Source organism: Aythya ferina (genome assembly GCF_964211825.1).
Source record: "Aythya ferina genome assembly, chromosome: 1".
NCBI lineage: Eukaryota > Metazoa > Chordata > Aves > Anseriformes > Anatidae > Aythya > Aythya ferina.
In genome coordinates, this window is record NC_140296.1 from 110999775 (window position 1) to 112107738 (window position 1107964).

Here is a 1107964-nt window from a genome sequence, read left to right on the forward strand (position 1 = left end):
ACCAAAACACAGCCTTCCTCTGCTGCCCTCTGCTGCCAATGCTCAGGAGAAACCTGCTTTGTTTCAAGTGAAAGGCAAAACAAACAAACAAAACACAAACAAAACAAAAAACAAACAAAAACCACCATTGTTCTCAACCTGTTATATGCAGCCATGTAGCTTGGTACTTGGTACTACTTGGTACTACTGCTGGTAGCTACTACTACCAGCAGCAGTGGTAGTAAAAGTGCGCTTGCCTGTGATATAGGACAAGTTATATCTTGGGACAAAGTTATATCTCAGGAGAAAACAGGACAGGAAAAGGAGTGAGGGGTGAGAGAAAAAGAGGCTGTGTGAAAAGTTGCCTTTATATAGATATAGATAGGTTTATGGACTATATTTAGGTGACAGGGCAGGAGCAGAAAGTGTTGAAGGGAAAATGGCAGCAACTGTTGTACAGAAGTGAAAAGAATAAGGAAGAGATGGGCAAAATTGGTCTAGAGGAAACGGTTTAGGAACAAAAAGGGTTTGAGGAAGACAAACTGCAACAAACTCTTTTCGTTAGTGATTTTGCTAGCTGAAACAGACATTGCTTCATCTTTCCTCTCTCCCCAACATACAAGTATGCATACACAGAAACACTTCTTTCTCTTCGTTTTCACAGCAGTCCTGCCCTCAGATCCAGGGAGAGGGAAGCAGTATTTTCCAGCTGCAGCCCATGGGATGAGTGGTGGAGTGAGGATGATGCATGGGGGATCTTACTGGAGAGCAGGAGAGCGTGATATGGAGCAGACAGGAGATGGTTGGTGGCGTCACTACAGGAGAGAAGGTATGCCATGGAAATAAGAAGGGATAGAAATGAAAGAAAATGAAGGAGATGAGGGAAAGAGATGTCAGTTCCTTTTATTTTTTTTCCTTTTATTTTATTTATTTATTTTTTTTTTCGGGGGGGGGGGGGGGAAGTCAACGCAGAAAGGGGGAATGCTTTTAAGTTAAGGAGTTTAAATTCATTAGCTGGAGGTAGCTATCTGTCCTTCACCAGGAAGGATGCGTGTGGATTTGTGATTTTGTTACCCAAACAATTTCACCACATCTGCAATTTCTTCCTCTCCACCCTCTCCCTCTGCAGCCTTGCAGCGCTCCTGCAGCCTTCCCCGGCAGCAGCCGCCAAGGGGTGCTGCTGCTCAGCCTTGCTCTCTGCGGCTGCAGGAGCCGCCCGGAGCACACCTGCTCGCAGCCCTCTTGGGGGATTTGGGCTGAGCCCAGTGGGCGTTCAGCGCTGAGCAGGATTTATTGAGGCAAATACCATCGGCTCTTTGATAAAAAAGAGCAGGATTTGTTGAGTACACTCCACTGTGGGCAGTGTACACTGGCGTCTAGGCTGTCTTGCACACTGTGCTGAAGGAAGGGGGCTTCTACTGGTCCTGTTCATCTTGCATGAGTAGTGCTGGGCCAACCTGTAGGGTGAGGGATACAGACTTTAACCCTTTCAGCTTGCTCCGAAGCACTGTGTTATCTGAAGTAAATCTCCAGGCCTCTCACTTCCCCAGCTAGATCTCAGAGAAAGGAGAAGGATTCTTTCTGTTGTGGTGCAATGAGTCTAGGGGTTTCCAGGATCCTTGCATAACAAGGCCAGGAAAGTATTGCTAGCCACTAGTTCTCCTTTTCAACTTATGTTTTATTTACATCACCAAAACGATAAACATACAGTAACATCTTACTGTAGATTGAGCCTATTTACGCCCTCCGGGCATTGGCCAGTTAGTGGAACAATCTCAATTTCAGCGTAGCTTACAAGTCATGGGTTGGAGGCTGAATTTGGGGGCCATGTCTCTGGAGAAGGTGTATTTTAGCCAGAAAGTGAGAAAGGTCTCCATCCTGTCTGGTATGTCATCATGCTCTGGCTGCCCTCTTCATAGTTGCTTTTGCCCCAAGCCAGCTCTCCTCAGATAGCGTGGTTCTTTGTGGGGCTGAGCAGGTTTTCTCTTCAGACGCACAGTCTAGCTGCGAGCTAGGCCAGGCTTCCTGTCTAGATCCTGCAGTCTGTCCATGAACAGAAACCTTCCTTTGTCCAGATAACGCTTGTGGGCTATGCAGTCTGGCTCTGCACAGTGCTTGATTTGTGAGCCAGGCCAGCTCTCCGCACCCAAATGACAGCCAGAGTGATTAAAGTCACTCGCCGCCGCTTTTGACAGAAAGGACTGACCTCTGAATCAGCTCTGGCAAAAGCTGAAGTGCTCAGGGCTTTGGAGTGCCAACACTGGGTGCCACATGAGACCCACCATGCAAATTGCTTCTAAAAATGGAGGTTAGCTATCAGCTTGAGGAGATACCAGCCCTGTCAAATGATGCAGTACGACTACTATTAAGAAACTTCACACAACACAGAACGCTGCTGAACATTAAAAGGTGTTGCGTGCTTGCGCATAATGCATTTATTTGTTCTTCTCCTCAAAGTTCCCAAATTATATTGCTTGGGAATTTACTTTCTGCCTCTTTCATCTATAATTCTTTTTTAAAGAAAGGTGAAATGAATATAGCACTGGCCTGGGATTCGGCTAAAAGTCATTTTACATTTTTACGACTACCACAGACAATGGCAGAGCAAGCTTCCTCTGCGGATAACCCATTAGGGAGCAGAAATGTTGTTCATTGTTCAGTCAGAAAATTTTGCTGGTCAGTCAGGGCTTGGGCTGCATGCTGAGGAAGCTGTTAAGAGGGCCAGCTGCAACACTGCTTTCTGTGATGCTTGGGGATGCACCAATATCCAGCACAGCTTCCAGGGACTGTGTCTACAACCACGCTCTGATTGTAACCTTGTGTTTCTGTTAGGTCTTGCTGCACATTAAAACAAGGAACTGGTAGAGTAGCCCTTCAGTCTAGAGACTGGCCACGGCTGATGCTGATAATGTTTGTCCCAGTATTGATATAAAGGGGGTGCAGCCATGCCTCACAGTACCCCAGTTCAGTTTGTTCTCCAAAGTCAAGCAGATCAGCCATGAAAGCAGAGCTCTCCCAAGAAATTCAAGTGCTGCTGGAGGTGACTGTAGCTACCTGTACATAAATGATTTTGGTGTACCCCACTGTGGTCGTGTTCCTAAGAGCACAGCCACTGTCGCAAGGCCTAGCAGGTGAAATGCTCCCTATACAATGCAGTATTTCTTTAAAGTTTCCTCTGGTGAGATGAAGAAGCCTGGTTAATCTGCACAGAACCATGATGCTAGCACACAAGCGCAGCCTGGCAATCAGGAACATGTGAAATGATTCAACTGTTTCAGTTAAAGTCAATCAAATACTTTTTTATGTGGCCACTGCACAGCACGTGCACAGCCTTGCGCTCCCTGCCTAGTACAGCTTAGCAGGAACCCTGAGAGCCATGTCCCTTCGTGTAATTCAAGCATCGTTGGGAATGGGGCTTGCCCAGTCACATCAATTCCCAGACGAGTGCAGTGCCTGGCACGTGAGTCTTTGTGTATGCGCGCATGGTCACACGTGAGCATGTGTGTGTGAGCGTGTGTGTGTGTGTGTTCTCAGATGTGCTTCACTGCAGCTGCAGAACTAGAGCAAAAAATGTTGATAGTACAAAGCGTTCCAACTGACTTCATTTCCTGCTGATAACTCCCTGAAGAGGAGGGTGAGGCTGAGCGTTTGGAGCGTTAGCTTAATGCTGAGGGGCGAGGGGAGGATAGGCAGGAGCAGATACTTCAGAATGCAGTTAGCAGAACAGGGGGGTTCAAAAAGCAAGTTTCCCAGAGAAAATGTTGTTCACGTTCACTTCCTGCAAGCTTGCCTTTGTCAGAGGAGCTGATGTATAAACCCAACCCAGAACAGGATGCTGGCTGTTAGAGTTGATTGCTCTTTGAAATTCAAGTGTTTTTTTCTGTGGTCATCCTATCCCCTTTTTTTTCAGTTGAAAATTAAATTACATTTTTGGGAGGGTCAAAAACTTAACCTGGTAACAGCTGCTGGTTAATAATAAAAATTCTGGAAAACGATGCGGGCATCACCAGCCAAATGTGGACATACAGATGTACAGAACAATTTCAGATCCTGCTACTGACAGGCAGGCCCTAATAACCTCTAACCAAACACCTTAACAAAGCACAGAGATCCAATCTATCTCGCGGGGACCCACAGCTCCCTCCACCCTTCACTAATCCACCACCCCCACAAACAGACCTTCCCAGATTCAGCACCCACACAGACACACCCAAAGAGTTAGCTGTGGGGACACAACTATCTGAGTCAAAGTTTCAGATGCCCTCAAAGGCTTTCTTTCCTGAGTCGTCTCTGAACAAAGAACTGCTCTGTCCCCGCATCTCCTTTCTATTGGTCTGGTATCATGGAGAAGCCCCTTTCTACATAATTCAATGCCAAAGTGCAAGAGGCTAGCAAAGATTACACGAGGCATTGCTGACCATGGCAGAACTACTTATGCCTCTTCTGGCATGCCAGAAGCAGGCGTGCCAGGATGAATGATTGCCTTGCACCTCTCCCCCAGCATGCTACATGGAGCAGGAGCTCCAGTCGTTTGGCCTGAAGCAAACTCGTTCTTTTGGTCTCACGCGTATTGAAGAGAACCAGCTGGGAAGCTGCAAAATCCAGGGGTCCACGGTCACAGCATTTTCTCACTCAAATGAAATTTCCCCCTAGAGTCTGGTTTAATGTCACTTATGAGGGCTGGATTTTTTTTTTATTATTATTATTTTAAATCTCCTGAGAAGAACAGATGTAGAAATATTTGTTTGCATATACCAGCAAGTTAGTCTCAAAGATGCTGCTATATCCCAGAAGGTCTGTCAACAGAGATGCGCACAGAGATGCAGAGAGTCATGCTCCAGAATATCTCACATTCATACTTGCAAGTAGACATCATGTAAAACACCCAGTTCCTGAGTATAACCTCCCTTAATAACATTTTTCACAAGGTTCCTGCAGTTAAAGCACAGGGGTTGGTTGTTGCAGATTTTGGCGGTTTCCAGACAAGAAACAAGAAAGCCTAGAGCAAATCCACAGCTCGTGTCTTCCTGTGTGGAGGAAAATGTGTACCCTACTTCTGGAAGAAAGAAGAACTTTAATAAACTGACAATTATGTACCATACTTAGAACAATGGCACCGAGAATTCTGCTGGCAGAAAGATTTACTTTATGGTGCGATACTTTGGAGCATAAATAAATAGAGTGAAGAAGCGTGGTGGGGCAGCTCTAACTCCCTTTGCTTTATTAGTGCGGGTAAAGTGATACTATCTCTGCCTAGCAGTTTCCTTTTCTGGAGGCCTAAGCAGACAGTTTCCTCCACAGGGTAAAACCCCTGAAAGCAGAAAGAAAATACTGAAGCACACCCTGAGCAGAATGAAGCAGCCATCAGAGGTATCTGATTTTGACGGTCTGTTACATGGCAGACATCTTGACAATGACACTCGTGACCAACAATGACAGAGAAATCCCTGAGCATGAAATTCTCCTTCAGCCCCTGCAGTAGGCAATGCATGGGCAGCCAAAGCGTCTTGCCTTCTCTACTCACCCTGCTTCTCAGCACTGCAGTTCCTGTCCCTTCTCCCAATGCGCCATTGTCACGACTTGAAGGAGTCAGTAGGATTTCCAGTCAAGAAGGACTTTCATTTTTATAATCCTTTTAGATTCTTCATCTGTATTTTCTTAGATTTCTAGTTGCACGCAGCATCTGCTGGTTGCTTACAGCAGAGGGGATTCAGCTAATCCAGTGGTTCATCAACAGAAGATTAATTAGTCCTCTTGCCTAACTTCCAGATTATGGCAGTTTAGCGTATCCTTCTTTTGGCTAAGGACGGAGTAACCGCTGTACATTGAACCAAGGAGATAAGGAGATCATGATTTAAATACACTAATTCCTGTACTTTCTAAAGACCTACAGGAGTCCTACAGCATGCGGTGCAGCAAAAGTTAACTATACTGTAAAAACAATTACGTTGAGATGATTTATTGGTAACAATAATCTGGGATGTGATGATGGTCACAGTTAAATTCATTCTGGAGTGTTTTCCTACGCAGCCAGCAGGGACTTGTGAAACACTGTGAAGGAAAAGTATGCATCCCTTTCAGAAAAGATGCTTTAACCCTCCTCTGCCCCCAAGGTATCAGCCCAAGATGACGACATGAAATTGTGTCACTTTGCAGCTGCATGCGAAACAAGGGAGCCAGCAGAAGACAAAGGGAGTGTTTCCAAATTCCTCTGCACCACCCTGTTCTCAGGAGGTGGGGACTGAAATTCTTGAGAAGGAGCATGTGCAAACAGTTGCTAAAAGAGGAACGAGATGTATAGTTTCCAACACTGTGGTCTGAATGGAAAAGGAAACCGTAGCAAAACATTCCTGAGGCTTAGTTTTTCCCATCTGAGCTTTTCTAGCACCACGGAAGCTTCTCATTTCCAGTGTCCAAGCCTGCCCTTCCCTGCAAAAGGAGGGAAGAGTGACATGCAGCTTCTCACCTGGTAGTGTGAGAAACGGATTCAGAGCGGAAAGAGCTAGTTCTGCTTTAGAGCTAGCCCGTGACACCTTGCCTGGGGACCCTCTGCTTCTGCCAGCATTTGTGCCTCACCTTCCCCAGTGAAGCCCTAGTCTCTCATCTGGGAATTGCCCAGGAGCACATCAGGACTGCTGATACTGTGCCTGGGAGTCCCAGCTGTGGACCGGGGCACCAAAGTCTTATGTTCTGCGCAAATGCAATCACCAGCTGCTTTCTGCTCCTCTTCTGCCCCTCCAACCACTCTGAAGACAGTCTACTCTGAAAGAAATTACAGAAAAGTGTGAAGGAAGAGAGAAGGGAAGCTAGAGTTAAAGGAAAAAAAGATCTTAAACAATGAGGAGGAGACCCTGCAGACTTGGAGAGAGAAGAGTGGACAGGGGGAAGACCCAGAGGCGTGGGGGGGGGGCAGATGCAAGCAAAAGAAGCAAGTATAAAAAAACAGAGGCAAAATGGGGCAGGGGAGAAAAAAAAGAAAAAAAAAAAAAAAAGAGAAAGATGAGGTGCTAGAAATACAAAGGGTAGATAGAAAGGGAGGGAGAAAATACACATACGGTGTCCCCAAGTTTGGGCACAGCAGCAAAGTTTGCTGCTTGTTGTCTCATGAGCCCAGCACTCCGGGAAGGACAGTATCTGTTTAGATTTGTGTCTAAATTTAAACCCTGATTGCCTTGCCTCCCCCTCCTCTCCCCTCCCTCCCTTCCTCTCACCCACCCGCCCTTCTTCCTTGTTCGTAGCGCAGGGCAGCTCACTGGGCTCTGTCAGTTTTCAAGCTGAGCGGGAGCGTGGATATTACCTACCCTCCACGGCAGCGCGATTTTGCTCTGGCTTGGCTGAAGTTTTCCCGCAGATAAGAGGGAAAGGGGTGGGGAAGACAGATTGCCCCGAGGACACCTCTCTGGCAGGACATGGAGGTAAAGAAAACTTTTATTTCCACTTGCTTGTGGCTCACTCGCAGATCTGCACTAGCTGCACCTTGCAAAGCAATTTCTCACTGAAGGCAGCTCAAAATACCTTTCCGCTGAGGTTCAGATAAATGCCTCTCGCCGCCGCTCCACCTCAGAATATTTTGTGGGGTTCAGTTCAGATTTGGAGGAGGGGGTCAGTGTGGGGAGAAATTACATCTGTGAAGGGGAACGAAGGGTTGCCATTTACTTTTTTAGTCTCTGAGGTGGGAACAAAAGTAACATTTTAAATGGGATAGTTTTTTAATCAGTTAAAAAATCAGTGAAATTGGGTGCATAAGAAGTGATCAAACCGTATGGATTAGTGGGCACCTTGGGGTTGGTTCCTACCCGACCCACACAGCAGCAGCTGTGATTTAGACCCTCTTGCCGCCCCTGTTCCACGTGGAAGGTACGGTCTCACTTTCATTATCAGCAGCATTTTGGTCCAGGAAAGAGAACCTGAGAGCCTTTGCTTCAGCGGGGTGAAGGGGCTGACACACCCACGGAATGGTTCCTGTGCCTCTCTTCATGCTGTGTGCCTTGTGCCTTGAGGGAGTGGGAGCTCTTGTCTCCTGATGGGCACTGCTGATGGACAGGGGTGTGGAAGCACAAGTGAAGATGCCCTGGCGTTTAAGTCCAAGCCTTCTCCTGTGCAGCAGCTTCATAGGCAAGGCAGTTCGCCTCTCCTTGCCTCCTTTCCCATTCGTACGAAATGAGACTGAAAGTGGATTGGATTCACTAGCTTTTCAAATGTCTTTTTAGATTTCAGAGGAAAAAGATCCTTTTTTTTTTTTTTTTTTTTTTTTAGGAGAGGCACAGGAGGTAGAAAGGTGATTGCAACATTGGCAAAACCTCAAATAACGAAAGAGGACTTTGGGTATTTCTTTCAGCCAAACACAGATCTTACTAAACACTTTGTATTATCTTCACAGAGAAGCCTTTTTGTGTTGATGTGGCACCAACAGCCAGGGACATGCCACAAAGCCAGGGAGCAGTGTGCTTGAGGCACCACTATAATTTTTCTTTGAAGATTTCCATCACATAGCGCAGCGGGGCAGTTCTGATAACACACAGGTGTTAACATCACTGTCCTTGTTATCTGTGCTAGCCTGCCCTACAGGCAAGGGTTAAAGATCAGGCGTGTTCATTACAAGAAAAGTCCTCAACAGACTAAAAAACGTTGGTGTGGAGAAGGACCAAGCACTGCTTCAACCAATGCAGCATAGCCGATATGCAGCATGACAATTAGGTAGCTTTGTAAGGGTTTTTAGACTGGACAGAGCCTGCATCAGGAACCGTTAATGCTTGTTTTGTTCTTTCTCACTATGTAGTGTCCTGTGATGTCTCAGAGGGGGAGTTGAGCTCTTAATTTGTTGTAACTGCTGTGCACAGGAAGCCGCATATGGAACAAAGAATAAACGAGGACTAAAACAAAAATTCTGTCGTGCTGAGGACACTCTGCCCCATCTCCTCTGCTTTGCACACACATGGGACTGCACCCCTCAAGTACTTTCTGTTGTCTGCTGCAGGGGTGTTTTAGAGTAGTAAGGCATAGGCCTTCGTTTCCTTTTGGGAGCCACGTGTCACACACACGGCAGGTCTGTCAGGAAGCTTCTCTGAAGTATCTAGCCTATGACTCGTCCTTTTGATTCTGCCCCTTTTCCTCTATTTCCCACTCATTCCCTGTGTTACCTTATTTTCTGATCAGCTGTAGATTTCGCCATCTGTTCTTATTTTTAAAAACATCTCAACTCCCAGAACATCTTAAAAGTGGCACACTTGGTCTTCTCCCCTTGCCCCAACCCTCCAAAAAGATGGTTAATGTCCCAAAATTAAGAAGATATTAGACCAAAATAGATCAAAGAGCAAAAACTTGAGTTTCCACCTGCTAATTCTCTTCTCTGTTCCTCCTGAGAGCTTTTCACAGACAGTGTGAGCAAGACAGAGAGGCTCGTTACCGTCTTTTGCTTTAAAAATACATTTAATGCTCCTGTGCGACAGGAACGAGAAGTTCCGTCATTTCCCCATTTGTTTCGTCGGTAGCATGCAGAGCTCTTCTGTGCTTTGCTGCTGGCATAACTGGCAAGCTCTTTGCTCTAGTGGGACACATGGGGATTACGAGCATTAGGAAAAAAGAAGGGCAGAGGGCCGACCTAGCCAGCTGATTTCCATCACGTCTCTGGCAGGAAGACCCTGTTTTTGAAAAACCTACAGAAGCGAGATAGTTGGGCTCGCTTTCTTAGAGAGGTTAGTGTATTTTTGGGGCTCTTTAGGGGAGAGTTCCTACAGTCTTAGACATTCTGCTACTAGGAATGTACTACGTTGAAACCAGTACCTGTAGCCATTTCTTATCCCCAAGAGAAAGAAAATAGCAGCCAAACCCCATTCTTGCCAGTTCATATAATTTTGTGACTCTGCTGATGTTGGGTTTTTTTATTTGTTTGTTTTTGTGAAAGACCCAGCTCATTGACGCAAGATAGGTCTGAGAATCGGTTTTCATTCCACTGTTATGACCAATCAAAAGAACTTAAAATCATGAAGCTTCTACCACAGACTGCTAACTTCAGGAGTTTGTATTTAAAAGCTGTGAAATCAGTGAAAGCTGAGCTACTTGTGAAATAAGCAGCCACTAAATCTTTGCATTCACAGTACAAAAAGGATTGGGAATCATTAGTTTACACCTGCAGAGTTGGCCCAAGCTGTCTCACTCTCATAGCTGCACTAAACCTTGCTGAAAATATTGTGGGTGAAGGCATTCACTGAAAGTTCTTGTGGCTTTCTGCAGCCCATAGTCAACAGCAGTCATGGCATTCCTCTTTCCAGCCTCTCTGTAGGAGCTTGGGAGCATGGAGACATTTGAACTTTACTCACAAAACAAGGGGAAGCAATCCAAGACAGTTTCAGTTTGATGGCTCCCTGTGGTGCAGTGGGTCCCCCAAGCTGTGAAGGTGCAGCAAGCAGCTTTAGTTCGGGAAGATTCCTCTCTCCTTTGTGCCTACCAAGAGATTTCATGTCTTTCTTTGATGTCTCCATTCCCATCTCTTTTCTGCAGCTAGCTCCTGCTGGATCTTCATTTTGCCTGCTGCTATACCGGCTCAGCAGAGGAAAAGCTTTTCCAGGCCTGAGAGCAGTTCTGTGCTCACTTTTCCACTTTCCTTCTGTGCACCATTCTGGACGTAGCTCCAGCCCCCATCCCTGTGCTCTCCCCACACCACATGTCCTCCTCTGGGCCATTTGGGGAGCACTGTGTCCACTGCTCTTTTCAGTAGCCCCGTCCTTTGTCAGGTGATCCCACAAAGAGGCCCAGGGTCCTGCCCCACTCTATCTAGCAGCAGAGCAGCTCAGAGAAAATTCCTCTGACTCCTCTGTTCCACATCTCACCTGGAGAAACCTCTTGCGTTTCAGACACATCCCCTCCCTCATCTCTCTCCTACAGGTGGGGTCAGAAGCCGTTTCTTCTTTTTTGCTGTGGTCAACCAGACATTACAACAGAGCACATTTCCAGGTCTAGTATCCCTAATTGCTGCGTCCTTCCAGAAGCTACGGGGAATAACACTGTCTCCCAAACTACAGGGCAACTGTCTTTCTGCAGAGCTGCTTATCCTGACCCTAGGAAAACTGTGTGAAGGGTGTATCACTTGAGAGGACTGAAGAGAAGGGGAAGAAGGAAAGGATACTTACTGTGTAGCCAATAGGGCTGAAATTTGTGTGCATTATGGCCCTCAGAGCAGCAGGACAGTAAGCCATGTGGAGGCGAGCTGGGTTGAGCAAGTTCTCTGCCCACCCTTGCAGCTGTGGATCCAAGAGAAGTATAGGCAGCGTGCCATGGTTGGCTCTGCCAGGAAACAATTTACCTTTCTCAGGAAGTTCTTCTAGTTTTCAAGCTTTCAAGCTTCGTTCTCATTCCAAAAGTTAAAACCTTCCCCTTTCACTTTTCTTTTTTCTCATTTATTTTTCATTTTGCTGAACAACATTTTCACCTCAAATGCAGTGCTTTTCAATGTTTTCTCCCAAACTCATCAAAGTGACACAGGGTGTCTGTCTAACTAAAGGAGAAGGTATTGACATGTAGTAGGAGAGGTACCGTGTGACCCCATTTTACTCCTCAGGACTGGACAAGTTTAGGACCTGCCTGACAGTAAACAGCACGTCTGCAGCAGAGCTGGACTTCCCCAGTCCAGAGACTAGATGAGGCCCCCTGTTGAGGGACAGAGGGGAACAAAACCAAACCCTATGGGCTGTGCTGTGACCCTTACTTGTACCTAGAGGAGACCCTGTAAATGGTGTGCTTTTAAGGAATTAAGAATTAAAGCTTTTCCTGTGCCAGTAAAGAAGGGATGATTCTTTATAACCCTTCCTCTCCTTTGCTCCTCGTTTTGACTTTTGGGTGTCTGAGTATCCCAGGTCATGCCGATAGCTCTTTGGAAAAGCCTTCCTTCCTGTACTCTACAATCTAACTGGCAGGACACTTTACTGCCGAGCAGCATATTATGCATACCTTCTCTACCGCATTCCCAGGATCTGCTTATCTGAAGAACAGGGGAAAACATCAGCATCACTTTACAGATAGCTGCCATAGGTGCTGCTAGGAAGCTCTGCTGGTTTCCCTCATGGGACTGACCAAGCCCATACAAACGAGGGATGATTTTCCTCTCTGTTTCCATGTGGGTGGTTAACAGTTCTAGAGGGGTGGATGCTCCTTTTCCTGAAATACCAACTCTGCAGCCTCAGTTTGGGATCTGAGACAACAGCTGTACCCAGCAGCAAAAGAACCTGTTGGGAGGACTGGGCTATTTTGCAGGTGATGCCTTCTTGCTGCTTGTAGGTGCTCTGATACTTCTTACTGCAGAGACACAGCCTGTTTTGGTGTCTTACAATTACATGTCTTCAGCAGCTTGCAACACAGCATGCATTAGGATGAGTTTGGTCTAGAGATGGGATCTGTTGTGTAAGGAGAAGTTACTTTACATACTTACTGCATGGTTGCTTCACACCCAGGTCTTGTCAGAGGCATGGGCACTTTGTTTTTAGGGTGCCTCAGGTAGGTGTCTCATTTCATCCAAGCCACAATGTATCCAGCTATGGTCTTCTGCCAGCAATGCTATTACATCCACATCCAGTATGAGGCATATCTTTGTGATATCTCACCCTCAGTACATGGGTTCCGGTAATGTACTGACAGAGATGAGGCTTATCTGCCCCACTAGTGCCAAATGAAGCTTTCACCTCTGAGAAAGAGAGAAGAGATTAGACCACATTCCTGTCAGATATGAACACGTTGCTTGCTAAAAGGTACTTCTTAAAGTCTTCTTCAGATAAAGACACAGGCCTCACTTGCTAAACTGACAGCTGATACAGATGCATGACATTGTTCCCTTCTTCGTCAGCATCATGTTTTCAAAGAGCCTGAACCCCATACAACAGGCAATGAGGTGGTAAGCTCTTTTCTGTATCCTAGTGTCCATGTGCAAGGAAACCTGTTCAGCCGTTGTAAGGTGATACACGCTGTTATAGTCAGTGTGGATGAGTAGTGGCCAGTCTGCAAGGGATATTGATTTACCACTGCCAGCTTCAACAAAACCACTGTTCATCTCAGGCTTCTGAAATGCATGCTCCTAGCGTGATAGAACCACAGCTCAAACTGTGCTGTTGTGCAGGTTGGTAGCTGTGGCACGCAGTGGTACTTTTCTGAGCGCCTTGAAGTACTTCCCAAAATAGAAAACCTTTACCTGATGCTTTATCACTGAACCATGCTACATACTGCTTCTTAAGGCAAGAAATATATTGCTTACATAGATCACAGCTTTTCAAGGACAATGAATAATGTGCACAGTTTGGAAAGCCTCAGTATCTAGAGCATGCAGACAGATTGTTTGTTCAGAGCTTTGTGTCTTTACACAAAAATGCGAAGGAGAGGGAAAGCTGACTCGGAAAAATGGAATTAAGTCAAGGTGGCTGTGCAGTTGGACAGAGGACAGCAGTCTAAACTTTTTAATACAGAGGAAACAGAATCATTTAGTGCCTGGGAATAATGGGATCAAATTAAAAGGAGGATGTATATCTCACCAAACAGCAGGAAGGATTTCTAGCAGTGAGATCTAGTAGGGTTTGGAATAATTATTGAAATGCACAGGAAACCTCTTTTCCATGAGTGATTTAACTCATGAGAGAACATTCAAAAGACAGTGTCAGGAGCTACCTTCTGCTGAATCCAAGCAGTATCGTTGGGGCCACCAGAGGGGGAGGACAATGCTGTTCTTGCAGTCCTTCCATGCGTGGAACTGCTAGCAGGAGTTAGTGGCTCTTCAGTATCAGGACCAGAAAGTATTTATGATTCCTTCCTGCTCCATCACATTGTTCAAGCCCTACAAACTTCTACCCATGGGAAACTTAAGTCAAAATAAACTGACATAATACCTGCAAGACTCTGGGAAGTGTTCTATTATTGCCTATGTATAATTCAAAACCCATGCTACTTTACATTCTTGCTTCCTGTTTTAAGGATGGATTTCTTTATCCTCTAAAATTGTGTGCTGCAACAGCAATCATGGATTATTCAAGTCAATCCTCTTCAAATACCTTTCTGCTGAGTGCTGTCTTCCACTGATGTAAGTTCAGATGAAAAAGGTCCTCTTCATTCCTCCCCTCTTTTTTCATATACACACACTTGAGCTTGTGTGCCAGGTTTCCTAGGAATTTCAGCTCTTGGGCCCTGCAGCTAGAGTGTGTTTAACTTGTGAGATGTGTGCAGTTTAATTTGGTTTCCTTGTTAGTCTTTACAAAAAGCATGGAGTTCTGAACACTGTCCCTCCATGAAAACACAGCGTTTTCATTGCCAGGTGCAAGATCCTCATTTTGTTGGAGGCACAGGCGCTGTCAGTGCAAACAAGTACACACATGCACACCGATCCTGGAGACAGCAGGTGTCTGTGAACAGAGCAGAGTGGAAGAAAAGGGATGGATTGCTGAATATGTGGGAGTATGAGGTAACAGGGCACATACATGTAACAGGTCAGGCAATCACCCTTACAGAGAGGAAACAGTTTTAGCACTGTCACTTTCATCTCCCTTCTCAGCACAGCTGTCTTTTTCACTAGTGCCAGGACTACTAATCTTATGTAATATTGAGGCAGGCTCTGTATAGCTCTTTCATCTCCCAGATCAACATCTTCTCCTCTAATATCAGTACCTCTGATCTCATGTAATAACAAGCCCTACTCTGTATAACTCAAGAAGTCTTTGTGCACAGTCACCGCAGGGTTTCTTCTTGGCCTCTCTCCTCCTGCACCGTCTTTGACTCCGACTTCCCACCCCAGTCTCCGGCCCTTGGCACTGGCGTCTCAGACTTACACTGCTCCACTTCTGCCCTTGGGCACCTGCAGTGAGTGACCCACTGGCAACGCTCTCCACGCCAGACCCTGCAGGGCATTGCCCAGAAGCACGGAGCTCCAGGACCCGTCTTACAGGGCCCATTACTGCAGCAGCTTCACACCCTGACCCAGCAAACTGAGGTCTCCATCATCCACAGCAGCTCTTTGAACCCCTGTAGCAAGCATCAGTGTAGGCTGTAGATTCTCAAAGGCCAAAGCTGGAAGCCTTTTCTTTTTGTAGCCTGTGGGAAAGAAACCTGTCAAGTAATGCAGCTGTTACATGTATTACTTCTGCGTCTGCTCTGCAACTTAAGTATTTCTGGATCATTCTCTTGTAAATTTAATATCATTTTTCATTACAGAACCTTTCATTTTAAGGTTGGCAAACCCAGAAACACATTGGCCAGAGCTTCCTAGTGCTGATTGAACTCACTGAGTGGCATGCAGGCAGTGAGCCTACACTTCCTGTACACCTGGTTCCGGTGCCCCACCTGCAGAAACTGTGTCTGAGGTTGAAGGAGCTTGGTCCCTCTTCTTGTCATTGAAAGAACGTGCAAGAGTTTCAGTCAGACATTGAGAAAAAGAAATAGAGCATTGGAATAGGTAGGGTATTACAAAGTTCCTATAGGCATTGGTTTTCTCTTTAATGGGGTTGTTGGGATAATTTTATAAGCAGGTTAACTCAGAAACAGAGATAATAATCTCACAGATCACAGAAAAAATCCATGTCAAAGGCTAAGCTGTAGCTCAGGAGTTGCTTGTGTGCATTCTCCTTAGGGTGTATGTTAGAGCCATTTACCTATGGGAATCACTAATTTCCTAATGCCTCATTACAGCTGATCCAGACTTGGCTTGAAAATTCAGAAGGACATTTGCAAACATAACTGTAAGTTGCAGCTGCCTGGATTCATCGGCCCAGCCTAGGCCCGGCTTTTCAGAGGGCTCACAACCTAGAAGCTCCAGGCAGAGCCAAAGGGAAGGCAGCTGCTGAGAAAGCTGTCACACAGACCCAGCTCCTAAATGCAGCAGGGGCTGCTGAGCCCTCCAGGGTCACACTAAAAAGACATCTCTGTGGATGTAGCTTAGCGTTCACACCTCAAGTTGGCCGCTAGCTGCATGCTTACTATCGCTTTCCTCCCTTCCGTATCTGCATATCTTTTTAGACTAAATTCCTGGCCTAGATAAATACGAATCTCCTTCTCTGCCCTGCTTGTATCCAGAGTAGACCTAATTTAATAGCAATGTGTTACAAAGATAGCACAGGCCTAACTGATGAGTCCTGGAAGTTGCAGCAGTTAGGAGCTCTGCATAGGCTCATTTACCCTTTTGATTTTCCGTTCCCTGCATGATAAATTGAGAAGAGTTGAATCTCTGTGGTGCTGCAACCAGACTTTATCTAGCATCAAGTTTAAATTGGGAGGTATCACAATCAACTTGCAAAAAGCATTTAACCAAAGCATTTTGAACTGTTCCTGCTTCTCACATTCTCTGTGTCTGTTTTTTGACAGTTCAGTGACTGTGATTTCTAATTTGGCCTTCTGAATAGTTTCAGATTAGGCAATTAATGCAGTTTGCATATGCACCTGCTTAAAGGTCATCTTCTTTAACTGCTCTGTCAGTCCAGGAGCTGTCCTTCCCCACCCTACCTGAAGCATCTTGTGTCTGAACCTCCTCCGGTCAAAAGTTCATCTTATTTCAGACCTCTGCTACAAGCAGGGCTTTTCCCTCACCCCACGTGAGGCAAGCAAGGGAGAAGCCAAACCGAACAGCAGTTGAAAGGTGATGCACAGAGCCGAGCTGTTTCCTGCATAGGCTGTTCCATTAGGTCAGCTCGTTTCCTTCAGAGCAGCTACCCAAGTGTGTCAATTTGTGTAGGTGAGAGCAGAGTGTAGCCTTGCACTGGGTCTGCAGCTGCAGTGCTGTGAAAGTCACTCAAAGCCACACTGTGATTCGAGTGGTTTAAAATCATAATTTTCTGCAAGGCACATTTTAATTAGCAGAAAGCTGTTTGTCTCAGAGGCCTGTATCAGATAACCATGGTTCATGTGTTGTATTCCCCACTCTCAAATAGTGTGCACGCATCCGCTGCCTTCCCAGCTGTCTCCCCTGAGCCTCAGCTGAGCAGAGATTGGGCTCGTGTGAGACTGGATGCACTTGCCTCACAGACTGCCTCACTTGCCCACTCTCTGGGAGGTTTTGCCGGTTGTTCCTGTGTTAGTTCCCCGCTCATCCTACTAGAGCAGCAAGAGCTCCCAAGACCGGGCCTGGAAATACACACAGAGAGGCACCACCAGATAATCTGGGGCAACTGACAGGCTGTGTGCAGTTCCCAGACCAGTAGCAACAGCAATCAGAAGTCTGAGAGGGAAACATCTGGAAGCCAAGAAGGATCCTGGCAAAATCCCAGGTCAGGAATAGAGCTCTGTACAAGGAGCTGATGCAAAAGTATGCTAGGTAAGTGGGTAATGTCTTAGAGTGGCTACTGCTCTTCTTCAGAACCACCATCTCACCCATGAAGGCATTTGCTAGTAGCATGACTTTCAAGGACAGATCCTAGATATTGGTTGTACAAGCTGCTAAGGACACATGGGAAGCCATGTGCTTCAATCCAGCCGGGCTGCAGCCTTGGTCACAGCTGTTTTCAGCTGTAGATTAGGACATCAGCATCACTGTACCAGCAGGAGAGATCAGCCCTTGGCTCTGAAGGAGCTGCTCCAGATCTGGAGTGTCTCTGGATTTCTAAACAACACGACCTCAACGACTTACCTACAAAGGATAATTTCTGAGAAATATCCCCTTTCCTTCCCTCCACATGCCTTTCATCTGCATTTTAGTTATCTGCAGTAGCTCATGTCTGGTTGTATCAACCAAGTTTTCAGACAGCATTTGTTGCTAGAGGGCTCCCATCAGATTGAGAGAAGGTGTTGATGACAGGGCTATATATCCTGCTTGACACACAAGAAAAGCCAGAGTTCCTCCTGAACTAAGTTGAAAGCTGTGTGGGTGTTCATTTGGAGAAGATTAGGTCTGGAAATTAAAAGTGGTGCTGTTTGAAAGAGAGCAGGGATCTTCAGTGATTTAGGAAAGTGGTACACTGGCTCTCTGATGATACAGCAATCTTGCTGCCAAAGTAATGCCAATTAGTTGCCTTCCTTGTGACTCCGAGGCAGTAAGGGACCTCATTTTCAGCATCTCCATCCACGTTTTGGTATTCTCGAGTAACAGCAATGCTCAGTGTTATCTGCTGCAAGACTCTGGCTCCCTGACAGCACTCGTTTTAGAGACACAAAATATTTCCCCCTCAAACACTTAACACTATTGTAAACTTGATGGAAAAGGACTGCAGATGTGTCGCTGGTGTTCACTTGGAGCAAGAGCTCTGCAACATCGAAACTGTTCTTTTAAGGCCAAAAGCTCATTTATAATGACCAGCAATTTCTTGAAACTGTTTGTTCCAGATAAATACAGCCAGTATTTTTAAACAGACACTAAGTCAAAGGAAATGGCAGGGCATTGAGTTCCCAGGCCTTCATAAAAAGAGGACACTTTCATCTGGTCTTCTAATATAGTCAAACTTAGTAATTGAAGACATCTTTAAATTAGTTGCATCTTTATATGTCAGTGCTGAAGGTTACTGATGGCTCAGCTCCAATTTGCAGCGTGCAGGGCACCACTGCGTAGCAGTTAGATGGTTTGAAATACATTACCATTTATAATGTAACATTATCCTAAACTACTAGCTTGTGAATCTCGATGTATTCCTTTTTTTTTTTTTTTTTTTTTTTAAGCTGTTACACCTGGAGTATCTCAGCCTCTTTTAAAGGGACATGTGTCGCCCTCACCACAACCGAGTAAGTCTGGAATAGGGACACTAGTGCACTCCAAAGAACAAGAAGAAAGAACATGAAAGAAAGGAGAAACCTGTGTGGTATATCTGGGCTTAAAACCTATACTGATGAGTTTTTGAAGACGGTGCTGTTTCAGATTACAGGAAAGCCCCTCTTGCACGGGGCTGCTCCAGAGAAAGGCTGTGGTACTGCGTGTATGGATGGAGCTGCTGTGCCTTTCATTGTTTCTCCACTCGCGTGGCTTGGTATGACTGGATTTAGCCAGATATCAACTTTATCCACAATCCTTTTCCTGCTGCCTGAAATTATTTCCATGTTGGCTGCTTGGCCTGCATGCAAGCGGCTGTGTTGGGCTGGTAATGAGGCAATTATAAAAGCATGGACCTTTTACAGGAAAGGCTGAGCCCATTTCTCCTTGAATGAATTCGATACCTTAATGAGGCTTGTCTGCTTGCCTTGCTTTCTCAGTCACCTTGTCAGTAGGCATCTGGCCTTGTTGGCAGTGTAGATCTTTGCCTCTCCGCCTAGTCCTTCTACCCTTTCCTCTTCATTGTCCACAAGCAAATGTGGTCTTTAAAAATCTAGTGATCTTGATGATTACAGTCTCTTCTTACTGTACATGGCAGTGCTTCTCCCCTCTGCAGTCACTCACTGATACTTAACAGTATAATAATAATACTTAACAGTATAATAATACCTGTTATTATACCTTCCTACCTCTCATCTGGGTCTTCTGTGTGCCCACTGCATTAGGAGTCATCTTGCCCTTTCAGTATCTTCTGACCCCTTATTCTCGCATGTTCTCTCTTCTGAATCTCATTTCAACTGTTTCATTTTTACTACTTTCAACATCTTCTTTGAGCTTCTCCTTCCTCTTACATTGTTGACTTAAAGGTCTAGGGAAACCATAGTCTGACTCCACTTGTTGACTGTGCATGCAGACAATTGTTATAGTACAGCTGTGCTGCTACAGACAGGAAGGGTAAGCTCAACAAACAGACCAATAAAAACAAGGGATGCACGTGACCAGGACATGAAATCTGTTGTCTATCAGAACATCCTTAAGATACCCTTATCATCTTGCTACATATTACTTTTTTTTTTTTTTTTTTAAAACAGTTCAGTTATAAACCAGGCTTAAATTCCATTAAAAAGATGGTTTTCTGGGAGGGAATCAGCCCTTTGTAGGTGCTGGCCTTTCTCAGGACTTCCTTAGGAGGAGTTTTATGTCAACAAGGCATCTCAATTCATGTGTGCCCAAAGTACGCTTTACCACACAAAATCTGTATGGCAACATCCCACGGATACAGAGGTGAAATGCAAATACCTGATCTGGGGGCATGTTCATGCTGTGTCTGAGCTAATGATTCCCTTGGCGTGAGCACAGCATCAGATGAGTGCATTCAGTTTGATACCATCACGAGAAGTTGTGCAACACTGTGTGACTGTGGGGCTCTGATCCCTTGCTATAGGAAACCTTAGACTGCTCTGCTTTGCGCTGTGCAGTCACCCCCAGATGCGTGTGTTGTGGAGAAGCTGCGTGCCACAGAGGACCAAGTGTCAGGGTGGAACTCCTGCAGCCCTGGAGAAAAATTCTGTCCTGGGTTTTGAGCAGCTGAGGGCAAGTTGTTCTGTGCAGGATCAACAATACAGTTTGTGCAGAACTGAAACACTGTAATCCCTGTCTTTGGCCTGGAAAAAAAACTTGCAATCATTGCCTGACTCTGCTGGCTCCTTTGCTTCACAAGGCATTTGCCTGCTTGACACAGAAATCAGCCAGTGCTTGCAGCTCTGTTCCTGTACAAGCGGGCAGCTGCCCCTCTGACCTGGTCATGGGTGGCATTAGAAATTAGGCATTTCCCTCTTACATCTCCCCTGCTCCACATCCTCATCTTTACTGTCCACTCCTTTCCTCAGGAGAACACTCTCAGCACGATGCACACAAACAGGATCAGGCATCTCACAAAACGCGCATCTCACAGGAAAGGAAAGGGTGACACTCACACACTGCAGGAGGTTTCTGCAGTTGCCTCAGTCAGGGAGTCCCAAAACACTCCACATACACAGAAAATAATAAATTTACTTTTCAAAAGGTCTGCCACCTCCTTCCCTGAGCAGCGCGTCTTGGCTGGCCAGCCAGATGTCTCATCTTATACAGAGCAGAGCCAAGAGCTGCTCCGGGCTCTACAGGGGACAGGCTGACGTACTTGCTGGCCCCTGCACAGCCTGGCAGAGACCAGGTGCTGCAGATCACTGCCTCTTTTGGTAGTGATGGCACTTGATCAACCCTTCTTGGCAGCCTCTGACAGACGTGATAAGATACTTGCTCAGGAAGTGGACAGCCTGGGCTCAGTTCTGTTCTCAAGAGGTGCAGGCTAGGGACTCTTTGGTCTGTCTAGCAAGAAATGATTTTTAACCCAGTGCTTAGGGCAGGACTAGGGCAAGCACTCGCCACACTGCCTGTTCAAGCTGTGCCAACATGCAGCAAAGAATCCGTGGTTCTCTGGGGCAGCAGGAAGCACGCACCTACGTCCTACTGGTCCGAGTGCTCTCCTGGCAGATAAAACCCTGACCTCCCTCAGGACGGTCTCTGTGCTGTATGCAGCAGTTCTTAGGTACAGATACAAAAGCACCAATCAGCATGTTGCCCTCTTAGCAGAGGCTCCTACCCATGAAGGTTTGACATGAGGCTGTGGTAGCAGAATGACTTGTACTGTGTTGGGAACGTGTAGGCACTACGCAATTTCTAAATACTGTCATTACTAACAGAGAGACTCAAGGTCTAACCTGTATCTTTCGCAGGGGTACTTGCTGGTTTTGCTAATATCACCTGGCACTGTTTAGAAAGCAGAGGCCAGGCCAGGCACTCCTGAGAATTACATAATGTGGCACAAAGAAAAGAACAACTTGTCATAAATCCAGCCTCAGAAATTTCCAACACAAGCCAAAGACTAGTACAAGGTGGCTGGCATGCTCTTCCTATATAAGGGCCTTTCCAGACCAGACTGTTGATATTAGGACATGGCACTAATGAAGTCCACGTAGGCAAACGGGAGGCTGCTTTCTTCACTTTGGCTCCCTGAGGCTGTGAGGAGAGCCCAGAAGTCCCACCTAATCAAGTTAAACTGAGACTTCATGTGCTTACACTGATGAGAAGAGGCGCTTTTTGGGAAAGGTAGCAAAAGCTGGCATTGTTACTGACCTTCCATCAACCATGAAAACCAGCACTACATAATGTTAGCATTGCACCCACTCTGCTAGGAGGAATGCATCAATAGCAAAGGGAGGGACTTCTCAGAGGGTAGGTTAAAATGACCCTTATCTCATTTTATTTTCATTTTGTTTTCATTTCATGCACTCTCTGAAATGGAAAGCAGACATTCTATTTGCCACTTCTGATTTCCTGGTGGCTACAGATGTTTCCTACAATTCTGTTGCAAAGGACACAGCTCCTCACTTACATGTCAGGCACACCACACCACCTAACTCCAGCCACCTACTTAGTGGTGTCTGCTGCCCAGTGCAATTAGAGTGGTGTTTTTTATTATTATTATTTTTATTCAAGATAACCATTTATTTTGATGTTCAAAATCTTAAGGCAATTCCAATACTGAGAGGAAAGTACCAGAGAAGGACCCTGAGCAAGCTTGTGATCCAAACAAGCAACAATGCTTTCTTCAGAAAAACCACAGTCCAACCACTGTGCTATTTATCCAGGCCCTTTTATGTGTAGGCATAGGTAGAGCTCAATCCCCTGAAAAAGGATAACCAGCAGGAGTTTCCCGTCTACTTTTAGTAAGTAAGGTGCAAGTACATCAACCGTTTTGTTACATTATAATGGAAAAGTTATACTTGCCTTTTCCTTTCAAAAGCATTTTCCCCTTTACTATTTTCTGTCTACAGGTATCTCCCACCCCAACCCAGTTCCCTAGCCTTGCTTATGTGACCATTTAAATCTGGTAGATCTGAGTCCCTGTAGTTCTGAAACATCTGCACTGTATTTGGGAGCTGCTTGCTGTCTTCTGGAGGAAGGCTGCTCATCACTCCTGAGTTGAAACATCCTCCCGCTGCCCTTGTGCAGTGCTTGACCCTGAGTGCCAAGATGGCAGCAGTTCACGAAGGAACTCTCAGAGGAGAAAATCAAGACCAGACCACTGTAAGTCTTGAGAAAAAATGTTTTCCTAGAGTAAACTCTTCACAAACAAAGGAAAATTTTACATATTATTACATGTTTTATGTAAAGTAAGATTTTCCTGCCCTTTCCCCTAAAAACAAACATGCAAGGCTTCTTTGAAGTCCCTATTCCTCATACTGCTCTGCATTACAGTCAGAGCTCCTTCCTCTTTTTTGCCATCATTATGGCCATGTAATGTCCTTGCAGTTGAGTTCAGACGTGCACTCAACCTGCATTAATTCATCTGTGGCTGGTTAAGTGTTGACCTGAATACCATTTCTGAGGAGGGTTGTTGTACCCCTGGGAGTTATTCTTGTGGCTAACTTATTTGCAGATTTCAATAGATAGGCTGCAGTGGTTTGAACTCAAACAAAAAGCTTGCTCTCCACTGAAAAAATTTAAAAAAAAGGAAGAAACTAAGACGAGACCTGACATTGGTGAAATGGGGGTGTTTAGCTTCTGATAAAGGCTGATCGAAGAAAACACAACAGAAGGAGAGCAGTAGAAAATTACTATTTCTTTTACAGCCCAGAGAATATACCTGACTGATCTGCAAGGTATTTAGGTCCTGTCCTCACTTGGAAAGTAACTGCAATAAAGCTCTTGTCTGCCAAGCCTGCAGAGATGTGGCTCACAGAAACTTTTGCTGTGGTGGAGCACAGCACAGTTACTGTCGTTCCTGTTCTGTAATGAATAGTAGGAAGTGCAGGTAGGAGCCTTGGACCCGAATCCCAGGGTGCTACAAGGCCACGCCAACACAGTGATGGACAGGACTGGCTCCAAGGTATCATAGCAAGCACAGCTGCAGCCACTTCTAGCTGGGGCTTCTGCCAATAGTTAAAATTTACCATGACCAGACAAGGAGCAGCAGCATTGCCAGATAAGAGGCCAAGTGAATAAATAAACCACATAAATCCCTCCTGAAACAGAGAGCTGGAAGGTCTCCAATGAGAATAATTTGTGAAGAAGGGTAAAGAGAGAGACGGGAAGAAAGATGCTTCTCTGGGATGTAGAGGGGTCAGTGTAGCAAGAAGAGGCTTGTTTACTCAAGGCTTACATCTTGGGATGTGTTGCTTCTTGAGCCAGGGGCCCGGTATACTGCTGAGCTCCAGTCGGAACAGTTGCTGTGAGATTTCCTTCTAGGGATGTAAAAAATGGGCCACACGAGTGTGAGCCCTCCCACTTCCTGGGTAATCTACGCTCAGGCCTCAGTGATACTTTCACGAATCACGAGAGGAATTAACAGGCTCTGATTGTGTGTGGACTCTAACAATTTTTGCTGCTCATTTCCTCACACTATGATTTGGTTATTTTCCCACCCTCTTGCCTTTCAGTTTGCTCCTTTGGGGGAGTTTGTGTTCTGAACCTGCCCTTCTAACTTATTTCCCCTTTTGCAGTCCTAACAATGTTCCCCTTTCAGTATAATCTCGATGCCACTGATGTGCTCACATGGACCTAGATAAACAATCAGGTCAAATTATGTTGGCGTGAGGGTAAAACCTGGGATTCATCTAAATGGGATACGCAGGGAGATGGCTTTAAATGAAACTACAAACTACATGTTAGGGAGATTTTTCTATAGGTAATTTGGGTTGAGTTGTAATTAAAAACTATTTCTGAGCTTTCTTTAGTTCATTTAAAGGGGAGTCCCTTACAAGCTGTCTGTCTAATCTGATCTGCACTTACATGAGAGAGAAAATAGCTGGTGCCTGTAAGAAGAGGTTGAAAATAAAAATTCAATTACCTAGTTACTGCCATTGAAAAAAATGAAAAGAGTGCCATGTTTGCCCAGGTGGACCCAAACTTGCCCGTTCTGCATTATTTTCTGCTGTAGGGCTAAGATGCACACCCAGGGATCCGTTCCAGGTTTCTTTGTATTCTCTTCCTTGAACAATAAATGAACCTAGGTGTAGAAAAGGATGGTTTGGTAGGTTGGCCTCTTTGGACACTTACCTTTAGAACAGGTAATCCAAGGGTCCTCCTAACTGAAGGAAAGATTTTATGAATTCACTTTGTGCAGACATATATTAATGTTTTGCATCAATATTGAATATTATTGCAGTCTTTAAGCACATAGGACTGGTCTCACACAATGCGTGCATTTGTGCTGTGTTCTCCAGCACAAAAGTTCTCATCCTCTCCAGGTGGACAGGAACAGTACCTGAGATGGTGTGACTTGTGACTACGCAGTGACTTATGACAAATATGACTTCCATGAAATACAACTTTTGCCACAAGTCCAATAAAAAGTTTGGCCAGGGAGAAGGGATTAGCTCATACCTGTAGATACGGACACCCCAAGCTGCTGGGGCAGCATGGGAGGTGCTGGCGCTGTCACCACTTCTCAGATGCTTGATGTGCATGCAAGAAGCACGTCTGCAATCCATCAACCTGCACAGGGGAGTCTCTCCAGGGGGGAAGCTGCAGCACCCACACACTCCCACCCCCAGGGGAGCCCCATGAGAGGGCACACCCCCTGCCCTGGCACAGCACAGCATGCCCCAAATGTCGCCTTCTGTGTCAGAAACAGGTACCTGAGACGTTTGAGAATGGGTCTCTCGAGGCCAGCGGGTTGTGAAGGAGTTCAGTTACGCTGAAAACAGGCCCCTCTATCAGATGAGGGCTGCGTTGCTCCCCGGGCAAGCTGAGCTAGTTCCCCCAGGGCACACGGTGTAAGCTTTCCCATGCAAACAAGCTCCGTGGCCGGCTGGCTCCTTCAGTCCTGCAGCTACCTTACTGAAAAATGAGAAGGGTACGCGCGGTGTCTGGGAAAGCTGTGGGCAGAAAGCACGAGCCTGCCTTGGGAGTGCTGCTTTGCCGGGCCAGCTCCCTCCTGAATTCCCTTTAATTTCAAAGGAAACCAAGGCATTGCTTCCCAGTGTTTCTCACTGGACCCCAGGCAGAGCGTGGTGACATTTATTTTGGCAGGAGCGCAGACTGAAGTAGTTTCCTTCTCCCAGGTGCCTCCCCTGGCCTTTCCTCAGATGAGCAGGTACTGTAGGTGTGGAGCTGCTCCTCCTTGTGCCACACCACAGGCATCAGCTCTCCTGGTGCCCACCTCGCCCCCTCTGCTGTGCCAGCGCTGCTCTCTGGGACGGCATGGTTGAGCAGATCAGGAAACTGTCCTGAATATGTTTAATTCTCATTGGTTTTAAACCTTCCTTTTTATTTTTAACTGGGTGATTTTTAGTCTGAATTACATCTGCAGCCTGGTTCAGGGCACAGGCCTGCAAGCACAGCTGAGGGAGGACGAGGAGGGGAGCTGCTGAAAACAGCACCATGGCTAGAGAGAAATTCAAAATACACCCTCAGTGCTGAACTAACAAAAGCACGCCTCCTAAAACCAGGTACACGTATAATAAGTGAGTGGGAGGGTGTGAAGAAAATTCACTGAGAGAAAGCAAAAATTGTGTCAGCACTTTGTCAGCAAAGCATGAGTGGGGCAGGGCCACACACAGGAACTCCTCACTGAAATGGGGCTTCTGGGGATCACCCCCATGGTATTTGTAGGGCTTTTGTGAGTGCTTGGTCAAAACTTCTCCCAAATCGTTCAGAGGTGTGCAAAAAAAAATGATTTTTCTGTCATATGAGGCCTGTGAGCAGGACACACAGGGACAGCTCTTCCTCAGGCTCTGGTGGTCAGCAGGAAGGTCTGGGCCCTCGGCTGCAGTCTGCTCCTGCTGTCTCTCCACTCCCTCCCATGATGGAAGTGCAGGCACTTGTTGGACCGTGCTGCCAATTTGGTTACTGAGATGACCAGGGTTAAAAATAACCTTGTAAAGAGTTAAGGGAGGTATTTTTAGCCCAGATCATTTCAGTGATCTGGTTTACAGCACAGCCCCACAAACTCACGCTGGCACAAGGGAGGGGGAAGGAAAGGTCAAGGGAGAGAGAACAGTCGGAAACATAAGCTCACTGCCAGAACCAGGATTTTATGAAACTGCACCCCAAAGGCACTGACCCGCTCTTCTTTGCAGCTAGCTTACTGACCACTCTTTTCTCATGGTGCAGTGCAGAGAGCTGGCTGCTGAGGGTCACTATTTCTGGATCTTGTTTCTGAGAGCAAGGCACTAGCCCTGAGCCTCTTCTGCCTTGTGGTGTCTGCCCCTGCATTTGTCATTATTTTTGACAGTTTTGCTTTCTGTTGGGTAGATGGTGCAGCAATGAAAAACCCCGTAAGAGTCACAAAGGATCTGTGCAGAGCTTGTGCGAGCACAGAAAACAGGAAAACAGCTGGCATGACGGCCTGGTGTGAGGACGGACTGCAAGGAATGGCTCCTGTGAAGATCTTCAAGGCAGGGGAGGGATGCAGAGGTCAGGGCTTGACCTCAAAACCATGTCTAGTTGCAGCTGCATGAAAACAAGGGTGGAAAGTGCACAGGACTGGTACAAACAATCATGCAGCAGACACTGGTTTCTTAGCCACGAAACACTCAGACATTGCAAAGTGCTGCTAAGGGCACCTGTACCTGCAGATACACAGCACTCCGTGCAGGCAAGGTGTTGTGACTGCAAAAGCAGGCACAGCAGAGGATGCGTGGGGGAGAGGAGAGCAGGGCAATACGAATCTCTGCTGTTACTCAGCCAGTATTTAGGTTCTGCATGAGCCTAAACGCCCTGCTGTACAGCAGCTAACAGGCCTTTGCTCTTTTCATCAGGTAGAGGAGATGCACAAATCCAAACCTGATCTCTCACGATGTCTGCTTCTGACCCCCCCGGCACCCTTTGTGACTAGCAATGCCAGTAGCATATTACAGCCCTTGATAAAACTGCTGGGGTACCAGTCCTGTGACATGGGGTTATGACAGTTTTCAACTGCAGGGTGCTGGGTCGTGACCAATACTGCTGGCTGAGGGCTTGTGGGAGCCAGTTTTGCACCACGCCCAGCAGGACATTCAAATTCATCCTCTTCTCTTCAGCCTCTTCTAGCTTTCCAGTTTTCCCCAGGACTCTTTGCAGTTCTGATTTCATAAGAAACTCATAGTCTGTAGTGATACTCCCTACCTGTAGCTGAAATCCAGGGAAATCCAGCTCCTTGTGAGCACCCAAACATTATGCACAGGGAATCTCTGCAGTCTCTACACCTCTTTTCTCCCTTGCACCTTCTCTAGCCCCAGCATCTTCTGGCATATTAAACTGCCTGTGCAATTCAGGTGAACTGTAACAGGTTCAGTTTTAAAAGCAGATGAAGAAATGTTAGACTGAACAAAAAAACCCACAACTTTTTAAATTTACTCAAATTTATATACTTATTTGGAAGAGGAAAGCGAAACCCCTTACAGAGAACTTGTTGGTTGCACTTCCTCTTTTGCAGGCAGTGTCATGCTTACATTGATGGTACAAGTGAATTCCTGTTTTGCTGCTCTGTCTGACATCTTTCAGAACGTGCAGTGCTTAGCCTCTTGTTTTTACTGGAGAGTGAACGACCTCAGAGTAGCAGTCACCAAATTACTGACGGAGTAAGTCTCATACCCTAGCTCACTGTTTTTAGCCCACGCGGGCTGACCACATTTCTGAAAGCTAAAAGAGCCTGCAGCTGGCTGGTAAAGGTGTGAATTTCAGGCCTGAGTAATTTTGCCAAACAAGAGCAGAGCTGTTCCTCTTCATCTTTCAGAAAGTCAGTGGGTTATGTCACCAAAAGGGGGAAAATCACCAGGAATGGAGAAAAAAAAAAAAAAAAAAAAAAAAAAAGAGTAGAAAAAGCTGGATGAAGGATGGCTGTGCAATTGCCAGCGAGGATCTGAGAAAGGACTTTTCCTGTGGCTAAAGGCATGGCGTAATCGGAGAGCCTGCAGCTGGCAGTTCGGGGAGCACACAGCCCGTGGGCCACTCGTTCTAATCTTAGAAAGGCATGCTCGCTGCTTCCTGTGCGCCGGACGCAGGCTCCATGCTCTCGAGAGCCACGCTGCAGTGCCTGCTACCAGCAGAAGAAATGTGTGGAATGACTCCAGCTTTACGGCTTTGATCCAATCCAGAGAACGGGAGCCGCGTTTGCGGACTGGAGCTCCGAAAACAGAAGGAGAACGACCACACAGCAACCCCAAGACAAGAGGTCAGGGAGGCCAAGAGGAAACGCCCTGCCTTTTCTGGGTAAAGGCAGAGGGCTGTGGAGGAAGCACAGATAGCAGAGCGAAAGGGTCTGCCGGGGAGGCAACCCCTCCACACAGACACTGGGCACCTGCAGCTCCTCAGCCTTAACCAAATCCCTGCTTCAGGCATCAGCTCTGCTGTCCCCAAGTATCCTGGGCTGTGGCATGCTGAGTCAAGCCCCCAGACTCATCCTCCCTTCCCCAGCTTCATCCTTCTTTCCTTCCTACTTCCAGCCAGCCCTTCCTGCCCAGTGTGGAGCTCGCCTGCAGCTGGAAACTGCTCAGCCGTCATTTTTCGTGTGCTGCAAGTTGCCCTGCTGATCTGCTTCACTGTTTCTTCCCTTCCCCATATCTGCCACTTCCCCTGCCTCTAATTGCTGTAATGAAGTCTGAGAAGAACTGGGGGGAACCAGAAGAGAGGTGCCAGAACTTACTGGGAGAGGCAGCTCGGTATGGCTTTGTGGAAGGATGCAGGAAAGCTGGTCAGAAGTGTACAAGAAGTTTTTAAGGGGGGAGATGTAGTCAGGGTCCTGGAAATAGGGAATAGCAAACATTGACTTGGGGGAGTCAGTGAACACCAAGTCACACGAGAAGTGTGGTGCCAGTTGTGCGTTAATGGTGGTGGCACAGGGAGGGGAGGCGTGAGGCTCCTTCCTGATGGTTCGTAGCCTGCTTTGTTGTTCTGAGGTCTCAGTCTCCAACAAAACAGGGATTGTTGGTTAGATATTCACAGTTCCTCTGGTTTAGTTTTCACTGCACCAGATACTCAAGATAAAGAACAAAGATTTCCTTTCATCAGCCTTGATTTCTAGGCTTTGGACTCCTCTTGCCTGATACAGACATAGCAAAGAAAACATGGTAAATGTGGGATGAGCAGGGCTGTGTGCTGTGGGAAGAGCTGCACCATCCAGTCTCCAGCAACCCTCCCACTTCTCAGCCTGTTCTTGGCCCAGGAGAGGGGAAGCTTCTCTCAGCCCTGGTATTTCCTTCCTCCCGCCCACCCGCCTGAGTATTTCGCTGCCATAAAAAGCAGAGCAGCACAGGGACATCCCCAGGCAGATGCTGGCTTGCTGCGAGGACAGGGAATGGCCTCTCCCAGCAGAACCACTGCAAAAGGAAAGGCACTTGTCACTGGGGCAGCAAAAAGAGGTGGGAGGGCTGAGAAGGTGCGTGGGGATGCCATTTATTGCCCAATTCCATCTGTTCACTGCTAGGCAAAGACAGAGAACAGGCACTTGGCCCAGAATACTTAGTCTACTTCCAGTGAAAAATACTGTGTGGGACTTTCAGCCTGAGATGAAGGGTGCTGCATGAATTACTAGTTTTCTGTGATTCTACTGACCACCTTGGATATTTATACATGCTGCTGTGTCCTGGATTCCCAAACCTTTTGCTCTCAGACTGGGTGATTGATGCCAGATGTGAGAAACTCTGCTTTAAGTCCTTGCTTACTCTTGAACTTTGTAACACATATGCAGGCTCCTCTCAATCCCGCTTGCTTTTCCCAGCCTTTGCTCATAACATATTGTTCTTGATTTGTCAGAACAGGCCAACAGAGACCAATTCAGAGGTGGACACATCAGCATCACCCTCAGTGGCTCAGCTAGCAGGGAAATTCAAAGAGCAAGCAGCCAATATCACTGGAAAAGAGGTAAGGAGCTCTGCAGCCACCAGCAGGTAATGCAGTGGGAAATGAGGCACTTGCCTCTGCCTATAGAAGTGAGAGCCTCAGTGACCTAAGCATAAATCCAAATTGATTTTGAACCCCTCCAAAAGCTTTGTCTTGTAGTGCAATGCAAGCTGGGGCAGTATCTCCATGCGTTGCTGACTTGTGCATGAATATTTTGGTAAAGCCATACATCCACGCTGTAACAGAGATGCTGCAAAGCCAGGTAGGATACGCACATATCCCTAACAGTAGCAGACAGCAAGGCATGTGCTATCTGGGCTGGCTTTTGTGGGCAGGAGGCAGCAATGAAGAAATAAAATAGCTAATTTTGAACCATGGCAAAATAAGGCAAACACACAGTATAGAAGCCAGTGGCAGGTCACCAGCCCTTCGTTCACAAAAGGAGAAGGAGAAGAAAGATTTCCTTCAGGTATCTCCCTCTGTACGGTTCTGAGATAGAAAGCTGTCTCCTTCCTTGCTCTGGCTGCCTCTTTGCACGACAACATTTCAGATTCTCTGCCTATCTCTGTTATGCCAAAGCTTCATTTTACTGAAAGCCCACTATGCCAAGCATCCAACTCCCAAGCTGTCTTTCACCAGATAAGCGAAACACTTGAATACCTCTTAGGAAAGACAGGAAAGTCAAAGTGTTTATGAATGGATGCTGACATTTTAGGAGAGTCCCCTGTATCACTACACACTTTTTTAGAAGCATAAATGCTTACTGACAGCCCTCTGCAGCCAATGGGTTTAAAACCCCTTTAAGACCGAGCTGTTTCCTTTTGTTGCTCAGCTGATTTCAGTATTGTCCCAGGCTAGGCCTAAGGGGATCCTCCCTGTGACCCATCCTGGCCTTGGCTAGATGCAGTGGTGACCTCTGTCCTGCAGTGCTGGCATGCCACAGCTTATCAGAGGTCAACATTCGCGTAGCTGAGCCATAGGGAGTAGCCAATCTCTTCCCAAGCACTATTTTCTTCTTCCCTCCAGTCACCAGTGCACTGCTCCATCCATCCCATTACAGTCATTTCCTCTTTTTAAGGTATGGGATTTAGTTGCACCAAGTCCCTCACTCTTTAGAAAGCAGCAAGTTTCCCAGACCTCTCTTGTGTTATCTACAGACCTCTGCTGTTCCCAAGCCCAGGCAGGGTGGAGGGGCCTCACAGTGGGAGAAAAACTCATTTTCTCCAGGGACTGAGGAGGACAAAGTTTCCTGTCTTTTCTCTCCAAGCCATCTGTCACTTCCCCACATGCTTTCTCAGACTGGCCTCAGATTAATGGCTGCCTGGATGGTCCTTAACCCTTGCTTGACCCGTGCCAGCAAAGGGGAACCTCTGACACATTGCTGTGGCACAACGCAACATTGCATGGTTGCAAAATGGCAGGGTTTCAATAAAACACGATATAACTGCTTCCTCATGTGATGTAAGGGGAAGGGCAGGGCTGCTTTTGGCTACTTAGAGATGGAACATTGCCATAGCTGGGTGTAGCACCACCAGATGTTCAGTGAAATCAACTCTGCAGGTCCCCCAAAACAGTCAACTCTAAAGGGCAGATGCCATAATTCGTTTTTTCATGCGCCTGCCTGTTAGAAGGTAACAAAATTATCCACATATCATGTTCCTTGATATCCACAATATTATCCAAAAATGTATGATAACAGATAAAAAGTGTGTTAGCAGCTTGGCAGGAGTCTACAAACATGGCATAATAAAACAGAGACACCTTGTCTTCAAGACCAAGGTAATAGTTATGAAGAAGCAACTGTACAGGTGCTGTGCTACGTGCCCCCTCCTAGTGGAATCTCTGTACTTCTGGGAGCCCAAGGACATTCAGAAGGAACCAGTGTCCCTGCAGTTTAGTTGCTTTGTGCCTTCTGCCCTGGAGAATCTGTTTCTTTAGTGAAATATTACAGCTGACACCTTGTCTCTGTGAGCTGCTTGTCTTCATTAGAGAGAATAAACGTGGCTGTAGGGCATGCTGGAAAAGTCAGAATTCCCCTTTTTGCACCTATAATACGTCAGACTAAGAACAGAATGGTCATGGACCAGGTAGGAAGCTGAGATGCATTAAAAACAAGTCTCGGTAATAAGACAGGAAAGAGAACAATGCCAAGCTGTTCCAGCATGAGGGGGTTTCCAGCAGGGTGCTTTGAAGGTGAAGTTTCTGGGAAGACTTCCCCACCCTCTACAGTTCAGAAGAGTATCCTGTGCACAAAGCCCGCAGTCTTGTGGTTCATGCTGTGGAAAGAGATACAGAATACTTTTCTAACACTAGGATTGGGCTTAAGATGCTGTGAGCACAGCTATCATGCTGGACACATGCCCATGTTAATGTCACGTGGTGCCTTTAGATGTTTCCTTGAGGTAAGCTGGGCCCTGCCATCCAAACAGGTCACTTACAGAGCATGCACTTCAGTGCTTGAATTTCACTTCCTTTTTAAAAAAAAAACCAAACAAAAAACTAATTTTGCTGCCGCTAAGTCAGTTGCTTTCTTCTCTTAGGTACCACCACATAAGCCAACTCGGAGGAAACCACCATGCTCCCTTCCACTGTACTCCAACAAAACCGAGACAAGCCTCAACAACGAGCAAGTAAGTATCGATTCAGCAGGGGGACAAAGTCTCTCTTCTCTGCAGCCTGCTCTCTACTGGGAGATGAGCTCGCAGGTAGCACAGACATCGGGCTGTGCAGCAGAAGATGTCAGTTGTTCAGCATCAAGCCTTCCCACAAGTTCTGACTCAGCCAGCTGCATGCTGCTTCTCACTCCTGTAGCAGAGATATACATCACATTTCTACTGTTTCTGTTTTTATCCTTACAGCACTGATGGATCCACCCAGTTGCCACCTTTCATGCATTTTACAGCAGGAACTGCTAGCGTTTATTAGCTTTGAACAGCACTTAGCACAGGGGGCTTCTAGTCTGGTTTCTGCCATCAGATGAACACTAGAGGTTGGAATGTAGTGGTGTTACAGTTCTGGTCCCCATAAAAAAGGAGTCATTCATCTAAAGTGAATAGGATTTTTTTCAGCAATGCCTGCAGAATATTGTCTTGAGGTGTCATGCATACTGCAATCTTGAATGAGTGGGTCCCAAGAAGCTGGCTGCTAATCCCCGGGGTTTATGCTCAGACCCTTTACAGTCATTTCAGTCATTCTGTGTTTCAAGGTATGAGGTTTAGCCACCAAATTTCACACCATCAACTGCCCTTAACAAGGGAATGATTCTTGGTCCTTATTTTCTGATAGCTGCAGGCTCTTGTCTCCATGTCAAAGGAGCACAGGCTTTGAAGTTTTAGACTCCTTCATTTTCCTTTGGATCTGAAAAGAACAATATACCTCTCAAAGCAATACTCTCCATTTCTCATGCCGTATTCAGCCTTTCATAGCTCTGCCTTTCTGGCCACTTAGATTTTTCCTGTCCAGAGTAATTGGATACCCTTTAACTCTGTCAGTGAAATGGAAGCAGAAAGTCTTTACCACCACAAAAAGTTTGTAACATTTACCAGAGAGGCAGAATTTTAATCTGTCTAGTCCTTAAATAAAACTGAAAGCACCACAGCAGCCGAGCCATAGCACACCACCTAACTCGGATACTTCAGCCAGAAAACTCCCTTTTTTCTGAAAAGCAGGATACCTATATGTAGAGCCCTAGTGTGTCTAGAAAATAAAAGGGGAGAATGGTTAGGAAAGATGAGGGCAAACTTTTGTGTGAAGAGCCTATATGAGGCTTCATTTGCTCCCCTACAAATGCTTGCCACTCATCTCTTCTTAAGTTTTGTGCCTTAGTTGTGTTTCCTTTTTTTTCCACCTACTTTTTTCCACCTTTTTCTACTACTCCCCACCTGCTGTGACCATTTTCATGTTTCATTTTGTTTTGCAGAAGCCATCTCCAAATGCTTGCCCCATTCCCAAGGTCAAGGTGAAAAGCTCCCCCATGATTGAAAAGCTGCAGGTAAGTCCTGTGAGAGTCCACGTGGCTACTCCAGCAAATCCAGACTGCTTGGCGTTTACCTTGGCTACTTCCCTTGCTGGGCAGCCACAAAGGAAGGTGATCCAGGAGCCAAGGGTGACAGTTAGGTAGGTAGGGCAGCAGCCTCACTGACTAGGGCCCAGTCCCACAATGCGCAAACAAGTTGGCAGAGCAGGTCTGGAAATGGTAGTGACTGTCAGAAACAGTCCAGCCATCCTTAGGCACAGCCACTGGCAGGTCAGTACAGGCTCACTTGGATCACGTGTGGTGCACGTGGCCAGGTGTGGGCATGGCAGCAATGCAGCTCAGGGAGCAAGGGCGGCAGCCTCAGTTTAAATGCAGCTCACAAGTGAAGGTGAGGGAAGCTTCCTCCAGCTCTTTCTCCACAGCAGTTTAAACTGGTCACTTCAACATCTTGGGGAACTGACCTGGCACACAGGCAGCTAAAATCCTGGGAGTGGGGGAGCAGCCCTGGGGCTCTGGCTTTCCCCTACCTGTGCCTCGAAGCTCTGTGCTTTCCTTGTCTCGATTCCCCATGTTATGCACAAGCACACCCCGTGCTTCTTGCCCTTTGTGTGACTCTTAGTAGCGCCTGATTCATGCCACTGAGGATAGCTCAGCACTTGATAGCTCATAGATGTGGTGCCCCACCACTGCCAGCTGCCTCTCCTGGCAGCGTGTGTGACTTCTGAGCATAATGCCTCCTGGGCACCCTGACACAACGTAAGCCTATTCATAGCAGTGTCCCTGTTAATGCACCCAAGGACATTTGTCTAGAGAGCTTAATGACAGACTAGCACAGAGCGCCTTGCCACAGTTAATCACAAACTTGTTTCCTTCCATGGTCTTCTTTCCTTCCTGTACGGATCATTCAGAAGACCTGCAAACCAGGCTTGAAAATGTGAGGTCTGCTTGGGCACAAGCCGGGATGCTTTAAATCTCAAGGTGATTCCTGGCTGCTTGTCCATACCCTGGCTCAGCCACTGCAGGCTATACTGGCTTGGCTGGGTCACTGGAAAATCCCCAAAGACCTCAGGATGACAAAAGAACTCGTCCTGAGATCCAGCTGTTGGGAAAGGGCAAATGTCCAGTCCTAACTCCTCTGCCCGGACTTGTTTGTTGACAGTGTCACCAGGAGAGGCCCATAACCGGGAGGTATGTGGGTCAGGACAGCTGAGATGCGGTAGCTCCCGTAGCGAGAGCAAGGGTTCCTCCTCGTGGTTAACGCATGTATTACACACCGGTGTCACACACAGCACTGACGGAATTTTTTTTTTGCAGGCCAACCTGGCTTTTGCCCCAGCTGCTCTGCTGCCGGGAGCATCTCCCAAAAGCCCTGGTCTGAAAGTCATGGTCTCTCCGTTCAGCACCCCTCCCTCCACCCCCAGCAGCCCGGGCACTCAGCCGCAGCCGAGTGAAGCGAGTGAGACGCCGGTCAGCTTTGATCAACCCCCCGAAAGCACTCAGCTGCAGTTCTACAACAAGGTAGGGAGCACGCTAGGTCTCCAGCATGGCAGGATAAAGCTTGCATATCGCCTGGGGGTGAGGAGGAAGAGGAGGCCTTAGCCCTCAGTCCTGCTGTAACAGCACGCATTTGTAGGCAACAGAGGAGATCTAAAGCACTGGGTTTGGTTGGGGTAGTTCTGTGGTTCTTCTCCGCCTACCTGTCCACAGAATTTTGTGTACCAGTGGCTGCAGCAGCCTTCCTGGCCCCATGACTGTAGGGCAGGGGTGAAGTGGAAGCACTCAGTTGCCTCAGCTCAGCAGTAATTGAGTGGCAGGTAGCTGGGCAGGGAGCACTGAGAGGGGACGGTGCCACAGGCCAGCAAGTGTCAGAGGTGGCTGAGGTGCTGTTTATGCAGCCATGGAGAGCAGGACAGTTTGCCAGGTGTTCCACAGGGTGCACAGCGCCTAGATGAGGAACTGTAACCGGCATTCTTCAGCCTCATCTTGAGTGCATACTCCTTCCTCAGCCACCAAGCTTCGAGAAATTGAAGACTCTGAGACATCCCATGTCAGCAACAGCTGCAAAATGAAATCAGCGTCTTTAGTTTAGGGTCTAACTTGGACAAGGAGTCACTGTTTAAACTGGGACAACAATCTCCAGCACCAGGTTTAGAAAGGGAAAGGAGGTATATTTTAGGAAGCTGCTTAACTTACTAAGTAGTGAACAGGAAAAATGAGGCAACCATTGCAGCAATCAAGTTTCCCCTGGTATTTTCCTCTGTTGTGCTTTCCTGCTTTCCAGTACTGCTCTTTGACTGCCTCAATGTCTGTTTTTTCTGCCTTCAAGGTGCGGACGCGGGGATCAATAAAGCGTCGGCCTCCCTCCAGGAGGTTCCGAAGATCTCTGTCTGACTACGGAGACGGGGAAGATATAGGCCTCAGCATCTCCTCTCCAGAAAACGGTGCTAAAGAAGACGGGGATGAGGTGTTTGGGAATAAGGGCAAGACAGAAGAGGCTGAAACAGGGAACAAAGAGCTAAAGAAACAGATGGGGACCGATGAGAAGCCCCCATCGAGGAGAGGATCCAGCAGATCAGAAAATGAAGAAAAAGGGGAAAAACAGGCAGAAGAAACGACTCCTTGCAAGAGTAATGTGGGGGATACAGAGGAGAAGGAGGTGTCTCATGGTGCCCCAGGGGAGGAGAACTCACACCAGCCTCCCTCTGGAGACAAGGAGGAGAAGGTGTGCGAGGGTCCCCAGGGACGAGAGGAGGAATGCAGTGCCTGTGAACAGGAAAAGGGAGACAAGGAGAAAGAAGGAACCGAAACGAAAGAGACCAGTGAGAGCACAGACACACGGAAAACATCAGACACTGAAGAAACACCACTGGCACCTGAACCACAGCAGGACGCAGTGGGTTTAGAGACTGCAAGTGAGCCTTCAGCATCCCCCACGCAGGACCAGGGCACAGAATAACAATGACACACATTAGGTAAGTCTGGTCAGCGTGAGGACGGCTCCTAAACTACCAGAGGTTTTTACTTACTAATGGGAAAGGCAAGCATGGCAGAACATACCAACATTTCTGCTGCTCCCCACACCTCAAGAGCATCAAATCTCAGGCCTGCAGAGGCTTTAAGGCAGGGCACTTATACAACCAGCCCTCCGGGCTGATGTTACAGAGAGAGGAGATGAGGAAGAGGCAGAGATGAAACAAATGATTCTGACTTCAGTGAAATGGAGAGGCTCTCTAATACCAGGCACCCTGATCAACCATTGTTTTGAAAGCAGTTTGAAAGCAGAAAACGTGTGCCCCATCCCTGGAGGTGTTGAAGGCCAGGTTGGATGGGCAATCTGGTGGGAGGTGTCCCTGCCCATGGCAGCAAGGTTGGAATCAGATGATCTTTAAGGTCCCTTCCAACCCAAACCATTCTGTGATTCTGTGATATACTAGTTCTACCATGTATGTACTAGCTCAAGAAACTCTCTCTCTATATGTATTTATATGTGTGCATGCACACATTGGATATATACATGCATACATGTACATACACTTTATATATGTTTTTAGCCTGTTAGCTGTGACAGCAAAAATAGCGTTTACATACACACCAGTTTGATGATCAGCTTCTGCAGGCCTCCACCACTTGAAATACAAGGGGATTTCCACTGCCTAAAGCAGGGCTTGTTCCATACAGTTTTGCACTTATTCTCGAGCTACTGATCCCATAGCCACAGAGGCCTGAGGAAATACCTCGGTTCATCTCAGTGGCTGCCTGTCCCCTCTTCAAATACCTCCTTGGTTGGGCAAGGAGTGACTGAAGGAAGCAATCTAGCATGGAACCTACCAAAGCGCCCCCAAGACTCCCCAGCCCTGTATTTACTAAGCACTGTGATTATTTTTCATAATTTCCTTACTTTTTCCTTCTCAGAAGGACATACCCCATCAGGACACAGAAGATGATGTGTGAACAGGAGCCGTCTAACCCAATCAAGGTGGAAGCCACTGGAAAACCTTTGGTGGCAGGAGACAAGTAGAATATGGATATCCCCTGAGGTCCAGACTGATCCCAGAGCTGAGTGGCTGCTCACTGGCTCTGTGCTTTGCACCTTTGTGACAGTCAGAACAAGAGACTGGCTTACAATTGCTTCAGAATTCAAAACTGAGGTGCTGGCTGATGTCCCTAGGTGACTGCTGGGGACTGAGAGACCTGATGTGTCCTGTCCCAGACCCAACAGCCACCGCCACTCCTGGGCCCTCTCTTCTTTATTCCTGCTGAGCTCCAAAATGTCATTTTCTTCTCCCCTGCATTGGTCTTGGATGAAGTTCATCAGCTACATACATATGTGTATGGTGCCTTTTCAGTAGCTTCTTTTGAAATATTTTGGGTTTTCAAACTTCAGTAAATAATGTTTTAACAGTAGGAAAAAAGAAAAAGTATGTTTTCTCCATGTATGCTGTATGGCAGACAATGTGAATCCTAAATACGGGGAAAACTCTTAGGAAATTGTTCGCAAAGCATAAAATGCTTTCAAAGTGGGGGTTGAGCTGGCTAATCTGTGAAACGCGCAGTCATGGTAGGCAATTTTTGTGTGCTTCAACTTTGGGGTGTTTTTAATGCGGTTGAAAAGTAACAGCCAACAGATTTGAGGCACAGAAAAGATGCGCTGTGTAGGTCAGTAGGGCAAGTTCTCTTACCCAGCACTGTGCTCGAGTCCTGATTCAGGAAGGCCGCCTTTCTGTCCGTCTGTTTTACTTCGAGGCCCTGTCCCAACTTTTGATTCTCTTTTGAAACTTTGAGTGTGTAACCACTTGATGCCATTTGTGACAGAAAGCATCCTGGCTTACTAGAAACAGCCAGTTAATTTTATTTAATCAAAGAAGAGGCCTTAGATGGCTGAGATGGTTCAAATCATGTGGCCTGTCTGTATATGAATGGGTGGGGGACAGATGGCCAGTCCCTCATGAGAACGTCAGATTGGCATTGTATTGGATTTGTGTTCACTCTTGGAGTGAACTAGTTAAGTCATGGTACTAACGTTTGCTAAGATAAAAGAGCTTCTGCACTTAGAGAACTTGAAATCAGGGAAAGAAAACAGGTCCTTACCCTCCTGGCTTCCTGACTAGTGCTTGAAGCTGTGTCTGTATTACTGAATACAAGGCTGCTGTGCCTCAGGGCTGTGGGACTCATGTCCACAGTGATTAAGCGTAGCCCCTCTGCAGCAGGCTGCCTTGGGGACAGCTGGCCACCAGTGGCCAAGGCTGAACCGTGGAGTCAGCCAGCTGTCAGGGCTGTGAACAGTTTGGGGCCAGCCACACAGAATTCAGCAGTACAGACACAGCTGTAAGAGACCAAAGACAGGAGTCAGGAAGTTCTTCTTCATTGTTCACAAAGCTCCTCCTAGCAAACGTCAAGCTGAGCAGAGTTGGAGGCTTGTGTTGTCCCTGTCCCTATGAGCAGGCACAAGTATTTTACACAACACAGCCCGCATCCTTCCTAGGCTAGGCTCTGAAGCATGGCACTGTTACAAAAAACATGGGTCTAGGAGATATCCCCTTTCTGTTCACCAGCTCTAAAGTCACAAAGAGAAGCCCCTATGCTCTGCCTTTTTTCTTCCCAGGTGAGAGCGCCCATCGAGAGCCAGCAGTGTTGCCCCTGACGCGTAGAACAGGCTTGTTGGCAAACATGACCCCCACACCCTCTTGAGCCATGTTGTGGAGTATTGTTGCCTTTGGATCTATTTTAATCTGTTTGTTAAAGCTTGTGTTCCAGGGCAGGCTGCAATCATTCGCTGTAACCTGTTTCCTCTCTCAGCAGAGTGTCCCACCTGGATGTGAGTGATTGTGCCTTACTGTATATATCGATACATGTGTGCCTGTTTAGAGAATGTGTCCCTAGCAAGGGAGTGGAAATCTGAGGGAGAAACAGAAGAAATAAATGGTGGAATAAAAACAAAACAGAATCTGTGTGTTTCCTCCTGGGGAACGTAGGAGCCTGAGGAACGATGAGGAGAGCTGGCAACAGCAGATAGAAGAGAGGAGGGATTCCCACTGCCATTGTAGCAGTTTAACATTACATTTTTAATTTAATTTGTGGTATTTTTACTTCTGGGGAACAACAATAACCAACATGCTTAATCCACAATGGAGGATGTCCTCTGGGGGAGCAGTAACACGGGAGACTGCCACCCTCTCTGCCCCAGTTCCGCAGATATCTAGGAGCAGAAGAAAGCAAATGCCTTTCTCCAACAGCATCGTAGTTCAGGGGAAGCACAAAAATAAATAAATAAACCCAAGGCAACATACACTGATCCTTCCTGTGAGATTTCTGAGCTTCTGGCAATCGACAGAGTAGACTTTCTGTGCCAGAAGTTGCTTCACCATCTTCATTCTTGACAGCTTCACAAGCTGCTGGAAAAAAAGACACCTGTTTCTCAGCTGAAGGCATCCACATGTGCTTCTAGCAGTGCTGTTAGCACAGGCTGCACACAAACCTCACCCCTGTACAAGCCAAATGAGAGCAATTTTAGAAACAAACAAACAAACAAACAAACACCCTCTTTGGCCAGTACCATGACATTGCAAAAGCAGAAGGTACCTGTAGACATGTCCCTGCCCCATCCCTACCACCAGGAAATGTCGGCTTGGGCCCAGAAATGGCAGCGCTGTCCTGTGCCCACAAGGGGCAGAATCAGAAGGTTTTGAAGTGGAGACCACAACGTGGCTCAGCTGTTCAGACCCGGGGGACACCTCTTCAGCCCCAGAGCCATCTGCCAAATTCCTCGGGCAGGAATACTTAATGCCAGCGGCAGGGACCCTGATGGTTGAAAACACAAAATGCTGACATATTTTCTTTAACTCCTTTGGTGAAGATAAACAGAAAGTAAAATTACAAACTTTCCTGGCCAGTCCTATAAAGTGTGGGGGTAGAAATGGAAAACAGAGCAGAAATGAACGAAAAAGTGGAGAAAAGAAGGCGGCACAAGAGCGAGGAGACGGTCACAGCAGTATCTGGCTGGCGCCGTGCTGTGCTTATGGTTATGGCCGGGCTACGTTTAAACCACAGCGCGGCCCTGAGGCAGGAGCGGCTGTGCTGCCACCACGACCCCTGCCACACGCTGCGGGACGAGGGGCGATGCCCTGTCCGTCGGCCCGCCCCCCCGCGCCGGGTAATGGCGCAGCCCGCCCAACGGCTCGGCAGCGGCCGGCGGGCTGCAACCACAGCAGCTCGGGGGGGGGGCGCGGGCAGGCGGGGACGTTCCGCGTTTCCCCCTCCCTCCCGCGGCGAACGAGCCGCGCAGTGGCCGTCTCCGCAGCGAGGGTGCGGGGGGAACAGAACCGAGCCAAGCCGGGCTGAGCCCGTCCCGTCCCGTCCCGTCCCGGCAGCGGCTGCTCGTAGGGGGAGCCATCGGCAGGCGGCTGGGCGGAGAGAGTGAAGTAGGGAACTGGGGAGGAGGCAATGGAGAGCGGCTCGTTGGTCTAGGGGTATGATTCTCGCTTCGGGTGCGAGAGGTCCCGGGTTCAAATCCCGGACGAGCCCTCGAAGGAAGGGGCTGTAGGGCCCCGTTCCGTTTTGCTGCCGCCACCCGCAGCTTTTGCTGCCGCCGTGGGCTCGGCGGCGGAGCGCTGCGGGGAGGAGGCGGGCAGGGGGCGAGAGGGGCGCCTCCGCCGCGGTGCCGCTCGTCCCGTCCCGGCTGCAGCGAGGGGACGCGAATGGCTTTGTCCCCGCCGGGTTGCGAGCTGCCTGCCACCGCCCGTCCGACGAAGCGACGGCCAGGCACGGCACGCAGGGATTGAAAAATAAAGCGAAATGCGAAGTAAAAAAAAAAACGGGCTCGTCCGGGATTTGAACCCGGGACCTCTCGCACCCTAAGCGAGAATCATACCCCTAGACCAACGAGCCGCCATGAGAGAGCTTTTCTCCTCATTCCACACGAAGCCGCGGCCGTTGGGCGACCGTTGACCAGCCGCCTCAGGCGCCCTCCCGCGCCCGGCTCCCCGGGGCTCCCTGAGGTGCCCGTGAGGGGACGGGTGTCACCGCCGGGCTCATGGGCGCGCTGCGCTACCCAGGAGGCGCGTCCCTAGGTACCGGGACCTGGGCTCCGTACAGTCACAGGCTCTGACCAGACGCCAGGCTGAAGTTTTTCTGTATTACCAGAGACTGGGAGAAAGCTAGGAGGGAGAGACGGGAAAAATAATCGCGTTCACCTTACAGACTTTCTGCGGACCAAGGCTATTGAGCATGCCTGTGGGTCAGGTTGCTCCTTCGCATCAGTTCAGCACTGTAATAGCTAATCAGCAGCACCTTTTTCTGCCGTGTTTTTCTTTTTTTTTTTTTTTTTTTCTTTCTCTACACTTATCCTCACACAGCGGGTGATACAAAACGTGCATAATTGAACGATAGAAAAATACTTACAAAACTTTTCAAGTACCATATGTAATTACCATGCTGCTGCCAGCTCCTGAGTCTTGAACGAACCACTACATTTCTGTCTAATCAGAGAAAACAAATGCAGCACTAGCTGCCAGCCACGATTCCTAAATTCAACTTGCAGAAGAAAAGGAATGCTGTGAGAGACGGCCAATACTAGTTTCTACAGAGCCCCTTCCCTCTGTCCCTCATTTTGTTACTCTGCTGCTGTTTCAAAACCACTGCGTTGGGTGGAATTTTAATTTGTTATACAAAATTTGTATTTCTTATAGAAAATCAATCTGAATATATTTACTCCTTCTCCTAGAAAACGTTATTCTTTTTTTTTTTTTTTTTTTTTCCCCATGATCCCCATGATAATCCTGTTTGCCGTTTGTCAAGTAAACTAGGACATCCTTCAAAATAGCAGGATAACAAGGGTCTGAATCTATAACCTAAAAAGCAACCATGAGAAAATGGATATAACCTCTTCCCGATGATACATTTTTTTATTATTTTTATTTTTCAGATTTAACTTTTGTCACAAGCAGGAACAAAAGACAAGTGGAACTGAATGTTCTCTAGTGGAACTGAATGCTGGCTTTACTGCATGTGGGAAAGTTTAGAAACCAATCGGGCAACTGCCTGTCTGGGCAGCTCTGCTCTGTCACTGCTGCCTGGCTGGCCTTGCAGGGAATGGATGCAGCTGCAAGGATAGCACACAGACACACATGCAGACAGAAAAAAAAAAAAAAAAAAAAAAAAAAAAAAAGAGTTTGTTGCCAGCTAAATAAGCTGAATTACTGAGAAATTTGATAAATACCAATGTTATCAATGGATAGGGAGTGGAGTTGCATAGCCAGAGGGAAAGAGGACTACAGCACTTACACCTGTAATTGGGCTATTTTGTCGTGGAGATTAAGTGTTGAGGAATTGTGTAATTCTTGCTTCAGTACAGAGCTTGTAGGCTTATACTGAGCAGTTTACACTGGGAAGTGCTCCCAGTTCTTTCTGTCACAACCTTAACAGTAACATGTCACAACCTTAACGGTCTTGTCACAGCGTAGAAATGCAATACGTGCTCCTCAGGACAAACCGAGCTTCCTCTAGCACCTCACTTTGTCTCCTGAAAATAGCAGGAGACATTATTTCAGTCACCACGGTCTGAAAAAAAAACAAATAACATGAAAAAAAATCTTCAGATTAGCTGTCTGGAAAAAACACCTAGAAAGGGGAAGGTTGAGCTGTATAGGGGACCATCTATATCTATATCTATATCTATATCTATATCTATATCTATATCTATATCTATATCTATATCTATATCTATATCTATATCTATATCTATATCTATATCTATATCTATATCTATATCTATATCTATATCTACACACACGCATATACATACATATTTTTTATATATACATAAATATAAATATATGTATATATATATACACATATATTTATCATATTTATATTATATTTATATATATATATATATATATTTATCTGTGAAGGTAAGGAGTGAACCCTGGGTGCCTGGCCCTGTCACCCCCTCAGCCGTGCCACACCAGAGCCCGTCCCGCGGGCAGGTGCCGGCCGGCAGCAGGGCGCGCTGCCCCTCAGCGGCTGGGGCCGCCCAGACCAGGCTCGGGGGGCGGGACCGCGCGGCGCCTCTCCGGATAGGGCGGCCAAGCTTTGACGGACCGCCCCCCCGACCAATCCCCGCGGGAGAAGCCGACGGGGCCGCGGGAGGTGTGCGCGAGTGGCAGCGGCGCGAGCCTATCGCGGCGCGGGGAGGGGGCGGTGAGGCGGCGGGGGGCGGGCCGGCGGGCCGGGGGCGGACAATGGGGGCGCGGGGAGGTGGCAGGAGGAAAATGGCAGCGGGCTGGCTGCTGGCCGCCGCCGCGCTGGCCGCCGGTGAGTGCCCGAGATGGCGGCCGGGGGGGGCCAGGAGGCGCCGGCGGGGCGAGGTCCGGCGGGGGTCGCGCTGCGGAGCGGGGCCGGGGCTGAGCCGGAGCCGGCGGCGGGGCGAGCCTCGGGCAGGCAGGGGGCTGCAGCCGGGGCTGGAGCCGGGGCTGCGCCGGGGGAGGCAGCGGGCGCGCGGCGCTGGCGGGGCGCGGGGGCAGCGGGAGGTGGCGGCGAGGCGGCAGCGAGGTGGCGGCCCCGCCCTGAGCGCTGGGGGCTCGCAGCGCAGCGGAGCGGAGCGGGGCGCGGCGGGGAGGCCGCGGGGCCTCCTCGTCGAGGGGTGACCGGCAGCTGGGGAGGGCGCCCCGCGGGGCCGGGCGCTGTGTGTGTCCGGCAGCCTCGTTTGGGCTGATGCGATCGTGCCTCGGAATGAAACGGGGAGCGGGCGCTAGGCTGCTGTCGGGGCGGTGGGATGGCAGCAGTGCTGATCGGCTGCGCTTCGGCGTGCTCTGCCGTGGGGCGAGGAGCTGCACGTCTGCCACGTAATTCTGAGGTGGGAATAACACAACTTTCCCGAGGTAGCCCTCTGTATGCGTACAGATGCCAGGCAGGGACTGGGGGTGCGTGTGGCACTTGCCCATGGCTTCATCAGGCCGTGCTTGCTTTGCAGAGCAAGCTGATAGCAATTGTTACAGAAGCCTGGTGGCTTCTCGGTTCATATCTCTGGAAACGTCTGAAAAAAAACATAAGTCTATCTGGAAACAAATATAATAAGGACCCTTGCCCAGTGGTGTATGAAACTTAAAACTTCTTCTTTCCAAATGGCGTTGTCCTTTAGATTACTTCATTCCAAACTTCTGCATTTTGTAGTAAGCGTAAGTAGAGGCTGCTGAGGCTTGCTGTATGCCTTTGGAGGCAGCTTAATATATAGAACGAAGTGGGTAAATAAGGTGTATGTGTAGCATACCATAAAACTAAATTTTTTGAAAGTAAATATGGAGACAAGAGAAAGAAAGGTGTGTACTTCCCCTGACCACAACAAGAGGTGTAACTACAGTCATGCTATGGGAAGCTAGGAGCAAGAGGTCACTCTGTAGTGCATGAGGTATGTAACCAAACACGGTTTCTTAAAAACAAGCAAAACTAGGAGATACTCTTTTGAAAGAGACCCTCCCTGGGGTGGGTGATGCAAGATTACAATTTAAAGGAATAAACAGGTGGTAAAAGCACTATTTTACCTCTGTTGAACTGTGACTCTGTTCCCATCTGTAAAACTGTTGAATTTTTCAAACTCTAAATCATAAGTTGTAACTATGTTGGCTTTTTCTTTCCACACTTACGCTACACATATTTAATCCTCCCATCTTCTTTGGAAAGGCCCCGTTGTTTTTTCTGTGTGTGTGGATTTGGCACAAGGCTTACATCTTCACATGGGGATAAGCAACTACAGCACAGGCTCTTCACTCCAATTGCAAGTGCAAGGTAACTTGGTGACCAGTAAGGAATAGATGGCCTTCTCCAGAGTTTAAGGTTGTGAGCAGTCATCTGTAACGCTCTGTCTTCCAACTTGTGTGTGTTGTTTCAATTCCTGCCATTTTTCAAGGTTCCCTTTTCTCTTCCCCCTTCCTTGTGCTGGAGTTTCATCTAACAAGAAGATGAGAAATGAAAAACTGCCAAGGAAGTGGAAAGGCAGAAGCAGCATTTTCGGAGGGCCATTGCCACTCAGTTGCTCAGATGTGATGTGTGGTTGGGTAATGTGCTGCATAGTTTAGCTGCTGTGGTTTGTGGCTCTTCTGCTTTTTGATGGCCTTGATGGCAGGCCCATTTGCTGTGGCCAGTAATCTGCAGCGAGACAAAAATGTTACTAAGTGGGATGTGTTGTGCAGGCCTGGTTTAACCATCACAGTCTGTTTTGTCGAGCCAGGCAGGTAACTGTTGCTTCGTAGCTTAAAACCTGTTATCTGCGTTTAGCTTATTTCCTTGTGCACGACTACATGTGTGCATTAGGAGTTTGTCTTGCTTACGCTCAGTCATCTGAAGACCTGAATGCTCCATTTACTTGCAAGAATGAAGAATCATTCCCAAATGCAGTGCTTGTGATCCTGTGGATTTTTGTGCTATGAGTAGTTAATCTAGGTATGATCTCTGGTAGGGTGGGTGAGCCTTGAGCATCTAGTTACGGTATCAGAAAAAGAGGTTATCTGAGTTTGTAAGCCATGTAAGTAATCACTTAGTGAGATTGCATCTGTCTTTAACCCAAGGGTGGTGCCTGATTACTTCCAAAAGTTTTAAAGAATGTCTAGACATTACCAAGAAGAATATTACTGATGTTTCTACACAGATGCACGTACACAGGGGTCAGTGTAACGAGCAGAGGAGTACTGGGATGTTAAATACTTCAAGCGTGTGTTACTGTTTTCAGTCTACCTGCATGTTTCAGTTGCTGCTTGAAATGTTTCATGGAAGCAACACTGTAAGTCAGGGTTGCCATGCTCCCTTTTGTGTTTGTGCCAGGTTTAGTCAGGATTGCCGTGCTCACCCAGTCAGAAGCAGTTAGTGCTTTTAAACTGGTGCTGTAGGTAGGAAGACTTCCTTGCCTGCAGCACTTCAGTGGTTTCTGCAGAGGGAAGAGATAAGGTAGATAAACTCTTCCCTCTACCAGTTGGGCCAGGGTGGGACTGCTGCTCAGGTTACCTTGTAGCAGCAGCGAGCTCTTGAGTAAGTTGAAAAGAATGTAGCTTAATAGTTTGGTGATAAAACCTGGCTGGTAAAATGCCCAGGTCCTTCGTGAGCCCAGCCTTCCAACAGTCCTGTACCTCTGAGTAGGAAGTGAAGCTTTGCGTGCTGTCTGAATCGCAGTGGATCGAGGAATGTGTTCAGGAGCTATTCCACTGTCTGTGGCCTTGTCTCATCCTGACTGCAAGTAGTAGGCTGTGAGCGTCCCGTGCACCGTACCGGGTACTGGCAGTCTGCATGGGAGACCAGAGGAGTGAAACCTGGTTTTACAAGCCTGGCATCCTGTCATGTTTAACTTGAAAGAACTTTTGAGTAGTTTCTGAAGAATTATTATTTGGCTAGAGAGGTGCTATATAGGTCATCATGAAGTCATCTATTAGCACCTATGGTGGGAGTGCTCTGAGTGATTTGATATGTGATATGGTTTGATCATGCATGATGTGTGTGACACTTTCCACCACCTACATTAACTGATAAAAATGTAAACAGTCTTGTATGAAAAAAAATACAACACATGCACACACACACAACCAAAAAATAATTAGTAAAAAAATAATCCCTTTTTGAATTATTGAAAGCTAGCTCAAGATGCCATAGGAATAAATGAAAGCAGGAAGCTCTGATTATGAGGATGTTTACATCGCTATAGTTGGCTTTGAGGTTTTTGCTTATCTTCATTACTTGGCTGATCTGGGTTTAGTATGACCCTGCATATTAGTGATTAGTGTGGTGGAAAGGATGCTGAAGATTTGTGTAAGAGAAAGCTGTGGCAGGAAAGGACAAGAAGTTCCGAACTGATGGGGCAAATCTATTTGCAGTGATCTGCTCTTATCTCAAGACAACAGTTATTTAGAAGAGCAAGTGTTTACTCAGAATAGAGTTTAGCAGCAAGCTATAACCATAGCATGAGTGCTGTGGATGTGCATTTCAGGCCAGGGTTAACATCAGTGCTTTTCTGAGCTAGTTGACAGATGACCTTGCAGTCCTGTAATTCCCCTTATTTCCACTGATTCCTCCTCACCCCCATCGCTTTGAAGTGGCCAGATCATTCCGATCCTTGGCCTAAAGATGCCATTTTCTATAGATGGTTACCTCAAGGAACTTGTGCATTGTTCCCTGTTGCTCCTGTGTCTTTCAGTTCCTGCGTTTGTGTTTAGCTGTTGAAATAGCTGTTTCCAGTTTGTGCTGGCTGCTAGGTTTTGGCTTGAAGTGCGTAAGGAAAACAGGAAGGCTGGTTGCCTTATGAACTTTTACTTCCAATCCTGCAGAAATTGCTTTGCAGTGTGCTTGTTGATGCTTAATACGCCTAATATTAAGGGGACTTCAGGGAGCTTGCTCCAAAATGTTGGTTACAGCCTTCCTCCAGTATTTGGAAGCAGATTAGGGGGCTGATCCGTGAGTGGGGTGAAGCACTGGGCCGTACAGCACTTGTGTGGGAGGTAGCACTTTACTAAGGACTTGCACTTCAGGATACAGGGGCAAATGAAGGCAGTTTTATCTCAGATAGGCAATACAGCCAGTGGGGGAGATCTTATCTTCAGCTGCCCATTTGCCATCTGTTAAAACTTCCAGTAATTTGTTCTTGTAATGTGCTTAAGTGCAAGATGGTGAACAAGGCTCCTTCTTGGTAATAAATTCCATAAAGCTGTGCGAGCACCAGGACTGTTAAGATCCAACTCGTTAATGTGTCGTGGAGTTTTCTGATTGCTTGACTCTTCCAGTGTGGAGGCCGAAGGGATGATGGCCGCGTGGAGATGCTGCATACCCTGCTGCCTGAGACAGTGAGCATGGGCGCGGGCAAAGGTGCTGCCCTAATTGGGAGGGGTGTTTCTATAAATGAGCTGAGTTTGCCACAAGGAAGTCCATCGATGCCTTCAGAAAGAGAAGCCTGCCTGGGAAGAGGCGGCTGAGCAGCTGCTAGTCACTTGTTCCTGACCTTGTGCGGTTGTTGCAGAAACGTGGGGTATGGTGGATTGGGCTAGGCTGCTGGTCTGGTTTTAAAAACAACAACAATGGAAGAGGTGCTCGTTTGAACGTGGATTAGTTCCTGGTCATATTCATCTGGTTGTGTTGGAAGTGGGCATGGGAGCTATTTCAATTGGCACCACCACTGACAAATTCTTGTGAGCAAGAATTACTTTGAAATATATTACATGGGCTCTCCCTTTTGGTTTTGTGGCTGTGCTGCTGCATGTTATAGCTAGTTATGAGCTGGCTGAGTTTGCTACCAAGTCTGGTTAGCAAGTAAATGAAAGATTAGTGAGAACAAGCACCAGTGAAGCAGTAAGGGATATAATCCTCAAAGAGCTTCACATTTGCTTGAGCTGCTGAAACAAGTCTCTTCTCACAGCAGAGCAGATTGGCCTTGTGACCTGTCTAGCTGAGGAGGGTAATCATTTGGATGGCTTAATTTCACCTGTATGTATCTCATACTCACTCTGTTAAGGGATGGGATTTTATTTAATGGCTTTAATCTCATCCCTCTGTGTGCCAGGGGGACAATGACAACTCTGTTTGTCTTTGAGGCTGGTGAAAACACCAATGACTAGTATTAAAATGATGCTAATACTTCGAATGGCTCAAAGTATCTTCTGCAAATGCTTTTGGTGTCTTACAGATCTGTTGTCACTGAGCTGATTGCAACTTTTTGGGTTGATATTTGTAATAATAATAATAAAAACACAACTTCTTGTGTCTGGTTGATATGGAGCCTTTGCACTATGTCTTCTTGTAAAATCTGTTTATCCACATCCTACATTTTATTGCCTAGTCTGTCTTGGAAGTTGGCAGTTTCCGTGCTGCTGATGCTAGAGTTTCGTCAAAAAAGATGCCACACACCATCAGCAGTTGGCACCACAATTGGGCTTTCTAGTGCAACCTCGATACCATTGCATTTGAACTAGTGCTGATAACCAGTGCTGACCTAGACGGAAGCTGTTGTTCCAGCCAGTGACATCTCTACCATCCGTGCCTTGAATTTTTTGTCTCCAGCTTCTGGCCTTTAATACTCTAATTTCTTTAGTAGACTTTGTGACAGTTTTAGTGGATTGCTGTGATCATTCCAAGACACGTTTATGATGGTGGGATGTTTTCTTCGATACCTCTGTCGCATGTTGAGCATATGTGTTCAGTTCTTTAGTTAAACAAGCTTAAAGATACTCTTCAATGTAGAAAAAAATTGCTGCTTCAAGGAGACTCTTTTAAGGTGTGCTCTTTATTGTCGCCCTTCTTTAGTCTTAATTCCTATTTTCATGAATCTTTGAATGTGCCCGTGAGTAATCTGCTGTGCTTGCTGGCAGCTGTGTCAGTATCCCCAGATTAGAGGTAAAAGAGTTGTTATCAGCAATTGCAGTTACCCTTTGCTCTTTGAGTGAGTTTACTTGTCGCTTTGGGTTTTTAATTGTTTCAGTTTGACGTTGTCAACAAGAACTGTTTACGTGAAGTTGAACTCTTGTAAACTTGGTCGTGGAAGGAAAACCACTTAAGGCTGTGGAATGGAAAAGTGCAGGGTCTGGTTTGGAAAGTACCTGAGCTGCCAATTGGTGTCCTGGTCTCCGGCATGGGCAGGGAAGTATTGCCTTGTGATCCCGGAGGAAAAAGCATTAGAACAGTGCTAGATGTTATCAGCTCCTAGACTAAATAAGCATCTGCCCAGACCTGACATATGACTGATTCTTGAAGTGGGGCATGAGGCAACAATAAAACTCGTTTGTGGATCTCTGTGCCTTCACAACCGTTGCAACTTTATGCTTTCCAGGCTGGGGGACAGATACACTGGTGTTAAATGTTTTCCTCAGGACAGAACAAGAAAGCCATGGCCTAGCTTGTAGGGCAGCTCAGGTGTTTTCTGCTGTTTCTCATGCTTGCTCCTCACTGTTTGTTAAAAGCATTGACCAGGGGTGTAAATCTCACGCGAGTTCTTCTGCTGTACCTTGGCAGAGCAACGGGCAGCCTTGCCTAATGTGGAGAAGACTACCCGAAAAACTGAGTCTCTGGCATGGGAGTTGAAGCTGGCACCAGCGCTTAGGGACTGTGAAGGCTTGCTGTCTGTAAGTTCTGTCAGAGTAGGTGGGCAGCGATATATGGGGCTAAGGTGCGCTGCTGTTGCTGACTGCTTTGACAGCTTTACCACAGCCTGCTTAAGGATTCGCAGTGAAACTGGTTTACTTTCGTTTGAGGTGACAAAGTACTGTTGTTTTTTTTTTTCCTCATCACTGAGTCAGGGCAGGGCTCAGCTGAATGTGCAAAGATGCCAAGAGGAAGTAAATGTATTAGCAGCTGCTCTTCTGAGCTTGTATCTGCACAAGGTCGAGCAGCAAGGTGGTATTCATGGGCTAGGAGTCAGCAGTTTAGTTTCTTAGCACATGTAGGGTGCTGCGGGACTGGCTGTGTTACTGAAGAGAGGAAGACTCTTTCCTTCAGTGGTCTGAAATAGTCCAAATATCCAGGGTATTTCAAGCAAAATGCTGTTCTGGTGCTTGGTGACTGAGGGCGAAACTGAGCCATTCTGGCCTCCTCTGCAGAACTTAGTTTCTGTTGCTTTGAAACCAAGATGTCAAGATTGGCTGGTATGGTTTTAGTCTAGTCATCCCTTCTGTAGCTGATCTTGCTTTGTGTAATGTGTTGGGTTTGTGGCAAGATCTTGGCAGGGTGAGGAGGAGGAGAAGAGGTGCCCCAAGCACCGGAGCTAGTGGTTGCCCTGTGGTGGAAGCTTTGGAAGAGGCTGTGTTGGAGCAGGGGTTTCCGCCAGCCCATGGAGGGCAGCAGGGAAGAGCAGATATCCACGCTGTGGCCCACAGAGGAGCCCATGCAGAATAAGCAGGTTCTCCTGAAGAACTGCAGCCCGTGGGAAGGACCCATGCAGAAACGGGAAAAGTGAAGAGCAGCAGAGAGGAGCAGTTACGGACTGATCGTAACCTCCCATCTACCCCTGGCTGCCTGGACAGGGAAAGGAGGCAGAGGAGTTGGGAAAGAAGGAGTGAAGGTGAGATTTCGGGGGGTGGGAACACAAGGAGGAAGGGTGGGAAGGTGTTTTAGTTTTTTATTTGTCTCACAACCCAACCCTAATTTTTATTGCAGATTAAAATAACTTTCCCCAGGCCAAGTGTATTTTGCCTGTGATAGTAACTAGAAGTGATCACCGTGTCCTTATTTCAACCCATGAGCTTTCTCATCGTATTTTCTCATTGTGTTTCCCTGTTTGGGAAGGAGGAGAGAGAGGGCAGCTGGGTGGGTGTCTGTCAGCCAGCCAAAGTCAACCTACTGCAGTGACGTACAAGAATACGTACATAGGAATATACACATGTATACATGCATTTGTATACCTATACACCCAGTAGGACTTAGGGTGTAACACCGTGATGGATTTCTGGTGTGGAGGTGGTCAGCCACAGCCTATTCTTCATTGGGCTGAGGTACACGGTCCTTATACTTGTGAGTTCTTATGAAACACTGCATCTCTTGTTACTGGGTGGAATGGCATATGGAAGGATGGAATGGAGAGTTTTGCTTCCGTATTAAGGTAAAATTGTCTTCATGTGGAAATTTGATCCCGCATCTGGATGCTTTAACAGATCTTAGCGGAATTTCAGAGGAATGATTTGGGCCTGTCTGCTCCTAGCTATTAAGACCATCAAAGCTAGGATTTTTCCACCGGATATTTTGTTTACAGTGAGAGAATAATGGCATGTAGAGACACAGGTGGCTGTATTGTAAGAGGAGAACTTTGTAACTTTGTGCTGCTTTTCTAAAATAAGATGCTTTGTAAGGAGCTGACTGCTGTTGTTTCTTGAGGGGTGTATGGGGAAACTTGAGGTGGGGGAAGTAGCTAAATGTCATGTGGCTGTAGTTTGAGAGATGTCAGCAGTGGACTTTGGTGTTTCACAATGCACTTGCTTTCAGTAAGAAATAGACAATATCACTATTTCGCAAGTGTGGATTGTTTTTGTGACTTAGGAAGCTTAGTCACTAGAAAATCCCACATCCTCTTTTCTCCTGGAAACTTCTGGGCTGCTAGGGAAACCACAGTGAACATACAGGTATGTTAACTTTAAAGGTCTCGATAAAACCACAGAAATGCAAGCTGCTGAGACTGATGTATTAATGCATCTATTTCCATCTTCCTGATCTGCGACTCTGTCGTCAGCTTGTTACCTGTAGCAGCCTGTCTGAATCTTTTCATCTTTCTTTCATCAGACTTCTTGATTATTTCCTGATCTTTCATCCATACGAGGCTATTTATAAATGATATAAATGACTGTATTGCCAGAAGTCTTTAAGATAAATGAAGCAAGTTGTTTGTATTAATTAGTAAACTGATGACTAGTCATTTTAAGAGGAAGGCAGTGCAGCATGGAACTGCAGCCACCGTAAGCATGCAGTACTTAGTGATCTGATAGGAGTTTCCACGTAAAGCTGTAATCACGGGCATCTTATTTCCACGAGCACTAACGCAGCTTAATTGCATCCTAGTTTTGTTAGCACTCCTAGTGATCGAGCTGAGTTGGATCCAGAGGAATCAAGCTTATTTTGAGGTGTTCATAGCCTTAATTAACAGAAATTTTTAATTGGGTCCATGATCTCAGTGTGGACACTACGATCTGTGAGGGACTTGTAATTATTGGTGTAATTAATTAGTGTAAAGCTTCAGTGCCAGGAAAGGATTTCCTTGTATGTGCTACCAAGACCCATTGTCAACCTTTCCTAGCCCCATTCCTAAATACAAAAATGTAGAATAAAACCATTTCTTGCCCAGAAGGTTTTCATTAACCTGTATGAAAAGAGTGGAAGCAACCAGGGGATACAAGTAAAAGGTACGAAAATACTTCAGCTGGAGTGGGCATCGATCTGTAAGCGCTGCCAGCTTAGGCACTGTTGGATTTATACAGATGGAGTTGCCAAATGTTTTGGAGGCATTTCAAGAGATTAGAAGAAATTCCTTTACTGAAAGGGTTGTGCAGCATTGCAACAGGCTGCCCAGGGAAGTGGTTGAGTCACCATCCCTGGAGGTATTCATGAAACGTGTAGGTTTAGAACTCAGTAGCATGGTTTAGTGGGAACTTCAGTACTAGGTTAAAGGTTGGAATCGATGATCTTAGAGGTTTTTTCCAACCTCAATGCTTCTGTGATTCTAAGAGACTTTGAAGGAAGTGAAATAAGCTTACACCCTTTGAGCAGATCCTCCAAAAGGTGAGGGACAGTGTCTAGGAGAAAAAGTAAGAACGAGCTTTGGACGTCACCAGTTAGTGGCAGTGGACATGGGGGGGGGTATCCAGGCGTTGACCTGTTAGATAGCCAGTCACATATGCAATGTCTCCTCTGCAGATTAAGTTGCTAGCTCGTGTCACTCAGTCTCAGCTGTTCTAGCCAGAGATCCCTCTGGGGGATCTTTCCTCTGCCGGATCTGCAAGGAGGACTCCTCTCAGCGCCCTGAATGCAGTGGTTAGCCATCTTTTCCAAGAGTTGTTCTGTGAGGGTGTGCCCCGTGTCAAAGATACTGGAAAGTAAACCTCACCGGTGTAATACTGCAACCTTTTTGTGTTACTTTTGAAAACTGTGAGCTTGATTGCTCTTAATCCCACTGAAGGCTGAAGTTAACCATAATTTGTTTAACTAACCATATGCAAACTCTTGTGGTTGTTGTGGATGCCTGTCTGCTACCCATTCGGTCTGACTCCATCTTCCTATACTTTGCTGCTGGGTAATTACAAAGGCTTCTTCCACATAGGCGATTTCAAAGCAATATATTGTTGCCACTCACAAGAACTGCTGATATATGGATACCAGGGTCTGTGAACTGAGTCAGGGTCAAACTAGCTGAAAACATGCAACTTTTTCACTAGTTTTGTGCATCCTGGCAAACATACCAGGGTTTTTACAATGGAATCAATAAGCTCTGGGTCTTCAGGTCTGCTGCAGCTACTATAGAGCTGCACCTTAGGAGTTAGGAAGGTCTGGTTCATTCACGACAGGTAAATTGAAACGATATGACGTCAGGAAAGTTGGCTAGGTGGAGATGCTGTGTAGTGTATCATGCTTGTTCTGGACGCGTGTATGGTGAATACTGCTTCTTCTGTCATCAATTCATAGAAGAAAGCAGTGATATCACATATATGATGTTGTCTTCTTACTAATGTTACCCTTGGAGCAGTGAATATTGCAGTTCCTAGTAACTGCCTTAGTGCCTGTCTTTTTCAAGAGAGCAAAAAAGCATTTGGGATGTTGCTCTTGGTACTGAGACTCTCCAGCTGTCCTTGCCATACATTGGGTGATACATGTCTGGCAGATACTCTGCTTCTATTTTACAGCTGCATATCTTTTTTTTCCCCTCCAATCTTCTATTCTATATATAGAATACATACAGGATAAATAACCTATATGTAGGTCGTTCAGTCACTAGATACAGACAGTGCCTTAGACGTTGTAACTGCCTGGATGTCAGCCAGCTGGTGTTGAGGGTAGTGTTTGGGGAAAATGAGTGACAATTGCTCTTTATGGTAACCTCAGCTCATGTTCAAAGAGCAGGACATCAGCAATAGCTTCCTGTTATGGAAGCTGAGTGTTTGGCTTTTAAGTTGTGATACGTGGTAAATGTTTTTAACTTGGTCCATACTGTGGAAAAAAGGCTAGCCAAGGTCTGTCCGTCCTTCCTTTTTGTGCTTCTGTGGATTCAGTGACTCGAGGCAAAAATTGAACAATGGTTTTAATTTTCTCTGTGCACCCAATAAACTCATCAGCAAAGCTGGGTATCTTCTTTCTGATGACCACCTAGTTAAGAATTCAAATGATTTGAGAGCCTTCTGCTGCTTGTGAAGTACTTTTTACTTCATCAGCTGTCTTTGTTTCTTGTCCAGCTGAAGTATCGAGGGTGACTGTCTGCTTTGACTAACCTGATAGAGGAGGTGTGAAATAGGTACCCCTTCTACCCATGTGAGTTGCTTTCTGTCATGCAGTTAATACAAAACTATTACGACTAAAGACTGCTTGTGCTTTTACTGGGACTTGTATGCTTCCAGGTGGCAGTGAACTGGAATTTTGACCTGACTGTTTAGGGCTAGCGCCTGAAATCCACTAAGTCCCGTGCTTCAGGATTTGGGCTGCAGCATGGAAACCTGAGCAATAATTTCTGTGACCATGAGTTTCAAAGCACTGCTTGTGTATGTTGGAGGACAAAGAGTAGGCTGGGCAAGTGTGACGTGTAACTTGATGGTGGTCTGCAGTGCCTGGGCTTGCTGGAGGCTGGAAATAGGCGTCGTGGGGTGGGCAGCTGAAGCATACTGCCAAAGCGTGTGGGCGCCCCAAGGATGTACAGGTCTCTCAGGGTGCTCAGCTATATAGAAATGCCAAGAAGATAACTTGCCTCAGCAGCCTGATAGCTACAGTTGAGGAAATGGGTTATATAAAGGAGAAATGAGATACCACACAGCTGACAATGCCTGGTGACTTCAGCAGGTGGCTGAGCTTGTAAAATAAATATTTAAAAGAGACCCCTTTAGGAGAAATGTAGTGTATAGATGTTCCTATAAAGTCATGGGAAGTGGGGACACATCAGATGTGCTGTCTTTTTTTTTTTTATTTTAAAGTAATGATAGCCCTTACTGCCCACTTGTTAGCTGTTGCAGATGATGTTGAACTGATCGTGAATAAGAACTGCTAGGAAATAGGCCATGAGACACTTGCTGTGAAAGGCAGATGGCTTTTATTTCTGTAAAATGGAAGAAGGGGAGAGATGCAGAGCAGCTTGGAATTGAAATGACTTTAAGAAAAAGAATCATGTCTATTGGCAGAAGCCCAGAAATACCCCTCAAATCCAGAGAAAAATATTCATTAATGAAGAGTAAGATACAAAAGGGAGTTTTTAGACTACTGTCAGCTGTGCAGGTGGCTAGAAACTGAAAGACTCTGCAAGGTCCAGCTATACCCTCAAACTGGAGAGAGTTCAAAGTGAAAAACGCTACACAGGTTGAACTGGACGTGGTGCTGGTCCATGGTGATAAATGTGGTGGTGGAAGGCTCGGGGGAAAAAATGAGCCCTGGTTTAGTTCCATTCAGCGTGAGCTGGCAGCTTCCCATTGACAAAGGTGTCAGACTGAGACTTTCCTTTGAACAGAAGGAGACAGACCCTGAGCAGAGAGACAGATCTGAGCAGTCAGTGCAGCGATGGCAGCTGAACTTCTTCTGCAGATGAGATCCCAGAGACAAGATACCGAGGGAAGAGGGATGTGAAAATAGAGAGCCTTGGTGAAGGATGAAGATCGACTATGGGAACAAGAAGAAAAGATAGGATGAAAGGATGAAGTGAGAGTGTCTAGTCCTACCTGAAGACTAGGAGGGTTGTCTGAGAAGGAAGGTAAGGATGGAGCACTGGTCCTGAGGCTTAGCAGGGGATGAGTCATTGGACTTGTGATTCGGAGTGTTTTCACTGGAGCGTGGGGGCTGAAAATACAACTTGCGAAAGATTGATGTAGTTGGAGTAAAACAAATCCAACTACACGAGAGGTGGAAAAAGAAATGACTGGAGAGGCACATTTTGATGGTAGGTGAAAATAAAAGCATTTTTCTCTTGAAAAGAATTAAAGTGATTGAAGGCTAGAAGAGGTGTTCAGGTGGAAATACTGGGACTTGGCAGTTGGACAAGATGGTGGGATAAGTGAGGATTGATGGGAGAAGAGCAAATAAATGTTTCTCTTTGCCATACCTATCCTGCAGACGTTCCCTTCCTAAAGCTGCATTCTCTCTGACAGTCTCCTGATATTTTTTTTCCTTCTTTAGTGGAGTTAAGGCTGAGAAAGCTTGAGTAGTGGACCAGTGGATAAGTGGGACTAGAATATGAGTCCAAATTCAGCTTTCTCCAACTGAACTATTTAAATAGATGGAGCTGGAAGAAGAATGTCACTCTGGCAAAAGTAGAAAGAGAAGGAGAAGAGCTAAAGCTGGAGATAACCCACATGGATTTATTTTTTATGGTAGAGGAGGCTAAAGATTTCAGGTTAGTGGGAACTGCCACTGTATCAGTAAAAGTATGGGTGCAGAAGGCTAAGGAAAAACAAATGTCAAATGTTGTGGCCCCTCTACCACTTCCTAGTCACTTTGTCTCATGCTGTAGGACAGCAGAGGGGAAGAAATTCAAGCTGTGCATGCTGAAAGAGCGAATAGTGAGTGACCTTCTTACTTAACTGGGGGCAGGGAGGGAACAAGTAAAGAAAGACATGAAGTTGAGACAGCAAGTAGGAAGTGAAAATTAAGCTGTAAACATCTGTACAAGACACTATATAGTTCCTGCCTTCCGAGACTGAAGGAAGAAGTTGGATTTTCTTGCTTTGCTACAGTTCTTGCACGAGTTGCTAGTAAGTTAGAACAGGGACTTCTTTGGAAGCGGGTCTGTGCTACCCACTCCCTGTCTGTGGCAAGGGGTTCTCTGTACCACGTACAAGCAGACAGTGTCTGTGCAGACTATTTTCTTCCTACACAAATGCTGAGGGCATCTTGCTTGTTTTATGCTTGAAAGGCAGACTTGTTCTGTGGCTTGGACTTGAAACAATGGATTAGTTTTTTTCTTCTCCACTCCATTAGCTGGAAAAAATACATAAAGCACAGCAGCTCTGAGTTCATTTAATTGAATTGCTAGAAGCCTTTGTGTGTTCCAAACAAATATTTGGTAATTGTTTTACAAAAGAATATTTTTTGGCCCACAGTCAAGAGCGCGTACAAGAGAAAAGCAGCTCTGATAGAACCTCTTGATGAAAATCCCCCTCTCTTAGGGTGCTGTTTCTCTTTTGCTCATTTGCAGCGAGAGCAATGGTGACAGGGTAGGCTGGGGAACTAGGGATAACCTGATAGGACTGTCAAGAGAGTGAGGTTGATGAGGGAACAGCGTGACCTTCGAAAGGCAGAGGGAATGAATGGTGGCTTCTTCTGGTTTTGGTTACTGTAATTGAACTGGCTGGCTTAATTCCTCCACCCTTGCAGTGCTTGCATGGCCCTTCCATGTCCCCGGGCACGTGCTCTGCCTTGCCTTCTTTGCCAGGCTGGCTGAGTGAGAGAGACAGCAGACCCTACGCGGCCGTGCATGCACTGGCTTACCCGGGGTGCTTTCCTTGTCCCTTGCTCACTTGTCTCACCGACAGACCTACCACTTGCAGGGCTGGCTGCTGGTACCCGCTGTGCTCGCAGCCCTGGTTACCGTGATGGTTGCTGTCATTGACTGGAAGTGTAAAGCCTGTCGTATAAGGACTAACTTAGGTGGTGGTGTGTTGTTTTTTTTTTTTTTTTTTTGAACTGTCTTCAACTGTAGTGTTTATCTTCAGTTTGCCTACTTTGAGAACTAGTTTATTCAAAGTGAAGAAGTAAATCAGGATACCGAGGAAACAGTAAGGATTGCTCTCCTCTTCTAATAAGGGAGTAAATCCCCAAAATGTAAGATACTGTAGCCCAAAAACATAGAATCACACGATCGGAAGCAGCTTACTAGTTCTGGCTCTGTGCTGTAAGTCTTGACCTTACCAAAATGTGGTTTTAATTTGAGTTACTGGGGGCATGTGTCATGTGTGCCCCCACCTGTAGAGAGAGTTTTCTAAGATATTTGCTTTCATATGGGTGTGACACAGGCAATGAGAGAAATTATTTTGTGGTGTCACACAGTGACTTTTTTTTTTTTTAAACCTAAACTTGAATAAATGTATGGGTATATCTTTGTTTAAATCTGGATAGCGTCTTTGCAGTTCAAGAAGTGTCAGATAAGGAATATATTCTTTTTTTTTTCCCAAATCCTGATGAATTTCACTTACCCTGTAGGCATACTACTGGTGCAATCACAAAGTTAACCCTGATCACTTAATAGCTGTACGTTATTTGTGATCTGTTTGCTGTTTTGACCATGCATAAGCCTCATGGTGGTGAGAAAAAAAAAACACTACTCTTGTGCTTCTAAACTGTATCTGAGTGACTACTTAGGAGGTCTTACACATGAAGACTTTGAACCATGCCAAAGAGTAGAACCTGATAGCATGGTTGGGACCCAGAGAGGTTTAATCCTGAGCTTAGTAAAGGTGAGTTCTTTTTCCAGCTACAGCTGAGAAAAGCTGAAGAAATGGGAAACAAGATGTGAGCTCTAGAGGAAATTGAGTAATAGCTGGATTCAAGATGTTAGTTCCTCCAGTGGGGCTTATTTATTACAGTCTCCGCTGGCAGCTAGAAAGGAAGAGTGTAAGCTCATCCTTTGCACTATAGAATTGACTTCCACAAAGTGCTGTAGAGGAAACATCTGTGGAAGGAAAACATCCTGTAGCAGATAATACAAGGAAAGAGTAGTGAACTGACCTGCTGTATACTTGCTTATATTATGGGTATAATGCAAGCCTGTACACACACTTGCTGTACGAGTTGTTGCTGCTTCTTAATTTTCCCTTAAAAACAATGTGATACAAACTGTTACTACTGCAACTTCCTAACTCTTAAAACAGCACTCATGCCTCTTTTCCTTCTTTCTTCTCTTTGCCTTTTTCATACAGTTGAAGTATCTGCAGTAGAGGTCAGCACTCCAGAAGAAATGTTTGTGGAGAATGGGACAGATGCAAAGCTTCCATGCACATTTACATCTGTGGAAGTGATCAGCAGCGCAGCATCTGTTTCTTGGAGTTTTCAACCAGAGGGAGCAGCAACTCGTATCTCAGTAAGGAACACCTGTAGAGGAACCTACCTGGGGCAGAAGGCTGTGATAAGTATTCAGAGGTCTTTCAGTTGGTTCTGAGGTCAAGTCACTGTGGATTGGAGCCTTCTTCTGTGTGTTTTGTCTCCACCACTCATTTTAGTATTTTTTTTAAAGAGTTATTTAAATATATTGCAATATGTTAAATGTCAAAGGCTGGAGTGTGCAGCAGCTGGAAAATAGACTAGTAGTTTTTAGTCAGAGGAGAGGTGTGGTAGATGAGCAGCTAAGAATCTCCTAAACTCTTTGTTGTCTTATGCTTGAAAATGAGCTGTGGAGCTGCTCATGGAATCTGAATTATCACTATTACAGTGTAACATGGTGTATTGTGCAAGTTGCTTATTTTCTCTTTGTGTACTGTTTAGTCTCCCTTTGAAAGCATTTGTAATAAGATTAGTCTCCTTAGTTTCAGAAAAGACAATCCTCAGGTTGAGGGTAGGACCAGTTTAAGTGATGGGAGATGACCTGAATGGAAGAGGACTGGCCTATAAACAGCCTCTTCTGTGGCACAGAGACAGTTTTGTAAAGAAGAACTGTAGAAGACTGTAGAAAAGAGGAAGAAGACCATAGAAAAAGAAGACTAAAGAAGACTGTAGAAAGAGGAAGTCCTAAATTTCTTTAACCATGCTCTGGACACTGAATTGAAGAAAACTTTGGTTGAGTCTTGGTTAAGATTAATTCTTTATTTCACAATGTACTTCTGTTTTACAGCCTTGATCTGTCTCTTAAGATTATGACCAGTGCTTAAACATCCAATATATCTGAAAGTGAGCTTTTGTCCCATGCAGCTTTATATACTTCTGCTGCTATATATTCTAAATTTGGTCAGGTATAGTGAGCAATGGTGCAGTTTTAGTACAGTTTTCAATGACAGTACTGAAGTTTCTTTCTACAAGGATTTTTGGTCAGGTCTAGGGAATGCAGAGCCATGTGCAACTTAATCATCTGGAAGTCAGGAAACAATTATATTGAGTTATCTTAAAGGTTTCTGGAACACAGCTAGATGTGCTATAAATTGCTAGTGGGACTTCTTGAGGGGTGCAGGTAAGGAACGTATTGCATGTTAATTAAGCTATACCATAGTTGCAAGTCACACGCAGCAACACACAAGATAGGAAGCTTGGTAACCTTTTCCTGCTAGGATGCAGAGGGCTTCCTCTACCTGAAAGACAGATGGCTGTGATCTGGAAGAAGTTCTATTCTTTAATTATACCCAGGTTACTAGCCTTGTTCTCCTTTCCTCACCTTCTAGTCCACCAAACCTTGCACCCCCCAAAAAAGAGGGAGGAGGGGATAAAAAAAAAAAAAAAAAAAGAAAGCAACAACAGAAAATCAAAACTTGCAGTCTACTGAGGTAGTATGATTGAGATATAAGTCGTAGCATGGTTATGTGATGAAGACATAACAAGCCAGACTAAGGTGGTGAGGTGTGGGGGGGAAACAAAACAGCACACAAATGTCTAATGCTAGCTGTGTATTGTACAGTGAACTCTAGGAGAATGCTGTAATAGTGAGAGAAGTATGGCAGCTCTATAATCTCTAATTGGATTGTTCTTATATCCTCTTTTCCTTGACTACAGTTTTTCTATTACTTTAATGGAAGGTCGTACCCTGGAAAGGACTTACCATTTAAAGACAGGATCACTTGGACTGGAGACCTTAACAAGAAAGATGCTTCTATCAGTATATCAAACATGCAGTTCCGGGACAACGGCACTTACATTTGTGATGTCAAGAATCCACCTGATATTGTTGTCAAACCAGGAGAAATCCGAGTGAGAGTTGTGGAGAAAGGTATTCACCCTATGTGATATATTTTTTTTTTAATTTTATTTTCCCTTTCTTCATCTCCCCTCTTCCATGTCTATATCACTTTTCATGAGGGTGGGAGAGTGGCCTGGAGGGAGCAACCATCTCTTTAATTCTCTTCTTCTAGGTCCTAATAGTTGAAATGATAGTCTGAGAGCTGTTAAAAAAAAAAAAAAAAGTCATGTACTTTTTCGCTATTTCCATGAATTCTTAAACTTCTAACAAGTATTAGCAAAAGCTGATGGAAACTGTGCTGAAAACTCATCTTATTTAAGATTCCTATGAACATGTTTTTTTCTGTATTATGGTACATCAAAGGTTAGGATGACTTACGAAATTTGGAGAGCAAGTGGCAGACTTTTTTTTTTTTTTGAATAAATACTATATCTATCTATATATAGATATAGATAGACAGAGAATATATATAAATACACTGTAAAACAAAACTAATAATCTGGCCTGAGTACCTGCTGACAGTGAGATGCTACTATCTTCCATGCAAAGGTTATTGGATGTTCACTTAGTCTCTTTTACACAGCCATTCTTAAAGTATCTGTAGTGACCCTTGTAAGCTGCAAGGGCTGGCTACTGCCAGTTATTTAAAGCTTCTGATTAGTATTTGGGAATGGTGATCACAGTTCAAGAGCATTTAAGTTCCATATGTCAGTTTGGCTATTTATTTGCCCCGGCCACCCAAAACATTTGATTGCTCTAGGTAAGCTGGGGGTCAGCCAAAGTGTGACAGTTCCTGCAGAGAAACAGTTCTCACAGTGATCAGATTCCCAAATTTGTATTTAAGAAAACAAGAGTAAACGTTAGACTCATAAATGACAATGCTGATGCAACTATTCCATTAGTTTTTAATGTGTTAGAGGAGATTACCCATGTGTATGCTCTAATTAGAATGCTGCTGCTGCTACAAGTATACACTTGCTCATGAGATCATTCCATGTACTGTAGGCAAGGTCTATACCCACATCTTTTCACACAATAGCTCAAGTTGGATGGGACCTTTTGGAGGTCACTTAGTTTTCCAATTCTTGGAAGAAGTTTGCAGTTGATATAAAATAGGTCAGTTTATTTTTCTTATACTCTATTGGTAGTCTCTATGAAGAAGTAGTAAAGCAACCACTGGTTTGGCAATGTCAGTTTGTCTTGGCAAAGCCTCTTAAGATTTTAACCCAAATTAAACAAAGATACTTTAGTACACTAATTCAGCTGATATTTTTCAACAGGCTTGCGTGTTGGCTTCAGCAAGACAAGATCTCAATATTAAATGAATCATCTTGGAAAAGCAAAGCCTGAGGATTATCTGTGGATAATAAAATGGAATCTAGTATGCACAAATGACTGCATTTCCCTAAAATAAAGAATCGTGATGTATGGAAGGAAATGTCTGTACCTATTTGCCTTCTGTGCTACTTCACTTAACTGCCTCTTGCAACAGAGGTGATACTTTAATTTGCATATTTTGGAGGGTTGACCATGGGTCAGATGCCTACCCAACTGCTCTCTTACTTCACCTTCGGAAACAAGACAGAGAAAATACCTTGACGTACAAGCTTTGTCATTTTAAAAGTAGGGAGATCACTTACCAGTTACTGTCACAGCGAAAACCTTCCCCTCTGCAGCTCCCAACCTTTTCCCAGGCTCAACCTCAGTCCTTCATTCCTGAATCTACTTCCCCCTGCCTTGAGTGGTGGGGGGAATATGGGAAATGAGAGGTTTGGTTCCGTCCATAACAGCTTCTCTCTGCCAGTCCTTTCTCCACAAACTTGTTGTCTGTTCCAGTGTGAGTTCCTTCCTTCCCTGTCCTGCAGGATAAACCTGCTCCAGGCTGGGCTCACCATGGGCTACAGCTTCCTTCGTGCCAAAGCAGGTAGATATTTCCTGGGGTCTTCCACAGGCTGCAGTGTGGATATCTCTGCAGCTCCTCTCTGATCTTCTCCATGGGCTGGAGTGAAATAACGTCCTTCATCATGGTCTTTTCCATGGACTGCAGGCTCTGGTGCCTGGAGCACCTCGTCTCCCTCACCTTTCTCTGAACCTGACGTGCGTGGGTCTATGTCCCTCCTTTTTTCTTTTTTTTTTCTCCTCCTTACTCCTGTGCAACATTTTGTTCTCTTAAATATGCTTTCCCAGAGGCACCATCAGCTTGGCTGATGGGCTCAGTTGTATCCTGCCCGTGTAAAGCAACTCATGGGTCTCCTGGAGCTGTCTGAAAGCAGCTCATGCAGTTCCCCTGACACCTTACTGTGTAAACCCGATACGCCTATGGAAAAGAAAGTTCCTGATTTCTTCCTTTTTCCACGTCTATCTTGAAGCTTGCAACAGATCTATAACCAATTTGCTGTGTGGGAAACAGCAAGATAAAAAGGTGTGGCTTGGAGGATCAGTTAAAGATAGCTCTGAGGATATAGTTCTAGGAAATAATGTGCCTTCAGATAACATCCTGCCTTTGCAAATGCTGTATGGGGTGAAACAAATGCTGCTGGATGCTTCAACTGTTAGGATATTTTCATCAGACCAAACAACGAGAACTTGAAGTATTTTTTTCCTCATCATTCATTTTTGAAAAGTAACTGCTGTTTCAGTTTGCTGCAAGTGTTGGAGTTGTTAGGAACTGGTAAGCAGAAGTACAAGTCTAAAATCAAAGAAATTAAAGGGTGTCTAGTGTAGCATCACTTCCCCGTAGGCAGAGCGTTGAGACAAGAGAATCTCACCATTTCTGAAAGGAACCCTGTGTTTGGCAGCACTTTGTGCCACAGGGAAAATTCTACAGCAGTTGTCTTCAGATCTCTTGGAGCACCCTGAAAACAGGCTTTCAGGCTATATATATGACAATAGCTGTAGCTGTAATACTGTCTTGTAGTACTTCCAGTTGAAGGCAGAATGCTCTTGTAATAGGTTGTAACCCATCCTGATCTTGGCTGATCTTGACTCTTATGCATTATTTTTTTAAACTATGTATAAATTTAATTATTTTGAGTCATAGGGCTGGTGTTGTAAATTATTCAAAGGCACTGTTGGGGTTTGATCCTGATCAGCGGTTTAGTACAACACAGCTGCTTGCTCACTCCCTGCCAGCTGGATGGGGAGAAGAGAAGTGGGAGGGCAAAAGTTGGAGAACTGGTGGACTGAGACAAAGTTTCATGAGAAAGGAGGAGGAAAGAAAAAGAAGGAAAAAAAACAACTCCCTAGACCCCAAAGGAGAAAAAAATAACACAAGTGATGCAGAATGCAGTTACCCAGCACTACCTAACAGATGCTCGGTGCAATGGCAGCCCTCAGCCAACTCCTTCCACTTCTGTTATTGAGAACATCATGCAGTACAGAATATTCCTTTGGGCAGTTTGGGTCATCAGTTTTGCTAATTCCTTGCTAACAGGGCAGTATGAGAAATGGAGAAAACTATGACTCTAAGCACTGTACAGCAACAACTAAGATACTGGTTTGTTATCAACACTATTTTCATTACAAATCCAAAACATAGCACTGTAGCTGCTAATACAATTCCCTTAGTTTGTTGACTGCCCCTGCGAAGTGTCCATAAAATGTTCATTTAGTCTGTAATTTTGGTCCTGTCTGTTATGGTGGTTGCTCAGGACAGGAGAGGAAGTATGTTGTGTAGGGTTATTAGATGCCGAAGCCAGCTCAGGTCGGGCCGCTGCTGCACTTGCATTGCTTCTTGTGAGAATAACCCTCAGTTCGTTTGAGTGGTTCTTGCTGTAGTGCTTCCCATAACATGCAATTCAGATGACGGGTTACAACAGTTTAAATGCATATCCACTGCAATCTCCACTGCTGCAGGTTTAACATTGCAGTGAACTCCTCACCTCTCCCCTGTTCCCATTTGGGCTTGTCCATTGGTGTACCTGCTCTGGCATGGCGTTATCCATGAGCCACAGTCCCTTCAGAGGTCTACCTGTTGTGTCATGGACTTATCCACAGCCACAGTTGCTTCAAGGTGTACCTGTTCTGGCACAGCCTTTTGGTTGGCCACAGTCCCTCCAGGGGACCCTTCAGACACCTGCTGGAGTGGACTTATCTATGGCTTCAGGTACTTTGGGGTGTACATGGCCCCATGTGGATTCATCCACAGGTCCCAGTCCCTATGACTCAAGTTCACTCTGGAGTCGCAGCCTGTCCAGTTCAGCAGTACAGGAGGAGCAGCACCACAAAGCTGCTTGCTCACTCCTCCACTTCCCTGCCTGGCTGGATGCTGGGAAGAGGATTGGTAATTGGGAGGGCAAAATTAGAAAATTTGTGGGTTGAGATAAAAAAACATTTATTAAGAACAAAGAGACAAGTGATGCACAAAGCAATTGCTCAGTACCAGCTGACCTACGTCTACCTAGTCCCCGAGCAAGAGCATCATTGCCTGGCCAGCTCCTCCCAGTTATAGTGCTGAGTCTGATGCCATATGGCATGGGTCCACCTAGTCCCCAAGCAAGAGCACCATTGCCTGGCCAGCTTCCCCCCAGTTTTAGTGCTGAGTCTGATGCCATATGGCATGGAATATTCATTTGGTCAATTTGGGTTAGCTGCCCTTTAAAGGCTCAATGTGGACACCATACTTTACACATTTAAATGTTCTTGATCACAGATGCTTGGTTAGCCTTACATTTTGGATTAAACATTTAATGAGTTGACGTGTTGACTTCGCTGTTCAGAATTGTGAAGCTAACTCAGCTGTTTTTCACTGAAATGTCTATGCCGTGTTTGCACAAGTTGATACTTCAACTACATTGGAAAAATCATGTTAGTGGGGATGAGAAGCAAGACTGTTGTTTCAATGGTGTATATGAATACCCTTCAAAGCATAAATGATGGAAATTTGTAGGGAATCCCAAGTCCTTTATGTTAGGCTTCCCCTCCCTGTAATATGAAGCTTCTTAACACACCGTGTTCAAGACAGCTGGTGTTATCTGGAGGCAGTCCATCTTCGATCTGAACTCTCATGAGGGGAGAAACTAGAATTGTCTTATGGAAATCTTCACACTTCCCAACACTGGAAAACTTAAGCTTTATGAAATGGGACACGAGTTCTAGCACATTTCCAGAGAAAATGGAAGAAAATGGAAGATGCTTTGAATTATTGTGATACTTAGTGAAAAATATTCCTTGAAAGGCTTGAGTTTTGGCTTGTGTTAAACTATGAACTTAAACACCAGCTTTGAAAGCTAATGTTTGGTTATGTTGTTGGGGCTGTCTGTTACAATGAAATCATTGTATGCTATGCAAATATTTATGAGGAATTCATATAACAGTGCAATACTGAAAAACACAAGAAAAGGGGTGGGAGACATAATTCTTTAGCTGAACTACGCAGTCATAAAATTGTGTAGGCTTTTCTGGAGTCCGTTGGTTTGTGTTTTGAGAGGTAGTAAAGCCTCTAGTTTCATGTGCAAACAGTTGCATTCTTGTAGCCTGTTAAAAACTCTGTCAACAGAACATAATTTTTGTTCTTGACCCAAATTCAGCCAACCAAAAATCTCATCTGAATCAAAGCAATAACAAATCTGTCAGGTTAGCTGTTGTCATCTTGTTTAATATCAGTTTTTTAGCAGACATGACGCTATAGTTTTGGATTGCCACTTTCTTGTTCTGAAAGTGTTGCTTATTTTTGTCTCTTGAGTACAAGGTGGGAGGTGGTCTGTTAGCAGAAGTGCATGCTTGTTTTGATGCTTTGATAGTCATTCCTACACCTGTAAAGAAACTTTGGAACTCCTACTTCTTAAATGCCTCGAAAGAAATCCACTTACCTTTGCATGGGGCTCAAAGGCAATCTTTGTTTTCTGTACCTGTGTGGTGGTTTTACTCGGGTGGGTGGCCAAGCTCCACCACAACTACTCTCTCTCTCCCCCTCCTTAAAGAGGAATGGGGAGAAAATACAATGAAAAGGGCTCAAGGGTTGAGATAAGGACGAGGAGATCGTGCAGTAATTATCCTGAAGGGCAAAACAGAAAAGCACTTTCCTCCTATCCACCCTCTTTCACCTCTTCCCCCCAAACGGGGTGAGGGAACGGGGGTTATGGTCAGTCTACAGCGCTTCTTCTCCACCACTCCTTCTTGGTCACTCTCATCCCAGTGCTGTGGGGTCCCACCCACGGGATGCAGTCCTTGCTGAACTGATCCGGCGTGGGCTTCCCACAGGCAGCAGCTCTTCCAGAACTGCTCCAGATATGGGTCCGTACCACGGGGTCCACCCCTCAGGAGAAAACTGCTCCAACCTGGCTCCCTTACGGGCAGCAGCTCCTGCCGGCTCACCTGCTCCTGCGTGGTCTCCTCTCCACGGGCTACAGGTCCAGCCTGGAATCTGCTCCAGCAGGGGTCTTCCACAGGCGGCAGCCTCCATCGGTGCAGGGCCACCTGCTCCACTGTGGTCTCCTCCACGGGCTGCAGCGTGGAACCCTGCTCCACCGTGGTACTCCATGGGCTGCAGGGGGACGTCCTGCTTCACCATGGTCTCACCACAGGCCGCAGGGGACTTCTGCTCCGGCGCCTGGAGCACCTCTCCCCCTCCTTCTGCACTGACCTTGGCGCCTGCAAGGCTGTGCCTCACTCCTCTCACTCTCCCAGCTGCTGTGTGGCACAGCGTTTTTTTTTCTCCTGTTTCGAATATGCTCTCACAGAGGCATAAACGTCATTTATTGGCTCAGCTCTGGTCAGCAGTGGGGCCCTTACCTAACACGGGGCAGCTTCTAGATCTTTCTCATAGAAGCCACCCCTATGGCCCCCTGTTACCAAAACCTTGCCATGTAAACCCACTACAACCTAAAAAGTATTATTGTTCGTAAGATTCTTCTCCTTAATGGCAGATGTTGCCAAAGGTTATTGAAAAAAGGATGTCTCCCTTTAAATTGTGGCACTAATGTCTTCATCTTTAATTTCTTACTAAGCCTTGGAATTGCGGAGTTGTTATGAATTGGCATCAAACACTGAAAAGCTAGGAAAGCTGCTGGTATGGTATTCAGTCAAATGAGGGTATGAACAGAGAAATGGCTAGAGATCGTGCAGCCCTTTTCCTGGAAGTCATTAAACTCAAAAGGAACAATACTAAATGTTGAGTTAGTATGATGCCCTTACATCAGCAGGGCACTGTATTGTGCTATTTCCTCTTATATAAGGGTGTCAAAATGGACTCAACTGTAGACTTGTTGGGAATGCTGGGTGTAAGCATGGTCCATGGTCCTTGCTGGGAGAAATCCAGCAAAAGGGTACTAAGATAATTAAGGGACTAGGCCACCTTTTGTAGGGATTGTTTAGCCTGCAAAAGAGAAGACAGACTCAGAGAGATCTCATCAATAATTATATTTAAGATATCAATAAATAATAAATAATAATAAATATCTGAGGAGAGAGAGAGCATCTAAAGAAGACCGAGCCAACCTCTTTAGTGGTGCCCATCAACAAGAGAAGTAGCACTGGGCAGGCATTCAAACACAGGCAATGTCATCTCAGTGTAAGAAAATACATTTTTCTTGTGAGCATGGTTGAACACTGGAATAGATTGCTAGAGAGTTTGTGGAGTCTCCATCCTTGGAGATAGTGAAAACCCAACCGGACAGACTTCTGAGCAGGCTGCACAAGCTGATGCTGCTTGAGCAGGGGGTTTGGACTAGATGATTTCAAGATGTCCCGTCCAAACTCAACAACTCTGTGATGGTCAGGTGCAGTTATCTGAGAAGGATTTTCTATATAAGATGTTCTACCTATTGCATCCTATGCTGATTCACTTGTATTTGGTGGAAGGAGCTATCGTAGCATGGATTTTTGATGAAGATGGTTCTTCTGGTTGAAGGTGCTCCTTGTATTAAGCAAGATGAGAGGGAGAATGTTGTTTGCTACTGCAAAAAGATATAATGGTGGATTGTGTATTCTTTCTTCTGTAAGTCTTTTGTACTCATTTTCTGATTGGCTTTTATTTCTGGCTGCTCTTTCTTGGCCTCCCCTTCCCCCAAATTGTATTGGGGAAAACGTGAGTAAAGCAATAATGTGTTCCTGTAAGCATATTGCTAATACCTTTCAATGATCCTGACTTAAGAAGGGGAAGAATGACGCTATGAAAATGTAGAGAGATGTATTTTGAGACACCAGAAGCATGTATAAATGCTCTTAGAGTGACTGTGGGTAGTAACTGGGCTGTTTGCTGCATGCTACCCGGAGAACAACCAACCTTCAGCACTTTGTTGATTAGCAGTGTGTTAAGTTCAAATCTGCTTTCAAGTGTGCCTGCCTTTTCCTGTTGACCTCACTGGGAATTGCAAGGTGAACGTAACTTTTTTTCTCAGACACAAAATGGGATAGGGTTGTTGTCATTATCATTTGTGTTCCTTGACATACAAAAAATTCTTAGTTCAATATAAAGCCTTTCCTGAAGGATGGTGACTTAAAGAACGCTCTTGGTGTCTGCTCTGTTCATACATTATTCTGCTAGCTGCCTGCAATCGCTACCATTTAGGCTGCATGTTTTAATTCCTGGATATTACATTAGTGCTTCTGCTCTAAAAGAATCCAAGGTCAAGAACATTTGTGGTTTGCATTTCTGTTAATCAGGGAATGCAGAAGAGTTGAATGTTTTCTCCCTTCTCTCCCCAGACAGCCTGCCTGCGTTCCCCATTGCCATGGTGGCAGGGATAGTCATCGGTACGGTTACAGGTCTCACACCGCTCATCTCTATTGTCGTGTGTCTTGTCATCAGAAAGAACAACTCTAAAAAACGTTACTCTGGGTAAGAGATCTCCCTCCTCACCTGTGTATGATGTGAGGAACAGCAGTAGGCTCAGAGGGAGGGCTTACAGGGGGGTAGGAGTTGTTTCAGCCAAGTCTTGGCAACCATGACTAGACGTAGGGTATGGCCGTGTGGAAGACTGGCCATCTGCCTATAATGATTATTTTTCTACTGTGCTTGAAAAGGCCTACTGACCATGAGTTGCACCTGATAATCACTAAATGTTACAGCTGAGCCCTGCCACAAGCTTATGTGCCCTATGGACATCTAATCTAAGATCCCCTAGCTCTGTTCTGTTCCCCTTCCCATCCCCTTCTTCCCTTAGCCTCCCCCTTCCCAAAGAAAAAGTGCCACACATGCAGTTTTAAGGAATGCTCTGTTGAGATGAAGACTGATTTTTTCAGTTACCAGTGTCTTGCTCCTGAGGTGGTAGTACACTGGCCAAAATCCCATTCATCACCACTCTTTAAAATAAGGAAGGAGTAACCACTCCACATCCATCCTCATTCAACTGTCTGGTTTTAGTTAACTGTTACCATCCCTACGAGTTTTTTTTTTGTTTTTTTTTTTTTTTTTTTGTGTTAGGAGGGTATTTCCTAAATAAAGCACAATTCTTTGAGTAGGGATGTGAGAATGCAACAAGACCTAACAAAATCAAACTTGAATCCTGTGGTGATGGAGCTTGTTGGTGGTGGGGGAACTGCTTTCTCTTTTCTCTTTCTCTCTAATTTAGATGGTCATTTGCTTCGGTAAGAAAGAATGAAAATTATGTCTGTAATCTTAGAAACAAAATCAAGAATTATAACCTTCTTCTGTTTCTTCCCCAACAAATATTCCTGCTTCCTGCAGGTTTTCTTGGTTGCCTGTCAGATAAAAGAAAACAACTCCATAAATAAACTTGTGGGGATTTCTAAATTGAACTTTGCCCTGTCCTTTTCCCAGTTGGAGAGCTTAGAGAAAGTGAGTTGGCTATTCCCAATGGTAAGGCTGAGTGCAGTGAAGACAGCTGCATGTGCTCAAAATTGTGCAGAAAGTCTGCTTCCCCCTTTCTGCATGTGTCCTTCTGCTAAAAACTGAGAAAAAACCTGCAGAGTCACGCACCAGGAGTGTACATGTGATGATCCACATGCTTTGCTTCTGAGTGACCTGCTGACCACTGTCTTCCTGCTGAAGGACATGTACTGGAGCTGAGCCTGGAGCAGGAGTTCACGTGCAGTAATTTCATATAATAGATTTAATTGCTCTCCCAGGAAAGTAAACTCTGAAGTTTGAATACTGCTTTTGCTGACCGTGGCAGCTCTGCATGACATGCTAAGAGAAACCAAACGTGCTGTGACCCCCTTCAAACTTACGGACTTTCTTCTCCATGACACTAACCTAGTGTGTGGTGGTAGTGGTGAGATGTACTTACTCTTAGATAACAACTCTGCCTTGAACTGAGGTGGGCTGGGGCACTGCGCGGCATCTGGAACCCTGCATGGCCACAATTTCCATTCATGATCTGACTTTGGTGTTTTTTTTTGTTTTCCTTTCTGCCTTGGTGTGCTGGGATCGGATCCTGCTTATCTTCCTCTCCTTACAGAGATCCTGATATAGACGCCAGATTGGGAATGTAACAGGGCTGGGTCTTCTCTTCCAGTCCCACTAGACACCATGGTAACTAATCAAGTTGGTGGTTGCTGTTAATACCTGTGTGTATGTGTACACATTTCCTCTTCTTTTGCTGACTAACCGGCTAGCTCTGTGCTAACATAACTTCACTGTAATTTGTGCTGGAATCTGTTGGCAAAGGGACAATGCATTTCACTGGGTGCTTGGGTTTCATTGTCTCATGTCTGGCTGGGGTGGGATTGCTGCTTATCCCAGATGGTGTCCCTCCATCTCTTCCAGCAGTGAACTTGCCAGTGCATTGACTAGAGCACAGGAAATTCAGAGTTCTTTCCATGACAGAAGGAAAACACGCTCTCTGTAAGTGTTCTTCTGGCTCGGACAGCTCTGCCATTTGAAAACTTACAATTGCAGTCATCTAAGTGCATGAGCTGCTTAAAAAGGAATTAGGACTTTTAGATAGTGTGGATCTTAGGAATTTTGTGAATAAAGGAAACAATTCATGGTTATGTCATTCGGTCACAGAAGGGCTGCTCTGTCTCTGAGACAGAGTGGTAACCCCTTTCTGTGGTTACTGGGTCTGCAGTATTTCACATTTTTTTTTAATCTGTGGCATGTTTGTAGAGCTAAATCTTCTGTGGTTAGACTTCCCAAAGGTTAAAAAATGATTGCCCTGCGAGAAGGTGTCTGCTTAATGTCACTGTCCTTATTTGTTTGTTTCTGTATTTGCTTTGTACACTGTCTTTTTAAAAAGACTGTGGGGAAAGGATGCTCAGTGCTCAGAGGGTAGCGAAGCGGTAGCAACGGGAACTCCTGTGTTTGTTGTCAAGGAGGTGGCCCCTTTTCTCTCCTGGGTGCGTGGGTTAAGAGGAGATAGACTGGACATTTAAAGACCCATTACTGCACTGCCCAGAAGCCGCCAAGGTTAAGTTTGAAGACATTTGCTCATATACTTAGCTCAGTGGTATTCATTTATCTGTCACTGGCTTGTTGGTTTTTTTTTTTTTGGTCCTGCTCTAAGCAGATGGGAAGAAACAAGCAATGACTGAAAACTGGCAACCTTCTTTCAGAGGTGTTAGTTCTCACCACAAGACAGTTTTCTGAGTTTTCAAACAAGATTTGCCCGTTTAGATATTCACTTAGTTGTATCTGGGCACATAGCATACACATCACTTATGACTCTTAAAGTAATCACTCCAGAGACTAGTGTCTGTTGTGAGTGAGCAGAATTATTTTGGAGTCATAGCCCAAACAAAAAGCAAGGGAACTAATGTGGACTTTGGTAGGAAGTACCTTTGTAGTACGGAGAGCTTGGTGGCTGTTGCAAGTGTTCACTTTAATATTTGCAGTGGTATAACGCTTGCTTCAGTGACTGGGGCTATTTAGCTTGCAGGTAGAAGAAAATTGCTGTTTACTGCTGTTAATTGAGTCTCGAGCCTCAGTGAAGAAAACACATGTGGGTTTGTAAAGTTTTAGACTGGTTGGGTTAAATGGGAATATCTAGGGAACAAGAATTCTGGAGGAGCTGCTGTCGCATGTTAAAGTTGTTCCTTCACGTTGCTCAGCAGTGAGACTCTAGGAGGAAGAGCAGAGAAATGACTAGGGAGAGATGGAGAATTATATGTGTTTATTCCAGAATCCATTATGTTCACTTTTACTTTGGCATAATCTGCCACCAATTTCATCTCGCCATCACTCGTTTTTTGTTTTTGTTCCTTTTTTTTGTGTGTGTGTGTGTTTGTGCCTCTTGAACATTGTCGTGCAAACTCTGCTCTGCCACCTCGTCAGCTGCGGTACATCTGAGAGCTTGATGTCACCGGTTAAGCAGGCTCCGCAGAAGTCACCCTCCGACACAGAGGGTCTGGTAAACAGCGTACCCGCCAGATCACACCAGGTAAACTGCTTACTGCTTCTTTCCGAAGCAGGATCCTCATGGAGCGTGGGGAGATGGTATGGAAAAGCTAAAGGCAGGGTGGGACATGTGAATTAGGTGCTGTCTGTTAAAGTGATGAGGGTGGGAGGATGTCTGATCTGAACAAGGGATGGGCAGCAATCCCTCAGAGATGTAGTGCATCTGAAAGAACAGTATTTGGTATTTGTTGAGGTAGAGTTTTATGTCCTTTTTGTACTTATGTACGAAAAAGATGGCTCTGTTATGTGCATTAACATAGATGGTAGTGAAGTACAAGTGTGAGATCCTGAAGAAGACGAGGAATTCGTAGTGGGTAGCTGCTGGAGATACATGGAGATAATATTGTCTACTAGATGTGTAACACTCTACAAAGCTGCCTAGGCTGTTCTGGGATTGTGCTGGGGAGGAATTTTCCTTAATCTCTCATCGATGTGGGGGTATATGCTCGAAGTGGCATGCAGTGCCTTTACATGAAAATGAGCCAGTGCAATGCAAACGCTGACCAGTGATGGTTAGTCTGAAGTCACTCTTGCTGCCCAAAGTGCTTTTCTGCTGAGCCACATAGCTTTTGTGGGCTTGAAATTATGAAACTTTGTCTTGTTCTTGCTGCTGTTGGCAAAGTTCTGCTAACTTTGAAGGACAAAGGTAGCTCTTACTCTGACTAATCATCTCATGGGAAATTAGTCAGAGGGCAGAGAGCATGCATCAAACAAGGACTCTGTGCAATATATAATTATCGGCCAACAATGTGCAGGATTTCCATATCTATAAGGTGTTTCTTACCTCTTGATTTGTGTATGCTCAGCAATTTTCTCATGGAGGCCTGGGTTCTGAGTGAGTTTATGTCCAAAATGGACTAATTCTTAGTAAGTCACCTTTTAGGAAGTGTCTACTATAAGTGTGTGGCCTCTGAGGGGTTTCTAAATCAGAGCTGACACCTGCTTTCTTCATTTCTCTTGAAGAGGTAATGGAGATATGTGTTAATACTACAGGAAAAAAATACAGTGCTGAGTGAGATGGATAAAGTCAAGGCCCTTGGTCTGTTGGGGATTTACAGTCTGCTTTTGAAGTACGTCTTGTTCTTGGCACGCAGTACTTCCAGAAGTCAAAGTTTTAGTATGTAGGCCCACAATGTTGCCTGATGACTTCAAAGAGCAGTTATTCTATGAACCTAAAAGCACTATAATCAAGTGATAAGGTTTTAAAACAGTTCTGATTTTGACTGGAGTGGGTCTGTTAATAGCAGTCTGCCTTTAAGACCTAGATAAAGCTTGTCTGATTTTATAAATATTCAGCTGAGCGACTCAGAACCACTTATTTTCACTGTTTCTTCTTAGCAGATACATTCTGTCCTGTCAAATGTGTATATGGTGTTTCTTTTTCCATGCCATCGTTCTTGACTTGTATTCTACTATGACTGTTATATGGATGAGAGAGAAATACATTCCTAAATGCGTTTCCCAGATGGATGTCCTTCTTTAGCTAGTAAGCTGGGTTGCAACAGGCAAACTGGGAGGCAGGGTGTGTTGTCCCAAGAAATGCTCACTCCAAGGTGGCTTCTATTTGTCATTTGTATTTCTGCTTTGTGAGTTGTTGATTACTCATTTCTGGGCAGGCTGAAATACTGTTCATCTTAAAGTACAACTTCTGCAGAAGTACATTTCTGATGTACAGAGCAGTATGGCACAGAGATCCCAAGTGGGTAGGTTTATCAGTGTAGAAGCTGGAAGCACTGAAGCTACGTTAACTTCAATGCAGACCTCAGGCCTGCAGGAATGTCTTCAGGAATAACTGAACAAGCTTAGTCTGGGCTCTGTTCTGAGCTTTGGGCTGGACACCAGGACCCTAGGAGGGAGCAGTTCATGGTGCAGAGAATCCTGACTTAAATTTCAGATAAATTTCCTGGGGCTGGAATCTGTGGTAGTTCCAACATCTTCCAGAATCTAAAGAACTTGAGAATACTGTAGACCACATGGTGTGGTGGTCTAACTTCATAACTCCTTTCTTTTGCTGTACCTTGCAATTCGTGACTCTGCTGACAAACTTTTAGCAAGGTATGGGTATACCTGCTGCTCTTTTTCCATTGGTTTGAATGAAAAAATCACAAGACTTTGGGAAATGCAGGTTATTTTATGGCAGTGCTGCCCTTTCTCTTAGTTCTGAAGAGTCAGAATGATCTTAGTTGGACTTAGGTGAAAGTTCTGAATTGCTTAGACTTTTCTGAAGCTTTTACTTATGGAAGAAGAGTCTTCACAAAGATTCAGCTGGCAATAAATCAAATAGGTGAGGCATTATAGCAAATTCTTGCTCCTCCTTTTCTCTGCATCAGCTAATCTACCATTTGTTTAGGTGACAGTGAGCATATCCAAACAACGATAGCTTGATTTGGATCAGGTGACCACAGCAAGTCAGATCCTCCATCACCACCTGACATGCTGGTTGCAGCAGGATAACTATATTTAACCAGGCATAAAATTAGAATAGTGATAATACTGATCCTGAGCAGTGAACTCCTGTGGTTGAAAACTGACCCATCAGAATTTCTTGAGCAAACCTGAAATGTCAGAATTGTGAGTATTTTATGAAGCTGTAGATTTTTTTGAACTGATACAAAGTGCTGTAGAGCTGAATTCACCATATCCTTAAACTGTGGTTTCAGGCAGATGAGAACTCCTAAATTACTTACAAATAAACCTTAGGCTTAACTTGTCTTTACGTTTTCATAGACTGAGCTCTAATTGCAGTTAGTAACATGATCTAGATACAGTGTTGGAGATCAGAACAATGTGAGAATCAACAGTGGGGTAAAAAAAGGTGTTTTTTCTAAATCCCAACTTTTCTAGGACATCTGTATTTATTTTTTTTTCCCCAGCATTTCCACAGTCTGTTATTTCTATTCAGCATTTTATAGCTGCTTGTAAGTTTCCATCCTTATTTCCATCCCCTTCCTCTACTCTTTTTCTTTATAACTTGGGAAGTGCTTTATCTGGAAGGAAGAAAGTTTGGGTTTAAACTGCTTCTCAAGGAGAATGAGGCAGGTGCCTGATTTGCCTTTGTGCTGGAAGGAAAACAGCTGTACAGAAGTGTACCTATGGGCCTTTGAAAATTTCCTTTTCATCTTTGGCTAATTGCTTTGGGAGATAGATGGAAGGCTTTCTGTGTCAGTTCCACAGAGATGCTTTCTAATTTGGCAGCATACCAAAAGTACTGGAGAGAAGAGAATGGGAGAAATATCTGTGAAAGCTTCTTCTCCCTTGGACCTAAGGGAAACAGTAATGGAGTTAAATGGGTGAAATGGTTTCGAGGCAAAAGCCCTCAACTGAACAAGAAGATCTGTCCTTGCAATTTTCCCCCTCTTTCCTCCACCTAGCAGAACAGTCCCTTTCTCTCCCGTGCAGGTAATGTTTGTGTGTGGTCTCTCCTCAGAGATCTGGTAGGTGGTCACAGCCTTCCACCCTGTGCTTGTCCGTTGTGGTGTGCAGAATTGGAGCTGCGGGTCAGCCCTTTCCGTAAATGTCCCACCTTTACCTTGTCAGGCACTTGCTCTTTGTAGGCTGCAGTCCTGCCCCCAGCCCATCTGGAACAGCTGCAGCTTGCCTTCCTGTAGGCTGTGTTTTGGAGGACATGGTCCTTTAGGAAAGTGCTGGGGTGTTTGCATGCCCTGCTGAAAGACAGTGCTTTTCTGTCCTCCACTTCACTCCAGCAGATATAGCAGAGGTGTGTGGCTGTGTTTCAGTCTTTTCAAGGAAAACCTGTCAGTACCTGTCAGTGCTGGGCAGTGCTGAACAAGACTGGCCCGAGAAGGTGCCAAGCACACCTTATGTGTGAAGTTTGGCGTGATGGTTTTCGGCAGTTCTCTTTGCAGATCTGCACCATACATTGGACTGGTTGGTAGCAAAAGAGTGCCTTGATGGCTTAGCTGACCAAGGATTCAGTTTTACACTTTTTTTTTTTTATTTTTTTTTAAACTCTGGGCTGGGTTGGCTTAAAAGTGAAGTAAGACTCCGCATTACTGCACCATTTTAGTATTTTCTGGCTTGCTGCTGTGTGAGCCTTGATCCCATCAAGTGACTGTGGTGTCCTGAGGTGGCTGCAGGTTTATTTTATCCCTCAATTATATCCAAGTGGTACAGCTGTGGTGAGATTTATTGTGGAGGAATGGTTAAGTGAAGTAGGTCATGTGAATGTTGAGCAACTAGGAGGTCGCGAGCTAACAAAGTATCAAACGCAGCTCATATGAGTCTGAGAAAGTGCGTAAATGAGTCTGAGAAAGTACGTAAAATCTGGGAGGTTTCAGGGAGGTTTCAGGTACAAGAACATGATATCTGTTGGTGGTCTGGGAAAATACTAACTGTGTTATTTCGGTTGATGGGAGTGAGAAACTAGCTGATAAAATAGAGAAATGCACTAACCAATCATGAGCTTAGCTTTTGCAATATGTATGAGCTAATTATATTGAATTAGATAAAAGACGACTGAGCTATCCAATAAATCGAAGTTCACTGATCACTCATATTGAGCGTCTGTGTCTTCCTTCCGTCGACAACAAATGTCCTCGCAACAATTTACAGGGCTTGAATGGTAGTAAGCACACGAAGAACACTCTGCTATCTACTGGTAAATATGTAGCATAGTTTATCTTGTAAAATATTAAATCTGGCATGCATATGACTAAGCCACATATCTTTCTCTGCACCACAACATCTAAGAACTGCTGCTTTCCAGAACAAAGGATTCTGGATTTTGCTGTTTGTGAGAAGGCAAGCAGCCTTAGCATTATTAAATGGAGGAAATCCTGCTGTTTGGCACGCTCCCGATAAGAGCAAGGTGGCAGAGTAGAGCTCATTTATAGGTGAGGGCTCATTCCACTTGCTTTAAAGTGTCACTAGCAGTCATAAGAGCTGTGTGGTCTTGTTTTAGCTTTGGTCTTGCTGTAGCCCTTGTGGAAGGGAGGGGCGGTATGACCTATCCTGAGCAATACTGATTGTGCTTTTTTATTCTGTTTTCAGGGCCCAGTCATTTACGCGCAGCTAGATCACTCCGGAGGACAGCACAGCGACAAGATTAACAAGTCAGAGTCTGTGGTCTATGCTGATATTCGGAAGAACTGAAATGAGATCCTAACCTATCCAATGCAAAACACGCATTCAGACTGGAATTGCTTAAACAAAATTTGACCCAGAGAACTCACATGTGGCCTTTGATGCCTAGGCTAGGACCAATGCATGTGCATACAGAGGGAAAGATATATATGAATTGTGTGTAAATAGTCTATTTAATCGTACAGAAGTGAGACCAATGTTGCATGTTGAAATGCGGTAAGAATTCTGCTTATAAATTGCCAATATTCTTTTTGTATCTTGTATGACGAGAGAGAAAGTGGAAATTCACATCACAGTTTTTAAATATTTTTATCTTGATTATTAACGGAGAAACTGGAAGATAACTAAGATTTTAGGTTGACCTCGAGATTTTTTTTATTTTTTTTTTTGCTTATGGGGCCTATTTTTCGTTGTTGTTGTTGTTGAGGTGAATATAAAGGTAACTTTCACAGGGTATTCATATTTCCTTGGTCAGATTCTCAGTACAAGCTGCCTTCTTGCATGAGGTAGACATTCTCACTTGGTTTTGTAAGCCACATTGTGACTCCTAGTTATCAGAAACGGTTATCTTACCACTGCAAGTGAAGGAAATGTTTAGGCCTACCTGACCTGTGTAACACAGGTCGCAGAATTGTTTACTTCTGTATCGAGCCCATATATTCAAGCCCAGTCCTTTAAGGTACAGGAATAGTGCCGACCTAATGACTTTTGTGAAATTGTAGTTTACCTGTGAAAACTGAAGAACTAGCGAGCTAGAAGGATAAGAAACAGTAACTCTAGGTGGTTGAAAAGTTCACTGAAAGTCTGAGGCAATGAAATGTTTCTTCCTCATAGCTGTGTCACTTCATATAAGCACAACAAAATGGGCTCCGAGGGCTCTGGAAGTTGTAGTATTCCCTCATCTCCCCCTTGTCACTCCATTATACCTTTGTCACTTCCTAAGAGATGCTTTATCAGTTCTCAAAAGCCTCTAAATGGAGGCTGAATGACCTCTGGAAGAAATTTAGAGCTTCCCTTTCGTTTTGTTGCCTTTTTTTTTTTTGGTCGTCATTATTGTTGTTTGTTTGTTTGTGTGTTTTCATAACCTTTATTTGCACAGAGGATGCAGTGGGCAGTTTATTTCCTTCCTCTCTGCAAGTCTACTACTTGAATACAATTTCCCAGCTTCTTGTTTCAAGATTATACTCCTCATAGATTGATAGGGATCTCAAATCGTCCTTTTCTGCTGAAGAGAATCTTTCTTTAGCTGACCCATTTGTATCCTGAAATCCAGTGTTCAGGACTTGAAGTGGCACTCCAGCTGAGGTCTTTGCAGACTAGCATATAGTAAGAAGGATTTCTGTTTTGTACACCCTAATGTGGTGTAGGCTTTTCTATACCAGTAGATAATTTTCAGCTTGATCTACCATAACCCCTTCTCTCTGATTTTCAGCCATTTCCTAATTCAATCTATTTCACAAAATCAGTCACAGAATGGTTGAAGTTAGAAGGGATCTCTGGAGATCATCTGGTCCAACCGTCCCTGTTCAGCTAGAGCAGGTGCCCAGGACCATGTCCAGTTGGGTTTTGAGTATCTCCACAGTTGGAAACTCTTCAACCTCTCTGGGCAATCTGTTTGGCCACTTAAAGTAAAAAAGCATTTCCATGTGTTCAGATGGAATATCCTGGTTTTAAACGTCTGTCTGCTTCCTTTTGTCCTGTCAGCGAGCACTAGTGAGAAGAGTCTGGCTTCCTCTTCAGTCATTTTTCCCAACAAAGTTGGGTACACACTCATCAGGATCACACTTGGCTGGTTTCCTGACAACACCTGCCTTTGTAAGGAGCATCACTAAAATCAGGGTGAATCCTACTGCTTTCCCTATGAACTACGCTCTTTCTCCCCAGTATTTGTTCTACACTTACAAAGTAACAAAGCTTTTGATATGGTTGATGGGGAAACCTGATTTTGATCTGCCTGTGCTTATGCCTGTGCATTACATAGAATCATAGAATCATAGAATATCCTGAGTTGGAAGGGACCCTTAAGGATCATCAAGTCCAACTCTTGACACCGCACAGGTCTACCCAAAAGTTCAGACCATGTGACTAAGTGCACAGTCCAATCTCTTCTTAAATTCAGACAGGCTCGGTGCAGTGACCACTTCCCTGGGGAGCCTGTTCCAGTGTGCAACCACCCTCTCTGTGAAGAACCCCCTCCTGATGTCAAGCCTAAATTTCCCCTGCCTCAGCTTAACCCTGTTCCCACGGGTCCTGTCACTGGTGTTAATGGAGAAAAGGTCTCCTGCCTCTCGACACCCCCTTACGAGGAAGTTGTAGACTGTGATGAGGTCTCCCCTCAGCCTCCTCTTCTCCAGGCTGAACAGGCCCAGTGACCTCAGCCGTTCTTCGTACGTCTTCCCCTCCAGGCCTTTCACCATCTTCGTAGCCCTCCTCTGGACACTCTCCAACAGTTTCATGTCCTTTTTATGCTGTGGTGCCCAGAACTGCACACAGTACTCGAGGTGAGGCCGCACCAGCGCAGAGTAGAGCGGGACAATCACCTCCCTTGACCTACTAGCGATGCCGTGCTTGATGCACCCCAGGATACGATTGGCCCTCCTGGCTGCCAGGGCACACTGCTGGCTCATATTCAACTTGCTGTCTACCACGACCCCCAGATCCCTCTCTTCTAGGCTGCTCTCCAGCGTCTCATCGCCCAGTCTCTTTCTCCCTAGACATTTTAGAGTAGAAGGGAGGAGGGTGATGAATTTAACTATCAAAAACTCAGTGCTCTGAGAAAATAGGGCTGTCTGTCCTTGGCTCTGAATTTTTATTTATATTTTTTTTCTTTTGGAATATACTGGAGAATCTGAGCACAATACTGTTACTTCTGGTGCTAACTATAGGAAATATGTCATTGTTTTTGTTTAGTTACAGGTATGTTCATAGAACCTCTACTGAGGAGTCTCATTGCAAAGCTGCTTGGATCCTCTGTATGAAGACAGATTGAATTTTTAATTATTTTTTATTAGTGTTGAGTTTTTTATTTTTTTTTTCAAAGAAAGAAACAAACTCCCTTACCCCTAGGAGCAGTAGTACAAATTGGTCTGAATCCCTCTCCACTGTGAAGGCTGTTGATTTATTATTTTTTTTCGGTCATGGAAACATGAGCAAAGTTGCTTAGCTGGAATGGACAGCTTCTACAATGTAGCTGTTACACAACTTATTCAGGCTGAAGTCAACAGAACTTGAGGCAGTATGAGACAAAACTGTTTTGAACTTTCTGTCAGTCAGATTGTCTTAGCTTGTTTAATCAGGTGTGGTAACCTGTGCTGATGAAAAGGACTGATGCTTAGCTGGCTTATTTGTCTCAGGTGCAGAGGACTTCCAATTTCCTTGATGGGTAGCAAGCAAAGGTTAAAGTCAGTCAATGTCATCAGATCCCGATGTTATAGTGACCAGAAATTCAATTCTATGTCCTCTGCTGGTATTCTCTTAATTCTCCAAGGCTGTTTTGCAGGTGGAAATGAACAGCATGTACTCCTAGGAAAAATGAAGCATGTTGTTCTTGACCAGTTCCAGTACTGCTGCTAGTACTTTTTGGGTCCATCTATTTTGGAAAGAAGTACTGTGTGGCTCGGATGGAGCTGGGGAAGGTCTGTGTGATTTACAAGTTGTTTCCTACAGTTTAATGTCCTTTTTGTACTGTGGTGCCCAAAACTGCACACAGTACTCAAAGTACTCTACTCTCCGCACCAGCGCAGTACTCTACTCTCCGCACCAGCGCAGTACTCTACTCTCCACACCAGCGCAGAGTAGAGCGGGACAATCACCTCCCTTGACCGACCAGCAATGCCGTGCTCAATGCACCCCAGGATATGGTTGGCCCTCCTGGCTGCCAGGGCACACTGCTGGCTCATATTCAGCTTGCTATCAACTACAACCCCCATATCCCTCTCTGCAGGGCTGCTCTCCAGCGTCTCATCGTCCAGTCTGTACGTATAGCCAGGGTTGCCCTGTCCCAGGTGCAGGACTTGGCACTTGCTCTTTTTAAACTTCATGCGGTTGGTGATTGCCCATCTCTCCAATCTGTCCAGATCTCTCTGCAAGGCCTTTCCACCCTTTGACAGAGTCAACAACTCCTCCCAGTTTAGTATTATTAGCAAACTTACTCAAAACACCTTCTAGTCCTACATCCAAATCATTTATTAAAACATTGAAAAGAACTGGCCCTAAAATGGAGCTCTGGGGGACCCCACTGGTGACTGGCTGCAGCCTGATGTAACCCCATTTACCATAACCTTTTGAGCCCTACCTGTCAGTCAATAGTTCATCTATTGTGTTATGTTTTTATCTAGCTGTATCTAGCTGTATGCTGGACATTTTGTCCAGGTAGCATTCTGTGAGAAGCCATATCGAAAGCTTTACTGAAATCTGAAAAAATTACATCAACTGGCTTTGCTTTTACATGTAAAAGTGACCTTGTACTTACTGTAGAGCAGTTTTGGAGCACCAGCCTGGGCTCTAGCTGCTAAGACAGCTTGCACCCTCTAGAGACAAGAACATGAATGGCATCAGTCATCTTTTTCTCATCCCCAATTTTGGACAGTACAGCAAAGTGAAGGTTTTGCCTATACTAACAGTGAATATTTTCTTCCTTATTACTGATCAGCAGAAATGGATTTTGAAGGTGATTACGTATAAAGTATCAATCTACGTAAATTAGTAGTTGTACTCGGTATGTCAAATCTCCATCGCTCTGTTTGATTTTAGCAGTTGTTCTGTGAGGGAGGTAGCCAGCCTGTTCATTGAATGGCATTCAAGGCCATTACAGGCTGGCACATATTTTCCTCTAATTAATTGCATGATGTGTCATTGATAACCGGAGAACTGTAGGGTTTTGTTTTCTCAAAGCTTTAGTGCTATTTCAGTTTGTGACTAGAAAAACTGGAATTAGGTTTTTAACTTTTTTAAACCTGTGAGAACTGCTTAGGTAACCATCTGTCTTGTAACTGCAGTACGTGTATATGTGCAACTTAGAAGCTGCATTGCCTTAGAGTGGATTCATTGAGGTAAAGTGTGGGCCGTTTGATTTATAACCAAAATACTTTCAGTCTGTTTCAAAATCTTGTCTTGGAATTTTGCATTATTAATGTATCTACCTAAGACCTCAAATACAAAACATTCTTACAGTATAGTAGGTGATGGAATTGTTTTCTCTGTAAACTGACAAAGGTGTGAAGGTGGGTAAGACTTCTGGGCTGTGGCCATACTGCTGTGGTGCTAATATTTAGGTAACATTTTACATGGGAGACTACAAAATCATATTAACGATGCTCAACATTTGTACTCTTCTTGAGGCTTCTCCTTTCCTTTTCTTCACTGCCCTGAAGCTACTAAGCCCTTTCGTGTAAAAGTAGTTTTGCACTCTAAAATGAAGTTCGATGCCTTTTGTTATCAGTGTGCTGTGCAATCTCTTCTATCTCCCTACAATGCCAGCTCTTTTTACGTGGTAAATATAACTGGTAGCATAGACAGGATACTTCTCATAACCCTCCATCTTGGAGGTATGCAAGAGAGCAAACACCTGTAAGACAGGTGTATAATCTGTGTGAGGGAGCTAGATATGAAATGCACGTCCTGATTACATGAAAAGCCAGGGTATTGACTGGTAGTGGTTTTGCTTTTACAGACTCATCTGGAAACAGTTATCTTGGATATTTTTTCTTGAATGAACTTTCATGTTTTCTATTGTAATCTTGTGAATATTTTAATACACTTTTGTTTTCCCATTACTGGTTTGTTGGATGAGTCTCATCTGGTCAGGAACTGGGAAGGGTCGGGGGGCTGAAATACACTACCTTTCTTCCTGGCAGTGTTCTTCAGTCACTGCAGTCTCTGTCAGCTCAGCAAACACCACACAGCTGGAGGGTTCACCGTTTGAGATGATACCGTATATTACCACTTCAGCTAAGAGAACTAAGATACGCAAGTAAGAATGTTTGAGGGGACAGCACACGCCTCTAGCAGAATACAGGTAGGAGAGAAGCACCTCCATGGCAGGACAGCCTCTGAAAAAGGGGATCTGACCGAGTATCAGGCACATATCTTAGAAGAAGGGAAAATGCTGTCCTGCACAATTACTTTGTACTGGCTAACACTTTATACATAAGTTATACGTAAGTATACATAGGGCAGAGGAGAGACTTAATCTGAGACCATTCCAAACTCCAGTATTTCAAAGCATTCACTTTACTGAAGAAGCAACTCTGTCTCAATTATCTCTTTTCCCTCAGATATTTACTGATAGCTTTAGTAGAAGAGGTCTCTGACCTCTGATCCCAGGGGAAGCTGATAGATGCCATGTTCTGAGCATGACTGCTTTATGCTTCTCAGCAGCAGAGGGGTTTTTGCAGCATAACATATAGCCTTTGCTCTGGTGCATTTCTCTCTTCACAGGAAATTAAATAGGGAGAGAGGGTGACTTTCAGAGGTTTCATTCATAAACATGCCACAGATGAGAGCAAACCACTTCCTCCAAAGTTTTGGAGAATTGACACGTACAAGTTTCCTGACTGCACAACTTTACAGAAAATCTGTATGTACTTAAGGAGGGCACAGAAAGTGAGTAACAGATGTTTTGGCTATTTATTTTTCACATTCCCAAGAACCAGGTACTTAAATATGCCCATCTAGTTGTGCCCTCTAGCTGTAGGGGATGACAGAAGCTTAAAAACAAACAAAAAATAACAACAAAAAACAAACCAAAACCCATACTACTGGCATGTATAGGCTTGCCCTCCTCTTGATAAAGGTGGCTGTGGCCCAGAAACAAATCAAGATATACATGACTTGAACCTGATTCAAGATAACTTGAACCTGAAAAGAATATCCTTAAACTACCAAGGAAGAATATCAGAGAATAAAATGCAGGTGTCACTGTCACTGGCTGCTGAACATATGGTATAACCCCACACAGGGTCTCAGCATGACATTTGAAAAGAATTACTTCCGTCTGGGACTTTGGCTGACAGTCACTGATACCATGTCACTCCCACGTGTTCAACAGAGTCAGATAAGGCAGGGCCAAACAAACAATTCAAGGCACAATCCACAACCAGTTTCTTTTAAAGAGACAACATAACTTTCCTAACACAAGACATAGCATTTTACTTAAATTTAAAAGGTTGCACTTTATTTAAGTGGATGGAGATACTTTGTTATTTGCACTTAGAAAACACTTGCTTTTGAGACATTTAGATTTCCCCATCCATTTTCTCAGAGGAAAAAAGGTTAAAATTAGTGAAGCTAGGTCCCATGGGGAAGGGTTTGTGCGTTGCTGGATTTGACCTGTAGGGTTAAGCATCTTTTTGCAGCAGCTGACCTTGTTGTTTTGCTTTTAGCTCCTGATTATACCTGTAGGAAAGAAAAACACAGATTGAGGATAGCGCTCCAGTTACAGTAACAGCATCTTCATAACAATGTATTCAGCAAAGGAGGTTTCAAATTCCTATCCTGAGTTTCTACCCTCAAGTCCAGGTATAACTTAGCTTAGGTAAGAAGCTACCAATTAGCTGCTAAGCTAGTTTGCATTACTTCTCTCCAGTACTGAAGGAGCCAGAGAACTCCAAGTTTTCCCCTCGAGAAATAACTTAAAAAAAATAAAAAAATAAATAAAAATCAAAATGCTGCTCTACTTAAGAACCCTTTGATATGGCTGGAACTGATCAGATTCATCAGGGAAAGCTGACAGAAGCACAAAGCTTATGAGGTAGTCTAGGCTTTTTGTCAGTCAGACCTACAGCTTTTAAAGAATTCCTTAAACCTAGAAACCTTACATAGGTCTCTTCTTAAAACACGCTCTAGGTATAATGAAAATATTTAGAAGCATTCCTCCTACTCACCTGGAAAACTAAAAATGTAGCAAAAAAGTGCTGTAATGTTTAATTGCTCAGTTCTTCTTTCGTGTTATACTGACACAAAGACTGGGGGAATTTATGAATTCATGGTTAAGGTTAGGTGACATGAGTGCTTAATTACAACGCATAGAGAAGTCCTTCTTAATACATACCTCCATATTCGGAAGAGTTGAGAGCCACCGGCACAGCCAACAAAGAAGTTCACAGCAAACAGGCTCCAATTTTTAGGAATAATAACCAGAGAGTACCTTGACCAAATAAGGCCTGTTGAATGAGAAGTTTAAATGGCATTACATCTTTGTAGTTAAATATTCAGACATTCCCCTAACCTTGAGGACAGACTCATCGGCCAGTTGAAGTACACAGAAGCTTTACAACTCACGTTGGACAACTGTTTTTCTTCTAATTAGCTGTTTCTCAGTTAGAAGCACAACAAATGCCAGTGGGAAGGCTACAGGTATGTACTGCATTTTTCCAAAATAACGTAACCAGACAATAATTTGATACTAAGACTGATTTATGTTAAGATCTTCTGTACTCTACAGTAGTATAAACCTTAATATGTTGGCACAATTCTAGGGCAGTGGCATTTTGTTGTAGTGTATCTAGTTTGCTGCACCCATTTAGAGATTACAGAAGCCACCAGTTTTACATATCACGCACAGCACATAGCATTGAGTCATGTATCAAGACAAAGTCCAGAGAAGGAAGAAGGTGGCAGCTGTAGTTTTGATTTTCAGCTTTATTTGTCACAAGTCTCACCCCTGACAAGATCTGGTAGAACAACTCGAGTATGGAATATTGGTTTTGGCAGTGTGAAAACTCATAGCAAACAGCAGTGCAGTAGTCTGTACACCACTAAAAGTTCTTGTAGCACACAGAAGTCCTTTCCAGTTACATTAGTGTAATTACTCTAGCATTGTTTAATCCCTTCAAGCCTGTTCTAAAAAAGCCACTGTGTTCTGGACTGATGTCAAAATTTCTTGACCTGAAGTAAAGGAGGTCCCTTACTGGAACGAGTGGTATCATTGTAACTCAAGGGACCAAATTTGTATCCTAACTCAAAAAACTCACTTTGGACAATTCCAAATTCAGACACTTGTATAAAACTGTAAATAATCACAGGACTCTTACAGATATTTAATAATAAGTACAGGTCTGTCTTACAGTTACCATGTAAAAGCAACAGTCAGATCTGGCATGTTATAGCTGAGCCTTTCCTAAAGAAGTGGCTTAGTGCTGCCAATTCAAAAAGGAATGAGTACAGCTCAGATGGTGCTTTGTGAAAGTGTGGTGTACATTGGCTTTACCTGTGGCCATCAACACTGCAGACTGGGCTGTGCTGAGCTTTTCTGCTGGCCTGGTCATATCAGCCATTCCAGCACACACCAAGCCCTGTAAAGAGAAATTCATTGAGCATAAACCCAGTACCACAACATACCATGACATATCAAATGCTTCACAAAGAGAAGTTTCCTGAGTACAAGAGAGACACAGAGTTCCTGGAACGAGTCCACTGAAGACCTGCTAAAATGATTAAGGGACTAGAGCCTCTCTCATACGAGCAATGGGTGAGGGAGCTGGGCCTGTTCAGCCTGGAGGAGAGGAGGCTCGGGGGGATCTGATCAACATGTGTAGGTTTCTGAAAGGAGGGTGTCAAGATGACAGGGCCAGACAGTTTTTGGTGGTGCCCAGCAACAGGATGATAAACAGCAGGCACAAAGTGAAATAGGAAGTTTCATTTGAAAATGAGGAAAGCCTTCTTTACTGTGAGGATGACAGAGCACCAAAACAGGTTGCCCAGAGCTGCTGTGGAGTCTCCTTCTGTGGTGATACTCAAAACCCACCTGGATATGGTCCTGTGCAACCCTCCTGCACAGCAGGGTTGGACTAGGTGGTCTCCAGAGGCCCCTTCCGACCTTGACCATTCAGTGATTCTGTGAAGTTACCTTAAAGCTCAGTGTTTATTCTGTGTGGATTATGCAGGAGATGGGATGCATTGTGTGAGCAGCGTAATTACTTCTTGAGACCCTGTGTCCTTCTAGTCCCTTGTGGTGCATATAAGAACAGTTACGGGGGCTGTGCAACTGGCTTGCAATAAAATCCCAGGCAGTGGCAACTTTGTATTAGATTAAGAACAAGGTTACCTTAAGCACAGCTGCTTTAAGCACTAATTGGTTTTCATGCAGCAAGTAGAACCTTGTCTAAATAAGACCCTTCTTACTAAAGCTCAGGCTAAGATATTGTTGGTACACAGGTACACGTGACACCATACAGTCTTCGCTCAACTTCATCTGAAGAGGTAAAAGTGATTTTTTTAAAAATATAATTTCAATGGAAAAATTCCCAGTGAAGTGACAAATAGCTCGACTGACCTATTTGAGAGCGTTGCTAGCAAATACACTGTTTGATTTATTTTGTTGTGTTATTGCCATCTACTGGAAATGCAATTTGTTGTTCTGTTATAGGGCTTCACCAAAATAAATGAACAAAAGAAGCCCGAAAGCTTTTATCTCACTGCCACTAAGGGCTACGTTGTGCTCTAACCAAGAGAATAGTTTTTAAGGGTAGAGACTAGTGTGCTGCCTTACCTAACAGGGTTGATGTTGCTGCAGTAGTGTCACAGAGGTAGAGGTTTTCAGCCCACTTGGGTAAATGCTTTTGGAAGGCAACTTGCCTTTGCCATGTAGGGGAAAAGTCATTTTAATTTCTCAGTGAAGAACTTCACTGTGAGCTTAGAGAGGCCGTCCTGCACTTTCACAAAAGAAGAAACCACCTGTGTATTAGCTCTTGTGATACAGCAGCAGGCAGCAAACCTGCTCAAAAGAGTTGCCTGTATGCTCAGGAGCACGCTGTCTGGGAGACCCTCTGAAAAAGGGGGAGGTTAACCACAGTTACTGCAGCAGCAGAGCAGATTGACAACAAAAACAAGCTGCAGCTTGGTGTATAACGTGTTGCCCATGGCCTATGTGAAGCTGGGTTTTCACAACAGCACACTTACAAAGCAGCTGGCAATAGGAAGAGGAGGTTATATCCTTGCTTGTTATCAAACAAGGAGAGTGAGCAGCTTTATGATTTTAGAGCTCATTTACTTTATCTGTACAAATACAATAACCAGGAGGGAAGCAGTGAATTAGGACTAGCCACATACCTCGCACAAACACAGGTCAGGTGGGGTAATGAATTGGGAAGCAGAACCACACAAGAAGCAGAGAGCTACTACTGTCCAAAACATGTGCTTTCAGAGTTTTGAACTATGCCAGCTGACGCCTACTTTGAACAACAGCAAGTGTTTTACAAAAGAAAGCTTTCATGAAACTTTCAATGTAGAGCAGTTTTTCCACAAAGCCTTGTTTCTTTTTAGCCCTTATATCCATGGCAGGTTGCACCACATGTTTTTAAGACGATTATTGTTCCTCCATATATATTAAAAATTAGAGCCTTGGCATTAAACCTTTCTGGAGGCTCAGATACCTGCTGGGAAACTATTGCTTGCCCAATGGGTTACTTCATATTACCCTCTGATCAACATCCAGACATAAGTTGGCATCTTACACTTACCCATTTCATAATAGGTGCCCAGAAAAACACTGTTTTGGGACCTGAGGGAGGAAAGAGGGTGAAATTACTCAGTGAGATTTGGTTGGTACAATGCAATGCCCACAGTAAGTTTTTGGTGTTTTTTTTTTTTTTTCTTTTATTTTTAATAATGAATTAAACTAATACACACATGTATATATTAAAACAGCTTCTACCACCGCACAGGCTATATCATCTCATCCTCACATTTCATCAGTTACATAATCAGTCCATGGGGTTTTGCAATAGATGTTCTGTTGCAAAAAAAGGACTTTCAAGCAAACAAGATGCATTTATAACAGAAAAGTTAAGATCAGGCCAGGAAGAATAAAGCCAGTTTCTATATAATGATCTGTAACTGCACTAATGGAATTAGCATTTGAAATCTTTGTAAATTGAATCTTGTAAACTGAAGTCCCAAAATTTTATTTTATTACTGGTACTGTAACAAGTCAGTCCCTCCTTCCCTTTCCAAATCTCAACACATCTCTTCATGCTACAGAAGACATCCTGCACAGCAGCATTAGAAATTTAAAGAGTACAAATTGCAAATACAGGTATCAGGGTGCTCTCGTGGACCTCTAACATGCATCTCCGAATAACCATGTTTGTCTAGCAGAAACAATACTTCTCACCCAATCGACCTCCCACTCCAGTTTTCTACCAATAGTCAAAGGAGGATTACGGGAGAAGAGGAACAGATGTATGGAAAGAAAGGGAGAAAAATCAACCTAATGGGATCTGGAGGGTAAAATCTCCCTCTGTGGTGCTAAAATGGTAGCTGGTTGGTTAACACAATGCACCACAATGCCACACCTATAACGCACAGACCATCAGAAGTCGTTAACCTAGGACTATCGCTGAAAGTCTTCAGATGAGGGACCACAACCCAAGATATGAACCTGTTGCGCTGGGGTACAGTCAAAGCACTGCTTCTGATTTCATCAAACCACATTCACTTTTAGGTCCTGTAGGCCACTGCTCAGCCCTCAGATGACATGCGAGATGAAGCCAAGTTTTCGCTTTAATACGTTACATATTATGGTTCAAAGCTTTTAAGTATACATTATAAACACCAGGACTTTGGTTGTTTGCTTTTTACGCGTGCTAATTTTTTACTAACAATTCAGCCTAATAAAGGCCCTACAGTAACTCTTCATACTGTGTGTTTTAAAACAGGTTTGAAACAGTAACTGGGAAAAATTAACTGTCAGGTTTCTGCAGCAAGCACCTGTGAAGCCACTTACACTTTGCAGGATCAGGCTTATTGTTGTGAATATCAGTTGCTCCATAACCTTAAAGCCAACTAAGCCCTGTAGAAGGGCAGTATAACTGCAACAAAAATGGCCTTGGCAGCTTTGCATAAAGCCCTCCAAAGACCCACACGGCTCGTGACAGCGATCAAGTTTAAAACAGCAGTTAATAGCTACCAGCAGATGACTTCTTGCGTTAAGAACAGAACGTTTCACCCTACACATGATTTTTGTTCTCCAGGGTAAAAAATTCAGTCATTATTCTCTTAGGCAGCTACTTAATATTTCTGTATCAGGCTGCAAATACAGCTCTTTATAAATCCAACTTACGGAGGTTCCACAAAAGTAGATTTAATTGCTATCATCTATTTTCTTCTGAAGCAGAAATTCAAATTTGGAGTACCAGAGAACTGGGGGGATGGCGCACAAGCGATCAAATCGACATTCCCTAAACAAGCTGTAAGATTTTCAAGACATCTGATGTTATTTTTTAGTAACATTAGGTAACTTGAAAGCTCAAAGCTACGGACTACACAAGTCTGAAGCGGCTGGTGCCAAGCTTTTTGTGAGGGAGGGCTGCTGAGTGCCGTCAGGAGATACCTCTCCCTGAGGCATGCCCGTAAACAAGCTTTGCCAGGCAGCGAGAGCTCGCCCTAGATGCCGACACCCAGGAATTTTCAAGGATGAATTTGGCAGCAGCACGTCAGAGCAAGGACACTACCAGAGGACATCATGTCTGTAAATAAATTAAAAAAAAAAAACAAACAAGCAAACATAACGGCTTGTCAGAGGGCCAGGCGTTCTCCTGGCAGCTTCCTTTGTGCCGGGGAAGAAGCGAGCATTGTCCTTCGCTTGCTGCAAGCGCTTTAGGGCTTAGTGAGGGCGGCACTTGGAGGAGCCGGCCCTAAACCAGCCCAGAACTCGCTTATCTCCGAGAGACACAAGCGGCGCAGCCCCAGCCCCGTCCCCGTCCCCGCTCCCGCTCCCGCTCCCGCTCCCAAGGTGACCCCTCGCCTCGCTCAGGCCGTTACCCGCCGGGTGGTTGTAGAAGGGCCGCAGTCGCGGCGGCAGCACCAGCTCGATGCGGTCCAGCAGGCGGTGGTATGAGGCGCGCAGCCCCGCCGCGGCGGCCGCCATCTTGTGCCCGGCGGGAGCCCCCCGCTCCGATCTGCTCCGCTCCGGTCGCGCCGCTCGGTGCCACACGCCGGGTCAGCCGAAGCCCCGCCCACCGCCGCCCGCGACCGCGCTGATTGGTGGAGCCGCCGGGGGGCGGAGGGAGGGGCGCGGCGCGATTGGCTGCGGCCGCCCCGCCCGCCTCGCGCAGGCGGGAGGAGCCGTCCCGGCCTTCCGCGGGAAGGGCGAGAGCGCCGGCCCGCTCCCGCCTCAAAGATGGCGGCCCGCCAAGATGGCCGGCGCCCAACCCCAAGATGGCCGCGCGCTGCACGGCTTCACCCCGTCCGTCACTTCCCGGGCGGGGCAGCGCTCCCTGGGGGCGTAGCTTCACCGTCGGAGGCGTAGCTTCACCGCAGGGGGCGTGGCTTCCCACAAGAGGCGTGGCTTACCGCGGGGGGCGTGGCTCCGAGCGGCGGCCGGCCCCGCCCCTCTCCCTCTCCTTCTCCCTCTCCCTGTCTCTCTGTCTCTCCCTCTCCCTCTCCCTGCCGGAGCCGCGGGGCGGGGAGGAGCGGCGCGGGGCGGGGGGGCCGGGGGCCGGCCGGTTTCCATGGTGATCGCGCGGGGCGGCCGGCGGCAGCGGAGCGCCCGGCAGCCCCCCCCCGGCGGGGGCCATGTCCCGCGGCCGCTGCCCCCACCTGCTGTGGGACGTGAGGAAGCGGAGCCTGGGGCTGGAGGAGCCCGGCCTGCTGCGGCGCCACTACCTGGGTAAGGGCGGGGGGGCGGTTAGCGGGGGGGAGGGGGGGGGCGGCCGTTGGAACCGTTGGAGCCGTTGGCGGCGGGCAGCGAGCCCCCCCGAGATGGCGGCGGGGACAGGCGGGAGGGCGCCCCGGGAGGGCTCCCCCCGCCCTGCTCCCGGCAGGGACCCACCCGGCCCGGGGGCAGCCCCGCCGCCCGCAGCCCCGCGCCGGCAAAATGGCGTTGGCGGCCCTGGCGCTCCGGGCGCTCCGGGCGCTGTGCCGCTGCCGGGCGGCTCCCGGCTCCCGGGTCCCGGCCCCGGCCCCCCGCTGGGCTCGGGCGGGCGGCGCTGGCTGCCGGTCCGCGCTCGGCGCCCCGCAGCCGGCAGGCGAGGTGCTGCTACCTGTTGCACCGGCTGAGCAGCCGCAACTAATGCAAGCCGGGCGGGTGGTTTGCGCCCAGCGGTAGCGTCAGGGCGCCCAGCCATCATTCCTGCTTTTTTGTTTTGTTTGTTTGTTTCTCCCCCTTTTTTTCTTTTTTGGATAAACCTGTCAAAACCCTTGCGAGCAGCAATACGGAATAAAGCAGGTTATGTCTTTTCACCACCTACTCTTTCTCAGCCAGCGAGGCAAAAGAGAGCTCTCGCAGCAAGTACACCGCAAAGAAGGCTTCTCAGAGTGTGCTGGCAGGTGTGTGCCGCACATCTGATAGCTCAGTGCCGACCCATCCAGCTGGGTAACGCTCCTGTACTAAAATATAAAATACAGGCAGTGCTGGAGGTGCCCGGGTAGTGGAGGAATACACCAAAGAAGTAACAGCATTTCTTATTTGCTCTGTGTTTGAGTTTCGTGTGGACTGGCAATCAGGTGGCACTCTATTTATAGCCTCTTCCAGCCTTCGAAAACAGCTGCTCCGGGAGGGAGCTGCACATCGTATCGTAGCTCCCCAGGCAGAGAGCTCACTCCGGGAATTTATGTCCTTGCGAAACTCTGCCTGGTTTTGCAAGATCTCTAAATAACTGTCCCGAAATCTTGTCGGTTCAGGACAAAGTTCCAAAGGAAAGTCTAGCGCAGATTGGGTGCTGTGCGTGCTTGGGACGTGTCCTCTGGCTCGTTATCGTTCCCTAAGAGCGATTTCCCCATGTGGTGACAGAGGGAAAAAGTGGGTCTTATCAGTGTATCTGTGTTAGCTATGTTTTCCTCAGCATTTGTGGGCTAATTAGTCTCGATTTCAGACAGTGCTTGTATCTGAAGTCTCCAGAGAAAGCCAACTGCTTTAGGAGGCTGTCAGTAGCACTCTGCTTTCATTCACTTGGGGCAGTGGCTTAGCCTGCTGCTAGTGGGAGGAATCCTGCTGCTGGGCCATGGGTGGAAGCTGAGCTTCCTGCTACTTCCAGTTAAACATCACAGTGCTTTTACACTGAAAAACATTTATAAACCCTAGTATCCAACTTAAAAACTCAGAGACAGGCTAGTTTCCCAAGAATCCCAAAATTTTTGCTACATTTTTTTTTTCTTTTTATCATTGTGCAACGTTTCCATGACTAACAAACACATCGGTTCTGATAGCAGATGAAGGGTTTGGTGTTGCCAAAATGAGGGCCTATGTACACACGAACTGTGGTAATAATTTACCTAGAGGAGCAGCAGCCTGGGTTTATTGCAAGAAGGAAGTGGATCCATAATTCCTCTGAAGTATTTAATGTGACAGCTTTATTTGCTTTTCTGTGAAGGGTCGTGCTGCTAAGGATGGCTCTGTGTAGCTGTGAAGAAGACTGAAGGCTTTAGGCTTTTTCTTCTTTTTTTTTTTTCTTTTTTTTTTTTTTTAATTAACTGGCATAGTAGGTTATCCACAGAAACTCCATTGGTCTAAAATAGTTTGCAGAGAGTAATCAAGTCCAAGGTTTTCAGAATGATTGTCAGGAACTGTGCTTGGTTCAATAAAAGTGGGTTTCAAAATGTAAATTCTCCATAGCTTCTGGTACTCTTGTTTGCATGGTTTTCTATCATCTTCCTTCCTTGCAATATGACATTTTTGAGCTTTCCAGATTTGTTAGACACAGTGTTGTGATGCTGACTGCTGAGCTTCCCTCCCACCTTCTTAAAAAAAATTTTCATGTTCTAGGGCAATTTTTGTCAGGGTGTAGCATGTTTGATACTACGGTTTTCTCATCCTGTTTTGTAAGATTTAGGAAAGGTTTGAACTCTGTAGATTTAAGAAAAGAAAGTACCGATTTTCTTATAGTAAGGCTCCTTTTGGTCAGATCGTGTAAAACTGTTGCTACAGGAAGATTTGCAAATATATTGTTATATATACAGGAAGTGGGAGAACTTACTAAACGAACCAGGCGCCATTCTCTCCCCCTCTTTCCCAGGATGAACTACAACACAAACCAAAACTAATTACACATTCAAAGCAAGGTATCTGCACCATTGACAGGCAGCGCTGAAGAACAGGATAGGCCACATCAGCTGGTAGGTGTGTGGCCAACCAGGTAGCTTTGGTATCAGCCGTGTTCCAGCTCGTTAACTTATGAGTTTATAAACAACTAATAACATAAAACTAGTAGCAGCTTACTGGATCTGTGCGGGTAGGATTGGGTGTTGCTGTTGAACGTCTTGTTTGTCCTGAAATATGCTGCCCAGAGTGGGGGTGTGAATTTCCTAAAGTACCGTACACCCTCATTCTCTCTGTTAGTTTTTCTTGGACCAAACAAAAACAAAACCAAAACAATACCACCCAAAACAAACAAAGACAAACAAAAAACCCCACCCCAAAACAGCAGAGATGAAAACCTGAATTTTAGGGAAAACAGCTATAACATGGATGTGTTATTTTCCCCAGCTTTCACTACAGTTGTATTTCAACATGTGGCATCTTAGTCTTTGTAAGTAACACAGAGGAGGAAGGGCCAGGCAGTGTTACAGTTACCATCTTTGTAGTTGGTGATGGTCACAGAGTATTTAATTATGCCTTCATCTTTAATTCTTTGCATAATGCTTTTGATGTTTAGTTATTTTCAGGTGTGCTGTTACATTTCATGTCCTAAACCTCTTGCATTACTTTTCTTCTCCAGCATTTATTAAAGAGACTGCATCTGTCACAGCTAAAAACCGTAATTAAGAGAAGTGTTTTATGCTGCTTTTCCTTCTGCAAGCCTAGCAAATTAACTGCTGCTTGAAAAAGGAGCTCTGTAAATTTGCCTGGTCCGATCACAAGGGCTCAAATGACTGCTCTCTTCATGCGAGTCGTTTAGCTTCCTGATGTACATCTTCCACCGTGCCTCACCCTGTGTGTGCCCAGCAGACCAGCTCTGTATCGATGTGTGCTCACACACACCAAATGCTTCATGAAGCTGAAGATTTTTGAAAAATGCAGCTGTTCTCCCCAGATTTGCCTCATTAACGATGCTTTCTGAATAACAGAAAATAGCGGAGTCAGAATTGAAGTTGGCAGTATGATAAATGAACAAGAGGAAAACATTTCCTTGAAACAATACCAAACACCTTTAATGTGCTTAATCTATTACATGTCTGGCAGGCAATTTTGTATGGCCGTTGGATTTTCAGTGGTTGTGTAAAGAAGTTTAAGATGTTTAAGAGCATTTACAGGAAAAGAATGCTGCTTTTTAATTGTTAAAACACCAGAGAGTAGAGTGAGTAGGTATTGCCTCAAGCTGGCTGTGTTTTTTTTTTTCTTTTTTTCTGTTAGTAAAAAATACTGTACTCAGTGAGCCTACAGATGGGCAATTGAGTGGTGTGTCACTGAGACCTGTTGGTAACAAATTGGGTTTGGAGAAGTTTAATGAAGAGACTATGTCTGAAGCAAATTCCCTGGTACAATCTCATTTAAGCTGGTACCAAAGAATAGACAGGCACAATGCATATGTATAAAAGCACTTTTAAAAAATGTTGTGGTGATCCTACTCCATAAAGATTAATGATTATTTTTTCTAGTTCTAAATAAATCAACTGAGATAATCAAGGCAGCCACTTTAACGGTTTTAATAGAGTGATTTGTGGAAAGCAGCGTTCTATTGATAAAGCAAAATAAAAAGTGAATCATCTGGAGAAGGCAACAAATAAAAAGAAGCTGGCTGGCTATAACTCGATACGTACCAGAGAACCAGAAAGGGATGTGAGCAAGGAGGCAGGACAGAAGCTGGTTCAGTATTTCTGGTGTCTGAGCGTTGAATGCTCAGTTCTCATTACGCTCTGTCTGGCTGTCTGTTGTTACCCCTGTGATTATTTCACTTGTAGGTGAATTGAGCTATGGGAGGGGATGTGCAAGAGCCAGTTGTGCCTGGAAGTAAGTAGTACAGCCGTGTGGCATCACAAGGTGGAAATTTGCCAGCCTCTTTTGCTGCTGCCCAGGGGGTCTTTGCTTGTGGTTGGCCTGACCTCACCTCAGTCACATCTTCCTTGTGTGCTGCTGTGGTTTGATTGTTACAGTTTGTGTTACTGCTTCTGTCTCCTTAGTTTTGTCCCACCTTGCTCCTACTTAAAGTAGGACTTCTGAAGTGATTGCCAACACTTTATTACACTTGCTGTTAAAAAGAAACTTGGTACACTGGAAATGGGATTACTTGCTGCTTTCTGTCACTTCTGAAATAAGAGAGTGAGATTGATAGGAATTCAGCTTCTATGTATTAACATCAATTTGTAGAAAAAAATATTTTCTGTCCTTCAGAAATTCAAGAGGCCTTTTGAGTAGTTTTGTCACCTTTGCATGACACGAGCTAAACTATTTTACTTTTCTAAAAGGGATTAACCTTTTGTGTAATATATATAAATAATATGTAATATATAAATAGTATGCTGTAGTCCCAAGACTTAAAATATATATGCAGATATCTGTGCATATATATATATATAATATATATATATATATATATGTCCATACATATAATCAGTCTTAGGATGCAAATATATTTACTTCATATCCTTTGGAGTCTCAGTCTTGTGCAGACAGCTGGAGACTATAGATCTGTGTGCACTCTAATATCTTTTCATTCTCTGATTGCAATATTTCCATTGAATTTACACTGTATGCTTTTAAAGACACTCTTTGTACAAAAAATGTATTTGCTTTGTAAGTGACTGCCTGTGTCTTGATCCTGAGTGCTTCAGACAGTTTCGTTGTTAAGTTGCACCTTGATCTTGTAATAATGAACCTGGGATACATGAAAGCTGTCTCTTGCTGCAGAAACAAATCGTGTACTAGATTTGTATTTCAAGATGAGGCAGTGATGTGAGAGATCCCTTTGATATCTTTTTTTTTTTTCTTTTCCTTTATTTCCTTCCCTGCAGTCTTCCTCTAGCTGGATTGTTTCCATTAAATGCATTAGGATAAACACTGAGCACATTTGTGTTTGGTCACTTCTAAACTGTTGCACTGCAATACGACGAGTTCTTGTGACTTCACTTGTGATTCCTGATCTTCTATGCTTTGAATGTCCCCAAAATAGTCCAGTAGGGTATTACTGATCATGTATCAAGAACTAGTTGATACTTGAGACCAGCCCTGTCCTGGCAATGAGGAAGAAGATCAGTCTGTATATAAAGTATGCCAGTCTTGAAAGCAAGCCGGATTTTTTGGGAATGAAATGCAAGTCTCAGCTTCTTCTTGTCCATCTTTGAAGCTCAGTGAGTCACTGAATCAGACGTGTCCCAGATGCTTTGGTATAGGTTGACTCATTAAATATTGAGCATAAATATCATGAGATAGAATCTGAGTAACATCTGTGAATTTTAATATCGTTTTTTGGTGATGTGCAGGCTTTCCTCAGGAGAATTGAACATGTAAATGCTGCTGCTCTCTATTTAGCAGGAGGAAGATGAGGGTCATGCTTCCCTTCCTGTGAACTGAATGCAGTCTGAGCTGTCAGCAATGTTTGTCCGGCCTCTGTTCAAGTACTGAAACTTCACCACTCTAGGAAACTATTGCACAAAACCAAAAAAATCCCTCCTTTTTTAGGTTACATTGCTTTGAGGTTATTTTCCCAGTAGTTCCCATTATTTACCTTTCCTAGGAAAGGAGGAAAAATAAGGTTCCTTTTTCATTTGTTCTTATTCTAGAAACACTGTTACGTCTTGAAATCTCTCTTCAGTAAAAAATGACTCTCTGGAGTTAAACAACCAGTTGTGCTGGTTGTTTTTGTCATTTACATGCAATTTATTGCACCAAGCAACTTTTAAAAGTGAGCTTTTTTTTTCCTGTTAGCCTTTGAATCCCCACTTCTAATCCAATTTACGTCACAGTGTTGCTTGATTGTCATCTACTAGCAAGACTCAGATTTCTACTTTAGCTCAACTTCTGATGTTGGCTGTTTTTAAAGTCTAATCCTGGGCAATTTCCAAGTGCTTACGCTTGTAATCTCACAGTGATATGTAGCTCTATCTGCTGTGGGGTGCGTATATCTATGTCTATTTCACGTCTTCCCCCAAATATGACAGTTTACAATTCCCATCCTGCCTAGGATTAGACAGTATTTTTTAATTAGGTAAGTGTGCAGAATAGTAAGAGCTTTAATTTGGTCCCAGCCTGCCCAAATTCTCAGTTTTGCTGAGACATCTTTGTGGGAAAGGCAGGCTGCTTTTTTTTTGCCAGAAGGCACGTCTCTCTAGATATGTCAGTAAGCTCCTATATAATCACTTCCTAATCTGTTTAGAAATGTGGGTTGAGTTAGCTTAGACAACTTTAAATAGGAGACTTTTATTTACCCCAGAACCTTGGTCCAGAATGGGCAAGGGAGTAACCACGTGGTGGTGAGTTGTGCTGGCTGCTGAAGAGGCAGCAGCCGCTGATGGGCACCGAAAGGTGAGTGCGAGGACTGGCAGCAGCATTCAGCCTGCTTGGATGTGCTTAAGAGCAGATTCCCCTAACTTTTTCTTTGCTTCCATTTTGCATGCTCTGGTACTCATCTGAAATGCATGGAGGTGGCAGAAGTTTGTGGTTCTGCTGCCAGATGTCTTCACTTCTGCACTGGGGCAGTCATATCCCCATTTCTGCTTCACAGACATCCTCTGCTCCTGCTGAAATACTGAGCTTCTTGTTACCCTTGGGTGCTACAAGAAGCACTTGAGAAAATGACACAAAGTACCTGATGTGATGAAGTGTGTTTCCTGAAGTTCTGCGAGCAAGGCCCATGTTACTCCCTTCATACCACGTTAATATTGTGGTATGTTAAGACACATCCCAACTTGCAATAACATCATTTCCTCCAGCTTGCAACATCCTGCACGCTGTTGCTTTTTGCCTTCAGTTAGTGGAAACCTCTTCTAAAGAGAAGAAAACAAGGCTCAAGTGCAGTTTTCTTCATCTGATGACGATTCAGTTTCATACTGGTATCTGTTTTAGAATTTTGGGCTGTTTATGTGAGACATGTTTTAATGCTTGTGGAGAAAACAGAAAGTGGTTTTGCATTGGGTTAATCATACATGTATATCCGGTTCATCACACAAGCTATTTCTGATAGGTTTGTGTTGAGAAAAGTGTGTTGGTACCTGTTATCTTTTTGCCTTTGGCTTGCTGTTGCATAGATACAGCTTCTCCTTGTATTATTGCATAATTTTTATCCTTAGCTCTGTAGAAATTAGAAATATCACATAATATACAAATTTCCAATGCCTTTTATCTCACTGAGTAGTTCGTGTATGATCACTGCATTACTTTAAACAACTGAATGAATATGGAAACTGCACATTTTAATTTCTCCTGTTGCAGAACCACACTGATTTATCTTGTGCTCAGCTACAGTGTTGCTGAGAGCAACACAAAAGACTTTACTGTGGACAGCGTGAATGGGACAGGATAGCTGTCAGAATATGGTGTACTTGTGAATGAAATCCACTTAGTACTTGCCACTATGGCATGCTCGCTCTCGGGCCAGTACTTACAATATGCTGATAAATGCCATCTCTAAGATAAGTAGGTTTGCACCACACTTGTGCCACTGTGAGCACCTTAGAAATTGACATTAATTCAAATGAATTTGATATATTAAGTATCGTTGAAGCATAAAACATGGTAGATATCAAACAGCCATTAAACAAGCTGTCTGTGATGATTTTCTCAGCTTTAAAGCTTGTGGTCTTATCAGTGGTGGAGCCCAGTGGAAGCTTATATTCAGAAATGGATACTTTCAGAGTCTGAAATACATCTGAAAAGCATCTACAGACACTTCTGCAAATAACTCTCGTCTGTGTCATTGCCTGTAGTAACTTACTCTTGCAGTTTTGGTAGAAGAAAACCAAAATGGAAGTGTTTTCCAGAATGGTTATTAATTACCCTACAATATATAATGTTACTGAGACGAGTATTTTAATTTCAGCAGATCTCACTTTGTATTTCTTTTGAGATACAATTCTGTATCTAAATGCTCACCAAGAGACTTTATGGGCCTGCTGGATTGTAAATCAGGGCACGTTGTCCTATCTTATGTAGTTTCACTCTTGGTGTTAATATGTGAAATTTCTATGTTTCTTTGTACATGAAGCTTATTCTGAAGTATGTCATGGGTTTTAAGTGCAAGCTTGATTAACACTAAGTCATCTGGTGCTGCGTGTTCTGTAACAAAGCTCTTGCAGATTAAAATGGCAAGTAGGTATCATATCTTCATAGAAATTAACATGCGTTCAGACCTTTAGGCTTGATAAATTATCATTAAAAGCAGAGAATAATTTAAGTTACCTGTTTTGAACTTAAATCATAAAAAAGCAGTTGTCCATTGTAACTTGAAAGTTGTTTTTTTTTTTTTTTTTTTTTTTTTTTTAAGGTTGATAAAAGCAAGAGTTATCGTAGGTTTTTGGCATTCATGTAGTAGCCCAGAAGAATTAGGAGATATAATAGAAGGGCTCGATCAAAGGGCTGTGGGGTCACGCTAATGGATTTGGTTTCTGGCAGTACTGGCAATTCACTCTCTCCTTTGATAAGCTGCTTTCATTTCGTGTGTCACAATCTGTGTCTGTAAAACGGGGCCACTCTCAGTCTGTGCAGCTAATAAATGTTTTTCGAGATTTCAGTTCTTTTTCAAGGATTTTAATATTTCTCGATGAAAGCTAATTTAGTGCTTATTGTGTGTAGTCCTGTTAACTGCATGGTGTAGTTCTGTTTGCCATGTGGAATATTCATAGACATTTACTAAAGAAAATCAGCGTGTTGAGATGCAGATCAAAAGTTATCCTCAATCATTGTACAAAATTTGACAAAGCCCAACAGCTACCAAATTTACAAATTATCAGGACTGGTCATCTTTTTGTGAGTTAGATTTGCCAACACGTAAACACTATGCTCAAAAATCAAGAGTGGCTCTGAAATGCTCCTGGAGTGCAAGATAACATGTGCTCTGCATTGGGAACAGACGCTGGCTCTGTTTCAGTTTTAAAGTAGGGCATTTCAAATGTCACAGCAAGCGAGCACCGAGGGACTTGGCCTCAGGAAGAGCTAGTTTGCCATAAACGCGCGTTCATTTGACAAACAGGATCTATTACTGCTTTTTGGAATAAGGCGTGGCTTTCACGGGCTTGTGCTGGTGCAGCTTTGGATCAAAGTTTGGTTATATTGCTGTATAGCACAAACACACTTTCTGGTCCAGATCTTCTTCATGAAATGATCTCGACTTTTTCAATAGGGAATTCTGGACTACAATTTCAAGAATACAAAGGTCTTACATGCTTGAAGCGTTAAACTTCGCTGCTGTCATCTGTTTAGAACTACCACTGAGTACATCACTTAAAAAAGAGAGGTACATGTACTCTTGCCAAAATACCAATGTAGAAAGCACCTGACCAGCAATTTCTAAACTGAGGATTGTGACCGAAATGGTGTCATAACTGTTACACGTGGGGAATATGAGGGACATGGTGGTATTTTAGTATTTCTACCAGAAGTGAGACTGGACCTGTGTATATGTGCCCAAACCCCAGAGTTAGGTAATTCTCCAGAGGGGCTTGTGTTACAAGGCGTTGTTTGGTTTGAAGCTGTGTGTAGGGGAACATCCTGAAGAAATACTTTAAAAGTAAGTGTCTGCAGTTTCTCTTTTGCCTGCTTTCCTGTATGTAAGTTCACGTGATGAGTGCCTCAGGGTGGGGCTTCTTCCACACATAGAATGTGGCCATGCAAATGGTCCCATAGTCTCTAGCTTAAAAAAGCTCAAAAGCTTAGTGATGTACTGTGTGGAGGATGGCACCATGCCTTTAGGCTTCAGTAGTGTCTCGTGGTTGGTGAAAAAGGGTGGATGGACAAAAACTGAAAGTCTTACTGATGGCTGCACTGAGAGGGATGCTATCCCTTGAAGCTTCAACAGTGCATCACGTCTGTTGAAAATGGGTGAGAGCAGCCCTAGCTTGAGAGCTTTCCAAATTTAGGTGTGTAAATGCTTCACAGGGAGGTCACCATTGCCAATTGAAACTTCACAGTGCTTTGTTGGTCATCGGTTATTTCTCAGTAGTTTCACCTAAAGGGTTTCAAAGCAACCCTCTTGTGTGCTCTGTTGTCCAGTGAGGTGATCTGTGCCATGGCAGCTTGACCACTTGGTCCCTATCATAAACAGGCCTTACTTGCATAGGGGAAATCGGGTACTGAAGCATCCTCTCAGACGTGAGTTTTTCATTCTCTGGTGGCACGTAGTTGAGGGGAAAAGAATCAGTTTCTGGCTCTTATAGAGCCTGTATGCAGTGTTGGGGAGGGGGGGAAAAAAAAGTCAAACCAAAACGATAGAGGTCTTGACGCCAGAAACAAGTACTTCAGGGGCTTTTGGCAAAAGACTGTATCTGCCCCATCTTCTTAGCTGGAGGGAGAGACAGGAAGGCTGCCTTCAGTGTAAGATGGAGGGAACATGTAGCCACTGCATTACGTGAATGAGAATGAAGGATTTGCCAAGTGTCTTGTCACCCTGGAAAGCAGAGCCCTTGCTAAGGGGAATTTGGCTTTCAGAAAGTATAAGGAGTATAAGAGCTGTGATGCACCTGGAGTGAAATGGGGATGCAGCCTTATTAATCATTTATTAGCAAGATAAGTGGTATTATGTTTTTAATGATAAAAATGTGGAAGTTGCATAAATATTCAGGTGACAAGTAAGAGAAAACCCTAGTACTTATTTATGGCTGAAATTTTTAATCAAACCAGTAATTTTAAGGAAGGTATTGCTGCAGTACAAGGAAGATTTCACCAACTGCTAACTCAGCTTTTAAAAACAGCAAATGCAGAGATGAAGTTTTCTTCAGATCTGTTTCTTCGTGCAGTTCTGTTTTTATTTTAGGGAAAAAAAAACATTTGGGATCTGTTGGTTCTAGTCTTGAGTGATAAGATAAACTGGAAGCAATCCGTTCTGTTGTCTTATTATTGGGCTGAGTAGTTTATCACATAGAAAGGTTTTTGGAAGCAACGCATTTTAACATTTCTTCAGTGCCCCTTAGTCGTGTTTGTTTCTGTACTATCTCTGTTGAATGCTCACTGCACCGCCTGATTTATCTGTAGATAACAGCCCACCAACAATACAGAGAGGGTGTTGGAAAGAAGTTTAACTCTACCCCTTCTTTAACTCATACCTCGTACTCCCGGTCAGGTGCTGGGGATTGAGGGATCAGGCATGGATATCAGGTGGTCTTTTCCAGTTCAGGATTGTATCTGGGGCAAGTAAAACACACAATGAGGAAATAAGTAGATAGAGGAGAAATTATGGTCCCAAATTTCTATTGGAGTGCCAGAGGCAACAACACTAGCGCTGAGATGGTCTCTCCTTGGAGCTGAACCTAAAGAAGTCACGAGATGTAGGGTCTTCAGGTGTGGAGAGGGCTCTCTGATGCTGCAGTTTCTATCCCTGTCTCCTTAGTTTCCCTGAAGGGAAGTTAATTGTGACTGAATTCACTAGGTTTGGTATTCAAAAACAGTACAGCCTAGTATCTTACCTAGAGTTTTGTTCTCAGAGCTATACAAATACAGGACAAAATAAGATAATGTCCTTTGAGCTTAAGAGGCTTTAGGATTTTAGTAAAAAGATCAGGCTTATCAGTGTTTTCCTTTTCTGAAAGTCTTTTCCCAGGATTATTAAGTTCATTATAACCTGTTTTCATGAAACAAAGTTACTCTAACCTAATATCTCCAATTTGCATTTAGATTAAGCACCTAGCTTATGAAGAGGTCGTGTTGTTTTCAATGCACTGTTTTACTTTCTGCTTGAGACCTAAACACGTGCCTTTGCATGCCTTATATGATATGTCATACTTCTAAAACTGTTATACTTGCTGTCTTCAGCTAAGTTGACCAAAAAACCCATAGGGTTATTTTCAGCTTTCTAGCTATTTTCAGGACAAGTGTCAACCTGTGAACTGTGCATGTCACCATTTCTACACTCTTCTTAAAGGTGATGGAAAAGCTAGTAAATGTGATGCTTGTCTTAACATTTGTGAAATGAGAATGAAATGAATTCTTTCAAGACTTAGATTTATATTCCAGTTCTTTCTTGTTCAGGTTTTTACCCGTTAGTGCCTGTTAGTAGGGTCTTAATTAGCTTCTTCAGTGTTACTGTTTTAATAGAGTATGTAATGAGTATTTTTCTTCACAGGGAGAAGAGAATTTATCCAAAGATTAAAACTTGAAGCAACCTTGAATGTGCACGATGGATGTGTAAGTGACTTGTTGCTTTTTTTTCCTTTGTTTGTTAAAAGATGTTAAATTATGACTGTTACCACAATAAGAGTTCCTTGACTTGGGAATGCAAATACCGTGTATTAAAGCTAAGCTGGAAACCTCTGTGTAGTGAGACCTACGTTTGAATTCTGTAGGAATTTGTTGCTTCTTAAGCATTTGCCAATTCATCTTTGAAGAAAAACAAAATCCGATTTCTATACTTTAATACCCATCCTGCTATGGGAACGAGTTAAACTCCTATGTCAGGAAAACACATGCTTATCCTTTCAGTTAGAACTAACCTTAAACTTTAGAGTGGAATCTATAGCAGTTTTTGTGCTATGTTGTGGTATGTTTTTTTTTAATTATTTTTTTTTTTACTTAAATCTCTATTAGTGTTTTAAGTGTCTGGTGCAGGTGATGCTGGCTTAAATACCAAATGCATTAATTTCTCTCCCTCCCCTCACAACCAAAAATGTTTTATGAATGACACTGTGTAGAAAGTTACTTACCAGTTTTTGTATTTAAGATTGTAGCAGTGATTTTTATTTTGAAGATTCTTTTCTAGTAGTTTTTCATCTCCTAAAATGTCCTTAGGAGGAATGTGGTGGTGCCTGAATCTACCTGATGAATATGTATTTGAAAATGCAGTTTGAGTTTATTATGTGAGCTTTTAACAAATGCTTTATAACATGTGCCTAACTTAATTATTTTGCTGGGTGGAAAGTGTTTTTATTCTGAATTTTTAGCTTTATATATAGGTGTTTAAGATATTGTTACAATTTGAAAAAAGGTCTTTAGAAGTTAATCTTACAAGACACTGTCAACAACCATTCAGTATCATTTCTTACTACTTGCTTTAAGAAAAACCTGCAAAATAAAAGTAAATGCAGAAATAAAGTAATTGCAATCTGTATTCTTGCAGCATTAATATTGCCCTAGCATCTTTTTGTTTGGGATGCAAAGATTTCTATCTCAGAGTTTAGGTACCTTAGCCTTTGAAATAGTGCAGTTTTCCACTCCTCTCATCTCTTACCTTTGTTCTTTAACTTCACTTGAACAGACTTCTAGCAGTAATACGTGAAGTAATTGAATTAATCTACCTAGCCACCAATGTCTGCTGGGAACCTGATCACCCTTCCAGGGTGTCATTTGCCTCTTTCAACACGATTCACGTTGTCTGAGTGAGGTCATACGTACCCGTACCCCACAAGTTGCTGTTTCTGGGGTTATGTCTAAAGGGAGCTTAAGGTGGTGAGGAGCTCAGCTGCAAATGTGTAAAACTCAGTGAGATGCTTTCTGTGTGAGGTAGCCAAATCTGACAGAGATTTTATTTATTTATTTTTTTATTATTATTATTTTTTATTTTATTTTTTTTTGTATGCTGTTGATCTATCCTGCTTAAAATAGGAATGAGGAGTTTGCTTTTTCAGTCTCAAGGATTGGCAGCACTGCCTTCTGCATTGTCTTTGAGGAAAACCCAAAGATAGTAAACTTATTTCTTAACTATTCAATTAATGAATTAAAAGTGCTTGCTGCTTCCTTTCAAGGCTAGCAAAAACAACAACAACAAAAAACTAATTACACACCCTCTGACTTTTTCATCTTCTGGTAATTTTCTGTCATTTGTGTTTGCCATATCCTGTGCTTTGGCCCTAGCAGGAAGAATTTCAAACTCCTTGTGTAGTGACAGTAACATGATGCTTTGAGTGGCCTGAAGGTAATAGATATGTAGCTTTTCTATACTGTTTGGAGATACAAACCAGTTTTCTAGCTAGTTCTCATTTACAAGGTATTTTAATAGTGGGTTTTCTACCTTAGAATGGGACATGAGGACTTATTTTTTTAAAATCTGCTCTCATTGACCATCTGGTTTCAGTGTCCATATACATATTTACTGGGGTTATTATTCGCTGTTGATCACTAGGATCTACTGAACACTGAGAAGTGTTCTGTATTAACTGGTCAGTTATTGGAAGGGAGTAGTCACGGGGGGGAGCAGGGGAAGGAGTTGAGCTCATTCTACTGAAAGACTTCAGTGACTTTGCCAGTAATGTTGACAAGTTATTCTGGTACAGATTAAAAAGGCAGTATAGTGTGCAGACTTCTAGCACACATTTGGTTAAGTCATCTCACTTCACTTTTTTTTTTTTCTGAAGTGAGTTTGGCTTGGGCAGGGAATGCTGAAATTGCTCAACCCTGAATGAAATCAGAATTTAGAAGGAAGACATTGATGTCTTGTTTAGGCTTGTGGAATTGTAACTCAGATAAATGTGTCTCCCATTTGCATCTTCCTATATTCTCTTTGCTTTCCTTTTCATCTTTTTTTTTTTTTGTCATCTCCCCTCATTTGCTTAATTAGGCACTTGTGATTACCCTAGTCATTCTTTTTCATAACTTCTCATTTCAAATGGACATTAATAGAAATTGAGAATATGTGGGATGTGAAGCAAAACTGCAGTGTGGAGGCAGATTTGTTGTACATGGATTTATACACTGACAGAATGATGTTTGCTTTTCTGTTCATTTCTTAATGGTTCTTAACATTGACTGCTGCTGTGCATTGTGCCAAGCCTGCTATAGGCATGTCTGTTGTAATGCTAAGGTCTCTCTTCTTTTTTTTTTGAGTGCCTATTAGAGTTAATGTAAAGCTCCTCCATGAATATGTCAAGTTCTGGTAATTCCTTTTGCTTGCCCATGTGCCCGCGTGATCCATCCATGTGAGCACCTAATTCTCATTTTGCAACTTTGCTTAATTAAGGACCCCAGCTAAGCTTCTGCTTAAAATAGTAACTAAAACAGGTATTTCTATTTTAAGCAAAAAGATTTCTGTCTTTCAGGCTTAGATTAAGAATGAGACATTTGAATGAAAAAGGAAGCACAAGAAAAGGACATAGAAAAAGTGGAGGGAGGCTTGACTGATGATATAGTCCACTCTGACACATCACAGTACAGAAGTAATCCTGCTGACAGAAAAGAGCCAGCGGAAAGTGTTGATGGCTGCTGTTTGACAGCTAAAGCTATTTTAGGGGCTATTTGAGATAAGAATGGCCATGCACGCAGTCTCTGGTGCTTGTGCACGAGCTGCTGCTTGAAGGCAAACCTGCGTACTCTAAGGATACTTTCTGAGCTTTCTGGATTTTGTGTGCATTTACAGCTTTGTTTCATTAACACAGTATTAAATGCAGTCTTATGAACAGGAAAATTGGTAGGGAAATATATTGTAAATTTTCCCCCAAATGATCTGCACCGCACTGGAGAATTTGGCTTTCCCAGCGTGCTCACGCTTCTCAGGAGGGGGAGATCTGGGAGGGGTTCTACAGTGATTTTTTTTTTTTTTTTTTTTTTTTTTTTTTTTTTTTTTTTTTTTTTACCTGGGAAGGTGTGGTGACCAAGAGGCAATGGACGCTCAGAATTTGGGTGATGTGAAGATGTAATGATGAGTGCTTTGACGTCCTCTAGTTCAAATTCTGAGAACTCTGTGGAGTATATTTGCTACAATAAAGCACTTGAATGTGTAAAATTGTGGGACATGAGGCCTTTGTGTGAAGGTTTAATTTTCCTGATGGACTCTTCAGGAGCAAAGGGAGCAACTGAGTTGTAAATGGAGAGGCCGTAGGTAAAGCAGGTGATTCCCTTATCAGTTTATTTTAAAAGTACTTTTTGTGTGTGCTAGCTGCTTAGAAATTAATTCATTTAAATTGCATTTGTTAACTCCTTTTCTTCGTGGTGTTGGATAAGTATATTATTTTGATGTTTTAATATTCTGAAAATTGTAATGCAAGTCTAAACAGATTTTTTTTTAATTCATGCAGGTGAATACAATTTGCTGGAATGATACAGGAGAATATATTTTATCTGGTTCTGATGACACCAATCTGGTAATTAGTAATCCTTACAGCAGAAAGGTAGGTTTGTTTCTGAATACTTATATTTTTCAGATATGTTTTAAGGTGTTGTTTTTCAAGAGCAACTAATTTTTATCTGATGAAGATAATATCAGGCACTTTATTCTCATTTACAGAACACTATAAAACCTCACGGTGCTTAAAAAACTTAGTATTCTAATTCCTTGTGACTTTGGTATTATCCAATTTTACGGTAGGTGGTCTGACACAAAAGGAACAAGGTCTCACAACAGATTAGTGTCAGAATTAGCAGTAGTATTCAGTAATTGTGAAATCTTTTAGTCAGATGAATTGTTTATTTTAGCTTTAAAATAATATATTAGTTTCTGCTGTGTAATATACTAAGTTGTCTTTTTGTGTAACATTGTTGAAGTAAAGTGTCAACCTTTATTAAAAAGTTATTACCATTTGAAACAACATTGCTTTGGGTTTACCCATATGTGGATAGAGAAATTGTGCTGAGTTAGGGGAAGCAGGTTTGTGAAGGTAAGTGCTGTAAAAATCTCTGCTTTTCCACTTCTGCACTGACATGAGTTAAGGTCCAGTCAAGTGACTTCCACCACATAGCAGCAATGTTCTGTACTTTGCTTTTGAGGGGACTGTTGGTAGTTTGCAGGAACAGATACTCTGCACATATCCTTCAGTCCTGGGGATCCTATGCAGCAATGTTCAGGCGAAGTCTGCACTTCCGTGCTTCCTCAGAACTAAACTCAGAACTTTTTGAGAAATAAACCCAGAAGAGGCACTGAAAAATTAAATATAGAGACGGAAACAAAATGCATGGTTGGTATGATGGAAGAGAGTTTTAATAGGAGGTTATGGAGGCAGCAATGAAGAGCTGTGATGGGAAAACAGTAGTGATTTGGAGTGATGCCTACTGGTAAGGCCCTTTTCCTTACTTCCCCAAATGAACCATTGCTTCTAAACTTGATCTCTTCATTTCAGTTGTTGGTGCTAATCTGACAAAATCCAGATCAGTGTCATTAGACGAGGGAAGAAAAGGTGTCTGAGACAGCTAGGAAGAGGGTGAAGGATATAATTCAAAGTGAATGTTATTGGAGGGACTTTAATATATCACTGTCTGGCAACTGTTTAATTATCTTATTCTATAATAATATTCTAACACTTTAATATGTGCAGCAACTTAAACTTCATGTGAAGAGTTTGTCCCTCCTCCCCCCCATTGTGTACTACCACACCACTTAAGAGAAATGAGAAATGTAGGAAAACAAAAAATCTCCTGTTTTTAATTCAGCTGAGTTATTTTATTTTTTTTGAAGTGCATTTGGCATAACAGTAGAGCAGATAGATTTTTCAATACATGCAAATGCAATTATAAAACAGCAGGTACTAGCAAAAAGACCTAATAACCAGTGTTGTTCCTCAAATATAGTAGAGGTATGATTTTTATTATTATTATTATAGTTATTTTATTTTTAAATGACTGTTACAATTGTGTTAGCTTATTTTCTCTGGCGTAAGTAACAGAATCAATAGAGAACAAATTGGAATTGGTACCAGAGCTCTGCTGTAATTATGTCATCATGGCTGATATCATTACTACTGTATTTTCTTCTATGAGCTAGCTGGATTAGCTAAAATAGACATCAGCCATCAATATTGTCTTCTGTGGTAGTAAAATATTCTGTTTAATAAGGAAGCATTTATTCTTGTTTACTTGTCATTTACACCAGCGCTGAGTACGTAAGTCCAGTTTTTGTTGTGTATAGTCAGATAGAGGTATTGTTACTATGTGCCTCAGAAGGAGAAATTTTCCAAATAATATTTCTCAAGTTTGAACAGGTTTTATATTTGTGTTGTTTGTGCATCTGAGGAGGAATGTATTACTGTGACTTTTAATAGTAATGGCAAGTCTAAATCAAAAGAGAAGTGCTTTGTTGTACCTTGAGATGGCTGAGAATATTTCCTTTTGTGGATCCTTTCTTTCTCATTGTATTTCACTCTACCCACTATAGACTACTTACTTCCATCAAAATAAATGTTTTAGACATCTCAGTATATGTTCCATCCCTGTTCCCTCATCCACACACCCCCACACCCAAAAAAAAAAAAAAAAAAAAAAGAACTGGCTGGAGCTAAAGCTCTTTATGCCATAAGTACAGAAAGATGGGAATTTGTGTTGGGAATTTGTGTATTTACATCAGGTTGAGCACTCAGTTTTCAAAGCCCTTAAATGTGGCCTGAGACTTCTCTCAGATGACTGTGTGTACACAGGACTCTTACCTGTAGTTACGCTCAGGATTTTTAAATCTGTAGCCTGGTTTGCCTTCAGAGAGGGAAAGGGTTCAGCTTGTGACAAAGTATTGTAGAGGCTTTGGAGTGTGCTTAGCGAGACTGGGAATTTGCATCTTTTCCAGAGTTAGAATTGCTACTTTTCACCTGAAGATGAGAGGCTTTGAAAGGGACAAAGAAAATACTGTTGAAGTGGCTGGATTGTAAATGATTCGGTGCTAAATATCTTGAATGAGATCTCTAACTACATCCTGAAAGACTTAGGAAACCACTGATATTTGATTCAACAATATTTCATTTGTTTCAACAGGCCTCTTTTCAGAAGGTGAGCTAAAGTGGAAGATAAGTACAACCACTTTAAAAAAAAAAAAAGTTTTGTTTTTAATGGGACTTAAGACTTCTGTTTTGTTCATTATGGCAAAAAGGAAAACAAAGTCACCATAAAGAGTTTCCATCTGGGTATGGAAGTTAAACATTTCAAGTTTAAAAAAGATGGTCTAGTAGCTGCCACAAGTTCTGAAAGTGCATGATCAAACAGGCAATTCCATAGCTCATTCCTTTTATAAGAAAAAGGCCAAACAACAACATGGTGGGGAAAAAAACAGCAACAACAACAAAAACACAACTACAAAGAACAACTTTTTACTTCTCCATTTACTTTGCCAAAACCTGCTCATCTTGTGTAGTGTTTCTTGGAGCAAAATATGTGTTGTTAGGGAAGTAGTAAGCTTCTGGGATTGCTACATAAATAAGTAATCATGTCCCTAAGATGTACTCTTTGCTCTTAAGACGCGCAATTTGAAATCTTGAATTTGTTGCCTCTTCAATTGATTTTCTGTGTAATGTATTACTTAAGCAATTGCAAAAGTTGTGAAGATATTTGAATTATAGCTAATCAAGCATTGAAAAATGATTTTTTTAATCTTTCCCCCTGATTTTACTTGGTTGTTAATTGTTGGTAGCCTATTCTACATTGGTAGTAAAATGCTCCAATGGAGTAAGACAGTGGCGTTTACACTGTGTAGCTAGTGCTAGGCTTTCGGGGGTTGGCTGTCTGCATTTAATTTTCTCATCAACAGATGAGAAAATCCGTTACAGCCAAAGGACAAGCAACATTTTTGTAACAGGTGCCTCTCTTTTTCCTACCTCTAAGGCAGTGTAATAACCAGAGCAGAAAAGGATATATGTATAGGCTGTATAGTGCAAGTCAAGAAGGCCATGGAAAATCTGCAGATAATGAATGCTGTAATACTTTAATACTCATTATTGCAATACTACGCAACATAGTCAGGATCTCGAGGGACAGGCAAGATTGGGCTGGGTTTGCCTGTGACAAAACTCTTTCCTTTACTGAGAACTTGTCACCACATACACGTTTCTAAATGCTCTTTCAGTTTACTATGGAGGAGAGAAGAAGAAAAGGAAAGAAAAATCTAAGTTTATCCAAGCTTGAGGGTAATCATCAAATGTAGGTCTCCATATCTACGTTGAGATCTGCATATGGGGAAAACTGAAGCAGCAGATTAAAATAGATCAGGTATTGACTGAATGAAAAGCAAAGGCATTAGCTTGGGGTTTGTGAGGAAAAAAGGTAAAGTTTCAGGAAACACGTGTAATTTGATGAGACAAGGATGAAAAGAATAAGGCTGCCTTACCTGCTTATATTCAGTAATAGAGAGGAAGAGTGGAGAACTGGAAAGGAAATCTAACATGGTATAGTTCAGACTTTTACTAGGGAGATCAAAAAGGATTTCTTGTCAGGTCAAAAATATTTCTTTTACAGTAGCAATAACTGAAATCAGGAGTGGGATTGTCAGATGACACCTCTTTAACCCGTGAACTAGGGTGCCTTATGGACTCCTTGTTCTAAGTTACTTCTTTGAAACGAGTTTCTCATTTCTTTTGAATATCTATTTTTTTTAAGGTTTTCAGTTAAATGGAGAAGTCTGAACAAATCTAAATTGAGGCACATTTATTGAAATAAGATGAATTGATTGTATCTCCTGATTTTTTTTTTCCAATAATGAGCTTTGTGAATCCTAAAATAGGCAGATACACAATCTTTTTTGTGTGTGTATGTGAATTGTTTAAAAGCCATGAAATACTATAAATACTTGTAACCTTGTAAAATATTACGCAGCAGCTATTGCTGACAGAGCAACTACATTTGCATAATGTTTTCTTTGATTAAGTTAATTGAGTGGAAATTTGGAAGTGATTTTGTTACTGTAAACAACTTGGTATATATCATTAGTAGTGGTAAAAATGCAATTTGGTTTAAATGCTACAGACCTGAAAAATAATGTAAGTATAGAATGTTCACCAGTGTACAGGAGAGCACATGAATGATTTTTTAAGTTCTAATAGCCTAATCAAAATTATGTTAGGAAACATAAAGAGTCATCAAAAAATGCTTAAAAACAACTGTAAAGTAAATGATATGCTTCTCTGCTGTACTGTAGATGGATGACATTCATTGAGACTGAATTAAACTTTTAGTTTACTGCCTGGTAGTCATGTTCTTAGATTTTTATTTGACTGGTTTCAAAATATCCTTTCTCATACACTTCAGATCTCATTTTAAAGTGGATTAATTTTAAGGGTAGTATCAATTTTTAAAGTCTATAAAGTTGGCTTGGGTTAGAATGCCTTATTCTTCTTTACCCACAGCATTCCAGATCTTTTAAGTGTCTCCTCACTGCCATGCAGGGTGGCTGCATTATCCTGCCCTGATGTTTTACTTTGAGAAACCCAATGTGATACATAGCTAGCGTTTTAAAAAGACAAGGTGGCAGGTGCATTCCAGTTCTTTCATTCTGCAGAGTACTTTGGGCAAGCATGTAAGTGAATGTCTCTTGTGGGACCAATTTGTTCTTAGAAGAAACTTGGTGTAAAGACAGCTTTTCTGTTCTATTGGCATTAAACTATTCATCACAGGCAGCCTGTACATAATTGATGCTTTATAGTACAAGAGTCTATTATTTTTCCATTCTTTATTTGCTTGAAAAAGGTTAACCTGATACAGCCTATCTTTTTCTTTCATAGGTTTTAACAACCATTCGCTCAGGACATCGGGCCAATATTTTTAGTGCAAAATTTTTACCATGCACCAATGACAAACAGATTGTATCTTGTTCTGGAGATGGGGTCATCTTTTATACTAATGTTGAGCAGGATGCAGAGACCAACAGACAATGCCAGTACACGTGCCACTATGGAACCACCTATGAGGTACCTTACAAAAGTGTATGATAATTTTAAAACAGCTAGAACACGTTTTCTTGTATTGTTTCACAAGGTTTTAATTAGTCGATGAAAGCTTTATTTCAGTGAGAATTAAAGAACCTTCCTTCTACCTTTTTTTTTTTTTTTTCCTTACAGAGTAGGTTTTAAATGAAAGAGATTTTATCTAAATGAAGGATTTTCCAAAAGGGAGTGTGATTAAGACCACTTTCTTTAGCAACACAATAGCTGAATGAATCTTCACTAAAATAATTCTCTGCAGAGCAAAAATGGCTTAAATTGTGCTGTGAAGTTCTTTCTGGAGTTGGTGATAGGGAAAGGGGCGGTGGCTATGTTTCACTTCTTTATTTTTATTTCATTACCCTCCCCACCACAAAAAAAAATAAAATAATACTCTTCATCAGTTTAACCCTTTTTCACAATTATAATCTGAAGAAATTGTTATTTCAAAATGTATGTAAGTAACTTAATCTGAAAATGTATTTCAAGTTTTAGGCAATTTCTGTATTTTGTCTTATATTAACAGTTTATTTGTAAATTTAGATCCAGTGTTTCCAATCTTCACTTGGAAGTTGTGGTCATATAAATAGGCAAATGAAGTCTTAGTTCAGTTAGCAAAATAGTTAGATTTACCTACTTATTTAAATGACAGCAAAATCTGCTGTTTGTAAAACTTATCTTTAAAATAGGTGAAGTCATGCTATTTTCTTCTTATATTATGAATGTTCGATTTAAAAAAAAAAAAAAGTTCCAAATCCATTGCTTTTGTTACTATTTAGCTCAGATTTCACTGGAAATTCTTACATCTTTTTCTTATTTGTATGTTAAGTGAACAAAGTATTTAAAAATCTCTGCTAGATTATGACTGAATTTGGGTTGTATGAAGAGGTTGTGTGAGCAAGTAAGATGGCTGAAGCACTGCTAGGATTCATTTTTGAGCACGTAACAAAATAGTCCTTACAGTTGATATTAAGTGTTCATTTAAAGGATTTGTCAAGAAACATCTTCTGCCTGCCAGTGACCTTATAGGTCAGTCAGTCCAGCAAACCCTGTGGTATTATTCACTGAGTAGGTGTTTATGGGATTGTAGGTGTTTTGTTTGTTTTATATGTTTGTTTTTGCCCGGGTTTAATTCAAAATTGTAGTCTAAGTACTAAATTTCAGTTTTGCAAAACTGGACCCCAGGCTCACGTCATCTGCTTTTAGTTTTGAGATTGCTTTGACTGAGAAACTGCCGCTCCCTTTGAATAGCATCAGTCCTGTGGCCCTCGGCCAGAAGCTTAAACTGCCTCAGTTGCTGCTGAAGCTGACTATATATAGCAGCGTGCATTAGTCTTTGGGTTCTGCAGATTGATTGGATGTGCTCTGTGCCTCAGATAAAGCCTGCCTTTTCATAAGAACATCTGGAGACAAAGATGCTGTTTCTTAAAGATGAAGTGTCCTCAGTTGAGGATGGGTCAGTGTTCTGGCTTCTTGGGGAAGTAAGAGCCTCCTTGCCAGCTGGCTACAGACTTGGGGAGCAGCCAGTTACTGGCTCAGCTGGTACCTCTGTTTCCTGGGGTATGGTATAAAATAGTTTCTGAGCTTGGGAATAGGAGAACAGTTAAGGACACTGGACTGAGGAGACAAGTGGGTAGTGGCAGAAGTGTCATTAGAACAGTGGGCTAGGGTGCTTGGGAGTTTCAGGGTCATGGGTAAGCTGCTATGAGTACTGCAAATGGAAGTGCTGATAGCAGCATAAGTATTGCCAGGGAAAGTCACTGTGGCAGTCCCAAGTTTTGATTTGCCTGAACTTGGGTTAACCAACAATTTGGTTGATTACATGAAGTGACTGAAACTAGCAAATAATGTGAAAAAGAGGGCATTACTGTTGTTTTGAACGACAGCATAGGATACTGTTTTGGTTGTCTTTAAATACTGTTAATGGAAGGTATGTCCAATTCCCCTATATGACATATATTTTAACAAGTGCCCTTTTGACATTAATTATCTTGGTCTGCTTTGTACCAAGGTTTAACATAACAAAAAGTTAATAGTTTGAGCTATCTTCAAAAAGTTATATAGGTTTATAAAATATTTTGTCAGGAAAAGGAACTTTGATGAAGACTCTAAGTTCTGTTACTGTGTCTTAAACCTGTTTGATACTTGAACATCAAATGTCTGTGTTATTGTGTGGCATAGCAGACCTTTTTTGTTTGAGCCTTGACATGTGAAAGTACAATGGAGTAAATGCAGTTCTTTTGAAGCAAATGTCTGACACAGCTTCAGCTTCTGGCATAATGCAACTTCATTGCTCGTAGGTTTCTGGAGTGGGAAAATCATTTAAAATTTTGTGATCTTACAGTTCAGCTGTATGTAACCACATCATCATATTAAATATAGAACTTTGACTCACTGGATTCTCTAAATACCAAACGCTAACATAATCTGGCCTGGAGGTACTAATTCTAAATTTGAATGTGATTTGGATTTATATTGCGCTTTAAACTTGGAGCTTCAGACATTACAAAAGCATCCATTGAAAGAGAGTAATTTGTGTAGATCATTACGAACTGTGAGATAATTGGACAATCGTTTTTAATTCTGAGGAGAACAGAGTAGGTAGAGATGGAGAGAGAAGTTCATGAAACATGTTTCTGGAGAATTTGATGTTTATACAAGGCTATTGCAAGTTTATTTTTATTCAGCCAAGTGCTTTTCTTTACTACTGTTCCTGTTAATTCCATTTTAGGAGAAGAAAGTACAACTCTTACCTTCACATTTTCTACATAGTAAAATTATCACATCACAATATATTTTTTTCAAGTTAATGTAATAGGCAGGAAAAGATTTCTTTATATGATGTTTGAACTTAAATATGTTAACAATAATTCTTAACTATTGGGGTCTGTACCTCTCTCTTTCTTTATTGTAGTGCTTATAAATCAATTAGGATGTTGTTAAGCACCATGCATAAAAACTTGCACCTGCAAGTGTAGGTATATATCACATTTTTACATGTATACTGTAAAATAGTATCATTGGGAACAAACATAAACCATAGCTATTAGAAAAAAGTTTACTGTGTTATACCATGTTCAACAGCACTTTTGGGACCAAGTAAATGTTTTTAAGGCAAGTTTTGCACCACAACACATCAAAAATGCTGGAAGGATTTAGTAGACTGAAGAGCAATTGCTGTCTTTCATAACTACACCAATAAAATAGTTAACGTGAGTAAATGTGGAGAGAAAGGTGCTCTTTTCAGTATGTTATGCTGATATATTGAAGAATCATAGTCATAGCTCAGAATTTTATTGTTCCGTTGTTATTAAATACTTGGCTTTGTTCAGTTAAATTTCTTATTTGTCAGCAGTATAATTTGCCACAGCATGCATTGTTTTAGTAACATACTGAGCATTACAAGAGGAATGGTTGAATCCTGCAGAGATTACATTTGTAATCATATTTTAGGTAGAGAGAGTTACAGATATCTATAGGTTATTGTTATTAAGAGTTTGAAGAAAATAATTGCATAAAAAGCATCAAAGAATCTTTTGCTCTGTGTTGAATTACTGTATTACACTGTTATTGATTTTGTAGCTCTATGAAACATATTGTTGAAAAGTGCTATCCCTTAAATACCAAACAAAGTATGTTGTAGAAACTGGTGGAATTTACCCACAATACTGCTACTATCAGTAACTTCATAGAAGTTCAATGATATTTGGTGTGTGTTCATCAGCCTGTGTTCAGCCTTAACATGTTTGCTTGCCTTTTTATTTTTCTGAAGAGAGCTTCTTAAATGAAGCTGTAGACAAGAGACACCAGCTGAGTCTTCCCTAGTTTGAGCAGGGCCAAGATCAGGAAAATGGTGCAGTACAGTGCTCTTTTATAACAGCAATAAAATGTGTTGAGGGTAGGTTAGTAACAGTCTTTAGTGCATAGTTGCTTCAGGGGATTTTTGTGTATGTAAATGAATGATTCAATGGAAATAAAAGCCATTTAGTACTTTCATGTCATTCAGACTTCTGAGGGTTTTGTTTTTTATTGCCTTCTGTTACTTGATGGAAATTAAACTGAGCTTCTGTTGAATTATTGCAGCAAATCGATTCTTTATCTGAAAACTAATAGTAATAAATCTATGTTGCTTGTTAAAAAATAATAGAAATAAATGTAAGATTCAGGCTATTCATTTTTCACCTTGTGCATCATACTACGCAGTTTATTTTCAGTATATCAGACCTTTTCTTGAAAATGAAGATGTATCAGCATTTCTTCAGTTTTCTTCTTTGTGTCAGTAGAATTCATAATTTGAGTTGTAACTGCTTCAGTCTTTGCTCAAAATGTTGATGTTTTTCTTTTGAAATTAATGGCATTTTCAGAAGTATTAATACTTTTTTTTTTTCTGATCAGATTATGACAGTACCAAATGATCCGTATACTTTCCTCTCTTGTGGTGAAGATGGCACTGTAAGATGGTTTGATACTCGAATCAAAACAAGTTGCACAAAGGAAGATTGTAAAGATGTAAGAGTGAAATCTTTTAATAAAGATGACCTAAATGTAGAGCTGTACATCATACAAACATAGGATTTGAATTCTGGTAAGGCTTTTAGAAATAATAGATTTCAGGGTCGTTGGTGGAGATGACAACATATTTCCCAAGAAACAAAAAAAGTTTGGGCATTTTATTTTTATTTTATTTTATTTTTTTTTTTAGTATCACTTTAGGATCTTTTTAGATTATGAACTTTGGTGTGATGATTCAGTTGTGGTAGAAAAGATTCTACCTTGAACCTGAATCTGTTGGTTTTGATTACGTCAGTTACAGTAGAGTGCAGAGTTGGAGGCAAAAAATTATCTTGGAAAATCAGCTGCACCCTTGTGTTTTTGACCATCTTTTTTTCCCTCTATAAGGAAAGATTTGATAATGATTTATACTAGATCAAATTAATCATGGGTAATACTCTCCAGAAGGTAAGGTGTTAGTTGTGTCTGCTGTGTTTGGAATGCAGAAGCAGTGTTGAATTGAAAAAACACTTACACTGAAGTGTAATTTCCTGGTTTTAGGAGTTTCTTTGAATCCCAATCATATTAAAATAAAATTCTTTATTCAACGATCTGCCCATAGGTGAAACTTACTCTAATTCTTAGATTCTTTCTGTGTATTTGGTCCTCTTCCAGCTAAATCATTATTTGTGTTTGCATAGGAAAATGTAACGTGCAAGCTAGTTTATAAATCTGTATCTGTTATGCTTATCTGTTCTCAAATGTTTGTTCCTGTAGTTTGTTTTTTGTTATTTTTTTTTTCTTTTTCATTTGATCTCATTATATATTTCCTTCTCTGATAGCTTTCCTTCTCTGTAGTGTATTTCCTGTTTGGAATGTTTATGGCCTACCTACACAAGGCCAGATCTGTTTTTCTTAAAAACTCCTTGACTAATGAGCCTGTGTCTCAAAGTAAAAAGTAAAATTACACTTCAAATGCTCAGAGCTATTGTCTGAATGCTGTATTTTTGTTTGTTCCAGGATATTTTAATAAACTGTCGGCGTGCTGCCACTTCTGTTGCTATCTGTCCACCAATCCCGTACTATCTTGCTGTGGGTTGTTCTGATAGCTCAGTAAGAATATATGATCGGCGAATGCTTGGTACAAGAGCAACAGGTGGGAAACATACAATATAGTAAGCTTTTCTAACTATTTGCACTTCCAATTTCAGGTTCTTTTTGTTTGTTTCCAAAATAGATGGTGAATGACTGAAGTGTAATACTGATTGAAGTGTAGGTTTGTTCTCTGAGAACTGTGCTTTCTAATAGTTGAGTCATTTCACTTTAATATTTGGTAATATCTTCAACTAAGTAATCAATCTCTTTATCCATTTTAGAATACGTTATATACTGAATGGAGAAAAGGACATTCTGTCATGTCTCTTCCTTTGTCTTGAAACATGTGATTTCAAGATTCCTAAAAGCAAATAAATGCAGTCTGCTCTGGTCTACTCACATTTTAATTAAAGTCTTGCCTTCTTATATTCTGCTGTGCTGCAGCGTGTTGTTCCTTATAGGAAGGGTTCTTATGAACTCCATAATGTCATTCAATATGTTTAGCTTTGCAGTTATTGTTGCTATATCAAACATAATTTAACTGAAAAATTACAAATTCCTCAGATGGAAGCATGCATCAGATGCTTATCTAAAAGGTTTTTATAAAAAACTTAAAGCGGCAAGCCACAGTGCATATGCAATTCTAATGTATCTCTTACTCATAATGTATGATTATGTTTGGACATATGTGCGAATTAATATACATAGCTGTGTATACACATTCATAAAAGTAATCAGTGTCACAATCTGTCATTTCTTGCAGCATTTCCTGCTGATTATTGTGATGGAGGAGAAAGGAAACAGTAAAGATCACTTAATAAACATTAAACAATCTTCTCAGCTGGCTAATGTTCTTACAAGATTTCTCCCTTACATCATAGTGGTCAGCAAAATTCTGTGAGAACTGCCTGAGGAACAGATTCTGGGGAGGTTGATTAAAAGGTACTATGTAAATGTTAGATCTTACTTTTCCCCTGAAGTTTTGTTTAAAAACAAAACAACAAAATAAAAACAAAAACAACAACTTTTTCATTTTTATACCTACTTTTGTAACAATACAACAGTAAGATGAATTTGGGCATGCAGGCCCATAGGGGAAAGTAGAGAGTAGACAAAATGTTGAAGACTAGTTTTTCTGGTACTGTTGGTGTAGAGTTTAGTGCTTCACTGTTGTGTTGCTTTTTTTTTTTTTTTTTTTTTTTTTTTAAGGATGAGATATTCCATGATAATTGCTAGTAAGCAATCTGCTGATTTACCTCTTAAACTTTCAGTTTTAGTCCTTATGCAGTGTGAGATGATAAACTCCGAACTTGTCAAGGACAGACTTTTGCACATGCTGAGCCAAAACAGACATGCTGTGCAGGAAAGTTTTGTGGCAAATGTTGTGTTTTTGGAACAGTTTGTTTTTCTCAATTAGTTGTCTTATAGGTAATTTTAATCTGCTTGCAAGTTTCTAACTCTAGAATTGAAGATTGTTTTAGTGCATAGAATGGAGGTGAGTTATCGTGCAAGTCTGATGTATCATGTAGTTCTGCAGTCTTAAAGGGATAAGTGTTATGTCTCAAGGAAAAACTGATAATTTTTAGATCATTTGGGGGAGTAAAGAGGAGACAGATGTCCTTAAATTTTCAAAGTTCTGTAGAATGAATTCCTGATTTGTGTGGTGATACGTAGTTGCATTATTGCTGTGTAAATATGTTTTCATACATTTCAAAATTTCCATTTGTATTAAACTTTACAGATAGTATCCACACACCATCATGTGATGGGTGATTATATGAATATACTTGTGTGTATAAATTTTCATCTTTCTCTATAATTTACATATAGAGTGTGTAAACAAAAAATAAAATATACTGGAAAGATCTGATACGTTAGTATTCCGAACCAAATTATTGCAAAAGCTACAGATTGCTTAGGTTTTCTCAGGTCATCTTTCTTTGGATGTTAACTAAGGAGTATATAGAAACTGCTGGTTGAAAGTTTGCAATAGTAAATATACTCTCTCTTTTTCTCCCACAGGGAATTATGCTGGTAGGGGCACTGTTGGAATGGTGGCACGTTTTGTTCCTCCTCATCTCAATAACAAATCCTGCAGAGTAACTTCTCTATGTTATAGTGAAGATGGCCAAGAGATCCTTGTTAGTTATTCCTCAGATTACATCTACTTGTTTGATCCCAAGGATGACACAGCACGAGAACTTAAAGTTCCTTCTGCTGAGGAGAGGCGAGAAGAGGCAAGTGATTAAGATGACCTATTCTCATGTTTTGTCTCACTACCACCACCTTGGGGAACACCTATTGGTTTTATTTGTCTTGAAATGAATCATAAGCCATCATTTCATTGTCAAGCGTTGTTTTAAAAATACTTGTAGAATATCTACGCAGACAGGTTTGGGCGGCTGGGGAGGTGTGTGTATGTGTGGGTGGTGGTGGTGGTGTTTTTTGGTCCAGTATATTTTGATAAGAGAACAATGAAGAAGGAGGTCTTGGTTGTGCCAATGATTAGCAAATAACAGACTCTATTTCCCTTATACTGGAAGTCCAGCACAGGCTGATATGAACAGAAGTTGGTACCCTGACTGTTCAGTGTCTTGCATAAAATAGGCTTACCTTAGAGCAATACCTGCTGTTTGCAGCAGGAAGCACGTAAAATTGTTATCTCTGTATTCTTCCCAGTTTCATGTTTTCTACAAATAAGTGAGTGCTGCAGAGATTCACAGTTAGCTTTAATCTTTCTGTAACTAGGTCTAGACACACAAGATGGGACTAAGCTATCTTGTGGATGCTGACTGTCTGGTGCTTTTTTTTTGCAAATGTATTCTGGAACTGTTTTGCTTTCTTAGAAAATTGTTGCATCTTCTCAGGGTTGATTAGAGTCTGGAGTACCTGTGTTGAAATGCGAACCACAGATCACTTCCTAGCTTTATTTCTGTGATAATTTAGAGTTTCTTACTATAGAATCGTGTAGGTTAGAAAAGGCCTCAAAGATCATCAAGTCCAACCATAATCCTACTAATGTAGTAGGTCAGGGGAATTTTAAAGGAAATTTTGCTGTTCCTAACTCATAGAGGCTTTCAGTGGAAGTTTAAACACTAAAAGTTGCTGGAAGAAGAGTTCCATTATAAGGTTTTTGTCATGGAGCACTTTGACTTTCTTAATCCCCATGGACAAAGAGGGTCTCAGTTACAGTACACCTGTAATTCCATCATATAAAACAACAGAACTATATAAAATTCAAGATATATTCTGAGATTTTGAAAACTTAGCCAAAATGCCTTAAAGCACACTTGATATATATCAGTAAGTTTTAAGGGAGAATATCTTTTGAAATAACAATGAAATTGTGCAGTGCAGTTTTCTGAACATACTTATGAAAAAACAACAACAATAGGGTGAAGACTTGTGAACTAAAGCAGAAAGAGAATCATAATTAAAAGCAGAATGTAGCATTTGCCATATGTATGAAATGGAAAAGGAACCTTTTTTCCCCTCTTTTCGGTAGTAGGCTGAGGTCACGAAAGTCTATTCACAGATTGAAATGTGCCAATGACATAGTGTGACAAAATCTGTGTACTCTGTATCTGGTATTGCCTACGACTATATGGGCATGCAGTTTTCAGTTATTTGTTACCCACTCTTCAGTACGTTGTGAATTCACAGCACCTATTGACGATGGACTTCTCTTAATGCTTATTTACTGTAGACACACACTATTTCAAACAGTTACAAGCAAATTGCAATTCTAGCTACAATGAGCTTTTGCTTAGAGGAAAGTCTTGCCTTTTGTGCTGGTCTTCAGGATGCTTTCAATTTAGCAACTTAATTGAGTTGCAGAATTTACAAATAAGTATGTGCAGCAGAGTATTGTGTTAGTCTGCACACATGTTCACTTAACCTGTGTGAGGCATCAGGCACTGTAGACAGAGGTACACATTTATTCTTCCGTTTCCCTCTTCTGTCTTGAGAAGCTGTTTACATACATGTGACTTTTATTTTGAGAGTGGTTAACTTAGGAAATCAGAGTGATAAAATATTTTTTCTTGTCTGGTTTTCCTATTCTAAAGATGAGAAGGCATCTATTTGACATCAGGATATAAGACCAGCAATTGTGGCAAGTCACTCCTTAGGTATATTCTCTGTTGTTACTCTTTAGGTGTATTCTCTGTTTTCCATATCACCAAAAGTATATTCCTTGAAATCAAGTATAAACTTTCGTTAGTAAAAGTTGTCATTTAATGGCAGAAATGAGGGGAGAAAATGTTTAGACCAATGAGGTGATCCACTGCTATAGAGCCAAATTAAGATTCAGCAGTGTAAACCAACCACAAGCAGTTATTTATTATTATTTCAATTACAGTGATGCTGACCTTTTCAGCCTAAATTTTCTAATCAATTTGAAACTAATTTCTTTACCTACAGTTAAATTATATAATTCTCTCCCCCTGCAACCAACCGCAACTATCCACTCAATTTTTCTGGCATTATGTTCACCCTTTCACAATCTCCTCAGGGTCTCAGGGGTCTTTATCTTCAGTCTGGAACAGGAGGCTCAAGGGAGTTCACAGTAAGTCAGCATCCTGCTGTCTTCACTGGGATGACAATTATTAGTCTGCCAATGTGGCATGTTTTTTTTTTTTTTTTTTTTTTTTTTTGCTTTTCTGTACTTGTTGTTACCCCCTGGAACTGTTTTCATTGTGGCACAACATTTACAATACATTGAAGAACCATTGATGAGCTGCTGAGAAGGTGCCTCTGGTGTCCTACCATGTGTCCACACCTGCAAGATCTTTTTGCCCTCACTCCATGCCTGTACTTCTTAATGCTGCATTTATGCTCATTACCCATGGGTACTGTTGATTCTTCTTATGCAATTTAAGCAGCTGGCAGCCTCCTGTATATGTCAAAGCTGTTAATAACAGGTTGCACACCATGCACTTATGCAACTCTAAGGAAAACTACAGCAAATTAGGTAATAATCAACCAGCCACTAGACAATTGCTGTTGCAGCTAAATGAGCTGCAAGAAAGCTCCAAGCAAGTAAAGTCCGGACAAAGCCTGGTGAGCCAGCAGCACGTGCTGTTGTTAGCTTCATATTAAGCCTGTGGCCTGTTAATAAATACAGTGCTATATTTAATGAGCAACAGTCACCTATTACTATTACAAATACCGTTGAACAGAACTGGGTGTAGATTCATAGGACCGAGGGAGAATGTCCAGCTGAGTTAGGCTGTTACCTGATTGAGATGGAAGAAGCAAAGAAAAACACGCAAAAATGATGTCACAAATGAGTGGTTCTGCATTTTTCCCTTTCTCCTATGTAATGGCAATGTGATGTGAAGTAATTCAGTAGAGAAGTGATTGCTTGCCTTGTACAGAGAGAGAAGATTGTGACCACCTGCTAGCAGATTTTATGTATTCTTTTCATCTTTAGGCACAGAATATGTCCTGTATTCTTCTCCTTCCAGATAATTTTACTTAATTTCTATTTTTATTTTAGCCTGGTTTTAAATTCTACACAGTAGAAGGAATGTAAAGCTTTCTTCTGAATCTGCAGGCTCCTGAAAGTTAATACTTTAATATGCTTTCACTGCAGTGGTTTTGCATTTAATCCCAAATTGACAGCACTACAGTTCAATACTGTTGTTTTTATTTGGTTTTGTTTGTATAAGCCATACATATCCAGCCAGTGCTCTTAATTTCAAACTCTGAACTGCCTTCTTGAATGTACAAAGCTGTTTCTTTTCAAGTTAGCAAAAGTAGCACCATGCATATAGTACTTGTTTTTTCAGCAAGAAGTACAAAACAACACTGTTACCAAAAAATACATAAATTACAGGGTGGAAAAGAAATGTAAGTTTCTGTTGATAAATATTTCTATATGAATTTCTGTATGGTGAATATTTCTGTAGAATTCAGACTGAATTTGTTGTTTGGTATGGAATGTCGCAATTAATACAGTAAAGGTAATACTGAGTAAAATAGAAGCTGCAATACTTCTAAGAGTTGATTTAGACTGCTGAAATTCTGTATAGCTAAAACTATTGCCAGTACATACATACAGTGTTGTGCTTATTCATAGCAGATCTGAGCATATGGCTGATTTTTTGTGTGTGACAGACAAATTTACATAACTTCAGAAAATGGAGATATGGCATTTATTTTTAAACTCAGAATTCTGTAATGTTCAATATGAATAACTACATAATACCTTTTTACATTTTTTTTTTTTTTTTTTACTAGTTACGGCAACCTCCTGTTAAACGTTTGAGGCTAAGAGGAGATTGGTCAGATACTGGACCAAGAGCAAGGCCTGAGAGTGAACGGGAGAGAGATGGTAACGTGTTTGCTGCTGGGAGTCGCCTTTGTCTTCTCTTTTGTTGTTGCTCTTTTTTTGTTGGATTTTTTTTTTCAGTTTATATTAAGTGTTCCTGAAATACGGAAACGCTTCAGATAAGAACTGTCCACATGTTTTAAGAATCAGCCAGGTCTTAAGAGTGTTTACTTATAACTTAACAGAGAACTGCTGTTCTGTAGTGATTTTGAAAATTGTCTAAATTGAAAATCTTCTCTCCAGAAAAATTACATTGCTTCTGTTAAGTTCCTGTAAATCAAGGGGAGCTTGCTTCATTGTTGTTGGTTATGAGGTAAAACAAATGCATATTTCCCTTTTTGTAGTTAAGCTGCATCTGCAATCAAAGTTGCAAATGAAATGTGCTGTAGGGGACTGGAATTCAAAGCAATAAGTTTCTAACATTTTTTCTTTCACTTTTTTATAAAACACCTACATGTATATGTAGTGACAACATTTTTATGCTCGTATTTTCATGTTTGTAATGTATAATATAACATAATATATTATGTTTGTAAATATATTACACAACTACTTGAGGTTTCAGAAGGTGAAACATTTCAAAAGTTATACTTCAGTGTCAAAAAATGAGATACTGAAGCAGGGCAGAGGATGCTTTACCACTGTTATGTCTAATAATGTGTTTCTGTTTAGCTCAGAAAGGTTGTGGGGGTACTGGTAATTCCCTTAAATTTTCCTCTGTTTTTCTGCCTATCATTTCCCTTTACTTATCTTCTTGATTCCCAAAACTGGAATAGATGTGTCCAGCTGGGACAGACCAATGGTCCGTGCAAACTAGGGTTCTGTATCCAACACTGACAATAGGTGATGCCATCTGGGGAGAGATTGCAAGCCTGTCCTCTTACTTTAGTCTGTTGCCTTTGCTGCTCTACCACTGTTTGCAGTTACTGGAATAGAAACTTCAGAGGGTATATTTCCGTCTGTTCCTTTAGGCTCTCCTAATGGTTCTATTGCCTGTGAATTTCTATAGTCCCTTCTTGAACCTGTCCATGGTATTTCGTATGGCAAACAAACATCCAGAATTTTCACTGCTTACTGTTTAAATTATTACTTTCTTTTCTGTCTTTTAAATTTAATTTCTGTTAGTTTTATCACGTGACCCCTTGTTCTAGTATCACAGGAGTTGATTGTTAGCAGTTTTGCATTCTGCTCACTTGGTGCTTTTGTGATTCCACAGACTTGTTTGTGTACCTCCTCATATTAGGGACACTCGGGTTACCATTTCTGTTGTAGGTTTTTTCTATATGAATTAACAGCAGATTTGTCTCTGCTCAAAATCACTTGTTATGAGTTCTTTTTTAGTTAAACACCGTAAGTGTACTTCTAGCTGTTATTTCCCCATGCTATCAAGTAAATCTTCCAGGGAGAAAGTAAAACTTGAGAAAAGGACTTTTCCAGTACAAACACTGGCTAGATTTTCCTTTGTCACAACAAACTTTCAGTATCTTTACTGTTTGTAGCTTGATAGAATAGTAACGGATGTGTTCAGGAAAATACCTGTATTGCATTAGTTAGGCAGGCAGTGACCTGTGACTTATTTTTCTGTTAACTGTTCATTATCCCCCTCTTCCCATCATTAGCCACCTTTTGCCTGTTTTCTTTGGCTGTTGCATTCCATTTGTTGTTTTAAGCTTTTGAGGCCAGAACTCTTCTACCTGGGGTATAGAGTGTGGGTGATCCCAGGGGAGGGTCAGAGCCACAGTATGAAAATGAGGATAGATGTGGACACTTAAGTGAGAATGAGGGGCACTGTTTCTTGGGGGTTAAGTTGGTGTTTTCCATTCCCTTCTCCCTTCCCAACAACATCTCTTAAACTCAACTGTGAAGGAAGTAATCTAAAAATAAGGTCTGGTGATGATATATTCAAGGTATATCCTAGCTGTGAAATTTATATGCAGCCCTGACAGATAACCAGTTGTTCCAGATACTTGGTCAGTCTGGCAGCTTTTATAACATCTGTGTGGTTAGCAGAATTGATCTTTAGGAGAGGCATATTCTCATTGTACATGTTTTTCCTGAGTATGCTCCAGAATCTTTCAATGTTAGCTTTAGTCTGCAGGGTATTAAAATATCTTTTGCATATATGTTTTGATAAGTAATTGTACTTCACAATGATTTCATTTCTTAAGGTCTTTGATTACAGAACTTTTTCAAAAGTTGCATATTTCAGGAGAGGCTGAAGGACCAGCAGAAGTTATACAGCGATATGAATGGAATGGTCTGGTCCAGTGGAACCATTTTCTATTGGAAGCTGTCAGTCTGTTTAAGAAGATAAACAAACATTTTATAGAATACAAAATACACTTAAAGATTCAAATTTTCCATTTCAACACTTTACAAACGGAATCTTCTTTCCTGGAAAAAAAATAATCATATATAATAAAATCAGAAATAAAATGAGAAGGAAATGCTTTGGGTTGTGTTAAAAGAAAATGCATGCAGAGATTTTGCTGCTTAAGAGTCTTTCCAATTCACACTTAAACATTAAATACCCTAAAAGAACTCTGCTGCTTTACTAAATTATGCTCATGCAGTAAAAGCAAATCACAAAGAAGCATTCTGGAAATGTTAAAAACATCATGTCTTTTTTATGATAAAATTTTTTGTTTTATAATTAGCTGTAAAAAAAAAAAAAAAAAGTAACAATGTGGGCTTTCTTATTTAACCAGCATTTAAAACTGAATGACATAAATTTTGCAATGTTGTGTTTACAAGTTATTTGTAAAATAGAGAATAATTGAAAGATTTAGAAGGGTTTTTTTATTGTTTGTTTTGTTTTGATTTTAATGTCATGCTCAGCTGGCAATTTTTGCGCAGTTGTACGGAGAAGTGGCATTGGTTCAGAGGATTGCTAATTATGTAGTATGTAGTACGATCTCTTTTTCAATGGAAGAGGTAATGGGGGGGAGGAATGAATGGAAGAGTAGAATGCTTTTGTCAAACTTCAGCATTACTGTTTTTACAGGGGAGCAAAGTCCTAATGTCTCTCTAATGCAGAGGATGTCAGACATGCTGTCAAGATGGTTTGAAGAAGCTAGTGAAGTTGCACAAAGCAATCGGGGACGAGGAAGATCACGGTCCAGAGGTGATTTCCCTTTTTTTCAAGAATAATAATTACAATAGGAAGTATAATTATGCTGAATGTAAAGGCCTTGAATATCAGTCTTTCTGAGGTATAAACTAAATTTTTAGTATATTCTAAAGAAATGAGTACGTCTGGATGCCATGTGAATGATAGTGCAAAGTGGTCTTTAGAGACAGAGTAAGTTTACCTTTGAGCCTTTGTTGTTTGCTTTTTTTTTTTTTTTTTTTAAACAAAGGTGGGACTAATCGGGCGGATGCTCCTGCTACTAATAATATGCCACATAGTACAGAATCAGAAACTGCAATGGAAGTAGATGGTTCTGAACAACTTCAATCATCTTCATCTTCTACAATGTCAGCCCAAGCTCCTTCAACATCATCTTCAACAGGAAGTCCCCCTTCAACTTCATTATTGTCTTCTCCTGATAATGAACAAAGGCCTTCTTTGGGGGCCTCAGCTCAACCTGTGCTCCATCAGTCTGGTGAGAAGTAATTCATCTTGTCACTGTTTATGAAAAACCCTTCCAATAAGAAAGAATTTTATTTTAGGGTATTTGGAGAAATTGATCTAAATCTGTTGTTTTTTTCCACATGCACATCTTTAGTGAGATTAGGTATTTCATAGTTACAAAGTGACTACAGCTTCAGCTTAAAGAAATAGTAAAACTCAACTGTGTTCATTTGTCTGAAGAAAGGGGTAAGCATTATTGTCCTTTTAAATAGAAATATATATAAAAGAAAAGCTTTGTTTTTTCCTTATCTCGTTGTCTTCCTGAAGTATAATTAATGTCATGCCTTCTTCAACTGTGATTTGGCTGTAGCAGTCTCAGTGCAATGAACAGCAAAATCTATGTCTGTTATTAATTAGAGGTAATAGACACATCAGCAATGTTACTGGTTTCTTCTCAAAAATATCTGGATAGACAGGACTCATTTTGCACGAGATTCCGTTATTGGTTGATAATTTGTACTACATACTACTTTTTAAGTTTGTCAATATTGAAGAAACTCATCTGTTTTAAATACAGACTTATGTTCTTCTGGTGGGGTAAGAGGGTGGGGGAAGAAAAGATATTTTACTGTCAATGTCAGAAACATATCTGAACAGAAGTAAAAAAGCACCTTATGCTTTGACTTGCCTTTTTGCATCTCCATGTAGGAAAAAATGCCACAGCCATTAGAATTGCATAATGTTTATTTTTATTTTTTTTTACTTTTTAAAAGTGAGTTTCAACTCACTTTACAACTTTAGACTTCACAACTGTGGGAGAAAGGCTGTTGTGAACACCTAGAGGCTCAAATCTGAATAATTTAAAATCACACTTTTTTGGTGTAAATTCACCTCTTATCTTATACCAATTCGGTTGGGGAAATAAAAAACAAACATGCCAAGGTGTTGTAATTAGAAAAGATGACTGAAAGCATCTTCAGGCCCTAAATAGATGTAGTGGAGTGAGTATAGCAGAGTGTGGAATTTCACAGAAAAAAATTTGCCTTTCAGTGTACTGTGGCTGCTGCAGCCAAAATCTGAGACAGTTGAGAAATTACTGGTTATATGGTATTTGAAAGATGGGGAAGCTAAAGACATAAATTAAAATTCATTAAATGAGTCATTCTTTCAAACCTTGCAGTTATACTGATACTTCTTCTTTAAAGAAAATAAACAGTGAGGAGAAGCATACCAATACAAACAGTCCAGATACTGTTTCTATAAGTGAATGCTAGAAAACATGTTTAGTAGCAGGGGCTTTTAGTCAACTACGTTGTTTATTACTGTTTGTGTCAGCTTGCTGCAATATCAAGCTTTTCACAAAACACAAAAAAGTAGGAGTCTGCTCTAATTCACTGTAACCCAGTTCAGCAGCTGCTATCGTTGGAACAGAGGAATAGCCACCAAAGACCACACACACCATTACCAAGGGTTCATTTTGCTCCGTTTAGTTGTGTTTCTCCTTCTCCTTCTTCTTCTTCTTCTTCTTTTTTTTTTTTTTAAGTAGTTGGTATGGCATTGACAAGCACTGAGTATGTCCCACATTAAAAGTAGTTGCTTCAAGGTACATCACTGAAAATGTGGATTGCATAACGATAATGCACTAAATAACATTTCTGGAATTACGCATTTTCTATCCTGCCTTTTAAAGAATGCATGCCACCTTTATCATGTATTTTCTTCTTTGTCTCAGGATGTCTGAATTTCTAAGTAAAAGTTTATTGTGCTAGCATGCAGCTGAAATTGTTACTGCTCAATTCAGCTCTTCTGTAAGAGCATTTCCTCTTTCCCAATGTTACTTTAGACTTAAGATTCTCCTTGTATTCAGATTTGGAAGGGGTAGTGGTAGTGGTGGTTGTTTTGCATTGTTGACAGACAATGGAAACTTTCTAGTTTATTTAATCTAGTATAATGTTTGATAGGTTCTTTGACTACACCTACACAGGGTGTCAGATGGGCTGCTGCGTCAAAAAAAAAAAAAAAAAAAAAAAACACAAAAAAATCCCTATGTCTGGTATTCCTTATCACCATATGCAGATTTTAGTTAGGATCAAGTATCATCTTCAAATAGTCTATAGGACTCCTGCAGGAGTCCTTAACTTAAATTAAATTAAACATGCCAAAGTAAGCCTTTTGCACTGCTTTAAAAAAAAAACACGTTGTAGAAGTCTTCTTTGGGCAACATCGACAAATTCAGAGAGAGGGGGAGTTCTTGGGCAGAGTAGCAGTAATGGAGTTCTGAATGGGTAGTCTTGAATATAGATTTTTCTTCTGCAATGTTTGTGTACTTGTATAACCAATGATGGTGCTCAGTCATGAGAGTTTTTTTTCTTGCAGCCTCCAGTTTATGAATATAAAAACACTGAACTCTGTATCAAGAACAGGATTTCCCTGAGTTTGTGTAGCTGCACTTAGATGTGAATGAAACCTGCTGCTTTTGGGAGTGACAGGACAGGGAAAGTGATGACAGGCATATTAGTTAAAGTATAGTGGGGCTGAGTAAGAAGACCAGATAGAGGTGTGTTGTAAAAGATGGATGACCAGAGAAATAGTTTGCAAAATGGAAGAAAAGTGAGAGGCTTTCAGCCATCATTTTTCTTTAAGTGGTGGCAAATAGAAGCTTGAATGTCATAGCAAAGTGTTAGCAAACAAAGAATATGTTCTAGGATAATGACTTTTTTACAACTGTGGCATACCATGGAACAGGCTTACAAACAGCTTTTCATAACTCATTTCTACAGATTTCTGTACTGAATAGAGATGCTGATAGTAAGCCTCTGTTTGAAATAACAATACCTTTACACGTATAATTCAAATATATTGTTAGTGTGGTCTTCCAGAAAATATACCATGTGATGAGCATTTGAGCTTCTGCATGTGCATTACTTCATCTTTTAATGTGGTGGTAGTGATTGTTGTTGTTTTTAGGAAAAAAAGAAATACGTATTCAAAAAATAGTCAGAGCTCCAATCTGTGCTGGAACTTGTTGGGAAAAGTCTCTTTATAAGAATGTATATTCTAGAGGAATACAGTTGAAGCATTTGAATAAGTTGCAAATAATCAACAAGATCGTTGAGGCACACGTCAGTAGTTTGCTATTGTCAATACATTTGAATAATTTTCTTTCTATGATGAGATGGTGTGAATACTGGAGACTTTCATGCTTGTCGTGAAGGTAAAAAATAATTTAATGTCTTCCTGATATAAGGTAGATTTGCTTATAAATTTTGAATGGGAAAGGGGCAATAGCTGCTGGTTTTTGTTGTTTTGTTTTGTTTTGTTTTCAGTTTCTCTTTCCTTGCTCCATTTGCTGGCAAAATAAACATTTGCTTAGAGATTCTGAAATGTGTTAAAAGTGCTGCAATTAAACTTATTCCAGATAGCAGTTATATCTTTACATTTTGAATTGTACTTCTTATTAAGACTTAAATTGTAACTGTCTCTGGAGTGAGTGGAGATGAATCAGCAGCAAGTAGTGAAAACTGCAATTTGAGACACCATTGATACTTCCATAAAAGCATTTTCTACCTTTTTTTTTTTTTTTTTTTGATTTCCGTAAACGTTCACATCACATGAATTATTCATAGCAAATTTCTTTCATACCATATTCCTCTTAGGAATTATATCTTTTTCCTTCTTGTTATACGTCATCAACCATAAACTGGCAGGTTGTATTTTCCAGAAGTGGTATTATGGCAAAGACATTAAAGCTTAAGGCTAGCAGGTATTAACCAGTGCCTGCTACTAAATTGCTGAATGATCAGATTATTGCTTTATGTTTGTTTCTTGTTGTGAAACAAAATTTTAAATTTGCTTGCTTCATTAAGTGAACAAGGGTTACAGTATATGTGTAAAGCTTAGTTGTTGCTTGGGTGAAAGGTGATACGCCAATGTAATGCTCTTCAGTACTTGAAGATTTCATAGTGAGGATATTTTTCTTTGCAGATTTCCTCATGTATACAAAGTACTCCAGGGTGTCCTTGATAAAAATGCTTTCAGGATAAATCTGGGCTAACACTTCGTAGCAAAACTAACTAGAGTACTTGATGTGAATATATGAGTCTGAATTAGCTTCTTGACCCTCCTTTATTATAGGTGAGAGTAGTTAGCAGCGGTTCAGATCAATGTTGTGCTTCAGCTATTGCTAATAACAAGACAGTCTGTATTGTATAAACAGAAGCACTTGCTGTACAGCACTTGTGTAAGTGGAGGAAATCTGCAAAGACCACAGAAAGAATGAAAAAATACTTAGACACCTGTTTTATCGTAGTTTGCAAAATAAATAAATAAATACTGATAATCAGACAGTAGACTGGTCCATGCCAAAATGCTGTAACTTAGAAATGAATAAAGACAAAATGACGAATGCATTGAAGTCCCTAAAGATAGATCTGCAAGAATAGTCTGTTAAGAGAATAATACTAAGACATCTTTATGATCCAATAAATTGATTTATCTGGTGGACCAATTAACAGTGCTTCCAAACTTTGAATCCTCACCCATTGGGAATGTCTGAGATAAACATGAGTTCATGGTAAAATGTTTTTGTTTTTTTCATTAGATGCTGTTCTGTCACCTCTTTCCATAATCTACACTTTATTTTTTTCACAGGTTTGTTTTGACCAAAATTGTATTTTTTTTTTCACATCAGAAAGCCATCACATTGATTTTGAAAATCTACCTGTATACCACAGCTGCATAATTTTCCACTACAAATGCTCTGATTTGTTGTGAAAATGCATACTTCTGTCATTTGCTTTGTGTTGTATCAGTCAGGATCTTTTCATTTTCTTTCTAGCTTGTCTTGTTTTCCTCATAATTATTCAATAAATGTTTTAAGTGTTATAGAAGGGGAGGGGTGCATTGTATGACATGAATTTTGAACTTTCTGAACTTTAAAATCCTATGATTTGTGCATTTAAGAAGAGAAGAGCAATTAAAATATTTCATTTTATTATTTCTAGATGTCAGTAGACTGATCTGTAAAGTTTTTATCACTTTAATTACACTTAGTATCTGTTGCTTTTCTCTTTAGTCAGTCCCCTGTTCCACCCCCGCTTCTGTATATTGTATGTTTGATGCTTCTTTCTTTTACATACTTTTTTTTTTTTTCTTCTTCCATTTGTCAGAGTTAATGGGACCCGAGTTAGCTATAATCCGTAGGGGTCTACAGCGGCTGAGGCTTAAGAAGGAACAACAGAGACAGCGAGAGCTAGCTGAGGGTTCAGCACCACAGTCCTCCTCTGATCAGTCATCCTCTAAGGGCTCCTCACAGGACCCTCAGGCATCAGGTTGTCATTTGCCAAGGTTTCTTAAGCAGCTAATGTAGTTATAGTTTGTGCTGCTGTTGTTTGCTGAGATGCTTCACTTCCAGAACAAGACAGCTAATGCATTTGCTGCTCGTCTTACTTTGCATGTGGTGGTGTTTATCATCACATGGTTAGGAAAAGAGTAATAATAACAGATTTAATTTATCTAACATGTTTGGATTATATAGTTCAATGATAATGTATGGAGAAAGTTTCCTGGGTGCACACGATCAAGTATGTGCAATGTTTGTTAGATCAGCTAACCAAGAAATTGCTGTGTCCTGAAAAGGGCAACCTATTTATGCACTTGTTACTGAATTGCAGTTAACTGTATCTGGTAGTAACATTTAAGATGGCTTTGATTTAGCATGTGTTCTAAATCAAGGTAACAATTCAGTAAAACAGAAGTTTGACACTCTTAAATACTATGTTTGTACAGTAAGTGTAGTGGAAAGTACTTGTAGTAAGCCTAAGTCCCCAAATATGCTTTGTCTTTTAAAATATGACTTTTCCTTTCGTCATTCTTGTCTTAGATTAAAAATTATTATAAGAAAGCTTTGGAGATTTTTGTAATAAATTTGAGAAAGTTCTAAGTTGGAATAGAAGCATGTTTATCAATAAAGAGTTAAACCTAAGACATAAACTTGAAGCAACCTTTGTCGTGGCACTATGTAGAAATGAACAGGGTACATGCTGTAAGTGTGAAAAATCAGTATATTCAGTGTTAAAGTAAATGTAAGGGCAACAAATCTAGCAGCTTTTTTTTTTTTTTTTTGTGGATAAATTTTGTGGTAGTTGGGGTAAGGCTAAACTGCTTGTAAGGACTGACATACATTCACAGTTTGGCTTGCTATGGTTTAATAAATTCATTTATCTGGAATCTTGCAGAACAATTTGATATAACAGTGGCTAGTGTTCTTGTTACACTATGTAGTTACTGAACTTTGAATTATTTCCTACAGCAGGAAGTTTTACAGAGTTTTCAGATTGTTTGAAAAACATTAATCCTGGAGGGCTGTCATGTTGATTATAGGTGCCTGTTTACTTGCAGGAAGAGAACAAGAAAACTGACATTGGCAGTATTTTTGCAGTATTTTTGTAGGTAGCATCAATTTCCTGGCAGGAAAAGCTAATATAATAATAATTGAATCTGAAATGAGAAACCTACCAATCTTATTTTAGTAAACTGGACATCAGAATTTATTAACTCAAATATATGTACTGATAGAGGCAAAACCTCTGCAGTCAGTGGATCTTGATCTCCAATTTTCATTTTGGATTGACTTTAAATAAATAGTTTCCCATTGTAAAATTGAAATTAAAGTGGAAAAAAAAAAAGTTAGGTTATAACCCTATCTGTAGAGTGTTCAGCTGGAATTAAGTCTGGATATTTTACTGCCTATCTGAAGTATGCTCTGGTCTGAGTATCACTTACTGTCTTGCCCATCTCTTTCTTTATGCTCCTTCAAGGATGCACAGTAATCCTTCCTTATGGTGTGTTGCTTGTGGGTCTGCATGCTGCAGAATCCCTTCTGACACAAACTTGAAGCTTTAAGTTAAGTGATTGTTTTGAGTAGAGGAGTCAGAGATGTGTTGTAGTTAGTTTGTATCCTACCTCTGCCTCTTGGAGTTGATTTGCAATGTCCTTTGAATGCTAGGGTAATTAATGGGAAGGTCTGATTGTCTTGTTTCGTATCACTGAGGAGCAGAAGAGCACATACGCAGACTTAGATGAAACTGGTACTCACATATTTATGTCGTTCTTCATGTGACAGTGAATTTGCAGACTTAACCCTTTTATTAAATGATTGCCTTGAAAGGTAAATTTCACAGAATTACTGAATACCGTAAGTTGGAAGGGAGCCACAAGGATCACTGAGTCCAATCTCTGGCTCCACACAGGACCACCCAAAAATCAAACCCTATGTCTAAGAGAATTGTCCAAGCTCTTCTTGAACTCCAGCAGGTTCGGTGCCATGACCACTGCCCTGGGGAGCCTGTCCTAGTGCCCAACCACACTCTGGGTGAAGAACCTTTTCCTGACATCCATCTTGAGCCTCCGCTGATGCAGCTCCATGCCGTTCCCTCGGGTCCTGTTGCTGTCCCCAGAGAGCAGAGCTCAGCTCCTGCCCATCCACTCCCCTTGTGAGGAGGCTGCAGGCCACCAGGAGACGTCCCCCCAGCCTCTTCTGCTCTGAGCTGAACAGACTAAGTGACCTCAGCTGTTCCTCATACATCTTGCCCTCTAGACCCTTCACCATCTTTTTCCTAGTTGTAAATTTTCAAACAGAAATTACACCCTGAAGTGCATCTGCCACCATATGAAATGAAGTCATAGGTTTTGTTTGGCCCAGGGCTGCAAATTCTCAGTCTCTACCTTGGTATAATTTATACTTGCTATGTTCTTGGGAAGTCAGTGTAAGACTAAGGTCATTTCTTCTGCCCTGTATTTCATTCTCAGTCCTTGTCTTTGCAATTACAGCAGCTCGGTTATCATAGCCATAGACACAGGGAGAAAAACACTTCAGTCATGTAAGAAATTAACAGTAGAAAATGTCAAGTGCTGAAAGCTCTTACTGGCTTAATAGAAAAGATTGCCATACTATTAGACTGTATGGCAGTTATTCAGTTTCCTCCTAGCCTAAGGACTTGTAGCGGTTACATGAAGATTTGTAAACTTTCTGTAATAGTCAGCCCTCGCTATTGAGAGGAGTAGTAGAGTATACTATTTAGAGGAGTGTGAGAAGTATGTTCAAAAGCTTATGATGCTGTTGGATACAAAGATGAGTTAAATAAGTAATGATTCACAGTAGGCTGATTTGATGCTGGAGAAGAATATACTTTATCCTCAGATGGCAGAGACTATGTTTCAGTGGATACTTCACATGAAGTATTGTGTAAGCTTGGCAGGGTTTCAGAAGCTGATTATGCTATGTGAATCAGGTCTGTTTTGTCTTCAAGCCTTTTCTCAGCTGTTGAACAGATGTGGACTTTTTTTTTTAGTAGCCACTTTATTTAAGAGGGAACTACGATAAATTTTTTATTTTATGTTTTCTCCAGTAAAGTCTAGACTTGGCATTCATTTTTGTGGCATTTCATAGCATTTACATCCTACACAAAATTTAAACAACCATATATGTGCTATATGCAAGCGACAAAGAAATTAAGTCTTTATAACCTGTAGTTACTGCTCCTCTGCCACATGCTGATATGCCACGTATATATCACTGTTAACTAGTAATGGGTAATAAACTGAAGCAAGGCGTTGAAGAGATCTTTGTTTCTCTTGTTGAGAACTTCAAGTGAATAAAAGATAATACAAGAAGTTACAGAAATATGAACCAGCTGATCTTGAAGTAAAAGAAACAGAATTCATATTACAAGTCAATGTGTACAGGACATATTTCTGTAGCTGTGTGTAATGTGCATGCATCTTACATAATCTGAGTAATAAAAATGCAATTCTTATTACTAGATTCTTAGATTTTTAAATGCTGATGTATCAAAATGCATCTATTTTAGGTTCAAAATATGTAACAGCTTAGTCATTGCACAAAGCAATTATTCGTAATTATTAAAACAAGCGTTTAATTTCTTGGATTAATGTCCAGTTTAGTGGATTAATTCCACTAAAATTGTAAGAAGATAACAAAATAATAGTGAAGTGTGAGACACGTAAGCCCATATCGTTTCATTTTTACTGAGTGAATGAATGATACACATGGCAGAACATACCTTCTGTGTATTTACTGTCTCATAACTAGAAGTCAATAAGATTTGGAAGTACTGGTAAGGGTAGTAAATGTAATTTCTTATGCTTATAATTAAACTATGTTTATTTAGTCATATTTGTTCTATTTGTGTTGGCCTGAATTAAAGAGCTGATGAGACTAGCGTTTCCAGCCAACTAAAATGATAGGCATGATGTGCCTCTTAAACAGGACATAAAAGCATGTGGAAAGAATTGGACTGTAAGAACAGGGCTCAACTGAGAATCACTGTCTTCTGTGATTTAGTCTTCTCAGATTGCTATACAAGACTTCCTTTGCCTTTAGCACTTAGCTAGAAGTTAATCCCAGCCGTGGGCTCATAGCTGTGAATGTGATTCAACCCAGTCCACCCTTGGGAGATGCATACCAATTCCTGTTTTGAGTCAGCTGAAATAAAAGCAGATCATCGTATGGCATGGTGCATCTTTACACCAGCTTTTTTCCTCAGGTTTACATTCTAAAAAGTGGGCTACTACTCCATTGAAAATGCTCTCCTATAAACACTTCCCTTCTAAATTAGAAATTACATTTAAAGTGCACTTCACTTTTGGAAAGTGAAATGTATTAATGTTACAGGTCTCATACCTAAGAGCTAAGCCCCATCTAAGTCTGGAGGCCAAATTCTGTGGTCTGGCTTAGGCTTCTTTGGTGCAGGGCATGGGTAGGGCTGAACAAAGATGAAGACAAATGAAGGCCAATTTCTATTCCCTAATTATGGAAGTAGTGTATGAGCCCAGCTACCAAAACAAGCCAGCCTCCAAAATACATGGAACTTGCCTCAGACTCCCTTAGTCTTCACTGCTTCTCCCCTCCCATGCAGTGCTAGGTATTAGTGTAATGAGGAAGCAAGCTGTGATTCTTGAACCAGTAGCTGGGAATGAAGTGTCATTTGAGGATGTATCTTTAAATTGGCTTTGTTAATTTAGCAGTGTCTAGTAGCATATTTAGCATATGTCTATTCTACAAAATGGGTCATGCTGTTGATTCTGGCCCAAACCTCAAAGTGAGCCTCCTGTAGGAGAGGATGTATTATTTCATAGCTTTCCCTATATAGAATTTAAATTAACGTTAAAATTATTTCAGCATGCTGTGATTTTTTTTGTACAGTATGGCTGTATTTATAATACACAATATTAAAGCCATTTAGCTTAGCATGAATTTGTTTATAACAGAATTTGACAAATGGAACCCAGATATGGTAGCCTAGCCAATATTATGTTTGAAATACTGCACTAATTTATGTACATCGTCCCATTTTACAGCAATATGGAAGTAAGATCGAGACTTCAGAGATGACAAGGAAAATACACTTCACAGACGATGCTGAAGTTAGCATCTGTCATTTGTTTGCACAATGAATGCAGTGCTGGTGATGGTTATTAACTGGTAGTATCCAGTGGGAAAATGCATTTAACTGCTGCTTTTTTTCTCTTTTTTTTTTTTTTTTTCTGTGATTAGGTGAGAATTTTTATAGGACTGGTTGACATGGTACCGTGTTAAACTCATTAAAACACTTTCAATCATCAGATGCTACAGAGGTATAGCATCTAAGAATGCTATTGAATTGAACTGTCATCTGAGAGGGATCTATTTTGGTGCTTTAATGTTACAAAAACAGTTTATATGCTGTTATATCTGCAAATCCTCTCATCTTTTACATTTTATATTCCTAGGTATAAATACTGAAGATACTGGTATGCCACGAGTATTTTATGTTGAAGTGTAAATACTCTGAAAGTTACATTTAGCACATGGTTTGAAGTACTAGTGTCATTTAATACATTTGAAAGCCGGTAAAGGCTTTGAAGTCATAACTCTTCAGTATTCTTTGTGACATTTTAGAAATTTGAACAACATGGCAAAAGCCTTGGTAACGAACAAACATTTTCAGTATCAATGTCAGCAAGCTTCAGTCTGTTGTTCAGTGATTACCTAAAGCAATACGTAGTGATTTGAAACAAGTGGCTTTGCTTCTGTCATGCCTAGAAAATGCAATATGGCTGGCTGCTCATAAAACAAACCCAAAGCTTCCTTATGTTGCTGCTTCTTATTTTTTATTTTAAACTAACATGTGATCGTGACATTGCTGTGCAGTTCTCTGCTGCTTATGTTTTAAGTTGAAATCTCATTTTTGTTTCAGATTCTCCTTCTTCTGTGGTTAACAAACAGCTTGGATCCATGTCACTTGATGAGCAACAGGGTGCGTGACAGGAAATGCGCTATACCCAGCCATAGTTGATTGCAATGCTTCTTTTTTAAAATTGCCTTTCATGATGATAAACAGTCCAAAATGCTGTTCATCTGCATAAAGTAGCATTCTGTAAGCAGATCTGCTGGAAACTCATTAAGTATTTAATTCTCAATACCAGTATCAGCGTAAGGTTAATCGTTTTCAAAAGCCATCCTATGCTCAATTCTAAATGCATTTGATGTAGGTACAATAAATGTCGTATGCAATCTACAGGCGTTAAGATTTTTTTTTTTTAATGTAAAGCAAAACTAATTCTTTAAGCAATCTTTTTCTGAATGGTTCTTCTTGGATCAGAGTGCAACTGACAACATTGAAGTAACTTGTAATCATATAATGCCAAAGTAGTTTATTTTATGCAAGAGATATATGCAGCATTGTTGTATTTGCACTGTTTGAGTAACTCAAGAGCATCTATAGCACTCACATGCATCTTACCTTTGTGATCCTTTGTCCTGTACCCCTTCTGCTAGACAAGTAATACTGTTTCTCTATAGATTTCTCACTGTCTGGTGGTAAAAAGCAAGCTCGTGAGTTTTCCCTAGGCCTGTTATTCATCAGTCTTTAACTTGTGAGCAGTGAACTAGACCAAAGGACACCCTTTTCCAGCTGAACCAACATCATCTTTGGTGAATATTTATGCCTGAATAATTAATAAATGATAGAGGGTAATTTAAAAATAGATTTCCATACACTCTACATTATGTTTACTCCCATATGAAAGCCTCAGTAGAGCTTTAGTATCTCAAATATCAGAAAAGAGCTGTCTGTCTCCTCTTGTTTCATATTGTAAACTAGAATGCTGTTTTGAAATCCCATTTCTGAAAGATACTCTGTTTGGCAACTGTTGAGATATGGTTAATTTTAGGATGCCAGAACACTGGGGAAAAAATCAAGCTGTGCTTTTTATTGACATAATAAATTCACATTGTGGAACTACATTTTGTGATGAAATAGCCTTAAATCTAAGTACATTTACTAACTATTCATGGTTCAATAGTCAACACCACTATTCAGGTTTAGCTGGAAAACTTTTTCATTATGAGTGGCCAAGTTCTGCTCTCTTTTATGAACTCAGAATAAAGCATTATTTGATGGTAGTAGAATAAGCTGGAATTAACATACATAATCTACATGCTTATTGGAGTTCTTACAACAGAATAAAAAAAAGGAAAAATAGTTATTGATAAAATGGTTTGTTTGTTGTCATTGAGAATTAAACCCATATGACAACAAAAATAAAAGAAGTAGTTTTGGTCCCAGAAATCAGTTCCCAGGTCTGCTTTTTTTCTTAATTTGGTACTGAATTAGCTGGTGTTCTGTTGGACCAATCTCTGTTGTTGGCATATATGTTTTATAACTGTATCTGGGTTTAGAGATCTTTTGATACTTACTACAAAAATATATTTATAATGCCATTTTTTTCTGACATTCCAGCAGAAGCTGTAAGTCCTTCCCATCCATACAAAATAGGTTTCAAATGGATTGTAATGATCAAAGCTGGAGGTTTAGTTTGACTCTGATTGTAATAATGAAGGGTGACTCTAAGAGCTGTTCCAGTGCAAAGGCAATATTATGTCTTCTAGGAACTTCCTGAATTGATATGAGTAGAGGAAACCTGAAGGCAGAGCTCTAGCTTGGTAACTTTGAAGAGCAAATGAGTATATGCATGCCATACTATATTAATGCTTCTTCCTACATACACAGAAGCCATATTGAGCGGTGATATTTCTAGGTATTTGAACGTTAATTCTAGGTTTTATGGGATGTCAACACAACAGTGTGATGTCCATGTCAGATTGTTCAGTGCCACTTGACAGGTATGTGAGCTGGCTCTGAACAAGCAGGTGTGTCAACTACAGCACAGTTAATTCTTCATTTCTTTGTACCTTAAGTCCTGGAAAATGTCAGCATGTGTTGTGTCCCTGCTGATTGGCTCTGCCTCAGACAGACAAATTTCTTGGGCATTGGTATGCCTACAGAGCTTTCCAGGTCTAAAGTGAGCTCTGCAGGTATAAGCTGAAGAATTTTGGAACTGTGCCTCTTGCATGGCACGGCATGTTCTGTACTGCTTCTTTGTAAAACACAGCACGAAGTGTAATTAGAAGGGGAATCAACCAGAAGAAATTGTATACCTTCAGAATGTACAAAGCTGATTGTCGTGTGAGGAGATCATGATTAGTACTGGATGGGAAATATTTTGAAAGTTTTTAATAAAGAGTCATCTGTCTTCTTCACATGTGTTTATTAATATATCAGTGAAGTGGCCAGCATTTGAGATGTGGGAAACTAGCTTGAAGTTCCTTATGTTAGTTTAACTAGATAATACAGTCTGGAAACCTGTCTTTATGAACTCTTACCAGTTCATAGGTAAGAATCCAAATCTGTGTGAAGTTACATTTGCACAGGTTCATTTTCTAAGAGAAAAAAGCATGGGGCATTGCCTTCAGTTTCTGTCTTTTATTTGTCATAAGGTTATGAATGAAATTTGGTCTTCAGTTGTAAGGGTTGACGTTGCAAAGTACCTTCTTACGTTACAAAGTATGTCTTCTGTGACAGGACTGAATATGAAATAAGACTAAGTTGTTGATAGTATCTTTAAAATATAATGTATTTGGCTGTAAAATCAAAGTGAAGTTTCAAGGTATTTTTGAGGAATATGAAATACAGCTTAGTAAGGTGTTGACATGCTATAGCTTTCTGTTGGACCAGTTTTTACTTTACGGGGGTTTGTAAGTAGATTAATAGTTTTAGGAATAGCTGTCCCCTAAATCACAGAAGCTATGCAACTTTTCTTCTTCCTTTTCCTGTTAGGCTCTGGATGTGAAATAGATTTGGTCTGATGAGGTTAAGGTTTTAAAAGAGAACATTGCTTTCCTCTGATCTATTCAGTCTTTGGCAGTCACTCTGTGCTTGAAAACAGAGTTCGCAACTTCTGGATTTTTATGTGGCTCTTCTAAAAGGTTGTTCAGTTTTGTACTAGGCAAAGCTCATTAGCCTTTTCCACACAGGCACCCACTCAGCTTTCCATTAGCAGTGAGCTTAGTATAGATTAGTTGAACTCCACAACTAATTCTCTGCAGTTTATTATCAGATTCTTGTCTGATCTTTTAAAGTTTTGTGTTCCTATTAGTGTCAATTTCATTTCCTAAAGATAGATTAAAGAAGAAACTGACCCAATCCAAAACATAGCTCATTTTTGTAGGTACAAGAAAAAATGATTACACAGTATGGTTTAAGAGCTATCTTTCTCCAGGAATTTATAAAAGTCATTTCTCAGTTAGTTATTTCTGTAAGCATTTAAGCAAAGAAGGCAATTCTTCCAATATTTTGGGTCTGAATAAACACAGGTATTGCTTCCATAGTAAGTCAGAAGACAGTCTTTCAGCATTTTGCTTTATTTTTTTAAAGACAGGATATTAAGACAGGAAAGCACTCTTATGAGTTCTATAAAGCTCAGATCACATCATCTTATAAGACAAGACAAGCATTCGATTAGATTCATTATAGTTTAATGATGTTCACTTACTTTTTGGTAGGTAATATTAACTAGTTTTGCGATGAAGCAAATGTTGCATAGTAGCATCAGGTTATAGCATTATCCTTGTTTGATGGCTGTCTTGGACTATTCAAGGTGGTAAGTTGTCTGTCTTCTAATTATCTGAGTTCCTGGTTTAAAGATATGTCTTGTCTCCACCTGTGACAAAGAAGGTAAACAGTCCTTCAACTGTGTTATCTTTTACTCTAATAATGTCCAGCTACTGATAACATATGCAGTATCCTGGAACAATCAGTATTGGTACTTGTTTAGGAAAGGATGCTCAAATATCAATGCCCTTTCACATAGAAGATTCTCTTCAGAATAGAAATACAATAGAAATACACATTTAAAGTTCTTCAGAGCACTGATTACCGCTTTGACACTTTGAGTGGATTTCTCTCTTGTCAGCAGTTCACAAATGAGCGTTAATGGTTAGGTTAAATTCTTGCGTGCTGTTTCATGGTTCCTACAATGTAATTGTTTGTTTGTTTTGTTTTTCTTTTTAAAATAAATATCCTGTGGCAATATTGTAGCCATTGCTGTTGTGCATGGGGAATTTGTATACTTGTGCTTCTTCAGTGTTAGCATTTAGTTCTTGTTTATCCAAAGATGATCTGAAGTTTTTACTTTATAAGTGCCAGTCTGCTGCCAGTACTGCAAGTATACTTCTAGTCAAATTTCTGTACTCTATTAAACAAAGAAAATTTGATGCTCTTTTGTCCAAACAGTCCTGAAATAAAAAGTTCAGTGTTTGTGCAAAGAGAAAGTATGTAGATTAGTTTCAGGTCATTTGAGTGGTGCCTAATACTAAACAAACTTCTATCATCTGAATTTTGAGAGATTGGCACCTCTGACATGAGGCTTTGTCTGATGGGACTTTACATTAACTTTATGCTGTTGACCATGGCCAGCTTAAGCATTAATGGATATTGGGCCATGCATGTAGGTAGTGTGACTATGGATTTTATTCAAGGTTGATGTTATTTAGTAGTTCTTTTTTGAAGGTGCCCACTGAACAGTCCTTAAAACTATATATTCAGCTTAAGTTTGCCAGTTGCAATGGTTTTCAATGTGATTGACTTCTTTTGCCTTTAGATGTAATGAATATTTTGTTTTGCAAGTACTCCACTTCTGCTTCAAGTTATTGTAATGTGATATAATATAGATCATCATCTTTCTTCGTGTGTATTTACATGAGGCAGAAAGGATTGAACATCACTTCTAAAGCACTTTACGTTCATATTAAGATACTTGACAGAAAAGAGATCTGCTCCTAAAGGATTGTATTGTGTGTATATGTACCTAGCTGACAATTTTATTTACGTGCATGTTGAAGGGCAGCATTTTCTTTGTTTGCTCTTGTAAATACAAATAACTTTAGGCTATTTTTAAAGCATTGCAAAGTATAAATCTGTTTACTATGAAACTTCTTAACTTTTTGCTTGGGCCGTAACCAATCTTAAATAGATGTTGTACATGTTACTACCATATTTGACCTTTTATAAGATAATTAAATGAAATTTCAGAAATATAACGTCTTTATGTACATTGCTGTTGCTCATCCAAACTTTATCAACCCCATATTTACAGAAAGTGACAAGCCACGAACGGGAACAGGTGAACCAGTTTTAAGTTTGCACTACAGTACAGAAGGAACAACTACGAGCACAATAAAACTGGACTTCACTGATGAGTGGTAGGACGTTAATTTTGCTTTTGACTTGTTAATGACGACTATATTTCACTGACACTGATCTAGCATAGATACAAATATTTTTTCCATATTATATATGTTTGTTTTCCAGTAGGTATATATGCAATTTGAAATGGCTGGAGTCTTTAGCACATACAGAATATAAAAGACAGTCCTACTTTAATGTGGAATTTATGCAAGAGTTTATGATATTTTGCTATAGATTTCCCACTATATTAGCATTAAAAAGACTTATTTGTTTCCATCAAAACTGAGAGTCATTTTAGCGTTCACTAATCTGATTAAAGCAAGGTAGTACGGTGATGGAAAGGTGGTCCAGAGGTTATCAATCAAGTTTTGATTCTCTGCTTTACCAGACTTCTTATTCAGCATTCAGCAAGTAAGTGTTTATTATTCCAGTATTCAGCAAGTAAGTGTTTCTGTGGCACAGTTCCTGAGTTGTAAAACAATGGAGTTATTATTTGTGTGACTGAGGAGTGTTGGTGCATTCACGAAGTTCATTCATATATTTAAAATATCGAATTTGTGGACTGCTAAGATATTACAGTGATTTTAGATAATAAAGAAACCCATACTGTCTAACTGGCCTGACTTACTTAGTTTTGTATGGATGTATATCATTAGAACATCTCAGTACCTACCAAAACAACCACAATCCTTATTTCATCTCTTCTTAATTCTATTCCTTTACCCATGTTTTAAAAAATACCATAAAGATAGTAAATAAAAATGCTCACTAGGTTTTCTTACTTAAAAACAAAAACATGTTTATAGCCACTCTTAAATGCTGTGGCTTTAAATGTAAAACAAATACGGACAATTTCATCCATAGCATTTTGGAAAGTTCAAATGGTGATCTGTGTGTTTTCACAGCATGAACGCTTTGCCTATAGTGAACTTGAAATATTGTGACAGTTCTGTTAGAGCAGTCTTATCAGACGGTATTTCTATTTAAAGTCCAAATTTAGCAAGCTTTGAAAAAATTACTTTGGTTGTAATGCTTTTAACTAATTCTGTGTTTAGTTTTGTCATCATTTTTGTTTACTATTTTTAGGATACGCTGTTTTCCCAAAGGGAACAGAGCATTAACAAATGTTTTGTCTGTTTATTCTTGATAGTGTTTTTTATTATAATAAAGTGCTAGCTATCACTCTATCACAGAAAACAGTTTTTTAAACATCATCAACATTTTGTTTGTGTTTATTTTTAGTATAAAATTTGAAAAATGAATTTTATACTTCAAACACATAATGATTTTGAAGACAGCAAATTTCAATGAACTGCTGCATCAAAAATAGTATTAAGAAAAAGTTATGTGTACAGGAGATGGAGATGAGGGATGGGAAAACTACTCATTACAAAAATATGAAATTGAAGAATTAAGGGCTAAGTGAAAACTACTAAAACTTAACTTTGGTTAAACTTCTCAAAGAGTATTAAAACAGATAGGATAAAGGTCTTTTAATGATTTAATCTTATTGAAGCAAGGGTGGAATGGCAGTTAAGAAATAACGAGAGTAAGTAAAAAGTAAATAAATACTGTATATTACTTACTGGTAAAGGTGAGGGTGTTGATGAAAAGGTCACAGGAGCTGGATGCAACTCAAGTGAAAGTAGGAGTTGGAATTTAATTAAGGAAAATTGGAGGTTCTCCATCTAAGAAATTTGGAAAAAGAAAATGGTGCTTACATTCTGTCTAGTAGCTAGTATTTTAACAAATCTCTTGCACCAACACTAACACCATGTGAATGAGAAAGAAACATCAAATATAGTGTCAAAGGAGAATGAAGGACTAAACACTATGATCTGTTAAGATTAATGGTATCATTATTCTAGAATCTAAAATAGTCCTGATAAAAAGGCATTAAAACAAGCAGTACATAGGAAATTAACCAAAATTATGGGAACTGGAGTATGCAGGATGCAGTACTGTTTTCCAACAGAATAATGGGTTCGTGAACCATAAATGGTGTAGTATAGAGAGCCTGTCTGGACTTTCAAGAATGTATTTGCTATTTTACTGTGTTGAACTTCTGTTACAAGGTGGGGTAGGTAAACTGATAAAGAAACTGCACCTAAGAGTGAGCTTAATGGAGCTTTTACAGTGGGTTGTGTTAAGAGGAAGAAGCATTTCCTAGTGTGACAAAACTGCAAGGCACTGTCAGTCCAGAGGCTAAATAAAAACCCATGTAGAATGAAATAGTAGAGGTAGGGTGAAATCCTGTGTAAAAAATAAATAAAAATCATGCAGTTGAGGACAAGTAACAGAAACATGATCTGGAATTTGGGAGTGCTGTGTGAATGAAATAGAGGGCCTTCCACTTGGACAAGCAGAAAACCTGCTATGGAAGCAGATAGTAAGTCTTAATTAGTGTAAAGAAAGCATAGGGTGTTGTTTTGTTCTCTACAAAACATCCTCTACACCTCTGCTGGTGTGAAAAATACCACTGAAGTAAAAAATAAAGCAGAGTAATAAATGAGTGTAAATTCACTGAAAAGTAGATTTCTAAGCATAAAAAATAAATATATCTTAATCACTTTTAAGATAGTGTGGTTACATTCATAAAAGTGGTTATATCATATGAGGCACGGTTTAGAAAAAAAAACACAAAACTGAGTATGCAAAAAGTCCCTTCCTGTCTGTCCAAAAACAATGCTGAAAATTACTGACTTGGAAGAAGTAACACAAGGGCTAAGAAAAATTTTCCACATACTCCAAATCCAGTACAACAGTAAATTGACTATGGCTTATCAAGATGAGTAAAAACTCTCGTATTTAACGTAAAGAATAAAAACATTGAAGCCTAGGTTAGATTCTCAAGAATCTAGGCAAAGCATGATTCATGCTGGTTCTAACAATGTAACTTGTAGAATAGTTTAGTACTAATGTACACAGGTAAGAAAATACTTGTCTACATTCTCAAGAATCGTGCTTATAACTCTTATAACTCATCTTTGTATCTGCTTTTGTCTAGTGAATTGCCTCACTTTTAGATGCCAAAATGAAGATGAGGACAGAGAAAGAATAAGAGAGATCAGGAAGAAGGCTTTTCATTTTCTAAAATAAGGTCTTTTTAGGGAGTTCAAAAACATTAGTTTTGACACTATTTGCAAAAACTGTGTTATGTTTCCTGAGGAATTTTTCTCTGAAAGAAAAACTTGTGCTCAACAATAATTATCTAATCTAAACATGAATGGGTAGTAAATCTAATATACCAGCGTAGAGTAAATCTTGAAAAATAACAAAATGTTGAGGACTAAAAGCCAACATCAAAAGTCTGTGGCTTAAAAGGTAGAGAAACAATAGTGAACAGTGAATAAAATAGAAAATGTTATCTAAAGTAGTTTTTGAATTAGATGTGATAAGAGCATGTATGTAATTAGTGCTCAGTTGACAGCTTGTAATACCCCCAATAAGGTCTCTTCTCTGATCGTTTATGTGTACGAAACTGTGTAAATAATGAAAGAGAGCAAATCCTGTTGAGTTCTCACAGAGAAATATGATAAGCAATAAGGAAATACTTTATCCTTTGTTCTTTAAAAAACAAACCTGTGATGCAGAGGAAGACTCTGGAATGAGTGACAATGGACATAATAAAAGAAAATTTTGGAATTCCTGTGAAGGTTGTTATTTGCCAGTGAGACTGCAGTGAGAAAGATGATGAAGGCTATGCTCTTGCATTGATTTTCTTATCAATTTACATTATTTCTAATTTTGGGGGGGATTTGTTTTGTTTATTTGTTTGTTCTTTACATGTTACATTGCCAGGAGCAGCACAAATTCAAGCTCTAGAGGGAGTGGAAGTCATTGCAAAACTGAAGGCCAAGAAGATGCTGTAAAAACAAAAGCCTCAGAAGAGTCAGGACCTGAAGATGAAGAAACAAGTAAGATACATCATTACTTCTGTAATGGTAAGGTAAAAATTCTGCTCTCATATGATCATGACTACCACTGAACACAATGGGAGTCTCATACACATGCATGTGAAGGCAGAATATAGCCATAACAGAACATGGTTTGGTTTGGTTTTCCTTTCTTTTTGGAAAGAAAAAGGTACCGACCTGAGATAGATGCAAATAAACATAACCAAAATAGCTTTTCTGGTTCTTAGTTCTAAAACCCTCATTCTTTTTTCTTAAGGGCATTTTGGCCCTAATTTTTATTGAAAAATAGTAGCGCTTCTGTTTGCAGTCATGATGAGTGCTAAGTATTTTGTTACATTTCTTTCAAGCTTTCACTGTATTTTGTTATGTGAGGATGTCTTGCAGCAATTCATTGCTAAAAGGGCAGTCAAGTCAAATTACTGGTTCTAGTGAATTGTGGGTTGTTGTTTTTTAATCTCTTTTAATGGAGGGATAACTTAATTTCTGTGTTCAGGAATAATAGCTTTCAGTAAGTGATCTTTTTGTTTCAAGACTATTAGTGCTATTTTTGCAGCTAAATTTTCATCTGTAGGATATAAGTTCATTAAGGAACAAGATACACTTTTTTCTTTGTTAATGTATTGACCTGAGCAACTAGATAGTTTTTTATATACTGATTTTTATGTGATTAGTATCCAAAAATTCAGTAAAGTGAGATGTAGAATTTGGAGGGTATCGTTTTGATTGCTTTGATTGGTTTGATCTAGGACTGCTAGTCCCATGTAGATTATTTTACACTGTAGATGCTTATATATGTGAAATCATGTGATTAATATTAAGTTGTTATTCAGGAGTTCCTGAGGAATCTCACAAGGAAGACACAAGTAATGAAGAACTGAAAACTACAGATGAAACTATAGAGACAACAGAAGCAAGTATGTGTCTGTACTCTTTTCAGTATTGTTATATGAAGAAGTAGGGAATGGAAAACTAAATTTCTAATATAAACTCAATATGTATAATTTAATTCCTATGACAATTTATAGTACCTTCTAAAATAAGCAATAATAATTGATGTAGTGGATTATTTTCACCAATATTTTCTATTAGCTGTATCAGATCAACCTGTTACTGAGCATCCTGGAATCCAACCAGAAGAAAATAGCCCCAGTGTTGACACTGGCTCCAGAAATATAGAAGAAGAAACCTCCTGTGAAAAAAGCGCACAACAAGATGTTTCAAGTCAGCAAAGTACTGAATCCACTGCCAACTTGCTTGCTGCAAATGATGAACCTCAGTCACACCCAGAATCCTCAGGGCTTGCAACTCCAGAAGAGTCCTCTACCAGGACCTCAGCTCTTCAAGAAACGGATGATAGTGATGATGATCCTGTTCTGATCCCAGGGGCAAGATATCGAGGAGGACCAGGTCACAGGTTAGAGGAGTATTTGTCTCTGTTACTGCTTGGCAAATTGCCTTTTTTTTTTTTTTTTTTTTTTTTTAGTAGGAGTACTAGAGGCCAGTGCTTTATTTACTTAATTAAATTGTTCTTTGGACAGCTAGACAAGCTTAATGACTTGAGTCTTATTTTGCCTATATATAAGATATGTATAGCTCTATTTTCCCTCTTAGCCAGGCAAGCTCCCATGGACCTAATACCTGCTTTTGCTTATTTTGTGCCTACTGAGTACCCCAAGGATAAACATTTGCAGTTCGTTTTTGATTATTCTCACTTGAGTCATAATTATCAAAAGCTCATAAAATTTCATATAGGGCACAGGGGCCTAAATTTTTTCTTTGAATTGTATTTTGAATATTCTGTCCTTGACAAAGCAAGAGCTATTCTCTGTTTTTATTCATTAATTTTTTTCTGCAGTACATACATTAAGACTTACGTAATCAATCATTCTTTTTATTATCTGATGGAGAAACTCTGTAATCCTTTTTCTCAGTTATTCAATATTTATTCAATATCTATGTATAGCAGTCCAAAAAAAAAAAAAAAAGGTACTTTACTAAAGATTGTCATCACTAAGAAAAGGTGCATTTGGTACACTTCATATATTTTTTTTCTGTGTAAAATGTGGACATATGTTCATGATTGTTTGATCATTCAGTAAACTTAGCCTCCAGTTCAGTATTGCTCTTTTTAATACCTTTGTTCACTAAATTCAGTTCTTGGACTTTTAAGAAGTTATAGTAATTATTTAAGCAACCTCATTATTGCTGGAGTTAAGAAAATATCTTTCACATATTTCAGATGTTTATGTAACCCATTGTCAGGTGCCTTAGCTTTACTCCTGTCCTCTTCAAAGTTCTCTTGCTATTAATTTCTTATGCTAGCAATGTAAATTCGTTACTGGAAGCATTACAATATGTATTCATTAGGCAAACAGAAGAAATTTAATAATTGAATATAGAAGAAGTTTTGAATAATTTGTGGTTAAAAAAAAAAACAATTATAAGCCACCACATTGTTAGTAGTGACAAAAAGGCTGGTAGTTTCTTATTACACAGCATAAATAATTCTGCTCACTAAATGATGTTTTTTATGAAAAAGTTGTCTTGTACAGGTTCTGTCTGAATCCATTAATTGTCCATGCAGTAGTAAGTAGACTTTAATTGCAGGTATATAGCTAATGGCTGAAATAGTTTCTACTGCAAAGCCAATGTTCATTGTGTGGCTGAAGCAGTCAAAGAGCAAGCTGTGAAAAGCTCTGCAATTTTAATCCCATTTCTGCTTTCAAGTAGGATTCTTAGCTACTCTTCATGCACTTTGTTATCTCTATTATGTAGTAATTTTTGGAGTAATGTAACAAGAATGACAGTTCCTAGTATCATATAGCCTCGCCCACTAGCTTCCCACTAGCGTGGAAATCTTAAATGAAGTTGCACTTTTGTCTGGCACTGTTTTTTTCTTCCTTTGCATGTAGTAAGATTTCTTCCTGTAGCAGTTTAAATTTTTCATATAGGAAAAATCATTCAACTATATTAATAATGCAGTTAAAATTCTTTATGCAGCCCCCTCCTTCCTTATTCTTCCCCCAAATAAAATCTGAAAAAAGCTTCTGTTTAGTTAATACTGGTTTAGGATTGCTTCCATGCTTTCATTACTCAGGTTTAATGCCTGACCACCTCATTTTGTCGTCTTTGTTTGTGCAAGCAGTGAAGTTTAATTTCAAATGACTCAGATATATGTTTACTTTTTTTTCCTCCTATTCTTCTGGTCTCAGGCATTTCTAAATGTCCACTGATCTACTGAAGAAGAGTGAGTGTGTGCCCAAATGAATTTGGACTTGCAGACAGAAAAAGTAGGCACTGGTGGTCTTAAAGGCTTGCTATAAGCCATCTTAGTATTTGTATCTCTCATGAAAAGGAGTGAAAGGAACTGGAAGTCCTCTCTGCTATTAAGACAGATGTTACAGCCTATAATCTTTTTCAGAAACTGACCAAATTTACATAAAATCCCCCCAGCACTTTAACACATGGGAAGTTGCTTCTAAACATTCCTATAGTCATTTTGGTTTGTGCTAACACAGTATTTTGATCGAAATAATATTTTTTTCATGCCCAATGCTTATCATTTCAATGCTGTTCACCTTCTTCATTATCAGCTTTTATTTTGCTAGTGTGCTGAGATTTTCTGTACTCTTAGCAGTAAAAACTTGTAGTGTTCTTCCACCATCCTACCAGTTCCTACCTTTGCTCTTCCTAGTTATACTTTCTTGAAGCTGGAGACCAGACAGTCCAACACTGTGCTGTTTGGACTTTGCTAGGAATATTAACATGATTGCTCATTGTCTAGAGAAAATTCTCAGAAGCATCAAAGGGTTGTAGTTGCATCCTTCCCCTCTCTCACCTATGGCCGTCTCATAGTGGTGGCTTTTGCTGAGACCTAACGTCAGTCAAATTACTGAACTCTTTCCTACTTCCTCATTTCCAGCTAATGTGTTTCCATCTTTTACCAGAAGGAAGCATGGAAGTACATAACCATCAATTTTATACTACTGAATTTCTTCCCAGCTCTTTTTCTCAAGGTCCTACAGTCCCCTCTATATTCATAAAATTAACAAACTTTATGTCTTTAATGCACAGCATGAGTACATTCCTACATTTTGCTCAAAGATCATTAGCAATATAATAAATAAAATTGCCTGTAAGACTGGTGCTTAACTCTACCAGAATGTTTTTTCTAGGCTTACATTTTATCTTTTCTCACTTAGTAAATTGTTACCTAACACTTAGTTTACTAAATCTCATTTTCCCAGGTTTACTTAATAATTGAGTTTCCCATGTGTCATCTCTGAGATAATTAATTGCATTAATACAGAAGTAATATAGTAGATTTCATCTGTCTAGAATATGTAGGAGGAGTTGTTTGTGGCTTTTTTTTCTTTCCAGAGAAGGTTATAAAATTAGAGTGCAATAATCTACTTTTTTATGAGCCTATTTTATAAAGTGGCAAAAAATAATCTATAGGACAAAATAATGGGCTGTAGCCTTCTGAAACAATGCTAAAAGTTGTTCAACTAATAAGCCTTTTCCAGTATATAACATCAGTATTTTTCTTATCTGCAGCAAATCTTAGGGCTTTTTTTTTTTTTTTTTAATACCTATTAAATACATATTGCTTATGTAAAGGAGAAAGTCGATGGTTGGGGAATTGAAAATAAAGAAAACTGTCTTAGAGTCAGCTTTTTACTGTAAAGTGCAACTTCTTCCACTGAGAAAGGGAGGATATACTTCTGAGTCTCTGAAATCATGATCTTAAACTTCTTAAGGAAAAGAAGTGGCCAAAACCCCCCTTTGATATCTGTTTTGCTAGTACTTGCACTTAAATAGATGAAATTGCTGCTGCAACTTTGCTGGGTTTGTACAGTTTTTAGTAAGATATATGTAGATTTCAAATTTGTGAATAGATATTTTTGTCCACTTTGTTTACAGAACCATCATTATTTTAATTATGTTTAGGCAGAAATCAGAATTTTAATGTGTTCAAACCAAGAACTGGGTCTTTATATTTCACTTATATGATCTAAGTATTGATACAAGGGACATAAACTCTTATTGTAGATGCTTAAAATTCTCAAAACATAATGAGTGTAGATAGTTTCTCTCTAACCTGAAACTGAACTGTCAGGAAAGACTGTTCAACAACTACACTAATAATTGGAAAGGGGCCTAGAGGGCCTAGCAGCCCTACATTAATAATTTGGAAAGGGCCCTAAAAGGGCCTAGCAGCAAAGTAAGTAGAAATATCACAGTCCTTTGTGGGTTGACAAATTGAGTAAGTCAACTGACTGTTGACTACAAATCATCTAGGAATAGTTTTGCTTTGAAAGAAATAATTGGGAATGTGCCATCTCTCTTTTTTCTGTAGCGTTTCTGCAACCCCTGAGCATTGCTAATAGGGATGATGAAGACCAGTGACAGAAAGAAGCTAAATAGTTACTTACATTTTTATATTGATAATGGGCTAGTCAATACATGCTCTTTTTAACATAATTGTAGAAGGAACTGCCTAGAGTATACTTCAATTGAAAAAAAAAAAAAAAAAGCCCATTTTGCACTGCAGAGCATTTAGCTAGATACTCAATAGAGAAAATAACCTCTTGGGGGTTTTAGGTAAACCACAGGGAATGATCCCTTCTCTTACAAACATGAGGAGATAAGCAGGTTTTTAAGTCTTGAAGTGTGCCCATAGAATATCTTCTTTAAATCTTACTAAGTTCAGTAAATTTAGTTGGAACAGATAGATAACATGGTTTACCTTAACACTGTACATTGTAACCTGTGTGAAGCAGGGCTGGGAGGCAATCTAAGCAAGATATGTGTGCTTCATGTAGAAAGAGTGCAGCTTTTAACTGACTGAACTGATTTTTCCCCTTAGTCGAAATAACTGTTTCAGGGCTGTTTTCCTACTTAAATGACTGACTTAATTTTATCTGGACTTTGACAGAAGCTGATATATGAGCAGAGGCTAAGCCTGGAAAATTTTAAACTAGTAGGTTAAAATTTAAAACAAATGCAAATGTAAAATGGAAATGATTTTGCAGCTGCTTCCGTTTCTGCTATAATCTATGAAGAATTACTGCATTTTATAAAATCAACTTTGTGTACTAATATGTAATCTGTATACTATTTTTGCTGATATCAAAATAGCCTCATATACTAACACATCAAGGAGAACAAATCTCGTAAGAAGTAGAACTCATTTTGTAATAGATGCTAACCTTTAAAAACATGATATCCAGCAATTTTGAATGACTTCAGTTGTTGTTCCCTTTACTAGATATAATATCAGAGGAACAGCGATAGGTGATAGAATAATGAGGTAATTCATTATTTTCTTCCTCCCCTCTTCTTTTTTATTTCTGTATAATGGATTTATCAGGTTCATGTTTTTCATGTCTAACTGGCATTTTAAGAATTACTATACTTTAAATGCTATGAATTACAGAACATATTGCTTGAGTTATATTTAGCTGCATGTATTGCATGGAAATTGATAAGAAATGGCAATATAAACAATTAACAATGTATTAACCTTTTTATTGTGTGTCACATAAATTAATGGAATTTGAAAAATGTGTAGTTTGTGAAAAGCAAATACCTTTTTTTTTTTTTTTTTTTTTATTCAGCAGCTGAGGAACGTGTCATATTTGCATGTGCCACTGCTGATCTGCTCTGTCTCACAGTGCAGAACATCCAGTTCTGGAAAAGATATCAGAATAAACATCTCAAAGACCATTCATATTTTTTTTCTTTTGCTTGAACAAAATGTAATTATCAAAGTTATATTTGATAATACATGTTTAGCAAAAGAAGCTTTAAATCTTACAGAATATTTCTGCTAATGAAGTTAAGTGAAATAGTCACTTGATCTCATATTCCTCACTGAAATACTTGAGTGAATTAGTTGTAAGAACATATAAAGTAATTTGGGCAACTGTGCTTGGCTGTGTGAGATAAGAGGGAGAAACAATCTACAGTGATTTAATGTCAAAGGTTATAGATAAGGGAAACGGGAAAACAAATGGGTAAAAATAATTCTAATGATGAAAAACAACATATTGCTTTTTTGTGGCCAGAAAGGAAAAGGCATAGGATGTGGTGTTATAGAAAACGTAACCTGAATCCTGCATTTTAAATGCTTTGAGGAAAATACCACAGGCACACTTCATTGTTTTGCATTCCAAACTTAGCTGGAATTGAAGAGTTTCCTCCTAGCATCTAACCTAAATCTCCCATCTTTTTGTTTAAAAACATTCCCCCTTGTCCTATCACTGTCTGCCTGTGTAAAAAGTCGCTGTGTTACAACACATGCTTGGAATTTCTTGGGCAGGAACATGATAGCTGGCAGGTGGATTACTCTCTGCAGTCAATGAAGAAATGACCATAAGGCATCAGAGAAGCAGCTTTTAAGTTAATGGTAATGTGTCCTGGGTCCCCTGCAGTTGCGTTGGATAGGAAAAATAGTTGAAATGAGAAGATGGCAACAAGGAAAAAAGACTAACTTCAAAGAGCAGAAGAGAAGGGAGCAGGGTTCCTGGTACTTAGCAGGAAGAGATGATGTTTGGCTCTGTGTGTAAGTTAATTTAGAAACTTTAGAAGACACATACCCTTAGTATTGGATGAATCAATATTGTTTTAGCTGAGTAATCAGAGCTGAGACAAGAGGGGTGCAAAAAGGAAGCAACTACACATGATCCCTACAACTAACTAACTGCTGCAGCTTAAGAGACGATTAGTTTGGAATAATGGTGTTTGGAAGAAGAGGGTTATCAAGGGTACCAGATTAATTTTGTCTCAGCCACTGCATCAGGCCTCCACTGGGTCAGTTTGTAGCTGAATTGCTATAGATTGTATACAGATTCAGCTGATAGATAATTGTGATGTTCAGTTTTCCCTCTTCTGAAAAACGTATCATTAATTTTGACTGTCACTCTTCTAACTAATAGATAAGCATAGTTGTTTTAAAACAAGCAGGGCTAGTTAGCCAGAAATTGTTGAGTAACATACATGGGGAACTGAGGTCTGCAGCTCTCAAAAAATATATTTTTTAAGAGAAACCTTGTGTTTTTCTGTCAAGAAAAAATATTGTACTATAATAAACAAACTGGTTTAAAAGTCATTCTTTATTAGATGTCACAATTTGTGAACACACAGAAAATGTCCTATGTGACAAAGTTTTTTGACTTAGCTTGTATGTTTAAATCTTTTTCCATTTTTCTGGCTATTTAATTGAAAGAATATAATGGTTTCACTTTTGAATGCCTATTCCACTCATGTAGGGTTTAATTTAAATGCTCTTTTCATTATTAATGTTTATAACAACTGATTTCAAAGTCTTCAATCTGGCTGATTGTAAGGGACAAAGTTGTGCTCTAGTCCATGCCTATGTCCTTATTTTTAGAAATAATATCTTCTATCTTACCTCAAGGTACTGAGATGATGAAAGTACTGTATATTGTCTTGGGCTCAATCTCATCAAGACTGTACACGCCAACTTTATCGTAAGATAGGAAACGAGGTAGCACAAAATTTAGCAAAACATTATTTAGCTTTATGTCTTCAGAGGGAACAGTAGTACTGAATTATTCTAAAGTCAGAGAACTACCCAGAGTATGAGGGCATAACTAAACCAAAGTTCAGTTTCTTTGACATTACAAGACATATAACATTTTCTGTTCTGTGAAATTAATACCAATAATATTAATCTATATCCTACATTTCTCAGGCATCTTCATTATTTGATGCCTGAATATGAATAAATAATGTTTAGTTTCATCAGTTGATGGAGTTGCCTGAGGAATGCCAACACAATGTGCATAAATTTAATTATCTCATATTCAGATAATTAAATTTACTACAAAGAGTGTGGAGTTTGGAAACAGTAGGAAACAGAGGAAACAGTAGCTTGCCGTCAGGCTTAGCTCTGGCCAAACTTTGGAAGAGGAAGGGATTGCACAGCATGCTTCTGTATCTACTGATGATTCAAATGCTTAGGCTACTGCCTAAGTTCAAGTTGTCATGAACAGGAATTGCTTATCACAAATATAAGTGTAAATTAAAAAGCCATTAAAACAAATGCCATCTTTTTTTTTTTTCCCTTCACATTTCTTAAAAGCGTACAGAAAATCTGTAGTTATGGAGAAGCAAAACCTTCTCAAACAAAAACAAAACAAAAAAAAGAGGTTCTTAGTTGTGAAATAGCATTAGATTAGGCTCACATATATCTTTACTGCAGAAGACTTGCTTCTGCCAGGCTGCTGCTTTTAGCAGTGTGTTACTAAAATGCCTGATAACAGTATCACAGTTATAGTCACATGTGCTTGGCTACATTCTCACTGTGGAAGGTAGTCATTGACTTTAAAAGAGAACTAAGTATCATCCCATTCATGCCATTCACAAATAAGAGCCAAAATGATATATATATATATTTTTAACTTAGAACTGAATCTAGTTGAAAGACAGTGTTTTTATCAAAAGTTGCTTTTGTGCTTCTGCTTTTATTTAAAAATGCATGATTCTGAGTGCTGAATATCCTTGACGTTTTTTTTTGTAATGTGCGCATTAGACAAATTTAGACGGAGACATTAACTTTTATAGAGATGCTGTAACCAAAAACTATATAAGAAACTACTCAGGAATACTGGTTAGATACTTCTGACAACATCTTCTAATCCCAAGACCTTTTTAGCTGCTATCTAGCAAGTAACCCTTCTAAAAGAGCTAGACAAGTTCACTGCTTTGTCAAACCTAATGATGTTTAACTTCTCAACGTTTCCACTACACGTGTTTTTGATAATTAATGTGGATAAATACACACCATCCCAAAATCCAAATGGGAATACTAGTAAGCAGTAGCTGCAAGGCTAGCAGGCATTGCCTTGAAACCAAAAGGGTCTCACTGTGCTAAATAGCTGTGTGCTGTTTCCAAAGCCATGATCATTTATGTGGCTGGTAACAGAATAATTATTAAATGATTATTGCTTTTACTTTCTCACAGAAACAATATCTTTTTTTTCCCAAACAAAACCAAATGCGTATGAATAATTAATTAAAATTTTTGCAAGTATTTTATATATGTAGTCTATCATATATATGCCACCCATCATTTTCCTTCACATGGAAGTAAACCAGTAAGGAAGATAATTTGATGATCTTTAAAGCATAATAGATGTAGAACATGAGTTTTTTTTTATTTTCTTTCCTCTTCAGTGTATAAGGACTTTGAAGATCTCTGTTCTTAAACCTGCTGAAAATTACAGTTGAGACTTCATATATTGTAAGGACTAAATAACAAACTCAGTGTATTTATTTAGCGTAGTATAGGAAGGAGGAACCAGAAAATTGCCTAGATATGAAATTGCTGGGGGAGTGGGTATAGGAAAGTCTCATGATGTTAATAAAAGTAGTCCTTTTTCTGGGATTGTTTGCAAGACAAATTTTCAGGAAATGTATTAGCCCACTGTTAAGTGGATTTATTGGCTATCATTTACAAATCTCTTCTAATTTCTGTAAAAAAAAAAAAAAAAAAAAAAAAAGGATTAAAATATATTTTAAAAGTTCAGCTGTATTAGAAGACCTGTCTTAGTATGACAGTTTTTTATAAATATATCTATATATTCTGTATTAATAACTCATTGCTTGCATTCATTTTCCATCTTTGTTTAGCTTGTAGGACAATACTTGTTTTATCTTCTTTTTGTCCAAATTTCTCCTATGACAATGAAACAAAAATCTGTACAGATCACTGGTAGAGGGAATTGAGAGATAGAACTAGTGGTGTTTTGTTTTTTTTTTTTTTGGTTGGTTGTTTTTTTGTCTGGGAAGGAAGATTCTCATGTTGCAAGAGTCTCCAGAATCAGCAATTAAAATACTACTGTATTGCTTAAGGACTACTTCAGGTTACTAGCCTTCTCATAGCAGTGTACTGAGGTTACAAATATATTCAATTCTGGCTCAGATTAGTTTTTGGGATTCTATAAATTCCTGTTATGGCTTGATCACTTGCTTTCTGCTAAAATGAGTACCTGCTTCTTCTGGGAATGACGTTCCCCTTGGTCTGTGTTCAAGATCTCAAACCTAATAGGAACCCTGACACAGAACAAAAGAAGAAAAAGAGCTGGATACAGGTGGTGGGTCGTGGCAGTTTGTCTATAACTGGAAGTTTGAGAATCTGAAAACTTAGAGCTTAACATAAAAAACACAGCACCAAGAGTCTTTTCACAGATTAATCAAAAAGTAGTTTCCTGGAACTAAACAGTCACAAAACAGAATATAATATTTAGCTATTTTTTTTCTATTATTCTAGGAAGTCTTCTGCTGTAGGGCCAGTGCTAATATGCAGATAATTTCTACTATAAATGATTTCAAGTCATTTCTGTCTGTAGCGGGAACTTTTTAAAGCTGTCTAAACCTTGAACCTTGTCATAAGGAAATAGCAAAGAGAAATGCATTTCATGAAATTTGGAAAAAACAACAACAACAAAACACTAGAAGACACACTAGATCCTTCAACTTTTTTAAATTGAAAAAAATTGTTTTGGCATAGGTTTATCACTTCAGAATTTTTGTACCTTATTATGTTTGGAGTATATCCCTAGTACTGAAGAATAAAACAGCACATTAATTTTGCCAGCATCTGAAGTTTGTACTTGAGAGAGGCAATAAAATGTTGCATCACTTGACAGTCCACTGTCTTGCATGCTTATTCTTGCTCTAAGCCAGGATGGAAAAATTTAAAGTCTGTAATTTTACATTTGGGATAATGTTGATGTTTGTACCAAACTTATGAAGAGTGTGTTTGAGTGCCTGTTATTTGATAGCCCTGTTCTGAAAGCTCATTTTAGCATTTGGAGGTGGCCTTTCAGTAGTGTTCTCTTTGTGTGCTATTTGTAGACGATCTGCTGTTGCCCGCATTCAGGAGCTCTTCAGAAGAAGGAAAGAAAGAAAAGAAATGGAAGAACTGGAGACTTTGAATATTAGACGTCCTTTAATAAAGATGGTTTATAAAGGTCATCGGAACTCCCGGACAATGGTACAAACTCTTTGTTTGCTTTTGGAACTGTAGATTTTTTTTGTGATTTTTTGTAGATTTTGTATGGCGTGAATTAGTATGCCTGACAAAACAGACATTGTCAGCACTTCTACTTGTATATTCAGTTGGAAGCCATATAATTTTCTCTAAATGAAAATTAAAATTAGCATGACTTATTTATCACCATGTTAGGCATGTAAGTTTTTGGTAGTTTGACTATCTCCGTAACTTCCTTTTAAATCTTGGATATTTCTCTTAACTTCTTTTTAATTTTGTCTGTCAGCTTAAGTGGTATAAAATGTGACTACCTTAAAAATTATTATTGAATCCTCACTTTTCCTTCCAAGCTCTTCAAATTCTTATTTAATCATTACTTTCTATTTAAAGAGCTTCAAATATACTTCAGTAGTAATTCTGAAGAGCTTTGACATATTTAAATTTTAAAAAGGCAGATAATGTTAGTTACCATTTTTTAATATCTGTACTAGGTACCCTGTCTTTTTCATATAAAATGCTATATTTTAAGAAAAATACAGTTACTGTTTGTAAAGCAGTAGTGCATGGAAAAACTTTTTTCCTTCATATTTCTTTTTGTCTTTTACAGTACTTTGAAGATGGCAAGTTCTCAATACTAGGTGGTGTTTTGTAGAAGTAGAGGGTGTATGATTTTGCAGCTGATCTGAGAGTAGTTCCTCTTCCTCCAAAACCAGTTTTCTAGAGTTTATATGAATGGTTTTAATTACACTTGGGAAAATGATTCAGTAAAAGCATGTTTCAATATGCATAAGTGCTTAGAATAAAATTGATTAATGACAAGATTTTGCACTGATTTCACAAATTAATAGTAAATACTCAAAACAAACATTAGTTTAAAAGTCATAGCATTAAACACTTAGCTTTAATATCTCCTATCTACTAAGATTGCCTCAGTGTTCTCAATTCAGTCTCCATCTGTGTATGTGTTGTTATTATAAATTATTTCATGCGTTTTGTTGTTTATTTTCTTCAGGATTTGATTTTGTGTTTCAGCTTTTGTTTTCCGTGAGCACCTCTGACAAGAAATGTATGCAATGGAAGAGGGTGTAATTTCCCACGTAGGTTTCTATGGTGGCAAAATTCATTTGAATCTTTTTTTCATTTTTATTTTTTGATGAACACCCTCCTTCCTGCAAGAAGATAGATGATTTTCATTTGAAATTTATGAAGGAGACAGGTTAGAGAGGTCTTGTGTCCTATACACCTGAGCTATTCAGGGATGAAATTGTCTTGTCAATTACATGAACATCAGTTATTTTAATACATAGTAAAAATATATTAATATCATGTTATATTAATAATTCTGGTACTTCCTTACTTCTAAAAGTTTAATTTGGCAATCTTACAAAAAAAAAAAAAAAAAAAAAAAAAAGCATATTTTGAGGGTAATTCTTACATTTGTCAGAAAGTGAAAGATTTGACTTGCTGAGGTGATCAGTTCCGGGGCAGACGCGTTCTGCAGCAGAGCAGGGGATCATACAGGCAGGGCTAATTTTTCCGGCACCAAGCCCACTCGACGGAGCCTCCAGGACCCGGCAGCCCTCATGAGGGAGGTGAACGAGGCGAGGACGAGGCGGAGGCAGAGCCAGCAGCGCCCCCTCCCCGGCCCTTCAAAAGCTGCCCCTAGGGAGCGCGAGCGACCAGGAGCGCGGTAAACAGGGCGTGGCGCATCAGAAGGGCGTGGCGTGGCAGCGCGGCAGTTAACGGGACGGGCAGTTAACAGGACAGGGCATGGCTTGGCAGTTCGCGCAGGCAGGGCGAGCAGGAAGGGCGGGGCATTCCCCCCCCCGGCCCATACGAACACCTCCTCTAACCCTCTAATGGCAGTCTACCTCTAGCTCAGCTGCAATGGTGTACAGCAGGCACAGTGCGCTCTCCAGGAAGTCTGTACGCACCCAGACCAACTGCCTGCTCAAAACTGCGGCAGTTCAGGTCTCCGGGTGCAGGCAGTGCCTGAGCCTGTTGTTACCACCTGCGGGGGGCAAAGAGACTGTGTGCGTGAGGTGCGAGCAGGTGGACGACCTGGTCCGCCTGGTGGCAGAACTTAAGGAGGAGGTCGAGAGGTTGAGGGATATCAGAGAGTGTGAGCGGGAGATAGACTTGTGGAGCAACTCCCTGCACGGCCTGAAGGACAGGCACTGGGGTGAGACACCCCAAACAGGGATGGACCCCCTGCCCTGTTGCTGTTGGGCAGAGGGAGGGGACCTAGGAATTGAGGAGGAATGGAAACAGGTCCCTGCTCGACATCACAGCCAATGCCCCCCCTACTGGCCCCACGTTCCCAGATGCCCTTACGCAACAGGTTTGAGGCCCTGGAGCTTGAGAGACCGGTAGCTGAGGAAGAGGTAGAAAGTCTACCCAGGAGGATGCCTAGGGCGAGGAAGTCGACTCCACGCCTCAGGACTGCCTCCACCAGGACAGAAAGAAGGGTGATTGTTGTGGGCGACTCCCTTCTCAGGGGAACAGAGGGCCCTATTTGCCGGCCTGACCCTACCTGTAGGGAAGTCTGCTGCCTCCCTGGGGCCAGGGTCAGGGACGTTGCCAGAAAGCTTCCCAACCTGGTTTGCCCCTCTGACTATTATCCTCTTAATAGTCCAGGCTGGCAGTGATGACATTGAAGAGAGAAGCCTGAAGACCATCGAACAGGACTTTAGGGGACTGGGATGGTTAGTGGATGGAGCAGGAGTACAGGTGGTGTTTTCGTCCATCCCTGCAGTGGCAGGGAGGGGTACAGAGAGGACACGGAAAGCCCACCTGTTAAACACGTGGCTCAGAGGCTGGTGCCAACACAGAAATTTTGTGGTTTTTTGACCACGGGGCGCTTTACTCGGCACCCAGCCTGATGGCTGCAGATGGGTCCCTATCTCTAAGGGGAAAACAGATCATAGGCCAGGAGCTGGTGGGGCTCATTGAGAGGGCTTTAAACTAGGTAAGAAGGGGGACGGGGCTGAAGCAAGGCTTGTTAGAGCTGTGCCAGGGGGAACAATGGCAAGGCTGGGAGAGAAGGCAATGGCCCAGCTGAAGTGCATCTACACTAATGCACGCAGCATGGGTAACAAACAGGAGGAGCTGGAAGCCATCATGCAGCAGGCAGGTTACGACTTGGTTGCTGTCATGGAAACATGGTGGGACCACTCTCATGACTGGAGTGCTGCAATGTCTGGCTATAGGCTCTTCAGAAGGGACAGGCAGCATGGAAGGGGTAGTGGTGTGGCTCTCTATATCAGAGAGAGTTTTGATGTCGTGGACCTTGAGGCTGGGAATGATAAGGTTGAGTCCTTATGGGTTAGGATCAGCGGGAAGGCCAACAAGGCAAGCATCCTGTTGTGGGTCTGTTATAGACCGCTGAACCAGGATGAGGAGACTGAGGAGGAGTTCTACAGGCAGTTGACAAAAGTTGTGAAATTGTCAGTGCTTGTTCTAGTGGGGGACTTCAACTTCCCAGATGTATCCTGGAAGCACAACACAGCCCAGAGAAAGCAGTCTAGGAGGTTTCTGGAGAGTGTGGAAGATAGCTTCCTGATGCAGCTGGTTAGTGAGCCTACCGGGGGAGGTATCCCGCTAGACCTTCTCTTCACAAGAGGAGTCCAGGAAGGCTGGGCGTTCTTCAAGAAGGAAATCTTAATGGCGCAGGAGCTGTTTGTCCCCACGTGCCCAAAGATGAGCCAGCAGGGAAGAAGACCGGCCTGGCTGAACAGAGAATTGTGGCTTGAGCTTAGGAGAAAAAAGAGGGTTTACAATCTTTGGAAAAGAGGGCGGGCCACGCGGGAGGACTATAAGAATGTTGCGGGGCAGTGCAGGGACAAAATTAGAAAGGCCAAAGCTCATCTGGAGCTCTATCTGGCAACTGCCGTCAAAGACGACAAAAAATGTTTTTACAAATACATTAATGCAAAACGGAGAATCTCCAGCCTCTACTGGAAGCAAGGGGGGATCTTAGTTACAAAAGATGAGGAGAAGGCAGAGGTGCTTAATGGCTTCTTTGCCGCAGTCTTTAGCGGCAAAACCAGTTGCTCTCTGGATACTGGCGGAAGGCGATGGGGAGCAGAATGTGGCCCTCGCTATCCATGAGGAAATGTTTCGCGACCTACTACGGCACTTGGATATACACAAGTTGATGGGGCCAGATGGGATCCACCTGAGGATACTAAGAGAACTGTTGGAGGAGCTGGCCAAGCCGCTTACCATCATTTATCAGCAGTCCTGGCTATCGGGGGAGGTCCCAGTTGACTGGCGGCTAGCAAATGTGACGCCCATCTACAAGAAGGGCCGGAGGGTAGACCCGGGGAACTATAGGCCTGTCAGTTTGACCTCAGTGCCAGGGAAACTCATGGAGCTAATGGAGCAGATTATCTTGAGTGTCATCACGCGGCACTTGCAGGGCAAGCAGGCGATCAGGCCCAGTCAGCATGGGTTTATGAAAGGCAGGTCCTCCTTGACAAACCTGATCTCCTTCTATGACAAAGTGACACGTTTGGTGGATGAGGGAAAGGCTGTGGATGTGGTCTACCTTAACTTCAGCAAGGCTTTTGACTCCATTTCCCACAGCATTCTCTTCAAGAAACTGTTTGCTCGTGGCTTGGGCTGGTGTACACTTTGCTGGGTTAGAAACTGGCTGGATAGCCAGGCCCAAAGAGTTGTTGTGAATGGAGTCAAATCCAGTTGGAGACCGGTCACTAGTGGCGTTTCCCAGGGCTCGGTACTGGGGCCGGTCCTCTTTAATATCTTCATCAATGATCTGGACGAGGGCATTGAGTGTGCCCTCAGTAAGTTTGCAGATGACACCAAGTTAGGTGCGTGTGTCGATCTGCTTGAGGGTAGGAAGGCTCTGCAGGTGATCTGGATAGGCTGGACTGATGGGCTGAGGCCAACTGCATGAAGTTCAACAAGGCCAAGTGCCGGGTCCTGCACCTGGGGCACAATAACCCCAAGCAGAGCTACAGGCTGGGAGATGAGTGGTTGGAAAGCTGCCAGGCAGAGAAGCACCTGGGAGTACTGGTGGATAGTCGGCTGAATATGAGCCAGCAGTGTGCTCAGGTGGCCAAGAAGGCCAACAGCATCCTGGCTTGTATCAGGAACAGTGTGACCAGCAGGGCTAGGGAGGTGATCGTCCCCCTGTACTTGGCTCTGGTGAGGCCACACCTCAAGTGCTGTGTTCAGTTTTGGGCCCCTTGCTACAAGAAGGACATCGAGGTGCCCGAGCGAGTCCAGAGAAGGGTGACGAAGCTGGTGAGGGGTCTTTCGAGGAGTGGCTGAGGGAGCTGGGTTTGTTCAGCCTGGAAGAAAGGAAGCTCAGGGGTGACGTTATTGCTCTCTACAGGTACATTAAAGGAGGCTGTAGTGAGGTGCAGATTGGTCTGTTCTCTCATGTGCCTGGAGACAGGACGAGGGGGAATGGGCTAAAGTTGCGCCAGGGGTGTTTTAGGTTGGATATTAAGAAGAACTTCTTTACTAAGAGGGTTGTGAGGCATTGGAATGGGCTGCCCAGGGAAGTGGTGGAGTCACCATCCCTGGAGGTCTTTAAAAGACGTTTAGATGTAGAGCTTAGGGATATGGTTTAGTGGGGACTGTTAGTGTTAGGTCAGAGGTTGGACTCGATGATCTTGAGGTCTCTTCCAACCTAGACAATTCTGTAATTCTGTGATTTTTGCAAAAAAAAATTAAAAATAGTAGCGTTATGTTGATGTTTGCTTGCCCCATTTGCATGCCTGGAACTTCTTATGTCCAGCACACACATCCCTGCTACATATCCCCTTGAGTAATGTCACCAGGAGAGTGGATATTACCATTCTTCCATGAAACAGACCTTGAAGTACAATGGTGGTAGGGTGTGCAATGATGAGGAGGGGGATTTCTTCTTTCTTTTTTTTCCCAAGAGGTAAAAACAATGTTCTTGTGAGCCCAGACTCTTTCTCTTGAAGAGATCCTTTCTCTTCAAAATTTGTCTTCTACCTTGTGCCTTCAGTTCTCCTTTTCTGTTGTCTCTTCCTTACTATTTTTCCCTCCTGTCCTAGTTGTATCTTGTTTCATATATTTGCCATTCTTCCTCTCAATCCACTCACCCCAAGTTCCCATTTAAAAATGTTAGTTTTAAAGAAGCTCTTTTATTAGTTACATACAAGTGCTCTATTAAATAAGCAGAAAGGTTATGTATGCATGCAGTAAAAATGTGTATATAAATTTGAAAACACAAAATATTTTAAATGTGAATCTGAAATCTGTTGATTTAGGTGACACTAAAATTAAATTCTGTAAATGTTAGAAATGTGAAATGAACAGTTGCCTAAGGGAATATAAAGAGAGCAGAAAGATGGCACAATTGAGAATTAAAATATTATTTATTTTTGGACATACTTAGGATGCACTTCTAATTGAAAAATAAAAATAGAACTATAAGAGAAAAATATTGGAAATGTGTCTTGCCCTACAGAATCCAGGAATGCTATTTGTCTGGCTTATTTTTAGTCTTAAAGAAGACTTGATTGCACTGACTCTATCACTAGTACATATTCTGTAGACAAAGGTCTAGCAAGATCCCAAGCCTGAAATTTGAAACTGGACATACTTATGCTGGAAACGCAGTACATATTTTTAACAGTGGTAATGGTTCAGCTTACTAATGTGTGTTTTTTTTATCATGGCAATTTTTAAAGTAAGATAGTTGGGGCAAAGTGCAGAGCAAGACTATGTGTCTGTCCTTTTTGCCTGTGCATTTTCTGAGAAGACTATGCAAAAAGAAAGGATGCAGGTACTACCCTCTTGAGAGCTTTATTGTGATGTGCTAGTTGGAAAATAATTCCATAGTAGAATACTGTGTAGATGGTCTTTTGCCCTTTCTCAAAGTCAAGTTTCTGTCCCTTACATATGAGACATTCTTAAATACCAAAAATTATGAAATTATTTTATGCTAAGCTTCAAACATTGAAAATCATCTGTGTGAACTTTGCTGTATAGGATACTTCTGTTTATGTAGGCACCTCTTCTGCTTAGCATGTGTCAATTTGAAAAAAATAATAAGAGGTACTTAATAACTTTTTAAAGTGTAATATTTTGTGTAGGTTTACATTTTTACTTCCCAACACTTTTCTCTCACCCAAACATTGGATTATTTTGAAGCTTTCATCTGATACCTTGTTTTGTGACTGAGCTTTGACTGTTCTTCCTCTGCCACCATTATTTGACTCTTCCTCCCTCTGCCATCCCATCTAACCTCCGACCCTGTGGATGATGTACAAGATAGAGAGTGAGAAAGATACTGCTGCCTAATGTTTTCTTACTTCAAATAGTCGAGCAGTGGTTACTTTACTGTTTAACTTTGAGTAAATACAGGAATGACTTCTGAAGGTGATTATAACATTTAGTGAAGGAAGTAACCCATTCTTGTTTGCTCAGACTAGTAGTTTGACGTCATTTGGGTTACAGATGTGAAGGCAAGAGAGGCCTTGGGATGGGAGGATTACTGTACATTTAACAACATAATTGTTGTTTCCTGAAAATTAGGCTAAGTTTCTTTTTTTGGCACAGAAATTAAACAAGTCACAGTCTTTTAGGCTGTAGTCATAAGACTATCACGAATGTAACAGGTGTGTAATAATGTGTTATATTTCAAGAAAATGGATATCTGATACTCCTGCCAGTTTCTTCTGGCCTGTGATTTCTCTGTTGTTTACATGATCATATGGACTGTAATACTACTCTGTTTTGTAGGACTGCTTCAGCTGTGTTAGTTCTCATGAGATTGCAGTTCTGTGAGACACTCAGGGAATCAGGATTTTCCCACTGATCAGTAAATCTATAGTAAAAAGTACTACTTGTGTAGTAAATACTAAATTATAAGTAAATATTATTTAAGAAATAAAATAATATTAGTCTAATAAAAATAACTATAAGAGTCAGTGCAATATAAATACAAATAATATAATTACTAGATGATACGTTATTCTTATAATCCCATGACAATACCATACTTTCAGGGAAGGGATGGGGACAAAGAGAAGAAAAAAGTTTAGATCTGGCTCCTCACTTGTCTCCCAGAATATTTTGCAAGTCAAATATAGGTCAAGTTAGTTACCTTGGAATTGACTATATTTGCTATTTTCTTTAATCCTCAGAATCAAGGACAAGACAGTCTAGCCATTCTGAAGTCTCATAGCAGGAGGTGGTGACTTCATGACAAAAGCGTTCAGTGTTGTTACCAAATAATATCTGGAACAATGACACTGATGAGGCTATGAATGTTTCAGGAGTTTAAGACATAAATACCTGCTGAATTATAGCACTTGATGCAAGGAAAAGAGAATGGAAGATGTAGTAAATCCCTGTATAGTATTCTAACCTAACGACATGACTGTGTTGTTCCCTAAGACTCCTTCCCCTTTTACTAAGAGGGTGTTTTGTTTCATGGGATGGAGAGAACAAGCAGATACCATAGGCTAATTGTGAGGGAAGAAGCTGAATGAGACAGGAAGCCTTTGCCATCTCTCTTGAGATGGTCCCTCTGCTCCAAAGGAAGCTGTCCATCATCTTCCCTTAACATTCAGATCTTCCTGAAGAAGCTGCCAGAAGAGTAGAGCCCAATGCATCATTTCACTGATTGTGAAATTGTGCAACAAACTAAAAGTTTACAGTGAAAAGTAGCTGTCTTTCTGGAAGCCTTCTCTGGACCTCGTATCCTTCTGTCATATGCTTCAGCCAGTGGCACATCCAGCCCACCTGTGTGCACTCACAAAAAAATGTGCACTCTTTAGTCACAGTGCTGTATTTGTGAATTTTCTCGTAGTTTTTCTGGTTTATGAAGAAAAAAACAAACAAAAAAAAACCAAACTGGTGTTTTTTGCATCTTTCAAGTAAAATTATCATTGTCTTATTCTCAAAGGTGAATTTCCTCCTACAAATGTATAGTTCTCCAGTGAACATCAAAGAAATCTTCCTTGACTGTTTGACCTACAGCCAGTTATTATCCAGGGTCAAACTAACTTGTTATCAATGAAGTTGCAGAGGAGTTGGCTGTAGGCTGAAAACAGAGATGATCCTTTTTTTTTTTTTTTTTTTTTTGATGAATAAGTGATTTAATACTGAGTATAGTTTGTGTGATATTAGTCCAGTCACTGCAAAATAAAATTCCCTAAATTGGTCCAAGATAGAATGACCTTCAGTATGAACTGTAGGTCCTCAGAGAACATGCCACCTGTAAAGTTAGTAAAGCATCGTCTATGTTTAAAATTTTTAAAAATAAATATATATATGTAATAAAATCAATTTGGCCCTTATTACAAGTATTCTTCACTGGTAGCATGAGAAAACTACAGATATGTCAAATGTTAGCCATATCACTTCAGACATTTCACAAAGGTGCTTGGATATCCTAACAAAACTAAGATAGGAGCAACCATATATAGCGGAATGTGTCATCACTGTGTCAAAGCAAACAAAAACAATAATAAATCAATTTTAAAAATCAATTTAAAAAAAGTATAAACTAGTTGCACTTGCAGGGAGGCATGCTTCTACTTTCATCTACTTAAGTACTGCTGTAATAGCTTAGGACTCACTTCTACTTGAATGCCTTCCTCTTCCAAGGCTTCTAACTTTAATTTTGGACTTGAACCAGAAAGTCTTAGTTCTTATCTGATAGATTATAGAGAAAAATAAACTAAAATATTTGATTCCATGACCCCTTTTTATCTGTCAGTTAATTCCCAGCCCCCAGTTTTCATAAGCTTCTGTCTCCTCTTATTCTGTAAATGGAAAATCCCCACTAGTTATTAACCTGTCACTCACTTTAGTTTACTGAACTCTTCCCAAAAAGTGTTTCATGTACCCCTGTCTCCAGTACCCATCTCATCACTCTGGAAAGTAACATATCTGCTGTCATTATCTGTAGGACTTCAGGTACACTATAATTTTATTTTATCTTATTTATTTTATAATTTTATTTATCTTATTTCCAAATTACTGCGTCTGTCCCAGCTTCTCTCCATTTTTGTTAGCAGCCAATTTGCACTGAAGATCTATAACCTTCTGAATTTTCTTTTTTTGATTGTTTTTCTTTAAATGGTTCTTTCAGATTTCTTTAAGTGGTCTTTCTCCATTTGCAGAGCTCTTAATCCAGATGCAATGTTATTGTAGAAATGGGAGTATCCTCTTCAGTGTTTCCCAATGCTGGTGTTATAAAGTAAGTTTTATTTCTGTTTTTACTGCAGATAAAAGAAGCCAATTTTTGGGGATCTAATTTTGTCATGAGTGGTTCAGATTGTGGCCATATTTTCATATGGGATCGACATACTGCCGAACATCTCATGCTGCTGGAAGCTGATAATCATGTGGTGAACTGTCTTCAGCCTCATCCATTTGACCCGAGTAAGATAATCATTTTTCACAGGCTGTGTTCAGGTTATCTATAGTAAAAGTCCCAAAACTCAATCCTCAGTTCTGTGTAGATCAATATAGCATTGTAATGGTAGATTTTCATCAAACTCTTTTTTGTTCTTCCAATATAAATTAGATAATACTGCTTATGGTTTGGTCTTTTACTAATGACTTTTCAACCCTTGAAAGCCTCCTTACTCAATAACTTCTTGGAATGAAAATGTTACTGACATAGTATTTATAGAAAGTTAAGATGCAGTTAAAAGAATATCAATTTCTTGCTCCCTACTGTACATTAAATGTTTTCCATGACACAGTGAGGGAAATACAGGGTCACTGAGATGCCAGCAACACTGTGGGAATTAATACTTGAATCTGGACTCTACTTGCTCTGTTTGAAAATTGAGCAAACTCTGTCTCAGACTTGCTGCCTTTGTGAGATTAAAAGAAATAAAATTCATAGAAATTTTATCAGTTTGTACTTCAGGAGAAATATTTATAGAAAAGATGAACAGAAGTAGTTGAAGGAATCAGATGTCATCTGACATGTGGATGGACTATATGAATAATGCTACAGTTTCGGACAGTCAAAGAAAGCATTCATGTTGTTTCTTTTTTATTCATAGCCTACATGGTTCTAGAATAACAGTCAGCTGTAAACAAATGAAGTTATAATAATACTAGAAGAGGATAAGATTGTTAAACTTGTACAGTTTTCAAGTTACTGAGTTGTTTCTGTGGAAATCTTATCTCCATTGTGGTTTTGTGCAATGATCTAGAAAATGGAATTTTGTTTTGCCTTTTTTAGAATTGTTTATGAGGGTGTCCATTGCTTTTGTATATTTGAATGTCAAAGAAATTTACATGAAGGACATCAAAATTATTAAATATAAAAATATATTTGAAATTTTCTTGCTTCTGTTTTTGTAACTGGATTCAGAAGTCCTAAGGCTTTGTTACTAATGCATATAATTATCAGATCACTATCAAAAATATATTAGTAGCTGAGTTTGTTCTTACTTTCTGCTCCTATCTTATGGTGGTTTATTTTTTTGTTTAAGGGTCTCTTGAAGTTTGCATATATCTTCTTTCTCAGGTCCCATAGGGAGAATTATGTAGTTGTGTGTTCAGTATAGAACTGACTTCTGCAATTAAATGTTTCTAATAGTACAGCAAGTGAAGTTATTTTTCTTCAACTCCACTTAAGTGCAGAAAATACTGGTAAAGACATAACATTATTTAATTTAGAATTGTTAATGTTTCTTATTTCTAGTTCTGGCCTCTTCTGGTATTGACTATGATATAAAAATTTGGTCACCATTGGAAGAATCCAGGATTTTTAACCGAAAACTTGCAGATGAGGTAAGAACCTTCCCTCCTTTTCCACAGTAATGTTGCATCTTCCAGTTCTACAAAAGTCTTCATTGCAAATAATTGATATTAAATTAATGGTTATTTAATATTAAACAAATAAGCTACAAATAAAAAGCTGTCCTTTATGACAGCTAACTTTCCTATAATTAGCAGCACACAGAGGCACTTTGCATTTCATTAACTCCTAGAAATTATATGTACGAAAATACAGTAATAAATTATGTACGGAGAAAAGCTTGAAAAGGTATGAATGCTTGCATTAGGAAGAAAAACTGGCAGGAGTTAGAAATCAAGGCACTCGTTGTCTTTAAACAAACTAATGTTTGCACACATAAGTGTGTGCTAAAAGTAATTATCATATTGAGAATTTTGTCACTTGTTTCTTAGTAATTTTGAATTTTAGTAGCTTTTTCAATGAAAAATGTATGATGCAGTAAATTTGACAAAAGTATAGTTTGTGATTTTACATGGGTTTTGATTTGTTAGTTTGTTTAATTTGATCCTAGTATTGAAATATCTATGTAGAAAACAAGAGAACCTGATAGAAACAGAGTTTTTACCACATTCATTTTGGCTACAATAAGTATCCAAAATAGCTGAACTGACTTCTTCATAGCCATGGAAAGGCAAGAGAGGACAAAGAATTACGTTTGAGGAGTGTTTAGTATAGATATAGAACCACATTTAAAATCAAAAGAGGACATGACCTTAGGGAGTAGGAAAAAGTGGCAACGATGGGAACAAATCTCTGGACACAGAAAAAGCCTCAGAAGGAGCTGAAAAGATGAACAGGCTGTCAAAAAGGTGTTACTGATGATGCACTGGAGAAATAGAAGGTGAAAGAGGAAAAAAGTCAGGGTGCTATCTTCTCACTTTGCTTCTTTTTGGGTGTGATCAGTTTTGCAAAGTGATTGATAAATAGGTGAAAATAACAGAAAAGAGGAGCTTTGTTTTGGCTGGGAACAGCACACATCTGCAAGAACATTTTCCTCAGAAGATGAACAGGCTTGAGACTGAGTCTCAAGAAAAAAAGAAATGCTTTATTTACCTGCCTTACAGCATATGGTCTTTGAGTATCAAGGTCCGAAAGTGTCTCCACCTAAAGAAATTTTTATGCTTTGTGATAACCAAAAAAACATGGTTTGAGGGACAAGTGAAGGTGTGGGATTAGAACTTAATGGCAAAGCGAGAGGGTTAGCAAGGAACTACCTTGAGGAAGGAAGGAGGCAAAAGAGCTTAAAGGTATTTGTTAGTGGACTTCTCTTCCTTGAAACTAAAGCAGTAAGAAGTGGCTATTTCAAGTAATTTAGAGGTAAGCTGTAGACTTGTTCAGAAAGAATTGTGGAGCTGAAGAATGTTCCTGAACTGAGGTAGAATAATTGCTTGTGTTCCTTGGATTTTCTCCAAAAGTTTCAAGCAGCATGAAGGTAGGAGTTTAGGATAACCTCATCTCTTTTCCTTCCCACATTCTTGGCCAGTGCGAGTGCTATGTCTTTGCTGCCTGCAACAGTTGCCATCTGGAACAGCACTTTCTCTCATCAGTTGTCCTTATTTCTTGCAAGGTCTAATTTACAGAAGTATTTCTCAGCTGCCTGTCTTAGTATCTACCATGGACACAGACAACAGAATGATGATCTTACTAGAATACTCTTTAGTTAGACAACTAGACAGTGAACTCTGCCTGCAGATAGTTTACTTTTCTTACCACATACAAATACTGTAATTTTGGGTTCTGTAAATACATAGAAACTAGAAACTTTGTATTGTCAAACTAATACTGATGCACTACAACTTTGTATTCGTTTTTACGCTGTTTTTTTCTTCCTTCCCTGCTGCCAGGTTATAACACGTAATGAATTAATGCTGGAAGAAACCAGAAACACTATTACTGTTCCAGCTTCTTTTATGTTACGAATGTTGGCATCTTTGAATCATATAAGAGCAGGTGAGAGACTTCTTTAGAACTTGACCACCATGTTGATCTATGAAATAGCAGATGGACTGGGGAACCATCAAGATCTTCAGCTGTATGTGGCTACATTGGGGTTTGTGAGAAGTTTCAGTGGTTCTTCATGGGTCTCTTAAGAGAAGTACTTAGGAATAGCTTCTGTACTGTGAGACTTGCAGCATTTTGCAGCTGGTTGTTCTTTTTGTTTGTTTGATTGATTGATTGTTATATCTCAAAGAACAAGAAAAATGCACAATATATTTTAGATGTTCCCATACTATCCACCCTGCAATAGTTTGTTAGTAATGTGTTTATTAGTAATGTAGTACTAATTCTATGCTGAAAAATATTCAGTAAGAGAAGATCTCTAGGAGATGAGGGCTGTGATGGAAAAAGCGTTGGGGTGACTGGAATGAATCACATGAAACTGACACTCATTGTGGACTTGGGATTGCCTGGAAATGAAGGAGGGTGTGAAGATGCAGGACTGTGTAATGAGCAAACCTTATGCTGCAGGTACTAGCATTCCTCGTCCACTAGGGTCTGAAACTGGTGATAGGAGGGGTTGCATGGGTAATAGTCACTGGAAACTCATGTTACTGGATGTTAGTGCTTAAGCTGACTGCGGTGGGTTGAAACTGAAGAAGTAGGACAACAGAGGCATGGTGCTGGGTAGGAAGCAGAGAGGGGAAGTCTTGGGAGGCTCGTATGACACAAGGCATAGAAACCTAGTAGATGAGGGTGACGATGGTGTTAAGTATTGAATGTGGGGAGTCCAGCAGTTGCTGAGCAGAATAGTGGGTTTGTACAGTGGGGCAGGAGGGAAGCTCTGCCTGGCAGCAGCTGCTGCTCCTCTTTCACCTCCCACTGATCTGTTAGGAGCAGATGGACAGGAAAGGAAGAGCAAAGTCACTGTATCCAGCCCAGTGGCGTGCCTCACCTGTGCTGTCAATGAATACATTAACTGGTGTTTTTCTTCATTTATTATGTTTTCTGTGTTCCTGCTGGGTGAACTTTTTCTTAACCAAACAGTGCATGTTTGAGTGATACATCTTAAGCCAGTCGTGTTCCCACACGCATTTCTGTATTTGCCTTTCTCTAAATGTTTACATCAAAAAGTACTGGTTTTTTTTCTTTTTTTTTTTCTCATGTATATGGTGACAAATAGCAGTTCCCCTTTTTTTCTGCAGTATACAGATTTTCTAATCACAGCTATTCTAGTTTTAGCTCCTCAGAAAATTATTCTCAATCTCTTGGATTCACTGTCTCTTTTTAATATCATGCTTGCATTCATCTTTCCTGTGCTGACAGCCAGTTAGCACCTACAAGGTTTCTCCTTTTGTACACAAAATTCACTTCTATGCCTGGAAGTCCTTTAGAGCTTTTGCTGTCACTGTTCTTTCTTGTTATAATATATCTACCTGATCTCTGCTGTCAGTCCAGTTTCAGATTCTTTCATGGTTCTGTTACTGTATAACCCATAGCCACTGTGCATTGTGTACTAGCCCAGAGGGCCACTAAATTGTAAAAATTGCCAATACCCCAAAACTTCAGAAGTTCTCTTTACTAAATCTTCTCTGTGCCTTACAGACCGATTGGAAGGTGACAGATCAGAAGGATCTGGTCAGGAGAACGAAAATGAAGATGAAGAGTAACTGGCAGTTGTGTGCAAGCACCTAGACGTTATGGAATTTGTATAAGACATTAATTATATTTTTCCTTACAGAGCTTTAGTGCAATTCTAAGGTATTGCTTTTGGATAACCTAACCTTTTGTTTTTGAATGACTGTGTGCATGACTTTGGGAGAGTGTGCAAGTAAAATAAGCAAAAATGTTTTTAAAATGTTTTGCCATGTATGAGGGGTGCTAGAAGATGCAAAGTGCAATATTTTCCTTAACCTGCAAATGTGGGAGCTTGGATCAATGTTTTCAAGTAACTTTCATTATAGTAAAAACGTTGGTTCAAATAAATTTCTATACCTGCTGTTTGCATGTTTGTTGCTTTCTAATTAAAAGATTTGGTTGTTTTAAGTAGTCCTGTGTTTTCTCTTTGTTCAACCATTGATTTATCACCTGGTATTTATATCCTCATTATCCCCATTGTAACTACACGTACATACACAAAACTGTCTCTCTGTGAGTCTTAGCATAGTGCCACTTCATACTCTCCATGCTTGAATCATTAGTGCTGGTGAAATAGTTCTGTTTCACCGATAGGTCTGAGCACACGTTCTTTGCAACAATGGCAGATTTACCTTAATGTCGATTGGATTTAGAACAGAGAAAATGTAGTATAGATTATCTAGAGAATGTGAATTGGAAAATTCCTCTGTTACTTCCTGGGAGTAGTTGTTTGGGATGCAAGGTAGTTCAGTCACAAAGGTAACAGACCATAACCATCCTCCATATGCTTTAGATGGCAATGGAGAAGAGGAAGTGAAGGAAGAAAAAAGAATGTGGAACAGAGCAGCTTTGCTTAATGGCTGTTGTTGCCAAGGATGCAGGTGCCAAGAGGCTCCATCGGGACGAATTGGGGAATGCCAAGAAGGATTATAAATCAGATGGGTGAGGGCACCAAAGTGCGAGACTTTGCACCATGAGTCTTACAGTGTAGGCATGCTAAAAAGACTTGGAGAAAGGATATAAATTAAAGAAATAGAGGGAAATAGGAAAACTAAGAGTTGGAGTTGGAGAGAAAGAGATTTGTGAGGCAAAATAAACATGGAACCCAAGTGGTAGCAAATGGGTGACAGAAGAACAACATGAGGAGAGAGGAGAAAAGCAAGGAGATGGATAGGGATTTTTAACTTTTTTGTATTTTTAAAGGAATTAAACTAGTTGAGAAGAAAAGTTGGTCCAGGGAATATAGGAAATCAGTGAGGAAGAGCAAAGTATAAAAGCCTGAAAAGCAATCCAAAGTGAAATTAGGAAATTAAGAAATATTTGTGGGGGAGAAAATATTTTGGAGACAGAGGGTGCTGAGAAAACTGGATGTTACGGAACACTGGAGAGTTGTGGAAAATGGGAAACTTCACAGCCAGAGGAGGTGAGTGCAACAGAGAATGCAAATTTGGTAAGCATTTCGAGAGCATATCTACCCATGAGCAACACAGAGTGAGAGAAAACAAGGTAAGTTTTTTTGTTTGTTTTTTTGTTTCTTGTTTTTTTAAGGCATGGAGTGAAAGTAATCTCTGGTATGGGCATTTCTCTTTACTGGTGACAAAAGGAGAAAGATTGTCTAAGTGTCCTTGGTGTTGGAGAAAGGAACAAAACATGAGTTTCTCCTCACGATTTATCACTTTAGACAACCATTTTTAGACCAGCAAGTAAAGGAAGAATGCCCCCCCCCCCCTTTTTTTTAAAATGGTAGTGGTGGAAACAAGTGGTCTAGAACTGTGCACATCTTACTGCTCATAGCACTGAGGAATATTTTTACTATCAAATATAAATTAGCCTTGAATTTCTATAACACTCCTGAATTTCTATAGCACTCCTTTCATTTGAATTGAAGAACTATACAGTAGGTGTATATATAGCACACCTGGTGCATATATTAGTGGGGTTGTCTGCTCTGGTCTGGCTGCTAGCTGTGAGAGGAACAGAGCTGTGTTTCTGTTCTGCGTGGCATCTGTTGTCGTGGCAGACCTCTTCCACAGCGAGGGGTCCGGAGCATTTCTGTGAGGGAAACACAACAGTGCGGTGTTTGGTGTGGTTGTTAGGCCTCCTGTAGGTGAGCCTTTGAAAATGATACTTGAGATGTATCTGCTTCCAAAATGATTGACTGTGGTGTTCCTACTGAAGCTCGAGGTTCTTCTTAGAAATTGTTAACTTTTGCCTTTTGAAAACAAGCTAATGCAAAAGTTGCAAACAGCAGACCTTGGCTTTGACTTCTAAAAACACTCCCCCTGCTGTGCTGCATTTTCTTCTTTCCTCACAGATTCAAATTTCTGTGGGGCTTTTTCAAATTTGGTGTCTTTCCTCATGGAGAATTTTTTGCATTCCTTTGTCCATTGCCTTGTAAAGATGTATTGTAAAAATCTGTCAGTTCTTTAACCCGTTAATTGTGTATAAAGAGTCAAACCATCTCTTTGAAATGTGTATGCATATTACACTTTTTTTTTTTTTTTTTCTCAAGTAAATGTATGGAAATGACAGCTTTTGTCTTTACAAGAGAGGTTTTATAAATCATCACTTTGGATGTCTTTGTTTCTAAAAATAGTAAAGCTGCTTCTGCTGCTTTTGCCTTAGTCATAGCAATTGCCAGCGAAGACCATACAAAACAGAACAAAAGCAACAATTTTCTGAGTATTTTTTCCAGAGTTGTCCAATAAGCGTTTTATTGCCAGAAGATCTCTTGCTTATTCAAAGGCTAATTATTAATTTCCAGATGTTTAGATGTGGGTTTACTAATTAAAAGGAGGGTTGAACCTCAATAAATGCAAAAGTTTAATACTTGAAACATTTTTCAAACTTCAGTGAAGCTCTTCAAGCAGTTTTTCTAAAACTAAGATATCCATTGTGTTTGTCTTCTTTTTCATAGCCCTTTAGGCAAATTGGTCTAGGTCTCCATTCCTAGAACCATGCAGTAATGGTTGGGGGAGGCCTCATGGCGGCCTGCAGCTCCCTCACGAGGGGAGTGGAGGAGCAGGCACTGAGCTCTGCTCTCTGGGGACAGTGACAGGACACGAGGGAACAGCATGGAGCTGGGACAGGGGAGGGTCAGGCTGGGGGTTAGGGAAAGGGTCTGCACCCAGAGGGTGGTCGGGCACTGGGACAGGCTCCCCAGGGCAGTATGCACAGCACCAAGCCTAATAGAGTTCAAGAACCATTTGGACAACGCTCTCAGACACATGGTTTGATTTTTGAGTGGTCCTGTGTGGAGCCAGGAGTTGGACTCAGTGACCCTTGCAGCTCCCTTCCAACTTGGGATATTCAGTGATTCTATGAATAATAGGAGTGGTGGCAGGAGCTGGAGGGATGGCAGCAAATTTCTAATGTTTGTAGCAACAAAAGAAAGAACTTGAAAATATTATTCAAGCATACACAGCAGCAAACAAACAAGTATAAATTGTCAAACCATCCCACAATCCCAAACCTCATAGCTCTAGAGGCAACCTGATGGTCTGGGTCCGTTTTTGGAGCGGGGGCTTTGAGGTCGGTGATGTCGCTGGAGCTCCCCCTAGTGCTGCCACAAGAGCCGCATCTGTACATGTGCAACCACTCGTTTGCGGGTAGAAATGAAAATCTGTGGATGTGTACTCCATGCCAATTTGGTAAACACCATGGTGATACAATGCCTGGGACCACCCTTTTTCCTTTCAGTAAATCCAATGAGAGGAAAAGACCCACCAGGAGCAGGCCATAATACTCTCATTACACATCAAATGACCAGTTCTCATAGCTGGATGCTGAAAGACACGTATTCAGAACTTCTAGTTTCTAATTACCCTATTAACAGCTCGAATTTGATGGATAGGATGGTGAATGAGAATTTGTGGTGCATCTTATTTTCTTGCTAAGTGAATTGAAGATTGTCGGTCTGCTCAAGCTGCTCTTCCCCTAGTCTGCTGTCTTTCTGTCCTGCGACAGCTTGCTGTAAATCTTTCCATCCCAGGAAGAAAAATGATTAAAACAAAGAGCCATTGTCTAAAGCCAAGGTTCAGATGTAATTGAACTCACTTTTATATTATATAGCATTCTAGAGATATGGAATGTCTGTAAGAAGCATATTTCCTAGGATTGTTGCAAGCATCAAAAGTGACTCCTTTGCTGTGCTGCTATGATTTCTGGCAAATAATTTGGTGTCTTGAAGCTTGGGCAGATGGTCGCTGTAGGAAGCATTCTCTTGATTAAATGTCGGCGATTCTGAGCCTGTTGAAACAGTTATCTGCCTAAACTCCTTCCCTTTATGCCTTCTTCCCCTGATGGAGGCAGGATGAGGTTCACTAAGGACATCGTCCTGCATTACATTTATAGTAAAACCTTTGTAAGCAGTAAATAAATGTTGATTCAATAAAACCTTAAGGTAGAATACTGTGTATGTCTTAAACACTTTGAGAACACCCTAGAGGATGATTTTGAGGAGGAAATTCCAGAAATAAGCGTTTAAAATAGATATCATCGGAGGTGTGTGTACATGTGTGCAAAGGGTGGGAGAATCTGCTCAGAGATGCTGTCTTGGAAAGCTGAGCGTTGATGTCTGCAAAGTTGTTCTTGTATGGAAAGACACCACCGAGTCAGTCTCAGTCTGTGAGGCTGGGGCCTATTATTCATAGAATCACTGAACCTAATGCAAAGACCACCAAATCCTTGTGAATCCTCCCTCTGTGCCTCACTGTTTCATGTCACTGCCTGACAGCACTGTCAAAAACAAGGTGCCAGTTAGCACGGCTTTGGTCAGAGCCCGCATTCCTCATGGTCTGGTCACGTCGCTTCAAGAGACCTCAGCCAAAGTACAGGGAACAGCACAGAGGGCATGCGTGAGGTGATCTGCCCAGCCTAAATACAGATTGATTTTGTCTTCAAAACCTGGGACTAAATCGATTTTAAATTATTTTCATGAATTATAGCCTGCCTGAACACTTTTATCCATGAAAGCATCCGGTTTGTCTTCGGTGGCATCTTCTACTGTTGAGTTTTTGTTTGTTTGTTTGTTTGTTTTTAATTTATTTACCTGTATTTTAAATGCTCTTTTTATTATGTGAAATTGTTCTTTTCTTTTGATGAAAAGGTACCGTCTGTCTTCTCTGCGACTTGTAAGACCTTTCTGTCAATGTTCCCCCACTTGATTCATTTCCATTTGCTGATAGGGCCAATTAGTCCCAAAACTTCCTAATAATGGGCACAATTAGATGTTTCGTTTTGAAAAGTTGGCACATGCTACTCTCAAAGCAAGATCTTTTCATCTGATCATGACTCAACCTGTTGCCAGGCTTCCCTTATTTTGCGGGAGGAGGGCTGGGCGCAAATCCATGGGATTTGACAGATTTGCTCCAAGTCAGGCCTGATGGCTACTAATTTAGGCAGTTCTCATTTCAGTGAGAAGGTCTCTAACTAGAGTTTGTTAACGGGCTTGTTACTAATTAGAAAATAAATCCCAGGGGACTTGCAGCTGCCCTCAAACAGTTCTGCAGGTCTTCTCTTTTACCTTAGGTACAATGCAAGGTTCAGATCCTGTTTCCAATTTTTCCTCCTGCCTGACCTGCCCTTAACCCCAAGCAATCTGGCACTTAGCTACTATTTTTTTTTTTCTCCTGGTGAGTAGTGAAAGATGGAGAGCTAGGAGGGAGGAAGAAGATGGCTGTGGGAGAGCTGTAAGAGTTGTGGCTGTAAATTTTTAGCAGCACCAAGCAGTTCTGTGCTCCAGTCCTCTCCAGGACACCTCTGCTGTGCCGACAAATACAAGTGAGCATCCATCCCATTTGGTAGCTGCCAGGGGGATTTATGTGTGCGCTTCAGGTGCACTCATCTCCACGCTCCATTGCTTCCCTCTCAGATGCAATACCCTGATGTCCCCTCTGCGTCCAGCATGAATGTGCTATAATTCATGCCCTATGATTAGTATATTAATTTTTAATGGGCCTTTTTGTTCTCCAGTTCTCATCTGTTTACAGAGATGCATGTGTCACTGAGCAAGATTCACCAGTACTGACTCTGGTGCTCCAAACGTGTGTTATATATGGTACTTCTTGCATATCTGCTCCTCATTTTTATATTGGATCCCCATGCATAGCTAAAGAAATTTGATTAAAACCAAAATACATTGAAAATCAACCTGCAACTGTTAAATCATCTAAAAGAATAATAATTAATACAAGATACTATTTGCAGTGAGCTGAACGTCACACCTGCTCAAATGCTAGACTGGATTTCTATTCATCAGAGGGTGATGGCCATTCAGTATTATGTGCAAGATGGGTTAGTGCTCTCATTTAAATTCTTACTGGATTAATTAATGTTGTCATGGTCCTCAGCAGTTAGCTCTAAGGGCATGAGAAGCAGATTCAGCACATTTGTATATTAGAACAACAGTCCCATGTATATATATTTTTGTCTCATTTCAGGAGCATTTCAAAGAGAAAATGCTGTGCCTTAAAGTAATTTATGGTTATTTTACCTAGGATTATAAACAGTAAGGAAGGTTTCTGTAACTCTTTAAGTGCATATGTCCTTTCAGCTAAGCCCTGTGTGTGTTGGGTGCCATGACAAAACCATTTGGCTTGAATTTTGGCACACAGTGGGGTCACAGTCAGCGCCTCCATCAGGCCCCCACGGCGCAGGAGCCCCTCGCCCTGTCCCAGCCCCACCTGCTCCTGCTGTCCACTGGTGTATGGGGTGTTGTATGCTTTCCCCCACCTCACTGAAAATCTGTCTGATTGCTCCAAAACCCAGCTGCTTCATTCCCATCACAGGAGTGTCACATTGCTCTGTTGAATGGGTTTGATTGCTGCCTGCAGGCTCTAAATGTGGCTTGTGACACACTCCTGCAGAGGAGAGATGGGCAAACAATACAGAAATGGGAAACTGAATGAGCGTGATCCTTTCATTTGGAAAATGATTTCTCTCAGCCTGCTTTTCACAATCTCTATCCTGGCGGTGTGGCTCGGTGTGGGGACAAAGGGCACAGAAGACCCTGAGCCCAAGATGCAGTGGGTGGCTGGAGTCCTGCCCCTGGGGCTTTGTGTGGCCATGAGCATGGGGGTGGAGAGCAGGGGGAGCCCCTTAGTGGTCATACAGTAACAGAACCATGTGCTCTTAGGGCTCTTTCTCAATACATTAAGTGTGAAAAGGTTAGGATAAATTTGTAATTTCTTGTGATTGCTATGGGAATAACAGCTCTGGATGAGGTGGTTTGGTGTAGGTTGGACTGGAGCTCTTCATTGACCTCAGAGCATGAAGGCCAAAAGGTGCATCATTACTTGTACCCATTACCGGAGCAGCCGTGTCCTGACAGAAGTGGAGCTATACCAGCATCGGCATCCCACGGTCTGTCGTGGGTTTCCATGGCAACTGACAAGGATGTGGTGAACTTAAGAAAAACACAACTTCTGGGCTAAATGCTGGGCTGGGAGAGGCAGCCTCAGAGGGGGTGCCCCACAGGCTCCAGGCACTCCCCGAGCAAGCCCTGACAGGGATGCGTGGGAACATAGGTCCAGAAACCTTCCTGGGTTAGCACATGGGAGGAGATCTGGTCGGAGGCAAAATGTGATTCGAAACATTAATTCCTTCCCAGATCTGCTCACTGAGGCTGACCTAAAGCATGCAGGTCTGGTGCGGGGGGCAGGAGCCAACTAAGGCAGGGAGGGCTGCCCACTCCTCCAGGGTGCAAAGCACTATGGCAGCCACAGACACATCCCGAGCCAAGAGCTTGGGATCCCGGGCAGCTCCAAATCGTGAACCCGGTGTTGTCAGTGTCACCCACACGCACCAGAGCAGAGGCAATGGATTTCATTACAGAAATGTCTCCAAAATAAATTTCCTTAAAGCATTCTGTTCACAAAACAAATTAAAATGGAAAAAAAAAGAAAAAAGAAACACCTTGTTCCAGCACAGCCCAAGACCACGTTTTAATAGGAACATTTATCTTAAGGGAGAGAGACAGCGTGCTTTGTCAGCCAGCTTTATCAAGCATGCAACACCTGAGTACATGGAAAGCTCCTGTACCTCAGGGCAGAAATCAGGAAAAACAAAACAGCCAGCACAAATGTTGTATAAAAAGTCAGTGTAGTTACAGGCAGCTACTGCTTTTTGGTGGTGGTGGTTGGTTTTTTTGCCTGTGTGTTTTGTGTTTCTATTTGGTTTATTTGTTTGTTGTTGTTTTTTTTTTTTTTTTTTTAATCACTTTTACTATGGCTTTTATATAGTGTGTGTTGTGAAGTATTTTACAATGAATGTATTGTTATACTAAATTCATTTTCCAATATCGTTTTCAGAAACATGATATGCTTCGGTATCCACAATGTACATACAATTTCTGAGTGTTTTCTTTTTCCTGCACAGTTCAGCCATCGCTGCTTTCCACTTGCAGTATTTTTATTTTTTTCCTATTTTGCTGTTATCTCAGGTTAGTCAGTGTGCATCAGAGTACTGTTTCTGATAATATATAATCATTAAAACATATTAAAAAATTATATGTATTTAACAGACCCAAATATACTTCCTATACACTTACTAGGTTATGAACAATGCATTCTGTGCTTTCTAAAATGTTAATAAATTTTAGCCTGATTGAGCAAATATTTCAGTTCTTACTCATATATATACATGTGTATATATATATATATATATTTTTTTTTTTTGAGGAGAAAAAAAAAAAGAAGCAAAACTTTTCCTTCTTCTATGCTTTAGGTTTTGATTGTTTGTTTTCCCAGGACATGTGACATTCCTAATTATGGCATAGCAAAGGGAAATAAAATTCTACTTCCAGAGAAGGTTCCTGTTGTAAATAGTGCCTGGGTACTTCTGCCTAATCTCATTTCATTTGGGCTGTCAGATGAGCAGATAAATAACTCTTCCTATAACCTCACTTTTGTTGTTCTTTTTTTTTTTTTTTCTGTTGCAAATAATTGACAATTCTAGTATTTGCCTTTATGTCACTGAAATATGTTCTAAATCACAAGGATACAAGAGCCTTGGTTTAGCTGGAGATAATTTTATCTTCTTTCTTCCAAGTAAAAAAGCATGGGCTAAATTTGGACACCATTTTCTTGCAGAGCTAATAATATTTGGCTTATCTTTTGTTCTGGTTTAATTTTTCTTTCATTTGTTCAACAGCCCTAATTTCAGTTATTTATTTAAAATCATTTATTTAGAGCGACCAGCCACATGTATTCATTTTAACCACTGTATCTAACTATTCTGCCAAAGAATGTGATAAATACTAGCTATTTCTAATCAACTTGCCTGGCTTTATAAGCACATTTAAAAAAAAAAAATTAGCTCTGCTTGCTGAAAAAAGTAGACTATGAAGAAGTGAGCTGGCTCTTTAGGAATGGCAAAATACCTATTTAGTTTCTGCAGGAAAACGGCATCGTGCTTCTGCTTCTGAACCTGCACACATTTCATCCTTTCAGTTGAATTCAGTTGTATCAACTGGGTTTCTTAGGACTTTTGGTTCTGATTGTAAGAGTCATCCTATGTTCTGGGATCCGACACAAGCCTTGAGGCAATTAAAAATGCATTTCTTCTGAAATGATGCTTTCCCAGAGACAGACCATACTGACAAAATCTATGCTGTTTTCTTCCTTCCTGATTTCAGGTGAGCTAGAGCTCCTGGATCTAGTAAATACGGGTATAGCTCTACAAACTAGACCAGTGTTATTAGGACTGCAAAGCCTCAGGGTAGTGTTTGGTGCAGGTACCAGCTGCCAAAATGTCAGTGTGCTTATGGAGATCAGGTCCAAGGTCTCTGGTGAGGCCCATTTTGAGCTATTTTTGATTCTCCTTTTATTGCTACTGCCATTATTCTCAATATCTTCCATTTACAACTTCAATATCACTGAGCTCAACAGTCCTCAAAGCAGAATTGCTTTAGAAATCCACGCTTAAAATCATGCAGGGCTAAGTATGATTTCCTATTTAATTTCTTTTTAGTTGTTTTTATAGGGTGTTTCCATTTTACACTTTTGTCCAAAAAGACCCCACTCAGGCTTTCTGCCTCACTCCAAACATTTCACATCTCAGACCTGGTACTGTTCTAATCTGACACCTGTCCCTCTCTGTTTCATCTTTGAAGCTCTTATCAGCTGATAGATGCACTGATTTAAAGAGCATGGCTTTGAGCTGTGAGAGGCAGTGGTCTTAGACCAAGTCCATTTGCTCTGGGCTTCCTTTCATCTGGTTGTGTGATACAACCTGAAAAGTCCAAGATAAATGTTTCTGCTTTATTCATCAACAGCATTGCTTGAGGGATGAGTTCAGGGATTTTGTGTAGCTGAAGGTGTAGATTAATTAATTAATCTCTATTGGGTTTGTAGGAATTGATTTTTTTTTTTTTTAATAGATTAATGTTCAATCCTTTTTTATCAAGATATGGGGAGGCTCTTAAAAATCAGCAGTAGAAAAAAGGAATCAGGATTTACCAATGTCATGTTACTGTTTGGCATATTAGGAAAAACAAAGAATACACCTGATTTATTATGATAAAACAGAAAAAAAAAAAATCACTGTTTGAGTGAGATAAGGATTTTTGCTCAGTTCCACTTGAAAAATTATCAGCAGTATTTTTCTAGCTGGCGGGAAATTATGCAGCTTGACATTTTTGCTAAACTGCCAGTTTTTAAAGGCACAGAATCTAAATCTGGCACTTACTCAGAACGATTTTGGATCAAAACCCAGGATTACCTTTGTTTGTAATTTTTGTAACTAATGTTGGTCACCTCGTGCCTTGGAAGACACGATATTCTGCGTAAAAAAAAAGAAATCATTTGCCCTTATCCCCAGCGTATTTCAGTGAGAATAAAAGACAAACGGGTGTTTTTTTAAACTGTAGTTAACACTTTATCAGTCCCACAAGCCTTCAGTTAACCTTCAGTTGTCTTCAGCTCACTCTCTCTCTAACTCATACTGTTCACACTCTGACTAGAAATGAGAGACCATTATGGTCTATGATCTGACATGGGCAGTAGCATTTCACTACATCACAGAGATCTTAATTAGTACAGCTGTGTTTTTTCCCCATATGAAAAACACAACCAAAAGCATTTCAGTAATTTTGATTTATATACAATGATTTGCAGATATACAGTGATCTATCTTAAAGTGAGATAAATTCCTAGATACAATTTTCTTACATACATTTTCCTACATACATCTCCATTTACAGAACCTCTTACACCTTAGCAGCAAACAGAGTTAAATTCTAGTCTAAAGAGATGCACACATCAGTCCATCCTTTCATTTATGTGGATTAACAATTATGATGCTTGTCTGCTAGGGATGTACATAATAATTGAATTCAGGGTTGTTTTTTTTTTCTCTTTTTCACAAGATGATCATGGTTGTTTCTTTCTGTTATAAAATACAGGAATAAGGTATTTCATGCCTGTGCATTTTTATTGATCTACTAAACATTATCTACACAGAAATTTCACTGTTCACTGTCTGTACTGCTGACCTGCATCACAGGCATCCATGTGATACTTCTCACCAGAGATACATCCCTGTCAGCCGAATTCCCAAAGCATTTCAGCTGTTGGACTTTGTTGTGCCATCCACTTGGGGCCATTGCAGAAATAATAAGTGGTGGGCTTGGGTCCAAATTAAGTTTCCTAATGATTCCTTTCTGCAGAAAAAGCTCGGGAAAAACATTGGGTAATTTATGATATTGTTTCATGTTCCTTTCTTAACACTTTATTCAGCCACTCCCAAGCAGAGCTGATGTATTTTTCTTTCAACAGGGGTAAATTTGAGTCATAAAGCATTTCAGACTCCATCTTCAATATCTTCTTTTCCCTTGGTGACCAGCAATGTTTCTTGTTGCTTTGTTTTACTGCCTCGCAATGGCTGGAAGGCAGGGTTTGATGGCTAAAGCTCCACTTTCAGGGTCTGGCCTTTCATCAGAACTTCTGGAATATTTTGAGGTAGTTACCATAGCACAAAAGATGATGAATGGAGAAAAAAAATTACTTGCCCATAACACAGGTGATAAGTTTTCTTTTCTCATTCTAGTTTCCTCTCTTGGCTGGAATTCTTGAAAATATTTTGTTTTCCTAACTTGTGTATTTTATTAAGAGATTTTAAGGTCTGAAGGTACCAGGATGATCAGCTTGTCTGATCCCCCTGCCTCAGACCCTGGAATTTCTTATCATCTTTTAGCCATTGGATCTTGCATGCATTTTTCTACCGGCTACGGAGCCATGAAGAATGAAAAGTCACCTCTGTATTGGAATACTCTCACTGCACTATTTTAATGTGTTTTTATTCTTCCACCACTTCAGGAGATGGAAAAGTCAGTACTCTGAACCTGGATTTAATATTCTAGTGCTGATCTCCATGAAGTGGCACACCAATGCAATTACATCCCTGTTATCAAGGACTAAAGGATCAACTCTAGATTTTTATAGACAATTAGCTTTTAGAATTACTATTTCATTACTAGGACTGTGTAATGCATGTTTTCTTGGGACAGCTATAATAAGATTTAAGGAGAAAATGGAATGAGACAATGCAATTATCATCCATGATTACTCCTTTTGTTCTTGTCTGAGTCAATTTTTGAGGTGAGGGAGAGCTTCTTGTTTAGTGTTTCATAAATAATCTCCTGTTGTAATGGTTCTGAAGGTAAATTTCATTTTATTACTCAAAGTGATGGTGATGCCAGCAGAAAATGATAATTGTATTCCTAAAATGATGCATCAAACACAGAGGACATCAACAAATATGAATTGTAATGTCTGAGCAAAAGTAAAAAACAAACAAAAAAAATCATAATAAAAAAATCATAATAATAAAAAAGACAACTAAAGAAATGCACACGCTAAAAATAAGTTAACAACTATGTATTGGATGATGCAGATGAACACCAACTTTATAGCAGAGGAAAAGCAAGAGGACTTAAATGTGTATGGTTTGTGCAAAATCATTACATATACATACCTACGTTAGACAGGATGGTCTCATGAGACTCTTGAGTGCCTACAGCACTTGACTCAAGTTATCAGAAAACTCACACATTAGCAGTTTTGCAACTGCTGCCAATAAGCTGCGAAATGGAAACAGTCTGTGCTCAGGGCTGGCTAGTGAAGAAAAGGTTCCAGACCACAGCAGGATTTTTCAAGCTAGAAAGCTAATGCTAAATTCAGTAATAAAATAGGAGGATTTTCTAATCCCGTTCAATGTCTCTGAGCCAGTTGGTAACCTCCTCATCTTTACTATCATCTCAATAGGTCCCCAGAGTTAACACAGAGCCCTTTCAGTGTTCTTTTTTTTTTTTTTTTCCTAGGAAAAATATTCTCATTCCTAATAATAATAATAATAATAATAATAATAATAATAATCCAAATAGATTATATTTACAATTTACAGAGACATTTTAGCACAAAATTTGTGTAAGTGCTGGTCTAAAACTACTGATCTTTCAGTGATAACACTTGTGGGGTTTGTTTTAACTACTATTAAGTACTGTCTACCAGAGTCATATGTACCTCAGCCATTTTTCTCCAGTTGAGTGAATTTAGGAGGAACTCATAAACCATAGGAAAGTGGGCTTGGTGTCGGAGAATATTTGAAATTCCAAATTATATTCTTCAAGATATGTTGACTGAATTAAAAAAAAAAAAAAGGTTTTGCATTAGAATCTTGTCAGACATTTGGAAAGATACTGAAAGGCTTTGCATGAATCAATAGCCAACTACAATTTGGTTGGGTAATAGTAAAAAAGAATCCTAAATTATAAAAAATAAACTAAAATAAAATTGTCAGAACCTATTACTGAGAAGGCAAAAAACTCTGTATGAAATATATATATATATATATTTTAACAAATGCAATAAGATATTAGTTTGTCCAAACCTAACACTGTGCAAAGTGAGACGATTTATTTATTTTTTTAATGTAAAAGAAAGAATCTACCTACACGGGAGGTGTGGGATATGAAGACCTAACTATTTTGCACTTTACTTGTTTTGTTTTGCTTTGTTTCATTTTGTTTTATAACAACAATCACAGGTCACATAAATATAGTTTTGATGGCATATGGGACACAGATCGAAAAACAAAAAATAGTTGAATAAGTTGTGTGTGAATGGTGTTAATCTGTATTTTTGCTCTGCTTCATTTATTTATTTATTTATTTATGAACCCTGGTCTGCTGCAGCCCTTTGAATTTCAGTTTTGGCATGAGGTTTCCCTAGCATCATCTTCTCAGAGAAAACAGAGCCTGCTGCAGGAGTCATCCAGGGGGAAGAGAAATCACACTCAGCACCACTTTGTCCTCCAGTGCTAAAGGCTTCTGCTACTGGTTGTGCTGCCATGATGTGGCTCAGAACCACCAGACCTTTTGGAGGAAAGGTCAGTGACAACTCCCAGAGAACCAGCAAAGCGGCACGTGAGTGACTGACTAAATGCCGGGGCACTTTTTGGGCAGGAAACCTGCTGGCCTTGCTCATGGACCATGAATGCTCATGAGTTGGATGAGAGGTTCCCTTGACAGGGGTGTAATGTGAGCTGTATGATTTGTCATATAGTTCTTCTATCACATATATTATGACTATCCTCCCTTTAATTGTGTCCAAGTCTCTGTCCCTCCTATCCTTTTTGCTGTTGTACTCAGCTGACTGGGATGGAGCATCCACTGAGCAAGAATGGCTCTTCCACCAGTTTTCACAGCTGAGTCCTCAGTGTCCCACACCATGGCCTTCCCCAGCTTCAGCCAAGATTCAAGTTCCCACCTCTTCTTTTCTGTGGAAGATGCAAGATTATGGCAGGATGGGAAAAAATGACTAATGTTAACCTTTACTCTGCTGTCAATTGCCAGATAACCTGTTTGCATTTTCCTTTGCAGTACACAATCTTTCATAGAATGACAGAATGGGTTGGGTTGGGATGGACCTTTAAGGTCATGTAGGTCCACGCCCCCTGCCATGGGCAGGGACACCTCACAAAAGACCGGGTTGCTGAAAGCCCTATTAGAGGACAGTGCTTCTCAATTTCACCTACTAAGCACTTGCTGTTCAAGTATCTTCCTACACCGCCTTAGGAGTATAGGATATATATAAAGGAGGGGAGAACTTTGTACCAACCACTGGAGTGTTTTGACTGTTGTGGGAAAAGTGTTTGTTTGTTTGTTTGTTTGTTGTAAGTGGAATCTCTGGGATAAGATGAAAGTTTTCATATAGGTACTATTTTCATATAGTGGACTATTCCTGTGGGAGAAATTACTTGTGATGTCTTCTCTCTGAGGCATGGAAAGAAGGACCCAAGCTACATGTGAGTTGATGAAAACTGCACACTTTTATAAGGGACTGTTGGGTGCAGACCATGGGGCATAGTTGAGGCTGTCTGCACAATTCAGTGTGATGGCAGGGAATGCGTGGTGGGCTTTTCAAAGTGACCCAGAGGCTCCAGACCTGTCTGGCTGGTTCAGCGCTTTCTCTCCTGCCTAGCTGGGCCATACCTCACAGAAGTACTCCCTCATGCTTTATGGACTGCTGCAACCTTGAACCTCAGTAAATTCTAGAGAAAATGTGATAACTAGGGAAAAATATGGCCTTAAGCTATAACATCTGTTAAGCAGATAGCAAGTTCTATGTAATACTGAGCTGTTAGGATAGTGAAACTGAAAATGTACCCTCCAGATTAAATTTGGGTAAAAGCGACACAGTGTGATTAACTTGGAAATAAAGAAGGTTTACTTCATTAAATACATGATTCAATATAATGTACTTCAACATTTAATGTAATTAAATATTGTTCAGAAAGAATCCAGAGCTTGCCTGAGTTAAACAAGAAGAAATACAAAATAATTGTCAACTTTAGTGCAAATGGAAAAAGCTGTCTGTTTTGTGATCTTAGAATATTTTAATATAACATATTACCTACTGATACACTGTGTATAATAGAGTGTTCAAGTACATAAATCTCTCCTGTCTTTGCCTAACTGAGAAGAAATCAGATAAGTATTGGAGTTGTTTTTTTTTGTTGTTGTTGTTGTTGTTGTTGTTGTTGTTGTTGTTTTTTTGGTGTGTGTGTTAAATGTGAATCACTTACAGCTGGGAGAGACATGGTTCTTGAAAGTGGGAGCTAGGAAAGAGCTGAGAAACTCTTTGGGTCCAGGACAGAGGGTTGTGTCCTGTTTAGGAGAACTGGTGACTAAATCTTATGAATATGGTTTGGGTTGGAAGGGACCTTAAAGCCCATTCAGTTCCAACTTCCCTGCCATGGGTAGCGGATGCCACCCACCAGACCAGGTTGCCCAAAGCCCCATCCAGCCTGGCCCTGAGCTCCTCCAGGGATGGGGCATCCACAGCTTCTCTGGGCAAAGAGAACCTGGTGAGGAAGGGGAGAGCACAAGGGATATGGGAGCTGTGTGGTTACGAATAAGGCAGAAAGAATGCAAATATATTTTTAGTTGACACTAGAGCCATCTTTTTAAGTCTAGGGCCAAATTATCCTGGCACCTCTTACACAATGCAACAACTATGCTAGGGACTTACCCTCTCCACCATGACAAACATGTTCATGATTCTGTGAGAAGGCCCAACTTCATTGTTCAAAATCCAAAATTCATTGTTGAATTTGAGTGTTGTTTATTTGTTTGTTTTTCCTCTTATTTTTACCAGCTCCAGAAGAAGACCCAGAAGTCTTTTATTGCAAAACTTTATCATTGGAGAAAGAAAGGGTATAATATTACATTATTTCTAGATTGCCCATGCTGAGGAGCTGTGCAGGAATGTTAATATATCTGTGGGCTGGGAATACCAGCTTCGAGCACGGTAGGTGTTCAAATGTGATGCAGAGGAGCTATTTAGGGCAGTAAGAAGCTGATAGCTGCACAGTTAGTGGCAAGGAATTTGTAGTGTGGCTGTGGGTGAAACCTACAACGTGTGTGGAATATGCAGAATATTTCTAAGCTGTTTACAAGCAGAAATTCTGAGTGAGCTGCAACCCACCTAGAAGAAAGCATGTACTGGTACCTGAGGTGAGAGGTTTGAGCATCAGCACAGAGCTGCTTGTGGCTGCTTCTCCACTCAGCAGAGGAATCTTTGGGTTAGCTGGTCTCCACAGACTTCTTCCTCTTACTCAGCTGCTTGTCACTGCTACCAAAGGATGTTTAGAACAGAAATATCTTCTCCAGGAGCTGGGTATAAATGAGACTACAGTTCTCTCTCTCTCAAAAGGGGGGTTGACAGCTGTATAGTCTTAGTGAAGCTGTCTTGAATTACAGAAAAGTATGTTTTTTTTTTCTTTTTCTTTCTTTTTTTTTTTTCTTTTTTTTTTTTTTTTTTTACTGTTTTTGTTGTTGTTGTTTAACTTCTGTGTAATTAGAGGATGTATTGCTCAATAGGGAGTGGGGGGACAGAACCTTGCTAGGCATGGCTCCTTTACTAACTCTAACCCAAAAGACTTTTTCAGCCTTTACTTGGAGAAGTTATGCCTATTTCCTCCAGACTGAGAAAATCTGATTGCTCTCCAGTGTACATTTGGTCAGTGCAGGTATTGTTCTCCACCAAAGTGTCCCTCATTATTTTTTTTTTCCTGAGCTAGTGACTAGACATTAATATCAAATTCCTACTGTCAAATACCTCTTTCTGAAAGGCCGGTGGACAAACATATCCCCATGGTTCCAGAAGTGTTCAGACAGGGCAAGGTAGTTAACAATGTCTTACAGGCTTCCCAAGCCAAATGATTTCAGACTATAGTCCACTTGTAGGCTGAGACTGGAGGAAGCTAAAGCTAATTAGCAGGTGTTCTGGCAGTAAGATTTGACATCTTACCAGGTCAGAGTATCCTAATAATAATAATAAATAATAATAATAACAACAACAATAATAACAATAATAACAATAATAATAATAATCTTCTCAAAATACTTATTTGACTGAACAGATGAACATTATGAATAGTGATTATTTTGCCCTTATGGCAGGTTTGCAACCAGACATGTACCTTCTTTGTGGAATAGTTAATGGATTTAAATGATGTTGGGAAATATGAGAAGCAATCATCTTGTCTGGCATAATTAGAAAAAAAAAAGAAAAGAAAAAACCAGCAATAAGTCTACAACATTGAGTTATGTAATCTATTTCCTGACTGATCTGTTAAGCAACTTAAATGGAGGGAGGGAAAGCAGTGTAAAAGCTGAATTTTACTCTTGCATTTTAGCCATCACACCTGGGGAATTGAGTTTTTTATTTGGAAAATACTGCCTTTAAATTCCCAGTGAGGCAAAGCAGGATATGATCAGGGAAATAAAGTGTAGGGATAACTGAGGTTATGAGACATGGTAGGCAGTGGAGCTGTCTGTGGTGGGCAGGCAACATAGAGGATGCAAAAACTGAATCTTTCAGTCCAGTTTTGTGGAGGGCTCCAGTGAGAAAATGTAACAAGTAAAAGGTAGGGGAGATGCACCCACTGATGCTGCCTGCAGAAAGAAATAGAAAGGTTCAAAACAGATTCATCAAGTCAGAGCAGTCTGTGAAGCAAACAGGATAAAAAGAGAGTGATCACTGACAGCCAGGGGAGGAAATGTGGCAGAACAAGCAGGTAAAGCACCAAAAGAAACGTCTCCTTTAACTTAGCAGGGAGAGAGTCGCTGGTGAAATGCACTGAAGGAAAACCAGCAAGAGAGCTGTCAGAGAAGACAAGGTCCCATGAACAGACAGTTTGCCTGAGACCTATGGAGGCAGCTTGAAGAGATGATCAATTTTGTTGTCATGGAGGCACCGGCTAATTTACTGAAAGTCGGAAGGGTATAGAGGGAAGAAATGCAATTTTTCCAAGAAGACAAATTGGTTGAAAATAATGAGGAGAACACTAGGATGTGAAAAGCAAAGGAAATGAAGGGATGGATTAAAAGGAGTAAAAACTGGGTTACTTTTTCTTGAGGTGTTGCAAAGACCAAGCTCTTAGCACAACTGACATCTCTCATAGAAAATAAAATCTCCTGAAAACTGGGAGAAACATCTAGTGAATCACAAATTGCTATAAAAAAATACACCTCTTCTACTGGGTTTAAAGAATAACTAGCAGTACTGTTAATGTATGGACAACAGGACGTCCAGACTGTCAGAGGATTATATTCTACTACCCACCAACTCCAGTGAGACATTCAAGCCTCCATGTACTCTTCACATCAAAAAGGAAAAACCTGTAGTCTTTCATTCTGCATTGAAAAGAAAAAACATTCTGCCTTCTTTGCAGTGATGCTGGTGGGAAGCTCTTAATTAATCAGCCTCTGATTAATCAAGAGCTACCAACATCAGTTTCAGGTGTTAAGTATGCCAGCCCAGAGAAGTCATTATTGCCATCAGAGAAGGTATCAAAGATAATAAGATACTCCTGAAGGGAACATCTCATTCTGTCATATCCTCTAAATCTGTTATAGTGCTCCCTTTCATGTGGCTTCTAGCTGAGGTTTGCTTCTCTCTACTTCTGCTTGTGGCACAGAATTTCTTTGGTCTTGTGGGCGTCCAAAGTTGTCATAAAGTAACATGGACATTATATATATATATATATAATAGGGCCAGACAGAGAGAAAATTGAAGCATTACCTTTCAGCTTCATTTGCCTTACTGCAGCTAATGACAATGGTACTAGAAGGACACAAAGTGTTAACTGCAGATATGCAAAAATCCTTAGATAGTGGAAAAAGAGGGCCAATAACAGAGATGCCAGACTTTCAGTTTCACCGTCGTCCTTTCCCTTGCTAACTTTTCAGAAAGGAACGCTTTCCTCTCCAGAGTGGCCAGCGCTTTTGCAATTCCTGAGGGGTTACTTCATGGCCAGAGCATTCCCTTTTGCAGGTTAAGGGTGTTCCCCCACAGCCCACATCTGCCTGGCCTGTCGGTCTTGTTCCTTTTCCCTGCCGGTTTGGGAGCTGCCTTGACTGCAGCAAAGGCTGTGACTGCAGCAGGGAGGTAGGAGTGAGGAACGGCAGTACCTCCCGTAGCTTTTCAGAGGCTCAGAAGGATTTGTCACTCGTGCACACTAACATGTGACAGAAACATATGGCTAGGAATGAGCAATAGCTTCCTACGCTCGCTCACACTGGAGCTGGCAGGTCTGCTCGATGGAAGGTACGGAAGAAAGAGGGAGGAGGAAATAGATTTCTATAAAACCGGGGAATAATTAAAATGTTCTCAAAGGTGATCTGTGCAAAACAGCTGCCAACTCCAACTGCTAGCTTATGGCGTTTGTCTCTCTCTCAAATCCTCTGCCTCCCCTAACCACACAATCTCACTGGTGTAGGAACCAAGCAGCCACGTGCACAGTTCCTCCATTGTGCTGCATCTTATGTTTGAGCTGGTGATCATACCGTGGTTCTGTGTAGCCTAGTCAATTCTGACTGCCTGCTCTCCAGATGCAGTCATCCAGATGGAATCCAGAGAATTTTGGCTTTTGGGAGACATTGTCCTGACCATACTTCGCAGCTGAGCAGATAGCTCTGGAGGACCGGCACCACTTTATCTGAGATGAGTAACACAATAAAAACTTTTTTTTTTTAATGGGTATTTATTCAACATCTCTTTTCATGGTGAAACCCCTTCATTCCAAGTACTTCTGAGAATAGACTCATCACATTTCAGACTCCAGAAAGGCTTCTGCTTTGTGAGGAAGAATGTGTTTTCTGTCTTTAAATAAATGTGAGAGTGTCTTTCTGTAACTCTCTTTTTAATATTGGTGGAGGTATAAGATGAGATACAAGTAGAAATTTAATTATTTCTCTCCTGGTACTAGATGGAGGCAAATAACCATGCTGTGTGTTGACTTTAGGTGTGAGCTAAGTTTAATACATGAAGCAGGATCGGAGAAATTGGTTTCCCCTTTTCAGACCACTCTAATGAATGACCAACAATTTCTGCATTGTCCTGTGTCCGTGAGATGCTGGCCCAGGAGCTGCAGCAGCGAGGGCATGGTGAGAGTGGCAAGGAGCTGAATGGCAGCTAATTTCCACTCCTTTGCCTGTGCTGAGCTCTCTTCCGGAGCTGCCAGGTTGTTCCTGGTAACCAGCCTTGCTGACAGATCACAAAGCTCTGCGTTTTGGAGTCTGCAGTATCAAACTGCCTTTAGGCTGTCAGTCTGTAAGCTGCCAGCAGATCTATAGATGAGTGGACTGCAGGCTTCATAGATCCATAGGCAATGACACGGAGGAAATAACGTGCTGCAGGCAGTGCTATGCTTAGCTCTGCCTGTCAGCTTTAATTTTAGCTCTTTAATTTCCTGTGGCTGCAAATGATGGTGATGGGCTGTGCTATCATTTAAAGACTCTGCTTTATACAATGTGTGTTTTGAAACGGAGGCCAGCATTTTTTGATATCCATTCTTAGGATCTTGATCTGCTGCTGCTTGACTAAAGTCTTTAGAAACTTTCCTATATTAAAAATATATATATATTCTTATTAAGAAATACATTTGTATTCAGGACGTTTTAAGGACCCAAGGAAAATCACTTGCTGTCTTCAACAATGGATGCTGTCTTCACAACTATGGATGTTGTGAGCTATTGCATTTTATCTCTAAAATTTGCTACTAAAGAAAAGAAATACATGTAGGAATGGGGCCCGCCATATTTTATCATACTGGGCATATGCATATAACTGTTTAAATGAGGTGTGTTTGCATTTGTCCTGTTTCTCTTTACCATGTGTTGATCAATCCATTGAGTTATGTAAAGGGTCTTTTAGAGCATTTTATTGTCCCTCCCTGACCAGAAAGGGTAAAATGGATTTTTGATGATCCTTTGTTTTTCCTCTGGAATTTTTACATGAATAGCAATTACTCTGCCTTCCCTTAAAAGAAAAAATAATGTTTTGACAGTCATTAAGCCATGATCATGAGCTTTTGATTCGCTGTGACTATACATTCTGACCAACTTGAATTTGAACTGCTAGCTGCATCAAGGCGGGAATCACTCCTTTGTCTTGTGTAAGATCTTAGAAATAGAAGTATATTCCAGTGTAATAAAAATGCATTATTTTCAGTGATGACAATACCAATAATGACACTCTTACCTTATCCTGTCATGTACTTGGAAGCATTTGCTGATAGTTATAGCCTTTACTTGACTAGCTGTGTTGTGAGCAACAGAAGATGAAAGTGAGAAATTGTCTTATAAAAACACGTAGAAAGGTGTGTCCCTAAGAGAAAAATTAAGGCAAGGAGGATTGTCAAAGTGTGAATGAGAGTGTGAATTGTTGCCATTGGGTGTTAAGGTTTATGACTGCTTTTTACGTCAATTTACTACGTACAGCTGCCTTTTCAGGCTGATTCTGAATGACTAGGTGCAATCTTTCTAAACCCTATATTTTCCTCCTGTAGATACAGCTTGGAATCAGAGCACTGCTGACTTGTTTAACAAGGAAAAGTATGCAGCAGCAGTGAAAGATCTGCCTGCTTTACTCTTGCAGTTGCAGTATTATCTGTATCAATGTACATTTTTATATGGGTTTTATACAGGTTGGAATTAAGGTCTTGCAAGATCAGGGAATTGACATATAGAAGGGATAGAAACTCCACAGACAATGAGCAGGGGAAGTTTGCTCAATTCTTTCAACTATAAATACAATGAAAAAGACAAAGTAGATACGTTAATTTAACACTGCTGTACAGAAAATAACTTTTCAAACAGCTTTACTTACAAAATGCTGGAAACATTGCAGGCTGAAGAAATTGGATTTAATAATTGACCCTGTCTGTTGCACTGAATCATGATATGCTTGAACTCTACATTTTACACCGTCTTTTTCACTATAGCTGAGCACCTTAGTGTGCAGCCTGAAAGGAAGCCTTGTGAAAAGCAGAAAGGAGAGTATTTTTTTTTTTTTCAGTAAAGCAATTGGAATCAGTTTATTTTTTTTTTCCCTAGCATTTCACAAAACATGGTTTCAGAGCCCCAAATTTCTTGCCTCTTGTTCCATTCCCTCTCAATGCAGTGTGGTGAAACTCTCATGATGCAACCAGGGACACTATCACATAGATTTTCAGTGCAATTTTTTAAAATTTAGTAATGAAAAAAATCTGTATCACTGTTGGTAGGAGGCTATACCCAATAAGCCATCAGAGCACATAGACATGGTGTGTTTGTCAAAGGTTAATGGGGCTGGAGCTGTTGTTGGAGGGTGTCAACTGTAAGTCTGGAAGCCTGGGTGTATTCAGAGTCCCTGCACTGGGACTGAGAGATATCTGCTGTCACGGGAGGGTCATGCTCTTCCAGCCCGTGAGTTACACAATGGTGTGCACTGATAGCAGCTGCATATTGTCCTCTATCTGCTGAATGCAGATCCTTTGTTACAGAAAGAAAACACAGCACAGCAAAACAAACAAATAAACACACAAAACACCTCAGAAATATTGGATAGAATTTTACTCCAAGTCTTGTGTGCTCTGTCCCCGAGCCTGTGAAACCCAAAGCCTTGCCACAAGTTTTAATCAACCTGGTACTTTTTTCACAAAGAGGCATACATCTTGTGCCACTAAAAATTAACCCAATTCCTGACTAGGACTAATGGTTGAGTTTTAGTTAGCTCACAATTCTGGAAATCTTTCAGCCACGGTAGGCACATACATTTCTCCTACTCACACAGTGTTAATCATACTTCTGGTATTGTAAGGTGCCAGAGTATCTCTGCAATTCTCAAGCATATTTTGTTTTTCTCTCTTCCTGTTCTCCAAGTCCACACGCTATAGACTGATTCCCACAGCTATATCTAGCAAGTTTACCACATTCTTTCCTATTGCATTTTCCTGAATGCTCTGGATCTAGAACACACTGTAATGTAAAATGTGGCAGAAGCACGATCCCTGTAAAACAAAACTACATTTCTTATTCTTGTTACTGGAAAAGCTTTAAAATGTGACAATTCAAAACTAACAAAGTAGAAGGCAGGCAAAACAGTGTGTTTGCTATATAAAATTGCTATATAAAACCTTCAAGTCATCCTGAAATTTTGCACCTGACAATTTTTGAAGTCTGGGGGAAAAAATGCCTATGACATTGTTTCCCAAATTATTTCCACATCAAGTCATCTGTGGTGTTTATTTCCATTACATATTTGACACTCCTGCTAAAATTTGTGATAGATGAAGGCCATTGCTAAGGTTCTATGAATGCTTTGCACTAAGGTGATCAGATTAAAAGTCAAAAAAAGAATGTGGGATATAAGAAGCCTCTTCCCATTCTTAAAATGTGTTACAGTCATGCCACCTGCATTAAGTCACAGCATTCAGTGCAGATGGCACATTACCTGGCAGAGGCCATATAGTAGTAGGACACACCATCTGGGTGGGCTTATACAAAGGAGCCTGATGGCTCAAAAGTGTCTGTATCCCTCTAAGTGCAACATGAACTACAAGATCTCCAACATGAATGATCACAAGTAAATGAAGAACAAAACAGGACAGATAAATGACAAAGAATGACAATAAAAGGTGGTGGTAGTGGCAAGTTCAAGGCAAGTATGGGGAGGTATTTATCCACATGCTGGGCAAGGATGCTGTGGAGCTCCATCCTGCAGGCTGTTATGGATGCTAGTGCTTTGGACACGGTCTCTGCAGACAGGAACTTAAGGAGGAGGAACACTACTTCTGAGCAGGTTCCTTCTGTCTAGCTAAAATATCCATAATCTACATAACATAATTAGTATATTAGCAACATTAAATTAGTTTTCTGGGTTTTGTTCATGCAAAGGTCTGTTCTTTTTTTTTTTTTTTTTTTTTTTACTAATGTATTTCTTCACTGTTTATAAGTGTTCTTAATCCCTATCAGTCTCACTAAAACCCATTTACTCACATACAGCTTCAATCTCTTTTTGTCATAATTTAAAAGCTGCTACCTTTATTTCAATTCTAAATGACTTCTAATGGTCTTTTGCAGTGTGTAATATACTAAGGTCTAGTAAAGAGAGATCAAATTACAGTCACCGGATCTTACTCTTGTGCAAAGCGGGTGGAAATCAATTTCTGTACGAAATGTCAGAGAAGTTGCTCTAGACAAGCTGTGACAAAAGTACTTGCTAAAGCAAATCTGCACGGGCTTGTAAACAGGGCTCCTCTTAGCCAAAGCAGGACATCTGATGAGCCTTACATACACTTTTTCCCGTTACTGTCCCAGTCTCTTTTTATCAGCTTATTATACATCCTGCAAACTCCCACCTAAATCTCCTTGCTAGGCTTTGCCTCTCATCATCGCTTGGATGAGGTGCCTCCCCCTTGGGACTACCTCCTTCCCCAGCTGGCTTTTTCCGCCTCGTTTTTAATTTCTTGCTCCTGCTGTTGCTCTGGCAGATGGGTGTGGAAGCAGGGCGTCCCGCTGGCCCCAAGTCCACACCGCCTAGAGGGCGTTAGCAGCCTCCGGAGGCCATTTTGTCTCCCGGCTCCCGGGCGGGGAGCGGCGCTGCCACCTTGCGGCCGTTGGCCGGCAGCAACCGCCATCTTGCTGCCGGCCTGCTGTATTCGTAAAAGTTGTGTTTTTAATAAAAAGATAGCACGTGGCTTAGCCAAGACACCAATGTTGCAGCTCACAGCCCAAACGTTTGCATGGAGTTACCTTTATGTTACCAGTGGAACAACGAACAGGAGAGCTAGAGCTAGGGAAAGACCTCAGAAACACGATTAGATTCAATGCACATTCTTGGTTTCACCTGTGAGTTGCAGGCAGCAGAAAGGGTGAAATTTTATCTCCTGCCATTGCCATCTTGGTCATTTCTACCTTCATGTAGGGATTTTTAATCAAAGTTACAAGAAGGAGCTGTTCCTACCTGGAACAAAGATTTTCATGCATAGAACAAATTTCACACCAACCTTCACTGCTGTTGTCCATCACTTAACATCTATCTCCTTCAATGTTTTCTTAATACACAACTATTAAAGGAGTGTGAGGGAGAGAAATGGAAGAAATTCAACAGTAGCATTAGCTGTAAATTTTCTACGGAAATAGCCTGGTTGTACACTTAGGTGCATCCTCTTGGATCTGTTGTTTGTGCAACACACCGTAATCTACATACTTAATTTGTAACAGCTGCTTCATTGCAAATGCTGCTCATTTCTTCTGCAGGGTGGATTGGTCAAGGAACTGGCACAGACACATACAGAAATAAAGTATGTAGAAAATAGCTTTTTTTTTTTTTTTTTTTTAATTCATTGCTTAGAAACGTGAATTGTTCAAATATTTTTTTGATTTAGAAATACATTCTTTTGGCAGCCCCTGGGAAAACAGAGATTGCCAAACCCTCAAAAAACTAAATATGGGTACCCCCTACCAAGTGTTGAGATAAGTATATAAAACTTAAATATGTATTTACTTAAGAATATGATTTGGTTAGTTAAAACTGGCTTCCCAGTTTGAAATGAACACCTGCTCTGTGATGTGAACATATGTTTCTCTGGAAGTTATCAATGGGAAAGAAAAGCCTGGAAAACAGCCACACTGAATTGTGCCTGATGGCTTCTGAAGCTGTTTTATGTCCAACAGAGATCAGACTTTAATCAATAAATCTGTCTCTGTTTTTATTGTAAATCTAAAAAGTTTGTAGTGCTATAGCTCAAAGGCACATATTCCCAATCGTTCAACAGTTTTTTTCTCCTCATGTTCACAGGTGACAGAAAAAGGAGATTAGTAGAGATGCGATGCATCTCAGAAATTACTTCCCATCTGAGATATTGTTAACTCCCGGACAGCAAACTGAGCTTGTTCTGATATCCCTTTTGTAGAAGGTGCTTAATGAACATCAGGGTGACAGCAAGAGAAGGGTAAACACAGTTGCTGAATTGTTTTGTTTTGGTCTGTGGAGGGAAATGAGCCAAAAGAGCTTCAAATAGCAGTTAGGACTAACTGGTGAGCACTGCTGAGAGATGGTGATATTTGCCAAACTGCCAAGGCAGAAAGAAAGAAAGGAAAGAAGGAAAGAAGGAAAGAAGGAAGGAAGGAAAGGAGGAAGGGAGAAAGAAATAATATATTTGATGCAGTATATATTACTTTCATATTGAAACACTGTGTTCAGGCCATACAGATGGCAAACTAGCTTCCTTCTTGGGGATACACCATATTGTTGCAAGCCCTTGTTTTCTGTGAGTTGCTTGGGTTTATGGGTCACCCCCTTCCTCTTCCCTCACTCATGAATGGCACTAAGATTTTTGAAGAAATGTATCTTACAGACACAAAGAAGCAAACCCTAGAAACTCCTCCTGGGATGAGATGGATGTGAATGCAGGAGCATGGTAGCTGTATCCAGTGCCTGTGATCAACATGAGATAGTGGAAAGGCAAAATGGTTAAGTTAATGACTTGTTTTCTGCCACAGAAAACAGTGAGTTTAGAAGCATAAATCTAGGATGAATGTGGCTGCCTGTTTTTTCCAGAGATATCCCTCAAGACACAGATTGTTCCTTTACAGGAGGCAGTAAAACTGATTATTTTACTTTCAAAATTGCTGGTGTAGAAGCTAAGTAAAAGGATTTAGGGATTAATTTAATTAAATGATTAGTCTGTCAAGGACAAAATGGCAAAAGGGAAAGAATCCTCATTTTAGAGGCTGTATAAATTGGGAATGTGAGGAATCAGAGAGGTTTAGGCAATTGTTTAGTTATCCTTTACTTTTTATTGAACTGCAATTTTTCTTAATGTGCCGTAAGAACTGGATGCTCACTGATGAGAAGAAAAAGCAGAGTGCTGAAGTTAAATTTGATTTCTAGGATTTTGATCTTTCATCAGCATTTCTTGCTGACTTGGCTGTGTACAGTTTTCAGAGTACTGTTTTTAAGATGGATTGACCACTCAGACGCCAGTGAAGCCAACTGGAAGCCAAATATTTTGTATTTCTCTCAGTGGCTTCTGAGTTAGTTAATGTCATTTCCCAATAGCAATTCTACAGTTTAGATTGCAGATTTGAGTTTTAGCTCTGCTATTTATGGGAGTGTTTGAAGGTTTGGAATAGTGACACCAGGTCTGTGGCTAAAGGAGGTGTCAGAACAGAGAAGTTCTTGCAAAAATGTGCTCAAGGCTATATTATCAATGTCCCAAAGCAGCTGTGAGGTGAGCTGAACTTCACAGGATGTCAGAACCAAGACCAGATCCCTGGGTTCAATGTGGATCTATGTGATACAGATATGTAGACTGTATCTGCTGACTGTGGCATTTACAGTTTGGTTTACTTTGCTGTAGGCTTTGTCTGGTGCCAGGAATGCTCCCTGTGATGGTATGAGAATTTCACAGAGAATGAAATATTAAAACATATGAAACAATAGGTCTAGAACCATAATTTATATAATGGAGATTTGTATGCAAAATTAATATATGCGTAATTTGTATGCATAATTAATAATGGAGATTTGTATGCAAAAATTTTATATCATGGTAAAGGGAAAAGGAAAACCAGTAGCAATTTCTTTTTACAGTAAAAATAAATAATCATTGGAAAATACTATGTGCTTTCTTCAGTATTGTTGCTATTAATACTATTTTTCATATCGCCTAACAGAAATTAAAGGTACAGTTTCATGGTTGGCTTAAGCCAGCCTAGCCGTATGTCACCACAGAGGGGGCAAATCCTCCTTGCCACGCTGCTGCCCACACCGGCTGAGCAGTTGCTGCTGGTGAAGCAAGGCTGGCTCATGCTAGTGCCCGGCCACTGTACTGCAGGGATGGACAGAGGGCAGGGTTTCACCAGTAGCCTGGTAGTTCTGTCTAAGCTGGTTGTAAAGCCACAGAGTTTATCTGAGTAAGCACTGTGCAAATATCTTGCACAGCTGAGCTGTCGGTTTTGCTGGCTTTTTTTTTTTATTTGTTTCTGTTTCAGTGCTTTGCAGTCCTTAAGTGTGCAGTTTGTTTTGTTACCTCAGACTACTTGGGACAGTCATGAATGTTCACTTGCCACCCCTCCTAAGAGACTTCATATGAAGCGGAATCATAAGAGCTGGGTCACACTGCAAGGGTTAAGTAAAGCACTTCATCCATTTTGAGCTCTGTAAGCTGGATTCATAATGCTCAGTCTCTGCTTTCCTCTCACTTCATCTTGTTAGGAAATGTGAATAGGCACCTTATTCTATTGAGTTGGTTCATCATCTGTGTTGATATAAACAGGACAGAACATCCTTAATTCTGACTTTTGTATTTTTACAAGTGACCACAATATAAACAGTAAGCTCTATGTGCTGGGCCTGTTACCATAGAAAAGCAAAATGTTGCTTATTCTTGCACTGCAGTATTTCATACACACTCTCACAGCCACTGCTCTGGTTAACCTGTTTTCTATGATTTGCTAGTTGTATGGGATACCCTCTATCCTTTCTAATTTATACAACATGTATTAGAAACATGCATCTTTCAGAAGACTCTTAAGCATGCTTTTTTCCTTGTGTTTCATTCTCCGATTAGGAGAATCAAAAATACATTCCAGGTAAACCTACACCCTTTGTTTGACATCGCATTTCTTCTCCATCTTGTGCAGCTAATTTGCAGGTTTTTAGTACTAATGTGCTGCAGTGTTTCAGCTCCCATTGTTTAAAGTAGACTTAAAATGTGTGCAGATTTTCTGAAAACTACAGGCCTCTGAAATGTCTCTGTGTCCCTGGCATTCTTCTGCTCTCATTTTTATAATAGCTGTTGTCAATTTGCTCTGTTTTGTGATCTGCAGTGGAGAGGGGTCTGTAGTTCCAAACTGAAGTTACCTGAAGCTGTGTATCATTTTGTTTTTTAAAGGGGGGCATCTCATTTTCTGATATTAGATGGTGTACTTACCTTTGTTTCTTTTGCTTGGTTGTTTGTAAATTGTTCTAATAAGCTCATGAACTATAAACACACACTGGGTTTGTCCTTGAAAGATAAGCATTGCAAGCATTTCATGGGCTACAGAGGAGGGATAACTTTAAAGAAATATATAATGGTAGCAAAGAGATGAGGTTTTAACTGTGTTAAAACACGAAGAGTTGTTAACGACTTGTCTGAAACAAGCAAAGTATTTATTCTCCTGCAAAAAATAATCCTTTTAGAATTGATTACTGATAAATGCATTGGAGATTAACCTGTTTTCTTAATGGTAATTTATAATGTTGTTATAATCTGCTCTGTGTAATGCTCCCTTACACAGAGGAAATGAAAACAACTCTAGTATGAAGAAACCCTGTTGCTGCAGGTGACATCTAGTTGCCCTCATTGATATTACATAGCCATTAATGGAAGTGTTCACCATTTCACTCTGCAGGAGTCCCTCCCAACGACTTCATCTGTGTGGGTTAGACAGAATTAAATTCTGGGAATATTCCATAGCTAAGGACAGATAAATAGCACTAAGATTTGCAGTGCACTTGCTCAAGGCTCCTCAAGGTAATATTTAGTGTTATGATACCAATGATGTGAAGGTGGTGGAACATGCCAGTGTATCCAGCCCTTATTTTTGACTAAAGCAGGAACAGTGAAAGGTACACTGAGCATATTTTGGAAATCCTCTATGGAGTACTTCTTTCAGCACCACAGCTTAGTGTAGCAACTTCATGCTACAGACAGGAATAACAAACAGCAGGGTGCTGATATCTGAATGAAAACATCAGTTACCTCTTTCTGTTAAAGACTCCCCTCTTGGCTGATATACCTTCTGGAGGAAGGGACATCCGTATGCAGCTTAGCCAGGAGCAAGCAGTCATTCTGCAAAGCCAAGTCATTTGTCTTTGCTCTATCCCTGGAGCAGGGGCTCTAAGCGTTCAATTTTCCAGCCAAAGTAATTACACAAAGTAATATTTTCCTATTTTTAATGGACTCTTTTGACTTCTTCAAGGTCAGCACACAAAGTCAACACATCTACGCATCAGTGGGATGTGATCTAGCTCCGGGTTCCTTTCAAAGAGCTTGGTGGGTAACCTCTCCTTCCCTTCTATCCTCCTTAGTGAGGATAATAGCTACCAGTTTCAGATAAGGGTGATGTTAACCTCTACGATATAGCTTTCTCCAAAGTCTCTGGAAACAACGTGGATGATTACTATTAGCAGGGAAGACAGTGTGTACATGTAGTTAATTATTTGTGGTTGAGGACAATGGTTGATAATGAGTTAACACTGAGGAGCGTGCAGATAGCTGAACACGCAGAATTGCAGTAACATCTTTGCCACACAGCCTGCAATGTAGTTAAATTTTTATCTAATCTGCTATTGTTCCCACTAGTGTAGGGCCTGTGCCTGTGTAGAAGAGGACCCAAAGGCTCTTGGGTATTTTTTCTATCGTGATTTAATCAGGTATTCTGATACTCTGATATATGTAGGCTGGATGAGATGACAGTTTAACCAAACTGGCTGGGAAACAAGTATTATCTCTACCTGGAATAAATTCTTATTAGAGTTATTATTTATTTTTCCTTTTCCCTCTAAACTGTACTGTGAATTAATGGAACCTGTTAAATGTCTTATATACTCTGGCATAGCCAAATATATGTTTACCTTCTCTAGAAACTCCACCCTGGGAATACACTAAGACCTGCTGGAAACACTACCTGGCTAACCCTGGATCAGGCTGCAAATGATCTTCTGTGAGTCTGGTGAAGAGGAAAGGACTAAACCATGAACAACATAGAGTGAGAGGGATAATGGGGTTGGAAACCGTTGATCTAATCTAACACTGTTACATTTTTATACTGATTGGGAAAGGATTTTTTTTTCTTTTCTTTTCAGTCACAAGAAGATAGCTGTTCAACTCCTAATGGAAAAAAAATCTGCAGGAATTATTTGGTAATCTCCTCCTGGAAATAATTTGCATCTGATAGTTACTTCTGGGGCCAAATAAAGTTAGTTGAGAATCCCAAGGCACTTCTGAGGAGGCAGATGTCTACATCACAAAATGATTATCCTGTTATGCTGTGGTGTTAACAGTCTCAGTTGACAGAATGGTGGGTGGTTTTATTTATTTATTATTTTATTTTATTTTGTTGTTGTTTTTTCCCTCGCCCTCTGTTTGTCTGACTCAGGAAGAAGCCTACTGCTGGGAGACCTGAATTACTTCTACTTCTGTCAGATAGGGGCTGGGGATTTCCATCTCCCTAACTTTCAATCTCATCTCTCTCATTTTGTAGATAAATTAACACATGCTGTCAATTTTGATAATTACTGAACTTGCTGATGGTTTTAAAAGGATAAATTGATTGTGTCAGCTAAGAAGGTGTGTCCAGTATTGCCCAATTTGAAGTCCAAAAGAAATCTTACCACTTTTAATAGGAGAAGCTGGCAGTCTTAAATTATCTCTTAAGCAACATTTTGTTAATGTTTTGCAATTCAGTCTGCCATTGAACAGGCAGGGCAGTCTAAAAGAAATGAAGATAACATTAGGGGTGGTAGATATTATATGTGCACATGCCTTGTATATTTAGGATAAATTAAATAGCTGCAGAGCTTAGGGAAAAAAAAAAAAAAAAAAAAGATTGTCAGTATTTCCAAATGTTAATGGGGAGTATTGAAACAAGACTTCATTTGTAGGCTGGACATGTTTCATGATATTACGCTTTCTGTATCTACAGACAAAATGCTTTCTAGTGCAGATCACAGAATCAGAAATGATCTTAATGGTTGGGAAGACAATGCAATGTAGCCAGTTAATGAAAGAGCTTGATCTGTACAGAAAATTATTTTGAACAGATACACACATACATAGAAAGAAAGATTAATTTAGAGACCTTTGTCATTAAAGCAGATTTTTGTATGGTTTTCTGTGGGATTTAAGGGGGATTAAATGTTTGACATCACTTTGCCTGCACAGGCTATGTTGAAGAGGTTACTGAGCGAGTGATGGAGAACTCAAATATGCGCCTATGCTGAAAGAGTGGAAGCAATGGATCAGGCTGCAGCCTGGCAAAAAAATTTGCTCTATCTACTACATTTCTAAAAGCAGGGTGCTTCTGGTATGACAGCAGATGCCACAGGAATGTAGAGCTCAAGGAATTTTAATGATTTGCCAAAGTACGAGGGGAACTCAGAGAGGACATCAGAACTGGGATGCCTGTGTCTTCTGTCTTCAGTGATGCCTTGCTTCACATGCATCCTTTGTGTGATATGCTGTTTCTAAACAGTAAAAGCACTAAAAATAAAAAGTCAGCAAGGTGGATTGGCTGATCAGGTGCATTTCTCTTTTGGAAGAGATGGTCCTGGTCATGAAACTTCTGCTCCTCACCTGCCTGTGGCCAACAGCAGTGCTACACAGCTCTCAAAGTCAGCATCACCATCGTCATCATTGGCAACATTTCTCATTCTTAAGAAAACATAACAGGTAAGCAATATATTCTCTCTGTGTTCATCTGATAAACTTGGTGCTGTCTGTCAGCAAGCTTTTGATGCACCCTGTTTGTTCACTGTCTTGTTTTGCCAGTTTCTGAATATATGCTATGCATAATACATGTAGAGGGTGTTCCCAAAACAGAAATGGTAAACTATTAATTGACAGAGCTTTTTCATAATTAGCCATTTCATAATGTGATTTCATGTATGCTTCATGTATACACAGGCATGTACACACTCACACCCCTACACAGCTCTTTTTAATTGTGTGATACCAGACTACTATTGTGATGAACTGAGTATTTTTGTCCTCGCTTCCCTTACAACAAGTAGAAATGCATTCCAGTTTGATGCCAATGCTTGAAAGTGACTTCCATTAACTAAACAGCAGAGTAGCTACACTGTCAAGATGCAGAAGACATTTTTATGGCACTAAATGAGGTGAATTGTACTTTATTTTTAGTGATGACACAATGTGCTCCCGTTCTGGAATATGCCTGTGTTCTTAGACGTTGGAAGGGAAATTGTTCTTAGTCTTTCTAATCAAGTAATTCATTTAAAAGGAATAGTGATACAAAGCTTTTTACATATAAATTTCTTTGCAAAGTGTTTGTGCTTTTTACAACAAATACAATTTCACATCTTCCGTGTGAGGCCTCTGAATGTGTTTCGAGATCAATCTCATAACATGTAAGCAGACCACTGACTACCAGTCATAGTTTAAGTAAAATCTCTCTTTGTTGGGAGGTAGGAAATAGTGTGATAAGTAGCGCTATAAGGAAGGAGAAGTGATGCAATGGTTAAACTTTTCCCTGTCCTTGACACCCTATTAAAATGGGCAGGGGAGCTCATTGTTTGTTCATACTAATCACCTATTGAGGAAAAGTAACGTAATTAGACTCCTCTGATGTGGTTAAGCTGTTTTTAAAGTTACATGCTTTGTAGCAGGCATACAGCTGTTTACCTTCTGTATCACTCTTTATGTAATATTCCAGCAGTGACATATCTTTGAGTCCTCACGTGTCTTGTTAAAATCATGGTTAAGCAACAGAAGGCAAGAGAAAATATCCCAGTGACACAATGGAAGTGCCTGGAGATGCTATATAGCTCAGTATTTCTAGGTTTCACCTCAAGGTCATAGGATCAAGTTCAGTCTAAGCCAAAAGCTCATGAAAAGAATGCCTACTCAGCAGACCGTTTCAAACACTGATAGTTTTAGAGTGAATGCTAGTGCATGATTATTTGGAATAATACAACAAAATAAACAGAACTGGAACTAATGTCAAAATAAGGTCTTTACTAGTCTCAGGAAGCAGCTAAGAATCAAAGAGAAACAGAATAAAATAACTCCTTAGTGCTGTAGGGGTAAAGAAGGTCTGTTTTTAGCTGACCTAATACATTTTTGTTAGTGGTAAAAGGGAAATGCATGCTAATATTTGCATTTATCCTGTTCTGCAATAGCTGGACATTGCTGACCTCTTGCCACAGAATGACGGTAACTATATTAGCACAGTATCCTCTACATTTTCATAGATCTTTACTAATACCTGCAAATGGATCCACAGGCCAGGCCTGAGAGACAGGCTGCAGAAATGTGTTAACAGAACAGAAAACAGGAGGAATGGCAGCACCATGTTCTCAACTAACACTGAATAGGGTAGCAGTTTTCTTTACATAAGGCAAAGCCTTTCATAGCTTCATTTCCTAGACCCTTGTGATTTAAAATTTGGAACTGGGAAGAAGACTGCAGAATCTGAGCCAAAGAAGATCCCAAAGCTCAACAGCTGCAAATCAGCTTTTCTGTGGAAAGGATCCAAATATGTTTAATTTCTCTTTGTTTGATTCTAACTCTGGTTTTATTTCTAAAGGCAGCATTATCCTCCAGTACATTGCAACAGGGTCTGACTTTCCTCTTTTTCTTTCTGGGGAAAAACCTTTCAGCCAGCCCTAGAGTTATTAGGGACACAGCTGACAGATGGCCTTGGTTAAATGGGTGGCCTTTTAGAAAGAATCCCATGTGAAAATGTTACTTAACCTACAAGTTCCACTGGTTTAATAGAGTAACCCAATTCTCCCTCCAAAGCTATTTGTCTGCATTCTCTTGTAAAGAAGATTTTAAAGCATTAACCAAAAGTACATGAGAAAGAGATTATTCTCATGGTCCATTTCCTAAAGCAAAGAACAAAACATTTGACTATCCAAATATTAGGCATTTTGACAGTGCATGTTGCTGATGTTATTGAACTCTTGGAAATGCAGAGAGAGAGAGAAAGAGAGAGAGAACTGAAAAAAGAAAAACTTACTTTTTTCTGGATTTCAAAATTTGATAAGTGTGTTAAAAGTTTCAGAGATCACAGTGCTGTATAACTCCAGATACCTTCCCGGGAATGAGATTTCTGTAGTTCTACCTTTTGGTTACCTTTGATTTGATAGTAGTTAGAGTATCTTAGGGACACAGCACTGGAAAGAACCTTGTAGCCATTAAATTTAGGGTCCTTCATGGTATTCTTTCCACAAAACAGTCCTTCAGAGTACCCTTTTCATAAACTCACCTAGTTTCCTTCTGAATGTGATGAGATTTTTTTTCCCTCTACTTCCATACTGCAGTAATAAAGGAAGTGTGGTATTTTGGATACTATATTAGTGTAACAGAAAACAAAGCCACTCCTACCTGTCCTTTCTGAGATGTGAGTTTAAGATTTTTCAAAGCTTTTGACTTTCTCATGAGCAGCACAGAGCATTAAAACAGAACAGCTACAATGGATCTTACCAAATGCCCATGTATGATAGTGCCCTGTTTCCAACAGTGGCTGTAAGCACAAGTCTGGAAGAATAAGGACAGGGTGAATATGAAAGGTATTTTCCACTAATAGTCCCCCATCCTGCAGTCATCATATTTTCCTCAGAAACTTCCTGAGTTCGATGTAATTTCTGCATTTTTAGTGACCTTCTGTGGATTTCTTTTCCATGAACTTGTCTGATTTCTCCCTGAAGCAGAGTAAACTTTCAGTAATCTGGTAAGTTAAAAACAAACAAAACAAAACAAAAACAACAAACAAACAAACAAAAAAACAGATGGCATACTAACCACACTGCTCCCTTGAATGCCACTGGTTATGTAACACCACTGTTGGCATGATGGGGTTAAATGCTTCAGCCAGAAATGATCCAATTTCCCTGAAGCAGACCTTTCACCTTTCACTCCTTGTTACTTATTAAGGTTAGCTAAAAGCAGCTAAGTTTGTCCTTAAAAACCTGCCATGTATTCATCTGTTATTAAAGAATTCTGAATTGGTTCCCTTGGTTTTGCAGGCAGTGACTAGCTGCTGTTTGAGAGCTCTGCCAGACACCAAGGCATTGAGCCATGAGTCCATGTAACAGTATCACAGAATCACAGAATTTCTAGGTTGGAAGAGACCTCAAGATCATTGAGTTCAACCTCTGACCTAACACTAACAGTCCCCACTAAACCATATCCCTAAGCTCTACATCTAAATGTCTTTTAAAGACTTCCAGGGATGGTGACTCCACCACTTCCCTGGGCAGCCTGTTCCAATGTCTAACAGTACTGGGTAGCGAAGCGTCCAAACAGTATCTCACTTGTTTTTCATCTGAAGAGTTAGTGCTTCCATTAATTTCCTATATAAATGCCAGAAGGGGTGTCTTCCCCATGTGATATGAAACACTTCAAATGATTTTTATGATCTCCTTTGGAATTTATAGGCTACAATTTCATTTGCATAATGTAAAATGTTGCCTGGAATACAGCTGTAGAAAGAGATATTATAACTGGAAGCAGTAGTTTTTTGAGCATGTGCTTCACTGAGGCTGACAAGCCTGTTTCTGCCATTGCCCAGATCAATGCCAATACAAAGCCACCTGTCAGATCTCCATTTATTACTACTACCCCAGACAGGTAAAGAGAGATTTTCTTTCCTCAGATGCATGCAGGCTTTTCCTATCAAACACCAGAGCCTGATGTCTGCCATACAATGAGGGTGCAGAATCAATGCCTACCCTTAGACTCCCAGATTATGGTGCTCTGGCCAAAGCTGCATGATAAAGAGGCCATGGTGCCATTTTAATTATATTAAAATATAATCTAGGTCTTTGCTGTGCTTCTGTGGGACTGAAAAATGTTTCACTGGCAACTGCCACTCCGCTATGGTCTTGACTGACCTTGAGAAGCTTTTCTGAGACCTACACTGGTTAGCTCTGTCTCTTCTGCTTTTTAATGGAATTGGCCCCATGGGAAGAAGCAATCAAGAAAACATCTGCTGATGATTTCACAATGCTGTGGTACTGATCAATAGTTAGATATGGGTCTAGGATTTCTTGGGAGTAAACAAATACATGCATGCAATTCCCTTTGAGTCACCAGTTAAATAACTTTAATGCTGCAGTGAGGACAATTTAATACTCTAACTCTTAGCCAAGGAACAGCATCTGGAGTCCAGATGCTGATGTTAAAGGAATATTTGCTGGAGAACACTTCTTAGCCTTAGGTGGGAGAAGCAGGCAGTGAGGAAAAAAAGAAGTGAAGCAGAAGTGTATTTAAAAAAAAAAAAAAAAAAAAAAAGTAGAATTTTTAATGGCATTTTTAAAATTTTTGGTACCTTTACATGTGCAATGTTACCAGTGTCCATGAAATTAATTCCAAGTACCATGAGCACATACTTCCGCATGTAAGCTTTTTTTCCTTTTCAATTAAAAAAAATCTGCCAAAGGAAGGTGTTGAAGAAAAGATGGCACACATTTGTAATGAAAGTACATTCTGTACTGTACTTTCTCTTCTGACTCCTGCAAGATCTTGCCTTGTTATGAACAACTACTTCTGATAGCAGCTAGAAATAATTACAGTTACTCCACCATTTGTATATACAACATCAGGTTGAAGATGCTATTCAACTAAGCGGGCACAAAAGATGATTTTCACATAGGCAACATTTTTGTTTATTTTGTGCTCATACAGGAACACGGAAAGAATATCAAAATCCCATAGCATCTCTTTTCAGAGGCTTATTAAGAAGAAATCTCCTGCCCTGGTTGCTTATATTTTACTTCTTGATATTACTAGGGAACATTTTCCTCAGTCACCTAGTTATTTCCAGTAAGAAGTTATAATAAATGTAGCATAGCTTTAGCTTGCTTCTTCCAGTGAAATCATCAGAGCCTCAGACAGGTATCTTTCTCGGCACATTTGATAACAAATAACCTAGTGCTTCCAAACTGTTTTAGCTGTGCCATGGCTTTCTGAACATAATTCATCATTTCCTCCTATACCAGTTCCCAAGCAGCAGAATTTCCCCGCATGCCTATTGTGGAGTATTGCAGGTGTTTGTTTCTACTGCCTGTGCTGCTCTGACACAGACAGGCTTGATTACAGCTGTTTTAATTCTCTGAAGTGTGAGGTTTCATTTTAGCATCCACATAATTTTGTTCCAAGGGAACTGAAGTCTTTCTTTGAAATGCTTGATGGATGTTTGCCCAGATAATTTGGTTCAGGCAACGCTGCTGGAGACATTCAAGAATACGCAGGTAGGTGAACTTGGTCAAGCCTAATGGTTCTGAATAGCCAAACAGCTGGTGACACTGCAGCATCCCTGTGACACAGCATTGTAATTCCTTGACCTTCATTAATTAAAAAGGGGGAGAGGGAGCCCAAGTAAATACAGCTGCTCCTTATCCTAAGGTATCTCATACCTCCTCCTACTCAGTGCTTGGCTACAGGGCAAATCTTTAGAACAAATTGTGATCATTCAGTCTAAAGCAACAATTACAGTCACTGGCTGCAAAGTCTCAGTGAATCACAGAGGGCATGAAAAAAATGATCTCTAGGGAGATTCCCTTGCCTGTGGCAAAGTAGCTGTGTTTAAGACATTCCTACAGATATCTGTCTAACCAATTTTTGTGTAGCATGAGTGAAAGGAGTCTCAAAACCTCCCCAGGCAATCTGTTCACTGTTCTCACCAGGAGGTACCACATCTCCCCTGTTGCCATTACCCATCCTGTCTGGGAGTGGATATGGAACAAAAGGCCCTGTAAAAGCTCATTATGTGTTCAGAAGATTGTGATATGTTCCCTCAGTCTTCTTTCTCCAAATTAAACAGCACTGGTTCCTTGGGATCCTCCCACACCTTTTATAAAATGGAAGCTGAAAACTAGACTCAATGCTCCAGCTGAGGTTTGGCTAGTTCTGCTATTACTTGGAGCCAGCCACTTAGAGCAGGTCATACAAGGAGTGGAGACTGAAGGAAGCATCAGAGCAGAAGCAAGATAACAGATTCTTTGAAAAGTCTGTGTCTCTCAGCTGCCAGATCTTGTCTGTGTTATAACCCAAATACTTCAGGATAAGACCACCCTGCTGTCTGTGGCGTACTTTCTGTGTACAGGAAAAATAAAAAAGGAGGCCACACTGTGTTGGGCAGCTGCAGTTCATTTTAGATGCAGGCCCAGCACATAAATGTCCTTTTCAGGTAGTAAAATTCCTCATGGAATTTGGGATGTGGTGCAGTATGTTCTGCAAAGGGAAGAGAGTTAACAGCAGTCATTAAGAAGAAAAACAGAATTCATGGCATCCTACTAAGAGCATCCAAACAGAAAGATTAATCTGTGTTTCCTCTGTGCTACCCAGAAACTTGGTCATGTGTGACATGAGAAAAAAACACAGAGACAGGACATCTATGATGCAAAGAAATACTGCGTGTCTGAGCAGCAAACAAGGGGTGAGCTAATGAGCAACAAACAAATGGGAAATTACAAGTTAGCATATAACTTGGCCACAACTGATGGATGTTTGTGAGGATCTCAAACACCAAGTTCCTGGATCTAGGACTGTCAGTTTCAGAGTTCCTCAGAAAAATTATTGATTCATTTGAGGTCTTAGGGAAAGAAGAAAAAGATTTATGATAAAAAGTGTAATTGTCTTTGTAATATGGATAATGTACAAAGTGGTTTAAAAATATGGATTCATGGTGTTATTTCCAAGTCTGTGTTGAAAGAAGTTATGTGAACAATACCTTTTTTTTTTTTTTTCCATTTGGCTATAATTTCTCATATAATGATAGAAAAAGTCTCTGAAGGGATTTCTTATATGTAAAAGGTGTTCCTCATGAACCTGGGTGCCCTCATACCTGATTTATCCACCTTTTCCAATATGTATCTCCCCAACTTTATTAACACAGTTGTTTCCCTTATTACTGTAGATTCAACTGTCCAGGATTTTTGAGTCCCTGCTTCATTTAGCCTTCTGTCAGGCAGGAATAAAAATGAAGTTTCTTACTTTTTTTTTTTTTTTTTTTTTTTTTAACATAGCAAACGAGAAATTAAAATGAGGAAACTTGACAGCACCAAAGTACGGCCACTTAAATCTGAGCAGCTTCTTCGCATAGAGGACCATGACTTTGCACTGAGACCTGGATTTGGAGGTAAGCAGCAGGTGCCAGTGCTGTGCTGGTTAGCTCTTCATTCTCTATCTGAAAGTTACTTAAACTCTGTCCGGCAATGTCATTTAAAATTGAATGACAGCTTTAATTGCAGCTCACCTCTTTCGTACTCCAGAAACCAAAGAAAAAACTAGAAATAATTGAAGGTGAGGCACTTTTTTTGTATTTAGCATATCAATAGGAGAAACCATTCAAACTGTCTCCTGCTCAGAACTAATTAAAAAAAGCAATATTATTAGAATACTATTCTTTGAGCACAGTGATTAAGGTATCCCTGGAAACTGCATAGTCTAGTAGCAATTAGCAAATGACTTAGTCATCAGATTTGTTTTGAGAGATTGAAATGACCTATGAATTCCTAAATCTGTTTGCTCTGTACAAAATTTAATAGCTAACCACAGGCCTTCAGTTTATTACCATGTAGTTTCTGTGTTGTTGGGCACTATGATGATTATTTCTTCATTTAACTAAATTGCATGTGGATAACATCCCAATCAATGGGACATTCCCAGTTTAGATTTGATTTTGGCTGTCCTTCATAGAAAGTAAAATTAGAAAGCTGCCCTACTCTTAAGCTTTGACTGTGTCTTTGCATCACCAGTTCAGCGTTCATGATTCATAGAAATAGACCCACCTGCCCTGGATTATGAAGCCAAAATAAAATATATGAGGAGCAATTATCAGCTGTGTGAAAAGGCATAAATCTAGGAGGCTAGATGAAGCCTGTGGAGCTGTTCTCATTGACACCAGGTGCTGGGCCTTGGCAAGCATGCCAGGAGGGAGAAACCTGAAGTAAGAAAAGCCTCTCTGGATGCACTGGTTGAATGTGAAAGAATTTCTCATTACTCTAGAAATGTTGGCTTGTCAGGGAGCAAAAATCTTTCCTGACTTTTAACAGTAGTTGAGTTATGTCTGTATCTTGGCAGCAAAAGTTAGGATTGCATTTTGCCTAAAACCTGTCTAACCTAATATCTGTCACTCTGGACATCTTCCTGTTATTACCTGCTTTGTCACACAAGGAATTTAAACTTTTGACAGTATCATCTCAGAAAGGAAGCAGCATTTCCATGAAAGAAGCAACAGTTCAGGATGTACTTTATCACTGGATCATCACAGAAAGCAATACTTCTGATGCACATAAAAGCAGCTTTCAGAATATACCCTGTGATCTGGCAGCTGTAATTTTCCACAGGCAGTGAGGATTTTTCTGCACCCAGAAAATCTGTACCAGGCTTTTTCCCCTTGTCCTTTTATTTTCAGATGACTAGTCATAGAGCCCTTTCAATTCCCATTGAAGCCAGCTGTGGTTTTTCCACTGACTTCATTGCACGGGCCTCCTAATAATCACATTGCCATGGGTACGATTTCAGCTGCACTCCCGTCTTCCAGAAATAGCTTTCAGCAGAACTGTGCATCAGCTTTGCTGCTCTTGTATTATCCACGTGCTGTAGTGGCATAGGTGGCACTTTTAAAAGTCATGTCCAGTAGTTCACACACATTCACATTTTCAGGACTCTCTTAATAAATGGAATATTTATGTGTCAATCTCTTTAAGACTATAACATGGATCCATTAACATTTTTACAGCACACAATGAAAAGTCTTGGGGAAATGAGTATTGATCCTAATTTTACACTGCATTATTCCTGTCTTACCATTGATTTCAATAATGTTACAGCAGTAAAGAATGGCTTGTTTTTCAGAAGAGACAGGTTAATAAGGCATGACAGAGAGTTATCACGCAAATGTAACCTCATCAAAGGACAAAACCATCTGAAACACGAATCTGAATAACATACACAGAATTATTGTCTGACAGCAGAGTACGTGTTTGTCTAAAAGACACTACGAGTAAGTGTGCAATAGAAGGAAGCAGCTACAGAAGATGAAATTAGAGATATCCCTGCTGCCCAGGCACTGACTGGAAGGAGTCACATATACCCTTCTCACAAGGTGGGCACTGCTACCAGCAAGGCTCACAGCATGTTCAGTACAGCTTATGCCCTGGGGCTGGCGCAGCTAGGGAACAAGGACTTTGCTTACTTTCCCCTTCTTCACACTGTACCCACAGCCATAGCATGGCTCTGAACTGCATTAAGACTTACAATACTGTGGCTTTATGTATTTAAACAGATGAGGTTTGGGGTTTGTTTTTATCAAACATAAAATAGCATCTCAGTACTGTGATTCTTTGAGGGCTTGGATCTGCAACATATCACAGTGCATGATTTATTTAGCTCAGCACAATGCATGATTTTATGATACTGATGGGAGAAAAGAAAGAAAACAAAACAGGTCAAAAGAGCTGAGTGAAAAACAAGTATTTTAAAATTATTCTTTACCTTTCAAAGAGGGACAATTTTTTTCCCTCCTCTATATCTCATTGTGATTTCCTTGGTGTGTCATTGAGCTGTAATGACAGATTTTGTTAATTTCTACTGTGCCCCTTTCCCTGAGAAGGTCAATCGTCCTTTGCACCAGTTTGAGGAAAGAAGCAGCTGGAAAATCTATGCTGTTTTTAACCTGCTGGAGATTCCTCAGTTCAGGGAACTCATAAATCTAAATCTAGCTTGTTAATTTCATTTAGCCCCACACATGCAAAGTGAATGAGGAAGATAATAGGACCCAGAGATTTTAGTATTTATAATTAAATAAAAAGGAAAGACAGAGAAAACACATGCTGAATTTGGTTTGTAAACTGAGCAAACATCTGCACAGGAAAAGATTTGGGGGAAATGAATGTAGAGCTGTTGAACACTGATGCTTCTGGCTGCAGTGTCACTGGAAATAATTGTGACCTTGCTCACATGGCTGATTGCATTCTCTTGAAAAAATATGTCATTGCTTTTTGGAGATGAAAGGTTATTTTTTGACCAAATGGCCACAGTTCTGCTTTTATTTATTTGAGTGTAATTTGTCTTTGTTCTGTTGATTGCAATGACATTCCAGCTGCACAAGCATAAGTTGACTCTCTGCTGATTTTAAAATTTAGTCCTGACATTGTCTGTTTATTAACAGATTAGAGATCTAAGTCTGAGAAGCATACTGTGTCAGCGTGAAGCAAAATCAGCAAGCTGCTAGCAAGCTGTTTCTATGTTTTTACTATAGAAATGCTCCTATGTCTGCAGCTCATTACACAGTGAGGCTGAGTGAAGCAAACCTATTCAGTACATACAAATATTATTTAAGATAAAAAAATGAAAACTTATGTTGTTACACTGCATTTACTCCCTAAGCCAGGCTCCCGGGTTGTTTGTTTTGTCATGGTCCTCTTCTGTTTGAAAGTCGCTGGTAGATGGACCCAAGCAGACTGACCTCCTGCAGGCCAAGGAGAAGAAAGAGCACTAAAGTTTCCTGTAGATGAGCATAGTGAAGGCTTGAGAAATTCCACCAGCAATGGTATAGTACTGGTCATCAGTTGTGGTAAGGACTGTTTGTATAAGTCCTACCAAAGGAAACAAATAACTGTCAGTAGACTCAAAGTCAGATCTTTTCATGACTTACATGTATCTTTGTATGGCTATGGCCTAAAGTACCTCAGCTGATTTTTCAGTAGCCTGGTGAACTGATAATCTGTGAGAAGATAGCTCAAGTCTGGACTGGAGAAAAAACAAGAAATTAAATTATGTTGACAACACAACTCAGAATGATCGTCTCCATATTTTAAACTCAGTGAGAAAAGATGAGCACAGGCCAGTATCAGACATTGTGCTGAGATTTCTAGCAGCTCACATCTGAGGAGCACCATGCAGGCTGTCTTGACAGCCAAAACCTTATGCATTGAGGGAGGTGTTAGCGTGAGTCACACTTAGAAACCTTTTAAAATGACTTTATTTTCTACTATATTTATGCATCTATTTCTCTATATAGTGTTATTTTCCTAACATTCTTATTTCAGTGTATTAGCAGAAGTCATTTTGAGCTCTTGGTTTCCTGAGTTCTGTCTCCATGAGCTAAAAATCAGCATTGTCATTTTAAAAATCATCATTCCTTTACTCCTCTGTCCTTTGGTTTTCCTAAAACTCTTTCACAAGCTCTCTGAACTATTTTGCAATCTAGAGATTATAGAACCACATATTAACTGTCACTACGTAAAAGTAGTTCTCTCTATGTGTATATATACATATACGAATATACATGTATATATTGAAGTATAACAGCTTTATTTTTCTTTTCCATTGTATCTTAATGACCTGTCAGGCCCTATGCTACTGGTGGGTGAGTTAAAGAAATTTTAGAATTGGATATTTCTGCTTTGTCAACCTGTAAAAGGTTGTACATATTAGAAAGATGGAAAATGATTTAGTACAATTTAGCTGATCAAACCATAGCAGTCTTTCTAGAGAATTTTCATCCCAATCTACAGTTAAGCATAGTCTTTATTCCAGATTGTCAGAGGATCAGAGATCACAGTAACTCCTCCCCATTTCTTGAAAGTTCAGAAACATCTCACTGTTGTGGAGGAGAGTGACTGACAAAAGTGGAATAACTTTCTCCCATGGAAGGAATAGCTGGGGTCCAAAACAGGATGGAAATATTTTGGTAATTTGCTCTGATAGGCAACTTCTCCTGGATGTGTTTTTGTACATTGCTAGTTCTTCTATTCCAAGAACTGGCTATGGCTGATACCAGTCCCCCTTCATTTCCCATGTAAATAAGAAAGAAACAAAAGAGTAACAAGAAGAAAATACTATAGCCAGTACTGCTCCTGTTTTACTCATTGCCAGGGGAAAGTAAATACATCCACGCAGCTTAACTTACCTGCGGCTTGTTTGCATTTCTGTCTCTTTGGTTCTCTTCCTCTACAAGCCCACAAGCCTTTTTTAGAAAAAAGCATTTGTATAGATCTTAATCCTCCCCCAGTCTCTCTCTGTCTTACTGGCAGCCTTCTGTAGACCTAGCTTTTTTCTCAGCATAGCCTGTTATGAAGCTAACTGTGAAAAATCGGTGACTGATCTTTCTAAATTCAATGTCTGTCTTAGGAAATTGCAGGTGCAATCAGCGGTGTGTTTAAAGGTTTGACTGCTACTACAAACAAACAAACAAACAACAATGTATGTAATTCATTAAGCCAGTTATTATTACTGTAGAAATTGGTCCTAGAATGCTAGTTTTTTTTTTTAATGTAATAGCCCTTTTAAAAAGGATATTATAGACTTTGTCTTTCTTGCTATTTATTAAAAAATTCCATGCTCATCAAGGAATTCTTTTGCTATGTTTAAACCTTTAAAATAAAAGAGAATAGCAATGGCTTGTGTGAAGATAAACCCCTCTGAAAACAATTCTATTTTTTCTCCTGAGGAGTAATTATCTTGAAAATCTGTGGAACCTCCATTGTGAAAATCACTAATCCCTCTAAAATAATGATTTGTAGCAGTGCTCCAGCAGCAACTGAAGCTGCTCAATTTAATAACAAAATCCTCTCTGCCATCTCCAGTTTTGTCGAGCTGGGAAATAAAAAACACAGCTTTTCTCTGGTTACTTTTTTTCAAAGTGAATTTGATGTCATTGCCTGATGGTCAGCCAGAGATTGAAAATCTCAGTACATTAAAGAGAAAGCTGTGGCACAGACATAGGAGTAGAAAAATGACTCATTTTCTGGCCATTTTAGGATGCTTATTGAAATGCTCTTTCTTAAAAAAAACATCCAATCTTAGTATAATAAGCCCAAGGGATAGACAATTTTCAGTTTTCAGCAACCTGTTCACAATAGATCATTATTACTGTTTCTAGTGGAATTGTTTTTTTTAAATCCCAGAAAGAAATTTTCCAAGAAAACTACAAAGCTAAGAAGACCTGGACCAGAGTATGGCCAATAAGTTTTTTTCAGGGGTGGCAGTCTTAGTGGCAGAAATATAAAAATGCTTCAGGTTGGAAAAATGAACAGTACTCTGAAGAGAACAGGACTGCATATATATATAATGTTTAGTGGCTTTATCATCTGAAGTAGGGGCAGAATGGGATGAAAATATTTGTAGCTGCTATGACCTGTCAATATAAGGTCAGAGCTGGGTTCAGGGGACATTGTTTAATAATTGTCTGTGGTGAATGCTAAACTCAACAGTGTTTTCTCCTTAATCGGTATGAGTACACTCTTTGGCTATTTCTCATACAGAGAACAGGAATCTCTTTCTAAGGATTATGTTTTACAGTTCTAACATTTCTACCTCATCAGGAACAAATTTCATTGCAACTGTTACCTATTTATTTAATTCACACTAGAAACACCCACTGTAATTCTCCTGGCCATAGCTTTTGATCTCTTTTATGTTTTTCACTGTCCTCACTGATTTGGTTTTATAACAGTTCCCAGCTTAGTGCAAGCTGTCCTTTCCAAGAGTGAAGTACCTCTGTGTATTTATGTGTAACGGGCACTTAAGCTTGTGCAGGTGTAACCAACACAATCATCTGTACTTAAGCTGTGACTGGTTTCTAGTTCTAAGACCAATTTCTTTATATCTGCCCAGATAAGGTGAATTATTGACTGAAATTGTGTCCACATTTGAGTAGTGATTGTTTGGGCCAGGAAATTGTCTACAGTTTTTGCAAAGCCCAAGGAAGTGTTAGGACTACCACACTTTGAAGATCTGTCATGCAGAAAAATACTTTTCCTTGCTACACATGGTATGTGTTTACTTAGAAAGCCAGTCATCCTGTTTTGTGGTATGATTTGTGGGTTGCTCCCTGCCTGCTTGAAGAACGCTGAAGGAAGACAGTTAACTTTATTTGCTTTAGACTTGTACCTGACTCAGAAACTGGTAAAAGCCATTTTTTTTTTTTTTTTTTTAATGTGGAGAGTAGCTCCCCTCTCCTCCCCCTTCATCCATGTAATTCTACTCAAATAGGACTAAACCCACTGACAGAAACATTCCAGTCATACATATCAACCTCAAATTTTAGTAATAACTGTTAAGATCAAATGTATGCTCAGATATGAGCACTTCCAGTATGTCCTACCACTTGCAGCTGCCACAGTGCCAGGGTAAGAGTTTGGAGAAACTTACGATATCAAGAAGTTGAAGCTTATTGGTGAGTAATCTTAGATAACATGCAGTTCCTCTGCCAGTCAGTCCCTCCAAACTTCCCTGGGAAACAACTGGCATTTCTAAGGCCCAAGCTACCACATCCAAATTAGAACTCCAGAAAGTACCTGTTACACTGAATGGAGTTTAAAGGGACCCAAGAGCAATGAGGCCATATTTCATGCTGTTGGCATACTAGTGAGCTTTAGTAGTGACTATGCTCCTAGGCTGGAGCACTGTACTTCTACAGCCAGCCTGCTCCCTGACATACCCCAGCTGGCTCACAGCCAACTCAGGTATTAGCTCTGCAACGTGAGCTTTTCCTCTTTCACCATGCAAATGAGGAGCTTGATAAACAACACCTTATCTTTCTGCAGTGTTCGCATTCACATGATGCGCAAACACCACTTGTGAATGATGTTCACATTATGTATAAATCCCGCTATGACTTCCACTTAGACTAAACCTGTCTTTAGCTTGCACCATAGTTTAGATCTCAGTGGAATACTGAAAGGATGAGCGCTCCAACTACAAGCTGGCATTTTTGTAGCCATACTCAATACAAGTCAGTATTTAGCATAAGTAAACTATTAATGTAGTGTGGTTGGGACTGCATGGACAAAATAGAGATGAGAACTGGTCAAACCTGGTTTAGGAGAGGCATAAAATATTTTTACCAGTTTGTGTGAACGAGCCTGGTTGGATATATATGTTGATACTCTTGTGCATCAGCCTCTCAGGTAGATGTCTCCTGCTGCCTTTAGTCTCCAAAAGAAGCAGTATTTTCCCAAGTGCTCTCTAGAGTTTTACTAACACACTAATTGACTGAATTTTGTTTTGAGCTTTGATCCTCTGGCTGATGGACTGAGCCACACATTCCTCTCAGTGGCAGAGATGATTTCTGAGCCATGCAGCACAGCTTTTGTGAGTGCAGAGACATGCTTTTGTATCCCCTGCTAACTCTGGTCGTGGTTTACCTTGTTTTCCTGTGCACATCCTCATCTGTTCTATGTAGGGTCAAAACCTCCATTAAAACATACAAGTCAAATCTAGAGATTACAGAGCCAGATTTTAAAATACCTTTAAAATAGTTCAAGATCTCTGGTGGTAAGAACTGGAGGCAGCTGTGTAATCCTCGAGGGCTGCTATTTTAAGGATAATTCCAAAAAGAGACACAGTATTGTGGCTGGTTGTCAGGAGACTGATATTTCTGGACTATTTTACTCTAATGTAAGGAAAGTGCAAGAAAGAGAGAAAGATGAGTTAAAGAATGCTATCTCCTGCTGTTCAGAATTCTTTGTACCCACATTTTGTATTGCATTATTTTAAAAGTTTACCCTTAAAGTATTTTAAATGCCTATTTTTTACAAATGTAATTGGAATTCCAAGTACAATAAGTAAATGGATTTAAAAAAAAAGTATAATAATTCAAAATGGAGAATATTCTTCAGTGTGTGTGTGTATGCACAAATCTCTGTCCTCTCTGTCTTCCATAAGGAAACACTTAGTCAATTACTTAAGTGGAATGACTTGCTTGCTGAAAATTACACAGGTACATAAGCAGTATAAACCTAGGTTTTTAATTCTAAATATTTTGTACTGAGGAGACTAGAAATAATTTTATATTTTGCTGTAATTCTAAATGATTTTAATCACTTTATTACAAAAATGCAAATATGGTTTTATGATACGTTCATTCAGAGCAAATTGTGTCAGAAACTTACAGCCTTTTTCAGTGGCATGAAATAGTGGGGTAGTATTTTAAAAAAATCCACCAAGTACTGTTTGATGTGTATTGTACTTGAAAATAAATTCTTATTTATTATATTTATAAATTATTATACAATGCACACACAACACTCCATCATGGCACATACTTAGTGTGCGTACATTTTTTCCCTTATAAGGTAGTGAGCAAGAATCCATTTTCACAAACTTGTATGCTAAAATTTAAATAGTTAAGCAACTGAAGATAATTAGGAGGCATAATATTTTTTAATAAGAGTTGGGAGTCATAAGTAAGCTTTGCAGTCACTGAGGTAGGTGGTATATTTACTCAGCTTCTCCCTATGACAGTTCTAAATAGTACACCAAGCAGTTAATTGGCTTTGGTACTGCAAAGAAGCTGCCACTACTACCTAAAGTGCAATGCCACCAACAACTAGTCTGGCAGAAATCACTTAAGATTTGTATTTATTTCTACAACTCTTCAGCACTGGATTTTACTGTGTTGCCATGGGCTTTCTCATTCAGTGTACTATGGTGGACAGACCATAGCAAATGATGGTATGGAGTATACTCTGCATGTTGTTTATATGCAGTCTTCCCTTTAAAAATATGGAATTATGTTCATCACGCTTTCATTCTGTTACTTTGAAGGGTCGCCAATACCTGTGGGCATTGATGTGCAGGTAGAAAGCATTGACAGCATATCTGAAGTTGACATGGTAAGTTGGTTAGTAAAACTAAAAGAATTTCAGCCAAAACTCAAGGTCCCAGAAACATCCAGATGGATGATATAGAACAATACAGTTAAAGGAAGCAAACGCTTAGCACAGCCTTGCCTTAAAGCATGCAAGTCACCCTCATTTAAATTAGTGTTATGTACGAGCACACATTGAATTTCTCCCCGAGCCAGAGGAACAGAACAGAGTGGAGAGCACTCTGATTTGAAAATGTCAACCATTCAGTAAGTCTCATGGGCTTCCATGTAAGCTCTTAGTGCTCTGCACTTTTGAAGATGAGGCTTAATGTCTTTTAGACCTGTCTCAGGTCTGAATATTCCTCATCATTTCTGACATGATGGAGCTATGGTCATAACAAATGGAAATATAAAAATCAGCTCCAGGAATGGTCTTAGGAAGGAGACACCCTCACTACAATCAAGGACATGTAGCAGTGGAATGCAGGCTGCTCATTTCTTAGCCAAAATTGTCACTAATAGTGCAACTCAGATGCTGGTGACAAGTTGCTCAGTCCTAGAATAGCAGGGCACATTAACTTGGCAAAGAGATCTCATTTGTGGTATCTTTTCACACCAAGTGCAGCTGTAGCCATGAGCGTTGAGCGTGCTATGGGCTTGCAGGGGTACTGTACGAACCCCTGCACTGCTGTGCAAACCTACCCAAATCAGTGGGTTTCATGCAGGCATAAAATCAGATTAAATAAGAAAGCTTATTTATCTTCCCAGTATTATTTTCAGAAGTAATTTTTTTACCAAGATGAGGAATGCAAAAGCTAGATAGGTGAGCCCAGAGCAGATAGTCTGTGCAGAAGCTCACACTGGATTTCCAGATTCCTCTCCATCTCTTTCCACAACTATATTTGTTATATGTCATGTTATATAGCCATGTTATTCTATGTAAGATGATATCTTTAACAATATTTCATATTTAAAAGATTGCAATTCTTGTAAAATTGTTTACTCTTATGAAATTCACCATAGTGTTTCTATAATAATCATTTCATTCAAAAAATTTACTAATCTGAAACCACTGACTAGCCTTTGTACAAAATGTACAGATGAATGGATTTTACAAACTGACCTGAAGGAACTATAAAGGAATTGTAAAGGGACTATAGTCTGTTGTGGCAATAACTTGTGAAAATTTCCACAGGAAAACCCTCTCCATTCACCTTAGGTTGGTTGTAGAGTTTCTTTTTCACTTTGTTAATGATCTAATCCAGTAGACCACTGAGCTCTGTAAGAGTTTTATCTAAGTATAAATGACATATGAATGAACCCCAGACTCAGACACCAGGGGCCAGGCAAACACCAGGTATCTCAGAGGTAGCTCCAATATAAATTTAATCTCACTGAGTGGCATTTGATTCCTCTCATGGAGGATCCTCCACATGATGCTTATAGCAGAAACTGATCCTTTACATGGGTTGATTACTTTGTACTGTTTTCTATTGTGCATGGATAAAACATGTATTGTCTTCTTTTATTTTTAATTAAACAAAGGACTTCACAATGACTTTGTATCTCAGACATTACTGGAAGGATGAGAGACTTTCATTTCGTAGTACCAAAAACAAAAGCATGACTTTTGATGGAAGACTGATAAAAAAGATCTGGGTACCTGATGTATTTTTTGTACACTCCAAAAGATCTTTCATCCATGATACAACTGTGGAAAATGTCATGCTCCGAGTATACCCTGATGGCAATGTACTCTTCAGTCTACGGTAAGAACAATACCATTTTTATAAGAAAATACATGATGCAATTGTGGAGCAATAATCTGTATAATGAAAAACTACTGGAAATACTTGCAGTTAGGATTCTGATGCTGAACTGGCATTAATATTCTGGTGTCAGATACTGGGAACAACCGACAAATGGAAATTTGCAGTGTACCAGTGGGAAAATAAATTTAGGATCGATAACATAAAGATAACATCTGTCATTCACATATTGTTCCCCATCACAGCATGATGGCATTTTTTCCATCTGTTGTGAATACCACTGAAGTTTTTCATGTGTTAGTTCATTGACAGTGGTTTTAGCAATATTGGAGTAGTTTTACTGTTGAGTGCAGTAAAGCCCAAAATTATTAGCACAGAACATTTTTTCCCCTGAGTCTTTTAAAATTATCTCGGCTATTTTCACCCTGGGATACCTGTAAACATTGCACTGATATAAATCAGAGCTGCAGGTAGGCACAGAGAGCTGCAGATCATCAGTGCTGATGCCAGCAGTGTTCAACAGGCACACTGTGTGACTACAAAGAACTGGAAAGCAAAACAGCTTTCCATAAGTGGAATAGCAATGCCATTAAACATGCCTTCCTTCTACCTACACAATATTGCTTTTCTTTATCAAGCAGATTTGGATGATGCAGCAGAAACGGTTTTAATGGAAGAATTTTCCCCCTTGGGCAGAGGCCCTGGAGCCTGTGCTTTGCTGGAATCACCACTCTCCACTTTGTTACTAATTAGCCCTGTGCACAGATGTGATATTTCATCTAATCTGGAGAGCTGGAAGATTTATGCAAGCGCCTGAGTTTTTGGTCATGTAATAATTGTTCTAACAAGTAAATTAATTCATCTACTCTCTCATACGGCATGCAGAAACCCTCACAGCAACTGCTGTACACCACGTTGAAATAGTGTTAGGCTTTTATTTTCAAGAATCACACTGACCAGCAAGAAACCATGAGGTAAACTATGCATTTTATTGTTATATTCACTTCTGTGCTTCTTGAGAGAAAAGGATCAGAGGAAATGCACCAAGGCTTACAGCAGTAGCTCTCAATGTGAGGGGAGATGGGAGCCCCTGCCCTGCGTCCTTCATACCATCTGCAAGCTGGTGCCCTACTTTTACCTCTTGCCCTCTTCTCTCTGCTTCCAGAGTTACCTTTCCCTAGCCCTTCATTACTTGTTGGTGGGTACTGGGTGACTCCTCCTTGCTCTGACAGGTGAGCCTGCATGCAGTCTCACCTTCCTATGCCAGTGAAGAGCAAAACCCCAAAGTTTCTGCTAAACCTCTGGATTTTGACGTGTGCATAAACATGAAGAGCAGGTCCTCTTCTCATCCTTCCTTTCTCTGTCACGTCTTAACAAGCTGAGGCAGGGAAGGGGGTGACCTAAGGGCTGGTGAACCAAGGTTTTGAAATGATTAAGGTCATACAGCCTGAGTGCAGTTAATCTATATGTTCCTAAAGAATCGGATGCTCATTAAACCCTCTTTTTGTATTGCCAGATTTACGTGCAGTGGGTAGATTATATTCCAAATCCTTATGTGCAAGAAATCTGAATATTCCACAGTTTTTCTTCAGTAACCAGCATCCAGGACTTTAATGAAGCAAAATTGAATAAAAATCCAGATTTGGTGCTAAAATAGTCAATTTTTTTCCACATTTTCTTGCTGTTCCCCGATCCTGTAGTCAGTATTTAAAAGATAGAAATGACATCCATAGTTAGAGGTCTTATGCATCTTTTCAAAGATGTATCAGTCTTACCATCTCATTTCAACCCTGTAAAATCTTACATTTGTAAAAGCTTAGTTACTATGTGATTACTGATCACAAGTTTCCAAAGATCACTTCTATATCCAGCGTATTCAATATCAATAAAATCCATGTAGGATTCAGTTTGGGGAAAAATTAAATACCAAAGTAAAACATCAAATGATATACAAGCTCTGACAAGAAAGGAAAAAATGGAAGTTTTTACTATATTTAAATTGCTGCTTATAGCCTTTCTGTTTGTTTGTTTATTGTGTTATTTGGTTAAAATGCTAGGGGTCATTTGTCTTCTAAATATTAGTGAAAAAGCAAGTGAAATTCATTGTCTAGGTTTCCTTAAGCTTTTTAGGGTATTAGGCATTTGTATGTTGTTGAAGAGGAGAATAGGCTTTCAGACATTGCAGCTTATCTTTTTATGCAATTAAATATTATAACCATGCTAACAGGGAAAATAGCACTTGGAATAATATTTACTCTAATCTTTAATATTACCTACTTCAGTCTATGAGAAACTAGTCAAGAAATGTGAACTTCTCTTGTTAATTTTGGCAAGTGTAACCATTCAAAGCAAAATGTGTGAAAGGCTAATCAAGGATCAGGCCAGTAAAGAGTTTATAATGTATAGTGTAATGTATTTAATAAGAAAGACTATGTTTAAAAATGTGTTCTCTCACTGGGTTAGTTTTCTATCACTACCTTGAGGCAATTTTAGAAGTGTCCATAACAGCAGAAAAAGTCATTCATTAGGATTCTAACCAGCAGGTTGGTCAGGGATTTCAATCAGGTGGCTGCACAGCCCAGAGAAAGTGTGAAATTTTTCATTTACTTTCCGGTTTTCTGTTCCTTCCTGCAGAATAACAGTTTCTGCTATGTGTTTCATGGATTTCAGTAGGTTTCCTCTGGACACTCAGAACTGTTCGTTAGAACTGGAAAGCTGTAAGTTTAATTCATGACTGCTCCTCACATGTGCATTATTACCAGCACTTCATCTTCTTCATAATACCTTTTTCACCTGTGTTGCTGTGTGACCTGAAATCTTTGACCTGTACATATTAAACTGCTTTGTATCCAGTTTGGGATATTTCTGTAGCTCAGTGCACTTTGGGAAGACAGAAAAACAACCATGTGCCCCACTTTGTTTTGACTGAGTTGATATTCCAAGGTCTCAATTCAAAATCTTTTCCTTTTCAAAAATCATGCTTTGTCTGAGGAAAAATGCAAGTTAAAAGTAAAATAAAATGTCAAGATTTGACCTCATAGAAAAATGAAAAGGAATGCTTGTGTTACTGTGAAATGTCTGTTTTCTCAGCCCTGACTCTGTGGTCTGTAGTAAAGGTAATTGTGTCTTGCAGAGAACTTTGATACCTCAGAATTTATTTTGTTTGGATTAAGAGCAAAACTGGGATGCTGGCTGGTTGTTCAGACTCCACAAAAGGGAACAGACTGCCAGTGCTTGGGCAGTCTGCTCAGCACAGCAGCTCCCAAGCTGTACCCCTGTGTGCCTTGGGACCCTGAGCATGCCTGTGCTCCCCCTCTGTCAGGTACATGGCTGACATGTAACAAGATTCCACCTGAAAAAAGGTGCAATGTGTTTTTTGCAATTTTTCTATGTCAACTAACTGGCAAATTGATATTAAAAAAAAAAAAAAAAAGGTTTCTTTGGGGTTTTCCAAATTGTTTTGAGTGTTCTTCTATTGCTAAAGAAACAGAAGCTTTATTCCAGCAGAGAAAGTGATTTAGTTTTTACTTTCTCCCAGATGCATATAATGAAGATGATCTGATGCTATACTGGAAACATGGAAATCAGTCCTTGAGCACAGATGAACACATCTCCCTCTCCCAGTTTTTCATTGAAGAATTCAGTGCTTCCAGTGGACTCGCATTTTACAGCAGTACTGGTATAGTAAGCTCCTGTCATTAGAAGAGAAACATGGGACGCAGCCATGCAGACTTTCACCTTCAAATTAATTGCTAATAAATTAGCAATGGCAGACCTCTGAGAGGTCTGTCAATTGCACTGATCTGTTAGCCTCAGGCCTAAGTTCTCTTTACATTACCAGTGTAACACCTGCTCTGTATTAGAAGAGGCTCTGATAATACTTGCAACCTGACAAAAAGAACCTTAAAGAAATGCAGAACAACTAAATATATGCTGTTGTGAGCTCTCAAAATTGTGGGCCTTTTCCGAAAGTCTCTGGAGTATTGGGTTTACAGGAATATTTGGGTCCTGGTTATATAGAAAAAATATTGAAAATACCAACTGTAAAGGGTCAAGTACTAGAAAGCAAACAAAAGGAATCCCCAATATATTTTACTGTCTAAAATCTAATTTCTTGGAGCTGGAAAGTGTCATTAAAAATCTACTGACTTTAAAATTCTTCATGAGAGTGTTTATAACCTATTAAGGTCTAATTCATGGTTTGTTTAATGTTCCATGTTTATACATAAAGTTGCAGAAAAAAAAATTATAAATAATCTTTGTATGTCAGTGCTACATCGTTTACATGCAGATATCTGTGCCAGACAGGTTTTTATGCCTCACTATACATCTTGAACTACACCTTTTGGCAAATTGCACAAGGCCCTAGAAGTTTATTATAGGTTTGATTTCATGCAAAGTGGCTTTTATTTTCTCTTTAGTTGTACATGCAATTACAAACTTTGCATTATGTCTCTATGTAAGTAGTCTAAACATACTTTTCTTAACCAGATCAAATAGAATGCTTGCTACTGTACTTTCTGGTTTGAGACAGTTCATTTCAATGGGAATATTCCCCTTTTATATACAGGCAGATTAATGAAATAGAAATGATTCCATATAATGGGGTGAAATGCATAACAATTTAAAACAACCAACCAACCAACCAACCTTGAAGACATATAGAAAAACTGCAAATAGAATTATTTACTTTATTTTAGATACAGAATATCTTTGTTTTCTTCAAAAAAAGAGTAAGAGGGATTCAAGTTTGCAGGGCTCTTACTTTAATGGCTGATATTTAATGCAGAAATTCCAGTTTAAATGGTACTGCAGCCTAAGCAGTGAGGAATTCACAGCTTGATCAGTTCCTTCAGCCTTATCTCTTGCCTGTGTCTGAGCTAAGAACAGAGCTCCAGCTTTCAAGGGCCACTGTCATGTGAGAAGAGAAAGTTACCTTGCTATCGTAACACTGCCTTGCAGAGATCTACGTCAAATTTGTCCTTGTTGCAAGAAGGAGACTGGGATGGTTTCCACCAAATTGCTATCAGTGTGTGAAACTGCATTCTGGGGACTCAGGTGGCTTCTTTACCTTTCTTGCTATTCTCATCAAAAAACACTAATGCAAGCAAATATGGCCTTGTGCACAGCACTGCAACCTCATACAACCTCTGTACCTTTGCAGCACCTTCGCAGCACCTTTGATTTTGCAAAAAAGTAACTGCTTAGCAGTAACATGCAGATGTTTTGAAAACACGCTAACTCAGCAGGGTAAAGATGGAAAAGTAGGCTTTTTTAAGTCACTGGTGATCACTGGGAGGTACCTCGGAATAAATGCAGGTGCCTTATCTGTTAACTAGATCACTGATGTTTGTAGGCATACACTTTCCTTTGGCTTTGAGGTTTTGTGTCAGACAGGAGTTTACATGTTCTCCTCTTCTTTTGTTTTGCTTCTTGTTGGAAGAAAGTGATTACATGTAACATCTCCTACCCACTAGAAGAAAGGAACAGTGGGGAACTATTGGCATAATTTTAGTGGCGGCCATCTCCTCCTGAAGAGTCTGGACAAAAATGCTGCTCACAGAGCAGACTTCTGCATTTTAGGTTGTGCATAGCCTTTCTTGTGAATCTCAGTGAACTACACATGCATAGCATTTAGGATTTTGGAGTTCCCTGGCCTCCAAAGGAGCGACAATGTCACTGTCAACAATCATTCTAAAGACAAAACCCTACTGCATGGCTGAAACCACTTAGAACATCTTTAATATTAAACGGGGTCACTGCTGAGACAGTCCTTTTTATAAAGTGTCTCTTTGTGATGGCAGGACTGTTCAGACACAGGCTTATTTCCATCTGCAGTTGTACAGAAAAGGCAGATTCTGCACAGACTGCTGCTTTGCCTTCTTTGTACCTCACTGTAAACTGTTTTTCTTGCACAAGGTGTAGCACATGTGCTTTGCTGCACATCCAGAGCCTGCCCCAAAAGTCACTAGATGGCACCCTTACCTCTAAAGTCAAAGCTGGGCAGGGAAGATGGTCTGACCATAGGAAAAGTGCGGCTTGGTGCCTGCATGTTTGCAGCATGAGAGAAGGCAGGCTGCTTTTGAGGGGAGGCAGGGTATCTGCTCCACTGGGCTAGCTGAACTGGACTATTATATCTTATCTGTATTCTCCCAGCAGTTTCACTTGAAATCTATTTACTTTATTTTTTCAGTTTCCTAACCTTAAAATTATGCAATACTTGTGATGCTTCACTGCCAAGGCAGCTGTGTATTAATGAGGTATGGATGGGCAGTTTATAAAGCACTATATGAAAGCAGGGTGATAGCAATATCTCTTAGGTATTTACCATTACTGATGTGGAAACACTGGAAGGAGAGGACTGGTGAACAGAGATTACAAATAACATAGTTATCTTCTTTTCTCCCCCATCTTCTTCCTCTCCTTTTTCTCATTAGGCTGGTACAATCGACTTTTCATAAATTTTGCACTCCGGAGACATATTTTCTTTTTTGTGCTTCAATCCTATTTCCCAGCCATGCTGATGGTGATGCTGTCTTGGGTTTCATTCTGGATTGACAGAAGAGCTGTTCCTGCCAGGGTATCACTAGGTAAACCTTTAATGTATTCTTTTGGGATACATAGAATGGATAGGGGAGAGCTTTTGAAGTTACCTTAGCTTTTTATTTACGCAAGACATGAGCAAATATATCAGGTAGTTGCCTGAACAACTCTATTATTGCCACTGTTGTCAGTAACACAAACTCCTTTAGTTAAACTCTGTGTTTGGAAATGGGATGTTTCTTCAGACTGGCTTTACTGTACTAGTAGCTCACACACTACAGAAGGAAAGAGAAAATTCTTTCTGCACATTTCCCTAGGTAGAATTTTAGTTCATTCTTTTTTTTTTTTTTTTTTTTTTTTTTTTTTTTTTTTTTTTTTTTTTTCCCCAAAGACTTCTTTTTCTTCCCAGGGAAGTAACAGGTAGTCAGATCCCTTCCTGGATCTGTGGCTCATGAGAAATACTTCATAGGCACAGCAAAATCTATCTAAAATCTTTGTAGCTCAGCTTTCTCTCTAGAACCAGTTGATATCTTCCTACCAACCTGAAGCCACTTTTCTGACTTGTCCTAGGTAGCAAAGCCTTTCTTTGTCAGGTACTTTGAAAATGTTTACTTCAGTGCCTTAACTGTGCAAGGCACGCAGGCTACTGTGGAAGGCAAAGAGCAAGCTGGGTGCCTTTCTGCTCTTGTGGTTTAATTCTGAACACCACATTTTGGGATAAAAAGATTAATTACAGTTGGCTCTTTTTTTTTTTTTTATAACATTATTGTTTTCTCAGTGATTAATCAGTTGATACCACCTCAAGGCTACCTTTTGTTGGTAATTTAACACTAATGGACTTGGACTAGGTGGATTTTTTTTCAAAGATTAGCATCTCTGTGAAAATCTGACAAAAATATATTAAGATATCTAATGTATCCCTAATATATCTGAGTCCAAAAACTGTAGTGATGAAGCTCCTGCTCCTTCTTCTCGCTGATACTGGTACCAGAAGCTGACTGTATGTTGCTGTATTTCTTAGACAAGTGAAAGCTTTGGGAATCTTTGTTTAAGAAACAAACTGGCATGTACTGAGGCAGCCTTTAATGTTTATCTATAGCTATATTAATCTGCCTTTCTATTGGCAGATTTATATTTATATCTCTACATGAGATATAAATATATTAGTCTAAAACCAAATTATGACACCTAGTTTTATTAATGCATCTACCAATTTATTTTATTTGTAAGAAATTTAGCTTCATATTCATAAATCAAGTTTTAATTCTCAGTAGGTCATTTGTAATGTTGTCAAGATGTTTTTGCTGATCATGTTCTTTAATTTATGCGTGGGTTTCTAAAGAAAGTAATGCATCAAGAGTTGTACAAATAATGCAAGTTCACTGCCCTATAGCAGTCATAGAAAAGCTGTCATAGAAAGTACTCCTTGCACTGCTGAATCAGCAGCATTTTGTACCCACTGCTCAAACATGGTGTGCTACAGCTCTGACTACGCACATGGAGTGGAGACAGTTTTCAGTATTGTATGTGATAGGTCCTTCATGGTTCACTCCACTTTTTAGAGCCTGTTCAGTGAAGTTAAAAGCAGTCTCAATCATTTGCCCTCACAGAGCTGTGCTGTCCAAGCAACTGGTGATGAGCTAATCAGAACCAGCTGGCCTGTATTATGATAACCTCCCCTTCTTCTTTGGCAGGCATAACTACAGTGCTGACAATGTCAACCATCATTACAGGAGTAAGTGCCTCAATGCCTCAAGTGTCTTACATAAAGGCTGTGGATGTGTATTTATGGATCAGCTTCCTTTTTGTCTTCCTGTCTGTCATCGAATATGCTGCAGTGAACTATCTCACCACAATTGAAGAGAGAAAACAACTCAAAAAAAGGGGCAAGGTACAATAATCTGTGTTTTACTGCCTTCAGGAGTATCATAGAAGCCACAAAATAATCCTGATACAAAACTGTGATAATAGTACCGTAACCATCTCTGTGACTCCATTTTGTATCTCATTTTTTCTTGGCTGAATGGGAGAAATATATCGATCTCTCAGATCTTGAGAAGGTCTGAGCTTTCTCTCCCTTCCTTTTCTTGTAGCAGAGGTTAAGGAGCACATCTCATTTTTATTATTATCCCCCCTGCCCAGAGGAAAGTAATCTTTATTTTGTTTCTCAAATGCCTATCGATCAAGCTAGTCTTTTAATCTTTTTCCTTTCTCTGAAATATACACTAAAATGTGCTCACTGTGATATTTCCTCCTGTTTCCTGTGAAACAGACTATCCTTCTTCTGCTCCCCCATTTTCTGATAGGCAGATGGGTTTAATGATATATATATATTTATGCCAAGACCAGATGAATGACAAGGTCATTTTTTTTTTTTTTAAAGTGTGCCTGAAGTAGTAATGTTTATATTTCTGTAAACATTTGCATTCTATGAGGCAGTCACTTAAAAACTTTGCTCCAAGAATATCCCCATATGAGAAATCATTTGCTGGAATATCACAAAGGGAAGAACATACAAAGGATGCATATGTTGCTCACATGATTTGATAATCCTATCAAAAAACACAGAAATGTTTGAAGTCCAATAGCTCCAGTAACACAGACCTACAGGAAATGCAGAGTTTGATTTTTCTGTTTCAGAAGCAAGGGCACATGTAAGTCAGCTGGCAATAATCAGTCAGACAAGTGTGTTTTGTCACATATATCCCTTTACTTGCTCATGTCCTCCACGGGAGGCCAGGCCCTACAGGTAGAAGCATTTGGGGTAGATACTCTGGGAGGTAACCATATTCTCTTTATGCTCTCAATAGGGGGAACAGCACTGAAGAGAAAGCTTTTTTAATTTTGTGTTTTATTTAATTATTACTTACTAAAATGGCTTCTGCTAGATGCAGATTAACTATTCTTTGTTGCCAGGCATCAGGAATGTACAGTATTGATGCAGTGCAAGCAATGGCTTTTGATGGCTGCTACCATGACCCAGATGTGGACATGGACCTGACTTCTTTCTCTGACCGCTGTGAAGAGAACGCAACTCGGGCACGAGCAACCAGTGTCTCCAACGTGGGCCCAGCTCGCATCAAGAGAAAGAGATCTCTGAAAGGAAACGTGGGCAGGATTATTCTGCAGAACAATCATGTCATTGACACATATTCCAGGATTATATTTCCCAGTGTGTATATCGTGTTCAACTTTTTTTACTGGGGTTTGTACATATGAACAGAAATCATTATAAGCTAGACATTATTTTGTGTATGACAGTAGCATTGTGCTCTAAAAATAATGCAAAAGCAGTACAGGAAATGGTTGAGAGTTTCTGAAACTGGCTTCTGTGTCAAACCGAGGCAGGTTTGTTTAGCAGCAAACCTGCTAATGAAAAATTCTCATGAGCCTGTTTTTTCATGTGTGGTGCTTTATTGGGGCAATCAAATGCACACACTACTGCTGCAGTAGCACAGAAGCAATTTGCTCACTAAGGGAGCCCTTTATCACACACCTAAACAGATAGCAGCTCTTGGTCAATGTATGTATTATTCAGTGTCTATCTATACTATAATCATTCCTCTTTAATCAGCCTTTCTGTTTGTTCTCCACTTGTTGTCCAGGTTTGTTTTCAGTCAGCACCAATCGCCTTCAAATAGCTCCTATCCCTGTTTCACCTGCTGCATTTCTGTTTTGCTAGGCAACCTGTATACACCTCAGGAGCCTTTGTCCTCAGATAGTAGGGAAAGCAGGAAGCAAAGTTAATGGGGCTTTGTACATGATGCATCATCAAAGCCTCAAGAAAAACCTTCACACTGTCAGCTATACTCGTGTTTCCACAGGATCACTGGAAGGGACCTCTATTCTGGAGAAATCTTGATCACTAGTCTCCAAGGTAGCAAAGGAATAGTGTCCCAGATGCAATGCACTCAGTGTCTTACAGCCACCTGCCTGATGGATGAATAGTGTCCCCTGCACAAGGTGTGCCCTTCGTGTGACACCTGCACACCTGTGCCTCACGTTAGGCCTGCTGTAGTCACCTGCTTTCTGTATAACTGCTCTTTTCAGAAACCTAGCCTTTGAGGAAGAGATTTTAGAATACTTTGTCAAGAAAGCAAACAAACCATGTTTTTAGCAGAATCTGGTTCTTCCATTTTATACTGTATACATGAACTTGGGTTTTTGTCCCATCCTTGCCTTCACAGATTGGAAGTTACAGTGAGGGGGCGCTTGCTTGCAGCACTTGTCCCTATCACAGCTCAAGCTACCACACCAACACCTGAGACACCCAGGAAATAAAAAATAGCTGCTGTGCCAAAACAGAGCCATATACAGGAAACCTGCTGGTCCCAGATGAGTCCTGCATGGCACCCTTAGGTTGAATTAAAGATGTTCAGGGACACACACAAAAAGTGTTCACAGGTCCAGAAAAGAATCAAGATTACTTCTGTGGCTTTCCCAAATGAGAAACATTTTCCACTTAAATTTCCTGGTTTTGTCTGTCAATTAATGAAGTGAGTTCACATGTACAAATTCAGTTCAGAATGATAATTTGTGATAACAAAAAATATGAAAAGGTAAATGCTTGGTCACTGCTTGGTTAAGATTAGGAAATGGGAATAAATTTGGAAGTCAGAACCACTCTCGGATTTATGATTTTCCTACTCCAATATTGTTTCATTATAGCATGGTGATGTCTCGTACTGTTTCAAAAAGCTGCATTTGTCAAGCTCTCTGTTACAGAGCTGGAAAAGCTGGTGACACATTGCATGCCGGCTGATTGAAATCTGATGGAGTAAGTGGGTACTTGGCAGTCAAGTCACTGCCAAACAAATGATCAGAGCTAAGACAGCTTTGATACTCTTCCAGGAAATCCTGACATGGAAAGGAGAACTGTACCAGGAATGACAATGCTGGGAACGTAAAGCCAAAGGACATGCAGGGTTTTGGCAACAGCAACGGCACACCAGACCTCAAGCTGAGCAGATGTGTAATATAAATATATAAAAGAAATCACCATGTCATCCTTGTTACTGCACTGCTATTATGAATGCATCCTGCACAGATGTTCCAGATTGCCTGAGAAGATCCCATCTAATTGCTCCAGATGTGTGTGCCCTAAACTTATAGCATGAACTAATGTAACACCATTGTTTTCACATAAATTTTTTATCTGCCTTATGGGAAGAGCTATTTATCCAAATAAGAAGTATTTATCCAAAAGTAAATCTTCATCCTCTGACAGAAAAAGTACCCAAGTGCTTCTCGACCCAAAACAATTCCCTCTTCTAAATATCTTGGAAGATCTGCAGCAGCAAGGGCTCTGCAGTCTAGCCTGCCCTAGTCCAGTGCAGACTGGCCAGCAAACTGACCCACACATGGAAGTGTATAGGAAAAGAGAGTCATGCCTGCATTTACTTTCCCAGCACATCCTATACAGGTACCTAGAAGCAGCTTTGTTTTCTTTCATGGATAAAACCGTTATTTATTTTGCAAGTGTGAATGTAACCACTGGCAAAGTGTTCTCATCATGGAAAGTGATGGGAAACTCACTATATAGTGAGTTTTATTAGGATAATGACAAGGATTGCATCTTATGATGATGAAACCTACTGCAAACTTTTTTCAGCAAAGCTTATGATTTTTATCTTCTCAATGAAGTGACAGGGATGGTATCGGGATCAATTATACTTCACAGATCCTTTATTGTAAAATAATAAAAAACAGCATTTAAATACATTATTTTTAGAAGGCTTTCTGAGCATTAACTGACTAAAATTCACATGACCCTCTTTTGAAATTTGTGTTACCTTCCAGAAGGGTACAGTAGTAAATACGTTTAGTCATTTTGTCTAGACAAATCAGCATGGAAGTCTTTACAAAAGTATTCACAAGTATTTCCTGCTCCTATTATTTATGGCTGGTTTTCCAGCCAGTCAAATGTGGGAGTTTTACTTCCCACAGCGTTTACTAAAACTTAAAACATCACAGCCATTATGTATATACATATTTGTTTGAGTGTTGACCCTAGTGGTATTCAAGCAGTTATACTGATAATACTTTGTGGATTTTTGGAAAACAGAAATAACAGCTTGTCATTGCTCCTGTGACCAGCTGAAGTGCAGGATGTGGCCTCCCTATTTTTAGCATCTGCTGGTACACCCATCTGGATTAAGAAAACATCCTGGAAGTGTTAATGTAGATGACTAAACTGCAAAATTTAAGTCTGGAAAACTGCTTCACTCTTCAAAGCTTTATAAATTTTGTGGAAGAAGTAAGTAGAATTTCATTCCAGTGACCTGTTTTTCAGAAGGCTGGAAGTTACACCTTTGACTATCCCAATGACTAATGTTTACACTAAAATAATCTCAATTTAATACTTTTTGCAAGTGTCCTGGATGCTCAGTGATGTCATGATGAACTAATAAGAGGACAGAATTAGAAAGCAGAGAATATCTTTGTTTTCTTCTGAAGTGACAGTCCAATGAAAGAAAAATGCTCGAGAGAGAAATTAAAACTTTCCTATGTAATTCGCATATCTATGTACATAGCTTTAGTTTCAGCCCTGGCAAAACTTATCTCCCCGTAACAAATCCCCATGCTGATCAGTCTGTATTTTTCATGACTGAATGGCCACAGCATTCTGGTCATCTGGAGACCAAAGTGGTCCAGGACAGAATACGATGAAAAGTGTTTGTCTTTTATTCCCTTCCATCCCTTTTTTCCGTGTATTATGTTTTTCCATTCCCTCTATTCAGCACATATGAGTTTGGATGAATGAGTGAATGTGGAGCCCCATGGAAACACGTAACATTTATTCCAAGGGACCCAATTAGCACCATGGAAGCAAGAGATATTTCTACCACAAGGAGGAACAGGACTGCAAAAGCATTTTCTAAAAAGGGAGGAATCTGAGCTGCTATTTTAGATGTGATAGGTAGATGTGATACTTGGGTTTCTATTATTTCTGTTATCTGCGGTTATCTTAAGGTTACATTTCCCTCTAGAGTGCTGCTAGAACATTGTCCCCTCTTCTATCTGTCTTTGAGAAGTCCCTCTATTAACAATCTTGTGCTCTATACAACTTTCCACGTGTATTAGCCACGTACTTAGAGGCTGCTGAGGTTTCCAAATTTCACATTTTGCTGGTAGTTCTATTTTGTGCGCTTCACGTGACCAGTACACAAGAACAGAAGTTTAGCAAAGCCTACCTAACAATTTCTCTGACATCTTGCAAAGAACGTAAACTAACCTATTAATAGACATATTTAATAAAGGTAAGTAAAAACATTTCTTGATGTTTTCACACCCTCACTCAAAGGCCTCAGGAGAGGCGCACAAGAACAAAACTCAGGTCCAGGAAAAAACAACACAGCCAAAGAACAATTAATCATTTATTATACACAGTAAAACTTCACGGGAAGAACCACGATTTTTCGCGAGGTGACTGCTATTTTAACCCATCACGCTCAGCAGAGCCGGCTGCACACCCAGCCCCTCACCGGGCCGCCCGCCGCCATTTTGTGGCGGCCGCCGAGCGCCTTCCCCGGCCCCGCCCCGCGCAGCGGCCGCGTGCCCGGCAGGGTGAGCCCGGGGGTCCGGGGGGAGCGGAGCCGGCGGGGGGCGGCTGATGGCGGCGGGGGGGGACCGCCCAGCAGCCTCCCCGCCGGCAGCAGGGGGGCATTGGGGCAGCCCCGCCGCCTTGCTGTTCCGGCTGCGGGTCGGGGCGGGAGGCAGCGTGGGGTGCCGGGTGCCGGGGCGGGAGGCAGCGTGGGTGACCCCCTCGGGGGGTGAGGGGGCGCCAGGAGACGCCCCGGTGCTCGGGGGGTCGTCAGAGCGTGGCCCCGGGGCTGTGCCCGCTGCTGGCGGTGCCCCTCGCGCCTGGGGGCTGCCCCCTTGGCGTGGCCGCACGTGTGAGCACTGGCTGGGATCCGCGGCTGGCCCTGCAGCACGGTTTTCCGTGTTTTTTTTTTTTTTTTTTTTTTTTCCCTTCTGGAAAAAGTTTAATGGTACCCACACGTGGCAGCGCGGCGGTGGGAAGCAGCAGGGCTGTGTGGCCTAAGAATATCTGTGACCAAGTTTTTCTGCCAGAGCCCCCCCGTGCTGTGCTTTACAGGCCTGAGCTCAGAAGCAGGGCTCAGCTCTCCCTATATTTAAGCATTAACAGGTGTGTGATTGGGAAAATACTGATGCGAAATAACTCCTGTCTGAAGCCAGAAGTGGTCAGCTCTGTTGTGTTTTTCTGGCTCGTTCCAATAAGCCACCAAAACATGGCAGCGCAGCACGCTGTGTAAAGGGAGCCTGTTCTGTGAGCAGCACTCACTGGAATTTAACTTAGAGGCTGGGCGTGAGCATGAGGCTGACAGGATGGATTTAGGTCTGGGATACAAATAGGGCAATTTGGTCTTGGTTGCATTTGTGTTGCTGGTGTTTGGGAGTGTGAGCGCAAAATTGCAATGCCTGCAGCATCGCCAGAGGTTGTTAGCAGTAGTGGGCTAACATTCAGTCCTTTTGAGCATTCCCATTTCTTGCTGAGGGCTGTGGCTTGCTGCAGCGAGGAATGTCCAGTGGTGACGTGGATTTCCTCTTGCTGGACTTCGGTGACCCTCAGTTACTGCTGAGGCACAGGAGTTATGGATGAAACACTTCACTAGGGAGTTGGTGTAGCAGTGAGGATGTCCTGCATGCAGCTGTGTAGGAAAACTTTGCACTGTGCGTGCACACCAGAACTAGAGTTTGTTTTGTGATAAGGATTCTGCATAAAAAGCATTAGATTGTTTACTTTTGGGAGTAAAGCTGTCATTTTCAAAATGACATTTGCCAAATGAAAGCTGCAGTATGCTGTAACTCCTTGCATGTTGGCTTCACAAACCTGCTCGGACAAGCCCAGGGTTAGCTGGGCTCAGCCAGCCCGGACTGAGCAGGCGTGCTGCAGTCCTGGAGGGCTTGGTGCTGGCTCGTTGTCAGGATGCTTAACTCGGCTTCTCAGGCAGGGTTCAGCTCTGCCTGGGGCTTTGAGCCACTCAGAGGGATGAACTGCTGGTGCTGATGTAAACTTTAATGCAAGTATGTCTGTATGTACTATGGTGTTAGACTTACCGTTACTTGAGTTTTGCCTTAACTTTCCTGAAAACTTGGCAGATACGCCCTTTGTGAATTACCTTTTTAATTTTTTTACATAATGATATATGGACATATAGTCTATCTTGAGAAAAAAAAAACGACAAAACACTGACGCAAATTAAGTGACTTACAACTTTTAAATTAAATGTGTGCAATTTGGGGAAAAAAGTCTTTTTATTCTACACAAACCACAAAGTTTGACAGCTGTACAAAGATGGAAGCAGAACCTTGTAATTTTAGTTTTCGCTGTAATTGCACAGCATCAGCAGAAAGCCCTAAAAATATTCCCTCCCTTCTGTAGACTTAGTTTAGCCAGAGCTGGCCATCACAGTATAGAGACGGGGACAGATGTGTACCGTTGTCACTGTGTGCTGACAATGACTACACCTGCAGCATTTGCTTCTTTCCAACATTGGTGTCTTTCAAGGATGTGTAATAGGGTCCCAATTTCTCATTCTGTCCCCTCTCCACCCTTTTTGCAAGTTATCAGTAAAGCTCTTACATCTGAGGTGGTTTTTAAATGCATCTATTGCTGCAGAAGACCAGTCTACCAAGGGCTCTTTTTGTGGGTGGATTTCCATATTTATAAAGATCTCATGTGTGTGGCCATTTGGATTCATTGTGTCTATTTTTTATTATAAACTCAGGTGTGGGATTTGAACTTCTGTGAGCCACAGCTTCCAGCAGAGTCCTTTGGAGTTTGCTGAGGATCTGAGAGTGGATTGGAGGCAGCTTGGAACAAATAGTGAGCATCTGAAAGCAGAGCCATTCCCGGGGTACTCTTGTTTGCCTACTTACACTGGAGAAGGCAAGAGGAGCTGCTCAGGTCCCTCAAGGTTGTGCTGCTGGTTGACTGTTCTTTCTCTCTCTCCCCTCTTGAACAGGAACATGCCCAAGAAAGGAGGGAGGCAAGCTGAAATGGGAAAAGAAATGCAGGTGCAGTGTAAACGAGCAAAGGTGGAAGCAGCTTGTTCGCTGGAAGTCATGAGTTTCGAGAGCCCGGACAGCCTTTTTGGAAGCCTGATCTCTCCCATCAAACCGGAGGTGTTTTTCAGGGAGTATTGGGAACAAAAGCCGCTGCTTGTTCAGAGAAATGATCCCCTGCTGGCTGCTTATTACCAGTCTCTCTTCCAGCTGCCAGATTTGAAGGAACTGTGCAGCCAGGGTCTGTACTATGGGCGTGATATAAATATCTGCAGATGTGTGAATGGAAAAAAGAAAGTTTTAAATAAAGAAGGCAAAGTGAATTACATGCAGCTGAAGAAGGACTTTGACCAGAAAAAGGCAACGATACAGTTTCATCAGCCTCAGAGATTTAAGGTTGGGTCATTTCATGCATTTGAATATAATTAATACATGTTTTATAATGCAGCATATTTTGCTTGACACATACTTGACATAGCTTTTTCTCTGTCCCCAGTAAATCCAGGTGAAGCAGCTCACATCAGTGACCTGCTGAAACCTACACAGGAACTGTATTAAAAGACAGTTTATACTTCTGCACTGCCCATCACGTTTCAGTGGTCTGCAGTAAGAACAAATCTGACTTATGCTGTAAAATTAAGTATTACTTTTTAAAAATTTGCTTTATCACATACAAATTCAGAAAGATCTAAGTTCACAAAATTGATGATTATCTATCTATGCCTGCTTAAATTATCCTTTCCGCCCCATTGTTCTGCAAATGGAGCATTTATGCCAAATTCCTTTAACGGAAGACAAGGTGTGAGATAGTGTAAAAGATTTGCAGGACATTTTGCAATTCTTGATAAAGGATTGGGCTTTGAATTGCACCACAGATGTGAACCACTGCAATTTTGGTGATTGCCTTTTCTTGTTCTTTTTGATGCTTTTGCAATCTTCATGCATTCAGAACGAGGCAGTGGGTGTCTGCACGGTTGTATAAAGGACTTGGGTGTTTATACTTGGATCGAGTAGTCCTTTTTTTGTCCCATGGTGTCAATGCAAGTTAATTACGAAGTGGTCTGTAAGGACTCAAATATACGGCTGTATCAGTATTGTTAGCTGATCTCAGGTGCAAGTCCCATTGGCATTTCCAGTGACAGGGGCATTTGCAGTTGAGCTGTTGTATGATTTATGCTGAAATGTAGAGCTCGAGCTGAATGTGCATAAGTTCTGGCTGAAGTTACCCTTGCATGGCTCGGGTAGTTTGGCATCCTTTCCTACGAGAGTCATCACTTTGGTGCATTACCTGTCACATGTCAAGCATGGGTGAGTAAGGTTTGTTCTTCAATATGCCCACACAATTAATAAACAAACATGCTTTTGAAAGGAAGTTCAGAGAAGAAACTTTCGGAGTTAATGAGAAAAACCTGTTCTGAGAAGAAAATGAAAAACAATCAAAGCGGAGTTTGGGCAGGGAGCACTGCCAGCCTCAGCCACGGCTCACATGCTGGTTACTTCATAAGTTAAACCCATGATGAGGCTGGGGCTTAGCTCCAATGCTTTGTGCCTTCTGTACTGTGTCTATTAAAAACATTGCACCTGAGCTTCTTGTACTGAATACGTGACTGGCTCATAGCTTAATGTTAGATCTGAGGTGCATTCTTCAAAAATCTTTGGGGAGCTCTGTTATTAAATATTTGCTCAAATCCCTTGTTGAATTGAGTAATAAGCTAAAGTATTTTGCTGCAGTAAGACATGCTTGTTTATATTTTCTTCTTTTTCTTTCCCCCAGTACCTTGTACTTATCTTGACCTTTGCTATAACTATTTGAAAATTAGATTCAAGTAACAATTTGTAAAGCATTAGTCGCTTTATTCTTGAAAAGTGCGGAATTTCAGCACCTTGATTCTGCCTAGCTAAACTTAGCAGATGACTTAAAACTTCTGTGGGCTAACTATTTGAGTTCCTTTGTTCCTTTTTTTTTTTTTTTTTAAATTGCAGCCTGTGTTAACTAACATACATGAGTGATAACAGCGGGAGAATTAAGTCTTATCAGTCTTCTTCAGCATCTGTTATGATGGTACCTCAGTAGCTTTGTGCTTTGAAGGTTTTCAAAAGCATCTCTTGGCATGAATCTGTTAAATTTTAATACATATATTTCAGTTGTGGAGGAGCAAAGTAGTTTTAATAGGTTGAAAGGTACTTTCAAAGTAAAGAAAGATTCTTGCTTTGAATTACAAACCTGTGGCTTATTCCACAAACAAATGTCCTGATATCTACACTACATACACTGCAAAATCTCAGAGGCATATAAAAAAAACAAGTCAGAGATACTTTATCTCCTTGATTACGTACCTGCAGAGTGTTGCTTGGTTTCTGTTGCAACTGGAGGCATTGGAAGTAGGTCTCTAACCTTTGTACACTCTCTTTGATGCTAGCTAATATAATGCAAGTCATGCATGTGTTTATTGTATTAAGATGCTTTGCAGTTTGTGGGATGATGGTTGGTTTCTTTTCCTCTATATCTAGCCCTTTTTTGGTTTTAAAACCTAAAGACAGCAGAGGGAAGAGAGCAAACACCAATGCTGTGTAGCACGTGTGGTAGCATGTAGCACTCCTTGGCTTACTGATTACCTTTATGGCAGATCTTTGCTTCTGCAGTGCTTGCTTTCTGCAGGAACACCTTTCTACCCTGGCAGCAAGTACTCATTGCTTTCACCTTCCCAGCCTCTGCCTCCCAGTTATTTCTGTGGGATTTTGGTAATTCCCTAGAAGAACCTCCCAGGCAACAAGGCAGGCTAACAGGCTGGGAGACAGCCCTGCTTGGCTGAGCTGTTCGCTAGTAACGTCATCCTTTCTCTCTAAAGGAGGAGCTCTGGAAGATTCAGGAGAAGCTGGAGTGCTACTTCGGGTCCTTGGTTGGGTCAAATGTGTACATTACTCCGCAGGGCTCACAGGGCCTTCCCCCTCACTACGACGATGTTGAGGTAGGACAGCACAACCTCAGCTGTGAAGCTGTGCAGGGGGTTTTGCTAGTGGCAGTGGATACCTCTCACTGTTTTTTTGTTTGTTTGTTTGTTTTCCCCTCCCCTCACATAAACTAATATTATAGAAAAATGTTTTTCCACTTATGGTAAGTGATCGCAAGTGTTTCAGTATGGTTGTTGTTTTTTTTTGTTTTGTTTTTTTGTTTTTTTTTTTTTCCCCCCTCTGAAATTTCACTGAAAAGGTACTGAGGTATCTAATGGTAATATCATAATATCATATCAAGGTCTGGTATCATACCAAGGCCTGGTATTTTCTTTAGATGAAAAGAAAACTTGTTTTGCCAGCTGCAGAAACTTTCTAGCACCTTCTTTTCGTTTTCACTTCATTCTGACCCCCAAGAATCTAGAAATCCATTTTTCCTTTACAAAGTACTTGCAATTTTTCACTGGAAGCAGCCTGGTGGTACTGGTTTCCATTTGCTGGGCCTGCTGATTTTAAGAAGTTACTGGTATAATGGAGTCCTGTGGTCCAAATGCATTTCAGATTAGCTTCTAAAAGAAACACTCAAATAACTACTGGATTTAAAAAGCACATCTTGAAGTTGGACTTTTACACCATTTTTTTCCCCATTAACTACATTTGGAGTTTTATTTTCCTGCGTGTTCTGGCATGTGTCATCAGCCCCTAGCTCACACCATCCCCATGGTGTTTATGACACTGCCAATGATTGGTGGTTAGACCTGTATCACCTAATATTTTGAATATCCGTGTGGTAGATACTACTTTTAAGTTAGTCGTGCAGCACCTTTTTTAAATCATTGGGAGAAACAGGGATTTCCAGGTGCCTACCTTAGGATAAAGCAGATCTTACGTTGCAGCTCTTCTCCTCATCTCTAAGTAGAGCCTAAAAAAATATGTTGAGTGTGAATTTCTAGATTGTAGGCACCTAATAATTCAGCCTGTGTCCCTTCTGTTTGCTTTCTGTCTCTGATTTCTGGCATCCTTCCACAGACTTTCCAAGTAAGACGATGGCTTGACATTTCGGATTAGTTGAATGTGTGAGGGGGAGGCAAGGCTTCACTGTGCATTTGGTCTTTTGCAGGTGTTCATCCTTCAGCTAGAAGGCGAGAAACACTGGCGACTCTATAAACCAACGGTGCATTTAGCTCGGGAGTATAACGTTGAATCAGAAGATAGGATTGGGAAACCCACACATGAATTTGTATTAAAGGTATTGTAAGTGAATTGCTTTAACTGGTCTGAGCTGTAATTGCCTGAAAAGTAGTTATATTTGAAATGGTCCTTTTCTTGAAAACAGTACTTCCAGTTCTCGTGGCTGTGAAATTGAGAGCAGGGTTGGTGCACAAAACACTCTGTTAGAAATTTAGGCTGTAGTTGTCTAACTATCCTACCATTTCACAAAAGGTATCATTTGCTTTAGTATTTAAATAATGGACCAAGAAACCAGTTCTTTCTGGAAATTGTTTAGTATTTTGTAAGTTGGGCACCAGGAATCCTGGTTGATGTTTGTGGAGTTCCATGCAGAAAAAGCATTGTTTTTAATATGGTTATGAAGTGGTTTATGCTGTTACATGCTGTCTGTAATCAGTCGGTCTGATCCATCTGTGCTCTAAGACTTAAAGCTTTCCAAATTTTGTCACTGTTTTGGTGAATTGGATTTAAATATTATAGCTGACCGATAAATAGAAGCATGAACTAAAAAACATATTAACTTGATGTATTGTTTTTTTATTTTTCCAAACCTGAAAATCAAGTGTTTGGCAGTTGTTTTTTTGTTTTTTTGTTTTTTTTTTTCTTTCTAAGTAGAACATTTCACAAAGATTGATTAATTCAACCCTTTCAACAGCAGCATTTCTGTTTTACATATTTGTACTTTAGAAGTGTGTTACTTACCCAACAGGTAGGGCTGCTCTGTTTTGGAAGCCTTGTTAGTTTCTCCACCTTGTGTCCTTGTCTCTGCAAGGTCCCTGCTCTTTCCTGTTTTCAGACTTGCCTTTGGAAGTAGGTAGTTTAGGAAGAGTAGTTTAGGTTTGATATGATACTGATCTTCCTGGCCATGGAGTTTGACAGATGGTAATTTTCAGTTGTCAGGATGTATTGGTTGATGCAAAGTCCAGTAAATTACGGTTCGTTTTTTTCTTTCTGGAACATGTTGGGTAGGACTCAAGTGCCTTTGATTTTTATGGAATAATGCAGTATTGCACAAGGCATTGTACAGGAATTATTGCAGTGAAAATACTGGCCTCTGGCCCTGAAGAGGGCTTCAAAATGTTCCAAGTTTTTATTTTACTTTTGTGTTTGGTGTTGGTTCCTGCCTCCCTTTTCTTTTGGTTATCTGTACGACAGTCTCTGACAGGAATGTATAGACTGGTATTTCCTCCCTAAACATCTAAAATATTTCCCTTCTCCTTTTTTAACATTTCTGCCTTCCGTTCATGGGCAGCTTAGAACAAATGGACTGGTCAGAGGCTGTATTGGAGTTCTTCTCCCCTTCTCTGAGAAACTGGTAGCTGAATGAGCGTGAAGGCATGCTAGTTGGTTTAGGAGGTCCCAAACCACATTTTGTCTTGGTGACTCTTCATCAGGCCGTGGACACGGCTGGCTTGTTACTGGTGTCAAGCACAGAGCTTATGTGTCAGTGGCTATCTGTCCTTCATGAATGATTTCCCATTTACTTTGCTGATACCCCTGCCTTCATCTAGTTCAGAAGTAAGAAGATGACAAGGTGATCAGAATCTCATTGTGTCTCTTTGGAAATGCTCTGCCCTTCTCTGGGAGTTGCGACTCATAGTCTATGAAGAATCTGGTCATTTTAATTGATGAGCGTTGTGCTTGTTGGTTCACTTAAGCTGATGAGACTACCAAGCTGATAAGAAGAACAGGAGTTGCACTGCAGTGAAAGCTGCTTTGAACAGTGATGGTCCTGGCCTCTTTTAGGATGAGCAAATTTAAGGAACAGTAAAATTAAAATGGAATCAGATTTCACTGTTGTTGCCGTATGAACCTTCTCATTGACTATGCTATACAGCTACATAGATGTTTATAGGAGAAGCTATAATTAACTGATTTTTTCCTTCTTGGAGGCAATTTGGCATGCTGCATACTTCTCTCTTACCTTGACTTCCTAATCTAAATTTTTAGCTGTGTGGAAATTTAATTTAGATAGGTAAGAAAGAAGTTAGGGAGGGGAAAGGTTGTACCTTTTTTTTTTTTTTTTTTTTTTAAAGTGCTTTAACTGAGAATTTCAGACAATAGTATTGCAACAAACTGCAATCTTTATAGAATATTTGGCCTTTCTTGTGGATACTGACCTTTTCATTTGACATGATCTGACTGGATTCACATCACACTGCTTCTCTGCTAGCCCAGTGTTTTGTCAGCATGTTCATCTCAGCTGTGGCTTTGACCCCTTTATGCAGCTAAGCTGGAATGTGCATGTTCTGTACTGTTACCAGCTGGCTGTGTGCTTTCGGACAGGTGCATCGTAAATAGTAGTAGTAAGTTGGGGAGTTCAAGGTATCAGACTTTCTGGCATAGGGTGCTTTATATTATTAAAATGTACTATGGAGGATCTCCCTATTTTGTGATTAAAAAAAACAGAAACAAACCACATTGCCAGTCCGTCTGCTCAGAAAGTATTTCCCCTATTTTACAACAGCGCGGTAAGGTTTGATGAGGTGCCCTAATCATACCAATTCTTTTCATTTTCTTGCAGCCTGGTGACTTGCTGTACTTCCCAAGAGGGACTATTCACCAAGCTGACACTCCTCCTGGGATATCTTATTCCACACACGTGACCATCAGTACCTACCAAAACAAGTAATATTTATTTATTTATTTATTTATTTATTTTCTAAAAAGTGGCTTTTCTGATAATGGCTTTCATCTGCCAGGCAATGTGTGTGAATAGTACAGGCCTGAAAACAGTGTTCCAAAGAAGTGAGGTCTTGTTAAAACAAAACCTTGTAATGAACATTGCTTAGTTCTTTTCTGCGTTCATTCTATTTAGCCCTTGTTTTCTATGACTAATACAGGGATAGCGTATGTTATTTTCCTCCTAGAAATATGGTGGAATGGAACATGATTGGGTACCCCACTACTACATCTGTTCCCTGCAGTTACTAACAAAATCTAAGCCAGTATTCAGGTAGCTGTGATTGAAGTTTTGGAGGCTGGGGGCAGGAGAGGAGGGAAACACTTCTGTGAAGTGGCCTGTTTACGGGGTTTTTCTGCAGCAAACTCTGTGCATTTTAATGGGTTATTTTATTATTTACCAGCAGTAGACTTTACTATGGAAGATAATGTTACAAAATACAAAAGTAAACTCATTGTTGTGTTTAAAAATCTGTCATCAGTGGCTGAAATTATTGTTCATTTCATAAACTAGAGAAAGAGTCATGGGTTATTCCTTTCATCTTGTTCTCTCTTACATTTTGTAGTCACCCACGCCTGTTCTGACAGACTTGCTGCAAATTCTTTCTTCGCATATATTTTCTACTTATCTGTGTTTTTAATCTCCCTAGCACATGCGTGCAAGTCAGGTTTCCTTTGACACACATCTACATGTAATGCTTGTGCCCACTGAAGCCTTTCATCACACAGGGAAATACTGCTGTGACCTAATCAGCTTCTCTCAGATGCTGGCCTTGGAGTTATTGGCCAGTTAGGAATTGGGAAGGATTTCTGTTAGCCACAAAATTGGGCAGAACAAGTTTGGGCGTATTCTAGATGATCGTAAGATGTTATTTTTAACCACCAGATGTACCATGTTATAAACCTAGGATGTCCGTACTGCTGGTAACTCTTAATGTGGTTGTGTTGGAGGGAAAATTAAGGTTAAGATGCTCAGAGGAGTATCTTCATAAAAAATGGGTTCTACTGATTTTAATTTACAAAATTCTATTGAGAAGGCAAAACAAAAAAAAGTTACTTTCTGTAAGTATTGATGGCCATTGGAAAGAGTGTTTGAGTTTATTTATAACATAGGTGGCAGTGTTAGTGCTGAGCTGCTTCGGCTAAGTGTGATGGCACACCCAAACTGATCGGCTGTGAGTGGCCTCCAGAAATCCTTCCCTCTCAGTGTGTAGCCAACAGTGGAATGGTTGAGTGGAGAAGATCTATTTAAAATAAATAAATAATAAAAACTCCCTTAAACGAGACTATAATAAGTCATACTTTCTCAGATAGTAATGGCACCAGACATAGGTAGGAGAAAGCATGCCTCTTTTATTTCAGTGCAGCTATTTTAGTAATTTTTTTTTTTCCTTCCTGTCCTACAGCTCTTGGGGAGACTTCTTACTGGATGCAATTCCTGGCCTTGTGTTTGATACTGCAAAAGAAGATGTGGCTCTGCGGACAAGCATACCAAGGCAACTGCTCATGGTAAATAGGTGGGACTCAGGGAAAAATAGTGCGTCCAGCTGAAACTTTAGTACTGAAGAAAGTGAGTATCTTACTGATCTGCTGTGAGAGCTCAGTGCAGTGGTACTGTCTTGTCTTGCAGCAAAACCACTTTTGAAGACTTCAGGATGAGTGTCCTGAGGTTTGGTGCAGCTGAAGCAATGCGTATTGGTTAATATCACAGTGTCCTTGTATGGCTCGCTTCCTTCTCAAAGCAACATTATTTGCTTTGGAGCTGTCAGACAGGTGTAGTTTCCATCAGGTCAAACTTTTGACTCTTTAAAAAGTTAGTGGAGCTGTAAATTGTTCTGTGTCCTTTTTATGGTTGTCTAGTTGTGAAAGAGAGAACAAATCTCTCTTTCAGGTACACTTGCAAGCCGTTTAGCATTGCAGTTAGTCTCATGGTGAGGAAAACTGAGCATCAGCTTATGTGTGTGAACAGCTCAGCTCATGTGGAAGGTGTAAAATAAACATTTGTTGTTCTGGGAGTAAATTTTGTTACCCTTTCAAAAGATAAAAGAGAACTGTCCAGATCATCACTGCATCTCTTTCTCCTTAGGAGAAGCTATTTAAGCTAAACTCTGTTGATCTTAAATTCATGTGAGATCAACTCTGTGTGAATATTCAGCAGGTGGATATAGCAGACTCAACAAAAAAACTGAGCAGCATTTTGAGAATGCTTGCAGACCGCCTGGAAAACACCAGAGAGCTGAGATCATCTGACATGAAGAAGGATTTCATTATGAACCGTTTGCCACCTTACTTGGGATGCGATTCTGATCCTTTAACTCCAGGTAGGTTTTGAGGTTTACCACATCTTTATTCCCTTTGTTGATGTTGTGGTGGAGCTGTTGCTAACTCTGCCTTTTATGATTTTTGTGTATTATGGTAGGCAAAGATTGGAGTCTAGCGTGAGCTTCGTGTTTGAGACAGATGTTGAAGCATAGCTTAACAGGAAATGTAGCCACAAGAAGATGGCTAGGAGAGCAGGGCCAATTTACACCATTTATATGGTTTCCATCCTTTCTAATGAAGATTTTTTTTTTCTTAGGTGGGAAGTTGCCCAAATTAGATAGCCAAATCAGACTGCAGTTTAGGGATCATGCTATAATTACAGTGGAGCCCGATCAAGAGAATTCTGTAAGTATAAGGAAGGCACCCCTGTGCACTTCGGGTGTGTGGGGATGTTGCCGAGTGTGAAAGGTCTTGCACTGTTGTACTGGTCTGTCTGAAAGGGTCCTGCGATTACTGCTTAGCTGGACAATGCATCCTATTAGGATTTGGTAGGAGATTGTGGGGTTGCTGTCAAGCAGTAATACGGCATGTTCTTGCCTTCTGGAGGAGATCTACAGAACTAAATTTATCCCGTGATTCTGCATGACAGGTGCATGATCTTCATCTGAGGTTAGATGGGATGGATCACTACCACTACTAAATGGTCTGTACAGCTCTTGATAACAGATTTTTTTAATTATTTATTTTATTCTTTGTGTTCAAGAGCACAAATAGGTTTCCTCAGAAGGGGGAATTCTACCGCAGCTGCTACAGGCTGTATATGTGCTTACTCTTCACCTCTGAGTTGTCTTTATCTCTAAGCTGGTGCCTGTGAAAACAAAACTGTTCCATAAAATAGCTGCTGGTATCTTGGATTATGTTGTGTCCAGTCTGCTTCTTAGCTATGAAGGTTTGTGATACGAATTTGAAAAAGTTATTGGAGAAAACTGTCTGACTGCTCCAGAATTTTAGACTTCAGACTTCTACAGAATTACTTTATAGTGGTCTTAATTGAAAAACAAACAAACAAAAAACAAACTTAGGACATCTTGTACAATTTTTTTTTACGAGTAAAATGTTTCCCAGTGAGAAAAAAACATAGCATAACTTTTTCTGATTTTCTTCCTCCATGTTGTTTGTGTCTGTATTACTGTGAGAATATGTGGGTTTTAGAAGCTCTGTTTTGCAATTGTTGATGCAACTCCTTTTGATGTCATACAGATAAATCTGAATGAGATCACATGGAGAAGACTTGTGTCCTCAAATTCTCAGTGAGTTTTGCCCACTGAGCACTGAATTGGCTTGCACAACTTTAACCAAGGAATGCTAGACATGATTTTCAAGAGACAGACTGGTATGATGGAAACCTAGCGATATGAACTCCTCCATTAAGACCTTCTAGGAGGTGCACCTTAAATGGCACTTGAGTCCAGAAGAGGCATTATTAAGGCAGAAGAGAAAAGGCTTTAAACTTTTCCATAAATGTTTTGTAGACTCCCTTATTTCTGTCATAGCTTACTGTTGGATCCTTCTGTTAGGAAGGTGAATTCCTTTTCTTGATACTAGAGTGGACTCCAGAATTAGGAAGATAATACTGTCACTTGAGTGTGATGAATTTGAGGATGTGGACCATACATAATTATTTTCTTCCTGCTGTCTCTTAGGATGAAGTTCGCAGAGAGATGGTGTATGTGTACCATTCTTTAAAGAACAGGAGAGAAACTCACATGATGGGGACAGAAGATGATGATACTACCACTGAGGAAGGCATGTCACAGGTTTGTTCCCCACTTCATTTTTACTTCATTTTTTTAATATGGGCACATGTGCACACACTGTGGTGTCCTGTTGGGTTTTGCTGCAGATTTCTTTTGCATGCCTTGAGTTATGTCCTAGGTAAAGTAGCGATATGCTAGCACGTGTTCTGTAGTGGCAGGGGGTCACTGTATCTTCCACAGGACAGTGTGTTTATGTCAGTTTGAAATGATGTTAGCCTCTCTATGCCCTGTTATGTAGTGCAAGGTAAGTGTGCCCATTTTAGGGCAGTGTGGGAGGGTGGGTCAGCATCAAGACTAATGAGTTCAATCTTTTCCTGAAATGTAAAGAGGGAACTTCTGTTATTAATAAGGCTGCAGGTGGTTCTCCTTCATGCTTACAAAGGCTATATACAATATTTCTGAAGAATGGCTGCAAGCTTTGCATCTTTTTGTTCCAATTTATGATAGTGAGATGCTATTACATCAGGCTTGTAACCTGAACCTTGGATATAGGTTTCCACAAATATACCTTAGAGGCAAAACTCTTGTCTAAGTAGCTGTAGCAAGGCTTTTTGCCTGTCAGTTACTTACTTTTTAAGGTAAATTTTGCTGAACATCTAGAGAAAACTGGTAACTTATACCAGCAGCTGCACAATATATGTAAGTCTTAGAATAGAGCTTTTTGCCCTTAAGGTCTCCAGCCATGGGAAGATGGGTCTTCTACCGTTCTGTCAAACTATTTCTAAAGATTGTGTGTAACAGAGAGAAAGAAAGAAACTTACGTCCTCTTCTAAAAATAATGCATAGGGTTAGGCAAGAGTGTATATTTCAGTTCAGAAGCCAGAAGGGGAAGACATGTACCTTAGGTCTCTCTACATCAGTAAGAGGTGCTAGCACAGGTAATCACAGCTTCCATGCAAGAAGAGATTTCAGCTGTCTTTCTCTTAATAAAATTGGCAAGATGATACTAATCTTATGCAGGATGTGCTCAGAAATCCCAGTGTGAAGTGGGAAAGGAGCACCTGCTGATCAGTACCTATGTCTTAAACATTGTGTAATAATGGCCATGTTGTACTTAACTGAAGTGGTTTTTCTTTTCCTTTTTTTTCCTCCCAGCAGACTCATGGACTGCGTTTTCCTTTGTCATACTTCGATGCACTGAAGCAGATTTGGAGTGGCAGTACTGTTTATGTTAAAGAGCTTAACCTTACCTCTGATGCAGAGAAAGAAAACCTTGCCTTGTCACTATGGACTGAATGTCTAATTGAAGTTTTTTAATGCTTTTGTAAACTAGCTCCTCCTGGAAGCAGTATTTCTGGCCATTAAGAAGCTCTTGAAAGAAAGGCATATTCAGTTTCTTTTCTTTCCATCCAGCCCTTGGTTTGTAGTGCTGTCTAACAACACACTGCAATGTATGTGTGTACGCACATACATACAGGCTTTGCTACTTTCTGATGCAGAATGGTCTTTTAGTTTCCTTAGTGCTTTGGGAAAATGGTCATTGGGACAATAGGTAAGCTGCTCAGAAATGCTAATAGTGGAACAGTTCGTGTTACCTTTAATTGCCAGACTGTTAGTACCCATAGAAAAAATCTGTATCTCCACCAAAATTATTGATGTCTTACACTTCTTAGATAATGAAGTCCAATTTTAAGTACTCTAGTTCCTCGGGGATATTCTATGAAAAATCCCTTTGTCACATCTGTAAACAGCTCAATTCACTTTCCCCATGCTGTTGATTTTTTTAAAGATGCTAAGCCCTACTGCTTAGATGCTGTCACCTCTCGAATAAACAAATGTTTAATATTTAACCTGTGCCTTCTTAATCTGAAAGTAAACCAAACCGGTACCTGGCATCTGTATCTCCAGCACTCACCTGAGTGGGTTCCGGTGGCAGTATTGCAATTACCTTAATACTTTAAAACCTGCATTTAGTAAGCAAACCAATATAATGGCAGTCACTTATTGAATATACTTACTTAGTTCTGGTTTTTTGGCCAGTTGAAAAAAAATACTTGTCAGGAATATGCTTGATATCTATTAAAAACTATTATTGTGTTTTGATAAGTTGTTTTAAAAGAAACCAACAGGCAAAAGATTCCTCCTAAAAAGTTTTATACAATTAAAATATACATGCTTAGCATTTTACATTCAAGATCTCTTAAGTACAAAAGCCTTCTTTACTTGGTTATATAACACTGGCACACCAAATATGATTTAGTTGTTCTTGATTTAAAAGACTAGAACTTTTTACACAGGCTTTAAAATTGCATATAGAAAGCAAGTCACGTGTAGAACGTGATATACTGACTTATATTAAAAAAAGCAAAACAAGTGCTTTAGCTGTAAAAATATATACATACATTTGGAAATCTGTTATTTAAACAGCAGATTTATGATAATTTTAGAATGTAAAATAGTAAGTTAAGTGCAAGTAGACTTTTTTTTAAATAGTACTATATAGAATTCCATTTCATACAAAAATAGACATCCATATATTTTACTTCTGTGGCAAATAGGGTCATGGATTTTTACTTGCTTAAGGATGAATCCTGTTTGGGTGCACTGGAATAGTTACAGCTTTTGGAAACTAAAATAGCTTTGTTTTCCACTAATCTAAACTCTTTAAATAGTTATAGAAATACATACCCTGAATATACAAATAAGGAAAAATAATTACATATTCAATAAAGTAGATTAATTTAGTGACATGCAAAATGAAGATACCAGTGAACTAAGGGACTTCTATTCTACTTGAGGTGTTAACAGCCCTACAGGTGTCTGCAGTTCCTTATGTATTTGTCCGTGTTGAGTGAGGAACATGCTTATTACAAGCCTGCAACAACTGCAGTACAGTGAAGTATCTCTTTCTCCCTACCTTAAGTGACAGTAGGTGGGATGGCTGCATATTGCTGAAATTGAAGAATCTGAAAGCATGCTGGACTGGTCTTCATTAGTCTAATTCCTGCTCCTTTGATGAGCCAGAGGAACCTTAAAATAGTTGTTACACTGTTCTTTTGACATCAAGCAAGTTGGAATGCAGGCTGCTAGCACTTAGTGAGTTACCTTCTGAAGGAAGACATGGCTTCAAGAACAAATTATATTGTATTAAATTAGTCTATATACATGAAAACAAGCTAGAGTAAAATCATCACTGTTCTAAATTCAGTAAGCCCTTGTAGAAATCTAGCCTGACCCAAGATAGCTGATTCTCTTGATATATGCATCTATGCCTACGTTTAAAAGTGATCTTCAGGGATTACTCACAATTTCATGGATTGGACACAGCCGATGGATCTGCAAAACAAGTTCTTAAATTTGGAAAGTTGGTCTTGCTAAAACAAATGAAGACAAAGGCCTACCAGTAACGTTAGGAAAGTAACAGTCAGACTCGTTATTGCCCCATTTCATATACTGAGCTGGGAATTCCAGTTCAAAGTTGTCTTTATGAACAAAATAAATTGCACTTTAGCAAGAGATGTGATTTGAGGTTCAGGATTGCTTAGAGCCTGAACTGTTTCCCTTGGGACATAAAAATCCAACTCAACCTCTATCAAGCTCGATAGTGCAGTCATACTTCAGTGAGCTTTCATCAGTTTTTGAGAGACAGGAAAAGACAACGTTTCTAAAGAGCCTTTTCCATATTATCTCTTGCAGTTCATATCCTGCAAAACTTCTGTCTAGCCTTCTGCATTTACTTTAATTCTTCAGATGAAGAGTAACAGCGACTTGGAATAGGAGAGGCCTCTAAAAGAATCAGCTCAGAGTACAGTCCCGGTGGAAAGACATTATTTAGCTCACCCTCACATCCTCCAGATTTGAGCAAAATCCATTTGGTTTTAGGAGTTGGTGCTTTGCACAAAGGAAAGCAGAGAGGATTTGCTGCATAAGGTTCCAGTGGTGCATGACTTCAGTAGTAGGCTTTTTCCTCCAGGTGCTAAGAAACAACATAAGGTCCATCTGTGTGGTGGGTTTTACTCACAATATTTCAATGTCCCATTTTTGTGAATGTTTGTCCTCTACTGGCTGATTCATAATGATGTGATTCTTGTCATAATAATTGCCTCCTTAAAAACAAAACAAATTCATAAAGGCAAACCATTAAAAAAGAAAAGCTCAGCAAAGTCTCAATAGAATCTTTAAAAACGTGACTAAGAAGAGAAGTAGCTGAAAGACATTCTATGAGGGACAGGCTACTGTCCGCCCTTCCATCGCTGTTTGTCTCCTTCAAACCATCGTTTCTCAACTTAAGCCCTAAGGAGCTGTATTAATTCAGAAGCAGAGTCCACCACAAACTTGAGTCCTCAATATGCCTTTGTGCACAGAAACTGCACCTCTAAAGAAGTTTTTGCTTTTGGCAGATCCTGAGATCCCACTATGTGAGTGGATTTTTAACTTACATATTGCTAAAGTAAAAACACACAGAATTACAGCTATGGGGTATTTGGCATAAAATAACCATTTCAGCCCCAGATTTATTAAGTCTTTAAAATTTCTCTCCTTCAAATACACGTAGCATAGAAATAACAGTGCATTTTTACCATGCCATAAATAGAAATCTGTGCTCTAAAAAACAGTCAAATGGTATCTCCCTGCTCAAGCCTTCAACATTGTGCAGTAATCTAGGTGGCACAGCTTTACTGTAAGAATTGCTATCAGTATTACCAGCTGGGATTTCACTTTGCATCTAATTGGTTGATAGTCACTATTTATCAGTTAGTAATGGTGGTTTAACTCCTTAGTTCTGGAAGCCAGAAATGCTGTATTTAACATCACTGAGCTGAGAATTCATTATCAGTAAGCTTGAGGTGCAAAGGTCAGATCTGTAATGGCCAGCAGGACACTTACTGTAAAGGTTGATAACTTTAGATGTGGGGTTTTACAGACCATTACCCTGGTCTGTAAACCCTGCAGGGGTGTTAGGCCATCAGTTAATTCACTTAGTTCTTTCATCTGAGAAGGCAGCACCATGGAGCCCCCAGCCTCATAACCAGACACTGTAAGGTCACTGTCCCACCACTTTTCCTTAGGGATAAAACCTTAGTACCAGCAGCAGGGCTGGAATGAGTTGTGCATGAGGAACAGGCAGCCTCCAGTGAGGCTGTTCTATCATGATGGGTCAGTAGGACTCGTACGTCAGCAATGAGAATTTTCACCAGCCTGAAAACATCAGGAGCAAGCACTTTTCTCTTTTAGGCACACCTATTCGGTGGTGGTAGTTTTTCCACCACCGTTGTGTCTTCTGTAACTGCCATTTCTTGCTATCAGCACTGTTGAATTCCCTGAAGTAGAATAGCTGATTTGATCAAAGTAAACCTGCGGGATCAAACACTAATGACTTGTCCCACTGTCAAGCAACTGAACATAAAACTAGCAAGACAGGATACAGTATTTAACCTTAGGAGCTGGAATACTGCAACTGGCCACAAGCCTAAATGCATTTAGAACATGTGAGGATTGATTTCATTTGTTTTTTACATACCTTTAATATCAAGTACCAGTTGGTCGCTGAGGTATGAACTGATGGTTCCATCCTCATTGAGTCTCCACTTTTGCCTTTCCTTCCCATGTTCTGCCCAGAGTGCGACTTTGGCTCCAGGCACGTCTCTGCCACCAATGACATCCAGACAGGCATTGTTAGCCTAAGAAGCAAAAAGAAAAGTGAGATCCAGGCCACAAAGCTTCAGTTTTGTGTCTGACTTATTTCTGTTTCAGGCACTGAAAATAGTATAGTAATCATGCTATAGTTGGTAATGTTCCTGACGAGTAAGCCAGGAACAGATTATTCAGCAATTGACTAGTTGCTCAATCACAGAAGGTGGTCTTTGTTACTTTAGTTATTTCTTATGTTAGGTCAACAGCTTTTTTATATTAAAAACAGACCATCAAGGGCAGCGTTAATACAAAAACACAGCCTTTCTTCGTTTATTCATTTTCAGAGAAATTCTTAACTATTTAGAGATAATAAACATTCTTAAATGTGACTTTAGACAAAAAAAATCAAACAGATTCCTACTTAGAAGAACATCAGTGCCATTAGGCAGATAAAAAAGTTGTCTAATTTGCCAAAGCAGACAGAGCACATCTGTCTATACACAGCAGGAAGATATAGATTATAAAAGTTTTGGTTCAACATGCCTAAGAGACACCAAAAGCTATCCCAGTGTTAATGCTAGCTTCTTTTAGAAATCCAGGTGTTACAACCCACTTCAGAATCTGGAAACTCACCTTGGATTTGAAGAGTCCATGACAGTAGTGCCAGAGCTGGGTATTCTTGCCATTGTATGGAGACACACACACTGATGTTGCTCTTATATCTGCTAGGCTTCCAGAAACTGTCAGGTATTTACCGTGGGCTCTGTTCTTGATTCTGAGGTACACTGCTGGCTGAAATGGTGTGAAGGAAGAGACTTAGCACCACACAGATTCAAAAGGTTGATGCCAGAATGCCTCCTTTCCATCATACATTAGTTTTCTAAAGTACACGTTGCATTCCCCAGTTCCAGATGACTATGTAAAATATTTTAGTGGAAACGAATGTGCATGTAAGGCAGCACTAAATGTTTTTCACATGCACACAGACAGCTGTAAACAGCAATTTTATTTTTTTTAGTGTATTTTTGTCTATACAACTAATTCCTGTGATATGCAAATAGCCCTAGTTCACATTTCATTGACTCCAAGGCCAGTAAATGGGGTATAATCCACAAGCTTTTTACTCTCTGAACACAGAACTTGCTGAGTCACATATCCAGCAACTTCAACACCATTAACTGGAATATATGGCTGAGAAGTTTCACCATTGCTTTTGAACATACGCAGAAAAGAGGGTACTCAGCTAGCATCTCCTTTTACTCAGCTTACTCAAAAAATAAGGAGATTGTGTAGGGCTACTACAGGATTTGTAGTTTCATTCACAGATTATTCACATTATTCACAGATTTCAGAGCAAATAAAGGAAAGGGAGCTATAAAGGGCAGCTCCCCCCAGATGCCAAATTCTTCTGGGAGCTTTGAACCTTCTTTTTCCATAATAAAACAAACCCTACATTAAGAGACAATAAAACCTCCATCCTATCAACCATCCATGAATTCATATAACATATTCATCCATGTATTCATATATATATATAGTATATGTTCTTTACAAGGAAGGGATCATATTTGGAAAGTCACTGAGCAAAACTGTCTCATCTTGCATTAGTTTCAAGTGTTTAGCTTTTCTTGCAGTACCTATTACACCAGTAGACTTGACACAGAAAGGAGGAGGAAATATAAAGTGGTAACAAGTTTGTAGTAGTATTCCAGTCTCTAAAAAAAAAAAATAAATAAAAAGAAAAAGAAAAACAAACCCCAACATATGCCCACGGAAGTGTCAGGCGTGACCAACTGACTGCACAAACTCAAGGAAGCCTTGTCTGCAGGATTTAAAATAAAAACAAAACCAAAAAGCAGCATACAAACTCCAAATGCCAAAAACCCCAGCAACATACCTGAGGCACTACTTATAATATTACTCACCGTTGCAATATAAAAAAGGATGCTACTGAATACAAAAGCTCTTCAGATTAGTGTCTGAAGAGAGAATTCTGTTTTTACGATCAACATACATTATTTTATTATTTGCAAAAACAGAGCCAAAATGGGATCCTTTGATAGTTACCACTTCCAAAGAACTCCAGGGAACTGTCAACTTCTAGACTAACAAATCATTTTTGTTAAAATTACTTTCCTTTTCCAATGGGGAAGCATATAATGCATAACTAACAGGAAAGATGATCGTGTTTGTTCACTGTAACATCTCCCCAGTTGAATCTGTGATTTAACAATTAAGCAGCATTCGACATGAAGTGGAGACAAGCTGTTCTGTGAGCAGCAGAGCTACCAAAAACCTTTGTGGAGTTACTGCTCACATTCCCTTCCACTCTCCCTTTCCCTGTCTTCCAGGACACTGTGCTCCAACAGCTATGTGTGGCTGGGCACACAGCAGCATGTGCTTTGGCTGTTTTAGAGTTCATCAGTATCCCTGATTACCTGACACCCCTCAGAAAGGTGAAGGGTCAGAATTAGAAATTGGCATTACTTGGGGTGAGGTAAGGATGGAGAAGCCTGGTGGGACTGCACAAACTTTGCTTCTTTTGGAAATCTAGGCTACAGCAAACTTGTTCTTGCTTCCATTAATGTTAATTATAAAACAAGCCAATATAGAATTGGTTTTCTCATTATATGTTTATATTTTTACATTACAAAAATGTAAAAATAGCATATCTAGAGAACACGCTAATGAGCCGTATAGAAAAACAAAACTTGACTCCAAGAAACAAGGAATTATTTTCCTTTAGGAACCTAATATAGATCTCGGTAACTGCCAGTGGAGAAATTTTCTGCTACAGTAATCTTCTGGTATGTCCTTCTGGCTGTCATCATTTGGCCTGATTTAAGGAATATGATGTGCAGCATTATACTCAGTGGTACAACTGATACTTTTGCACTAACCCCCATCAAAAAAAAGTCACAGAATCACAGCATGGTTCGGGTTGGAAGGGTCCCTTAAGGATTATTCATTTCCCTTTATGTTGGAGGCCCCAGAGCTGAATGCAGGGCTCCTGGTGGGGTCTCACAAGAGCAGAGCAGAGGGGTGTAATCACCTGCCTTGCCCTGCTGGTCAGGTTTCTTTTGATGCAGCCCAGGACAGGGTTGGCTTTCTGGGCTTCAAGTGCACATTGCCAGCTCACATTGAGCTTCTCACCAACCAACACCCCCAGGTCCTTCCATCAGGGCTGCTCTTACTCTCATTCTCCACTCAGCTTGTATTTGTACTTGGGATTGCCCCTGCCCAGGTGCACAGGTCCATATACACTCTTACAGTACCTGCTTCATAGGACGAAGGGAGCCGATGACTTTCCAGCCACTGTATTCACTCCAGTTGGAAATCTCACTGGGCTCCAGCAGAATCTGCTGTCCTAAAAAATTGCATCCTTCATATGCAATCCACCTGGATACAGAAAACAGAATGTGAAAGACTACATGTTAACTGTAACAAAACTAAACTGTGGGCTTATGTTCAGGACTGTGCTCTTGAAAGTCCCCAGACCTCCCCACAGCAGGGACACTATTAAAGCTGCATTACCATGCCCCAGAATAGCATCTGTTTTAGTGGTTTAGCTGTTTTCTGTCTAAATTAAGACTTGTTTGCCTACCTCAGACTTGTAGGCTCCTCCTTTCTTCCCCAAGCTTTTCCCACAAATTTGAGAATCTTTGCATTAACCTAGATGGGATTACTACAGGTTGCAGTGGGCATGGCATGCATTAGCAAACTGGGAAGCCACACGTCAGACAGCAGTACTAGCAGCTTTGCGTGGTTGCATATATTAATTATGAGATGATTTTGACCAGTGTTTTCTTTTATAATAACTAAAACTATAAAAAAAATCCACTTGTCTGGAATATAAAAATGCATAAAAAATATTTACTCCAAAACCCATAAATTGCTGTAACAGACTTTACTCTAGTGACATACCTGAACATGAACATGGCCAAAACATTTAACAGAATTAAGGTGCCAGCACATACAGATCCCTTTTATCTAGACATCTGCTCAGTAGTTACTGTGTTGCTGCTTACAAAGGCAGCCTCAGGATTATAGATCAGTTTTGTTTAAATCAATAGGACATTGTTGTGCAGACAGTGAACCTAAATGTTTGACTCATTAACTCATCGGAACACAAAGCAAACACTGTTTTCCCCAGTTACCTGTTCTACAGGTCAGCTGCCAAGAACTTGAGGGATGGCTGCACTCTGTTTGTTTTAAGTCAGTGAGAAAACATCCACAAACAGTGTTCACAGTACCTGTAATTTACTTTCCCCATTGCGCATAACTTGGAGAAGCAGCCAGCTAGCCTTGCTTAGGAGGCTGAGCCTCCATTTGACAACCACTAGGTGTTCCTTCTACTTCTAACTAACATGCTTCTGATTTTTTTCTTGTGATACTTTCTGAGAAGTCACTGAAAATTCATGAAAATTAATGTTTTCCTCGGGATATTAAACAGCCTCATTTGAAATCAGTTTCTGTTGCCAAAGCACATGTTATGCTGGTATTTGCTGACATTGACAAAGCTTATCTGGGCTCTCATGTGGACCAACAAGCCCCCACTATTCTGTCTTTCTCAGGCCCTGGAGCACCTCGGTCCCCAGCCCTTTTCAGCAAACCACAGCAGAGGCTTGTGCCATTTCTCACTGAGGTGATCAGTTGGCTCAGGAAGGATCTTTCCCGAGGATCAGCACAGCAGCAAGATGCCATCGCACAGACATAAATCTTACTTTGTCGTTTTCTTAAAGTTGACAGTAGGCTTCAGGGCAAGGAACCCAAACACCCTCTCGATCTGCCTTTCTGAACTCTTGGTTACAGATAAGGCAAACCAGCACTCTAGGACTGGAAGTCTCCCACAATCACCTGTCACACCCTCCGTCTTTAAGCTACCTACATGTATTTGCAGTGTAGGATGAGGACAGACTGTGGAGGTCTGTTTCCTGGGGAATGCCACGAGGAACTTGGAGAAAGCCCAGCCAAGCAACTTTTCATTCTGCCCTGACTCTTCACAGAGACAGGAACCAGCTAACCCAGCTGGGATGCTCAGAAACAAGCAGGAAGGTGGGGAAAGGGCTGGAACCTTGCACTTACTCTGCTGTGCTCTTCTACTATGTGGCCCTGAAGCTCTCACCCTTCCTTTACAGCCACATGCCTGATGAGATGGCAGAAAAAGCTCACAAAGAGATACTACCCCATAGGAAGCACTTTTTGGGGCACCACAAGACAACAGCAGCAGATATCACTCACTCTATGTATTTTCTGAATGGGCTCAGAACTGAAGTGGCATAGAAGCTAGGGACTAGAATGCAGAGTAAATTGGCAAAGCTCTGTGATGAAAGTGATACGGGCCCACTGCTACAGTCAATAGCTGCTGACTGTTGTTATAGAAAAGGAAGCTCAATTCTTAGCCAACGTTTCAAGAAAAAGCTTGTGTGAAATGTCTGAAAGAAAAAAACAGTCCACAAGCAGTGCTCTGGAGCATCAGCTAGGTTAGGCTTAGGCTTTGTACCAACCTCTAAGAATCAAGAGCAGCATGCAACAATGTTATCACATATCTATAGACGGGTTTTAACTTCTAGGAGGTAACAGACTCAATGAGTTTGCATAATTCATCGCAAGAATCACAACAGAGGTGTATGTAGGCAGAGAACAAACAGTCTACATGAATTCCTTGCTTAATTAGTTCAAATTTGGCATGATTCTGTGTCATCCCATAAGACCTCTGAAGACAATTACAGCTTTGTGTATGTGAATGCCATGAGAGAGGTGGGAAAAAGGTTAAAAATGAAGGCAGGAAGTGTGTCACATTTGAAGAACAGCAGTTTCCAGTCAGCCTCAGTTGCAAGACTCGGCAAGTTCTTTGTTCCTGCTGTCGAAGTGCAGGCCTGAAACTTGGCCAAGGCAGAATACTTGGGAGCTTCTCCAGAAGGTGAAAAGAGGAGAAGGGAAAGGTTGGAAGGTCATTTCCGCAGATGCACGATGGTTTTCACAGAAGAGGCTGGGTGTTTAATCAGTCATGGGGGGGTTAAACTAACAGCAGAAGCAAATTACTGCTCCAGCTGTCCCATCTGCCCCAAGCTTCTCTCACAAGTCACTGACTGTGGCAGCTAAACAGCTTGTCAAGCTTCACTGAACCACTGCAGTGGTTCATGTTAAATCACTTCAGTTTACAGCAGGTATTTTACAACCAGCTAATAAAGGCAGACTGAGTTTATTCTACCTGTCTTTGTGAGTCAGGAATCAAAACTGATTTACTCTTGGCTCCTGGCTTGAACAACAGGCTCTATTGTTCATTATGCATAGGGATAAAAGGATGGTTCTTAGCAGGGGAAAAATGCATCCCCTGCCCAGATTTCTTGTTCATTTCAGCTCTTGGTTCAAAAGGTGGATCTAGCATTCAACAACATTTTAGGATTTTGAAATGTCTTAAAATAACAGAATGTAAAATGCATCCTATGAAAAAAGGCAGCAATTGTGAGAAAACACATGCTCAGCATTAGCTCCTACAATATTAAGAATATTTCTTCCATACTCACAATCCACTTCTCACCCATACAGACTGAGTGTAAAAATGAAGGTCCTCATTCAAAACGGAATTGATGGGTTTGGTGAAGTGCAGCTCTCTGCCCTTGCAGCATTCCAGAGCAAACAGACTGATGGAGGGCTCGGCAAACACCTGGGAGGAGGATGAAAAAAGGCAAAGTTTTACTCAGAGTTAACTTCAGTTGTTAAGCCTGGTACACACATTTTGCCACTTCGATTTCACTTCTACATGCTTTTGGTTTAGATCATGCTCCCTCAGCGAATGTAGCAGCAAAAAAAAAAAAAAAAAAGTGCATCTACCAACAAAGCAAAAACAGCTGAAACATACTGGATTTATCAGTGGCTTTGTCATCAGAGTGTAGTTCCCCACTGATACAAGCCAGAGACTGAGTCACATGGAGATGCAGAGGCGCCTCTGTTCGCATTTGAAAAATCTCTCTGTGATCTGGTCTGTATTGTCAGGCCCTAGACTGCTTTTCAAAAATCCAGTTTATTTACTGCTGGAACAGGTTACGGGAGTAGTTTTCAGGGTGATCTGCAGATTGCTTCTACAGTAGTGAGGCAAATCTCATGTCTATTGCCGCAGACTTACATTAGCTATTCAGTGGTTTGTTCACTGAAAAAATCTTAGGGATCTGCAAATTGAAAAGGACTCAAGGCATCAAAACTATAAAGTTCTCAATGTTTTTAACAGACAGTTCTATTTTTCTTCTGACGACCATGAAAAATTAACATTATTAGTAACTGCTTCAATCTTGTGTAGAATTGCAACATTTTTCACTTTTGTTTTTCTCTACAGCTGAGACATTTCTTATGAAAGCAAATAAAAAGATCAGTTTGCATAAAATTGTGGTACAGCTGTAAGATCAGCAGAAAAGCAGAGGGGGAAAAGATTTAAATATAAAAAGTCTGTGCCTTAGTACAAGGAACACTTGTATGTTTTTTCAGCATTTTAAAGCTGAATTCTGAAATCATAAGCACTTGCAATTTATATCTTGATGCAGCTGGTAAAGGAAGAGGGAATAGGTCTAACTGCTCCAATTAGCAGCCTCTCCAGGGAAGCCACCTTGTTCTTAGAAGATGTTAACTGGAGATAGCCAGTGCAGTGCAAAAGGACGAATTTCTTTTGCAACAAAGGTATGGCCCCAGGTGCAATGAATGAAACAAAATCTTGAATTATACTTGATGAAGGTGCTGAGTAATTAAGAGAGCCTAACTTTCATGTTTGAAGAGGCACATGTGTTATAGTGCAGTATCTCTGAAGAGCTCAGTTGTGATTCAGCACTTACAAATTTACTGGCACTGACTCAGTGCACTTGGTATGTAGCTGGTTGTTCAAATCCTGCCTCAGAGAAATTGCTTTCCTCCACTGACCACTGCAGAGACAATGTAAGTCATGCTACACTCCATGGACTGGGAGTTTGATGAGACATTTTAAAGAAGAGTTTGGGATCGTCCACCTGTCGAGATTTTTTTAAAGCCCATTACACTCCTACAAAACTAATGCTACAGAACAGAAAGAGATTAAAACCCATCTTTGTCTTTATTTTGGAATGCCTGTTCTTCCCATCTGCCTTCTGGTATATGAAGTGGGTCAAATTTATGACGTGCTTAAAGGCTTACTTTGCAATCTAGACCGACAGATCTAGTGCAGGCAGCTACTTCTCGGTTCGCTTTGCTGAGCAAGGTGCGACCACCACGCTCCAAGTCTGCAAGAAGCCTACTCCCTTGGCTCCAGCTTTCACCTGAGTGGAGACCAGAAGCCGTGTCCAGAACAGGTCCAAAAGGGAGAATTTCCACAGGTGCACCAGAAGGCATGGGAAACACCATTTGGCATCCTTGCTGCTAGCCACTGCTACCGAAGCCTAACATTTATCTTGCTTTTTCCACTACAGTAGAGACTGGGATGCTGTGCTAGATGAACGAGTCCTCTGATCCAGCATATCCATTTATAAACCAAGCATCTGAACAGCAAACAGGTGGAGTCAATTAAAATGACTACAGGTCTCACATGGTTGAGACCTGTTTAAACTTTGATGGGCCTGCAAAAGCTGTCAGGTTTTTCAGAGTCCCAGTCTATCAGTACGCAGCAGACATCACATCTAGGACACACACACAGACAGCTGATCACAACAACTGATATCACCCTTTCCAGTGAGACCCAAAAGGACTTCACTGGTTTTGGTGCAAATGTGAAGCACATAAAAAAAAAAGAAAACAAAAAAACACATGCTGCTGTCTCAAGCACTGAAGCTCTCATATTTCCATAACCAAATATAGAGCAACGAGCTGATTACTCACTTTATATACACCATTTTACACCAACAGCTGGCAGCAGTGACTTGGCCTGGCTTTTTTCTCTGATTTTGTTTTCTTAGCTCCATGGAAACTATCAACAGTAAAAAACAAGGTTTTGAGCCTATGCTGTTACACTTCCTACAGAGACATCTTGCTTGCCACCTTCCTTGCAGGACGCTGTGGTGCATTTTCACCCGTTTTCAGGCTGAAGAGCCATCACCGATAGACAAGCTGATCAGCGTACTTCACCAAGGCCCAGTCCTGATGGACCACAGAAGAATGTGTATCTTCAAGGGCCAGAGGAAGGGCAGCCAGGCAGAGAATACAAGAGGGGATACCTCACAGCAAGGCACTAGTTTAGATGGACTCCAGTCCCCAGTTTTGAAAGGTGAGGTAAAGGCATCTACATTCACTCACAACTGGCAATTCAGTCCCACATCTAAGTTAGGATTACCTTGGCTTCCTTTCATAGTCATTTCAAGGAAAATACCTGAAATGACATCCTCTGGGGAACGCTTGCCAATTGCTAGAATGATAAAGCACTAAGAAATTAATTTAATTTGATCTTTGTGCATTAAGGAGCTAACTGCCTTGCTTACACCCACACCAATAGAGTTGAAGGTTTTGTTTTTACTGTTTTTAAGGCCAGTGTCAGTGTTCAGGGAGAAACTTGAAAATATTTAATATATTCAAGAGGACAGTGATTAAGGAAGGCTGTATTTACATAGTATTTTCATGGTAGAAGCACCCTTGTGAGCTTTTAAGAACAATGATATTCTTTACTTAACAGGTGTGGTAATCTACAGTTAATACACCCTATCGTGCAAGGAAAATGACAAATCTTTCTTCCCTCCCCACATTGTGATTTCAGAGGCTGAAAGTTAAGCCATTGAAATCAGCATGGTAAAAGTCTTTTGTTTAGTTCAGCTTGGACTTTCCCCTACATGACTTCCACCTTCACTTAATGGAGAGAAGCTGCGCACCACAAATTTTTCACAATTCAGAACAGAATCTTATACTTTTGCAGTTCAGAAAAAAACTTCAAAAGCAGCCCTGAAGCATTTGATACTAAACAATGTTCAGTGCAAGGTGAGCTTCCTTTCAAATGCCTTTTCTTTGCAGTGTAAGGCTTAGGTGCCTGGTTCATGGAAATAAAACAGTGTAGAGGTACAAACAAGTTAACCAAAAGGTGCTACAGCTGAAAAGCAAGTGCACGAGGGGATTTGCACATATACTTATAATAAAAATTATAGTTTTAGTTAAAGATAACACTGAGAAGGGCTCACACCCCCATAACATACTTCCACTTTTTTTTTTTTTTTTTTTTTTTTGGGCAAACATAGGTTTTGGAAATCTGAATGGGAAAACCCAATAAAGCCAAAGAAAGAAGTCCATAGGACTAAAATGTGACTCCAAACCCATCACGACAAGGGCTGGGACATTTCACCATTTGCGGCCCTGTTGACCTGCTGCAAACAGCCTTTGCCAGAGTCTTAACTGGAGGAGCTTCAATAGCTGTATTATAACATCCTTGGAAAAATCTTTATTTTTCACTCTTGGCTAGCTTATTACGTTCAACTGTCTTTGCTGAAGTTGTGCTCGACTAGCTACTCCCCTCGGTGTGGGAAGGATGCCTGGCTGAGGGAAATGAATGCAGTGCTGGAAGACAGGAACACCCACGGTCCAGCCCCAGCCACATCAGATGACTCATGACCTGGCCCTGGGAAACACTGATTGCTTTCTGTATCTGATTTTATTATTTACCTCACAGGAATGCTGGGAAGATAAGTTAACACCTGTATTTAACTTAAAGATAAGCAATATAGAAATACAGGAAGTATCGTGATTGATCAGAGGAAGAACGAGGAATGCCTCAGGAAAAAAAAAAAAAAAAAAAGAAGAAAGAAAAGGCATTGGACAACCTACAACCCACATCTCATTTTCGTTTTTAGCAAACAAATCTAGAATTCTGTTTGACAAGCTGTAAGACTGGTTTAATTTAAAGTTAAACCAGTTGAATCAAACTTCATCCTTAAAGGATGAAGTTAACATTTTAGAAGGAAAACTAATTGCCCACTGCAACAATTCCTGTTATCCATACAACACATCAAATATTATGGAGAGTTTAACGAAATAACATGCTTGAGAGAAGGCTGAACTAAAGCTGAACTCCACTTCGTAAGAACATCCTGTAAGCATCTCCATCCCCAAAACTTTTCAAGCAACAAACACTGGACAAAAGCCCTAATAAGTAACCACAGCCCTATAAATGTACCAGCTGATTTCATCCACTCTCTTGCCACCAGGGGAGCAGCCCATACTTTGCTTTTCTTGAATTCATGGCAGTGCGGGAGGCAAGTCTTTGTTGACGCAGGTATGGAAACCTGCACCTCTGCTGCAAATGCAGCAACCCTTAACCTGTGCTATGCTTTCACCTGCCTGTGCAGTGCCTATCAACAATAAATCCAGAAAATTTCATCAGCGAGCGCTTCTTTAAAAGATTTTGCATTTGTAGATGAAAAGAGACAATGAGAGGCAAGCTGTATGAATTTCAACATTCCTACTGCTGCTAAGTAGATATGTATTCTCCTACTGCAAGTGGTTTTTGAAATAACTGCCTGTTCACTTAAAGAAATGGGTAACAGTGAGATAGGACTTTTCAGCACTTTTTTCCCCATGATAAAATAATACATGAAAAAGACTGGACTTTTCAGAATAAAGCCTTTTCTGAAGAAATGAGACCATGTAACATATTATTTACCTTACAATCTAGATTAATACATGTACATGGGTACTGCAACACTGTTTTTCTTCACAGACTACTGAAAATAAAGGATATTATTTTTTTCATTATCAAGCTACAGAAATGCTTTGTTTCTTTTGTATAACCTCTTATTAACCTATAGCTTTAAAAAACAAACCAAACCAAAAATGCCACCCCAAAAAACCAAACAAACAAACAAACAAAAAAACTCCCAGAAGGACAAAACAGACCAGTCTGAGCAAAATGGAACAGCAGCGAAGAAAACTAACTGGTAGGACCTCCTAAATATTTAGTTTGAGTATTATATGACTCAGAGAAGAACGCTTTTCCCATCTTGGCTCACTGTAAACAATTCATTCTTGCCTTCCTCTCTGTCAGGAACAGGGAGGCAAATTCCAATTTCCCAGTTTAGTTTCAAGTATATCAAAACCACTTTTAGTTTGCAGTCAGTAAAATAGCTCAATCAGTCCAAGCCCAGAGAAAAGAAAAAAATAAACAGACTGATGACTGAAGAAGCACAGCCCAAGGACTACGGAATGCTTTCCCCACTCTCCTTATGAACCTGTATAACTTTGCTTTGCTATTTCCTGAACAAACGGTAGAGGAGATTGTTCTCAAAGGTGCGCTTACTTCCTCTATGATGCTAGTGCATAAAAGAAGAAATAACCAAGGTGGAACCACGTCAATCTGAATTTCATGAGAAATAGGGGACTCTGTGTGGAAGGGCTGGGGCAGCATGCCATATTTATATAGGAGCTCAGTTTTTCAGCAAAGAACCAATAAGGCATCCCTCCAAGAGCAAAAAGTTAGAGCAAAAGTTAGCCAAACTAAAATACTATCACAGTAAAGAAATCAGACTATCACTAGTCTGAGCCTGTTTTCCTATCCTAATTCGTTAAACTCATTTTGTGTTGCTCTGAAAGTTGTTTTATTTTATTTTATTTTATTTTAATTGGGCCAACTCAGTGATGTGGAATAACATTTTTTATTTTGTTATGCAATTCATCTCTTTAACAAGTGAACTATATTTCTGGTAATTTTCAAAATAAAAATCCAAAAGTTTACTTTTCTAAGAAAATAATTATCTTTTTTTTTTTTTTCTATTTAGAACTGTTTGCTGTATTTACAAATATTCTGCTTGCATCAAGACCTCATTTTCCTGTGAACAAACTATTTACTCAAATTCTTTCCTTTTCTTCAATTGTTTAATTTAAAGAAAAAATAATATCAAGGATTTGCAGAAGTTATTACCCTGTTTCATGTAGATTAAGGCTTTAGTCTTACCTCATACAGTCACAAAAATACCACTGACATCTTAGAGTGTTTTCCCATCAGCTTATAAAGGTATATACTGTGATTAAGTATGACAAATAAATAATTTCAGTCCTCCTTCCAAAATGGAGAGCTCAGGAATCTTGTGGCAGCTAACAACATCTAAAAAGGCCTCTCAAACTGTTGCATGTTTTAAGTGAATAGTCAATATGTTACACTGAAGGCATTCAAATGTGCTAGATGCTCAGAACAGCTAGGAGAACATTAAGGGCTTGTCATCAGGGTTACACATTCTCCTCATAGTCTGAGCTATTGAGCTTATAGAATCATAGATACACACCTTAGGTCTCAAACTGGGCTAGTATTTAAACCTGAACAATGGAAGGGGTTCCAATGTTACAACAGAATTCAATAATGCTATACAACAGTTCCACTTGGGAATACACTTGCTGCTCTCTTGAATGAGCTAACAGAAATATTTCGTAATAAAAAGGGCTCTGTTCCAAGAACAGTGCATGGCGGACAATGCACAGAATTAACTACGGCTGTTTCTGACCACTGACCAAACTTACTGCTGCGTGCTTAACATCACGTCTGTGCTAAACAATGCCTCTGAACACCGTCCTGCACCATTAGCACACACAATGTGTTAGGGGTCGATGAGTGCATTTCTATTTGTAAAGCAGGTGTGGCTCACTAGCATTTTACACTGCTAAATACCCGGACTTTGAGAAACACAAGGTCTCCGATTTGCAAGAAAGGAACTAGAACTAGAGGTGCTAGCTACATACAAGGCACAGGAAGATATGCATAAGCTTTCCATACTTGTCCTGCCAAACACATTTCTCCCAGGGCTTGGCCATTGGTAATCAAGAGCTGCCAGTAACTTTCTACTACACCAGACTGCCTGCTTACTTCCCTGTGAGACTACACATTAGGGAATTTGGATGAGACCTATCATTTTGTGTCAAAACTTCATTCTGATTTAGAAGAGCAGAACATAAAAGTCTACCACGAAAGGGAGATCTTTAATCTGAAAAACAGGCTCTCAGTAGGTGGAAAGCTATAGCCCCACTGACATCAATGCAGCTTGATCTGTGTAACCTAGCAAAAGGACCAGCTCTCAGCCTTGAGCTCTACATCCTTCCCACCAAGGTTTTTGGTGTTTTTTATTTTATAAAAAAAACATGTTCACAAACAGAAAAAAGGACTTAAATTCACAATTTACTTCAAGTACTAAGTAATCTTTACAGCCTACTTACATAAAAGCTACAGAAAAGGGCACCGTGCCACATGGACCGAAGTTGTACTCTGTGATCACGGAAGGAGGAAGACTCTTGGTGAAGTTGGTCAGTGCTGGAGAGAAGCGGACAGAGAAGGTATTTGCTTCTCTTTTAGTGACAGCATTATGGCCAGCTTATCTTTTGTGCTCTTGCATAGGAGCTTACTGAGAGATGGGACAAAGGCACAGACATGACAAGAAGATTCCAGAGGCATACGTCCTATGGGCAGAATTACAGCAAGATCTAAAAAAGCTAGATCTATCTTGTACTGGATGCATTCCTGTTCAATCTCTTGACCATAAAGGACCTTGTATCTCAGCTTACTGCTTGGTCACTTGACTTCTAGATTTTTGTTTGGGTAGTACAACCAACATGACCTGCGGGTCACATGAAGACTGTGTGCATGTGTAATAAGTACTTGCCTTGTGTATCAGGAGTCACTAAGAAAGAGGATGCCAGAACTGAGCTTTGGACTGAACTATCTGATGTGTCACACACAAATCACAGGCCACATGTGGTATATTATACCACTTTACTTATTGACCCATAATTTGAGATGCCGTTAGGAGGTAAAACCCTTTTTTTTTTAAAAAAAATAAACTGCAGAACAGTTAGTAAATTAAACAGAATAATGGCAAGTATATGCTAACATGTAATTTCAGTTTTCATATCTTGTGCGTACTTTGCTTTAAGAATGAACCTTGGCTGTAGGCCTAATAAAAGAAGCCCCATATGCTTAGACAGCATGTCAAGAAGTAACATCTCACTGTGTACTAAGCTTGCTGAGCTGCATTACAAAATTCAGTCAGAAAAACACCAAACAATGCAACTTGTATGAATGACAGCAACTTTCAGCCCAGAACACACAAGCATCCAAGAGTGTGTGCCTACAAGTGAATGTGTGCATGTGTGCACACAGCCTGACTTGTTCCAAACCCCAAAATCCCATAAGCCAAGAAAACAAACTTAATTCTTTTCCCTGAGTAGGAGTTTGTTTAACACAAGCACTTGCTTTAGACATCTGACTGGGAGAAGAGTTCCAAAGCATTATTATTTTCAATAATGTCCTTACGTATTCAATTGGCTTGAGGGATTTGATTGTAGCAGTTGGGCAGCCACAGGAAGTGAGGTCAACGTAGAGGCCTTCTTCCAGCACACAGTGATTGTCAGCAATTTCCCCTTGGTAATACAGGAGCCAACTGTAAGAATAATGTAGCAAAAAAAAAAAAAAAAAAAAAAAAAAAAAGATTAGCAGCTCTAGCTGCTTATTAACAGTACGTTTTTTCAAGATTTAATATTTGCTAAGGAAGCGAGGAATTAAAAAAATTTGTTTGTTCTTGTTAAGCTTTGAATGAAGGTGGCTTGAAAGGCTATGTGACAAACCAACCAAAACAGCAAAACCAAATCATGTGATGTAGAAATCTCAGACTCGAACAACACTAATGGAATGCAGATACCTCTCCTGCACGGAAGTTCTTACAGTCTGGAATAAATGCTAACAGGAGTTTAAAAAAAAGTCATAGTAACTGTCCACTTCCCACAGGGAAAGCCAAAGTATATTTTCCAAATCAACAGCAGGACAACACTTACTGAGCTATACTGCCAGACAAAGGGTCTAAGATGTGATGGAATATGATCAGAGTGTGTTATACACTTTTGACAATTTGAAATTTGAGAGTTATGCACTTTTGATGATCTTAAATAAAGTCACAGTAGGAAAAAAAATCATATTACTTAAAATGGTGGCATGTAAAACAACAGACTTACCATCCCCGAAGAACCTTAAAAGAACATGGTATGAATGATGTGAAATCAGAAACTTCTGCTGTGAAATCTATGCATGCTCCTTGGAAATGTGTATTACTGAAAGCTTTGAGCTACAAGAACAAAACAAAATAAAGCCAATGACTAGAAGGGAAATAAACTCATTGCTGTTAATGTAAACAGAGATAGCTGTGGTCTTATGTATCCATTCAATTCACAAAGATACAATAAATAGAATGAATTCTCAGGGATTCTTTTACATTTCCATAGCTGCTTTCTTCATTAGAAAGACTTTGTTTTTATCATCTCTGTTCCTGGTTTAGAAAGCTGATGCTAATGATGTTAATAACACTGTTATGGTGATGTTAATGCAGTGATATCATATGTAAGTTCAAATGCAGTAGAAGACCCAGATTGAAGAGAAGGCTAGGCCTGAAGGATATTCCATCTGAAGTACCCTTGAACTGCAGATAACTCTCAGTAATCCGGGGTTCAAAACAGGAAAGGAAAGCATTGGTCAAAAGATACAGGGCTACTATTGACTAAGTGCCTTGAAATCTTCTGTGACCACGGTGACTACAGGTAGTTTCTCATTCAAGAACCAGCAAGAGAATTTCTGGGGACAAGTGGGTGCAGCTTGGTAGATGCACCATCATTATATGAAGTTCACCTAATATAGTTTTACATGTCATGAAGAAGAACTTCCAGCCACATTGAGCAATATCCACAATAAAATGTTTTCAATTCACCCTGAAAAATGATACGATGGAAGGTACTGCAGTTAAAAAGGTTGAAATAATAATAATTAAAAAAAAAAAAGTATAATATAGCCTATGACTTATAGTGAAAGTCACTTAGAATTCTGTACCATTGGATTACCACCGTGTAACTGAAGTGAATTTCACTTTAAAGCCCGAAAGAGAGGCTGGAAAAGAATGCAAAATTTAACTTTATCAAGAGAACAGCTCATATTCTGTAATGGAAGAAAAACACTATAGCTTTCGCAAGAGCTATTTCCCCCTTTATGCCCCAAACTGGCCTAGCTTCCTGCCAAAGAAAAAACTCAAATGCTCTTGCCAGTACTGAGAGAGAAGGCCAAACACAAGAATTAGCAAATGATTTTATGGAAAAGTTCAGACTATGTTTTTAAAAGAAATGAATATATTTCTTGCCAAAGGAAAAAAAAAAAAAAAAAAAAAAAAAAAAAAAAACGAAAGAAAACAAACAAAAACACCAGGAAGGCTTAACCTGGCCTTGCATGATATAACTAAAAATTGAAGAAAACAGATCAGGTACAATATGATGGCTAAAGCACAACTATATTTTTTTCTGTAAATATAATTGCACTGCACTATCCCACCACATCTATTTAAGCTGTAACTATGTACTATTTTCTATGCACTATTTTCTATGCACATATCTTAAAGTCTTTTATAAAGGAATATATGCACATAGTCTTTCTTTCATAGGCCAGATGCTATGCATTTTAAAAATTACTTCTGCTATTAAAAAAGATCTGTGACTCATTTTTATTCAGAATACATCTAGTCATGAATGATGGTCTTCAGTTCACAAAAGCTAAGATGAAGTACGAACCCCTCAGTGACAGCATTACATATCTGCAATTAGTATCAAACGGCAGCTATCAGGATTTGATGTCACTTTATAAGATTTTGCTTCCTAAAAAGTCAACAGACAGAATGCTAGAAATTAAAACACGTTATCACTGCAGTTCTCTCTGTTTCCTAAATTGTTGAAGTCAACTGTTAATGAAAGAGGCTTTGTTCTTGCTGGACAAGACAAAGTTTTCTTTTTAAAAAATAAAATGATTGGCTTTTTAGAATTGATGATTTCAGTCATTCTTGCATCATCTGTACTTTGTTTATTATGGAGCCTGGCAGGAGTAAAAGGTCAGGGGAGTTACTGAAAGATTAAAGAAAATGTAGTTGTTTTTCCATTTCTGTATAACAACTAAAAACCAATGTGGAAAAAAGACACTCTCCCCTAGACAGTGAACACAGTTCCCTTAACTCAGACATATGGTTATTAAAGGTGGGAGAATATAGGCAGAATCATTCAAAATAACTGGTATATGGCTTATTCAAGGGTGAAGTACTTAGGATGCTTAAGTTCATATGCACCATGCTTTGAATTTCTCAACTAAGAGACTGTTACACACATGGAAACATTTCATTAACTTTGAATGGGAAAATGCTTATATTTATTTGAAACACTGTCCATTACTACTACTTATTCTTCTTATTGAATATATATATTATATATATACTTATTATGATTTTTTTCCTTACAAAAATTTACTCAAAATATTTCCCTTCCTAAAAGAACTGTAGCAATATGAATGATGTTCTTCCTTCCCTAGTTTTAGGGCAGAATCCTATTAAAATCAGGATTGTAATAAATCAGGACAGCATCTTTTTAAAATGGGATTCAGAATGGTACTAGAGAATAGAACAGGCAAAGCATAATCTGGTACAGACCAATATTTTTAGGTGACTGTGTATATACACACACAGACACACACACATGCAGATTTTTTGATACATCACTGGAAATCTGGAAGACAATAAATACAATTTACTGAGACTTCAGAGGTTTAAATTGATCTTAAAGGTCTGCAAAACTGCATTAAAGCACTTGAATACTTTTTTTGGAAATGCTGAAAAAGTAGAAGAGTTGAAGACAGAGAGAAAATTATTTTCAACTGGATCCCACTGGTTTAATCTGAGTCTCACTTTATCTTATTTTACCTAGTATCCTTTAGCAAGGCCTTACTGTTAATGTACTTGCAAGTCTTTGAATTTGGCCGCAAACCGCCTTATGAATAGGTCTGGCAGGAAATCAGTGTTTAAGACTAAAATAATACACCAATTATGTCTTCAGACAGGAAACATTTCCTGTAGTCCTAGGTTTATCATAAAATTGTAGAACTAGAGTACTTACAGAAAAAGAAGGGTGTGGTCAACCTGCTAAGTAACACAATGCATGCACTTCCCACGTGTGTATGGCTATTATACTCATTGAAGGAAGAGAGAACAAGATTACGTCCATATGACAAAATACTTAAGTTTTCTAAAACTGTCATTGAGTTCTAGAGTCCCTCTCTTTTCAAAAATGTCATGTTTCCCAAAATAATGTTTTCCAAATTTGCTTAATTAAAAGCACGTCATAAGGAGAGCAATATAACAACTTAAATAATCACCCATGCTAGCAACCCACTCCAGGACAGAAAAATCAAACCACAATTGCAGAAATGAAGGAGAGTCCTGTCAGGGAAGAACACTGTGGGAGACACAGACCATCCTTGGTGACGAGCACAAACATTTAGAGCTGGTTTTAGATATAGAAAGATACCACAAAGGTATGTTAATGGAAAGATACCACCAAAGGTATGTTAATGGAACACAACCTTGTAAGATAAAGACCAGAAGTGCCAACCCCCAGACTAACTTGTCCTGAAAACTGAAGTGAATTATAGGGACTACTTTTTTCTCTTTATAAATCGTCACTAAGGCAGACAGAACTTTCAGGGAAATTGTTAGAATGTATAATAGAAAAGAATTATCTCAAATTTGTTATAATCAAGATGTGTTCAATGAAGGTCCTATGTTACTAGGAGGAAAAGGAAAGCATGGAGTATGTGGGGCATGCTCCTACAAGAGCAGCTATACAACACTTGGAAGACTATGACAAGCAGAGCTACCAACATGTAAGACAAAAATCCCAACTTCCCCTGTTGATTGACCTGCTGATTTAAAGAGTGCAGTTCATTTTTTTTGTAGTTCATACTTTGCTATTCTTCACCTCATACATAAAGCAAGATAGTGACAAACCAGATGCAATAGAAAAGAATGGAAAGAATGTACACCACAAAGAAAAGGATGAATGCATGCAATAGAAAGTTTCGAGAAACAGGAAGGAAAGTATAGGAAAATAGCTAGCTAGAAAGATCCAAAGTCACTCAAAACCTACTGAAATGCTTGTGTTTTTAAGGACAGAACACTAAAGGGTATGATCTGGAATAAAACCAAGAACAGAACATTGGCAAACAGACTTTACACATTTACCAGCTTCCTCAAGCAATGCTCTACTATATGGAGATGATAATACTGAGATATTCATCTGAAGTAATGAAGCAAGAAATTCAGCACTACCTGTGTTTAATTATTAAATGTGGTTTAGTACTAGAGACTGTTATATAATGTCAACATACCCAATGTGGAGGTTCATTCGTTCCAAGAGGTTCCTGCAATAATAAATATATACACATGCATATGAACAAATAAAATTAACTACAATTAGTTTCCTATAACACATGTCAAGTTCCTGAAATCTGTAAGCTACAAATTCAAGAGCAGAGACACACACTTCCTATGCTCTCGGCACAATTCGCTTCCTCCATCCTCTGCCATCAGATGCCTAGAAGCTCATGACTAACTGTCTGGTTGTTCAGTCCTTTTCCACATAGAGAGCTTGCACAATTATTTAGTTCATGTAACTAATTAATTAGTTAACATGTCATGGATTAGAGTCCATGTAAATTTCTCTGTATTTATTTTAAGTGTATTTCATGAAAAAACACAAAATTCAAATAATATTGGTACACCTCTTTCAACACATGCTCTTCAAAATAAAGTTAAATGTTTGTTCATTTTCTGTTTTCAGTGCAGTACTATCATTTAGTATATACTCATTACTGAGGATTTTCTTTGCTTTGCATTAGGGCTTTGACAGTGCTGGCACTAATCCATTTGGTCAAGTTGCCCTACCTTGGATTTAATAACGGATTACAAATTTTTCCTCCTTTTATTTGCTATATACCTTATAAATATTTTAGTGGAAAACATGGAAAAAAAACACCACTACAGAGCTCTGTTATGCAATAATAATACAGGCCAGATAATGGGTATAAAAATACTTGAGAATTTATCAATTAGATGTTATATTTTACTATGTTTTAAGGCAAATAAATCTTTCCAGGTCAGGTTATTCTTTCCAAGAATGCAGTCTGCCAAAGGGAGGTTCTTCTTATAAAGTTTCCCTGGCAATTTTCTCATTAACAGATAGAAAGGTCCAGAATGTCCATTTCAGAAAAAGTAGGCCCAGTCTCCATCCTGAACAGATTCATTGTGTGTCATCCATAAGGGTCTTTAATTTATTTCCAAGTAAACAGACAAACTGATTAAACAACACAACCCAAATTACAAAGTTCTTGTATGCTCTGAACTTGACAGGTCTCCTTTCTTTTAAGCTTTCCCCTTAACAAGTTCTAGCAACTCACCAATTTAATAGGTCGAATTGACATTATGATTTTACTGGATCCTCCCCAGTCAAAGAAACACTTGTATTTTCCCTTCTCCAATACATATTGCTCTCCACAGAAATGTTTCTGCTGGTACGCAACCCATCTGGAAAATGGCACAAACAATAAACTGAAAACATCCTGTTTTCCTGTGTAGTTTAATGAATATACTAGCAAGTTGAACATTTTTCCCTGGAATTTTTCTTGAAAAGCTCATTTGACAGAGTAACATCAAATTCCACCTGAGGTGCTTACAGGTCACACACTTGATTAACTATTTTTACATTGCAAATGTAAACAATTTGACAAAGATTCCACTTTGGGTCTCTGCCTTCTATCAAATTTATATTCAGAAAAAAGATCATGCCTTACTTAGAGGGACAGAGAAAAGATATTTGATTGACAAGTTCTTCAATCTCTTTTAGCTCAATCTTTACCTTTTCCTCGTCCTCCCCCAAGACAAATCTTTCTTCCAACACTTCCAGTTGAATTTAAGAGAAATGGTGTAAGAAGAAAGAGAAATAAATGAGGAATTCTTGACAGGATGAGATAAAGCAAAAGCTTGCAATGGTTGCCAGTTCAGACTACTTCCACTCTACTATCCATGTTGCAATTAAAGAAGAAAGGAACCCTGTGTGAGACCAATGGCCCCATCTAGCCCTGCACATGTTCTTTAGTAGTTACATAAATAGGTAGAGGCAAGTTAGGGAGATGCCACTAATCTGGCCACTTTCCTTGGTACATTCCTCTATTAGTCCCCCATAAACTGAGACTGTTATATTAGGGATATTAGAGGACACCTCATTCCCTAGTCTATCATAATTACAAGCATACAATTTAGCACCATGTAAGCATTTTTTACATTACTCGTCCCTATTTTTATTAATATACATTTTTCTACGTTCCACCTGCCACCTTTTTGCCTGCTCAATTTTATGTGGTCCATCTGGAGGTCCTCACCATTAATGTGGCCCTTAACTGCTCATAAAAACTTAGTCTGTCATCTGTAGACTTGAAGAGTTTACTGCTTGCTTCTTTTCCCAGATTATCAAGTTTTCCTGAATAAATCATTAAATATATGATTGAATAAAACCAGATTCATCACCAGTGCTTGAGAAACCAACAACTCTTCTCCATTTTTAAAAGTGCCCAATGAACCCTATACTTTAGCCAGCTTTCAGTCTGTAACAGAACTTTTCTTCCAATTCCATACAACCTTATTTCTTTAACAAACTATACACCATTCTACTGTTCTCTCAAAGACTTGTCTACAGGACCATCTTTAATGTATGAGCATATCCATTTTCTCATAGAATACCAGAAGTTTAGTGAGGCAGGACTTGACTTTACAGAAGCCACATTAAGTCCTTCCCTACAGACTGTGATTAACCATGCATTCCATGATCTTACAGATTTTCCCATTTTACTATGGCCTGAAGCCAGACTCATTAGTCTGTAGGTCCCAGGGAGCCCCTCCTAAGCCATTTTTGGAGATGGAGTTAAGATGGCAGTCTACCAGACCTGTAGCACAGTGGCTGTTTCCAACAACAAGGTATGCACGCTGGCCAGCAGTCGGTAGCCTTGCAACACTCCTCTGCTTATCCTTCATGTAAATTTCTGTAATGTCTGCTGTATCAGAGCTGCCATTTGATGCCAAGCAAGCAAGATTCCAGTTCCCCCCACAGTATTTTTTAGGCTTCTGGCACTGGGATAGAAGTACTTGTAAGCTTTGTCCTTGCTTCATCACTTAATACTTCATATACCTGTCAACAGACATTGCAGACGGTCTAATTTACCTTCCTTATTTATTGCAATTGTGCTGTTTACTTTTGTCCTGGACTTCACATAAGCACACTGAACATTAATGAAGTCCACCCTGTAGGTTTCATCAGCCTGAAACAGATACTCTTCAACACCTGTTGGTTTGACCCCTAGCTTTTAATTTAAATAATTATCTAAAAAGTATTTTAATTTTTAGTGCCTACAGCCTGACTTTATCATGATTAAGGCACAACACATCCTTTTTGTACAGGCTCCACCTGTCCCATAAGGTATCCCAGTTCTTAACATACCTAAAATCCCTCTTCCATATGATAATGCTCTGTATTATTGCCGAAGTGTTTGTGTTACATAACTACAGCCTGCGTAGTTTCTGGAGGATTGTCACAATCCTTCTCTAGTAACTAGAGTGCCCAGATTCAAATCAAGGTGTAGGCATAAGGCTTAGAGAAAACATTAAGACATTTTCTTCATTTACCAAGGGAACAGAGAGAAATATTGTTCTCCCTCAACTATTCACCACCTGTACCATGTGAAATATGTTCTGTCAAAATATGCACTCCAAAACAGATCTGCACAAAAATACTTAATACTTCCATTCATAGATTTCAGTAGACTTACACTCCACTCCTCACAAGAATCGACCTTGTTTCTGGGCCAAATCCAGCCTGCTCCAGATCAGGAATTTCTTCATTGATGATGTCCAGTGTTTTCCCGTCTTCATCCTCAGACTGAAAAAGTGCCACCGATGACTCTATGAAATCCTAAGAGGCAACACAGGAGTTAGAAGATAGGTTGCCAAAACTCATGACACTTCACAACATAAAACATTTTGGAAAAGAGCTGTAGACAACATTTTATAAAACAATGAAGGGGTGTACATCCCTTAAATGAATCTTTAAGGAGGACTGGAGAACAAGTCCTACGAGGAGCGGCTGAGGGAGCTGGGCTTGTTCAGCCTGGAGAAAAGGAGGCTCAGGGGCAACCTTATCGCTCTCTACAGGTACCTTAAAGGAGGCTGTAGCGAGGTGGGGGTTGGTCTATTCTCCCATGTGCCTGGTGACAGGACGAGGGGGAATGGGCTAAAGTTGCGCCAGGGGAGTTTTAGGTTGGATCTTAGGAAGAACTTCTTTACCGAAAGGGTTGTTAGACACTGGAACAGGCTGCCCAGGGAAGTGGTGGAGTCACCATCCCTGGAGGTCTTTAAAAGACGTTTAGATGTAGAGCTTAGGGATACGGTTTAGTGGGGACTGTTAGTGTTAGGTCAGAGGTTGGACTCGATGATCTGTGGTTCTGTGACTTTGGCATTGAAGAATGCAGCTGGAAGCCTGTCAATCTGGTTTGTCCTTCAGTGGTTTCCACTTTAGAGAGGAAGAACATGCTGCCCCTGACCACCACCCTTTTCTTAACAAGAATGACTGAGTGCAAAGATGCCTGCCTGGGCAAAAGAATGCTTGGGGACCAAGCATTCATCATCCAACAGCTTCACAAATGACAACTCCAATCATTACCATCACTACAGCCTTTTACTTCAAGTTCTCCATCTTCCCATGTTCAAGGCAATAATGGAGAGGATAAGACCGGGTAACATTTGGGAAGGTACAGATCACCTTTTCAGCACAAAGGGTTTATGGATTTTAGAGACATTCACTGCATGACTGATCTCTACAGCAATAAAGTAAATATCATACTGAATTATCATATTCTGTCCTATATAGCTGTGTGACACTGCTTTATGATTTCAGCCAGCATAACGTCTTAACCACTCAGCAGTTGTAAGCACACAGCTCAGCCACTGCTTGTGAACATGGAAAACAACAATCACAGAATGGCCTGGTTGGAAGGGACCTCAAAGATCACCTACTTCCAACCTCCCTGCCATGGGCAGGTGTACCACCCACTAGATCAGGCTGCTCAGAGACTCATCTAACTTGGTCTTGAACACCTCCAGGGATGGGGATCCACAACCTTTCTGAGCAACCTGTTCCAGAGCCTCACCACCCTTTGAGTGAAGAATTTCCTCGAGCCTCTAATCTAAATCTCCCCTCTTTTCCATTCACTTACTTTCTTTAAAATTTAACAAGAGCATGAACTCAATTCCACTTCAGTGTTTCTGATACATTCTGCAATGTTGTAATAAGTTGCAAATAAGTAAGTTTTGCAAACAGAAGAAAAGGCTGTCAAGCAAATGCAGTAGCCAACACAGATTCACAAAACATATGAGGACACCCTCGTAAGAATTATTACATTAAATACTTGCTGATGTAGCACTTAAACTACCATGCAGAGAACAGTATGCTGAAGGCTACACACTGACAAAACCAGACTTACAAGAATCAAAAAAACACTTAAAAATTAAGGCCAGACCAAGCATGCAGCCAGATTCATTTGGTCAGGTGAATCTGACCAGACTTTTTAAAGAAGATCATGCCTTTTTGCAGGATTCAATCATAACCAAAACCAATTTAGAATGAACACTTAAGGTGGAATGACCTCTTTGCATTGTTTACAGTACACTAAAAAGTGACAGAGCAACTTGTGTACAACTGGTTTTCCTATTATATTGACCACCTACTTCTTTTATTTAAGAAGCTCCAAGTACTTCAGGTATACACTAGAAATTAAAGTATCATTTTTGGTAAAATCATCAACTGCAATTTCAGGCTACTTTTTAGAAAAAAAGAAAAATACTAGTGCAGTTGTAGTGACAATAGAAAATGGCTAACTTAACAGTCCTAAAGCAAGAATCTTATATGAGTTCCTGAAAAGCTATTTAGATCAAACATGCGCATAATTTCTTTACATTTAAAATGCTGATAATATGTCCACAAGTCTAATCAAAAACACGTTTCAAATACAGTCATCTTTTTTTCCTCCCTAAATTTTCACAGCAGTTTCTCACATAGTAAGCAATATGAGAATACTTTAAAATGAACTTCCAAGACAAGGCCAACCACTTTAGACCTGAAAACATCATGACAAACACAGGCATACCACAAATTAACAGATTCTCTCATTTGACCCTGGAAAAAACAGCAAATGCAAGCAGTTCCCCATATCACCATGCAGTACAAACTGCCGCCCTCCCTCAGGAACATGCCCTGCATTTGACTCCAGCGTTCCAACGTAGCTGCTGATAGCAGAGCTGGCAGCATACTGGAAAATACAACTCTACACGAGCTTCCTACCTCTTCTTTCAAAACACTACCAAATCCCTACATGACAGCTTGTGACAGGTTACAACAGAAATATTTGAGACAGACCCAAACTGAAATATCTTAGAGCATATCTACGTGCATGTGCATCTTTACCAGTGGGTAGGGAGGGGTGAAATCCACAATCCCTCTTTTGTGTGCAATGAAGAAACCTTTCTGATTAGTCAAGAGATTAAACTCACGTCTCAGCTCCACTGCTCTAGCTGGTATGAGTGGAGGCTTGGATTAACACACAGAAATATGGCTTGGATATTCCTGGTGCTAATAAGCTCTCAGGGAACCTGTCATGCTGACTGTCGTGGCACAGAAACACCTGAAGAGCTTTGCATAGCCACATTTAACAGAGCCGGTACTGACACAGGCTAATGAGGCACGCCGTACCCAGCCTGGCTGTACATAGCCATTTACGTGCTCCTGCACCATGCTCCCTGCTCTGGGAGCATAGCACAGAGACCTGTGCCCTGACTGCCTGCAGCTGACTCAGGTACACAGGGCTCATTAGCTGGGGCTCCGGGCCGTGTGAACTGGGTTAAATTGTTTTCAGGCCTGGGCTAGGCTTAAAGCCAACACAGTCCAGGTCATCTGGTGTGATGCCTGAGGGAAACCGTCTAGCTGGATGCGCTCCTGCATGAGATGACACTGGTGAGTACCTGTGGAAAGTACAGTCAGTCCCCAGCCCCGCTCCCTGTTGTAAGACCATGAATAACGCAACACAGCTACATGTCACAAATTCCTTCATCTTCTGCAGACATTCTTGAATTCATCTGACTAAAACAGAATTTCCAGGAAAAAATAATAAATATCTGCTATGTGGGAACAACTCTGCTGAGTCTTAGACCACTGTAGGCTTCACCACACTCCTCTTCACAGCACTGCTGAAATATAGAGATGAACTTGTATGCTCCTTGTGCAGCAAGGGGCCTGAGGCACAGACAGCTGTTTTTGCATTTTTGCCCAAGTCCCCTCTAAAAAAAGAGTTTGGTAGTAAAATGTGTTTACAATCCTGACCTTAAATAGCATACACAAAGTCACAAAGGGAACATATGGCATGCCTGAACACTGACCTATGTTTGAAAGTGGAGGTCAATCTGTTGGTCGAGCAGAATAAAATGGCACTGCCGTCAGTTGTTTTATTGGTTCCAAATACAAACTACCTTATTTTTTTTTTTTTAAAGTTAGTTATGCTACAATCTGAGGAAAAGCATGACTTATACTTCTACTATCAATACTTACATATTGATATAAATGTACGCCTATTTAAATGATATATGTTGTTACATGAATGTGATTGATACATGTTTTCAAAATGTTAGGGGCTTCAGCAACCTGACTCTTTTAGGCTTTTGTCAAATTAAATCAAAGAATCACTGAATATCCTGAGTTGGAAGGGACCCACAAAGATCATAGAGCCCAACTCCTGGCTCCACACAGGATCACCTAAAAATCAAACTGTATCTGAGAGCATTGTCCAAATGCTTCTTGAACTCTATAGCAGGCTCGGTGCTGTGATGACTGCCCTGGGGAGCCTGTCCCAGTGCCCAACCACCCTCTTGGTGAAGAACCTTTTCCTAAGATCCAACCTGATCTTCCCCTCTCACAGCTTCATGCCATTCTGTATCACTGTCCCCAGAGAGCAGAGCTCAGCGCCTGCCCCTCCGCTCCCCTCGTGAGGGAGCTGCAGGCCACCATGAGGCCTCCCCTCAGCCTGCTCTCCTCTGAGCTGAACAAACCAAGGGACCTCAGCTGAAAAATAAACCTGAAAATAAATTATTTAGAAGGGAATATATTTCTTCAATTCATTGCATTCTCCCATCTTTATACCCCCACTCCTCCCCTCCCAAAAAAACAACCAACCAAAAAAAAAAAAAAATAAATAGATAAAAAAAATCCAAAGTGACTGTTGCATTAGTTCGCTCTAAGTGCCTATCTTCAACTTTCACAAAGCTCCTGGCTCAGGAATATCACATCACATCTGGAAGACCGGGTAACATCAGAGTAAGCAATTTAATTCTCAAAAGGAGCCACTCTTTGCAGCTGCATTCAAAGAGCAGGAATACTCACAAAGCTCCTTTTATTATCAGTCAAAGAAACAAACAAAAGACATACAAAAAAACAACCAACAACCCAACAACAAAAAAGACAAAAGACAAAAACAACCAACCAAATCAACCCCCCACTAAATGAAATAGTAAGGAAATTCTAATCCCATGTTTCTACATCACTGGAAAGTCTAACATTACTTCCAGTGCTGGACTCTGATATAGTTTTTATTATTTCAGCGTTGTCCCCACTAAACACATTTTAGTAGAATGGATTTTTTCCACTTGATTATTCTTGTTGCCAAAATTTTCTGGCACAAAAATCACAGAGACAGAGGGTAATATTTAAAGGCTCACAACAGCTGCTATGTTGAAAAACTATTTTATATTTTAATAAGGAACTACACTGTACACTTACCAATGTTAAACTTAAAATAAAAAATCTATTCTAGAGATTTGAACAGCTTAAAGTGCAGAAGTGAGTTACTTTGAAAATCTGGCAGGGGAACAAGGAATTCTGCATGATACATTATTTCATGAACTTTAGAAAAGCTATTCAAAACCTGCTTCCACTTTACAACATATACAGTCCAGTCTAAATTTCAGCAAGTAAGAAAATGAGAGTGAACTTGGACAACCGATGGAATGACCAAACACACGACACCTCTACCGTAAAGGAAGAATAACCGTCTTTATGTATAGAGCTGTGAATCATTTGTATGAAATTCATAAAAGTACTTACAGCCTGAAGAAACCGGAAAGACAGGAGGACGCTGTCAGTTCCCCCCCATGAGTGCCTGTCTTCATAATCTCCCTCCTCCAGCAAATACTGACGGCCTTTGTAGCGTTCCTTATCATAAGCAACCCATCTACAGTAACCACACAACAAAATAAAGAGAAATAACTAAAAGGAATACAACTCCACACATGATTTTTTGTAACAAATAAAAGGGGAAATGAACATCCTAAGAACGCTAAGATGAGCATCACAGACTCCACTAAAAAACAAAGCAAGATTTGTTGGAAATCACAACACACAACCAAGCGCTCTTTGTGGATCAAAATTCTGCCATGTGATTGTTTCTCCAACAACAGTTTATTTGTGTAATGCTACTTGATGTATCTCTCCTCAGTCAGCCATATTCTTAATACCAATATTCAGTACTAAATAGAGGCTAACACATCTAGCAGCCAAAACACTGTAAGGCACCAATTGCCAATGATACAACCCAGCAGAAAATCTCTTCCATGTCTTCATGAATGAGAAGATCCTACCCTTGCTGGAGTTTGTGATAATATTCAGGAATTTCAGCAGAGGAAGGTTTCACCCACTTATACTGTTTCCTGCTCTAGTCTACGAATAGACAAATGAATTGAATATATACAATACATTGTGTATAGAACATATTTAAATACTAAGGGAATAAAACTCTTAAAATTATTTTGAACAAAACAGATAATCAATTAAAATAAGGTGTTTCTATACCATTTTTGAAAGTGGAACTTAATTTGAAAAAATGCCTCTCCTCCCCAATTTCTTTCTTGAAAGCATTGATTTCACTAGAACTCCCTTGCAAGTATTTAGAACTGCTATACAAATTCTGTTGGCATTGAAATTTGGCAGGCAGTGATAGCTTTACTCTTAGTACCATTTGGTTTACATTAATTCATCTGTTTAAGTTACCACAGTATTAAAAATAAAAGACACCACAACAGACAGAAGGATGATTTTTAAGAATTTGAGGTTTCCCAGATAGCTAATATGTAGTGTATTTATTTGAATAGATTATTTGTTTATTCATAATTAAGTTTATTTTTAATTTAGTGCTTGTAAGATTCTGATGACAGCCTGTATATTCTTGAGTCTTTATATTGAAGTATTGAAACCCTCTAAGAAAAAGATTAAAGCTTCTGAAAACTCTCATTGCTAAGCTCTTTGGCAGAAGCAACCATCCTGTATGCTTTCAAACCATCTTAAATTTTTGGGTCTTGGGAGAGGTTGAAAGAACAATCTGTGGATTAGTAGTTCTCTAGAACAGCTGGAGCTGAGCCTACCTCTTGAGAAGTTCACCTAAGCGTATGGTTCTGTTACACAGCTTTTTCTGTGTGTGTGAGAAGGAGGGAGGGACAGTCAAAGTGACACAGAGTCAATCCCAGGCCTCAAAGGAGTGCATTCTTATTTTTAAATAACATGCAACAGGTGGCAAAGTAAAGCCATTAAGACAGTAAGACAGTTTATAGATTTCAGAGGCATTAAAATGTCAAACTGAAGACTGTCCACACCTATTGAAGGTCATTTACGTAAATCAAATAGAGATTATCGGAAGCATAAATCAATCTAAATTACAGCTCTGTGTGAAAGCTGTCATTAAGGAACAAAGTGGCCCAGTTTACTGGCATCTAAATGGCCAACACTGACGTCACACCCCTCACACATTTAGCTTTACCTTCCAGTATTTTCTTAGATAGGTAAGCCACAAAGAGAGGTAATTTTTTTCAAGGCTTATAACTGACAAGAGAAATGTGTATTTCTTTCTTAAAATATTTTACCGAGAGAAATTCTAATCATGCCTTAGTTGGCACTTCCTAACACTTAGTTACAATTTTCTATTTTAAAGTATACAAATACAAATGTGAAATACACTTACACTCCACCAACGATGCGTATTGATCCAATTTCCTTGAAATCCTCTTTGTTACCAAACAGAGCCAGGACAGAAGTGATATTTTCTGAAAACTCTTTAGACCATCCTCCAAAGTGTGTTTTCTCATATATTATCATCTAGAAAACATGATTTCAAACAATGCCTTGAACATGTCCTGAATTATAGTTTGAATGTAACTGCACTCTGCAGCTATATGACTATGATTTATCCTGTAATACGGTGCCTAGGCAGCGGATAACAGCTTGCAGCGAATCCTAACTCTGTCACAGCTAGATGTGCTGAGCTAACCCTTAAAACTAGTCAAGAGTTTCAGTCAACAAGAGCCAACATCTCTGCACTTTGCTGAAGTAATTTCAGTGACTGCAGATAGCATACACACCCAAGTGGGTTCTTCATCTGCCAAACCACACAGATCAGTTATCAACAGTATTAATATTTATTAACATTATTTATTAGAAACATTTCCAAGTGTTGCATGTATTTGCATAATTTAAAAATTACCTATACAATTAGCATTTTTTTGGAGAAACAGAAAGAGGAGGAATGAGGAACAATAATGCTAGATTAGCTTTCTGCTCCTCAAATCACAGAAAGTTTGTGGTTGTACTCATGACCTGTGGTACTGAGCTCAGGTATAGGAAGGAAGGATTCTAATCTCCCCCATATTTTTTTTTAAACATGGTACATTAAATGGGAAAATCCCTCCTGACCCACTTCCATTACAGGGATGAATGTGTCAGTCAGAGAACAACATTTTACATTACAAAAGCTTTACAATTTTCCTACAGCAAATTCACATTCTCTTAATATGTAATAAACAAACTACTACTTTCACATTTCAGGAAGCATTAGTAAGAAAGCAGACTTGACAGTATTAGTGAATTTTCCTTCAGCAGCAAACATCACACACGCAACAAAAAGAAAATAGCCTTGAAAAGGGTTTTGTATTTCCAGTGCTTTTTTTTTCAGTTTTATTTTCAGCATCCTCAGTGCTTACCTTGACGTTCATAGGCATTTGTACCTTTAGTCCACCCTAAGAAAAGATGGAAAATAGTATTTATATAACATTTGAAATTATGGTTTGATACACATTTCACATTATTATCAGGTCACAAAGTCTTTGTAATTATATTCACCATACTCAGTGTTAGCCAAATCAAGCATTAGCTTAAATACTCTGATAATTCACGAAGGCCAGGGTTGCTTTCAACCTGATCTACAAACAAAATCAGTGCATTGACAACCCTGCAGGGGTGCAAGCAATGTTAAAATATGCCTTTGTTGTCTATTAGCGCTCAAAAGCAAATATTTACCATGTGTTTTTTTTTTTTTTTTTTTTTTTTTAACTAATTTGCATTGAATATTTTTTTACATTAACTTTTAAAGCTGTGTTGTATGTACATGTATTTTGATTGTATGTACATGTATTTTGAGTTACTTAAGCATCGGTGATGAAACACTGAGAAACTATAAACATGAGAAGACAAAAACTATAGGCTGAAACATTCATGTCTGTGGTTAAAGAGCAAATTCAAAAAATGTACTTCCCGTGGAAATGTTAGTGAGTGATATTTGGTAGGAGAATAAGACACCTACCTCCCAAGCTGTTAGGTGGGAGCTCCCAAGCTGTTATGTTTTATTGACTTGAGGATTTTAAATTCTCCTTCTGAAGACTTGCTATTATATACAGTCAAGTGATGCGTTATATCCTGCCACATCTTTTTCACAATTAAACCTATGTGATGTCTATCAAAATCAAAATTAGCTGCCCCTCTCAGGATTTGTATGCAATGTGAGGTCACAGGAAGACTACTGGGTATTTTTAATAGTAAAATCCTCTCCTCTCTTCCACCCCCAGCAGATTCCGTCTGCACTATCAAAAAAAGAAAATGAACAACTTCTAAGGAGCTGTTTTAATTAATGAATTGGTGTTGGTTGCAATACAACTACAAATTTTTCAGTTCTATCTTGTTTGATCTCCACAGCAGCAGTTTCCCAGGAACATGTCCTGCTGTTGCACTGGCTATGTGTTCTTATTGGAGCTGGTGCAGGAGCTCAGCAAGCCCTGGAACAAATTCCTACTGTGCCATTCCAACACTAACAATGTACCATGGCATGAGAGGACTGTTAAACATGTAAGGATTAAACCTGAAAGGATGTCGGAACCGAAGTCACATGTCAGGGGCGACCTTATTGCTCTCTACAGGTACCTTAAAGGAGGCTGTAGCAAGTTGGGGGTTGGTCTGTTTTCCCACGTACCTGGTGACAGGACGAGGGGGAATGGGCTGAAGTTGCGCCAGGGGAGTTTTAGGTTGGATGTTGGGAAGAACTTCTTTACCGAAAGGGTTGTTAGACATTGGAACGGGCCACCCAGGGAAATGGTGGAGTCACCATCCCTGGAGGCCTTTAAAAGACGTTTAGATGTAAAGCTTAGGGATATGGTTTAGTGGAGGACTTGTTAGTGTTAGGTCAGAGGTTGGACTCGATGATCTTGAGGTCTCTTTCAACCTAGAAATTCTGTGATTCTGTGATTCTGTCAATCGAAACGACCAAAGGTTCACAACAACCAAAAGGCAAGCACGTGACTTATTAGAGAGCTGTGAAGTCCTCACCATTTTTAAGGGACGCAGAGATTTCACATCTGCTGAAGGAATTTCAGATGGTTCATTGCATTCTTCCAAAATCTTCATCTCTCCTTTGTAATTAAAGTCTGAATAACCAAGCCATCTATAACAATCGGGATAAAGGACTTATTAATCTAATTAGATACATTACAAATGTAACAATCTTAAAATTATTTTTCTTTTTCTGATTATTAGCAGTAGACAATGTGTTTTAGATACAGTCAGCACATCAAAAACAAGCTATTTAAACACACCAGCACTATCAATGCTAAGAAGATCTCAAATACTTTCACTCAGTCCCAGGCAAACATAAACAAAAGAGCAGAAAGTTACCAACTTGCTTACTTGCTTTAAGAAGCCAGTTTGTTACACTGTGAGTATACTGAACCAATACTAAAGCACCAGTATTAAGGATGAGACATGTGAAATTTTACCTAGGACTGCCACCTTCGGAATCAAAAGGTTTCTAACATCAATCCTACTTATTTTTTTTTCAGTGGAAGTTATTAAAGTATGATTGTTTATGGCACTCCTTTGGAAAGCCAGATACTTTAATTTTAATGTGAAAATCAAAAATGTTGACACTCCTTCAGACTGCCTTAAATAAAAAAGAATACTGAACATAAAGGTTGGATGCAGAGTTAGTAAACAAAATAAGGAATGGAGGAAGAGACATTAAGCTGTATGGACAATTACTTAAAACTACACACAGATACTACAAGCAGTTAATAGTCAGTCAGAGTTCTGTCAAAACTATGACAAGATTCTGTTTTTAATTCCTTCATCACCTCAAGCTTCACAGACATATTGCAAGATCGTGGGAAGGAAAGCTTGGCTCGCATGGAAAGGCAAACTCAGACTCTTGTAACAGAACAGCTAATGTCATTCTGCAAAGAAGAGGCACAGAATTTCCAAACTTCAGGAAATGCGAAGTATTGGACATTTACCCAGAAAACAAGACTATTCTGCTCAAAACAGGAAATGACGGACTACCAAAGGAGCCTATATCATATTGCATCATCTCGCTGCAAAAACTCAGAATATAGCCATAAATTGAAGAATGCTTGCATGACATAATATTCATCTTCTGGTATTCAGCCACACTGTTATAGTTATAACAGGGTGGGTGGCTAGGGAGATGCCATCTATTCTCCAGTGAACTTAAAGCTAATTATAGCTGAGCTGCTCTTTCTATTTATAAAGCTACTCAAAGATGGAATTATAGAAGACCTCTGCCAGCAACTAGAAGAAAAAAATCCTTCAAAAATTTGCTTCCACTGCTAGAAGCTTGCTTAGCACAATGCTGAAGTGTAGAGCTAGGAATATCTAGTGTATGTTAACTGATATATAGCAAAAACCTAGAATATCGTTCCTATCATTGACTTTCAGCTCATGATGATTTTCTACCTGCTGGCAAACTGCTATAAAACAGGTTCAGTACTCACACTCCTGATTTGACACTTATATATGGGTTTTTTTCAACATCCAGTTCTTCTAAATTGGCAACTGCGCTTTGTATGCAGATAGGAAGTCCCCCTGTGCCAGCTCCCAGGCAGAACTCGATCTCTGGAACACTGCAGTCCTGCAGAAACAAAACAAATGCTAAGGATTATCCATGTTCGGAAAGTCTGCCCCACTGGGGGGATGGGGAAAAAGGACAAGTCATCTTTCCTTCTTTTTTCCCCGTTTTCTTACCCTTCTAACCTAACTTTGGGCTTTACATGAAGGAAGGTTTTTGGTTTTAAATGCAAAATGTGATTTTTATAAAAGCTAAGAGAAGTAAATTTCCATCTCCTAGTAACTTTAAAAAAAAAAAAAAAGTACATTTATGCCTAGGCTGCTTTCAAAAAGCTGTTTAAATACTATTTAGGTAAAGGCTCTGACAGTATTTACTGATAGACAAACCATGCATATAGTACTGTAGATTATTTATTTTTAAGACATTGCTTCCATAAGACACATGTAGTTAAATATTATGCATGTATCACTAACATTTTCTGGAAATGTCTACTACTTCATTCCACTTCTTCCCCTCCAGCCCCCCTGGTGCTAATTAGGTTCTGTTATGCATCTGACTATGCTTTCAAGACATGTGAGTTCAATTTTCTGTCACATTAAATAATTTTACAGTGTCTTAGACAAAGAAAGAAAAAGAACAGTACTGTAAAGCATTTGTAAAGAAGACACTTTAGCAATTTTTCTGTTACTACAAAGCAACAAACTCCGTTACAATCTTGAAGGTATATGTCTATGCCAGAGAACAACTTGTTGAACACATGACCTGATCTAGAATTTGTGGACTTTTTAGTTGAACCACATTAATTTAATAACACTTATATAAAATACGTAGTCAAAACCTTTTTTTTTTTTTTTCTCCCCGCAGCACTCAAACATGTTATGAATCAATAAGGATCTCCTGTAAGGTCCTGATTCAGCAGTGTATTACAGAATTGTCTTCATGTGACCGTGAAAGGTGGCTCACACACTTACAGAGTTTGATAAGCTATAGCTGAAAACCTTCAGTACTCAGTGGTAACTTCATAGTACACTTCCCCTTCCAACCCATCGGTCCATTTGCATTATGCCGGTGATCTTGAATAGCATAAAAGACCCCAGAAATCCTAAATGTAGCTGGATGAAGATGCCCCTTAAATGTGTGCTGAAAAAGAAGAATGAGAAGCTGAACCCAAGGTTCCTTCAACAGAAGTATTGGTTACTGGATTTGTTCAGGAACCAGCCAGGGTCACAACAAAACAGTGACCCCACACACCCTGTGGCTTCTCAGAAACCCAGAAGACAAAATACATAGAGCTTGCAGAGAAACCCAGCCTGAGGGCACAAAAGCTCTTAATGTTTCAGCCCCTCATCTCGTGACAATGCCAACACACTCTCCCTTTACACCTGGTTTTGAGTGGAGCTTTCAAATGAAGAAGCATCACAACTAGAAAAACAGCTCTGCTTGGTCAAAGTTCTTTCAGGAGTTATTTAACTGTCAGCAGTAATTGTGGCAATTCTAATAGGTGCACTTCTGTATATTACTTCACTTTCCTCATGAGACCTAAGTACCACAATATTCAGTTTTGGCAACTCTTTCTCTTGCACAATTGTGTTTCCTTTGTATTGTACCTTGCAAACAATGCATACTATTTGTTTTCAGGAAAACAAAAAAACAAGAAAAAGGCCACCACCCTTTAATACCAGAATTTTTATATTCAGATGAATAAAAGCAGAAAGACTAGGGATAAAAACCTTTCTAATACAATGCTACTATATAGCAAGGAACATTATTTCCTCAAGTTCTAAAGGTATTGCAAAACAAGATTAAAAGAAGTTTTGTTATAGTTTTATAGTCTCCTAAAATACCTGACATGTATGTCTGGAATCTGTGAATCCAACAGTAAAATTTGATAAGCAAGTTCAGAAGTTGCACCTATAAGAATTCCACAGGTAACGACGCTAGACTCTAATGGTTTCAGATAAATTCTGAAACAAAGTACCTACAAGACTAAACAAGCAGCAAAATAAAGTATCTTTGCCTGAGGGCTCAGACAGACTAGGAGCCAGTATGTTTGATTTTCATTTGGTAGGAGGTATTTTTTTTTCCATTTGAAGTTTGGAAAGAACCAGTTTGTATTCTCTTTTCAAGTTTTGCTTTCCTCCTTGAAGCTCAAGGCAGGCTCCACCTCAACAGGTGAAGAATGTAGCAGTTCTCCAAAGCCTAGGTGAATCACAAGCATTCAGAATAAAATCTCTCCCAGTTACTACCACCTCTCTTCAGCCAGATTTTGACAGCCATAAACAAACTCTACTCATTGCAATGGTATTTTTGTGTGTACTAGATTAAGTCTACAAAGTCCTGTCATAAAATAATAAACTGAGGTCCTCATCAAAAGCAGTACCTACTTTTAAAGTTAATAACATCTTCAAGCAAGAATTACCTTATATTTTCTAAGCATATTAAAAAAATCATAAATACACATTTTGACTTAAATAGGTCAAGTTCCATACATTAAGACTATATATAATAATTCACAGATTGCAAAAAAAAAAAAAAAGAATTATCTTGCTGTATAAATGAACACTGTATTTGCAGATGTACACTCAAGTAGAATAACACTGATTTCTATAGCTTAAGCATGTAAACCTTAGCTTAGTAAATATTTGCCCTAGCATGTTCAGATTTGCCTAAATGTATTTAATTGGCATCATTACTTTCAGAAGCTTTTTTAACTTTTCTAATGAAGCCACTATCTTTAAAAACAAAATGAAAACCACACAAATATGACATCATTCAAGTCAAGAACCAGATCCTTCAGCCCCAAACCCTTTCATTTGCAAGGCGTCAAGATTTTAGAGTAAGATAGCCACATGCAAAACTACTATCACAGTGTTTCTGGACAGATCCTAAACTGGAAAGTTTCCTTCCTATTCCCCCTGCCCTGCCACCCACTTCACAAGCGGTCAAAACTCGTGCCACATTCATTAGGCTACTGACACATCAGGCGAAAACAAAACAAAAAGCACTGCAAACAGATTAAGTCTCCTCTGGGTCTTCATTACCATGGATACTACACAGCTAGTAAGCGCTTGGGTAGGTCACGGCCTATGGGCACTCAACTCTGTGGCACTCTCCTCCCACCTCCACCAAGTCATCCTGGAGCACTCGTGCTTCCCTCATGGTCTTCTAGGAGAAGAGATGAGGACGCAACAAAGACAACACTGTCTTCTACAGTCTGCAATGTGTTTAGAAAGCATGGGGACTACTCAAGCCAGTTTGCTGAGAACAGATATTTCCAAAACTGTATCATGCCTCTTAGCAGAAAGGGTCAGGCTTCCTCTGAAGAAAGTTACAAAGCACCCTCAAGACCGTAGCATTAAATATTACTCTTGGTGGCATCTTTGGCATTTTTCTAGTCTGTCCAAGAGCCCTACCATAAGCAAGAGACCCTGAGCCTTCAACCAATTCAAAGTGGTCTTGGCTATTTACCCTTCTTCTGGATCCAGGGTTACAGCACCAGCAGGGCTAAGCACTTGTAGTGCTGTTCTTCTCCTTGGAGCTGTATCCTTCGGTGACTGAAGTGATCAAAATAGCCAGATTAAATGATGGTAGCCTTTTATGTCAACAACAGGACAAAGCATGACTAAAGCCTGGCTTCCCAAGCAAAAAGTAAAGACTATGAAAGAAGAGTCTATTGAAAACCAGGCCTAATTAGTTCTGGTGCTCACACAATTGCTTTTTAATTCAGTCTAGACATGCATCTTACTGTTGATACACAGTTTGTCCTTAGGACACGTCAGCTTCTGCAGCATTCTTTAAATTCTTATTCTGTCAGTACTACAGCCTTTTTTTATCCATTCAAAATCGTTTCTTCCAGTTCTGTCTTGTGCCTCTCTTGCTATCACAGATCATCGCAAAACCAAATGACAAAACTTAACATGGCTGGAAGTAAAACAAAATACTAAGGAAATTAATGCCTATACCACCACCAACGCTTCAGGATACCTTGTGGCATTTGATTATGTAGTCACTGCTTGAATTAATATTTTCTTTTCATCCAGCAAACCACACAAACAGAACAGAGCCTTCAAGTAATATTGAGCATTGGGTGAGCATTCCAATTACAAAAAGTTTTGCTTAAGGTAACTGCACAAGGAATCCAGTTATTCCCCATCTTGCAGATAGAGATTAAAAACTGCTGTTTCAGACCTCTTGTCATCCTGTAAAACAGTGGTTTATAGGATTACTCCAGAATGGAAACATCAGTACCTTTTTTCAGCTCTTGTTTTTGGGAAAGCAACTGTTAGCATCCTCTTAGGGCCTCCAGAAACAAAGAGTAAAAGCCCCTCAATTCCACAGGATTTACAGCAGACTTTGGAACTGACTTGGCTCAGTGGATTGCAGGAGCCACAACAAACCTGTGTTTGCAGGTAGATTTCACTATCTTAGACCCATATTTACTTGTCTTAGTGTCTTACTTCTCATTATTTCAAATAGGTCTTCATTTCACTAGTCCCATGTTCTGTTCCTTTGGGATCTTCTCCTTCTCCCCTCCCCAGCCAAGTTGCTTCAGTTAAATACACATGAATTCATCAAATCCATGTCCACAGTGAGTAGAGCCACAGGTTAGCTACAAAGTTAACAGAATCTGTTTTCTTCTGGATGCTTGAAGCCAAATCAGAGCAAGAAGCTACTGTCAGATTGTTTCTGAGCACACTAACATCTGCCAGTAAAAAATAAAAATATTAAACACACCTCCTAGAGCTTCTTTAGTAAACATCTGTTTTTCTTTCCTTTGTAAGCCATTTTCTTTCCAAATACTTAGCCAATGTTTGTATCTGCTAATTCAAGGCATCTGAACAGCCCCTAGACAACCACCATGAAAAGCCACTAGAAGAATCAGTCAACAAGCCAGATAAACTGGACACACAGCCAGTATGACCAAACTAGGCAGTAGACAAGCCACTGGGCTTCTCAGGCTATGAAAGAGAGAATGGCAGTAAAACATACTGCTGATCATACACACAAGCTGCCTAGAAGAGAAATAGCTATTTGTCAATTAAAAAAAAAAGCCTATATTTTCACACACACACAAAAAAAAAGTAAATTAAAAAGGCTGAACTGTGGTAAACTACCTTCTAAAAGTAGTTCCACAGCAGCTGACACAAAACTTAAAAAAGGGAATTCCACAAATCAAGATGTAGAGGACAAAACCCTGCTTAGCAAGCTCTATACCCCCACTAGCTGCACACAACACTAGGGACTAATTGCAAAAGTCCACCCATATTTACTGGAGATTTAAGTTATATGAGAAATAGTGTTGATTATTAAAATAGGGTATTACTGTAAGGAAGGCTTTCCATCTGTGTGGTGGTTTTACTGGGTATGGGCTGCTGCAGGGAAAGTTAACATCCCAGCCAGACCCAGTACACTGTGTTCCATACAAATGAACCACATATGGGAAGAAGAACAATATTAAATTTACTTAGTTCTATTACAAATATTTTTAACCAAGCACGATGGAACTAACAACAGTGTCTTTTGTGTCCAAGGGTTTTCTTAGATACACAAAATACACCGAGCTTCCCTGAGCTTCAGACCATAGTTCTGCATGTTATTACTGGATTTCTTTAATTATTTATCAATTTTCCATATTATCAATATCCCATATTGGTCAAATGTTTTTAGCATTTATTTGAGCTAAATAAATTAGAAGAACTGTTCATGCCCTCAACTAGCCTCTTCTGAATTTATTTATTTTTAAGTCTTTAAGAAAATGAAAAAGTATTTCTAACTGCTGTGATGACATTATATCTCTGTGCTGATTACAAAAAGGTCATCAGCTTTAAAATGACTTGTATACCAGTAGAGTACAAAAATCCAGCACTTTTTCTGAAACACTTTCACATTGTGATACAAATGATAATTCACTCACAATAAAGGGCCGTTGCACTGTGAATAACGGGAATGTTATGCTAAACACAAAGAGCACTAATTCTTAAATCACAAGATCTGGTAAATATATTCCTCATTCACTAAGTAATAATGGACACATTATATTTAGTTTTAGGCATTTGATTCCTATCTTTTAAACAAAATGCCTTTTAAACTTCTGGCTGTATGTAGAGCCAGATGCTGTAGGTGTACCACTGGGCCGTGCGGAACCCCAGGAGCTGACACAAAGCTGTGGAAGCAGCAACAGTAAATTTTGAAGGCTATGCTGTACAAGTGGGATTGTAATGTCTGGGACTGTTATGAGATTGTTTACTGTCTGGACGCCTACCTGGGCAACCTGCTCTAGTGAACCTCCTTTGTCGGGGGGTTGGACCCAATGATCTCTTGAGGTCCCTTCCAACCCCTACAATTCTGTGTTATTCTGTAATCCCAGCTACTAACACCCAAAATAGAAACCATACTAACACAGTAGGTATTTTAAGCTTAATATAAGCATTTCTTAATAAAATATGAACTAATTCCATTTAATTTCAATTAACTGGATTGGTAAACATCTAACCATCACTGTATCAGATAAAGGTGGTGGCAAAGAAAGATAAGCTATGTTTGCTTGTTATCTTCAGGAAGAAAAGGAAATTTAGCACAAAAACTAACAGCAAAGAGTAAACAGTCACTTTTATCTTGAAGGTAAGAATTTGATTCACAACAAATTTGAACTAAATCACTAAACACAGCATACACACATTGTCCATTGTTAGTGATACGCCACTGCTGCCAACAGAAATTTACCACACATGTGATAATATCATTAACAATGTCTATACCTTTGTTACATGTTTGATTGAACCCACTGTGAGGTTTCTTCGACGGTGTTTTACACCTGGAAGATCCCAAAGGTGATCCAGTATAGTCTCTCCTTCTTCTAGTACATGTTTCCGACCCTGGAACTTCGGTTTCTCATAGAAAATCCAACTGTAATAACGAAATCATGGACTGAGTTGTTGCTATTACGTAAGACTATGCTCATACAGCAGATTTGCTGAAAAGCTTAGCAATAATCTCTTCCGATCATGCTAGTTATCACCAATTTCTTACATACTCTTTCATTATTCACATATGAACGTGATACATATGTGACTTGTGCTTTATTTCTGTGCTTTAAAAATGAAGTATACATTTCTTTTCCCCAGGAGGTAGACTAACATAACTTAAAATATTAAATTTATAAAAATATAACTCAGTAACTATGCAAATAAAAAGACATTTTACTAGAACAAACATACTAACTGACATATCAAAACATGCTCTGTTTAAGTACATACTAAGTAAGGCATAAAACATACACATACTAATGATGACATTCAATGTTTCCTTAGGATGTGAAAGAAATGCCTACAAAACAAAAAATATATGCCTCAAATCTGCCTGTTACATACATTGTTACTATGGCCAAGAATCAGAAACACACACTGTAAGCGCCACCAAGTAAATTCCAATGCAACAACTGACATGGTAACAACCCCAGGTTGCCAAGGCAAACCTATTACTTTATTTTGAGCTATACCTTTACAAGTGGATTGAGAAACACTTAAAGGTACTTGTATATCCTCCTGCATACATAATTCTCTAAATGCTACCTTACAAACTGCAGTGGAGATTGCATGCTTTATGTTCTTTTTGTAACACCTGTTGTATAATAAAATTGAATTGGAAAAAAAGCCAATAAAACAAACAAACAAAATAAAAACATTTTCTTTGGCACACACATACTTCTTGTGATGATTATTGCTTTACTGTCTAAGCACTGCAGGCAAGAAGTCTAAACTTACATGTTGTTCTATTAGGATCTTTCTGTTTGAAGTTAATTCCCAGGAGAAACATTATTTTTGCACTGCAGCATTTGAAGCCATGTTTTATGCTTTTTTCATTGGTATCAGTCTAATTATACAAGAAAGAAAAAGACAGTCTTGCAGATCAGATATGTGTCATAAATTAAAGAAATGTAAACACAAGGAAAAACACACATACAGTCTTTTGAAAAGATTCTGTTTAAATATGACCTGGATTCCTTACCATCCTCTAATTATCCTAAGTAATGCTCCAATGGGAAAGATCCAGGATGTGGTATCCAGCACATCAGAATGAACTTCTTGTTTACTTTTGTCACCATGAATGTCATAAATAATAATCTGAAACAAGACAACACATACGAATGAAGGCCCATTTCAATATACAGCACAGTTAATTTTTGCTTGGAATAAAACCTACTTCATTTTGCGCCCACTAAACTGATATCCTACACATTTTCTTGTTATATGAAGCACTGTATGGAGGACAAGGAAATACAGTAAGATAACTAGTGACAGGATTTTTGTAATACAATCTCATTATAAGCAAGTGTAAGCATATGTTACATTAAAATACAGAAAGCTAGACTAACATCAAATGCTTTCCATTAAATAAAATGGTATAATAAATTATTCCATGTGTCATATTGATCTGTGTGATGCACAAATTCTGCTTACCTTTCCTGGTCTTGGATTGTGTTTGAGACCTGCTCTGTCAATTAGGTTCTGAAATTAAAAGGACATGGAAAACAACTATTAATATCCACAACAGTGGCACAATGCATGGAAAGCTTATTCTAGGCCCACTGTTCCAATAAATGTATGCCAGTGTGAATAGCAGAAACATCTAAGATTTTTCTCACTGTTATTCAGAGTTGGTGTAACTAGCTTAACAGAATCAAACAGTCAGCAGAAAGCAGCAAACGCTAGAGAGGAAGAACTATTACAGAATTTTAACTTATGGAAATGTATTACTCTTTCCCAGCCAGCAGAAAGTTGTATGTCTTCACAGTGGTAAAAACAAACCAAACCTCTAGCAAAGAATGAAACATTCCCAACATCATGAAAAGACATGCTTCTTCAGTTGCACGTTTGGTCTATGAAGCCTTTTTGATTTCTTAGTATCAGAAGAAATGTTTCCATACCCTCACCTGCCATTGCTTTAAATAAACTAAAAAACAAATGCCAACCTACAGAAGCAGGTATATTACTCGTTAACTGAGCTACAATTTACATAAGACTATGTGATGAAAGAATCTAACAACCCAGTACACAGGTAATTATATTTTTTGGAAAACACAGCTCTACTAATCACAAAATGTGGAAGAAATGAAATAACAGCATTCATAAAAAGGGCAGTTCCGTGATTTTTAGATTGAAACATCCTTAACATGGTCAAGTCTGTTCTGTTATTACACAAACTTGCCATTATGCATATTTTCCCGTTATATTTTCTGTTCACACCTTGTCTTTTACAATTAGAGGCTACTTTGATCTGTGTGAACCGAGAATACCATGTTTTTTCAATGATTCTATCAGAAGATTTTTTTTTTTTTTTTTTGAGTCTCTGATCTTAAACAGCCTAATTAACCTTAAAAAATGAGGGGCTGAAGGAGGAAGAAGCAAGACATAAATTTTGAATCTGGGCTAATCACTTTGTTTATTAATATCTGACACGACATCTTACCGCTGACAATTCTCCCAGTTTTGGCATGGTGTGATCTTGGGACCAGTGAATCTTTGGCTGCAACATATCCTGAAGAATGCTTCCAAATCTGGTTCCCTTCTCAGAGTAGTAATTGGTGGCAGATTTCAAATACTGGTAATACACACTTGTAGGAGCATGCTTTAGATCAGCATCAGCTTTCTGTAAAACTGGCTTACAATATGTTTGTCTAGGAGAAGCCTCTTCTTCAACCAGTTCTGGTTGCTCCTTAGAGTCAAGTTGTTCTTTTGAAAGAAACGGTGATCGTTCAAGAAATGGATATATATTTTGGTCATTTGACTGAAGGGTTGTTTTTAAATTCCCTGTCCACTCACTGGAAAGACTTTGCTCTTCTCTCTCAACATCAAGTACATTTCCTTCATATAATGATCGTTCCTCATCCTCATCCTCCATTCCCTCCTCCTCCTCTTTACTGAATTGAGAGGTAAACTGTAAGCGCTCAGAAACTGACTGGAGAAGGGATAGCACGGAAGCGTGGTCGGTGTTGTCTTTAGATATTCCACTAGGATGGCCTTCTGGTGACATGTCTGTGGACAGCAGGTCTTCTTGGGGGCTGTCATCTTCATATATGGGAGACAAAGAGAAAGGGTATATTCTATAGCGCTTAGCCTCTACGCTCAGAAATGACTCTGAGCTACAGCTCTCTGTTGCTTCTTTCAACTTGTTATCCTTTCCATAAAGATAGGCCGGCTCATGTTTATTCTTTGCTCTTTCACATGCTAGATGATCTGTACTATCCAAAGGCAGATCAGAAGAAGAAAGAGAGCTAGTTTCCAAATCTTCAGTTGAGACAGACTTGTTCTCAGTTTGAAGGGCACCTTCATAAATGATAGTAAAAGAACTGTTTTCCCACTGCTCAATTAGTGGAGAAGAGCCTGAAAGACCCACCAATTCCTTCATGCCTTTGCTGCAGTCCAGACCATTTTCTTCAAGCTGATCATTTCTCTGCATATCTTGATCCTTCACTTGTACCTCTTTCAGATTCTCATTGTTTTGGGCAAAGACTGTCTTGAAGCAGTGTTTCCCTTCACTGTGCTCTCCAGTAACAGGCAATTCAGATGCAACGAACTGTGTCTGTAATCCAATATTAAACAGTGTTGTCTTACTTGCTCCTTCTGCTTGTTCCTCTTTATTCTCCACTACCTTTGAATCTTCTAAGGTTGCTTTTACTTGTGCAAATACTCCTGCAGCCTCTCTTACGCTGTGTTCATCTGGATTGTCCTCTGCACTGCTTTCCAGAGAACCCTGAGAACTTCTTTTGTCTTTGGATTCACTCTGCATGCTGCTACTTGCTTCATCAGGCATAAAAGATAACAAATTAATATCTACAGTTGGCTGCACTGTATACTCTGGCACATCTGTATTACTGCATGAATCTTTTAACTGCAATGGCAGAAGCACGTCCTCAGTCACAGCAGCATCTCTAGTCATTAAATGTAAAGATACATCAGATTTTCTACTAGTAGCTGATAACCTAGCATTACCACACATCTCTGCTGCAGCCAGATGTTCATACAACTTTTTATCATGTTCCTCTTTTGCTAGTATCATTGGGGCTGATTCTGGCTGTGCTGAACTACCAGTAGGTAGAAATCCATTTGTTTGACATGTGAATGCATTATTCAGTATCTTTTCACCTCTTTGGGGCCAATCTGCGCTATTTTCCATACTACTTGGAACCACGGGAAGATCTGAGCAATCTGCCTTTTCACTGTTTGTACTTACATTCTGAGCTTCCCCCGTAGCTGTTGGTTCTTTGATTATGTCCTGTGTTCTGGCAGATAAATTACTATCCAGGTTTAAAATCTTTGGAGTTTCAGCCTCAGTTTTAGGCTTAACCTTTTCAGAATGCCTTTTACTATCACTGCATTGCCCCTGACTGGATATTAGCTTTTGTTTGGCTGAGTTAATAACTTCATCAATTATTTCTTTTGCTTTTAATGTTAGTGCACTATGTAGGTCAATTTTATCAGGGATGTAAGACGGTGTCTTTTCATCTTGATTATTTGTATCGTATGTTTCATTTCCCATTAGTGAATAGGAGCCTCTCTTGTTGAAATGTTTCAATGAATGCAGAGCTGACTGGATTTCTTCTTCTTCCAGCTGCATGGTTCCAGTTTTCTGATCATTTAGGATATCTGTATTTATTAAACTATCCTTGCTCCCACAAACGTGGCAGACACCAACAGCTTGTTTTGCTATTATTTCCTCTATAGCCAAGTGTAAAACTGAGTCCACTATTTCCTCAGCTTTCTTAAACAAAAGAGCAGCATCTTGGAATTTAGTGTATTGTCCTCCCTCCCCATAAGTATCTTTCCATACTTTCTCAAAACAGAGCTCATTTGACTCTCTAGGTGCAGCAGGTGTTTGGTCATCTGTTTCAGAAAGGGATTCTGAGATACTAGAAGCCTGGTTACAAAGATTCACCTTTTCCACAGCATTTCTGCCCACCTTCTCAGTATGCACTGAATCAGATGCTGTTTTCAAAGTTTTCAAAGGACATATGGCTGATGGCACTGCCTCTATCAAGACGCAGCTGTCAGCCTGCTGTGCAGAGGATACTTCCTCTGCTCCATCACCAGCTTTAAGAAGAGAGGAATTACTGTTCTCCTGAGCAATGCCCAACGTTTCCAAGGCAGAAATAGAAAGGTTTGAGGCTTCTTTGGATCCCCGAGTAGGTGAAGTGGGCTTGGAGATGCAAAAATCCCACGTATCTACTTCAGCATCAAAGTGGTGGAGCACAGCTGGGGTAAACTCAGGTTCCGGAGAAACAACTGGGCATGAAGCCCTTGGGTCTTCTGAGCAAAGTGGTGTCTTGGTCATTCTGTCCTCAGGGATTATTCTTCTAGATTCGGCACCCAGAAGAACATAGCCCTCCTGTTCAGAAGCAGCAGAGCATCTAGCAATCTGGCCATTTTCAGAATTAGTGGAAGGAGAATGGATTTCTCCTTGGTTGTCAGATGAAGAATAAAAAGTTGTGGATGATATCCTATGCTTATCACTGTTTTCATTGCTGGAGGAATTACTAATATGCCTATCTTCAGGACTAGGTGAAGATGCAGAAATGATGTCTACATCAACATCTTTTTCAGCGATGACAGGGGAGTGGTTGGTCAGAGGTCTTCCTCCACTTCTCAAGGCAGAATGAGAATCCTCCAGATTTTTTTCTTGTGATTTACAAATAGGAGAGGAAAGTTCAGAAATGCAACCCTTAGATTCAGAAGGAACAACAGTCATCTCATTCATACCAGCCTCATCAATTTTAGAAGCAGCAGGAATAGGATTGTCTGTCCTGTCAGTGTTGACTAAAGGGCAAGGTGCAGGCTTTCCTGTGTTGTCTTCTGCAAGTATAACTAATGCTTTTGCAGGAATGTCTTGCACAGTTTTAAGGGAAACAGTACCGAGGTCATGGACAGGAGCTGAATTTTCTGAGAGGCTCGTATCTACAGGCTCAAAGGATTTGCTCTTTTCACATTCGTGATCAGAACGAGAAACAGTGTCTCTCACATCATTTAAACCGACTCCTCTTTTCACTATAGTTTTATTTTCAGACTTACAACTAGGATGAAGAGGAGCTGAGCAACAGTCTCCAGTTTCGATAGAAGACTCAAAAGTAACAGAGAGAGGTGCTGTCATCTCATCAAAGTCAGATTTCCCATTTTCACACCCATGTACGCATGACAATACATCAGCAAAATTTTCTACTGCAACCTCAGATGAAACCTTCATTTTTTCTAGACAAGGTAAAGCAGGCTGTTGTGTGGCAGTATCCTCAGAATTCTCCGCAAGGATTAATTGGTGTTCATTTAGTACCTGCATTGGTTTTCCTAACTTATTCAGTTCTTCATTACTAGTCCCCTGGTCCATGACTATATCTTCATCACTTTTAATAGTTAACACTGAAGCAGTCAGATTATCTGTGACTATGCACTTTTCTCCTCTGGACTCCATGCTAAGTGAAGTGGGTATTTGTTCGTGAAAAGGTAAAGGAATAGTAGCAAGAAAGCTCTGGGGATTTTGTTCTTTTTCTGCAGCTGCCATAATTTTCTGTGGATTGCTTTTTCTTGGATCACTATCTTTATTTGCACTATCTGTATGCTGATCTGCTGGCTGCTGAAATGTAGTGGAACTGGAATGAAGCTCCTGGACATCTGATGTTAGCTCTGAGTGGTTATTGATTTGATGATTACAGCAATATTCTCCCTTGTTTGCTTGTAGTTCTTCATTAGCTGTCTTATTTGATTTGGGTGACTGTAAACAATCATCTTGTATTTTTTGTGTGGACTCCTTATTAGATTCTTTACTACAATTAATTCCTTTATCAGAGTTAGAAGTGGCATTTTTGTCCATCTGAAACAGAGCTTCTACTTCTCCCAGCAGTTCATCTTCTTTTCCAATGAACTTGTCCACAGAACCCATTTTAAGGGAACTGGTAATTTGAGAAGTGGAATTTGTTAGGATCTCACTGTCTTTACTAGATGACAATAATGTATCTAGTGAATAAGCCCTCTTAACTTTTGTTGCTTCTAAAGCTGGTGTATGTTTTAAGTCTACTTCATCAGATGGTTCAGTAGGTGAAGCTGAGGCATTTGGAGTTACTTCATGTCTGTTGCTACCCAAGCAAAGCCGAGTTTTACCAGACTTTTTCAAGTCAATTTTAACGTTAGAAGAATCTACAATGACATCATTTTTATGATCTTTATCCTCATCTTCTCCATTTTCTTTTATTAAGTGTCCTGATTTTGGAGAGACAGTTGTTTGGATTTCTCCATTTTCTTTGACCATTAAAGCATTTCCGTTCTCAGTACTCTCTTCTCCGTTTTCAGCTGTTTCTGATTGATTCTTCATTAGTTGCCTAATCCTTGCAGAACCTCGATACGTAGCGTAAGTGACGGCGGGTGCTTGTGATTTCTGTTGTGTCTTCCTGTAACAAGAAGCATCATTATCAGCACAAGACAGAATATGTAAATAGCTAGTGTGATAATAATAGAGGTTAACACAAACTGTAGATGATGTAACATTATTATTTTCCTCCAAAGACTAACATAAACTGTAGACTGCATGCAACACTATTTTCCTCCTTTTTTTTGCTCTTCCTAAACATGGATTTCTGTGACAAACAATACATATACTGTCTTTTACTGAAAAAAGCCAACAAACCATAAGCAAGAACTAGATATTGCTATAAACAGCTTCTGTCATTTGCTTTCTACTGGACAATGGCATTATTATTTAAGAAAAGCCACTGCATGTCAACATTTGCAATGACATAAATAACATCTTCACAGAAGTATGCTTATATCCTAGTAACACAGGAATATACTTTAATACTGAAAAAATACTGTACTAATACTCATTAAAATATTGAATTGAAAATTGATTTTTTTACCTAGGCTTTCAATACAGCGGTACAGAACAAGACCAGGGCAAGCAAAATACATGGAGAAAAGGAAGTATACAACAGTGAATGCTTTCTGGACCACAGGGCAGTAAGAAAAGAGAACGAAGGCATATCAGGTAAAAATGAAGACTCCATAAATACTTGAAGAAATATCAATATGAGATGCCTAGAAATCTGACAAGGAATTGGTAGACCCGGTCATTCATCTTACATTTAATAGCAAGCAAACAATTACTCCTCTCCCCTCCCCCCCCCCAAAAAAAAACAAACAAACAAAAAAAACCCACACAAAACAAAACACCAAAACAAACACACCACCACCAAAAAACCCTACTGTAATGCAAAAAATAACAACAAAAAATCACCATGGAAAAACTGTGACCCTGATCTTTCACTGCTCTTTCTGATATTGTAAGTATAAATTCAGAGCCTGTCAATTTTAATTTTCTTAAGAAGCTTCTAAATAGCTCTGAAGTTTTTCTTCTTTCTTAAAATTAACTGACATAATAAATGTTTACCTTCCTTTCTAATGCTTCTCTCCTTCCCCCCTTTTTTGTTGTTTAAAGAATTCCTGCAAAAATAGGGCAGTGACGGTATGTATGTGCACACACCAGCTCTTCACCTTTGAGCAAAGCAGACCCTCACAGACTGTTCTTAAATTCTATTTTGCTTTAGCTCCCACCTAAACTAAGAACAAAACATTTCAAACACTTAGCCAGTCTGACCCTACATCTACAAACATGCTGGCTGGAAGTGGCAGTTCACCTACCTAGAAGAGTATCTTGAAAAAAACTAAGATTTTCGTTTCTAATATGAAATAGCCAAAAAGTATCTCAAGAGCACATTCAAAAGTTCTTTGTAGCTTACCATTAGTTCATTTTTATTGAGAAGTTATTGTAGCTAGAGAGTTGAAGACAAGTAATTTAAGCATGATATAATATGTGAATTCACTATGGAAAAGTGAACTACAAAATAAATAATTTTGTTTATTTGAGTATCATTGAGCAACCATAACTTCAAATATTGTCTGCATGGATCTTGAGTAAGTATTCTCTTTATAGGTACAGAAAAATATAAAAAAGAAGTGGATTTACCAATATAAAATATAATCTCTTCTGTCGAGTGTTTAGACACCCAGATTCTTATTTCCATAATGCTTTTACTTTGAAGGGGGAACTTAGTATTATTTTAAATCACCGGCAAACTCCCTCCTTGTGCATTATTTGCACATGCAAAGAGTACAAGTAAACTAAAAGCAAAATTATTCATATTCATAAACATTAAAATAAAGTTATAAACACTCATTTATTAAGTGCTAGGTTTACTTGTGCTAATGCCAAAACACCTGAATATGGGAATTTAGACATAGTGAGAACTGGAAAATGAAATTTCTATTGTGGATTAAATATACTGTAATCCCCAACGAAGGCTACAACAGAATCTCAATATAGGGTTTACAGGAAAGTCATATAAACACCATGTCTCACAAGCATTTGCAGAGCTAGATGCGTTTAGTCTTCTATACCACTAGTCTGGTTTCCAGAGATTCCAGCAGTGGTAGCTGCTAAACATCACACACACCATTTAAGTTGCTATTTTCAGCAATCTCATCTCTTAAAGCAAGCATACATATTTCTGCTTGGAAGAAAACAAAATGCATTTGGAAAAAGGGTAGTAGAGGAAAATCAAAAGATGAGGGTTTTGTTTTGTTTTCTTTTGTTTATATATATACATAAATATATATATGTATATATATACATATATATATATATATAAAGAAAAACAGTAAGTTATACTGTTTTCCATGTCCTTATAGAAAACTTTCTTCTATATTAGAAAAATACTTTTCAAAGCTCCAGATATCCTAAAAATCTTAGGGGAAGGAATTGTTGCTTTCTATAGTACACTATATTCACTCAGCATCAAAACAGATATAGCCATAAAAAGACAAGGTTGAAGGAAGTAAGACCTGATCATGTTCTCACTCAGAATTAACCTTACTGGGTATCTTCTCCCATTTCAGTTAAGTTGCAATGGAGTCAAAATGCTTTAAATAACCGCTATTAAGATTAAAAAAAAAAAAAATAAAAAAAAATCCAACCATCGCTTCTCCCATACTTTGGTCAACCTCAAATATAAAAAGTCAGTCCACAACAGTCCAGAATCCAGATAAAATGTCTTTGAAGAAAACAAACAGAACATAGGCTTGCACCAATTTTCCAAACAAGTTTTATGAATTCTTGAAAAGGAAAACCATAATGATACATATTTAAAGTGAGCTTGTTAAATGGTATTGCAATGTACTGAGCACTCATTTCCACAACAAACACAGCATTATTTTGAATAAACTGCTCAATGACAATGAATTTTTACTGAGTGTCTTTCATTCTGCAGTTGGTATTTTGTCTGATATGCAGTGTGAAGAATTCAGGACTTATCTATAAATATAGTGCTCTGACACAAACCTGGAAAATACCTTTGTCTCCCACACCCAACTTTGCTTTCATTTCACCCATGAACTCAGCAATTCTTAAATTGAAACCATCCAGAAATGGGATGAATAGGTTAATTTTAGACAAGACTGCCTACAGAGGGATGAAAAGGAGAACCCAGCATGAAGGGGTACTATATTTACATTGCCTTGAGCTACAGATCCCAACTACCATTTATTCCACATGGTCTGGCAAAACAAGCGTACACAGAACTTCTTGTCTATCATGTGCCTTTTATCATTTCTCCTCATTCTTTTTGCTTTCCGTTTGTCTTCTGAGGGAATTTTATGCTCTGATTGACTGATTTGTAGTTGAAGTCTGAGGAAGACTCAGAGCAATGTGCCCTACAGAGCTCCGTGTACAAACCCAATCCTGACCAGCAGTGGCTACAGCACCATTTCATCTTGCACAGCCTCATCTTGTGGTCAGCCTCTGCCAGCGTCTCCTGCCATATAGCTCTGCTTTTCTGCAGACTTGCCTCTTCCAAGAGTTTCTACACTGGCTGTTGTTTTAAAAAGGAACCAACCTCTTCTCCGCAGACATGGCAACTTAGGGATCCCTGACCTTTCAGTGAGAATTTGCTGCTCAGCATATTGTAACAATTTTGTCAAGGGACCTTTTATTCCTACCGAGTTTATTTTTAGAGGACACTGGAGCGTTTGCAATCCGAACGCTCACATGCAACAAGACGTTTAAAAAATGAAAACCTATGCTCCTATGTGGCAGTTGCAACTCAGTTGGCTTGCTCTAAATCTTGCTTTAAGTCTTATGAAACACATTAAGAAGCAGGCTCTGTCATGCAAAATTGCTTTAAAATGCCACTAGGGACTTGTTCCACAGACATTTAAAGTAACAATTCATTTCTGATCATCAAAAGAACACATCATTTCAGAACTTACCTTAGAAACTCTTTGCAAATTGTTTTTTCCAATTCAGATGAGGACACAGATGAAAGCCTGATTATACACAAAACCTAGCCTGTAGTTCTGTCACCCGTCACATCCTGTGAGATTCCTTCGTTCCCTTCTTAATAGGAAGCTATTCAATTCCCTATAAAGCCAAAACTCAGCTTCACAGAAGACTGTCTGACAGCAACAAGAGAAGATGTCACCGTGAGTTACGTTACATTTGTCAAAAGCAGCTGCTCATAGAGATTTCTTCTATTATGGAAGAGAAGTACAAAGTTCAAGGGGGGCTAACTCAAGGAGGGGAGGGGTACATCTTCTGGTACATCTCGTGTAACAGACGTCTTGTGTAACTTGCCCCAAAAGCGGTATTCACTATAAAACGAGCTTGTTGGTTTCGAAACCCTGAAGCAGGACGAATCTCACTACCCTGAATGTCTCCTCTCAGTGCATCCATATAGATTATATTAGTTGCAACTTTTTCAAGTGTACGCCATAAATTGGTAACCCCTCATATTTGTACCATGCAACAAAGCAAAAAGCAGACACCCCTAGACTATTTTCAAATATAGCCAGGAAGATGTCTCAGTAAGACACAGCACTACATGGATACAGCACCTCAGATACCCAGGCAGCATGGCTTCATTCGCACAGCCTGATATCCACGTTACAAAGCCCTTGCAGCCAGCACCATGGCTGAGCTTTGGGCTTACCAGTGCTGAAGAATGAGCATATTGCTGGCTGGCCTGTTTCAGCAGCATACAACACTTGGCTCTCCCAAGGCATGCAACAGCCATTTTTTCCCCCTCATACCTCTCTCTTCCACATATGCTCTCTCCAGTCCAGCCGTCTCCCATTTTTTCAAGCTTACAAGTGCATGTTTTTCCTCATTTCCTTTCACGGACCCCTGAGAAGTAGCTCCTAGGCCAGAAAGGTCTGCAGGCTACAGGCTGAAATCCACTGCTCTAAATCAGTATGTCTCTTGTGGTTCCAGTCTACCCCTCCCTAATTAATTTATAATTATGCTATTGTTTATTTTAAAATTTTCCATTTTTTTTCCTACTTCTTGCTTAACTGACTACTTTTTAAAAATTATGTTAAAGTCCTCTGACCTTCTGGTTGACTCCAACTTATTCAGCTAGCTATTTCTACAATCATGTCAGATCTCTACAAATGGAAAAAATAAAAGCCTTATTGAAAAAAAAAAGCCACCGTGGGCTAACTGAAAAGTTGCCATATGCAACTTAAATCAAAGAAAATAATTTTTTTAGACAGAGGGGATAGCTTCATGATTTAAATCTGAAGTTTGAAATACCTAGTTGTCCTGGGACTTCACATTTGTATGCTCTTAAAGGTTAAAAGTTTGGTTTGAACACTGTGATTTGCACGCAGTTGATTTTGTAGGAGATTACAAAGTTAATGTTCTGTAAGGACAATTAAGAGTCAAAGACAATTTTCATAAAAACAAATGTTGTCTCCGTGACCTTGGAAGGAATAGTTTTCCTTTCCCTGGCTTCTCATGGTACTGCTTCTTGCTTACCTTCCCCATCTGGGAAAGAAGCTGTACTCAGAGTAACGAGATCAGTGGGGGCCTGGGGCCTTGTTGTGCCGCCTCTGAGGATGTCTTTGGAGTAGGAAGCCTGTGCACATACCCCATGGTATGTGGCCCCCCTCACAGTAAGTATGTGTTTCCCAGTACCAGTATCAGAATATTTCAAGTTCCTGTTGCCTCTCCTCCCAAGAGTGCTCATCTCTGAGAGGAGTCTGCCTTCATCTCCTCTGAGGCTCCCTATGAGACAGCTGAGGACAGCAAGGTGTCCCCTTGGCCTTCTCTTCTTCAGGCTGAAGGAAGCCAGTCCTTCTAGCCTCTCCTCACACTCAAGGAATTAAAGGTAGGACATCCCTCAACTCTCAAGCAAGAGTGAAGCTTTCGACCTGTTAGACTTCAAGTTGCCTGACACAAATAAATTATTCATCCCTTTCACATACACCGATGTGAGCAGGAGTCAGACAGATAACGTCAGCAGGAGATAACACTAGAAACTGCCTCTGAACATCACAGAGGCTCACTGTGAATAGGTGACCAAGATAACTTTGCATTCTAGCAACCCAACCGCCTGCTTAAAGCAGGAACCCAGCGATACCACCTCCCTGATGCGACTTGCTACCCCAACAACAGTAAAGACACAGGTGTGAGGAATAAGCCCTTCACAGCAAATAACGCCAAAGTCTGAACAATTACACTGCAGGTACAAAGAACTCCCAAACTTCACGGTAAAATTTCTAAGAAACAGACTCTATTAAGTTACTACATTGCAAAGCTCATTAACCCAATAAAAAAAAAAATCAGTTGAAAAAAAAAACAACAACAAACAATGTAGAGTTAATTTTCAGCTTAATTAATTTAGCTGGATTTTGCATCATGCATCTGTTATGAATTACCCTTAAACTAGAAGCTTTCATCCTTCAGAAAGGCACAGGTCTCTGTTTCGGTGCCAGCAGCCACCTTTCCTCTGGCCCACATCCCAGCTGTGGGCAGGGAAGCTCCTGGCGGTGAGGCCTGGGCCCACGTTTCCTTTGCCGCAGAGTCCCGGCACCAACCCAGCCGGCTCTTGCAATGGGTTGCTAAACCCCAGCACAGCCCTCGTCTTCACAAGCTCACCCACAGTTCACCACAGAGGCTTTGGCTCCCATGAAATTTGAGAGCCTGTGGATAGCTTGGTGTGCAGAGGTGCTTCTGGAAGAAAAGATTTAAGAAAAACAAAGCCCTCTGTTACTTCACTGACTGCTAAGTACTTCCACAGGAGCTTGATATACCCCTCCAACCACTGCTGGAGGTCTTCCTCCACAACTGACCACCACAAGCATTAGTGGTAGGATGTCACAAGCCTGATCCTTCCCCGGGAGTCTTCTAAATCCATTTTAGGCCCCATTTGGCTGTCCTAGAAGGGCAGAGTTCTCCCACACTGTTTATTCCCCTCTTGAGGGGCAGCAGGTTGCTCCAGCAGTGACTCACTGTACATCTGAGCACCAGCAACTGAAAAACGCTGCACTTTCACCTTTGGTTTCTGAAGGCAGAAGTCAGAAAGCCATGGGAAGAGCAAATCCCATGTCCCTCTCATCCCTCCCTCCCCACCGCTACCTCTGCCCCAAGCCTGTGTGCACACCCGTGGTTTAAAACTCTCAGGTCTTGTGTGTAAAATAGGTCCTGGTTAGGCAATTACAGAGAAGGACATGGCTCCATTCACAAGATGGATTCGATTTCAGCAAATGCCTCACTAGCTTCCTCACTCTCCTACATTATGCCTCAGGAGTTACCTGGTGAGACCGTCGCTTGGAATTAAGTGATTTTCTTTCTGTTCATTTATTCTTGATTCTGTGCCAAACACATCTATTGAGAAAGATGAATGCTGCTACTACTTATTGAACCAAAACCACAATACACAATCAATCAGACAAATTAACAGTTGTTTTTTCACGTCACCACAAGACTGCGTCTGACCAGTAATACAAAGGTGAATGACAAGCTCTGAAAGAGACACGTTAACCACATGTATCAGAAGGATTTTATCATCTGCATTTCTAACAGAGCAAAATAAAAGGATAGCCTTTTTGACAGTACTAAAATGGAAACACTATGCAATCAGATGTGTAGCAACTGGTTTTCTAGACTTTAAAATCCAAAAACCTCCAACCCTCACAACACTTAATAATGTATTACCTAGTAGATTTGTACCTGGTCTCAAATTTGTCTCTCCTCACGGCTACCTCCCTTTCTGAATGAAATAGCTTGCAATGCTCTAGCTAAACTATTACGAGGACTTGGCTCCTGGTAGGGTGCAAAGTGTAAAAGCAAACTGTTCTGAACACTGCTTTTGAAATCATCCCCTCTCATCTTCTACTTACAGTTAGGAAATCCTTGCAGTTGTGGGTTGGGAATTCTTTCTCACTTCCACAAGGGTCATAACAGAAGGGAGAAGTCAAAATCTTTAATACTTTGTTAAATTTGGGTATTAGCATTTTAACCAATGGTCAGGATTTTACAGTCGAAACATTTAGAGTTTTCAGCAACTTTTCAGCTCATCAATCATGTTCAGCAACGCAACAAGACTTCTTGCTAAACTCCAGAACAAACCATGTAATTTCACAAGTTAAGCATTGTTAAGCATCGTTAAGCATTTCACTATACACAACATCCACTTATTGTTCATGAATGCTATAAAAAGAAAAAAATTATGAGAATATAGGAAAATGGCAGTCAACAGAGATCTAGGCCATCAGATGCAATTTTTTAAATTGTATTTATTTATTTTTAGTTATTATTTTTTCCCTGGGAAAAAGAGTTGTTAAAATTACAAGTTATGTTCTCAGTCACCTGTAGAGTGTACTGCCTATTACCTTGACTGGTATTCTTGAGAACATGGTAGGTACCTACTGCAGGAAGTCCATTTTCAGGGGTCTTTGGGAAATAGCCTCAATTTTGAATCAAATTGCTGCTTGTTAGTTAAAGGCAAGAAAGATGGGAACAAACCCATGTTTTATTTTATCTACATTATGAAATCTTGCACTTTCCCATAGCGACTTTCGGTGGTGAGAAATTAAATGTGTCCCCACTATTTCATTGGTTTTACTTTTAGGGCGTATTTTGTTAATTAAAAGTTGTTTTTTAACTTCATTAAGAAGGAGTGCAAAGGCTAAAACTAAACATGAACTTTCCACTTCTATACTTAGCCCTCAACCGCTGGGGACACTAAAGATTTTTCCACATATGTTAGCCCATACCTTGTCTGTCGTTTTCCTACTGACTGCCAAATGAGCACTATTTTACCATTGTATTTTACTGACCTCAGCCCTTCATCATGAACCTTCTATAGAACAGGGCAAGCCCAATTGCTTGCTTCAGTTCTCAGTGGCAAAGAAACCTTAAACCATCCCAGACAACTGGAAAACTAATGGATGCAATAACTGGAGACTTAGCAAACCCAACTCTCCTCACCCTATCTTCAGTGCTGCAATTATTACATTACTGTCCACAGTAATTCTTGCCTAGAGACTTTGTCCAATTTATCATGGTTTTGTGCTCTACGCTTCTCCTTTACCACATGCTGCTGCCTGGATTAAAGAAGCAGAAGCCCTGAAGGTACAATTACCACTGAGCCAGCCAGGCAGGGTGATGGAGAAATAACATGGCCTACACGTTTCGTCCCTCACGAACATGCACTCCACAGACTAAGTTCACAAATTCCACTCTGCTTGGATCAAGGCCTGGAAACTTGAGTTTCTACCCAAGGCCAGGCCTCCCACTGAGGGCAGAAATAACCTCTGTCTACAGGTCAGAGCAGTCTGATTTCCTGGTATTTTGCAAAATAATGCTTTAAGGACATGAGGTTAATAAAGTTGTCTGGGTAGATGCTCTGAGACTACTTGGTATGCATTAAGCTCTGAAAGTTTTTTTTTTAAAAAAGCACACCAAAACCAGACAACTCCCATGGGAATTATGCAATCTAACAACTGTTCCTCTTTTACTTACTGTTGAAGCCTCCTCTCTAAGCAGAGATAACCTCCAATTTAATATTTAACAGTAGTTTAGAATTAACAAATTCATTTAGAATGTTCCTTACGACAAAGGAAACAGTTACAAGATCAGTAACACATGCTTGCAGTGGTCTGAAATATTTGTAAAGCCCTACATTTCAACTTGTCTCTACAATAAATGTTGAAACTACATTTTAACGTAACAATCAATGGAATCAATCATGCCTTTGAACACGTATGGATCACTAACATATCTCACCTGCCTTTTGGGACCTGATCCTCAAGAGATTAGCAGAAGACCATGTTCACACCACCACTTTCCTTTATGGCATCCACACAACATCCTGTTCCTTTGTGCTACATTCCCCACCCTCCCATCTCTGTTCATATTCTTTTAGGACCCACGTCTAGCTACTTCTTAGTACTTTCTACAAACCTATCAGGCCACCTGTAGGTAATCAGGAGTGCTTTTACACTTTAATTATGCTAAATGAAGATTAGTTAACCTTTAATAAAGAAGCTAATACTAAAGAGAAGAAAACCTTTCTCCACATCCTTTACATCTCTATGCACTATAAGAAAACAAAAATTACATAATCACCTCCATAACATAAAAAGAAATATTATTGATTCAAACTTCTCTAAAAGGTAAATAGTGCAATCCTCTGCTTTCACACAGTTGTTTCAATTTCTCTTCAGTAATTGCTTCAAAAACACAGAAATTGCAGAGATTGTCTAACTCTTTAGTACACTGAGCCAAAAAGGGCAGAATGTACACTGTACTTCTGAGAACAAGTTTAAAAGGAAAATGACTGTTTTAATGCTTTTCCAATTTTATAATGGCTACATTTAAGAGTCAGTTTCTGGGGAAAAAAAAAAAATCATTCTGTATATACACCAAATCACTTCTACCTGCAAACCAGTAACAGACATTTTTATATTTTTGCCTGACTATGAAACATGTAAACTACACAGAGAAAAAACTAGACCTAGACTTAGACTAACCTAGACTTAGACTAACCTAGATTTGCCTAGGTTATCTAACAAGATAGGCCAATGTAAGATATGTCTGATTGAAAATGCCAACTGCAACTTTGATTTCAATAAAATCAGCATAACTCTAAAAATACTTGCACAAAGCAAGGTCACTTCAGTGAGCTGGTACCCATACCTTCTGAACTACTGAAGTTTTATTAAAGCCATACGTATAAATCCTCATCGCTCTGAAGACTGAGACCATCTGACCCTTTCAATTGTGCGTACAGACTGCCCAGCACCCCTTTAGTGCTGAACATCTACTCAAATGCAGAAGTATAACATAAACAGAAAGCAAAACTAAATCTCAACACCTTGTCACTTCCCCTGCTTCTACTCACAGACCTGTAAGCATCAAAACAAAATGGAAAGTCAAGCAAATCTCCTTCACACTTTGAAACACTTCGAAAAGGCAGCAGAAGTGACATTGCCATGTTGAGTTCACCACATTTTGGGCCTTCATCTGAATCTCCAGTACTCATAGTCATCCAAATACACAGGAGAGTCTGAAGGTAAATTACAAGAGCACAGCAGAAAAGCAGATTTGACTTTGTTGTCAAAATGCACGAGGAAAAAAATTGTACAGAGTACAGATTGCCCCCATAAGGTGAGTAATACAATCAATAGCTGTGTGCGGAGAGAATGAGAAAAACAGCAAACAGTGAAGAAAATACAGCATAAAGTATGTTGCAATATGATATGGAAGAAACTATGTGGAATGAAGTAAAAAGTGAGAAAGAGCTGTTAATGTCTATTGTCTTTTTTTTTTTTTGACTGTCCATCTGCACAGCCCCTGGCATTGTAGCACGCAACTTCACCTTTAGTTTCCAGAATACACTACAAAAACAGTGAACAGCAGTGAGAGTGATGAAGCAAGCCAGCCTGTTGAACACCGTTTAAGAAAAGCAGTTTGTTCAGAAACCAGACCAAATAGCATAATGCACCTAGGCCTCTTCAGATAACTAAAGGGAGGGGAAACTCTTATACACAGGCCAGGGAAGTGGTCATGGGCTGCAACTTGCACTTTGGAAAAAGTGTCAGTGCAACATACGCTAGTACATTAAGAATCCATCAAAAAACTGGTTGATTGTCACAATTATAGGATCATAAAAGAGATTGGGTTGGAAGAGATCTTAAAGGTCATCTAATCAATCAGATCAAAACCAAAGAGCTCTAAAGAGAACACAACCACTATTACTACAAATTACAAACAGTTCTATATTCTATGCTCAGTTCACCTGCCAGTTCTGAAACCTATGACTTACTTCCCCTTCACCAACCATAGGAGTACCGCAATAGCAATAATACCCCAAATCATTACTTTTGGTTTAGAATTTGAATATGTACCCTGAGCAGTACTGAAAACCCAAGTAAAAATTAATTACAGACTCATCATCTTTGGGCAAGTTCATATTCCAGGCACCAATGAGAAACCGGATGAGTATCACATACACACACACATGTAACCCAAACGGAAGCTGTACTAGCCCACGTAGTCAAATATTCAACCTAAGTGCTACAAATGCTTTTGGAATTCTATTATCTATGTTTATACTAGAGTCAGAAAATTTTGTAATATACAGCGTGGACCACAGCCAAGATTTTAGCTTTTCAAACACACATCAGTGCCTGTGGCACCTTTTTTTTTTTTTTTTTTTTGGAAATTGTTTTTGGAAATATTACAGGACTGTTAAAGATGTTCCATGCTTAGGCTAATTGAGTATTTTACATAACCTTCTTTTCGTTACACAAAAAAAACAAAGAACAAAGGGAAGCAACATAAATAAACAAAAAAATGCTTAGTCAAATAAACCAGGAAAGATAATTTAAAAAATGCAGAAACCTTAATTGCAGAAGTAAAAACACAGAACTAGTTAAATATAAAAATGAGAAACCTTTTAACCTTTATTTAGCCCACAATACGGATGTAAACAAGCTTGTATTTTCTTTCTTCTTTTTTTTATTTTAAATAGGTCTACAATACTGAATGTATTCCTAAATGCCACAGTTTTCTCCCTTCATGCTTAGAAGGATCTACATTGGATTTATCATTCATGGTCAGAAGATTTCTAGAAAAAACATTTTTAAAGTTGTATTTTGTAGCATTTGATGTCTCCCCATTTATTTAAGGTTGTTACTATTTGCACAAAGTTGAGTCAGGGACACTCCATTTATCCTTAGAAATGACAGTCACCAGTTCTCCACTCAACAGAATTTAAGTCACTTTAGTTCTCCGCACACACACACACTTTTTAATAATTTAATATTAAATTATAAAACTTACTTTCGCACATCTGCAGATTGTTTTTGACCTCTTTCTATATCCTTTGAGCAATCTTTCCCAATGTTATTTGGGATCACGTCATCTTTATTTACAGAGTCCTCTTTCATTCTAGCTGTAAAACAGACAGTCTCTTCAGTTTTTTGATGCTGTGGATGCATGTCCTCCATAGGAGTATTTGTGTTCTGTAAATCCTTTTCACATCGGTTGGGTTCATCTTGGAAGGCAGACTGTTTAGATTCTACCAAAGAAGATTTCGTTGTGAGATTAAATAAGCTTCCAAGAAACTGAAAAAAACCTTCTCGGGGTTGCTTGTCTTTATCTGCTGTTTTTATTCCAGGAGTCAAACTAGGAAGGCTATTAGCCTTTTTCAACTCCTCTTGGGTTTCAGACTTGTTAAGTTCTTCTGTGGAATGGTTCTTTTCTTCATTTTGACAAACCTAAAATAAATATGAGAAGTAGATAAAGAAGACATTACCTTTCATTTTCCTGCATTCCCCAAATCCTTAGTATTTATTTGCTTCTATATATTGTATTCTTTAAGGAGATCTCTAGTTTAAAAGTTCATTTTAAAATCAAAGCCCTGTGCTCTCTTTTTCTCTCTATGTACTAAAAAGCCAAAAGGGCTATACAGGCTGGAAGATTCACAAAGCAGCTGCTGGGGAAGTAAAGCACAGAAGGACAGCTTCAATTTGCAGGGAAAAATAAAAAGACACCAACAAAACAGAGGAACAAGCAAAGAACTATTTTTCACACCCTTTTATTACAAGCAAACAGAAGAGTTTCTTAGTTAATGCTAGGGCACATTCAATATTATTTACTGACATGTATTTTCTGCCACAAGGAGATTATGAGATTAGGCCTGAAAACAGAACTTCAAATGAAAGAAAAGTTGCTTTCAGCAGCTCTTTCTTAAAAGATCATATAAAGGAAATTACACACTGGTGTGTTAACAGCCAGCCAGTTGATTTTCTTATTGCTTCTGAAACTTCCGACTCTTACTGCTTGGAGTTAGGTGCCACCCATATGCAGCAAGGACATGCTCTGGTCCTGCTGTGCACTGAACCAGCAGAAGAAATTCCACAAACTGGCACTCACACTCATGCTTTCATGTTACACCCTGAGACCAATTCAAGTGTACCAACAAGTACTTCAGACTCCAATCTGCTCAAAAATGAAGCTTCACGAACAAAACCATATGCACTTGTGAGATGAACTGTTTTTGGCTTGCAAATACATACAAATACACCATAGCGAAATACAAACACAGCCGTAAACACACCAAGTCCTACACATCACTACTTCCCTGCACCCAATGCACAACAGCTGTTTAAAGCCCACTGAAAATAACTCATATTAACACTGTTTCTCACCTCCTTTAAGCCACAGAGGCAAGGCAAGCTCTGTTCCTCACCAGTTCATACCCTTGAATTTCCTTGGTATCACCTCTTACAGATCCAAGAACTGCTGCCCAAGACCATGCTATTTCTGCCAACACTAATCTGCCCCAAAAGGTGCTGCTACTTCACAAAAACTATGTTAAACCCATTTTTAGCTTCCCAGTCTGGAAATACTTTTTCTCCTCCAAATTTTCTGGGGAGCTCCTCCCCCCAATATCCTTCATCCTCAGCCTTCACAGAGGGTGCTAGATGCCATTGCTGCCTACTCTATATTTACCGTATAATCCTTGTAATTTCAATCCTTCTTTCAACCCAGTTTATTAGAACAGAATAAAGTTAGATCAAATGTATCCTGTTCAGCAGGTGGGAAAGGAGAACATGAATAAAAAGTTCTGCACAAGTTTTAGTTGTGTCAATATCATCTTTGGATATCAAATGGGGTAACACCTACCCATCCAATCTAAGCAGAAAGTTACTATTTTCATTAGTTTGCTAATCCTGTTTCAATTTGAAAATATATTTCTCTAAAGTAATTAAACAAATATGTTAATTTGTTAATGGTTCATCTATGATCGTGCTAATGATGAAAAGTGTTTTAATGAACACCCTTTTCATGGTTGGAGAAACATTAATTTCTTTAAAAATTGCAAGCAACACTTAGGGATGCTGGGGCAGTGGTCTTTAATGTTCAAGCAATATTTTGTCACCTTTTCCATCAAAGAATAAATGCACTTGCTTTATATGAAAAGGTTAGATTTATGTGTTGAAAACAGAATTGCTCATGTGAGGATAGAAATTGAAAGGCGCTAATGTGTCCTTCAGAAATCCATGCAACCTGTATTGTCTTCATACAGGTAAGAGAGTTAAACAACCACGTTTAACTTTTAGCTTTCAAAAGTGTGGTAAGTCAAACTCTAGACTTTTTGTCCCACCTGTGACAAACCCCACCTGCTCCCCCACATACTGTGCTTATCAACTGCAGCTGTATCTCTCAAAGGGGATGCAGTCATCCCTGTAGCATTTAGAGAATTAGCACTTTGCAAGTCAAATCTATCCAGGCCCATCCCTGGAAATGAAACGGAAGACAGCTTACAGGAGTACCATAGTGCTGGCTGGTATCTTTAGTTCTAGACAAACTGACCAAGTAGCATGCAAACCTGAGATGAATCTCTTGGGCAATTAACTTTATCTCATATGAACTAAGTACTTTCAAGGAGGAAAGAAGAAAATTTAATTTCCAAAATTTGATGATACGTGAATGACTTAATGTAATCAACTTCAGAGTTCTACTGTCATAGTTTCTTCCTTCACTTTGATTTATATCTTAGCATTGTTCAATACCTGTTTCTGATTTAACTTTAAGTGAGGGAGGGTATTTCTCCCTTGTTCTGTGATTAACATAGTTCACATACATTTGTCAGGCTTAAAAGAGTATCTCAGTGCAGGAAGTGCATACAAACCTTATTGCTTTTTTTCTGCAGATCTAATTGTTGCAGGCTATAAACATTTCTCTTGATTACTACAATATCTATGAAATTTACAATTAAATAATATACTAACTACAGAAGAAAATATTACATTCAACACTTGCCAACTATTTACTTTTTTCCTCTCTCTCTTTTTTTTTTTTTTTTAAAGATATCTGTATTCAGGAATGTTTTCTTCTATTAGGAACTGAGACTTCAAACATGGCTAAATCTCTACATATGGAATTCTTCCCCTAGCAGCTCTGAGGCATTATGCTTGCAAAGACACTGCTTCTTACTTATAAGCATAATTCATATCCTGCATGAAAAGCTGTTTTGCAGTCTCTGTTTCCAGAAACAGAAACCTATTTAGACTTTTCTTGCTCTTTAATCTTTCTTTCCTTACTTAACTGCTGCTAAATCAAAAGAACAGGAAGTTTTAATATGAAAGGGTCCTTCCATACCTTTAACCATAAGTGGTGTCTTGTATAATAAAGCCCTGGAGAATATTTACACTATGCTTACTTGACGATATATGTGGATATTAAGTACCAACACAGAAGTACCAACACTATGCAAATCTTTCTTCCCTCCATTCAATATAATCAATCCTACTCTCCATAAATTCTCCTCTCTGCTCCACTTTGCTACAAAAGAGAGCATCAGCTATTGATGCTTTATCAGTCACACATAAAACCTCAATCCAAAGTCTGAACCACTATTCAGGCATTAATACAAACAAAACTGTTCCTGCCACAGATTTTAAAGTTTGTATTTTAAGATAATGGTGCATTCAAAGTAATTAGACTAAAGCACATGACCTGTAAATCCAGTAAGCCATTAACACAGCAGGAGCCTTCAGACACATGCGCCTGAACACCACAGCAGTACAACAGCAATTGCAGAAGGCAACATCACGGTAACTTTCACTTATTATTTCCTATGGCACTCTATGAGCTTGTCTCTGACAGAAGCCACCAGCAAATGCTTAGGATAAGCAGAAAGGGTGCAGGGCGTATGCAAGCAATCCTTTCCCTGGTATGTCCCAGCAATTTTTAGCAGTCTGGGCTTCTACTTCACCCTAACAGAGAAGCGACATCTGCATGAATATTAAACTAGATCAGTTTGGCATTCACAGTGCTGGAAGAATACCAGACCATGGCACTAGTTAGACTTCATTTCATCAGTTGAAAATAAATAGACCCTCCTGCAGCATCACAGAAGTCTAAACAGTTTCTCAGGCATACCACACAAACAATAGCTTTGGGGTGAAAACTTACCTGCCGGATCTCCCTTGAGATCCTTACTGGTGCAAGGAAAGCCCTAAGTTGCCCTGTCACAGCACTGTTTTCTGGAGAGCTCCTTTGACATGCAGACTGCCAGCAGTCTGCCCCTTGCCTCCCCCTGCCCATCCTCTATGAGCTTTCCTGCTCGTGACATGCTTCATAAGCCTTTAATTAATCTTTATTCCTTTAGCAACTCCTTACTCAAAGTTTCACTGGGCAAGCCCTGAGTCACCTGGCCTGACCTTGCAGCTGTAAGCAGGAGGCCAGACCAGATGCCAACCTGGTGTCCCTTCAACCAGGGTTATCCTATGGTCCCGAGACCTCACACACAACCAGGCTGGCATGGAGGGGAAACTCGGCAGAGCGTGAAACAAGATCATGGCTTAAATCAGGTGACTGAAGAGACCGCAGTAATGACGGGAGCTGTATTTACTGTGCTGTCAGGTGGTGCAGTCTCACCTTGCTTGAGCAACCGCTGCAGAGAAGCACTAGCAGCAGGGACTTAGAAGACGAGCCCACCGTGTCGTGTCTTGAGCCTGATTGCCATCTGAGCTGATTTATTCAACAGTAGGCTAGGTATGTTTTCCAGGCTGTGATCCACTTCTGGCTGTAGCACAGATATACGCCCTGAACCGAACTGCAAGCAGGCAGCCCAGCACAGGGCTCGCTGCTGGTGTGAGCAGCTCCCCTGACGTGCAGAGCCCAGCAGCAGCCTGACCAGGGGCTGCTTTGCCAGCTTTGACCAGCCTCTGACAAGCGGCGTGAGCAGCAGCTTTGGTATCTGCAACCCTCTCGGCAGCCAAGTGGGAAAAGTTCACATTGCCAGAGGTTTTCATTTGGCAGGGTTTGTGTCAGTCTGCCAGGAATATGATCTCTTTTATTGCCCTAACAAGTGAATTAAATGAAAACAGGGACAGCATTAAAACACAGATCTCCGTGAACAAAGGATTAGCTCCCAGCCACAACAGCCAGACATTTTGGGTTTCGCTCGCCGAGAGCAAACACTCATAACAAAGCAGCAACTCTAGACAACAGCCTGGAGATCTCCCACAGACAGCTTGTCTTACTACAGGGGAAGCTGCCAACGGAGAACACCCTGCAGACCTGCAGACAGATGCACCTCTGCACTCTATCCACCTCACCTCACCACAGGTACTGTTGCAAGAGAAGACAGACAGACGTCAGGATTTCAGGGTACTTACCCATTCACCCCAGGGATCCTCGGTCAGTCATTTAACCCCAGCAATTTACTCATTCAAGAAGTAGTCACAGAATTTCTTTTCATGAGCGTGTAGTTGTTTCAGATTAAAGTTTTGGGTTTACAAAGTAGTGTGCTAAGGCACCACTGCCTCAAATACTGGAAAATTAATGATGTTCCTTGGCTTAGCTTTGACCTTTCAACACAGACAGGATGACCACATTTCATTTCACAATTCCTGAGCATCTCATTAGGTCTCAACAGCTCTACAGTATGTAAATCTTGTATGCTAAGCAAAATCCACACAGAAATAGCTTGAGTTGCTGAGAGATTAGTACATTCCCAGGAGGAGCCCCTGCTGCATGTTTTTCAGCACATTTTCCTTCTCTGGGAGGGTAAAGCATCTTTGCTGTAATCTCCCACTTGTTTTGCAATGAGTGGGACATGCTGAGCCACATGAAAAAGGCTTTTGTTTTTTTTTCATCTAGTATGAGGCAAAGAAGTTAGGCACTCTCAAGCAACAGGAGACAATACTTACTGAAAGACCCTATTTCCTACTGCAAACCTGATGAAAAAGAACTGGACACAGTGAGAAAGATTAGGAATAAGAATTCTCTAAGAAAATTGCCATAGTATTAAGAGAAATGCAGGAAAAGGAACTATCAGGCAGTACATCATCAACAGAAGAGTCTCCTGTTGCAAGTGTTCGTTCCTGAGACAAATGGATTTGAAAACCACACTGTCAAAATGTTTTTGTTTCTTTTTATTACAGCAGTAATTAAAGTGAAGGAGATGATGTAAGGGATCTCTCCACCATTGTCAAAAACTGTTTATCTTAACTAAATGATAGCTTTAAAATAATAAGAGAAAAGAAAACAAAGAATAACAAAGAAAGCCTTGGGGGCTTTGGGGGTTTTAAGTTAGAGGTGAGTTCTGTATTTCCACAAATAACAGATGTTTTGAACCTCTGAACCTCTTGGCGTTTTCATACTGCACAGTTTTCCTTCCACATCCTCCTTTCTCTGCTTGTTTTGACATGAAAAAAATCAGGTCGTGACAACAGTGGAAGACGAGTAACTAGAAAACTAATGAAATCACGACAGCTTCATAATCAGCTGTGTTAAACAACAGGAAGGAATTTTTAGTTAAATCATATTGGCTTTGCATTTTTTTTTTTTAATATACCCATTTAAATTCAATGACTATTCAACATTTGGAAAGAGAGTGACCTTTGTTGAAAGTTCAGCACCAGGACTTTTAAAATCTGTTTATCCATTTGAATTCTTGAAACACCGAGGGGACCTTAACACATTTCATTTGTCAGACAATGAAAGAGAAGATTAAACAAACATGCTCTGAAACTCTGGTGTTCATTTAAAATTTGAGCAAATACTCAGACTCACCTTCCCTGACAAGCGAACAGAAAGCCAGGTGGCAAGGGGAAAGATTTCAAATGAAAACAAAGAGAGGAACAATTTGAAAAAAAGTTTCTGCAGTGTAACCTTTAAGTTGAATTGTAAATTCAGGCAAAGCCTCTAGAATGACAAAGCGAACTTTACAATTTATGAAGTTCTGTTTACACAAGTAACAATAACTTCCAAACTTCTCCCTCTGAATTTTCTCCTGAAATTACTGTAAAGCTCTGATTAAAGACTAAGAATTGGTACTCCTGTCTCAATATATTAACATCTCTTTATTACTCAGTCTAGTATAGACCCTGAGAGAATTAAATTGTCTCATTTCAGTTCTTTTCTCTGTGTTCTCCCAATATTATTCTTCCATTGCCCTTTAATGAAAATGCATTTATGAACACAAAATGACTCCCATTCTCTTTACTTGGTAATATCCTGATATTCAAAAATAATTTTAAAAAAGGTCAAATTCATCTTTTCAATGCAAAAAAAGTGTGCATAAGCAGGCAGTACATTGGTAAGAGGGTGAGACAGTGCAATTTCCACCCATTTCCATTAAATTATAATGGCAGGTTTTAGCTTCTGGCATCACCCTCCTCCTCATCTGTCTCCTCAGTGGTTTTACATGCCAGACTCAGCAAGGTTTAAGCCTATTCTTTTTTCATTCATCCTGAAACAAAGTTCCCTTCTCAAGATCTTCTTTGAAGAATGACTGTAGTAAAAAGTGATACACATTTCAGGATCATATTTTTAAAAATCTTTGGTACTACAAAGGAACTTACCAGAATATTAGATAGGATGAAATGTCTTCCCAAACACATACTGCTGTTAACACCATTAATTTAACAAAGTGTCCTGGGCAAACAGAGGATTCTATGTACTCTCCTCTAAAATTTCATTTCAAAGAATGTTCAAATAGTTTCCAAAGAGAAAAAGATTTGCTGTTGGATTCCACAAGAAAATCCTAATCATGCAAACTCCAAAACATTTTGGTTTTGCTTTTCATTCACTGCTGTAAGCAGCAACAACTACACTTTTAGCAGTAACTTTTTTTTTTTTTTTTTTTAAATCATGGTTGGCAGTAATATTCCACCTCCCTTGACTCCTGAAAGTCAAATAATCTCTCTCATTTCTAACTATTAGGTCTATACCAGAGGTATTCAGCAACCATTTGCACACATGCTGAGCTGATATAACTTAGGCAACACACGTATGAAATAAAGATAATATGAAATAAAACCATGTTACAGAAAAGTATGTGGTAAATTAAGACATTAGGCTTAATCTTGATTTCTTTTTGTAGAACTTAAAATTAATGATGAAGTCAGAATTAGGGACACTCAGTAAGAGCAGATACATATATTTACCAAATTCAAAGATTTTTTTTTTAAACATGAATTACACACTAGATGGAAACTGATGTGATCTAGAAATACAGAACTAATTAGGCTGAAAGGAATCTGGCTGGGGAGGTCACGTAGTCTAAGCTCCTGCTCAAAGCAGCTCCAGTTAGAGCAGGGCTTCAGCCAGCTGAGTTTTGAATATTTCCAGGGATAAAGGTCCCACAACTTTCTTGGGTAACTTTTGTCAATATTTGACCACCATTGATAAAATGGGAAAAAAGTAAGATAAACTGTCATAGCTAACTGGGATTTCCCACATTCCAATTTGCACCCGTTGCCTCTTGTCCTGCTTGTTGCAACTCCAATAAGAATCTGGCTCCATCTTCTCACATAATTGCAGTCTTTGACATCATATCTTAATACTTTACCTACCATTTAAATACAGCCATCTTTATATTACCTTGAAATTAAATTAACGTGAGAAAACAGGGCTGCAGAGTTATCTCTTCTCAATGTTCATAGTATACAGGAGTACTTATCACAGGCCAATTAGCAACTGGTTTAATTTGTAGCAAGCAAGCTTTAGATTGGATTTAGATTGGAAGAGTTTCTAATTAGAGGGCTTATGAAATTGGTGGGACAGTTGTCTGACAAAGTTGCAGAGATCTTAGAGATCTCCATCCCTGGAGGTCTTTAAGAACAAGTCAGACAAACTTCTATCAGGTATGACAGATACAGAGGTCTCACCTTGGGGCAGAGGAGTGGGCTAGATAATCTCTGCAGTACTTTCTGGCTCTGTGTCTTCTATGAAGACAGACTGTCTCTCATTAATCCAGGCAACCAGTACCCAGGCTTGAGCCTTTGGGCTGAATTATAAAATATTTAAAGGTTATCAAAATACTGACTTCTAAATTACACACTTTGTAGATTACATTTGTACCTACCTTCTCAAACTTCTGCATTTGCCTCAGAGAGCTCACAGGCAGTTCTTGTGCCAAGATGTTTAAGAATACTTTTCTGATCAATTATGGGAGAACGTGCTTTTTCTTCCAGGCACCGTTACAGGAAGAATATCGAGGGATGACTGTCAAGCGAGTCAATCTGCCGACACAAGCCCCAGCTGGACGAGAACCTTGGATAGGGCCAGCCTGGGATCTAAACAATTTGCTGCTATTGAACCAGTCATTGCTGCTACGACTACAGTATGGTAATACAGGTAGAAGCCCAGGTTAGACTTGTGGCACAAGCACGTACAACAAGAGTGCTGTGTGATTTCTTCGAAACTATACTAATAAGACATCACCCAGTATGCGGCTCATTACAGGAGCAGCATTAGCTCAATTAGTAGCTGTGCCATTCAAGTCAAACAAGACCTACCTTCCACTTGTAAACCTCTGTTTTCAGGGCATTACCAAAAACTGTAAAGATGTATTCACCTGCTTTTGCAGGAAACACTGTTGCAATATTCCTTTTAAAAACAGAGTCTGCTAAAAGGAAGGTTAATGATACACTAGCATGTGCAGGACACTATGCAATGCAGATGCTTAGAACGGGAAACATCAAGTTCAAGAACTGTTTACATCCACACAGCCACGTGTTCAACAATCACATCATTCAAATGGGGCATTTACTCAGAAAAAGCACTGTTTGCAGCTCTAATTCAAAGAAATAGAACCCAAACAGAATCTGTAAATAAACAGTGGCAGACTCTGGCAATGAATTAATAGGCAAAGCAAATATATTTCAATAATACTTTCTTGAAAGTGATCAAATGATGAGTGATAATGTCACCTTGGCACAAAAAGATAAGGCTTTGTATTTTCCTTAGGTGTTAAAGTATCGTCTTCTCCCTCTGAGCTAAAGATTTCATCACGGGGAAGAAAGAAGGGTGTAAAGTACACAACTGGTAAGCAAGCCCTCAGAGCAGCCAGAGGGCTATGGTAGCTCAGCATGTTTCTCAGCTCCACTCACCCTGTCAGTTATCATTTACATCTCTGACCTTTGCTGTTAAGACAGAGACATTGCAGTTCCCCTGCTACGTCGCCCCCAGCCTTCTGCTGAGATGGTCAATGAATATAAATACATCACAGCATGTAAGTCTACCAGAAACATGACAGATCATTAACTTGGTGGCAGACAGACACAATATGGTATCCGTTTGCAGTCACCATCTACCTGAAATAAGTAGGAACATAGCTCAGAGATATGGGTATGTACTGAAACCTGCCCAGACCCAATCCACTAGATACACAGATTTAGAAATTCCTCACAAAGTACACTTCCTACAACTACAAAAGATTTTTTTGTTTTTTTTCAGAGTATGCTTACCTTGATGACTCAATGAAGGAAACTGGAGTGATTTTCCATACCATACACTATTCCTTTCACATGAGACAGAGACAGAACCCCAGTTCTCTCCAACTGTTCAGTTGCATTCTAGGTATCTTTGCATGAGACCGCTTATTTTGAACAATGTCAGGCACTGAACAGTATGGCATTACAAAACAAATGAGTGTGTGTTGGAGGGAGCAGTGCCAGGAAAAAAACATCTTCACCAAAAAGAAAGGGGGAGGGGAGTGAGGCGGGCTACCTCTCTAAATCACTTCTTATTACCTAGTTGCAATTTAAATGCACACAAGATAAAATTGTAGTACTAAGAGTACGCATTAGTATGCCTATGAAACTGCTGAAGTGTATAAAAAGATTTTTGATCAGCTTAAGAAAGCAAAAAAGAAGTTGGACAGGAAGTTCTCGGTACGTTTGAACAGCCAGCACATTCTAGTCATACGAAAGCCACACCTCTCTTATAAAGCCTATACAAAGCCAAACACCAAGTATTATTTCAAAGATAATGTAACACACAATCTAACACTGCCAAGCATAAATCAAAGACAATATCATTAAATAAAAACTTTCAATGGCAAGACAAAGAACAGAGCAGCTACTTGGAACAAAACTTTACAGCATTAGTATTGGCACCAACTTTTAACATACAAAAAGTTCTGAGTAGAAGACTTGAGTGCAATGAATTTAGATTCAGTAGGAAAAAATCAAAACTTAGGTTCTTGTGAATTAAAAATGTACCAAAGGAGATTTAGTTTTTGGCAAAAAATAGACACTCTTAGATAATTTAAACCTGCTATGCTCCCTGCACTCCACCTATGCATCCCGCTTGTTCACTGAAATCTAACCCTGTTCGTACTTCTGTTTAAGCAGTTCCTTGTGTTGAAGTCCTGTGCACATATGCTAAACCATTCCTCCCCCCCAGTCAAAACCTTCTTCAAAAGGAAAATGTTTTAGAACTTTTCACTGATCTAACTCAGAAAAAATAAGATTTTTTTTTTTTTTAACACAGAAAGGTTGCTTCTACTACAGTAGGATCTCCTCTGGTTGAAAGAATCATTTCTGCCTGTGTTTTGAACCATAAAAGCAATAGTCCATGATTTATGACAACAGGAAGGCATTCAGTAGTGTGTTGTGGGAGCCCAGCTCAGACAGGGCTGGCTTGAATCCACAGGGCTTCCGAAAAAATGCTGTTGTGCTGTTTCTCACCTTGATGCATAATGATTACATTCGACACAGGATTGATCTTTATCTAATAACCCAGCTACTGACCTAGGTCTTTGCAGAGGCAACTGCAAAATTTCTTCACCTTGGGCAAAACCCCTCCAAATAGTCCCTAGAGAGTGAAGATGCCACTATACAGTGACTGTGAGCCATACAGCAAAAGGACCACTTCCTTCCCCATATACTGCTAGTGCTCAATCTAGGCAACACAGGATAGAAACCTCTGAATCAGTCTGTTAAGAAGCCTACTACACCCACAAATAAATCTGGTGGACTAGTCAAGGCCCTTTCAGGGAAATTGCCAGCAGAATTTCTGCAGTACTTATACTACTACTAATGTAGAAAAAGGAACAAAAAAGTAGAAAAAGTACTTAGTGAATGAACTGCTAAAGTGACTCTGTGCGGGGCATGATGTGACAGCAACTATTTGGAAGAGGGTTGTATCACCAGGCCCCATCTTGCATAGAACTATTTATGATATTTGACTAAATCTAAACACAACTTTACTGGCAGCTACCACTTTGTGTCAAATGACTCACAGGAGAAAGCGTCACATAGAAGCACATCCATTTTTTCAGTAGAATGCTTACAGGATAAGACAAGCATGATTAACAGGGATAACATTGGTGTAGAATAGCCAACATGCATAAGTATTTCAGCAGAAAGTTCTTACAGCGCTTTGACTGGCAACCAGTGCAACTTCAGGAAAACTCTTGCTGGTTAGATATTCATAAATTATATAGAAATGGTTCTTTGGGTGACTGTCAAATCAGAATTTGATAAAAACACTGGCTTCATCCATCACTGGATGACTGCATGTGGAATTGGCACTAGACTCACATCTATTTAATGTAAGTAAAGATATGAACTTTGTTTCAAGAACAAGAAGCATAGACAGTCTTTCTATTTTTTGCATGTGTATCATAGCATGATGGGCCCTAACCCAGAATATGGCAACTGTGTGCTACAATGCAATACATGAAGACCTCCAACCTCAGAACATAACAAAAAGCCACAAGCAGATGTGGCAAGCTTAGCTCAATTCAGTATTAGTAAATAAAAATCCTACCTTCAAAAGTGCAGGAAGAGTTGTGCTTTCCTTTTGGTTGTTCTTTAAATTTATGGCTTCACTCCCTTTGTGTTCAGAACTGAAAAACAAAAATATTTTGCAACACTGAGGACTTGCATTATTCAATTCCACTTGAGAGCCAACACATTCAATTTAAACACAAAAGAGCATTACTTAAAAGGACAGAAGAACATGTTTTCCAAAACACAGCCCATATGCTGCATGCATTGCAACTGAAAAAGCCATGCCCCAAAAAGCTCAAATGGAAGCAAAATACCTATTTTTCAAAACTCAAGCATTCAGAAATGGTGTATATAATAATTAAGGCTGCTCTTCTAACTGAAAACAAAACAAAACAAACAAAAAAAAAAAAACACCCAAATTTTCTGTGCATATGTATAATTTTCTGTTGGGAAAAAAATAGCATAGCTGATGCATCATCCACTGTAGCATTCCTTGGCACAGCAATATCTACCTGGCAGCTAGAAAGCACCCACAGTCCTTACACTAAGGACTGCAACTGAGTGGAGCATGCTCAGGGCAGATGGAATCATTACAAATCACACCTACCAGAATTACCAAATCTTTACTGGGCACTGAAAATACCTAACGAGCATTTGCAGGCAAATTTGGAAGACATTTTAGAAAGGGGACATTTAGAAAGGGGACAATCAGCATGTTATCATTACCAAGGCAACACTTGCTGTCCATTTTAAAACTTTGAAGTCCAAAGTCTCATATGTCCTTGCTGCCAGTTTACCCTGGCCTAAACTTTCTCCAGAACCCCATCTTTGGGACGAGGGGAACCATTTTTCTCCTGATTCTTAAAACTATCCATAAGCACAATCCAGCAGAAAACATTTTTAATCCAAACCTTTGTGCTACATGCAGTTACAAAGCAAAATCACATCAAGGAAAACATTAGAGGATGTGAATGACAGATCACTTCCTGCATTGCCTATCATAAACTGAAAAAAAAAAAAAAAAAACACTTCATATCAGTACAACACATAAATATCCACTTTTGCAATGAAGAGATAATCACTTCAAAAACCCTTCTTCAACAGTTTTAGAAATTTAGCTTTGCTATTTATAAACACACAAGCCCTTATTTTTGTTTTTGTATAAAGAGCTGAATTGATAGCTGTTTAAATAAAAGAAAAAAAAAAATATTTGCATTTTGGTGAATTGTGCCAGGATTTAGAGAAAAGACTGAGATGTGGGCTGGTATTCCCATTACCACTGATTGTCAAGCCACGGGTAAGCATGTCTCAGTAAGACATTTAAAAAGAAAGGTTTTTTTCCTGATTGTGGATTAGGCATTGAAGTTGAATATACATTGATAAACACACAATATATGAAATCCAGTCCGACTAAATGTTATTTTCCCTTACAAGCTGCTTAGAGTCAAGATTCCTTGGACAAAAATGAGAACATGGCTCTTCTGCAGTTAGGGTTAAGATCCTTCAGATCTTCTTAGATGAGTCAAAACAGAAAAGAAAAAGCTCTTTTCTCTCTTTTATAGACCCTCTTCAAGTTCAAAACCATGTACTTTCAGATCACCTCAGGTAATCTTTCATAATGCATTCCGAAACACTAAGATGCTTTTTCAGGGAAAGCACACAAAGTCTTGGCTGTTCTTTGCCTCCCTGTAAGACACAGCAGATGAATTAATATTCTCTCCTATTAAATTCTTGTGCTGTTGATGCTGAAGATGATGCCACAAACACTTCTGGGCAACCTGGAACACTAATAAAAGTGCTTCACAGTACGTAACCTATTTTCTCCCTCTTAGTTTAAAAAACAAAATGCAAAACCAAACCCTTCTTAGATCTGCATAGCTTTCCCTGACGCTGATACACTTGACCTTAGCAGGAACTCCCTGCACTAAGAGCAGGAGAATGAGGCTGATATCCACCAGGCGTTCTTCTTGGCTTCAGGACACCAGTCCTTACAGACCTGCTCTGTAGAACACAGATGAAATACTTGCTTTTGTTGAGTATTACCAGCACAGAATTATTTGTGGCCTCTTCTCTAGCCACTCTGTTTTGCTCATATTCTTCCCTTCAAATTCTCTTTTTATTTCCTTTTATCACTTTCCTACTTTTTGTTTGCATTTGAAATATATGCCTGTGTTACTTCCTTCTCGATAGCCAGGCTCAGACAGCTTGCTATGACATTGCACAGCGTACGCACCAAAACTGAAAGAATGCAGTTCGGCAGATACACATCTTAAAATCAACCAATCGAAAAAAAAAAAAGTATCAAAACTTTCTTTCCAGCATAAAATAAACCCAAACCTGGAAGCAATTCCCCACACCCTTTCATGGTTTATATTCTAGCGTTTCTACATTCCTGAACCTTTTGCTTTAGGGTGTAGTTCCTCCACATGCTGACTTTGTCAGCAGAATCAGCTTCAGAAACCTCCACACCTTCCTCTTCAACCTCAGCTGCCCGCTCTTGCCCCTAACCCACCCCAGCAAGGCTCTCCGGTCCTAGATGAACACAAGGGGGGAGCAAAAGCTGCCAGCAGCGAGAGCTCAGCCGGTGATCCAGCTCACAGCCCGGTGATTTGTGCCAGCACACACGAAGGGGCAGCGAGCAGGGATGAGTGAGGGCACGCTGCTGCAGCTCGCTTCTTGCCAGCCTGTGCCTGTGGCCGGGGCTCAGGTCTGAGTGGATCCTCAAGCGACTCGCACCAAAGGGATGACGTTCACAGCACAGCAGCTCACTTTGCTGAAAGCAGGCCTCGTGGACTCCTTAGGATAAAGTTGTCTTGTTTTTCCTAGAGTCAAGACTACCTTGTACAACCTAACCAACATGTGCACATTACTTGTGCCACGCTCTATGCTTGGGACTGGAGAACAAGCTCATCACTTGCTATTGCCACCCCCCTGCCATTTTTAGGGCTTCTTCCCCACCCCCCCCATCATTGCATCAATCACAGAGCAGTCATTAGTCATACATTTTGGAACAGCACTTTCCCCACAACTTCTCTAAAAAGGAGAAGAAAAAAGTGAAGTTTACAGGCCTCCCTGCCCCTCCCGTGCTTAAAAGAAGCAACCACAGAGGACCTAGAGTAATTATGCCACACGTATTTTATGTTGCAACACAGTCCCGTGCTGTCCCTATGAGCCTATACTCAGAGATGCAGTGAATATACTTTTAATTGTGAATGCCATAGCTTAATTATTGATTATTGGGAAATATGTAAGACAACTAATATTTATACTAGAAATGACCTATTCTTTTAATTTTTTTGGTATACCCCTGCTAGGCTATCAGTAGTGGAAATACGTAATATTGCCAAGAACTGTACTCTAGGAGGGTTTATAAATTTTTTTTTTTTTTTTTTTTTTTTTTTTTTACAGAACCATATCTGCTATTAAAAATGTTATAAACATTGATTTCATAGTTATGCTTATTACACCCCTGAATTATCATGCCTTTGCTAAGAAGAGAAAACAACAGACTGGTAGTATGGACAGGCTCCCCACATACATTTGGGCGGCATCTGCATTATTGAAGTTTGCCTCCACCAAGTTTCATCCTTGCCTTAACCTTTTCTGGAGCCGTGCATTTTTGCAGCGCTTCGCCACAGCAGGTACTGAGCACGCTACCCCCTGTTCAGCATGTCCGAAGCTAGGTTTGTGCTTAGCTGCCCACCTGGCTTTGCTAGACCAGCCAGCCAGCTCTTGGGCAGGGTTGCAACACTCCCACTTCTTAGCTAAGGAAGATGAATCTCGTGAGTCTTCAGTCCCACACTTCACAAAGTACTGTTGTTACATCGCATACCCAGCAATAGGACCCTACTAACCCAAGTCTAATGGCACGCTGACAGAGTTCACAGATATAAGTTTGACAAGCGTTAGCCCTAAGACCTCTCAAAACCAAAATGTCTTGAAACTCATTGACTGGCCTGAGAAGGATTCCTTACCCACCCTATAAAGGGATCTTCCAGCACCAGGGTCACTGAAGGGACATCCCCGAAGCAGGGAACTCCGTGTACCCGGGGCACAGCTCACCCAGGTGACAGCCACTACTCCGAGAGCCTCCATGGTCAGTCTGTACTCCTTGTGCAAATCAAAAGTCTTGAGTCTCCTTTCTTTTGGGAAGTGAAAGAGCAGAGCATGATCCCAGGACTACAGAAAACACCTCTGCCCCTCCAACAGGTTTCCACAGACTTCTTAACTATATAGACAGTTACTCATAGATCATCACAACTGCTTGCTTACGTATTTGGGGAGATATTGCTTCGATTTTATAAATAGTAGTAAAAAAGATGGCATGGAAATATTAAATAACTTGCTCAGAGTAATAAAGATACTGTCAATATTAAGGCTAGACACCAAGCTACTTCTCCAGTATGTAATATACTGCCTTCCTACTGCTATTTCTGCTTGACTACCCTTTTCTCAATCATATGTCGGTGCATCCAATGCAGATGGGTTAATCTTCAGTGAAGGCAGAGGGATCTCTTCATCGCAGCTGTCTCACTGCTCTTCCCCACTGCCTTGCTGGCATGCCTACCCTGATTAGTATCACTCCTATTCTCCAAATAAATAAATAAATAAAACAGAAGTTAACAACAGATCCCATTCTGTATCTTCTGCATAAACTTCTCTTTGTGTGATTTTCTAATGCTTTTTGTTCTTCCACTGCTGAAAATCTCTTCTGACCTTTCTGTAATACCAGGACAGGTGGTGTCTGAATCAGAAGCAGATTTTGATCCAAGTTTTTAATCAGTACACTTGCACAGGAAAGGTCAGAGATTATTATGGGGGAGAAAAATGCTTAGTCCTTACCATTCCTACCCACAAAGCATAAAAAAGTAGACAAGTATAAGCAGAAATACTCAGATCCGGTTTAGTTAATATACATGAGAGATTACAGTAAAGAAAGCACCAATTCAAGGGAGCAAATTTAATTTAATGGTTTGTGAGATCTTTTCCAACTGTCTCTAAAAACAGAACAGGACAATTATAAACAATTACATCTTCAAAAGGCCCTCTCAGCACCTCCACGCAGCACGAGAAGTCTGCTTCCTCCACCTTTGTTCTTTGTAACAATCCCTGGGAACTCACAAATTAAAAGCCCACCCCCTCTTCCTCTATTAACCAACCCCACCCATATTATGCACACAGCAGATTGTGAATGTGTTGTGTTAGATAATAAACAAGCTACTGGCGCTATGCAAGTGCCATGAAGCACAAACGTGTGAGCTGAGATAAGACTGACCAAACGCAGTGCTTACCAAACTGAAGCTAACCATTGTGGCATTTTACAAGGCACCCGCTGCAGATTGCTGTTTGGGAATGGGGCAATTAATGGGCAGGCAGGCTCTTAAGAAAACAGGGATGGCTGGCTGAGGCTCAACTCAAGGGACATTGCAACACCACTTGCGGATGCCAACTATGCCTTGTCCTCCCACCTGGGAATACTCTGTACAAAGCAAGGTCGCTTCCAGCCTGGCAGGTCCAGAATTGACTCCTTGTGCAGCCCAGATGTTACCGCAGAGGTGAGGGCTCTACCATTTTGCCACCTCTTTTCCTCATTCTCATCAGGAACAGATGACTCCCTGCAAAGTCAAACCCTCTTTGCTATCGCATTAAGCTAACATTGTTTATTTTTATCTGGGCTTCTCTTCAGATTAATGCAGAAACGGGGGCCATTTCATGGGTTGACTTGCAACAGAAAGAGAATAAGCAATGCCTAACCTGAAAGGTGCTGTGAAGTACCAAGTGTCCCAAAGCTCCTACATCTGACTTTTCTGACATAATGCTAATAAACTAAGCTTGACCTCTCTCTCCAGGTTTAATGACATCACTTGTGACATCTCTTTCGAGTGTTTTTGAAACGGTTTTCCTCAAGACAATGTGTCTTTGTTTTAGCATTGTTGACATAATTCACCCTCCAGTGCAGCCCTCACTGAGGCTAATGTCATTTTTGACTTAACTTTCTTGACAGTTTCTTCATTTCAGCATTTGGGGATCTGATTCCAGTTCCTGATCTCTGCCTTCTATTTCTCTTCAAAAAAACTAATGCTCCTCTCTGAGAAGTTGCACTACATTTGGTCTTGATGTTATCACTTCTTTCCAATTTTACTTACTGCCAAGACAATAACATATTTAGTGGTGACCTTCCAAAGGAAGTATGTCAAACCCTGAGGATCAGAGAGGTTGCTAAAGAGAATTTGATCACCTAATACCTTACGACACAGCTGTGGGAGAGACTCCCTGAAGAATGGGAATGAGAAGAAAACTGCGTCAAGCAATACTATCAAATGTAATTTTGCAAGACCAAAATTGTCATGAAGTTTCAGCAAATTTCAGGGATTCTCAAACCGCACGAACAGACCAGTAGTAGTTACAAACACATCTGCAAAGAGCCATAGGTTAGCTAGGATTGGTTTCTCCTCTGTGCCTGCTTCTAAGCAGCAATTAAAAAGAAGACAGCTAAAAATACAGATGTGTTGAGTAATGTTTTTCTACATCTACCGGTTGCCAGACTTGCCATACAGACCATTATGATCACCGAAACTGGCCTGCGTAATAATCTAGATCACAAAATTTCACCAAGGGAGACCTGCATTAAGCCTGTAGCAGCTGACTGAAAGATACAGAGTTTTGATTAAAAAGTGGCAAGTAACAGAAAATCTGTCTCATCTGTAAATAAGACTTTTCTGTGTTCACTATTGCTAAACTTACTGAGTCAATACGAAAAATCAGGCTTACTACTCAGAATATGTCAAGCTTTGTCTCTCATCTATGGGATCTACCGACGTCTACATGGAGCAGATCACAAAGCCCTCTGGTTCAAACACCTTCTTCAAGTCACAGGTCTGTTGTGACAGGAAGCATTTAACTCTCATTTCCCCTGCAGTTATATACCTTGAGGCAGAGCCATACCTCAAACTGTAATTCTGTCATTTGAAAACCTTCTCTTAGACGACCTAAACACTATTGAGCTACTTAATTTTACTCTGTGAGGCGGGTTTTCCACACATCAAATCGTTCTGGGGCTCTTCTCAGACGTTTCCAGTTTGTCAGTACCTTTCTCATAAAAAAACACAGATGCTTCAACCTGGCTCAGTACTCTAGTAACTAAAGCCTAGCCACAGATTACATGTACTTTGTTATTTATATAATTGAGCATTGCTTTTTCTCTCTGAGCCACCACTTTGCTTTGGCAGTTCATGTTCAGGTGACTGCCAACAATGACAGTTGAGTCTGCTTCTGCAAGGTTGTCATCTACATGGTGATTCCTCTATTTTTCACCCTACTCATCTGCAAACTTCACGAGCTACAATCTTCTCTTCTTTCAAATTACTTGTGGAGATACTAAAGTGACTCAAAAACGCTTTGTTTTAAACTTCTTCACATACAAAAAGTAGAAAATTATTTTATATCTCTCAGTTTGTCCCACTGCCATTCCACTTGCAAATATTTTAACTGGGGCATCAGCACCAAGTGAGATGCCTTAAAGAGTCTGAAGGTACGATTTCAGCAGTTCGTCATCTAAAATTGTAATCTCATCAAAAAATCAAGTTTGAGAGTTCCCATCCTCCTGCAATGTTAGGATCAACATATTTATTAACTTCTCAGGTCACCTGAAAGCCTTGATAAATCAACTATTCAGTCCTTCCCCTTTAATCCAACCAAATACAATGGACTTAAAAGTGTTAAATGAAATGCCAACACCTTAACTCTAGATCCTACAATCACACTTGTGAAGCCATTCATGCCCTGTGAAGCCCAGAGAACTGTCCAAACCTGATCTACAAAGAGAAGTTAGATTTTTTTTTCAAGAGTCAAGCTTTTGGCATGTATATTGAATAACATCTGTTAAACGAATCAAAAGGAAAACATCATAGTACAGTCCAGTGGCAAGAAGATGCATCTTCAGCGTCTGAGGGAAGCAGCGAAAATTCATAAAAACTGCCTTCTGCATCAAATGTCAGTCAAGACACAGCAGCATTTTTACAGAAAATAGAGATGCTAGCATTTAAACAGAAAATAGCAATGAGCAAAGAGCTACTCCTCCCTCCCCCCAATGACAAATTTTGACCAACTTCTCAGGAAGATTCCCAATTCTAACACTGTTCACGGGAAACCAGCAGTGACAAAGTCTTCCCGTAATCTCTGACAAGGCTGTTAGGGCTTGTCCTGAAGAGAGGAGTGTTGGCACAGAAATTTGAATGGGAAGTTTCTGACTCCCACTTCTGTCCTTACATGTAGGCCACACACATAGGGAGGAACGGTAAAGACATCAAGTAAAACGGAAATTATAAAAACAAGTCAGTGAGTTTGAAAACAGAAGGCAAGCAAAACAACTATTTAAAACGTATTAGAGAAGTGGGGGAAAGGGAGCAGAAAACAAAGAAAAGTAGGGATGAAGAAAACAGAGGCAAAAGTAGGATGAGACAGGAACTCAGGCAAGAGAAGTGTTACAATCAGCCAACTCATTTAAGTGTTGGAATAACATAAAATGTATTCTATTCAATTAAACAGCCCCACTTGAAAACTGGTTTGATTACAGGCAGCATTAAGAAGCAAGTTAAATTGTTTTAACTGAAACATTTTTTCCTCTCAGACCTGTTTATGCTGCTTGTTTACATACTGTTTTTTGCTCTGCTTGTATGGCAAAGCTAGGTCAACTTCATGCTCTGCATTAGCAGCACTGCTTCACATACACAATGTGAACTGCGGAGCGTATAAGTGTAAAACTGATTTTTTTAATCCTCTTTCAAAACACAAAGTTAAAAAAAAAACAAACATGAAAAATAAACATGTTATAAAAGCACCAATATGCCACATTTTGCAAAGAAAAAATGTATTAAAAATACAAGAAACAAACCATGGCTTGCCATCAAACGTGTTCCTTTAAACCTAAAAGGCTAGAGCTCAGTGAAATCAGTATGATGGCCCATGATCGCCCTTGCTGAATAACTTAATCTGTTTTATACACAAGGGAATTCAACAGCCGTACAAAAGCTAGAGAAAATAAATACAAACGTTTCTGAGCAGAGTCTACTTCAATATTGAGCAGTAGGATTATACTAGATTACATCAAGGTTTTTGCTCTGGCATCTGTCAAGCATAGTAACAAACATTAATATAGGGTCTGTTCCATATTCACTAGTCTGAGAGGTTAGGTAAAGTTTTCAGCATACGTATGAAATAAATGTGTTTCTGGCTGCTAACACATCAACTTGGTATAATATCAGAAGCAGATTTGTAAACTATTTACATTTAAGGTTAAAATTATTGAATTAATAGAGAATAGCTCATTATAAAACTGCTTTCAAAAGACACGTATTTGCAGGGTTGGGGAGCAACAATAATGCTTACAAATGACAACAAAATAGAAGACATTAAACCAATCCAGGAAAGCTTTAAAGCAGCAGTAGATATTTTCCTCCTGATAAACAGGGTTTAACATAATTTTTAATAGATGCCATTAAGAAAAAGCAACCAGGAAAAAACGAACAAACAAACAAACAAACAAAACAAAACAAAAAAAAAAAAAAAAAAAAAAAAAAAAAAAAAACGTGCAAAGGACACTGGTGTCACCAGCAAAAGCAGCGGGTTCTTCTAGTCAGGTCGGAGCAGAAAACTATTGGTAGAGGCACACGAAGCTACAAGTTCACCACAAGAAAATACTCTTCCAGTTCCTCTATTTCTTACAACCATGCACTGAGAAGTACCCTTCAGACACTTCCCATATTTCTCATATTCATCAAATTTCCCTCCCTCAAGCTGAAAGGCTGCATCTCTGATTCAAACAAAACAAAACTGATGGCTAACTTTTTGGCACTTAATTGGTGATTAAAAAAAAAAAAAAAAGGCTGTCGTCACTGGATTTTTTTTCTGCCTTTGCTCTTCATGTACTCCCAAGAAATACTTCCTTGCATGTTGTTCCCAGCCTTTGTCAATAGGTGAAGTGCAGGCCTGTGCGGCCTTCCTGGACTTGGCCCCTTGGGCCCCCAACCCATTTAAACAGATATACTGCCTTCTGTGACACATTTTAGCAATTTAAGAAACACTGGAACATTTGGGAAACAAAGACACCATTCAATAACACGGCAAGCCATGAAATTATATTGATACAATTAGTGACTGTATTTCATCTCACAAAACTGACTCGTGAAGTAAAATGACTACGGAAATTCACATTTCTGATCTGAAGAGTCTTCAAAAGTGTTACTGTAAGGTCAGTTAAAATTTTTAAAAATTATTTTAGAAATTAAAATACCAGGAAAATAGAAGTGTTAAAGCCTACAGTGTAGCAATGTAGTGCCATGCTACTGTCTAGAAGTGTAACAGTATACACTCGCTGAAGAATATGCAGTCCAAAAAAAACTCAGAAAATAGAAGCAGCAGTTTGATTTCCATCTTTGTAAGAAGTTTTAATAACCAGAAATATAATCCTCACAACAACATATTTCTGAATTCTGTTTTTTTCCTCACTTATGAGTCTTTTGTTCATCAGATGAGAAGACTGATAAGTTTTAACTGCTGCAAAACCATTCCTTAAAGCCAAGGAATCGCAGATATTTTTGAAATCCCCTTGTATTAATTCTAGCACTTATGACGGTTACTGGGAAGGAGAGAGTGCTGTTAACATTATTATTTTTTTAAGGTATTTTGTTTCTTTTAAGGAGTGCTACTGTTATAATTAATACTCCAGTAACATTTCCTTTAGGAAATGTCTCAGAAGCACATGGCCGGCTGCTGGGCTTGCTCCTTGCGGGTCTCACTCCCACGAGACATTTAGGTTCACGCCTAATTCTAATCAAACAAGTAGTCCCACTATAATATACAGAATATTTCCTTACTTAATTATAGGCAACGGCTTTGGTAACCTGCTAAATAAGGGCCTTTGCAATTTTGAATTATAATTTTGAATTATCCTGCAATATAAGTCACAACAGAAAAATTGAGGAAACAAACAGGAAAAAGCCCAACAAATTAACAAACAGAATTTTTTCATAATGCATCTTGCTTTGGTAAGTTTAATTTGAATTCTTCTAAATGACTGGAGTCTTCCCCTTGCTGGTTCTACAAACTGTTACCTCTGCTGCATTCTCACAAATGAGTTAGATTTAAAAGAAATAAAACTGAAATAATCTTCCTCTGCCTTCTGAACGGAAGTGTCTTTACTAGAATACAGACTTTTTTTTTCCCCCGGAAAACAATGGCTTTCTCCTAAGACACCAACTGTATGTGAATCAAAACCAGCCAGGAGGTAGCAAGTTCAGAAGAAATAAGTTCAAAATGCATTACTCCCCTTTCAATCCATTCCCAGTAGTTCCCAAATGCATTTTTTTACAGCTACAAAAATACATGTGCTTTATAAACAGGAACAATGACTGGCAAGCCCAGAGGAAGAAAGAGGCTCTCTAATCTCTCCTTAGGCAGTATAAACAAAGTTCTTCCACCTCTGAAAGCTCTTAGGAACTAATGGATGAACAGAACAATAATCTCAATTTAAAAACAAAACAAAACCTGTAAGACCAAATAAAGGGTTGCTCTTCCCTGTTTGATGTCTCTGGTACTCTTCAGTGATGCAGAAACAATATCTGGACAATTCCAACAAAGGCTCACTTGCACTGGTAGTTACTTGACCAAGCAATGACACTTGGAGGGAAAAAGATAAACCTGAAATGAACTTACTAAACAATATAGAGAGGAACAAATTATATAAAGAAAGTTTAAAGAAGATTTTAGTGGTAGCTCTTGGTTAAAGTGATTGGCGAAGTGTCACACCCCCTTGGAGGCTTCTAAGGTGACCTAGAAGGTCACATTTACTTACAACAGGTCAATTGCTAAGGCATGAAAGTGGCATATCACTGAGCGAATACTCAATAGATTAGCTTATACTCTATAACTTATACTCTAAAAGCTGCGTCTTCATCTAGATAGACTAAAGAAATGTGAAAAATAATGATAAATAAATTAGACTGCCATCAGAATAATAAAAAAAAAATCAATGGGATTTTTCCACTCTGGAGATTTAGACTGCCAGCAACAAATGATTAATTTTGTATATTGAAAATATTAAATAGCAGAGTAGAGCACAATGACTATGTTTGATGGAAGCTGATGATAAGGAACTGGGAAGAAAAACGCCAAAGACCTCATTCAAAGCCATGCCAGCATCACGACTCTGAAGAATGCACTTACAGAGGCAAGCAGTAGGTTAAAGATAACTCACATTCAGGTTGCATGTAAAAGCAGAGTGAGTCCCTAACAGCTGTGCTGTACCTCGTGCCACCACAAAACTTCCAGCTAGTCTGCACGGGTTATTTTCCACCAGCGAGCCTCCAGCAAGTCTCATGTTCATCAGAACTACAAATGGCTGTAAGGGCAAGTTATCAGCATACAGCTCTTTGCCACACAAGGTTCTCAGAAGAAAATCCTATGACACTGATTAACAAACAGTGCAATTCCCTTTCCCCTTCCTCTTATTTTAAGTTCAGGTGAGAGTAGGGTTATTTTCTTTTTTTTTTCTTTTTTTTTTTTTTTTAAAGCTAAATCTGAACACAATGCCTGGAGCATGAAATGGTGAGATCTCTGTACCACGGGCTGAAGGGGCAGCTGTGGGATGAGGGAATGCGAAACTGCCATCAGTAGCCTCCATCTAGCTGCTGCTGCCCAGTTTGCAGGTGCATATGGAAAATGACTTTTGGATACATGCAGGCTCACCTCCAGCCACTTCCAAAATTTAGGAGACTGTAGTAATCTCCGCAGGCTATATCAAGCATGATGCATGTCTCTGGGGGTCCATGTAGATAGCCTGTAGACATATGTGGCCCTGTACAACATACTGCTCCCTGTCCTGTGCTCTTTACTTGGTTGTTCTGCTTTTCTGAAACCCACTGCTAGGTAAAATACCTCAATGCAGAAGTTTCATGCCACACATTTCAGATCAGGTCCGGTCCCAGCATACACCATTCCAATCATTTCACCAGGAAATTAATAACCGAGTGTACACATTTCTCAAGAGATGTGTTCCCCAGGCTGCCTCCTGCCCTCTATGCTGAACAACAAACACACAAAGCCACCCTGGCTCCCCCTCCCCACCCGCATGCTTTGTTCAGCGATCCATTTTTCTGCACCGCAATGCTAAATCAACGCGCCGAGCAAACCTGGGGCGCTCGTTCCAGCCCGGCGCTGTTTAATGTATGCAATTACGCTAATCTATGGAGAAGGCTGTCAGTGGAAACCAAAGACGAGAGCGTCAGCATTCCAGGCGAACCTACCGCCCCGCAGCCGGCACAACAAAAAAGCTCTTTAACATGCCAAATTGGGCTCCTCTCAGCTGGAGGATTTCTGCTGGCTGCTTCCACTCCAGAGAGGAATTGAGGCGACCGCCCCGCAGCTAAACCCATGTGAGGAGGTCAAGCAGGAGGCCAGGAGGCCGAGCCTCCTCGCACCTTGGTGGACTGCCCCAGTAAAGGAAAGGCTCTTGACTGCAGGAAATGAAACTTGGATTGAGATGAAGATAACAGGCACCAGCCTGGAGTTGAGTGGAGCAGGTCTACCATGAGGACGATCTGCAGATAGCACACCTAGCTCTGAAACCACTCGGCCAGCGTCACCCTGCTCCCTAATGAGGTGACCGCTAGGCTTTTTTGTTTAGCTTGGACCACAACTGTACGGAGCTGGCGAGGAGCAGCCAGATGTCACTTCTGCTGCTGCCTCTTCACGTCCCAAGCCAACTCCAAGCCTTTTCTTTCTGCTGCACCTTGATCACCCCTGCCAGGCGTGATGGTCGCGCTACTCTCACCATGGTGAAGGTGCTCTTGATTTGGCAGCTTTGCTCCTGAGTTTTTTTTCCCCAGGAAATAAAAAGCAACATGACAGCCCAGTGGATCCTTGCTCATATGCTGGTATGTCAAATGACTAGCAGTTGCGGTAAAATAAAGAATCCCAATGTTAAAATGGTCCTTATGGACCATTTATGAGACCTTTTAGGACGGCCAGTGTAAGACAGCAACGTGCTCTGCAATTTTCTGCGATTGGTGAGAAAGACCTAGTGTGCTCAAGTAGTATACTTATTTGCCTGCCTGTTTAAGCACAAATGTAGGCAGTGTCAAGAATAATTCAAAAAGATTAAAACCAGCATGTTAAAAGCTAAAAAAACCTTAGTAGTATACCTGAGGAAATAAGGCCGGGCAGCTGACACCTCCTCACCACAAAACACACCCAATTAATTCAGACCAACAACAGGACTCCATAAGAAGCAAACTTTATCCGCGGGTCTCCCCTGCGTACGGGCAGAAACCAGCCGCCAGAAAAAGAAAGAAAAAGAAAAAAAGAAAAGCAAAAAGGAAGAGGAAGGACCGCACGAGTCGCTTGGGCACCTTCTCACCTCGCCCGCGCCCCCCGCGGACCGGCAGCCCCGCAGCCCCCCCACAGCCCGGGGCAGGTTCGCCGGGCGCTGGCAGCCGCCTCGCACCAGCCCGGGGGGACCCGGGGCGAGCACCCTCCCCGCTTCTGGCTTTCCGCGGCAGGGCCGCAGCCGGGGGAGCGGGGCCCCGGGGCCGGGGCCGTGCCGTGCCGTGCCCCTACCTGTGCGCTCCCGCCGGCCGGCCGGGAGCCGCCGCCTCCTGCCGCGGGGGGCTCCTGGCGAAGAAGCGGGAGAAGGCGCCGTGCCACGAGGGGCCGGCCCGCCGCCGGCTGCCCCCGCCGGACATCGCCGGGACGGGACCAGGACGGGGACGGGACGCGGGACGGGAGGCGCCGCCACAGCCGCCCGGCACCGAGTCCCGGCGCTGGCCGCTTCCCCCCGCCCCGCCGGGGGCGGCCCTGCCCGGCCCCGGGGCGGAGCCGCCGCGGTGCCTCCGCCCGGCAGCGGCCCCCGGCAGCGGGGACGCGGTGCGGGAGGCGCGGCCATCGGGCTCGGCGCCTTAATTGGGGAAAAGCAGCCCCGGGAGGAGCCGCGGCCCGCTCGCCGTGCTGGGGGGGGCCCGGCCCCGCCCCGCCCCGAGGCGCGGCCATTTCGCTGCCTCGCCTCAGGGGAGCTGCGGCAGCCCCTGCTGGGGAAGGTGAGGGACCTGGGGGAACGGCGCTCTCCCGCCTTTCCAGGAGATTTTTTTTTTTCCTAGAAAGGGATTTGTGTTTACTGACATGTTCGGTTGATGGCGAGACTTGGCGCTCTTAGGAGTCTTCTTCAAGCCGAATGATGATGTGATGGTTTTTATCCCTCTGAGGACTGGGGATGGAGTCTCCACAGTCTCTCTGGGCAGCCCCTGCCACTGCTCACCTCTTTTCTGAAAGATTTTTCTCCATTCATTCACCTCAGTCCACCCCCTCGCTACCCAAGGCTTCTGGGCCAGTTTTTTCCTCCACTTTCTTTTGCCACAGTACCAGCCTGCTGGGGCAGCAGCAGCTCAGGCTAGACATGAAGCTCAGGGTCCACCTGCAGAAGAGCAGCAATAAAACAGCCTGGAACTGACCTACTGGCTACTTTACAGTCTACTTTCCGCTGCTTCAGCTATGAGAAAGATCGTTGAAATAAACATATACATACAAATGCACAAACAGCTCCCCTTCATATTATCCAAGTCTCCCATGGCTTTGATCTGGATTTTAAAAACACAGACACAGGTGAATATTGAACAAATACTTAAGTTTTTACTGGTCAGCAAGTTGAGACTAGCTGGTTGTCTCACAGGTTTGAGAGGCAGCTTGTCTTCCCTGTGATAAAAGACTGTCACAAACCTCCCTGAGTGGACCAGCACTTACTACACAGCAAGATCCTGCCTGGCTTTCAGTGTCCAGACAAGGAGCAAACACTTTTCTCAATGATCCAGGATGCCCCAGACCTAGCACAAATCTATGAAATGTTTCATGCCAGAAAAGTGCATATATAAATAAATAAAACACACACCGCCACATTTTAAAAGTACCTACACAGTTGCCCGTTCTTGAGAAAAAGACGATCAGGGCTACAGCCAGAAAATGTAACAGCAACCCCTACAGAACCTTAGAGAGATGTTCTCTCTAATATTCAAAATAAAAGTAATTAAGGCTCAAAAATCAAATTGGAAGACTGACAATTCATTAAAAGCAATTAAATGGAACTGCACGAACAGGCTGTGGTGATGCTTCGGCTGGCAGTGACTCTTTGTTACTTGTAATACTTTACCACATACATCTCACAGCCTCCCCACCTATTGCCCAAGTAAGATCTAATCCCTAAGCTGTAGCAAACCTGAATATAATAATTAGCACTCATAAAGCACCTGGTACCTCCAAATAATTTAAGCATTAATTGATCCTCATAACCACCTCTGGATGTAGTTAAGTATGGCACGGTAAGCTGTGCACGCAGACACAGGCAGCCAAAACATGCACCTGCTCCCCAGGGGCCACCTGGGGCAGCACGAGGCACTGCCAGGGCCATACCTGCCCAGGAGCAAAGCACGGAAGGCATCAGAAGTGCTCATCCCAAATAGCAGCATTTTTTGCTCCAATCTCTTTTTCCTTTCTGCTTTTCAATGAGATGAAGAAAAGGCAGAAACATTGCATGTGTGACAGCTCTGGCAGAGGCAAAGAAGTAAACTATAATCAAAGTAGTAAAATTATATTGATATAAAAAAATAAATATGAACACAGCTCACATAAGATAACCCATTTCTTTTTGTGTCCCCTGCAGTAATTGAATACCCCGTGACTTCACAGCAAACAAATCTCCCACATTCAAAAGAGTGAGATAGGAGACACTGGCAGGTATGCCAAGGGGAACCTGGTTTCAGCCATTCACTCCTTCCACAAAGGAATACAAGCCAAGGCAGCAGCACGCATTGCATGGCAGGTGGGCTCACCTTCAACACCGCTGACCACACTCACAGCAGCACCCATACAGCAGCCACAGCAGAAGGGGAAGCGTGCTCCCTTCTGCCTCATAGCAGAAGAGCTCACATGCAGCCCCTGCAAGGTAAAGCTGCACTGCCCAGGGCAGAGGGAAGCCATTATAACACAGCTGAGGAGTGAAAGATTGGTGCAGGAGAGGAAAAAGTCTGGCCAGGGCTCTCCAGCTGGTGGCAAGGTGGATTTTTTTTGTAGCTTGTCCTGCCTAGGGTTTCACATGAACCAGCATCGCAAGTAAGGGAGGAGGGGGTGCTGCACCTGTGCCCCATCCACTCATTTTCTGCTGCAATCCAGACTATAAGGATTAGGGAAGCCTCCCCCTTCTCCTTGCTGCTTTAAAATGAGCAGAGGGTGAAATTTTAATTGTGCTTTTTGCATTCCCTGCCTTTTAAGGGTCTTTAAAATCTTGAGTGAAATCTTTTGTTTTGTTTGGATACCAAAAAGGAAAGCAAGCTTTCATCACGCTTGTTTATGAGGAGCCCTTCTCTCACACACATCTTTAATCATTTTTTCTGATATATTGAAGTGACTAAGTGATTAAGGACGAAATGGAGTCTTTAAACCACCAAGCTACACATCTTCCCTGCAAGCACATTTTGGCACAACATATTAAATAATACAAAAAACAAATAAACCCCAAACCACAATATTTTCAATCTGTTTGCATTGTTGCACCACTACAATAAGAAATGTTCATATGGTTTGAGATACAGCCCTCTAAAGTGGGAGCACAGTTCACTTTTCTTTTTCATACACGTCTGATGCATTTATCTATAAAAGTATTTTGGCTTTTTTTTTTTTTTAATTTAATAGGCAACCCCATTTTCCAGGCTCTTGCAAAATATGTCTGCATTGCACAAACCACAATAATGGGTGCTCTTTTACTTTTTTCCTTTCCAGTGTACAATATATTAGAGCTAGCTTTCTAATAGGTTGCATGGGACCATGAATTAATATGCACAGTGGAGTCATTACATGCAATATTTCATGGTCTTTTTTGAGAATATTAATTCTCAAGATAATGAAAAAAATACTGATGACTTTAAAGTCTCCAATCTGTGCCTATTCTAAAGTGAAGACACAACAGAATTGAAGACTTGTGTCTTGGATATATTATGACCCAGATGAAGTACGTTACCAAGGATTCCTAGGATATACTGTCTATCTAGCTATGACCTTTTGTTGTAAAGCATGCACTGCACAGCTTCCAGCAATCCTCATCCTTTAACTGTGAGCACGCTGTTCCTCCATTTGATTTGCTGAAAATGGTTTGAAAGAAAGACACACATGGGCAGCTGCTATTGTTCAAATGCCTTGGCGTCTGGAGAAGATGGCTGGAAATGGCTCGTGGTATTAACTGCAGTTACTGAGAGCCATAACTGTATTCTTTATAATTTTGGAGAAGACTTATTCAGTGTAGTAATTCAAATTTTTAAAATGACTTTTCAGAAGCCCTCTTCTTTTTGTTCTCCATACTATAATTTTTGAAGTTTACATTTACCATGTAGCAGAAATACTAGAACAGAAAATTGTAAAGAACAAAATAAAATTGACCAGCACCTACAGGAGCTCTCTTGGGGGCAGACTTTCACTGTGCCTGAGCACTGAGCAAAAAGGATTCAAAACCTCGTTTTTCAGTGGTACTTATGTATCCAGCTCCTCTAGATAAGAACCTAAGTCCTTTTCTGTTAATCTCATCAGAACTGGTAACTTTCAGATAATTAGAACAGCTTGTCTGGAAGGGTTTCCAGACATTTTGGATAGCACCTCATATCAATTGCACTTGTGTGAATACAGTGATGAAACTCACTTGTGCTCTTACTGGTGCTAATTATTGCAAAATACTCTACCCTAAATGAAGCTCAAAAATTCAGCATTTTATATAACAAGGTCACTGTTAAACCATCTTGTTCTGGGTAACACCTCCTTGCTCAGACTGTCTATCTACCATTGCCCCAAGAAGAATAATCGTGATGAAATGAAGTCCTTCAGCAAGCTAGTTTCATCCACCATCTAATATATGTAGTATACATGGAAAAAAAGCAGCACAAATAATTTAGCGCCCACAAGACTGCAGGAACTTATACGAAGAGATGTCTGATATGCTAATAAAGGAAATCCATGAAACGCATAATCAGCAAGTTCTACACTATAGTTCATTTAGCACTTTTCTTCCTAGAATGTCTTTTGACTATCAGATTTGTGAATATAGACTTTCCCATACAAAACTACATGCTATCAAATACCACATCACATTACTACTATTTTAAAGGCTTACCCTATTTGCATACATATATGTAAAAGTACATCTTTCACTTTGCAGATTACTAAGCAGTTTTGAATTCTGGTATAAGCCTACTTACAGCGAACAAGCCTGTGGACATCAGATTTGCCTTTTGGCTACCTTTCAAAGACTTCTTAAAATTAGCTATTGGACCCTGTGACTCCATAGAACCACTGACTAAAAAACACTGTCAGAGATATACCAATTCCTTTGTCTGTTCTGCTAGATTTTTTTTTTTTTTTTTTTTAAACACAGAATACTTTCCATCCCAACGCCCTTTAAACAACACCATTCAAAATGTTTGAAAAATTAGAACATATACCACAAAAGGTAAACCTTAAAGACACAGCAAGTACAAGGAATAGGATACTCCAAAAGGAAGAATCATCTTTATTGTCTGGAGGAATACACTGCAAAGTATTCTTGAAGAGTGCAAGCAAACCGATCTCTAACACGTACAATCCTCACCAACTCAAGCTAAACAGGATCACAAAATCTTTTTGGCTGCAAGTATTGCAGAATCCCATCTGGCTTCATGGAACAACTTAGTTTCCTGTCTATTTCACTTCAGCTTCCAGAAAAGGAACTTTTTTTTTTTTATGGATTCAAAGGAGATCTACAGATTAATCCAAACAGATAGCAAATACCTCAATCTTATTACAGAATAAAACAGAAAAAATAGTCTATTTCTTGTCTGAAGACATACATAGATTCAGTTAACAATAAATAGTATACATAGCATACAGAAAACCTGTAAGACGTATTAAAGCTCCAGTCTGTCAGAATGCAAGGGACCTTTAATGAGAGTATGCCAGTTAAATAGTAGCACAACTGAACCTTTAGCTTTGTCGTAATACCCAAGAAAAAGAATTCTGCATGATCCATACGTTTTCTCCTACTGGTTGGGAAGGGATTTACAAGACCACCTAGAAATGCATGCATCCCTTTTGCCATATTTAAGGATGTATTAAAAGTGTTTTTAACAAGCTTACGTTTAACAAGGTTATTTTTGAACTTTTACAGTGCTTCTGTTCCATACTAATGCCAAAAAAAAAAAAAAAAAAAAAAAAAGGTTATTATGCAGATAAGAACAGCAAGAGGGAAGAAGCTGAGATCATGCAATAAAAATGTCACTTCTAAAAGCAATGATTCAAACTTTATTATCAGTTTACTTAACCTCTGCAACGCACAGGCAAGCCTTCTGGTTCGGACCAAAAACACTGCAGATACCTCACAGAATTTCCTGCAACACAGCTACAATTTCCAGTAGAGGTTTCAAAAATTTAGTCAGAAGTTGAGTGCTTCACTTTTGGATTTTTCAGCTATGCTATCTTTCTCTAGAGAAGGCAGGAAACCTACTTTGACACAGAGAAGTTTCAGAACAGTCTGCAGAAAACCCACAATAGATGTACGGGCTGGAATGAAGCTCAACTGTTACATGTTTATACCTATTCATACCATTTTATTGTAAACTACTGCCTTCCAAAAAAAAATATACGTTTGATAATTTATCTATTTATTCTTTCTCCCAGAGTTGTTGTATATTTTAACAGTAACTTTTTTTTTTTTTATATATAATTTCCTGTGCTGAGCATCAGTTTAAGAAATCTCAGCGATTTTGATTCAAATCTGGTGCCATAATCAAAGGCTTTCCCTTTCTTTCACTTGCCTTTCTCACATAAGACACTCAAGATAGGAAGCAACTCCCTCAATGCTTTCTCAAACTAATATTCTTAGAGGGTTTATTCTTAAAGGGTTAGTTTTTGTTCAAGTACTTCATCCTAAAGTAAAAGTAATCAAAAATTTCTGTAAAGAACACAAGTCTTCCTTCCTCATCATTAAATATTGGTTTCAAAAGTACACAGCATTTTTTACCATTAAAAAGTATACCCAGTTATGTACGATTCAGGGTCACATACAGCAAAATAACTGCCCCAGCCAATTATTCTTTGTTACTGAAGTCAGAAAAGAAAAGCTTTTAGCTAAGTGAACACCATTATAACAAAACGTGCAGATAATGGCGATATAAGCCTGAAACTCGGTCTTTTCATCTGATGATGCTCTTTAGAAATATTGTCTGTATGTAATGCACAGCTTTAAGTCCAAAATGAGTAATACAACTACAGGGGTTTCCCCACAGTGAAAGATAGCATTTTATAGGATGCATTTACTATAGTTCATAAATAGTAGACCTAGAACTATTCTAAATTTTTGTTCAGGGTGTGCTGCACCACTGTTGAAAAGAAAACATTATCTTTCCCAGCAGGAATATTCTACCCCGGAGAAGGAACCCTTCATGCATCCTTGGTCCTCTCAACCAAGAATGTAACTAGTTAGTGTTAAATTGGGACGAAGCTGCTTTCATCTAATACGTTTATATTACAATATGTGAGAAACAACTTACTGGGATATTCTTATAATTGAAAGCAACATATACATAATGGTTTATTAGATGAATTTCTTGCTTGTTACATCATTTTTTTTTTTTCCCTGCTCAGTTTATGTGGATAAAGGTTTGTGGATAAAAAGGAGATTTACTTATGAAGCAAGATTTTAAGTAAAAAGAAACCAAAACCAACCAAACAAAACAAACATTGCAAAGTTTTTCTCTAGTAACACCACACAACCTGTGTGATCACAGCTGGAGACAATTTCAGGAACACTATCAACACCTGACAGCTGATAACAACTACTTTTACTCATGACTGCCTATTTTTTCACTTCTCATGTTATGCCATTTCCTCTGAACTGGAAGAGCTACATAATACTTAACTTATCCAATGCCTGTATTCTTTAATAGTAGAACAAACAATTATTTTTGGATTAAACTAACCTGTAAAACTCAGAGTGCATCTAACACGCTCCAACAACCAAGAGGCACACAGCCTGGAGAGCCAGGAAAGAGCCAGGCTGAAGATGACGCAGTAACACATGGACTGTGGACACCAGGTCCTCAGTACCAACCATCTTGCTCTGCAAAACCAGCTCTGTAGTAAGGCTGAGCTCCTTACAAAGGAGCCTGTATTGCTAAGAATCCACTTCAGTCATTTAACATGGCTACTTCACTGAGCCTCAAGAAGCTTGGGTTTCATTAATATTCTTTAACATTAGCACGACTCGACTTCACCCCAAACAAGCTCTTTCCACACATCCCATTTTCCTCTCTCCCCTCCTTGCTGTCTTTTCCCTGTTACTGAAAATGGTGAGGTAACTCTTCTTCAAGCTCCATTTCATCTAAAAACAGACTTACTAAGCCCACAATCTACTTGCTGACGTCCAAAGACAAACGGGTTGTAAAAAAGACTGCCTAACAAAGTTTCTCAATTTACACTTCTTTTACTAAGTGAGTTAACCTGATCTTCAAAGGTGTCCACTGAATCACAAAGAAATTACTTAAGCTCTCTTGTGAGTTGATGTCTGAGTAATAAGACTGCAATACATGCAAGTTCATCGGATAAATATTTTATAAAACAGAAGAACATTTAAGGGTGAAAACAGACATTAACAGCCTATTTTTAAAGATTTACTTTGGAAAAGGGTAGTGGGAGTGGGCTTCATGCAATTGTTAGAAAAGTGGAAGATGTAAACAGAGCTGATTCTCATAGAGAGATCCTGACATCCTCTAGGACCCACTGGAACTGAACAGCGTGCTTCCATACCAGCAGCGTACTGCTGAAAACAAACAACTTCACGGGGTTGGAAGTATCCAGTCAATTAAATAGCAATCCAATTGACTGAACACCAGTACATTAATTATAAAGTGCTGGTTCACACAGTTGTTTCCTGATGCAACTCACTTTGACAAGAGATAAAGAGCCTCAGAACCAAAGTATAGTTATTGAATATTACTATAAACACTTGGCACTTGCACTTGTTTTAAGACAGCACTATAAATCCTGAATTCTGACTAGATTGTACCCATAACATTACCTTGGCATAGTAGCAGTGCATTTTACAATTTATGCAATCAAGTAAGGGCTGTACAATAAAGATAATAAAAGATTAGGGCATATAAAAGTCAGCTTTCAAAGCAAACTTCTCCTGACCTTTCTGAAAGGGGAGAAAGGAAGTCTTTTCTCAGTAGTTCCCTCCCCTGCTTTTCCATTCCAGTCTTTGGTGACCTTCTCTCATTATCTATTTTGTTTCACAGAAGAAACAACAGGAAAGGGAGCTGCACATTTTCAGTAGCATAGTATTTGAGTAGTTAAAAAAAAAAAAAAAAAAAAAAGATAGCTTATTCCCTGACTCAGCCAAAGTAATGGAGTAAGAAGCCTAGGAACAAGATTTGTAAGGATTTCTTTGCAACAGAAATAAGGCTGGCCAGAAAAATTTACTGAAACAGTATGACAAATTATGTGGAATGTGGTGATTTTCAAAAAAGCAAAACATCAAAAGTTTTTTGTTTTTTTTTTTTTTTTTTTTTTGATCCAACTGTAATTCTTGACACAAACATTTGCTTTCAAGATGAGTATTTTGAATCAACATGAACAAAATGTTATTTCAGTTGCACCTTCTATGGGATGACCTGTTTTCTGAGAGAAACAGTAAGACTGCTGCACAGCTGCTTTAAGGAAGCACTGAAATGCAACATTACTATGCTGTATATTATCACATCACAATGCCTTCCTGCAGACAACTAAGCAATGCAACTGATCTGCTATGTTCTAGTTTTTCAAAGCAGACTATCTTTCCCATTAGTAAATAAAAAACAAGAACCATATTAAAGGAAGATCCATTACATTCACTTCTTAACCCTTAGAGCTGCCCTTTCTCAGCACAGAATTGCGCAGGAGTCTTTGGGCCATGAGAAATCTTAGCACACCTGCAAATAGCTACAGGTTTAAGCACATAAAATTCCCAGAGACTCGTGTCCCAAGTACCAGAGGCAAGGCTAGAAAGAATTTGGATTCACACATTTATTTACCTGATAGCCTCCTACTTGTGAAGGAGAGATGTAGAAAGCAGTACTTTGTATGCAAAAGTGACCGTCTCATGTTTCAGCTGAAAGCACACAGTCTTATGCATGATCAGGCATATTTTAAGGAAATTCATAAATGCTTAGCAGAGTCGAGTGCTTAATGGAAGGAGAAGCAATAACATACCACATTGCATAGGTTGTCAAGACAGAACTGTTTCATAGGCTTTTCCTAGGTGACTTTTCATAGGTGACTCGCTCTATTGCTTTTCAGCTTCACACTTACGAAATTGAAAACTACATATACCTATGGTAACATGGTATAAAAACAAACAAACAAAAACACAGACTATTCTACAAGCACCATTTAAACCTCCAAAGGAACTTTTTTTTTTTTTTTGAAGCTCAAACTCATACATCCAAATTGCCTTGGAGCATCCAGGTAAAACTCATTAATCTAATTATATTAGCATTCTAAATTAAATGGGCTAAAAGCATTAAAAAGCAACAGTTCCTGGCACTCAGAAAAAAACTCCAAGGAAGCATTTTGTACAGATGCATGAGGCTTTTTTGTTATTTATGATCCATGTACCAAATCTATTAGAGCAGGTCAAGGCTGTAGCAACTGTACGTTATGGAGCTGTCCCAGTGCAAGAAGAGGTGAACATGCAGACATTCCTTGCGCAGTTGTATGTTCCACACAACAATCACAAATGCTCTAAAAGTAGTAGCCATGAGATGACTAAAGCAGTAACCAAAAAACAAAATGTCACTGAAGGGAATGTCCCTATTCTCACTTATTCAAAGAGATCTCCATCCAACACAGTCTCCTGGTAGAAGAGGAACAGAAAGATCTGCTGAGGATCTTTATTTTATTTAAAAATAAAATAATTTTTTAAATTCCCAAAAAAAGGGGGGCAGAAATCAGCATACATAAGTAACTGCTGTTTTCAGAGAACTTACTAACTTCACTGGAAAGCACAAAGTAAAAGTTAATAGGGTACTTCCTTCAGATTTGTGGGTGGAAGAAGAAAGCAGTAGGTTCAAACAGCTTCCCATGACCATAAGAAAAAAGACAGTATTTTATGTGGTCAACAAAACAAGTCATCAGCAAGCCATTAAGGTCCATATTCAAAAACATTTTTATTCAAGAAAGGCAGAAATGCAGTTAGGTTTTATGTAAGAACTTAAACCTTGCTTTGGTAAGGAAAAATTAACGTCAACTTAAAATTAAATATACCATCTAAGTGAACCAAATAATTGCAAAGTGTTTGTACTCAGAAAAAGATGTCTCCAAAAAATATTATTTTTGTTGCCATATTATCCAATGCAAAGTAAACCAAGAAGTTGCCACAGAACTCAGAGTTCTGAAAACTTCTAAATTTTTTCCTTCTTTGTACTTGATTGTGTATATCTTTAGCAGTAGGCCAAAGGTGTCACAGAAACAGACATGCAGGATAAATATCTTCATGACAAACAGAATTGTCAGAAATATAACATCCTGTAAGATAGATTTTTACAGTAAGAGCTCCCTTGAGCAAAGCGGGTGAGTTAAAATTCAATTATTATTAAAGTACATCAAGCTGTTATCATTTCAGGCAGTTCCCTTTGCTCCAAATATTCCTCTATTAAGTAAGCCATAAAAGGCTTGCTTACAGAATATTTCTTTGTTTTATATGTTAACATGAGAGATTAAAAAAAAAACTTTTCCAAGACCTACATATTAAATCTCCCACAGAAATGAGTAAGTGGAAGTGAAATACAGTCAAGGACCATCTTTACTACTCTGTGAGTGTCTTCTTGTTTATCAGACACAGGAAGAGGGATTAATGAGGAAGAGTTGGCATGACAAAAACAGAGTGCTTAGCACTGGTTTAATTTGTTATTTAGACTATATCGTTGAAGTTCAAAAGTTTATTAAAAATCCCTCTTGAAAGTAAAACATTTTATACATAACAGAAGTATAATAAATATTTCATATTAATGATCTACTTACTAGTGAACTGCCCCTTAACTGTTTCCAAAATATGATTTTCAATTGTATGCTTCACAAATACCTGGAACTGCAGTCTAGCTTATCAGAAAGTATAACAAATGCATGCAATTAAAAAAAATATATTGAGAGAACCATTTTATTACAGTATAGAATGCTATTTTCATCATAAAATGGACAAAAATTCTGAATGAAATGAACTAAAAACCAAGAACCCCCATAATGTAAAGGCAATCAATGAACATATTTATCTTAAAAAAAAGTGACATGCAGTACATTTGAGGTTTTATTGATGGGAATGCAAATATAACCATGGCATATCACAAAAACAGTTTGTAACATTTCGTTATGAGCAGTTCCTTAAAAACATCTGCAATCATTTGTAACAGCTGCACTTAGTATTTGAATCCTTGTAACTTCAATCAAAATATTCTTCTAGTAGCCTACTGCAGATGGTTATTAAAAAAACCTATGTCACAATTTACAGTAAAAAATGCCAGAAATACCTACTGTTCGCAGGTGCCAAATTTTAAGGATTTCATACAGCTTTATTTCAGGAAGTGCTAATTATTCTTCCTCAGGAATATACATTTTACCACTTGCTTAAAAGTTGTCTTCCCCCAAAAAACACAGGGGCACTTCTTGATGGCTAATTATCAACTATAACTAAAATGAATGCAGATGCTTATTATTTACACATTTTTGGTTTAAAATATGCTCTCCAGTCACCGAGATTCAATTCTATTTATGGATGTGCATTACCTGAGGTACTATGTTATCTAATGCATTTTTCCTGGAAGTGATACTAAAAGGAAACAAATCAACACAGAATATTTAGCTGAACTGGCTGTATTCTTCAAGTCTTTCTTCTTTTCCAAGATCTCATATACCTACTAACAAAACTTGTGAGAACACCATACATCTTTTATTTATCTCTCATGTCTTCATTGCTTGGATCTGATCTGTTAATAAAAAGAGAGAGCTAGTATTAAATACAAGTAAGATGAAATATTGTTTTATTTCGCTTTTTGAAAACATAGCCCAGTATGTCCAAATTATGGAACTACATCAACAGATACTTTGGTGTAGTTAAAATAATGGGGCACAATCCAGTTCGAGTTGTTTTCAGTTTTCTCTCACAACCACTTCTGAAATTCCTCCACAACCAAGTAGTTTTCCTCAAATATAGCTAATTAAACAGGAAGAACCGTCTACATAATTTTTATCCTTTACAAGCTTAAGGTAAAGGATGAGAACAAGGTCTGAGAGCTGTGAAGTACACATTTCAGTTCCTAGCGTGCATTTCAGCTTCCACATAACTAAACTAGAATTAACTCCCTGACAGCAATGAACACCAAAGGATTTAAAGTTTGTTTTTGCATAATTCACATGGAAACATCCTTGCTCTCAGTAACCACACTTCTCCATACTGAGAGCCTGATTGCCACTTCCAAATTCACTTCAAAGATTTTCTTAGTTAGCATAAATATACTGCATCCCCATTACAATATGGGGAAGTCAGCACAATTTAATTAAAAGCAGTAGTAGGGAATGACAGCCGTGTTTAGTGCGACATGAGACAGGTTCGTTTTACCCTACTGATGATATGGTGTTGCAATAGAAATCCACATTACAAAATGAGAAAATAAGCAATCTCAACTCTTGCTGAGGAAAAAAAGGCAAAACCTGATCCCTCCTGAAACCAGGGAAGCTATGAGTCTGCAAAAGACCTACAATGGATCTGCAAAAAGTAACTAAGAAAAGGATGGTTGTTGAGAAAAAAACATTCATTAACCAGGTGTCTGTTCCTCCACGTAAGTTTATGACACTTGTGATTTAGAGACCAATGTAACAGAGTTCTTCCAACTTTTCTCCTCCAGTGCTCTAGCAATGGGCAGGAGAATCATAGTAGAAATTGAAATGAAATCTTCATCCACTGAAAGTGTAACTGCCAAACCACACATGCTTAGGTGACAATTCAGTTTAAACCTAACCCCACTTAAGCTTTTAGGGTACACTGAGATGGGAGTTAATCAGAATTCTTTTTAGGTAAAACCCATCCAAGAAGAATTTCAACTCAGAAAATGATAGCTATTCACTCTCACAGATAGCTAAAATTCTTAAAGAGCTATACAAGTGAGTGACAGCATCATCATCATATTTCATCAGAAAATATTTAGATAAACATTTGAGAACCTCTTTAAGTAGCTTGAAGCTACATACAAAATCATCAACTCCAACTTTGGACTGAAACTTAGAAGTTTTCTCAAAGACAAGTGGAGACCCCGGAAATCACAGGAAGTTATCACGGAATCAGAACTATGCCTAAAATTAGGAAATAGTATTATATTTGGAATCTACTCTCTGTAATGAAATACAGCAGTGAAGGAAGCTCAGTGGCAAGGTGCTGCTTCTCTACTACAGAACTCTTTTAGATGGTGGAGGATGCATCCGTTTCTCAGTAAGGCAGTCAATCTCTTTGTAAAAGCTATTTTTAGTGAGTATACCTTCATCTGAAAACATGACCAAATGTTTTTTGTATTCTGTACTAGTGTAGTAAAACCAACTATCTCCTTCTAATTAACAGAAAGGATTCTATGTAGAAAGGACAGTCTGGTATCCATGGACACGAGGGGTAATGTTAATCAGGTAGAATGTCTGATACTACTTAGCTACACCTTTGAAGGAAATTCGGTGGCATTAACTCTGGGACATTGCTGACATCTAGTGGCTATCAAAGCATAGAACACGTCAATCTAGACAAACCTTGCACAGCACTTTGCTCTCAGACTCAGATTATTCTCCACTATCTAATACACTCACAATGTAAGCACTGTACTTAGATTGAGGGCACTAAAATTAGAACAATACCACACTTCACTATTCTAAACATTTAGCAGTACATGGGAGGACCATAGAGACCCAATCCTTACCAATACACAACATAAGGAAATAACACAGCAACCACACCAAGTTTGCAATTAAAAAATGTGTATGCAATACATCATATAAGCCAGATCTGTTATTTTATATGTGGTTATGAGTGTCTGCATATGCTAGGATCTTTACAATGTAAGCAGTTTTTCTGGGGGCTCTACATCAAAAAAAAAATAAAAATCAAAATCAGGGTATTCGTTTCTAGCCTGCTTATTCACCATTTCCAAATGCTTAGCAACAAGATATGGGAATCTGGAACAGGCCAGTAAGAATAAATTAAAGAACAAATTGAGCTACCACTATACAAATTAAAGTTCTGGAACACTAGGTATTATTATTGTCTAAAAGAAAGTTTTGCACTGTTTCAAGAGTATGTATTAACATTTCATAGTACACACTTTTGGCAGAGAACTAACATGCTGTTTGCGTGCACGTTAAGGAGAAAAATGAAAGGGAAGTATGAGATAGAGCATCAGTACTCACTGTGTGATTTGATCTGAGAGCAGAAATGGACAGAAAGAAAACAAAGGAAATAAAGAAAAAAAACTTACAAAATGAAAAGAGTTTAACAGAATGAGAACAGAGCAAGAGAATTACATATTGTATACCTTGGAGCCAATCCACACCATCCTGTAAACCTTCTCCTTTAAGAGCATCACTGGCACTGAAAGCAACAAATCAAATTATGAAGACATTGTAATAATACCAGTTTCAATGAACTCATCACTATACCTGTAATTTACAGAACAGCAATGCAGCATGTATGCTTAAGTTTTCTGCACCTGGAGAAGACTGCTTCTCAAAGGATTAATTCTACAGTACCTTCCCAATATAAGAACATTTCAAGATGTGATTTTAGTTTTGAGTAACTACTACAGTTCTGAGACAGGGGAATCATTCTTAGAGCATGAGGGGCTCTTGAAGACCTCCCACACGAGGCAGCCGTATTGTTCTGCTGCAGATACACTTCAATAACGCCCTCTGAAAATGCTGTAAAACATATGTTTTCTGTCTAAAAGACCAAAGTAGCACCTTCCTTCCTCCCACACAGTTCCTATACAAAGCAAAGGTGCTGGAGTACTGGAGGAAACAAGTACTGTACACTGTGAATATGCACTTCTTCTAACAGCCACCCTAGGACTGTTTGTTTATATTAGGCCACAATGAGAACAGTGTGAATTTACCCTTTGAATCACAGGGGTACAACTGTTTAAGGCCCCTCATTCAGCAGCTTATGAAAATTAACACAGCAGTGAATCTACACTGCTTTGTGGTTATCTATACAATTATTTCTCAGGGAGCTTGGGAATTCATTGGTGTAAAGCAACAATCCCAAAACAATGCCCAGGTAATCAAGTTAATTATTAAAAGGCCTAAAATGAAAATCTCAGTTTTCAGCAGCATTTAGCTGCTGATATCAATTTTAGTTTACAATATATGAGCTTTTGTAAGCTAAAAATCTAACTTCTGTAAAGAACTTCTGAGCAGAAAGGGTTTTTTCCCCTGTCAACATGGACACAATTCTTTTATTTATAGGAAAGCTTTACATCCTTCAGAAAGAAAATAGGATAGTTCTTAAAACTAAAAAAAAAACCCTCAGACATTATGTGGTGCAATACTGTCTCTCTGAATTCCCACAGGAACAGCTTACTAAGAGATCTTTTAACAGCAGCACCTGGAGACTGAGAGAAAACAACTCTAAAGGCTTCGCTGTTGATTATTATTTATCCCGCAAGACAATCCAGCAGCAACACGGATGGCAATTCCACACAATTTCCCAGCAAAAAATAGGCGTAGCTACTCTTCTGATAAGAACATTGCTTTTCAATTTCACTGAAGTTCTCGATTTCATTATTTGGGTAACAGTTCTCTTGCGAAATTTTTCTACTCACAGTCTACATGAATGTATTGTATCGTGCCTATAAAATGTATTTCATAGCAAGTATTGTAATGTTTCCTCTCATTCCACATACAGGAGACCAGCATTTTATCTGGTAGATTTAGTTTCGTCTTACATAATACTGTGTGGCATGATAGAACTAAAACATGAATACAAATTGTCACCAATAAAAGAGTAAAAATAAAAATAAAATGAAAGATTACCAGATATGCCAGGGCTTATCTTTGATGTTTTCTAATGACAATAACTGAGATACTTTCACAGATGATATTGCATCCCTGAGGTCCATCTTGTTAGCAAAGAACAGAATAGGCAGTCGACGGTGCTTAATATCTAGGCACAAGCAGAAATAGAAGAACCATGACAATATGCAACACAATCTCTGCAAGTAACAAACTACAAACAATACAAGAAGGTATTCTGCTCACCTGCAACTGCAATTCTTTGAAGGTTGTATCCTACCAAGATGCACACTGTTGGGTCACATGGCCTCTGATGCATGCTTCAAGAAAGCTCAAACTTTCTGGTAGGCTTTGGGATCTCCCCCTACCTTATACATATATTTAAAGCTGTAGGTAGAAGTTGCTGGTGAAGCTGAGGAACAGGAGTTCAAGCAATTTCCTACAAATACTGTGTGCCTCTGTTTAGTGAAGATTGGATGTGTAAAGTGACCAGAAAAATTATTTGCATTCCTTCATAACCTCCCAAAAGTAGATGCATATGAGTAGTCTGCACTATTTTTTAGCATCCTGGAGTACATCCACGACTTTCTTTAAAATTCATAAAATAATAAAAGATGCAGACATCAGGACATCCCTTATCTGACCTTCACTTGAACAAAGACTTCTCTTCCAGAAGCTCTTCGTAGTTAATAGTGGGAACCATAGTCCAAACCAAGGACCCTGATACACTGCTAGTTTCTGGTGTATTTATACATGCAACAGCCTCGCTGATTACCATGAAAGGCTAAAGAGTCATTGCAACGAAACAAAGCATACATCTGCCAGGTTGAAGAGAATAAAGCTGGCAAAAAATTACTAGTATCAGTGCCAGCTACAGAAATTGTTCCACATTATTTAAAAAGATTAATTGTGGGATTTGGGAAAATTTGGATTTGAATCAACCCATAAATTTTTCATGGGAAAAGATCTTTAAAAATAAAACTGATGAAAATTACCATAGAGATGCTTCTTAGAATAGTAAAGTGAAGAGGTTGTTTCCCATAGGAAACAAGTTAAGGTTTTATTCAGAACCTCCAAACAAGTCAGCTGACCCTGCTGGGAAGGGTGGCAGAACATCTTTAAAAAAAAAAACAAAACACAACTCTAACACTGAAATGAATTGAACTTCTTAATTATGCTTTTACTGAACCTTCCCACAAATCCAGGGGAGATACTACTACTACAACCATACTCAGAGATCGTGAGTGCTCAACAAAACGCTGATGTTTTCACAACTGTTTACCCTACCTGGAACTACTTTTTCCTCTAACATGAATCAAAGGCCTTAAAATAGAAGCACAGAAAGAATACAATTAAATTTCTGTTTTGATTCCAAAATTTTGATTAGTTGAATAGCTTTTGTGTCTCCCAACTGATACTTTTACAGTAACCTAAAGTACAGTTAAATGAACTCTCGCACTCACAGGTTGCAGTTTATGGATATATTGGAACCACAGAAGTTTGTTAACATCACATACGCAGATAGCCAAGTTTACCAAGGAGCTCTCACTAGTTTTCTTTTTCATTAAGTACTTGAAAATGGGTACCTACCCACATAGACTCATAAATGCACACTTAAAGATATTTGCTAAATAAACTGACAAACAGACGCATTTTTTCCTACTTTATTGTTTCCTACTATAATTTCCCCTTCCCCCCATCTTTTTGCAGTTATTGATGGAAAGCTAACATTTGCTTGTTGCAATAAGTTATAAGATAACACGTTAAAAAAAAAAAGACAGACACTAGAGACATGCAATGTGTAATTTTATACAAAGCATTTCAAACGTATAGAAATTTCATTTTATTTTAGAAGCATGTGCTGGAGGTCAAGTGACCCAAGAGTCAACGTCTGACTAGGTAATCTACTAGGTATCTAATGAGGGTGATCTTGCAAAATGCTGAAGTAATAAGGTAACAGTGATCATTAAACAAGCTGTTATTTGTAGCGTGCACAGTCCACTATCAGAAGTAGTAGTTTTGATCTTCAGAACAATCCGCGCTAGTATAACTTCTACCACCATTAATGCTTTACATTTCACATTCCCTTTCACCTGACCACTTCAGGCAAAGCCTGTTTTACTGAAGGATTGCTAAGAGTTTCAGGGACGGGAATCTATTCAAGGTTATTACCCAGCATCCACTTAAACTGTAAGCATGTTCATTTAAACCACTAGAGGGGGATCACAGAGGCAGAAGCACAGAAGGGGAGAAAACAGGGCATGTAGAAGAAGGGTGGAACAACAGTAATGCAAATACAAATATTGCTGTAGTAAAACAGTTATAGATTGATTTGGTTAATAGCTACTTTTATCAAAAATTATTCCCTTTGGCTCTCTTGAATTAAGACCTGTCAAAATTCCAAAGGATAAAATAGGAACACTATTGCTGCATTTCACCTGAGCTGCCCCAAGGCAAAAATACAATAGCGCCCTTCCTTGGTGCTGGGGAATACACCAGGTGGCCACAGCCACCATCTTTGAGAATGAAAAAATATAAGCGTATCAAAAGCTGAAGAGTGCTGACCTGTTAGATCAGTATTTGTAACCTGTTAATACCTAAATACTATACCCAAAATTGCAAATCCTCAGTCTTAATGCTTTTTACTCTTTTGTGTTATAATAAAGCTCTACATACTGCAGTTTTGTCTACCTCCTATCCTTATTCTTACGTGGCTTCCCTTGTATCAACAGAATCACCTGTTTACCAGTGTGGTTAATACCTGCTTTGTTAGGGTTCCCTGATCCTTACATAATCCACCTGCAGCCCTCGGTTCACCTCCTCCCTCCCCTTGAACTTTGCAAGCCTGTCCTTTCAGTGTCTACGCTCAAAGTGGCCCATTCCTCTGAAGGTGAGACGATGAGGGCCCAGTCAGCTCACATATGAGCTCATCAGTAAAGATGCTGTAGCTGAGCATGTATTATATGCAGCCTGCATGGAAAAGGAAACAATAGCAATATGATTGGCTCCTATCTCACAATACTATTCTTGGTTAGAAATATAGAAGTATTTCTCTTTTCTTATTTCTAGTACTGTAACCCCACAAGTTAAGGCTCTACCAGTTTAATAAATACGAAATTGCAGTATGATTTCACTTTTAAATTTCCTGCAAGTAGTTTTACGCTCTGGCTACTCAGAACAGCTACTACAGTGCTGAAAGTCAATCAAAATTGCACATTGCTTATAAATACATAATTTGATTCCAATAGTGTTGGCCATATGGAAAGGCAAAGAAGGGAAGAGTTGACTGATCTCAAAACTTATCTAAGAGAATACAGCCCCATAGGGAAAAAAAAAAAAAAAAAAAAAAGTAAAATCCCCTAAAACTAAATGCCTCACCATGAATCTTCTCACATTCTGTCCTGCCCCACATATCCTCTTATAGGCAATTGAAACTGACTGGTATAACTACCCTGGTATCCTTACTTCCAGCTATCTTGCAATAGTAATAAGATAAGATCATGAAGATAAAAAAAAAAAAAATAAAATTTACATTAAAGGAACTAGTCTTCATGGAAAAATTTAGACAAGGGAATTTTGTGTATGTTAGTCACTGTATACAGACTCTCCAGCTTCCAAAAGGTCAAACAACTATTCTTCAAACTAGCACAACTTTTGTTCTATGTTGATTAAGAAGGAAGTCCAAGAAGAAGCAATCCAACAAAACGCAGCCAACTGACAATCAGTTTGTAAGTCGGAATAGGTATATTAAAAACAAAACACACTTATCCAGGGCTATTTTTCTCATTCTAGTATTCATGAACGTCTAAAATATTTATAAAATATTCAGAATGCAGAATGTGTCAGTTAATAAGAGCTGTTCTTACAACAACATAACGAATATGGAGACACAAGGGGAAAAAAGCCTCCTCACCTGGATGATTCAGAAGAGTGTCAAGTTCTTCTTTGGCCACAACCATTCTTAATTTGTCACTGCTATCAATGACAAAAATAATGGCTTGGCCTTCTCTGCATAACATAAAAAGAGCAAAGAGGCAAATTATAGGTTCTCTTAAACTGTGATTAAGAAAAGGCTTCAGAAGAAACACCAAAAAAGCAAACAAACCTGTTTTTTCTTCTAATTTCTGTTATTTGCCATTAACATTTGAATCCAGCCCTATTTCTGAAATTCAACCTTTTGACAACCTGCACACATTTTTTTAGACTTGAGATTGTTAGCTACATGACTCTTCCAAGGTTCAATGTACACAACAGCCTCTTCAGAAATCATGATTTCACCACTGATACTGAAAAGTGAACTCTGAAAACATAACTGACTGCTATGCTGACAGTGCGGTCACAAAGTAAACCTGTAGATAGCTTTTTGTAAAAATCCTTTGTTTCCTACACTAAAACAATTTTATTTATAATTTTTCTTTTAAAATTGAAGTTGATTTTATTTTTAAAGAAAAACAGCTGTTTAACAAACAGGCACATGCAGATTAACTTTCACAAAAGTCTGCATAAATAGGATTTTTTTTTTTTTTTTAAACTTTTTAAAAACAGGTACAAACTTTCTACTATTGCAAATTATCAAGACATTTTGCTGGCAAAATGACCACTGTCAAAATGTAAATGCGCCATTCAACTCCTGTTTTCAGCATATTATTTATAATTCATATTTCATTTATTGAAACTTATTTGAAATCAAAATAAAGTCCGATCAATTCAGAAGAACAGCTATAGGAGATGCACAAAAGGTATTCTTAATTTACATGTTAATGTCATAGTTATTTGTCCTTTTTCTCTGAGAGACAATTAAAGGTACTTCCTCACCCGCCAACCATACCCCTCAGTACTATCTTACAGACAAAAACCCCATCAACAAAACAAAACAAACAAAAACGAGTCACCACTGACAAAAAGAAATATCTTGACCAGTCTAAGACTGCAGGAGAACATCCATTATTTTGTGAAATACAGAAGAACTTGAATAGTAAACAAAAAAAAATACTTTGACTGTTTCAGCTAATAATCAAAAGGTTTGAGTGTACAATGCTAGGAAACGGAGTCCTAGCATGCATTTACTAACACAAAATAACTTCACAAACAGGTAGCAGTGACAGGAACACAACATAAATTTACAAATAATTAAGACACCTGTCTTTTGGGGACAACCTGGAAGATAGGTTCAAGCCAAGTATAAGGGCAAACTTTAAGTACTTTGAAGCAACTACTTCAACACAGATATTTGATCTGAATTAACTGACATTTTGCTGTTCTTATAAAGTTAAATCTAGCTTAACTTTGTAAACTAAACAGTACTTAATTATTTTATATTATTTTTAGCAGAAGTTAATCTTCAGTATTTGACTGCAGGAACAGAAGTGGATACAAGTGTACTTTTCACTGTCAGCATTAACTAAGAAACTCCTTTCCCATTAACATTAAAAAAGCAGTTTGTGGCACACAAGGAGTAATTTACTGCATTAAATACATTAGACAGAAAAATCATTTGCTTATGAAACACTCAGTTAGCATTCTGAGTGCAGCCTAAGGGCATCAGCCATTGAAATCTAAAAGTTTTGGGAAACAGACACCTAACGCTCTTGAAAGCGATGACCACACAAGTCTTCAAATTGTTAACACAATTTTGATGGAACAAAGATGAAGTGTTAATCCTTAGTTACAGAATACTATGAGATTTATCACACTTAATACTAATTGAATATTTAAATGATATTATAATCTCCTGAATGAAGAACACAAGCTGTTTCTGTGTGATATAATAATGTTCACCTTCTGTTGATCAGTAACAGGTATTACAGAATGCCAATGAAACAACAGAAAAAGCTTCAAGTTTCATCAGAAGCTAGAAAAATAGACAATAGTATCTATTACCAGTAAGTCAATACTTGGAGCAGTGCATCCAGCTCTGGGGCCCCTATTACAAGAGACGTGGACCTACTAGAGCAGGTCCAGGGGGTGCCCACAAAGATGCTCAGAGGGCTGAAGCACCTCTTCTGTGAAGACAGGTTGGGGTTGTTTAGCCTAGAGAAGGCTCCAGGGAAACCTTAGAGCAGCCTTCCAGTATTTAAAGGGGGCCTACGGGAAAGATGAGGAGATACTCTTTACTAGGGTGTGTAGTGACAGGACAAGGGGTAACTGCTTTAAACTAGAATACTAGTTAAACTAGATTTAGATTACCTATAAGGAAGAAATTCTTCACTCAGAAGAGTGAAGGTCCTGGCACAGGCTGCCCACAGAAGCTGTGGATGCCCCATCCCTGGAGGTGTTCAAGGCTGGATGGGGCTTTGGGCAACCTGGTTTGGTGGGAGGGGTCCCTGTCCATTGCAGCAGGGTTCTAACTGAACGGATCTTTAAGGTGCCTTTCTACCCAAACCATTCTGTGATTCTATGAGAACCATAATGTTATAAAATCCTACATCCTACTTCATAAGTGACATTTGAGAATACTTGATCAAATTCTTAGTTTACGTGTGTCACCTCATCCTCTGAGGCTCCTCACATATTGAAGAAATAAAAAAGGCAACCCTCAGCCACCAACCAATATCTTTTGGCTCTTAAAAGTCTCTTACAGAAGAGCAGAAAAGTAAGAGACCTAATTTATCTTGGTACTTTCTTACAGGATTTTTTGTTTTTGTTTTTAAATCTTACCTGTAGCACACTCCTCCAATCTTTGAGATAACAAGATGTCCCCAAAAGTATGATAATTAAGAGCATATCAATTCTTTTTAAAGTAGGTGTACTTAACCAGACCAACCTCCTATCAAACACCAGGCACAGTTCTTCTCTAACTCATTTCTAAGCACTAGGTATTATTAGACTTCCATCTATACAATGTACATGCCTGCTAATATGAACAGCAATGCTTTAAAACAAATAATAGGCTTACTTGTAGTAATGTTCCCAGAGGTTTCTGTATCTGCCTTGGCCTGACATATCAAACACTGTGAAAGACAAACTGTAAAGAAAAGAAAATCAGCCACAAAGAACAAAACCAAAACCAAACCATTTACTTTGCTACCCTGACAGAAAGAGCCAGATCAACTTGAATCCCAACTATCTGAATGATTCCAAAAGGAACTTTGGCTGCTGTATCTGCCGTCAAAACTATCCCACCCAGCTTTGTGGTCTTATCATAGAAATACTTCACAACAGAAGAAATGTTTATTCTCTGCAAAAAGAACTAAATCAATTACAGAAAGTTGCACTGAATACAAAATAAGCTCGCATTCAGCCTCTCTTTTGATCACATTATCATTGAATGTTGTTTACAATGTTGAATATATAAAATTTGGAAGAGCCATGACTTAAAATGCACATCCTGTCTTAAATTCTGTCCTTAGACAGGCATCAACAGCATCAAAAACATTCTGTAGGCTGAACTTTAAAAAACCCAATAACTAAAAACAAACAAACAAAAAAAACACACCCTGCTCTCCCTTCAGAGAAGCATCACATTCTGGCACTAACAGGTTTCTGCAGGTGACCAAGCTACAAAGGACAGTCTCTGCAACTTTGAGATTTCACACAAATGCTAAACACAAGGTCAACTTCCAGAACATGACAGGAAAACTCTGATCTGCTTCTGAAATGTTTACAGAGGCAACACTGAAAGCAATACTAGGTTTTTCTATTTTGGGTAGTCCCACATAGCTTCCAGAGTGGAAGCAATAACAAAATGAGAAGGTCTCAAAACATTCTTTCCAGTCTATATCCAGACATTACCAGGTTCTAGACCAGCTGCCCTGCCACGTAAAAAAGTTCTTAACAACTCCAAAACAAGGTTTTGATTGTAATACTAGAACTTTTTTTTTTTGGTTAAACATTCTACATTTTATAATCGCAGGTCACTTCTCCTGTTACAGGACTAGAATAAAGGAAAGTAATATAAATGGATTTACATTCTCACACACCCAAACCTGTCTTATGTGCTTTACTGAGACAGAATACAGCTGTGAGCCTCCTGGAAAAACAGGAACCCCATCAATCCCATATGTCAGCTCAAGGAGGAAACAATTGTCTTGCAGACTGACTGCACCCATTAAAAATACACAATGAAGGTTACAAAATAATAAATTAGTATCTAATGTTACCTCTTTGAAACATTTTTGCCTCACCATATCCCTTACATACATCCTAGCTTTCCTAACATCTTGGCCTTCACTCAGCCAATAATTTGTTCCTTTCCTGACCTTTGCCCCTGACATCTTTCCATTGCTAAGGCTTTAACCACCATTTTTCATTTAATGAGATTAGACAGCAATCTCCTCAGAGTCTCTCCAGTGAGAGTGCTTATCAGAATACAGGTTGCCACCTAAGTAACTGCCTGTCCTCAAGACTGTAACAGTGTCCCAGTCTGAAACAGTTAAGAAAGAAATCAGATGCTCATAACATACTACTGCAAAGCTTTTATTACCAAAAAATTAAAAAAAATACTTTACATATATAGTTTTATAGCAGTGCAAAACACGGAATATATTTTAACACTGTCAGTCCAGAATTGCAGCTAAGACACCTGGATGCTACAATACTGCAGCAGGCTACATAACACTTCAATAGGCCAGCACACCATTATGCTCAGTTACATTATATTAAAAATGTGATGCAAGTCCAACTGTTGTACACTATTACCATTAAAAGGGAGAAAATTAAAGAAACTGCTACCTGGATGTCTTGAATTTCTCTATACTGAATCCTATTGTTGGAACGATGTCCTGAGTTTGAGCCTATAAGAGAAAGTACACATTTTTAAATCAAATTAGAAAACACATAAATATTGAAATATATTGGTAACATGAATATATTACACATCTATTTTTCCCAATACAAAATACAATATGCAAAAACACAATGCAATACAAAAGATTTTTTTTTTATAAATCTACATACTATTTCTAAATAAATTCCCAGAAAAGCATAGTGAAAAACCTTGATTGTGAATTATTATCTAGGAAAAACAGTAGATACAATTGGACAAGAGCACTGAAGACATTTCATCCTTAAAAGTGAGATTACATTAGACTGTGTGTGTACATGTGGACGCTACCTAAGAAATAAAGATGAGATATGTTAATGTGACAGCTTGAAGACTATGACTGAGGTTAAAGTTCAAAATACTCGTGCACTCTTTACAACCACAAGGTCAGCACAAACAAGACTGCACAATGCCCAAAGCCTCTTTGACAGAAGAGGGTATACTTCTGTCTACATGTCAGACAAGCTGTACTCAACTTGTCTGGAAGGTTCTGTCTGAGGCTGGGAAGTGTACTGCAGACACTACGCAAGGGCCTAATCGTAGCTCTACTCAAACTACACGATCACTGGAAGAATGGCCAAAACTTGAAGTGTTATTAATAGACCTGACTGGTAACCAGATTTACTGCTGAGCTAGTGAAGTAACCTCTCAGCTAAATCGGTACAACAGAATAATAGCTCCTTTCGGAAGTAAAAATACTGAGCAGGGAGAAAGGTTACATTTAGATTACAGATCACATTTAGATTACAGAAGTCCTCAGATTATAGAGCCGAGAAAGTGATACACAATCCTTTCACAGACTTCCTAGAGCTCCTTATTAAAAACACTGTTATCCTTCCCATACAACTGAAACAAGCATAGTTTATCCATCTACAGTTTTATTGTGAAAATGGTATTTCACCATCCTAAACGGTTTAGTCAGCAGTTCTTGTCAACTGGGAAAATCTGTGCAAAATAAATGTTAAAGAAATAATATAATCTCCTCTATTTCAAATGTATTTATGAGGCCCAGCAGATACAACCACAGGCAGGCAGAGCAACACTTCTAATTGCCAGGCAATTGATGTATTGTTCCTACAGCAAAGCAGCACTTGCTCTTGAGAAGACTACACTGTTCTGAAGAATATCCAGAGCTGAAAATCATCTGTTGACTGAACTCACTAAAACCAATTTCATGAAGTCTGATCAAATGACATTTGTTGCACATTAGAGAATTTGCCAAGTCTTGCTAAGATAGGACTTATGCAAGTTGAATGCAAAGCCACCCTCCTAAAATATCACATTAAAAGAAAATATTCAGAAGTAAATTCTCATTACATGACTTACTGTAAAGCAAAGGAGAAAAATTCTATTTAATCAAGTTAATCCCTCAGGACCTTCTTTTATATCTATCCCTGTGATAAATCTTAAAGTCAGTATTTAGCTCTAGTTAGGACACCTTTACTAAGGTGATCCTGACATAAAAACCCTGCTACAGGGAAGGTTTCAAAAATTGTATGTGTGTATATATAAATATATACACACACACACACATATATAATGGTGCATATGTATGTATATGTATGTATAGATATTATATACATATATATAATTTTTTCTGTTACAAATTGCAGCAATTCCCCCAAATGATTGGCAACAGACAGTAAGCAATTTTATAGTTTTCATTTATAAATTTATTTCATTCTCATTAGAATACTAATTCCAACGAATAAAAGGCTCTTTTACTGAGTTACATTTTTAAACAATGCCCAGTGGTACTCTTCAAAAAAATAAAAATCAACGGAATTTAAAAAACAAAATCTGTGTCCTGATATAAGCAACAAAAACCCACTATATTCCAAATGCATATAACCAAGATGCACAAGCCTCATCTCAGCCATCATAAACCCCTCTTTACTGAGTGATCTTAAAAGATGTGCCATGTTAACACTGGTTTTGGTAAATGTTTTCATAACATGCACGTGGTTGCCGACATTTAGTTTTAGTTGGTTTGAAATTTGCAAAATGCATTCGTACCGCTGTACTAAATCAAAAAATTCTTCACATCTTTTTCATGATCACAATCAGTATAAAAGCATGCAAAAACAGTTTAAACAGACATCAACTCTAGAGTAAAACATCAACAGTAAACTAAGTAGACTACTTACATTTGAAGGTTTAAGTTTATTTATGATTGTTGTTTTGCCACTATTGTCCAAACCAAGGCACAAAACATGAACCTCCTTCTTCTTCAGCCCAAGCCATCCTGCTAGCTTGTCAAACAGTCCCATGATTCTGGCTGAAATGCACAGCGATCACCTGTTGTTCAGAAAATCAGAGACGGGAACAGCCGTTGGAAAAGGGTTACATATACAGCAGCACTAGCACAGTAGGTGGGCATGTGGATAAGAAGTCCTTAAACTTTTAAAAGGCCAGCACGAATAAGACACTGTCCAAACAGTGCCGCAGCAGGTTTGCTCGGTGTAATAAGCAAATGGTGTGTAAGCTGATTATAGCGAAGAAGCCCTGATGCTAAAGGAGATTGGCTGTTTATAGCCCTGCCGATGTAACACAGCGTCCTCGATTCACTGGGCAGCCACGCTGCCGGTGTCCCAAGCACACCAATAGAAGCACGAGGGCAACACCTCCTTACCTTCCGCTGAACGGACAGAAAGGAGGTAAAGTAGCTTTTACTTCAAGCTGTCAATAGTCCTGTCAGCCACTGTAATTTGTAAAACAAAGCAAAACAACATCTACCTTCTTCAGCACCTGCTACGTGATTTGCTGAACCCTGAAGTAAATAAAGCAACCTCTGTCAACTCAATTCAAACTGTAATTGTAATGGGCTTTGACGATATTAACACGTGGAAATTGGGAGCTCATGCACTACAAATAGAAACTGATTATAACGGGTTCAACAGACACAAAGGCAGGCAACATTCACCTGCACATCACATGGAAGCTGAACTCCTGCTCCTGTCCAGACACTGAAGTTACCCAGCAGTTGCATATTAGGAGGTACTTTCATCATGCTTTCCCGTGGGGTATTTGGCTGAACATGTTTTCAAAGGAGAATAAACTTTGTCTAGCCTGAATAAAGTCCTCGGAGAAAATTTCAACAAACAGATAAAAGCAAACGTGTGACACTTTCAATAATAAAGTATTTTATTAATGCCAGAGGAATTTCATGGAATGGCCAGGGTTGTTTTTTCTCTTAATAAAGAGAACACACAAACACTGGGTAGCTCAAACCGCAAGCTTTATTACCCCAGAAAGTTAGAAAGAAAATGATGAAAAAATATCACTTAAAGGCATTTGGTTGCACTTCTTTAGAGTGGCCAGGTATGCTACATGTTGTTGTCACCAGATTAAACAAGTCCAACATCAGTTATAGACATTCCCTCAAATAAAAGTCATGAGTTTTCTTCTAACTCCCTTTATTTTATTCCCTACTACTTTATTATGCAAACAAGCATCAAAAGCAGATTAAGACTTAGTGTTTATTATCAAATTAACCTGACAACCCCCTGCTCCAAAACACAGTACTTCCTAGTGCAATCAGGCCTCACACACACACACACATATATATACATTCTAGAGGATGAGGTCCACAAAATGAAATAAACATAATGAAATTTTCAATAGGAAACCTCCAACTATTTCACATTTTTGATCTGACTTATGACAGCCTGTAATGTGGAGATCAGTCAAGCGTTAATTGGCTGAGTGCAGCAGTGGCCCTTCAAAATACATAACCTCAAGCACTGAAGCTTTAGAAAAGTTTCCAGATACAAAGTTCTGGTGAAGCACTACGGAAGTGCTAGCTTGCTAACCGCAATTTGGCAAGCATGGAATATTGTGGAAGATGTTGAAGTAAGACTTCCGTAAGAACAAGAAATATATTTACATTTTTCCATTCCCAAATATTCCAGTCTATTTGAAACATCACCAACTCTTACAGTGTGCCAAACTAACTCAAAGAAAAGCGCTGCAGAACAACCTGCAGGCAGCAAGCTGCATCCCTCAGCTCGCGTGTACACCCCTAACCCTGCAGCGTGAGCGGACAAGGGACAGTTGCACCGAGGAGGCAAGAACCTCACAGGTACTCATACAACAGAAAAGGAGGAAATGCAAGAACTTAAAACGCTCCTAGGGCTTTCAGCCTACATAAAGGGCATCAGACGTGCCTGCAACCCGCTGTTGCAATCACCAGCGCCCAGCTTAAGCAGCAACCCGGAGCCCTCACCGCACGCGTAGGTGCTGCCTGTGAGCTCCCGAGGCAGAGATGCGCACAGCAGAGCTGCAGGCCCCTTTCGAACTAGCCGGCGTTAAACCACCCCACCTAACTCACCTCAACTATTCACACTCAAGCGCTGCGATACCAAGGCTGCCCCGGCCACCGCAGAGGGCCCTTTATAGCTCAGCATCCCCGACAACTCAACGATAACATATATTTTCTATGTACAAGTCAACCCCCACCCCCAACCCGGCGCAGCACACACCTCGGCCCACAAAATGTCGGCCGGGCCCGGCCGCCGCCGCCGCTGTTGCCGTGGAAACCGCCGCCCCGCCCCGAAACGCCCCGAAACGCCCCGAAACGGCCCCGCCCCTCCTGCAGCAGCCGCGCCGCTTCCGGCCGTTGGCCAGCAGCACCGCCCCGCTAGCCGGAGCCCGCCCGCCTGCCGGCCCAACGGCCGTGGGCAGCCGTTAGGCGGGAGTGCCGTTAGGGACAGAGGGGCCGGGTGCTCACAGGAACGCGTGTTCCAGAGGGTGGCTGGTAGACTATGTAGGGAAATAAGGCATAAACCCGCCTTTAAGTAGTTACAACAGCTGGGCTTTGAGAAGGCAGCAGGTGGTTTCGGCTGGACACAGCATACAGAAATACATTTTTTTTTTTTTTGCAGTGCAGCTTAGTCCAGTCAGTGTCTGTTTCTAGGTCTGATGTACACACTCAAAACTACTTAAATCCAAACAGCATTAAGTTTAAAGTAAAACACCCTCTTTCATTCCACATGCCTATGCTTAAATGCCCTATTTATTTTCTGTTCTGTGAAAATGAGTAACATGATTTCTTGTGCTGCTGCAGTTACCACGATCCCTCAGGCCACCATTAAAAAGCCTCATCAAGTTTTTAACTGGAGCACTGTCATGAGACTTCCTCGCTGTCTCACTTATGTTGAAGTACTTGTAGGACTTAAAAGATGGGTCATATTGTACTCCCCGTGTTCAGACTGGTAGCCTACACCGCAGACCTGAATGAGACCCTATGCGGTCAAGCAGAACTTGATGCAGGGAATACTCGCCATGCTACCCCATCCTTATTTCTCACAGATTGTCAGAACAAGACAGCTAGCTGAAACAACTCAGTCACTCTCTCCCCTCACTACAATCTGATGTTTCTATAATTCCAGATATAAAACATTTATTTGGATTTGTGCTTCACTTTTGAACAGAAAGTAAGCAATGAGTGAGGGGTGGATGGCATGGTTCTTCTCCAAAGAGGATCTGTACTGCTCCTTGGCCTGAAGAAGTAATTTTCTTTCACAAAGCTCCATCTCTCATTGCAATAAACCATAATCTAGTTTCACTGATGCTTTTTACTGCCTTGGGAAGAGGAGTGACAGCGATAGAAATAGCTCTTTGATAGCAGTATGGACAGTTCTTGCTGCTAAAAATCTTTCTGGTTATAATGCGCTTCATATTAAACTTCAAAGATTAAAAATACTGCCAACATTTTGTCTAGTATTTGGCTTTCTAGTTCTCATTGTTGCCTCCATTATTATTAAAGGTTTGAGATAATTGCAATCATGATTCTCCTAAACCCAGAAAGGTTCTGACTGAAAGATGAGAGTCCCTCATGACATTGTGAGCCATTAAAGGAAATCCAAGAGGTGTATGTGTCACAATGAAATTCCAAGTTGAAGCACTTTCTAATAGTTAATTGGGTTGTGGGGTAAGTCTGTGTTAGAAGTTTGATCTCCTACTTTTTATACTGAAATTAGTCTATATGTAAGAATTAGTTCTAAAGGCAACCAAGAGGTAAGAATGGCAAAGGTATTTCTGTAGCCAGATCTAAAAATAAATATTAATTCTTCATTATATTCTTCCTGTTAAACCTGATGGTCCTGAGTGAGAAAACTCTCACCATGACTTCTGACATTTATTTTCTATTAATCTACACATTTCTGTTGGCTCTTGCACACATATGATGTTGCGAAGGGAAAGGCTAATTGTAATTTAAAACTTTTTGAGGTATTCTGATTATTTTATATGGCACTACTTTTCTTTGAGAATCAGTCTCAAAAAAAAGACTGATTCTCAAAATCACTCTTGGTGTTATTTACATAATAGAGTCAGTTATAAAACAACATTTGTAAGCAAGTTTTGAAAAACACTAGACAAGGAGTTGCATGGATGAGCGAACCACTCTAAGGAGAGTGAACAGCACTGTAGAATCTTAATAGTAAATTAAAATCTGATTAAAATTCAAATAGCTAGTGTTTCTTAAAAGGGGAGAGAGCTGTTTGGAACTTTTGATGTATATATTTTTTTCCTAATGTTATTAACTGTATGTGCCCTTTGAAAAGGTGTTTATCAGAGCATAAATGCTCAGTGGTAAGCACAGAGGAGGCCACTGCGATTAAGCATTCTTTTGCTCAAAACAAAACAAAACACCAAAAACACAACACCCTGAAGCATCTCAAGTGTTAGAACATTTTGCCGGTCCATCTTTATTAGTACACCACCCTGTGTTAAGCAGCTGGTTTTTTTTTTTTTTCCTCTTTTTTTTTCCTTTTTCTTTTTTTTTTTTGAATGATCATGTATGACAGGCTTCTCTGTGTATCATTATATTAGTAATCTAAGGCAGAACAAACACCATTAACTCAAAAATAACCACCAGTACTGTAACTTTTATTTGCTAATAAATATCTTAATAAACAGGCTTACCCCATTTGTAAGACCTGATAATGCCTCTTAGGAAATCATAGAAAAATAAAATACAATAATAATCAGTAACTTGTACTTTGTACAAAAATCTTATTATGTTGCTCAGCAGGTAGCTTTGCCAAACCCCATATTCTTCCTGTAAAGAGATGGCGTATGTAATGCAATTCACCTTAAAAACACCCTAATGTTGAGAGCTGAGCATTCTATTACACTATTAACTTGTAGGCATGCCAGCACGTGAAAATTTACATGGAACATCATATTATCATAGGAATAGAATTTTAAAAAATGATAACACCACTTTTCAGTAAATAAATAACAACTTCACTTCTTATGGAAATTCCCCTTGGGACTGCAGATCAGTATATTAAGCTTTTTATTTTGTGGCTATTCTTACAATATTGTTCTAAACCGGTTAAGAGACAGAAAGAAAAAAATGCACTTGGAGTGTATTTGGGAGTTGTACTGTAGGAAGAAAGTCATTCTGAGCAGTGAGGCAGTCCCAGGGGGAAAACAACTATACCAGCTATGAAATGTTCAGTCTATCAGAATTAGTAGATCTTGCTTGCTGTGTGCAGTGCTACGCAAGTTCAGACTAATGAAGATATAACAGTGCCAAGGTTGCTTTTGTGTGAGATGAATGGTGAAGATTTAGTTACAGGTAGTTGTCATTATTCAAATATATCTTGGTGAGAAGAACAGAAGCAACTGCAAAACAAGTGTTAACAATCTGGGGTCTTCAAAGAAAAGGTGATTTTCAGAGCATTGATAGGGATATGAGATCTGGGCTGAGGCCACGGTTTGTCTGTAAAATAGTTTGCAAGTATCATGATTATACTGTTACTTTTGAAGCCATCTACCTTTAAAGTTTTGACATGTCTGTTTAGATATATAATCTAAAGTGTCTGTCATCAAATAGTTATTCATATATATACATACATTGATACATTTTATGGCTATGCTAGAACAGCAGACTATGAAGAGCAGTCATATTTAGTTGTGTACAATCTAATTTCACAGAAGAGACAGAGATTAAAACCTCTTTAATTCATATACATTTTAAACCAACACACAGAAATAGAGGCTATCCTGAGAAAACATACCATCCACATTATATTCCAAAAGAAAAAAAAATAAGCTAGTATTTGAAAGGTAATAAAACTTTTTTCTTTTTTTTTTCCCGGCAAGTGATTTTTTTTTTTTTAAATGATGAGAAAATTAAAACAATTAACTCCAACTTGATCAATGAAGGTTGCTTTGCTAGAAAATAAACCACTGCAATTCAGTAAATATGGTTCCACATGATCTTTTTAAGCCTTTTTTTCCTTGGTAAACTGCAGATGTAATCGTGGGGAGTGCAGAGTATCTGCTGTCATTACTGAAGTCAACAGGAGCTGTACCGCACGTACCAAACAAGACTGAGCCCCCTTTGTTAGCCTCTGGGTTTTCAATCGTGGCAGCACCATGTATGACAAGACTGATACCATACAGGAATTTTGACATTGGACCCAAGGCTCCAGGTAAGAGCAACATATACTGAAGTTCTGACTAAATCCAGTTCCTTCACCAGAGTTAACAAAGAAACAACTTTTCCCACCCTTACCTGAAATAGCCCTCTACCTTGTGAAGAAATGTTGGAAGAAATTGCTGCAAAAGAAATGGTATTAAAAATGATATACTGCCAATTCAAGCCAAATTGTTTCTTCTTCTGGCTGATACAGAATCATGGCCAAAAGTTTAAAAATGTTTGTGTGCCACGTGTTTGGAATTTTAGAGTAGGAGGTTTTTCTTGAAATATGGAATTAACGCAAGAGTCCAGTAAACAGAACCACTAGGAGGACGTTATTTATTTAATTTGCTACTGTGCCTTTCATTAACTGGCAAATCTCAAACCTTACACTGCAATGCACTAGGAGTATGAAACAGAGCTTATTCAAAGAGGAAAATAATCAGCTAGAACTGCTATTATGAAGAGGAAGTCATATTGTATAATGTGTTTTTAGGAAGAAAGAGACAAATCCTACAGATAAAGGTTGTATTCTCTGTAAGTTCTGTTTGATAGGGAGGGTAGCTTTATCCTGAATTTCAATCCAGGAGTTTGGGGGATTTTCTAAAGAAAAAACAAAACACAAAACATTTATATTATGTACTGCAGTATTTCTGTTAGATGTGTAGATCGTTTTAAATACTTATTCCAAACTCAGTGTTGGTAACCCATTCCAGGTAAAACAACAGTGTAGCAAACACTTTTTTTTACCTTGCATCTGCCACTTTGAAGGTAACCATAATCTATTTCACCACATCGTTGAGGCAGCAGCATTGTCTTTTATGGTCAGTGCACCCTCTTTCCCCCTATTAAAGCAGGCCATCCATTCCATGCAAATCTTTAGAAACCCTTGATCCAAAAGCTATTTCAGTTTGTTGATATCTTGTTATGGATTTAAGTGATTTTGGATTATGCCCCGAATGACCAAGCTACACCTCAACTCAAAACTCACAACAAAGAAATTAAAACTAGCAAAAAGTTTAGCAATGGATTTGAATGACAAGACAACATGTGTCCTAATAAATGTTGGTTCTCTAACAACAAATCAATTGTGATAGTAGTGGGATGCAGGAAGGAAGTATTTATTAGGAGAGCTGAATCCTACATACTGTATGTGTAAGATAGGGCTTCATCCTAATGCCACTGGAGTCAGTAACAAACTGATGAATTTTGGTCACAGCAAGACAGTGCCTATTGACACTGAAACATTTAACTCCTCACACAATTACACCATTGTCCCTGGAGTTACTCAATAAGGAAGTTTATTAAAATCCTTCATCAGAATGTGAAACACCTGGTGTTTTAGAGTAGAACCTTCCCAAGACAAAAATGTAATTGTGTAGTTGCATTTAGTAACTCAAATAATCTATAGATTTGAAACATTAAGTGTATTTTTTGTCTTTTTTTTTTTTTTTCCAGCTAATCCTATTGTACATAAAGAAATAGTAAGTAATACAAATCAAAGCATTCAGATTGCTAAAAATACTTGTTTAGCTTTTCCTTTTTGCCTCAGTCATTGTCAAGTGGAGTTCAGTCTACAAAAGAGAAAACTGAAAATTTGGTGTGTAAGCAATTATTAATTAGATATCAGTTCTCTGAAGAAAAAATAGTTCTTATGTGTGTAGAAAAGAAAATTGTTGTTTACTGGAAGTTCTAATTTAAATTATGACAATTGTACCTTATTTATTTATTTATTTATTTATTTTCATAAGCTGGACCCTGGAAAACCAGCAAAGAGATTTTTTCCAATCACTGCTGTAGAGAACCATCAGAACGTTATGCTGTGATGATACTATGAAAATGCTCCCTATACAGACTCAATGGGCACTTTTTCATAATTTACAACCAGAAGTAAATAGTTACATTACAATGCAGATTTCCCCCCAATTTGATTATCCAGGTCCTAGATTTGAGGTTACTTTCTAAACAACTTTCTAAACAACTGAGGCCCCAGGCAGCACACAGTTCATAATACAGACAGCTAGATTTCTTTGTGATTTGTCAGTTATCAGTCACAGGGTTTTGGCTTATCTACTGCTCAACATACATGCTGCTTAGCAGTTCTTCACTGAATTGTCAATAATGAGAAATATCGGTATAAAATATTTTATTAACAAATTTGTAATCAACTTGCTGATATGCATGTTAGAGATGAACATTCCCCAAAACTTGTATGAAGCAGTAGGTCCTCTGATAATATCAACGAATACGCTGGACTCCCAAGGAAACCGTATGTGTTCCTGAAGTTAAAGGACAAAATCACGTTATTTCATGCTGCCTTACAAATATTTTATAGGGATTTGGATTTGCAAGCACTTTGTGCCTAACTCTTCATGTAAATAGTCCAATTCCTAATCAACCTTCCTATATGAATCAAGCTGCACAAGCACTGAAATGTTTACAGATTCATGAGTTTCTGAATATGGCACGGTACATACATTATTTCTGGGACACACACATAGTTACTAACTATTCAAGTACTAAGACGCTTAGACATAGGTAAAAAATTTAGACATGGACAAAGCAGAACAACTGTGAAAGCTTGAAATGATTTTGAGACTTAACTCATTAATGTATTTTCCATATCTTCAATGTCATAAATTTGCATTTTTTATTTCAATTTAATTGCAAGGATATGAAAAATCAGATAATATGCTAAAACTTTCTGGAAGAGAGATGTACATGGGAAATTACTGCAGCAAAGAAAGGTAAGAGATCCTGATATGGAATATTCAAAGAAACATACAAATAGATTTCACTATGTGAATGTGAACTGGTGTTATTTCACATATAAAAGGTGGATTTTTTTTTTTAATCTACTCATTTTTTAGCCTCATGTTCTTTCATTAAGAATTTTCTGTTCCTTTCTAAAGTTCAACACAGCTTTTTATAGTATACATTGGCATATTATTACTCATATTCCTTTTAAGATTTCCTTCATTTTAACCTCAGTAGAGTCTAAAAATGGCTACTTAAAAGAAAATCACTTATATACTGTTTAAACTCTTTGGTGACTTCAGCAGAGGGACTCAACTTTTTTATAGCATGGACAACATCTTACTAAGGATGTCAGCTGATGGACACCTCTTTTCCCCTTTATGACTGTTGATAATTTCTGCAGTAATTAGTTGCATGGAAAAGAATCAGTAGAAAAAGATTCAGTGTGGTAGTGGCAGAAGGGTCAGCATCAGGTGACCAGACAGTTTTCTGTAAACTAGTTTGAGAAAAGATTTTTTTTTTCTTTATTCCTATGGAGGAAAAGAGCGGCTGTCCATTTCCAGAAAACAAGCCAAGGAAGTTTGGGAGGTACTACGCAAATAGAGTGCACGCTGCTTAAAATTTTAAAAGCCAATGGAGCAGGTCAACCCCATTATCATTATTGGGAGCTACGTAATTAAGTTGTGTATGCTTGAAAAATCTCAGACATTATGATATACATATTTACAATTCTTTATGTACATATCCACACATTTTTTATATCCATTACGTGCTCAACATACCCTAGTCCATAATCTGAGAATCTATATACAACCATAGCACTCATGGATGAGCAGTGTGTGCTACTAAATATGGTATATGATGGCAGAAGATATTTGTGAACTCTAAATACATGGAACTGTCATGTGCAAGTTTTTTTTTTTTTTTTTTTTTTTTTTTAAGAGTTCCTTGGCACAATATGGACAGTTCTTTTTCGCCATGTTCTAGGCTTTTTCCTTTTTTCCTTTTCAGTGCTGATTCATTTGTCTCTCCAGGAGATTTCAAGATCACTGTCATACTGTGTTAGCTCAGCCTAACAGATCTTTCTCTTACTCTCAAAATATTACAATAGTACTGTTAACAAAGGAAGAAAAATAGATTATCTTTGCCATTTATTCATGAAAGATCAATTACAGTTGGTGAGCAAGGGTATTCTTGAAGAAAACAGTTTAACAGAACACAGTGCTCTTCAACCATGGGTAAATGCTATGATAAATGAAGTATCTCTATTTTAATACTTTTCCTAGAAGATGCAATAGACTAAAGCCTTTTTACGGTTATTCTGGCTTTTGTTACTCTAAGAGATGTGTTGGACTGAATTAGAAGTGAGCCCTCCTTCCCCTTACATGCAGAACATATGCTGAGACAGACTCAGCCCATGAAGGAGTAGTTACAGGTACCCCATGTTCATAAAGAGAAATTCTCGGCTGCCAGGATGTTCCCTGCAGAATCACTTCATCAGCTGAGTTGCAATACCTAAATACAGGATTCAATTTGCAGTGGGGCCAGCTCAAATTCAGTGTTCGGCCTTCACTACAAGTTAAAGTACATTCTATGCTGCTTTACCTTGGTGTTTGACACAGTCCCATGGGGTTGTTCTAACATCAAAATTGCTGTGGTAAATACACTCTTATTAGGCACCTCCACAGTCCCAGCTGTTCCACAGTAAATCTGCTGCATCTGAATAAAGGGCATCTGTACATTACTTATGACACACATTTGGGCCATGCATCAATCTGCATTGAAGATGAATTTAATGGAGCCCATGCTTAGGTTTATCATATCAATAAAAATGGAAAATGGATAGTCAGTCTTAAATTACAAAAAAAACAAAGTACTATGGTCTATGAGTCCCATATCAGAATAAACTAGCTAATACTTAATACAACTTCAGATGCAGAATGCTTTGTCAAGAGCAATTAAGTTATTTGAATTCATTGTTTACCGTACTGTTTGCAGTTACAGGATTGCCTGATCCTGATGTATTAAACCACAGCATGCACCTAAGCTTTTATTAGACAGGTACTGAATTTATATTCATGGGAAACAAAAAGGTTACTTAGGTTTAAGAAAAATTTAAATTACATAGCTCAATTCTCTCCCATAGAGTCCCATTGCCTCTCAGTAATTCCAAAGAGTATGCAAACAGCTCATGGGCAAAGTCTACTAAATCTGCTGTTATTTGTTTAATTTTAACACCAGCATTACAGATGAGGTCCTCTCTTTTTCAAATGTTCAGCACAAGGACTAAATACAGTCAATGCATGAGATTCATCTGACTAAACACAGATGCCTGTATATGAGCTAGTCATTCTGGTCTCAGGTGCTTCTCTGGCACAATTCACCTCACCCAAAAGTAAATAACTACGTTTGTCAGATGACATTTTCAGTATGTGAATACTACAAGGCCCATCTCTCTTCATTAAAACCTCAGATGAGTAGCTCAAATGCAGACCTCCAAAATTAGGTGGTAACAATTCCCCTCAACAGGTCCCAGGGCTCTGACTGACACATGAAGATGGCCTGAGTAAGGATGACTGACATGGTTTCCATGTTAGATGACTGCCCCTCTAGGCTACATGAACATTCAAGTTTATTGTCTGTCAAATTTGGAAGCACTGTGGCTGGCATGTGATGGACAGCTGGGGCCGTGCCCTCATTGACCAAGAGACGCTAATCCAGTTCTCCTGTTCAGCAGTAGAGGCCCTCACTTAAGCTATCTTTTGTAGGCTTAAGTGGTACACAGGTAGTGGTAACAGTACAAATAGATGGAGTTTGTTCTTGACAAATATCAGATCTGTGAGAAAAATCTACACATGGATATTATTTTATAATTAGAAATAACTAACTTGGAACTATTTCCTTATGTCCACATTTGGCACCCCCCCCCCCTTTTTAAATTTTTTTGGGTTTGCACATCGTGCACATTTTATTTTGTGAAACTTCAACAAGTACTTTTAGTCATGAAGCACTATGCAACGTTGGCCAGATTTTCAAAACCAGCATACTAGATTTGCTTGAATTTGTCAAGTTTAAACTGTAACTGCACACTGCAATATGCAGGATAACTAAATAGAGTAATATTCACCTGAAGAAAGTATCCCCTTCAAAAAAAAAAAAAAAAAAGTAACTTTAATTTCACATATACATTTGTGGCTTACACAGGATTGGGCTCGCATTTGAGAAACACCACCTGTTTTTTTTTTTTCTTGGATTTTTTCATTTGCCTTTGTTTTTAAATGAACAAAAAGACACTTAGACATAATAGTAGCACTTCTCTTTGTGCTGAATAACACGGAAGAGTAGGCTTGAAAGCATAAAAAGAGCGAATAAAATATTTCCAAAATGGAGCAAATGTAAATCTGATCAAAGTAACTACTATAAAAGTGTCATATTGCACCTCCACAACAACAGAAACAAAAGCCATATGAACCCACAAAATCCTGGATGTACAATGTTTGTAATAAGTCTCCTCACCAAAAGAATCCCTTCTTTCCTTTCTGGTTACCCAAACTCTTGTTTATATAAAAAATATATCTGATTAATAAATGTTTTTATATTGTTATTATATTTTTTTTCTATTGAAAATATATTTTCAGTAGTGTGATAAGTTTGGAAATTAATTTCCATGAAATATATCCAGGTTGCGTGCATGCAGCATACTGCTTTGCATACACACGACCAGGAATGAATAAATGTGCAAAGGAGAATTTAAAAGTGCATGCATATGGTCTGCATTAGTTATGAGTAATTTTGAAACCCCATTGACAAATAACAGAATCATACCTCCTCAGTAATACGTTTACATGTGAGAGAGGCTCCTTCCATAGATGTCACGTTGTTGGCCATGAAAGTAATGACAAGTAAAATGGAAAACAATAAGAAAGGAAAAAAAAAATAAGAAAGGAAGAAAAGAATATGAAAGGAAAAGCGAGTTTTAGATTACTCTGTAATGTTACTGTTTTTTAAAAGGTTTCAGGTAAGTATGATTTTCTTTCTGTAAGGGAACCCTTAATAACAACAACACAAAAATTCAAATGTAGAATTGGGGCAGAATTTTTCAAGTGACAGTCACAGATAAGAACAATTTTTTTTTTCTCCACTAAAGGCCTGTGATCCTGCAAAACACACATGCTAGTACAGTCCTACTGAGGTCAGTGGGACTACTCATGCTGATAAAATTACGTTTGTGGCCAGTATAAGACTGGTAGTGCCCTTCTCTAAAACATGTTTACCAAGTTGGCATTGTAGAACACTGGTGAATCCTTATCTTTAGAAAACTTGTTCCTCAGTTAAATCTATTTATTTTATTTTATTTTAATGGAAGAAAGGAAAATTTACTCAGTTCACTATTGTTATCCCATGTAAATTAAGGAAGTTATTCCAAAACAAAGTAACAACAGTGAATCAGGCCTAGCATGTCCTACTCCGTGAACCAGTTGGAAGCATAATCTTTTGAGTTGCTTTCTGCTTTTCCTTCTTGCTACTGGTATATATCAGCAGCCTTTTTCAAGAGTCAGGAAATACAATTTGATTTACAATCTGTAAATTAAGCAGTAAATATTATTATGATTGCATAAAGTAGTTAGTTCATTTTGATTTACATATATATTATTACTAATTACTCAAATGCACAATTTAACTGAAAATTTGTAATGCCTAAGTATATTGAAATGCCACATAACTTAAGAATGTCCTCCAAACCATGTATAAATTAACAAAAGCATCTGCACCCCATTTACATGTGACATGCATGTAGATCTGTGTGTGACTTCTCCAGCTTGCACACATGTGCTCATGTCCCAGGCTCTTACTAGCACGTATCCCATGCAAAATTTTGGAAACGTAGCCCAGCACAAGTGTGTTAATTGTCTGATTAAAACATGAAATCTGTAAGTCTTAGAGAGGTACAAATATTATGTTAGGCCTTTGCAGCCATTTTCTTGCATGTAAATATGGCTATTGAAGAGTTCTAAAGGTAATCTTCGATGTCATTTAGGTATTTGTACTAAATGAAGATCTGGCCCGTGGTAACCAGAACTCCATTTCAGCAGAGTCCGCTTTTCACTTCTAAAAGCAGTTAGAAGTAGACTCAAGGCAACATATTATTACACTGCTGTCCTATGTCTCCTTTTCTGCCTACGTACAATATAATCAAATACCACGAAGTGTAACTTCCAGCATTAGCCTGTGGCTGTACCACTGCCCTCTATTGGATGATGCTACAGCTGATCTGCTCCTATGGGATAAGGCATATTGCCCCACTGATGGCTGACCCTCGAAGGTCTGCTGCCATGTTGAGTTCAAGTTGTGGAGGCCTGCATTTTTGGAACAGAAAACTTTCTGAAGTCTATGTGGCCACAACATAGCTGAAAAACATGCTTTACATGTGGTTATGGAAATATTACAATCAGTTTTCTGGTGACAATTTGCCACAGAGTAGAAGAAAATGCTGAGTATTAAAAAAGGTTTAGGGTGGTGAAGAATACAAAAGATGAATAAATTTTCCAACCTAATCTAAAATTTAAAGCATAAAAAGTGTCGAGTGCTAAAGTAATTCAGAATCAAGGACCTGAAGATTTCAGGCAGATTTCTCTCACTATCCTCCCAATTATCTACACAATGAAAACTCGCTATATAAAATCATCAGTCATTTCTGCAAACAATACTAGCATTTTGAGGCACCGGCTTACCAGCATTTAAACTATTAGAAAGTAATATAACGATAAGACCCATACATTTGCATTTAATTAAGAGATAAAATAAGAGATAAATAAATATTTATGTGAAACTTCTTGATTGCACATTTGGTATTGGAAGTTACATGGTCACAGAACATGAAAGAAGTCAAATACGTTTTGATCTACCAGCAAACTCTAAATACATCAATAAAGAAGCCACACCAGGCCAAATAGATTACTACTTTCAAGTGAGTTCATGAAAGTTTCCCAAATACTGTTATACAAAGTTACACATCCATGCTGAGTTATTCATCAATGTGTAGCAAGAGTCTTGCAGTAGGCCAGGATTTTATTGGCAGATAACTGACGGAGGAACTATGCAGTGTGATTAAAAATTCCAGTTTGGAAGCATTAACATAGAAGTACTTTTAGAGTCTAACCAGGAGACTGCAGTTCTTGAAGTTGGGAAGAGCAGAAGGGAAGAATGAGAATATTTTCCATTTTAGAAATGCTGAGGCACAAAACACAGTTGATTCCAGTACTTTCATACATGAAATCCTTTCTCCTGTATGTGCATCATGTGTAACCGCAAAGTCTGTAAACTGCTGACTATTCGTCTCTGGTGTCCAATGAGTACAACTCCAATTCTTCTAATGTCACTGCAAGATAAAAAGTTTCATCTTGGATGCAAGTATATAAAAACTCTTGTCCCCAAAGAATATAAACATAGGACAAGTTGCTCTGCTTAAGGACAGTTTACTTTCCTGAGTGACAAACAAGGGACAAACAAGAATGCTGCAGATGTTCAAGTTTTCTGCATTTGTCAATTCCAAATTAAAAGGAAAAAAAAAAAAGTGCCATTTAAGAATTTCCCTCCCAGTTTTCCTTCATCTCATCCACCCTCCATCCCAGAGCAGGTGGCACACCTGCAGAGCCTGACTGTTGGGAATGAAGTCACCAGCCCTTAGCATCCAGCACAAGCCACCAGTTTGGCTGTCATCTAAACACCACCTGAAATACACTGAGAAAGATTACAGAGATAGTGAGGGCAGGAAGCTCCAGTTATGCCCTGTCAATTGTACTAACCCTACAATTGGACATGGCATTGACATTGCATGTTTACATATTCTCAAACATTGTTTTACAATTATAGCTAGTAAAGGATCTCATGGGTTGAGGCATGACCCTTATGAGTTTCACATTTGCAGTTCAAGATACCTGGCTCTATCCTGCAGATGAAGAGCCACTAGATAGCAGCAACTATTATGTACTTAGCCTTAACATCCACATGGGGGATAATATACAACACTTAAGATCAGCAGGGACTATGCAAAAAATATTGAGCATCGTAGAAGCCTAAAAGAAGCAGCAAGGGGAATAAACCTTTGCAGGTGGGGTGGTGGTTAGAAATGCAGGAACAATGCATAGCATGTATCAAGAAAAGCCTAATAAAACTCAGAAAGAAGGTAGCAGGCTAAGGGTCACAGAAAGGTTATCTGAAGAAAGAAGGAATCCTTCATATATCTGAAGTGTTATCTGAAAGAGGAAAGTAGAAAGGACGATAACCTTAAACAGATTATCAGTAGAAACACCGCAAGGCAGACAAAATAGAGCTTGAGGAACAACCAGCCAAAGGCACTTAAAAATAACGCTCATAATAAAACTTTCTGTAAACTCATGGAGTAAAAGAAGCCAGTCAGCATGTCCGTAGAGTCTAATTTTAATTGGGGTATAAAAGAGCACTGGAAGACTGGCCACTAAACTATTATTTGTGTTGACATTACTGTGGAAGAGATTGACTCACAGAGCCATTTATGGGGGACTTGTCAGAGGACCTGTCTGAAGTAGAAGTGACTGCCAGAAACATTATGGGACAAACTGAAAAAAAACAAGCAGCATCTTCAGAACAAGACTGTACTTAGTCAAGAGTTTTAAAGGATCTCAAGGATAAAATAGTGTAAATACTGATAGGGATGTGAGAAAGAGAGATATCAGCTCATTCCATTTGCGTGGAGAGTGGTGACAGACAAAATAAAAAGCTTCCAGAGGAGGTCTGAGGAACTGCAGACTTGTGAACCTGTAGTCATTAAAGGGAAAAATAGAAACTATAATAAGGAATAAAATTAGTAGATGCCTGGATAAATGATTTACTTGAAGAGTCGCTATGGCTTTTGCAAAGAAAAGTCCTGTTTTATAAAGTTAATTGCTTCCTATGGAGGAGTCAGCATGCATATGGATGAAGGTAATCCACTTGATACACTCTACTTGGATTTCCAAAAGGATTTAGAGAAAGTTCCTCATCAAAAGTTTATAGAGAAAATGAACTATGTCATAAGAAAGTCTTCCCATGAATAAATAACTGGTTAAAATATAGGAGGTTAAGAGCAAATTGTCAGTTTTTACAATGGAGTCATCAGTGAAAATCTGCAGGGACCTATGCTGGGATAATGATGAACATTACCGCTCAACAAATTGGTAAATGGTCTGGAAAAACAGGTGAGCAAAGAGGTGAAAAAGTCAGTTGCTGAGACTGAATTATTCAAGGCAGCCAGGGAAAGGGCCAGCTGTGAAGGGTTCTAGAAAGATCTTCTAAGACTGACTGTGCCATAAAACAGTAGATGAAATTCTATGTAGGTGAATGTGAAGTGATACACATGGTAGAATACCAGTTCTAACTTCATGTGTAAAATTCCCGAATCTAAACTGACAATTACCGTTGTTAACACAGGTAAGTCCCAGCATCACATAAAAGATCAGGAATGAATGCAAAGGGAATGGAGAGCAACACAGCTCTCATAGCAATATCATTATACTTCCATATTAATCCATAGTTTGTCCAAACCCGTGTTTTCATTTAAAAAACGTAATGAAATTTAAAGTGGCTGAAAAAGGCAGAAAGGTATGGAAGAAATTCCATGTGAAGAATCACTTGGGCTTGATGATGTTCACAGCAAAGTAAGAAAACATTTTGCCACTGATTCCAGTGGTCCACATCAAAACTGATTACCCAGGAAACATTTAAGGATGCTCATTGCCTAAGCTTTGCTAGTGTGTGGGATGGTCAGAGAATGAACCTTCCATTATCTAATCATACCTTTATCTTTCATTGTTTTGGTAAAAGCTGTATTTATCTTTATTTGTCTTTTACTAGGTTAGGTATGAAAGGAAATGAAAGCAGTATTCCACACATCACAATAATTATGTCACTGCAGCAGCCAGACAAATTCAGATTAGTCACTACAGGAACAGTAGATTACATACTTACTCAATGCTCATTCTTGAAACCATATCCAAAGTTGTGAAACCTGCTGCCATGAAGTTATTTTTATACTGACCCATTTTTATGGAGTCCAGCCAATCACTAACTGAAACAAACAAAGGATATTCTGGAACTTCACCAGGTGAATCTGGCATTCTGTAGAAACAAAACGCAAAGGTCACCAAACCAATATAAAATATGATGCTTGGTTTACTCAGGTAGACATTATTTTTAATAAAAGGCAGAAGGAATGAATGGGAACCCTGAGATGTAAAGGTCAGTTCTTACCTGAGGTTTTCTTTAACCCCTTGTCTAAAGCTTACAAATCATGTTAGTGTGCGCTTCTTAAACAATACATTTTTTGGAAAGCACTGCAACTTAGTAACAAAAAGGAACACACCTATGCCACTGTTCTGATTGTTACTACAGTGTTTGTTTGCAATTCTTACATGTTCAGGATGGTAATTGTAAATACAGTAGCTGAAGTAGGGAGAAAACAAAATTTAATGTGAGATGCAATTTAATAAAATTAACATACAGCAAGATGATTTTTACATTTTTCTGTAAAGTTATACTAATGGCTCCTTATTGCTATACCATTGTGCAATGTGAACAGTGTAGCAGCTACAATACTAAACCTAAAAAAGCAAGAACATTTTATATCTTTGCTTTTACACAGAACTATATAGCGTAGCAAATAAAAATGAAGGAGCTAATTTAGTTGAGTTTCTGTTTTGCTTCTTTTCCCTGTTGCAACTGAAATGGAAAGATGGGAAAAAAAACAATCAGGGGACATGTATTTCCCATAGTTCACTGTGCACCATGCTAGTGAGGTCTCAAAACTTCCACAGACCTTGTACGTTTTGTGTGGAGAAACTGTAGCAACAGAATGCAAAAAAACATACAGCTATGTATAAAAGCTTTATAGTAGCCTTTAGAAGGAAGATATACTTTATTCTCTCTCTCTCTCTCTATATATATATTTTTTTTTTCAGCTAAAGCCAACTAATGTTGAGTGATGGAATATAACTTACATATAACGTAGGAGGCAGCACACCCTAGTACCTTAATGCGGAGTTTCAACCACACATCTGTATACATTAAATGCATGGATTTTCATTCATATCATCAGTATTATGCAGAGATAAAATCTGGAGAACCCTGTCAGGTACAAGGCTAGATTACTGACCTACAGAGGTCCCTTCCAATCTGATTTATTCTAGAATTTTACAATTCCTATAGCATAATTGCTGATCTTTTAAATTAATAGTAACACAGAAAGTACTCAGATTAACTGCATCAAGCACTTCCAAATTAATGGAAAAACTTTCCCAAACAGGTGAGCACAATAAAAGATCAACTGCCCAAGTCTTAAAATGTGAGAACCTTACGTAACGTTTAAAAAAAAATAAGAAATGCATCACTCTGATGCTAAATGAAGTGACCCATGTACAAGTATCAAGCGATATGCATATATTTACATGCACACACACATATGTAAAGCAACAGGCCACTAAATCTTGTGCATGGACATTAAATTCCACAAGCCACTCTAGTCTGTGGTAGGTGGAATGGCTGTAGCCTACTAGTTATTCCTAGAAACCACTCCCTTCATAGCACAATACCAACCTCAGTCTTTTCCTTATCTCTCATCCCTTCTCCAAACACTATCACGAATCTTTTATGCCACTGAGGGTCTTAGCAAGACTCACCTGGGCACTGAGAATCCCTTATAAGCCCAGGGGATCTCCGAGAAAAGACATTTATCTTAAGGTGTATTTCAGATACTGAGGTCAGTGAGGCTGCCTGTAAGTTCACTCATTTCAGCTGCTACCCAGGCACAGATTAGATTACTAAACTTGCAAAAGTTGAAAAGTGTTCAACTATGGCCTTTCCTCTCCTGTGGTTGCATTCGTTTCTGTAATGATTACCAGAAAAAGCTTTGGACAACACTATCAAAAATTTGCTGTGCAACGGTAACAGTGTAATCTCTGTTTGGTCACCAGTGCCATTCTTCTGCAGGTAAGTTTCTGCAAGAAGTTACTCCAAGGCACTTCAGAAACTGCTCGAGCACTGTCAGATGTAGGCAGAGGGTACTAAATGGAGAAGGAAAAAAACAAAAAACAAACAACAAACAAACCTACAACGAGAAAAACACTTAGGAAAAGCACCAAAAAAATGAACAGAAACTCCCAAAGATTAAAGATAGAAAGTGAACAGAGCTCATAAAAACAAAAGAAAGAAAATTGCCCAATGTGATTTTCATGGCTTGAGAAAAAAGTCCTTTTACAACAGTGCATCAAGAATGAAACAAACCTCAGAAGGGGCTCAAAATTATTTGAAACCCTCATAACACTGTCAATTCAGAACTTTGCCACTCTCTCCCACTCCTACCTCATACTCTAAAACATCTAATGATGGCCACCATGGCATATTCAAGGGGAAAGTGCTGAAAAGGTTCTTACACAAGTACATCCTCCACTAGGGTATGAAGGGTGCTTGGATTGCGAATCAGTTTGTCTAGGAAGCTGACGATATCACTAAATTTTGGACGGTGGTTCCTCTCCTTTTGCCAGCAGTGAAGCATTAGTTGGTGAAGAGAAGCTGGGCAGCCCATGGGAGCTGGAAGCCTGTAACCTTCTTCAATGGACAGGATAACCTGAAGAAATACAATGTATATGATTACAGGGCATTACAGTTAAATGCTGAAGAGACCATAAAATTGAAAATTAGAAACCAGTGATAACACTTAAGGGTACAGCCACCCTTGCTTTATGCATTGCTGGAGCTTCACTCAGAAAATCAAGGCTAGCAGGAGTGTGACTGATGCTCTCTGTAGGTGGGCTCAAACAGAGCATCAGTCACAAAAGTACATCCCATGATGCATGTGAAATATTTTTTTGGGATACGAGTGGGCTCTTTTTTAGACTCTGACCATCCAAGAAAGGAGGGGGAAAGAACTAGTAAACATCACTTGTCTTTTTCTTCCACCTGATGGTTGATGTTGTACTGAATGTAGTCATAGGGCCATAAAAGTAACCTCAAATTGCCTTTGTATACTGGAATGCTCTAATATTTGCATCCTGACAACATGTTGCACTACAAATGCACATTGGAGCATCCCACAAATTTGCTTGCTGATCATATGCTTCTACTGATCTTAGAGTACAACTAATTCAGTCAACGTCTCACACAGAGTTACAGCAAAGCACAACATTATTTTGCACAGCCTTTCTCAAAAAACCTGAACATCTAAGCTGTTTACAATAAATAAAATAAAATAAAATAAAATAAAATAAAATAAAATAAAATAAAATAAAATAAAATAAAATAAAAATAATATAAAATTCTGGTTTATATTGTATACCCTAAAGTACGTAAAACTTGCAGATTCAGTAGATGTGGGAAAACACTGGATTTAGAAAGAAACTGATTTGATGTTATAGATAAAAGACATGCATGAAAAATTACATTTGATTGGAAGCTTATTTTTGGTAACACTGATAATAAATAATATTGTCTGAAATGACACTAACAGCATGATAGAAGTAGCAAAACTAGCTAAGGTCCATGAAAATTTGGCAGGATTTTCTATGTAAGTTTGAAAACCAAGAGGAAAGCTCACTAGATTCTGCAATGAATGATGGTAGCAGTGGGGATGTTGACGGAAATGACAGAATTGTGCTTTCTTGTATGTAAAAGAATGGAAAGATAATATACAGTTGATCAAAAACAAAGCTAGGAAAAAAGCAACCCTACCACACACATATAATCCTTCCACAGAAAAATCCAAGTAATGCTAAATGTTCTTTAAAGTACACCTGACCATACACAATATTTATAATAATACAGCACACTTAGGAGAAACATACCTACTGCACTTATACCCACTCTGCTTTAAGGAGACATTTATCATTTTCACGCAGATGTATGTACATGCTGCAGACATATTAATGCAGCTGGAAGGGGGTACATTAAGCTATTTACAACAAATCAATGTTTTATAGCACTAGCTGTAACTTCAATATATTCAGTCTCATTATCCTGGAATATATCCTCCTTTTTTTTTTTTTTTTTTTTTTAATTCTGAATTAATGTTGTTGGCTCTGTTTTGCAATGCCTAATGCTTATGCTGCAAGCATTATGCAAATAAATAACAGTAATGAAGCCACATTAGGACCTCAGCTCCCCTTTATGGCATGGCAGGGAACGGAACAAGAATCTTGTTACTGTACACAGCGGGGTGCCTGGGTTTTCTAAAATGAGGTGACTTGATCCTACAGTATACAGCCCCCTTGTACCCTGGCAGAAACACATATGCATGAAAAATGTGTTTCAACACCACAGGGAATTGGATTTCTATGAGTAAGTTTCAAAGCCATCAGTGGCAGCACTGAGGAGGACAGGCCACTCAAAAGGCAGTATAATTTGCCACAGAGATCTCTGAGTTTTATGCACCTGTGAGTACTGACAGATCACATGCATACAGATGGGGCTAGCCACGCACATACGGCTGTGACATCTACCGGTAAATTATAGGTCAGTATGGTAACACTTCCACCTGCCTTCCTGGATACTTATCTCCCTGGGATTTACTTCAACACTCCAAAGTCTGGGTTGCCAAAACGGCTGCTCCCAGAAAAAAATACCATCAGGCTACCATCCAAGCCCTTGCCTCCTTACCATGGGATATGCTCTCAGACACTCCTGTTACAGACTTGGGGTGGGTGAAATTCAATCCCCCATGCACGAAATGTTATTCAAAAAACTGCCAATAATCTAGTATCTCGAGCAGTCTGTCAGACGTGGCTTCATAAAACCTAGGTGCTTATTATACTACAGGGTATAGCTGAGGTGTTACTTGTCATTGAAGCTGCAATCTTCCACAGCCCAGAAATGCAGATATCATAGTCTTTACATTTAACTCTACCCATTGCAAATGATGAATTTCTGAAATGTTTTCTGTTTTTAAGGGAGAGGAAAAGCTTCTCTTCTTTTATTGGACATATAGCATTTGCTTGACACAACAATGGAGAGCTGAAGAGGTTTTTCTGAAATAAATTATTCAGGAAAAAAAGCAAATGCAGCCACAATTTTGCAGACATTATATTTTCTCTGACACACTCTATTTCACGATGTCTTTGAAAAAGAACTTATAGCCCATTTTCTTTCCTCTCTTGTTCAAAAGGAACATTTCAGTACAAAGGGAAATGCCAGCTGTTACTGGGATAATTATAATTTCTCATTGATACAAGAATGTTTTAAAAATAAACTGCAAATATTGCTCATTAGTATCCCTGTGAGGCAGGCATTATTTTTAGAGTTGAGGAAGTAGAGTAGATGTGATGAGAGGTGGCGAATACTGCAGTGGGATTTGGGTGTCAAAGGAAGAACTGGAGCTTTTAAATTCAGTATTCTTCTCTACTCACTTTTCTACCTGCATATCACCTATTTCTGAACAGAGGAATTAGATATCCAAACAACTAAGAGAATGAGAAGCATTACATTTTCTCTGGGTAATATATAAATTATTTAGTATGAAAAGATTATACATTTTAATATATTTTAAATGCTTTTTCCCTCAACAGCTTGAAGGTTGAAGCAGCACCACATTAATCACGAAAGGGGCTAAGTGTCTGTATCTACAAGAAGGATACAGCAAAAGCGCTAGCAATCAGCGTACGTCTTTGCACATTAGCAAATCTATGTCCCATCAAGTTCAGCCTGAAAGAATATGAACATGAGCTTAGTTTCAGTACATACCGAGCCCTAAGTCTGCTAACAAGAAGGCTGATTACTGCTCTCTTGTTCTGGCTTTGTGATGAATGCTTGATGGATGTGAAAAGCAGTAAAACATTCAAATATTCCATACTGCAATCAAACACTGAGAAAAAAAGCTTTAGGTTTCTTTTCAGTGACGAGGATGTTTAAAACTCACTAGTAGGTCTTGTGGGTCAGCATTAAGGTGAATAAAATGGGCAGGGTGTGTTTTTACAAGTAAATCTTTCTGTCAAGTGAGAATATAAAATATAAGGGAAAGGGAGTATTTTTAAAGTTAACTAATTATTTCTGTGCTCTTAAATGCGTAGGCTTTTATGTTTATCAAGGGGAACATTCTTTTTATATATTTTTGTACACAGATGATATCAATCCCTGGAGTTTATTCAATATATTTTATCATTTTTGTCTGATGTTAGAAGCAGTTGTAAAGGTTGAAGGCTAAGTTCATATTAAATATTAATTATACAAAAATATCTGAAAATGCTTATGGACTACTACATCCAATTTATATATTCTTTAATTTAAAAATAATTTCAAATTGGCAAAAAATGGTATCTTAAAATAAAGCTGTAATCTTTCTGATAGTTTCATTATTAACAGTAATATAGACTTTGCTTTTGAAAGCTAACTGACAGGTTTTTTAATGAGACAGAGGCAGAACAAAGCCCAGAGGGATGTTGTCCCTGTGTCCTGCTGACATCTGAAAAATCTACCAGGAGAAAGAGGCAGCTGCTCACACCTCATGGTACAGAGCCAATCCCAGGTGCCTGCCAAGTGTTTTGATATCTCTGGATTCAAAGAAATGTTTTAGGGTAAGTTATTATTACTGGTACAGGAAACTGTCATCAGTGAAAGGACTTTTGTTCTGTTTGCTACAGTAGTTTTCTTGCCTATTGATTACAATACATTAAATATTCTTTTTCTTTTGGAATACTGTAGTTCTGCACCATGCAATAATTTATACAATGGCCTCTAACAGGTGTCCCAGTAGACTTCACTCACAGCTGTTCTACAAACCAAATGCATGGAAAATAAATCTTCCTTTCCTCACACGAACATTAGCAAGCCAGGCTCTTAGCACAATCTGTTCATCAGTACACTAGTTTCCTTGGAAAGTTCAATATCTTAGCTAATGTTTATTAATTAAGCAATAAGACATGACAGACTGTGCGGCAGCCCTAATTAATGGATACCTCTGGTGCCTGCCACACATCTAAGAAGTGCATTAATCAGCACCAACACAGGTCTGAAGTGACTTACCACAATAATAAAATGGTTATTTACTTAAACAAGAACATTTCTCAAAGCTAATAACATTTCAAGCCTCTACATTATACCGTGTACAGTATTAAAAAATGTATGAGAGACATTTTCAAACTCAGTTGCCTAAAGTTCAGCTTCCAAATCCCTGCTTGGGAATATGAATAGAGGATGCCTGATCTGCAAAGGTGTTGAGTGTCTCTGGCTTGCACTGCCCCGGTGGATACGTATGAACAGCTGCAGTCTGAAAATCAGATGGGGCTTATTTAGGTGACAGGCATCAGCTTTATACTTCTCTTTGCATGAGCTTGGACACTTTGCTACCTGTGCAGGTTTCTTGTGCTTTTCTTTCTGTGATCAAGGGGTTGCACAGGGGACCCTTGGTAGAAGCAGTCAGCCCCACCGCTCATCTGACTGAAGGTGTGTTCATGAGGCAAGGAGGCACTGAACAATGCTGGACTGTCTTCTACCATTTCATCCTGTTGGGTGGGGACAGGTGTATCATTTGTTACCGTGTTATGCAAGTAATCACAGAATCACACAAGTAAGAAGCAAATGTCTAACTGACAGCTGCTGCCACTAAAAACACGACTTAGCGTGGTCTAAAAAGTGAACTAATTTCCCAGAATAATAAGAACAGCAATTTACAAGATGGTATGTGAAAGAATACTACAGACCTGTCGAGTTTATATGTGGAAAACTATTTCTTGTGCTCTACAAAAACCCACCCTGTTCTGTAAGTGTTTTATCACTAACTAGAGATGAGTTTTATTAAGACCAAAACACAACATCCAGAAAATAAATTCTTCTGATGGTGATGTTAATGGTGCCAGATATTTTGCTGCTGCAGAACCTGTAACTATACATATGCCTTATTGACAACCGTTTGCATAATATGTCTTTTATGAACTTGTTTAGTGCATGCCTTTCTCTGTTACTTCCTCTGCCATGTGTACAGTGTCAATGACCTTTGGGAAAATCCTATTATTTCTGCAAAGTAAGCTCATGTGAATTCAAGGTAACCGACTGTACTAAAACATATGTCCCAAAATCCAACAAAGTAAACTTTACAATATGTCTAATAACTTGAAAATTCCCAATGACATTTAGAGTCACTAAACATACTTAGAAGGTCACAGGTACTTGCTGTTAACATTTCAGCAGTGAAAGCCTGTGGGCAGGGCTCTGGAGAGAGAGTCCTTTGTGCTATGCTTTGGTGAACTGCAGGGAGAGCTCTCAGGAGTCCGCATCATTAACATAAGCAGCATCCATAAGGCCCACATCATTATTCTGTGCTAACAGATACTTATATTTTGGACATACAAGTGATTAAATGTTATCCTCCTGCTGAAGCAGAATATTTAATATGCCCTAAATGGAGAGGGTCACTAATGAATTGTTGCTGCTGGCATAGTCTTGAATAAATACTTTGTAGGTTCTGATAGAGAGAAATAGGATAGGCTGGAAGCCTGCTTCAAAGAAAGGGAGACAGGTAGAATAAATTTCTTTGTTGTGTAAGACTCTAGCCTGGCCACTTGGACACTACGTAAGGGTCCTACAAGTCATTCAAACCCTTCTACCAAGAGGTGAAGAGTGGGGCCAGACAGACTTGACAAAGTCTCCCTCTCTCTCCCTCGCCATTCCCAGTTGGCAGGAACATCAGTGAAAGACTCGAGGGCTGGGCTGGTGATGGATCCAATGTGAAGAGAAGTATTGTGATTACAGAAGTAAAAGAAACAGTGGTAACTGGCCTTCTCATAGAAAGCTAACCCAAGACGTGATGAAATCACTCACAACTGGAATAGAGACTGAAATTCCCCATGTGGTAGCACAAGATCGTGTGACAGTGAGACATGAGGATGCAGCAGAAAAGCATCCTCTTCCTCACACCTCTGCAAGTTGCAGTCACTCACAGCCACCCATCATCCAGAGCTAGATAAGCGGAGCGGCCAGATGAGGAATGGAGACAGACTTATGGGGAGGTGACACTGCAGCTGGAAGCACTGGCTGCAAGGCACTGCACAGAAGCCAGGCACCATGGCACGACTGACTTTGTATTTCCAGCTTCATTAATCTCAAAAAAAAACTATGAACAGGGTGCTGCAGAGGGAAGTGTGAAGTAAAATACCAATTACATGGTGAGGAAATCTAGGCAAAAGACTGCTGCCCATGATATGTTCAGAGGCAAGAGCAGAAAGGACCATGAGCCATTTTTGTATTTGTGCACAGTCCCTTGACCAGGCAGGGTTAACTGGGTTGGAAGAGAAAAAACAACTGCCCAGTGAGCCTCACTTGTAAAGCCACATGTGGACATTTCACCTACTGCTCAGGGACTGCTGAGTGGACAAGAGGCAGGGGGCACAAACTGAAAAACATGAAATTCCATCAAAACGTGAGAAAATCCTTTTCTGCTGTGATGGTGACTGAGAACTGGCGCAGGCTGTCCTGAGAGCTTGAGGAGTCTCCCTCTTTAGGGATGCTCCAGGAGGGAGATGGTCCTGAGCAAACTGCTTTAGATGACCCCGCTTGAGCAAGGGGTGTCAGACAAGACAGTCTTGAAAAGCCCCTCAACCTCTGCTGTTTGTGATATGTTAATGCCTTTTTCTCATTTTCATGTTCTGTTCCTCTCACCTTAACAGAAGGCTCACGGTGCCAACCATTGCATCTGTTAGTTTGGGAAGGCAGAAAATGTGAGGATAGACATGCATTTGGATACAAGCTGATTGCATGCAATGCAGAGTAATCAGGTTTTGCAACAGCACATGAATGATGAACAAGCTGATATTGCCTTGGCTGTGTTTAGCTTTGCTTCTGAATGGAAGAATAGCTCAAAAACAGCACGCTCTGCTATTTCAAGGCTGTAAGAGACAGCCTAACTCTTTAGCTCCTATGAGCTCCTAAACACCACATCTTACAACGTGGTAATTTAAGGAAAACAATGACAGTTTGCCATAAATTAGTGTTTGTATGCTGTGGCAGTTCAGGAGCTGATAAGTGCTTCTCAGTTCAGGCAAGGAAACAGCTGGTTGTTAGCCTGCGTTGGCCCACTCATCCTCTTTTATTAACTTTGAACCTACTGGCCCACTTCAGTCAAATTAAACAAGTTGTGTTAAAATCAGCAGCTGGGAAGAATAAAAGGTTTGCTGTTGATATATTTGGTTGCACAAAAGAGAGACTTAAATATGTGAGAAATGTATACACAGAATCACACACTGTGCCCCAGGAAAAAGTAGGCTTAATTCAGTCATCTAAGTATAGGTGTTTAATTTTAGACTTCCTTCAGCATCCTGCCTGGTTTTCAGTTATTGTTCTTCAAGGACTTGGATCTCCTGCATGTGCTGCATCAGATGCATGTGGAGATCTTAGTCACCCTAGGCAATCTGAAATGCTAATGGATTTCAGCTATGGAAAACAAAATTGAGCCTACTGGGCATATCTGCTTATTTCAACAATAGATGCGGTGTTATTAGAGTTCAGACAGTACCAAAATAACGTCTCTGCTAAAGAAAAAGGTCCACCTCAGCTCAGTGGTTGCTTGTGGTCTTCAGATGGACAACCAGCTGCCACTGCCTGCAACTGGTGTGTAGCTCAAAACCAGGCACAGCATGTAATGTCCCATACCAGCTGTTAACTGAGGAGCAGAGTAGGGAGCTGGGCTGCTGTCTGGTAGATGTGTGGAGAGGGGGTGGAGGCTGTGGGTATTGTTAGGCGAGAATGATGTACAGGGGAGGTGATCTTATTCCAAAGGGTAAACTCACAAGAGAAACGTTGGAGAACAGTAGGATATGTACAAGAGAGTACAAATCCAAAGGAAATAAGGCTTTATTAGTATTAGTTCTTTAGTTCTGATCTTTTTTTTTTTTAACACTCTGAAATGATGTTTTTTTAAGGAAAATCTTTTTCAGATCCTTATCCCCAAATGACTGATCAGCCTTAACAAGCAACCAGACTTGAACAGTTGAATAACTTAGCAACAATACAAAAATGGGCATTTGGGAAAAGTCTTGTCAACTCTTCAGAACCAGTGCAGAGGTATTCTAGACACACAGAGAGGTTAAGATGAGTTGGCAGTTATTCTTCATTTTCACATAGAGGTTGATGGCTGGTGGGAAGACTGACTATGCCAGCTTGAGCTGTGATGGGGACACATCAAATAACAGAGTGAAAATGTAGCTGTGGTGGAAAAAAAGGCATTCCTCCCTTTCTATGCTACATTTCCTAGGCCAAGCCTTTGATGTTACTATATGTAAATGTGTGTTTTAATTGGGAAAGCTTATTTGGCCATGTGCTTTGTAAAAATATGTCAAAGAACAGCGTTACTTTGTTAAGAGGGAGGACTATTGTCCTGCACCATGGTTAAGCCTACAGGTGGCCTTTAAGGAAAACAATGTGTTTAATTCTTAAAAGGGGAATTTGCAAATACATTTCTCATGGCAGATTAACCTTTATTCTTTTAGCATTTATCTGTGTACGCCCACTGAAGGATACTGTCAGACTGTAATGGAGATAATGGGCCAAATTTATCATCAGAATAGTTCCAGTCTTCCCTCCAGTTTTGATTTATAGCTTAACTGAGAACTGCATCAAATTGCATATCTGATGCAGATTCCCAGGGATTTGGATGAAAGCCACATATATCCAGCATCAAAACCTGGCAAGCTGCCTATGACTCTGTAATATGTCTTTAATCCTTGGACGAACCTAGTCAAGATATTGGTAATAGAGGGCCAAGTCTCCAGGTTGCATAAATTAGCTATTCCATTGAAGTTGATAAGAGTTATGCTGATTTAGATAAGTTGAGGTTGCAGCCTAGAAAGTGAATGAGAAAGCAAAGCAGGGCAGAGAAAGACAACAATTTTCAAGGAACAATTCAACAATGTGCAGAGCAGTCCTATGCAGTACTTACATCCTGGTTGGACATCTCCCAGTATGGCCTCTCACCGTAGGACATCACTTCCCACATTACAATCCCGTAGCTCCATGCATCGCTTGCTGAAGAGAACTTACGGTAAGCGATAGCTTCAGGAGCAGTCCACCGTATGGGGATTTTTCCACCCTGCAAAATACATTGACAGTGTATCAATATGACTGGAAAAGAGAATAGCACTTGTTTAGAAGAAAAAAAGGTATCCTAGATGCTGAGTTCTGCCTTCTGTCAATTTGCCTTGTCAATTTGCTGCTAGTGAAAAGGAAGAAATAACCCTTTTTCAGAATCTGATAGAAATTTGGTTTTGTCTGTAGTCTAATTCACCAAAACCAGTGCTTCTTGAAAAAAATCTGTTCAGAGAACAGAAAGCTTTTTAGATGATTCATGTTCGTTCAAGGTCATATAATTAGTCAGAACATGCCTTTTGACTGAAAAATAAACGCATTTGAGATTCCTAATAAACTTTCAAGACATTTAAGACATTTAATCTCTTTCCTCAAATGAAACAGCAACATTTATTGCAAAAGGGAATACCCAAAGCACTGAATAAAATTATAAAAGCAGAAAGGAAGCTATACCCTTTCTATTATTCTTTACTTTTGATAATGTATTTTGTTTTTTGTTCGTGCCCTTTAAATGTCTACGTAAATAGCAAACCAAGTTTGTTTCTAGTAGGCATTTTCTTAGGGTATTGAATAATTTTGTTCTGCAGCTTTCAACTTAAAATTCAAGTACTACCACAAAAAAATGGGGGTAAGAATTCAATCGACAAACCTGACTTACTCTTTTGGAGACCACTGTGTGCAGAATTTTTCTCTGACATTACTAATTTACTTCACTGCATCTGTTCTACACTTCCACAAATAGTTTATCTACAAAAACCTATTTTTCCTTTTCACAACAAAGTGTTTCTTCTCCATTTCTCAATTCAAAACTACGTATTTATTATCATTCTCTGCATAACTTTTCAAAGAGGTTGTTTTGAGTGAGTGAGCAGTATGCTTGTGGTGCCACTAGATGGTAGGAGGAGGCAGGCAGTGGAGCTGAGCTAACAGCAGGAGTTGCTTTCAACCAGCAGTAAGAGACTCTGCTCAGTGTTATGATTTTATTTCTGACAGAAACAAAGGAAGAAATGAACTAGAACATCGGTTTGGCAGTTGAAGAGAAGCCACAGTTAAAAACAAGTATGCAAATCTCTGTTAATTTGCTTTGAATATACACAAAAATATTTGCCTGCGAGCTGTTGAGGCCTGATGCAAAATTGACTCCGAGTATGCTTCTTTTACCAGAAAGTGTTCAAAAGCAAATCTTGGTGTCTGCAGCGACATGCCAGAAAGCTAACTTCTCATCACTGACCGCTACCTTCTGATGAAAAATGTGCGGTTAGCATTTAAGTTGTATGATAGTTAAGAGAGTCCTCTGCATGAGCTTACATTTTTTGCAGCTGTTTGTTCAAAGCCTTTGCCTGATCAGTTTTGGCCTCACACAGGTCTGGTTGGCATCAGTAGCAAACTGCCTACTGATTTTCACAGCAGTAAGATAAAGGTAACACTTTGTGTTGTATTTTTGCCCAAGATACCCCCTGCTTCCCTGTTTTACTTTCTTTAATCCAATCACCTGGTGACCAGCTCACTCACCTGGGATGCACAAGATACAAAGACCTTAATGCCACCCCTGCTGCCACCCCTGAGCAGGATCTGCCCAGTGTGTGTTACAGCTGCAGGGTGAGATGATGCTTCTCATCCCTCCCTGGTACAGCTGTTCCACTTGGGAAGCAATTACAAACGCGTTTGGGTATGAGAATGGAAAAACAGGATGCCACAGGAGATTTATGATAGGACATTCTCCACGGAAAGACAAGCCTGATTTCTAAATAAATTAGATGAGAACATTTGGCGTTTGATGACTCACAGTCTGCAATGGTATTTTGGTGGGATGTGTAAGCCCAGGCCTCCTTAGGCAGTGGAAGGTTTAAATATTTAAATATCGCGTGCCCCTGATGAGCACAAAGCACTGGGCTGCCCGACCAGAAGGATTTATTCCCCAGAATCACTTGAACTATGGAGAATGGTTCATCACAGTGAGTGGGGACTGAGGTTAAATATATCCTCACACCACAGTATGGGGCCTTATATTTTCTACTGGCTCAAGCTTAGTCCTTTATTTTTAAACACTTTGTTGTCAATTTTATGTATTCAATTTTCAGATCCCTGCCTTTTGCAGGTTTTGTGTGGGGAGACAATAAATATTTTCCTGGCGTAAGTCACAGGGCTGTGGCAAGCACTTACCTCCTTATTTTGGACTTGGACACATGCATTTTTAATAAGGTACACAACATTGATGCTGACCCATATTACAAGAGACACTACCCTGAAAATCCTAAATTCTCTTCCTCATCATAGCATATTAATCCTGACTGCCAAGTGATGTAGGACACCAATGAGAGCTTACCCTCTGAATCCAGTCTCAGCAAACAATCCTTGCTGCCTTTAGCTTTATACCCATTCAGGATACTTTCTGAAGTGCTACAACAGCATTTGAGGGAGGATAAAAAAGAAAAAATTCTTATTTTCTTTCCTCATCACAGTCTCAGGAGCGAACAGGGAAAAAAAAACCTACCAGTTTAAATGATCATGTTACTATCAGACTTTCACATTGTTTATCATGACAAACTGATGAGTCTACACATTTACAGTGAGCCTACATTTCCACTTTGTATACTTGTATTAATAATTTATCAGTATTTCAACAAAAAGTCTACTTTTTAATCTTTTAGGGAAAGCACAAATCTATCATGCAAATTAAAAGCATTTGGATATTTACAAAATTTGACTAACAATTTAACATCATACGGATAACAATGTGCATAATTATTTTTTAAAGTTTTTTTTTTTTTTTTTCCATTGATCTGATTATGTATTCCCAAATTATACTCAAAAGAGCAGTCACTGTTGTCATCTTGAGCAGCTTTTGCAGCTCAACCTGTGGACTGTTGGCTAAATATAAATGAGTTTCAAAGAATCTGACTAGACTCTGTAACTAGTTTCATCATGCAGCTTTACTGACTGATCCTTTTTGGACTGAAACAGTAGTGGCTCATTGAGTGTGAAAATGAGAATGGAGAACAGCATCTTAACAAAATTCAAGGCAGTTCATGTTCAAGGGCATAAGATGTGCTCAGTGTTGTAATGCAAAAGAAAATCTTTTGTGCTAGCCCTAATGACAAAACGAAGCAAAACCTCTAAAATTTTTAAGTGGATTCATCTCAAACATGACACAATATTCATAAAAATGTAAATTTCAACAATTAATTATGTTTGCAGTATACGTTTTTATGCAAAAAAAAAAAAAAAGTTGCTTTATTTATTTGAAAACAATTCAAAAGGTGGAGATTGCAATATGACTACCTTAAGACACATACATAACTGAACAATAGTAATAGCTGCTCATGCATAATAGAAGGGCACGTAAGGTTTAAAATAGCCAAAAATATAATTCCTGTATCTGGTTAGAGTAATAAACAGTGTTACTGATATTGGACATTTCTTTTTATATTTTGATCTAATTAGGAAAATTGTAAATACTTATGCTTATACAACACCCCACCTTCAAGTTAATTTATAAATCATCTACATTTTACTACTGCAGCGATGCAATCTGTGACAACTCCCTGTATCAGAAAGCCCTTGAGCATGCTTCTTATGCTTTTTTTTTTTTTGGGGGGGGGGGTGGGGGGGGAGGAGGAGGGAGATTGTTGGGGGAGTGGGGAAGAGGGGAAGGGACAGAAGTGGTGTTAGGAAATATGCTGTATTTCTGCCTCACCTCATACATTAATAATGACATCAGTGACAAGCTAATTTTATTTTCGTATAGTAAAAGAACACGAACACTGCAATTCAAATTATTAGAATTTTTGCATAATCCTTTTTTTGCATACACTTCCTGCTGAATACTGTCTAGCTCCTGATATTTTTCTTGATTGTCATTTAATGCGTAATTCCACTTGGAATTAGAGTATTAGGCTGACATTGCTTCATGTGTGTAACTGCTCAGAGATCAGCTCCTGAAATTAAATTTGCCCCCTTGCCCACCCACACCTACGCAGATGCTGGCTTTCCCAGCAGAGCTGGCAATAGCAGGTTGCCACATGTTCAATGACAGGATTGGAATTGTGTGTTACAGAAAGCCTTTCTTTGCCTAAAGCAACGCATCAGAGAGACAGTCTTCCCAAAATGCTGTCTCTTATTTGAGCTTACAGCAAAAAAGCGCTTATGATCTGCTATGTGAAAAGACACTGGCGAGCAACTGATGCTGACATTACATACTGTCCAACAGGCAGCAAAGTCTATTCCTTACTCTGCATTTTTGCCATCTCCAATTTGATTTTTTTTTATATTTTATTTTACATGGTTGACGTCTTTTTAAAGAAACAAGAGGCATGAAAACTTTCTTTAATTAAATATTTAAACATGTTTTAACACTGGAGCAGAACACAGTAACTGGCAGCTACAGCCCATTATTTCACTAAGGTGAAGGTCGGGATACATCAGCTCAAAATCCTTGATGTGAAAAATGACACAGAGGGCAAAGAAGCAAAGAAGGAAGTCTGTTAGATGCCCAGAACTTCTGGCATACCCTGCTAGCTAATTAAAGAAAGGAGCGACTCCAGTGAAAACCTCAGATATAAAATTGAAGGCAAGATTTACGAGCTCTTAATGGATGTGCAAAGACAGTGATGTACGTAAGCTGCCAGAAACAAACACTGTGCATCAGGCCCCATGATGTCCTCAGAACTAACAGGGATGTGAAACAGTACCTATTTCTGTTGGGAAGTCTGTTCCTTGTTTTCCTTGAGTGACAGAGCATGCAGAGGGACTGTCACAGAAGTGATTGAGGTTTTATGAAATGCTGAGGCACAAACCCATCAGTTCCAGATCCACAGACACCTAGAACTGTCTCTTTCTAGGACAAGAGGCAGTGAACTACATGCACCATTAGTCTAATCTGGCAGAGCAGTTCCTATGTATCTGTCACTTACTATTCTCTTATGTATGATGTTACTGAAATGGGCAATTTTCCATGACACAAGTGTAGTATCTGTCTTTTTCTCCACCCCATGTGACAGAAATGGGAAAAAGAACTTCAGAGTGAAGAGAGACAAAAGTAATGAGAGATTAGTTTTAAATATTGGGCATAATTCATCATTCTGTACAAAAGCCTTACCCCACTTTACTGGAGCAATGCTTTTATTTGAGCCTATGAATCGAGTTTTTCATGCACAAAGTTACAAATACTCAGAATTTAGCATTTTCAAATCATGATTTAGAATTATTCAGTATTATCAACATTCTCTAGACACTATTGGAATATCAGAGAAACTTCACATCAGGATGGCAAAAAGGTTCTGAAAAGGCTTTTCAGAATTTGCCTTCATTCTGGCTGACTGTAGTCAGTTCTGCCAGTCTTTCATTTCCCTCAGAACTGAAACAAAACACCCCAAATTTCAAGAAGACAGGATTTCCTCTTAATCTCTGGGTTAAAAAAATATATATATAAAATATATAAAATAGATATCCTGAATAAAATCTTAAATATGTGGAATTTGATTTATTTCCCCTAAAGTTAACTATTGATTTTTTATAAGTTATAATTTTGACAGTACGTCATTTCAGTGAATATTAACCCATACAGCACATGTATATTTGTGTCTTCAAAACAGAGGAAAGCTGTTGGTGGATGGAAAAAAACAGCACTTAAGATATTGCCAGAACTAAAACAGCCACAATGAAAAAATTGTCCACAGATCATCATTAACACTTCGTGTTAACTAGCATTAGGATTAGAGGTACTGCAGGATGCTTCTCCAAAATAGTACACCCAACCAGTCATTTAGTCTTCCTAAGGGTCATCAGCAAGTCTGAATTCATTAGTTGTACACGTACACACAAAAACTCCAGAAAAACAGGTATCTCACAGAATCATAGAATGGCTCAGGCTAGAAGGGACCTCAAGGGTCATCTAGTTCCAACCCCACTGCCATAGGCAAGGATGCCACACACTAGATCCTGTTGCTCAGGGCCTCATCTAACCTGGTCTTGAACACCTCCAGGGATGGGGCATCCACAACCTCTCTGGGAAACCTGTTCCAGTGCCTCACCACCCTCTGAGTGAAGAATCCTACTCTACTGACTTTTTATATAAAAGACTATCGCTAAATTCAGAAAATACAGAATGAAAATATAATAGCACTCTTCTAAATATTACAGAATTCTGAAATTAGAAACATTACATAAAACATCAGGAATTCTCATCAGTAGCTGTGGTAGTATTTCCTTCAAGACAAAACACTTCAACATGCAATCCCTTGCCTGTTCTGAGGCATTGATCTTCACTTGGGTTGAAAGATAATAAGAAGTCTGATAAAAATGCATAGCTTTGACCCTTAAAACCCACATAAGTGAAATGGTAGTGAATATTTCTGACCACTTACATCTGTCCTGCAATCATGTTTTCTTGACAGTGCAATTTCAAGAACTTTACACAGTGACAAAGATACAGCAAGTGACCAAATGCAGGTGGTTGACATCATTGCATCTTGTCTGTGTAAATGACTATATTATAGATATCTTTCCTTGCTACCCGTGATGCCTTCATCTACAAGGTGCTCATTAAAAGACCAAAGGTTTTTACACATTTGTTTTAAGAATGCATATTCTTTCATTTTCAAGTGAATAAAGTTCACTCCAGTGTTCAAGCAAAAGGAGCTTGTGGTTGAAACTGGTTCCAATCCTCCAAAGCTGAAAGTTCATTGAGCTTTTTTTTTTTTTTTAACCTGTTAGTTTTGTGTCAGAAGAAAAAGGGAGAAGAAAGTGAAGAGGAAGAAGGAAAAGAGAAAGAAAAAAAAAGAAGATTTAACCTTCAGAAGTTGACAGCATTACATCTAGAGATGTCAGAGAGATGCAAGAGCAGGGCTGCTCCCTAAGGGAAGGAGAGCTGGGAGAAGCTGTGATGGAGGCTGGGAATGCTCTTGTGGACCCGGTGCACCCCACAGTGCCTGGCAGCATAAGCAGAGCAAGGTGGTGATGGTAACGGGCACTGTTGACAGCCCTGTGAGCATCAGGCAAAGGCAAGGTAGTGAGCCAAGGTCAATCCAGCAAATCTGAACAACTCCAATCTAACAGGACTGGGCTGGCCAGCTGCAGTGCTGATGGGACATGGCCCTGGGCCCACAGGCAGGGGTGGGGAGAGGCCACAGAGGAGGCCGGGTGGTGTCCTCAGAGCCCTGGTAAGAACCAGACACTTGTACGAAGTACAAGTGTTCTGCAAAACCTCCTTGAGACTGTTTTTTTGAAAGGTAATGTTAAGACCAGTGGGGACAAGGAACCTCCAGATGTTGTAGAGGGTGGACCTTGGCATTTCCCTAAGACTGGTGCACTAAGAACGCACCAGTGAATTTTACAATATTGGGTGCTTGGCCATCAATAACAAAGAAATTATTTCTTTTTCTGAAATTAAATATCAGAGTCATGCATCTCTACAAATCCAGTTTAGAAACTATAGCGCTACTTGACAGTAAAGATAGGAAAAAAGGTCATTTTTCTTGAAACTAATATTTCTGGCAAAGATCTATCTCTTTTTGAGAGCATCAATTTCAAGCTATCTGCCAGCTGTGTCAGCACAGCTCACATTACAGCCGTAACCAATTTCTTGAAAGTTACTCCTACAGAGTCCTTCAATCTGCACACCCAAAGCCTATTCACTTTGCTTACATGACTAGTCCTACTGAAGTCAATGGAAAAGGTGAAGAGGATTTGTTCTGAGATGCTTATTTGAAGGATACCTTACATTGCCCAACTCCGTAACAAAGAAAATTTGCTGTAAGATCCACTCTTACTGCAGAATTGAGTTACTGGATACAAATATTTCTCCAAAGACAAGCAAGTTGATTCAAAAAAAAAAAAAAAAGTTCACATTATGCTTTCTTGAAAGCATCAATCAAGACTTGCTTCTGAAATGATGACCCTGACTTCCCCAGGGCTCCATGAAGTGTTCATTATTGGATCAAAACTAAACTGTTACCATGTGCTGCTTGAACACTTCATGTCATTAACTATCATTAACGATTTCACAGCTAGTGATTTCAACACGAATATCTAGTTGACATGCACAACAAACAGTTCCCATGTTTTAATGACTGAGTGACCTCTCTCTGTGCTGCCACAATGCCCAGATCATTCAGACTTGACTGCCTTGTCCCCGAACCCCTGCCACGGTTCCTCCCACAACATGCAATTAGAAGAGGCTAATAAGAATTCAGAAGCATACAGAAGCTTGGAAATTGAAGACTAAGAAAAATGGATTTAAATGCAAAATTAACAGTGTGTAGGCTTCAGTACTGTCTCCAGTATACATTTTCATGTTCCATTAACAAAAGACTTGCATGTTTTCTTCTAAATGAGTCTGCAAAGGATTTTTTGGGGTGCTGTACTAGAGAGAATGTAGGGACCTAGATACAGCTTGCTGTAGGGAACACTACATTTTATTTATCTAAGGCTTCTTAAAAACTTTGTTCAAGAAATGTGTCAGAAACATCACAAAAGATAGGCTTCTCTTTTGAGAGTTACAGTGTCATACACAGATGACGATGATCAGAATTATTATGAGGCTAAGCTACTCTGCAAGTATCGTTGCTTTACATTTCATCCCAGCTGGGTCAGGAAGTGCAGAGGAGAATTAATATCTCAGCAACGGATGAATTAAATTTTCCTCTCACATTTTTGTGAGGTCACTTCTCATTTTATCCTGAAGGAGTTTGATGGTTCTTTAAATTTCAGTCAGTTCATGGATTAGTAACTGCTTTAAAGACAGGAAACAAACAGTCGGAAGGAAAAGGTCAGCTTTTAGAGTGGCAACCCCCAGGGACCAATGCTAATGTCCTGCTGGCAGTGTATGTAGAAGGAATCTACAATACAGACTGGACAGTGAATAGGTAAAACTGCTAATAATTGAAAGGTAGTGATGGTAGCAAGGACTGTGACAGACCCCCCAGATTTGCCCAGAATCTTATGATACTGAGTTGCCAACTTATAAAGTGGCACAAAATTCAGTGTCATGAAGTGAAGCACACAAAATAAAATGCTTCTAACTTTACATAAAAAAGTAACAGGACTCTACTAACCCATCACTGTTCAAGACTGAGATGCTGTGGTTATAACAGACAGTTCTATGAAATTATCATCTCTATGCTCAACACAGACTGAAGAGGAAAAAAAAAAGGAAATGAAGACGTAGAAACAATCAGGAAATTAAAAAACAAACAAACAAAACAAACAAACAACAACAACAAGTAAAATAAATAAATCATCATAATAATAAAAACAACAACACAACTGTTGAAACCTACCGTATTCCTGCATATTGTTTACTGATTGTAGTCTTCATCCCCCATCCAAAAGGGACACACTAACAGAAGCTAATAGATATTCAAATGTATGGAATAAAAGAAAGTATCTAAGCAACCCTAAATATAACAGAGAGGAAAATAGGTGGAGAGTATGTGTGTTTGCTTAGAGTATAGAACTGGGATATATCACATGTAAGTGGCAAATAGCACATTAAGAAGAACAACAAAATGAGTTCTTTGTTTTTTTGTTTGTTTCACAATGACATGTATTGCCAGAGGATGTCATGGACTCTAAAAATACAAACATCCCCCAAAAGTAACTAGATGAACTTACAGAAGAAATATTCATGAAAGATGTACACCTCTGATTCCTCCAACTGGGAATCATAGAATCATTTAGATTGGAAAGGACCTCCAAGGTCATCAGGTCCAACTGTTAACCTAGTACAGCCAAGCCTATCGCTAACCCATAGCCCTAAGCACCACATCCACATGTCTTTTGAATACCTCTGGGAACAGTTGCTAAGTTTTAGCAACAGAAAAAGGACTGAGTCCTGAAGAGATAAACTGGCAGAGTGTTATCTGTAAAAATACTGCCCTGTTACAGTGTAAGGCGGCTACTGGGTGTGTGTGGAGGTCTTATGTTTATTCCATGGACGTTATCTTGTAAAGATTACAGCCTCATATCTTTCTTCAGCAATAAATACATTCGCTTCAGGGGAAGAAAAAAAAAAAGGGATAAAATTATGCCCAGACTTTTGGGAAGCATGCAAGTTTCATATCTCTAAGCGCATCCACATACTATGTAAAAATATTGTTTATATATTGCTGGGTAGAGGGGAGAACAGATGCTGACGAAGGAAAAGGGCCGTAGGTTTTGAAGCATAACAGGGACCAGGGAACGGCCAAATACTGGGCACGATCTCCCACCTTCCCATCTGGGGACACAGAGCTCTGACAAAGATGAGAAACTGCTTGCCAAAGCCAGGGTGTGCAGTGAGGCTCAGCAGACAAGAGGACCATAACAGCCACTTCCGTGCTGCACCAAAGCACTCCCAATGCTGCCCTGCTGGTTCTCCAAAGAGTATGAACTACAGCTGCATGCCTGATCATCAACCCCCATGCTTCGAACCACCAGCAATTTTAGGAAGCATGTATGAGAGAAAGGTAGAGATTGGAAAGACATCAAAGGCTTAAGTTGCAAAGGATTAAGTTGCCAAAACTTGGTGTCAAGTGCCCCTTTTGGCACTGTCACTTGCTATTTTAGGAAAATGTAGGTCTCCCACAGTGTCACATCTGCAGTCCTCTGCAGCTATCTCAGGTACTCCTTGATGTCTCAGAGGACACAAGACCTCTACATTTAAGCACTTGATTCCTTCCCGTTTTCACCCCTATTTAATGAAAAGCAATATTTGAACAAAGGAGAGAACTGATGGTATTTCTCCTGAAGGAAAGGCAGAAGAGCTCAGTTCACAGCTGTTCTTCTGAGAGCAGAAGGCAGTAGCTGGGTTGCAGGTCAGGCTGCACACTAGCTGGTCTGCTGGGCATGACACACCACTTTTTTCCCAGCTAGAGAAACCAGGCAAATGCTAGGGCTACTGGGGAGACGGTATAGGGACATGGAAGGGGATTATGAGTAGTTTGATGCTATATGAGGCCACAGAGACAAGGGAGGGATCTAAATCTTACCAGGGAAGTGAAACTGTTGGAGCACACCAAGAAACTGAAGATATTGTGAAAGTGCCATTTGAAGACTTTGAGATGAGAAGTTATACTATTGAGGTTACAGAAGATAGACTGAGAACTAGGATAACTGTAGGGCTTCAATAATTTGCTGCTCATGAAATAATTTTTCCCTATCCTATGACCAATGAATACTGTGATGGCAGAAGCTACAACACAGTGTTATCGTACTATAACTACACACATACAGATGAAACACATCACCAAAAAATTTACAGTAGTTTTCAGTCTGAGGGGCTGCTTCACAACAAAGTTTCTCTGATATTTCTATTTGGTTTAGTGACATACTGGTATCATCCATAGATCACTGCAGCATGTCAGCATGCAAATTGTTGAATAATGGGATAACCATCTGTTTGATGATGAATAGTTTGGCACAGAAATGCAGTTGAGCCTTCCTGCAGATACCCACGTTGAACTAAATCTCTGTCAAATGAGCAAAGGGCACTGAACATCAAGTTAGTTTCTATTTCACCACCATCACTAGCTTACAAGGACAAAGCATTGACTGACACTTGCATGGAAGCTCCAGTCATACTAATGGTGATGGTAATATATTATACAATAGCTAATACTAGTGTAACATTGGTTTACAGACGCTGAAAATTTACTTCTGACCTCTATAATAGCAATATTTCTTAGTATTGCACTTCCTAGACTTATGTTTTTTACTTCTTTTCTATATCTTGATGCATTTTAATTTAGACTGTACATGAGTTGTGGGACTAAGATACCTTTTGTCCTATATTCAACTTTTGTCAGTTGAATTTACTCCTTGTATTCCCCAGATGGCATAAAGTTTTGAGTAATACACTATTAGATTATCTTTTTCTGATGATACATCATACTAAATCATTGTCTGACTGATGATAATATAATGGGAATAACATATTAACATAATTTATCATTCCTGTACCTTGCTCAGGGGATATTTTACTTTATCATATAATATATTAGATGTCACTTCCATGATATATTACAGTAAGACATCATCAGAAAGAAACATTTTGATGAAGTAGTACTTAACAGTAGAGACTATTATCTAGGGATAAACAGCCCTCAGGGGTACTTTGTTTAACAGACTATTGGAATACAAAGGTAAGAAGATACATAGCATAATGAGAGATGCGATTATTCTCTGACATCAGAGTTGCCACTGGTGCTAAACCAGCTGTGGTTTATCTTGGAATAGTAATTTATATAAATTGCTATACACCCTCCAAGCAATGGTGATTTTTGCTTTACTTTAATGAATTCACCTAAAAGCTTCACCGAAGTAGCTGAAACTTGTTTTGACCTTTAAGAATATCTCTACTGATCAAAACAAAACAAAAACGTGTTTTTCACTGAAAAATCTACCTAGTTTAGAATAATGCAAAATGAGGTAGGTCGTCCCTGCCCCCAATTTAAAAATGTTCATCTAGCAGAGGTAGAATAGCAAATGACAAAATGTTTTTAACCACAAGTTTACTGATAAATGACCATAAACATAATTTTTGGCATTTGGGTTCTATGCAAATTAAGGGTATGCCTCTGGCTAAGTTACATCAAAGTTGGCTGAACTCCTGCCTTAAGGCACAAATACATGGCAGTGATGCATTTACACAGCCAGCCCGCATAATAAACAGGTGCAGCTTCTTCAGCAAGTCCCTTCCTGTGCTATAAAAAAGCATATGCTCTGATTTTTTCCTTTCTTCAATCATCTCGGTTACATTTATGTACTAAAAAAAATGAATATATACACAAAAAGGAAATGGATTACCGAAGCTCTTCAGGAGAGCAGCAAAACAATGCGTGTTCCAACAGGCAGCCACCAGCACAGCTCTGCCTGTGGCATCTGAAGTACATGCAGGTAAACTCTTTCAGTAATAGCACTGGGGAAGAGCATAAATCACAGGCACAGCAGAACTTGATGACATTTTAAGAAAAAAACATTTTCCTCCTTTGTCTAAAAATGACAACTCTTTGGTTTATAAATTTGCTGCCCTTGATTTCTGGATTATGACCTTGTACTCTTAAGGAAATTAAAGCAAAACAGTTTTGATAACAGTGAAGGGTGAAATTATGGAATACTAATGTATGGTTTTGTGTTCTTATTTTCAAGATCTTGTACGAAAGTGCAAGTCTGCTTCCAAAACCAGAAATTCATACAACTTCAAGAGCTGCAACACTCATCAGAGTAACACCTGATTTTTACACTTAGAAGAAAGAGGGGAATATGTTATAGCATATGTGGCCCTTCACTACTTGTTTCCGTGTAGACTGGAAAATTTCTAAAGTGGTCTTGTGATTGTCATCAATTGTTCCCAACAACCCACTGGGTCCCTTTAGATCTGGTGGAAAAGCTGAAGAAAGAACTTTAATCTTGGAAAGAATGGGTATCATCGTTATACCTGGTAAAAACAGCTGTATCAAGCTAATGCCGATGAAAAACTTTATAGGTAAATTCAGTGTCCAGTGATTTAACATTACCAAAAACAACACTGAAAAGAAGCCACCACCCCTTATCAGCAATTTCCAGAATGATACTTGATTTATTCCAGGCAAGAGAGAGATCACTAATTACAACTTCAAGAGCATGCGCTGGGAAATTGCTCTAGATGAGCCATCTATCCTCTTTAACAAATTTCCATACCTTCTGGCACACTCTGTGAAACTTTTTCCAGGGCCAGAGCATTAATAGCTCTAAGGCACACATTCTTATGGCTAATGAAAGGTAGATTAGGCTGCAGTTTTGGCATAACACCTGTAAAATAAAATTAAAAAAAAAGAAATGCCACCCCTCACCTCCACCACCTATAACATAAAAATCAACTTGAAAGAAAAAACAGGCTGTGATCCAGTTTTCTTCCCCAGATAAGATGTAGCATTCAGAAAGGGAGCTCTTCATTGCTCTTTCTGTCTCGAATCCCACAGGGTGCGCACAAGATACGCTCCCACCAATGTGGCCACTCTATTGCTTATTTCTTAAATTTACCCTGTCTGCTTGAGCTGATCACTGGGCCCTCATGTTTCATTGCCTGGCTTAAATGCTTTTCAAATCCATTCCTCTGTTTTGTAATCACGTGCTACAAATGATCTTTGAATAGGGAACTATTGCTATTTCTGAAATACAAGTGGGTGCTAGAGATCTTTGGCTTTTAAACGCATCTGCTACTGCTTCTGCTGACTTATCTTGGCTGAAAAAAGTACATCTCCAGTCTTAATCTGTCTGGGGTCATAGGATACAATCCCACATCTTTATCTCATGTTTCATGGTTTCGGGCATTATTCTTAGTGGCAATATCTCACTCCTTCCTCTTTTTGCCAGGCAAGATAGTAGAAAAGCTTTACCTGTGTTTTTAAAATTTTTAGTTGGTTCTGTATACAAAGTTAAATTTTGTTCTCAATACCAGTGTTTCTGCTGTCTTACAGAAATTCAGCATCCCAGCATGTTATGCTTGTGCATGCCATCTCCCTTCCAAGGTGCTTATGGCACATCTGTCTATTTGTCATCCTCACTGTGCTTACAGATTGCATTCAATTGCTGCCACCATATTTGATGTACCATGTGAACAGGTTTTAATGCAAAAAAGCTTCAAGCTTTTCAATACTTACGCACCTGTTTACATTGGATATGCAACTGGGGGCTAGCTTTCTCGCCACCCACATGTTAATAGGTTGTCCTGTGCTTTTCCAAACTCTTTTTTTTTCTGCAGCTTGTGTTTTCCAACACAGGTTCCCTTTGGGATGCTGAAGTGATCATGATCTCATTAGTCTAAATAAAGCTGTTGATGACACGCTCTTGGTCTTTCTAGCCCTCACTTCCAATTTCATCCACAGGATTGAACTTGGATAAACAAACAAAAAGAAAAACAAGAATATGGGGAAAATGAGTCTTCAATTTTTCACAGCTACATACATGTAGAACTAAGGGAAACAATGGACTGATCAGGTTTTTTATGTGTAATGCTTTTTGCAATATACACAAACACTGTGTTAATGGACAAAAGCCATGATATTTTATTGCACATTTGGTCTTTTTAAAGTGCTTCAAAATCTATCAGTTGTTTAGGATTTTTGGCAATGGGATATGCTGTGATCAATTGCTTCTGCAGAAAAACGTCTACTAAAAATAAGCATGAGGATATTTAAATTACTTTGTTTATTCTGGTATTTGAGGGTTAAAAAGCTCAGGGCTGAAACTGCCTTCTTTAGATTCAGGGTAATCACAGCAAATGTACCATACAAAACCCTTAATCAGAAAAAACAAGCTTGTTTTTGTACTGTTCCCTCAATTGTCTTCACATTTATATAAAAGCCTATAAAGTTTGAGGTACACTGACCAATAATGATTTTTCCAAGCACTGTAACCAAATTAGGAAAAGTTGTTTTTCACACTTTGCATTTCATAAGTATTCCCCAAAACAAAAGGTGTTTTTTGCTGAAATTCGTTAAACATTAAAATGGTGCCATAACACTGCTTCACCATTTTGCTCTTCCAAGTGCTTTACGGCTCATAACTAATTACTCTCACGGCAGCCCTTTGCAGAAGCTACTCTCTCCATTTAACAGCAGGAGAAACAGAGATGAAGGTTGAGAACTGTCGAATATGCTGAATACCTGAAATTCTTACTGACAGTACTTGGGTTTCTGGATGCTCACTATTACTGGAAACAGGCTGTAAATGACATTTTTCTCCTTTGTCTAAAAATGACAACTCTTTGGCAAAAACTTCTGAGACAAAGTTCCAGCTTATGCGGTTGTCGGTTTCCTGGGCTGTGCCTTCATCTCACAATGGAAAGAGCTTTACAATGGATTTTGCACTTGTAAAAATAGAAGAACAAATTAACAGTCAACTGCTATGAATGCTTATATAGACACTTTTCTCCTTTGTAGTCTGTTCACTTAAGTAAAAATCAACATACAGACTTGTAAGAAAGAAATAATTATAGACAAAGAAGAGCCAGTTCTGTTTTGTTATAGAAAAAATGAAAATTATTCTCACAGTATGTACCTCACCAGGAAATGATGAAATATGGGATGTAAGGAAATGTATTATCTCTAACAATTCCACCTCGAAGCAATCTTTATAATACTTACCAGTCTTATCATTATATTCTACCTACAATTGAGGAAATGGTGCTAAAGTTATTAAGTGCCAGTAACATATATAAATCTCTAGACTTAAAAAATGAATCAATTTCACTATGAGATTAAATCAAACCTTTTCCTCATTGCAACATTCTGGTGCACCTCCCAAAGTAAAATGGTGTTGATCTCCTATCTCTGATCATTGTAAATACTACAAAAGGAGCAGAAATGTGTTTAACCTCCAAGAACATTCTATTCAATTTCTTTTTTTTCAGTTCAGCTCAAAAGATTTGAGAGAAAGTTAATAATAACTTCTCTTTTGTCATTCAATCTGCATGCTAACTTTCATAATGAAAATTCAGTTTCATATTTTTTGCTGTACGTTTATTATTTTATTTATTTAGTACCTCTTATCATTAATTTGATTAAACATACCTCACCACTACTAGGCTGCAGGAACAAAATGTTGGCTTTCATGTATTGCTCTGGGACTTGTAATCAAGCCAAACTCACAGATGTTCCAATGAACACACAGCGTTTGGTCCATTTCTAGTATAAACATCATGGTTTACTTTAGCTACAGTGCCATGATCTTGTCTAAGTAATCAGTAAGTTCAGCTAAGACACCTCACCTATTCTGTCTATAGCTCTATGTTTTCGGTAAGATGATGCAAAGCAGGAAGAAGTGGAAAAAAAAAAAAACAAGATTAGGCAAAGGGGAAAAAAATCCCACTAGATGATCGTGATGGCCTTTTGTGTGAATAACCCTCCCTGAACTGTCATGAACTCATATCAACTTCTGTTATGCTACTGAAAGATATAGGCCTATGAAAACTTAACAGGACAGAAAATCATGATTTGCTACTTTAAAGCAGACTGACAACAAAAATATGCGCATACAGGAGAAAAAAAAAATAATCCTGAGCAATAAACAGCTAGTTCCATGGACACACTAGCAACATAGTGCAAATAAAAATGCTCAATGGCTATGAAGCATGCAGGAGCGCAAAACATCTTTGAGCTGCTCTTCCCATGGAGTATAAGACTGGTGTTGCCAGTAATACCAGGAAGAGTAATGTGTATCTTAACTGTGGAAAAAATAACATTTTCCACAGCAAATCCACCAAAATATGTGTCTCTGTAATAACAGAATAAGATTTCGGGTGGAGATTAGTAGGTTCTTTATAAATGCTTGTCCTTGCCCTTTCTCCATTTCTCTGACTTAAAGAAACCTGGATTTTCACAATGCACTAATATTAAATCTGAACATGAAAAAATCATGACCCAAATTGCAAGATCATTTTTTTGTTGTTGTTGTTGTTGTTGTTTTTTTTTTTTTTTTTTTTAAATTTAAAAAAAGTACTTTCTAGAGGGGATCTTTTAAGGGATTCTTTTTTTTTTTTTTTTTTTTTTCATAAGTTTTCTTACTCCTACAAGAACTAGAAAAAATGCATCAGAATTTCAGTCCTATGAATATTCCAAGAGTTGATTCTTCCCAAAGATAACAAGGTAATTCAGAGTAAAATCACAGTTGCTGACAAGCGAGAGGCTAGCAGTTTGTGGAATCAAGCTTGTGTATTTGCTGTAAATAAGGTTGTGCACACAAATTGATGGGTGCAGGGTTGCTATTCCTTTTAATGTGGTGGATCTTCTGAGTAGAACTTTTAAAGCTTGAGTTACAGACCTACTAAAGACTATGTCACATCAATCTTTTCTTATGAGTTTGCTTTATACATTTTTTTTACCACACAGATTCCCAAAGGGCATAATCAGTTGATGTACAGGTGGCTAAGACAAGTACCTTTTACTAGTAGTTATAAACAAGTTTGTGCAAAAAATGCAGTGTACCACAGAAAAACGTGGGTGCAAAGACTCAAGGTAACATTGAAGAACATCTTTATTATATTGCATTTGTGTTACGGAGGCTGCTGTTCTTGCCCCTGTAATTAATTTTGAACTTTAATTTCAAATCCTTACATTTTTATGTTTAAAACTTGAGAGCACTAAAACATTATTCATGTGAAAATTTAACATGAAAAAAGGTGTCAGCAAGATTTATTTATTTATTGCTTTTATCTGAATATGTCATAATACACAATTTCAACTCCAGTGCGGTATATGCAGGACTAGAAACAGGTGCTTCGTCACAGAGAAGATATAGCCTGAAGCCCTTAGATCACTGGAATAAACCATGCAACGGCTTGATTTCACAATGCCTGGAAAAAAGGCAAAGCTGCACTGACAGTTACAGGGACCTTTAAAAAATAAGCTGTAAACAGGAGTCCTAGTACTTGACCAGACGTTTTGTAAGGAAATGAGACTTGCAGTGAAGCCAGTGAAAGGAACCTTGTCTAAATGTGCTGTCAAAACACATGTAGAGCTTGCTACCAATGCCCTGAAGGAATGGGAGAAATATTGTTTACAAAGGGACAAAAATTATCCTAAGCAACAATCACTGCAGTCTTACAAGGGCAACTGACAGTAATCAAAGTATCTCCTTGGGACACAGCATGCACTTGGAAGGAAGCTGTCTATGGGACAAATATTCTGATTTGTATGTCTTATTAATGGATGAAAGTACCTTTCACTAAAACATAACACCCACAGTGCTAAAACACAATTTCTAATGTGACTGGATATGTAGGACATAGGAAAAAAAAAATAGGTCAGGTAAGGGCAAACAGATAGAATAGCAGGCTCTAGAAGTCCACCAGGCTCTCTTGTCTTCTGTGACACTTCCATTGTGATGAAACTTCCGACACAGACAAGAAAAAACGTTTTCAAGGAAGTCACCAAGTAATTTCCTATACAATTTTTCTATCTCTAGTAAATGTAATAAAGGGTACATCAAAACGCATAGGTTCCTATAACTGAATTCCTATAACTGAACTTGTAATACCCATTTAATAAAGGCTTGTCTCTGCCTTCGGGTATAACCTGAGAAAAAACATGGTTGAACAAAGATATGGAGCTTCATTGTTGCGCTCTGAGTATTCTTCTTAACCCTTGGGGAAGGAGTACTGGATGCTAGAACACATCCCTGAAGGTGCTCAAGGCCAGGCTGGATGGGGCTTTGGGCAACCTGGTCTGGTGGGAGGTGTTCCTGCCCATGGCAGGGGGGTGGAGCTGGGTGGGCTTTAAGGTCTCTTCCAACCCAAACCATTCTGTGGTTCTATCAGCAATAATAGATCTTTTTAGAAGATGATAGAGGAAAAAGGCAGCAAACCCAAATGACTTATTTTAGTTTTTAATTATTTTTGTTTACAATTGTTTCCTGTGGAAAAGCAGGGTGAAAGCCCTGGGCGAGGGGCTATGTTACGTATAGTTTTACTTCTGACAGAGGCTGCTTTGCTTGTAGTGCTACTGACTCTGCCCAAGGACAGATGTGCTGGGAGAAGGTAGCGCATGGCAGACAAGAGGCAGCCTGAAGCTCATGCTGAGATGGAAAGACATGTACTGAGGAGCATGTAGCCAAAGCTGAGACAGAAGGAAGAACTTCCTAAAAGTAAGATTCATGGAGCCATTGAGCGACAAAGTCTAACCTGCAAGCGAGAGCTACATCTTTGCCTAAAGCTCTGGCTAAGGCACAAGCTTTCTTCCCAGTTACCAATAAGGACTTAAAAAGTAGAGCCCTGAGAAGAGGTAAGTTTATGACTTCAGGTACAGAATCTAGTGACATTAAAATATTTAACCATGGAAATAGGATATTCCCTACATCTGAATTTAAACTGTAGATTGTTCTGTCACATAACTATGCAGTATTACTATCCTGTGGATGACAGTAATACCAAGATTATATACAAAAGCCATTATCCTTTCCTAATTGAGAAGCAGATGTTACTTATGGTTTTATTTCTGATGGAAGCTAAGTGTTCTGTGCGTGATTAGAAAGAAGCAAACATTTAAAACTCAGCAACTCACTAAAACTATGGATCCCAGTCTTTTTCTTTCAAGAAGAGTGAAGCAGACCTGCTAAATAATTTACGTGCATGACAGTTTCATGAACCTTTGCAGCTCCCATTTAGAAAAGACTTTCTTTTCAAAGTCTGCGCACACAGCATGCATTACTTTCTTTGAATAATTTACAGTGCATTGTAGTGTAAGTTTTTTTCCCTTTTATTCTATGAACTAAGCAAATTTCAGAAGCAATACTATACAATGAAATACACTCCTTTTGTTAGTCACAGCTGTTAGGTGTATCTGTCTATTTTCTCTCTCCTCCCATACCTCCCCTTATTGCAAGGTCGCTGTGCTACGAACAAAGGCAATATGATCAAGAGACTAAAGGGATCCCAGGAAGATTTTCATTTCCTGGACTAGGTTTATCGGAAAGATGGTACTGCTGAATACAGTATAAATTGATTATTTGTTGTTAGTGTGCCTTCCTGTTTCAGCTGGCAGTGCTGAGCACCAGTATGTCTATGATCTGAAGTAATGTGGTGTAGAGACTAGCTCTTGAGAAGCATTACCTACGTGGCATGCCTTGCCAGTGTAACAGTACTACAGAAGCATGAGCAGAAATGCTGCCAGCTTACACTGTAGGGCACGCTACAAATCAAGGTCAAAAGCTTTTCAGATTATTGCAGGGAATAAGATCCCAGTTTAACAAGAAAATTCAGCACCTATCTGACCCTAAACCCAAGGGAAACTGCAATATTTCTCCTTCCATTCTTCTCCAAAAGTTTGCTGAAACATTAATTACATTACATAGCACACTGATAAATTCTGTAAAACAAAACTTAAGGCTGTACATTCAAGCACTCAAAAATAAAAAGAATGGCATAGGTAGTTACGTGATGCTAATAAGAAATGGTCTAACAGGCTTCCTTGACAAACCTAGATGCTTTGAAGGATTGCCTGTTGACTTCCTTTGCATTTTATAACTGCAAATATTTATAAAAAAAAACTAAGTAACTTAGTAGACCAGCGTATGCATTTAACTAGAATAAGACTGAAGTAAGTTTAACTAAGATACAAAGTTCAGCCCCAGCACAAGACCCATTTACTTTTTAAAACACACTGGAACTATTTGAATTCCTGAAATGAACCACTAAAGTTGTAAGAAAAAAAAGCCATAGAGGAAGTTGAGAAAGTTATATAAAAATAGGACCAAAGGAACAAACTTCATATCAAGAACATTTAAAGATATTTTTGCATTTATTATTTAACAGCTTAAATGAATTATTTCAGATTGTTAGAGAAAAGGCTGACGAGAGTCTCTTCAGGTTTTATGAAGTTAATTATATCTTTAAAATTTGTTGAAAAATTAAATTATCAAATCAGAGAAATATGCCTTAAGTAAGTGCATTAAGCATAAAATACAAATGTAGTAACAGTGATCGGGCAATGTTTATTCACTGACACACAACTAAACCAGGACCAGGCTGCTTGCTGGCTGCCACACTTCCGTGGGAAAAAAATGAACATGAATGGAGGACATCTGCCTAAGGGTTTAATTGACAGCACTGCTTCTGTAAATTTGGGAGTATATCTACAATGAAAAGCCTTTCTGCGTTAAAAAAATAAAAAATAAAAAAATAACCATGACATTGCTAAAGAGGGTGAAATAAGAAGTTAGGTGTGGTGGCTGAGTTGCAGGATTTGGGCATAAAAAACATTGTTCAGTGCATGTGTGATTACAAATAAATTCAAAGCAAAGGCAGAGGTAAATATTTCTTAATTGTCACAATAATGTTACTAGCTTCCTCATTTCAGAGGAATGGATGCAGTATGTTTTCCTCAGGCTACATCTGACTGCTTACCAAATATACCTCTGTATTGGCAGTGAGTGCTACAGTGGGAAAAACAGCCTAGATGCTCAAGCTAATTGCTCACATTGAGTAACAGCTTATCCATGACTACAACTATTTATTTCTGCAGAAGCACTGAAGATTTGAGAGCTATTCAGCCTGGGTAAGAAAGGTTTAAAGAGATGAGCAACACGTTTATTGAGATTTTCCCTAGAGATTTTTTTTTTTTTTTTTTTTTTAAGTAAGGAGTAGGGTGACTGCATTTTTATTCAATAGGGTTTGCATTAAAGCCTTAGATGTGGATCTTCAAGAGGGAATTTAAATGAAAAGCAGAGTGCCTGATGGAAAAAAGAGATAGCTCCAGTCAGAGGGTCTGATACAAAAGAAGATACAATGAAAACAGAGGGAGAAATGATAGGTAATGCATTGAGAGTGAAGATAGAGGGAGCTAGAAATTACAGGAAAAATATAAGCACAGTTAGTGGCACAGTGTTATGGAAGAGAATTACAAGTCTGATCTCAAAGTGCACTTCAGCTCAGCTCATTTAGAAGTATAATGCAAAAATCAAGGCAGTAAGTGTGGCCATATTCATAGAACCATTCAAAGGTTTGGGTTGGAAGTGACCATTAAAGATCACCTAGTCCAACCCTGATATTATTAAGAAGAAAACCATGTCATTTCTTTTTTTCTTCCATGTGGTTTCATGTCTTCATATGCCCTTGTTTATTTCCAAATATTGCACATTTCTTGAACATGTTTGACCTCACCTCCTAAAGCCTTCTTTCAAAAGAGAAGCTATTTAAAGTGAACTTAGAATTTTCTAAGTGAAGAAACTCAAAGTGATATTTCTGAGTTTATTAGGAACAATTTACCTCATCTCTTACTTCATAAGAGATCATTCATTTCTGTATTTGACCCACGAACTAAAAGCCTCATAAGGAATAGTCAGTGATATGAATCCATGAAACATTCTGTAGGAGAAAGAAAGCTAGAAGATTTAAGAGAAAAGTTTCTTCTTCCCCATCCCCTTGCCCCCCAAAGAGGAAAAAAAAAAAAAAAGTTAAAAAAAAAAACAAAAACAGCTAGAGTTCTAGAGTAGAAGGAAGGGGAGCAAGGAATCTAAAGTGTTAAAAAATCCTTTTTATGCAGCAATACACAGAATTAACACACATAGATTTTGGAATTACTTTAAATAACAAATATTCAGACCCCTCCCCCCCCCCCCCCCCCCCAAACTGCCACAATGAAGATATGCTTAATGTGAGGAGACAGAAGATTCTGCCACCTTTTAAATCAAAGATGATACAGCCACAGCGGGGCAGTCAAGGACAACTTATGTGATGTGTTTCTAGAACACTTCCAAAGTGCAATGAACAGATCAAATATTTTAGATACTAAAGGCAAAATCTCAGAGTGCTTCATCAGGCAAAACTCCTGTTGAAGCCAATGGGAGTTTTGCCTGAATAAGTACTGAGCAAAGACTATGCTGTTTGACCTAGATTTATCAGAGTCATACAAATCTAGGTCTAATGCTTTTTTTTTTCTTCTTTTCTTTAATAACAGACAACTACTGTGCCGCAACATTTTTGCTCAAAGGACAACACAGCAACAATAAACTATGAAACAACCCCCACCTATCTAATGAAAGGAAGAATTCACAGGTAGGCAAGGAGCTGATATCTTGAAAACCTGTCAAAGAGCAAGACTAAAAGAATAAGTTTGCCATTTAAAACTTTTGGAAGTGCAGGAAAAATAATAAAGTTCCCAAGGGCTTTTGTGTAACTGAAAATAATTTGGCTTTCCTATGTGAAAGCAAACCAATGTTGCAAATAGGCAACAATAAGTTCTTTCTTCCTCTAGTTATTCTTCTGATTTAGGGCAGACTGCAATTTCTACATGGTCAGCAGAAATTCCTCTATTTGATTTCACTGAGGATTAATTTAGTTGAATAACCAGGTCTTTCTTGTTCCTAAGTTAACATTTCTATTACAGAAATAAAAAAGTAGATTAAGTTTAACATGCATATATCTTGCCTCAGAAACTTCCTTCTATCATTGCAGAATCCCATTTACATCAAGTTCAACATCAGTAACAGGAAACTATACAGGACTGCACAAAATATTAGAAATGGTACCAACACCAACGACAGCAGAATCACAGATTTTACTCGAAGGAAGAAGCGCAGATGGTGGAACACAAGTACTGCACATCACAACACAGGAATCAAAATCATAACAAGATAAAACTCCACTGTTCCATATTTAGCTGGATCTATGCTTTGCAAAATACTTTTATTTTAAGAGCAGTAGTTAAACAATGTGCAAAGACATTGCCTTTTTGTCTGAAAGCTCTTTCATCATTAATGTATCTGAAACCTTCTGAACTGTGCAATATTACCCAGAGAAGCGAACAGCTGGTATTCAGCCAGATAATAGCTTGATTCCATCTTTGTGAAATTAAACTTAAGATTTTTAAAGGGCAGGTCCTTGAAAGTGAAAAACCTACAACCCCTATCAAGTGTCAGTATAAGACCTTGTAATTTTACAAAGTAAGTGCTAAACCCACAGTCCAAGTTCAGCCAGCTCCAGGTTTCATTAACAGATTTATACATTTTGCTCCCTTTTGCAAGCATCTGTTAATTTTTCACATGAGAAATGAGGTTTTCACAGTAAAAAGAGCACCTGATTGATCCTCTTTGGTGAATATGGCCACGGTGAAGGTAATTCCCACTCCAGAAGATCACATCTCAGAAAGCTACTACACATGATTTTCCTCAGATTGTTCTGCATCTGAAACTATTCTCCTCATCCACTTTCATCCACTTGTATAGATTGGACTTCAGCATCGCCATACATTTCCCAGAAAAGCCTTTGCTACCTCCTCTCTTTGTGGATGACTATCATAAATTAACACTTGCTTAAAAAATAAAAACATAAATAATATTAACTCTCCTTTGCATTCAGAAATATTAGGCTTTCTTTCCTCCTTTGTATTCCTGCAAGACCATTGCATCCTCCCCCCCTTAATTTCTTGACTGGCTCCCTTTGGTGACACTAAAAAACAAAAGTAATCCAGATCTTGCTTCCTTCAACCTAACAACAGCTAAATAACAGAGGTGGATGTGAGCCATTTGGCTCACTGGAGATGAATGATATTCTTTCTCCATAAATTGCTTACCTTTTCTAACCTCTACAGCTCACAGTAAACAAGTTTAGCTTCTTAACCTGTCTTTAAAAGGTACCAATAATTTTGAATGAGAAAAAGCCGTATGACTAAGCTAAATTCCTTTTCAAAGCTTTTGGGAGGTTGTCCTGCTTGTTCCATGTATCAGAATGCTACTACCTCAATGTAATTAGAGTCAGCTCACACATTACTGAAAGCAACAGCTCTGACCTTAAAGAACTGAGTTTAAACTCATTTAACAGGATATCAGGAACCGTGCATGCTGCTTTCAGACACTTTCCAGTATAACACATTTAACACAGTACAGGTATTTTATGATGCACTGCATCTTGGTCAATATTCTGATTATTCAAATACTAAGTAAAGTGGTTGACTAGTATCAACAGCCTAAGATATTGGCGTTCAGATTTATATTCGCTCTCCTAATTGGCAACAAAGCAAGAACTTCAGTTTCATGTTAGCATGTCTACGGTTTTAATCGTGTTGATGATATAGTTCTGTGCAAATGAAGGTACTGCTGAAAATGTATAAACCTGCAGAATATACTTACAATAGCTTCTTCAATTACAGTTTGAAAGTGGCAATTCTGATTAATTAAAATTAAACAATTATAAAAACATGCAATCAAACTTCATATGCATGCTAGAACAGCTGTGTCTGAAGTTAGATTTATAGTCTGATAACTGTTACTTATTAAAAAAAATCTGTCAGCAGTACAGGGAATGACGAGTAGAATACTATGACTGCTCATAGCACAGGTAGGTAGCGCCTGCAGTATATTATATATTATTATACTACTTTATGGAACTTGTTTGCCAAAAGACCAGCTAGAAACAAGGACAGCAGTGCAAACACAAAGCTTTCCATGGTTCACAGGTCCAACTAAGAGGTCAATAGCTTAAGAACCTTGGTCTGTTCTTTCGGAGAGGATTACCTGTAGCTTTTTAAGATTCATGGCCTTCATTTAACCGTTACTTTAGGTACTATTTTCAAATGCATGGGCTTTCCTTCCCAACTTCCACCCTTGCACAGATAATTAACATTTGCTAGGAGACGTAGCATTGCCTATTGGCATAGGTTTAACACCAGTGAGACTTGCACCTTATACAGAAGACAATCTTAACATTTATGATTGTGAGGTAACACTAGAAAAAGTGAACCTTTTTTGACTAGTTATATTACCACACATAAGAAATGCTTTTTTTTTTTTTTTTTTCCCCAAAATAGCTTCCTAAACATTCTACTAGTTAATTACTTAATACTAATTATACCAGCCAGTGCTTTAACACAGCTGATGAATAATCCTCCATTCTGGGGTAGAGCAGAAGTAAAATAGATGTTGTTTTTTTCAGCAATGGAAGAGATTATTTAAGTGCTTCAGGGAAACTGACCCTGCCTCTGCCTTCCCCAAGGTGCCAACCAGGTCATTAGGTCACCGGAGGCAATGAGGAAAAATAAATAAATAAATAAATAAATTTGTTGTTACATTTAAACTTTTCAAAGTAAAAGGTGTCTGGAGAAAAAAAATAATAAATCAGATGTTTAAAGACAAGTATTTAGAGATAGAACAGGCAAAATAAAATGAAAATATCATAGAATATGCAGCCTATTGAAGATCACTGTACAGCTCAGTGGCTGAGCTGTGCTGTGAGCAGCGATGCAGAAGGAAGATTTATAGTGTAATGGATCTGTTGTAAGAGTTCTTCCTTTTGCCCAGGTAGCGTTTGGTAGAGCTGCTTCATGGCTTTGGCTGGCCACATACTCTAAGAGACATGTACACTCCAAACCTATTAAGCAAGTCATGATCTTCTGGTAATAAAATCTGCACTTCCCAAAGAAGAGATGATTTGTCTATTACACAGTTAATCTACAATCTAGGAAGTAGATTTTTTTTTTTTTTGAACAACATATACAGGACATGGAGGAGGTCATATCAAGTGTCCTCTAGAATTCTGTACAGAACTTAAGATAATGAAACAAAAACTATGGTCTCCAAAAAAACAAAACAAAACCCACAAACTGGCCTAGCCTTTGATGATACATGTTTCTTTCAATGCTTTAATACTATCTGAGGTAAAAAATAAAGCCAGCTAGCATTTCCCTAACAGTGTGTGACGATTACAAAACAAAATCAGGAACCTAACACTGCAGAAAAGCGTAACAATGAAACAACAAAAAAAAGGCTTTTCTTGCTTTTGAAGATAAACTAGAGATAAAATTTATTTGAAAAGATCAAATAAGCACTCCAAAGTCAGGTAACAAAACCTAAAGTCATTCAATTAAACCCATTTCCAAATCAGCATCCTAAAACACAAAATGTAGCTGAAGAACCTAGTTTAATCTCACCTACATTACCCTGGAAATTTTTTTAACCTGATATTTGCCACTTGCTTTTACTATTGCTTGCTTTTGATTATAGCCAAACCATAGCAAAGTTTCAGATGCATTTCTATAGGCTACTTTTTGATAAGCTCCAATCCATGACCTTTTGTTAAATTAGCTCGTATTTAAGCCAATCATTAAGATCCACTCCAGTGTCCTTTTTTCTTTTTCTTTTTTCCTCTCTTTTTTTTTTTAAACAGAAGTTTTTGCACTAAACATTTTATGTTGATAGTTGAACTTATGTTGAAGTTACCTTGACTAATTTCTGTCATTACTTGCACTGCTAAAATATTAAGTGATACTCTCTGCCTGCTTACCTTCTCTTAGCCTTTTTGATCTCTACAGTGTTTCCCCATAACAGTGGTTTTAGTTGTATTCAATATTCTGTACTAAGATTCAGTAGAGCTACATAAGCTGTGGGTACTTTCTGCAAATTTACATGCTTGTTTTGGATTGCCTGTTTTTACTGCTGTACATAATTCTTTAAAGTTATTCCTAGAGTCTTTGTCAGATTGTACTCTGCTACATAACTGTTTATTTTTGGGCTGCGATTCCCACAGCCACATTTTGGTTCTCACTTTCAGTAACAAACATATTTGGTAGAATTAAATTACTGAAAAGCAGTGATTTACTAAAAAATCTTGAGGCCAGGAAGATTCATTTTGCATTTATGTACCACATAGGATGGAATTTCAGTGTGTGAATCCTCCACAGCCCCTTCGGTACAAGTTAGGGCATATCTTTCAGAAAAAATGCAGTCCTGATTCAAGGATGTCTCCAAGATACCCTCCAGTTCCATGAACGGGTTGTTTTATTGATTATAGTTACTCTCACTATTTGAAACAAGAACTGCCATAGTAAGTCAAACACAAGGTGCTCTAATCCCCCAGCCTATGACAGCGGCCAGTATCAGATGTTTCAGAGAAAGAAGTGAAAGCTTGAAAATAATGCACACTCTGCTACTTTGTGCTTTCATACTTGTTTTCTTCCTGTCATCTTTGCCATATAAAGCCATTTGGGCCATCAACTCCATAGTTTAACTATGCATCGTGCGATAAAACAATTTCCCATCTTTAAAATCCTTTGGAATTTCCCATCATTTACTTAACTTGACTGTACCTCTATATTTGTACTTTTTGAAAAGCAAGAGTGTACATTTCTGACCTAGACCATTCACTATTCAACATAGCATCTTTTCAGTGAGCATCTGAGCCACAATTTTAGGCTAGATTTAAGGCTCACTGATGCGGATTCCCTTTAACTCTGTAGTAGTGAAGTAAATTTTCTTGTTAATTCTCTGGAATGGTGGCTGTTTCCAGTGGGATTCTGTATTGGGCTTACATGGCAAGGTTTTGGTAGTGGAAGATCCGCAGGGGTGGCTTCTGCGAGCAGAGCCCAGCAGCTGCCCCGTGCTAGATAACAGCCAGCTCCACGTGGGTCCAAAAGTGTCCCACTGCTGGCCAGGGCTGAGCCAGTCAGTGACGCTGGTTGTGAAAGCACAGTTAAAGGGATATGCACTCAGCACTAAAAGCTGTGAAAGGAGAAGGGGCTCTTGTTATGGAATTATCTGTCTTCCTGAACTAGTCCTAGACATATTGGGGTTCTGCTTCTCAAGACGTGGCCAAATATCACTTACTGATGGGAAGTAGAGAACAATCATTTTCTCTTTGCTTCTACATGGCCTTTGTTTGTATTTCTGTCTTCTTTAATTAAAATGTCCTTACCTTCACCGTGAACCTTTTTTTTTTTTTTTTTTTTTTTCCTCTTTCCCCTTCCAAATTTTCTCTCCCTCTTCCTTTGAAGAGGGGATGTGAGAGTGTGTTGTGGTAGAGTTTAGCTGCCAATCAGTGTGAAACCACCAAAGATTCACAGTCAGAACCCAACAGAGCTTTTCTGACTGTTGGGAGAAACAGTCTCTCAACCTCTCATAATCCTAACTCCCTATGCCTTTCCTTGCTACATCAGTTACAATGTGTTCAATAAAAAGCATTCAGTGATCAAACAGAAGATATTCCAAGCACAGTGGGTTTTCAGCTCCAGGTATATCAACCCCTGAGAGTCTATGGAATACTTTTAAGAGATCTGTGAAAGGTATTAATGTGTTACACAAAAACTTGGAAACGGGAGATTTCTAACCAAGACTGCATCTTCATTTGATATATTTCAGGAATCCATGCGGTGAGAAAGGTTAACGGTCACTGCACCAGAATATGCTTTACTGATACCAGAGAATATTATTCCAAAAAATAATCAATGCCATCACTATTAGTACTTAATACAAACATTTATCTCCTAGATGTAACTCTAATGGCACAGACACTTTAGGTCTATCAGAAGTTCATTTTCAATCCTACTGTACAAGCCACTCGTAAATTCATGCTTCCATTTTTTAAATGGACACTTACAGATGACCCAATCTGAGAAACAGCAAGGCACATACATGTAGACATTAATACTCCAATTTGTTAACATGAAATCGGTAGGAGTCAGAGAAATAAGAAATTTAAATCCAAGCTAATAGGCAGAGCTTGCAAGTTTCTAAGAGGCAGATATTTCGAGATTGATTATACTGCAATTTCTTTTTTTTTTTTTCCTTTCATTGGAAGTCAAATTATGTTATGAATGATGGGACGATGCTATTGGAAAAAAATCACATTAGGAATGAAACACAAAATAACCCCCCTTTTTACTACCAAGGAGTTAGGACATTGTGTTGAATTCATGCACAGAAGGATTTTGAGCACAAAAAAAAAGGAAATGCAAAGCTTCCAACTGTGTTTCTCCGCTAAATGCGTATCTGGAGTTCCTAGATCAGGGTAGGGTGTTGGAAGAAAAAGAGCAGGGATGCTTTCATATACAATATCATGAACTGTTATATAAAAGTTTTATAGTTAAATTTAACCACAAAATTTCTTTTGACTCTCTTCACATTTGAACGTATTTTTTGTGTGCTTGTTCCTCCCTGCAATCAACATTTGAGAATCAAGTGACAACTGCTACAGTGCAAAATAGAATACTCACAATAATAACAAATTAGACAAAACTCTTGGAAAGAGAATGTATTTTTATATTTAATTCATTCTTGTCCTTAGACCATCCTTCTAAGCATCTGCTTTTGTGATCTGTGTTATATTCTGCTGGCTTCCAGAATGGATAAATAAAGCAGAAAACCTCTTAAATGAACTTGGGATCACAGCTGGAAAAAAGCTGATTGGAGAACCTAGTAGAGTGGATGCATTAAAATACTTACCTTTCTCAAAAGGCTCATGACCTCATCTTCAGGGGCTTCTGTAAATCACAAGTCAACAAAACAACAAGCACTTCCACCTGCACTGAAAGGGAAAGTCTGGGACTTGGAAGCTTTGAAATGCAGAACGACTCATCAAGAGTACTCACATCTAACACTGTGACAGGTCAAAGGGCACTAAGTCTTTTCTACTCCTTAGCTCTTTGTCTATTTGTCCTTGAGCATAACCTGAGCATGTTTTATCTTTGATCCAGCCCAACAGAACAGATGACGGCATCTTGAAGTATGCACATGCAGGCCTCCATTCCCAACTATCTTCTGAGTGGGAAATGGCTCCACCTTAGGCTGGCAACTCATGGGAAGGTGATTTATCTGACCACCACTTGACAAATCCCATCCCATCCCACACTTGAAAACTAGTTACCCATCTCCCATTCCCTGGAGCAGGCTTAGCACATTATTAGCACAGCTCTTATTAACTTGCTTCTTGACCTCTCACTCATGCTGAGTGTGTTTACTTTATGTGTTAGCACCAGAGTAAAGCTAGAGTCCTTCTTACTGCTTAAAAAAGTTAAAGGCAACCCACTGCACTCGGCCGGCTGGCACCCAGCTACGAACCAGGATGGGTGGTGTCTGGAGATGCACAGCAGCTAACAGCAGATGGATTCCTGCATGGGAGACCGATAACCCTGATAAGGCAGTTGGTATGTATCCCCTTGCCTCATCAAAAAGACAACTCATTCAGGATCCCACTGAATTCTGTACCACTAATTTGGCTAATATTATAATCTCACAGAGCATCCCTGGAAGGGTACAACCTTTACAGGGTTCTGCAAGCTTCAGCATTTGTCTCACAAAGTAGAAGTCAGGCCATTTTTCTCCATGGCTGTAAGAGCTAGGTGTTTACCTGTTAACTAAGATGCAAATAGTGCAGAGTAATGAAAACAACGTTTCTTTTCCTTTCTTCTCATTTCCAGCTAATTTGCCATCTTACAAAATGTTATTTGTGTGTACTCAGCAAGTACCCTGCATCTAATGCTTGGCAATAGAACTGATGTGGTAGAAAACATGGAGGAAAGAAAGGGATTTTTGGATTGAATGGAAGAGGATGGTGTGCCTGAGGTGGGTACCACAAAAAGAAGGGCCTGTCCTACTAAAATTAGAGAAGACTGATTTTCTGCTTGGAGGTGTCCGGATGTAGGATGGCCCTACAAGATGGTAGGAAGACTCAGAAGACTTGTGAGAGTAGAACCAATTCTTTTAGGTGTTATGGAGAACAGATGTGTTGAAGGAGGCAAGGCTACTGCAGAGAGCTTATGGAATTATGGAAAGCTGGAGAAATGTAGGCTTTATAAACAGACCCAGGTGAGGCTATTTCAGCTAGGTATTAACCTTAGACAGCAACAGAATATTCAGGCAAGGTAACCATACAGGGCTCCAGCCCAGAAAGATAGTTGCAAAGCTCAGGGGAATAAGTATTCTTCTTCTCACAGTACATTACCCTGTTACAAATGGCGTTAGCCTACTCATTTTTAAGCCAGCGTTTAGTAAGATTAAAAGCAGAAAAACTCCAGATAAGGGAAGAGCCCAGTTGGACACCACACCACATGCCTAGTTTCAGAGACTGAAAACCAAACATGGTCATGATGCATCCTGCTGATCAGTATGTTTCTCTCATTTGGTAATGACAAAGTGCTGCGTTCACATTGCACACAGAAATAACAAACTGACAACAGTTGTGCTCAACCTTATGTCACCAATTAGTTTAAGAAAGGAGGTTAATGCAGGCCTTTCTGGTACACAGCCCCTTTTCCTTATTCTTTCCTGAACTGTTGCCAATAATCGATTTACTCTATTGTCTTCAATTAAATTAATTCTTAAAGTAAATGTCTAGGCAACATGCTTGTCATGGACTTGACTCAGAACATTGATACTATTCAGAAACAATCGCTTGACATCCCAAACTAACTAGAAAATTGTGGCGTTTTACTTTTCATGAATCAAAACCATCTCTCACCTCATACTTGCTGGGCAAGAATCAGATCCGTGAAGCTCACAAAGTGATTCACTAAAATATATGCAATAATTTAATTCCCTAATGAGTATTATGGAAATAATTTTTTACATATTAAGGTTAAATTCATAAATACTGCTGATAAAAAACAGAATATATTTCTCTATGTATTGCACAATTCAGTTTGTAGCAGGTTTTTATCTAACTGAAAGAAAACACAGATATAAAGAAGAATATCAAAGTGTCACCATTAACGCAGATACCAGTTTAGCCCTTTTTGCATGTGACACAGATCTTGGTCTGTTCATACACACATACACATTTTGCTATATGCAAGGTTTCCTGGAGACTCATGGCTCTTTTCTAAACACAGGTGAACCCTGAATATATTTTAAAAGTAAATGAATCCACATCATGTAACATGGACTACCTAAAAGCAGGGATGCAAGAGCCTGGATGTCCTCTGTATTGACAGGAATGCTTGTTTATATACTAGAAATGTCTTTTCATGAGCTACTGTTGCCTTGGAAACCAATACTAAAAATGAAAATTTTGTCTCCACAGGGAAAAAAAACACAACATATTATTCAGTTATCTCAGAAGTGTCCTTATCTTTTCCTGATCAATCCGAAACAAAGACTGGCAGTTGGGTATTACTAACTCTTAATTCCCTCTTCCTATTCAAGAATAATACCTTGCTTTTTTTTTTTTTTCTTTTTTCCCCCCATCTGTGATAGGAAACAGAGGCCTGTTTCTTACTTCCTGCCAAACCCTCTTATCAAAAAAGATACATTCTTTGTCTCAATAGTTTGGAAAAAAAAAAAAAAAAAAAAAAAAGGAAAGCCTTTGCAGAAGTCAGAAAGCTGTTCCCTGAAATTTAAGTCTTTTCATGTAGTGATTAAAGCATTCAACAGTTCTTCTAGTAGCGTCACAGTTTGAAATTCTTAGGAAACACACTGTCCTTAAATTATGTTACTTTGGGGCATTTGTCAGTTTTTCCTATGACTCTTAGTTGAACATTGTTTCCTAACTAGTGTTTCAGCATGAGCACAGAATGCTGCAATTTTCTAAGCGGTTTCCTTTCCAGCCTTTTCCTAACAGAGTTATTGCTTTTTCTAGACTGATTTGTGATTTTTACCCTGCATGTGGGAAGATGTGCCAATAGAAACAATGTAAGATCTATTCTAAACCAGCTACTAAAGAGGAAGAAAACATACATCAGATAACAACAGGAAGACAAAGCAAAATATGTTGATAGTCTTTAACTCAAGGCTGTGCCTGCTGAGGTGTGGTAAATCCATAAGATATGATGGTCATTTAGCTTATTTTTGTTAGAATACAAGCTGTTCAGTCACAGAGTATGACACCCCTATGAAATTTGAGTTGTCTTTTACTTCAGTTTATCTTGTTTTCATCTAGGAATAGGTTCACCTACTTTTGACCACTGTATCAAAGATGGGATGACATACTTTTTAAAATTCTGATTGACTTGAGTACTGCTGTAGATCTTATTTCCAAAGAAAATATCCAATCATAATGTTCTATTTTTGGTACCAGACTAAGACAAGAAGAAAAAACACTAGTCTCTTCTGAGTAGTGACAGACACTCATATAATGGGAGATGTGAGCCTAAAAATATTACTACTCAATATGCAGATCAACTCTATGGATTTCTTGTAACTACAGGTACTTGGCTGCTATCAAGAAAAATCTCTGTGGAGAGGATACATGCATTCTAACACCACAAAATCTCCATTAAGAACACTGAGAATTTAACCTTCATATGGCAAAAGCACAGTACGGAACTAACCAAACTATATGCATGAGATAAAAACCTCTAGTAATACATGTGGCTTGCTGTTGGGAAGATGCTTATGAGTTCACTCCATAAAGTTGATGAATATTCTTGGAATAGTCCAGTGACAAAGTTCTAGCCAGAACTGCTGCCCTGCACGCTACATTTTCCTCTAGGAAGAAGTCTTGGTTTACTACCTATGAATACCACAGAGGAAAAGAAAAAAATGCAGCACCCTAAGGTAGCAGTAGGTTGTGCTGGTGAATAGTTTCCTGCCTCACATCACAGAATATTCATTAATACTGTTCAGCACAATAACAGGCTCACGATTATTTCAAAAAACATGCAGCTATATTGAGGATTTTGAAGTTTTACAGGGCTTCACATCCCAACAAATTTCTGTGTATTTCAGAGGAAAAGGTTTCCAGTCACCATTGAAGCAGACCAGAAATATAAAAAAAATCAGTTATTTCCTGATCAGTAATGTTCTGTAAGGGAACTGATTTTACCTTTTAACTTACCATGAGGGGTAGGGGGTGGAAATGGGGATCAGGAGAAGGGTGTATGATGTAACAGGTGGTCAGCAAAAGTGGTGAGAGAGCATGATGTCTGTTGTGGGGTTCTATTCATTTACTACGAAAGTCTGCTTTATGGGTGAAATGCCTGTTCTGTGTTTCAACAAAGTCCTTCAATGCAGATGTATTTCTGTGATTTTTTTTTTTTTTTTTTTTCAAAAACATAGCATTTCCTGATCAAACATAGCTCTAGATGTGAAGAAAAAGGCAGGCATTAACTACTCTGAAAAACCTCCTCTTTGGTATAGGCATCCATTGGACAATTACAGATAATAGTTGCTTGGCAAGTCCCAGTGTCTTCCACCAGCTCAGCTCATCACACCGTAGTCAATACTGAGCAATGCAACTGAACTTGCCTATCACTGGGGCCACCAGCTGACCCCCAAGCATGCTCACATGGACAATTAGCATGGCTCAGCCAACAACTTAGTAAGCTGCAGTAACTAAAATAATTTAGGTAGGAAAAGACACTTATGATCATCATGTCCAACCACCAACCTAACACTACCAGTTCCACCACTAAAGCATGTCCCTAAGCACCACATCCACACTTCTCTTAAATACCTTCATTTAGTTTTCCTCCAAACATCACACTAGTAAGCAGTGTTAAAACAAAAGAAGCTTTAAGAAATAAATGAGGGAAAACCTCCCCTATGAAGGAAGAAACCAATTTTTTCCTTCTTCCTTGAAGTTTTGAGTACTAACAGCTAGAACCTTGTGAAGTGACTTGTTTTGCTTTAATCAGCCTGCAGTACTGCACAGACCTTGTTCTAAGAAGTGGCTGAAGTTTACAGTGACCAGAACACTTATTTTCACCTTAAATGAAGAGTGTGCAGCCTCATTACAATAGCTATACAGAATTCAACAGATCAAACAGCACTTACTACAATACATTTAAATTAGATGTGTTCACCATTTCAGCCATAAATCACTTTTTAAAGTGAGCGTACTTTTGGAGAAATTACTTAATGCTATTTTACTATCCCTACTGGCATTCTGTCACTGTGCCCTATCAAAGGAACGTATACATTCTGTGCATTTCAGACAACTTGAATGAGAACCTCCCTGGCTCTGAAGTAACTTTAGTTTCAATGAAAGATTAGCATAACTTGAAAACTGTTTGTATTTCACTAAGATTCTTAATGCTGTGGTAATAGTCATAACAGGAATGTAACTGAGTATTTTGCTATGATGAAAAAAAAATGCTGCATCTGAACTTGGAGTTCCATTGGCATCAACATGCTCCTTTTTCTACTTGCTCCATACTGCAGATGCAGTTTACTTTTTCTTAAAGTTAAATTTGAACAAGCTAATCAGGTTTAACAGTTCTCACTTCAGTGAAAATAAAATAGAAGCCCCCATTCTCCACTATAAAAACAATTTACTTGCATTGCATGATGAATTTTTAAGTATTAATGAGATGAGACTTAAACCCTGAGAGAAAGGTCCTAAATATTTTTAGGAAGGTAAACTTAAATAAAATAAAATTAAGTTGTAATTTATGAATGCAAAACTTGATACCATGCTTCTGTCAGTGGAATCTGTGAGATGTCCTCCTCCCCAAACCCCCTTTTTAAAAGCTTATCTTTGTAAGTGAACTTAGGGAAGCAGAAGAAGAAAGGAGGTAGAAAAAAATAAAGATAAAAAGCAAGAACAGAAAAGTCTCTGTGTTACATCTACACATTTGTTAAAAACAAAACAAAACAAAAAAACCTGAAGATTATAAGCCCCCTCACATAGGGGAGGAGGAAAAAAATAAAAAACAAAAACAAAAAACTTCCCTTCAATGAATTGGCAGAGCTATTAAACCACATGCACTGATAATGGAACAAAGATAATGGAACAAAGCCAGCCAATTCAAACTGTTATTCCTATGGTACAGACAAATTTGAAACTGGAATAGAAGAGTTACAAGGCAATAAACTGTTCAAATTAGATAAAATAAACTTACACTTGTTGTATAAGCAGCTTCAGGATCGTCCTCTAACACTCGTGAGAGACCAAAATCAGATACTTTACACATGAGGTTACTGTTGACCAAAATATTACGGGCTGCCAGATCACGGTGTACATAGCCCATGTCCGAGAGGTACTTCATGCCTGATGCAATTCCCCGCAGCATGCCAACCAGCTGGATGACTGTGAAGTGGCCATCATGCTTCTGCAAGTAAAGATATAAGTTCAAAGAAGATAGTTAGTTTCCATGAATTTCATACTAGCAACATCAGTTACATCTTTTATTTAAAATGCCAGCCAGCCAACCTGCCCACTGAAAACTCAATTTTTCATTTAACTTGCTCAGCAGCACAAGCTACCCCACCTGTCAGCATGCAGTTCACCCCCCTTTTCTTCAACACTTCCACACTCTCTCTGTTTTTTCTTGTGACTACACTTAATCTTTTATCCTTAGTTACTAAGAACATTTTCCCCAAACCCATTTTGATAAATGCAAGAGTGACAATATAGAAAAGTCCTTTCTCCATCTCTTACTCCATACTCCTAGGAACCGAGAAGTCCTACTTTTACTGCCCCAGCCTTGATGGTCTGCAAGAGATACTGCTGTTGCCTAAAACAGGTAACTGGAGTAACTTTGGAGCTTTACCACATCTCTGTTCTACATACAACACCATATAATCTCTGAACACTAGACTGAAAAGGAAATTTGGGCTGATATTCAGGGGATCACACATGGCTTCTCCAGTCCTCCTAGGTGACTGAAGTTAAGCCCAGACCTATGAAAGTATTAGGCTACTAAACTTGTATTTAGATGTTCAACTCCAATAGATTTCAGCAGAAGTTGTGTTGTTAACTGCACTCATATATGTAATTATTGGTGGGCCTCCATTTCCCGTCTTCAAAATGAAAATTAATGCTTCTACACCAACTGGGTCAGAAGACTGCTGAATTCTTTGGTAGTGAGGACCAAACAAATACCTATAAGCAAGTTTGACGATGAGCTCTTGCCTGATTTACATCTGCTCTATCTACCCTTTAAGGCAGACTGCTGACAGCAGAATTTTTGTGACCTCAGCTGGCAGACATGTAGGTTCTCATGGATTATTCAGTAAGCCAAGCTTTTACGCTAGCAAGAACAGCTAAGCAAAAAACAAACAGCTCTTCCCTACAATCAAGTTAACTTCTCATTTTCTCTTTAGACACTTTCAGCACTTGGCTACATACAAGTAGCATTCAGGACATCTGTACTGGTTAGTTCATATGTTTAAGTTAAATAAACTTCACAGTCAAGTCCAGTAAATTCATTAGATTAATTAATGCAATAAACTCAACTGCACAGATATGCTTAATCTTATCCCTGAACAGCAAATCATTTTAGCATATCTATCAATCAGGACTCATTAGTTCGGGGCCTATATTGAACTAGTCAGGTATATAAGCATAGAAAGAAACAAGGGAATGGTGCTCTAACATGTAAAAATGTAAACAAAACAAACAAAAAAACCACCAACCAACCAACCAAACCACACCACACAGAGAATACACATAAGAACATGTGCAGGGTACAGAGGTTGGTGTTACTTGCTCTTCATATTACTAATCCATCTGTCTCAGGACAGAACAGTACCAGACAAAGACCTGCCTCCAATATATAATATGTCTACTTAGATCAAGTATTTATACATTTTTAATGTAAAAATTAAAAGGATAAAATTTCCCTTATGCATAACAGACTGCTAAATTGAGAGTTACTCACCTCTAAAGAGGTTTGAGGAACTAATTCTTAATGTCATTACTGTTTGATTAAACTCTACTGGGTACAAAGAAGGAGAAAGACAAACTTTGCAAAAAGAAGCTGGAGAGATGATGTGGATTTTGCAGTTTGTAGAACTTCTAGAGTATCTTAAAAATCTTCTAATACCTTTAATAAAATTGATTGAAAAAAACAAAAACAAAACAAACAACTCAAATGCTAAGGATAGGGCACCAACTCACCTAGCCTTCTACAACAACTTAGAGCCTCATGCTTCCCAGAACACTTGTTGGTTAGGCAGCCATACATCAACCCCTAGACGAACAATATCATCACATCACAGTCTTCTCCAAACTAATCACACTTACTGACACACCATCAAAACCTACATATGACAAATTCATAGGAACTTTTCCCCATGAATATCCCCAAGGCAATTCCCTCCAAGCCATCACATCACAGCTGTAAGCCTGAACCTGCTTCATCATCTCCATCAAAGCCATCTGTAATCAATTGGTTCAGAAGACAGCACTCAGCTGAGGGTCAAGACACGATTAGAATATGCTCACATCCTAGAAACAATAAGGTTGGTAAAGACCTCCAAGGTCATATGGTCCTACCATCACCCTGCCTCCAATGTCATCCAATAAACCATGTCCCTCAGCACCACATCCAACCTTTCCTTGAACGGCCCCAGGGACGGTGACGCACCACCTCCCTGGGCAACCTGTTTCAATGCCTGACTACTCTTTCTGAGAAGAAATGTCTCCTAATTTGCAACCTAAGCCTTCCCTGGCACAACTTGAGGCTATTCCCTCTAGTCAGTCTCACTTCAGTGCCAGGTAAAACTGTGGTGTTCTTTTATTTTTATTTTTTATTTTATTCTGGGAGTTACTGACAAACTCTTAGAATTGAGTTTATTGAGGCCTGCTGATCAGCCTCAGTGTGCCTGCCAAGGGTCAAGCTGGAGAATCTGCCTGTCCCAGCCATCCCCTGTGTGGCTGGTGCTTCAGGGCTGTGCGCTTCGTACAACAAGGTGTTTTACAAAAGGGAATCCCCTGTTATGGACCAGAAGAATAAGGAACCTTTCAGAGACCCAAAACATGTGAGTGACAGATATGTTAAATAAGAACTTCCCATTACCATTTAACAAGGAGAGACAAAAGTCAATGTTTTTAATGCCTTACTTTAATTGTCTGCCAACAAAGTAAGGATTTGAGACCTATCTAGTATTTCATCTATTGAAGCCACAGTAGATTTTTTTTCTTTCTATTGAGTAATACAAACTCTAAACTCATCATGCAAACTTTATTAATCTGGGTTGTTAACAGTTAATTCTCTTTGCATTTATCCTAGATTAATATATATATATATATTTAGTTTATTGTAGACTTAGGTATTGAAACAAAGCATCAATAGCTTACTTTTGTAAAACAACCAAGCAGTCCCCCCAGCCTTCTAACAAAGCATCAACAGAACCACCACCATCCTCAACCTCTAGATTTTACCTCTTCCTTATCGTTCACAGTTCCATTATTTCAATGATCAAAATCTCGGTCATCTGCAACACCTCCCTTAACCTTTTGTCCCTTTAAATCACAAGCATTCTTTCCTTCCTTTTTTAATTTGTTCTCTTTCAAATTTAGACCATGCTTGACTGATTTTTCATAAAACATAACCTTTTTCTGCTCTTTCCAAATCTCAGTATTTGCCTTACCAATATAGCAGAAATGCCTGACTTAAAAACAATCACATGCTTTTGCCGTTCTCTCTCCTTCAAATTTCTTTGAGCTTCTGCCTTGACACAGAAAGTTCAAGCTTATCTTCACGTTTAAAAAATGACAGACTTGCTAACATACCAGTTGCAATTTTATTCTGTTCTCTTTCTTCTCTGAATATTTCTCTGAATCCTCTTCCGCATCTGTTCCCCTCTGTTACTTCTCGTTCTTGGTTTTATATTGTTTAATACCACCCTCATGGCTGGAACAACTACATTTTCCTGTCAGGAGAACCATCTCTTCCTCAAGTCCTTCTCTAATCAGTTATTCTGCATTGGTTTCCATGGCAGCTGTATTCCCTTACTATCTATAAACTGTTTTCTACCAATATAAAGAAATATTTGTCTAATTTATGCTGACCAGAACAAGGACTATGGACCATATTTAACCCTTGGAAAATTCAGCTAAGTTGGTGAAATTATAGTAGGTATGAATCTGGCCTCATATTTTCAGAGTCTGTAAATCTCCACATCCATCTGTGAGTCAAATCAATCCTTTAGCAACTTTCCATTATCTTGTTTCATTTGCTTATCCTATAGGGACATGAAACACTCATTTTAATGATATGGCAGTTGTTATCTAGGGGTTTATTTTGATTCCCATGACTTATATTTGAAATATATTTTTGATAGGATTCCCACTGGGGTGTTAAAGGTGTTAATCAATACTGGCAGCAATTCAGACCCCAGTAGGCTTACAACATTTATCCTATCACCATATCAAATTTTAATCAGTCTTTAATGGCTTTGCTAAATAAGCCTTGCTTATCAACTGAATGTAAATGCATTATCTGGGTAGTTGCCGTTGAATTTATGTAGGCCCTCAAAAGCCCTGAAAATAGTTGTTTTTCATTCACAGAATTGTCTAGGTTGGAAGAGACCTCACGATCATCGAGTCCAACCTCTGACCTAACACTAACAAGTCCTCCACTAAACCATATTGCTAAGTTCAACATCTAAGCGTCTTTTAAAGGCCTCCAGGGATGGTGACTCCACCACTTCCCTGGGCAGCCCATTCCAATGCCTCACAACCCTCTCAGTAAAGAAGTTCTTCCTAATATCCAACTAAAAACACCCCTGGAACAACTTCAGCCCGTTCCCCCTTGTCCTATCACCAGGCACATGGGAGAATAGACCAACCCTCACCTCGCTACAGCCTCCTTTAAGGTACTTATAAAGAATGATAAGGTCACCCCTGAGCCTCCTTTTCTCCAGGCTGAACAAGCCCAGCTCCCTCAGCCGCTCCTCACAGGACTTGTTCTCCAGACCCCTCACCAGCTTCGTTGCCCTTCTCTGGACTCGCTCAAGCACCTCCAGCCCTGTAAGTGCCCTGTGATGACACTCAAGATAATCTGCTCCATGAGCTTCCCTGGCACTGAGGACAAACTGACAGGCCTATAGTTCCCCAGGTCTGCCCTCCAGCCCTTCTTGTAGGTGGGCGTCACGTTTGCTAGCCGCCAGTCAACTGGGACCTCCCCCGATAGCCAGGACTGTTGATAAATGATGGTAAGCGGCTCGGCCAGCTCCTCCACTAGTTCTCTCAGTACCCTTGGGTGGATCCCATCTGGCCTCATCGACTTGCGTACATCCAAGTGCCGTAGCAGGTCGCCAACCATTTCCTCATGGATAGTGAGGGCCACATTCTGCTCCCCATCCCCTTCCATCAGCTCAGGGTACTGGGCATCCAGAGAACAACTGGTTTTGCTGCTAAAGACTGAGGCAAAGAAGGCATGAAGCACCTCTGCCTTTTCCTCATCTTTCGTAACTGTTTCCCCTCGCATCCAGTAAAGGCTGGAGATTCTCCTTAGTCCTCCGTTTTGCATTAATGTATTTGTAAAACCATTTTTTGTTGTCGTTGACGGCAGTAGCCAGATTGAGCTCCAGATGAGCTTTGGCCTTTCTGATTTTGTCCCTGCACTGCCTTGCAACATCCTTATAGTCCCCCCAAGGGACTCTACCAACCAGTGTCCTGAACAGTTCAAAGTCAGCCCTCCGGAAGTCCAATACAGCGGTTTTACTGGTCCTCTTTCTGGCTTCTCCAAGAATGGAGAACTCTACCATTTCATGGTCACTCTGCCCAAGACAGTTTCCAACCGCCACATCTCCCACCAGTCCTTCTCTGTTTGTGAAGAGACGGTCTAGCGGGATACCTCCCCTGGTAGGATCACTAACCAGCTGCGTCAGGAAGCTATCTTCCATGCTCTCCAGAAACCTCCTAGACTGCTTTCTCTGGGCTGTGTTGTGCTTCCAGGATATATCTGGGAAGTTGAAGTCCCCCACAAGAACAAGTGCTGATGATTTTGCAACTTTTGTCAGCTGCCTGACAAAAAGTTTACCTAGTTTAAAGCCCTCTCAATGAGCCCCACCAGCTCCTGGCCCAGGATCCATTTTCCCCTTAGACATAGGGACCCATCTGCGGCCATCAGGCCAGGTGCTGAGTAAAGCACCCCATGGTCAAAAAAAACAAAATTTCTGTGTTGGCACCAGCCTCTGAGCCACGTGTTTATCAGGTGGGCTTTCTGTGTCCTCTCTGTACCCCTCCCTGCCACCGTAGGGATAGATGAAAACACCACCTGTACTCCTGCTCCATCCACTAACCGTCCCAGTCCCCTAAAGTCCCGTTTGATGGTCTTCAGGCTTCTCTCTTCAATGTCATCACTGCCAGCCTGGACTATCAAACAAGGATAATAGTCAGAGGGACGAACCAGGTTGGGAAGCTTTCTGGCAATGTCCCTGACCCTGGCCCCAGGGAGGCAGCAGACTTCCTTATGGGTAGGGTCAGGCCAACAAATAGGGCCCTCTGTTCCCCTGAGAAGGGAGTCGCCCACAACAATCACCCTTCTTTCTGTCCTGGTAGAGGCAGTCCTGAGGCGTGGAGTTGACTTCCTCACCCTAGGCATCCTCCTGGGTAGACTTTCTACCTCTTCCTCAGCTACTGGTCTCTCAAGCTCCAGGGCCTCAAACCTGTTTTGTAAGGGCACCTGGGAACGTGAGGCCGGAAGGGGAGGGCATCAGCTGCGATGTCGAGCAGGGACCTGTTTCCATTCCTCAACTCCCAGATCCCCTCCGTCTGCCCAACAGCAACAGGGCAGGGGGTCCACCCCCATTTGGGGTGTCTCACCCCAGCACCTGTCCTTCAGGCCGCGCAGGGAGTTGCTCCACAAGTCTATCTCCCGCTCACACTCCCTGATATCCCTCAACCTCTCGACCTCCTCCTTAAGTTCTGCCACGAGGCGGACCAGGTCGTCCACCTGCTCGCACCTCACGCACACAGTCTCTCTGCCCCCCGCAGGTGGTAGCAACAGGCTCAGGCACTCCCTGCATCCGGAGACCTGAACTGCAACAGTTTTGAGTGGGTGGTCAGTCTGGGTGTGTACAGACTTCCTGGAGAGCGCACCGTGCCTGCTGTACACCACAGCAGCTGAGCTAGCGGTAGACCGCTGTTAGAGGAGGTGTTCGTATGGGCGGGGGGGAGCGCTCTGCCCTTCCTGCGCGAAGTGCCGCGCCTCTCCCTTCTGACACGCCACACCATGTTTGCCCGTCCTGGTCACCGTACTCCTGGTCGCCCGCGCTCCCTAGGGGCAGCTTTTGAACGGCCGGGGAGGGGATGCTGCTGGCTCCGCCTACGCCTCATCCTCGCCTTGTTCACCTCCCTCATGGGGGGTGCCGGGTCCTGGCGGCTCCCTCAAGTGTGCTTGGTGCCAGAAAAATTAGCCCTGCCTGTCTGATCCCCAGCTCCACTGCAGAAGGTGTCTGCCCTGGAGCCGATCGCCTCGGCAAGTTGGCATTTAGTTACAGTTTGCTTCCAAAAACCTTACATTTGTGAAATATTCTCATCATGCTATGAACTCTTTAATAATATTACTGTATAATAAGGCAGCTAAGAGGATCAGTTATTTCAGGGGAAGAAGGAGGAGATCTTATGTTTCTCTCACTGTTTTTTATTTTTAAGTTTGTAGATCCAGCCTGTAGTAATTTAGTGCTTTTCTACAAAGCCATGGATTTTTTTTTTTTTTTTTTTTCCTGATGTTTTTTTCCATTTTAGTACTGAATAACTTTCTGACAAAGCGGCAAGTCAAATTTCCTGTATCGTTTATGGACTTACATCTACTCCCAAATACACTTCTTTATTTGCCCTATAGTTGAGAGTGAGATCTTAGCAATTCTATGGCCTTATATTCTGAGAAGTGTACAGGATTTGCTACGGGTGTAAATATTCCTCTGCAGATGACTTAGATCTTATTTTTGAAGGAGAATATCATTGAAAATGGTGTGTCTGGGTCTAACTTGGATCATCTTTACCACTGAGAGTTCCTATGGGTCACTGCCTGAAAGATCTAGTTTTTACCATGAATTTATTGTTACTATTTGACAATGCAAAGTAAGTGGCAGATCATTATCAGGATAAATCTCCCGGTGTTCAAGCTGAAACCTTGTATTACTTGGAATTGTAATTCATGCTTTATACTATCATGTGGATTGCACTCATGTTTCTACCACTGGTACTGAATTAGATCAACAGTCAATTTCTTCTTTAATTAATGGCTACCAGGATTTCATACAATTAATAACATGTAATTTCATTAAATGTAATACATATAAAACTGAAATTACTTTAGTTCATTTTAAATGCTACTGAGTGATCCTACACCACAAGAATCTAACTGTCTCTTCAAGCATTAAAAATGTGTTATTATACTGCCATCAGAAGGGACTATAGATGCGTGTCTTCCTCCCACTCATAGGAAGTCTTTTTATTACTAAAAATGTTACAAGATGGAGCTGTTCTGAAGCTTATTGTAGGACACAATAGCTACACTGAAATCTGGACATTATGGGGGGGGGGGAGCAGTAGCCTTGTAACCTGTGACCCTGCCTTCCTCTAACAGCTGTAGCAACAAGAAAGGGCTGTCCTGGCATAACTAGGTGTCCCTGCCCACTTAGAGAACTGGAATATAGCTGTCACAGAGTTGGAAGGGACTTTGAGGGGGATCCAGATGACATCCTTGCCTTTTGTCATGCCTGACATGCTTTTTTAACCAGCACTTAAAACCATTAAGACAATATTTCTTATCCCATCCTCTTCATGCTAGGACCATCTTAAATAAGATGCCTCCCTTGAGTATGACACTTTTACTGGCACAGAGAACAGATTTCATTTCCTTTTTGTAACTGTTTTTGACATCCATGATATCTCTCCTGCGTTTTTCTTTGTGCTAAAACCAAGTTCAGTCCAAAGACCTCTTTTTCTCAATATGTCTTCTTTTCTTCAATATATCTTCTTTTCAGTTTTGTTGTGCACTCTGCCCAGTGAATTCATATAGTTCTTGAAGTGTTACGGTCCAAAGATGTAGTACTCAGTACAAAAATGTAAGGCCTCACCAGTGTCAAGCAGTGAGGAATGGCGACCTCATATAACTTGTAGGGGATACTCCTGTTTCTGGATTGCATTGTGGTGCTTGCTGTTCTCACAGCAACAGGACATCCCTGACCTACTTCAAAATCTAGATTCATTTCTTCCGGTGAACTTCTTTCTGAGTAGCTATTCTCTGTTTTCTATGTTATATTATTATTCCAGCCTCAGGGGATTATCTTGCCCTTGTCCTTACTTATTTCTAATTAGTTTCTAAAACGAACTAGTTCCTAAATTAATTCTTATATGTGTTGTGGTAGCTTTCTCTTCCTGTCTGCCTGTGTTCCTACTCAGCTTTGCATTGTCTGAAAACTTCTTAAGTTTAGTCTCTTTCTTAGGATCCAGACACTTAACAAAAATATGGAGAAACAGACTGCAAAAAAACCCTACTTCATGTGACTTCTCATCTAAAGTCCATTCTCTCCATATAGTATCTACCCAGTACTGTGTCCATGTACAGAAGTTTTGTCAAGACCATATTTCTCTAGCTGCTCGTAAGGATCTCATGTGATAGAGTTTTAAAGCCTTACTAAAGTCAAGATTTATTATATAAACTGCTTCTCCCATACCCACAAAGCTTGTACCCTGTTACAAAAGGAAACCAGACTGATATAATTTGTTTTTGACAAATCCACACTGGCTCATACTTATCACTGTTATCTTTAAGGTGCTTATAAATACTTTTTTGATAATTTGTTCCAAAAATGTAACAGCAGTTTGACATTAAGCTGACTGGTCTGTAATTTCTTGGCTTCTCCTTTCCCTTCTTTATAATACATAGCTGACACTGGCTCTGTTATAATCTCCTAGTTTCTCATGTATTTTCCACAAATTCTCAAAGATAGAGCACACTGAAAGTTTCCACATGCCACAAATTCTTTTTGGCTTCAAATACAAGACAGTTGGTTGTAATAAATTTCTTGTTGCTCACTAGGAAGAATATCTTCAGGGATTAAAAAAAAAACAAAACACAGCATTTGCAAATGAACTTCTCACAGTAGTATCAGGAATTCTGTTTTCTGCATCTTTTAACAAGGTGAAACATTGCTCGAGAAGAAATGTTGGCTCTGTAGCATCACAGACACTAGCATCTCAGCCTAACCTCAGATCACATACATACTTGTTGCTTCCCATTTCACTATTAAGGTATCACATTCACTCAAACTCAGTTTCGAATTTCCCATTTTTTTTCTTTTTTTTTTTTCTTTGGTTCAGAAAAAAAGTATCTGTATCAGTAGTCTCCAATGCAAGTTTTCTTCTATATAGAGTCATTTCTGAAAACAAAGGAAATGAAAATGCTGCCTTTATTCTACCAGGAAAGGAATGTGCCTCCAGTAAATAAAAGTGCACACGAATGCTGTGTGTGAAAGCAAAAGAAGGAGTATTAGTTATGAGCTCTAATGTTGTTGCCTCTCTGGATGCAGATAAATAATAAGGGGAACCATTAAACTTCAGAAAGGCCATCTGGCCTCTTTTCCCCAAAGCTGACTGTCTAGTGAGGCCATGTTAGATGGATTTACAACATATACTTTACAGCATCATTTTATAGAACTTTCTACCGATCTTCATTTTTCTTCTTTCTCCCTTTTCCCCAGCATCACTAAATGTAGGTGTCTGCTGCAGCATCTAAACTCTAGTTGAAAAAAGTGAGAGCCTGATAGCAAAGCTGCCCTGAGAATAACTTCGTAACGATTACTGAATCAAAGAGCAATATATCATAATATTTTCTCCTTCCAGTAACATATTTTTTCATGTATTTTTACACTTATCTTAGCTGCTGCTAGACATGCCTCAAGGGATTAAAATTTGGTGATGAATTCCTGGGTTGCATTTGCTGTACTGTCTGCTGCTGTTAATGTTTTAAGGTAGTTAAGCATATTTTATAGAATCTTTAGAAAAATATTTTCTTTGGAAGAAAATATATTAAGGATTTTTACATGCTATGCGCTCCTATAAATAAATCTATTTTTTTAAAGAGTATTTTAGTTTTCTGATGTGAAAAGAAATATATCAGTTTTTAGGTAGGAGGAAGAGCATTACTATTGCAAATGTTAACAGTGAAGAAGGCAGAAAGACCCCATGGTTATCCAGGGTAAATTAATCCCTTCCTCCTACAACTCAGAGATTCACAAAACTGGACAAGACTGGAGCATCTTTCTTTGAAATGTAAACATCCATCTCTTTGGGGAACAGTTAAGGGAAAATGCTGCCAACACTCACGAGCTGCTTAATCCTCACATTCTCTTTCCCACATGAATCCCTGGAGAGCACACAGTCTTTTTCTTTGCTGTGGGCTGTTTCTTGCCTCATTGCCGTGGCTATTGGTTAGCACACCTTGGACAGTGAGCGGCAGTAAGACACTGACAGCAACCTGGTGGTCTGCAGCTGCAGACGACACTCACAGGTAGCACACTGAAAGAAGTTACAGTACTCTGGTGACAGCTTTTTGGTTATTTTACAGTTTTTAAAAAGCCAGCTTCTAGCTGTTTTCCCTTTCTGTGGTTTAAATCCCCAGAATGAACAAACCACAATGACAATGAGCACAGGCCAAAGCCTGAAGATGTTCTCCACGTGGGAACTGAACCTATGAAGCAGTAACTCCCCAAAGCACGCAAGCCACCGTGCCTCATTATGGTCATGTTCCTGTTCATGTGATGCTAAATGCAATTGCTTTAGCCAAGAACGACCTGTTAGATGGAGCTGTGAAAAAAGAATAGGAGATTTAATAACTACATAAGTCTGTGAGACATCTATTTAGGGAGTAGGCTAAGCAGGGGAGGGTGTATCAGTGTGAAAAGACCAATCTCAGGATGAAGTACCTTTATAAGAAATATTGTGATCATCTGACAGGTGAAATATTGCTCTGTCAGAGCACAATAGCTAAGGACTGAAACTGGGATTCATACTTGGCTAATATTACTGTATCACTCTCCAAACTCCTGCATGGGCTTGGGTACAACGTGGCACTCATCTCTGTTTTCTCTCAGCAAAATGGGGATTGCATTTATGTCACGTATGAAGGCTGCAAGATCACCCAGCAGTGATTCACGTACCAATGTGGTATACTCAGCCATGGCCATGCTCAGAGAACAGGCACCTTGAACCTACTGAAGTGGCAGACAGCTTATTAAATAGGTTTTGCAGTTTTTAGGCATTTACTTATTTATTTCATTATGCATCTCTCAGTTGTCTTTCTTGTCATATCTTATATACACTGTATCAACAAGCATGAGCAAACATATCTGACTGCAACTATCCTATCTAATTACTGAGTACATCCTTCCATCAGTTCAGATAGCTGTCCTTTCAGCTTTTCATATGTTTATTCTTTTACTCATATGCTTGCAGGATAAGTGATTGCTAAGATCTCCATTACACAGGCAGGTGACTGAAACAGAAAGACAGTGAGTCCTACCCAAACTCTGCATGTGAAGTTGGTAATAGGACAGGAAATTGCTTAAGTGTCAGCTCCTTTTTTCCCCCACACAGTGTACTCTTATCTGGCAGCTGTGGGAGCAATACTGAAAGAAGAGCTTCTAGCACATAAGGAAATACTAAAGTGGAAGCTCACGTCCCTTTTCAGAGAAATCTCTCAAAGTGTCACCAGAAGTAAGTTCACGTGTATCGTATTTCTGGTCAAATGACCACTTCTTTGACAGCAAATTTCAGGTTTACTTTTGTAGGATGATTAACTTATATACATCAATCTTGTATGAGAAAAAAAAAAAAAAAGATACTGAGCTTCATCTTACGATAATGAGTTTTATATAACTGCAAAAATAATGTCAGATTTTTGAGGGAAATTTGGTGTCATGTGTCTCCAGCAATTTAGGATGTCTCATGGTGTGCAATCTGCTGTAGTTAAGTGCCATCATCTTACAGAATCAGTTCTAATTAGCTGATGCCCTTCCATTATAAAAATATCTGCAGCATCTTCATGCCGCAAATACTTGCCAACTTTTTACCAAAAAGCTCAAAGTTTGCAGTTCAGTATATGGGCTATTTTATCAGGTGGGGAAAACAATTTGGCTGAGTTTGATTTTTAATACATCTGGTATTTCATACAAATAATGGCAAGGCACTGGTTTATGGACTTGGCCACATAACTGAAACTAAAATACAGCACTAAATAAGATGGAGGAGGGGTGTAATCCACTGGCCTAGGATTCAAGGGAATTGTTTTCATTTCTGATCTCTGCCATGCACTTTGTGCACAATACTGTGAAGATCACTTAACACCTTGGTGCTCTATTTCCCTATCTGTAAATCAAGGAATTGGAGACTACTGAGAGTTTAGGTTTAGGGTTCAAGGGGACTTCTACTTGGGAGTTTAGGATTCCTGGCACAACTTGTTTGCAAAATGTCTTCCCTGAGGAGTCTTTCTTTGGACTCTCCTCACACAACTCATGACAGAGTCTCTCTTTGAGACTGTACAACTGACCTATTTTTGCAGGCCTCTGAGAAAGGACAGGTTGGAAGGATGTGCTGGGTAATGCCTGCAGGTTGCGCCATGGGGGAAGTCTTTCTTATGGCAAGAAATTGATTTTTTTTCCCCCTCACTATCTCTCTATAAAAAGATTTTGCTCTATAACAAGTCATTCTTTTAAATAATAAGGAAGATAGACTATATCATAAGCTCTTCCAAATCTCAGCACATAAAAATTGTTATATTCACCAAATACCTTTCATTAGGATTGTTAAAGATAAACCCTCTCTGCTTCTTTGTATCTTCACAAAAGCTTTTAAAACTGTAGACTTATATCTGCAGGAAACAACTATTATTAATGAAGCAGCTGGGTTTCTTCTTAAATAGGTTACTTTGCAGCCATTTGCTCTGCTAATTATTAACAGAAATGCTGATGATATATCTACTGTGCTTTGGGATGCTGAATATTATCTAAAATCCTTTTAAAAACCATTTGAGAAGAATAAACCACATCTGAAGTGTGAATTGAAACTGTAAAATAATACACATGGAAACCAGCTGCAGAAATGATTAGCTCACATTTTTCCCCAGCAGTTTTGCCTGCAATATCTTTTGCAATGTGAGAAGTATTGCTTCACAATAACATCATAATTTTGTTGATGTCAGTTTCTATTAAAGTATCCTAATAAGTAGTAATTGTTCTGACAAATAAAAGCACATGAATAATAATTAGAATATAGATATCATACTAGAGCATCTCAGAGAAAGGTAGTTCTCTGTCATGAGTTATTTCAGTATTTGGTTTAATTCTCTTGTATGAAATTTTGCACACATACACATACACATGCATGCACAAAGAGCAAAGTTTTGGGCCCAGGATAGTCTTCCTGGGTCACTGCTATAAAATTGCAGACCGTGGAAAACCCAAGTCCTTGAATTAGTGGCAGTCTATCTGCCTCGTGCAGACAGACACAGAGATGAGCCAGAAAGGCAAGAGGGGTGATCTTTTAAACCCAGCCAGTTTCTAGAAGACCTTCATGATATCAAACTCTCTCCAGAAGATAACTTGATTTTGATCAACTATCAAATTCTCACCAGAATTTGTGGTGTTGGTATGTTTCTGACAACAGAACAGATATTAGTCATATATCTTGACAAGAAAAACAAAAAAATATATATATTTTGGACAGTCAGTGGACAGCAAGGGATGCTACGGAAAAAAAAAAAAAAAAACACAACAGAATAATCAAAAGCAAATGGAAGGGATAAAAAATGTGTAGGAATATCTAAAATAATGGCTTTGGTGTGCTTTCAAGGTAGTACCCTCCGTTGCAGATGCTCTTCTTTAAGATTACCTCTTTTCTGAATCTGCTGTCACACAAGTGCTGTCTGTATGACTTTCCCTCTCACTCATTTGTGTGTTTTCTTTCTAAAGCATTGTCTGTTCTTTCCCTCCTGGTTACTCACTATTTTCTCTTAGCAGTTCCTTCTTCCTGCTGCCATAACATCCTTTGTCATCATGATCTAGATTTTCCAACAAATATTTTCACAGCTCCTCAAGGAACACCTGTCCTTTGTGCCTGGGCTACCCTTTTCAAGCACATCCACAAAACCACAGTCCTCATCCTTCCGCAGACCTTTCCTACAGTCCCAGCTTTACCATTCTGCAAAATGGCAGTGGCAAGTCAGCAGGCTAGTAAGGACTGACATTTACTTTCTAAGGCAAATTTGAAATACTTGACAGTCACACAGTTTCTTATGTCATTAGGCCTCCAGACACTTCCAATGGTAGTGTCAACAAAGAGGGTGTTTTAGGATAAGTTTAGCTTTGGGGGTCATCCTTTCCTTCTCCTTTTCTAAGAAAAGCTACATACAATCGTGCCAACATATTTTTCACACTTTCTATAGCCCTTATTTAATGTTTAGAGTGACCTTTGGGAGTTAATTAGTGCCGGGACACTTTACCCATGAACTGTTTTCTAATTCAATTTATTAAATGCAAGTAACCATAAATAATTATAAATCAGTTACCGAGTCTATTCCACACTTCACCAGCCAAAAATATCATAACAAAATATTTTTGAAGGTGATTGTGCAAAATGAACAGTTTCCATAAACCTAGGTATTTATGCTTCAATTTATCTTTTCCTTCACAATAACACTAATCGAAATACATTTTACTAAATTTGGTAGCTACTCTTGTAGAAGAAATCAATTATATTCTTAAGTTTAAATCTTCTTTTTTTCCAGCTATGCTCTAATGTATCACTGTACCTTAGAAATGTACCCTGGGGAAAATGCTTCTATTCTTCACTAAAATTCCATGAATAACATTATGTAGAAATTAATTTATGATAAATGATTTAAAATCTTAACCTAGAATGGCTTCTTATTCAAATGCCATCAGAAAATGGCACCTTACCCGCAGAAAGGAGTCAAGGGATCCATTCTCCATGTATTCAACTACAATCATTACTGGTCTGCCTGCAAAACAGCAAAGAAACACATTAGGATTACAGATGTATTATGGGTTTTCGTATTTCCAACTGTTAGGCACAGATTAGTGACATTACCTAAATATGTTACACATTTTCAAAATCCTCATTTATATTACAAACACAACTCCTTGTGTTATTCTCTAAGAGTTGTTTTTTTTTTTAAATGGTAGCGAATTAGCTGAATGTACACCATTTGCTGTGGTGTATTCTCCCCTTAAAAAGGATCAAATAAGAGCCCATTATTTCCAAATAACAATACTTGCTGTACCTCCCATCACAAACTGCTCCAACTGACTTAAATCTACTTCGAATATTTATCTATGTCTTGCAATAACAGTTTGGAATATATCTAAGGCAAGGAAAAAAAATCATAAACCATCTCCATGAAATAACATACTCAGTGCCATGATTTTCCTTTTCAAATAAAAATATCTCAATGATTTAGTGGCAAACAGAAAGACAGAAAGAGATACCACATAAATCCCTGCCAGATTGTGTGTGTGTGTGTGTGTGTCTATATGCATGTATGAGTGCATGTTGCCTTAACCCAGCAAAACTCTGAATTCATGATTGCACTTAAACATACACACAATGTTATCCGAATAAAAGTTTTGCTCAACCAGCACAGCTTTCCAGTTAGGTTCCAGGATGGCATCACACATAAATTCAGCATTCTTTAGAATACAATAACAAATTATATTAATTTCTTATGAAAATATCCAAATATGAAGATAAACTTTTAAAGTGGGCACTTTACTAAATACCATTTCCCTGTTGATATCCAGGACTAAGCCACCACTCTGGAACTGCTTGACAGAAGAGGTACAAAGAGCATGTTAATCAGGCTGTGCTGCAAGATGTTTTTTAGAATTGTTAATATTGCAAGGAAGCCATTCTAATGTATGCAAAACTAAAGTAACATATAAGTATGTCTGGAGGATAGGGAAGGAGGTAGAAAGTCTTAGAATGTGAAACTTCTCTTTTCCCGAGAAAGGCTGTCTCTTTCGGGGTTTGTGCAAAAGTGGTGCTGCATCAATTGGTGAAAACACAAGTCCTCCCTTTTCACTTTCTCTAAATGTTAGCTGTGCCAGTATTTTTAAAATCCAAAAGAGGCCCCTTTCAGGACCCACCTCTCAAATTATCACAGTGTTTTACTTGGACAAGGTCATGAGAAACAAACACAATATTCAAGGTGAGAAAGCACGGAGTGGCATCATGGACATTACAGCACAATTTCCTTTATATCGTTCTCTTCGGTTTGATTAATAGTGGAAGTGTTAATTAAACTGTCCACAATACACAATCAACCACAGACAGGTATTTCTCCTAGGCTATTACAGCTAACCTTGTATTTAAAAAAGTAAACAAGGGGTTTCTCTGTTCCTTCCCAACATGTTGACGTTGTATTACATGTGTGCTGGTGATGCTCATTCATGTGCCTTACTCTAGTCCTTCTCGAGTCCCTCACAACATTCCTTCCATTCCTTCATTTGTTCTAATAAAATTTGGTGTTCTTTCTGTATTTACCCTCATGTTTAGGTCCTCAATGAATAAAACAGTGCTTAATAATGTTTACACTGTAGTAAATTTTTTGTGTGTGTGTGAAAATTTTCAGCTGCATTCTCTGTCTTTTTGAATAGCCTTTCTAAAGTGTGAAGAATTAACAGCTTCTTTTTTTGAAAAAAAAATAAATTAATGTTTGGTCTCACCTACAAGTGTACATCTGTCGCCAAATCAGTTTATTTATATTTATCTGCATCTGTTGGCTATACCCTGTTTTTGCACCATATGTTTACACAATACATCAATTTTAACCTACTAACGATCAGAGCATTAAAAAAAAAAAAAAAACAACTTATTTACTTCCCCTTGCTTACATTGACTAGTTCTGTAGCCTAGTCTCTTTCGTTTCAAGCACATGAGTATCTAGATTGCCATACTTCTACTATTCGCTTATTGTCAAGGGACTGAAATCTCCATATGAAAGGAATATTCTATAATCTAGAGAAGTAAACAAATGGCAATCTGATGCTTAAGGATCTTATTATATGCAGAACCTGTCTTTACAGACGAGCTTTCTAAAGCAAGCAGTAGTTTCTACAGTGTTGCAGACGGCAGCATCTTGCAACAAATAGGGATGTAAAGCCAGCTTTCATATGGTATATTTGTTCAGGCTAAAGTTACCCAGAATTTTCTCTTTTTGGGTAAATCAACAAATAAAACACCTTTATGGAAAATTTACATTTGAAGGGAATGACAAATGGAGCAATTGAGCTTCAAAACAATGCCTCTAGTTTGTAACTCTTTGGCACCCTATACTTCAGAAACTATTCTGTAATTTTCTCTAGAGTTTCATAGGCTCTCATCACATCTTTGATGCTCCCTCGATGTATATACTCTAACATAAATGATTTTCTTTGCAAAGAAGAAATTGACTTTGCAAAGTCAATTTTTAATTCTTCTATGTTCTCTCCCAAAATGCACAGCCACCCCCCACAAAAAAAAAACAGAAAAAACAAACAAACAAACAAAAACACAACGCCACACACAGAGAAAAAAAAAAAACAAAAACCAAAACTCCGCATGAACTATTCTTCATTTTGCTCAGACCAACAGTATGAACTTCCAGGCCGCAATAACAATGAAATTTATCTATATGCATTTATATTTGAATTTAAAAAGAGATTTCAGTATTTTTCACTAGACAATGTTTATGAGATTTTAAAATGCTTGATGTCTTCCTTTAATCACTCGAAATGGCATGCCTTAACAAATCAAACCATCCCTGATGAAAATACTGTATAATACATGTACAATGAGACATTTCAAGAATACATACAAAAAGTCATCTCTATATCACAGGAATGGCATGATCAGGTAAACACACCAAAGTAAATTTCTTCTTGTCTTCAAACAGGTTGCTGTATATTGGACTACCTGCACAGCATTAAGCATTCAGGAATTTTGTTGAACAATAAATTTAATCACAGAAGCTGACGTTAGCTTCCCACAGGCTCAGTCTGTATCCCTTCCCATGCTACCTTTAATTTCAAATGAACTTGATGTGAGATAGTGTAAACCTTCAAGACACCAAAAAATGAACCCAGCTACATCCCTTGACTGCCTTAAGCAAGAATCCTAAGTCTGGAACCTAACACAAACTTCTCCAATAATCTTCTTTTAGTACATCTGCACTTGATAAAAGCCATTGTATTTTGGCTGCAAGCTTAATATATCACTGAAGATATTTACGTGTTCTTAGCTGGATTGTAACAGGTAATACAATAGGACTTCTAGCCAGTGTAATATTTGTCTTTGGAGTACATGTAGATCAAAAATGTCTCAGCTACTGTTTTGGTTGCTTGAAGATATAGTAATATAAAACTGCTACACAGCAGATTCTAGTGAATACATTTATCTTCAAGATGGTAATACATAGGTTCTATGCTCAGCAAACAATTCTTGTAAAATAATTCTATAGGTTTGCAAATTTCATACAATGATCTCTAAGTATTTTACAAATATAAGAACACCAAGTATCAGGAAAGGTAAAGCAGGACATAACTTGATTTCAAAGGTGTGGAAAAACAGGTTTGGAAAATCAAGTGGCCCTCTCCACCTAGAGAGAGTAGTTTCCAGGCCACATTTGGGTACCAATACACTATGTATGTTGTACTTCATTCCCTAGCTCAGGACCTTGCAGAGACACTTGTGTGGTTCCACTGTGCATTCACGTGTGAACAGGCTCTCCCATTCACAGCTGAAGGAATGGGACTAGTAATTGGCTCTGGAGAAGCTGGCTGAGATGTGGGGATGAGCAGCTGACTCCAGCACATCCAAGGGGAGAATCCAACATTGGATGTCTTGGTCCAGAGACTGAGCCTCTAGTCCCATGGGCATGCAGTGGGACTGACTGGAATGTCCACAGAGAAAAACAGATCCTGATAATAAATGGCCACTGGGTCCAATCATTTCCTGGTCTGGGAAGCAAACCCTGAAAGCACAGCTCTACTTCTGATGCCCTTAATGTAACAAAGCACAATCTGGGATGCCTAACCTCTAAAGGGTCTGAGGATGGCAGCCAGCACAGGACTGGCATAGAACAAAGTTCTTGGTAAGCCAAAAGCTATGCATGAGATCAGTTGCTGTTAATTTTATTTATTTATTTAGCTGCAAAGAGTAGATGTTGTCTTTTATACAGTGGTACAATCTGAGTCCTGGAAAGATTAAGATGAAGAAGATGAAGGAGGAGGAGGAGGAAGAAAAAGAGGAGAAGGAAGGGGCATTATTTAGATTATGAAAATCCATGTTGCTCTCACAGTATGGAAAAAGATCAATTGTTCATCTTCAAAACAAGGACACCAATTAATATTGGTTAGATGGGGGCAGAGAAGTCTCTGAGAGGGAAGAAGTATCTTTGAGTATTTTATCATGGGGTAGGCTAATGCAGTTCTGGGAGTCAGATGCAGATGGGAGTCAGAGAAGCTCTCAGGGCTCAGAAGGACAGCCCAGACTGCAGTGCAGCACACATACAGCTCTGCCAGCATAACAGGAACCTGCCCTGCCCCCTGTGAAAGCTCACACATAGCCACAGGTAATTCTGTAAGGGAAAGACAGCATGTCCCAAAAGGCCCTCCTGTAGGATCAATAACGAGACCCCCCTCAAGCAGGGGTGTTCTACACCAGATAACTGGACACCTGAACTCTAGTTTGAAGGCCTGACAAACTCAGGTGAGTGTTTTCATACAGATACAAGCACAGGCACCAGACAATGGCTGAATATGAACCAGGTTAATTTTATAGTCAAGATCCATGTAAGAGAAGTCAAGGAATAAGGGCACTGGAAATGGCGTCAACTTTTTTAGAATAGAAGACAGAGCTCATGATCATCTAGGAGCTAAAAGCTGCAGATTGCTGGAAGAGAGCATACAACTTCATAGTTGAGCTGGGGGAGAACAAAATACAAAAAGGCTTGAAAATGAATTCAAGGATTAAGACAGCAAAACAAATCATTCTTGCAGCAGTTCTAGATACCCAGCAGTGCTGGAGTGGGAAGTACTGCAAGAAAGACTTTTAAAGTATAAATACTACATACTTAATATAACTATATGAAATTATAATGCTATTTATACATGACAGATCGATACCATACCCACATTCACTGTTTTTTATAATTTCTGTGCAACTGTAACTATTTCCATCCCCCTTGTCCCCATTACCAGACACCTGGTTGGTGTATAGGCTAAAGCAGCTTCCCTCTTCGCACAATGCAGAGGGCTCTGGCTCTGGCAGATCCCTGTCAGACTCCCTGCATCTCAGAAAGTCAGACTGAACACGCAAGAGCAGTATCAGTGCTTTGGATGATCCGGAAAAAGGACATGGATTTCATTATTTAGAACTTAGATGAATCTGTAGGAAGTGCAGGGGTTATTCATGGTTTTGATGCAAATACTACCTGGTGACAAGTGGCTGACTGGTTTTGACAAGGTGTTTGTTTTTCCCCGAGAAAGTTTTTCATTAGAATTCTCCCTCACGGCTGTACTGTAATGCCATTGAAACAAAATTCAGCATAGATGACAAACATTCTGTATTGGTGTCATGCCTCCTCAGAATGCATGTTACAATTTTGTATTTTCCACTGATCAATCTGCTTCACATTTTTTTTAATAAGCAGAAATACAAAAAAATAAAAAAATTTAAAAAAGCCACCATTGCAGAATGTTGTAAAATACCACTTGCATTTAAAATTCACATTATATATATTTTTAGTTGTCTTTATAATTTTTATCCACAAGATTTTGATAGCATGTAATCTAATTGAGTGGTAGAATGATGAATAAGGAGAAGAATTTGAAGTGTCATATCAATGATAAGATATTCAGCTTGTTGTCTCCTGTTTTCATTTTAAATAATACAGAAAAGCCCACTTTAATGATTTTTTTTTTTAAATGTAAGATTAATCCTCCAAAAAGAATTTAGTTAGTACTTGCTCATTCCTACAGTCTTTACTTATAATGAAATCTTTAATACCCATTATGGGAATAGATCTTTTAACATAAACACAGGTTATTTATTCTTCCACTTAAAGAGCAAAGGCTTTGAATTTTCTCTCTAGATCATGTAAGAAAATATTGCTCCACTACTTCTGCAGCTCTGAATTCATGTGTCCAGATAACCTCTCAGAAGTCACCTGTTTGACATTTTTTCCTCCCAACCTGCTGAAGGGTTTCTTTCCATTCCATCCTTGTAAAGCAGGGGAGAAGTCTAAGAGAGCAAAATACACAGCACCTTTAGCACTGGGCTTTTCAGCACTCTAGTTGGGTGCAAAAAACCCACGGTAAAAGGCTGTGTCCCTTGTTCAGGTGCACAGGGCTCAGAAGGCATAGCTGGGTGTCACATAAGGTCTGTTTGCTACACACCGCTTCCAGTAGGAGAACCACTTGCTGTGGCACTGTGGTGTTTTCGCTCCTGCTACCATCAATGATGCAGTTGTATGCATCACATAGGAAGAGAATTAATTTCAGCAAATAGAAAACAGGACTTTTCATAGCACTAAAACAGTGGAGGGGGAAAAAAAGAAAAAAAGAAAGAAAACCAATGATTATGGAAAAAGCAAAGGGAAAAAAAAATCTACCAGGTCCAATACACCTGAAGGCAATGGGGATTTTTCTGCAAGCCATCCCAGACTGAGACCTGTTTTCCAACTAGCCTCAAAAAATACAACTTGCAGTTCCAACCCCGCTCTTGAAACTTCAGAAGCCAGAGTTTGCAAAAGGGACAGCATTCACATCCATCCATCTTGCTGCTACAAGAAATCACATAGATAAAGACTACTTATCTTGCTGTTAGTGCTCTTTCTATTATCCTGTGTCCCACATAACACTTTTCATTAGTCAAGGAAAGCTATCTTCACAAAACAAATTGACAGAAATATAAAATACACGAATGAGCATAAGTTACTATTATTTAGCAACATGGCAACAGGAGAATGTGCTGCAGAAAACAGAAGGTTTAGCAGTCTCCAGCATTGCTGCTTCTGCAACCCCTAATCCATATCACTCCTCTTAGTGTGCCTGGAAAAGAGATTCTGGAAGGTTTGGAGGAAAGAAAGTGGAACTGTAAAAAGAAAGCATTTGCATTGTTTCCATGATTTGTTTCCTTGTTCTTGTCTTTTTGTGAGAGAAACAAAGGGAATGCAGCAGAGGGTAAAAACAGAACAAATAGCTGTATTTTACTAGCCGGAGGTGGGTATGTGAGGGAGAAATAGTGTCTAAAATTATACCAAACAGATACAATAAGTAGCCCAAATTTTGGTGTTTTTTTTTTTTTTTTTTTCTTCCTTGCATTTATACTTTGCAGCCATATATCTTTGCAAAAAAAAAAAAAAAAAAAAAAAAAAAAGAAAAAAAGGAAAAAAAAAAAGAAAACAAAAAACCAAAGAACACCCACATTTCTTCTAATTTCCTTATTTTGGGTTAGTTCTTTGTATTACCCTTTTCTACATGTTTATTAGCTTTAGAAATCCAATATGGATGAAAAAGTTCTGTTTTATTCCTGCTGCTTGTGTTTACATGAATATTAAAAGCAAAAATAAAAAAGAGATACCTTCAACATTAGGGCAAGACAGCTTGTTAGAATTCAGAGGCACACATGGAAGGGAACAAGAGCCAGTGCATTTGAAGAACAGCAATGAAAGCTGCCACATGAATGATTCTAAGTACATTTAAGCATTGCATTTGAAAATCTTACACTATTTTTCAAATAGTAACAACTGTACAGATAAACTCTTGCTGTGTATGGGGAAAAGAGAAGATGAGGTAAAGTAACTTGGCAAAGGTAATCACAAAACCCAAGTCCTCATCCTGCAAGAAAAAGCTGTGGGAACGACCGTATCTGCAAGAAGAGGGCTTCTAGCTGTCTTCATGTTCCCCTGATCCTGAGAGGGCAGTGTGCCAGACTGGGCTCTCAGCATTAACCGATGCAACTTAAAAACTGATGTGAATTGTATCGGTTGCCTATCGACTTCCACAGATCATTACAACAGCTGATGTTTGCATCAAAATCTTCATGGAACCAAAATCTTCTGGAACCATTCTGACATCTCCAGGCCTTACAAGGACCACCTTATGCTGCCTTGAAAGAGGTTTTAAGAGTTTTTTTTCTGAACTTCTTCTTCTTAAGGCTAAAATGTTTGGAATTGTTTACAATGACTGTCTGGGCATTAAATGAGCTATTTAGAAAGTGTGGAGAATGAAGACCTCCTTTCATTATGTACTACAGTTAGAGCTTAATCTCAGTTCAGTTCAAGCTAAACTTTAATGGATCAGACCCAAAACCTTTTCTCACTGTTCACCTTACTCACTGATCATCCATATTTTGTCTGTGAAGTCAAAATATGACTTCCTGCCTACTTAATGGAAAAGTCCACATACATCCCCAGTTTGAACTTCTGTCCTCAGAAAATGCATGCCATTATGTATTGGTTGTAGCATTTATACACTAGACATGCCTGTGAAATAGCACTGAAGCTGGAAAGAAAAAAAATGGAAGAGTAATTTGGCTCAGATATCCTAGAAAATGCATATGCAATAAAAGAATCAATTTGTTAGTCACCAAGAAAGGTTTAGCAATTTTCGTTTAACAAAAAATACAGCAGTTGAGGTACTGGAATCCAGAACAGGGAAAAATGCATTAACTGAGGAAAAAAGTGGTTACTTTTCTCATTATTGGAGTACCATAAAATTATAGTTGAGTTTCACTATGAATAATTGCTCCTTGATGGTTCTTGTTGAGCAATTTTGTTCAGTAAGGGTCTGTCAATACAATTTGCTTTCAATTGTCAGTTTATACAATATCAAGAATAATGGGCTCACTCAGGTGCACTTCGAAATTGTAGTAAAATATTAATTTTGGGGAAAAGAAAACTGATAATCACCTGCTTTAGTATTCTACAGTTATGTTTGAGTTTTTTTGCGAATCTCCCTATAATAAATGTGTAGATTACCATCTATATAGTTTGTTAATGTAGTTTCAATACTGAACATTGTGGAAGGAGTTGGGGAGGTTTGCTTAACAGGGCCTTACACCCACATCTAGTTGTTCTTGTCAACAAAAAAATCATGAAAGAAGTTTAGCTTGAAAGAAACAACAGTAAAGGTATTTGATTTCCCTCCTTTCCTTTCCAACCCAGCAGATTTAACAATCTCTCCCACGCCCTTCAAAGACAGCAGCATACCAGAAGATTTTCTGACCCTAACTTCTGCCAGGTAATAGGGGTATGCATTTAAAACACAACAAACCCTTTACACATGACTGAAATCAAGAGCTGCAAATACACAGCAAGAGCAGGAAGCTATGAGTTCCCCCAAAGTGGAGCAAATACTACTAGTTTGGGAAATTAATTTGAAAAAATAGAGGCAGCACTGGCAATTTTTTTTTCCCCAACATGCACACAAATGTGTGTATGTATGCCTGTGTAAATATAAAGAAAGGGGTAAGCTTCCACACTCATATCAATGTATGTATGATGAGGAGCGGAAATTGCTACATGGTTTAAGAATTCAATATCATTTTTGCAAGGATATCGCTTGAAAAAAAATATGTTTTGCTTTCATGGATCCATTGGTCATTAACCATTACATTATAGACTTGCATCAGATAAGTCATGTGAATTTGTACTGTTAACAACTGGGATAACTAGAGACTACATTGTGAAAAATGATAGTTGAATCAAAAGGAAACTATTGTTTTTAAAGGGGATTATTTTTGCAGAAATGTAGGATATATTTTGGGAGGCCTCCTGAAAGTCTTGCTTCTAGTGAAACACTGTATGGACTGACAAACTTTCAATGAATCTATTTAAATATTAACACCATGCTTTAGCATAGCTATGTCTGGGTTTAAAAAACACCTACATTTGAGGGAATCCATTTATGCAGAAAAATGTTATGTACCATGCCAGCAACATAAATTAATCTCTAAGTTGGCTCAATGAAAATACCTTTTACAAAAGAGAACATCTGTGCAATGTAAAATCAGAAACCAAATTACAAAAAACTGGACATCAGCCGTCAATATGATGGCAAAAAGAATACCACCTGCTTGTCCACCCCTAAAGTAGAAGGGGAAAAAGGAAAGCAAGAGCTACTTTGCCCTGCCAAGCCATTTTCCAGGTGCTTCTTTAGGAGGCTTTCCAGTTCAGTTTTGTGTTTCACTTTAAAAACATCTCTGGGGAATTCTGTAGAAATAAAAGACGTAAAGGCATTTTGTCTTGGGTAAGGAGTATTTTTTTCTGACTATTTTGAAGTAAATCTGCCACTTAACTTGAGTTAAAGGTTTTGGTAAATAAAAAGAACATCTCATTATCTTTTTTCCCCCTGACCCTAATAGCAGAATAATGCAAGCATTTTAAGCCTTCCATGTAGTTAAATTCACCGAATTCTTACACATAAGCTATATGTGAAGTAATTAGGCTATAATTCAGCAAAGTTATTAAACGTTAAGTACTTCTGTTAGGTTTATGAAAGCTACTGGCCAATATAAGCCTAATGTCTCAGATAATGGAAGTGAGGTCACTCTGCTATCAAAGGTAGCAGTCGAGCATGCTTCCTTCTAGTACAAATAAAAAAAAAAAAAACACAGTGATTCTCTTACTTTTAATGAGAGAAGGTAAGGACTGGGGACAGGGGAAGCATCAAGACTCCAGTGGGCATGATTTTGCTCACCTGCTGCTGTTCTAACAGCCACAGACTGCCATGACAACATGGGTATCAGCACTTAAAAACCTTCTGGGAGTACTGTTGCCTTGGGTGTCTTTGTTTCTTGATAAAGCTATATTCAGAAAAAATGTCAGGTGTTGAGTGCAGTTTTTTTTTGTTTTGTTGTTGTTTTCTGTTTGTTTGTTTTGTTTTTTACCCAAAGGGTACATCCCTTCTGTCTCTACTCATAGATTATGGATTCAAGGATGAACTTCTCTTTTTTACTGAATCACACAGAGCAAGAGATTCAGTTCTGAGTCTCTCACGTTCCAGATCAGTACTCCTTTCAACAAGAGATTTCTTTTTCAAAACATACAGTAAATATTTGGGTTTTTGGCTCACTTGTATAGCAATGCTGATTTTAGCAATTTAGAAAGTTAGCATGAAACGGATATAGAATCCTGTGGTCATCTCTGTAACAAAGAGAGGCAATTCAGAATTAAGACTGCTTAATGTAAATCCAAATACATGAGAGTAAGAAAGGAACAGTTAAACAGCAACACTACAGATAAGGTTGTTAGGGTACATTTTTTAACAACAATTGCTAACTTTTACAGTGGAGTTTCACGCCACTTGCCCACTCTCACCCCATGCAATCTTTCTCAAAAGAACACCTATCATCCATTAGATTTATCACAGTTCCTCACTAGCTTTCAACTACTGACATTCCTCATTTTCTGAAAAGTGGACAGTCTCTCTGCTCCTGTGGGATTGTTTCTGAGCTCTTTTTTGCTGTTAACATGACCAAGCAACATTTATTTCAATTACATTGCTAGTGTATATGTTGCACAGCATGTAGCTGCATTTCCATTTTCCCGCTTTGAATATTTCATCAAATTGATTCAGAATTCTTAGAAAAGGACATTTAAGTATAAACCACTTTTACTAAACAAATAACATTTAAGAGTTATGATTTAAGTCTAAAACATGATAAGATGTACAAACACTCAGAAAATAACAGGTTTTGTTGTTGTAAGTCCTGAGGTAGGTAGCTATGTGAGAAGCCAATTCATGAGCACAGTGAAGCCATTTTTAATCTAATAGTATCAGTGATTGCCACACAAAATACAATGTTCAAAACAGAGAATATTGGTGGGCCTAGGGTATTTCATCTTCCATAGAGCTGTTTGGTGACAGATACCAATTTCATTGTGAGGCTGACAGCCAAAATAGCCTAATGGTATTAAGCACTCTGAAATACCAAAAGGAGAAAAAAATATGAAAAGCATTTTGCAGACTGTTGACAAAAGACACCTGAAGAGTCATAGGAAGAGACATCAAAGTTGCTCAGAAGTAACACTTAAAAAAACAACAACAACAAAACACAAACAAACAAACAAAAACAGTAAATATAATCTTCTATTAATGAGGTCTATAATTATCATAATGGATAAAATGAGGCATACAGAGGTAGAACAGTTTCTTTTGTATAGCAAATAAGTACCGCGTATGCCATTTTTCAGTTTGTTCCCTAGTTTTACCATAGGACAATTTTATTCCTTTTAACCAAAACTGTAAGTAACATTACAGGTAGGATGCCCTGAAAGAATTTAAGTATGACATGTACAGATTAATTCTGCATAGAAATATATAGTTTAGAAAGGAACAGAACTGAACTTTGATTCAATTTTAACTATAATTAAGATATATGCATTTACTCTTAATTTATTAGCTCTGGTGACAGATGGTGTTTAATGGCTCCAGACAAGAATGGACAACACGCATAGCCCTTCTGGGAAAGAAAGCCTCTATGCTATCCTTCTTTCCTATTTCAGCCCAATATATGATAGCAGCCTATTTACCTGGCTGTTCTCATTCTCAGCCTACATTCATTCAACCCTAGGCCAACCCTCTGTGGTCCTCCGTGCCACCATACAGCTGTACTTCTGCCTGGGACCTTGCAAGAGGCAGTGTAGAGTATCATGCTGACAACATAAGCCATGGGATTTTCTCACTTATTGTAAACAAGTTCAAAATAAATTAAATTAGTTTGAATTGTAACAAAAGTTGTTTTAAAAAGTTAAGGTATTTTTCATGAGATACAAGTTGCAACTATGGAACAATGCTCAATGATATCTGGCCTTTTCACTTTTTGTTTTGCTTCCATGGTTTAATGAGAAAATGCAAATTTTTACATAAGAGTCACAGAGTCACATAAAAACTAGGATTTCACAGAGGTATTTTTAGTTTTGTTTCCCTAGTGGACACGGCCATGAATGAAGCACTTGATTAGAGGACATCAGGCTTTTGTTTAGGTTGACCACTTAACTACAGATCACTTTCCCTCACATTTTCTCCTCTACAATGGTTCAGGGAAATAGCTGGTTCCTGAAAAATAATTTCTCTTTCCCATTTCCTTCCAGTTCAGCTTTTTATTGGAAGGGACATCTGGTCTCTCTGTCTAACCAGTACCATATTTTGTTTCCCTAAAAGGTGTGAAAAGATGGGGCAAAGGGTGAAGGGAAAAATTGATGTGGGGGAAAAGGCTGGAATACCTACCAGAGGAAATGCTGGGGGGTAAAGATCCGCCCCCTGACACTGGATGTGAGGTCAGGATGCTATTTAAAAATCCCGCCCTCAGGAATCTCGAAAGAGACTTCACCCCAATGGTCGGAAAGGATCCTTTCAAAGAGATAAAAATGATCATTAATCAAATGAGTTGTTCTTTGACTGTTAAAGAAGTCGTCTGTTTAAAGAAAAAATAACCAAACCTCTGCAAAGCTAACAACAGTTTCACTGGAACAGATCGCATAAAATGCAGTTAAAAGTTTTTGAGTGCTTTTTAACCAATTCATACAATACACGGCTTTAACCAGAAAGAAGTTGTTTTCTGCATACTTCGCAAACGGAGAATTCCAGCACTTCTAGGAGGAATGTAAAAAAAATGAGATTTTAATGGTAAAATACACCTCTTGGATATTCACAATGCATTCGAAATGACTACTATAAGAGCATTTTTACAGTTTTGTATATGAATCAGAGAGAGACTAACAGAGGCAAAGCTATAGCAGCAGAGCTGAGTTTTATGTCAGTACTTCAAAGACGTGACAAACCACCTGAAACAAGTCATGTCTGGCAAAGGGAGAAGGGGAACCAGAATTAGTGTTAGGACAGCTAACACTGTTAAGCCAGAGCTTCTGTCAAATCTCCGAACACCTGTCAATATATTGATGCAGGCAAACAGAAGTATGGATGTGGCTTCTTTCTGCTTTGCTATCACCAGAAGCTTTCCAGGTTTTACACTTTTGATTGAATGAACTTTACGTTCTTCTCATTGCCTAATAGTACAGTTTGATTTCTGCAAACAGAGATTATCTCATCCATCCATTTAAAAATAAATACTTGTGATATATCTAAGATAATGTTGATAAGGACTCTATCATTCTATCCACCGTTTCAGCTTTCATTGTGCATAGACCTAGAGACATCATTACAGTTAGCTCATGTTAGTGCTCAGTGAATACCAGCATCAAAGCTGGACCTGAAATGGCAGCTCTATACACTTTGCATAAAAATACAGTCAGGACCTTGCAATATATCAAAACTGATAATAATTTTTTTTTTTTAGTTTTGCAAGTATATCAAGCAAGCATATGTCCAATCATTTAGGCTATGGTAAGTTTGTTTTCATCATCTTACAGGTATTTCACAACTGTTCCTGTTAGAGATAGAAAAAATTTTATCTATACACAAAGAGGAAAAAAAAAAAGTGCCTCTTAAAATTCAATCAGCTGGTTTTTTTTTTGTTTGTTTGTTTGTTTTTTTTTTTAACTAATACAAGTTAGAATAGTTTAGCCTCAAAACACACATATGCATTTGCTGAGCTTAACGTAGCCTAACAGCTCTGAACTTTTCTCTTGTACTTTTAAGCAGAAGATCTTTTGTTTCTTCTCAAAATATTCCTCACTTGCCCTTTATATTATTAAAACTACCACGGTCTGTGGAAAAAAGAATTAATTTAATTAGTGCTCTGGGTGCAGTATTTTTATATTTGATGGCTAAAGATATGGAATGAAAGTGTTCCCTCTGGCTATTCCAGAAAAGCCTAGCTTTGGCTGCCTTGTCAAAGTGTTTTCAAACTCCATGGCTTTCATTTTAAAATATTTTCAGAAGAGCTCATGGATAGAGTCCAGAATGCAATATACAGAAATTCAAATTTAAAATGGAAAATTGTTCCATAAACTCCAAGATGGTGTATTCTAAACAGCACCTTAAAACATGAAGGCTAAATAATGAACATATGAAGACCTCCCAAATAAAACTTTCCTCCTTTGTTCCAAAATATGAATTATACCAACCATAAAGTACACCCACAGTAAATCACATGCCATGTATATAGACCTTCAGAAAAGTGAAACAGCTTGAGCTTCACGATGGATAATTTCCTACACTTAAATGGAGTTAAATGGCAAATATCTCAAGTTGCCTGATAGTGTTAAAACAAATCACAATGTTATAGAAAGTAACAAAGACAAATACAAACCTGCTTCACTTATTGTGTATATTTGTAAATAAAAACAAGGAGAAGCAAATTTTGGAGCAACTCAATCTGTGAATACTAAAAAAGCTGGAGGGCTAAAATTACTGAGGTCTTCCAAGTAGCCTTATAATTAAAGCAATACATATAAACAATGTTTACTTATTTTTTTTTTACGCACTAAAAAAAGGTAGAATTCAGTTGCTTAAGCATAAATGCTTTGTGTTATTTGAGATGCTGCAGAATATCTGAGACATTCATATCTGAGTGGCACACATGACAAGATCTGCAGGAGATTTGCACTCTTTGATAGTGGCAGCAAGAGGCAAAGCAGCAGTTCGGTCTCTAAGAGGAGGCATCCAGTCCCATTTTAGGCAACTGAAACCCATACAAATACTTTATTGTCACCTCAAAAATTTCCTCAGTGAAGCAGAATACACAGTTACAAGAACAGTAACTTTAGTCTCTTCCAGAAGTCTACAAACAACTTTTAAAAAGGACCAGGCTGATAACATTCAGCCCTGATCAGTATCCAGCAACATAAAAATGTGAAGGACAGATTGAAAGTTCATTCACATTAAAGCAGGCATGATCCTAGTCCCAAATACAGCATGTGCCCAAGAATGAAAATATAGTGTGTGGCTGGTAAGAAGAGTCAATACTTTGGTAATATCACCTGCACACTGTGAATAGGGTTTGTGGCTATTACATGACTATAGATGTGGAAGTTGGCTATTATTACAGGTAGCTGGGAAAGAAAATCAATTCCCATAGCTCCCGTCAAACACCACCAGAAAGACAGAAGTCTGATAAGAGATTTGGGCATTTCCAATAGCTTAAAGCATTACTCAAATTTTTACTTGTTTGCATAAGCAATCACAAAATCTTTGAAAGAAAAATGGCAACAAAGAATTGTGTTCAAGACAGAAAAGGAGAAAGCTCTCTGCTAACACAACAGAGAAAGAAGGGAGGTGGGAGTGTGATATTAAACAGAAAACACCAGCTTCTTAGAAATACATAAATTTCCGTGTGGAAATCAGTAATCAGAACTGCATTTCCTTCTATCTGAATATGTTATTTTTTATTGGACAATGAGTCTTTGCTCTTTTTCCAAATTGGAATTGTGCTTAGCTGAACAAAAAGTTAACGAAAAATGTGCTGCATCCTGCTGTTTTACACAAATTGCAAAGGCAACATTCATTTTTTAGAGGTGCATTTGAACAATAAAAATCTTAATGCTTAGTTTAAATAATCTCTTTTAAATAACCACACCGGACACTTTCAAGACACTTGGATATTATTTCTTTAGCTAAACAACCTTTTTGAGAAATGCAATTCTTTCGGCATACATCATGCTGAGTCTAGGGTTTTACACATGTTCTGTCATTTGTATGAAAATTATTCTTTTTCCAGTGGGTGGAGTTATGCTAATGGAAAAAGCTTTTAGTATAACATCTTACTGGTTCTAGAAAGAGAAAATGAAACGTGAATATCGAGCCATGATTCCTGAGTGCACTGAAATACAGTTGTTATACAGCAGCTTGCAGGTATGATTTTATTATGGGAAATAAATAGCAATAATTAAAACAAACAAACAAAACAACAACAGTAAATCCCACAACTCCCTTCTGGTCCATAGTTACCCACAATGAACATTAGTCCACCTTAACACAGGAAAATGCATTAGTTATAGGTATTAGTTGAAAAAGGGCATTGAAAGAGTAAAAATAAATGACAATACTCTCAACAGCTGACAGTTCGTGGAGTATGCATCATTTAATGAGTTCTGTGATACCAGTTTATAGCCCAGCATCAGTTCTTCTCTTTCACAATTATTGCAGCTAAGTGCTTGTGCTGAGAGGCAGTGGGGGAGTGCTGAATCAATTAGCCTGCCTTCTGCCTTTGTCTGTTGTTCCAGGGGGAATATCAGCCCACAAATGATAGAATTTGATAGGGAAATCACTTGTATAGCGTCCTACTCTGGCACGGTTTTAGTAGCGCATTATCTACACAGAACAGAAGGGCAAGAGTAGATAGCTGGGTAAAGGAAATACATATGCTTTGTTCAACTCCAGAGTGCATACATTAATTCACACACATTTATTAGCACTTGCATCACAACAGCATGGCCAACCAGAAGGAACAGCCACTTCTCCCCGTGGCAAAGGCACATCCCAGAGCCTAGGGCTAGCAACAGCAGAATTTTGCTGAAGATTCCTAGATCTACAAAGGCAAGAAAGTCCTGTCATGTGGCTCAACAAAAGTACTGAACAGATGAATGAATGGATGAACAGAATGACACGAAACACGCCCAGTGCTCTACTGGTAGAATAAAACAGACTGTGATTTCTGCCTGAATGGCAGGACAGATACAAACCCAGTCCTACTCTGTTAGTGACAGCACATGCCTACTCACACCTGCTGAGTGAAAACATTCCCACCAGCTTTGCTCCCATACACACTGCAGAACCAGCACAGTGCCAACAGTCCTCTGTGACCCACATCCCACCCCTTCCTCCTTCCTCATCAGCTGTGGCTCCTTTGTCCCAGTATCGGAGCTCTTAAGCTGATGTCCTGGCAGCATCTGGACCCCATGGACTTGCAGGGATGGGACCTGAAGTTGCTCTGTTGTGCAGGTACAGGAGGGTAGGGCCATCAGCTTGTTCTGTTCAACAGAGTCTCTTGAGTTTGCTGGAAGCAAACTAAGCACTTAAAAAAAAAAAAAAAAAAAAAAAAGACTTCACTATCGGATTTGGGTTTTTTTGATGACCTTACTGCAGCTTGTGGAAACTTGCTTTTAAAAAGGAGAACATTTCTGAAGTCTCTGCACTGTGACTAATGATGTGTCTGAAGTAGGTTATTAGAAAGCCTACTGAAGATGCAGGATGTATGTATTAAATAAATCCTGTAACATACCATGTAAGAAAAGGAAACAACATAGAAGCCTCAAGCAGTAATCAAACTAGATCAAGTATTTATTAGAACAATAACATCTTTTTTTTATATGCCTTTTTTTTAACAATTACGTATTTTTTTTTTCTCCTTATTGCTGAATTATTTGATCCTACTTGTTATGGTATTTATCAAACATATATCCAGACAAAAATAGGGCTCAGCAAATTTGAAGATGACAGCAAGCTGAGTGGTGTGGTCAGTACTATAGAAGGAAGGGATGCCATCAAAAAGGACCTGGACAAGCTTGAGAAGTGGGCCCATGTGAGCCACATGAGGTTCAACAAGGCCAAGTGCAAGGAGCTGCACTTGGGCCAGGACAATCCCAGAAATGAGCACAGACTGGGAGAACTCATTGAGAGCAGCTCCACAGAGAAGGACCTGGGGATTCTGGTGGATGAAAAGCTTAACATAAGCCAGCAGTGTGCACTTGCAGCCCAGAAGGCCAACTGCGTCCTGGGCTGCATCAACAGGACGCAGCAAGACAGCAGGTCAAGGGAGGTGATTGTCCCCCTCTGCTCTGCCCTTGTGAGGCCTCACTTGGACTACTGCACCCAGGTCTGGGACCCCAGCACAAGAAGGATGTCGGGCTGCTAGAGCGGATCCAGAGGAGGGCCACAAAGATGATCTGGAGGCTGGAGCACCTCTCTTATGTAGAAAGGCTGAGAGAGCTGGGGATGTTCAGCCTGGAGAAGAGGAGGCTCTGGGGAGACCTAACTGTAACCTTTCAGTACTTGAAGGGGAATTGAAAAGGGAAAAAAAGATGGGAAGTGACTCTTACCTCAATCAGATAATGACAGGACAAGGAGAAATGGTTTTAAACTAAAAGAGGGAATATGTAGATTAGAGGTTAGGAGGAAATTCTTAACTCAGAGGGTGGTGAGGCACTGGAACAGGTTGCCCAGAGAGGCTGTGGATGCCCCATCTCTGGAGGTGTTCAAGACCAGGTTAGTTAAGGCCCTCAGCAACCTCAGCAACCTAGTGGGTGGCGTCCCTGCCTATGGCAGGGTGGTGATCTTTGAGGTCCCTTCCAACCCAGGCTATGATTCTATGATTTGTCTAAGCAACTTCTAAAGAAGCCTGAGCTTTTAATCTCACTGTAGTAAAATATAGACATCTTCATTTACCAAGTAGACTGACTAATTAAATTAGAAATATACATTTCCTGACTCATCTCCAAGGAAAAAATGACAACTGAAATCATATCATTTATGTTAGTAGGTTTAGCAGAATGCCAAGGTATATGGGAAAAAGAAACAGGAAGACTAAATATACGCTACTGTTGGAGGCATGCAGCTGAGGATTGCTTATTGGGATATTTTTTAACAAGTGAAACAAGAATTCCTTTGGAAGGAACTCATGCGAACATATAAAACAGCAAAAGAGCTTTGCATCTGTTCTGCTCCCCATACGGTCTGGAAGTTAGGTAATATAGGCAATTATTTGACAGAACCTCTTCAGATAATGAAATTTCACAACTTCAAATATAAAGCAGTGTCTATAAACACTGAAGTTCAGAGGAATCTGTCGGGGAATATTCACCCAAGTAAGGTCTCTATTAGAAAACTTTAGGACTCTTAGGATTAATTATTGTGAGGCATCACTTCCTCATAGGATGTTGCATGGGTATATACCATCTCCCTGACATGTGCCTATGGAAAAGAAAATTGTATGTCCTGTTCAGAAGGGACCTGCAATGAGTTTCAGTCACTTTCTCAGTCTAGGATGCAGCTACCACATACCTGGACCAATCCAGAGCTCCTTTTGTCTGCCTCTGAGCAACTAGATCACTTAACTGGGTTTCAGTATCTCAGTCCAAAAGATGGCCTAGTTATAACTTTATTTCTGTCAAGACAGCGTCTTGAAGAAGAAGGATTCCAGGAACTTGTCTGCAACACCACAAATCAAAAGAGTGACCAGTGACATTTTTTTTGTGCTGACATGTAGCCAGTGATGGTGATTTCAGCTAAGGATAAACTGTGCCATGCATTTAAAACAGGAATTCAGACCATCCCAGACTATGAGTATTGCTTATGAACACTAAATGGCTTTTATGAATATTGGTGAGCTTAAATCAAAATATACTTTAGGAAAAGATCTCTAAGAAATTTAGAGATCTAAATTTCACAGACGTCTTCCAATGTTTTAAATGAACTTACATTAACAAATTGCTCTTAAAGAGAGCTATGAGGTCACTCGTGACAAATGCTGGAAGCAAAATGGCCGGGGTACAGATGTGCCCTAAGAGCAATAGGAAATAACACGTTTAAAACAGACAAAAATTCAGCAAACAGAAGATTGCACCTTTGTTGACAAATCAGTTCTCAGTAACAAACAAATAATAGCAAAACTTCTAGAAATTCCGTAACACATTTTTAAAAGCTTTGGATCAGATATACGTATTAGAAAGAGCAGAAGAAAAGTGAACATTAGAAATACAAATATATGGATGAAGGAAAAGTGGGTACGTAGATATGTGCACTTTGTAAAAAATAAAAGTGCAAGCAAAAGCGGGGAAATGAGACACTAGGACTGATGAAAGACCTTAACACAGAGGTCTGGAAAAGATTTCAATGCATCACACCTGCCCAGCGGTGAGAAACAACTGTATGCACAAATATGTATCAGCCTGTTCTGGCTGATTTGTGACATGCTTGTTTCTTAAAAAAAAAGCTTTAGTAAGTTCAGAAAAAAAAATGCAGAGAAATACAAAATGAACATACTAAGGATATTCAGAAAAAAATATTAGAAAACAGAGAATATTTTTTACAGTGTTTGATTATTCTAGGACTGTGTCATGATTTTGAAGAGCCTTGACCTGAGATGTTTAGATGTTTAGTTAGAAGCAACTTGCTTCTCAACTATGAAGGATTACTGCAAGATTTTTTTAATTCCTCTTTGTTAATTTGGGAATAACAAAGCATCCACATGTTTTGGCCTCAATTCTGAGAAGTAGACTGCTCTAACCTAGTTCTTGTTGGAAAATATTTTTAAAGGCTGTTTTCTATATAGAAGCCCACTGATAGAAAAGCCCACTCCAGACTTAATTTCATAGGGTCTATCTGGAAACGTGAAGATGACAAACACTTGGCAGGGCAAAGCTGCTGCTCATTTTTCCATCCCTGATGAGTTTCACCTTGACATCCTTGTGAAAGCCAATGCTTTCCTATGAACCCATAGAATACGAGTTCTCTTATTTCTTGATTGGCATGTGGAAATAAATCCAGATTTAGGAATATTTACATAGAATAAGATGATATTAGAAAATCCCAGTTAGAGCAAGGTTTGGCTTTACTTAGGATTTCTCTGGGAGAAAAAGCAAATGCTGGAAGAAGCTTACAATTCCTAAGGAGGAACAAATAGAAGTTACAGAATATTTGAGTAGAATATTAACATCTAATTTAATTTCCCTCGCCACTTCTAGACAAACAGGCAATTTGGGGGAAAAAAATGAGGGAATTGCTTGAAAAGAGTTCAACAAACACTTATAGCCATTTATTTTGTTATGTGTTAAATGTCAATGCACACTGAATTTCTGGTTGCTGAGAAGACTGGTGTGACAACATTAATATGATTAAGGCTTTTAACAGCAATAACAACTGTTGTGTTGAATCATCTTTGCAGTCTTAATGGAATAGTAATTGGAAATACTGTGCTTCTGTTACAGATAAAACAATCTGTCAATGTTTAAATTGTCTATTAAAGAAGTATTTTTCAGACAGTGCTTAAACTGAAAATAGCTTTAACACAATGCTAAACAAGGACTCTGAAATCTCTATGTATTTATGGGTATGTACAAACTCAGAATGCTGTTCCAAGCAATGTATGCTGTGCATTTGGATTTCATGGCCATGCATGTATTATCAAATTAGCTGGAAGCAAAATACTTTAAAATTGTATTTTTCATGGTGGAAAAAAGCATAGTCTGCAATTTCAGCCAAAACCTTTGGGATTTTGTATGCATTGTTTTGCAATATTATTTTCATTTTGGTCTTAGTTTCTGTGATTTTGGAAGGAAAGATCCTCAGTAAAATCTGAGAGTTCCTATGCTGTGGAATTCTTCATCCTTCAAGAGAGGAATATCTCATGTGATATATTGATGTTGTCTTATAAATGGGATGTTTAAGAAGTTTTAAATTTCTAGGTGTTTTTTTTTTTTTTTTTTTTTTTTTTTTAATGGTATTTCCATAAAAAGAAAGATCATAAAGGTTATAATTTTGAACTTAATGCTTAAAAATTGCAGTGGATTTTTATTTAATGAGTAAAGTATCTTTTAATGTATGATATGTGAGAATGGATGTATCGATTTACCTTGCTGTAAAATATGCAGATCTGCAATTAAAACTCTGGTTATCTACTTCTTTTTTTGTCTTTCTAGTCTGTAAGTGTGAATAAGAATTAAAACCTCTTTGTTCACAAGATAAACCCTCTCCAATTGTAGACAGCAACTGAGGATGCACCGCTTTCAGGAGAACAGTTGAGGCTGAATTTCCAGAGTCAACTGACAAAAACTGGTTTTCCTTACAAACACTGACTCGTAAAAATAAGTGATGCTAAGATGCTCATTATTGTTAACTCTTTGAGTAGAAGTGTAATATGTGTATAGATTTTCAACATTTACAAATCTATGTGCTAGATTTATAAATCTAAGAGAAATAATCATAGGCCTAAGGAAGTTATCCCAGCACACACTTGATAAACTGTGCTAGAAGCCAGAACACAGGCTTCTCCTGATATCTGATGGACTTCGCCATATGCATGGGCAGTACTACTGACCAAAGACAAATGGTTCTGCTAGTTAATTATCTGTTTGTGGATATCTGTGTATTCAGCGGATTTTCTCCCAGTCTCAAGGCTGAATCTCAATTCTTAAGAATAAATGTCATGAGGTAGAACCTCTTTGATCTGATCTTCCTTATTTTAGTTCATTGTAGCAAGATGAATATTGGGCGGTCAGTATTTAAATAGGCGAAAAAGTCAATTTTTCCATGCACCTAAAGACATTCACTGAAAATTGGAAGGAAGTTGCAAGCCTTATCTAAAATAGCAAAACAATTTCTGAATGATGAAGAATGTACTCACCTACAGCTGAGAGGAAAAACAAGAAAAAGGGAAAAGCAGAGACTCATTTCCAAAGCGGGTGAGTTATTATCATTTTAGGGCATATAATAACTTTCTGCTGTTTCAGGAAAAAAGGAAATAAATTATATGAATTCTAGTAACAGTACAGTAGTTTGTTTCAGATTTCAACTGTTATAAAGATTCTGTACTATGCTCCTCTAGATAAATTATTGAAATGAAGTCATTATCAGCTTAACTTATTTACTTTCAAATTTCATTCAGTAGAAATTACCTTGTTAAAGTTTAGTAGAAAAATGACAATATTTACCAATTGATGTAGACATGAATCTATTCAGGAATATCAGACTGAATATATTTCTCTCTTAAAACGTGTTTACAGGATTGCCATTAATGTATTGTGCTTATATTAAGAGAACATACTCAAATTGAATACTCTGCAAACTCACACCATCTAATTATGGTGTTTTAAAAATACTTATTTTTTCCACATGCTTCTTTCTTTCAATTGTGTTCCCTTCAACAGTTTTACCATCTATTGCTGATTTATAAACAGTGCCAAGGCTATGTTTATCTGTGAAGAACAGTAAGATTTAAGAAGCAGTATTTCTTGTGAATTGCATTTCCAGCCTTAACTTCAAGAGTCTGGAATGGATCCCAGGCAGTTTGCATCTAAATTATTTATTCATCTGGAACCTGAACTGTGTATGTATTAAGAATCAGAAAGATAATTACAGACTGTGAAATGGATACAGCCAAGATTCACAGTAGAGAGGAAGCAAAGAAAGGAATTTGAGGGTCAAGAATATACAAAGAACACAGTGCTGGGCTGAGTGAATTGATTCTGAATAAGCAGTTTACAGAAGAAGACTATTAAAATTATGGTATTATTTTTCATGGATGATAATGACGATGCTAGAAGAATGGTGGATGCAGAAATAATTTATCTCCTTGGCTGGAGCTGCAATGCTGAGTGACATGGGTAAGCAAAACGTGGGGGTGTGTATTCAATGCAAACCTCTGTCATTAAAGTTCTCACTTGCTCTCCAGAGCAGAACACAGACAACACATGGCATTTTTCAGCAGTCTATAAATCAAACGGGTCTGAACAGATTTTCATTGCATAATATGCCTATTTCACTTCTATATCTCAAAGATCACTGATAATTGTTACTTTCAGCAGCATTCACTTCTGTATACTGGAAAATTGATCTCTTCTTGGGAAGTATGTCCCAACTGGTGATACTCCACACAAGTGCTTAGATTGTTGCGTGAGGAGAATGTGTTTGCTTTGAGATAAAGGGACAAATTGACCTGCAGTTCGCTACAACAAACTGGTATTACCTCTTTCTCAAGAAATTCCTCTTATCTTTTGATCTCTTTCTGTACCATCCAAAGTACCACAGCTATAGTTGTTTATGGTAATCCTGGCATTAGAAAGATGTTGGTATTGTAAATAACCAAAGGTTTCTTTTCCTCACTTCAAACTTCATGTTTCCATGAAATGTAGTATCAGATTGTTTACAGAAGATTATCAGTCCATATTTTAATGCTGCTTCTTCAACATGAATCTCCCGTTAAAGATATCTCAGGCTTGATGCCTTCCATTGGAAATGTAGGTATGAGTCTTTAAGCTGTAGTCAAGTCCACAATACAACTTCTTCAGGCAGAGGTTTATAAGACAACATGGGTGAGATCTGGATAACCACTACCATAAATAACTATGTGACGAACTACCAGTTCCCTCGATCCCTAGTCTATTTTGGGGTGACAAGACATCAATCATGAACCTCTTTCTTACTCTACTTCTGGTAAATCTAAGGACCTTAACTTGTCCTTCTGTATTAACCTATTAAAGATATGTGAATCAGAGAAGGGGTGCAGATTTTCTGGAAGAATTCTAATGGCTCACACAAACATTAATTCAATCATCCCAAGTTCAAGCACACAAGCCAACCTATTTAACTTTGCACATTAGGTGAATTAGGGAATATTTACACAACGTATTCTTTTGTTTCTCCAGTGAAGGCTTTAACTCAGCTGGTGATAAAATGCAGCAGCATAACATGGTTGAAAGTACTAAGACCAATACTAGCATGCCCATAAAAACTGTCAGTCTACCCCATATTAGAATGCATATATAACTATGGTCTATTTTCAGTCACAACACAGACATTTACATCAGTTTTTAGAAGTTATTTAAACGTCTCAAATTACCAAAAAAAATCTAGTTGCTACCACGTACCTGTTTACTTTCATGAGACTTACGCATTTCCTAAGGTTTGCAGAAGTACTAAGATATATAACTCCATCCTTATGTGCCTAAATTCCACCAGACTAAAGAAAAAATAATATTCTTTATGACATTCACTACCTTTGGCAGCTCTTCTGAAATAAGGTTTGATCATTATTAAATTATTTAGTTGCAATGATTATAACTTTAATAGCCCTCTGTATCCTGTATTGTATTTCCAAGGACTTTAGAAAAAAACTTGCACATCTCCACAAAATTCTCTCCATACATGTCAGGCAGTATGCTCACCAAAAGAACCAGAGAAATGCAAGCAAAACCATGATGGTGAAGAACTTTTCAGCAAAAGGCAAACTTTAGACAGCATTAAGATAATACATTGAGAATAACTTTGTATCACATCAAAAACAGCAGGGATATATTATGTTTTATACACTCCTGTAAATTTGAATTTAGTGAAGCCAGTGAGAATGGTAGCTGTTTCTTTTTTTTTAAAAAGTAACAACGGGGACTTGACAATTACCATGATTATGTCTTTCATTTTTCATCTTGTCACCTCAAGGAGAAGCTGTGTTTCTAGGTATTAGACTCGGCCCTAGATCCAGCACCCCCATGGGACAGAAACATCAAATTATTTCCTTTAGTTTGGTATCTAATCTAGATTTCTTACATAAAAGTGTAATCTTAGGGTAACATCTTAACTCAAAAGATCATGGAACAACACGACAGTAAAACCTGGTATGATAAGGTTTCTACCTTAAGCCAGACACATCTTTTAGCTTATTTTCAAGAACCAACTGTAATCCATAAAAATATAGAGATATATATGACAGTCTATCTGATACAAGATCTTATCTTCCATCACTGCAGCCTGCAATAGCTTTATTGTCACTTCTATTTTTTAAGTGACTGGTAGTTCAAGAACCACAGCTGGAAACTAAGAGACTAATGGCAGCACAAAAGAAAGGAAGATAATAAGTAAATATACTCTGAGGCAATGAGACATTGGTCCTAACTACATTACATCATGATCCACACAAGCTCGTATTCTAAGTAGCATTCTATAATTTACTTCTTCCTCTGTACTTTCCTCAAGTTCCCCCAGACTAAATATTACAGTTGTGCATAAGGATTTTCATTTTCTACTTTCAGATGATTTAATCACTCTTACTATTGAAAGTTAGGCAGATATGTACTATACATGCCACACATTCCTCCACAAGAATCAGTTTAGAGTTTAAATTCTTATGCTGCTCTGTAGTGGGAAAGTGCCCATCTGTAGTTCCATGCCAAGGACAAAAATAAATGAATAAATATTTTTTTTCTTGGCAGTGAAGAGCACAGAAGTTCTATTAATATTGATTTGTTTTTGATTATTGCTGTCTGTACTAATTCAATTGCCGTATCTTCCATACTTTGTAGTTAACATGCCTCGAATCAACAACTAATAAATTCTTTGTGTCTCTACAGTGATTCATTGTTTTGTTATTTTCTGATTTTGTCAATTTTTTTCTGTAGTCTTCACCTTAGTCTGTTTAACCTCTCCTGGCAATTCAAACACATTACCCATTTCATTTTCTGATACTCTTATTAATCATACCTGATTTTACATGGTTTGCAGCCTAACACTCAACAGCTCCATTATGGAACACAGACCTGTTATACAGCCTTAACACTGATGGGTTTTGATTTTATTATGTTAAGCAGTATAAGACAGAATTTGAAGTAAATGAATATACACCAAAAAAAGTATCAGTGAACAGCAAAAACATAAGTATAAACAGCTCAGAAATGAGACACGACCCATGATTTTTCATGTCTCTCTTAAAGATTGTAAGAAAAATATCTTTTAAGCTGCTACAGTGAGTACCTAGTCTCTGGGGGTAGAGTTCTCTGAACTGCATTGAGTCCTAGATTATATCAATGACATCTCCCCTTAATATATGTGTAGTGAGATGGAGACTCCTTTTTCTTTTCTGACTGATAGACAAAGGAAGGAAAAAAATACACCTACCTTTTCAGGTAGGTAAAATACTCAGTGTGTGCTTTTCCTTTGTCATTGGTTTTAAAACTAATGTAGTTCCATTTATTCCAGCAGTATCTGTTCTGATTTTGCAGAACATAAGATAGTAAGAGGGCTCCTGACTCTGATATGGGCCAGCAACAGTGCTGTCTGCTTTTCTCTCCCTTTCAAGGAGCTCATGACTGAGCAGGGCTCATGATTTTGCAGCCATTACTTCCAACGGTGTTTGGCTGGCACTTTCACAGAAGTTGTATTTGAGAGGAATTTCAACATTTCAAATATCAACATTCAAAGTCTTGGCTGAATTTGCAAAACTGAAGTTATAAGACACAAAGTTTTTTGTGGGTCAATTTTAATCTTTTTTTTTTTTTTTTTTTTTTTTTTTTTTTTAATTTAACATTTCAGCTTTTCTGTTTTCCCAATCAACTAGACTTGGTAACAGCTTGTCCTGGTTTCAGTTAGAACAGAATTAATTTTCTTCCTAGTAGCTGGTGGAATGCTGTGTTTTGGCTTAGGATGAGAAGAGTGCTGATAACACCCCGATGTTTTAATTGTTGCAGAGCAGTGCTTATACCAAGCCAAGGACACCTCAGCCTTTCGCTCTGCCCTGCCAACAGGCAGGCTGGGGGTGCAGTAAGAGCTGGGAGGGGACAGACCCAGGACAGGTGACCCAAACTAGCCAAAGGGGTATTCCATACCATCTGACGTCATGCTAAACAATATATAGGGGTGGCTAGCCGGGGGGAGGGGGCCGGACTGCTCGGGGTTAGGCTGGGCATCGGTCAGCGGGTGGTGAGCAATTGCATTGTGCATCACTTGTTTGTACATATTATTAGTAGTAGTACTATTATCATCATTGTATTATTATTATTATTATTATTTTCCTGTCTCATTAAACTGTCTTTATCTCAATTCACGGGCTTCACTTTCCATTTCTCTCCCCCGTCCCAGAGAGGGAGGGGGGAGGGTGAGCGAACGGCTGCGTGGTGTTTAGCTGCCAGCCGGGTTAAACCACGACACAGCTGAATTACATAATCTCCACAGGCATATAACTAATTTATGATGATCTCTAAAGGATACAACAATGTAGATGGAATGAACTGAAATGATGAAACAGATCATACCAACAACATTTGCATGTGCTCATTACAATTTGATTTCTAGTTCATTTCTTTACTTTTGATCTGCTTAATCACAGAATCACAGAACTGTAGGAGTTGGAAGGGACCTCGAAAGATCATCGGGTCCAACCCCCCTGGCAAAGCTGGTTCCTCAGAGCAGGCTGCCCAGATAGGTGTCCAGACAGGCCTTGAGTATCTCCAGAGAAGGAGACTCCACAACCTCCCTAGGCAGCCTGTTCCAATACTCCGCCACCCTCACCGTGAAGAAGTTCTTTCCCATGTCAGTGCGGAACTTCCTGTGCTCTAACTTGCAGCCTCTACCCCTTGTTCTATCCCCACAAAACATTGAGAAGAGGTTGGCTGCATCCTTCTGTCCCCCACCCCTCAGATATTTATATACACTGAGGAAATCCCCTCTCAGTCTTCTCTTCTCCAGGCTGAACAGACCTAGTTCTCTCAGCCTTTCTTCATAGGAAAGATGCTCCAGGCCCCGTATCATCTTTGTGGCCCTCCTTTCCAGGAGATCCCTGTCTTTCTTGTACCGGGGAGCCCAGAACTGGACACAGTACTCCAGGTGAGGCCTGACCAGGGCAGAGTAGAGGGGGAGGATCACCTCCCTTGACCTGCTGGCCACGCTCCTTTTAATTTACGCCAGGATCCCATTAGCCCTCTTGGCCACAAGGGCACAGTGCTGGCTCATGGTCAACCTGTTGTCCACCAGGACCCCCAGGTCCTTCTCCTCAGAGCTCCTCTCCAGCAGCTCGTCACCCAGCCTGTACTGATACTTTGCGTTGTTCCTTCCCAGGTGCAGGACTCTACACTTGCTCTTATTAAATCTCATTTGGTTTCTTCCTGCCCATTTCTCCAACCAGTCCAGGGCTCGCTGAATGGCAACACAGCCTCCTGGCATGTCAGCCACTCCTCCCAGCTTTGTGTCATCGGCGTACTTGCTGAGTATGAAAAAGACAGCTATAGGAGTTGCAAGTTTCAAGACTTATATCAGTCTCAATTTTACTTGATCAAGGGATGCCTCATGAAGTTTACCACAAAGCAATGCTTTAAAAAGATATGAAGGACTTAAACTAACTTCTAAGAACTTGAAAAAAATAATCAAAACATTTGTAAATATTTAGGAGATGACGATGTAGTAACTAACAACTTGCATGCTTTTATTAAGAACAAAGAATACAGCAGCCTAATTTCTGCCTGTGACAAATAGGTCTCAAAGACAGAAGAGCTTCAGTAATATCATGTATGCATGTCCCAGACTGGTCACAGTAGGGACAGGGCATTACAGTTTCCTTTTTTAATGAAACTATTGTACAGCTGGGATAGTAGCAGCTGGGAAGCTGTCCTCAGTGGCTCACTGTCAATCTGGAAAAATTCAAATAGTATGGTCCAGGACTTTTGTTATTATTCTGTTTTTGACAGAACAACTATCGTGATGGAACCAAGAGCATATTTTTAAACCTGAGAAATACCACCAAAGTGGAAGAAGCTCTTGGAGATTTGGCTCATAAAGTAAAACAACTTGGCATACTAGGCAAAAGGTCTGAGAAAACATGAAACAAAACTCTGTGAAGACAAAGCGGTTCAATGGAGACAGCAGTAATTAACCACAAAAATACATCCTGAAGGAAAGACTAGACGGCCAGCTCCTTCACAGAGGAAGATCTACGGGTAATAATAAATCAAAATAAACCCCAACAATGGTTGCTACTGAAAACCGCATGTACTTAAACATGAGTAACACCGTTTACATTTAAAATAATTCTTTCCTTCCTGCTAGAGGAAAGTAAGGCTCAGCATCCACAGTACCCACTTTTGAAAGTAATGCTTTAAAAAAGATATGAACTGACTGGAAGGAGTCCAGAAGAAAGCATTAAGAATGACCAAAGGTCTAGCAAACATATACCATGCAGAAAGATTTGACAGAACCTGGCTGATTTACTGAAGACAGTAAAGACATTAAAATAGTCTACAAATGTAAAATACTGCTGCAAGGAGGAAGGGCTCAAACTGTTCCACCACAAGAAGGAAAAGAGTTAATCGCCTTAAGGTGCAGTAAAAAAAAAAATTCAATTTAGCACTGGGAAGGCCAAGTATGAGGATAGTTAAACACTCAACAGATTGGCAAGGGAGGCTGTGGATGCTTCACCAGATGAGGTTTCTGAGAACAGAATGGGCAACCATCTATCAAGACTAGTTTAAATATAATTGATTCTGCCTTTGGGCAGGAAGACAGAGAAGATGACCGCTCAGCGTCCTTCAAAGCCTTATCCTGTACACTCTGTGAATTACGAGAGGATGATTTAACATTGAAGAATAATGCAGAAATTAAGCATTTATTTAATTTGCATTTTATAAGGACACAGTAACCCTGCCTGAATTCTGAGAGTATTGTAATACTTAACAATTAGGTTGAAGTTTACTAAATAATGCTTCTGCTTCCATCGGACTTTGCTAGTGTGTTAATACCTCTATACAGAGTAAGAAATAAAGTACAGAAATCAATCAACTAAAGACAACTTGTGAATCTGGATTATTGATTGCTTTTTATACACTCTTTAAACCCCTTGCTCCCTTATCTGTTGACTGTGAAAACATACATATTTTATAATTTTTCTCATCATTGCTCACATGGTTTTGGTACACAGGTAATGGATCAGCCATGTTTCTACAGCAAACCTGTCAGCACAATGCAATCTTGTATCCCTGTTACTCATGAAATCTTACGGTTACAGTTGTAAAAAAAGCTCCAACCCTACATATATCACCTACATACTGTATCTGTCTTGCCTTTTAACTTAATGCACCACACTCTTCTCTAGTTTTATGGTAGAGGAAGACATTGAATACCTTATCCAGAAGATACATGGAAATGCAATCATTTGCATTTAATTGTGATGTTAATCATGCAAATTGATGATCAGGTTTTTCCTTAAAAAACAAAAACAAAACAAACAAACAAGCAAGCAAAAAAACCCTGGTGATTTCTTATCTACAAGATTTCTTCTTTTTAAGGCTATTGGCAGAAATGACTTCTGTCACCTATTTTTCTACTAGAACAGCATCTCACATCAAAGCATCTAAATATCTTTGAAAGACAGGTCCTATATGACTGAATGCAGACATCTGAAAGCAAAGGATCCTGAAGAAAGTGAAATCCTGTTTCTCAGACATAAAATATAAAAGCAGAATTACAGAAGTTTACTTGTGTTAGATAACATATCATGGTCAGATTAAGCTGCTGCTAACAAGATGTTAGCTCTTTGACTGTTTGACAATATGCTTTTTCTTCACTGCTTATCATCCTGTGAAAGATGTTACAGCAGAGTTGACGGTTATAATGTATAGCTTGCTTGCTGCAAAACAGAAAAGCAGAACACAGAAATGTGACTGATTTGAACTTCAGAAAACCATAATGACACTTTAATTTCTGTAAAGCAATCCTCAGATTGTAATTAGTATAAGAAAAAAATATTTTTCCAGAGGTTTAAGGGATAATTTCTTTTTAGTATGTATCATTTAGGAGAACCAAGTATTCGGTATTAATTCCTGGCAGCAACCTTCAACAAATGAAATGCATGGTAGTTTGCATGCATTGTCTGAAATACCCACATGCATGTGTGTGTGCGTAAAAATAACTTAGTACTATGTGGGTAGTTAGGGTCTGGCGGCTGGAAGATGTCGCACTGTACGGAAAGGTGGAGCCCGTCCCTTGATGGACAGTAGCACGTGGTCTGTGATGTAAGCAAGCGGAAATGACGCTATGGGCCTCGGGTATATAATGCCATGTGACTCGACAATAAACGCCATTTGCCATCCACCACATTGGTGTCTGTGAGCTGATGGACTGAGCGGCCTGGGGTTGGTCGCCGTGCCGTTCCTGAACCAGGTCGCCACTGCCCCCTGAAGGCAACAGTACTATCGATGTTAATTATGTACTTTCAATACAAATCATGAAAGGTAACCTATTTTGCAAGAAGACTATAGATACTTAGTTTTGTCTGGGTGACAGCAGTCATGTACATAGCTCTATCATTCAACATAATAGATTTTGTTTTAATAAATTGATCTACTAAATTTGGTTCATAGCAGTGGAGGTGGTTGTGGCTTTCAGTTTCTATGCTGGTGGCACCAACGCTGAAATCAGTAAAATATTGTGTTATTTATCTATGAAACAGGACTGAGAGGAAATTAAAGCCAGCAGTGTGATGAAACCCCATTTGACATAACCCTTTGAGCCTGAGCCTTCAGCCAATTGTTCACCCATCATGCTATGCATCTATCTAGTTGTAGACAGGACACTTTGTCCAGAGGGATGCTGCATGAAGCAGTATCAAAAAAGTAAAAGTAAAAGTTCATTCAGGAGGACTTTCCCCTCAAGAACCTGTGTTGTCTCCGATCAATGACCGCGTTGTCCTTCAAGTGTTTTTCAGTAATTCCTACAATAATTTTTTCCATAGTTTTCCCTGGCACTACGGTGAGACTGACAGGCCTGTAATTACCACATCTTGGGCATGGTCTTGGGCAGCCTGCTCTAAGTGGCCTTGCTTGAGCAGGGGGAATGTCCACATTCCCCCACAAAGTGCTGCACAGACAAATGCGGACAGTGTATGTTAACACGAGCAATTTATTGGCCTCTGCATAGGCTGAAGCTCCTGGATGGAACGGAGTCTCTCCAAGGGTCTGGGTGGTCACTGCCCGCTGCTGACAGGTGTCTCTGTTGCGCTGCTGGAGAAACTGGTGCTGTGCAGCGGCGCCGTGCTGCTGGTGAAGCCTTCCGCGGCTTACTCCAGGCTCAGGAAAGAGTCTGAGTCGTCCATCTGCACCCCAAGCGTGATCTCAATGGAGAGGGTGCTCTCGGAGGCGCTGGCCAGCCTGATCTTGCAGGAGCGGCGGGAGGGCAGCACCGTCAGGCGGCAGTGGTGCGACTGCGGCAGATGCTCCCAGGCTGCTTTCACCAAGGCCTGGAACCAGCGGGTGGTTTTCTCCACATCCAGGTAGGAGCCGGTGCAGAGGGTGCGCAGCAGGCTGGGCTCCTGTCTTCTCCTCAGCTCATCCTCGGGGTGGTGGAGGAAGCACAGCATGTCCCCCACCAGCCGCTCCCTCATGCAGGCGCACTCCAGCTCCACACGCAGGCCGGGCTTCCTCGCTGGCGTCTCCCCCTCTGTGCCCAGCTCCGGGTGGAAAGCGTGCCCGGGGGGAGGCCTCACAGGCACGAGCAGGCGGTACAGGACGTTGTCTTCCCGGGCACTCCAGCCTTCGTAGAGGCAGCCTATGCCGATGGCCGGCTGCAGCCGTGGGTTGAAGAGACAGTTCCCGAAGAGTCCTCGGCAGGCACCAAGAAGTTCCTCCACCAGCTCCTCCACCATCTGGCACTTGTCAGCCATGCCTGGCGTCGGCCACTGGATGCTATCCGCCCAAACTCTGCCCAGATCCCAGCTGTCATCAGAGTCACTGTCATCATTGTTGTTCTCCTCCTCTCTTGTAAAGCTGCCGTGCTCGCTGTTGCTGCTGCCTGGTTCACGGCTCCGTTTCCTGAGCCAGCGTCAGAGCCCAAAGACCAGGACAAGGAGCTCGACCAAGGCCCAGAACTGCCACTGCTTCAACGCGGTGAAGAGCAGAGCTCCCAGGGCCACCCAGCTCTGCTGCTGGTTCCTCTCCTCCACCGCTTGCACCAGCCGAGCCATGCCCTCAGACAGCTGCTCCGCGTACTGCTGCATTCTCTCACAGCCACCTCTATCCCATTGATCGTTCACCAGCCATGGCTTCTGGGCAATGCCCAGCACAGCCACGGCGAGGAAGATCAGGAGAGCCATGGCTTGCAGGAGGTGCGATCTGCACTCACCGACGGCCAAGTCCACAGTGTAGTGGTGCTGCTGCTGCTGGCCCTTATAACAGCTGCCCCATGTGACTCATTCTTTGTACTGTCAAGGGCACCACAGCCGCATCACACCAATCCCCCTCGCCTCACCCCCCTGCAAGCTTGTGGGAAGGTGAATATTGCAGAACTCAACAGAGTGAAAAGCCATCTGGACGTAGAATCACAGACTATCCTGAGTTGGAAGGGACCCATGAGGATCATTGAGTGCAACTCCTAGGTCCACACAGGACTGTCCAAATACCAAGCCATGCATCTGAGAGCAGTGTCCGAATACTTCTTGAATTCCAGCAGTCTTGGTGCTGTGACCGGTTCCCTAGGAAACCTTTTCGAGTGCCCTAACAGCCTCTAAGAGAAGAGTGTATATTAACATAAGCAATACATTGGCATCTGCATAGGCAGAAGCTCCTGGAGGGAAGGGATTCCCTCCGAGAGGCTCAGACATCTGCTAACAGATGTCTCTGTTGCAAGCCTGCACACAGCATCTTCCTCAGCTGCCTGGGACCCCAAATACCATTTGGCTGCAGAGAAACTGTTCCAGAGCAATTCCCACTGCCTGTTGAGCAGTGTCTTCTGTGTGTCCGATGTGCTCAGTCCTGAGGCACCAGCATCCAGGGGATGTCTGGGGCTGGCAGATTCTCCTGCTTGGCCCTTGGCAGGCACACTGAGGCCCATCAGCAGGCCTCAATTCTGGGAGTTTTTCAGTAACTCCCAGAATAAAAAAAAAAAAAACAGTCCATAGTTTTACCTGGCACTGACGTGAGACTGACTAGAGGGAATAGTCTCAAGTTGTGCCAGGGAAGGTTTAGGTTGGAAATTAGGAGAAATTTCTTCTCAGAAAGAGCAGTCAGACATTCGATTGGGTTGCCCAGTGAAGTTACAACATTAATGTCCCTGGGGTTCAAGGAGAGCTTGGACCCGGCACTTAGAGACATGGTTTAGTGGGTGACATTGGTGGCAAGGTGATGGTTGGACCATATGATCTTGGAGTCTTTTCCAACCTTACTGTTTTTAGGATGTTTTCAGGATATTCTAGGATTGGCAGTTACTCAAGTTTAAATTTACAGCTTCGCTTACTGAACAATTTATAACACAATGGAAATTCTGCTGCTTTGCGTATCATTATGGGTATGGCTACCATTTGCTTTGTCAGACAAATACAGCTTTAAGTCTAATGCTATGCATAGCTCACTGGCTAATACTACATAGATAAACTCTCACTACCAGTCTGTGTCATAGCGTATTGCCTGTATGCTGAGCTGAAGGTACTGAGGGGTGAATAACACCTTGCTACTCTGCTTAGCATTTCTGCTGCAGGAGGCAGGAGGAAGAGCCTGCAGTGCAAGAGGTGGTTTCAAAGGGTGGATCTGAAGCTGTTTTGGCCTCCAATATATATGTGCCTGGAGATGCCAATGATGTCTCAGTGATGTTCTGAGATTACTGACAAAAGGAAATGTCAGCATTTGAAATGGGTTACACTGTAGGTTATAACCAATACTATAATGCTAACATGGAATTTATTAATGTATGTTTTCTGTTGATCCTGAATGTTTTAATTTTTAGAAGTCAACAATGAATACTGCAATGTAGGTCATGTTTTTTGTTGAATAATCCTAATCACATTTTGTAAGATATCGTGGTATAGCCAACTTCAAATAGTCACAATTGCCAACATTTTATCTTCATACCATGACTTTTCCTGGGTATACACGTTCATGACCAATGTGTAAGAACTTAAAAACACTGCCGTAAAATTTCCTCAATCTTTTTGCATAGTACACAAGTATATAAAGCTGTGTATAATGAACACATACATTGTAAAATATATCACCTTCCAAAAGGAATTCTGAACGCTGTTAAGGAGTCTCAGCCTGATAACAGGTTGAAGAAAGGAGGAACATTAGATTCATTACATTAAGGGATGAAAAGACTGAAACAAATAAGTCTTGACTGAAAAAAAAAAAAAAAAAAAAAAAGAAGAAGATTAATTGATATCTCTTGCTTTTTTGATGAATGAAGAATAGGTTGGATATGAAGAGTTACATATTGCAAATTGCATTGAGACAGGATCTTGCTGCTACTTTGCCTTTCTCATGGAAAAGGACAATGCACATAGATCTCAGGACCCTTCTTTCACTGTACAGGTTATATAATTTATAATAATTTAAAAAGAAGCTCTATGATTAAGGCTTGAATTTAATCTGCCAGGTGAGTGACTAAAGATTTCAGAGCTGCTACAGCAATCTATTTGAACATCGCCAAAGCAAAACAGTCAGGAGATAGTAAAGTTTCAGGAGGTCAGGAGATGAAGGTGCCACTCCAAAGCCAGACTCAATGTTATGGGGATGTGAGCTTACACAGAACCAAGAATCTAGGTGGTGTCTTCAGGCATCCTTTTGTGAAGGGCTAATTTTGAAAACTCTTCTGAAGAATAGCAATATACATAGTGTTATTACAGAAAATCAATGCCTTAAAAAGATTCCGCTCGTCATGGTGACATGTGTGAGTCCTCCAGTGTGAAAAGTCTAGAAACCAAAGCACTTATTTAGAAATTAATTTTAACAATTGAGAGTTATTTGGGATAAAGTCTGAGGCGGAGGGGAACAAACTAAGACTATGGCGATAACAAAGCACTCGTGTGCATTGATACCTTGTTCTGACACAGTACTATACCATACTGACAAGGCTATGCTTTAAACTATTGTGTAAGATACAGTCAAAGTAAACTAACTACAGATTCCTGTTTGGTTGGTGCAACTGTACCACAACAATGATTTCTCCCAGAACAGTTAAAATAGTCAGAGATCATTTTCTTGGTGTGTCTTGTAGATACAGTCATGTTGGCAGGTGTTTGCTGTAAACACAGCTTTTATTTACTTTACAGACTTCACATGGGAAGCCTAAAACAGACTTCAGCATGGTGTAGGTATGGAAGATGCATCTTATTTCTCTGTAGCCCAGATCTCAGCATTGGTTACATATGCTTGCTGTGAAGAAGAAAGTTTTATTTTTCTTATACCTGTTTATCAAAGTGTAGTGGACAATGACACTAAGTGTTTGGACAATGACACGCAGGTTGCTTGAGCATGTCCTCAGACACCCAAGAAGAGCTCCCAAAATTATCACTGTGCTGGTATGAATCGGAAGGGAAACATGTATGGTTTTGTAGTGTGATGTATGGTTTTGTAGTGTGCTAAGCAACTCTCATCAATTTGCTAGGCAAATCTGCAGTCTTTCCTGACAAACCATGAACGGAGTGGTGCTGCTAAAACAACACAAACAGGAATAAAATTTCCTTTGTGACTTCTGGTTAGCAAAATGAGTGAACTACTGGGTCCAGATTCTGTGCTACACTGTATTTGCCTTGGCCTGGCAAATTGCCCTTGAAACGAACTCTCTATTAGCACAGAGTATTTGCTACAGCAACAATTCTGCCTACTGTTAACTGCGATTAGGGACTGCAGTTAGCACAAATGAGAAATGAAGCAATTGGAACAGAGGATTAAAACTCTGTTGAAGACTGACTTTTGAGCAGGCTTAGTTTAGCATTTTTCACTCTCTACAGTACATATTCCATAGCAATTTTGGAAACAGTATAATTTAAAAGTTAACATCTGCTGAACTGGTAGCACCAGATAAAGGCTCTCGTTTGCAATGAACAGGCAAATTTGTTATTGCCCCAGTCAATAGCTATCGATCTGGTAGAGCATTTCTGTTTATTACAATCAAATCCTTTTCCTTTTTTGTTCAATAGTCAATGACATTGTAATGGAAGGTACTGCTTACAAACTGATGCAATATATATTAGCAACTGCTAGAAGTTAATGACTAATGGTTATAAAGTGGAAAGCATGTGCTAAAAACAGCATTATACTTCTATTAATCAAGCTTACTGCATCCGATGTGCCTTTATAGGTTAGTAGAACTGAAATGCACATCACATAAATAGTTTCTGCTATTATTAATCTAAATTTTAATGCAGAACACCTTTTAATCATGCTATCATTACATAAATAATTTGGCTAGGCCAAGGTTCTGTTTGACTTTTATAGCACACCTTTTAGTCATAGGAAATTTCTTTCCCTTGTGCAATCTTAGATTCTGCATTTAGGGAAATACAAGGTAACTGTTCTGCTTCCAGCTGAACCCATGCTATTCTCTAATAACCACAGATGGGAAAGCATAAAAGGTAACAACCTAAAGACAAACTGGCAAAAGAGGGGCATAGCAGAGTGCATGTTATCTATCCATGGCTTCCTAGCTTCTTCTCTGCAGCAGAGCAGTACTGTACAACTTTGCACTTTGTATTTTATATAACCTGCATTTTCCAGGCCTTTGGGTAAAATTTGTTGATAATCCATGTATTCTTTTCACTCTATAATTGTTGTTGTGTAGTTGTCATGTTTTAAACCTGCCTGACCTCAAAAATATTTGCTTTCAAATTTTTCTTTTATATCTGAGAGGGATGCATAGTTTTATAGGACAGTGTGACTATAACAGTTACATCTGCTATTCTTGCCCTCTAAGCAAGCATTCTAAAGCCACTAATGAAGTGTGTAGGCCCCTGAGAGAAAAGCACAACTGCTAATGATAATTTCTTGACTTAAGGTTGTCTATAACCACTCTTCCTGTAGAACAGGAACAAATACTCTACTGTTAGAGCACTGATTTATCTGTTTGTTTCTGTTTCCTTAATGCAATTTTCATTTCTCTCTAGATTGATGATGAGACATTACAGAAACAAAATTTATAAGTGTGGCAAAGATTAAACAATCATGCCATTGCCAAGTACATTATTCTGTAGTCTGTGTGCACCAACTAATTGGATTTAAACAATGTTCATAAATTAAGGCCCTTAGCCTTGTTAAGAGATGAGACATACAATACTAGATCCACCAGGCAGATTCTGAAACTGGTGAAGACTGGTGAAATTCGAATTGCTGCTCTACTGCTCATTATGAATCAAGGAGCTAAACTCAGGTAAGTACCTACATATTTGCATATCTTTACAAAGATATCCAGTGCTGCTCAGCCAGCACTGGCTTGTTTTTTTTTTTTGTTTTGTTTTTGTTTTTTTTTTTTTTTTGGTTGTTGTTGTTGTTGTTGGCAGAGCAGCTACTGACAGTACAGAAATGGAGATTAAGCCATATCTTTCCAGAAGTCTGCAACATAATGGATTTTGTTAGTCTAGTAACAAAACATTCCTAAATAGTAATGAATTTATTTTTCGCAATACTGTGTGAAGAAGAACAAATTGATCCTCTTCATCTTAATTTAGAACCAGAGAGAGACAGATTTGCACAAGGTCATCCTGTAAATCTACTGAAATTCCATTCCAATGACATGAGTTCAGGAGATATAATTTTCTCTCTGTTCTAGTATGCTGTGTTTTCCAAACATAGCTTTTGATATTGTAACAAGGTGAAAACAAGAAATATTCATATTTATTGTATCTACTGTGAAGGTAAGAGGGCATCATTGATTTATACACACAACAGTTTATCTTGTCACAAGTTCTACAACCACTTTAGAAGATAAATATATGAAAGCACTGCAAATCTGCAAACAACGTAGCTTGGTTGAGGCAACGATTATGAGAAGAGTATGTCTTGTGAGTCTTGTAATTCAGTGCAGCAAAAAGATGCCATTAAACAATTACATGCCTGATAATAAGACTTCTAAATAATACTTAAATGATAAATATATATTTTAGCATTTCAGAAAGATTCAAAGCCCAGACTTCAGAGACTGTCTCTGAAGATTGTTAGCCTCTCGGCAGCTGCAAATACATATAAAGAGTAAAACATTGTCATAGATTATTCTGGAATTTTAGAAAATCATTTGCAATTGTATAATAAGTTTAAAATAATTTACATTTTTATTTCTTTAAAATAGGAATTTGATCTCTTCTGGCACCAAAACCAGCAAAATTAACTGAGTAGAGTGAGTACTTGTGAAAAAGAAAAATATAGCTGCTACCTTACAAACTCTACAAGGTGAATTGACCTTACTGTCAACTCAGTTACATTTATGGTTTCCTCTGCTGAATTCCACTTGCCCCTAAGCAAAATCTGCAGTGCTATTTCATAGGAACCTGTAAAGGTTTTATATGAATGAGGAGGATTTTTAGTAAAAAGCAAAAAACAAAAAGCCAACACATTTCTAACTGAAAACAGACAGGCTATACATTTCCTAATGTGATCTGTATCTCTGCAGTATTTGCCATCACTTTATGATTTGGATCATTTCTCAGGACTGTAATCCATATCAAATGCGGAAGCAATGCTTAATATCAATACTAAAAGACACAGAATGGGAAAACAAAGAAAAAACTCATAATAGTAACTTACTTTTTGTAACAACTCCTTCAAGGCGAATTATATTTGGGTGATCAAATTGTCCCATTATACTAGCTTCTCTCAGGAAATCTCTTCTCTGTCTGTCCATATAGCCACCTTTCAGAGTTTTAATTGCAACAGGTATCTCTCTTTTTCCTGGTGTCTTCAGCCGTCCACTGCATACTTCTCCAAATTCACCTTAAATATAAAAAATATTCATAAGATCATTCACAATGGCTGAAGAACTATGGTATAGTTTGTACTGCTGAACCTAAACAACTTATTTTTCAAAATAACCTCCAATACCTACCTTAAAAATTGTCATTTTTAATAGCTCAGTGTTGTTTGTAGTGGTCAGTGAAACCAGAACACAAAAATATTCAAGAAACTCATACAGCCCATAAAAACAGACAGTATCCCTGTCAGTGAGAAGTAACAGATAGGATATTCAAATTCCTGAGCTGCACCTTTCATTTGTGCCACTACCCTGAGATCATGGGGACTGCAGCAGCCAAAGCATCTGCCATCCATGGTGTAGTTTACCTTGTTTTACTGACACTTTGAGATTGAACTTTGATATCAATACGTTTGTGGTATAAGTGAGCATGCTATGAGGAAGTAATGTAAAGAAGCTTAGATTTTACTTCTAATGATGACAAAATACCTATCTATAACTACTTATAAGGCATGTCGCATCAAGACCTACATGAATAGTAATGCTGTTAGAGTAGAAGAATGTATGACTACCCTGCACTTGGAGAAGGCATTTAAAAATGTACTTAACACTATTATGTTTCTGAAAAGCACTTGCACATGGTTTATTTAAGTGACTTATGTACCTACATGAAACTAACTACCTATTCCACAGTTTGAACAGCCAAAGGCCAATAGTTTCAGCAAATCAGGACTGGGTTGTGTAACAAGAAGAATCTTAAAGCTTGCTTCAACTTGTGTTCAATGTACAAAAAGGTCTTTGAAGAACGCACATCTCACATTCACTTTGGACATTTACTAATTGAGTTTGCATTGAAACCACAACTTTAATTTGATCTTGGAGCCACTCAAAAGTTATTTAAAACCTATACCAAACATGCCTTGGATGCCTGCAGGTCAGTTTTCAATGGGTTGTAATTCAGTAAATCAAAAACAATGTTTACAAAAATATGTCAAAGCACTTGTCAGTGCAAGGTATTTCCATAACAAAATCAAATTTGCTACCCTAGCCATTTTGGAATCAGAAACACTGAAAAACAACAAAAAAAGAAGGTCATAAACAGATTTATATTTATCTGGAGAAAATAATTTTTTATACCCTCCGCGGAGTGCTGTATGAACTAGTTTTCCTTGAAGTTTAACTACAGAATGAAAGAAAATACAGTGCGTGACTAAATATAAGCTGAATACAGAAGAGATAGACTGAAAGACAGAAGCTTTACTTCAGAAAATTAGAAATCACTGATATTATAGGATTAGAATGGTTGTTGTCAGACAGTCTTTATTTTACTAGGCTATGTCACTTCCTCTATAATATAAAACCATGTAGTCAATAAGATACAAGAAGAGTGGAGGGATTAAAAAAAAAAAAAACACAATTTGATAGCTGGCCTTTCACTTCAAAACAGAGACATCATCAAGTGCAACAGTGCAGTTAACAGATGTGGAACATAACCTCTGAATAAATTAGCCTATTCTTAAACAGCTAACGAAAGCCAAGTTTCCCAGGTCATCTTTCCACCAAAACAACCCTATTTCTTTTATTTTTATCTTATTTTGAAAATAAATGTGAGCTTTATAAAAGTGTGAGCTTCCCTAAAGATATGTAATGTGTGTAAACATACATGTCACAAGACTAATGCTCTGGGAATCTTTTGACAAAATGGGGGGGGGTTGGCAAGAGAATTTCCTATATGATTTACGTGTATTCCCTTTATCTCATAGAAGGCTCTGCTTAAAACTGTTTGCCCGACTAGGGCCACTGAAAAAGCAGTAGTTAATTATTTATTATTTCAAAATTCTACCATAAAACAAAATAATGAAACCTGAATGTTTTGAAGGATACAGAGTCACAGAATCACAGAATGGTTGAGGTTGAAAGGAATCCATGACGTTTAATCCCCAGTTCAATACCCCTCCTCAAACAGAGACACCTAGAGCAGGTTGCCCAGAACAATGTCCAGGTGGCTTTAGAAGATCTCCAAGGATGGAGACTCCATAACCTCCCTGGGCAATCTGTGCCAGTGCTTCCTGATATTTAGATTGAACAAGTTGTATTCTGCCTAACCCACATCACATAGGCATGGTATATCAATTGTTTTATTCTGTGATATATCCAGCAGTGTTAGAATTTCTCTCTAAAGCCATGGCCTTATGAGGCCAGAAACAAACAGAAAATCTTACTGGTTTTTCAAACTTAATTAAGTCATCTTAAAATTAGAAGAAAAAAAAATAAGTTATTTCTCTTGCTGAAACAAAGTGTCAAGGAAAATAAATATTAAAACCTTCATATCCAGTTTTTGAAGATATTTCAAGAAAAATAAATTTGTAAACTGCAAAATCTCATTTTTTAGAAAAAAATGGAAAGCACTGGTTATAGAATAAATTCTTTTGCTATTAAAATATAATACAAGACAGTACTACAACTTCAGAATTTCCGAAATAATAGCATTGATACCTTAGGGACTGTAGAGTTGTTCAGCAAGTGTTTTGAAACGAATTAAACTGAAAAAGGCACTTGAAGGACTTACAAACCCAAGATTTATTATCTGTATAACATCCGAAGTGGGAGAAGAAACACCATGTCTTGCCCTGATCTGTCTCTTTTCCCTTTTCTGAATTAATAATTTGTACAGGCAGAATGCTCCCCTTGGATATTGTGACTGATGAACTGATAAACATAAAGACTAGCAGTATTTTTTTTTTTTTTTTTTGTGGTGTGATGTCAACCAGACAGTTATTACATTTTGAAACCTAAGGTATGTGTAATAATTTCTAGTTCTGGTTTAGACTAGATAAGGATCAATAATATCACTTAAAGTGTTGAACTATTTATGCTGAGAAACATTCTGACAAGATTCCCTTCCAGAATATTTTTTTCTGGACTTCTGTTAAGATAAAGAAAGAATTTTAAATTACTTTAAGTGAAAGGGAAATGTATTCAACAAAAGGGATTTTTTAAATCTAAGAATCTGATTGTTCAGATGGAAGATAAACAAGACAAATACTGGCCCTGCAGCACTAAAGTTTCGTGACTGCATGGGTAATAAGTAGAAGCTAAGAGACAGATGTCAACGAAGTCAACACCATTCCTTGCTCCAGGGAAAAAGCTGGTGATAACTAGAGTGAACTAGAGTTCATTGTCTGTTCAGTTTTAATAATGTGTAAATAATCTATGTTTTAATGATATAAAACTGACATGTCTTATTGTATGTTACGCAAAAATAAGCTAATTGAGCACTCCAGAAACCTGCCTTATGCAAGCCACACATCCCTTTTCTCATCCAGTCATAAAATATGTGTTATTTAAAGCAAAATAGGAATAGTCAGTCACTTAAAAGTCCGATATACAGACCTGTATTGCTACACTGTGTTGGGTTTGTATGGCAAGATTCTGGTAGCTGAGTGCTGCAGGGATGGCCTCTGTGAGGAGTCCAGCAGCAGCCCCATGTTAGACAAGGGCCAGCTTCAGCCGTCTCCAAAAGGACCTGCCACTGTCCTGAGACAAGTCAATAAGTGATGTTCTTTGTGCCTCTGTGAGAGCAGATTTATGAAAGGGGGAAAAAATACCTGCTGTGCAACAGCAGCTGGGAGAGCAAGGAGTGAGAACCAGCCCTGCAGACACCCAGGTCAGTGCAGGAGGGCAGAAGGTGCTCCAGGCACACAGCAGCAGTTCCCCTGTGGCCTGTGGAGAGGCCCCTGGTGGAGCAGGCTGTCCCCCTGCAGCCCATGGGTCCCACATGGAGCAGATCTCCATGCTGCAGCCTGTGGAGGAGCCCCCGGTGGAGCAGGTGGATGTGGCCTGGAGGAGGCTGTGGCCCATGGAGAGCCCCTGCAGGAGCAGGCCCCGGGCCGGAGCTGCAGCCTGTGGAGAGGAGCCCACGCAGGAACAGAGGGTCTGGGGGGAGCTGCCGCCCACCCGTGGGGGACCCGTGCCGGAGCAGTTTGCTTCTGGGGGATGGACCACATGGTATGGAGCCGTGTGGGAGCAGTTCTTGAAGAGCTGTTGCCTGTGGGCAGCCCCCACAGGATCAGTTCAGGAAGGACGGCATCCCATGGGAGGGACCCCATGGGTAGCAGGGGCAGAGAGGGGCTGTGAAGGAGCGGCGGAGACGAAGTGTCAGGGACTGACCACAGACCCCATTCCTTGTTCCCCTGTGCCACTCAGGGGGAGGAGGTGGAAGAGGGTGGATGGGGTGAACAGGGTTTTTGGTTTGCTTTTAGTTTCTCACTGTTCTAGTCTGCTAGTCATAGGCAATAAATTATATTAATCTCTCTACACTGAGTGTGTTTTGTCCATGGTAGTAATTGGTTGGTGATCTCCCTGTCCTTATCTCAACCCTTGAGCCCTTTCCATCATATTTTTCCCCCTTTCCCTCTGAGAAAGGGAAGTGAGAGCACAGTTGTGGTGGAACTCAGCTGCCCAGCTGGGTAAAACCACCACAAACATGAGATCAAAAGAAGTATCTGACAACACAGAATTGCTGTTTACAAAACTGAAAGGTTGCAGCACCAAAACCAGCTCATTTCCTCCAGTTTTAGTCATTAGACCCGTTGGAAAATTGACAGAAGCTTTAGAATATAAAATAATAAACCATACTGTCTGAAAAATTGAAGAGTTGGCCTCTTCCTTATGTCTCTACCATTTAATAAAGAAAACACAAAGTATAACTTTTAAGAGAGACTTGACAAAGATTTGTCTGGGAATTCCTTCCAAGAAGGGCTGAAGCTTTAAACTAAAGTGCAAGAAGAGATGGGGCAAAAATAGTGTCACAGGAAGGACAAAACCAAAGGATGTCATAGCATGTCAGTGGGTGCAAGTGAGCTCAACACAAAGTGATGCTGAAAGGGATAACATGAAGAAAACCTACAGCAGTGAAGAAAAGGCAAATTGTGGGAATTGGCAAAAAGGCACCTGTTAAACTTTGTGATGAACCAATGGGAGATCTGATGGAATATTTAGAATTAATGATAAAAAAAAAAAAGACCAACAGTTTTGAATCTAGATTTATGTGCATATTTTGTTACTTTAAAGCAGGTCTGCCTACTATTGTGTGTACAAATGGAGTAAGTGTAGGACTGAAGTATGAACAGTTCAGAAAGGACCTTGCAAAGTCTGTATTTTATTTGCTTTATTTGCACCAAAGCACCAGAAGGGAGGACAGTAGTTTGGAGAGTTTCTAAATGTACTGGAACACCAAAAGCAGGTCAGAGGGGAGGACTGGGAGAGCTGAGGTCGCAAGGTCAATTAACTGGCCCTGTGGAATATAGTGGCCGTATTCAAAAACACCAGCTCAGTAAATGTCCACTATAATGATTTGAAAAAGGATTTTCACAAGATATTGCACAAATTCATTTTTTTTTCTCAAAGTAATGATGTCTCATGAGCTCAGCACCCTTTCTTAACTTTTTACTGCTTTGCATTTATTATTATAATCTGCCTAATTATATGAACTTGCAACAGGAATGCTTATTCCTACAATTAAATGCTTAGACATTCTCTTTTTATTTTGGCTATGATGTATGTCTTTGACAGTTGCAGGCCAAGTGTCATCTTGATCTTTATAACTATGAAAGGGTATTTTCCAATCTGCTGTCACTGCTTAAAGATCTTCATACTTTTTCAATTTTACCATTTGATGCCACCTCTCTGAATCAGTTTTTAATTGCTTACCGGAAAAATAGCACAGTGTGGAACAGTGTGTATGTGTTACCAATGATTTTAAGCACTTGTTTTTTTTTTCATGTAACTTAGTATTACCCTTATGCTACTAGCACTTGGCATGAAGCAACAGACACAATTGTATAATATTGCTAATGAAGGATTTCAGAGAAATCCCAATGTCTAGTAAAGTATTCAGAAGTATCTGTACAGCAGAGGGAAACATAGGACAAAAACAATAAAGGAGGAAGCCCTGGTTCTTTCAAGTTGAAAGTTTATTTGTATCTGGGGTAAGTGGAGAGTTTAGATTTTAACTTTTTACAGTGCTGTCATCAGAAATGAGATAATCATTTACCGTTCTACTTCAGAATATTACTTCTGACTTACCCTCAGATAGTTGCAAAATATTATTCAAATAATATAACGTATATTACCAATGCACACCACCCAAGGTCATAATTAGCAAATACTTTAAAAGACAACATAGGTACAGAGGTTGGCAAGCTGAAAAAAGAAGCTGGGAAAAGAACTTGACTGTCAAATCCACCTGCACTGCAACTAGTGAATTATGAAGGGCTTTTGGACATGACTTGTTCTATAGAAAAAGCAAATTTGAAACTGCTTCAGGAAAAGATTGCCTTCAAAAATTTCTTGTCCAGAAATGCTAGAAAACAAAAATCAAATATTTGTTATGTTTTACTCTGACATTTTGCAAAATAAAAGTTTTTAGTTCTTGAATAGAAATAATTTGTTTTGAAAAATAAAAGTTACAGAAATTCAGAATGAAAATTATTGATCAAAATAAAATGTTCTAACAACACCTATTTAAGAAATACCATTCTTAATTCAATTTTTAAAAAGGTTTTAATGATTCATTTGGTAAAATATTTTATTTTTAAATTTCACTGAGGTGAAAATTGTAAACATCTTTTTTGTTTTTTACAGGAGTAATTCTCCTCTGATAGGAAATCCATTTTACATCTAGTTGCAATGTTTAGTATGGAATCAGAAAGAAAGCATAAAGGAAGCTTCAGGACTGCTGTGAATTATAATGATATGTCATGTCTCCTAGCAGCTATTCAAGAACTCTGTGAGAATTTGTACTCTCCCTGCCTCAGGCACAGTATTTAACCTGTATCTCGCCTACATGGAAACGGGTTTAAATTTCATCGCACACAGTTTGCAAGTCCTACTGGGCAAATATCTTTGAAGATGACAGATTATTTAAGTAATTTTAGAAGATAAAAAGTATAAAAATAAAATATGTCAAAGCAGGCAAAAATTCACCCCCGAAGACACAACAGAAGGGAAAGGGAAGCTGAGTTAGAAATTTTCATAAATGAATTAAGTTGAGAATAAGGACACAGTTTTCACCTCAACAAAAATCAATAAGCTCAGCCCTTCTCTGTCATATTCAACTCCTCAGAAATCAGCAGTCATTCCAATACTGAAGGTAGTTCAACATGCTTTGTAATCTAAGACATCAATATCTACAGTATGTCTGAAGAAAACGAAGAAATACAACAAATCAAATAGAATATTATCTGCAAAAGTCAGCCCTCTAAGGGCTTTCTCAAGCTAATTCCAATGGCGCACAGTGCCAGCTACACCTTATCTAGCTTTAGCAATCAGGTAAACTCTAAAGTACTCTTTAGAGTTTTGACTGCAGGGTGAAACCAAATTTTCTCTCTTACTTTCAGGTCAATACATCCTTTTCTCTGCTAACAGTCCAGGCTTTATGTCTATTATATTATTTGCATGAGATTTCCTAGTGTATAAACACCTTTTAGCAACACTGGAGTCATTTCCATTGCTATCAGCATAATAAAGTATCATTAAATGAGGGATCTCAGCTTAAAAATACCTCGTTTCTTGGGTGACTAAGATGTATGAAACAAAGGTAAAAAGAAGGCTCGCAATGCATTAGGTATTCTTATGGAAATTTTCCTGACAACAGCACAAATTCTGTAGTGGGCTCACTATGAGCAAATTACAGAATTACTTTCTTTACTCTTTTTTCCTTACTGACGCTCTTCCACAAGGTGTAACTGAATTCTGCTCTCTGTTGTATCATGATTTTTTTTTTCTTGATGTCATTAAAGTTAGAACAAGTAAAAAAGTTCAAAAAATCAGCCATTTATGCTGGCATTTATTTATTAAGCAAAAGAAAAAAAAAAAAAAGTATTGTCAAAGAAGGTCAAGAGTGGATTGCTCAAAGATGGGCATTGGAATATGGCAGTGTGCACATAGTATCGCTGAGGATGTAATGCATGCCAGTGAACTCCAGACTCTCCCTGACAGTCTCTTTCTCCTTTTGATTTGCTTTAACACCAAAAAAATGTGGTGGGCCTTCTGAATGACACATTGGTCACAATGCATGCACTGAGATCCACTAGTTTGGTTACCTCTTAAGAACATTTTGAGCCTCATCTCTGTAGGTCCTCAGTAAACAATAATAACATGCCACCTGTCCTAGAGTGTCCGAACACAAGTTGAAAGAAATGGTTTTAGAGGACCGATCTTTACATGTTTTTTCTTCTCTGTAAGGAAATCCAGTATCTTTGTCAAATGTATCTTCAGGGAAAAGACAGAATCAAGTGGGCCTACCACACAGCTAATCCAAATCAAGTAAAAATTACTATATTTTCATAGTGCACATTTACCTTATATAACACATCTTTATTCAGTCAAAGACTGAATTAGATAAGTACAGTCGTCTTTATGCTAACCATACATAAGCTAATCTTTTCTCATGGGTATCTAATTTATTTAGACGGCCTGTCTGTACCAAACCTCCACAAAGCTTATTGAAATAACTGAGCTGTTATGGGAGAACAGGCACACAGAGATCCTTAGTAGCAGCTGGACAGGAAGGCTGCTGCTGTAACTTCAGAAAATGAAAGACACTTGAGAATAAACTGGACTATCAGGGAAATATGCCATTTTTAACTACTTAACCACTTGCATTATCATGACAACTTCAGAAAAGTAGTCTTTCCATTCATAGACAGTTTTTGAATGTGTTTGCTTTTACCTGCCCCAATGACTCTCTCAATGCGAATTCTTGAGGGATCAATCTCCTTTGCAAATTCATGGACAGCAAGAGATGGGTCTTCATATGTGTCTGGATCAATGTATGTTTTGATTCCTGGGAAACGTACTGCAAAAAAGAGAGAATACTAGGAAACAAGCATTCTTTGATACTCACACATTATAACAATATAGGTATTAATTTTCCGACACAATCAAAAGCATTCAAAATTGCTCCTTGAAACTGCAAGTGAGGTCCTGCTGAACCCTGCTCGAATCTCTTGAGATATTCTAGGTGACTGAAAGCATGGGTATGTCATCAGGATTGTTGCAATGCATTCTTACATCAGACTTCCCTTCAGCTTGCAATGATAACTGATAACCAGTGTCAGTGTAAACCCCAGAGAAAATATAGGCATAGGGTTCTCTGAATTTTATGTATACATCTAGGTATTATCATGTTTGCTGGCTACACAGGTGCCAGAGGAACAAAAAAGTCAAAGGCCTTTGGAAAACTCAGTCTTTGGATTTCAATTGATAAGACAGTGTCAAACTCTTATGCAGTTCTGTCTCTGTCACAGCTGAACCAAGCATCTCCTGAGAAAATAACAGCCCTTCCTAAGTTTTGAGATAAATGCTATTTTAGGTAAGTCAAAGTACTTTTTTTTTTTTTTAATTTTATTTTATTTTTGTAAGCATTTCCGTTCCAACTGATACTTAGTATTTTGGTCTAAAGAGGCTCCTTGGTGCCTCTGCACTTAGCTCACATCCTGAAGGAATTTTTCAAGTACAGATGGTAAATTTGGAAACTATAACCTTGGAAAATTCAGCAAGTCACAAGGGAAAATATGAGCTCTGTGCTGTTCAGCTGAAAGGATGTCTACAGAGACACCAAGTGAAGCCTCAAAGATATGGTGAAAAGCAGATCCCCACGATTGACAGTGATTATTTTCAAAGATGTTGTGTCCTCCTTTGCTACTCCTTGGACAATTTAGACAATCTGTCCTTTACTTTGAAAACACTGTTTGCTAATTTACTCCTGTCTTTTACTGGTGGATGGATGAACATTTGTTTTGCCAAACAGGTCCAATCTTTGGGATCCTCTTCTCTGAGAATGGGTCCTGGAGGACTGTGCTGCTTTGTTCTATTCTGATCAGCTTGCACAACCAAAGAGCCAGGTGCAAGATGAGAACAAAAAATATCCAAATCCATTTACAAGGCTTTGATAATTTCTGTCTGCTTCCTTGGAGATGGCTGCAGCAACAGTGGGTTGGTGCCAGATTGCTTTGGCAGGTTCCAGCAAGGCATCATTTTTCTGGCATGGCTAATATCCCTTGTGTTCCTGAATGTAGCATGTCCAAGAACTTACGTTGTTTCTCTTGGACTATCTGGATAAGAAATTCTTTAGGCTCCTGCAATGTAGTGATTAAGTTCTGGAAAACTTTCAATTCATTAACAGACATTGATGTAGATAATGCATCAATTTAGCATGATAAGAGGAGAGTATTGCAGCTGGGTACAGAGAACCTCTTTAAAAGAATTAAGTACCACTCAGACTTCTTCCTCTTATCACTTAGTAGATGAGTTTAAATTACTTCCTTATCTGATGAGTCTAAATACATTAGGTGAGACCTAGTTAAGGATGTACAAATATGACTGGGCTTCATTAAGTCACCTGCAACACCCATTTGGACCAATTCTGATAGAGTACACACACCATTCAGAAATGGGAAGCACATCATGTGATTCCACATTACCAGCAAGATTATGGACCCCTTTCTAACTTTCTTCAAAGAGTATATTCCTTGAAATCTTCCTCAGAGTCATGCAGAGTTCCCAAGGGATGGAGGTAGGATAAACAGGAGGTTGTTCTTCTCTGCTTGCAACAGAAGCATAGGAGATAAAGCACGGACATGACTAAGCTAAGAAATGGGAAATGGTAAGAAGTGCTAACAAATGCTAACAGCAGAATTTGTTTTTTAAAACATCTTCAGCTTGTTTAGGGGAGGTGACCCCATAGAAACTGTGCAGCCTCATATCTTGTTTCAGGTTGAGATGCTAGATACCAAATCTGTAAGTACTCAGCAGTCAGGCAAAGATTGCTACTAGCATGAAAAAGGTACTTGTGAAGCCAGTGAGTGCTCCCATTGTAAAGGAGGGAATATTGTTGGCAATACAGTCCTGGCTATTGGGGTAAATCACAGTAATTCCTCTTGATCCTTGGTTCTGTGGAGGACATGCATGATCAGGTAAATACCCTCTTGAGTCTGATGCTGAGATAACCCCCAAAGAATGGGAAGCCTCTTAGGTGAAGCTTTGTGTCAGCATGAAATAGGGGATATAGTGTAGTCAACTGAAGAAGGATTTTATTTCTCATGACATAGCTTCAGTCTTGATCATAGTATTTCCAGGGATGTTTTCAAAAATGAATTAAAAAAATAATAAAAATATAACACCCTTTCTAGAAGTAAATAAAAACTTCTTTTAGCTACTCTAACATAAAGTGATGAAGCTAGTAATAACAATTAAGTAGCTAAACTGAGCTAAATAACTAATATACTGCTCATGAGAGCTTTTCTCTCAGAGTACTGATCAGTGAGAAAGAATGTGAGAGAACGCAACCCATTCTACTTTTTATTTCTTGAGTGGCCGGAAGTGTAGATCCCAAAAGGCATTAATAGTCAAAGAGAGCTGGCTACAAATATGGCACACAGTAACCAAGAGTGTTATTCTGAGGCAGACATTCAATAGGGTCCAGACCAGTTGTGAACTCACAGAAATACACCTGGAAAACTGATAAATGTGATTAATAGAATACCAAAAAAAAAAACCCTTACTCACTGGAGTGAATTTGGTGAAATTGTCCAAGAGAACATAGAAATAAACACAGTCTTGATGGTGCAGATAATAAGGAACTATTCAAATGGTCAGATTAAAACATGAAGGGCAAAGGACGCACACAAAACAATGAACATTCTTCATTTAAAACCTAATATAGATTTTATGTAACTACTTACAATGTCCATTTTGCAAGTGAGCCCTTCTTTTTTCTTCAGATTTCATTTTGGCCTTTATGTACCACTGGCATCTTTTAAGAAAAGCAAGTGAGGTTTAAATTAAAATAGTTGTCATATATAAAATAAATGTACATTATTTTATCTGCAGATTTATAAAAGCCAAAATTTTGCATTCTGAATCAAGAGATTTAGTTGTGAAACTGAAAAGAGAAAGACACACAAAGAGCTACAGCAAATTAGATACCAGTGAAAAAAAATCACAGTTGGATTAGTAGTGAAAATGACTACTGAAGTTTCATGCAATACTTTATTTCCAAGTTTGAAAGAATCTTAAATACTTTGCATACACTGGCTTAGGCAAATTAAACCTTATGCTATTACCTTTTATACCCATTGGGTCAAAAAAGCTCATAATTTCTTCATAATATAATAAGTTCTTTGACTTCAACATATTTCATGAAAAAGGATTTTTTTTTTCCCCATTAAGACTGCTATTTTTTACTTCTGATTAGCTCTGTTCAGTCTGTTAGGCAGATTTGTTATTTCTCATAAGATAGCTGCTATCTCATAGGATAAACTGTATGTAGCCTGCTATGTGAATACAGTAATTTAGCATAGGCCTGGATGATTGCAAATCCTTGGCAAACAATGCTAAACCCTGTTGATATTCATTAACAGTTAGCAACCTTACCTGGCAATTCAAGGTTATGCTGGAGAAAACTGCCACATGGCAAGATTTCAGGTTCCCTCTAACAAAACCTCTCCTAATTTTAATGCTGTCTATCTGTGGGACTGTTAGTGCCCATTTAGAGGGCCCAATGATGGGAGAAACTGTTTAGGGTCAAGAAACTAACATAAGATTTGCTCTCGGTCTTATAGGCTCTTACTAACTGAGCAGCCTAAGAAGGATGACTTAGAGGGAAACCTCTGGAGCTAAGGGCTAGGCTGAGGGCTAAGGGCTATCTGGGCACCGACAGCAGTGCATGTGGACATACGCTTTGGTGTACAGAAATTCAGTTCCATAATGAGCTTTGACAAAATGACTGGCTTTTTTGTGTTCATAATCAGCCTAACAAAATAAACTATAATTATAGATAGTGTATGCAGTAAAATAGTAACCACAGAGAAATGGGAAATATGTGAACACGCCCACCTCCTCTCAATGGTTCATTTAAACTACTGAAAAAGATTAGGAACACTGACAAATGCTTTTGCTGCTATAGAGGTGACGATGAACATCTGAAGGGCAGAAACTTCTTAAGCTATCAAAATTAGCAGGAAGTTATTTTCACAGTTGCGTACCCTAATGGAGGGAAACGGTAACCATGGGATTCTCAGCTTCTGTGGAAATCTTTGGATTGTACACCAGTTCCTAGGACCACTAAGCATGCCAGTGACATTTTTAAGACCTGGACAACTGGTCTGTGGGGTCCCAGGTACTAAGAGGAACACTGAACTTACACTCTTACAGCTCTTACACTTGGAGTGTCTGCCCAGAGCAACATTTGAAGAAACAAGTCTTTATCCCCCACAAATCTCTGAAGTATCCAAAGCCCTAAAATTAAGACTATAGAAGCCAGTGAGAGCCAGCAATAGAGTCTTCCAGTCCCAGCTCTCCATTTTCTACTATTGCCAGCTAGAAAACAATTGGAAAGGAATAATTTCTCTAATGATAAGGATAAGGACCCTGAATTTTAATACTGCACTTCCTGGAATTTAGCCAAGACTCTGGTCTCGCTACCTACCCTGTGCCTCGAAGTCACTATCGCTTTCATTTTTCTATCTGCAATTGACAACCATGCTTCCTGCTTGCTCTTGGTGGATAATCACTCAGCAGAGTGCAGAGGCAGGTGCTTGTTTAACCTAGCCTCTCCACTATGAATAGACTCATCAGCGGCCCTGTAACTCGATAGCTCATCAAATTGCTAATTCTAAACAGCGAAGCAGAGCACATCTGTGGGATACCAATCCCATTTTTCATGCAGAAATTCACCTCCAGTCCTATAGTAAATTGAGTATTTATTCAAAATTTTCTTGCTCTTTCTTTTACAGAATACACTCTTATCACTGCATTTAAGCAGCACATCAAAATGAATTCATATCTTACATAATTGAAGTAGTCCCATTGAATAAGATGTTAGAAAGCTACGAGAGTCACCAGTGTCCTTAACATTAAAAAACAGGAGAAATAAACCCAGATAGAAACCCATTTCCATTTCCTTTTTTTTTTTTTTTTTTTTTTTTTTAATTTTTTTTTCATTCCTGAGTTTACCGAATGTTTTCAGAGGAAAGAGTTCTAGTTAGGTTTCAGGAGTCACACTCAAGGATTCTGCAGAATCATCTTCTCTGAAAGTTTGTCTTTGTCTGAGTAACTCTTCTCTGAAATAGTCTATCATTTATAGTGTTTGTAGTAATTGTATAAATAAGCTTCTAAGATTACTTGAGATCACAATATGTTCCGATGTGAACTGCTTCCATTAGCTTCAACTGAATGCTAGACTTAACCTGTTTTATTGTTTAGCAGAGAGCATTAATTCACATAATGGTAGCTACTGTAGTGCCATATTTGGCTACTGGGATACTGCAAATAAATGATCCAGCCTGCACTGGTAGGACTTTCTTTTCAAATTAAAGGTAATGTTATACCAACAAAATAGCAAATTAATTACAAGTCTGAAAGTGCAGCATTGTCAAGTGATATCAGCCTGGTCTGTAACGATTACTATCCCATTCAGAGAAGTAACTGTAACATCTTCCCTCTGTGTAAGCACAGACTCTAAACAACACCAGGAATGGTGCAGAAACTCATCCAAACTTCAGATTTTTTCTGTCCCAAAGCTGGGTAAGAAGGAAACTCCGTGGAGAACACTCCTTACATGGAGGCTCTTCCACCATTTGTATTATGCATCCGCAGGAGGGAGAGGCAAAAAGAGTAGAGATGGGCAAAAGCCCACACAGATCCTCCTACAGAACTTACTGAAGGAGATGAGCCCAACTACCTCTGCTTGGACTCATACCTCTACAGAGTACCAGGCTTTTTTGAACCATGGCAGAACTATGGTGCCACTGATGTCTCACAGAGATCTCGAGATGAGACATAATGTCTTCATCCTTTTAAATTTTGCTTTTTTTCCTGGTGGAAGCAGATGAAGTCCCAAAGACACATGGAAAACACTCGTATAAAAAGACATTTTACAATAAATACTGTTTTTTGTGTTCCTTTCTTTTCTTCGTCTTTGAATGCCAGAGCCTTGAGGGTGCAGTTGTATTGTATTTAAAAATGTTTGCTCTACAGACAAGAGGGCCAGAAACTTATTTTAAAAATATAAATTATTTCCTGATTTCACATAATTACTTAGCTGCCCAAGCCAGGCTTTTAAGAACTGTGAGTGTGAGCAGTGCTGAAGAAAGAGGACATTGACCCAGCTACATCTAACCCATATTTCAGCACTGACAATGTGGTTTAATTACTTAGCTATTCTTCTTAAATTCTTAGTGTTGGATGACACAGACCCTGAGTAAATAAGAACACTGTAGCATTAATTACCTTCCAGTGATCAGGAAGAACAAAGTGAGGATGACCAGGAGAGTGAATCCACCAACAGCAGCAGTAGCAATCACAAGAATCTGTCCCTGCTCCGCAGCCATATCAGAAGCTGAAAGAGAAGCACAAAGAAATGATGTTAAAACTCCAGTACTTGGATTCATGTGGAATGGGTGACAAAATTTCACTGATCAAATGTTGCAATTACTCTGTAGTAGTTTTCTTGGTGCTTAGACCAGACATCAGATGTGAATATGCCTGTGAAGTGAAAAACCTTAACCTGTGTCCCAATTATAAAGAGGCAGAAAAGATTTTTATATATATATTTTTTTTTTAAATGAGGAGCTGGCATTATCAGATAAGTTTTTCAATCGAAACTAACTTGCAATTTACCAAAGTTTGACTACAACAGGCTCTTGGACATAAAACTAGAACAAATTTACTGATTTTTTTGTAGCTTAACCTTGCATCTAATTCAAAACTTCTCCCCATCCAACTGTCCCAAGTGAAGTCAGCAGCAGTGCTATGCATGTAAGACATACTAAACTAGACTCAGTAGAACGTGAAGTACAAAAAGTGCACATAACACGTAGCCTCACACATTCTTATGTGTTTCTTTTATTTAGTTTTATCATCACAAATTTATATGATTTTATCTAGCTCTGGTGATTGGCATAGCTATTGAAAAAAAAAAAGATTTTCTTATGCCTCATGTTTTTCTTCTGCTTTTTGTAGAACATCTTCTGGTTTTTGTAGAACATTTAGCAGGTAAAAAAGATCATCTGAAACTATCTAGTATCCAGACGCTTGATCTTTTCACTATTTTTTCTTTATAATATTAAATATTTACACTGACAAAGTACCTACTTACAATTAGGCTGGTCCTCATTGTGCAAATACTACTGAATAGAAAAAGAACGGTATCTCCTGTTTTGTGACTTCAAAGTTTTACTTCTGAAAGTAAACTCAGTTACACTTGAATATTTTTACCATATGATATTTACCTAATTCTGATTTTCTTTTTCTATGAGAAACATAAGATTGTCCTGAAAGAAAAATAAATAATTCTATTCAGTTACCTTGGACAACAGCAGTAAATGCAGAAAAGAAGTTTTAGATTTATCAAGAAAGAAACTTTGGCTTTGTAATCTTGTAAATAAAATCTTCAGCTTTCTTTATGCATCAGATGATTAAAGTGTAGGGAAATCACCTAGGCTGCTGGAAAGAGAAAGCTCAGCAGGCTATATTCTCTCACTTTGCAGTTGATGAAGCCCAATACAATGTACACATAACTCCCCAAAGCATCATAAAAAATTGTTTTCAAGAAAAACATTTGGCTTCTAAATAATATTTGTGAGTGGCTTAGAAATTAGCTTTGTAAACTGGCTTTGTAATAGTAGTAAAGCGAATAAAAGCAATAGTAATTTATGTCCAATTTTCAGCAAAAACAACTTGTTAAATTTCTGCCATTTGGTTTCTGTCCATATAATTTAATGGAGATGTGCACTGGCAGTAAATTACAAGGCATTCAGTATCTGTGATCATAAACTCTCCTCAGACAAGTTAAATACACGAATCTTCCAATAAATGATGTATCAAAACCCTTTATCAAATACTTACTAAATAACTAATCTCCAAAACAGTACCTAGTGATACCACGGGAAGGGACTGTAGCTCTGAATTATCTTACGTTCCACAGAGTCAGGTTTAGATGAAAAAATACAATATAAAACATGGTGCCACACGAGTAACAATGCAAAAAGTAACAGGCTCTTCAATTCAAATGTTGAATACTATTTCTAACTAGCAAGGGTTGTGCTAAATGTTACAAAGACAGCCAGGGATGATTTGAAGTTGCAAAGGGTAGGGGAAGTTTTAAATGAGTGTATCTTGTCCATCTGTGCAATGGAAGTGAGAGAATGAAATACAGTTTTATTTTATTTTATTTTATTTTATTTTATTTTATTTTATTTTATTTTATTTTATTTTATTTTATTTTAACTTTTTAATAGGAAAAATAAGTGCGCAAAAATATTTAGTTCAGTAAAACAAATGTGAACCAGAGGCTCTGATAAATTAGCTGGAATTTTGTTCAACAGGCTTTCATTATCAAGGAGAACACCCAGGGTTTGAGAATTAAGGTTCAGAGTGCAAATGTAGCAACTGATCCTATAGTCCGAAGAAACCTTTTGCTAGCTACTGAGATGAAAAAAGTCAGTGTCCTGGATCACTCATGCTGAATGGAGTTGCTTGGAGCTTTAGCTAAAGCAGACTGCAATACTTCAGTTTAATAACACACATATTTTTTACCAGGAACCACAGTCAAGTTCTTAAAGGGGGAGAAATTCCCCACTGACTTAGTTCTTTCCATGTCTAACCAATACAATTTTTAGCTGAGACTGTACATTCTTAAATAGTGATCATTCTGTTTCTAGCATTTGTATTTTACTCTGTTGGCAGAGATGCCAGAGTCCAATATATTAGGATTTTTTTTCAAGTAGCCAAATCATTATAAAGGGCCTTTCAAGCCTGAAACTTCCTGATGACCTTAATTTACTTGTCAGATAAAAATGTCAAATGACAGACAAGTATAATTGGAAAATGTGGATTTGTTAAAAACTGACAGAGAGGCAGTTAAGGCAAAATGATGGAAATACTTATTTTTGCTTGAAGTGATCCTTCTAGAAATCGATAAAGGCACAGTGCAGTGAACAACACATATATAAACACGAAGGCATTTGTACACTCATACAGCGAGTCCTTGCACACAGGCTCCACAAAGTACTGTCTGGACAGGGAGAAGGTGGTAATAAAGGAAACTTGATAATTACAATTTTTACAGCATTTTGACATTCCAAATTAAATTCAGCATGTCCCTTGACTTTTCTGTTCTTTTCTTCCCAATTTCTCTCTTAATTAAGGTAATGTTCAAGTTGTAAATAGTAAGTGCTTTAATAAGAGATTGCTTTTATTATGCATGTCCTTGATTCTTTTTTGTCATTTCCTCCTTTTTTCCTTAAATTTTCCCATCAGCTAGGCATGTTTGTATATGCCCCTGTGTTTCTCCTCAAGAGTGTTCTTAACTATGCAAGATAGAAAAATAAAAAACAATTATGACTGCAAAGCCCAGCAAGTTGCTGCAACATTATTTTATCTTTTTGTGTGTACGTATTACAGTGCTGCATTTAACCACGCAATCACACAGCAATTTTCCCAGAATTTTATTCTAGACAACAGGGCCACTAATCGTGTAGCTAAAATCACTGTTTTGTTTCCTTTACGCTGCCTAGCACCTGCTGACTGCACAAGGATGCTTAGTAGTTCTGTGATTATAAGGATGAATGTGAGTTTATGATTTATAGGGCCATACTCCATTTGACAGTTATAGCTGATAGGCAAGGGGGTGGGGAAGTGCTGGTGGAACAGGAATGTGTAAACCACTAGCAGATCCAATGGGAAAACTATTGCCAACTTACTGCCCTTGTCCATATTCCCTTGTCCCTGTTCCTGTTTCTGACATTACATCTCTCCCTGCGCTTTCAGAGAGGACAAGCATGCTGCAGAAGAAGTGCTCTCTCTCCTCATTAGACTCCCTGTGGTGGTGTGAGTGGGGAGGTCAGTTCTGTCCACCTACAGCAGTTCACACAGGTTTGTGCACTGGAGAGAAAGAGGATAGGGTTTGCTACAATTCCCTTCTTGGTGCTCCAAGACACAAAAGGTGGATTTATCACCCAGGCTTCTGCTTCAGAGTCATCTCATGAGGGAGCTTAGTACCTGCATACCTGAGTGACTGTTAGGTCTGGTAGTACATTTCATTCTTTCTGGCCATTTGCTCTATAAGTACATTTTGACAAAAACATACTTTTAAAAATGAATGGCATAATGCAAAGATAAGGGAGGATTTATGAGTTATCCTTGCAGATGATTAGATACTCCACTAAAATATTTGGGTGTCAGAGTTTTTCAGCATGGTGTATCCACCACTGATATGACTAGCCAAAGCGGTGAATGGGTTCTACAGCTACAACATGTATCACACATCCATGTACCCAGAACCATATTATCCAGAGAAACTGTTCACTCACATTACTCTTCATGCTTAACTCAGATGTGGGTTATATGCTTAAAATGATGTTTAAGAGTTTCTAATTGCATCATTCCAGCTTTCTTGCTCAACAACAAGGCCAGCTTCCTTGCTCACCACCATGTCCAGAAATCCCTTCCACATCCAACCTGGAATGAGGTCAGTTCCCATCAGCTACTTTTTACATTCAAGGCCTGTCAAAGTTGCAGCTCCCCTCTGGGTTCTTCACCCAAATGTGTGGAGGAGGACCCACATTTCAGCTTCTCTCTGGGCTGATGGGAAATATCTGAGGCTTCTTTGCTTCCTTAATGGGTAGACTGTGAGAAATTGTGCAGAAATTTATTCACAGTGCAAGAGGATGGTATTAAGTAGTATTATATAGTAATATAGTAGTAAATTTATTCACAGTGCAAGACGGAGAATATCCTCCAGCTCTATTCTCTGTTCTTTGAGCAAATTTCTTCAAAGTCTTTTAAAAGGTTGTGTATTTGGTCTAAAAGGCCTGGAAGCCCTAATGACAGCTCTCTTCTGTCTCTTAGCTACGTGCTTTAGTTATTTCAATTTAACATCTATCAGGCAGCGGACCTTCCAGCAGAGTGAAAGATAAAAAAGTGACAGAAGGACAGCTAGATAGATAATAGTAAGTAGCTGTGAGATAGATAAGTGTGGATGGTGAGAACTGGAGCTCTAACAGACAGTAACTGACTGTCAGATGGATTTACAACACATTGTAAACAACAGTGCTTAAGAACAAAAGGAAAGAAAAACACAAAGCCTAGTTAGGATAATCTTTACATTTCCAGAAGTGCTGCAGTTCAAGTGCTCCAGTGAGATGATGGTCTCCAATCTAAGGCAGGATGTGGGAAAAGGAGCAGGTAATGGAAAGGCAATCTTAAAAAGGACTGTTATTAACATAAAAATGTAATGCTTCTTTCTATGTATTGGCCTGAAAAGCCTTTTTCCAAGCGTCACTAACATTAGCTTCCTGACCAGTGATGAATGGAAAGCCTGTGCAAGAAGCTTGAGGTATGAGCAAGAATGTTGCTCTTGTTCAGGAAATGCAGACAAAAGTAAAATCTCTATGGCTTCTGGGCACATACAATAGGGAATCTAGATAGGGCAAGGTCATATCTGAAGAACAAATGGCTGGAAATACGAAACATAGTAAGGAAATATTTCAAGATTAAAATGAGACACTCTGAGGTATCCAGTGCTGACTACTACTGAATGAACAGTAGGACTAGGCAGACATGAGGACAGATCCAGCAAGACAGTTACTAAATAGGATGCAGTCTCATTTGCTTGGTGGTTTCATCCAGAAATTGAATTTACTATTGTCAAAACATCAAACATTCTAACAAGAAAATCTCCGTTTTGCACTGGCAACCAGATATATTTCTAAAAATCCTATGGACAGCTTCTCTGCCATGGCATGAATGTGCTTGAAACAATATTGGGCTCTTTTAGAACCAGTTATTCAGGACTGCCCTCTGCAATTCCAGAAAGAATGGAGCTCAGGGTCCAGATCACATATGGCTGCAAATGCAAAATATCATGGTTTCAGGCTGATAAGGTAAAAAATATTGTGGGTTTGAGGAGGAAGAATGCAAGGATTCGGCAGATCTGGCAATAAAAGAAAATCACCACCCGTGCCTATGATAAAGCAATTAAAGTTATTATTTCATCAAGATCAGGGTTCCAGACCAATTAATTTTTGACAGTCCTCAAATGACTAAAACACATAACTAGGTATTCTGTAAGTATTTTTCTTTCTCTCTTTTTTTTTTTTTTTTTTTTTTTACTGTTAATATAATTTATTTGAACCATGTGAAAATCTACATTGCTTTTGGATTAAAACTCATCATGTGTTTATATTTGTCACTGTCTGTTCAGCTCAAGTAGTAGCCCACACTGCGAACACACTAGTCTGCCTGTTGGGTCCCTTCTGAAACAAGCCAATTAGTTCCCTTTCAGATAAAAATTTCTTTCCTGATGATGGGAAGCCTGGTGTGGAAAACACCCTTGGATTTAGAACAACCCCTGCAAAAGAGAGCCACAGCATGCAAGCACTGCACTGCCTAACAAAAGTAAATCATTCAATTTTTTACAAATTCCTGTAGGCACAAGAGCCACTGGGGTGATATAGTAAAGAGCATTCCTCCAGAAAAACAAACAAGAATGCTTTGAATCATTAAATTTTCAAAAAAATATCCACCTCAAAATATTCTGTAAAGCCAGCAAGAAAGAAAAGAGAGAAAGAGAGAAAACAGTGAGGGATTAAAAGATGTTTATGCTGGGACAAATGATCTTTTATTGTTGGACTACGTGTTTTTTTCTATTCTAGAAAGGACTGGAGTCTTTTTGCGGTGACTTAAATAGTTGGTACTCCTGATACATAAAAGAAGGAACTATGACTGAGGTTATGCTTCAATTTATAGCCACAACAGTGGTACACGTGTGTGTGCTGGAGTATATGAAACCCCGTCAACTTCACTAGAAATATTTTACCTGTGAGGTTCTCAAACAGGGAGACTGCATAAAATGGCAGTAAGGAAGAGGGTCAAAGGCAGTAGTTACTATGCTTTTCAAAGGTATTATGTAGAAATTTCCCAGCTTCTCTTAGCTTTAATAGTGGAAAACACCCCTGACAACATCCATTCATCCATCCCTGGTTCCTTGAAGAGAGAATTTTTCTGATTTTCTAAATAATGACATTTCCCTTCGCGAATAAAGTACAAATTTTATTCTTTTAGCTGACTCTGCAGTGGGAAGAAGAGCTCTCTGGCAGCAAACTCCCTAGGCAATGGTTGCCTCAGTCTGCTGGTCAGGAAGTCAGGGTGCTGCACAAAAAAATCCCAGACAAGCATTGCATGATTAACTGTTTTTTCATGAATCCTACACAGTTAATCTTCTTTCTGCTTCATGCACCACCATTAATAATTACACCAAAATTTCTTGGTGTTCCTAGTAATGATGTATCTTATTTTAAACTGTATAACAGCAGCAGCACAGGTAGTGTTTCAACGAGTAAACTGGAAAAGGCATGACAGCACTGTCCTGCAAAGGACAATACATTTTAGGATGTTGACAGATCTGTCACGACTGAAGAGTGAATATCTGTTCCATTACTGTCTTTAGAATCTGTCTATCACTTTAAAGAAAAATACTAATTATGGACTGCTCATTGCACCACTATTTATCAGCAAGTTGTGTCAATATTCAAGTAGAATAAATAGAATATTTTTGGTTGTTCTCCTGCAACTGGTCCCAAATTTTTTCTCTAGAGGCTAATATTATAACATGTACAAACATATGACTTGAAGTGTTTCCTGTAATTTTTATGAGGTTGTTGGTGGATAAATTTTATTTGGACAACACAGACTTTTTAAACACTTTATTTTTCCTACCATTCTGATGAAAACTTTATGTAAAATCAGTATAGCTCACCTCAAATTAATTAAAAACTGGCTAACTGAAAGACCACAAAAATTAATTGCAAATGTGGAATGTTCACCAAGTAGCTTGTTTCTAATGGGTAGAGATTGAGGAAGCTGTAACAGTCTACCTTGGTCTAAATTATTTGGTATCTTTCAGAATAATTTAGAAGAAAATGTATTACAAAATTAAAAAAAAAAATCAGCTGCAATGAATACTGCCAGAGCTGTAATTAACAAAAACAGATTGCTACAGTTTAACTTGGACTGCTTGGTAAGATAGGTGCACACCAGTAAGGGTCACATATCATTTACGTGCACTTATATGAATATGCAATACAAGTTTAAACCCTCCTCAACCCTTGCATCTAAATGAAGGCCAGTGTCTTGGAATACAGCAGCACTCACAAAATTGTTGCAATGTGCTAGTTATTCAATTGTGTAAGGCAATGCTCTAGTTGAGACTGCAAGTACTTGGATCTATAAATAAAAGAAAACTAAACTATAAGGAGGTAAGTGGTGTTATGACTGTTTATGGCATCATAAACAGGTTTACTTTTCCAGTTCAATTCAGTATCAGGTTCAGCTCTGACGTTATACTTCACCAAGAATGCTAAAATTCTGGAGAGCTACAAAATTGATTCAATGGTTGGATGAACTGCCTTTTAGAGGGAGAGAGCATTTTTCTCACTTAAGGGAAAGATGAGAGTATTCTTAAAAAGAGCCTACACACATTTAGAAGAGGAAGACATTCCTGACAGTATCTGCCTTTTTAATTTGTCAGAGAAGGGTCAAAAGATACAAGCTAAAAAAACAAAGTCAAGCCATAAACAAGTTGCAAATTTTTAATAACAAGGGCTAAGCACTGGAACTACCTCCCTATAAATATGGTGAGCTTCCCATTGCTGGAGATGGTATATTTTAATCTATTGTCATAAACTGTCTGAAAAAGCTACTGAGTTACACAGGTTTGGTTGGTGTTATAAAAGGGGTTCAAATGAATAACCATAATAATCTGATGTTGCATTAAAGATTAAAATAGGACTACTTTCAAAATACTGCTTTGAGGTAGAACAATATTTGGAGAACAATGGTTATCATTTGACTGATCACTGCTTCCATTTGAAATAAGAAATAGTTACTACCAGGCACTCCCTTTGTTTTCTTTTTTCCTTTGAAATCTAAAGCAGTACTGTAGAAATACTTAAATAAGACCACAGCTGTAACAAACCTTTGAACTACCATTTCAATTAAACTGCAGTTTTTACCTAGCTCCAGGTACCATTTCAAACTGAGCTGCAGAATTTTTCTCTACCCTCATCTCAGCTAATCCTTAACAAAGCCTACATTTCCTCTCCATCACACAATTATCTCATTTTGTAACAAATTAAATACTTTAAGGCAGGCACAAGACTAACCAATACATGTTGGTAAATAACAAATATATAATGTGTATTTATGTTTTACTATCAAGATTCACACTGAATGCTTTGTAGTAATTGAGGCATTAAATGTTGAGTGTTGAAACCTGAAATCTGTTTTCTCAAGATATCCCTGTTTCTGAAGGAAACTTGTGTTCCCACGCAGTGAGAAGACAGACATTTAGAAACATACATGCTATAAATTATTATAAGCCACTGAACTTTCAAACAAAGCATCAATTATGATATCATTACATATTGCAAAATCCAATGCTTCTCTGAAATGCATTCTAAATTTGAAAAAAATAAATTACACATGAAGCAAATAACCTGTTTTTTTTTTTTTTTTTTTTTTTTTTTTTTTCCCACTGAATTATTTAATGGATCATATTTTTGTTGCTGAGGTAATTCACTACCCAGTGAAAGAAAGTTATACTTACCTGTTTCAGAGTGAAACTCAGAATAGCATCACTTTAACCTATGACCTGTTCTTCTACCTTAAAATGGAGGACTGAACCAGACAGCCCTACTAGTCATCCTCTGCCTCCACTGAGTCTGGAGAAAAACTCAGGCTTCTGAGTCACTGTTTATGCTTTTCACAGTACCATCCTTAGTTCTTTGTCTCATGGTGTTGGAGCTAGAGGAGCTCCAATATACACAATCCCCAGGCACTATGGAATTATGGATGTCTACAGAGATTTGAACTGCTTCAGACCTCAGACACTTGTAATGACATCTTATGGAAGGGTCATTTACAATGCCACCACTGGCTCAGTCATCTGGATCCAAGTCTACACTATTAATGGATTACAAGCATGTTTGAAACCAACTAAAGTTCCACAGCATTGCTTATAGTAGCAGTGGTCAGCTTAAAATTTTTTTGTCTTTGATACTGTGCTCAGTTAATTGCCAATTATGGATTCAATTACTTGTTCAGATCCATATATAAATTTATTTTTAAACTGGATTAACACTGTACTCTACCTCACCATTCAACCCAACCAAGCAGTTGCATTAGTGCAAATGAGAAAAAGATGTGGGTTTTGGAAGGCAGAGACTCTCACTCCCAGGAGATATTTCTATCAGAAGAGCTGATGCAAGAAATGTCACAGGCACCACAGTCTTCCTGATTTGGATGGCTAAGTCACATTTCTACATATATGACATAGGCTCATAGAGGTTTAAATACCATTTACTTTTGACAACATTTATGACCCACTGTGCCTAAAGGCTAGTATTTATTGTACCAGTAGATGCAGACAAGAACTACTAGAATTCTGGAAAGCACCCAAGTGCTTAATGTCTATTCAAACCAATTGGCTTAAGTACCTAAGAAAATTTCAAAAGTCCAATTAGGTATTAAGTACTTGAAAATCTGTCCCTAAAACATTTTTGAAATAGAAGTTAAGAAGCAATGAAAATGGAACACAAACCCATGGGTGCTCTTGAAAACACTTGTATAGTTTTCAGTTTCTACTTTAGCTTAAGTAACTTGAATTCTAAAACACTAATGAAAAACATAGTATACATAATTGGTAAATTAAAGTAATTTCATTAATGAGTGTTTTAGTGCTATATCTACTACACTCATTTTATTTCAAATGCTGGTAAATAACTCGTTCATGGTTTCTTTGAAAATGCAGGGTAATATATAAGATCAATATACATGTAAAATTTTTCAGAGCATGAGTCAGGTCTTTTTGCATGTGCTTCACGAATATGTAGGGTTTTTTTCTTCTCATTGGCAAATTTAGTAGACTTACTTGTTGAAATACATATAAAAGTTTTAATTTTTTTAATCATAGATTCTGGGACTTAAAACTATAGAGAAAAGACTCCACCTCTATGTTGTAAGAGCTTGCATGAAGCTGCTGGACTTACATAACATGTAAGACTTACTCAGAATAATTCCAGATGTTAAAAGGAAGGCCATCTTTAAGTGAAAGGATATGGGACAAACCAGGAAATCTTGCAGAAGGAAACACTCCTTCACCTGCAACAGTGGTCTCAAATTTCTACATGTTGCTCAAAAAAATAAATGAATCCAGAAGTGTGAGGCTGAGGCTTACTTACTTTTTTATCATACAGCAGTGGTCACTCTGTGATAAGCATATCATATGGATTCAGACATTCAAACTTCAATGTCTGACTGCTATAGAATTAAATGCTACTTCTATTGTATTTGATTTCTTTTTCCCTTCAGTAAAACTTACTTTCATCTCCAGTTTCAAATTCAAACTTCTGGCTATAGCCGCTGTATCCTGCTGCCGTCCTGACTCTGATATGAAATATATACTTGGTGGCTGGCTTGAGACCTGTGATGATAACACTTGGAGCCTTGGACCTTGTGGAGGAATAGCTGAGCTGCTCATGCTCCTGAGGGACAAAAGAGGGGAGAAATGATATCAAGTTGAGTTGTACAAATTTTGCAAAAATTATATAGCAAAACTGAAGCTCCACATTCTTCTCATGAATGTAAAATGTTTTTATAAAAGGAGGTGCAGATATGGATTTCAGTACTTTGATTTTGTGCTATAATCACAATGTATGATATGGCCTTGACTTAGATTTCATTTTTTTTTTTGTCCTTAGTCTTGCATATAAACATATCACATCTTTGTGACTTAGGTTAGTAATTATACTGTAGTCAAAACAATATGGAATTAGTACAAGACTACATTCACAGAAAATGACAGCTAAAATGGCAGCTGTTTTTGCACAATGGACAAACTAGGAGGTCAGTAAGTACTAGTAAGCTGTAAAGTAAAGATGTGGGAGTATTCAAATACCCGCTACTCACTTCTACCCGCAGGTAGTGCCAAAATGCCGGCGCTATCCGTGGGTAGACCTGTGGGTAAAAGAAAATAAAAATTAACTTTTTCTTTAAAGTCTGTAAACTTCTAGCATGGTTCAACTGCTTCACTGCTGTTGAACTTTATTTCTTTTTCCAGGTAGCTGTAATGTAGCCATACATGAAATTCCCTTTCACATTCTGTAAAAGAGACAATTTCTGTGAAATTTCCCTGTTAATCTCCTAGGAGTTGATCTTGGGGATCTGCTGAGAATTCCTGACCCTTACAGAGATCACTGGGAATTACTATTGCAGAAAAGCTGCTGTAGTATGGAGATCAGCCACATTGATTGCTGCACAAAGTGCAGCTTTGCTAGGCACATCATTGACTATACTTTACATGAGGGAATAATTTAAGAGAGAGTGTATTTCCTGTCATTAGTTACCATCACTCAATAAATCAGTAATCTGTAATATTTTATATAGTGCCTTAAGGCTTACTTTTCTGTATTACAGCAGTTGTCCCCAAACCGACACATGAGCTTAATAACCCAACTGTGGTACCCATTGGGCACCATATACATTTATTGTCTCATGCAGTATTACTGCATGAGACAATATGTTGTATCTGTTATTCAAAGGATGTTTCCAGCCTATTAAGAGGGAAGCAATCCAGTTCACAGAAGAGATACAGCCAGCAGAAGAATAGGTTTCAATTAAATTCTGTTGAACTCTTAACCTCTTCTGAGCAACACACATGTATTTTTTATATAAGACAAACAGTGAACACATCAAGTCAACTTCAGTTGAGGTCACATTAGCATAGGGCAGGAGGTATATCAGTATTCCCCCAGTAGGCATACGAAGAGATGGTTAAGAAAAATAAATCAGAAAACAAACACATAAAACCAACTTAATCATTCTGTTAAGAGAAGGAAATAAAGGTACACAATGATGACCAATATCTAAAATAATAGTATTTAATGCTCAGTTCAAACAGTGGAAATAATTTGAGAAACTGGAGTAAGAGGAAGCATTTATTTTTTCCACTGTCTATGAACAGATTTTGAAACATCAAGAAATACATATTTAAATTAGAATAGTAGGACACTGTCCACGTATTCTTATGAATGGAGACTGCAGTTAACACATGATCTAATAACTGTTCTAAATATCAGATTTCTCCTATTACCTGAAATGTTATAACTTTGCTTTGAGAGGGTCAGTGGATTTTAAGCATTCATTTTCTGAGAAATTTCAGAAAAAAATCAATTTTCTTCTGCCAGAAAATCAAGCTATTAAGATGAGGAATATACATATGTATATATATATATATATATATATTGAGATTAAGCTTGCTTCAATTTGAAAATAGAATGTATGTGAGAAAAAAAGGTATAATAGGTTAATACTTAGATTTGCAAGAAAATAGAGAACACTTACACAGAGTAGTTCCCATGTTTCTTTATAGAAATTTCACAAATAGTCAGTGTATTATGAAGAGTTAATTTCTATTCTATACCCTTGTTATATGTGCAACTTCCAGGGACTTTTGTGTGTAGAGGGCTAATATACCTTAACAAGTAACTTGGCCAGGTTATGCAGGCTTGAAGAGCACAAGACTTGAATTCACTTAGTACTGAAGCTGCTAAGTGTGTATATTTCTACCCAAAGAGACTAAGTTTTTTAACAAAATCATAGAATCATTAAGGTTGGAAAAGACCTCCAAAATCATCTGGTCCAACCATCACCCTACTACCCATGTCACCCAATAAACCATGTCCCTAAGCACCATGTCCAATCTTTTCTTAAACACCCCGAGGGACGATGATGCCACGACCTCCCTGGGCAACCCATTACAATGCCTAACTACTCTTTCTGAGAAGAAGTTTCTCCTAATTTATAACCTAAACCTCCTCTGGCTCAGCTTGAGGCCATTCCCTCTAGTCATATCACTAGTTATCTGCGAGAAGAGGCCAACCCCCAGCTCCCCACGACTTCCTTTCAGGTAGCTGTAGAGAGCAATAAGGTCTCCCCTAAGCCTCCTCTTCTCCAGAGTAAACATCCCCAGTTCCCTCAGCCGCTCCTCTCAGGACTTGTGGTCCAGGCCCTTCACCAGCTTCGTAGCCTTTCTCTGGGCCTGCTCCAGGGCCTCGATGCCATTTGTGTAGTAAGGGGCCCAAAGCTGAACACAGTACTCAAGGTGCTGCGTCACCAGAGCAGAGTACAGGTAGATGATCACCTCCTTGCTCCTGCTGGCTGCACTATTCCTGATACAGGCCGGGATGTCATTGGCCATCTGGAGCAACTGGACACACTACCAGCTCATGTTCAGGTGAGCATCAACAAGCACCCCCAGATCCTTTTCCTCTGCACAGCTTTCTATCCAAGAATTAGGGGGAAAAAATGAATGAAACTGAAACAGAACAAAACAAAACAAAATAATAAAAAACTCACAAGAAATTTTGCACTATCCTAAGGCCACACTAAATTGTGTGACTGAAAAAGAAATAGGTATATCCTTGTTTGTGATCCTACCTGTTAAATAACACAGTATCATTCCAAGAGACGATTTTTACATTTCAGTCCAGGAAAAGACATGACAGGAAAGACTCTGGATATGCTCATTAATGGTTATGTAAATAGCACATGCTTGTTCTGTACAGATATTATTATTCTTCCGTTCAAAGATTTAGCAAGTACTATGGGCTCCATCCGTCATCATCCAGACATAGCCGAGCAGAGGCTTTATACTCTGGGACTCTCTGGAAATCTGTATTTAGGCTCCACAGCCTGTGAGGTAAGGAGGAAATCATCAACTAAGGGATTTCACTGTACAATCTAGTAGTTGAAAACCATTTCCTTTCCCCAGACCACCTTGCTGCTTGAAATAAAGTACAGAGCATTTAATACTTTACTCTTTCATGACTTGCTGGAATGCAGAAATGAAGTTTCAGTATATTTGGATGGAATTGGAAAAAGAATAGGTTCTTTCAGAGGGGGATGAAAATGGAAATGTCAAAAATAGTGGAGACTCCCCAAGATCTGCTGCTCAGATTTACTCTTGCAGAAGGTCAGTGTCAGCAACAAACTTCTGAAGAAAACAATCTGATCTATATCTGCTATGTTATATCTGTTATTACAGGCTAGCCACAGCACGTGTAGAACACAGCACTTGGAATATAGCTGCTTCCTAGCCAGGAATGTGGAACAGACAGTTATCAAGTATAATTTATTATTTTTAGTTGGTCAAAGACGATGAGTGTGACAAGGCCTGTGATGGTAACATTTAATCAAGACAGTTGATTGACAGAAAATTGTATCCCTAAAAAAGAAGTTTGTTTTTTCTTTTCATTTTAGATAGACCTGAAAGATGAATTTCCAGTCAATAAAGACAGCAATAACTATCATGAAGTTTATGCTGTTTCCTCACTGATTCACAGAAGACTGACAAAGAGGTGCAAATGGAGTGGACTAGAAGAATAATTCTAGAACAGTTTTAAAAAATAAAATGTAGAGCTTCCTTTGTATCAAAGAGGTCTGAAAACAGTGAGAACAAGACCACACAGAAGTTTAAAAAAACGGTGTTTCATGGTATTGTTTTAATTCTTTATGTTGATAACTTCATGTGTCAGAAATGTAAATGCTATTATTTTCCAAAATTTACTTACACTTACAGTGTTTCAAAGTCTCAGGCATAGCCAACAATACATCCGATAATTAAGGAACATTTTTTCCTCTCTTGCTAATGATGGCTCAAGGGAAAGGAAAATAAAAATGTTTCTGATAATTGAAATAGAAATATACCAATGTGTGTTTGATATTGGAAGACATTGCTTTGTCTGCAAATTAACAGAAAATGAGTATTAGCTTCTGGGTTGTTGCAGCATATATATAAAACATTACAACCAGCTTATTAAAAACCCATTGGATCCTGAAAATTGTGTAGAAAACATTTAAAGTCACTTTTTCTTGTAAATCAGGAAACTTCCAAATTACAGCAATTGTGCCATTTTGTTACCCTTAGCATACAGAAACAGTGAAGAAACACTAGCAGATACTTACCTTCAGACCCTGCAGGTTAAAATAATCCAAATATGTTTTTCAGGTATTGGAACCTAATTTGTAAACATTATGTCTAGATTGATGCAGTTGCAATTTTTAGGGTGATGACAGCTGAAAGACATTTTAATGACTGACCACTCTTTCTATTTCTTTCATAATGTGGCAAGAAGCTATTACATGTTTTTAGGCAGCCACAATATGGTATTGTAGATGGAGATGTTTGTAGCTCACATTTCATCATATTCTGTCATTCAGTGCTTTGTGCCATAAGAAAAAAATATGATAAATTATCTGTCAAGATAAACAACTTTTATAAAAATCACACTCTGACAAAACAAAAGAAATGGGGAAAGGTTTCACAGCGACATGCATTAGCTTTCAATTACTTTCACATTGTGATTTTGGCAAAGAAATTTCTTCATTTGTCTCAACCATTTTCTTCAAAAAACAGGCTAACTTTTTAGAAAGCTGCAACTATTACTGAGAGATGAAACTTGACAAGAGCTCCAACAGGATAGTTTTTAACAAAATATTCACAAAGAGAAAAGATTTTTGGTATGTGCTTCAGGAAATCAACACTGGCAAGTGATCAAATACTATATACCACATCCCAGTTCTCTTTCTTTTTCTAATTTTTTTTTTTTTTTTGGGGGGGGGGGAAATTTATTGTATCCTTCTCTTCTTAATTACAGCACCAGAAAGAACATTTTCTCTGCAAAAAAGCTAGATGTTAAACCTCAAATTAAACTTAGGTTGTAAATTTGACAGGATTTATAGACTGGCAGCAACAAAGCTGTTAGTTCATGAAAAAGAACTCTGTTTAGATGTTGTGAGTACTAAATCATGCTTCATAATGAGATGTGGAAAACGGAGTACTAAGAACAAAATTTACTACTGAGAGAAGTATATTCATGGTACTCAATTGACCAGCAGTCATTTATGCCAATGACAAAGTTGTCTGTCTTTGAATGAAAGGAGGCTGTGGCCTTCTTCCAAAATAAAATTTAGAGAAGGACAGACATAACAACCCCATGTGTATTTGGAACTAGCCAAATGACCTTACAGTTTAAGGCACTGCTGACAGTATATTGGATATTATTCAATTTTCTGTAGAGGAGAAAAGTGGATGAATTTATTAACTACTAGATGTTCTGACCAAGACACAGATTATTATTTTGCATCAGTCACATACTGTTGGAGTACAAAGAAATATTATGCAATGTCTATAAAAACACAACTGTGACAGTAACTGCAGTACCTCCCACATTTTGTTGTGGAGGGATACACACACACACATCCTTCCTTCAACGTAGTGACCAGCAGTAGGAAGTTTGAGATTACTAAAGAATATTTTCCTTACTTGAAAAGGTGATGAAGTGCTCCATTAACATAACATGACCACTACAAATACAAGTTTAAGAGTTTTGCTTCTTAAAGAAAACACTAGAAAGCAGACACGGTGTACATGTAGTTGAGCAAAATTTGCATTCACAGAATCACAGAATTGTAGGGGTTGGAATGGACCTAAAGAGATCATTAGGTCCAACTGCCCTGCCAAAGCAGGTTCTCTAGAGCAGGTTGCCCAGCTAGGCATCCAGACAGGGAATTCATGACATACATGTACTATTTTTTGTTCTATTTCATTTTGTTCTACTGAAATCATGGAATGTAATTGACTGTATTTTCCAGTCCTTTTGGAAAATTCCAGTTTCCATCGATCTCTGCTAATAATACTATCTAATACAGTATTAGGTAATCCTATCTGCAGTTTGTAACAGATGTACAGCTGTACCCGTGGAGACAGAAGTTACCAAGGATCAAGAATGACTTCACCACTACTCTCTTCTCGTGACAATGACAAGATTTGTAGCCTACCTTGGAAGCCAGAGCCTTCCACAGAGAGAAGTTTGGGAGTAAACAGGAAGCTTTGACTCACAAGGTTGGTCAACCTTCTGCCATGACCAGGGAGACTAAAGACAGTCACAGAGTAAAACACCTCAATTCCAATGTGTGGAGAAGTATGGGATGCTTTGTCTCATTTTTGCCACAAATAATATGCACTTGCACTTGCATGGATTTGGGGTTCATAAACTGAATCTTAAACTGCAAGATTTGGATGTACTCCCTGGATGTTCAGGCATGCTTTTACATGTATCAGAACCTGATTTTATGTTGTGGCATAATTTAGACATGTATGAGCCATACATACTGTCATGTACATTACTTTCCATGGAAAGGAAGCTTGGTTTTGTGGGCTAGAAGAAGCTACAGTGTGCTCTGTGATAGACAGACAGTGACAGGATTGGGATCACAGGAAATGTCAAGGACTACATCTGTTCTGTATTTACTGATAACTACAGAGGATTTGTACATAATCTGCAAAATGAAAGAATAGTTTCACTCATATAGCTGTATTACCCATTGCATGTAAGTAGGAAGCAAACTGATGGCCCTTACATATGGCTCAGGGTTCATATAAGAGGGGAAATATGAGAAATGTTCTGATCCTTCACATTATTTCCAAACCAACATTGTGATCTTTAGATGGCACAGGATTTATAAGAAGTAGTTTTGAGAACACAGGGGTTGAAGGTTTAAGCATAAGCTAAACTAGTCTATCTAACAAAATACACTCTCACAACTCCTAGTCAGAATCTGATATGAGGAAATTCCTAAGACTTCTTCCATAACCTACTGCAAATCTGTCTTGGGAAAATCTGTTAATAAAACATGAATATAATCCATACAAGAGATATCAATGTTATTACACAATGTAATACAGAGCCTAGGACTATCCAAGTTAAACAGAATTATAATATGAGCTTTGAACATGTTTTTTTTTTTTTTTTTTTTTTTTCTATTTCTAAGGAAACTGCATTTTTCTTAGTGTTTGTGTGATCCTTCTTGTCACTGGATTCTGTTGTGCTTCTGAGAGACAGTGTTCACAAATCCATGACAGTTTGGTCTGCTCATGAGCACAAACATTTTCCAGAATCAAACTCTTTCCTGTAGCAAACACTACTCAAGTATTTGAACACACATCTATCTTAAATTTGTATTTGGCTTTATAAACAAAATATTTTTTCAGATCTAAATACATTGGCTGACTGATTGGAAGTAACAGTGGTGTTAATGGCTGAAGACTAGGGAAACTGATTTCATGGAGTAGCAGTATCAGAGTATAAAAAATAATGAAAAGTTTTCTGCTTTCCTAATATATCAGAATAGCTGAATCTGTTTCATCAACATACGCTGTAATGAAATACTTCTATTGTATAATACCATCAGACTAAAAGATAGTTCTTCATTATGCCTCACTGAAAGAAGCTACTTTATTTATGAATGTTATATTCACTCAACACCCAGATGCACTACTACCATGATATTAGCATTTTTCTCATAAGCTCAAAAGAAAGGATTCATTCTGATGATATTTAAAACCTGCAGACAGATAAACCTTTGTACATCACCTCTATCAGAACATGCTGCTCTCTCTTTTTCCCCCACCTTATTTCAAAGGGCAATAGCACAGAAATGAAGATGTTGTGCACATACATGAAGTAAAATACTGATAAAAGACTGAACAAAATATGAATACCTTTTATCAGTTTAGACTCCTACTGCTATCAAAGAGTTTATATACGATTTTATGTGAGAAAAAATATTACTGAAAATATATACTGCAAAGAAAAATTAATGGAAATAAAATCTGAAATGTAGAATCTTACTTTTCATGTTCAAGTAGCCTTTAAAAGATTAACTTTACCAGTCAAGTGCTGATAAAAAGTCAGACCCTTTTAGTCTAACATTTGTCACTATTAGTATTTGAGTAGTAAAGAGAAATGTGTCTCTAATCAAATATCAGTACTTAAATTAGCAACTGAAAAAGATAACCAAATATAATTTTCTATCTTATAAAATATATAAAGGGAGCTCCAGGAATTACCACTCTCTTGCAGTTTACTCTGTGCCTAGCTAATTTTATGAATGACAATCAAGGCATTCAGTTCATTGAATCTGAAACTGTTAAGCCTTCTTAAGTTGACACTAGTGATAGGGTTTTCATAGGCCTCTGCCAGCTGAAAACACACTTGTTGCCTACCTACAACTTCCAAATGCATGTGTGCAGAAAGGATCCACAGAAACAACAACTGAATTTAGTATCAACTGTTTGCAAATAGATTTTCTGGATTATATCCATTGTCTTCTAACAATAAAATTCTGTACTTGAGCCATATAATACTCCTTAGCCTTTTTGGAGCACTATCATCTAAAAGGAGGAAATACTACTAGAGATTCAATCTACATGCCACAGAGAGCAGGTCTTTCTCCTGTGCATTAAAGCACAATGTCAAAGCTGAATAAGTACTGCATTAAAGTAAAGAAGATTCTGAATTCTGTGATTCAGACATTATGAATGTTTAAATAAAAGCACCAATAATAAAAAAGAATCTTTTATAAGACCATTTGTTCACATTTTCCCACTTTCCTAGATACATCAGTTTGAAGGATATACACAATGTAACCTACAGAGGAAGCATTATTATTTTAAAGGAATGGCCACAATTCCGGAAGCCAGGAACTTTTATTAGTTGTAGCTCTGGGCCATCGTGAAAGGAAAACTCCTACTCCTTCCATAGTTTTCCCTTGGAAAAACCATGATGGCACTTAATTTACTCTGAGCTCAATAGAACTTTACTGTTGCAATACATATTAGAATAAAACAGTAGGTGATTAGTAAGTATGGTCAAATGTGATTAATCGATTCAAACAGAATCTGTTGCAGACAAATAATAGCAAACTGTGGAATTGGTTACTACTGTCTGTGTTTTCTGAGACAAATATAGCCTACGTAGTTCTAATTTGTGGAAATTGCCTGTGATCTGTCTCACAACAAACTTGTCTCCAGTAATTCCCCCAAAATATATTCTTTCTTTGCAGTGTGACTGTTCCTATAATGTAATTGTGAAATGTTTATTGCCCCTAATCATATATTGCTTCTTACCTCACTTACATCATTGTAAAGAGGAGTACCCACATTAAAAATAGGAAAATTAACTACACCTGGGAAACTCGAAATCTGTCTTTGAAAGCTTATCTTTATAATATTTTGTACGTGATTTTTTGTTAGGCTATTTTGACCTATAGTGTATCTCTTAAGATGAATGCCAACAACAATATTTGGAAGATTTTAGAGAAGAGATTCATAGGTTCAAACATGTGCTTCTGAACATTAATTAGTATCTGATTACAGTATGATCAGCAGGATTAGGTAAAGCCTCACTGAAATAGAGAGAGATAAGAAAAGTTACACAATAGGAATAATAGTCAAAGATATCATTCACCTTAAAAAAATGCTTGCTAAAAATGTTGTACCTTACAGTTCCAGCTGTCTAACAAACTTCAGGTAAATTTAAAAAAAGTGATTACAAGGCTGTGACAACCAATCTGACCTAAGAGGAAAACTGACAGGAAAAGGTGGGGCCATAGAGAAAATTGCAGGTGACTATAGTATTTGCTGCAGAGAGGAAACCTGTAGAATTTTAAAGCATCAGCCACTTCAGGCTGTAATCTTCTCCCTTCCCTTCTCAACCTCCCTTGTCATTAATCTGAGGCATAACAGTATAGGGAGCTAAAATACTAAAGTCTGCTTTATCTGTTTGGCCTTTCAATATTTTATATTCTGATTGCCTGTCAGTCAGCTCATCACTTTCTCCATACATAATGTGAAGCTGTCAACTAGGAAAGGGGAAGAGCAGATAACCAATCATAAAGAAAATATGGAAAGGTCAAAACCAAGCCAAACCTCATTTTAATTGGATTGTATACCTGGAAAGGCAAAAATGAGTTAATGTGAGGTGAACCACAAAAAAAGATAAAATTAAGTGAGAAGCAATGAGGACGGGGTGAGTCTGCTACAGTTAACGCTCCCACAAGCACAGTAAGGTGAGAAGTAGGGAGAGCAAAACTGTGTGGCTTACATGGAGGGAAAGGAAAAGCAGGTGTGAAGGCAGCAGATAGGACACAGCTGATCATACTGACATGGGGATTAAATTGAGAGGAATGAAAACAAGTCTGTGCCTTAATTTGGTGGTTGGACAGGGTGCAATCAGAACATAATAAAAGGAGCTGGGTTACATGACTTGAACTGTCAGATAAGCTCAAACATTAACATTCCATCTTTTCAGCAGTTATGAGCAATTTTGATAACACGTGTTTTCTAATTAAAAGTATTTACCAGTGAAAGCCTCTGCAACAGTGTCTCCAGGAGTCTTTTTAACTTAAGCATATAAAGATTTCAGCCTCTCCAGTTTTTGTTTTTATTTTATTTTATTTTATTTTATTTTATTTTATTTTATTTTATTTTATTTTATTTCTCTGCACTATATTTTCCAGTTTGGAAAAAGCAAGCATGAACTACCTTATTAATGGTGAAAATCAACTCAACTAGTGTTCAAAGAGTGGCTGTCATCTTTGGAGAGTAAAGTAGTGTCCTCTGAGATACCTAATGCTTAGGTTTACTTTGTAATCAGATAATAAACCAGCTGACAAATAATGCTCAACAGCAAACAGATGCAATCCTTCAAAATTTTAAGATTGGAAGCCTTCTGTGACTTTCTCTGTTGTGAAACTAGCCCACAGAACCACATACATACAGCCAGTAGGCTAACTGCCAAGTCATTCATTTGGTGTGTAAGATTTGTAGTTCAAGTTTCTGAATCAGGACTGGCATATGCCACTGCAGATTTGAGACACATACAAGAAAGCTAAGTTCCCCCTCCCCATGCCTACCTGCAACACTGCCACCTCGTCCCCCCTGCCCCAAGTCCAGCAATTTGCAGATTAGAGGGTTTCTTAGTTAGCTAAATAAGCTTCATTGTATTTTACAGCTCATGGTAGACTTTTCTTCCACAAATTTAATTACGTTTTTGAACCTATTTTACTACAGGCTTCCAAAACATCTTTAGGCAACAAGTATAATTGTGAACTGTTTTTAAAAAAATACTATCTTTTGTTTTGTTGTCTGTTTCCTGGTGATTTTGTTGAATATAGTATAGTTCCTCATCTATCAGAAATAGTGAATAATCATGAATATCCATGATTTGTTCAGTCAAACCCAATATACTTCTGTAAATCATAGGCATTGTACTTCTAGTTAAAGATGGGAAGTAGGTGACTATATGATGAAATTTTTAAATTGAAAATGCAAGACCTTGGAGGAAAGACAAAAAAAAAAAAAAAAAAAAAAAAGGGACAACCTATGTAATACAAAAAAAGACCACCTCAAAACTGAAATGTAAAAAGCAACAGTCCAGACACCTGCAGGTCCTTAAGCTGCTGAGACATATGTCGGGTATTCTTCTAGCATTATCAGCATTGGTGTAATTACTGTAATGCTGTACACACAAAACTGCAGCATTGCCCCATGGCAGTACCCAAACAAGTGATTCCTCTATCTCATATTAAAGCACAAAGACATTTTTGAAGTAAAGAATTATCTTAGAACTGAAGTGAAAGTTCAGTACAAAGGCAATGATTCAATTTTTTTCAGAAGATGATGGTGACTTTCTAAAATACGATGTTGCCATTGCTCTATTTTTACAAAAAAAAAAAAAAAAAAAAAAAAAAAAAAAAAATAAGTCCAACATACTTTCAAAGCTGTGAAATACAATTCAATCTAGCAAGCCTAAAAATAGAGTGTAACACTGATAGTGTTACATGCTACACAAAACTCAGCCAGCTTTAATGGTGTTGACAAAAAATGTTTAATTTACCCAATTTCAGAACCCTTACAATGCCCACAGGTAGTTAGGTCCAGGTTTTGGATTAGGGCTCCTGTTACATGGTGTATATTTTTTTCAGGTTTGTAAGAATTTTCCTTCACAGGAAAATTTTAATTGCTTTGTGCAGTGTATGCATTTTAACAAATGCCCTTGCGAAGACTGCATACTGTATTAAAAACCTCTGGAAGCAACAAGCCTTTCCAACTCCTTTTAAAATGTATTTCAGCATCTTGGAGTGGGAGGACAAGTACAGTGACAGGCCTTTTTTAAGACTGGTTTGTGCCTAGGTAGAACCATCTACATAAATACCATTTTTTATTCCTAGAACAGCAGACTAATGTATTGTCTTCTGTTTCCCTTTGCTACTGTATATATTCCTACCTACAAGAAAAAAAAGGCAGCTACAGAAAAGCATCATAGTGCTACATAACAGCTTGAAAAAAGCCATATTTAAAGCAAAACTATCCATGGCTGTTGATTCACTTTATAGACACACAAAAGAGAGTTATTAATTGTGGTTCAGTGGTATTAATAATACTATCCCTTTTATTTACATAAGCAAATAACCTACTTTTATAGATAGAATTGATTCAGATTGCTTTGTGAAGATGGAGTAAATGACTGAAGTCAATAGGATTAATTTAAATCCACATGAACATTACATTTCACATGATAACTTTGCGTGTGTGTGTGTATGAAGTTCTTTGGGTCAACTGTTTTCTTCCCCAGAGAAATCAGGACTTACAAGTTCAGAATAATGCTGAAAACAGTAATATATATTTCAACACCACTCAAACAAAATCAATTTTGACTCCAAAATACAAACTCTGACACTAACTAAAGTTTGAACTTAATAAAAGTAATAAATGAGAGGCGAGAGAAGACCTGCTGATCTCTGTATCAGGACAACCCTGAAATTGTGTAGCATGTGTCATTATGCAAACCTCTTCAGATATGAATTTATCAACAGATATCGAAATTCAGTGAAATATTATGTTCTTTGTGTATTAGTGAGTGTGTATGTGCATTTTTTTTTACCTGTACACATGCAGACAGCAAACATCTGTCTTCTAATGTTAACTTAAAAGGGTTGAATTCATCTCTGGAATCATGACTATATTGCTCATGCTGGCATTACATCAACATTATTATTTAATTAATAATTTAACAAATTAATATAATTTACATGTATTAATTAATATAATTTGTATATTAAACATGTAATAATTTGCTTAATATACAAATTATTTAAATTAATGTTTTCTTCAAACACCTTAGTGAGTTAACAGAGGAGCAAATACTGAAGTCTTTTTCTGATTAGTTTAACATAAATTTTGAAGGATGAAGCAAACAATCTAACAGGTAAACTAAAATGTGGATTTTGCACTTTCAAAACAAAGAAAAATTTGTTTCTATTTTTATATCACAGAAGTGTCCATTTCCAGTTTAACTAACTTCATCTGAAACAGTATTTTTTGAGTTGGTAAAACCCCAAATTTTTAATCTGAAAAAAATGTAAGCACAGGTGACAGACAATACCTTTTCAAAGAAGAACAGTCTCAATCACTAAAGAATTGCTATTCTGATAATATAACACACTAGTACTTCTGGCAATATATACAAGAAAACCAGATTTTTGCAAGGTCATTGCAAATACAAGATGTATTAACCTGGTGAAGTTCCTACAGCAACATAAATGTTTTTATGAGCAGCAGGTGAATTCCTGCAAAATACTCTAAAGCAATTAACAGCTTGGTAAGGAGTACATAATAATAGGTTGTTAACTCAGCTTCCCTGACAAGAACATCAAGAAAGGGCACTTTGAAACTATTAATACTAGTACTTTAAAAATAAAAAATAAAAATAATTTTTGCATTACATTTCTTTAAGTCAAAAAAACCACCACAAACATTCATGATTTTATTGGAGTACAAAACTAACAAAACTAAGTGCGAATTACTAAATAATATACCTTTTCTAAGAATAAGAGTTGGCTAAAGAAATCACACTTCTGAATGAAAGGCCTGCTTATGTGCATTTCCAGTCACAACAAAAACAATTTAGCATAACTTTTATTTAGGACAACTGTAAAAGGCTTATAATAATATTAAATACAGAAAATAATATGGTTTATTCCATCAGAATAGAATGGGCCTCCTTAAAAGAGTTTCCTTTTACTCTTTGGAGTTTTCTCTCTTCTCCCAGCCTGACTAATTCAGGGACATCGTTACTTTAAATAAAAAAGTTTGCCTACATTATGTAGTTTGTGGCTTTGGTGTGGGAAAAAAAAAGTGGAAAACTAATAACAATCTTTCCTTCCGCATGGGTAGGGTGTAGTTGCTATGCAGCTTTAGAAGAAAAAAAGGAAGAAGAAAGTCACATTCTCTATTATCTCCAAAAAAGAATACATGCCTTTTCAGCTCTATTTCCCCAAATATCTCCTAAATGCATCAAGGAGAGCAGGAAAAAACTGTAAGTGAAATAATACCTTGTACTGGAACATTCCTTCATTTAGATAAAGTTATTACCTTAGCCATGTCGCAAAGTACATATCTCCTTGATTTATTCTGGGAATTCATGTTTATGGTTGGGAACAAGCAATTTTAGTAAAGTACATATTTTATGTATTATTAAAAAGCTGACCAAGCTTCAGTTTTTAAAATAGTTCAGGCTCACAGAAGGAGACTTTCAGGAACGTTTGAGGTGGTTCTTATTTTAAGAAAGTCTAAAGGAAACTTTCTGACATATTTTAGAGCAATGGGTATCTGGGCATTATATTTACCTTATATATAAGGGATTTATTATTGATTAGATAGTCATTTAGCAGTCACATTAGTTATACTTAGATCACTGCTCATGAAAATCATCGTTCTTTTTGTAAAAATAGGTCAAACTTTCAAACCCAAAGTCTGATACTTGAATGTGTGCAAAGGTACCTGAAAAAGTTAAAACTCTCATTAACTTCAGGTATTAAAAAAACTTACTGGAACTACACTTAAAGGTGAACACACTGAAACTGGGTAATAATACAACAACAGTAATATTTTGAGTGCAGTCTCTTATTTGTTACTTCCAGATTAAACATGTTATATGTGTTACCATTTCCTTCTGTGCAATTGATATGTTGACTCTGAAAAGACAGCATTGCTTTTTTACAACACATTCATCAAAATCATCTCAAGTTTGATCTCCAGAGTGAGCTGAACTTTACTGCACTATAAAATATGAGGATCTTCTGGTATTTTGAGCTCACTTAATCACTTGCTTAAAATTAACTGTTGATTGCTATTTATATTATTATTATTATGTAAAAATTAAATAATAATAATAATAAGTATATTATTATTTATTTAAGTTATAAATTAAATGATAATAATATATTATTTATTTAAATTCTATAAATTATTTTAAAACTTTTTTTTTTTTTTTTAATTTCAGCTGCTGAATAGCTGGAAAAAAACATTTAATAATACCTTTTTTCCTCAGGAACCAACCTCTACTGTTGGGAATTGGCATACAGGATGTGGACATGTGCCCGTGGAACAATTGTTCAATTTGAGCTTGCTTTAAGCAAGCAGGGGTAGGCCTTAGAAAATTTCAGGGCCTGCTGTAGCTGAGCAAACCAAGCTACCAGAGTAACTGTGAGAATCTCCCACGGCAATGACTCTCACATCGTCCAATTAAGGAACTCAGAAAAATACTGTTACCAGCAGCTGGCTTCAAGGACAAGGTCTATGTGACTGCTAATCACAAGGGGGTTGTTTTCTTGCAGGTGGGGTTGTTTTCTTGTAACTGTTTTTCTGAGTGCTTTTGACCAATGATCTTGTGTGAGACACTGTCCGCCCCTGTTAAGTTCACTATAAAAGTTAGGCTATTCGGGCAATAAAATGGAGCTTGCTGATCACTCATATTGAGTGCGCTTGTCTTCCTTCCGTCGACAACAAATGTCCTCGCAACACTCTACTATTGGTGGATTTAGCCTCCTTAGCTTTCTGTGATGTATGGAACTAGTAGGGTATTAAGTTTGTTGTCTTGATAGTTTGTAATGGTTGTATGCAATAGTTTGCATACCTCTCATGCCTGTATCTTTGAAAGAGTTTGAAAATGATTAATTCAAAACCATTAATGCACTTCTACATTTGTGCAGCTCTTCTATAGCAGTTATTGAAATATGTATTGTGCACACAATTTTCCTTGGGGAAGATGGTATTGGCTACAGACAAAAACACAAGATCAGCAGAGACAGAAATATGTTTTTTTTAATCAAATCTACAAGGGTTGCTTAAACAGCATCCTATTTCTTGTCAAGATTTTTTGTTTCAGCAGGAATGACAATAGTAATAGCTCCGTAGGCTACTTTATTATTAAATACAAATGGCGAGAAGCTAGCTCTAAGTAACTGAAGAAAACTATTAGAAGACTGGTCAAACCGGACACCTAATGGAGCTGGCCTAGCTTACAACTTCTTTGGTAAACCCTTTGTGGTACCTAATTGATATTTAGAGGCAAGATTTCTTTTTCTCCTAATAGTAATTATATCAGTGTCATTAATAATGGCTGTTGCAAGGTCTTTAGGTTCCTTCCCAAATGCAAAAATTATATCTGGGCAGAGTCTCTTAGTTATTCACTCTCATTTTATACAGTTTGGAGACCTATTTTTTTCTCTTTTTAGAATCCTTCAGCCTTTCACAGTTCTTCCCTTGGGAAACTAGGTTAATAACAGCAGAATAGCAAAACTGAGAAGCTTGTTTAACATCACTTATTATGCTAAAATAAGCTAGGAGATTTCATTTTAATGATTATCTCCCAAAGCACATTTGTAGTGATTATTTTTTAAAAACATTTGCCAGACATGGTTCATTTCCCAGGAGCTCTGAACAGCCAGGAATGCCAGAAGTGCTCCATGGAGCTCTGTGGGCTCACAGCAACACGCTGATCTGTTCCTGCTGCTTTGGTCAAACAGTAGGGTTTGTTTAGTACTACTGTCCAAAAGCTCTTAATATCCAAATTACTCAGTGCTCTCATTTTTACAAGAACGTGCTGAAAATGTAACGAAAATGGCCCCTACATTTCTTGCTTCTGTTAATTTCTGGAACACTTTACTTATAGGCAGCACATTGCTACTTATCCCTCAACTAATTCCAATAATTAAAAAAAAAATTACAGGAGCAGATTTTTCATTTTAAAAAAGAACAATTAGCATAAGTTTAAGAACTGCTCAGTTGATCATTCAATACTAACACTGTAGTATTCACCATTTCGTACTGAGTATACATTAAAAAAAACTAATTGACTGGTCAGACACCTGAAGGGATCATATGCTCATTGCTGTTTTCCTGCTCCCTAACCCTGTCACCGATATTTACAAAACTTAGGAAGCTTGCAACAGCATCAAGCACAGCATGGCATGCCTAGCAATAATAAAAGGATATGCCTAGAGAAAGAAACAGTACATGCTAGCAATGCTGACACAACAGCAACAACTGAGATATGCCTGCTCCTGACACAGTCCGCTAATTTTGTTTCACCTTCCCAAAACGTCACCCGGAAATTGAGAGGACTGTCTTAACTACATGATGTACTTAGAAAAACTGCCTGTCTTGACTAATGAAAATACATGGCTTCTTGTCCTTGAGGTTAGGACTCCAGCTGATACTTGAGTAGGGCCAGGTTTGGGGGCAGAGAGTTAAAAAGGAGAGAAAAGAAACATGATGTACATATTGCCTGAGCAGTGCTGAATTCATCTAAAGAAAAGGATGACAAAATGTCTCCTTTGCTAAATCCACACAGCAACATCTGTTGTCCTAAACAGTGATGAGTCACACACCCTAAACTGGCAATTCACATGGGAGAAAATACAGAAATGAAACAACTTGGGCACGTGGGCAAAAGTGAGCGTGGCACGTCTCCAGGGCTACCAGCAGCATGTTACTGCTGTGCCAGTCATCAGAGTGGCACTGAGCAGAACACCAGATTCTCTGTTCCTCAAAAAAATGTAGAAAAAATGGCAACGATATCATTTCATACCTTTCTACGTACATTGAGTGCCATATCTTTTTGCTGTCAGAATACATAGTATGCAATATGTGGTACACATGTTTTACGGCTTTGAAATAATATGGTGCATGTATTTCTGGACAGATAGATTTGCTTTAAGCAACAGAATATTATTGTAGGTATACAATTCTGCAAGAGTAATTTAATTCCTCATTTAAAATTTTCCACATTAATTTTTGTAAAAATAGTTCTGTCTTTTAAGATTTGTTGCATGTTGATGTGCTCAAATCTTCACAATACTCCTACCAAGTCAATTTCCTCAAGCTCTCTTACATATTTTCATACTCAAATTCAGGATGCTTCATTTTAATTCATACTAATAAATATTCAAACAAATAGCAGTGTTTGCTTTAATATCAGAATTTAAGTGAGCATCACTCCTCATAGAAGTTAATTAAATAGAGCTGTAGATTGATAGAAAAATTAACAAGGTCATATTTGTTTCCAATTCTTTAAATCTGGTACTTTATCTACCTGCTTCATTGGCTCTTCATCACTTTTCAAAATCTCATTGGGAAACTAATTTTCCCCGTCTCTACTACTTGGTTGTTTTCTCTCATTTACTTATTAATCCAATGCTAAATAATAGTGGAGCGGAGGAAAAGTCATATCTGACATCCTACATATCTTGTCTAATCACTGTCATGTAGAGGTGGGTTAAAATTTTTATGTGAAAACTGCTTGTACATTACGAATTGAATCTGACACCAAAATGAAGCATTTTATTAAAGGGATTTGGCTTTAGTGCAAATTTCACCAATGGACAAGAAAGCAAAGAACCATCAGCCAGTCTTTCCATCCTGCATCCTGCTCCAGAAGATGCTTTCTATTTGCAGATGTCATTGCAATGCCTTGGATATTGCTTGGATGAATCCTATAAAATCTCTTCCCTATAGACCAACATTATCAGCTAATTATTTATTATCTTGTAATAGAAAATATAATCCAGCTGGTGTATTTGGGCCATATGGGAGAACTTAAAACTTAATACAGTTTCTGATATGTATACAGCTTGGTATGCTTAACACAGCTCTCAGGGAACATTAATCTTTGATGATTAACTTTGAGGGTTTGGGTGGAAAAGGGGAGGAATAAGCATTACCCAGTTCAGCCGCACCACCTGAAGTGCAGCTGGTGTGGTTTATATCCACTGTGTACTGTGTTTCCTTTCCCATGAGAGAATTCCTACAGAAGGACTCAGCTTCACTGCAAGGCTGTGGCAAGGTCATATCAGCCTTCATCTGACTTGAGCATGCAACCTTTGTAAAGGTGATCAGATTATGATGCCCTGGAATCTTTCACACTGTAAAAGCTTTAGTCAGTGTCTGAGTAATAGTGTTAAAGTATAAAGAAAAAAAATTGATTTCTGTTAGCAAAGAAACAGAGATTATATTGATATCTGGAGTTTGATTTTTGAAGGGAAAGTCAACAATGCCTATGAAAGAATCTTTTCTTCTAAAAGTACTTTGCTGTTTGTGGAAGATATTAAAGGACTGTAAAATAGAATGGATAAATAACAGACTGTAGAACAGGGTAGACATCCTGTAGCAAGAGAGATAACTTGCAAATGTTTAGTATCTGTGAGGACTACAAAGAAGGTCTTTGAAGAAATGCTTTACAGAGTACATCTTAGATCTCTAAGGTCAAACACTTAATGGATTCTTTGTGTGCTGCAGTAAAGACTCACTTATTGTCTAAGGTGACAAATGTTGCTAACTGTAGCTTTTTCAGAATGATTCCAAATCTACCGGAAATAAGATATTTCAACTACAAAGCCCCAACATGCAGTATTACTTTAGGATCATATTCTCTCTCTGGGTATACCATGTAACTATGCAACAGAAAACTTCTGCTCTTCACTGTGACAGAAACCCATAGCATCTTGGACTAAATTTCTTACAATTTTTGTTTACTTCGCAGGCCAAGTCAGCTCTCAAATTATGTCCTAGGTCACCTCATGTTCCCTACATTTCTGGCTGAAAAGCTGCAGAATAGCAGCCAACCCCGCAAACATGTGTGAGTGTATTCCTAGAACAAAAAATATGTAGGATACGTATAGAACTGGCTTACAATTAAATTTTGCTATTTTCTCAAGATTTTCATTTTTAGGGACTGACAAAGGCAAACAATATTTTGTTAAAGTTATGAGTATTTTTCAGCAATTCACTGAAGAAATGAAGGTCATATGGAAGAGGGTGCTTTAAAGCAGTCAAATTACTGAGCTGCTTTATTACATTTTTGAATGAATGTATGGCTTCCATACTTGTAAGCTTGTTGATAGCTTCGTATAACTTCTCTACTTTATTTCTCTATTACTTGGTAGCATCTTTCTCGGAAGATGAGAAACTATTTTTCACAAAGAGATAAGAGGCTTGATCTTTCCATGGTTTCCATGGCGTACAAATTGTATCACACAAGACTGCAAATAAAACTTTCATGCAGATCTAGCACAGTCTAGTCTTATTCCCTTGTTCTGCTTGTTGTGGATATGCATGGGAGGATGCTTCTGTGTATTCTGAGTTCACCACCACTAATTTATCCTACTTATAAAATTGTTGGAAGCAGTCCCATTTTGTGGATTGTCCACAGTATTTTGTTAGATGGCTACTGGATTTCTGTAAGCTTACAGATCTTTCACGAAACCATGGGAGCACATGTCAAGAAATGACTTCCATTTACGAGTTGCAGAATTCCTACTGGTTATAATTAAAAGAAAGCATGCTCCCTTAGGGTCCCCAGTGTCTTCTTCATAATTTTGCAAACGTTACCAAGGAGTCTTATAAGAAATAGATGTTCATAGTTATAAAAATTTTAAATCCTGCAGGGTTCTTCAAAGTTTCTCAAAGTTAAGAAACGGATACAACCTGTTGAGACCAGAATATTGAGTGTTTGTACTTGATGGAAACATTCAATTCCTTATATTGTATGTAAGAACAAAACCTCTTTTCTTTTCTAACAGAAATGACAGGTAATGAAGGATTGAGAAAGGACTGCAAACTCTGTTTCTTTTTACTAATTCTTTTGTATAACAGTACCTTATACAAATGCACACGTTTGTTCATTTTTATTGTTTCCTTAAGACATTAAGAAATTTTCTGAGCTTTTAATATTTAACTTGTTTTTGAGCTTTAGCTCAACTTTTTATTCTCCAGAGGAGGGTCATCTTTGTGGTAAATTCATACTAAATTTGGTTAAATTATTTTCCTTTTATCACATTTCTTGTAATTTTGCAACACCATCCCTATTTTTGTCACTTCTGATAATAGGAATGGTGATATTTTCCCCTTTTGGGGTCATTATAGGAAGCCTGAAAGATTACACTTGCTGTATCTACCCCTGACATTACACAGACTGTGCTATTTAATATGTGGAGTTTCAAGGTGAAGAAGACGGAATTTGTTAAAGTTCATGTTAATATTTTCCAACTTTGAGGTAGACACTCTCCTTTTTTTTTTTTTTTTTTTTTTTTAAACATACAAATCCCATTTGCATTTGGCCACTATACTTACCCAGGAGTATAGTTGTAATGTATGCTTCTTCAGCAATATTTAAATATAATTAAAGTGGTATAGAATCACATTTTGTAATTTAATACTGCAAATCAACAGAGTGTTTTGCAGCATGAGATTATTAATCTCTCTAGAATGTGGTCTTCAAGAGAGCTCTTGCAAATCTGTCACATAGCTGTTCTGCTCAAATAAGTGGCTATGTTACTGTTAGGTGCTGGAGTGTTTGTCTCTCATTCCATCTATTACATAGCACTGACGGAGAGCGTATAAGTTCTACCTTAACAACAAAAGGTGTACTGGAGAGCTATGCATGTAGTCCAGTTAGTGACTTAGGGAGAAAATAATCCCTGTACAACAGTACTGGAAGATGCCAGCAGTGCAGTTATCTCCCCACGCCTAAGAGGGAGGAGAAGTTAATAGTTAAAAGATACTCCTTATGCATTACAAAAGGTGAAAATAGAAAATGGTTCTTTTTTTTTCTTTTTTCTTTTTTTTTTATTTTTTGTAGAAATGGACAGGAGCAGTTAAAACTATATATATCACAGGGCCACAAAGCCTGTTTCTCTAGTCTTGTATAATGGACAGGACTTACCAATATGTAGATCTCTAAGAAGAGCTATTTGCCTTGTCACTCAGTATTGACAGATATTGGCAGATGATCTATTGATAAAAGATTTTTATAAATATGAGCTTTGTAATTTAACATCCATATGAATGGTTTTGGATATTTGTTCCCATATAATTGAATAAAAACTTGCTATTTATCTATTTTAATTCACTTGGTTATTTTAATATAAATAAACAAAAAAGGGCAGTGCTAGTCATAGTATAGTTTGCTATGGTAATGGATCAAAACTTGAAAGAGTTCCATCATTGTAGGAAAATAAAGTTTCCTTGCTTGACTGCCAAATGTTCTAAACAAACTGTTTTCTCCCTCTAGCTATACTATTAAAATTACTTGGATTTTCCCCAGTTTACCCTTTTTTTCTGCATCATTAAAGCTTCATAATCTCAATAGAGAAGGGCAGCCAAGGAAGGAAATTCTGATATTTACAGAGCCTATCATCCCTAAATCTGTCTTTCATGCCTTGGCCTATATTACTGTTCTTTGTGGTCTTCTCACTTATCCATTAGTTCCATTGTGACTTTTAGATGGGGACAAAGAAACAGCAAGAACTGATTTAGCAGATTACTCTTTAAGATATGCACATCAAGAAATTCCTTCCTGTGTTTCAAGGAATAAAGACATTGATTTGCACTAAATTTTTACACTAGTGCTAGGCCCTGTAGCTAACTGGAAACAATTAAATGTTCTACATGTATGCTTTGGAAAAAGCAGGCTTCAGATTATGCTTTTGTAGGACATGCTGTCTGTCACCTTGTACCTTTTCCTGTAATGCATGTTGTTGCCCACTGCCATGCAGTTTCTATCTCTTGTAACCCCCTAAATGAGGCTAATGAACTCTATCATTTAAGCACAGATTATTGCTAAATAATAGCACAAAATGAAATTACATTGATGTTCTCCTTTGATATATTGTTTCAGTGCCACTTCAATGTAAAGCTTTTACAGTCTATGCATCAAAACATGCTCAATTATACAATCCATTTATCCATGTTCATAATTGCTGCTACTATGAGACAGGTATATCTACTGCCTGCCTGCTGCTCTATTTGGTTCTGACATGAAACAAGACAGTCATTAACAAGTCAGAAGTGCAACAACAAAAAATCTGTACAAAATCCAACAAAAAATGTCTGCTTATAAAGCATTGTATATGGGATTGAGTGAAAGGTTTAAAATACTATTTTTTTAAATACAAAAATAACAAAACATATTGATCTTTAGGAACTGAGTTGGGGTGATGCTGTAAGTGTGACCTACTTTCTCATAGTACTTGATCTCGTAGTCCAGAATGGCTCCATGGGGAAAGTCCGGCTCTTGCCAGGAGAGGGCAATGCTGTTTTGGGAAGCCCAGTCCTTCCTTACCATACCTATCAAGGAGGGTGCTGAAAGGGAAAAGGATAACTAAGGGTTAAAGACGAAGTACACGGTTTATCCTTTCATCCCACTGTCTTAGGATACCAACCCGTGGTAACTTTGAGTGACCTCCAGGCAGAAAAGCATGACAGATGGCAATTCTCAGGGAAACCATATAACCTGGAATTAACATTGCAAGTACACACCAGTAACTCCTTCATTAAAGTGCAGACCAGCTTCTGAAAAATAGCTATATACAAAAATACAGAAATGTCTTTTCTGTCTCTCCCAGAAAAAGGGGCCCGTGCCAGTCCCCACCGCTGGCTGTGCAGAACCAGGATGCGCTGCTGGCTCTGAGGACATCGCATTCAGAGCAGAACCATGTTTCAGAAACAGTAAATTCAAAACTCAGGATACTCTGCTTTAAATGTCATAGCTCAGCTGTGTAAAATGTACTTTTGATTTACCCCTAGGGGTAAAATAATGTGACACAACTTAAAACAGATGTAACGTGTTCTGTTTCTGCTAGCTGGGCTGACAGAAGCAAGAGTGTTTCAGCCCGTCAGGGAGGTGGCTGTGTGTATGTAATACCCAGCTTGTTTGAGGAGGCCAAGGGCAGGGACAGGGTTATGGGCAAGCCATGGCAGCAAAGGTGCCCGAAGCCTACCTGAAGCACTTGACAGTGTAGGTCTGCGGCAGCGCAGTGAGCAGGAACCATTTCGAGCAGTTTATGGAAGGGGCCTAACATGGTTGGATGCACCCAAGAGCCAAACTATCTCACTGTGGGGCTAAGTGATTTTAAGAATTGGATTTGCTGCCCTTTTGGAGAAGAAGGATCAGTGCCTACTATGTAATAATGTCAAATGGTGCAAAAATTCAATTCTGGAAAACTCTTTGCTTATTTTATTAATCTGGTCGAGTATGGCAAAGAAAGCCTAGTATTCTCCTGACACTAAAGCTGCTTTACTTGTATTGACGTGCAGCTTTCCCAAATGTCACAACAAAACCAATCACATTGTTCAACAGTCTTGAAGACAACCAAGAAGGTTGAACAAACCTGCTCCCAAGCAGCACATCTGGGTCCTGACAACTTCCTGAGGTTGTCTCCCACAAAAAACGTGCTTCCAGTGGTTCACAGCTTACCCTATTTGTCATTCAAGCAACATATACCACTTTATTACACACCCTCCTGCACTCCTCTCTTTTATGAATCTTACTTAACCTCTTCTAAGCTTCTAAGGAGCTGTCTCCTAAAAATAACACGCTTTTATGACTTCAGGTTTTATCTTTTGGGTGAAGGAGTCTCCCTAGGAAAATAAAATAAGAAACTGCATCTAGTCACTAAATTCTGTGCGTTTGTTTTCTTTCTTGTAAATATTTCAGGACGTTTAAGAGATGAAAATCATAGAATCATAGAATCATAGAATATCCTGAGTTGGAAGGGACCCTTAAGGATCATCAAGTCCAACTCTTGACACCGCACAGGTCTACCCAAAAGTTCAGACCATGTGCCTAAGTTCACAGTCCAATCTCTTCTTAAATTCAGACAGGCTCGGTGCAGTGACCACTTCCATGGGGAGCCTGTTCCAGTGTGCAACCACCCTCTCTGTGAAGAACCCCCTCCTGATGTCAAGCCTAAATTTCCCCTGCCTCAGCTTAACCCCGTTCCCACGGGTCCTGTCACTGGTGTTAATGGAGAAAAGGTCTCCTGCCTCTCAACACCCCCTTACGAGGAAGTTGTAGACTGTGATGAGGTCTCCCCTCAGCCTCCTCTTCTCCAGGCTGAACAGGCCCAGTGACCTCAGCCGTTCTTCGTACGTCTTCCCCTCCAGGCCTTTCACCATCTTCGTAGCTCTCCTCTGGACACTCTCCAACAGTTTCATGTCCTTTTTATACTGTGGTGCCCAGAACTGCACACAGTACTCGAGGTGAGGCCGCACCAGCGCAGAGTAGAGCGGGACAATCACCTCCCTTGACCTACTAGCGATGCCGTGCTTGATGCACCCCAGGACACGGTTGGCCCTCCTGGCTGCCAGGGCACACTGCTGGCTCATATTCAACTTGCTGTCTACCACGACCCCCAGATCCCTCTCTTCTAGGCTGCTCTCCAGCGTCTCATCGCCCAGTCTGTACGTGCAGCCAGGGTTTCCCCGTCCCAGGTGCAGGACCCGGCACTTGCTCTTATTGAACTTCATGCGGTTGGTGATCGCCCAGCTCTCCAACCTGTCCAGATCCCTCTGTAAGGCCTTTACGCCCTCATTCGAGTCCACAACTCCTCCAAGTTTGGTGTCATCAGCAAACTTGCTCAAAATACCCTCTATTCCTACATCCAGATCGTTTATAAAAATATTGAAAAGTACCGGCCCTAAAATGGAGCCTTGAGGGACCCCACTGGTGACCGCCCGCCAGCCTGACGCAGCCCCATTTACCATAACCCTTTGGGCCCTGCCCGTTAGCCAATTGCTCACCCGTCTTATGATGTTTTTGTTTAGCTGTATGGTGGACATTTTGTCCAGTAGGATCCTATGGGAAACCGTGTCAAAAGCCTTGCTGAAGTCCAAAAAAATCACATCAGCTGGTTTCCCTTGGTCCACCATACGGGTGATCTTATCATAAAAGGAAATCAGGTTAGTTAGGCAGGACCTACCCTTCACAAACCCATGCTGGCTGGGACCAATGACTGCTTTGTCCCCCAGGTGCGCCTCAATAAGACCGAGAACCAACTTCTCCATGATTTTACCAGGCACTGACGTGAGACTGACAGGCCTGTAATTGCTAAGGTCTTCTTTCTGACCCTTCTTGAAAATTGGCACAACATTTGCCAGCTTCCAGTCTACCGGGACCTCTCCAAATTCCCAGGATCGTTGAAAAATAATTGAAAGAGGTTCCGCGATGACATCCGCCAGCTCTTTCAGCACCCGGGGATGAATCCCATCCGGACCCATGGACTTGTAGGGATCCAGGTGGAGTAGCAAATCCCACACACGTTCAGGGTCAGTTGGGAGTTTGTCATCCCCACCGTCCCGGCCCTCCAGCTCAGGGCACCCTGGGTCCCGAAGCCCATCATCGGCATTGAAGACAGAGGCAAAGAAGGCGTTAAGCGTCTCTGCTTTGCCTACGTCATCGTAGGCAAAGCAGAGCATCGTAGGCAAAGCAAAACAGTCAATAAACTCTAGAAAGCAAACGAACACTAAAGAAAACAAAACTGATTGTTTTCCTTTGAAAGAAGGGAAGCTCTACACACAGACATGCATATAACAATCTCCTTCTCTGTGACAGTGAGAGAAAATAAACTTTTATCCACTTTCAGTCCTCCCTGTGGATAACTATAGTGTAGTATAACAATCCAGTCCACTTTGATGTAAAAAAAGCCAACAGCCCAACACATGATACTGAATGAAAAAAAAAAAAACATACACATACTAACAATGATATTAAGTGTATAAAATAGCTTACACAAGAAACTTTTCCACATCTGTAATTATGCCATTTAACCACAGGTTAACGAAGGGAATGACTGAAAAAAAAAAAAAAAAAAAAGGAAAAAGAATTCCTGCCTTGCTGAATAAAGGATTAATGTATTTTTCAGGAAGCCCTTAAACAGTATAATGGAAGTACAAATAAATAAATAAAAGGCATTCATAAATTTTGGGCAAAAATGTTATCCCTGGGTACATATAAATACTCCCCCAGTTAAAATGATATTTTTGTTCTTGAAAATTGAGGGTGAAGCTGAGCTCTCGTAATTTTACTCTGGGGTAAAATCAGCTACTCCAAGCAGGGAACACAGACCAGTCTGTTTAAAGGAAATCACGAGGTAGCAAAAATGGATTTGTATTTGTGAAACACTGATCAAGGGCCTATGAGGGCAATTCCTCATATACATTTGTTTACTGTTTGTTGTTTTCAGTCATTCACTGGCATCAAGATGTGATTTAGAGGTGGAGTCTATGGGAGCTTTGCAGATTTGTCTGATACACCCTGTGTGCCTGTTCATGCCTGACGGACCTCCTCAGCTGGGCCACCTTCCTCAGCACACTGTGGCTTCATCACACTGTGTTGTGGGTTCATTAATCTAGTAACCAAATCCTTGCAAAAACATCCAGTTTGATTAGAGAAAGCACCAGGTTAAAATGCAAATATAATTATACGCATGGTCTTTCTGGGCTTTTCAAAATACAAACCACCAGTATTACACTTCTTCATATTATGACCTAACCTTTGTATGCTTTTCATACACACTGCATGTGGTGCATTTTTCTTTGAGTTCTGATTTAAAAACTTATATGACAATTTAAGTTTGTATTCAGCCTGAGTTCACTGCAGTGACTCTTCCATTTGAGCAAGTGCATGTCACAGAATCACAGAATTGTCTAGGTTGGAAGAGACCTCAAGATCATCAAGTCCAACCTCTGACCTAACACTAACAAGTCCTCCACTAAACCATATCCCTAAGTTCAACATCTAAACGTCTTTTAAAGACCTCCAGGGATGGTGACTCCACCACTTCCCTGGGCAGCCTGTTCCAATGCCTCACAACCCTCTCAGTAAAGAAGTTCTTCCTAATATCCAACCTAAAACACCCCTGGCACAACTTAAGCCTGTTCCCCCTCGTTCTGTCACCAGGTACGTGGGAGAATAGACCAACCCCCACCTTGCTACAGCCTCCTTTAATGTACTTATAAAGAGCGGTAAGGTCACCCCTGAGCCTCCTTTTCTTCAGGCTGAACAAGACCAGCGTCCTCAGCCGCTCCTCGTAGGAGTTGTTCTCCAGACCCCTCACCAGCTTTGTCGCCCTTCTCTGGACTCGCTCGAGCACCTCCATGTCCTTCTTACAGCGAGGGGCCCAAAACTGAACACAGTACTCGAGGTGTGGCCTCACCAGAGCCGAGTACAGGGGGACAATCACTTCCCTAGCCCTGCTGGCCACACTGCCAGGATGCCATTGGCCTTCTTGGCCACCTGAGCACACTGCTGGTTCATACTGTTAGTGTTAGGTCAGAGGTTGGACTCAATGATCTTGAGGTCTCTTCCAACCTAGACAATTCTGTGATTCTGTGATTCTGTGACTATCCACCAATACTCCCGGATACTTCTCTGCCAGGCAGCTTTCCAACCTCTCATCTCCCAGCCTGTAGCTCTGCTTGGGGTTATTGCGCCCCAGGTGCAGGACATGGCACTTGGCCTTGTTGAACTTCATGCAGTTGACCTCAGCCCATCGGTGCAGCCTATCCAGATCCTCCTGCAGAGCCTTCCTGCCCTCAAGCAGATCGACACACGCACCTAGCTTGGTGTCATCTGCGAACTTACTGAGGGTGCACTCGATGCCCTCGTCCAAATCATCGATGAAGATATTAAAGAGGACCGGCCCCAGCACCGAGCCCTGGGGCTCATAACACAGTCGGTGTAACAGAAGATCAACTCAAACACTCAGTATCAGAAGCAGCCCATGTCTTCTCCCCAGGAAACAACTCAGTAGCAAAGTAATGGAAGAAAAGATTACTTCAGCCCTCTTGTAAACCAGCTCTGCTTGACCTGCACTTGAAACCAAAAATCCTATGCAGCAAGGCTCATGTCACACCTGTACCACAGCACCATCAAAATGTGAAGGTACGTACATAAGGCTCCGAATACAAGAATAATAATTTTGTTTCTACTAGGGTACCGAGTAAAAATTAGGACTTTTTCTTTTTTAAGGCTTTTTTTTTTTTGAAGCCTCAAAAGACTTACCATTAACTATTTCTTAATTGTTCAGAAGAATGATCCTACTATTTGTCACACACACAGATTATCTATTCACATCTCAGAGGAAATAATTACTTAGAAAAAGAAAAAGATTCCAGTCAGAAAGTTATTGTTCAAAGAAATGGGCAAATAAGACTAAGTAATTAAAAGCCGCAGCTAGCTCAGTTTCTATTTCTTTAGTTCTTGTGTTTTTAAAAACAGTACTTTCTGTGGAGAAATTTCAGCTTCTTATATGAGTTGCTCACTAGAGCAGAAGTTATTTAGACCCTAAAGATCCTACCCATTTATTGTTTGAGCTCTCTAACTGTGAAATTGTAAGATAGGTAAATCCTATTTGCTCATTTATAAAGATTTCTCTAATGTTCCTATGATGAATCAATGGGACATTCTTTTAATTAGTTATTTCAAATCCAGAAGCTGCAGGAGAGCTCTAATTTGGTTACCCAATGAAACCATTTGGAAAAAAAAAATGCTTAGAAGCTCAGCATGGCTTTTAATCACTTTAATGGCAGCATTTTCTTGCCATTGGTACTAAGCTGAAGGATGGTTTCTGGCTCTTGAGCTCAGTGTTGATCTCTGTTTCGTACTGAGGATTCTTTGCACCATCTGCTCTCTACGTTTTCCTCTACACTGTTATAAATTTCTTGAATTGCAATGAGTCATCTACAGTTCTGTCAGCTCCTCATTTAATTTAGTCTGATAAGTTCCTTTGTTTTTTCAGAATTGAATTGAAAGTTCATTCCTTAATTCAGAGTGAGCTTTTTTTATTCTAAATGCCTTTGGCTTCTCTCCTTTTCAGAATCCCTTTTCTCATACACTACATAGAAGGCAGAAAATGTGTATTTCAAACGATGGTTGGAATTCAGTATCGTTTCTCTAGAGAGTTTCTCTTCTTCCTAGATTGACTTCCATTATCTGTAACTGATTTCAAAACAGTGATCTGTAGGAGAAGCTTTTATCCTTGAGTCCATGTTCTAATTTTCAAATTTCTTGTTTCATATTGTTAAAAGTAGGCACAGAATTTCCAACATTTCTTACCTGGTTTCTGGGGCTAAACAAATTTGATATATTGCCCACTCATTATAAAGAAGCCTTAGACCCAGCAGTTGCTGATAGCAAAAGCTAACCTGATGTCTGTCTTTATTTGGACTACTCTACCTCTCTAGTATTTTATTTCTAATCTTATTTCTCTAGCGAAGAGAAACCATGTCAGCGCACTGGCATTTTACTGGCTGTCGGAACAAGCCCTAACAGGAATGTGTAAACACATTTGTGTTAAAAAACTACCATCAAACAAACAAGATAAGCTACATCATCATTCTCCCCTTTCCTCCTTTCCTCCCTGCACTGCGTCTGTTTTGCCAAGGTGAATGAAGTGTCAGCACACACAAATCTGGGGCAGCAGAGGGATCTGAAGTGCACACGTGGTGTGGTGAGGACTGCAACTCAAGTCATTTAGACACCATCCTCACAGGAAGGCTAATGATCTTCATGTGTAAAATACTGCTATTGGGAATAACGTGGTTTAATTTACTTAGGCGTTTCTATACCATCACCATTACCAATAATAATCAGAATTGCAATAAATACAGGTTATTCTTTCCTTGAGACCCCTGCCTGCTTCAAGACACAGGAAAGACTATACTCACTGAAATATAGAGCTTTATCACATTTTCTGAATAAAGCTTTCCCAGCCAAGGAAGGAATCTGGCCTTCACCCTACCTGTTCTTTCTCTCCTTCCTTGGCTACTTCCCAACTGAAGTTGAGAGAGAACACTGACTTATCACAGAATCACAGAATCACAGAATTTTCTAGGTTGGAAGAGACCTCAAGGTCATCGAGTCCAACCTCCAACCTAACGCTAACAGCCCTCCACTAAACCATATCCCTAAGCTCTACATCTAAACGTCTTTTGAAGACTTCCAAGGATGGTGATTCCACCACTTCCCTGGGCAGCCTGTTCCAGTGCCTCACAACCCTTTCAGTGAAGAAGTTCTTCCTAACATCTAGCCTAAAACTCCCCTGGCTCAACTTAAACCCATTCCCCCTCGTCCTGTCACCAGGACTTAGGCCCTCTCAGCAACCAGTCTTTTTTTTGCAAACTCATTAATTGAATTCTCCTAGTTTCCTATGACACAGGTAGAGGAAGAAACATACTTTAGCATCCTCCAAGGAGCCTGCTTTCCTCTTGTCATTACATTAAGGGAAGGACCGTTGCAGGTGGAAGAATCATAGAATCATTAAGGTTGGAAAAGACCTCCAAAATCATCTGGTCCACCCATCACCCTGCCACCAATGTCACCTGCTAAACCATGCCCCTAAGCACCATGTCCAACCTCTCCTTGAACACCCCCAGAGACAGTGACACCACCATCTCCCTGGGCAACCCATTCCAAAGCTTGACTACTCTTTCTGAGAAGAATTGTCTCCTAATTCCTAACCTAAACCTCCTCTGGCTCAACTTGAGGCCACTCCCTCTAGTCCTATCATTAGTTACCTGCGAGAAGAGGCCAACCCCCAGCTCCCCACACCTTCCTTTTAGGTAGTTGTAGAGAGCGATAAGGTCGCCCCTGAGCCTCCTTTTCTCCAGGCTGAACAAGCCCAGCTCCCTCAGCCGCTCCTCGTAGGACTTGTTCTCCAGGCCCCTCACCAGCTTCGTCGCCCTTCTCTGCACCCGCTCAAGCACTTCCATGTCCTTCTTGTAGCGAGGGGCCCAAAACTGAACACAGTACTCGAGGTGCAGCCTCACCAGAGCTGAGTACAGGGGGACGATCACCTCCCTGGTCCATGACTACACTATTCTTGATACAAGCGAGGATGCTGTTGGCCTTCTTGACCACCTGGGCACACTACCAGGTTGTGTTCAGGTGAGCATCAACCAGCACCCCCAGATCCTTTTCTTCTGCAAAAGCTTTTCAGCCACTCTCCCCCAAGCCTGTAGCGCTGCATGGGGTTGTTGTGGCCACAGTGCAGGAACCAGCACTTAGCCATGCTGAACCTCATCCCATTGGCCTCTGTTCATTGACCCATTCTGTCCAGGTCCCTCTGCAGGGCCTCCCTACGCTCTGGCAGATCGACAAGAAGAAATATCAGTGCTGTGAGGACTAATTTAAGTTGACTTTGGTTTCATGAAGACATGGTTTCATGTCTGTGTTGGTCAGAAAACTAAAGAAGATGGGTTTACTGTTCTTTAAAAGAAAAAAAGACATTTTTAAGCTTATAATATATAACAGGTAAATGGTATCAATTAATTTACACATGAAACTATGCATAACACTACAAAAGCTATTGGTACCTAATTATCCAAACGCCATTCAACAGAAATTTTAGGAAATTAATGAAACAGATTATGGTGTAAGTACATTAACTTTCTAATGTTTTGTCCTATTGCTTAATTACGATGCTATAAAGTTATTTAGTAAAGCACCAATAGTATTAGATTATAAGGCAAAAAGTTGTCTATATTTGTATTTCTCATTATAAATACAGCCATACTGTATTTATAAATAAAAAGTGTCATTTTTTTTCAAACCATACGGACTATTTCAAACAGTATGGACTATTTATTACTGTTAATCATAGAGATGTACCAAGGTCCAGTATTATTCTGGGTACTAAAAACCTTTCCACTTCTTTCTATACCAGAAAAATGCTATTATATTTACTCCTTATTTCTCTAGCCTAGATTCTGTAACTGTATTAGAATTTCTATACTATTTGATGCTGAGTATGATTTTATATTTATGAGTATGATTTTATACATAGCAATAAATGAACTCTGGGTTTTTATTCATGATCCCACACTTGGAAAAATTGTTATTTCAGGACACCGTAGGAAAAAAATATTGATTTTACTTCTGATTCTGGAAAGTCTGTAAGGGAGGTAATAAGCAATAAAAAGATTTTTTTCTTAGGGGAGACATATTACTCCAGTAGCAGAACTGGAAGTAATGAAATAACATTTCCTGATCAATGATAATGTCTTCTGTATTATTAGCATTTGTGCTATTTACCAAGGAAGGATTTACCAGGGAAGCTAAAACGCCAAAACCATTCAGCCTTCATCACTAATGCTACCTGTGATACATATTCTTGGTCAAATGACAAGTATACAGTAGTGCTGCCAATTGTCTCCAGCAGCCTTCGTTCCTACAATATGATTATTAGCCCTCCAGCAGAATTCATTTCATTCTTTCTTTCTTTTGTGTTTGTTTGTTAATATTTCTATCTTTGTAGGATAAGGGATAAGGGAAGAGACTATTTTATGAGTGAGGAATGTGATAGGGATTCAGGAGACCTATGTTTATATCTTTTCCGGTCACACTTTAGAGATTTTCTTTAATATCTGTGACTGAGCTATCCTAACCTACAACAGGAATGTCAATACTTCCATTACTTCCAGTATGAAAGCACTTCTATATAAGTGTTTATATGGGGGGCTGTATAAAGGCTAAAAATTTTTAGATTAACCACAAGTTCACATAGAAAATCTCCAGTAAGTATGAACATAATTTTTTTTTTAAATAAAAAATGTAGTCTCTAATGAATCACTATATTTTAAAGATGTGTACATGGCTGAAACATCTTTGTGTTTATCCTTAATTCGGTAATAATTACTTTTCTTATCATACAAGGCTGCTTCCAATTAGTACAGGGACTAGATAAGATACTTGATTCTTCACATAATAGAGTTTCTTATCTTCCTAATCACTTCAGTGGTAATTTACAGTTATAATGCTTGGAGGGTATACTATTACTGGCTCGAACTTTGGAGTTCAAAGTTGAATATGGACTTTTCCTGACAAGGCATTAGCAAATTAACAACTTGGGGTGTAAAATAATGTTTTTAGTTTATATTCTTACACTAGTTCCCTAAAGGTTTGCATTCAAAAGACAGCATACCAGTACACTTCTTTTGAAGCACTTCATTTACTGAAAAAATATGCCTCCAGCAAGCTATAATTACTATCTTTCCCTCCATTTTAAATTCTTTCCCCTTGCAGATTTTCTTTGCTTGCTCAGAAGTGGTGGGAAGAAGCCAAGTGAACTTAATCCCATTATTAAAAAACAGATTCTGCTACAGTGTTCTGGGCTAAAGGTCATGGCAGATGTAACCCCCAAATCTCTTCCAGGCTAAATGCAGATTCAACATCATTTTTTTCTACTACGTTCCGTAACACAATTCTTTATTCCTTGCTGCCGAGTTTCTCTCTAATCTGTTGTTGGTCTTACGTATGAAGACAATAATTATTCACCCATACAATTTTTCAACACTACAGATTTTCTTTCACTTGCAGAACATGCTGCCATTCATTATTTTACAAGCTTGAGACAGAAGCACTCCTAGATCTTTACTACTAACAAGACTTGCTCAGTCCCTGTTCCTTCAAAACGGATTGTATCAGGAGATATTTAAAAGAAATTCTTTAAAATAAAGTCTTACCACCTGTCAGCCCGTATGGCCGTTCTGTTCTGTCTGATGAGGTGTATGTGTGAAACATGCCCTCAAAATTAAATGTTTTGTATTTTATTTTAAAGTATTTTGCATAATTACTACTACAGTAAACAATTTAAAATATTTTAATGATGTTTCTTTAAATTACATTAGCTAAAATAATCACACAAATCTGTTCCAAGAATGTATGTTTTAAGGAGTTACTTTATATGCTGTGTATTTCTGAACCAAGCAGGATAACCTCAGTTCAAAAAAGCTCAGTGGAAATGTAAACTTTCAGGAATCGTATGCAAACCAAAAAACCTGTAAAACTGGAAAGAGTCCCCTGCCATATAAATGGAAATAATGTCAAATCAATGCTTTCTCACAGTCAAAGGGATTTGCACCATAATAATCAAATTCTTGGCTCCTTTCCATTGCCTTTTATTGCTGGAGCTGCCAATATGTGGTTTAAAGATGTAATAGGTCACTGGGAATCCTGCTGAGGGGCCAGCTCCCCCAAAATTAGAGGTTCGCTGTCCTTGCTTGACAGAAGACAAAATTATGGTTGTATGGCACCGGCATATGAGCTCAAGTCAGGTAGCAGCATATATAGCTGAATTACACAGCAAGAACATGGTATCAGGTACCCATAGTACCCTTCATTTCATCTCCTTCTCCCAGGCATTTTGTTCTGGATCAGGTGATGGGCTGCTTGATGGCACCGGGAAATGTATAAGAGACCCCCCTGCCCCAAGTAGATCACTTTCCTTCCCATCACCTGTTATGATGACTGTAAACCCTGCAGCAAAAGTAACAGGATACGTGTTCATAAGCAGAAATTTTTCTGCTTTTGCAAACTCAAATGTTACGTGCTGTATTGCTCACAATTCCTCCCGACTCAGATGTTGCCACTCTTTGCTGTATACAATTTCAAATCAGTGTGCATGCTTCTGGGGAACCACTCCTGACATGCAGGATTCCTCCTAAAAATGATGTCAGGGTCGCTTATAACGTTTCCTTTCTAGGAAATTTGTGTTAAAAGAGAAGGAGGTGGAAGAAATTGGTTTACCAGCAGAATCAGATTGCAACTATAATGCTGTTAATCAGCATGAAAAAAGATGTGCTGCAGCCAATGTGTTATGTGAGTTATAAATATCGAGCCAGCACTGCTAGGTGCCCTATGATGCGGGGACAACCTGTGGTGACACATTTGTCCGAAGAACCTTGTTTTCAGATGCCTAATGTAACCTGGGAATTGGTATAAATTTATTGGAAATACAACTTGAGGTTAAGAAGGCGTCATTTATTGCAGCAAGATGTCATTATGGAGACAGAGCTGTAAGTAAGTCTCATTCAGCAACAACCCCTCCAGGGTCAAGTGGAACCAAATTGCTCTGCAGAACTTCCTGCTGCTAAATTGATCACAGAAGTTTGAAAATGAAATAAGCAGGTTAAATAGCACTAGGAAATCTGCAATCTTTTCACTCCATTAATTGCTAGTCATCCTGTGATGTAAGAGACAAGCCTAAAATGTACAATAATTTGAGGAAATCTTCCCTGCTTTTGTTTATATCAAAATATGAAACTACAGATTGTAGGTCATTTTCTGTCAAACAGTACTTTACAGGTCTGAAAGAGGTTTTTGTATTAGCAAGAAAATAATAAATATTTTATTTGAACACCTTCTCTGAACCTTCTGTAAAAGCTGTTTGTTGGCATGTGCAGAGAATGTCAGAGCTACTGTACTTTAATATTCTCAGTTAATGTAAGTACATACAGATGCAGATACATCTGATACTGACTTAAAATGTACATCTTCCAACAATTCTCCCACAAATGTTGGTTCTTACAGAGCATTTCCTTTAACAGTGATGTACAATAGATATGCCCTCATAAATTGATTTTCCCAGTGACATTAAAAATATATATATATATTACATACATAAATGCTAAAACCACTCCAAAGGTATGTTGTTACCTGCTCTTTACAAAAAATAATTAGAAATGATAATAGCTATCATTTAATATGCCTCTGCAAACAGTTTTATGTGCATGGTTTATGTGCATCCTTTAAATCTTTAGTGTGCATACCTATGCACAGAAAAGCACACCCTTTTAAGCCCTGGCATATAGACTCACAGGACAGACAATGTGAAGTACTTCCAGAAGACCAGTATGTTACTGGCTTGTACTTGAGGCACATGAATCACTGAAAAGCACTGTTGCTGTCAAATGTATGTTAGGTGTTCAACTTCTTGTCAAAGAATCACAGATGAATAGAATCACAGAACGGCTGGCGTTTGCAGGGACCTCTGAAGCTCATCTAGTCAAACCCCCTGCAAACCAGGATCACCTATAGCACACTGTGCAGGATGGCATCCAGAAGGGTTCTGAGTATCTCCAGAGAAGGAGATTGCAAGGACCTTCCCACAAGTTTGCAGGGGGGTGAGGTGAGGGGGATTGGTTTGATGCGGCTGTGGTGCCTGTGACAGCACAAAGGATGAGTCACATGGGGCAGCTGTTATAAGGGCCAGCAGCAGCAGCACCACCACACTGTGGCCTTGGCCGTCGGTGAGTGCGGATCGCACCTCCTGCAAGCCATGGCTCTCCTGATCTTCCTCGCCGTGGCTGTGCTGGGCATTGCCCAGAAGCCATGGCTGGTGAACGATCAACTGGATAGAGATGACTGTGAGAGAATGCAGCAGTATGTGGAGCAGCTGATTGAGGGCATGACTCAGCTGGTGCAAGAGATGGAGGAGAGGAACCAGCAGCAGAGCTGGGTGGCCCTGGGAGCTCTGTTCTTCACCGCGTTGAAGCAGTGGCAGTTCTGGGCCTTGGTCGAGCTCCTTGTCCTGGTCTTTGGGCTCTGCCGCTGGCTCAGGAAACGGAGCCGTGAACCAGGCAGCAGCAATAGCGAACACGGCACCTCTACAGGAGAGGAGGAGAACAACGATGATGGCGATGACACAGACGAAGACAGTGACTCTGATGACAGCTGGGATCTGGGCAGAGTTTGGGCGGATAGCACCCAGTGGCCGGCGCCAGGCATGGCTGACAAGTGCCAGATGGTGGACGAGCTGGTGGAGGAACTTCTTGGTGCCTGCCGAAGACTCTTTGGGAACTGTCTCTTCAACCCACGGCTGCAGCCGGCCATCGGCATAGGCTGCCTCTACGAAGGCTGGAGTGCCCGGGAAGACAACGTCCTGTACCGCCTGCTCGTGCCCCTGAGGCCTCCCCCTGGGCACGCCTTCCACCCGGAGCTGGGCACCGAGGGGGAGACGCCAGCGAGGAAGCCCGGCCTGCGCGTGGAGCTGGAGTGCACCTGCGTGAGGGAGTGGCTGATGGGGGACATGCTGTGCTTCCTCCACCACCCCGAGGACGAGCTGAGGAGAAGACAGGAGCCCAGCCTGCTGCGCACCCTCTGCACCGGCTCCTACCTGGATGTGGAGAAAACCACCCGCTGGTTCCAGGCCTTGGTGAAAGCAGCCTGGGAGCATCTGCCGCAGTCGCGCCACTGCCGCCTGACGGTGCTGCCCTCCCGCCGCTCCTGCAAGATCAAGCTGGCCAGCGCCTCCGAGAGCACCCTCTCCGTTGAGATCACGCTTGGGGTGCAGATGGACAACTCGGACTCTTTCCTGAGCCTAGAGTAGGCCACGGAAAGCTTCACCAGCAGCACAGCGCCACTGCACAGCACCAGTTTCTCCAGCAGCACAACAGAGACACCTGTCAGCAGCGGGCAGTGACCACCCAGACCCTTGGAGAGACTCCGTTCCATCCAGGAGCTTCAGCCTATGCAGAGGCCAATAAATTGCTCGTGTTAACGTACACTTTGTCTGCATTTGTCTGTGCAGCACTTTGTGGGGGAATGTGGACATTCCCCCTGCTCAAGCAAGGCCACTTAGAGCAGGCTGCCCGAGACCGTGCCCAAGATGTGGTAATTACATGATAGGATATGCTCACATCCTAGAAACAGTAAGGTTGGAAAAGACCTCCAAGGTCATCTGGTCCTACCATCGCCCTGCCACCAATGTCACCCACTAAACCATGTCCGTATGTACCAGGTCCAAGAATTGGCCTAATTCAGATATATGTTCCTCAGTAGTTGGCAATGATATCTGCTTCTGTCACATTGAGCTTATAATTTTCAAAAACATGCAATATTTTCAAGTCCCTCTGTACTCGAACATATGTTGAAACCTGTGCAAAGTCAGCACTGAAACACAGAGCAACTACTAACGGAAGCTTTGATATAAGGAAAAAAAATCTCTATACATGTAGGAATCCCTTGAATACCATCTTGAGTTGTTCCTAACTTAGCATGACCATGAAAGGGTACTTACAAATCCAGATGTGTGCACTCTAGATCTGTTATTCCTGTGTGTATTGTTCAGAAGATAATGGTTTGTAAAATGTGATAAAAGATGAAGTTTAAAAATAGCAAAATAAATAATTCAGTGTACCTTCCTAACAATTTTCTAAAAATACTATGCTGGCACAGAGTAATTCTTCGCCAATAACCTTATGGAAAAGAATTAATGATAACAAATTGGCTATTTATGTATCGCAATTTTTCATCCCAAGATGTGCTTGTTATCATTGTCAGGAACCCACATCAATAGTATTCATTTGCTGAGCCATCATGCTAACTCCACCATAAATCAGAATTTTCTATGCATCAGTAATCACAGAATCACAGAATTTCTAGGTCGGAAGAGACCTCAAGATCATCGAGTCCAACCTCTGACCTAACACTAAAAGTCCTTCACTAAACTATATCCCTAAGCTCTACATCTAAACGTCTTTTGAAGACCTCCAGGGATGGTGACTCCACCACTTCCCTGGGCAGCCTGTTCCAATGCCTCACAACCCTTTCGGTAAAGAAGTTCTTCCTAACATCTAACCTAAAACTCCCCTGGCTCAACTTAAGCCCATTCCCCCTTGTCCTGTCACCAGGCACATGGTAGAACAGACCAACCCCCACCTCGCTACAGCCTCCTTTGAGGTACCTGTAGAGAGCAATAAGGTCGCCCCTGAGCCTCCTTTTCTCCAGGCTGAACAAGCCCAGCTCCCTCAGCCGCTCCTCGTAGGACTTGTTCTCCAGGCCCCTCACCAGCTTCGTCGCCCTTCTCTGCACCCGCTCAAGCACCTCGATGTCCTTGTTGTAGCGAGGGGCCCAAAACTGAACACAGTACTCGAGGTGCAGCCTCACCAGAGCTGAGTACAGGGGGACGATCACCTCCCTAGCCCTGCTGGTCACACTGTTCCTGATACAAGCCAGGATGCCGTTGGCCTTCTTGGCCACCTGAGGACACTGCTGGCTCATATTCAGCCGACTATCCACCAATACTCCCAGGTCCTTCTCTGCCTGGCAGCTCTCCAACCATTCCTCTCCCAGCCTGTAGCTCTGCTTGGGGTTATTGTACCCCAGGTGCAGGACCCGGCACTTGGCCTTGTTGAACTTCATGCAGTTGGCCTCAGCCCGTCGGTGCAGCCTATCCAGATCCTCCTGCAGAGCCTTCCTACCCTCAAGCAGATCGACACACGCACCCAGCTTGGTGTCATCTGCAAACTTACTGAGGGTGCACTCAGTGCCCTCATCCAGATCATCGATGAAGATATTAAAGAGGACCGGCCCCAGCACCGAGCCCTGGGGGACGCCACTAGTGACTGGCCTCCAACTGGACTTGGCTCCATTCAACATGACTCTTTGGGCCTGGCTATCCAGCCAGTTTCTAACCCAACGAAGCGTACGCCAGTCCAAGCCAAGAGCAGTCAGTTTCTTGAGGAGAATGCTGTGGGATACAGTGTCAAAAGCCTTGCTGAAGTCAAGGTAGACCACATCCACAGCCTTTCCCTCATCCATCCAGCGCGTCACTTGGTCCCAGAAGGAGATCAGGTTCGTCAAGCAGGACCTGCTTTTCATAAACCCATGCTGACTGGGCCTGATCGCCTGCTTGCCCTGCAAATGCCACGTGATGACTCTCAAGAGGATCTGCTCCATGAGCTTCCCTCATACTGCGGTCAAACTGACAGGCCTGTAGTTACCTGGGTCAGTCCTCCGGCCCTTCTTGTAGATGGGCGTCATGTTTGCTAGCCGCCAGTCAACTGGGACCTCCCCCGATAGCCAGGACTGTTGATAAATGATGGTAAGCGGCTTGTCCAGCTCCTCTGCCAGTTCTCTGGAGTTGACCTCCTCGCCCTAGGCATCCTCCTGGGTACACTTGCTACCTCTTCCTCAGCTACCGGCCTCTCAATCTCCAAGGCCTCAAACCTGTTGTGTAAGGGCACCTGGGAAGGTGGGGCCGGAAGGGGAGGGCATTGGCTGTGATGTCGAGCAGGGACCTGTCTCCATTCCTCCTCAACTCCTAGGTCCCCTACCTCTGCCCGACAGCAACAGGGCAGGGGGTCCACCCCCATTTGGGGTGTCTCACCTCGATACCTCTCCTTGAGGCCCTGCAAGGAGAAGCTCCACCAGTCTATCTCCCGCTCACACTCCCTGATATCCCTCAACCTCTCCACCTCCTCCTTGAGCTCTGCCACCATGCGGACCAGGTCATCCACCTGCTCGCACCTCACGCATGCAGTTTCTCTGCCTCCCGCCGATGGCAGGAACAGGCTCAGACACTCCCTGCATCCGGTGACCTGAACTGCGATATTTTTTAACGGGTAGTCGGTCTGGGTGTGTACCGACTTCCTGGAGAGCGCGCTGTGCCTGCTGGAGACCACTATCACCTAGCTAATGGCTGTCGTTAAGGAGGTGTTCGTATGGGCCAGGGGGAGCGCTCTGCCCTTCCTGCTCACCCTGCCTGCGCGAGCTGCCGCGCCAACTGCCGCGCCTGTCCCTTCTGACGCGCCACGCCCTGTTTGCCCGTCCTGGTCGCCGTGCTCCTGGTCGCCGCGCTCCCTAGGGGCAGCTTTTGAACGGCCAGGGAGGGGGCGGTGCTGGCTCTGCCTACGCCTCGTCAGCCTCCCTTCACGAGGGCTGCCGGGTCCTGGCGGCTCCCTCAAGTAGGCTCGATGCCAGAAAAATTAGCCCTGCCTGGCCCGATCCCCCGCTCCGCTGCAGAATGCATCTGCCCCGGAGCCGATCGCCTCGGCAAAATAATGATCGTGGTCACAAACTATTAGTGCTGTTGGTTTAGCTACTCCAGCCATGGGTGGTCAGAGAGACTGTGATTGGGTTTATAACTTTCATGTAATGCAAGTTGATCTTCCCCTGAAATGTCTTTCCAAAAATTTCCACTTTGACTGAATGTATAAAGACTTGAGGAAGAAAGCCTGTTGAATAATTAATTCATTGGCTCTGGCTGACAAGAGAGGATTTGGTTGATCTAAGAATGCATTACTCTTCCTGCAACCGCTTTAAGTTTGATGGCGTTTCATTTTCAGTACTCACTTTCTGATCACTTCCTTTTATATTTACACCACAGGATTCAGTTACTTTAGGAATCTAATTCAAATGGGATGCCCAAAGTTAGGAGCACCAAGACCATGTACAAATAGTGCAGGCAGACAGTGCCTCCAGATGGACAGGCAGAGCACTGATCTTAGATTTCTGAAATAAGTAAGCACCCCATGCCTTCTTTGGTGCCTCACCAAGCAACTGAGGTTCACAAACATACCTCCATGAGCTAAATGTGATTTCGTCTCTTAGTGCTGCTTGTCCAGAGACAGACAATGTTCCCTTCTTCCAACTTCACACAGTAAAACAAGACCTTAGAAAACACAACTAAACCCCATTCTCTATTTATAATCTGAAGATTATAAAACAGCCCATCTTAAAAGTGTTATGATCTCAGGCTGTCTGGTCTGTGCCCTGCATCTCTTCTCAGCATCTGGACTGGGAAGACAGAGCTGAGCCACAAGGTGTCTCCTAGTTCTTTCTGCAGAGATGAGAATGAGTGAGACTGATGTTACTCTTCTCCCATCCAGGACCTCCTGAACGCTTTGTGCTTTCTCAGACATACTCTGCATATCTGCTAATGCACCTCTTCTGCTGGAAGCACCTCATGTGCTGTGTGGTCCTAATTTGTACCTCAAGCACTGAACTCAGTGAAGCCACACAACAGAACAGTGGAAGGAATATAGCCATGATGCATGCAATTGTATATTTAAAATGTACCCCCTATCTCTACATTCATGCATGCATTTTACGTTAAGCTATGTCTTCTACAAAAGCAAATCCACACACACAGAACTGCACTGACATAAAAGCTAATGAATTTTGCTTGTAAAAGTATGCAAATATGGCAAGACTTCTAAAATATTGAATTATCTTTCCTCAACCAGTAGGAATTTCTCACCTCTAAAACAAGTTCACAAAACTACCTTACTTTTTTTTTTTTTTTTTTTTTTTTTAAGCTAAAAAACATAGTACCCTGGTCCATTTGACATCCCCATGTAATATCTTTAAAAAAAATGCTTTACGATTTCATAATGTAATCTTTTGCATCAGAACCTCCCATCAGATATTCAAATAAGTCCTGTTGTAACATCTCTACACCAATTTCAAAGACACTGCTTGCTTCCTTTTAAAATAGGTAGAAACATGAGCATGGTACTAGAGATTTCAAGATAACAACAATCACTATTACCTCACGTTTTAGTAAACACAGTCCTGAATACAAAACTACCACAGCTGATAAGAACAGCTGATAAGAACAGCTGATAAGAGGCATTTATTGGTATCCTTAAGTAATTGCAACTAGAGAATCTTATAGCAAGGAGGACAATAGTTGATATATTTCGATGCTTATACTGCTTGATGAAATAATTATGAAAATTTTGTATCTTTAAGAGTGATTTGTATGTGGCATTCAGAATAATCACTTGTAAATATATTTGCTGTTATGCTAAATATATAATTGAAATACTCAGTTCTTATAATTCCAGTTCAAGTGGCATATATGCGCTATTCTCAGTGTCTGAAGCATTCATATGCTACACAATCAATTCACAAGTTTAAAGAGTTCTTATATGTATCTTGTTAGCAAGCTATCTACACTTGTTCTCTCATGCTGAGCACAGCAGGGCTACCGCCAGCCCCCTGATCCCCCAGCTGACTTCCAGCCCTGCAGGAGAGTGCGGTGCGGCCTCAGGGATGCCAGTCCTGCAGACTCCCATGCTCCTGTCTTTGCTGATGGGCAGCCTGAGGGGCTTTAGTTGCAGTTAACCCTCACTGACATTATCATCTTCCAGCCCTGGGGGTGGCCTTAGGCTGAGGATCCCCCTGTTTGCTCCAGTCCTGACCCAGCTCTCAACCTCGCTCCCTGTAGCTGTGTGAGCGCTGGCGTTGAGCTGCTTGGTGGTGTTTGGGTTTGTGGCTTCCCAGATTCCTGGGATCTACCAGGCATGAGTAAATACAAGTTTGTATAAAGGGAAGGCATGCTTTATAACGTGCTGGAGTTTTTTGAAAGTGTCAACAAACGTATGGTTAAGGGGAATGCATTTAATATAGATGACACAGATTTCTTAAAGGTTCTTGACAAAGTCCCTCACCAGAGTCTCTTAAAAGAAGAATGGTCTTTGCATGGATGGATAAATAAATGAAGACAGAAAACAATGGGTAGGAATAAATGGTCTTTTTGTTTACAGTGCAAAAAGTTTGCCAGAAGCCTCCTGCAACACATTTTGCCTACACTGTGCCATTCAAGTTGCTCATAAATGATCTGATGAGATGACAAAGTCTGCTAAACTCATTAGAGTAGTAAGAAAGGAGTACTAACTGTGAAGAACTATGGAAAGACTTTATGAGATTGAATTACTGGTTAATAAAATGGCAGATGAAATTTGAAACAGCAATGCACATGCCAAAAAATACCCTAATTTCATAAGTAAAATAAGCTCTGAGCTAAACATTCCCATCCAAGAACAAGATTCTGGAGTTGTATTAAACAGATCTATGAAAATGCCAGCTCTGTGTTTATTTATGTAAAAAGATCAAGTGAAATGTTAGAGACTACAAAGAAAGGAAAAGAGAACAAAACTGAACTTCATAGTGCCACAGCACCAGTTCGCATTTCAAAAGCATTTTGAATATTGTGTGTGATTTTGGCCCCCTCATCTCAAAAATGATATAGCAGAACAGGATGGGCTTCAGAAAAGAGCTGTAATAGTTAGCATATCAGAGAAGCCAAGTGAATTACATGCAAGTAACTCCAGAAAAGATTAGGGCTTTCAAATCTGAAAAGGAGGAGACAACAGAAGGTTAAATCATGAATGACATGGAGAATGTAAGGAGTGATCATTCATTGCTGCTTCCAGCACAGAAACTAGACAGCATCACATGAAGTTAAAGGAAGTGATTCTCAGTAAAATGTGAAATTAAGCTGCAGAATTTCTTGGCAATGGATGTTATAAATTCCTATTTAGATTCCATGTACTCAATAAAAAATTATTAAATAGCTACTGGGCAAGGAAGTCCACAAGGTACAACTTGTCAGAGATTAGTTGAGTACTCAGGGAACGCATCCTGTAAACTTCTTTCTCTTACTCATCTCTAATCTTTAGGTTTTAGCTTCTGCGAGAGAGAATATGAGACCAGATGGACCAACAGTGTGTGATGCAGGACAGCTGCTTTTCTGTGTAATCAACAGGAACAGAAAGTGAACGGATGAGGAGAGTAGGGTTGCTGCCTAGCTTGTTTGTCTACCTAATAGTTTGATGAAGAGTTTATCTATATTTTTTTTATTATTATATTTTTTTCACTGTGTGTGGGTGATCCTGTGTGTTGTGCTGGTGACAGGTCTGGTCTCTTCTCAATGAATCTACTGCATGTGCGTGGAGAAACTGCTTGCATATTGCATATTGTACAGGATCTGCACAATACATGTATGTGGCATCACCGGCATATCTTAGATGCACTAGATTCGTTCAGCATGGAGTCCACTTGCATATACTCTGCTTTTTTTTGTATGGAGTCAGCAAGTTTACAATAAACTGACGAACTGCTAACCACAAATGAAGCACTGCAATGAAACTTATGGAATATTTGCAGGGAGATAGTTGTACCAAAAAAGGGGTAAACGGTGATATTAGCCCATCTGTTTGAGGGTGTCATCCAAGAGAGACCTGCATTACCCATGGATTTTTATAATCACACAAATATGAAGTAGGTACTGAAATTAATACACCACTGGACTTATCTTTCTTTTTAAGTCTCACAGCAGCTGAGACATTGCTTAAAATATGAGCTATACTTCTTAACGTGATTTACTTGATTAAGGAACTCAGCACTATCTTAAGTATCATCACTACAGCAAGCATTTCATTGAATAAAGATGTGACTGGGTTGAAAAACTCACGTGAAAAGATTTATTACTTAATAAAGTTTGCTTAGCACATTTAGTCTGGATGTGAATCATAAAACATTGGATGTTCACCATCTATATCCTGCAGCACATAAAATAAGGTGTATCTAGTCCCCTTCCACAGGTCAAAAAATAATAACTGCATTTTGGCTACTGATCAAACAAAAAATATGTAGAGATAGAAGCTGCCCCATCTGTGTTCTGGCAGCAAAGTGGCTGAGGCATCTTCATAACTGAATCAGAGACATGAGCTTGAGACCGGCCTCATCTCGGCACTGAAAGCCATCTACAATCACTTTCCCTGCAGGTGGGAAAGCATCTGTGGGCTGAGCAGCAAAGGTGGCACGTCAGGCTGTCAGCCACATCGCTGGCCGGCGTTTCACTGCCTACAGCCCTTTATGTGCTGTACCGACACCAGCCCAATGGATCACCTATGTAGGAACTGACTTTTTGTCTCAACTGTCTAGAAAACAAGGCTCCATAGTGATTGCTTTTAAGTCTGCCTGGCAGGTGAACTTAGAAATGCCTAAGAATAGGCAACTCCTGGGTGGCTTTACAATGCATGACATTTTGTGTCTTCACGGCTACATACGCATTTATTGCAAACTGTTTCTAAAATAAGAGATGGCTCTTAGCATGTAAGTAACAAACAAACTAAAACCTCAGCAATTCATGATTACACTACTATCCTGCAATGGAAAATACACTTTCTTCTTTCTTTTCTTTTTTTCTTTTTTTTTTCTTTTTTTTTTCTTTTTTTTTTTTTTTCTTTTTTATTTTTTTTAATTTCTAAGTTTAAATTGAGTTCTCTTATCCAAGATTAGTTAAGAAATGACAGTATGAATACAGAGATATACAAGATGACTGAGTCACGTTCCACTGATTTACTGAAAAGCTGTTAGGCAGAGAACACGTAAGGTCTGAATGCGAAGCCGTGTCTACTTGTGAAAGTCTGTACGCATTATTTAAGAGGTGAGAAGCAACCACAGTGATACAAGAAAAAAAAAAAAAAAAGGTGAAAAACAGACTTCTGATGAGAAATATTAAAATATACAGCTTTTCACAGAGAACATTTTTATAGATCTTTATTTTAAGGACATATTTTCACTTCTGCTTGCCACCCCCTAGTACTTTTTTTTGCAACTTTTGCATTCATTTTGGTTATTTTTATTACAAATATTTCTATCCGTAACACTTGTGGAAACTCATTAATGGTTATTTCTTGAAACATTTTTTGCTACCAGAAATGAATGAATAATGAAAAAATATTATAAATGGATATAAAATAGAGTCTACTGCTATGTAAGAATCGGTGCTTATTTATACCCACTTAAAGTATAAAACTGCATGGCTTAACCTTGCAAACACGTATATGCTACTGGCAGTATCAACCAGGTGAGCAACCAAAAAAATGTGATTTAGCCACAAAACCCTGATTATTTCTCTTTTCATTTGTTTTATTTTGAACCTTTTAAGGGTACGCCATGTTGTCAAAGGGGCCACTAACAGTGCACAGAAAGTACTCCTATCATTAGGTTTCCTTTTCTGTACATACCCAGAATTTCTGTACATACCCAGAATTCATCTCAGTCACTTTCAGTCTTTTAACATCCCTCAAAAAAATCGTGTCTTCCTACCCAGAGACAATGTCAGTAGGATTTCTTTTTTTAATGGCAATTATCCACTGAAATCTTTGGGTAAAAAACAAACCAAGAAACAAACAAAAAAGAATAGTCATAAAACTTAATCCATAACCTTCAACATTTTTATTTGGGAATGTCTATAGGCTTTCATGTAGCTCATGACTCTGTTCCTTTCTATATGTTAGATTTTTTAGTCCCCATGTGCACCAGTTTCCTCCTCTAGTTTTAGGAGGAAACTAATCCTTGGGACATCAGGCAACTGTGATTGATGTGAGATACTGTTTGATGGAGACCAAAAAATTTCTACTCTGATGATAGCCAAACTTCAGTTTTCAAACTTTTTGATTCTCAGAAGGAAAGCAAAGGCTTTCTAAGAAAACAGACGCCATATAGATAAAAATCAACAGTAATTATAATTTTTATTGAAAATCTTTAACCATCTCAGCTACATTTACATCTCTAAATATTCCACTTTGTTCCTGTATGATATATATTTAAATGTCAAGATGACAGAAGATTTCAATGTTGATGAACACATAGGCTCATCTGGGAGCAAGCACACTTTTTTTTTTTTTTTTTTAATGTGTATTTGAGACACAGGCAGAGTACAGTTTCTGAAGAATTAAGAAACTCTGATCAAAATGATGTACTAAAATCCTACAGAACTTATACACCACAATGATCAGGGACGGCTGATTACAGCTAGCTTGCTGAATTCAAATTAATCCCAGAACTCCACATGTTGGCTTCACCACAAGCATTGCAAATGAGACATTTGAAGAGCGAGGGGAATTTTCAAAATCAGACATAAACTAAGAATCTTATTCCTGAGACAGTACAAATCTAGTCTTGCGCTATTTATGACATGATAAAAGGAAGCTTTTAAAATGTGACAGAAGGAAAGACTGGTATTGTACATCTGAATTCTTAATCAATGAGACCATGAAGATTAGGACTGTTACCAGGCCTGAGTCACAGATTTATTGCATTTGGAAACACTGATGTGAAGTATAGACAAGATAAATACTGGAGATGACACTAGCAGCTGATACAAGTACTTTGAAGTCCTCAATTATGATCCATTATTTATGATCTAGCAATAAAAGTGTGGATAGGAGGACAGAGTCACTTTCTCAAAAGCTTGAATCCAAGAGATGAGGAATTAAAGAAAGGAACAGATGATTTCCTGAGAGAGGGCATAAATTGTGTTTTCCTCACACTTCTAGCAAGCAATCCCAACATTTGGAATGTGTAACAACATTGTTAAAATTGCTTTGCATAAAATTATTTGTATCCTAAATAATGCATAAGCAGTGCTCATTACTGTTGGGATTATTTTGGACTAATTCAGTGTCAGAAAAATTACTCTAACCAGAATCAGCAGGATATTGGACTCTGCACAATACACTGAAGCTGCCTTGCATGTACATTGGTTTGGGTCCAGTAGCCCTTCATTACAGTCACAGAAGTTTTTATAGCAGCTGGAGAGCCTTATAACTGAAGGTATAATCTACTACATCTGAAGATTAAATGTAAATTAATACTAATTTTCAAATGTACGTATTTGATCATGCAACCTGGATTTCCAAGTGTACTAAGCTCTTACAGCATCCAGATGGAGTTACAGCTGCCCAGCTCCTCTGCAGTGCAGGCCATGGGCACTAATTAGAATTTGGAACAACGACAGTAGCTTCTGCATGTTTACACGGACTACCCAGGGTAAGCTTTCATTAAAGCTACCTATAGAAATAAGTATATATGATCTTTAAATTAATCTTTCCAGAGCACCTCACCAAGTTATACTGAGATTCTAAGACTACCGTTACTGAAGTGGACAATTTAATCCTAACAGCCATTCTTCTGAAAGATGATGTTGAATACATCCTTCTCCAGTACCTGAAATCTTCATGGGTTCCTACCATAATTAAGAAAATGATATAGGTACTTAAAAATTTGTTTTCTGCTTTGAGCAAATATAAATGTAGGGAAAAAACAACAATAACAAAAACAAAAAACTTCTGCAACATAGCAATTTAAAATATATAAAAATACATGAAAACGTAGAAAAAAGGCCAGTATTTCAAAGAAAATTAAAAAAATATATATATCATTTCTTCACTGTCCATTTCAATTAGCAGAAATATTTTACTTAGTTACATTTGTTTACCCACTGATCCAAAATACATTACTAAATAAAGGCACTCCATTGTGTCCTTTGAATTTGACTTCAGTGTAATCAAAATCTGTTACTTTACATTTAAATCTTTTTGCAAACACATTCATTGCTCATTCTGAACAATGAACTGCAGCCAAAATGAAGGGACATAGAGAAATTTTGATACAGGATTCAGTGGAGGAAATTCGTACTGCTCTTTTATTTGTCTCTGCAAAATGCTAAAACTATTCCTAAATTTAATACTTAGAAAATACTAAGAATAACTTGGAAATCACCAACATCCACGCCTTTTATATCTGTTTAGTGGTAGCTCCAAAAAAACAATCCATTGTCTAAACTCCATAGGGTTGTGTACAAATCGGAGTTTTCTCCCCTACAGCTAAAGGTTTAAAACTCTAAATTTCTTAGTAATTGCTGCACCAGTGATGATCTATTTTCCTCCTTTTATTTGGTTTCTATTTTTGAGTAGGAATACAAATTTCTAAATGCTGTTCATTGATTCATTGTTCAAATGGGTTACTGTTTCTACTTTGCTATCACAGCTTCTTCCCTGGATCTTGCAAGACTCTCCAGGTAGGTGAATTTTTCTGTTTCCAATGCATGACTGTAGCAAGGACAGGGAGTTTGAAAGGGGACCAGGAGGACATGGGTACTTGCTCTCCACTGTGGGCAAACCACTGGTGGCAATGTGGTGACAGCGAACTGGGAAGTGTCTCCAGGAGGAACAGCACCTCAGCCAGCAAAGTGTTTTTGTGCAGTTCTACCCAGCAGCACCAGCAGTGTTCCTCCATATACTTCTGTGGCAGGAGGCTCCACTCCTCAGAGATCCTCTTGCAGGATGGTGTTGTCCACTTCTACTCAGAGGGGATTTAAGTTATTTTTAATGTGTGCCAAATGATAAACATGCATAAGCAAAAGGCTCTGACTCCATCAGAACCCAACTGAAAAAAATTCTGTCCGAAATATTCTCACTTTGATATCATTGTTCTGACAAAACAGGTATATTTCTTGGTTGTCAACATGAGAGCATATTTTTATTCATGCTACGCTGTAAAGGATTTTAAATTGCCTACGAAGGGGCGGTGGGGGTGGGAAGTTTGTTCTTCATGCCACCATCCAGGTGGCCTCTTTAGCAGCAAGTTGGCTCAAGCACGCGCTCCAGTCTCAAATTGTTGTGTGTGTGCTTCTGTGGCATGCTAAGCAAATCCTGCCATCCTCTTCCAGCTCTATCAGCTAGCATCTTTCAATCAACAAATTGCACTTTGGCACGAACAGAAGGTTGAAGATGGACTTCTGCCACCCTCCCAGTCCCAAGCTAAATAGCTATGAACATATGCAGAGTGTGTTGTTCATTTTTAGGGTTTTATGAAGGCACGTTTAATTGTACTGAAAGTGCAATTGATGGAAAGTGAGCTACAGATTGAATAGGCAGTGCAGCAGATGTACAAGGTCATTCAACAAGGACTACTCATTACTTCAAATTACCACCCTTGAGGAGAAATTGTAGTATATGCCAGGAAGGAGGCTTGTGCTCTAACACCTCATCTTTCTGTTCCATCCCAAAGGCCATCTTTGTTGTCTCACAGATAACGTTTCCCAATTAGAATGTGCTACCTTAAATTGCAATGACTCGATGGCCATTTCTAGTATAATTCACATATGTGAAGTATGCTACTACTGCTTCCATTCATTTTAAGAAATAAGTTGCTAGAAGTTGCATACAGTGCGTTCATATGTTCACAGACCTGTTTCTGACCCATTTGGCAATGATGACAGACAGACGCCTTGCTCAGTTTTAAATCACATTAGTGTTCTATTTTCATTAACCTTTTACTTTCATAACTCCTCATTGAATTATAGTCCGACCAAATTTGTCAGAAAAGAACATAACTTGCTCAACAACTTACAGGGTTTGACAGCTTTGGAATTTTTGCTTTGACTTACTTGGCATTCATGAACAAAGACAGATATTAATTACCCGGACACCATTAACTACACCACTTTTTCAATTCTTTTGGAATCAACAGTATACTACACAAGATAATTCATCACCTTTTTGCAACAACTGCTGCTTCCCAAAGAGCAGCCATCACAGCTTTCATACTTTTCAAGCATTTCCCAGTGAGCTAGAAGGGAAGCTTTGCTCTTTCCATATAGGAGAGATGTAAATTTAGGTGAGATGGAGTCAATGAGGCATTATATAAAGAATGCTCTTTCCAAGACTTCTTCCAATTTCATTTAGCAGAAAGTCAGATTTCTTATCGAAGGAGTACTGGCCAGAAGCAGGAGGAAGTGACAGCAATTAGCTCAGCCGATAGTTATGTCCATCTATATCAATCAGTTCTCTCTCTAATATGAGAAAAAAAGAAGTGCATTTTCCTCAGTACTGTTTCTGATGTTTGTGGTGGGAAATGACTGTCAGCTGTACTTCTTGAAAGTCTACACATCTTCTGGATTTACTGACCTATGGTAACATGGCCATCTCGCAGTGATGATTCTCACAGCTGCTTGAGGAAAGCAGTCTTAGTTTTCCACTAAATCTTTCCATGTCTAGATTAAATAAAAAAGATGCCTTGAAGTCCCAGATGATTATTGTATATATGAACAAAGCTGATTTTAGGCAGCTGTACCTACTTTTGCAAAGATGAGTGCTGCTGTATTTACAGTCCAGCTGCTTTGCCCTGCCAATACACAGGCTAAGGAGTTTTGCCTTCAGGGGATGTGGCTGCTTGCCTGTGGGACCTATGGATGTCACCTCATCAGCTGATTTCTCACCTTCTGCAGCACTACTTTGCACCGGTGGCACACAGCCTCACTGCCTTCTCACAGGGAGCAATAGGTTACATGTCCTGTCCATCCCTTCAGTGGATGCTTTTCTGGCCTCTCCAAACCCCTTTCCAAATCACAGTCTTCTTTCTCGGCAGGACCTTTAAAAAAAAGACTTTACGTTTCCTTTCCCTGTTGGCTTTTTAGACTGTTGTCTTCTACACAGCAAGCCTTTTTGTTTAACAAATGCATGCTGTGATGGTGTATGTCATGACATCAAGAAACTTTTTACTGTTTATTTTTGAAGACACGGCAGAGGTGCCTTCAAGTAAGAATGTAAAAAGTCTTCAACCTTTCTCTGAAGAACTTCAAGTTGGACAGAAGATGTTAAAAGCAAAAGAGAATGGTGAAAACCTAGGGCATAACTTAATATTTACTACTTGTATTGGTCAAGACAAATCTCAGGAAGTATGTAAGCTACATAATCCTTAACCTTGTATTTTTGTGCTAGAATTTAGTCTAGGGATGCTGACAAAAGAATACGATAAATACCATGTTTACTTATAGGAGAATGATGGCTCCTATTCATATCACCTTCAATCTACATATTTAGAACTGCTGATCTAACAAATGCCACTGAATGAAAAAGAACTGGGCATCAGTAGGAATAGTGTTATTTGCAAACACTTTTTCTGCAGAAAAATGTCAACCTTTTTCAAGATAACTGACTCAAGTAGCTGTACTTTGAAATATTGGCTAATATCTTCCAAAACATGCTAACTAATTTTCCTGAAAACTGAACATATATATATATATATATATATATTTGTTTTCAAAATGCAAAAGAGAAAGTGTAAGAAAATGATTTACTGGGTACATTTCATAATGTAACTGATAACACTTATCCTGCATGGTTGCAGAACACCCAGTAATTACGAAGAGTGGAGTAAATTTTTCTTTCTCATTTTCATGTCATCCCATTTCTTCAAGACCTGGCATCAACTACATTTATTTATGAGTGGTCACCTATAAATCTCATGATAAGAACTGCTTCTTACAACCCAAAGGCCCGAGATAACACGCTCATTCAAGAAGGTATTTTTATCTGTGTGCTGTGTACATCACTGTGATGAACCATTTTTACTATATTCAAGTACTACAAGGTCTTCAAGAGTATCAATCAGTCAGCAGATACACTCTCTGGAGGCTTTATGGTTCTTTAAAATGACACACAATGCTTAGTTAGTCTATGGACTGCATGGCTGTCACAACTGATAAGAGCTCGAGTCAGTGCTAGACACATGCAGCCTTATTTTGTTTTTCTTCCCTCATTCTTTGTCACTGTTTATCTCTGTTTTGCAATACTTAGTTTTTCTAGTGGACAAATACAGTTCCTTATAGTAATATGACTTTCTGCAAAATGTTAAGAGCACCAAAGTAATTCCATTTTTTTTTCATTTTTCCCATACATCTGACTGATATACCACTCAAAAGTCATCCAATCAAGTGTATCACACTGCAATGCCATGTCTTGTGGTTTGTAAGATGCACTCTGATCAAGAAATGGCTAGAAACAGTAGTAGCTGTATCAAAACACTGCAAGAAGAAACCATTATGTGAAAGAAAAACACTTTGAGTCTATGAGCATTGCCAGTGTTCCTTCAAAAGCAAGTTATAAAATGATATAATAACACACAGAAGCATTTGTTTTGTTTTGTTTTTCAGAGGATGCTCCCTGTGCACTTAAAAAAAATAAATCAAACTTTTCTCTAATGGAAGGAAATTAATGGAATTACCGCAAAGACAAAAATAAATAACATGGTAGAGGTTGGTGGTGTCATTTTATTTCCTGATAAACAGGTAGGCACACTGAGTAGTCGCTACTAGTAAAGTAGCAGTTCTGACTTAAGTGTTATGGATGAGGACAAACTTTCTGAAGTGCTCCATTTATATTGGAGTCAAATTATACCGATCACTGTCACAGTTGGAACTCAAAGTACTGCTGCTTGCACTGATCTTGTTTTCCAGATTAATCTGAGTTCACCCTCAAATTCTGCCTACAAAAGCACTACAGTCACTAAAACAATTTTTACAGAGAACACTTTCCTAGCAAGCGAGTAAATAAGATATTCCTTTCTACTAGACATTTATTAGCTCCCATTGTTCTTGAATTTTCACTTTGCTGCGCCCATTTCAACTTATGAAGACACTGATAGTTTATGAAAAAATGTATCATGTTCAAAGTCTCATTTTGAATGAACTCACTATCTAGTCTTTCATCAAGTATACACAACTGCAGAACATTCTTCCTAGAAGGATGTTCTTTTACAAAGAAACCTTACTACTGCAATGGTTTTACTGCCATTACATTATTCTTAAAAATACGTATTTTCAGTTATAAATTGTATGCAGGTTATTCAGCTGGCTATCTATAACTTTTGTTTCTACATTAACTCATAAAGTACTGAGAAATGAGAATACTGCTAATAAAAATGGAACAGTGCAACAGGCAAGGAGGTAGCTCAACTTCTATATAGAAAATTATTAAATGAAGGTCTATACGGCTTGACATAATCTGATGCAAATATGACTACAATGAGTGCACTTTTACAGAGTAAAGAAACACATCACTTTATAACTATGAAACCTCAAGGAAAGAAACTGAATAATCTCATCAAAGGACTGAATGTTAGGTGTACTGGAGCCAGCAGTTCATAAAATCTTGTATTTCAAATTTAGATTAACTTCATTTACAGAATATTAAATTTTTATTTGCTTAGGGGCATCCCTTTAATGTCACGAGAATGTTAGTAGGAGTTAATAGAAGAAATTTTGTATCATCAACAGTGAAGAAAATTGGATCCTAGCAAGTGTATTGAATAATAATATGATGAAGAGGACACAGGAACTGGACAAAGATTTTATGCAGCTACCACCATGCCCAGATAATGCTAGATGTAGAACAGACAAGGAACAGAGCAGCCTTTCAAAAATTAATTAATCAACCTTCATTCCACTGAGGTAATGCCTTCTTTGAAATGTGTTTTTGCAGGGTTTTTTGACAGCTTCTCCTCGCATAAATCACCACCTTAATTCCAGCTCCCCCTATAGCAGAGGTAAACCCTGCACACCTTACTGTTTCAACAGACATGCCCCATGCCCTGCTTATCATCTTACCTGCATACTTTCCACCAAAACACTTAAACCACAGGGCTGTTCTGTGTGAGAAGCATCTCTCCTCCTTAGCTCTGATGGAAGACTTTCCAGGTAATGTTCCTCATTAGGAAGTAACACCCTGGGAGCGACATTGAGCATCTCAGCATTTCAATGCATTTCTCAAGAGCACTTCAGCAGATGCTGAGGGTAAGCATAGCTTGGGGCAAGATGCTCTGTTGTGGGGTAGGACAACAATGTGGTGCTATATTACAGGGAACAGCAATGTAAAAACTGAGTAGACTAAACAAATAAACTCTGTCAGATACAGGAAATAAACAGTAAAAAGAGATAAGAAAGTGGGTGTATGGTGGGGAAATGAAAAGCTCTTTTCAGATCAGATCTGTATAGAAATAAAACTTCCGTAGCCCAGAGACCAACCACAGCCTGCAGTGACTGGAGCTGCACCAAGGTGCAGGTAGGTTTCCATGGGAGTGACTGGTTGGGTTCTTAGGCTGTTTGAGGAGCCATATGAGCAGCTCCCACATAGTTCGTGGGCACCTCTATCTCCTGCCTGGCAGCGCAGCAGGGCTGTTACCAGCCCTACTAGATAATATGAACCCAGTCCTGTGCTAAAAACAAAATCCTAAAGCTGCAGAGAGCACCTCTCATTTCCTGGTGGCCAGCTCCCCTCTGCTCTCTGAAGCATGGTGCATACCTTAGACCTCTTGATAGGTCACACCATTTGGCATGTGGCCCTGAGGTTTTCCTGGGAGACCAAACAAGCACCTTAAGTTTTATTGTTAGCGGCCATTCAGCACTTCAAATGTGTGTTGGATCACCTCTGAAGGACACTCCAGGCTTCATTTTGTTTCAGAAACTCTGGCTCTTGGTTAGATAGCATATCCCAAGAGCAAATGGGAACGAAGTAGGTTGCACCAGCTCCATATCATCAGCATCAAGTTCACAGTGCAGGTTACATTTTTCTATTGAGCTCAGACGGGTTCCTGCTCCTGTTGTGTCCCATGCATTTGTTGACTATAATTCTAATTATTAGGTGCTGTATACATTTCAAGAAATGCTGTTATTTCTGTAATTTATACTGCACCCGTTAGTATGTTCCATGCTTGCTTTCTGTTGCTTTCCCATCACATAGTGTGATGTTGCATAAAGGCTTTTATCCCCAGAGAGCTTTTTTTCATGAAATGTGCTGAGACGCTGGAAATCTATTCAGAACACTGCTGCTATCTTTGACTTTGATACAATTAGCTGCTCAGTAAAAAGGCACACTGGAATACACTATGAAAGAAATAAAAAATTCACCGAGTCAATTCCAAGTTGATTCAGTGCTGACGTGTTTAGCCGACTGTCTCAAAAAAGATAAGTAGCAAACCATTTCAAAGATAACTCTTCCCAAACAATAAAAAAAATACCTTAAACTTGACATTTCCAAAATGATGAATCTTGGATTAAATCATGTGAAATGTCAAAATGAAGAGAAAAAGAAAAATCAATAGCTGTGCAGATGAAGCAATGTGAGGTCAATCGTACTATACAGCCAGTGCCAGGCCACCCATGTCTTTTTAATAGCACCATTTTTGCACGGTAACTGCAAGACACCAGAGAAAAAGTTTCAAGACTGAATCCCTTCTTAACAACAACATTATTAAGCATTTTGGTTTTAGAGACTGGAGTAGAGGCATAATAAAACACGTCCAAAAAAGTTTTTATTGCATCCTTAGGATTAGTTCACCAATGTTATCCTCAACATTTCGTGTTACATTAGCATCTCCCTTTGAGTCTGGGATGTTTTTCCTGCTGGGTAACCGAAAGCTTTATTCAGAGAAGAAGAAAAGAAGGGCTTAGAAATCAACACTGCTTCTGAAACGTGTCCCGAGCCTGCTAACTCTTTTGTGACAAAACCAGGATTTTCCTGTGAAAGCCAAAGGTGTGGCACAGGCATGCCAGAGAGCGCAACAGGGGCGCTCCTATCATACTGCCTGGGCACGTGTGCTGATGGAGCACGTGCCTCCCACCCCAGGCCAGGAGGGCTGCCCGAGGTGGACACCCAAGCTGGCTGTCTTGGGCCCAAATGCAGACAACTCCCCCCACTGTACTTCAGTGTGTGTGGTTAAGAAGGAGATCTGGTGCATTTCATTTTCTTTCATGTACTAAAAGGTAAAATCTTTCAAACTTCTAGTTTTGAAGATGAACATTGATTATTTTTGGCTAGTCTGGGTCTGAGCTACACTTGCAGTGAGGTGACCATGTACTCGGCATGTGCATAGGCAGCTTTCACTCCATTGTAGTGGGGTTTTATAGGCCTAAATGCAATCAAATTGATGATGCGATTGCTAATACACTGGGAAAGATGGATGAGAAGCTGAGCTAGCTGGTAATGCCTTTGGACCAGCCAGAGGAGCTGCTGAATACAGAAATGTACCTGTAAGTACTGAAGAATAATCATCAAGTGGGAAAAACACACATTTTTCTAGAGCAGTGTAACATAATGATTTTACTGTTAACCCAAAATCACTGTTTTAATTTAGGTTTAAGAGGTTTCTCAGTGAACATACAACCTAGATGTGGAATATTAGCAGAAGTGTTTGTAACAGCTCTATTTACATCTGAGAGACTAATGTAAGTGTCACGGAACTGGATAATTCCTGGAAAATTCCTTAAGAGGGGCCTGAGCACAGAGAACAATTTTCTTCATTTCTATCTGATCAGTGAGACAGAACATTTATTTGAAAAGAAAGAAAAAAAAAGAAGAAATTTCAGATGAAAGAGTATGTTTGAAATTATATCAGGGATAGACTCATAATGGTGTAAACTACATATAACCTCCTAAAGCTAACTTCTCACTCCAAAGATAAATGGTATTAATTCACAATACCATCCCTAAACCTCTCCAGTGCTTCTGCATAAGAAGTTATTTTTTATAGCATGAGCTGCTTTACAACTTTAAGATGGAGACAAAAATGGAAACTAAACTATTTTATAAAATACAGTTAGTGCTAGTAAAATAAAGCTGTATGTGAAGGTTTTAAGTTTTTCTACAATAGTTATTATCGATATCTTTTATTGCTGTTTAAAGAGAAAGTGGGGGAAAGAACCTCACTTAAAAGGATATGAGTGCATTATATCAAAAATGGTCTTCATTTTAAGACTTTTTTACAGCTAGAAAAAAAATCAGCCGGCTTTTGAAATGAGATTTTTCACTCAACCACCCACTGTAGAGCTAACGTAATTGTGGTGTCAAACCACACCAGACTGTATCAGTTCTCTCTGCAACTACTGAGCAGACAAGGGCATTCCAGAGTATGACTGAAGGATTGTTGTTTCCCAAAATTTGGTAGGAATCTTTCTGAGCTGAATGTGGGCAATAAATGTGAAAAATTTATTGTCTTTGATGATTGGATGGTTAAATAGCTTCTTTAAAAATCTCTTGGCATTTGCCAAGGCGATACATGCAGAAACACATCTTTGAAAAAAAGGAAGACACCCCTCCCAGCTTCTCTTTCCATCATTACTTAGTATATGGAGATGCAAATATGAACTGTTTTATTCAAAAAAGCTGAAATTCAGTAATATGGCTCTGATGTAGGACATCTATATGATAGAAAATTATGCCGACAGTGAAATGCAAAAGATGACCTGGAATTTAGCCTTGCACTTATAAACATTGATGATTAGAAATCACAAAGTGACTGAAGAGAGAGAATGATGCTTTCTCAGAGCTCAGAAGAATCTCTTAAAAATCATTTTATGCTTGTAAGATTTTTTTTTCTTTGCTCAAATACAAAAAATCGTCTTTAACTATCCAGTTCTTACAAAAATGCTATGGAAAGCAAAGCCTACATTCTCCTAGCTAGTTTTACAGTACATCAAGGAAAGGACACTTTGCTTTGGCCACAACGTCCACAATGTCCACAACATTGCTGGTCCATATAACAAAGTACCCTCTTTGAAAAAATAACCAATGCGTTACCGCTACAACAGAAATGTATAAAAACATTTTGATAAATTTCTACCAACATTAAGTTTTCTGATGTTTATAGAAAAAGAAAAAAAATATCAAAATAGATAGCCTCCCTCAGGTAGTAACTATTTACTTTCTTACCAAATAAGACCTAGCTACTGAATTATATCTGGGGACAAACCATGAAAGAGACAGATGAGAAAAATCAAAATGTCAAAACAACTGCATGGTCCTATGGGTGAACTCGCAAACAGTCCTGGAGAAATGATGTTTTTACCAACTTCAGCTCTAAATTACTCTTGTACATTATCTCTTCCTTTCTACATAAAAGACAAATACATAAGGGTCTTGTAATTCAGCAAGCATTTTTTCAGGTATGCAGCTTGCTTTAACTTGTAAGATTTCACATTTCAACTACAGAAATCTTAACTTTCCCTATCTAAAATCATTTACACAAAGATCTGAAAGCAAAAATATTTTAGAATTACTGTTGCAGAGGACTATTCATTCCTTTTTTGCTTATAGATTAGTATCTTTTGGGATCTTGCTATTCCTGCAGTATGAGTATGTACCAGCTGTTTGTGGAAAAAATCCTGTTAATCAGTCTAATTAAACCAATACATTTTATTGCATATATTTGCATTTCATTAGTATTCTGTAAAATCAAACTGCAAATGCTAATTACATGAGCCAAAATTCAAATGCAAGCAAAAAGCTCATAAAACTTTTTTTTTTATTGTAATATAAAAATATCTCTTGCAAAGTCTTGTTACATCTGCTTAAATTTAGAGTATTTATTTTTAAGTATATCCCTCCTTAAAGTATTTACTGTTAGTTTAGGACTATAGAGAAAAAGAGCGGCATGTCCTGCTGTATACACACTTGTCAGCAATTTCTCAAAGGCTTTTGAGTTGCTCATCAATCCCAGTCAAGCTGGACATGGAATCAGAGAATAATTCATTTTGGAAGGGACTTCCAGCAATGGTCTGCATATTTGCTCAAAACAGGGCCCAGTTAGGTCAAGGGTTTCAGGACTTTATCCAGTGAAGTTTTGAATATTTCCAAAGATGGGGTAGAAGACTTCAAGGTACCACGTTTCCACAAGTAAGCGGTTCAGCAGAGTAGAAAGTTTTTACTAACATCCTTCACTGAATGAAAGGCTGCTCTCAACCCTTATGAAATGCCACACTATCCACTTGAGAGTGCCTGAGACTTGAAACCAAAGCGTATGAGGCTTCAGTGGGTTTATTGCTTGCAGAACCAGGTGTTCTGCCTGCAGAACAAACCTTCATGAAAGGCTGACAAAGCTTTCTAAAAAACTTTCAGTCTACTCTGTAGTCAATGGTAATAATATATTAAGCGCTAAAGCATCAGTTTAACTGGGAATAATAAATTATGTTAAACTTATAAATGCATTGGTAAACAATTGACTGATTGTTAATTAAATTAAAATATAGATTTTACCTGGAAAACACATGAAACGAACCTACGTTTTCTATCACTGTATGTAGGGAAAATAAATAAGTAGTTCAAACCATGAGGTTTAATTCTCTCATATGATCTCCCAGATCTGTGCTCTCTGCTTATGACTCTTCTATCCTATTTCTCAATGGAAAAAAAAAAAGTACTTAAACAATTGAGATTATCAGAGATCTCAGTCTCAGTAAGAAAATTAACACATACATGAGGTCTATTTCTCTATAGATCTGCCACGCAAAAAATTCTAGTTCAGTCTTAAAGTTTACAAGGACCTTGAATGCCCATCTGAGTAAGTGAATTCAGCATTGCTAAACTTATTATCCAACAAATCACAAATCAACTCGAATTGAATAATGCATCTTAATAAAAAACAAACCTGAACCTTTCAGATGGCAGCACAAGGATTTGATTAGATCTGTGGACATTGATGAAGGTAGTTGATTTGCACTGCCTTTCATCTCCAGACCTTCTGGCTGTTTCAGCCTCGTGTATTCCTTACACCAACAACATTGCCCTTCTTTGATTTGAGAGTTGAGGCAATCCAGACACGTAGCCACAGCCTGGAGAGCTTGAGTTTCTGATTATGTGTCATTCTAGATGTCACGGAGTTGCCGAAAATCTTTTCCCTATGATGCATACAATGTACTCTTCACCACAGAGAAACAGCCAGAAGAAAGACTTCATCTGGCTGATTAACTGCGTGTGATTGAAAACCTCTACTGACTAAAATACTTAATTGGGAATAATTTTGAGGGAAAATAAATACATATACATATAATATATAGTGTCCAAGTCTAGGTCCAAGCATGTCTAGCAAGCCTACTACTGTGTGTAGCCTTCAGTAAGCATGATGTTGCCATAGTCTGTAACTGGCCAAACTTTGGGTTAAGCCAGCAACGCAGGCCTCTGGACTTCTCCTGGCCTGCCTGAGGCTCTGATTCAGCCTGGCGAGCTGCAACTAATGCAAATAATCACAGCAGCTACCTCAGGACTAGGTGACTGCTCCTCTTTTAATTTGCTTTAGCTTCATTTCTGAAGTGGCATAATGTCATGTATATATATATTTTGCATTACTAACAGACAGTAATGACAAGGAGTTATTGTATGACGAATGAACTACTATGAACTACAGAATTAACTGCAGCATAAAGGAATACAGGCACAGGAGGATAGCATACACCTTCAAAGTGCAGTCACAGGGTGATACCAGAAGGCCCAGAGCTATAAGCAACTCAGCAATCATCAGTTATCACCCTCAAAGAAAGGCTGCTTTTGGAGCTGGATAAAACCAGTTTTAGAGGCTTTAGGGGGAAAAAAAAAAGTATCTAACACATCTAAAATGCATCATATACAGAAAATTCTGATGTAGCGTGGAACTGTGAACCAATGAAGAATGAGCAAGTTATACCATATGTGAGCAAACACATGAAAATAGCCCCAGCCAGACCCAAGAATGTGGAAAATGAATTAATATCAATATCATACTCTTCCCAGGAAAATGCTACCAATCTCCTTCCTCTCAATCAGCCTTTGGACTGAAGCCATCAACCCAGAGAGACAGTGGAAGGGTAAAACCGGTAGCAGAGAAAGGGCGAGATACCAGAAAATTTATGTGTATATGTATATATACATATATATATTCTGTGATACTATGAATTTAAGAATTATGATAAAACTGAAAGAACTCATATTGTTGTATTCATCTTGCTATCAGATTATCCATATATTAAATTATGTTTAGAAGGTGACACTGCAGAGTGAAGCATTCAAAAATTAGAAGAGTTCAAAATTATGGCTGGCCATCAACCTAATTAAACTCTATGTGTTTAAACCACGATACAATTCTTAATTACTTGCATGAATTCTACCACCTCAGTTACAGAATCAGATGAATCACGTTCACTGAACAGGAAGTCATTCAATATTTCTCATATTAAACCACCATGCTCCCAGATCATGTTTGCTGTGTCTCCAAAAAGTTATGTTCCCATTCCAGGATTTTGTAAATGCAATACCAAAATACAATGCCACAATTATCTGCCATGTGACTTGCTATTACTGTGTATATTTCACAAAAAAGAAAAGAAGGACAGGATTTAAAACAATGTCTCTTGAAATGTGTGCATACTGCTTCTGACATAGCAGAATCCACAATGCAATAGGATATACTGCAAATTTTCACTAAAGATTATACCAGAAAAAGTAATCATAATTCATTTTTATGGCATGCTGAGAACTAACTAGCCAGTAGTGTACCTCTTACGCTCTTCCTAGGTTCTGAAATAGTAGTTCAGCACCAGAGCCTTAATTCATGACTGATATAACTTAACCAAACTGGTAGAATGACCCAGGAACATGTGATACTGGGTATTACAGCAGAATATGCTGCTTTCAACATGCTAGCCTGGGTGCCTTAATATCCCACCTCCTTTGTTAAGGCAGAAGCACTTACAGTCTCCAGAACTACATATCTAAGAGAACCCCAAACAGAAATGTGGCCATAGAAGGACACGTCTATTCTTCAATGATTTAGCTACTACAAGTTATGGGATGAAGCTTTTGGGCGAAAGCATGAAATGCAGACACAGCACATGCTGAGATGAAAGAGGAAGAGCAGGGAGGGAAACTCCAGACAAAGAGAAAATAAGCAGAAGAAAAAAGTGGAGACAACACACAGGAGTAGATCTAGCTGGGAGGGAAGATATGTGGTAGGCTGATTTGAATGGAAAGGACTCAAAGGCAGCTGAAGACAGCAATTTTTTAGCTGTTGAAAACTACAGGATGAAAATGACAGAAAACGCTATTTGCATGACATGTAAGAATAAGACCTAGATTAAGAAAGCACTTACAACATTTCTTTTGTTTTAAATGGACTAAGCATTAAACAAGGATCAAGCCTCTGTAAGTCAAGATAGCAAACTGTATTCCTCAGCTAGTGCAAGTCCCTAAGATAAAAGAAAATGGTTTGCAAGCCAAGGAGGATATGGCTCTACATGAGTTTCACCTTTGCAAGGCATTTTGTGTGTATTTAATTAAGAACACCTTTCGAATTAGAAGATTGCTTCAAGAAAATAGTCTCCAGAAATCAGAGATATCCTAAGTCATACAATGCAGACATAAAAATGAAATTTGCCTTTCTGTTTTTCTTTTAAAATTTCTTTCAGTTAGTGACATTCACACACTAACAGCTCAATGAAAAACTTAAACAAAATGTTACTAAATGCCACTGCACTGCCTGTAGAGAATAAGGGGCTTATTGACATACTAGCTTCCAACATAAAATGTCATGATTGCAGTATTGATTAACAGCATATCAAAATAAACATCTGAAAGTTAAGGTAATGCTCGGAGTTGCTGAAGACAATCTTCCTGAAACACCAACTCTGCATTTAAATATATATATATACATCCCCTGAAACATTTCAAGATATATATTAGAAATTATATCTAAAGGGTTGAGGGATAATACAAATATATATACATATATATCTTTTTAGACTTCTGTTTTAGGCAACTTAGCTCTTGCCATTTTTCTCATTATTTTTGCACTGCATCTTCGCTGAGTATCATCCTATGGGCATGATAGCAGTACGTATTTTCAATTTTACTTAATCAGAATTACTTGAGAAATTGTCCTGGAAATGGCATTAATAGCAAAGCAATATACAAAACAATAAATTGCTTCTCCTACCAGTTAAATACCAAACCAGCACTGAGATGTCTATAAGTGTAAATGCCATTCATTCGTTGTCAGCAAAATCCAACCAATTTACTTAATTTGTATTGTACTTGACATAGGAAAAAAAATCAAGAAGCCACATTATAATGACTGAAATATGTTTTATCACAAGGGTTTCAAAGTTTGCCAACGCTGTTGCTTTGTCACGCTTCTCACTGACATTAGTATTGGAGTTTCTCCTGAATTAATTTCTCCAGACAATACAAGCCCTGTGCTGGAGTAGCGGGTTTGGCCAAGATCTCCCACATTAGCATTTGGACTCATCTTTAGCAGAAGATGGACAGATGAAATTCTTTTCTGCAGTTAATCTGGTTTCTTCATCCATTTTATTATTGATGTAAAAGGAAATATGGATGCTATCACAGTATTATTTATCAGTCTTTATTTCTTTATGGCAATACCAAATGGTCAGTTCAGTTTATGTTGCATATACCATTATATGTATAGCTATTTTCTGTTCTCTGCTTCTACGTTAATGTACAGTTCCTTTTATTACTAAAGTCTTAAAATGCATCTATATAATGCAAACTGGTCAGACTCATCAGTTAATGCTTCGCTATAATTCTTAACATTTAATTTTTTGGACTCTTAGAAAGCAAGAGGAATTTTAAAATGTTAACTGCTTCACTGTAACAGGCTTCAGTCAAGCACTAAAACACAGCCTTAGTTACTGGAGAGGGGAAGAGAGCAACATGCAGCCAGATTTTAAACTGTCTCCCTGAGGTTTGTGGTGTTGCTGTTAGTCTGAAATCTTACCTGCCTCATACCTCTGTGCCGTAGCTTTTCTATCTGTCTGTAAAACTGACACAAGGGCAATTTCCAATACAAAAATTCAGAACTGAATGGAAACTGATAAGTGAACAACATAGGGATATATATCACACATGCAGCATTTGCTCTATGTATATTCTCTCAGGGGCTGGACAGAAAAAAGACTATAAAATCCTCTTTTTTTTTTTTTTTTTTTTTTTTTTAATAAATAAATTCCCAGTTTGGGAACTTGTCTCTGTCTGGTTTTAAACTAAATAATTGAAGCCTATGTTTTAAAGCCTGTGCAGAGACTTTTTTAAAATTTTATTATTTTTTTAAATCTTAAGAGCTCAAGCTGTCCTCTAAATAAATAGCTTTTCATAAGTGCTGGGCACTCACAGGTACCTGGATATTTACGCAGGTTAAATATGGGCAGATTTTCGTGTAGTCTGCAAAAAGTGGAGCTTACAGCAGCCCTAGTTCTCTCTCTCAATAATAAAAAAAATAATTATTCAAGGTCAAGTAACATAAAATTGCTCTCAGCGACAGACTTAAGCTGGAGTCCAGTAGTCTTCATCTTTTCCAAGGCAGAGAATTTCTGTCTTTGCATAGACTGATCCATAACCCTCAGCACTTTTAAAAATAGCATGGACAACTTCACATGAAGTAATGACTTTAAATGGTATCGGGCATGATCTGGTATTACTGACATGCAAATCTTCTTTTCTGGACTGTGACTGGCTTTTGCCTGTTGTTCTATGTCCAGCTGAAGCTAACAGCAGATACACTTCTTGGTTTATGTGGTGAAACACTGTGCGCGTGTCCTGATTTCTTAAGATCACTAGCTTTCTTTTATGGCAGATATATGCACACTGAGTTGGGTCAAATAGTCAAGTGTAAATCAAATTATTTCCTTTTTGCTGACATAAGTAGCTAACTCAGTTTTAATCTGAACAGAGATATCAGCAGTCATTCAGTTACTATGTTGAAGAAACATGAAAAATGAATTTATCTATTATTATAATTTATCTATTATTAATAATAGATATTAATTTATCTATTATTATTATTTTAATGAGACGTGTATCATTGCTTCATGTCCCAAAAGAAGATTCTCCATCAAAGTGACTGTCTATGAACGTGAAAGAACAAGGCTTTTTCAGTTGAAATTTAATCTTACAGGATTACAGGAAATAAACCTGATTACATATGAAGTAATAATGAAGTAAGAAAGGTAGAATCTCAAACAAGTCTAAATCCTATTAAAATTTATATTCTTCTACACCCTTGAAGCAGACAGATACAAACTCAAAAACTCATACTGCAAGGAAGAAAATGGAAAAAATATTATTTTACTTTTGCAACTATGTTTCTGTTTTTTGGTACAGTTTTGTCTGTTTAAAAGAATGGAACTTATAAAACAAATTATTCTTGATGAACTTCCAAGCACTTAGAAACTGTGGACCTAATATTGTTTCACATGGCTCCTGGGAAAGAGCCTCTGCTGAATACACTCCTGACTTCTTTGCCTGAGTCTGCCGACAGGACTGACTCTCAGTGCTCAAAGGGGAACTGCAAAGCAGGTCCTGCTATGGAAGGTGAAAATTAACCAGCAATAGTGAGAAAAACAATTCTGGCTATATAGCAATCTGCTGTCTTTTGAAAACTAATTTATAAACCTCAGACCTGCCAGATACTAGGAATTATTCCTGCAAGCTACATATTTTGTCAGCATGGAAAACAGGTGCCCACAGAAACCCTCTCCCACTGGCTGCTTTTCCCTCTGCATCCTGAGATGACGTGCCTGCCAGCCTGTATCTCCACCTCGTGAAAGGCATGCTGTAACATATGCAGTATGTTGCAAACTGGATTAATAATACACTGCAAAGGCACCCTGATACTATTAGGACACTGCCATACGATCTAGAATCTCTTAAAGCATATGACATAAAGAGGAGTACTAAGTGAGCGTAGTCCTGCATCTCTGCAAATGCCCTCTGGCTCAAAAGATCATCACCTGCCCGTCCTGCTTGCTAGGTATGTCTGCTTATTTCCTCGTATTTATATCTGCCAACAAAACTGAAAAATCAGATTATAAACCATTCCTTCTTTGGGGATGGACAACAAATGTCCCTCTCTCTTTCTGTAAGTAATTAAAGTGTGAAACAACCACTAAACCATTCTGGACCATGCTTCAAGGACATGTGGACATGCCAACCTTTTGATCTTTCTTTCTCCCTCCTCCCTAAAACGCTCTGGTTATTTTTCCACTGACATTACAATCTGCTAATGAGACAGGGGCCTACATCATCCCAATAGTGTGGGGAAAGTCCAGGTGTTCTAGCTGCTTCTCGGTCTTTTCCCTGTGTTATGAGAAGTGTTCCTGTATATTTTGAGACACAAACTCCCTTCACAGAGCTTCTGAAGCCTTCTGCTCAAACATACAAAGGTCAAATCTTTTCTCTTATTTCAGTCTTCCTCCTGTCCCTATCCATTGCTTGAGAGTGCACTTCTCCAGGACAGACAACTACTCTCCCATCCCAGAGAACTCCTCTCACTCGTGCAGCAATGTGGTTGTGGTGGATGAGATGGCAGAAGGCTGCCCAGGAACAGCTAAAAGAGACACTCAAATCTCTGAGCAGGTCAGAGTGGATGGACAGAAGAGGATTGAGCAGCTCTTCTCCAGGACGTTCAGCTCCTATACGCTTATTTATGTACTTATTTATTTTGCATGTTGTAATAGAGAACATCCATATGAGGAAGCCAAGAATCATTGTAGAATTTTATGGAGATGTACTGAGGCAAGGTGAAACAGAGTAATAGCAGTAGAGCTACTTAAAAGATTAAGTTTCTGTAGCTGAAAGGTATCTGGGAAGAAGGTAGAAGTTGTCATTCCGTTTAGTAGGTAGCAAAGTCTGGTACAAGTTGGGCTGTTTCTTGAGAAGGTTTCAGGATTATTTCAACTCCCCTAGCCCCCCAAAAACTCATATGTCATATGCAGTGGAAAAAATCTATAACACACAGGAAAACAATGCAAGCTACAGACAGCACAGATTATCAGAAATGACACAGACAACTCATAGAACTAATGGGCCAGAATTTTTCCTGGACCCTCCCTTATGGCCAGTTCTGAAGCACTGTAGATGGAGGGTTACTAAAGAGCACTCCTGTCTTCACTTGTTACAGATGACAGTGTGAGAAACAGTGAAAATGGGAAAAGTACTACATGTGGAAAAAAGGCTCTTTTGGAGGCCACCTGCTCCAACCTCTGCTCAAGCAGGGCCACCCAGAGCAGGCTGCCCATGCTCATCTCCAGGTGGCTTCTGAAGATCTCCAAGGAGGGAGACTCTACAACTCTCTAGGTTTCCTGTTCAGTGCCTCAGTCATCCACACAGTAAAAAAATGTTCAGACAAAATCTCATGTGCTGTGTTTGTGCCCATTTCCCCTTGTCCTGTCACTGGGCACCACTGAAGAGGACATGGCTCCATCATCTTCACACCCTCCCTTGAGGGTGTAAATAAATCTGAATTTATTTTTCTTCCTACAGAACAGCCTATCTTAACTTAGCAAACACAGATAATAATTTAAGCATCATTATACTGTATCCTGAAGAGAACAAACTACTAAAAGAGAGTGAGAATGAGCTTTGATGACTCATTTGGCCCCCATTCATTTCCCAAATGTGCATTTTTAAGGCCTTACATTTTAACTCATGTAAGACAAATAAGTCCAAACACAGTACTATTAAACTTGAAAGATTTTTGCTTGCAAGAAATCTGTATAATTAGTATGAATAGAAAAGAAGCAGGGACATGGATTTTGAATTAAATTACTAATAAATGAGAAGCACAGAGTGAGTGGAAAATAAACACGGGGCAAGCAACATTCTATCTCCATTACACGTTGCAGCCCAATTAACTCCATCAGTATCACCTATGTATAACAGAGCAAAACTGACAGGTGTGCGTTTTTGCAGCAAGATACCACTTGCTTTCCTCCCATCCACTTACTTCTGCTAGAAGGGAAAAAACAGAATTAATTGAATAAAAGAAGACGATGCCTATGTTCTAATTATTGAACATCTGCAAACCTTTCACAAGTGTTTTTGTTTATATTTTATTCTGAGTTACTCAGCGCTGCTGATCACAAAACATGTTTATTTCCTTGAATTGTTATGGAATTTAAACATCGAGCAGTGTTGGATCACTAAACTAATATGCATATTGATATTACTCTTTACTGGGTGAGGAAAACTTGGTATGTCCTTTACACAACTGGTGGCAAAAGTGAAACATTTGTCTTCACTAGGAATAATGATGAAAAGCTGTCTGTACAGATCAGCTCACAAGAATGATTATTAAGGGACTAGTTATTCAATTCCCTGTGTGGACATTCTATCTCAGAAAAAATATATAAATTCTTTGAATAATTAAGTCAGAAAATACAATAAATATTTCACCATAGTGTGCATATAAAGAGAGCTACTGTGGACTAATTTATTGTGCAACACTGATTCAGTTAATTTCCAAATGCAGACAAGCTATTACATATTCTTCCTTTCAGGGGGACAGAGGCACATCTCACTTGTCTCCCAGACCTTCATGAGTCACTCACAAGAGGAAATCTGAAGAATCTCCGAACTGAGGAACCATGACAGCAAGAGATGGAGCAGTTTCCATGGATCTCCCTGGACCTTTTAGTTCCAGGTGCTTTGTAAACTGCTACTTTCATGGTGATCAAAAGCAAAGCTAGGGGAAAAGAACACTTTGAGAAGACACAAGTTAACTCAGTAATAAGGAAAAGGTGCTAGCTGTATGTATTGGCCTTTAATTTAGCACCAGTTCTGTGCTTTTTTTTTTTTTTTTTTTTTTTTTTTTTAGTTTAAAGCCTAGGTTGGGTCCAACCTCCAAGGCAGATGTGTATTTTTAAATGTAGATATGTATTTATGTAATAAATCGGATGCATGTTTATGTAATTTGCATCTTGAGAGAGAGGAGAGGAAGCCTTGCAGCTCCCATAAGCCTTGCAGGGAGTTGCTTTTTGTCCTGTCACCTTCTTTCCTGTGAACTGCTCATTTTCTGCTTTACCTGAGGAGGATCTATCAACCCAAAGAGTCTCCTGTAGTGCCAACTCTCTCAGCTCTCTGAAGTATATCACTACCTGTGGCACTACTTCACAGGAAAAGAGCTTGTTAACTGCACTTTAACTGGCAGATTTTTTTCACATATTCTGGACTACTCATTGCCTTGACTGCTCAGAAGACAGCATGCATTCCCTTAATGCTGGTGCTTCACCAGATTTGAGAACTACAGTGAGTTGCTGTCCAGCGCTCATTATTTACTTGGCCAGGTGATACACCAAAAGGATTTCAGCACAGGACAGATGCCAACTGGGATCTTGGCAAACAAAAGCGGATTTTCCCAGCCTTAACTCCTCTGCAAAGATTATAAGCACTCACACCTGAAATGCAGGATAATTTGAGCTTAGATGGCAGGAGAGAGCATGCTGCTTTCAATACTTACAAAGGTACAGGTTATTACTGTCATTTTTCTATTACACATGCAGAGCCTCTTCACTTACTTGGTAAAACGAACCACGGAGATTTGTAACATGCAGACACAGGGCTACACTAAGCATTCAGACAAGTGAAACTGTTGGGTTTGAACCATGGGCTTCCTTGAGCTAAGTCTAAATGAGTGTGTGCATGGAATCGAAGAGAAATACTTATCGTTTTTAATATCTAAAGAGTTATGAGTTCTGGACTAATGATTAGATCCCACTATTAGTGTCCCATTGTGTGAAGCCCTTAATTCATATAATGGAAAGATTACTTCTGAATGAACTTAGAGTACAAATGCATTCATATAAAGGCAACTAAATTAAAAGTATAAATATGGATAAGTTTATACACTTTTCCTCAGCAATTTTGTAAGAATTTACAAAATCCAGACACACCATTATCATAAAGGAAAATAAAACTTGAAAGTTTTCCCCAGCAGTGGCTACACTGACAGCCAAGCCTACTGACCAGCACGAAATGCACATGAAACCTCTTACCAACAAAGTGCCTCCCTCTTCTTTCTCAACACTCTCATCCTACAGTAAGTCCCTTACTGTCTCCTTATCTTTCTCTCTGTTCTGCAGCATTTAATCCCTTCAGATCATTTTCATTTTTTTTCTCAATATTGCTCAATCTGTCCTGCTCCATACATGCATTCATTCCTGCCTAACTATAACATTACAGTCATTTAAGAGTTTGAAAGAAAAACCTACTAATTAAGGATTGTTCTGAAAAGGAACTCATCTACCTACAGTACAGACTGGGCTTCCTCTGGAAAGCACATCAGTGCTTCATGTGCTCGCACACTCCCCTGGGCAATGGAGTGTGTCCTGTAATGTACTGAACAGCAAGATGGGCTTTGGAGGTCTGATGCTCTCTCCTGTGCTGATTGTTAATATTCTTGTACAACTCAAAATACATGCTATACTTTTGAAGGGATACAATGATCACCCACTAGAGAAAGAGGAAAAGAGAAGCAAGATGAGATCTATCTAAGCACTCTAAGAAGCGAAAGCCTTCAGCAACAGGAAGCTTTCAGCAACACGTCCTGTTGAAGTGGTTCTTCACCCTCCCTCTGGTGAGCTTCCTGGCAATAATCTGAGGGCTTCTCAGCCATTCACGTTTTTCTTCATTTTTAGGTCTCTTCCAGCTGCATTTGCTATGCCATTGCCCTAGTTTCTCACTACCGAGAGGCAGTTTGTCAGTGACTGTATTTTCCTTACCCTCTTTTTAGCTTCTCTCTAGGTTTTGAACAGTTGTTTGTAGCAGACCTCTCTGTTGCAAAGACACATACAACATTTTGCTCTGTTCACTTTGAGAAAGTCACTTTTGCTAACAGCTATGGAAGAAACTTTGTCCCAGTGGTGCTGTCCATAGGTGAGTTGCTTAGAAAGCCTGGCTGATAAAGCCTTTCACTTATAGCTGCATTTTTAAAGCCCTGAAATACACCTTGCTTGGGAGCCGATATCAAACCATTCAGCTTCCAATGAATGTTCCCAGATGTAAAGGCTCAGATATCATTTCTCCAAAAAGCCCTAAATTTTTCCAGACTTTTTATAGCCTGTGTATTGTTTAATAAATGAGTACCATTTAATAATGAATAGTGAGATAAAACTTAGTTCTTTTCAGAAACTGAAGTACAAAGATTCTCTTCTGACAGGAATACATTTTTTCTGAATTAGGCTTTCCACCTCTGATCTTGGTAACAGTTCAACAGAGAAAACAGTACAGCATTACTGTTTTAAATTAATTTAGTTTAATTTTGAATCCAGTAGGAATTATGAGATGTTTTGACAAAAATAACTCAGAAGTGATCTTTTAATCTTTTGTTCTCCTTTCACTACTTATGACTGTGTTAAAATGAATAACCATATTCAAGATAGGTGCCACTTTAATAATGGATTAAAATTTTAGAATAAAATAACATCTACATTGCAGGGAACATGAAAATATGTGCATTGACTCTTTGGAACTTTTTCGAACTGTTTGGTCTGAACAAATTCGTCCTCCTCCCCTGTTCAAACAACAGACAGCAAGTGAGAACCTGTGCTGCAGTTACTGAGATCTCAAGATCTGCTAAGTGGGAACAAAGGCTGGCTTTGTGTCAGTGGGGCAGTTGGGGTCTGGATGTGTTTAGCCCCAGCACAGCTAAGAGCAATCTTGAGGGCTGTTCAGTGTTGGCATGGCCTTAAACATCCTGTGTCTGCCCTGTATTTCTGGCTGGCTGGGGAACAGTGTGGTCACAGAGCTCCTAAAAGGAAGCACCTCAGTGAAAAGGAGCTTCCCACAGGAGTTGTTCTGCTACACTATATTGCAACAGCAGGGAGAACAGGAATAAGAGAAATCAGCCCCACTACACTTACACTGACAGGCAAATGCCACTTGTGTTGGTCATTTTAAGATTTAAACCTTACAACATCGGAGACACTGCTTTAGAGGACACTAATACGAGTTACTAACACAATTTCTGCTTTGGTTGTACAAGCAGAGAATGCTCTTAACTACAACCGTGCGATCCACAGGGTATCAATCCTGCCCCACACAATTACTCTTAAATCTATTTACTTTGCACTTCTCAGCATTAGTTTCTTTGAAGGAAAGCCGTATACATGGATGGCTTGGAGAAACGTGCAAGACTTGTTAGAGTCTGTATCAGGTAGCTGTATCATTTTTTTAAAAGAACAGCATATTAGCGAGGCTGTAGCTAGCGGAAATGTTGGGACTTATTTATTAGTGCAATGTATCTTCTCTAAGTACTTACATTCACACGGTATGAGAGCTAAAAGACACCAGCTCAGAATAACAGTATTTTCATTTAACTCTGCAAAACTATACATGTCTACACAGGACGAAAAGCAATAAAGGATCAGGCCCTAATTTCCATACTACTTATTGCTACTTTTCCTTCTGGCTGAAACTAAATGCAGCCATAAGTACAGAACCTGAATCATTCTCTATCACTTGAGAATATCCTGGAGTAACATTAGAGATTGATTAAAATATCCAAAAAGACTCTTCTAGCAGTATCACTCCATCTTAGACACAGAAAAAAAGCGGTAAGGGTAAAGCAGTTTTGAGAATACGCATTCCTGTCTTAAAAATATATTCTTCCTTTAGCTTTAAGTAATCTGTGGTTAAAAACTTCTTACTGCTATCTACCACTTAGAGGGCTGAAATGTCAGGAGAACCCTTGCTGTCTCATCTAAGATTAAACAATCAATTCCGGTGACTGTGGTATACTGCATTAATCACAGATGTTTTATTTTTCTGACAATCTTATTGATGAGATGCTGAATTTGGATTCTCACCTTCAGCTTTTACTCTTCTCTCTTTACCTTCATGCCTGCCGCAATACCCCTCAGGCTATCATCTTGTCATATCAGGCCAGTAAGAATCTGAATGAGATTCCCCTGTAACAAACTGTGTAACAAATTAGACAGTAGCAGTCACTACTCCCTAATCAGTAATGAGGTATATATCCAAGCTTCTGAGCACTGAGGGCCATTCAGTTCACATTAATATTTTCCATTAGTGCTACTGAAATTGCACTTAATTTAAGAATGTGTGCTCTTCCCATTTCTGCTGTTTTTTCTCTCTTGTTTTCTAAAAAATGGTATGGTAGCTCCTTCCTGGACCCCGCTACATTAACTTTGACTTTCTTTCGTGGTACTTTTCATGAGATCTCCATGCTAAGTATGACAGCATTACTTCTCAGTATTGAAAGCAAAAAAGTGCTTTCTGATGGTCTTGCTTGCTTATGGCCACAGTGGTGCATCAGAAGGCATCTCCTGATCTATCCATGCATATGCTTAGAATCTCTTTTCCTTAACTGGCCCACAATACTTCTCCATTTAACTTCTATCTTAGTTTCTGATTTTGTAATTCTACTATGTAACTCTGTATGTGACATTGATACACTCTGGGGAATTAGGTTATGAAAAATTAAGCTTTGAAGTGCAGAAACATGCACACAGAAAATGACACCTCTCTCATGAAAGGCAGTAAACAAATGAATTAGCCTACAATACCTCATAATTTTGTCACAATTCCCACATGTCTACAGAGGCCATCAGTTGCAGTCATATTTGCAATCTCTGTGTGTGCATTATCAAGTTTTCTTTATTAGCTGCCATTTTAATTAAGTGAGAAAATGTTTTCTCTTAATAACAAAATACTGTTTCTTAAAGAGGATGGAAGCATAGTTTGTAACCTATGGAATATTCCACCTTTTCTCTGTGGAGAGGTGTATGTACTACTCTTCATTTCAGTTTTCTATTAGCATCATTTTACATGAAAAACACCCTCCAAGGCCTGAAGCTCAAGATACTACCCCAACCTGATAGCATCTTAATGTGCTCTTGTAATGGATTCTGGAACAGGTGGCTAATAAATTAACCAGAGGTATGCAATCTATTATTGACTGGCATCATTCCAACCACATAGCTCTCAAACGACAGCTTTTTTCATGTAAATTTTATTGTATTGAAGGTTCCATTTGTTACCAAGAGACTTCCTTATAAATGAAAAGAAAATGCAAATATTTCCTACTTTACATAGAACAATGCTAAAAAAAAAAGGCAAGCAAACCATACTTTATGTCATTTAATCTGTAGCATGTTAACTAGTAAATTAAATATGTTGAGAATGTAAGGTTTTGTGACCAAACAAATGAAAAATTAATGTAAAAAGCTAACGGTTACCTCTTTTGGTGCTTTTTTGACATTACTAAATAAAACAACTATGTCTGAAGCAGATCGTGAAGCTCTGCACTAGCAGAGCTCTCAATACTACTAAATTATCTTCATTTTGCCATGTAATACTTTACAGATTACTGAGTACCTTCTAAATCGCCTTTTACCATGTACCCAATGGCCTCTTGAGATCCCTCATCTTTTGCCACCCACTGATTCAGATACCTAAACAAGTAAGGCAAAGGCATCTCTCCAAGTCTATGCGGTCATTACTAGCTGCCTCCTTATTTCATTGTGGGTGTACGAAGTGATGAGCTGAATACTGTGAGGTGAGTTATTCTGGAAAAATAGATTTTTATTCATGAAGGGCAGCCAAACTCTCTCCCTCCAATTCTTGCATCAGTGTGCACAATGTTTTCCTGCAGAAATTCCTGGAGGACGGAAGGAGGGCCATGAAATAGGCCACATTAGCTGTGCGTGTCCGTATCACGCACAAGGACCCAAGCCACAGAGCTTGAGACTGATAAATGAAATTTAAAAGCAATAAAGGACTTAGAATAACAGGCACTCAGAAAACCTACATATTTTCATGAGTTACAGGAAATTGAGTTTTACCTTCAAAATGATAGTAAAAGTGATTTAAGTTTGACTGGAGAGAAAATGAATCAAAAGTTACTATTTTGAGCATGTATCATAGTACACTTGTATTGTTGGTATGTTGTTGTTTTTTTTTTTTTTTGACATGTTATGACTGACATATGGATCTCAGTATTCTTAACTTAATGTCGAAGGACACTAGGGGACTGATACTTCCTCTAATATAGCCGTATAAATACATTCTTCTGAACTGATTATTGCCTTTGTTAATCATTTCTACCTGATAATCCTGCCTCAATAAATGTGATGGTTAGTATACTACAAACAATTCAAACATTTTCACAAATAGACATAACTTGTCCTTTACCTGTCATTTTGTTATGTGTCAGAGAACAGATACAATTCTATCATCTCATTATGGATTTCAGGGATAAAAAATGTCTTCCGCTATGAACTGCAGCTAATGAGTTTCTATTTGCCTTTTTGCACAGAATCTTTTAATTCTGATTCTTTAAATCACTTAAGAACTATTATATTTTTCACCATAAATATAGCACTTGAAACATAATATTTAGTCATTTGTATAAAGGGCAGTTTTTTATAGAAACAACATAATCATCTGATTCTTTTTTCCTTGTAATCACTGAGAAGTACACAAGGAAAAATAAAAATAATAAGCCTTGGTATTTAAACACTTGTTCATGAGCTTTCAAGTATTACATGAAAATTAAATAAAAAAAATAAGATCAAGTACTTAATGTGTTTTTTCTTCTGCGCATTCTGCAGGTGAACATCAGGCATGGCCGTGAGAGACTTGAGAGAGTCTTTTGTAGCCTGTGTTACAGCTGTCTGAGAGTTGCTATACACAAGGGTTTGTCATTTTGATGTTCAATAGAAACTTTTCCTCTCAAACGCTGTCAGGCATAGAAGAGCTAATACTGATATTGATCAGATAAGCCACATGCCAGCCATGCTAACATAAAGATTAACATCAGAAATGTTCAGCTGCTTCCCAACACCTATTCTGGCCTGCTGGCAGCAGAGGAAGTTTTCCAGATTTTCAGTTTGCTCTGGTATTTACCATATAGAAACACAGAGAGGATGCCAAAAGCTGGCCTGTAATCATTTGTCCTCTTTCTGCATAGCCCCCTGGGAGGCTCACTGAAGAACCGAGATGAGGCGATGGCTGGAAGAGCGCTTTGGTCACATGCACAAAGAAAACCACCCGGGGAAATTTTCACTGAAGTGTAATACTGAAGGCCACATCACAGGTAAACCTAAACCTGTCAAATGCTTATTTTGGAGTTTCACTAAGAAATACGTTCACTGCATACATAACAGTGGAAAAAGAATTTAAAAATAATAATAAAATAACACAAAGTCATTAATGAAATTTGCCAGCATAATGGTATTAGATAAAAAAGAGAGTGCTATAGCAAATAATCCTAGATTACTGTTTCAGTACACAATTGATTATTACAAATATTTTATCTTTCATGAGCCCTTGAGTTCTATGGGAACAGGAAACATTATTTTCCAGAGATCAGTCTTTCTGTTTTGAGTTCTTTTATCTGCTCCCTACTGTCACTGCTTTCATTCATCTGTTCAATACGCATACAGATTGGATAATCACGATGCTTCTTTATGATTTTTGCATTAAAAATAAAAATAAAGGCCAAGAAAATGAGCTGTCTTGATATTGAAACAAAATGAAAAAATAAAATCCAGCTGATGGCTTTGTACATATGGTACTGGTAAGGAAATATCAGTAAAGCAGCTTCCAATGGCCATCAGGAAGCCAGCTACCTATATTGGAGATGACCTCCATGTTAGAGCAGCAGTACACGAAGTGGAGCATCTACTTAGTATTCGAAAGCCTTGTGTCATATGCCAGTATATCCTTTCCTGTCCACAACTGGAATAACATGCTTGCAGAGGTGGTGAGAGCTACTTAGTATACACTACAGGACTGAGCATTTAAAATAAGAACAACAAAACTCCCAGCAACTAATCTGCTCTTGCTCAACAGATACAGCATTTAGGATGTACTACCGTGGTCCTCAGACCAGTACACTTCCCTGCAAGCACAGAGTCTACCTCAGGGCTGGGGGAAATTATATTTGGTCCATTTTTACACCTCCCTGCACCCTTGATCACTTTCCTCTACTCCTTCCAAAAGAACGATCTCTTCTTTCCAGCAGCCTCTTGTAGAGGACAGCATTTTCTTTGAGGCAACAACAGCGGGATAGGGATAGTTTTCTCAATTTCCCTGATGACCAGATTTAATGAGGCGATACCTATTTACATGTTGATTGTTGTAAAAATATTATGTAGCCCATAACTCTTCTGTTGTGCATCTCTGAAAAACAGATTTACTTTCTGTTTAATTTCTATCATCAAATTTATCTTTTCTGAGATTGATATTTATCATACAATGCTGCCCAAGCAGCATCAGGGCCCTGTCACACAGAGGCATTTTGCACAGACAGACAGGGCTCCATCTTAACCTTTATAAATATTTTAGAGAAAACTTCAGCCAATCTTTTTTCACTTTCCTGACTTCCCTCATGTCTGTTATTACTCCTTTGAATTCCTTTATATTCTAGCCACAGTTTATTTTTGCATTAAGTTGAGGTGCAGTGCATTTTCTGTCATCTTTCCTGTCACACGTTTACTGGGTGGCAACATCAAGCCAGATACTAGTAATGAACTTACTAAAGAGATGTTAATGCTGTCAGTTTCACTGATGTATAGGAATGTTTTTGTAGTTTTTGCTTTGCTTAAGCCATCTGCAGAATTCCTGATAGTGTTACTTGACTTCTGAGCATCTTTTGTTTTACGCAGATGAGTTTAATCCTAAATCTTAAATTTCATAAAGTCATTTATTTTGAATTTTTTTCTAATTGCAGCTTAGAAACTGCATCCTATTTATTGACTTCTGTCTCAATCCATGCTTACAGCTCCTATGACATGTCTTTTTGGCAGTATCATACTAAATATTGTCCAACAAATATTTTGATGTAGTCATCTACAAACATTATGATTCATTGACCAATGTGTAATTAATTGAAAGTTCTTTATCTCAACAAACATGCCTCTAATTTGTTGCTGTTCTTACATTCAGAAGAGACAAAAGAAAGTTATCATATCCAGAAGGTCAATTGTTACCAGTCTGATCGTTCTGCTTTCTGCTCCTTGTTTGCCCGTTTGAGCTAAGAAATACAGGCCCTAACTGCCATCTTGCCACAATGAAAAACCCTAAAACTGAAGCCAAAACAACTGGTCAGTGGGTAACAATTTTCTTTTTGGCTCATGCAATCATAATTGTCTTCTTTCCCTCTCCCTTTCCTTATAATTTCTTATCCACTTGCTCTTCGTTATTCAAACATTAAATTGTGGTTTCATGAACTCTCTCTCTATCAAGAACTCTCTTCATTTGCTGATGCTGTGCCTTCTGTATAGGAACTCTGATTCTTATTCTGGGTCACTGGGTGCTAACACAGTAAGAATAGATATTCACAAATGTTGTATAAAGCACTCGGTAAATCTATCAGACAGCAGGATTGTTACATTTATCAGGTTGACATTTAAATTATCTTAGTCATTTTCAGGATAGTGTCATTGGAAAATTTCTAACTGCAAACAGTTCAGGTGAAAATGCAGAAAATGGAACAGAATACATTTAAGGAATAGTTAAAATAATAGAAAGAAGTAAAAAATACTTCCATTATTTTTATGCAAGTGAAGAATTTCTTATTCTCAAAACCATTCACACACATGCACACAAAACAAATAGTGATGGACTACTTGTCTCATAACTTGATAAATCACTTGTAAAATGAAGCAATTTTGAGATTTTCCACTATTTTTCTTGTCACAGCAAAGTACCCTACCACTATGGGCTATTTCTACCCTACTGTGATGAATTGGCACCTCAGGCAGCTGTGTTCCTTCTATTTTATAATATCAGCAGTCAAACAAGAGAAGAGCCATTAAAAAAAAAAAAAAGACAACTTTTTCAGCAGACCATGCAGATATGCTCCAATTGCATATAATTAAAGAGAGCAAAATTAAAAAAAAAAAAAAAAAAAAAAAAAGGAAGAGGAATAGTATGTTATAAGTAAAGATGTAGTGAAGGAGTTAGAAAAGTAAATGCAAGAATGCTTAATTAAACAAGAAACCAATTAGAAAGTGAAGCCCTGTAGCCTATGCAAAAGGCTGGACAGAATGGTCCTGCAACTTTATGCACAATTTTGTGTTTTACTGTATCATCCTGCAGTAGTTCTGACTGCATACGCAGACACTCCTGCACTCCCCTGGGCCTGAGATGTTGAAGACAGTGAGCGAGACCTTCTCAGTACACCATTTCTAGCTCTGGAAGTCATTCACACCTTCAGTCTCTGAAGGCCCAAACTTTACTATGAATTTTTATGACTGTGAACAGATTTCTGGCTAAGCTTCCAAAAATCATAAATGTATGACGTTTTTTTTGAAGTCTATTGCAAATAATCGAAGGTGATGAGAAGCCCTTTATTGAATAAAGGAATATTTATCTTTCTAGAAGGAAAGCCTAAAATTTTATTTCAGTGGCAGCAAAGATTTCACAGTGTCTCCTAATGATACTTACATGTCCACATTAACTCAAAGGGATCTAAAACCTTCTGAAATCCCTGCAGAAAGACAGACACAGGAATGGAAGCCTGCTGTGGGCAGCAGCATCTCACAGCCCTGTGAATAAATCTGTCAAAAAACACCTGGAAACTGGTTGATATTTTCTTCCTATGTATTCTTACAGCAAGTTACAGAATTTAATCCCTGTGACCGTGGAAATCCTTCATATAATCATTAAGTTAAAGAAATGAGTCAGACTATTTATTTATTTATTTTTAATTTATAGACTTTACACGGTCATTTGAAATAACAGCAACTCAACTCAGTCTGTCATAAATTATCACTAGATGAGGGTAAATGCTTACCAAATACATCAAAACCAGACTGGATGTTGATATATAAACAACAAGAATAAGTTCTAAAGCAAATAAACATTCTGCAAGGAATAAAATCTTACACATGCTGTGAAATGGAAGAGGACATTTCCCTTCAAATGATGATCTTGTAAAAAGACAGAAAGTTCCCAAATTTTCCTCTGAATCATCTGGCATTGATAATGATCAAAAATAAATTAACAGATTAAGTAGGTAATTGATTTAACCTTGTATACCACATTTCTATTTTTAACTGGAAAAAAAAAAAGTATTATATACTAGTAAAATTATCCTCAGAGCCACTCAAAAATGTCCTTGAAATCATGAAATTTAGAACTTTCAGAAGAGGAATGGTTACTTCATAAATAAAATTATACCCGTGCACCATATATGATGTCACAACAAATCTACTTCTGTTATCATATATACACAGCACATTTATCAGGAGAAATTTCCAGAAGGCAAGATACGTTTCTTAATTTCTCAGTGTAGGCAGGACCTTATGCTACAGGAAGTTCTGAAAAATAAATAAATCTGGGACACATCTTCAGGGGAAGTGAAAGGGAAAAACCTCTTTGACTTCAGCAATGACTGGAAACTTTCAGTCTCACTGTATGCTGTTATCCTGCGTTTCTAAAACATTTTCAGTTACTCTTTGACAATCAGTTCATAGTATTTAAAAATAAAAAAAAAAAAGCTGCTATAAGTCAATCAACTTGTATCTTCTACTTGGTTAATGACTGACACTAAAAGGTTTTATAATAGCTAAAAATGAGAACCCTTTATTAGGGAATGATGTAAAATCTCTGTAAACAAAGAAGAGAATCATGACAGGGTATAGCTATGGCTAATGTCACATTATTTTTTTAATGGCAAATATGTTTAGCAATTTATTTATCAGACAGAAATCTGAGTCCTTATTATTGGCATTTGACAGAAATCACTAGCTATAGTATACAGAGCTTCTCAGACCTATCATTAACAAAACCTGCAGTATTAAGCGGGCCCTCCATCATGTCTAACACCTAATTATCTTGTCTAAGTGGTTTTGCCAGGCAAGAAAGATAAACAATTAGCATGAAGGCTGGAGAATTTGAAAAGTTCAAAAACTGGTTGTATTTGAAGAAAGAAGAAAGCTTTGATTCCTACCTGCATGCTTAAGTTAAACATATTTTTAGATTTTTTTTTTAACACTCAATTAAAATAATCTTTTGAATATTTATTCTGGCCAGTGAAATGAAAAGTCAATTAGATACACAGCTTTGCTCAGTAGACAAGTGGTGAAGCCCAGGTAACCATGAAAAACCATGAAAATGCTGTAGGTTACACAGGCAGAAACTCTGAAGGCTTTCTGTGTTTACTTGGGCTGTGAGATATAATCTGAACTTGTACCCTCTCAAAATTAAATTATTTTCTTTGTACTTAAAGCTTCAATAGTTTCCTATTTCGTATAATTACCCACTTCTAAAATCGTATGCATTTTCAACTGTTTATCAGTTTGCTACCCTTCTCGGACCACAATCCTCTGCACCTTCCAAAATAGGTATTTTGGCACATAGATTTGTTATAGTTCTGTTTTTAAACTTTAGAAAAGAATATGTAAGCATACAAAGCTTAACGAAAATCAATTGTACCCTTCATTTCCTTGTGGAAAATCAGAACTAGTACATAGGAGCAAGAACACAAGCACCGAAAATTTCCTCGGCAGCACATTTGTCTGAATCAATCATATTTCAGAGCGGATTTCTGACTAGTTATGTTGCAAATGCCAATAGAAGTACACGTCTCCAGTCACTCTATTCCATCCCTCAAACTTGAATGCTTTTGCCTTTAGGCACACAATACCTTAATTAAATACAATCCAGTGAAAGTGATGAACGCTACACAGGTGTAGTGCTTTACGAGCCAGACGGCTGACCACTTTGCATTTACAATAAAGCTATGTTGTCTGCACATTATTTTATATGTCCTCAAATTACATGAAACACACAGCTCATCAGAAAATCAAATAATTGGACTCCAGGCAACAACTCCATACTACACTTTACTGAAAGTACGAAAGCCATCTCTTAGGACAAGAATTGTTCTCTATTGTTTCAAATATCTCTTGAATTATTTCAGTTCTGAACTAAGTACATCCTTGGCATGTTTCACTGCAGGCATGAACACAAAGTCTAAAGGTCTCTGGCTAAATTACAGTGTGACCATTCATGGAATCATTTAACCATTTAGGTTGGAAAACACCCTTCATGATCATAGGTCCAACCATCAACCTAACCTACCAAGTCCTCCCACTAAACCACATCCCTTAGTGCCATGTTCCCACTCCTAAACACCTCCAGGGATGGGGACTCTGCCACTTCCCTGGGCAGCCTGTTTCCACACTTGACCACCCTCTCTGTGAAGAAATTCTTCCTATTGTCCAATCTAAACATCCTCTGGTACAACTTGAGGCTGTTTCCTTGCATCTTATCACTTGTCATCCTGATTTAATGGTCTATAAAGTATTTGCTTAAAAAGGATATTAAAAATAAACCTGCTCCCACAAACCTAAATTTTGGTTTCCCCAGTTTCAAATGCACTGGCAAAAGTATAGGGCCACTGTCTACAGGAGACCTGAAGAGCTGCTGCTCCATGTCCAGGAGGAAGCTCTTCTCACCAGCCTGGCAAAACAAAAAGCAGCGAGACACTGGTGAGGGGGTGCCTGTTGAGTAGTACCTCACTAGAGGCGAGGAGGAGCAGGCTGAACCTTCATGTAGGGAATTACGCGGGCAGCACCAGTGGATCACAGCACTCTTTCAGTACATTCTTTAATCTCAGAGCTTTGAAGGTGTACTTGCAAGGTATACACAAACTGCATCCCAGCAAATAACTGCCAGCTAATGAAGTTAGTACTGTATATGAAAATCATACCCAGGACTTCAAAAGAGAACTACGCCAGGGAAATTGGTTTGTGAAAAACACAGCAGATTTTCAGAAAACAATACATTTTTTGTTTGTACAGGAGAAGCTAGTAAATACTGCAACTGGGACTGTGAAACCAATAGGAAATTCTGTTTTATCATAAGATTCTTACAGCAAAAAATACATCTTTTGCATTTGGGAGATATTGGGCATGTTGTGAAAACATAATAAAGTATTTCAGAAGAATTATAAAAGTAGTGGTTTGTAAAGGGTTATTTTTCTTATCCTCAGTTGCTCTTCTGTCCTTTCATTGGTGAGGCAATTAAAATCTTAAATAAAAATTAAATGAATGCTAATGAGCATTAATGCAGAACATATGAAGAAGGAAACCTGTAACAGCCTGTTATAGCAACCAAAACTGTCTTGCAGGCAGGCAAAGGTCTTTTTTTTCTGAAGTGACCCTTCCTATAAGCCTTTTAAAGACTATGGGCTGATATAGGTAATTAGCTCAGCCAGAACATAAATGTCTGCATAGCACTTTCCAAACCAAGAATTTAGTAATCACTATAAAAATGCTCTTTTAAAACATTGATTTGAAATGAAAGCTGGATTCCTGGCCTTAACTGAAGAACTTTATTGACAATAAAGTCGGCACCTTGCAGCCTGGTGGGAAAATACATGCCCCAACCAAGAATTTTCCCTTGGAAATTCAAGCACCTGGCTGTTCATATGGATCACAGGAAGGATGGTGATGCTGAAAGGAACAGTAGCAGCAGCAGCAGTAGTATCACTAGTATAGCATTAAGATGAGTAATTAAAAACCACCACCAGGTATTGATGTACTGCATTCTGGTTACAGAGGGTTCTGGTATTGAGCCACCAGTTAGAGAGCTTACTCAAAATTATCCGAACCCCACAGGTCTAGAAATCAACATGAAAATGACAACATTATATGAACTGTCACAATCTCCACTCTGTAGTACACACCAAAAATAATAATAATAATAATAAAAAAGTCTTCAACTCTTTCCTGTTTGGGGTATTTCTATTTCTGCTCTGCATGTAGAAATATGAAGATGTCATTCACTGTTTTCCCTGGCTGCATCTGTTCTCACAGTGCTGTTTCCAGAGCTCCAAAAAAAAGCCCAACAAATGACTCTTTTGTAACTCAAGAGTACAGAAAATGGGCCAAGATAATTTCCAAGCCCACAGCTTTTGGCTCTAATAATCTAATTTACATATTCACACATAACTTGCATATGCAGAAAGCTTCAGAATTTAACAAAGGCACAGATTTTGTGGTGGGAAAGGAACTGCCACACCAGTGCTGCTTCATGAAGCTCTCTGTTTATCTGCAGTACAGAAAAAAAGATAAGATTCGCCTATTTGCATAAGTATGTTCTCAAGTATTAGCTCTGCACTGGGGACTTTTAGTTTTCAGCACCCACTTAGATGTGGGATTTCACCTTGTTTGTCACTGGTGACCAGCATAAGAACGTACAAGGGTATGGGAATAGAAACTAACACCCTTACTGAGAGAAAAACATCCTCTGATTTAATATAAATCACTTAGGGCTTTCTGAAAGGAGAGCAAGTGTAATGCAGAAGTTCTTTTTTCAGATTACAAATGACTTATCTCAACTGAATTTTAACTGATTCCTAATTAAGTTAGTCCAAACCAAGTTCATTTGCACATTAAGTCATGGGCGATTATAGGATGAAATCTTAATTTTGGCAGACCGAAGGTTACGCTGAAGATGCCAGACCTTCTGGAAATGATCTTGTTGAATTTTTCAGGAGCCTTCAGAGTAAAATAATACTTCCTGCCCAGAGCATGAGGCTCTGCATGACCAAAGTCAGAGGGTGTGCAGAAACCTTGGCTTCCGGATTGATGCATAATCCTCTCCAGAAGAGTGGCCGTGCAAGGGAAGGTCTCTCCCTTCCCGTTCTCCCTGAGGTCTGACATGACATGACAGATCTGTCAGCTGCATGGCTGTGAGGCATGGCATCCGGCAGCTTTCCTGAGACATTGATTTATCAGTGATTGAAAAGCAAAACTTGATTTGTAAACGCTTTCACCATTCCTCCCTACCCATCAAGCATGAGACAAAAATCTATGTCAACACAGTTCTGGCCTAGGAAGGAAGTGAGAGCTGGCATCAGCCTTGCAAGAGAGGATGCAGAGAAAAGGCGCTGCCGGTGGCTTGCACCCCTGGCAAGCTGCCTGGGTGCCCCAGCCCAGAGAGCTGGGATGGGCGCTGGAGCTCGTCTCCTTCAGCCCTTTGCCTGCCCCCTTGTAGGCTCCAGCTCCTTCTCTTACTCTTGCTGTGTGGGATGGCTTAGTAATCATCCTCCACAAAAGCACTTCATGTGAGCACGCAGTCTGCTCATCATCTGTCCCCTTTTTGCTAGTTCTTTACAACTTCAGATATAGCCGGCTAATGTCAAACAGAGAGATGGCCAAATGAGAAATTTCTACAGCTCTCACGAGAATCAATACATGCAAAAAACTTGACCTATCAATAAAGGTGTAACTGCAAGCTTGTTGCATCAACTCTTTTCAGTTGTCCAGCCAAACTGGTAAGAAATACCAGAAACAACCCCAAGCACAAATTTAAAGGAAATGAAGTTACACTACTCATACTACAAATCATTTGGTCTTAACGAATAAAAAAAATAAAGCTATTTTTATGAGAACATGGGATAGCATCTATTAAGAAGTGAAAGGGTGAAATTAGGTAGGCCTAACTTTACTTAAAGACTTTATGGTCTTTATTTACTGCTTTCCTTTATCAGAGACTTCACTTTATATGGGAAAAAGTAATTCTTAAAAATTCTTACAAAAGAAAACTAAAACCTATTAAATTAACCAAGTTAAAACTAAAGGCCTGTACTTCTGAGGGGACAGTACAAAGATAATTAAAGTTTCCAGAGATAAATTGAGTTATTTTATTAAGCAGCAGCTTGTTTTTTATAGCTGACAAGAGCATTCAGTCACCAGCAACAGAAAATATTGTGATTCTGATATCAGTGTTAAGCCATAAAAAGAAACGACATACAGCTTACACCTCAGTTAAATCTCCTTGCTAAAAAGCATGCCTTTAAATAAAAACAGGCAGACCTTCACTGAAGAAGCCACAGCAGAATCTATGATGGCTTCAGAGAATGTAAGGAGAATATATTTCTTCTCGAAAATTGTTTATATTGAGCTGCTCAGGCATATCAAGAGGAACAGTATCAGTGGTAACCAAACTCCTGAAACTAATGCATTTAGACGACAATTACCTTTAAACTGCAAGATATACTGATTACAAACTGTTCTTTTCACATTCTCCAGGATTTCCAGGATTAAAACAAATTAATTGCCAAATGAGATAAGTGCATGATAGGAGGTTTTACATTTCTAGACTCCTGCACATCAGTAACTCCTCTGCAGATTAGACCAGGGGCCTCCAATATCCTACATTGCCAAAGGAATGAAAAGCTCTATGTACTTGGCTTGATCACCTAAGTGAACTTGCAGAACCTTTCATAATGTTCAGTGCAACATTTTCTACTCATCCAAGAAGCAGTAACTCTGGAAGACAGGCGGTGTCCTGAGCTGGTGCCATTTAAGAACTGACTCAGCTGAGGGTTTGTGGGGGACCAGTGAAAGCAGAGAGCTACTGAAGAATGAAGCCAAGAAAAGATGGGGTAAGAACATTGGAGCTTGGAGCAAGGAAACTCCACTGAGTGAAATGTGTGCAGCTTCAGCTACTGATAGAGGTGGGTAGGGTGGTGCAAAGCAAATTTAGGGGCAGAAGGTGGTAATGAACATGATGGTGACTGACCATTGACAAATCAAGCTTGATAATAAATAAAAAACAAACAAACAAACAAACAAACAAAAAACAACTGAGTTCAGTGCTCTGTCCTTTCTACTTTCACCATTGCAATGAGAGCTCTACAGTAATTCATATTAAGTTGTGTTGGCCCGGCTGCAATACAGAAGCTTGAGAAACTTAAATGTTCAACAAACTTCTTTGGTTTAGGAGGTAAAGATTCATTTGCATTTTCTTCAGCTTCTGCAGTTTCTTTTTAAATGCTTTTTTTACCTGAAGCGAATTAATATTTCATCAATTTGTATACTTTTTTTTAAGGCCTTTTCAAGCAACTACTGAATAACTCATGTGTTGCTAGAAAGAACAACCCATTAGTTGAGAAACAGTCCCACTGATACCAAAACTAAAATTAAATTTGAAACTTCAGAAAAAGGAAATTGTTGTCCAGTAAATTCCTGAATATTGTTGTGTCCACTTTTATATCTCTGTATAGTGGACACAGAGTAAAATAAATGAGAGTCTATTTAAAGAGACACAAGATTTACAGCTCTGCTCGGTCTTTAAGGTCACACTCTCTTAAAGAGAATAATTGTTCATCCTGGCACTTGCTGCCACTAAAACAGTTGACAGCAACTCTAATATCTAGTCAGTAGTGATAGAGATATATGTACCTAACTCCCAACAACCTACAAGCTAGGTACAAGAACGTCTCTTGCATCTTTCAATTCGCTCCTAAATTTTTAAGCTGGCAAACATGTTCTCAAAGGAAAGTCACCTTCAGATACTCGTAGGCATCGCCACAGATATACACCCACAGCAAATGCCCACTTTTTCAATAGGACTAATTTTTATTAGTTTCTTTATTTTTTCATATGTCAGATGGGATTGCTGTAAAGTAAAAAAAATTGTTTTATGATGCCTTTTCCAATCAGCATCACTGTATTTATTCCAAACTAACAATTAACTTCCTGACTAATTTGTCACACTTAATTTAAAATCAAGCATGCAGTGATGTTTAGAGCTACAGTCATGGCATTTGTGTTTGGCTGAGGTAGTGGTCACTAGCAATCTCAATTTATCACTTTTAATTTAAACTCCCATGCCAATGATTTTAGTTCTTAAAGCTATGACTGGCACTTATGGATTTCAAAATCAAAGGGAAAATAAACTACAGTTAAGAATTTAACCACTCAGATCAATGAAAAACTGTTTTATAACTGTGCATGCTCCAGTTAAATCCCAGCTGCCTGACAGAAAGTATTTAATGTATCAAACAGTTCTTTACCAACTTAAATACTCAGAATACCTTTATATTGCAGCAGTAAGCCACTACTGGCTTGACAGAATTGGACTGCTGATATATTCACAGACAATACAGTAAATCAAGTAAAGGTGGGTGCATCAACCTAAACAAGCATGTACTAATACCCAAATGGCAGTCCATGGACTGTTTGAATGTTACTACTGTATGTCTTTCTCTTTTAAGACTAGTGACATTATGTATTATTTCTTTATTAGAAATTAATAGCAAAAGCATAAGAGAAATTAGCAAATTGAAGAACAGCACTAAACCTATTATCTTCGAAATAAATGTCAGTTATGTTTCTAGACTTCTATGGGGGTGAATAATCTGGATTATTTGGAGCAATATCTCACAATTAGCAGATAATTTAGAGTTCTTTAATACCCCTTGAAAAAGATAAATTGATACATATTTTATACTACTATTATTATTTGTTAATATGTTTAATAAAATAAATGCATTCATTTCATGAAAGAAAGTCTCTATACATGTGTTTGTGTATAATGTTGGCATGCACATGCAAGAAAAATATACAGAGAAGGAGATAAGCATGAGTCCACATATTTTTCCATACTATGTATAACAGAGCAAGAAACATCCTACCAGGGAACCATGTTGGTCAATGGAACATAAGAAGTCATTTGAGAATGTTTAACAAGAACAAACTTGAGTATTTCAGAAGGATGTTTTCATTTTTTTGTTTTGTTTTATTTATTCAAATTAGCTTTTCCTCAATCATATTTTTCCATCCACAAAGGGACTGTTACAGCTTTTAAAGGGTTTAAAATCTTCAACAATCTTCCATATTTTTGTTTTGAGATCATTAGTGTCATTCAAACAGTGAAGCTTTTTCCACATCTTAGCTGTGAAAAAGCCAAGGATGATTTGAGGGCAATTCTCTTTCAACAGACTTGCTATAGTTCCTTGGATTTACAGGAGTATCAGCTCCTACTCTGCTACTTTGAGTTGCTTACCTTCCCAAATTTTCATTCATTGAAGTAGCATGCTGTGCTTTGTAGTCAAATTTCCCATACAGGAAATATACTTCGAGAAAAGAAAAAAAAAAAAAGGAAGCAAAGCAGTACTTATTACAGGAGTCACTAAAAATAAAATAAAATAAAACAAAGTTCTTTCCTCATAAAAAAAAAAAAAAGATTAATTTTCAAAATAATACAACAAAATGTTTAAGTATTCACTATTACTGGGCTAGGTCTAAGCTTTTTTTTTTTTTCATCATTTTTGTACACTTGGCTTGTACAAATGCTGAGTACATTCAACTGTCAGTGAAGGCTACAGGAAGCTTCAAGTTCTCCTAAGTCTGAAAAACGAGGACATCTGCATCTCAGCAGAGCCATGCGAGCCTTGTGGATAGTTATGCCATACATGGTTTTATGTGCCAAGTCTTATCCCCTACCTCCTAAAATTTGAGCAGTTCTACCTACTTGCCTTCAAGGATCACTGGTGTTACGCTTGCAATGTGAATAAAAGTAACCACACGCTAGAGACTATGAATGCAGCAGAAAACCTACAACAGAGAAAAAGGCACATCGAGGTTAAGCTTTGGAAAACTGTGGTAAACGGGACAAAAGAGACAAAGGACAGATGAAGGTGATGTGGAATAACACTGACCTGCTATCATGGAAGCCTGACCAAAAAAGTGTAGATTTACATAACTAAGGACAGCACAGTAAAACATAAAACATTTATTCCTTAATAAAAGTTACTTGAGAAACTTTCCAGTGACCTTGGAACCTTCATTTTTTTTAAATGAAGTTACCAGTAGTAACTTAAGAATATATATTTAATATTTGATGCTTTATAGCTACTTAAAAATAAATTCTCAAATAAATGAATACATGATGTTGCATAAAAATGGCCGTGAAAGTCACCATAAGTAATACAATCTCCTTGATTAAAATCTGGAGTATTTGTATTACTGCCAATACATCTGTGATACTATTATTTTTTGTTGCAAATATTGCAGTTGCTACAAGAACTATTTCACGTTGCTTTAACTCAGAATAATGGGATCTCTTCACACTTAAAAGTCCAAAGAGCACAGCCAATACACTTACAACATCTTTGATTACTGCAAAGGTATTTAAACAAACTCAATAGATAAGCAGAAATATCCAGGAAAAAAAAAAAAAAAAAAGAAAAAGAAAAAAAAAGGAGCAAAATAGTAGTACAAAAAATATATATATATAATAATTTATAAGCAGAATTTTCAAAAGAATTTTCAATTCTTTAAGAAACTGAAAAAGCTGGTTGGTCATAACACTGGCCACCTAGTAGTAAGGCTAAGTGTACTAACCTTGCAGTTTCAGGTGTTCCACCTTATATCAGAGATCAGAAGTGCTTAAATGGCACACTGTGTTTAAACCATTTGCTTTCACAGTTACTCCACACTTCTATCGGTGTAGGAGATAATATGTGACCCCTATCCTTCTGAAATAAATATAACACTTGCAGTGCATTTTATCGATTGAGACGGTACTAATGGCTTGGTTTATAAAACAAGCCAGTTTCCATTAAGCATCTCAGTGATGGGGCAGCATTTTCAAAAGTGCTCAGTGAACTGCATCTCTCAGCGCTTTGCTTTCACTGAGGTGCCTGATGAGACTTGAGTTCCTGCGAAAAGCAGCCACTCACCTGTCAGTCCTGCAGAAAACATGCACACCCTGTCCTTACTCTGTGAGTACTTTCCCACTCGGTGGAATACCCACAGTGTGTATCAGGAGCTGTGTAACAGGAATCCCACTTCCCATTACTTTATCCCACTTTATTTTGTAACCTGACATAACAGCTTTTCAGTGTTGGTCATATCACTGCTTAATTCACAATACTCTACTCAGGAAATAGATTATACGCACATCAGGTACTTAAAATGTTACCTGTCAAAGCAAAGTCTTAAACAGAAATATGGGAAGACAGTTTAAATATAGAGTAATGTAGACAGTAGGGAATGGATTGCATTGCATCTAATCACGTTTTTGGAAGTTTTGGACAGTTTTAATGGAAATAAAATTTTAGTGCTATGTGGAAATGTAACTCATGTATCAATCTGGTAAAGATTAAAATATTAAAAAATTATATTAAAATATTTCAACAAAGCAAAATTTTCTGATCAAACAAAGATCTTAACATACCATCATGTATTTTATACTAGATAGACTAATAAATTAGCGGCGAATCATTATTTGTATGCTATTTATACATATACTGACAGTTTTGCATAATATATACTTATATAGAAATAAATCTATATATAGCAAATATGATGTGTATTTACCCTTTACATTATATCCAATTATAGAATAAATTCCAGATTGAGATTTTAATTATTTTTAATCCTCCATCGACTGAGACTGAAGAATACTGATTTGCTCATTCCACCCACTCAAATTATTTTTTAAGATGTTACAGTCTTATTCTCCCTAAAACTGCACGAGAAAACCATATTTTCAATGTCTGACATTATAACCATCATATTAAAATGGAAAATAGAAAAATGAAGAATATTTTATTCCCACTGCTGTTTAAAAGAGCTTAGATTTATTATGTTTATAAGAATGTAAAGGTTATCTAGAGAGTTTATCCAGAATGCCACTGTATATATGAACATGGAAAAACAAGATCTGAATCTATTTTCCATGCAGATATCTGGCTTATGGAATTGTTCACCACCCAGTATTGCAGCTAACACCGTGGGTGCTTACCTAAAAATGTCAGGCCATCGTTATGAACCAGCCGTGCCATAGATTAATGATCGTAGCAGAAAAGCTAGAGTTTTGGAGGTGGAGATAATGAAGCAAATGTGATAGATAACTCAGAAAATAGATAACTATGCCCTGCTGTATGTCCCTGAACCTTCACAGAATTGCACAGATACATACTTTGGAATATGGTGTAAAGACATTACAATATCATGTTAATCCCTTAACAATGTAGGTGCAGGTGGCTAAATGGGATACAGGAGCTGTATCTGCCAAGGGGTGGAGTTTTCAGGACACAATTCCTTTTACATCAGCTCCTATGGGCTGTAACATGAGAGACTATTCACAGTGAAATTTAGCTTCAAAAATCTCCCCCAAAAAACTTTGTTCATCTGAGATTATAGTTTTTTAGTATTACAGTCTGTTTTATATACCAAAAGTTCCCACTGAAACTGGCACTACTGAACATGATTAATACAGGAACAGGTCAGGGAGATGTATGTAGATAAAGCTACGCTCCTCTTTTAATCAGCTGGCATAAAAATAAAAGATACCAGTACACTAAGTTAATACAGCTCCACAGTCACACATGTTCTCTGAAAAGGTACAGACTTTAATCTTCCATGCTGTCAACTTGTTTCCTTGACCATGCAAAATTCACTTCCAAATACAAGCAAGCATTTTCAAGACAAATAATATTTCTCACATTAGAAAAATATGATGTTCTCTATTTCTTCTCTCCAAAGATTCTAGTCAGACTTGCATTATTTATAAACTGAAATCAATACTTTCTGTAAATTAGCTAAGAGGGATGCTAACTATCAGTTTCAATATTTTCCCTTTCTTAGAATAAATCATATTTATGAACAATTGGAATTGACATATTGGCAAGTCACCTCAAGTCTAATTAGTAAATGACATTTCTAGTTTGACAGGGAAGTGGCAATCTTATATCTTTTCTATTGTTGATAGACTGTAGCCCATCATCCTTGAACCACAGACAGAACTTCCTGAATCCCATTACTCTATTACGCTACCCTGTAATTTATTTTTTTAGTCCTTATTGACTCTCAATTATAGAAAAAAAGGAAGTGCTAAATAATTTTAAGAGAACAATCTAATTTTAAAAAATGAAGCCTAGAGTTTAATATTATATATATGTGTGTGTGAGCCAGTTGCTGGAATCATACAATTTGTTTTCCAGACTTACTTGAGTGAATACAATCAAATAATCATTTATTTTCAAACTGTAAAATACAGTGTTGGAAACTGGCTCAACAACTTGTTAGGAACTTACAGGATCATATATTAGCTGTCTGCAATGAATAACAAGTTAAAATTTATGAATCACTTAGATAATGCACGTTAATTTCTAAACCCTTCAATACAAATAAGGATAAAGCACATGATTTAAAAGCCACCGCATGTGTTATTTAAAATGATATGGAGAAGACAGACTTAAAAATATTACTTTATATTCAGACAGAATGAGCACAAAAATCATTCTTGCAAATATACCTTAACTCAATGGAGAATGGGATTTAATTAATACCAGAGCAATTTTTAGGGTTTTGCCATTAACTTCAGCAGAAAAGTTGTGCCTAGTTATCTGAGTGCTGTGGATGAAGGCAAAAGAATTAAGCAAAACTAGAGTAGAAAACAAGCAATGTGTTTTAATGTCATGAAAACATTAGCTGAGCCAGATGTCCCTTCCATTTCATTCAACGGGACATCTGTACCTGACTTCTAGTGAAACAGCTTTGGGACATTAGACCTAATTTTGCAATTATATAATTTCTTGTATTTGGTTTAGAATTTTCAAATACTGAGTGTACAAAATGACATTGTTATTGCAAGAAAGAAACCATGAACAAATTGGTCTAGATCACTGAAGGCATTCCTTCTTAAATATATTTTATTTAATTAATTTATTTAGTTTGGTTTATTTTTATATTCTAAATTATTTCATTCACATGCTTCTTCCTTTCATTCATGTATTCCCTGGGAATGCCCATGCATATCACCTTCCTTCTCCTTTGGGCTATCATAATGACTCCGCACGCAGACAAGAAGCTCAAGCACTTTTATCTGATACACTTTTTGCTAACTTCCAGGTCACTTTAGTAAGTGAAAACAACAGAGACAAAACACTCTGAATAGCTAGTCCAACACAGAATTAGTTGCGCTCACTCCAGAGGACCAATGAAGTGTGAAACTGTATTATTGGAAAAATCTGCTCTAGAATCTGTAGCCACATTTTGAGTATCTGGCAATATTTCTGCGTATAAGAAGTTTTTAGGGAAGTCTTAAGGAGAGGATAAAGAAAAAGATACACACTTAATACGCAAAACCCACTTCTCAATGGGAACCAGAGATTGCATGCTGGATAGAAATAAGATTTTAGAGATTAAGAGTGTCTTTTTTTCCCTTCTTTTGTTTCCTGCCTACCAATCCACTGACCAATCTTGACACCGATTTTCACCCTCCCTCCCCATCTCTTTCAGACTGGGATTCTGACTGGAACGTGAAGTCTGACTGATGACTGCATAGTGAAAGGCAATATAAATTTCTAAACTAAATATTAAATGTGCATTTCCTGGCTACTATAATATTTTCAGAGGAACAAACTTTATTTCTTATGTGAGTTTTTCAGTGATCCACTATAAATTTACAACGGTGATAAAACACTTAAGTATGTAACATATTTATCTGAATATGAAGATAGCAAACAGATGTCCCTCATTGATTTGAGCAGGGAAAGGTAAAAGTATGCTATTAGAAACGTTATCTGGAAGCTAACAGAACTGTAAAATAAATAGACTTCTGAAGCTTTAGAAACTACATAATTTTGAGTCTGCTCTCAACCTTATGCCAATGTGCACAATTTAATGCCATTACCGTATATAAATGAAAACTATTTCCAAACTCTGAGCCTAAGGCAAATGCATATGGAAGAGTCACAGAAGTGGAAGGAGAAGGGTTGTTGAGTGTAATGAAGAAACTACATTTTAAGAAGCAAATGAATTGGAGCAACCTGCTACCAACATAATTGCTTTAAAGACCCCATAGCAAACATCAGCAGAATTGGTTTGTAATTTACCATGTCCTTCATGCTCCCTAAAGGTTTGTGTCAAAGTCATGACATCTACAAACACAATTTGTTTCAGATAGACTAGCCATGATGAATGTCTTCCTTTACTACCCTTGACCAAAATCACTTCTCTTGCCAAGAAAGCAACAGAAGTCTTCATTTCACTTGTCATATACTGGGAACATCAGAGTTTTTTGTTTTTTTTAATGAAATAGCTTTCAGAAATGTTTAGGTAAACTTTGAAAACAGAAGGTTCCCAATGTAACTCTGAAGAATTTCGTAAGTCGGTCAATTAACATCTGTGGCAGAGGTTTCTAATTACTTAAGGCACCAGTTTATATCTGAAATCTCTTGTACCCTACCCTGACTAGAATACTCAATAATCATTCTTCAAACTCTATCATTCATGGGAAGAGGTTCCAGCTAACTGAAATGTGCTTGATTATCCTAAGAGGGCTCTTAACTGAGTGGAGTGCAGATAGCACCAATAAGCTTAGTTGAAAATTTCATTTAAAGTCTCCAAAACTGATGAATAAACATCTTATCCTTGATCATGGAATGTGCTGAGTGTCCTTAGCAGCTGTTGACAATAAAAGGACCAAACAAAATAAAGGCATATTTCTTATCCAGTGCTACATGCCTACCAATTTATGTGTAACCATTATTTTACAGTATTCTCCACAAAGGTTCCCTTCACAAATTGAGAGAAACCATTGGTATTAAACACACAGTTGTTGCAGAAATTGTATGTGGTATTATACATGTAATGACAGCAACTGAAAACAGAAACTTGCTGAAAAAATGCATGTCGTAGACAAATTACCAATGGCTATAAATAATATTGTGCTATGCAATGAAAGAAACTATTATAAAATCTAAAAGACTGCACTGATAAGTAGATTATGGGAAGAATACTTGGTGGTATTGATTAACCTCTTTTCCCTACTCCTCCAAGCCAGACTTTCACTTTGTCTCCTCATACTGCATAACTTAAAGAAAAAATATCTTAAAGCTATGTGAAGTCTGACTTGCTTAATGGATAATACTGGTGAATGAGAAACGAAAGTACATGGAATCAGGTTGACTTTTGCTGCATTAAAGAAATGGCTGAATATCAATATCTGCTAGCAAAAGAAGCCATATTTGGTAAAGAAAATTCATAAATATTTAAAAAATCTCCAGGATAGAAATCAAGATTATTTAAAGTCATTTTTCACCTGTGATTATTGTGTAGTAATCAGACATATTTCAGCAATCAAAGAATCATCAGCAAAAAGTCATCTAACTGTACAGAGGCCAGCAGATGAAAATTTGTGAGTAACAACCATGCCGCACAAAGACCTTTCCTCAAAACTTTGCATTTCATTCACAGAATCATAGAATGGTATGGGTTGGAAAAAAACTTAAATATTACCCAGTTCCACCCCCACTGCCATGGGCAGGGACACTTTCTACCAGCCCAGGTTGCCCAAAGCCCCATCCAGCCTGGCTTGAACACCTCCAGGGATCAGGCATCTGCAGCTTCTCTGGGCAGCCTGTGCCAGTGCCTCACCTCCCTCTGAGTGAAGAATTTCTTCCTAATGCCTAATCTAAATCTCCCCTCTTTTATTTTTAACTGTCATCCCTTGTCCTATCACTACACTCCCTGACAAAGAGTCCCTCTCCAGTTTTCTTGTAAGCCCCCTTTAAGTACTGGAAAGCTGCTGCTGGAGCCTTTTCTTCTCCAGGCTGAACAACCCCAACTTTCTCAGCCTGTTCCCATAGGGGAGGTGCTCCAGCCCTCTGGGCATCCTCATGGCCCTCCTCTGGACTTGCTCTAGCAGGTCCATGTGTTTCTTATAATGGGGGCTCCAGAATCTTTGGGTAGACCTGACGAGTGTTCAACAGCATCTGAGTTGAAAAAGTCTGAGAATGAAGACTTAGCATTTTTTCCTTGTGGTTTTCTTTCCAAATTTAAATGCTTAATGTATACACACACTGAGATAAATATGAATATATCTACATATAGTTTCACAGACTAGCATGAATATTCATTGCATAATGTTGAAAATCTTTTTAAAATTAAACGTGTAATTGGAAAAGAGCATTATTCAGATGTGTCTTAAAATAGGGACTGCACATCTCAAACTTTTTTTTTTTTTTTTTTTTTATTGGTAATCTCTCTTACCATCTTCATGCTACACTCAGTATGGGCCTTTACAGACTATCTTTAGCTAGTAACCACCATGTTAACATTTTCCTTCAGTTTTTTCACGTGAATAGCACTGGCAGCAGTGTTCTGCACTGTTCTCATAACAGGACATGGTTTGGTGGAAGTATCTATACAGCTGTAGGTACTAGGTCCACAAATGCCATAAATTTCTCATTTACTGTCATCTATGAAATTTTCATGACATTTCTTATTTAATCAAATCATGTGGCTTGAGCTTTGTTAATGTCTGCTGGAGGCTGTTTTGTGACTGTTTCATAACAGGCTTTTATGTGACCTGCTATTCCATTTTGACAATTGGTTATTACAAATAGCTGTTCCTTTAGATTTAGAAACCATTAACATAAATAGTTTGGAAGACGCTTTAAAGGGTTTTGTCGTGCCAGTATAAGAAGATAAATGTTCTTGACTTTAAAGTCACAAAGGACAATCACATCTATAGAGGTTTGAGGCTCAGGGGAAGAAAAGGAAGGTTGATTTTTGATTAGGGTGAAAGTCAGATGCTACCATGCAATTTAGAATAAGTGAACAGGGCACTCTTCTCCCACCCTGACAAGTGTCCTGAAACTATGCTTTGATCAGCCAGAGGGATTGATCCTGAAAACTGTCCTGGTAGAAGTTCTACTGAGATGCTTTGCTTACAGTTGGATGAGGCAACGTGTGCTGTCTGCATTGTTAACATCATGATATATGCTATTAACGAATGATGATGAGGGCATGTTAAGTCCTGGAAGAGGCACTGAAATCCTTCCACGCACTCCTCAGCTCCCACAGCTCTAAGGGAGTGAAAAGAGCCTGCTGTTGATACAGCTCATCTGCACCAGGGTACAAACACATCTGAAGAACTACCAATTCCACAAGCAATGAATTTGCCATAACTTATCTGGAAACACAAATTAGATGAAAGGCAATCCCTTTTCAGAAACCAGCAAGATTTTACCACCAGGTTAGGAAACATCTTATCACCTACAATATATCTGCCAATGGATAGAAGATAAAATGTCCTAGACAAAGGAACCCTGCCAGATTTGCAGTTTCAGAGTCTGCCCTAATACCTCAGCTAGGCGCAGAATGTCTGCACTAGACAGACACTGCAAAACAAGGCTGGTCTTCAGCACAGTGATAGGGTGTATGCACAGACAGAGCCAAGTCTCTCGCGACAGTTTGTCCACTGGTAGCAGGTCTTCGATACTGGGGAGACCAGAGTCACTCATGAAATGCAGGACTGAGGAGGGATAAAATGAGATGTCTGGGTTGCGATGGCAGAAGGAGCACTTCTCTGTAGCATTAACTTTCTGTCAAGGCGGAAGAAACCCATGAAAGGAACGATGCCCATGAAACGTCCCATGGCTGGCCTGTGGTTTTAGGGGAGGTCGCTGCTTGTGGGGCTGGCAGAAAAAAGGTGAGCAGGGGACTGCGGGTGCAGAATCCCACAGGAGGAACACGATGAGGTGAAGATGCAGATCGGACATGGAGGAAACTACTCAGTCAGAGACTCCTTGGTCACACAGTTGAAAATGGGGGACTGGAATGGAGCAAGCCACAATCCATCTATACGTACATAATGACACACTCAGGACCCGTCTCACAGCTCCACTCACATGTAATGTCAAAAAAGCCCTTTGTACTCAGGTAACAGAACATATGAATGCTCACTGGGTGAATGTATATGTTCGTTATTATTTGGAAACAGGAACTATTGTTTTAAGTTCTGCTTTGCTTAATTATTCATCATTTACTACGTAAATTATGCATGAAAACCTCAAGTATTTCTGAGTTTTCTTTAGGCAAGGCAGACTCCAAGAAAATTATGTAGTGAGGTGTCTCTTCCTCCCATTATTCATAAGGGAAACATAAATCACAATTCAGCTGCCTTTTTACACAATGATTTAAAGTCGATTGAGTACAATTACTTCACACTCAGCATACTCACTGCAGTATAAAACTTTATCGTCCCCACAAAGAAAAGGCATCATAGCACTTTGCAGAACAACGGTATTACTAAACATTTCTGATGAAGTTTTTTTTTTTTTTTTTTGGGAAAATGTTTTACCCTTCAGTTCACAAATTAGTTTGGCAGTGATTTGGGAAAGCACTTAATTCGAGCTAATGTTCTTCCTTGAACAAGGACTTTCCTTAAGTGCTTTACTGAGCAGAATCTCGTTCTGTTTATCTGCCCATTTATCTGAATTTAAAGTATGGATTATTTTGGTATCTTAAAACATTTAAAAACAAAACAGTGAAAGAGTGGCTTATACTTGACCTTCCCTCATTCTCCATCACAACATCTAAGCTTTCCAGCACATCCCTACCCCATCTTTGTCACACTTGCTGGACAAGGCAGCACATACTGTGGTCATACAGAAATTATACGTGTACTTTCCTAACTGGCTAGCTGATATACAAGCTAAGTGGTCTGTCAGTAGGCCTCTCAGGTCCAGCCTAACACAGCTTGCTTTTTAACTTACAGACCCAACCAGCAGCTTGGTGAGCATAAGTGACCTAAGGGCTGTTTTTTCATGCTTCTGTTGAGAGAATGCAGTATCTGGGAAATCTTTTTTGTTATCAAACTCGAGTTGGGTTCACAGTTCTTCAGGGTGCCTGACAGACAATGAGACTGCATAAACTTTGTATCTTTATGAAACCCAGAAAAAAAGGCTATTGAATTTATGAATATTTGTGCAAAATTAATAACTAAACGAGTCATGGATGATAACAAATTGATTTTATATAGCTTGCATTAATGTCAGTAAGTTTTCTTTAGTATTCGATCAGATCTAGTAATGCTTTAGTCATCAAATTGCAAAGTGGTTTGTGGGTTGCAGTTTACAAAACCTTTTCAAAGTAAGTGTTACTTTCCTTTAGTTTGCTTCTTGCCATTGTTAGAGCTCAGCGTTGTACTTAATCTTGCTGATGATGGTGATTGCATGTAGAGACATTACATGCATGTTAAGACTTTAATATTAGTTGTAGTATAACTCCTAGAGACGAGCCTTAATCACTTCTGAAGTAGTTCACTTCTCCTGTCAGCAACTATGCTCCCTCTGATGCTCTCACTCTCTGCTCACTAACTGGGGTAGAATACAATTTCTCAGTTTCTGTGGATGCCCATGGTATTATTCACTGCACTGCAGCAAAATACCAACAGCAGTATCTTCTCCAAAAAGAAAGAAGAAAAAAAAAAAAAAAAAACCAGCACTGAAGCACAAACTAACAGTTTTGCATGTTTAAAGAACTATCTGTTAATTCCACATAAAGTGTCAAAAAGAAGGGGCCACTAGAGGGAAGTAAATCCAATATGCTCAAAGAAAATAAAATGCTAGCTCCTCAGCTACTGTAAATTCTTGTACCTAACAAGAATGGTTTGTATTTAGAACAGCTAAATATATTGTTCCATATTCTTAACAAAGATAAAATAATTGAAGAAAACAATTTATATAGAGAGAGATCTATCAGCATGTAATGCGTATAGCAAAAAATATTACAACAGTATGTATGAAAAGACTCATATAAAAGAAAAATATGAACATAGGATAAATAAGTTGTCATGGTATAATTCATTATAGGTCTAGATTTTTCCAATTAGCCACATCAAAAGGAAAAAAAAAATGTTTTAAGTGTGGACTTTTGGTAATGTAGTACCTGCCCACACTAAGACATTTTTGATTTGTTGTCACTTCATGTCTATAATCTTGTATCTTTCATTTATACGAACATGTGTATGATCTTGCAGCATCAGGCAATAAGTAGTGTCCATTTCAAGATAATTAAGATTAGAAGGAAAGATTGCAACAGTGAGCTTGCTGCTTGGTGGTACAGCTGGAAAATATTTGCAATATAAAGGCAATTATTTAGTATTTTTGGTAAATATGGCATGAAAAATACTGTAAGTTGTTTAGTAGTATCTGGCTACCAATGAAATTAAAAAAAAAAAAAAAAGTCATAAATCCTTTTCTCAGAGAACTCCTGCGTGATATATAAACATTAATAAAATCTCTGCAGTGGCTTTAGTTCTACAGCTTTGTTTTCTCAGGTAAGATACCCTAACTTTCTTCATACTACCACTTTTTATTCATGACTAAAAGAAACTCACAAAAAAATGTTTATTTTCTTCTCAATTTCCATCAACCAAAACCCCATTAATTTTCTTCCAAAGACTATTCCATATGACACTATCTTTCTCTCTTTTTCATCTAAATATATAGTTACCATTTTTATGATTTTATGCAATGACACAGTTTTTAAGCCTACAAAAAATATTTTATCTTTATAACTGCATTTTATAGATGCCTCTATTTCATTTATTACAATGCTTCCCTCCTGCAAAGCTGTCTTTTTATATCCAAATAAACATACTGATATTCTGGAAATCTGGTCTTAAATTCTCTCAAGCTCTTCCAATAGAATTTTTAGCAATGTAAGAATTATTATAGTGCAAGCAGCCTACACTCTAGACTTTACTGTCAGTGTGTCACAAATTATCAGAACGTTGGTCTTTTCCCTGTTTTGAGTAAACTGCGGTGAAAATCTATATCCTTAAACCAGAAACAGACATCAGCAAAAGATGTATTATTTTTTAAAAGCCCACCACTTAAATACAATTCACAAAGTGTGTTCAGACAGCTGTTGGCCAGTTTAAAAATAAACCATCTCTCTGGTGACCTCCACTTGTGCATGCTTACTGACTTGCATTTTGTACCATGTAACAAAACATCTGAAAGTAAGTATACCAAAGAGGTAGATTCTAGCAGCATGTTTTTCCTCTGATGAGAAAGCAATAGTGAGGTACAGGTTCAACGTGTGATGCATAGCCCGAGAGCTTAAGACAATTCTCATTGCAATGAACATATCATTAAGTATCTTATGTAATCATCTGTTCTGTTACTATCATCACATTAAAGATAAGTGAGCAGTTTTCATTGTTTTCCCAAACCATTTTCAAGAATATTATTAGAATTACCATCATTGTCATTATCATCATCATCACAGCAAGCTGTTAATTTTGGCATGCCCAAAGGCGAATAAGTCATTACTTAACTCATCAACAAAACTGCTTGTCCCAGATACACAGGTAAGCAGATTTTTGCTAGGCTAATCAATGAAAAAAAACAGGGCCTTCCTACAAGTGGAACATAACAGGATCCTCCTGAACATTAGCACTTTTACTAATTACTTTTACACGACCAAAGGTTTTGGTACTCAAAATCCTAGTTTTGCCAGTTCAGCTCGTGTCCTACATTAAACACTTCAGCTACAGTTGCAATGTCACTGCACAGTAGGTGAAAAACATTTCTGGAACAAAAGTCAGCAAGGGATAATTTTGAAATAACCTTCTGATCTACAGTAGCACAAGCCAGAAGATAACACTACTATACAGATTGCTTTGTTGGTAACCTATGATGCTTTTTGCTGGCATAGTAAGTATGTCTATAGATGGAAGAGGAAAAATGTGCAGAAATAAACTACAGAGCTCTTTTTGGTACCCATGTTTCTCATAAAGGACAGCCCTAAACATGAATCTGAACTGAAATGGTGTGTGGGGGAATATCAGAAATGATAACATGAAGTTGACAATTAAAGTAACAAAAAATCCATTATGATATCTCACCTGAGGAAATGGCTCATACAGATGCTGAAACATCTTAGAGTAAATCATGCTGTATTAGTACTACGAAACATGGATACTAAAGGAAATGAATTCACTTTCATTTCACCTTTAAACTATGAAATTGGCGGGTAATGTGGTGCTTTAGTCTTTCAAAACTGAAATTGTAAGGGAAGACTTGGAAGAACATCAGACACAGACTCCAGTTGTGACAAACCACTGGTAGGCTCAGGTTGTGTTAAAGTATGCACTTCATTTAAACAGGAAGACACATTAAGCAAAGATGTGGTTTTGTGCCCTGTGTTTTGGGGTCAAGGGCCAACTGACAAAAGCATTCAGTGGCCTCATCAGCAGAAACTGAAAGTCCTCACACATAAAAATGCATAACAATCTGCAAAGCATCCTAACTCACTGACCCAGACTTCCAAGAAGCAAAATGATACCCATAAAAAGTGCACGAATGACAGGGGCATAGTAACAGACGCACGGTGGTGAGACTTACCATCTTGGTCCGTGGTAACTGTGATAGCTGTGAACTGCTTGGGCGAGAAACTCAGCTCCGAGACGCCATTCGTGGCCTCTATTTCAAAGGTGTAGTTGACATGTGACACAAAGTCCAGCACTGTCACGGAGGAGTTGATGAGACCTGTGTGCCTGGGGATGAAGCGGATGCCTCCCCCACATATCTCACACTGGCTGGCATCCGACCCGCATTTCTTACAGATGACACTGTAAGTGAGGTCTTTTCTTCCTCCTGTATCACTTGGGGGGCTCCATTCCAACATGAGAGCTGTTTCATTAATGTTAAAAATCACGTTCCTGGGAGCAGAAGGTGGCCCTGCAAAGAAGGAGGGGGAAAGCCTGTTAAGCGTCTGTTGTCTGCTTTGGAGGCAAAACCACCCAAAAATATAATATTAATCTTAAGGCAATTATTTGCAAAAAGTTGAAAAGATGATGTTTGAATAGTGAATTCAATTGAAAAACTTAAAATTATCTAAATAATTTAAATCCTTGAAAATTAAACAGGAAGGATAAACATGTAAGATCGTAAGAAGCTGAAAACTCTAAATGAATTAGAATTAATTCAGAAATAATTTAAGACAACATATAAATTACTTGGGAAGGTCCAAGCTAGACCTGATAACTTAAATTTGCACTAAATACTTTTTGACTTGTGGGGTACTGGGGTAGAGCTGTAGAGTTCCAACCACAGAATTTATTTCCTTATGTTTTGCCTAGTAAAGTAGGCTTTTCTGATACTTATGGTCCTCTGTGTCTTAGAAGAGTTAAATTGAGTAAGTAAATAAATGACAGCTTTGGAATAACTACAGGAAGTGAAGTTGTTTGTATTAATTCTTTAGTACCACATATTTTTTCTATCCTTCGCTGCTATTATCCTGGGGGATTTCTTTGCTGCTACTCATTAACAGAGCTGGGTAGCAACAGGCTAAGAGTATTAGGCACAAGAGACAGTTTACATGTTTTTTATCCCTGCCCGGCACCTAATCAGCATCAGTTTAACAGCAAAGACATCCCACTTACAAGCTAAAGATCTAAAGGGATGGTTGCAAAACAGGAGAAAAAATAGTTCCTGAAGACCACAGGGAGGAGGAATGCAGAAGTACTAGCAACAGGCAGAATATAGGAAACCTCTTAGCTAGCCAACAAGTGGTACAGCTGTCTGTGTAGAGTTGGAGGAACCACAAGTGATCCATTTCCAGTGGATCCCACAATAGCCAAGGGACACCAAGCAAGTTTTAAGCTGTTATGCTGATTTTCTGTGTATCACCACAAGTAAATCACCTGAGACTTTGCATATTCAGACAGGAATTAGTGAAAGGATGAAGGTGGAAACTGTTAGAGGAACTCTAAATAATCTTATCTCTACTTAGCATATTCTTCTTTTTAGAGCTAGCGTATTTCAAACAAACACAAACACACAGCTTTCAAAACAAATTATATGTAAACCAAAAAAGTGCCCATAAGAATTAGGCAAGAAACATGGATCTGGCAAAACGCAAAGCCTTATACTCCAGGTTTTGATCTATGTAAAATGACTGTGCTAAACTTAACGGGTGAACTCTGGGCTTATGGTGAGCTGAATGAACATTACATTCCCAGCTCTCATCAGAAAATCACAGTGCACTAAGATGGTTTAGTCAGTGGTTAGTAGAGCTTCGAAAACTTTAAGCTTCCTTTACAGCTTTTCATGATTTATATAACCTGCCATCAAGACTTAGCTATGAAGTTTTGAATGGTTAAACTTTACATTAGAAAGGAAAAAAAAAATATCAAAGCTCCTTCTGACATTTCATATATAAACCAGGACCTCAAATCCCATTCCGTCCCCCTCAAAAAAAAGTTATATTATTTTTTCCTAGTCATTTAGTTCCATTATTTTACTTTTTTTTTTTTTTTTTTCCTTACTAGTAACAATTACTACAGCACTGATATGCTGATGGAATTTTCAAACTTTAAGCTGTATTTATCTGAACAAAAACGTTGTGAGATTTAGAAAATCAAGCCCCTGAGTAGCTTTGAAATATGCACCTACTGAAGTAAGTCTATTTACTCAAGTCCTTATTTCTTGAAGATGACCCAGGATACTAAAATGGACTATACCTTAACAGAAAATATTATTTCATCTTATATTTTACTAAAAAAACATAAACATCTATACAACTGTACCTACACATTACATCAAAAAGAAATACTAACTTTAATGAAGGAAAGAAACAATAATAGTTGCAGAAGAAAAGTCACTGCTCGGCTCACCAAAGTTTATAGTTTTAAGTGATGGCATTTGTTTACTTATACAGTGTTAAATGTATCTATAAAAGCTGTAATGCTTGTAAAGGAAAAAAAAAATGTTTGTATGGCACAGGAGGGATCATGTGAACCAATAAATGTTAAGGTTTTTTGTGAATTGTAGTTGAACATTTGAGTTGCTTTTTTCTTTCTGATATTTTTTGTAACGTTAAACAGCTGAGGCTATGGTTTTATTAGAATGATTTTTGCCCTAAGGTGAATGATGAGTTGGCTACTAGATTTCAAGCACTTGATAATTAAAATACTTGGAGCTACTGTGTTTGCACTTTTTTCAGTGGACAAGAAGGATTAAAATATTTTGAATGTGAGAGTATTTGTGTATCTATCTGCACAGAGCTTATGGTTAGCAGCCAAAAAGCCCCTGACAGTGAAGAGCAGTTATTTCTTGGAATATCAAGGAGTCATTTAGCTGAATGGTACGTGACTTATTTGTACTGTATGAAGATCAATATTTCTGGAACCTGGCAGATGAAAATTATTTTTGTAGTTTGCAGTTTTTACAGTCCCAGAGAATATTTTGAGTATATCCTTCCTGGCTTTTGAGTGTGACCTTGTGATAAGTCTAATATTGTAGCATTTGAAATACTGTAATACGTAAGTATTTACAAATGCAACTTGTTAACAACTGCTATTTATATTGATGCATTATTTTCCAATGGTGTGGAAAGCAGAGACAAGGTACAGCCTTGAAGATGCTGAGTTGGTAGAAAAAAGCCTCTATAACCTTAGTGTCTCAGATTCACAGATCTCTTAACTTCCCATAAAATTACTGTGACACCGGTGGTTGTAGCTACTCTGGAAAACAGTTCTCCAATTGAAATAAGCTAAAACCAGCACAGATTACTTCAGCTTCAGTTCTTAGTAATTATGTGCAGAAGAAAGGAGTAATTGTGCTTCATCCAAAAACATTCTGTGAGAAATTAAATAATGACTGGTCTTAACAAATTCACACTGTTAAAACCAATAAGGAGTTTTAGGAATACGGAAGAAGATCTTTAATCACGCTTACATATGTGCATAACTTTAAGCGGATCAGTTATCCCCTTGAAATAATTGGTAATATTCATGCATTTAAAATTAAGCATGTGTGTAATCACTCATAGGACTGGAGCCAATGTTTTAAAACTGGTTCAGATCTAATCTTATATAAACTACAGATATTATGACAATGGGTTATCACAGCTTAGTTTTTGTATGTCCCTTCAATAAGTTTGGCATGCTAAAACATAGGAATTAATGTGTATCCAGGCACTAAGAGGGCTTTTTCTTTTGCCTGGATTTGTCTATCTTAATGTGTTTAGTTTGTTGTTCTGTGTAGATAGTATCAGCCAAAGAGCCAATATGGTAGATAAAATAACTTTTTTAGCCATATACTGTGAAGTGAAGGTTGTTATATTTATGATTTGGGATTTAACTCTCATTTATAAGAGAAAACACAAATTATTGTACATTCATATTTCAATGAATAAGGAGAAGATTATCAGTTATGTTAGGGATGTCTGAAAGTATACGACTGTCCGCCTGCAAGTACTGAAAAAACCCTCAGACACCCTTCATACTCAAGGCCCCTCATGCCAATTTGCATGACGATTAAATAGCTTTTTAATTGCTGTTAAATTATGCCAGTTTAACTGTGATTTCATGCAAATATTAAGCTGTAATGACATGCAGTGAATCATTTACTAAGATTTAGAACTTGGAACAAAGAGAGACAATTAATTCTAATCCTCAGATTCAGCTAAATTATGTGTCACTGGGCTTTTATGGATGTGGCCCGATTGCTTTGTTATCATTTATAAATTACACAAAGATTATTTGACACATCAAAAAAACTTGGCAGCAATAACCCTTCTGCAGACATCTGTGTGCAAGGCTCTCAGGGATTTCCTCATATTGTTTTTAAGGAAACCAAGTACATTGGTGAAAATGATGGATCCTTTTCTAACAGCAAAATTCATGACTTTGGATTTTATGCAGAAGAGTAAAACAGTTCAGATGGTTGAGCATTACTAAAAATGAAGCTCTTCTGCTTTTTAGATAAAACACAGCCTGAGTGTGAGCAATGCCTTTTGCTTCATTTGCGAATTATAATGAAACAAGTATTTCTACACCCTCTGTGGAGTAGACTGGCACTGATCTCTTATGGAAAATCAGGCTTACTCCAAGTGCATCACAGCTGAGTTTATGCCTCATGCTGTGCTTCGCACCTCGCCTAGCTGCTTTGTGTATGCTCTCCATCTATGAAAGTGAAGTGCATTTTGCCCTTTGTGGAAGGAAGGAGGAGCAATCCAAATGCTGCAGAAGTCTGGTGAGGACAGTGCAGTATTTTACATAATACAGGGCAATGACTGTCTGGAAAATATTTTTTTTCTTTTCTTTTTTTTTTTCTTTTTAAGCGAGAACTGTCTGTTACCAACAACTACACTGCCATCGTTGTGTATTACTTGACAACTGAATTCACAGCAGAAGTGGCAGAAATTAATCATCATCTCATGAGAATAGTCAGAATCACCGTCTACCTGTGTCCCTTGAGTTCGTAATTGCTTTTTTATATACATACATACATATATGCAGCATAGATTAGTGACACTTGGTGTGGAATGCTGTATTACATTTTTGCCTTTTCAGAATCATTTATTCTTTTCTCAATGAGGCAGGCAGGAAGAATTTCCTCATGACAGGAACTGGTGACTGCAAACCAATACTCCAAGTCTGAGCATAATGATAAATTACAAACAAATATATATATATATATATATATATGTATATACACACGCAAATAGCAATAGAAGCAGTACAGTCAAAGGCTTCAAGCCTGTTGCTTGATTTTGCTGCTGGAACACAGTGGTAGCTCTTAAAAAGTTTCGGTATGGAGGATACAGTTTGTGCCAAAGGTTTCTGAACAGAACATAAATTTGTTGGCTCAAAATTGTTTAAGCCTAACATGAGAATAGATGCATTCATACTCAGACTCAATGAAAGACTGCCTGCCTTTGACCTTGAAAGATAGATCAATTTATTAATTACATCATAGTGGGAAATGTTAGTTTATGCACAGAGTAATCAGACAGGGAAGAAGATATGCTGTTATTTGTTGCTCACTGTGTGTGTGGAGAGATCACTGATAGAGTACTCACATATGGCAATGAAATACAATAAGGAGAAAGAGCAGCAGCAAGAGATTGATAACAAGTGCCAATTAAATGGAAAAAGGCTATGAGAAAGTAATTAACAATATATCCCAATGTAATTTTCTTTTCCTCTCATTAAAATTAGAATTCTACTATGCTTTCTATGAAGTGCATACTCTTCTTTTATAAAATACAGTTTCATGAAGTAAAAATGGGAACTGTACAATCTTGGGAAAATATACAGTATGCACTTTCACAGAATTAATGAAATTAGATTCAAAGCTCAGCTTGAAAAAATGGATGCCTGAAGCTAAGCTCTTCAATTCATAGTCTCTCGGATCAAGGTCCTTATTCTCCATATTGCTATTCGTGCAAGTTTTCCAGAACCAAGGAAAAATTCTGGAGTGAGAAATTACTTTCTAACCCTATACAGGAATGAAGAGAGAGAGAATAAAAATATCTACCTATTTTAGGCATATTGCTTTTCAGGACGTGAAGAAGCAAATAAAATAGGTTTGAATGTAGTCGGTTTAAAATATTTTAAAATGAAGAGGTTTGTAAAGAGAATCCATTAGTAAATGTGTTTGATTCAAGAACAACTCGTTTGAAAAGTCACAAGAAAAATTTCTAATCTCTTATCTTGTCTTATATGTCAGGATAAAAATTTGAAAATTGACATCAAAAATAGAGACCTGTCCCAAAAGTGTTTATGTAGAAAAGGCATATTCTTACTGTGCAGCCTTTTCTCTTTGTGTAGTCAAATTGGCTCACTTTTTTTTCTAACTTTCAAGCTCCTTTTATTACGGTAAAGCATGACAGTTTGGAAGAAACATGCTAAATTCTACCCTGTCTCATACATCACCAATATCTTTGTTTATTAAATTTAAATTATCCACATCTGCACAGACCCACCGAAGGCAGTGAAGTTGTATTTATGACAGAAACATAATTTTAATAACCGAGAGCATAATTTGAAAGCAGTGGGGCTAAAGATATCGGTTAGGGAATAATTTAGCCTGCAGACTCTTCATTACTGATGATATGCAAGAAGATAAGAACACAGTCTGCCTGTCAGAATCTTAGTGTCATTTCCAGAGCTGACAATTAGTGAAATAATCATCATTGTAGGTATAAGATGAATACATCTGCTATTAAAGTCAGTGAAATATTGATACCTTGCAATCTAGGTTGAATAAGAGGCAATCTGTGGTGGCACTGAACCAAGAAAAAGGAAGAAACCAGAATGTGGTTCATGGTCTCCCTTATTTGTTATTTCTCCAAATCTGAGGTGAGATGGGGCACTGGTACTGCTGTTGTGGTTGATTTCTTCCCTACACCCACTTATTCGGTTGCTCTGGCTGATATCCTCAGCAGGAATAGAGTGGTCTGGCAGCAAATCTCTCCCGACAGCTGTCAGCCAAAGCAGCTTTCAGCATCCCAGTTTTGTTGGGGAAAAGGGAGCAGGACCAGGGTGCTGTAGGTACCTGCTCCCTGGTGCCACAAGGCTCTCATGTTCCTCCTTACCTTATCAATACTGGTGGGTAGCTGGGCTTAAAATTGTGCCCTGAAAGATAACTAGGGGAACATAATGCCATGTGTGAGCAATTTTTCAGAAAACTGTCTTTTGGAAATGAAAAATCAATGGCATAAGTAATGTGGTACCACATCTGCATAATGTATGAGTGAAACCATCTTAATAAGCATGAAACTGTCAAGAGTGCCTGCGATGTGGCTCTGTGGATAAGTTTTCATAGCCTATGCTCAGGGCACTCATTTGAGTGGAATTGTTTGTAATCAACATTTTCCTTTGGGAAGTCTGGAACAACATTTTTCTCCCCTCACACATTCCGTAAAAAATGACAGACCTACACGCCTCACTCCAGAGCGAGCTGACAGCAGATTATGTTACTTGGTTTGAGGTGCTTCTTGAACCCACGTCCCTCAAGCAGCTGGAGTCTGGGATGTACCTTTCACCTCTGAATGCTCTATGGCTAGATTGGACAACTTTCTGATAAGTGCCTTGGATCTGATCAATGTCGCTTTTGGTGAAGATCACTCCCACTCAACGGACGTGAAATGGCTTGGTCTACGTAATGACCTCAGGATTACAGAACACCTATAACTTTGTCAATCAGCCTCAAATTACCTGGTATATTCCCAGTTTACCCAGTGTAGTGCCACATGGAGAGACTAGCATGAACACGGGAAGTACTTCAATTCTGCTACTGTCAGCTCAGTTACTTTTACATCATTAGTCATACCAAAAATTGACTATGCACTGCTAACTACTGCAATAGTACTTTGGCTTTAATTTTTATCTGAGGAGACAGGAGAGTATGTAATATCCGTGTTGTTTTTTTTTTTTTTTTTTTTTTTTTTTTTATTCATATGCAGCCGCAGTTTTTTGCAAGTTTTTGCGCAAGAATATTTTCAAGTCCTTAAAATACATATGAATAATTAAAATTCAACATTGCTATCTACATGACAATGATTACATACCTTACATTATCCCTCAGAACTACAGGTTAATAAGTCATTAATGTAAGAAACATGGCAGTATTTTTAGGGATATAACTAAACAGAAAACTGCTGTTTGAAATTTGATCAAGAAATCTCTTTTGGTAATTTTTAACAGGATTATTCAGAAAATGTACAATTTCATGTCATTTTTAAATAAAAAAAAATGCATAAATGAGTCACAGAACTGCAGACACCGGTAGTGATCAGACTTACGGGTACATGCCATAGTTGGTGGGTCTTTCTCAGCTCTGAAGTAACCTTTCTCACACTGACATACAGAAGTTGCTTCAACATAGGTCAAACTATGTGGAGGGCACTTGGAACACTTTACATTTCCAGCAAATGCTTTATAGAATCCAGGCCTGCAAGCTGCAAAACAAGAAAATATTTTTTTATTAATAGCAGCAAATTTTGGTCGTAAGTAAAATCTGTTCCAGGCAGTTATAATGCACTGTCTTTTCTTTCCAACCTAGATATATATGCTATTCTGATCACATAATGCTTCACAGTTTTTATTTTGGTATATGGACTTAAAAAATATATGTATGTTCTTGATGTCTGATGGGTAAACATTAAAAGAGACAGCTTCCTAATAGACAGCCATCACTGCTGCTTGAAACTGTTACCTAGGAAACTTCACTAGTATCAAGTAAACACAAGCTCACTGTCTATGTTTTATGTAGGTTTCATATATTAATAACACTAAAGAGTGGGATAACTTCGTATCTACCAGTGCTATTTATATGGCTTCCTTATTTCAGTAGTAGAGACTTTTAAGGCTCAATGTGCTTCTCCTCACAATGCCTTGATGAGACAGGAATGACATCCCTGTATTTGCAGATGGGCCTGACCTGCCCAGAGTCTCCTGAGAAGCCTCTGACAGCAGGGTCAATTAGTTGAGTCCTTCGCACTGTGTTGGAATGAGGGCTGGGAGGCACTGCTCTAATAACCTTTGGAGATGTAGGACAGAGGTGCCAATACCCTCTAGCACAAACTACAGAAAGCCTGAGGCTACTCTTAATTGTGTCAAGAAACAACCCAGATAGCAGCTGCTGTGAGGATGGGAGATGCTGCAGCAGTCAGAGCCCACCGCCCACCCAGTTGGAGCAGAAATCCCAGCAGTTCTTCATCACAGCAGAACCTTAAAAGCCTTTCTGCTGACCTTTAAAGCAGAAACAATTATTTAAAATAAATGTTATCATAAATATGCCTGGTTCGCATTCTGAAATATTATTTTAAAACTGTTCTCAGCCTTTAGCACACAAGTTTAGACAGAGATTTCTTTTTTTCTCCTGCCAACTACTACATTCACACATGCCAGTACGAATTACAGGTACTGTCTTCTGGATTCTCAATCAGCAAACAGAACTGAAACAAATGAAAGAGCAACTCTAACACGTGTGGACTGCATGGGCTCATATTCCTTCCGACTCCTTCACCAGTACAATGGAAGCCATTGGTATACATATTTCAAAGATCCATGTGGCTTTTTCTCATTTTGACATATTCAAGACTATATTCTTTATATTGCTACAGGAACTAGGCAGTATTTCCTTCCCTTGCAATAAGACAAAATAACAATATTAGAATGCAGTGTTCGATAAATAAGTACCAAGATTTATGAATTTTATGGGTTCACTGTCAGTTCAAATTAAGTGAATTATTAAAGGCATTAACTTACAGATAACATATACACAGATCAGTTTTGCTTCTGATTCCAAAGCAGCCACTTGATACGAAAGCTGTTTCATTAGTGTCTGAGGGAAAAGGGAGTGTGTGGGACTAAAAGGGTAGCACTTGATTACCCATCAGAATGCAGGAGCCATTTTTTCAGATGTAATTTTAAGAGCTTAATTTTGACCCAACAATTTCAGCAGTTCTCCCAGTGTGTTCTTCTGACTTTGCTGAATAGGTATTAGGAAGGAATCCTGCCCTGCTGTCACCGAAGAAAAAATATAAGTATTTCTGGTGCTAGAGATAAGAGAGGTGGGAACAGCAGGGGATTTCCCTTTAAAAGGCTGCTGGTCTGATACCACCGTGATTACAGTCAGTGGCAATTTTCTACTGATTGGAATGACAGCAGGTTTGGTACTAGGAAGACAGCAGCATTGTAGATATAGGCGGTAGATGCTGACTCCTCTCAGCTTTGCTGGGAGGAAGGAAGAGAGAAGGTAAGGTGAAATGTGGGAAGGGTGTTATGAATGACTGCTCCTTTTTTACTCATGTCCAAATCCTGCCAGGCCTTAGCTGAAGATTAATATTAAATTCTTGCTTTTAATAGCTACCTTTCATACATACAGTACCACAACAAAGAAGTTTGTGATTAAAGAGGTGGCAATTCCAGGCTACCTTTTCACTCGCAGCAAAATGAGTTCTCTTTAAAATCCTTACTACTTCCAATATTTTTTTTCTGTCAGTTCTCAAAGCACTCCTTCCTTTCTGTCCCCCAAATGACAAACCAGTTTAGATCAAAAGAAACACAGCAGTCCTATTCAAGAAAAATATTTTGTTTAAACTTCAAGCTGTTCATTATTCAAAAATAAAACTGAAGGAGAACATGATTTATTTTCAATTAAGAAAAAAAAAGTAAATGTTTTATTCTGAAATGGCATTCTGGAGTATATTTAAAGCCTTTATGGTTTCAATATGGTTGGATTTTCTTTTTATTTATTTTTGTCTTATATATATACTCATGAAAATGCTGGGGAAAAATGGGTGAAGATGTTGATATTCTACTTTTACTGAAGCCAACACAAATGCACGCACCATTATGTCAGATAAACTCCTCGCATTCTAAAGCCAAAGATATCAGGACAGCTTTGGTATGGTTAAGTTTACAAAGCTACTGACAGTCCTCCCCCATCCAAATGTAGAGTAAAACAATTACAATTACTGGATACTTTTAAATAAAATCCAGCCCTTCATAAACATACTAACACATGCTGAGAGCCCCCAAATGATCACAGGTTTTGGATAACTTCAGCTCCTGGGATAACTTGGTGCTGACTGCCAACATTCAAGGTGAAACTGTTCCTCTATAAAGATCACTGAATATGCAGCACAGGATTGAAATACAGCACTTCAGCTGCCATACAATATCAAAGCCTATACTCTACTAACAAGTATTATGCTTCACTGTCTGAATTTCAACTTCAGAAAGAAGCAATTTACCATTGCCTTTCAAAAACTAGCAAACACTAAATTTCCTACCCAAGTTTTTAAAAGCTAATTTACCAAATGTCCCAACCACTGTAATTTCAGAGACATGCATGCATCTTTAGAGACTAGGGTGGTGCTTAGTCCAAAACAAGGACAGAAGAATTTGTGAACAAGCTTATTTCAGAGAAAAACAACAACCAATAACATGAAAATTTGCCACAATATCTGTTCAGGTAATAAGCAAGCAAGGTCATCACAGGCTGTTAATTTGCAACCTTAATTCCTAAGGAATTCCTCCTGAACGTGAAACATGTCTAATAGCATGTTTTAAGGGCTATGATTTCTTCTAACCTGTGAGTTAGACTTTGGCAGACTTCTGTCATGCCTGTTTATGCCCTGATAGGTACCACCAAACCAGCACAAACTGAGTACAGCTTTACACTGCTCATGGTCTGTACAGAACCATGTCTGCTCACTGTGAAGAAATGAAGAATCTCCTTATTACTTCTTTGGCATATCAAACAGGACTGAGGATGGTTTGGCCTCCACTGTGGAGCTTCACGTTATGTAAGACCACTGCCAACTGTAGCTCAAAGCAATTCCAATCAAAACTTATAGGAAAATTGCACAAAGAATCAATGGTATATGCACTCCACTGTAATTTCCAATTTGTATAACGTTTTTTAGAACTAGGGTTTGCAAATGTTCTGCTATGAGATCACAGATTGCGTTACTGCATGCAAGTCACTGTGACTGCAGCTTGTGGTATCAAACCATACACAGGTGCTAGACGTATTCAACTTAGAGAGTCCCCAAACCACATGAAAGCTAAAATAAGGATTAGGATATGACTCTGTAAAGAGCATAATCAACAGAATTACCTGCATGCTTAACTTTAACTGAGTTCCTTAATGAAGCAGGATCTTGGCTTTTGCCCAGCTTCCTATCCTCTTTGTTGCTTACTGATCTGTGGCAGTTCCAGCTCCACAGAACTCAGAGCACAAACTGCCTGATGGGCAAATCGGAAACTCAGGCACTTCATTATGAATAGGTTGTTGCTTTGTATTTGGAGAAGGAAAAAGGTCATCTTTCCCACTCAAAATCACATGTAAAATACATTACAAGTAAGTTAAAAGTTTGTTCTGGATGCTTATGTATGCAGGAATTTTCATTTTTCATGGGTTGATAAATTAGTACTTTCAAAATGTTTCTCATTATAACATTTCCTTCATTCAGCTAGCAGTTATTGTATCTATCATTTGCACAAATTATTTGTGCATTGATGACTTAAAAAAAAAAAAAGTTTGTATTTGTTTGTTATCACACAGCATTTTTTTCTAACTTTTTAATCACTGGGAGGCATCTTATTTTCCCTGACTTTATCCAACAGAAGTGACTTTGTGAGCTACTAATTATATGAACTGTATAAGATTTGACTTTTGTAAAGCCTGGGGGATGATAATAAAATATTGCCTTAATGGTTAAGTAATTAGCAGGGAGTCTGAATGAACAATTCAAAGACACTAAAGTTTTCTCCAATGAAATACCAGGGATCATGCAGAGAAGCACTGATAATTTAATTGGCTTCACAAATGATAACATGTCTATAAAAGTGCTTTACTGTAGCTTTATCATGATTTGACTAGTGTTTTTAAGCTGTAGAAACTTTTTAATTAATATAATTTTCCTTATTTAATGTTTAATGTATGACATTTAGGTTTGTTTGTATTACACACAGATGCATATGAAAAGATCTTAACACTTTGCAAAGCTCTGGTGAACTCTTAAAGACACTGATTCATGACTTGCTAGTTTCCAGCTTGGGCACAGAGTAGGGAGAAGGCATTTAAGAAGCAGCTGCAAAAGAGTTTTAGCACTGTTGAAGCTATGTGCAGAGGTACTGAAAGAGACTGTAAAAGCTTTTGAGGTGCATTGTGCACCAGAGCCCAAAGTTAATACTTATTGCTTAAAATGAGATAAGTTCTCCACTGTTCCCAGCAGTGTTCCCAGTGTAGTTGTGTCTGTTTCCCAAAAGGACTTGGGTGCATGCGGTGCATGGCTTGTGGCCATAACCACAGCAAAGGGTAATGTGCTACAGTAAAGTGCCTCTCCCCACAAAGACTTTGGCTGCGGGGCCTCGGAGCCAGCTCAGAGCCAGTGCAGCTGAGGGTGGCCCCATCCCACTGGGGCCGTGGTTAGAGGCTTCCCCACAGCTCAATCCTGAGGACACAGACAGGGCCGACTCCTATCCCTGGGAGCTGCTTTCAGCAGTGGCTCCCGTTCTTGATCCCTATGCGAGCCACAGCCCTGCTGCGCCACAGCCCTGCTGCTCCACAGCCCTGCCTGTCCAGGGACCCTGCTAAGCCAGGAGCACCCACAGGCCCACATCCTGGCCTGGCTGCGGGCCGCACTCATGTTGGGGCTGTCCTGGCTGCCCCCCACCCTGCCCTGCACCCTGCTGGGATGGGCCCTGGCTGTGCCCAGGGAGCCCAGGCCGCTACAGGCCCCTATGGGCCTGAAGAGCTAAAATCTGGTGTCCCTCTGGGAAACCACATAAATCACTAAAGCTGGGGGGGACAGCTGATGGCTGCCTCTGCTGTCAGGCCCTGCTCTCTTGGTATTGCTCAGGCAGTGAGGAGTGAGGGCCTCACCTCCAGCTAGCTGAGACTTGATTTCTAAGACTCTTTTGAATTGCCATGTCTAATAAATAAGGTCATGGGTCAATTACCAGTCTTTAGTGATCGAGACAGTAATAACTGTTAAGTACTTCCCTTACCTGAGAGGTACTCTGTGTGCTATCAAATGCAGACATGTTGGTCACCGTAGCGCTCACAAACCTTGCTTCTTTAAAGACAGGGGCATTTTCACTGCTTTGCGCAAGCTTGTCATGGTGAGGACATACACTGGTTTCCCAGTTTTACAAGGTCTGAATTGACTGTTACCAAGTAAGCCGAAGTAAAGGGAGTGCAAAGAAAACGTAGAACAACTTTTATGTGTATCTGACACTTGTTGGTCTGTGTGTGGGAAAACATCCCTCATGAAAATGGGAATTTTATAGTTGGCTGAGAACTCATCAATCAAATTAAAATGGAGAAGACTCTGCTGTCATTTACAATGAATGGCAACCATCAGTAGCTGAGGAAGAGATGGTTTAATCTTTCTGAAACACATAATTTGCTATGCTTTTACACACCTCATACATTTTCTTAAATTGCTTGCTGAAACCCATTATTGTACTATGAGACTGACATCTTCCATATTTGTTATATTCTGTCAATATATAAATATTACAATTTTAAAGTCCTTTTATCCTTCTGATACCTGATCACTTTATAAAAAGAGCAATCTAGGAAAGCCTGTTTGACTCTACTATTGTGCAGAAACTAGGATCTAATTTATTTTAAGCAATTATTTATTATTTCTTAAAAAAATATTATTTTAACCAATTTATATTCTAGTAAAAGTATGTAGAAAAAAACAAAGAAGTGTATAGGAAAGAACAAGGAAAAAGAATATAATGGAAGATGCACAATGTATTTTACCTACAAAAGGCAGAATATGATCACAAAGATTAGGATATTACAAAATAAGGATATAATGACAGTCTTTGAATGTGAGTACTATCTGATTTCGTAATTGCCTGTCTTTTCTTTCTTCACATGATCCTTGTTTTATTCAGGTCACAAATGGACTTAGAAAAAAGACGAGATGTGCGTTGGGTCATGTTCGAACTGATAGTGAGATTATGCAGGAGGAGTTGCTAGAAACATAAGGCATTGAGAGAGAGACCAGCCATGATAGATCATAAAATACAGAACATGCTGCTTAGTCAAAGCTACAAGAATAAAATACATCATTTATCAAAAAAGCAATTATCTAGCTTGGTTCCCCACTTCCTACAGATGGTAAGGAGAGATCCATACCCAACTTACTGACAAAATGACCCAACCATTTTAGAAGAATGGACTGATTTTCCTTTTCATTTGAGGTAAATCTGATGGGATTATATGTCTGTGTGCTGGTTTATGCACTTAAATGCATCTGTGTTTGTATACTAAAATCAATCTCTTCTCTTGCCAATATCTTCTGCTGTCTAATAATTCTATTTTTTGGGGTGGAGAAGAGAGGACAGTATTAAACATATCATTGGCTTTGGAAAGCAAAAAGGGAGAGGAAAGAAAAAGAGTCAGGTACAAGGCTGCTTTCTCTAATTAAACTATATAATGAAGATAGTTAAATTAAATTACGTATTCTTTGTGTTGTCTTTTTTTCAGTGACTTATTTTCTGTCATTCTTGTATTTCAGTATTCTACCGAGACTGTTTATTAAAATGATTACAAGAAATGACAAAAGATATAATTGGTATATATCAAACTATTTTCAGTTCATGTCAATACAGTTTTTCTCTGTATAAAACATCAGTTGCAATTCAAGAACTGGAGCAGTGATTTGGGTCACATACCATGTTTTTAAAGAATCTGAATTTTATCCATAAGCTCATGCAAGCAAGGAGAACAGTCAATGATATTAATTTTATCACTGCCTGTCATACTAGATACAATTCAATGGCTCATCAAAGAGCTGGGATCTTCACTACACAACACAGGTGAATACTATTCTGCACTTCTTAAGGTGCTTTGTTAGCTACTTCTCAAAGAGTTTTAAGTTAGCAAGTAAAGGCTTCTGATAACAACAAAGATAAACACCTTGTTTGCCACTGAGGTGACTCAAATAGCTTTTGCAGTGTGAAAACAAACTATATTATTAAACTTTTCACATACAGAGCAACAATTACTCAGTGACATTAGCTGCTTTCCTGTTGCTGCTGGAGGCTACCAAAACCTGTTCTTTGTCACTGCCTTGTAGTGGAAGGATTTTCAAAGATCTGGGAAGAAGACTGGCTGTTAACATCCTGGCTTCCTCTAAACTTACAGACAAGAGGGAGATGGGGGTTCAGAAAAAGTGACAGTGTAGGAAAAACACAGCTGACAGGTGCTCTTCTCTTTGTTAACTACATGCAGAATGATAATGTCACAGGCTGCCTACCTATTCTATTTATTACCTTATTTATGTGTTTTCCTGTAGGCGTATGTAACATAGGTGCATTAATTTTGGTTTTATCTCCATACATGGCCTTCAAAGGCCTTTGTAACACACTGTTAAGTAATATTTCTTCCTTTTTTTTTTTTGTACATAACATTATTCACAACGTGTGTGTATGTTATAGGACACACTCACACCACAGTTTTATCTAATTTAATGAATCATCTACCTGTCAGGCTATTATTTTGTTCTACCTCAAAAAAAAACAATATATATATATATATAAAAAAATTCAAGATTTCATTCCAGACAGGCTCCAGTAGTAAATGTATGTACACACACATTACCTACATACATATGCCTTTGTATAAAAAAAAGGAGACAAAATCAAAAAGGTGATGGGATGTGAGATGATCCATAAGACTTTAAATCACAGGAAATCTTGTCTACTTATTGGAAACCGGACACTGGGAGATCATCAGTTTAAGACCCATGCAAACTTCATCATATGCAACTTATCAAAGTTTTAATGGGCAAAATAAAACATTTATTTCTACTGTACATCAACAGGTGTGGAGAATGCCAAGGAACATTTTAATTATAATGAAGTTTATATGTAAAATTGCTCTTCAAAGACTAATAGAAATGTTTTCTAATTTTACATTATTTTCCATCCTCAAAAGACTGAAATAAATCTAAAGTGAATAATAGCATCAATTGGCTACAATAAGAAAAAAGAGAGATGATCCCAAGATTCAACGGATGAAACAGTGAAATTAAGATCTTGTTAATTTTATACCATAATACCACATTTGGTGGATATGCTTACTTTTTAGACTATTCTATAGGTTCATATCCATGAAGATCACTGGGCTAGCATGGTACAATTCTCAAAATCCAATATAACTATTAAATGTGACATGGTTCTCTGTGGAACAGAGAGGACAGGTAGCTATGTAGGTAGTTATGACCACTTATGATTTACTTTAAGGTCCTTACTTACTAAATATCTATTTGGACTTTGTTTTGTAGTTGTGCCCTACTGAATTTAAAAATCAAACCAACAAAACCTTAAGAATATTTACAATACAACACTGCAGGAGAAAGATTAGTGTCCAAGAATTTGTATCAAAAAATCAACAAGACCCGTACACAAACAGAAAACTAAATTATGTGTAATACATTTGCTAAATAAGGGATTAAACTATTGAGTTGTTTGGATAAATTTGAGGGACACTTTTATTCAAGTACTAATGCTATGTTTCTTAATGCACTGTAGATTGCTATCTTCTTTGAAAAATCTTGAATAAGGATTCATTTTAGTGTTTTTAAAGAAATAAAAATGAACATTCTAAACATATTTGTGTAGATGCAAATTTATGAACATGATTCTGTAAGCACAGGTACTAATCATAAAAAGAGATAAAATTTTTTTCAATACTGATACAACTTTCTCACTTAATTCTCAGAACTATCTCTACAACAGGTAGATGGCAGGTAGCAATGTTTCAGCATGAATGAATAAATTGGAAAAATTATAAGCAGCTGAAAAGAGGCTCATTTGATTGGAAATATCAAGGATTGAAGCTGTAAGTTGAGACCATATCTGTAAAATAAATGCTATTCATAATACAGGCTACACTGCTTTAAATAAGGTCTGCAACCTTTTTAAATTAGCCTTTAAATGCATTTTATAGACCGCACTGATGAATCAATACAGTTAACTTTTTAGAGAAAGTTATAATATTGCAACTTTTGTTATGTTTAGCTCAGCTACACCTCCCTAAAGGGGCTCCCAGATGACTGTACAGTTTCATTTTGTGTTAGATCCTTTTATGTATGCCTGTATAAGCACCACTGGTGAAAAACAAACTCAGGCTAAAATCAAAACAAAACAGCTTTCATGCCACTTCGATGTGCCTGGAAGAAATCAGCAATTATCCCCTGCCCAGTGAAGATGCGTCAGTGATTTGAGAGAAACATTTGTTTTGGGCATCCAAGTCAATAAAAAGGCTGCTGAGGTTAAAACAAAACGAAACAAACAACCAAAAAAAAAAAAAAAAAGAAGCTATTAGGATTGGGAGACTCCAGATTTTAACCACATATAGACTGCACTACCACGTTACTGCAGCACAGTGTTACTGGCATTACAACAGGGACTCCCCGTTAATAAAAACATGACCTTTGAAAACTGGCTCAAGATTCCCAAATCAGGAACACCAAAGCTGGTTCAGTATTTTCAGTGGAAATGATCTCTGATTCCTCCATGCGAAGGCAATGACAACCTATGAGTCTAAATGTAATTTATGTGTACTCTGCATGGCCCTAAAGACCTCTTGTTCGTTGGTAAAAGCAGAATCTGTTCCCTAGTTTCCATGGCTGTTGCCCATCTGTGTAAGTAGTTTCTGAGAGGGACTCTGATGCTGTCAGGCTGTCTTGAAGTTGTCTCAGCAACGTGCAAAGCAAAAGACGATGACTAGGGTAGCTGAATTAAGTGATAGGATAAACGAGACCACACCAACAGCCTGCACCTCCCTGAGCAGGTGAGCAACTGTTTTTGGCTGCCATGTGGCGGCTGTTATGGGGATCCCTGAAATCAGGTAAATTTTTTGAGGTGGGAAATATGCATACTCAAATGTACTGCTCTGTGCTCAAATTAGCCTTTTGTTTCATTGATTGTTTATGGATTGATCCCAATAGAAAATCTACAAATACCCAGACTTCATAAATCTTTAAATAGCATTTTCTACAGTGCCTAATTTTAAAGGAACATCAGTGTGTTTTAGGAAGATAGTAAAGAAAAGAAATCAGTCAGAGTAATTAAGGAATGCAACAGAAATGGTAATCAAGGAACATGAGAGCAGTGGAAAAGAAGGGAAGCGACTCCCAGCAACGTACCAGTGCCTACTCCTAGGACCAGGAAAGACTGCAAGAAAAGAATGGAAGGAAAAGACAACTACATCTCCAGGCAGCCTTCTCCAGCATCTTCAGTACCCATCTTTAACTAGAAAAGCAGAAGAAACATAACCCTAAGAACACTTTGGGGTGATGCAGCACTGGAGTAAATGATGGAAGTTACTTACTGAGTCCACAGATTCATCCATAGCAGCTGTAAAAACTCTTTATTTTAAAGTAAAACTTAATAATGCATTTTATTGCTTTTTAATCATTATTATTGCAAAGTTGTTTTTTCTCCCCCCCCCCCCCGCCCAAGGAAAGAAAATGCTTTCTTCATTTCGTCAGTCCAGTAAACAGCTGGCATCTGAGTGACATGGAAAAACAGCAATGCCAAGGTGCATTCTGCACCTATGCAAGTCCTTAAAACAAATACCAGATAATCAGCTGTAATAGTTGTCACCTCAGCATATCCCCTGCAGGGTGTCTTTGGGATAGATGTGTTCTTCCACCCAGCTACCCTGGCAGATTTGGGAAGTGGTTAACACACAGACCAAAAAGGAGGAACATGCTAGTCAGGAAAGCTCACTGGCACATGTTAGAAAAGTGGAGAGAATGCTTTAATCTCCATGTAAATTTTAACAGCTTCTATTTAACACATCTAGGTCCTTGTCAACGCATAAGCCAACGTGAAATGGAACATTTTGAAGCAAGTGGGCATGTCATCTCCTGTGGAATGGATGTTGCAGAGCACATCTGTCCACAAATTTTTGAAGAGGAGAGGTTCTTCTGCAGAGTTCTTTACCATTTCCAAAAAACAAACAAACAAAAACATCAGAAGGGAACTGTTGCTGCTCTAGTCCTCAGACTAAAGCAGTATGGAAATCAAGAAAATCCATTAGACTGAGGGCACCATGCCGTAACGCACACAGGGAGTAGTTTATTTAACATTGCTGGAAGCTGTTCAGCATATCAAATTGCTTTTCATAAAGGAAAGTTGAAATAGTGGTTAGGCTATAGCTGTTGCTGAAAGGGCTTTTGGGGGGAAATGAGAAGGTAGCAGTATGATAAGTTTCTGAATACTGCAGTGAACATTACAAAAGAGAAGTTTGAAAAAAAAAAAAAAGCAAACAGTAAGATATTATTTAATATAATTGAGGAAAGAACCTGTGTTTGCTGGATTTCCCCTGATCATTTCAGCAGGAATTAGTGTCCAAACTGGTGGGCCACGAAGCCTAATGTTTTCACAGAATTATTTACATTTCTATGGACAGCTGAGGAATCTAACCTTATAAGAGGACTCTGCAAACCATATAAAATATTTCATTCTGCCAGAGAAAAAATTGTCTGCAGATATCAGATCCATTTTTTAGCTAATTCCTTTTGTGCGTTATCCATCTCTGTATCATAAATGTTAGAATGGCATTCCTCCAAGGAGCTGCTTTGTATCTTTCATGATCACAAAGAATGTGAATCCTCAGAGATGATTGCTCTACAATGCTGGCTGGTGCTAGTGTAGGGGCTGAAAAATGGTCCAGCTCATTTAAGCTGTGGCTTCCTCTTTTTCTACACTTTTCCTTTTACTGTTACAATGGTTGTAAAAAGACAGCTCTCCTAACTCAGAACTGTGTTGCTAGCTTTGTTTCCTAGATCAAGTAGGTGTCATGTTGTCTATAAGGTTTTCTCCAATATCATAAATATGTTCAGATAGTGGCCAATGTGGTGTTGGTTCCAAAAAGAGTTTTCTTTATTGGAATGTTTTAAAAAGAACTTCCTCAGACTGGTGATAACAGTTGTAAAATTGTTCTCTCTTCAACTGAGATACAGCAATGCTAGAAAAATACCTGCTACCATTAGAAAGATTCAAATTATCTGTCAGTGCTTTCTTTCCAATATATGTACCAAAATTGTTGATACATGTATATAGAGAACAGGTTGTCAATCTCATGGTGTCCTTTATCAAATGCTACAACATACATGTCGTTCTTCCTCTCTGTCCCTTTTACCGATACTGGAAAATGATGTTTCTCTTTAATCCTTCTCCCCATTTTTCCTCTCTCTTCCTCCCGTAGTGAGAAACATCGTTCTATTTTCAAGTCTACATATGTTAGTTAGTTCATGCTATATTTGCCTTTTCCTTGTGCAGGAACTTTGCAGGTGCACATTTGTCTGTTCATAACAAGTGAATCTGCTCGCCTGGGTTAATTAATTCCTATGATATCAATTATTTCATCTGTTTTGCAGGTGCTTTTTTTGGACGTGATTTTTCTGAAGCTGCAAGGTTTCAACTCATGACAAGTACCAAAACTTCCAGCCTATTAATTGTAGCAACAGCATTTTTTGGCTGCTTAACCCATTGTTGTCCATCTGATTTTCTGTGTAAGAACAGTAAGGCACTAGCAAACTTCTCAAATAATTAATGGCACTTTGCTTCATGCCTCAGCACACACTCAAGGTGTACACTGAAAGCCTACTAAAGCTCTCCCTGACATGACTTATTACTTTATTATAAAACTGTAGAACAGCTTTCTAGAGAAGGCATACCTTGAAGGAATGTAATATTCTTACAGGCAGCTATTAACAATAAAAACCTGAAGAATAGTGCAGTCACTATTTACAAGGATACAATTTCTTGTTATGGCCTTATTATAAGACTGTAGTTTTTAATAATTTAAAGATCTCAATGCTCATTTTTTTTTTGGATTCACAACTTTTACAAGATCAATTGCTTTTCTAATAGATTAGCTGAAGTTATGCAACTCTTTTCCCTTCTCTGTGTAACTATCCCTTTAACAGTATTATAATTAGCAAGGAATTGTAGCAATGAGTACAATCCAACCCATTGCAAGAAATACCACCCAATTTTTAAAAGGAGAGGATTGAAATTTTTATTCATACGCTTACATTTTTAGTTATGGATACCATGATTGTGCATTTTAGCATTGGTTTGTATGCGTGATTTATTTAAACCTCTGTTTTATTTGAACATACAGTTAAGGAGTTTGTGCAAGCAGGAAGGGCAAGCAGGAAGGGCAGAGCGCTCCACCTCGCCCATACGAACACCTCCTCTAACAGTGGTCTAGCTCAGCTGCTATGGTGTACAGCAGGCACAGTGCGCTCTCCAGGAAGTCTGTACGCACACAGACCGACTGCCCACTCAAAACTGCGGCAGTTCAGGTCTCCGGATGCAGGGAGTGCCTGAGCCTGTTGCTACCACCTGCGGGGGGCAGAGAGACTGTGTGCATGAGGTGTGAGCAGGTGGACGACCTGGTCCGCCTCGTGGCAGAACTCAAGGAGGTCAAGAGGTTGAGGGATATCAGGGAGTGTGAGCGCGAGATAGACTTGTGGAGCAACTCCCTGCGCGGCCTGAAGGACAGGTACCAGGGTGAGACACCCCAAATGGGGGTGGACCCCCTGCCCTGTTGCTGTTGGGCAGAGGCAGGGGACCTAGGAGTTGAGGAGGAATGGAAACAGGTCCCTGCTCGACATCACAGGCAATGGCCTCCCCACCAGCCCCACCTTTCCAGGTGCCCTTACACAACAGGTTTGAGGCCCTGGAGCTTGAGAGACCAGTAGCTGAGGAAGAGGTAGCAAGTGTACCCAGGAGGATGCCTAGGGTGAGGAAGTCAACTCCACGCCTCAGGACTGCCTCCACCAGGACAGAAAGAAGGGTGATTGTTGTGGGCGACTCCCTTCTTAGGGGAACAGAGGGCCCTATTTGTCGGCCTGACCCTACCCGTAGGGAAGTCTGCTGCCTCCCTGGGGCCAGGGTCAGGGACATTGCCAGAAAGCTTCCCAACCTAGTTTGCCCCTCTGACTATTATCCTCGTTTGATAGTCCAGGCTGGCCATGATGACATTGAAGAGAGAAGCCTGAAGACCATCAAACGGGACTTTAGGGGACTGGGACGGTTAGTGGATGGAGCGGGAGTGCAGGTGGTGTTTTCGTCCAGAAAACAGTGGCAGGGAGGGGTACAGAGAGGACATGGAAAGCCCACCTGATAAACACGTGGCTCAGAGGCTGGTGCCAACACAGAAATTCTGGTGTTTTTTTGAACATGGGGCGCTTTACTCGGCACCTGGCCTGACAGCCACAGAAGGGCCCCTATCTCTAAGCGGAAAACGGATCCTAGGCCAGGAGCTGGCGGGGCTCATCGAGAAAGCTTTGAACTAGGTAAGAAGGGGGACGGGGCTGAAACAACGGCGTCCTGGCTTGTATAAGAAGCAGTGTAGCCAGCAGGGCTAGGGAAGTGATTGTCCCCCTGTACTTGGCTCTGGTGAGGCCGCACCTCGAGTACTGTGTTCAGTTTTGGGCCCCTCACTACAAGGACATGGAGGTGCTCGAGCGAGTCCAGAGAAGGGCGACAAAGCTGGTGAGGGGTCTGGAGAACAAGTCCTACGAGGAGCAGCTGAGGGAGCTGGGCTTGTTCAGCCTGAAGAAAAGGAGGCTCAGGGGTGACCTTATCGCTCTGTATAAGTACATTAAAGGAGGCTGTAGCGAGGTGGGGGTTGGTCTATTCTCCCACGTACCTGGTGACAGGACGAGGGGGAATGGGCTTAAGTTGCGCCAGAGGTGTTTTAGGCTGGATATTAGGAAGAGCTTCTGTACCAAAAGGGTTGTTAGGCATTGGAAGGGGCTGCCCAGGGAAGTGGTGGAGTCACCATCTCTGGAGGTCTCTAAAAGACGCTTAGATGTTGAACTTAGCGATATGGTTTAGTGGAGGACTTGTTAGTGTTAGGTCAGAGGTTGGACTTGATGATCTTGAGGTCTCTTCCAACCTAGACAATTCTGTGATTCTGTGATTCAGTCCTTGCATCTAGAATGCTTCATGTGATTGATGACAACTATCAGCATTAGCTATTTCTACTGAGCATGCTAAGGTATTTCACAGGAATCTCACGAAGATGAACCATGAGTTTAATATCAATTCTCAAATAATCAGCTTCATGTGAAAAATGCTGCTTTCCATAAAACTATTGGTATGGGTAGGGAAGTTTAAGAACAAAGGTAAGTTTTACTATAGAAACATTTTCATTATTCACAAAATCTCCATGTATTTCCCAAGTTTTCTGAAGAAGTACCAGAATGGCTTTTTTCTAGCATTCATCTGTATTGGATGTCAGGGATGGATATTAACTACCTGTCTCTTTTACAGTATCCACTTCTACAGTGCCAAGTGCTTTCAAAAGGAAATAAAATTAATTAATTTTTTTAAAAAAAAAGGAATGAAAGAAAAAAAATGAAAAAGAAAAAAGAAGAAAGAAAAAGGAGGGAACTGAAGCTATGAGGCTTTTACAAGGTCTTCTCACAACCCTGAAGCAGAGGCAAGGTCAACCCAGCTACTGGTAGTATCCTGACTACCAGAACAGTGCCCTCACAACTCATAGGCTAGGTAGGGCTGTGGCTAGTGAAATGAGGAGCCAAACACCACAGAATGGTGGGGAGCATGAGCAGTTCAACCTACAGCCAGTTTACTTTTTATTTTTTTTTTTCAGTTATATACTTCTCTACAGGTGCAAACTTGCAATCAGATATTTGGCACAAAAATGACCATTTAATCACAGATTGTTTAGCTTAAATGTACTTTTTAAAGTTCCTGGCAGCAGCTAGGATTGCATGGCTATGGTATCTGCCCAAACTGCAAATCCTGATTTTTAAACACATGCATTCACATGACAGTCAGTTTTAATTCTGAAAACAAAATGTTTAAATTTTGTAACATGCATATGTGTTATCAGTGATGCTGCAGAACAATCAAACATTTTTAAAAAAAGTGGCAACAAGTTATATATATATATACACACACCATTTATACACATAATTTTAAATATTTAGCAGATGGTCAGATGCAGCTAGAAAAATCCCTAAGCCAAACCAAACATAAGTGAAAAATTAGGATTGATTAGCCTACAATGTTGATGACTACTGATGTTGCATACCCATTTGTCATCAAGTTGTGAATTTAATTCCAGTGAAGTTTAACTCAGTTTCAGCTTTTAAATACTCATTAGAAAGCCTTCATGACAGCTAAGTTTAGAGTTCATAAATACTGCAACTCAAACCAGGGTGCAGACACATGAAAGGAAACAAGAGGGTTACCCACTGAACTGTAGATCCTGGTTGTCTTAGCCCCGTAGCAATTAACAATACACATATTTCACCACTGGGGATGGCAGAATGCTTGTACACAGTCAATTCACTTAAATCCACCCTTATCACATTGTGAACAAAATGACGGGGAGACAAGGTCAGTGTCTGCGAGTCTCTGCTACCATTGTTCAGTGTTTTGAACTGTAAAACTAAGCTGTCTGCATTTGTCAAAAGCATAACAAACAAAAAAAACCAAATAAAACAAGGTACCATTTGGCATATTTCTTGGATATTATAATGTTTTGTATGTTATATTAATTTTTGATGGAAAATAGGAGAGGAACAAGCAGTTGGCTCTGTTAACAAACTCGACCGCAGTACGGTAACTTACACTTGCCGCTACTTTTTCAATTAGTACAAACAACAAATAGGTGTATCTCATATAATGTTAAGTCTTAGAAAAAATATATGCAAGTATTTGTCACCCTCTTGAAAGCATTTAGAGAGTATTTCACTTCTAACTTAGTTATTTTAGTTTCACTATATGATCATTGGTAACTATCAATGTGATCATCTAGTCTGTGTTCCTACATAACAGATGAACTTCATCCATTTCTAAATCTATTTCAAATGCAATATATTTTAGAGCAACACCATAGATCACTTGTTTTATTCACTTCTTTAGTGGTTTCATTCCAAGAATTTCCATTTTTTCTTGTCTACCATGATGACATTTCTCCCCTCCCAAGCTGCTTTTCCTGGTCTTTTCTTCTGCAATTATTCCAGAATCTGCTTTCTTCCTCTACTCATTCCATTGTTACTGGTATCTGGGCATAGTATCCCACGTAAATTCTCTACTGAAATTCTACAATGATTGCACAGAAAAAAAAATACATTCACTGTGTTTGGGAATTAAAAAAATAATAATCTTTTCCAGTTTCTTTGTTTTAAAATATTGTTTGAGCCTTTTCTGCCGTCCTCTTCAATTTCATCTAGCTCTATTCTACATTAGTGTGAATTATTATCAATGCTGTTTAAGGCTAGGACCATGGATAAATAGACTCTGAGCTCCCTATTTGAAAAGGTCCCATAAGACAACAGCTGTTCTCTGTACCCTTTATGAAAAAAACAAAAACAACAATTATAGGACTAGTCAGTGAAAGCGTGTGTGCATCTTGGTCAGGCACTAAGGAAGTCAAAAGCGGTCAAGTGCTTTGTTCCCTGGGAAGCATAAAATAGACCAGACTTACCAGACTTGGATCCTACTGCATCACAGGATGACTCTGCATCGTATAGTGTCTGGAGCTTTGTGTGAGACTGGAGTCTTCAACATGCTGTACAGACTACAAATAGGGGTTGCTTCTGCTCTGCACAATTTGTAGAAGTTTTTTTTTTTTTTTTTTTTTTTTTTTTTTTTTTAAATAGAGTTCATTAGAAAACTCAGGAAAAAAAAAAGAGATCCTTTTATTTCACAATGCATGATGTCATTTATGTGATACAAGAACTTTTTTTTTTTTTTTTAAATAAACATTAACTAAAATGAGAGAATTCTCTTATATTACCTTTGGATAGGAAAAAACAATCCACCTCTTCATATTAGATTTGTATTTCTTAGCCTGAGAAAATGTTTTAGGGTTTAAAGGAAGCAGCAGCTTAGGTCAAAAATGGAAATGAATATGAGCAGCCTCATCTCAGTTATAAACTTGCATGTATGCAGCTCAAATATACAACAGCTGACATAGAGGAACTTGACTGGCAGTCTGATTAAGAAAGGCACAAGCCTGGAATTACAGGTAATTTCATTTACAGGATGCATTTGTCTAGGAAAGCATACATGGCTTCTCTGATGTTACGCTTGATATCAGCTTGTGCTATGAATCTATTTTGGGGATTACCAATAGGAATTAATTCAAGTGCTCTTGTTTCTCCTTCCCCTTTCTTCCATCATATATCATAAATACTGCATGTTCAGAACGGATCCTAACCAGTCTCTCTTACATAGTACAGCTAAGCTTTCGAGGCAAATGAATACCACACAAAGAGGCCTGCCAGCTAGATTCCCACTCACTTTCAATAATATTTGGAGGAAAATGAACTCAGACCTTCTTTGAGTACAGAGAGAAAAAAGATTTAACACAGCAATCCAGAAGTGTAAGAATAGACAAGAGCCAACAAAAAGAGGATGTCTCTCAGTTTCTAGGTTTGTAATATTGATGAAATATAAAATTGGAAACAGCCTCTGTTCAGGGGCACATAATGTGTTAGGCTTCATAATACCTCTGGTATCTCCTTCATGATCCCAATTAAGTCTTTAAAATTTCATCCCTAGTATTACAGTTGCTTCTTTATAGACTCCTTTCTAATGCAAAACTGACATACGCCCAATCTTAACAATGTTTGTGGAATAATGAGATTTGAATCATCTATGAGACTCCTAATCTTAATTGGCAAGAGGTGTGGGAAGATGAAAAATCTCCTTTCCATATAATCTAATCAGACCCAGCAATATTAGCTTCCAGATTGCAAAGTCAGCCTTTCCACTGAAGGGCTTGAGCAGGAGGTTAGGAAAAAATTAATCATAAACGTTAATGTAAATACCAAAAGTGCACACTGGTCACGCATGGTGGGTAAGCCATGTCAGCAACATCTGTGGTCCCTCTTCTACCCTCACTAATGTGACACCACGTTGTTGGTATTGCTTTTGGGGTCCCTCCCTGACAAGCTGAAGCAGGAACTGTATTGTGAAAGGTTTCCCAGTGGGTTGGCTGGAAACTCAAGCTGCATGTTCTCATGGAAAGCCCATGAGAACTCTAAGTCAGGACCACTTCTGACTCATCTGGTCAAAGTCAAAGCCAGGATGAACTTTAAGATGCAATTCTCAATTCAGCAAGAAAAGATTTCTGCAAGAGCTCTCAGAAAAAAGCCCCTATTGGCTGCTACTGCTCCAGAGAGGCAAAGACTTTTTGCAAAGTATTTGCAAAAAAGTGGAGTTTCAGCATGTGCTGAAACTGCAACCACTTCGCTATCCACAATGCTGATGCTCATCAGGTGCATTAACACTTTGGGACATTGGGGAAAAACAGACACATTGTCACTGAGTCCTGGCAAGCAGCCATCACGGCTTACCTCCAGCACACAGGAGGAGACCTTGTCTGGATTTCTAAGGGCTTGCTTTGACATCAGTATAAGACTGTAGCCATGAAGATGAGAGCACTGTTCAGGACAATGCAACTTAGCTGGCTAAGACGCTTGTGAGAATTGTAAGATGCAAACAGGGTCTGAGTAGGGAGGCTGAGGAGGCTCTGCACCACTGCTGAGGCAAATCTTAGGAACCATCAAGATTCCTGGATTATCCATTCTTATAGGCATTAGCAAATACAAGAATTTGAAAAATAACTTGGCTTTTTGAAAGCACCTAAAGAGGAGGAACTCTCTTCACACCACAAACAACAAACCTTATGGTTCTTTGGTTCTTACGGTCCTTATGGTTCCTTGAGTCAATGTAAGCAACTTTGCCCAGATTTGTAAAGACAACCCTAAACCATCAAGATGACGATGTACTTTTTTTTTTTTTTTGTGTATGTGTGTGTGTTAACATCTGCATAAATGAGAGAAGACTCTGAAATGTGACTTTGACAATCCCCAAGGCAAGGATGTCTGTTTGCCTATGAAAATATTTCAATGACCACTAACAGTATCATCTGTCTCTTCTACTTCGTATAAAACAAACAGAAGCAAAGGTGAGGTGTTTGATACACAGTGGAGTGAGGAAGCAGCTGGAATTAATGCAATTTATGCACAGTCAGCCAGACAAGCTGTTGCAACCGATGGCTTTGCATTTTAGGACATTCTGCAGTTGGCACATCATTTAAATAAAAAATACCGTGGCCAGGCAGTCAAAGCAATGATGGAGATTTAATGATCAATTTCAAAGGAGTTCACTTTTGGTAAGTTAGTGCTGGGTTTTGTTTAATTAAATATTACACTTTATCATGTCCATCCTTTATTACATAACACCAAGCAACACACTGTTGTAGTTGAGTGATTTAAGATAAACTACGGAATTGTTGTTCCATATTGCAGGCATTTTATGCACTATTCAGAAACATGGAGTGAAACTGATAGAGCTAGCAGATAATAGCATCCCCCCAATGATGGGGCAAGTCTAACAAGTGCACCATCAGGTTCAATGTTAGCTGTGCACCAGTCAGGACTTACAATACCATAATAAATTGAACATTTTTCTGTGGCTTCTGCGTTACTTTTTCTCATCTCGCTCCACTACATTTTTTTCTGTGCCACATTCAGTTCATGCAAAGCACACAGAAATAAAACTGACCCAAACAAATGGATGAGTTTCTTCTGTGCATCAAGCAGGAAGGTGTTACAGGAAAAATGCACCCTTGTACTGCCTGTCGATTCTACCCAGCACAGAGACTGTTAGTACTTTTAACTGCAGAAAACACCTGGCAATTGCAAGCATGTCATTTGAGACAATTTCTGGTAATGTTTACATGTACATGAATATGCCCAGCTGCCAAATTGCAGAGGACGCCTGTTGAGGTGGTGATAATCTCACATGTGGACAAGAAATAAAGGTTTCCAGTGGTGCCTGTGCACCCTTACACTTGCATGTTTCTCCTTGTACAATCCAGTTTTGTGGGAGAATACTCCTAATCTATTTCATACCAGTTTTATGGTATTTTAAGTCATGTTAGCTTTGCAGAATATGCAGTTCCAGATGTACTGTAGAACATGTTAATTAAATATTGATGGTTTGTGAGACAGCCTTAGCTTTGCAACCATTTTGAAACCTACTAACATGGAACAGAAAATGCTTTCATTAAGCTAATAATATATTGTAAATTTGCAGAAGATGCATCTTATGTAAATTAGAATGTAAAATGTAAATTAGAAGATGCAGTTAAGGTACTCAGGGTCAGGGAGGAGGGTCCAGTCAGTGGAGACTCCTAGTGGAAACAGCAAAGAGAGAGATGGTTTGGGGTTACCAGTATAGGTGTAGATCTGGACGCTTCATGCAAGTACTACCACAGAGTATTAACCATGCCTTGCTAAGGAAACAGTCGACCCAAATTTACTAAGGTAAATTAACAACTAGCCTCATTATTCATTTTTTTCCCACTGCATGCTAGATGCAGTGTTTCAGCATTTTTATTTATTTATTTTGAGCACTACAGTCCAGTTCTGTCCCTCTCAATTTGATAATTTGTCAGTGGTACGACTGGCTAAAAAAAGACTAAAATAGTCAGTGGTATGACTGAAAAAATCTCTTTTGACTCAATTCAGTGCATGAGCCTTGATGGCTTGGTGAGTGCCCACATGCTTAAGGAAAGCTTCTTATGGGACACACTCACAAATGACGAAGAACCAACCAATCCCTCTTGGATGAGTTGATTACCTAGAAAGCAATAAGCCAATGAGTTTGTTCTGCCAGCCTCCAGGACATGTGCAAATAGCAATTGTAACTTCCTGCAAAAGTAGCCTTGGGCAGCAGAACATGGAAAGCACATCGGAGGCAAATATCCATAATGCAGGTATGGAGAGCACTGGAGTACAGATGCTCTTGTTACTACCCCAAAATACTCTGCTGTTGACATGGAGGGCACAAACATTCTTATTTGATAAGTCAGTGTCTCACTGCAGGTAATTTTCCACTGATGAACAGGAAGCCCAGAACACACTTTTACGAACATCCAGGGAACTGAAGTAGATCCTGATGCAGCACACTTTGCCCTTCTGGTAATGTAGTTTGTGTTTTAGATTTTGTCTGTGACAAGCTTTGCATTTTTCTTGGGTTTAACATGGCCTTACAGCTGATAGGTCTTTCACTTTGTTACTGCCAGGTCCAGAGATACCACAACCTGGGAAAGGAAAACAAATGCCAGCAACAACTGATTGGCAGGCCCAAAACACCTGGGAGAGGACCATCGCACAAGAAATAATGGCTTAGAGAAAAACAAATTAGGAGCGAATTTATATTCCAGGAGACGTTTTATTGCCTGCCACTCTCCGTCCCACTGAAATACCGTGATGGATTGGGGTGAGTGAAGAGAATTGCTAGGTGCTAGTAATGACTACTTGAACAATGAGCTGAAGGAAACAAGCCATGCTCTGCCTCTCCCCAGACCATGGTTAGCTTATTGTGGAGGGAATCAATCCCACTAGTCACTGGAGGCACTTTGGGATGTGTTGTTGATCACAAACACATTCACACTGTGGGCATCCCTCACCACAGCTTCTGGTGAGTTTGAGGATTTGTATTCCAAGGGCAAGCTGCTAAGAGGGTAGTGAAGACTGAAAGCGGATTAAATGGAGCTCTACAGGTACTCCGCTGAGCTGCCAGCCAGCCAGCAGTTACTTGTCAAACCACGGGAAGAGATCTAGCCCATGTCACCTACAAAAATCTTGGTGAAAGACTAAGGGGTGTGAATATGTTCTTGAAATGTTAATAGACTAAAACAAATTGGAGCTCTTTGTATGAAAAATCTGCAATCACAATGTGATGATGTTCAAGCTGGGCCACTTCTGCAAGGATGATGTTGCAATTACTGTCATCACTGTGAATCTGCAAATAAAGGCATTCAGCTTTCTGAAGAAGGGTGTCAATCCTATATTCCCAATAGCATTAAGAAATAATCTTGGTAGGATCTCTTTCATCTGATACAAAATACAAAACTTCTGGATGATATCTAGAGCCAGAAAAAGGAGGGCTCTTCTGCCAAAGGAAAATGGTAGCTGAAAAGGTACGGGAAGACTTGGTTATGTAGGTAGCATAGATATAAATTGAATCCTGACTCTCTACAGTATCAGTGGCCAGGATCCAGCCTGGCCTCAGGCGGCATGTTACCATGACGACCTGTCCCCAAAAAAATGAAGGAATAGAGGGAAATGGAAAAGGGAAGATCTTTGTTTTTCAGCACACTGTCATGAAGGGGGAAGGCTGAAAGTGGGCCCGAATTCCTAAAAGCACTGGGGCTCCTAGTGATGTTTCTGAGACCTCTGGAATCTACCACAACCACTGTTAGAGAAAGGCAGTCACTGCTTCCCTGGGAAGGCTGGGAGATTTACAAAGGCCGTAGGATGCTTTCGTAAGTGTGCATGAACTCCATCAACCAGTTGCTCAACGGTTCGTCTCTACATCTGCTGGCTTGTGCCTACGCATAACATGTTTTCATGCACATACTGCTCTTCGTGACCTAAGAGATGCTCTTCAGGCAAAGGTGGTCTGAGTGAGGTTCAAAATGTTAGTCTCAAACTTAATTTTAAGTCCTCTTTATGTCTCTTAGATATTAAAGAGGATATTGTTTAAGAAGGTAGACCTGCTTGTCAGGTAAAAACTGTGGGGAAAAAATGGACTTACTGTCTTATACTCACATCTCACTGGGCCTGACTCTGACACAGTCCAAGCATCAAGCTTGTTAAACTTGTTGCTACTGCCAAAATTAGAGATAGGGAAAAAGAAGAAAAGAAAGCCAGGCCTAGATGGGGAGAAATCCAACAGAGTTAGGGAAATCCTTGAGGAATTAGCACTGAGCTAGGCAAGAGCCTGCTCTTGCCAAGGTTAGCCCAACAATTATATTTTATTATCTACAGTTCAAGCCACCAGTTTGCCTTATAATGCTCACCAAGATTTAAAAGCCTTTTCTGAGGGGATTCTGATATTTATTTTTAAATTAAAGAAACGCTCAAAATAACTTGGATAGTGGAGAAATTGATGGCTAGATCATTGGGCTATGAAGAGAAGGCACAAGCAGAGACCAGAGAAGGTGCCAAGAATGAGAAGGGTGATCGAAAAAGAACCCCAAAAACTCATCCTTTCCTACTAGATGAATGGAAATATTTGGGGAAAACAATGTAAGCATGGAGGTAAAAAATTCTTCTCTCTGAGGCCAGTAGTAACTGTAGAAGGATGCCTGAGGCTGTATGGGAGGAAAGGTAAATAACAGAAGGACTGTTCTCTGAATTCCCTTTTGCAGCGAGCAGGTGTCCAGCAATGACATAACTACATCCTTCTTAATCTTCGGTGATCTTCTTTGTTGAGGGTTTTTTGAGAGAAAAAAAAAAAAACAAAAAAAACTCGCAGAAGAATCAGAGGAGACTAGTTGAGGGATGAGACCTTAGGAACAACCACATGGATGGAAAATGGCTTTATCCTCGGGATTTTGATGACCTGAACTAGATATTGCAGCACTGCCTCTGAAAGAGAAATGTCTGAGTCATATGATGGCAAAGTGACACCTTCCCTCTGATGGTTTCTATGATCTCAGAGATAGATTGAGTCCCAGTAGTGAAAGTAGGGACAAGAGATTAAAGGAAATGTTAATTTTAGAAAGCATCCAGAAATGAGAAAGTAAAAATCCTGACAGCAAATCTCAAATCTAAGGAGGTTCAGCAGTAAGCAAACAGGAATACTCTGAGTCTTGCAAGGCCACAGATTTTGCAGATGTCACACACAAGGTGATTATGAGTTTTTCCTCTCATCTTTAGCATTTGAGATTCAGCAAATTTAGTTTGGGGATAAATGAGAAGAGGTTGGAATGGAAACTGGCCACCTATTAGATTTTGATTTTGTTGGGGATGACATCCTAGAGAAAAGGATTCTTCCTAAATGTTAGAGTAGAGAGAGTCTGAGACCTCTTCTGTTTCTCTTTACCCTTAAGGGGAAAATTTATTATTATTATTATTATTTAAAATATGTTTTGTATGGGACACCGTATTCTTTAATCAAGAATGTTCCCCATGTCTATTAACAGTCACTTCCCATAATACTTATTTTTTAATCAGCTCCTTGACTGACCTGTTACCATATCATGTTGCTTTTGTCATTGAAACTACTATTTAATATTCAAAACTGTGTATATCACCTGGAGTAATAAAAATATAACAGGCTCCTAAGTGTGATCCGCATGATTCTAGGATCATACCCATTGTGGAACTTGAGTTTAATGTCAGACATCTTTTCAACTGGAGAAAAAATGGCTCTAGAGAATTTTGTTATGTTTGAAAATAAAGGCACAAAATGGACCACTCATAAACCCATTACATTTTAAATTCACAGAGATGATAAAACCTAACTTGTAGCTTTCCAAGCATTCTCTGCATTTCTTCTTCCACTTAGGTGTACTGATGTTTTTACAGATTCCCCTGTCTGAAAGATATCACAAATCATTTCTCTCCAGCATTTAGTAAGATTCAGGCAGTCAGGTGAACATCTCATGATTTCCAAGTACAAATAGGTCAATCCAGCTTAATGCATCTAAGAAAACAACTTGGAAACAAACATCCTATAGAAGATGATTGCTGTAAGTGACAAGACCAGTGACACTGATTCAGGGTGTGAGAAATGATGGCAAAATAAGGTTAGTAAGGTTGAGTTTACAACAACAAAACCCATTGACAAGATCAGCAGGTAAGTACACAACTGCATCCTGGAGCAAGGAACTTTGATGATCAGTTCTGATGATACTTTATCGGAAATAATATCTGCATTCCTGAGAACAAGGCAGTTGTAATTATTTAAAAGAAATGCAATAAAGGGAATGTATCATGATACAGAAATTAACAAAGATTAAAATAGCTAAATAGGAGGAGCTTTGCCCAAACAGCAAACTCAGAAGAAGAGGACAATATTGTAAAGATCTGTAGAGCAATGTAAGTAGGTAATCATTGAGGACAAGGTGGGTGATAGGCTGGTGGAGTAACAATGCAAAGTTAAAAAAATAAAAAGGAAAACAAAGGAAAAGCATAGTCCAGATGATAAGAAAAAAAAAAAGTAGACAGTAATATCTATTCAGCCATGAAATATTCTCCCAGAGGATATAGAAGTTCTATAACCTATGACATTTAAAATCCACTGTAAACAACTTGCTAACATAAAATAAATAATGTAGGAAACTTTTGGCTTTGAACCAGATGACCTGGTTCACTCCTCTGTTCATTGAATTTTGGACATTTAAGATAGAGTTATATTATCAATTTCTCCAAACACTTGCCTCGACAAATAGTGAAATTTCTAATGTTTCATGCCCACCTAAATCACAGTTTTACATATGGCACCTTTCAGCAGTATTAGAAGAATTTTCATTATGCCATACTGATAAAGAGGTTTAATTTATGTAAAAGATGAAGATCTGAAAATATATTATCTGAGACGCAGGTGTGCTGTGAGGTGAGAGAGCAATTATCAGGATCATTACTATAGTACATTAGTGTCTAATGGTGTGTGATAAGGATTGTAAAATGCCTGCTATGTACTTAGTTATCTTTCATTTGGCATTCAGTGACAAAAAAGAAAATGATCTGTGTCATATGTACACACTGAACAACTGAGAAAATAGAAAGCAGTATCGAATGCTTGGAGATTTAGAGTAGAAAAACAAAAACAAACAGAGAAAGAAGAAAAAAAAAAAAAAACTTTTAATTTTTATGACCAGAAGAATGAGCTTTGGAAAAAAAGACCTTTAAGAAGGTGCTGAGATGACGTCTTGAGGAAAGCACTTTCTATTTCCTACGGTCTATTTAAAAAAGTTTGCAGTGTGTGTATGCAAGCACATGCACAAAGGACCACCAATTTAGTATACTGTTTTTAAACAAAATGCTTTACTTTCACCACAATTGACTTTCTGAGCAAAAGATGTCTAGCTGCATCAATTCCAACAGCAACACAGAATTCTGCAGCAATCCATTTCTGCTGAGATTAAACCAGCTGCTACCAGATCCATTGATCCTTTTAGCTATTGATTTGTTAATTTAATGAAAAATGAAGTTTTAGAATGTGAGCAAATTCACAGTGCTGAGGAGACAGGATTTTGATAGGTTCTGCTGTCACACTAAGCTGGTAATGCTGTCAAATGAGAAAATCACACATGATTTAAAGTATTAAAGATTTTCAATATGGCAGGTTGCTTAACGCATGAATCCAAATAGAAATGTGAGCTGTTAGGAAAAAAAAAAAAAAACACCAAACAAAAAAAACCTCTCAGGATTAGAAAGGATAATCTTGAAACAAGAGACCTGCCTCCTTTGTCTTCTATCTAATAATATTAGCAATTAAAGCAATTTCACCATAATTCATACTTCTATTTGCTTTGAAGAGCCACATTTAGGAGAAAATAACAGACTCTATTCTTATCACAGAGAAAATTAGCACACGTTCTAACTAACCTGCAATAGCTCCATGCCACAACAGTCCTCACTGTGCACCTCCCCGCTTTTCTTCCTTATCAAAAGACTGTATTTCAAAACAGGTTGAGACTTCGCAGTCCAAGCATGCTCTTAGGAGACACCCAATCTGTGCACCACTGATGCTCGGGTTCTGCTGTCTTGTTGCCTACTTGAGGCATTATACCCATTAGGATGTCTTCGTTTTCTCATGAATTCAATTCACATAAATGAATGTTTGTGAGTCAGAGGGCCAGAGCTGTAGCTGGGTAATGAGACTGCCAAACTGACAGAGTGACCCCTCCTGCTGCTGGTGTTTAAAGCAGATCAGCAATTTGCCACCAAATAGTTTTTCCCTGGAAAATGCTAGTTACAGGAAATTGATGTTTTGGAGTAAAAGAAGTTGTAACAAATCTATAACAACCTGCTTGTTTTCCTAACAGCTGTCCTGAATTGCTGCTGGGGGTCCCAGGCTGTGAGCAACCTCAGCTCCAGCTGGCTGACTGAGGACAGAGGTAACTTATAACAACTTTAAGCAGCTCAGAGGCTAATGTGCTGTGTGGACTGTCTCCATAAAATATATAACATCTATGCACTATTGATATATAAGAGATATAAGAATAATATTTTCTTATTCTATGACATGGTGATAGTGCCAGAATTCAGAGCAGTTTCTTGGGTAGCTAGCTGAATGGTTTGAAATAAGATGTTTGCATGTCATGCCAGCAGCTGAGAATAGTATTTAACAGAAAGATAGAAAAGCAACGAATTAATACATCATTATTAGGATAAACACCTGGGTAAGTTTGAAGGAAAGTGCAGGCTTTGAACTCACATTTTCCATAGCATACAGGCCTACTCTATTACTGAAAACATGGATGGGGGTTAAGAGCACACTAGACAAGTCAAATACAGGGAAAACTTACTATGTTTGTAGAGGTACTTGACATGAAAAAATAGAAAATGACAAACCCAGAAAATACAGCTAAGTATTAACGTGAGTCTTGAGGAAATCTATATACTTAAAAAGTTTCACTGCCTATGAAATTCCAGTCTGACCAGAAGTAACTCAAGCTCAAAGCTATGAATTGTATATACCTCGTGCAATAAAAATGTAAGCAATCCTTCATTCTATGAAACTATAAATGTGTTCAGTTGCACTATGCACCTGGTCAGCAGCCCAGCAAGGAAGAGAGAGCAATGAGTCTGCCCTTCATAGACGGCCAGCTCAGCTCAGATGTTGATAAACAGAAGTACAGAAAATGCAGCTCTTGCTGTTATGGCATCTCCTGTATATGAATACACACCACATACACATACGAATATATCTGTATGGATCAAGTAAAATAAGGAGAATTAAACTGAAAAGTCAATAGCTTTATCAGCATTGAGTGTTGACAAAAATCCCTGAAATGATTTTGAAACAATTTAAAATATTTAAAAGCTAAGTGCTATTTTCCTATCTTTACGATTATATTTAATAATTTATTTATATTCATTTATTTATATTCATATTTTTATTTATTTATATTTATTTATACATATTTATTATTTATTTAATATTATTTAGGAATTTTTAGGAAAAATTATATTTAGGAAAATTTAGGAAAAAATAATTATTCATTATTTTTGCATTGCAATAGCTACAGGTTGGAACTGTGACATAATCAAACCAGCCTTCAGCTGAGCTTAAAGTCAATTTCCCTGACTAGTCCAGATTCAATTTAAGATACATTGTCCACTTGAGAGGAAATCTACCTTAACAGGAATATGGTTGAAAGTGATAGTGATGCCAAATTCTAAATATTTCCATTAATAAGTATTTACATTTGAAGCTTTGCAGTGCAGAGCCTGCTCTTTCTGGGTGTTTTTAAGGGATCTTGAATGACATAAACTTGATGCAGGATTGGGCCTTTTGCACATCTGCCACAGCAACTCAGAGTTATATTAGCCCTCAAACAACAAACAGACATGAAACATCCAGTAAATTCCACTGACATTATCATATGAGACAGAATTTGTGTTTTATTTAGTGCCCTTCAAACTTGATCATCCCAGAGCCTTCAACAAGCAAATAAGCACAGTGACTTTGAAATGAAATAGGAGATGATATATCCTTATTATAAACTTCTGTTCCACTTTGAACATTAAAACTTAGTTAGGATAGGTTATTGACATGACAATATGCCAATACTTTCTACATTGTTTCAAAAAAAAATCTATAGATCACTCTGTTACCTTTTGTATTTGAAAGAGATTTAACATTATTTTACTTGCTAACCAATGATGACTCAAATAGCATCTTACCTTTTAAGATTTCATCGCAACATGAAAACTGACTCCTGGTATCATACTAGACTGGGACAGGATAAAGCCTGCATTTTTTATATTCTTCATTATCAGGAAATAGAAGTCTACAGACTAATCCTGTAGCATAACGAAGAATTAAAACTTCAGGTGTTTAAAATTAATACACAGTTTGCTGTAGAAGTGGATAACAAAATTCCTTCTAATAGAATTTCATAATTTCAATATATATATATATTTTAAATCAATCTGGCTAGTTCTGTTGTATTAGATGACACAATTAAAATAATAGGTTTTAAATGGGTTTATATTTCAAGTATGATTGTGCTGAATTGAATTATTCCCTACTTATGAAAATATTGGATGAACATTCCTCATTTTCAACCCACACTTCTAAATTGATTTCCATCCACTTCAACATGACTAAATTTTTAAAAGAAAGTAGGCAGGTACTTCACGCTCTCAAGTGCTGTCTCGAGTAGCAAATATGATCTAGAATGTAAAAATTACCGAACTGGGTCCAAACTCTATAGAAATATGCAAACAGACATATACCTGCGGGAGTTTACACACTGTCATCTGCTCTCTAGCCGAAAAGTTGACTAACACATAATGATCCAGTGTGTTTTTTAAGGCTTTCCATTTAGAGATATTTTATCATCAAAGAAACTTTGAAGAAGTTCAAGGTGATATGGAAAGAAAGATGGAAGGCATAATACAAAGCATGATGAACTGGATAATGTGTTTTTCTCCCCAGACAGTAGGGAATGATCAGTTCCATCATGGAGAACTTAGGAAAACTCTCAGTCTCTACTACACAAGGATATGTCGTGGAATAACGCCAAAGCAACAGATTACCTTGCACAATCCACCTCCCTATGAAACACAAACTCCTTTTATAGCTCCCCAGCTCACTACAGAAACCATGGCTGATTTTTGGAACTCTGCCCCAGCTGGTAGAGTGCAAATGCCACTTCTCAGAGGAGCTGAGCAATGCTGAGAATACAAAAACCTTCTGCATAATAGAAATTATGAATGCTTTGTAATGTAAGGTGGTATAGTTAACCCATATGGCAGAGTAGTGTTTTAGAATAAAAATAAGGGAACATTTGAAAGTCTTCATACCATTAATAACATGTTTCTTGAAAGGATAGCAGAGACTGTTCTAAGGCAGACAGTTTTAATTCCTAACATTTTTGTGTCTCGTAGTGGAGAAAAATTGTTAGGAGTGATTAGGAGATGCAGAAGGCAAGAAGAAATCTCTTATTGGACACAGAAATTCAGTAATATTACACATCAAATAAGGAACGGGTTTCTACCAGAAAAAAAAAAAAAATAGAAGTCATATGCAAATACAAAGTCCCAAAGGAAAGGCTAATGCAAAAGTCTGATAAATAGAAATACCAGACTTCTGTGTGACAAACCAGGTAGATCTTTATATGCCTTGACTCAAATGGCACTCATGCATTTTCCCTGCATCTGCGGAATGAGATTCATATATATATATGTGTGTGTGTGTGTGTGTTTATCTATAAAATCATTGTGTACAGGAAAAAGAGATGCCATTCCTATGGACTGCCACTAAGGATGGTGGCAGTAAGAAAGGTGCCACTTTCTATGTGGCACATGAAAGCAAAGCAATCCTCTTCGTGGTTTCAAGCAGAATTGGATGACTGGGGCTCAGAAATGAATTATCAGAGTCTGGTGGACCCTCAGCAGTGACAACTAGGAAGTAAGAAAAAAAAAAAAAGGTAACTTCTGAGACACATGACCACATCCTCTGGATCTACACACACTGGTTCTCCTTGTGACTTTCTCTATTTATCCCTAAAGCTGTGTGAGGAATCCTGCCATTCAGTGATGGCAGGGATGAACAGTAGGAGCTGCAGCCCACTGCACTGGCTACCATTTATTCCCAGAAAACATTTCTATAGAGCTGAAAGACGCTGCCTGCCTGCCTTTTAGGTATGTGATGTCTCTGACTTGCTTTTACCTATAAACCAGAATCAGTGCTAGATTTCTACGAAGATAAGAAATAATGAGAATTTATGTTTCCTGTCTACAGAAACCCCAACTTCTTCATTTGCATGCTTGAAAGGAACCATTCCAAAGAAGATGAGTATTCCTTAATGTAGGTCTGCTATGTATGTCTCTCCAGGGATTTCAGTATTATCTTTTTCAGAGAGAGATACCATCAGAGATGCCTGACAGTCTACTAATATCTTGGGGGTCTTCTGCTACACTCACTCTGGTTTAGTGATACCTTTCTTGTATTGGGGTGCCCCAAAATGGATGCAGTATTCTACATGTGGTGCTAAGTAAATCTCTTCCCTCAACCTACCAGCTGTGCTCCAGCCAGTAGAGCCCTGCATGCCGATGGCCTTCTTTGCTGCCAGGGTGTACTGCTGCCTCATGTCAACTCCTTGTCTGCCAAACCCCAGTTAGCTGTCTTCTGCAAACTTGACTAGAGTGCTCTCTGTTTCCACCTCTCTGTTTCATCAATAAAGGTATTAAACAGGACACAGCACACATTTTTGCTGTACCCCAGCACAGACACAAGCTGAAAAGACACAAGGCAAAAAAGCAATGTAAAGGTTCTCCTGCTCTCATTTATGAATGCTTCAACAAGTATCTAATATTAGGTACCAAAATTAGATGCTGTTGGCTTTCTACACACTCTGTAGAAAGAGGTGAATTTTTCTAGAGGGTAAGTCAGATGCTAGAGAACCCTACTCTTGACAAAAGCACTGAAATGACCAAAAGATCATAAAACACTTTTAAAATTTACTGCTTATCACTATAATTTTCATATTTTATTCTTTTGATTCAATTTCTGTTCACATTTTGAAATGTACGTATTCAAATGAGACAAGGAAAACAAGAGCTTCCACAGTTTTCCTCTCATATTCAAACTGTGTAAAACTAAACAAAAAAACAAAAACAAAAAAATACTACAAAACTACATCCTAAGTAGTCAGCACAAACAGTATGCTAACCGCATTCAGTTTAAATCAAGAGGCAAGTTAACTTAAGATTCAGATGTAGTATAAACATTTGCTTTCCATCTCTGTTTAAAAGCTGGGATATGTTTTTGGCACTATGTAGGACATTTACAAAATACAAACCCAGCAGCTTCTGGAAGGACTGGAGGCATTAAATAAAACTTTCAGAGGAATTAAGGTGGAGCTGAGAAAGAAGCTTCTGGTGCCATTTGAGAAGCCCTTGCTAAGGTGAGCACAGGGCTAATAAATAGAAGAGAGGACTTGTGCCCTTTCACAGAATAGCTGGAGTTCAAAGAGAACACCTCAGGATGTCTAAAATGGCACTAGGCTCTACATTTAGGCAGCTGAATCTCCCTGTTAATACCTGACAGGATCAAATGCAGTTAGAGAATCAGACCTTGAAGGAACATCAACATAATCATGTTTCAATATGTTTTTAAATGCTCTGCATATATGATTATCATAATCATTCTTAATAACAAGTCTGGAGACTATGTATATGTATATATAATGATTTTATGTATATATAATGCATATATAATATATATACATTATATATATGTATATATAATATAAATATAAATATATATATATAAAATGAGTAAAAATATAATATCTGCATTAGGTATTGAGAAAGGGATATGAAGAGCCTTTGTGTTTTTTTTTGTTTCGTTTTGTTTTTTTTCACATGCACTGTAACTTCCTAATGAGAATAAAAAAAAATCCAAATAGTAAGTCAATATGACTTCTTATTACATGCCAGAAACCAAAGCAGGGATCATTCCTAATTCCGTTTCTGAAGAGCAGGAAGCAGTGCTGTTCATTATACCTACCTTGTTTTTCAGAGTCAACTGCTGGAGGTTATAGTTTTCCAATATAAACATCGACTGTAATAAAAGAATGAACATAAGGCCAGAGGAAAGAGTGGCTGCTATGCTGTTCTTTGAGAAGAGCATATATGCTCCAGCTCTCAGAGCTGATTAGTTATATGGACAGAGGAGGGGAAGGACCAAAGCTAAGACACGACAACCCTGGGGTTGAATATTGGTGAAACTTCATTAGTTCCATGTTCTCCAGAAACTCATTATCGGAAATAACATTTGATATCGCACCAAAGGGACCAAAAGAGCCCTGCTTACTCTTTGTCCTTTTGCATTTTCATGAAGAGTTTAAGTGTGCTCAGAATGAACAATAAAGCTTTGTTTTTGTTTTGTTTTGTTGGAGGAAGATGGTTTAGGTCAGTATTACCTGACAATAATTGAAAAAAACTCATCAGAAAATATTCTTATTTCATAGAATCACAAAATAATTTGGGTTGAAAAGAATCTGTGGAGCTATCTGGCCCACTCCTGACTTGCTTCAAGTCTCAGGTAGATGAGTTGCTCAGGGACTTGTCAAGTTTTTAGTTTTTTGTTTCTTGCCCCTCTTGAAGATGGGTGCAACGTGTCCTTTCTTCCAGTCATCAGGAACCACTGTTGGTCACCATTACCTTTCAAAGGTGATAGACAGTTTTGCATGGGCATCGCCCAGTTCCCCCAGCAACCTCATGAGCATCCCTTCTGGTCCCAAGGGGGCCAGTCTATATCCTGTTGGTTTAATTCCATTTTCTAGTATTATAGATGATGCTTCATTTCCACTGATACTCTGGGACCCAAGAGGATCAAGAGCAGATTTTGCCAGATAAGAACAATAAAATAAAAACCTGGCATTCTTCTTTATGTAACAAATATATTTTTAACTTCCTATCACATCTGATTTCCAAAGGTGCCTGTGACTAATACTACACAGCTAGCTTAAATGTCTGGTCATTGTTGCCTGTTTTTCACTCAGCTCTGAATGGGGAAAGTAGGACAGGTTTTTCTATAATACACAATTATTTAAGAATTCAAATAAGTCTTCTAATAAAATGTTCATGCCCACAACATACAGTGAGCAGAAAGTCATAGTTTCTAATATTACTACACACTGCAAAACACAGCATAACATCAGGAAACAGCTTTTCTTGAAAACCTGTGTTTTTTCTAGACAGTTTTGACTATAAGTGTTTTAGTCCCATCCTACTACCAGCAGTAGCAACAGAAGCAACTCAACCTCTTTCCTCATCTATTTGTGTGCTCAGGAAAAAAAAATCTTGATATGTGGCTTTCATAAACACTTAGAAGTATATCACACATGCCAACTTTAAGAATCTCAGATTCAGATTTCTTAATAATTTGTCTCACTCTAAGCAGAAGAGAGGCCAGAGAAATCCTCTTATTCAATCTGTTAATTTTCCACCTCTGTATTTTCAGTTAGGAAATGTATGGTTTTCTATGCTTGAGTTTGTCTAATCAGACTGAAAATCATGATCCTCAGTCTACTTATGCTCTACATTTAAGTGACTACTTCCCTGTTCATTGAACGTGAGCAATCTTCTGTAGGATGCAAAGCATAACATTTTTATTACCCAATTTTCTTAATGCCCATGCAGTTTCACGCTGATATCAAGAGACTGCGAGAGTTTCATTCTTCTCTTTAATTATTTGTGGCTGTATTTTGTGATAGCTAGGGTTGCCACTTCAATTCTACTCCTGTAAGGGATATATTACCACCTGACTAAACAGTCAATACACTTCAGATTTGGGTAGGTTTCTTTTTATTATTTATTATTATTTTTTTTAATTTTCCTTTTTAGTCATATACTGAATTTCACATGCTCCACATTTTCTAGCAAATTTTGCAGTTATCCCTACAAATTTCCATTCAAATTATTAGCACTAACGAAGCACAGGTAATTAACTAATCACTGCCCAAAGAAAAATTTGCTGTAATAAATATCAGTTCTGTAATCCATCAGGAAATTACATACAGATTAAACTGTGATATCCCACCTACTGATACTGCAATGCAAAATCAGACACTTCAGGTAAATTTTTATCACTACACCTTCTGATATTATTTGTTACAAAAAGAAATGTAAAATAATACTGCTGGCACTGAAAACTCTAGGAAAAATGTATTTTCTTGAAGGAAAATATGTTTACCCACATTTTTCATTAAAATGAAATTTTGTTCCAAAATACAATGTTCACCTATGTATTGAGATATTCTGGTTTTGTTTGTTTTTTAGTCTGTTATGATATGTGAGAAGACATTCTAAATATGGTATCAAAGTCTCAAATTCTCAATTTACTACACACAGGAGAAACTTTTGGTTCAGGAAATCACCTGAGCAAAAAGGTATGAAATAAGCTGAAGAATAATATACTTATTTAATTTTATTTAAAGTATTTCATAAAGGGACAAGTCATACAATAATAAGGGATCACTTCTGTTTGTGTCCTGTCATAACATTTCACAATGTAAGTACCCAAAAAAGAAATTTAAAAAATGTACTTTTATCATTCTATAAAATTAATGCTTTGTAGAAGCATTAGTAATAAGCTGGGCAATAATTTCTTCTGTTGTGATTCAGAAAGAAAAAATAATACCAAACTTACTTGCAGCAGAAATTCTACACTTAATCACTTTTATTGGGCATGGGGTATCCTCAACCCTCTGGTGTGCTGATAAGAGAAAGTTCACATTGGGAATCAGGATCGCAAGTAAAGGGATGCTCCTCTACCCAGGCAGAGTCTGCCCTTCTGCTCCCACGCATTTCCAAAATCACTATGTGCCTTGAGGGTAAAAGAGTCAGCCTGAGTGCTCTGCCTTGGAGAAGAATGATAAATGTTACTTAATGGGAACCTATTTTAATCAACTACCAACAGACTGGAAGCTAAGATCACTCTTTTCTTCTGTAGGAACAGTAAGAACCAGTTCTTACTGGTAACAGTAAGAACAGCATTCCCTATGCAGAGATACCAGAGAAGTCCACTCTTGTCCATTTACTCACAGTGAGCTCCAATTTCACTCAGAGCCAGCTTCCAAACACAACAGCAGTGGAAAACACATCCCCATACATCATTTAACTGCTAATCATGAAATGAAGTGTCTTTCATAGCTTCTCAGCACCTCAGGAGTGGTGAAAACGTTGCAACGTTGCTTTTGTTTTTGCTTTCTGCTAAAGACTGAGAGGTTATCCTTGCTGCACTGAAACCAAAAGACAAAAAAAAAAAAAAAAAAAAAAAAAAAAAAAAAAAAAAAAGACAAAAAATCTATTTTTCTCTCCAAGAGACAATGGGGCTCCAAAACATTGTCAAATCTAAAATCTCAGAAGTTGTCTATAGTTTTCTGGCAGCTTTCTCCTTGATTTATGCCACCTGCTGCTGCCCTGTCACAGCACAGGCACAGCAGGGAGGGCGAATAAAAGGAAGAGCCACAAACACACGCGGCTGGATTGTGTTTTCCCAGTGGAGCAGCGGGAGGTAAAAATGATAGGGATTATGTTGCCACTTGCCCCGAGGCAAAATGTTAATAATGGAGGAAACAGCCTTATGCTTTCCTCTCCCAAGGGGAAAAAAAAAGAGGATCTTTGATCTTGGGAAATTGAGTTTTTATGCCCCTAAAGGTTGCTCACTGGCTTATAAACGTATATTACTGCATGGGGTCGTTAAAGTAGTAACATGATAATATAAGGGCTAGATTTTGTCCAAGGAATCGGGCCTTCATTGCTTCCAAAGAGGCATCAAATAGGTTTTTCAGATAATCCAAAAGTGTTTTTTTATTCCAGCATGGCTTTATTACCACAGCAAGGGTTTTTTTTTGCCTTGATGTTTCAGGATTTTCACATTAGGTAAGTCCTCAGAAAATAGGTCTTATAGTCTGTTGACTGCAATATTAATCTGTATTCACGTTTCAGTGGAAAGTAGGAATAAAAACTCATTTGTAGCTCACTAAACTCTGCATGTTTAAATCTGAGAAAGCAAATAGGCTTGGGTCATCCTGATGACCACTTACTCTGTCTGCAGGCACACCCAACCACTGCAGCATTCCTTCCCGTTGTCATTCACCTTTCCATAAGTGGTACTGAGTTTATGATTATGAATTTCAAGAAGGCATGATTAAGTATTATTCTCTTTTCTGTTGATAAAAACAGCAAATGTGCAGCAGAAATCTGGTATTATTCTGAAGAAATAATCCAACTTCAGTTTTTCAGATTTCTTTCTTTCCACTAGTTTACCTTTGAAAAATTGTTATATACAAAGACACTTTCCTGACCTAATCCCAGACCAAACAAAAATCATCTCCTCTATTTCACAACAATAAATATTTGCCAAGTATCAGTCTTGAAATCCTGAACTATAAGAAAATGAATCGCATCTGACTAGAAGGGATTTCCTCTCCATGAGAGATACAGCATGACTGGCACTGCACAAACAAAAAAGCATAATAATTGTTGTCTCCAGTAAATGTAGTGATAGGAAATACTTTCAATATCTTTGCTACCACTTTCTAATGCTCAGAGAGCACTCCTGAAATTACAGATATAAGAGGGACCTGTGGCATTTTTGCCTTAGGATCAATGCAGTTGATAGGATTTGTCATCTCCTTAGTATGGCTTTGGGTTGTAGCAGCTTCTTTCCTCGTACATACCTTATATTTCCAGTCTGTTATGCTCATAATTCCCCACCAGTATTAAATGGAATTATGAATGTTTTTTTTTTTTTTGCTGAGAGAAATGTTCCTTTATGGTAGTAATTTCTCCCAGTGAGAAAAAGTACTGACTCATGTCCAGCACGATACGTTAAAGTGGATAAAGCACAAATATTTATTACAGGCTGTCATTCTTCTCGCCTTCTACTTTTTATTTCGTTAGCGTCTTATAGCAGAAACAGCTTTAGTTAGCCTTGTTAAGTTTTATTTGGGAAGAAGAATGGAGAAGCACCACCTGCCAGTCTGAAGCAGCTATTTCAGTCCACAACAGGACTTCTTTCAAATTGAAAATGCCTATGTGAAGGAATACATTTACCTCCAAAACTTAAAAAATATATATATTTTTTCTGATGTTGGTACTTTTTTCTGTGTTTTCTAATAACACTAACAACTTTAGACCTTAAGAAAGAATCAGAAACATACAGATAGCTATAACAGCTACCTTTATAACAACTAAGTTAAGCTAGCCAAACAACAAAAAACAGGAAAGCTAAGAGAGATTTTGAAAATCAGTGGCATCCAACACTTGTGTGCCTCAGGACATGATCGATGCCCAGAGTTCAATAATTTTTACTTTTTTTTTTTTTTAACGGAGATTAGCAGTCTGATGAATAATGAAATCCTTTACCAGATACTATGATGGTGATCTCCTCTCTCAGAACCTTCACAGCTACAGATACACAAAAAACAGCACAACTTTCCTTCTTAAATCTTAGAAAGGATTTCATATTTGAATCAAAAGTCTTTGCACGCCTGATTCAACATTTAAAATATTACTTCTGTATGGACAGTCAGGACGTCCCTTGTTTTCCTTTTGCTACAACTATTTCAGCTCGAAACTGAGTTGTAGCTCACCGGAAAAGCCTGCCTTTGCTACTTTACTTGTGGTCTGCATAGTTCAAGAACATCAGTGACATGTTATACAAAACAGCTGGGGAGCGTCAAGCTGTCTGAGAGCATCTGCCTCCCAGACCTGCTCTGGTGCACATGAGGTGTGTTCTCCAGTTGTGTCAACCCAACGATGCCAGAAGGCAGACTGCAAAGAAAAGGCATTGCAATCCTGTAGGGAAAAGCCAAAGGCAGCAACACTGAACAGGGAAAAGCAGATTTTTATGTTGTGCTATCCTTAGTGTTACCATCACAGCCCAGCTCCAGGTGAAGGAGTCAGGATGGATGCACGTTGTCCTGCCTACTGAGACCCATACAGAACTGTGCCTTCTCTTACCATCATCTCCGCTCATAAAGGGTTGTGTATCAGCAAGTGCATCACAAGCAATAAAAGCTTTCACCATCTTCATGTTACTATCTTGGGAGAACACACACTGAGGGTGTTATCTTTGGTAGTGATCTGTTTGTTCCCTGCTGGTCTTTTGCTTCTTGCTTTTATGAGCTTCTGATGTTTAGCAGATGCTTCAACCCGATTTTTATTGTTGATATAAAGCTTGGTAGCCTGTTCCTGAAACAGCAGCTTTTCAAGACACTGAGGTAAATTTTTTTAGTGAAGTTACTGTAGTGAATGGAACAACACTCACCAGATGCAGCCATTTTTCTTACCACTGCCACCAAAATACAGAGCAGAAATTTTATAGGAAATTATGGATGTTATAGTTGGCATTTGTATGAATGAAAGCAAATGTTTATATTTTTGCATCTGACTTGAACTAGTCACTTTTAGAGATCTTTTCTAGGTATTGGAGGAAAGCTCTTCTGGGCTGTCATTCATCTTAATGAATTTACTTTAAAGTACATATCTAAAATACAATGTATTGATCTGGCTCCAAAAGCACCTATTTTTTTCCCACTTACCAGAAATAAAGCCTCAGCTGTCGGTTCGGATGTAGACATCTAAAGCTGGGTATGATGAATCTCGCCCTGTTAAATCATAAAAAACTAACCTGCCAATCAACTTGCCTCACTGACAAAGGACTATTACAGAATTGCAGACACATAGCACACATGACCCAAATAATTAGTTACCATAAGCTCACCTCTATGCTTTCAGGGACAGAACAATTTCCTGCAGTGTCTCTGCATGAGCACGGGATCCTTGCACTGAAAAAAACACGTATGATTTCCCTGGTAGTAGCACTGTATTTTCTAATTCTGTTTTAATACAGGTGGAGCACCATGATGCCCTCTGTTTCCTGTGCTCTGCAAGGCAGACGCTGCCCTGGGCTGTGATGTACAGCTACCTGTACAGCTGCTGCCAATACCACAGGACTGAGAGCCCGGAGCGCTCCTCTGAATGCTTCAGACACTTTGCAGCTGCCAAAATCCGTGCTTGCTCTTTTGTCTACTCCTGCCTTACAGACACTAGCAGAAATTCTTTCAGCAGCCAGACTTGTTTCTTTGCTCATCCTTGCACACCTACACAGGTAAATACACGTCCCGTGATGCTCAGTGCTACCCATTGCATAGCAGGAAAACCATACAGCTGTGAGTACTCTATTAAATTTGGCAATAAGATTGTTAATAGGACTGCAAAGTTTATAATTTTCCTCATTTCTATGGGAAAAAAGATGGCAGAACTATTTGCTCCATTTATCCTCGTACACAAGTCAGGAGAGGAAGTGATGATAAAGTGTATTTTAGGACATTAGAAACTGTAGTTTGAAAAGCATTCTTTAGATCTATAGTTTATAATGAAGTGTGCAGAATGATGATAAGGATGAGCTATCCTGAATAAGTATTAATTCCATTCCTACTTATCTATCTCTTTTCTGTGTCATGGCTTCAATTTCAGGTTATGATTACCTAGATAAAAATCCTTCCCTTAAGATACCTTGGCATTTTGTGTGTGCGCGCATGCAATGCAATTATGGAAAAGATCATTTGTTTTCTTTTGAGTACAATCTCCATATCCAATGTACTGAACTAATAAATGAGGCCAAAAGTTCATATAATGAAAAATTGCAAGAACTATGAGAAAAAAAGATGTAAAAAAATTGGAAAGTGGAGAAGATACAAAAAGAGTTAAGTGTGTTTTGTGAGAGGTCTTAACAAAGTACCTCTGCTCTTAGAGAAGAAGTATGAGAGAGAAAGGGAGAAAAAGTTGCTCAGTCCAAGGGGAAACCTTTTTTTTTTTTTTTTTTTTTTTTTTAACAAGGGAAAACAGAAAAGGAAAAAAAAAAAACTGGCTTGAGAAAGAAAGCTGCTTTTTATTTATTTATTATTTATTTTTGTTTTTATTGATTTCCTGAGTGATCCTAACAGCACAAGGCAAATCCCAGGAGATTCTGGCTTTTCTGGAATGAAAAAAAATGTTGCACATGGAGCTAGCACAATAATATGCAAGGCTGGTAGCATGTGCACTCACTCCAAACACGTGAAGATCAGACCTGCAAGGCAGGCTAGTGCTGAAATTGAAATTCCTATTTTGTTTCATATCTATACTTGGTCTCTTTCATCAGACCCCTCCTTTGCATAGGATTTTATTGATCTTATAATCTATGTGGTGAGTTGGGTCAGTCTAATGAGTTAAGAAAAAAACTGCTGTTTTGACAGGTTCATTTTGTGTCAGCAAATGACAGAGCTGAACCCACTTGCTGTGTGGTTGCCAAATTCCTAGCACAGATGACTGGGAGGCTGGGACACGAGCATGTAGCTGAGGAGACAGGCCATGGCTTGCGACAGACACACAGCTGGACTAGAATAAGGGCATCGTGATATGCAACTTGCATTTTTTCACCTATTCAGTTCCTGTGCATGAGTCACCACTGGTATCATCCCCAGAGAACATATGAACATGATTAAGGCCAGGGGTATAATGATGAAGGTAGACCCTCCTTGTACTGGCAGTGCCTAGCTGGAGTTGTGACAAATACCTGAAATACGAGAAAGGAGAATGGAAATTGTACCGTGGTTATCTATGAAGGTGGGAGGACTCAGATCCAATGAACAGCTGGAGTGCAGAGGGAACAGTTACAATTCAAGGGCAAAGACAAAAAATCAGAAGTGGAGGTGAATGTGAGAACACAAATTTTGAGAAGTCTACGACTGGAAGCCAACAAGAAACAGGTACAGAAACAAAGCACGAAGAGCTTATGCATAAGGAAAGATCCCCCATGTTAATGGGGTGGAAGAGGGGAGCCACTATGGTATGGAAGATCAACCTGGACTTGATCAATGCAACCTGAGATGGGAGACAGACACTGGGACCTGAAAAACAGATTGGGTTTAGGAACGAAAGGAGATGAAGACCTGCCACAATGTCTCAGCTGAAAAATGGCAGTACAGTGCTAGACTGGAGAATGCTGAAGACATCAAGTCATCATTGACAGAGGAGAGAAAATAAGGAACATATACCTATGTGCCTGCAAGAACATTACAATGTGACCTACCAATCCTGTGCCTACTTTAGCTTCAGTAAACTTGTGGACATCACTGTGGTGCTCATTTTCTGCAGGAGAACATCAGCCAGAGAAGGGCCATGCATACCATGCTACTTTAAGCAAAGAGGAGAGAGAGAGAAGAATGAACAAAAGCTTTGTGGGGAAGACCACCAGCTCCTAGCGACACCAGCAACTTGGAAAGCCAAACAGGCATTGTGCTCTCCTGAGTCCTGCCCTCACCTAGAATCAGCCTTGCGCAGAGTGTACATGGAAATCAGTAGGGAGTATACTTAAAATAGTAACAGCACTACAATCTGGTGAAACTCACTGGGAATTAATAGGAAAAAAAGAAAGAAAATTGTTTCTTTTGTTTATATGCCTAATTAAATTGCAAAAAAAAACCCCAAAAAACAACCAAAACTATTAATAGTGAGACAATCAGATACAGACTGCTTAGAAATTCATTTCTAATTGTGCCTTTTATATACGTGTAAGGGTAGATAATGAGCTTCATGGTGATTTTTCATTTTACACAAAATGAACTTCAATTATCTAGACACCATTTTTAAATATAAAAGTTTTTTTTTTTTCCTCACATATTGATATAAATTTAAATTAAATAATAAATATGCTTAACGTCTGATCTCTTAGTAGGAACCTGCATTACAATAAAAATTCAGGTCATTCCAGATTACAAAATCAGTGAGCAAAAAAAATAAATATAATGGGTAAAATATAGCCAAGATTTCTCTCATTCTCAGATGCAACAAAATACCACAGCCAGCCAGAAAAAAATAAGTATTTCTTTTAATAAGTCATGCTCATCAATAAGAAAGCTGACATAAATGGAAGAATTCTCATTTATTTTACACACCCTCCGAAACATCATCAAACAAACTGTGACTGCCAGAGTAATAAACCTAAGTATCCAGAACATGTTGTATACATATTTCCAGTTACACAAACCTAACAGTACACTAATAAGCTTATTAGTCTCCACTGTACAAACTAAGGGGGCCAATATGCCATACCCCATAGCTTCACTATGAAATCATAAATGAGAGGTGCAATTACAATGTACCACAAAGTGCAAAACCAGACTCACTCATCAACGCATACACAAGGATTACTACTAACACATTCAGAAAGACAGAGATCTTCATTAAAAAAAATAAAAAAATAAAAAAAAGTTATCAGATGCTCACTTTTACACATTTAAAATCTTATCTGTGATGATGCTGTAGTTATACTAAGTGTACCTCTTTAACATTTTGCAGGAGTCAATGCTGTAGAAAACCAAGCAGTAGGAAAATATAATTACAACTTTTTGTTTGTTTGTTTTTTAAGAAACAGTTATTCCAAAATCCACAAGGTTGAGAGGGTCTAAAACTAAGAGACATGTTTTACAGCTCATGGTAGTAGAGGCTCTGTGCTGATTCTTCTCAACAGCTGGGAATTCCACCAGCATGATCCATGGTTTACAAAAATCCAGAGAAGACTGGTTATATTAAAATGTGTTAAGAAGAGATTTTCTGAATGCTTCTTATCATCTCCTCTGAATTCAACTCTTGATTAAAAATGATCAGGTTCATGCTATGTTTATTCATACTCATTTATTAAACAGTCAAAACTTAATTTGCAAGTATGCATTCTTAAAGACCGTCATGAGGAAAAATATGTTCACGTAACATGCCTCTTGCTACAAAATGCTGGAAAACCTGGTCTGGCCATTACGTCCACCTCTGAGCTCAGGGGCGACTGGCTTCAAAGTCTCCTTTCTGCAGATGGCTTGGGCCAAATGACCTTGTAGTCTCAACTACAACATCTCCAAAGTGTTTCATAAACATCTTGTAATTATCTCAATAATGGGATTTGCTAGCTGTAACAGATACATGTTTTTTGTAAATAATCCACCCAGGAGCGTGCCTGCATAGTCCTGATCTTTTCAGCTGCTCTGAGGTAAACACACAGATGGGAAGAAAAAAAACAGGCTGCTGAAATAATTAGCCTTGAAAATTCTGAGCATGGAAAACACACCAGCAGCATGCATTGAAAATAGAAGCCTCCTGGTTTCAGACAAAGTTGGACTCCTGGTGCTTCCGAAAACTGTGTTAAGTATCCATCTACACTCCTGGATGAAAGATAACTGCTTCTTGAAGGCTTTTGATAAGATACATATACATATCAAACTGACTTGGAAAAACTATATAGATGTGCTTTTGACAATTTGACTCTGATCAAGCTTTATCCACCCTGGAAATCCATCTTCTGCTTCCTATGCCAACTACATATTTAATACAAATTTGCTATTTTTCTTTCTGCACAGTAACTTTTCATGATGACACGTATTAGGCAGATGCAAAAACAGCAATTATGTGTTCGTAAATGAATTTAATTTTGCACTTTGAATTCCAAATGCTAAGGGATCTTTAATCCAATGTAAGTGACTATCTTGAATGTGACCACCCACTAACCTTTATGCAACCTATCACAGTTAACCATTGCCATGGAAGCCTTTATGTCCATAATGCTCTAAAAGAAAGACATTATTTATATATATAACAATAGCATTTACCTCTATTTTTTTTTTCTCAAAACATAGTGAGGTGTGCCAAGATTGAAATGATCAAATGCTTTATGTCTTTGGATAATGAGAAATATATGTGAAACTATTTGTCGTGTTTGGATTCAAACTGGAATCAAAATAATTCCTCATTAATATCACTGTATAAGCTTACTGAAGGCAGCCCCTGTTCCCTGAGAGAACCAGTAACTATTTGTTTAGATGCTAGAGACCTTTTCAGTGAATGCATGACCCTTTATTTGGCTATTACTCAAACGTGTCCTGTTTTCTATAGCCCAATATTTACCAGCTACGACAAGTCACTTAGTGGCTTGGAAACTCCTCGATTTAACCATTCGCTTCCTATCAAGACTTGACTTTTGTAAAGCCTCAACAGAAACTTGTGATATCAACTTTGATTCCCCAAATAAACCTATTTCTTGAAATTTACAGGTTAGACTTTTTTTAATCTAACATACACCATGGTGATTTGCTAGTTACTTAATTAAAATGTTGCTAATTGTCAAAATCAAATATAGAAGACCATAGTAAAGACATGACAAAAATAAATGAGACAGTGAACACTATGGGGCAAGTGACCCTGAAAATTTAATTTCTTCTTATTTTGTAACCTAAATACAGTCAATGGATATTGGAGATGAAGTGAATAGAAAAGCTGATATGTATTGTTTCCGAATAGCATGAAGTATTGAGATAATGCTTGTTGCTGTAAGAACAATCTGACATAAAGTATTCATTCATATTTCAAAGACAAAGGTATTTTTATATCAAGAATTTTTAATATAATTGGGAATGAAAACGTTGGGATATACAGTTTCATGCTTTTAAAGTTTAATCTAATTATTAGATTTCGAGAGAAGAGCTAATGTGTGGCACATGATACCACATCTGTGGAGATCTTAAACTTCCCTTTGAAGTGTTTGATATCAGCTTTTATGAAAAAAAGGAAGTTGGAGTAGCTGGATGTTGTGTCTGAGTCAGCATGGCAACTTCTGTTTTTCTATTTAATGGAATTTTATCAACCAGCTGCTAAGAAAAGACTCTGCAACATAAATATCTCGTAAGTAAAATCTTTTTTTTTTTTTAGAAAAAAGCTAACAAAAGTTTTCCATTAAAGTACACAGGTGTTTTAACAATCAATGAATGTGTAGTAAATATTTTAGTTTCTCACAAAAATTGCTACGAAATGTCATGCATACATTTGCGGGATAGCTGAAACAGCCATTCATTGGAAAAAAAAAATGAAGCAATTTAAGGCTAAGTTTCCTCTTGCAAACACATTCATTGTTTTTTCCTCAAGAAACCCCCCCAAGTATTCATTATTTTCCAGTTCAAGACATCTTTACGTTAGTCACTTGTAGTCTGAAGAAACTTTAATTGAGGCATTTCCCGTATAAATAACTCTCCCCTCCTTCCCTTAAGCTTCGCAGTATTGATTTTCACCATGCAAATGACTCCAGATAGTTTTTATTTGTCAGGATTTCTTTAAAAAAGTTTCCTCGTCTGCGTTCCTCACAGAATGGCTTGAGGTGAAAAATTACTCCTCTCGCTTATTTTTATTCTGACACTTTTTCTTCTTTATATAAAAATACCTTCATGTCTGAATGATCCATTTTATTTACTCTCTTCCAACACAAAATTACAGAAAATGTGTTGTTCCCTAACAGATTACTAAGAGTAAATGTGTCCCCCGTGCACACCCAGACACTATATACAGCTCGGGCAGAAAGGCTGGAGTGCTGTCAGCATTTCGGTTTTGGCGTGCTGTCATCAGCTGCAGCAAGCAGTGAAGGCGCATGGCACTGGGGCTTGTGGAGACCGAATTAGGGTAATTTACTGACGTCTGTGAAGGAGATGGTGGTGCTGAAAGCTTACCGCACTACCCGCATTTCACAGCTTCAGCACTTAGTTTCACGAGGCCATCAACAATTAAAGTTATTCTTTGGACAGTCTGACAATTTTTTCAGCTAGGTAGCTTTCTCCAAAGCTTGTTTTACCTACCTGACAGGCAGACACTTAACTTGTTGCAAACAGACACGCAATTCTCCAGGTTTTCAGAAAGCTACTAAAAAGGGAATGTTAGGAGTACATTTAGAAAATGTGGTGGCACATGGGAAGCCTCCCTCAGGCTGTCACTCGAATTCCAGGCCAGGGGCCTTGTCCACCAGGCTGACCATGGGTGGGAGCTAAAAGCAGCCCATGGACTGAGTGCCAGTCTCTGTGTAAAAAGACAGCCACCATGCATGTAAGTAGCCCTCCATACCTCAGAAGGAGGAGATTGTTAGGTCCACTTGAGCAAAATTAAGACAATAAATCTCTGCCTCTCAGGACGATCTCCCCTGCCTTCAGCCCTCAGGGTGGAGTACTGTTTTTTTCATATTCCTTATGCTATAGAAAACAGCTCCAAAGAGTATACTGGGCATCATATTGTACCTGATTTTCCTTTAACAACAATTTCATTTAGTAACGTCCTTCACAACAGGGATGGATATTTTTATTGCATTGTGTCTGACTTCTGAAGCACAGTTTCCTAGCCCATCTGAAGAGAAAACAAATCAGAAGTAGGCGTCACAGATTTACTTCAGTAGGAGCAAGGAGGAACTGAGAACACTCAGGAGTCAGATAATTTATTACCTGCACGTAAAAAGTGAAGTTTAATCCTTGCTATGCAACTAGAAAAGGGGTGATGAATATCACGGATATAATCTGCTTAACACTGACAGCAACAGAGCACTGAAAAAAAACCCTCAGAAATCTTCAGCACAAAACAAATATGCTGCAACTAATATGGAATACTTCAGTCACATAAATTACAAAAAGCAGGAAAATGTTTCACAGCCTGACTACAAGATCGTCTGCCTTTAATCAAAAAGTTATTCTTAGGCCGTAGGTTACAAATGAGGTTTGGGATTTTCACTCATTTTTGACCTAGAGACTCTTTATTGTAATATATGGAGAAATTCAAATGACACCGCACATTTTAAGCTGATGCAAATTGATAAGTCTGAAAGAAAATCAGTGGGGAAAAGAATGCATGCAAAATATTATAGAATTGTTAATGTTACTTTGACACTGTAATAATGCAGATGTTACAAACTAAATTTTAATTTCTTGTTTATAAGCAGGAAAAGAACAAAATGTTGAAAAATTATGTAGGAAGAAGTACTTGTAGTTTTATTGCCAGCAAGTTGTTTTTCCTTTTCCTAAAGGTGGCAATATTTCAGATACCATTTACTTCATTTTTATTGGTTTTGTTTGTGCATTAATTTTTTTTTTTTTTAAAGAGACTGCTTGGTACTGTGCTTGTACATCTAGCTGAGTGGCACCTTCCACTCAGGACCTTGACTCTGACTCACAGTTTCCACCTATATCTGAAAGGACAGAAAGGTAGACGATGCCCATAAAAAAGTTAAAATAAATAGAAAGAAAGGTGAGCATGCCATAAAGCTAACCTCAGCAACTACAGTATTTCCATCATGTTGTGTTACAGAAACCATGCTTCTTTGAACTTTGAATGTAAACATCATTTAGGTGTTCATTTGCCTATATACAGTGCTCCAAAGAAACGTGTATTGGGCTGGCAAATATGATGAAGGACCAACAGTCCTTCTTTTGTTTTACTATGCTTGTTTAAATTATCATTCAAAATTTTAAATATTTCAACTTTGGTTGAGTCTGATTTTGTGGTAAGTAACAACAAGATCCCAACTTGTATTTACAACACTTTTTTTTTTTTTTTTAAAATTAGATTTATTGCCGATTGTTACTGAGGCAGCCTCTTACTTCTTATTGTCATGTAGTGAAATAACAATAAGATAAACAAGCTTAAATTGCTTCTGCTGTTCTGTACTAAAGCATGTATCAAGTTGTGATTATAAAACAAGATCAGCTCTCAATAAATGATTCTCAAAATATAACGTGTAAATTCCTGTTACTCTGTGATTCGGTGAATACATTATAATGGCTTTAACAAGCATGCTTAATATTCATCAGCACTTGCAAGATCTCAGGGAACTATAATAATACAGTGCAAATATTTATAGTCAAGATTTACAAAGAAAAAAACTTGAAGATTCAGTGCAAACTTATGTGTGCACTTCCATGCCTGCATTTTTAAGGAGAGTAAGTGTGCAACAACAACACTATATACTTAGGCACTACTTGAAGAAGGAAATTTTGAATCCCAAATCTATTAACATCGCTGGATATCAATGCCAGAATAATGCTTAAAACCTTAGGGAGTCCAGAGAAAATTATTTAATGATATAAAAACTTCAATGAAAACTGTGAATTTTTCAGAACTATAGGAGCCGATTAAAAACAACTAAGAATAATTATTTCTAATCTGACAATACATACTCTCAAAAAATCATTTTTCTATGCAATAAGCAAATGGACTTCTGTCTTTTCCTTCAAGAATGTTAAAAAAAATACTTGCTATATCCCCATAAAAACAAACAAACAACAACAAAAAACACACTATAATTCCCCGCCCAGTCAAGTAGAGTTTAGAACTTGCTTCTGCTTCTGTTTTTTAAATTCTATGTTACATTCTGCAGTAGCATTATAACATATCTGAGTTAATATCAGGGATAATGAATTTCACACAATCTCATAATTAAGAAAATATTCTGTTCCACCGAAAACTTCCACAGTTTCCATGAGTAACAGATATATCTGTAAGACTGTAAAAGCTGTTGCCTAAAAGCAATGGAAGATTTACTACATTTTTTTCAATGGGGTGCATCTATTCATTATTCAGATGTAATAGTCTGGGAGGTTTCCCACCTTATTTCATGTTGCCTTCCATTATAGTGACATTCTTAGAGTTTCTTCCACTTGCTGGAAACGAGTCATTGTTTAGAAGAGTGCAAGAAGTAGATGAGGCCTTTTTTTTTTCTTTTCTTTTTTTTCCAGTTTATTTTGGCTGGGGGCTGTGCAACCAGAGGAGGATATGATTAGTGATGAAGCTCAGTTTTCCCTTTCAAAAGCAATCTACTTGCTCTTATTTTCACTGATCTTCAGAGCTCCCCCTCTATCACAGTACAGTGAAGTTTTTGAGGAACCGTTCACTACTTCAGATAAACTGACGTTAATTCAAAATAAAGCTGCCTTGAGAACTAGTATCATTCCAAAACATAAAAACTGTTATTACACCTTTGGTTTTGTTCAGTCAGCAAGATCTGGGCAGCTGTTAAATAGAGAGGAATTCACAGAAGGTGCATCAAACCTTCAAGTAAGTGAGAAAAGAAAAAAGCAATTATACAGCAAGTTCATGAATCCATTGACATTGTCAAAGCTTCACCAACCTAAGATATATTCCATCATCTGAAGTGGCTTAAGCCTTTGTCTCCTAGATGGCAGGATTTAAAAATAAACCAGATTTCAAGAGACGTGGTCAGGCAGGGTGAAACAGCTGTGCATTCATAACCTTTTGCAGGATTCTTCCCAGCCCTTAGCTGACTGAACTATCTCACTAGTTGTACAAACGCTGTGAAAGCTGGATGCCCAGCAAAGTACAGCTGAGTTTGGTGATTTGGACCCTGGGTAGAGAAAGACAGAAGGGACAGAAAGTGTAGGTGAGAAGCCCAAAGCAGTGTGTGCTAGTCAGGCACCACTGCACCTGTTGCACCACAGTAACTGAGGGAAGACCACCATGAAAGGAACTCTCACATTCTTGTGGCAGACACCTACCGTAGTGGATTTTGTTTGCTGGAAACAGCAAGAAAAGGGGAAAAAAGAACATGCAGACAGAAAAGTCATTTGCTAAACTTTGCCTCATGTCACATCCTACTATGAGAAAGACCTACGTGCCTATTGCACTGAGGTAACAATCAATCTTCAAGTGAATCAAAGCGTTCAGCAGCTAACAGACACAGATGGTTTCCTATTCACACATTTTATTCATGAATTCAATTTTGGATTCAAAACCCAGTATAATTATTGAGAAGAAACATTCAAACTTCATCCTCCTAAACTGTCAGTTGTAGCCTTGCAATATATCATATATTTCTTACCAGAAGGAGTAAGTTACGTACATAACAAATGTAAATTATCACAGACAAATAAGTGAAAGTACAGAACAAGAACAGTCTCGTATACTTAGTAGGGGGGTTGATTTATGCTAAATTCAGATTACCCGAATCTAAATGATTATCAGAATCAAATTCATGATCTAGTTTCAAATGTGTCTTCTTTACAAGTTGTAATACAGAAGGAAAATGTATTCTATGTTGTAGAGACCACATAACTTTAAAAGACTCTTTACATTCATATTTAGCGTAATGCTTCATGTAAAGACCTGAAAAGCATTTGTATCAAAATAAGTTAAAAAGAGAGAGAACTGAAGTACAGTGGCTCTTCCTTGATTAATGTGAGAACTTTAGACAAAGTCAGAATGTGTTCTAATACGTATAACTCAAATCAGTTTATTTTTCAGTTACTTGTAAATATAATTAATAATAAATGCAAGAACAAATCACTGATGAACTGATACTGCAGAGCGTGAGGAGTATTCACTAATAAATAGCAACGTTCAGAATCAAGACTAACACATCTGCAGTTGGCACTTATTCATCAGCCCCATCTTATGAGAGACAGGCTGAGGCCACAAACATGATTTTTCAGCTAAGTATTAATATAGCAGAAAATGCAACAAAACTGGCATTAAGGAAAAAAGGGAATAAGGTACACTAAGCAGTGTCAAGGTTGTGCTATCACAATGAATCTAGCTTCACAAAGGCAATTGGGCTGTTAATGCAATGTTGCTATCATGTCTTACTTAATCCAAGAAGTATAAATAGATCTTACAAAGGCTATTTATTTCATTCTTCAGGTCAAATTAATTTTATTCCTGTATCATGATAAACAGAGACATTCAGGATATCCATTCAAATATGGACATTTCAGATTAATTTATTTTAGCTTCTAGTTTGGAACTTTATTCCATAGAGTTTATGTAGTTTAGCAGCCTAAAATGGCTGACATTTGGCTTCAGATATTTTGTATTCTTATTGCACCTGGTAACACTGGAAACGTGCTTTACTTTACCATTGAAATATACACTGATTTTTTTTTTTTTTTTTCTCCCCCAGCAGGATTGCTAAGAGTTCTGGCTAAATATCTAAATCAAGTTTTTCTCTCTGTTTATAAATATATAAAAGCAAATGGCAAGTTACGCTTGTACAGGAGTGTGGAAACTGGGCTGTCACTATTGTGGGGCAAGTAATTTAGTTAATGACAATTTGGGGGGTTATTTTCTGCATCTTGAGAAGTAACCTCTAGAAGCTGTGAGGTATTGCTTTGTGGGCTGTCAAAAAAGAGTATGCTGTCATTTTGACAATGTAATAAAGCAAGGATGAAAACTACCACTGAATCCTAGGAATATTTATTTCATATAAAATTGTAGAACTTAATTTAAGGTTTCATTTACAGTTATTTTTCCTTTAAAAAGCCACATTGTAACAGATTGGAATGATAAAGAAACCCACCCACTTCTTACAGAGCTGAATCTTTCTGACCAATACAGAGCATATTAAGTAACCTCAATGTTTCTATTTAGGGAATAGAAAGGTGCTAACCAATTACATCCAATAAATATTTTCGTATTTTGGCACATTGCAGAGTATAATGAAAAATAAATCCCATTATTATTTAAATGGAGAAAGTTTGAGTTTTACCATTTTGTAGCAAGAAACTTAGTCACTTACTACTTTTATAATGGCTGTTGTGAAATACATAATAAAAATACTAGTAGATACAGAAAGAATTTAATTTGAAATGTGGAAGCACAGGAAAACAGATTGTTCAGTGATATAAAGTGACAGAAAAAAAAAGATAACTGAATAAGACTGCAAATCAAGTTGAAAGACATCATGAAGCCTATGGCTGTTGAAACCAGCAGAGCTAACTGCTTCTCAAAAAGCAGAGATAAAAGATGCCTATCTATAGAAAGGAAGAGATGAACCTGCTACGAAGGAAAGCATAGTAAAGATGCCAAAGGTAAAGATAATGAAGACTAACCAGCAAGACCTGCGTAGCTAAGTTTGCCAACTGCATGGGTGAAACCCCTCAATTAATGAAGTCAGTAACTGCTTTTGGAAGAGAGAAACGTCGCAGACTGCAGGGAAGAGAATTTTTATCTTTGTGGGGATGATTTATTCTGAATTGCAAGGCATAAAAGGAGCTAAACAGGCCACAGATTTAAATAAGAACCCCCAAAAAGGAAACAGAATTGAAGAAAGAAATGATTTTGTGGATAGAGTTTGACAAGTATTAACAAGGGAATCCAAATTACCTGCCCACCTCACCTCCACACACGCTGCTACAGAGACAACTTTGCAAGATGAGAAACCATTTAGCAGGAAGTTTTACTTTGTTGTCATACCCATCCCACGGCAGCACCACCTCCTGTTCTTACACACTGTGCTATTGCAAAACAGTGTATTGTAAGCTGGAGAAAGACAGCACAGCATTCCCAGCAGATCCCCATTACCGTAGCCCTCGCTGTGCCACACAGGGGGCTTGGATCCTTCCTGCTTCTGCATGATGTGAGCAGGAGATGCCCGAACAGCATGGTAAATAAAGCAAAAAACACATCCTGACCTTGTATCATTTCATGGAGTCAAAATAAGAACATCATGTAAGGCTGCATTTCTGCTAGAACTTCTCTGCATCCCTGTGAGCTATTGGTGGCACTCCTGTCTTAGTTCTTGCCTCAAAACCAGGTCAGGCATGCCAGGGTGGGGCTGTCCACACTGAATCCTCACCACCTCACGGCTGAAATCCTACAGCATTTTCTGCCATTGACTTCCCTGGTATTTATTTCCTCCCCTCAAGCCTGTATTTCCCAAAGCTCTTCCACCCCAAGGGTTTCCATCCTCCTTATCCTAGGACTGCCTTCACCTCCCAGACCTGGTCTCAGAGGCTTCATGCTTCCAACCCAAAACTTCAGTTAAAGACTCCCATATTCTTTCTTTTCTCAGATCATTTCACATTAATTGCAGCTGCCCTAGCACCCTTTCTGCCCATATCTGTAAATTCATCCTGCTGTACCTCAGCCCAATGCACTCGTACTATCTACCAGCACTGCCTTCAGGATTTTTCCTATATTCCAGATAGCTGGTTTTTTTGTTTTTTTTTTTTTTTTTTTTTTTTTTTCCTTCCCCCCTGAAATCCTGTCCAGGGTGAGTATTTTACAAAAATTATAATTATTTTAAAACTTCATCTGAGAAGCAAACAGAGGGGTATTTCTCCCTGATCCAGCAGGGTATACCAGCTATGTTACAGGTTTCACCAGCAGTCAGTGCTGGTAGACAGTACAAGGCATGACACTGACTGCTGTTGTGCGTTCATAATTCCCCTGCTCATATATTTATTATTTCTTTGTGTAAATAAATACACTGTATCTTCTCTAGATATAAAGAAAGTGGTTTAGTGGGTTATTCAAATTGCTGGTCTACTGCAGAAGTCAGCCCCAAACTGCAGGAATACTGACTGTCGTCTGTGCAGCAGATGCAAATACTTGGCTAATTCCTAACACTGGGAACAACTCTTCTACTTCTGCTATACAACTTACTAGAAGTGTAATGGTATTTTTATAAATTCAGTAAAAAGTGGCAACAAATTAATTAAGAAAATATATTAACTGGAAATGGTTGGCATTCTTTTCTTGGTAATTATTTCACTATTCTTCAGTGTTCATCTTTTAAATGTTGAGTATGGAAAGAGGATACACTCTTGTCTTTATCAGACAGCAAAGGGCAACCTGCAAATATTATAGAATACTGCTGTGATAGAAATCTGCCTTTTTATCAGATATTGTTGTCTTGAATCATCTTGCAACTACAGAAGAAAAACAACCTGACACTGTTCACATTTCAGTTAGGAAGCTTTGCTAGCACTGCAAGACATCATATGTAAGCACCTTCAGTACTTGATGTAATAGTCTGGTATGATCCATTCTTGAGCAATTCTAGTGCCCATTAGTTGCATTTACTTTGCGTAAGAAACTGTCTGAAGAAGGAAGGAAACAGAAGAAGAGGAGGTTACAGTGCAGCAGTTATCTACCAAAGGTTTTTCTGGTTTTCTATGTAGACATATTCAGCCTCATATCTTACTGCCTGAGACTTTTTTTTGTGACATGCTACACATTGCTAACGTGTTATGCTTGATTTTACCCTTCAGAGAAGTATTCTTGTAGACCAAAACAGCCCACTAACTTTCCTATATCATCATACTTGCTGGCCTGACTGAATCAGACTGAATTGGTAAGAGAGGTGCCCTACTTTCCAAATATCCCTGTTTCAACTCTGTAATGCCTGCACACACCCACAATCATATTGTAGGCTCAAATTGTACCTAAAAGGAATTTATCCTGACACCTGAAACATGATTGCGTATTACAGAATAACACTAAATATATATTCATGCATCAAGGCACAATGTATTACATTTTTTTCATAAAGTAAGCCATCTCACCACACAAGATAAGAACCTGAATATCCTAGTCTTTTCCTGTTGCACATAGTATCCTACACGAAAATGGAAATTGCCTTGGGTAGCAAAAAATAGCTATTTTTAATATGACATGGATTTTCCCATCCTGTAGAAATATATTTTTATAATTATGTATCATCTTTATGTTTAGCCCCTGTAAGAATTTGTTTACTGCAATCCATCTCTAAATTTAAAATACGTTGCAGTGGTAGTATGTGATGTGCATATACCGTATAAAAGCATGTGTCTATAATATATAAGTTAACAACCTGCACTCAGTTAAGGTGGGTGGGTGCAAAGGAGAACAGAAATTAATTCACATTTCCTATAATATATGAACTTATACATTTATAGTTATAGAATATTTATAAATGTTTACATAAGTTAAATGGAAAATTCAGATTTAAATTTTGGCACACCCTTAAGAAACAGCTCTTTGAAGTGAGTTTTCTGCATTAATAGTTTGATTTTCAAGTGTGCCTACTATCCAACAGTCCTCAGGTAAAAGTGATAAGAGGACACTGGCCCTCAACATTACAGAAAAAAAGATTTTGTAAACTGCCTCCATGGAAGACGTGAAGGGATTGCTGTCTGTGAGGGGGAACAGCAGAACTTAATGCTCATTTGTAGGTGACTTAATTTGTCATTTGTATTTCATAATCTGCCCAGAGACACTGAGGTGCAGTGTCCTGAATCCAAGCTGTATCAGCTAACATTTAGAATTTGAATTCAGTGATTTACTAGTTGTCCTTTAGCCGGCTTCTTTATGATCCCACTGAGGAGCAGAGGATCTGACACTGGGTAACAGTGACAGCCAATATATCTTACGCTGAGAATCTGTGCTGTCAGTCAGACTACTGCATTTTTGAATGACAGAGAAAATGTACCTTCTCCAAGTGATACACCAGCTAATTCTGTTAAGTGGCATATGCACTGCTGATCACTTCCTCCCATTTGAAAAGCGATAGGTTTGGGGCATGCAGACCTCACTGACTAACACTTGGACAAACCACATGTTGGTAGTTGAAGAGAGGCACAGTCAAGTCCCTCTCAGTTTTCTACCTGGTTGCAAAGCTTTTCATTGCTGTTCTTAGAAGAACTGGCTGCTGGCCATTTTTTTTTTTAGTGCTTGATGATCGCTTCTTTTGTAGTTATATCTATCAACACCACTAACACGCTTTGCTCTTGTGGGTATCTCCTTCAAACAGAATTTAGCTTCTAGGATTGTTAAAATTGGGAGCCTGGCTTTCAAGGATGTGCAACAACCTGCAGCTTTTTAAAGGCAACTGTTGGGAGCTAAAGTAAAGCAAAAAAATAGGCCACAGGCTCAAATCTCTGCTAAGTACCATATGCAGTTGTTGCTGGAAAGGTTTCAGGGCACCAAGCGCAACAATAGGCTCTCACGGTCCTGCTCAAAGCTTTGTCTATGTACACTTTTACTTAAGGGTGTTTTTAATGACTCAAGTTGCTAATCAATTCAGTGACTGCATCTTAGTCACTGGAAATAAGGGGCAGAATTATTTTCTTGTACATGGAAGAAAGCCTGGAACCCTGAATCTAAATAAAAACCTCCCACAAAGACAGGTCTTCCAGTCAAGGGATACCATTGCCGGTTTTTCAAACAACCGGTTTGAAAATCTTCCTAAAAACTGAGGCATTCAAAACACATCTGAGAACAACAGACACTCATCAAACAACATCCTCTTTAGGAGATGGAAAACAAATTGTCTGCATGATATCTACTGCTAATACAAACAGGAAAAAAAAAAGTCCTGAAAGATTAGTTGGCCAGCACCATGACAGATTGTTCTGCTTGTTGTATTTGTGAACAGAAAAATATTTTAATAATCCAAGATCATCCAATTCCTTCAGGAGTTGCATTTCAAATTATGACTCATTTATTTTATAACAGTAATGCACCAATGATTTATAATTTTGATAGTAAAATCCTCTCAGGGCTGAAATACAGCATAGGAGAAAAAAGCTGTAATTTATTTTTTCCTTTATTGTTTTGAAAGTTACGGCTTTTGGCTATGAGTACGTATTTAAAATTTCATACACATGTTTAAACAAAACACTGATATAATATTTAAAAGACACTTTTACAGAGAATTAGCTCATATTGTTATTTATTTCCAGCTCAATGTTCAGTTACGATTCCTATCTTCAGCTCCTCCTTTCTCCCATTTTCCACCCAGCCACACCACTGTGACTTCCCCCGCATTTCCTTCCCTACCACATGCACGACTCCCCTCTTGGCTGAGAAATGAGGTTTCACAGGGACAGAAATGCTGTAGGAGTTGGGGGTGGAGGATAACTATTTTCTGTCTTCCTCTATGCTCTACGAGAGTGTCCTGCTGTCCTCTTCTCAAGACTCTGTCCCATGTCCTCTCCTGCTCCCCAGCTTGAACCTCCTGGGGCTATGGAGAAGCACCAAATGAAGAGTGATGGATGAGGGCCAGGCCCTTGGTGGTAAGGCCAGGGGTGTTGGTTCAGAAAGACAAGGTGGAGAAGCACCTGCAAAAGGGGCTTTCAGCTTTGAACAATGATGCACTTAGGCATTGCAATCAACACGTATCTGCCCACTCCACCAACATCTCAAGCCAGCTCTGTTGGGTAGGCAAGGAGCAGCAGAGCCAGGCTCCTCTCAGGTGGAAGGGAACCCCTACATACTACATTGAACCTGGAGAAGAAAGAGCGAAAGACAGAGAAAAAATATATCTGACAGCAAGCTTTTAGGCCATATGCTTTCTGGAGTGCCCCACTTGCAGGTGCCAAAGTTTGATTACTAATGGGTGGAAATTTTCTTGTGGAGTGAAGAAGTGATCCAGCCTAAAGGCAAGGCATGCTATGCCCACTGCCCAGAACGAGCTGAGGAGCATCACTAAACTGCTGCCTATACCCACATGGTTAACAAAGAATAAATGTGCAATTGCTGCCAGAGTCCAGCTAGAGCAGCTGAGTGGAGGCGGGTTTCGATGATTTGAACCTGCTGTGTGGGACAAGACACCTGTCACTAAAGGAGCAGAAGAATTCATCTCAGCTGGCAAGGCAGTAAAATGACAGACCTTTTTGTGGTGAGCTGGAAAGCTGGTTACAATTGTCACCAGAGTTATCTGAGACAAGATCTAAATTCATGAAAGATGTCAGTTCAGGCTGCAGCTCTGGAAGGCATTTGGGTTTCCAGCTCTCTGCGTCTCGGGTTCTTCGATAAACTTTTCAAAATATTACAGGTAATGTTACCAGGCACTTTTGGGAATATTTTTTTTTAAAAAACAACAAAACAAGATGGAATTTAAAGTGATATACATTGCCAGCTAATAATGGAATTTCAAGAGAGTTTTACCTCATTTCACTGAATCTATGTATATTAGAATTAAATTTGTCCTATTTACCTCTACTTCCTCTACATAAGCTAATGCACTGGATGGTTTCCATAGTAAGACAGCACTTATAACTAACAGTATGAACAAATAAAATGTACAGGAGAATAGAAAGAGGAAGGAAACATTAGCAGTCTTTCTGTCCTTACATGAAAACAATTATTTTTTTAATATCTCCCAAATTAATAAAACTAAATGAGCAGGAGTTATTTTAATGTATGGCATTTTGTGGCAGAACATTCTGCAGATTTTTAAGAGCTTTCCCTTTTCTTCTTTTAAAAATGTGTACCAGGTCTCTGCCAATATGATGCTTCTCTTACATAATTCTACAAAACGATGTATTAAATATTAAGCCTTTTGATACAAACGTTACTCTATTATACAGAAATAACTTTTGTATTTAAAGTCACGTAAGGAAAAAAATCTTTCTAGTTGAAGTATTTCTTTGGATAATTTAAATTGCCATGACTCAGATGCCCAAAAGCTGCCTTTCCATCTTTCTGCCTTGCAGTTTAGTAGAAGATGATAACATGCCTGGTGTGTTGCTTCCCTGCTGTCACCATCTACTTGGCATAAAAATTGATACTTTGATAGCACATAATTCTTAATAGGCTAAAAGCTGGGTACGTATCTTAAACTAATATAATAAAAGTAACTGTTTAGGGGATTATAAAAGCAATACTGCAAGCTTTTTTTTTAATAGTATTTTGCACCAATTTAAATGGAAGTACTTTACAAGTTGTTCATGTGACGTGATCTATACACTGTTTTCACAAATACTTTTCATTCATCGAAGTCATATTAACCTCCCCTTAGTTTTTGGAAGCTATACTTGTGATTTTTGATTTATGATTCAGGAGCACATACACCTTATATAAGCTGAATTCTTGTAAGCTTCAGAAACCGGAGGGATGGCATTCCTGTAACAATTAAACCTCTGTCATACTAAGCCAAAGGGAACTGAGAGTATTTGAGTACTGATTTTCCAAGCTGCTGTCCACTGCAAGACGGGCACCCAAAAAATATGAGGGTCATTACAGTTCCTCAATCAACAGCTCCTCCTGATGCTCCCTCCTTATGTTCATGCATGAATTCTTTTCTGGTATGAACTGGAGTAGGGCATCACCTAAAGGCATGACGACGATGTGCTGTCCAGGCTACTCCTGAGCAGAAGTATTCCTATTCCAGTGTGAGTCTTGTCTTGTTCTGCTTGTATCAACTGGTAAAAATACTTTGTTATATGTCCGTGTTTTAAAATCTCCAGCCATAATTCAGAAGAGTGGCCATGGAAAACAGACTTTGCAGTCCCTAGTTGTGAATTGGGAAGGTTCCTGAGCACAGCAGAATCAGAGAGCAGCTCGAGACATTTTCTAATTAAACATACTGCATATAGTGAAGTTGCCACTGTTTTTAACAGGACAGGTAGATGCAAAATAGTCTCTAGATCAATCAATCCCCAAACGGGAAGCTGGGCTTCAAAAAGGAATAGTTAGAATGAGTCACATCATTAGCTGTATTACATCAGTATTTGCCATTTCTAGAGCTTCGTAGCTAAACCCTCTGTTAATGTACACGCCATTTAGATGGAGGATGCCAACACATCTGCTGAATCTTATTAAACTAGTTTTTAAAAGATAATTTTTTTTTCTGAAATTTAAAGTAGAGACATAGAGCAAAAAAGTGGTGTGTTTGGTAGCTGATATATAACATTATCCATCTGCCTGTTTGGTCCTTCTTTACTGAAATAACGCCACTAGTGAGGACTCTGCCAACTGCATTTGCAATTTTCTTTCTGTTTTAAATAGCAGGCAATTTTAGATCCTACTTATATTACTCATATGATTTTCTCCAACTGAAAATCCTTCTGTTACTATTTTCCACTGACAGAGAAAATATTGTTTGATATGCAATCTGTTCCCTGCCTTCCACATTTCAAATTTAAGCTTTTCTCAGCAATCAGCTCCCTATTTTCTTCTGACAAACAAACCTTCACCTCAGCATTTATAGAATAGAAGCCGCACAAGAAAAGTTAAAACATTACTGCTGTCCCAACACACACCTTCTTATTGAACATCACAAACTCCATGTAAGAGAGAATCTGCAGGGACATTCAATCATATATTCAATCATACCATATATACACCATATAGCTCTCTTTAAAGCTGAGGTATCTGGAAATACGTGGTAGTAATACCACTGTTGCATTAAGCACAGGTTAACAAAGTCTTACAGATGTGTCCCACCTTCATGAACATGTGGCAGCCATCCCAAATGCAGGGGGGACAGGGAGGAAGCCAGGATTCAGGGAGCTGAAACTCCTCAGATAAAGAAACCTCCAGATTTTCTAATCTCTACCATCCTTACAGGTCTTTTCCTGAGACAGTTAGTTTCCATTTAAAAGGCAGCAGAGAGAAGAAGGTGCAAGAGTGTTTTGATTTGTATGCACAAATACTGTGCAGGGTACGCTCCTCTCCATCTGTCTTTTCAGCCCAGCAGACTGTCAGAGACATGAAACAGATGAAATCCTCTTCTTCAGAAAGCCCAGCATGCAGAAATGTTCCCCACCTCTCCTCACCCAGTACTCTCCTTGCTCCTAGGAATAAAACAGGCCACAACAACACACGGCACGTAGCCTACATGGCCAAGCTAGGTAGGACCTGAATGGTAAGGACTGGTATTGTAATGCAACTGTTGACATGATCAGGCAGAAAAGTCCTTCTCAACCCATTCACATCTCAGCAGGTCACATAAACATTAAAAATAGTAAAAGCTAAAAAAAATGACAGACCACTAGCAATGTCACAAGAAATGTAAAACATATTAAGTGACGTCTTGACTCTCCATCACTGTTACCATTTCTTTGCTTGGCAGAAGAAGCAATAGATCAATCTTAATTTTCATCACCACGTTATTATTATTTTCTTTCATTCTGATAGCTTTGTGGACCACCAAGTAATGTCTAATGGTCTATAGGTAGAGAAGTTGCTGGAGGAAATCTGTCTCAGAGCAGCAAAGACGCATTTTTCACCTCCAGGGGAAGTGACAGCTGCTGATTTCTGCCCCAAGACTCGTAAAACTCGTTTTAAGTAAAAATGATTACATAAATGAATAAAATGAAGCTGACAAATTTTTAATTACTCCTAATCTGCCAACTTTCTCACCCACATAACTAGAAACAGATATTCTCATGGGGAAAGTTTTAATATTCTGAGTTTCATCTTATACCCAATAAAATGTTTGTCTAATGTCGCTGACACTTTGAGATGACTCTTGCAAATCTTGCTAACAAAAAAAGGTATGTGTCCTGAAAATGGCTTTGTTTGGTGAAGAAATTCTATCCGTTAAAAAGAAAAAAAAAAAGTTGAGCTACAAAAAGCATTTCAAAATGTAGTTGTAAAGTCTCAAGCTAACGTTTTCCCGCTCTTCTATATAAGTTCCTTCTGTTTTTTGTATTTATTATTAAGATAACATTAGTTATCCAGACAGAAGACAATTTCACCTTCTCACTAAAGAAGCAGCAATGTTCAGGACAAAAAAATAAAAAGCCCACAGAATTTTAAAGCTACTTTGTTACTTTTGACAGAAGACAAGAAATATTTCAGGTGCTTGATTTACGGCTGTGGGAGCTTCAAGTTCATGAATTCCAGCTGCAGGATCAGCACTTAGTGCCAGTACGAGACATGAAATGTGCAGCCAACACTGCCGTAAACCAGCAGCCCAGTGCAACCTTTTGCTCTACATTTCAAATGCCTTCACTGGGAAGGAGTTTTGACCTTTTTTTTCCTTTTTTTAAAACAAACAAACAAAAAACAGTAATAAGAGAGTGCAAATACATGCAAAGCTGTTGTCTCAAACATACTGCTCGCTGCCCAGCACCCTGCAGCAACCCCTTTGGCATTCCCACCTTGTGCAGGGGAAGGAGAGGGAAGGGCTGGGAGCAGGTGGTACCAAAACAGGCCTAAAATTAACTGTTGGATTCATCTGGCTGGCAATGCACTACTTTTGAGTCACCACAGTGACTCTGTGCATGTTTGCAATTGCAGCCATTTCATTTACCCATTTAGTAAACCAAGGTGCAGCTCAGCTTGTGGCCAGAGGAAAAATCCATGTTATTATCAGGGTGATGGGAAACGCTGAAAGCAGGTGCTTGTCCTCATTCTACCCACCTGACGCTACTTATCCCGATGGGACAATAACAAAATTTAATCTAATACCAGGGATAGGCAGAGGAAGAGCGAATTTACAGTGTAGAAGAAATTCACCATCCAGTGGATACATTTTTTTCCATAAAAAATAAAAAATAAAAAAGTTTGTCTTAAAAAAATATAGAACAGCCCTAGCCATTGGTTTAATTTAGAGAAATAGCATCCATATCTCTTGAAAAATTTAAGATAATTGGAACAGCCTTTTAGACAGACACTGAATTTCAGAGATCTATTTAATATTTCAGCTTCTAAACTGCTTGGCAACATTAAATGCATTGGAAGTATTCTATTTCATCAGTAAATGTAAATGACAATTCAGTCTGTACACCTTTAACATAAACAGCTTAACTCTAGTGAAAACACATTTCTTCCTATTTCTCATAGGCACATTTGAATTACATCTGAGCTGAAGGCACAACCTTGATTTTGGAGTCCTTAACGACATCTCATTAACTATGAAGTTGAACAAAAACTTGTCACAAATAAACGCAGAAAAAATTACTTCAGAGAAGTCCCTTCCAGTGGGAGTGCTAAAGCTAATCTTAGTAAAATAATGGTAATTTACTTAAATTTACTTATTTAAAAACTGAGAAATATTCTCAAAAATGTTGTTGCTGTTATTTTGACAAAGTGATGTGGGAAGGCTGTAAGGTTTCAGTCTTGAAATACAAAACAATGAGGAAGCTTATTCTGAATTAATGAATATACATGTTGACTTTCAGCTTCAATTCACTGGAATAATTACTGCACATTATCACATGAGCAAGCCAGCAATCACCAATCTAAGTCTCAGGTCACTGACTATGTCCTGAAGTGTTCCCCCCTCTTCCTACGATTTACGATCTTTGTGCAAAATTCTTAATCTTAGTAAGTTCTTAAATATTACATATGCCATTAACTGAGGAACCAAACTTTTCATATATAGATTTTTAAGTGTATGGATGGCACAAGTAAAAAGATGTGCTTAGAGGTAGCTATAATGGCACTGCCACGAACTCAGGTAAGCAACAGCAGACAATCAGAAGAGCCAGAACGAGCAGGGGATGAGACATGGTGCTGCAGTTTTGGAAATGAAATTGCTTTGTAGAGTCCATCTGCTTTACTTCTTCCAATTTTTTATTTATTTTATTTTACTTTTGTTCTAGTCTTCTATTTTGAACTAACTTTTTTAAAGATCTGGAAGGGATAAAGATGTTTCAAGACATAGCAGCAAGGAGTGACTCAGTGACAATCTACCAGGTCTCATCATTCCAAGCTACTAAAAGCAAAAATCAGAATTTGATCAATTTTCATTTCCTACAGGATACAGGTTGCTTAACTAAGTCTATTTTTCAATATGTAGATTATCAGTTCCTGTAAACCCCCTGGACAAATGTGGCAGTTGTCTATCTAAAAATTGGTACAAAGAACAAAGTACCTACTTGCCTTAGAGTGCTGATACATGGGTGATGAAATAAAATTTGACTCATGATTTCCCTCTAGATTTTTATTTAAAAAACAACAATCATGACAGAACCCCTATCTTCTTCTGGAGTGGGTTTCAGGAATGGACAGAAGAGACCCGTTGTAATCTGATTTTAAGGACTGATATCACAACGCTCCTACAGCAGTGAGAACACAGCCTGGCATCTCTAAGTTTGATGGCCTGTTGAATCCTTCTGAGAACCAACCTCCTGAAGCAACTTCAAAACAGGTGTTGCACCTAACAAGCAGCACAGCTCATTATATTTTGATCTTATTATTCAGTTTTCTAATGTTATTACTATATAAAAACCCCATCTTGGCAATTCCGTTCTTCCAAAAATATCTTTAAAATAAATATTAACACTTTTTTTTTCCCCAAAAAAGCCTATTTTGTTGAAATGTGTTTAGTGCTGATGATAATGACAGAATAAACAAACAAACAAACAAAACCAAGAAAAACAAACAAAAACATTTAAAATACAAGGAAGGTATATGGCCAGAACTAAGTGTTATTATTACCTATTACTACTATTACGGCTAATTTGCCTGTTGTGAATTTCTCTCAGCTTGAGATGTTTATTCTCTACCAGATTATGAGAGAAAAGATAAAAAGATATCTTATCTGATTTTTCTAAAACCAATGTCAATTGCTTCCATCGGAATTAAGTTTAGCATCACGGTATTTATACTCTGGAATGTAAAAAGCAGAGTGTAGACTATGATCCACAAAACAAATATATTTTCTGATTGCAGCAGTTCTCAGTACTCTACCATTATTACATATGCTATATATATGTATATACACAGTTTGAAATGTTTTCTTTTCTTTTTTTTTTTTTTATAAGACAAAGTCATTTTTTTTGCAAGCAGCACACTAATAATTCCATCCGATATGGAGACATAGAGAAAAAGCAATTTTTAAACCTAAAAAAAGATAATTATTTTTAAGTGAATTTTCACACCATACCCACCCTACCACAAAGGTATAAGTTTAAAAAGACCAAACTCTACAACATTCAAAAGCTTAAAATAAACATGAGAGAAGGAAATAGCAAAGTGGATACAACTAGACATGCTTATTTTTCAAATACTGCTATTAGAACTTCTGTTAATGCTAGCAATACTGCTCATTGCAGGGTAAGTTTTATAGAAAGAAATCTTTGTATGAAAATTAAAGCTTGGTCTTTTGAATTGCAGAAGATCGTTTTCCTTTGTAAGCGTGACCACAGTGGGATAATTACTCTGACATTTAAACATTTCTTTCCCTTTAAATTGTTTATGCCCTTTAAGCAAAACAGCTGATTATGAATTTCACTTTTTTTTTAATCAGACCAGCTCTAAAGGTAGAGTTGCTAATAGGTAGAGTTTGCAAATAGGTTGCAAATATGTACACAGTTTACCAAAAGAGATCCAACTATGCTTAATTTCAATAAAACCTAATAAAATTTAAGTACTAGTAGTTTTTGTTGTTGTTGTTGTTGTTTTTCCTTTGATGAAATAAGTATTGTTTCAAGACTGTCTTTAACTAAATCTTATAATGTCTGGTTAGGGAATACAATGAAAGAAGGGTGGTTTAATAAAGCAACTTTAATTTAAGTAAGTCTCCCCAGTTTAACTTGTGTGAATTGCGTCATTTTTATTTTCTTTTTGGCACAAGTTACAGAATGCCAATAATGAAGTTAAAAATGTCGAAAACTGAGAAATGCTTTATAAGGAAAATATTGGGGGAAGAGAGGAATGTTATTTATGATACTACGGAAAGGGTGATGTTGCCTACTGTTTTGCATAAAGACACACAAAAGACTGACAGCTTGCTTCAACTCCCTTCTGCCCAAACAGGCTCCTGTCTTCGTGCAGAGGGCTCCTGATGTGTCCTCCTGCCATAGGAAGCAGATCAGTGGGATGAGGCACACAGCCACCAGCTCTTCTACTTCCCAGTCAGACAGGCTGGGAAATGCCACAGCCCAGAAAGAAAACACAATTTACCTGTGAGGACTACGAACTGACAACCAAGAGCCTCCTAGGCCAAAGAGCCTCCATGTGTCTCCACCGTGGTCCATTCCCACTGCCCTCCCTCACTTGTTAGCCACACAGGTGTCCCACAAAGCTGGCAAAGCAGAAAGGAGGTTGCTTAATTAACAAAGCATCTTCTTCAGCCCTGCCCAGCTGGTGTGTGAAGGCCACAGTACTGGCAGATGTTTCTGGAAGAAGTCCCTGGCAGCCCTCTAGGCCCTGCTGAGCATCTGGCAGTTGCCTCGACCTGCCCTGCGCCTGCTGAGAGCATTGCAGCCAAATTCCCACTTCTTGAGAGGCAACACTCGGCGTTATTTTTTCATGCCACCAACTCAAAGTCAGCCATGCGCTGTTTAGATGATCTGAAACACCGATTTTGCACACACAGAAAGCAATAAGGGTTTCCACAGGGGATATGCAAGATGGTGTGATTAATAATGCTTTTTTGTCTCTGCCTTCCTTTATTTCCATATAGCCCGAGGCTAGATTACCACTGTCCTAAGAGGTCCTGACTACTTTCACTGTTAAGTTTTTCTTAAAATGGGTGTATATGTGGCCTTATACATAGAAAGAAATGGGTCTAGTATTTTTTTATTCAGAATCAGTTGTGCAACAAGGAAGGACGTGCCACCCTTTGCTTTCACTCAGTAATACAGAGTAGTTGTTGCCACGCAGAGAACACATTGCCAGCCTCTTCCTGGAGCAGATTAAAGCTAGCAGCAGTGCCCAAAATACCACAAGCACTTTTACATCATGGTACAGAAAAGTAATGTCACTGAGAGCTTTTGAAAACTTTCTTTCCTCATTCTCCTTTTCCTCCACTACTGTTCCCCAGGGTGCGCTTTGGCAGAAAAGTGGGATGTATGTCTAGAGTAGCAGACTGCACCCTGGAAAACACTGACTCTAAAATAAGCCTAAGGGTCAGAGCCAACAGGTGCTCCTCTTGCGAAGATGCCACAAGGCAGGTCTAAGGCAGCCCTTGGAGAGCGAGGCAGACAAGGCCTTCAGCTATGCTGAGGTCTGCATTTCAGAAGGTGACTGAAAAGCTAGGGGGAGGGCAGAAGAAAAGCCACAAAACCTATCTGAAGATTAGAGAAAATGTTTTATGTTCAGAGTCCTAATGAGCTCCATCTATTTATTTACCAAAAAATGACATTCAGTGGAGACTTAAGTAAAGAGAGACTTTCAAAGGGAAGAAACAACAGATACTAAGGAGCTCTTCAAAGAATTGGAGAAAGTAAGGGCAGGACCAAAAAAGGCTTCTAACAGCCAGAAAGAGAAGCTGCAAAGATTCATACCAGTGTAAGGCCGTGCATTTCAACAGTAGATGCACTGCAGAGACCAACCAGAGAGGTTTCCTTAGCCGTTGAAGTCCCCAAGTGCACACTGGATGCAATTCAAGGAGATTTCTGATAGCAAAATGCTTTTACTATAATTAAATACCCATGAATTCATTCTATACAGGGGTAACTCTGTGCTATATAATGCCCTGGAAAGCAGCAGAGTGCAACTGGTCAATGCTTACAACGGGTACCTGTAGCTCAGACTTTCTTGAGGAGCAGCAGCAGCTAATAATCTTCTTCCAGAGAGGAACAAGCTCTTTTGAAAATTGTTTCAGAATAAGACACTATACTTTAATGTTTGAATTGGTATCACTCATCATTATTGGTTAAAGTCACCCTTTGTAAACATACGACTAGATAATATTGAGGTCTGGTCTGACTCTAAAGAATTGGTTTGGGCAAAAAGCTTTGACCAGCTCAAGACCAGCTGAAAGTGGGGTTAAAAACACTGCCAGCACAGTCAGAAATGGTTCTTGCTCACAAATCTTTGGCGGGCGCACTTCTCCTGCAACTCTAAAGACAATTCCTTAGCCTACCAAACTAAAAGAAACATTGCTGAGAAGTGTATTAATTAATTACAATGAACAAATAGTTATTAATAGGGAAATTTCAGAAAAATACCGCACATCAGTGCTATTTTTGTTGTTAATATTTAAACAAACAAAAAATAAACCTCTCCCATATTAATATCCACTTATCCTTAGTTAGACATTTTTTAAAAAATGGATACAAAGCTACCAAATCAAATCCAATGAATAAAGTAACTGAAAAATAAAATTCTGAATAGTCCTCTGTCTCTTCAAGGAATGGTCAGCATCATAGCATCACACCTGCAGGAACACTGAAGCTACAGAGCCAGCTCTTTGGCAGAGAGTCATTCTTCAGTCCGTGCTACTTACTCTGCAATACACTGATATAAACATCACCTTGGGAAGACCTCCTCAAACTGGTAAAATACAGCTGAATTGCAGGTTGTCCTTAACACAGACATGATGAACATCTGGGAGTTGCTAGGGTTAATGGGAATGTGACACAGCAAGGTGGATTCACTCACATATCCTTTAATTAACACATTTATAAATATTCATAGGTCAACTAGCTCTCTAATTATTCCCAGAGACTTAGGGAGGCCTAATCTTCTATTAAAACCGTAGCCTTTTATCTTTTTATCTACTAGTTTCTTTTTGACCACATGTTAAATCTGGCACTCAAAAAAACGTGAATTGGGGAGTGCTCATTAGAATGTGGAGAGCTCATTTCAATGAAAAGTTAATTTAATTAAAACAAAGTGCAATATAAACAGCACGGTGCAACAAGCTGAACAAGGAATGCTAGACACGTCCACATTGCCTTATTTCAGGTGTAATAACATTTCACATTGGCATTTTTTACGTAATGGTAAAGCTTGAGGCACAAACTGAAAGACTGTTTTCACTATTTCATTGTACAGACACACTAATGTGTCTCACGAGTTTGCAAACATATCGGTACCCTGTGAGTTTGTCCCTATACTGCATACAAGTGGAACAGTTACTGGTATCTCGCTGTCGTCCTCTGCGGTGCCTGGACCGTGCTGTTCCTCTGCTTCACAGACATCTCTGAGCCACCATGGGGGCTGCATGAGACATTACAGCATGCTGCAAAAGCAGAGACTAGACATGGTGAGATGCTGGAGAGGTGTCCTGTCCTCTGTCAGGACATTTTGCCTGTACCTGCATTTTGCAGTGCAGCCCTCAGGGTGAGAGGATGCAGATGTTCGGGGCAGAGCCCTGCACTAACACGGCTGCAGCATCCATGGCAGGCTGGCCAGGAATCTGTGCTGCTTTGTGTGCATTGACCTAAACCAAAAAGCTAAACACTGCCCTCTCCCAGCTAATCTACTGCTCTCTTACTCGTGATCCTACTTGTGCAGGAAAAAAATGCACAGAGATTAACTCAGATAAAAAGAAAAATCTTTCCAATTTCAACCCAAGAACTGTGCAGAATCACCTCTTCAGGACTGCTAAGCTCTCCTGAATAGAGACTCATATCCACCTCCAGTAACAACTGAATGCTCAGAAAATAAACCCCATAACGTTTAGAAACTTGCTACCAGCCTCACCCAGTTCTGTCTTTTTCTTCTCTTTCCTCTTACAGATTTTCCTTTGGTTGAGGCAAAAACAGCTTTGGAGTATCATAGCTAAGATACCACCTACAAGGAGCCCTATACCCTACCTTTGTGAGATGAAACATCTGTAACTGCTGACAGATGCAGCATTTATTCTGTCAGCCCTTCATGTGGAGACTGCAACTCCTAGATCTCAGTGTATATTTGGCCCTACCTGAGTGCCCAGAGACGGGCTGGAAGAGGCACTGCATCAGCCAGACAAGAGGATGCACTGTGAGGAGGGCAGCTCCAGTCTAGTGCAGGTGATGCTTGTATATGAAAGTGCAGGCGCTTTTCCTCAAAGGCTAGGAAATAGACAAGAAATAGGTAGAAGGCAGCAAAAAAATAAATAGTTATTTCAAAAGGAAAAAAAAAAAAAAAAAAAAGTCTCCTTCCAAGTTTCTTCTGAAATCAGGGAAAAAATAATCTGAATTACAGAGGATGCACTTCTGGCCAGATAGAATCTGGTAGGAGTGTGACTGAAGAGTTTAGGTGGCAGAAAACCTAAATCCCGGAGTGAAACGCTTCTTTGCTCGGCCAAAGGGTTCATACTGGAAAGCAAAGGTAAAATAATACAAGGCTTGTGAGAGTAGATTTACCCCTTGTTTGCACAAATATAATTTGGTATCTGTGTTTATACAACTCACTGTTATACTGTAATCAGAAACAGAAAGCTTGTATATCCTACATTTTTGAATTGTGAGGACATTAAGAAGAAATTAAGTCTTAACATTTATAACACTGGTGTAACACCTAAAGGAACAAACACTGAAACCCTCATCAGCATACCTGTACCTAGTGTCCTACTTCTGGGGTGTTGTTTTGCATCTCATTTCCTCAATTTCATCAATTCAATTCCTTGAAAAAGGCAGTATTTCCTATGATCTCTTTTCTTTTCCTTTTATTCACACCCATTTCTCCATGATATCCTGTTCCCACTCTCGATCCCTATGATTTCACTGTTTCTTTTTCACATTTTACTCAGTTCTTTCCCCTTTAGTAATCACAAGACTGTAGAAGAAATATAGTCAGCCTATAAGGATTTTATCATGAAAAATGCATCCTAGTAAAATAAAATCAGGTTCCTAAAAATACCCTGGTTTGGAGACTTCGGGAATTACATTTATATAACAATGACAGATAAATACAAAGCAATGGAGAGCAATTATAGCTACAGGTATCCAATATACAGCAATTATTCCTTTACAAAGGAGATGCATAATCTCACAGTGGCTATACTGAAGAATGTAAATTATTATTATTGAGTGCTATATGCCATTTGTGTGTAAAACCATAAATTAGATTTTGATACTGTACATACTCAGTTTGAACAGTTTTGAAGTTCACTAAAAATACTGTAAACATAATTATGAACCCAGAAACGATACCCACCCCCTACTTTGCTAAGCATATCACCTCCACACAAACTAATACAGAATAGCACTTACTGCATTGCTCACGGCCAGTTCCCACCTTGCAAACTGGCCATGCCCACATTATATATAGCATTTAGTACTCTGGTTTTAAAGCAGAGATTTTGACCAAGAGGAAGTAATCATTAATCTTTTGTGAAAGAAAATGCTGAAGTGGATTATACTTTTCATGGTGCAACTGGTAAGGCCAATAGTGCTTTGAGAGAGGTGTTATGAAAGAAGCAATGAATATGAGAAAAAAACAATGTATTGTGAAATTACGTAAAAAAAAACTACAGAAAAATGATTGATAAGTACTGCACAAGGTTGACATACAAGCAAAGAGTAAAGGAAAAATGGATAAAATAACATGAGCAAGGAAAGTTGGGCAAACACTATAGTACTTCAAATATAACAGCAGGATTTCACATGGTGAATTAAAGATTGGACAGTAAGAAGTGCAGTGGTGAGTCAGAAATCTTCCTCATGTTTTGCTGATGGTTGCTGAAATTCCTTCACCAAATATATATACATGAAAATTACAACAACAAAAGATGATACATTATTGTAAATATGTTGATCAAGTATAACGTAAACCTTTTTAGAAATATCTATAAACATATAATTTGAATTGTAAGCAATAATCAAATGCTGATGGGTAAAAAACATGTCACTTTCAGCCAAACTGAACTGAATTCTTTTCTTTTGCAACAGCGTTATTCCTACAAATAGCAACCTGGAAATGCTGAGATTCTGGAAATGGTTTTGAGGAACCATCTGCAAAATGAGGCATATCTCAAAAAGTTTTTTATTTATTTATTTATTTATTTATTTATTTTTTAGCACAATGGAGAATATTGTTCCTTACTTAAAACCTTAATTTCTAATAAATGTTAATTTAATATACACATACTGACTTTGTAATAAACCAAGATCCTCTTTCTAGACCCAGCTGTGCTGTTTCAGTCTTTTCTCCCACTAAATCAAAGTTTAGAACCAAAGACAAAGTTGCACACATCACACAAATATCTTCGTTCCTCTTTAAAAGAACAAAAACATTTGCAAACTAATTACCAAAACAAACCAAAAGAGAGGAAATCAATGACTTTTACTCAACAAGCAAGAAACTTCACTACAAAATGCTGACAAAGGGGTGAAAGAGAAAAGTTGACTCAGGGAAATGGGATGAACAGAAGACCTATGTGAAAACATCACCCACACATCACAGTGATGGTGCTTCAAGCACAGCCTGCTCTGCAGCTGCGGGGAGAACTAGCAGATTTTCCTCTGATGCAAAAGCAATTAGAATGGCTGTGCTTATAAATGTTTTACTTTTAGCTTTTAATATAATGGACAGCTTGATTGTATATCTGAAAAATCAATAAGTACAGATCAACAGAAATGCAAACATTAGCAGCTTTTTGCCAGTACTGTCTATGTAGGGATTTTGAAAGAGTTTCATAATATCAAGTAACTTAGGAAAGCATCTGACAAATACAGACGAACGCATGCACTGGCAGGCACAATTAACCGGTTGCTGCCTCTTTCAGTCTTGCTATCTCTCCTAAAGGTCAGCACACCTTACCCATTGGAAAAAGAAACAAATGAATCCATCTTTCCTGCTTTGGAACTAGTTGTTGAAGAAAAAATGCTTCAGATTCTCACCCATAATTCTGGTATTGTACATGGAGTATCCAAATCCTGCCAATCCGGTATTCCCAGTACAGCTTTGAAGGGCAATGAAGGACATCTAAAAGAGATGTAGGGAACAGCCTGGGAGACACATTTCTGCAAGTAAGAAGCTACAGTACTCACTGCAACCCACAATAAATTCCTTCGGATTTATTTTTAATTTTTTTGAAGTGTTAAAGATGTATTCTCAAACAAGGCTATCCATGCCTATATCCACTTGATTTTACAGTTTTCAGTCTTTCCATAATAGATCTTGATCCCCTCTACAGAATACTGTACCCATTATTTAGCTGTCATGAACATCAAAGCAGTTCCAACCTAAGGACTGCAAATGATGACCGAGGGCTAAATTTCAGGCACATCAAGCACCATGGCCTTCTATTAGCTTTAACAGTATGGGAGAAAAACATTCAGTTATGTCTCCAGCAAGGTAAGCAAAACTCCAGTGACTGCTTTTGAATATTTAGTTGTTAGTGCTTGTTAAAAAGATCTATTTGCCTTTATAAATTATTTGCAATGTGGGATAGGAGTACCGTTGATATACATCGCACATGAGTTTTATGGTAAAACACGCAATATCTGAGCTCACAACAGAAATACTGAGCAGCATCTCTTAAGCTGCATGCTGCGTGATACTGATTTAACAAAAATTTTTGTTAATGTTACAAATCAATGAGCACAGCTCTCAGTGGGCATAACCACTGCTATAATTGCAATCAGAGGCGTAATTGCCGATTCTTGTTTGAAATGCTGGAGGGATACTTTTCTGGATAAAATTTCGGACTAGAAAGGGGAAGATCTGCCGCCTGCTCCCAGATTCTGGCTTTCCATTTACACAAGCCAAGCCAAAAAGCCGTGGGCAGAGTTTTGAAAAGCCACCTCCGTTCACACTGTGATGGACACCTATGGCAAACTGCAGCCCCCCAAAGCCACAGCCACTGGAACAGCTTGTTTCAGGAACCGCGGTACATTTCCTATTCACTTCTTCCCCGTGTGATGGGAACATAACAGCTCTGCGAATAAGGCCCTTAACACCTGTCTATTAGGATAGGGAGATAGAGTAGCAATTATGATAATTAAATGTAATTACATTAAAAATAATTAGCACTTTAGCTATCAATTGCTGTGCACTGCACGGCAATTAAAAAGAGACCAAATTTCAGTATAATTTTTATTACTCTGTTCTTCATTCAAAACAGTAAATGGTAGAGAATATTTTCTTTTCATGGGCTCTGTGCTCTCATTTTAATGGGTACTATCGTCATCTGAGTAGAGTAAGTACTACCAGAGGTGACATAATTGTCAAAACATTACGATTTGGACTTTTTCCCAATAGACCCGAGTAACTTATTTTAATACGCATACTTGTGAGAGCGTGAACAAAAGATGCCTCCCACCTAACTTTATGGTTTAAAAGATCTCTCCTCATTAAAGATATTTAAACACAATTAAAATGGATAATTGGACAAAATTGAGTAAACAAACTTTCGATAGACTTTACTGATTGACTATAGCATTAAAAATCCTTTAGCAGGCCAGTATCCTACAGGAATTCAGCGGGGCTGTTCGCACACATGTAACAGCAAAATACATTCTGGCATTTACCGAACCTATCCGTGACAGAACGTAAGTCAAAACCACTTATCTTTCTAGATCTGGGAAACTGGGCTGCCAACTAAGACAGCTCACGTGGTCTTCATAACTGATAACCTTCTGAGCAAACGAGCAAATGCCTGAAGTGCTCAGAAGCGGGACTAACAAGAGACTCTCAACTAATAATATACTCAAAATACAAAATGAGCCCTTCTGGAAATGGTGGCAGGATAAATGACAGCAAACCTGCTCAGCCCACAGAGTGACTTGGGACTGATTTGATTTGACGAATACAAGAAAAATAACACAAGAAAAAGAATATAGTCATGTACCACTTCTGATTCATATACTTACAACTGGATTGGAAAGAATAAATTAAAAAGTATCTGGAAGGAAGTTTCACACAGAACAGACTGCCTAAAATTGCAGAATTTTCCTGGAACTGTAAACCAAAATGGACACATTAAGTTATTGAAATGATACCCAAAGAAACAAAGGAATGAATAGTGCTGAACAGAGCTGCCTGGTATTAACTACTATCAAGGTAGTTTAAGTCAGAGCACTGCCTAAATAACCCTTCTAAGACAGTTTTAGGACAGTCCTCTTTCCTTTCAGGCTGCACTTGGATCACAAGTACTGCAGAACATGAACTAAATTTACTCGAACGCATTTTTGCAGCACCCACTACCACCTCGCCCCCTTCTTGGTCTGACACCAGCGGCCACAACTCTAAGCATAATTAACAGCTACTACTGGAAGGTATTTCTGACCAGTCCACGAGACACCATCAGTAACATGAATTCTACAGGTCATAATGTATTCATTACTCATTAATAGAGTAAATATTGGTCTAGCGAGGTGATTAAGAATCCAATGCTTACCTGTGTTAAGAAAATCCACCTGCATTATTCATAAGCTTGTCTCATAAAAATAACTCTTCTCACGCTTGGCACTCTGATTTTTCTCCACTTCATAAGGACCTTCTGAGGCCAAACCACTGGCTGCTCACACCTCACGTCTCCTTTAAGGACTGCAGCAGCATGAAGTACAGGGCACTTTCACGCTGATTTACAGCCTGTATTCCACTCCTAATAGAGTCCTGACAAACTTGCTTTTAGGGGTTGCAGCCACTTAAGATGTTTTAAGGAATATTAAACTTTTACCTGTTGCTTCTTCTATGCATCACACTCAACTTCTGCCTTCTACTGACACAGTCATTCCAGGTCTCTGAGGGAGTTCTGGACAACTGGCACAACTACGGCACACTTATGGGATAACGTCACTCTGAGAAAAGCCCTAGAGATAATAGGTCAAAATAGTAAAACCTAGGGGGAGCCAGGACTCTGTGAGGATAATAGGGTGGGAAGAGAAAGAAAAGTTAAAGGAGAGGGAGTACCACTTGAATTTGTCTTGTGTTTGCAAAATGCAGCCTTGCAGTCTATAATCTGAAATGGGCTGGCGAATACTGCTGTGGTTACACAGCCAAGTCAAATTGTTTGATTTTCAGCTGATTTCAGAGGATTTTATCTTTTTGGTATAAGGACAAAAAGCTTAATTCAGGTCAAACGACTATTACATTTGAACATTCAGTTTATAGTTTTTTCATTAGAACAGGCCTTCAAATGATGTACTGTTTTGAAATGAGTCAACTTTTTTTTTTTTTTTTCTTCCTCTATTCACTTAGAACAATATTATGAACAAAACGTAACTTCATGAAACTTGAAAGTCACCCTGAACTACACTTTTAGGAGAAAAGACAAAAATATTTTTATTTATTTATTTATTTTTAACAAAACAAATTTAGTTTAGTTCCTTAACTTAAGTCAATCTGTATAGTATCTTCTCAGGAGGATGCATATCTCATCCTAAACTACAATAGCCAGATGGAACTCAAATATTTTTATACACACATGCACGTACACATATAGGATGCCCACGCAGAAATGCTTAAAATAAAGACGAATGTTCATTAGTTATCACTAGCTTGCCAAGTCATATTTTTACATGGTCTGTAACTAAAGATATTTATGAATCATATATTCCTAGGCTGTGCCATTAAAACTCTTTAACCTCTCTCTCCAAAATTAATCAAACCGTTAATAAATCTAAGTTTAATATCCTATGATCTTTCAAATCCATGTTTATTTAAAGAAAAAGAAAAAGTAACATCTCTCTGGAATGTATTGCTGTGTAATGCTTGTTGACAACATTCATTACACATTTGTAATGTAATCTTTTCATTTGCCTGTGAAATAGATGGAATAAAGGAAAAGGTGACTGCACTACAAGGAATTCAAAATACGAGACTGTACTTCTGAAAGTCTGCTAGAAACATGAAAGCAGGTAAGAAGACTGAGAAGAGATTCAAAACTATAAGGGAGAATCGAAGGAATTGGTTTTGTCTGATCCAAAAAAAAAAAAAAAAAGGGGACAGAAGACATTTAAAACAACCATCTTCCTGATAGAGGATGCTACCCAATAGATGATGATGTACAAAAAACAAAAAACAAAAAACAAAAACAGTCTGAGTTTCAACAGAGGGAATGAAGGCAATGAACAGGGAAAGCTGTTCCACTCCTAACCATGATAAAAGGCAGCAACAGGGAGCTTGTAGCCTCCTTCACCAAAGGTTTTAATAAGCCTAGCAGAAACCTCTTTCAGGGTTGTTCTAGGTATAATACAGCCTGCATCAATGCCAATTTATGAATAAAATGGTCTCCAAGGATCCCTTCCAGCCTCAAATTTCACCGAGTGCTATCATCTCCGCAGGTAACACATTACAATATGCTATTAACCCCACTTCATGTTCCAGTTACACCTGTCCCTGAAAAGCATGACAGAAGTAAATCCTGGACTTAACTCACAGCTTACACCCGTAATATTCCTGTAAAGGAGTTCAAAGGTGAGAAGAAATAGTCATGGAAGCATTAACTATGTGACCTGCACTTGCATCATGGTAGCACAAACTTCATTGGTGGTATGAGATCAGCATTGCTATCTCACACAGTGTTTATGGAGCCGTTTACCAACCTTTTGTGGGGCCGTCCTTCACATGCGTGGAAATACAAGTTAGTCTCATTCAGAGCCCTGCAGCCTGAGACAACCACAAGACACGATCCATCGGGAATTCATCAGGCTGTGCTGCTGAGTGAGCACAGGGTTTTCACACACAGTTGCATATATTTACCAAGCCCTCTTTACGTACAACCAGTAATAGCAGCCAGTTCAGAAATCAATACTTCTGTCGTACATTTGTTACGAGGAGTGATTATAATGCCCATTTTTCAATCAGAAAAAAAATATAATCAATGCAAAAGGCTCGTTTACTGCAGATAAAGGAGATTGAAAAGCTTATGCTAATAGCTGAGGCTAGAAAGCCTTTGAGAAACAGTTCCCCAAAGGGAAGTGAAGGCATGCAAAGCTTCATTTTATATAGCTGGAGTGTTTATGCAGATGAATATAACAACAGAAACTTATTTGCTTCTGAAATATGGTAAGAAAAAGGTACGGAATAAATAAAAGCAAGTAATGCACTTACAAAACTCTCAGCCTACTGTAGACGTGACATTATTCACTCAGTTTTTCACATATGCACTAAAATAAAAATTAAATCATACCACTTACACTGAAATTAAAGAAAAACAGAAGCTGCACAGCCTAGGACTTCTGCATTTCTCGTTTTATTAAAACCTGCATAATGGGAAGTCTTTCTAATGCTGTATTTATTAACAATCCAAGAAGTAAACTAGAAAGAATGTTCCAGCTGCTTTCCAACAGCTTCTGATAATAGAAGATACCATTCAGATAGCTATTGCATGCTAAAGAACTGCATATTATAGCAATTCTTGCAATCTGAATGTGCAAATGAGAATACTTAAATACAAAATTTCAGTTAAGGTGACTGCATATCTGTGAGAAAAACACGTATGTTTTTCTGATAGCAACTATCTGCAAGAATGCAGGTCAGTGGCTAACACCAGTTTATAAATCCTTCTCAAGCAAAAAATCCATGATGAGGATAAGCTATTATTAAATTTCTGAATGACAGCAAAAAGGGTGAGACTTCATGAACATGTGAGGACAAGACTAAATTTCAGATTTGGTTAAAAAAATCAAAAATGCAACTAAAAATAACCATTTCAGTATGAGAAAGAACAAAGCCCAATATTCATCTAGAACCAGTAATTGGCTAAACACAGAATTGATGAACTAGAGGCACACAAGCAGGTAGTCCTCGGAAAACGGTAAGGTGACCTGGACCTGTTAGTGGGCCACCATGAAAACATACTGATGTAAAAGGAGAAATACATAAATAAATAAATAAATAAATAAATAAAAAGTTGCCCTTCCTTTCAGCTTGGGAAGGGCATCAGATTTTGTCCACTTGACTTGGTCTGCTCTAAGGTGCCATATTTCAGTAAGGATATGAACCAGACCATGAAAATCAAGAAGAAAGCAATGAGTTTTTCTCAGCATCTAGAAAAAATGATTTTGAAGAAGACTTAAACATTCTGGACTTGTTTAACTGCATGAAATGAAGACTGAGGTCATAACAACAGGTTTTGTCTATGTCAAAAGTCCACTTTAAGGACATGGACCGTGGGGTGATCTATACTTCGTATCTATAGTGAATAGAGCAAGGAAGAAATTTAGGTTGGAAGGACATTTAGCAGTTAGGAGAGTGAAGCACGAGGACTTATTTTTTGTATCCATCACTGAATCTTGTATATAAACTGCTTTTAGGAATGCTACAGATATTATTAATCTAGTTGTGTCAGGGACACAGTATAAATGACTTTGTTGCAGCTCTATAAATCCACAGTGATTTTCTTCTACATACTACCAAGCACACACATCTGTGTCACCCCAAGGAAGCACGCATACAGAACTAGTTTTGTTCTTTAAATACTCTGTGTCTCTTCCACAGAGCAATCATCTTAATTGAGCTGTGTGAAAACAAACAAAACAAACAACAACAACAAAAAACATACATTAAGGTGGTTTTTTGTTTGTTTTGTTCTTTTAAAAAAAGTTAATTTGGAAAAGTTCAAATGCATTCTTACTTTTTTCCCAGTTTTTCCAAAAGATAAAACTGCAAGCTAAGACTCATGTTTTCTCTATAATCCTGAGATCTTTTCCTACCTAAAATTGTCAAAACAAATATTACTGAAGCAAAGGTAGGCAGCTTTGCATAGCTCAGATCATACAGCTTGAGAAGTCTCTGCTGAAAAAGTGGTCATGAAGGTTACATGAAAATGAGACACCTTATTAACATAAAACAAAAACTGAACAGACATAACTGTAAAAAATATTTTTTTGGAATCTATTATATGGGGTGGATTTATTTATTTATTACAAACTAATAAAGAGATCACCATAATTACTTCTAAACTAAGAAACTTCAAAGTTGAGTTACAAGAACAGTAGTGAAGAAAAAGTGAGTTATGATACATACTCATCCAAGAAAAAAAAAAAGGATCACAACAAGTTAAATACCTGCAAATATCTAACAGGCATTCAGTAGAGAGGAGTAGGTGAATTATCTGCATTAGCTTTTTTAGGGCAGAAGCAGAAGGAGGCTTGAGCTGCATCACAGGAAATGTAGGTCAGTTATTGGGACAGCAGTAGACTAGAAAAACATTAAGGAGTAAGAAAAAGCTGTTGAGTGAAAGTAAAATTCACTAAATCATTTTAAGTTGTCTTTAAAGCCTGAATTGATTCAACTGGAATGAATGGATTTGATAAAATAAGACATAAGCTTCACTTTTATCTCATAGTAAATATTATTTTGTAATTGCACTGAATTGAAAAAAATTTAAAATGTTTGGTGTGCATTTCACATACTTTCTGTGTTCCCTGTGTACATACGTTCTTTGTTGTCACAGATACTGTAGTCACAAATTCATGTTATAACATTAAGATGTCTGTACACACAGCCAAACGTTCTGGATCTGATTAAGTGTAACAAGGAAAAATGGAAGCTGTGAAGTATTTCAGACTAGCATTTCTTAACCTTTTTCTGGTGAAAAGGTTAAGAGTCTACTGTATTTGGGTAAATATATGACCATTTATCAATTATAGAGCAATATGTCACTGTCTGATATATTAACTTCTATTAATTTGGCCACATTTACTTATTACTTAATGCCACATTTGTATTATGGCATTGAATTAATTTGCTTATTATAAAGGAGCAAAATCTGAAATAAAACTAAGGGAGCAAGGCAAGAAATCCATGTGGTAGCAGTTAATCTTCATTTATGGAAAAAAAAAAAAAAAAAAAAAAAGGAAAAACACCAAAAGGAAATAGTTTTTCTTTCTCAAATATGGCCACAGTATGATTTCAAAACTTCAAGACATTTTGGCAATGGTTCTCTGAGTCATTAAAAGTAACTGTGTGTTATAAAGTACAAATTCTGGAGCTTCTTGGTATGTGAAATTTCCACTCACTTACTGACTACTGTAAGAGAAGCAGAAGTGCCCTGAATTTTTAAGTTTCATCTGTATTTTGTCTGGTAAATGAATCCATGTGCTTGTTTCCTTTTAAATACATAAGTTATTTACATTGGTAGATTAGCAGACAATCTTTAAAATAACCAAAACACAGACAAGCGTATCACCCATTATTTTATGTAAAAAGAAATTAACATCATAAGCACAGCAGCATCTTCTGACTCAGAAATCTATTAATTTGGTCTCCTCTGACTGTGCCTTTGTGAGTGGATGAGAAGGTGAAGTAGAACCGCCAGCTTTCTGCAGATAGCCAATGTGCTTATAAAATAACATGTACATGTGGCCATATAGAGGCAGACACCCAATGATCTTCGTGTGTCTATTCACATTTTAAAGTTTAGCACGAACATCTGAGAACTAATATAAAATCAAGTATACGTCCTGGTATACAAGACAAAACAAGCATGACGCACACCAAAAGCACACACCACGGGGTTCATATTATCTTATGGCTATTGAAGTTATTATATTTGTATAAAATAGTGTATAAACAATATGTCTACATTTATATAGCATGTTTTTATTTTTATTATACTGCAATCAATATTTTCTTCTGGAAGCAACTGAAATGACTTCCTTTACTCCTACTTGTCACCTCAACAAGCGACCCCCTCATCTCTGGGCTTTTACAAGTGAAGCTGCTGGCAGGCTAATATCATCTTCCCCCAACGCAGGCCATCTATCACAAGAGCCGTGCAGTATTTCTCAGCGTTCGCTCCCGAAGCAGCTTGCCTAAAGCAAGGTCACACTCAGCCGCTGTATCACACAGCCTTCCCGCGCGAACACGCTAGCTGCGCCGTGTGTCACCCCGTGTTTATAGCAGCATTATTCCGCAGCTGATGTAAATTTTATGGCCCAGAAGGTTATATCGTTTAGGCACTCTGTCAAATATATTCAGCCCTATCAGTCAAGCTGCCTTCTGACAGAAGGCGGCAAAGTCTATGGCACAGGCAGAATGAAGGGCCCTTGCTGTGGTTTTGGTGGGTTTTGCCCCCACAGGATGGGGCACCCCAGCTGGCTGTGGCAAACAGGTGCTGGAGCACTTGGTGACCTTTTATAAGTCACTTCCCAAGGTTAATCCACACTTGAAAAGTAGGGCATCATAGTGTCTACAGCCTAAAATAATGTTAAATGACAAGTGCACGTCCTTTCTGCCGCATCGTTTCACAAGTCAGCTGTCGGAGAAACTCAAATCGTTTCTGCTGCACTGGGACCCAGCCAGAAGCCCTGCTTTCCTAGTTCCCTCTGCCAAAGGAAGGGAGAAAAACACACACATACCTACATACCCAGGCAGCTATTCCCAGCATACTACTGCCAAAACTGGTAAATGCTAAGATGAATTCAATACAGAATTGCAAAGAAAAATTACCCTCCTTATCCTATGGCTTGTAACAAACAACTGATTAAAAAGAACATCAGACCATCCTGAAAGCATTTGCATGCATCTTTTGTCCCATCTTGTGTTTCTTTCTCTTTGTCATTAGATATTAATTCCTCACCACACCTAATTCACTCACCAACAGCCAAAGGATATTTAGGTCCAACTTGGGGAACCACATTTCCATTAGCCTCAGCCCTGCTGACAAAAAACACCAGCATGTGGAGAAGGGAGCTATCGGTCTGCAACAGCAGAGAAAAACAAAGTTTCTTATTTTGGTAGAAATCTGCTACAGCACGTAACTCTCTAGACACTTGTAAGATGAAGAAGGGTTTGAATCACTTCAAGTGTACACTCGCAGAGCAGTCATGTCGCCTTTCTTTCTGGATGAACTTTTGATATATTTTCAGGACTGCATGACCAGCTGCCCTGAAGAGCTTGCTAGTACATGCTAAATAAAATTAATAGTACGTGGTGGAGCTTTTGACACAGCATGAAACATCTCAAATGGTACTGATGATGTACTAAACATCAGAGAGCAGAGATGAAAGACAGCGTTTCTGGGTGAAGGATTTCGCTTTACAGATACTGAATGCATGACCACTTGTCCTGAAATCTAACTGAGTTTAAATAAAACAGCTAGAGAAGACAGAAGCAAAGTAAAAAGCTATAAATGCAGCACTGATGGAACAATAAATTATGTAAATAAGAGATTTGTCCTGTGAAGCGTGTTTTAGTGGTTCTGTGTAAGTGCCCAGCCATTCTAGCCTGTTTTGAGAGCAAATCAAACACAACTGAGCAAAAGGAGACATAAGATGTTTCACACAGGTAACCTACTGGAAGGAAAACTTGAAGGTACACACAAACACACCTTTGCAACAACATAAACACATTGGCTCAGCACAGAAGGACTGTACATATGAATACTACAGATGTGGTAATCTTAAAGAAAAAGTATTTGATTACTGTGTTCAATTGAAATTTGGGATATGCTCACAAATCTACAGGTATTTATATATAGTTGTTTTAAAACAAGAAAAACCTTAACAACTCTGTCACCCTTGACTGAGTGGCTACTTTTCAAGTGGTTCAAGCTATTTCTCACTGGAGAAACATAAGCATCACAGAATCATATTTGCTACACTGTGTTTATTTGTGACATAGGTATTATTCTCCATATTATGAAAGTTTCATCTGAACCTTCCTATAAAAATATAATTAATTGCACATAAGCAATTTTGCAAAATTCTGTTAATCTATCCTGTTCACTGTTCTCCCCTCTTTTTTTAAAGATGCCTGTCCTTTTTGAGATATTATCCTTTCATGAGCAAGACATGCAGCAGTAGACTCAAAATATATTTTGCCTGATACCGCTCATCAGATTTATTTCTGTGCGTATTCATATTTAATCAGGATTCTGCCTTTTGCAGTATCTGTATTAACCACTGCCCTTTTCCTTTCTCAGCACAATTATGAATGATTAACAAGACACGCAGCTCATTATGGACTTGTAATACAAGCTATTTTTCCAGTGATCTGTTTTGTATATTCAGCATTCTGCAAGGCTGGCATGGTACTTCACAGCAAAACACGATCAGTACTCTAACTCTGCTACTCTTTCAACGTCCTTGCTTTTTGGAACAGGCCACTGGTGAATAAATATGATGAAGGAAGAGGTAGGGTGTATTAGGGAATGCAAAGACCACAGTATGGAGGAACAGCACAGGGGAAGACAAAACATCGTAAAGCTGGTGCTGGGGACTTCTTTTTAGAAATCAGAAACTACACAGACTGCTATATGCAGAAGGCCTAACATAATCTGGAAAGCACACCGTTTGCGTAACCATTCCTCACTTTCCTACATCCTTCCCATCAAGGACAATGGAAGGATGCATGAGAAATCATTAAAAGAAGAAATATCACAGTGCAGAGCTTTGTATACCTTAATTTTTTGCTTTATTGTTTTATGATTTTTGTGATAGACCACCTTGCAAAATTTGCAACTATATTTGAAACAATATTTGAAAATATTTGAAATATTTTCTGTTCTCAAAGCGTTACACATTTAACACCTTGCAAATCTGCGAAGTAAGACTACAGCAATGTAGTACCTCTACAGCATTTGAGGCTGAAAGCTCCTATTTTAAAAGTCAGTTTTGCTCAGCCTAACTAAACTGCTGTGAAATGCGGTGCATCTTTAGTGGCTTCAGCGAAGGACTGGTGATAAAAATATGGGATCATTCGAGCATTTGAGAAGCTGTCAGAAATGTGCTTGGCTCCAACTTCTCCTTGTGGAATCACTAACAAGCAAAGAGTACGGAAAATGTTAAGCTCTAGTGGTATGTGTAAGCTTGATGTGTGTTTGAGAATCCACCGTGTCTTGCTTGCCATTGCCATGCAGCCCCGGATATGGAAAGGACCTTACATGGAGGTAGATTGAATTTAGGTTCTGTAAAAAGGAAAACAAAACTTAGAGTTCCACCATGAAGCAGTTGTTGAATTGATCTGCTCCAAGAAGAGAAAGCATTGGCAAAATGTCCCACTCAGGATAGCTCAGGCCTCCTAGTAAATATTTCCAATGCCATGCCTCTGGAAGAAAAGGATGCAACGTCAACACAGCCAGGAACACCTTTAGGGCTTCTAGAACACGGGTGAATATATATATATATGCGTATATATACATATACACATGTATATGTATATATACGCATATATATATATATATACACACGATACTTCCCTGGGAATAGCAGCAGAAACTGTGGAAGATGAGGCACAACATGCTGCAGGGACAGAGAAATGGGAGAAGTACTGCTCCTCCAGGCACCCAAACTTTCCCTCAGAAACCTGTCCAGAACTCATGAGGAAGACTATGCTCATCAAATACCAGTTCATATTTCTTCTACAGGCTTAGTTAGTAGCTATATTCTTCAAAAATGTCAAAGTTACAACTTCCTTCCTATTCTACTTAAGTGACTGGATGAGGTAGGGGTTATGTAGGCACAGCATGATTCACTCAGATGCTGTCATATTACAGCTAGAGCCACCGCTGTGTGACCATTAACACCTAGAGAAAAACAAGTGAATATACATATAACCAAACCCACTTCTTTTTCTGCTAAAAAGGTTTGAAATTGCCAACTAAAGATTTTATTAGTATCATGATAAGGCTCTGCAAAAAGTAGTTCATATCCTTACGGAACTGCTTAGTAAACTCTTCTGAAAACAAAGGAATAAAAATAACAATTGTTGACATAAAATTAATACTGCCTTTCTGGCTGATAGGATTGCCTCCTAAGGCTTCTGATTCAACCCCCGAACAAGCTTTAGCTACCATTTCCTTACAAACAGCCTATTCTGCAATAATCTGCTAAACATCTGCTAACATCTTCTAAAACATCTCCTAAACATCTGCTAAACTTTATGACTCTTCTAGTCCCCTGATCATTTCATAGCTCAGTCACAGCTCTGACAATCTGCTTCAACAGATTGCTCCTCTATAAAATGAAGCTGTGTGCAAATCGGTGAAGGAACTTCAGCCATCAGTTCCAGGGACTGGGATTAAGGCGTTTTGGGTGTGCATCTTCATTTTTTCACATAACAATACTCAGGAACAAGTTGGTACTTACTAAATGCAGTTTCTGGCAGTGTACTAGCAGGCTGTCCTAACTTTGTGATGGTTTGATCTTCTTGACATTGAATATTCCTACAGTTGTAGTTTTTAAGCTCTCCAAATGCATTTTAGCACTTAGAAATAAAAGAGGGGTGCGAAAATAGTGCCAGAGAAGCCACAAAATGTATGCAGCTGTTGGCAAATTTCTCTATAAAGATACCCAGATACAACCCAAAATAGAACCTTTTCATGATACATTTTCTCATATCCAGCATTAATTAAATTTATTTATAGCAATTCTTTGAAATTGCTCCATTTTTTTTTTTAATTACTGACAGAAAGAATTTAAAAAAAAAGTTAAAATCATTCTTTTTATTTGACAAGTGTTTTAAGATAATTGCTCTTCTAAAAGAATGATGTCCTGTACTCCAGATCTAATCCAATGTCACTAGGCCACAACCATATTCAGGTTAAGTCCATTATCAACAATGAAAAGGAAATTGTTATATGCTGAGCAGAGATATGTACAGTCACCCCATAACTTATCAGTGCTTCAGTTTAAACTTTCTGGAAAGTCTTGCATTACTTAATTTGCCAAGCATCAGCTTTGTAAGATAATAAATAATAAATTGGGGCACAATTTAGGTTTGGTGAAGAGCACTTGTACAGTAACAAAAATAGATTTCTGATTAGATTAATTCACAGATTCTAGCACTAGCTGGAATTTATGTTTACAAATCATTTTTTCCATTCTAGCTTTTAGTTAAGTAGAAACCTTACAAGTAAATATTATAAATGTAGATAAAGTACTTTAAAATTGTAAACTCTCATAATTTCTCATTATGTTTCTTCTCTTGATGGCTGCGCAAGGAATTTTCCAAATTACATGAAATCCCTATACCATAAATGTATAAGGTATATCTGAAGCTGGTCTCATTTTAGGCTCATTTATGGCCTCACTTTGGGGCTCAAAGTGACACCAGCATTTACTTCTTCTTTTGTTCTCTCTGATTGCACTAAAATAGAGTGCCATAAAAACAAAAAGCTACAAAACATTTCAGTAAGTTAGAAACTTCACTTGGAATGGTGAGACGAGTTGCTAAAGATCATTTAAACTGAAGTCACTTTAAAACAAAACAAAACAACAGCAACAACAACAACAACAACAAAAGAAAAACAAACAAACAAATAAAACAGGAAAACTGTCTTGTAGGTCCAGATTAAGGCCCCAGGCTTTATAATGAACCTGGAACATGGATCTAACTCCTATACTGGAAGAAATCTACCTCTGATCAGATGCTTCATTAGCACATATTCTCTATTACATAGATATAATTTATAGACATATGTTACCTGAACTTTTCTACTACCTCAATAGATGGAGAACATTACCATTACACACCACTGTGCTCCCAAGCAATGGGAAATTGCTCTGCACCCGTTTCACCATCATTTCAAACCTCCTTCACTCTAGCGTTGCCTCCATTCCTCTGGGACTTGACCCTGTTCTTGCTGCAAAGTCAACAGCAGTTTTGCAACCCAGCATGAACATACAGAAGAACTGCATCTTTCTCCTGTGTACATTTCCTTCTTGCGTCCTTTCCAATAGCAGGATGTTATCTGTTTTCACTTTTAGTAATTCATGGCATTCTTTACTTTTTTTTTTTTTTTTTGCACTTACACTTTCTTTTCTATTCTCTTCCTGCTCTGTTTCGCTTAGCTGCTCTTTGTAGCAATTTTCCACTGACTGTGCTTCTGAAGACATTGTGTCGTAAGAATTAGCATAAAAAACAGCCATCTTCTCTCTTGCACCTCTAGGGTTTTGTTTGCCTTTCTTTTCTTTTGTCTTTTTTTTTTTTTTTTTTCCCCCACAATTAAACTAAACATTTTCACTACGACCATTCTTTTAAGTAGAACTACAAAGTAGCAGCAGTGGCTTTCTAGCTGGGGATTTGATTAAGATACATGTAAAACCTGAAAAACTGATCAGATGCATTACAAATCTGTAATAGCACCAACTTTTCTTCAGACTTAAACACTATGAAAAGTATCCACGAAGCCATCAAGTTTTATTCCAAGAGAAAGCATCCAAATTCAGAAGGTTACACCAGTATTTTCAGCTTTGTCTGTGCCTGAAGTACTGCTGTGATGAGACACACTATTGGAGAATGGCTGAACATCACCTGAGTGACAACTTCAAGTGACCTCCAAGTATTTATTTAATAAGAAGGCATTTTGATTAGGTTTAATTATATGGTAATTATTAAAGCTTCTGTAATTACTAAAACATATTTACTAAACAGAACGTAGAACTGGTGGTAGCCTTGCTTGTGTTTTATTAGTCAAGAAAGAAACATACAGAATTGACTCTCTAAAAGTTGTAGGCTAGATTAAACAGCAGAATTTTATCTTTAAAATACAGATATATGTGTATATATATACATATATTTAACACAAGGTTTAACAGAAGGTTTGTTCACAATTGTCTGCATGAATTCCTGTCATAGGTTCAATTCCCGAGACGTTATACACATTTACTGCACCATAATAGATGTTTCTTCTATGGACTTCTTTCTGTCATTCACAGTGCTAGTATAAGAGAAACACAAGGAGTAAAACCAACTACACTTATAAATCTATTCAAATTAAAAAGTAATCAATATCAAACTTTTAAAGGTATTTTCTATCTTCTTCTGTGCATCCTATTGCTATAAAAAATGAATTAACTCCCTATTAAAGAACATATTAAGTTTACAACAAAATAAATGCATTTCCTACCTAAAAAAATATACCTGCATTTTGTCATCCTCTGTACTGCAGGCAGCATGAAGATATTTTCGTATACCAGTTTCAGAAAATGATACCCTCTGATTACAGCCAATACCACAAACTCAAGATCAGTAATATTTACTAACATAAATCCTGTCATTTAGTAGATGTGGATTATTTTCCATTTGACCCTGGAAGGATCTTCAAATGCCTCTTCACACAGAGAGCCATGGGTTCTCTGCAAGATTCACTGAAAGAAATTGATCCCACTCCAATTTCTTTGCAGTTATCTCTACTAGTCTTTTTTTTTTTTTTTTTTTTTTTTTTTTTTTTTTTTAATCTTTTTGTCTAGTTTGGCATCAAACCCACTAAGTCTGCATGCATTCTCTGTTGCTTCATTTGGGAGGCTGTTACATGACGAGTTTTGCTACCATATCAAGAAACTTCCCACGGAATTTCTGCAATGTGATTTAAAAATAAGAAATCAAATGTCATCCAGTTACTTTATGTAGGCAATCCAACATCCATTTGTGTGCACTTAGCCTTCCTTTTTCCAGCCATCATCTGTTTGTAACTGATGCCTTTTACTACTTTTCTGCTCCTGACTAACAAGTCTCCAGTTGAGCTGCTCTTGCTTACCCAAAGAGGTTCCCTCGGAAATCCTCTTAGCAGAGGAAGTCTGGTCCACTTTGGCTGTTTTACAAAGACTCAGCCCCATACTACTTTTTGCAGTGTTCTCAAGCCCACCACAGTCTTATAATCTAAGGCTATTCTTATCCAAAAAGACACAGATCCCTTCAATCAGAATTTATTGTTTCTGTTAATCCCAAAGGAAGCACTTTAAAAATATTAAATATATTTTCTCATAAGCAAATGCTTTGGAAAAAAAAATACTATGAAATTTCAAAATAAAATCTCTTTCCTTTGCAATCCTAATTAATCATATATTTTAGTCCAAAAAGAAACTGCTTTAAAGTGTTGAACTGATATAAAAATTTTCATTTTGAAATTGGTTCCACAATAGGAAGATGCCTGTACTGCCACTTGTAGAAAAAGCAGTCCAAATTACAGAAGATTAAATGGATATCATATTTTATGTCTAAACTACTTTAATGAGAAAATCACCACCATAGAACATTATTATTTAATTCTTCAAAGCACAGAAGGCAAAAGAAAATACGTGTAAGTTCATTTAATTGAATTCAAAGGATATTATTCTCTGAACTTTTAATAGAGTTGCCTAAAATATTGAATTGTTGAATGCTTCCAAAGTCTTATTTTATTTGTGGAAGCACTCTTTTGCAGAAGAAGAACCCAGCAATCTTGGTGTACCTTCTCATGCCTACACAGCTTGGCCCAGAAAAAGGACATAGGCTCATTGAAGAAACTCCTAACCCTTCTCTTTATGCAGTTTAATTTTAGCAGGTTTTTACATATTCCTATAAACATTGTGTATCATACATAAAATTATGATAATACTTATAATAATTTTCTACTGCTGTGAGTATTCAAAGCATCAGGAAAACTCTTACTTGAATGAAGTCTTATCTACTGTTATCTTGATTAACAGCATCAAACATAGGGTTAAGTGAAGAGCAACTGGGAGTTACTTATGTGACTATGAAAGGATTACCTTCACATTCCCAAAGGAGAAAGCAGCTTCAAAATCATTGATTTATTGTGAAAACCTTGGGGAGCTGGTTAGTATCTGTGATTCTGACACAGAACTAAGAGAATAAACACATGAAAATGGGCAGATCAGAATCAGCAGCCACCACTGTTTCCGTACTGATGTTTCAGCTGTTGAGAGCACAAACCCCAAGGCAACATCTGCCTCAATATGGTACTTGAGCCAACAATACAATCATCTTATCTTCACTTCCCACCATCATATTCAAGTATATTCAAGTAGAAATGAGCAGTCCCCTGGTGATTTAACAGAGGAATCAAATTCCTGGAAGATTACAAATCTTTCTAAAACCTAATGACCCAGTTTAAAAGTCTTTCTATAAACAAGATACTTGAGCTTGTGGATATTAATTGGTGTAGACGATCAAATTCAAATGCATTAGCTGTTTCTAAAAGCATCATATCTGTATCTACTGCAAGGTCTTCCGCATGAGCTGGGACAGTATTTCTAGCAAAAAATGGAATGAAAAGGCTTCTCAGCCTAACAGTGCTCTGTCAAAACAGTTATAAAAGCTGATCTGTTTTATTTGATACCCAGAGAGAGGAAGAAAAAAAGGCCTGTACTCAAATTAAGTCAGTAAGTCCCTATGTATAAAAAATGGCATCTGTTCTTTCACCATTACTTCTGTGACTTTCACAGAAGTAAACTACTAAAATACATTGTGAGATACTAATTTTAGATGAATGTAGGAAAACAATCAAGGCTGCTGTCTCAATCAGCTTCAGGTTATGGGTGAGTTCCAATAGTTTCTTTAAGTAGTTGTAAAGACTAAACGGCCTTTTTGTGAACTATAAATCTTTACTGATTTGGGTCATTATAATTTTAAAAGTGCTCACAGAATACTGGTAATATAAAGAAATCAAAACAAAAAGCAATCTTTGACTTTGAGATAAGACAGCATATACCTAATCAGACAGACAATACTGCTCTGACCCTGAATTCATTGACTGTGCAGCACATTTCAACTCATATATATATATATTTCAGTTCTTCTCCTATAGGTGCTTAATTTGCTGAGGTACTCTATGTTTCTGGAGATTAATGCTTCTATTATTGCTATTACCAGCTATACTGCAACAATGCCCAAGCGTCCCAGGCATGGGCCAGGACATTCTGTATGAGGCAGCAGTCACCAAGAGAACAAGAAGGCACACCTGCCCCAGAGATCTTCGTTCAAAACGTCTGAGAGAAAAAGTGCAAAGAATGAGAAAAGTCCAAGATGAAGATGTTGGCCAGAATGAAAAGCAGAATAACGATTAAAATATGCAAGGATGAAAGAAATAAAATAGTGACTAGGCACCAGCCCAGGAAACTATTAATGCTGAATTTAATTTGTTGAGAAATGTCAGAAGGCAGGTATTTTCCTTCGGTGCAAAAGTGATAGGAAGGAGATTCAACAAAAAACCTTCATCTGCCTTCCTGTCCTTCCCTGATGTGAAGCAGGACTGAATTTGTACAGACACACCTTACACACAGTATTTAAAGTTTGGCAAAGCTAAGAAAGCACATCTTTATAACACGAACCAGCAGCAAACATTACTTGCATTCTATTTTTCAAATTTTTATTGTATAGCTACAGAAAGGGAATTTAACAAAAATAGCTCCTATTAAATAATTAGGTTTAAGCATCTAGATAAGAGACATACACAACTCTCAATGTCACTGGAGACTGATGTACTTTTCCTGAAGTTGTAAAGTAATAAGATTTTAAAACTCGTTCCTCAGAAGGATTATGATACCATTTATCTTAAGCAATATAAAAATTAAACAAAAGAGAAGAGATAATAAAAGCTGTGCTCTCTCCTGCTGCAGTCTCTCAGAAATAAAACTTTGGAACTGAATTACAGTGGTTAATAAGCAATGCAATCTTAATGGTAATTTTTCAGTATCTAAGGCAGCAGATTCCAACTAAAATGTTCAGTGAAGCATCCTGCTAACAAGATTTTGATAAAATACATACTCTCATTTTAGTACCCTATCTCATAGGCTATGCGAATTAATTAAAGCTTTCAGAGCACTGAAACTTCAAAAAGACTTCAGAAAAACAGATTTTTAAGAGGGAAAACTCTTAATTTTGAGGCAGAGGAGTTGTTTGCTCTTACGTATTTTTTCTGCTATTTCTTGAAAACTGGGCATTCAGGAGTTGGGAAAGCACAATAAAAATTAGAAACAGCTGTACTTCAGATGTCTTTTCTTAGTTTCTTCATTAGGAAGACATGCTAACAGAATTACAGGCATTTCTTCTGCACTTTCTGAGAATGACATCAATGTGTTCTTAATGAAGATGATGTACTTTTTGTTCCCATATAACCACTCAAAGCAGGCTCTTTCCTGCTTTACAGGACATGTGTTATCTTCCTGAATTCCCCTTGCTTCATTTGTGCAGTGAATAAAACGTGGAACTGGACACTTAAAAAACCCAGCATCTACACTGAGATCAGCCTACTTCTCTGGTCATCCTAGCTACTGCTAATAAGAGGATTGCTACCCATCCCTGAGGCCCAGTGACATTTACTGGCTTTATCATGTTGCTGAATGCTGGTTGCTCAATGCAGGTTCTGTTTTCAGAGAGAGCTTGCTGAGGTCCAGAGGAAAGCCAAGGAACGAGCTGACTGAAGTGCATTGAACACTGCCATAGCCAGCTGGTAAGAGACGACTCTCCCGCTACATTTACCGCTGGTGCAGCCTCCTTCCCTGGAGGAATACAGCGTGCAGTTCTGGGCCTCACAATACAAAAGGGATGTTAAGGTCCTTGAAAGCATCCAGAGGAGGGCAACAGAGTTGGTAAGAGGGCTGAAGGGCATGTCCTGATTGCTTCATCTCCTCTGAAGTGGGATTTGCAGGGGAGGTAAGCAAGAAGTACTCCAACAGACTCTGCAGAAGAGTCACAGGCTCCTGAGAACACTGCTAGGCATCCCTCGTCTGACCCCACGGGCCAAATTTCTTAGCTGGCTGGCTGGATAGATGGTTGGATGGATCTCACACTGAGATGAAAGATGAGGAAGATGTGCCTGAAAGAAGCCCACGCTGGCTCAAGAAAAATTGCTGGCATTTGGATTACCCAAGTACACGGAATATTAATATGAAGCATTTCCTGTGGGCATTTTCTCACAGTTGTGAGCTTTAACTATGAAACCACTGTCATACAGCTCGTTTCTACAGTGGGAAATCAAGTGATATAAAGATGAGCTGCTCCCTGCAGTTTGTGCAAGAAGCACTGTGAAAGAGCAAAATGAAATCGGTTTTCGTGTTCTTTTTGTGTTTTTAGATTAAAAATCCTCTATTTTAGATATGAAAGCTTTCACTGTTTACCAAGCAAAAGCAGGATTTTAATTGTGTAATATTTTTATATTTGTTAATTGCAACTGTTTAACAAAACAGATTTGAAACATGAAGCAGTAGGGACTACTGTATCCAGTACATATGCAAAAGTGAAGAAAGATGAAAAATATTTGCTTTGATATTTTATCACAGTTCCAGAACACCCATGGCCTTCTATCCTGTGGAGTACAGTAATATTCCCCTAATGCTACAGAAAGGTAATGGGATTTACCTTGTGACTACTATGTATTACAATTAAATCAAGTCTTTTAGATGATAAAAGTCTCAAAGATAAAGTAAATGGTAAGCAACATCATCAAAGGTACGCTTCCCTTGTTTTAAAAACAGCAATGTTAACAGTCAAAAGAAATGCAAATCAGTAAAAATAATTAAAAAAAACCTGCATGTGTCATAAAATTTGAGATGAATAACTCCTCTAGAATACACCCAATAAAACCCCACTGATGTAAAAATTTTTTTGTTTCAGTACAATAAAAATTTCTCAAGCCTAGGACAGAGCTAATGACTATCACATGAAATATAAATCTTTTAAATTGCTCCCTGGTTGAATTCAGTATTCCTTCCCAAGAAGATGGGAGCAACACGTGCGAGTACACAAACGTAAGTGCATGTTCATATACACAAAAATATGTAGAAAAATAGACAAATTTAAAGACATACTGATGTTCTTAAGATGTTTTCATGTACATTTTGAATGTTTGTATTAAAAATGATAAATGAAATCATAAGTAAACGAGCTCTACTGAAAACTTTAGCATATCCTTATATATTCCATTACACATGTTCTTAGCACAATGACAGTCATGCTGTTGTCTTAGTTCAGTTTTGTGAGTCATTATGATTCTACAGTCCTAAAAACAGTGCCTTATTTTTTTATGGATTCTGTTCTGTAGGATTTATATGAAAGAGGGAATGCTAAATACAAGATTAAAATTTTCTAGTTATTGAAATAGTTCCTCCCTCGTGGAGATGAATACAAGATACACTAGATATGAATTTGTTTCAATGTCCTTTACATTAAGGTATTTCCATAAGCCTAAATATTTTCTAAGCTATTTTTACCTTTTTAATAATAGTGTTTTTGCATTTCTGTTAAATTACTAGTCTATACTTCTAACTTTAATGTAATTTTTAGTGGACATTTTCTAATCACTTTCTAAAAGTTAATTTGTATTGAAATAATACTACTCACAAGCAGTATCACTACCCACAAACACTAGCCACAGTACACTAAGAAAGTTGAGTTCACAGCTGCTCTGTCATTAAAAGGAAGCTAAGCAACTTAAGTACATTGATAAATGCAGCACGTCATTTGTAATAATCTATTGGGTCTGTACTATTCAGCTATTTTGGAGCAGGAGTGGAAACTAGGCCAACTGAGCTTCAGTCTTGAATCTCAATACCTCCCCCACCTTTGATGATTAAAAAAAAAAGTCAAAGCATGTCAACCTCAGTCAGAGCTGCAGAGTACAGAGAGCTAAATCTTGCATTTTGTGTTTCTTCATATTACACTGGCTGTTTAAGAATCAAACTCATGGCAGCTGATAAATTTTTAATAGGTGAAACCATTTAATGAGTTAAAAATTTGGTACAATGTATGTGAATACCTCAACACCTAAGAGTTAGGAGGCAGATGGAGGTGATGCCATCACAGAAAAACAATATTCAACACATCTTCTTGACTCTGTATAAAATAGAGGCAAAATAGAATCAAAAGAGCCTGGCACATTTTAAACCTCAGAGTATCTGTCTGGTTAGCAGAAGTTGTTGTTTCCTCTATTTTAACCCTAATCATCTCTCATTTAGTCTAATAGAATAGAGATAGCAATGCTGGGAAGTGCAACACTAGTGAGAAACAAAACATTTGCAAGATGTTCAACAGCAATTAATTCAATTACACTTTCTTGCTCTTCATAGTAAACAATTACATCATTCTTCTAGTAATAAGTCAAGAAGTATGATATTGTCACTGCTGGATCCAACAAACACAATTAGGATTAAATTTTCTCACTCCAGTGACAGCTCAGCACAGAAAACTGCATGCAGACGGATCACTGCAACCAGGTTAAAATCAATTAGAATTGATCAGTGATAATATAATTTTCAAAACTATCAAAGGAAAAACCTGCAGTATGCCCAAGGTTCCAACACCAAGAATGTTCTGTCCAGCCTTACTGATTGTAGAAATTCAAACCAATAACTACCTCACCCATTTGCTCCTTACTTCACTATATTGTTTTACATATGGCAAATTATGTACTAGTCAGGATGTTCCATTAGATGCCTCAATTATTGCAAAGGTAGATGATTATTTTTCAAAAGTGTTACTCAAATTAAGGTTCAAGTTACTTTGTACTCCTCTTGAAATATTGGTACTACCAGTTTATTCCATGCTGGGGGCAGTCCTGAGTCAGATTATCATGTGAAAAACTCTCTTCTCACAAGAGTCCTGTGAGAACATGAGTCATATCATCCTTCTGGCGATGAAGTTTGTCATCCCAGAGTCCCCTTCCTCTCCTCTCTCTTCACTGTTCCTGGTGGTCCCCTAATCCCTTTCAGGTTGTGAGGAATGTTTTAGCAATTCGTGTCAATAGAGACCTTGAAGGGAAATGTATTTATAGACTTTTCCTTGAAGTCTCTGATATCTGGAGGTTTTCAGAACAACTGCTATTATGACTATTGCATGGGACACTATGCAAGTCTCAGATATCTGACCAGGAGATTAAGAAAGCCAAAGGACAACTAGAAGACAAAGCTTGTAGGGGACGCTGCACAAGTCTCTGACATACAGCCAAGTTGGATAAAGGGGAAGGTCAAGAAAAAAAACCTGGGAGGAAGACTATGAGCCTTCAGCATGAGAGACCCCCAGAGGGACCCCCAGAGACTGATACGCATGCTCCAGTAGGAGGGTTTGGATTCCAGAAACTAATTATGATAAGCCTGTTTTTTCTAGAAGTAGTAATGAATATGTATTAGCCTAGGAGCATAAAAATCAGCTGCTTGATGTGACTGGTGTGCGTCTTGCTGGAGCAGAGACTCCCGGCACACCCAGCGCTGTTTGCTTACCTCTATTCCTTTAATAAATTGTAAACTTTGATTATAGTCCTATTTTGAAGACTGAGCCATTTATAAAAAAGTGATCTCATAAAATGCTTCAAAAGAGCAACACTCCAACGTGCTTAGGGTTGGCTACATGTAGTATCTAAGTCTTCTCATCTTCACTTCTCACTACATGCATAAACATAACATTTGGTAAAGCCTGTCAGATTTCTGCAGAGCTACAGGACAAGGTACATGGGACAGTTCACCAGAGCACCTCACTTACAGCTGGTGAGCATTAAAGGCGCTTGATGACGTACCACATCTCTTCAGTCAAGATCTAAGTGTACAGCTTTTCTGGGACACAGAGTCCTATAAATAATTTAGCCATGAGATAACTTAGGGACTTCACCATTTCAGCTTTTTGCTTTTGGTTTTAAATCTCAAGTGTCTGCTTACACAGGGACAATATGAAAAAAATGACTGATAAGACAAGTCAAGGTAGAGGCTTACACAAACTTTGAACATCTTTCTGTATCATGCATCCTCATGCTAGTCAAGCCTTGTAGTCAAACCAGTTGAGGTAGTTCAATGACAAATCCAAGACAAATCATGCTCTTGTTTTTTATGCATAGAAGCCAGCTAGTACAATCCAACTAGAAAGCACAGAGCAGTTCGAGATACTTTACCATCTACCTGACTTGGATGCTGCCAGTAGCTTGTGATTATTCAGCGTGAAAATCAAAAGCTCAATAACTGCTCTGCAAATCCTCAACAGAAACACCCCCTTTGCCTGCACTGCCGCAGAGCTGGTGTTTGTGTCCAGCTGAGACAGCCCCATGTGGGGCTTGGCCAGGTGCTGTCAGGATGCTGAGCCACAGCCAGCATCCCCGGGGAGCGAGGGAGCAATGGGGAAGAAGGCCTGCTTAGCTTGGTAGCCCTGAGCTGGCTGCATGGAAGAGATGAACCACCGGGAACAGAGCCATGGAGGAAAATAAGAGGAAAGGAAAGAGAAAAACAAAAGTGCCTCGGGAGCTTATACATCATAGCCATATTATGGACTGCACAGATGGACCCAAGAGGAGGGCAAGTGACCAAAGATGCCTTTGCTGCTGCAAAACCCAAGGAGAATTCTGGCAGGCTGGGTTAGCATTTCTCTGTGCTGAAGAAAAGTGGAGCAGCAGCTGTGCCTTCCTTTGGGATACTGAAAAATACTTCTCTTGGATCATACTCTGGATTAGCTTTGACAGCCAGTTAATAAAAGGAGCTGGTGCCAGTAGCTCGGTGCCAGTGTTAGTGCTCCAAGTCCTCTGGGTAGTACTACTAATAGCACTAAGTTAGGCATGCTTGGGAGGAACAAAGGTTGCAAATTACCAAGTATTGTCATAAAACCAAGGAAAGATGCTGTGTGATATGTGACATACAAAATTAAAGCATTCAGTATTAAGCAGGCTTACTCCATTTCCACGAAAATCATCAGGAGCGTCTCTATGTAATGATTTAAAAGCTGAAGGTGCCAAGAAGGTGGATGATAGCTAACAGTACAAGACACTGAGACATATAGCTCTTCTCTTTGTAGCTTAGAATTATCTATGGTACTGTCTTCACACACTTACCTTTTCAAAATCACAGTGCTTTCTTTGCATTTTTGCAAACATTTATAGTATCTTTTTATGAAGTAAATGCTCTTGACTAGGAGAGTCTACAGTCAGTTGCATCAGTTGCAGCTAGACTGTAAGGTATGCAATGCTGTACAAATTCTCTTACGTGGTCCACCAGTCCTCCCTTTAGGGATTAGGTTTCTGTCATTACAGATCATTACAGATCGTTCCGAGCAAAGCGAAGGACAGCATACAGAAATTCTGTTAGAAAGGACTCCACGTGTGCTCTTTTAGGTCACAGTATCACTATTGCTGATGTGAGAGCAAAGACCTCATTTGATCTCAGTGGGACACAGACTGAGCGCCCAAGAAGCATTGCAGCAGTTTTACCCAGCCAAAGAATATATTGAATACATTTCACTGCAGCACAGATCACTGCAAGATGAAAAATTAATGCCTGAGGTCATAAAAGGAAACACCACCACAGAATAGAGCATTCCAGGAAAAACTCTCATATTGAGATTTCAAATCAGCCAATAAAAACAATACCAAGATCTTCTTGGTAGATGCAGATAGAAGCAGACTACAAATCATAATGAGATCCCCAAAAGCGTGCAACTTACGCCTGAAAGAACGTGCTGTCCCACATAAAATGTCAAGTGTTACAGAGTAAAATTTAAATGGGAAACAGTTATTTTCTCACTGTTAGGTCCTTTTTGAAAAAATAACATTTGTGAGAACCGTGCTCCCATTCCAAATGAGATTTGTGTAGAACTGCTCTACCTAGTCCTCTAGAAAAGTTCACTTTTTTTTTTTTTTTTTTTGAAAGAAATTAATCCTCCCAGGCAAACACAAACACATGTAGAATTTTACTCCAAATAATAAAAATTTACTCTAAAAATACTGTATTTTCAGTTAGAGTAACTGCAAAGATTTCTCCTTCAGCCTAAACTTAAATCTGTGTGAAAGCAACTGGAAGTTTTATATACACAGAAAGTATCAAGTTAAATTGAAATTAGTGAAGATAACTAACACAACAAAAATGTTAAAGTTTAAAATACCTCTGAATTTTACTAGACATCTGTCAAAAGGAACAGGCTTAAGATAAACCAACAATGTTGGAGTTATTTGGAAAGCATGAAGGACCACAAGCATATGTCCTGAGACCATTAAACAGTAAGAATGCTTTGGGAAAAGTTTCACAAATCTCTGAAAGTTATTTAAAAACAATAATAATAATAATAAAAAAAAAAAAACAACAAACAAACCCCATGCTTCAGACTCCAAATCATGACAGTTCCTACTTGATCCATCTAAATTGCATAGTATCCCATGAGAAACAGAACAACCTCTTTGTCTAATTGCTATGATAATTATTCTCAAATACTAGATGAACAAGAATGGTCCATCTGTGGAAAAATTTTCATGCATCACATAAAAGTCATTTTGGAAAAAAGAATAGGCTGAGTATGTGGGAGAGCATACACATGTATTTACCTGTGTATGGGGAATGTTTTTAATATATTTTCTGTGTGTCAAAATGCCCCTCAATATGCCTCTAAATAAGAGATAATATTAAACAGTGATAGGCAATAAAACAAACAGCGAGATAAAGACAGCGAAGAACAGCATGAAAATTCACCCTACTTTGGAGTCATTCAGACAAATCTAAATTCATTCATTTAATTATACACAGTGTTTGTAAGGCTGCATGTCCCTTTACTTCATGGAAACTGCTGCTCATATCCAATATATTCAAGTCTTCTGTTTGCTACTTGATCTTATTAATCAGTAGTAAAACCATCACCATTTCTAGAACTATTAGGGGAAGAATTTATTGATAAATAGTCATTACGGTCACCACACATTTCTTCGTAAACAAACTCTGATCATCTTAGATCAAGCACAAATTCTTAACTATTCTTTCTATCCACTTTTGTGGTAGATTAAATGACTGAGCTATTACCCAGTTCCTGTTTTCTCCTCTGAGAAGGATGTTTGCTGTGTTTTCCATTACTTCCAAGGTATCTGCACACTCAAGTTCACTTATTAAGATTGAATTACTGTAACTCTTTCTCTCTTGCCCTGCCAAACATTTTCCTCTGTTTCATTCACAACATTTTCACGCCTGTTCTCAGTACTATTGCAAAAATCACTTCTGAATGTTCTTTATCCTATTATCTTCTTTCTCGCCTCTCCCTGCTTTCCCCCTCTGTAGCAGGAAATATACACACCTTGTCTTCACGAAAGCTGTGCTAGCCCACCCAAGCTTTACTAACCACAGCTTACAACCAAGTCAACGTCCAGTTGGCTTCAGGTGCCAACAAATACCTAAAAAGTTATTTCATTATTCCCAGTGAGAAGCTCCCTGACACACTCATTTGCTAAAAGCCTGTCCATTTGTTTTTTTATTTTTAAAAAGCGAATTCTCAGCTAAGACTGTAGACACTGCACTGCCCAACAATGTCTCCTTGGTTCCTTGAATTTCATCATGTGTTTCTATGTAGACAAACTCTATTTTACTCTATCACCTTGTGTCTATTAACTTTTAGGCAACTCTTACACATCACCTAGAAAAACAGGTCCCCGTTCCATCACTAGAGCACTTGGTTAATGTATATAACACATTAACAACATATGGTAAGAGATGTTCTATTTTCTTATATATTAATACATCTCTACAGAATATCACTATTTTTCCCCTGAGGATAAAAATCATCTGGCTTCTCAACTTTTGGGCTGACATCACTTGTGTAGCATGATGGAGTAAATTTCTCAAATAGTGAACAGTTTGTATTACTTGTCTTTCTTCTCAAACAAACCTCCTGTTAAGTTAGAAGTACTCAATCCTCTTTTCCTTCAGCTGCTGGCTAAATCAATACCATAATAGATGTAATCTTAGTAGAAAGCTGCCTCACTTTTGACACTGCAACTGGCCAAACAAATTCAAGCAGCTTAGGTTCCTTCTTGTCAAGCCTGGTTCCACAACACCATTGACCTTGTAAAGCCCTAGATTCCTGGAGCTGTTGTATGATCTTCACGCGTTAACCTCTGGGTTAACAATTTATGTTAAAATAAATTCAACCATGATGGATAAGATCAGTTTGAGCTTTTTCATTGTTTGAGCAACTCGGACTCTTTAGATTTACTGCTACAATATGTGAAATTGAAAAAAAGACATTTTTGAATTTTCCGTGATCAACAGGGCATTTGAGAAGATTCACTTAAAATTTAACAACTACACAAAAGAAGACATATTTGACCTGTTCTTCTGGCTCAGCATTTATTTATTTGTTAATACAGTGGCAATCACATTGGATGCTATTTATATGCTATTAGATTTTATTGGAACTTGTTAGTTTTTTTACAGTCCTGAAATTTTGTCAGAGACTGGAAGAAGTATTAGTGACCTACTATTTAAGACCAGTTATTCATCAGTAGTAGGAATAAATGAAGAACACTGATACTCAAGACAATGCGTCTGTTTGCATAATGTTTCTTGTCTTTGCTGCCACCTGCAGCAGAAGAGAGGATAAAAGCCCAATTCAGATATTTCTGTCCTACTTAGCATTATTACTTTCCAGTCCCTCTAATACCTTATTATAAGGGTTTTTGAAATTTATCAGAAATGGATAGCAAAAGATGCTTTCTAAACTAATCTGAACTTCCAAATGTTAAAATGTTATGTGAAAAATATATCAGAAGTCTGAAATATATGTTTTATTTCACTAGATCAACAAATTATTTGTATTGTGTGGAATTGACACGTGTATGCCTACATTTTTATTTAGATTTTCCAAAGTATTTCCCATTTAAAATCTCTAAATCCTAGCGGTAACAAAATTAATTTCCATTCTACCTAGGTAGAATAAACTTAGATATTCACTACTTATAGTGAACATAGGTACGACCTATACTGAATATATACCTCATAATATATGGTTCAGATTCCAAAATATATATGTAGTTGAATTACTTTTTCAAATATATATATATTTCAGCAACATTTCAATAATACTGATGATACATACACATCTTACGGTGAAGTCACAGGTAAAATCTTTATAACACTATATTTTTTACATCACAAGTCCCATTGGAACAAAAATAATTAACAGCACAAAGGAAAAGCAGATGGCTGAGTATTAAGGTGGATTTGCTCATTCTTCTCAGCATTAATTGGAAACTATCATTTGACATATTTCCTGTTTCTCAAAGACCATTGCTTATGGCTTCCAAGGCAGAAAGTAACCTGCTCAAGTAAAACAGAAGCAATACATAAGCAAGTTATCACTGAAAATGGCAACTACCCTGAAGAGCTCTCCAAACTTTCTGTCTCTACCTTCTGTCAAAACGCTACCAGACCCATTTGTCACAATAAAAATATAAGGTCTTGTTGGATTGTTATTCTTGTTTGTATTTATTTTTTTTACTCAAGGTGAATATTCACAGAGTATCAGTGTCCCAAATGGCCTCCTCTTATCTCCTGCTTCTTAGGAAACTTTCCTTCCAGATGAAAAGTTGGTCATAAATCACCCAGTGCGTAGTCACCTTCAGCGTAGGTCACTGGAATTCACAGTATCTGAATATTAATATAATATTATAATGTACAAGTTGTACATAGAGGGAGTGTATCTACCTACCTTCGTTTCATGCTTGAGATCATGCTGACACCATCACCCTATACTTCAAATCCTCTATCAAGTTCTAGTAAGAACTGGATGCCGCTCTGTAATACCGTCCTGATTTATGAAGCAATCTATATGAAACAATCTTGATATTGGGTCACCCACGTACCTCTAAAATGAAGCAGATAAAGCGCATGTTATGGTATCCAGCATTGAAAACTCCAGATATGGAGGAAGTTTCTACTCTTAGGAACTACAGGAATTTACTTTCACACCTTCCCCTCACAAGCTTCCTTGTTTCAAACACTTACTATGAACTCCACAGGCCCATCAGAAGAAAGCTCTACAAACCAGAGCCTGACTGAGAAAAGTAGTCCCAGAAATTGCACACATTCCACTATTTCACTCTTGCCATTGATGAGGTATGAAAAACATCAAGTCAAACCATGAAGGAAAGCAGTAAAATGTCTTAGGATACATAATGCTCCTTGTGTGCATTCTGTGATATTGACAAGTTATTTTTGGTATTTTTGTCCTAGAACTAAAAAGCTGATACAACCCAAGAGCTTGCTGGATTGCATCCCTTCCCATATGGCACTAGAGAATTTAGTTCAGTTACACCTGTCCAATGTCTGAGGCTATGCAGATGCACAGCAGTTCTTATGACCTTAATTTAATCTACAAAACCTTTTCTTCGGATTAAGGGGAAAATGAGAACTCCAGCTTACCTCTCAGATATTAGATTTTTATTTTTTTTTTTCATTTTATGGGTGTGGGTGGGTTTATTGTTGTTTCAGTAGACAACATAAGTTGATTGATGACATTTTGTTGAATATTTTTCTTTCACACTAACCTTTTGTCAAAGGAATGACTTCTAAGGACAACAGAGAGTTAGGCCTTTGACTGCATTCAGTGTTCTGAACTGCTGAGCAGATATCTTGGAAGTTTATTGCTTTAAAATAGTGCTCAAGGACCCCAGTTGAGGTTGTCACCCTACTGGGTTCAGTATAGTACAAATACAAATTAAGACAGCTCTCCTCCAAGGAGTTTGAGAGCTCATCCTCTCTATCAAAGATGATTCCACTCTTTGGCAGTAAATCTAGATTTGGTTTCAAACCAAAACAAAAAGAACCCTTGGCTCATCTTCTGTTTGGTCTCAACGCAATGAGTTCCTGCCAACTTACAAACAGCAAAGCCTCAGAAATAATGAAAAGGGAAAAGAAAGCAGAAACTCAGCACTGAATCTGGATTTTCATCCTGGAAATCATCAAGGGGAGAAAAGTTGCTTCCATGGAAACACATACTGAAATGGGAGAGGAGAAGGCAGACAGCTAGTACTTTTTCCCTTGCTGAGCCTGTAGAGACCGTCACAGAAGTTGTTAATAACTAGAGGAACAGTTGTTCCCTTGGGATCTTCATGTAGCTGCTGCTCAGCCCAGTGAGACCCTGCTAGCACCAGAACATTGCCTGTTGAAATTGCATAACAAGAAGAAACACAAAGAGGCTTGGGATGTTGGGAATAACTTTTTTCTCCTGACTACTGAAGAGGTGTGCTTTGCAGACCCAGATCCTTTACCTGCTCTTACCTGGGAAAAACTAGCCTAAAAACTTCATATAAAGTCTTAATCTTTCTCATGGTTTTCCAACAGTGAACTGATCGTTAGCTTCAAATAATCTAAGTCTGAAAGAGTAGGTATAATTCATAAGGAAAACATTTGATTCTTTCTGTTCATGAATAAACAGCAAGGGTCTTTTTGATTAGCTTACTTAAAGCTATTCAAAAGTCAGTCAGTGCTGTAAATAACAGAGGTTCTATACACTGCTCACAGGCATTGCTTTACTGGAGGTCCTGTTAAGGGACCAGAGTTGTTTGTAGTGGGCATACAAGAGAGACGGATGCCTGTTCTCATTTCTGCTCTGTAAATGAATGAGTTTAGTTTTCAAAGTAAACATGAGCACTAGTTCAGATTCTGCTTGCAATCTCTAATACATACTTACTACCAGTTTGTAGAACAATTATTTGAAATTACAAAGAAAAAATTGTACAGAGAACTACTGAAAAAAGAAATGAAAACAACACTTGTTTTCATTTAGATAGATACGAAGGACTAATGTCTATTTTGAAAGAAGTATTAAGGAATATTAAATTTGTAGGAAGGTAAAGATACATAGCAGTTGAGTTTTATTAATCAAGAAAGACTGAGAACATTATGAAATCATCTTTGTTTCTTTAAATATTACAAAATATGGAGATGAGAAATGAGAAGGGAAGGTGCTCTGTTTTTCATCCTAAGAACCACTTCTTTGAACAGTGCTGATTTTATTTTTAGGACAGCTTCAATCAAAAGACCTTAATACACACAAACATCCAGAGAAAACTGTATCTACATATCCTTCGTAATTCCAAGCAAAATGGTATAGAATTAAAGGACAAAAAATAAACCCCTTGCTTACTACGCTGTTCTTATTTTGTGTCTCAATGGGAAGAGAATGACAGATGGAAGTATAAAGTATGTTTACTCATATCAGGCCTTTGATATGCAAATGCTTGTTCTGAAAGAATGAGAAATACACTGACCAGCAGACATCCCCTCAGAAGAGAAGCATCGCAACCTGAGAGAGAAGAGAGATAAACACTCCTTGGCAGATGCATTATGAATACTGACTACGGCAAGTTCTGCCACAACGCTTTCCTGAGGGAAGTATTATGTTTTCAAATGTAACATCTTGACAATATTTAAATGCCAAGAGTGAAAGAAGAGTGAAATATCTAAGGGATATAGATGATGAATAAAAAACACTCACTCCACTTTTTATATATATATATATATATATATATATATATTTCAGCACACTGGTAATTACATTATATAACCCCCAAGACACCACAGACAAAAGCCAAGTTAAGTCTCATAAGGTTTGTCTCAAGGATCTCCTTTTTTTGTCAATGGAGACACATCAGTTGACGCACAGGAGATAGCAGACCATTATGTTCAATTCCTGCTCTGAACTGGCTGGTGGAGCCACGCTGTCTCCATTAACCTTACAGCAAATCAGCAGAGACTAGCCTCTCCCACACTGCAATATTGTGCTTTTCTGACAATGAAGCTATAAACATTAACATTAGTTTAAAACCTGATCCAAACTGCTTTAAAAGTTTGTGACCGTAAAAACAATAAAGCTAACAATAAAGCCTCATAAATATCCACTAATATGAAAGAGCTTGCTGTAACTCTACAGGGAAGCAAGAATGGTCTTGAAATGCATTTAACCTCTCTTGCACCATGTAAAAATAGCATTTCCTCTCATTTCCAAACTGCTACAGTACAGAGTTTGGGTGCACAATGAATGCTCCATGAAGCTTGGAGCGCATCAGTGAGGTAACATTTCAGAAACACTAAAAATTCAGAAACAATAAAAAAAAATGTAGCAAGAAATAAACAATTATTTTTTTGTTGTTGTTTAAGGACTTTGAGTGGGCATGAAACAAGATAACTTGACAAAAATGATAAAGACCAAATCAATACCACCAACTGTCATTAAATTTAACATACCCATTAAACTGTACTTTTAAATTTGAGATTCATCATGTTCTACAACCATCCAGACCACGGAAATGTAATGCAGTGTAACGCAGATGTGTAATTAAAAACTTTTCCCAAATTATCCCTTATTCAGGCTACATGCCACATCTAAGTGTTCACAGTAGAAGTCAGGTCATGGATTTCTGCCACAAGTATTTTGGGAAAGGAAACAATCCATTAGGAGACATGTCTCAGAGCAGGGAGGCACTGGAACAGGTTGCCCAGGGAGGTGGTGGCGTCACCATCCCTGGGGATGTTCAAGGAAAGGTTCAATGTGGTGCTTAGGGGCATGATTTAGTGGGTGCCATTGGTGGCAGGGTGATGGTAGGACCAATTTATTGGCCTCTGCATAGACTGAAGCTCCTGGATGGAACGGAGTCTCTCCAAAGGTCTGGGTGGTCACTGCCCGCTGCTGACAGGTGTCTCTGTTGCGCTGCTGGAGAAACTGGTGCTGTGCAGTGGTGCTGTGCTGCTGGTGAAGCCTTCCGTGGCCTACTCTAGGCTCAGGAAAGAGTCCGAGTCGTCCATCTGCACCCCAAGCGTGATCTCAATGGAGAGGGTGCTCTCGGAGGCGCTGGCCAGCCTGATCTTGCAGGAGCGGCGGGAGGGCAGCACCGTCAGGCGGCAGTGGCGCGACTGCGGCAGACGCTCCCAGGCTGCTTTCACCAAGGCCTGGAACCAGCGGGTGGTTTTCTCCACATCCAGGTAGGAGCCGCTGCAGAGGGTGCGCAGCAGGCTGGGCTCCTGTCTTCTCCTCAGCTCATCCTCGGGGTGGTGGAGGAAGCACAGCATGTCCCCCACCAGCCGCTCCCTCACGCAGGCGCACTCCAGCTCCACGCGCAGGCCGGGCTTCCTCGCTGGCGTCTTCCCCTTGGCACCCAGCTCCGGGTGGAAGGCGTGCCCGGGGGGAGGCCTCAGGGGCACGAGCAGGCGGTACAGGACGTTGTCTTCCCGGGCACTCCAGCCTTCGTAGAGGCAGCCTATGCCGATGGCCGGCTGCAGCCGTGGGTTGAAGAGACAGTTCCCGAAGAGTCCTCGGCAGGCACCAAGAAGTTCCTCCACCAGCTCCTCCACCATCTGGCACTTGTCAGCCATGCCTGGCGTCGGCCACTGGATGCTATCCGCCCAAACTCTGCCCAGATCCCAGCTGTCATCAGAGTCACTGTCTTCATCTGTGTCATCGCCATCATCATTGTTCTCCTCCTCTCTTGTAGAGGTGCCGTGTTCGCTGTTGCTGCTGCCTGGTTCACGGCTCCGTTTCCTGAGCCAGCGGCAGAGCCCAAAGACCAGGACAAGGAGCTCGACCAAGGCCCAGAACTGCCACTGCTTCAACGCGGTGAAGAGCTGTCGTGGTTTAACCCGGCTGGCAGCTAAATACCACGCAGCCGTTCGCTCAGCCTCCCCCCTCCCTCTCTGGGATGGGGGAGAGAAATGGAAAGTGAAGCCCGTGAGTTGAGATAAAGACAGTTTAATAAGACAGGAAAATAATAATAACAAAATAATAATAACAATAATAATAATAATGTTACAATGGTGATAATAGGAAAGTAATAATAATATGTACAAACAAGTGATGCACAATGCAATTGCTCACCACCCGCTGACCGATGCCCAGCCTAACCCCGAGCAGTCCGGCCCCCTCCCCCCGGCTAGCCACCCCTATATATTGTTTAGCATGACGTCAGATGGTATGGAATACCCCTTTGGCTAGTTTGGGTCACCTGTCCTGGGTCTGTCCCCTCCCAGCTCTTACTGCACCCCCAGCCTGCCTGTTGGCAGGACAGAGCAAAAGGCTGAGATGTCCTTGGCTTGGTATAAGCACTGCTCTGCAACAATTAAAACATCGGGGTGTTATCAGCACTCTTCTCATCCTAAGCCAAAACACAGCATTCCACCAGCTACTAGGAAGAAAATTAATTCCGTTCTAACTGAAACCAGGACAAGAGCAGAGCTCCCAGGGCCACCCAGCTCTGCTGCTGGTTCCTCTCCTCCATCTCTTGCACCAGCTGAGTCATGCCCTCAATCAGCTGCTCCACATACTGCTGCATTCTCTCACAGTCATCTCTATCCAGTTGATCGGTCACCAGCCATGGCTTCTGGGCAATGCCCAGCACAGCCACGGCGAGGAAGATCAGGAGAGCCATGGCTTGCAGGAGGTGCGATCCGCACTCACCGACGGCCAAGGCCACAGTGTGGTGGTGCTGCTGCTGCTGGCCCTTATAACAGCTGCCCCATGTGACTCATCCTTTGTACTGTCAAGGGCACCACAGCCGCATCACACCAATCCCCCTCGCCTCACCTCCCTGCAAGCTTGTGGGAAGGTCCTTGCAGCTCTGGGACATGAGAAGACTTACCATGTCACACAGAAGGTCCCTAAAACAGTGACAAATTTATTCTTCCCTTTATATGTGATGCAAAACATACTTGCTCTTACTCGTTCTGATATAAATATGATTTCTTGAATGTCTTTGTAGCAAATTGTCAAGGTGAAAACAACATCGGTGAAAAGGAAGGTGAAAAGGAAGCTGTAGACAGTGATGAGGTCGCTCCTCAGCCTTCTCTAAGCTGAACAACCCAAGTTACCTCTGCTGCTCCTCCTAAGTTTTCCCCTCTAGACTCTTCACCATCTTTGTTGGCCTCCTTTTGACACTCTTTAGTTGTTTTGTACCCTCCTTCTATCGCGGTGTCCAGAACTGCTGACTCCTATCCACTTTGCCATCAACCAGAACCCCCACCTCCTTTTCTGTGGGGCTGCTCTCCAGCCTCTCATCCCCCAGTCTGCATGAATATTCAGGATTGCCCCTTCCCAGGGGCAGAATCCAGCACCCGCTCTTGTTAAACTTGATACAACTGATAACTGCCCGGCACTCTAGTCTGTCAAGATTGCTCTGCAAGTTGCTCTGCAAGGCCTCTCTACCCTTGAGGGAGTCAATGGCGTCTCCCAGTTCAGTGTCACCTACTCAGAACACCTTCAAGTCATACACCAGAGTCATTTATGAAGACATTGAAGAGAACTGGACCAAAAATAGAGCCCTGGGCAATGCTACTAGGGGCTGGCCAGCAGTGTGATTAAAACCCATTTGCCATAACCCTTTGAGCCTGAGTCTCCAGCCAGTTGTTCACCCATCATGCTATGCATTTATCTAGCTGTAGGCTGGACATTTTGTCCAGTAGGATACTGTGTGAAGCAGTATCAAAAGATCTGCTGAAATCCAAAAACATGACATCAGCTGGCTTCCCTAGGTCAACCAGATGGGAAACCTTGTCGTAAAAGGAAATGAAGTTCGTTCAACAGGACTTTCCCCTCATGAACCTATGTTGTTTCTGACTGATGACCACATTGTCCTTCAAGTGTTTTTCAGTAACTCCTAAAATAGTTTTCTCCATAGTTTTCCCTGGCACTGAGCTGAGGCTGACAGACCTGTAATTACCACATCTTGGGCAGCCTGCTTTGGGTGGCCATGCTTGAGCAGGGGACACAGACCAGATGACCATCAAAGGTCACTTTCAACTTCAGCTGGTCTGCAGTTCTTTTTTTGGAAAATGCTTCCTAATTGCATGGCATTAGTGCACTCAGTTACTTATGTCCATATTCCGTCCTCCCCCTCCCCCCCCCCAAAGTGCTGCACAGGCCATCAGGGACAGAGCATTTGTTAATACAAGGAAGTTATTGGCATTTGCATAGGCAGAAGCTCCTGTAGGGAATGGACTTCCTTGAAAAGGCTGAGAGGTCACTGTCCAGCTGCTAACAGCTGTCCCAGTTGCAAGCCTCCATACAACATCTTCTGCAGCTGCCCAGGACCCTGGTTGGGACCTGTGGTTTGGCTGTAGAGAAACTGTTCCAGAGGAATTCCTACTACCTGATGAGCAGTGTCTTTTGTGTGTCCAATATGCTCAGTCCTGAGGCACCAGCACCCAGGGGATGTCTGGGACGGGCAGATGCTCCCTCTTGGCCCTTGGCAGGTACACTGAGGCCTAGCAGTGGGCCTCAAAAAAAAAAACTCCCAGAAATGAGTTTTTTTTTTTTTTAAACAACTCCCAGAACAAAATAAAACACTGTAGTTGTAAACGGCAGTGAAGTGAGACCAACTAGAGGAAATAGGTTCAAGTTGCGCCAGAGGAGGTTTAGGTTGGAAATGAGGAGAAAATTCTTGAAGCCAAGAGTAAACACTAAAGGAATATCTTTGATATTACTACTACTAATTTCTCAAGTATCAGAAAAATTTCATTGTGCTCTTGTCCTTGATCAAGGTGATTTTTACATTAAATTAGTTTGGTGATACTATTAACGTTTAGCTAAAGATGGTAAGGTACAGGCGTAAAGAGCCAATGAAATACAAGAGAAGCAATACAGGTAATTGGTAAGTACACTATGTTTATTTGCATGCAGGCAACTCTGAAAGTTGCCAAAGACAGTGATTTGGTCAAAAATCAATCGGTTGTTTTATAGCTACTGCACCTTCATTTCTTTCAGGTTACCTAATTTATCGCTGAAGAGTAGGCAAGTCCATAAATCAGGAACAAAGATAGCAGTTTCACAGATTTCTCTTGAAAGAAAATCTTTTTGTTACTATATACAATTCTTTTCCTAACTATAAATATTACGACTCAGTAGATTCTATCATTGTTTGCTATGCCTTACAAATTATATTTTTATTTCTGCAAGGTTCAGGATTACTTATGTAAAAAAATGAAAACAACTTTAAAGTATTTTGAATTACAGCTTCCACACTGTAGATAAAATACTTCTTTCTCATCAGGAGATTGCAGTTTTTATGATATGTTTACAATGCAGCAGCTTCTAGCTACAGCTAAATAACTGCATGTAGAAGAACTAGTACTGTGATTAACAATTCTCCTACTGGGATCTGGGGAGCAGCAATGCTAACTGGTAACGTCTGCAAGGGAATACACCAGCAGAGAGTTCAGGTCACCAAACTGCACAACAAGCTCGAAAACTGCAGCACAGGTAAGGAGAGGTGATAGAAATATGACTGGTAAATAAAAAAAAGGTGCGTGGACACTGTGAGATAATTTCGATCCCCATCTCCGTTCTGGGTCTGTGGTCAGCCATCCCATGTGCTAGTTCTCTCCAGGTCTTCCTTTCTTGAGATAAAGAATCTTCTCATCTGCAGATCTTTTCCTTGGGGTGCCCCTGGCATTGGTGGCTACACCCATGGCAGCCAGGCTCACCAGGAAAGTGGGCAACAAGGACCTTGGAGCCAGCTCTTTATGGTCACCAATATGGTGAGGAGCAGGGGGAATAATTTCTCCAAATACATTGATTCCAGCCCAAAACCCCAGCTAGTGCCTTGTTAAGCTGCTAGCAAAGACACCTGGACAAGAACATAGCAAGACACCATCCACTGTGGAGCATCTCCCATCAGTCAGCCCTAGCCCTAGCCTCTACTGGCACTGTCCCACAGAGAGGGGTGGGAGAAGCATTCACTGCTGCTGGGTGGGTACAGCCTTCCCAAACTTATGGCCAGGAGACATGTTCCAAACTAGAGCCATCTATCCAGGCACTGCTACAGGAGTGGTAGGGTCTGAAAATGCTGCCCCTTTAGATCTTTTATCCTTGCCATATTGCCACAAAGAAACTTACTTGCATTCAACATTTATGGGGGAAGAGCAATCTTCATGTCACCTTTTAGAACATGTATAGTTCTGGATCATTAGACTAGGTAATATATTTTATGAAGGCTATGCCATTTTATCAAGAGACCGCTTGCAAGCACCACTTTACGCTTACTGGAAAAAAAAATATTTTTTCTGTAGGCAATTGCAGGCTACAGTGATTAATGTGACCTACATTTTGGGAAAAAAAGAATATGCCCATAGAGAGTAATCCTACAATTATTTGCAGATTTGATTTATATTGTGATTACATATTCACTATTACTTCAGCTACCTGGAAGATGAGTGGACTGTTTTAAAGTTTATTCTCATTTAGTGAGGCCACCTATTTCCTTAGCAGAAGAATTCAGTTTATGCAAAGTTTCTCTCAACACAGAATTTTATGTTTTTTTTTTTATTTAAACATATCAAAGTAAGTTCTAATTTTTAAAATGTCATGGTAATACATTTGAATGTAAATGTCAAAACACTAGTATAAAGCAGCCTGAGCTGTTAGAATACATTTTTTTCCTACCATTTTCCTTCCTATATTGCTTATTAAAAAAAAAAAAAAAAAAGCAAACACCATACCAACTGAATGAAGAACTGCTGCATGAGTATTAAGTCACACTAATGGTGAATTATGAAGGTGGTTGTACCTGCGGATCCCTGTAAGTGTTGTCTCCCCTCTAATCTGAGCCTACACAAGTATTTTAAGAGAAATAAAAAAGTTGACGACTTTTTTTCTGATTGTATTTACAATTGTGTATTAACTTTTACTTAACCATTGACTTGATTCTAAATTACACAGCCTTAATGAATATTATCCACTATTTTCCTTTTGGAACTAAAGGAAAGGAATCACAATACTTAAAATGCATCATCACACCATCCCTCCCCCCACCCAAATAACAACAACTAAAAAAAAAAAAAATTGAACTAGCTGGTTCTTAACTGAGATCTGCTACCAATGAAATGGCCTGATACTAAAATTTGAGTTGTGTGCAAATAGTAAAAAGAGCCCAGCTAAATAACGTAGACTTATCCTTAGGGTCATCCCAATTACAGCATTAGAAAACTGGATCCAATGACGGAAGAGGCCAAAATGAAGGTTGCTAGACTGATCAGCAGGAAGAATGCAGCCACATGACTCTCATTCTGTGCAAACACACACACAGAAACCACACTCTAAAACACAGGTTTATTAAAGATGGCATGCACATCAGTACCTGGCTTCTCTTGAGTATACACATAGGTAAGTTCTTGCTGCCATAGCAAACTAATCCCACAGTATGACAATGTCTAGCGTCTCTTAATTTCAGCTATGGAGTCATGTTGGATTTTGCTACTTTCATCAGCTGGAACACACTCCGAACTGTCCATACCTTATAACACTCATCCAAAGAGGCCTTACAGAAAAACTCTGGAAGATGGAATTGTCATTGCTTTTGGTTTACTGTTGAAATTTCTCAACAGCCTCACAGATCAGAAAAAAATGCATTGAAACAACCTGTTTGTCAGCTTAGGTCATGTCTTACTTGAAAGAAATACTCCCTTTGCCCCTGCTACCAGATTAAAACCTAAGCTCCCAAGCCATTAAAACATCAATAACCAATCTTTGCATTATACTAATGTACTCTAGAAGCCTTTAAGGGTTCATTGTTTACCTACTCTGCATGCTGATGACTGGTAAGAGAAAAAGGTTCTCATTGTCCAAGAATACTTTTCAAAGTATTTCTTGGATCATCTTCAGTCATGATCAAATCATGAGCTGTACTTCATCCCATTATCCTTTTCCATCATGTACCACCATTATTTACCGTTTTCTGTAACATCACTACCAATTGTACCACAAAGTGACTGTACAAGAGAGGCCAATATGCTGCTTTAGTGGTCTGCTCTGCTCTTTAGTGCTCTGTTGCTGTCCTTCACAACAGTTCCAGCTATAAAAAACTAGTAAGCTTTTATCTCCTCCCTTTTTTCAAGAAGGAAAATCCTCAGCTTGTGTGTGGGAATTTTTCATTTCTAGGTAGGGCTGCTGTATCTCATTCAGACTATGCCTTACCAAAGAGGATGAGTTTCACATAGTTCTATGAATTTCAAGTTTATCTGAATCAATCATTTAGCTACAACAACCGTGACTATTTTTCTCCCTCCTCTTGTGCTTTTTATTATGAAGTTGTCAATAAGAACAGACATGACTGTAGAAGTTTGTGGTAGTTAACTTTGGACAGAATAGCTAATATATCAGGTTGCTGAGACATTAAAGGAAGAAGAGAATGGCATCCATCTAATAGTGGAAGAGCAGCAATAGTTTAAAAGTCTTGTAAAGGTCTAGAATATGCAGAGAACACTGATCTGCATTTTGCACTAGCATTAGCACATCCCATTCATACATATGAACATATATGCTTAAAAAAAAAAAAAAACACACAAGTTTTCAGTGACTTTGAGCCAGTCACCAAACCTAGTGAAACTTCGCATCATTGGCTAGGCTTCCAACAAATGACCAGGAGCCATCCAGAGATCTCAGGCAGTTCATCAACAAATCTCTTTAATTGGACTTCATCAACATGGTGGCCATTTCCTTATGAACATCACAAATTTAAACAGGCTTCTTTTCCCTCTGCTGTTTTTCAGTTAAACACAGTAATTTATTTTGGGACTTCTCAATTAAATCAGGAACTTTCACACAGGAAAGTCATTTTTAACATTTATGAACCTGATCAAATCAAAAATATTATAATCTGCGCAACCTAAATTACTCTATGAAACAACACTGGAAAAAGTTACATCCCTGCCAGATATTAACCACTATCCATGATAAGCTGATTTTCTGACAAAAAAATAGAGTATCTTCCATAGTTGTGGCAAGGTAATTACACTTTTTTTCTTATTAAAGATAATGACAAACCACTCAAATGAGTTTTGTTTTTTTTTTTAAATACTTTCACCATCAGTATAATTCATGATTCTTAAAAAAAGGCATTCTAAAATGCACAGCATAAAAGGAAAAAAAAATTGATCTCTAAATTTCACCCCAGGATTTCCCTTTAAACAGAACTCAGACTTACGGAGAATTGAAAAAGAAATTTTAAAAACCTAGACCTTCACAGAATTTCTCTTACTAGAATGGTGTGCCGTGCCCTGTTAATTATAATAAAAATGCATATAATTTTAAATAACTAAGAAATTATGCATTGTAAATATGCAAAATGATAATGAAAGGAGCACAAGCAGAGGTAATCAAACATATTATTCATTTACTGTCAGTAGAAGAACCCCTATTCTGATTTTAACTAGAAAACATACTCCTACTCTGGGATTTGCTTGTACTGGCCTCCTAAACACCATCAGCCAAACACATCTTTAGGCATTCCTCCAGGCCTGTCCTCAGGGTCTTCTATGCCTCCTAACTTCGCACAGCTTTGCAACTTCTTTTATGTTTTCTTGTACATGTGGTAGAATATCTATTCCAACTTTAAAAAAATCAAAAATATTTTAACACCTTTACTTGTTACTCAAGTCTCTGATATCTCAGTGACTCAAGACTAAAATTCTGACAGTCCCTGAAAAATTGCATTTTAAAAAGTGGTTTCTCAAATATTGCTGTTAAATAATTGCAAAGTGTGACAATGATATATTATGATCATAGTCACCAAGTGAAATAAATACATCAGGCTGATGGAATACTGATCAAGTTTTGGATTTTTCTCTCCATTTTCTTGCATAAACTGTCAGTACACATAGACCGTGGTATTCAGAATACTTTACATATTTGAAAGATTTTATGAAAACATGAAAAATTATATCCAATCTTGACCACTGAGTTTTTCCACGATGATCCATTTGCGCAAAATTCAAGTCTGTATTTTGACTCCACATAAAAGAAATATTGCTGTTAAACACACTGTTCCACAGGGACTTTATTAGGGCTGCTGCTGAACTGTGCATCATTTTAATTAGAATTAACACTTTCATCTTGTTTATGAATATATGTAAGATAAGCTTTGAAATATTTAACATCTGGGAATAACGTCAAGCTGTCACAGCAAAATTAAGATGTTTCACATACATAAGTTATTATATAATAACTAGATACCAAATAACTAAACATTCATTGTTAGCATGTGGAGTATAATCTCTCTATGCATACAGTTCCATGTCCTTTGGGACATGCTTTGATCATTATCCCTTTGAAGCAATGCTTCTTTAAAGAGAGACATTTCAAGTGCAGTCCTTGACTCTGTTAGATGTTTCACTGGTAGGTATGAGACCTATTTTACATAATTTATTCTACCTTTAGCACACATAGCCCTAGAAGAACATAAGCTTACTGCAGTAAGCTGGCTCCCCAGGATCACCTTCCTTTGCTGAAATATTTATTTATTGGGCTACAGAGATTATTTATAGGCATTACTGTTTAAAAGACCACCATCACCAGGTCAGCCACCTCTTGCCTATGCAAGATTTAATCTCCTGTGACTTGGTGGGACTGCCAAAATTAAAATCAAGGAAAAATACACCCTCAAGAAAAGGATTTCCAGCACATGAAGTAAAACACTACCAGACCGTGTTAGAGAGCTCATTCTTTTGAGGTGTGTCAGACAGTAGGCCTTTATTTATTTAAACCTTTAGATCTCTTTCAACCACCAAAGCCTACGTATTGCCACTTAGATTATGAGAAGTGGATGCACACCAGATGTGTGTTGGGTGAGGTTTGGACAACTGATAACCCAGAGACCAGGCCACATCTAGGGTTAACTCTCCAGGAGCTGCTGGAGAGGAAACCCAGGGAGCAGTGACCAGCAGCTGGGGCCTGAGAGAAGAAAAGCAGACCTGAGAGAGGAGACCTGGGGGCCATCAACAGCAGTGGTGGCTGTAGTCAGGGCTGGCTCTGTAGGGCGCTCAGAGCACAAGATGGCTGCCGCATGTCACTGTCACCAAAATGGCGTCAGGGGACACTAACTCAAGTTGTAGTTAAGCACCTGACACGAACCACCAGCTGTAACAGCACTGATTACAACCCATTAACACCACATGCATAAACCTGTAGGAAAGAGCTAACACTGGGTAACCAGTAAGAATTAACATTAGTTTCTGTAGACTATGTTTTCTTTTCACAACACACACCTAAGCTCCCCTACAACTCCTCAGATCTACCTTCACAACTGAAATTCACATTGAGCATACCATATGGATGTCAAAACACAAGAACTTGTGGATTAATAGTTTAACACACCATAATAAAACATTAAAAAAAAGTAGCCACAGACCAGTCTTCTCATTCTGAGAAGTGAAGCAATTTAGAAAACATTTTAGTCTCCAAAAAAAAAAATAAAAATATATATATATAGAGAGAGAGAGGATACAGTAATACACATGCTCCTCAGGCAACAGATAATGAAGTATTTCCCATTCACAAATTAAAGTTCTCGGCACACTATTAATAGTGTAACATGTTAAAAACAATTTAAAGTTGTTTCATAAAAGCAAATGGAAAGTACGGCACAAGTAGGAGAAAAAGTAATTATCACAGAAAGAAGAAAACACATAAAAAGGGGAAAGGAAGAAATGCACTCAGATGCAATCTTTTTGCCTGAGAGCGCCTTAGACAGCGCAGACTGTTTATTTTGCTCCATTTATCTTCTGAAGCATTTCTTCCAAAGAAATACTTCCTGAAAATCTAAAAACTTTCTGCCAGCGACTTGCCCAAAAGGACAATGAAAGGCTGATGTGTACAATATACAAACAAGACAGGGATCTTCTAAACATTATCATACAGAAAAAGTGAATGATACATAAGCTGATGTGCAAGGAAATAAAACTGCCGACAGGATTTTTCTGTCTTCAGGTCTACGTCCTTCCCTCCCCTCATCTTTAAGTGACATTGTACAGAACTATACAAAATGCTTTGTGCATGTTTTGACTATATAAATGAGATTTGAATATGTCAATATGTCTAAATGATGTGAGATGACAGCTGCAACAGACACGAGGATTTTAGAGATACATAAGCTTAAATATATTTAGATAAATACCAGAAAGATTCACACTAGTTGTGGTGGTTTTACCGTGCTGGGCAGCTAAACCCCACAACCGCTCTCTCACTCCCCCTCTTTTAGGTGAGGAGGGGGAGAAGTAAAGCAAAGAACAACTCAGGGGTTGAGATAAGGATAATTTAAAGGAAATAATAATAATAATTAAATAAAGATTATTATGAACTAAACAATTTAACTAAAGGGAAATAAAAAGGGAAAGGGGAAAAGGGAGGGGGGAAAGGGAAAAATAAAAAGGGAGGAAAACAAACAACTAAAATAAATGAAGGCTATATGGAAGTTGGAAGTGCAGAGGAAAGAAATTACTCTCTACTTCCCACAAACGAGCAATGATTGACCACGTCCTTGAAGCAGGGCCTCAACGCACGTAGCCGGTGTTCGAGAGGAGGACCAATATTTTCCCAACGAGAGCCCACCTCTCCCCTCTTCTTCCTGTTTCCACCTTTTCTTGCTGAGTGTGACACCACATGGTATGGAATATCCCTTTGATTGGTTTAGGTCAGCTGCCCTAGTGATGTTTCTCTCTTCACTTTTTGCCCACCCCCTAGGAGGGTTAGAGAAAGGCCTGATGCTGTGCCACTGCTGCTCAGCAGTAGACACAACACTGGTGTGTTAACACTGCTGTTCAGCTACAAGTACTGAGTGCACTGTGTGGGCTGCTACCGGGAAAGTTAACATTCCAGCCAGACCCAGTACACTAGTCTGCAGTAAGACCAGTGGAGCACATCACAAGTACTGTTAGAAGCATGACCATGCTTGTTCAGAGTATGCAGATATCAGATGTGATACGCCTAACAAGCAGAATATCCTACAAAGTAGATCATGAATAAAGAAGCAATAAAGCAGGAAAATAAATAGTTTTTTTTTTTCCCCCCGATCTGGCAAAAGCTTAAGCTCATGGGTAGCTTCCTCACTGCTTTGGCTCAAATGATGCCTCTAGCATGACAGATTTTATGACAGATTTTGGGGAGCAGTAATTTCAAAGAGTCTTCTAAATACTAAATACCTTTGAAACCTAAATTAGTCCATGACACAGAATGACTTTACATTCTACATCAGCCTTGCTCTATGAAACTACTGTTTGATATTATTTTCAATATTAAGCTTTAGGAAAAGGATAACTTAGTCAGATAAAGCAAATCTCCTCTTACTTGAAGATCTTCCTGAGATACAAAAAGCAACTACAGTGATACAGTTCAAGTTTTTACATTCATACTTTTGTCTTGAATAATAATAAAAAAAAAAAAACTCTCCATCAGAAATTTCTTTGTGCAGTTACTTTACTCCTGTTTGCAATTCCCAGGCTAAATCACACATGAGGAAAGCCTTTATTGATTGCTTTTGAAATTACATTTCTTAGTATAAATGCTTTAATAATTGACTGAATAAAATGATGGGCAATCTCTAAGGGAACAATTCCATTACAGAATGTGTTTTTGGTTTATTTCTAAATATGCTGCTCGTTAATAACCTTCTTCAGAGGAAATACAGGTGATTATTTTCAGATTTCCCAGCTCAACTCCATGACTTCTCACAGAACATCACCTACACCAATCATATTCTGAAATGCTTTGATTTTTCCTCAAATTATAAATTTAAGTACTTCTGTTCAGCAACAACATGAGGTGTGTCTTACCTAAAAAAGAACCTAATTTCCAGTATATGAGAATCTGAGGCAGAATTGTATCTGCACATAGAAATCTACATAAACTTAAGATTTAAGTAAAATTTCTAAATCATTTAGTAAAAAAAAAATCCATAGCCTTATGTAGTGTAAAAGCTTGGAACCTTTCACTGAGCACTCAGTCTCCAATTTTTTCCTCAGTTTATCGTTATTTTTTCCTACTCAGGGCTCCACTGTAAGTCAACAGTGAATAAACATTCTAGGAACTGTATTTCCAAATAATCCAAAGACAAATGTACCAGACAGATTTGACAAATATAACAAACCCTTATTGAGTCAGAACTGTTATTTTATTGCAACATATTTCTTTGTATGTCCTGAACACTATTTATGCAACGATGCAGCACACAAAGTGGTCATTTGCCTAATTAGCGACCAAGGCTGTAAATCACATCTTCCTCGAGAAGTATTTCTATTTTCTATTCAGTTTTCATTGCGGATGCCCAAATTGAATGCCTAACACAAGGCAATGTAAACCATTCTGTATTAAATATGTTTTATTGTGTGTTTATAAGGGAGTAATTATGATCTTTCTTTCTTCCACATGCTCGTCACAGAAGACCTCTTCAGAGCTTTTCCAGATGTATGTTTTTAGCACTGCTGTTGAGGAAACCTCAATGAGAAAGTATGCTCAGCCATAAAACAACCACATTATGCTTCTCCAGCTGGAGGAAAGCTTCCTATAGCTCTGACATCACAGCTGCAACCAACATTCAACATCTATAGCCATTGCATGCAGCAGGCCATGGCTTTCTCTCAAGGAAAACCTGCCCACAGCCAATACATGACCATTGAAACAGTTGAGATTGTTCATTGCACTTCACACATGATCAATTTCCAAGTCAAATTAATCTCAAATGTTTGAACTCAAGCTTTAGCTAGTGACTCCCAAAAGAAGAAAAGTTTGTGGCAAACAAGAAAAAGCTGTATTACCCCAGGACTGACTGACAGGTACTGCTTCTCTCAGTGTTTTTAGTATACAACATACATTTTAAGGGCAAATCCCATCACAGTAAGGAAAATCAGGCAGGAATTGAAGGTTAGTGACTGCCTTCTTTGCCTGTGCCCACACCACAGTACCAGCCTGTCTGTCTTCCTGTTATCCCCATTTTACCAATACGCAAGTAACTTGCATATTAGCATGCATCTGCTTATTTCTGACAAATAAACCTTTGGGAATTTAACAACACAGGAGTTCATTAAATGGCTATTCTGGCACAAGCAAGCAAAATAAAAGCTTTACTGAAAACTCAGTTATGACTGGACTGTAACCACTGGAAGACTGAGTCTCATGTAGGGAAATCCATCTGCACACAGGTTTACAAAAGATTCATGAAGTAGACTCACAGCCCCTGCCCTGGTACTCCAACTGTTCGCTCTGCCCATCACGAGAGCTGATTTGCACTTACAGAGGGAAAGCCTGGAGACCTAAACCAGCATCATCATGTGTCACCACCCCAGGACACAGCCCCACACTCCTACACTGCAGTGAGGAGACCTGCCCCAGGCAAGCCTAAGAAACAGGGAAAAAACACTGCAAAGTGCTGAGAAATATGCACAGCAAGTTTAAAAAACAGCAAGTCAGACAACAACTTTTAAATGTGCTCATTCTATACACAGCTGGATAAATATATGAACATTTGTTTGTGTTATATACATATTTTACAAAACTCAAGGAAAAAATTGTTTCCTGTAGCATTAAGTTTTGCATGCAACCGTCACTGTACACTACTACTTTCAGCACAGCCAGAACAAATAATTGCAATATATTATGGGCTGCTGCTAACACTGAATCATGCAGCTATATTACTGAGTCATAAACAATGACAATGTAATCACTGCACTACTCAAAATTTTTGCCTAGTATATTTTGAGGATAGCTGGGATGATCAACGCCCAGCAAAACATATACTACTGAAAATCAGAGGCAAGACAGTAATCAGCATGGTTTTGCTCCTAAAACCTCACGTCTATATGCACAGATGTAGATCAGTGACACTTCGTTTGAAACTTGTTCTTTTACTTAAGTTGACTTCATGTTTCTATTATCAAAGCACATTTCATACGTAACAGTATTTTAACACACATTTCTGAATTAAAGTGAAAAATAGTAATTTCTTAAGATTATATGATAAACTTATTTGCAAACTGAATCATGCACACTGTTCAGATGCAGGCTTTAATTTGTATTTTACAATGAAATATACTGGAAACGAGGTTGTGGTGGCTATTTTAAGTTTCCTTATTTGCTTGAATTAATGCAAGGTAAGTCACTATGATAAAAGAATGCAATAAATGAACATATAATTTGCATCAGCTTAGTTCCATTGATAAAATTAAATATATATATATTTAAATCCTTACTTCTTAAAAACAATTGAAAAGGGGTGCTGCTTATCAGATTTGTTCTCTTACAATTTGCTGACTGGAAAAAAAAAAAAACCTACAGACAGCCACAGATTACATAAAAATGGTTGGGTCTGAGCTACAACATTAAATGTGTGTGTCATTGAGATTTTTCTGGCTGCTAACCCACGCAGTCATGGGAAACAATTGCCCTTAGGTACTAAATTCCCAGAATTTTGCTGGCGTAAGAATAAAATAAAATCATTTTAGTAACAAACTTAAGACATATCCTTAGTTTTAAGACAGTGAAAAATATATAACACTAGAAATTTAAAAATAAATTTAAATAAACATGCATATGTTCAAATGCTTTGCATGAACTATCCTGTTACACAGGACACAAAGATACAGCATGAAACAGCTTATCACACAAAAAAGTTAAAATAAAAACACAGTAAAAAAAATTAAAGGGGTATGCAATGAACATAGAGGTGCTACCAGTACTCTGCCCTTCCTCCCCCAAATAATCATCTAACTAAACTACCATTTTGTGCTTGACCTACCTTTATATTGCCATTTTTCTAATGTATGTAGTTCTCAAGTTCAGATCAGGTCTGATCTTTGGCAGTACATTAGCAGTTATTTGTGGTTAAGCATATTCAGAAGCTTTGAACAAGTCATTGCTGCTTTTCTGTACCCTTACCTATAGAGTTGCTATTATCCACAATTCCTGATTTTTTTCATAAATGTTATAGGATTTATACTAAAAAAATCCTTTAGTAATTCAACCTAAAAACTGTACTTTAAAATTTCCATTGGCAATGACATTTTATTCACATTTAGAATTCAAGTTAAAGTATGTAATGAGCATTCCCATATACTGTGTAGCCTAATATAGGCAAGACAGTGTGTTCCCCCCCAACCTCTGCGCTAATAATCAAAGGTCTAAAGCACTTTCATTGAAAACAGTGAAGTCTACAGTTTTTCAGACTCACATGAATTATGTAAAGTAACCCACCATTTCTAAGTGTAGAAAAAAAATATGTGAACCTCTTCCAGAGCACTTGCATATTCAGGAATTTGCTATAAATTCCAATAAATGATATGGCTGTTCGCTTTAAAAAAATAATGCAACTACTTAGTTTTGGAATTGCACAGTAAATCACAGAGACTATTAAAAAACAAAAAGTTCTGCATTGGTATCTTCTGGAGAATTAATGTAAAATACTGCAATAAGTCACTCTAGAATGGGGGAGAACGTGGTGAATGTGGCAACCTCCTCATCCCCCCCTACTTTGTGACACTGGGGACATCTGCTACGCAGAACACATCATGTCTTGGTGCTTCAGAAACAAAAGGATACTGAAGAATAACCATGGAGTCAATGCTGTTGCACACATCACTATGCCTGATCACTCATTCTGACCTTCTTCACATCACCAGTGCCATCCATGCTCCCACCCACCTCTCCTCTTGGTCCTTCACAAATTGCCACTGGCTTTCTGCACCCTGCTGCAGTACCTGCAGACTGCAGCGATGGTCATCTTTTACCTTGGGTGTGGGCTCACTTTGAGGTTTCACTTGCAAGGCTTCATTTTCAGAAGGAAATTAGGTTTCAGTTAGTTTTTTTTGTTGTTGTTGTTGAACTCATAGGCTTGCATTATCAACATCCCTATTTGTCCCCCTTGTATTTTAAAAGGTAAGGGTACTCAAGACCTGAAGCAAGTTACATCTGCAGGAGAATCACCTGTGGCAGTCTAGCAGACATGCAGTATCAGCTAATGCAACCACCTAGCTGTAAGTAGTCCCAGGACCTTCTGCAGTGACAACAAAGAATAGTCAGTAGATCATCACAAATGCTCACCTTTGGCTACCCAGAACAGCCTGCAGCTAACTGCACCCTTTATTGTGCAATGTTCTATTGCGCTGGAGTGGACAGTGTCCCACTTCTGCTGCAGGAGGGACTCTGACTACTGCTATGGAAGGGTTCTCTCTTAAAAAAAAAAATTTAGATTTAATTTAGCCACTTTTTTTGTAATCCAAGATTTTCTGTGGTTTTCCTTTACACACTTTTCTTCAGTGCCTAAGGGCTGGCAAAGAAAAATGGATCACAAAAGTAAATAAATACTCCAGAGGAAAAAAGCAAACAAAAAAAGAACCCAATTCAATATCATATCTCTGCAACTATCAGGAAGTTTGCCATTCCACTGCAGGTGCATTTTGCTTTTTTTATGCCAGCAGATAGCTAACTAAAGCACAACCACATCATGAGCTTGTGTGGTTTTAATGAACTGTCACAAAGCAGTTGCCACGTTTCCATACCATAGCTCACTAGGGTTTGTAAAGTATCTTTATTACTGGCAAGTATTGTACTAACCAGGGAGTCACACTATCAGCTCTCAAATGATGAGAAGGGTAAGTTTGTATTTACAAAGTGAAAATACTTTCTAATTGAATCAGACAAAAAGACTGAAGACAGGCTGCCAAGACAAACCCTAACACAGAAACACTACCACAATTTTGAGTAATGAATAACAGAAGTATTTGTTCATTTAATCGAACTCTAAATATTTTCATGCATTAGTATCCCTAGGAAGTGTTGTTCGGGCAACTAAAGTTCAAATAACTCAATCATGTTTCTGTTTCTCTTTTTATTTGTTTTAATTTAATTTAGTCTGTCAATGCCTGTTACAACACATTTTAAAAGTTGCCTCAACAATGCTACGTTACTGGGGGGGGGGAAGGGGAGGTGTTAAGGGACAACAGCTCCTGAGAATACTCCTCAAGAAAAGTCTACTTTAAGTTAAAACACACTTCTGTATTGCATTTGGTTGGTCTAAAATAAATGTTAAGGCTGCTATAATAGTTAGTATTTGCTGTGTGTAGTTGAATTAATTGCTAACCTTGATTAATTCAGATACTTTTTAGTCAATCATTAAAAAAATAAAATCAAGCTTCAATTAGCAATCAGCCAATTATTAGTACATCATACTTAAGAGAAGAGTTCAGTTCTCTAAACTGTCAAGTTTATATGACAACTAATATAACCAGAACTCAAATAGGCATAACAGAACTAACTTTGCAGAGACTCACTTAGGTTTTAAGAAGTGTCACAAAACCTATTTCATTAAAACTATCTTAAGTGTAAGAGCCACATGTTTGTACTGTTTAAAACATCCAGTTATCCTTTTTACATTGCAGATACCTGTCAAATCCACTCTCACTACTTTATAAAGACGACACTGATTTTCTTTTTCCTTAGCTCACAATAATAAAAGTAACCCTTTGTTCCTCACTGCTTTTCTTTTTAAATGCAAAAAGCAGGTGGCATCCCTGCCCATGGCAGGGGTTTGGAAACAGATGATCTCTAACAGTCCTTTCCAACCCAAACCATTCTACAATTTTCATGAACATACGGCCTGCATATATTATGCATTTGTTAAGTCCAAGATGACCTCTGTCTTAAACTGAAATTCAGAAAAGGTACTGCATTGAACTGGCTACTTTTAACTGATGTTTAGCATCTCATGCATCTAATCTCCTATGCAGCATCTCTTCCTTTTATGCTATGACTAACTCACTTGTTACTGGGGCTGGTACCAATGATCTAGCAAAGCAAATGTTTCATACTCAAGATGTTTGTGATTAGCAATGCCAAATTATTGGTTCCTACACATTTATTAACATGTAATGAATCAAGAACCAGTTCAGAGAAGATGGCTTTTTTCCCCTCCAGGCTACGCCATTAAGAAACATGCACGATACATGAATAACCATGAGCATCTTGCAGTCAATAAGACTTTTTCCATTGACTTCACTAAAGCAAGATAGTGCCCAAATCAATAAAAAAATCTCTATCAACATCCCTCTGAACTGTTCTAGATGCATTCAAGTAGACATTTAATAAAAACAGATATTTTAATCCAGTTGTCAGTTCTTTTCCAGACACCGTCACTCTGAAACTACACTTCTAAAGCAAACAATGGATCAGCAATACTGATAGTTTCACAGACAAAGAGAGATGCATATAAAACCAACTCATTTATAACTGTAGTAGTAATGCGATATAGTAATTCCTGAATATAGAGATGTACTTTTTAAGATTTGTGATAGATAAGCCATACTCATAATCAAAAACTTACTATTCCTCACTGAACCGTGCACTAGTGTGTAATTGAAAGTTTGACTCCATTTGGAGGTAGGAAAAATATTCAGGTATTAGCCTGCATGCTGCCCACCACCCAACTACTTGCCAGAAGACATTCCAAAATAATATAACATTATCTTTAAAGTTACTGTCACACAGGAGAAAAACAATGGCAATCAGTTTAGATTAGTTCTACTCTAGTAACTTTCTCCTCTATTTCCAATACATCCGGTATTGGGATGCCTATTGAGATACACAGAGAACAGCATCCAGTGCTTCCCTTCCCATGTTCAGACTTGTAATGGTGGAATGGAAGGGATAAGAGGGTTCAGGTTTGGATTTGGAGGGCATGTAGGGTGGAAAGGGAACCAAAAATACATGATTGTATAAAATATATTGTATCAATAAATAGATGCATAGGTGGTTTTTTTTACCTTTATGTTTCTATGAAAACAAGGCAAGTGTATGTTTCACAATCTTTCCACAGAAAGGTAGCATCATTTAAGTGCTTTAAGATGTAATGATTAAGAACAAGTTGGTTCAGGATTTATTGATTGGTGACAAATCTTTTTAGCTCCAAACTTCCGATCCTTGCCTCAGCCTAGAAGCAAGGCTCTCAAAATTGCTAAGGCTGTCTGGAAGCCTGCTGTCAGCTTAGCTGGTGATCTTAGTTCACAGTACTCAAAAACTCACAAAAATGCATCCGCAGCCACCCAAGCACACATCTCTGCTACAAGCTTTGGCACAAAGGGAAACACAGCCATCTTGACAGAAACTCTAAGTCACTGCTTAAGCAAAACCCAAGAGAGTGGGCATTAGTGAAGTTAAATTCACCAAGAAATAAAACAAACAAATGTTGAGAAACTGTCAGAAAAAGTAGCACTAATATTAATATACATTGAATATAACTGAAAGGAAAATCTTAGACACCTATGGAAATGGTTTCAAAATGTATACAGAAGCTCTAATAGATTATGATCATCTAAAATAGTTAGATGTTGCTCTTGGGGCAAGAAGGTAAGAATATGTGAATACTCATCTAAATGTTCCATTTAATTTAATAGGTACCTGTTCAGTAGCAGATTGTACGGTCAACTGAATAAATAAGTGGAGTCCATGCACAGCAGAATGGTTTCCTGACATTTTATGTGGGCTTTGGTTGCTGGTTTTATTGCTCCTGTACAGTTCTAGAGTATGACTCGCATAATGGACAGAAATTCATCAAGTATTAATGTCTCGAAGAAAATCCTTATCCCATTAAGAGAGGGACCTTTTGACCTTTTGTAGAAAATTATATTTCTTTCTGGTAATGGCACTGTCAAAACTTTGCGATGAGTATATTTTGATAATTAACAGCAGCAGAATTAGACAACAAACAGTATGCAGATTTCATTCTGATTGCATTGTATAGCATGCTTTTAATATTCTACATATATATCTCAAGGTCACTGCACAGCTTACTTAAATCTGAGTAGCTCTTGAGCAGAATATTTAGGCAACAGAAATCTCACTTGCATAATTTATAGACACAGACCTCTTTTTTTTTTTTCCCCTTTTTGCTACAACACAAAATTAAACCAAAGCAGATTAATATCTCAATGGCTATTACGGCTCTCTACAATTCATTGCAACAGTGAAGAGTAAGAGTATCTTTTTAAAAAAGTCTATGTGAAACTCATGAAAGGTAGAAAAATGATGAAAAGTACATGTGTTCTTTAGTACACTGTTTCTGAAGCTGACAAAACAACCAACTACCACAAAACTCCATTGTATGAAAAAAATGCATGCCTTTTATGATTAAGTATTACCCAAGCACTAAGTATCACCTATTCTGAAGGCATGGCAGGTGGAAAGTAAGTCTCAACACACATTCTCCATAGATGTCAGTCTCAAATTGAATCCATGCAAGGTCACAGGCTTGGGGTATATTCAAGCACAGTACTAGACTCAAAGTTTTAGAAATTCACGTTATAAACAGAAGTAATCTGAATTTTCCCATTTGCGCATGAAGCCCAATTATCAAAGTCTGACAAACATAACCAGTCTTTCAAGAGGGGCAGAGAAGGGGCTTAATGAAGCATAACAGCACCTGGATTCTGCAAAAGACATACTTTTTTGTCCTGCATGTGTCCTCTGTCCTACCTACATATGGAAGAGGCTGATAAGGAAAGATACATTCCCCCTTGTAGCCATTTTCAGTTAGCTGCCTTGATTTGAAACATCCTTAGCTCTGTCATACAACAAGGTGCAGTGCTATGTTGTTCTACACACACCAGCACACACAGAGGTCTCTGTGAAAGTTTCAAAGGGAGATCAAGTACAGTTATTTTAAGACGGAGCTCTTAAGATACAAGAAGGAGGCAAAACAGCATTCAGCAACTCACTCCGATGTATTGACACTTCATCAGCAGTTTTGCTTACTGTATTCTTACCTTAGTTTTTGGGAAACACCAGTATTAGACACATAGCATGACATAAGGTGATAACACAATTTGAACTTTTTTTGCTTTAATTCTGAATAGGGACTCAAACTTCTCCAACTGAACTCAGTTACAGATTTTCTAGAACACATTACGCATGGAAGCATTAAAACCCACCAAAGCATGGATGACAGCATCATCTCTTCAGGTGAATACTTCATCTTCATGCACCTACAGCAAAGACCCAAGTCTGAATTAGGTGACTAAGTTTCCTTTTCTAAGAACAAAGAGGAAACACTTCCACCACTGCTTATCTCATCCTGAAATACACATCTAAAATAGATTAGAAGAATGTTCACTAATTATAAAAGAAGTCAAGGTGACCAACAGGCCTATAAACATTTACTCTGTAGGAATCTACACAATTCAACAAAAACCAATCTTCAACAAAATGAAAATTACCTTTAGTAACTAAACATTTTCTTTGAAACCATAGTATAATGATTTTAAACGACATTGCTTATTTCTGCATAAGAGGCATTCCTTGAAAATGTGATGCAGTATTTCCCAGACACAACGGGCTATTTACTGTTCATATAATATCTTAAGACTATGTTTAATCAAGCATTGTTTTCTTACCATGGCAGGAACCATCGAGTTCTTCATATCCTACACTGCAGATACACCGTCCAAGAGGCACAAGCCAATCCCCGTCTGCTCCACAATACAATTTTGGAGTATCACGTTCCTCAGCGCTCTTCACACAGGAGCCCCGCACTTCCACCAAAGAGGAAGAATCAACCCTTGGAATAGTATCAGGGAACATGGCCAAGTTACGGACTGTGAAAGGGCACTTTTTGTAATAAACACGGACTGAGACCAAAGCAATGCACGCCCCAATGTCTTGAAAAGCAAGATAAAATCCTTTCTTGTTTATTGGCCCAACCTCACGAACTTCTGTGTTGAGTTTAAGAATGCGGTCACCCAAGTCCATTTGGGTAAAGCTCTCATCAGCTGCAATAGTATCAATTTTAGTGTACTGGTTTGGCTTGAATTTTAATCCATGAGATTCATCTGATTCCATGTAGTAGAGATTAAAAGTTTCCTTGCAGGTTCCCAGTACCCACGGAATACTGTTGCAGTCCCTCAGGGTAAACTTCATTTCCACATAAATTTTTTGTGCAGCATCACGGGAGATCCAGTTTGTTCGCAGCCAGTTGTTTTGGTTTGGTTCCATCACATTACATACTTGGTATGTATGAATGGGACGATTGTGTTCATCCATTTCAGTTATGGCATCCCACTGAAAAGAAATCAGATTGTGAGAAAACCAAGATAAAAATTATGCATATACAGAGAATCTACACACACAGATGTGCATGCATTTATGGCATAGTTAAAAATAATTATTTACTTAAAGACTAATTTACCTAAAGACTAGAGGAAAAACAGTAGTTTAGAAGCAGATACCAACCACAAAAGAGTATGTCAGTTTTCAGAAGCTATTAATTATTAGAAGCTTATTACTGTAGAAAGTCTCTAATCAACATGGCTTCAATAGAAGACACTGGCCATGGTTCCACTGGTAAATTCAATACACCTGAAAATATTCCCGGGCATCTGATTCAATCCCCTATGCTGAAAAAATTGCCAGAACGGTCCCATTTGGCGAGCTCACAGACTGGCTCTCCAGCGGTCCTCCAAGCAATTTCCATTGCTCAGGGGCACTTCACAGGCCAAGTGCCTGCAGCGGTCAGCAGCTGGAATGCAGCCATTCCAATTTGATGGGTCTGAGGCACATGTCCTGCTTACACTCTGTAGATGCAGCAAATTGTACAGACACATGTTACTTTTCTGGCCCATAGGCTCTGTATTACGCTCATTTCTTTTTATAAGAAAATAAATCTGCTACAGGTATCACATCTCTTTACCCTTACAAATTCTCTTCCTTACAATTAGGAGCTAGAGTAGGAAATTTATTTATTTATTTATTTTTAATTTTTAAGTTACATCAATGTAGATTAAAGAACTCAGAAATCAAAAACACATCTATGAAAAGCCATTCATGTGCTACACATGAAAGGATTATTGAATGCCTAATTCAATACATAATATGCTACCATAAAGGATTACCAACAACCCCAAAATACTTTCAACAAAATTGAGTCAACTTTCCACACCAACAATATACCATAAAACATGGAGTGTCTTCTTATGGAAAGACAGCAAAAGTCATAGTTCTGTGTCCAGAAATATTGTCCCACCAGAAGTTTTGGTGTGGCCTTTTGGACATACTGTTCTCTTATGGCATTCTAGATGTAAACCAATATAATGAATGGGGTTTTGTCTTATTGATGAAAATCACTTAAAACGCCAGACTATGATAATGTAATACTATAAAACATCAAAATACACACTATGCATGTTCATGATTTAGCATACTTGGAATGCATCAGTTATGAATAGACATTTAAGATTACTTGCCTACTAAAAAGAAACATGAGGTTAAAATTGAGAAAACAGGAATTGAAAACCTGACCAAACTTTCTCATCTTTACAGTTATTTTGGTTAAATCACAGTATGGTATTTTAAAATTTTATATTAGGTATATAGAGGTATACATACAAAACATATTAAAGCACATGTTCAAATTACCCGTAACATGCAATTGTGAGTACAATAGCAAGATAAGGACCTTACACATCATCATTCAAACATGAATTCAAATACTATAGCGCAGTAATAACTCCACCCTACAAATTCTTTTCTTGTAATATGCACAGTATCAATACATAATTTTTCTTTAAAGCTAGATTTCTGAAGATGCATTTCAACTACTTAAGCAGTAGAACTTTCAGTGTCTACCCAGTTCAACATTACAAAGAAGGTAATGGTTGGCCTTTGGTCTACTAGACTGAGAAAATACAGGAAGTATAAATTCAGTTTAAAATTTTTAGAGCAAAGTAATAAATAACAATAAAAATAAAGGAACAAAAAGGTACCATTTAGAAACATGGTGAAAAGAACAATTATTTGTTCATCTTTTTCTGTGGAAGAGGAAGGTATTCAGAGTCAAGTATTCATTTTCAGCAAAATCCCAATCAGATGATTCAAGGCCTACATGAATATTAATAGAGGAAAAATCCCATATAAATATGTAGAAAACTAGTATGTGAGGCCAACTAAGTTCCAAAAACAAGTAAGGTTTCTATACAGAAGTGGGGGAGCTTGTGCCCAACTCCAAGACCTTTCACACAATCTTCCTGTAAACAGAAAAAAAAATAAAGGAGGCAGGGAAGTACACTTCCTGTAAGAGTGAACTGATCCATAGTGGCAAAAGTAGCAGAAAAAAATCCCCAAACCTGTAGCTCCACTGGCCTGAAATTCGAAGTGGAAAAAGGAATTCCAAGTGGAGCCAGATGTGATCAGGAGTGGGATACCTCATCACTTGAGCATATATCTAGGAACTACCCAGAAAAATTGAGTCACAGAATATCTGAGTTGGAAGGGACCCACAAGGATCACTGAGTCCAACTCCTGGGTTCTCAAAGGACCAACCAAAAGAAAAGATCAGAACACACGTCTGAGCGCGTTGTTCAAACACTTGAACTCCAGCAGGCTTGGTGCTGTGACCACTGCCCTGGAGAGCTTGTCCCAGTGCCTGACCACCCTCTTGGTGAAAAACCTTTTCCTGATATCCAGCCTAGAGGGTAGGGTAAGTCAAACTATTTATGGGCAACCACTTTTAGAATTACATCTCCCAATTGCAGCAAGAGTAATAGGACCTTCAGACTAGGTTATCTTAAAAAAAAAAAACAAAAAAAAAACCACATACTTTTATACAATAACCAGACAATAGCCAATGGTTGGCAAATGTTCTGCTACCTCTCATGGGATTTTTACATTGCCAAAGGTTTTTGACCTCTGGGTTTGGCACACATGCAGGAAGGACAAAGCCACTACTTCATCATTTATGGCAACATCAGGAAAAAAAATCAGATTTGGTCAAAGTTGTGTCATAGAGGACTAGTTATCACACTGCTTGTCTGTGTACCACTGCTCCCAATTTGGGATTTTGAAATTGGATTAAAATATACCCTGCAGCAAGCAGTACACAATATCTCAAGTAGATCTTGGCTTTCAGAAAGGAAAAGGGGACTTCCACACTCTGATGGGCCAGGTCTCTTCCCTTTTGCCAAGCACGAATGCACACAGCTTGAATTAATTCAAGATTCCACAGCCATGGAGGATTTAGAAAAATTTAGAAAAGAAAAGTGTTTAATTAAAATACATAGCTCCAAGCCTTCAAATCTTGCCAGTAGAGGTTCTTTAAAAGAGAAATAGAAGGGTGTCTCAGTTGTCGATCCCTATCATGCCACCATATCTGTTAAATAAGAAAAGGGCATAGCACCTTTTTCTCCATAGATAAAACACATCCTATAAGTTTAAGCAGTATACAAATATAACCACAATGCAGATGTTTTGAAAAGTGTAATAAGTTTTCTGAATTCGTATATCAAACCACATTAAAAGGAGAATGCGTAACAGGCTTCAGAGAGATCTCTAACAAAATTAATAATCAGAATAAAAATATAATAGGTAGGATGACAACAGTTTTTAAAATTGAGAGCAGTCCTCAGAACTGAAATAAACTAGATTAAAGCAAAAAAAGCCGTAATATACTACTGTCTCTTAAGAATATTACAGAAGAAAATCACAAAATATGCTCCCCTAATATGAAATTAGGAACTAGGAACTAATAAAATATGTGAACAATGCTCTCAGACACGTGTTCTGATCTTTTCTATACTAATAAATATTTCCTTCAGAAATTTATATATTCACTTCGAATCAATACTTTGAGTTGAACTTAAAAATTAAAGCCCCAAAGTTTGCTGCTAGCCATATTGTTAATAATATAAATCTACTACTTGTGTAAGAAAGCAAAAGGTTCAGCATTTCAATAACAGGTATCAAAGACTAAAACAAGAGGGGTTCAAACATGGGCAGTGCTTCAGTTTATTCATAGCAGATTTTACACATTCCATGCCTGTGCCTTTCCACTGTGCTCTGAGCTGTGCTACTGACAATTTCCAATTTGTGAGAATTGATGCATTAGGCAAGAAAAATATTTAAAAAGCATTTGCAAAAATACTGAACAATAATCATCCAAAAAATGTATTTTCAAAAAATTTTAACATCTAATGTTTCTACCTAACCACTGTACTGAAATGTATTGCATAAATTATGCTTATAAATACAACTGTGAGCTTGTTGGTGCATAATCTTAATTACTATTCTGATATTAACTGCAAATGAGGCAAGTTCTACCACCCCAAAACATCAACATCAGAAGTCAGACAGAACTCAATCTGTGATGATCTCTGACAAGGCCACATTCTTCCTTTGGTGAAATGCAATCTGCTTTTAATTTTTTAGAGGAGTATTCCTCCCCCACCACAACAGCCAAGAAATATTAAAAAAATGAAATTCAGTGCAACAAAGATGCTGAACAGTTTACCAAATATGCACTCTTTTGTGGTGGTGCATTGTTTTGTGTAAACATAGTGGGCCTACAGGAAAGATAAGAGAGAGACTCTTTACCAGGGAGTGTAGTCATTGGACAAGGGGAACTAAAAGACAGATTTACATATTAGGAAGAAATTATTCACTGGCACAGGTTGCCCAGAGAAGCTGTGGATGCCCCATCACTGGAGGTGTTCAAGGCCAGGCTGGATGGGACTTTGAGCAACCTGGTCTAGTGGGAAGTGTCCCTACCCATGGCAGGGGGTTTAGAACTGGATGATCCTTAAGGGACCCTTCCAACCCAAACCATTTTATGCTTTAAGTTGTGTAAAATTACTCTTCTCCTAAACCTTAAAAACAAACAGAATTATCTTATTGGCAATGTCAACACTATAATGTTGTAGCTCCTCCCAGAACACTTAACTTGACATGCATGAGAGGTGGCAGAAGCTGCGGCATTTAGACAAGATGACAGCAGAGACTACCTTCAAATTGAGTCTCTTGGCATCCCAGTGTACTGCATACTTGTGAGATTTTTCAGTGCATTTTTCATCTTTCAAATGAGACAAACCTGATACTACTGATGGAAACAGTAGCAGGAGAAAGTTAGTTTGTACTGGTGAAGTTCCAGGACTTCCAATGAAGGAGTGGAGAAAAAAATTTGGAAAAAAAAAGATTTCAAAATTCTATTTTAACATTGTAACCAGCAGTGAAACTGATAGGAGATTCTATTTTACTTTCACTTGTGGCATAAAGCAGGAGTAAACATCACTGAAACAGATGAACATGGAATCTGAAGATCAGGAGAGAATATGACAAGTAATCCTTACATTTTTTCAAGTACAAGGTATGAGATAAGGCTACAGACCACGCTAAGACTTGAGTTAGATGAAAATCTCAACTGTTTTCGTATCTCTATGAACTACTTTACAATCTGTTTCCTTTTAGAACTTCACTAATATTCAACAGCTGTACAGAGAACACCATAAAAAGCAAATGATATAACTTCAGTCTTGTTCTAGCTATAATACCGACATTTGGTTTCAAAAGTGTTCCCCCTTTATTTATTTTTCTTAAGCTAAATACTACAGCTTTGCAAAAAATCAAATACTACACTTATATTTAGAAATCTGCAAGAGGTGTTTATTAGAAGTTAGTAGGTTATACTAAAGGCTGTAAGAACCATGAACATTACCAAAAACAGACTAACATTCAATATGTGAAATGCAGTTTTAAGCATTAGTTTTTCGTAAGAAAGTGTTTTAATTATAGCATTGTACAAAAAAAAAATAAACATAGCAGACTAGTTTCAGTGTGATGGAAGTAGTCATAACTTCCCTGAAGACGTGAGGGTTATTTCAATTGTGTCTGAATCTTGACTATTATCTTTAAACCACTGTTGGCCTCTTTAAGCGAGGCATTATCACAGACAGAGTGCGCTATTTAAGACATGTTCAACTGAACATTGGCATGATTTACCCGGTACTAGCCATACAAAGCAGTAGATTTGTTTATATCAAGCTCCACAGTAAGAAGCTTTTCCAATTAATAGGAATAGTTGCATCAAGCAGATGAAGACGTCTATTTTACATGGACTGATATCTAGGTAACTTCACATGTACTGGAAGACACTTCTCCCACAAGCTGTCACAGACTGATGAATTAATAGTGAGTTCTTAATCTCAGATAAGAGTTATTCAGGCACTGATCCCAGCAGTAGCTATGTAATCTAGGATGGCAGTTTTAGTATCCTGCACAGCACATTTTACTGTATTCAAAGAAAAATGCATGGACACCAGTTACTCAGGCCCAAGCCCTTACTCAGTAAGGTAAGGAATGGAAGAGACCATCTGACCTTAGGAGTTCCACACATTTTGCTTCCCAGGCTAGAAAGTTCCCTCACCTTTCTCATTAACCTTTTTACTCTAAGGACAATTCTTTCAAAAACAAGTGTTCTTTGCTTACAAATGACTAACCAGTGTATCTTAGCTCATTCCCTAGCAAGGAAGGTTGTGGCATGCAGCATATTCAGATATATGTACTTAAGTACATAATAGGACCTCTGGGTAAAATATTTTATACAAATCCTTTGATGTTGAGCAAAATACATATGGATAAATTTTAGCCTTGCATTCGGGGGAGAACTGAAGGAAAAAGCAGTGCCTGAAAACAACACGCAGTAATGGATTCAGGAAGAAAACTTGTTGATTTCAGCCACCCTGCAATTGACTAGGAATACATACACAAAGGCAAGTCCTCAAAGGTCATAAATTGTATTACATATCTGGCAACAGAAGAAAGTTTTCCTTTCTAAATCAAGGAACAACACACATAAGGGTCATGCTAAAGAGGTCTTGAAGGTATCAGAACTAGGTAATTCAGAAATGTAACTGTCAGTTACTTCTTACACAAAAATGGAGGCTTGCATTTGAAGACACAGCAAACCTGAAAAGAAATAATGTGGCTTTCTGACATAAATCCCACACAGATGTCCATTTGGAACAGGTCAAATCCCTAATAAGTATGGACTACATTCATTATATAAAACTGTTTCTTCAGATAGCAGCAGTCTGAAGAAAGTTACACGTACAGGTAACTTCTGTAACCAAAATCATTTCGGTAAGCACTTATTATATCCAAAGGGGAAAAGAAAAAGGAAATGGCATTTTTCCCTTTTTTTTTTTTTTTAATTTTTCCTATTATGGTCATTTAATGGAAGATTTTATTACTTGTCCTGGGCATTGGTATTTGCAGTCAGAGAGTCTGCAAAAATCTACAAGTGAATTCTCACTTTCAACTGTTAGTTGCTGACAATCTTTTTGATCCTATTTCCATGGAAACAAGTCGAATCATGAAAATAAAGAGAGTTTTAAAAGTTTTTAGAATTCCCTTACGCTGCCTCCAGTGAGATGATCTCCATAGAAATGGGTTCAGAGAGGTCTAAGCTAGAAAGCAAAAGAGAGGACCTGCACTTGGCATGCAAAGTTGCTGACTGCCATCTACAAACGCAGATTTAAACTCCTAGCTGCTGTAGTGACATTCAAGCAGAAACAGCTATACTACATAACAGAATTTCAGAAAAAAATCTCTTAATGTGTTCAGAAAATAAACATTTTAGAGTACAGTTCACAGCTAAAAGATTACAATGGAAACAGCAAGTTTAAAGAACATTATGGAAACCAACAAGTTTACTGTAGAGAAAAAAAAAAAGCAGACAGCCTCTGTTATCCATGCATTTACCCCCAAGTTTGTATAGCTAGCAAAACAGAAGAGCAATTGAACTACTTAATCATTTAGGTTGGAAAAGACCATCAAGTCCAACCGTTAACCCAGCACTGCCAAGTCTATCACTAACTAAACCACATCCCTAAGCACCATATCCACGTGTCTTTTGAATACCTCCAGGACCGGTGACTCCACCACTTCTCTGGGCAGCTTCCAATGCTTCACAACCATTTCAGTGAAGGAACTTTTCCCAATATCCAATCTGAACCTGCCCTGGTGCAACTTGAGGCCATTTTCTCTTGTTCTATCGGCTGTTGCTCAGAATGATAGACCAAACCCCATGCCACAGCTACCTTTGAGGTAGTTGTTGAGGGTGATAAGGTCTCCCCTGAGCCTCCTTTTCTCTAGGCTAATAACTCCACCTCCCTCACCTGCTACTGGAGCTCTGTCACTAGGTGGAAGAGCTCCTCCACACAGGCACACCTCCCACAGGTGCTCCTGTACCACCATAAAAGCAGGGCACACCCCACAGCTCAACACCTGAGTAGCAGCACTTTCCTACCTGGGCTCTGTCTGGGGAGCTGCCTCAGTTGTGCTGGGTGCAGATCTCAAAGAAGCCATGTCCTCCGGGTGGGCTGTGACACCACTGCTTCCTGGCAGAGCCAGCAGAACCCCACCTCCCTGCAGCCCACCCCCTGTGCCAGATGCCACACTGTGACTCCAGTGGCTGGGGCAAATGCCACTGCTGGCCCTGCCTACTGTCGTGTGATGGCAGCCTACGCCACATGATGGGACCGACCCCTGTGCCCTGGGGCAGCCTCAGGACAGGAAACACCTTCAGTCTGCCAAAGCTGATCACCTCAGCCAAGTCTTACATTTAAACTATGCCAATTTAAAGTCTCTTAAGGAATGCACACAGACATGTTAGGTTAGCTCTGTAGAGCCATAACTACAACTGTGACACAGGTTTAGGGGAAAGGATGACAACAGTTTTCTACATGGGCAGCAGCATATAGACACCTATCACAGTCAGTGGCAAACCTCTCAAAAACTGTAGAAGTTAAGTGTAATTGGAAGAGAAGAGCAAAACCTGAATTAAAAAAAAGTTAAACAAGAATATAGGATGGAAAGTGGCAGATTATTTAGCCTGTTTTGGTTCTCAAAATACAAACATTAATAGGTCTTGGACTGCAGAACATTTGTTCTATGGCTGAAGTAGCCATGATAATGCAGAAAGCTGTTAATGCACTCAAAATGTTAAACCCCAAATAGCAAGTCACCTCCCTGTTATTTACACGAAGCATTAAGTACTAGAACAAGTGCAAGTATGAGCTTCTCCAAATGATTCAGCCTTCCTCCACTCTGGAAGTTACTATGGTATACATAAATGTTTTCTTCAGGCAAATGAGACTGAAATTCGGTGAGATTTTGTAGATGAGCCTTGGAATCCAAGTGAGACAACCTTCAGACAGAAATTCAATCGTCTGCCACTTGTGGATTAGCCAATGTAGGAACATTGGGATAAGATGATAAAATAAGACAGCGCTGGTTGAGCTCTGTAAAAAATATTGTGAGCCTTTCAGAAGGTAAAGGGAGTCACACATCCTGATTGTGATCCATTACACATATACTAGAAAAGATCAAACTCCAAGAAACATAATTACATTTGAAAGTACCTTATTGGATAGGTGCTCAAACTACTGAGGCAGTAAATCCATGTGACCAGCATCTAAGCAGTGTCATAATGCATCAAGGAAAAATATAGCCATGGAGTAATGTTTCTGCTGTTTGTATACCACAGAGAGAGCATTAAACGTAAGTCTGAAGTAATAATACACGTTCTTTTCCATTTTAGACCATAGGAAGGCAAAGCAGTATTGGAAAAAGGTGATATAGGAAAATGAAAAAAAGTTGGTACACATACACAGAGACTGTTCATAGCAAACCAATGCATAATTGAAGCCGAACACTAGCTTATAAAATGTCATTCTCCTCAGTACTCTGGAACAATACCTTTGTTTTCCTAAACATGTTACGAACTATAAAGACTCAATGACTTGCATCAAAGATATGCAAGGATAGCATGCCAGACTGTAATTTTCTTTTTAAATGAGAGATGGTAGTAAAGCCTCAGCAGGAGGTAAGAGATGCCACAATACTGTGGTGAAAGTGCTGCTGATCACCTTTCCAGAGGAATCATTATGCCTCTGGAATGCAACACTGCTATTCCATCTGTTATGTAATGCAACACTCCCACTGTATTCAGAATTGAATGGAAAGTGAGAGTAGAAAGTCAGCTCCTTCTCCAGATACTGTGCATCTTAGCTCTCAGCCCAGCAGTATGCCCTTCAAAATCTGCTTGTGTGCCATCTTTGGGTCCTGTGCCATTTCTTTTGTAAAACAGAGGTCAGAAAGCTAAGAATATGTACACGTAATGATGGTTTACAGGTACCTGATACTAGAAGAGAGCTGGATTCAACTGATCATAAGACAATTATCAAGGATGCTGCCAGGAAAAACAGGTCTTGTGCTGAAACAAAATGATGAACAATGCTGATGCTGGCAGGCTAATGAGAACAAGAAGCTGGCAATCCTCATGTGTCTGACTTAGACTTGCAGGATTAACTAAGAACAGAAAAAAAACAGAGTGGAAGGGACCTTTACAGAAAAACATTATTTCTACATTTACGGTGTCTCTAGTTCAGAGACTTGTACAAATTCAGAAGTTTCCTGTTAATCTTCACCATTTATAACCAGCTTAGTGCAGCCATGTCTGTACTGTACCAAATTCGACCCAACAAGCCTCATGGTTCTGGAGCTGGTCTTCAGCCTCCTCTCCTGCCATATCCCTGCTTCCCATGGGCCTCAGCCCCTCACATTGTTTTGGCCACCTAAAAAGCCAGAACACTGTCAGGGCAGGGAGAGACACTTGGTGCAAAAAGATCAAGTCCTTAGTCTGAGACTGACCTTGCCTGCTCATGATTTAAAGCATGCAGTACTACTACTTAAATGACTTTTTTTTTTTTAACCAGCCAACACCTTACAAAATAATGTAGTGCATCAGATCACAAAGGTGAGTTAAATGCATAGAGTTTCAAATATTACTTCCCTTTTACTTAGTATCCAGGCTTTGAACCTTCAATTTAGTATTTGAAATTCTCCTTCAGCACTGGAGAGATCCTCTTTTGCCTTCACCTCTTCAAGAAACAGAGCTTTAATTAAATACTATGGAATCACAGCAAAACAATAGTCCTGGCTATGTGCCCACAGAAACCAGAGCGTAACTCAGAGTTTACCATTTTTATCTCCTAAATAATAACTCAAAGAAAGCATTTCAGTTCCAACGACAAAAACTGCACAAATACTTAAGCTTTCCCAGTGAAATCTGACTGATCTCAGAGTCTATTGCTACACGGGCATTGGCACATTTAAATTACTGCAATTAGCAAGCAATCAATGGGGTTAATATGGATGAAGTAAAACCTTTAAGAATATCTAACCATTGCTCCTTCCCATCTTTCCCTGATTCTTCAGGGAAGCCACTAGAGCTTTGAAAAAAATTTAAAGTCCTGCCATTTCTGCTTCTTATTGAATTAGTACTAGTCAATTAGTGGTTTCAATTAAAACTATACCAAACGGAAACAATTAAGAATAATAATTACACAAATCAGCTATATAAAGCAGTCCATAGATGAAAAGCCTTACAAACACTAACACATTAATTCAAACTAAGACATAAAACTAAAGAAGCAAAACTAAAGATAATTAGAGGAAGGTAAAGTGACAGATCACTGATTTTTACCAGCATACGCTGCAAGTTATAGTAATAAAGAGCTTGCTGTTTCGGTGTGGATGCCTTTTATCTGACACCATGCTCACCTGCACAAACTGAAGCAATAGCACTTAAACTTCACTGCAGCACAACAATATTCCTTCAAGCACATTGCTGACAGGCTCCTTCAGAACTGCCCGTCATTCCCCTCCAACTATTGTGCTGCCATGTGAAACCGAGCCTGCTCCCATGGCATGTGGCAGGCTGAAACACCTACTACCAAACTGCTGATGAACAACTGAAGATGTTCATCTTTCGTTGATTACTTTGTGTGATCATCATCACATTAACATGTTATCACTATGTAAATAACAATTTATTACTTCATTTTATTTCCAAGCTGCTTATCCATTTGCAAAAGTCAGTATCAAAAGGGAAACGACCACAATTAGAGATGGAAGAATTATTATAGGCATAGTTAACTTGCTATTACTTGGCTTGCAAGGGATTATGTTGATACACTCAAGTGAATGCCAGAAGGAGTGGCATTATATCCTACTGTTTAACTGAACCCAGAAGTTCTCGAAGTAAGATCTGAGAGGTGAGCTGGAAAACTAATTACTAGAAGGGTAGTAAGCTGAATAACCTAAGCAGCACAATCTATTTGCTTTCAGTTCCTAAGTTTATTCACAAATTCTAGATACACGCATTACAGCTTCAGATGTTTTCCCAGTCAAAGCACTCTGGAGCACAGAAATTCTGCAGACTAACTTCCATTAGAGCTTGGAAATGTGTTTAACCTGGCCTCCAGAGTATGTTTAGAAACAAATATGTGAAATGAAATTCAGGAGCCTGCAATATGAGTAACAGATTCTCAGATGAGCATACCAGCCTCAGCCATGTAGTCTGTGAATTCCAAAGCAGAAACAGAAGAAAAGGGTAAAAGAAGATAAAACAATCACCAATGTCTTCCAGCAAATCAGTTTGCTCATGTTTCCCAAATAATTGCATATTTACTGAGAGCTTGTATAGTACTGTCTCCTGTGGGAGCCTAACCTCAACCATACTAATTTTAAATTACTGGAGGAAAAAAACCTGCTACCCTGCCCTGGTGCTCATCCAATGTCTGAGTTGACAAAAGGAAGAAGCATCAAGCTCTTATTATCATGCTGTATATATATGCAGCATAAGAAAAAATAACTGGAGTCAAGTCCAATGTCAGAGCAATCTGACATTCAGGAGGGGATTCTTCACAGAGAGGGTGGTTGCACACTGGAACAGGCTCCCCAGGGAAGTGGTCACTGCACCGAGCCTGTCTGAATTTAAGAAGAGATTGGACTGTGCACTTAGGCACATGGTCTGAACTTTTGGGTAGACCTGTGCGGTGTCAAGAGTTGGACTTGATGATCCTTAAGGGTCCCTTCCAACTCAGGATATTCTATGATTCTATGATTCTATGCTCTGCCATTTCTTCTTCCCTACACAGTGGTCTGTTCTCCTGGTATGTCTGAGTAAGAGATATTAGCTATTATACTGAATAATGAATGTGCTTTTTCAGCCTCCACCATCCTCATTGCCCAAGTTTTTAATTAGATAAAAACCAAAGATATTTTGTAAATCAATTTGTGGCAAAGTTACTGAAAGAGAAACATTCTACTGTATCTTGGTTTATTTAGATACAGTAAAATTTCATGTAGCTTTATTCATAAACTGCGTAAAATAGAACCCATCTATTCTTTGTTGTATGCACAACTTTGAATGACATGGGTAGGTACCAAGTACTGATTTGTTCACGTCTATATATTTGATAGAGTAGATCAGTCTATCTGCTTACATGGGTTTGCAATCTCTTTAGGTTCATCCAATTTAGGGAACAGCTAGAAGTTTAATGAGTAACTCCCTGTGATACGTAGAGGTGTTCAGTAATTATTTTCTCAGAAGTCTGTAGTTCCAGTTTCTGAAGGGAAAAAAAAAATACAGTGCAAGATAAATCTCTATCTTCTATTGCTCTATTGTTAGTTCAGTAAGCATTGTTTTCTTAGAAGAATAAATAATTCACCTTAAGATACAACTAACAAACTTTGGTTGTCCAAAAGAGCCTTGTTTGTAAGATGAGACATCACTCACAGGGCATTCTGTGTTAGGAGCATGTCCTGAGAAAGTTGGCTGCAGTTTCAAGGAAACCATTTGTCACTGATTGATGGAGGCATAAACATCATTCGTCTTATCTGTTTGAAGGGATTGGTTGAACATAGAAGTAAAAAAATAAAATGTAGTAGTATTCCACCATATCAAATGCTTTACTGCCACTGAATATGATGGCTAATGAAAGCATCTTCACTGCACTCTTATGGCAAAGATTTTGAAGCTTCTCCAGACTTACAGTCCTATAAAGACAGCTCCTTTCTAGCTGCAACATTAACTGTCACAGTCTTCAACTGCTAAGTCTTTTCCGCAGTTACACTGCACACCAAAATAAAAGTAGGGCTTAATTTAAAAAAACACCTCGTAGCTGTCCTGCACAAGTTCATGTTGATAAAAGTCAACATCATGTGACTACATTGCCATCCCTCCCCAGACGTCTTCATGACCACATGCTGGGTACCAAGTGTCTTGTCTATCCAGTACAAAATTCAAAGGAATCTATAAAGCTGAAGACAAGACAAAGACAGAAGATAGTAAAAAAAAAAAAAAAAAAGTAGCAATGCAAATTTTCCTCAACCTCAAAATAAAAAAAAAAAAAAAAATCAAGAAATTTATGAACTACTACAACTCTTAGTTCTGTGAAAATTTGAGTGCTCGAGTTCAAGAACATGTTTTACAAAGGATACTAAGCTTAAGATGAAAACTATGTGGCTCAAAAGTACACTATTTATGGCAAAGATATTTAAACATGACATGCTCATTTGCTTTTAATCTTAGGAGATTTTTTTAAAGTATATTGATAGCATTGTGTTAAAAGTTAGTTCTTCTGTCATGACCTACAATAATCTTTGCATTTTCCAGATTTTGCAATTGCAATAGCAGCAACCGGCTTCCTTAAGTACAAGGACACTTACTTCACCTGACAGAAACCTAGAGACATATTTGGACCCCACTGTAGATAAGCTGATATGCAGCCATGCAGAGCATCCACATGCTAATGACAATTCATGACAACTATGGGCATTCAGGGACCATCAGCTGCAGATCAAGTTAGATAGCAGGTTCATTTTATCATTCACCAAAAGAAAAATCACACTTGCTGGCATGCTCCTCCCTTCCCCCCACCATGAACTGCCTTCAGTTGTCACAACCGTCTCTCCCACATGACCATACTACTTGAACACAATTGTTGAGATATTAACCCAATGTACCTACTTCTTATATTGCCTGCCCACATGATGTCCTTTCAATGCAAAAATAAGACTCATTTATGCATGCAATTTCTGAGCAGCAAAAAGAAGGAACAGATTTTTGGCATCTGTTTTCATGCATGTGTGTTGGTTTTCAGTTTTATGAAGGAAGGGCACTAGGAAGATTAGATTTTTATTTAGAACTTCTACATCAGCGGAGGTCTTCACACCATTTAAGATATTCCATGACTGTCTTATCTGGTCATTGAACACATGCACACCAAAAAGCAGATAATTTTATAGAATGTTACTCAAAATGTTTTCATTAGATTAAGCTTTTTTTTTTTTGCTATAAAACCCACAAAATATTGTGATTTTTGTTACTTAAATTATGCTTTTATCAGAGCTTCCAGTTTTCTAGAGTGTAAAAGGATGAGTATTCATAGTGGCAAGGGGATGAAAGCAGCTCAACTCAGTTTCAGGCGTCATGAACCACAGAGAAATTCCGTGCTGTAGAAGAGGTTCCACAAGAACCAAAAATCCAGGAAAAGGGAGTACAAACTTTCAGTTTGTATCTTCCTATTCCTCTCTCTCTCACTCCAAGAAGTATCCTACAGACCACAGCAATTAATATGTCCACTACACTATATGATGCAGCCGGTCTCCTAGCATAGTATTTAATCTAGGAGGTGGTTTTCAGAAAGTTTCTACAACTCTGGCTCCTGGTAGCAGAGCTAAATAGAGGCTCTTAGAATGCAAGTCTGCCTCATAGTTTATATTTAAAAGAAAGATAATCTATTCTAGGTCTAGATGATCTTTCAAGGTTCCTTCCAATCCCTAACATTCTGTGATAAATCTATCATACTGTTGAGTATATAAACTATTACATCAAATGACTATGATAATTGTTTATTAGTTCTCTGATGTTCATTCATTATTGAATACTTCTTGTGATTGCAGAATAACTACATAAGGCTTCCAGTTTCCTTACAAAAGTGACTTATTAGCATATGATCACACTGGAAAGCTGAATTTGCAACTAGTGACAGTGCAAAAAAATCAAAAGCAGCAATTCTCTCTTCTTACAGATATGACCTAACAGCTTTTTTATTTTTATTTTTTTTAAACTTCATCAACTCTTTGACCTTTCTGCATTTGGGACAACACATGTCTCTCCACAAACCCTGATTATTTGGGGAGGAAAAAAATGGAAGCTTTTTACAAGTGAAGCAGCTAGCAGGGAACACCAGGTCTCCCCACGTAAAGGAGCAAGGGACTGAGACTGAGAATGCAGACATGCAGACAATCCAGAAGAGGTAGAAAAGAAGCATATAACCCCAGACACTGACAATCACAGTGTCATTCCTCAGCACATTTCTCTCTTTGTCAGTCACAACCACGTAGACAGGAGTAGACAGACAGTAATAGGGTATGATTAATTGAAATAGGATGTTTCTGTCAAATTTGCATAAAATGGATAAGTTATTTTTACTGCATAGTGTATATATACACACTCACATGAATTGCATCATTCTTCTATACCCCATCTTCAATACAACACTCTTAGGCATTCTGATAAGGCATAAATCTTGAGACTGATTCCTTTTTTTTTTTTATATATATTTTGTCAGATTCAGGAGACTTGTATATATAGGGGAGTTCCAAAAATTTGTGCACAAAACATTCTGGACGATATCATCTACTAATCATAGTCTTAGTACCTTCTCTGAAAGTAAGTACTCGCCTAAAGCATGGTGTGCTTAAGTTCAAATCATTGCCCCTACTCTCCCCTTCCAAAACACAGCAAAACTTCTCCCTAGCCCTTGTCAACTTTTTACTGGGACATTATGTTCTCAGTTTACATTCAGGTAAACCTGAAAGTGCTGACCAGGCAGTTCCCAACTAGAAACTACGTGGTACTACCTACTACTATACTTGTGTGAGATGTAGCATACTGCTCTTCTGCACAAACCTGAGATGGAGGATGGTCAAAAGGAAAACTGTTTACACAAACTGATTTGCATAGACTATTGACCTGCAATTCCTTCACAAGTTCTCAGCCATCTCTTGAAGCAGGTATATTAAAATAACAAGTGTACATGTGTATGTATTTGTGTCTGTTTTCTAATGAGCTATATGAAAATAATCACACTAGTTTTCAGAAACTAATTATCTGGTTATTCAGACAGTTCAGGTAAGCTAAGTACTCTAAAGTTCACCTTTATAGTTGTTGCAGGTAAGAAGAGTGAATTGGCTGTAGGATGAAAGAGCAACGCAGTTGTCAGTATTTTTGTACTTAGCTGCTGTACTGGTCATTCTCTGAACTAACAGAAAACTTGTTCTTAGTATAGCAGCTACAAAACTGGTAGATTAATCAAAACAGAAGACAGACAATGACATGGAATATTACATGCAAAACTGACATTTGCAGTACTTAAATAGAAAAAAGCACTTATAGTAAAGCCTCAAGGTAGGAAAAAACATAAATATATGTAGATGCATTACACTTTTCAAGATCATAGTCTAATTTGTTCTCTTTCTAGAAAAGAATGAAATGGGATTTCTATATCTGACCTTATACAGATCATTTCTTTAAAATCTGATAGAGGTACCCTATTTTTTGCAGATTTCATAATCTTTTGTTCTTCACGTGTATTCTTACATACCCTTTGTATATGCAAAAAGGGTATTTGGACCTGTGATTTTGAAATGGAAGAAAGACACTGAAAAATTTCAGGTGAAAGTCACTTCAGCATCTTCTGCTCAACAGAATAAGCTATTTACCATAAAGACCAAATTTAGTTTTCATCCATATGTTGTCCCAGCAAGAAGAAAACCACACTACTCTACAGAAAGTTCACACTGGGACTAGGAAGTGTGAAGATTTATGTCAACTCAAGAGCTCGTAAGTACATAGTATGTCAATAATGCCATCCCTTTGACACTTCATAGTATCTGAGGGCTCAGAGCTACTCCATACTTCCCAAGTGTTCTCTCTCATTCTGGGTGTCCAACTCTACTTCCTGCTACTTAAATTTCTTCCAAGTTATGTTCTGAAGGTTGTCCTTGGAACTATCTTTCAACTACTATTTAATGACATATTGCTTGTGACCAAGATTTTCAAATCCTGTTTCTACCCCTACCATACCAACAACTTGGGACACTTGTTCCTGCCACTGTTCTGCAGTTCACAGCAGTTCAGTTGTTTTGGGCTGAAAAAAGGGCTGTGACAGGGACTGTTGCACAAGCCAAGATACTTCAAAATACAGGCTGCTCCTCTTTAATTACACTTTATGACAGAAAGTTATTTTTAGTTATCTCAGCAATGATTTACAGTAAACTGTAACAGCACAACAGAGAAAGGTGTGGTAGTGGTACAGCAGCTTGGCATGCTATCTTTGCTGCCAGAGTATCAAGAAGTTATACAGTCAGCTACCATGAGCTCCCTACCCTTTCTTTTTCACATTTTTTTCGTGTTTCATGAAGTCAGTGTTACACAGGATAACTATACATACAGTCTCTAACCTTATCAACATGGACAGATCAGATAACTAAAAAGACAGTTTTCTAATGAATCACACAGCCAGGCTCTTCAATTTTTCTGCCCAGTGTTATAGCTCCCTGACCCTTCCAGAAAATCCAGCTCTACCTCCCTAACAGTTTTCCACAGAAACATTCACATTAACAGTCACAGCATGCCCAGGAACAAGGCAATATGCCTGTCAATGAGAAACTTTCTGTGAGCAAATCCCTGGCTCCATCCACTGGTGTTGAGGCTGCTGGGCACAACTTAAAGCCTCCCATGAAATCTGCCATGGTAGTCTTCCATGAAAGCTGCCTCTGCATGTAAGTATAAATGCCACCAGCATTGTAAGTGGACCCTTGACCACAACCTGCAGATCTAGAAAAAATCCAATTTAACAAGCCCTTCAGGGTACGAGCTCCTACCTCTCCAGTTGCTTCCTGCCCATGGTCAGCCTCCATCCTGAGGATCTGAGGGAACAATGCTGACCCCCACCAGCCCAGTGCCCCCCTGAAGTCAGTCTTAACAGGAAGTTTAAAACAACACAGGGGTGTTCTTCAAACTACCACCACCTCAGCACATTGGTACTGAACACTTATAATCAAACAATTGTCCTGTTTGTGGGATTTTGGCAGGTGCAGGAAGGCCAGGATGATGAGTAAGAAGAATCAATGTAGTGAATGTAACACTAAAATAAAAAACTCTGGTATGAAAAACAACAGTTCTTCAGTCAGCTCAGGCAATTCAGAGCCTCTGCTGGGAAGATTAAATACAGAGCTAGAAAAATTAGCAAAAAAAAAAAAGACTGGCTTTGGAAACACATATTTGGCATCTTTGAAATCAAGAACTTAAGTTATTATTTTTGTCCTCACTGATGCATTTTGTCCGTACTTTTTTTTTTTCCTCCTACAGAGTTCACAAAATATCTTTTATTCTTTGGCAGCCACATAAAAAGTAATTTTAAAACCTCTGGGTGCAGAAACTCTCCTTTGGGGTTGTACTGTTTACAGGACCTTCCTTGCTGTGTAGAAACGAGCAGGTACTTCAGGCTGAACGATGTAGCAGCTACTTAGAGCTACGCTGTTTTTAACGTTGCTGCCAAATAAAGTTTTGCTGGAAACAGCAATGAGTAAATTATACAGGTTCTTGCCTTTTTTCCCCAGCAACTTGTTAACTTATATTTTCCCACAGAATATTTGGCCTTCAAAATTGCTGTTCTGCTGAAATGCTCTACAAAAATACCAACAATTATGCTATAAAATGTCACGAATCAATAGCACTGCATGCAATATCTAATATATGCTAAACCCCATGAGCTTGCTCTATTTTTTTTCAAGGTATTTTCTGCTTACTTTCAACATTAGATTGTTGAAATGGCTATTATGCTTTAAAGACACAAAGAGCTCCAGTAATCTTTGATAATATAGACAAAACTGGCTCCCCCACCCCAAATGAAGTTTGTTAGGGAAATCACAGGAGGAATAAGACATCAATTCTAGGCAGCCCCTCCATTTGTAACCTTTTCATCAATCTGCTCATGGCATTTAGTGTTTTTTTTTTTCCCCCTACTTTAAATATAGAGAATATTATACAGCTGTATTTTAATCTCAGTTTGAAGTATTTTAACTTATGTGACAGATAAGATCATAAGCTTAACAAATTCTGTCACATACACAAAAATTATTGCAAACAAATAGCTTGGGAAATATTGCTCTAGGTATTAAAGCATTCTGAGTTAATTAAAACATTTTAAAGGAGAAAATGAGTGAGCATATGAACCAAAATATTGTATGCATGCTAGAGTACAATTTAAAGCTTGAAAAATTTGCAGGGCTGATTTTCTAAGTACACACTTCAAAGTATTATTCATTTCTTAAGAAAACAGAGAAACTGACATTGTGCCGGATGACTTCTGCACAGCAGTAGCTACTTACGAATACTTTACAACTACTTATATTCCAATCATTTATTTTTCAGTTTGCATAGTACCAAATCAGACTGTCTTGAATGTTTTGTTGTTTTTGTTTGTTTTAAGTTAGACGGGACTTGTTTTGAATATTATCATTGGTCATAGTCCTGATGTAACTACTGAACTTAGAGCTACTTGATTTGGACCTGCATGCCCTTGAACACTGAACTGAGAGCCAACCACATTGCCTCTAATTCCGGATCTCCAAAGGTACTTTCAGGAAGCACATCACCTGGTGAGTTACCCGTATAAAAGGTTCCTGTGCCATGTATGTAAATTCTAATAGAAGTGTCAATACAGAGATTATAGTTGCTTACTTATTGCCAGGCCTTCTAGTTCATTGATACTTCTTCAGTAGCACAGGACAGCTATAGTGAAGGATATAAGCATGTGCCAAAGACATCAAAATCTACACAAAATAAGATATTCTTGAACTGTTTTCTTGAATTTTCATAGGCTTTTTTTTTTTTTTAAATAAGATTTGCAGTTTAGGATGCCACTATTCTTCTCCTGTAGCTTACTTCTCATGGACAGAATAAGTCTATTTCTTTCATCCATCAAGCTTTTTTTATTAACTTAAAAACAAATCCAAAGAATTTGTATTTCAATAAACACATGTACCCAGATACAATATACTACTTCAAATTCAGTCTTGGTACAAGCCCAGGTAGAAGAAGCTGTTTGCTTGGTCTGGGGTTTCTTTCCCTGAACACAGTATGTGAATCATAATCCACTCATGTTGTTGAATCCTAATATTCCAGTTAACCTGGCCAAACTTGGCTACTTCATGTACATGCTATTTTCAACATCACTTTTTCCCCAGCAAGCCTCTAGGCACAAAGATGGTTACTCCTAGCTGCTGGATAAGTAGCACAAGAGAAAGGTAAGTAAGAAGAGTTGCTCGGTATTTCACAGACACAAGACTGACTTCCTTATTGATCCCATCTTACACAATATTCTCTGAGAAAATGGACCTGAACTCCCAGAAATAAAAGAAACTTTTACTCTAGGTTGTCTGATGGTACACAAAAATGTCTCCTTGCTGAGGATTTCCACTGATTAAATTAAAGGCTCATAAGAGGAGAATATTTGAACCTGTATCTACCTTTTCATCATTCATAAGTACACAGCACACAAATAGGCCAATATGGTCACAAAAATCTATGGAAAATACATAATGGGAAATTAAAATGGTAAATGTATAATTTAGATTATGTACTGGGTTTTGTTGGAGCTCATTTTCTTCATAGTACCCATACAGTGCTGTACTTTGGATTTGTGATTAAGACAGTGTTGATAATGCAGAAGTATTTTGGCTATTGCTGAGCAGTACTTGCACAGCAAGGAGGCTTTCTCCATGTCCATCGCTGCCCCCCAGAGTGACTAGGCTATGGTGGACAAGAAGCTGGGATGGGACATGGCTGCAAAAGCTGACCTGAGCTGACCACAGGGATATTCCTTACGTAACATCACACTCTACAGTAAGAACTGAAAGGAGGGGGCTAATAGACTATTGCTTAGTGACTGGCTGTGAATCAGTCAACTTTTGAGAGGTGGTGAGTGCCTTTTCACCCTTTGGTTTGTGTTCTCCCTCTCTCCTTCCTTTCCTTATTGAAGGCATCTTACCTTGGCACATAAGTTTTCTCAGTTTTTCTTTTCCCATTCTCTCCCCTGTCCTGTTGTGAGGTTGGAGTGACCAAGTGGCTGTGTAGTGTTCAGATGCTGGCTGAGGCCACCGCGCCACAGATTAAAATAGATTGCCTGAGGGTTTGGGCTTCTTTATTTCTATCAGTTATGTATTTACAGCTAAGTTCTGTTATTATAATGGGCAACATTGGAATCAAAACCATGCAAATAAGTTATTTTTGTAGAAAATATTAGTTTTTATATATCCATTTATCTAAAAATAATACAATAAGCAACACCAAGTTTAATACTGCATTATGCAACAAGAGGTATATACACTACCATTCCTTGTAGATACTCCAGAGTAACATTCATAGTACTGAGTCTGTCTCAGAAATATTACTGTATTACTCAGTTTCAGCAACATGACTTCAATTATGATTGTGTTAAAATTCAGCTCCCATACAAATAAAGCCTTTGACAGAGATTTAAGTTCTGAACAATATTCAGCCTCAGTGGTATACTATTTTGTTTACCAACTTCAGAGAAATTTAATGGAAGAAATGATAAATTACTCTAAAAGTTTCCAGTATTCAAGAACACCATTAATTATTTATTTTTAAATGGCTGGTACCTTTAAGATTTGTACTATAAGGGCTTTGTAAGGAAGGGGGAGAAAAATAAAATGTCTTCAAAACACTCCCTCAACTCCCAGCCAATATAGCTAGCAGTATTGCATGGGGAGCAAGTTGATCAGCACAATTTTAAAACTTTGCAGCTTAAGTACAAGCCAGTAAAACAACTGTTCTTGTAAGAGAGAGAAAAGAGGCAAGGATGGCTATATTTAGAGCCCAACAGCTAGCTCTGCAGCAGCATCCTACCCCTAGCAATGTCAAATAAAGGATGCACAGAGATTTAGGAACAGGGTCCTGCTAAGTCTGTTCTGTGCTCCTGCTCCAGAGTAGTCTCCTGGCCACCAACTGTCTCTCAGCCTTGTTCAGAGCTGGCATTTCCAGGAGCTCTCTTTCAGACCAAAATTACAATCCAAACTTTAATAACAGCAGCAACAAAAGTGAGGGTTTACAGAATACAAGGGCCTTGATTTGTCTGGATGGGAGAAACAGTTAGATGCAAATTTGAACCTCACCATTTTCAGAGTTTGCCCTTATCAACTGCTCTATGCAAAGAGAAATAATAGTATTGTAGGACTGCACCAATTAACTCTTTTCCATACATTTAATTTAATTCACATTGCAGACAGTTTATCCACATGCTATAGTTTTAGCTGAAGCAGCGTTATAAAACAGTGAATGCAAACAAATGGATGCTCTGATTCAAACAGTTCTCAGGCATGCTCTGAAGACAGAGAAAGTCTAGTCTAGTCTGTCTTGATCCTTCAGAGCAAAATAAATGCTATTGCATCATATATATATTATTTTGAACAATGTTCTTTTACACATTGTATATTTATATCATGTACGACAATGTTTCTCTGTAGAAGTTGCTTAGAAGCATAAGGACGCAGAACTAAAGTATTTTCAGACCTGTATCACTGTTGCCTTCCCTTTTTGTAAAGGGTTGTTTATTATTGCAGAGAACTTTTCTTCGAGAAAACTTTTCAGTCAAGAGCACTATTTTAAATTTCTTTTTTTCTATGTACACACAACATCAAGAGAACAGTTGCACTGGAGGATCTATGGTATTTTGGTTTGCTGTAGCATTCAGCTTCTCACAACAATGAAAATAATTAGCATGCATTAACATGCACCCAGTTTGTATGAATAAACATTTGAATGAGATTTTCAACTTGTGCAAATTATAACCCTATGCTTGTTTAAACAAGGAACACTGGCTCATTTTTTAACCTCTATTTCTGAAAAGCTCAGTACTTTCTCAATGACAGCCTTCCTGAAGTAACTGATATTAGTACAGACACAAAATAAAGCAAGCAGCATGAAGGGCTTCCTTACTTAAAGACCCAATCTTCTCGGCTCCGCTGGCTCTGAGCATGCACAGGTAGCAGTACCTACAGCTGCCAAACACCAGCATCCCAGTGTGGTGAGCCAAGAGGCTAGCTGGTGCTTTTAATTAAAATGCAGTCAGCTGAAAATCATTAGTATTGCAGAGAACGAAAAACAACCTTTACTCTACTGGGCACGGGTAATAAAGTTTTGTTGTTTTAACTCACTGAGCTCCATCTGTGAAGGTTAAGATGAAGGTTAGCTCTGAGAAGATTGCAACTGTTTTGTAGACCCTGTGGTTCCATATCATTCAACCCTTACCTCCACAAGCTGAATCACAGATTTCATTACAAGATTACACTTTTTCCTTAGACATTAACATTATTTAAACAACATTCTTGAACACCTCTATAATGGAAGCATGCCTATAAAAAATAAAGTAAATTTAAAGCAGGCTATCTAAATAAAGCATACCAGCCAGGACCTCTTTAAGGCCTCTGGCAATTTGAATTCTGTCAATGTAAGAAAACTGCAGTTGATATTTTAAGTAATGAAGTAAATGGAGACATGAGTAGTCTGGAAAGACTTGGAAAATGATAGTAATACTTTTATTACAAAGCTACACTTTTCAGAAATATTTTCATTTTGTGAAAGTTGTGTGTTCATTTGTTAAACAGCCTGACAGAGGAAAATTATTATTTTTAAAATATGAGATTTTCCACTTTTATTTGTTAAGGATTTGCCTTGGGGGAGTGAGGAGAAGAGGCACATGTAATATAGGGAGGACAGTGCCTTAAAACTGAATATACAGAAGCTTCCCAGGCTACAGAGCACTAAAAAAAAAAATGTATCTGGATTTTCACACCTTAGTCTAACAATACCATAAGATAATACAAAGACCATAATAAGCATTTGCAAAAAGCAGTTGAAATCTAAGAAGCAGACGAATGGTAGGTCTTACCGCATTCTTATAGCGTAAGACTTCTCAATACTTAAAAAAATTGCTGAAGTTCCATAAAACTGGGAGAAAAAGATGGAAAGCACCAGCAATGAGAGTTTCAAGTAAGAGAAGTTCATCAACGTCATATTAAAGGACATATTTGGTGTTAGATTACCTTGTTCTCCACTCAGGTGATGTGGTCATCTGTTGAAAGCTGGAAGTGGTATTTGGGATCGAAGGCCTCAACTACCATCTAGGGTATATGGATAACACTGTGCTGCCACTTTTCTCTGAGCAACATAGATAAGGGCAATATACTTAACCTCTTTGTACTCTAGTTCTCCATTTACAACAGAATAACGCTTCAGTCACCAGTCAGCAATCCACTTAGAAAATGACAAGTACAATAGTAATAATACAGCTAGAAAAAAAAGTCTAAGCAGCTTTTCAGATGAATCTTAGAAGATCTAGGAATTACAGACTGCCGAATATCTCCAGGAGTTGGACTTGATGATCCTTGCAGGTCCCTTCCACCTCCAGCTATTCTATGATTCTGATCTAACAGAGTTTAGATTTTCTTTAACATAAATATTACAAAAACAACTGTTTCAGAGAATCACTACAGATACACATGCTTCCACACCTACAGATATTCAACCTTTCCTCTACCTGGATTTCCTGTTATACCATGCATGCCCCACCTCCCCCCCCCCCCAGAAACCAAACACCCTACTACAATCCCAAATCCAACACCATCTCAGTTTAAGTTTTGTTTCTGCAACTTTAAAAATAAACAGGAGAGAAATGATTTAATAGTGCTTTTTACTAATAGAAGTCCTACAGATAGCAATAAACAGATTATGTTAGTTTATTTCTGATTCAAACTGATGATCTTATTTTATTATCCTTGGTGAAGGATATTCTGCATTTCTCACATCTGCAAGGATAAGTCTGCTTGTAGAGCAGGCTAATAACCCACGATCTAACAATTCAATTAATTTGGAATGTGTCTTACTGATTAATAAAAAGTTTTTACAGAATTGGGTATGTCATCTGTATTCATGTCCTGACACTAAAAACTACCTTCAGTCAACGACACAGATAAAATATTTATATTGAGATAGTGTAAATTTAATTTTATTATTAAAATTTGATATTATCAAAGTTTCGTCTCATATTCTAGCCCTTAGTCCAATGCAGTTTTATAATGAGATTTTACACAGCTACAGCCTAAATAAACTGGGCAAGAGACAGACAAAATTTAATACTTTTTAGCCCCTACAAAAAATTGGGTTATTTTGTTGGAAAATGAGAATGAACTTGACAGAGCACAGTGATGGAACAGCTGTGACAGCAGCTAGCATCACCATGTACAGGTGGAGATTTAAAGACATACCATTTTTCTAAAGTGCTAAAGCATAAAAATGTGTACATCTTTTTAAGTACATTAACATCAGTGCACTATATTAGACTAGATTAGTAGTATGTAATAGTCATACTCATAGAAAAGTGCCTGGAAGAGTCTGAGTGAAGTTCTCAAAAAGGCCACAAAGCTCAACTCTAAACTTGTAAGGAACTTTCTCAAATAAAGAGATTAATTTCCACTGCAAAATAAACCCTTACTTTTTTGATAACATGACAAAAAAAACTACTTCTCAGTATCCTGCAGGTCTTGTTTTGACCTAAAGCAAGAGGAACACTCTACTCAAAGTAGCTTTGAGATGGCATAGTGTGTTGAGTAAATAGAAAAACCTCAAGGCCTATTTGTACCACTACAATGGAGGAAAAACAAAAAACACCTTGTTTATCTAATGGTTACCTCTTGTTCGTCAAGTGACACTCATCCCACAATTGTTTTCAATCATAGCTCATGTATCATGACTGCAGATAAAAATTATTCAACCTCAGAAAACTATTCTATTACTTTTGTTTTTCTCCTAAAAACAAAAGTAATCAGCTGGTGCCTAATCTCTAGACTTGGTACTTAAACATGGTCATCAAGAAGGTTATGACCCTTTAAGAAAGCGTTTTTTTCTTTTGGCAGGGGTGGGTATGTTACTTTTCACATGTCCTAAAGATACAAGTCACAAACATGCCTTGCACTTCGAAACAGTGCTTTTTCAAAAATGAACTTTTGACTTCTTTTGTTGATTACAGCCTCTCTTCCTTCCCATTACACTGCTGCAAGTAAAATAGCCCCTGATATTAGGAATAAGTATATTTGTTCCAGTACGGAGCACACATTGCTCATTTTTAACAGAAATATACTGTAAGATCTCAACTACATATTTATTTCTAGTTCGCTCAAATGGAACTTTCCACTGGCAAAACACAAATAGCACTTCCAAGGTACATTTAATGTAGGTTTTATATTACAATGCAAAGCATAAGCCACAGCCCTGGAGAATGATAAAATGTCTGTACCACTCCTTTATTTAAAAAATGTTCCCAAACACAATCTAAAAGACAAGATGAGCCCCAACTGGGATTTCTTAATGGCTGTTTAAATTTCACTGCACCATTTCACATGTCTGTACTTCCCAGCAATGATCTTCAGATGCTGCTGCTGACAAAGTTACTGATTCTGGAACAACTTCCTCTGATTATGGAAATTGTATGAGTAGGGAAAAACAAAATATGTCTTTAGTGATGACAGTCAAATCGTAAAATGGTAAGAGAAATCTATCATTTGCATTTCTTATTTCCCAGTATAGGCAAATCTGCAGTACAAAGGAGACCCTTAGGAAATAAATCTAGAGTCATTTCCTCTTAGTTATTTACATCTTACTTCAAGACTTTTAACTATAATGAAAAGTCAATAGTTATTTATCTATATAGAAAGACCAACATCAAACAAATATCCTGCTATTATTAAAAGCATTCTATGAAAACCATAATAGGATTTAGTACTGGAAGTAAGTTGGGATGGGAATGAACTTCTGATAGAAGATATCTGGATTAAAAGCATCTGTTACATGCCTGCTGTATGCATTTGGGCAACACAAATTTGTGCTTTTTAGGAACATATGTTCTTTGGAAAGGAGTCTTGCACATCTCTCAGTATGAAGTACTGTTACTGCTCAGAACTAAATGATGATTTAGTGTGGTAAAATCTTAGAAGCCAGCGTATTTGTGATAAAACAGAATACACTGAAGTTCAGGGTTTAAAAGCATACCCGTTCACAACAACTTGGAAAAGCAATCCCTTGTGCTTGTTTGACACTGACGAACTGCATGTGCAAATACTTGACTACAGATACTCCCCTAAGCAATCCACAGGGTATGCTTTACATATGATGGGATTTTACACAAATCTGAATTTGGCTTTACTAACTTTCAGTATTACAAAAGGTATTCAAGGTGCCATAAATATATGAAGTATTTAATTAAGAAAAAAAGAGCAATTACTATTACCTTATGAATGTTTTATTCCCACTAAAAGAACAGTAACCACCAACAGAAACAGTAGCTGATAAGGTACTGTAGTCAAAGCCATAGAAACAATCTTTTCCTCATTCTAAGGTTCTCTTTGTATCATCACGTTACTCAAAACTACAATTAGTAACCCAAAACTAAAAGCTTGCATGAGCTATTGCTCCTTACTTAAGATTTCAGTTTAAACAACTATGATCCATCTTTGCACACACATATGGGTCTTCAGTCCAGCATGGAGAACATATGTAACACTACCTACTTTTACAGATTATTCAAACTGCATGGCTACATTGCTTACTTAAGAGGCTTTATTATACATGAGTTCAGTGAGTTCCAGGCAGGTTATGTATCGCACAGAGAGATGCTTTTTAATATGAACAGTTATCCCCCTCTTTACAACTCACCAGTACCATGCCAAGTAATGGTTTCCACTGTCCTTACAAAGTTCACCATGACACAAAAGATTGTGCAGTAGTGGTCTGAACAACCACTGAAAAAAATAAATTGGAAGTGACACCTGGATGTCATTGAGCCCCACCTCTTCCAAACAGCAGAGGAAGCACTACATGCTGATGAGGGTGCCTGGGGCCTCATCCAGCTCATCCCTGGAGGTGGGGATACAACCACCTTGCTGGACACCTGTTGTAGGGTTTGACAGTGAAAAATTATTGTCCAGTTAGGATTTCCATTGTTACAGGATGTGACGTAGGCAATTCCCTTCTCTAAAACCTCCCCATGCCTGGGAGAATGCTGCAGTTGAGTCCCCTAAGCCTTCTTCTCCCAGGCTAAACAAGCTGCATTACCTCCTTCTCCTTGTATGTCACACACTCCAGACCCTTCCCGTGATGCCTTTCAGCTGGAACTCTTCCAGTTTGTCAATCTCTCTCTAGAAAAGAAAACTAAACAACACCCCAAACACCCCACACAACTTTACTAAAGCTTAAAATGCACACCAATTCAATGGCCAGGAAAGCTACTGAACTGGTAAATGAAGGTGTCCAGGAATACAGCCAGATACTGGCACACAACTGAACTATTACTTTCTATTAATAGTTTCTATTACATAGTATTAAATTGTGCCATCAAGCAGTACTAAGAAACTGCTGTAATGGTCCCTCAGACGTTTTGGCACATCCACAATCTCCTGGGGAACCACCAAGCACAATTTCCAGGGTATTGTGGAGGGCATATGCCCTCCACGGGCCGTTTTTATGCCCTCCACAATACCCTGGAATTTTTAACAGGCACTTTGCACACAGTGACCCCCATCTGGAGGATAAGAGACTCCAAAAGAGCTGCAAGTTATTCCAATACCCCCCTCCCCCCCCCAAAGGTTTAATTTACTGATATGGATGTCACTTATGCTTCCATTATCTTGTCATGAGGACTTAACCAAAGGCTGTGCTTATCTTTTTTTAGATAACAATAAAAAGTATGCACTTGTAGCTGATGTTTTACGATAACCAAGAATAAGAATACACTTCCTCATCAACTGTGTAACAATCACATCAGCTCATATCTTCTTCCAGTTGAACTGCTCTAGAGTGGAGAATCATGATCAAATCCCTCAGCACCATCCTGTCCTTTGCACTGGAAAGTGTACTTCCACTGCAGACAGGCAACAGCTGATCCTCAGTACATCACACAGTAATAACAAAGTCCTATCTTTTACCGCATTCTCCCTTTCTGCAAGTGTTTTGGAAACTGTAGAGGGGAAATAAGACTATACTAGGAGCTGCAGTACATGTATAACCTGGATAGTAAACATTCAAGTAAAATGCAGTTAAAGATACTATTTAAATATCCTGTTCCCAAGCTGTATGGCAGAAGTTTGCTTCTCATTTCAAAGTTTCATCAGGGCCAACACAAGAACCCAAATTGTGTGAAACAAAGTACAGTTAAAAGCAAAACTGAGATTTTTTTTTAGATAGCACTTTTCTACCTCTCATACATACCTATGACTTCCATTACCAGTAAAGCAATTTTCAGGTTCCTTGAGAAAAATAAACTCCAGTAGAGTGTGTTCAAAACTATTATTTTTCACACATTAAATATGTAAAATCATTTTTCCAGGCAACTACAGTTAAAATGCTTATGTTAAGGTGTCTACAATTGAAGAGCTCTCCTTATAGTCCCCAAACTTAAGAGGAAGACAATCTGAAAGTTTCAGATGAGATTTCATTCCTTTACAGTTATTATCCTTTAAATATTAACCTTTTAAAAAAATTAATTTTTTTTTAAATAAAAACCTTTAGTTTTCTCGAAACCTGTAAACTAGTACTTATTAGTACTTTAGTGTCAATAATGTACAAATGAGTGCTGAAACAACAAGGTCATGTAGAGGTTTGTTTCTTTATAATAAATTCTGTCTACTGGATAGATTTTTGTTTTACTATTGACACATATTTAGAATCAAAACATCTAGAAACAACAGTAGCCATTGTCTTATATAGCTATTTCCATTGTAATTGATTTTAAACATAATTACTATTAAATAAATTAAATTTAAATAAAATATGTAAGAAAGGCTATTTAACTTCTGAGAACTTTTAAAATCTCATTCTCATATTAACATTCTTTTTTTCTAATACTATACACTAGATTTTTCTAACTAAACAGTTTTAAAAGCCTTCTTCTGAAGATGTCTGAAGAGTGCCACACATGCTAAGTATTTGCTAAAATACCTTGCTTTAATAAAAAAAATGCAAAGAAATGTGGAAGCATGTACTAGCTTGTTTGAAAAAAATGAAAATGATAAAACCTGACAAGCCAGAAAGATAGCTTTCCAGTTGTCTTTAAAAAAGAAAACTGGTAGACAGCCATATCATCCAACCAGACAAAATAGACAGCTGCTTTTAATTGAAACACAAATGAGTTGAAAAATAGTTCTTACAAGAAAGATGGCTATTTGTAGTAACAGAACAAACATTCGTGTTTGGCTTCAGAGTTTCCTTCCCTCTCCAGGAACCATTTTCATAACGCAAGAGAGACCCATTCTCCATTTTCTATTTTCACATTTTGCTTTTAAGAAGCTATTGATTCCTCAATGAATAGCACTGCAGCTAACCTTTGAAAGAAAATTCTGGTGCCGTCCTTACATGTACAAGGTTGCTATTCTGCGGTATACCAAAGGTACAGACATTGCCAAAATAAACAGCAAGCAGTTGTGACATCCAAGCCAACATTTGTGCTTTCAGTTGTGGAGGACTACTGTAATGGATGGGAAGCCCAGAATGAGTCAGTCTACACAAATGCTTTATGACTGCCTCTCAAACCCTAGCACAGTATTTAATACGAGTCCCCAGAACATGAAAGATGCTTTGATATTGGCTTGCTGGGAACCAGGTATTGATCTTTTGAGCCCCTCTTCCCTGTTTATTTCTCCTTTTCTGCAGAAGTGTCCCAGAGGGGACAGTTCTTTGGGTACATTTAGCAATCACTATGCACAGGTAAGCCACTTATTTTAGCCACCAAAGAGATACACCAAATCAAGTAGTTAATGTTTATGGCCAACATGACAAAAAATACACAAAAATGTTTAAATCCCTTATGAACATACGTATTCTTTGAACACCACCATTACAGTGATGGTCTAAATATCGATCATTTGCACACAAAACAACAGAAAAGCAAATTAAAGTTTATCAGGTGGTAGGAAACTGACATTCAGAATCAATGAATCACTCTGTTACATTTAATCCCCATTGATTCAAGGAGTTCAGTACACCTTCCAAGCTTGTCTTTATGTCATATCATAAAGTGTAAGGCAAATGGAAATTTATTAAGCTATGAATCCTTTATTACTTAAATTCAATAAACTCTAAAAGGCTCGTCCATAAATGGCAGCTCAGGTTCTCCATGTTTAAAATTTTTAATACAATAAAAAGCTTTACTGAAATTGACACTGTGGTCTAACACTCTGTACTGTAGTAACCAAATCTAAAGCTTAAACCACTGCTACTAGCCCACCAGAGGGTAGCAGGCCCACAGGGAATGCAGGCACAACCAGATAGAAATGGCATTTTGTCAACAAGCTTTTGAAGCCAAGGATGAAGCTGCTAACCCCAGAGAGAATAAAGTCCTCCCAGAATGAGAATTGCTAAGATATGGGATAAATATGGGGGGTAGAATAGTTCCTATTGAGGATGCAACTGGTCACAGATTATTATTTTGACACTTAAACGGAGCCAAAGGACACAGACCTGGATACTGTTTAGACAAAGTGACTTAAGCAGAGCACTGAATAAAGTGACATTGCTGCCCAACGTATAGCCCTTTGCCCTCCCTCCCATACCACCAAAATTACTGGTTATGCAACTGGTACTTGATGAACCAAGCTAACTTGAATAATAGCTTAGAGTGTAAATACATGTGCAATAACGATGCCTTCTTTCATCTAAACCCATCCCCTCAGGTAGCGGTGATGAACAATAGGTGCCACCACTGCTTCTGCTGGTGCTGGCTGCAGCTCTTCCTCTGGTGTTTGTAGCACCAGAGGCTGGACTTCCAGGGAGGCCACAAAAAAACAAAGCATACAAGCCACACTGAGATGTAACAAGGGTTGGTGCCCAACACCTACCAGCTCCAGCTGGAATCCTCATCACAACCATTAACTAATGAAGGAGATGAGATCCTTACAATTAAACAGTGTAACTGTAGCCGGTAAGGATTTGCAGATGTAAGTGCAGACATAGACAACGCAGAAGCTATTCAGAAGATAATAAGCAGTAACAGACCACAGAAGTGTGCCTCAGGGATGTTCACGTCCTATACTGAGTTGGTGCAGCTGACAAATGAGCACCGTTTTTATTTAGTTCTTGGACTGAGACTCAGCTCTTGCAATTCATTCAAATGCAAACACAGAAATGCAACATGCCAATTATAAAACTAATTACCTTTTGGGATCCAATTCAAAATTAGTTTTCATATTCTGAGCGCCTAATAAGCAGTACATCCAACATGGAATATGTTATAATCCTTTGAAACACCATAGTGTGGATCTGCAGTAAAATAGTACTAAACATTGTATGAAGTATCCTATACAGCATTTTTTGGAAAAATAAAACAATCTGGTTCTTTGAATCGTAGGCAACCTGGCTGCACTGGAGCAGCAGAATGAGCATCCAGGGTAAGAGCAAGGTATCACGGGGATGTTCTTCTCAAGGTCATCTAAAGAAAATTTAAACTACTGACTGGAAAGACTCACATTTCAACTAATGTTGAGCCAATCTGCACAGTCAAGCATCTTGGAATTGATTTATCCTGTTATCAATATGATATTAAATCTGTTGATATTTATTTGAAATACAAGTTTTGATAGGATTTCTCTAATATTTTTAATGAAATTAATGCATTCTAGTCATAATGAAATCAATGCAAATTTTCTCATAACTTCAACAGCTTTGAAAATATCTGGAAGTGTGCTATTCAGATTGGACTCAAGCCTCCACAGAAACATGCTTATATTGGACTGAATATGAAATCCCAAACCTGGGAGGCATTTAAGGAATTTTTCAAGAAATTACTTATGCAAGAACATAAGCTATTGCCTACTTTTCCAACTAACCTCTTTTCAGATTATTATGGCAATACAACCCAGAGCCAAGTAGTTATTCTTCTGTCTAGTGACCAGTTTTCTTCCTCATTTGAAGTAAAACAAGATTTCTCTTCACTGACAAGCTACCAAGAAAAAAAAGTTTGGCAGATGATGCAATAACATTCCATTAACTCTGAAATGAAGGGTGGAATAAAACAGCACACACTACTTGTTACTTTTTGAAACCTAGTTCCCTTTTAAAATTACATATTCTTAAAAAAAAAAAAAACAGGTTCTGCTTTGGTACCTTCTAAACAGATCTTTTCCAAAAAATGAAGCCTTCATCCCATATGTTTGTCTGGCTACAAGCCTTGCTGAATTAGAATAAGGTAGTTTGAAGTTTCACTCATTCCCTTTAAGGCCAAGTTTAGTGAATGCATTAAACAAGAAATAGGCCTTATAGCATATAAATATAAATAGCATTATAGCATTTTCTGTATTTAAAAGACACCTTTCCAATTCATGGTATCTTCATTTTAAAACTGTATCCCATGTGCCATATTTGATCTTAACCAGAGAGCTATATCCCTGTTTGTGTCGGAGCAAACAAAAATGAACTATTTTGAATTCTGTTTTGCACAATAACATTTGTCCTATTTTGTTCTTTTTGTGTGTGTGTGTACTCATATTTCAAATATATTGATATTGAAAACAATACTTAACTAGTATTAACTCATTGAAATTCTAAGTGCCACCAACATACGGTAAATGAACTTTGTTGTTGGTTTTAAATTAAATACATAACAGATCTCAAAAAAAAAAAAAAAAAAAAAAAAAAAGCTTGTGAGATAAATATTGCACTACATCCAAAATGTAGAAAATTACATTTCAGGTGAAAAATATATTTCCCAACTTGGCATTCGTAATTTTTAAATCTCATTCTTTCTTATGAAAGAGATGGACAACCTGAAACATATTTCACAGAATCACAGAATTTCTAGGTTGGAAGAGACCTCAAGATCATCGAGTCCAACCTCTGACCTAACGCTAGCAGTCCCCACTAAACCATATCCCTAAGCTCTACATCTAAACGTCTTTTGAAGACTTCCAGGGATGGTGACTCCACCACTTCCCTGGGCAGCCTGTTCCAATGCCTCACAACCCTTTCAGTAAAGAAGTTCTTCCTAACATCTAACCTAAAACTCCCCTGGCTCAACTTAAGCCCATTCCCCCTCGTCCTGTCACCAGGCACGTGGGAGAACAAACCAACCCCCACCTCGCTACAGCCTCCCTCGAGGTACCTGTAGAGAGCAATAAGGTCGCCCCTGAGCCTCCTCTTCTCCAGGCTGAACAAGCCCAGCTCCCTCAGCTGCTCCTCGTAGGACTTATTCTCCAGGCCCCTCACCAGCTTCGTCGCCCTTCTCTGCACCCGCTCAAGCACCTCGATGTCCTTCTTGTAGCGAGGGGCCCAAAACTGAACACAGTACTCGAGGTGCGGCCTCACCAGAGCTGAGTACAGGGGGACGATCACCTCCCTAGCCCTGCTGGTCACACTGTTCCTGATACAAGCCAGGATGCCGTTGGCCTTCTTGGCCACCTGAGCACACTGCTGGCTCATATTCAGCCAACTATCCACCATCACTCCCAGGTCCTTCTCTGCCTGGCAGCTCTCCAACCATTCCTCTCCCAGCCTGTAGCTCTGCTTGGGGTTATTGTACCCCAGGTGCAGGACCCGGCACTTGGCCTTGTTGAACTTCATGCAGTTGACCTCAGCCCATCGGTGCAGCCTATCCAGATCCTCCTGCAGAGCCTTCCTACCCTCAAGCAGATCGACACACGCACCCAGCTTGGTGTCATCTGCAAACTTACTGAGGGTGCACTCAATGCCCTCGTCCAGATCATCGATGAAGATATTAAAGAGGACCGGCCCCAGCACCGAGCCCTGGGGGACGCCACTAGTGACTGGCCTCCAACTGGACTTGGCTCCATTCACCATGACTCTTTGGGCCCGGCTATCCAGCCAGTTTCTAACCCAACGAAGCGTGCGCCAGTCCAAGCCAAGAGCAGCCAGTTTCTTGAGGAGAATGCTGTGGGAGATGGTGTCAAAAGCCTTGCTGAAGTCAAGGTAGACCACATCCACAGCCTTTCCCTCATCCACCCAGCGTGTCACTTTGTCATAGAAGGAGATCAGGTTCGTCAAGCAGGACCTGCCTTTCATAAACCCATGCTGACTGGGCCTGATCGCCTGCTTGCCCTGCAAGTGCTGTGTGATGACTCTCAGGAGGGTCTGCTCCATGAGCTTCCCTGGCACTGAGGTCAAACTGACAGGCCTGTAGTTTCCCGGGTCAGTCCTCCGGCCCTTCTTGTAGATGGGCGTCACATTTGCTAGCCGCCAGTCAACTGGGACCTCCCCCGATAGCCAGGACAGCTGATAAATGATGGATAGTGGCTTGGCCAGCTCCTCTGCCAGTTCTCTCAGTACCCTCGGGTGGATCCCATCCGGCCCCATCGACTTGTGCACATCTAAGTGCCGTAGCAGGTCACCAACCAGTTCTTCATGGATAGTGAGGGCCACATCCTGCTCCCCATCCCCTTCCACCAGCTCAGGGTACTGAGTTTCAACATATTTCAATATGACTGGATGCAGAATGGCCCTTTCATCAAAATACAGCTTGCTTATCTAAAAGATATCAGAACTGGTGACCTAGAAAATGTAAAATAGATTAATGAAAATGAACCTAGAAATAAATACTGGCATGGTATATAATTTAATATTGTTAAAAGTAAAGTTCTATACTATTCCACTTCAGGCTCTCTTAACATGAATAAAATGCTCAAAGCTGTGGGAATATTTGTATTTTATGATTCAATTAAGAACATAACTAATCAAAATTACATTCAAGAGAGACTCTTCTTCCTCTTGGTTTACAAGCAACCTCATCACTTTGGAGCAGCCATATGAATGAACATATTGAGATTCAGGTATCTTCTCCTAGCTTCTACAAATTTCCTCCTCCTAATTTTAAAGTAAATCCAAACCTCTGATGTTCTTGACAGTCCTTATCAGCTTTTCTTTAAAAATCACTCAGGAATATGAACCTGGATATTGTTTTAACAGTAACTGCTAAATCCTCACATCCAGATGCATATCACTTCTTGTCTGTTTATAAATACTTATCATAATGATCTAGTTCTAATTTTGGGCAGTTTCTGTGCTATTCTGACTTCTTGATTTGTAAACTCTCTAGGATAACGCTAATCTTTTTGTTTGTTTTTGTATCACACAAGACACATTGAGACTTGATCTGTAACTACCATCTTCATGCACTATAGGAACACGGACACAAGAAGTACTGTGGATCATTTGGGGCGGGGGGGGTTATACTCTTATAGAAGTAGTCTTAATATAGCCTAACCAATTCATAAATTAAACCTGAGCTAAACAAATGAATAAAAGACCCCAAGTAACAGATAAAGCACAATGCCTATAATATGCACACACATGTAGTTTTATATAGTGCTGTGTATGTGTGTGTGTATGTATGTATATATAGATAGAAATGTAAGCTACACACTTCTTTGTTATGTATATGGATGGGTAAAAAGATAACTTCAAAGATATCAAGACATCTCTGATGACATCTTTTATGCTATTTTGTATGAAGAGGTTTTGGTTTGTTGACAAATACCTTCACAAGTTTTACATAGACGCATATCACATAGTGATCACGAAATTACCGGAAAGAACTACTGATACTGTATGTGTTTATACAAGGATAAAAACTGAACAGTAACAAGGTCTTAACCAAAAAATAATCCTTTCAGGAAGTAACTTAATTCAAAACCACTTAATTTAAATCAACCAATTTAAGTAAGAAAATTAAGAGTATTCTTATATACTTCTTGCTTAATTCAGAGCTGTTATTTACAGTATGGAAAATTACATTAATATGCAGAATCACTTAAAAATTTAAAACACTTATAATGCATGGAGTTTTTGTTTCTTTGTTTTTAGGTACATATTTCTGGAAATATTTCATTATGTGAAAATATTCATCATTTTGCCTTTTTATTCTCCATACAATTTTAATATGCTTTATAGTTTAACAATTTGGATTTCCCACAGGCCATAAATTGTATTTCTTAAAACATCTCTACTGACAGACTTCAAAATTAGAACGCGATTTAGATTACTTGCATCACTTTCTGTCAATTATTCCCACATTACTTATTCACTTGAGCTGTCTCAGTGTTATAACAATACATCAATAATTTCTACATGAATTCCTCTGTGTTATTTTTCAGTTGCCACCATGACAAATAACTTTATCATCACCTTTGTCAGAACTTTTAATCAGTAGATCTCAAAGATCTTTGGAGAATGGAAAGATACTAAGTAGTTAGGTTTGCTTTAACAAAAAGTGCTAAACTACCACTTCTCTACAAAGAATCAGCTTGTTGAAATGAACTGTTCACATAACAGGACTTGATTTCCCTGGTTTTCCCAATGTGGGCTTAAGGATGGAGGGAAGAGAGACTATTCAAAATAACAGTATGGGATTTTAGAAATCATTTACTCTTCTGGTGTCTCTAAATTCTCCAAGTATTCTAAAGTTCAGAAAATTCTCAGAAAACAAAAGAACCCATATTAAATGTTCTTAAGAAATCTAATCTCATTAGAGCTCTGTTTCATAAATAAGTAATTAACAATAGGCAACTTTATTTTTCATTTGGATTCACCTTGACAGTGCTCCTGGTATATTACTACAGTAAGCCATCTATCACCACTACACACCTCAGCTTCGAGCTGCAGAGGAGAGGACAGAGACAGCAAGACCCCCAGAATAACTGCCTTGAATAGAGAAGGCAGAAAATCAGGCTTCTGCCTTCTCCGCCAGGCCATGTCACTTCCCATGGCATATATTTATGGAACTACTTCAGAGAATGGTTGAAGTTGGAAGGCACTTCTGTAGACCTCCTGGTTTAACCCCCTTGCTCAAGCAGGGCCACACAAAGAACGTCACATCCAGGTGGGTTTTAAAGGTGTTCAAGGAGGAGACACCACAGCCTGTGTGGGCAACCTGTGCCAGTGCTCAGTTGCCAAATGGTAGACAAGTGCTTCCTGATATTCAGATGGCACCTTCTCTGTTCCAGTTTGCACCCAGTGCCTCTTGTACTGGCAATGAGGCACCACTGAAAAGGGCATGGCTCCATCTTCTCTGTGCCCTCATAGAAATGAATGCTTGCAGGTTGTTGCCTTTTTGTGTCAGAAAAAAAAAAAAAGCAGTCACACACCGATGAAAACCCACAGTAAGGTTACTACAGCATGTTAACAGAAATACCAGTCTTTGGTTGCTCTCTTGTCTACACATCACAGCATAACTCCTCTAGAAAGGTCCCCAACACTATAAGCTTCCCCATCAGCCTTCATGGGGATCCACCACCTGCAAGGTCTCTGACAGCAGGCTTCTGTTTCCAGGCTCACAAATTCAGTATGGCCACTCCTTCCAAAGAGGCAAACCAAACACCTTACCTCACCAAACCCTTCAAAACAGATACTGCAATAGTGAGCTGTTTTAATGCATGCATTCATAACACAGAAGTGGCAGTCAGAGGAGGGATGTGTACATAGGCATTTTCACAGAACTTTTTATATAAAATATAAATAAAAGACTACTACTGTTGCAGGGCAGAAAGATGAGGAGGTGATAACCCTCAGACACTGACTTCAAAACACAGAAAGAACTAGGCACTGCAATATGGCATAAACAGCAACAACAAAGCTCGCTTGAGTTACAAAATTAAAGGGTAGACTCAAATGCAGGAATCAAGTATTGGTATCTGCCACAGAGAGCAGAGCCAATATAGATGGTGCAAAAACAGCAAGAATAATTTTTCCAAAGTTTTTACTCTAGCTAAAAGCCTTTTGACAATAGTGAAGGCAAAGTACCTAGCTAGGAAAAGCAAGTTACACAGGCAAAACTGTCAGAGGGCACCAATTAAAGAGGGATTTTACATCATTTCAGGAACTTCACAAGCGTAAGTGTTACCTGTTCACATTCATGTGAGGCAGATCAACTGCTCCTTCCTGAACTTCACACAGTCTGTGAGCCAAAGCAATTGCTTTGGGAATTCAGCCTTCCACATCAAAAAAGGTTAGCTTGCAGTTATTAAGGGCTTGAGAAAGTTTTTCCTTTGTGAAGGCATGACACTAACGTTATGTCAGAACTCAACTATGAACTCTTTGAAGCAAGGACTGAACCCAACTAAGTGTGCATTTGGAACGGGGCCAGGCTCTGTTACATACTGAACTGTGGTTTGTTGGCACCACTACAGTCTCAATAAAAACAACAACAGCAGAACGAAAAGAAGGATTTATAAGAGGTGCTAATATATGTTCACAGGACATAAAACAGTTGGCATATGAATTCTGAGGGAAGTTGACCTTTGGGCAGATTTTACAACCAAGTGTGCAAGTGACTTATACATGGATTATGTAACTAAATTGAGACTAAATTTCATATAAACACCTTGAAAGCAAAATTGGGGGGAAACTACTTACTTAAAAAAACTACAACAGAACAATAAGTAGGAGAGAAAAGCCTACAGACAACTTTCTCTTCACCATACATACTCAACCTACCTGGACCGAAGAAAGTCATCACCGTGAACAGAAGTTCAGCCTACTTTTTTAAATGAAATTATGCTCTAAATCCACCTCTCTCACTGCATCAAAAAAAACTTCTTCTGCTAACTCACCATATATGTTCACTCCCATTTTCTCATCAATTCCTGTCCTTCCAGCATAGCCAGCTGAAAGCACTACTCCCAGTTAAGTAGCCCCCAGCTGTAGCTGGGTAAGCAACTTAGCCCTGCTAAATGATGAGACGGAGTGCAGCTGTAGCCAATAGCTTGCACTTCTCTCCCTTCTGCCACTCTCAGTTTTCAGGAGACATATAGGAATTACAGTTCCTTAAGATTTTTATCTCCTTGAGAGGGAAAATTAGCTCTATACTTTTATATGTGTCAAGACATTGAAAGATGAATCTGCCCGTACTCAGACAAAAGAGGGGTCAGGGTGCTGACAACCACACGAGTAACAAATCATCAAATACTACAAGAATACTAAGCAGCAGTCTATGAAAATATAAAAGATTAAAATGTTTGGGTGAGAAAAAGTAAAGATAATTTGCATTACCATCTGATTCACTCTCCAAAAGCAAAAATGTTTGTAGAAATGTATTGTCTGCAATGAATATTGAAAGTCAAAAATGGAAAGTTGCATTCTTACAATACCATCAGCTTGAGAGAATAAATGACAATTCTGATTCACTTTCCAACAGAATTGGTGACTAAGTTCCCATTGAAAGAGCCTCAAGTTATCTCTCCAACCAATTTTCTCCAAAAAGAAAGGAATAGGTAAAATATTTTTCTCCAGGGAAATATGACAAGAATCTGCTTAGGCAGTCACCAGTGTTTATGACAAATTATGACACATATGAGTTTGATGAAAGCCTGACAAAATCAGTCCAATTTTTTAATAAACCAAGCTTTAAAGACTAATTAGTTTAAAGACTAATTTTAAAGACCATGCTGGATAATAGGTCTCTCATGAGCTGCAGAATTGGCCAACTAATACAATATAAGAATAGAATAAAAGCTTTACTGAGCAATTTTGTAAACCTGTAATAGGCTTTTATTTTAATTCATTTACAGAAGATAGAGTGGGCAAATACTTCCCCTGAAGTATGAGCAACATTTAAAAATTGCTACAACAAATGCAATCAGAAAATACAAAATAAAGTCTAGTGCTAGCAAGCCGCTCTCCACACAATGAGACTCAAACAGAAAACAAGGAGAGAAAGGAAGTTTGGAAATACATGAGCAAGTGTAAGATGACTAAGTTGGTCAGAGAGGAAAAACGCACAGCTGACTTTGGATAGAAAGCAAAGCTCATCTAGGTGCTTAGAGAGTTCAGTTAATCAGAATTACTATATCTGCAACACTGTATTAGAAAATTAGGAATTTTCAAGGCTCACTGGCAATAGTATCCATATTATATTTGGCCAGTCTGAGACAAATATAAATTCCTGCGCGAAGCAGGTTTCTGAAAGCAAAGAAAACTCGTAAACGTAAAAACAAGAAATCAAATTTTGCAAACGAATCCCACATCAGCTAATTCTACTGTTGGTGTATATTGACTGCTCCTCCTTCCCTGCTCTGTGAAGCCTTAGTGGTATTTCTGTGTCAGATAGCTTAATATGTATACATCAGACTGATTCTGGGTTACTGAAAAAAAAAATAAAAAGAAAAAAAAATACAAAAACAGTTACATGGAATTTTGTTTGTTTGGATATTAATTTTTTGGGTCCCTTTGGCTGATTTTGTGCAAAATTTTCAGGCATGAATGCAAATGGTTTTGCAAGACAGTCCAAATCTGTGGCACGTGTTAAAGCAATCACAAGGAAGTTTCTTGTGAAGGATGTTCTTCAAGTTGGCAAGCAACTCCTACTCCCTAAGACAGCAAGAAGAAACAGGCAGAGAGGGGAGAGAGCAGCAGAACAAAAATATGCACTTAATTAGTTAAGGCATAAGAAAGACAAAACTTTTGATGCAAAAAACAGCAATTGTGGAGCTACAGTTGTGGAGGCCTCAGTGTGCCTGACAATTCAAGGCATTGCTAGTAGAGCTTGTAGCAGCAATTTGCAGCGATTGTCAAAAGCAGCGATGCTGAGAACGGATGTGTGCAGGGCCACCCATGAACCACCAGGCCATCATGTCTGTGAAATGAAAGCACTTAGACCCTCCTCTCCCACAAATGACTGTGCACTCCCCAGGCAGCTGCAGTGCAGGGCTGAGGCTCTCTCTGTTTTATTTACCAAGCCAATTGCTGCATGCTAACCCAGATAACAAATCAGCCAGACAGCCACACATTACACATTCGCCTGGATAACTGAAGCATATTGACCTGGTAAAATCTCACAAGATAACTTAGTTTGCAATGTAGCCAAGGTGTGACTGGATGGTACCATTTAATCGGTGCTGCAGGGAAATAAAGACCCCTGTCTTAGAAGTTACCATATAATCCAGATTCATTTCCTAACATGACATTTTGGAATGAGGGACAGGATGAGTACTAGGGAAAGGAATATTACTCACAGTATAAGAAAAGTCCAATCATCATTTCATATACACAGTGTGCCAACTGATCCATATTATACATTAGTAAGTTAAATTGCATACCTACTAATTCTCACAAAAAAAAAAAAAAAAAAAAAGCACTAGAAAATTACATTTGCAACTAGTACATGGAGTTTCACCGAGCCTGCATAGAGTGTAGGCTCTAGATAGAGGATAAGCTATCAGACTTTTAAAATGTCACATTTCATTTCTGGAAAAAAAAAAAAAAAAAAAAAATTCAGAAAGATTCTCAAGAGTTTTTGAGACTACTCAGAATGCATAATGTTGAAAATTCACAGCCTTCTTATATACCAGCTCCTTATGAACTTGAATATACTTTGCATATCTGCCTTTATCAGAAATATTGACCAGTAAATTTAACATATGATATGTCCGAGTCCTGAGAAAATACTGGAACCAAATAAGTTATAAACATATAGTGATAATTTAGTGACCGACAAACTTTGATGAACAGTAAAAGAGGATTTGGGATTATAAATTATCTTATTTTAAAGCAAAATATCATTTCTCTGCATGAGAGTAATTCACTTCCCCACATGTACCTCCGTCTACTAACAAAAATCATGTTTATATCTATAGCCAGTGCTGGTGATTTCAATCCTCCTTTCTTCGCTGATGAATAACAACATTAAAGCAGGTCCATGTTATGAATTCAGAACTAATTCACAGCTTTATTATATTTACTACCAAACAACTTCAGCCAATTGATGTATGTTTTTCATCTCCACATTGGCAACAATAAGTAAGAAAATATTTAATGTGGATAGCTCTGTTCAGGCAGTGGTGTTCAACAGTGTCTGTTGCCTACAGTCATCTAACGACTTGTTTTCACTCTTCAAAATGCTTTTTTCTCCTAGAGTAATCATGTAAAGAATACAAGAATAATCTATCTTATCGTAAACCAAATGAAAAATGGTTAACCATAAACTAATTGCAAAGGATGTCACACTAATACAACTGGCATGTATTTTTATCTAGAGATAATTCTGCATGTTACTAAACTGTACACAAAATAGTGAAAAAAAATGCCCAACTTTCAGTTGGTGAAAATAAGAATTTTGCTGCAGGAGTTCTTACTGCGGTAGGTCTTTATTAAATTCATACACCTGATAAAAACCTCCCTGTCCCACTGGAAAATGGCTTTACCAAGTGTCCCCAACCTTTTTTATCCCTTTTTTCTTCATAATTTACATTTAAATCAGACAGAAATTTCAACTACCAACATCACTGGGAGTTGCTCACCTCTTCCACTGATAATTTGAGCCTCAGCTTCAGTGCTAGTGATTAAATTAGCAAGTCAAACAAGGTAAATGCAGGAGGAGGAACCAGAGACATCTTTGTTGCACCTTCTATGCCAAACTGATTATGCTGATGGCAACAGTTTGTTTTTAGATCACTAATGGATCTATCCAAACAATCCATTTGACATCATTTTCACAAATAAGTAATTTCACCTATGGATATTTTTCACAGAGCCTAATTGTCTAACATAATAAAGGGGACAATTGAAGGGAAACGCACAAGCTAACAGTAACTTCCAGACACTGGCAATTTGCCTGTCCTTTACAAACCCATTGTGTCCTTTTGTTTATTGAGATGGACAAAACATTCACCACTAATTCAGCCAAAGACTTTTGGCAAAATAAGAACATGTATTTTAACAACTTTAAATTCAAGGGCAATCCAAAGAGAAAGAAAAGAGAACAAACTACTTCACAAAGCATTAAAAAATCCATCATAGTGATAGGGCTTTCTTCTCAAGGAGCCAAAAAAAATTGGTTCCTTGAAAAAAATTGCAATGCAAGGTATTGAGGGCAAGCTGTCAGATTGCTTAGAATGGCACAATAAAACAGAACTAATCTTTACCTAAATACTCATTTAATACACTCATTTGTTTGCCTAGACAGTTCTTAGCTGGATTTAAATAATTATCTGGTTTGCTTTGAGAAAAGGTGCCAGCCAGACTATGTACTCTTTTCTTGACTACAACTATTGTTATCACTTATGCTATGCCATTTTATCTTCAGTTTTGCTTTTTACTGAGGAACTTCCTTCTTTTCTTAGTCATATATGTGCTTTCCACAAGAGAAACATAGTCAAATAAGTCACCATTAACAGTTTTTCCTTGGACCTTCCATCTAGCCATTTCTATGGGTTTGGGGGTTTGTTTTTTTGGGGGTGTTTTTCTGGTCTCTTCAAAGGAGCATCACATTTTACAGAATCACAGTATCACAGAATCATCTAGGTTCGAAGAGACCTCCAAGATCATCTAGTCCAACCTCTGACCTAACACTAACAAGTCCTCCACTAAACCATATCACTAAGCTCTACATCTAAACATCTTTTAAAGCCCTCTAGGGATGATGACTCCACCACTTCCCTGGACAGCCCATTCCAATGCCTAACAACCCTTCCAGTAAAGAAGTGCTTCCTAATATCCAACCTAAACCTCCCCTGGCGCAACTTTAGCTCATTCCCTATCACACAGTCCTATCACATATTCCATTCCAATTGCTTCCTATTTCTACGAAGTCCATAGCATCTGGTAGGCAACACTAACACCATTGCCTGCAGCTCTGTACAGGGTTCTTTCCAAGTCCATCAGAATGGAAGCATATTGCTTAAGCTCTGCTTCTACCTGCTGCTGCCAGGAAGAGGACTGTGGGGGGTTGGCTGCATGAGCTTGTCATCCAAGGAGGAGCCGGAGCTCTGCAGCATTGAGGAACTGCAATATCTTTCCACAGCTCTGAGCTTCACCATTTTCTGTGGGAATTCCAGAGCTGCAGAAAAATTTTTGATCTATATAGTTATACACACACTTAAATGTATATGTATACCCACACTATTTATTCTGCATAGCATTTAAGTCTGGCTATTACATCCAAGTACCAACACTGCATTATTAGTAGCACATGGCTAATTTGGCAGCGTTGGTTTCTTCAGTCAGGACAAAAGCTCCTTTTGGGTGAACATGCTCAAGTTGCCTTCACATCTGAATTTAGGCAACCCATATACTTGTACTCATTCTTTACTCTAAGTCATCCAGGTTGAAAATGTCATGAAAGGTAAGGCACATAATAGGTGCACAAGGTAACTCAGACTTAAACACATAATTTTTTTTTATAAGGGATGAAAGTAATCATTAAAATGGATTTGCCTCTTAGATTTTCATACTTAAACTTCCCAAGGCAGACAGCAAAGGAGTAGTTTCTGCATTGGCCAGCTCCTCTTTTGACCACATGCTCATTCCCAATACTTCGTTAATATGAATGAAAGTGGCCAGGTCAGTCTACTGCAGTTGGGTCTACTGACAAGGTTATTTCATTAATTTCCCTCTAGCTTTGTGTAAATGTAGGCCTGGATCTGTGTGTTAGCTGCTTTGTATTTGTCTTGTACTTTGCTAGAAAACAGTAGTATATCATGCCAGAAAGCAGATTCTAGAGAACTTTCACTTCTGAGTTCAGCATGCTTACTGAAAACAAATCTACTCTGACTCTTTAATAAACTTTTCCCACCTTAATTCCTCTGTAACAATTTGCATCTCAGTCTATATTTCACAGTTCTACACTAACCAAATCAAACATCAGCTGAGGTGTTAATAACTGTGGTGACTCAAGGTTCCAGGGAATTAAATTAGTGTAACATCTTACACACAAGAAATGCAAAATTAAAATATTCTGTTTATAGAATTCACTAAAAAAAAATAATAAATAAAATCCCAACAACAGCAACAACAAAAAACAGGGTCGTACATTTATCTACATTTACCATTAAAGTTTAGCAAACTCAATAGACAAAATTCCTCAATACAGGAAGCAGCAAGAGATGACCAAAACTTTGGTGCTCAGAGGCCAGTCACATTTTCAGTAATGTAGCTTTTAACTGCAGAGTTATAGAGCTCAACCCATTGGGTATTTAATGCCAAACCATTTCCTATGAAATAAATGACTTTTTCATTTACTAATGGCAGTACAACATTGCCCATTGGCAGTGATAACTACTCAAGCTAAATTCAAGGTTACTGAAGCAAAGCTACTGATCTGAGTGGAAAGATTGTACAATGATTTTTATTTGAAGCAGTTACATTTTAGATATTTAAAGCAGTTACATTTTAGATATTTAATGAGCATAAAAATTTAAGCCACGCTGTACATTTTAGCCTGGCTACTAAACCAAAGGGAAAGATTTGTACAGATGATATGAAGAAAAATAGAAACTAAATTTTCCGTGTGCAAAACTGGAAAATATGGAAACTATGACAGCCTCAGTTTGAAGTCTGTATCATGAAGACAGATATAGTGATCAAAACTTTTACCCTCTGCTGCTGAAGGGGTCACCATCACAATAGGCAGTGGCTGCATACAGCTATTATACAAGTATAGCCACGTATACAGTTTATATTGTGTTTGTATAAAAGTCTTTTTAAAAAGCCCTGTATGACATTAGTTAGGCTAAAAGCATCAGGCAACTAAATTAGAACAGAAATTTTGAATAGAATTAATTAATAGGAAAAAGGGAGTAGAGGCAAATGAAGACAGCAGGAAAATCAGCTGCAAAAAAATGTCTGGAAGCATGTAAATCACCAAGTATGTAAGACTCTTTTCATTTGACTTAAATATTAAATTGTACAATAGAAAAATCAGACAAAATAGTAAAAAACATTACAAAGAAACACAGGCAGGATTTCAGAAAGACACTTTCTGAATTAAAAATGCATACAGTAGCTTCCCTGTTCAATGCAGAATTTGTTAGGGAAAGAAAAAAAAAAAAAAGCCTAAAACCATTTTGCTTAGTCCGACAGTATGGGTTTACAGAAAGAGAAATGCTAGCCACTATAAATCAACAATGTAATACATTTTAATATAGTTATTTTTCCTTGTACCTCGTGTTAATGTAGGTAGGATAAAAGCAGAGGTTAGGGAGTGGGAAACATCTTTTATTACTGTGTCTGTTTGTCTAAGGGAACACGGAAATTTCTGTAACCAGGACTCTGCCCATATTTACCACAAAAGGGTATGAAGAAGGGTTTAGCTCTGCCACCCAAAACACAGAGTTTCTGCAAAGCAACAAATTACCTGAATGAGCTGTCTTAAAAAATTGCTTTATTGTAACTCTTTGCAAAGATTTAAGGGGTTCGTAACTCCAACTTCATTGTTGCTATGAGTAGCAGATTGTCCCAATATCTTTTCTCAGTGAAAAGATGTATACTTATCCTAGTTGGATGTTTTCATCAAGTATGTTTCTTATCACATGGATTGATATAAAATAGAAAGTTCAGTTGATGAGGGCACTTCATCATGAAGGACAGAAGAGTACAGTGAGGAAGGAAGAGGGAAGACATCATCCATTGTTGTGAGAAGAGCTCCTAGATAAACCATCAGGCACCACTGATGTTTTACAGGGAGCCATTTGCAGCTTCAAAAGAATGAAATTGTGCTTAACGTAGGTAGAGGAGTGCTAAGACTGGAGACTGAGTGCTATCTCCTGAATAAATTCAAATTAAATACATTTCAAGAGGAAGAAGTGCTTCTCTTTACATCTCTTAAAGGATACTGAACAGAAAATAAAGGCTTGCATATTACACTAAAATAGAGCTCTTCTTTGGGAAGTACAGTTAATGTAGGAAGATAAAATCCATATAAAGATGTATTTTGGGAGAGCGTCAACAGCAAGTTAGCTTGGCGTTTAATCTGAGACACTACTCGGGGTTAATCCAGAGTAAATATAACAAGTGTTTAAAAATACATGAAGTATTCTTCTAATTTTTTATATTTATGAGCATTTTATATACATATATATATATATATAAAGATTGTAACTGTGCTGTCCATTTGGATATTTTGTACTTCTTTAGATAAATACTTCTCAAGCTATCTTGTCTAAATCTAAGCTTGAATCAACGGTGAGTAAGTGGTTAACTGTCTAAAAGTAAGGTATTCCTTACCTAAAATCCACACAGCAAGGTGCTAGAAAATGCCTGGGGTTGACCTAAGAGCTGGTATAGCAGCAGTGAGGAGGAGGAGAGCTGACTCTCTGTGATAACAAATACAGCCCTGCAAGACAGCAGTATATCCAGAGTCTGTTTTAAAACTGGGTGTCATTTGGAATTGTATGAACTTTATTGAGACACCGTCAGGAAAAAAATCCTAGGCACCCCCCTGTTAAATTTTGAATTTAGTGGCATATCTATACTGTTAAATATCATAAAAGCATGAGTAATCTTTTGTGTGTTTGATTTGAGGTACCTGAACGCTTTTTCTAACATCAGAGTCCCTTCCGTATTCTTTAGCCTACTTACATATTTCTTCCCAGGAATTTAGTACAAAAAAAGGGAGAACAAGAAAAAATTATGATGAAGCATCAGCAGGTCAAAACCAAAATGCCTTTCTGATACTGTCCCCTCAAACAACACACCTAACCAAGTGCATGAGAAGAACTGTAAATATTTTGGTCTGTTCTCATTGTTAGCTCATTGATAATATGCTACAGTTTACACAGCTAGACTGAGTGGGTTTTGAAAACTGTTGTGAGCATGTTTTCTGACTGCAACATGTAAATAAATAAATAAATAAATCCTGTGGTAATATTTCCACAATCAAGTAGGTATACTTCACAGGTGGTTTAAGAAAACAAGGAGGATTATGTTGTACATCTTTTTTCATAGTTTCTTGGGACCAAATTATCCCAAACTCTCATTTAGACTAGAAATATGTTGGGTTTTCTCTTTTCACATTAGCTTATAAACGTTTTCATTTGTATAATTAGGGAAAAGGAAGGAAAATTTACGAAACTTAAAGGGACTTAGGAACTGCAAAATACTGATCTTCAATTTTCCAGTAAGCACTATTCAGCTTCATGCCCTCTTTGTAAGCATGTTTCTAAGATATTCTTTTGTTTCTATATGTTTCTATTTCTGTGGATTTCTGTCTTTACACCATTCAATTAAAACAGTGGCATGACACTTTTCTTTTGCAGTTTTCATGTATCTTGATTTTTTTAAGTATGTACACCTTTACATAAAATTTACCACCAGGATATCTAGTATCAAATTCAACTTATTAAATAAAATAGTTCTTTCTACATGATTTTGAAAGTTTTATTAAATTCTACATCTTTTGCTCCTAAATGAAACTATGGGATTAAGACTGGAGCTCTGCTTCAAAGTCTAGATTTTCATTTCTCCCTACTTTTTTTTTACTTTATTTTATTATTATTATTATTTGTTTTCATGCAAGTCAATTCAAATCGGGTTACCTTTAGCTTTGGAACAGTCTTCAAGGTTTTCTTGGCATTCAAATAAAGCACAATCTTTTTCTATAAAGAATGATATTATTTGCTAATTGCTTTGGGGCTACTGAAGCAAAAGAAGGAGCACTAGCATCCCTCCTGCTCCCACCCAGACAGCAACAACTCAATTATTGAGAAATGATCCATCAGTTCCAAAAGTATTTTCTTTACTACAATTCATTTAATTCTCTTGTCTTTCTGTTAGGTGATAGTATGTGGCCAGTACCATAAAAATAAAAAATTAAAACAGCAGCATATATGACTGTAAATTTAAAATAGCTAATCCCGCTATTTTGTAATTGTTGAAGTATGACGCATATAATTCCATCTCCATGACAAATGACTTTATATTATGTACTGCATCACTTTCTACAACCACACACACTGTTATATCAGTATTTATTTACTGCGATGAGAAAATGACTGAAAAAATCCTTCACCACTCAAGTTTTCCAGTAGGATTTACTGGATTACCTTCCAGTGTAATTATTTTTAATCCATTCTTATTGGTGCAGACCTTCAGTCTTAATGCTTAGTGGAAGTCCAGTGTTTTATTTGGAATGTCTTACAGTGTACTGTTTACACTGAATTATCATGTAGGAGGTTTTTCTTTTTATTATTTTAAAGATAAAATTTCAAAAAAATGTTTTTGTATTGCTAAGGTAAATGTACTGCTTGTAAGATTCATTTGATAGATGAATCTTACACATTAAATACAACTTTTATATTGTATTTAGTTGTATTAAATACAGCTTTTTATGTTTTATGGAGGTTGGACGTGATGATCTTTCGAGGTCCCTTCCAACCCCTTCAATTCTGTGATTCAATTCTGTGATTCTGTGATTTAAACAAACCCATTTCCTTGATCTAAGTAATTGATCAAATTGATTTTTCTTAGTACTTCTTTATCAGCCAGTAGTTTATGAAAGCACCTATGAGGCATCACAGAGAATTGTGTGAGTGCAAGATGCAAGAGTGAAGACATTCTCTTAAACATTCTCTTAAATCAAGCTATGTTTCGAATTTCATTGTGCTTGTCACAGATGTTAAAGTTACAGAAAAAAGGAACCTCCAAGTTATCAAAGGAGAAATTCTGAGTAATTTACATATGGCAAACTACTGAAGCAACTGATGTTTAAAAAAGATATTGTGATTGCTATTTCTAATTACAGCATTTGCAAACCGACTGCCATTTGTCTAACCTTCTTTTAAGTATATATTTGAAGATAAATTGCCAATATACAAATCTATTTAAATGCAAAAGCAGATGGAGTCTTTTGAAGGTAATGGAAATGCTAGCTATTGGAAATACTACAATAAAAGAAACTAACAGTCACTTCTCTGACCCGCTACATTCTATAAAAGTACTGGCAGAAGAAATACAACAGTTTCAGAATGAACTGTTTCAAAATGTTGAACATTCAAAAATAATTTGTCTGGGATACAAAGGCTCATCAATACAGAAGTGTACCAAACAATAGATTAAATTGTTTTACTCTGCTGAGAGGGGTGAACAGATTTTCTGGATTGGATATTGCTTACTGCAGAGAAAAAAAAAAATCATCTAGCTATGAAAATAGAGATGCAGGCCCACTATGTATGAAATTGTTGAAACATGCATTTACTGTTTTACTTTATTAACTTTCATGGTCTCTTTACAAAAGATAGAAAAGATATGAAAATAAATTCCATGATTTCATGCAAACGTCTGGAGGACTCAACCACTACCCCCAGTCCCACTTGTTTTACACTATCCTAACACTTGGACCTTTTTTTTCCAGTGTTTCCATACATTTTTTATTCGTTGCTCTCCAAGGACTTCTTTGGGACTCGGTACCTAAGCTCCATTATACTATGTCCTACTGACTTTATGGATAGTCCTGCCACCCACATTAGCATTTAATAGGCACTGAAATGACTTTAATCCTGCTACTGTAGTAGTATTTTAACTACAATCTCTCATCCATATTTTACTGAAAAGAATGGGAGATTTTAAAGTAAGGAAAAAGATTTCAAGCCAACATACAAAAGGACATAGCTACTAATGAAATCCCTGTGACTGCTGTCTGCCTGTCTGTAATTCCTTCCATTAATATCTTTTATATCTCTTAGTTTAGTTTACAGAAAATCTCAATGCTACACAAACTCCAAACATTTTGTGAAAATCAGAGCATGAAAGTAGCAACCCAAAGAGAGGAAAGGTCAAGAGCATGCCTCTTCTTGGTCTCTTCTGTGTGTGCTGGCTGGCCAGAGAGCATGCCAGGAACCAGCTATAGCATGTCTTGCTTATTCCCTTTGCTGTGGAGGTAGTATAGGCAGTGGGATGAAATGGAGTTTTAGGATTCAGACTTACAGATAACATGAGTCTGCTGTTAACGTGTCTCATGTAACAACTTAATTTAAAGAAGATACTCCATTTTTCTATTATTGTGTTTGTGTCTTCCTTTTGGTATATATTTCATAGGATCATAGAATCATATAGACTAGAAAAGACCTTCATGATGATCAGGTTCATTAAAAGACTATCAGGAGTGAGTGACCACATTTACTACACTATTTATATTAGAATCTAACTTTGAAGTATCTACTAATGTACCCCATAGCTCAAGAAGCTGAGGACACTCCCAGAGGCACCTGAAGCTTGAGTTATTCATTCTGTTAAATGCTAGTTGTATCTTCTTATACACACTTTTTGTATCTGCTGGAAAACATGATGTTGATATCTCTTTTACACATTTCTGTATTTGAAAGTATGTGCAGTCTGGCAAGCATATGCTGAGGACTGCTTCTCTAAAAGTTTTAACCCAGAGTCTTAGCATCAAAGAGAAAAAAAAAAAGCATACAGCTTATTGTTGTACGCAAAATTAACACATTTTTCGTTATTTAAGAAACACATGAATATTCATCATCCCTACTTCAATATTTCTCTGAAATCTAGTAAAAAATAAATAGTAATAATCTCTGTTAGGTAATTTTCTTAAGATTCATAAATGGGCCAGCTGTACTTGTTAGTAATGACACTGTGCGGATTGCTGTCAAGGTCCTGGGTAGCAGGATCTCGTTCTTTATTTTTCACACAACATTAAAAACATATATAAATGTTTAAGATGGGAAAGTCAGAAAATTGAAAAGAAAAATCCCATTCCACTTCCTAACTCATCAGCTCTTCTGAAGTAATATTTCCCCCTGCCAGTTAAGACCTCTTATCTGAGATATCCTGTGTATCCAGACCTGTAAACACTACCCTCTTTTCAAATGCTTCCAGCTACACCCTCCCATTTAATACAGACAGACACTGGCTATTAACATTGCAAATTGCCATTTCTTTTCCAGCCTTAATTTCTAAGTGAGTTAGAAATGTTTTTAGCACCATAAACATGTTCTCAGAATGCATGTAGAGCTGAGCTGTTGTGATGGATCATACCATATAGGTATTTTTCCACCATCTTGTGCTTTGCAATCACCTGTGTACTCATCTTCAATGTCTTTTTGAGATGGGAAATGATCACCTTCTATAATCAAGATAATGAAACAGGAAAATTAAGTAACTCGTGTGAGCAGCAATCTCCCCCATGTTCCTGTGAACAGCTGATGAGATGGTGGTACCTCTGAGTCAACATGCAATCTGTCATTTCCATTTATGACAAAGATAAAGAGCACCGCTTTGTATTTCTTGTGACATTTATTCAATCTGAACAAATACAATATCAATAGTAGTTACAAGCCACCTGTCTTAGAAACATGATACCTCTGTACTGACAAAGTGTCCATCTTCTATGCGTAATGGCATGTTTCCATGGCACACAACACTAACATGTGTCAATAAAGATACCACTTATCATAAATCTTTTAAATAAAATCTATTTAACCATCCTCAATGCCTTAACATTTTGAAAAACAGGCTTGGTATTCTACTTACTGGGACAAGATCACAAAGTCAAAAAAACAGGTTTTGAACGACAGCAGTATGAACTCACTATTACGTTCAGTTTTTATTGTTATTGTTATTGCTGTTTATTTATATTTATTTATTTTTCTATGCTAGTGATCAAGTAAAAAAAAAAATTCAACATATTTAATCCCTTTTAGGAGTCAAAATAGAATATATATTCCAAAGTAATCACGCAAAGAAATAAACAACCTGTGTAGCTACTGGCTGGGTTTTGGATTAAACATAAACTCTAGGAGGTTTTCCTACAGCATTTTACTCTTCAGGGTGTATGAGACACACAGTATTGCAACATACGAAGATCACTTTTTTGTCCTTGCAACATTTACTTCAGCATTATCTACCATTATGAGCTAAAAGTCCTAAGTCAGTAAAATCAGAGGCTTAATGTACAGTAACAGAGGCAAATTATCTGTCTGTCTTTTCCTCATATTGGCTGCTCTTTGCCCCGTGATTGACTACAAGTGGAATGTCTGGTTATTTACAGAGCTTACATCATTCTTTGCATACACTGGCCTCGGACCTGTTCTATTTTTCTTGCTGACTTAAATAGGAGCAGGATTAGATATCTGATGAAAGCTTTACTGATAAGGAAATATTGATTTGAGAGATTAGCAATACACTCTTGTGGCAAAAGATATTGTTCATCACAGCTAAGTAAAATACTTGATTACATAGGCTCATTTTATCAGTAAACTGGAATGACATTAAGTAATTTGTGTCACAGAGTATTCCAAGGACAAAGAAGAAAGATATGTTTTCTTATTTGGAAGAGAGGACTACTGTTAAAAAGCCATGTACTCCTGATTTAGCATATGCCAAGACACAAATGTATTACTGGCATGAAGAAGACTGAAATCCAGCTTTGAGCTTTCATCATTGAGCATTTTTCTGGCGTGCTGTTTGAGCTAGGTTTAGGTATTAGATAGAAAGATGCTGTCAGGAATTACACATTGCCCTTCGGGAGCAACTGATGAAGAAATGTTGCGGCTGTATATGGATTAACATTTTTCCAAACTGATGGGCAAGTGTACTTTGCACTAAGCTGACTATATATTATAGCAGAGATTTTTTTTTGTTTATTATTATTATTTTTTTTTTCATAGATTGTCATGAATTTTAGGAATGCAGAGACTAAACACTAATTCTATTCTTTGCCTGTGCATCTTTTCATGTTTGCTATTCTGAACATGGATTTTCTTCACAATAACTACCAAATTGGGTACTGAGGTTATTCTATAGAGCACTCACAGTGAGCATCGATTTGGGGAAGTAAGAGCAATTTTCTTCTTAATCTTTTCCTACTAAATGTCATCAGAAAGCATAGTTGGACTGTTGCAGTCGTTGTTAGGACTGGTAGAGGCATTTACATTTATAAAATTGAGCCACAGAACTCTGTATTTATAAGTTATCAGATCCTAAACTACTATCTAGAATATAGAAGAAAAGGAACAAAAGGAACCAAAGGTTCCTGAACTTTCATAACACTATTGTATTACAAATCTGCAGAATTATTTTAAGATAGTGTAGTTTTACTTTATTATATAGATTGAAACACTGCTCTCAGCCTACATGCCAGAAATACATAACATTCCTTTGTGAGCACTGAGAAGTCTAAGGCCCATCTCCTGTATTGGGATAGAGCCAGTGTTATTAAAATGGAACAGAAATATTGCTATAAGAAGTATATAAATTTGAATGAAACTTTGCTCGTTATTAAAAGTTCCATGCATTTTTCAAAAATAGCCTGTTTTAATTTGCCCACTTCCTTCCTCAATTCATTGTAATCTGTGTGCCTCTGGGGATTACATACATAATTTCATTAGGTCGATGTACATATCTGTTAAATTACATCAAACCAGCTATTTAATTTTCTTCCAAGCTGTCTTAATAAATTTTTGAAATGTTATCATTTGTACACTAAAACACAGGAAATTAACAGGATAGTTGTTCAAAACTGATTTTTATGTGGTCCTCATGTCTTCCTATAACCAGCACGTTTATTGGCTTCACTTTTTATTGACATTATTGCTTTGCCAAACTTGGAGACTAAAGCTCTGTGATTACAAGAAAATTGTAATGGTGTTCAGGGGGCAGTGAACATGTAGGCCACCATGCTCACATTCCAGAGCTCTTAGAGGGAACTTCTCTACCACTAGATTACATAGACACATCTTTTTATTCAGCCTTTGGCACCCAAGCCATAAGGTATTGAATAGCAATAATTCTGTTCTCTGTATCATTGTTATTTATATCTCCATGCTCAGCAACCAACATCTGAGCTTGATTGTTGGTTTTCCATCCAATGTACTTTCCATCATGTCCACCTTAATGCTAAGCCCCTAAATGGGTGATTGAGCAGGTGTGATGCCTAATCAGGTCAATGCAAAAACTTAGGAATTCTACACACACACATCCACTCCCCGTTCTGCTCAGGAGCCCAACTTTTATTTCCTTCAAAAGAAGCATGTAAAGGCAGAACATGGACTCTTAGGCCCAATTCAGAACTTAATTTTGTCAGTTGAAAACTAACTAGCCTCTTCAATTCTGCAGTTTGTTGCCACCACCCAGGTTGTACACTTATAAGCAGATATCACAGCCACAGCTATGGCCTGTAGAAAGATGACCCATGCATTAGCAAATGTCTTGGCTGAAGTTGCAGTCATCCGATCCTTGAGCCTGGGAGCTGAGAAAAGACTGGGCAGAAGGTGACATAGTGCAGGATCCCCCTCCTCCAAATTTCATCATGACTTTAAGGCACTAAATAGAAATGTAAAGGAGTCTTTGATCTCACACTGCTCTAAGCTATACAGAATCCAGGCATCTGATGCCCAGTTTGGTCTCATAGGGGTGTAGATCTGTGGAGTAGCTTGAGTTATTTAATATGAATGAGCGATTACTCATAGCCTATACATCCAGCCACAACTTAGTGAGATTGTATCTCTGCTTCTCTGTCAAACCCATTTTTTCTACAAATGGATTTTTTTTTTAAGCATTTATACTGCAAATGCTTATTCATTTACTAAAATTTGTTTACATGAATCGCTTAAGTGTAGTTACAAATCTTGAATATATTTAAATTATTGTAGGCTGAAGATCTAATTATCCACAATATAGCTCTAGTTGCCCCTACAGAATTCTGAACTTCTATTATAAATGTGTATTTTATGCAAATTATTTCAATTTGCACATGTTGATACTTGCATTTTTATTTAGTCTGACCAAAGTATACAAATTTGAAAGTTCCATTAAATTCTGAACAAAAAATCTGTTGGAACAAATACTCCTAATTTACTTTTAATTTTCCTGTGCTTAAATAATTCCTCTAGACAAGTGATATTTTAGTAGCTTTTGTAATTTATAGATTCTCAACAATCGTGTTCTGAGAATTTAAAGTTTTGAAATTTTCATAGAGTTTATGTTATTGTTTTGCTGCTTGCACTTTTACATGTTGAAACCTTTACATCTTTATTTCATGGACAAAAAAAGATTTCAAGTTTATAGCTCTTTAATTGATGTCACGGAAATAACAGTCAAAATTTCTACTCTGTCTAAAGATCAGAAGAAAGGCTTTTGTGCATGAAAGATTGCATGCTGAGACGGTATAGTGAATGAAATTGCCTCCAGCTACAAAGTGCCCACAGATTACCATCACCATAATAATATTACTACTAATACTTTATTTGGAGAGAGAATGGTCTCTCTTACCAGCTGCTTCACCTACATCAGTGTCACAATAGCCACCCCATACCCAGCCTCAACATTGGACAGCAAAACTCCATAATTAGAGATTACATCTGAAAGCAGAAACAGCCACATGAAGTCCTTTGGCCTGGTCTGTTACAGTTGGTAGGTTTCCAGAGAACTCTATATTTCCAGTGAAGGTTGTGATTTTTTTATGCTTCACTTATCTTATCATTTCTGCAAACTATACCTCCTGGAGTCAAATTTTTAAGATCTGCTCACTACTCTACTAAATAAATTACACTGTCAGAGAAAAAACGCCATACATTGAATTACAGTGAAAAAAAATGTTCATTGTCTTACGTCCAGTTGTGTGTATATATATATATATATATATACACACATATATATATATATATATGAATGGTCCATACATATATATATATATGTATATATATGGGCCATTCAGATTTTTACATGCTTCTTACTACATGTTAATGTTGATGTTTTTCTCGTTATGGAAAACAGTAATTCTCTAAGTGTACAAATGCAGTGGGATCCCTGACTTCAATGGGACAGGAAATAGCAAGATCAAATCTTGCACAGAAGCTCTGGTATACACTCAAAGTTGTGATAATCTTCAGTAATCATCAGCCTCTTACAGAGCTTTGTCTTTAACCATCCTTTGTTTCCTATAACTCACTAGAAAGCCTAACTTGAGATGTTGCCCAACACCTATAAAATTAAAAATAAAAAGACTTTAATAGTCTACTCTTTGTAGAACAGTAAAAGTTAAGTAAAACCTTTTCTCATTTACATGTGTATCTCATTTCCTACTCTTGTACTATCTGGAAAAAAAAAAAAAAAAAAAAAAAAAAAGGAAATAAACCCAAAAGATTAAAATATTACCAGGCAAAGTAGATTCCTAATCCTTCCTAATCCATCTATTCCACCCAAAACCAATAAATCAGCTGAAAAATGAAAAATGTGTTACCTAGCCATGCTGAATCTCCATATCTCACAAATTTTTACATTTTTATTAGGATTCTTGGAAGCAATTTGAAATCTACATTTCTCTATATGGCCCAAATTGCTTTCACATGTCCTTACTGGCAGAAATACTTATGTGAAACATTTATTTTGAAAAGGCCCACTGGAAAACAATGGCATTTTAATCCGGTTCCTCTTGTGAATACATGTGGACTTCTAAGTACATCACAAATTGGATGAAGGGGATAATATTTACCAGCATGAATTCAAGTTAATTCAGCCCCTCTCATTGGTAATATCTGTTTCTTCATCAGTATACATGTGACTGCAGTTTACTTTGGCTGTAGAAAATCTGAAAGCAGACGTAGTCATTTAAAGCTCTCACGATACACACTTCCTGTTCCTGATACCACATTTCTAAAAGTCTTCATTCAGATGCTGTAGTTCTGAGCTACAACTGAGGTGCACTTCGCAACCTTTGCTGAATTGCCCGTGGTCACTCTTGGCACATATTTACAGATCTTCATTTGGTTTCCCTTGGCATCATTGGGCCTCTGATGACACAAAATGGTTGCTGATAGCTGTCAAGCTTTGTACTTGAAAGTGTGTTTCAATTGAAGTAGGGGGAAAAATCACATTTATGATCCTTCGAAAGAGAGAACTATTCATATGCCACTGATCAAAAGGATTGTTATACTATAGAAAGGCTCTATTGTGATATATCAGGTGCTTTGATTAAATTTTTGAAACACTTGCAGTAAAAACAGTTTTTCCGTAAAACTACCTAGTGCTGTTCTTTGAAACTCCCCATGTAAATTCTCACTACAATAAATATTGTTTTGAAAATGTTGAACTAAAAACCTGAGTATGCTACTAGTAACTGCAAAATGATTTACTATAGAAAGGCACATCATTATAGAGAGTATAATGCTGTGAGAATATAATAGGAAAAAAAAAAAAAGAAAAGCTTTCTTAAGTTTTAAGAGCATCTTAATTATAAATGTGGGTCCATCACAGGTGGACCCCAAGGTAGCTTGAGTGGGATAAGGCACTTCTTTCTTTACTGCATTTCCCACCTATGAGTTGATCCTTTTAGGGTAATAATGTGGCATTATTTCATAAAATCACAGAATCACAGAATCACAGAATGGTTTGGGTTGGAAGGGTCCCTTAAGGATTATGTAGGTCCAACCTTCTGCTCTACATTGGAAGGTCCAGAGTTGAAGGCAGGGCTTCAGATAGGATCTCACAAGAACAGAGCAGAGTGGTACAATCACCTCCCTCACCCTACAGGCCATGCTTCTTTTGATGCAGCCCAGGATACATTTGGCTTTCTGGGCTGCAAGCACACACTGCCAACTTACGTTGAGCTTCTCATCAACAAACACCCCCAAGTCCTTCTCCTCAGGGCTGCTCTCAAACCATTCTCAGCCCAGCCTGTATTTGTGCTGGGATTGTTGATTTCATCAGCATTTACTTTATTTCAGTAATACTAAAAGATTAAAAACTGTTTGCTTTACAGAAATATCAGGTATGCTGAACCCTGCAGAGTGACAACATGGAAACTCATGGCACCCAGGAGGAGATCAGATCTCCTGGGACACTCCTGGGACTCTGGGTTGATCGAGGTATGCCTGGATCCCCCTGTTCCTGCTGGGAGGGCACTGACTGTGAGAAACTTATTATGCTAATAATGAAGTTAATAATTAAGTTAGTAACAAAGTTAATGATGGTACTAGAACATCAGTAAATAATATCACACCCTCAAACTTGAGATGATGTTGAAGAAAAAGATACACATGTCTTGTGGGATTACTGAGCACAGAGAGAAATATACTGCCACTAACATATGTTCTCCTAAGGAATTCCTTTCTGTGGTGTTAGTTAGAGTCAAAATTGCAAAAGCATCTTAGTTTGATCAAGATAGCAACTTACACTAAGGCTTTACTTCTCAGAGGCAATGCAGTGGCTTTGTTGAGCGGTAGGAATAACCTTTAGTGTCAACTTGGGCTATTTTTTTGTCCTTAATCCTTAAACCTCACACATTTCTTAAATTACTTCTTAAGAAAGATGATGGACACAAGCTTTATATCAAGCTTACACAGTTTCACTTAACATAATCATTCAATGAACTTTTATTTGGGAACTGGTCAGCCAAGTGAGCAAATAATAATACTTAAAGTAAGAAAAATGAAATAATGACCACAAAGACCCCATGTTTTAGTTTTGGTTCACATAAACTAGAGCTTCTTCATTTATTTTACAACAGCCATATATCATACCTCCAGTAAGAAATTAAAAGGTCTTTATTTCTATCTGACTAAATCTTCAACAGTGAAATTGCTTATGTCCGTGAGAGAGTACCTGTTACTAGCTGAACTAAAAAGACTAAGTTTTCTCATTTATTTCAGAAATCCACATGCCAGCAATAACATATCTGTGTCTCACCAGATAGGAAGCACTGAAATTCTCAAGAAAAGGGGAGAGAACAGGAAACTTGTCACCTACAGACATCACCCATTAAAAACTTAAGATTAACTGAAAACGAACGTTCTAGTTCCCAGATTATATTTGAATGTTACCTTATTGTATTTCACATCTAACTGGTACTCCTTTCCTGGAAAAACACAGCATCTCCAAGTGTCCTAGATGGAGCTTTTATGCATATGTACAACGTGTATATTTAGTAAAATGAAATTTCATTATCCAGGTCTCAAGAACCACCATAGTCACATAATTTATATTTCTTTGCCATAAAATCTCAAATGGTTCATATCTACCTGTATGAACCATTCTTAATGTCAGCTTTTTTTGTTTTGTTTTGTTTTGTTGCAGAACAAATAGGTAAAAATTTAGATTCCTGGTAGAAAGCATATTTTTTAATATTTAATAATACTTCTTTGATGAAGTCACATTTTGTTTCAAAAGACAATAATGTTTCTTTGGATGATGATAAAATCATGAAACAAAAGACACTCTTTTTCTAAAGTATCACTTAGCTAATTAGCATTAATCTAAAAAGAATGATTTGCTTTTCCTCAAGACCATATGTGTCTAGTGAACCTGTGAATATCTTATTATGTTTGCTATCATCTTTCTTAATCTCTGTTCTGTTTGGTAACGATTTTCTTTTTTATAGAGAGGGTCAGGGGTATTTGTTTTATTTGTTGATTCCTTTTTTGGTAGTCCTTCACGGAATAATTCCCAAAGAGGTTTCCTTACCCTCATGTTCCTTACAAGCTCACTGGTGCTTCCAGTGGAGTGTGACTGGTTTGATAAATGCTGCTATCATTTCATTCTCATGACTTCTAATGACTGTCTTAGGAGAATAGCAGTTGTTATGAGCAAATCACATGAGTAAACTTGAGTCATAATATACAACATAGTCTTATAGGTTAAAATGATTCTTTTGCTTTGGTTTCTTCAGTTAGTTCAGTTACTAACTGATGTCAAATGTACTGACTGATCCGTTCTGAGATTAAAACTCTCAGAATGCACATGCAGGTGGCAACATGTAAGATTCTCATGAAATACAAGAAACAGAAAGGTGTGAAATGAAAGGCATGTCACAATAACTTTTGGCTTGTGACATAATCATGAGTAAAAAGAAAAACACACCTGTAAAAAGCTCTAAGTGATGGACACAAAATCCGTTATATTTAAAAAATGTATTCAACCAGTGCATTTGACAGTAATTATAAAAATTCAATAATTTTGCCCTAAATTCACATTAATAAACTAAACATAACTAAAATCACAAACATCTAAACTCTGATCAAAACTTATAAAACCTAACAAAAATGAAATGCCAATATAAAAAAATAATTAAATTTTGTCATATCTACAGCAAGATGCCATGTCTCCAAAGGGTCTCCATTTACAAATACATTGGACTGTAAATATACAACTAGGGATTATTGTAATGATGATAACATTTACTTCTATTCTAGACAAAAAATATTTACAGTAATTACCATATATTATATATTTTTCATAAATAATTGCTTTCCAAATGGCTTGAATATTACAATTATTAACAACAATAACACTGATTCTTCACTTGTTAAATACATTAACTTCAAACTCTATTTTAAAGACCTCATAAACCTGCTAGCATTTAGAAATATGGTTTTGTTAGGGTTTGACAATGAAGGAAATGTATCATTTGTTCGCTAATTTGAGTGAAATTTTGGGGTATATTTTCCCATTTCTGAATTTCTGTGCCTGTAGTTTCACTAATGCTAACCATTCCTGTGAGCACAGCAGTAGTTATAAACAACTTTAGCAATATAGCTCTAAATCATTGGTAGATCTAGAAACAAAAGCAGTTGTTTTACCATTCTAGCAGGGGCTCTAAACTAAAAATTTCCTAATGTTAAGAATCTTTTTCTCCCCAAAAAATTGTTTCCTGCCTTGCTAATATTTTAAAAAGGAAAAACTGTCTCTACTTTGGTACTTTCAGTAGCAAAACATACATTATTAAATGAAACCTAAAAGGATAAAATTAAATTGATCCCTTGGTATTTATTGATCCAAAGCAGAACAGTACTTATTTGAAGCTCATACATTCCTGATATACCTGCAACACACTTACAGATCTTTGTTTTTTGCCTTATTAAATCTGTTGATGTATTATCACAGAAAGAATAGCTAGCTAATGAAATTCTCTGAAGCAAAGAAAGGAATGATTTATATTAGGAAGGTCACATTTCCCTGTCAAGCTGTCCTATCTCTAATACATGATTCCATCAATCTCTAAGATTGGAGTACTTGGAGGGAGTTTATATACTGCTAACTTCTTCCCTGTAAATTCATACTTGTCTAAAGTGTAAATTAAAAAAAAAAAGGGGGGGGGGGGGGAACATTTGATATTTTGCATACAGGAAAGAAAGTAGGAAGGGCTAATTACAAACACTGAATACTTCAATGTGTTTTCCAATGGTTATTACAAACCCTACAATAAAAATTCATATACATAATTCCATCACAATGACTTTTTTAAGTTTCATATCTACACATATTTACACATGTGTACATGTGCTTATACTGATGCAGAATTTTAAAATAATAAAAAAAAAAACTTTTTTTTTTTTCAAAATATATTCAGTTTTTATCATTGAGAACAAACAATAAGGAAGATTCTAACAGCCTGAAAATACTTCTCTCACAATCTCTGAAATAGAAGTTCAGCAACAGCTGAAAAGAAGTGGGATCTGCTTCTTTTGCGATCAAAAAAATGCACTGCATTGCCTTCAGTGGTCACTTTTGTGATTTGTGTGAGAAGTTAGACTAATGACAATTACTTCTGTGTTCCTTTCTGGTGAAGCTGCAATTCTATTAAAACTATTTAAAATTTATTAATTTTATACCATTTTTGTTACCTTTTACTATGTCATATTTAGTGAGCATGAAAACTTGTATTTTCAGGTTATTGGTATACATCAGATTAATTTTTTACAACTTTTTTTTCCATCCATTGACTTGTACAAAAGTTCAAATCATTAAATGTTTGTAGATAAGATATAGGAAAAATGTTTCACTTTTCTCAGCTTACTCCTCTAGGCAAAAATATTTTTCATTCATCTTTACATAACTCAAATCTGCCCTGATATTCTAGACTCATCTCCAATATTTGGTTGATTGATCTTCTAGCACTGAAATGGTCTTTTACAATGCACAAGAAGTCAAGCAGGCATGGCAGAAGGTCAGCATGGAATTAGGGAGCTCCTGATTGAGCTCACACAAACAAAAGAAATGTATGGAAAATGAAAACAAGGTTAAGCCATCTTTAGAGGAATATAGAAGGGGTATGTATACATACCCTGGATATGTATGAATAGAATTAGGAAATCTGATCTGAGTCCAGCTGAACATGGAGTGGGGTATGAAGATCCTATACATACAACAACAAAAGAAAGACATGGAAAAATGAGGGCTTACTACTCAGTGAGGCAGAAATCTTGAGGACAAATGACATGGAAAACGCTGACAGGCCCTGAATCAATTTCTGTGATGACATAAGTGGCTGTGTGGCCAAGGGTAGAGCAGTGATGACTATTTACCTTGACTTTATCAAGGCTTGGTCTGCCATAGTATCTTTGAATGCATCCACAGCCAGACTGTAGATGACACTCATCTAGAGGTTGATATGGAGACCAGGGCTGTCATTCAGAGGAATTTTGAGAAGCAGACCAACAAAAATCCCCAAAGTTAATCAAAGGCAAATGCAAAATCTTGCATGTGGAAGATGGGATCATCCCATGTAATTGTACAGGCTGGGGACAGATTGGCCATAAAGAGCTTTGCAGAAAAGGACTGGGAGTCTTGGTGGACAACAAGTTGAATGTGATTTCACAGTACAAGAACAACATTGACATTCTGCAGTGAGTCCAGTGGAGGTTCAACAAGACGGTGAAGGGCCTGAAGCATATAAGATACAAGGAAAAAAGCTTGTATTCAGCCTGAGAAGAGAAGGGTAAGGAGGCATCTCTTATGCTGTCAGCAGTTAATTAACATCTGGTCACAGAGAAGTCAGCAGTGAAAGCACAGAAGGCAACCGTATCTTGTTGCAGTAATGAGAACCTCGGTCTGATATAAAGACAAAAAATGTTCATAATGAAGAGAGTCAGGCACAAAGCTAAGTTGCCCAAAGACTGACATCTACTTCCATTTCAATATATGTAAAACATAACTGACATTTCATTTTTTAATTGTGTGTTGCTGACAACGTCAGCCCTCTCTGAACACCTTTACTGGCTATCTGATTTCCAGCTTTAGATCATAACTCTGCACCTCCTTCTCTGTTAGTGTGTTTATTGTTGTGTGCCTACACAAATAATTAGGCTCTCTGTCCTTTGAGCCATTTCTCATGACAATTTTGCCATTCTGCTTACAAGAGGTAAGGTGACTAATAACAGAGACAACAGGAAAAAATGGGTTAACTGGCATTTTGTGAAACCATATATAATATGAACTTATATGAACTTCCTGTTCACTCACATTTCTTCAGCATAGTGAATTAATTTTCCTTTATGATGGTAGGTACCTCATATCAAGTGGGAAAATTGAACTGAACCAAATTCTAGTGTTCCCGCAAAGACCGACCATCATTACATTGTAACTTTATAGTTCTAAAGGACTTAAGAGACTAATATCTGCTTCAAAGTTTTCCTTTTCCCAAAAGATCTGTGGTTGTAAAAGCAGAGATCATGCATGAATTTGACCTTTCTGGCAAAATCCAACGTCAAATTTCTAGTTTTGGCCACTGGAGCTCCCTTTAATTACAAGAGCTATTTATAAATGTACTTTTCTTTTACTTTTATTAAGGAAGTTATGGCACACTTTCTGAGATAAATTTCTTTTTCTCCTGTAACAAAAAACACATAGATGGTATAATCATATGTTGTATCAAAAACCACTGTAGTGTTTTTGTTTGCTTACGGTAAGTGACCACTCATCATATTATATGATAGCTTTTCCTGATCTCCATCAACCACTTACAGTAAAACCTTATTAAAACTCTGGTATATTTCATCTTTTGCAGGCATTGTACAAGGCAGTGCGAGGCAGCAAGAGTAAATTCTGTCAAAGGTGAAAGCAGAGCTAATGTGAACACTGGGAACTTCTAGCAGCTTTTAAATTAAGTGGAGTACGCATATAATGATTGTATGTGATTTCTGTCTTGTGACTGTTCATAACAGTATCAGAAATACTTGCAGGCTGAATGTAAACAATTTATTTTCTGTGGGACAGAGAGAAATTGAAACTTAAATGAACCCTCTGCAACATATATAAATTCTGTAACAGAATATTTATATTTTGAGAATATATATACAGGGAGACTTACATACCACTAGGTTTCACACCTGTAGTTTGAAGAGCTATCATATTTATTGGTTCAACTCTCCTAGTACTGCTACATTGTCAAAGCCAAGAGTGAAGCACCGTTTACATCACCAGAACGACTACTTGTATATATAAACTGTAAACTAACTTGTGTATATAAACTATCCTCCTGAACAATATTAGTTGCTACATAAAGGTAGATGATTTTTTCCCATAATTTTTGAACATAAATCTACATCTTTATATAAATAGGAAATTTAAAAAGTATTAAGATAGTTACCTAACAGATGTAGACTTTTTCCAAAAATCACCATAATTCTCCTCCCCTTCCTTCTTGTGTAATTAATAAATAGATTAAACGTAAAGCCTGATCATTCTTGATTCCATACATTGTTCCGACTTTTTATGTCTTGAGAGCCTAAATAAATGTAGTGTGACAGTAAAAGGCAGCTGAGAATAAGTTCATTTACTTAGATTAAATAAATACTGTAAGAAGTATTTACAGGATACATTTTTTCCCCTTCAATTGTATAAAAAATTATAGCCTCCATAGATTTTTGAAAGAATATGCAAACAGAAATGTTCCTTCTTTCGAACTTTGTCCTATTCTAAAGTATCATGGATGTGACTAATCAGCTTACTGTAGCAGAGAAAGTACCAATATGCAAAAGGTATTTTCCTTTTTAATCTAAACTTACATTCACTTCTTTCTTACCACTTTAGAAATATTAGAAGACCTAATTCCTGGATCACTTGTTGGTAATACAGAATTATAGGCTGGAAATTCTTTGGTCAGTACACTGAACAGTTGAGTAACAACAGAACATTGTTGTCTTTCTTGGGGTAGAACAGTTCAATTTAGATTTGAAAAGAACACAAACAGTACTTCCTTATAAGATTTTTTCATTTTATCTAACTTATTTGTGCCTTTTTTTTTTTTTTTCAAACTCAGGTATTTCACAAGACTATTTCTTCAAATTAATTACAACACTCTCCAGCTTACCTTTAGCAAAATTATTAGACATTGTTTATCATATCTGTCATCATGGAAATATATACTAGTTTTTCTTGGTAGGAGAAAGTATAGACATCTGAATTTACATTTCTAAAATTTGCTCTAATAATTTCATACCATTTCTTAAATTTATTAATGAAACAAACTTCCAATTTTTTCTGTCTTGTGCCAAAATCAATTGGTGTTGCCTGTCAAATGATTATTTTACTGATCTGAAGTATACCTACTCCGTATTATATTACCTAGTCTAGCTGAATTACACTACACTAAGATGTACTATCACTCTTTATTGAATTTTTGATGCAAATTATCTTCCAAATAGCAAATTTATATTGAAAAGATACTGAACTACTAAACTTTACTGAAAATCATATTGTACTAGAACATCACAGTAGTCTTTTCAGACTAATATACTCCACTGCAAGCTAATATACTATGACATTTTGAAATGCTGATAAAACTCATGTCTAATCTATACTGCATCAATTTTAACAATTATACTATGTCACTTTCCTGCACTTTCAGGTTACTTACTCTGATTATCTTCACTTGCTTTTCTGGCAATTTAGTAATGTTATAGATGCAGTTGTTCTAAAGCACTTAAGGTATCTGATAAACGTTTGGCATGATGTGTTTTATCTGATTTTACCCATTAGACTGGATAAAAAACAGAATTCTATTGCATGTCTATATTTGGTGATTAAGTTGTACTTACTGCAAAAAGTAATAGTAATACGAGCCAACATAAGATGACCTCAACCATTCACAAACTTTAAGAAATGATCATGTTATCATCTGTTGAAAAAAATCACTTATGGTATCTTTTTTTTTTTTTTTTTTTTTTTTTTTTTTTTTTTAATGGTAGCATCTCCAAACTCCCTATATTGGCTCTTCTTTTCAGTGTGGATTTCATCATTCAAACTAGAGTAGTGCTAGCCTAGTTATCAACATCTCTATTTCTTTATTATTGATCCTTAAATATCTGTCTGAACCTAGTTATTTTGGGTTACTCCTGAATGCAACACATACATTATTACCTAGTTAACATGCTTTCAAAATTGATGCACTCTCCTGTTCAATTCCTGTTTCTTGAAGTGTTTAGTGTAATGAACATTTTCGTCAGAGCTTTCATGCAAAAAGACTTACTAACTGACAATCTGAGCACATCTTTTAATCAAAAATTTTCTAGGGAGTATTTCAGTATTCATTTGCTTTTATAACTTTAACACAAATGCATAGTTGTAATAAAGATGTATGTATGAATGCAAAAGTAGATGCTAACATAGAGTATAACTGTGTTAAACAGACAACTATCTCCATTTCCAAATGGTTGCTACATGGATAACAATGTATTTGTTTTTGATATGTGCTTACACATATGAAGGTCAAAGGGATGTGTTTCAAAGTATTTGGTCAGTTTTGCATTGTTTTGAAAGCATAATTATTTTTTAATCTCTTTTTTAAATTATGTACGATGCTTTGAAGGTGTGAACTGATATATTTTACAAGTTCAAGATTTAGAGGTTATGCCTATGACTATGAACATAATTGAGAAAAAGAACTCAAATGATCAGAGTTCATGATACTGTGATATTGCATATAGATGATATACTGATGACAGCTGACATCCAAGTTCCAAACCATTATCAATTGATATACCAGTACAAACATACATGGGCATTAAAAAAAATAAAAATCTTATTAAACTAATTTAAACAATGTGAATATGGGAGACTGGAGCAAATCCTGTGTTTGATACTGGGATCAGGCTTTGATATAGGACTAAGATCCTGACATCTCAAAGTGTAGATGTAGTTAGGGATATTTTTCAGTTGGTGGTGATAGGTTGAAGATGGGAACTACATATTTGAATTACAAGGTATTAACATTTTCTAACAAGGCAAAATTTCACTTGACTTGGAAAATTCGATCATAACACTGTTGTCATAAATGAAGTACTTTATTATTAAATTATCCTATATATGATCTGTCATTTTTGTTTTAAGTACATTAAACTAATGTCATCATAATTTCTTAGTTGTCCCATTTTCCAACTGACCAACTGTCAGTTACTATTTCTAGACACAATTACAAATTCAGCACAGAACATGGCAAAAAGAATGCAGAACAGATTGAACACTGAGGGGAATCTAACTGATGTAGCTAGCAGAAATGAAAATGTTGCAAGCCTGCTGACAGATTGGAAAGTAGCAAGCCAAATGAACTGACAAATGCGGCCAGAAAACTTGTGAGACAGCAGGGTACAAAAAATCTAGACTTACAACAATTGGGATATAATAGTAATTTTAAAAATGCAGCACATCGTAAGATATGCACAATTGTAGGGAACTATCTAGAGATATGTATACCTTAATACTGCTATTAAAAAGTCATAAAGTAATTAATTAGATGATCTCTGTACTTAATGCAGTATTTGAATTAATTTAAACTGAAAGTGACAAAACTGAAAATAGTCAGGATTACCTTAACATTGTGAATTTTCTGCTGAAAAAGGTATTTAATTATCTATGTATATAGAGAATCAGAGGAAAAATGTGTCGTGTTGATTGTTCCTTTATTCTTGACTGATTCCAGGATTCATACAGCAAAATTCCTTTAGTAATTTTGTGTAGTATTATTTTTTCCTCTTAAGTATCTGAAGTCAAAATGTTACAACTCTTTAACAATGTAAGACAGTACGTATACAAAATACAATGTCACATAGCTTGAAAATATTTCTCTTGCATTTGGGATAGAAAATAATGCACAATATTTTTTCTGGGGACAAGATGATGTCCTTCAGAATTCTCAACTAAGAATCAGGTCCTGAGAAAAGAAAATCTAATTATGTCAATTGTCTATAGGGTTTTTAAAATTAGATTGGGCATTTTTTTTAGAAGACATGTTAATCTATCAATTCACTTGAGAAGAAAAAAATCCTTACTACTTAAATTATTTTTTTAATGGACAGTGAAATCCATTTTCAGCTACAAATTTTTCCTTAATCCCCTTTTCCTTAAAATTCTGATCTCTCAACTGCACTTTGAGTAACACGTAACTAAAAAAACTCTTTTGCCTGCTTTCATCTCCAACAGAAAATTCAGTAAATTCATTGTACAAATCTACAGATTAAGAAAAAAGCCCAGTGTGGCCCAGATGAGTATATATTTGGTCCATAAACACAGGCTCAAGTATTTGTGCAGTGGCTGTTAACTGTATTTTATAATTTTCATATACTTTATTTTATAATATATATATATATATATATATAATATAAATATATATATGTGAATATATAAATCTATATTTATTATTTAAAAATATTTTATATTTTCTTTGGTTTTACTTATTCATTCTCATTCTAAGTAAATGAGTTTATTTTTATTAAGACACATTTAATATATGCTACTTCCATATACCAAATGCAGTCTTCACTATACTATTTATATTTCTAGAAGGCACTCAGTCAAATTTTTGAAGAGAAATTCAAATATATGCTTTGCATTTTAGAAATTCTATGTAATTTAAAGGGTATAAAGATCCAGATATGATTTAGAAAATCTTTTTTACCTTCCTAGAAATTATAAATGAGCTGTCTTAAAAAAAAAAAAAAATCAAACATATTCCATGACAAAATTGCGCATTTTTAGAAATACTTTTCCGGTGCTACCTGTAGATATTGCCAGACATATTTTGTGAATGAGTTTATTTTTTGCCAGTTAGTCACTGTGGCCAACAGCCAAACTCCTACCCAAATGCTCACTCACTCCTTCCCTCCTTCACTGGGACAAGGGAAAAAAAATAGGAAGAATAGGAATCAGACAGGTTTTGGCTCAAGCTAAAAAGATAAGATTGCCTACCAATTATCCTCGCGGACAAAACAGACTCAATTTGGGGAAAATTAATTTACTACCACTGAGAATAGATTCAGGTAGTGAAAAACTACCTGAAAAAAAAAATTCTAAAGCAACACCTTTCTTTCTCCCTTTTCCAGGCTTAACTTCACTCCTTCATTCCCAAACCCTCTACCACGTCCCTGAGAGGAACAAGTGTTTGTGGGTGGTGATCGTCAGTATATAGCAGTTTCTTTTTGCTGCTCCTTTCTCCTTATTCTTCTCCTCTGCTCTGTAATGGGCTCTCCATGGGTGGCAGTTCCTCTAGGAACATCCATCATGCATGGTTCTCCATGGGCTGCAGGGAACATCAGCTCCAGCACCTGGAACACCTCCTCCCCTGATGCCCATGGTATTCACAGGGCTGTTTCTCTCTCTCTCTCTCTTTTTTTTTTTTTTTTTATCTCATTCCTCTCTCTAACATTTTGTCCCTACTGAACACGCTTTGCCAGAGCTGCCCCCATAGTGGCTGTGGGGCCTGGCCATGCCCTGCATGGGGCCATAGGAGCTGCCTGGAACCGGCTGTGCCCAGCATGAGGCAGCCCTGGCCTTGCCTCACACAGCGCCCGTGTGGTCCCCTGCTACCAGTACATTCAGAATGATGCCCAGTGTACTCATCTTGATAGGATGGAGGAGAATAGTTCTAAGAGAGTTATTGCAGTTTCTGTAGGGTTTCACACATTTTGGAGTCCTATACTTTCCATATCATCCATGTCTGTACCTTTTTCAGGCACAGAAGACACAGCCATTAACTTGCATCACATACATTTTAAGATCAAGGAGTTCCATCAAGCATGCCAGATGCCAGCTTCATCTATGGCAGGGTCTAGACATGAAAGTACCCTCCTTTCAGACAGTGACCAAAGCAGCCCCCTGTTCCTTCTGCGTTCACCCAGAAATGGTAGAATTCAGCACCGTTTTCTTTAGTTAGTGAAAAAGAGCAAGGAAATCCGTGAATGGAAAGAACTTTACACTAGCTTTTCATTCAAGGCCTCAAAATGTACTTTACTATTTAAAGGGATTTTTAAAAAATCCTGGGATTAAGAAAGTTGCTGTCTCAAATACCATGTCAGTCAGCATTAGCTGTGGCATTATTTTAGACAAACTAAGAATTTGAATAGAAGTATTTATCTTCTAATGTCATATTCCCAAGGCTACTGAAAGTAATTACATATTGTATCATGCAAGGCCATGAACTTTACAGGGCTGGCTTTCCTCTGCCATATGAACCGTATAGCACCTAAGAACTGCTGTTGCTTCCAAGGTGGAAGGTGTTGCCTGCAATAGCTGTATTTAATATTAAAACTCTAAAAAAGGAATTAGAAATGTAATTTCAAGTGCAACCATTTCTTTTAGCTAAAATTTAGAATCTTTCCAAAAGCATCCCCTACTGACTTTCAACCCTCATAAAAAAAAAAAAAGTCTATATAATGCCCTTTTTGATAGTACTCAAAGAAGTCAAATAAAAAATATTATTTTTATTCTGTGTGTACAATTAAGTATTTTGCACCTCCACACATGTAAATCAGAAGGATGTTGGTCAAAGTTGCACACAATTAAAAGATTTTGTTCACAGAACATTAAAATGGTAGGAAACTTTGGACTACAGTTCTTATAAATATTAGATCAATCTTGTACTGCTGTCACAAGCTAATAAATCTCAGTTTAAATTTATGATGTGGAACTTTTTTTTTTTTTTTTTTTTTTTTTTACATACTGGCAACATATCACAAATATCTAATTGATTATAAAGAGAAAAAAAAAAGAGGGATATCAAAAAGAAAAATTGTGCCTTCAGTGGAACAGATTGAAAGAATATTTTTCTGGGTCTGAAAGACAAGAAAGCTTTCTGGGCTTCTTTCCTCTATATAATGTAGTGCTGTTGACTACAACCATAAACAACATGAACCATGAACTACAAACATATTACAGTATTGCACAAAAAGACATAAGTATGACAGTGTTGAAAACTTGTCTCTGTGTAGATTCCATATAGATTCAGGCTTTACTCCTACACAAAATGATCTCATTGTTTGCAAATACTTTGCTATCAGGAATACCATATTTTATTGTATATTCATAACTTTGAAATACATGCAGGAAATCACATTACTCCAAGGGAGTCAAGAAATATAAAAGTTAATAATCATAGATTATAACTGATCTCTAGCTCAGGCAACAGCAAGTAGATGCATCGTAATTCCCAAGAGGAAGGAATATTCAGATGAAAGCCATTGCAGTAACTCTTACTCTTTTATTCTGTTCTCATGTAGTAGTCAAAGAAGGAATTCCATCACTCTCAGAAACAGTTTCCAGTATATAAATCAAAATAATTACGAAGAACAAAACGTTTTCCTTCAGGAAATTTCCCACTCTGACCTAAAAGGGGAAAAAAAATCAAAGCTGGTTTCACCTTCATGGGACTCTGATCCTATGCTGTGGGTAAACCAGCTGTGCTTAAGCTAAAGCCAAATTTCCATAGCAGTGCCACCTCAAATGCATTAGAGAGGATTCCATTTTTTACTGAGGTTGTTTGCTGCATGTTTGGCTGAATATACTATTATCTGCTCTATAAAAGGCTGGAGTTGTATTTGTCAGGTTAGCGTTTCTGGAAAAACTCCTATCATTTTTCTTTTTTTACAGGTGATTGTTTAGCATAGTGGACCACAATCCCAGAAGAGTGTATGTTTATTTGCACATCTCTTGCATTCATATACAATCATATTGGTATACATAAAACTGAAGTGGCTGCACATGTAATAGAAATAATCAGCTTTTGAGCTGGCAGATAACTGCAGCAGGTAGATGCTGAAATAGTTCTGCTGTATCCCATTGTGGAGGACCGAAATTAGCTATATAAATGGCATACGCCTTTGCAAGTATTCTCTTAAGAATATTGTCCCTAAGGCTAGGTCTGTAGTAGTAGCACCAGCAGATGCAATATCATTAATAATGTTTATTTGTTAGGAGAGTTTTTGGTGTTGCTTTGGTCTTTGCCAACTAGCTCTTCCCCAGACTTTTACTGGGCAAGGTGGATCTGGATAGGACACATCAGGCAGGACACAATGCTCCCAGCGAATGCTATGGATGAGGACTGTAGCTAAAGGGTATCAAACTAAAAGTCACCATCTGATTTCTTCTGATGGCTTACATAGTAATTCTGACATATGACCGGTTCTTCACAGCACATCACTTCAAATATACCATTACACCTATACCATTAAAGATAGACATGTTAAAGCAATTTGGTAAACAAAAACCTAAACTCTGAATCACTTCCACAACACAAATAAATAAAAACAAAAAGATATAAAATACATTGTCAAAGGAAGAAGCTCATTAGTTTCTGGATGTATGGTCTAAAAACTGCTTAGGTAAAAGCAATTATTTTAAATGGCTTTATGGAGAAAGAAGGCGTGCCATGCCCCTGCCTTCAAGGCTAGGGCAGAGATCTTAGTTTATTTAATAGCATAGACATAAATTATTTATCTGTGCATGAAATACCTATTTTGAATTTACATACAGACATCTCATTTGCATTTAAGTTTGGAAATACTAATTTGTGTTAGCTGCATAATGCACTTTGCTGTGAAGGTCTCAGAGCTGGTTCAACTGGAGCTGCTGTATTCAGAGAAGCAATGCTTTGCAGAAACAAGAGTTTCTCAGAGCACTAAGGTCTAGAATTTTGCTCCCTAGCTAACAAACCCTGGCTTTCCAGAGTGCCAGCTGGTTTGGATTTGGTGCCACACCAGCTTGGCTACACTGCTTGTGGATCAGGTGATACCTTCATTGGACTTGTTCCAGAATATCTGCTGCAGTTGTGCTCTGACAGACAGTGTTAATACTCCTCTGAGTCCTTCATCTACTGCTAAAGCTCATGGTCATGTTCATTGTTAGAAATCAGATAATACATTAGATGGACCACCAGTGTGATCGGTTATGGCAATTCCTACACTTGGTTTTATCTGTAGAAACAGTAAGTGCTGAATTTTAATGAGGAAGAGATTAAAAATACATGGCATTTTATTACTTCTCATTAACTTCACTTTACAGATAAAAGGTTCAGTATGGGCCATGTGCTTTCTGATTGCTGGGCAGAAAGCATGAACAAAGTAAAATAACTTTGGGGAGTAAGAACAGAGGAAAAGAAACTGAAACAAGAGCAAAAGAAGCAATAAAAATCTTGATGCAACTGCATAGGCAGTGAAAGCTATTGCCCCTTAGTTACTGTGTCATGGAATGAAAAGCTAAAGCTAATCCCCTTAGCTTTCCTACGTGAAAGTGGAATCCAAAACTAATCCTTTTATAGTAGCTATACCACATGAAATGGGGTGTTTAAACAAATTCCCTTAATCATCATGGCAAGAATCAGGGAACTGAAGTCAATCCCCTTAGCTATTCTGCAAGAAACAGAGAAGCAACCAATCTCCTTAGTTATGCTAGGGTTAAAAATGAACTCTATCAGCCTTTGAAACTATTTTGATATAAAATTATTAGTACCATGCTTCTGACATACCAAGACCCAATGTGAATACACAGTAACATCTATGGTACAATAAGTTGAACACTGATAGTCAAATGTTATGGTGTAAATTATGTATCTAATACCACTTTATCATTTTCTAGTTGTAAGCATACTACAAGAATGTGTACTCATAGCTGAGAGGCAAAAGAAAATGTTTGAGCTCTTCTTTAAGTAAAATTAAAAAATTAGGAGTATTCTTCATAACATTAAAAGCTGACAAAAACTACTAACAGACGTGATTAGAATTGTTTGAACAAGGTGATATTAAACATATCACATTATTTAGCTTTGTGTCTGTTAACATTCACTTTACTTTTTTTCTACTTATTCTGCAGTGTCCAGTTTTTTAATACTACTAATCAAATTCAAAAGAAACATTAATAGAACTCTTAAAAAATAACTGTTACCAGTTGAAGTCACACATATTTGTTCCATTTACTGATAGTTTTGTTTAGTTCTTCAATCTTGCTCATTTGTTTTTTTTTAAGCAGATTGTTTGATAAGAGCTTTCCCCTACAGTATGATACCAGAGGCAGATCACCTATCCCTTCATCTTCTCTCAGTGTGTACAGTGGAAAAATTTTGGTTGTTTCTAAAACACAGGGGATAGTCAAGCCTCCAGAAATACAAAATTAAATATGTACTATTTTGCCAAGTGAGACCATCTATTTCTGTTCACTTCAAGGTTATATGCTTAATGCAAAACATCAGCTAGAATATCTGCATCCTTCAAATGCTGTTCTACATCTCAACAGCACTTGTGATCTTTCAATTTATTTCTGCAAGTCATGCATTATGTTTTAAACTCTTCAGAAGGGATTCTTTTGATTAAATACAATAGAGGAGGATTATCCTTTTAAATCTGAAATATAGGTATAATTATTATTCATAAATGCCTGGATTTTCTACTTCTTTTTTTTTTTTTTTTTTTTTCCCTCCCTCCATAGAATTGTGATTCTTAAAAAGAATCCAGTTTTCTTATTAGCAGTCAATAAACATATCTACAAACAGCCTGTTTTCCACTTTGTAAAGTAGCTTATTAGGATTATGTGAACAGTTTCCAATCCTGCTATAGAGGCCTCTATACTTGCTTGGATCCTTTTGCAGGATATGTACATTAAATCACGAGTGCAAATGACTATGTAAAGTATCTCTTCTTAAATCTGAATTTTCAATTCTTAATATTTTGGACTGGCAAGCGCTGCACATTTTAAATGTTGACTGTTCCTTAAAGAAGAGATTTCAAGCTCAAGCATTCTACTGGAGGTTAAGAAACAGACATCTACTGGCAGAGAGAGCAAAACTGAGAAGAATTTCTACAGCATTGGGTGTTCAGTTCATCTGGAATAATTTTTTCAGTAGTAGTCTAAGACTAGGGTTTACCACTTCAGTGTTTATACTGAGAAGTATAGGAGGGCCAGGGTCTCATCCCAGCCTTGAGTGTATAGAAGATTTGTCTTAGAAATGGCAAGTAGGATCATTGCAAAGCAGCAAAGAGGTCAACAGGCAAGGAGTGTGCGCAATCCAACACTACTCTACTATTGCTTCTTGACTCTCCTTTAGCTAGCAATATAGCATAGCCTTTATGTTTACTTGAGTTTTTGGCATGAACTCATGGACAAGGAAGGGCACATCACTGAGGAAGCTGGTAAAACAGGGACCTTTTGACAGAAGATAAAATACAGACAAATGAAAAGAACTGGAGTAAAGCAAAGCAGGGAGAAAACTCTGTGTCTGACTCCAAGGAAGAAAATCAAATGTGTGAAGTCCTTGAGGACTGCAACTAACATCGAGATTCCAGACAGTGTCAAAATGGTAGTGATAGAGTCCCTCTTGGCCCACACTTACTCAAAAAGAAATAGAAAAGTCTGTGTCAGCACCAGAAGGGAAAAAAATCTGGGAAGTAGAGCTGTATTTAAGTGTGCCCCAAACAAACTGGTCCTAATTGCTCTAGCAAGATCCATTTGGCGAGAATTCCTACAGAGCAGAAAAACTATTCGTATACAATCCTTCCATCCTTACAACGGTGAAAACCCATGTAAGGCCTTATAATTGAAAGCAATATTGGAATGTAAATGTTTTACTGCAATTTGTAAAGGGTATTATATGTGCACTTAAGTATTTAAAAGAGGCTTGAAAAATGCCTCAAGCTTACAGATTTCTTGACAAATTGGTCACTTTTCTGTAACTTCAAGAAGTAAGTCACTGTGTTAAAATACCAGTAAAATGTTCAAAACCACAGTTTGTTTTTTTGTTTCAATTCCTTTTCTTTTAATTCTAAGTAAGGGCTTCCAATACAAGGTCAGGCTACTGCAAACTCTTAAGAATATATAAATTATTTTACTTTCATTACACATAGAAGATCCACCTTTAGAAATATAATTATTCCTGTCACTAAAATGATAAAAAGAAAGCAACAGTCTGTCAAAACGTTCCCTCAATTACTGAACACAGCATATAAGCAAAAAGCAGCAACTTAGTAAAGAATCTTTGCTGCTGCCACTTTTGTATTTTTCTCTGGGAAAAAAAATACGTTTTGTGGCTTTTAAACAATCCACAGATAATGCTTTTCAGAATACCTAGGTATTTCGCAACCACTTAAGCATTTATGAAAGCATTTCCAATGCACACAGGAATTCCAAGGGGTAGTTCCCATGAGTTCAGTATAGTTGTTCTTAGTCTCTAAAAATACACTGCTTCAAATAAAGAGATGTTCAGTATGCACCTAGTATTTCCATAAATATTGCTTTTATTCTACTTTCTTTTTGTCCTTTCTTTTCCATGATTTTGTAACAAAGGCAACATTCAGTTTGATGTTCTTTATAGCTACATGCTTGTGCAGAGGGAATGCTGAATTATATCACAACAATATTATATTTGATTGGGAATTAAGTGAATTTTTTCATTTCGATTATAAGTGATTTTTTTTTTGAATTTCAAACTATCTAAATACTGGCAAAAACAGTAAAAATTCAACACTGCTGAAAATATATCCCATACTATTTTTAAATCAATCATACTTGCTTCTCCAACTGAGTATGTTTTTCTTTTCAAAATATTTTTTCCCTATAGAAAAGGCAAGAATATGTTAATTTTCACTAAAGTATACTTTCTTTTATTTCTTACTGCTCCTTTTGGTAAACCAAGATATGAAGGTGAAATCTACAGTGTATTAAAAGCTATTTTTCATGCATTGGGTACATAGATGTGCAAACCATGTATGGTATTTTTATTTATTTTAACTTCCAACTAATGTATTTTTGAAAAAAAAGTGTATAGGATTTAGCATATATTTTGTGGGGTTGCACAACAGAAAGAGATAGACATGCTCAACTACTTACAGTGCTTCTCATACTTACAATGGGAAACGTAACAGAAAATATAAATACTGCTACTGCCACTCTGTGCCCTCTTTTGCTATATAATATAAAACATACACTGAAAAATAATCAAATTTCAGTGTGCATTATAATTAAATTACCTGTGTTAGACAAGATACATTACAAATCAGTATCCTAAGAAAATGAAGCAACAGTTTTACATTTGCTATTTGGCAGTTTCCAGGCACTGAGCGTGTGAACTAGTTCTAACCAGAGCACAAACAAGCATTTTTAAGGAAAGAAGGTTTGCATTATAAGTAGCATCAAGGATTCACTGCATCAAGGATTACAAGACTGCCTGCTTTGTTTCCATTTTCTTTATTATATTCCTGGCCCTACTAAAAAGGCACTTTTAACACAAAGTCCTTAATGGTCATAAAAGCATACAGACAAGTAAGAAAGTGAAGAGTAGTTGGTGTTTGAAGGCAGTGGGGGAAGTCTGATCTTGGGCAAAAATAAAGCCTCATTAAATGTCAGACTGCTCCATTATTAAGGTGATTGACTTGAATTTCAGCTATGTGGATTCAACAGGGACTTCACTCCTTTGGTATGTTTCATGTTAAATGTTTGAATAGTCAAAGAAGATGAAGTGGAGATGACAAACTCCTAGTCTGACATTCTAGTGATAGGTTATACTGCTACAAAACCAGTTAAAAACAAAACAAAAGAAAACAAAAATAAACAAACAAACAAAAAACCATAAATATGTTTCTGCTTAGCAGATATAATATAGTAATGATTCCAGTTATGGACAGGAAAATTTACTTTTACTAAGAACATATTTGTACACAATACTATCTAAGTTAAACAAGAATAAAAAATCATCAAAAAGTATATGTCAAATTACTATCATTAAGTTCAGACTTACTATATAGCAGATTTTAAAAAATAATAATTTGGTTGAGCAGTTTAGAGACTACTTCTATCACTTTGCTTTTACAGATTACTATTTAAGAATACAGCTGTTCTCTACTGAACCATTCAAATTTGTTTATAATCCTCATTATACATGCTTTCTTCCAAGTCTTTTTTTTTTTTTTTAATTTACAGCTAATTATATCTCATCATTTAGGCTATGAATGCTTTAGATCTGTGACTGCACAGTGGCAAGAACAAATGGGTCCCAATGTGTTTGCAATATCCAAATAAGAATATGACTATGTTTTGCCAATAGCTATCCTATGTGGAATCTGTAATTAGACGTTTCACACAAAACCAGATGAAAAATAATCAAAATACTGCCCAAGTGTATGAACAAAAGAAAAAGAAAAAAACAGGGTGATAAATATCTCTTCTTCATAGTGCCTGGCATATTTTGTGAATTTAACCATTATAGATGCAATGTGCTCTGGTAACTGTGCATCTGTCGAATAGGTACTCAAATCCCCAGAAGTTACAGCTAGGGTTTTCAGGTTACATATGCACACAAATTAAGATTTTTGACACTAACAGGAAACACAGGTAAAACAAAAAATTTAGGCATGCGTCAAATTACTTGGACATTGGTAGTCACAGGGACATACACTCTTCAAGAAAACCTTTTATGTTCTAAGAGTTGTTCTTAAATGAAACATGAAAGTTGACTCTCAAAGGCAAATCACCTCAGATTACAAACAGTAAATCCTCTAGAAAATCTTTCTTAGTTAACTAGATCTTGGATGTGCCTAATCATTAAATCCCTGCAGATAGATATTAATCTCAAGAAAAATGACCCTTGTCTTACTTCTTATATGGCATGCCTCAAACATCAAAAAGAATTCTAAATAAGGTGTCGCAGAGCATGGGTCTGATGATGTCTAAATTACAGTTCGACTAAGCATTTTTAAATATTTTTCTTAGTGTCATCTCTGTTAATTCCCTATTGTGTGAAAATCTGAATAGTTTCTTTCTTTTCATTCATATCTGTTAAATGTCCTAAAAGCTAAATCCCCAACTTCTATTAAACTTGTTATTAAAACCACCATCTTGGTGACACCTCTGAAATCTGGCTGCTGAGCTTTCATAGGTATAACTACATGTTACAGTTGGACTGCTCTAAGAGAGGGAAAAATTTACGCTTTTGGATGCATTGTTTCTTCTCAGAAATGTTCTCAATTCCTGGTTATAGCTCTTCTTGCTACTGCTACAACATTTATCTATATGGATGTAATTCTCTGTTCCATGAACTGTTCAAAGCTATTTACTTGGTATAAAACACCTTCAGAATGTGAGTCGTTCTTGGTATTAGCATTTTTTTTCTCGTTGACTTTCACATAATTTTAAAATTAAGTATGTGTAGTGGATCGGGCAGGGATGGAGTTAATTTTCTTCATAGCCACCTCTATGGTGCTGTGTTTTAGATTGGTGACCAAAACAGTGTTGATAACACACCAGTGTTTTAATTATTGCTGAACAGTGCTTGCACAGCATCCATGCCTTCTCTATTGCTTACTCTGCACCCTCAAGGAGTAGGCTAGGGTGGGCAAGAGACTGGAAACTGCCCCCAGCTGACTAAAGGGATATCCCATTCTATATAACATCATGCTTAGCAATAAAGCTGGAGGTGAGTTTTCTTCAAAGCAGTCTTAAGAGTCTGGCTGCACATCAGTCTGCTGGTAGGAGGTGGTGAGTCATTGCCTTTTTTTTTTTTTTTTTTTTTTCCCCAGCACTTTTTAAGTGTCTTTATCTTGACCCACGAATTTTTCTCACTTTTGCCCTTCCAGTTCTCTACCCTATCCTATTGGCTGGGAATGAACTAGTAACTACATCAGGACTCAGCTGCCATGGGGTCAACCCACCACAGCATGCCATTAAAGAAGCAATGATGTCTTGAACTGTGATGTCTTGTTCATTAAGTCACAGTTCTCCAACCACATGCCCTTGTCAGACTAGGAACTGATAAATACAATCAAATTTCTTAATTATAGTTTTAAATACCCTAGACTATCTTATTCACCACACAAATGAGCCACAAAATGCCATTGAATAGTGTATCACACAATACACTATTAAAAGTATTTTACAATATTCAAGCACAGATTACAGAAGCTATGAAGTATGACTATATATCATACAGTTTCTTAGTATTTTATTATTATTTTTTTTTTCTCTAATGAGACTATCCAAAGTTAAATTGCTGGGTAAATATTTAGAACACAAAATCATACGGGTTGTTATAAATATTTTGGTCAGGAAAACTCATTCAAAGATCATGTATATTTACACACCTAGGAGCAGGAATACCACTTATACCTAATGAATAGATTACTATGTGTTATAAAGCAGCAATTCTGGTAGACAACTGTGAGTCATGGTGAAGATCAACTGAACATGAGCTCCTAATATTATTACTATAGAGAGAAAGCCTAGTGGGAACTTTTTGATGTTTAAACAGGAGAATAGTAAATAAAAGTGGCATGACAATATGTAACTGTAGAAAATAATGAAATTGACTGTAAAATACTGCATACTTGTGTCCCTACTTTTGAAAAAAAAAGAGTTGCACGCTGATTTGAATTTTGGAGAACAGGAGGAGGAGCAATGAAGGACTTTGTCTACTTAGATACAATATTAGGCTAAGAAGGAAGAATTAAACAGTAGGAAACTTTTTTTTTTTTCTTAACAAGGATTTAATTAATTAATGGAATAAATTACCAATGAAAGCTTCTTGATGTCTTTTAAAAATATATACTGTGAAATTCTTGTTATGGGGTTAACACAATGACAATGCTTGAAATCTTCCCGCCTCTGATATAAGGGTGAACTGATACATTGTTCTTTCTGGTCATAAGGAATTTAAATATCTATTGTGTTCTTACACAATACAGTATTAAAAGTGAAGACTAAAAGTACTGATGACATTATAATTCACACTGCTACGTGAACTTTTCACATCAAAGTTGTCCTTAAAATCAATATTGATGTGGCCAGGTGGATATGTAAATACATGTATATCTGTATACAAATACAGATAATTCATCTGGTTTCTATTTCATAGACAAATCCAAGCAACTGCCAACTATAGTTAGGAGACTTTGAATTTCTTTCATCCTATAATCTGTACCATTTATTTGTTATGTTTTAGTACCATGTAGTTCTCTTCTGCTGGTAGATAACAAGATAACATGAAATGCAGAACTAAATTGTAGGCACTGGGTATCACCATATCTACAAAGCACTCCCTATCTTTTTCTTATGATGCCACACTGGTGCCTGAGCATGTTTAATGCACTAACCTCACTTACTGTCTGTTATAAACAGGTTAGTCTTATATTTGAGATACTTGCTCGGGTTTCACTTTATAATACTTTCTTAGCACTCCAACATTTCTTATTTTCCCACGTTATATCCCCTTATACTATATTCTCTTGAGCCTCAAGCTGAACCTGTTATTTGTATTATCACTTCCCACAGCAGTCTTTTTATTTTGCAGCTTTCCTTTAAGTCATCTTCTTTTAGCTTTTATTTAAGTTAACTTGACTTCCTACACAGTTTTCTACTCTTTCTGCATACAAAGACTTCATATGGGAGAGTGTTACTTTTTCTGCCAGTTGCTTTGTTCATTGATAATTTTAATAAGGGAAAGGGCCTAAGCTTCCATCTCTTTCTTTATAAGTGTTTTTATGTGATTTCAAAGGATATCCAGAATATTCTAAAACATAATTAGTCCAGCTAAGAAAATTGATGATAGTTAAAAATCCTGAGTAAGAATCAGAATACTCCGTAGGTATACTGGCCCAATCACAATAAAAGCTAACTCTTAAAAAATAAAGAAGAGTGCAGCTACACTGAAAGAAGTGGTTTGCAGGTTAGTAGTGGAAAACTTCTGTATCAGCTCTGATTACAAACAAAATTAAAAAAAAAAAAAAAGGAGTAGTAAACGAGTAGTGGTATGACAAATACTAGTAAGATGTTCAAGAGCATGTTACCATAAACCCTAGCAATGTCTTCTAATTACTTAAGAAGGAGCTAAAAGTGAATTGTAGACAGATACATATAAATTAAAACAATTATTTTAACAGAGGGTAAAATAATCAGTCTGGTAGAGGGAAAAAAAAATGGTACTTTGATGAGTTCAGTTTCAACAAATCCAGAACAGACAAAAACAAACAAACAAACAAACAAACAAAAAAACCCTGCATATTAGTGACAGTTATTCAAAATCTTAAATGATCACCCAAAGAAAGAAGATATTTAAAATAGACTTACTTCCGTGGATAAATCAATTTTAAAAAATTACAAGGAAGTTGTTCAGATAACTACAGGAACTGGGATTAAAATAGTTTCATCATTTACACAGCTGTCAAATAATGTAGGAAACTTCTAGTAGGCTTTTTACTGCTGAGGCTATACGTTTTCCCTGCAATGATAAGTCAAGGTAGCTTCTGCAAGCTCCTTCCACATGTAAATAATTTCTCATAGCCTTGTGTTATGTGTCACCTTGCCCTTCTTTTGTACTACATTTAAAATATTTTTGGAGTTTATGAAGTGCCTACACAGAAGTGTAAAGTTTTATTGATGTTAGAAGCAAATAAATTCTTCATTATTAATTTTCTTCTTCCAATAAGAACATTTTGTTCCAAATTACCACTTGCAAAGTAGATGTAACTCTTTCAAAATAAAGAGTTCTTAGATTTAAAAAGAAGTATTTATGGTAGACGTTTATCAGCAATAGGCAGGCCCTTATGGCAGTGCTCTCCAATCCATACCAATCCATAACTCACAGGCGGATTTTATTCACAAAATTCTGTTACATTGCTTAATGCAGTGGAAAACTAAAATTAGATAAATAAATTTAAGTGAGAAAGGAAAAACAAGCAAACAGACCAAACCTAGAGTCATCCAAGGCATATTAGCTTATTAGCATTACTGCTAACTGACAAGTGAAAGTTGAGAATCACTACATATCAGTTAGGCTTTCAAGTTTTTTCCTTTCCTTCCTAAATTTCAAAATGGTATTAATTGCTGAAGAAGTGTTTAATCCTGTAAGAAAAAGAGGGGAAGAGGGGGAGGCTAAAAAACAAACAAACAAACAAACAAAAAACCAAGACCTTCTAAGGATCACAGCACCACAGACAGTAGTGAAAAAATCTAACAAATACAATTTAGTTCAGTGAATTGACTCTAGCTGTAACCACGGATAATGGTTCATACGTTCTCAACCAGCCTGCCCACTTGCTCACACTCAAAACCTCTTTTTAAACCTATGAGGGGATTCCTTCCCAGTTTTTGTACAAATCCCAGCAAAACTTCTGCATTTTCAAGGTTACGGAGTAACAGATGAGTAAAGTTCTATCTTCATTCTGAAGCATAGAACAATAAATGGAGTAAGTATCAGGTGGTTCATTATTAAAGCAGAATTTTTATACAGCCTGTCACTGAGAGGCTAAATTGGAACTCAATCAACAAAAGCTGATTCTACTGACCTCAAGGATATTAATGTTTTACAATGCATTTTTGTAGCTCTAAGCACTTAATTTATTACCCAATCAAAATACAAGGAAAAAAAACTGACAAGCAAATAAAGAAAATACGTTTGTAAGAGAAAGTACTGTATTTGAGAACTTGAGAAAGGTTGTACAAACAACTGGGAAGAAAATGAAATAGTAAAATCACATATTGTATTACCAAAGAACGGATAACGCAGTTGAGCATGACTCATCGTTGCAGCTAAATGATGGCACTGCATACAAATGCCACATAAAAAAAAAAACACTGTGTTGTATCTTTGCTTGCTTGGGTAGGTGCCTCTGGAGGTTACCAAAACTGCTGAAAGCTTACAACCTTTTTTTGCATTATGAATATGCTATAAATAGAAAAACTGGGAGGTGAAGGTTAAGGTTCCACAAATTTCAGAAGAATACCTACTTCTAAATTTTTCTTCTACTTCACCCTAGCCTGTTAGTTTAAAATCGCTGAGGCATACTCAATATTACATAAATCCCAAACATTAATATTTCAGTTGCTATTTAATTTAATGGAAACATTCTTTGAGACTGAGTAAGCCCATAAATTAATGACTTCTGTTAATGTCAGTCTCAAGAACACCATCATCCCATTCTTCTACTGCTGAAAATGTTCTAAAGTTAGAGTAGCTTTATAACTATATGTCAAGGACGTTTTTGTTGCACACATAAACACCACACTTACTCTACTTACTCTTACTTTTTGAAAAAATTGTTGATTAAAGTAGCATGTACAATTTACACAGTATCTGAACAAAAGTCTCTATCAAAAGCGCAAACAAACCAAAACCAGTCTCTCTTCAAGAAAAGAATAGGGATAGGATAGGATAGGATAGGATAGGATAGGATAGGATAGGATAGGATAGGATAGGATAGGATAGGATAGGATAGGATATTGTTCAATTGCAAGGGACCTTCAGAGATCATCTAGTCCAACTGTCTGACCTCTTCAGGCATAACCAAATTTAAAGCATATTGTTGAGGGCATTACCCAAATATCTCTTGAACATTGACAGGCATGGGGCATCAACCACCTGTCTAGGAAGCCTGTTTCAGTGTTTGACCACTCTCACAGTAAAGAATTTTTTCCTTATACCTACTCTGAACCCTCCTGATATAGCTTCGTGCCACTCCCATGCATCCTGTCATCAGTGACCAGGGAACAGAGACTGGCGCCTCACTCTATGCTTCTCCTTCTCAGGATGTTGTAGAGAGCAATGAGGCTGCCTCTGAGCGTTCTCTTATCTATATTAGATAAGGACAACCCAGTTGTCCTCAACCTTTCCTCATGGGACATGCCTTCCAGCTCTTTCACCAGTGCCATTGCGCTCCTCTGGATGCTTGAAGGGTCTTTAACATCCTTTTTATATCATGGGGCCCAGAACCACATGCAATGTTCAAAGTCAGGCTGCACCAAGGCTAAATATAGTGAGCGAATCACCTCTTTTGACCAGCTGACTGTGCTGTATTCAATGCATCCTAAAAAGTGGTTTGCCCTCTTGGCTGTCAGGTCATCATCTGGTATCATGTGAACCTGTTTATCTCACAGCTGGACAATTTGTCTAGAAGGATACCAAGGGGGACTGCATCAAAGGCCTTACTGAAATCCAGAAAGATTACTTCCACTGCCTTTCCTTCATCCACCAACTGGGTGACCTGGTCTCCTTAAATTTTACCTTAATTTTTCAAAAGAATCAGGTAACAACTCACACAAATGCTGGCTTTTTGTTTCTTAGCCTACATACAAAATTGACATGAAGAAGCATATAAATGTAATATTCTGTTAATCACCTAAAACATTTGTAAACTCAATAATCTTCTCACCTTTGTATAAGGTACAGGATCCCACAATAATTTAAATAGAAATAGTTTAGAAATATATTCCACTTTAGTTTTTAATTTTAGTATATTTAATATTTTATAAGCAATGTTACATATTTTAATAGTTGTATGCAATTCTTCAATACGATCAACTACCCAAACCAACAAGTACATTTGCTATATTTTAATGAAGTTTGTCAGAAAGAGACTAACCCAGAAAAATCGGCAAACATTGATTTTAACCAGCACTTCTGCATAACTCTGTGAGAAAAGTCTAATTTCATAGAATTCATTTGTCTCCACTATTTATTTTGCTTTGTTGTTTGTTCCTTCTTTCTGCAGCAGTCCAGCATTGCCACTACCTCCGAGTGCTCACAACAAACTTTACAGGACCAGTACGCTGACCTAAGATATTTTCCTCTGTGAATCTGAGAGAAATGGAGGACCTCATTTGTCAGCATATCCAGTCATCTTCTGCTGTATGTGACCAATGGCTTACAGTCTCTTTCCCAAAGTGCTCATGCTTCTTCCCCAAATCACGTATTCCTCTCATCTGCACAACGCCCCAAAATCTGTTGCAAAGCTTCTTCACTGAAGTGCTCATGAACCTTATATAATTTACAGCTTACATTAATTAATGCATGGTTTAGACACATTTTTTTTTTTGAAGTTCACAGTTACTACCTCTCCATAGTGCATTTATCCAGTCCTTACCTTACCATTTTCACTAGATTTTTCTATTAAATGTCCCAGTAAGCCTTACTCCGTATGTTTTCATCATTCTATAGACTACTTTTCTCCCACACATTTACTCTAGCTACTTTTATTTATTTATTTATTTATTTATTTATTTTTAACAGAATTTTACCTATTGGGAAATTCTCTAATAATTGAATCCCAACTACTGCCTCAAAGGTAAGCTCCTCTTATTCTAGTATGTGCTGCCTGTTCTTAACATGCAGCAAAGGCAATTTCCCCGAAAGCCTCAACATGGTGCAAAAGTAAAGTTAAGAATAGGAATGACCAATCAAAAGAGATGTTTTGTAATAGTTATGTTTTAAATCAACTTTTATTGCCTTTTTATGCTTCTATATTGTGGTTATTGTCACAGGAGTAACTGAAACTTTTAAGAATTTACTGAAAAAAATGAAATTATATCCTGTCTTCTTTTGAAATGCCAGCCTCCTTGTCCAATCCAGTGGGACTTACCACAAAAAGAGAGCAAAATTCTTTGCTGTTTTCTCATCATACTATATGTCATTTTTTTTTTTCTAGAGCAAATAATGCAAAAATACTGTGAGGAATTTAATATATAACAATATTTGCTTTGTCTAGGAGTTCTGAAGGAAAAAAAAACTTTCAGAATTATAACGTAGACTGCACGAGACTGCATACAAAATGAAAAATACGGAAGTATTTATAACAGACTGAAATGTGTCTAGGAATACAATGTACTGAAAAACTCTGAAAAAGAAATCACCATAAAGTTGTGAGTAGGCTGAGATTAAGAAACCTAACATTGCTTGAAATCGCTGAAGGCAAAGACACAGAAGGTATTTTATAAAAATGCGTTATTAAGGTGCTGAGGACAGACAATTTCTACTTCCTTCTGCAATAATTAAAAATGAAACAAGATTTCTCACTCCAAAAAACAGAACTTTCTGTGCTCATTTCAGAGCATCGAGAAATTATGTCATACACAAGAATTAAGAGAGAATGCCGGCTAATATAAAAACACATGACATATGATCTAGAGCTGTACATATAGTGATATTAGTAGCTGATGGGATAGGTGTTAAATGCTCTAATACATTGTATCTTAATTAAAAACTCAAACTTCAAATGCCTCTGATGTTCTGTTAAGTGCACCAACTGGGTGGAAGAAGGACACGGACTCTGCATAGCCTCTGGCAAAGCACTGATGGCTGTACTTCAAAAAGCAGAAATGCACCTCTTCCCCACCCTCATCTAGCCATACCACCTCCAAATATACCAGGTACTTGCAACTCTCTGAGGTCTTGAACACAATGTTAAGTGCCTGACAATCTGTACTAGCAGCACAGTGAAACTGTAAAATGTTAAACTGGAATAGTGAACTTTGACCTAGAACAGTAAGTGGAGGGGAAAAAAATAATATATATATATATATATTTAAATATTTTCTCTACAGGTTTTTACTGGTTTAATGGTATTAACATATTTGTAATGTTCTCCTGATTTAGCAAACCTGATACCTTTTTACCAGATGCTAAAGTCCATATTAATCCTCACTTCAATCATGTTACAAAATCAAAACTTGTTTTTCCTTTTAATTCACAAAAACGCATTCATAAATGCATCCTCCAAAATAAGAACTTTTAATATGTAATTTTATGATATGTAACTGTTAGAATTAGATTTTTAAATGGGATAGATTCCTAAGCAGAAAAGCCAGAGAAGGGCATAGTAATGTGTACTCATGTCATTCTTGCATCTGTTCTTCCTGTTATTACAACACAGGCTGCTCCAGTCCTGAGAATAACTAAAATCTTTCCTGTGAGTCCATACTACATGAATATTCACTCAGTTATAACAGTCATTCACTTTAGTACTGTTGGAACGCCAAATTCAAGACAATAAAGCTAAAATAGTGAGTGACTTACCCCATTTAAAGGAAATGTTTTCCATCCTAGTTCTCCAAGGGCAGCTGTAGTATCAAGCAACACAACTGAAAGTGGAAAAAGAAATGATATGTTTGTGGTGTTGTTTTGATTAGACATATACAAGTATAAAGTATAGCAAAGTATAAACCAATATGAACTGAACTAGACATATCAGCCAGGTACATCTGCTTAAAGCTATTAAAGCTTTAATATTAAAGCTTCAATGAAAGCATTGGAGTATGAATATTCCAATACAATAAAAACATTTAAGCTTTTGAGGTTTACATTTCATTATCACGTGTCTCAGAAAATTTCACTCATACAAAAACTAAATCTTTTGCTGAAAGCATTGCCAAATCACAACATGTTACTGATGCCTCATCATTCAATGGTACCTGAATAAGCAAGCATGATTTTGCAATCCTTTGCCTGGAAATCTAGAAAGCCTACATGTGGAGTTGGGTATTAAAGCCAAGAAAATAAGGAAAAACATCTTCAAAAGAAATACATGTGAAAAAAAAAACACCATAAACTTTCAAGAAATAAATGCAATTTATACAATGCACAAGTTGTATAATTCAGAACAGAAAGACTAACAACTTTGGAGTGGGTATTTTAGCTGGAGTATCATAATGCTGAAAGTTGTTATAATTATTTTGCAGATCTTCTGCCTTTTTTTTTTTAATATATGACAGAATGTGCATGATTGTATATTACAAAATACTTCTGCACTATTCTAATATGTTAAATTACATTATAATCATATCTCTATTCCTGTCAGTAACAATGCAAAAATTATACAGAACACAGCTCATAGCAATAAAGAAGCTGGCTGTAAACTAAATACGTAGTACATGAGACATCATACCTATGTGTACTACTGCCCTCTAATGGAATTGTTTAATCTGACCCTCTAATCTAATTTAAAAAATGTAAATTATGATTTAACATAAAATTAAGTATAGTATAGTGCAGCTGATTTTAATTGTCAAGTTACTATGTTTTGAAGGCTCAGTTCCTCCTTACAGCCCACAAATACCCATTCTCCTTCTGATAGCTAAATGATGGAGAAAAATTAAGCTATTAGTCTGGAACATGATACCACTTCACATACATTTTGGGGTTTTATGCTGTTGCACATTATCTTCCACCTTTTATCTGCACATTGATTATTTAGACAATACACTCTACAGCTATCTATAATGTTTCTATAAAGCATTTACATCATTATGAGTAGATGTCAGGTCATGATTTTTTGCCATATGGAATAGATACATCAGCATGCAAACTGTTGGGACTTGCCAGCTTCTTAGATGAAACTTGGCCTAACACCTTCATCTCTTGTATTAGTAGCAGTTAGAGTTCTATATTTGGCTGTATGTTGACTTTTAACTTCATATTGAAGTAGCCTTATCAGCAAATTTACAGTCAGGTAAAAAGCTCAACATTAACCAACTAAATTTTTAATGATTTATCTGAAGAAATAAATGACATTTTAAAAAGGATACTCCACAAAGGGGAGGGTTCTACTTCCTGCTTCTTCAATGTTTAACCAGTTTATGAAGCTTTGTGAATAACTCAAAGACAAATTCAACCTTTTATTTTACACACCCTTTTATTTCCAAAATATTGAATCCCAGTCCCCACTAAGACCACTGCCTCTACTGATTACTTACAAAGCTGTGATTTATAGTTGTCGTAGTATTTGTTGTTTACATCAGGCTACCAAACTCTTGTTCCAGAGTCAGAATAGCATCTTCAAATTTGGTTGGTGAAGCATCAGCTTCCTCTATCACCCTCCAAGCAACAATGTAATGGGGATCTGTCACCTCCAAAAAACTTAAGCCAGTGGTTTTTGACATCTCCTTTTCATAGCCAAGACCAAGTACTCAGCTGGTTTCTGAGAATATTTCAGTTCATATAAGGAGTTTGTTTTCTTTCCTCCATGTCTTCCTCCCTATCTCTCAAGCAAACCCAGACATCATGGGCAAATTATAAATATATTTGCTTCTCAACTGAGATTCTATTTTGCTATTTATCAAGTAATATCATGATGAGATTTTAATTCTTTCATACATAATTAAATAAATAAAAAAAAACACTGGAAGTTACTGCAAAACCTATGGACCTGCAGGCAGAAATTGACTCTTGTAAGCAGTGTCAGGGTATAATATGCTGTTTCGCTTTCATGATTTTTGTGGTAGCAGGGCAGTGATTTAATAAATATTGAGGTATTCAAAACTAATACTTCGAAGGAACAAGGACCAAAATACAGGAAGGAAAAGTAATTCATTTCTTCAGTGGAGGTTGAATTAATTAATTCCTTGCCTGAATTAATCCAGTACTACCTGAAAGCTCAAAGTTATATATTAAAAAAAATAAAAAGTGGTGTGAATTCATCACTGAAAGTATGCTAAATTTAAATGTACATGAACCATGTTCTAATATTTCATGTATATATTTACAAAATGATCCCCATCAAATAACTGACTTTACTAAATACAATTTTTGATATATTTTTACCTACTAAGCATCTTTTATGGTCACGTATGCTCACCTATAGCCACCAAATCAGCTAGAAACTCAAACTAGAGAATTCAAACAATCAACCAGCAAATAACCAGAACTAGAACAGCAACACTTTCAAAGTCAGAAATGAAGATCATTAAAATTAAGGCTGCCATTGCAACACGATTCCTATCAAAAGACATAAAAGAATTATGAGTCAAAAATGTGCAAATGATGACAGATCAAGTAAACAGTACATTTATGACAAAGAAATACAAAGCCCTGTAAAGCAGTGAAATCAACAGGAGCTGCAATACAAATGAGGACACAGATAAAGTAATAAAATCCTCACACACTTCAGTGATTTGGAGATATCTACACGATAGACTTCAGTGTGGGACAGATACCCGAGCTAGCTTTAAATGAGGTAATTAAGAAACAGTCTATCCCCAGCAGCACAGACCTGATGGCAGACAAATTTGCACTGCCAAGAAGCTTCCAACTCACAGCTCCTTGGCAGAAAATTCACTCTGCCGAAAAAAAATCCAGACTAAGAGGAATGCTTGCATGTATACATCTGATTTGCATACAGGAATGAGCATCTCTTTGCTGGCTGTAGAATATTTGTAGCTTCTAAGGAACTGGAAATACACATGCACAGAGGCTGAAAAGAGACAGTAGACACTACACACAATGTTTAAAATAAGAACATTCTCCAAAAAGTTAATGGAACCAGGAAGCTATATTTATTGACCCTTGTCCCCATGCCTACTTGCTTATGCTCCTTTCTCTGCCTTAAAAAGTCCCATTCCTCTTAAACGAGACTTCATGCAAAGAGGTCATTATGGACAAGCCATTAGCTGCCAGCATAAGAAAAGTGGAGGCCTGGAACTACTGAAATTAATATTTATGAAAAAAACACCTATAAATAAATTGGTTGCAACTAAGCAATGTTATTGACATTTCTTACACTAACCTCCATCTGTAGGAGGCAGATCTTTGAGGTGATGCAGACTGTAAAACTTGCAGAGTGAACAAGAACAAAGAACATAGTTCTGCCATTAGTCATGCATGTCCCAATTCAGAATGAACTGAAGAACCTTTAAAAATCTTTTTCAATAAAAACAACTTAGATTTAGCACTTGCATTTCTTTCCTTAAGTAACTAAGCCAGGAATGCTGTCACTTGGACAACAATAATGTCCTGACTTAACATCCAACTATAAACCTATTGTTTTAGTTAACTGCATAGTTCATACATAGAATTTAAGTGTTCAGCTTTGTTTTCCAGTGTATTCCTTAATAGATATTACACCATTATAACTCATCATGCCATAATGAACTTTTTTTTTTTTGATGTGTCCTTCATTGCTATTATTAGACTTTACAATTGAAATTAATCTTTTTAGAAGTTTTGCCCAGTCCTGAGGGAACTGCTTTATTTAAAATTATGATGATCAGAGCTCTGAGGACTGGCAGCGTGGAATTTTAATACTGATTCCAAAATATGGCTCTGAAGATGAACTCCACAATCTTGTCTGTACAACAAAGGAAAAAGCCTTCCGAACATTCATGTCACCCATTTCTTTTCTCCTTTCTTCACAGAGCTGCAGACAGTCTGACCTAAGAGTTTTAAAAGCATTAAGGATTTCAGCCAAATTACTTCACGGATTCATAGTCTGACATCAGAATAGGCTATCAGATCACCTAGACTGACCTTCCACTCATTATAGACTAATATATTTCACCATTACCTCTATATTGGGCTCGATAGCATACTTTTTTTTAAAAAAAAAAAAAAAACTTTTTTTTTTTTTTTTTTTTTTTTTCCCTGTCTAGGTATGTTGTAACAACTTGCTTGCCCTGGCAGCACACTTGCCTTAGCTGTCTGCTGGCTGGGTTGGCCAGCAAGCCAATGCCAGGTTCACGGATGTAGGATCTCTCTGCTGTGCAGGGTAAAAGATGCACAAATAGCAGATGGAAAGTTTCACTGTCTTCCAGTAGGGCAGTTATGACTGATGATATCCTGAGACACACAAAACTAGCACTATTTTTTTGCTCTGAGAACTTACTTATCAACTGTAATCAGTTCACATTTAGAAGATGAACACCCTGAGCTTCTCAAGTCTCTCACTTCCAGCCCCCAAGACAGTTGTTACAACTCTCTTCTGAAGTGACTGCACTCTTTTTCAATTTTGATGGCCTTTTTTTCTTTCATTTTTTGAAACAAGGATCACCTAAAGTATTCTGAAGTCATTCCTTCTAACAATACTCATTAAGATAAAGAACCTTCCCAATTTTCATATCCTGTTTATATATCCCAAGTCACATCAGCCCATTTTTTATGGCAGCACAGCTCTCATAGGCAGCTACTAATCTATCAAGATCACTGTCCTTTGCTGAATCGCTCCTTTTCACCATTATTTTTCAATTCAGGTTGCATTTTTCTTCTTGAACATACAAAGATCCATTTGTTTATATTAAAACACATTTTACTTTTAAGGGCTGACCTTTACTAAGTGATACAGGCTGGTTTCTGTCTGCACATCCTCTTTATTTACTTAGCACTCTGTTACTCTTTTGTCAGCTGCTGACTTTATTCCCATGTTACTAACGAACGATGTTGACCAGTCAGAATTTTGAATGCTGCATAAAGAACATCTCCAGTTCTGCAATTTACCAGTCACTGAAAAATATTTCACGGTTTCTTAGACCCCCATTTGCTAAATCCACTTTCTACTTTCAGAAGCTTTCTACTGTCAGAATGCTCTGTGGTATTTGGTCATCCTTTACAAAATCTAAACACGTTACCTCTGTGGTTTGTCTGCTTGAGGGAGAAGGAAAGAAGAGATAAGCAATATGCAAGTTATCTTTGGCAATTAACATGTAATCAACTGGGAAAAAAAATGATTTAATTGTTTGGTTTTTGACCAGGCCTGTTTTCTATAAAACAAATGAACTGACATCATTCTATATATATCGTAAGTCCTTTTCCAGCATTTCCATTATTTTGCATGCCACAGATATCTGGTTTAGGCAAGATTAACGAGCTGCAGTAATAAAGGACTAGGAGCCCCTGTCTAGATAGCAATTCTGCAGAAAAAGTATAGGGGGGTCATAGCAAATCGCATAGCAAACAAAGCAATGTTGTGTGACTGAGATAAATAAACAGGATTAGAGCCAGTGAAAAACATAAAGCTATCCTTCCCCTCTCTTCAACATTTGTAAGCCTTTTGTAAGGGAGTTCTGTGTCTGGTTTTCAGTGCCTTCCTTCAAGAAACACAAGGATCACTTGCCAAGAAAACACTGGAGAGCAACAGGAACAACGAGATCTCTAGAAAGGCTGTGCTCTGGAAAGTCCTGACTACTCGGCAGTTGTGCACCTTGGAGGTTAAATTAAAGGGGCTATCCAGTCACAGACCTCAAGTGTATCGAAGGCAGTTGAAAGCCAAACAGAATGATCTGTTCTCTTTATTAATGGTTAATAAGGAAGAAGAGTTTTATGTTAGACTGCAGGAAAATCCTTACCTCCCCTACAGTTGTAGAGAAGAGGGATAGTTGAGACTAATTGGGAAGTTGGGGAATCTCCACGACAGGAGGCTTTTAACACACATTAAACACTGGTTTCTACATAAACTGACGTTGCCTTGGGGCAGAGGGAGCTAAATGACTTCTCAAATCCTCTCCAGCACTGATTTTTATAAAAATCTAGTTTCCTGGTTAATGGTGCTTCCCTTTTCTGTTCAAACTAGTACTCTAACACCTACGCTTTTCCAGCACTCTTAAATTCCCTGTGTCCCCAAACTCATTAAAGTTACCATCAGTAGCCCAGAGATCTCCTTGGCCAATTCTTCCAGGACTCTTGGAAGAGAACTTTCTATGCCAGCTGGGGAGCACTCCATATTTTTCATGTTGTGTGAATAAATTAGTAATTTCTAAATTTCTCAATTCTGAGTACCTTTTTTTCTTCACCTTTTCCTAAAAATATTTCAACACTATTTACACAATAACTCTATTCATAATGCAGTAAGGAAATTCCCCTTATCCTGAGTATTCTGAGACATGGGCTTTTATCTAACACACTTAGTTTAATTTTCAATTTTCTACACTTAATACTTTCTAATGGGTATTAACTTCCATGTGTGTAGTCTTTTTCTATTAATTACTACACGTGTTTTTATTTCTAATTTATGCTTTCATATTACCTCTAAAGTAGACTGAGCTGTTATCCAAAACTGGCCTTTTAATGTATCAATGATTTTGCAGTCAAGAATTTTAAAAAGTAATTTCCACACTTTGACCTTTTTCCTTTTCATACTCGCACACACACACACAATTAGAATTCTACTCTAATGAATGAAAATAAGTCAGAATAATTTTTCATGAATAAATACCAACATCTCATTAATGGCAAACTCACCTCCCCAGCCCAGTAAGTTACTAGACTGGGTGCAATATTTTTTTAGGGTAGACAACTGTTCTTTGACTTGGTGGCATTTTACTCCCAGTTACATGAGGTCTCCAGTAATCATCTTCAAAAACTAATTCCCTCACAGCACCATTTTTCTTTCCATGTATTCCATACAGATGTTTAAGGAATAACTTACCCTGTTTCCTATATTGATTCAGTTATCTGTTTCAATGTCACTATTGCCTTGATACATGTAATTTCAAATCCTATGGCTCTGTGCTGTTTGCTAACAAACAGCATTTCCTTTGCATAAAACACTGCTACCCACCTTTTTCATTCAACCTTCTTTCCTAGGAAACCTTATTACCTATTTTCCAGCAGGATCATTTTTTAATGAAATTAAAATTTATTCTCTTTTTTATTTTATGCTTTCCTACACTTTCTTAGTGCTCCTGCTATTCCAGAGCCAAAATAATTATCTTCTCCGTGCCTTTATGTGCAAACATGCACATACTTCTGAGACTAGAAAGCTGCTCCATCTCTCACCAGAATAAAGCCAACATTTTTCATACCAAAAGCTTTATCCTTTTTCACATTGCTTTTCTTTCATTCTGACTTCCTTTTTCCTTTGTTGTACTAATGTTGTATGCATTGCCAACCATTGCAGACCACTCAGTTACATCAGAATAACTTCATTGGATTAAGTACTAAATAGAAAAAGCAAGATGAAGCTCTGATTTAGTATTCAGTCTCTTCCTGTGCTTTTTTGGTGGAAAATGGTGTTGAATTTGGATTATGGATTGCAGATTTTTATATAACTGTGCCATATAAATAAGAAAGATAAATAAACTAAAATCTTTACTTCATTCTTGCTACCTAAAATCAGAAGATACCACACTGAGAGATGTAATTTATGTAATTTTTTAAAATGAAAGAGTGTCTTGTACCTACTGAGAGAACTGATGGAGGCAGAGGCAATTGATTCCCGCTGTATCTTCAGTACCATTATTCCATATACTGTCAACCCCCTGAAGCTAGGGAAAGGGAAGCAGCAACTAACCTTGGAATGACACGGTATTTCATTTGAACAATTAAGTGGATGAAACATATTTAAGACCAAAGCTGATTACTATACTCACTGCATATCATTTCTGCAAGCTTATGTGTTCCTTTCTGTTTGCAACTCATTTGCCAAATACTTATTTTTTCAACTCCATAAGTTTTTCATCATTCAGAGAAATAAGCCATTTCCTTTACAAACATGTGGATTTTTCTATTTGTTATTCATGCCATGTAACTGATCTCTGATTGCATCATGACCTTACTTTAGAAGAACAAATCATAAGCATAATATATGATTATATCTTTGGAAAGAGGAGCTATATGAACATACATACAAATTACATTTTCATGACGAAAAATGCAGTTTTACATATATTTCCAAATAACAAGGCATGCAGCCATAATGGGATGAAAAAATACTCAGATTCTGAATAAATGTGTTTCAGTATCTCAGAAGTAAAGTTATATCTGAGCTAAAACCAGCAAACTTGACATTCAAAATTCTACAGGTAGGCCTAACTCATTTGTTATTTCTATAGCACTAAGGAATTTACATTTTTATCTTTTACCAGCGTCTACTAAGACTGCAAAGGTTCACTTCACATATATATTTTCTTCATCTAGAAATTACTGTTGAAATTATCACTGTAAATTCTGATGGGTAGTCGGAAAAGTCTACTGTTTGGAGAAAGCCCTGGCTTTCATCTTTGGGGAACAATAGACAGCAGTCCTTATGTGTTATCTGAATAAAAAGACAAAAATTAGAACATACAGTCAGCTTTTTGTCTACAAAAATAGGCCGCATTTACTGTGGCTTATTTTTATTATTTTAACATCTGCCTTTCTAAAAGCAGGACAGTAAATTTTTAAAAAGTAACAAGGCTGTGGCTGTAGGCCACAGACTAAACACCATCATTTCTTAGTTTAACAATAGCATTTTTACTTCCTTCCTAATGTCAGTTTATTGTAAGAAACAATTCTTCAACGTACTTCAAATACTTATCAAAATGCTCTGATGAGCAATTATTATCATTTGTAATTTATAACCTGTATGCAACCCACTGAACATACCTATATCATTTTAAGTAGACAAGATATGATTGATAATTACTTTTTTTTTTTTTTTTAATTTTGGGATCAGTAAATATTTGAAATGCTGGACAAATTTAAATAAGTTTTATAAAGTTGGAGTTTAATATTTGTAAGATAAAGAACAAAGACAGATGGCCTTATTTTAAAGATATGAGAATACTTACACCCAAACAATGGTAAACTTTTATGTTATTTATTTCCATCACCTTTTTAGTCTGTTTTAATAGCATTAAAGTCCTGTAGAATAGCGCACAAGTGCTTAACTAAACAAAAAAGAAAATTGGAAACAACGGATTAATTCTGAATATTAGTCAATTATCATAAAACATGCAGAGTTCACATCTGAAGTAGTCTCAGTACAACTAAAATAGAGACTATTTGACAGGTATTAGTGTTTAAAATTATTTGAGACAAGGTATGAAAGCTTTGTAGCAGCTTTCTGTATGAAGCACCTTGTGAGATTTATTTCTCTGACATAAAAAAAAAAAAAAAAAAAAAAAAAAAAGAAGAATCAGGAGAATGGAGGCAAGAGAAATGACCTTTAGTCCTGTTTTGCAGCAGCACTCAGAGCCCCTCTGTGTGATGGCCTACAGCAGGAGCTCCTTGCTGTGGAACTTAACTAGAGATTGCATCACCTCCACACTGCCACAACAGTCCATGCTTTAGTGTTTTTTCTGCACATGTGTATAGGACTGCTCCAATGGTGCAAGTCCCTCTAAAGTAACTTATGAGGGACAGAAGTGATTAAATGGATATTCTACATTGACTTACATTTTCAATATCACACAACTTCAATTGCTGTTAACGATACAGACAAACATACCAAATAAATAGGAGCAATTAAACAATTTATCTGCCATGGACACACAACATCATTCAGAAGATACAGGCTTCCCCAGTAACATGGGTGCCACATTTCATTTCATGAATACAGTGTGGAGCCATGGGCATCATCCTGACACATTCAGTGGCACCAAAGCATGTAGAAAATGTAGCTATTGTGCTCAAATACATGACAATTTCTACACTGGATTTTTTGGGGGGATAACAGTTACAAACCCATATTTTACGCAGTTAAATCTTAACTACGTTATTTTACTGTTTCACAAGTTGTTTTGCCCTAAGACAACTGTAAACATCTGTTTTGAGGTCTAACATACACTCTTACTTCTCCGACATGAGTCTTATCCACAAGCACAAGAAAAAAATAAAATTATTGAGGTAAAGAGAAAGCATATTCACATTTAGAAAAAAAAATTAGTTTACTTCAGAAAAAGATGAACCCCCAACTTTTCCTCAGGTAACTTTGAAATAGAGACAGAATAGGTAATATCCTCTCTCTCCTAGCCTATAATAGAGATTTTTCCCAGGAGCACAGCGTCAAAGTGATTTCAAAGTGATTTAGTTGAACACTGCACAGCCGAACAGGGGAATAAGACAGAAGGAGGTTCTCAAGTCCACAGACCAGCCAGAAGGGACTAATTCCTATATTTGTAACGCATCAGTAGGGGCTGAGTGCTGCACTGTCAGCCCCGCAGGACAGGCAGCAAACACAGAATTGAAGAGCAAGTCCTGGCTGGTAAAAGCAGACTTTACTGGACTCTGCACAAGGTATAAGATGGGAAGAAAGACTTTTCAGATACCAGGAAAACAGTGTGATCTTAAGCATTGACTCAGCTTTCATTTCTAAGGCATTTCTTTTCAGCAGGGATTCATGGCAAAATGATGTGAGATAAATTAATGCAGGTCACAGGTCCAGAAAATAACACTGGAGATGGTATTATGTCATATATCTATATTATTTTCCTAAGCTTTTCTTTTCATGTGGGAGATGCAAAGTCAGGAGCTAACCCTAATAAAAACAGGAGTCACAAAATTATGATAAGAGTCTAGCTGTCCTACGTAATAATTTTCATTCTGATTTGAAAAAGCTAATTGATATTCAGTTCAGCATCATGTTCATGTCAACAGTAGATTACTGGGCAGATTTTCCTAAATGAACATGAACACCTGACAGTTTTGACAGCTATGTTTATTAACCTGACTGTATCTTCATTAGGGAAATTAGAAACAAGTGAAATTCAGACAAATGGATTTCTCTTTCCTTGCATGGGTAAAGTACAAATGACTTGCGTGTTGAAGCCAATCCTACTAGACTGTGACTTGGGTGATGGAGTCGCGATGCTAGATTTAATACTCTCCACTTTACTGATAACCTTTTTTGTTCTGCATTCTTCCATGCATTTGCTTTTATGACTTTTACTATACTAACTTTTTTTTTTTTTTTTCAAGTGGTGATAAAACAAACAAAAAGGTTACATGACATCAATCCAGAAGTGAAAAGAACACACAAAATTTTTCAGAAAAATATACCAAAACTTACATGGAACTGTCAGTCAGACTAGTTATGAAGTTAATGCTTCCGTAGCTATTGTTCTTATACTCTACATTTCTTGGGATTTCCTCTATTCAAGTGGTACAGAAACTTCACATTGAAGTTGATGGAGATAATCAAACCCACCTTATTAGAAACATTATTAGAATTATTATGATATTGTTATTATATTATTCACCCATTCTTTCTCCCACTGCACTGATCCAAAGACTAGCCCCTCTATTAATGAAGCATAAAATTGTATAGTTAAGGGTTTGTTCCCTTTGTCCCATGCAAAATCAGAGAAATTGACATAGAGATACCTTCAACCGGGTGACCTGTTTCTTTTCAAGTGGAGTGAGAACCAAAACCATTACAGAACTTTTCCTTTTAAAGAAAGAAGTTTGGAAGAGAACAGCTCATAGTGACAGATGGGGAACGGGAAGATAGATGGGCACTGCTTACTCAAGTAGTTACTTAATAACCATGACAAAAAATAAGCTGTTTGGTCTCTCTGAGGAATAAAACAGGAAGATGTTAGGAGAGGTACAAAGGCTGAGGCAACTAAAGAGAGCTCATGCTTGACTCACAGCATGGCTCCATGAAGAACTGTTTGAGCATCTCTAACACAAGAACTGAAATAAGGGCCCACTCTGGGCTTTCTGGCAGGGTGCTTGAGGGTGCATATTGCCGCAGCTGCAGAGCATGCTGCTTCAGTCACAGATGAAAGCAGGAACAAGGAGTCTGAAGTGTGACCTACAAGCAAATCAGATGCAGGAAGAAGAGCCATGAGACCAGCAGGCAGGCATTTCTGTGCCCACAAGATGCAGAATTGGCCTCAGGAGGATGAGTGGTGGCACAGACCTACCCCCTGAAGATGATGGGTCTTTATCACCCTCTGTCTTCTACTACTTCTGTAGTTTAGCATAACTTAACTCTAGGCTGTTAAATAAGAGCTTGCCTACATTCAGTCAGTATTTTTATGTCACAGAATGAGATAGGAGTCATGCCTATTTTGCAGACAGAAAAGCTATGATACAGAAAGCAGATGGCTCATACAGCTCATAAATGGCAGATCTATCAGGGGTGCTGGCCAGGGGATGTAGCTCAGTGGGAGAGTGCTTGCTTTGCATGTAAGAGGCCCTGGGTTCAAACCCCAGCATCTCCAGCCTTTTCGGCTCTGGTGAAGCTGCACCTCGAGTACTGTGTTCAGTTTTGGGCCCCTTGCTACAAGAAGGACATCGAGGTGCTCAAGCGAGTCCCGAGAAGGGCAATGAAGCTGGTGAGGGGTCTGGAGAACAAGTCCTACGAGGAGCGGCTGAGGGAGCTGGGATTGTTCAGCTTGGAGAAGAGGAGACTCAGGGGTGACCTTATCGCACTCTACAGGTACCTTAAAGGAGGCTGTAGCGAGGTGGGGGTTGGTCTATTCTCCCACGTGCCTGGTGACAGGATGAGGGGGAATGGGCTAAAGTTGCGCCGGGGTGTTTTAGGTTGGATATTAAGAAGAACTTATTTACAGAAAGGGTCATTAGGCATTGGAATGGGCTGCCCAGGGAAGTGGTGGAGTCACCATCCCTGGAGGTCTTTAAAAGATGTTTAGATGTTGAACTTAGTGATATGGTTTAGTGGAGGACTTGTTAGTGTTATGTCAGTGGCTGGACTAGATGATCTTGGAGGTCTCTTCCAACCTAGACAATTCTGTGATTCTGTATATCCAGCTATTTGTTTCAGTACTTGACTGGCGTGCTCTTGCAAACTACCAATGTCTCCATGAAGTGGCAGAGAGGGTGAAAAAGCATATCCACCCATAAGGAGTTTAATCCCCATATGTTTCATTGATGTAGGTTGAACTACCACCTAGATTTTAACAACAAATCATATAAATGAGCCTCCAGAAGTGACAGGACGTTAACATAATCCACTGCAGATCCATGGCAATGCTATAAGCCTGATGAAGTTAGTATTCATACTCAAGTACAAGGACATGCTCCCTGACCTCCTTAATGACCTGAGAAAACAAGAGAAATAAAAAGGACTGGGGAGGGCTATCAAGCCCACATCTGTATTTTTTTCAGCTTGTTAAAGGTGATGTGGTTAGTAACAGTTTTAGCTGGCAGTGGTTAAGGCAAGTCATCAGTAGAGCCACAAGCTGTGGGCATATATCACAGCAGAACCAGTCAAGACTTTCTTTCAAAGGTGTCAGTGCTCTCAAGTAATATGACCAATTTGCCTCCTTGAATTCTGAAGTGGCATCTCATTTCCTTAGTAAGTTACACACTTTGGAAGTGAAAGGTTTACTATAGTTGGCTTTATGGCTGCGTTGTACAAGACATACAGAAAAGACTCCAGAAGTCTAGAACTGTGAAAAAAAAATTTCCAGAAAGAACTCAAAGACAACTTGGAAATCATGAGGTTAACATTTGACTACATATTTTTATTTATTTATTTTTTTAATGCAGCCTCTCAAAATATACCAAAGTAAATAAAACTTATTAGAAAGAAGAGTTGTTCCAATCATGACAAATACTCCCAGAGATATCCCAGGTTTATATTCATGATGATAAAATGCTTTCTATCTCCTTTGATTAAATATCCACACAGCCAGTCAGTTTAATGTTTTTCAGCTTTGTAATTCTCTCTTTCTCGGAGTCAGTCTGTCACTTTTTCCACCAGCTCTTCATTTATAATTTATGGTGTCAAGCACCAAGCTTTCACAGCATGAACATTTTCCAGGTGCTAGGTCAGGCTGTCAAACTAAAGTACATGCTAATAATTGGTAGCTTTGAAATTCTTGGTCTCTTACTTACAGTGGAACATCAGCATGAAGGCTCAATTGTTTTTACAAAATAATCAGGTTTGCAATACTTTTAACGTTATCAACAAATAAATATACAGCATCCTGTCATTTACTTGACAGTAAATAAGTTTTGACTATCTAACCAAAAATCAAATTGCTTTAAAAGATTGGATGGCATTGAAGTGCTCATCTCTACCACATACAGACTTCAAGCTTTGAGTGATATACTTTTAAAGCACATACATACAGATTAAGATTCCAAAGATAACTGAAGAGCATAAAATAGATCTGAGAATGCGTTCATGTACTAAGCTGGTATGCCTCTCCTGTTGAATAAGTAGTCTCATATTCATCAGTATATAGTTATAGTCTCTTTCCCCCCCACCACCCCCTTTTTTTTCTCCTTCCCCTTTTGTGACTATCTGGTAATGAAATGGGAGAAAGTAAACTCTTTTCTGATTTCACATCAAGAATAGAAAGTAAAAAGACTCTGCTTTTCTATCTTACTTCAGGAATTCCTTTGAATTTTCTACAGTGCAAGAGGTGATTTGAATATGATGCAGGGAACATGTTTTAATACATCTTTTCCTAGTCTGTGGCTCTTTAAAATTAAGCAGCAGAAAAAAGTGTTATAACCTAACAGTATAATACTTTCATGAAAATAATAAAAGCAAACAAACTGACTGCTAAAACAGCGCAATGTAAAACAGTCACTTCTGCTAAGGCTGAAAATAGTCTGTTTTGTAACAAGGGGTAGCCATGTGTAACACACATGAACATGGAGGGAATTTGTGAGACTTCCACTGACCTGAAATGAACACATCTGGGGCACAACAATTTGGCAGGTACAGTGCTGCATCGTTGCTGCTGGAAATGCAGTAGTGCTCTTCAACTGGCTTAGTTCAAAGCACTGCTTCCCAGGGCTGCTCGAGACATAAGTGCCTGTTAGATAACCCAAGGATGCAAGGGGAATGTCATTGCAGATTGCTGGAGTGCTGCCAAGGGACTCTGAAGGCAATGCAAAACATAGACTATATAATACTACATCCACACTGTAACTTCCCATATATGGGAATATATGGGAATATATTAATATATAAATAAATATGGGAACTCTTATATTTGAATGATTATCACAAACTCAATGTTTGAATTAAAACCTGCTTTATATCATTTCTCTTGAAAACTTCTTTTCTTCCCTTTTGCCATTCTGTCTGAAAAGTTTGAGCACAGAAAATAAGAGAAGGATACAAACAGCACCATGACTGTGGTGATGTGTTACTCTTAAAGGAAAAATGAGGAATAATTTATTTTTTTTTCTATGCTCCTGAGTACTATATTACCTCAACCTTATCTTGGAGGGCCATCCATTATATCTATAAACTAGCATAATACACTTTTTACCAACATAACAAAGACAAAGCCTGAAAAACTACTACTGCCCCTGCACTTCTTCCCAATAAAGTTCTTTATATGTAAATACTTTGAAAAGCATATGAAGAATGTACTTTAGTTTACACTGACCCCTTGTTTAAGGTCCTAACATACGCGGTTCCACAGAAATGTTTTGTTTTTCAATCAACATTTGATTGAAGATTTTACCAGACATAATTAAAGCACAGAGAAAACTGTACTGCAGAGTGACTTACATGGAAGATCATCAACACAGCATGTTTAAGTAGTATGAATGAAACCTTCCAAAACTGCATGTATCACTATTCTAGTTTTCTAGAACAGAAACACACTATAGCATGGCTACATACTTGCTTAAAAGTCACAAAAAAAAAAAGAGAGATGGGAAATGAATCAACTAGTGTGACCCTGCCACCTACCCCTGGATTTACCACACCTTTTTAGGTGTCATGGAAGTCTTACAGAGCAGATGATTCAATGGCTCTGCCTTGCCTACAAAAGGTCCCTGATCTTAAAGGGTAGCATCTCTACCTTCACGGTCAGCCAGAGTCTAGTTGGGACTACAATGGGTTTGGAAGTAAAAGCTGAGGAAATGGAGTATGGTATTATCTGCAAAAGACACAAACACTAAACTAGCAAGGAGGAACAAGTACAGGGGAAAGCCAGAAAATTAGTGGAAAGGCCAGGAGCCATCCAGAGCAACAAACCCTAATGACTGAAGGTCAGTTTGTGAAGGACAGATATTTTTATGTAAAGGCACAGTGAGGGGATTTGACGGTTAAGAGAAGACCCAATGAAAGATGAATATTGTGGGAACAGAAGTTTGATGAAGGTGGTTAAGGACCAACAGACTGATGACACCCACAGAGAATGAGATTGGATTGAGTGGGTGGACAACAGAAGCCAGACAATGAACTTTGCAGTTCATTCAGCATAATGTGAATTGATGGGGCTAAAAGAACATACAATGGACTTAAGAGGGCCCAAAGATATATAGAGGAATCTGAGAGAGAAATGGCTAGCCTAAAGACAAATGTTTCTATAGGAAGACTTGGTGGGAAGGAAAAATGAATTATGTTGAATAGCATAAAAGGTAATTCACAACAGAACTGGGGTTGTAGGAAAATGTGGATTGGAGAGTGTGACACAGTCTCCAATGCATTGAAAAGTGTTAATGGATAGCTGGGCTGTGCAGAAAGATCATAAACATTGACTGTTAAAAGGAAACATGTTTATTATTCTTTGCACATCAGGAGTGATGTAAAAGTTCGAATGGGGAGGCAGCTAACAAGTTTTGCACATATTTGCTTTCATTAAGGCAACTTGTCATCAGAATTGTATCTAAAATCCTAAATACATCATCCATAACGGATTTGTCTAAAATTCAAATCACAGTCTTTCAAAATATGGCAATTTACAGGACATATTAAAACTAAGACAACTGAAGCTGTCTTTCCCTTTTCATTTCAGACTACATGATAAAAGCCTGTCTACAAGAAACAAGGTTTCATGTTCAGTAATGATAGAGTAATTCTGGAATAAACACAGTATCATCAGTAGAGTTAACACAGGATAATTGAAGGCAGTTGAATCTAAGAACAGTTTCAGGCCAAATATATTTTGTTACTTACCTAAATGTATTTTTTTTTCCTCTACCTATAAAAAAGGATGAGATTATAACCAGCATTAAATAAGGAATGAGATGGAGAGAATCAGTGTTCAAATGAAATACATTAGCATGAAAATTAAGCATACACTTTGAACACTAGTTAAAAAAAAAAAAAGAAAGATAAAGGGATGTAATATCTAAAATTGAGTACTATATTTCATAAACACACATCTATCTAAGGCCTTTTCTTATAAGAGCTAGCTAGCACGATATCTGAGCAGTTCAAAACTGCTGTACTCATTGCTCTCAGTTTACTACCTGTTCAAAATCATTCTCAGACTATGAATATTATACTATCTCATGGCAGGTTTCTCTTCTGTCTACATGAATGCAATCAATTATTGCTTAACGTTGTTTCCCACCAACAATAATGAATGCCTTGATCAGAATCTCAGTTTACTTTTTTGATTGTCCAGTCCCTTCATTTCCTGTGCTTGCTCTCAATCAGGATAAGTGATTTAAATCTCATACTTAATTTAAAACAGATGAAGGGGGAATTTAAGATGTTTCATTCATGTAAATGCCAAATTTATAACAATGAATATTATCTTTTATATTGCTATACAGCTTAATTTATTTCATCTAAGTGCAATAAAACAGAGTAAGTACTGAGCAATCCTAATAGCCAAGAGGAATCAAATTATGGAAGAAAAAGCTGACATCTGAATTATAATGCATTAAGGTAAAATTACAGCTGAATTTGAGTATAATTTCATTCAATTTGACTTTGAGAATGCAGTAATATTTTCAGGCTTATTTCAGAATTATGCAAACCAAAAAGTGTTTTGAAACTACAAAAATGATGAAATATGATTTGTGTTTTTATAGCTAAGATATTATTAAATTACTATTTGTGTGGCAACACCATTTTAGTAGTGAATGTTCTAACTTATGTGCATTTTGTTGCATAAATGTCAGAAATAAATCTGAGTTAGGAAACCGAAACAAACTGTAAAAGCATTTTTAGCTGTGTTAAACAGAGAGCAAAAGAGGTAAGGAGGTACATAAAAGGCATGATTTGAGACAGATAGTATTTAACTGTGCAATTCCTCAAAGAATTCCTCATGAGACCAATCTTATTTAACATTTAAGTAATGTCCTTGGCCAAAGTAGGTTTGTTCTAATGAAACTTTCATGGAAAAGTAGAGAGAGTGTTGCGTCAATGCAACTGAAGGCTGGAACACTATGTGGAAAGCTATGGAGACAGAAGGAATTATTCCTTGTATCTGGCATAATAAAAAAGGGAGGACATTAAACACAAATAGTAAGGCAATCCAAAGTGAGCTAAAAATATTATTATTTTTTTAATGAATTGGGAGCTTAGTGGCAGACATATCAGCTGGCGACAAGACAAGCAAGGCCCAATCAAATAACATAGAAGAAAAAGAGACGAATTCTATCACAGGAAGTGCCAGGTAAATACCATTATTGAACAAAATACTAGTAAAATCACGCCCACAAAGCCACACAGAGTTCTGGGCACCTTCTTCAGGAACGAATGAGTTAAAAAGAAAAGGAGAATAGGCAAAAGTAACTATAACTGTTAACAGTGCTGGCACAAGAATAAATGATTGAGCACTGACTACTAGCAAATACGGTTTATAAATACACGCTAATATCAGAGTAGTGAAGTACTGAACAACCCTCCAATGGGGGGAAAGAAAGAAGATCAACTAACTAGATTTAAAATGAAAACTAATCAATTCTTTATACAGAATGATATGAGGCATTTGCTTGACCTCCTTTCCAGACCTCCTTTCCAACCCTATGTTCCAGTTACAGTCAACAGAGCCACTCCATGCTGAGTGTAAACATTCTTAGCACGTATCACTAATGCAAATACTATTTTCTCTGTCAAGAACAATTAAAAAAAAATAAACTTTCAATGCCAGTAACATTACAGCATTTTTTTTCCCCACCTCCAAGGAAATGAAGCCACTTGCTGAATGATAAACTGACTCTTCTGTTGCTGATTCCCTTTCCTACTTTCAAGGCTGATGACAATTTCTCCCCTCTCGCCCCATTTCCTTTTGGAACACAGTAACAAGTACTTAAATAATTCTTGAACCCTCTTCACAGAACTACAGTATAGATCTTCCTGAACTACTGCATTTATCTTTAACATAAGTCTCCAAAGGACATAACCCACATTATGGACTAATAGCCTGTAAAACTGAATTTTATGAACTGTAGCAGTTTTGAGCAATAAAAATGGAATCAATGGACTCAAGTTCATGACATTTCTTCCCCACCCTACACTGGAATAAAAGCTTTTTTTTTTTTTCTCCTCCTTTGAATATTCTTTTAAAAAGAGCTTGAACTTGCTTGATTCTACAAACCTGTATGCTTATACCTGCAGATGACATATTATTAGTTATGATTTTTTTTGTTCCAAACTAAACACAAAATTTTGTAAGTTGAAATATTCATGTTAGAGAGAGTCAGAAAAATGTGATTTTTAATCCCTTCCTCCTTCGTATTTTCTTTTCTGCTCTCTTATCAAAAATGCACTGCTCCATCTCATTACTTGAAAAAGGACAGCCCGCTGCTACTTTAGGAGCTTTAATCATATGTTATATCACTTTACTGCAATGAAAATCACCCCTATATTCCTTACAGCTGCCGTTTGCCTCTGCTCAAGGAACACTACTTCCAAGAAGCTCATCAACAAGTCTTAATTTATTCACAAAGCATTTCCTATCAAGATTTTATCTTAAACCTTTTCCAGAGTTTTCTCTTAGTTTTAACCAGATCAGAAACATTTAAACATGTTCCATATGGTACTGGCCCTGTAACCCAAGCATTGAAAGCAAATTGTGAGGTCAACCTGAGCTAGTACCTAGCAGCTCAAAGAATCAGGTCATTTGGACAATGTATTCACTGAATTTCATGTAACCACATCTCATTTGGACATGAGAGCGCTGGATATCAGAAAAAAAGGAATCTCTTCGGTCAGAGAGTCCAGCATTTGTGATAACAGCTAAAAGTTAAAATACATTAGTGAAAGAAAAAAAAACAAAAACAAACAAAAAAAAACAGTTCTTCAATCTCTCCTTGCATGGCCTGAATAACAACTGACCAAAATTTTCCTTTTTGAAATACATCATAAAAAAATACAGCTTACAACCCTTTACTAAAAAGACCCTTAACTAACAGTGGTTATGAAGAACCTGCCAATAGCCAGTTTTTTTTGTTGTTTTTGTTTTTGTTTTGATAAAGTCTTTTAAAGTATATTACATGCTACAGTGAAGTAAAAAGTCTCCAACCACAAATTGTTTTGGCAGTCTCATCTGACCTGGAAAGGTAGGAAATTCTCTTCTGCTCAGGTGGTAGCAATTGGTCTTACTCTGAGAAGACAAGCAAGACACACAAACTTGTCACCTGCCAAGAGGTTTCTCAATACACAGCATATCAGAACACTTCACCCAACTTCAGTATTAATTTCAACCAATTTGTAACGTTTCAAAGACAAAACAGAATTCCTAAAATGGAAAGGGGAAGAGAAAAAAACTAACATACTCCCACTTAACTGCACTAACCCAGTACAGACAGTTCTGCTTTTCCATCTTTCTCTTCCATTTCTAGCCTTTGATATTGCTTTGATACACTTTGATATTGGTATCATTCACATCCCATAACACCAGCACTGTCTGGTAAATGTCTGGTACTTATATCTGAGCTATGTGATACAGCAAATCCAGTTCCACCATCTTCTTTTATCCCTTTTATATAAACCAAACATTGCACCTTTGAACTACAGTGTAACCTTAATGTTATTTACATTGACTGAATGCAGTTCCAGATGACTCACTTTGACCATTCTCATTTGCAAATGGACAGAGTATGCTTTTTCCCCTCCCCCTCCCCCCCCCACCTTTTTTTTTTCTTTCTTTCTTTCTGCTGGGAAAATATTTCACTACTTGGGAATTTTTTCTTTCATTCCTACTCCTGGAATTTCAGGTTACCCAGGAACTTCATAGCATGAGTCCCTTACATAAATGAAATAATCTGATTCTGTCAACACTGATGTACATGGTTATTAAATTCACCAGAAGCTGATAGACTAATGTAAATTGTTTGCTTATGGAACATATTGACAATTCTTGTTCCAAGCTATGCATGCAATTAAAGAAGATATTTGGGCCACATCTCAACAAGGTTCCCCAAACAACTTTTTATTAGTCCTTCAGGTTTATGAAATAGATTAGACAAAACAACACATACCTCTTTTATCCAAATAACACAGAAATAATACCAACAGCTAAGGACAGAAACCTAAGAAAAGGACCAGAATCTATACTACTACAATCAAAACCCAAGCCATGGGAAGTTAACACTTTTTGATTTTCTCAAAAAACAGCATCTGTAGTTGGCTATTACCTGAGAAAATTGTTTTGCTTGTTTCTTCACCTTTAGCTAGATGGAAAAGTTTGAAAACATTACCACATTTTGCAAAAACAAATATAAAAAAAGAAATCTCTTTTGGGCTACAGTTCTGCCTTTGTCTCACAATATTTGGAAGTTTAAATTTATTAAAGCCTGCTTGTACGTGTATTTATTTAATTTTTGTCACCAACTTTGGATGGGAATCATTACAGGACACTGGACATTATAAAATTCCTATTCCTTCTTTTGTGCCTTATGATACATTCTTCAGTCACAGTTGACCTAGAAGCTTTTGCTCTTTTTCTGGGGGTATTGCCTTTCAGCAATAAGATGAATATATAGAACATAAATTCATTATGTGATTATCATCTCCCTAGTTTTGGTCTTGGTTTTCTGCTCTGATACCCAAATGGTCTCACTGTCCTTTCCTATACTTCCCTTTAAGAAAGACACAGTGCCTTTCATTGACACACAAGCTTGCTTCTTTTGAATCTGTGTGCTTTAATAGTGCCTAGTACAATTAGGTCCAAACTGACCCCTCTTGAACTGATCCTACAAAATGTACTGTAGTCCAGAAATATCTGGGAGAAGACTGATTATTCACAGCTTCATTTTCACCAATGCACTGGGCATCGCTGAAAAGAGTCAGGCTCTGTCCTCTTTGCACCCTCCCTTCAGGTTTTTATGCACACTGACAAGACTCCAATTGAGCCTCCTCTTCTCCAGGTTGAGCAGCTCCAGCTCTCCCAGCCTCTCCTCACAGGAGAGGTGCTCCAGTCCCTTCACCATCTTTGTGTCCCTTTGCTGGACTCCCTCCAGTAGCTCCACGTTTCCCTTACTCTGTGGGGCCCAAAACTGGACCCAGAGCTCCAGTTGTGGCCTCACCAGTGCTGAGGAGGTGGGAAGCGTCACCTCCTGCCACCTGCTGGCAGTACTTTGCCTAATGAAGCCCAGGACACTGTCAGCTGCCTTTGCAGAAAAGGCACATTGCTGGCTTGTGTTCAATGTGATGTACACCAGGACTTCCAGATTCTTTTCTGCAGAGCTGCTTTCCAGCTGGGTAGCTGGGACTGTATTCCCCAGGTGCAGGACTTTGCACTTCTCTAAACTTCATGAAGTTCCTGGCAGCCCATCTCTCCAGCCTGTAAAGGTCCCTCTGGGTAGCAGCATGCCCCCCTGGCCTAACAGCTTCTCCTCCCAGTTTTACATCATCTGCAGATATTCTGAGGACGTACTCTGCTGTCATAGATCTTCTCAAACTGTAAAAATGGGTTTTAAAACAAAATACTCTTCAAGTAGAGATACAAAAGAAATTTGTTCCTCCAAACAAGTGTATGGAGCAAGGTAGAAAGGAAAATCACTTCATAAATTATTTTAGACTAACCTAAACATTCAAGCAATTTAGAATTTCATATAACAATAAATAAATAAATAGAATTAGGTTTCACAGAAGACAAACTAGATTAGAAAACATTCAGCCCTCCAGGCTAGAGCGTGAACAATCAGATGAGCTATATGGTAATTTTATCATCATCTCTTCATTAACCTTTACAACGTATGTATCATGATACATCTGAAACAAGAATGGAGGTAGAAATGCAAATCAGGCAGAAGACTGTCTGTTGTCAGTAAATTTTAACATTCTCTATGTGCAGTTCTAAATGTTAACATCTAATCAAGCCTAATCTATTATTGATTTTCTTTTCTGTTTTCAAAATATCCATCTGTGGCACCATTTCAATCAGCTTTTATTTCTTAAGGCACATCTCTCAAGTCTAAGATACATCTATCAGACTATAGCTATTAAAAATAATTTCCTGATTTTCTTTAATATGATGGAAACTTGCTAATGCTAGGGCTTCAGGACATTACTTAAAATGAAAACTACTTGTTACTAAATTAGTAAGGAAAATTATCATAAGTGAAATGAATAGGCTAAACATTGCTGTAACTTTTGATGTACTGTGGCAAAAATAGGTATGCCATGAGAAGGGGAAAAAATGAGAAGTCAGCTACAAGTGTGACCTCCATTCTAACTATTGCTATGTTCAGGTTAACTAAGTCTCTCATCTTACAGCAGTTTTCCTTTTAAACATTTTGAAAATTAAAATATTCACTCTGAAATATTTTATATTGAATTCTATGTCTGAAGCAGACTTCTGCAAAAACATTTCTAATAAAACTGTTCAAACATTTCCAAGAGAAAGACAAGGGAAAACGTACTTTGAATATTTAATTAACGAACACTAGCATATCTGTCATTTGGAGCATCTTGATAGCAATTCACTGATGTCCTTTTCTGCAAGTTCACATTTACCCAAGCAGAACTTGTTCATTACAGTAAGTCAAAATTTTGGTTCTGCCAAAGCCTATCTACACTTAGTGCATTTCATCCTTAACAGACTCTACATACCAATTTGACTGGGCTGATACTGTTAAAAACAGAGCAAAGAAGGAAGCTGATTCCAACCTAGTTACTCCGCACTAATTCCAACCTAAGATACAGAGGGTGTGCAAGACAGTCCTCTCATTTTATCTCCTGGTTGCCACATCAACAAGTACAGAAAGCTTTCAGCTGTACTTTCATCCTGACAGACGTCAGAGAGTAGAGGAATATGGGAGACAAACATCCCAAGTCAAAGGCAACAAGGTGAGGAATGGAAGAAAGAAATAGAAGAAAACTACAGGCACTGACAGACAGAAGCCATCTAGAAGAAGTGTACGGTTAAGAAAGGTAAAAAGGAGAAGAACAAGTGAAGATACAAACAGCTACAGAATGGGAGGTTATAATCATTAGAGCTCTTAGGCAAACTAATGAAGACAACTCTGTTGTGTAACCTGTAAATAAACCTATTTTTCTTCACAATCCCTTTGCTGTTTAACACAATCTACTGGCAAGGTGCATGTCTTCGTTACCTTCTAATGCCTATGCCATGGAAGATGGCATCTCTTTTCCCTTAAGTAATTCAGATCATTTAGTAGATGATTACACTGTCAGTCTAAATAAACCAACATCCTACATGAATGATCTGTGAAGAATGAAAGAATAAAGAACTTTGCAAAATACAAAAATTGCAGTCAGAAAGGAAATTTTATATTAACTACATTTTTACATTGGTGGGATTAGCAAGTTCCACACTTTAAAGTTAGGAAAAGCCAGAACTGAAATAGTCACTATGGTTCACAGTCTACATCAAAGACTGGTTCCTAAGGCTACGGGAGTCAAACAGGGTAGATGAAGCCTCTGCTGGATGAAGCCTTTGCTGTGGGGCTGGGGCCTTGCCTTCAAAGAGGCTGTTAAGAGACTAGGTGCACAGAATGAAAGAAAAGTTTCAGATCTTTAATTTCTAGTACAAACTCACTTCATCTACATTCAATATTTTGACAAACTGTGTTTTGATAAAAAGAAATGTAAATTAGGAACAAATTTTTGCAAGTGAAGAACTTAGTTATGTACAGGAAGAAAAAATACAATTAATTTAGCTGAAGAGTACAGTGAAAACCAAGATGTTATATCTACCTCTGCCACCACTTTTCTGTATGATTGTAGGTATCTCACAGAACACAAGGTGTGGAGCTGATCAGTGATCAGTGTCTCATCTTCCTGTTTCCCAATATGACAGAAGATATATCTGAGCTCCAGAAACACATAGCTCTCTGAGTAGTCAGCAGTAGCTTTTTTCAGAGCATGTATAAAACTAAGTCTTTGGAATGTGAAGTGGGTGTCACAAACTGCTCACCTAAAATAAAAGCTTTAGCCTCTAACTCTTCCCCTTAGTTCAGTGACTGAAAGGAATATGGGACACACACACACAAGCTTTAAAGAGATTCGATACTGGAAAAAGAACTCTGCATCCAGTATAATGATTGCACAGAGCTACATATTAAACAACAGCAGCAAGAAATGTTGGCTCCTTCCAGCCATTTTTCTACACTAAACAAAATGCCCTTTAGCTTTAGATAGTCTATAGGAAAATGAAGTATATGATAACATCATTATACTCAGCTTCGGCAAGAGAAACCATTAACACAGCATGGAATACCATCCCACTTCCTTGATTTTGCAATCCTAGATTTCTTCAGAAGCAGTTTTTATACAATACCTCTCTCTTTCTTCTTTGTTCAGCATATACAATCACTCTTCTTCCTTTGAACATAACCACTTCCAAAATATACTATTTTATAAAGACAAATACTTACACCTAAGCATGAGATTTTTCTGTATATTTCTTGAATTAAGGAATAAAGCTACTTATTCTCTATAATTGTTGGTCTGGAAATAAATATTTTCCATCAATTTAATGATGCCTTTATCATATACCCAAATCAGAGGAAACATTCTTACTGTTGTCTCAGAAGCAACAGGGTGTAGGTTTCTATCACATCTGACAACAGTCTGAGTGCAAGTTTGGTTGAGAAGCCATGTGTCATACACTGCATCATGTTTCTTCATTTTAAAATATTAACAGTATTCACATTTACTGAAATTAAATGTTCTTCCAAGAAATAAAGTCCACTAAACTCAATGATTAGATCTAACAATCCTCCGAGCGGTTGTTCCTACTGTATCATTCTATCATGTAAGCACTTAACAACTTCAGTAATGCAAACAAAATCAATCTAACAGAGACAAAGGTTTTACGTTTCCCTTACTTTCCCCTTCAAGGGTTTTCACTAGTCAGACAGAACTATACAATTTTATAAGGTCCCACTTTGTTCAGCAGATACTGCTGAATTCAGACTATGTTCTGAAATACAAATTCTCCATGCTATCAATTTCTAGCCACAGAGAATGAAAACACTATACAAACAATGCCTAAAAAACATGACTAAGGAATGTCTAGATCTCCTTTTTTTTTTTTTTTTTTTTCTCCCTCTCTAATATATGTAAAACATATTTGGATGATAAAACTTGAAATTTTAGCAGAAATTTTCTACAAAATTTGATTTTAAACCAGAACTGGGAAAACTGGTCTGGGAAATTTCAAAGATAATCTCTTCCACCACGATTAAAATGCTTGTGCATTATTTTACAGAATGCTTTCTAATTTGCTCTTTTATTCCTTTATTTTAAACTGAAAAGCTACCAGCAGCCAGAGAATACAAATTGCAGCAGCAAGTGCACTCTAACCAAGGGTCCCCAGCCAAGACAAATCACTCATTACATGCATCAATGATACTGTTTGCTATATGTGACTTTTCCCCTTTTGTCCTAGGTGCAGAAGCCATTAAATGGATTGAGACAGTAGAACTCCCAGTAAATACACCTTTAACTATGTCCTCATTCTCTGTATGTACCTTCACAGTAGTTTGTTACAGATGGTGCCTGCTGCCCATCTTTCTTACTGAAGTGACACAGCACTGATTTTAGGCCAGGCTAAAACTTCTATAATTGCAAAAACCTGCTGGAATGAGGGAATGCTGTATCACAAATGCAGCTAAAGCAACTCTATATTAAAAAGTTCACCCTGGATCGCTTTGCTTATGTTAGTGCTTTTAACATAAGCTTTACCTGTGCTATCCAACAGAGAGCTGCACTGACCTATGAGGAGCAGCTGTGCATCATTAATCTGGTATTACTCTTCTTGGAGAACCTGTCAGCAAACAGTAGACACCTTCAAAGTCTGTTTGGAATTCAGTCAACTCAGAATTAATAAAATCACTTCTCTGAAGGGGAAAAAAACTCTATCAGCCTCTAATAAATGTACCTTAACACAGACCAAGAATTGTTATTCAAATAAAGAGTATTACATGTTTAAATTCTTATTCTTTACTGACTTTAAGCAGAATCCTTCCCAGACCACTGTAGAGACTGGTTTTCTGACTGAAAGAAAAGCAGAAACATCTGCTAGAAACTAATGTTCTTTTTCCTTTCTTAATTAATTTATTACTTTTCTTAATTCAGTACATCCATGAAGCGGAAGGAGCGAGGAAATATGAGAAAAGGAAGACAGATAGATATTACTTTAATACTGAACTTTCAAATGCACAAATATAAAACCACTATTGAACTTGGCCAAATATCTGTTGTTCACAAAGCATCTGCTTATAATCAGAGATATTAAAGTAACCAGCTGAACTGAAATTTGTTCAGATATTGAACATTCTGCTGTTACCAAATGAATACCAAATGAATTATGGAATTAAGGAATTTGGTAAATACAGTCAGAATAAATTTGATAAAATTTCTAGTGAGAAACCTTAATGCATGTTGTTTGACTATTGCAGTTAGTGAGCCCACTACAGTCCACTTGTGACGCCTGGTGAAGGCATGCTTCAGTTTCATCATGGAAACTGCACGCGCAGATCCAGATCCAGTTTAGAAGTCAGGGTAACTGTGTGCACATGTACGACAAGGAAGACTGTGGGAGAGGCTGATGAAACAGGGAGAAAGGAGCAAAGAACAACCTTTTCTGTGTTTCTGATCTTGGGACTGTTTTGGGCCAGATGGCACAAGGAATACATGGGCAGAGACCAGCCCTGGTCATACATCTCCTACGGCAGCATGAAGGAGAGAGTCAATTTTTACATCATAGTTAAGGAAAGGTTAAGGGTCACAAAGCTGATGACTAACTGAATTAAGCACAGCCTTCTCTGGTGCCGCTTACAAAGTAACATCAGGATTTAACTATTCCTCAACATTTCAGTCTGGCAGGAAAGTATTTGTTGGGGATGGAAGTGGGGTGGCAGAGACAGCAGGAATTAGGGAGAAAAACTTTGAGATCATTTAAAAACAAATTTTGTAGCATACTGTTCTTTACGGATTTTAAGAGAATTTCAAGAGAACAGGAAAAACATTGAGATCTAAAGCATCTTTGCTTCGATTCACCGTGTTTCAAGCCTGTGCTTCATGTTCAAGCACAATGTATATGTTTAATGTATTCTACATTGTTATATCATTTTGTAAAAATTGAATGTTCCTATGATTTTGAATCAAGGCTTCAGAACTGTTAAAGAATTGTTCAGAATTGTTAAAAATTTCACCTTTTTATATCTATAGACAAAATACTTTTAAAATAAGACTATTCTATAGAAAGGAAAAAATATTTTTAAACTAGATAAAATTTCCTCATAAATGTTTTTATATTTTACAGAACTGACCCTGAAAGACTACCAAAAGAAACATCAAGATACTATAGCATTATTATTTTTTTTTAATTTAGCCTGGTTTTAAAGATGATAATATATATGAAATACTTCCTTTAAATGCCATAACAATTATTAGGGCTTTATGTGTTTAGGCAATTAAAAAACACATTAAAAAAAAGTTATGGTATCTGATAGCTGAAACATGGACACATACTATGAAATACTGTAGAACAATTGTTTAAAGTGAAGGAAATTATTTGTACAGTATCGCTGGGAGGAAAAACACCCATGCATTGCTTGGATGGTCTTTTTTGAATATCTATGTAAGTATCTAAAACATCATAAAAACACCTGCATGGATTAAAAATAATAAATCTCTAATAAGTAAATCATAGCCATTATCAAGGTATTCAGTATTTCTACATTTTCTTACAGAAGGATAGAATTTAGTCCAAATGCAGAGATCTCAGACAGTAAGTGCTGGAAATACAGATGTGTTATGTTGTGGGTGAGACAATTAAGTAAAATTTTCCTATTGACTAGGAAAAATGTTTTTTTAATTATATATTTTTTTAACATGTCTGATGAGCAAGCTTCTGATATTCATGTAAAATACACACTTGATTTAAAGCCAATTTGGCCTTCAAGCTGTGTTCTCTAACACAGATTAAAATTAGTACTTGCATTAAAAATGGACACTGGATTAATTGAAGAGGCTTCTCTTTAATGCCTACTTTTTAAACTGACTTATTCTAAGACACGTGAAGGTACAATAGCTTACCTACGCACACATACATGCACACACAAAAAAAGATGTTACAAAACTGATAAACTGATAAAAGCATCCTTCAAACCAGTGTAAGGGTTGGCAGAAAAAGTGGTAGACTTTAACTAGAGGGGTTTGAAAAGAAATGAATAAGCTAAAGGTAATTTCAGCATTAAAGGTTACAGGCTTTTGTATGGTCTGGAAATATCCTGGAACCATTACAACAGAAAATGGACTGATGATTATTCAGAAGGATTCGGATAGAAATGAAGTATTTACAAATATAGTAAAAATAAATAAATAATATAAAAAGATCTTTAGGTTATTAAAAGCTTACACAAATCTATTCCAAAAATGGAAACAAACATTAGTAGAAAAATCCAAAATTTTACACAAGTTGCCTCACCGTAAGCTCACGTAAGCTCACTAAAGCAAAAATTATAAGGAAGTGGCATTCAAGAATTAAAAATCAATCTACAAGAAAAGTCTGAGAAATAACTTATTTAACTTCATGAAGAAGTGAATATATGTATAGACCACTACTGAGAAAGAAATCTTGCAAACAATTTCATACTTTTATCTCACAAGAGAAAACTTCTTTTCAGTAGAAATTCTCAGTTCTAACACTCAACCATAAAGATTGGTGTATCATTTACAAGTTCAAAAGTTCAAGGAAGATGCATTGTTCATAACTGATATCTTTCTTTGACAACTTCTGCGAGATGCATTGTTTCCTGATGTCAGGATGGATTTTGGATAAACAATTTCCTTCCCTACTCCTTTACTTCCATACTGTTTACTGTTCTACCTCTGTGTCCCAAAGTTCAGCGTGTTAACAGGCATGATAAACAAAAGACTGGCCTCTTCTTTATGTCAATGTCAAGGTAGAGTAACCCAGTGATCCCAATGGAGACATTCCATTTTACACATCCAGCTGCAATAAGAAAATGTCCTAACATAGCAATGCCAGATTGGCATACAAGAACAATACAATGCTTCTCATATTGCACATGTGTATTAGTTTCTAAATGTAGGTGATTAGTTAAAGATTTTAATCAAGTTAGGCCTTGATTTTTACAAAGTTTAGCTAACAAACTAAATATTTACTTACTGTACATCTTACTGACAACCCATCTGCTGAACTGACTTTTCTAAAATTCACAGTTGAAAAGTCTAATATCAGATACTCAAATGGGCCCTCAGACAGAGTTAGATCTAATTATTTAGATCTAAAATATGTATCTGGAAACCCAGAGGAGCTTTCCATAGTTTCCATAGGACTGAATTTCTTGCACACTCCTTCCTCCTTTCATTTAACTATTTGATTTGTCAAAAAAATAGTTTATGTTGAAATGCTAACTGTTAATTCATAGGAGGATAAGAGTGGTTGTTCCGGATCAAACCCCAGATACATCTAATCCAATTCTGAAGTCCAGTTTAAGAAAAGACAGCAGCAGAGTCTTTGAAAAGCAACCCAGAACAGGAGACAGACACGGGACAGTCACCAGTCCTGTGCTTGCATCTGGCTGATTTCTAGGAACTGTGAAGCCTTGTTTCCCAACAAAAGCAAGACGCCAGGTGAAACTGAAAACTTGATCTCTCTGAATAAATCATGAGAGATGGAGAAAACACTGCTCGCTGTCAACTGTTCTCTTCAGTTTATACTTCCATAATTCCTCTACCACTTATTTTTGACTTGCCTTCTTTCTCAACAGTGCGAAGTTGTGGACTTCTAAAAATACTTTAGTTCCTCTGAGGTGTTTTCACACCCCAAATTACATGAAAACCACAGAAGAACAGAACTACAGAAGAACGTAAGGTCTTAACTTATAGGTGGTTAAGCTATACGTTGGAGGTGGTGGTGTGGTTTTTTTTTTGTTTGTTTTGTTTTTTAATTTCCATACCAATCATTCTTGTTTGTCCAAAACAAATTAACAAAATATCCAAACAGCACTCAGCATTGCCAAATACAGAACCAGGAACATATCATGAAGCATCAACATCAAATCTGTTCATCTCTGATATTTATGGCACTCAAATCTAGGCTCTTGGATAAAAAGTCATTTCATGCATATCTACACCTGCAGAGGTTCCAAAGTCATCCTTACCACTGAAGTCTGTAGGGTTCTAAGATAAATGGGTAGAAATATTTTTTTTATATAAATGGGTAGAAATATTTAAATTATTAACAGCTTCAGGCAAAAATATGATTCTGCTCATCACTTTCTCTACAGATGTAAAAGAGAGTAACATTTTTACTGCAATGGTTTTATTTAATTTTCTCATTTTCATCTAAGGATATAAATGTTCACAAATACCAGCTGGACAACTGAACAGCAGAATCCAACAGGGTGAGTACAATATAAGCATCAGCACAGCCTCCTCCTTAGTACCTACATTTCTCAATGTAAGAGAGATCCTCTAGGAGTAAAATATTTTATGATTCTATTCTATGATTCCGTGTCTTTAGAGGGACGCTCAGCCTCTACACTCAGTCCTGGTCTCCTTATTATGACAGGAAAATTTGGAATGCTATATTAAGAAAGACCACTTATCTGTGACAGATTGCTCTTATGTAAAAATAAATATCTGAACAAATATAAGACAACATCTTTGAACTGATGAAGAACTCAAGGTCATTAGTAATCTGCCTCAGATTTTAATATGAGAATCAAAAGGTTTTATTTACGTACTTTGAAATACCCAATTTCATCAAGCATAATAATTGTGAAAATAGAGGCTATCTGAATTTTCAAAATGGCACTTGACATTATTTCATACCTTATTTTTTTGTAGGATGAAGAAAATAAATATGTATGCCTTTCAGAAGGAAGCATAAAACAAACAAACAAACAACAACAACAAAAAACTTACATAAACCTAAGAAGATATAGTGACATCTGGTAACTAAGAAAGCACACAACTTCCTTTCACAGTTCACTGATAGCCATGAAGCATGATGAACTCTGCAAGTCCTACAGTTTACTTCAGAAATTGATGGTCTGGTGACAGATAATAGCAGGTACAGTTTGCAAGAAGCCAGTGTATAAAAATCCTTTCTGTTTTATGTGTACGTGGAAACATACGTGCATACTTAGTGCTGGATACTGTTAATCCATTAACTGATGCTACCTCTATCTCAAAAAGTCATGTTTTATACAACGTTCACGGTTTAGTTGCTCTCATCTTTATCTTTAGGATTGAGAGTAGTTGCTCAATTCAATGTGTTTTGGCAACCAGAAAACAAGCCTACAACACAGGGTGAAATCTTGTACAATAATGCAACTTATTTGTAACTAGATGTCATGGTCAACTAACTAAAATTTAGATGAACGTGCAAGCACTCAACCTACACTGTTAACTGAGGCTTATATTTCAAGCAATTCAATTTCAGACCGCAGCAATACATGTCCTACACAGCTCCATGGCCTTGCCTACCTACAGGGTTTTTCTTAGCTGTAAAATCTAGCTCTTGGCACGGTCATAACTTGTTTTCGAACTTACCACTCCATTAAGATGAATGAGTAAGTTCACTTCTCTGTCAATAGTATTGTTTCTGTCTGCCTTGCTACAGATACTGTAAGGCACCATGCATTGATTTACGGGGTGAAGAAAGACAACCTAAGAGTCTTGGAACTATATAAAAATATCCTTCTGTTTGAGGAAAGCAAACAAAAAGATAAATGCCAACATAATAACAGTAATTTATAAGACTGGAGTATATTAATTCTCTGAAAATCCCTCTTTAATAACAAAAAATTCACCATTAAGGATGAAGAGGAAGGGCTCTCTGGTTACCAAGTTGGATTAATAAATATATTCCCCTTCCACATTTTTTCCCCAACCTGACAACGCAATAAAAACATTCCTTTGCAAGTTTGCATTAATGCTGATATGCTTGTAAATACAAAATAGAAGACCAAATATTTTAGATAGTAAAGCTAAGTTATAATTACGATGATAATTAATGAAAAACCAACAACTATTGCAACCGTGCTTCCAAGATGTATACTCTGAAATATCACCTTAAGAAAATATAAGATTTATTTTTTTTTCCTCGGCTAACTACACAAGATTAAAAAAAAAAAAAAGAAGAAATCTTTGTAGCTGGGATACCAAGCATAAGTAACTGGTACTTTAAACTTATCCATTTAAGTGTTTACACAATATGCAACTGCTTTATTGTATTCATTTTCTTTTATTCATTTCCTGTTTTTAGAGAAAATCATCATTAAAAGTAGACTTTTTTGGCTAACATTTTATTATTCGGGTGGTGTGGGTGTTCTGAATCACCTGTATTAATTCAGCAAATTTAAATTTCACATGTGTTTGGATGAGTTAGATTAATCATTTCATTTCCATGGTACACTGGCAATACCAAATATATTAGAAGTTCCTCCTTTTATTAGAAGTTTTGAATTGAAGTGCAGAAAGAGAAGTTAACTCAGAAGGTAAGAAATTCATCAGCACTTTAGAAAAGTTATGTCAATATCAAAAAACCAAAACACTTCATCTTTGAAAGCCTTTCTTTGGGCTAAGCTGTTTTGGTAACTTTTCCCCATTTTTAACTAGTTTTTGAAACATTATTTAACTATCACTAATTTAATCTCAGGAATATCAAATACTAGTTCAGAAACTTACTTTAAAATGACCTAATCTAACTTGCATTACTTAACACAAATTCTTTACCTTTGATGCATAGAATGTGCCATGGTTATTCTATAACACATGTGAATAGGTTTTTTTAGACAGCATTTATGTCTTGGTAGGCCTTGCAGTAACATAAAGGCATTAGCATGCGCTAATGAATGGGACATAAAAGGAAAACCGTGTCGTGCTGCTGTGAAAATCTGATGTCTTCTAAGACAAGAGTAAGGGCAAACTGTAACACAGCACTGATCTGGCTATATGTAATCCAACTGCAATCTGAAATTATACATCACATTCAGTACAGAAGAGGCAAAGGAATAATATCACTTGGAATGTCACTACCACGCCTGACTCTGATTCTTCAAGGCATTTGTGGCCAAACTATCACATTTTCCTACTTTCCTGATATTTTATGCTCTCTTTTTACTGTTAGCCATGTACATACAATGAACACTGAAAATGGACTGTAAAACAGAAGTGTGAAAATATATGAGCTACACATTTGGTAGTGCTCCACAACTAAAACCTGTTTGTTTTCTCATTACTTTCCACAATAGTCATTTTCAGCACTCCTTTCAACAGTAACAGGTACAATAATTTCTACCAGAAGCAACGTTCAGAGCTGCCCTTCAGCTCCCATATTTTCACTCACATCACACTAAAACCCTGTATCAGGAAAGCTAAATTCTACAAAAAAATAAAAAATAAAAAATAAAAAAAGGAAAGACTGACTTAAGGAATAGATGCACCCTACATTCTCCCCAACTAAGTAGAGAGATGTGCATTAAATAAGCAGTTAAGGAAACACTCTGCTCTCTCTACCCAGATGTTCAGAACGTATAACACGATGTTTCACGATCAGTTACCGTGTGTTTTTTTTCCCAGTTCTATCTAACAAAATTTTATACTGTATGAACGTGCGATGCAGCCTTATCCTTACTTCTCTAAGTAGGGTGATTCATTTTTTAAGCCACGGACGTTTTCCGTCAACACAAGCACCGTGACAACCTGGGCAATTAAACTACCGTCTTCAGGAGGACCTGAGGAGCATGCACCTGTGCCAAAGCCTTTAGAGGAGATTTTTTCGGGCCGTGGGACGAAAGCCCGCAGCGCTGAGGTGCTGAGGGCAGCCACGCATCCCTGAGCAGCGGACGAGCCGCAACCTCCTTTAACGGGCGTTAAGCTCCCCCAAACCCGCTCGGAGGGCGCTTCGCTCCCGGCAGGAGTCGCGCAGACCCTAAAAATTACACCATTTCACGTCTACAAACGCTACCGCTCCCTGGCAGCGGGAGGAAACTTCGCGGCCGGGGCAAGCTGAGCCGCTCGGCCGGAGCACCCCGCGGGTCCGGCGGAGCCCCCCGGAGTGGCAGAGCCCCCCGCTTCCCTCCGGGAAGACCCCCCCCCCGTCCCCGTAGCCCCCCTCGGGAAGTTGTCAGCGGGCCCCTCGGCGCCCCTCACCTTGGTTGGCGGCTCCGTGGCCGCCGTCGGCGGGGCGCGCAGTCAGCAGGGGGAGGAAGAGGCCGAGTCTCCAGAGCAGCCCCCTCGCCTCACGACACCCCATGGCTGGTCCCCGCCGGGCTCCCCTCGTCCTCGGCCCGCCGAGGCTCCCTCCCCGTCCTCCTTCAGGCCAGCGGGGGACGCCGGGGGGGCCCCCCGAGCGCCCGCCGCCCCGCCGGGCTCCGGCGCATCCACCGGCGGGGTCCCGGGGCACGGCGGCGGGCGGCGGTGCCGGCAGCCCCCGTGCCGCCCTTCCGAGGGGGGCGGCGGCGCCGGGAGAGCTCCGGCAACCGGGAGAGCCCCGGCGGCAGGGAGCGAGCGAGCCCCGGCAACTTCGAGGCGGCGGCCGCGGGGGTCGCGCCCCGCTCCTCCCGGCGCCCTCAGCCCCGCAGAGGCTCCTTCGGGGGCTCCGTCCTCGGCGGCTCCTTCAGCGGCTCCGTCCTCGGCTGCCCCCTCCGCCGTCCCCGCTGCGCGGGGCCCCGCATCCCCGGCCGGAGGCAGCGCCGAGGGGCTTCAGTTTGCCATGGCGAAGGGTCCTGCCCCGCCGCCGGGGGCGGGGAGGGAAGAGAAGAGGAGAAGAGAGCAGAGCAGAGCAGAGCAGAGCAGAGGGGCCGGCCGCCTCTTCACGCTCCCCGGGGCATCAGCGCAAGTTGCGCGGCGGCATCCCCGGCCGCTCCGCCGCCGTGCCCCGGCTCCCTGTGCGTCTCTCTCTCCCCGTCTCCGGCTGCTTCGGCGGAGGGGCGATCAGAGCGCGGGGCGGCTCCGCCGCTCTCTCCCGCTGCGCCTCGCCGCGGTTTTTGGGGCGCCGCTGCTCCCCCGCCGCCCGCCAAGCGATGGCGGGGCCGCCCCGCTGCGCCCAGCCCGGCCCAGCCCGGCCCGGCCCGGCCCGGCCCGGCGGCTGCCGGGTCCCCGGGAGGCCAGCGCGGCCCCCCGGCAGCCAAACGGCGCGGGGGGAGCCGTGGGAGCGGCGGCGGCCCCTCCTCAGCCGCCCTCCTGAGGGGAGCGGGAGCCCTGTGCGTGTGTGTGCGAGGGGAGAGGAGGAGAGGAGGCGCCCCCTCGCCTCGCCGCTGCCGGCAGCCCGCGGGTCGCATGCGGCCGGCTCGGCGCTAGAGGGGGTTAGTCGACAAGGCAAAAAAAAAAAATAAGTACCCAAATGGGTACTGGGGGCTGCGGAGTGCAGGGGGCACAGGGGAGAGCGGGGACCGCGGGCTGGCTGGAGGCTGCCTCTCGGAGCTGCCCCAAGGAAGCACACATCCCTGTGGTGGCACCCCCGGCTGCACCCCCAATATTAACTCTCTTCTTCTTTCCCCTAACTCAGGTCATAGGGCTGGGGACGCCGACTCAGACAGGAGGCCCAGGTGACTTAGGTGAGAGTGTCTGCCCCGAGCAGAGCTGCCTGCTGCTACTCACCTGTTGCCCGGTGTGCAGGGCTCGCAGCAGGGAACAGACACTTGGGATGGGTTCGCTACGTGCTGCACGTACAGCACACCCCAGGGTCCAGGTCATTGCGGGTCTAGTTGCTTTTCTTTTGGTTGGTTGTTTTCTTTAGTCCATGCAGCATTTCGGTTTCTGGGTTTGTACAAAGACAGAAAGAAAAAAAGCAACAAGAAGGTAATCACATCCACATTTCTGAAAACAACTTCCTAAAATCAGGTGTCTAAATCCACATGTAGGAGAACAAAAGCTGTCTGATTCCCAAGGCTTATGAGTGTCCATAAATCCCATTGAAGTCAACGGGTAACACAGCTATATACTGCCCCAGCTAAATATACTACCCCAGAGGATATCAAAGTTCCTGCTGAGGTACCTAAAGAGACATTCAGATAAGCTATATATTGAAACAATTACTTTGTAATGCAAGAATAAAGAATTTATTCAAAAAACAATAAATAAATAAAACAAGGATCAGCTCTTATGTCAATTATTTTCAAAGGTGTTGCTCAATGAAAAAAAAAAAAAAAAAGCCAACACAGAAATATATTTTTTATTTTTATGAGGTGAATCTTTCCAGATTACAGCTGGCCTACAATATTGCAATCTTTCCAACATTTAGCTGAACAACCTCCTATAAGGAAATTTTATCCAAAAAGAAAGTTTAACAGGAAAAGCTTAAGGAAATATTTATATATAGCCAAATACTGATTAGCATTTTTCCTTCATTTCACGGTGGAGGTAAAAGGAGAAAGTTCAGTTTTTAGCATTTCATCTGAATTTCATTATGAGACTTTACAGGCCACATGGTAGTTTTCTACTTTAGAAATAACAGGGTCAAAAGGCACGTAAGAGTGACATTACAGGGCTAGTACTTCTGGGTAATGAGTGAGAATTTAGATTCTTTATCTGCTCCGATTCTCAGTAGCTCAGTTCAGTAGTAAGATGCTTTCCAACCAGACTGACAGAAGAAATTAGTGCAGGACATCACATATAAAGTCTCCCAAATTCAGATGGGTCATTTGGTCCTCATGCATAATCAATACAACTGCTTTTCACCAGCCTTTGAAAAAGAGTTGTCTTGTGTTAAGGCAAAAGTTCACTTCACACAGAGAAAGTAAACTGAGATTCCTTTCCTCACATCTGTTATTGTATGACACAGGTTGGGGCTTTTTATGATAGTTTTTTCTCAGATAGCCCTCATAACACACGTGTATATATGTTTGTACGTGTATCTGTACTCTCCATATGCACTCCACTCTCCATAAGTACATGTTTGCATCACCATATATATCTGCATAAACATCATGAGGGCACACTATACATCTATTCTTACTTGCCATTAATGAAGTCAAATTAGTTTTTTTAAAGCAGCCTAGAAGGTCTGGTTTACTACTTCCTTTACTTTTGTGTACCAGTTCAGAATACAGCTAAATACAAAAAGGAGGCAGTCAAAGATGTGATAGGAACATAGACAAACTCTTTATATGTCCTCACATGCAAAGCATAGTTTAGCCTCCTGATAACCTTGAACTTCACAACCCAAAGGAAGCAGTTAGGGAACAGCTAAAAGAGAGCATTTTCTCTGGTGAGTCCATTCATCAACATTTACTTGCTTACAGAATTTCTGGGGGAACAACTTTGAAAAAACACCTCTTATTCATTTATATACAAATTAATTTTTATAATTATGTATTACCATGAGATCCAAATTAAATCTTAATTGTTGTGCTTTTACCTTTCAGACATGCAAACATGCTAAACGTATCAGAGGAAAGCAAAAAATATATAAAAAAGTAGAGTCCTGTTTGTATACACTTTTTTTTTTTTTTCCCTGAAATTTAGAGCCACTTAGTATTGTAAACTTTAAAACAATAAATTTATTGCTAGTGCATAACTGTACCAGCTGAAACAAAGAAAAAGAACCACAGTTTGAATATCTTCATACTCAGTTTTCTGAAGAGTATACTTTTCTATAAGCAAGGAAATCCATATGTTCCTATTCTTAAAAAATAATTTCATATATCCTGGGAACAGAAAAAATACCCATTTTATTTTCAGTGCTATTTTCTTAAACAGAGAGATCATATTTCTGTTGAAAGCAAACAAACCAAAACAAACCAAAACAAAAAATGATACAGCATAGACATAGAATTACATGTAATAGGCTGTCCTTTCTTGTTTGTGTAGCTAAGTATACATAATTTGTCTTTAATGTACCACAGTTTTGTTAATTATAATAAAACAAGTTGTGACTTCCTGGAAAAAAAGCAAAGCTATTCCTTTTTCATTAAAATTCCCCATAATATAGAGCGTTGTGTTGTGTGTTAGTCCTTTGAGCCATCATTCACAACTGCATGTGATTTAGTGTGATCAAAGTAAACATTTTAATTAAGACACTGACAAAGAACAGATTTACAATAAACTTAAAATGCATTTTCCATGCAGCAGTCAATGGGATTCTGTGATTTTAAAATTACTCTAATATCTGGACCAAAACACCTGCCTTTGGATGTTTTAGAAGAGTAACACTCACACTTCCTACCCTAAACTATAACATGTATACTACAAAAAAATATAATGTAATATTGATCCCTTAAAGTCTGAGCCAACAGCTTTTTTAATGAATAAAAGTCACTGCTGATTTGGCAGTGTAACCAGAAATGAAACTTTTTGTAGTATGTCTCCTACTCAGGGCTCTAAATTGCACTTCCCATAAAACTGAATGTGAACTCCATTTTGTTATACATGGTATTCATGTTTCTATAGAATTAGAATCATAAAATTTTTGTTTGATTAAGCAGGCCTTTTAGTTAACTATTATCTTTAATTTTCTACTAAATTTAATGACACGTTGACACTAGAGCCCTGATTCTTGTCCTGACTACTATAGTCTGCAGATATGCTTATGAGCAAATGTGCAGCAATTCACATGAAATATTTGCAGACTATGACACTTCTCTATGTTCAAAATATGACCCTCCCCAACACCAAGGGAAAAAAATGGAAGGTTCATAAAGTTTCAGGTTTATTTCCTTCATTACGATTGATACAGAAAAAGATAATAAAAGAGAAAGGGATTGTAGTAAAAAAAAAAAAAAAAAAAAAAAAAAAAAGAAAACTGTATATTCAGAAAAATCTGATAGAAAAATAACTGTACTAACTAGGTTAAACAGGCATTTGAATTCTGGCATTAAAAATATGCTTTGAAGTACAGAAGTAACATCAACACTTTAGTCATAAATATACTGTGTTGTGGAATATTTGCTACAAGCAACATTTCCTGTACACACAGGATCCTGAAAAGTCATTTGCGATGTCTTTCCAGCTAATTATGTAAGTTATGTTACATACCTCCTTCTTTTCCATTGACTTGTATATAATATGGACCTATTTCTGAGCACACTAATTCTAATGCTCTGCATCGTGTAAGAAGGTGCAATTTAATTAAGTGACAATGAACCAATTATACTGAACAATGTTGTAGGGAAATTACTGACAAAATGTGCAGTATAGTAGCTTCATCCCTATCTTTTTACATGCACAAGCTTTGAATTGTCTCAAATTATTTTTACACTAAAACTACAGAATTAGGATGAATAGATTATATGATGTACAAAATCATAAAATGTTATACATTTTTCAAAATGTATACATTACAGTTACAGAAGTTGTGTCTATGTGACAGGTCTTTCTCAATCTCCAGAATTTACTTTTCCATTTCCACATTAATTCATAAAATAAACAAAATATCAAAATTGTAAAGGGGATGATCCAGGCAAATCAGTTCACATGTTTTTTTACTTGCAGTTTCTACAAGTAAATCTAATTATTCGGATTAATAGGCAAAGCAAAGGAGACAATTTCAGAGGTTTATATTTTGTAGGAAAATCTAATAATAATAGAACTGCCCTGGAATTCTTTCAAGAATAACAAATTGCTTGGCAGTGAGTATTTTCAATATTTGAATTTAGTGAGTGGAATCATGCTGCAGCAAGGCAAAGGGATTCCAGAATTCCAGATAAAGGCAGCGGAATGAATTAAGTTAAAGATCCTTAAGCAGAAGAATTGGTGGTCTGGACCACAAAGGTAACTATCATGGCCTCACTGACAATAGAGGAGCAAAAGTTTTCCTCATAGGCAAGGGCATGTCAGAGATGTAGGTACGACTCTTGTTTAGTAGAGCATCCAAATTAAAATGCAAGAGAGAGCAGAATTATATACTAATCAGGCTTGGGAGTGCAAGAAAGGTAAGCTTTTGTATAAGGGCATCTCCGTCAATTAAACAATTCCAGCTGATTTAATTGCAAACTGAGTTGGGTCTCAAAATGATAAAAGAGTTTTATTCATGAAAAAAATGCTTTGGGAAAAAAAATGTAGTTACTAAACAGCGAATCAGATTCTATTCACACTACCCAAATAGTCCCTTTGACATAACTGAGAGTGATTAAGTGAGGGCATACTTCAAGACTGTGTCTGAGCTGTTTATCTCCTGGAAGTTAGAAGACTTACACTGCACTCTGACAGCACATAAAGTCTCCTAGTTTTTGTTTATTTGTTTGTTTTCCTAAGAATATTTAGAACCAATTAATGATAGTAGTGAAATATTTATTTAGCAATTAGAATAGTAAATATAACCATTGCTGAATGTCTGATGTTAATATTATAAACATTCTGGGTTACAGGTACCAGATTATATGCCCAGTTTTAAGGATCTAAATTTCAAGTTGTTATTGAAACATTACTGCTAAAATATAAAAGCATACTTATGGCTCTGAAAGAGAAAATTTTAAATTTGTATCCTTCACATTTATGAAGAGAAAGAACTTAAACTTCATGCCACAGTCATGAAAATGGTGAAACCAAAAGTGAGGTCAAACCAGAGTTTTGCTTTTGAATGCTTGTAGCTATGGGCAAATTGGAGCCGCCTGTGTCTAAATACTCTACTTGAGTTCTGTAATACCTTAGAAAAATGGAAAATTTCACATGCTTTAATATATACTGCTTCTGAAATTAAGCCCTGTGGCTGTATACTATTTTACTTGATCTAATACTGTATCAACTTAAAGATTTGAAACTTCCTGATTGTTTTTCACTTTTCGGTACTGTTGCCTTGTAGATGAAAATGAGAAAACAGTGAGGTTGGCTCAGTACAAATAAGAGTAAGGGTAAACAACCAGACTTATTATAAAGACATATATTTTTGCCCTCACTGAACTACAGCTTAATGTAGAAATCGCTTCAGGCACTGGAGCAGACATGTTTATCATTACCAGAGATTAATGCTTTGTTTGAGCAGTAACTCCTATTCATGCCTTCATTATCTCAGCAACTGGTGTGATGTGACATACATTTGTGCACACCAAGTTGAGCCAATCTCCTCTAAGAGAGAGCAATCATTCCCGTGGAAAACTAGCAGTAGGATGTAGTAACTTTATTGTATGTGAGACATGGGTGGCAATTATGTCAACATAGCTGATACAATCTTTAACTACTTCTGAAAACGATGAGCCAGATCATTTCAGTTATGTGCAATGGTCCTTCATACCACCACAAATCTGGTGCAGTTACGTAGACTTAAACTTCATGTGAAATATTTTAACTAGTTTTGAAAAAGGGTTAGCCTCAAGTATACTATTCCGAGTCTGAAAATATCCATCCTTGGCACACACTCAAACTGGCATATAGAAAGTAGCCATTCACAATCACTTCAGAGAATTTAGACCTCCCAGGCAACCTTTACTTTGACCTTAAAACATGAAAAAGAAATCTTGGAATGCAGTCATAATCTACTAATTGAACTTTGCAAAACAGAAATGTGTCAGTGAGTTCATTTATTTAAAATAGTCATGAAACATCTAACACATTCAAACACAATTAGCATTTATTAGTGTCAGAAACCCTAAAAGTGCAATTTTGCTTGGGCACCATGTCCCTTGCCACCAGCAGTGACAACTCATATGTTTGATATTTGAAGAATGCACTTAGATGTCCAGTGTAATTTTGCATGTAACTCTAATGAGACATGGGATTATGCCTTCAGACCTAGCATTAAAAATATATACATGCGTATGTCTGTGTGTGTGTATAAGAATATGTATGTACATGCACAACTGCTAAGTTTTTAAAATATGTGACTGGACACTGAAGTTCAGATGGTTGCTCTTGATTTCAGTTATCGTTAGAAATTATCTGTTTTGTGAAGACGTCAGATAGTCTATATATCCTAAGTACACATTTGGCAAATTAATATTCAATGATTGCTTAATTTTTAAAGACATGATAGAAGGGGTAACAAATTGCAGGCTTATATTAACTATTGTATAGGAAGCTATCATCTAAGTCTAGCTACCTTCATAATTTTCATATTTGATATTCCCAATTTTTTACATTCTTATCACTTTTATAAACTATATACTTACATCATTAGGTGCTGGTTTGTGTCATTATGATCAGCAGACATTTTTCAACACCTCTGGAAACAGCTGTATTCCCAGAGCCATCTACCCTTCAAACTCAGTCTGACTGAAAGTTCTCTGTATCAGTCTAGAAATAAATCAGAGAAAACAGGACTGGGCTAGACCTTCTCTTCAAGGCAAGTTCTTAGGCTTAATGCTTTGAGTGGACAGACACGATATCTTGAAAATCCCTATAAGATCTATGAAATTTATCTTCTATGCTAGTCTTTCTCCCTTACAATACAAAGACCTAAACTTCTTAGGTAAAGAAATTAGGGTAGCAAGGTAAGCATCCAAATGCTATGATAAATAATTAAGAGAATGGTTAAAGAAAGCTGTTATGTGCCAACAAAACTTATTTATAAAGCCCAGGAAATTTCATTTCTATTAAAAAAGAAAAAAAAAGTTTGAATAGACAGGGACTTGATTGTTAAAAAATGAGATTTGAGGTGTGTTTTTGACACATTATTCATCTTATGAATAAATTGCTGCAGAATTTCTATTTTGTTAGTATAAAATATGTCCTAGTGCCTGATCACTCTTCCTTCAATGTATTAGTAGCATTCAGGACTCTAAAACTGAGTGAAACAGCCAGGTATTACATCACTTATTGTAAGAGTCAGAACATAGCCAAGAGATCCAAGGAAGACAAACTCAGTTCTGTCCTGACCTTTGCTACAGCCTTTTTCTGTGGCATCAGAACCACTAAAGTCAATGTTAATCACAGGTAGTTGCACTGATTGTGTAGGTAGGAGTTGTCAGTTATAGATAGCAGGTGGCGGTGAAGATAGGTACCAAATTTTAAAATTCTCATCCCTTTGTCCTAATTGTGAATGACTGTCTTCCTATCCATCTTCCTATAAACATGCCTTCTAATTACAATTCATTTTTGTCTTATGGGCATAATGGTTTTGAATATATTTCTTGGTTGCTTGATCACACACAACTTTAAGGAAACCTGGAGAATGTTACTGACTGTAAGTTAGAAGATCTTAAATTTTGCAATACTATTATGATTTTATCTAAAACATTTATAAAAGAGAAAAAAAAAATCTGCACATATTCTGATTTGATGCAAACTTAGCAACTAGTCTGTGGTACAATATAGTGTGTCAGATTGCAGTTTTGCCTGTTTTCATATAAAAAAGACAGTCAAAAATGGAGCCTTTGTAAACAGGAGGTTTGCTTAAAACTTGAGTAAAAATGAGATGTCACTTTCCGTTGTAATATATTCTTGATTAGATCTCTTTAGGCAGGTGTGACAAGTTTGGGCAAACTATAGCAGAAATAACAAAAGGAAGCTATTACACTCCTGTTAATTTCTGCACAAGAGAAGAGAGATTTATTCTATGATATATCACCACAGAGGGGGTAAAAATTACTAAAAAGTTCTTGTTTGTTTTTAAAGTCATAGGTCTAAGAAGAAATCAATGAAGAAAATACATATGTTGCAAAATCTCTGTGGGAAAGGGTTTTAGCAAAAAGTCAAATAATAATAGTGGTAAAAAATGAAAACCCAAGGTGTGTGTGTGGAGTAACTTTGTGCCAGTAAATCCTGGGAAGGGTTACTTCGTACCTTGAAACTTTGGTGCTGACAATTATTGTGTATACCCAGATATATGTTGCTTCCTCTTTGCTACAATTAATTATTTCTTAAGAACTCCTAGCTGACTTTACTAGTAAAGATGCTTTGCTGCCAGACCTCCAGCTGGCCGCCTCTCCCTAATCCATGCAGTGTTTCCTAATAATGTGGAACAGGATTTTAACACTACTTTCTAGATGCATGGTTGCTTCTATTCACCAGGGTTTAATTCACAGTATAATTTACTATGTTACTGTGTGAGTTATATAAAAACACCTATGTGCATTGACTGTGTAAAAAGATCCCATGCAGGCTTAGAGGAACTCAGGGTAAACAAACAATTTTCTTTAAAGGCTTCGAGGAACAAGTATTGTCAACATTTTATTCTATACTTATTATCTCCAATCCATAACACATAACGAGACTTATATTGGGATCATCCTGACCACTGAAATCTGTGGAAACTGACAGTTTTTCAGTAAGGCTGTGCATTTAATCTATAAAAGATTATATAAAACAAAATAATTACATCAGATAAAACAGAAAATATTCCACTTTGAATCCTGAAATATATTCATTTAGATCAGTTTAAATATTTGTCAGCTTTATTAATGATTATTATATAGTATAAGAAAGAACATAAATTATAATGCCCTCAAAACCCTTAGAACAGTTACCCTGGCTACCACCATCATTTTTGTAAAGAATAAAATATTTCTGTAAATACACATAACTAATATATTCGTTAAAGTCAATTGCTGATGTAATAGAGGATAACTTCAATAATAAAGGGTAGGTGGTACGGAAACCTAGCAACACTGAATTAGCAGCTTAAATCTTACAGTATTACTTTGCATTATACAATATGAATCATATTATCTTTTGATCTGTGATCTTTACTTAATCCTAGAATCTCAGAGAGTTATAATGACTGTAAATGCAATAAACAACAATCAAATAAATACACAACGAGCTGTTGATGTACAACAGTGTTTTTTTGAAGAGCAAATCTACTTGTTCATGTGATAGTCCATCACAACTATTTGAGCAAGTGTTTGAAATATTTTGGTACAGAAGCTTTCACTAATCTGAGTCTGTGTCTCCAAAATATCTTTTCAGGGTGGATTATTGGTACTTCTGAAACGTTTACTTAACGTTGTATTGAAAGTAAACAGTAGGCAGAAATTGAAACTTTTTTTTTCTAAGAAGTATGAAGCTAAATGGTGCTCTCATAGAGATGAGAAAGATGAAGTAAATTTGTGTCACTGTCACTGCTTTTTAAATTATTTCATTTCTAATTACTTTCCACAGGAAGAGCACTTTCAAAATGCAGAATACAAAAATAACAAGATAACATGAAAATAACAAGATAACATGAACACAGAATGAACTATTACAGGGACTATCAAAGGAGTTTAAACCAGAATGTTTTTCTACTTGTTCAGCTGACAGATTTTACATAGTTTTTTTGGTTATCTGTTACATATAAAATGCCACTAGAGGGACTTGTACAGCCAAGAGTAACTTACAGGAGCTTCAGAAAGAATTGTGGATAAATTATTAACAAAAAATGAAATACGAATAAGAAGTAGTTATATCTATATAACTATATTTAGATGTTTTTAAACCACATCTAAAATGATCTCTGCCTTTCCATCTCTGTCTTTTCTTGGCAGCATCCTAATTTTTTTTTTTGTAATATTGACATCTTAAAATGCAACATCAGTTGCATGCCTTTAATATTATATATATCACATAGCAAAAAATAGGCTTTGGTTTGACTTCTGAATATGGATTAAGTACCTTTAAAGTTATTCTCATTTCCTTTGATTAAAATTCAATTTGTGCAACTCAAACAGTTCATTTGTTTCTGTGCAAGCAAGGCAATGTAAAACAGTATGCACAGTTTACGAAGAAACCTCTTATATGTACATGATGAATATTCCATGAGGTGAAAGGATTGAAGAATTTTCAAATGAATTTTGAGAAGATGTCTTTAAAGTGATCTTGCCATACCACATGACTAAGCTGCTAAAATGGGATAAGGAATTTTCAACCCTGTGTTTACAAAATGAACACTTGAACTGCAGAAGAAAAGATATTGCTGATCTTTCAAGTTTTTCTACACATCTGGTTCAGGTAGTAAAATATGCAACATTAGTCCAGGAAGAGAAATGCTGTTTTGCTATAGGTAAGAAATAAATTGACAGTAAAACAAGTAACCAAAATATCATAAAAAGATATCTGTGTAATTGCCTACTGTAAAGTTCAAAGTGGGGTTAAAATGGATCAATAGTTGCCTTCATATTTATTCCAGACATTTCCCACATTTATATTAGTTTATAAAAAATGAAGAGGGTAACAATTTACTTATAGGCATGAGAAATGCATGCCATATGACTGTTTATTTTGGCCATCAAAGGGATATAGCTAATCCAAGTTCCACTATAATTTTAGATCTTAAAAAAGTGCACTTTAAAAACTTGATAATCCATGTTCTAAAATTCTTGACAAGAATAAGCTGAAGTATTTAAGGCAATGAGAATTTTACACTACTGAAATGGCTGCATCTAATTCAAAACAGAAAGTATTATGATCTTTCCTATAACCTGTTTAGTTGATGCAAGCTGTTTATTCTATCTAGGAAATATTTTCTGACAGAAAAAGAAATATCTTAATATTTTCCACCTCTGATTTGAAAGTAATGTTATACTGCACAAAAAAAATGTGTATTAGCTAATGCCTTAAAAACCACATTATTTTCAGACTGAATCAAATGTAGAACTTGAGAAATTTTTGGTATTATTTAGAAAGGAAAATATTACAATAGAGAAAATATTAGAATTGGTCTGCAAAACATTAGTTTAAGAAGAATGTAGAAAACTTTAACTCATGTTTCTTAAAAGGGACAAAAGAGCTCAGAAAAAAATTCTAGTTGTATTCAAAGTTCGGTATTATATAATCCTCTCACTTTCATCTTTTTACAACAGTTTTATGTAAATTATTTTTTACTCACAAAGTACCTAACAACAGATGCAGTATTTTTTGTTTGGGTGTGTGGTTCTTCAGCTAATTTTTATGAGGAGAATTGCAAATTTGACAGTAAAGCATCAGAATAAGTAGATTAGAGACCTTACTATATTCCATGGAAAGAAAAACATTGACTACAAAGATCTAGTCAAACACTCTAGAGCATTTTGATTAAATTAACAGGATAAATAAGGTTTTCCCGCAAGCACTGCACTAGGTGATATGTAATGTATATGGATGATTATGTGAATACAGAGAGATGATGAAAGCAAACCTTAAACGAGACAGACACTTAAAATCAGGAGTAAAAATTACTACCCTTTTGCTAGCAGGGCAGTTACTTTTAGGGAAAGAGCTGTGTCTAATTTATCTTACCAATAAAATATAGGAAAATTTTGAGTATCTGCAAATGCGAATCTCTACATAAAAACTGGTTAGAGGACAGAGGAATGCAGTTATGGCACACAAAACAACAGCAACGACAAAAGTATTAATGTATGTAATGTAATAGGATTGCACCCTAATCTGAATAAAATAACATATATATTTATTGGCTACTGGGCACTTAAGTGGTTTCTTCTAACCTTTGGTCCCTGAAAAGTCATCACTCATCTTTACTTCACACCTTGTATGCTTTCTGAGCATGTAACATCCTCTTAGCCTGTAAAGATAAGTTGAGTTTTGCTGCCTGCAATAGCTATGGTTATCATGTATTTTTCTGTGCATTATCTTATTCTAACAACTAATACCTGGATTTACTAAAAGAGGATTAAGTGACAGGTCTACACACTGACAAATCCAGACTATTTTTTTTCAAGATTATAAGGGCTGGGCTGCGATATGGCAGGGCTGTAGCTCAGGCAGGGACCAAGCATGAGACCCTCAGCCAAAAGCAGCTCCCACAGGAAGGGGTTGGCCCCAGCTGCAGCTTCCCTGTGGTGCTGTGCTGTTGAGGAGCCTCTCCCCACAGCCAGCAGCAGGATGAGGAGCACCCCCAGCTGCACTGGCTCTGAGTTCAGCATCCCCCACACACCTCCTCCCTGCCAGGGGGAAGCTCTTAAATCCCTTACAGCAGCCTCGTTTGAAGCTTGGATTTACATGTATGCTCGTTCCTAATGCCTTCCTCCTAACAGTCACCTGATCTTTCCCAAAAATCCCCTAGAATACCCGAAGTGTTTATCTGGTTATTTTGTGTCATCAAGGACACATTTGTGAAATGTGATATGGGAAATGCTATTCTTCACAGAGCTAAACACTCCAGATAGGAGCAGTCACTGTGCACATGTCCACCCTGTGCATGGAAAAAAAAGTTCAGATTTTGTAATAGTGCTGAGTGGCCCTAATGATTTACACCTGTGCACTGTAAATTCAGAATCCATACTGAGAAAGCTTGTTGCCTAGTTCTACAAGCATCAGAAGTATGTAACACCATACTATTTAGACATACATTTAATAAAGTCACACTCATCTTACAGGAAAAGCCTATTCAACCAGCAGAGAGATCTCTGCTCTCTGCTGCCGAGACCACTTGTATAGTTTCTCCAAGACAATCCCATCTGCTGCAGTGTATGTCCTGATGTATCCTCTTTCCTTGTTCACATTCAACATAGATGGAAAATTCAGCCTATAAAAGCATATGGTTACACAGGATGTCCTCAGCTACATCTTTTTCAGACCAGATAAAGAGATAAAGAACTCTTTTGCCATTCTGTACAGCTGTACTTGTTTTGCAAATTCCTGGAAGTACTAAAAAAGAACAAAGCTTTTTTGGACATTCAAAATAAATTTGGACCCCGTCAGGCATGCAGGAAAAAGAAAAGATAGTAGTGCACATCATTAGCTTTTAGAGAGTTGCAGAAACTTCTACTTCATTGATATTCATCCAAACTTAATTATGTTTTTACAAATATCTGAATTTGGGAATAGAGAACGTATATAATTAGAGTACGTGTTGGAAAGCTATAATTAATATAATTTTCATTTTTACAAGGTATGTATGAGATAGCATCAGATGATGTCAGAAAATAGCTATCTAAGAAGTGATGGTTACTAAAGGAGTATGAAGTGGGAAAAGTGAGAAAATGTGAGAGAAGTAGTTCAACTTATCCCCCGCTCACTATTTTAAAAATCTCTTTATGGTTTCAAGTTCAGACAAATCACAACATACAGAAACAAAAAAGAAATGGTGACTAAGCTGGTCTTTGAACCTAGCTTATGTCTTTTAGATATTGAAATTAATAAAGTAATACCAGTAACTACATTTACAACCATTAATATTATAAAAGGATCAGAACATCAGAAAATCTTTTATATTGGAAATTAAAGAGCATGTTAAGGCATGACATTTCCTCTACCTGAGAGTTTAAATGTCCTCACATTGTCTCTTTCCATGTCCCTCTCCCTGTCTCATTTTCTCTTCATGGAGAAATCTGTTGGAATTGGAATTCCAGTAGCTGTCTCTGCTCAAAAGGGATGGATAGAAAGAGCTGAATACTCCATCAAGAGACATTTAGTCTTTTAAAGGGAAAAAAAAAAAAAAGAGAGAAGAAAACAAAACAAAACAAAAAAAACGTTCTGATAAAGGTAGCAGGTCTAATGCAAATAAATTTGTTTTGCACTGTCTTCTTCATGTTATTCAGCACCTTGCTATTGGTACTTCTGAAATGAGAACAATGAGAGCAAATGACTACTGTTTCCCTAAAGATTTTATCTTAGATTTTACCCCTAATCTTGCCAAAGGCAATGTATAGATGGGTCAGGCTTCTGAAAGTCATGTTAGAAGATTCCTGTAGAGAACATCTAAGAATTTCTTGATCTAATAATAAAAGGTGACTGGTACAAAATGTACTGTAAGAAACAAAATTCTGTTTTGTGATTGATATTCCATGGTCAGTAAACTTTTTATTTACTTCACCTGTCTTTCACATGAAAAATGTTCTTCACTTTTCTAATGTATTCTTGTTTAGCTCTAGTTTTGCTTGAGATTTTTGAACATTTTATCAGTCCTAACTTATTAACATGGAGGTTTTGTTACTGTATGAAAGCAATTAAGCATACAATCAATTTTTTGGGGTAATCATTTTTTCAATTAAAATGAATATTTGTAAACATTCTTGGAGATACATCCTTCTTATAAAAACAAACAAACAAAAAACCCACACAAGATCTAAAAGAGATCTAAAAGAGATATTTGTCTGAAAGGATCCCTCTCTGTCTCTCTCTTTCTCTCTCTCCAGAAGAGTGCATACCAAAAAGAGGAACATCAGGAGACTATATCAAATTGTGTTTGCAATGATCCTCAGTTTCTTGTAAGGCTTTCAGATGAGACCAGAACTTTTCCCAGTATTTTGTTGTCTGGTGTTTTCCAGTTTCTTCTAATCTTCTGACCCAAATCACAAGCATCAATTTAATATTTAATGGAAAATTTGTAGACATAAATTTACAAATGTCATTTTTGGGCTCCTAGCAATGAACACAGCACTCAAGATATCCTACTTATTCATTACTACGATTTTTGACAGAAAACTCCTTCCCTTACACTATTCCTCTTTGGAAATGCCCACACTCACCAACACCCTCTGGCTTGAGGAATCTATAGCAAACCTTATCAAGACATTCTCCATCAAGTCAGAGACTGACAGAGACACACAGTACAATCATTAATCCTCCACGGGATACACAACAGCAAAAAACCCTGCTTCACAAGCCACAGGGGACCACTTGCCTAGCATACTGCTAAGCTGTTGCTTTTTGAGGAAGTGTACAGTAATTCACAACTCCTGGGCATAACTGCATTTCAACTTTGACCTCCAGAGAGTCTCTTGTGCATATCCTCATTTGCTTCATTCTGTGAGATCAGAGGGATGACTTCTTGTCAACAAGAAGTCCCCTACTCAGCTTTTATTCTGAATACAAAGCCTGAATACATGTAGAAGCTTGAGCACTGAGTTGTGAGTTTGCCATTTCAGCATAAAACTTTTAGGGACTGCATCCTGTACTACTCTCAGTCTAGATTTAGAAACATATGCTTTCCACAATGCATATGGGAATAATGAGACTCTGGAATGGAATTCACAGCAAGTAATACACCAGGAGGCAGGGATGTCTGAACTAGTAAAAGGAAATGATCAGAAATTCTGGACTTTTAAAATGCATTTTTTTTTTGTCTCACAGTTTATGAGTTTTGAGGCCACACAACTTTGGGGCAGGGTGGAATGGAGGGCATATTGGTTTTTTTTTGCATTGCAGATAGGAAAACTGCAGCCTACATCTAAATGAGGATTGTATGTCCCTTGAATAATTCATACAGTTTCTTTATTTTGCAATGAGCACACATTTAGTAAGATACAATTTTATTTTATTTTATTTTATTTTATTTTATTTTATTTTATTTTATTTTATTTTATTTTATTTTATTTTATTTTATTTTTCATAAACAGAAGATCACTATCTCTGTCGGTGATCTAAATATAAGCAACAGGGAATTTCCATTCCTGGATATTTATGTTGCAGACTGATTCCTAAAGATGGCGTCTAAAATGAGTTGGGGAATTTGGGAGAATATTTCACCTCCTCTTTTATTTGTTCCCATCATCCACATCAGGTTTTATCCCTTTAAAACTTCTAGAAGCCCTGGAGGTTGCACACAAAATTAGAAGGAAAATAAGTGTTTATGGAAGCTTATATACAACACATGAGAGAACAACTTTTCAGCTACAGACAACATCTGCAAGAACTATGTCAAATGCTGACATTTTCTAAACTTTCATAAGTTTGGAAATGTAAGCCACAGTATCTCATGTGAGGCAGCAGTAAAAGGATATATAACTGAAAGTAACAGAAGAATTAGTAACATGAAATTCCCTAAAACCCTCCTTGTAGCTGAGGAGCCTTTAGAGGGTCTTTAGGGAAAAAAATCCACATTTTCTTATGCTAAGTTCAATGGTAAGTTTCATTTTCTTACTCACAGTTTGCTTAACTCCTACAATAAGAACATAAAACTTTGATTTTGTCTTCCTCCAGTGGAATACAATGTAGTTTTCAATATATTTTCAATATATTTCAATGTTCTGTATATGATATTGGACAAAATTCTTCCTTCTTAAAATTTCATCCAATTCATTTGCTGGTAATATCTATCTTCTGCCATGTATACAAGAAAAAAAAATAGATTTCCAATACATACTTAAATGTAGATAGTGTGTATTCTACTGTTGGACAATTATGCCTATATATCATCTTATATAGTCTTATGCTGTTTCATATAGTATCTTCAGAGTTTCGCAGAAACTACTGATAGTCTCAAATGTAATTAAAATATCGTCATATGTTGTCATTACTGGATTTCTCACATATAATTTTTATGACTTAAATAGGAATTAATTATGACTTAAAAGTTGCAATTTCATTCTGTAAGAGGTAATGTACTTCCTAAATTTCTAAAAAACAGTACTCTCAAGCTACACAGCAGTCATTTCATTTATTAGACTTCACTGTCTTTTAAAAAACAAAAACAATTGCTGAAAGAAAACATGCATGAGCATAGTTTGATAACAAACTTTGATTTCTTAAGTACACCACAATTAAGAATTCAAGATATACTGCAATATTTTATTTTTTCCATTAGAGTTTTCCTATTACACCATTTTCAGACTGTAAATTATTTAAGTGAGTGTAACATTCTGCCTTGAATAATTTATTTACTATGAAATTGTAAATTGCAATATGCTGTCAAATTTTATGCAATCTAGTGAAAATAATCCAATTTATTGAGGGTTGATATTATCGGTTACATGAACATCCCTAGTGACTGGTAGACTACACTAAATAAACTTATTTACTTAGTTATTTTAGGGTAAGAAAAGAAAATACAAGAGTAAGCAAAAAGTCGGGAAGTAAACAGGCCTAAGTTTTTTTATTGAGACAATAAAATCATTGGCATTCATTGAATCTTTGCATATTTGTCATTTAATTTGCTATTATGTGTCAGAGATTTTGATTATACTTTATAACAATTGTCTTTTAATCAAATGGTTTATTTACAAAGCAGTGAGAAACTGTAGTGGTTAGGTCTCTTATGAAAATTAGTGTATGATTTGCATAAGCTAATAAAAAATTATGTTCAAAAATGAGACTGTTTGACTTCTTTTTCAAGTGTAGCAAAGATGTGTTGAAAAAAATAACTAATCCTTCTTCTCTTTTGCAATCTTTGTGAAGCCATGGCAAATATTGAGACAGGGTGATTTCCAGTTAAACAAGGAAAATTAGTTTATTAAGGATAGTTTCAATAACATTAATGGAACAACAACAACAAAAAAAAAAAAAAACGATGAAGGAAGATAAGATTTGGCCAAGGAAACAATTGTACAGCCTTGGGAAAAATAAACTAACAGACTGTCTGCCACAACAGAATGGTTAAAACGATAAAACAAACTTGGATTCCTGCTGACCCATATGGGCTGTTCAATAGCAGTCTGGGAAAATAATGCTCTGCCACAACAGCTCATTCCATAGTGAAAAAAGTGAATATGTTGTTCTGACAAGAGATAAATACTTTAAGACACAATTTAACAACTATGAAGTCCGTCTAGTAATGGGCTATTCATCTGAATAAGTAGACAATTTACAGACAAGATTATTCATTCTGTGCTTTTTAGAATGTAATTAGCTATGCTATTCACAATCTTATGTTTATTTCAATACCTCATTCTTCTGTTTGAGATATGTTTGACGTGCCCTAATTCTCCTTTTAAACTGGACCAATGCAGAGTAACCATCTCAAAAGTCAATGGATTGCAATAGGGTAATGAGCAGAAATAAGCATCAGTGTTCACAGTTCCTCCCCTGATATACACAGATTGGATACAAAGGAGATGAATTATTTCCATAAATGCAGGACTAAGCGTTCTTGAAATGGCTTTCCATTTATGCTGCATTATTTTGTTTATTGAGTAATTTGGTTTTAAATGGATGATAGATTTATATCAGACGGGGTCAGATTTTCTTTACTAATTGCAAAGTGGATTATACTGTCCATGAAATTATGTCTGCATTCTGCCTTTCCAGAACAAAAAAATTCAAAAGTAGAACTGCTGCACATTACCTCAAGATATCCAGATATAGCTGTTCCTATTATTCAAATGGCTGCTAATGCAACCATCTCCGGCTTGTTCTAAAAGCTCATTTCCATTTACTTTCAAGTTCTTTATCAACACTCTTTTTCTTCCAATGAAAAATGAATTCAAATATTAAATGACTTAGTGGTTGTCTTTCTTCTTCCAGATCTGAAACTAAGGAAAGCTTCAGTTATTCAAACTAACTATTCAAGCTACAAGCAGATCTGCACTGGATACAGGGTAGTGGAAATAGGATTTATGCCTGCTTCCTAGTTTTCCAGCCACTAGAGGGCAAGGATTTTCTGTGCCTTTTTCCATTTAAGAAAACATTTGACTCCAAACACGTTTTGTTTCCTATAAAGCATATCTGAGCTTGAACATGCCACTCTACCGGGTATATCTGAACTTGAATTCTTTCACCACTATTGAAAAACATTCAAGGAACAAGTAAAGCATAAGATGCACTTTCTCTTGTGGCTACTAGGATTTCTCAAGTGGTCGTGGTAAGCAGGAGAGAAGATAAACTCTCATTTGACGTCAACCACAGTGTTAACTCAATTCCTCACTTATTTAAAGTGTGCAACCTTCATCTTTTTGTTCATTATCTTATAAAACTGTTAAATGCAACAAAGTAAATTAGAATAAAGATGTCAAGTACTTCCCTCACATATTAACCAATTTGAAAGGTAGTGTGTATTCAATGAGTATTCAAAAAAAGGTCAGCTGTCATTTTTAATAAGGGGAGAACCTGTTTTTTTAACACACTGGTTTTATTTTATTTTATTTTATTTTATTTTATTTTATTTTATTTTATTTTATTTTATTTTATTTTATTTTATTTTATTTTTTGTTGTGTGCTGTTTTGGTGAAAATTTTGTCTCTACTTACAGCTTCCAGTGATTTTAATTAATCCTCATTTTTGTTACTTATGGATGGGCTGGATATTATAAGGCCCAATTGTGAATGACTATGTTTTGTAGTCAGTCATATTCCAAAGTCTTCTCTACATAGCATATTTTGAAAATATTTTCGTCATTGCTCTTTTCTCATTTATCTTTTATCAGGTCCAATTGCTATCATAAACTTACCTTTGAAAGCATAGTTGACTGAGTAAATCTCTTGAGTTGTTATCACCTGCTGCTCCAGCTTATTTGACTGTGTTATGTGTCTCCAGTTATTTCTTTATGTTACTTTTTACTATTTAGGCCTTCATTTTATACAGTTCTCTCCCTATGTTGTTTCTGCTAGTGGATTTTTTTTTTCTAGTGGTGTTTATGAGAAGAAGATTCTGCATTCACGTCTTTAAGTAAGATTTTTAGATTTGCTCATCTAAAAATCATCTTCATGGCCGTGTTATGAATCACACTGAATAAAGGATCACAGCATTTGGCTAATAAACTTACAAGGATAAATCTAAGTTTTGTAACACAAAATATTCAGTTCAGTTCAGTATAAAAGACTTAGAGTGTTGTCTGCACATTCTTGTATCTTTAGGAATTACATTTTCCTTATACCAATGTGCAGATGCTCATTGCATCAGTTCCTTTTGCATTTGACATCCATCTCAACTCCCTCCCAAAACACAGATGACTTGTGTACTTTCTTATGTGTTGATAAGCTATGTTCTGGAATGGTTAGCCTGTGGAAGTTGTGTTTGTGCACCCATAGGTAAGAACAGGTCAGGGTACCAAGTAAATTTCTTTCAGACTTCGGTCCCATGGCTCCTTCCCGTTCATTACTTCCTCAGCTCAATCCCTATCCTGGGATGTCAATGGGCGGATTTTTGTCTGGTCCCTATTTTTAGATGTAGTAAGTGTGGATAAGTTATTTGAAGGAAATATTTTCATTTGCACAGCTCCTCAAAGTCATGGATTTCAAGATATGGTCCTCAAGAAATCAAATAGATCATGAAACACATCAAATAGATACATGAAACAAAAGCACAGTATGAAGTTAAGTACAGAAGAATCCAGGAACAGAATGGGTTGCACTGTAGGAAAAGCTGTGTCTGTAAGTACTTAAAGACAAAGGCCACAGGATGTCTTGTGCCAGATACAGCTGCCAGATACTATCTTGTTATCTTAATATACTATCTTCCCTGACATATCTTCTTTAATGGGTAATATAGTAAAATGACCTGAAGCCCTTCTGTACAACTGAAACTCCACCCTGGAGAGGTATTCAAGCCATGAGAGCAGTCGTGTCTGCAGTCAGATGTTCTGACTGATTTCACACACTGACTCCACGGCCCTTCCAAACTGCTGGAGTTGTACAGTGCCAGTGATGAAACCACTGCAAGTGGAAAGATGGTTATAACTTTTACAGCTACCAGTCAGTTTAGAATATATTGCCTAAAACTACTTCAAACAGTTAATACTGTCAAAAGTGTAGTTCTCCAGTTGAAGAGAAATTTTACATATGATTTTCAAATAAATATTTTTTTAATTATGATTTTCAAATCAAAATGTAACACTTGATGAGCCTATCTTACTGCTATATACATAAGTAGGAAGAGTAAGGGGGAAAAAACTACAGAAAAGGCCTATTGTTCTCTTAATCTCTATTCTACACTAACATTATGAGTTGTGTATAGACTTGGGGGAGAACTTGTAAGCTATCTCCAATGAATGCATTACTAATACCTATTTAAAAAGGAATTCTGTAATAGCCAGTATAAAACAGTATAGTATAATACGGTCTTTAAGATGTTAAACATACAAGTTACTTGTTAGTTGATTGAACTGACGAGCAAGAGAGGTGCATACATTTACTCACCACTGGCTACCTCCTCAAATATAAATCATATTTAAGGAATCTAAGAAGAGCGTCCCCTCACTCAGGACTTTAAATTTCCCCACACTTAGCCACAGCTATTAAGTCACAGAAAAGAGGTTTCTGCTGATAAATTTTACTTGCAGAGGGAAAACAAACCATCTTTGTCTGTAAAATGATTTTCAGCAAGGATCACGCTTCTAATGCACATACAAAATACTTGTATTGCATTACATATTGAGAGTGATGGAGAACAACCACATTATGTGCTTGCTGGATGTTAATTCTGAGGCTTGCTCCCTGTGGCAACTGTAGTCACTTGTTCCTTGCAGTACAAGTGAGAGTCTGAGTTCATCTAAACCCAATCCAGTGGCAGCACCTGCCCTGTCTGTGCTGATGAGCAGAGCAGTCGTTACCATACAGCTGTATGTATCACAAGGAATAAATGACTTGAACTGAACTAGCAGAGTGAGGAACAACAATCACTAGTGCTAGGTATGAGTTGTGTGAGCTATCTGTGTCAGAAAACCCTCCTTCTGGCATACTTTGCTAAAAAAAAAATAAATGTACAAGCATTATCTCAGTGGGAGATGAGCATTCAGTATCACTTGGCTGCTGCTCTTTGCTGACTTTGCACCAACAGTTCACCCTGTATTTCAAGAATGATCATGACAGTATCAAAGGACATAGAATTATTTGAAGATGGATGAATGCAGAGAGAAGTTTTCACTATAGTTACTCAAGTCCTAGTCACTACTAAACACATACAAGATCCTTAGAAAGTAGAGAACTTAAATGCTTCATGTGAGCTTTCTACAAATATGAGAAATTCATCACTGAATATGCTAGAAGGCAGCGTCAAATAGGGGAGGGAAAAGCTGCACAGATCTATTCTGACTGTTTAAAGTAGAAATTCTACTTACTGTTCTCAACTCATTTCATGTCATCATTTGGTCTGTGCCTTCCCATATTAGTAAAAGAAGCAAACTGTTTATGGGGAAGACTGGGGAAGATTACCTTTTTTTTTTTTTTTTTTTTTTTTTCCATCTATTACTCTAGTCATCTCATTACAACAAGAAACCAGTTACCATTTTTGCTCATAAAAAATGCATGTTTTAGCTATCAGCTCTTCTAAATCTGCAGCACCTTTGGAAAAATATGCATATAATTTTGTATACTAACTAATATGTAAAGGACAATATTCATAACAATTATTTTACTCCCTAGTGCATAAAACAGTCTCAAACTTCACCATCCTTCAGTATGTGGTTAATATATTCTACATGAACAACCAGATTAATAGTGTGTCTAGTAAAAGTTGCAAGCCAATTGCATTGGCTTCCTCATAGCATTTTGATTTACAGTTTGAGTCCCTTAAGGACAAAATTATGGCAGTGTTCTCTTTTTAAATAAAAAGAAAGTAACAAAATAGCTTGTTTAAACTAATTTCTATACTCTAATCCTTGCATTTTTCCTCTTGTGTTTATCAGAACTTAATGTTGTTATTTTTTATTCTAAGAAGACTTTATTAGGTCTTATTTAAGATGCTCATGCATCTTCCAGTGCCAAACAAAATCTGAAAACTAAAGGCTCAAAATGCATGGAGAAGAAACCCACACCTGGAACTTTTAATTTCTTTTCAAGGATTTGGTCTTTGATTTTCTATCTCTTCCTGTTTGTGAAATTTCTATTGGGATTTTTGTGAGTGCACGTGTGTTTTTTGTGTGTTTCTGCACTTGTATGTACATAAGCTTATATACTGATGTGAACTGTTGAACACAGCTCATGTGATGAATTAACTTTCTCTTAGAACAAATATTAAACATCATTTATTTAATTGCAATTAGAGATGATACAATGTACCTCAAAATGCAACAGCTATACAAACGGTGAATAAGATTCGGGGAGCTACAGTCCTTGCAAGAATCAAGCAAGATTAAGCTACCTGCCAGCTAGAGAGCAGTTAAATGAAACATTTTTTCCTGTCCTTCTGTGCCAGAAAGAGAATTAATTGGAATCACCTGCAGAAAGTGACATGCGTGTGCAATTGCTGCATACCACCTGAAATTTCAAGTCTGCTCTTCAGTCAGTCTGGCTGTGCAGATCCAGATACTCAAGAACGACTGTATAAATATAAGAAAATTAATGTTTCAAATGTCATAAAATATAAAATAAAAGAAGAAAACTTAGATACATTCTGCAAAGGTGTAACTCATTACAATCTTACAATAAAGCAAGTACAGGCTTACAATACACATAAAATCCAAAATCTAAAAAGTATATAGGTCCAAACAAATGTACAAATATATTCCATAAATTTATATACAAAGAGAACTGCACTAAAATTCCACAGTCAATCAGGGAAACCCTTGCTGCTGTTATAACAAACGGTCTCATAGACATGCTTTGAAAAATTCATATTATCTTTTCTATCTCCTTTACAATTTTTAGGTTTTAAAGCCAGTTCAGTAAATGCTATATTGCCTCTCCATAGCGGCACCGTAGCTGAAGCACCAGTACGGCCACATGATTACTCTTAAGTCTCAGTGGTAGCTGCTCTCCTAATGAGCCAGGATAAAATCATTAAAAAGTAATTGTGTGCCGGTTTTACAGATAAGTCTCCGCTCTGGGACAAGGCAATCCTGACAGACTGTAATATTTCTAAGGCAATATACTCCTCCCTTCCTGTTTAATGAGCCATAGATTTTTAATCTGGGAGTTTTGGTGATAGGTAGAAGGAATGCACAAGAGGTCTGTCTGGAGGCATCTGTACATTGTACCTGGCTGTATTCAATACAGACAGTGAAAAGATGAAAACCAAAACTAGCTTTCAATCTTTCCAGAAGTTATGTATTACAATCTGTGTCACAGTTTCCTCTGTAATTTTTGATCACTGAACACTAGTCCAACTGTATACATGCTTTCAATTGATGGACTGTATTTATTACTAATGTAAGTGAAAACACGCAAAAACATGATTTGAATTACACAGCAAAACTGGAAGAAAATCTAATTATAATTTGTAACATCAGTGAGAAAATAATTGCAGTAGACCATTTTCCTCCCCCCTTTAACAGAATTTTAAAGATGGAATGCAGTTATACCATGGGTATATAAAAACCTGTTAATGTCACACACACACACACACAAAGAAAAAAAAAAAGAGAGAGAGAGAGAAAATGAAAGACAAGATTTCCTTGTGGGAATGAGTACACTATAGTCATAATTAAACACAGTCCATCCAGTGATCATTTTGTAAAAACATTCTATGAAAATAAGGAAAATAACAGAATGAATAATGTGAAATGAATAAGGTGTCTTCCGGCACATCTTGTGAAAACCACAAAATCTACAAGAAAATGATGACACAATTTAGGAGTATATGGTCTGCTTTTCAACCCACAGGCATGCATCCTATCGTATGAGTAGTATGCCATACAACATATCGCCGTTCACCATGCTGCTAGCAAAATTTCAAGCTTTTAACATTCACTAAATTCATTTTCCTGCAGGCCACAGTACCTGGATTTGCCTGCATAAGATCATAACCCTGTCATGAACAGACATCCAGTGAAATATTTTGGTGAGTTAGAAAACAGCAAATTTTGAAAATATTTTAAGTGCCACTAATCTGTAGAAACACCCGTTTCCCTATCTTCTATAACAGTTTTTTTCAACTCTTGAAGAGAATAATAACAAAAGCACGTAGCAAATGGCATCACAGAGACCCAAGTAAGATATTTGCATGCAAACGGGGTCATCCCACTATGATGTATTTTCCAGAGGCTGGAGCATCCCCAGAAAAAAAAAAAAGCACAAAATGCACTTACCTTGGTTAACTCCCCTATGGGCAGTATACGATGTGTCACATTTTTATTTAAGTGAAAAAGGCCAGAATTTAATTTCAGCATTCAATCAAAAGAGCTCCCTTTCTGACACACCAAGGGAAGAGTTTTCAGCTAACAGGGAAGACTAGAGTACTTTCTATAATGAAAAGTACTGCCATTTTTTTCTGCTATAATTTAGATCTGGAGAAACAAACAGACACTTGTGCACAAAACCTAGTACCCATTAAGTTTGGGGGTTTATAATGTGTCCATCTGGAGTCTTCAAAGATGTTATGGGAAGATATGCAGTATCAGTGAAATCTCTTAAAAAAGAAGTATAAGATAAATAGATACAGAAATGTGCATACCATTGGTTGACACTGTATCTTATTGTAGATATCCACATATATATTGCAGCATTTCTTTAACTTCCCAGGAGAAAGAGCTCAAGGTCCCCTGAACCCTTTTCATGATAAGAGGTTCTCAGTTACAGTCCTTTTTATAACATCACAAGATCCACTGAACTTCCCAAACTTGTTTACAAAATTTTCATACTGGAATATAAAACCAGGAGGAAGAGATTCTCTGATTTTTTTCCTGCCTTTAAAAAATCAAATGATTTAATATGTTAAACACAAGACCATAATGTAATGAATAAAATTGTTACTTGCTGTGGCAAGAAGCCTTCTGGAAAAATGATTGAAGTGTGGAAGAACTGACTATTTTTAGCATGCCATCTAAGCCTAAATCTAGGGTATAGTGTTACTTGCCAGGAGGTAGGCAGCTCTTGCAAAATCTCAGGCTCTGGATTTCATTGCTATTCTATCAAATACAACACCACATTGAATCTACCCCTTACAGCTGAACACATTTCTCACGTTACCTGATCTACACATTTCTCTCATGTCACAGTGCAGGTCTAGTAGAAAGGCATTTTATTAAAGCAGCGTTTTTCTAAATGATGTTATTAAAATGTATAAAGCAATTTCTTCAGCCTTGTTAGCTAGACAAGCTGTTCTTAAGATTAAAACCAGGAAAGAGTAAATGACTAAAAAACTGGGCTGGGAGCAGATTTGACTCTTGCACCTCATTTCACTATAATTTTTTTAATATGACCTTCAACAATTCTCTCAACTATGGCATATTTTTCCCTCTGTATAAAATATGGATTATGATTCCTTATATCTTTGAACTGTAAGAACCAAGACACTGTTTTACAATGAGCTCTGCACATTTTGAGCTTTGTTCAAGATTGACATCTGCCCCATGTCTTACTCAGGAGATACGGAACAGTTTAGGGAGTAACTCATTCGTAAATTGAGAATATAACACATGCACACACAAAATTTCAATCCCATACAGTGATCCTTTAGATCAGACTGAAACAATAAAAACATCAGCAATTATGTGATAAGCATTTATGGTTTATCTGGACATTTATTATTATCCATCTTACAAACTCTAGCTGAAGAGTTTTAATTATTAGCTATTTTAATTATTTTTCCATATTCTGTTTTTAATCCTTGAACTATGTAATTCTGAAATCCATTCATGAATCACTGATGTTATAGGAAAATATGACCAGAATTTGTAAGCATTGTACACTGTTCTAAACTTACTTGTTGTCTGATTTCATCCTTGGAGGATTTAGCCTTTATATAGATAATTGGTGACATTTTCAACAGTCTCCAATCTCCACTAATGTTAGACATTATAAATTGCACACTGAAAGTTATTGATTACTGAGTTTCTTTATGCAACTGAGCATATTCAATGTTTCTGAGGAACTAATGCCAGTTCCTCAGTCTTCTGTTTTAATATTATCTCTGGGCTGTCCACAAATGACATCACCTGTCCCATCTGCAGACCTTTGAAGTGTGGAAGAATACTCAGTTTCTACAGAACCATGTAAGCTCGCTTTAATAAATCTGTTTACCTTCAGGGTTGAAGAGAAGGATATGAAATTTAGGTGAACAAATTTTCCACCGAGACAGTGGCTTAGTACTTGCTGCTTGATCAGCTTCTCTTCACAGTGCCTGCCTACAGAGACGCTGTAAGAGAATCACGTTGTCTCTGTAGCCTGTAGGACCAGCTATGTCTCATTTCTTCTTCTGCATTACAACACTGACACAATGTCCCTGGTCACAAAGATACACACTATGAAACTTCCAGTCTGATTGAGGGTTTAGGCTTTCAGGTAATAAAATCAAAGACAGAAATGAGTGCAAGAAAGTTACAGCAAATAAAGCTTCTGGAATTCAATGAAAATTTCAGTCAAATGTAAGAAACAAATCAAAGAAGTGGATAAAAAACAGAATGGAGCATGAAGTTTTGCAGTACCTTTAATTCCATAACAAATAAGAGAAAGATTTCCTAGAAAGCACTTAGTTTTATTTTTATAGTGTGTGTCTTTCAAGGTGAGCTTGTAGCTTGGTTAAGTCAGAGCTGTACTGCAATATAGAGTTCCTTGTGCTTCCTACCTCTGCCATAGGAAAAGTAGAAAGGTTTTGTTTGTTTGTTTGTTTGTTTCTTAAATAAATATCAATCAAGTATACCTACAAAAGAGACTTAACAAAATCTCATGGCCTGAATAAAATATAGTAAATCTCTGCCTGTCCTTGTGTCGGGGAATGAGAAAGTCTCTCTAGTGGGTGAAACAACAAAATTCATTACAGGTTCAAGCTCAAGCCATACTCTTGTCCTGAAATAGAGCCATTTTACTTTACTTTAAAATAAATGTTTTATTTTTAGTCAAATGTACAACTTGTTCATTAATATAAATGAACCTCATTGAATAATTAATATTCAACTTTAGTAAGATGGAGATGGACACACCTTTGCACAAAAGTGTCAGGACAAATGTGTCTAGTCCTTGAAACATGGACTAAGAAATTGTTTTGTTTTAATTCAAAATATATGAAGCAATAGAACATGCCTGCAAGTTTACTAGCAAACTGATGGAATAAATTTTATTTATGCAGAACTTTAAAAATTATTTATCACCATTTGAGCTTCTTTATCTTTTCTTCAAAAACTCTAGTTATGCCACTGCAAAGGATAATATATTCCTCTGAACAGACTGACTAGAAAAGCCATAAGATTTTATTCTATTTGAAAACACTAAGCCTTTAGAGAATCTCAACTTCATTTGGATGGAAGTTTCAGCTTTTACACTGCCAAAATGCTTTCAAAGAAGGAGTTTCCTTCTGTTTGCTTCCTACAGATGTAGATGTATCATCATGGAACTTAACTTATGTTTTGACTTTTAGTGTTTAAATAACATTTTTTAGATAGGCATTGAGAGGCATTAGACCAACAGAAAAGAGAAGAAAAACAGAATTAGAATGCACTAAATGGAATAAAGAAAAGCAAAACAAGTAATATTTATTACACAAATGCATTCTAAAGAGCTATGACTTTTTGTCTGTGCCATATAGGAAGGGCAATTACTGGCAAAAAGCATGCAGAGCGAAAAAATCTCTAAATATGGTCTGTCTTCATGCAAAACATATTTCATAATGAAAGTTGTTCTCTGTTTTTCTTCTGTGAGCAAGGGCTTTTTGGTTACAATAATAATAATAATCACTTCTTTTGTAATCCAACAGATATTTGAGTAATAGATAAAATAGTCATTTGAGAGTTTTATCTGGTATTGAGTAATCCTTTTTTATTTATTTGATTTATTTATTTTATTTAAAAAACATTTAAGATATATATGTCTTTGTTCCACAGCCTATTTATTTTTATTTTTTTTTTAATTTTATTTTTAAAGAAAGAGAATTTGCCGAATGTGGCAGAATTTGAGTTGATTTGGTATGTTTGCTTTTCTTTCCATCACAAAGCATAAGCATTTAATTGAAGTCAAATGTGTGGAAATTTAGAAGTCAGGAAAGCTGTTTGTTGGAGTTGCTTTGAGTACTTCAGTACAAACTGGAAACTGAGTCAGCATCTCAATAAGCTCACAACTGATCTCCCTGAAAGCCTCTGAAGGACTGAAATAGAACATCATAATCTCCCCAGGAGCATATTTGGACCCAGAAAAAATTGAGTGAAGAACACCACCACTGATACCGCATATGCTTTTGAAAATGCTTTGTCAAAAACCTTTGGCATAACATTAAGCATGGCTGCATCTTGCACTACAACACAGTAAAATGTTCCCAAATGAGTGACTCAAGATGTGAAGCTAAAGAAAAAAAAAACAAAACAGTGAAGGTTTGACAAAGTCTACGACAGGTCCAGATTAATCCCTGATCTAAGACTCCAAGCTTTTAGGCCTACCATAAGGTTTGGAGCATATGCTTTCCTGAACAATAAACCCAAAACCCTGACAATCTGCAAGAACATCAGATACTCTCTGTAAAGTTTCTATCCACAAGACAGCAGTAGAAAGATCAGATCATTTCTAGAGTGGTAATTGTTAATGACTATAAAATAAGCTTTAATGTTTTTACTAGAATATGTATTGACCTCCATTAATTCACTGGTGTTTCAGCTGGGAGAACTCGTGTGTGTGTGGTTTTTTTTGTTTGTTTGTTTGTTTTTGTTTTATTGAGGTCAAAAACTGGTTTGTTTCAGCATTTGTATATACCAGTATTTTTTTTATTTATATATATTTTTAATAACTTCATTTGAATAAATATTGTATTGCTTAAGTTGAGTCGCAGTTGGAAGGTAAATCTTTTGCTGTTTAGTTACTTTCACAAACTGACATTTTTTTTCAACTGGGTGCTGCCAGTTTATTTTTTGCCAGGCAAAGTATTCTATATTGTCATGACAGCCAAGATAGCCTATTCTGGTGAAACTGCAAAAGGGAAAAAAGAAAAGGCAATGTCTGATAACACCTACCTACACCAAGTCATGTACAATGTTCACAAACTGACACACTATCTGAGAGCTCTGAAACCAAAGAAGGCTTGACATGTGCCTGCAGGTATTAAGCTCACCCATCATTTCCAAGCTTTTGATTCCCCTTGACTTCTATGGTAGCAATGCTGAAAGTGTTCACAATTAGGATTGATACTAAGGGCTTGTGTTCCCCAATTAACTGCTGTCAGAACCAATAGGCAACATTTGCCAGGTTACAGTCTATCATTTCAAACAATGTTAGTATCCCATATCTAGATTTAAAGCTCCTTATAGCAAGGCAAGGGGTAAACTGGCAGCAAGTTAAGCCTGCTGAGACACAGAAGGTTAAAGGTCTAGTAGGACTGCAGAGGAGAAGCCATCTGGAGAGCACATCCTGAAGAACTACTGGGGAGTGTGGAGGAAATAAAAAGGCACTCATTTTCAGAGGTGAGGCTGGAAACTCTGTAGGTATTCAGGGAAATAGTCAGAGGGCCTGGGATAAGGTATGGTGTGTTAATGTGGTTAAAATCTACTGACAGGAGCACATAATGTCAATAATGGACCTCTAGAGTACGAGAAGAAGCACCAGGAAGAGAACTTGTTCTGTAAAGCTTATGTCAGCTAATCCAGACTGTCATATTTTAAGTCTATATGTCATATTTTATGTCTAAAGCTATCACAGTAATATCAAAGAAAGCCAGATTCTTATACTTCACTGATGTGTTTACTGCAGCCAAGCTTTACTGTAGGTTAGCTTTTTGCCATTTTAAGGACAGATTTATTTTTTTTTAATCTTTTATTTTTATTTTGAAGTATGTAGATTGTTTGACTCCATTACAAATGGAAATGAATGCCTTTCTGAGGGGAACAGAAAAAGTATGATTTCCAACAACTCTCTTACTGAAATAAAACCAGATCTTATGATTGGGATGATTCTGTAACATTGAGATATAATGGCTGTAATTTGTCCAGGTGATAATGTGTTTTTTCTCAAAGTTGCTGGAAACAGAATATCGAGCATCAAGTCATTTTCAGCCTATATATGTTGCTCTATTGAAAGCATTTTTACATTTTCAGAAACTTCTTTAGATACCCTACAATGACTTAATGCACTATTTGCCAACAATATAGAAATAGAAATGTTGAACTTGATTACAGAGCCATAGAAGATTCTTGATCCTTAAGATATTACCATTTCTCAAGAGTGTACTCTATCTCTTGTCAAATACAGCTAAGAAAGTTTAAGCAGAATTAGAAAATAACTACATCAAAGCTTTATTTATTCACTCCTGTTAGTTTTTATGTTGCTTTCAACACTGTTGATCACGACAACTAAATCTATTGAATACACAGAGCTTGTTTCTTGTGACATTGATACATTTGTTTTCAGTGTATGGTTACAACTGACTGATATGAAGGTGTGAGTTTTAAATGACCAGATTACAATCAAGAAGCATTGAAAAATGTTTGTAGAGATTTCCACTACTCTGAAGTTTGAAAGACTTCATCAGGCATTTTAGTAAAGCTCTCCAACAATAGTGTGACTGCCTCAGAAACATGTGAAACTTGTTCTGTACTTTTCTTTAGTAACACTACCCTTACTAACTCAATTACGGCCTTTATTATCCTATTATCCTTTGCTTTCACCTTCTTCAGGACTATTGCGTGAAGAATCTGTTTTCCATAATTCTTAAAGGAGAGGTTTTTAAAGGAAAATCCAAGCATTGAAATGAGCAGTCTTGTGAGAAGTCAATAAGGAGAATTTATTTACATTGACTACTTGTTCCCATGAAAGAGCATGGGGAGGAAAAAAGTTTATGTTGTAATGTATTCTTTTACTACCTTGAATCATTATTCACTTCAGTGATCAGGCCCTAGTGACACAGGACAAAGGATGCAATGTCTCCCAATACACAAAGCGGGATTTTGCATGCCCTAGCAGGTGTATACCTTAACAACACAGTGCTGGACAGGAAGCATATAGCTCCCCAGAATTCCTGCAGTGTTTACCAGACAGTGTCATAGGTGTTCACTAACTGCAGAGCTTTCTGTGCCAAATGAAAGGGAAAAACTGGGAAATATTATGTAGTGCCAATTTTTCCAGAGTTCCAGATGCCATCAACAGGGATTGTGCAGAAAAATAACCACTGTAACTTATTTAAACAAAGGATTTTAGAAGATTAGAATTGTTAGATGTCATATACTAATAGGCATGAACTTGTTATGGCAGAAAGGTAAAGTGCCTGGCTATCTTCTCCTGGCCTGTGCCTCAGGAGTCAGGACAGCCACATTTCCCCCCTTTTAACTAATATAAGACAGTAAAACATGAAAAACATCCTCCTTGTTTATGCAATGTGTAACACTCTTCTGTCTTACAGACCTGTTTCACAAGAAAAAGTGTATTCTGTTTAACACTATACCTAGAAGCCACGGAGATGCTTAAATGTCAAAACCCTTTCTACAACTGGTGTTTCAGAACTTTACCTCATATTTTATAGTTGTTCCATCACTTTATGGTTCCCATGAGAAAAAAAGTCATTTAGTCTCTGTACTGAAGCACAATTGCTTGAATATACTCACAGTGACTAAACAGTGCTGAAGAAAACACTAAGCTGTAGTTCAAACCTCCTCACTACAGCTGTAACATGATTTGAAGTGCCATTTTTCAATCCTGACACTTAATCTACGAGTGCAAATTAATCTGGGAACTAATCATAGTTCTGTTTCTTCATCTTGGAGATAAATACAAGGCTGGATCACCCTGTTTCATTGGGGCCCTTCCAGCATCTGTACTTGGGCATCACAGTGAGAGCCAGGGTGGAAGCAGTGGCAAAGCGCCTCAGAGGCCTTCACTAACACAGCCTCGCTCCACTCACAAAATTAATTTAGAAGCAAAGTAAACCACCCCTCTTGTGATTAAAATTAATACATGCCCCAATTATTTTGAAATTGTCAACACATTATGTCTATTTAAGCAAACATTTGCTCTGAGGGAAGGAGAACACTGGTCTTTGGGTCCCGAAAGCTTGACAGGTGGGTGTGTGAGGTGCAGACTGGCACCACAGCTTGTCTGTGAAGCTTATAGCCAGAGTATTGAATTCTTATCAAAATTTCAGTCACTGGAAGGGAGAGTAATTACTTTAGAATAAAACCCAGAGACTAAATGATCTCTTTTTCACTAACTGAGCATGAATGAGCTTGGACCTCCTCCCGCTCTGTATGCCCCTAGCTCAGGCTCACCTGGACTGTGGAGCTGGTGACCGTTTGCAGCGACTCCTACAGATGAGGGACTCATGCCTTGGTGTCCCCTCAGCCTGAGGCTGTCCCTTCTCCAGCACCAGCAGCAAGGCAGGGCATGGTCAGCAAGCCAAGATGAGGGTGACAGCAGCTGCCAGGGGCTCCCTGGGTTGGCCAGGCAAGGCTGGGTGGGCCTTGGACATGGGCCTGTGAGGGGGGCTGTGGCGGGCAAGGCTGTGGAAGCTGGAGCCCATCCCTGCTGTGGCCTTGCTGGGTAGGGGCTGACAGCTCCAGGGGCTGAGACGCTGTCCTGAGGTGGTGGGATATGGGGGAGCTCTGGGGCAGGCTGTCCCCATGCACTCACTGCCCACCCCACTTGCTTCTCAGTGTTCATGTCCTTGGGGTATCCCTGGATACCACAGGAAAGGAACAAGGAAGAGGAAGATGTGTAAAAAATGTATTTACTTATGTAACAGTGATTTGTTGTTAATAATGGCATAGTAATTTACAAATTATTCATTAAACTATTGCCAGTTGTTTTTATTACACATAATTATAAATTATAGATGAATACTCAAGATTTAATTGCTGTGAAGGCCCTTATTTCTCTCACTGCTTTTAGGTGAAGGCCGAAGACAAGCTCAAGATCTTTCCTTCAGCAAGTGTCCTCCTTCCTGTGTTAGAGGACCATCCCTTTGGTAGGTCTTAAAAACCAGCTGCCCTATTTGACTACACTCAACACATTACACAGCCTTTGGTTCTTAAACTGACTGATTAGCAGCTCTTCTACTTGCAGTGGTACATCTGGAGTTACACAGTCTCAGTAGCTTTCAAAGTCTGATGTTTAGCCTGATATTTCTGTGTTGGTATGCCTGTTTCCGTCTCCAAATCCCATTCTCATGCAAAGCATTAGGAATATATTTTTTTAATCTATGTGACCAGCGTCCCAAAAAGTGCTTATTTAAGAGGATTCATAGAAAGTTAGTTATCCCCAATGTGGTTCTGAATGACTATAATATATGTCTGCCCCACTATATATTGGGATATTCAATAATAAAGCAAATTGCTGAATTTAGTCTACAAAGTCTACAAAAAATGTTACTTCAAGATCATCTTCCCCCTTTCACCCCTCCCAGGAGTTTCTCTGCTATTCTTCCTTACTGGAAAGTGGGAGTTCCCTTCCTTCTGCTCCTGGGAGTGGTAGCCTTATGTACGCTTATCTTGTGCTGATAATTATGATTTATTTGCTAGTAACCATCTGACTTATGCACAGATCTAGGCCAGAACCCTATCAAAACTATGTTTAACTAAGAATAAAATCAGTTCATGCAGAGATATGTCTGAGATCACATTTGAAGTTACTAACCCTAATAATTCTATCCTATTATTCTTTTGTTTGTTGCTTTCATTGTTTATGCATGCCTGCAACATAAACAGAATTCATGGAATACTTTGCTTTTTAAATGTATGCTGATAGATGAAGGCAAAAATATTATTCTGAGTGTTTTAAAATCGCATATTAGTTCTTAAGTGCACTAAACAAATACAGAATCATTTTGCAGTTATTACAACCTCAAATTTCTAGAGTTTCAGGGCAAAGAAATTATCTAAAAAAAAAAAAGTGTTATCATATCATCCTTCATGAGACATTGAGAATGTGTTAATTTATCACTGTACAGACTTAAGGCACCTGCATAAAATTCCCTTGCTATATTGTTGTTAATTCCAATTAGTTTTTCTTTGATAAAAGCCCAGTTTGAAGGGCTGTAGAATTCCACCCAGTTGCTTATGGGCAAGACCCATGGGTTTTCCATAGAGCAAGATTCTTGTTCAGGATAGAATTTTCTCAGAAACTGCAGTCAGCCTTGAATTCAGAGTCTCAGTAACAGATAATCATCTATGATGGTCCTAGTTAAGCTGTCCCACTGACCTTTATTTTAAAAGTTTCATGTTATTTCAAGACTCTTCCCTCCCTATCCTTTTTGTTTAGTGTCCTTGTCAGCCACTGGATTTTCTGTTGTCTACTAGATTAAATCCCCACAAGCATTCATTATTGCATCTGATAAAACACAACTTCTCTGGACTACTTCGTGTTCCTGGAAAACAAATGGTACAATATCAATAATACCTATCTGTGAACTGAAATATACTTCTTAAAACCTTGACACTTACTCTATTTCCTTTAAAAGCTTCTTTATTCAAAACATATTTTCCCACTGTCATTAAGGAAAAAACTGCTTGGCTACTTAGTATCTCACAATAAGTGTCACATCTTTTGCCAAGGGAAGGTTTACCACATTGCAAAGATAAATGATACAGATCTAAAGCAAATCCAAGGCAAAATGCCAAAAACATTTGAAATTACAGTAGCTGTGAATCAGCAATATGAACAACACACTGACATAGAGAAATAATTAGAGGAATTTATTTTGTTTAGAACAAGGAAACAAGTTTGCTGTGATGTACGATGTATTTAATTCTTTTCAAAAGCTGCTACTTCACAGGTGCCAAATTACAAAAATAACTTGAAGCATCACCATCTTTGGCCTTGTGCTCCATCTTTAGAAAAGGGTTACAGATTTACATCTAACACATCCCATTATCTTGACAGCATGACTTCTGGTTGTTACTTCATATTCTACTCTGATTTTTCAAAAGATGAACTGATTATTTCTTGTAACCATAAGGTATCCATCAAAATAACACTGTGTTATGCTGTATTAATAATAATAATTGTTTATTGTTTCACCAATCAGAATGTTGCTACTACAAGATTATCTGACTACACATAATCTTGATTTTAGGCTTCATGGCTGCACTGTTTTAATAGTCTAAAGACCTTAGTTGAACTATGTATTAACCGTTTACCTACTTAATTGTAATAAACTTCTTACAATTCGTTTTATTCTTAGATGAGTCTCAAAGTAGATGAATAAAGCTGTTAAATGAAGCATTTAACCCAAGTTTAGCCACATGCTATCTCAATTTCATCACTTCTCAAGGTATGTAAAATGTTAATTTAACTATGAATATTAACACAGCAGTATGCAAACACATCATTATCTTTTCTTCTGTCTAGCACCTGAATCAAATGGTTTTTATTTTTGTGTAAAATATCTTTTTTTTCTTTAATATTTTATTTTATTTTCCTCACTGCAATAAAAACTGTTTCTCAATAGTCAATGGCAGCAGTATGTCTGTGTTATGGGAACAGTTTTGATGCTGAGCTAATAGATTGCAAAGCAGGAGAAGATTCAAAGGTCACGGGAAATTTAGAAGAGCTTTCAGATTAAGCTGCATTTCTGAGACTGTCACTGTGCTAATGAAGAAGATGTGGTGAAAATTGCCTATGTCTGCAATACTGTTTAGCTTACATTTTGTTTTGAAATATAACACATTTGGCCAAATCCACTAGCAACATAAACAGATCTGCAAAGAAAATGTATAAAGGCTGATAAAAGAATGGGTCCAAGCACTGAATTAGTGTTATTTGATATTCAGTGATTCACCGGCTTAGTGATTACAATACTTTTCCGTATTTGATCATCTACATTTCCTCAAAATTTGTGGGTGTTATATATAATTCTCTGTTTTGATATTTTGTTTTTACTTTTAGAAATGAAAGGTAAGAGAAAAGCCTGGATAGACCCTATATAGTAAGGAATGGGATGCAGCTTGCAAGTTACATTTTTAAAAGTAATTCCATTGAGCTATAGAAAATAGTTAATGCAGTAGTTGTAATTTGATATATTCTATGTGCTCTGACACAAACTTGCAAGTAAATCAGAATGGAGAATGTCTATATGCAGATATATTACTTGAAAACATTAATTAAAGGGGATTTTTCCACAAAATATCTTTGGAATTGTGATCTGCTAAAGGTCTGGTGATAGGGTGTAAGTCACTGAATAAGCCCCTACAATGAAAGAAGGTTCAGTGAAGATGGGCAAGGGCAATGAGCCCATGAAGATCAGAGAACAATGCAGGGTATGACTGACCATAGCTGCTGAATGAAGCTAACTTTACCTCTACAAAAAGGGGAATGCGAGGTGGCCTTTGTTCTAGATAAACAGCTACCAACAGTTTAGTGGATCAACTGGTGGTGTAAATTTTTCCCCCTGAGTTCATTAAAAGAGTATGAAAGCCTCCCTGAGTTTGCCAGACCAACCCTGGGGGAAGTGAATACATGGCTCAGCCCAACACAGATATAAAAACTAAAGAAATATCAAAATAATTTTGAAGAGAGCAATGTGCTTGAGCTGTCTTCAACCCATGTATTCCTCCCCAGTGACTGTGGATACAGTGTCATGACAATGAGCACACAAAGATTGTACAGTGATCCAAATGTATTTGCAATTGCTATTTTGTGTTTGTATAGTGATTTCAGTACATTGCTGTATCAGTCTTCTAAATCAGAATTCTGTGTAACATCACATATCTTCCAATAAGTACATTTAATATTAAGCATTACACCCTCCAGTATCTAAAAGAACCTGGTCAGTGAGTACAGGACTCTGACAAAGATCTGCAATGAAAAGTGTCAAAATGCTGTGTAGTACTTCCAAGAGCCTGAATCACAGTAGCAAAAAATAACGTGAATAACATACTGTATTCTTAAAAGGAATTATATAGATGGCATTGTATTTCTCATTTGTCATACTGATCATGTAAGATTCATTGTTGGAAACATGTCATTAAAAACATCTCTTCTTCTTTCTTTCTTTTTTTTTTTTTTTTTTTTCCTCCATGGACTGCTTTTAGGTCTTAAAGAGATCTTTTTGTCTTAAAAAGATAAATCATAAAAGTTTTCCATACTTTTCCATAAAATTTTTCCATTAAGAGTATGGTATGGATGTAGCAACCTGTTTTTCTATACTGTACATGTTTGCTACACTATATTTTCAAACACAAGGTCACATGTATTTTGCCAAGGTTATAATTTAATGCTGAAGAATCCCTAGACAGTTAGAATCAGAGTGCAAGCTGTGTTTGAAGGTCTGACCATTAAAAAAATATTTAAACTAAGAATGTTGGCTTTGAAATAAACAAACATATAAATCCTGTACAGCGTTTTAACACATGGCAAGCATTACCATGGTATTAGATGGCATCCAAAGTCTAATCTTGGAAGTCATTATAAAGTTTAGGCCATATTTGTGAGGTGTGCAGATGGCATATGTAGCTGGGGGGGTTTGGTTTAGTAATGTTAGTCAGTCAGTGTGGACAGTAAATAAATGAATCTTGGCTCATATAGAAATTGGACAATTTCATGAGTTTTCTTAAAAGACACAATACTCAAACAGAAGTTTGTATTATACATGTACTGCCTTTGCTCAACTACGAAGTGTCTCATGCTAAAGTTTCCTATTAATTTTAAAGATATTTACTGCATTCAACTTACACAGAAAAATCTTTAGGCAGGTGGGCTGGAGAACTTGCCTTAGCATGAAATCAAGTTCTACAGATTTGCATCCAAGCCTTGCATCTTCTGTTTCATCTAACACGCACAGATGGCAGGGGATTTTCTAGATTAAAAATCACCTTCCTATATTTCTTCTATTTCTGGAGTAAATTGCTGTAAGTCTTTCTTGAAAGTTTTTGAAAGTAAAAAAGACCAACTTTTTTTCATGTACAACTTACTTGAAAATAACATTCCTTTGGAAAAAAATGTTGCTCTGAAGCACTATTTAAAACAGGTATTTACTTTATGCACAATGATACTCTGTGAAAGTGCCATGACTTTGTCCCAAGTACAGACTGATGAAGGTGATGACTGCAAGCATTTTAAATAGCTGTTTTGAAGAAATAGAAGGTCAGTGCATAAGTTATATGATTGATTTTTCATGTAAAAAGCTTAGCCTAACCAGGTTTTGAGACCTGGATATTTTCAAAGCCGCATTGTAGGATAGCCCAGAGGGTGTTAATTTCAAAGTATTGGAATTAAGTTTTAAGAGAGAGAATTCAGTCATGGGCCCAAGCCATTATGAGGTATCTTTTGGGGGTTTGGAGTAAGTAAAGTTTATACAGACATAGCTATAATGTCACTTACTATTAGCAATCATTAGTATGACAGAATTTGACCTAGAGGTCCTGAAGCAAGCAATTCTAGGGTAATAACTCAGTTTCCTTTGCTCACAGTGTAATTTAATAAAAATTTTGTGTTCATAGAACATGGCGTATTTAAACATCAATTTTGATTTCATAGATGCAACAGTTTCTGCAAAGTATTTGGAGGGTGGGGAACATTTGTACTTGCTACGCTAATGCCTCAAACCCCTCATATTTGCAGAGCTCAGAAGTTTGGCAGAAAGCCTGCAATATGGTAAGCCTTGCTGATCTTTTGTTTGTATCTCCTTTTATATCAGCATAATTCCAAAATGTTCTCTGCAATTTACCTGTCAGAGTGCAATTTTGCCAGTAGAAGTTCCATACTCTGTGTTAGGCAGGAGTCAAAGGGCACCTCCCAGCCAGTGTGAATAGAAATTGTGTTAGAACTGCTTACTGATATGCACAAGAAGTAGGAATGCTATTTATGTTCTTCTCACATGAGAATTAAATATCTACTTCTCCACTCCCCACCCCCATTCAACAGCTTCTGGTCATAAAATAGGAATAGGTTTCATAATCTGCTTTCTATATTAATATAGGAAGATGCTCTTCTTTAGGACTGGGAATAGATTTTCCCTTTGTTTTTAGAGATGTTGTTTCAGACAAGACAGAGCTCCAAGGCTTCTTGGAGTTCTCTACAATGGGTTCTCTGTGAGGACCCACTTAGGCAAATAAGTAAGTTAATTTCTAATTGGAGTGCATCAAATATTGTTATTTTAGGAACATTAACAAGATGAGCCAGCTGGGGTAAAAAAAAAAAAAAAAAAAAAAGACTTAGAGGAATGCCTCTGCAGCAATTAACTGCAGAAATTAATTCCTACCATTAAAAAAAAAAAAAAGTGGAAAATATCCACTCTCATTGGTGTTAGAATTAGAAAAGAAGATTGCAGGAGTGTCTAAGATATTTTGGATGGAGAGGGCTGACAGCAAACTTGCAAAACACAAACAAACAAACAAACAAACAAAAACAGAGAAAATGATAAATGTGCAATCTTTTATATCCCTTGTTTCTTGTCCCAGAAATGAGAGAACACTGACAAAAGCTTTAATGCAGGTGTTCTTGACTTACATGGGACAACTGGGACTGGCAAACTTTAATTTAAGCAACTGTGCATAAGTGAAAAAAACAATTGCTCAATTTGCAAAGAAAACTTTGTGAAAGGGATTTTGTAAAACAAGATTCAATCATTTTACCTTCTCAGTTCCTTCACATATTTTTAACGTACATGGAAAATCTGATACTTGAATTTTTATTTTATTTTATTTTATTTTATTTTATTTTATTTTATTTTATTTTAAAAGGTAACTCAGTTTACCTACTCTTAAAGCTGGCTACAGATGCCTGGGAAAATTTAAGTAGTTAAGTGGTTAAATAGAATTTGCTAATCATCTGGTCAGGGTGACAGAGGACTTATTTTTACTTCTGAATCAGAACCTTTCAACTTTTTTATTATTTGTTTAGCTACCCTTCACCTGCAAAACCTACACCAGTGTCATAAGCTTCTATAGGTCTGAAAATAGGTTTAAAGTGGGTGATATAGGTTCGGGTACACATGGGCATACAAAGATGATTCTGTTTTGTGGAGTTGCTTTCAGAGTTTTTGAAACAGTGTGTTTATATTAGTCATATTATTAGTTATATAAATCAAGAGTCAAAACCTTCTACTACACCTACTGTTTTCTGGCATTCATCTTAATCACTATAACTGGAGTCTCTTTGGAAGATTCATAACTGATGTAGAAAAGCTTAAAAGCTTACTGCTGTAGTTTATAGGAATATTGTATTGTTGTCATGGTGAAAGAAGAGAAAGTATTTTTTTTTCTTCTGTAACTGAAACATGTCTAATTTCTAAAGATTTTTTTTTTCTTCTGTTTTTATTTGCATCCCCTTCTTCTCCAGCTTTCCATGGGCCTAATAAGAACGCTATGCCCTGAAAAATATGGGGATTGTGTGGAAATAGTTGCACATATTGTAATAGGAATGCGTCAACAGATGCTACTGTAATACAATTAAAGTGAATTTTGTGAGCATAAAGAGGAAAATAAAACTAGCAGTTTTTATCTGCACAGAGACTTGGTATTAGGATATGATGAATAAAAAATAATAATAATAAAAAGAGATCTTTTTTCCACAAGTTTTTACCATTAAATACAAAAGTGTTTCATCTAGTGTAATTGCTCTCACTGAGTCTGAATCACTGTTGAAAAATGAACAATCTTATCTGAACCCCTGATCTGCTGCTAACCAGAATCAATGAGAAGTACAAAAGTCACCTGAATTATGAGCTGACCCTGCTAAATAGGACTCAGGTGACCAGCAGCAAATTTCAGCTATTGGATTAACTCTAGGATTGGATGAATACTTTACAATTAGTTATTGATTTAGTCAACTTCCATACATCATTCTTTTGTCTTTAAACATAATGGCTTTGTCATTCTTTTTAACTTGCCAGTTGTTGTACAGCTAAACTTATTCCAAAACCTGAATGTTTTTTTTTTTTTTTTTTTTTTTTTTTTTTTTTTTTTCCAGCATGATGTATCCTCTAGTACTGAATGACTTGTTTTATAATCACTCGGTAAAGAAAAACTAGATTAAACAGGTACCTAATCAGTGCTGTTGGAACAGAGTTTATAAAGGTAGATAACAGGGGATGTTGGAGAAATTAAGTTCTCTTAAATTAGGACCAAAGTTTTCACTTTTTCAAAGGTTTCCTTTCAATGGGCAGAAATACTTAATCTTGTGAATACTGTTCTGTAGTGAAGCGAGGAGACACACTTTCAAATGTAAATGAAAAAGGAGAATGGATACATTGTGAGTAAGACTATTGTAGTGAGCTGCATTTTGAGGTCTTTCTGAAGGCTACAGACAATGATGTTTCATACAATAATAAAACAAGTTACTGCATGGCGCAGAACAGTTTTACTTGAATTGTTACAAATGCATTGTGCTTGTCCTGAGAGGTGTTTTGCAAAAGAAAGGCAAAGCCAGACTTGTCATTTTTCCCAGCTGAAGGTCTTGAAAGTAATTTTTCACCCACAGTTCTTGAAAGCTTTGACAAGTCTTGGCTCTGGAATAAGTGAATAATAGTAAGCAGCAAGCTAAAAATACTGCAGTGAAATGAATGAATACTGAAAACAACTAGCAGAGGGGTTTACTGTTCCCTTTTTTTTCATTTGTTATTCTAACAATTGGAACTGCAATACGTGCTTAGAAAGTAATAAGTATACTCTTGATTATACTGATTAAAGGACCTGAAAGAGCCGTCCTTTTAGCAACAAGAAATCAAGTGAGGGTAAGCTTGCACTGTATTTCAAATACTCATTGTACGTGAGAAGAGGGGAAGGCAGGAGAAAAAGGGTTTAATATTATCTGCATATTGGGGTGTAGCGAAGAGTTCTAGGGGCAGTGGGGGCCTCACAATGTTGGGGTGGCGGGGCATGGCTGGGTAGCCAGGGTGCAGGGCAGGACAGGGGCAGCCATGGGCATTGGGTACCCCTGAGACCAAGGTTGATCAGAATCAGGCCTGGTGAGGGTGGCTGAGCAGTACTAGTAGGGCCGGCTGGTGCCCTCAAGCCCCGACCCTTGTGGCAGAGAGCTCTGGTTTCACCTGAAAGACTGAAAGATTGCCATGTGAAGTTCACCTTTATTGTTAATTCTCACTGGAACATGGCAATTCTCTGGTGTACCTTTTTTTTTTTTTTTTTTTTTTTTTTTTTTTTTTTTTTTTTTTCAAGACTGGAAGCTCGTTTTTATAAAATTTTTAGTAGTTCTCAGATGAGGATTTTGTCAAGGTTTTGTAGGCAGTTACTGTTCAGAGATCCTATAGTAGACTTGTATAAGCTTATGCTAAAAGCAGTAAAATAGTGAACTGAAGTCACTGTGTTGGCACTTGCAGAATGTCCTATTTTCATCTATGGGTCTTCAGTGAGGACCTTCAGAGGTCTTCTATATCAGTTATAGGTGGGCTGCTAATATTATTCTATTATTCTTCTGGTCTTCTAAGGCTAACTTCCTTCTGGGTGGACTTAATTGACAGAGTGTATATTCCCTCTTGCAGTGACTGGGACATCTGTATATCACAGAATCATAACATAGTTTGAGTTGGAAGGGACCTTAAAGACCACACAGTTCCACCCCCCTGCCACGGGCAGGGACACCGCTCACTAGACAAGGTTGCTCAAAGCCCCATCCAGCTGGCCTTGAAAGAAAGTGTAATAGTAAAGAAAATGTTGCAGTTTCTTGTAATTAGAAAGCTACAGTAAAGCATCTTTACATGCTTATTAACATTTTTGAAAAATCTGATTATTTGCATAGACACCTTTATGAAACATTACAAACTATAACAAATAATAATTTTTTGCACTTATTCAACTTCTCCAAATTAAATGGTAGAGCAAAATGTTTATAGGAGTTATTATTTTATTTAGTTGTAAATTTGGAATAACTATCTTTTATCAGGTGATTATATAAGCCCAGTTTTAACAACCTTTCCAAACTCATTGCTTTCTGAGCTCTTATTGCATAGTATGTCACTGGCCTCCAGAAATTCAGTCATGTGCTCTTTTTTATAGGTAATGTGTGATGACTTGAAGGGAATCTGAATACAGCAAGCATCTAAAGAGATTCACACTTAGTTTTCATTTCTTCTCTTTGTGAAGTCCCTATTCAACTCCAATAAGAAAGCTGAGAATTTCTTAATTCATGTAAGAATGGCTTATAAAACGTACTAGTGGTGACGGAAGGGATTCAGTCTTCTTTAAATTATGTATATCCATACTTGTCTCTAAGTACCTTTTGGGTTTTCCAATAATTTTACTCTTGATTGCTGTAATTGCACCACCTTGTCCTAGTGAGATTAAACATAACCCCAGGAGTATAATCTCATTTTGCTCAAGAAGAAATCTGTATTCCATCTTTCTATTAATTATGGTGGAGCAGCTGGTAACTAGTTATTTTCTATGTATTATTAGTTGATTGCATGAACTCTACCTTTGTCGTTTCTTCATCTGATGTGAAAGGTCTAAGTGGTATACAAACTAAATGAACCCAGTGGTTTATCATAACAAAGTCTAATGACACAGTGTGATTTTAAATGATGATGCTGTTTTCACTAGCAATTAGTGCTAAATTTCCCTACTACTCTTACTTTATCTTTTCATGTTTAAACGTGGAAAACAGAAAATGAAAATTGCATGTCTAGGCAGACTGATGTGGGAAACAAATAAGCAATAATTTTTTGATGCTTGACACATGTTACCATAATAGAAAATAATTGTAAGCAGTCAGAAGTTTTAATAGATACCCAGCTGAAGTGTTTATCGAGATTCTTGAGAGTGTTATGCCAACAAGATTACTTGTTTATTGATTTAATGAAACAATATGCTAGATTTGGCAATGCAACATGGAACACTTCCATTGAACTTTTGTGGAAACAATCTTTATGATTATTTTGAAAACAACTTTAGAGTTTAGGAGAAGCTTTCTCAATAAATGCAACATTACTTTCATCAGATTTTTAAGTATATGGCGTAAAATAGCTGCTCAAAAGGTGTTCCTATTTGAGAAGTGAGTGAGAAAATGATTGTACCACTGATCAAGGCTCTTCAAAATGGAATGAGAACAATATCTTCTGATTTTTTTTCTTTCCTGTATCTTAGTGATTTTTTTTTTTTCTTTCAAGTTCATTGCTTTCATCTACATTTTTCTACATCTTTTTTAGCATTAGTGAGACATTTGAACACATTTCAAAAAGCACTGTGGGCACACAGAATTGACCTAGTTTCTGCTAGAAACTTGAATTTAAATGTTCACTGCTTGTATGCATATCCTGACTATTTGAACTTTATCTCCTAACAGAGCTCAAGAATTACAAAAACAGGCAACACCTTTTAATAATTTAGAAAGGAAATGAAAAATAAAACTGGTTTGGGGGAATCAAAATTTTCTTTTAATTAAAAAGAAAAAGACCAGGGATAATAGTTTTTTTTTTTTTTTTTTTTTTTTTTTTTTTTTTTTTTATGGATTATCTTTTCTTTTGTATTGTACAGGCTTTTGGGGCTTGAGATGTTGTTTTCCAAAATATTTGGTTAAATTGACAGTATTTAGGGCTAATGTCCAACTGGATGCATGTTACCATCTTTTAGTTCAGCACATTAATATTTGGAAAATACTGTTTATCTAAAATCAGATTTCCATAGATTTTGAACCCTTAATGGAAAACTCACTCCACAAAATTGGCACACATAAATCTAAGCTAATTCAGGTTTTCCAAATATGCAAAATGCATGCTGACAATAACCTTTTTAAACCTAAAGCCAGAGAACAAAACAGAAAGTCTGGGATCCTGAGAACATATATGTAACAGGATGTTTTTCTGTTTCTGGTGTGACTCACCTGCACTGTTCTGTATCCAACTTATATGCAGATAAGCAGAGTGGTAAACCCACTTTAAGACTAAAACTTATGTGTGTGAGACTTCAACTGTTTCAACTGTGTGAGAAACAAAGTTGAAATCCACAGCTAATCCTAGGTACAAATTTTATACATTGCTCATCTGCTGCAACTGATACTGACAGTCTGCATGTATTTCGCAAATGATATTAAAAATATGAATCAGAAGGGTTGTTCTATTATTGTCTCGTCAATTCATTTAAACCTTTTTCTCAAGACACCCCACTGCTTTATTTATGTAGTTGCTGCTTAGATTTGATTTAATCCTGCCATAGTAACTGCTTATCTATATCCAAGTCAATGCTTTCAGAACAGATCCAAAATGGTAATGGTTTTATGCCACTTATTTATTAATCACTTAAAAGGGAAAAAACTTTTAATCTTGGAGATGTTGGAACATCTTTCTTGTTTTCTTGATTGGGGAGAAAGAAGAAAAGGAGATGGATGACTCTGGGGTGGCGTGGGGAGGTTTTATTTCCTCACGGTAAGCAAATCTTTTAAAATATTGATATGCATCAGGTTTTTGTGTTTGTTTGTTTTGGTTTGGTTTGCTGGTTCCACTACTTTCCTGACTCTCCAGCTGAATAAAAATTTATTGTGTATTTCATGTGTTCCTTACTTCATAACTTCAAAAGCAAAAGCATACATTTTTACTGGAAAAAGCCTCTGAATCTCCAGAGTGTTTGTATCAGTCACTGTAAAGAACAATTATGTTCTAATTAACCTTTAGAGTTCAAAAGAGCTTAATGATGTCTGATGATGAACAGAGGGAGATGAGGTGATAGCAAGGTCCACGAAAAAAAAAGTCTATAAAAAGTTGGTGAATAGGAGTGTTTTAATATGCTTCTGGCAAAGTGAGCAAACAACCATTTTTTTTTAATTTTTTTTTTTTATTTTTTATTTTTTTCTCCCATCTGCTAGAAGAAGAGAGGTTTTGTTTTTGGATTGATTGTTTTCTTTGATACCATTCAGTTTAGCATCTGATCATGGTACGAGAAAATAATATTCTACATTTAAATTTCATAACATTATTATTATTGCTGTTTTCTATAGATTAGACATGTATCTAACATGATATACCATATCAAAGCAACTAAAATCATGCATGACTAGAGATACATATGTAGATGTTCTGAGTCTTTCTCTTATCCTGCAAACCACTATTTTGAGGCATATTTGTTACAAGTTTGTGTTCTGTGTTAATGTAATCTGTGTAGAAATACTAGGCTCCATTTTGGGCAAAGTTTGTAACTGTCTGAAGCTACAAGTTTTGTATTATCTACTACAGTCTCTAGCTGATGTGTTCTGAATCCCTTGCTAAGTTGCTACCGCTGATACCAAGTGTAAGTTAGGGTGATGAGCAGACTGTTACTTGCTAAAGAGTTATGAAGAACCCAGCCTCCTGATCCTGGTGTTTTATGCAAGTTTTGAGAGGTAAACTTTTTGGAATACAGGACGTTTCCAGTTATCCATGAGACAGAGTAAATATATTTTATATTCTTTCCTCAGCCAGCTTTGTTTAGGGGAGGATATTGTAAAAGTGGAGTGAGACATTGTAGAGGAAAAGGGAGAATGTGACATGACTAAGGAACAAGATAAAAGGAGGTCCAAGTGAGGAATGAAAACACTGTGAATGACAAACAGGAAAAGAGGAGGCTGGATTGAAAGGGCAGTCAGCATGAGGCTGGGAAAATACAGTCAAGACAATCTCTCAACATACAGAGTTCTATACTTCATCTATTTTTACAGCAATTTCTCGGGACTGGTTCTTCCTAACATTTTTCCCCTGAATCCAAATATTAAAGAAAAAAAAGGAGAGAAGTGTCTTTTCTAGCATCAACCAGTGTTAAAAGATTAAAACAGCCTTTCCCCCTCACTTCTCCTTCCCCTGTCAGTGAAAGATCAGAATGATATCTTTGTCTGTTTATTTTTGGTTCAATATTGTAAAGCAATTGCCTTATCAATTTCTCTGTTGTGGCATAGCAGCATGATTGTGGAACACTGAAAATTAGCTAGACCTTTCTGATACAGCAATTACCATTTGTCAGAGAGCTTCTGCACTAGAATATAGAAAATGAAGCAGATCTTTTACCTATTTTTCCAAAAACTACTTTACTGTAATGAAACACTGTAGTAGTGGCAACAAATCACAAATGGTAATTTGCACTCACTATGCAGCCAATTAAAATTCCATGTAAAAGCATCGGCAAGATAATATTTTCTGTCTAATATCGTAGATTTTGCCTTAACTTCTCTTGTTCTGGACACTTTAAGTGCTTGAGCACTTATCTTTCTAACATTTATTTGCCTGGTTGCCAATAGATTATTTTGGAGAATGGAAATGTCTTACATACTTTTACCATGTTTCTGCAGTATATTGAAACTACTGATTTATATACTCTCTAACAGGTAGATAAAATACTCTCTTTCCAGATAAAAGTTCTGTAGAAATGATCACATAAAGCTTTAAAAAATATTAATTCTTCATCACAAACTTTCCATGTATTTTAACTTGATTGACAGTCTGGCTTATAAAAAGTGCAGGACTACAATTAACATGGTTTCGCATATCACCAATGATAAGTAAATAAATATGCAAAGGAAAGCCATAACGTCACCTTTCTACAGTAAGCTTTGGATGAACATGTCCTTCACTTTTATTATCACTACTCCAAACATCATTGTCAGGGAAGGATCTTCATTACTCCTTAAGACTTCACGGTGACTACTCTCTTCCAGTCCATTCTGTTTGTGCCCTTTAATATAGCAATACATGGCCTCTTTCAAATAACTCCTCTCAAGAAAATAAATGCATATTTTTATAAATGGAGAATTCTATCCCACTTTTCACATTGGCATAAAAACTTAGAAAATGTCAAGATTTTAGTTTCTTGTTTCTTCTGAGACAAATCACTGATGAGAGAACTGTCATTGGCTCTCTAAGAGATGCTCGCTAGAGAACAGACGCTGTTGCATCGGGCTCTGTCAAGCGGTAACTCCATGTGTGGAATTCTCCAAGGAGCAAAAATCATTCACGCTTCAGCAATTTCTAAATACAAAGTATGGCGTGACCATATTTGCACCAAAGAGTCGTTTTTGCAAATTTTTCTTTAGGCAAAGTTTTGTTCATATGGTTCTGCTGGGGAATAAAATTCTATGGGATAGCTAGTGATAGCTAGCTATCGTTTCATTATAGTAATAATGAAACCAGAAATGTTTTGTATAGAATATAAACAGCTGTCAGGTTCTGGGAGAACCACTCCAGGAGCTATATCCCTACTGGTATGTGACATGCCAAAGTGACTCTAACAACTCTTGCCAAAAAAAGGCTCCTATCTCTAATTGGCACTTATAACAGGCCCTTGAAACTTAGTGGAAAAAAAGACTGACAAAATTCAGGGAGCATTATTTTGGAGTGCTTCACTCAGAGAAAGGAAGTTAGAAGCCACAAATTTGCCAGCAGCTGTGAAATAATGGATGTTTTGAAGCAACTGGAAAAACAAAACAAAACAAAACAAAACAAAAACCAAAGAAACAAACAAACAAAAACAACAAACCTAAAGTGAGAAACCTTAGTGAACCAGTTACCGTATTTGGAGACTGGCATAGAAAATATTCCCTCTCTTTGTACTGGTTCATGTTGTTTTTTTCACAGTGGTTCAACTACAGAATCTTGAGTCCAGCCAGAACTTCCCAGAACTGGAATCCAGACCCTCATGAAAAATTTTCAGAAATGCTCAGAAAAATTGTGGTGTTTTGCTTTTCTTAGGCAGGTGTGGTAGAGGCTTCAGTAATATTCCCCTATAATATTGTTCAGTAGATTTCTGAGATGGGAACTAGACTCGAGAGCTGAGTCAATCAGGAACATCAAATTATACTCAAATCCATGTCTGCTCTTCTGGCATCTTGTCTGATAGGGTGTCACTTGAGATCCCTATAAGGCAAAGATGACTGGAATGTCTCTGCTGATCTGTTCAGTCCATCTCAAAACCTGTTCCACTACAAGCAAGATTTTTTTTTTTTTTTTTTTTTTTTTTGACATATGGCTAAGAAACAAGAAAACTGGACTTGATACTTGACCTATCCATAAAATGAAATAATTATTAGCAAAGAAAATCCTTCTCTGGTCTAATAAAAAGACCTAAACTTTCTGACTTGCTGTAATGGTTTATCTGTAAAAAGTAGCAATTTTAGAAACAGAAAACTGCAGGTGGCTAAGTGACAGTAGCGATTTCAGGGAAGCTTGCGATTATAGTGTTTGAAACATATAGCCCTAAATAAGCTTGCTAGATTTGGGAAAGCAGGCATGTTTTGGGATGTCCTGACAACACATTGCAATGAAATAATTCTGTAAAAATGTAACTGCCAGCAGTTATGTATCTTAAAGACTGTAGTAGCTTATCAAAGTGTAAATTTCATCTTATAGTTTATGAGCGATGTTTGTGTGGCAGTTTGATGAATCCACTCTTTAAAATTCCTCTTTGTGTCTGTGTCCCCTCTTTTTAGTAGCACCTTCACATCTTTTGAAATCCAGTTGCTTCCACTGCACCAAAGATACAATGTCTTTCTGTACCTCCAGTTACCCCAAGCACCTTCTTTCGTTTCCAAATTCTCCAAATGTCGCTTCTGTCCTTGTCTTTTCACATTCCTTGTCTCTCCACGTTCTTTGTGAATACCTTGTGGATAACTTGTCTCTCCACATTCTTCATTCCTGACCACTCTTACTTCATTTTCTTCTCTTCTCAGAATGCTTGAAGCCTCCTTGAGATCCTCCTGGTCATAGGAGGTACCCAGGGGGACTGCAAAGGCAAAAAAAAGCTGTTTCATCCAAGAACATTTCTCAGGCTTGCTTTGAAGTGATCTCCAAAGAAAGGGTAAATATCTGCAGGCTGTCAGATACTAATTTCTTCCTTAAGTTCTGTGAGCTGGCAGAGGAGAGACACTGCCACTTTTGCACTTCCTGTGAGTCATCTTCTATTTCTTGTTTTGCTTTTAATTTCCTGTGTCCGAGTGATGGCATGATTAGGTAATCCTGTGGTGTATCCACCTCAAGAAATCCATTTCTACCCTCCATATATAGGATTAGAAGAATGGAAAAACAATCCTAAAGTTTCTAATATGATAAATCAAATAAAGACCAAACTCTTATTTTTAAGCACGATAACTTTTCTTCCAGTTGTGACATGGGTTAGAATAAACTAGGTGTTTTTTTTTGTTTGTTTGTTTTGTCTGTTTGTTTTTTGTTTGCTAACTGTATTTGTCTGAAAACACCATGTAAAACCATATCACCTTTGACCTTAGTCCTTGAATCATTTAAATTGTAATCAGACAAAAGTGTAGGGGAGGCCAGGGGACATTTCGCTGACCAAGGAGAAACACTGCCACATCTCTCTCAGTACACTTCAAGTAAAGGGAAGAAATCAGCATTGTTTAAGTCTATGAAAAACTGTACATGGAGCTGTAATAGGCAAAGGGCCAAGTAGTCAGTAGTGAGACACCATTACATTCCATTAATAATGTGTACATAAAACATACAAGCTCACTACACTGACATCAGCAGAAGATTCAAATAAGTAATTAAACTGCAGTTTTCCTTCTGCTGATTTTAAAAGCCAAATGATTGCTCAAAACCATGAACATTACCTGGGAAAAAAAAAACTAGAAAAATTGGGATACCTTAACAAATTAATGACATCTTGCCATGTATGAAGTAAAATGGATGAATCTATTTCCAAAATATCAGAGAGTAAATCTGGATGGGAGAAACCTATCAAATGTTTATAAAAACTATATTTCTAGTCCATCACTGTCAGGATGTAAAGCACCTGTCAGAAATGCATTACATGTCAGTAATAAAAGCACCTATGTGAATGTTTCTGTACCTGACAGATGTCTGCTACTAATTTTTTTCCAACCCTGAAGATGGATAAATTTTGACTTATTCTTACAATATTCTGTTAAAATACTGTACTGGCAGTGTTCTGTAAAGGTATATAACGGACATTGACATAGTTGATTTTTTTCCAATTTAGAAAACTTTTGTACTTGAAATGACAAATGCATCCTGTACAGTTCAATAGATTTGCTGGACACAATATGGGAATCTTTAGGCAAGTTAAACTGGAAATTGCCAATCCTTTTCCAGATTCCCATGTGTGATACATTGTCCATCTCTGTCCTGTTTTTACAGCTTGGTGCAGTAAAATTCAGTTGTTCCTAATGCTCCCACATACCTGAGGTCCTTGGGAAGGTGGGTATGTCAGTCAGGAAGACTGCACGATCTAACCTGTTTTCATGGTTTTGACTGCTGAGGGCTCAGAACAAGGGGGAATGCCACACATAATTCCTGCCTGACACTCTTATTGTGACCTTTATGGATAATAAAGACAATTTCTGTCTTGGGTCAAAGTTTGAAAACTCTGGCAGTTTAAAACCCTCTCCTGCCTGCCTGCCTTCCTTCCTTCCTTCCTTCCTTCCTTCCTTCCTTCCTTCCTTCCTTCCTTCCTTCCTTCCTTCCTTCCTTCCTTCCTTTCTTCCTTCTTCCTTCTTCCCTCCCTCCCTCCCTCCCTCTGTTCGTTCGTTCGTTCTTTCTTTCTCTTTCTTTCTTTCTTTCTTTCTTTCTTTCTTTCTTTCTTTCTTTCTTTCTTTCTTTCTTTCTTTCTTTCTTTCTTTCTTTCTTTCTTTCTTTCTTTCTTTCTTTCTTTCTTTCTTTCTTTCTTGTTCTTCTCCTCTGAATTACTCCAACCTGTGTTTCCATAGCAATAGAAATAAAAACCTACTGGCAGCTTGTAGGCAGGCAGCAGATGACAGCTCTCAGTACCAGATTTCAGCAGTTGACTTTCAAATAACAGTTCCAAGAACCCAGTGCAATAACAAGCACAAAGATTTTAGTACAATATTGGCTCCTCCTGTATGTGTTAGTTTAAAACAGAAGGAACATGGCTTGAGGATAGAATTATTATTTAGAGAAATGTTTATGCCTCTCTTTTGACAACAGCTGCTTGTGCTTTTTGACTTTGGTCCTGCAATGTACACCACATGCATTGATGTAGTAGTATACTTTTTATGTGATACCTGTGTGATAGTGCAATATGTGATAGAGGAAATATTTGGTATCTCTGAAGTGTGAAGAAATTTGCGGAAGGGCTAAAGCACTCTAGGATATGGAAGAGAAGAAATTCACAAAACTTTGGGGAGGAATTAAGAATCTTTTTTTCCTGAGACCCTGACTAGAGGAAGATTCCAAGAAAGGAATCTATAAAGAGAGAAGAGGTGGTTTGGGGTTTCTCTGGAGAGCTTCCCAGGAAGGAACACAACAGTAAAGCTTTGCTTAAGGACAGGTTTTCACTGTGCTTGTGAGTCTTCCAGGACTGATCAGAAGCAATCACAGATAGTCATCTTCTGAGTGCTAAAACTGCATGCCCATTAGAACTGCTGTTGCTGCCAGCAATAATGCTGGCCTTTTTCCCAGTGCCACTGCCTAGTGTGGGACTTGCAAGCTACTCCTACTTTGTAAATCAGATCATGAGGAAAAAGTCTTTCTCTCTCTCTCTCTCTCTCTCTTTTTTTTTTTTTTGTTTGTTTGTTTGTTTGTTCTGTTTTTGATTTCTGTAACATGGGCTGAAGCTGTTTTCCATGTTAAAGCAGAGTTCTAGTTCATTGTCCTACTGGCCAGCAATTATTTTGATTAGAGACAGAAAACTCTAAACCAAAACCTGTTTTTATATTTACTAAGTTTTTCTTTGTATATGGCTTGTTTGGCTTGTATATGATTTTGCTAGTGAAATTCACCTTTTGCAGAGTGAAAGCATGGTAGTTAACAGTGATAAGATCCATTTCAAGGATGTCAATATTGCGTAAGCCTTGTGGAAACGCCTGTTTGTAAAGAAATTTCTACATTTCTTTATTCATTTGTCTCATTTCTCTTTCATGAATGTTTCCCAAAAAGGTCACCCCAGTAAATCACTTCACATGAAAACCTGTAAAAGCTCTGAATTTTTAATCCCAATCTCTTTTCATAACCCCCAGAACTAGAAAAATGATGTGATGCAGTTTCTAACAAATACAGACCAAAATCAGGGACTTGTGGTTGGCTATTCAAGAGCAATGACTTCTCTCTCTGTTGCTTGAATAACAATTTTCAATAATAATAATAATAATAGTAATAACAACAACAACAACATTTTTTGAGAAAACAGCAAAATCAAAGATTTCTCTATAAGGAGAAAAATAATGGTGACCTACACTGGCTAGATGGTGCATTATGACACTTCATTTTCTCTGTGTGATACTATTTTCTGTGGAATACTACTGCCCAAATGAGTACCCACACAGCTGATTGCTCTTGAGAAGAAAGAGCATAGCATTTTCCTTGAATCTACTAGCACTTTGCTAACTTATGGTACCAGTTTCTAGACCTTTTTGGCTGTAGCGAGCTTTGTCAATCTCCTTTTCTCATGAATAAAGAGATGAAAAAACAATAAACTAATCTCCCATACACAATTTCATGTCACCATTTCCACATGTTCTCAGTGTTTCCCAGGAAAAAAAAAGTATATATGAGAAGGCTACTTTCACCTCTTGACCTCAGTGCGAGACACATGTATGGAGGTTTTTAACAACTTCCATGCATTCTGTTTGTCTTGCTTTAGCTGTATGAAAATGTCATGCCTGATTACATGATCTCATATTCCTTTTATTGGAAAAAGCCTTAGCTATTAGCTACTACTGTCCTGAGTGGCCTATAGAGAAATGAAACTCAAGGCTGTGTCTGCATACTGCTTAGCATAATATCTTTACCTAGTCCCCAAACACTTATGGTTAGAAGACTAAGCAAGTTTTTATGAATGCTTTGGCAGAGGGAGGGAGGTGGAGTGGAGAGGGATACAGTTGCCATTTCTTGGGGGACAAGTGTATGTTCCAAAGGCCAGAATATTACAAATGAGATCCTTTTCTTCCATTCCTGTTCCCTTGTTGTGTTAGCCTTGGCTAGAACACTCTATATCCTAAACCAAGTATTGATTGTTATGGGATTAAAATAGGAAACTGAAACTATTTTTGAGAGTTATGATTTAAGAATTAAACCACTGCCTGTAGACTTGTACATAACTATAGGCTTTCTTCATGACCCTTTCTCATTATAGACATTGCCAAAGTTAATTTTCTAAGGAATACCTTCAATTTTGCTCAAGACAGCCCTGTATCCTAAATTATGATTCCTTGGATTGGCTCCTAAGGAAAGAATGTCCCTATAAACCGAAGCCTTTCTGTAACAGCTGTAAACACCCTATCATGGGAAACTTTATCCACAAAGGTCTTGAAGAGGTACAGTTCTGTGAGATGGTGCTGACTGGATCTCAAAACAGGAGACAGCCAAGTTTACCATCTGTTAAATTTATTCTGAAACTTTATCTTCATCCATCTACAGTGTGAGTGCCATCATGTTGAGAAGAGTTTTTTTTTTTTTTTTTTTTTTTTTTTAAGAGTCCTGGGCCCTAACATGTAGAGTATGTTGAGTTCACTAATCGCCAGTTACTTTCAGATGAGGGCACAAAAAGTTGTTCCTTCAAGAATGCTGTCATTAAAATACTTTGTTAAAAGAAACTCAGTTCTTTGGTACTGATGCCAATTGAAAATCTGAAATAATTCTAACAGAGTATGGAAGGCAGCATTAAAAAATCAAATACCATAGCAATGAAACTAAAGACACGGCAAGCAGTGCTGAGCCTGGGCTGAGCCGGTAAGGATGCTGTTGGAAGATATTACATCTTCCTCCCACGTGCCTGGTGACAGGACGAGGGGGAATGGGTTTAAGTTGAGCCAGGGGAGTTTTAGGTTAGATGTTAGGAAGAACTTCTTCACTGAAAGGGTTGTGAGGCACTGGAACAGGCTGCCCAGGGAAGTGGTGGAGTCACCATCCCTGGAAGTCTTCAAAAGACGCTTAGATGTAGAGCTTAGGGATATGGTTTAGTGGAGGGCTGTTAGCGTTAGGTTGGAGGTTGGACTCGATGACCTTGAGGTCTCTTCCAACCTAGAAAATTCTGTGATTCTGTGATCTAAAGCCAAAGTGCCTAGTAATGGATATTGATTCTGATGCCTTTGTTAAAGGGAAATTGATAGATGTTATGATTTGCTCCTAGAAATGTGATGGGAACTATAGACATTAAAGTGAATAAGTGTGATATGGTAACTTTTATAATTTGTTATTGTTTGTGTCCAATATCCCTAATGAGAACATCGGTAGATTTCCATGAAAAGGAAATGAAGGGAAGGAAAAAGACTTGTTTGAATAATGATGCTTGTTGAAGCCAGGCAAATATTCTCTCATCAGTCATCAGTCATTAGTTTTCCAATCATTTTCATATGAATACTCGTTGTAATAAATATCAAAGCACAAAAGTTTCTACGCCCACCTGACGCCTTCCTTAGTTACATGTTTCCTCCTGTCATCCAGATCCAATCTTTTTCACTGAATCATGATTACTTGTTTACAGACGTTATAGTTTTATTCTATCTTTCTCTCCAATGAGGCTCTAAAGTAACCTGCATATACGACAGGTCCAATCTCTAAGTATTTATGAAAAAAAGGTGTTTAAAACTCACATATGCTTGGGCATAGAAGTATCATAGAAGTATCCAGTTCTTGGGCTTGGAGGTAGACATATAAGTAAATGTTTTTCTAAGAAACCAAGCTTTCACTACTACTTTATGTTATAGTTAACTTGAAGTTATACTTTACCTCCAAGTAACTGTTGAACCAAAACCTTGCCAAAGCAGAAAAACATATCTTTCCTCTGTTTATATAAAGAGCATGTTTATAATACAAGATTGTTCCTTGTGAGGAAATAGCTAAAATCTTTAATATGTCCAAGATCTTTACAGACAAAATGGTGGCATATATATAATAGAAGCCAGAAATTAGTTCTTTATAAGTTAAATATCCAGATTTTATTTTAATATGCAAGCTCTGTTTGATTGATATTTCATATTTAGGGGACTTTTAGGGTCTTCCAGGCTTTTCTTATTTTGGTTCTGGGCTGTTTTCTGTGAGTTTGTAATGAGAGTCAGGCCAATAAGCTTTGGGAAAGTAATGCAACATATTGAATAGCTGCAATGTAAATAAGAATATTTAAAAGTTGACAGCAAAAATAGAAGCTGGAAGAGAAAGCGGTGTGAGGAAACTTTGGACATGTGTATGGGTCTGTTGGCATAAATTTCCATGGGCCACTCAGTTTATGTCTAAGAGTTATATTAGTGAGGAAAAGCCCCAGAGTTCACAGCCTTAGTATGCTGAAGCTTTATTTTAATACTCCTGCAAAAATCTAAAGTTTATTTATATGTTGAGATACACTTAAAATTCTCAGCATTTAATGATTTTTTAAAATTAAATTATAATCTATGAAAATGTGTATTTGTGTGTGTTTGCACAAATATACAGCTCTCTCTGTATACAATTTTGTCTTTATTCCCTTTTTCCTAGGGTGTTCTAACACCCCAGGTAAGAAAAAATTGAAATCCATTAGAATTAAAGTACCATGTCAAATAGCAGTTTTTAATGTTTTACACCTGGACTTTTAGGAATGAAATATATTCTATGTATATTTAAAAACAAAAATGTGGCCCTTTAATGTCCCCCTGGAACTGTGAGGCAGATGAAAAAAAAAAAGAATCATATCAAAACTTGTGTGTTAAAAGTCAGTTCTGTGGTATGCACCATGAAAACAACTTAAATTTTGGTAGGTTCCGCAGAATTTGAATTGGAATAACCTATGCCTTTGAGATAATGGATGTTAATATGTACTGTAGCACAAGGATACTGTATGCATTAATTTCAGGGTGAATTAAGGTATCCTGCCTATTACTCCAATGTCAAATTTAATACAAGACTCATATGTGAATCATGTGTGTGTTTATGAAAACACACATACAAGTATATCCAGTACTTTTTTTTTTCTTTTCTCTTTTCTGATAGCCTTCACAACAGTTGCTATGAGTATGTGAAGAATGGAGTTAAAGGATTTGAGAGATTGTTGCTTTCATCAGTTTTAACTATTCCTATATATGGGAAAAATATTTTTATGACACAAAAATGTTAGTTTTTGAAGAATTAAAGATATTAATAGTAGCTTTTCATGAAGTACTAAAAACAGAAGATATTAAATGTACTTAAAATTGAACAAAATATGGCATAACGTATGAAGTTATGCCACTTGCTGAGGCAATCGGCTCAGGTGCAGACACGTTCTGCTGCGGAGCTGGGGATCGGACAGGCAGGGCTAATTTTTCCGGCACCAAGCCCACTCGAGGGAGCCGCCAGGACCCGGCACCCCTTGCGAGGGAGGTGAACGAAGGGAAAACGAGGCGTAGGCGGAGCCAGCAGCGCCCCCTCCCCAGCCGTTCATAACCTGCCCCTAGGGAACGCGGTGACCAGGACGGGCAAACAGGGTGTGGCGCGTCAGGAGGGAGAGAAGCAGCAGTTCGTGCAGGAAGGGCAGAGCGTTCCCACCCGTGAATACGAACACCTCCTCTAATGGCGGTCTACCGCTAGCTCAGCTGCTATGGCGTACACCAGGCACAGTGCTCTCTCTAGGAGGTCTGTACACACCCAGACTGACTGCCCACTCAAAACTGAGGCAGTACAGGTCTCCAGGTGCAGGGAGTGCCTGAGCCTGTTGCTACCACCTGCGGGGGGCAGAGAGACTGTGTGCGTGAGGTGCGAGCAGGTGGACGACCTGGTCTGCCTTGTGGCAGAACTCAAGGAGGAGGTCGAGAGGTTGAGGGATATCAGAGAGTGTGAGCGCGAGATAGACTTGTGGAGCAACTCCCTGCGCAGCCTGAAGGACAGGTGCCGGGCTGAGACGTCCCAAATGGGGTGGACCCCCTGCCCTGTTGCTGTCGGGCAGAGGCAGGGGACCTAGGAGTTGAGGAGGAATGGAAACAAATCCCTGCTCGACATTGCAGGCGATGCCGCCCCCCACCGGTCCCACCTTTCCAGGTGCCCTTACACAACAGGTTTGAGGCCCTGGAGCTTGAGAGACCGGTAGCTGAGGAAAAGGTAGAAAGTCTACCCAGGAGGATGCCTAGGGCGAGGAAGTCTACTCCATGCCTCAGGACTGCCTCCACCAGGACAGAAAGAAGGGTGATTGTTGTGGGCAACTCTGTTCTCAGGGGAACAGAGGGCCCTATTTGTCGGCCTGACCCTACCCGTAGGGAAGTCTGCTGCCTCCCTGGGGCAGACACTGCCAGAAAGCTTCCCAACCTGGTTCGCCCCTCTGACGATTATCCTCTTTTGATAGTCCAGGCTGGCAGTGATGACATTGAAGAGAGAAGCCTGAAGACCATCAAACGGGACTTTAGGGGACTGGGACGGTTAGTGGATGGAGCAGGAGTACAGGTGGTGTTTTCACCCATCCCTGCGGTGGCAGGGAGGGGTACAGAGAGGACACAGAAAGCCCACCTGATAAACACGTGGCTCAGAGGCTGGTGCCAACACAGAAATTTTGTTTGTTTTGACCATGGGGCGCTTTACTCGGCACCCGGTCCGATGGCTGCAGACGGGTCCCTATCTCTAAGGGGAAAACGGATCCTGGGCCAGGAGCTGGTGGGGCTCATTGAGAGGGCTTTAAACTAGGTAAGAATGGGGATGGGGCTGAAACAAGGCTTGTTAGAGCTGTGCCAGGGGGAACAATGGCAAGGCTGGGGGATAAGGCAATGGCCCAACTGAAGTGCATCTACACTAATGCACGCAGCATGGGCAACAAACAGGAGGAGCTGGAAACCATCGTGTGGCAGACAGGCTACGACATGGTTGCCATCACGGAAACATGGTGGGACCACTCTCATGACTGGAGTGCTGCAATGTCTGGCTATAGGCTCTTCAGAAGGGACAGGCAGCATGGAAGGGGGGGTGGAGTGGCTCTCTATATCAGAGAGAGTTTTGATGTCATGGAACTCGAGGCTGGGAATGATAACGTTGAGTCCCTGTGGGTTAGGATCAGCGGGAAGGCCAACAAGGGAAGCGTCCTGGTGGGGGTCTGTTATGTTATAGACTGCTGAACCAGGATGAAGAGACTGATGAGGAGTTCTACAGGCAGCTGACAAAAGTTGTGAAATCGTCAGCGCTTGTTCTTGTGGGGGACTTCAACTTCCCAGATATATCCTGGAAGCACAACACAGCCCAGAGAAGGCAGTCTAGGAGGTTTCTGGACTGCGTGGAAGATAGCTTCCTGATGCAGCTGGTTAGTGAGCCTACCAGGGGAGGTGCCCCGCTAGACCTTCTCTTCACAAACAGAGAAGGACTGGTGGGAGATGTGTTGGTTGGAAACTGTCTTGGGCAGAGTGACCACGAAATGGTAGAGTTCTCCATTCTCAGAGAAGCCAGGAAGAGGACCAGTAAAACCACTGTACTGGACTTCCGGAGGGCCGACATTGAACTGTTCAGGACACTGGTTGGTAGAGTCCCTTGGGAGGTGGTTCTGAAGGGCAGAGGAGTCCAGGAAGGCTGGGTGCTCTTTAAGAAGGAAATCTTAATGGCGCAGGAGTGGTCTGTCCCCACGTGCCCAAAGATGAGCCAGCAGGGAAGAAGACCAGCGTGGCTGAAAAGAGAATTGTGGCTTGAGCTTAGGAGGAAAAAGAGGGTTTACAATCTTTGGAAAAGTGGGCGGTCCACTCGGGAGGACTATAAGGATGTTGTGACACAGTGCAGGGACAGAATTAGAAAAGCCAAAGCTCATCTGGAGCTCAATCTGGCTACTGCATTCAAAGACAACAAAAAATGTTTTTACAAATATATCAATGCTAAACAGAGAACTAAGGAGATTCTCCAGCCTGTACTGGATGCAGTGGTGAACTTAGTTACAAGAGATGAGGAAAAGGCGGAGGTAATTAATGCCTTCTTTGCCTCAGTCTTTAGCGGCAAAACCAGCTGCTCTCTGGATACCCGGTACCCTGACCTGGTGGAAGGGGATGGGGAGCAGAATGTGGCCCTCACTATCCATGAGGAAACGGCTGGCGACCTGCTACGGCACTTGAATGTACGCAAGTCGATGGGGCCAGTTGGGATCCACCCGAGAATACTGTTAGTACTAACAGTATCCTCGGGTGGAGGAGCTGGCCAAGCCACTATTCATCATTTATCAGCAGTCCTGGCTATCAGGGGAGGTCCCACCTGACTGGCGGCTAGCAAACGTGACGCCCATCTACAAGAAGGGCCGGAGGGCAGACCCGGGAAACTACAGGTGTGTCAGTTTGACCTCAGTGCCAGGGAAGCTCATGGAGCAGATTATCTTGAGTGTCATCATGCGGCACTTACAGGGCAACCAGGTGATCAGGCCCAGTCAGTATGGGTTTATGAAAGGCAGGTCCTGCTTGACGAACCTGATCTCCTTCTATGATAAAGTGACACGCTTAGTGGATGAGGGAAAGGCTGTGGATGTGGTCTACCTTGACTTCAGCAAGGCTTTTGACACCATTTCCCACAGCATTCTCCTCAAGAAACTGACTGCTCGTGGTTTGGACTGGCGTACGCTTCGTTGGGTTAAAAACTGGCTGGATAGCCAGGCCCAAAGAGTTGTGGTGAATGGAGTCAAATCCAGTTGGAGGCCAGTCAATAGTGGCGTCCCCCAGAGCTCAGTACTGGGGCTGGTCCTCTTTAATATCTTTATCGATGATCTGGATGAGAGGATTGAGTGCACCCTCAGTAAGTTTGCAGATGACACCAAGTTAGGTGCGTGTGTCAATCTGCTCGAGGGCAGGAAGGCTCTGCAGGAGGATGTGGATAGGCTGCACCGATGGGCTGAGGTCAACTGTATGAAGCTCAACAAGGCCAAGCACTGGGTCCTGCACCAGGGGCGCAATAACCCCAAGCAGAGCTACAGGCTGGGAGATGAGTGGTTGGAAAGCTGCCAGGCAGAGAAGTATCCGGGAGTATTGGTGGATAGTCGGCTGAATATGAGCCAACAGTGTGCTCAGGTGGCCAAGGCCAACGGCATCCTGGCTTGTATAAGAAGCAGTGTGGCCAGCAGGTGGAGGGAAGTGATTGTCCCCCTGTACTCGGCTCTGGTGAGGCCACAGCTTGAGTACTGTGTTTAGTTTTGGGCCCCTCGCTACAAGAAAGACATCGAGGCACTCGAGCGAGTCCAGAGAAGGGCGTCAAAGACGGTGAGGGGTCTGGAGAACAAGTCCTATGAGGAGCAGCTGAGGGAGCTGGGTTTGTTCAGCCTGGAGAAAAGGAGGCTCAGGGGCGACCTTATCGCTCTTTATAAGTGCATTAAAGGAGGCTGTAGCGAGGTGGGGGTTGGTCTATTCTCCCATGTGCCTGGAGACAGGACAAGGGGGAATGGGCTAAAGTTGCACCAGGGGTGTTTTAGGTTGGATATTAGGAAGAAATTCTTTACTGAGAGGGTTGTGAGGCATTGTAATGGACTGCCCAGGGAAGTGGTGGAGTCACCATCCCTGGAGGTCTTTAAAAGATGTTTAGACGTAGAGCTTAGCGATATGGTTTAGTAGAGGACTTGTTAGTGTTAGGTCAGAGGTTGGACTTGATGATCTTGAGGTCTCTTCCAACCTACACAATTCTGTGATTCTGTGAAGTTTCATTGATGACAGTAAAAAGATTAAAAATATAATTCCATTCCAAACTCCCTGTATATTGACATAATAACAGTAAGAAATCTTGTGAGAGTGTTGGTATTATTATTCTGAAGCAAAAAAGAGGTGTTTCAGGTTATTGGTATGAGCAATGTATCTCATTTCTATGGTCTTTTAAAAGCTAGGGTTAAGCTTTGTGTTGTATGCTTCCCCAGGAGACATCATTTGGATTGTTTTCTTTCATTTGCAATCATACTGCAGAAACTTCTCATTATCTACCCATTATATCCCACTTATCTCTTTTATCATGAAATAGGTTTTTGTTCATTAACAGTAGGTCTCTAGACAGTTTCCCCACTTCCTTTTGCCATTATTCACTTTCTATCATGTTTTAAATCTGTTTTTGCCCTCCCATCTCATTACTTGATGGATTTAATTATTGTATTTGGACCACTTACTGTATTTGGACCACTTACCAGCCTTTAGCTGTCTTTCTGTTCCTGTTGGTTCTTGCTTGCTCAACATTTTGGCATAAAAGTTTTAACATAAATGAAAAAAAAATAGACTGTAGTGCTCAGTCAAACAATTCAGATGGATTCTGTTTAGCAACCGGGAAAAAAATAATAATAATAATAAAAAAATCTCTTTTCACAGTTATAGAAGTATAAATCTTTGTACAGTTTTTCTATATTGAACACTTATATTATATATATATATATATTTTAAATGTTCAAATATGTATACTTTTGTGATGGAATTTTTCCTTGTTGCTCCATTGTTCTCTTAATTACTCCTCAGTTTCATTACTAGTTTTATAATGCTATCTTCCATGTACTAAAAGCTGTAGGTTACTAGAGAAATACCACCTTTTAAAAGGTTGTTTCTTTGGTACCTTTATTTTTATGTTTTTAGTTTATGCAGTGGCAGCAAAACTTTTTTTTTCCTCTTCTTTGCTTGCTGTGTGACAGCTTTATATTGATAAGTTGCACAGACAAAATGATTCTTCTCACTTTTTTTGTGTGTGACAAAAGTATTGAGGAGCTTAAAATTATTTTTCATTTTACTGTTGCTGAAGTAGGCAGCATCAAATGCCATGTCTTACAGTGGGTTACACAGAACTGCAACAAAATGGCAAGAAACAGCAAAATCTGTAAATAAATTTCACATAGATCATGATCCCAGGAAGAAAACACATTTATTATGCAACAGGATACAAGAATCTATTTTCTACTTGAACAGGCAGTTGGATCATTCTCTAGAGGCCAGACATACTGTAATGTTTTGATGCTTAAAGCAAATCTTTCACCTATTCACTGTACATCTGGAGATGACAAAGCTAACACTTCCCAGTGTTATTAGTAGGAACAGAGAGAGACTGTGATGAGTATCTTATCTGTATCACGCAGACTATAAACGGTTTTGCACTATGAGGTCTTTCCCCAGCAGGAAATCTTATGTTGGTATCAGTATTGGTCAATGCTTTTGCATTTTGTCTCAACGCCTGTAAAGATGTAGACATCATACTTCACATACTCGATACATAATTTATTTATTTAATTAATTATTTATTTTTGTCTGTCATATTTGTAGGGCAGACAAATAAAGTATATGTGCTTATTTAATGGAAAGGCCATTTGCACTCACTAGTTAATTTTACAGTTTGTACTACTTGGGTTTTTCTCTGTGCTCTGCAGGTTCCGGTACCTGCAGCGTGACATGTTTAGCAGCACATCACCACAATGTGGCTGACTCACATTCACTTTCTAAAGAATTTGCACAGGGGCTAAAACATCTTGGCACTAGGCTTTTGTAACTGAACCACCTAGTGTTAAGGGGTGTACCTGAGCATAATGGTATCTTACAGTGAAAAGATAATGCAAATAGCTTTTGAAAAAACAGTAAGACCAAAAATGCTTTTTTATTTTACACTATTTATAAATAACTTCATAAGGATAAACCCAGGGATGCTGAATGAAAAGTGACAACTATTCATAATAATTATTCTGTGACAAGGAGCTCTGAGGAAGTACTGAAGGTGCAGTTTAGTTCTTAGTAAAAAAAAAAAAAAAAAAAAAAAAAAATGCAATCATACCCTTGAGGTCACTTACCACAGTAGGTTGTGGCAGACTTTGAACAAGCCAAACTACCTCATGTCAGCAATGGTTATGTCTCTGTAGGCTATATACAGACAGCTCCTCCTATTCCATTTGTGGTGAGAAAATCCATGGCTCTCTCCATCCTCTTTCCTTCTCAGTATAGCTGCACTATGGAGGACTTAGCCATGAAAAAAATTTCTTAGTGCTTACCGAATATTCCTTTTTTTTGATTATTATTATTTTTTTTTTACCTTAAGAAAAAGTAGTATGTAAGGTCCCTGTAAGCTACCTGTTAGATTTTAAATATTGGAAGCTGCTGTGTTATAATTTCGGTGCAGAAACTATAAAAACTGTCATTAGGATGCTCAGGATGTGCCTCTCAGCTAAGCATTCAGAATTGAAAAAATAAATGCAGTTTGCCTGCAATGACCCTGGATGATGGAAGTTCTCTGTCTGTCTCATTATCAGGTAGCTTGTTAGGTAAAAAGCACTTTTCTGGAAGCTAATAAAGAGACTTAAGTGAAACTCACACCTTTTAATTGGTGCCAGTAGCAAGAAAATCAAAAGATTGGAGGTTCTGAAAATTATAACACTGTGTATAAAACTGAAATTACTGGCTCATGGAGAGGTCTGTATCACAGGTTTGGCTAGAGCTTCATATACTGCAAGCCAAATCTTGCTTACGAATAAGGGACTGAATTTGTTTTATATTGGTTCATGCCCTCTGTGCCCTGCCAATAAGCACATATTGGGACTACAATTTCATCCTGAAGAGTATTTTAATACATAAGACCACTGCCTGTGATCCTGAAAGTCCATTATGCATCCATCAGTGTGTGTGTTTCTATTTTGTATCCTACATATTAGTCCCCTTAAATTTAATTTTGTCTATCAACTTCAGCTCAGTTTTTCCCCTCTGACATTGCTGTAGTTTTCTCAGTAAAAACAAACAAACAAAACCCACCTACTGTAGGTTATAGTCTAGTAAAACCTGACTTTTGAGTTTATAAGACTTGTCAGTATTTACAAGATACAAAGCATTAGAAAAAATACAAGGCAGATCCATCATAAAGCTCTGGATTACTCAGGGTCCCATCATAAGAACTCATTTCTGTTTTCATTACTATAGTATTTGAAACAAGTTCAAATTGTTAAATGGTCAGAATCTGTTTGGTCAATATATCCAGCCCTAAGTCTGTACAGCCTCTACAGGGAGTGTAATGGCTGTGGAAAGCTTGCTGGTTGTGGCTGTACAAAAAGGAAACAGAAATTTCCCTGGCCGGTTCATTTGAGAAGACACAATGGCACTGAAAATGGGAAAGAAGCCAAGAGTTCTGAGAAAAGAAAAGAAAAAAAAAAAGCTGGTAAGCTAGCTATAGGAAATCCAGTATAACTCCATTCCATAAAAGGCTAAAAATGCCTACCAATAAAAAGTTAACCAGTAAAAATATTTTTAACACATGTAAAGCAGTTCATCCCCATTGGACAGTGTTATTATTTTGAGCTTTCTGGTCAGAGCGCTGCAGTACAGCCTTGCTCTGGTATGTCATGTATTATCAAAACAAAGGCTGATACATACCCTTAGTGGAGAGAAATCCTCTAACCTCCATTCAAACATGTCCTCAAATCCCAGCATAAAAGCTTTTCTTCACAGGGATGAGCATAAGCAAATCTTTCTCTGTGTTTAACAAGGGTCCATTTCCTAGACATTCTAAATTAAAAAAAAAAATATATATATAATTATAATTCACTATATTCATTATATTTCATATAATTCATTATATTTTATTATAATTCATATATTATAATTCACAATATATATATATATTATTATTTTTTTTTTTTCCTATTCCTCTGAGATCTTGGGCTTCAGTTACTCCTGAAGCTGTTATACAAGCACAATTTTTAAAGGACATTTTTAGAATTGTTTAACACAGACTATCAACTAGCTGTAAAAATTGAGAAACACCAAAAGATTTAGGACTTCAGTATTATTAGGAAGTCCTCACATGTGGAATTACACAGATCAGTAAGAGGAATTGTCACAAGAAAGGTATTGAAAGTTCAAGAGATTTCCATGTGGCTATAATTATGGGTTATAAAGCTTCAGAGAACATTTTTGCAGAAACACGGAGTTATGGCTTCTGAAAGCGTTGAGCACTGATAAATGCATAAGTGGTGGGAGTTGCAGGCCCATACTCATACTACATGCTAGCTAAATCTCTGTGCCTACCATTTGCTACCTCTAGCAGGAAATCCCATCAAGTAGTTTAGCATATGGTTACCTGCAGGTAGATGATAGAAAGTCTCTAATACAAGTTTAAACAGGAGGCATGCATTTGGAGCCCACTGATAAATATCTCAGGAAAAATAAAATCAAGGTAGCCTTTAAATTCAAGAGCTTAAATAGAATTTTGTAAATTTCAGTCCCAAATTTGAAACACTATATTTCTCCAGTGCATAAAATCAAACACATACTTCATTTGCTTATGTAATCTCTTTCACTCTTACAAAAGGATGAAGACTTTCTTGAGTACTGTCTATCTGCACAGTAGGCAGAACATTGTCCATTGCTTTTCTAATATTTTTTCTTTTAATGTTGCTTAGTAGCATTTTGAAAATTTCAGTCAGGAACTTAGCCACGTTGTGGCTAGCACTGCATTGTAAGTTAAATTTATTGCAACATACTTTATAGTTCTACTTGCACACTTCAGTCCAGTTTCGTAAAAAGTTGGCTTACTTAAACTGGTGTTTAAAATACTACCTGACAGTGATGTGACAAGTGAGAGAAGTGTAATAAAGCTGTGCTACCATAGTAGATGTGAATGAATCAGAGGGAGGCTTTGGATTATGCTGAATTTTTATTTATCAGTTGGAGGAGAGTCTTACTCTCCAGGAAGAATGTATTTCTTGATTTGTGTTTTAGCTATAAATAAAACTGCAATTCTATTCTGCTCTCAATAAGGTTCATACACATGCATTTAAATCACTTAATCTAAATTTTAAAGGTGTAATTCAGAATCATGTTCTTTTTATATTTGCAATTAGAGGGTGGAACAGATGTGGAAGGCTTAATTTAAAATTAAATGTCCATTAAAATAATCTTTGTTATTAAGGTATTGCTCACATCTAGAAAAAAAGTTTATCCTCTGATTCAGATATTTTTCCTGTTTAAATATATTAAAGATGTATAGGATTATAAATAATTTATATTGAGAGCATGTGATTGTTCTGAAGGGATTTACTGAAATTTCCACTTGAAATTATTCTTATAACAAAGAATTTGAATTCTACTGAATTCTACTGATCAATTTTAGCACAGTTACTAATTCACAAATGATGCTGAAGAATTTACATCATTCCTACAGTTCAATCATAGATGTGTCCAAGGCAAATGAGTGTTCATATTACTGTTATTTTTTTATTTTTTTCCACACTTCCCCTCACCCTTAAGGGTATACCATCAAACCACTTTTCCTACATATCTATATGTATTTCTCCTACTGGGAGGTGTCCTTGCCCATGGCAGGGGGTTTGGAATTAAGTGATGTTTAAGATCCCTTCCAACTCAAACCATTCTGTGATTCTGTAATTCTGTAATTGCATTGATTCAATTTAAGCTCTAAATATATCTAAGATTTCTGAGCACTCATGGTGAATCATACAAATGCACTGGGTAAAAGAAAAAAGTGTCATTTTCAAGAGAATTGTTTTCAAATCTGTGAAGTAACTAAAACAATCCTTTGGTTGGTAAGTGAGGAGAACCTGTAGCCAAATACTACTTAACCTTGAAAGGAATTAAGTCATGTCTAAAAAATAAATATTTTTGTAAGCCAATTTGCTGATAAAATGTAAGTGCAGTTTGTCTTTTTCTTAGACTTTTCCCAAAGGCTGAACTACTGGGCCCATGTTACCCTCCCACTATTTTTTATAGGTTCTCAATTCTTTTTTTCTGTCAAAGAAAAAAAATAAAAAATGACAAGCCTAATCTTTTGTATAAGCATTGTCTACAGACTGAGTCACAGGGATGAATCACCCACATATCTTGTGGAAATGTGCCATCTTCTCTAAAATAGAAAGTTGTTATACTTAATTCTTGAACACTGTCCATAGACTGAAATCTGTAAAAACTAGATATGTCAGAAAGAGAAGGCTGCAGACATTGAATGCAAATTTTCATCCAAAAGTTTATGCATATATATTCACATACATTTAAACAAACTCGCTCTTTGAGACCTTTGCAATCACCAAATAGCTGTCACGTGATAAATAAGAGAAGGTCATTCATCTTATAACACTTGAGGATAACAAGTACAGTAACAGCTATGGAAATTTTTGAGCTAGAAGCAACTCTTAACGTTAACTGAGAAGTCTGGCTGTTGACTAAAGGCTATTCTGGTTAATATCACTCCAGGAGTAGCTTTTATAGTTGGAAGAAGAGAAAGCATCTTGCCACTGACAAAAGCTGGCTTTAAAGATTCTCCCTGCTATTTATTGATACTCTTTTGGATGTTGCTGCAGTAAACTTGTATTCAAAATTGCCCTGATTTAAGGAGCAAGGAAGAAACTTGCCTGACTGAAAATTATTCTGAATTCTACCTATGAAATCATGCCTGCCAGGATTCTTGAATGTGTTCATCAAGTAGTCTCTCTTTGCTTTTTAAAATGCCTTTTGTTCAAACAATCTCATCTTGCTGTTCATCAGTATTCCCCACAGCTACTCCCTGCTTAAGCTTTGTGTGTGCATGCTGTCAGAGTGGGGGCCAGATGCTGCTACCTTTATTCATTCTGTGCAGTCCCTTGAAATAAGATTGAAATAAGATTGAACTGAGGTAATCAACTCTTACAAGGTTTCATCCTAAAGCTAAGACATTTGGGTTGACTGGGATAGTAACTGAACTCTCAAGCATTTATATGAATCCTTTGATGTCTGCCCAGCATTACTAGTGGCATGTAAAATTCTTTAAAGCCAGATGCAGCCATTTTCCTGACATAGTGCTTCCACAGGCATGCCAAATTGACATCAATGAAACTACTGTCACCAAGGCAGAAGTCTACATGAATAACACTGTCAGAGTCCAGCCCTATTTGAGTTTATAAATCTAATTTCAAATGCCTAAAGCAAGATACAGGGCAAAATCGAGGTGATGAAAAATGTAGGGATCAGATAAACAGAAAAGCTGGCATGGGAAAAGAGGCAAAGCTATGCCAAAATAACTTACTAAGGAACAATAGCATCCTGTCCAATCAATGATATTTAGCAGCAGAAGAACAAATGAGAAATTTCTGTGGCATTAATCATGCTTTTCCCCCTCTAGGGAGCTACTCATTCAAGGATTGACCCCTTGTCTGGCATTGTATGAAGCATGATTTTGTTAATTAAATATCAGTCTCCTGAATGTTCTGGGCTCTTCAGATTAGCCTATTAGTAGCTTAACACAATTAGATAAATTAAAAACAGAATCCTTAAATTAAGACAAGAGTTGTTCCTTCTTTATAGCCCTTTTTGTTTCAGGAAATATGCATTTTCCAGCTGTTTTAAAATAACATGTTATCTTGACATTGCAAAGACTATCCTGTCATCTCAGGCTGAATTCTGCTATTCTCATTAGGTCAATAATCTTTCCCTGCCCTGACCCATATTTTTAATTGAAGAGAGCTGCTCTTCTGGAGCCAAGTACTACTCCGTGGATTTAAAGTGGCAGAATATGATCCTTGCTGAAACTATGTCTTATGAATGTTCACAACATGGAGTTTTGGTGGGTGAGATTTTTAAGTTATTTCAGTGAGATTTGTGATTAACTATACTTCCTGCAGAAGTCATTACTTACAGTGTCCCTACCAGGCAGCAGCCAGGACTCTTTATTAGTGGAAGTAACCTCTGAAAAAGAATATAGATGTTTGGAAACTCAAAATTGGAAAAGACAAGCTTGGGGTTCTCTCTCTCTCTCTCTCTCTCTCTCTCTTTTTTTTTTTTTTTTTTTTTTTTAAATGAAAAGCAAAAACAAACAAACCCCACAAAAGACATAAGTAGCCCTTCAGATGTGATAGGTTAATGTTGCTCTGTTACCCTGCTACCCAAATTATTTGAATGTCTACATTTGGATTTGGGGAACGGTGGGTGGTTGTGTGTGATAGGACCTCAGGAAATCTTCAGTAAAGAGGCTTTGAATATGCAGTAGCTAGAATTTAAAAACTGACAGATTTTACACAGCAATTCTTGGCAGCTAGAGGGTGATGAATAAACTGGCTAAGATTTGAAATGATTTTTATATTTTTTAGAGTAAATGTCTGTCAACATGGATACCACCATTTTAGCCATATCCATTAAAAGTATTCTTTTTAAAAAATGGAGATGCTGTTATGGAAATTGACGAGAATGGCTAGCTGCTAGAAACTGAACCCAGAAGATGAGTAAAACACCAATGGATGATTTTAGAAAGAACTCACTAATGCCTTTCAACAAACATTGTACATATGTAAGACATGCTTCTTTCTATGAAGTTATGCCACAGGCAAATACATTCTATAATCTTCCTTTTGTCTAAAAATACATAATCTCTCTCTCTTCCCCCCCCCCCCCCCCCGCCATTTCTATCTAAATGCCTGCAAAAAAAATACTGATTTTTTTTTTTTTTTTTGATTGAAAATAATTTTGCTTTAGGGCTTGTTTTCTTCGTTTAGTGCTCTATAAACAAACAATAGGAAACTGGTCAGCAGTTTTGGCAGTTTTACCCTGCTAGGCAGGGTAACAACACCACAACTGTTCTCTCACTCCTCTTTTTCAAAGGAAAGTTTATTTTATCAGTCTACAGTTCTGATACAGAATTATCTCTAGTTCTTAGTATTATTATACCTCAAAAATCAAGGACAAAGTTAGTTCAAATTCCAGACCAATCCTTCTCTGCCCGAATTGCAAATACCAAAATGGCTGTGAGATGCACAAACAGCAATCCTGTATATATATAATAAATATATTTCAGAATTGAAGGTTCCAAATTTTGCCTGAAAACTGATTCTCAGATATTTTTAATGAACCAGTGGGAAGATGTTTGATTGAAACGCCAGTTCTAATTCCCTCAGCTTTCATAAAACAGTATCTTTGTATTAACTTGTTTATTCCTTTGATTAATTAAAGGTTACTCCATAATTACTCTTTTTTATTATTGTAGTGTATACTCCAAAGCTCAGTAAATCTTATACAATTAATCTAGGCTTTGTAATGTTGGCTCTGAATCACAGAAAAGATTTTGTTGGTGTCCTGTAAGTAAAAGCTGAAAGCTGTGTCTCCTTCCCAGATTTATTTTTGTTAGTTTTGTTTTGTTTTGCCAAAGAGGTCTTTTGAAATATTGTCTGAAATTTGACTTCGCTGTATAGTCAACTTTCTAACTCCCTTTCAAGGCATCTGCAATTTGATTTTTCTATCACATTGTCTTTTTACAGTGTAATCCACTAGAGGTACAGCTGATCTCAGAATTTCTGATCAGTCACGCTTAGCAGTGCTTTATTGTTAAACACTTTTGCCATCAACTGAAGAAACATCTTAATGGAAAATGCCACATTGTATAGGGAAGACAGGTCAACAATACACACTGACAAATCCGCAATAACAAAAGCTTCCCGTACTGAAAATATGAAAAGCAAAAACTTAGAAATAAACAGTAAAAAATGTGTGAGAGAAGTAAAAAATTAATAGGAGAATCACAAAGTCTGAGAAAGTGTGGGGTGGGAAGGAGGCTCAAAAGCTAGATTATTTAGCATACTACCAATTGTTCTCATTCTGTATTAAACTCATTGACATTTTCCATGCTTAAAGCGAAGTTAGGCATGAGCTGATAAAATGCTCAGTATTTGCATATGCTTTAGCTGACTATGGATATGATACATGGTTGAATGTCATGCCCAGTAGCTTAATAGGTCATGGTGCCAAAGCATAAGTACTCCACAGCAGTTGTTAGAGGCAACAGCTCATTACATTGTTCTAGAACACTAAACTTCAGTCATTAAGCACAGGGGTAAATGGAAGAGAACCAAAATACAGTAAAGCCGTTAAAGGCATATGGCTGTACATTAAACAGCTTCCTTAGAACAGAATCAAATGGCAAATATGCATCCCCTAATGATATATTATGCTCTTGCACAGTAAAAATTATTTTTAAAAAGTCAGATTTAGATACAAATTCCCATAATCAGTGCTCTAGTATATATATCCTGTGCTGTTCTGCCCTTTAAACAAGAGAACATCTCTCCCATGAAAGGGATTCTTAGTTGTCAAAAGCATCTTAAACAGTAATTATACAACCCACTAACCTTTGCCAAAATAGTCAATCTGTATTGTGATACCATAGGAAGACCCAGAATTTATGACAGGTTGGAGTAACCCTAGATTCTAGCAACGCCCTAAGATATTGATATAAATTAGATTCACAACTGAAGAAACATTACTTCCCTTGTGTAATGTTAGATCACCACTGCAGACTCTGTTAGCAGTACAAAGCAGAATCAAAGGCGTTGCTTTAACCCATTTTCAAGGTGATAATACACAAACATAGTTTGCTTTACATGAATGTACAGTACTCGTACTATACTGAATGCTTACATTTTTCTACAGCCAACAGCATTCAACAGAATATTGATAATGTTGGAGGAAATCCAATAGGAAAACTAATTGTAAACAATAAAAAAGAGAATTTTAATTTAGTTTCCCACAATGGTAACAATGGAGAGGATGTATGTCCTAAAGTTTTGTATGAAGAACAGGAACACTTACCCTTCATTCTGTTTTCTACTCTAAAAATAATAATAATTGGTACTTTGCTGTTCTGTCTGATTTATACCAGTTTGTGGGATAGGTTTCAAAAAAAAATTCAGTATATATAGAGAAATTGAATGCATATTAAATTATTGTTATGCTTTCTTGTACATAATAGCCTTACAGCTACTTCAGCAGAACTAAGTGAACAATGCTAAAAGCATTCTGCAAACATTAAATTTGGTTTCAAATTCAAGTCAATTAAACATGGCTAAAAAGTTGGTGTTTTTTTTTTTTTTTTTTTCATGAACCTGTGCAGTGTACTAGTGTCAAAGGAAAACAAAACTGATATTTGGAATAAACAAATATTTAAAAAAGTGTTCTTGAAAACTCTATTATTTACTAGTTATGTAAATCCTAAGGTCAGTTAACAAAGTTATCACTTAAAAAATTGAAGAAAACGAATGTGTGTTTCAAAAAGTCACACAACCTTATATAATCTACCAATCTATGAAATAACCAGTACAGCATACATTTTAGGAGAGTAAATATTGTCAATAATGTGACTGTTTTAGAGGTCAGTTCTGAAAAAATTAATGAGTTTAAAAAGTGGCATACATAATCATCTTGAGAATGTTATGATTTTTGTAAATGTTTCTAGGATAGAAATCAATAAAAATCTGAATAAGTATAATACACACACAATATGAATTATGCATTTGTCTTGAGGATTTTCCAATACCTTGTTGTGAATTCTAAATATGTGTCAAGACTATTAAACATCAAAGGCTGTACATATATGGAAATCTTTTGAAAAATTCTCCTGCTATATTTTGAGGCTAGCATATTTTCTTCCATAACTTTCTTCTGGTATACCACCAGGCAATGAAATCCAAAAGATCAAGGTGCAGAAGGAAATCTGTACCTAATTTTTCCCCTCCCCTTTTTATGTTTATACAAAATTGACCACAGCTTGGGAGCAGTTTTAATATTAAAATGAGTAGCTGTGACAACTTGTGATGAAGTCCTAGGTGCTGCCCTGGTCAAAGCAGGGCAAAAAATATTTTGTTAATTGCATGAGCCAGTAGAATTAAGATAACAAGATAAAGAAGTAAGCAACAAAATCTTTAGAAAACTGTTCTTATAGACTCTGTGGTGTGCCTAGTCTACCCTGTTGCCAGAGAAAACAATACATATAACAGGAAAAAAGACAGGGGAAAATTACACTGAAATATGATGGGCAAAGGTGTTTTGTTCATGAATAGTGAGTCATTTAAACATAATTATTCTTCCACTGCCATACTAGTTTGGCACTTACGGCTTTCTTTCTAAGTAGCTTACAACTAGCAGTAAATCTTCAAAGAAAATACTATAACTGCTGAATAATGGATTATTAATGATGCAGCTACTGAAATACATAAGCTATGTTTTAAAATGTATATCTGATGTGTATTATGTAAGAATTTTTCATTCCTTTTGAGTATGGTACAAAGTTCTACTTCTAGTACTAAAAGTAATTCTAAGTGCCATTATCATGGGTATATTCAGAACTCCTCTGCCACCCATACAATATTCCATTTGGTCTTATTTCATTTCTTTGTGTTTATGTGAAAAAAAAAAAATGTCTATCTGTACAGGTGGGATATTCCTGAGGACAATAGTGCCTGTTGGAATGGTTTATTTTCATTCCATCTTAGATGGTGTTATTAGGAATTTAGAATACCAGTACAATGTAAATAAATTTAAAAATAATGATAATTCTCTAGTAACTAAAAAAAAAAAACAAAACACATTTCACAGGAATAGGAACTGCAGAGTTAACCAGTTAGTTATCCAGAATAATGAGTATTAGTAGGATTATACTTCATGATAATCTGATTTCGTGATTGTTGCCTGTTTACATCTCTTTACCAGTAGCAGTAATAGAAAGCTTCCAACAGCTGAATGATGCTTTTCTTTTGCAATGCACTAATGAAGTATTAGGTTAATAATCCTTGACAGCATACATGAAGTAACCATGAATTATTTTGTTATCATGGTTTGTTTGCTTTGTCAGCAAAGAGAGATAAGTCAAAAAAGACAAGTTTTAACTTCCAGCAAAGCTGTCAGGACTTGAAAGTAGAAACCTTTGCTTCTTAATGGCATAGTTGGTTGACTGCATATACACCTTCATTGGGGAAGAACAGTAAACAGGTCAGTGACATTGAAGAAATTAAATTCAAACATGGATTTGCACTTGAATTGTGTCCAGATGTGTTTTGGTAATTTTTCTCACTGTTAAGTGATGGTTTACTTCTTCAGACACCTAGTGTACATGAAAGTTCCCATGTCTTTTTGATAACAGATGAGAATATCATGAGTGTTGAGGGTAATACCTGGTTCCCTATAGGGCTATGGTTCCCTATATTTCATCTGAATCTCTAAGTAAGGGACAACATAGCAAATTTTGTTTCTGTTACTTGCAACACTGAGCTCCTTGTGAAAGACTCATTTTAGAAGCTCAAATTATAGCTATCTCAAAATAAAAAAAGTTCCTTACGTTTTTAATGTCTGATTATTTTAAAGACTATTTTAAAGACAATTTCCTCCCCCTTCCTTTCTTCCTGAAAATAGCATTTATGTATATATATATATATATATATATACACTCTCTCTCTCTATATATATATATATGTATATATATGTAACTTTTCTTCCACGGTTTTGTTCTGTTACCTGCTTTGTCCAAGTCTCTTCACCTCTTTTTTCTTTTTTTTTTTTTTTTTTTTTTTTGTCTCAGCAGATGTTCCTTTCCTATGCCCAAATAATTCTGGTTGCTTCTCTTTTCCATTTTTCATTTGTTTTCTCTCTCTCCTGCTGACAGACAGATGGGGGACAGGCTGGTTGGCACTGAAAATGTTATGGAGAGATTTAGTTTCCATCCTACTATGAGAACAGACTGTTCCTGTGATATTTCTTTGCAAATAGAAGGAGAACGCTCTGGAGTACCAAATGGCACTGCTCTGTTTTCATGGTGTTCTGGAAAGTCCTGGAGAGTCCTCAAAGATATTTGAAGAAACATTTGACACAGGGTTGAGAGCCCTGATTTGTTTCCTTTTGTCTTCCACACATTTATGATGATCATGTACCAAATACTTGATCTATTCAGCAGTTTTCTCTTTGGATGATACCCTGAAAGACAAACGTGAAAGAATATCTGGCTTGTACTCTTCCAAAGCAAGCCCAGAGTTCTCAAAGCACAAAATGTTTTCTAGTGAGAATGAACACTTACTGTACTCGTTCAAATGGAACATTACATAAGCATCAGAGACTCATCTCATGTGCTGCTTCTATCTGAGCAGCATGGCACTAAGACATACCATTAATGTGCATCATTATACTCAGAAACATACTATAGAAAACTTCTGCCAGCTTTTATGTGGTAGATTAAACATGCTGTGGATTTTATTTTATTTAAGTACATATAGGCATGATTTGAGGAGTAAAATAAAATTCTGTTCTGAAATACTTCACACTTACACTTGATTCTTCCATCTGAAGAGACACCAGTAGATAGCCTTCACCTAGGAGGATTGCTCTAACCATAGCTACTGATTTGAACACTTATCCTGTTCTAACCTTCTGTGTTTTGGATAAACACCCTTAGTTTTTCATTAAAAAACAGAGAAATTTTGCAAAACAAAACAAAACAAAACAAACAAAAACAAAAAAAAAAACTAGAATAAACAAAAAATCAAAAGGAAGAATCTACAAACAGTATTACACTGACTCTGGTTTCGAGCAGCTTAAATCTTTCTGCAATTGAAACACAGTCTTCATATGACCTCCAAAAAATTGCAGTTCAGCAAGGTAAAAGACTTTATAAATCTAGTACTTGAATACTAAAATACTGTTAGAGCTAAGGAATGATTTTTAAAATTATTATTATTTTTATTTGTATTTCCTTAAATGATTTGGTAGAGTTTTTGTTTGTTTGTTTGTCTGTTCAGGATCAAGTTTTAGACTCTGAGGTCTGAATTTACCATGTTAAAATTACTGGGTGAATTGGTGAATAAGAAAGGAGAATTTTTCATCTTGTGTCCTATGACTCATTTCACTTGTCATATTTTCAATTGCCATGCAATTGCATTTTTAATCATTTTAAAATCAGTATGTAAGACATCACTTTGAGTCAGATTTGCAGTTAGGTAGCTGTGAGTCAAAACAGATTCCTTGCTTCTGTCTTCTGCAGCAAATAATTTTGGACAAACCTAGATGAATACGTGTTACAGAGAGTTGACTCTCAGTCTCTGAAACATCTTTTGTTCTCATTGAAAACACTTGCAATCATCTTAATTTTCTCTACAAATTCAGACAAAAAATAACGGCAAAAGTTTAGTTAAAAAACAGGTCCTAAATCACTTATGTAGTCTTTCCTGAAGAAAATTAAGTTTGATTTTTATGTCTTTGTTTATTTGATAAAAAATAAATATTTGCAGTCTGAGTGTTTCAGGGGCTTACTCTTTAGGATGTTTGGATGGTAGTGGGGTTGAGGAGGAAAAGTGTTTTTGTTTTGCAAATAAACTTTCATTTCAAATTCTGAGCCTTAAAAATCTTAGCCTCTGTAGATTTAATTTCTACGTGTTATGTAAAATCTGATGCCTGTATTGTTTTCCTCTAGTCAATATGGATCTATTCTGCTTTTGGGTAAGTTGGATGTCAGGACTACAAAATCTTGGATGCGATGCTGTGACTTCTAATTACATCTTATGTAACCGCATTTTAGTTTAGACAGTAAATGTGATGGGTGGGCCATCATATTTATTTTGTTATAACCTGCAGAAGATGTAATGATATGTTTTTTTTACTTCGTATATTTCCTTATAAGCAGTTCAACCTGTGCAGTAGACCAGCAAGGAAGAGGTAATCTCCTAAGAAAAAAATAAATAAAATATATTGAATAGACTAAACAGGGATATAACAAAACTATTGTTTAATTAAACTTGTAGTTAGTTATGCAAATATAATAACATACCCTTAAAACTTACATGTGCTGATTTGATTGTTGATCTTGTGTGTTGATTTCAAGGACAGTGATACAGATGGACAAAAATAGGTTGCTAAAAAGTGCAAGGACTTCTTTTTCTCTTGGTGTTTGAAATAAGTCTGACACTGGTCTGATCTTCCAGTATTCAATAACCAAAACACTTTTTAAAGATTTTTAATCACATCAGAACTCTCAATGACTACAACATTGAGTAGTTTAAAATATCAAGATGACTTCTAATGGGCTAAGAGCTTTTCATGTCTAGGATATAGATATCAATCAATTTCAACCTCATAGTGAAGAGACATAAATATAGCTAATAAATGGCTTGTATGAAGTCTGTAGTCTTGATTGTTCTAGCTTAGAGGTCTACCCAGAAGCAACAATAATCCTCCCCTAACTCAGTTGGTTACTATTCCTAAACTAACAGATCCTTATTTGAAAATGGAAAGGTCTCATACTATCTCCTTTTCATTACATGTTTCTTGGTACTTCCTTTATCTGAAGGAGTTTGTGTTTAACATTCTTGGCCTCTGCATACTTCAGGGCTTGTGAATAAATCAAGTAGGGGAGATTACTCATTCAGCTAGTCTTCAAGAGAGACTGGAATGTTTCCTGGCTATTAATTTTGCTATGCTTTCAATGCATTTTCTATTAGATGTAATATGTTAAAGCCAGCTAAGGCCTAAATAAATACATGTATTTAAGTACCCTTTGGCAGAGTTTTTAGAACCTAAAGATGTCATTTGCAAAGGAAAGACCTTTACCGTGAACCTTATGAACTATGATATTATGCTAGGAGTTGAGTTTCATGGCCTTTGTACTTTGTGTAAGTTTTTAATCATGTTACTTAATAAAAAGAAAAAAGTGTAATAGAAATCAAAAAAAGAACTGTAAAATGTTGTTGATTCATTCTTTTAATATATTGCCTCTGAATGAGATAAACTACAGCAATTCGATGCCTTAATTTATTGCTTTGATTACTTAATAATGCAGATTGCAGCCTGCCATTGAAAGACATGAATCTCAAAATACAGATTCATATGTGCTGACTGATAACTTATTGTGCAAGAATAGGACATTGGTACTACCTGTGAGAATATACCATAACTCATTTTGCAGAGAGATCTGTGCTAAAGAATACATAATATGAGCTACTCCCAAAGTCAGTTTGAATAGCTGCTCCCAAAGTCAACGTGAAGTTAACATTACAAGCTGAAACTATTTAGGTGTATGATTTGTATGCTTTGCTGTGCAATGATAGCCAAGGACACTGTTGTTGTTAAGCTTGCACAATGAGGTCAAGTCATATCTTCCTTTCCTTCTTCTGCTCTAAACTCCCTGTAGAGAACCTTGTGTTCACTTGGTTTGCATTTAGAAGGCTATTATTTTTAATTCTGCAAGGTAAACACCAAATTTGCATTTAAGAGTGTCATAAAAAGTAAACAAACAAAAAAAACCAAACAAATGCACTTTTTTTTTTTGTTTGTTTGTTTTTAATTCAAACACTGTATACTCACTGTGCTACACAAATAAGCTCAATCTGACTTTATATTCCTAAATTAACTCCTGATTTCTTCTGGTGCCTAGCATCTCTGAACTTTCCTAATTTAGATCCATCACCATTAGAATAAGAGCTGTAGTTCTTCCTTTAACTTGCTTAGGAGCAAGGGTTTTTTCCTCCATATACATCCTTGCTCATGGAACCTAATCCAATCCAGATGATCAATCTAGAACTAATATAGCCTGTGGTTTATAGATCAGAGGCAGATTAAGTTCTTGCCTGCCAAGAATATACTATGTAGACATAATACAATGAAGTTCCTGCTAACTTAATTTTTCACTTCAACAGAAAAAATAAAAAAAAAAAGATGCATCACTTTCTCAGAGACATTATTTCCAACTAACAAATTATAACACAGGCAGATATAAAACAATATTACTCAAAATCCCAGAAAAAACATAAGAGTTTTGGTGGACAGAACTCAGGGCTCAATCCTAACCAATCCTTTAGGCTTTACACCCCTACAACTCTAGAAGCTTAGAGAACAAAAACCAAAAAAAGGAAATCAGATCATGAAAGATAAGCAGCTGATAAACTTAATCAGCTAGCTTGTCACATTGACAGATAATTTTATATGGAATGCAAAACTGAGAAAACCTTCAAATGTAAACAACTTCCTCTTTGTGTAGTTGAATTCAATAGAGTATTTATTTATTTTGTCCTGAAATCATTGCTGTGCTTTGGAATTTAAATATTTCCACATTTAGAAAAAACAGCTTATTTCCTATTTTTATCATTTTCATTATTTAATCATTGTAATAAATTAGACAGAAAACAAACTGAGACAGCAAATAGCAAACTGAATGTGTTCTTTTTATCACAAAGCCTTAGGAAAGCTTTTTTTTTTTTTTTCTCCGCATCACAGTCTGCAAGATCTTGGGCTTGATCACTAGAAATTCACTGATCTTTTATGTTTTTCAGGAATTAAAGGGATTTTTATTTATTTATTTATTTATCTTATTACAGCTGCTTGGAAAGCAAGGTACTGCTGTGCTGCGTCAACTCTAGAATTTCAAAATGATTCAGCTTCATATTTTCCTGAGAGCTATGAAATGCATGCGTATGTTTTAGCAATTATATGTTTTCCAAAAAAGATGTTTTTGGGGAGCAGTGTATCAGTATGCCTAATTAAATTACTTTAGAAATAATGAGAAGGCTTTTTTGATGCTCAGGAAAACCCCCAGCTCTCTTCAGCACCCTAACCCTTTGTTAGCTTGGTTCTATAAGCCTGCAGGACACTGATACTCTGAAGTGGAGATATTCAGGGAACAGTCACCAGATTGGACAGCTGTGCTGATGGGAAGCTACATAGCTTTATCAGTTGGACTGCCTGCCCAGTTCAGACTTCTGTTACTTCCCCACTTCCAGAAGTCTAATAGGCACAAGGCTATTCTCCTACCTTTCTCCACTACTTGTGCTAGCAATAGCTTAAGCACTCTCCTTGGTTGTTGTGATGGTTTAAGCCCAGCAGGCAGCTCAGTGCCATATGAGCTCATGCACATATTCTTTTCTGAGGATCTCTCTTTCTCTCATAACTCCAGGTTATTTTGTGAGGAAAAAATAAATAAATCCATTCAAGATGACAGGCATATTTCATGTTACTGAGAATGAACAAAAGAGCCTCCATTCTAGTGCAGGAGAATAAGTTCCCCTCCACTACTGAAGAAAGGACAGAGGTAGCATTCTGGGCTTCCAGCATGCAGACCAGTCTACCTCTTTTACCAAGACTCCATCCCAATTGATTCCATAAGCAGGAGTGAATCCACTGCTATCAGACAAGATCTAACCAATTGACAGATACACAGCAGAGAATGTCTGGCACCATTTACCGTAATCTGATAAAACATGAGATTGAATTCCTGCCATCCTCCCTCCTCCAGAGGGACTGGACATAAAGAGATAGAGCTGCACTCTGCTTCATAGACACTCTGCTGGTCACATTCAGCTTCCATGTCACTACAATATTTAGTGGGCAGACTAGAGCCTGCCCTACGTATGGTCTAAATTGACACTGCCTGCCTCTGCCCCTGCCCTTTGCTTCCTGGGAGCATATGGCCTCATTTCCATGGTGCCGTAACTTATCTAATATATTCTGCTATACTGATCAGGGTTTATTAACTTGGCCTCAGTCAAAACTAGCAGAAGTCACACAGCTTCCAGCTGGCTTGGACTACAGAGTGAGTACACAATCGTCTGTGAAACAGCTAAAGTCCATAGCCCGACTTAATGATGCTTTAAGAAATCAATTTAACTTGCATATAGCATAAGTTGGGAAAGGGTTGTGGAGGCCAAAACTCTTTCCTTTCTCCTTTTCATTAAACACTCAGAGTTTTGAATATAGATTTTAATACAAAATATGGACTATTGAAGAAGCTTGTATTCATCAACTATTATATAATAAAGAACAGGTTATGCTGAGTACAACGAAGAAATAGGAGACAGCAGTGATACTAGATACTAATAAAAAGTAATTAAGTGACCTCTTTTTATACACTGTTCAATCTTTTTTTTTTTTTTTCCAGTGACACACATGAAAGCTAAAGTGTTACTCCTTTCATTTCAAGCTGTTATACATTAGTAGATATACCTCCTATTCTTTTCTGAAGACAGACCAACAAAAATCCACCTGTATAATTCAAGGCACAATGCAAGTTTTAAGGAGATGTCACACCAAATAAAAAGTACCAACCTAAACAATTAATCTTAAATTTCTAAATTATTAATAACTAACTTCTACTGAAGTATCAAAAGAAGATCTCATGCCTATTCTGGATGCAATTCAAGTAGAATATATATATTTTATTTTTTAAAGTAATTGTGTTACAACAGACCTCCCCCATCCCATTAACCAGAACTAATTTTTTTCAAAATGAGCTGAACATTCTAAATCACTTTTTTTTTTTTGAGTTATGTTATTCAGAAAGCTGAATTTCTCACATCTTAATTTTTAAGTACAAAATTAAAAGTTACATATAAAACATGATCTAGTTGAAACATCTAAATCCTGCATGAATTATAATACTCCTCTATTCTCAGAAGAAAAAAAAATAGGAAAGCTGTACAAGAAGCAAAAGGGTGTGATTTTGTATGCTTTCCCCATGAATTAAATGCAGAGCTACAATAAGTTCTTTCTGTCCAGAAGAAAGAATTGCATCAGCTGAGAAGTAGCAAGTATAGGTCTAGAACTACTTGTCTCCACACTGTTAAAAAAAATGTACTTACAGTATCTCAAGCTGGGGACAAGTTTTTTTTTTTTTTTTTTTTTTTTTTTAAAACAGAATGAAAAATTAACAAAATCATGTACTATGGAATAACACTGCATAACTTTCTTTGATAAGAGTTTTTGATACATGACAAAGTCTTGAAATGACTCAAACCCAGAAATCCCTGTAAAGGCTAATACTAATTAATTACTAAGAAAAATAGGAACTGTTTTAATTCTTTATCTGATATTTATGACAGAGTGTTAAGCCCACAAGAATTTCTCCTACATGCACTTAACTTTGCAATGAAAAAGTACACCAATACATTGATAGAGTAACTAGTAACCATAACATTAAACAAACGCATAGGTGCTTACTGAATTGAAATATAAAGTCCCAGACTGATAGATGTTTTTCCTTCTTTTAAGCTTCTCAATAAATATTTTTTTTTTTTTTTTGCCATGTGATAAATAAATTAATACTTCAGAAGTGAGCTTTCACCTTTGTTTTCTTAGGAAGTAAAGCTTTGCTTACAATACCTAAAGGGACTAATACAGGTCTCAACTAGAAAAAGCCTGTTTTTTTACATGACATACCTACCCCCAATATTATGATAACGAACCACGTGATAAGAAGAGCACTGAAATACCTTTCAGAAGAAGAGGAATAACAACACAGATAGACAGTACTTAATAGAAACAATAACTAGACAGAGAAACTTAGCTACAGTGACTCCATTGCTTCCCTAGGCACCCCCCTCTACCAGACTCCTCTTTCTGAGAAGAAATTTCTTCTAACTTCTAACCACAACCTCTCTCCCTGGAGCTATTTCAGCTTTAAGTAGAAATGTGGTAATCAGGTTAACTGTTCAAACAACATAATTAACTGAAATTGGTGACACATTGCTGCCAACAAATAACCTCAGGTAACTGCTATCTTAAGTTTTTGGCTTCTTAGGTGGACTTGATCTCTGTGTTGAAACAAAGTTTGACTCCTAGCAAGCTGAAGAAAGAACTCTAGGGTTGGTTTTGAAGGTGTCTACATGCAAGTGTTAAAAATGATTCATTTTTAGAAGCTATACAAGAAAAGCAAGTCAAGAGTGGAACCGAAGAGTTGAAAGCAATTTTTTATGTGGTTCAGTAAGTATTCAGTAGCTATGGGGATGTTTTTAATAGTGTTCTCAAAAGTTAGTTTAGTGTTTAGTTTGTTAATTTAATATTTTTTAAATGCAAATTGAGTAAGTGTATCATTCTCTATAGGGAGTTTAGAGTAGAAGTACTAAAGCGAGATAAGATTTCACTTCAGTATTTGAGATTGATAGTGACAATGGTGGAGAGAAATTCTAAGAGATGTTTTGATAATTGTGACCTCTTCCTTTTGGAAGTTCATGATAAAGCTTAGAGCATACAGCCATGTACAACAAATAAGTTTGATCATAGAAGATGCAACTATGTGAGGACTGAATGCTGAAACGCTGATAACTGGCTTTGCTACAAAAGTAGAGCTGTATTCTCTTAGTTTTCAGATTTTTCAGATTCATGGCCACTATAAGGAAGCTTTTTTTTTTTTTTTTTTTTTTTTTGTTCCCTTCCTTTAGTTAGGAGGCTTAAATATGTGAACAAATCATGTTTATTGGTTTCTCTATTGGGTTTTGTTTGTGTTTTGTTTTGTTGCTTTTTTTTAAAACGTTAAGTAATGTGCTTTAGGAAGCATCAAATGCTCAGCATCTGAAGCTGAGCATTTGAGGTTAGATTTCTCAAAAAGCTTTACAGCATACCCCTACTCTATTCCTAGCAAACACTGTGCAACTGTTGCTATCAGTAAACTATCAAGTTATTTAAGTAACCTTTTTAACCCAGTCAAGCATTAGCTTTGATGAACTCGCATCTTTCTTCATACAGAAAATCTGTAAAGGAAGGAGACAAAATTATACTTGTCTGTTGAAGTCTGTCTTTGAATGCTCTTTGCATAGATACCATCCAAGTGCTTCTGTTTGTGTAGTTATTTAGGTTACAGTTCTATCTTTATGTTCCTTAAAATTGAAGGCGATGAATACAGGAGGGAATGAAGAGAGAGGACATTACAGATCCTGTTTCTGTTATTTATTTTTGTTTTGGCTTTTGAAGGATTACAGAAGCAGTAAATATTTCATTTTGAAATGTTTTCTCTCTTCTAGTTCTGGGGAAGACTTCCTCAGATAGCTTTTACTTTCTTTCCAGTCCATGGGATCTAAGACTTCTGTGATGATCAGGCTATACAAACAGAGCCTTTGGACTGGCAAATTGCACCCATAATTGTTGGGGTGTATCTGGAGGCTGAAGCAGAAACAGGCAAGAACACTGAGTGAAAATAAGCACTCCAGAAAAGATAATGGGAACTTGAACCGTATTTTGAGAGCTGTTCACAGTGCAAAATCAGAAATAAGAATGTTATTTCTTTTTGCCTTTCAGGATCCTGGATCTGGAGGTGGGGCAATGAAATGTGGTGAGTAGGTTGAGGTGGTGATACCACCTGCAGCACTGTAACATGCAAATGATTCCCTTAGTTACATGGTCTTGCTTTCTTCCTTGGCACTTGTGAAGAAATGAGATGTCTTCCAATGTTAATTTTGTTTTGATAAGAGATAGGAATTAATTTTCTTTTGGAATCACAGCCCTTCCAATTCTGCAAGGATTGGAGGAAAATTTACACTTCACTTGACAGTATATGTATCAATTAACTTGATGAGATCTAGTTCTGCATACAGCATCTTTCCAGAGTTTTGTAGACTTTTTATTGTTGTGTATTGCTGACTTGTATTGACTTTTTTATTAGTGGAATAACAAAAATACTAACCTTAAAATTGCACATTTCCTAACTTATCTCAGTTCACTCTGTCTCTTTCTATATTTAAAGTATACAAAATATCTTCTATTCACATGCTAGTGACATTCTGTGTGGCCACAGGAAGGAGTGTTTATTCATCAGTGTGCTTGGTTTTTGTATTAACATGTCAGAGACCTAAGCATAAACTCATACAGTGTTTTATGTGGAATATAAATCAGGACCTAGTCAAATAATGATCTGAGGATGCCTGGAAATTCTCCTGTTCTTATCAAATTATTTATTCTAAACCCCATTCTTTTAACTCTCATTGCTAGCCTGACGTTTTGATTTTCTACCCCTCCCTCAAACACACACACAAAAAAACCACAACTGTTTCTCAATATAATTGTCATGTCTGGTATTTTGTACAGAGCTCCTGTCCAGAGGACTGGCAGAAAATATACAAGTAACACTGGCAAACTCTAGGGAGGCCCATATGTATCATTTCCCAGATTCCTGCTTGCTTTTCTTGTTAGTGTACATTAGGAGATATAAGCTTGTAGGAAAGCTTGGATACTGCGGAGTGGTATGACACCACTGTATTTGATTCTTTGTGCAGACACGGAAAAAGAGAATGATAATGTGTGCTAGTGACAAGATGGATTGGGAGGAAATAATTGTTGTACTCTTTGTTTCTGATATAGTTTTCAAGTCAGTAGGTTGTTTTCTCCCTTTTTTAGCTTTCCTTCTTTTTTTCCTGTACTTGTGGCACTGAGATTATGTGCAAGACAGATGTTCAGCCCCTAGCCACCATCCTCCTGTGGCTTTCATGCCTCCAGTTTGATTGAATATGAGCAGAGCGATGTTTTTTCACCTTGAGACAGTCTGACAAACATTCTTTGTGTGAATGGTGCACTTGGTTGCTCTAGTAAACAGTCTTCTTTTTATCCAGATGTCAGGAGAAGCAATGACTTCTTCACAGTGCACCTGCATTGTACCGTATCTCATTCCTCCAGGGATGCAGAGGCTACAAATCCTATCTGATATTTCTTTTAGCTAGTTCTGAGGTGTTTCCAATTGGGCTAAGGCCACATGCTTCCTTGCCATGGTGAAATCTGTAGATAGCTGCTTTCATTCAATGAAAGAATTCACTTGGTGCAGTTTCCAGGAAACACTCCTACCAGACGGAGTGTTTTCAGGCACCCAGCTGTGCAGCAGGACAGAGAAGAGTGGAAGAGTTCAAGCTCTTAAGGCAGAACTGAAGAATTTACAGGCAAGGAAGCAAAACTCTTAAATCTTGTGAGTAATCATGCCTTGTCTTGGCAGACCCTCTCTCTCATCATCTTGTATGCTTGTTTCTTTGGATTCCTTGCTAGGCTTCATGTTGCAGCTCACACCGGTGAGAAAAAATGTGGTAGTTCTTCAGACTATATGGATGTGCTGATAATTCTTTTCTGAAAAGGGAGAGCTGCTCTGTCTGCTATGTTTGACAAGCAGGATTAACAAAAGACCTTCAGGCCAATGAGATTCTGTATGGCCACAGAAAGGAGTGGTGCTTCATCACTGTGCTCCCGTTGTATATCAATACTACAGGAACACACAGCTGCATGCTGGTTACCTGTGCAGTACATGAGCGTGTGGCATGAGCTGGACTTTTTTTTTTTTTTCTAGTCAACATTATAGACATTTGTGTCTCTTCATTTTTGATACGGACACTAAGAAGGACTGTTTGAGTCTGCAGTGAGCACAAGATCCAGTAGCGGAAATGGGCTATGCCATGTTAGATACAGGCCCTGATAGCAGTACTGTTGAAACTCTGTTGCTGGAGTCTTCTATCCTCCACTGAACAAAGTTCAGGCCACAAGATAGTTCATCTGTCTTCAGCTTCCAAGGCTGAAGTTAAAGCTCTGCTGGGAGTTGTTTTCCGTGATTTGTCTTGATGGTAGTTTTATTTATTTATTTCTCTTCAGAACCACAAGGAGATCTTTTATTCACAACACTTTTAAAGGAACCAGATGCAATTCAGTGCCTTATTGTTAAGGCATGAGTGTATAGCAAAGAAATACGTTGTTGAGAACAAAAGTCTAGCAAGCCACCCAAATGAGTTGACAACTTAAGTATAACAAAATAAGGAGTGTTGAAAGGACTTTGACGGTTTTCATTAACAGCGTTGTATGAGGCAAATGCCTACTTTGCCAGTTTTGGCAGCAAGTCAAGACAGCAGTACAAGGAGTGTAATTACCTTGGGCACTGAGCCAAGTAATTTTGTACTAGCATTTTCATGCAAAACGCATTAAAGACTTGACATAAATTAGAGAATATCAGTATACCACCTATTTTAAATGTCATGTTCTTGACTTAAAACTAACTATGAGAATCACATGTGGAAACTTAAACTAAGCAGTCTTATCATAGAAGTCTGTTAGATGAAGTGTTGTTTTTTTTTAAAGTTTCAACTATGGCTTAAAGTTTTTTGTTTTAGTTTGTTTGTTTTCCTTTAAAATGATCTTAAGCACTTGTCTGCTTCACTATGACTTGTACAATAATGTAGCAAAAAGCTAAAATTAGCAGAGTTTCACTGAATGGAAGGGGATGGCTTGTGGGAAGAAGCACTGAATCTAATGATAATTTCAGGTTGGCCTTCAGAGGTTTCCATCATTTTGGTCTGTCATTAGTCTGAACTTATAAGCAGATAATGCAGCTTAATTACTTGATGGAAGACACCTACTAGTATACTCATGCTACAAATTATTATAAATTCAGTAGTTACGTAATGAAATTCCCAGTTCTCTCAGATATAATTCCTGTGCAACATAACTTCAAAATTGTGGAAATGTATAATCAGTCAGCATGTGCCTTCTAGAATACCACCATGTGTGATTCTGTGGTGACTGTTTTCCTGAACTGAGTGTGGGAGGAGGAAAAAAAAGCGTATTTTCAGTTTTTATTTTTTTTAACGGCTTCTTATCAAAACAATATAAGTTGTTGAAAATATTTGTGACGAGTTTGATTGGATGAATATATTCAAGAGAAATGCAAATGGAGGCAATATTTTTATAGGCATAGCAACAAAATTCTTGAATCTGTGTTAATTTTTGAAAAAATTAAAGCACAGAAAAATGCCTTTCAGGGACGGAAGCAGTATGATCCTGTCAAATGTTCAGTTACATTTAAAAAAGAAAAAAATATATAGTTATGAATCGCTTGAGCTATCCAATTTAACATTATTTTTATTCAGGCAGTATCTCAGAAAGGAGTGCACTAATAGCATGCACTGAGTTGCCTGCTAAACCTGTTAAAATGTTACTTGTATTTAGTAGAAACTGGGTACTTATATTTTTCTGAGGTTCTGGTTAGTTGTGTATGCTTTGCTATAATACACATTATTTCATTGAAAAGAAAGAGCCTTAATACAGGAAGACCTGATTTGGTTGGTATCTGACAGACTTGATAAACTTCTATGTGTTTCATAATATTTTGTGGGGTTATTTCACTATTGTTTGGCTCTTCTATCTTTTTTTGTTTGTTTGTTTGTTTTTCTACTTTTGGTTGCAACAAATCTGTTGGGTAGACATTTGCAAACTGTCCTCCACTGGAGATGTATGCACGTGAAGTGCAAAGCATTAAACTTGATGCACTCCTATTTTAGTTGTTAATACTATAAATATGTATGCCAGAGCTCTCTATGCAGGAATGCAACGTGCATAATTCTGTCATCAGCCTACCCCTGGGATCTCAGTAGGACCATCAGATGTTGCCTTACAAAATGAAGGATCAGGCCATGAAATCTGGATCTTTACAGGGAAATGCAATACAGTTAATCTAAAGAGAAAGAAAACGATTAGCTACTTAAACTGTTTCTTGTTTTCTGTTTCCTGCAATTGGCTTTGACAGAACAAGATTGGCTCAAGCCTGGATTGTGCATTGCAGCAAGCTACCAGATAACTTTAAAAACTTTAAACTTACTTTCACTCTTTCTCAATATTAGCAGCCATCCTGTGTTTTTTTTTTTTTTTTTTTTTTTTTTTTTTTTTTTTATCACGTAACTGTGGCCTAGAGCAACCTTTCTACTTCACAACCTTGTTTGCACTTCACCTGAACTTCTTGCACCCAAATGCAACCGCTGACTTTTTTTCTTCCTTACAATGATGTACAAAGAAACTGGCTGAAGGTGTCCAAATGATTTTTGTTGCACTGTCCAATCTGATTCTGGTAATGCATATAGAGTTGGAAATGTTTTTATTATTATTTTTATTATTTATTTATTTATTTTTAAAATTATATATTAACTTTCATGATACTTGAGATGTCTGCATTTGCAGATACCTGCCATTGAGACTATCTGGCTGTCCTTCTGGTCCTTTCTCTTCCCCTCAGTATTGCCAGAGTGTGACCAGCAGATACTCACTGGGATAGGTGGAGGGGTATCTTGGACAAGCATTTTCTTTGTAGTCCATTACTCGGGTCTAATCAACTCTGCAGCACATACTGTGTTCCAGAAGGCACTTAGCCAATGTCTCTGGTTTGGTACTGCTGTGTCATGACTTCATGTTATGAAGCTGGTGGAGGCCTGATGGTAATCAGGGGAGAGAGACTGCCCACACCCGTCTTTGGTGTGACTGTCCAGCCACGCTTTGCAAGGCAAAAGTGCATGGACTGTAATGGAACCCTCCTAATGGAAAGATCATGGTGGTCATCTTAGATACCTTCCTGGTTTTCTCATCTCTTTTATGGCCTTCATTTGGCCATAAAAACAGGTCTTGATCTAGCAGAGAGTACATATGGTTTTCTCACCATGTTTGTATGGCAATGTCAAATGAACATCCTTTTCAAGTGAAAGTCTACAAATTGTAAATAGCAGTTCTGCTTCTCTGCATTTGGTTACAAATGCTAGCATGAGCTTATCATTACAGCCTTCTGTATTTACAGATGTCATTACAAATTTGCCAATTCAGTCAGAGTATCCATTGTAATAGGAAGGTCTTTAAAAGAGATGTGAACAAACGCTACAAACTTTTTATTGTGTATTTATGGCAATGCTTTTTAAGTAGTTATTTTTCAGTTAATGAGTAATTTCCTACTTTTATGTGTAAGTATTATTTTATTGTTTTCCTGCTGTGGAATTTTATGCTGACAGTTTTCTTTTTAATTTTTAAGGCTGCAGAGGTTATTTCTTTTTCTGTCTATGGAAATGTGTGTCCCAATATAACTCAAGAGCTTTCTTTAGTTCTTTTGTTTGATTCACTGCTGTGGGCAAGTGTTTTAATAAATTATGTTTCTGAAAATGGTGGCTTTGTCTTGGTGAAACTGCAAGCATGATGTATAATGCATCTGTTAAATTCAGGCAATAAGGAGAGGGCACTCTCTGCTCTTGGGATGAACTAAGGGTGGCTCCTGAAACTTCTTCAAGGCTCATGATCAGGCTACGGTTGACAGTAAAACAGAGAAGGGACACCCAGTTAGATCTGGCTTTGGGCTTCAGACTCTGCTGAGAACCCAGATATTTATTTGGGTTTTGTTGAATGATTGTCTGGGATTTGCTGCCTATACGAGGATATTATTATGGTGACTTTGAGTATTACTTCAAGTTTTTCAAACATAATAGATCTTCTTTCACTAATGCATCATGTTTTCCTATCTGTGCCTACCTGCTGTTTGTCACCTGAAGCAGTCCTGAGTCTGGTGGAAGGTATGTGTCACTCAGTCCAAGTGATTTTGAAAGCTGTTGCCAGCTTAAAATCAAGCTACAGAACTCTTTTCTGTCCAAAAAGGCCACGTGGCATTTTTGTGATTTCAGATGAGTTGGGCTTTTAAACCGTGCGTGTATGTAAAAGAAAAACCTCTCAATCTGTTCTTGTTCAATGAAATTATGTTCATGCCTGGAAGGTACCTAATATTGATTATGAGAAAGGAGTTATTCAGTTGGAACATGGAACACCTATCAGATCCATGCCATGACACTCCATCTGTTTTCTAATATGTTTGTTTTATTTGCCTATGTGTTTATCTTTGCAAGACAGCTCCATCCCAGGCAAGTAAAAAGGAAGAATTAAAGTAAGCAAAATGACCAAACCTGTAGTAGAGTACAGGAATAAACCAGTCTTGAAAGCTAGTATTTGAAGCAACACATTCTCATCAGTTTTAGCACAAAGGCTATCTCTGTAGTTATTAGTTCTACCTACTTTAGAAACATTGGTGTCATATCTGCTCTAACTTCAGAAAGCTGCTATTTCATTTACATCTTGCTACTATATACTAGAAAATCACCGTAGCCTGAGGTACGTTGTTTCCTTTGCTATTTTTTTTTTTTTTTCCCTTTCGAAGCCTGTTCTTTCAATTGTACTGTGGCTTCAACTGTTTTGCATTCTATTGTCTGGTATAAATGGTCCCTTCTGGCTTTTTTTTTTTTTTTTTTTTTTTTAAAGAAAATTAAAAAATCCCCATTGTATATGGGAACAAAACCATATCCTCAAAGACAAAATGACTTGCCAATCTGCATCTGAGAGAACTTGGTCTTTTACAGAACCTTTTTCAGCCTGTTTTTTATTTTGGGGAAGTAGCTTGATTGAATGAATATCTTTCCCTTTTTTTCTTTGCAATTCTGGGAACAACTTATTTTTTCTTCTCTTGGGGCTGCCTGTCCTCTGCCTTGCTAATATTAGTCCTACAATCTTTCTATTTATGTTACGCAATGCAGAACTTGGCACTTGATAGCACTTTTTCTTCTTTAATTTAATGTGAGAGTTTCAGCCCCCACCCCCTTATTTTTGTGTAATCTAAATACCTCATTAAAGGGATAAGATGGAAAACATGGCAAAAAGCCTAATGAATCAACTTTTATAGATGCATGGCAACTTGGTGACTATTTTATCATTTGTTCCTCAATTTTTTTTATATTTTTATTTTTATTTTTTTGGGGTGTGTGTGTGAAATGACTAGAGGTAACAGAACTTTTCCCCAATACTGCAGACAAGTGAGAAAGGCATAGCTATCTCCTACACTCTACTCTAACTTGTTCACAGGTATTCTGGTAACAATTTCATTTATTTGTGATATATTCTGTTGGAAAGTATAACTTCACTGAATGAAGCTCTCTGAAGGCATTCTGGGTGGTCTGAAGCTGCATTTGGGTAGTGCTTTGAATTTGACTACTTTCTATACTTGAGCATTATTTGGAAAAGATGGATGGTACTTCAGGTGTCAGTGGAGATACTTGTATATTGGTATATTTGTGCACTTTGTGTACTGAGATTTTTAACTCTGGTAATAGCATCAATCTTCATATTTTTAGGTTAGATATAATTGTAGATGTCATGCTAACAGAATTATGTAGTTAGTTTTCTTTCTTTTTTGTTTTTCTGTGTCTTAGGCCCTGATTTCCATACCATGATTCATTGCGATCATATATAGTTACTTTGGTTTTTGTCTCTTCTAAAATAATATGAAAGGAAATAGCACACTAAAAGTACAAAATCTCATTTTCTGCAAAATGTCAGTATGCTAGGTAATTCTTCATGATTAAATACAGTAAGAACAGAGAGCCTGAAATCTTTTAATCTGAGTGGAATTCATTTGTTATGTAAATTAAGTAGGAAAATTGTGCAGCTGTGAGACTAGGAAGTTTCACATTCTAAATCAAACTCCTAATGTCTTTGTACTAGTTCATCTTTTATTGAAAATTTCATTAATTTTTTGTTAACCTTAATAACAGGTATGTAAGAGAATTTCAGAATAAGTTTTCATTTAAAAACTATACATATAATCTTTATATATTAAAATATATTTTTGCCTGTTCCTTTGAGCTGTTCTTTTTTTTTTCTCTTTTTTTCTTTTTTTTTTCTCTTTTTTTTTCTTTTTTTTTTCTTTTTTTTTTTTTTTTTTTTTTTTTTAAGTATTCAAAGCTGTGCAAGCTCTTCAACCTGCCAATGTTTTATACTTCTAATAATATGATTTGTTTTTCAAAATTTTGATCTGCTTCCCTGAATGAAGGGGACACAAGACAGTGAACTGATGATGCAGGTGAGAAGACAGATGCACTGGATGAGAATAGTTAGACGATGATCTGCTTTTTATGTGAATACAGGCCCTAGTGTGTGGGATAGAGGACATCAGACTTCACTTGGCTTAGTGCTGCTTCTGAGTGTGGAGGAGCTTGTGAACTCAGGCAGTCTCACAGAAAACTCATGCAATCACAGATTGAAAAAGTCAAAACAGTCTAAATTTTAAACATTCAAAAGTGCAATGACTTCCTATCTTTCATAAATTAATTACCCAATATTTGACTTGTGTTTTTCATGTTGGAAGCAGTAGGTGTACTTACACAGGGAGGTATTTCTTTGCATTACCATTAGAGGCCCATAGACTTTGATATTAATATAATTTAGATGCCCTTCATTCAAAGACTGAAGTCTTTGAACAGTCCAAACTATTCCAGCTTCATGAAGAAGGCTAGGATAATTTGGATGTTTGCACTGTAGATGTAGGTGAAATGATTCTTCCTTGAAGAAACTTCAAATTGTTCTATGGTAACATAATTGTTTGAGAAGCAATTCTCCTGCTGGATCAGATGAAGCCTAGACTACACTTTTAACTGCTTTTCATAAGGAGGGCATGTTTTGCTTCTTGTATCCCAATAGCAATTGTCAGATTTTCAGCTACATGAGGTTACTTTTTTGTCTTTATGCAAAATATATTACAATTTCACATCTTCAGTTACTTAAAAGCAGATTTTGATCCAAAAATAAATTGTTTTTTTCTTGAATGTTAACAGAACAGCTGATGAGCATTATGATTAAATCACACTTGTGACAATATGAAATGACAATGTGGTAGACCAAGACTTCTCTTGATTTACTTTTCTTGAAATATCACTGCAATTCTACTTTGAATTTGAGGGAGGGGTCAACTTTTTAACTGAGACCACATTGTAAGCTATGCAGTCTGTTTCACCCATTGTACTGTACTTGAAAGAAAAAAATTGATTTTTATGTAGTAAGCTCTATCTCTTTCTGTTTATCTAAAACTGTTCTTTCCTAGTTTGCAAACTATGAAAGCACTTTAATATTTGTTTTTTGGAAGACATTTGACTGTCAAAGCATGGAAAATTTTGGAATATGCTTAAATACATCTCCCAATAATCTCTTTACTCTTCTTGTTAGCTCTTCAGATTGCTCGTGCAGTGCTGTTTTGCATTTCTAACACGTAGAATTTCGCACTAAATCAGAATACTCTTTTAGGTAGAGAATATGGAGAATTTAGTAAAATATCTTCACCCGAGCTTCAATTGTCATGACATTGTTGCAAAGTATGAAGTGACCTGTTTTAATGAGATATTTACTTTGTTAGTAAAAGTTGCTATGTAAGTAAAGCTAAAGCAACATTCTTCAGTCTCTTCATGTGCTCTTTTTTTAGAGTTTACCAACAGTTATTCAACTACTTTAGTTGTTCAGTTAGTCCACCAGTAGATTATCCATAGAGTTTTTAATGAGTTTGTCAGGTTGGCTATACTTACTCTCCCTTACTCTCTGTGTTTAAGTAGGAGTTATGGAAAGTATTTATCTCTGTGTTTGAATACAGATGATAAATCTCTTCAGGTGGCTTTGGGAGATGAAGCTTCAGAGGTTTGCAAGATAGGCATTTACATTTTAAGTGTGAATTATTTGGGCTAGTGGGTTATTATGTCTTCAGGGCCATTTCTGCCAATGTTTCTCTAAATGTGACACATGGGACTGACTTCTTCAGCCTTAATAAAGATGAAAGTTACTAGAGCATGAAACTTTACAAACAAGTTCTATTGATATATGTTGAAAATTTTACTCATTTCCATTTTAAGTGGAAACCAGTTTATAGCCTTGTAAAATGGAACATCCTAATCATTGTTTTTAGCACTAAAAATAACAGATATGGCTGTAAAGTTACATGGCACTTTACAAATATAAAGTAAGATTTATCCTGAAACAGCTCTGAAACTTAAGTACCAAACACAGGCAGAGTATTAGAACAGAAAATAACACAGCAAAAGAGAAAGAGGTAGTAAGAAGAAAGAAAGGGAATGGAGGGGAGATATAAAGATTTTTGAGATGAGAACTTGGGATAAGGAATAATAATCATGAAGAGCAGAATATGTAAAGATGAAATAATTATCGGATAATCCAGATTACAGATATGGGTTTCTAGCCATAATTTATGTGAATAGAATTTTAAGATGAAACAGCACTTGTACAGGAAGATAAAGAGACTAAATGTGACATAAAAATGTCAATGCAAGATATGGGAGAAAGGGAAAAAAATATATTAAATGAGACTTCATATTCACTGGTCTTCAAGAATGGAAGCCAAAACATTGCGTGCAGACTGACATAACTGCAATAGAGAGAAGGAAAGATAAATTGTGATTAAATTAAATCAATTGTGATGAAATTAAAACAGCTAAAGCTTGAACACTTTCAGCACCAAGTCTGTGGAATTTGGCCAGCATGTTTGATACCATTTGCCTTTTTTCAGTGTCAGTGGTATCTCTGTCTGTCCTGTTAAAGGCAGACATGAAGCTAGATTCAGATTCTTGATGCCTGCTTTGACAGCGAAAGTTTGGCAATATTAGCTTAGAACAAGATGTCCTTCAGTGAAGTGAGAAGAAAGCTGAGAAGCTGAAGAATACACTTGTGTTCAAAGAACTGCTGATGAACCTCTGAAATGCAGTCTTCCTGGTGTATATCCAAAACAGTAAATACGTTCCTAAGTGTTTAGAAGATGTTTGATTCCATGCCTTCAAATATCAAGTATATCATTTTCTGCACTCCTCTTGTGCCAGAGTTCTAGGACAGAGATAACAGTAAGCATATTTCTACATTCTTGACTCCACAAAATCTTCAGAAGTTTTGTAGGAAAAATATGGATTTAGGGTCTTCTGGTGCAAATTACTAACCCATTACTAACCAATTATCTCTAAATGTGTGTGGTTGTTTGGCAGGCACATAGCTGCTATGTGTTACCACCTCATCTGCAGAGGGCCCTTCTAAGCCCTTGAGTATCTTGGCCTCCTATAGGTCCTCTTAGATGCAGATATGGTCTCAATTCATACATAGCATTGTATTTCTTTTAGAAATGGGCCGTGCATTGAGGAATTTGAGCCTTGGATTTTAGATTCAGGCTGCTTCACTGAAGGTGAGGGGAAAAAAGGAAAGAGGACACGTGGGAATGGAATAAAAAGCCTTTCCCTTTCTAAGAGTACAAGGAGCAAGTTCCTTTGCTAATGTAGATCTCTTAAGAAAGAATATCACAGATATTCTTACTACTCTTACAAGTCACATACTGATATGTGATTTCATTCATATAATAACCGGGTCCCAAACAATTTAGGTTAGCATAAGATCACCCAAATGCCTACAAAGAGTAGTCAGGATAAGTATCTTGTTTCTGGTGGGATTTGTCTACTCCAGATTACTCATGCCGTTGTCTCAGTGATTTCTGAAAGGCAGTGGGAAGTACAGAGTTGCTACAGATGGTTATGCACATGCTTCCTTGTGCTGAGTAGGCTTTCTGCTCCTGTCCAACCTTTCTCCTGAGCTTTTGCTGGGGAAAAAAAAAATCAACTAGTGAGAATTGTTCACATCAATAATTCATAATTCTCATTCTCTTCTTTCTGTGAAGGAAGAGAAGGAAAGAAGTGAACTTGCACTAGAGGGAGATGGAGAAGCAGGTTATTTCAGTAAAAAAGAGAAAAGGACTTAGAGGTAATATAACCTAAAAATGGATTGTAACTGCTCTCAAACTTGTCTTTATTGCCCTGAAGCCTCTAAATTATCTTCTCATAAAAGCCTGCTTCTGTGAGAGGTATTTTCTATTCCCATTCTGGTCAAGAGGGCTCAGGTTTCTGTGTGTCAGAATTATTACCTTAGCAATCAATAAGCTTACACTAATCCATCCAAGATTTCTCTTTTGAAATTATTTACTGGAAGTGACATGTAGGTTACAAAATTTAGCTGAATCTGGAAGAGTTGTGTTAAAGATAAGTTTATTTCCATTAGCTCTTTCTGAGAATTTAGTAAAACGCTCATGTTTTAGGAGTTGTATGGTGTGCTGCACCAAGTAACAGCTTATAGTGGGAAAGTATACTTGATACTTGGTAGAAGGGAAATTTCTCTCTCTTATAAGAAAGAACTGTCTGATTACTGATATATCAGCAGCTCCTTGGTCTTCAGCAGCTTTGAAAAGCTGATGCTTCCATCACCCCCTCTTGATCCCATTTTCCTATGACAGGTAGAGAACGAATGAGAAAAATCTGTGCAATTCCATTTTCATAGCAGTGGCAGTCATCACAGGCATGCTCAAAATCCTGGCTAAGCTCATCGCTGGCTCTGACTTGGCTGCCCCTGCTATAGGCATCTCTCTCCACAAACACTTTGCGTAAGTTCTAACAGGCTGTCAACCTATGGCTTAATAATAAAGCTGGAACACAGAGCTGTAGTGATATGGCATTGATTTAGACTTTCGAAGTATTTTGGCTATATGTAGGGATGAATGCCAGGTAAGAGATTAATCTGACCAATATCTGTTTCTTGTGAAAGTGTATCAGTTGGATTTTCCTCTATAATACTTCAGAGTGAATCCCTGAGGAAAGGGGAACCCATAGCAAATACTATGTGCTAAAGGTTTCCACAATGTGGTTTCTCAGGCTTAGCTGTTACAGTTTAATATTGTGGTTTTGGGACTTTCATTTTCTTCCCCTCTGCCTGCATGTCTGTTCACAGTGCCATAATATTGATTAAGGGCCTGACTTGTAATAAAGATGATCGGAGTCAGGTACCAAACATTGGTAATGCTCAGATGTCAATTTTATTCTCTGAATCTTTTGAAAATCAGTGTGAATAAACGGAATGTTCTCAAAGAGCTTAGCAAGCCTTAACAGAACACTGTTTGGCAGGAAACAGAAGATGACAAAACCTTATGTTAAGTTTCTAAGAGGTTTTCCAAATAATTTGTAACAATTTTTAGTAGTTCAAATAAGTAAACAGAACTTCTTGTCCTCCTTGACCGTCCCCCCAATTTATATTATTAGTTTGAATTCTTATTTGCTGAAGGTTTGCCTCTGTCTCCACTTCACCACTTTTTTTTTTTTTTTTCTTTTTAATGGAAGACCAGTTATGACAAGCAAGAGGTTGCTTAGGAGGCTGAGGTATCATTTTTCACTCCCTGCTTTATTCCGATTGCCATGAAAGCTAAATTTCTCCATTTGTGAGGAAGCACTAGTAGTCTGCTATTTTATAAAATCCTTTGAGAAGCTAGGATGAAAAGTGTTATCAAAGTGGTGGTAGTAGTATACTCTTTACCCATTCTATTAAAAAATAGAGGAAAAGAACTTGGTTTTCTTTTGAAAACATGTATTTGCATTGGTATGCACCTATGAAGGATCAAGAATGGAAAATAGCTGGTGAGATTTTGTATACATAACTTTCTGGAGGTATTTCAGCCTTCCTTTGCTGCGTTTTATTTGTAAATCGAGCCTTTATAAATCAAATCTCTGTGTATATAAGACAAAGCTTGAATCATAAGAATTTTATTGACTACTGAAACAGTGCAAAAAACCTTCTGTTGCCTGTGAGTGGAACTGAGTCCATCAACAGGCTTTATCTGTGTATAGTTTGATGTAAATGATAATGCTGCTGTGAGCAGGGATCGATTCAAGATAAAGTGAGGCTTGCTGTAGGCACATCAATACCGATTAAAATATGACTTGTTTCAGTCAATTTCAATAACAGGCAAAATATTGCTAACTTCTAGAATGTAAACAACTTCACTTCCGCACAGACCCTGTACACTGCTCACTCCCTTCTCTGCAGTTTTATGTCCCTGGCACCTCCCTAGACTCATGTATCTGCTAGCAATGAGCTCATTAACATTGCTACACGGATCACCAGGTAATCCACCCATCCTTGTTAGTAAATTGCAGGAACATCTGGCTGCTTGGAGCATAGCTTTAACACCGTTTCTGCCAGTTCAATTTGAATATAACTTCCCTTCATTTCAATCCAAAGGAAGTGTGAATCATTTTGCACGTACTTCTATTTCAAACTTATTTTGCATCTATTCCAGCACTGCTAGTCGTAGACAATGATCTTAAATATCATGAGATTGAAAATTCAGAATCTGTGCTTACAACTGTGTGTATGGATTTTGTTTTTTTTTTTTTATGTAGTTGTCTTACTATTTGAGTCCGTAAGTGTCATTTATTTTTTAAAGGAAAAACTAAAAAACATGAAGGAAGACACCATGTTGAGTTCTATTATTACTTTGCTCCCAGGGGAGAAGCTTTAATAGTGAACATTAACATATAATGTTCAGTGAAATTACACAATGTGACAATCATGGTAGTGAAGAAGTGGTATGGTGTATACTTTAAGTGCAGGATCTAACAACTGTTTGGCTTGTATGATGTATTTTATAAGCTTTTCATTCTGTTTATTTCTTCTTCCAAAGGAAAGGCTGATTCCAGTTGTTCCTCCGTAACCTTATCTTTGCTGTACTGCCTGAATTGTGGTCAGTGAAGGTACATAAGGCAAAATTTTGTAAGGATAAAATGGAAGAAAATGCCAGTAGAATGATTCCTGGAATGGTCTTCAACCTCTGAGCTCTCTTTTGATAGTCAGGACCATTGAAAGTTTCCCACATAATCTGGAGGTTTTGAGAGGAGAGGAAAAAGAATCTTAGAAGAGTAAATATTGTTTGTATGCTGTGGTTTAGTGGTGGCTGAAGAGGAGGTGAGATGTGGCTGTGGAGATACATACTGCTAAACTGCCTTGTTCTTTTAAGCCGTGTGGGCTATAGGAGGACTTGTGGCTTTTGCTGGTAATGCCTCCAAGGAGAATTAAGGAGATGTCTAGAAAATAGGTAATTACACCATGTGTTGCACCATGTGTTGCACACTTGCATACCTTGGTAGCTAGGACTAAGGAGCACAAAGGGTCTGAAGTCTTACTGAACTCATGTTCTCTGTGAAAGATGGGTTTGTTGATGACAGGAATGCTGGACTATATATTTGTCACTTATTTGTTAGGTAGTTTTGGACAAAAGAAAAATAATTTGATATGTCCACATTATCATCTGTAGAATAAAGATCTTATGTGATTTCCTTATGGCACATGTGATCTGATCACCATTAGTGAGAGATAAGTGTCTTCACTGAGATGTGTACCTACTGCTTACTGATGTGTAGAAGCTTTCAGATGGTTGTACTCCTGCATCACATAACTACTTGGGTACATATTTCCTTGCTGTTGCAAAATTCCTTTAACTTTGGCTAAAATTGCAGTCTGCCTTCCTGAATAACAATGCAGAGTTAGAGACGTACTCTGTAATACCTTGGATTTGAGGAACATGCATTTAAAAACAAACCCAAAATCACAGAACTGTTTTAAAAGTCAGGTCTGAAATTGGATCTTATTCAGTTTAGGTCAATAGCCTAGAAAGAAAAATTCAGAATAGGAGATGAATTGTGCTGAATATTTATTTCTTGGGGTTTCTCTAAGGCTTTTATTATGGGAGTTGAATCTAACAACAGAGTGGCTCTCCTAAATGCTATTAACATATCCACTTTTTCTGTGTTCCTGTTAGTAGGAAGCAAATTAGGAGGCAAGTTTGAAAACTGCACAAGGAATTACATGTTAAAAAGAGAGAGAAGTATGCATACTTCCCCTTGAAGCTTTGAAAATGTATTTCTGCAGAGTAAGGAGCTGAAGCTACAGCAAAAAGTAAGGGTATTTCTTTCTTCTGTCTTTGTGCTATGTGCTGAGACATTTTGGGGAAAAGCAACAAGAGTTCAAATAAATATACCAATGTTCTTTGAATGTCCCCATTTAAATATTCCTTTAATTACATGCTGGAGAGCACAAAAGTAGTTATAAGGCTCTTCCTGGTTCTTAAAGAAAACTGCTGTGTGTGCTGAAAAGGTGCCTAATTTGTAGACTGAAAGCAGAACTTTTCTGGTTACTGGGTATATTGTATAATTGCTTACAATTTTGACGGGGTTAGCCTAGAGCAGAATGAAATATGTTGAATTTCTTGTGTAACTTCTCTGAAATAATCATGTGTTTTCCATAAGAAGTCAACTGGGTGGGCAGGAAGATGTCCTTAAATTGATTGTTTATTTTTATTTATTTTTAAATTATTTTTTATACTGCCTTTTATTTTTCCCTACCATAGTGTGGACAAGTCATTATTTACTAATAAATCTTTGTAGTGATCTTTTCTCAGAGATTACACTGAAGGAAGGGGTTCAAAAAAATTAAAAGTAAATAATGAAGTTTACGGTTAATGCATTGAGAAAAATGAATTAGAGCTCAGAACATTGGTAAACTGTTTTGCTTACTCTTAAATGGCTGTCTTTTACCTTCCTTTCTATAACAAGAAGATGAAAAATGTTTCACTTTTCGCATGTGGCTGAAAGAAGCAATAACCTGGAAAAAACTCTGTTAATCTGAAGGATGGAATGGTAATGAGATAGTAGTAATATACAGAGAAGGAAAATATGTTGTTGTGGAACTGGAGAAACTTGGTGTTGACACTGAGAATTCAGACCGACCTATCTTTTGGGGAGATTTCTGTGTATTTACTTTATTGATTTCTGAGTGTTAAGAACTTAACATTCCCTATCAGTGACATAGGAGGATGTTTGATGAATTAGAGTTAATTAGTAAGTGGTTCTGTATCAGGAAATGTAGATCTGTTGTTCACCTAGTTTTGATCAAAATGAGAGATGTAGTTAGTAGGAGTATCTATTGATATAATAGAGCTGATATAGCAAAGCTGGATTTCTGTAAACGCATTCTGTTTTAGAAAGACTTATCTTCATTTTAAATGTTCTACACAAGGTAATTTCAAAGCTGAATCAGTGACAGACGTCAAAAATGACTTTGAATTAAGTGGTGTCAATCAACAGACAGAGGTTTGAGACTTCTCCTGAAAAGTTTGAGTCAATGGTACTATTCTCAACAAAAAATGACAGGTCAAATTATCAGCCATAATTCAGCACAGCTAGTTTTAATACAGTCCTCTGTAAGCTTATTTAAGGACATAGAATGTGGTCTATATAGACAAGATGGCTGAATCAGCAAAATTCAAAGGTCATCACTGATGAACTTCCAAAAAAAAAAAAAAAAAAGTGAGGATGTATGGGTACTATTGACACAATCTGGGTTGAGACTATCTAGTTCTTAGGTGGGAGGAAGGGGAACACTGGACATTCTAAAAAGGCAAGCCACTAAAATGACCTAATATTTTAGGAGCTAGAATATGAGCTTCCTATTATGAGTCTTTAGAAACTTGTTCTGTTCAGTTGACATTAGAACATCTTGCCTTGAAAAGAGTTCTGAGTGTCAACACATTGGGAATTTCAGGAAGAATTAAAAGAAAGTTCAGTGGCTAATGTTTGAGTTTACATTATTAAACCTTCAAATTAAAATGAAGTATCCTGTAACTGAAGTTAACTAACCATTGAGAGTAGTTATATAAAGCCATAAGAATAAGATCTCAATGGGAATGTTTAAAATTACATTTATGGATGAGTTTTTTGTTGTTATCTAATACTTATGCTTTAAATTTGATGGGTGGGGGGGGGGTATCAGATCATGAGATTAAATGGTCATAGCATTTCTTTGGCTTTTAAATTGTGGACTTGTGGGATGGATCTCTGTGGCCAGCAAACTTTTCAGAACATTCAGGATATTTATTTATTTATTTTTTGGTTACATTTAGATGGCATCTTTTTAAAAACAAAAACAAAAAGCAACAGCAGACGCAATAACAATCAGAAAACTCTTACATTTGAAGTTTCATATTTTTAATGCTTTTTTGTTTTGTTTCATTGTGTCCATTGTGATTCACTGTTTTGTTTTTTTTTAATAACACTTTTTTTCTTTAAGGTATTTCACACACACAAAAGAAATTCTTCGTGACTGGTGCCATATCAGGCAGCTTGCTGACATCAGTACTATATTTCAAGATAATGTAGCTCTTCACTTTAGTGCAATAAGTCTGTTGTAAGTTGAAGTTCAGATTCCACCTTTCCCTAAATGTGAAATTTAAATTTACAACTGAACTGTATCAAGTATTTTAAATGTGCTATATGCAATGTAGTATTTAGAAAAACAACCAAACCAAACAAAACAAACAATGAAAGGAGGAAGTAATCCACCCTAAACATCTTTCTGAAAATAAATATATTTGCCAATTTTTAACCTATTCATGTCTTAGAAAAGACCTCATGAACACAATACTCTACTTGAAGGGTGTATTTGCTTGATATGCTTCTCATTATTATGGTCTCTTTTTGTCTCCACCCTTAGGAGAAGTCTAGACTGTAACTTTGCAGGAATTGTGAATTTGTAAACCTATTGGCAAAATAGGTTCCTAATAGCTGTGAAGTTTTACCAGTTTTCTTCCACTGTTTTTCAGAGCTTAAACAGTTTGTTGCCATCTTTAACTCGCCTTTGCTTTTCTTTTATTGCTTATGAGCAGGTTAAACCAGTAAGACATTAAAATGAAACTTTCTTCAAAGTAGGCAGGCATCATGAAGTGCTTCTTAGGTATAAGATGATAACATTTCCTACATCATGTTTATTGAAGCACTATTATGCAGCATGCGGAGCAAAGATAGAATGCATACGTGCTCCTCAGATACTGTATTATACAGTGACTAGAAGAAAAAACAAAAACAAACAAACAAAAAACCTTGTATAACTGGTAGAGGCAGCAATATGCAAAGAAAATGATCAGAGAGTTGTCCTTAAGATCCTTTATATTTATTTTTTTGGGGTGGTGTGTACTTATGCATAACAAAAAATAATTTGCAATGAGGAACACTTCTTGGGGAATGGAAAACTGAATACAGGAAACTAATGAGGAGTGGCTACATACATTTTAAACTCACATACTACCTTCGACCAAATTAATCTTATTTTCCTGGATAGCAGTAAATGACAAATGTTTGCAGTGCTGCTTCCTCAATTGAAAAATGTTTTTAAAACGAAGTACTTTTAAAACAGTGGTACATTTAACAATCTTATATTTGAATACTTATTGGGTACTGTATTTACAAGCTTACCTCTTCCCCTGTGGTGTTGAAGATCACAATACAATAAAATTACTTTTTTTTTTTCTAAATCTAATTTTATTACTGCTCTGGGGGCAGCATTTAGTATCTCAATATTTTTTTTGTATCTTTTTACACAGTAGACATAGATTATTGCCATTATTATGGTGAATCTGTATGTGTACTCAGGTTTTGTCTGCTTTGTACCATTTTGCTATAGCATGTGCTTTGAAAGGTTTACTTTGTTTGCATATTAAATATGGCTTTTTAGTTCTACTAGCAATACATAGTCCCTCAATTTCTTTTATCTTCGGTTCAATGGATGATGATGTTAAGTATGCAGTTAATTTAGCTGTGTATGCGTGTCTTCACCATATAGTTCTCCTGAAGCATAGTTTTGGGCATAAGACTGTTAGCTGCAAAACTAATATTACTACAAAATCTAAGTGGTCTGTACGTGTCAGCAGAAAGTTGTTATTCTGTGGTGGGTGGTTTATTTAATATGCTGCTTTTAGTGTTAATATTTGTAGTATTTGGCTAGTATTTGTACTGTGTATTCATCTCGTTTGCTTATCATAATTAACAAAATCGTCTCCAATACTGCAAGATGCTGCCAGTTAAAGATGATATTTCCTTAATATAGAAATTTATTAATTGTCATATGGTTAAGGAAAGTAATGTACACTTGTGATCCTTAAGAGCTTCTCACTGCTTTGAACCAATACATTATTTTTTTTTCCATCCTGAATTGACAAAAAATTCATAAAATTCTGAGTGAAAACATAATATTGGGAAATTAATTCAAGTGCAACTTTTAGTATAGTCATCTCTGCTGCTGCTTTGAAAGTGCTACTGAGATGATTATTTCCCACAGGCTGTGTATGTGCATATTGAACACTGCTGGCCTAAGCAGCATGTAGTTTCATATGCCTTTCTGTCTTCCTTTGTGACACCTTCAGTAATAAGTGGTATTGCTTTCCATCACCGTTTATCCCTTCTTCTTGCAGTATGCTGTTTCTTTTGCAGTTTCTCTGAGATTTCAGTGTGGTACTGTGATAAAGACCCTGCTAAAATCCAGATGAATTATATCCACACCATCTCCCCTTATCCTCCCAGTCTGCCGCTGTGCTGTAAAATCCTTTCAGGTTAGATTGTGCCAATCTGTTTTCCTCAGACTCTTGTTCTGTCTGTGACTCAATAAGTTCTATGCAGGATGCCTAGAAATACATCCATAGGTTTTTATTATTGTGCTTACTTAGTATTGTACCCCTATTCCAAAGCAAGTTCAAAGTTGAAATGCATTTCTGAAGCATGCCAGACATGAACATTAAGACTGAGGCTTCTGAAGATATCTGAGGGATCCAAATGCCAATGTCCTGTTAAACTGGGAAGGAATAAAGTGTTTTGATTCCTTAGTGTCACTTATTTTCCTGTTAGGCTGAATATTAAGATCTGTACACACTGTCTAACATCTCATTAAATTACATTAGTGTCAATAGAATAGGCTCAGTTTTCTGCACTTAAAGCCATATGCTGAAAAATACCAAATTTGTCTTAAAAGGTCTTGTTTGTATTTTGCCTTCAGATAAGTAGGAATCTGCAACTTAAAAATGTTAGCAGCATGTTAAATCATTCCTTTCTTTTGTTTTGTTTTTCCCTCTTTTCCTGAGATTCACCCAGAAGAGACAGGCTTCACTTTACTGCAGCAGCAGCTGCTGTTGGGGGCAGCCTCTGCAGTGAGGCTGAATGCACTGAAGTGTGTGCTTAGTAACTTGTGTAAATGTCAGATTTTAATCTGTTTCTGTATGTAAATCAAAATCTTGAAACCTAAAAGACAGCTGTTCCTCCAGGGGGACTGAAGGAGAGAGCTTCACAAGAAAGAATAAATAAATGAAACCTTAAATGTTGCTATAGACATCACCTTGATTAAAAACTGTTCTTTTTAAGATAATACAAACTGTCCTGGTAAGTTGATGATGGTAGTTTGTTAAAATGTGTTCTTCAAACTGTATGTGTTGACATTATCAGTCTCACTGAATTCATAGCTGGAGGAACTAATAATTTAGACTTGAGTTTTGGAAGGTTAGAAAAAACACAAGGGATCCAATCCAGTGTAGTCTTTTCACTAGTGGATAAGTACCTTCTTTTGTATGAAAGCAATATACAATACAAAATCCTAAGAAAAATTACAAGTTTTTAAATCACCATATGTCAAGAAACCTTGATTATACACTGTGTGTAATAGCTTTTTACATGAAATAAGGACAAAAGTAGACGAAGTTGTCCAGTCTTGGTGTTTCAGACTCCATCCATGCATATTTCTATATAGCATTGCACAAATAAAATATTCTTCCTATTTTCACATTTATAATTCACTTTGTGCAATGAATGTTAATGAATGCATATTTCTATGTTAATCTGCATTATAAAAAATTCTTTGTAGTTATTCTTCCTGGACAGGTCCTTAGGTTTTTCTGTCTGTAGACAGGCATTTGATCGTACACTGAAAACTGTTTTTACAGATAATAATTATTGATTACTTATAAAAGTTTGGATTTACAGAAAACTTTTAATACATCAATTTATCATTTCTGAAACTTGTGCTAAGCCTCATTCATAAGCACAGAAGCATCACAAACCTTCTGAGTCCTAATCAGTCGTGAAAATTTGATACGTTTTCTCAGCCCCAGGAAGGTGTGTCCACCCATACTTGCAAGTATACTTGCTGAGATTTTATTCACATAGCTCTCCAGTAGGTCTCAGGACTCCATGACAAGTCCAATGCAGCATTGGTAAAATAGTGAGCTTTTAATGAAGGAGAGTTTGTTTTCTGTGCCTCTCAGGTATTAGTTATTTATAGCCAGATAATGTGTGAAATAGAGCATGTTTGCTCTGCCTTTTGTTGCCCACTAATGTTTAATACTACTTAAAAAAGAATGTGTATGTAATGCTAACAAATGTTCTATTTTGTATTCCTTTTAGTTCTAAAATAATATATCCAAAATAGCTCGGTCTTTTTGTTTTAAATCTATTGAAAAGTATGCTGTATTAAGAAACATTAGGTGATAAAAGTGGAAGACAAATATGAACAATTAACGCTTCTCCAGCAGCTTTTAAAATACCTGAAAACATGTCTGCAATGCACCAAGCATGTGTTATTTGTATGAAGGAAGTACATGTTCAATCCAGTGTTTCTTTATGATGTAGTGCATGAAAACTTAGACAACTCTCAAATGCACGTCATGACATGCTTATGTTTCACATTTTTGGGGTGAAATGATCTTAAATAGAAAAAGAATGACCTCTTGTTGAAGTCACTTGATTATTAGAAACAACTATTTCCTGTAGCTCTCTATTTAAATTCAATTATATTTATTTAAAACTCGTAAAGACCAGTGGTTTTCTTACAATACCATAAAAATCAATTAGTCTTTGTACTCAAGTTCTGGATTCTGTGTCATAGAATGACTATAATGAAGCTGCTTTCTAATATAGACTTTATCTTTTTTTTTAATGATCTAGTTAAATACATTTTCCAAATGTGGGGGAAGGTTGACACAAGTCAAGATGCGTGTGCTGTTCAGGTTGAAAACATTGCTTTCTAAATGCTTCCTGTTTTTCCTCCCTTTAAACTAGGAAAAGAGTTCTGAGGTGGGGTCTTGTTCCATATCTAAATATAAGCAGTTGTGTGATTTCACAGCCTATGGAAAATATTGGCAGTACTTTAGAATATCTTAAGTGTTTCTTCCCACTTCAGGAACTGAAATGCATGGAATTAAATACTGAACAACTCTTGTAAAGCACAAGGCCTTTAGTCATGCAGCATTTTGGAAGCTGTCATCCAGACTGCACACTTCTTACCTCATGCTACACAGCAGAGAAATCCTCAGTCTATGCATCACTTAACTATCTTAGGAAATAACATCACTTTATCCTTAATTAATTACAAGGTAATTCTCACCATGTTTTTCTGTAGTTCACCCTTTAGCCATTCTGCTGTTGCTGTTCTTCAGGTGTTTTCCCCACCCCCAAACCCTGTGACTCTCTTAAAGCAAAGCACTGCTTACTTCTGGAAGTGATTTATAAACACTTGCCTGTGAAGCCCTCCTGAATACTTCATCTCCTCTAGCTGTTTCCATTTAACCAGATGTCATGATTCCCCATGCCACACAACTGGAGAGTACAGCATGTTGGGTGCTCTGCAGCTACTGGTTGCACCCAGAAGAGAAAAGCTCCACCTTGACTCATCCTGACCTGTCCCCTCATTGTAGCTTTCTGCCTTTTTCTTCCAAGTATCTCTCTGAGACAATTGTCCTTATGGTCAGTCCTGTACTAGACTGGTGACATGTTTATTTTTTCCTTTAATAGGCTGCTGTAATGGGACCTTGAACAGTGTGTGGCTCTCCCAGGCCAGTTATGGAGAATCAGTCTGTGGATTGTAGAGACTTTGATGTCTTCTGAATGAGTAGGAATATATAAGGTTTTTCTGTAGTAGAGATTTTTGTATATTGAGTGTAATGTTGAAGTTTCTCATCATTTCCACGACTATTCCGGGACCTATGGATTTCTGCCTGAAACTATAATCTCTAAAGATCACATCTGACAATGTTTTGCCAGTTATCCATTTGGTTAAAAAAAAAAAAAAAGGCGTGGTAAATCTTTGTTTTGTTTGGATGGGGTGGGAGGAGAAAGAACCAAGCTGTAGAAAACTGGACTCTCTCTTATTTCTTTGTTCTCTTACAGTGAGAGTAGATGCTGAAAAGGTCCAGTCAACTTGTGTTGCTTGTTACTGGATTTTTATTTTTATTTTTTTAATATCTCACCTGGCAGAGGCTTTCCTTTATTTCCTGTTTAAGATTTTCCTGCTAAGTAGAACATGGAAAGAAAATAGAGACAAGTATAGGTCTGTTCTGAGCAAAGCACTGGACTGCAGCTACCATAGGTATAGGTTTCTCAGTATCTTGCATCATCAAACTGCTACAGACCCATTCAGAGGTTTTATGTTCTTGCTTGTACTTACTGCAAAATTAGACCTGCTTATTTCCCAGATTTATGATTTAATGCTTCAAGGCTTTGAGGCCCTATGGGAGCTACAAGAGCCAAGCTCCTATTCTCTGCTATTTTGATACAATAAAAAACATTCCTTTGTTACTGCTCTCGATTTCATGGGCTAGTAGGTTTTTCTACTAAATGGTGGAACTGTATAATGTTTAATCCCTCCTCTATAGTAAGATAATGCTGACAGTAACTACTATATCCAGGCTCCTTGTATTCTTTTCAAAAGCCCATGCTCATTGGCAGTATTTCTACAGCAATTTACTTCCAGCATTTTTTGGGAGAATTTTCTACTTCAAAGTTGTGCTTTTAGAAAGCTAACTAAGAATCTTATGCCATTCAAACAAAATAGTATAACAGTATGTGATTGACAGCTAGACCACTAATGATGGTATGGTGAATCAAAACTGAAAGGGTTTTAAGCAGTCTGAAAATAGAAAGCTTGGATTTGGAGGATTTGATACGTGATTGAAGAAATAAGAATATAGGAGGAAAAAAAAAAAAAACATCAACTGTAGTAATCTGTTTTAATTAAAAGCTTAGACTGTGTTGATGGTTGCAGTCAGGTCATGGATACTTTCCTGTAGCTAAACAACTAAACAACTTGCTAAAAGGATTGTTTATTTTTTTTATTTTTTATTTATTTATTTATTTATTTATTTTTTCAGGGTTTTATGTATGGGAAAGCAAGGGGAAACATCAAAACAAGTATGCATTCAGATAAAAGAAACAGTTAAATACTCTCTCAGAAGCAGGTTCCTTTGTTGGTGTAGCTATATCTAGGTTCTCCGATTTCAGTTGGCAAGTGGGTTATTGGGGACAAAAGTTTAGATTAGTTGAATTCTTTTGAATTTGAGGCAAATATTAAAGGTAAAGTGCCTTTGTGGGGAATAATGGGGTTTTGCTGCTGTCATACTTATTTGTTTGTTATTGTTCCTACTGACTTTAATCAGGGATTTTCTTTCATGCAGTGATGTTTGGTTAGGTGGTTTGAATTACTTAAGAATGTCAGCTCCTGTCTGAATAGGCTTTAGGGCAACCAAACTTCAGGTTTGGCTGTAAATTTGCATTGCCTGATCTCAGTATGTCTTTATGGTCAATGGGAGTCTACGTTAGTATTTACCTGCTAATGTTTCTCCCTGAGTAGTTTTTTCTTCTCTTTGAAATGCTCTGAGGCATACTTTGCATTTTAGGCTGCACCTAGGTGGGAAAGAAATCTGCTCATTAATTGGATTTTTTTTTGTTTTCTTACTCTTAAGGAGAGAAAGATGGAGTGGGAGGAGGAGAGCTGGACCCTAGGGTTTATTGTATGTGTGTGTGTAAGAGGAGATAGTCTTATTGAGGATTATCCTGAGTTTGGGGACTTTGCTGTATTTAGCATTCTAGTTACAGATCACTGTATTCTGATGACCTTTGTAGGGGTAGCTCTGTTCACCTTTTCTTATTTTTATCTTTCTGCATTTTCAACTTTTATATTTAGGCAAATAAGAGAAAAGATTTAAGGCTGTGGTTTACCACTGACAGCAAGACCCCATTTATACTTGCCAATGACCAGCGCAGATACAGCAGTATTGTATCTTTTACAAATGAAACTGTCAATAAATAGAGCATGATATGCTTCTTCTTATAGTGTTCCCCCAAGATTCAGGTGCGATAGAAAAAAGAAACATGAAGATATAGATAATGGATAACAAAATATGTTGGAATAGGGAAGCATTTTTCACTAAGACTACACTCAGATATGCACGTGTAAGCCCCACAGAATTTGAAGAAACTTATCTGAAGGCACAATCTAGTCACCGGGGGGAGGGGGAGGGGGGGAAGAAGACTTTATTTTGGTTTGGTAGTCTAGTCTCTTTTGGTCGTTCTAGCCTACAGAAAGCCCTAAGGCTTTTTGCTCTCTACCATGCTATATAACATAACCTACTCATGGCAATGGCTTACTGAAATAAATACAAATTCACATTAACATATTGCCCCTTTGTCTGGCAATCTCCCCAGCCCTTTCCATAAACTGATGGAAGGAGTAAATAGTGAAAGTGAAAATGTATTAAGCTTGACTGGGATCCTGAAGGTTACCCATGCCAGCCCTGTGAGACAAAGCAATGTCACAGGTCTCTTTTGGGCTCATCTTAGTGAAAATCCAGTAAAGATTAGAAGAACTCTAGTCTGAAGCCACCTAAGAATGTTTTTTACATCATGTGTCTCTGGACAAGCCACTTTGATTCTCAATTGTAACTTTCCTCTGTTTGTGTGGGTAATGGTGATGTTTAAGTAAAATGTTAAAAAAAAAAAAAAGTCTTTGGATGGGAAGAACTATAATAAACTAAATATAATTACTATTTCTGAGCCGTAAGACCACCATATAAAAAGTATTTGAAGTAATTTGTAAAATCAGACACTGCTTTAGGTTAAGTCTGGTGTCTCAGCTGTTTCTAGGAGCAGAAACATGTTTGTTATGCCTTCCAGGAAGGCTGGTCATCTTCCCTCTCCAAGTAGTTTATGGATCCATGGATTGTGTTTATAGCTTCGTTGGGCTAAGAGAAAACAGACTTAACTGTGCCACTTTAACAGGGAGTAAAAAATGCTGATACTCAACTCAGGAATACTGAAATTTATTTCTTCTGGTCTTAAAACGGATATAATTTTGCAAATAACTTCTGTGCAAAGCATTGAAGGAGGTATTGCTGTTTAAGGTGTTTTTTTTTTTTTTTTTTTTTTTTTTTTTTAATAATAAAAAAGAGATTAAAACATCTATATTGCATAAAATACTAGAAATCCAAGCACTGGCCAACACGAGATGAAAAGCAGAAGACTAAGGTGGATAACAGACCTTGAGCAGAATTAGCTTCTTGCAGTCTGTGCACTTTACACCAGTCTTGATGCATGTGTGCATCAGCCTTTCTATATAGTCTGTGAGACCTCATGCCTCATGTCAGCACATAGTAATGTAAGTGCTAACCCTCTGTAAAGATACCTCATTACAACTATCCATTATGATCTAGATTTGTGAGTATTCTGGTGCATGATCTGCATTAAAATGTTTTAGCACCAGTAGTTTCAAGTTAAATAAAGTGCTAAATACAGTGTTGAAAGAACTGTATAGCCCACTTTGTCTTCACTATTGGCTACAGGTAAACTGTTAAAGAGCTGAGTGCTACTTCTCCAGGGTGGCCTCCAATGCTTTGTGGATCAAGGGCATTTCAGGCCAGTGGTGGTGTATAAGCTTTATGATGGATTTGTTTTCTATGAACTTGTCCACTAGTCCTTTGAACTCAAATTTTGAGTATCCACCGCAGGCTCACAAAGAGCTAGTTTAAAACATAAAGTAGCTGAGGCTTCAGAGAATAAGTTGTGAAGTTTTAAATGTAGTTCAATTTTAATTATATACATTATGTTGACCCTATTAAAATTCTTCCGCAAAGCCTTCAGACATCTCTTCGCGGGAAGGAGCTGGTCCTTTCTATAAGAAGCTGGTATTAGGGTAGTGCTAGGGAACTGCTACCTTGTGGAAAAAGTAATTGGCATGCATGTGGGAGGAGACGAAGTTCTTCCCACAGGTACCAAGGACAGAAAGGCGAATAGGTGCCAGCGGTTTAATTGAGTCTTTTGGATTTAGTGGCACCAAAGTTCCCTACCACACTGTGAAGGCAGTGGAGTTTCAGTGCCATTGCCTCTTCATAGTCCCACCTCTGTAGTAGACAGTGCTGAAGAGAATGGGGAAAAAAATAATAATGCTGCACTTCTTTCATTCCTTCCTCCTCTTTCAGGATAAATGGACAAGGACTGTTTCTAGTTGGTTAATGTGGGTTTTTTAGATTTGCTTAGTAACGCACTGATGAAAAGATGGGCAGTTTAGTACCTGCACCTTATAAAGAAATACAGTGAATGACATTCACAGCTGATATGGTATTCTTTAACTGCAATAAATCATCTGAATGTCTGTATTTTTATCCTTCAGGATACATATTGTACTTACATAAGATCTCTGATATGTTAAACTTTATACGCTTTTGACTCCAAAAATACTGTGTATATCAATATATACAATATATTTAGTCTTTTATAGATTAGAGCAACTGATTTAGCTTGAGTAAAGCACATATTTATTGAAAGCCAATGACATCTTTACAGTAGTTTTTGTTTCCTTCTAAGCATATATTTGCCTGCACTGTGTTTTCTTTGTCCTGAAATTGTGTGAATGAAATTTATGTGCAAAAAAATTTCTGCACACATAGTTGTATTAGAAATGTTTACATAACAATAGAATGACTTTTACACATTGAAGACAGATAGTATTTAGAATCAAGAAGGGGATGGGGTATGTTTGTAGAAAGGAGAAGGTGGAGCAGAAGGCTAAAGTGTGTCTACTTATTGCATTTTTAATCAAGAGATTTTCTGGCCTAGCTTGTTTTTTCTGTTTTCAAGAATTTCAGTACTACTGTACTAAATCTAATCTCATGTTGATTTGGAGATAGATAGACTACTTATTGTTTTATTACACAAGCCAAAGCAAGAAGCCAGAATACCCCAGTGTCATTTAAAGGAACAGTGGGCAAGTCCGTTGACTAGGTTTATTTGGATTTACGAAAACACCATATAGGATCAGAGTATCAAGAAATGGGCCACACTTTGTGTATTTTTAAATGCATCCACAAATACATTGTTGAAAGATTCTGTGGTAAAATGAACCTGTGATTCGACTTGATTCTTACTCTCTTGTTGAAGGTATTATTTATTATTATTTTTTAAAATTTGGTTAAAATAGAAAGCAAATTATTTAATTGTGAAGATCTGAGGATCTGTATGTATCTAATATAGGATGTGTAGCAGTGCAATTTTTTACCAAAGCAATTTTTTTAATCTGAGTAATACTGTTCTATATTTAAATATGAAATTAAAAGATATGCAAGCTTCTAATGGATTTATTTGGTTTAATATGTAACAAGGCAGAAAAAGCTATGATAATTTCAAACATTAGCATCCACCACAGATCTGTTACTGCATCCCCTCTTACTACTTAAACATGCTATATTTTTATTTTTTTTTTATTATTTTTATTTTTTATTTTTATTTTTTTACAATCACCCTCTACAGTGGGCAATTTTGTTTAAAAGTAATTTTTATTTTCAAAGGATTACTGAGGATCTCCTTTAATTAGCTTTCAGCAGTTACATAAACTTCATTGGTTGAATGAACCAATGTAGATGAGGATTACTCCTCTCTGCTTTGTGAAGACTCAGATATGTGGATAGCAACACTATGTGCTATCATAGCTTGCTCTCTTTGTTATGTAGCCAATTCCTAATACATTTAGCTTATTTTATTTAAGGCTAGTATTGAATTTTAACAATATCCCCAAAGGAATTTATGCTATTTTAGTTATATGTATTTTAAAATAGCTTCAAGTTAGTGATTTCAGATAAAATTGTGCAGGTAGTCCTAAAATAGCATATTTGGAAGAGGCAGAAATTACTTAGAAAATGTGGTCATTTACCATGTGAAGTGGTCATTCGTGGTCATTTACCATGTGAAGTCTGACATCTGTCATTTTAAGTTTTTATTTTTGATCCAGTCCAGCTGCTGACACATTCTTTGTCTGGATTCTTTCATTAAACTTTTTAGTTTTCAGATACTTCCTCATGGGAAAGCTCACTATGAGATCAGCTTCTCCAAAGGTCTCTCACTGACAGAAAATGGCTTTCAGTTGCTGCTAGGTTCCCAGGACTGATTTTATAAGTCCAAGGTTACATGCCTTACCAGTCCCATTCTTGTGTTTCTGAAATTTTGATTTGTTTCTGGTTTGTTTAAAATTAAGATTTTTATTATTATTTTAAGTGGACTACGTCTGTATCAAAATACCAGTAAGTTGTCTTCATTTACATTTTCCTGAGGAGATTACTTGCTCCTACCAGTAATTTCTCCAGTTGTTCCACCTGCTTATAATAAACAACCATGATTGTCACAGCTGTTTCACATCTCTGAAAAGAGGGCAAAATTAGGTGAATAAGTCTATGCAAAGCAGCTAGTTCATCTAGGTTGATTATATTACGATGTAAAAAGCAAAATACCATTAAGCCACTCAAAATCTCTGAAGGGATGTTCACTGGCAAAATTTAAAATGTTATTCAATGTTTTCCTTCTGTGGGATGGACTGTCAGTACAACTCCAAGACTCTGGAACCAGTGAAAAAGAAAAGTTACTAAAGCTAGCATGAAACTATTTGATGGCAGTAATGATGGTTTTGCATGCATCTAGTTCCTTTAGTGCCAAAGGCAACTTTTAAAGGTATTCAAATCACGTGCAGGAATCATTTTATGCACTACTGAAAAGCTGTGAAACAAAGGCACTGCTTAGCTGCACAGCAACCCAATCTGATCTGCATGGGAAGTTCAGATTGACAAACTATAATTACCTGAGGTAGTCTGGCCAAGACATCAGTATCAACTATCTTGCACTTACAAAGACAGCTATGGGATCTTTAGCAGTAATAAGTGCCTAGGATGTTAGGTTTGCAGCTCATCTCTCTTTCAGAGTTGAGGTTATATCCCCACTGAAACAACAGAAATTGAACATTTGCTGCCTGGGGTCCTATGTGTCTCCTGTGTTTAGGTCCCCATGGTACAATACAGGGGGAGTGGTAGTGGTGCTGCCTAGAAATTAGACTGACTGTGCAGGCAGAGCATAAAACTCAACTCCCATAGCTGTGGTGCCAAAAAAAAAAAAAAAAAAAGACTTTTTCCAATGAAACTGTACTCATGTCACTATAGCTTGATCTCATCTGGAAGCAGGGGGAGAACTTGAGGCTCCAGCCTTGCTGGCAGGGTTGTATCTGTACTGAGCACGTAAGGGGGTGTACATGTGCAAGGGTTACCTGCCGCTTTACTTGTTCTCTGTGGGATGCTGTAATTCTCTCAGACCAGATGGTGCGAATGCTCCTTAATTGATTTTGATCAATATGAGCCTTGTTTAGCAAAAATAGACTTTCTGAGCTGTTTAAGTACTCTGGTGTGTGCTGGCTAAGATTGCATCAGGGTGACTTCACAGGCAGCTTGGTCTACAGGTCAGGAAGGCTGCAAGGTACAGCGAGGAGCACGAGCTGCTTCTGCCAGTGTGGTCTCTTTGACTTGTGAGGTACTGCTTATAAACATGTATTGTTTGGAAATATACTTTGACAAATTTGTGTAGGTAATTGTCAGTTTGGCTTGGTAGGAGGTGCTGGATAGACTTTGCTAGCTGAATCTAATGCTCAGCCATTCTAATTCAGCAGCTAATCAACTGGGTCAGTGATGATACAAAATAAATACACTGTGAAAACAAAATGGTTTTAGCATATTGGGTCTTAACTGCCTTTAGGGTTTTACATGCTTTGCTAAATTGAAATTTCATACGCAGAGAATACCTCCAATAGCGCAGTGGCTTCTTAATCCCATGCTTTTGTGATAAGTTCCTTTCTAGAGGAGAAAATGAAATGTAAACTTAATTGCTTAAACTCTGAAAAATGCTTTTCTTTGAACTCAATGAAGCACAAAGATGAATAGTTTATTACTAAAGGGAATTTAGCTCTATTTATGACTGCTTGTACTGTGAAATTGGTTGTTTGTGATCTCTAAAGACTTGCTTTCTTTTCAGCGATATTGCAGTGTAGCTCAGACTACAGTGGAAAGACCGACTGTAAGAAAATTAGTCTCTAGGACAACCTGTTTCTATATTTATGTGAATATGGAGCTTAAACAACTTTAGGGTTCAAAGCAATGAAATTCTTGAAAATCACTGAAATGTAAAATACCCAACACTGATGGCCCTAAAAACAATTATTCTGTAATACTAGATAAATGTTGATCTATTGGTGCTATCACTACCTTATTTAGGTATCCAGTGCTGCTAGACAGGCTTTGAGAAACAGTCCAAAATATAGCCATAGTGAAGTCAGTTCTGCATGGTGGACAAATACATCCTGAGAAAAGTACTTCATGTATTTGTGACACTTTTACCAGTGAACAATGCCTGGAGACTTACTGCACAGGAAAAATATAGACCAATGTTCAGCATATGTGCATGCATTTCCCAGCTGTTCTAAAAGTTTTCATCTGCATATGCAACCAGCTAAAATAGTGTTCTTTCTGATGTAGTGGGATAAATCAAGGCTTTTGGGGTATATCAACATTTCCTAGGCCATCTTACTATGCAGAGGTAGTGTCTGGGAAAAGAAGTCTTCGTTTTCTCTTTCAGAGTAGCTAAGGAGGTCAGAACAGAAGCAAGTACAATCATGAACTACATTAGATGTTTTAGAGCTAGAAGAATTCCTACTGTTCTGCAAGATGTTGGTAAAATGCCCTGTAGAGTGTTGTGTCCTGTTCTGGTCAGCTTTGAAACCAGCTTTCAGACTGGTCTGAATTCAGGGAAGAGACAGTGGGCTGATCAGAGAAGCAGTGAGCTTCCCTTGCCCAGAGATATAAAGAGCCTGATTTATTTAGTCCTGACAAGAACGAAGGAATAACCTTTGCAACAACTTTCCAATAGAACTGGGTGGATACAGAGACTTTGGAGGAGGTAGGAAAGCTGACACTTCTTAAGATAGTGTTTGATAGCTCGGTAAGTGGGATTATATATAAAGGGTAAAACCACTAAAATAGCAGAGCAGGGAGACTGATGCAAGAAGCAAATTCCAGGTCTCTGTTCTTGTGAACAGATTGGTTTCAGCAAATACCTTAACTCTAGGAAAAAATATTAAAAGGCTTTACATTTATTTTATTTTAGGAAATGCATCTAGTATTTTTGCTTACCTTTCAAAAAGCCTGTTTAAATAATATGTATCAAAAGAAGTAAAAATTGGGCATATCCTGTTGCTTCCAGAGTGTAAACTAAAGTGAAACTCAAAAAGAATCAAAGCATCTTATAGAAGATAAGGTTCAGCTCAGTTTTGGCCACACTACAGTTAGACAGTGGTTACTAGAATCTTAGCTTTGTTTAGTTTTAATTCACACCAGTAGATTTTTTTATTTTTTTTTTTTTCTTTTAAAGCACAGCTCCAATGCACAGAATGGGTGTAATGAGAATTTCTGGTTAGAATTCAAAACATAGGTAGAAAGAACTTTTGTCTGCATGGCAACAAATGTTGTTTCAGTAGTTATGTATCAAAAAATAATTAAACTAACAAAATATCCATGCTCTGGATCCTCAAGGTGTCACTCACAATATGCAGAGTCTGAATATCTTGTGCTTATTTTGTTTTATTTTTTACAAAACAGCTGCGATGCTGTAGCGTTACACTTCCATGAAAGAATAATACATTGAGTTTCACGCAAGACCAGCAGATATTGAAATCATGATAATGTCACTGTTTTGATACAAACCTATTAAAGCTTTTTAATGCTTTTTAATGCATTAACACAACTACCTAATGTATTCTATGGGCCACCGGCTATTAACTCATTGTCAATTTATTGCATTTGAATTAAGCAATAGCCGTTCTAACACATAAAAGTGATGGAGCATGAAACCTTTTAAAGATGCCGAGGACCATATGCTGTTTGGTATATTTATGTTTGTTGGGTGTATTTTCATCCTGTGTCTTGGTTTTGGCCAGCAGCTAGCTTGCTTAAACTCTGAGAAGATGGATCATGTTGCCAGCACTATTCTGACTGCTTTGCTCCTAATCCTTTGCTTTTGGGAGCATGTGCTTGGTGTTTTGGCTTAGAGATTGTGCAAAGTATGCTCACACCTGTCTGCAGCATAGAACATAAGTATAATCATTATCCGTGCATTTGTAGTATTTACGGTCCTTCAGCTGCTAGGTATGGAGTTGGGATTTTTAAGGCAATAAAAAACAGCACTTGAGTGAAGTTGTGCACAATATTTTCAAGAAAGGGTAAAAAATTTGAATTACCTTGGTATGTGAGGTGTTTGGTGAAAGGGTTAAATGACATCAACTGCAATATAGTAGGTTCACTCATATTTTTACTCAAGTATCTCACTTGCAATGTGAGTTGTGCCCTAGAAAAGTGGTTCTCTTCTCTGATGGAAAACTATTTAGAAAGACAGATGAGGCTGTTTCCAAGTGAAAATGCTTAAGAAAGTTTGCCACTCAGATATTCAAAAGTCACATTTGTGCATGTTAACAATTTGAATTTCACTTTTTCTGCCAGGAAATTGCCAAAAACAGTACAAAGAAAACCCTAAATCTAATCACCGAATTTCACAAGAACCTTTCCAACATTTTAACATTACTCTTGTTCTTGTAAAAGATACTTTATAATGGGATAGCAGTCCACTCAGATACAAAAGGTGTGTGTGTGTGCAAGTAACTTCTTATTCATGCATGTGTGATAATGAAAGAATATACTGAATGCACGTGTGCGTCTTCCTCCTGTATCTAGGATCATTCAATGTTTTCTGTTAATTCTAGATGAAAGTTTAGTAACTAAAACTTGCTTATGCTACCACGTAGATTTAAAAAAAAAAAAAAAAAAAAAAAAAAAGAGGTCTGCAGATAGGATTAGGATTTCTGGTGATCTTTACATATAGGATAGGATTAGGATTTCTGGTGATCTTTACATATAGGTGAAAAAAATGAAAGAAAAAAAACACAAATGCAAGATAATGCTAGTACACGCATGAAGGCTGAGAAACAGACTCAATACTGATTCTTCACAGTACATCAGGAAACAAATGCAAATCAGTGCTGTGTTAATGTGGCAAGGAAAACAAATGCCGTGGTGGAATTTGTGAAAGAGGTTATATGTATACTCCTCCAGCACAGAACATGTATGCTAGTGTTGGGAAATATATTGCAGATAGATGTGGGTTAGTCAAGAGAAGAACACTGACAAAGTTTGGTAGATCAGAAAAACTAGAAAAACATGGCTGTGGGAAAATCTTGAGTAAGCTTTGGGACTGAAAAAAGAAAGTGCCACAGCCTTGAAATAAATTCTTCCATAGAGAACAAGAGAGCAAACCTTTTTGCCCTGTGCATGGTGAAAATAACAAGCAGATGCTCATAATTGCAGCAGGGGAGATTAAGGTGAGATATGAAGAAAAGTTCTCTGATATTTTTATGATCCTATAATAACCTTTTGGCTCATTTGTTTTCAAGGTGTTCTGATGTAACAAATGATTTGCTCAATCTCTCTCATCAAAGGCTTTCTTTTGTATTCTGAATAGTTATTATATAACAGCCAGAAATGAAGGACAGCTTTTTCATTTTGGTAAATCTAACAGTTTGTGTAAACAAAAATTTTCTAACCATTGGGCATGTTCAAAAAGTAACGCAAACTTCCCAGCAGAAAATTAGAACAAATTAATTGGGTAAATTATTTGCTATGAATCATTCGCTTTAGCTTTAATTCAAAATTTTACTTATTATTGATCATTAATTAGAATAATGGTGCTATATGCAAAATTAATTGTGTTTATTCTTAGGACAGATACTTTGCCATTGCTTTAAAAATGTGCATCTTTAGATGTGCTTCTGAACAGTCAGTTTGCACACTGATAACTGTTAATGTTGTGCTAAAACCTATGCAGCATCATTCTGTGGATGCTGGAGAACTAAGGCTAAGTAAACATGATTAACTGCAGGCTGTGATGCTAAACATATTCAATTATTCAAGGGAATGTTTCTCTCCCTTTCAGCTAATGAGAAATATATGGATTAGCCTTTTCCACCTTCCCTGGTGGTTATTCCCTCCTATTGTTAAGAAACTAGGGATAATATAATGAGATACTCACTTGATTACTATCAATAAGACTTCAAATGGCATTTTTAGGAAGCAGCAGCCAAATCCATCCCAGGTGTAACATCACCAAAATCAATAACATAGCAGTGATGAATATTTCTGTGGAAAACTGATCCCATAGATCACTGCAACATGTCTGTATGATCACTTCGTCTTAAAGGATTTCTTAATTTACAAAACACCTTATTATAATGACATTGCAGGACTCAGTGTTTATTCAAAAGCTTTTGTGGTGGTTTTACCGTGCTGGGCAGCTAAACCCCACAACCGCTCTCTCACTCCCCCTCCTTTAGATGAGGAGGGGGAGAAGTAAAGCAAAGAACAACTCACGGGTTGAGATAAGGATAATTTAATTAAAGGGAAATAATTATAATAATTAAATAAAGACTACTATGAACTAAACAATTTAACTAAGGGGAAATAAAAGGGAAAGGGGAAAAAAGGGAGGAAAACAAACAAACAAAATAAATGAAAGCTATATGGAAGTGCAGAGGAAAGAAATTACTCTCTACTTCCCACAAATGAGCGATGATTGACCATGTCCTTGAAGCAAGGCCTCAACGCATGCAGCCAGTGTTCGAGAGGAGGACCAACGTCTTCTCAACGAGAGCCCACCCCTCCCCTCTTCTTCCTGTTTCCACCTTTTCTTGCTGAGTGTGACACCACATGGTATGGAATATCCCTTTGATTGGTTTAGGTCAGCTGCCCTAGTGATGTTTCTCTCCTCACTTTTTTGCCCACCCCCTAGGAGGGTTAGAGAAAGGCCCAATGCTGTGCCACTGCTGCTCAGCAGTAGACACAACACTGTTGTGATAACACTGCTGTTCCAGCTACAAGTACAGAGTACGGCACTGTATGGGCTGCTGCCGGGAAAGTTAACATTCCAGCCAGACCCAGTACAACCTCCACCCCTTATTCCATAACATTTGTGTCACACTCAGATCCCCATACTTTAGCATACAAGCATTCTCATCATTATCCCTTGTCCTTTAACAGGACAAGGATTTAACAGGACAGGATTAATAGGCAGGTGTATCTTTTCATTCCATAGGTCTTTCTTGCAAAATGTTCATAAGAACTGTTGATGATTAGGTCTTCATCTGCCAAAGTGGCCACTCAAGGCAGGCGGAGTTGGATGTCTGGACACCAGCACCAGCTTAGCTCAAGTTCTTGTTGCACTGCCCGGCTCCTTGCAAAGTTGACCTGTCGTTGATCCTACAGCATCTTCCTACAACATATAACTTAGATTATAGATTAGTTTTCTCTCAATGTCAAATCTCCTTGAGGCACACACTTGATATCCCCATTCTTTTGCATGACCCACCAGGTATACCCTGGTCCTTGGGCGAAGACAATCCCACGAGTGGGTTTGCCTTTTCCCGAGGCAGGAGCAACCCACACTGCCTTCCCCATCCACCTTCCTATATGCACTACGGGAACCTTAGCTCCTTTCACAGTGTGTAGGGGTTTTGTTTCGGCAGGACCAGCACGGCTGTCAGACCCCCTATTGTTAACTAGCCAAGTGGCTTCTGGTAGATTTGTGTCCCATTGTTTCCACGTCCCAGCACCTAATGCTCGTAACATAGTCTTTAACAGTCCATTGTACCTCTCAACCTTCCCAGAGGCTTGTGGGTGGTAAGGGATGTGGTACACCCACTCAATACCATGCCTCTTTGCCCAGGAGGTAACAAGATTGTTTCGGAAATGACTCCCATTGTCAGACTCAATTCTCTCTGGTGTACCATGACGCCACAATACTTGTCTTTCCAGGCCCAAGATAGTGTTTCGGGCTGTGGCATGGTTTACAGGGTATGTTTCCAGCCACCCAGTAGTTGCTTCTACCATGGTGAGTATGTACCGTTTGCCTTGGCGAGTTTTTGGGAGTGGTCCGATATAGTCAATTTGCCAGGCCTCACCATATTGAAACCCTAACCATCTCCCCCTGTTCCAGGGAGATTTTACCTTCATGGCTTTCTTGATTGCAGCACAGGTCTCACACTCATGGGTAACCTGTGTGATGGCCTCAATGGTCAAGTCCACCCCTCGATCACGAGCCCATCTGTAAGTGGCATCTCTCCCCAGAGGTCCTGATGTTTCATGGGCCCATCGAGCTACAAACAGCTCACCCTTACGTTCCCAGTCTAGGTCCACCTGAGCCACTTCAATTTTCGAAGCTCGATCCACTTTGTTGTTCTGATGTTCTTCAGTAGTGCGACTCTTGGGCATGTGGGCATCTACATGACGTACTTTAACATCCAGGTTTTCTACCCGGGCAGCAATATCTTGCCACAGGGTAGCAGCCCAGATAGGCTTACCTCTGCGCTGCCAGTTGCTCTCTTTCCATTGCTGCAGCCACCCCCACAGAGCATTTGCCACCATCCATGAGTCAGTATAAAGATACAATACTGGCCAATTTTCTCTTTCGGCGATATCTAGGGCTAGTTGTATGGCTTTTACTTCTGCATACTGACTCGACTCACCTTCCCCTTCCATGGCTTCCACAACTCGTCGTATGGGATTCCACACAGCAGCTTTCCATTTCCGATGGCTCCCTATCACACGGCAGGATCCGTCAGTAAACAACGCATACTGCTTTCTGTCTTCTGGCAACTCATTGTATGGTGGTGCCTCTTCAGCACGGGTTACCTCTTCTGTTGGCACTCCGAAATCTCTGCCTTCCGGCCAGTCCATAATCTCTTCCAGGATTCCTGGGCGATTGGGTTTTCCCATTCGAGCCCGCTGTGTAATTAACGCTATCCACTTACTCCATGTAGCATCAGTTGCATGGTGTGTAGTGGGAATTTTCTCTTTGAACATCCAGTGTAACACAGGTAGCCGCGGTGCCAAGAGGAGCTGTGCCTCTGTACCCACAACTTCTGAAGCAGCTCGAACACCCTCATATGCTGTGAGTATTTCTTTTTCAGTTGGGGTGTAATAGGCTTCTGATCCTCGATAGCCCTGACTCCAGAAGCCCAGAGGTCGACCTCGAGTTTCTTCTGGGGTTTTCTGCCAAAGGCTCCAGGTGAGCCCATGCTCCCCAGCTGCAGTGTACAGTGTATTTTGCACAGCTGGTCCAGTACGGACAGGCCCAAGGGCTACTGCACGAGCTATTTCTTGTTTGATTTGTTCAAATGCCTGTTGTTGCTCAGGGCCCCACTCAAAATAGTTTCTCTTTCGAGTCACTCGATATAGAGGACTCACAAGCTGACTATAGCCTGGCACATGCATTCTCCAGAATCCCACGAGGCCTAGGAAAGCTTGCGTTTCCTTTTTGCTAGTTGGCGGAGACATTGCTGTTATTTTATTGATCACATCCATTGGAATATGGCGACGTCCATCCTGCCATTTTACCCCCAAGAACTGGATTTCCTGTGTAGGCCCCTTGACCTTGCTCTTTTTAATGGCAAAACCAGCTTTCAGGAGAATTTGGATTATTTTCTTCCCTTTCTCAAAAACTTCTTCTGCTGTGTTGCCCCACACGAGGATGTCGTCAATGTACTGAAGGTGCTCAGGAGCTCCCCCTTGCTCCAGTGCAGACTGGATCAGTCCATGGCAAATGGTAGGGCTGTGTTTCCACCCCTGGGGCAGCCGATTCCAGGTGTATTGGATGCCCCTCCAAGTGAAGGCAAACTGCGGCCTGCATGCTGCTGCCAAAGGGATGGAGAAAAATGCATTAGCAATATCAATTGTGGCGTACCACTTGGCTGCCTTTGACTCTAGTTCGTACTGAAGTTCTAGCATGTCCGGCACTGCAGCACTCAGTGGTGGCGTGACTTCATTCAGGCCTCGATAGTCCACTGTTAGCCTCCACTCGCCATTAGACTTTCGTACTGGCCATATAGGACTATTAAAGGGTGAGCGAGTCTTGCTGATTACTCCCTGACTCTCCAGTCGGTGAACCAACTCATGGATGGGAATCAGGGAGTCTCGGTTGGTGCGATATTGCCGTCGGTGCACCGTTGTAGTAGCAATTGGTACCTGTTGTTCTTCAACCTTCAGCAATCCTACAACAGAAGGGTCTTCTGAAAGGCCAGGCAGGGTAGACCGCTGCCTAATCTTCTCTGTGCTCAAAGCAGCTATGCCAAAAGCCCACCGGTATCCTTTTGGATCCTTGAAGTACCCTCTCTTGAGATAGTCTATGCCAAGGATACACGGGGCCTCTGGGCCAGTCACAATGGGATGCTTTTGCCACTCATTCCCAGTTAGACTCACTTCAGCTTCCAGTACAGATAGTTGTTGGGATCCCCCTGTCACTCCAGAGATACAGGTGAGTTCTGTCCCTTGGTAGCCTGATGGCATTAAGGTGCATTGTGCGCCAGTGTCCACTAAAGCTTTGTATTCTTGTGGTTCTGATGTGCCAGGCCATCGGATCCACACAGTCCAATAAATCCGGTTATCCCTCTCCTCTACCTGGCCAGAGGCAGGGCCCCTCTAGTCCTGGCTGGAGTGTCTGCCACTTAATTCTTGCAAATGAGAGGTAGAGGTCCCTTCATCATGGTCAAGAATAACATCAGCTCTTCTACTGCCTCTGGGGTACTGCCCAATAGAAACTGGAGCAGCATTTCTCTTAAGAGCCCCTCTTCTTGCTGCTGTATTTCCTTTCAGTTCACATACCCGAGCAGCTAGGGTTGAAGTAGGTACACCATCCCATTTCCTCATATCTTCCCCATGGTCACGCAGATAAAACCACAAGGTGCCACGTGGTGTACGTCTTGGGTACTCTCTCTCTTGAGCAGGCGAATGCTGATTCTTAGTGGCTGAAGTATCACTCTGTCTAGATGAGGGGGAATATACTTTCTCCACGAGCTTGTCAAGTCCTTTAGACACTTTCTCCACAGCTGAGACACAGGACTGTAGCGGAGCAGAGAGATTGTCTTCATATTGTTGAAGCTGGCAGGACACATCATACATTGTTGGTCCCATCCCCTCGTCCCAGCGAATTGCTGCCAGGGTACTGGCATGTGCTGATGGTGCACTCCGCACAAATTTACGCCACATGGATGTTGTGCACTGGACTTCATCGGGGTCTTGAGGTGCCTGGGCATTGTCCAAATCACTATAAATCATCTCCCGCACAGCTAATTCCCACAAATGCTGGAGACCTTTATCCACAGTGGTCCACTTGCCTATGTGATATACAATGTCTTCCTTATGGGGATATCTTTCTTTGATAGCTGCCAGGAGTCGTCTCCAGAGGCTGAGGGCCTGTGCTCCTCTCCCAATTACTTTGTCGATTACCCTTTCTCTAGAGAGGGATCCCAGCTGCTTGGCTTCATTGCCTTCTAATTGTATGCTATTGGCCCCAGCATCCCAGCATCGGAGCAGCCAAGTGAGGATGTGTTCACCTGGGCGTCGACCATAATCCTTTCGTATTTCTCGCATCTCACTCAGGGATATGGATCGAGTGATTTCTGATTCCTTTATGATTTCCGTCTCGTCTTCCTGCTGTTTTTGTGATGGCTCTGCTTTAGAGGTGCCTGCCAATTCCCCTTCTCCCTCCTTCTTAGGAGAGCCTTCTTCCCTTACTAAACGAGCTGACCTCCGTTTCCATTGTTTTGACTTGACTATGGGGGCGACTGATACCATAGTTGGTTGGTCCTCTGGGTCAGCCGCAGCATGTGTTACTTGGTCATCAGATTCAGAGACTTCCTCCCTCTCTTCAAGTTGCTGGATGATGTTAAACAGTGTTTGATAGGAATAAGCCAGGACCCAGCACAATGCTGCAAGCTGTTGTTCTCCGGCATTATCAGGGTCAGGACATACAACTCTCAAACATTCTACCAAGTTTTTAGGATTTAGCACTTGCTCAGGGGTGAAGTTCAAAACTATTGGAGGAGACACTCGTGACAGGTATCTGCTAACATCATCCCACACACCGTGCCACTCACCACAAGACTGTGAAAGAAGGGAAAGGTACCATTCCTGATATTATTAATAAACTGGTGTCCAGATGAGAAAAGGAAGGCAGTGTGGTTCTGAATATTCTCTGAAAGATAGTTTCCATGGGACCCAAATGATAACAGCGCAGAGCCTGAATTCCAGAGTAAAACCAAGGTCAGTGCTTGGCAGCACAACGAATTAAAAAAAGTGAACACAGATTGTAGCACTTTGTCAGATCGGATATAGAGGAGAAAGGAGAATATGACACGAATTGCATGACATATGAACAAAGCCATTATTATTAACAGGGCAAGGAACATGGTTACTAGCAAGCGTGTTAGTTGTATGCGTTTAATCAATTCTATTGTTATCTCAACCCTTCGTGCCCCACGTTGGGTGCCAAAAAAGGACTGTGGTGGTTTTACCGTGCTGGGCAGCTAAACCCCACAACCGCTCTCTCACTCCCCCTCCTTTAGATGAGGAGGGGGAGAAGTAAAGCAAAGAACAACTCACGGGTTGAGATAAGGATAATTTAATTAAAGGGAAATAATTATAATAATTAAATAAAGACTACCATGAACTAAACAATTTGACTAAGGGGAAATAAAAGGGAAAGGGGAAAAAGGGAGGAAAACAAACAAACAAAATAAATGAAAGCTATATGGAAGTGCAGAGGAAAGAAATTACTCTCTACTTCCCACAAATGAGCGATGATTGACCACGTCCTTGAAGCAAGGCCTCAACGCACGCAGCCGGTGTTCGAGAGGAAGACCGACGTCTTCTCAACGAGAGCCCACCCCTCCCCTCTTCTTCCTGTTTCCACCTTTTCTTGCTGAGTGTGACACCACATGGTATGGAATATCCCTTTGATTGGTTTAGGTCAGCTGCCCTAGTGATGTTTCTCTCCTCACTTTTTTGCCCACCCCCTAGGAGGGTTAGAGAAAGGCCCAATGCTGTGCTACTGCTGCTCAGCAGTAGACACAACACTGTTGTGATAACACTGCTGTTCCAGCTACAAGTACAGAGTACGGCACTGTATGGGCTGCTGCTGGGAAAGTTAACATTCCAGCCAGACCCAGTACAGCTTTGAGAACAGGGACAGTCTGTAGAGAATTGGCAGGAACCCTTGTACCAGGCAACCTCAGTAAGGTGCTGCCTGGATACCTTGGCATGGTCAGAGCCCATTTTGAAGGTGTGTTCTGTTAAGGGCTGAAGAGCAAGCTGTGGTCGTACTCCTTTGGGCAGTTCCCATCTGAGAGCTCCTTGTAGGAGTTGTGGTTCTCATGTGGTTCCTTGGGAGAGGCTGGAGTAACTGGGACACGGGTAAGCTAGGACATGAGCTGTAGTAGCTCTTGCAGACTGCAGCCTCCAACAGTTATTTGAAAACGAAAGGGTCCCTGGCATGGGCCAGGGCTATGCAGGAAGCCTGCTGACAAATATACAGGGTGCAGGATCATCAGCCAGCACCTGAGCCTGCACCAGTTCTTCAGGGACAGACATACCCACAGCTATTGAACTGACTGTAAGTATTGAACTCTTCTACCTCCTGGTGTTACTCCTACCATTTCTTTTGTTCAAGCTTTCAGAGTAGATCTTAGGCAGAGGTTCCCTGCTGTCCTCAGCAGACCTAATATACTGATTTAGGATGTGCTCAGCAGACTTGATGCAGGCCCAGAACAGGAACTCAGCTCATCAAAAGTTCCCACTGAGATATCCAATAACTAGTTGAACTTCTCAAAGCAAAGTATCTCTTTGGAAACAAAGCACCTCGGTAGATAGTCTTATTTAATAAGAAGGGTTTATTTTAAAGCCTTTTCCTCATTTTCTTTCTTAGAATTTCATTTTAACACATGGCTTACCTCTTTTTTTTTTTTTTATAAAAAAAAAAAAATGCGCACACTTTCTATTGATATGAAACAAATCTATCATGAACTTATTGCTCATTTTTTTAATTAAAATTTTCTATTACGTAAAGCATAAGTCTTAGGCTGACTGGCAATCATTCAAGCTCTTGAAACAGAAGATCTTAGCACAGGCTCATAGAAAATTCAGTGAGAGCCTCCTGTAGGAGTTCCCTTCCCCACAACGAGATTTCACTAAATTACACTATTCCTTTCAAGAGTAATTGTAATAAATTTAATATGACCAGCAAACATGAAATATGTCAGCGTATCACAGTTCATTACAATGGGATCTCCATTGTGGACTAATAATAAATAGTAATGCCCAGATAACAGCCAAGAAAATGTAATGTCTGAGCACTGAAAGAACATAAATAAGGATCTGAACTCATCGGATCCTGTTCTGAACAGAATAAATGGATGCCCTGTGGACTTCTATCAAAGTGATGGATGAGGGGTTTTCTTTTTTGACTACCGAAAATGCAAAGAAATAAAAAATGTACCCAACCCCCAGACTTTCAATTCTCCTCTTGCATTTGTAGCAGCTCTCCCCTCCAACAAGTGATTGAGGACTGTGAACACAGAATGTGAAGGACAGCTGCTCCAGCAGGAATATTGGAGATCATAATCCAAGTTGTAGCGGTACCTTGAGCACTTAAAGGGATACGGTCAAATAATGCCTGCTGTGGGTTTTGTTTTGCTTTACTTTTCAGTGTTTGTAAAAATCATGTTTTCTGGAAAACGTGAGCATATCATCCTTTGTTCTTGACTTGTCTTCTTGCTTGGAAAGTGTTGATTTCTTCCCTTCAGTTCTTTTTAGAGCACAATCCAATTTAGTATGTTTTGTGTTTTTTACTTTTTTTTTTTTTATTCCTGCAATACTGATCCTGTCAATCAATAGCTAGCAGTTATATTCATTTTTAATACTGTTTTTGTGCTCTTTCAAGCAATTCTGTCTCAGCACACTGAAACATATTTCAGCTGCAGCACAGTACACTTAATTTTAATCTTTCACTGATAGTAGTGGATGGATAGAGAACTCTACTTATTTGCAGATTATGACTGAATAATTTAGAGCATGGCCAGATTATTACTGTGAGCTCATGAAGGGGAAAATTAAAGGTTTAAGGGACAAACTCAATGCTGATCTAATACTACTGTAACATGTGGAGATAATAAACATACATAAGTAGTGAAATTTGTCCAAATACCATCCATGAATTGGCAGTGTGTGTGGATAATCTTGTGATAATGTTTTATTGTTATTCAGGTTGAAGCAGAAGTAATCAAATCTCATTTGTCAAGGTTGGCCTATTATTTTAACTATTGAAGGGGAATGTTCCTTTCCAAAGATACAAAGGGGGGAAAACATATTTGCAACAAAGCAGGTGAAGGGTTTCGTTCTTGTAAGGTATGTGATGTAGGATAGACAGGACACCACTCTTGACTGACAGTGGTATGACCCACCATGGAAAAAGGGGGATGAGGGGAGAGATCTTCCCCCCTTTTTGCTTTATAATTTATTTCTAGAAATTTATAGATTTGCAGTTGTCTACAACTTTGGAAGCCTTAAATTATTTGTGATGATATTTTCTTTGCACAAATATTCCTTATGCAGTGCTCAAGTATATAATAAATATTATCTGCAGTGGGTGTATTTGTTTAACAAGAAACTTCAAATATTTCAATTATGCATATTATACATAACAGATAAAGCATGAATATATGTTTTAAACTTCTGTTAACAACATAAATGTCTCAACACTAAAGGAGATGCAATGGTCTTGTGTTAGAGGAATATCTTTTTTCTTTTTTTAGACACTCAGCTGAATCCAGGAGGATTGCTTTGCCTTGTTTTTGCTTGTGTGTCAGATGTAAAAATTATCTCGTCTCTTCTCTTGTGTCCGAAATAATAACAACGGTGCTACTTTTAGAAAATCTGAAGTGATTGTGACATGGGTCTGAATGAAAAAAAACTCTTCTCTAGGCTTCCAGCATCACAGCTGATTGTTGGACAGCAGGCCTGTTGATTCTAGAGCTGACATGCATGATGTTTGAGCACACTCTAGCATTTTAGGGTTGTCCAGGTATTATGATAACTTTCTTCTTTGGGCATAAAGATATTAAAATACAAAATGGTCTACTAGGTTTGTCTGTTTTTCTCTCCTTGGCATTAGCTGTAAAATAGAAACTGCTGATTTCAACAACAAGAGCATAGTTTTGGTTGGGACTTGCGAGTCTTCTTCAGGTTTGTTTCTGTTTTTTCAGGAAGGCTATAATTCACAGGAAAGTCACCTCTTCTTTAAGCCTGTTTCCATCCTGCATCTTCACCCCAATGCTTACAGCCGTAGTATTGAGTAAAATTGCTGATAGCTTTTTTTTTTTTTTTTTTTTTTTTTGGTATAATTTTTGTCTAACCAAACTCTGATGGGTTATCGAATCATGTTGTATCACTCATGACTCATTTCTGGTATTAGAAAACTTCGTTCTGAGTAAACAGGTGCAGGCTGTGAGGAAGCTTCCTACTTACTATTCTCTTGGATAGACTCGAGCGTGTGAGTTTAGGGCTTACAGGCTTGTAATTGCTCATACAGGGTGTATGGTATTTAGACCCTCCTCCCCAGCTGAGAAATAGTCAATGCCAGAACCGAGTGCAAAATTCCCAGTAACAGTTTGTCTGTTCCCTTATACAAACATAACACATTTTATGGTTCTGGCTTGATAATTTGTTCTTTAAACCTTGCAATAAGACAGAGACTTGTGAAGAATATGATTATTGTTTTGGCTTAGGAAGTCCCTTCTGCCTGTGTCTGGATTTTAGCCAGGATATTGTATAAAACTTGACGTTGTATATGCAGATGAACTCTTTTGTAGTATTGACAACTGTAGCCTGGCTCACAGCTCATCTCTGCCCCCTTTCTGCAAGTTCTTGCCTCTGTGGGTTTGCTTCCACCATTAACCAGTTAGTCCTTGATTAGTTTCAGTCAAAATATGCCAGGCTAGCAAAGACCCTATCACCAAATCTGTTTAAGCTGAATATGGTCCCCATCAGCTGAAAGCAAGGTGGAGGGAGTGTCATGGAGATCAGCTGGTGATGAACAGGTGCAGGGAAAAGGGCTGGGAACAGGAGTCTGAACCTATAAGATCCCCAGTCTCAGAGCACACTGAACATATATGTACAGCAGCAACTGCATACTGAAAAGGATATCACCTTTTTTATCAGGATATTCTGGGTAGATCTTGGAGGTGTTTTTCTTGCAATTTAAAGTGAGACAGGATCTGGTCTTGAACTCTTCAAAGGTGTTGGGAACATCAAACTGGCAAGGAAATTTAGGCTGGTCCTTCAGCGCACTAGCCTGTTTTCAGGCTGAAGGCATTGGCAGTGATGCTGTGCTTGTGTGGTGGGACAGCTGCAGAATCAGGTCAGTTCCACCAGTGTCACACAAACATGGCTAAATTTTTCAGTCTTCTGGCTGGGAGTGACTGTCACCACACTGCCCAGAAATAAGGTGCTGACAGTTGTGCAGTTGGTGTCTAGGAGGTTGCGGACCATCCCCCCTCCACACACACCTTTTTTTTTTTATTATTATTTTTTTAAACATATTTCATCCTTTTTTCTACCTCATCTTCCTGAAGTATGTTGATTTAATATGAAACTCAAATGATTTCACTTGATGCTTTTAAGAAAAGCAGTCCTTGAGATTAGAACTTTCTTACCACCTACAGGCACAGAGTAACATTTAAATAAAACTAAGGCACTTTTCATATGTGTTTTCTTCATTTTTTCTCTGAAGGAAAGGCAGTCATATCTTTGACTTCTGATTTTCATAAAGTTTAATTTTTAAACAGTGTCATAGCTCTCAGCAGAGAGATCAAACCAAAGCTGCATCAAATTGCATTCTGACCTCAAGGTATTATCCTCAAGCTGCAATTCAAGGTGCTTCCTCTCATTAGTTTAATGAATGCTACAGCAGTTTGTCTCGGTTGACTTTTTTTCATAAATAATTGGAAGCCCTTTGTTGCCATGGCTTAATATCATTTCATGCCCTATCTCTTAATGATTCACAGACAATTTATTAGTCCAGAACTTTATTTTCCCTAAAACACTCATGTCTGCGGTGATTATTTCCATAACTGCACCAAGCTGATTGAGAACTCTGGCTCTTGCCTGTGAACCATTGCTCTATCTCCATCAGAACAGATGCTAAGGAAATTTGCTACTTTACTCTCCTGACTCCTTTTGACTAGAAATTTTGATCAGGTACTTATTATGTGAACACAGACTTTGATAGTAACTAATTTCACAGAATCACAGAATCACAGAATCACAGAATTTTCTAGGTTGGAAGAGACCTCAAGGTCATCGAGTCCAACCTCCAACCTAACGCTAACAGCCCTACACTAAACCATATCCCTAAGCTCTACATCTAAACGTCTTTTGAAGACTTCCAAGGATGGTGACTCTACCACTTCCCTGGGCAGCCTGTTCCAGTGCCTCACAACCCTTTCAGTGAAGAAGTTCTTCCTAACATCTAGCCTAAAACTCCCCTGGCTCAACTTAAACCCATTCCCCCTCGTCCTGTCACCAGGCACGTGGGAGAACAGGCCAACCCCCACCTCGCTACAGCCTCCCTTGAGGTACCTAAAAAGAGCGATAAGGTCGCCCCTGAGCCTCCTCTTCTCCAGGCTGAACAAGCCCAGCTCCCTCAGCCACTCCTCGTAGGACTTGTTCTCCAGGCCCCTCACCAGCTTCGTCGCCCTTCTCTGCACCCGCTCAAGCACCTCGATGTCCTTCTTGTAGCGAGGGGCCCAAAACTGAACACAGTACTCGAGGTGCGGCCTCACCAGAGCTGAGTACAGGGGGACGATCACCTCCCTAGCCCTGCTGGTCACGCTGTTCCTAATACAAGCCAGGATGCCGTTGGCCTTCTTGGCCACCTGAGCATACTGCTGGCTCATATTCAGCCGACTGTCCACCATCACTCCCAGGTCCTTCTCTGCCTGGCAGCTTTCCAACCATTCCTCTAGGTACTTCTGTGTTATCTTTTTGATCTCCTAAAGGTATAGAATCAACATGCTTACTGCCAACCCAATCGCATTAGCAACTGCTTGGCTTGTACAGAGCACTCTGGCTACAGAGTAAATCCTACCCCTGTAGGATTTAAGCTGTTGGGTGAGTCTCAGAACAGGAAAAATAGACTTTTTCTGGTCATTTAAAAATAATAAATAAATACATAAACCTACCTTTCCTCTCCAAAGAGATCCTAGAGGATTCTGCTTTTTGACTTATAGATCCAACATAAAGTTCAATATATTTCAAGATGCTTGTGTCCCAAGAAATATCATAGAGCAGATGCTGTGGACTCAAACATTAAAATAACAGGTTGAGATTTTTAGTTCATTTAAGTATTATTCAGGTATAACTCCATGTATTTACGAACAAAGATTAGCATTTTAGTTCAGATCAGGCATGGTATTTGTGTTTTGTTTTGCAACATGTAGTGCAGCAACTGAATTTTATTTGGACAAAACCTAACCAGGATGCACCTAATGTACTCCATTTGGTATCATGTGCTTACCTCTACTGGGCAACTGCCAATGGGGACTGGGCCTAGCTCAGTCTCATGGACTGAATGTCAACCAGTCCAAAGTAATGCCCCCAGTCTCAAAATGCTCATTGCTGCTGTAGAGCAGAGTGCTTGGCTCTACAGATTGTCTGCTATTGTGCTGCACTATCTGCTATTGGAGGCACTCAAACATAACTAAAGAGTATGAAAATCAGAGAAGTGTGTACTCCATTTCTTTTGAAATGCTTCTCCTGAATGTCAAGGTGATGTAGCTATTAGTACCAATGCTGGTGCAAATTTTTGGCCCTTATAGTTATGACTGTGGATAAAGGCAGTGAAGATCCGACCCATACTGATGTCAGTACTTTTGTGTGCTTAAAACACCAACAATGTGTTTTACTGTATGTTTGGGATGATCTGCAAAAAAGAGAATGTGGTTAGAAACTGAACAACACTTTGAAAAAATAAAAATGTGTGCTTACCAGTAAACAACAAGTAAATAACATATCCCAGAAAGAGCAGATCATAAGTAGTACTCAGTTTTACCTACGCGTGAGTACGCATCCTTTGACTGGATGTAGTTGAAAACTGATTTAGTGCCAACTGTATAGCACAAACTGAATGTAAAAAGTTGCATGTTTGTACTCTACTTGCACAAGGAAATTCTGGAATTGAAATGGTTTTATGGCTCTGTGCCCACAGTACTGCACTTTCTATTGATAATGGCTGGGAGGGCGAGGCAGGTGTACAGAAGAAAATCTTAAACTGAAACTACTAACCTATTTATGGAACATACTGATTCATGTGCAAGTCATGTTGGTGCCTAGTTTTTACACACTGCCAGAAAAACAGATTGGCTTGATACTGTGGAACCCATGGATTGGATGCTGGCATCAGCTCCTCTGTGAAATGAGTTGTTTCATTCTTAGGAGAACATTCTTCCATATGTTTGTAAATTTGAAGTGTTGCATTTTGATGATAGAAAGCATGATATTGATTTTTATGACCTCCTGTGAATTAAATTCACAGTACAAAAGCTAGTGTTCTGGATGTATGTTTTTAACAAAACAAAGAACTGAAAAACTTTACCTTTTGTTGTCTTGTTCTGGATACCCCCTTACTCAACCTACCTTTATATTATGGTGCATTATTTAATTTTATTGGTTTCCCCAGGAATTTCTAGCTCCACTGGGTAGGTACCGGTGATGAATATGTCCCATTTCTTCCTATTGCTGAGCTGAAGACATGCTTCTGTTTGATGTTTAATACAAGGTTTTATTTCTTGTAATGGATTTTCCTTGTTTGTTTGTTTCATCATTATTGATGTCAGCTTGGAGTCTGCACCCTCTGTGAAATAACCAACACCTAAAAAAATTAAGCCATTTTAGAACTAAGCATTCACTCAAACATACCAATTTAAAAGATGTATGCACCCATATATTCTATGCTCAAGTGAATGAAAATCAACATTTTATGCAGATAATCACACACTTTACAGATGAACACATAGTTTTTCCTATGCAAAATATTTATAAATAATCCAGTGAGTTTTAAATCCAGTTCAATACGGATTACAGTAAAAGCTAACGAGGTTTGAATAAATCAATAAGATTCTCATTAATACTACCCTCAGTGTGAAAATGTTTATTATTAATACAAAACAGTATGCTTTGTCTACAAATGAATCTGTCATATCATTTTGTGTTTTATACACCACTTTCTAGTCAGTGATTTTTGGTCTAATAACATGAAAAATTTATAGATTTTCTATATAATACCAGCCACTTTCTAATATAGGAGTAGGCTTTTTTTTTTTTTTTTTTTTTTTTTTTTTTTTTTTTTTAAATCAAGTTAATGTTATAAAACACCATGTAAAATGTGCAAATTGTGGAGATGTGGATAGGCTTCTCATGCCTGTGGGTTGGATAAACATATGGTTAGAGGCTTTTTTTGTGGGTGGAGGTGAGGTTTTGTGTATGATGTGTGATTTTGTTGGAAGTGCACAAATGAGTGTTACTTTAACTTTGTGTTTCAAAGTTCAGAAAGATAGTTTCACAAGAATTACCGGTTTCAGGGGAAAGAAGTGCTGTTCAACTGTGTTCTGTCTCAGAGTCACAAGGAAAGCCACTCTAAGCTTGCAGCTCTGTTTTTCTCCTGGGTTCTGGCCAAATGCAAATTGCAACCTCAGTCAGGGCAGGCTGAGCTCTGCTCTTTTTAAGTGCTCAAAACAGAACAAATCTTTTGCGTACAGTGAATTAAGTAAACAACTAGGGAACCTCACAGGTACTTGAGAATTAAATAAGCAGGTATTCATGTATTCTGCAGTTTCATTTATATTCTTGTCTCTTAAATTAGAATGCCTGAATGTGGCTGCTTACGTTTGGTTCAGGAAAGAGCATGAACCATCCTCAGTAACATATGAATTTCTTTTCATCCTGTAATTTGTAAGTAGATGACTTGTAAAATTAGGTGTTAAATTGTGGGTTCAGGTTATGTGCCTATGTGAGGGAATGAAGGCTGTATCCAAAAGGTGAAGGTAGTCAGAACTAGCCTGTGCAGGCTCTCACTGTAACTAGGGGATGGCTCAAGGTTGATATGAACATGAAGTTCACTGGGGGCTGCAAACGCTCCCATGGACTGCAGAAAAATATTTCAAATTGTTGACTGTTAGTGTGATCTGTGCTGCTGCAGCACACTTCTGCCATTGCTTATTTAACTTGCTAAGTGAAAAATGTACCCTTGTTACAGTAGCTTGCATGTTGGCTAAAATCAGGATACAGAAAGAGAAAATCACTGGTCTAATCCTATAAGGATCTTCATCTCATGGGTCTACATTAAAGCCCTTTAACTATAATAAGGCTGAGCAGTTTGGCATCTAGTTCATATCTCAACCCTACTCATCTGTTTCAGGGAGACACTTCTTGTCCTTGATCTACTTTAAGGGTATAAAATGCAGTGATGCCTGCATCTTTCTTTTTACAGCACTTCCATTTTAGTACTTCATCCTTGGTTGAGTGCCAAGGAAGCAGAGCCGTCTAGCCTTGGGAATCCTGCATATTGGCCCCCCATTCAACTGTGAATGCTCCATGTGGGACTCATCTAAACACATAGCAAACACCTTTGATATCTAGACTAACAGAATGCATGTCACTCTAGAGGAAACTGTATATTAATTATAAAATTTACAGTAACCAACTCATGTGAATATATTCACCTTTCAGACATACACTTGGGTGAGATTAATTTTATGCTGTGTGTCAAGAGCATGAATTCTCCTGCAAGGCATCTAATATGAGGCAGGCAGTGTTAGGGTTTAGGGACTTGTTTATTCCTTCAGAGTAGCTTTATCAAAAGCCTGAAGAGTAAAGCAGTGATATGCAGGTGTCTGTTTCCTTGCATGTGTGGGTACAGTAGAGCAGGAAGTAGGTCAGGGAAAGCAGCAAATGCTTAAATCTCTCTGGAAGATAAGCTTTCTTGGGTGGGGACTGATGGGTTTATACCATCCCCACCTCCCATAGGCACCTGTGGCAATACTGTGTAAAGTGAATTGCTATTTTCCTTTACAGATCCTCCTACAGATGCATATGGGAAACTTTTCACAGCCTTTTATTTATTTTTTTTTAGTATGTTTCTTTTTCTTATTTTGATAGTTATGCTGTTCCTGTCATATACACAGTTTGTTGACAACCAGACAGGATGGACTGTGGGCCCCATTTATGAAGTTTTAAGCACAACAGTAACCTGTAAAGGCGTTGTGTCCACTGTTACAGGCAGCCTTAAGGGCTGAGGCAGTGGGAGGGAGAGGACAGACCTGAGAGCTCTCAGCTTCCGCTGCCTTGAAACAAGCTGAATGTTTCTTTGTTTTCTTGGTCAAGTGTCTGATGTCACTAAGATAATGTATGCTGCATGAGAGATTTCAGAAGTATTAATGGAAAATAGCTTGAAAATCCCTGCTTATGTGCATAGTTTTAGATGGCCAACTAGATTTTACATTGAAAAATAGAGTCTCATATAATGATATAATGGAAGAAAATGTGCTCTGTACACAACTAAATATATAGTCTAAGTAATTCATATGAGGATCAGAAAATCTGACAGACTTAAAAGTAACTTAACTGAATGAAGCTTTTCTTTCTATACAGGTCTTTCTATTATTAAAGATGATATTTGGGCATAGATCTCATTTAATATGCTTCTTAAAGTTGCAAATATTATACACAAAATAAGACCTTTAAATATATTTTGTGGTGAATGGAGTCAAATCCAGTTGGAGGCAGGTCACTAGTGACGTTCCCCAAGGCTCGGTACTGGGGCCAGTCCTCTTTAATATCTTTTTTGATGATCTGGATGAGGGGATTGAGTGCACCCCCAGTAAGTTCGCAGATGGCACCAAGTTAGGTGCGTGTGTTGATCTGCTCGACAGCGGGAAGGCTCTGCAGGAAGATCTGGATAGGCTGCACTGATGGGCTGAGGTCAACTGTATGAAGCTCAACGAGGCCAAGTGCTGGGTCCTGCACCTGGGGCGCAATAACCCCAAGCAGAGCTACAGGCTGGGAGATGAGTGGTTGGAGAGCTGCCAGGCAGAGAAGGACCTGGGAGTATTGGTTAATGGTCGTCTGAATAGGAGCCAGCAGTGTGCTCAGGTGGCCAAGAAGGCCAATAGCATCCTGGCTTGCATAAGAAGCAGTGTAGCCAGCAGGTGGAGGGAAGTGATTGTCCCCCTGTACTCGGCTCTGGTGAGGCAGCACCTCGAGTGCTATGTTCAGTTTTGGGCCCCTCGCTACAAGAAGGACAACGAGGTGCTCAAGCGAGTCCTGAGAAGGGCGACAAAGCTGGTGAGGGGTCTGGAGAACAAGTCCTGTGAGGAGCGGCTGAGGGAGCTGGGCTTGTTCAGCCTGGAGAAAAGGAGTCTCAGAGGCAACCTTATCACTCTTTATAAGTACATTAAAGGAGGCTGTAGCGAGTTGGGGGTTGCTCTATTCTCCCATGTGACTGGAGACAGGACAAGGGGGAATGGGCTTAAGTTGTGCCAGGGGAGGTTTAGGTTGGATATTAGGAAGAACTTCTGTACCAAAAGGGTTGTGAGGCATTGGAACGGGCTGCCCAGGGAAGTGGTGGAGTCACCATCCTGGGAGGTCTTTAAAAGATGTTTACATATTGAAGTTAGTGATACGGTTTGTTGGAGGACTTGTTAGTGTTAGGTCAGAGGTTGGACTCAGTGATCTTGGAGGTCTCTTCTAACCTAGACGATCCTGTGATTCTGTGATAATTCATTTGTCATTCATTTAACAATGATAATCACCTAATGAACTGAATGTACAAATCCACAGTTTTATCAAAAACTGCATTTGATGCCCAAGCTACCTTAATTGCTACCTGTGTAATTGTGTAACTCATGTAAATTACTAAAGACAGGTTGATTTAAACAGTGTTAAAATTTAAAAGGAGTGACAGTTTTAATAAAGTAAAATAATCAGAATAGATCTATTTGACAAAGCCAGTAATTATAAACTTGAATACCAATTAGTTCTGAGTTAGTAGGCTTATTTCAGCTCTTTTGTTGGACTTGAGATAATTATATTAATTTTCCAAACTATCCAAAATATTCAGAAAAATAAAGCAAGAATTCATTATATAAAAACAACACATGTCTAGCACCTGTCTTTCCAGTATTCCTATTTAGATATGATGAAAATATACATGCTGGTAAATCTATCTACTTAAAATAGACAAAGTGTTATGCTTTTGTTGAGTTTAAGTCATGAAATCCATCAGAGAGTTCTACGAGTGAGAAATTGATCCAAGTAAGACAGTGGAAAACACCAATGGAAAAAACCCTCTAGGAAGGCTTTTGAAGATATATTGATAATGCATCTGCTTTTCTCACAGTAGTTTATTTCACGTTTAGTACTATTGCCTTTAATGGTATCATCACTCTAGTGGTGCCTTCTGATTTTTCTCTTGTGAGTGACAAATTCATCCATCTATCTAATATGGACAAAGCAGGATTTCCCCCTCAGTTCCTTTGGGATTACAGTTAAGGTTATTAATTAAAATCAGTACTTGATGATTTTTTTTTTATTAGCTGTAAAATGCAAATAAGTATGGGTACTTTCTTTAACAATGCATTAGCAGAGCAAATACAAATTTGCATAATTTAGAATGTTAGAGTTTAGGTTCGTTGCAAAGCATGATGGTATAAGAGCAACACTTAAACTCTCAAGGATAAAAATGGAAAGTCTTATCATTTGAGACATCTTAAACTGAACAAGTATTATCATTACAGGGCCTTGTGCTCAGAGGGATGAATTTGCTTACTCAAAGTACTGGTGGGCCTTCTGTAACAATGCATCCTTGTGAATGTGGGAAGGAATGAGTAGAATACATTCAATTTTATGTGAAGTATTTCTGCTAAACCTTTGAAAGTGCAGTTAGTTTTTTCATGCTGGCAATTGAAAAATGTGAAACTAAGTCAATAAAAATGTGAGTGTTATATAAATTCCTTTTTCATCATGTCTTTTTAAATTTCTTTGAGGAAATATTCAAGACGATCTCTGTTCAAAATTCTCAAGATTTTTATTTTTATGGGAAGTTATATTAATATAAGGTAATTCTTTGGTGAGAAGTCTATGCCACCTATCAATTGTTTAAGAGAAACAGACAATAAAATTGGTAGAGTATTATCACTGTCACTGCAAAATTTGGAGTCTTGTATGTGTTGACTACCTATGTTAGGATACGTTACAAGTACAGATTTCACATTCTTGTTGTTGGGTATAACAACATGTCTGTTTCTGGAAATGTCTAATTTATTTCACTGCCAAAGTAGTTAACAGTGAGAACATGGAAAAAAGTAGATGATGGAAATAAACAATACTTCAAGAACTTGTTCCTGAACAATTTCAAAGTTTAGTTAAGCTTTAGGAGGGATGGGTAGGGGGGGTGGGGGGAAGGTTGGTTATTTTCTACTTTTCTTTAAAAAAAAAAAATGTAACAGTAGCTCCATTTAAAAAAGAGAGAGACAGGAATAGATTCTCTCAGGATGTGATATTACAAGCTAGTGAAAGATTTGTTGAAGAATTTGGCAAAAGAGCATGATAGAGAGATGATGTTTTTAGGCTGTGGGCAATGTTAAGGGTAAAATTGTTTTGTGCAGTGGGTGGTGTGAATACAGATTTGAAACAATACTAGAAAGGAAAAGACTATATTTGTAAGAATGTCAAGAATATTCCTCAGGGTTTTGGTTGTAGAAATGGGACAGAAAAGACAGACCTGGGAGTTTTCAAGATTATGATGAAGAACCTGGAAGAAACATCTGTGCTGATTTGAATCTGGTTTTGGTGCTTAACATACTGACAAGAGTTAAGTCATGTTCGTTTCAGTTTTGCAGAGCCTTTATTACTCATGCTCATTGTGGGTGTTGAGGATATTTTTGTTTGCCAGTTGTACGGTCAAGAACAGTTACTGTTGGATTTTTTTATTTTTTATTTTATTTATTTATATATATATATTTTTTTTGTGGGTGGGCAAAGTTCAGGAGTACTCATTGTAACTTTTTTCTCTTAATGAGGAATGACTTTCTTGAATATATAAACTGAAAAAGACACACAAAGCTCTGGAAACTCAAACTGGTGAATGATTCCCTAAGTAAGAAACATTAATTATGCTATATGAAATCTTGAGGCAATAGCCAATCCAAAACCAGTGTGACTACTGTAGTGTCAAAGGTACTAGTTACCTCCAATGAGTAAACAGGGATTGCATATTCATTACATTATTTTTTCCCTGAATTTTCCTCAAACCTGTTATGCACAACTCTGGATTATCAGGTGTACAGATAAACATACTAACTAAGCAATAATTTTTTTTTTTACATGCAGAAAGAAAATAAGTCAATGGAGTTGTACAAAGAATCCCATTTTCATATTTAAAGGAAAGGTCATCAGGGGACAGATCTTATTTAGACAAATGCCAAGGATTTAGACAAATGCAAGGAATCAGAAGGGTTTTTATTTTATGGAAAACTGGTTTAGAAAATGACGTGTGTTATGCTAATTAGATGAAGCTTGCACAATGATGAATGCTTGCTCTCTCTAAGCGTGAGGTAAATCATTGTGACAGGAAAACAACTCAGAACGTTGTCTTTGAACTCAAGAACTGCTGCCTGATGGAGAAGGTCAACTTAGAGCAGCAGCATTCAACCTTCTTCAGTTTACAGGTACCATTTATTTTTTTTGCAATGCCTGTAAGGAACCCTATATAAAGAACTTGCTGTTTCTGTATCCCATGGGACTGAATCTTGCTAACCCTTCATATTTCAAATTTATTTTGTTTATAAATTTTCTTTCATCACAGTTCTTCTGACCTCTGTCTTTTATTGGTTAGATCCAGGTCTGTATAGACAAGGGTAGAAAATAAAATAAATTTGTTGTTAACGTAGAGCCACTGTATTAATCCAAGAGCTCAAAAATTTTGGAATTCAATGAGTCTTACCTTTGACATTTAGGTACGTTAATTGCTGTATACTGGCCTCTTAGATTTTCTGTGAAACTCCAATGAATAGAATTAAAACAAGAACTTGAGAATTTGTCCTTTAAATGTCATTCGTTAATGATATATTTAAGAATCTTATACTTTCCTTTAAAAATGCCCTTAATCATCAAACCAGTAGAACAAAGAAGTGGATCTGTATTGGAAAAGACTGTATAGGTGATTTTTTAATAAAGCTAGAGAATTATAAGATTTATATGTAGGAACTTTTAAAAACATATTTCATAGAATATTCATTTTCTTGAGGTTTGGGAATGATGGGACGATGTCTGTTACGTAGAAAATTTTCCTTGTATACTTTTCTGTTTTATTGTTGAGATGGCGGAAATGAAGTTTATCACTATATGAAATTCAGTTGGTTTTGTGTTAAGCAGTAACTACAGGCTTAATCAGCTGGGGTTAGAAAGAAAGGAGTTATAATTAATATCTTCATGCCATGGCTTTCACTTGCAATTATTATTTTGAATTACATTTATTTTTTTTCTTAAAAAAAAATTACAGCTGAGATGTTCACTTCTGCAAAATGGTTACTGCCTTCAATTCTCACCAAAGTCATTGTAAAATGAATGAATGCAACAGATTAAGAAATTGAATCTTAAATTATTCATTCATTATTCACAGGACTGGGAATCTCTGATGTATCTAGGAGAATTCATAGGGGGGAAGAAAGAGGATACTGTGGAAATTACAGTTTTGGACATGAACTTGAAGTAGCAAGGTCAGATCACCAACAAGGGCCCTAAAGAGCTGTAAGAAAACAATGTGGCAGAATGTACGGTAAAAATATAACTTTAGATCGATACAATTTAGAGTATATCTAGTTGTAAATTGTGAACTTTGGGGATTTTCCTCCAGTAGTTAAAACAGAACAAATTAATTGCAAGATAGTTTAAAATGGAATTACTACAGTTACATGATTAGTCTCTGTTGCTCAGTTGCTTGTGGCAGCTGCACAAGATAGCCAACAAAATATTTTTTTATGCGCAGTTCAGAGAATTGAATTTTTCAGTTGGTATAATCATATAAAGGCAGATGGGAATACAGAAGGTTAGATCAAAAAACATTGAGAGGATGGAAAGATTGAGGGCAAAAATAAACAAAATGTATCAGCCTGCTCAAAGGGGATGTTTTAATTATGGATATCTATGATTGGAGAAGGTACATAGCATTATATTAATCTAAAAAATTTGGTGTCTCCTTAATGAAATTCTTTCTCCTCCTGTCTTGTAAGATTGAGAGCTCTTTGAATCCTAGATAGTAAGAGAAAGTTTTTTTATTATCAAGGGTCTGTCATCCTTAATCTTGAAGAGAAACATTTCAAGTTATTCATGATAATAATCTGGGTGGGTCTTTGTGTCCACATGTAATTCTGTAGGGCTCTACAACCCTGTGGGAACTGATCCAGACCTTGAGACCAACCATTTAAAACCAAGTACTTTTTCTTCAGTAATCTGAACATAAAAAAAAAAAAAAAATACCTTCTGCAAGGTTTCCTTCTGATGGTGGGATAAAATACTTAAATCTTTTGTATAGAAAATCTCCTCTCTGCATTATCTATGTATAATCCTTGTGGCATAGATATTTGAGATACAAAATACTTTTACAGAAGCTATTTATGATTACAGTTAGTAGTTTAGAAATTGCTTCCATCAGTTCTCTGAATGTCCTAGGGTGAATATTTTCAGGCTTAACTAAGTGGAAAATATCAAATTTACCAAGACTTACTGTCTTTCCTGAGTATTTCTTTGTGTTAGCCTCTAACAGGTGCTAATCACTCAAAATGTATCATCATAGTTTATTTTTAGTGAAAACTATCTCCTAAGAGCTTCTCACAGTCCTATATTTTAGCATTATTGTAGCCAATGCTCAGGATATTTTATTTACTGTATTTTCAGTATCTGTGAAACCAACAGGTCACATTTACAAGAAAGGCACTCATATGCAGCATGGCATGGACAGTATCAGCATCTATCCTCCCCTGTTTTGTTTCAGCCTTCCTCAAAACCTTCTTAGACAGTGAACAACCACTGTCTTAAGTCTATTCATCTCTTGCCCTATCTGGGAATAGTAACATGCATGAGTTGTTTTGATGAAGTTATAATGTGGTCATACTGAAGTTAGGTACTGTGGTGGGGTTGTGAGCTTACTTCACCAAACGTAATGGAAATAAAGCATTTACATTTGTGGTACCTGTATCCTGTTATACCTCTTGGGAAATTTTAACAGCAAACCACTTATTAAGAAAAAACTGTTGTTTTAAAAGTTAGTGTCACTGTGCTTGCAAAAATAAAAACAATCCCCTTAAGACTAGGCTTTGAAAAAGAATTTAAAGTTTTACATCATTGATGATTGTAATGTTAAATTTAAAATAAATATTTCCTCATAGGAAGATCCTTATGACTATGGAATGCAAGTAAAGTACCGAAACATTTAAGTTAACCACTTAAAACTTGTAACAATTATTTAAAACCTAGGAATAGGCTGTATATGCAATCCTTCCATTAAGGAAAATAGGGGGGGGAGGTGGAGGGGGGAGGAGGAGGAGGTGGAGAGAGAGAAGCTATTCTTAGTAAGTGAGAAAAAGAATGAATTAAGGCATAAGGGCTTAACCTGTCTTCTGGTCAATTAGAAAATTAATGGTTCAACAAGATATGTTAGCATCCAGAAGAAAAGGAGGAGATAAGAACCTGTATTAATTTGTCAATAATAAAAACAAAAACAAACAAACAAAAAACAACAAACAAACAAAAAAGAAATCACTAGCATCCTATTTTCTTTTCTTTCTAAGAATAATAACCCATAGGAAAGGGTAGAAGAAATAGATGTTAGAAGTCTGGTAAGGTTTTTCCTTACTTCGCTTATCATCTGAGACAAAGGAAAAACTGTAAGTACTATGTGAAAGTATTTGGAACTCTATAATGAGATAATCTTTGAGGTTTGCTGTCAAAATGGAGGCATGCACGGAGTGAGGTTAAACAGATCCTAGTGTGCCTCAAAATTGTCATTATTGACTTGTGTAGCAGAATATGGAATGTACTTACTAAATGTGCAGATGACATATAATTGGGGATTCTTCAAACACGACAGAATGCTATTCAGATACAGGGTGATTTATGCTGAAGTAGAGAAATGGATCAAGTGGTGCACAGTACAATATAAACAATGCAAAGTAGAAGCCTTTGCAACTATAACCTGCAATAATAAAGGCTGGAGAATGATTGGTTATCAGTTTTGCAGGAAAAGGCATGATTATCATGTGGACCTGAGTTAAATATATTATGTTCTTGCAAGAAAGGCAAACATTCTAATGAGGTGCATAAACAGGACTGATAAACAAGGCATACAAAGTAATTCTTTTTTTTCACTTAGCACTAAATACTTAGCCTCAGAGTTCAGTATGAATGCTTTCCAGAAAAGTGAATGCAAAGTGTTACTTTTTTCTCTTTTATAAGCTTTTGTTCTCAAATATTTTAAAATATTTTATTTTAATTTTTTTTTCAGTTTACAACTTAATACTGTCCACACTTGTTATTTTGACTGCTCCAGGTCCTGGCCTATCCATCTATCAAACCCCACAAGCAATAACCTATATTAGTTCATAAAATGCAGTCTCATTGGTTCAAAGATTTTGTGATTCTTGCACTATCATGCTTGTTTGATGCTTCATCGGATCTGTGTCCTTTTCCCTTTCCCACCACAGTCAGCTTCATGAACAGGCTTATGCTTGTGCACTTGCAGCTAAGGGGTCTTTCCTCCATATTGAGCAGTCATCTTTTAAATATATGTTAGGATATATGCCTTTATAATTTAGGAACCATTCAATGGTGACATTTACAGGGAGAAGTCTAGGAACCCAAAATAAGCAGGCTTGTCTCCCTTTGAATGGCTCCACAGGTAGAAACCCAAGCTGCGAGCTTTTGACTGGACAGAGGAATATTCCTTTCTGATCTGGCAAATTGATGACACTTGTTAATCTGTTACAACTAGTTTGTCTTATTTCACTGATTAAATCAAAATTAACCATTTGCAACAACCTAGCAGTACACTAAATACTGTGCAACTGTCTCATTACATTTGTTTTATGTCTTGTGACCACTTCTCAGACAGGTAAGAGCCTCTGACTCCTCTTCTGCGAGAGCATGTGCTCCTGTGCCTCTCAGCAGCTCCAGCAATCAAAGTGCTTTGGTAGTTGCCAATACATATGTAATTGAAGAGGCAGCTAGTAGGTCATCCCAGCACCTACAGACCTCTGAAAATACCTAAGTAGGTGGGGATCTCTCTTATTGATAATAACTATTTCAATTCATTTTTAGCTGCCTTTGTTCCTTGTTAAGTTAATCCTGAGCTTTACTGTTGTTATTTTTATTTTATTGTCTTTTTTTATTATTTTCTGGACAAGATAGTTTTCCTATTATTGATGAAGAACTGTGTGTGAATGTCTGTTCACATGCTTATACTGACAGTAGAGATACTTTCCTTACTTTGTCATGCAGCATTTAATAATTTTCCCATTGAATTCTGAGTTTCTTGAAATGGGCTGAAATCTAAAAATATTTCTGGCAGAAGCAGTTACACCAGACATCTTAATTATTATGTTTCCAAGGGAATGACAGCCCATGTAAGGGAAGTTGACATGTCTCCCTGCAGCTATGTGCTTTTTATATTGGAACTTGAGGCTATTATAAATTACCTAGGAGTGAGACAGGCATGAACACATTACATCAGATTTACACCGGTTCCCACAGTATGTAGTAAGAGGGTTAACCCATTCAAATCTTATTTTAATTTTGTGCAATTGATCTTACTGGTGATAGCAGATATCTTGAATAGATACTGAGACATGATAGAAGCATCTCCGTTCCTTGGTAGTCCACAGCATGATCCCTTGCAGTGACTGCAGGACACAAGCAGGGCAGAGGAGCAGTACTGATGGAGCACCTGTGGGAGAAAGCACCTGTTTTTCTTGATAACCACTGTTTGATTTTTAGGCAATGTTTGTTATTCCGACTGCCAAATTTTCTTGTCTGTCAGGGCATGTGAGCTCTGCACCTGGTGCCTCCTGGTTAAATGGGAGAGGAGGAGGCATTCCCCAAACCCCACACTGTGCAGCTAATAGGATAAATGAGTAAAGATGAAAGTAGATTTAAAAATAGACCCTGCTAATCAGGTATTGTGTTGCCATGTTGCATTACACTATCATCTAATTATTCATTCAGTTTGTTCAGAAGATATTGCTTTCATATAAATAAAAAAGAATGATGGAAAGAAAAAGGGAAATATTTTATAGTTTAATATTATGTGTTGGGGTTATTCTACTAATCTTAGACTATTCTGAAATGAGAATAACATAGCTAAAAGACAGGTCAGTGCTAGAATGGACTTCCTATATTGTTCACAAAAATACAGAGATCTCTATAACTTTGAAAAAAAATATTACTAGAGAAAGCAGGAATGCTTTGAAAAAAATCAATATCATATTTTATGTAAAGACTTCTATGCAATTTTGAGTAACAAGCAGTTGTCAACAGCAACTGAAATATCACAATCATAAAACAAATTGCTGACAGTCAGTAATTTGCCACTAAGATATAAAAATATTGATGTCTGATTCTCTCCAACCGTTACAAACTAACTTATCCACTTGTCACTCATATTACTGATGTTTTCATTGCTACTCCCTTCCATGATGTACATGAATCCTGTTTGCCTGGATATTCAATACACTACTATGTCTGAGTACTGACTTCCTGAATGTAAGGTTTCCTTTAGTCCAGCTACTGGAGTTATCTCTAAATAAATCACAAAGTCATGAAAACACAGGAACAGGCTTCCAAGAGAGGTGTCTGATGCCCTGTTTCCATCAGCGTTCAAGAGACGTTTGGATAATATCCTTAATAATATGCTTTAACTTTTGCTTAGCCCTGATGTGGTCAGGCAGTTGATGATTTTTGTAGGTTCCTTCCACCTGAAGTATTCTAATTTAATTTGTGAGGTCATCACTGATACCCTGATGGATATACATTTAATTTTAGGAGTAAGGTAGTAGGAACCTCTAGACCACTATTACAGAATCACAGAATCATCTAGGTTGGAAGAGACCTCCAAGATCACCGAGTCCAACCTCTGACCTAACACTAACAAGTCCTCCAACAAACCGTATCACTAACTTCAACATGTAAACATCTTTTAAAGACCTCCCAGGATGGTGACTCCACCACTTCCCTGGGCAGCCCGTTCCAATGCCTCACAACCCTTTTGGTACAGAAGTTCTTCCTAATATCCAACCTAAACCTCCCCTGGCACAACTTTAGCCCATTCCCCCTCGTCCTGTCACCAGGCACATGGGAGAATAGAGCAACCCCCACCTTGCTACAGCCTCCTTTAATGTACTTATAAAGAGCGATAAGGTCGCCCCTGAGCCACCTCTTCTCCAGGCTGAACAATTGCATCTCCCTCAGCTGCTCCTCATAGGACTTGTTCTCCAGACCCCTCACCAGCTTCGTTGCCCTTCTTTGGACTCACTTGAGTACCTTGTTGTCCTTCTTGTAGCGAGGGGCCCAAAACTGAACACAGTATTCGAGGTGCTGCCTCACTAGAGCTGAGTACAGGGGGACAATCACTTCCCTCCACCTGCTGGTTACACTGCTTCTTATGCAAACCAGGATGCTGTTGACCTTCTTGGCCACCTGAGCACACTGCTGGCTCCTATTCAGACGACCATTAACCAATACTCCCAGGTCCTTCTCCGCTTGGCAGCTTTCCAACCACTCATCTCCCAGCCTGTAGCTCTGCTTGGGGTTATTGTGCCCCAGGTGCAGGACCCAGCACTTGGCCTTGTTGAGCTTCATACAGTTGACCTCAGCCCATCAGTGCAGCCTATCCAGATCCTCCTGCAGAGCCTTCCTATCCTCGAGCAGATCGACATGCGCACCTAACTTGGTGTCATCTGCGAACTTACTGGGGGTGCACTCGATCCCCTCATCCAGATCATCGATAAAGATATTAAAGAGGACTGGCCCTAGTACCAAGCCCTGGAGGACTCCACTATTGACCTGCCTCCAACTGGATTTGACTCCATTCACCACAACTCTTTGGGCCTGGCTATCCAGCCAGTTTCTAACCCAGTGAAATGTACACCAGTCCAAGCCACGAGCAGACAGTTTCTTGAGGAGAATGCTGTGGGAAATGGTGTCAAAAGCCTTGCTGAAGTCAAGGTAGACCGCATCCACAGCCTTTCCCTCATCCACCCAGCGTGTCACTTTATCATAGAAGGAGATCAGGTTCGTCAAGATGGATCTGCCTTTCATAAACCCATGTTGACTGGGCCTGATCACCTTGTTGCCCTGTAAATGCCACATGATGACACTCAAGATAATCTGCTCCACGAGCTTCCCTGGCACTGAGGTCAAACTGACAGGCCTATAGTTTCCCGGGTCTGCCTTCCAGCCCTTCTTGTAGATGGGCGTCACATTTGCTAGCCACTAGTCAACTGGGACCTCCCCTGATTGCCAGGACTCATGATAAATGATGGAAAGGGACTTGGCCAGTTCTTCCACCAGTTCTCTCAATAAAGGCAAATGCAAGAGGCAAGTAGTGTTCAAATTTTGTAGAGCTACTAGGAGATCTGTGCTGAATATAATTTCCTATGGCATGTTCCCTCCTTTTCATTTTTTTGGACACAGGGTGCTTGTGTGCAATCAGGCTGAGGTTATGCCTAAACTAGGCAGTTTCTAGTTTCATGGAAGTGAGAAAAATTAAATTTCACAATACTCATAGTTGTTAAGGATAATCCAGGTACTGAATCAATGTGAAGTGGAAAGTTCCTTTGAATTACCTGAAGAGAGGAGTTACCCCACAAATGAAATACCATTTTATTATCTAGAAGTGAGCAAGTAGACTTCATGAACAATACTGTTTCCAGTAACTTCTAAAGACACTGAAATTTTCTCTGAGTTTTTATTAAAGTTGCAGAGTTTTCAGAGGGACCTTTAGAGGCTTAAGGAGTGGGACTATAAGAAAAACATGCAGTTCAACAAGGCCAAGAGCAAGGTCTTGCAGCTGGTTTGGGGCAATTTCAAACATGAATAGAGGCCGGACAATAAGTGGGCAGAGAAGGAGAAGCCAGGTGGAGAAGGGAGTACTGGTGGATGAAAAGCACAATTTGAGTTGGCAATGTGTGCTTGCAGCCCAGAAAGACAACCGTATCTTGGGATGTATCAGAAGAAGTGTGGCCAGCAGGGTGAGGGAGATGATTCTATCCCTCCACTTTCTTGAGACCTCACTTGCAGTACTGTGGGCTTTGGGGCTCCCAACATAAGGGCTTGAGCACCTCTCCTCTGAGGCCAGGCTGAGGGAGTTGGGGTTCTTCAGTTTGGAGAAGAGAAGGCTTGAGGGAGACCTTGTAGTGGCTTTTCAGTACCTAAAGGGGGGCTACAAGAAAGTTAGAGAGGGACATTTTCCAAGAGCATGTAGTGATAGGATAAAGGGCAGTGGTTTTAAACAAAGAGAAGAGAGATTTAGATTAGATACAAAGAAATTTTTTACTCAGAGCATGGTGAGGAACTTGAACAGGTTGCCCAGAGAAGCTGTGGATGCCCCATTCCTGGAAGTGTTCTAGGCCTGGTTGGGTGGGGCTTGGAGCAACCTGGTCTAGTGGGAGGTGACCTTGCCCATGGCAGAGGGTAGGATCTAGGTGATCATTGGTTTGGGTTGGAACCAACCTTATTCTATTAATTCTGTGATTATATGAAATATCAAATCTAGCATTTCCAGTACAAGATTTTTTTTAAAATTATTTCAAGATTAGTTGGCAATGATATGTTTTAGGAGAAAATCTTCTGTTGCTTTTAATATTGCCAGTTACCTTTATTGTATTGTCTGTCATATTTCAGTCTACAAAGTGTCCTGACATTCTATCTTTAGACTCCATTCTAACATGAGAGGGTTGAAAACTGGGGTGCCCAAAAGAAAACCAGGTAGGAAATATGCTATGTTTCTGAATAATATTAACAGCCAGCTACAGCCATTCAGTTTCTATGCATACAGACACAATGAATTACAACTGCAGTTTATAGATAGCATGCATTTTGAGGAAGACTGCAGCAGGGCAACTGCTGTGGTTTCCAAAAGCCCCAGATTTCCTGGATTTAAGTCAACTGTTTTTGACTGAGAACCATGTTAGGAGGAGATCGTTAATCAATGTGGTTATGAAGAGGAATGAAATAGGCATTGGATTCATAGAATAACTCTGAAGTTTTGTCAGGACAGCTGGAATTCCTAGTATGAATGGCTAGGTTTGTTCTTAAGTGGTGTTATTTCATTCCTCACCAGTGAAATTTAATCCAAATAAATCTGGACTGAAGATGGCCGGCAGTAGAAGATCCAGGAATGTATTGTGGCTCTGTCAGTTCCCTTGTGCACAGGGAGCAGTCTATCTGTTGGTATGTGTACTTGCAACCAAAGAGCTTACTTCCTTGACAAATCTGTTTGTGGAGATAAAATAATTAGGTGTCACCCCCTACTCACTCTACAGCAGTCTTGAGCAATGAATCCTTATGATCACGTGAATATACTGCAGTCAGTAAAGTGGGAAGGAAGGTTATGTCTGCATTGCCAGCAACTTCTTCCTGCAGCCCTGCCATAGCTCACCTACTGTGAAGACTGTTATCTAGGGACACATAGACTGTAAAGTGGTGGTATATGCTGAACCTGTACATATACTCCAGACCTCATCAGCTGTTTGCTAAGACATAATATAAACAAGTAAATAGCCTGGTATGGGTTATGGGATACTTGTCATCTCATCGCCATGTGTCTCAGCTGAGACTTGTTAACAGATTGAGAGAGCTCCTAAGGCAGGGCCATGCAGGTGAACTTGAAGACACAGCTATGTGATATTTAAACAACCCTAACTCTCTCTGCCTTCAGATAAGGTGCTTGTGTAGCTGTGTGAGCAAGATTTTGTAAAGCTTTGGAAATACTCAGTAACTTAGAGCAATTTAACTACATAATACCTATACAGGCTGTACAGACAAGTAACCTGCTTCTGGCATTGAGGATGGATGTTAGATAAATATTTAATACTTGTTATATATTTAATATTTACTACATTTCTGTAGTATTTGACCTTGCGGACTTGTCTGTGATTGTGTCAAGAACACACGAGGAGACTGAGGGGCAAGAAGAGGATGACTAAGAATTCTAAGCCCAACAGTATCAAAAAATGATTCATTATACTTCTGTCTGGATAAAGACATAATGAGACTTTATAAGAATTCACCCATGCATGAAACAAAATGTCTTTGGTATACTAATATTCATCTTTATTTTTAATTTACATTAAATACAATACAATGAGAAAATACAATATGCATAACTATAAACACACATACAACACAACATATTCCAGTCTCTTTGTTGAGTACAAATCTTTAAGTTTAGGTAAATTCTAGTGGATCAGCTCATGAAGAGAGATGCTTATTAACTTACTGCAGCAGGTGAGAGCTCACAGACTGAGAATCAACCTGGATGCAGCTAAGAATAGTTTAAGTATGGGATAAGAGAAAAAAGAAGAAATTATGTCTTTACTCTTGATTGACAGACTTGCTGAGGCGATTGGCTCTGGGGCAGATGTGTTCTGCTGCGGAGCTGGGGATCGGACAGGCAGGGCTAATTTTTCTGGCACCGAGCCCACTCGAGGGAGCCGCCAGGACTCGGAAGCCTGCGCGATGGTTGCTGATGAGGCGTAGGCGGAGCCAGCAGCGCCCCCTCCCTGGCCATTCAAAAGCTGCCCCTAGGGAGCGTGAGCGACCAGGAGCACGGCGAACAGGGCGGGCAAACAGGGCGTAGCGTGTCAGAAGGGAGAGAAGCGGCAGTTCGCGCAGGCAGGGCAAGCAGGAAGGGCAGAGCGTTTCCCCCCCCCGCCCCCCCCAACCATACGAACACCTCCTCTAACGGCGGTCTACCACTAACTCAGCTTCAATGGTGTACACCAGGCACAGTGCTCTCTCTAGGAGGTCTGTACACAGACTGACTACCCGCTCAAAACTGTGGCAGTTTAGGTTTCTGGATACAGGGAGTGCCTGAGCCTGTTGCTACCACCTGTGGGGGGCAAAGAAACTGTGTGCGTGAGGTACGAGCAGGTGGACGACCTGGTCCGCCTTGTGGCAGAACTCAAGGAGGAGGTCGAGAGGTTGAGGGATATCAGAGAGTGTGAGCGGGAGATAGACTTGTGGAGCAACTCCCTGCGCAGCCTGAAGGACAGGCCCTGGGGTGAGACACCCCAAATGGGGGTGGACCCCCTGCCCTGTTGCTGTTGGGCAGAGGGAGGGGACCTAGGAGTTGAGGAGGAATGGAAACAGGTCCCTGCTCGACATCTCAGCTGATGCCTCCCCTACCGGCCCCACCTTTCCAGGTGCCCTTACACAACAGGTTTGAGGCCTGGAGCTTGAGAGACCGGTAGCTGAGGAAGAGGTAGAAAGTCTACCCAGGAGGATGCCTAGGGCGAGGAAGTCAACTCCACGCCTCAGGACTGCCTCCACCAGGACAGAAAGAAGGGTGATTGTTGTGGGCGACTCCGTTCTCAGGGGAACAGAGGGCCCTATTTGTCGGCCTGACCCTACCCGTAGGGAAGTCTGCTGCCTCCCTGGGGCCAGGGTCAGGGACATTGCCAGAAAGCTTCCCAACCTGGTTTGTCCCTCTGACTATTATCCTCTTTTGATAGTCCAAGCTGGCAGTGATGCCATTGAAGAGAGAAGCCTGAAGACCATCAAACGGGACTTTAGGGGACTGGGACGGTTAGTGGATGGAGCGGGAGTACAGGTGGTGTTTTCATCCATCCCTGCGGTGGCAGGGAGGGGTACAGAGAGGACACAGAAAGCTCACCTGATAAACACGTGGCTCAGAGGCTGGTGCCAACAAAGAAATTTTGTTGTTTTTTTTTTTTTTTTTGACCATGGGGCGCTTTACTCGGCACCTGGCCTGATGGCTGCAGACAGGTCCCTATCTCTAAGGGGAAAATGGATCCCAGGCCAGGAGCTGGTGGGGCTCATTGAGAGGGCTTTAAACTAGGCAAGAATGGGGATGGGGCTGAAACAAGGCTTGTTAGAGCTGTGCCAGGGGGAACAATGGCAAGGCTGGGAGAGAAGGCAATGGCCCAACTGAAGTGCATCTACACTAATGCACGCAGCATGGGTAACAAACAGGAGTAGCTGGAAGCCATCGTGCGGCAGGCAGGCTAAGACTTGGTTGCTGTCATGGAAACATGGTGGGACCAGTCTCATGACTGGAGTGCTACAATGTCTGGCTATAGGCTCTTCAGAATGGACAGGCAGCATGGAAGGGGGGGGTGGTGTGGCTCTCTATATCAGAGAGAGTTTTGATGTCGTGGAACTCGAGGCTGGGAATGAAAAGGTTGAGTCCCTATGGGTTAAGATCAGCGGGAAGGCCAACAAGGGAAGCATCCTGGTGGGGGTCTGTTATGTTATAGACTGCTGAACCAGGATGAGGAGACTGATGAGGAGCCCTACAGGCAGCTGACAAAAGTTGTGAAATCATCAGCGCTTGTTCTTGTGGGGGACTTCAGCTTCCCAGATATATCCTGGAAGCACAACACAGCCCAGAGAAAGCAGTCTAGGAGGTTTCTGGAGAGCGTGGAAGATAGCTTCCTGATGCAGCTGGTTAGTGAGCCTACCAGGGGTGGCGCCCCGCTAGACCTTCTCTTCACAAACAGAGAAGGACTGGTGGGAGATGTGGTGGCTGGAAACTGTCTTGGGCAGAGTGACCATGAAATGGTAGAGTTCTCCATTCTCAGAGAAGCCAGGAAGAGGACCAGTAAAACTGCTGTATTGGACTTCCGGAGGGCTGACTTTGAACTGCTCAGGACACTGGTTGGTAGAGTCCTTTGGGAGGTGGTTCTGAAGGGCAGAGGAGTCCAGGAAGGCTGGGTGCTCTTCAAGAAGGAAATCTTAATGGCACAGGAGTGGTCTGTCCCCATGTGCTCAAAGACGAGCTGGTGGGGAAGAAGACCGGCCTGGCTGAACAGAGAATTATGGCTTGAGCTTAGGAGGAAAAAGAGTTTACAAAGGGTTTAAACTTTTCCAGAGTTTACTATCTTTGGAAAAGTGGGCAGTCCACTTGGGAGGACTATAAGGATGTTGCGAGGCAGTGCAGGGACAAAATTAGAAAGGCCAAAGCTCATCTGGAGCTCAATCTGGCTACTGCATTCAAAGACAACAAAAAATGTTTTTACAAATACATTAATACAAAACAGAGGACTAAGGAGAATCTCCAGCCTTTACTGGATGCGGGGGGAAACTTAGTTACAAAAGATGAGGAAAAGGCACAGGTGCTTAATGCCTTCTTTACCTCGGTCTTCAGCGGCAAAATCAGCTGCTCTCTAGATTCCCAGTACCCTGAGCTGGTGGAAGGGGATGGGGAGCAGAATGTGGCCCTCACTATCCATAAGGAAATGGTTGGCAACCTGCTATGGCACTTGGATGTACGCAAGTCGATGGGGCCAGCTGGGATCCACCTGAGGATACTGAGAGAACTGGTGGAGGAGCTGGCCAAGCCACTTACCATCATTTATCAACAGTCCTGGCTATTGGGGGAGGTCCCATTCGACTTGCGGCTAGCAAACGTGATACCCATCTACAAGAAGGGCCGGAGGGCAGACCCGGGAAACTATAGGCCTGTCAGTTTGACCTCAGTGCCAGGGAAACTCATGGAGCAGATTATCCTGAGTGTCATCATGCGGCACTTACAGGGCAACCAGGTGATCAGGCCCAGTCAGCATGGGTTTATGAAAGGCAGGTCCTGCTTGACCTGTTTTGGGCCCCTTGTTACAAGAAGGACATCGAGGTGCTTGAGTGAGTCCTGAGAAGGGCGACAAAGCTGGTGAGGGGTCTGGAGAACAAGTCTTATGAGGAGCGGCTGAGGGAGCTGGGCTTGTTCAGCCTGGAGAAAAGGAGGCTCAGGGATGACCTTATCGCTCTTTATAAGTACATTAAAGGAGGCTGTAGTGAGGTGGGGGTTGGTCTATTCTCCCATGTGCCTGGAGACAGGACAAGGGGGAATGGGCTAAATTTGCACCAGGGGTGTTTTAGGTTGGATATTAGGAAGAACTTCTTGACTGAGAGGGTTTTGAGGCATTGGAATGGGCTGCCCAGGGAAGTGGTGGAGTCACCATCCTGGGAGATCTTTAAAAGATGTTTAGATGTTGAACTTAGTGATATGGTTTAGTGGAGGACTTGTTAGTGTTAGGTCAGAGGTTGGACTTGATGATCTTGAGGTCTCTTTCAACCTAGACAATTCTGTGATTATGTGACTTTTTTTCTGCTGTTTCATTTTAAGATTCGTGACCTGACAATCTTATTGGCTCTTTGGACTATTTCTGTATATCCCCAGCAATGGGTGAATTAAGTTTTTTTTACCCTTATTTTGACAAGCTCTATTGGTCTGGGAGAGATCCCCTATACTTACATTTACAAGCACCACTGAAACACCAGCAAGAACTATCAGAATGGAAGAAATGTGTCAAAGTTATTTGTGCATTCGTCATTCAGAAAATGAATTGCTGAATAGGGCTGCAGTTTAATGAATTTGTAGGCCATGGTTTGCACAAAACACAATGGGTGATTCCAAAGTACTATTGATTTCATGGGGAATACTTTAGCCTTACTCCACCTAGTAATTAATGAACAGGTAATTCCAATTTTGATGTCAGAGGTTCTATGTTTCTACCATGCAACGTTAAGTACTCTAAAAGGTCACAGAATCACAGAATCACAGAATCACAGAATTTCTAGGTTGGAAGAGACCTCAGGATCATCGAGTCCAACCTCTGACCTAACGCTAGCAGTCCCCACTAAACCATATCCCTAAGCTGTACATCTAAATGTCTTTTGAAGACTTCCAGGGATGGTGACTCCACCACTTCCCTGGGCAGCCTGTTCCAATGCCTCACAACCCTTTCGGTAAAGAAGTTCTTCCTAACATCTAACCTAAATCTCCCCTGGCTCAACTTAAGCCCATTCCCCCTCGTCCTGTCACCAGGCACGTGGGAGAACAAACCAACCCCCACCTCGCTACAGCCTCCCTTGAGGTACCTGTAGAGAGCAATAAGGTCGCCCCTGAGCCTCCTCTTCTCCAGGCTGAACAAGCCCAGCTCCCTCAGCCGCTCCTCGTAGGACTTCTTCTCCAGGCCCCTCACCAGCTTCGTCGCCCTTCTCTGCACCCGCTCAAGCACCTCGATGTCCTTCTTGCAGCGAGGGGCCCAAAACTGAACACAGTACTCGAGGTACGGCCTCACCAGAGCTGAGTACAGGGGGACGATCACCTCCCTAGCCCTGCTGGTCACACTGTTTCTGATACAAGCCAGGATGCTGTTGGCCTTCTTGACCATCTGAGCACACTGCTGGCTCATGTTCAGCCGACTATCCACCATCACTCCCAGGTCCTTCTCTGCCTGGCAGCTTTCCAACCATTCCTCTCCCAGCCTATAGCTCTGCTTGGGGTTATTGCGCCCCAGGTGCAGGACCCGGCACTTGGCCTTGTTGAACTTCATACAGTTGACCTCAGCCCATCGGTGCAGCCTATCCAGATCCTCCTGCAGAGCTCTCCTACCCTCGAGCAGATTGACACACGCACCTAACTTGGTGTCATCTGCAAACTTACTGAGGGTGCACTCGATCCCCTCATCCAGATCATCGATGAAGATATTAAAGAGGACCGGCCCCAGCACCGAGCCCTGGGGGACGCCACTAGTGACTGGCCTCCAACTGGACTTGACTCCATTCACCATGACTCTTTGGGCCCGGCTATCCAGCCAGTTTCTAACCCAACGAAGCGTGCGCCAGTCCAAGCCAAGAGCAGCCAGTTTCTTGAGGAGAATGCTGTGGGAGACGGTGTCAAAAGCCTTGCTGAAGTCAAGGTAGACCACATCCACAGCCTTTCCCTCATCCACCCAGCGCGTCACTTTGTCATAGAAGGAGATCAGGTTCGTCAAGCAGGATCTGCCTTTCATAAACCCATGCTGACTGGGCCTGATCGCCTGCTTGCCCTGCAAGTGCTGCGTGATGACTCTCAGGAGGATCTGCTCCATGAGCTTCCCTGGCACTGAGGTCAAACTGACAGGCCTGTAGTTTCCCGGGTCAGTCCTCCGGCCCTTCTTGTAGATGGGCGTCACATTTGCTAGCCGCCAGTCAACTGGGACCTCCCCCGATCGCCAGGACTGCTGATAAATGATGGATAGTGGCTTGGCCAGCTCCTCTGCCAGTTCTCTCAGTACCCTTGGGTGGATCCCATCCGGCCCCATCGACTTGTGCACATCTAAGTGCCGTAGCAGGTCACCAACCATTTCCTTATGGATAGTGAGGGCCACATCCTGCTCCCCATCCCCTTCCACCAGCTCAGGGTACTGAGTATCCAGAGAACAACCGATATTGCCGCTAAAGACTGAGGCAACGAAGGCATTGAGCACCTCCGCCTTTTCCTCATCTCTTGTAACTAAGTTTCCCCCCGCATCCAGTAAAGGATGGAGATTCTCCTTAGTCTTCCTTTTTGTGTTGATGTATTTATAGAAATGTTTTTTGTTATCTTTAACGGCAGTAGCCAGATTGAGCTCCAGATGAGCTTTGGCCTTCCTAATTTTGTCCCTGCACAGCCTCGCTACATCCTTAAAGTCCTCCCTAGTGGCCTGCCCACTTTTCCAAAGCTTATAAACCCTCTTTTTTCTCCTAAGATCAAGCCACAATTCTCTGTTGAGCCAGGCCGGTCTTCTTCCCCGCCAGCTCATCTTTGGGCACTTGGGGACAGACTGTTCCTGCGCCATTAAGATTTCCCTCTTGAAGAGCGCCCAGCCTTCCTGGACCCCTCTGCCCTTCAGAACCGCCTCCCAAAGGACTCCACCAACTAGTGTCCTGAGCAGCTCAAAGTCAGCCCTCCGAAAGTCCAATACAGCAGTTTTACTGGTCCCCTTCCTGGCCTCGCCAAGAATAGTGAACTCCACCATTGCGTGGTCACTCTGCCCAAGACAGCTCCCGACAATCACATCCTCCACCAGTCCTTCTCTGTTTGTGAAGAGAAGGTCTAGCGGGGCACCACCCCTGGTAGGTTCACTAACCAACTGCGTCAGGAAGCTATCTTCCACGCTCTCCAGAAAAGGAGAAAAGAAGAAAAGGTAGTCTGCTCTTCTCTGGAAGAGGATATTAAGTTTCTCCCTAATTTGATTTCTTCTATGCAATTTAATGATTTTTTTTTTTTTTATAGTCCTTATATGTCAACTATATGTGTCCTCCTCAGAAAACGGTGGGAGTGTTAGGTAAGGAGTAAGAACAGGTTTCTTGGATATGCTTGCATGAACAGATAAAGTGGCAGTCTAAAAAGTATGTAAGTATTAAACACTGATGCCATCAAGTTCATGGAGTTTTTGAATCTGAGGGCTGTTGCATCAGAGGAGATGACTGTTGTGGTTCCGCTTGAGTGGGCAGCTGAGCTCCACCACAGCTGCTCTCTCACTCCCCCTCCTCAAAGAGGAACGGAGAGAAAATACGATGAAAACGGCTCAAAGGTTGAGATAAGGACAAGAAGATCACACAGTAATTATTGTAACAGGCAAAACAGGCTCGGCATAGGGAGATAGTAAGATTTATTGCTTGTTACTAACAAGCTAGAGAAGTGAGAAACAAAGGAAAGAAACCAAAAGCACCTTCACCCCCCCCATCCACCCTCTTCCACCTCCTCCCCCTGAGTGGCACAGGGGAATGGGGGTTATGGTCAGTCTACAGCACTGCTTCTCTGCCACTCCTCCTCGGTCACTCTTGTCCCCAGTGCTGTGGGGTCCCACCCATGGGATACAGTCCTTGATGAACTGATCCGGTGTGGGTTTCCCACAGGCAGCAGCTCTTCCAGAACTGCTCCAGATATGGGTCCATACCACGGGGTCCATCCCTCAGGAGAAAACTGCTCTAACCTGGGTTCCCCACGGGCAGCAGCTCCTGCCGGCTCACCTGCTCCTGCGTGGTCTCCTCTCCACGGGCCACAGGTCCAGCCCGGAATCTGCTCCAGCAGGGGTCTTCCAAAGGCGGCAGCCTCTGTCGGTGCAGGGCCACCTGCTCCACCGTGGTCTCCTCCATGGGCTGCAGCGTGGAACCCTGCTCCACCGTGGTACTCCATGGGCTGACGGGGGACATCCTGCTTCACCACGGTCTCACCACAGGCCGCAGGGGACTTCTGCTGCCGCGCCTGGAGCACCTCTACCCCTCCTTCTTCACTGACCTTGGCACTTGCAAGGCTGTTCTTCACTCCTCTCGCTCTCCCAGCTGCTGTGTGGTGCAGCGTTTTTTTCCTCGTCTTAAATATGCTCTCACAGAGGCGCAAAACAACATCGCTTATTGGCTTGGCTCTGGTCAGCAGTGGGGCCCTTACCAAAAATGGGGCAGCTTCTGGATCCTTCTCACAGAAACCACCCCTATGGCCCCCTGCTACCAAAACCTTGCCACACAAACCCACTACACATACATTTAAATCAGGCTTATGCATTGCTATTGGTTAAATTCTTTAATTTATCTCTACATTTGTTCCTTGGTGTAAACCAGTGTTAAGAATATATTTTGCCTGTTTGATTTTTAGGGCCTTCAGGAAAGAAATTCCATGTTATAAAGATGCCACCTAAAAATCACTGTTCCTGAGAGAGAATGATGTTTTTCCTTTATATCTGTCTCTTTCATTAGTGAAGTCACTACTTGAGGATTCTGTATTGGCCACTAACCCTAGAAGAGCTGGACTGATGTCTTTTGGAAATCTACCTGTACTTGATTTGCTTTCTAATGTTCACAGATCCTGTTAGGTATCTTCTACAGCAAGGTTAGTTTTGGTGTGGAACTTGTTTTGTAATTGTTGTTTGTTCCAATTGTGTTTTTTTCCATGGTTACTTGCTTAAATTGCAGAGAGGAGAAAAAAAAAATCACCAAGTTCAAAACTGAAGAATGATTTTGGCAATCACCGGATAGCTCTTTTTTTTTTTTTTTTTTTTTTTTGGTAAATGTTTGTGCTGAAACTCAAAAGCTGTATTTATCCTTAATTTTAGAGAATTATGTGCTAGTTGCAAAATAACGTATTGTAAAGCTTAAACCGTGTATAGAGCTAACTACATGCCTGTATGAAGCACTGTGAACCAATGCTTAGAATATTTATTTCTATCCCTCCAGTTTAGGGCCATGACCATTCTTTCAAACTTCTAAAATTTTAATCAAGGCTTTCAGGCAATTAATACAACCAGTAAGGTATTTTTATCTGTATGTCCAGTCTTTTTACAAGGTCTTAGTATTAATTACCATGCCCCCAAAAGAAAAACAAAACAAAATGGCTTTAATACTGATGATACGTCAGGGCCTTTGAAACAAACTAATCACAATAGCACATTTGAATGCTAGTTCCAGTCTATACTGCTTATTTCAATGGAGCTGCAGCCAGAAGAATTCTGGGGTAAAAAGAGATTTGGCATTATCTGTTCTCGTTTTGAATGCTCCATTCATGTCAAAATGGGTAATAAAGCCTTCAATAATGCTACAGCAATTTGGCCATGATCAGGCAACACGAATGATAGCTGTTTCTTCATTGTCAGAGAGCTGAAAGACAATCCAGAGCCTCTTTTTTTTTTTTTTTTTTTAATTATTATTATTTTTTCATTTTTTTTATCTCTTCTTCAGTAGATGCACAATTTGTTCTTATTTGAGACCTCTGCAGAGTGGGTGAAAAATGTAGCTTTTGACATCCCTCTTGATTTTGCTTAATTATTTCCATTTGATAACTACTCTTTCTTAAATCTTCCTGTACTCCTACCAGACAGTATGTCTCCAAATAAACATGGAAATTGAAAGCTGCTGTTTGGTGCAAAGTGACTTGTTATTTAAGTATATTAAGACTGATGCCTGGATATTTGCAGTGATGGAAATTCTATCAGTTCTCTAGGGAGCTTTTTCTAATGTTTATTTTCATGGTAAAAAAATAATTAAATTCTTATATTCCAGCAGAATTTCCACTTATGCCCCATTGCCATTTGTCCTGTTGCTGTACATTCTTGTGAAGAAAGCATCTTCATCTTCCACATATACCTTTTAGGCAGTGGAAGTCCATGATTAAATCTCTTGCACCTTCTCTTATTCAGGCCAAACATAGTTACATCAGCTTCTCTTCATATGTCCCTTCTCCACCCAATGGTCACCTCAATGGTCCTCCAATGGACCCTTTCCAATTTTTCCGATGTCTCTCTTGAACCTGGGGATAACAAAACTGGGCTCCATACCCAATTGGGCAGAAACTCAGGTGTCTTTGTATGACTATTGCCCATTGTGGCTGTAAGCTTAGTATCTTAACATACATTCAAGCTTTTAAAATATATTTTTAACGAGGACTCTACCAAGTAACTGTTTATTAGCCACAGGTTAATGTATGTGGCAATACCCACACAGGTGGGCATAAATCCAGCATTGTGGTTCTGTTTTAGAGATGGATGACTTTCAGAAAATCATGATTTTGATCTATGTTCCTCGTGACAGTTGTGGAATGAACGATCTTGATATTTTTGAAAGGATACCTTTCAAAGATCCAACACATCGGGGAAGTAGGCAGATTTGGGGCTTGTTAGTTCTCTATCATAAGGAAAAAAATATGATAAAAAGTTAAGGAGAAAAAAACTTAGATTTTTTTTGGTCATTGCCATCAAGTAGATATTTTTTTTTCTTCTCAAATAAGTATTTTTATTTATTATTATTATTATTATTATTATTTTTGTTTTCTGTGATACTCAGCACATCCAGTTAAGAGAATGTACCTAAGAAAAAAAAATACTGTAATTACTAGCTTATTACATGATTGATCCTGTCTTTTATTGTCCTTATTTTGAGAAAGAGATTATACCTGTAGAGGAACTGATCACTATTTCTGATTATGATTAACAGATACTTTTTTATTAGACCTACTACATGATTCTGTTCTATACTTTCAACAGCTTTAACAAGCAAAAGGTCTTCCAGAACAAACACAACTGAAAAGTGAAACAGCTTCTTCAACTGAGCTTCTATGTAGGAAGGAGCAACATGAAAGAAAGTTAATTATTCCTAGATAAAACATAAATTACTTTTTCTTAATACATCAAGTCTTCTTGCCTTACTGGATGCTGATAAAAGGCGAAAATATTTTTCAGAATATCAATCTTAGTGCTACCCAGCAGCCTAGTGTCTAGAGTGTTTGTTAAATGAGGGAAGGGGGAAGAGAGGAAGGCAAGTAACACATCTAAAAGTTACTCATCTTATCTGAAGTGCAAGGTATTTGCTCTCCTCCAGCAGAAAATTAAGCAGTCATAGAGCACTTCCATCCCAGCTTTTTCACAAAATGAAGGCACTGGTAAAACTCTTACCAGGGTGCTCACCCTCTGCCACTCTGTAACCCAGCCAGCTAGGCTGCTCAGAGCTTGTCTGCCTCTTCTTGGCTAGTCTTCACAGCTCTGATAATCTTTCCCTTAATTGAAAGAGCCAGATAATTTTATTTTTTTTTTTCAGAAGCAAAAAAAAAAAATTATGAAAAAAAAATGATGAAAAAAAATGAATTTATCTTACACAGAGAGATGGTTGGAAGGGGTGAGAGACTAAGATGGCAGAAATCATCTAGATCACTCTCAGTCCTAGTGCATAGAGAGTACTACCACTTTAATTCTTAATAGATTTTTTGCTTAACTTTTTTTTTTTTTTTTTCCCCAATAGCTCCTATAGTGATAAGTCCATAACATCTCCTGCAGCCTGTGCAGTAACTGTCATACTCTTCTGTTTTCTGTACATCTTCATGAAGAGCACGCTATCTTCCACCTCTGTACAGCAGCCTTTTATACTCTTCAAGGGATGCCTCTGCCCACTTCTGTCCCTTCTTTTGGTGGAGCAAACACAGTTTGTCTCAACCTTGTCTCATGGATCTTGCCTCACAGATAACGTTTTCCAGAACTTGGATCATTTTTTTTTGTTGTTCTTTGAACTTGAATTGGTCAATGTCTCTGAAGTATCCCAAAGTACACAGAGGAGTTATTCTAGCCAAGGTCTCAGTAAGGTGGAGCAGAACAGAGGACTGGCCTATGTCTTGTCTAGCCCGGTTATAATTCCTAGTATGTGCTCTGTCTTTTCTTTCCCTTTTGCCAACAGCATCTTATTTACTATGGTATAGCTCACGACCCATTTCTAAAGAAATGCTGCTTAGTCAGTTGTGTTGTTCATCATTTCTTCTTGAATATATAATAATCCTCTGGAATAGTGTGTCATGATTTTTGAGACTATCTCCAATATTGACCCAGGGCTTAGAACTCAGCCTTGTTTTCTGGAGTACTTGCAGTTCCTTGGGGCCCTGTACCTTATCCACATTTAGTATTCTAGTGCTGATCTGTCTATGGAAAACGATCAGTTCATTAATGCCAAAACACATTATTTGGAATGACTTGTATTTGGCAAGTGTTTCCCCAGTCCAGAGCCAAGGTCTGAGCTTTCGCCCAGACATCTGTTCTCACTGGAAGCTTCTTCAAGTACCATAGTGGCCTAGGTGAGGGCTGATACAGGGCCCAAAATTCTTTGAGGGAAGTGGATGCTCCATCACCACCACCAACAATAGAACAACAGCAATAGAGTTTCACTGTAACATCCTGAGTCTGGAAAATTTTGAAAGAAAAGGTCTAGTTTAGATTGTACCTGTGATTCTCAACAAGCCAGAGACTTTTACGAAAAAAACAAACACACACGTATCTGCCTTTACTAAAAAGAGGCATCTCAGAAGAAATGAGAAAAGATAACATTAGATCACTTATAAATGCTGCTCTGATAACAACTGTTTTCTTCCTGTTTCTGCCCAGAACACTCCCTGTTATGTGGTCTATAATGTCAGACCAGTGGCCATGCCAATTTCTGCTGGACAGGTGCTCATAAAACACAGAAGTCCAGCTCTGATGAAAGTACAGGTAGAATATGCACTGTATGCAGAACTGGAACTGCCTTCTTCATGTTAGAAGATACATTGCCAAAGTAGTTTCAAGATATGTGCAAAACACCATAAAGAAACTAAAGTTTCTACTGAAAGCAAAGAACCTGGTCAACAAAGTACATCAAAGCTTAAAGATTCAGTTCACATAACTGGGTTTTATTTCTTGTGATTCTGACTGCAAGTATTTCCTGTTTAAGAAAAGAAAGGATGGTTTTGCAAAATATGCAAGATAGATGGGCTTTCTTTGTTAGTATGTGCTGATTGTAATAATCTATCATAAGCTTTGTTTCTCATTCCTTGTGTGGTGTTTCATAACTAATTCTTCCCTTAAAAGGATTTTTATTCTCTTGATTAAAGGAAGAAATAATTACAAACCTAAGCCTATCTTTTTCTGATGTTATAGGTGCAACTATGCTCCCAACTTTGGTAACCTATGTCTATTTGTTAATTATTTGCTTATTTGTTAAATAAGCACTATGTTTCAGTCATGCTCTTGCCCCCTTGACTCTCATTATTCAAGGTTCAAATGTATTCATTTCCTTACATAAGCCAAACTCCTCCAAGCACTTCTACCTACTGCCCACTTGGTTTACAACTTCCTCCTTTTAATACACTGAAAATCAATATCTGATCCTTGGCTGACAAACAGAACAACCAACACAAACTCTTTCTAATTGAGATGCAACTTAGCAGTTATCTCAATATTTAATTGCATGTTGGTTTTCATGATAACTCTTAATGTTAACCTCTCAGGTTATTTAATGAGCTTATGGAAAGTATTTAAAAACAAGAGATTACTAGCAGTTTAAAAATCCAGCCTTTTGTGACTTTTGTTTCTCTTATGTGACTCTTGTCCGGCTTGGGACAGATGGGAGATTTATGGCAATTCTGTGTAACCTAAAGAGATACTGCTCAGAGCAGATCCTTCTGGGTAGAAACTTGTTAAGATGTATATGGCAATCTTTACAAAGATATTTGAGGCAATCAATTTTTTCTACTTTTTTTTTTTTTTTTTTAATTTAACCTGTGCATTGTATCTTACTGTTGAGGTGGAGTTGCAGCCATAAAATAATTATTATTAATAACAATAATAACAACAATAACAACAACAACAACAACAACAATAATAATAATAATAATAATAATAATAATAATAATAATAATAATAAATACTTTCTTATACTCAAATATTTGAAGAGAAGTGGCTGGACTCCTGAGGTGTGGTGGTAGCTTCTGAGAATCAGAGTCTTGAAAGATCTACTTTGTTTTGTGCTGTCCAGCTTCTTCAGGCTTTAGACTCAAAGATGTTTGAAGAAATATGTAATGTTAAATCCTACAATACACATTCAAGGAATACACATTCAAGGAATGTGTAGGGAAGTTATGAATTAATTGATATCACAAATCTATCATGCAAGAAACCATAGGGGAAAAGTGTTTGCAAATCTCATTGTCAGATAGTAGTGAGGGCTGGCTTACTCTCCAGAGAGAGGTAAGTGGGAGCTGATGATGATGGCCCAGAGTACCTAAAGTGGGGGGGCAGAGCAGGCTGAGTGACAGTAACTTGGACCAGCTGCAGGTCAGTGATCAGGAAGGAGGCTGCTGAGCCCATTGGTGCTCTTGGAGCCCTTGGTCACATCTTTTAAGTATGAACATGATTTCCTGGGCTGGCTCAGCAGAACTTTTAAAGACTTGAGAAAACTTGAACAAGTTTTTTTTTTTTTTGTGCCAAACTTGGTTTAGCTGATTAGAATACTGGATTTGTGGGGAAGTAGACAATGTTTTCCTGTTCCAGTATAGTAGTAAACAACAAATGATTAATGTGAAAGTCTTCTAATTCATTTGCATGTCTAAAGACATAGGGAGAAATCCTCATGAGTTACCACAAATGGCTTAAGACATCTAGAAAACAAACAAACAACAACAAAAAGTCCCACTCCATTATTCCTGCCCATGAATAAAAAAACATCGAGTTGTTCTGGAACTCTGTAGCCACAATTGGACTGTGTGCAGCTGAAAACCCGTTAGCAAAGCTATCACCTGAGGTAAGTTTCCAATTGTTAAACAGCTTGGACATTATCAGAATCTCTTATCCATACAGTATTTAGACTTCATAATTAGATTTTAGAAAGACATGGATTGATTAGCTCTTATCCTCATTTAGTAAATGATATCCCCTTCTGGATTTTAGTTTCTCTTTCCACTAATGACTACAGTTTAGAATTCCATAATGTATTTAACTCCCATCTTTCTATACCATATCTGCAATACAGGAAAACACCATTAAAATTTAAATGAACAGGATTCAAATAGGTTCTCTCAGGTTTTAGGATGCTTCAGATGCTAATGCTGGAAGGTTATCTTTCATGCCTTGCAATCACACAGAATAGATTGTATTTTTATAATCCTTTGCTTCTCTGACAGTTGCCAATAATCCAGCCACGTCTCGTTTCAAACTTGGGCTGTTTGGCTGCTTGGTTTCCCTCTGTTATATGAAAAATGAAGCTAATGAACAGACTTGGTTTACAACTGCAAGGTTAAAGCTGAGCTCTGAGATTTATGTTATTAACATCAGATTTTGAAAAAAATAAAAAAAAAAATGCAGTGTTAAAGAAATAAAAATCTGTGAGGAAAAGTATTGGGTATAGGCCAGAACAATGGTGCAAACAATCTTGTACATAAGAGGAAGCAGGAGAAATTGTAGCAATAGATAAGGGCAGAGCAGAAGGATAAACTTTTGAAATTCCAGATAGGAAGAGGATATATAGATCAATCCCATATTTCACTCATTACAAGTGTGCAAACTTGCCCTTTAATGGCATAAAAAATACTGGAGACAGATAAAAGATTAATAAAGTCACTGACTTCTGAGAGCCAAATACTTAGAGGAACCTTCTCTCCTACAGGATAAATTGTTTAACTAGTTGTTCTACAGCAGCAAAGAACAATTCCTGTGGAGACTGGGGTTTGTGGCTGTGATTGTTGTTTGTAGATGACAACTGGAAGTGGAAATGCCAATCACAGTACTAAACATAGGCTGAAAAAAACATACAAAAAGGGCATGTAATAAGAATAAATAGTGTTAAAGATATGTTAAGAATAGTAACATAAATAGTTCATTGCTGAAATATCCAGTATTTCATCAATTATTCTGAAACTGTTCTTGCTTTTGAGCAGACAGACAAAGGGAGGCAGGACAAATTCTATTTTCCTGAAAATAAGCCAGCCAGAAACCTAGTCCTTGCACTGGTTAACCTGACCTTGAAAGCTTTGTCATGGGAATGTGCTTGGCTGTGTTTGAAATGGAAGAAAAATTAAGTTCATATTAGATGATGGTCTCAGACCTTTACTGTCTGGGCAAGCTAATTAATTTACCACTTTAATAAGGGGCTTGTAGAATGTAAAATCTTGATTGTTAGCATGTTAACAAGGCTGTAAACTGAGTATTCTCTTTCAATTGCAATATAGCCTGCTTTATGAGAGCCAGGGGGATTAAGAGAGCTTCCTGCATGCTACATATCTGATACAAATTGATAAAAATACTAATGAAGAAATTATCTTGGGGCTGAGCTGATAATAGACTTGCTCTGAGACCCAGCCCCCATGGAATACGGACACTGAAAATCACAGCCTAAATCCATCACTGTTTACTGAAGTCTTTAGTAACAGAGCCTACATGATTAAACCCAAGAATGACCAACTCAAGGCCCTCAGCATTTCCCAGTAGACAAATTAGGTTGCATGCTCTTTAATGACATCTTAAAAACGCAGTGTGTTTCCTGTTTTGCAACCATCTTGTTTTAGCTGTGATACCTTTTCATCCAAATGGGAATTTAAGTTGTGGTATCCCACCAAAGCATCTTCTCCCCTTCTTTTTAGTAATGAGTAGTAAGCCACAAATATTACTCTTGTTCTTCAATCTTGATGTGGAAGCCATTTGGCTGAGGCTTTGGCCCTGTGTAACACCAGAAAGATGGACAGGAATGTTTTAAAATCTTGTAAGGAGATGAATAGAGAAGCCCATGGAGCAGGCTGGGATCTGTTAAATTATCTATCTACTTGGCACATCTTATGGAATACCTGTTAAAAACAGCTATGCTAAAAACTTGAAGGAATGAGCTGCTTTTAAAATTTTATTTTAATTTTTATTAAAATGTTGCAAAAGGAATGGTTTATTTTCAGTTATATCTAGTGCATTGGATGTCAAGAGCTAGTAATTCTTTAACTCGTAGCATGGCTGTGAGGAAACATTTTAGATTATTTAAAAAAAATAAATAAATAAAAAGAGAGAAGACTTGCTATATAGGCCTGATGCTGAGCGTCTGTGACTAATCCCTGCTTGGCTCTGTATATTTCCTGAGAATGGAGTTAATGCACTAAGATACTGTTGGGAGGGATGACCCAATGGACCAGAGCAATAGCAGAGAAAAAGCTGGGTACAGCTGCCAATGAGACATTAGCTGGCAAAGGCCAGCAAAATAGAACAAATTGCCAGCCAAGACCTGAGGGAGGGTTACATTTCTGTCATGTATTTAAGACTGGACTTATCCAGCACATGAGTTGTGGTCCACTGAAGGATCACTGGGTTTCATAAAGGTGGTGGGGGGCTCATATTAATATTCATAATCCCTTTTGCATGGGAGCACATGGAGCACCTGTAGCCACAGGCTGTTTTGGTCCCCAGGGGACTTCTATGAAGCATAACAGACAGAAGTTTATATTGTTAGTCTCTGTGATGATGTATTTTGGAGATTATTGAAGGTTAGGGAAGGTAACATTAAATGTCTGAGAACACTAGCAAAAAATTTTATTCTTTTGTTGGTAAGTAGTTTCATATTTCATATTTGTGTTTATTTACTGACTGAAGACACTCTCCACATAATTGCCTGGCTGTGCTGTCTGGCATTTAATAGCATATTGTTAAAATAGCTCTTCTTGTTTCCGTCTCTCAGGTTTCTTCATTATTCTTTAACATTTTCAAGAAACTGGCCTTGCTAAACCATTGAACTTTGGAAAATATTATTTTTAGTTCATTCTATTTTACCCAACACAGCAAGCTTCAGTTTGGACTTGACTGATAATTTTCTGCATTTTAGGCAGGTAGATTTTCTAATTTTTAGAAACATCCTGGGGATTATCGACAGTAAAAGAACATCTTATATTGTTATGATATCTCTTTCTGGAGAAAATGTTTAAAGTTGTTTCTGTTTCACTAATACAGAGGTCTACAACACAGCTATATCATGATTCATATAATAAAATGCACTTGCGTAGTGCATTTATTCATATTACTCATAGGAGTTGCTTGTAATCTTCAACTGAGGTTATGACCTCATTAATGTTTATGTAATACATACTTATGCTTTCCATCTTCTGTAAACTGTTGGTGTCTCTTTGGAGCCTTCAGAAGTGGAAAAACGGATTCAGACAACAACTATCATCATTAAAGCTAAGGTTTATCGGCAGCAAATTATATTTATCCTGTATTTGAAATAGGCCTACCTTAGGCTCCTTTCCTTTTCACCTGCTTTCACATTACTTTGTCATGTGTTTCCCATCCTTTTATTAGTTTCTGCCTGATCTCAAGGCTGTATGTGCTGTAACAGAAGCCAGCGTTATACCACAGTATAGAATCTGTGACCAGAAAATGGTAAGAGAGTAGCAGTTTTGCTCCTGAAGTGAAAAAGGGAACTGCTGGTAGATTTTAGGTAAATCTAAAAGCAGAGATTTCTTCTAACCTGACCCAGAAATGGTTGAGGGGCACAGGGTTCTGCTAGGTTCTCCAAAGACCAAAATTAGACTAAACAAATTATTGTTATTCCCTTTCTCCTTGTTCTGTGGGTTACCCCTTTTTATTACAGGCTCACTGTTTGTTAGTGTATCTAGACTTCTGGACTAGTTTGTTTTACAGACAGGAACCGTTTTATATAACTAGTAACCATGAACAAGCTGTCGAAGACTGTGGCAGAAAAAGGGAAAAATATGTTCATAAATCATATTCAGCATTGTAATGGTCTCTGTTACCTATAAGCTAGGGCTTAACTTTATGTAGAAGCCAGTGCAATGGTGCAGGTCGAGTGACTAGGCAATATTACTGCTTACTGTGCTGTTAGAAAGTTAGTGGGTGATGTTACTTTGATTTGCCAGCTTTATTGACTCTCCTCCCAGTTTTTAACTAAAATTGCCACATTTTTCAGAGAGAAGGCAGCAATGCTGAGCTTTGCCTTAAGGCAGCTGTTCCTAGCCAAGATTTCGTGTTGTTCTGAAGCAGACATAGCCCTTTCTTCCCACAATCCCACCGAGACCTCTGGAAAAACAGCAGACAAAAGGAGGTAAAATGTTTAAGTTAGACACCCAGAGAAAAGCTTTAAAAGTGTTGTGCATGTTTTCTTGTTTTTGAGAGGCTGATTAAAGGTCTTATGTTAATGAAAATGACTGTACAATCAGCCACTGCATGTATTTCTGAAAGGAATGATAATATGCCCTTTACTGTGGCTCAGAAGGGATGCTTATTTTAAACTTCATGTGTTAATAGAGAAACCTTACTTTGAAGCCAGTGACCATTGCAAATATCAAACATATTTATAGTTGGGTACAAATATGCATTTGTGAGCTGTCTTTTAGCCTAGCCTAGGGTTCAGGAAGACCACCTGTAAAGTCACCCTACAAACTAAAACCATAAGGCGAGTTAGCCAGCTCCTGGAGATAAAGTACCACGTGGATAGTGTGTCACTTCACAGAAGTAGCTAGCATAGTTTTTTATTATTATTATGCTATTAATTTATATTGTATTTTCTTCAACCTGAAGTATTCATTACAGATGTTGCAGCTTGTTCTTTATTATTTGGCAGCAGTGAGGGAACAGAAAGAAACCTTCCTCTTAAAATAATTTAACTCCTAAGGGAATAGAAGTATAACTCTTATTTTTATGAAGAAATTCATTATAAAAAGGAAGATATCATGGATTGAATTCTGGAAGAAGTAGTCTACAACTTGTAAATGTTATTTCATTTCCACACTTTTTGTAATTTTTATGATTTTCAAAAAAGTCAAAAACATTTTTTGAAATTTCTCCCTTTTCATTTTCAGGGAAGTTGTTCTAAGGTTCAGTCCTTAATAGCTAACTTTAGTATAGATTTCATCCTGGTCACCTCTCTTCCTATCTGAGAACAGAACTCACAGCCTGCTGAAATCAGCAGAGGTTCTTTCCTCTGGATGCAGTGAACTCTGAGAGAAGATTGAATTTTACTGCTCAGAAGATAGTGAACTGGAATCACCACTTTCTGGGAGAAGTTTTGTTTTTGTTGTTGTTGTTGATGTTGTTGTTGTTTTCCTTCAAGACAATGATTACACTTTTCTCAGCTTTTACCAGTCCTTAATGAAATATTAATGTCTTGTGGACTTGAACATTGCTGTCTCTAATAACATTTGTAATACCTGACAGAAATGAATGAGGGTTTAGTTGCATACGTCTATATCTCAGAGAAAAATGAAAACAGGTCTTAGCTTGTAACACCACAGCCATGATATTTCTCCCTCTCTCCCTCACCTTTTTAAATTTTTTTGTTAAACTGTGAGTTATATTCAGTGGTATTTAATGACATCCCGTTTTCTGCATTCTAAGCCATCTAAGCACTTGTGCAGAAATCATTACAACTCTAATACTTTGAGAGTGTGTAGAGCAACATAGCCAGATGACCAGCACTGCATCAGGCACTGAAGGGCACACCTATGCAGTAAATCCACTCTGATGTGTATAATAATGCCTTTCAAAATGATGACAAGCATATTTTAAAACAGTCTGAAAAATTAAATGTTTTCCTTAATTCAGCAAGCACATCCTCTTTTTTTCCCCACACTCCAGTATATTTGGTCACTCCCTCATTCCCTGAATGTATCAAGTCTGAAAACATGCCACTGGAGTCAGAGCCTGCTTTGTCATTTATCCTTTTCAGAACAACATGCTGACAAGCTTGAAAACCCCCAAATTCTTACCTGGAGTTCTGAAAAAGAAGTAACTTCTTGCAGAGGTGTAGGATCTGTCTGTGTTCCCCAAGACTTCATCAGAAGTAGCAAAAGTGACTTGAATGTTTACAACAGGGTTCTGAAAAATGAAATGATTTGGAAGGAACAGGCAGTGACCTGTACTAATCAAAGCAGTTTTGTCTCTGCCATGACATATTTATGCTTTTAGATGCAGCACAAGTTGGCAGGTTTTTGTCTCATCATACTGTTGTTGGGATTTTCTGCATATTTCAGTCGTCATGAATTTTCCTTGATACTAATTGAAAGTCAGCTTCTATTTTCATTTCAGCTTTAAGCTAAACCAGAGTAACTCTAGGGTGACTTTGTTAAAATCACTTGTGGTGCTGTGTCAATGTATTTCATGTATTTCACATTTTCTGATGCTAGTAGAAATGTCTCTCTTTAATATGATTGGAGCCACATTACATGAAGTATCTCAGACAGGTATCAACTCCCTCTTTTAAAGTAGACTACTAGCAAAAGAAATCCGCTTGTTTTATAGATTTGTTGCCATAGCCTTTGAAAAATAAACATTCAAAACAGTGTAATTTTACCAAGTCATCATATGATTAATGAATTCAAAAACCAGAGGCTAAGGAAACTTTCAGCACAGATAGGATAAAGACTGTTAAAACTTTCCATGCACAACTAGATGTTTTTTTGTCCTCTTCCCAACAGTCCAGGTCAGTGTATGCAAGAAGGAGCATGAGCTCAGCTTAGGACATCAGTAGTGGGACCAGCATCTGGATTTCTTTCGAATAATCCAGAAGAGAGGGAGAGTTCCAAAGGAATGCTAGAAGATCATAAAATGCAAATAGGTTAAAAGCATTCTTCAAATAAAAGCTATTCCCTGCCTCCTCACCAAAAATAATTCAAAAATTGTAGGTTTGTGGCTTAAAACAAATTGAATTTGTTTAAACTTGAGATTAAAGAAGGCTTAGAAATTGATTTTATGAAATTTCAGTAACTTCATTGTTTTCTGCCTGCCTCTGAGCTAAAAATACCACTCTGAAAGCAAAACGTGCAAATCCAAGTTTTCATCTGGGGACTAAATTCCAAACTGTTCTTCTCCTGAGATCAAAAGCTTGAGACTGAAAGCTCTGGTTTTCAGCTTTCTTTTATTTTGTTCTAAACAACTTGGCTCAGCTCATCCATTTAAAAAATAGACCTTTTTAAAAAATATGTTTTTGATAATTTATTTTTTCTACCTTTCCATCCAGAACTCCTCTAACAGAGGCAAGCATTTTCTGTAGGACACAGGTCATTAGTGTAGTAATACCTTTACTTTACAAATGCTCTTCACAAGCATGCCAGCTCTAGGGGCTTCTTTTCTTTCTTTTTTTTTTTTTTTCCATATTTTTTTTTCCTTTATTTTTCTCATTTGAAACAGCTGTGAAAAAGACATCTCTATGTAAACATATCAAAAGGAGAAATAAATATATGTGTACATCTTCACATAAATTGCATACTTCCAGACAGGTCAACTACTCTTCCCATGTTCTCACTGCTAAAGCAAACCTCCTCCAAGTTTTTATCCTGTTAGTCAAATTCTTATGAGCACTCTTCATTTCCAGGTTCAACTTTCTGCCAGTGTATACCCACAAACCTTGCTTGGCTGACTACTTTTTCTTTTTTCTTTTATTTTTAAGCAATTTACTTCTGAATTTTCATTCCCTTCAGAAGAATGAAGGAAGAAGCACAGGAATAACCTAAGAGGACTCTATACAGAAACTTAGAAACGTAAATATAGATATAAATAATCACTAAATTCTGGTGGGATTACCGTAGATGAGATGGGGAGGGGATAGTTTTGATAAACCTCTGTTTGTATTACATAGTAAAAGGTGATCCCTCTCCCTAAGGACTATCAGTGTAAACACCCACCAGAACAAGAGTCAGACAAAGAGGAATGAGAGTCTCAAGGTCACAGTGCAGTGCTAAAGCTTGGAGCTCCTGCCTCTTCATCCAACATGTGAATGCTACAAACCTCTGAGGCTCAAATTTGTTGTCAGTTCTTTTTGAAGAGAAAATACTAGTTTTAGAAAAATATTTCAAAACAGATCTCTCACTATTTGAAGTCAGTGGTTCACTTTAGGCTATTTTATGTATGCATTATTTTTTATGCTGATTCTTTCTGGCCTCCAGAAATAATATCGTCAGTACATCTTATGGCACTTGCATACATTACTCCAGAAGATAGGAACATAAGCAGCAAATGCCTTTCCTGCTTGATTGCTTGCATTCAATTTTATTTCACTCTGTGCTGCTTCTGCTTCTATTTCTTATAGAATACATCTAAGCAGAAAGGTCAGACTGGCACCAGATTTAAAATATATTTCTAGTAACTAGCAAGCACTTTCCCCTTTAGTCCAATCATAACTCATTTATGGACCAAAACATCCACCTGCTTTGAGAAGAAAAAAAAAAATCACAAATCAGGTGTTCTATTAGAAAAATAAAATAGATGATTACAGGTAAATGGTTATAATTCTGGCATATGCTTTAACAATGGCTAGTGTGCAATGAAAATAGAATTGACCTATTAATAATTTCCTGTTAAGTGCTATTCACAGGTGATGTGAAGCAAACAACACTTCTAGTGGCTTGCAGCAATTCACACAAACTGAGAATCTTTATTGAGCTTTATTGTTAATGGTTATCTTTAAGAGGCAGACCTTTATTTAATTATTACACAACAGAAATCCTTTGGTTCTTACAGAGTAAAAAATGCACTCTTAACATTCAGCAACTCATGTGCAGTGTTTCTCCAGAAGGCACTGTCATTGATTGTTGTTGATAGATTTCTATCAGTTAGATCTATTTGTGTCCTGCAGCTTTTCCTTCTATTTGCACTGCTCTCCCTTGGACAAACTCAGTTTTCATTGTAAATCAATGTCAATAATAAATATAATAAAAAATAAAATATTATATGCCAGTTTATGTGAGATAATGAAACTATATTTTATTACCAGGAAGGAGTGCATTGTCAGAGCATTAAATAAGCCTTGTTAACAGCAAAAAGAATTGCAATGGGGTCATATTTGTGACGGTTTCAGATTATGCTTCTAAGCTTGCAACAGGTCCTGCCAGTGCCAGTAGTATGCTATGCTCAGTGCTTCAGTTGCAGTGATTTGTGTACAAACTGTTCCTTGTTGACCAAGAGCTTTTGTAAGAACAAAACTTGCACGGAAAATGTGCATGTTAGCAGTGGCACAGCATTTTGTTCCTCAAAATATAGAGCATTTCTGCTTTATGTGCGTGCATGCAATATGCATTTTAAGAATCAGCACTAAAATGTTGAGGGAGACAATGTAATTGGGTTTTCTGCCTAAAAGTGCTCATGTTATACACACAGACTCTGAAATAGTAGTTATGTAAAAGACATTTCTCAATGCCAACAAACCAGCTAAAGAACCTTGTAGATGTCTCTCTTAGCAGGCAGGCCTGCTGTACCCTGCTGATGACAGGAATCAGAAAAATTGAACTTCCTTCCTCCAACAGTAGGCATCACTGTGTAGTGGCTCAAAAACCTTGCGCACAGCACTGTGACCACCACAAAATTGCACTTTGGTGCAGTCTCTCAGAGGATTGGAAATACCAGTACACTCTCATAAACTGCGTGGGGCAGTAACTGCTTGGATGATGTGAGTCTAGCAACAGGGAGATTGTGGCACTGCTTGCATTCTTCCTTTACAGATGATTTTCACTGGGGAGTGGCAACCAAGGTCTGACTGTGAGGAATAAGATATTTTCTTCTCTCTGGTAAACTTCCTTCTGTGTTACCTTGTCACAGGGGCAGTTTAGGATCCTTAAAAAAACAACAATTAAGCCTGTTTTTGTGTAGGGGCACAGCTAGCAAGACTCAAATTGGAAGAATACTGGAATATTTGTTCCTCCCTGTAGAAAGGCATGGTTGTTTTGCTTTTATTTTTAATTTTATTTATTATATATAATTTGTAATATTTAACTTAAGTACCAAATGAATTCAAAATGCAGCTCTAATATTTTCTCAGAATAATTTTTTCCATGCGTTTCTAAACTGCCCAAATATATATATATATGTACATATTTCATTTGTGAAGCTGATGAACTGAAAAAGGGAGGCAAAAATAAATGCTTGGAAGTACAACTGAATATTGACTATATTTTTTTTTTTTGTATAAAACATCTACCAAACAACTGAACTGATGTATCATATTTGGCTTTTGGTCATTTCCCATTGACTTCAGTAAGGTTTATGTTGTTTAAAGTAGACAGCACCCAAATTTTATTAATTACTTAATTATTGGTGCTTTCATTTAATTTATATTACATATTGTTTACTATCTCAGCCCTAATTAAGAGCTAGCTACAAGTGCCATCTTTACGACAGCAATTAGCTTGTGTGCAGTGCTAGCTCTGCCTTGGAAGGTTAGGACTGGGCTGGGAAGGGGGAAAGTGGTGGTTCCCGTGCCCAGGAGACAAGAACAGCAAATGTCCTGCCCTTTCTGTTAGAGCAGAACTGATTGTTGGGCAAGTTTGTTATCATCAGAAGATGCTTCCAAGCCACTAACTTGAGATTTGAATCTTGTGCAATTTTTACTGTAAGGTAAGGCCTATTAATTTTTCCTGTAGTAAACCTTTCTAGGAAAGTTTACTTTTTACATTGTGTTTTTAGTGAATTTGAAGAAATCTATTTTCATTTACTTTTTACATTGTGTTTTTAGTGAATTTGAAGAAATCTATTTTCATTTTATTTATATAGATAACTATATATACACATATAACTCATGAGAGTGAGATTCTTCTTTTTTTTATTATTTATTTGTTTTTGTTTTGTTTTGTTTTGCTTCATTAAAAATAATGAGGCAGATAAGACTACAATGGGATATTCAGTCTGCAGACCTGCGCCTGTGGATTCATGAAGCTTTCTCGATAGATACCATGAGTACCAAACCATGATTCAGCATTTTACTGTAGAAGAATATTTGATTGTAGTTTCATAACCACTGTACTTCAAGTGACATTAAAGCACAAGAGTAAGCACTAAAAGCTGGGGTCCTCTTCCTGGGTATTTTGAGGACTAACTATTCAGCTAGAGGTAAGTGAATTGGTCTCCCTTTCCTCATTAATTTGTTTTCCACCTCATGCAGTTTTGGAGAGCCTTAATTTATCATTTAGAAAGTGCTTTAAGATCCTTCCACAGAACTAGCTATAAAAATGCAAAGTTTTAGAAAATTTTAGGAAAAAAATCCCATGAACGATTAAAAATTAATCACTTTCAAGCCAGAGCTTTCAGAGAAACGGCCAGAGGAAATAAAAGACAAACTGGAGTTTCAGGAAGAATGCTGTATTCATAGGATAACTAAAGTAAAACTAAAGTAAAACAACCACTACCAACTGGGGGATGTTGTTTTTTTCCCGTCCTGTTGCCTTCTCTACCTCTTCTGCAGTCTCCTTGAAAGTTCACACTGCCACACGAAGCAGAAGGAAGGGGAGTAAAGGATGTTGCCTAAAAACTAACACAATGTTCATCCCTCAGGCAATGTGGAGATGCTCGTGCACTAATTGCCTGCTGGCAGCCTTTCCTCTGGCCAGGCTCTCCTCATAAGTGTTTGCTGTTTAGCTCTTCAGAGGTGTGTGATCTGTCTCTAAACCTGGGCTGGCACTCCCCATTAGAGAGGCATTTAGGAAGAGGCAGCTGAATCTGTAAGGCAGAAAGAGCAGTAAGGGACTGTCAGAGGCTGTTGTGTCCAGAGGAAGGTGAAGATAAAACAAGCCTGATCTGCAGAGGCATGAACGGGGAGGAGTGTATATGTGGATTATCTGCATGCTGGTTGTCATGGGCAAGTAGGAGGAAGCTCTTGTCCCTTGGGAGAGAAGCAACAACAGTAACATGAGGATGTCACAGAATCACAGAATTGTCTAGGTTGGAAGAGACCTCAAGATCATAGAGTCCAACCTCTGACCTAACACTAACAAGTTCTCCACTAAACCTGTATCTGTTTTAAACCTCAGTCCTGATGTAGCTCTCAGCTCAGCACTCTCCTTTGTCAGCACAAACGCAAGGTAAATTTACCATAGGAAGCTGCTGAACAAGAATAGAAGTGCCAGGACCCCTGAGGGGATCCACTATCCTTACAGAGGCTTGGTGGTCTGCCCCTGAAAATCTACAGCAACTGAGTCTCCACGGCCTTCTTGGAGAATCTCTTGCAGTGCTTTTCTATCCTTTTCTTTACAAACCTTTTCCTAATATAAATCTGCTGCAGTTTAAACCCACAGTCAGTCCTACATGGACGATTTGCAGCAGTGCTCAAATCGTGCTCAATAAGTGCTCAAACAGTAAACTAGACAGGAATGCAATATTAGCCATTAAAAGGCAGAGTGAGATTGTGGATATGAAGAAAGAAAGATTTCACAGGGCCCACTGGACTGAGATGCTATATGCACAGGATAAGGAGATGTCTGAGAAGAATTTATTTATGAAAAAATACTTATGGTAATTGAATTTGGAGACATAGCAGTAAAATAAGCTGAGATCAAAGACTAAGCATGGCTATTGAACTAATTTTTAATGTTATGCATCAGTTAAGTATATCAGTAATAAGAATCCCAAGTGAAACAGTGACTTAATGTACAGAATGTAGCTGTTGCTGCTCCAAACTAAAAGTGCTCATGCATATGATCTGTTTTTTCTAGCTGAACTGTGGGAAACATCCCAAACTCTCTGAAAGTTTTTTGTTTAAAAAAAATTCCTTTCACTGTTGTCACACTGTGTCCTTCTTGGCCTTTTTCTGTGGAACTAAAAAACTAGTAATTTTATCTGTTTGGACTTTTTTTCTCAGCTTCAATTATTTGTAATGGTTATTTCAAGTTCTTCTTTTACAAAATGTGCTGAGAGCTAGTGTAACACACTAGGAAAAGATTATTTATTTAGTTAGTTAAGCAAGTAAGCAAGCTATAAATGCCACAGCTTTTTAATGGTGGAAAAGACTAACTTTCTGAGTCTTGATATAAGTACTTATGCAAACCACTTCACTGATTCCTTCTATTTATTTATTTATGTATTTATTTATTTTTTAACAGAAGTCAAGCAGTCCACAGTCTGCCAGCCCAACAGTGTAAACAAATCTATTTTTCTGGGTTGCCTTTGTCAAATCAGCCTATAGCTGAAATATTGACATATTTATCTTGGATGAAATATACCAAGCCCATAAAGCAATAATTATAGCTGCCTGGTCATAAAGAATGAAGAGCTAGGCTTTGATCAGGGTCAGCAACAGAGGGTGCCTAGAATACATACAGTTTTTGAATAGGAGCTGGGAGCATTGTTTTGTGATAGACAGGCATAATGGCAGAGAGCCTAAGTGTAGAGAATTCGTCCTGGTTCTTCTTAAATCCAAAACACAGCACCATACCAGCTACTAGGAAGAAAGTTAACTCTATCCCAGCCAAAACTAGGACAGGAGAACACCAATATGTGAGATGATGTTAAGACACAGTAATCAACAAATTGTAGACATAAACCTCTACAGAGAGGTTTTCTATATAGTTTTCTGGCTTCAGGTTCAGCACTGGCATTGTGAGCTGGGCATCATGTCAACAGTCACCCTTCACAGCCCTTTCTTGGGGTTCAGGTGCAGATCTGCTGAGAGAAGAAGAAACTTTCTCAGCATTCTTGTGACTGAACCAGTCTCACAAAGGATGCAGAAATGTTTTGACAGCCTTTCATGTGTTGCAGGAAGACTAACCTCTTTGTAATAGCTCTTCCAAAGGAATCTTAATTGAGGAAAATGTAGCGTAGGTTTGTATTTAATAACATCTCTTGATGAAATCTGGAGTAACAGGTACTCCCAGCTGTGACAGTGTGAGGCTGGCACTGCAAACCTCAGGGAATTCTCTGGTTTTTGTCTGAGCAGTTTTTAAGCACTCTTAAGGCTGCACACCTCCAGTGCCAAATGCCTCCTGTAGCATGTGAGGGTTGTGGAAATGCTTCCAAAAATAAAGGAGCTGCTTGAAGCATTCCTCACCTTGCCCAAGGGTCAGGCTTTAGAATAGCAAGGTGATAATATCTAATAGGAGCTGATTACTTCTGAAAGGCTACTGGAGTAGCTATACCCTGTCACAACAGGTACCAAATGGTGGCTGATGGGCTGGTCACTGTATCACTCAAAGCCTTCTGGAGATTCCCCAGGCAGAGAAACTCCCTGCAGAGAGCCTGTCAACCTAACATTCATGCCAGATCCGCCACCCAGGAAAAATACAATGAACCCTAAATAACCTAGCTAGCACAGCCTGGTACGTAGTTCCCAGTTCTGTTACAGGATAATGTGAAGGAAAGCCAAGCTAGTGACCCGATGCAATCAAAGACTGCAGAAGAAATCAAATTATTTAGTGCTCTTATGAATTAAGGCTGTTCCCACCAATATAAAAAAAGCCAGTGAGCATGAATGAGATCATATAGAGTGGCCTTTCCTCAAGAGTTAATCCTGACCGTTTATTAAGGAACAAAAAGTGCCAATAATGTGTGTAGGTTTTGCAGAAAACAGGAATATGAAAACAAAGTTGAATTGGTGAACAAAGACAGTGTATTTATTTGAAGGCCACAATTTTAAAACAGATGTCAAGACAATGCATTTAACACTTTTCTACAGGCTAACTTAAGTGTTAGAAATCATGTCATGTGTTTAGTGTACTTTTTGTTCATTGAAGTTTAAAGCTACCTAAAAAGATTGTGGAAAATAGAGCAAAAGCATACAGCAAGGAGAAGATATGCCCACAATTTTATTGTATTTCCCTTTAGGTTATTTTATTTCATGTAGTTTTTGACTCTAGTGCTGAGGATGGATTTTAGTCCAAATATTTATTTAGGTATTATTTAGAACATCCCTTATTGAGTTTGCTCTTTGGGGAAAAATGGCAGAGAACAAACAAACAATACCTTGAGCCCATCTTATTTTGTTTATAAATTCTAAGTTTCCATTTGGCACACAAAGTTTGTATGGATTAATCTGAGATTTAAAAAGCAGCATTTTTTATGTCGTCAACAGCTTCTGCTTTTGATTGTCAACAGCTTCATTTTTCTACAGTATTAATGTGCAATAGCATAACTAATTGATGTCAGTAGAGAGACATATTTAATTGTTGCCATAAACTCAGAGAGGGAAAACCATAGACTCAGAGAGGGAAAGGTATGGATCCACTAGAAATAGCCTTTTCAGACTTAATAATGCAATTAAAAACAAACAAGCAAACAAAAAAAGCACTCAATTTAGAATAACTCATCACTTTCTCATAAAATGACTGCTATATATGTCGTCTTCAGCTTGAGACGACAGTTTTAAGATCCTTGAAACATTGTTTTTCAATTTGTCATCCACAGCCTGTGTTCCCTGTCAAGTGACAATTAATTCCACTGTCTGTTTATTCTGAAGACTGGCCGCAAAGTCGAATTCCTACACTCTCCATGGCTGCTCCTGCAGCAGCCACAGGGACATGGTTCAGGAGGCTCCTCCCCTGTGCAGCCTCTCTGGGTTGGCACGAATCCCTTGTGCCGAATGTGAATGCAGCACAGCAGTGAAGTGTCAGTGTGAAATGATATTTCTGCTGTAGCTGCATGCCCATGTAATCTAGTTTCAAAAGCTTTTTTTTTTTTTTTTTTTTTTTTTTTTTTTTTTCCCTGACTGCAGTTTGACCCCTTCCCATTTTCTTTTCCACATTTTTTTTTGTTATATAATTTTTGTCTGGAGATCTGAAGAGGTTAGTTAGCTGTTTTTTGCAAGGCTATTATTTGCTTATATTTTAGATATGCATTAGACATAGGTAAAGATCTGAGTTAGGATTGCTACTTAGATCACATGCAGTCAAAAACTTAGTTGAAGAAACAAATGGAGTTGTCTCATCTTCCAAAGCACTTTCAGTTAAAGGGGAAAAAATAGCTGTTGTTCTTTAGGCAAAAAATTCTTTCTGTTCTCTGCAAAAGAAACTGTCACTGTTGGACATGCAGTAACATTCTTCTCAGCTGGAAGATTAATATCACTTCATCTCTCATATACATTATTCTCATCTACTGTGCCAAACTGAAATTTGTTTCCATGTGCTCTGTAAGGAAAAGAAATATTTTTGCCTTTTGAACAAGGCAACTTAATTTTCAAATTAACCATTCTCCTGTGCACTTTTAGTCCACACTCATTTTCATAAGTTCTTGACTTCTGACTTGTGGACATTTATTCAGTGCTTAGTATGTTATTGTTTTACTTTGTATTTGTTTGCAGGGCCTGATTTTTTTTCTGCTGTGTTACCTAAAATGCTGCTTGCTCTGGAAATAGCAAAGCTGTGTTTGAAATCTCATGGAAAAAAAAGGTCTTGAAATTTGAAGACTTGTATATGAACTCTTGGAAGAGCCCTTATTTCAGAGGGAGCTGATAGTGCAGCAGAATAGGAAGTATACACAGGGTCCTGTACTGAAAAGTTCAAATAACTTATAAATATGTAACTTTCCCAAAGATAACTAAAAATCTGATGGAAAAATAACTTATAAAAACATGGAAAAGGTGCCTCAGTCCCAAATGATAAAATTGAAGAGATTTCTTCTTTCTCTTCATTTAAGGTTTAGATTAATCTCTGACCCTTATCAAAGTAAAAGGGATCAAAATGTGAGTGGAGTTGTACAGAGCTGCAAGGTTTTATAGATTTAAAGTTGAAATACGCAATAAAGGAATTGTTACTCATTGTTTACTAGAGGTTTTGGACAGGAAATTTTAAAATTAGTTTTAAATTAATATACAGGTTTGATTTTTAACACTGTACCTTTAGGCTGCTAGACATAGTTGTCACTAGAGGATTAGCCAGGATGAATAATATAGGATGTTGTCTGAAATATGATTTATATTATGAAAAAACAACAACGACAACAACAACAAAACTAAAAACTAAAAACTTAACCAGGACAAAAAAATATGGTCCAAAGTATTTAAGTATTTTAGCACAATGTCCACTGTAGGGAAGAAGACAGAATTGAACACTTGGTTTGTTTTCATAGTTCCTATTTAAATATGCATTTACATGTAGTGATATGCAGTATCTGTGTTTCCAATGTTTTTTTTTTTTTTTTTTTCTTTTTTTCTTTTTGTTGGGTGATGGGATTTGTCATATTTAATTGGAAAGATGTTTTCTCCCTATTTTCCCAATGGCCCACCAAAAAGTTACTTGTGCTATTTATTTTTCATACACAGTGTATTTTGTCGGTCAGAACACTAAAGAATGATGTGCTCTTTTGATTTATTTTTGTATCTAACTAGATGGGTTGGCATTTAAATGTCTCAGATGAATTTACACATCTCATCATTTAAACATCTCAGATAAATGCATCTTTCTTTTCAGAAATGAAGAACACCCCAAAAATCATTTGATAGGAAAGAGAAACTCAAAAAACCTCCACAAAATGGATCAGTAAGTTTGAAAGTAAGTGGTCAGTAACTTATATCATAGAAGAATGTAAGGCTGTGATTTTATAAACAATTATTGTAGGTTTTCCCCTTTTTGTTATTACTTTTTTTTTTTTGATATTACTTTTGCTTTTCACCTACCACCAACTAATTAACATAAACCAGATGGATTTTTTAAATTGGTACATTCCTCTGGATGTACCACCTTCAGGCAGAAACGTACACTGGCTGTGTTTACATGCAAGATCTCCTTTTAATTCTTCATTTAAGCTAACTAACAAACTTCAACTTTATTATTAGTGATGGGAAAAAGATTGCAGATAGATTTGTTGTTACCTTCATTTTCTATTAAAGAAATTAAGGGGTTGGGAGTGTGCAAGTTCCTGGTGGCATGTATTTTTATGTAATTAAAAAGGCACAACAGCAACTTGTACAAAATAATTTTCTGAGCATACTAACAGATGTGTAGAATTCAGATAGAAACTGGATTTTTGCATACTGATTTATTTATTTTTTTTTGTAATCAGCTCAATAGTTGGTAAGCATTTGCTTATAATTATTTTTTCCTCCAGCTGATGACATAAATAATTGATCTGATAAAAGGTTCTAACACACCAAATTGGTAAATAACCATCAAGATGAATTGACATACTTCCAAACACCAAAGTCACCCTCCCCTGCCAAGTAATTTCTGTCAATTAGACCTGTGAAATTTTATATTTTGACCTATATTAGGAAGCCAATCTAAACATGTTAAAGTGGTCTCTAAGCACATCAGAAATATAACTCAAATTCAGTCCATAGTTGGGCTGTAAAAACTACCTAAAGGCAAAAGTTAAATGGCTATCATTGGTCTCAGTCATTTTGCTCGGTAATGAAGTGGCTGAAACTTTCTCCACAGTGCAGAAAATCCTCAGTTTCTCCAGTTTCTGAAAGGCTACAGATCTGCATCTCCTTACTCCTGTAAAATACTCCCGTGAGGAGGTTATTCTGAGAAGGGTCTCTCTTGTCTCCTCATCAGTGTTGTTAGACTTCAGTGTCCACTGGAGTATGACCTGAAATTAGTATCCTCACCACCCACTCTGCCCACCATGGGGGATATTTTTATCAAGTATTATTCAGTCCCTGTCTTTCCTTGCTCCGGTTCATTTTAATTCTTGCATAAGGAAATACTGTCAGTAGAAGAGATGCAGAGGCATCCCTCCAGATCCTTCCTTTGCATCAAGATTAGTACAATCTGACATATATTTTAGTCTCTGCTAATTTTTTTCTCAGGTGTTGATCTGTGTGTTTTTCTTCAATTTGTTTTCATATCATATGGATATAGAAAAATTATTTTGCTTGGCATGAAACAATGGTGTTTTATTTATTTATTTATTTATTTATTTATTTTGTCTGACAACCTCTGTTTGATGGTTGTTTGAAAACAGGTATGTTTAAGAAGGGCTTTTTTAATGTTGTAGTGAATACATAACATAATATTCTGTAGGAAAGTGACTATGGCAGAAATTTTATGAGGAAGAAATGCTCAGTTATCATGTTAATTTCCTCTTATTATATCAAAATGTTTAGTTTCACATTGCCTTCATTTAATACCTAATTGGTAATGTCAGATTTTTGTTGTTGTTGTTCTTAGCAAATATTTACACTGGTAGAAAAATCCATGTATGAAATACATAATCAGAAAGCTTAATTGTAACGTGAAAATAGCAAATCTGACATTGTCTGATTGTTTGGTAACATCTGAAATAGGTCTTCTTTTCTTATTTATATTGAAGCATGGGAATAACTGTTCCAAGCGATTTTAGCATGAGCAGTTTGGGACTTGTTGGATTTGATTCAGGCAAGGAACTGAATTCTTCCTGATGAGTTCTGTTAAAGCACTTTGCTCCAAGAGCATGTGCAGCACCATTCATGGCCCCAAGCAAAGACCTGTATTTGAATCAGGCACCTGCTTAGATACCTTGCAGAGCTGGTCTCTGGAATTTGCCACAGTCCAAAACAACAAACTACATGTATCATGGATTATTCCCTATTTGCCTTTGTATATTTTTCCCTATTTTTCTGTATCTTCTGCAGATGATGGCTCCAAGAACATGCAAGGTGTCTTTCCACCTGCCAATTAAGAAAGATGAGGAAGTCATTTATGACTAAAGCTCCTATACTGTACGAGGACTTCTAGCCTCAAAGCTAGGGGCTGCTCATGCCTCCCCCACCACCCCTGACAGCAGTTAACCCAGCTGTGTCTACAGGTGTGTCGCTAATGCAGATGAGAAAAATTGATTGGTTTCTCCATTTAGTCTGAGCAGCTGATGTGGGGCTCTAACAGGGTGAAGGTAAGCATGGTGCTGCCCAGTCAGTCAGTGTTGAGCCACTGAGGCACCAGCCCATGCAGTATTCCCTCATCCTACAACTCTCTCTGCCCTGGGTGTTGCTAGAATGTCACCATCTTGTGGGGTTACTTTCCAAATTTTTTTTACCACATTCAAGCATTAAAGTAACAGAGGAGACTGAAATTGTATTAATGTTTCAACTAGCTTCTATTATTCCTTCCTTTTTTTTCTTTTTTTTTCTTTTTATTTATTTATTTATTTTTTTAGAAATGCTTACAGGAAACTACATTAGAGTCCCAAAGTAATGGAACATTAAAAAACCATCTGGAGATCTAAAACAATTTTAATATAAAGAGTTACAGTAGTACTGATGCATGACCACAAAGACAGATATGATCCATTGCAAGTGTGGCAGATAACTTGCAGTAGTGCTCAGGAACATAAAAATCTGATATTTCAAAATGAAATCTTGGGATAGTTAATAATTACAGAATGAAAATGAGAGAAAGTAACTTATGGCTTCATAAACAGAGTAAAGACTGTATTTAGAAGATACTTGTGTTCTGGTAGGATTATACACACAGAAATACACATGCATGTGCTAAATGATGGGCATGGTGTATATATAGATACGTATAAGTATATAAAAATATAAAGACATTTATTGTTATATATATATATATATTTCCAAACCATAAACAGTTCCTAGTTGTTATTTTAATTTTAGCAATTAGTTCAAGGGTTAATCTTTGGTTTTGCTACCTTAAAAAATTCTACCTTAAAGAAATAAAAAGTGATGTAAAGATACAAAACATTACTTTTCGTGGAAACATGGTGGAGTCATACAGAATTTTTTCATTCAGTCTCTTCACGGAAGAGCAATAGTCTGTTTAAAGGGAGTTAGAAATCTTCACTCCTCTTCATGCCCAATTATTTTCCAGACTCTGTATGGCTGGTGCATAGAGAATTGAGTGTTGGGCACATGGCAGTGTGTGCCGTGCACCTGGACACTGTCATTCTCTGGTCCTTGAGCAAAGTGAACCTTTTGGAAGAGACATGCACCCTGGCCCTGTTCCTGTGTTCAGCCAGGCTGTGAACCTGGGAGACCAGATTGCATGCAACTGCTGCAACCATAAATGAGGCCAACCCAAAATGTACACATTGCTATCCTATCTGCTACGGTGCTGCTCTTCTGGCTTTATCCTGCAATATTACTGTGATAGGTGTTACCACAAGCAGACTTAAAATCAATAAGAAAGTCTCCAGTTAAGCTCTTGAGGCCCCGTTCCCTGGGCTAATAAGACAGTGGTTCAGCATCCTTCAGGGTCAAGCTCTGCATCAGGAAGATTCCTGCCAAACTCAATAGAGTTGAGTTAGCAGCATTTTCAGTCCTGCAGTCTCCCACATGACACCTATACAACACATCCTTTCATTACACCATCAACAGCTGACACAAACTGTTATGAGAATCTCAATATCTCCAAACCCTTCTATGTGTGCAATCAGTATCTCGATAAAAAATCTCCCATAAGAGTATAGAAGTTGCAGCTTTTTCATATTGTGCATTTATATTTTTACTTGTATGATTTCACTTTTTATGGAAAAGTCACTTAGGCTCAGTGAAACCCATATACATTTATGTGGGTTGAACAGCTTTTTACCAATACACCATGCTATTTGCATTGTGAAATGAGCTGAATAACTCAGCAATAATTCAGAGATCACTGAAAGTGGCAAAATTTTCTTGCTTAGCTATATAGCAGATTTTTATTTTAGATAGCCTATGTGATTTGTACATGTACGTGGTACTACTCATTTGTAGCTGCTATTCCAATCAGTAAGAAAGAGCAAAAACCCAAAGGCACGTTCAGGAGATATGGAAGTTATAAAATCATTCATTGTAGCTGTGTGACTGTAGCATAGTCTTGCTTTCTGGTCAGGCTGCTGATTTTTGTATACAAAGAGCAGAACACTTTTTGGATGAAAGGACTATGAAAGTAAGGTGGATTTATTCAATTATCTACTATACAGGGAGATGGGAAAGTGCTGCCATATTCAGTACTGCATTAAATATTGATCAGCAGTTCAAATGTCTTTCATCTCTTCTGCAAAGAATATAAATCTACTGTTTGATATTCAGGCTAATTCAATTTATAATGGTAACATTTTCTACTCAAGTTTGTGTTTTCTAAACAGGTATTTAAGTTCTCTTAATGTTTAATACTCTTTCTGAACTACCTAACATAAAAGAAAGAACATTGTCAACAAGATGACACAATAATGTTGGTCAAAGCATTATTGCTTTGGTTGGTCAAACCAACCCTGTTTGCCACAACATAACTTTTCTCAAATTCTATAAAAGTACACTAAAATTTTGCCCAAGCAGAGTTTTTGTTTAGTTACTTTATCCCAGGATAGACCCAAGCAGTGTTTGTGTTGGATCTTTTCTTTCTTTTTCTTTCATAAGTCTGTTCTACATTTCCTGTCCTAATAGGAAATGAATGAACAAACAATCAAACAGAAAAGGATCCGCAGTACTTTTTAAAAACAAACAAACAAACAAACAAAAAAAACTTTTGAAAATGTATTGTCCTGTCCCACAAGCACTTGGAAATTCTTACAGTCTACTTTTCCAGTTTGATTACATTTGACAGTTAAAATGGGCAGCTGAGTTTACCTACTGCATTTAGAAGCCAGGAAAAGTTACATTCCCAAGATGTGAGGTGGAAGGCAAGGAAGTGCAGTGACTTACCATTAGAAGAAGAAAACTCTGGGGGAGTGGTGCTTTTCATGGTTACCAGAATACCTCCAGGAGCTTTGCTTCCTGCTCTCCAGTAGGAAACCTTCTGAAATGTTCAGAAATACTGTATAGACATTTTTGTGAATTCAGTGCTTATTAGTTTTCCATCTCTGCAGATTGTAGTCCAGAAAAGAGTGCCGCCCAGACAATATTCTCTGTGCAATTCAATCATCATAGTTTGTTCATTATCAGGAAGACATGGCCTTAGCTAGAAAGTGAGTTCACCGCTGCAATGTTTCTTCTTTGCTTGAGTTTCCCACGAATGTGTCAGCTGCTGTTGTGGTGTCTTGGGAGGTAAATATATAGTTCTGATGTGACTGGAACAAAAGCATCCTTTTGCTACATATGTAGCCCTGAGCATAGATTATATGTTAGCAACATTCAGTCTTCAGAAATATATTCAGGCCTTTAATTAAGGAGTGGTATTGGTTGTATATTGTACTGCCGGCAAACATCCCAGCCTATGTAAAATATTCCTGTGGAAAACCTTGCAATCAAAAATCGTCTACTTCTTTTGTTTCAGCAGGAACCCAGAGAAGGAACTCATGAAAATGAGTCAACAAAAAAACACCTTTAGAATTGGATTCTTTGAGCTGAGTTCATTAAGTGCTCAGGTTTGGGCTTGAGAGAAAGTGAGGAGAACATGTCCTATTCTAAAGTTCATCAAATTTCTTCACAAAGATGGTAAGAACAAAATTTAGCTGTCTGTTGCTATTTTTCAGATGAAAGTGCTACCCTAGACACAAAAGACTCAAAGCTCAGTTTTAAGGTAGCAATTCTGTCTCTTGTCTGCTCTACATCAATGTGCAGAGAGTACAGTATGTGAAACCACTTGCTGTTTGGAGACTTTTGGATCCTCACATGTTGAGCTACAAAATAAATTTTTAGTATGGCCTCTGAATTTTTCAAACCTTATTTTGTATAAAGTTTCTAACTAAATGCAGAGTGATTCCTTTTACTGTTCCAGTTTTTATATATAAAAATGTATGTGTACAGTGAGAGGAAAGGAAATATGGCAAGAAGTGCAAAACTATTGATAGATATGAGAGTGCTCTTCTAGTCAATCATTGTAAATCAGTAAGGTTGAGCAAAGTGTCCCATTTCCGAGAGAGGCAGGCTTGATTTCAGGCATATGTGGTCCCTGACCAGAAGAGAACTTTGAGATCATCATCATGAGAAATGGCCAGTAGTTTTGCTGCAAGGGATTATTGGAGAGCCACAGTCAGAGAGTCTGGGTATGAATAAATCCAAATTTATCACATTTGGCTCTGAAGGGAAGGATAGTATACAAAATTCAGCCTAGAGGGGATCTGGCTAGGAAGATGCCTGGCTGAAGACATGCCCTCCAGAAACTCACAGATCGTGATAGTGTGGGAGAAAGATAACAGAGAAAAAGACTAAGGTTTAAAATGTGTTAAACAGTTTAAATAAATAAGACCTAGTCCCTGAAGAAAAGAATCTGAAGTAGAATGGCTGGGAGGTATTGAAGTATTTGTCAAACAATTTAGTAAAGTTTTAAATATTTTGAAGTTTCTAGAAAAGCAAAATAAAACACATAATAAAAATAACTGTAACTTCAAATTCAATAAAGCATATATTGAAAATGTCAAGGCGCAATACCTTATCACTTTGTACTGTGAAATTAACCCAAGATTTTTCAGACAGACAGTATAATATCAGCAAGATGCCACTTTAAACACCTCAAACCTTCCAGCAGTTTTAAATGTGGTGGGGAAATAGACCTGCTGAAGAGAAGGAATCTGGAAGAAAAAAAATTGAAGAAAGCAAGTGAGGTGTCCTAAGCTTTTACATGTATTTTTTTTTCAAGGGCAGAAGGAGAAGTCTTCAAGCCTGAGGCAGAGAAAATAAAGGGTAAAATTAGGGGCAGCAAGATTAAAATATTACTGAAGGTTATTCAAGATTAGCTGTATGATGAATGCTCCAGAGAATGCTGCATAAATCAAGATAACTAAGATAAATGAAAGTCTAATTTAAGGAGTTTGCTGTCTCTGGATCAGAACTGGAAGGAACCAGATGCATGACTGCCAGTTTATGAGGTACAAGAGTAATACTAGAAACAGGGGCAGATCTGTACAGACTGCACTGAGCCAAGACTTTGGTTCAGGATACTGTAAGCAAAGTTCCGTTTCCTTATGTCTTTACCAAAGAGGGAAGAAAAAAATCAACTGTGAACTGAAATTGGACAGTAGCAGTTATTTTTAATGAGTATCCCCACTTACAGAAAGGAACTTTGGACTTTTTAAGACTGGACTTCTCTCCCCTGTGACGATAACCTGGCTCTTTGCTACAACTGTACAGTCATACCCCTAACTGTTACCTTAGTTGACATGCTTCCTTCTCATTGCACACTCAAACCTCTTTTCATCTTTTTTTTTTTTTTTTTCTCTCCTAATTACCTGTATTAAGAACCAAAAGATATGACCAAAAAGGCCCAGAGTACATTGCCTATATGTTATACAATAATATAACATAGAATTTTGTTGAAAAAAAGGCAAAGAAAAAGTCGCTGAAAAAAAAAATAAAAATTTAAAGCTGAGGTGTCTTTTAACACTCGCTTTTGTATTTAAAAATTCATTGGCCAGAAAATTATTTTCATTGTGCACACACATCTAGTGAGAGGGCACGGATAATATAAGCCTTGTGAGAACAGGAATGGGGGAAAAAAGCTTGGCTTCTGTGGGTAAAGTTCTCAGTGATGGAAATCTGTAATTCACTGGCTTTGTCCCACAGATACACGATACTGATGGAGCTGTTGAAAGAGGAAGTTAATGAAAAGTGGGACTGCTAACAACATCTGACAAATGACAGCTCTTTAGGCTGAGGACACCAGCTGCAGGAGCCTTGAGGAGGCATTTGAACTGTGGTCCAGGTACAGCAGAGATAATAAACTCTACATGCCTTGGAAATGATAAAATGGATTGCTTAAAATCTGGGTTTCCTGATCATGGACTGCACATTGTAATCAGGTGACAGCTGCTGGAAGAAGGTGCCAGATAACCAACTCCCAAGCTACTCCCAAAGGGGGTAAGACTGATTTAATATTATGCCCATTTCACAATGACCCAGGGAAAGTTAGTTCCCACTGCCTACCTAGGTTTTCCAAATAAGTCTTTTACTCCACGCACCACCTCTCCCCCCCCCCCCCCCCCCTTCTCCACTGCTTTCCCCCTTCCTTGTCCTGCAAAGTTCTGTATGTTTAAAGTCAGTGCTGTTGAGCAGGGAAGTAACACTCACTGAGCCCTCCGTAGTAGAGGTTAGTTCCTCAGATTTCTTGTTGGGTGCTTCAGTCAGCATCACTTAATTTTTTCACACTTTTTAAACAGGAATCAACTGAGACTAAACCCATCACTTTTCATTACCCAGAAATATCCAGCAATAAGACGATGTGTTGATTTATGAAAGTTAAATTTATTGTTTTATAGTGTTTTTTAGATGGATAGTGAAATCCAAGCCATTATTCCCACTTCCTGATTATTCATAAGCCTGTGTACTAAAGCATTCTATCCCTTTTATTAATTTGTAAGTAAGTAATGGAGAGGTGAGCATTGCCTTACTCAAGATGAATATGAAAGAGAAAAAAAGCATCCAGTAACTATTGTCGTTATGCTGATATTGCCTTGAATAACAAGCAGAAGCAATTAGCATTCACCAAATAATTGATAATTAACTAGGAAGCATAATTTCCCTCAGGCTGCTCATTTTGTCCTCAAGAGCCCTAGGCAACTGAGAATTTCCAGAAAGCAGAAATGCAGGCCACACCTGTCTCCTTCAAGACATATTCCCTTTCTCTCCCTCACCTCATCCTCAGTCATGTGTCTCCTTCTCTAACTCAAGTTAATTAAAAAATCAGGAAATGTTCTGACATCATCAGAGCAGCATGATTAGGCAGATGAATAATTTAGTTTTATGAAAATTTTAATCAGAAATTAAGCTTGTTTGCTGGATTTTATGGCATACTGCCATGCTATACCATTTCTTTAGATTAAGAATTATTTTCCCTTTGCATTCCTTCTATGTACTGTTCCCTCTCCCACAGCTTGCAGGCAGTCATTCCTGCTTCTCCTATTCTGTGGGACTGCAAGCTGAGCTAGACCGCAGAAATGATTATGATTAAAGACAAGCAAAAAGAAGTTGAACAGCATTTAAAAATTTTTACATTAACACCTGGATTCTTATATGGGCTCATACTGCAGTGTGGACCCATGAATAGGTCCAGCTTGACACAGTGACACAAAAACAATGATACAAAACAGCAGAGAGGAACAGGAGGGGGAGAAAAGAGGGGGAATTTTATAAGCCAGTTGTGAAGACAATTATCGTGGTATTATGTTCTTAAATATTGGTCCCAGCACACTTTTTTAGCACATTACAAGGGAACCATTTGGAAAAACAACATCCTATGGCATTTTTTTCTGCCTAGCAACCACTAAAGAGATTATTTGGTAATGATAAAACTACTGGACTGTTGTATCATGCTAATGGTAACCTCACCACAAATTTTCATTTCATTTCTCCTTCTTAAATAAATAGTCTGTATTCCTTAAAGAGGATGATATAGGTCCAAGGATGAGCAATTAAATGTATCCCAGGCATAGAAGGACTTTGGCCATTTAGTTTACAGGAAAGATATTTTGGACTACAAACTGATTAAAGTCTGCTCTCCCCCAGTCTTCAACATTGCGTTACTTCACTATTTGTCCTTTATGAAAAGTTAATGCCTGCCTCTCTAGCATCTGAACCCACGACGCTGAATAAGTCATTTGATTGCTCTGACTTGGTACAGCAATTGCTGTGTGCCTGTATGTTAGCAATTTGGAGATTGATTTTTATTTTGAAGTTGAAATAGAAGAGATGAGAGGTCTTATATATAATGTAATACACATACACACACCTGTTAGATTATGATGCAGTTAATGCATTAAAATGGTACAGTTTATATTTGTCAGCTATACAGCGTTGCACATCACATTAAAAAAAAATCCTGCACCATTCAGAAATCATTCCTTTATTCTGTACTCCATTTAGCCAAAAATATGCACATATGTACAGGCACATTTTATTACGCAGAGGCACTACTGAATATAAATAGAATATTTGTCATACTTCAGATTAATGTAAAAAGAACATTGTGCAAATAGCTGATTCTGCCAACCCACTGGCATATTTTCCACATTCATAAGAGTTCTGCCTAAAGTAGTGTAACTGAAGACCACATTAGTGGGAAAAAATGGGTGAAAATACAACGTAGACTACACAAGTAGAAATACGAGAGACAACAGATGCTACTATGATGAGAAAACCTCTCTGACACTGCAGGGAACCTTCTGCAAAAATTATATTTAAAAATTAATTATTCACTGCCATAGTAAGATTGGAATTGCCTTGTCAGATGGGAGACAATGTCTCGGGTACATCATAATCTCTGGTAGAATCAGGAAGATTACTGTAGCTTTCATGCATGACTTAATGGTTTAAGGTAGAGGTTTAAGCAACAATCATATATGTAAAAATGTACATCACTGGTTAATGTATTTTGTATAAGCAATCTATATCAGTTGGCTACACATGGGAATAATGTTCTAAATACTTTCGCAAACCTCTGCCAGCAGTGTCACCCTGAAGAGAAAGTAGACGTGGAATATACAAGAAATAAGGAGAGTTGCTAGGTTCTCTTACCTGCCATAGAAAAGACAAACTATTATTATTATTTATTTATTTTCACACATAGGCTGCAGTGGGTCCTCTTACAACCAGTTTTCTTTTAAATAGGTAATAGAGGAGTGACTGTATGAATTTTACCTAATTACAAAGTGACAGTCTTGATGAAGATTATGAGTTCTGCAAAAGGGCATGCAACTTCTCTATGGTATGCTAGCAGGGAATGATAGAAAAATAAACACTTTTTCATGCTCTTTCAGACAATGCAGAATATTTTAACTTATAAGGAAGACATTCAAAATCTACAGAGAAAGGTTATCTAGCCTTTTCCTGCTCTACTAGAAGCATGCCTATTTTCTCTTCATTCTGGTGTCATCTTCTACACTTACGTAAGGCGAAAAGAAAATAAATTGAATTTAATAGTTATTAATTTGCTATATTTTTTAGGTATTGCTCTAGAAAATGAGCTTACAGTGAATGGAGTGGAGAGGGGCTAGTTTCAGACAAGTGTACATTTTCTACACACAGCAGCAAACAGCAGGTTTGTGTATTCATTTTGAAATGTTTTTCATGCTGCTCAACACTCACATGAATAGAATACTGTCTCATGAAAAAGATTCTGGCAATAGTTTCAGTTGAAAAGGCAGGGGAAGGGGAGGTGACTATCTTACAAAGTAATAAAACCTCATAATTTCTGGTGAGAAAATTAGTTCATCATGGCCCAATACGCAGTCAGATTGAGGCTTGTATTCCATCTGTAGTCCACATGGGTATTTAAAGAAGAGACATCACATAAAATGATGGAGACTTCTGTGATGTTACAGGCCAGAATTTGACTGGGATTTATATGAGAAAATTTTGTTACTTCTTACCCAGAAAGCTGCTTGCAAATTGCCATCAAATCTAGATCAAATTTAGAAGTATGTATAACAGAATTTATCAGTTATAAATATTGTGTCAGTAAGTGGTTAAAATGAGGTCTTTTTAAAAAACCTTTAGGGGAAATAAAGGCAAGAAAAAAGTTCTGAAATCATACAACTTCCTAAAAATGCCAAATTGCCAGTTTCATTTTGATTTGCTCTTAGTGATGTCATGTTGGCTGTCACCAATCATCGTCTTACTTTCCATGTGTCTTAGCATAGTTTCCAGGAGAATCTGATCCACAGTCTTGCTGGGCACAGAGGCAAGACAGACTGGCCCCCTTCTTCCCTTTTTTCCTCTTTAAAAATGGGGATTATGTTTTCCGTTTTCTAGTCCGTTGGAACTTCACAAGACTGACAAAACTCCTCAGATATGATAGAATCTAGTTCCCCCCTGAGACTCTTTTTGCTTTATAGGTCCTGGTGTACTAAGACTATATCTCAGTCCTGTGAAACACAGCTCTATCAGAGCATCTTATATTAGCTGAGTAAGGAATTGAGTATTTCATATACATCCCAGCTGGAGTCAATTCTTCATTAGAACAAAACCCATAATTTTTACAAGTACACCTACTGCCAGAATTCAGTGTCCAAATATAGTGAGTATCATGTCAAAATGATAATGAGCAAAACAAATCTAAAAGAAAAATTATATCTCTTGCTTGTGTCTGTGATAATTAGAACGGGAGTAATAGGTGAAAGAAACTGAAACAATAAATGTAACACTAATAGAGTTTTGTTCTCTCCCTCTCTCTCTTTTATTTATTTGAGCTCTGATAGCATTTAAAAAAAATAAATAAAATAGAGCAACTACAAGTTTATAGCCTAATCTCACAGGTAAGAAAGTTCTTCGTAGCTGACAATGAAAACAATGCAACCTTCTTTATCTCCATCTTACTAAACAGATAAGTTTATGTATTATGCAAAGGAATTCAAAACTGAAGTTCAGAGTTTTATATCACTTTAAAATGTAAGATAAAGGGAATCTGGAGCAGAATTTACAAGTGCAGAAACCAGTAGCATTTACAGCGGTTTATTTATGTCCTCTCATTTTTTGTAGACTCTGTGCTCTTTTTCAGTAAAGTGCAACTTCACTGAACTGCAGAACTTTTGTCTTCATTTTGCTATTGGTGTGAGAAATCATCTGTTAGACTAGGAACTCTCAGTTAGAAAGTCCAGGTTCGGCTCCTGATTCTGGAACAGTTTTGGTGTGCAGCCTTGGAGGACATATTGTAATTACACATGAGGAAGTAATCTGGAGATCATATTTGATTTTCTATCTTGCAGAAATAATGCAAGAATTAATCAAAGTTTCCAAAACATTGGGAGATCCTGAAGCTGAATATCCTGAAGAACTACTAATAATTTATCTCACTTCTTTTTGACCATATGCACAAAGTCAGTTACATCTTGTCAGAATACAAATTTGAGTGGTTTCTTCTCTCTCCCTCTCATGGCTTTATGTAAAGAGCAAAATTATATACTTTTATGCATTTTTTGATTATTCCATATGTGTTACATAATATAGGTAAATTTATACCCTATATTTATGAAAAAATATTTGTTCAGTACTCTTCAATCTTTTATTGTTAGATTTATTTCTTAATCTAGATTTAACAGGATATTAAATTTAGACATGCATTTGATCTCTCATACTGCTCATACTGAAGCATTTCCAATTAAGCCAGAAGGTACAAAAACTGTTTGGAGGGTAACCTATTCAAGTGTCCATTGAGTGAAATGAAATGAAATGAAATGAAATGAAATGAAATGAAATGAAATAAAATAAAATAAAATAAAATAAAATAAAATAAAATAAAATAAAATAAAATAAAATAAAATAAAATAAAATAAGTAGTTTTTACTTGGCAGAGTCAGCAAACCATAATAAGCAAGAAATGATAGAGTGGTAGCAGAGGGATGCATAATTTTTATGAGCTATATACAAGTTGAAAATTTTGCATCTGGAAAATAACTTCAGTTTACAAGTGTTACAATATTGAGATCTCCAAACCTATTAATGGCTTCCAGGATGAACTGGGAAAACTGAAAAATGTCTGTGAAAATTATGGCTACTGTTTCAAATACTGAATTTGTCCCTGGACTACACTAAATGCTGTTTGGACTGATCTTATTTTTGCCAGTGGGGCATGATCTTTGGTCTTCCAAAGACTGTCTTTTAAAAGAATTGTAAATTTAATCACTTGCCTCACATCTTATCTTTAGTAACACTGCCACTCACTCCCTCCTTCAAATAGACAACTGATCATTTGAGAAAACTTATATCTAAATCTAAATTCCCGTGGAATGCCAAAGTCTTTCTCTCTTTTTTTTTTTTTTTTTGTTTGTTTGTTTGTTTGTTTGTTTGGAGGCTACTGAGCTCAAAAAAAAAAAGCTATCTCAGCAAGTAACCCAGAAAAATGGATCAGTCTTCCCATATAGAACTGATAGGGAAAGAATGCATTTTCAAACTGTGTCTTCATCTTGCAACATCTATTTTGCATGCTAATCTAATCTCTAGAAGACAATATAGCTTTTAGTTACATGTTATTTTCATTCCATAATTTAAATGCATCTCTGGAACACCAGGAATGTTAACTAACTCTTAAAAGATAAAGCCAAAGGGGAAAAAAAGGAAGGGGGGTAACAGTTTCATTTATCAACACTGGGACCTGTGGGCTAAAAATATGTTATCTTGGAAGTGATCTGCATGAATAATGAAGACCAAGGAGCAGAGGTCCATGTCTACTAGATAAAAAATTAAAAACTGTTGTCCAAAAGGACATGACTAGATCAGTCCACGTGCTGAAGGCATTTGCATGTTGAAGGCAGATCACAAACAGCCGCATCACTTCTAGATGTAGTTCTCCTAATAAATGAGTAATAACTATCACCAATTTCATGCACAAACTTCTGTTCTCCAACTGTCCAGTACAGTGCCATCCTCCTTCACAAACTTATGGTGTTTTATACAATCACAGTGTCTGTAATGTCTGTACAGTAGCTGATGATAACAGTTATTTCATTTTCATTCATGATTCCAATGTGGAAAGGATGATTTTGGTTACACCTGGTGATCAATCACCAGTTTACAGCTGCAACAAGTTCATTGTGTATGTGATAATGGAATATAATCTGATCTTGACTGAGGGATGACAAGGCATGCAGCACCTCAAATGAGGTTTTTTTTGCAGTGAATAGTTATTATTTTTTGCTTGGATCTCAGGAGTCAAAGCTTCTTCTTTTTTATCTTTGATAGTGAGAGCACAGATCTTCCACTCGAAGTTTAACAACTCTTTATGATCTTCTCTTCTAAGAGAAAATAAGAACTTCAGGCAAGTGTGGATAAAAGGATATTGAAGTACCACTAACCAAATTTCTTCCACTCAAAACTGTTCTGATTGAAAACTTTTCTATTCTATTGACAAAATAATTTTTCACAAAAAGTACTTTTATTTCCTTATTCTGCTCTGAAAAAAAAAAAAAAAAAGAAAACAGAAGTTAACACAAGACGTTCATTTTCAGGAAGGCCGTAGAGCTGTAATTTGGACACTTCTGTTCTTCTCCTATCTGAGCTTTCCAGGAGCTCTGTTCCTCCTGTTCAATGTTGCTTCTTTCTCTGGGGAGGTGTCTGGCACATGTATGAGGATTAGTGTCATCTGAAGCCCTGCTCCCACTAAATGTTGCAAATGCATTTCTAAATCAAAACACAGCCATTTTTTGTTCTTCACTGAATTTTGCAACAGAGTCTATGGTTTAAAGTTTCTTTTGTAGAAAAGCACCTTGTTTTCTTGAAATTTTGTCACATAAAAAACAATTTAACAGTTCATATTCCATGGGTTACTTCTGATTTATTTTGTAAATACAAAGGTAAAAAAGAGCAAGCTTGATGTGGTGCTTTTGATGGGTTTTGAACTTGCTGTCATAACTTGCAGTCTAAAGTGATACAGTCTTCATTCAATTCTTTTTTCTTGCCATATTTCAAAATAAGGACAACAGATTGTAGAGCTGGGTACCACTAGATATTTGAAGAGTCCTAGTTTACTGAGCCAGTATGTTCTTTAAAAGACAATACAAATGTCAGAAAATGTAGAGACTTGTACAAGTGTTGAAAGACTTTCCAAATTTCTGGGTATGGTAGCAGATATATTTATTTATTTAACTCTGCATACTATTGCAGTTGAGTGTAAAATTTGGCATCCTTCTATAGATTAATTAGAAACTTAGGGAAGAAAAGGGCCTATTCAGCCTGCTCCTCCTCATGGCCCCCAGGGACACATGCTAGCATGCTGGGTCTCCACCAACGTGCTGCTCGGTAATTGTTTACAGCAGTCAATGTCCACTTTATTCTGCCATTGTCTTTGTGCCCATTTTATTCACCCACTGTCTTTGTGCAGCCTCCACGCTGAGGGGAAAGGCTGCCCCAACTGCTGGTGGCAGGGTGAGGTGAGCTGGGCACGTGTGGGAGAAGCTTCTGGAAGATGAGGGGGATGAGGGGCTGGTGTGAGGCCCTGGCCCAGGGTGGCCGAGGGTGGGGGGGGCTCAGCTTCTGGTCTCTCCTTAATGTTTTACAACATGTAGCTGTAACCTTGCTTATTTATTTATTTATTTATTTATTTATTTATTTATTTTCCTTTAATGGATGATAGCTTACACTTAACATGTTAAAGTTAATTGGCAGTGATCTAATTTCTAACTCAGAAGCGAGTGCAGTGCAGGGGTGGGCTAGGCCCTCGGGTGGATCGAAAGGCTGAAGTGGCACTAACAGATGTTTTCTAAAACATTGCCCACATGTTTGATCTGTTTTTTTTTCCACTTTTCTGATCAACAGTTGGACAGCTTTGGTAAGTGTCATTGACAAAACAAAGAAGGATGAGGAAATACTTTTCTAGTCTGAAGAAGATGAAGTGACATTAGTTACAGAGCACATCCTGCCAAACTTCTTTGTGTTCTTATTGAGCCATCTTTAACGTTAGGCTCTTGTAAAACCTCATAACTAAACCTTGTTTGTATTTTATTTATCTCTGACACATTTAGTGAAAATGTGCAAACATCTAGAGTAAATGAATTTAAAAGTACCAGATGAAAGGGAGACACCATAACTTAAGGTGCTTCACTAATAGTTTATTAAAAATGACCTGTTGCAAGAATTGTCTTATCTAGTGCAGTTTTTTTTTTAAGATGTATTATAAAAATGATTTTCTTTCAGGATGTGATGCCTGCAAAGTCACTGTATCATATGGTAAGTTAAGAATTGATCTGCATTTCTGCTGCAGAACTCAGAACTGAATTTTAGTAGTCATGTTACATTTCATGCATCCGCACAGTTGAAGAGTGAGATATATGGATCTGCTGCCTCTGACTTGATTCTACATAAAGTTCAAGTGGGAAGCAAAGATGGCAGTAGCCACTGGTGTCACAGCAGAGTGACCCTTGCTATGTAACAAGTTGTTAGCAACTGAAATTATTTCCTGCACCTGATGAAGGCACAAGAGGGTAAAGGCTGGGTTTT

The 1107964-nt window shown here is 38.5% G+C and overlaps 10 protein-coding genes and 3 long non-coding RNA genes across 62 annotated transcripts; 7 read left to right on the forward strand and 6 right to left on the reverse strand.

Annotated features, from left to right (window-relative positions):
- The first annotated feature begins 7217 nt into the window (after positions 1 to 7217).
- Positions 7218 to 40458, forward strand: RCSD1 (RCSD domain containing 1). 5 transcript variants are annotated; one of them, XM_084511127.1, is made up of 8 exons: positions 7218 to 7394; positions 18586 to 18648; positions 30452 to 30559; positions 33079 to 33168; positions 34458 to 34529; positions 35829 to 36032; positions 36841 to 37486; positions 38427 to 40458. In XM_084511127.1, the coding sequence occupies exons 2-7, from the start codon at positions 18625 to 18627 to the stop codon at positions 37468 to 37470; spliced, it is 1128 nt and encodes a 375-aa protein (XP_084367253.1). In that variant the 5' UTR covers positions 7218 to 7394; positions 18586 to 18624; the 3' UTR covers positions 37471 to 37486; positions 38427 to 40458. The 5 variants fall into 5 exon arrangements, with proteins under 5 accessions (XP_084367253.1, XP_084367252.1, XP_084367254.1 ...); XM_084511126.1 differs by lacking the exon at positions 18586 to 18648 and adding an exon at positions 22549 to 22801; XM_084511128.1 differs by lacking the exon at positions 18586 to 18648.
- A 99-nt stretch (positions 40459 to 40557) lies between these two features.
- On the reverse strand, positions 40558 to 41549 carry LOC311433129. The gene is made up of 2 exons (XR_014690581.1): positions 41094 to 41549; positions 40558 to 40906 (listed from the first exon to the last, which is right to left on the reverse strand). It is a non-coding gene; the product is annotated as an uncharacterized lncRNA (long non-coding RNA).
- Positions 41550 to 44738: 3189 nt separating this feature from the next.
- On the forward strand, positions 44739 to 80873 carry MPZL1 (myelin protein zero like 1). Of its 5 annotated transcripts, none has more exons than XM_084511975.1 (7): positions 44739 to 44825; positions 61058 to 61218; positions 62835 to 63048; positions 71665 to 71797; positions 73688 to 73765; positions 75194 to 75299; positions 80327 to 80873. In XM_084511975.1, exons 1-7 carry the CDS (start codon positions 44753 to 44755, stop codon positions 80426 to 80428), a joined length of 867 nt encoding a protein of 288 aa, XP_084368101.1. In that variant the 5' UTR covers positions 44739 to 44752; the 3' UTR covers positions 80429 to 80873. The 5 variants fall into 5 exon arrangements, with proteins under 5 accessions (XP_084368101.1, XP_084368104.1, XP_084368102.1 ...); XM_084511976.1 differs by lacking the exon at positions 44739 to 44825 and adding an exon at positions 45939 to 46295; XM_084511979.1 differs by lacking the exon at positions 44739 to 44825 and adding an exon at positions 53437 to 53587.
- A 6698-nt stretch (positions 80874 to 87571) lies between these two features.
- Positions 87572 to 94373, reverse strand: MPC2 (mitochondrial pyruvate carrier 2). The gene is made up of 5 exons (XM_084512397.1): positions 94181 to 94373; positions 91879 to 91919; positions 89628 to 89712; positions 88470 to 88581; positions 87572 to 87814 (listed from the first exon to the last, which is right to left on the reverse strand). The coding sequence occupies exons 1-5, from the start codon at positions 94284 to 94286 to the stop codon at positions 87757 to 87759; spliced, it is 402 nt and encodes a 133-aa protein (XP_084368523.1). The 5' UTR covers positions 94287 to 94373; the 3' UTR covers positions 87572 to 87756.
- A 398-nt stretch (positions 94374 to 94771) lies between these two features.
- DCAF6 (DDB1 and CUL4 associated factor 6) lies at positions 94772 to 180813 on the forward strand. Of its 13 annotated transcripts, none has more exons than XM_084512528.1 (22): positions 94772 to 95027; positions 107563 to 107624; positions 111443 to 111535; positions 116834 to 117019; positions 121427 to 121540; positions 122543 to 122678; positions 124640 to 124854; positions 128861 to 128954; positions 131956 to 132075; positions 132311 to 132556; positions 137694 to 137855; positions 143784 to 143843; positions 149023 to 149128; positions 152916 to 153058; positions 153862 to 153945; positions 154121 to 154445; positions 159303 to 159344; positions 164918 to 165056; positions 175295 to 175451; positions 176734 to 176822; positions 178674 to 178779; positions 180373 to 180813. In XM_084512528.1, the coding sequence occupies exons 1-22, from the start codon at positions 94934 to 94936 to the stop codon at positions 180435 to 180437; spliced, it is 2838 nt and encodes a 945-aa protein (XP_084368654.1). In that variant the 5' UTR covers positions 94772 to 94933; the 3' UTR covers positions 180438 to 180813. The 13 variants fall into 13 exon arrangements, with proteins under 13 accessions (XP_084368654.1, XP_084368661.1, XP_084368659.1 ...); XM_084512533.1 differs by having other exon boundaries at positions 94773 to 95027; positions 152916 to 153031; XM_084512535.1 differs by lacking the exon at positions 143784 to 143843.
- Positions 180814 to 205774: 24961 nt separating this feature from the next.
- GABRR3 (gamma-aminobutyric acid type A receptor subunit rho3) lies at positions 205775 to 243508 on the forward strand. 16 transcript variants are annotated; one of them, XM_084507132.1, is made up of 16 exons: positions 205776 to 206535; positions 207033 to 208467; positions 209274 to 209398; positions 210635 to 210756; positions 211205 to 211278; positions 211869 to 211993; positions 212091 to 212305; positions 213169 to 213675; positions 220998 to 221110; positions 230530 to 230597; positions 232118 to 232341; positions 234976 to 235058; positions 235880 to 236020; positions 238779 to 238931; positions 240579 to 240775; positions 241801 to 243508. In XM_084507132.1, exons 8-16 carry the CDS (start codon positions 213548 to 213550, stop codon positions 242101 to 242103), a joined length of 1410 nt encoding a protein of 469 aa, XP_084363258.1. In that variant the 5' UTR covers positions 205776 to 206535; positions 207033 to 208467; positions 209274 to 209398; positions 210635 to 210756; positions 211205 to 211278; positions 211869 to 211993; positions 212091 to 212305; positions 213169 to 213547; the 3' UTR covers positions 242104 to 243508. The 16 variants fall into 16 exon arrangements, with proteins under 16 accessions (XP_084363247.1, XP_084363250.1, XP_084363258.1 ...); XM_084507127.1 differs by having other exon boundaries at positions 211205 to 211993; XM_084507131.1 differs by lacking the exon at positions 211205 to 211278.
- A 2866-nt stretch (positions 243509 to 246374) lies between these two features.
- On the forward strand, positions 246375 to 261646 carry RIOX2 (ribosomal oxygenase 2). Of its 9 annotated transcripts, none has more exons than XM_084507110.1 (11): positions 246379 to 246450; positions 248637 to 248765; positions 248874 to 249309; positions 251763 to 251882; positions 252986 to 253114; positions 255620 to 255723; positions 257184 to 257286; positions 257933 to 258098; positions 258356 to 258444; positions 259743 to 259856; positions 260952 to 261646. In XM_084507110.1, exons 3-11 carry the CDS (start codon positions 248878 to 248880, stop codon positions 261111 to 261113), a joined length of 1419 nt encoding a protein of 472 aa, XP_084363236.1. In that variant the 5' UTR covers positions 246379 to 246450; positions 248637 to 248765; positions 248874 to 248877; the 3' UTR covers positions 261114 to 261646. The 9 variants fall into 9 exon arrangements, with proteins under 9 accessions (XP_084363239.1, XP_084363236.1, XP_084363233.1 ...); XM_084507107.1 differs by having other exon boundaries at positions 246380 to 246450; positions 248637 to 248734; XM_084507111.1 differs by having other exon boundaries at positions 246380 to 246450; positions 248637 to 248734; positions 260955 to 261646.
- Positions 261647 to 261933: 287 nt separating this feature from the next.
- Positions 261934 to 355192, reverse strand: CRYBG3 (crystallin beta-gamma domain containing 3). The gene is made up of 22 exons (XM_084507106.1): positions 354984 to 355192; positions 340408 to 340486; positions 327670 to 328106; positions 309979 to 314941; positions 308970 to 309017; positions 308518 to 308633; positions 307269 to 307416; positions 300437 to 300573; positions 298980 to 299094; positions 297365 to 297400; positions 296350 to 296483; positions 294444 to 294570; positions 289069 to 289211; positions 286648 to 286774; positions 285580 to 285612; positions 281352 to 281461; positions 280657 to 280783; positions 271961 to 272100; positions 268706 to 268829; positions 266064 to 266222; positions 265318 to 265477; positions 261934 to 263902 (listed from the first exon to the last, which is right to left on the reverse strand). The coding sequence occupies exons 1-22, from the start codon at positions 355106 to 355108 to the stop codon at positions 263814 to 263816; spliced, it is 7677 nt and encodes a 2558-aa protein (XP_084363232.1). The 5' UTR covers positions 355109 to 355192; the 3' UTR covers positions 261934 to 263813.
- A 10417-nt stretch (positions 355193 to 365609) lies between these two features.
- On the reverse strand, positions 365610 to 384832 carry ARL6 (ARF like GTPase 6). 5 transcript variants are annotated; one of them, XM_084506728.1, is made up of 8 exons: positions 384741 to 384832; positions 382407 to 382557; positions 380169 to 380230; positions 378394 to 378462; positions 375412 to 375506; positions 371520 to 371649; positions 370025 to 370080; positions 365610 to 367441 (listed from the first exon to the last, which is right to left on the reverse strand). In XM_084506728.1, the coding sequence occupies exons 2-8, from the start codon at positions 382527 to 382529 to the stop codon at positions 367416 to 367418; spliced, it is 561 nt and encodes a 186-aa protein (XP_084362854.1). In that variant the 5' UTR covers positions 382530 to 382557; positions 384741 to 384832; the 3' UTR covers positions 365610 to 367415. The 5 variants fall into 5 exon arrangements, with proteins under 5 accessions (XP_084362854.1, XP_084362850.1, XP_084362852.1 ...); XM_084506724.1 differs by having other exon boundaries at positions 380166 to 380230; XM_084506726.1 differs by lacking the exon at positions 384741 to 384832 and adding an exon at positions 384590 to 384657 and having other exon boundaries at positions 380166 to 380230.
- Positions 384833 to 387129: 2297 nt separating this feature from the next.
- Positions 387130 to 903911, reverse strand: EPHA6 (EPH receptor A6). Of its 3 annotated transcripts, XM_084506721.1 has the most exons (19): positions 903548 to 903911; positions 867874 to 867938; positions 776989 to 777652; positions 646220 to 646375; positions 638029 to 638364; positions 556768 to 556892; positions 533477 to 533524; positions 532890 to 533052; positions 521741 to 521849; positions 518194 to 518264; positions 515181 to 515306; positions 506284 to 506469; positions 478643 to 478765; positions 465311 to 465372; positions 449515 to 449724; positions 412377 to 412526; positions 402895 to 403088; positions 400436 to 400585; positions 387130 to 397829 (listed from the first exon to the last, which is right to left on the reverse strand). In XM_084506721.1, the coding sequence occupies exons 1-19, from the start codon at positions 903648 to 903650 to the stop codon at positions 397715 to 397717; spliced, it is 3156 nt and encodes a 1051-aa protein (XP_084362847.1). In that variant the 5' UTR covers positions 903651 to 903911; the 3' UTR covers positions 387130 to 397714. The 3 variants fall into 3 exon arrangements, with proteins under 3 accessions (XP_084362847.1, XP_084362846.1, XP_084362845.1); XM_084506720.1 differs by lacking the exon at positions 478643 to 478765 and having other exon boundaries at positions 903548 to 903708; XM_084506719.1 differs by lacking the exon at positions 533477 to 533524 and having other exon boundaries at positions 903548 to 903705.
- LOC311430211 lies at positions 547611 to 549222 on the forward strand. Its single transcript, XR_014688619.1, has 2 exons — positions 547611 to 547788; positions 548803 to 549222. It is a non-coding gene; the product is annotated as an uncharacterized lncRNA (long non-coding RNA).
- On the forward strand, positions 660167 to 669808 carry LOC311430210. The gene is made up of 4 exons (XR_014688618.1): positions 660167 to 660280; positions 666926 to 667140; positions 668858 to 668953; positions 669035 to 669808. It is a non-coding gene; the product is annotated as an uncharacterized lncRNA (long non-coding RNA).
- LOC311430209 (inositol 1,4,5-trisphosphate receptor-interacting protein-like 1) lies at positions 753356 to 755672 on the reverse strand. Its single transcript, XM_084506722.1, has one exon. It carries the CDS (start codon positions 755170 to 755172, stop codon positions 754570 to 754572), a length of 603 nt encoding a protein of 200 aa, XP_084362848.1. The 5' UTR covers positions 755173 to 755672; the 3' UTR covers positions 753356 to 754569.
- Positions 903912 to 1107964: the final 204053 nt, after the last annotated feature.

Bases quoted from the DNA above. Each gene is read 5' to 3' on its own strand.
- GABRR3 (XM_084507128.1), top strand. From the start codon at position 213,548: ATGGTCCTGGTCATGAAACTTCTGCTCCTCACCTGCCTGTGGCCAACA. The intron at 230,598-232,117 runs GTAAGTTGGTTA...AATTAAACAAAG, and splicing joins GCATATCTGAAGTTGACATG to GACTTCACAATGACTTTGTA. The intron at 232,342-234,975 runs GTAAGAACAATA...TCCTTCCTGCAG, and splicing joins AATGTACTCTTCAGTCTACG to AATAACAGTTTCTGCTATGT.
- EPHA6 (XM_084506721.1), bottom strand. From the start codon at position 903,650: ATGGGGTGTCGTGAGGCGAGGGGGCTGCTCTGGAGACTCGGCCTCTTC. The intron at 412,527-449,514 runs GTAAGTTTATTT...TGTATTTTGCAG, and splicing joins AAGCTGCTTATACAACAAGT to GGTGGAAAAATCCCCATACG. The intron at 403,089-412,376 runs GTAAGTACTGCA...GTATTTCTTCAG, and splicing joins GGGAGATGTCCAACCAGGAT to GTTATCCTGTCCATTGAAGA.
- CRYBG3 (XM_084507106.1), bottom strand. From the start codon at position 355,108: ATGTCCGGCGGGGGCAGCCGGCGGCGGGCCGGCCCCTCGTGGCACGGC. The intron at 307,417-308,517 runs GTAAGGAATCCA...TCGTTATTACAG, and splicing joins CTTAGGATAATTAGAGGATG to TTGGATTTTCTATGAGAAAC. The intron at 263,903-265,317 runs GTATGTAAAAAA...TTTGTTTTTAAG, and splicing joins ACTGGTACTTGATATTAAAG to GAGGCAATTATTATGACAAG.
- RIOX2 (XM_084507110.1), top strand. From the start codon at position 248,878: ATGCCCAAGAAAGGAGGGAGGCAAGCTGAAATGGGAAAAGAAATGCAG. The intron at 253,115-255,619 runs GTATTGTAAGTG...ATTTTCTTGCAG, and splicing joins CACATGAATTTGTATTAAAG to CCTGGTGACTTGCTGTACTT. The intron at 255,724-257,183 runs GTAATATTTATT...CCTGTCCTACAG, and splicing joins ATCAGTACCTACCAAAACAA to CTCTTGGGGAGACTTCTTAC.
- MPC2 (XM_084512397.1), bottom strand. From the start codon at position 94,286: ATGGCGGCCGCCGCGGCGGGGCTGCGCGCCTCATACCACCGCCTGCTG. The intron at 89,713-91,878 runs GTAAGTGTAAGA...TTCTCTTTACAG, and splicing joins GGGCACCTATTATGAAATGG to GGCTTGGTGTGTGCTGGAAT. The intron at 87,815-88,469 runs GTATGTATTAAG...TCTTTCCTACAG, and splicing joins CAACTCTTCCGAATATGGAG to GTATAATCAGGAGCTAAAAG.
- DCAF6 (XM_084512528.1), top strand. From the start codon at position 94,934: ATGTCCCGCGGCCGCTGCCCCCACCTGCTGTGGGACGTGAGGAAGCGG. The intron at 111,536-116,833 runs GTAGGTTTGTTT...TTTCTTTCATAG, and splicing joins GTAATCCTTACAGCAGAAAG to GTTTTAACAACCATTCGCTC. The intron at 178,780-180,372 runs GTGAGAGACTTC...TGTGCCTTACAG, and splicing joins TTTGAATCATATAAGAGCAG to ACCGATTGGAAGGTGACAGA.
- MPZL1 (XM_084511975.1), top strand. From the start codon at position 44,753: ATGGGGGCGCGGGGAGGTGGCAGGAGGAAAATGGCAGCGGGCTGGCTG. The intron at 71,798-73,687 runs GTAAGAGATCTC...CATCTCTTCCAG, and splicing joins TCTAAAAAACGTTACTCTGG to CAGTGAACTTGCCAGTGCAT. The intron at 73,766-75,193 runs GTAAGTGTTCTT...CCACCTCGTCAG, and splicing joins AGAAGGAAAACACGCTCTCT to CTGCGGTACATCTGAGAGCT.
- ARL6 (XM_084506724.1), bottom strand. From the start codon at position 382,529: ATGGGACTGTTTGACAAGCTAGCAGGATGGCTTGGGCTGAAGAAGAAG. The intron at 380,231-382,406 runs GTAAGTAGTCTA...TTTCTCTTATAG, and splicing joins ATAAACTTAAACCTTCAAAT to GCTCAAACTCAGGACATCGT. The intron at 371,650-375,411 runs GTGAGGAGGCTT...GCTTGTGCCTAG, and splicing joins CACTCTTCTGAATCATCCAG to ATATTAAGCACCGTCGACTG.
- RCSD1 (XM_084511125.1), top strand. From the start codon at position 29,968: ATGCTGGCTTGCTGCGAGGACAGGGAATGGCCTCTCCCAGCAGAACCA. The intron at 30,030-30,456 runs GCACTTGTCACT...TTGTCAGAACAG, and splicing joins GAACCACTGCAAAAGGAAAG to GCCAACAGAGACCAATTCAG. The intron at 33,169-34,457 runs GTAAGTATCGAT...TTTGTTTTGCAG, and splicing joins CAAGCCTCAACAACGAGCAA to AAGCCATCTCCAAATGCTTG.
- LOC311430209 (XM_084506722.1), bottom strand. From the start codon at position 755,172: ATGGCTGACAAGTGCCAGATGGTGGAGGAGCTGGTGGAGGAACTTCTT.